The sequence below is a fragment of the Bos grunniens genome, chromosome 20, assembly GCF_055505025.1.
Source record: "Bos grunniens cultivar Pamir isolate PY7600 chromosome 20, Bosgru_T2T1.0, whole genome shotgun sequence".
Taxonomy (NCBI): Eukaryota; Metazoa; Chordata; class Mammalia; order Artiodactyla; family Bovidae; genus Bos; species Bos grunniens.
The window spans coordinates 35,997,546-37,150,978 of record NC_141184.1 but is presented as its reverse complement, the minus strand read 5'-3'; the positions used below and the strand labels follow the sequence as shown (position 1 = coordinate 37,150,978).

The 1,153,433-nt window shown below is 39.9% G+C and overlaps 6 protein-coding genes, 6 long non-coding RNA genes, 1 other non-coding gene and 2 pseudogenes across 55 annotated transcripts; 6 read left to right on the top strand and 9 right to left on the bottom strand.

Annotated features, from left to right (window-relative positions):
- Window positions 1–51,959: 51,959 nt before the first annotated feature.
- LOC147350262 (putative inactive 1-aminocyclopropane-1-carboxylate synthase-like protein 2 pseudogene) lies at window positions 51,960–53,378 on the bottom strand (annotated as a pseudogene).
- Window positions 53,379–110,289: 56,911 nt separating this feature from the next.
- Window positions 110,290–110,362, bottom strand: TRNAY-AUA (transfer RNA tyrosine (anticodon AUA)). The gene has a single exon. It is a non-coding gene; the product is annotated as a tRNA-Tyr (tRNA).
- A 25,298-nt stretch (window positions 110,363–135,660) lies between these two features.
- On the top strand, window positions 135,661–135,838 carry LOC147350260 (U2 spliceosomal RNA; annotated as a pseudogene).
- A 5,041-nt stretch (window positions 135,839–140,879) lies between these two features.
- DAB2 (DAB adaptor protein 2) lies at window positions 140,880–350,735 on the top strand. 13 transcript variants are annotated; one of them, XM_086361529.1, is made up of 17 exons: window positions 290,671–290,842; window positions 291,672–291,778; window positions 292,792–293,050; window positions 325,647–325,839; window positions 326,832–326,971; window positions 327,772–327,870; window positions 331,163–331,294; window positions 331,773–331,853; window positions 332,628–332,654; window positions 332,898–332,951; window positions 333,357–333,419; window positions 338,188–338,841; window positions 339,824–339,980; window positions 344,997–345,629; window positions 346,510–346,619; window positions 347,192–347,262; window positions 348,998–350,735. In XM_086361529.1, exons 4-16 carry the CDS (start codon window positions 325,749–325,751, stop codon window positions 347,255–347,257), a joined length of 2,307 nt encoding a protein of 768 aa, XP_086217655.1. In that variant the 5' UTR covers window positions 290,671–290,842; window positions 291,672–291,778; window positions 292,792–293,050; window positions 325,647–325,748; the 3' UTR covers window positions 347,258–347,262; window positions 348,998–350,735. The 13 variants fall into 13 exon arrangements, with proteins under 13 accessions (XP_086217664.1, XP_086217656.1, XP_086217655.1 ...); XM_086361527.1 differs by lacking the exon at window positions 292,792–293,050; XM_086361530.1 differs by lacking the exons at window positions 290,671–290,842; window positions 291,672–291,778; window positions 292,792–293,050 and adding an exon at window positions 141,062–141,193.
- A 12,713-nt stretch (window positions 350,736–363,448) lies between these two features.
- C9 (complement C9) lies at window positions 363,449–430,169 on the top strand. Its single transcript, XM_086361526.1, has 11 exons — window positions 363,449–363,599; window positions 379,235–379,334; window positions 379,745–379,889; window positions 380,114–380,261; window positions 387,463–387,601; window positions 401,733–402,008; window positions 412,207–412,447; window positions 413,641–413,766; window positions 416,136–416,314; window positions 425,161–425,389; window positions 429,847–430,169. Exons 1-10 carry the CDS (start codon window positions 363,523–363,525, stop codon window positions 425,374–425,376), a joined length of 1,647 nt encoding a protein of 548 aa, XP_086217652.1. The 5' UTR covers window positions 363,449–363,522; the 3' UTR covers window positions 425,377–425,389; window positions 429,847–430,169.
- A 9,662-nt stretch (window positions 430,170–439,831) lies between these two features.
- FYB1 (FYN binding protein 1) lies at window positions 439,832–618,927 on the top strand. Of its 15 annotated transcripts, XM_086361516.1 has the most exons (20): window positions 448,960–449,065; window positions 499,205–499,342; window positions 518,941–520,102; window positions 570,722–570,878; window positions 581,748–581,794; window positions 584,140–584,159; window positions 584,603–584,637; window positions 585,628–585,748; window positions 588,526–588,685; window positions 589,183–589,327; window positions 594,260–594,282; window positions 595,333–595,399; window positions 596,412–596,549; window positions 598,156–598,181; window positions 600,686–600,752; window positions 603,907–603,997; window positions 604,981–605,143; window positions 613,603–613,636; window positions 615,991–616,022; window positions 616,808–618,927. In XM_086361516.1, exons 3-20 carry the CDS (start codon window positions 518,968–518,970, stop codon window positions 616,828–616,830), a joined length of 2,484 nt encoding a protein of 827 aa, XP_086217642.1. In that variant the 5' UTR covers window positions 448,960–449,065; window positions 499,205–499,342; window positions 518,941–518,967; the 3' UTR covers window positions 616,831–618,927. The 15 variants fall into 15 exon arrangements, with proteins under 15 accessions (XP_086217636.1, XP_086217639.1, XP_086217643.1 ...); XM_086361510.1 differs by lacking the exons at window positions 448,960–449,065; window positions 499,205–499,342 and adding an exon at window positions 439,832–440,019; XM_086361517.1 differs by lacking the exons at window positions 448,960–449,065; window positions 499,205–499,342 and adding an exon at window positions 446,191–446,532.
- Window positions 448,258–451,622, bottom strand: LOC147350257 (uncharacterized). Its single transcript, XR_015148686.1, has 2 exons — window positions 451,439–451,622; window positions 448,258–449,611 (listed from the first exon to the last, which is right to left on the bottom strand). It is a non-coding gene; the product is annotated as an uncharacterized LOC147350257 (long non-coding RNA).
- On the bottom strand, window positions 488,252–606,594 carry LOC147350256 (uncharacterized). 2 transcript variants are annotated; one of them, XR_015148683.1, is made up of 3 exons: window positions 606,456–606,594; window positions 493,000–493,111; window positions 488,252–488,419 (listed from the first exon to the last, which is right to left on the bottom strand). It is a non-coding gene; the product is annotated as an uncharacterized LOC147350256 (long non-coding RNA). The 2 variants fall into 2 exon arrangements; XR_015148685.1 differs by lacking the exon at window positions 488,252–488,419 and adding an exon at window positions 488,888–489,808.
- Window positions 618,928–645,568: 26,641 nt separating the features above from the next.
- On the top strand, window positions 645,569–784,522 carry RICTOR (RPTOR independent companion of MTOR complex 2). Of its 11 annotated transcripts, none has more exons than XM_086361495.1 (40): window positions 645,591–645,736; window positions 645,897–646,174; window positions 646,542–646,589; window positions 683,351–683,448; window positions 706,687–706,751; window positions 707,521–707,652; window positions 713,402–713,465; window positions 719,407–719,533; window positions 721,684–721,853; window positions 726,399–726,466; window positions 733,097–733,164; window positions 739,036–739,118; window positions 740,433–740,520; window positions 741,333–741,423; window positions 741,536–741,602; window positions 741,729–741,809; window positions 743,371–743,471; window positions 745,231–745,396; window positions 746,025–746,126; window positions 746,249–746,295; window positions 747,762–747,897; window positions 748,289–748,488; window positions 749,651–749,777; window positions 750,173–750,337; window positions 750,510–750,586; window positions 751,026–751,104; window positions 755,279–755,388; window positions 755,828–755,915; window positions 757,152–757,244; window positions 757,793–757,899; window positions 758,354–758,583; window positions 760,324–761,332; window positions 761,609–761,680; window positions 764,993–765,170; window positions 765,942–766,026; window positions 766,730–766,963; window positions 775,612–775,767; window positions 776,102–776,225; window positions 779,779–779,917; window positions 780,044–784,522. In XM_086361495.1, exons 2-40 carry the CDS (start codon window positions 646,039–646,041, stop codon window positions 780,116–780,118), a joined length of 5,286 nt encoding a protein of 1,761 aa, XP_086217621.1. In that variant the 5' UTR covers window positions 645,591–645,736; window positions 645,897–646,038; the 3' UTR covers window positions 780,119–784,522. The 11 variants fall into 11 exon arrangements, with proteins under 11 accessions (XP_086217622.1, XP_086217621.1, XP_086217620.1 ...); XM_086361499.1 differs by lacking the exons at window positions 645,591–645,736; window positions 645,897–646,174 and adding exons at window positions 646,300–646,370; window positions 654,039–654,080; XM_086361500.1 differs by lacking the exons at window positions 645,591–645,736; window positions 645,897–646,174 and adding exons at window positions 646,300–646,370; window positions 654,039–654,170.
- Window positions 784,523–784,879: 357 nt separating this feature from the next.
- On the bottom strand, window positions 784,880–787,398 carry LOC147350253 (uncharacterized). Its single transcript, XR_015148681.1, has 2 exons — window positions 787,282–787,398; window positions 784,880–786,539 (listed from the first exon to the last, which is right to left on the bottom strand). It is a non-coding gene; the product is annotated as an uncharacterized LOC147350253 (long non-coding RNA).
- Window positions 787,399–788,911: 1,513 nt separating this feature from the next.
- OSMR (oncostatin M receptor) lies at window positions 788,912–857,330 on the bottom strand. 4 transcript variants are annotated; one of them, XM_086361505.1, is made up of 18 exons: window positions 857,280–857,330; window positions 838,360–838,445; window positions 829,965–830,137; window positions 821,768–821,939; window positions 814,367–814,636; window positions 812,968–813,091; window positions 812,287–812,438; window positions 809,809–809,951; window positions 807,571–807,724; window positions 803,800–803,876; window positions 801,806–802,028; window positions 798,649–798,828; window positions 797,431–797,535; window positions 795,592–795,768; window positions 794,803–794,970; window positions 793,187–793,268; window positions 792,093–792,165; window positions 788,912–791,755 (listed from the first exon to the last, which is right to left on the bottom strand). In XM_086361505.1, the coding sequence occupies exons 2-18, from the start codon at window positions 838,430–838,432 to the stop codon at window positions 791,180–791,182; spliced, it is 2,922 nt and encodes a 973-aa protein (XP_086217631.1). In that variant the 5' UTR covers window positions 838,433–838,445; window positions 857,280–857,330; the 3' UTR covers window positions 788,912–791,179. The 4 variants fall into 4 exon arrangements, with proteins under 4 accessions (XP_086217631.1, XP_086217632.1, XP_086217633.1 ...); XM_086361506.1 differs by lacking the exon at window positions 857,280–857,330 and adding an exon at window positions 856,457–856,809; XM_086361507.1 differs by lacking the exon at window positions 857,280–857,330 and adding an exon at window positions 856,246–856,578.
- LOC147350248 (uncharacterized) lies at window positions 855,622–1,130,065 on the top strand. Of its 3 annotated transcripts, none has more exons than XR_015148677.1 (12): window positions 855,622–856,005; window positions 859,180–859,309; window positions 978,596–978,720; window positions 1,053,870–1,053,936; window positions 1,054,714–1,054,850; window positions 1,059,108–1,059,290; window positions 1,064,687–1,064,779; window positions 1,123,186–1,123,291; window positions 1,123,443–1,123,670; window positions 1,126,068–1,126,200; window positions 1,129,415–1,129,555; window positions 1,129,716–1,130,065. It is a non-coding gene; the product is annotated as an uncharacterized LOC147350248 (long non-coding RNA). The 3 variants fall into 3 exon arrangements; XR_015148678.1 differs by having other exon boundaries at window positions 855,711–856,018; window positions 1,126,073–1,126,200; XR_015148676.1 differs by having other exon boundaries at window positions 855,711–856,018.
- LOC147350251 (uncharacterized) lies at window positions 856,238–858,669 on the bottom strand. The gene is made up of 2 exons (XM_086361151.1): window positions 858,631–858,669; window positions 856,238–856,993 (listed from the first exon to the last, which is right to left on the bottom strand). The coding sequence occupies exons 1-2, from the start codon at window positions 858,667–858,669 to the stop codon at window positions 856,238–856,240; spliced, it is 795 nt and encodes a 264-aa protein (XP_086217277.1).
- On the bottom strand, window positions 947,768–950,530 carry LOC147350250 (uncharacterized). The gene is made up of 2 exons (XR_015148680.1): window positions 949,769–950,530; window positions 947,768–949,252 (listed from the first exon to the last, which is right to left on the bottom strand). It is a non-coding gene; the product is annotated as an uncharacterized LOC147350250 (long non-coding RNA).
- Window positions 1,106,730–1,107,430, bottom strand: LOC147350249 (uncharacterized). Its single transcript, XR_015148679.1, has 2 exons — window positions 1,107,248–1,107,430; window positions 1,106,730–1,106,917 (listed from the first exon to the last, which is right to left on the bottom strand). It is a non-coding gene; the product is annotated as an uncharacterized LOC147350249 (long non-coding RNA).
- Window positions 1,130,066–1,153,433: the final 23,368 nt, after the last annotated feature.

Sequence of the window (1,153,433 nt, the reverse complement as noted above, 5' to 3'; positions counted from 1 at the left end):
GATTGCAGATATCATCTAGAACAAAGAAGGAAATCTCATTGTATTTCGAGTCTCAAAATAAACTTTGAATCTATAATAATATTATGGTCCTGAAAGGCTATTTTTGAAATATGAAAGTTCTTTTTTCTATATTACAAAAGCTTTCCTTACATATTAAGAGTAAATCATGGAATTCTAATCTTAGCTTAGGTTTATCCTAGTTATGGAAGATGATGAACAGTGTTTCATATTTTTGTATTTGTTATGGTTTAACTATAAAACAGAAAAATATATTCTTTAATTTTATAGCACATATATTTTTCCATTTTTATAATGCCATTTTTTTCTTCTCCATCCTCTCAACACATATCTGCATCGAAATAAACAGATCAAAAACCTAGTGTGTATTATTTAATTTATTTGTCGATTTTCATATAATCATATTAGAAAAAATGTAGGGTGACTTTTTGATATTTGCTTTTATAAGCCAGCCTATCTACTCTAACCACTTAATAACACATTAAAGATTCCTTTTCAACTCAAAGTATGCATCTGACTCATTTTGCTATCATTGCTTTGTATATTTTTAATTAATAAAATTTAGAAAATGATAGATTTATGGGAAAATGGAGCTAAAGTAGAGACCCCACATTCTCTCTCTCTCTCTCTCTCTCACACACACACACACGGTCACACATAGTCACCCTTGTTATTAACATCTTGCATTCATGTGGTGCTAAAATAAATTATGGACTTAAGTTACTAATAATGTACCAACATCAGTTCATCAATTGTAACAAACAGGCCACACGAATGTATAACATTTGAAAGGAATATATAACATTATGTTGTTTGAGTTTAGTTCTCCACTCCTTAACTGATGAAGGTCCTCAGTTCAGTTCAATTCAGTTCAGTCGCTCAGTCGTATCCAACTCTTTGTGACCCCATGAATCACAGCACACCAGGCCTCCCTGTTCATTGCCAACTAACGGAGTTTACTCAAACTCATGTCCATCGACTAGCTGTTTATAAATTTTTATCACTATAACCATTGCTGCCATATAAACATCCTTGAACTTTTATTCATAGGTAGTAGGAGTTTTATTGCATTAAATTAATTTTCTTATGAAGTAATCAGGTAGGTGACAGTGTAAATTTTACTCATTTACTGTCACAGGATTGGAGAAGGCAATGGCACACCACTCCAGTATTCTTGCCTGGAAAATCCCATGGACGGAGGAGCCTGGTAGGCTGCAGTCCATGGGGTCTCTGAGGGTCGGACATGAATGAGCGACTTCACTTTCACTTTTCACTTTCATGCATTGGAGAAGGAAATGGCAACCCACTCCAGTATTCTTGCCTGGAGAATCCCAGGGACAGAGGAGCCTAGTGGGCTGCCCTCTATGGGGTCGCACAGAGCTGCACACGACTGAAGCGACTTAGCAGCAGCAACTGTCACAGGATAATTCACCTTCCTTTTTTCATCAGTTAGGTTCGGTCGCTCAGTCATGTCCGACTCTGCGACCCAATGGACTGCAGAATGCCAGGCTTCCCTGTCCATCACCAACTCCTGGAGCTTACTTAAACTCATGTCCATTGAGTTGGTGATGCCATCCAATCATCTTATCCTCTGTCGTCCCCTTCTCCTCTTGCCCTCAATCTTTTCCAGCATCAGGGTCTTTTCTAAGGAGTCAGTTCTTTGCATCAGGTGGTGAAAGTATTGGAGCTTCAGCTTCAGCATCAGTTTTTTCCAATGAATATCCAAGACTGATTTCCCTTAGGACAGACTGGTTTGATCTCCTTGCAGTCCAAGGGACTCTCAAGAGTCTTCTCCAAAACTATAGTTCAAAAGCATCAATTTCAGCACTCAGCTTTCTGTATCGTCCAACTCTCACATCCATACATGACTACTGGCAAAATCATAGCTTTGACTACGGACCTTTGTCTGCAAAGTAATGTCTATGATTTTTAATATGCTGTTTAGGTTGGTCATAGCTTTCCTTCCAAGGAGTAAGCGTCTTTTAATTTCATGGCTGCAGTCACCATCTGCAGTGATTGTGGAGCCCAAGAAAATAAAGTCAGTGTCTCCATTGTTCCTATTTGCCATGGAGTAATGAGACCAGATGCCATGATCTTAGTTTTTTGAATGTTGAGTTTTAAGCCAGCTTTTTCACTTTCCTCTTTCACTTTCGTCAAGAGGTTCTTTAGTTCCTCTTCAATTACTGTCATAAGGGTGGTATCATCTACGAATCTGAGTTCTCCTGACAATCTTAAATCCATCTTGTGCTTCAACCAGCCTGACATTTCACATGATGTACTCTGCATATAAGTTAAATAAGCAGGGTGACAATATACAGCCTCGATGTACTCATTTCCCAATTTGGAACCAGTCTGTTGTTCCATGTCTGGTTCTAACTGTTACTTCTTGATCGGCATACAGATTTCTCAGGAGACAGGTAAGGTGCTCTGGTATTCCCATCTCTTGAAGAATTTTCCACAATTTGTTCTGATCTACACAGTCAAAGGCTTTGGCATAGTCAATAAAGCAGAAGTAGATGTTTTTCTGGTACTCTCTTGTGCTTTTTCTATGATCCAACAGATGCTGGCAATTTGATCTCTGGTTCCTCTGCCTTTTCTAAATTCAGCTTGAACATCTGGAAGTTCACGGTTCACATATTGCTGAAGCCTGACTTGGAGGATTTTGAGCATTACTCCAGTGTGTGAGATGAGTGCAACTGTAGGGTAGCTTGAACATTCTTTGACATTGTCTTTCTTTGGGATTGGAATGAAAACTGACCTTTTCCAGTCCTGTGGCCACTGCTGAGTTTTCCAGATTTTCTGGCATATTGAGTGCAGCACTTTCACAGCATCATCTTTTAGGATTTGAAATAGCTCAACTGGAATATCATCACCTCCACTAGCTTTGTTCATAGTGATTCTTCCCAAGGCCCACTTGACTTCACATTCCAGGATGTCTGACTCTAGGTGAGTGATCACACCATCGTGGTTATCTGAGTCAAAGATATTTTTTGTATAGTTCTTCTGTGTATTCTTGCCACCTCTTCTTAATATCTTCTGCTTCTATTAGGTCCATACCATTTCTATCCTTTATTTTACCCATCTTTTCATGAAATATTCCACTGGTATTTCTAATTTTCTTGCAGAGATCTCTAGTCTTTCCCATTCTATTGTTTTCCTTTATTTCTTTGCATTGATCACTGAGGAAGGCTTTCTTATCTCTACTTGCTATTCTTTGGAACTCTGCATTGAAATGGATATATCTTTCCTTTTCTCCTTTGCCTTTCACTTCTCTTCTTTTCACAGCTATTTGTAAGGCCAGACAACCATTTTGCCTTTTTGCATTTCTTTTTCTTGGGGATGGTCTTGATCCCTGCCTCCTGTACAATGTCACAAACCTTCATCCATAGTTCTTCAGGCACTCTATCAGATCTAATCAGTTGAATCTATTTGTTACTTCCACTGTATAAATGTAAGGGATTTGATTTAGGTCATACCTGAAAGGTCTAGCGGTTTTCGCTACTTTCTTCAATTTAAGTCTGATTTTGGCAATAAGGAGTCCATGATCCTTATCCACAGTCAGCTCCTGGTCTTGTTTTTGCTGACTGTATAGAACTTCTCCATCTTTGGATGCAAAGAATATAATCAACCTGATTTCGGTATTGACCATCTGGTGATGTCCATGTGTAGAGTCTTCTCTTGTGTTGTTAGAAGAGGGTGTTTGCTGTGACCAGTGCATTCTCTTGGCAAAACTCTATTAGCCTTTGCCCTACTTTATTCTGTACTTCAAGGCCAAATTTGCCTTTTACTCCAGGTATATGTTGAATTCCTACTTTTGCATTTCAGTCCCCTATGATGAAAAAGACATCTTTTTTGGTGTTCTAGAAGGCCTTGTAGGTCTTCATAAAACTGTTCAACTTCAGCCTCTTCAGCATTACTGGTTGGGGCATAGACTTGGATTACACTGATATTGAATGGCTTGCCTTGGAAATGAACACAGATCATTCTGTCATTTTTGAATTGTACCCAAGTAATGCATTTTGGACTCTTTTGTTGACTAATGGCTACTCCATTTCTTCTAAGGGATTCTTGCCCACAGTAGTAGATACAATGGTCATCAGAATTAAATCTGCCCATTTCAGGCCATTTTAGTTCACTGATTCCTAAAATGTCAATGCTCACTCTTGCCATCTCCTGTTTGACCACTTCTAATGTAACTTGATTCATGTAACTAACATCCCATGTTCCTATGCAATATGCTCTTTACAGCATTGGACTTTATTTCCATCACCAGTCACATCCACAACTGGGTATTGTTTTTGCTTTGGCTCCATCCCTTCATTCTTTCTGGAGTTATTTTTCCACTCTACTCCAGTAGCATATTGGTCACCTACCAATTTGGGGAGTTCGTCTTTCAGAGTCATATCTTTTTGCCTTTTCATACTGTTCATGGGATTCTCAAGCAAGAATACTGAAGTGGTTTGCCATTCCCTTCTCCAGTAAACCATGTTTTGTCAGAACTCTCTGATTTTCTGATACTATATTTAGGGTTTTCTATGTACAGTATCATGTCTTCTGCAAACAGTGAGAGCTTTACTTCTTCTTTTCTGATATGGATTCCTTTTATTTATTTTTCTACTCTGATTGCTGTAGCTAGGACTTCCAGAACTGTGTTGGATAATAGTGGTGAAAGTGGACACCCTTGTCTTATTCCTGATCTTAGGGGGAAGGCTTTTTAGTTTCTCAACATTGAGAATGGTTGCTGTAGGCTTATCATATATGGCTTTTACTATGATGAGGTAGTTTCCTTCTATGCCCATTTTTTCAAAGAGTTTTAATCATAAATGTGTGCTGAATTTTGTCAAAGGCTTTTTCTGTGTCTATTGAGATGATCATATGGTTTTTATCTTTCAATTTGTTAATATGGTGTATCACATTGATTGATTAGTATATTTTGAAGAATATTGAAGGGTTATTTATTCCTGGAATAAACCCAACTTGATCATGGTGTGTGAGCTTTTTAATGTGCGCTGAATTCTGTTTGCTAAAATTTGTTGAGAATTTTTGCATCTATGTTCATCATGATATTGTCCTGCAGTTTTCTTTTTTTGTGTTTTCTTTATCTGGTTTTGGTATCAGGGTGATGGTGGCCTCATATAATGAGTTTGCAAGTGTTCCTTCCTCTGAAATTTTTTGAAAGAGTTTTAGAAGCATAGGCATTATCTCTTCTCTAAATGTTTGATAGAATTCACCTGTGAAGTCATTTGGTCCTGGGCTTTTGTTTTCTGGGAGATTTTTGATCACAGCTTCAATTTCAGTGCTTGTAATTGGGTTGTTCATAATTTCTATTGCTTCCTGGTTCAGTCTTGGAAGATTGAACTTTTCTAAGAATCTGCCCATTTCTTCCAGATTATCCATTTTATTGCCATTTAGTTGTTCATAATAGTCGCTTATAATCCTTTATATTTCTGCATTGTCTGTTGTAACCTCTCCTTTTTCACCTCTAATTTTGTTGATTTGATTCTTCTCTCTTTTTTTCTTGATGAATCTGGCTAACGGTTTGTCAATTTTGTTTATCTTCTCAAAGAACCAGCTTTTACTTTGATTAATCTTTACTACTGTTTCTTTTCATTTCTTTTTCATTTATTTCTGCTCCGACCTTTATGATTTCTTTCCTTCTCCTAACTTTGGGTTTGTTTTTTTTTTTTTCCTTCCTTCTCCAGTTGTTTTAGGTGTAAAGTTAGGTTGTCTATTTGATGTTTTTCTTGTTTCTTGAGGTAGGATTGTATTGCTATAAACTTCCCTCTTAGAGCTGCTTTTGCTGCTTCCAATAGTTTTTAAGTTGTCTTGTTTTCATTGTCATTTGTTTCCAGAAATTTTTTAGTTTCCATTTTTATTTCTTCAGTAACCTGTTGGTTATTTAGAAACATGTTGTTTAATCTCCCTGTGTTTGTGTTTCTTACAGGTTTTTTTTTTTTTTTTCCTTGTAATTGGTATGTAGTCTCTTAGTGTTGTGGTCTGCTGCTGCTGCTGCTGCTGCTGCTAAGTAACTTCAGTCGTGTCCGACTCTGTGTGACCCCATAGATGGCAGCCCACCAGGCTCCCCCATTGCTGGGATTCTCCAGGCAAGAACACTGGAGTGGGTTGCCATTTCCTTCTCCAATACATGAAAGTGAAAAGTGAAAGTGAAGTCACTCAGTTGTGTCTGACCCTCATTGACCCCACAGACTGCAGCCTACCAGGCTCCTCCATCCATGGGATTTTCCAGGCAAGAGTACAGGAGTGGGGTGCCATTGCCTTCTCTGTTGTGGTCTGAGAAGATGCTTGATAAGATTTCAATTTTCTTAAGTTTACTGAGGTTTGATTTGTGACCCAAGGTGTGGTCTATCTTGGAGAATGTTCCATGTGCACTTGACAAGAGGTGTATTCTTCTGCATTTGGATGGAATGTCCTGAAGATATCAATGAGATCCATTTCATTTAATGCATCATTTAAGACTTGTGTTTCCTTATTAATTTTCTGTTTTGATGATATATCCATTCGTGTGTGTGGGGTGGATATGTCCATTCGTGTGTGTGGGGTGTTAAAGTCTCCTACTATTACTGTGTTACTGTCAATTTCTCCTTTTATGTCTGTTAGTGTTTGTCTTACGTATTGATGTGCTCCTATGTTGGGTGCATAGACATTTACAATTGTTATGTCTTCCTCTTGGATTGATCCCTTGATCATTATGCAGTGTCCTTACTTATCTCCTGTAATCTTCTTTATTTTGTCTGATATGAGGATTGCTACTCCAGTTTTCTTTTGCTTCCCATTTGCATGGAATATATTTTTCCATCCTCTCACTTTAAGTCTATATGTGTCTTGAGGTCTAAAGTGGGTTTCTCGTAGACAGCATATATATGGGTCTTATTTTTGTATCCATTCAGCCAGTCTGTATCTTTAGGTTGGAACATTTAATCCATTTACATTTAAAGTAAGTATTGATATATATGGTCCTATTGCCATTTTCTTAGTTGTTTGGGGTTGATTTTGTAAATCTTTTTTCTTCTGCTGTATTTCTTGATTATATAAGTCCCTTTAACATTTGTTGTAAAGCTGGTTTGGTGGTACTGAATTCTTTTAACTTCTGCTTGTCTGAAAAGCTTTTGATTTCTCCATCAATTTTGAATGAGATCCTTGCTGGGTACAGTAATATATGGTTATAGATTTTTCCCTTTCAGTACTTTAAATATATCCTGCCATTCCCTTCTGGCCTGCAAAGTTTCTGCTGAAAGATCAGCTGTTAAGTGTATGGGGTTTCCCTTGTATGTTACTTGTTGCTTCATCCTTGGCACTTTTTAATATTCTTTCTTTGTATTTAGTCTTTGTTAGTTTGATTAGTAGGTGTCTTGGTGTGTTTCTTCTTGGGTTTATCTTGTATGGGACTCTGTGCCTCTTGGACTTGATTGACTATTTCCTTTTCCATGTTGGGAAATTTTTCAACTATAATCTCTTCAAAAATTTTCTCATATATTTTCTTTTCCTCTTCTTCTTCTGGGACCTCTATTATTCAAATGTTGCTGCATTTGATATTGTCCCAGAGGTCTCTGAGACTGTCCTTAGCTCTTTTCTTTCTTTTTACTTTATTCTGCTCTTGAGAAGTTATTTCCACCATTTATCTTCCAGCTTACTGTTTCGTTCTTCTGCTTCAGGTATTTTGCTATTGATTCCTTCAATTTCAGTAATTGTGTTGTTTATCTCTGCATGTTTATTCTTTAATTCTTCTAGGTCTTTGTTAATTGATTCTTGCATTTTCTCCATTTTGCTTTCAAGGTTTTTGATCATCTTTACTATCATTATTCTGAATTCTTTTTCAGGTAGTTGGCCTATTTCCTCTTCATTTATTTGGATTCTGTGTTTCTAGTTTGTTCCTTCATTTGTGTAGCATTTCTCTGCCTTTTCATTTTTATTTTTTTTTTAACTTATTGTGTTTGAGGTCTCCTTTTCCCAGGCTTCAAGGTTGAATTCTTTCTTCCTTTTGGTTTCTGCCCTCTAATTTTGGTCCAGTGGTTTCTGTAAGCTTGTTATAGGCTGAGTTTTTGTTTGTTTATTTGTTTTTCCTCTGATGGGCAAGGCTGAGTGAGGTGGTAATCCTGTCTGCTGATGATTGGGTTTGTATTTTTGTTTTGTTTGTTGTTTAGTTGAGATGTCCTGCACAGGATGCTATTGGTGGTTGGGTGATACCAGCCTTGTATTACAGTGGTTTCCTTTGTGTGAGTTCTCACTATTTGATACCCCCTAGGGTCAATTCTCTGATAGTCCAGGGTCTTGGATTCAGTACTCCCACTCCAAAGGCTCAGGGCTTGATCTCAGCATGGGCACATCTGTCAGCGGTATCTTATTCCACTTTACCAGTGCCACCTCTAGCTCCTCCACCATCTCTCTTTGCCTCACTTTTCTCTGAAGTGGCAAAAGTGGGTTAGAATAGTACCTGGTTTTTAGCTGAAAGCATTGGTTGAGGATTCAGTGAGGTTATCCATGCAAAGCTCTTAAGACAGTTTTTCTAAACAGCAAGGACTCAAAACTGCTAGTTCTTTTGAATAGTATCTGTATAGTCTTTGAGGCTCACCCTGTCTCTGGGATCAACAAATGTATTCTGAATGGACAGTTATAGCCTTTTTTCCCAATGCCATACTTAGTCCATCCATTATTTAGGACTGACCATATCCCTCAGCTATCCCTCCTCCTTTCTCAGCTTACTCAGTTGAAAACATAAACAAAATTTCTGCCTCACTTCAACTTTGCAGTATTATTTATTAAAGAGAATATTACATTCAAGTTGTAATAGCTAATTGTTTTGATCATTTACCATGAGTCTGGCAGGCTTCTCAAGTGGCTCAGTGGTAAAGAACCTGCCTGTCAAAGCAGGAGATGTAGCTCAATCCCCAGGTTGGGAAGATCTCCTGGAGAAGGAAATGGCAATCCACTCCAGTATTCTTGCCTGGAAAATTCCATGGACAGAGGAGCCAGGTGGGCTACAGCCCATGGGGTTGCGAAAAAGTAGGACACAACTTAGCAACCAAACAACAACAGCAAAACATGAGTCTGGCATCATGGCTGATTTTTTAGTGATAATTTTTAAAATTGTGATAAAATAAACATAACATGAAATTTATTATCTTAACCACTTAGAAGTATGCAGTTCAGTAGTGTTAAATACATTCATTTTGTTGTACAGTCAGTCTCTAGGGCTCTTTGATTTTGCAAACCTCAAATTCCATTTTCATTAAACAATAGCTGCTTCTTCCTTGCTCCTCTGAATCCCTGGCAACCAACCGTTTACTTTCTGTCTTTATAATTGTGTCTACTCTACATACTTCATATAAATAGAACTACATTATTCATCTTTTTGTCACTGGCCTATTTAACTTCACATAATATCCTGAGAATTGATCAGTATTGTAGTATGTGTCAGGGTTTTCTCCCTTTCTAAGGCTAAATAATAGTCCTTTGTAAATAGATACCACAATTGTGTTTATCTATTCATCCATAGGGTTGAAAAAATCAAACCCAATTGAACAACCGAGTACACATGCATGCTCTAATCCATACATGAACAGTTTGGCTGCTTCTGTTAATACCTTTTGGCTCTTGTGAGAAATTCTGCTGCAAACATGATGTAAATTTATCTCTTCTAGACTTTGATTTTAGTTCTTTTGGGTTATACCCCAAAGTGGAATTGCTCAGTTATATGGCAATTGTATTTTATATATTTTGAAGCATGATCAAGGACTGAAATCTGAGGAAGTCATATTTCTCTCTCCCCCGGTTCCAATGGACATTAATAATAGTAGTAAATCATTGGGGAAAAACCATAAAGAAATATTTACATAAGAAGTGAGTTTATAAATAGAAATTTATAACAACAAATATTTTTGAAGGCTATATATCAAATATGTTGTCTATCCTCTGGAGACTTTATTGGCAATAAAACCATGGGCTAAATAGATTGTAAGTATGAGGCAGTATAGCAAATTCTATCTTCTTGCAAACTAATCATGGGCAGGGTGGCAATTCTATACCACAGAGATGCCAATGTTGATAAATTTAATTTTTTAAATCTGGTATTCCTGTCTGTTCTTGATTCCAGGGAATCAAGATTATTGTATTGCTTCTCTTTGAACATCTATGCTATGAAAACTTGAACAGAAATGATAAAACTTTGTTTTATGAGGAGATGTTTTTGTTTGAATTGAGATTGAGGATATTCCTTGGAGAAAATTCCACCACTTTTCAGGGAACAAGTCTGTAGCCAGGCAGCACAGGAAGGGAAGTGCAATGGTGAGTGAGACGGGGCTGGTGTGTGAACCTGTCTTCCAGACTTTACAATCCCAATAGCCTCAAGCCAGACTTTGTCTAAGGCTGTGGTAATAGATGTGGTACACAAGGAATTCCGAGTCCGGCTACAGCCTGTTAGTCTCATTTTTCTCACAAATCTATATTTAGTAACTCACAGCCTTTGTGACTGGCCAGAAATTTTTAAGTGTCTCTGATGCTTTCTCTCTGGCAACTTTGGGAAAGTTAATTAACTTCTTTTTGCCTCAGTTTCCTTTCAGTAAAATATCTTCTATTTTTTATCTACTGTTAATTCAAAATAGAAAACAAAAACACAGTTTTATCATTTCCGTTCAAGTTTTTAGAGCATAGGTATTTGGAGGAAAAAACACACAAAGTTTCTTCTCCTGAATTATTTAGGTACTGAAGAGGAAGACCAGATTTTTACATTAAATTTATCAATATTATGCCTAATTACCTTCAAATATGCTATTGGCCTTCCCAGGTGGCACAGCAGGAAAGATTCTGTCTTCCAATATAGGAGACATGAGTTCAATCCTTGGGTTTGGAAGATCCCCCGGAGAAAGAAATAGCAACCCACTCCAGTATTCTTGCCTGGAGAATCCCATGGATGGAGGAGCCTGGTGGGCTACAGTCAGTGGGACTGCAAAGAGTCAGACACAACTAAGCAACTGAGTGAAGTATATCATGCTCTTACTGAATATGTACAGGAAAATGGACCAGCATAATCCAGAATCCCTAGCTGATTTTTCAGCATGGGATCTTTAGTCATAAACTTTACCTAATCCCAATTCATTCCTTCCCTTAAAAGATCTGCCTTCCAACACTGGAGCCCAAACCCCAAACTCTACAGATATTTTCCTTTAAACTTTCCACTCTAAGACATGATTCAGGTACTATCTATTTGTTATTCTTCCTATATGTGGTTGAGTCTGATTAACATCATTTGGTCACCATTTTTTCCTGGTGGTCCTTTGGGGAGATGAGAGTGGAAATAAGAAAGTCATAGTGTCATTAACAATGGTGAGCTATTTATAAACTGTTGGAAATCTAGAGTCTGGTTTTCCAGAAGAAATGCTATCCAAGTTATACTCTACTGTTGTTTTTTACGATAGATAAACATCTACTGAGTCCTGTCTTCTATTTGTGTGTGCCTTTACATGTATTGCCTTTTAAAATACCTACAGAACCCTCCTCAGGTTATAGTACTATATAGGAACCAGGCTCATTTTGCTTGAGATGACTGTTTTCCTGTCTCATCATTCTACAGCCTGGTCTTCCTGCAAACACGCTTGTTATCGCTACGCCTGCTAGGTATCTTGGCAATTGCTTCCTTTCACCATTACACTATTCCAGTGAGTTTCTCAGTGCTGATATTCTCAAATTCCTCACATTCAGTCCTACCTACCTTGGAAAAGGCCTCTTGTTTATAAAAATAGTAATCATCTTGTGATGATTGTCAAAGTTAAATTTTAAAAATGTTTAAAAATTAATTGTCATTCATATATGTATTTATGTGAGTGCTATGTCACTTCAGTCATGTCTCTTTGTGATGCTATGGACTGTACCCTGCCAGGCTCCTCTGTACATGGGTTTCTCCAGGCAAGAATACTGGAATGGGTTGCCATGCCTTCCTACAGGGGATCTTCCTCACCCAGGGATTGAGCCTGTGCCTCTTATGTCTCCTGCATTGGCAGATGGGTTCTTTACACACTAGGGCCACGTGGGAAGCATATATATATATATATATATATATATATATATATATAAATGCATACCTGACAGTTTAAACTCATTAATGAGGGAACCAATAGAATGAAAAACAGGAATTTTATATGATCAGTGAAGAAAGGTGCTTAAATAATATGGCTAAATTAGGTGCAAATGGGATTATGTTCTAATCACAGTTTATTACTGTGATTTTGAAGTCCTCAAGTCTGACAGAAGAAAAACAAACCATTGCATCTTATCAGTTTTCTACAACTTAAATTCTGTATTTCAAAGTTGTAAAGTGCCTGGATCCAAATCAATTTCGATTGCCGTAGTGAAAATTCCATTTTCTGAGGGAGTCAGGTGTGTTGGATAGCACTTTGGCATAACATTAAAAGGTTACACAATCATCTTGCTGATTTATTTCCAAGTCAAGAATAGTTCTCTGTAACATCATAAACAAATTATTAAAGAATCTAAAAAATTTTAATTACTAAATAAATATTGTTTAAGGGGGGCAAATATATTAACTAATGTGAACTTTTGGCTGAAAATAAGGGTTTCATCGATTAAATCCCCATGTTGGATTGTGCTACATCAACTTGGTGAAGCTGGGATTTATGTTTTACTGAAGCTCCTTCTCTGCGTGGTGCTAGATAGAACTTTGAAGGTAGAAGTTAAATAGCAGTCATGATTTATTGAAGGACAGTGGGATGAGTTACAGCGATGTTTCTTCGTAGAAGTGCCCATCAGATCCTAGCTCATCCCCACTCCTTCCTGCTCTCTGATCAGCTTGCCTTCCCCACCTGGGGCCAGGCTGGGCAACAGTTGTTCCGGGCCCACCAGCAGATGTTTGGCAATGGCTTCCTGGAAGTTAAGAGCCTCTTGTAGACATCTCTATGGCATCCTCCTTTGCATCTATTTCATTGTCTGGGCATGCTTAGTTTCTGTATTTGTCTTCAAGCTCTGACTTAGTCATTCTTGCCAGAGTTTTTGGCATGAACTGGTTAATGTCTGTGTCTGACCTCTACTTTCTGTTCCAGACCTTCACTTTACCACCTGTTCCCATATTTCTGTAAGATCTAAGGTCTATGATAAATCTCTTATGCCCCAAATGTTCAAAGGAGCTCTGCTGCCCTGACTTAACCTTGACTAATGCATTCCTACTATTTTAGAGCTATGATCTCTAATTTCAACCCACTCAAATATTTCCAACCACATTTTGACACAGAGTCTAGCAACTAAAATAATTATGATAATAATATTAAAACAATAATAATAATAGTAATAGCTGCTATTCATGGGGTCGCAAAGAGTCGGACATGACTAAGCAACTGAACTGAACTGAACTGAATAGCTAACACTTACCTAAGGGGGCTAACATTACTGTAAATAATTTACTACTAAATGCTTAGATATTTCTTAGTCTGTTTAAGCTCTGCTTCCTTTGTCTGTCAACATCAGGTTGAAAGTATTCTTAATCCTGTGGTCATATTCTTATGAAAGGATCACAGGGAAATCTAGGAGTGTAGTTAGAGGAATGATGTAGGTAGCTAAATATAATCATTAGAGATTCTCTAAGATGTTAAGAACTATTGTTATAAAGGATCACAGGGAAATTTATTTGGACCCAAAGTGCTGTATATTGCAATCACGGCCCTCCACTTGCCATATATCAGACACTTTGCAAAGGTGTTTATATATACTACCTCATATAATTCTGCCAATGACACCAAAAGATAGAGAAATACCATCCTTTTTATGTAGGTGATAAAACTGAGACTAAGAAAAGTAACTTGTCCAAAGTCACACATTATGTATGCAATTATAATGGAGACTTGTAGCTTTCTTCCTATATTCATTCTTTCCTATTACTAGACCCCTGAGTCTTAGCCAAACGGATATTCACAAAAATAGTGACTACATCCCTACAGTGCTTTGGAACTAGGCGCTACCACTTGACTATATAGCTGACAAATAAGGTAAAAATAGAAGTGATAGAAAGTGATCCTAGAGGGAGAGACTATATTCTCTTATTTTCCTTCATTCCTGATTGCTGTGATACAGATGTAAAGACTAGATCTTCAACAGCCATCTTTGGTCATGCAGTGACCTTGGGTGGTGGTCAAGCATAGCGGAGAAGGATGCCATAGGAATCTTGAGTCATTAATACACTACAACAACTTAGACACCTTTAGAACTTTTACCTGAATGAAAAATAAACTTCCATCCTATTTAAGCCACTGTTATTTGGGATTTTCTATAACATTCAACTGAACCTAATCTCAATTAATGCAGTCATATAACTTTTTATGTACACACACAAAAATAAAACTGAAAAAACCTTACCATCAGTATCACCTTCATTCTTAGTATTTCCCCCCATTGTGGTAGATTAGAAATCAGAAATATTTCTCTGTTATTATAGATTTCCAACCTCAAATCTGAGAGCTAATTCATCAGGAGTCCTTGAAAATGCCAGTCCTCTATCAACATGACCTCTAATCAGAGTACTAAAAGTACAGAGCTATTGCTAACTTCTAACTTTATTTTTCTGTAATAGCAGGTTGGTGGAAAAATGCATTACTCAGGATCTTGAAAATTAAAATGACTTCCACCTTAAGTGATGATCAGTTGAAAAATTGGACTAGATTGCTCTTTACAAACCTTAAGAGCATAGCCCTGATGCACTTCAAAATATGTGTAGTCAAACTGACTAACTAGGCGTCTTTTGCTCTTCCTTTACGCCTATGGGAGAGTCAGACAGGCTTGTTTTTGGCTTAGCAACAAAAGTAAAGAGGTTATATCATGAGGAAATATTTTCCTAGAGTCATTAAAATCAAAGAGTAATGATTAGAAAAGCTCTTGTAAATGTGTATTTGTGAATCTGAAGAGACCAAAGCTAATGCTCTATGTACCCAAGTTCAAAACAGTTTTCCTAGTTCTTACTATTCTTGGGGCCAAATTCCCAAGAACATTGTTTTGGGAATTTTCTTTAGCAACAAAAGTTGCTAAATTTAATTTCAGTGCCAAAAGTGGTGGGCCTCCAATTAACCAATAACATTTATTTCTGCTGGGCATGCAGACATTAACAAGCCTTGTGAGTTTATACACAATTCAGAGCAGAAGCATTCAGACCTGGATGAGGTGAAATAAACTATGTTAAGAACTGTCCTGTGATGCCTGTATAGAAGGTATCTTAGGTTTGGGATCAAGACCATCCCCATGGAAAAGAAATGCAAGAAAGCAAAATGGCTATCTGAGGAGGCCTTACAAATAGCTGTGAAAAGAAGAGAAGCGAAAAGCAAAGGAGAAAAGGAAAGATATAAGCATCTGAATGCAGAGTTCCAAAGAATAGCAAGAAGAGATAAGACAGCCTTCCTCAGCAATCAATGCAAAGAAATAGAGGAAAACAACAGAATGGGAAAGACCAGAGATCTCTTCAAGAAAATTAGAGATAGGCTTAATTAGAGATAGAGATCATGCAAAGATAGGCTTAAAGGACAGAAATGGTAGGGAACTAACAGAAGCAGAAGATATTAAGAAGAGGTGGCAGGAATATACAGAAGAACTGTACAAAAAAGATCTTTACGACCAAGATAATCACGATGGTGTGATCTCTGACCTAGAGCCAGACATCCTGGAATGTGAAGTTAAGTGGGCCTTAGAAAGCATCACTATGAACAAAGCCAGTGGAGGTGATGGAATTCCAGTTGAACTATTTCAAATCCTGAAAGATGATGCTGTAAAAGTGCTGCACTCAATATGCCAGCAAATTTGGAAAACTCAGCAGTGGCCACAGGACTGGAAAAGGTCAGTTTTCATTCCCATCCCAAAGAAAGGAAATGCCAAAGAATGCTCAAACTACCGCACAATTGCATTCATCTCACACGTGAGTAAAGTAATGCTCAAAATTCTCCAAGCCAGGCTTCAGCAATACATGAACCAGGAACTTCCTGATGTTCAAGCTAGTTTTAGAAAAGGCAGAGGAACCAGAGATGAAATCGCCAACATCCGCTGGATCATCAAAAAAGCAAGAGAGTTCCAGAAAAACATCTATTTCTGCTTTATGGACTATGCCAAAGCCTTTGACTGTGTGGATCACAATAAACTGTGGAAAATTCTGAAAGAGATGGGAATACCAGACCACCTGATCTGCCTCTTGAGAAACCTATATGCAGGTCAGGAAGCAACAGTTAGAACTGGACATGGAACAACAGACTGGTTCCAAATAGGAAAAGGAGTCTGTCAAAGCTGTATATTGTCACCCTGCTTATTTAACTTCTATTCAGAGTACATCATGAGAAATGCTGGACTGGAAGAAGCACAAGCTGGAATCAAGATTGCCAGGAGAAATATCAATAACCTCAGATATGCAGATGACACCACCCTTATGGCAGAGTGAAGAGGAACTAAAAAGCCTCTTGATGAAAATGAAAGAGGAGAGTGAAAAACTTGACTTAAAGCTCAACATTCAGAAAACGAAGATCATGGCATCTGGTCCCATCACTTCATGGGAAATAGATGGGGAAATAGTGGAAACAGTGTCAGACTTTAATTTTGGGGGCTCCAAAATCACTGTAGATGGTGATTGCAGCCATGAAATTAAAAGACGCTTACTCCTTGGAAGGAAAGTTATGACCAACCTAGATAGCATATTCAAAAGCAGAAACATTGCTTTGCCAACAAAGGTCCATCTAGTCAAGGCTATGGTTTTTCCAGTGGTCATGAATGGATGTGAGAGTTGGACTGTGAAGAAAGCTGAGCACTGAAGAATTGATACTTTTGAACTGTGGTGTTGGAGAAGACTCCTGAGAGTCCCTTGGACTGCAAGGAGATCCAACCAGTCCATTGTAAAGGAGATCAGTCTTGGGTGTTCTCTGGAAGGAACGACGCTAAAGCTGAAACTCCAGTACATTGGCCACCTGATGTGAAGGGTTGACTCATTGGAAAAGACTCTAATGCTGGGAGGGATTGGGGGCAGGAGGAGAAGGGGACTACAGAGGATGAGATGTCTGGATGGCATCTCTGACTCGATGGACATGAGTTTGAGTGAACTCCGGGAGTTGATGACAGACAGAGAGGCCTGGCGTGCTGCTATTCATTGGGTCGCAAAGAGTCAGACATGACTGAGTGACTGAACTGAACTAAACTGAAGGTTTGGGATTTTAAGGTTTGGTGAGACAATCTATAAATTAATTCCCCCTGGACTTCTAGATACCAATATTTCACCACTAGTGCTTCATCTGGTCATAAGATGGATATGTCTCTTGTTTAAATACTCTTGAAGCAAATAACATGCTAAGTATGTCAACTACTTTCTAAGTATGTGCATCAAAAGTAGATTGTAAAAGAATGAGGGACATAGGGCTAGTACAGTGCCTTAGCCCTCCCTGAAGGAGGCAAGCTGGAGTGACATGCTTAGTCCACCAGGAGCGTTAGAAAGGCATTTTGTGCCTTCGGGCGTATGTAAGAAAAACAAAACAAAACTGCTAGAGGGGAAGGTGATGTAATTAGAGTCTTACTTTTCCTATTGACCACCATGTAATTTTCAGGTTGCAAAGCTGGCGTTTTAAATCAAATCAATTTACTTCTCAGTAGTAAAGTGAGGGGAAAGAGTTGTGAAATTCTGTTGAAAATTTAAAAAATAAACAGTTCATTCGAATGAGTAACTACTTTTATGATTTCAAAATGGTTTTTCAACGTATTTTCCTAAATTTACAATTGAGCAAATTTTTTGGCATCAGAGGCCAGAAAAGGAAAACATGAAGTTGGCTGTTTGGTTCCTTGAGTGGGAAGGAAGAGGGTGAAGACAAATTTAGTTGTGTAAATCATCCTACAAGGAATTTTGTACCAGTATATTTATCCCACTTACTATACAGAAATTCCTCCTTTCTTGCTGTTGCCGGTAGCCCTGTTATCGTCTAGAAGGAACCAAAATTTCCAACAGCTTGGAATCCATTTTCATTTCATCGGGGACAAACTCAAAGACACATTTCTACTTTGACTTTCCAGGCCCCTTTTTAAAAATCATCTGCAATAGAGACTAAAAATATAATCCAATGAACATCATTCTACTTATAATTTAAAATACTAGAATCTATTCACAACTGAAAAACATAGAGGAAATGTTGAAATAATCTTAATAGAACTTGGTCAAACAGTGATCCCACTGGGAAATCTTTTTCTAAATCCTGAATCCCTTCCTTAGGTACAGATTCAGAATGTATGGCTGAGTCCCTTTGCTGTTCACCTGAAACTAGCTTAACATAATTAATTGGCTATACTTCAATACAAAATGAAAAGTTTACAAGAAAAATATACAAAAGAAAGCTTCAATGGAGCCAGAACTCAATGTCTGTCAAGGATCTAAGTTGTTCAAATGAGAAGTGGATTCAGTAACCAGTAGTTTTCCTCTTGTTTTCACTATTTTTCTTAGTATTCTGAGATAAAATAAGAATCTTGTGGTTCGTTTGTTTGTTTGTTTGTTTTTTGGAGATATACTCTCTCTTCCTATAGTCCCTTCCCTATGAAAACAGATAGCTCTGTAATTGGACATTTGACTTAATAGAGGTACTGCTTTTAATGTAGTAATCCTTGCAAATGAAAATTGAGTTAAGAGAGACTGTCTGGAATGGAGACTCCAAAATAGTGCATAACAAATGCACAGTAGATGACAGGACCCAACCGTCCAATAGCGTGCACTTGTCTTCATTTGGAAAATTCTGTGTATGTTCACCAATAATTGATGAGTCCAACCAGGGATACAACAAAAATAAGCTGCTAGGAATTGTTTCCATGTTCCTGAGTTTTATATCACAGCCCAGTGTCCAACCTCTTCATTACTAGAGAACCATATGGTCTATTTCTACAGTAAACACATCTTTAAGAACACGAGAAAGGAGTCCATGTAAGGATTTAGGCCAAATTATACTGGGAAACACAATACAAATATTTCTGAGTGATTGCATTATTTTATTTTATTATTGTATTTAATGATTTATTTTTATATTAAAATTACTGCTATGATAGTAGGTGACAGTATGCTGGATTCAACTCAGACTTTTTTTTTTTTTTTTAAAGAATCACCTCAGATTTTAGCAAACAAAACTATTTTCTGCCTTCAACTTACATGAATTTACTCACTTGAATGGTTTCCCAAATATATTTGATATTTTTGTTGTAAATTTTGTAGAAACATGCATTTTAGAAAATGTGTGCTGCTGCTAAGTTGCTTCAGTCGTGTCCGACTCTGTGCGACCCCACAGACGGCAGCCCACCAGGCTCCCCCGTCCTTGGGATTCTCCAGGCAAGAACACTGGAGTGGGTTGCCATTTCCTTCTCCAATGCAGGAAAGTGAAAAGTGAAAGTGAAGTCGCTCAGTCGTGTCCGACTCTTAGCAACCCCATGGACTGCAGCCCACCAGGCTCCTCCGTCCATGGGATTTTCCAGGCAAGAGTACTGGAGTGGGGTGCCATTGCCTTCTCCAGAAAATGTGTATTCCTCATCAAATAAGAGAAAAAAAATATGCCCCTTCATTTTACTACACATATAAATCTCCTACATTGCAGAAAGTTTTACCTGTTCTCTCATACTCAGAGATAAAATATTTGTTGTTTTTTTTTCAGATTTTTGTTTTTATTGAAATGTAGCTGATTTACAGTGTTAACTTATTCTTCACAGCAAAATGATTCAGTTAGACATTTATATATTCTTTTCCAATATGGTTTATTATAGGATATTAAATACAGTACCCTATGCTATACAGTAGGGCCTTGTTTACCCATTCTATATACAACAGTTTGCATCCTGTTATTGTTGTTCAGTTACTCAGTCCTGTCCAACTCTTTGCAGCCCCATGGACTGCAGCACACCAGGCTTTCCTGTCCTTCACTATCTCCCAGAATTTGTTCAAATTCATGTCCATTGAATTGATGATGCAATCCAATCTTCTCATCCTCTGTTGCTCCCTTTTCCTGCTGCCTTCAATCTTTCCCAGCATCATCATTTTCAGTGAGTCAGCTCATTGCATCAGGTGCCCAAAGGATTGGAGCTTCAGCTTCAGCATCAGTCCTTCCAATGACTATTTAGGATTGATTTCCTTTAGGATTGACTGGTTTAATATCCTTGCTGTCCAAGGGACTTTCAAGAGTCTTCTCCAGCACCACAGTTCAAAAGCATCAGTTCTTCAGTGCTCAGCCTTCTTTATGGTCCAACTCTCACATCCATACATGACTACTGGAAAAATTCATAGCTTTGACTATACAGACCTTTGTTGGCAAACTGATGTCTCTGCTTTTTAATATATATGCTATCTAGGTTTGTCATAGCTTTTCTTCCAAGGAGCAAGTGTCTTTTAATTTTATGGCTGAAGTCACCATCCACAGTGATTTTGGAGCCCAAGAAAATAAAGTCTGTCACTGTTTCCATTGTTTCCCCATCTACTGGCTATGAAGTGATGGGACATTTAGACATGGAAGCCCATGTCTTGGCTATTATGAAGAGTTCTTCTATGAATTAGGGGTGCATGTATGTTTTTGAATTATAGTTTTGACCAGAAGAGGAGTTTATGGATTTTTTTTTTTTTTTGAGGACTGTCCATACTGTTTTCCCCAGTGACTGTACCAACTTAAGTTCCCACCAACAGTGTAAGAGGGTTCCTTTTAGAGATGAAATATTTAGAAAAATAAAAAGGTTTTTTTGTAAATGATTACAAAGGATCTAGACCTTAGAAGACTGGTTCAACAAAAATTAAACAGGTACTCTATGATAAAATTTTAAAAGTTTAACCATATTACCAAGTTTAGATTTCATCTATTCATAGTGGAAAATGACTTTCTTTCATGAATACAAGAAACAACAAACATCTTCATATCATCGGGTACTACCTTGCAAAATTCAGGAATAAAGCTGTTTGTGTTAGAGAGTCAGCAATTTAAGGGAAATGCTGGAGTTTTCTTTTCTTTGAAAGACTAGAATTCAATAAGAAACCCATCTTCTTCTTCTTGCTGCTGTTGGTATTGTTTTGCTGTTTGAACTTAACTCAGGATATAGTGATTGTTCTATTTATCAGAAGTTTCTACTTATCAATGATGTCAAAGGGGGAAAAGTGTTATTTTACAATTGGAAGCATTCAAAAGTTTTATATTATCATTTGAGGAATTAAAGAAGAGAGGAAGGAAGAAGGAAGTCCAGAGTGGTGTGAAGAAAAGAAGACAGTCAAGGAAATGAGGCAACAATTGGCATAATCATTCAGCATTATCAGAAATATAGACTAGGGAATAAGTACAATAATATAATCCCCTCTGAAATTCCATGACTTGAGAGAGGGTAGAAATGGCAACCCACTCCAGTATTCTTGCCTGGAGAATCCCAGGGATGGGGGAGCCTGGTGGGCTGTCATCTCTGGGGTCCCACAGAGTCGGACACAACTGAAGCGACTTAGCAGCAGCAGCAGCAGAGACTTCTTAAAAAATTGGGACTCGAAGCTCAAGCTTGTTATTTGGATATTAATAAAGAAAAATCCTGGGGCTTCCTTAGTGTCTCAGATGGTAAAGAATCTGCCTGCAATGCAGGAAATGCAGGAGACCTGGCTTCGATCCCTGAGTTGGGAAGATCCCCTGTAAGAGAGCATAGTAACCCACTCTAGTGTTCTTGCCTGGAGAATCCCATGGACAGAGGAACCTGGTGGGCTACAGTTTATAGGGTCACAAAGAGTCGGACACAACTGAAGTGACTTAGCATGCACGCAAAGAGAAATCCCATTGGAATATTTCAGTATATTTAGATATTCTATGCTCTGATTTCTGAAGTGACAAGCTCTTAGGATAAATGAACATATGTGCAATATTTTAAAAAGATAGTCCTCATAACTTTGTTCTTTTTTAATTAAAACATGTGTTTTAGTGCCAGACTTTTGAAGATATTCTCTTTAGCTAAAGGGAGCTTTGTACACCATAACAAGCCATGAAGGATATGGTATTTCTGGAAGGTGAAGGAAGGGTTTTTATTGTGTTTCTTGTTATCTTACATTTTTTTTTAAAAATCAATATTATAAATTAAAAGTTGTCTTACCCAAAAATCCAAATTCTTTTTTAGATGAATTGTCCTCATGTACATTTTTCAAGTTGCCACTCAAGGATGGTATCTTCCACCTCTTTAAATAGAATTGACCATTTCTTCTTATGTACCTGTCACTGACATGGCGTGAGTCCATAGCGAAGGAGGGACTGTGACACAGTGTATCAGCTGACATAATCTCTTGCTGCTTACCCAGAAAGCTCTCAGTGACTTAACACAATCTACTGGACATCCATTTGGAGTCCATCACAGGCCAGTGGAATGTTTCCTGAGGAATATTCTACTCAGTGATTCCAAGACCCAACTCCTTCCATCTTACAGTTAGGCAATCACCAAGGCCTTTGCCTGATTCTCAGAATCTGGCTAGCAGATGGAGGAAAAGGAAGAAGTCATCATGCAAAGAGAGATTTTATAGCCCAAGCCTTGAAATAGTACCCAACTTCCCAGTGATATTTCATTGGCTGTAACTCAGTCACATGACAAGACCAAGGAAAATGGAATTGCAAGGGAAAATGGAATTTGTAGTTTGTTTATCCAGAAAGAAAAATAAGCATCTTCTAATCTCTACCAAAAAGTACATATCATTAACTATAACACACCTTGCTTTTTCTGAGGCATATGTATTTAACAATTTTGTATAAATAATTTCAATTTCCAAGATCAAAGACACATCTGTAATCATATCCAAGAACTACAAATGTTCCAACAATAATTACACTGTGTTATTGCTGCTGTTTTGAATATTCTCTCCCTTACCTCCTTTAATATACTCATATTTAAAGAAGGAAATCTGGCTCTTCTTAATGTTCAAATTATCAAAATGGTATGCATCCATGTCAGCCCTATGTATGTTTCCTTTGAAGTAGGTTCAGGTAAAGTTCGCTTTGTCAGAAAGCTGTAATGATTTCATGCATTAAACAGCCTGATTTAAGAGTATGAGCTCTAATGAAAGCAGCAGTCCTGCTTATCATCACCTTTGGACTGGTTTTGCCACGGTCTTGCTGGAAGTATTTTTGAAAGCTCAGGATTCATTTTCTCCAGCTGTCACAGAGATGATCCTCCAGTGCCATGCTGTGTACTGTGCTAAGTCACTTCAGTCATGTCCAGCTCTCTACAACCCTATGGACTGTAGCCCAACAGGCTCTTCTGTCCCTGGGATAACTCCAGACAAGAATACTGGAGTGGGCTGCCATGTGCTCCTCCAGGGGAATCTTCCCAACTCAGGGATCAAATATGTGTCTCCTGTGTCTCCTGCATTGGCAGGCAGATTCTTTACCACTGGGAAGACCACTCATTTTCATAGCCAGTTCTTTTTGAAACAGATTACTGTCAGAGGGTTGTAATCATTATATCTAGTTATGTTAGTGAAGAAAGTTAGTGAATTGTTTAGCTTTGTAATGAGATATAATGTTTCTCTGAATTTTGTACTTTTACAAAATTTTGCCTCCCTGTAGGAGTTCTAGAGAATTTTGCAGCAATCAGTTGAGTTCATATATCATATAACTCACTGTCTGTAGTAAAAGGCAACATAATAATCAATTTATAAATCTGATTCTTTTGCTCAATTTCATATAACATTGAAGGCTTCTGTTGGGTAACTGTCTTTGAATATTAGAAGTTAATGCACTGTTAGTCAAAAAAGCAGAAACAAAGCAAAATTGTTAGAGTAGGCCTTTTCCTATAAAGCGTCAGATAGTAAATATTTTCAGCTTTGTGGATGATAGTCTTTGCTGCAACCTACTCAACTCTGACATTATAGTGTAAAAGCAGTCATAGGCAAAACATGAAAGAATGGGTAAGGCTCTGTCCCACTATAACTCTATTTGCAAAGAAGGACAACGGGCCAGATGTGTCCTGCAAGGTAGAGTTTGCCAGAGTTTGATGGAAAGATTACTGGCAGTCAATACCGAGCATTAAAATTAATGAGTTTCACAGGTTATTTTATTCCCCTGTTAAAATTAGCACCTACCTGACTATTCCAAAACTAACTCCTTTGTATTTTAACTAATGTCTCCTATACATGGGCTTCCCAGAGGTAAAGAACCTGCCTGCCAATGCAGAAGGTGTAAGAGACGCGGGTTTGATCCCTGGGTTGGGAAGATACCCTGGAGGAGGAAATGGCAAGCCACTAAAGTATTCTTGCCTGGAGAATCCTATGGACAGAGGAGCCTGGAGGGCTATAGTCCATAACGTCACAAAGAGCTGGAGATGCCTGAAGCGACTTAGCACACTCCTCTATATACTTTTACTGATCAAACATTTTCTAAAAGGTCTATAACTTCTTCCTCACTATACTTAACCTTACTTTAATTAGCTTTCTGCCCAGAATATCTTGCTTTCACCTACAAAACATTGTGCTGAGTGGAATAAAAGATGATGATGCTTTTTTTTTCTTAGAGTTCAGATGTAGAAGAAAATGGCACATACAGAAGCAAAAGCCCCAGACATAGGAGAGGGCACGACTTGCCACTGCTACCTAACAAGAGTGAACAATTTTTAAAGAGGTACTGCAGAAACAACGGATGCATTAAAGAAAATAAGTTCCCCTAAACCTATTAAAGGTGCGGTCATATAAGAAATAATGTAATAGACTGTGTCAGGAATTGAGAGATGAAAAGTAGATACTGTGTAAAAATCCTCAGCAATCCAATGCTTGTTGAACGGACTGGTCAAATGAAAAACACACTCAGCTGAACTTGAAAGTATTTTATGGTACACTTAATATGAAGCAGATGACAAAATGTTATATGCTATTATTTTAGAATAATGTTTGAAAGTAATTTTCCAATAAAAACACATATATGAAAGCTTTTTGAGCAGTGAAAACACCGAGTTTGAGTAAAATGATAAAAATATATTTCAAGCAGTTCAGAAGCAAGACTGTTTCTGTCCTGTGCCCTTCCTCATTTCCAGTGTGGCAAAGTGCCGCCCGCAGCTGCCCGGAAAGTATTTGTTTAAAGGATATTGACTTCGTTTTCAAACAAAAATTTCTAACTGGACTTTGTTTAAAATATTCCTATTACTGAAGCACCATTCTAACCTTAAGAAAAACAGTCATTTAGAGTTGTGTGTGTGTGTATGTTTTAGTGTGGAGTGTCCAATGAAAAGTGAATTATAATTTTTACCAGGTCTCTTAAAATCTCTTCTAATTTGATTGATGAACTGTTCAGTCATATTTTGAGTAAATATTCTGACTCCACCTTATTTCTAAGCATCCTTTTTGGCTCAGCCCCTGGTGCATTAACCTTTTATAATTCTAAGTATTTCTTTCCTAAACTTCCAGTTTCATATCAAGCTAATGAAAACTGATCAGAAAACACACCACACTTAAAAATAACATTCTGTATTTCTATTCTAGAGAGATAAAGCACAAATAGAGAATAAAAAGTGCAAAATAAATGTCAGTCCTCAGCAGAGCAGCAGAGGGTGTGTTTTCTCTCATTTCTATGCCAACCATCATTTGGCTGGGAATGACAAGAACAGCCTGACAGAAAGCAGAGAAATGTCTCTGGCTAACGATGTAGCAGGCGTTTGGGGCACTGTTGGGTGGTTAACTTACTGGCCAGCCCTTGTTTTTGGCTTGTTACTCCATCCCAGGGTTTTTCTAGGCCTCTTCAAATATGTTAGTTCTCTCTGTCCTGTGTTTCTATAACAACCCATCCTTCACATTTTGTCATACCTGTTAAATTATAAATGCCATGAAGGTCAATATTTTGCCTGTGATGTTCATTTCTATTAGCCCAACACTTCAGTCAGTGCCTGGGCCTTTGTCAGCATTCAGTAAATAGTTATTGAATGAAGGAATGAAAATACGAACTGCCTGAGAGATTCACATTATTGGAATTGATTATCTTGATATGGTGGCTGCCCATATCATTTAAGTAGAGGAATCAGGAAAGCTTGTGTTTTTAAATGTCCCTTCTACATCCTCCACAGAATGCTTAAAATGCCACTGTTAAGGCATGCTATCTACAAGACATCATCTGATCAAATGCAATGTAAAAACGAAGGCCATTGTTTTCAGTCTCAAATAGTTTCTTATGAAAGAAACTTATGAAAGAGTCCAACCAGGAAAACCTATTTCAGAAATTAGCCAAGAGAAGGGCCATAAGGAGGAGCAACATACGAGCACAGGAGAAGAAAGGAAGGAGCGATGAAAGGCATTCTGACTGGGAGCTGGTGGCCAGCTGTCCTGGCCAGGATGCTCCCAGGGATTCTATTACTCAGAACCTGTGATGGCTGGGCTTCATTTGACCTAAATGAGAGGCATCAAATAGAGAGAGTAGTGACCCTCAGGACAAAAAAGTGCCCTTTTGCTTTTCCTCTGTCTCTTTCTATTAATGTATATTCCATCATGCAGGGAACCATATTTTTGCACATCTGATTTTTCCCTAATGCTACCCAGAACCATTACTTTGTGTACTAAAAATTATATTTAAAAAAACAGTTTTAAAAGTAATTGCTTCTCAAAAATTAGCATGTAGTGCATTTAGCTGGAAAGTACTGTACTTTGGTACTCTTATCTGTTTTTATAAAGTACTAAGAATTCAAAGTAAATGTAGCATTCTTTTAAAAAACCAAACTGTACCCTTTCAAATATCAATTTTGTACATAATATAATATGAAAATGGAACATCCTTGTCACTGGAATCACTTGATTTTGATTTGGTACTAAGCATAAATCAAATGGCATTTTTAAATGGGCTCTCTTAGTCACATGTCATTAAAGAGTACTTAGGTTTCTTAAAAGTGATTTGCCAGTAGCTGTGTCATCCAACAGAGAAGGGTGCCTTAAGTGGATTTGTTTCATATTTTATTATTTACACCACAATATCTTTCTAAATCCAAGAGTCTATGAAGTCCAAAATGCACTGTATAGATTTTTCAAATGTGAAATGGCCTGAGAGTCTTATCATTAACTATCATGACTCTATCATAGAAGTCAAACACTGTTAAAACTTAAAATCTACATGTCTAAGGAGATGAACATGTGTAAGCTAGGAAAAATCCATCCTAACAGAGTGGAGTGGTTTTCGAAGCTGCCTAAAACATTTATTTTCTTTTCTCAAAAACTGCTACTGCATAACAAGAAACATGTATTTCTGACTCACAGTGCTTTTGAGTAAGGGATGATTTACTTTAGGGGAATTTATCATTGTAGGTAGAAACAAGAGATGTGCAACTCTTTTACATGTCTGTAAGGAATCTCATCTAGGCGGAGTAGAGGGAAGATACTTAGTGACTTAATACATCAAATAAGTGTAGACCTAGTGTAGTTTGAAGATGCTAAACAGAAGTAGAGGAGAATAGAAGAAAGTACAAGAGACTGGGAATCGGAAGTCTGCCTAATTGGATTCTGAGCTTTAGTTTTTCTCACCTGTTAGATCAAAGAGATCATAGGATCTACAGCTTCTCATCTAAGTCCATTGATCTATTCCAAGTCAGTCTCACATTATCAACTCTATTTGGGTCAACAGAAACTACAGAGAAGGGACAAGAGTAAAGAAACAGCATTTTTATTAGATTAAGGCCACAGTTTTAGATCTTCCTAGCAATTTCCCTTCGTGACTAGCAGAGATTCCTAAGAAAGTCCACTGCATGCCCTAACAAACTTCAGTTTCACGCAGGAGTTTCAACTACACAATACATGTTAAAACTCTGTTTATATTCCAAAGATACTATGAACTTGATCTAGTTAATCTATTTACAATTAGCATAAGTGGTAGCTTAGCTTGTAAGTTGCTACAGCAGCAACACTTCTAGAACTGGCCATTTTGTAATGGTTCCAGGGGCAGATTATATTGTGCAGATGATGTTTATTTTCTTGATTTACTAAGTCCTTATTTTTCAAGTAACGGCAAAGTTAGATGAGTAAAAAATGAACTAAATCTTAAAAATTAGATCATATGAGGAAACTTGAGAGGTTGAATGTAAAACCCATTCGATTATTATGTACAGATACCGAGACAATGTAAGCACCAGTAAAAACAATCTGCGTCTTCCTGCCACTGTCATGTGCCCCCTAATTTGTGTTAGAACTGTTGCTCAGTGAGCTGATACAAATATACATGAACACTGATGATGTATGTCTAAGTTCATCCCTTGAGAAATAAAAGTCTCTTTTATTTTGAGACTTCAAAATAAAAGACTTCCCTGGTGGCACAGTAGATAAGAATCCACCTGCCACTGCAGGAGGCAAAGGTTTGATCCCTGGCCAAGGAACATCCCACATGCCATGGAGCCACTAAGCCCATGTGCCTCAGCTACTGTGCCAGAGTGTTGCAACTACCGAAGCCCATCCCCCAAGAACCTGTGCTCCACAACAAGAGAAGTCACTGCTATGAGAAGCCTGTGAACTGCAGCGAAGTGTGGCCCCTGTTCACCTCGACTAGAGAAAGCCCATGCAAAGCTACAAAGACCCAGAACAGTCACAAAATTTTTTTTAAAAAATTTAAAATTGATAAAAGAATACAAACCAGAAAAGAAAGTTAAAAACAATGAATAGCTGATAAGTAGGGACAAAATTAAATTAAAGAAATTGTCTTGGATCTGTATTCAAAGTTTCCAGAACATTCTTTTGTTGTTTTATTAACTTCATTAATTTTATTCTTTATTGCATGAAATAAGTAAGAAGCATGTGTTCTTATTCATGGATATATTGTCACTGAAGTTCAAAAGTATGAAGAGGCCAAGCCAGGGTTGAATTTAATCGTCTTAGTGTGCCCTTTAGCTTCAGAATTTGTCGTGGTTATAGTGATTTACTCCCATATTAATATTAGTAAGATGTGAAAAGCCATACTGCTGAATTCAATTCAGATGCTTCAGGAAACAATATCATCAACTGTGTAGCAAAGTCAAACTACAATATTAGTCAAATAAGTAATAGAAATCATTATTTTCTTGTAAATCAACAATAAAATTAAATTTTCTTTCTTAAATTCTTTGATGTGATGGTCAGGAAGCTAAAGTTCCACAGAAAACAGTAATTAGATATCTTCTCTTTTTTGTCACTGATCTAATGTACAGAGTGTCCAGTGAATAAATTCAAGAGAGCACCCAATAGTCTCTGCTCTCTTGAATTTATTTATCAAACACCCTGTACCTGGCGGGTGCTACACTCTGCAGTCAGGGAACCTGGCCACAACTGTAGTTTAGCACTCACTAACATCATCACCATGGACAATTTATTTAACTCAGAAAGCCTTGGTTTTCTCATTTGTAAAATAAAGATTGTACTAATTATATCTTGCAGAGTTACTGTGAAAACAAGAAGTAATGCATATTAAACACTGATTGTAAATTATCTTCTTCATTTTAATTTATAGACATGTATTTCCCCCTAACCTATGGCTGCTGCTGCTGCTGCTGCTAAGTTGCTTCAGTCATGTCCAACTCTGTGCGACCCCAGAGATAGCAGCCCACCAGGCTCCTCCATCCCTGGGATTCTCCAGGCAAGAACACTGGAGTGGGTTGCCATTGCCTTCTCCAATGCATGGCTACCAAAAGCCAAACCAGCTGCAAAGTCTAAAACCAGAAATACTTCTTTTGCTTAAATGGAAGTATTCCTCACCCCTCCCCCAATTCCACCCTTCCCATTCTCAAGCTAGGGCAAAGGAATTACAGGGAATGAGAATAAAGAGTAAAACAAGCTGACTAAACAAGGAGTCCCATTTGTAATACTCTAAGGAGGGATACTAGTGGCTCAGTGATAAACAATCTGCCTGCAGGAGATTCTTGCAGGAAACACAGGTTTGGTCCCTGGGTCTGGAAGATCCCCTGGAGAAGGAAATGGTAATCTACTCCAGTACTCTTGCCTGAGAAATCCCATAGACAGGGGACCTTGGTGGACTCCAGCCCATGGAGTCGGACATGACTTAACAACAAAACAACAACAACAAAGGAGGGATAAATATTGACTCCAGAGGAGGTAAGAGTGTAGAACACACACAGAAAGAAAGGGGACGAGTCATAGCAGAGAGCCTAGGGAGCCCAAGTTGAATAAAAGCCATTTGTGAACATGCAGTCATTTCATGTATGCAGCAGGTTTACTTAGAGAAGACTTTTGCAGCATAAACTACCAAAGCACAAACTTAATCTTCTTATGACATTCACTCATACTTCTTCAAAGTATTCAGTATGCAACAAATACTTTGCAAAGTAAGGATACTGTTATATAAACTTGTTTCACTATTCAACGTGCCAAGGTACTTCAAGGTCTATATGAGAGAGATCTGTATCTATGTACCTTATCTATCTAGATCTTTCTGTAAAGAGAAGCTTAAATATTATCTGCTCAAGTCTCCTAAAATTGAATAAAAGAAAATATAAGCAAGAATCATTTAACTATTGATATTATTTTCTTAACTCCTGAAGCTAGAGATGAAAAAACAAACTTTCTGTTTTCCTGATTACCAGGTGAAAAAAGACCATATATGAACAGCCATGCCCTACATTCAGTCAATCGTAGTAGGATATTTGGTCCAACTATCTCTAAAACTGTTGATCCATGGCCATAAGTACATCAGGCAGGTCAGCTTTTTATTTCATTCTCTTTCCATTTCCAAAACCTGATTATTCAAGATGTCCCTGCATATCCAGTTTCCTACATTCTCTATAACAAAATAATTTGCTTAACTTCTAACAACTAGACTCCAGCCAAAATGAGTCCTCAGGTGAGACTGAGAAGCAGAACAGAAGCTTTTAAGTCCTGAGGCGATGGTTTTCAGAGACGGGCAGGGGATCAGATGGAAGTAGAGTGCCACACACTGGGAAAAGAGAATATTGTCTCCTCAGATGTTTCTAAAATGGTGTTGAAAGGAAAGTTCTCAAACTGAGAACATTCAAATTTAATTCTCCCTCTCCCCTTTTATTGTCATTTATTTTGCTGATATCAATTACAGAGGATTGGGTTTTGGATTAGTCATAATCCCAGTTCATGACAACATCATCATGTTGTATTTAAGGCAAGGTCTGCTTTTAGTTAGTAAGTTTTGAATTGATATTTTTTAATAACATAGTAAGCCCGGTGGACCTACCACCCCAAACAAAAGCAAGGCCCTTGACTACAGTTTACATGAAGCCATGACCCCACCTCATCTCCTTGCCTGTCCCCACCCAGAAGAACCAGGCCTAGACAAGTCTAAACCAGAGTTGAGGCATGATTGTCATAGGCAATAATGGTTCTGAAGGTTTGTTATATTGAATTAACAATTATTTTCCTAACTGTCATCAGTGGCCAATCCCACTATTTTCATGTAATTAATTTAATCCAGTTTCAGATTTCAAGTTGGCAAAGCAGTTGGGCACTTTGGCGAAGCAGTTGGACTTGAATTCTGGAGTCAGACTAACTTCAGTTTAAATTCAAGAGCCACCACTTATTACCACCATTTATTTTTACCCTGGGCAAGTTGGCATAAGTTCCCTAAGCTTCAGTTTCCTCATTACAAATAACAACAATAGCTAGTATTGTGAGAACGTAATGATATAATCATGAAAACTAACATACTGCCTGCCACAGAGAAAATGCTCAATTTATACAAGCTATTAGTATTTCTATCTTTTATTTTCTGGGAAGTATTTTATAAGAATTATGTTTAAAAATTTATAGTTATAATTTCATAAAACAAATTTCGTGTTATTGTGGACTTTTAATTTCAAGGAGATGATTACTATTACTATATGACATGTTTTTTGTAGTTTCTCTGAAACTATGATTTTCAGAACATCTTTACCTCATCTGATACATAAAAGAGTTCTAGGTATGTTTGAATAGGTCAGATTATTTCAAATGTATGCAATTGAGATTCAGTACAATTAAGTAGCTGGTAAAAATACATGACATCCATATGCCTATAATAATTTGACATTCAGTAAATTTTGTTTGTCTCCAACTCTCTATTCTACTCTGAGAATGTGGACAATGTTTTAATGAGTCTCTTTCTTTACATTACAGGTCATAATATTCTGTTTACTGGGACAAACTAGACACTTCTTTCCCAACTAAGGAAATTTATCATTAGCTTCCTATCATGAACAACTCCTTTCAAAAATCAAACATACCCAAAACTTTTATTTAATTTACTTTTATTATTAGTCCCATTTATTATATTCTGTATTAGAGAAAATATTTTCATTTCCTGGGAACTTTTACATTTCCTCCGCTACTCCTCCCGCATTAATCAACAAGTCTTCCAAAGCATTTGAATGACATTCACATTTAGAAACAACCTTATAAACTTCCCAGAGCTAGAAATGACTGGTCTAAACCAACCTGTACTTCCTGATGCATTTTAACTTCTAGGTTTATAAAGCCTCTTGTCTACTCAGAGTTATAAATTTCATTATTTTATTTCTATTTCTTTGTTTTTAAACTGAATTAACATAAGAATTGAGAATTATGGGGGAAAATAAAGTTGAAGAAATGATAGGAGAAGAAACATCTATGAGAAAAGTTAAGAAATCTTGGGTGGTGATTAAGAAGAGATGCTTCAGGGGACTTATATTTATGTAAATGTATTATTTATGTTTATATTTACATGCTTGAAGGAAAACTGCAGTGGATTAAACAGCAAAATGAAGTTTAAAAAAACTCACCATATGGAAACTAAAATGAATTTTTCAGAAGTACATAAATAAATAAACAATACTTAATAGTCCTTGTGTGAAGAATAAAGAAATAAAGCAAATCAGAAAATATTTATAGGTGAATGACAATGAAAAGACAACTTCAAAATTTCAGCACTTTTACATGACAAATGGCTATCATCATATCAGAAAACAAGAATGACTGAAAACACAGGAGTCAAGGATAAACTACCATATAACCCAACAATCCCACTATTGGGAAAATACCGTGAGGAAACCGAAAGTGAAAAAGATATACGTACCCCAATGCTCAGAGCAGCACTATTTACAATAGCTAGGACTTGAAAGCAACTTAGATGTCCATCAACAGATAAAGAAGTAGTGGTACATATACACAATAGAATATTATTCAGCCATAAAAAGGAACACATCTGAGTCAGTTCTAATGAGGTGGATGAACCAAGAACCTATTATACAGAGTAAAGTAAGTCAGAAAGAGAAAGACAAATATCATATATTTACATATATATATGGAATCTAGGACTTCCCTGGGAGCTCAGTTAGTAAAGAATTCTCCTGCAAGGCAGGATGCCGGGGCCCAGCCCCGGTGGATCCAGGGAATTCGAAGCGGGGACGGCGTCAGCGAGGATCAGGAAACAACTGCTTAATTAAACATTAATTAAGGATATAAAGAGTAATAGAATAAGGATAGCTCAGTAGGAAAATTCAGTGAAGAAAAGAGGCTGAATAATTCAGCCAGAAGGTGAGAGAAAGAATGACATGGGGAGACCAAGTTTCAGTGAACAAGGCCCGCACTTTATTTTCCAAAGTAGTTTTTATACCTTAAGTTATGCATAAAGGATAATGGGGGAAGGGGTAGAGTCATGCAGCAAGCCAGGCTTTCTTCCTGCAAACTTATCATATGCAAAAGCTTAGGTGATTTGCATCATCTTCTGGCCCGGAGGCCTGTTAACATTTTAAGACCCTTTCTTCAGAAAACTTATTTTTCTCTAAAGGTGATTGGTCAGGAGTCACCCTCCAAAAGCATTAGATAAAGTTGCATTCCTACAGAGCAAAGGTGTGGTGGGCTATAACAAGAAAAAGAATTAAGTCAAGGGTTCCAGGTTACAAACATTAAAGCTACTACTTACACCAATTATATTAATCAATACACTGCCAGGGACACAGCAGGTAAGGGATATGGAAACTTAGCAGCAAACATTGGCCCAACAAGTGAAAATCCCTTCACCAATACAATTTCTAATCAATCTTTTAAGTGCTCAAAGGAATCTGTATTTAGACAGTTTAGAACATCTCCTGCCTCTCACAGTTGGGAGGCTCTGAGCAATCACGTGTGGCCGGAAAAACCTATTCAGGCAGGCTAGAGGACTTCCAAAGGAGTTTGTAGGTTGAAACACTGTCATACCCAGGAATTATTAACTGGAGCTGTAAGCTAACTCTTTTTTCAGAGAGAGGTAGTGGGGGACAGCCCCCCGTAAAGTCAGAGGTGTAGGTGAAAGCACAAAGCAGAAAGTAGGCAGAGATGCTCGAGAATTTCCAGGGGGACTCCTGAGGCTCGATCCCGCCTTTGCGTATGCCGAGCCTCCTTCCTCATGACCTTTGTCATGGGTGGAGCTCCTCACGCTGGCTCCCGGCAGTGATAGAATTCCAGTTGAGCTATTCCAGATCCTGAAAGATGATGCTGTGGAAAGTGCTGCACTCAATATGCAATATGCACTCAGTATGCAATATGCCGGCTCCCGGCATCAGGAGACCCCTTCAATTGAACCAGGAGACCCCTGGTTCAATTCCTGGGTAAGGAAGGTCTTTCTGGAGAAGGGGTAAGCTACCCACTCCAATATTCTTCAGCTTTCCTTGTGGCTCAGCTGGTAAACAATCTGCCTGCAATATGAGAGACCTGGGTTCGATCCCTGGGTTGAGAAGATCCCTTGGAGAAGGGAGAGGCTACCCACTCCAGTATTCTGGCCTGAAGAATTCCAAGGCCTCTATAGTCCATGGAGTCGCAAAGAGTTGGACATGACTGACCAATATTCTCTTTCACGTTCATTGGAATCTAGAAAGATGGTACTGATAAACCTATCTGTAGAGCAGCAACAGAGACACAGATGTAGAGAACTTGTGGGCACAGGGGTGGGGGAGGAGACAGGGTATGCATTGAGAGAGTAGAATTAAAACATATGCAGCACCATATAAAAAATTAGGTAACAGGTTGAAATTTGCTGTATGATACAGCAAGCTCAAATCCAGTGCTCTGTGATGACCTAGAGGGGTAGGATGGGGTGGGTAGTGGGCGGGAGGTTCAAGAGGGAGGGAACAGTCCCTGCTCCCTGCTCCCTCCACTCCCATCAAAAGATCAACTTCTAAAAGTTCCCTGATTTATGAATGACTTTGAAATGCACCAGAAATCCAAGAACTGTTCAAATCAGAACAGATGTAGGGGTTTTCCCTTGTTTAAATGAGTGTAAATGTCTAAAGTAAAACCAAAACTGTTTTCTGAAGGGAAGTTGAAGTTAGAATTCCATCCTAAAGCAAGAAAATCTATATAATTGCATTCTTTATTTTTTAACTTTTAATTTTGTATTGGAATATAGCCAATTGACAATGTTATGCACTTTCAGTTCAGTTCAGTTCAGTTTCAGTTCATGTCCATCGACTCCTGTCCATTGAGTCGGTGATGCCATCCAGACATCTCATCCTCTGTCGTCCCCTTCTCCTCCTGCCCCTAATCCCTCCCAGCATCAGAGTCTTTTCCAATGATTCAACTCTTTGCATGAGTCTTTTCCAATGAGTCAACTCTTTGCAAAGTATTGGAGTTTCAGCCTCAGCATCAGTCCTTCCAATGAACACCCAGGACTGGTCTCCTTTATGATGGACTAGTTGGATCTCCTTGCAATCCAAGGGACTCACAAGAGTCTTCTCCAGCACCACAGTTCAAAAGCATCAATTCTTCGGTGCTCAGCTTTCTTCACAGTCCAACTCTCACATCCATACATGACCACTGGAAAAACCATAGCCTTGACTAGACTGATCTTTCTTGGCAAAGTAATATCTCTGCTTTTTAATATATTATCTAGGTTGATCATAACTTTCCTTCTAAGGAGTAAGTGTCTTTTAATTTCTTGGCTGCAATCACCATCTGCAGTGATTTTGGAACCCAAAAAATTAAAGTCTGCCACTGTTTCCCCATATATTTCCCATGAAGTGACGGGACCAGATGCCATGATCTTAGTTTTCTGAATGTTGAGCTTTAAGCCAACTTTATCACTCTCCTCTTTCACTTTCATCAAGGGGCTCTTTAATTTGTCTTCACTTTCTGCCATAAGGGTGGTGTCATCTGCATATCTGAGGTTATTGATATTTCTCCTGGCAATTTTGATTCCAGCTTGTCCTTCTTCCAGCCCAGCGTTTCTCATGATGTACTCTGCATAGAAGTTAAATAAGCAGGGTGACAATATACAGCTGTGACATACTCATTTTCTTATTTGGAACCAGTCTGTTGTTCCAGGCAGACAGCAAAGGGACTCAGCCATACTTATACATGTATCCATTCTCCCCCAAACTCCCCTCCTACCCAGGCTGCCACATAACATTGAACAGAGTTCCCTTTGTTAACATAGTAGGTCCTTGTTGGTTATCCATTTTAAACACAGCAGTGCGTACACGTCAATCTCAAGCTCCCTAACTTTCCTTCCCCTCACCTTTTCTCTCTAGTAACCATAAGATCATTCTCTAAGTCTGTAAGTCTGTTTCTGTTTTGTAAAAAGATTCTTTTGTATCATTTCTTTTTAGATTCTGCATATACGAGATATCATACTTTCTGACTTACTTCATTCAGTGTGAGAATCTGTAAGTCCATCCATGTTGCTGCAAATGGCATGATTTCATTCCTTTTAATGGCTGAGTAATATTCCATTGTATATATGCACCAGATCTTCTTTATCCATTTATACATCAATGGATATTTAAGTTACTTCAATGTCTTCACTATTTTAAATACTGCTGCAAGGAACACTGGGATACATGTATCTTTTCAAACAATGGTTTTCTCTTGACCTATGCCCAGGAGCGGGACTGCAGGATTATATGGTAGCTTTTAGTGTTTTAGCATTTTTAGTGTTTTAAAGAACCTCCATACTGTTCTCCCTAGTGGCTGTACCTATTTACATTCCCACTAACAGTGTAGAAGGCTTCACTTCTCTCCACTCCTTTTCCAACGTTTATTGTTTGTGGATTTTTTGATGATAGCCTAAAATAACAGCATTCTTAGAAACATGAAATTGATTTCTTTCTCACTTAAAAGAAGTCTCAAACTTAAGAAAATTATTAGGGACCCAGATTCCTCTCATTTTGCAGCTCTGTTATTTTTGGCATGTGGCTTTCTCCTCAAAGTCCAATATAGCTTCTGGAACTGCAACCATCATGTCTGTATTTTAGCTAATAGGAAGAAGGAAATGAGAAGAACACATTGTCTCCCTTCTAAAACTTATTCCTAGTCACACACAACACTTCTGTTTACATCCCATTAGCCAAATCTTAGTCACAAAGCCACAACAAGCTGCAAAAGGCCAGAAGATAAATATTTAGCCCAAACAGTCATGATTGCAGCTATAAATGAGAAGTTCTGCTGAAAAAGAAGGGGAAAAGTAGATATTTAATCCAAACTAAGACCTTCTGCCATAGGAGAGTGAAAACCATCTTTTAGGACTTTCTGTCTACAATGTTGAGTCTTCTCAGTTCAGTTCAGTCACTCAGTCGTGTCTGACTCTTTGCGACCCCATAAATCGCAGCTCGCCAGGCCTCCCTGTCCATCACCAACTCCCGGAGTTCACTCAAACTCACGTCCATCGAGTCAGTGATGCCATCCAGCCATCTCGTCCTCTGTTGTCCCCTTCTCTTCCTGCCCCCAATCCCTCCCAGCATCAGTCTTTTCCAATGAGTCAACTCTTCACATGAGGTGGCCAAAGTACTGCAGTTTCAGCTTTAGCATCACTCCTTCCAAAGAACAACCAGGGCTGATCTCCTTTAGAATGGACTGGTTGGATCTTCTTGCAGTCCAAGGGACTCTCAAGAGTCTTCTCCAACACCACAGTTCAAAAGCATCAATTCTTTGGCGCTCAGCTTTCTTCATAGTCCAACTCTCGCATCCATACATGACCACTGGAGAAACCATAGCCTTGACTAGACGGACCTTTGTTGGCAAAGTAATGTCTCTGCTTTTCAATATGCTATCTAGGTTGGTCATAACTTTTCTTCCAAGGAGTAAGCATCTTTTAATTTCATGGCTGCAACCACCATCTTCTACTTGCCCCAATTAGGAATCTCAAAAGGGCGGCTGAACTTGGTGTCCTGCAGCATACTCTTTGCTACAATTTATTTTGCACTGTTGTCCTCAGTGGGCTTTCCTGCTGACTCAATGGTAAAGAATCCTCCTGCCAATGCAGGAGATGCTGGTTTGGTTCCTGGGTTGGGAAGATCCCCTGTGGGTAACCATTTGGAGAATGAAATGGTTACCCACTCCAGTATTCTTGCCTGGAAAATCCCAAGGAGAGCAGAGCCTGGTGGGCTACAGTCCATGGAGTCACAAAGAGTTGGACACAACTTATCAACTGAACAGCAGCAGCATTGTTCTCAAGTGCTGACTACCATGAAATTAGGCTTGACTTTATGAAAGTAAATAGGAAAACATGAGGACATTAATCACTGAAAATCTTTTCCAAAAGCTTAATTTATCTGATGCCATTTTATTATCACTGCACCTGAAACTGGAAACTGAAGCCTTTAATATGCATTAAACATTCCTGCCTGCTTATCTTTCCTTCCATCTCTGTATTCCTTTCTTTGATGAGTAAGCAGTCTCAGAGTCTCAGGGATCACCAAATATAGGTGTCAGCAAACTAGTGTCTGCTGGCCAAAGAGTGGCCCACTGCTGCCGCCGCTGCCGCCAAATCGCTTCAGTCATGTCCAACTCTGTGCGACCCCACGGACTGCAGCCTACCAGGCTTCTCTGTCCATGGAATTCTCCAGGCAAGAACACTGGAGTGGGTTGCCATTTCCTTCTCCAGTGCATGAAAGTGGAAAGTGAAAGTGAAGTCACTCAGTCGTGTCTGACTCTTAGGGACCCCACGGACTGCAGCCTACCAAGCTCCTCCATCCATGGGATTTTCCAGGCAAGAGTACTGGAGTGGGGTGCCATTGCCTTCTCCCTGGCCCACTGCTAGTGTTTATAAATAAAGTTTTACTAGAACACAGACAAATACATTAGTTTACATATTGTTTATGGCTGCTTTCACTCTATAGTGGCAAAATTGAGTACCTCTGACAGAGACATTTGGCAGACAAAGTCTAAAATAGTCTCTATGTGGTCTTTTAACAGAAAAAGTTTACCAACTCCTGATCTAGAATCCTGGAGCTGGAACACCTTATAGATAATCCAGTGCATGGGTTTCCATTTTTTAACTCTTCAAAAAATATAGTGTTCCTTTTTCCCTTTGATGTCTTTTGCCTTAAAAGTTTGTACCTACCAAATTATAATTTATTAATTAAATAATTTAATGCATATGATGATGTTCAACCAGAATAGTTGCTCAGCATGAGACTACTTGTGGGGTAACACGCTCTTATTACCACATGTGGGGTTACATTAAACTGCTATTATTGCTTTAAAAAAGTAAAGAAACAGTTTCTTTCAGACTATGTACCCTAATTGAGGAGAACATAATTGATTTCAATTAAACTTTTTTTTTTATTCAATAAAGCTTTCAGATTCCCCTGACATACTAAAGGATCCAGAGAGGTTTGGGGATCCTAGGTTGAGGTTAAAATAGGTGAGAATAACTGCCTAGAGAGATTTTTGCTCAGTGTCACCAAATAAGAGTTAACAGTGAGTAAGACCCAGGTATTCAGACTCACCTTTCCATGTATTGCCTTGACAATTGCACAAATGAATGGGAAGCCAGGAAATACTGCTAAGCCGCCTACAGTCTAGCTAAGTGTATGCCTGTAGACAACATGGATTCCTGAGAGAGCTGGGATCCTCATGGAAGGATCAGGGTGAATCCAAACCTCGTAAACTAATAAATCTCTTGGAAAAAAATTTCTTTGTCTTTCTTTTTAATTCATCTTTTTTATTGAAATATAATTGCTTTACAGAATTTTGTTGTTTTCTGTCAAACCTCAACATGAATCAGCCATAGGAATTTCTTTAAAAAGAAAGATAGAAAAATATCATATTTTAAAATGTTAATAGATATTCATTCTGTTTCAATACCTAACTTTCTAAGGCACAACAAATTTAGAGCATCCTTAATCATTACCAGATAGTAAAACAATTGTGGAGTTTTCTGCCTTCTCTGAAGGATTTCAAGCAATTCTTTGTTTTTTCTCCATGTCAACATTGTGTTTTCTTTCTAACCATCCATTTGGCAAGAAGGGCCTTCCTGTCACTGTGGTCTCCTTTCTCCAATAGTATGAAATTTTGCAGAAGAGTTTATTCAAGTTACCAGGAGTGATTCCAGAACTGTATGCTCCACATTCACTAGCAACTTTGGAAATGTTTTGCCTTGAAACAGGATTAAGCCTTGCCCAAGTTGGACTGGGGAAAAGCCTCACAAATTCCTTGGCGGAGAAGGATCAGAATCAAACTCTTCTATTTCTCCTTTAAATGTATAGCAGACTTGCTGTTGTTATTTTGTCATGTGTTTCGTTCAGAAATAAAGTGTCAGTAAGGTGACAATAAACATGACTGAACATAGAAACAGAAAGAAACTTTGTTTTAATTTACTAAAAATGTGAATAGGAAATAAAAATCAACAAAGAAACAGACATTGCCCCATAAATGATCTGAAATTCATAACCTGAGAAACTCTTGTGAACACCTACCTCAACCTTTTAGAGAAGTCAACCAGCTAGAGTAGTCAAGAACTTGACCAAGTCATGAAAGGAAGAACTCAAAAAACGAAGCAAAAATATCTAGGTCTAGGATACAAGACCATTGCTTTCCTCTGCCATAAAATGACAAAGAGAAGAACACCTTAGAAAACATTTCTATCCAGGCAACTCCATGAATTAATGATTTTGATGGGACTCCAGGATGTTCTTGGACCCTAAGCCTCCTGAGCCCAGTGCAGTTATATTCTGCTATATCATATTATTACTGTCTTAGATTTAATGAAGGTAATTAAACTTGACATATGTCTTCCTAAACCATGTATGTGTCTTCTTTGACAATACCATGGTATAATGATTTAATAGTAATTTAATAAATTGTATGCCTAATGCCTGGATTAATTTCATTCATCTATTAAACATTAGGACAATTATTTTCAAGTATCTGCCAGCGCCTGAAGTGAAAGTGAAAGTAGCTCAGTCGGTGTCTGATTCTTTGCGACCCCAAGGACTATATAGTCCATGGAATTCTCTAGGCCAGAATACTGGAGTGGGTAGCCTTTCCCTTCTCCAGGGGATCTTCCCAACCTAGGGATTGAACCCAGGTCTCCTGCATTGAAGGCAAATTCTTTACCAGCTGAGCCACAAGGAAAGCCCTGGAGTGGATAGCCCATCCCTTCAAGGGATCTTCCTGACTCAGGAATCAAACCGAGGTCTCCTACATTGCAGGCAGATTCTTTACCAACTGAGCTTACCAGCGCATTAGATGAGATTAGATCTGTCGCTCAGTCGTGTCCAACTCTTTGCGACCCCATGAATCGCAGCATGCCAGGCCTCCCTGTCCATTACCAACTCCCAGAGTTCACTGAGACTCATGTCCATCGAGTCAGTGATGCCATCCAGCCATCTCATCCTCTGTTGTCCCCTTTTCCTCCTGCCCCCAATCCCTCCCAGCAACAGAGTCTTTTCCAATGAGTCAACTCTTCACATGAGGTGGCCAAAGTACTGGAGCTTCAGCTTTAGCATCACTCCTTCCAAAGAAATCCCAGGGCTGATCTCCTTCAGAATGGACTGGTTGGATCTCCTTGCAGTCCAAGGGACTCCCAAGAGTCTTCTCCAACACGACAGTTCAAAAGCATCAATTCTTCCGCACTCAGCCTTCTTCACAGTCCAACTCTCACATCCATACATGACCACAGGATAAACCATAGCCTTGACTAGATGAACCTTTGTTGGCATAATGTCTCTGCTTTTCAATATGCTATCTAGGTTGGTCATAACTTTCCTTCCAAGGAGTAAGCATCTTTTAATTTCATGGCTTCAGTCACCATCTGTAGTGATTTTGGAGCCCAGAAAAATAAAGTCTGACACTGTTTCCACTGTTTCCCCATCTATTTCCCATGAAGTGGTGGGACCGGATGCCATGATCTTCATTTTCTGAATGTTGAGCTTTAAGCCAACTTTTTCACTCTCCACTTTCAAGAGGCTTTTTAGTTCCTCTTCACTTTCTGCCATAAGGGTGGTGTCATCTGCATATCTGAGGTGATTGGTATTTCTCCCGGCAATCTTCATTCCAGTTTGTGTTTCTTCCAGTCCAGCGTTTCTCATAATGTACTCTGCATATAAGTTAAATAAACAGGGTGACAATACACAGCCTTGACGAACTCCTTTTCCTATTTGGAACCAGTCTGTTGTTCCATGTCCAGTTCTAACTGTTGCTTCCTGAGCTGCATACAAATTTCTCAAGAGGCAGATCAGGTGGTCTGGTATTCCCATCTCTTTCAGAATTTTCCACAGTTTATTGTGATCCACACAGTCAAAGGCTTTGGCATAGTCAATAAAGCAGAAATAGATGTTTTTTTGGAACTCTCTTGCTTTTTTGATGATCCAGCGGATGTTGGCAATTTGATCTCTGGTTCCTCTGCCTTTTCTAAAACGAGCTTGAACATCTGGAAGTTCACGGTTCACATATTGCTGAAGCCTGGCTTGGAGAATTTTGAGCATTACTTTACTAGCGTGTGAGATGAGTGCATAGAACTGTAAAAAAAAATGCTAGGAAAAACTCTGGAAAATGTCAAGATCTTAAAAAATTTATAATTTCTGTATGAATGGATAGAAATTATTCTCTCCCTCTTATTGAAGGAACAGAAACACAGGTGGGTTAAATGATTAGCCAGGGTCACACAAGGAGAATGAAGCAAATGTTAAGCTGGAAATCAGTGCTCCTGGCTACAATCACATGTTCTCATCACCATATGCAATTCAGTTCAGTTCAGTTCAGTTCAGTTATTCAGTCGTGTCCGACTCTTTGCGACCCCATAAATCACTGCATGCCAGGCCTCCCTGTCCATCACCAACTCTCGGAGTTCACTCAGACTCACGTCCATCGAGTCAGTGATGCCATCCAGCCATCTCATCCTCTGTTGTCCCCTTCTCCTCCTGCCCCCAATCCCTCCCAGCATCAGAGTCTTTTCCAATGAGTCAACTCTTTGCATGAGGTGGCCAAAGTACTGGAGTTCCAGCTTTAGCATCCTTCTTTTGCTGCTGCTGCTGCTGCGTCACTTCAGTCGTGTCCGACTCTGTGCGACTCCATAGACGGCAGCCCACGAGGCTCCCCCGTCCCTGGGATTCTCCAGGCAAGAACACTGGAGTGGGTTGCCATTTCCTTCTCCAATGCATGAAAGTGAAAAGTGAAAATGAATTTGCTCAGTCCTGTCCGACTCCTAGCGACCCCATGGACTTCAGCCTACCAGGCTCCTCCGTCCATGGGATTTGCCAGGCAAGAGTACTGGAGTGGGGTGCCATTGCCTTCTCCTTTTTAGGCCTCCTTAATACTGTACTTTTTTTTTTTTTTTGTAGCTTCCCTCCACCACTATCATATGTAGTACAAAAGAAAATAATATAACAATATTCAACTCTAGAACAAAATTTTCACATATGCTGAAATTAACACTGCCTCAAAACAATACAGTTCTGAATTAATACTAGAACAGAACTGAAACAAAAAAATAGTGATATGAAAAAAACATGTGATCATAACTAAATTCTTTAACTGATATATGTGTGTGCTTTTAAGATTAAAAAAGAACACGGTGAGTGGGAATAGGGGGAATTGGATAAAGATAGGCAAAAGGTACCCACTTCCAATTATAGGATAAATAAGTACTAGGAATGAAATATACAACATGATAAATATAACTAACGCTATTTACATTATATATGAAAGTTGTTTAGAGAGTAAATCCTGAGTCCTTATCAGAAGGAAAAAATGTTTTTATTTTGTATCTACTTGAGATGATAGATGTTCATGAAACAGTGTGGTAATCATTTCACTATATATCTAGCTTAAAGTATTATGCTGTGCACTTGAAACTTACACAGTTCTTAAACTTATACAGTATGTAAATTATATCTCAGTAAAACTGCAAGGAAAAAAAAAGAGAAAGAGAACACTTTTTAGTCCAATCCCACCATCTCATACTTATTTGTCCTAAATCATTCCCACGAAAAATGACTTAAACTCTGACTGATTCTAGTGATGAATTTGGAAATTCTGCTTTTTTTTTTAAATTTTAATTTGTCTCTTCTATTTTTGACAGTTTTCTAAACCATTTTGTGAACCCAGTGCTCTAACAGTGCTAGTTGTCTGGATTTCAAGAGCTTTTGCAAAATCCTTGTATCTGAGAAGTGCTATTATCTAAAGCAAACTCTTTAAATAAAACATAATTTAATTTGTGGAGAAGAGAAAATTTAACTTTATACTTAAAGATTATCCCAACATTTTAAAACATGGAAATAATTTATCTTAACATTTTAGCTACATATTACCATTTCTAGGTATTGAAAACCACAATTGTCAAAATGATCCTGTTTATTTTTTCCATATAGCTTTCATATGAAATTATGACTGTCTACTATTAAATAATCATTCTTGATCAGGGAATATTTGCTAAAACAATAAGTTATGCTCTAGCAGCAATGTGGGTACTTTATGGACTTAATCAAAAAACAAAACTCGCAAACTACGTGTGTGCCGGCGTGCTTAGTCGCTTCTGTTGTGTCAGACTCTGTGACTCTATAGACTGTAGCCAGTCAGGCTCCTCTGTCCATGGGGATTCTCCAGGCAAGAATACTGAAGTGGGTTGCCATTTCCTCCTCCAGGGGATCTTCCTAACCAAGGGATCAAACCCGTATCTCCTGAAGCTCCTGCTTTGCAGGCAGGTTCTTTACTGCTGAGCCACCGCGGAAGCCCCTTGCAAATTACACCTATCATAAAATGGCATCAAATTATCTTTTCAATATGTTATAGCTGCTTATGAAATAAAAAAAGCACCACTGAATTATTTGGTGTGAGATGTATTCTACAATACTCTTAGATTAAAAAACCACATCCACCCAGTAATAATTGGGTGAAAATCCAGTTATATTGATTTATTTTCTACATCTTCACCCGTTTTTACAAACTCTTATCTACAACAAATGCATTTTCATTTCTTTTCTTTCATGACATTATATCTTAAAATTCAAAATGCAAACTCTCCTGGTACTTGAGAATTGAAACAATATTAATTTGAAAACAAAAGTTTTCTATTTAGTTCTAAGTTGCCCTTTAGCCATTACTCCACCATCATTTTATGTGTGATTTTAAAAAAAAAGAATACAAGAAAAGAAAGCAAAAAATTCAATGTGTTTGTGAGACATTTTTGCCTATCTTTTGTCAGTGTTTCATTGGAAACATTGCTTTCTATAGACTTTATTTCAGTGAAAACCACATTTATTGGATGCTTTAGATTTTGGGGCTGTGAAGTTTGTGCAGGTAGACAAAGGTCCATTTATTTCTATAGCTAATAAAATAAATAATAAGATATTGTCATTACTTACACCTATGGCTTTGAGGCATCATTCATATCAAAATCCAATTCAAGTCACTTAAAGTGACAATATACTCCCTCTCATCTTTTCTATTTTCCTCCCCATTCTTACATTTTGCTCTCTTTCAAGACAGCCATCTATGACTTTAATTCAGCTAATTCAAGATTCTGCATTAAATGCTCCACTTAGAATGAAGTTTCCACAAACTTATCTGTTTCCAGGAGCTTTGAGCCTTCAAGGCAACCACTGTGGCATGTACTTGTTAGAAAGATAAGTAACCATAAAATGTTCTTTTAAAACCATCCAAAAGCTTGATTTTGATTCTCAGAGAGTATCTAGGAGTAAGTGGCATACACAAAAAGAGATTCTACAAACTAGGATGAACAAACTCCACATGTATACATATTTCCCCAATTTTAAGATGAGCTTCCATTCTCCTCAAAATGAAAAGGACACAATTTTTATAAATTCTGCACAAATTACTTTGGAATTAGTCTCAGTGGTTCTCAACTCTCTCTCTTTAGGCTCAGCAGAAGCTCTGGTTTCATCCAAAGGTTTAATCTCACTGGTTTGGGATACAGTCTGGATGTCAATATTTGTTAAAAGTTCTAAGCATGTATATGAATGTAATATGTATACCAAGATTAAGAATCAGTGAGATATGGTAAAAATAACTTTATCACAAAGCATTTAATTCAATTTATCTTTAGAAACTCACCCAACCTCAAATACATGTTGTCTATGTCACACCTGGCCAAATATTTGCTATTGAAAAATTGATGCTACGACAAATATTAAAGCATCCTTAAATGTATAACATTGCTTGAAAATTTTTTCACAGAAGCATCATTTCATAACAATAATTCCTCCATTATTTCAGTGGAAGATAATGAGTTTATCCTGAAACTAGAAATATGATCCTCAGAGAGGTGTGGGAATTAGGTATGCACAAATACGCAAATAAATATTGCAAGGTAATTAAAATAATGATAAAGAGTATGTTTATTGATAGCCATGAAATAATGCTAAGTCAAATACAAAAAATAGAGATTAAAAAATATTACATTAAAATGGTATTTTTATGTGGATAATATTTTGGTTATATATATTCTATAGTGTTTGATCTTTAAAATTAGTATGCATGCTTTTGACAAAACAACAAAGAAAACATAATTTGAAAGGAAAGAAAAAGGACTAAAAACAAGAGAAAGAGAAAAAAGAGATAAACTGGGCAAAAAGTTGCTTGTATTACTTTGAGACATCAAAATTTTAGCGGGTCTTGAAAGATGAGTTTATAAAAGCCTTGAGAAAAAATCGATTCCAATTTCCTAAATGCGTTTGTAACAAATTGTACAATTTCCTTGTCAGCAATAGTACTGATAAAATCTTCTGAGATTATTGAAACTCTTAAAAGAAATATTGTTTTAGTTCAGTTCATTTCAGTTCAGTCACTCAGTCGTGTCCAACTCTTTGTGACTCCATGGACTGCAGCACCCCAGGCCTCCCTGTCCATCACCAACTCCCGGAGCCTACTCAAACCCATGTCCATTGAGTCGGTGATGCCATCCAACCATCTCATCCTCTGTTGTCCCCTTCTCTTCCTGCCCTCAATCCTTCCCAGCATCAGGGTCTTTTCCAATGAGTCAATTCTTCGCATCAGGTGGCCAAATTATTTGAATTTCAGCTTCAACATCAGTCTTTCCAATGAACATTCAGGACTTATTTCTTTTAGGATGGACTGGTTGGATCTCCTTGCAGTCCAAGGGACTCTCAAGAGTCTTCTTCAACACCACAGTTCAAAAGCATCAATTCTTCAGCTGTCAGCTTGCTTATTAGTTCAACTCTCACATCCGTACATGACTACTACAAAAACCATAGCCTTGACTAGACGGACCTTTGTTGGCAAAGTAATGTCTCTGCTTTTTAATATGCTGTCTAGGTTGGCCATAACTTTTCTTCCAAGGAGTAAGCATCTTTTAATTTCATGGCTACAATCACCATCTGCAGTGAATTTGGAGCCTAAGAAAATAAAGCCTGCCACTGTTTCCACTGTTTCTCCATCTATTTGCCATGAAGTGATGGGACTGGATGCCATGATCTTTGTTTTCTGTATGTTGAGCTTTAAGCCAATTTGTTTACTCTCCTCTTTCACTTTCAAGAGGCTCTTTAGTTCTTCTTCACTTTCTGCCATAAGGGTGGTATCATCTGCATATCTGAGGTTATTGATGTTTCTCCCAGCAATCTTGATTCCAGCTTGTGCTTCCTCCAGCCCAGCGTTTCTCATGATGTACTCTGCATAGAAGTTAAATAAGCAGGGTGACAATACACAGTCTTGATGTACTCCTTTCCCAATATGGAACCAGTCTGTTGTTCCATGTCCAGTTCTAAATGTTGCTTCCTGACCTGCATACAGGTTTCTCAAGAGGCAGGCCAGGTGGTATGGTATTCCCATCTGTTTCAGAATTTTCCGCAGTTTATTGTGATCCACACAGTCAAAGGTTTTGGCGTAGTCATACCTACAATTTTATAGTTTCATTATTTACAATTGGAGATTCATAAGTGATGGATTAGTTTACACTGTTTAGGTTTCCAAATGAAAAGTGATTAAAAAGTATTTTTTATTTAAGGGGGACTTCCCTGGTGGCTCAGCAGTAAAGAATCCACCTGCCAATGCAGGAAACATGGGTTTGATCCCTAGATTGGTAAGATCCCCTGGAGAAGGAAATGGCAACCCACTCCAGTATCCTTGCCTGGAGTGTTCCACATGGGATCTCAAAGAGTTGTGAGAATTTACCACACTTGGAAAAAACGTAGACCATTCTTCTATGACATTTTCTCATTCACTCAATATCAGATAACTATATAGAAATAAATTATAATGTATGTTTCTATCACTTCCCTGTTTTATTCTTCAGATGAGAGGATGCAACTTAGAGAGCTTTTTTCTTCCAAAATTGTAAACATATGGTTCTTTCCTCAAATAACCTTTATATCATATTTTGATATCTATAAGGCTCCACACTAGATATAAATGGGATAAAAGGTGCTATCTTCAAGTCTCTAGGAACCCGGAATGCACCATAGAAACGACAAAACACACACAGAGAAATGTAAAGTCTAATGTGCAGATACAACTTCATATGTGGAACTGACAGGCAGAATTTCGGAACTAGACCTTGAAGATCCTGCCAATTTCAATAGTCAGAGGTTGCATAAGGAAAATCATTCTAGTAGCAGATCCATGAGAAGTAATTTGGGGTCTGATGAAGGTTGTTGGGCTGATGTGAAGTATTCATGTAAGGGGATTATTAAAGTAAAGTTGGAAAAGGTTGAAAAAAATTAGTGGGGAGCCTTGGTTACTCAGTCAAGGGGTCTGTATTTTGTTCACTGAAATTTGAGGAAACATCAGGTTCGGATAGGGGACTCTAACGACCTGGCCGTTCTGTATCTTTTCTGACTTTATCTCTTACCAGATTTCCTCTGTTCCAGCCACACTAGAAAAGTGAAGTCACTCAGTCGTGTCCAACTCTGCAACCCTGTGGAGTGTAGTCTACCAGGCTCCTCTGTCCATGGGATTCTCCAGGCAAGAACACTGGAGTGGCTGCCACTTCTGGCTCTTCAAATACATCAAAGGTCTCCTGCCTTAGGGCCTTTGCACTTGCTGTTTTGTGCGTCATTACTGCTGTGTGTTCTCCCGGGATCTTTCCTTAGCAGGATCCCTTACTTCACTGTTGTACCTATTCACCAGGCTCCTCAAACAAGGATGGATCAAAAATAGCACTTTCCATACCACCATTCTATACTTTTATGATTTTCTTTGGTTTTCTTCATAACATTCATATTTCCTTCTCAGACAGGACACATACGTTTTGTTGTTGTTTTACTTATCTGTCTCCCCTACTAGAAGGTGAAAAAGAAACTTCAGGCAGCGTGAACAGCGCAACTCTCTATCTGTCATGTGTACTTCAGAGCCTGGAACGTAGGTGAAAAGTAAGGAATGTTCAACATGCATTATTTAAGGAATTAATAACATTTTAACTAAGTAAATAATCAAAGGAGAACTTCAGGAACATTGGTATGAATATGGGAATCTGTGACAATAATCTAGACAAGAGGTAATAATTGACCAAGAATAAGCACCATGGGGATAAGGAGAAAAGAAATGGATGTAAAAGCTTGATTTCCCTCCCTGGACTCAGAATCCTTATCTGTAAATCAAGGATTGTTGAACTAAAATTATGAATACAATTTTTCAGTATAGTAAAAATAATGCCTCTCTCAGGGCCAAATTTTAGGCAGGCTTACTGGCCATTACAAAAGAATCAGCTTCCCTAAATGTGGATTCCCTCTCCTGCAACCCACCCCATTGCATATGCAGGCATCCCTTGGTCCTCCACACTTTGCCCTGTAGGAAGCAAGGCTTGGGAAACCTAAGCAAAAATTAATACTCTGATTGCTGCTATTACTGTGGTTAATAAGTTGTCATTTGTCTGTGATCCAAGCTTCTCATGCCTTCTGTCAACATCCATGGAATCTATGAGTTTGCAAGTAGGGTAAAACCTCAGGTCCCCCAGGTGGCACAGTGGTAAATAATCTGCCTGTTGATGCAGGAGATGCAAGAGACATGGGTTCAATTCCAGGGTTGGGTAGACCCCCTGGAGAAGTCAATGGCAACCCACTCCAATATTCTTGCAGGGAAAATTACATGACTAGAGGAATCTGGTGGGCTACAGTCCATGGGGTCATGAAGAGTTGGAGACAACTGAACACGGACACAAGACAAAACACCATGGTAAAACCTCAGAATCGTCAACGTTCTTGGTAGGTGCAAGATTCATTTTATAGACATCAGTTATTTCAGTATACAAATGATTAAAGATGAATTAATTAACAAGACATTTAAAATAATGTGAAAAGAATAATAGAGTGATAAATTTAACAAAATATGTATAAGATTTTTACATCAAAAACTAGTGAAGCCTTATTGAGAGAAATTAAAGCCCTAAAGAATGGAGGGAGATTCCATACTTGTAGATGTGACAGTGTTCTTCCCCACCCCCCCCCCACTCTATTATTTGAATCTGTGGAACGGGAGACAGAAACAGTCTATCTCTTCCATGGAATGTATCATCCCTCCCGTCTTAGGGACAGCACCCTGATAAGACTGTCTATTAGCTGCTATTTCAGAGGCCCTAAGAAGAGCATGTCTGGTCACGGTAGCTCCCTCATCTTTCCAATGAATTCCCTTTCTCTTTTTATTAGCTGTAGTCAATTTCTAAAGAACACTATCTAGTATTTAAAAAAAAAAAAATTGAAGAATCAGGATTTGTTGGTACACTTCTTTTTTTTAGTTTTTATTTTTTTATATAAAAGAGCATTATTACTGAAGAACAAGAACCCCCAAACCTAGACTCAAAAGGGAGGATAAGCACAAGCCCAAATGACTGACCAAAGCCTCCAGTTGTTTCTAAAAGCCTTATTATCATCTATAAAAAGGTGGTGGTCCCTGCCCGACTCATTTTATAGCAGCAGTGTTCACACTAAATCTCAGATATGCAAAAGTTTTGCAGAGAAACTCAAGTGGTGTGATTAACATAGCTGGAAACACCAGAGATGGAAATGAAAGACCCCAGGCTTGTCACAAGAGATTCATTTTAAAAGCCTTTTGAAAAAGAAAAAGTAGGAACTTCTGGAATTCTGCCTACACCCTGCTATTCATTCACTCATGGGCAAGGACAGTGTGATCTTGTCAGGATCCTATGGGACAGTGCCTCTGATGCCTGGAATATATTCCATCAGTTAGGGGTCATTTTTTCCCTTCCTTTCTGGCCTGCCCCTGGCAGCATTCGTCACATGTAATCTCCCTTAGAATTTTTAAAAGGACAAAAATTCATCTAACTTCCAAAGGTGATTATGAAAAATATCAACAAGAAAAAGAACAGGCCTGAAATTCAAAAGAATATGGAATTTAGAAGACATCAAAGACAAAAATAAACCCATTTAAACAGGGCCCCAAGGAGTTCCCTTTATTCCTGTGGGCTTTCCAATTCCAACCCCATAAAAATGTTTTGCACATGCAATAGCTAGCAAATAATGAAAGGATGCAAAGCTTCCAAAAATGACAGCTGCTCAGCTGAAGGAGGTTGATGACTGAGTCACGCGAGCCCCTTCCTGGAGGAGCCCACTCTGCTCAGCTGCAGCACCAGTTTAGGTCAATGCCCCAGTGTTCTAGACCAGAGGCTGATAACAAGCCTCCCTGAGCATGTGATTGGCTGGAGTGACTGACTTGGAGAAAGAAAGCTTACTCACTCCCTCTGTACCTCCTCCAACCACTTCACTATCAAATCCTGCTTCTGCTTCATAGAGGCACCTGGTAGAAATGATGCATCGTGTGTTTTAGCAGATGAGTTTATCCACCATGATTAGGTGGGAAATTCTAGGCACCTTATACTTGTAGACTTCACCATGGGACATCAGCCCGCTGTCAGGAAACAGCAACGGAGGAGCAGCTCTTCCTCACATGCATACAGGTCCAGGATGTGTTCCAAGTTGACTCAGACATAGAGGCCAGAGCCACAGTTGAGAAAGGGGATCTTCAACACCTTCACTTGTTGATAATGCACCTGTGAGAGTTAGTGAGCAGATACACTTTTTCAATTTGTTTCCTGTGCTGGAGCAGCCAACATGGCTTGTCCTGGGTGATGCCAGAAATGCTGCAGAGCTCATGGCTGAGCCCACCTCCTTGTTGTGGGTATACAGAGCACCCAAGCCAAAGCGAGAGATGCTGAAATCCTTATTGGTGCTGACTGATTTATCACATGGGTGTTGTTGAGGTCAGACAAACTTTCCATGCCCAGAACGTTTTCATGTTCATCCAACACAGACAGCATGTAAATCTCATCTATGATGACATGTAAGTTGTATCTCTTGGCAAATTCCAGGTATTCCTTCAGTGAGTCCAGGGAGTAGAAGTCATCCAGAGGATTCTGAGGATTAATTATGCTTATTCTTCATAAGCATAGCCTCAAGCAGGGCTTTCTCCAACTTGTAAAAAATGAGCTGGAAAGGAGCATCAGCTCAACCTTCCCACACAGCTGGAAACTGAAGAGGAAACCACCGTAGAAGAGAATGAGGAGTCAGAAAGGCCTTAACTGGATCACACAAAACTGTGGCCAGCATTGAAAAGACAGAGCAACAACCATTTAGAAAAACCAAGTTTTCTGGATCAAGGTGGGCATTTGCCTTGCAGTAGTAGGTCAGGAATGGGGTCACTTCTTCCTCAGAGATGATTGCCCTCTCTAATTGGGATATTGCAGCACGATCTCCTCAATGCCATTCACATCACTCTGACTTAAGATTTCAGTCATCAGATCAGTACACAGCTTATGCTTATCAGTACCAGGGTTAATGAAGCCCAAAGTATTCTCATCTTCCTGGTATTCATCTCCATGGCAGCTCTTGTCATCCTAGAAGCTGGAGTGGTACAAGGCAGAGATGTCAATCTTATGGTTGGATAGGTCAAGACTGACAAATGAAGCTTCAAAATCTCTCAGTTGATGAACTAGGAGGTTGGGCTACCTGGACGATGGGCTCATTGCCCAACTCTGACATCGCTCCTAGAGTCCTGGAAAGGGCAAAACAGTTTGTTGGAGCTCTAGGCCACCCATGGCCCCAGACTGTAGGAGGTAGACCAGTTGACAGATTAAGTGGTCCAAGAGAGCTTCCTACTCTTGAATGGCTGGATTGTTCCTTTGCTCTTCCAGTGTCAGGTTCTGTTGCAAGTGCTTGGGTATCAGCTGTATGTTACGCTCTTCAGTGATCTACTGTAAATGCACCATCATCTCCATCAGCTGGCTCTGAATGCTCTGGTTTCTGAGACCCTGGCCCCTCATTGGGCCACAAGGCATGTGGAAAGTGTCTAATCAGTGATTCGTGTTCTGGATATTTGCATTGGCCTCTGCAGGCTGGCTAGAGGCCACTGTTTCCATTCATCTTTCTCTGGTCTAAGAGCCTCATGCCTGATGAAATTATCCTGGACCATCAGTGCTTAGAGATCTCTCTAACACACTCATCTCACTAAGCTTGCTTATCCATCTTTTTAATTATAATAATCGTAATTAGTTTGAAGTTGTAGGTATTTCATTGTAGTTTTTGATTGGCATTTCCCTACTGACTAATGATGTTGAATATTTTCTCATGTGCACATTGGCCATTTGTATGTTTTCTTAGGATAAAGGCCTATTAAATATCCTTTGCCCACTTTTTAATTGAGTTATCTGTCCTTATAGTATTGGGTTGTCAGTGTTCTTTATATATTCTGGATACAAATCTCTTATCAGACATATGATTTGCAAATATCTTCTCCCATTCTGTAGGTTGTTTTTTTTTTTTTAATTTTCTTGATTATATCATTCGCAGGACAAACTTTTTAATTTTGGCCAAGTCCAATTTAGCTGTTATTTTCTTTTATATCTTTCCTTTTGGTGTGATATCAAAGAAACCACTCTCTAAAATTAATGTCATGAAGGTTTACTCTTATGTTATCTTCCAAGAGTTTTCTAGATGTAGTTCCTATGTTTAAGTCTATGAATATTTTGAGTTCATGTTTGTATATGGTGTGAGGTAGATGCCCCAATTTCACTCTTTCACATGTGAATATTTCATTGTCCCAGTGTCATTTGTTAAAAAGATTGTTCTTTCTTCCAGTGAATTATCTTAGCACATTTGTTCAAAATAAATGTGTCATTAATGTAAGAGTTTACTTCTGGACTCTTAAATCTATTCCATTGATCTCTGTATCTACCCTTATGCCACTACCACACTGTCTTGATTACTGTAGCTTTGTAATAAGTTTTCAAACCAGGAAGTATGAGTACTTTAACTTTGCTCTTCTTCAAGATTATTTTTTGCCATTTTCAGTTCATATCCATTACTTTAAGCTACTGAGAACACATTCTTCCAATTTGCTTGGTTCTAGACTGAAATGCTTCTTTTAAATCCTTCCTCAAACGCCAGACCATTTAGCCCCTTTGTTTGCAAGCATGTTGCCACCTCTCCAAATTTTCACTTATGGTAGTCAAAAATGAGTGCAAAGAGTACCTGGAAATCAAGGACAGGATGGAAAATACAGACTTTTAAAAGTAAATGCAGATTTAGGTCACCAGAAAGTCTTTGAATAGGATGTTGTGGGAACAAAGTAACTATCATGGTGAAAAAATTAGATCATAAATTTTAGAATAAATTCCCAAAACAGGTCTCATGTTTTCCTCTTCCTTATGTGGACTGGGACGATTATATTGACTAAGTTAGTTCATTTTCTCAGATTCCTCCAAAATGAAATAAAGCTGTGCTGTTTCTCATGTTCTTATTGCAGACCCTGCCTGTTGGCCTTTTGTAGTTAGTGTTCTTGATATTTTTTCTATCTGTTAGAGATTAAGCACTCCATTCCTTAATTATGCTCAAGGGAAAAAAAGTTATCATTTGGAGATGCACATATAAAAAGAGGGTTAAAATAAACATGTCTATATATGAGGGTTTCTTAGAACACATGTCCATGTTTCAACACTTTACATAGTCACATCAGACGCTGTTGTTTGGCCAGAGAAAGTTATTGCTCTCATTTTACAGAAGGATAACTGAAGTCCCAAGAGGTAAATTGATTTGCTTAGATGATTGAGCATGGCAGGGACAGAGCCAGTATGAAAGTGCAATGTATCAGCCTCCTGGGGATGCTGTTAAGGGTTAAAATGTGTCCTCCAAAAGAATATGTTGAAGTCATACACCCTGGTACCCGTCAACATGACCTTATCTAGAAAGAGGGTCTTAGTAGATGTTAAGTTGAAATCATTAGAATGAGCTCTAATCAAACACGACAGGTATCATTATGAGACGAGGAATGTCATGAGACAACAGAGGCAAAGACTGAAGCAATGAAACTGCAAGCCAAAGAACACCAAGGAATAATGGCATTCAGAAACCAGGAAGAGTCAAGGAAAGATTTTTTTCCCCTATAGGTTTCAGAAGGAGTCTGTTCCTGCCACCATCTGGATTTTGAACTTCTAGCCTGTAGAAATTTGAAACAACAAATTTCTGTTGTTTGATATCACCTAGTTTTAAATACTTTGTTATGACGTGCCTAAAAAATTGATATAGACAGAATTCATTTCTTGACACAGCACTTTATTTTTTAAATATTTTTATGTGAACCATTTTTTAAAGTCTTTATTGATTTTTTTTTACAATATTGCTTATGTTTTATGTTTTGGCCACAAGGTATGTGGGATCCTAACTCCCCAACCAGGGATTGAACCCACACCCCTTTCATTGAAAGGGGAAGTCTTAACCACTGGACCACCAGGGGAGTCCTGACATAGCACTTTATAACAGAAAATCAGCCTTCTCAGAGCACCAGAGGGTGCTTCACAATTTAAGAACCATTCCCTACTATTTAAACACAATTCCCCTGCCCTAGGACAAATTCAGTCTTGAACAATGACCCTGGTATAAAATATTCTTCCCCTGATTGAATATTATCAATGAAGAAAAGCTTCCTATTTCATGATTCAGAGGAATCACCCCCCTGACCCCTTTCTGCACAGCTCTGGTTGTCTAAACTTTCTTCCCCATAAACTAATTTGCCTTCCTCTCATATCTATCCATTAATACTAGCTCTGACTTCTGAAGGCACTCGGGACTTCTGAAGGCACCCTAATTCCTCTTTCATATGCTAAGACTTTAAACATTTAAAATCAGATACATGTCCCCCACATCTTCTTTTCTCCTAAGAATTTCAACTGTTCCTCATCGGTCATGCTCCCAAAACCACTGCTGCTGCTGCTGCTGCTGCTAAGTCGCTTCAGTCGTGTCCGACTCCGTGCGACCCCATAGACGGCAGCCCACCAGGCTCCCCCGTCCCTGGGATTCTCCAGGCAAGAACACTGGAGTGGGTTGCCATTTCCTTCTCCAATGCATGAAAATGAAAAGTGAAAGTGAAGTCGCTCAGTCATGTCCGACCCTAGCGATCCCATGGACTGCAGCCCACCAGGCTCCTCCTTCCATGGGATTTTCTAGGCAGAAGTACTTGAGTGGGGTGCCATTGCCTTCTCAACCACCCCTATTGGCCAGACACCAGTGAATCAATGTCCCTCTAAGTGTAGCATCAAGAACTGAACAGCAGATTTTCAGTGTCAACTCCTTACAATAGATGAAGCAGAGCCAGTTCTTCTGCTGTATAGACAATTTTTCTGATACAGGAAAATATCACTATTATAGTCCAAACTGCCTTTCAATGAGGTAAATCTAGACAAATGAAAGGACACTTTATTCCTGTTACCATCTTCATAGATCAGGGTTGGTAGACGGGACAAATTTTGGAGTCCATCAATTTTTCCACATGAAGATAGGGTTTCCTAAAAAGCGTAGGGGCATGAGATGGCAATACAGCTATGCAAGTGTCTACTCTATGAAATAAAAGCCCAAACTGTGACAGCCAGTTACAAAGATGGACCAAATAAAAAAACATCAAGTTGAATATGGATAAATAAGAAATTCATCACTTGGGATTTTAAAATTTAAACTTGTTATAGACTGAATTTTGTCCCCTGCCAAAAAATATTAGATGTTGAAGCCCTAGCCACCATCCCCTCCAATATAATCATATTTAGTGATAAGGCTCTTAGGGGGTAACTAAGATTAAATGGGGAGTGACTTCACTTTCACTTTTCACTTTCATGCATTGGAGGAGGAAATGGCAACCCACTCCAGTGTTCTTGCCTGGAGAATCCCAGGGACGGCGGGGCCTGGTAGGCTGCCGTCTATAGGGTCGCACAGAGTCGGACACGACTGAAGCGACTTAGCAGCAGCAGCAGCAAGATTAAATGAGGTCATGAGGATTAGATCTTAATAGGATAGAATTGATGACTTTGTAAAAAGAAGAGAAGGGCCCCTCTCTCTACTTCTACCTCCCTGTTTCTCCTCCCATCTGCATGTACAAAGGAAAGATCATATGATGATAGAGCAAGAAGGTGGCCATCCATAAAGCAGGAAGAGAGTTTCCATCAGGAACCAAGTTAACCAACACCTTAATCTTAGACATTTCAGCCTCCAGAACTGTGAGAACTAAATTTCTGTTATTTAAAGCCACTAGACTATGGTACCTTGCTATGTATGGCAGCCTGATCTAAGACAATATTAATATAGGATGGAGAAGATGAATAGCAAATGTGACAAAGACTCGATATGAATTGCAAAGGTGTTAAAGCTGTTCCAAAAGACAATGTAGCCAAAGATTGTCCTAATACAGGTATAACCCAAATGTGGGTTTGGTACTTGTCTTTGTTAGATTTAAATGAAGTGCATTGAACTGTTGACTTCTAAGCTGCTGCTGTCTAAATCCTTCCCTGGACTTCTGCACATTCCTAAAGCTGGTGAGCTCGTTTTCCCACAACCTTCTCGGCCCCTTAGCTCCTGCATTCGTATGTCAGTCTCAACTTTTCCTTGAGAAAGTCACCCATTTCCAGCCTTTAGTGCCACATCTCAAAGTTCACAGGCAGGGCCAACTTCACGAGAGCGTAACCACTGCAGTCATCTGTGGTTCTGCATTCAGATGGGCCTGACTTTAGTCCCCTGTTGTAACTGTCTTGAAATTTTTCATCATAAAATATTTTATGCAAAATACAAAACTAGCAAATGCATTCAAAAAGTATTTCCCTTCTTCCTAAAGCATAGTGTTTCATGATTTTAAATCATTCACAGGTTCTGCAAAAATCAGAAAAGAATCAGTTTGAGCAGTTGGGGAAAGGAGCACTACCACTTACTAATATGACCTGGGCAAAGATTTTGAACATCTATAAACACCAACATCCTCATTACTCATGAAAGTTGAAAGAATAGAATAAAATATTTTATGTAAAACACAAAACTAGCAAATGCATTCAAATAACATTATTTACCTTATTCCTAAAGCATAGTATTTCATTGGCTGTAACCACCAACTCCTGAGATCCACTATATGATAAATCAAATAATAAATATAAAATATGTTTCTAGAATTATATTTCTCTATGATAATTCTAGACATCGGTCTGTGGAGTAATGTATTAGAAATTCTCTTTGTTACATGTTAACCAAATACTTCATTTAAAAAAAAAACTCATTTAACAAGTAGCATGTGGGTTTACTTTAGTCATGGCTCAAATATTTCATGGCAAGATGTTGCCTACCCAAGAAAAACACAAGGAAGAAAGCCTTGGGGAACAGTAAAAATAAAAACAAAAATAGAAAAACCCTCTTCAGCTTCCAGTGAAAGCAGGAAATGGGTTGTATATAGGAAATAATCAAAATTTTAGCATGGAAGACAATTAATGTACTTATATCAAATTATAATCCACTAAATTAATGCAATTAAAATCAAAATATAGTTATTAAATGTTACAAGCAGTAAAAATATTTAAAATATTTGTATATAGGTTTACCATTTTGTCATAGCTAATCAAATAACTACAAAGAATGCTAAATGCAGAAAGGTTAGAAAAAAGCAAGAGGCATTATTAAAGTTTTACAAGCAATAACTATGAGGGAAAGTTTCACATAAAATTTATGCAATCTGGTTAAAAGGAAAAGATAGCCAAGCATTTATCAATAATTGCTTACAAATATGCAAATATATGTATATATAAAAGAATTTTTGTCATTCCTTTACTTTCCTCAAAATGTTAATAAAGGGATTTAATCAATGAAAAAACCTTAAGTGTAATAGTTTTTAAGCACCTGGGACATGCTGTGAAATTAAGCTTCCAATGAGTCTTTTTAAAAATGAGAAACCTGTTTGCTTCCTAGTGTTTATGCTTTTCTAGCTACAAGTCATGAGCTTGACTAATGATGACTACCAATACATTATATTCTCAAAACTAAAATCTTTTGGGAAAAAATGAACTACTCTTTGAAAAAAATTACATATAATCTGATCACTTATGTAACAAAATAGATAAATGACATTTTATTGTCAGTCCCTAGTAGAATTCTTTGATGGAGGGACACCCATTTGTTAAAACAATCAATAATAATCTTGGCATTGGAGGGGATGGGGGGTGGTGAGGGGCATTGCCATGCATGCAGTGACAAAGGGAGATAGGAATTTGTTTGTTGCTTCTGAGAAAGGATAAAGACGGGTGGATGGGGCAATGACAGCCCTGGCACCAACAGGAAATCAAACTGTGCAAGCCTGCCCTTGATACATCACATTATCAGTACATCTAAAATTTGATAGTGGAATTTTATTCAGCCTTAAAAAATAGGAAAATCCTATCATTTGCAATGACATGGATAAACCTGAAGACTGTTATAGTAAGTGAAACAAGACAGATAAAAGAAGGCAAATACTCCATGCTATCAATTACATGAGGAATCTAAAAAAATAGTGTGAACTCATTGAAACAGAAGAGTGACTGCCAGGAGTTAGGAGGGGTGGGGGAAGTAGGGAGAGGCTGATAAAAAGTACAAACTTTAAGCTATAAGACGAAAAAGCTCTGAGGATCTAATGTAAAATATGATGACTATAGTTAATAACTGTTTCTGTATAACTGAAATTTGCTAAGAGGGTAGAACTTAAACGTTCTCACAAACCACAAAATAAGATAAATATATGAGATTATGGATGTATTAACTAACTTAATGGGATTAATCCTTTTATAATATATATGTATATCAAATCATAGCATTATACATTTCAAATATTTTACAATTTTATTTGTCTATTATACTAAAGTAAAAAAGGGAGGAAAATGCTTTCTTGGATTGGAGTAAATGGATGTCCTAAGAAAACAGTTGAAAGAAGCTAAGATTTGTATCTAAATTGCTATGAGGGCTGACATACCCAGTGATAGACCAAGTGTAGAGCTGTGGATGGTTAAAGAGGCATAGTCGAAGATGGGAAAGGGGATTGTCTGTAGATTTAAAGACTCTACTAAAGTCAACTAAATGTCTGTCTGTTTCGTCTAGCAATTCTAAACAACGTAAGAGATATAATACTCTTTCTTAGGGGGAAAATGTTTTTTATTGCTCTAAGTTCTAAGTCTAAAAAATTTTCCTTTTTACTGTTGAATAAGGAAGGTGAAACTAACACATTTGTATTACTTTTTAATAAGTATTGTGAAAAAATAATAAGTATTGTGTTTTGAAAAGTGAAAGTCGCTCAGTCGTGTCCAACTCTTTGTGACCCCATGTTTTACATAGAAGCTAATTTGAAGAAATTCCAATTTAACCATCAGCTCCCAAATATGCATGCTGCTGCTGCTGCTGCTGCTAAGTCACTTCAGTCGTGTCCGACTCCGTGTGACCCCAGAGACGGCAGCCCACCAGCCTCCCCCATCCCTGGGATTCTCCAGGCAAGAATACTGGAGTGGGTGAAAGTGAAAAGTGAAAGTGAAGTCGCTCAGTCGTGTCCAAATCCTAGCGACCCCATGGACTGCAGCCTATCAGGCTCCTCCATCCATGGGATTTTCCAGGCAAGAGTCCTGGAGTGGGTTGCCATTGGTGTCATATATTCATTTCAAGACTAAGAAATGAATACATGTTTCTTTAATTTTACAATCACTCTGGTGTCATTGTTCATTTCAATTTTTTTTAATTGAAATAAAGTTTATGTACAATCGGTTCAGTTCAGTTGCTCAGTCATATCCAACTCTTTGCAACCTCATGGACTGCAGCACGCCAGGCCTCCCTGTCCATCACCAACTCCCGGAGCCTACTCAAACTCATGTCCATTGAGTCAGTGATGCCATCCAACCATCTCATCCTCTGTTGTCCCCTTCTCCTCCTGCCTTTAATCTTTCCCAGCATCAGGGTCTTTTCCAATGAGTCAGCTCTTCACATCAGATGGCCAAAGTATTGGAGTTTAAGCTTCAGCATCAGTCCTTCCAAAGAATTCCCAGGGCTGATCTCCTTCAGAATGGACTGGTTGGATCTCCTTGCAGTCCAAGGGACTCTCAAGAGTCTTCTCCAACACCACAGTTCAAAAGCATCAATCCTTTGGTGCTCAGCTTTCTTCACAGTCCAACTCTCACATCCATACATGACCACTGGAAAAACCATAGCCTTGACTAGACAGACCTTTGTTGGCAAAGTAATGTCTCGGCTTTTGCATATGTTATCTAGGTTGGTCATAACTTTCCTTCCAAGGAGTAACCATCTTTTAATTTCCTGGCTGCAATCACCATCTGCAGTGATTTTGGAGCCCAGAAAAATAAAGTCTGACACTGTTTCCACTGTTTCCCCATCTATTTCCCATGATGTGAATTAGACCAGATGAACTTAATAGTTATATATATAGAACATTCCATCCAAAAATAACAAAATGCATATTCTTTTCAAGTGTACATGGAATATTTTCGTGAGAGATCACAAAACAATCTCAGTTAATATAAGAAGATTGGACAACATCCATAGCATTCAGGCTAGCGAAAGAAATAAAAAGAATCCAAGGTCCCCAAAATGTCTGCCACTAGTGCCTCGGTCCCTAGGGGCCGTCCCCTTGCCTCTTGCCTCTGTGGGAGGCTCTCAAGCAAAGTTGCTCTGACCACTTTCTTCTGTTGTAGGACTCAGAGCGTGTGAAACTTTTGCATGCTTCCTTGGCAGCCCACTGCAGTATTCTTGCCTGAAGAATCCCATGGACAGAGAAGCCTGGCAGGCTATGGTTCATAGGATCACAAAAGTCAGACACAATTTAGCACACATGCATGTAAGAGTGGGGGTCTCCTAAACAACAATGGGTTTCCACCTTGTATATTGATAACTAAAAATGTAAAACAAATTTACATTCAAGAGCAAAAAAAAAGACGTGAAAGCCATTTCTCCAGTTCTCAAAGTTTAAGCTGGCCATGTGAGTGGCTTTGGCATGTTATATGCTAGCGAACATGATGCAAGTAAAGGTTTGAAAAGTACTTGTGCCTTGGGGCTTCTTGCCTCTTGCTGTTGGAAATTCTGCAATCAACTCTGTGGGGAGGAGCTGAGATAGTCCACTGGAAGATGCGGGATGCCTGGTCACTGAGCCAACCACTAGACTTGTGACTGTAGAGAACTTCTAGATCTTCCAGTCCCAGCTGAGGCCAAAATTATCCAGCCAATTCATAGAATCATAAGAAAGAATTTTTTAGAACAATGAGAAATATTAACTTTTTGTTGATTAAAGGCAAAAAGAAAGCAGAGTTTCTGTTTCCTATAGCCCTCATGGAAGGCCTCTTGTTTTCATAGCCTGATTTTTTGGGGGATTCATTTCCTGGTGCAGCACCCTTGGGTTGAAGAGCCTGATGTGGAGTTTGCACCCCTTATTCCTTAGGGAAGATCTTTGCAGTTGTGATATCCTTTCCATTTATGAGTCACTGACCATGGAATGTGGATCCTGTCTAGATACATCTCTACTCCTTCTACCTCTCTTGTTGTGCCTCTTTTTTTCTCTCTTTAGTTGGGAGTCTTCTATGCTAGTATTCACGTCATTCTCATAGCTTGTTTTTCTGTAAGTAGTTGTAATTTTGGTGTATCTGTAGAAGAAGGTAAGCTCAGGGTCTTCCTATTCTGCCATCTCATTCCACTCAAATTGACTATTTAAATTAAACTCATAAATACATAATACTAGATCTCAAACTTCTCCAAATTATATATAGAAATTATGGTTTTTGGTGAATATATCATTTGAAGGCCACTAAAATTGATCTAAACAGACATGACAGTCTTGCAACTTCCTGAATGTATTATAAAATGGGGAGTTTTATGGATGTACCCCTAACATTCTTATGCTTACAACTTTTCCTAACAAGGGACATTAGTTTAAAAAAATAAGGAAATTTGAATAAAGTATATGCTTTAGTTAAAAATAATGCTTAAATATTAGTTTGTTAATTGTAACAAATGTATAAAATAATTTGTTAATAGGGGAAAACGGGTGTTGGTCTATGGGAACTCTTCAAACTGTCTTTGAACTATATGATGATTTGTATATTATTACTGCATGTGAAAGAAAAACTTTGAAATTAATAAAAATTGTTCTTCCATCAAGTATGAACAAATTTGACTGTGCTTTCTATTAAAAATGAATACACAAAGAAAAATCATTTCCATGAAGTCACTTTAATTTTTTGGAAGTTAGAAATTTAAAACAGGCAGTGTAATGTTATTTATTAGTGTGACAGACCGATACGTGGTTATAAATATTTATGTATTTGTTTCAAAACATGAATAAATGTAATTTTAAAATATCAGCCCTTAATTTTTTATTTCAGCATGGTTGTATTTATTCTATTTTTCATGTTTTTATGGCCATAATTATATATAAGTAAAATACATTTATAAAGAGAAATAACAGAATTTTCATTATCATTTCTGGCCACTAATGTTATTTGCTTAATTTCATGCTTAGCGTTAAAAATAGTTCATCGTGTAGAAGGAGGTGGGTAAGGTGTCTGATGTTCCCATCTCTTTAAGAATGTTCCACAGTTTGTTGTGATCCACAAAGTCAAAGGTACCCAGAGGGATGGTATGGGGAGGGAGGTAGGAGGGGGGTTCAGGATGGGGAACATGTGTACACCCGTGGTGGGTACATATTGATGTATGGCAAAACCAATACAATATTGTAAAGTAAAAAAAATAATAATAAAATAATAATTAAAACAAAGAAAAAAACAATAATAAAAATAGGTAATACATTACATTAAAAATAAAAAAAGAAATAGAGGTGTAGGTATATGTATAGAAACTAGCTTATTTTACAGAGATACCAGGGTGACCAAAGTTCTATAATTTGAAAAGGATATTTTTCTTTCTGGTTTGTTTCCAGCAAGTGTTCCTCTCATATACATTCTTTCTTCATATAACGCAGGACACTGGTTTTCAGGATTTCTTTGTTCCACCCTAAACACATGGGCTTATCACTGCTTTAATGTGGGAGTTGGGAGAAGGAGGACAGAAAATACGAAACACAACCCTAAGTATATATTCGAATTTCTGAAATATAGTATGTAGTAAAAAAAATGATCCCCCAAAGACTTATGATTCTAATCAACTCTAACAGATGTGGCCCCATCCTCTTACAACCCCAATTAAGAATCCCTGATATAAAGAATCTTTTATTCATTGGATAAATATTTAATAGATATAAGAACTATGGAAAGAGGTTTGTGATATTGTACAGGAGGCAGTGATCAAGACCACCCCCAAGTAAAAGAAATACAAAAAGGCAAAAGGTTGTCTGAGGAGGCCTTACAAATAACTGAGAAAAGAAGAGACGCTATAGGCAAAGGAGCAAAGGAAAGATATACCCATCTGTGTGAAGAGTTCCAAAGACTAGCAAGGAGAGATGAGAAAGACTTCTTTAGCAATCAATACAAAGAAATAAAGGAAAACAATAGAATAGGAAAGACTAGATATCTCTTCAAGACAATTATAGACACCACGTGAACATTTCATGCAAAGATGGGCTCGATAAAGGACAGAAATGGTATGGACCTAACAGAAGTAGAAGATATTAAGAAGAGGTGGCAAGAATACACAGAAGAACTATACAAAAAAGATCTTCATGACCCAGATAACCATGATGGTGTGATCATTCATGTAGAGCCAGGCATCCTAGAATGCAAATATAAGTGGGCCTGAGGAAGCATCACTATGTACAAAGCTAGCAGAGGTGATGGAATTCCAGTGGAGCTATCAAATTCTAAAAGATGATGCTGTGAAAGTGATGCACTCAATATGCCAGCAAATCTGGAAAACTCAGCAGTGGCCACAGGACTGAAAAAGTCAGTTTTCATTCCAATCCCAAAGAAAGGCAATGCCAAAGAATGCTCAAACTACTGCACAATTGCACGCATTTCACATGCTAGTAAAGTAATGCTCAAAATTCTCCAAGCCAGGCTTCAACAGTATGTGAACTGTGAACTTCCAGTTGTTCAAGCCGGATTTAGAAAAGGCAGAGGAATCAGAGTTCAAATTACCAATACCCATGACATCATTAAAAAAGCAAGAGAGTTCCAGAAAAACATCTACTTGTGCTTTATTGACTATGCCAAAGTCTTTGATTGTATGGATCACAAAAAACTGCAAAATTCTTCAAGATATGGAAATACCAGACCACCTGACCTGCCTCCTGAGAAATCTGTATGCAGGTCAAGAAGCAATAGTTAGAACTGGACATGGAACAACAGACTGGTTCCAAACTGGGAAGAGTACATCAAGGCTGTATATTGTCACCCTGCTTATTTAACTTCTATGCAGAGTACTTCATGAGAAATGCTGGGCTGGATGAAGCACAAGCTGGAATCAAGATTGCCAGGAGAAACATCAATAACCTCAGATATGCAGATGACACCACCCTTATGGCATAAAGTGAAGAAAAACTAAATAGCTTCTTGATGAAAGTGAAAGAGGAGAGTGAAAAAGTTGGCTTAAAACTCATCATTCAGAAAACTAAGATTATGGCATCTGGTCCCATCACTTCATGGCAAATAGATGGGGAGGCAATGGAAACAGTGACAGACTTTATTTTGGGGGCTCCAAAATTACTGCAGATGGTGATTGCAGCCAGAAAATTAAAAGACACTTGCTCCTTGGAAGAAAAGTTAAGACCAACCTAGACAGCATATTAAAAAGCAGAGACATTACTTTGCCAACAAAGGTCTGTCTAAAAAAAAGTTATGGTTTTTGCAGTAGTCATGTATGGGTGTGAGAGTCGGACTATAAAGAAAGCTGAGCACTAAAGAACTGATGCTTTTGAACTGTGGTGTTGAAGAAGACTCTTGAGAGTCCCTTGGACTGCAAGGAGATCCAATCAGTCCATCCTAAAGGAGATCAGTCCTGGGTGTTCATTGGAAGGACTGATGCTGAAGCTGAAACTCCAATACTTTGGCCACCTTATGCGAACAGCTGACTCATTTGAAAAGACCCTGATGCTGGGAAAGACTGAAGGCAGGCGGAGAAGGGGATGAAAGAGGATGAGATGGTTGGGCATCACCAACTTGATGGACATGAGTTTGAGCAAGCTCTGGGAGTTGGTGATGGACAGGGAAGCCTGGTGTGCTGCAGTCCATGGGGCCACAAAAAGTCAGACATAACTGTGTGACTGAACTGAACTGAACTGACCACATATTGTATCCCTGGTGGCTTAGACAGTGAAGAATCTGCCTGCAATGCAGGATACCTGGGTTAGATCCCTGGCTCAGGAACATCCCCTGGAAAAGGGAATGGCTATCCACTCTAGCATTCTTGCATGGAGAATTCCATGGACAGGGGAGACTGGTGGGCTAAAGTCTACGGAGTCACAAAGAGTCAGACTCAACTGAGCGACTAACACTTACTCACTTATTGTATCCAGGCTGGGTGTATTCTTACCATTAGTTCATCACATTACTACTATTGCAGTCTATTTCTGGGGTTAGGTCATCTCTTGGCAGTACTGGGTGTTTTTACTTTATCTCATCCTCAAATCTTTAACAGCATGCATGATTTCCAAATCCCAGGACATTGCTGTCTCATGCTGAGCATTACCTTGTTTCACTCTTAAAATCCAATGTCATCTTCTCACCCCTTGGTGATTTACAATATTTGAGAAGGAAGAAGAGGAGGAGATTTATTCCCCAAAAGCTTAAAATAAGAATTTTCAACTATTCAGCATTTGAAGCTCCTCTTTTTCATAAACAGGATTTTGTCTCATTCATAGCTTTCAGTCCATTGATCTCATATTCTTATTCACCGAACTTAGATATAAAGGTAGCCGATAAATTGGACACTCATACAGTCCTCATAGCTTCCCTGGTGTCTCAGGCAATAAAGAATCTGCCTGCCTTGCAATGCAGGAGGCCCTGGTTCAATCCCTGGGTTGAGAAGATCTCCTAGAGAAGGAAAATGACAACCACTCCAGTATTCTTGCCTGGGAAATTCCATGGACAGCGGAGCCTAGCAGACTACAGTCCATGGGGTCACAGGAGTTGAACACAACTTGGAGACTAAACCACCAACATAATCCTCAGATTTTCAAGGATAGTAATACTATTTTCTATTTTGCCCTTTAAAAATACTCATAATTTGCTGATGTTGTGTCCTCATTTTTTGAGCAAAATATAACATTGTTTTATCTACATATCTACCTACACTACATCTTTTCAAATTCAAGAAGGAAATTTTAAGGTTCTTTCATAGCCTCATATACTTAATGTTTTAGTTCTTCCTTATGAAGTTGATTTTCTAATGTTTCTATTATTCTCATAGCTTTCCTTGTGAGTACATATTTGTTTAAACAATAAAACAACCAGCTAAGAAGTTCAACTCAGAGGGAAAAAAAGTCATCACCAAATTCCATCAAAGCATTCAGTGTCATTCTTAGACCCATCAAACAGGCCCCATGTTTACTTCAGCATTTGGAGTAGCAAAGTGACCCTGCTGCTGCTGCTGCTGCTAAGTCGCTTCAGTCATCTCCAACTCTGTGCAACCCCATAGACGGCAGCTCAACAGGCTCCTCTGTCCCTGGGATTCTCCAGGCAAGAACACTGGAGTGGGTTGCCATTTCCTTCTCCAATTCATGAAAGTGAAAAGTGAAAGTGAAGTCGCTCAGTCGTTTCCGACTCTTCGAGACCCCATGGTCTGCAGCCTACCAGGCTCCTCCGTCCATGGGATTTTCTAGACAAAAGTACTGGAGTGGGGTGCCATCGCCTTCTCCGGAAAGTGACCCTAGGCTGTGCCAAATATGGGCACAATATGTTCTCCTCCAAAGCCTATACATTTTGGTCCCACTCAGTCTATTCTTGCCTTTAATGAATTGTGTTCCAGAAGTCTATTAATTGAGCTTGTTTGGATTTGAAATGTCTTTTCCCAGAGAAATGTGATGGGTGTGTTCCCAGGCCTGCCCACAAACTGTTTAGTCATAGTGTTAGAGCTAAGGGCACTTAAAAGATCATCTAATCCAACTATTTTAAATCAAAAATAATATTGCTGAAATTGTAATAATAGTTGCCCCCAGAGAGTCTTTGGAGGCTTTCTTGAGTTCATCAAGGCTGTGATGTGTCCTTTGTCCTGACAGTCCATTTGGGATTGTTAGAAGACAATGTCCAAGGACTGTACCAGGAATTGGGCTTATCCTGGGAAAATCTTCCCAGCACAAAGAGCATCTCTAGCTTTGTAGATCCAGTGGGGGAGGGGCACTAGCAATAAAGCATCGCTGAAATCACCCCTGGGGTAGAGGTGTCTCTCCAGGAAGCAGGAATCTCAGTCAAACTTCTCTACGTAAGCTGCTGCTAAGTTGCTTCAGTCGTGTCCGACTCTGTGCAACCCCATAGACGGCAGCCCACCAGGCTCCCCCGTCCCTGGGATTCTCCAGGCAAGAACACTGGAGTGGGTTGCCATTTCTTTCTCCAGTGCAGAAAAGTGAAAAGTGAAAGTGAAGTCGCTCAGTCGCGTCTGACTCTTAGCGACCCTACGGACTGCGGCCCACCAGCGTCCTCCATCCATGGGATTTTCCAGGCGAAAGTACTGGAGTGGGATGCCTTTGCCTTCTCCGACTACATAAGCTAGTTTTTATCTATTTTACCAATAGTTTTCTTTGACTGACTTAATTTTACACTGTGCTTCTCTTAAGCAAGTGATGAGGAGAAATGTCACCCTAACTGCCACCACCACCCCAAGCTCAGCTCAGTGAACTTGGGGTGGCAGGAATGTTACCCAAGGAGTTTGGACAACCTCATGTTTATTTCCCAAATGCCAGGACTCATGGTTATTTGCCCACTATAGACTTTATGCTAGAAGTCAGGCTTCACTCCTAAACAGTAGAATCCCAATAAGGCAAAATAATATTTGTAAATAGCTTCTTCCTAGCAAGAAAGATTCCAGAATAAGATTTGTTCCAGTTTTTGCTTTCTTTAAAATCATATCTCTTTTAGAGAATCACATCAGGAAAATCTCATCTTTATCCCCATTTTTAAAAAATTTTATTGAAATGTAGCTGATTTACAGTGTTGTCTTAATTTCTGCTATTCAGCAAAGCCATTCAATTACACATGTGGTATGTGCAACTGCATACATGCTTAGTTGACTCCATGGAATGTAGTCTGCTAGACTCCTCTGTCCATGGGATTTCCCAGGTAAGAATACTGGAATGGGTTGCCTTTTCCTTCTCCAGGGAATCTTCCTGATCTAGAGATTAAGCCCACATCTTCTGCATCTCCTGCATTAGCAGCCAGGTTCTTTACTGTTACACCACTTGGGAAACCTCAGTTATATATATATACACATATACATTCCTTTTCATATTCTTTTCCATTATGGTTTATCACAGGATATTGAATATAGTTTTCTGTGCTATACAGTAAGACATTGTTGTTTATCCATCCTATATATAAGAGTTTGCATCTGCTAATCCTAAACTCCCAATCCTTCCCTCTGTCCCTCAGCCTTGGCAGCCAACCACAGTCTGTTCTCTCTGTCTGTCCTTCACCCTCATTTAATGTCACTTACTCTCCCCTAGGATTACAAGGTCCAGCATAAAGAATTACTGTCCTGGGACCAATTAAGATTTCTTCTGCAGAGAAAATAAAACCCCCAATTCATAGTATCTTATTTGGTAGTCTATAGAGTATTATGATCATGTAACTAGAAGCTTTTTACTTCTTACTACTTAAAAAGGTACCCTAGCAGATAATTCAAGCTAATACAAATTCTGGAGACTGAACCAAATCTTTGTTCCACTAACGTAATAGCTTGTAAACTTGAGAGAGTTACCATTTCATGCAGAGTCTTAGTTTTCACCACTAGTGAAATGATGATAATAATAGCACCAAAACTCACAGGCCAGTTTTAAGAATTAAAAGAGAATATATAAAAAAGTTTATTAGAGATAAAATAAGTTACAGGATATATTGTACAGTGCAGGGAATATAGCCAATATTTTATAACAACTAAAATAAAGTATAACCTTTGAAAATTGTGAATCTATATTATACTAAACAGGTGTACTATTTGGTACATCTGTAACTTGTATAATATTGTACATCAACTATACTTCAATTTTTAAAAAGGCTGCAAAAAAATTAAAATTTAAGTTAAAGAGTATGTAAATAGGCTAGCACAATGACTGACACCAGAGTAAATACTCAATGAATATGTAATTTTTACTATTGTTAATATTGTTATTTCTGACAGTTTTATTTTAAATCTGATCTAATTTAGATTGTTTGACTTCCTATTTGATTTGCTGTAACCATGTAAATTTTAGTTATATTTATATAAAACAATCTCTCCAAGCTTACTACAAGCTATTTTTAGATAAATTTTCATCTCCTTAAGTGTTATTTTGGCAATGTTCATTTATGTCTCTGATTGTTCAAATAATTTTGAAAGGGCAGCTTCTTTCTCTTTTTCTCCCTATTCTCCACTCAGTGTGATATTGTTGTGAACACAGGACTATGTCACGATCAACACCAACATCAACAAACACTTAAATGTTTAACATCAATTCCTAGAACTTTTCACTACCCAACAATGGAGGGCAAGGATGATACTTTATTAAATTTTCCCTTCTTCTCTATTCCCTCACCCACAAAATGTAGGTAATCTTTTCACCTAACAGATGATCATTTAATGCCTTGAACACAGCAAATCTTTCAAGTCTTTCAATATAATTGTCCACTTGGTATTGTGCCTTTTGCCCTCCCTCCCATTAATTGCTAAAGATTTTAAAGATGAGTTTGACGTGAAGATATATTACCTCTGTCACTGCATATTTGTCACTACATTACAGAGTTTTTTTTTTTTTTCAAGTCAAATATCACAGAACATAAGGAAACACACATACACTTGGGAGGAATTTAATATTTTGAGACTGTTGCTTGACACTGGGCTGTGAATATCATCCAAATAGTACATTTTGTGCTGTCTGCTGGAACATAATGAATTGAAATGTACAAGACTGAACAATTTCACTAGAGACACTACAGTCTTAAATAGTTGCCATTATTTATACTAATGTGGCCAAAAAAATGGTTGTAAAAGATCTGAGGAGGCACATTAAGTGACAATCACACAGTGTACCTTGCTTTTGTTAAGTAAACTAAAAATCTGGTGGAGAGATTTTTAACAAAATTTACAGGAAGTAGGGATCTTAGATACTTTTTAGATGACTTTTCTGTAATTGTTATGACTTTTCTTATTTTTCACTATTAAATACATATTTTTAGTAATGAAGCAGTACATGTAATTGGCTTTCTTTTAAAGAATGCTGGAATATTACTCATCATTTCAGAATGAAAACAAGTAACATATTTCTGATATTAAAGTTTATACATTTTTTAAAAATTTGTGGGTTTAGTTCCCTTGAGGAAATTTTGTACTGACCAGTTAAGAAAGCAACATAGCTATAATTTTTTCTATTTATATTTGCTGTATCAAAATGCTGTTTTTAGTATTTCTTTCATGAAATCTGATAGGAAGAACACTTTCTAGAATCTAGAGTACTCATTAAAAAGCTATATATGGTATCATTGGTTTATCTACTTGCTTATTCTCTGCCCTTGTCGTGTTTCCTTGCCTTATGAACCCTGGGCTTGGTCATTTGATGTGCTTTGGAATATGTAAAATGTGACATTTGTCACTGTTGAAGATAAACACCAGTTAAAGCAATGAAGATGGACCAGCCTCCTCCATCCATGGGATTTTCCAGGCAACAGTACTGGAGTGGGGGTGCCATCGCCTTCTCCCTTATTCAGTAATACACTCTTGCAATAGGGAAAAGGGTCCAACTTCAACTTTGCAGAGGTTATGAGGCTTTTAAGGACGAGTGAGAGAACAGAGATTGAGCATAAATGGGGAAGGGAAAACTAACAAAAAGCAAGAAAGGTGTCAGTTACTGTGACCAAGTCATTTGGTTTGTGCTGCAGTCCATGGGGTCGCTAAGAGTCGGACACGACTGAGCGACTTCACTTTTCACTTTCATGCGTTGGAGAAGGAAATGGCAACCCACTGCAGTGTTCTTACCTGGAGAATCCCAGGGACAGGGGAGCCTGGTGGACTGCCGTCTATGCGGTCGCACAGAGTCGGACACGACTGAAGCGACTTAGCAGCAGCAGTTGGTGTTTATCTGAAAGAGAAAAAAATTACTGTATCTTTATGACAGGAGGTAGTGATGTACAAAGTTAGACTCTTATCTTCTCAAGGGGAAAATTAACTAGAGTCATGAAATGTTCGCATTTCAAAGAGGTGGCTCTCATGTCTGGATGAGATTGTTCTGGTTGGTGGAAAGGGCAAAGAAGGGATTTTATATTTGCAAGTTTTCTCAAGTAACTCCTCTAAGAAAGAATTCAGGAGTCAACCTATCACCAGGTTTTCAGTTCAGTTCAGTTCATTTCAGTCGCTCAGTTTTACTCTGGAATGAACAGGAAATTTTCCTGGCAGTACTGAACATCCTCAGGCGTGCATTGTGAGAAGGGCTGGGATCATCAAAGATGTGTGTGGGTTCAAGGAAGAAAGAAGGGTGTGCTAAGAATCTGATGTATTATAAGCCAAGTTTAAGGCCTTCTGGAGAAAAAGGCTCAGAAGAAATTCACTGGAGTTAAAAGAATGTGTCTCTGCCATCATGTGATCCAGAAGAAGCTTTAAATACCACAGAATGACTTTTATGTGGCCCTCTTACTCTGGTCTTCAATTGTATATCCCCAAAAGTAACTACCACAATGTACATGGAGCTGAGTCTAGCCCAGCAGAATCCAATGGAGCTCTGAAAACTACTAGTAGAGCTGAGTCCAACAGAGCTCAAAAAGGTCTAAAAAAAACAAAAAAAAACCAACAGACCCCAGTGGTGCCAGTGAGGGCCAATAGATTCCACTAGAGACCAGAAGAGTGGCAGATCATCACAGCAAGAAATGAATGCTGTTTCCCATATGCTATTGTTTACTAACATAGCTAAGTGTAAAAGTGTTAGTTGCTCAGTCATGTCTGACTCTTTGAGACTCCATGGGCTGTAGCCTGCCAGTCTCCTGTGTCCATGGAGTCCTCCAGGCAAGAATACTGGAGTGGGTTGCCATTCCCTTCTGCAGGGGATTTTCCCAAACCAGGGATCAAGCCTGGGTCTCCTGCATTAGAGGTATATTCTTTACCGTCTGAGTTACCAGGGAAGCTGACTGATAAACCAAGAATAATTGTCCTGGAAAATACTTAATCACCTCCTCTTTCTCTGGTTTTCATTCAGACATGGGAGATGAACTATAGCTACTCATGCCCAAATGGATTCAATAAAGCAAAGGAAATACAGCTGTAATTAAGTCAGCTCTATTTGCCTCCTAGCTGTTCCAAGTAATGCACAAAATCCAAAAAGAAAAGGGTGAGATGGGGATATTTGTCTAATCCACATCATGGAGAAAGTTTCCTCTCTCACACACACACATACAAAGTCAAAGCTCTTGATTCCCTAGCTTTAGAAAACTATCACCAACAACCAGTTAATCAGAATATACCCAAACTCCTTTTTATAATGGGCTTCCTTGGTGGCTCAGATGTAAAGAATCTGCCTGAAATGCAGGAGACCCAGGTCTGATCTCTGGGTGGGGAAGATGCCCTGGAGAAAGAGACGGTTGCCCACTCCAGTATTCTTGCCTGGAGAATTCCATGGATGAAGGAGACTGGTGGGCTACAGTCCATGGGGTCACAAAGAGTTGGACAAAACTGAGCAACTAACACTCAAGATCTATTATAATTCCAAGTGTCTCCAATATTCCTGTGGTTGACTCACTTGATAACCTGGTTTGATACTTCTTTGACTTCCTGAACCCCAATGATATTCAGATTTATTTTATTTCATCCATCTACATGGATAGCATCTGTAGGAATTGTTTCACCTCTGAAATCTCAAATTCTAAAGTTCTTTTTCTGACTACAGCTTCCTCTCGAACTCTTTCTCTCAATGTGACAATTTTTTAGTCTCATCAAATATTGATCTTATGTTTTTGGTCATCCCTTCAACACCATCCTGGCTGTTGGCTTGTCCCTATCCAATGCCATATCTTATGGCATAGGCTGACACTTGCCTATATCTTCGACTGCTATTTTGTCTATACCTTTGACTATTTTATTCAGTCATGTTCACTCTGTAAAACTCATACTGATTAATTTGGTAGTCTGCTTTATTTTAATTTAAACTAATGTTCTAAGAATTTTAGAGAAAAACCACAAAACCATTTTATTTTACTTAGGATACTCTTAGCTGAAAGTAATGGAAAAACTAAATGAAAACACTTTAAACAATAAAGATGCTTATTATTCCATATAATAAGAAATCCAAGGGGATGGTACTTGTAGCATTAATTCATCAGATTGTTATCTTGGCTTGGTTTTGGGGCTTACACCTTCAAGACTGCAAAATGGTTGCTACAGTTTCATGTATCACACATAGTTAGAAAAATATTCAGACCAAGAAAGTAGGAGTTTAATCCTATTCATTTGCTTGAATGAGATGAAAGTCTCTGAAAATTCTCTCAATGTGTGACCCATAAGCTTTCATTGGCCAGGTTTGGGTCATAATCCCCTGATACAAGAACAAGACAGAAAGCAAGAATTTGACCATTTCAGTATTTTGTCACCAATCATGAAATGACTTCTGGATAGGCAACAAGAGAGGTTTGCTAAACTTAAGCTTATAAATGCATAGTCTCCATTTCAGCTGGCCTTTTATTGCTGCTTGACATTAAGTCTGCTTGTCCTTGGGCATCTCAAACTTTAATGAACACAAAAAAATCACCTAGGGAAATTTCAAAATGCAGATTTGATTCAGTTGGTCAGGTACTAAGATCTGCATTTCTATCAGGCTACCAGGGAATGTCAAACTACTTAACCTATGGCTACACTGTGTCACAAGGTTCTATATCTCTTTCTCTTACTTCAAATACTCATCATCACTCTCCACTAACCTAGCACCATCCCTGTCATGGTGAGCAAATGATTTCATTTTCTATTTCACAGAGAAAATAGATCCCATAAGTAGGGAACTCTCAACATAAAAGGTAATACTGGGACATGCCTGGACATCCAGTGGTTAATATTCTGCACTTCCAAGGCAGAGGGCACGAGTTTGTTCCCAGGTCGGGGGACTAAGATCCTACATGCCACATGGCCAAAGGGAAAAAGAAAGAAAAAGGCCCAAGTAATACTGTATAAGCATCAAGAGAATGGCTTGTAGCATCTGAGGTTCCCTACTGTAGTTATACTACTGTGATGTTTTCCAATATCGTTAACCTTTCTGAACCCCAGACACTTGACATATAAAAATGAAAACAATAAAGCCAGGATTTCCCTGGCAGTCTTGTGTTTAAGACTCCATGCTTCCAATGCAGGGGGAGCAGGTTTGATCCCTGACTGGTGAACAGATCTCACATGCTGCGTAATGTGGCCAAATTTTTTTTTAGTTTGAAAATAAATTTAAAAATAAAATATGAAAAAAATAATAAAAACAAACTCTTGGTGTTTCTGAGACTGAGATAATCTGAATAGGTCTTATTTAAGTTTTTTGATTATAAGTAAAGAAATAACTTAGAAAAAGACTTGAAAGAATATTAAGTAATGTATTGGTTAAGATTAATCTTTGACTGTAAGAGAAAAACCCAAAGTAACAGTGGCTTAAATAAGTTAGTTACTCATTACTCTCTCATAGTCAGGAGTCTGGAGATATCCTATACAGATTGATACGGCTCTCCACAGTGACAGAAAATCAGGCTGGGATTCCCCAGTTGTTGAGCGTATTTATTTCAGGCATACACTTAAAAATGGAGATGGACTCAGTATTCTACTGGACTTACTATGAGATGGAATCCAATTAAAACTCATTTATCAGCTCACTACACAAAGTTCACTTTTCTTGATGTGCTGTTCCTGATCTCAGGAGCTAGAGTTGACTCACAATCTGTTCTTGGTGAAACCTGAAATCTCTGGTTATTTCCCTTTGCCCAGAACACATTTACTCTGATAAGCAGATGGCAGCATATTAGAGGCAAGTAAGGAGAAAATTTATAGGAAGTATTTGTGAAGTTACTAAAGTGAAGGATACATCCTCAAAGTTATCCAACTTCTTTTCAATTCAAGGAATGCTAGATCTGGATTTGGGGTGAAGATTTTGACTTTATCTGGTGATGTCTTAAATCAGGCCTCTGGTTTTCTTTCAGTTATAAAAATCAAGCACAAAACTAGTGGGTAACACATATATTTTGGTTTTGCACTCAGATCTTTCTGATTACTGTTACATGTTTTCTGCCTACTTTGATAAACACAGCTCATCTGTTGTCTGCCAGGTTTAGAATGGCCATTTGTCTCCAACAACTTGAGATTCTTTAATTTCTACTGAAATATGGGAACCAATTTAAATGGAACTCTCTCCACCAGGGCCTACAGACAACAGAAAACAGTCAAAATGCTTTTCAAAGCTGCAAATGTTACCAGCCTGTATCACTATCTCTCTCTCTCACGCACGCGCACACACACACACACACACACACGCACGCACACACACACACACACACACACACACCCATAACTGTAAAAATAAAGGAAGGGTACATATAAGGCAAGTGTATCAACCTACAGGCAAGTGTATCAACCTACAACCAACTGGAAAACAAAATAGCCCTTCATAATAGGCAGTCTGAGAAACACTCCTAAGGATTCTGTGCATCCCCTAAGGATTCATGAAATCCAGGCTCTAAAACTGTAGGAAGAAAATTAAGCTTTAATGAATGTAATTTAAAGACTTTTCTATTTCTTCATTTGAAATGTAATAATTTCTCAGCATTTGCATATTTAACATTCTGTATTTCAACTATTTTTTTCACCTTTTTTTATTTTTTATTTTTTAACTTTACAATATTGTATTGGTTTTGTCATATATCAAAATGAATCCACCACAGGTATATATGTGTTCCCCATCCTGAACCCTCCTCCCTCCTCCCTCCCCATACCATCCCTCTGGGTCGTCCCAGTGCACCAGCCCCAAGCATCCAGTATTGTGCATCGAAGCAACTCAGAAGGTTCTTGGCATTCAGTACTTTTATCATTTTGCAGAGACAACGGTCTGAACTTTCCCTTGAGACTGGTGTGTCCAAGGAAGTCACCGCTAATAAATAAGCCTTGTCTGACCCAACATCCATCACACTGTGATTCTGTAACATTTGAGTCTTTGTCATTCACACAATTCATGATAAGGATTTTATGTTTGCCTTTGTGTTAAGGAGTATCTGAACTTCACAGGAAGTTCTTTCAAATGCCTAAAAATCAACATTAATTAAACAATCATTATGTGCTAAGTCACTTCAGTCCTGTCTGACTCTTTTCAGTCCTGTGGACTGTAGCCTGACAGTCTCCTCTGCCCACAGGATTTTCCAGGCAAGAGTACTGGAGTGGGTTACCATGCCCTCCTCCAGGGGATCTTCCTGACCCAGGTATGGAACCCATATCTCCTGTGGCTCCTGCATTGCAGGGTGATTCTTTACCACTGAGCCACCGGGGAAACCCCTAAACAATCATTATAGGTAACATTAAATAAATAAACATTATAATGGAAAGAGAAATTAAACATCAGGTATAGAATAACAAAGAAAACAAAATATATACGTACACTGAAAAGAATGAGAAGACAAGTCTAAGAGAAGAAGAAACTATTTGCAAAAGACCTATCTGGTAAAGGACTATTAAACAAGTATACAAAGAACTCAGTACTGAACAATGATAAAATGGGCACCTTCATAAGAAAATGGACAACTTGATTAAAAAATGGGCAAAGATTTGAGCTGACACCTCACCAAAGATATACAAATGTCAAATAAGCATATTAAATTTTGTTCAACATCATATGTCACTAAGGAATTTCAAATTAAAACAACAAGATACCACTCCATACCTGTGAAAGTGGTAAAAATCTGAAACACTGACAACACCAAATGTTGACAAAGAACTGAACAACAGAAATCTTCATTCATTGCTGGTGGGAATGCAAAATGATACAGTCACTTTGGAAAGCAGTTTGGCAGTTTCTTATAAAGCTGAACATATTCTTACAATACAGTCCATCAATTGCAGTCATTAGTATTTATACAAATAAATTGAGCACTTATGTCTATACAAAAGTCTGGACATGGATATTTATAGCAACTTTATTCATAATGGTCAAAGTTGGAACTAACCAAGATGTCCTTTAATAGATGAATGGATAAACAAACTGTTGTACATCTAGATAGTGGGAATATTATCCAGCACTAAAAAGAAATGAGTCATCAAGCTATGAAAACACATGGAAGAACCGTAATGTACATTGCTATCTGAAAACAAAACATATCTGAGAAAGGTATCTTGTATGATACCAACCTCGACTCTCTGGAAAAGGTAAAACTATGAAGATAGTAAAAAGAGCAATGCTAGGAGTGGCGGAGGAGGAGCGGATGAATTGCCCAAACATAGAGGATTTTTAGGGAAGTGAAACTACTCTATATGATACTATAATGGTGAATATATGTCATTATAAATTGGTCAAACCCATTGGAGGCACAATACCAACAGTGAACTTTAACATAAACTATGGACTTTGGGTGATAATGGTGTAACAGTATAGGTTCATATTGTTATTGTTGTTTAGTCACTAAATCAGGTCCAACTCTTTGCTACCCCAGGGACTGTAGCCCTCTAGGTTCCTCTGTCCATGGGATTTCCCAGGCAAGAGTAGTGGAGTGGGTTGCCATTTCCTTCTCTAGGAGGTCTTCCTGACCCAGAGATCAAACCTGTGGCTCCTGCATTACAGTCAAATTCTTTACTGCTGAGCCACTAGGGGAGCCCATATAGGTTCATAAATTATAACAAATATACCAATCTTTTGTGGGTTGCAGATGGTGGGGGCTGGGAGTACGTAAGAACTCTCAGTATTCTGCTCAATTATTCTGTGAACCTAAAAAAACAAGTACTATTAAAAATAGAAGACATGCAGACAGAATTTATTCATAATTAATTTAGAGACATATTAAGCCCTGACTCCATAGTTTAGAATAGTAATTACAAAAAAACTTTAAAATGGCAACTTATTCATTTAGGATGTGTCCATGGAACTCGATGCATCATCCACTGTTTTGAAAAAGCATGTTCTGTGTTAACAATTAATTGGCAACACACTCTAGAAATGGGTCTGATCAGTTCAACATGGAGCATTTATCTGTAATGTGTTTGCTTGCAAAGTCATGTTTATTTACCAAAGATTAAAAACTATAGTACACTACCAAAGGTTTTGTTTTAATTAAAATATTTTAATGTTAGTAATTCTATAACTTGCTTAGAAAACAGCCAACTGGGAAAAACAATGTTTATTAAGTCCAAGTGTTGCTTGTACTGGAAGGAAGCTAACACTCAAAGATAACTCTCAAATTATAATGGCCTACATATTTTAGGATTAGCATGAAGATTCTGATGTATATAGTTTTTAGCCTTCTGGCTTGTTTTCTAGTTGATTGTCTTGTCTTAGCTGCTTATAATTTAATATTTGACAGAGTTGAGCCAGTGCAATTTTGTTCTTTCTTTCTTATATTCCTAAAATGGATTGAAACACCCTACCAGATGGTGCAGAGATAAAGAATACACCTGCCAATGTAGGACACACTGGTTCAATCCCTGGGTCAGGAAGATCTTCTGCAGTAGGAAATGGCAATCCATTCTGACATTCTCACCTGGAAAAATCCATGGACAGAGGAGCCTGGAGAGCTACAGTCCATGGAGTTGCAAAGAGCCAGACACCACTGAAGGCACACACACACACACACACCTTCATATAAAATAATTATTTGATATAAACTTTCTGGCAAAGAATAAGTTAGTATATAGGACAATAATATCCATTTTCGTAGAGCAACAAAGCTGCATTCTTCAATTTTTTTCTCTTCTTTTTTCCAACTTTAAGGACATTTTGCTGAGAGAAGCACCTAGAATAAAGTTCAATAAATCAAATTATTATGTTTTGTCATACTAGTGACAAAAAGTTACTAAACTTTAAGAGAGATCAATGTATAGAGAAAACATGAAGACTATTGTATATGACAAAAGTATCATCTCAATTAGAGTTGAGAATTTTTCATTTTAAAATCTTTTATATTTGTATTTTCCAAAAATTGGGGCAATTGTTTGGAAAAGATTCCATCCGATTCTTATTTCATACTGCTTAAACAAACAAACAAACAAAAAAGATGAAATAGTTGCATGTATGTTAAGCTAAATGATAGCCCCAAAGATACCCAGTCCTAATCTTTGGAACCTGTGAATGTCATCTTGTCTTGCAAAAGAAATTTTGCAGATGTAATTAAGTTTAGAATTAGAATTGGAAACTTTATCCTAGACTATCTGGGTACACCCTAAGTGTAATCACAAATGTCCTTATAAGAAAGGGAAAGACAGAGATTTGACTGTAGGAAAGATGTGACAATGGAAGAAAGGGTTTGGAATGATTTAAGAAAGGGATTAGGGTTTCGCTGGTGGCTCAATCATAAAGAATCGGCCTTCCAATGCAGGAGACGTGGGTTTGGGGAAGATTCCCTGGAGAAGAGCATGGCAACCCACTCCAGTATTCTTGCCTGGAGAATTCCATGGACAGGGGAGTTGGAGGACTATAGTCCATGGTCACAAAGAGTCAGACACGACTGACCAACTAAGCAACAACAAGAAAGGGATTGCAAGTCAAAGGACACAGCCAGTCAGAAGCTTCTAGAAAAGTCTTGGAAAAGGGTTCTCCCCAGAGCTTCTAGAAGGAACCAGTCCTGCCCCCTGTAACCCGTTGAAACTGATTTCACACTCTGGTCTCCAAAACTACAAGAGCATAAATATGTTATTTTGAGCCACCCACACCATGTGAATTGCACTTTGGGCCATGGAAACTATGGCAGACCATAGTTTGGAGACCAAAGGTGAAAGGTGAAGTCGCTCGGTTATGGTCAACTCTTTGCGACCCCATGCACTGTAGCCCACCAGGCTCCTCCATCCATGGGATTTTCCAGGCAAGAATACTGGAGTGGGTTGCCATTTCCTTCTCCAGGGGATCTTCCCAAACCAGGGATCAAATTCAGGTCTACCACATTGCAGGAAGACTCTTTACTGTCTGAGCCACTGGGGAATCCCATAAGCCACCCAGTTCATAGTGATTAGTTTCAGCTACCATAGAAAACAAAGCTATATCTGTAAGTCAAAATATACCAAAACAAGAGAAATCCATTCAAACATCCTCAAGTAACAACAAATAACACACCACTCATATATTCTTTGATGTGGGATGGCAGAAGTAACTATTTAAAATGTGCTCTATCTGGCTAAGAAATTGAGAAATCAAAGTATCATGAGTGTGAAAGTTTTTTTTTTTTGTTAGAGTATAGTTGCTTTACCATGTTGTGTTAGTTTCTGCTGTGCAATGAAGTGAATCAGTTATATATATATCCATATATCTTCTACATCTTGGACCTCCCTCTTCTCCCATCTCGCCAGAGATAGCTACCCCCATGTTTTCGCACATATATCTGTTAACCATTTTCTGGAATAATCTTTCATCTTTTAGTGTTGATATTTATCTAAGGTCAGTATGATTTTTGTTCCCTTGCAGCAACTTTAAAGACTTTAATCATAAAATAAAATCATTTCCAGTACACAAAAAAAAGACAAAACTTATGTCAAATACATACAGTATGCATACTGAGGTTTTCAAGAGATGCAATTGATGGATGCCACTTTGAAATGAATAAAAATAGATTGATGTGTTGGGTAGAGTGATGGAAAGATGGATAGATATATAAGAAAGGAAAGAGTACATGCTAATGCTAATGCTAATGGTAGAATCCAGAGGGTACTAATACAGGTTTTCACTGTAAATTGTTTTCATGATTTCTAAGTTTGAAATAATTTTTAATAAAATAGTGGGGATGAGTCATAAATGAAAACACAGGTCATCTATGGGATAAGAAATAATCTTTTTTCCATGATACCAAGAGTTAAACCCGGAAATCAAAATTTTATTGGATTTGCATGAGTCAAGTGAATAAAGTTAAAAGAAAAATAATGAAGTGGGAAATATTTGCCATATGTGTGTCAGAAGGGTATGTATCCATAATATGATAATAAAATATTGTCCCTAGAGATTGACACATATACACTGCTGCTGCTGCTGCTAACTCGCTTCAGTCGTGTCCAACTCTGTGCAACCCCATAGACCGCAGCCCACCAGGCTCCCCCATCCCTGGGATTCTCCAGGCAAGAACACTGGAGTGGGTTGCCATTTCCTTCCCCAATGCATGACAGTGAAAAGTGAAAGGGAAGTCGCTCAGTCGTGTCCAACTCTTAGCGACCCCATGGACTGCAGCCCACCAGGATCCTCTGTCCATGGGACTCTCCAGACAAGAATACTGGAGTGGGGTGCCATTGCCTTCTCCAGACACATATACACACTACTACATATAAAATAGATAACTAATGTGAATATACTGCATAGCACAGGGAACTCAGTGCTCTGTGGTGACCTGAATGGGATGGAAGTCTAAAAAACGAGTAGGTGTATGCATATATTTAACCGATTCACTTTGCTGCACAGCAGAAAATAACACAACATTATAAAGAAACTGTGTGCTGTGCTATGCTTAGTCACTCAGTCGTGTCTGACTCTTTGCAACCTCATGGATTGTAGCCCTCCAGGTACCTCTGTGCATAGAGATTGTCCAGACAAGAAAACTGGAGTGAGTTGCCATGCCCTCCTCCAGGGGATCTTGCCATGCCCTCCTCCAGGGGATCTTGCCATGCCCTCCTCCAGGGGATCTTCCCAACCCAGGGATTGAACTCAGGTCTCCTGCATTGCGGGTGGATTCTTTACTGTCCTAGCCACCAGGGAAGCCCAAGAATACTGGAGTGGGTAGCCTATCCTTTCTCTAGAAGAACTTCTCAACGCAGGAATTGAACGGGGGTCTCCTGCGTTGCAGGCGGATTCTTTACCAGCTGAGCTACCGAGGAAGCCCAAAGCAACTATACTCCAATAAAAATTAATAAAAAAATAAATATTGTCCTTTGAGGCTTGCAGTAGTCTCCAAATAATCCTGAATACATAAAACTATTGAGTTTTAAGATTCAGATTAATATGCTATATTTATACTTTGACGTCAACTCCTTTTCTTTATCTACAATATCATTATTATTTGAGGAAAATTATACGCAAAAAGTATGGAAGAAACCCCATGAAAAGTTATGAGAAAACTCTCTTTTATTTGTCATAATGAATGATGCTAATTAGTGATATACATGATATTTTGGATCTTCCACCAGCAGAGCATGCACATGGATGTTGACTCAGAAGTAAACTTGCATCTATTAATAGATGACCTAGCCAGTCTTTCCTTGATCTCTTCCAACACACAAGGTGGGTGCTTTAGAAATTAACTCAGCTTCAATTAATTTAAAGACTATAAACTGAATATAAAATCTAAAGTGCCCCTTAACATCTATTCTCTATAAATAAGATCATTTATTTAAACATTATAAAGATGAGCTACTGTCTCAAGAGTCTACATTGGAAAAAGAATGATTAAGAATATTATGGTGTGTTCTAATCAGTGGAATTGTATGTATCCAGTGCAAACTGTTTTCAGCGAATCTTTAGCTATCAGGGGAAATGTTCATAAGGATGTTACACAAAATAGCAGTTATGTAGAGTTGTTTGTATGGTATGGTCCCAATATTTTAACAAAACATACCAGAAGGAGCAACACCAAACTGCTGGCAGTCATTTTCTGGATTGTGGGAAATGGTTGCTGTTTCTAGCTTTTAGTTCTCTCCTGTATTTTTCTTTCCTCCTTTCTTCTTTTCTTCCTTCCTTTCTTTCACTCTATGTCTTTCTTTTTACTATAGCCATGAGTCATTTTTATAATAAAACAACACAAAAGATACATTTATACATGCATGTATGTGTAAGTGGACAATGTGATTCCATGAAATCACAGAAGCAGTAATTCCAGTCTTAGTAACCTTAAGGGAGTTGGTCACTATTGAATTCCACCCAATCTGCTTCTCAACCCTGAGTCTCTGGTTCCTCGGGGCAACCACTGAGGGAACTTTTAAACATACAATACTTAGGCCCTACGCTTAGAAAGGCTGAGATTGTTTTAAATGGGGACAAAGCATTTGTATTCCATTAAGTTCCCGCAAGAGACTAATATGCAGGCAGATTTGAGGATTACAGGGCTAAACAGTGGTTCTCCAGAGAAGGTGATGGCACCCCACTCCAGTACTCTTGTCTAGCAAATCCCATGGACGGAGGAGCCTGGTGGGCTGCAGTCCATGGGGTCTCTAAGAGTCGGACACGACTGAGCGACTTCACTTTCACTTTTCACTTTCATGCATTGGAGAAGGAAATGGCAACCCACTCCAGTGTTCTTGCCTGGAGAATCCCAGGGACGGGGGAGCCTGGTGGGCTGCCGTCACAGAGTCGGACACGACTGAAGTGACTTAGCAGTGGCAGTAGCAGTAGCTAAACAGTGGTTCTCAGATTTTCATATGTAGAACTACCACCTGGTACTTGTTAAAAAATACGGTTTTTGGATTCTTACCTTTCAGTGTGAGGCAAAGCCAAAGCAGAAATCTGCATTTTTAACAAGCACCTAACTGTTCTGATACACCCATTTAATAAGCGACATGTTATAAAACAGACTGGAGAAGGAAATGGCAACCCACTCCAGTACTCTTGCCTGGAAAATCCCATGGACAGAGGAGCCTGGTAAGCTACTGTCCACGGGGTCGCAAAGAGTCGGACACAACTGAGCAACTTTACTTACTTATAAAACAGAGCTATTATGCTTTAAAATATACAGGGAAGTTGAGAGAAAGTATTTTATAAGGGTAATTTATACCTTTACTCCAAATTCACACTGCCAACACATATGTATATATATGTACTTTTTTTTTTCACTATTTCACGTCTTGCAATTATGTTTCCATTTGTAGTTTACCTTAAAATACAAAAGTGTCATCTAGGGGTCAAAAGAGGTAACTGCAAGTTTATTCAAGTTTCTGCATTAAATTGTAGTTATTCCACTTCTAAGAACTCTTGCACAAACACTAGACAAGCAAGTTTCAAGCGGAGACAAGTTCTGAAGTCCCTCTAATCTTTGACTCCTTGCGTTACTATTGTACTTGTGAACTATATGATCCTCTGAATCTCAATTCCTTTACTAGAAAAATAGGGCTGTCCGTTGTGCTTCTTCCACAGGGTTAGGTATCAGTGCTTGAAAGTACTTAGCACAGCACCTAGCATCTACTACAAGCTCAGTGAAAGGTTATGCCTTCTTATACCAAAATCCACTCACTAAATTTGATTCATATTTAAATTGAATAATATATCAGGTGACTCCAATACTTAGCCACCTGAAAGGAGGAGCTGACTCATTGGAAAAGACCCTGATACTAGGAAAGATCAGAGTCAAAAGGATGAGGAGGCCCCCAGAAGATGAGATGATTCAATAGCATCACTGATTCAATGGACACAAATTTGAGCAAACTCTGGGAGACAGTGGAGGACCATAGGAGCCTGGTGCTCTGCAGTTCATAGGATCACAGAGAGTCAGACACAACCGAGCTACTGAACAACAAATATGACTTCAGTGGTATATGCTGTTCTTGATCATTGCAAAACTGCAAATATCTAAAATCTGGGATAAACGTTTAGCTACAGTAACACTGATGCAAACTACTGATCTTGTTTTGATGATTAGCCCTAACGTGCACTCAGAACTAAGACTCAGTTGTGAGTTCAAATTAGTTCAATTCTTTCTATGACCTTAAACATATCTTCAGTTCAGTCACTCAGTCGTGTCTGACTCTTTGCAACCCCATGGACTGCAGCACACCAGGCTTCCCTGTCCATCACCAGCTCCCAGAGCTTGCTCAAACTCATGTCCATCGAGTCAGTGATGCCATCCAACCATCTCATCCTCTGATGTCCCCTTCTCCTCCTGCCTTCAATCTTTCCCAGCATCAGGGTCTTTTCCAATGAGTCAGTTATTCACATCAGGTAGCCAAAGTACTGGAGTTTCAGCTTCAGCATCAGTCCTTCCAATGAATATTCAGGACTGATTTCCTTTAGGATGGACTGGTTGGATCTCCTTGCAGTCCAAGGGACTCTCAACTTCTCCAACAACAAAGTTCAAAAGCTTCAATTCTTTGGCACTCAGCATTATTTATAGTCCAACTCTCTCATCCATACATAACTACTGGTAAAACCATAGCTTTGACTAGACAGACTTTTGGTGGCAAATTAATGTCTCTGCTATTTAATAAGCTATCTAGGTTTGTCATAGCTTTTCTTCCAAGGAGCACATGTCTTTCAATTTCGTGGCTGCAATCACCATCTGCAGTGATTTTGGAGTCCAAAAAATTAAGTCTGTCACTGTTTCCATTGTTTCCTCATCTATTTGCCATGAAGTGATGGGACCAGATGCCATGATCTTAGTTTTTTGAATGCTGAGTTTTTAAGCCAGCTTTTTCACTTTCCTCTTTTGCCTTCATCAAGAGGCTCTTTAGTTCCTCTTCATTTTCTGCCATAAGGGTGGTATCATCTGCATATCTGAGGTTATGATATTTCTTCCAGTAATCTTGATTCCAGCTTGGGCTTCATCCAGCCTGGCATTTTGTATGATGTACTCTGCATATAAGTTAAGTAAGCATGGTGACAATATACAGCCTTGATGTACTCCTTTCTCAATTTGGAACCAGTCTGTTGTTCCATGTCTGGTTCTAACTGTTGCTTCTTGACCTGCATACAGATTTCTCAGGGGTCAGGTGAGGTGGTCCGGTATTCCCATCTCTTCAAGAATTTTCCACAGTTTGTTGTGATCCACACAGTCAAAGGCTTTGGTGTAGTCAATAAAGCAGAAGTAGATGTTTTTCTGGAACTGTCTTGCTTTTTTGATGATCTGTTGTTTTTTCTATGATCCAACTCTCTTACTTTTTCAATGATATATTTAAGTGTTATATAAAACTTATATAACACACTCCAAAGCATACCAAGTATGCGGCAATCTCTGTTTTCCATGCCTGGGCAATTGCCTCTTCTGAGTCCTACAATTTTTGTTGGAGAATGCATCCTACAGTCATCTACCTGCATTCCACTTGTCACTCAGTGAAATACCTCGTCTCCATTGCTCTCCAGAGCCACTGTGGCCAGCTGTCTATGAAGCTGTGGAAGGAAGATACTCCCCAACGCAACTCTGCATACCAAGGTGAACAAATCTACCTCTGTCCTCTGCATGAAAGGCTGTGCACCGTGTTGCAAAGATGACTGGTCCCAGGTTCATTAGCTCCGTTGTTCATAACATGAGATTTGCAGAAGTTATGCCAAGGGTATGACAGTATTGGCCTGAGTGGGATCCACAGTTTATCTGACTCCAAAAAGGTATCTCTCTTTCTCCCTCTCTCTGTGACTCTTTTTCTTCCTCCCTCCTTCTCTCTCTTTCTGTTACATATGTGTGTGTGTATATTAAATAGTTTATTGTAATAAATGAGAATATATGTAAAGCTTTTCACACAATGGTAGGCATGTACAGAAAACTTACTATGTGCCACCCAGTACACTAAGAACTTTGCATACATTCTCATTTATTTTCACAAACTTAAGAATGTGCATCCCTTCTTATGTTCTGGCTTCCTCTGTGGCTCAGCTGGTAAAGAATCTGCCTGCAATGAAGAGACCTGGCTTTGATCCCTGGGTTGGGAAGTTTCCCCTGGAGAAGGGAAAAGCTAACCACCCTGGTATTCTGGCCTGGGGAATTCCATGGACTGTACAGTCCATGGGGTCGCAAAGAGTCAGACATGACTGAACGACTTTCACTTTCACTAAGAATGTGCTTAATGATATCCTCATTCTACAAACATTATTGCAGGATTAAAGAACTTAAATAATTATCTAAGGGCATACAGCTATGAAGTAACAGAGCCAGAATTCAATACTCCATCTCAGAATTTCTCACTTCAAATTATATACACATATTATGCATTTATATACATATTACATATAACGTTTATATTTAGATTATGTAGCTTTTTAATGGGAAAAATACATATATAGATTCACACATATATGTTTACCTGTATATATATTTATATGTATATGTTTAAGCAACTATGTATGTACAATTTAAACTACTAATTAACTATTAGTAGAACATATGCTTTGAGTTATTTTCTCAGTTTGTAAGTGATTTTTTTGTTTGTTCTCAGTTTGTAAGTGATTAATTTCACCTAAATTTAGGACTCACCTCTACTGAGTCCTTTTTTGTTCATTGAATAATGCAGATAATCACGATGGTGTGACCACTGACCTAGAGCCAGACATTCTGGAATGTGAAGTCAAGTGGGCCTTAGAAAGCATCACTACGAACAAAGCTAGTGGAGGTGATGGAATTCCAGTTGAGCTCTTTCAAATCCTGAAAGATGATGCTGTGAAAGTGCTGCACTCAATATGCCAGCAAATTTGGAAAACTCAGCAGTGGCCACAGGACTGGAAAAGGTCAGTTTTCATTCTGATCCCAAAGAAAGGCAATGCCAAAGAATGCTAAAACTACCATACAATTGCACTCATCTCACATGCTAGTAAAGTCATGCTCAAAATTCTCTAAGCCAGGCTTCAGCAATATGTGAACCGTGAACTTCCTGATGTTCAAGCTGGTTTTAGAAAAGGCAGAGGAACCAGAGATCAAATTGCCAACATCCGCTGGATCATAGAAAAAGCAAGAGAGTTCCAGAAAAACATCTATTTCTGCTTTATTGACTATGCCAAAGCCTTTGACTGTGTGGATCACAATAAACTGTGGAAAATTCTGAAAGAGATGGGAATACCAGACCACCTGATCTGCCTCTTGAGAAATTTGTAGGCAGGTCAGGAAGCAACAGTTAGAACTGGACATGGAACAACAGACTGGTTCCAAATAGGAAAAGGAGTCCATCAAGGCTGTATATTGTCACCCTGCTTATTTAACTTCTATGCAGAGTACATCATGAGAAACGCTGGGCTGGAAGAAGCACAAGCTGGAATCACGATTGCCAGGAGAAATATCAATAATCTCAGGTATGCAGATGACACCACCCTTATGGCAGAAAGTGAAGAGGAACTTAAAAGCCTCTTGATGAAAGTGAAAGTGGAGAATGAAAAAGTTGGCTTAAAGCTCAACATTCAAAAAACGAAGATCATGGCATCCGGTCCCATCACTTCATGGGAAATAGATGGGGAAACAGTGGAAACAGTGTCAGACTTTATTTTTGGGGGCTCCAAAATCACTGTAGATGGTGACTGCAGCCATGAAATTAAAAGACGCTTACTCCTTGGAAGGAAAGTTATGACCAACCTAGATAGCATATTGAAAAGCAGAGACATTACTTTGCCAACAAAGGTCCATCTAGTCAAGGCTATGGTTTTTCCTGTGGTCATGTATGGATGTGAGAGTTGGACTGTGAAGAAGGCTGAATGCCGAAGAATTGATGCTTTTGAACTGTGGTGTTGGAGAAGACTCTTGAGAGTCCCTTGGACTGCAAGGAGATCCAACCAGTCCATTCTGAAGGAGATCAGCCCTGGGATTTCTTTGGAAGGAATGATGCTAAAGCTGAAACTCCAGTACTTTGGCCACCTCATGTGAAGAGTTGACTTATTGGAAAAGACTCTGATGCTGGAAGGGATTGGGCGCAGGAGGAGAAAGGGATGACAGAGGATGAGATGGCTGGATGGCATCACTGACTCGATGGACGTGAGTCTGGGTAAACTCCAGGAGTTGGTGATGGACAGGGAGGCCTGGCGTGCTGTGATTCATGGGGTCACAAAGAGTTGGACACAACTGAGGGACTGAACTGAACTGAATATCTATGCATATATTTGTGTGTGTTTTACATGTCATATATATATTTTGTATTTATACATATATATTTATGTATTTTGTATATTTACACATATATACACACACACACACGTGTTTTTCAGTGAACAATGTAAAATCCAGCAGAAGTATGACCTAAAATCATTCTCAAGCCAGAAAAATAACTCAAATCATATGCACTACCTTGGTGAACCAGTAGCTTAAATTTTACAGAATATGCCAGTTCTATGAGTTGTATGTAATCTTTGGTTGTAAGTACACACTTTTTGTTTTCTGATCCTCAAAGAATAGGAGAAAACAAGCAACAGCATTAAGAGATCACTTGGGTTCACAGCAGATATATGCATGGTTGGTGTTAATCCTTGTTTAGAACAGGGCAAAATCCAGAGACATCAGGGCTCTTTCCAACATTCTTTCAATGTTATCTTTGGAAAATAAAGTTACTCTATATTAACCACACAAATGAAAATCTTCATTTGTTAACCCTGTTGACTTAACCTGGTTTTCTTTTCTATTTATTTCAGACTATTTCCTTCTTTAATTGTCCTTTATGTGTCTACTTATCTATCTTGATTATTAGCTAGATTCGTTTTAAAGCCAACTAGAATCTGTTTTCAATTTCTTTCAGAATAGTCAACTACACAGTGTTCCCAGCATTTAGCCCGAAGTTTTCAATTAGGTTGCAATGACTTTTTAACTTGAAAATATTGTTGTTCTTTCTGGCTGTATACTTAAGTAAGGAAAAACAACTTTCCCTTTACTTTGATAGTCTTCCACCAAATAATAAAAACCTGACCCAAGACACTAAAGTAGACCAACCCACTGAAACTGGTGGGAAGTAAGACACAGTGAAAATGAAGTGGCACTGAACAATTTTGACAGTAAGTTAATTTTGTATGTTTTTTTTTTTAAAAAGCTAACATAATCAAAGCAAACTGAAATGAGTTCTGGTATTTAAAAATAACATTTGTTCTATCTTTAGAGTTTATTATAAAAATACTATTGACTCTGACTTTTACAGTGTTTTCATTCTAAAGAGTTCCAACTTCAGCCCAATTTTCATTTCCTATTTAAAGATGATTTGACAAATGTGTAAGGAAAAACTCATTTTCTTTGGGGCAAATCCTAATAAGAGAAGATATAGATTCATATTCCCAGGTGACTCAGTGGGTAAAGAATCCGCTTGCAATGCAGGAGACACAGGTTTGATCCCTGGGTTGGGAAGATCCCCTGGAGGAGGGCATAGGCAACCCATTCCAGTATTCCTGCCTGGGAAATCCCAGGCAAGATAGAGGAAGGAGCCTGGTGGGTCATAGTCTATGGGACCACAAAAGAGTCAGACAAGACTGAGTAACTAAACAACAGCAACAATAGAAATATCACTGTGATCAAACATTCTTCAATGAAGCCCTGACCTACTTACTGAATACTTAACATTTGGTTCAGACTCTGGTTGGAAACTAATGTTCCACTATGGAGAATATATTTATCAACATACTTAGAATATCACTAGTATTCAGTGAAAAAATAAAGTGTAAGATAAAATGCATATGTTGTAGGTATCCAACTGTTGCTAACTATAAACAGACACAATTATTTCCAATCATTTCTCTGTCACAGTCATTTTTTTTCTTTTAATTTTCTACTGACAAGGCTACCAACCCATCTAATCATTGGTTTTGAGAATACAAAGATAAATCACTGAATTATTTTGTTCCATCCTATGTATTATTATATATCATAAATATATAACACATTTTATTAATCTTTAATAAATATGATCACAGCAATCACTTATTAACTATGTGCCAAGTACTCTGCTCAATGTTTTACCTTCATTTTTTCCATTTAATCCTCATATCAGCTTTAAGAGATGAGCATTATATTTATTCCTATTGATAGATGAAGAATCTGAGGTTCAGTGAGCTTCAGTGGCATGAAGCATGCTGTCAATAAGCATCTATTAATCGTATTATGTATTTCATGCTATCAATTCTAATTCAATATCCCTTAGCAGCCACATCTCTTCTATTATCAGAGAAAAATAGAGATGATAGCCTTTCAGTCTTATTTCTGGATATCAAAGAATGGCTGGACTTGCAGCCACCTGTTCCCTAGAAGAAAAGCCAAATAGTGAGCAAGAGAAGTCACAGACCAATTGCAAATATAAATTATACCCAACTGATTACAAATATAATTATGAACTTGGTTAAGGACTCTATCTTTTAGAGTTCAAATAGTCAATTTTACCATCCAAAATATATGAAATCTGATATTAGAAACATTAGCTAAGAGAAGTCAAGTTTCTAGATATGGAAAAACTAGAAATGAGCATGCTTTATTTGTGTGTGTGTGTGTGTGTGTGTGTAATAAAGTTTTATTAAAGTATAAAGGAGATAGAGAAAGCTTCTGACATAGACATCAGAAGGGGGTAGAAAGAGTACCCGCTTGCTTAGTGTTAGCAATGGAGTTATATACTCTCCGATGAATCCAAAGAATGTCTGGAGGTCGTAAAGACCTCACCAGACCTTTTCCCATAATTTATATTTTAAGATAACAGAATTAGCCAGAAGGTTTAATCCAGAGACTGTCCTCAGGAAGGATACATTATTGTTATATAATCCTAAGGAATGTAGAGGAAAAAAATTTTTGACCTTTCTTCCTCCTTGAGGATTCCAGACCCCTCTCTCCTTGGGGACCCCTAGACTTCTTATCCACCTGCCTAGAAAATGACTCTCTCATTCCCCCTTTTTCTTTTAGGAGAATTATGTTGCCAAGGGAAGGGGGCGTCATTTACATTCCATAACTACTTCCTCCTGTTTAGGGGCATGGTCCCTAAATTGTAGAGGCAACATATTCTCCTAACCTTCATATTGAGGGTCTCTGATCCAGGAGCCCCAGGTAATAGTTGGAGGAGGCTGTGGCACTCGTAGGAGCTTGGACAAACATTTGTAACTTAAAAGCTTTTAGACGGTTAGAAAACCCCATTATACAGTTACAGACGTAAGGCAAAATAGTCATTAAAACAAGTTAAAATCAAAATGAAAAATCACATTATGTCCATAGTTAAAGTTCAAAGTGTTGCACCAGTCCATTTTAGGGTTGTTAGAAGTCATCAATTTAAAAAGAGGTATCACATGTGATTGTTGTCAAAGGTATTTGCAGACTTGGAGAAAGTCTTTTCCTTGAAGTGAAGATGTCCACCATGGGAAGCCTTCCACTGATGAAGAGGGGAATGCTCCACAGACCCAGCAGTTAGACTGATTGTGGAATTCAGCGTAGGAGTGAGCCCAGGACAGGAAGGCCAAATGGCAGACTCAGGATTTTTGGAGTCAGCAGAAGTAGGGTCACACAGATTATCAGACCCATCTTTTGGCTCATCCAGACAGTCCCATTATGGAAGCAGATCAGGAAGAAAGTGGGCTAGTGGGCTAGGGGCTTCAGTAAGCACGGAGTAAGTTGTCCCAGTATCTAAAAGGAAATCAACAGATTGCCCGCCACCCACCCCCCCGCCTCCCGTTATTAATACCCGGGGTTCCTCTGGTGTAATTAGGACAGGAGCTTGTGTGGGGACCCCCAGGAACCTTCAGTCCTGATTGCCTTGAGAGTCCGACCCCTGAAACCTACGCCTCTGGGGGCAGTCTCTCTTCCAGTGTGATCCTTTGCAGACCGGATAGGGAGCCCGGTGCGGCTTAGATGCTTGAAGGCAATTCCGCTTGAGGTGCCCCTCCTTTCCACAGTAATAGCAAGCCCATCTCTTTTCACCTGGGTCCCTCTGGGCATTTTTGTTTTCAGACTGTTTAAGAACAGTTCTCATAGCCATTACGAGGGCTTCCACCTGTTCCTTTGTCTTTTTCTGCCTTTCTTTCTTTTCCTCATATTCCTTACCAAAATAGACTGTCTGGGCCAGTTGTAACAGATTATCTAAAGACTAATTTGGTCCATATGTCCGTTTTAATAGCTTAAGGCGGATATCTGGAGCCAACTGAGTGAGAAATCTCTTTTAAGATCACTTTTTCCTCTTCACTTTCGGGATCAATCTCAGTGAATGTGCTAAGGGCTTCTCTCAGTCTATCTTGGAATTTACCAGGAGCTTCCTTTTCCTGTTCTATGTTTGCCAATTTGCCATAGTTTAAAGGGTTAGCACACACCTGCCTGAGTCCTTCAAGAATACATCTGACAAAATGACTCTGATCCCACCTTCCTTTAGCTGTGTTGTAGTCTCTAGTCTCAGTCTGGTTTTTTAATTGGGATGGCCTGATTTCCAGTGGGGAGGGTGACTATCTCGTTCTCTCTCTTCCCTACTGATTCATTACCAAGCCATTCATCTTCATAAGCAACCACTTTTCCCAAAACTCGACTCTTTGAGTTGGGAGTCAGCATTTGTCCCAAGATATACATCACATCTTTCCAAGTAAGGTCATAAAGCAGAGTAACACCTTTAAAAGCTCTAATTTATTTTTTTTCTGAAGTCTCCCAGATCCTCCTTGATTCTTTGTATTTCTTGATAAGAAAAAGGCTTATTAACTCTGATAGATTGATTATTTCTCCTGGTGGGTGCTTCATGAAGAGGCAACAGCTTGTGAGGCTGTTCCTCAGTCTCTCTGGCTGCTCTGCACATATGATCCCAGGGATAGATTGGATAAACCTGCTTTTCTTTATCTCTTTGTCTCCTGTCCTCCATCTCATCTAGCAAAGTAGGAGGACAGGAGGGAGCTGAAGGAGTCACACCCAAATCTATACCCTTTGGACATAAGTCTGGCATATTTCGCAGAGAGAGAAAGGGCAACACATAGGCTACTTCTATCCATTTCCCTTGTTTTCTACAGAACCAGTCTAATTGTAAAACAGTATTATACTTAAGAGACCCTCCAACCGGCCACCGTTCGGCATCCTCCAATAGATACCATGACCATGCAGTATCACATAGGAAGACCAGGCGTGTCTTCTTTAAGCCCTGGGGATTAAATCTATCCCAGTTTTTCAGGATACAGTTCAAATGAGTGAGGCTGGAATTGTTAGCTCCCATCTGTAAGAGAGAAAAAAAGCGACCAGAGCCATCTTTCTACCAGAGGTGTCCCTCCTTGCTCTAGATGGGGGTGTAGACAGATTTTACACCAAAGCTTTTCTTTTTCTTTCCTGGTCAGACTTAATCTGTCTCTTACCAACGCAGGCGCCATACTTGTCCCTCCCGGTTCTACCACCAAGACAGGATGGGGATGCACCAGGGGTAGACCTGATGGCACCCCTAACTGCCATCCAGCTCTTCACCATTACCTCTGATGCCACCCGGGGTGCAATCAGAGTAACCTTCTGGAATGCCTCCCAGGCTAAACCGCTGGGGGAAACATTTGTCACCTGAGTGCCTGTGCACGACCCTTAGTATATTCTTGACCACAATAAGACCAATACAAACATAAAACTGAGATGTTCCTTCCAAGCGTCACCACACCAGTATAAGAGTCTACTCTGGTCCACTAAGAGCAAGTGCTACCAAAGGAAAAAAAACCCATTGTAGTTCCAATCTGAATAACCTTTAACCTCAGAGATGCTCTTGTAGCTAGAGCTCCATCTAACTTCTGAACTTTCAATTCCTAGTGAGGCTAGGCGCTTCCTGACTACCAATCCAAGTTTGGGACCTAAGTCATAGTACACAATAATAGCATAGATCACAAGTCCCTTGAAAGTCTGTGATCCGATAGATTAGGTTAGTACTTCTAATTTCTAAAGAGTTATGAAATGGTCAAAGAGACTGAAAAGTGTGACCAAGAAAGGAAAGTTTGGTCCATACGCTTTGCCCATTTCTGGTCGGTTCTCAAAGGAAACATTGGGTGCCTCTTGGCATTGGCAGGTTGGTATAAACCCCCGACAGGTTTCTGCCATTAGGTGTATGAGGTCACCACAGAACCCCAGAGCAGGGCTCCTCACTTGCTTCATGCAGGGCCTTTCATTCATTCACACAAGCACACCATAGAGTTAGTAAAGTACAGCAGAAAATGTGTTCTCTAGGAGAACAAAGAACTAGAGCTCCAAGCATCCTTACTTTATCCTGAAGAATCCCAGACAAGCCCCCAAGATGAAAGCTTGTTGCTGAATCACTCAAAGACTCCGGGATTCTTTGCGTGATTCAGCAGAGGAGGAGCAGAATTCAATCCGGGGCTAGAGACAAGGCTTGTTTGCTCAGAGCTTTTGTGTAATAAAGTTTTATTAAAGTATAAAGGAGATAGAGAAAGCTTCTGACATAGACATCAGAAGCGGGTAGAAAGAGTACCCTGCATGCTTTATTTTTAAGCAGCCAAAATAATTTATTAATTGAGACCAAATGAATGTCAAGATCACTTTGCCAGACAGATATATTATCAATAACTACCTTGCCCCTTTTCTACACAAACTCTGGGACCAACACCTATTATAAGAGCACTGAAGAGTCTTGATGGAAAACGTTGCTTCCTTCTCCAGGCTCCCTGGCCCCACTTGAACAGAGAATGCTGTAAAAAGTAGAGACAATTCGCAGCCCTGGTGTAGCATGCCCTAAAGAGGATTCTTAGAATAAAAATTATTCCTCCTCAAAGATGGGCAAGATTGCTCATTGCCAGAGAATTACTAGAATACATCTTTCATTTCCTATTTCCCATCTTCCACTAATGATAACCCTTCCACAACCCTTTTTGGTGAAAGCAACAGAGTAAACATAAGGGTATTTTAATTTCTCCAAAGATCATAGTCTTACCTCTAAAGGGGCTTGGACTCACAACTCTAAATCTTTGGGAAAAGAATAAACTAGAAATATATATCAAAATGAAAAGTGTAAACTGAGACTGTCAATAATAACATGACAGAGCTGTTCAATAAAAGTTTGTCTAGAAAAGGTAAGACCAAACCCAATAAATATTAGTTTATCAAGATATTCATGCATTGATTACTGCACATAGTATTGTCTTCTGAAATGGTAGTTTACCCATGAAATCTTTCCTTGAGATACTCACCTTAATCTGTCCACCAATCCTAAACTATCATATCATAAGTTTGGAGAAATCTCACCCTCTCCCCAGTTTGAAATACTGCCCAGACCCTAGCCTCCCACAAAGATCCATTCAGATTTCCCTTTTGTGAGATTCTACTGAAATCAGTCAAAATAAGGTTCTGTCACACTGAAGTGACTTCTAATCTATTTAACTGTGCTTTATTAAATGGCTGTTTTGTAATATTTTAGGGAATTCAGTAAAAGAATGCCAATATGGTACAGAGATCTGGAATCTTTCAAGTGTATTCATCAAGAGCTCAAGATGGTTTTGTTTAATCCACTTTACGAGCATTTTTGTTTTTCAAGATTTCAGGGAACTGATTTGGATGATTTCATCACAACTACAAGTATGGAGATTTCACAGAGAGAATATTAAGATTATTTAGCATAGTCTCATAGTTTGTAAGTGCAGATCAAAAATACTTTTCAGAGGTTGATTTTAAAGCATCAGCAGCTTTTGAAAGTACAAAGGAATACAAAAGACAGAATTTCATTTTTTTCAATTTGTGTGTGCATTTCTCACAAATTAAATCCAGACATGTTTCTTAATGCAACATTTGGAAGATATTTTTTAAATAGGCCAACAACTAATTATTTGCCTACTTAAACAAATAAGTAGTTTAGAGAAGGTAATTTTTTTATTTTGTTATTTTAAAAATCAAGTCCAAAATGAAAAAAAAAATGAAGAAAAAATTGGCTTAAATTCACAGAAATAAGAGAATTAAGCTATAGATATCTAAATAAACATTTGTTTAAAAGACTCAATTTTAATTTTCTCTATTGCCAGTTTTCTCATTTAAGAAGAAATTTTTGAGGAGCTGTAAATGAAGCAGTTGTGTTTATAACAGTTTGAATACATGATATAAATACCCTTTCTTTGCAAATGTATTAATATCTGTGCTAACCACACATTATTCCTTAGAATAAAAGCTATGACAAACCTAGACAGCATATTAAAAAGCAGAGACATCACTTTGACAACAAAGATCTGTCAAGTCAATGCTATGGTTTTTCCAGTAGTCATGTAAGGATGTGAAAGTTGGACCATAAAGAAGGCTGATCGCTGAAGAATTGATGTTTTCAAACTGTGGTGCTGGAGAAGACTTTTGAGAGAGTCCTTTGGACAGCAAGGAGATCAAACCAGTCAATCCTAAAGGAAATCATCCCTGAATAGTCATTGGAAGGACTGATGCTGAAGCTGAAGCTCCAATACTTTGACCAACTGATGTGAAGAGCAGATTCATTGGAAAAGACCCTGATGCTGGGAAAGACTGAAGGCAGAAGGAGAAGGGGATGACAGAGGATGAGATGGTTGGATGGCCTCACTGACTCAACGGATATCAGGGAGATAGTGAAGGACAGCAGCCTGGCCTGCTGCAGTTCATGGGGTTGCAAAGAGTTAGACACAACTTAGTGACTGAGCAACAACAACCATATATATCATCTATGTTAACTATGCTTCACTGACACAGTATTTGATTGAACACCTTTCCATATCAGTTCCATTTTCACTCTTAGCAGGAAGTTTTAATCCAATGGATCTAATCTGGGTTCAAGGACAAATAGCCCTAACAAAAGATAGAAAGAACTATTGACTTGATGATATTTCTACTTTTCCTTGGCAAAAGCCCTAGCATATGGAATTACAAAGGCCTACCTCATTGGATCAGATGGGAGAGGAAAGGAAACTGGGAAAAAAAAAAAAAAAAAACGCACAAATTAAGGTGTCAATGACTTGAAAAATGAAAGTGTGAAAATCATTTAGTCTTTCAGCCCTTTTTGACTTTTTGAGACCCTATGGACTACAGCCCACCAGGCTTCTCTGTCCATGTAATTCTCCAGGCAAGAATACTGGAGTGGGTACCTAGTCCCTTCCCCAGGGTATCTTCCCAACCTAGAGATAGAACCCGGGTCTCCTGCATTGTAGGCAGATTCTTAACCATCTGAACCATGAGAGAAGCCCATCAATGATCTAACCAGGCTCAAAACCTAGTTCTGTGGAATCCTGGAAGGCAATAGAGAACTTTTCTTCACCTACTCACTTTTTAGACATGAGAAGAAACACAGAAGCTAATTAAAAATGAAATGCTTAATAAATACAAGGAAACTTTAACCTTATAATACAGGGATTGACACTTAGAGAACAAACTGTGGTTACCAGGGGGAAGAAGGGAAGAGAGAGGGAGTTTGGGAAGGACATGCACATGCTATACTTAAAATGAATAACCAACAATGACCTATCATATAACACAGGGAACTCTGCTCACTATTCTGGAACAACCTAATTGGAAAAATAATTTGACCAAGAATTAGACACATTGACATGTTGTTTAAAAAAAAAAAAAAAACTGTAAAAAAAAATACAAAAGTTTTGTGTTTACCAAACACATGTTTTATAATCAGGCTCTGAAACTGTTACATGAAAAATACTGATATGCCAATTAGAAAGAATAACCAAGGAATTTTTCAGCAGAGGGATGAGGTAATTAGTAACTCTGCTGTGGTTATTGAAAATAGCCCCTCCTTCCTTCCTTCCATTTTTTCTATTTATTTTCCATTATTTAGATATATGGAAAAGAATAACAATATAAATCATTCAAAGTTACAATTAAGTTATATAAATTTATATTGGGTTTAAGGAAATAGTTTAGAAGTTATACTTTGATGTGGAATTTTGGTATAATGGCTAGGTTTTCATACAACAGTCGTGTGAGATGGGTGGGTAGAGAGCTGCTCTGGAGACAAAGCTGTCTGTCTTAGTTATCTTTGCCATCCTGGTGCTCAGCTCAGCATCTGACACTTAGTAAGCTCTCATTTTTTAATCTGTGAAGAAAATGTTCTCTTAAAGGACCTAGTATGTCCAATTACAGATGCCAATACTACATAATTTTTTATTTAATAACTGATCTTAGAGATGTAACTGGGAACATAGGAAGTTTCCTATCATTTCTTCAGCAGCAGGGCTGGAATAGGTATGGAATCACGTGGTCCAAGTTCAAATCCCATCTCCAGCACTCGCTTTCCGTGTGACTCTGGGCAGGCTCCTTACCTCCCTTGGAGTGGCTCTTCTTGCTAGGAAATGTGTGTAAGAGGCGAAGTTGCTTCAGAGGACTTTTGGAAGGACTAACATGGAAATCCATCCAGAGAGCTTAGGGTGATTGCCTGGTCCATAGAGGACATTCAGTAAATATCAGTTATCACTATTACTCATCCCCTACTATGAAATCATTACATTTTGGATTAGCCCACTGTGTTAATTTTCTGTGGCTGCTGTAACAAATTACTGCAAGCCGGGTGGTTTAAAACAACACAAACACTTTCTCACAGTTCTTAAGTTCAAAGTCTGTATCACTGGGCTGAGATCAAGTTGTTGACAGGACCATGGTCCCTTAGAGGCTCTGCTAGAGGATGTTTTCCACTCTTGCCTCTTTAAGCCTCTGGAGGCTTCCGGTTTTTCTTGGCTTATGGCCACGGGGGTCCAATCTCTGCCCCTGGGGTCACTTGATCTTATATTCTGTGTATGTTTGTGTCAGTCTCCTCTGCCTCCCTCTTATAAAGTGAAAGTGAAACTTGTTCAGTTGTGTCTGACTCTTTGTGACCCCATGGACTATACAGTCCATGGAATTCTCCAGGCCAGAACACTGGAGTGGGTAGCCTTTGCCTTCTCCAGGGATCTTCCCAACCCAGGGATCGAAGCCAGGTCTCCCGTATTGCAGGAGGATTCTTTACCTGCTAAGCCACAAGGGAAAGCCCCTTGTAAGGCTACACATTATTGTATTCAGGGCTCACTATGATAATCTCTTCAGTCTCAAGAATCTTAAACTTAATAACAATTAAAAATCTTTTTTTATATAAAGTGATCTTCGTGGACTTCCCAGGTAAAGAACCCACCTGCCAATGCAGGAAACGTAAGAGACATGGGTACAATCCCTGGGTTGGGAAGATCCCCTGGAGTAGGGCATGGAAACTCACTTCAGTATTCTTGCCTGGAGAATCCCCATGGACAGAGGAGCCTGGCAGGCCACAGTCCCTAGGGTCCCAAAGGGTCAGACAAAACTAATTTATCAAGCATACATGCAAGGTGATCTTCACAGTTTCCAGAGATTAAGACCTGGATATCTTTGGGGCGTACCATTATCTAACCTACCATATTTATACCTCAGAAATCAGAGGATTTACTTCCCCAGCTACATGGGAGTAGTCTGTCTATCTTTCTGTCTGTGTGTCTGTCTCTCTCATACTCTTACTCCCTTTTTCTCTCCTCTTCCTCTAACCCTGGTCCCACTTACCTAATTATATATGTCAAGTGGTTTGGCCAAACAAGAGTTTTGTTATTGTACCTACTGAAAGCCTGGGATAGGCAGCTGCAAGCCGAAGTCAGAACTCACATCTCTGCAAGGTGTGCTTATTGCCATCCAGTCACAAAATGGCTGTTCCAGACCCAGGGATTCAAGATAGGAAGAAGAGTGTTTCCAGTAACTTCTGTCTGTTTATCAGCAAACCAAAACTTTCCCTGAAAACTCTCAGGAGATATCTTTTTATGTCTTATTGGCCAGAGGTATGTCTCTAGACCCTGAGGAAGCTGAGAAAAGATGATAAATCTTTTCTCACATGGATAATGGAAAGCATCAAGACAGATCAGAGATAACTGCTGCGTAAGCCAAGCAACAGTCTCTACAGGACACCTGGTCTGAAGAAATGCTGGGAAGAGGGTGTGCTGGGCAGGGGAGCAAGGAGAAACAGACTTGGAACCCTAATGAAGAGCTGCAAGGAGTCAGATATGAGACTATATAGTTCCATACAGCCTGTCATGTCATCTTCACATGAATCATTTGAGATCATAATTAGTGTTCCCACTTTGCAGAGAAGAAAGTAAGATACATACTCTAGTAGGCAGAGTTAATAAATGATGAACCCATGAATAAAACTGAACTGTGTCTAAATCCAGACACTACACTCTTTCTAGCATTCAGAAAGAAGTTTCAGATCAGTCAGCACATCTGTGGCTGACTTTTTTCCCTAGCAGTCACTCTTATTCAAAAGCTATTTTATTTTGACAGTGTTAACCAAAACTCAGAGTGCTTCCCCAAGATCATAAATCTAGTCCAGGGCTGCGGTTATGAGGGCAGCTAAAATGCTCTGGTTCCATCACACACTTGTCCTGAGAGGCAGAGCCTGGTCACCACACTGTAATGTGCAGCTGAGATGGGAATGTGACACAGTGGGCCCAAGAGCTTGTCTTCACCATAGACTTTGGGATCCCTGGGCTGCCTGTGTTGCATGTGAAGCTTTTCATCAAGAATCATTGGCTAAATTGTATTTGCTCGTGACAAGTACTGACAGGAATGCAACCCAAGCCTTGCTGCTGACATTTGGGGTTAAATCAGACTTATGTCTCCAATTCTGCCTTTAAGACATGAGTTTCCAAATATATTTCTGGGAGATTTTTACAGAGAAGTTCCATTGGTAGAGATTGGATCATTATTAAAGAAAGGCAAATCCATGTTTAAAAGTTTCTATAAACATAGAAATATTTAGACAAGAAGAAATATATATATATATATATATATATATATAAAATTCAAAAATCTGCCCCAGAACTGAACCATTTTTGATGATCTGAAGTTTATCTCATACCCTCATCTCCTTTCCCTTGAACTAATCTAGTGTTTTCTTTTCCTGTTTGGTTTACATAATTCAAACTCATCAGTTTCTGTGTTTTATGAAACCAATAGAGAAAAAGAAAAAAATTTGGCCCACTAATAAAAACACACTGTACAATGCAAAACAAGTTTTAGATTTATGTTTTGTTCTGATAAAGTGTAATGATTGTAGCAACACAAATAGGCAGTTATCAAGAGGATCTCAGATCCTAAAAAATGAATTTATTCCCTTACAGTTAAAGAATGTTCTACACAGTGAAAATACAAGACAGGATTTCATAATTTGCACATTCTTGGAGATGGAGGGGAATTATTGACTTTATTCACCCCTAAAAATAAACCCATCTCTCTATGGCTCTGGAGGAATAGGTAAGTTCTAGAAGACATGGGAGTAAGGGTATCAGCCCCTAGGAGAGATCCAGTCCCTTTAAAGTGAAGAAAACTGAAGAAAATAAGAAAGAAATCTCTTTCAAATCATTATGATGTACACCTTTAACTTAAACAGTGGTGTGTGTCAATTATATGCCAATAAAACTGGAAGGAAAAAAGATCTCCTCTCAGCTTGTGGAAACACAGACTGGGTTTAGACCCAGTTTCTGTATCACTCAAAGCCAGTAAGTCTAACCCATCAGACCCTTTATGTCTACACTTGACCACTTTCTTTAATTACTGGCCAGCAAGAATGGTCCCAGAGATAAACACCAAAAGCTAGTGGATTTACCACTTTAGATCCATGTGCTTGCTTAGACGTCCAGTCATGTCTGACTCTTTGCGACCCCATGAACTTTAGCCCACAAGTCTCCTCTGTTCATGGGATTCTCCAGGCAAGTGTACTGGAATGGGTAGTCATTCCCTTCTCCAGGGAATCTTTCCAACCCAAGATTGAACGTGGGTCTCCTGTATTGCAGGCAGATTCTTTACTGTCTGAGCCACCAGGGGAAGGCCATAGACCCACGTGTGACACCAGTTGTCAGGAAGAGACTTTGTGTTACAGCCCTATTAAATTTGTCAAGGTTCTGGCTCCCCCTAAATCTGCCTGAAGAGGCTGAATAATTCTACCTATAAGTACAAGAAAGTTATTACCCCACAGGGATGAACTTGGACTGAAGCAAAACAGAAGATGGAGGAAAGTCAGCAGACAAATTACTCACCCTCTTCCTCTATGGGCAGTTCTAAGACATAGTAACCTGTACAACTTTTCTAAAGATCTTCTGCAAGATGAACAACCAGTTGTGTATTTTGCAAAGCTATGGCCAGTTCAGTAATGCACCCACTGTCCTTCACTCTAGATTTCCCAAGACTGAACCCTGAATAAAGTATTAGCTTCTAAGTTATACCACAGGCTTTATTTCCTAAAGAACCCATGTTAAGACAAAGAGTAATAAGAATCACACCTTCTCCCTGAAGTAGTTTATAAGGCATTATTGAAGTTTAAGGAGTGCAGAAATTGGTCTGGTACAATCCAGGGATGGTCACAAACCTAAGTCAGAGCTGAAATGAAGCAGAGAAACTATGCTCTCCTATGGAAATGGAAATGGAATTGGGAATCACACTTACCTGTGCCCAACAAAGACTGGAGAGAGGAAGAACTGGAATTCTCCTGTAAGACTGGACTCCATCTCACTTCTCAGATCACAGTGAGGTCCTTTAAAATGGACATTCCATTAGAAGAGTAGGCTGAATTTTCAGTAACAAATCAGTGAAAGGAAGGAAGAAGATGGGATGAATGTGAAAAAGAATTTTCTTCCAAATCTTTATTTCTGGGCCTGCTAAAAAAAGACTCATCCAAAATGTTAGGAAGAGATTACCTTTCAGTTCAGTTCAGTTCAGTTGCCCAGTCGTGTCCGACTCTTTGCGACCCCATGAATCACAGCATGCCAGGCCTCCCTGTCCATCACCATCTCCTGGAGTTCACTCAAACTCACGTCCACAGAGTCGGTGATGCATCCAGCCATCTCATCCTCTGTTGTCCCCTTTTCCTCCTGCTGCCAATCCCTCCCAGCGTCAGAGTCTTTTCCAATGAGTCAACTCTTCGCATGAGGTAGCCAATGTACTGGAGTTTCAGCTTTAGCATCATTCCTTCCAAAGAACACCCGAGGTTGATCTTTAGAATGGACTGATTGGATCTTCTTGCAGTCCAAGGGACTCTCAAGAGTCTTCTCCAACACCACAGTTCAAAAGCCTCAATTCTTTGGTGCTCAGCTTTCTTCACAGTCCAACTCTCACATCCATACATGACCACAGGAAAAACCATAGCCTTGACTAGACGGACGTTTGTTCGCAAAGTAATGTCTCTGCTTTTGAATATGCTATCTAGGTTGGTCATAACTTTCCTTCCAAGGAGAAAGAGTCTTTTAATTTCATGGCTGCTGTCACCATCTACAGTGATTTTGGAGCCAAAAAATAAAGTCTGACACTGTTTCCACTGTTTCCCCATCTATTTGCCATGAAGTGATGGGACCAGATGCCATGATCTTCGTTTTCTGAATGTTGAGCTTTAAGCCAACTTTTTCACTCCCCTCTTTCACTTTCATCAAGAGGCTTTTTAGTTCCTCTTCACTTTCTGCCATACAGGTGGTGTCATCTGCATATCTAAGGTTATTGGTATGTCTTCCGGCAATCTTGATTCCAGCTTGTGCTTCTTCCAGCCCAGTGTTTCTCATGATGTACTCTGCATAGAAGTTAAATAAGCAGGGTGACAATATACAGCCTTGACGTACTCCTTTTCCTATTTGGAACCAGTCTGTTGTTCCATGTCCAGTTCTAACTGTTGCTTCCTGACCTGCATATAGGTTTCTCAAGAGGCAGGTCAGGTGGTCTGGTATTCCCATCTCTTTCAGAATTTCCCACAGTTTATTGTGATCCACATAGTCAAAGGCTTTGGCATAGTCAATAAAGCAGAAATAGATGTTTTTCTGGAACTCTTTTGCTTTTTCCATGATCCAGCGGATGTTGGCAATTTGATCTCTGGTTCCTCTGCCTTTTCTAAAACCAGCTTGAACATCAGGAAGTTCACGGTTCACATATTGCTGAAGCCTGGCTTGGAGAATTTTGAGCACTAGTTTACTAGCGTGTGAGATGAGTGCAATTGTGCGGTAGTTTGAGCATTCTTTGGCATTGCCTTTCTTTGCGATTGGAATGAAAACTGACCTTTTCCAGTCCTGTGGCCACTGCTGAGTTTTCCAAATTTGCTGGCATAGTGAGTGCAACACTCTCACAGGATTTGAAAGAGCTCAACTGGAATTCCATCACCTTCACTAGCTTTGTTTGTAGTGATGCTTTCTAAGGCCCACTTGACTTCACATTCCAGGATGTCTGGCTCTAGGTCAGTGATCACACCATCGTGATTATCTTGGTCATGAAGATCTTTTTTGTACAGTTCTTCTGTGTATTCCTGCCACCTCTTCTTAATATCTACTGCTTCTGTTAGGTCCATACCATTTATGTCCTTTATCGAGCCCATCTTTGCATGAAATGTTCCCTTGGTATCTCTAATTTTCTTGAAGAGATCTCTAATTTTTCCCATTCTGTTGCTTTTCTCTATTTCTTTGCATTGATCGCTGAAGAAGGCTTTCTTATCTCTTCTTGCTATTCTTTGGAACTCTGCATTCAGATGTTTATATCTTTCCTTTTCTCCTTTGCTTTTCACTTCTCTTCTTTTCACAGCTATTTGTAAGGCCTCCTCAGACAGCCAATTTGCTTTTTTGCATTTCTTTCCCATGGGGATGGTCTTGATCCCTGTCTCCTGTACAATGTCACAAACCTCCATGCATAGGTCATCAGGCACTCTATCTATCAGATCTAGTCCTTTAAATCTATTTCTCACTTCCACTGTATAATCAAAAGGGATTTAATTTAGGTCATACCTGAATAGTCTAGTGGTTTTCCCTACTTTCTTTAAGTCTGAATTTGGCAATAAGGAGTTCATGATCTGAGCCACAGTCAACTCCTGGTCTTGTTTTTGTTGACTGTATAGAGCTTCTCCATCTTTGGCTGCAAAGAATATAATCGATTGAATTTCGGTGTTGACCATCTGGTGATGTCCATGTGTAGAGTCTTCTCTTGTGTTGTTGGAAGAGAGTGTTTGCTATGACCAGTGCATTCTCTTGGCAAAACTCTATTAGCCTTTGCCCTGCTTCATTCCATATTCCAAGGCCCAATTTGCCTGTTACTCCAGGTGTTTCTTAACTTCCTACTTTTGCATTCCAGTCCCCTATAATGAAAAGGACATCTTTTTTGGATGTTAATTCTAAAAGGTCTTGTAGGTCTTCATAGAACCATTCAACTTCAGCTTCTTCAGTGTTACTGGTTGGGGCATAGACTTGGATTGCTGTGATATTGAATGGTTTGCCTTGGAAATGAATGGAGATCATTCTGTTGTTTTTGAGATTGCATCCAAGTACTACATTTCGGACTCTTTTGTTGACCAGGATGGCTACTCCATTTCTTCTAAGGGATTCCTGCTCATAGTAGTAGATATAATGGTCATCTGAGTTAAATTCACCCATTCCAGTCCATTTTAGTTCGCTGATTCCTAGAATGTCGACTGAATTCCTAGAATTCACTCCTGCCATCTCTTGTTTGACCACTTCTAATTTGCCTTCATTCATGGACCTAACATTCTAGGTTCCTATGCAATAGTGCTCTTTACAGCATCGGACCTTGCTTCTATCACCAGTCACATCCACAACTGGGTATTGTTTTTGCTTTGGCTCCATCCCTTCATTCTTTCTGGAGTTATTTCTCCACTGATCTCCAGTAGCATATTGGGCACCTACTGACCTGGGGAGTTTCTCTTTCAGTATCCTATCATTTTGCCTTTTCATTTTGTTCATGGGGTTCTCAAGGCAAGAATACTGAAGTGGTTTGCCATTCCCTTCTCCAGTGGACCACATTCTGTCAGATCTCTCCACCATGACCCGCCTGTCTTGGGTGGCCCCACAGGGCATGGCTTAGTTTCATTGAGTTAGACAAGGCTGTGGTCCTAGTGTGATTAGATTGACTTTTTCTGTGATTATGGTTTCAGTGTGTCTGCCCTCTGATGCCCTCTTGCATCAGACCGTCTTATTTGATCAGCCTTAAGCAGATGTGAAAGTTCATGAGGTCTTGCCTGAGGAAAAGGGAAATTTCCCCAAGACTGCAGCTTCACTCATGTCGGCAAATCCTTGCCTATCATTACTTGACACAAGTCAAACAGTATATGAGTGGCCATCCAAAGTTAGGATTTTCAGTGTTAGGTCTGTCTACTAGTTTTGTGATGTTCGTCAAGTCAGACCAATGTTCTGAGTATTAACATCCTCTGTGGGCTCCAGCTAACATTCACAAGATTATTAGCTGAAAACATGAGGTAATGTGAGATATGTTGTTTGTTTTTTTTTGCCCGCCGCCTCCACTCAGCTTGTTCATGTCCAGGACTTCATGGAGTCTCCGCACCGCACCGCGGGCCGATTTGGTTCCAGATCACGCCACTGCCTCCTCAGGTCGCCGCTCCAACTTTCTCCCCCGAGATATGTTTTTAAATTTCTGCCTCAGTTTAAATGTTTTTGACCAGGTAGTACAAAATAACCAATGTGGCAAAGTCATGAAGGCATCGTTATTGTTGGCCAGAAACACAGAAGTAATTCTCCAGGCAAGAACACTGGAGTGGGTTGCCATTTCCTTCTCCAATGCATGAAAGTGAAAAGTGAAAGTGAAGTTGTGTCCGACTCTTAGCAACCCCATGGACTGCAGCCCACCGGGCTCCTCCATCCATGGGATTTTCCATGCAAGAGTACTAGAGTTGGGTGCCATTGCCTTCTCCGATGTCCTCACACAGTTTTATTGAAAAGTAGGAAGGGGAAAGTAGGAGAGAGGAAAGAGTCTCTTCTGTGTTTTTCTTTTCTAATCAGAAGCAAGAAAACTCAAAAGTCCCCACAGACTTCCCCTCAGTTCTCATTGGCCAGAACAGGCTTTTATACCCCACTCTAAGCCAATCACAAATAAGAGGTCAGTTCAATTCAGTTGCTCAGTTGTGTCCAACTCTTTGCAATCCCGTGGACTGCAGCATGCCAGGCCTCCCTGTCCATCACCAACTCCCAGAGCTTGCTCAGACTCATGTCCATCGAGTCAGTGATGCCATCCAACCATCTCATCCTCTGTTGTCCCCTTCTCCTCCTGCCTTCAGTCTTTCCCAGCATCAGGGTCTTTTCAAATGAGTCAGTTCTTCACATCAAGTGGCCAGAGTATTAGAGTTTCAGCTTCAGCATTAGTCCTTGCAATGAATATTCAGGACTGATTTCCTTTAGGATGGACTGGTTGGATCTCTTTGCAGTCAAAGGGACTCTAAAGAGTCTTCTCCAACACCACAGTTCAAAAGCATCAATTCCTCAATGCTTAGCTTTCTTTATAGTCCATACATTACTACTGGAAAAACCATAGCTTTTACTACACAGACCTTTGTCAGCAAAGTAATGTCTCTGCTTTTTAATATGTCTTCTTTTTAATTGGTTGGTCATAGCTTTTCTTCCAAGGGGCATGTGTCTTTTAATTTCGTGACTGCAGTCACCATCTGTAGTGATTTTGGAAATAAAGTCTGTCACTGTTTCCATTGTTTCCCCATCTATTTGCCTTGAAATGATGGGGCCGGATGCCATGATCTTCATTTTATGAATGTTGAGTTTCAAGCCAGGTTTTTCACTCTCTTCTTTCACTTTCATCAAGAGGCTCTTCAGTTCCTTTTCATTTTCTGCCACAAAGGTGGTGTCATCTGCATATCTGAGGTGATTGATATTTCCACCAACAGTCTTGATTCCAGCTTGGGCTTCATCCAGCCTGGCATTTCACATGCTGTACTCTATATGTAAGTTAAATAAACAGGATGACAATATCTAGCCTTGACATACTCTTTTTCCAATTTGGAACCAGTCTGTTGTCTCATGTTCAGTTCTCACTGTTGTTTCTTTGATCTGCATACAGATTTCTCAGGAGGCAAGTCAGGGGGTCTGGTATTCCTGTCTCTTGAAGAATTTTCCACAGTTTGTTGTGATCCACACAGTCAAAGGCTTTGACATAGTCCATAAAGCAGAAGTGAAGCGAAGTGAAGTGAAGTTGCTCAGTTGTGTCCGACTCTGCAACCCCATGGACTGTAGCCTACCAGGCTCCTCTGCCCATGGGATTCTCCATGCAAGAATACTGGAGTGGGTTGCCATTTCCTTCTCCAGGAGATTTTCCTGACCCAGGGATTGAACCTGGGTCTCCTGCATTATAGGCAGACGCTTTACTGTCTGAGCCACCAGGGAAGTCCAAAGCAGAAGTAGATGTTTTTTTGGAACTCTCTTGCTTTTTTGATGATCCAACAGATGTTGGCAATTTAATCTCTGGTTCCTCTGCCTTTTTAAAATCCAGCTTGAACATCTAGAAGTTTTCAGTTCACGTACTGTTGAAGCCTGTCTTGGAGAATTTTGAGCATTTCTTTGCTCATGTGTGAGATGAGTGCAAATGTATGGTAGTTTGAACATTCTTTGCCATGCCTTTCTTTGGGATTGGAATGAAAACAGACCTTCTCCAGTCCTGTGGCCACCACTGAGTTTTCCAGATTTACTGGCATATTGAGTGCAGCACTTTAACAGTCATCTTTTAGGATTTGAAATAGCTCAGCTGGAATTCCATCATCTCCACTAGCTTTGTTCATAGTGATGCTTCCTAAGGCCTACTTGATTTCACACGCCAGGATATCTGGCTCTAGGTAAGTGATCACACCATCATGGTTATCTGGGTCATTAAGATCTTTTTTGTATGGTTCTGTGTATTCTTGCCACTTCTTCTCAATATCTTCTGCTTTTCTTAATATCTTCTCTTCTCTGTTTCTGTCCTTTATTGTGCCCATCTTTGCATGAAACTTTCCCTTGGTATCTCTAATTTTCTTGAAGAGATCTCTAGTCTTTCCCATTCTATTGTTTTCCTCTATTCCTTTGCACTGATCACTGAGGAAGTCTTTCTTATCTCTTCTTGCTATTCTTGGGAACTCTGCATTCAGATGGGTATATCCTTCCTTTGCTCCTTTGCCTTTAGCTTCTCTTCTTTTCTAAGCTATTTGTAAGGACTCCTCAGACAGCCATTTTGCCTTTTTGCATTTCTTTTTCTTGGGGATGGTCTTGATCACTGCCTCCTATACAATGTCATGAACCTCCATTCATAGGTCTTCAGGCACTCTGTCTATCAGATCTAATCCCTGAAGAAATGTTCTTTTCAGTTCAGTTCAGTCACTCAGTCATGTCCAACTCTTTGTGACCCCATGAATCGCAGCATGCCAAGCCTCCCTGTCCATCACCAACTTCCAGAGTTCACCCAAACTCATGTGCATCAAGTCAGTGATGCCATCCAGCCATCTCATCCTCTGTCATCTCCTTCTCCTCCTGCCCCCAATCCCTCCCAGCATCAGAGTCTTTTCCAGTGAGTCAACTCTTCACATGAGGTGGCCAAAGTACTGGAGTTTCAGCTTCAGCATCAGTCCTTCCAATGAACACCCAGGACTGGTCTCCTTTTAGGATGGACTGATGGAGTTAGGTGTGTCCAATTTGGTTTAATCCAATCACCATTCACTCCCAGGCTGGGGGAGGAACTCTGTCCCTTCCCAAAGTCCATTACCACCAGATAGGTAAATAGAAAAAGAGTTTTATTGCCACAGAAGTGGTGATGACTATTGGCCAAGTGATTGTCAAAGTTTAAAAGTGTTAAACAGGTAGCATTTTTAAAATACACTGTATGTCAAACATAAATAAAGATTAAGAACAAGTTTCTATCCTTAAGGATCTTGAGATTTAACCTAGGAAACAGCTTTATTGAAATCAGGAGAATCTAGTTTGAGAATCTGTTTTTTGTATGAATTTGGATTCCCACTACTTTCAAAGCAGTGATCAGGGTAATAGGTGTATGCTGTATTTACCATTTGATCAATCCATTCTGCAAAGATATAAAAAAAAGGAGCCCTTCCCATTGAAAATAAATCCCTATTTATTGAAACTGGGAGTTAAAATTGCATTTCTAATCTTTACAGATATAAAAAGAAAGTTGATTTCTTTGCTTTCTCTGCTTGGGTTCTGATGTACATAAAAATTGTTGTGCATCCCTCCCTGGGGGCTCTATCTTCTAGCAGACCACAGCCTTTCCAGGCCTCCAAACATGCTAACGTGTGGGCAGTGATACCTAGTAGAAGGGAGTCATTTCATCATCTTTCATTTGATAGGACTGTTAACAGAAATGGTACACCCTGATCTCAAGAATTAAAAGCAGAGACAGGTGTTTGGGAATTTAGAAACAAACTCTTTATCTGTACAGAAAAGAACAGATAACAGTTCCTGGAAGTCCCCCCTGCCAACTGCCCTCTTCCTGTCTTTATTTTCCTTTACCTCTGTGTTTGAAAATTCTGCCTTGCTATTAGTTTTTAATGAAACCAGGATGTTTATCATATTTGACAGCAGACTTGGTTGTTTGCAATTCAGGGCTATGTTATTTTTTCCTCACACAGATTCAACTGGCAACCTCTGCGGATTCCTTTGCACAAAAATGACACCAAAGTTCTAGTGGCAAGAAACAAATTCTACACCTCAGTAATTCTGCCAGCAAGATAAAGTATTGCCAACTCAGTTTTCTTTTCCTAAGGGGGAAAAAAAAAAAACAGAAAGGATAAAATTTAAATTTGGACAAGAAAACATGCTTCCATATTGTAACGGAGCAGTGGGCTTCAGAGCTTTCTATGATTCTAAATGCTTGGTTGATACTTCAGCAGCCTCTTCAGACTTATCATTTACCACTATGTCAAAAGATCTTGGACTCTACAAACAGACTTGATTAGCGTGACTAAGTCTCATAGTCTCAAAGCTACAGGCAACACTGGATAAATAGTAAATAATAAGAAACATGTTGCAACATTCATTGTCAAATTATATTCTCCATTCTTTCTTACATCTATGAATTTCTAGGAAAATGAAGTTCTGCAGTTTCATTAAATTATCTAGATGTCATTTAAGAAGAAAAAAGAAAACAGCTTTAGTATAATTTCAACTGTCTCCTTCATGACAGACACAAATACATGGAAAACTCTGGACTTTGTAAAGATTTTCCCTTGTCCCCACCATCCAGTCAACATACAGAACCACAGCTTCTTTTCCCATCACTGCCAGACTTTTCAGAAGAAACTTTACATTTTTTCTTCATTTCTCCATTGCTTTTTCATAATAATCTTTCTGCCTCCACCCATTTGTGTAATGGTTTCTCAAAGTGCAGTGATCTCTTTACAAATGCACAAAGTTTTTTAAAATATCTATTACTCTTATTCCATTTGTCCTTATTCGTAGGCTTTGAAAGACAGCATCAGATCAGATCAGATCAGTCACTCAGTTGTGTCTGACTCTTTGCGACCCCATGAATCACAGCATGCCAGGCCTCCCTGTCCATCACCAACTCCCGGAGTTCACTCAGACTCACGTCCATTGAGTCAGTGATGCCATCCAACCATCTCATCCTCTGTCGTCCCCTTCTCCTCTGCCTCCAATCCCTCCCAGCATCAGAGTCTTTTCCAATGAGTCAACTCTTCGCATGAGGTGGCCAAAGTACTGGAGTTTCAGCTTTAGCATCATTCCTTCCAAAGAAATCCCAGGGCTGATCTCCTTCAGAATGGACTGGTTGGATCTCCTTGCAGTCCAAGAGACTCTCAGGAGTCTTCTCCAACACCACAGTTCAAAAGCATCAATTCTTTGGTGCTCAGCCTTCTTCACAGTTCAACTCTTACATCCATACATGACCACAGGAAAAACCATAGCCTTGACTAGAAGAACCTTTGTTGGCAAAGTAATGTCTCTGCTTTTCAATATGCTATCTAGGTTGGTCATAACTTTCCTTCCAAGGAGTAAGCGTCTTTTAATTTCATGGCTGCAGTCACCATCTGTAGTGATTTTGGAGCCCCCAAAAATAAACTCTGACACTGTTTCCACTGTTTCCTCATCTATTTCCCATGAAGTGATGGGACCGGATGCCATGATCTTCGTTTTCTGAATGTTGAACTTTAAGCCAACGTTTTCACTCTCCTCTTTCACTTTCATCAAGAGGCTTTTTAGTTCCTCTTCACTTTCTGCCATAAAGGTGGTGTCATCTGCATATCTGAGGTGATTGATATTTCTCCCGGCAATCTTGATTCCAGCTTGTGTTTCTTCCAGTCCAGCATTTCTCATGATGTATTCTGCATATAAGTTATATAAACAGGGTGACAATATACAGCTTTGACGAACTCCTTTTCCTATTTGGAACCAGGCTGTTGTTCCATGTCCAGTTCTAACTGTTGCCTCCTGACCTGCATACAAATTTCTCAAGAGGCAGATCAGGTGGTCTGGTATTCCCATCTCTTGAAGAATTTTCCATAGTTTATTGTGATCCACACAGTCAAAGGCTTTGGCATAGTCAATAAAGCAGAAATAGATGTTTTTCTGGAACTCTCTTGCTTTTTCCATGATCCAGCGGATGTTGGCAATTTGATCTCTGGTTCCTCTACCTTTTCTAAAACCAGCTTGAACATCAGGAAGTTCACGGTTCACATATTGCTGAAGCCTGGCTTGGAGAATTTTGAGCATTACTTTACTAGCGTGTGAGATGAGTGCAATTGTGTGGTAGTTTGAGCATTCTTTGGCATTGCCTTTCTTTGCGATTGGAATGAAAACTGACCTTTTCCAGTCCTGTGGCCACTGCTGAGTTTTCCAAATTTGCTGGCATATTGAGTGCAGCACTTTCACAGCATCATCTTTCAGGATTTGGAATAGCTCAACTGGAATTCCATCACCTCCACTAGCTTTGTTCATAGTGATGCTTTCTAAGGCCCACTTGACTTCACATTCCAGGATGTCTGGCTCTAGGTGAGTGATCACACCATCGTGATTATCTTGGTCATGAAGATCTTTTTTGTACAGTTCTTCTGTGTATTCTTGCCATCTCTTCTTAATATCTTCTGCTTCTGCTAGGTCCATACAATTTCTGTCCTTTATTGAGCTCATCTTTGCATGAAATGTTCCTTTGGTATCTCTGATTTTCTTGAAGAGACCCCTAGTCTTTCCCATTCTGTTGTTTTTCCTCTATTTCTTTGCATTGATCGCTGAAGAAGGCTTTCTTATCTCTTCTTGCTATTCTTTGGAACTCTGCATTTGGATGTTTATATCTTTCCTTTTCTCCTTTGCTTTTTGCTTCTCGTCTTTTCACAGCTATTTGTAGGGCCTCCCCAGACAACCATTTTGCTTTTTTGCATTTCTTTTCTATGGGAATGGTCTTGATCCCTGTCTCCTGTACAATGTCACGAACCTCATTCCATAGTTCATCAGGCACTCTATCTATCAGATCTAGGCCCTTAAATCTATTTCTCACTTCCACTGTATAATCATAAGGGATTTGATTTAGGTCATACATGAATGGTCTAGTGGTTTTCCCTACTTTCTTCAATTTAAGTCTGAATTTGGCAATAAGGAGCTCATTATAGGGGACTGGAATGCAAAAGTAAGAAGTCAAGAAAAACAGCAGACTCACCTGAAAATCCTGCTAAACTTAATCATATGTTCAGATTCTCCTAAATGCAAGTATTCTCCAGAAGATTCCTAGGACTTCAGCCTTTTTCATCTCAGACTTTCTCATCTACTCCTGTGGCTACAAATATCTGCCACTTCTGCATCTATCTCTGAATGTTATTTCTCATCTAAACAGTAGACTGTCTTGTGAGATGCTAAGTTTAATCAACATAAAGGTGCACCTTGGCACTTCAAAAAATTCCCTTTTGTCCAAACCTATTTCTGCGCCTTCTAGTTATCTTCCCCCAAAACCATGATGAAGACACAAGGGTTATCTACGGCTCTTCCTTCTTTTGAACTTCTCACATCCAATCAGTTGTTCAGTTATCTCTCGCAGATGTCTGCAGTTATTTCCTCATCTAAGCCACTGCTTTTTTGCTTTTGTTTGTTTGTTGATCTTGCTGCATCGGGTCCTAGTTGCAGCCCACGAGATGTCTGTTGTGTCATGAAGGATCTTTTGTTGAAGAACACGGGCTCTCCAGCTGTGGTGCACAGGCTCAGTTGTAACGGACAGGCTTAGTCACCCTGTAGCACGGGGTCTCTTCCCCAACCAGGGACTGAACCACATTGTCTGCTTTGCAAGGTGGATTCTTAACTGCTGGATGACTGAGGAAGTCCCTAAGCCATAGTTTTTACTGCCATGTTCAAGATCAATTTTCTGTTACCTCTGTTCTAAGTCATTCCAACAAATATTTATTCTCTTTCCACCTCTTGCCACTTGTCCTTTCGCGGTCAGAGTGACTTTCCTAATGTACAGTTCTGACCATGTCAGTCATGACTCGAAAGATATCTATGCTTTCTCCATTTTCTACAGGATAAAGATCAGTGTCTAGTTTAGCATTTAAGGTCCTTTATAAATAGTGTTAGAAAACTTTGCAATCTTAAAAACTCTTGTGTAGAATGCATTGTTTTAGCTTACCACAAAGAAGGACTTGCCAGAGGACTGTAAAAAAATAAATAAGAAAGAGTAAGCTGTTTTTGTCTTTTTTTAAATTGGATGGTGAAACATGTTTTTTTAAAGAATGATTGTATTGCCATCTGCTGGAATGATTAGAGCACAACATTTGAAGCAACTTTTTTCCAAACGTGTGAAAGGTTTGGCTTCAATATTCAAAAATTCTCTCTGAATATGGGTTTTAATGTCTAATAGAATAGCACACCAAATTACAATTAACAAATTGACAAGGGCTTTGCTTATATGAGACTGTGAATATTCACCCTTTTTACTGAGAATATTTCAGTTGAGTCTAAGAATAAAATGATTATTTTTATGAGAAGAAAATTGCCTTGTCTGATATCAGGTGACTTTCAGAAATCACATTTTCTGATGCTACTCAACAATTCAAAGGTTTCCTTCTCAACCTTTGAAACTCAGAACTAGAATTATCTTTCCCAGTGAAGGATTCCTATGCCAAGTCTCCCCCTTCTTGAATTCATATTTGCATGTACCCTTCATTTGGGAGATTAAACAGATTGCAATACATTGACATGTACATTTCCTGTGTTTGCCTCTCAATATGCAGTCATACTTGAGGAGCTGGTCTCTAAAGTCAAACTACCTGTTTCAAAATGCCAATTTGACACTTACTAGCTGTTAATTAATATTTTGGTGATTAGCTTCCTCCCCTGTCAAATAGAGATAACAATACGTTCCTCAGAGGGTTGTTAGAAAAATTATTTTAACAAAAATTATAAAATCACTCAAAACACTGCTGCCATATAGCAAACCCTTAAGAATTAATAGCTAGTATCATGCATATTGCTATAGATAGGACAGGATTCTTGTGCAAAAATAATCCCAAGAGGTAGCAGTGAGTCCAATTCCTAATAGTACTATTATTAAATGACAGATTTTTATCAGCTAGTTTTAAATTAATTAGATTTTTGAAGTATAATTTACATACACTAAAATTTATTATTTGATGAAATTTGACAATAGTTGAATAGCCATAACCACAATTAAGATAAAGAATTATCTATCACCCTAATGTATCTTATGGCTTTTTCATATATCCCTGTTCCTACCTCCAACAGCTAAGAGCTCCCAAGCTCTAGCAACCACTGAGTCTATTCTCACTATAGCTTTCATTTTCCAGAACTCTATATGAATGGAATCATACCATATTCTGTCTTTTGTGTTTGGATTCTGTTACTTAGGATAACGATTTTAAGGTCCATCTATGTTGTTTGTATAACAGTGGTTCACTCTTTCTTATTATGTATTAGTATTTCGTAGATTTTTGGATTGCTTCTATGTTTCTGCCAGTGTGAATAAGGTTGTTAGGAAAATTTGCATACAAGATTGTGTGCACTCTTGGCAATATTTTTCTGAATAAATCTCCTCAGACAAGGAAACAAAAGTAAAAATAAACAAATAGAACTATATCAAGCTAAAAGCTTCTGCACAGCAAAGGAAACAGTCAAGCAAACATAAAGATAACCTACCAGATGGGAGAAGATATTTGCAAATCATTTATCTGATAAGGGGTTAATATCCAAAATATAGAAAGAACTCATACAGCTCAACAACAACAAAAATAAACAACTTAATTTAAAAAATGGGCAAGGGGTTGAACAGTTTTTTTTTCCAAAAAAGACATATAGATGGTCAACAGTCACATCAAAAGATGTTCAATATCACTAGTTATTAGGGAAACACAAGTCCAAACCACAGTGAACTATCTCATCACAACTGTTAGAATGATTAAGAAATAACAAGTGTTGGAAAGGATGTGAAGAAACACCACACACCCTGTTCATGGGAATGTAAATCGGTGCAGCCACTATGGAAAACAATATGGAAATTCCTCAAAATATTAAGAATAGAACTAGCATGTGGCCCAGCTGTTCCACTTCTGAGTATTTTTTGAAGAATATGAAAACCTAATTCAAAAAGATTTATGCAGCCCTATGTTCATGGTAGCACTTATCTATAATATCCAAGATACAGAAATAACTCACCATTGGATGAATGGATGTAAAGATGATGTGGTTAATATATACACAGTGAAATACTACTAAGCCAGAAAAAAATGAAATCTCGCCATTTGCAACAACATAAATGGATCTTGAGGTATTATTCTAAGTGAAATAAGTCAGATGGAGAAAGGCAAATATCTTATGAATACACTCATATGTAGTATACAAATAAATAAACAAAGCAAAAGTAAACACACAGATAAAGAGAACAGAGCAGTGGTTACCAGAAGGGAAAGGGAGGTCTAAGTGGGTAAAGGGGATTATGTGTCATGGTGGACAGAAACTAAGCTTTTGCTGGTGAGCACACTATAGTGTATGACTGCATGTGTGCTCAGGCACTTCAGTCATGTCCAACTCTTTGCAGCCTCATGGACTGTAACTCACCAGGCTCCTCAGTCCATGGGATTCTCCAGGCAAGAATACTGGAGTGGGTTGCCATGCCCTCCTCCAGGGGATCTTCCCAACCCGGGGATCAACTCTGGGTCTCCTGCATTGCAGGTGAACTCTTTACCATCTGAGCCACCAGGGAAGTCCCGAGGGTGTGGGGTAAGGGTCTATGCTGAGTTGCTTTGTATCCACCTGAAGGTGTGTGGTGAGAAGCAGAAAGCACTGGCAGAATTCAGTGAGGAGCCGAAGAGGCAGAAAATGGTGAAAGAGGAGATGTTCTCAGAATCCTGGGAGGAAGACCAATGAGCCGAGAAACAGTGACAAGCCCGGGAGGCAAGGAGACAGAAAGAGCTGGTGGAGAATACACGCTTGGTACTGGGCACACAGGTCATTGCCATCAGATCACCAAAACAGGTGGTGCAGCAGCTGAAGGAAGAGGAGGCAGGCACACCTTGCAGAAAACAATGATGCAAAGGGTAAACTTGAGAAAGGACAGGATAAATTAGGGGAAGAGAAGACAAAGCAGGACTTTTTGCAAAAAGCCCTCAGCGAGACAGTAGGATACATTCAGGAGGAGTAGAGAACACAGCAGGACTTGTATGTGAAGCTCATATAGAGAGCCCTTCAAAGGTTCCAGAAGAGACTGATAACAAAGAAGCAAAAAAGAAAAGAAAATGGAAGCTTTCTCAGGGCTACGTAGTGGAGTGATGTAAGGAGGAGGATATTCCGGAGAAAGAATTGGACAGGATAACAGAGGAAAAGAAATTGCCTGAGATGGACAGGTTGCTGAGACCTGAAAGGGAGGAAAGGGAGTAACTTGGGAATGAGGTCATGTGCACAAGAAAAGCTCAAGTGCAAGAAAGCTTGCAAAAAAAGGAAAAGAACAGGAAGAAGGTGCTATAGAACAGGATCACGTAAATGAAGATCTTAAAGAATTTAACAGAGTAGGAGAGTTTTCTAAGAGATAAGGTTTAGCCCAGGAGTACAGGAAGCTTCTGCAGATCCGAATATCCTACCAGCTGCAGACGCAGGAAAAAGAAGAGGATGAGTTTGAAGCAGAGATAGCAGCAAACCAGATTTGTCAAGACAAGACTCAGGGGATCTGCATCACCCACCAAGTGTCATTTAGAAACATGCATTCCATGCAGAGTTGTCCTAATAATCTTCCAGTATAGTCTTGTAAGAACCAATATTTTTTTTTCTCTGTCTTTAGATATTTTTGACTATGATATGGGCTTCCCCGGTGGCTCAGATGGTAAAGAATCTGCCTACAAACCAGGAGACCAGGGTTCGATCCCTGGGTCGGGAAGATCCCCTGGAGAAGGGGATATAATATGCTTGTATGTTCTTTAAAAACAATAGAGTACAGTAGCCTCTTCAATTTTACCACCATCCTTGCAGACTCACAAGCAGCCTAGCTTATTATTATTAGGAGAAAGATTCCTTAGAACTAGCAGATCTTGTTCCATGGGAGTTGTGAGTTAGCAGACTGAGGGGAAAAAAAAAAAGCTTTACCAGTCCAGGAGGCTAGTGACAATGGGCCAAATAGCTGTGAGTTTGGGATTAATGGCTAGGGAGAGAAGCCCCAAGATTCCTGGGCGTCTCCTGGACCTCAAGGCATGGAAAGTTAGCACCGGAGGGAATCTTGGTCAAGCAGACTTCTTCCGGGGTCACTGAGGTGACAGGCCTGGCAGCTGCTGACCTCCTCAAACATCTGCAGGGACCGTGGGTTTTGTCCCAGGCTCCTCTGAATCACCTAGCCTCTTCCCAGGGGCAAGGGTTTCTCAGCCCCTCTGTCCCATCCCAGGGCCTTATTCACTTGGCTGCCCGCTCACTATGGAGCCCCGGATCTTTGCTATGCAGGTAGATCTTTGCTTTGCTCTCCCTCTCCTAACTTTACAGATGGCTCACGTTTTCCTCCCTCTCCTCTGGCCCAAACTCACACAAATGAACTCTTCAAGGGCCCAGCTGGGATCCTGGTGGGAGAGAGGGGTTAAGAACATGTACTGAGCCCACCATCTGCACAGAATCTTTGACAAATTATATGTTAGGATTTGCGCTTCCCCAGGGGCTCAGCGGTAAAGAATCCACTTGCAATGGAGATAGATTCTATCCCTGGGTGAAGAAGATCCCCTGGAAGAGGGCATGGTAACTTACTCCAGTATTGTTGCCTGGAGAATCCAATGGACAGAGGAGACTGGTTGGGTTACAGTCCATAGCGTCACAAAGAATCCAACATGACTGAAGCGACTTAGCACACCTGCATATTATGGTTTTATTAAAAATACTAAGTATTTTTACTTCTTTCCCACACTGGGTCGATCCTGACCCAGGGATCGAACCCGGGTCTCCTGCATTGTATGCAGATTCTTTACTATCTGAGCCACTGGTGAAGCCCACTTTTACTTCTTTACTTCTTTTCCCCTTTATCAGTTCCTTAGAATAGACGTTTTATCTTTTAATTCTCTTTTCTCTCCGTTTCAAAGTGTTTGGTTTAAATTTGAAATTCAGTAAATAGGATCTTCTCCCAGAATCCACTTTAGATCTCCTTTACAGGCAATTCCAAGTCGTACCTCTAGGTGGGGCACGTGATGTATTTCTCCTGCCTGAAAAAAGGAAGCCATGATTCCATCACGAGGCTCTGAGACATTCTGGTTTGATTGCTTTTCAGATTTGGGAAGGATTTACCTCTTGTGAAAGGGGTGTGTAAAAAAAAAAAAATCTCCCTTAAGCCTTAAGAAATTGTTTCTATGGGTGAGGAAGACAGTGAGTAACTTCCCAGCCCCACACCTCACATTAGCAAAGTGAAATGTTTATTTCAGAAAGTGAGAAGAACAGATGTCAGGAGGGAAAAAAAAAAGTGTTAAAAAAAAAGTTCTTCTGCCAAAAGTTTATCATCTGGGATTTTGATTTAAAATTCCACTCAGACTCTATTTGTTAAATACCATTAAAAAAAAAAAAAAATCCCCCATCCTGCCTCCACAAAGGGCTGGAAAACTTACTTTTGATGCCTCTTTGACCTTGGCTGTCCATCTTGTTCCACTGAAATGAGCAGATTATTTTCTCTAAAAGTAAATGCCTGAAACTCTTTTTATAGATGCTAATAGATTAGATGAAATGGCTCTCTATGACCATTATTCAAGAGTTAAAGACCAAAGTTCAAAAAGTTTTGTTAAAAAATAATCTGGTGCCCTGCTTAGTGCAGTGTGATGCTGATTCACCTTTAATGCTGCCCTTGGAGGAAGGTAGAAGGACGAATCCAAAGGGAATATTTCTTGATCAGTTTTTCAAATTGCCTTCATCTACCACAGAAGAGAAACCCAGAGAACTTAAATGCATCTTTCATTCTGGAGGGAAAAGATATAGTGACTCTGATTCATTAGAAAGTATGCCTCCGATTATCTAACCAAATAAATGGTAATGGATTTTGAAAAGGAACAACTGGTAAGACACACACTGACCTATAGGCAGGAGTATGTCCTGCCTGCAGCGCTTCTGCTACACCAGGCTTCACCAGCAGAAAGTGTTCATAAACCTCTCCACAGTGGTCTACAACATGGAATCACATTCACTGGTAAATGCACTAGTTAAGAAGCCACAAATGAGCATTCTGAGCTGGCTGGGCTCAGAATAGACCCTGTGACCTGCAGAGTTCCCATTGTATGGTTGCCCAGTGATATGCCTTAGAGGTTAGGAGGCAAAGGAAAGACTGGTGGCTAATGTTTGAGATCCTTAGATTATAGCAGGAGCACTATAACCTGCCAGAAGCATGTCTGACTCATTCTTCCTCAACAAGATTCTTGTAACGGGGTGAGAAGCAGCTAGACCTATTCAACAGAGTTAAGCAGGCAAAATGTTAAAGGCTCAGATGACAAAATAAGGCACAGAATTTTGAAGAAATTAGAATGTGGGTCTGTATGTGTCCCATATAAGCAGTGCTAGATGCTGACAATGTGACTGGAACCTTTAGGGGAGTCTGGAAACAACAAGATAATGGTGTCTCCATGGATGACTGACAAGGCTGGTGTTCTTAACCCTGATGTGCATAAGCAAGAGAGGAAAATAGAGCAGTTGTTCTACAGTGTCCTAAAAATGGGCTGATTACACTCTAGCACTCCTTTGGCCAATTTCTGGCAATGAGCATCCTTCTTCCCTAAGTTAATAGACAAAATAACATATCTTTTGTTGACAACAACCATTTGGCTTAGACTGTCTCAATTCATCTTCATGGAACTTCCCTGGAGTGTTTACCATCCTCATTTGATAGATGAGGAAACTGAGGTCTAAGGAAAATAAATAGCCAAGGTCTCGTGAGTAGTGAGAGATAGAGTTAGGAATTAAACACAAGCAGTCTAATCCCAAAGCCTATGACTGTATATATTACAGTTGACTACTTTTCCAAAGCAAAATCCCCCACGTATATGAATACTAGATGGAAGTGTTATCCTTACTATCTCAGAATGAATAATGTACATATGTTTTATGGAAGCAAAGGCATATGTAGCACAGGGAGCAAGGTGATTAACTCTTGGATTTATGTGCCTCATCAAGGAGATCGGAAATCGCTACAAGAGATTAAGATGATGCTCGTGGGACTTCCCTGCTGGCTCAGTGGTAAAGAACCTGTTTGCTAATTTAGGAGACCCAGGTTTGATCCCTGGTCCAGGAGGATCCCTCAGAGCGGCTGAGGCCGTACACCACACTGTTGAGCCTGCACTTTAGAGCTCAGCAGATGTAACCACTGAAGCCCGCAGATTCTAAAGCTGTGTTCCACAATGAGAGAGGCCACTGGAATGAGAAGCCCTCACAGCACAACTGGAGAGTGACTCCTGCTCGCTGCAACTAGAGAAAAGCCTGTGCAGCAATGAAGACCCAGTGTAAGCAAAAATTTTTTAAATGTAAAAATGTTTTTTAAAAAGATGATGCTTGTCAAACAAGTGGGGCTGGGAAAGGGAGCCCAGGCACAGGGGACACACATGCAAAGGCTCATATCGCTGCAGAGTATCATGTGTTGGTATAATTGCAAGCAGACTGGCTTAGCTGAAGCGTCAGCCATGGGAGACGAAAAGAGGCTGGCCAGGTAGACAACAGTCAGGTCTGGTCAGAGGGGACTTTGGGAGAATGCATTCTCCCCAGTTTGGAGATAAGGAGCTTTTACCTTATGGATAATGTCAAGTCACTAAAAGATTCTAGGCATTCGATATATATGTGTGAGAATGGCATTGATATAGCCTGTTGTGGCAAGGGTAAGACACTGTAAGTATGTAGCTACCGGGTTGTTTTCCATAGTAGGGTCACTCCACATTATTTTTTTTAATTTTATTTAATTTATTTAAAGTACATATATATACATGTATACATATATATATATATATATGTATAGTTGGTATCATTTTTCCCATTTAGATTATTATAAAATACTGAGTAAAATTTCCACCGCTATACAGTAAGTCTTTGTTGTTTATCCATTTTATATTTAAAATGTGTGTATATGTTCACCCCAGTTCCTAATTTATCCCTCCCCCCAACCTTTCCCCTTTGGTAACTGCAAATTTGTTTTCTGGGTCTGTGAGTCTGCTTTGTAAATAAGTTCGTTGGTATCATTTTTTTAAAAATTCCCCATACAAGCGATATCACATGGTATTTACCTTTCTCTGACTGACTTTACTTGGTATGGTAATCGGTAGGTCCCCTACTTCATTTTGACATTAAATGGTATGGCCATTTCAGAGGAACTCATGCATCCAGGGGGCATTAAATAGAGTAAAGCTCCATTTAAAAGCATCACACATTTCCCTCCAAGGTACTCAGCATAGAAAGGGATGCTCTATTCCTACTCTTCTACGGCTGCAGTCTTTCTTCCACCTGATTCCAGTAACTTAGAACATTCCTGTTGTCGTTTTTTTTCAGACTACTTGTCTGTGGGAGCAATTAAAATGCATTTCTCAGTATTTATATGTGCAATCAAAGGTTTTAATAAAAAGTTGACTTTCCTGGCACAAGTTGAGTTGACAACCATGGAAACCCTTCCACTGATTCTAAATAAAGAACTGAAGTCTCTTCACCACTGACAGATGAATTTTGTTTCACAATAATATAAATGTGTGTGTGTGTGTGTGTGTGCACGTGCACGCTCAGTCATGCCCAATCCTTTGTGACCCCATGAACTATAGACTGCCAGGTTCCTCTGTCCATAGAATTTTCCAGGCAAGAATACTGAAATGGGTTGCCATTTCTTCCTCCAGGGGATCTTCCCAATCCAGGGATCGAACTTGTGTCTCCTGCATTGGCAGGCAGATTCCTTACCATTGAGGCACCTAAGAAGACCAGTACACACACACACACATACACACACACACACACGTGCTAAGTCGCTTCAGTTGTGTCCAACTCTGTGCAACCCTATGGACTATAGCCTGCCAGTCTCCTCTGTACATGGGATTCTCCAGGCAAGAATACTGGAGGGAGTGAATTTCCATGCCCTCCTCCAGGGGATCTTCCCTGACCCAGGAATTGAACCTGTGTCTCTTACATCTCCTGCATTGACAGGTGGGTTCATCACTAGCGCCACCTGGGAAGCCCAAGGGGGGTGGGGTGGGGGGGGATGTATATGTATTTATATGTATTTATATACACATATATAAACACAGAGAGACATATATACACATATATCCTCATTTTATTTTTAAACTTCAGTCTTACAGGTTAAATAAAACTACTATCCTAATGTTTTTTTAATTTACACATTAGCAATACCTAACTGATAGAGTTGTTATAAGACTTAAATGATATAACATATAATGGACCTAACATGAAGACTCTTGAGAGTCCATTGGACTGCAAGGAGATACAACCAGTCCATCCTAAAGGAGATCAGTCCTGGGTGTTCATTGGATGGAATGATGTTGCAGCTGAAACTCCAATACTTTGGCCACCTCATGCGAAGAGCTGACTCATTTGAAATGTCCGTGATGCTGGGAAAGATTGAGGGCAGGAGAAGGGGACGACAGAGGATGAGATAGTTGGATGGCATCACCGACTCAATGGACATGAGTTTGGGTAGGCTCCGGGAGTTGGCAATGGACAGGGAGGCCTGGTGTGCTGTGATTCATGGGGTCACAAAGAGTCAGACACAACTGAGCAACTGAACTGAACTGAGCTGAACTGAACACACCCTTACCCAAAGCAAGTGCATGCTCACAGCTCCACCTCCCTCACTTTTAGCAGATTAAACTTGGATGAAAAGAATACGTGGACAATGTCAGGTAAAATATAGAAGCTTACCTATGAAAAATAATTTTTTTGTCCTTTATAATAAGGAAGTTCAGTGACGGCTGGATCCAGGGCCTCAATTGGATTAGGTTTATTATATTAGGCTTTATAATTACATATATATTATAAATAACTATACATAAACCTAATATGATTAGGTTTATTAGATCTCTCCTTCCCCTCCCTTTTCTCCTGCCCTCCTTCTCCTCTGTCTTTTCCTCCTTTCTTCCTCAATGTTGGGATGTTGGCTCCATGCTCAGTGGTCTCCTTCCGAGAAGTGACAAGGACAGCTACCAGCAGCTCTAGACTTAAACTGTACTAACTGAGCAGTCTTGAAAGGGGAGAATACTCCTTCTAACAGCTTCACCAAGATTGTCCCAAAAGTTTGGCATGACCCAAAAACCATGGAAATCCAGAGAATTATCAGGAAATTCTTATCACAACCTCTTTGCATCAAAAGGGTATGTTCTGCTTAGAATATTTCATGGAATTCTGGTAAATTCAAATAAACAGAAATAAATTAGCTGACAAATATTCAAACAAAGGTAATTACTCTGACTAAAAGGGGTGAAGAAAAATCACTTTGGGATCATAAAATAAAGACTTGATTCTAGTCTAGAAAAACGAGGGCTTCAAGCTTGCACATACAAGCCTTTCTGTAGCAAAGTAAATTAGAAAACCCAATGACCAGTAAGTGCCTTTATAAGGAGAGAGAGACTGAGACACACCCGAGGGAAGAAACTCATGTGAAGACAAAGGCAGAAATTGGAGTGCCAAGGAAGTCTGGAAAGTGCTGGCAATGACCGGAGCCAGGGAGAAGGCTGAAACAGATTCTCCTTCAGAGCCTTCAGAACTGTGAGAGGGAGAAAAAAATCCCTGTTTAGAAATCTAGTTTGTGGTGCTTTGTTTCAGCAGCCATAGGAAACTAATATAGATGGCAATATGCTGCAAAGGAATGAAAATTAAAATTCTCCACAGAAGAGCCTATTTAATAGTTTAGTTCACTCCACCTTTTTACAGTCCATGCAGAAGCCAGTTATCATGCTGAGAGTTTCCTCTGTCTTATCTGTAAGATGGGGATAATCGTATTTTTTTCTGTCAACTTAGAGGATTCTATGAAAATCAAATCCAGTCTTTCTACACTACACTGGATATTCCCAAGTGTGTTTAGTTGAACTTGAGGGTTAGAATGGTTCTGTGATAAAGTAAGTTTAGAAAATCTTAGATGTATAACTTTTATCCAAAATACTCACAGCACAGGTTATTAGATAAAAGACAAAAAGAAGGCCGGTAATTTGGAATCTGTTTAGTCTCATTTAACCCCATATTCTCCAAATTTCTCTGACCAGAAGTATCTCCTTTGAGGGACTTCAGTTGATATCTTGCAGATGCTCGCATTGGTTTGGAGCACAGTTTATGAAACACCGCACTTTGTAAGATAATGTAGGAATTATTTCTGTAATTATTTCTGTTGGCTATAGTGGAGAACACTTGGAAAATCTGCAGAAATCATCACTTGTCTTCATGGTAGTGCTCCGGACTTTGCAAACTGCCCACATGGCTTCTGTTGAATGGAATTGGAAGAACTGTGTAAATGGAGTAACAGATTTGGTAAAACGTGTACTCCACCCCCAAGTTCAGGAGCAACAGAAGTTCCCCTGCCTCCAGAAGGAAGCAAGCATCTGCTAAGACGCCTCCGTATCCTGGGCCCTGTGACAGATAATTTCACAAATGTTATCTCATTTCACTGAAATCTTTGTGGTCTTAATGTTTTTATCCTAAAACTCATACATGAAAAAGATATTTAAGTATGAACATTTATTTCCTTTAACATCAAAAACAACTGAAAATTACATTATTTATTAGCACTTTTACTGGCAATAAGACATAAGTAGGTACTTAAGAGTCTAGCCCCAAAACCCAGATCAGGTATATTTTAAATTAGAAAGACTTTTTTCAAGACTTTCATTTCACTGGACCACCAAAGTGTTAGTCGTTCAGTCTTGCCTGACTCCTTGCAGTCCCATGGATGAGGCCACCAGGCTCCTCTGTCCATGGAATTCTCCAGGCAAGAATACTGGAGTGCATAGCCATTCCCTTCTTCAGGGGATCTTCCCAACCCAGGGATCAAACTCAGGTCTCATGCATTGCAGGCAGATTCTTTACCCTCTGAGCTACTGAGTAAGGCCCACCTTATAGTGTGCTTACCACCAAAAACTTGCTTTCCATCCATCACTATACAGTCGCTCCCTTAACCCATTTCATCCTCCCCCACTGCTTTCCCTTTGACAACCCCTGTTCTGTTCTCTATATCAATGTGTCTGTTTTAGCTTGGTTAATTCTTTTATTTTGGCTTTTCATTTTTTTGTTTTGTTTTATTTTGTCTTCATAGTCCACATATGAGTGAATTCATATGGTATTTATCTTTCTCCATCTGACTTATCTTACTTAGCATAATACTATTAAGGTCCCTCCATGTTGAAGACTATTTTTATGCATGAGGCTCCAAGATGTGTGGCACCTCGGCTTGGGTAGTATGATAGAAAGTGAGCGAGCCAGGGTATATGATCACTGGCAGTGCAGTTCCTCTTCATGAAGCATATTTATACTCTTGTCATGAGAAAAACAGTTTAGCAGGGAACCTGGAAACACTGCCCCTAACTCCTAAGGAAGAGCTACATATGAGTGATCTCTAATGACCCCTGGTGAATTTGGCAAGAACCAATATTTTAATCAAATTGATTTCTCCAGGCATATAAAATGAGATATTCTTTTGATTTCTTCAGGGTACCAAAAAAGCTATAGATTCAAGATCATTCTGTTTAATAAGTGCAATCAATTATCGCATGTTACCACACCAGTCACTGTGTTAGTCATTTCTATGCTGGATACTTCCCATGCCTCTCTGTACTTAGTCTCCATCCTGCTTCCCACGCCTGCTCTGTGCCCAGAAATAGCGACCAGTGTGGATCACATCACATGATTCCCTTCTTCTCTGTTCCACACAAGTGTTCTTCCAGATTGCTCTCTTCCCCCTCCCTACTCCTCTCCACAGCTCTCAGATCTTCTATCGCTGGTCTAAGGATACAGCACCAGCCATTGTGTTGCTTCCTACCCACAACTTGATAAATTGTCCATGTCTTAAAATCTCTTCCAATTACCCCCACTTGAGTGTTCAATCGTTTTTCTTTTGGGCACTCTTAGTATACAGCTTTGCAATGCTGCCTCTTTAGCCCTCCCGCTTTCATTCATGTATCATCTATCTACCATCTACCTCACTAAGACGTAGGTATATCCCCATTTTACAAATTAGAAAAGAGAGAGCATTTGCCTGAATTCACAAAAAGTGGGAGTGGGGGCAGAGTCATCCTTTGAACCCAGGTTTGTCTGAGTCTAATGCCTGCACTCTCAAACATGATATTGCACAAAAGCAATTCTAACCAATAGTAAGTGTAAAAGCATAGGCAGTTATGAACTAATAGATAAATCAATTCACAATGTATTTAAAATGTTAATGTAAAAAATCACTATATGCTGATATTTCATAAGCATGAGCTTATTTGCTTATATGCTCTAACCCCATCATTACATCATTTTAGAGGTAAAGAAAGTGAAACTTACCCTCTAAACAGTCCCATCAGAAAGAACTTTCACAGAAAAGCCTCAGGGAGTGTAATACCTTGAAGGGTATTTTATTAAAGACACAAGGGTGAGACACAAGGCAAAAGATCCCAACATACCCCATGGTGAACAGATTAATAACTTTATAGTAATTTTTCTCTTCAAAGCTCCTCCTGGTCTACTCTACCTGTGGGGGCCTCCTGCTCTTCCTCCTCTTCTGATCCTGTGTTCCACTTTGACCACCTGTTCTCCTCTCTCAGGTTCCCTCCTTGCCTCAATATTTTCTATGCTTCTGCTCTTTGTACAAATGTTAATGTTCTTCCCCAAGTATATAGCCCAAACTGCACACTTCAACCCATCCAGGTCTAGACTGTCAGTGAGTCATAATCTAACCTCTTAAAAGAGCAATTAGAATAATCATTCATGTATCATCTATCTACCATCTGTCTATCTATGGGTCATTCTCTATCTAGGTATGTATATCTAGGTGTGTATGTCTGTGGAAGTATTTTGAATTGCATCAATTCAAAATGGCTAGTTTTCTGAACAGTATAGAGTGGGAAATTTAACTTCCAAGCAAAGAAGTTCTCCAGATGGTGTCTGAAGATGAGAGAAAAGAAAAAAAAAAAAGAGAGAGGTATTCAGAATTTATATAATTTCCTCAAGGTCACAACCAATAAATAGCAGAGCTGGAATGTGAATGCTCCATAAAAAGTCATGTAACCTTTTATGTTTTATTACAGTGAGAATACAAAAGAACAAATTTTTTTTTCCTCAGGGACAAGGAAGAAAAAATTAGTCATATTTAATATACAAGTTAGTTTTAAGCATTTTGAACAGATTATGTTTCTCTGCCTGGAATGCCATAAAACTGACCACAAGTTCCCAAATGTCTGTGGGTTGCTTCTGTGGTTAGTATTGTCAATCAACTGAAATGGACCAAAGCTTGACCATAAGGCTATTCGATGCATTTGATAATTACTGTAACTTGCCAGTCACTGATCAGTAAACCAAGATTTTCTGAGGACCCATTCTGTGCTCAGTATTGAGCTGAGAAGCCTTGTGTGATACATTAAAAATGTAACACATGTTCTCATTCTCTGCTTTTAAGAAATATATTGCTGAGGAGTTAAGACAGAGCACATAAAGCAATCATTCACTGTGTACGATAGTACATATTCGTGTGCCAAGCTGCGTGTGTGGACTACAAACATCAAAAGAGAGAAAAGTGGTTCGGGGTGTTCTTGGGTGTTTGTGGAGGAGCTGGGCTGACATCCTGGGTGATGAAGCTGATTCCTTTTTCTGCCTTCTGCAGGTTAATTACTAGAGGTTAATCATTAGATATCAATCCTTCAGTCCAACATCCTCTGGAAATAAATTCTAAGTAAAAATGGTTACTTTCTAAAGGTAGCAATTGTTTTAAACAGTGTTGTCCAACTAGTGCAGAGGGTTTCTTGCCACCTAAGATGTCCCAAGGAGGTTGTTCAGAGCAGACACACCCTGAAAGCTGCTTCCACAGCTCACATCGGTCTTCTGTCATTCCTCAGCAAAGCTCTGAGAATCTCAGCTCTCTTCAGACTGCTCAACAATCAAGGATCCCCAGGTGGTAAGGAAAGCACACAAGAAGCCCCACAAGCCTCCTCATTGGCTCCCCCGACCCCACCACCAGCTCTGGACTTTGATCCTCCCAGGGATAAAGTGCAGGCAATGCAAGATAATCATTCCAAAATTTTTGTGGGTCCAGGCCTTTCCAACTCTGATCATCCCTAGTGTGTGGCTTGTCAGGATCATGGTAGCATATTTTACTCAATAGACCTGAGCCCTTAACAGTCCTATTTCCTAAACACCAGCTTTTATGGAGTCACCAACAGAGAAAGGATTGTAGGGGAGAAAAGAGATGATTTTCTTTTTCCAGTGTTACTTCTGAATCCTTTTCCTTCTAGTCTTCATGAATCTTTCTGCTCACCCAAAAAGAAGTGGAGTCATCCTGCCAATTCCTCCCTAAGAAGCAACCACTTGACTTGCTCCGCATGCCTGACCAGAAAATCTGAATATGTATGAGAAAGTGTAAACACCCACGTGGCTGGGACGTGGGAGAGCCGAAGGGTAGAGTCCATTCCTCTGTGTTGGCCAGATGATGTCTATGTCACAGTGTCAGTACAGGAAAAAAATGACATTGAAAAGGTAAAGGGATATTTTGGCTCTTCTTTTAAAACTCAAAGCAATAACATAGTCCCTGGCAGTCAAGGTTCAAAAAGCCAGCAACATAATTAGTCTGTTCAAGTCTCAGCAGTTCATACGGTTTAGAGATTTAAGGAATGGCACTAAAATGCCATAAACATAATCCAAAGAATAAAGTTTTGAGAACTGTTTGTTTTTAGTTTAGGGGTTTTTTGTTTTGTTTTGTTTTTAAAGAAAAGACACACTTGCCTTTATGAGTCTCATCATAGGGATTCCATTTCAGAACCTTGGGTTTTAGAGAAATAAATAAACAAAATTCCAAAGTGCACTGAGGTCTCGCTAAGAGGGGGCATTTAGAAGCTGATAGCCTCAGAAGTAAGCGGGGAATCGGGGCTGGGGGCATGAGCATTCACTCATTTTCATAGAGAGGAGGCAGAGGCCCATATGGTGTGACTTCTAAAGGACTATGGGGCATACAGCCTTCCCCCAAATCAATCTTCCATGCTTTGCTCCTGTTTTAAAAGTCACATTTTGTTTTAAAGTCAAGATTTTCCAAGTGTGTTTCCTGAAGCCCTGGGCTTCTTTATCAGTGCCTGTGGAGCTCTGGAGGATGCCAGATGGGTGGTCTCCCAGACCCCACTCTCACTCTGTTCCCACTTATTCCTATTTTATTTGTTTGAAAATTTTACTAGCAAATGAATTGAGCTATTTAGTTGGTAAGAAGGGTTTTACTAAGAAGTAAAAGCAAGAAGAACAATAACAAGAAAACTTCTGAGTCAAGTTGTCACTTTCAGCTGACAGTGTATGAACATGCCCAGCGCCGATGTGGATTAAGAACACAGGACACAGCATTCCCAAGAGTCACCGCAGGTCCCTTAGCAAAGAGCAGAGCTTTGAGGCTGGAACCCCAAATCTACAATATGATGGGGGTGCTTATGGGGGGAGGGGTGACTGGAACAGGTAAGGTGTCAAAAAAGGATGAAGAGGACCAAGGAAGGCTAAGCCCCAGGAAGTGACACACTTTAGGGACTTGGTAGAGTATGCAGCATAAGAACATGGAAATTTCCAGGGAAGGTGCTAAAAGGGGCAGAGGACACTGAAAAGATATGACACATAATATCAAATGTATCAAATGAAAGATTCAGCTGATGCCATATAAAGAACCTCAGATATCAAGTGAGGGGAGAAGCTGAAAACCAAGATGCAAATTTCTAAGTAAATTGCATGGAATCAGGTACATGATTTAGGGCCTTCACCCACTTTGGGGCTTCCCTGGTGGCTCAGATGGTAAAGCATCTGCCTGCAATACAGGAGACCTGGGTTCGATCCCTGGGTTGGGAAGATCCCCTGGAGAAGGAAATGGCAACCCACTCCAGTACTCTTACCTGGAAAATTCCATGGATGGAGGAGCCTGGTTGGCTACAGTCCATGGGGTTCCAAAGAGTTGGACGTGACTGAGCAACCTCACCACACCCACTTCAAGGGGATAAAGATTCCCCAACTGGAAATTAAGAGGGAGATTTAAGAGAAAGTTTTAGATAGAGAGGGGTTGCCCGGTGGCTCAGACCATAAAGAATCTGCCTGCAATGCAGGAGACCAGGGTTTGATTCCTGGGTCGGAAAATCCCTTGGAGAAGGGAATGGCTAGGAGGAGCCTGGTAGGCTACAGTCCATGGGGTTGCAAAGAGTCGGACATGACTGAGTGACTAACTCAACACTTTTAGATAGAGAAAGCCTTACTGTGAGTTCTACCCTCCACTCTGGGACAAGGAGTGAGTGTGAGGCTGACTCCTGCCTTGGAGTTTAGTAGGAGAGCTTTCAAAGGAGAAACTCTAAGAGAAACTGCTTCTGTTGCTGAGTTTGGGAGGTTCCTCTGACATATACTAAAGCCCCTCTGGTGCTCTGGAGGAGCAGAGAGAACTGTGCTTAGGAGATAACTTTGTCCCTCTTTGACTGCAAGTCAAGATCCGTGCTGCCTATAGCCAGGTGGAGATGTCCAGGGTCCTTTTATGTGGGATCCTAAAGACATGCATAAAAGAACTTCTGCCAGAGGACAGGGAATTGGGTTGGAGAAGATCTATGCAAGAAGAAGCACCAGAAAATCAGAGGCTGAGGGATGAAGGGAACAATAGATCAGAGATGAGGAGAACTGCTGTCATCTGAAAGCCAAGCAGGTTGGAAGTCTAGAGGACCATCTGTGAGGCTCTGAAAACAAGAAGGCAGCTTACAGACAGCATAATTAAGTAGGTTTTTTCTTTCCTTTTTGTCTTTCCTCTCCTATCTTTAACCTCAAAGTCAGAAAGAATAGCTGTTGACCGATGAGAAAGATGAACGAAGAGGCAAGAAGTTCATCATATCCTTTTCTCCAAAGACAAATTTGTCCAGTTCCGGCTCTAGCAAATGGAGGACGTTTTATTTGTGAATGCAAATTGGAGTTAATTAACATATTATGACTGAAGATCTTAATTTCTGAAATAAGACTTAAGAGATTGGGGGTCTCATTTTATAAAATTAGAATGACCAGAAATGTCATTATGCTTGATAGTTTTCTTCCACAGGCAGGAAAACAATATCTTCCCCAATGAGTTCATCTTAAAGTGGCAATCAAACAAAAATGCCTTTTAATGATAAGCCCATAAACTAGGCTTGTTTACAGAACCAGTTAAAAATGATTATAGGACAGAGTTGATCCCACCCCCATTTTAATGTCCTGGGCAGGTCTTCACACAGAGCTGAAAGGTAGCCATACACTGTGGTCAGGGGAACAGTGATAAATAGAAGGATCCAGGGAGGATCTGGAAGGTTGGGTGTATGTTTGCTTGTTTGGTGTCTTTTAGTTTTTCCTTGGGCTTCCCTGGTGGCTCAGTGGTAAAGAATCTGCCTGCCAATGTGGGAGATGTGTTCGATCAAGAAAATCCCCTGGAGAAGGAAATGGCAACTCACTCCAGTATTTTCGCCTGGGAAATCTCATGGACAGAGGAGCCTGGTGGGCAACAGTCCATGCATGGGGTAGCAAAAGAGTCAGACACCACTTAGCGACTAAACAAAAACAACAAAATTTTCCTTGCAGAAGATTCTTGCAGAGCATTCAGCCTAGGAAGTCTTTTGATTTCACCACATGGCAGAATTCTGCATAAACTCCACTTACTACAGTAAAAAGAAGTCTATCTTATGTATTCACACCATACACATAATATAGCTATATATCATACCATATACCCATCTCTATCTCCTATTTATATTTGTTTATAGGAAAATGAACCCTAGCCCTAAAAGTCCTTCTGTTTTCTTTCTTTAATTTTTTGGGAGGGGAGAGTAGTTTGTATCCTTTCAAAATATCAAGTTGGTCCTTATTTGCTTCTCTCAGCAAGACCATTCACAACTCAATAATGGGAAACACAGTCACAGAACAAGAAAGAAAAGAAAAATTAAACTCAGGAGAAAAAAGATATGGATTCATAAGACCAAAACAATAGGCATTCTAAAACAACCCAGCATTGATTAGGTGCAGCAGGAAATAGGGCTGGAATAATGGCTCAGGAATTACAGGAAAGAATCCCTTCCAGGTCTTTTAGCTAAGAGCAAGTATAGTATCTGTTCTTACCAGCTGTATCATCTATATGAGGACAATACAGTAAATGGAACAAATTTTTGGAGCAGGGAATTGGAATAGGAGCTTACTTACTTCTCTCTACACATACACCTGGTATTCTCCAGAAAAGGTGCAACTCCCTGTCATAACAACAGTTGCAAAATGTAGATTTTGCCTTCCTCACATTTTTTCATTTCTTTGTTCCTCTTCAGCACTTGCAAGTGAGGTATTAATTTTTCTCTGGAGGTTTCATGCAGCTTTGGCTCCACCCACTGTACTGTCACAGGGAGGATTTGGTTTCTTTTTCCTCCCTTTTTGGCCTCACATCTGTGACTTGGGGGCTTCCCAGGCAGTACTAGTGGTAAAGAACCCACCTGCCTACAGATGCAGGAGATGTAAGAGATGAGGATTTGATCCCTGGGTGGGAAAGATCCCCTGGAGGAGGGCATGACAACCCACTCCAATAATCTTGCCTGGAAAATCCCATGGACAAAGGAGCCTAGGAGTCCACAGTCCTAAGGGTCGCAAAGAGTCTGACCTGACTGAAGCAGCTTAACATGCACGCGTGACTTGGAGCCCATGGGTTGCTTTCTTTTGAGTATGGCATTGACCTCCATGGATTTTTAACCAAGTGTTTGGTGAGTATCTTCATTATTACCACCCTTTGGTTTTATTTGGTTTAGTTGCTAAATTGTGTCTGACTCTTGCTGACCCCATGTACTATAGCCTGCCAGGCTCCTCTGTCCATGTTATTCTCCAGGCAAGAACACTGGAGTGTGTCACCATTTCCTTCTCCAGGGGATCTTCCCAACCCAGGAATCGAACCCGGGTCTCCTGCACTGCAGGCAGATTCTTTACTGACTGAGCTACGAGGGAAGCTCTCTGCCACTGCTCTCATTGACCCAAGGCCTTTATTTCAGTAGCTCTCAGAGCAGCAGCAACCCCAAATTCAAGAATTAGTTTTACCCATTTTGTGTTAGATGGCATCTCTAGGCAACCAGTGCTTCAGCTACCTTCCAGGCTCCATGCTCTTCACCAATTCAAGCCTGACCATCAGATGTTTACACCTTCAATGGTCTGCCCCTTCCATCTTGCCCTTCTGGGTACCCTATGCCTATGGTCACAAGGAGCCAGGCTCTCCCAACCCTTTCAGTTTTCCAGTCTCTTACCCCATAAGGCTCTCTATATTCTCTTGGACATCTTCTTCAACCCTGCTCAGAATTCTGAAATCTTGTTCTTCATCCACTCTATTCTCAACTTCCTTCTCTTAAAAAAAAAAAAAAAAGAAAGAAAAGAGTTACAGGAATAAAATATCTGAGAACCCTGTTTCCTTGGGGTTTTAGGAAGCATTTCTAATGAGCTGTTTTATTCATAAAATAATTCATAACAGTTTATCTGAACACTGCCTGATAATCTTCTGGAAAAAATGTCTAATTCTATCCCTTGACCCACAGGGGAAGAGCTTGCATGTCATAAAAATTGAAGGGAGGCTTGTGCATTTCTGGATCCAACAAAAACAAGAGTGGCATTGATTAGTGTTGGCCCAGGTTTCCACCTTCTTACAGACAACACTAAGGTGCGTTTACTCATTTATGGCTTAGTAAGAGACAAGAGTTGAAGTCAATGGTAGTTTAGAGGAAAAGCTCAGTCTCCAGCCCATTACTAGCTGGGTGATGGCAACAAAGTCATTTAACCTCTCTAGGCCTCAGTGTCCTTACTTTAAAGCAAAACTGATACCAGCCCTAACCTTATAGGAGTTTTATGAAGATTCAACAAGCTAATGTTGATGTGGTGACCATGGTAAAGAACTGCTCATCTTTTATGTTGTGTGAATTACTGATGAATAACCCCAGCTTTTGTTGTTTGGGATCCACTATCATTTATTCCCACAAGGCTGCTCCCAGTTAACAGTCAAGCACAACACTGGCACCAATGCAGATCACTTGAGCTATAAGACCTCTGGCCCACAAAGGTGACTTTGGCTTAAAGACTCCCATTGACTTGGCAGAACAGTTCTTGGAATTGCATTGCAGCTTGAAAAAATCTCTTCCTATCCAGTCTTCCATCCTCCCTATCTTCTTCCACAAGCGTCAGATAATCACTGTGGTAAGAAGACTGCTGCCACTTTCTTCAACCTCCTCTTGTTTACCTTTCACATGTTTTTACCCACAATAAGCCTTTTTGTTTTTATCCAATCTTAGTGTATACAAACACAGTTGGTAAAAATCAACATCTAGTGTACAAAGATACACAAACATGTACAGTTATCTCTGATATGTAGTACTTGCTCTGTAAATAGCACTTTCATTATTAACAAATAGAGTGATTGGTAGCATAAACTTGGGAATTCAGAAAAAGGAAAAATCATTTCAAACCAAGACATTCAGAAAGATTTTGTAGGTAAGATAGATTTAGAGCTAGCTGGAAAAATCTCTAAAGTAAGATTTGTTCAAGATGGGGGTCTAGGAGAAAGAGGAGATAATAAAAGAAACACAGAGGGACTTACTCAGTGATCTAAGTGGTTAAAACTCTGCCTTCTAATGCAGGGAATGTGAGTTCAATCTCTTATCAGAGAACTAAGATCCCACATGCCATGGGGTGCAGCCAAAAGGAAAAAGAAACACAGAGAGTGGCTGGGAAATGGAGATGCTTCTAGATTGTCAGGAGTGTAGGGAACATGTGCTGTTGTAATTTTGTGTAAGTCTAGAAAAGTAGGTTGAGGATAAACTGGAGTGGAGTTGTATGAGCCAGTTGTGCTGTTGCACCAAGCAAACCCCAAATCTCAGTGGCTTACAACAACAGACATTTGTTTCTCATTTGTGTTGCATATTGGTGGCTCTTATGGCTCCATATCATATGTCTTCTCAACTTATTCTTTGACTCAGCCTGAAAGATATGTTCTTCCTTGAGAAACCTGGTTTCCCCAAGGCAAAGGACTGGCAGAAACATACGATGTCTTTCGAAGCTTCTGCCAGAGACAAGACCTATGTCATGTCTGCTCGTATTCTATTGCCCAAAATAAGTCATATGGCCACGCCTGACATCAGTAGAACAAGGGATACCCCTCCAACGCAGGAGACACTAAAAGTTACATTGCTGTGGATGAGGATATATAGTCCTCTCTCAGGAAAGAGGGCTAAATAGTTGATAACAAGCAATTGTTCTACCACAGGTGAGAAATTATTCAGTTGACCATACATCAACATTTAATATCTTTTAGCAGGCCAGTGAGATCATCAGGGTTGCCTGGATATGAGATGAAATGAAGGAGTAGAGAAGAGAGTAAGACTGTATTGAACCAGGTAGGAGACACAGACAGGCAGGCTAATGTCATGACAGCTGGTATTGACTGTGGCTTCTCTTCTGGGACTCAACTCTCTTGTCTTTGTTCTGAGACCTACACAAGAGGATGGAGAGGAAAGTCACCTGTTAGGACAAGGCACAATGAAGTCACTTTCTAAGTATCTAGATAAAGAGGGATGTAGGGCCAATTCTCAGGATAGGCCTCAGAAAACTGTGAAAGAGAAATCAGATTTATCTTCAGAGCCCACTCTCCTTGTACCTCTCCTTTCACAGGACCCCAGTTTCCATCCCTATGGAACAAGCCCCAGCTCACAGTGCTCTCCTTTGTCCCCAAGATGCCCAGGTGTCCCCACCTGTGATCCCTCACAGGCCCTCCCACACCCTCCCAAGTGACTCCCACTGCCTCTGGCCTGACCCTTCTGCTTCAACCCACCTTCTTCCAAGAACAACTTTCCAATCACTAATGTCATCCCATCCTCAGGGCCTGGCTAGGCAACTGGCTAGCTGTTCCCTTCAAAAACACAGTTCACTATAAAACATTACTTTACTACTAATTTTTTTTAATTTATTTTATTTTATTTTTTAACGTTACAATATTGTATTGGTTTTGCCATATATCGACATGAATCCGCCACAGGTATACATGTGTTCCCCATCCTGAACCCTCCTCCCTCCTCCCTCCCCATACCATCCCTCTGGGTTGTCCCAGTGCACCAGCCAGGTGGACAACTTCACCTCCAAAAAGCGGTCTCCTATATAAGCCAGTTGAAGAAGATATTCTTAAGCAAGGAAACCAGTTAGAAGCAGTTCTGAAACCAGATCACACAGGCAAGTTCTCAGTGTGTTAGCATCCTAGCACCCCATCTTGGCCCCTTCTTAGCAGACTATGTGGAGCGCATCACATATAATTTCTTGGTCTGCACAGGGTACAGTTAGATGATGTCAAACATTGCCTTCTATTATCCTGCATATATGCGTGCATGCTAAATCACTTCAGTCATGTCCGACTCTGTGCGACTCTATGGATTGTAGCCCACCAGGCTCCTTTATCCATGGGATTCTCTAAGCAAGAATACTGGAGTCAGTTGCCATGCCCTTCTCCAGGGGATCTTCCTGACCCAGGGACTGAACTCTCATCTCTTACATCTTCTGCATTAGCAGGTGGGTTCTTTACCACTAGCACCACCTGGGAAGCCCATCCTACAAATGCATTTTAATGAGAGTAGCAGCTTCAGAGCCAGGGACCAAGGCCTGAACATTCCAGAACCTATTACACAGTATAACCTAATATAATGATCATGCTGTGTGCTACAAAACTGCTGAAGGGTGGCAGTTCTCTTGCTGTAATCCTCACACACATGGACAAACTTTCTAAGTCACTATTTTTGATGGGAATAGAAAGGAAGGTCATGCTAGAGAAAAAGGTGACTCCCTGATCTGCCCATGATCCTTCCTGGTGGCTCAGTGGTAAAGAATCCACTTGTCAATGCAGGAGACATGAGTTCAAGCCCCAGGTCAGGAAGATCCCCTGAAGTAGGAAATGGCCACCCACTCTAGTATCTTTGCCTGGGAAATCCTATGGACAGAGGAGCCTAGAGGGTTACTGTCCATGGGATCGCAAAGAGTTAGACATGACTGAGCGACTGAACAACAGACCAGCACCAGTTTATTAAGTATGTGTGGGCTCATCTTGAGATGCAGGATCCTTTTCATCCACCAGAACATCAGAGTGCTGGTTGAGACCATTCAATATTAAAAAAAATAAATCAATCAACTCAATGATTCTAACATCTGCCCCTTGGGTGAATAAATAACCCGGCACCTTCTCACCAGTGGCATCAGGTCACAGGGTAATCTTCAGTACACCATCTCCCACAGGCACAGAGGAGAGGCAAAAGCCTTCTCCCACCACAGCTTCCAGATTTTCCGCTCTCAACAAGCAGTGCGTCCAGTTGGACCTGAAAATACATCGCCTGCTGCCAGTTGCTCCTGAGCCACCTCTGAAGTCGAGGGCCAGCTCTCCACTGAGCAAGGCTGAAAGCAAGTCACTTGGAGGCCTGTTTCCTCCGCAGCCCCACTGCCACATCGGTGCCCCCCACCCCCGCCCCCGCCCCCGTGCCTGGGACTCCGTGGGACTCCTGGCACCAGATTCCCTTCCACAGCGGAGACGGTCAGTCACCGCTCCTACCAACGGTGAGTTAAAAGGCATCTGTTTATGAATAAATTTTGCCAAATGTGAGTGGAGTGCGGCGACGGAAGAGGGCAAGACAGGGAAAGTTGTGCTGAGAGAGACTGGGAGGCTTGGGGCTGACTTGGCAGATGACAGGTTTTGTTACAGATTTTTAAAATAATGTTGCTTTAAGAACAGAATAGAAAGCCAAGCCAAGAAACATCAACAGTAAGTTTTCTTCCTTTCCACCCCCCGCCCCCACCCCCTCCCGCAAAAGATATGCTGAAGCCAGGTTTAATTTTATGTCAGGAAAGAATTCCCTCCTGAGACTTCCCTGGCTGTGGTTCAGTTGAGGATAATGTTTTCCAGCCATGTTTCCAGAGTCTCTCAAAGACTGAAAGGAAAACGGGCAATCTCGAAGCCTTTGCTTTGAAGCAGCAGGGGGCGCTGTTATGATAAAGAAACCGCGGGTGGTTTCTTCTTGGACGGAGGTGATGACTGAAATTCCGGCAAGGTTCTCTACCTTTTCTTTTCAGGACCAGGGAGTACCTAAAGAATAAAATATTTACAGATGCTAGCAAATTTTATGCCTCTGATTTTAATGCAAAGACTTCATGTTATATTTTACATCAAAAGGGAAGAAGTTCCAGCATCTGCAAGACATAAAAGTATTTCATGATTACTTCCATCACCGTGTAATAAAGCATATCTCATACAGTTATTGCAGTCCCAAAGTCCCCCATAGAAGTGGATGTTTAGAATTGGACTTCCAAGGCATAACAAAGAGCCATTGTAACCACCTTGCCAAAATCCACCTACCCTTACCATAGAAGATATATCAATGCTGCCCAGACTACTTCTGTCCAGTAATACTGGTTTTTAAATTATTTGGCCCATTTAAAAATTAAGGGAGAGGTTGGGAGGCCACACTCACTGATTATCATTAGAAACAATATTTGCTCTGTTTCTTACCAGGTTGTTTTAAGGTCCTACATTAAAACACACAGTGGGACTTCACACACAGTCAAGGAGTAAATGACTGTTACTACACATATACTGTACTACCTGTAACTGTGTTATTATGAATGTTAATGCATTTTAGCTAATTCTCATGGCCCCCTACCTCTGATTACTTATTTCATTCTAGCATCAACAGAATCCTTATGCATAAAACCTTCTGGAGCTAAAATTCTACAGTATCTCATACACATTTCTGTCAGTGTTACTTATACATTGTTAAGAATATCCCCAGGAGTAGTAGAATAGGCTTCTAGGGGAGTTAGTTAAGGGAATGCTGAAGTTCAGGGAAACAGTCCCAGAGAAGAGGGAGGTGATGGGGAATTGGCTGGAACATAAAGGATTTAACAGGAGAAGAAGCATCATTCATGGAGGAAGCTGAAAAATCAGAAGACCTCTCCAAACATGTATATAGGTAATATAATACCCCCAAGGGCTTTCCTGATGTCTCAGAGGGTTAAGAATCCACCTGCAGTGCAGGAGTCCTCCGTTTGATCCCTGGGTTGGGAAGATCCCCTGGAGGAGGGCATGGCAACCCACTCCAGTATTCTTGTCTGGAGAATCCCCATAGACAGAGGAGCCTGGTGGGCTACAGTCCATGGGGTTGCAAATAGGCAGACAGGACTGAGCAACTAAGCAGAGTACAGCACATATGACTTCAAAGACTAATATTATATGGTGCAAGGAATTCTATTACAGCAGACTGCCTCAGATTTTCAGAGTGAATATGGGAGAATGACCTGAGAAAGCAAGAAATTGGTCAGAAAATAGACTTAGACTAATAAGGGACTGGCAGGAACAGAGTCTACAAACAAGAACAATGCAATATATATATATATGTATATATGTGTGTGCACGTGTGTGTGTGTGTATTGCTTATGGCAACTCCAATATTCTTGTGTGTGTGTGTGTGTGTGTGTGTGTGTATTGCTTATGGCAACCCCAGTATTCTTGTCTGGGAAATCTCATGAACAGAGGAGCCTGATGGGCTGCAGTCCATGGGGTTGCAAAGAGTCACACACAACTTAGTGACTAAACAAACCACAAAAAACGGAGGTGTGAAATTGTTGAGGGAACAGAGACATAGTTAGAAGTAGCTCAAACATGGCCTAGTCTTCCCTCAGAAGAATTGTGAGAGAAATTACTCTTAATATTCTCTAGTATCATGAAATACTTTGCATTTCTGCTCTAGAGAGAACAAACATATCAGCTATTTCCAAACATGGATGGTTTACATAATATATCTCCTAATATATGAATCAGCAGAGTTCTCAATGGTTCTGGAAAGTTTCAGATCATCCTGAAACTGGTTAGCTACTCATTCTAAACTGATCTGAGTAGGAGCTGCCATACATCTTCACTTCATTTTTATATTGTGAGCCCCTTTGGGTATTTCTGCACGTCCTCCATGGGTACCTCTGACCATGTTCTGATCCCCAGAGGGTTCAGTAGGGACATTAGTGAATGGTGCTACCTGTCAGATTTAGTGATTAATCAGTGAAGGAAAATTTGCTTTGATATCAGTTTGGGGTTGAATTTTGGTTGAACTTTGTGCACAGCGTCTATGAATTTAAATGAGTTTCCACATGAACCTACTTTAGAAAGCAGTGGTAACTCAACAAGAAACATAAATCCTCTGTGTTTCTCAATCGTTCTTCCCAATTGTACAATATCAAGTATTAATTCTCTACTGGGTAGTAGGTTTCCTCTGGTATCCAGGGCAATGTCATAGTTTTCCAGTTGTTTTCAGATATTAAGGGCTTCCCTGATAGCTCAGTTGGTAAAGAATCCTCCTGCAATGCAGGAGATCCCAGTTCGATTTCTGGGTTGGGAAAATCTGCTGGAGAAGGGATAAGCTACCCACTCCAGTATGGCAACCCACTCCAGTACCCTTGCCTGGAAAATCTCATGGACAGAGGAGCCTGGTGGGCTGCAGTCCACGGGGTCACAAAGAGTCAGACATTACTGAGTGACTTCACTTTCACTTTCCAGTGCGCTTGGGCTTCCCTTGTGGCTCAGCTGGTAAAGAATCCGCCTGCAGTGTGGGAGACCTGGGTTCAATCCCTGAGTTGGGAAGATGCCCTGGAGAAGAGAAAGGCTACCCACTTCAGTATTCTGGCCTAGAAAATTCCATGGACTGTATAGTCCATTGGGTCACAAAGAGTCGGACGCAACTGAGCGACTTTCACTTTCAGATATTAAGCCGCAGTCCAGCCATTCATTTATAGTTTATCTTCACCTTCTACCCACTGCCAATCCAAGTATGAACTGGTGCCCTATCTGAGGCCTATTTCAAGGGTACCACCACCTTGTGTCCCCCTTCTAGGATTACCCTTCAGGGGTGTTGAGCTGAGAGGTGCACAAGGAATTGGAAGAACACCAAGCCAACCAGATACCACCATAATGTCTCTGTCCTCATGAGTGCTCCTTCTCTGGACACAGCCTGGCCATTGATGTCCACTGTGAGGCAGGCTCCAAATTCTGACTCTGGGGGCTAGAGGTATGAGTTCTTTGAGATCCAATGATTTGAGAAGTTGGAAATCCATTTTCAGCTCTTGTCACTGCCATGTACTCCATTGTCTTCTGTAGCTGGAGTGTGGTGGGGAAACTGTCTTGGAATTGGGGCGACTCAACCTCAAATTTATTCAAACCCGCATCCACTTGACCCACAGATATTTCCTTTCTTGGCCATTAAACTGAGTGCCCCAACACTGTCCCCTCCCTCTAGCCCTTTCACCAAGACTCATCTTCCCTGCTCCCATGATAAATTCAAGTTCTTTTCCTCAGCAAATGCCCAGCTGGAGGACCAAAGGATACAACAGTCTTTATGAATAATTCTCTTAGAATCCCTAAGGAGGTTTTTAGGGATAAAGGCCAGGTATCCCGATTTCCATTCCCCATGAGAAGGGAGTTGCCTCTCATCTCATACACACTCTATTCTATTGACCCTTGGGTTTACCTCCTCACTCCCTAGCTGCCAGTTTTTTAGTGTAGCAATGTAGCAGAGGGCTTCCCAGGTGGCTCAGTGGTAAAGAATCTGTCTGTAAAGCAGGAGACACAGGTTTGATTCCTGGGTCAGGAAGATTTCCCCAGGAGAAAGATATGGCAATCCCTTCCAGTACTCTTGCCTGGGAAATCCCATGGACAGAGGAGCCTGGCGGGCTACAGCCTTTGAGGTCGCAAGAGTTGTACATGGCTTGGTGACTAAAGAACAACAAAGTGTAGCAGATGGAGGCTGGTAGTAGCTGGCCACACTTATCACCTCTTAAGAATGTTGAGTCTGACTCCAGTGTCTGTCAGTGCAGTTACTGAGTTCTTTCTCTGTCCTTTCCCTTGAGTCTTAGTTGCCAATCTCGGGTGTCCCACTGATAGAACAAAATGGAAGTAAACAAAGTTCTTTGGAAGAAAGAAAGTATAGAGTAAACATAAATACTTAGGACAGCTATTTGGAATCATTTGGGCCATTCTTAAGAGTTTTCATTATTACCTATTACAATAGCTTCATTTTCATTTAACCAATAAGAACCAAACGTTTATCACAAGTCAGACATAATGATAGACTTTGACACTGCAGAAGAGAAGACATAGCCCCTGCTCTTTCAGAGTCCTTCACTATTGTGTAATATTTACAACACAGCATCCTGATGCTAGTGTGAAGGTAGGTTAAGGCCGCTAACAGCAGACAGAGGACATGCTTCTCCAGAAGTCGGGGTAGATTTCAAAGAAGAGACATTATCTGATGTGGCTCTTGAAAAATGAAAGCCATCAGTCATTAGGTAGGAAAAAGAAAATAGGGGGAAACATCTCAAAGAGAGATAATGATGACATGTGCAATGACAAAGACTCAGCACATACGCCTTTGGAGGGTGTGCTAAGTCGCTCAGTCGTGTCTGACTCTGTGGCTCTATGGACTGGGGCCTGCTAGGCTCCTCTGCCAGTGGGATTTCCCAGGCAAGAGTACTAGAGTGGGTTGCCATGTCTTCCTCCAGGGGATCTTCCCCACCCAAGGATATTCCCCAAACTCTCATCTCCTATGTTTTCTGCAATGGCAGGTGGATTCTTAACCACTAGTGCCATCTGAGAATCCTTTGGGGTGGAGTGACGCCAAAAGATGGGCCTAGCAGAGCCACTTGAATCTAAACTGCAGGTGGCTTTAGATTGTCTGTTAAGGAGTTTCGGGTTTTTCTGCATGTGAAATGGGGAATATCAAAGGTTTTAAAGCAAAGGGCCAAGTCAAAGAATGTCATGTTCATAAGTCTCTGACCTCAAAGTAGACTAGGATAAGAAAACAAGGAGTTAGGAAACAGTTGTGATCACCTGGGGGGAATTGATGAGTGCCTGAACTCCGTGTACAGTGTCAGGAAGAAAGAGAAGGAACAGATAGGAGAAAACTTTCAGAGAAGAATGGAATTGAGAATGACTCAGTGATTTTAAGCTTGGGTGTCTGGGTACATGGAAATAGTCTGCTAAGATAAGGAGGAGCACAGGAAGATCTGGCTGAGGAGGAGATAAGGGTGCAGTTGGGGACATGTTACACTGGAGATGAACTGTGGGAAAGCTAGGAGGTATTTGGGCAGGAGTTCAGGAGAAAAGTCTAGGTTAAATGTGGGAATAATTGGTGAGCAGACGAGGCTTGAGCCTAGCTGAGTGACTGTGAGAATATCCAGTGAGAATATGTAGAAAGAGAGCAAGATGCTAAGGATAGAACATTTAAAGGGCCACAAGGAGTGAGAAGGGAGTTCTGGAAAAGGGGTAAGAGAAAAATCATTAAGAGAAGAAATCAGGACACAGCCTCTCTCAAAAGGGAAGGCCAGGGGAATGTCAAACAAGACAGAAGTAGTTCCAGTGTTAGATGTTAGATAAAAGTATGCAGAATAAAAACCAAAAAGAAATGGTTATGAGATAAAGAACTTGCAAAGTACTGGGGTGATGCTAACTTTAAGCAGACCATGTTTTTCTTATGTTTAGATAATTGAAAGGAATATCTTAAAATAGGTGTTTTAGAGAACTTTTAGCTGTCTCTTGGATCAGAAATCTCTGGAAATGCTGATTTTTCCATAGACCATGAAATGTGCTTATATTCTTACATTTTTTCTTTAGGATAAACATTTTTTTAGCAAATAAGCAAAAAAAGGCATTTTTTTTGTTTGTTTGTTTTGAAGGGGTAAACTATATATGAAAATGGCCATAACTGAAAGAGTTGGAAGTGATAACAGCAATTTTTCTCTGTAGGAAAGGAAATAACTTAGATTCAGGAAAAGTAGCTTGCTGACAAGGCAGTCAGTCACATGGCTCCCTGAAGGAAGTTAAGAGACTGGTTTTTTAAGGTCATAGTTCTATGAAAAGTGAAGTTGAGGTTCACATGAATAAAGTTTTCTTTGGTTATAATGAGTGGACGGTCAAAAAAAAAAAAAAAAATCCAGCAGAAACACAAAAGGCTGAGGTAGTAATGCCTCTCTCCATTCTACAAGCTTAGAAATGTCAAGTCAGATTATTTGCTGAAAGAGTAAACATCTTGAAATATGGTAAGAAAATGCATAAGTAGAATTTATTTAACATTCTATTTCCATTCTATGCATGTAAATGCATATTTTCTTGAACAAAACATCAAAAGTAAAACTTTTGCAAAAAAAAAGCATTCTCCTTTTGTGAAGTCTTGGATCAAAGGCTCATCATATAAATATACATTATGTTTTCTTATATTCGTGTAATTCCCTGGTGGCTTAGACGGTAAAGCGTCTACCTACAATGTGGGAGACCAGGGTTCAATTCTTGGGTTGGGAAGATCTCCTGGAGAAGGAAATGGCAACCCACTCCAGTATTCTTGCTTGGAAAATCCCATGGATGGAGAAGCCTGGTAGGCTACAGTCCATGGGGTCGCAAAAAGTCAGACACGACTGAGCAACTTTACTTTCTTATATCCATAGATAACACATTGTCAAATAAAAATGATACCTTTAGGTTATTGCTACTTAAGACAGTATCTTGTGATATATATGGACTTAAAGAGGATGGAGGAGAAAGGAGATATTGATAAAATTAATTAAATGCCTACTGCAGGCATGTGCTGAAAATTCTGGTAATATTCATGACAAGCTCTGTGAGTTGTGTCCAGTGCTCAAAGAGTTTGGGTGTACTCCACTTTGGCACAGGTCTTCTAAGCTCCCCAAGCCTTACTCTGTTTATTCAGTCATAATGCAATTATCAAAGACGATGAACCCATTCTCATTTTGAGTCAGGGATAACTGGGATCTAAGAATAAATAGGGGCTTCCCTTGTGGCTCAGCTAATAAAGAATCCACCTGCAATGCAGGAGACCTGGATTCAATCCCTGGGTTGGGAAGGTCCCCTGAAGAAGGGAAAGGCTACCCACTCCAGTATTCTGGCCTAGAGAATTCCATGGACTGTATAGTCCATGGGGTCGCAAAGAGTCGGACACGACTGAGTGACTTTCATTTCACTTCAAGAATAAATAGAGATGGACAAATTAAAAGATTATCTTGGCACCTCACTATGGATTGCTTTGTCTCTCCAGGTTTCATCTCTTGACTCTCTTTTGGAAAGCAAGCCTGTTTAATAGTCATAAAGACACAGGAGTCTACCTAGATAATTTGCCTTTTCCTTGAATTGTACATTCTTTTATAACCTCAGAGATTTATCTATGCCTGCATTCTACCCAATGTGGAATCTGTCTGACACTGTGAAGCATCTGAATCAAATATCTAGGCCTAATCACCACACAGACTTGAGTTCCAATACCAGCCCACTTTCACCAATTAGCTGTATACTGAGGCAAGTTGGTTAACCATTTAAAGTAAAATTGGGATGATTAAAATTCCTTCTTTGGGGGACTAGTATCAAGACTAAATGTGATACTATTTTTTATAACATTCTTGGTATAGTGCTCTGACCTTAAATGATAGTTGGGAGAAAAACAGACTGGGGTTCTTTCGGTTACCTGGAGCTTATCTTTTTTAACTATTTATTTTGTATTCAGGTATAGCTGATTAACAATGTTATGACAGTCTCAGGTAACATCAAAGGGATTCAGCCATGCATATGCATGTATGTATCTTCCCCCAAACTCCCTTCCCATCCAGACTGCCTGGAATTCGTATTTTAAATAACAGTCTTTCCCATTTTCAAAATGTCATCATGTTATAATGCCTTTCCATCAATCAAGCCAAAATCTATCTTATTCTTACTTTTTCCCACTAATTCTGTCCTCTGGAACACCATGAAATAAATCCAGTTTTCAAATATTTCCATTTCATTCAATACTGAACTGTCCATTGTTGAGGAACCAAATGAGCAAGACATAATTTTAGGCTCAAATAATCTCAGGTAATAGAGGAAAGAAGATACATAGACAAATAATATACCTTCACAGTACACTATTTGAAGTGTGTAGGGGTCCAGAAATATACAGTGTGCATTCAATTATTATACAAACAGAATATGCATAAAGGACAGGAAGAAATTAATTATTGGAACACAAAGATAGAGATGAAGCCTGTGCTTGAAAAAAATTTGTGGGAGAGGAGTTGTGCTATGCTCTGAAGGATGTGTAAGACACAGGAGCACCCTGAAGGAAACTGCATGTGCAGAAACACGCAGGCAATGTTCAGAAAGCAAGGGGCCATGCAGTGGACAATAGGCATGACTCTGTGGTGTCAAGCGATATTGTGGTCTATATATGCACGAAACATCAGGGTAACCTGAACCAAACCAATGCTTCTCGTGTAACTGTTATAGTTAGTAACACAGTCATCATTGTGTATTTTCTTCATCCATCAGTATTCACAGTACAAAGCTAACATAGATAGTCACTGAAAATCATTCGTGTTAAAAAAAAAATCTTACATGAAAAGTTCGGGACATACCAGGTCTAAGTACAGAGTAATGAGTAGAAGTGAGCCATTTTTTTTTTTTTCTCCCAGCTGGCATAGTTGCCTCCCTTCCCCTTTCATTTATTCAAGGACACCATGCTGGAAATTTGCCCATATTAACTTTCTCCTTACTTCTACAGCTTTCTCATTAACCAAACAGATATGCTGTGACTTCTCCCAGTCTGGAAAACAGTTCACCTCAACACTGCTTCTACCTCCAACCAACTACTTTCTACAGGGGGGTAAAAAAAAAATCTTAGGAAAGAAAATGGTGTATGTATATAGTTCCCATTTCCTGTTCAAGTTTTTTTGTTGTTGTTGTTCAAGTTTTTTTTTTTTCCCCCCTCTGTGGGTTTTGCCTTCAACACACATCTGCTGTCTGACTGCATATCACGACACGTACCACTACCATTCTAGCCCAACGCATTGTCATGTCTTTTGGATCCCAATAGTTTCTGACATGGTCTTCCCATTTTGGGTTTTTTTGTTTTGTTTTGTTTGTTTTTTGCCATTAGTTTGCTCTACTTTATTTCCAACGTAGCATCTGGACGTGATTCTGCTCAAGCATATGTCAGATCATGTCATTCCTCTGCTCAGAACCCACTGAAGCTTTCCATCCCGTTCAGAGTGGAGAGTGGCATTCTCTCCACAGTAATCTCTCAGGACCCATGCTCTCCAGCCTCATGCTTCCATATCATTCCTTGAGCTTCCCAGACTTGTCTCATTTCAAATAACTGTGTGCCATATGCTTACTTATCTGCTGGCAAGTTTTCTGTTTTCAGAATGATTTCTATTGCTTGTAATAGGTTGGTCTACAGTGAAAACTAGTTCTCTTTGTGATTTGAAAACACCGTCTACAAACTCCATTATTAAAACACATTTATTTTTTAAAGTGTATCCCTAATGCTTTACTAATTTTTTATCATGTGGACCCTTTTCAGCTTTCATCCTCTTAAATTATCTTTATTGTTGTACATGCCTAACACCTCCCTTCTACTTGAAGGTCTCTCCCACTTTTTCTTCAGAAGTACTGGTCCTTGGAAATAGGTCCACCCTCCATGAGTGCTCTACAGTCTCAGTCACTAGATCGTCCTCTTCAGTTCCCAGCCCTTCGGCAGTTCACAGAATTCTGTCTTTGGTCCTCTGCTCTTTGTACATATTCAGTCTGGGAAATCTCATCCTTTCCCTAATGCATATCTCCAACTATACACTGAGTGCTCCCAACCTGAACTCCAACTTCCCTCCTGAGCTCTGTTCCCAGTTGCCTTCCAGCCAGCTGTTTCAATATGTTCCAGTGTCATTTCAGACTTAATACATCCCAAATTGGACTCGTTAAATTTCTTTGCAGTTAGCTTTTCAAGCAAGTCAAACTGTCAGTAAATGCACCACTAGCCATCTAGACACCATTTTACAAATCTCCAAGTCCTTACTTCTCTGCCACATTCCTTTTCTTGCAGAGATCCTTAGAAGGCATCTTTCCAAGCCCACAGTCTGCATCTTTGAACAAAACAGTGTGTGTAGCTTAACACAAATATATCCCTAAAATTAAAAGCTACTTTCTGTGTCCAACAGAACAGTCTTCGGCACCCTAAAATGATAGATGTGGATTCTGAATACCAAAAAATCTGGGTTTATAGTCTGGCATTGCCTTTTGTGGCTTTAGGAAAGTTAGTAAGCTTTCTTGAATCTCAGCTTTCTTGTCTGCCAAGAGAGATAATAATGATTACTTCACACATTCTTTGGGAAGATTAACTGAAATAAATAATATGCTCACCCCTAGTGACACACTGATACTTTTAAGAGACACTCAAAATATTTAATTTCCTTCATTCTCTCCTATCAAATGAGGCAATTATACTGGCTTAAAAATTCCTTTGCTCAAATATGTTTGAAATGTGATACCATCCCTTAAAGAACAGGTTGTAAAAGTAGTCCAGCTGTGATTTAATATTGAGAAAGTCAAGCAGAGGGAGTCAGTTGAAGAATGTAATTCACCTGATTCACAAGCCATCTGATGTTATCTGGAAGGTACCAGTGATCTTTTCCATGACATCTTATTACAAAATGGTATGTTCTCTTTGTTCTGTTCTGTGGAGTGATGGGTATTTGTTCTTAGACTAAGATCATTGGAATTCTCCAAAACAAGTGAATAGAATTAAAGAAGCAGATTGGTAGTGATTTAAAGCCTAGATTCTGAGTAGAGCTGCCAAAATTCAAATCCGCACACTAGCTATGTAGTCTGAGGCCAATTATTTGATTTCTCCATGTCTCAATTGTAATGTAGTGTTGCTGTGAGGATTAAATAGTGTAAAGAATTAAAGGACAGAGGAAAGATCCATTTAACACAGCACTAAAGAGCCACTGATAAAGAATTCACTTGCCAACGCAGGAGACACAGGTTTGATCCTGGGTTGGGAAGATCCCCTGGAGAAAGAAATGGCAAACCATTCCAGTATTCTTGCCTGAGGAATCCTACAGACAGAGGAGGCTGGCAGACTATAGTCTTCGGGCTATAGTCCATGGGGTCACAAAGAGCTCGACAACTTAGGACTAAACAGCCACAAATGAGCCACTGAACACATGCCCTCAGGGAGTGAGCAAAACCTGGAGGTTTCTTCCATAAGAAGAGAGCAGGATTTCCCTGATTTAAGGGAAATACCAGAGTTATTATTAAACAGTAAGTATGACAGTTGACAACTTTAAGACATCTAAGAGTTTTTAAATATTGATTTTAAATACTGTTCTATATAATCTCATTCTTTAGGTTCTGAAGAAAAGTCAAGTTTCTTATTTAGTGCATAATTTAGAGCACTAAATTTAGGTTTTTTAAGGCAAAGCTATTCTGTACTAAAAACCCATGTTATTCTTATTATTTATTTCCATCCCTCTTTAACATTCACACACAGAAACAACCTTGTCCTTGGACCTATGCTTCCATTAAGGAACACCATTATTCACTTCACTGCAGTTGTCATAATAATGTGTATGGTCCTAAAAAGAAAGATGTAACCCAGATAGGGCTTGAACTTGCTAAGTTTGTATTTTCAAACCTATAAAATAATGGCAAGTATCACAAGTAAGGAAAGAGACTACTGCTGATTTTCAAGAATGATTTTAACTGGATAATGATAACCAACTATACTGCAATCACCATGATCCTTTCACCATTAGCTTACTATAAAACATTTCACTGTCCTCTCTCCAAAACTCCCTTCTTACAACAAACTCTCCTACTGACTCTCTAATGACTCACCACTAGATTCTCTTTTGGCTACTGTCTTCTCACTAAGGTAAAAGAATTACACTCTCTGAAGTATTTGCATCATACCTCCACAGAAACCCAGATAAAGTTGGGGCATGGAATTTTAGCATCCAATAAATAATCTCAATTCCTGACTTAACTGAGCATGTTAGGGACTATAGAAATCAAGCTTGGAAAATCAGTTCTATCTTCTATCTACTCAAACAATCATTTTCACCATGTAAAAATGCTCCTATCTTTTCTATCACTACAACTTTACTATGAGGTAGCCACTAAAATGGGAAATAAAGTCCAATTTTAGTAATGGCACCCCCCAGGTAGATCAGAGCTAACTTGAGCAAAATTAATTAATTGTTTTGTGTCTCAGTTCAGGAAGCAACAGTTAGAACTAGACATGGAACAATAGACTGGTTCCAAATCGGGAAAAGAGTACTTCAAGGCTGTATATTGTCACCCTATTATTTAACTTAAATGCAGAGTACACCATGTGAAATGCTGGGCTGGATGAAGCACAAGCTGGAATCAAGATTGCTGGGAAGAAATATCAATAACCTCAGATATGCAGATAACATCACCCTTATGGCAGAAAGTGAAGAAGAACTAAAGAGCCTCTTGATGAAGGTGAAAGAGGAGAGTGAAAAAGTTGGCTTAAAACTCAATATTCAGAAAACTAAGATCATGGCATCCGATCCCATCACTTTATGGCAGATAGATGGGAAAGCAATGGAAACAGTGAGAGACTTTATATTTTGGGGCTCCAAAATCACTGCAGATGGTGACTGCAGCCATGAAATTAAAAGACACTTGCTCCTTGGAAGAAGAGTTATGACCAACCTAGACAGCATATTAAAAAGCAGAGACATTACTTTGCCAACAAAGGTCCATCTTGTCAAAGCTATGGTTTTTGCAGTAGTCATGTATGGATGTGAGAGTTGGACTATAAAGAAAGCTGAGTGCCAAAGAATTGATGCTTTTGAACTGTGGTGTTGGAGAAGTGGAGAAGACTCTTGAGAGTCCCTTGGACTGCAAGGAGATCCAACCAGTCCATCCTAAAGGAAATCAGTCCTGAATATTCATTGCAAGGACTGATGCTGAAGCTGAAGCTCCAATACTTTGGTCACCTGATGCAAAGAACTGACTCTTTTGAAAAGACCCTGATGCTGAGAAAGATTGAAGGCAGAAAGAGAAGGGGACAACAGAGGATGAGATGGTTGGATGGCATCACTGACTCAATGGACATGAGTTTGAACAACCTCCAGGAGTTGGTGATGGACAGGGAGGCCTGGTGTGCTGCAATCCATGGGGTCACAAAGAGTTGGACACAACTGAACAGAACTGAACTGACTTTCCTCATCTGAAAATGGATATTGAACAATATTACCTATATCATTGGATTATTGTGAAGATGAATTGATGTAATTTATGCATAATGTCTGGGACAGTACCTTGCATACATTAAGTGCTTAATAAACTACTATTGGAGAAGGCAATGGCACCCCACTCCAGTACCCTTGCCTGGAAAATCCCATGGATGGAGGAGCCTGGTAGGCTGCAGTTCATGCGGTCGCTAAGAGTCGGGCAGGACTGAGCGACTTCACTTTCACTTTTCACTTTCATGCATTGGAGAAGGAAATGGTAACCCACTCCAGTGTTCTTGCCTGGAGAATCCTAGGGACGAGGGAGCTTGGTGGGCTGCCGTCTACGGGATCGCACAGAGTCGGACACGACTGAAGCAACTTAGCAGCAGCAGCAAACTACTATTACTATTGTTATTTAGCTTCCCAGGTGGCTCAGGTAAAAAATTCTTTCCAGGTAAAGAATCCACCTAAAAAAAAAAAAAAAAAAAAAAAGGAATCCACTTGTCAGTGCAGGAGCCACAGAAGACTCAGGTTGGATCCCTGGGTCGGGAAGATCCCCTGAAGAAGGAAATGGCAACCGACTCCAGTGTTCTTTCCTGGAAAATTCAATGGCCAGAGAAGCCTGATGGGCTACAGTCCATGGGGTCACAAAGAGTTGGACACAAGTAAGCAACTGAGGACACACACAGTATTGTTATTGTTTCCATTTTATTCAATTACTGAAAATAAAGCAAGCTAAGACAGGAGCAATATGGAATGCCAGGATATATGAAAACCTTCAAATATATATGTTTTAAATAAGAGTCCAAGCTACTCAGCTAAAGAAACCTGAAATCTCTGCAAGCTGTAGTAGTATACCTCAAAATCTAAGTACAGTGAATACTGGACAGGAAGGACAAAAATAAATAAATAAAAATAGAAATTCAGTTTCAAACTGTGCTTTACAAAACAATATGTGACATTTTTCACATGAATGAATTTTGCATTTGCATCCTGGAAATGTTCTGTGGTAGAAGGATTTTGACTTTTCTGGTCCCAGTCAGGGATAAATTACTCCCAGCAGAGAGAGGAACTCAAGTACTGACATGAAAAGTATTCACCTAAGTGTTAAGCACCTCATTCTCCCCTTCCTCTCCTGGGATGGAGTCCACATTTGGGCAACTGCTCTGAGTTCTTTTTCCCTATTATAATGCTGTCCCTATTATAATGGTGAGTAAATACAATCTGAGTAAATACAGTCAACAAGATTAGGACTGTCTCAGATTTTGGAACCAATTTCCCATGTCTTGAACTTACAAATTTTCTGGTTTCTTCCAGAACCTGTTTCCTCCTTCAGTCTTTTCATGAGCCCTAAGCATATGTCTTTTAATCATCTCTTGTTCTTCAAATAAGAACTTATTTTCATCAGAAGGGAGGAAACTACTACTTCATCTGAGAAAGAGTTGATGAGATTGTGTGGCTAGGAAATGCTCCTATTTGCTTAAAACATGACAACAGTCCCCATCTTCTGTATGTGTCTGACATAATTTTTACTGCGTATCAGGAGAATAAGCTACTGCAACATTTTCCTTTAGATACCAGAGATATAAATGGTAGGACCTTAAGGGCAAAAACAAAACCATTCCTTGATTATTCCGCCAGGGGAGCCTTCAGATAGCTCAGAGCCATTTAAAGACAGTGATCAAGCTAATATGTAAGTAACAGGTAATATAGCCTGTGCATACTTACTAAGTCACTTCAGTTGTGTCCAATTCTTTGTGACCCCAAGGACTGTAGCCCACCAGGTTCCTCTGTCCATGGGATCCTCCAGGCAAGAAAACTAGAGTGGGTTGCCGTGACAATATATGCCAATATGGTAGATAGTATAGCATAATTGACGGCAAAACCAAGTACTCTAGAGTAATTTATTATAAAACCTTACCTTCCATTCCAAATAAACTTTCAGACAATATTAAAATGTACTCAAAATTATAATTTGCCAGGAACATGAGGAATAAAAAGAAGCTACTGCTCTGTGGTAATCTGAATGCAAGATGTTCTCTGTAGAAAGTTGTCACTGCCTTTAGTGATAAACTATTTAGAGGGAAGGAAAGAGAAGAGGAACTCTCTCTTGACTCAGCAAGAAACTATGAATGAATGAAAATTAAGTTTAAGAAGTAAACAAAAAGAAAATAAAGTATTAAAAACTGAAAAAAGAGTAAAGATTAGACCATGAAATAAATAATTTTATTCATATGATCTGGGAGAGAAAAAGAGACGAAGTAAGGACATATGCTTAGAGGTTATGGAAAGACTGAAGGAGGAAACAGGTTCTGGAAGAAACCAGAAAATTTGTCAGTTCAAGACATGGGGAAATTGGCTCCAAAAGCTGAGACAGAGAAAGAGAAAAGAGATAAAAAATGCCTTACATTTTATTGCACAGTATACTTCCCAGAGCATCTGGCAAAAGCTGTCTTTCTTCATTCCTACTTCCAACACTAGGTTTTCAAATGAGCCTATCTCCTTCCTTACTGGAAAATGTCTAGAATCTAAATATAAATGACCTCAGTGATCCCACTGACCTCCAGTCAGGCATTCAGAAGGCCCTCTCTGGAGAGGATTACTGAGAATGGGGGCAGGAGAGCATCATGGCCTAGGAGTGTTTCCAGAGGTGGAACTCAGTGTTAGGCTTGAAAGAAGGGCAAAGTCAGGGAGGAGGTGGACATTCTGGAAGAGTAAACAACATAAACAAACACTGAGATGGAAATATTTCAGTGTGCTTACAAGACAGTGATGGCGGTGGTGGGGAGGTGGCTGGGAGGGGGAGTGGGCACGAAATACCGTTGCTGGGATTGGTTGCATCTTTCGGAGTTTCTTAACCATCAGCCTAAGGAGATGGGATTGTTTTCTTTACCATCATAACCTGTAGGCTGAGAGGAGGATTTTGAACTCTAGATAGGTATTATGAAAGAAGCATTTTTGAAAATTCACTTTGATGATATAGTGCAGGAGGGCAGAGGGGAGAGGAAACCAAAGCAAGACCTTATGTCAAGAACCCACATATGAGATGATGCATTAAAATAAGGTGGTATACTAAATTATTGGCTTAAGTGTAGAAGTAGTGGATCAAGAGACTACAAAGAAAAATGGCATGGCATTGTGGGTGGAGGAGATCATTCTATTTGGTGGCTATTTTGTCTCTCCTTTTATTGTGTTTATTTGAAAGACTTCTTGGCACTTAATTACAGCTGCCGAAGTGTACTTTCTTAGGAATGCTTATCTTACCTTTCCTGATTTAATGGTCTTTTCTCTCATATCCATCACCAATATTACCAAAGAAGCACTGCTGTTTAACAACTTCTAGGTGATTTCCCAATTTCTCAGAGGAGATTCTTGTACCGTATAATTCAGTAGGAGAAATATCTGCAACCTACATGTCTATGCATTCTCTCAGCTTGCTGACAAGCAGTTAAACATTTAGAAAACATCTTCCTTATAGGAAGAGGCATCTGAAGTTATCCTCAGTACCAACAAAGAATGATGACTACAAAGCCAAGGATACAAGACCACAGATAATCTGAAAAAATATCATTTCTGAAGCCCTGATTGGAATCAACACAGATAACAAGGCTTTTATCTGAATTCCTTCAACAACAACAACAAAAATCTTGAAAAATCTTTTACACAGTTTTCTGTTGACAAAAAGAAGGGAGGGAGTTTCATATTTTCCTTCAATCCCAGACATAAAGGGCAAAGTGAAAAGGAGGCAGAGCTCTTGATAGGTCCAAGGAATATAATGGACCTATCCATAGGAGACATTGACTCCCTGACTCTGATTTAGTTCTAACTGATATCACCAGGATGTCTACAGTCATCTGAACAAGTGTCACCTGTCCAAAGAGGACTCATGTCCATGATCAATCTCCCTACCACCACAAATATGGAGCTTCTCCAAGGGCCTTTTGTCAGACTGCAGCCAATTATAGGAGCTAGCATCTTGAAAATTGTTCTTGAAATCCTCCTCATCCTAACTCCTCACATAAAATCAGTGCAATTCAGACAAGGTCCTCAATCACTGTTAAGCCTGCTCTGAAATATACTTTGAATTCATCCATCCCTCTCCATCTCCGCTGCCTCCATCCTCTTCCAAATCACTATGACCTTTTGAGACTGAGGAAATGAGGTCCTTGATTTCTCCACATCCAGTTTTTCCTTCTCTAATGCCTTCTTCATACAGAATTCAAAGGATTCTTTTTCCTTTTATGTATCCTATTTTATGGTATCTCTGTCCTCACTGGCCTTCTCTCCATCCTTGACCACAACCTTGCATAAACTGTTCCTCCATGTTTACCCATAATCTGCCAATTCTTAGAAGGACCATTCCAGACTTCACCAAATACATGAGTTCCCCTGGTTAGTTTCTTCTGTTTAGAATTCATCTGGCTACATAGTACAAATTGTCTTCTAGTCTAGTCTGTGATTTCATGTATATTTATATACTTATTTGCTTAATGGCTTCCTCCCCTGCAGATGGTTCAGGCCATGATAGCAGAGACATTTTTCCCTGTAGTCTGGAGGCATAGGACAAGTCTAGCATAGGGCATGAACCCAATAAATGCTCAATAAATAAATGAATCTAAAATGTAAACTCCAGTAGGGTAATAGTTATCTGTCACTGGTTTACTATTGTATCCTGATTGCCAAGGGATATGTACCTTAGAAACTTGGGTAGATGCCCTCAAAGTATTAGTTCAGTAAGTAAGTAAAGAAATAAAGAAACTATTTTCCCATTAATAGCTATTCCATTCAGAGATAGGCCTAATTACAGAAAATTCTTTCTCAAAGTGAGTTGGAGTGTCTGTCTATCACTTCTATGGTTTTGCTCTTTAATCTAGACCTGACTACATAAAGTACAGTTAGTTCCTTTACAGCATGAAGTTAAGACACACCAACTTCCCTCGACCATCTTCAAGTGATGGCATGACTTTCAGACTTTTCCTTACTCTGCTTGTTCCCTACATATACTGTAGTTTTATAGTTTTTTTCCTCTTGAAATGCATTGTCCCAAACTGTACCTGGGATATGTACTATGATATTATTATCCCCATATTTTCATGCTGGATATTTTTATTGGCAGTGCTTAATTACACACCCTGGCAGGCAGGCTTTAGTATTAATTTATATTGAATTTTCAGCATGCTGTTACACCCCAGGAATGCAATTAAATCAGGTCATCTATGTCTACTACTTATGTATTTAATTTTATGTGCCTAAGTTAAGATTTTCCACTTATCCCTAGTAAATAACAATGAGATTTAACTCTCATTTCCACACTCGAGATCTCTGTGAGTCCTGGTTCTGTCATTCAATGAACTACTCTCTGCTCTCTGTCCTAGTTCTGGCATTCCGGGTCCCGCTGTCTGTCTCAATTTTATGTCACCCAACACCCCAAAATGTTGTCTGTACCCTCATCTTAAAACCCTGTTCTTATGAGAAAACATTCTCTGCTAGCACTCTGTCATCTTTCTAATTGTTCTCTCTTAGTCTCCTCTGAGGCTTTTCTCTATATACTTATTCACTCATTCCATTTGATAGGTCATGGAATAAAAGTGTTCTGAGCATCTCCCGTGTGCCAGAGATTGGGCTAGTACCCTGGATGGAAATACAAAGATGAAGAAGACACAGCTTTTGTCTTCAAATTAATTTCCCAAAAGTTCCATGGCCTTCACATAATACTGGGTGATTGTACCTATAATAATTGCCAAAAACATATATTCTGCTAAATTCTAAACCAATGTTCCACCTTTATAATCTTTCCTAAGATCTAGATGTTTATTTTCAATGCTTTACTGGGCTTCACTTAATTATCTGGCAAAACTAATTCAAACTCATCATGGCCAAAACTTAACTCATTATTTATCACTGCCTCCAACCACCTCTAACACTTTCTATATCCCTGATCTTGATTGATGGTATCTTCATCTGCCTATCAGCTAAACTAGGAGGTTAAAAATCACCCCAGATTTACTATTATTTACCTTTCACATAATATGGGTCATTCAGTTCAGTTCAGTTCAGTTGCTCAGTCGTGTCCGACTCTTCGCGACCCCATGAATCGCAACACGCCAGGCCTCCCTGTCCATCACCATCTCCTGGAGTTCACTCAAACTCACGTCCATCGAGTCAGTGATGCCATCCAGCCATCTCATCCTCTGTTGTCCCCTTCTCCCCCTGCCCCCAACCCCTCCCAGCATCAGAGTCTTTTCCAATGAGTCAACTCTTCACATGAGGTGGCCAAAGTACTGGAGTTTCAGCATCATTCCCTCCAAAATGGGTCATTGGGTCCTGTCAATTCAATCTCATAAATAACTCAAATACCTCTCTTCCTCTACTGCTGCTATTTTAGTTATCTTCTATCAGATGGATTATTTTTATATTCTTCTAATTGACTTCCATACTTCTAATTCCATTCTTTCCAAATACACCCTCGACATTGCTGTCTGAACAAGAAGAAATTAAGGCACTTTTATAACACATGTATTCTATATCATAGTAAAGTGAAAGTGTTAGTTGCTCAGTCGTGTCCGACTCTTTGTGACCCCATGGACTGTAGGCAGCCAGATTCCTCTGTCAGTGGGATTCTCCAGGCAAGAATACTGGAGTGGATAGCCAGTTCCTCCTCCAGGGGATCTTCCTGACCCAGGGATTGAATTTGAGTCTCCCATGTTTCAAGCAGATTCTTTACCATCTGAGCCACTAGGGAAGTCAACCCCGTATCATAGCAAGATTTCAACGAACAAAAGAAGAAAATGGGGGCAAAGCCAAAATAAACTAGAAAAATACAATGGATCCGAAAATCATATCTAATGCTTATTCATTTTTACCAAGGCTCTGATCCTGCTATAAGTGCTCTTCTTGTGCTATCTCATTCCATCATGGATGCCCCTATGATGATTGATAAGGAAACTGAAAGGTTCACATGTCCTGGCACTGCGCTACTGACTTAGTAGATCTGAACCCAAGATGTCTGTCTCTAGAACTCATGCTCTTAATCACTCACTGTGTTGCCTTCTAAAAATGAAATAGAAGTACGAAAGTTATTCCATGAAATTTTATATACTTGCTACAGGCGATCAATTTTTAACTGTCAAACAGCCAACACAAAGAGGAAAGAAAACAGATACAAGGTTCATAATGTTGGAAAGTAAAAACAAACCAGTTACCCATGGAAAACACTGCAATGCTTAATGCTAAGACCAATTTTGAAAAATGGAGGCAAATTGACATAAGCCAAGCTGGCTGCTTTAAACTGTCAAGTTCTCTTGGTAGGATCTATATAGCCTCTGATGGTCAGAGTAGGTGAGGAGCACACCAGGCCATGTTGGTAAACTGTGATGAAAGCAAGTCTCAGTCTAACTTCTGACATTATTTGCAGCATTTAGTAGCAACATGACAGAAGAAAATACAGTCACACAACCTTAAAAATCTAGTGAAGTCTCAGCTCCCATGTCAGGAATGACTTACTCAAGCCAGATGTAGTAACTGTAATGCTACATGAAAACTGATCAGATTATGGGTGAAGGATGCTCTTTCAATGTTGCCAGTATTTTGTGATATCAGATGGTGAGGGCTTAATGTATCCATCTCAAATTAGACATATTCCTTACCACAGAGATCAGAAAGAAAATAAGTCCATAGACCTGAGCAAATGTTTTCTAGGCCAAAAATAAGAATAACAAGTAAGTATTGTTGTAGCTTAAATGACGGTATTCATATATGAAAGAATCTAGTGACTCATGGTTATACAAAATCTGCAGGTAACAGAAAATGTGAAGGTACAAAGCCTTGCTCACCATGCACCATCCAGGGTCCAGAATCCTGTTTTTAAAAAACATTTATTTGTTAAGGTGCTTTTGATTATACCTATTCTTACCTTTTTTTGTATTGTCTTTTATTTAACTGTCAAAATACAATAAGGAAGCGTGGGAGCCACTTTGCTGTCCCCTAATACTACAAGGACCTTTAGGACTTCTGTGGACAGTCATCAGGGAGTCTCTGATCCTACTGAACATGGGCATAAGCTTTAGTGCAAATAGATATTCTATTGCTCTCATCAGATCTTCAAAAGGGACTTGGCCTGCCTACAATATGATGCATTTTTCTGTACTCTTTTTTTCCCTTCCAAGGCACACCTGTTGGTCTCCTTGACAATAGTTTTGCGTTACTCTTTTAGGTAGGTATATTCTCTTTTCTTCACAATGTCAATTTCAATCTTTGTTAACCTGGTCGAGAAATCTCCTGTTCAACCTTTCAGAACTTTGTGAAGAGCACTAAATAAATGCTTTTCCAAAAAAGCTCCTCTAGTGTGTGAGCACCAGTTACGTTAGGGTGGGGGCTCACTGAATTTGGAGTTAACACTGGAAACATGTAAGAAGAGAAAACCTTTCCCTTCCCATGTTTTTCTCCTTTTAAACTTAGCTTCATTCTTGGGACCCCAAAAATCTGAATGAAGAAAGCGAAAAGGTCAAAACCACATCATTCTAAATATATAGTGATTCAAATACATGTAGAGAACCATAAAGAAGCTCATGTAACTAGCAGCAAACTACAAATGCTTAGAAGGGGGTTTATCATGTACAAATTGTGGATCCATCTCTATTGTCCTGGTGGCTCCAACCAGGGAATGTGTCTGTCCCCTTGTTGACATAGGCCATCCTAGAACAAAGAAAGTTGATGACATAAACACATCCTTTTCCCAGCACTTGAGTGTGTGTGATTTAACCTTTAACTCTTGCTTGTTGATGTAGGTGAGATGTCAAATACTTTCTACTGAGCTGTTGGCAACTCTTTAAAGTGTTTTCATCACTCTTGCACTAAGATGAGTCCAGGGTCAGTCTAACCCATCACTGTAATCTCATTGTAATCGAGTCACCTCCCCCACCCTCTCTTTTCTTTCTCTGCCACTTCCTCCAGACCTCAACAGGAAAGCGGCGACAAAGACCAGGGATCAGCCTGGTAGTCACTGTAAATCTGCAGTTAACTTCAAGTGTTGCTTCCTGTTTTTGAAAAACTACATTCCTAGCACAGAATAGAGACTGAGGTCTTGTGACCAACTGTGAACAAATGATGTAAACTGTGACACAAACAATAGGGAGTCCATATCAGATACTGTAAGCCCGTTTTCATCCTCCTTTAATTCTTTAGACTTAGAGATAAATCCTCTTACTTCCTCTAGACCACACCTGCCATAAAAAGAAAAAAACACGCTTTTTACCCACTTCACACCTAAACCCATTCCATCTTTCCTGAGGCTGAACCTAAACCCATCTTGTCTACTCAAGGATTTAAATGGACATATTTCTGTTTAATGTTTAAGCCAAAAGTATAATGTTCTCGCTAGTTTTGCCTTTGCAAGACAAAGATCCTTCCACCACCAAAAGAGGGGGAAAAGCATAAAAATTCTCAGCAGTGTAATTTCATATATATTTTTTTCTTAGTGGTTATTCTTGTTATTTTAGAGACAGTAGACAATTCTGCTAAAAGAATTGACACTTTAGATGAGAGCAAAATAGCTGCACATGTATATATAACACATACTTGGAGAAATAAACTTGAATAGACTAGATACCACCATCAGCATTTTCATCATTTCAGTCTGGAGCTTGCACTCATTTCTTGGAAAGGAAATTTCTGTCTCATTAAAGAGAAACGATTATGCCAAATGTACAAAAATAACAGTGGGAGGTGGTGGGGTGGCAGTAGGATGGAGGAAGGTCACTGTGTGACTCAGAGAGGTTTGGCTTCTATAATTAATATTTTGAAGCTATTTTACATCATATTTGAAATAGAATTATATGATTAGTAGGGGGAAAAGTTACACACAGCTAAAATGGGGTTTCTTAATCATGCACATACATGTAGTACTATCATGTATGTACATACAGACCTACATGTAATCATACCTAGCTAAAGTAGGGTATGTCTTTTATGGTTTATTAAACATAGATTTCTATTTTATTTACTTATTTATTTTTTCTGTATGTGATTCTATACTAAAAAAGCAATGTTCTGAAGGCTATTGTTATCACAAAGTAATCACTACTCATTTTACATAAGCAAACACACTTGCCAAGGTAAATATCCCATTGCAGTCAAAATGGAGCCAACATGAGTGTATTAAAATTAGCCAGTAATTTTGGAGGAAAAAGCAGGAAGTTGGGTGGGATGGAGAAGCTGCATATGAATGGAATGGATTACACAAGCCCGGTTTGGGGAATCACACATTCCTAGTGCTTCTATGGAGTCCTCGACTTGGCTAAAAATACCTTTGATGTAGAATGACTTAGTATATTTATTTTTATTGAAGTATAGTAGATATACAATGTTGTGTTATTTCAGGTGTACAGTAAAGTGATTCAATTATACATATTTGTGTGTGTGTATACATATTCTTTTTCAGATTCTTTTCCAGTATAGTTTATTTCAAGACAGTGAACATAGTTTCCTGTGCTATACGGTAGGTCCTTGTTGTGTATCTATTTCATATATGGTACTATATATCTGTTAACCCTGATTCCCCCCTTCCCCTTCTGTAACCATAAGTTTGTTTTCTATGCCTGTGAGTCTGTTTCACAAATAAGTTAATTTGTATCCTTTGTAAACATAAAGATCATTTATCATTTTTAAATCATCCATGCCACATAATAAAAAATTATCTCAGTTAAACTATCTGCTAGGCAACTCATTAAAATCTTTGTTTTAATTAATTCATTCATTTCAATTGCAGGCTAATTAATTTACAATATTGTGGTGGTTTTTGTCATACATTGACGTGAATCAGCCATGAGTGTACATGTATCCCCCTGTCTTGAACCCCTTCCCACCTCCCTCCCCATCCCATCCCTCTGGGTCGTCCCAGTGCACCAGCTTTGAGTGTCCTGCTTCATGCATTGAACTTGTACTGGTCATCTATTTCACATATGGTAATATACATGTTTCAGTGCTATTCTCTAAAATCATTCCACCCTCTCCTTCTCCCACAGAGTCCAAAAATCTGTTATTTATATCTGTGTCTCTTTTGCTGTCTCACATATAGGATCCTCATTGTGATCTTTCTAAATTCCATATGTATGTGTTAATACACTGTATTGGTATTTTTCTTTCTGATTTACTTCATTCTGTATAATAGGCTCCAGTTTCATCCACCTCATTATAACTGACTCAAATGTGTTCTTTTTAATAGCTGAGTAATATTCCTTTGTGTGTATGTACCACAGCTTTCTTATCTATTCATCTGCTGATGGACATCTAGGCTGCTTCCATGTCCTGGCTATTATAAACAGTGCTGCAATGAACATTGGGACACACATGTCTCTTTCAGTTCTGGTTTCCTTGGTGTGTATGCCCAGCAGTGGGATTGCTAGGTCATATGGAAGTTTTATTTCCAGTTTTTCAAGGAATCTCCACACAGTTCTCCATAGTGGCTCTACTAGTTTGCATTCCCACCAACAGTGTAAGAGGTCTCCCTTTTCTCCCCACCCTCTCCAGCATTTATTGTTTGTAGACTTTTCGATAGCAGCCATTCTCACTGGCATGAGTTGGTTCCTCACTGTGGTTTAGATTTGCATTTCTCTGATAATGAGTAATGTTGAGTATCTTTTCATGTGTTAGCCATCTCTATGTCTTCTTCAGAGAAATATCTGTTTAGTTCTTTGGCCCATTTTTTATTTTTCTGGTATTGAGCTGCAAGAGCTGCTTGTATGTTTTTGAGATTAATTCTTTGTTGCTTCATTTGTTATTATTTTCTCCCAGTCTGAAGGCTGTCTTTTTACCTTGCTTATAGTTTCCTTTATTGTACAAAAGCTTTTAAGTTTAATTAGGTCCCTTTGTTTATTTTTGCTTTTATTTCCATTACTTTGGGAGGTGAGTCATAGAGGATCTTGCTGTGGTTTGTGTCAAAGGGTGTTCTGCCTATGTTTTCCTCTAGGAGTTTCATAGTTTCTGGTCTTACATTTAGATCTTTAATCTAATGAGTTTATTTTTGTGAATGGTGTTAGAAAGTGTTCTAGTTTCATTCTTTTACAGGTGGTTGACCAGTTTTCCCAGCACTACTTGTTAAAGAGATTATGTTTTCTCCATTGTATATTCTTGCCTCCTTTGTCAAAGATAAGGTGTCCATACCTGTGTGGATTTATCTCTGAGCATTCTATTTTGTTTCATTGGCCTATAATTCTGTCCTTGTGCCAGTACCATACTGTCTTGGTGACTGTAGCTTTGTAGTATAGTCTGAAGCCAGGCAGGTTGATTCCTCTAGTTCCATTCTTCTTTCTCAAGATTGCTTTGGCTATTCACAGTTTTTTGTGTTTCCATACAAATTGTGAAATTATTTGTTCTAGTTCTGTGATTGGTAGTTTGATAAGGATTGTACTGAATCTATAGATTGCTTTGGGTAGTATACTCATTTTCAATATATTGAGTCTTTCAATCTGTGAACATGGTATATTTCTCCTTCTATTTGTGTCATCTTTGATTTCTTTCATCAGTGTTTTATAGTTTTCTATATATAGATCTTGTCTCTTTAGGTAAATTTACTCCTAAATATTTAATTCTTTTCTTTGCAATGGTGAATGGGACTGTTTCCTTAATTTCTCTTTCTGTTTTTTCATTGCTAGTAGTGTATAGGAATGCAAGGGATTTCTGTGTATTAATTTTATATCCTGCAACTTTACTATATTCACTGATTAGCTCTAGTAATTTTCTGGTTGTGTCTTTAGGGTTTTCCATGTAGAGGACCATGCCATCTGCAAATAGTGAGAGTTTTACTTCTTCTTTTCCAATCTGGATTCCTTTTATTTCCTTTTTTTCTCTGATTGCTGTGGCTAAAATTTCCAAAACTATGTTGAATAGTAGTGGTGAGAGTGGGCACCCTTGTCTTGTTCCTGACTTTAGGGGAAATGCTTTCAGTTTTTCACTATTGACGATAATGTTTGCTGTGGGTTTATCATATATGGATCTTATTATGTTGAGATATGTTCCTTCTATGCCTGCTTTCTGGAGAGTTTTTAATCATAAATGGGTGTTGAATTTTGTCAGAGGCTTTCTCTCCATCTATTGTGATAATCATATGGTTTTTATCTTTCAATTTGTTAATGTGGCATATCACATTGATTGATTTGGAAATATTGAAGAAACCTTGCATCCTTGGGATAAAGCCTACTTAGTCATGATGTATGATCTTTTTAATATGTTGTTGGATTCTGTTTGCCAGAATTTTGTTAAGGATTTTTGCATCTATGTTCATCAGTGATATTGGCCTGTAGTTTTATTTTTTTTGTGGCATCTTTGTCTGATTTTGGTATTAGGGTGATGGTGGCCTCATAGAATGAGTTTGGGAGTTTACCTTCCTCTGCAACGTTCTGGAAGAGTTTGAGTAAGATAGGTGTTCAGTTCAGTCACTCAGTCACATCCGACTCTTTGCAACCCCATGAATTGCAGCATGCCAGGCCTCCCTGTCCATCACCAACTCCCAGAGTTCACTCAAACTCACATCCATCGAGTTGGTTAGGTGTTAGCTATCTCTAAATTTTTGGCAGAATTCACCTGTGAAGCCATCTGGTCCTGGGCTTTTGTTTGTTGGAAGATTTTTGATTACAGTTTCAATTTCTGTGCTTGTGATGTGTGTGTTAAGATTTTATATTTCTTCCTTATTCAGTTTTGGAAAGTTATACATTTCTAAGAATTCATCCATTTCTTCCATTTCTTCCAAGTTGTCCATTTTATTGGCATATAGTTGCTGATAGTAGTCTCTTATTATCCTTTGTATTTCTGTGTTGTCTGTTATGATTTCTCCATTTTCATTTCTAATTTTATTGACTTGATTCTTCTCCCTTTTTTTCTTGATGAGTCTGGCTAATGGTTTGTCTATTTTATTTTATATTCTCAAAGAACCAGCTTTTGGTTTTGTCTCATTAAAATCTTTACACAAAAATCTTTAATATACCCATAGATGTGATTTTGTTTCACCAGTTATTTAAAGCAGTTATATCCATTACTACATCTTGAGAGGAAAAGGTGGAAAATCGGGCACTTTTGGAATCATAGTGCCTGTTTCAGATATCATCTGTAATCACTCCTTGCACTAAAGAATCCAGTGGCCCATTGGCTTTAAGGTTCATGTACAAGTCAGCAATAGCCTCATGAATACCACCTAAAGGTATGCTGCTGAGTCACTTCAGTCGTGTCTGAAACTTTACAACCCTAATGTCTGATTCTTTGCAACCACAATGTTCCCAAATGGTCATTCCACACATGCTACTTTTCTCATGTGTGTGTGCATCTGTGTGCTCAGTCATGCTCAACTCTTTGCAACCTCATGGACTGTAGGCCACCAGGCCCCTCTGTCCATGGGATCCTCCAGGAAAAACTACTGAGTTGCTATTTCCTTCTCCAAGGGATCTTTCTGACCCAGGGTTCAAATGTCTCCTGCAGCTCCTACATGGCAGGTGGAGTTTTTATCACTGAGCCACCAGGGAAGCCCACCTAAATCTATCCCCTGACATTAAAAAAAAAAATTCCATCTGTAGAAAATAAAATTTAGGGAATTGATAAAGGATGGTGCACACTTGCTAGATATTAGCAGTCCCAAATTCAGATTTAAGGCATGTCAAATTTCTATATTACGAGTTAGAGAATGTGAAAGTTTACATGGTTCAGTGTGGCATAGCAGTAACTATCCAGGGAATTAAATACTTCATGGGGTTCGTATTTGAACTCAGGTAGACGAGAAAGGGCAAGAACAAAGGACAGTCGTTAACATAGCTCTGCCTGATACCAGAGCAGACTGTTTAAGTGAAACGATTTAAAGCCAGTATCACTTGACTGGATTTAACAGATTTTTAAAACTAAAATGTAGTCAAGGACTTCTCTAGAGGTCCAGTAGTTAAGACTTATCCCATGCTTCCAGTGCACGGGATATAGGTTCAATCCCTGGTTGGGAGACTAAGATCCTGTTTCCCAGGATCTTTTACCATCTAAATAAGAATCATTTTTTAAACCTTAAGAAAAAAAAATTTGAGTCAAATTATTTTTGATATACAGACAAAGCCTGAAACACCTCAAATTGTATTTTGTTTGTAAAAAGTATTCCAATAGGGGCTTCCCTGGTGGTTCAGTGTTAAAGACTCTGCCTGCCAATGCAGGACACACGGGTTCCATCCCTGGTCTGAGAAGATCCCACCTGCAGCAGAGCAACTGAGCCTGTGTGCCAAGCTATTGAGCATGTACTCTAGAGCCCACGAGCGGAAACCACTGAGCCCATGTGCTGCAACCTCTGAAGCCCGTGCACCCTGGAGCCCCTGCTCCACAAGAAGAGAAGCCACTGCAATGAGAAGTCCACGCACCACAAATTAGGAGTAGCCCCCACTCGCCACAACTATAGAAAAGCCCACACAGCAGCTAAGACCCAGCACAGTCTAAAATAAATAGTAAATATATAAAATTTTTAAATAAAAAAATATTTCATTAAAGTGATATGGTAAAATGTATATTTTATGACATTTATACATATCAAAGTATTAAGACAAGATACAATTTTCTTAAAAGTAAACAGCAGCATATTTAAAAGAGAAAAAAAGAGAGAGAGAGAAAGGAAACCAGAATCAGGGCACTGGTTGAAGTACCTCAACCACCGAGGACCTTGGATGTCAAAGCAACATCAAATGGAAAGTGACTTATCAGGTATAGAGAGCTTGGATCTGTTTCTTATCAAAATGTTCAGTTTGCCAGCAGAGTCTGCCAGGCCCACGTCCTGACCCCTTCCTCTGCCTTTCTACTCCTTCCCAACCATTCTAGACATCTCCTCCGCTATTTGTTTCTCTTATGTGTTCGTTCCTTTGTTCTTTCTTTAGACTCCATGTTGGCAAAACCTATAATTTGTTAAAAATGGAAAAATGCCAGTTTGTTATTGAAATCACATGCCCACAAATCCGTATGTATACATACAACAAAAACACGCATGTACAGTTTGCTTACTATTGTAAATCAAATACGTAAAGGAAACAGTGGCTATATAATAGCATACTTATTAATGAGTGAATTAACCGTTACAACACTGCGTCTTTACCTAGAGTGTCACCTAGTGCATTATAAAATTAGAAACATACCAGACCCGATTCTACAAGAGACATTCGGGGAGGTAGACGAGAACCGGAAGATGGCTCAGTCTCTTTTCCTTTACGCTGCCTGTCCAGCACTGCAGAGTTGTTAGTACCCACCCCTCCTTCCACGGTTCCTCTTTCAGTCCCAAGAGCCGCCATCCAGTTGTTGGCCTGATTCTTCTTCCATGTGATAGTTGCACATTATTTTAAATTTTCTTATACCAGACTGACTTTTATGCTTTCACTTTTATCAAGTTCTGTGATTTTGTTCACAATTCCTCAATTACTCAGGTACAAGTAATGTTCATTTGGGGATGAAATGTCCACAAGACAAGGCACACCGTAGATGTGTATGTAATATAGTAGGTCAGTGTATCAAGACAATTCAAGTGGAGCAAAGAACCCATTTCCTCTAGTGGAGTAAAGAAATTCATGTGTGCTGGGCTCATGTCTCCCAAAACAGTGACCCAATCGACCACCTTTTTCTTCCCTCCTCCCTCATCAACAGTTTGTTTTCATGTTTTTGAAACCTAGGGCTTCATTGGAGTATTTTTCTCTAGACCTTAATAAGACATATTAAAAAGGAAAAAACCAAGAACATGCTTTTTATCTTTTATAAACATATGTTTTAAAATTGTATTGAAATATAGTTGATTTACAATGTTGCATTAGTTTCAGATGTACAACAAAGGGAAACAGTTACATATATATATATATAAATACACATATATATGTATATATATTTCTTTATATTCTTTTCCATTATAGGTTATTATGAGATATTCAGTATTCAGTACAGTTTCCTGTGCTATACAGTAGGTCCTTGTAGTTATGGTTATCTCTTTTATATGTCATCGTATATATATTTTAATCCCAAACTCCTCATTTATCCCTCCTCTATTTTTTCCCTTTGGTAACCATAAATTTCTTTTCTATGTCTATGAGGCTATTTCTGTTTTGCAAATAAGTTCATTTGTATCTTTTTTTTTTTTTAGATTCCACATATAAACAATATCATATGATGTTTATCTTTTTCTGTCTGGCATACTTAGTATGATCATCTCTACGCCTATCCATGTTACTGCAAATGGTATTATTTCCATTCTCTTTCTATGTCTGGGTACTATTTCACTGTATATGTATATACATCTTCTCTATCCATTCATTCATCTTTGGACACTTAGGTTCCTTCCTAGGAACACGTTTATTTTAAAGTTAACAACAACAAAAAAAGTTTTCATCTTTACACAAGAGGAAACAAGGTCCAAACAATATACACACACAAAGAAAACAATGGTTTATTGTTTACTATAAAATTCACTAAATTTGCTTCTATTTAATTTGCATATGGAATTTGGCAATAGCACTACACAATGGAATTTTTATTAGAGTAATTGCACATTGGCACATCTTTTTTGGAAAATAACTGCCAGTATGTTGGCCAAAAATCAGAACATAAGTTGACTATTTAAAATTTGCATGCACTTGACCTGGTAGTTTTACTATTAGTACAATGTAGTATACTATTAGTATAATCTATAAATGAAAATCTAAAATGAACATCAAGATTTATGTGCAAGCCTATTATTCCTTACAGCAGTGTTGTAAACAGCAAAAAATTATTAGCAAACCCAAATTCTGACAGTAAGTACATATTATAGTCAATCTATAGAATTTATATTCTGTAGACATTGAAAACAGGATTTCCAGAGTACTACATGACATGAAAAGTTAGTAGTAATGTTCAAGAAGAAAATACAGCATATTCAATTGTATACATAGCAATTCCCAATGCATAAATGTATGTAAATTAATACATATGAATAAAATCCAAACATAGGTAAATGATAGAAAGAAATTGTAATGAAATATATCTAAAATGATTATACCTGGATAGTAGGATTCCAGGTGATTCTGATATTATTTTTCTACTTCTCTATGTTTCCAAAGTTTTTTCACTCATATGTGTTAGCATTTTTTTTAATCCAACATTTTTATCTGTCTCTGTAGTCTCCACCAGATGCTTTAAAATCTTTCAAGTAACCTGTCACTGATGATTTCTTTTTTCTTACAGTCTTAACTTAAATTTTGTTTTCTTTAGATGCTGCTACTGACTGATAACCTCCCAACTGCTCCATTTGTCTTGCTGTATAAACTTTGATAGGGACCTTTCTCATGCTTTTGACTTCAACAGAATTGCTCTTGGAATTGTCTCATCATTTGGATACCATTGCTGATAATCAGCATGCCTTGGGTGCTGTGCTATACTAAGTCGCTTTAGTTGTATCCGACTCTTTGTGACCCCATGGACTGTAGCCCTCCAGGCTCCTCTGTCCATGAGGATTCTCAGGGCAAGAATATTGGAGTGGGTTACCATTTCCTTCTCCAGGGGATCTTCCGAACCTAGGGATCAAACCCATGTCTCTTAAGTCTCCTGCATTGGCGGGTGGGTTCTTTACCACTTGTGCACTGGGAAATCCATGCCTTGGGTAGGAGGCCCTAAAAAACTGAGTCTATGACAGGGTTTCAGATATATGTGACTTGTTACAGGAAAGGAAGACCCTTCCAAACCTTATTAGGAAAAAGCTTCTCTTGTTGTGGGGCATGGGCCCTAGGGCATGTGGGCTTCAGGAGTTGCAGCTCCCAGGCTCTAGAGCAACTCAGTAGTTGTTCCACAGCATGCGGGATCTTCCCAGACCAGGGACTGAACCCATGTTCCCTGCATTGGCAGACAGATTCTTTGGCACTGAGCCACCAGAGAAGCCCCTCAAGAATTTTATATATCTAAACCTGTCAATCATTGGCCAGATAGGAGGGTGAGGGGAAGGGTGACACCGTCACAGCCCCAGCAGGTGGCTCCCATCAACTACTGACAATTCTCCAGAAAGAACCCCAAACACCTGAAGGATGGATGCATCAGCTGGCAAAGCCAGTCGGGGTGGAGCAGTAGCAGAATCCACTACCCATGATGATGATGGATGGAAAAGAGATGGGAGGACAGGGACCTGGGAAGGTGAGTTTCAAACCCATCCAGGTAATATCAAAAAGGCACACTTTCAAACTAATGCTCCCATCCCAGCTGAAAGAATGCTGATTCAGGATGACACAGCTCCAACCATCCAATATCACAGGAGACCACAAGTGGAAGGCCACTGGAATGATACATGGCATTTAAAATTCCAAAGTTTTTAACATAGGGGCTTAAAGAGGCCCCTGTTTAGATAATCTTCTGCTCTGAACTCCTGAGAAAATATTAAGCAGATATACTTAATTTCCTCTAATACTTAATATGTTTTCCATCCAATTGTGAGCCTTAAAAATAGCTGCTAGACTTCCCCTAGAGATGGCTTCATTTTGGAATCAGATGAAAGGCCTCCTTGGTCCAGTGGTGCAAATTACTGGATACTGGGATAAGTGGATCTATAAACTATGCTGTTAATATAAAAACCTCTATCATTCCTACCTCTGACATCTTGGTGTTGCCAACAAATATGATATACTTTCCAAATGTTCCTCTTCATCCCATCATGCTCTGTGTGTCAAGCTGTAAGAGAAAGTTGGTAGCTAAAAAATTTAGGTCTTGTGAGAACTACTTCAGATCTTTTCAAAGCCTAGATCTACAGGTTCAAAAATCTGCTGTCATTTAAGAGAAAGAAGTCAATCAAATCTATTACTGGATTTTAGGTGGGTCTGAAAGCTCCTTACTTTTCAACATGTTATGATCATATCGTGTGGACCCAAAGAAGAGCATTTTTCCCCTCTTAATGCCTCATAATTCAAAGAGGAGAAGCCCTAAAGCAGACATTGAAAATATTAACACAGAAGGTGCAGAAGTAGGGGGAAATACTGTTAGAAATGCGAGGAAAAAAGAAAGAAAGAAATGGAAGAGAAAAGAGACATTTGAAAAACATCTTTCTCTTTACTAAGCAATTTGTTTCCTAACTTTTTTGTGGCTCCAGTGATAGTCTTCAGGAAACTTGGTGATGTCATTTCCTTTCAATCGGCCAGTTACATAAATGTTGGGAAAGAGCCAAGTAAAACAGCCCTCAAACAGATGGCCATGTGTGTAAGTGCCAGAAAGTGAGAACAGCCATTTGTAGTTATTTTTTTTTTACCCCACATGCATGGTATAATGTTTATTTTACGACCTCTCTTATGGACTTATGTGGATCATTCTTGTCATTTTTCTTGGAAAAAAAAAAAATCCCAAAGGAAGCAGTCATAAAATATAAGAGACGAATCATGAAATAGTGAAAAACAAGGTAACAGGCAGAAGTGAGCATTGCATTGGGAGAATTTAAACCATCAAAGAGCAGTCCAGGCAAGGCTCTTTGGGTGCTCAAACATGCTGAGAAGGGACTATCTCTGACTGTCAGGAAATTTCAGATGAAGGAGATTTTCAAGGCAAATGAATTCACCTTATGATTCATAAGAAGGTAGAAATGAGATGCCTGCATGGCTTTCACAGAAGAGCACACTTTCTCGATTTACTTTTATTCCTTCAAAGCAAATCAAAATGTAGCTGCAGAGTTCCTTCACAATGAGTGGTCTCCAGGCCTCCCTGTTCCAAGTACATATTGATGCAATCAGGAGGAGTTTACACTTTTGTAACTGTGAAGAATTTCAGTTATGCATAATAAAACACAGCAAGGAGTTTGAGGCTTTTCAGCTTCAAAACCTAAATTCTGTTCCTGCTGTCTGCAATGATTGATAATAACATTTTTTGTCTTTTCTGCTAACGAAAAAGAAGCACAGGTTTTTTTTTAACACCTCGTACAGCACACATTATGTTACACAGGTTCAAAGTAAGTTAATCCTTCATAAATTCTATCAATTAGCTTCCTTTGATATTTCACTATTTCAATTATATAAGAACATGTGAAAAAGTTTAAAGTCTATCCTCTTAAATCCAGGTGTCACAGAAATCAGCAGGGAGGGAAAAAAATGAGAATTAGCTAATCATGGACCTTCTTTTGATTATTTTCTTCTTCTGTTAAAATGTTTCTTTTATTTCCTTTGAGATTAAAGGATTTAATTTCTCTTTCATCCATCAAATTTCCACAAGTATGTAGCTGTGCATTCTAATCTCTACTTGAACACGTAGCTGTAAAATGTCAGATTTATTTGTTCACAAATATTTCTTAAACAACAATTATGGGCCAACGACCGTGGTAGAAATGGGTGATAAAGAGATACCAACTGAAGGATCGTTACTGAAACAGGTCAAATGTTCCAAGCTCTTATTTAAATATTACTTTTTTGGTCTTTTCAAAACTTCTAGCAATTTTTGTGCTGTTCTAACACTTGAATCCCAGGAAAATATTTGGAACTCTGCTACTTCCTGTGAGAGTTCTATACCTCTTTGGGTCAGGGAAGGACAGTTTTAGAGACTCTGTTACCTTAAGGTAGAATTGTGTCCTCAAAAGGGTTTTATGCTTATTTTGGACTCTGCTGCCTGAACTCCACCAAGCAGCGTAATAAGTTCCATATGCCCATTTTTTTGAAGAACACATTTTCAAAGCAGCAAATGTTTTGACGGATTGGCTCTCGGAGCGCCTGAATACTGTTATACACATCATTTAGCATTTCACAAGGCCCCTACTGTTCAATTCTGGGAATGGAGCCAGGGTAACCTACCTACTGGTGTTCCAAGTAACGTGAAAATATTGAGAATTCTTAACCATCATGCTTCACTAAGACATATCTGGAATGTGAGGGCTTTTTTGCTGCCATGGAACTGTGTGAATGTGTGTGCACATGTGTGATGGTGTGTGTGCACACGTTTGCAGACATGCATACATACATTATAAGTAAAAGAAAGAAACATACATACCCTTAGAGTCAATAAATGAGCAACAACAACAACAAAATTTGATGATGGAAGTTTTGAGCGCTTAAAATTTTTAATCTTTAATTTAAAGTAGTCATTGAATTCCGATCTTTTATGAGAAGCAATGGAAAGTAACAAAAATACAATAGTGAGTGTATAATAGATTTAATGTTTTTCTTTCATGTAAAGAATTTCATAAAGTTTTCTTGCTTGCCTCACATTATCAACTTTGTGCATCCTGTATTACTCACATAATAAGCATTCTTGGACTCAGTCTTGCCAAATTTGCTTAAATTTAATGTTCTTCTGGGATACCTCTTCCTTCCTCCCCCCACCTCCACCCAGGGATTCTGAATCAGTAGATCTGGAGTTGGGCCTTGGAATTTCTATTTTTAAGAATCATGTCATCTTTCTCAGGACCCAGTATGAAACCTTTAGGTATTTTTAAGAAACCTTTTAAAAGTCAAAAATTAAGACTCTATCTGTGTACAGGAATCTACTATCTAGTATTCCTAGTTATTTTTCCTCTAACTTACTGGCTTCTGAATTACATTCAGGAAATCTATCCTTCTGTTAAAACCTTTTTACTATTTCAGCATCTGACCTTCCTCATTGTTCCAACATCTTTCTCTCAGTCACTATATAATGAAAACATCATAGAAAGGTGGCTTTTTTTTTTTTTTCTTTACGCAACAAGTATTTTCTTTTTTTTTTTTTTACTTCAGTTGTAGATACAAATACATTCTATTCCTTATCAGTGTCATGACATCTGCATATTTCTTACTGAATTCTCCAGACTGATAATGATATCTACAAACTCTAGTTATTTTTTTTTGCACATTTTTAATTTTTAATGTCAAGCTTAAAGAAAAGTTCCAAAAATAATACAAATAATATCCATATAACCTCTGCCCAGATTTTTCACTTGTTCTTATCATTTCACCCCATTTCTTTATTATTTGTCTGCTCCCCACCCAAAAAGTTTTTTTCTAAACTCTAGGAAGGCCTGCTGCAGATATCATGGTTTTTATTCCCATGAAGTATCCCACATACTTCAGTACATATTTCTGAATTTCCTAAGAATAGGGATATTCGGTTAATAACTGTAATAGTACAGTTGTCAACTTCAGTGATTTAACATGGATAAAATACTTTTATTAAATCTACTGTCTGTATTCTAATACTGTTAACTGACCCTCAGTGTCCTTTTTAGCACTTTTTCCTTCTAGTACAAGATCTAGTCCAGGATCAGATATTGCATTTCATTGTCATGTTGATAAAGTCTCTTTTAATCTGGAACACTTTTACAGCCTTTCTTTGTTTTTTATGATATTGTCATTGTTAAAGAATACTGCCCCTACTTTGTTTTTTTTTTTTTTTTGACAGCTTTAATTTTTCAGCACTTTATTTATTTATTTATTTATTTGATAAATTTAACGCCTTTTATTGCCATACCTCATTTTACTGTGCTTTGCTTTAGTGAGCTTTATAGATACATGTTTTTTTTTTTTTTTTTCCTTGTTAATTTTCTGTTTAGTTGATCTATCCATAAGTGTGAGTGGGGTATTAAAGTCTCCCACTGTTATTGTGTTATTGTTAATTTCTCCTTTCATACTTGTTAGGATTTGTCTTACATACTGCGGTGCTCCCATGTTGGGTGGATATATATTTATAATTGTTATATCTTCTTCTTGGATTGATCCTTTGATCATTATGTAGTGACCTTCTTTGTCTCTTTTCACAGCCTTTGTTTTAAAGTCTAATTTATCTGATACGAGTATTGTGACTCCTGCTTTCTTTTGGTCCCTATTTGCATGGAAAATCTTTTTCCAGCCCTTCACTTTCAGTCTGTATGTGTCCCCTGTTTTGAGGTGGGTCTCTTGTAGACAACATATGTAGGGGTCTTGTTTTTGTATCCATTCAGCCAGTCTTTGTCTTTTGGTTGGGGCATTCAACCCATTTACGTTTAAGGTAATTACTAATAAGTATGATCCCGTCGCCATTTACTTTATTGTTTTGGGTTCGAGTTTATACACTATTCTTGTGTTTCCTGTCTAGAGAATATCCTTTAGTATTTGTTGGAGAGCTGGTTTGGTGGTGCAGAATTCTCTCAGCTTTTGCTTGTCTGAAAAGCTTTTGATTTCTCCTTCATACTTGAATGAGATCCTTGCTGGGTACAATAATCTGGGCTGTAGGTTATTTTCTTTCATCATTTTAAGTATGTCTTGCCATTCCCTCCTGGCTTGAAGAGTTTCTATTGAAAGATCAGCTGTTATCCTTATGGGAATTCCCTTGTGTGTTATTTGTTGTTTTTCCCTTGCTGCTTTTAATATTTGTTCTTTGTGTTTGATCTTTGTTAATTTGATTAATATGTGTCTTGGGGTGTTTCTCCTTGGGTTTATCCTGTTTGGGACTCTCTGGGTTTCTTGGACTTGGGTGATTATTTCCTTCCCCATTTTAGGGAAGTTTTCCACTATTATCTCCTCAAGTATTTTCTCATGGTCTTTCTTTTTGTCTTCTTCTTCTGGAACCCCTATGATTCGAATGTTGTAGCGTTTAATATTGTCCTGGAGGTCTCTGAGATTGTCCTCATTTCTTTTAATTCGTTTTTCTTTTATCCTCTCTGATTCATTTATTTCTACCATTCTATCTTCTAATTCACTAATCCTATCTTCTGCCTCTGTTATTCTACTATTTGTTGGCTCCAGAGTGTTTTTAATTTCATTTATTGCATTATTCATTATATATTGACTCTTTTTTATTTCTTGTAGGTCCTTGTTAAACCTTTCTTGCATCTTCTCAATCCTTGTCTCCAGGCTATTTATCTGTGATTCCATTTTAATTTCAAGATTTTGGATCAATTTCACTATCATTATTTGGAATTCTTTATCAGGTAGATTCCCTATCTCTTCCTCTTTTGTTTGGTTTGGTGGGCATTTATCCTGTTCCTTTATCTGCTGGGTATTCCTCTGTCTCTTCATCTTGTTTAAATTGCTGAGTTTGGGAGTCCTTTCTGTATTCTGGCAGTTTGTGGAGTTCTCTTTATTGTGGTGTTTCCTCGCTGTGTGTGGGTATGTAGAGGTGGCTTGTCAAGGTTTCCTGGTTAGGGAAGCTTGTGTCGGTGTTCTGGTGGGTGGAGCTGTATTTCTTCTCTTTGTTCAGTCGCGCTATGGGGAGGGAGGGAGGGATGCTGCAAACAAATGACACTGGCGTGCGCTCGCAGTGCCTCAGCCACACTGGGTCTGCCCCCGCTCACGGCGCGTGTAGCCTCCCTGCCCACACTGCTCAGGCTGTAGGTTGTTCCGCTGGGAACAATCCGAGGCTGGCCCTGGGTTGCATGCACCTCCCAGGTCCAAGCCGCTCAGGTTCAGGCACTCGGGTAGTCCTCAGAGGCGCAGACTCAGTTGGGGCTGTGTTTTGTGCTCTTCCCAGGTCCGAGCAGCTCAGGTGATGAGGTGTTTGGCGAGCGCCAATGCTGCGACTTATCGCCTCCCCGCCACTTGGTTATCTGGGTGTAAAACCGGCGCACCTTCTCAGGCAGATGTTGACCGTCCAGACCCCCAATAAGTTTTAGTTAGCAAAGAAGCCAGTTTTATAGATAATGTCTCTCTGGGGCTGCGATTGCCCCCTTCCGGCTCTGGCTGCCTGTCACCGGAGGGGGAAGGTTTGCAGCCGGCTACCTCTGTTTAGTCCTTTGTTCCGTGCGCGGGCTGGCGGTGTCTTAGGTTAGGGCTGGCTTTTCGCATGGTAGATATCCCACAGTCTGGTTTGCTAGCCCAAATTATTTCGCTCAGATAGTGCTCAGGGTATTCAGGCCAGATTCTTACTCTCAGCGGTGCAGCCCGCGCCGCGCCTCCCTGCCCAGCCCCTGCTTGCTAATGGCGGATGCAGGCGTCTGCGCTGCTTCTCCGCTGGAGGAGTTACCGTAGGGCTTGCAATCTGCGAGTTTTAATTGTTTATTTATTTTTTCTCCCTGTTATGTTGTCCTCTGTGCTTCCAAAGCTCGGCACGGACTCGGCAGTGAGAAGGTTTCCTGGTGTTTGGAAACTTCTCTCTTTTTAAGACTCCCTTCCCGGGACGGAACTCCGTCCCTCCCTCTTTTGTCTCTTTTATTGTCTTTAATATTTTTTCCTACCTCCTTTCGAGGAGTTGGGTTGCTTTTCTGGGTGCCTGATGTCCTCTGCCGGCATTCAGAAGTTGTTTTGTGGAATTTACTCGACGTTTAAATGCTCTTTTGATGAATTTGTGGGGGAGAAAGTGTTTTCCCCGTCCTACTCCTCCGCCATCTTGGCGCCTTCCCCCCAGAAAGGTGGCTTATAAACAACAGAATTTATTTATCACAGCTCTGGAGTCTGGGAGTCCAAGATCAAGTCACCAGAAGTTTCTATGTGTAGTGAGGGCTCACTCTCTGGTTCACAGACGATGCCTTCTAGCTGTCACCTCACAAGGCAGAGGGGACGAGGGGCCTCTCTGGGGGTGCTCTTTTATAAGGGCACTACGACACAATGGACCTGAGTTTGAGCAAACTCCAGGAGATGGTGAAGGACAGGGAGGCCTGGCGTGCTGCAGTCCACGGGGTTGCAAAGAATCAGACATGACTGAGCAACAACAATATGCCATTCATGAGGGCTCCACACCGTTATGACCCTAAACACCTCCAAATACCATCATGTTGAGGAAAAAGGTTTCAACATACGAATTATGTAGTGACACAAATATGCAACCTATAAATGTCTGAGGAAAATATTAGATACAGTGATCTGGGTGTTCAAAGTGATATATTTTAAAATTCGTATTTATGGTAAGAAATGATACACCCTAATAATGTATTCTCTTAGAGAAACATGGTTCATTAGGGAAGGGAGTGCAAAGAACATTTTAACTTCCTTAATGAAGATAAAATGTTAAGGCTCCGGCCATATCAGCCTGAAGGCGCCCAATCTCGTCTGATCTCGGAAGCTAAGCAGGGTCAGGCCTGCTTAGTATAAAAAAAAAGTAAAGTTTAAAAATAAAATTAAATTAAAAAAAAAAAGAATAATTGCTTACTCAAGAGTAATATAATCCAATAGTTCTGATAATACAAGGCAGTGGACATGTTTTGCTTGATTTATTAACTATGGAAGCATATTTAATTAGGAGGCAGTCCAGCAAAGAATGCATTCAGAGGTTTAAATTAAAATCTCAGTTAACACCTATAAGAACATTGAGATCTTGAGCATGTTATCTTTTCTAACCTTTTAGAAACCTCTTTTTCCCTCCTTTGTTAAAAAGAAGATCCGTCTCATACAGCTGATTTGAGACCTAGGAAGATAATCTAAGTGGGTGGTGGTGGTTTACTCCCTGTCAGTGTTCAACTCCTGCAACCCCACGTTTTGTAGCCAACCAGGCTACATGCGATTCTCCAGGCAAGAATACTGGAGTGGGTTGCCATCTCCTTCTCCAGGGGATCTTCCTGACCCAGGGATCGAACCTGGGTCTCCTGCACTACAGGCAGATTCTTTACTGACTGAGCCATCAGGGAAGCCCAATCTAGGTGGAGTCTGACATGCAGTAGGTGCCCATATGTTTTTAGGTTTATCATGAATGTTATTGGCTTCCCAGATGACTCAGTGGTTAGGAGTCCTTCTACCAATGCAGGAGATGCCGGATACCTGGGTTTGGTCCGTGGGTTGGGAAGATCTCCTGGAGAAGGGAATGGCTACCCACTCCAGTATTGTTGCCTGGAATAGTCCATGGACAGAGGAGCCTGGTGAACTACAGTCCATGGGGTCACAAGGAGCTGGATACAACTGCACAACTGAGCACATACACATTCATGTCATTGTTACTGAAATATTAATTAATGACCTACTATTTGCCAGGCATGCACAAGATAGCCCGAGTCTGTTCTATATAGACCTTCTGAAGTGGACAGAAAATAAATACATATTGAACATAAATAAAACAGAATTCCAGCTATTACTCTATGCTGGGAAGAAAACAAAGCAGGGTAATGTGCTGGGAATTACTAGGAATAACTAAGATGGCTGTGAGAGCCGATTCAGGAGACGGTGTGATATCCTCAGAGAGTGGGTGATGATTAGGAGCCCATTGTCCAAGGATGCCTGTCCAAGGATGCAGGCAAATGTGGATGGACAGTGACAGCAAGGGGAAGGTGGGACAAGATGGAATAGGAAGTAGGCAGGAATCAGATACATGCTTCCCCCCTTTGTTGTTTCTTTTCAAACTGGGGATATACATATTTGCTAAAAAATAAATGATTCTCATTGAGGATGGGAATAGTAAAAGTACTTTTAAATTGTTTTTTCTTTTGTTTGGCTTTTAGTTTTTTGTTTTTTTTTTAATTGGTGGATAATTGCTTTACAATGTTGTGTTGGTTTCTGCTGTACAACAAAAATGCAAATCAGTCATAACTATATATATATATGTGTCATTACAGAGCACCAGGCTGGGCTCCCTGTGTTATATAGCAGGTTCCCACTAGCTACCTGTTTTATATATGGTAATGTATATATATCAATGCTACTTTCTAAATTCATCCCACTGTCTCCTTCCCCGCTATGTGGTTTAGTTTTTTAAGGCTTATATCCTTGGTTATTCTTTGTATTTTCTGACTGATGGGACCCCATGCCATACATATTGTTACATATTTTGAAAATCACAGCTTGTATCTAATATTTCATTGTCCTCAGAAAAGTACACTTTTCTTTACACTAGAACAACTAATGTGCCCTATGACCTGTCAGGGAAGAAGTTAAAAGATGCTTGTTTTCTTAGAATGTAATATCAGCTTTCCCAGTCTCCCCATTATGTTGGGCCACTGATGACTTAATTTCAATTATATTGGGTCACCAATGGTTGTTCAGCTTTCTAGCTAATTTACCAGATTTTTAAGTTATTGCACACTCGTTACAAGGACATTGTGCTATACCATAAGGAAAGTTCCTTTCTAATACAATAAACAACTGTATATGTATTCTTAGGAATAATTTCTATGCATTTCAACAAAGGAGGAGCAAAAGATATGAAAATTAGCCACTGCACATTTTAGATCAAAAAATGAGGATTTTATACAGAATTATAAAAGTTGGAGATTGCCATTGGAGTCTGCTAGCCAAGCCCTCATTATAGAGATAAAGAAAATTAAACCCCAAAATGTTAGCAACTTTCACAAAATTACTTCCTCAAAAAGATAAGGTTCTAGGGACTTCCCTGTGGTCCAGTGGCTAAGACTTTGCCTTCCAGTGCAGGGGGTACAGGACGGATCCCTGGTCAGAGTGCTAAGAGCCCACATGTCTTGCGGCCAAAAGAACAAAACAAAAAACAGAAGCAATACTGTAACAAATTCAAATAAAGCCTTTAAAAATGGTCCATATTAAAAAGAAAATATGCTAACTAAAATTCAAATTACTTATTTCCATAGCTTGTGCTCTTTCTATTCATAAACACAGGAAAACATATATTTGCTGTGTACAAAGGAAATTAAATTCTTATGAAGAATTAAGGGAAAAATAAAGCTTTCATTCAACTCTATATTGAGTACATTTTATTGAGTATTCATTTAGGACCAAATTATCCTCACTGATCCAAGCTTCCAACAGAGTGAGCTTCATAACCTATACATTTCACATTTTAGTAGCTCTAAAATATGAAAAATGAAGGACTAAATAGCAGGAAGTTGTATGCCCCACTTTGCCAAGAGTTAGAGGAATTTGGGATAAACATGAGTCCAGATCTTGGTTTTTAGGGTGTGACTGAACTCCTAGATTCATCTGTTTTTAAAACTGTAAGGAATTATTGCTATTGTGCACTAAAATCTTCCACACTGTTATAAACAAATGGCATGATACCTACTTAAAGAAAAGCATGCAGTTTCAAAATTGAGACCCTCAATTTTCTTTTTTGGCTAAATTGAGAAATATTCTTCTGAAATACAATATGGTTTTTCACTGACAGGTGCTCTGTCCTAGCTGGTAAGTGGTAAAACAGAAGATCTCTGAAAACCTTTCAATGGCAACATTGCTATGTCAGTGTGTCCTGGCCACCAGAGAACTGTATACAGGAAACATTTGGATTGATGCTCACTATTTCAAATCAATATTAGGTAAGGAGTGCTGATGATGTCGTTCTCTAGGACAGCTGGATCAAGAGCTTACCCCCTGCTCAGTCGTGGCCTGAGGGACACAGAAACTAGGGATGCCCCGGATCAGATCATGAACACCAACAAGGAGGCTTTAAACTTTGTCTGTATCTCAAAGGTGCAGCAGATGGCAGACAGCAATATGAGGAACAAGCCAGTGCATATTAAGGTGCAAAGCATAGGAGAAGAGAGGAAGAAAATGAATATGTTTTAAATACTCTCTATGAGCTGAGCTCCATAGGAGTCTCTTTGAGTATTATATCATTTGTTTCCCAATACTCTTTGAAGAAGGGATTAGAACTATTTCATAAAGAAAGAAAATGAGGATCAGAGAGTTTAAATAAGTTCCTCAAAATTACACTGTTCCTCAGTAGAACAGCCAGAATTTGAACTGATTCCAAACCAACGCTCCTCTTCCGACTGAGACACGAATTCATAATCCAGTTCTGTATCCAATGAGGGCATCCAGGTATGAGAAGCAAGAAAGCATTATGTGGGTTTGGTCAAGCAATTTGAAAGAAGAATTTGTGAGCTGCTGTTTTATTTTTCTGAGACATAGTCCTGCCAAATTTTGAATAGGACAATAGTCTTGTTTCTTAGACTTAGGATTAAGTATTTTTGATCTTTTTCTTGCAACATCAGAAATATGACTTAGCTTTAGAAAATATGTCTTGAACACAAAGTGAGGATTTATAAATAAATTAGTTCTGACTCTAACTGCTGACGTGCCCATTACTGCCTCAAGCTCTCAAATCTAAAAATTGCTGCATCTTTCTTGGCCCACCACCACCAGTAACTGCCGCTCCCTAGCACTGGTTTCATACATGTGCATTCTCAGATCCAAATGTTCAGACCTGGTAATAAAACAGGTCAAATCAGCCAGTGCTTGGAAAGTGACAATCCGGGTACAGACCATTGGCCCAACAATGGTTTTCTTTGTAACAAATAATCAAAGTGTATCCCTGATCCAGTGAGTAAGAATGAAGATGAGTTATGCTTCAAGATTGCTCATAATAGAGCAGGGAATTCAGGTTAGATGGCTCCTCACCTTTTAGTCAGGTACCAGCAGCATCTGGTCATCAAAGTCTGAAGGCTTTATTATCTTTTGAGAACCAGTACATCCAAAAAGCACTCAATCCAATGGCTCTTCTTCCTTAATGAATATGAAGCTGAAATAGTTCTGTTTGAATACCAAAAAGATAGCTATAACACTAGCCAGTATTTATTTAGCAGTTAGCATCAGCCAGACCTGCACAGGCACTTCACTTTTGATTCTCATCAAAAGTGCTTAATCACTCAGTTGTATCCAACTCTTTGAGACCCCATGGACATAACTGCTTAGTGGGTCCAATTTCCTCTGCATGAATCAGAGTTTTAGACTTTTGTGACATGCCTACCATTCCAGGGAACTCAGAATATGGAGCAGAATGTACAACAAAGTGTAAAAGACTAGTGTTTTATGATGAACACACATTTTAAGATTTACCTAATGGGTCAATCCTGTTTCCCTGGTGATATGCCTCTGCCTCAAACATTCTAATTTGCCTTAAAAACACCAGTGCTTGTGACTCTTTCAACTAGGGGTTTACCTGAAACTTTCTTCAACTTATTTGTGTTTTCAGTGTCAACCACCTCTTTGATTACTTCAGTGACACACAATAAAATGTCCGTAATAACAAAAGAGGTTTCCTTCTTCAGAGATCTTCCTGGCCCAGGGGTCAAACCCAGGTCTCCAGCATTGCAGGCAGACTCTTTACTGTCTGAGCCATCAGGGAATCTTAATAATAAAATCAGTTAATAATTGTTGAGTGCTTCTTCTGTGTTCATAATTAACTCAATTAACCCTCACTGCCCTGTGAGGAAGATAGTTCAGTCAGTCTCTATTAGAAGATAGTCAGTCTCTATTAGAGATGAGGAAATCAGGGTTCAGTGAGGTTAAGCCACTTCACCAAGGATGTTCAATTCGTAAATGGGGCAAGGTCTCCACATAACCTCTAAGAGTCCACAAAGTATGCTCTAAACCCTGATACTCAAAGTGTGATCCCTAGACCAGCCCCTAGTGTCATCTGAGAGCTTATTAGACATGCAGAAACTTGGGCCCCAGCCTAAGATAGTAAGTCCAGATGTGAATCTTAACAAACACTACAGATGTTGGGTGTGCACCTTCAAGGAAGAGAGGCACCAACTTTAAATGGCACCCTTGACCACAGGTGGGATGGCCAACTGTCCTGGTTTGCCTGGGACTAAGGGCTGCATGGGACATGGTGCTGAAACGAAGCAGGTCTCAGGCAGACCAGGCTGAGCTGGTTACTCTGACTATAGGACTAGGCACTGGGACTCTCCGAAGAGACGTCACTGAGTATTTTCCCCTTTTCTGGGCTTAAAGTACACCCTGTGTTGGCTTTCCACCTGCCATGTGTCAAAGGGGCATGCTGAGTGTGTCTTCAGATGGTGATACTGATCCTGTCAATGTGGATGGGAAACACCATTGAGGAAAGATGGGCCTCCAGCCCTCAGATCCTTATGCATCCACCTCTGGGTTCCTGAATTTTGACATTTGACCTAAGCCATGATAGGAAGCATCCTTTTCCCTCATAGCAATTGTATCAATCTTATATCAATCTTCCTCACTGTATTATAATGTGAGGAAGATTCCCACATGAATCATTTCCCACATCCCAAATGAACACGTTAAAACTGCAAACAAGTACATTCACACTCAACTAACTGTCTTATGGGTTCATTCATTTAGTTCTTGAATCTTTTTTTCTAAAACATCAATAAAATCCAGATGTGTGAAAAACTCTCATCATTTTAATACTAATGATGTCCATAAGAGAAATTTAAATCTGTGTGTTATAATTCATTCAGACATCACTATCTCAATGCTTTGTAGAAACTACTACGGTTTAAGCCATTGCTACAGATTTCTCCTAATGAAGGAGAAATTGTAGATTTTTTTAAACCCAAAACATGGTCTACAAAGACTTTTCTCATTTTCAACAAAAATAGTATTGGGTTGGCCAGAAAGTTCATTTGGATTTTTCCATAACGTCTTAAAAATCCGAATGAAGTTTTTGGCCAACACAATATATAAATTCTACATATGAAATCTAGAATGTTTCTTTGTCCCAAGGAGGAGAAAAACTTTTAACATATTTTAAACAGTAATATTTATATGCAGAATATACAGAAATTTTTGGCATATGGAGCAAAATTATTCCCCTTTTTGGCTTTAATTTATTTTGTAGGTAATGAGAAAGTCTTGGCATTATTCTCAACTATTAACACCTGGTGGAGAGAGAACTAAAGTCTTCCATGGCCAAGATTGAATCTCCCAATTATTTTATTACTTTACCCTCCTCTCAGACTTGGAAGCAGCTTTTCAGACCCCTACTTGGTACTAGCACTACCTGTGACCTCATTGTCATTTATGTTTAAGCTTTTATCTTGTCTCTCAACCACACTGAGCAATTTTAATGCAATCACTGTCATTCATTCATTTATTCAGAAAACATTTACTCATCACCAACCATGTGTTAAGTCTTGCATACTGCTAAGTCGCTTTAGTCGTGTCCGACTCTGTGTGACCCCATAGACGGCAGCCCACCAGGCTCCCACGTCCCTGGGATTCTCCAGGCAAGAACACTGGAGTGGGTTGCCATTTCCTTTTCCAATGTATGAAAGTGAAAAGTGAAAGTGAAGTCATTCAGTCATGTCCGACTCTTAACGACCCCATGGACTGCAGCCCACCAGGCTCCTCCGTCCATGGGATTTTCCAGGCAAGAGTACTGGAGTGGGGTGCCATTAATAACTAAAATGTCTTTGGTGCTTTAAGTGACTATGAGACAAAATTAAGAAAAATGAACATAATGCAGCAGAAAATATTTTAACAGACATTACAAATTTACATGGGCTTCCCTGGTGGTTCAGTGGTAAAGAATCCACCTGCCAATTCAGGAGACACAGGTTTGATTCCTGGATTGGGAAGATACACTGGAGAAGGAAAATGACAACCCATTCCAGTATTCTTGCCTGGGAAATCCCATGGACAGAGGAGCCTGGCCAGCTACAGCCCATAGGGTCACAAAAGTGTAGGACACGACTTAGTGACTAAACAACAACAGATGTACATAAAAAGAACTTAGAAATGCAAAAGTTCAAAAGATTTCTTCTTACTTGTAAGATCAGGGAAGAATATTAGGGAGAAAATCACATTTGAACTGGTGTGCTTGTGAGATTTCTAGAGAAGAAGCCACATACAGAAGTCCTGTGGCAGGAGCAAATAAGGCATGCCTCAGAGGTAAAACATGCCTGATTTGGCTAGAGTTTATGAAAAGAGCTGAGGTTTTAAAGAAATTTGGAAACTGACTATGTGGTTTGAGATGTAATCCAGTAAAGATCAGGAAGTCAATGAAGGTTTCTGAACAGGGAATTGTCTTAGTCTGACAAAACTGTATTCATCCCCCAGGAATGTATAGGAAAACAAAGCAGGAGACAAACTCATGGTGCAGAATTTATTCAGAGCCTGTTAAAACAATCCCAGGATAAGTAATAAAATCTACATTAGAATCTCTTTCTGCCACCCTTAGCCATTGGCCTTCCTTTTCATTAAATACATTTACTGATGATTTATCCATCTGACTTTCAGTATCTCTGAAAGAATATTTTTGTCTTTCGCTTTTTTACTTTTTGCACCAAAGAGTCTTCAAGTGATTCTTAGTTAAGAAGTACAGAAGAGGGTAGCTTTCACAGCATATACAAAGAGACAGTATTGTTTTCAACAACAACAAACACCTCCTCATTTATTAAGCACGTAGTATACCATGTACAATATGCTAGGTGATCTGCATATAACTTGCTTAATTCTCAAAACAGCCCCATGAGGATGGTATTATTATTTCTATTGTAAAGATGGGGGAACTGTGGCTTTGGTGGTGTTGTTGCTCAGTTGTTCAGTCATGTCCGACTCTTTACAGCCCCGTGGACTGTCTGTGGCTTAGATAGGCTAATTCCGTACATGAACTAAGGATATTGGGTTAATGTTATTCAATATGAAGAATCCAGAAATCTCTCATTCTCTAAGAGTTTAGAACCTTGTTCTATTTTTAATTCTGATCTTCAGTCAGACCAAACTCATAATCAGTGATCAATAACTCATAATCAGTGATCAATAAGCCTCATAATCAGTGATCAATAAGTGATCAATCAGTGATCACCAAGCTGGAGAGTCTAGGAGGGAATTACGGGGAGGCAGGGAATGGCTGTCAATCTTAGGACTCAAGGTTCCAGGCAACACTGGGTGGAAATGGGGCAGAAAAATTATAAAGGTGATGGCATTGTTCATTTTTTATTTAAATAATTCCTTCTAATACAATTGCAGATGTTGTAGGATCATTGGGGAAACTGAAGACTTTAAAGCACATATTCTCAATTGGATAAAAGTCCTTGCACTACATGGATAAAATTAAGGTGAAGTTCAATATTCTTAGTACAAGTAATCGTTGGGTACAATGACTTGAACTAATCATTACTTAATACAAGTAATCATTGTCACCTGTTTCTGCCATCAAGTCCCCCACAGAATGACCTCCACAGGGGGTCTAATTCCCCACAGGCTTTCCTCCTAACTTCACTTAAAATCAAGGAAATATATTTCATCATTTTTTGAATTGAGTATAGCCATGAAGTGGCTGGTGAAACTCAATCAGTTGGAATAATGAAAGCATGAAATCACTACCCAGTTTTCACAGGAAAGGCTAGAACATTTAATAGAAATCAGGCAAGGACAGGAATCCATTTTGTCAAAATGTCCCCTTAGCCACAATTCTCATGGAAATAATTGTGGGTCCTTTGTCTTGGCAATTCTAAATATTCCTGTTTCATCCTCAGAATTAAAGGAAGGTTCATGTTCTGTCTAGGCACAAAGCTGAATGACCAGATAGTGAAAAAAAGAGCCCATTTTCCCTTTTTCTCCTGGTGAGACATTTTTCCTGGGGTCTTTCTCTTTCTAGAATCTCTAAATTACATTAATTCTAATCAGTTGTGTGTCTGAAAATGACACCACATTTCTAAAAGTCACAGTTTGGGGAGGAGGACTAACTGTATAACATGGTGCCATGTTCATCATAGTGTTCTACTTCACAGAGCTGGAAGCTAAGTCAGAGGAGAGGCTTACTCAAGTTTTTATGGGATGGAAAATCTTAACTCTAGAGAAAATAAGACTAAAAATAATTTATTCAGTGTTCATCCATCTATTTCACAAATAGTTGTTATCTACATGGCACTCTGCTGGGTGCTATGCAGAAACTTTTGGAAAGTGATTTTGTACAATTACAAATTATACTTAGTTGACATATTCCAATGGATGTACATGATGCTTCTGGAAATTAACACAGAAATAACAGAAACTGTGAGAACACAGCCCAGACTGGGTTTAATTAAATAAGTGTTCATAAGATGATGATGAAAACCATTATGGTATATGGTCATGGCATTCCATCAGTGTTGTGGCCATGTCTTTTCCAAGTGTTGGCTATGGAATGAACCGTCTGTTTTACTTCTAAGACATCATGTCTCAAGTAATTATATGTAATTATATGTCTTTATGAATGTAAAGTTGGTTTATGATTTATTATTATATTAATAATAACATTGCATATACTATATAAAACCACATTTAATTTATGTGCACATATGTATGATGAGTAGGTAAAAAGAAAATAAAGACAGGCCAGGGAGTGGAGGAAGGAAGGAAAGGAAGAAAATATGAGAAGAAAGAGAGCCTATGCTTTCCAGATTCTTCCATTTCTCCTTCCTCTGTCAAGAGAATGAAGTTTTCCACAAACCAAGGCACAAATGTCACCTTACTTTTTCTTTAATAAATTTAATTTCAGTGCCTCAACTCAATACAATTGATAAGTTTGATATCAATTGTTCTTGGGGTCTGAAAGCTCATAGATGTCCAAAAGAGAACACTTTCCATCCCAATCCAACCTTCTATGTCTTCCCCATCCAAGACTCTGAAGCTGGTCATTTGTGGTGCTCCATCATGGGTCAGGGCTCTTACACTGTGGACACTTGCCCAGGTGTTTGCTCAGGCCATTTTAAATAGTGTGTGTATAGGTGGGGGTAGGGGTAGAGGGGTGGGGAGGGTCCGTAAAAATCATGGGAACCTCTAGTCTTTTTTTTAGTTGATTTACAATATGGTATTAGTTTCAGGTGTACACCATAGTGATTCAGTATTTTTGCAGATTATATTCCATTATAGGTTATTATAAGATTATGGGCATAATTCTCTGTGCTATACAGTATATCCTTTGTTGTAGTTTAGTCACTAAATCGTGTCCCACTCATTTGCAACCCCATGCACTGTCCATGGGATTTTCCAGGCAAGAATACTGGGGTGGGTTGCCATTTCCTTCTCCAGGGATCTTCCAGGCCCAGGAATCAAACCAGCTGGCATAGTGCTAAAGAATTCACCTGCCAGTGTAGGAGATGCAAGAGATGTGAGTTCAATCCCTGGGTCTGGAAGATTCCCAGGAGAAGGCAATTGTAACCCACTCCAGTATTCATGGCTGGAAAATTCCATGGACAGAGGAGCCTGGGGGCCTAGAGTCCATGGGGTCACAAATAGTCAGACACAATTGAATGACTGAGTACACATAAAGTATATCCTCACTGCTTATCTACTTTATACATAGAAGTTTGTATTAATATATTCATCCCATACCCCTAATTTGTCTGTCTCCCCTCCCTCTCTCCTTAAGTAACCACAAATTTACTTTCTATATCTGTGAGTCTGTTTCTCTTTTGCATATGTATTCATTTGTACTATTTTTTTAGATTTCACATATAAGTGATATTACTGGAGTAGGAAATGGCAACCCACTCCTATATTCTCGCCTGGAAAATTGCACACACATAGCCAGGAGAGGAATTACCAGATCAAGTGATAGTTCTCGTCTTAGTTTTTTAAGGAACCTCTATACTGTTTTCCCTAGTGGGGGCACCAGGTTACTTGCCAAGTGGTGCAGTGATTAAAGAATCCACCTGCCAATGCATGAGACCAAGAGACTTGGGTTTGATCTGAGGGACAAGAAGATCCTCTGAAGTAGGAAATGGCAACCCACTCCAGCATTCTTGCCTGGAGAATTCCATGGACAAAGGAGCCTTGCAGGTCACAGTCCCTGGGGTTGCAAAAAATTGAACATGACTGAGCACCCATGCACTGCATCAATTTACCTTCCCACCAAAAGTATATGAGGGTGGGAACCTGTGGTTTTAATGATAAGATTTTAGTACAGAATCCTCCCCCTCTGACCTGAGAGTCTGCCACATGTGAGAGACAGAGAGTTTCAACCCTCTCTTTCTCTAGTCCCCACCATCCAACCACCTTCCTTAGACGAGATCACTTCTCTATATCCTCAAGAATCCTCTTCGCTTTAGACAAGCCAGTTTAAACATCTCTGCAGGTTAAAACTTGAAAAAATAAAGAAAAAAATAACATTTCCCCTGAATTGAGAGAAATCCAGGCTAAAGAATGTAAAAGATTCTTCTTCCTTTTGGGAGGAAAATGCAAATATATCACATTTTTTTTCAATGTCACAGGGCTTCCCTGGTGACTCAGAGGGTAAAGCGTCTGCCTGCAATGCGGGAGAACTGGGTTTGATCCCCGGGTCAGGAAGATCCCCTGGAGAAGGAAATAGCAACCTACTCCAATACTCTTGTTGAAAAATTCCATGGATGGAGGGGCCTGGTAGGCTATACAGTCCATGGGATCGCGAAGAGTTACACACAACTGAGCAACTTCACTTCTCAAGAATCAGGTGGCTTGCCACTTCTTGCTGCAAGGTCATCTGACAGTATGTTCCACCTAATCAGGGTAAAAATAGATATTATCAACATATACTCATCTACATCGGTATCTGTACACTAATTATTAATATCTGAGTCTTTCTGTATAGCGATCTATAATTATATCTACAATACTACTATCTATCTTTATCTCTCTCCATAGCTCTCTCCATAGCTACTTGTATCACAGATTATTTCTCAATGGATCATTTGACGTATTGTGTTGTCAGTAAATCATCTTGATGCACTTATTATCTCCTATTAGCCACACCATTCCCTTGGAAATATCACAAAATCTTAAGAAGTGTAGGGCTGAAAACAATCCCAGAGTTGACTTATTTGGTATTTCCCAAACTTTAAATATTTCAGCACCACATTTACAATTTTTGTTATACTCACATGTCATGGTCTATTACTTTTTTATAATTTATTTAAATCAACTCATTTATCTTACTGAAATACAATTGTTTAAAAGTAAATCTTACTGGCATAAATGGAGAAAAACTTCCAAAATAATCTGCCTGAGAAAAAATATGAAAACACAACATTGTTCAATCCTAGTGGCTAGAGTAGGCAAACTTTGAGCTTGAGCCTGTGTCTTGCCTCATTTCTTTGTGACCCAAAGGAAAATTTAAAACACAATGAGTTTCTCTGCTTGCAATTTCAGTTCAGTTCAGTTCAGTCGCTCAGTCGTGTCTGACTCTTTGCGACTCCATGAATTGCAGCATGCCAGGCCTCCCTGTCCATCACCAACTCCCGGAGTTCACTCAGACTCACGTCCATCGAGTCAGTGATGCCATCCAGCCATCTCATCCTCTGTCATCCCCTTCTTCTCCTGTCCCCAATCCCTCCCAGCATTTGAGTCTCTTCCAATGAGTCAACTCTTTGCATGAGGTGGCCAAAGTACTGGAGTTTCAGCTTTAGCATCATTCCCTCCAAGGAAATCCCAGGGCTGATCATCTTCAGAATGGACTGGTTGGATCTCCTTGCAGTCCAAGGGACTCTCAAGAGTCTTCTCCAGCACCACAGTTCAAAAGCATCAATGCTTCGGCACTCAGCCTTCTTCACAGTCCAACTCTCACATCCATACATGACCACTGGAAAAACCATAGCCTTGACTAGACGGACTTTTGTTGGCAAAGTAATGTCTCTGCCTTTGAATATGCTATCTAGATTGGTCATAACTTTCCTTCCAAGGAGTAAGCATCTTTTAATTTCATGGCTGCAGTCACCATCTGCAGTGATTTTGGAGCCTTAAAAAATAAAGTCTGACACTGTTTGCACTGTTTCCCCATCTATTTCCCATGAAGTGATGGGACCAGATGCCATGATCTTCATTTTCTGAATGTTGATCTTTAAGCCAACTTTTATTTAATCATACTCAATTCTGAGTCTATAGGTCACCCCCCCTCAAAAAATATTATGTGTCACACTTTGAGAAACACTGATGGAACTTATTTTCACTGTGCTCAAGAAATTAGCCTCAGAGAAAATGGGTTCCCACCTAGCTGCTGACAAAATGAGACTAGTCTTTGAGTTTCTTAACCTTGAGCTCTGTGCACTAACCCATGTCATCCACCTACCATAAATTATAGGATCATTTCCTTGTGTCCTGCCACTCAGTTCACTGACGTTAGGAGCTGTGACGATGTTCTTTACATACTCTCCTGCACATGGTATCTTTCACTCCATAGACGGTTGGATTTGATGTGAAATGCTAGTGGTGTCCCCAGGAAAAGTTTGTGAGGAAATCAGCGTTTCCTTTCTGTCATCTCCAGGTTTGCAGAAATGTTGCCAGGCATTATGCCAGAGACTAGGGTGACTGAGACACAGCCTCTCCCCTCAGGAAAACCCAGGTGATAGCAAGGCAGACAGCAGGTGGACAGGAGGAAGAGTTGCACAGCTAGAACTCTCCTACAGGTAAGACGTGCAATAGGAAGAGTCCAGTCGTGAGCAACCTAAGGAGCACAGAACTATGATGAGAACAAAAACAGATGAGGAGTTGGAGTGTGGAAGGGGAGGAAGATGAAGAATAAGAGAAAACATACTGGTTCAGAAGATTAGAACTCTTTATGATGCTGAAGGAGGACCAGTTCAGCTCAAATAAAAGCACTCGAGGGACCTCAGTTGTTGTTAGGAGTAAAATTAGAATATAATACCCAGAGTGCCCCAGAACAAGGCAGTTCAGTGGCAGTGACTTCTAGTGTCTATGTCTAGCCTGTGGAGCTGGGTTGATCACGTTGGTCCACAGTCTCTGTCTCTGGCCTACCCAGCATGATTGTGCTGAGATCCTGTTGGGAGCCTAATGGTTTGCTGCAGGGCAGGCTCTAGTGCCATATAGGAGGCTCATAGCCATGGACCACCCAAACCTTAGGTAACTGAGAAATTGTTAAGGAAAGTCCACCCAGGGAGCTCAGATGGTTCCAGCTCGGCAGCCTGACCTGACAGAAAATTGTCTTGTGTCCCATATAGAAACTTTCTCCTTTCCTTGTTTCTTAACTTGCCTAAATGCCAATTTACACTTCTAAGAAAGAACTTGCTCCTTGGGTAGTATCCATCTACAATTTCCATTTATTGCCATATTACTGCAAATAGGAGAGAGCTCAGGGCAGCTGTGTTGGCAGAAGCTATTACTGCTGTGTTTTGATGAAAATCTAGCAGCTTTTCAGTCCCCGTTATTTTAGCATCCCCGCACAACTTCCCGCCCTCACACTCCTGCCACCCATCCCACCCCTGCTCCTTCACTGGACTCATTGTTTTTCTTGGAGATGTTCTTTTCCTCATCAACCAACTACAGGAATTGGGCCTGATGTACTATAGCCTGGAGAGGATTCACAGTTACATCAGAAGGAAGAAATAGTCCAAGTTCATTCCAAGAGAATCAATTAGCTTTAATAGCAAACCATCTCCAGAGAATGTGATGCTTTAGGTGTTGGAGCAAAAAACACAGTCCAAACTCCCCACCTCTAACACTCATTTGTCACTCCCTGATATAAGAAATCAGTGTTTCCAAGCTCTTCTTACTGATTCTCATCCATTTTGTACACCCATCCCTCCCCCCACCAAATCTAACATAATAGTGCAGAGCTAATGCTCAGATCAGAAGATTTGCCAAATAAATGATTCATGAGAATTCAGGAATATTCCAGTGAGTTAAATGTAAGGGTAAATAAATATGGGAGATATCTGGTAACTTTCTGATAATTTAATCCATCATTGAAGTCACATTACCTAGAGATTTCCTATAAATTACTCATAACTGAAGTACTGTAGGTCATATATGACTTCTTGGTAGTGTTCTCAGTTATACTTTGTGAATTCAAAAGCACAAACTGTTACTTTAACCCATATGATATAGTGATGTAATTAATAATCCATGTAACCTGTGGTGGTTTAGACACTAAGCCATGTCCAACTCTTGTGATCCCATGGACTGTACCCTGCCAGGCTCCTCTGTGCATGGGATTCTCCAGGCAAGAATATTGGAGTGGGTTACCATTCCCTTCTCCAGGGGATCTTCCAGACCCGGGAATTGAACCTGGGTCTCCTGCATTGCAAGCAGATTCATTGCTGATTGAGCTATAAGGGAAGCCAATGTAGCCTGTGGAAGTCCTATTACTGTTTAGAGACATGAGATATGAGGCTTTGAGATACTGCCTGCACAGAGTTGTCTGGAGAAAATATATACAAATAAACAGAGAAGGTGCTGGGAAAAAGGAAGATGCAGGATGCTAACCTGTTTACAAGATAGGCCTCAAAACAAGGGAGAGGAAATAGGTCAAAGCCCCAAAAATAACTTTCAAGGGACACCTGATCTTTTCCTGGGTCAGTATTGCTTTCCAGGGGGGTCCAATCTGTAGACAGAACACGACAGTAGGCTCCTAGGCTGGGGTACTTTAGAAAGTCAGACACCTAGCAATCAGTATCATGATTCCAAGTGGTCCATCTGGTTTAAGGCTCAACTCCTATTAATAGTTAGGGATACAGATAGGAAGTTGAAGATATAAGAAAAATATATTGGTAAAAACAAGGAAGAACTGTATTATTGGTTGGATTGTGTCCCTTCCCCCATTCATGTATTGAAGGATGAACATACTTCCCCAGTATTTGAGAATGTGACCTTCTTTGGAAATAGGGTCTAATCTAATTGTAGATGCAATTAGTTAAAAAGAGGGCATACTGGAACAGGGTGGAGAGTTTGCTCAAATTCATGTCCATTGAGTCGGTGATACTATCTAACCATCTCATCCTTTGCTGCCCCCTTCTCTTTTTGCCTTCAATCTTTCCCAGCATCAGGGTCTTTTCCAATGAATTGGCTCTTCGCATCAGGTGGCCGAAGTATTGGAGCTTCAGCATCAGTCCTTCCAAAGAATATTCAGGGTTGATTTCCTTTAGAATTGACTGGTTTGATCTCCTTGCAGTCCATGGGACTCTCAAGAGTCTTGAAGAGAAGGGTAGACACCTAATCCAATATGACTGGTGTCTTATAGAAAGGGGAAATTTGGACACAGACACACACTCAGGGAGAACACTGTAGAAAGAGTGGAGTTGTGTGGCAGAAGCCACAGAGCACCAAAGATGGTCAGCAAACTACCAAAGCTGGGAGAGAGGCATAAGACAGATTTCTCCCTTACCGCCCTCAGGAGAAACCAATGTTACTGACACCTTGATCTCAGACTTCAAGCTCCAGAAATATAAGACAATAAATTTATGTTTTTTGAAGCCACTGGTTTTGTGGTACATTTTTAGGGCAGCCTGAGGATACTAATATAAACCCCAATCATGTCAACTGGTAAAGCTCCAGGGAACTAGCTGTTGCTGTTGTTCAATCACTAAGTTATGTCCAACTCTTTGCAACCCCATGGACTGCAGCATGCTGTGCTCCACTGTCCTTCACTATTTCCCAGAGTTTGCCTGAATTCATGTCCATTAAGTCGGTTACGCCATCTAACCATCTCATCTTCTGCTGCCCTCTTCTCTTTTGCCTTCAAACTTCCCCAGCATGAGGGTCTTTTCCAATGAGTCAGTTCTTCACATCAGGTGGCCAAAGTATTAGAGCTTCAGCTTCAGCATCAGTCCTTCCAATGAATATTCAGGATTGATTTCCTTTAGGATTGACTGGTTTTATCTCCTTGCAGTCCAAGGGACTCTCCAGAGTCTTCTCCAGTACCACAATTTGAAAGCATCAAGCAAAACTTAGGACACCAGGCAGAAGAGTGGTCATGGGGACGAGGTAGATGTGGCAGAAGTAAGGAGGGATGGTTACAACTTGTCCATGTCACCTCAGTCCCCACTGCATGAATCCCAGGCACCAGAGAGAGAAGAAGACTGATCTCACACTCTCCACTGGGGGCCCAACCCTCCCATTACACACCAGTGCTTTGGCCAGACTCGTCCAAGGTCTGAGTGAGCCAAGGACAAAAGGGATGGAATGCTCTGTGTCTGCAGGAACAGAGAGCCATCACGGTTGCCGTCTCATGGAGAAGGCAGGATCTGAGGTCATTGCCGGCCAGCTCAGAATCTGCAGCTCTTTTCCTGATACCCTCTTGTAACCATTTCCCAGATTTTTTCTATGATGCCTAACATTCCTCTGGTTCTTAAATGAGTTTGACTTTGGGGATTTAAATCTGAGTTTACCTGCCAGTAGCCTAAGTTCCCCAAACATCCCTCTTATAAATGCCAACCCCAATATTTGTTTATAATACTTGAATTTCCTTTGGTTCATAAATGAGCTTTGCTTTGGGAGTTAAGATCTGTATATACCTGCCACTAGCCTAGACTACTCAAATATTCACCCTGTGTCCACCATCACCCCATTTGTCTTTTGGGGTCCTTTCCGGGCTCCACCCTGCCATCTCTGGTTAGTGTATCTTCCTCTTTGACCTCCTGTAATGGACTAGTCAGAGCCCCAGACACTATTTCTGCTAAGTTGTGTCCCATGGGACAGGACACCTCCCAAACAGGCGGCCAGCAGACAGATTGAGAAATCATATGAGCCAAAACAGCTGCTGTGGGGAGAGGCTAATAATCCAACATGATGTGAGTACAGAAAATTACTGGCTGTCCAGAAGCAGAGAATTTTAGAAATGTACCTCATAGAACTCTTATTATACAGATCAGGAAACAGATCAGCAATTTCATCATACTTACAGAGCTGGCAATGGACTTGCTGTACTTGGGTGGGCAGCCGGTTCTACAGAGCAAAGGCTTGGGTGGCAGTGGGAGAGTAAATGAGTACTCTGGGCACAGGTACAGGGACAAAGCCAGCCGGAGAATGTGTTTACAACAGAGGTCTCATCAAGATGTGCCCAAGGGAGCTGAGTGGCGGGGGAGGGGGGCAGGTGCAAAAAGAAATACCCCAGAGCCTCAGGGTGGCTAAGATGGGTAACTCAGCTGGAGAAGTAAGACTGGGCTCGTGAAATAGCTGGTGGGTCAAATGATCAGAGAAGGAGCTTTAAAAGAAACCTGAAAGTCTTACTGTACTGGGTGGAGACCACACTAGAGAATCCATTATCAGTTGTTCTCAGACTTTGATGTATGTGCTCAGTCACTCAGTCATGTCCAACTCTGCAATCCCATGGACTGTCACTTGTCACACTTCTCCATCCATGGAATTTTCCAGGCAAGAATACTGGAGTGAGTTGCCATTTCTGACTCCAGGGAATCTTCCTGACCCAAGGATCAAAGCCCGCATCTCTTGGGCCTGCTGCATTGGCAGGCTGATTCTTTACCACTGTGCCACCTGGGAAGCCCCACTTTGATGTATAAGATATAGATATCCAGTCTTAAAGATTCTGATTTACTTTTTGGAGTAAAGACTAGTAGCCTATGTTTTTTAACAACAACTGCATCACCCCATGATTCTGAGAATCATTACTGCCTATGAATATAATAAAGACCCAGGCTGTCTCCAAGGCTTTTGCAGCCTGTGTCTAGGTATGTGTTTTCCCTAGAGTCAAGATGCTGGGGGAAGGGAGTATTGAATATGTAATTCTCAAAATAAGACCTTAAATTTGTAAAATTTAAAGGAAAAACAAATTCAAGGGATTATTATTTATTTATGGTAACAGCATGATATATTTGCAAAAACATCATGAATATAGAATTAATATTGAATCTGAGTTTGAAGAAGGCACTGGGGCTACCGATGACAGACAAGCAAGGGAAGAAGACAATGATGTTCATTTCTTTTCTGCACCGTGTGGAGTGAAAGCAACTCTAAGATTTGATGGACTTCCTGTAATCCCAGATACTGACAGCGCCCAGCTTGTCAGCACCTGAGCCCTTTAAACAGCTCTATCAGCAGAGCTTCCAAGCAGAATAAAGAGGCAGATTGTCCATGGCTGCCTACAGCTGAAACCGGAGCTGGCCAGACCCCGGCCAAGAGCGAACGCAACCCAGCCTAAGACAAGCACGCGAGCACACACAGGCATGAAAAAGAAACCCACGCTGGCTTTTCTTAACCATCAAAGTGTAGGAGTCACATGGGTAATACCTTTGCAAACAGCTCGCTAGTACTTAGTCATTTTTCACAGCTGATGGATTGTGTTTCCTTTAGTCTTTTGGATAACATTAAAAAAATAAAAAGCAACCAACACCACAGGGACTTCATTGAAATCACCAGGGACAATGAACTGCATTGAAATCACAGGGAATCCATGCTCCCCTCTTTATCTCCCTTTGCCCTATGTGTAGAAATACTTATATTTTTCACAACAAGAAAGAATTTGAGACCCTGTGAAAATGTTATAAATTGTCCCTGTGAATCACCCTCTAGTCATCCAGAAAGAGGCCTCTCCATCCCGTTCCAGTAAATGTTATTCCAGTTCATGACTGTGCTTGCTGGCTGCTGTGAGATCTCTGGAAACGGCTTGGACCTGGCAAGGCAGGTCCTCAGGGTAATGGCCTTCCCTGCCTGCTGGAAAGAATCATTTTCAAGTTCGAAAACAAATATCATCTTTTACATCTCAGTTGCTGTGTTTTATTAACCTACTATGTCTGTTGAAGACATCTTGACCTAAATACTAAAATGTCCATTTGAATCTTTGTATATCTTAGCAATCGATTTTTTTCATATATTCATCTACAAATAGATATCAAATGCCTATCTTTCTCTCTACATGGCACAAACATTATCTGAAATGAGCATTCTATAAGAAAGAAAAACTTATACACAGCCAACAATTCTTGATTCATGTAAGATTTGATACATGATTAAGTGTCAAAATTAGGTAGACTTTCAAATTGCAAGTGATGTTCTCATTTGTAAATGTATTTGGCACATAAAGTGTCTCTATGTCAGAAATCACTCAAAGTGGGGATTTTAAGCCCAGCTATAAAACTAAGCTTTGGTTCATATGCCAGGGTTTCAGATAATGCTGGATTCTGTGAAGGGATATGAAGCATTACGTTTAACATGTAAGTAATTCTGTTATTGCTTTTTTAACGTACGTGGATGGATTTTCATTTAAATCTGAAATTGCTGGGGTTCTATAAATGCATTTGTTGCTTCTAATGTATATTCTGATCAATAGTTTTCTCAGTTCATATCTATTGGGTGACCTTGTTGTGATTTGTGAGAAAGGATGTTTCTAGGAAAAAAAGGTTGACACAGTCCACTTGAGTGAGACTAATGACAATTTTGATATGATGAAATGTATTTGCCTATTCATTTCTTAAAAAGAATTACAGAGCTCGATTTGCACAGGTTAAATTTAAACTATTCATGGCTTAGGCCTTTTCATGTCTCTCTGCGAATTGGCCACTTATATCTGTGTGTTATTTCAGGATTGCTTAGAAATAGATGCCAAGACAGAATTATACGTGTAAGAGATTTACTGAGGGAGGAAGCAGGAAAAGGCAAGGAGATCCTTGATAAGGGGATACAGACCTGCTACCAGTAGAAGGAGAGGGGAAAAGAAGGAGGGTTGGATGGAAGAGTTGCAGATGGCAGTGAAATGTCAAGATAGTTTTGGCCAGGCCAATGGGAACTCCTTGGGCCTGGTGGAAAGTCCTGTGCCTCACAGAAATTAGCCTGTATTCATCTTCCCCATCCCCTCCCCACACTCTGTGCTCAGTCATGGCAAGGAGCAGCCCCTGGGAAGCAGGACAGCAGCACAAACACAGTGATGTATCCAGATGGGCAGCAGCTGAAAGCCCCCGCCAGTTAGGCTCCCTACAAGAGTTGACTCGAATAACACATCCTAATGTCCACCACTCTCTGTCAGTAAAAGCCTCACCAAAGATGTGGAGAAATTGGAATACTTGTACACTGTTGGTGGGAATATAAAATTGTTTTCCACTATGGAAAACAATATGAAGCTTCCTCAAAATTTTTTAAATAGAACTACCATATAATCCAGAAATTTCACTTCTGGGCATAGAGTCCAAAGAATTAAAAACTGTGTTTCAAAAAGGTCTTTGCACACCTATGTTGACTGCAGGGGAACCAAGTGGTGGTCATCTTCACAGTAATCAAGAGGTGCAAGCAAGCCAGTGTCCTTCACTGGATAAGTGGGAAAACAAAATGTGCTAGAGACATGCACTGGAATAGTGCCCAGGCTTTAAAAAAAAAAAAAAAGAAGGAAATTGTGACATGCTACAATGTGGATGAACCTCAAGGACATTATGTCACATTAAATAAACCGGTCACAGAAAGACAAATACTGTGTGAGTCCACTTATGTGAGGTATCTAAAGTAGTCAATATTTAGAGAAATGGAAAGTAATAGTGGCTGTCAGGGGCTGGAGGGAAGAGGAATGTGGAGTTATTAAGAATGTAGAGTTTCAGTTTTGCAAGGTAAACATTTCTAGAGACCACAATGTAAATATACATGATACTGCTGAACTGCACACTTAAGGTGGTTAAAATGGTAAGTTTTATATCTTTTAACCACAATTAAAATTTTTTAATTAATAAAAGTGTCATCAGAACCAAAGTTTGCAGATTGCATTTGTTCACTCATTTATTAAACAAATCGTTACTACGTGCTGGGCACCATGTCCCATTCTATAAATTCTACAGGAAATAAGCGAAGTCTATGGTGCTGGAGAAGACTCTTGAGAGTCCCTTGGCCAGCAACGAGATCCAACCAGTTAATCCTAAAGAAAATCAATCCTGAATATTCATTGGAAGGACTGAAGCTGAAGTTGAAGCTCCAATACTTTATCTGATGTGAAGAGCTGACTTATTGGAAAAGACCCTCATGCTGGGAAAGGTTGAGGACAGGAGGGGAAGTGGGTGACAAAGGATGAGATGGTTGGATGGCATCATCAACTCAATGGACGTGAGTTTGAGCAAACTCTGAAAGATAGTGAAGGACAGGGAAGCCTGTCCTTCCTGGTATGCTGCAGTCTATGGGGTTGCAAAGAGTCGGATACGACTGAGCAACTGGACAACAATGTACCCTCATAGAGTATATTGCATAGTGTATTGAACCCTTGTAAATACTGCCTGATACTGAGGATCTCCTTCGCTAAAGACACGTTGCCCACTAATAGTGGTTGAGAAAATGCCTACTTTGGATCTTAATTGAAAGTGTTATTTTGAGATTGAATTTGTTGCCATTTACTTATTAGAAAATTCACAGAAATTCATCACAACTATATCAAATAATCCTCCTTGTGCTCTACCCTAATCTTTTAACTGTAATACATGGGATTGAACAATTACATAGGTCAGTATTTATTAAATATATTTGTCTACACCTTCAAAGTCTGTGTGAATTTTCCCTCCAATAATTAAGTGTGAAACCTAGAATAGGGGGTGACAGAGACATACAGAATTGGGGGAATATAGTAGAGATGAGAAGAAACCACACTAGCATTTTTTCCCCCAATGTATATCCTGTTCCTACCTCAGTGCATGCTCATTATTATGTACTGCAGAGCCCCAAATTCCATCATTAAATATTAATCCCTTCAAGGTGAGGATTAGCCTCTCCAGGCTTTTTCTTTTTTTCAACTTGCAAATCATTTGAGAGAAATAATATATACCTGACCAACATCTTGTGTGGTTGAGTCTATCAGTCTCCTTTTCCTGGTGGAGGGGAAAGAATGTCATTTTGGGATCACAAGACACCTGGAAGTGAGAGGAATCAGAATTGATAAACTCCAAGTTTGTTTGTAGTCAAGACAGGAAAGCAAAAACACACGTTGCAACATCATCAGTGAGATGGATGGTGATGGGAAACTTACTCTGCAAGAACTCAGCATGAGCATCATCTCTGAGCATATTCTGGCCTTTTGCTTATGCTGTCATTGCAAAGGTATGCAAAGAAAGTCACATTTCAAACCAATCCTGAATTTGCAGAACAGTAAAAGCCTAGATAATCCTGACCTTTCAAGTGCCATCACGGGGCAGTTCACACTAATATTCACAGCCTTCAGAGTTATCATCAAGTAAAATTGTTAAACAGATGAAAATGCATCTGGGTTGCCCTTATCTCTGCTTTTGATATCCACAAATTCCCCTTTCCTCACCCATCTGTATCCTGAGCTCTAACCAAGGCTTCCTGACCAGTGTATCATGTTTAGGACCCTTTCCAACTTTATGCATCATCATCATCGTCATTATCACCATTGCCAGTATCTACCAGGTGTTTTCTCTTTGCAGGCACATTGCATACATTATCACATCTAACAGTCACGGCCCTGTTAGGTATCTAGGTTCTGTCAGCATCCCCATTTAGTAGAAGGGTACATTGAGGCTCAGGAAGGTTAGGCAATTTGCACAGGTTTAAAGAGTTAGACAGAGGATGAGATGGCTGGATGGCATCACTGACTCCATGGACGTGAGTCTGAGTGAACTCCGGGAGCTGGTGGTGGACAGGGAGGCCTGGAGTGCTGCAATTCATGGGGTCGCAAAGAGTCGGACACGACTGAGCGACTGATCTGATCTGATCTGATCTGAAAGAGTTAGAATGTAGATGATCCAGATTTCAAATCCAGACTTGTCTGGCCCATACACTTACATCATACATGATCAATTTTGGCTACCAGTTTAGGGGAGGAGGGCACCAGGCACATTCCAAAATCTGTCTGAGAAGATGCTCTTCCTTACGTACTACTGAGTACTTTATGTGCTGCTAGGTATGAATACACACATTTGTGCACAAGCTAAAGATCTAACTTGCCCTTAATGGACTGAGCTTCAGAAGTCTTGACATGGGGTCTATTCCGTACCAATCAACCCTGGACCATGCATTCCCATTGCAGAATTAGGGATCTGTTTGAGTTTTGTTTTATAGCTCAGAATCTTGTCCCCCCACCCCACCAATGCTTTTCTACTTGTATATCCACCAGGTTTCTCAGTAAAAACTCTAATGGTACACAGTCTCTATTGTGGTTCCCTGATTTCATTTACAAGCAGATGTAATCAGTCGACAGGAGTGGCATATTTAGCATTTTAAATCTGGATGAGGATGGCCATGTCAAGCCTTGTGATTAATTAAACTGCAAGTAGCTACTATCTGTGGTACATTAATCATTCAACACGTATTCAATGACTGTCTTCTTTGCCAAGCACTTTGCTAGATTCTGGAGATACAGTGAGCAAGGGAGACTTGTTTCTTGGCCACACAGAACCTATCGTTTGTAACCCCAATACCCAATATGCACTAATAATCATCATTTCTTTGGATACGTATATGCTCAGTACTTTACACAAACTAGCCCTAATATTTACAACCACTGTGTAAAGTAAGAAGATAACTGTGCCATTTTACAGATAAATAAACTGAGACTCAGAGAGGTTAAGTAATTTGCTCACTGTCATGTGGCTAATAAGGACAAAAACTGGAATCAAAATCAGTTGTTTTTGACTAAAAAGTCCATTCTCTCCTTTACCTTATTACCTACAAGATAAAAGTGAGGGAACCTCACTTTTCCCTAGCCCCAGCCATTTCCCCCCAACACCTTCCCTTCTATTACACAGTAGCTACTCTAGGGCCTAAGGAAACCTCTTTACCTTTTTATGTTTCATCTTTCCTCACTGTAAAATGGAAATGACAATTATACTTTTACAAAAATGCTTAAATGATCCCAGAGCTATTAAAATGCTATGAAAACATTTATCAATACTAAATATCATTATTAACTTAATAATGTGATCCAACTTTATAAATCCCCCAAATTCCCACAGAAGATGAATTCATATTCCTCCTGCAGCCTCAGTGTGTGTGAAGGGATGGCTCACACAGCTTCCTCCCACATTAAGTGATAGTTCAAGCAAAAATTGGAGTTGCCTTTGGCTTCTTATAAGGCAAACCTCAGCTTTCTGGAAAGCTGTGCCAATGAGTATGATTCAGTTGAAAATCAATTTGACTAAATTGGTGGTAAAATAAAAGATCTGCCCATTTCAATAAAACATAGTAAAAAGAAAACACTGAAGTATATATAAAACAATTAACACTGCCTCTGGAACACTGGATTTGCTGACTCAGTTGGGTATTTATATGGTTCAACTTTTCCTGGCATAGAGCCAGTTTATGCTGTAATACTAATAGACTTCACTGTTAGTTAATAGTAGAATAATTAACTAACCAGCAGAGTTTCCACACCAGAAGAACCCAATCCCCAGCATGGTGATTTCTCTGAATGGCAAATCAGAAATACATAGATTTCGATTTAAAGACTAACTTGTGTTCGTGGTCATGGTCAGTTGTGTCCAACTCTTTGCTACATGAACTGTAGCTTACCAGGCTCCTCTGTCCACGGGATTTCCCAGGCAAGAATGCTGGAGTGGTTTGCCATTTCTTTCTCCATTTAAAGACTAAAAAACTATCTATATGATCAAAAGCCTAATGAAGTGACGTAAAAGCATTTTTCACTCTTCTATACTGTCCCTGAGGGCTGTGGATAATTCCAGTAAAGACTGGCACAGGGCTAGAGGCCACTACTTTGGAATGTTAAAATCATGAAATCTTAAAGCACCATACCCACATTTAAGCCCAGACTCTCCACTCCCTTGTGGCTCAGGTGGTAAAGAATTCACCTGCAATGCAGGAGACCTGGGTTGGGAAGATCCCCTGGAGAAGGGAAAGGCTACCCACTCCAGTATTCTGGCCTAGCAAATTCCACAGACTGTATAGTCCATGGGGTCACAAAGAATTGGACACGACTGAGCAACTTTCACTTTCACTTTTCTCCGCTCCCGACAGTTCAACTGTGTCAAACAAAGGTGAGAGAGGCTGTTTACAATGAAATAAACAGCACGCCTATAAAAGACAGTCTGCATCTCAACAATGTTGAATCATTTTCACCAGCTCCTCAGTTCAGTTCAGTCACTCAGTGGTGCCCGAATCTTTGCAACCCCATGGACTGCAGCACACCAGGCTTCCCTGTCCATTACCAACACCTGGAGCCTACACAAACTCACATCCATTGAGTCAGTGATGCCATCTAACCATCTCATCTTCTGTTGTTCCATTCTCCTTCCACTTTCAATCTTTCCTAGCGTCAGGGTCTTTTTCAATGAATCAGTTCTTCACATCAGGTGGTCAAAGTATTGGAGCTCAGCTTCAGCATCAGTCCTTCCAATGAATATCCAGGACTGATTTCCTTTAGGATAGACTGGTTGGATCTCCTTGCAGTTCAAGGGCCTCTCAAGAGTCTTCTCCAACACCACAGTTCAAAAGCATCAATTCTTTGGTGCTCAGCCTTCTTTATAGTCCAACCCTCACATCCATACATGACTACTGCAAAAACCATAGCTTTTACTACATGAACCTTTGTTGGCAAAGTAATGTCTCTGCTTTTTAATATGCTGTCTAGGTTGGTCATAGTTTTTCTTCCAAGGAGCAAGCGTCTTTTAATTTCATGGCTGCAGTCACCATCTGCAGTGATTTTGGAGCCCAAAAAAAATAGTCTCACTGTTTCCATTGTTTCCCCATCTATTTGCCAGGAAATGATGGGATCAGATGCTATGATCTTAGTTTTCTGAATGTTGAGTTTTAAGCCAACTTTTTCACTCTCCTCTTTCACTTTCATCAAGAGATTCTTTAGTTCTTCACTTTCTCTTGTGGTATCATCTGCATATCTGAAGTTATTGATATTTCTCCCAGAAATCTTGATTCCAGCTTGTGCTTCATCCAGCCTGGCATTTGGAATGATGTACTCTCCATATAAGTTAAATAAGCAGGGTGACAATATACAATCTTGACGTACTCCATTCCTGATTTGGAACCAGTCTGTTGTTCCATGTCCAGTTCTAACTGTTGCTTCTTGACCTGCATACAGATTTCTTAGGAGGCAGGTCAGGTGGTCTGGTATTCCCAACTCTTTAGATGAATTCTTATAGAAAGCCTGCAGCCACATGCATCATTCTTTTCTCTTAGAATAACCAGATTCAGAGACTGTGTCACTAATATCTGGGGTTCCTTAAAATTTGAAAGCCAGAAGAACACATTTTAGTAAGCTGTGGCTCAGACAGTAAAGCATCTGTCTACAATGCAGGAGACCCGGGTTCATTCCCTGGGTTGGGAGGATCCCCTGGAGAAGGAAATGGCAATCCACTCCAGTACTATTGCCGGGAAAATCCCATGAACAGAGAAGCCTGGTAGGCTACAGTCCATGGGGTCGCAGAGTCGGACACGACTGAGCGACAGGGCTATAGGGCTGTAGTAGCTTAAAGAGGCTTCCCAGGTGGCTCAGTGCACCACAGAGACGTGGAGACACAAGAGATGCAGTTTCCATCCCTGGGTCAGGAACCCACTCTAGTGTTCTTGCCTGGAGAATTCCCTGAACAGAGGAACCTGGCAGGCTACAGACCATGGGGTCGCAAAGAGTCGGACATGACTGAGCACGCTTGTGCAGCCTAAAGAGTTAATATCGCGGCTCTCAAAGTGTGGTGCCAGGAATCACTGAAGTATCACCTAAAAATGTGCAAATTGTCAGGCTTTCTCAATGGAATCAGTAGCTCTGTGTTTGAGCCCAGCAATCTGCATTTTAACAGACCCTTCAGGCAATTCTGCTGCACGCCACAGTCTGAGAACCACTGAGTTAATAATATGCATCCCCATCATTTCTGATTTATTCTCGGGATATAAAACTTTTACAGCTTAGCTTGGAAGTCATGAAGTAGAAAGTTCAGCAACTAACAGACAAAGCTGAGTTTGATAGCAGATTGACTTGCTTGATGGAATCTCTGTATGAAGTTTCAAAATATGGAAAATTGAGTTCTGAAATGTTATGATGTTGGTATTGGCAACCAGTACTGCTGAACTGCAGAGAAATACAGGATCCTCCTGCTGTTTCCTTTTCGCTGAATTCCTTTCTGGCCTCTTGGAAAGGCTCCCTTGAGGCATTTCTGAAAATATAAACCTCCCCATGTAAATGAGTTGTTTACCCTCCTGATCATTTGTTAGAAAGCATTGAATTTTGCTGAATCAGGAGTAATTGCTTTTGACAAGCATACACATAAAACAGTAAGTGATACTGAAAGCACTTGGTGCAAGTCTCAAAACTTGGAATGCTCTAAATTTTTAATAATGGGTCATGCCATTTGGCACATCTTTTCTTGTAATCTTAAACAAAATCAGGCCAACCAACAGAATAATGAAAAGTGAGTACTGAGTTGAACACAAATGAGATCTTATTCTGATAGAGAGACAGAACGCAAGACATATTAGAGACTGGAAAATGCTGGGGCTTTTAAATAAAAGTTTACGTTAGTCTGTCTCAATACTACGTAACTAGGAAGAGACAAATCTATAGAGAGAAAAACTGGACTCAAGGAAATGAACTTTTTTTTTTTTTTTTACTGCTCCAAGAACAGAGAAAAATAATTTTTTTAAAAAGGCAAACACTATTTAAAAAAATAGCTATCTTCCAGATGTAGTTGTATTTTAATTCTGTAGTAATTTTAATTTATGTATATTTAGCTCACTTTTTCTCACTTTTAAATTATGAAATTTAGTATTAAATGCCAATAATAAATTCAACTATAGAAAAGGAGATAGTAAAAGGTAAAATATGTCCCCCATGCTATTAATTTCTTCATTTTTTTTCTATCCATACTCTAAGAAGTTGCCACTGAAAATTGTTTTTTATAGATATTTCCAGCCTATTATTTGTGCATATCTTTAAATGTGAATCATATTTCTATTAGTCTTTTACTATATCATGTGAAATTGGTTTGATGAATATTCACCAAATTTGGAATATATACTTGAAGACATCTTAGTTAAAGAGCAGCTTCAACTGTTGCTCCAAATTTGAACATGAAAAGGGCAAACATTTGAATTCCATGTATTTTTATTTGGGATCATGTTGCTTCTCCTGTGAGCACTGGCCTACAGCATGCTACTGCTACTGCTAAGTCACTTTAGTCATGTCCGACTCTGTGCGACCCCATAGACGGCAGCCCACCAGGCTCTGCTGTCCCTGGGATTGTCCAGACAAGACCACTGGAGTGGGTTGCCATTTCCTTCTCCAATGCATGAAAGTGAAAAGTGAAAGTGAAGTCTCTCAGGCGTATCCGACTTTTAGCGACCCCATGGACTGCAGCCTACCAGGCTCCTCCGTCCATGGGATTTTCCAGGGTCTACAGCATAAGCCAAGATAAATTACAGCAAGTATATATTTAATTAATAATATTTAGGTGATTCTTGAGAAAAAATGAACATAAAAGCTTTGTTTTATGTTTAGTATGAAATAAAGCATTGTACATATTGTCATGTACCATGAATTTTTCACTGTATTTATTGTAAATAACTTTCAATGTCAGTTTACATAGCCATCCTATGAATACTGACTGTGTCATGATTTATTAAGATTCTCCTCATTGATATGTTTTGGTTGTTTCCATGTTTGTTACCATAAAAGATTCTTCAATAGCCATCCTTGTACCTTAGTTGTTGAATATTTTTGTGATTTTTTTGAATAATTCACTAGAGTAGATTCATAGAGGTAAACTTTCTGACTAGAGAGCAAAGAACTTTAGAGTTTTATCTTGATCAGATCAGATCAGTCGCTCAGTCGTGTCGAACTCTGCGACCCCATGAATCGCAGCATGCCAGGCCTCCCTGTCCATCACCAACTCCCAGAGTTCACTCAGACTCACATCCATCGAGTCAGTGATGCCATCCAGCCATCTCATCCTCTGTCGTCCCCTTCTCCTCCTGCCCCCAATCCCTCCCAGCATCAGAGTCTTTTCCAATGAGTCAACTCTTCACATGAGGTGGCCAAAGTACTGGAGTTTCAGCTTTAGCATCATTCCTTCCAAAGAAATCCCAGGGCTGATCTCCTTCACAATGGATTGGTTGGATCTCCTTGCAGTCCAAGGGACTCTCAAGAGTCTTCTCCAACACCACAGTTCAAAAGCATCAATTCTTCGGCATTCAGCCTTCTTCACAGTCCAACTCTCACATCCATACATGACCACAGGAAAAACCATAGCCTTGACTAGATGAATCTTTGTTGGCAAAGTAATGTCTCTGCTTTTGAATATGCTATCTAGGTTGGTCATAACTTTCCTTCCAAGGAGTAAGCGTCTTTTCATTTCATGGCTGCAGTCACCATCTGTAGTGATTTTGGAGCCCAGAAAAATAAAGTCTGACACTGTTTCCACCGTTTCCCCCGTTTCCCCATCTATTTCCCATGAAGTAATGGGACCGGATGCCATGATCTTCATTTTCTGAATGTTGAGCTTTAAGCCAACTTTTTCACTCTCCACTTTCATTTTCATCAAGAGGCTTTTGAGTTCCCCTTCACTTTCTGCCATAAGGGTGGTGTCATCTGCATATCTGAGGTTATTGATATTTCTCCCGACAATCTTGATTCCAGCTTGTGTTTCTTCCAGTCCAGCGTTTCTCATGATGTACTCTGCATAGAAGTTAAATAAACAGGATGACAATATACAGCCTTGACGTATTCCTTTTCCTATTGGGAACCAGGCTGTTGTTCCATGTCCAGTTCTAACTGTTGCTTCCTGACCTGCATACAAATTTCTCAAGAGGCAGATCAGGTGGTCTGGTATTCCCATCTCTTGAAGAATTTTCCACAGTTTATTGTGATCCACACAGTCAAAGGCTTTGGCATAGTCAATAAAGCAGAAATAGATGTTTTTCTGGAACTCTCTTGCTTTTTCCATGATCCAGCAGATGTTGGCAATTTGATCTCTGGTTCCTCTGCCTTTTCTAAAACCAGCTTGAACATCAGGAAGTTCATGGTTCACATATTGCTGAAGCCTGGCTTGGAGAATTTTGAGCATTACTTTACTAGCGTGTGAGATGAGTGCAATTGTGTGGTAGTTTGAGCATTCTTTGGCATTGCCTTTCTTTAGGATTGGAATGAAAATTGACCTTTTCCAGATAGGCAATGCCAAAGCACTCTGTTAAAAGACAACAGAGAATAAAGGCAGCATCTACATTCCCACAGTCACCAAATCTGAATAGTATCACTGTTCAAATACCTTTGTTCTAGTAGTTATAAAGAAGTATTTTGCTTCAAGATTTGTTTCTTTGTTGGAGGATTTGAAAAACCATTCTGTGGGTTGTCTTTTCACTTTCTTGATGGTGAAATACAAAAGTTTTTAATTTTTAAGAAGTCTAGTTTATATTTTTCTATTGTTGCTTATGTTTTGGGTATCCTACTTAAGGAGCCATTGCTTAATCTAAAGTCAGAAAGATTTAGTGTACATTTTCTTCTAAGAATTTTATAGTTTTAGTCTTATATTAGATTGCTGATGCATTTTTAGATTTTGTATATTGTGTGAGGTAGGAGTCCAGCTTCATTCTTTTACAAGTGCATATCCAATTTTCCCGACTCCATTTGTTTAAAAACCTGTTCTGTCCTCCATTGAATTGCCTGGTACTTTTGCCAAAGATCGTTTGCTTGTAAATACGATTTATTTCTATATTATCAGTTCTATTCCATTGACCTTTTTGTTGATCTTTTTGCCAATGTCTCACAGTCTTGACTGCTATAGCCTTGTAGTAAGTTTTGAAATTGGAAAATTTGAGTCCCTTAATTTTGTTCCTTTTCGAGATGATTTTAACTATGTAGCTCCCTTTCAAATGAATTTTATTACCACCTTGTTGATTTCTGCAAAAGCTATTCAGAGTTTTGATAGTGATTGTATTGAATATGTAGATGAATTTGGGGAGCATTATACTCTACAGGTCCAAATTTTAAAATATATATATATTTGTCTAATAACATGTTGGCCAACTTAAATTTATGAAACTTTATAGTTTTATTCATCCATTCAACACACTTAACAAACAGTATATTCAAGGCACTATGCAAGGAATTCCAGAATAAATACAATTCAGTGATTCCTTCCAGAAATTCATATACATGTATGTGTGTAGATGACATATTCACAGGTAATTGGAATTCAAGGCAGTATAAAAATGCCACATGCAATATGACATTTTTCCTGTAGCATCAACTATGGCAGGGAAAGCTTCTTGGAAGGAAAGCATTCCAGATAGGGAGTGAGGAACAATAGCTATAACCCCTTCCTAGTACTCTTGCCTGGAAAATCCCATGGATGGAGGAGCCTAGTAGGCTGCAGTCCATGGGGTCGCTACGAGTCAGACATGACTGAGCGACTTCCCTTTCACTTTTCACTTTCTGCATTGGAGAAGGAAATAGCAACCCACTCCAGTGTTCTTGCCTGGAGAATCCCAGGGATGGGGGAGCCTGGTAGGCTGCCATCTAATGGGGTCACACAGAGTCGGACACGACTGAAGCGACTTAGCAGCAGCAACCTAATATTATAAAAATTCTATTTCCCAATCTACTTTAGACAGTTATTCAGTTCTTACAGATCTGTTTCATCATATTGATATAAAAGAAAGAGTGATAAAACGAGCTTCAGTGACTATGTATATTCAAAGTTTCTACCTCATCTGATGCTTGGAGGCAGTCAGCAGCACTTCTACTGCTGGACAATGAGTAGAGACTTCCTTCTGGCTAAAGGCCCAGGAATAAGTTCTAAATTCTACCACTCATCCTTTTGCTGTTTTTGTTTTTCAGTTGCTAAGTCTGATTCTTTGCAACTCCATGGACTGCAGAACGTCAGGCTTCCCTGTCCTTCATTGTCTCCTGGAGTTTGCTCAAATTCGTGTCCCCTGTCCGTGATGCCATCCAAACATCTCATCCTCTGTCATTCCCTTCTCCTCCTGCCCTCAGTCTTTCCCAGCATCAGGGTCTTTTCCAATGAGTTGGCTCTTCGCATCAGGTGGCCAAAGTATTGGAGCTTCAACTTTAGCATCAGTCCTTCCAATGAATATTAAGGATTGATTGCCTTTAGGATTGACTGATTTGATCTCCTTGCTGTCCTAGGGACTCTCAAGAGTCTTCTCCAGCATCGCAATTCAAAAGCATCAATTCTTCGGAACTCAGTCTTCTTTATGGTCCAACTTGCATATGCATACGTGACTACTGGAAAAACAGCAACAGCATGAGAAATTTTTGGCAAAGTGATGTCTTTGTTTTTTAATATGCTGTCTAGGTTTGTCATAGCTTTCCTTCCAAGGAGAAAGTGTCTTTTAATTTCATGTTTGCAGTCACCATCTGCAGTGATTTTGAAGTCCAATAAAATAAAATCTGTCACTATGCTACACTAAGTCACTTCAGTCGTGTCCGACTCTGTGTGACCCCGTAGACGGCAGCCCACCAGGCTCACCCGTCCCTGGGATTCTCCAGTCAAGAACACTGGAGTGGGTTGCCATTTCCTTCTCCAATGCATGAAAGTGAAAAGTGAAAGTGAAGTCGCTCAGTCGTGTCCGACTCTTAGCGACCCCATGGACTGCAGCCCACCAGGCTCCTCCATCCATGGGATTTTCCAGGCAAGAGTACTGGAGTGGGGTGCCATTGCCTTCTCCGAAATCTGTCACTGCTTTCACCCAATTCTTTACTGGCTGGAATAGTGATTTGCATATCACTGTAGGGCTTCCCTAGTGACTCAGTGGTAAAGAATCTGCCTGCCAATGTGAGAGACTCAGGTTCAATGAGGAAAATGACAACCCACTCCAGTATTCTTGCCTGGGAAGTCCCATGGACAGAGGAGCCTGGCAGCTATAGTCCATGGGTTGTAAGAGAGTCAGACACTGAACAACAACAACAAATATCACTGTGATTCTTGTTACTGAGTTTGATCTTAAACCCTTTGGTCTGCGTGGACATTATCAACGATAATTTTGGAACACACATATGTATTCCAGTACTAAGGTATGAACTAAAGCTGAATGTGGACCAAAAAATAAACTGCCCACCCAGAAAGTCATATAACCCACGCTTGAATTTAACAGAAGAAGAAAAATAAATCTGTGCCCTTTACTTTGAGCAAGGCAGTAGAAAGAATTTGGAAGACTGTTGAATCATCTATGCACTTCTCAGCTTGAGATGTATTTTTTTTACTAACTGTATCCTTCTCCACTTCTCTCTTTTTTGCTGAGGGAAAGGGATAGAATCAAGGCCCAGAACAACCATAACTGTTTTAGATTGGGAGTGGGTGGGAGAATGACTTCCCCCCCATAACCGGGCAGCTGACCTGCTGGGCTGTGGCAGGGCGCCATGTGTACATTAGCCAAATGGCTTGCAGTGCTGCCAGCAACCACGCATGAGGGCAGCACAGCTACCCCCAGAGGAGCTCACTGTCCCCTCTGGAGAGGAACATTGCTCCACCCACGCCCACTGGCCAGCATCTGTGTAGCAAGGATTTTTTTCAAAGTGTGGCTAAGGGCAGCTTTTTTTTTTTTTTTTAGAATAAACATTTATCCTCTTGGGTTAACATCTACATTTAAGTCCCTCAAACGCAAAGGCACATTGCTGCCTCCAAAGAAATCTATAAATTGCTTTGAAGCAGAGGAAACCTGATGCCCCCTTCACCTCCTCCTAAATTCTAGGCTTTGAAAGAGTCTTGCTGAGGGCTTCCTTGGTGGCTCAGTGGTAAAGAATCTGCCTGCCAGTACAGGGGACATGGGTTCAATTCCTGGTCTGGGAGGATCCCACATGCTGCAGGGCAACCAAGCTCCGGTGCCACAACTGCTGAGCCCATGTGCTAGAGCCCAAGAGCCACAACTGCTGAGCCCATGTGCTGGAGACCAAGAGCCACAACTGCTGAGCCCATGTGCTGGAGACCAAGAGCCACAACTGCTGAGCCCATGTGCTGGAGACCAAGAGCCACAACTGCTGAGCCCATGTGCTAGAGCCCAAGAGCCACAACTGCTGAGCCCATGTGCTGAAGACCAAGAGCCACAACTGCTGAGCCCATGTGCTAGAGCCCAAGAGCCACAACTGCTGAGCCCATGTGCTAGAGCCCAAGAGCCACAACTGCTGAGCCCATGTGCTAGAGCCCAAGAGCCACAACTGCTGAGCCCATGTGCTAGAGCCCAAGAGCCACAACTGCTGAGCCCATGTGCTGAAGACCAAGAGCCACAACTGCTGAGCCCATGTGCTGGAGACCAAGAGCCACAACTGCTGAGCCCATGTGCTAGAGCCCAAGAGCCACAACTGCTGAGCCCATGTGCTAGAGCCCAAGAGCCACAACTGCTGAGCCCATGTGCTAGAGCCCAAGAGCCACAACTGCTGAGCCCATGTGCTAGAGCCCAAGAGCCACAACTGCTGAGCCCATGTGCTAGAGCCCAAGAGCCACAACTGCTGAGCCCATGTGCTGAAGACCAAGAGCCACAACTGCTGAGCCCATGTGCTGGAGACCAAGAGCCACAACTTCTGAGCCCATGTGCTGCAACTCCTGAAGCCCACACACCCTGGAGCTTGTGTTCTGCACCAAGGGAAGCCACCACAGTGAGAAGCCCCAACACGGCAACTAGAGAGTGGCCTATGCTTGCCTCAACTAGAGAAAGCTCAGAGCAAGCAGCAACAAAAAGCCAGGGCAGCCAAAAATAAATAAATTAAACCATGTTTTTTTAAAAAAAGGAAGAGTCTTGATAACTAGGCTGTGACTCTGTCTAATAAGGGATAAAAAGCATTTCTGAGGTGAATGTGCCAATAATCAGTCCTAAAACCCCTTCACCATCACTCGATCAGAAGTATCTTCATATCCTCTGCAGTACATTTCCCTTGGTCTGTCCTTTCCTAACTTTATCCCCTCTTCAAGACTGTCCTGTGCTCACTGAAATTTGATTTCAGCTCCGTAAATGATGTTATGATCTTGTCTTCATTTGAAATTTTGATACAGTGATCGCCTCCAGATTTCGTTCATCATAGATTTTTTTTTTTTTTTTGGTATCCAGTTTTCTTTTTCATAGTGTTATATTCAAATATTATTTATCTTGATGACTAAGCTTTTTTGGTGCTCTGTACATTCTGTCCCCAGGCAAGTGACTCCCTGATCTTGCCCTTGTTCAAGCCTTAATCAGCAGGGTTACACTCAAAGGCTGAGCAGTCATTGCCCTCTCTCTGTCATGGCCTCAACAACCAAAGCTCTTTGGAAGTACTAATACAGCTGTGAAGATACAGGGTTCTAATAATAAATTCCCTTGTACCAGAGTCAGTGGTGCTGGAAATCAGGACAACAACATGTCTTCCTGTAGCTGTGTTTCTGTGGAATCCTTCTAGGAATGTTATGGAAAACATTTTAAAGACACATTCCCTATAACATTATTTATTTGTTCTTGTATTGAGTTTTGTTGTGAGGTGCTGTTTTAGTTAAGTATAAAATCGTAAAGTACAATGAAGAGAAAATCTTGAGGGATATGTTATTATTTATTCTGAGATAGTAATCTCCTCCTGGTATATGAATGCTGATCAAGCAAAGTGAAAACATTATGGAAAATAAATGATGATGTGAAGCTGACACATTTATTTTCAAAGCAAGAGATATGGATCCTGTAAAAACTTTCCACTATTAAGCCTGTTTCTATTATCCAACATGATTGATGTATGTTTAATGATTTTTATCTGATGTGTCTGGGAATGTAGAAATGCAATTGCTTAGGTTAGTGTATGATTCTTTCTTAACAAGTGAAGATTATTTTATGCACAAAGCAGAGAGCTTTCTTCTCAATTTAGGTTCTTCTTAGAGAATCACCGGGCATGGCTCCTTCACCTTGAGAGATGCAGTCCAGCTACTAGCTTTGACTTAATGGTCCTTGTGCTCCTAGTAACCTCACATTTGTGGAAAAGTTTTATGTGTGTGGCTTTGTTCACCTGCTCATAGCATCATCTTGCAGAAGGTCGTTGTTATTACAGTTTTTGTCTTCCAGTTTCACAGAGGAGGAAAGTGAGGCAAAAAGAGGATGAAGGAAATGTGTAGCTGTGCACTGAACTAGCAGTGGGCTCATGGGCTTTCCTGGTGGCTCAGACAGTAAAGAATCTGCCTGCAATGCAGGAGATCTGGGTTTGATTCCAGGGTCGAAAAGATCCCCTGGAGAAGGAAATGGCAACCCACTCCAGTATTCTTGCCTGAAGATTGCCATGGACGGAGGAGCCTGGCAGGTTATAGTCCCTGGGGATGCAAACAGTCGGACATAACTGAGGGACTAACACTGCAATACACTACCCACTCCAGTATTCCTGCTGGAGAATCCCATGGACAGAGGAGCCTGGTGGGCTACAGTCCATGGGGTCGCAGAGAGTCAGACACGGCTGAGCGGCTAATACTTTCACTTTCAGGACTACATGCTCCATCTTTTTGATTACGTGGCCTGTTCTCTGCTCTTAGCTAAACAAAACGGAAGATCAATTAATTTTTGTGTTTAGATTATTGGGCTTCCCTGGTGGCTCAGACAGTAAAGAATGAAAGAAAAGAAGGAAAGTCAAGTTGCTCAATCATGTCCGACTTTTTGTGACCCCATGGACTATAGCCTGCCAAGCTCCTTGATCCATGGGATTTTTCAAGCAAGAATACTGAAGTGAGTTGCCATTTCCTTCTCCAGAGGATCTTCTTGACCCAGGGATTGAACCTGGGTCTCTTGCACTGCAGGCAGACTGAGCCTCCAGGCTGAGCCACCAGGGAAGCCAGATAGTAAAGAATCCACCTGAAATGTGGGAGACCTGGTCTCGATCCTTAGGTGGGAAGATCCACTGGAGGAGGGCACGGCAACCCACTCCAGTATTCTTGCTTAGAGAGTCCCTATGAATAGAGGAGCTAATATACCCACAAACACATGAGATTCCATGTTTTACATATTAATTATATCCCTCTTACGTATCCTGGAGCACAAGCCATGTCTGAGAGCTCACCTCTATCTTTCTATTTTTATCTGATTTACCTTTCCTTAATCCTGCTAAGAGGTCCTCCCATGTTCAAAAGAATTCAAGGAGGGGAATGGGCAGCAGAAACAAGAAGCCCTTTAAAGTGTTGCTGTTTGAACTGATCTTACCAGAAACCTAATAAGACACTCAACCTACAGGATCAGATTTGTCTTTTTCTATTATATTTGCCATTGCTCCCTCTTATTTGTTCTGATCTCTTTCTTGGGGCATATGTTATTCATATTTGGGGAATTCCTTCTATGCATTTTATATCAAATATCTTTTGAAATAATTTTCTCTCTTTGTCCCTTCTGATTCTGGAACCCATTTCCATCTGTGTCCTCCAACTTATTCCATTTATTTCCTACAGTTTCCATTGTGCCAGTTCTTCTAATGTAAATGTTATCAGTGGAAGGACTGATGCTGAAACTGAAGCTCTAATACAGTGGCCACATGATGCAAAGAGCCAACTCATAGAAAAAGACCCTGATGCTGGGAAAGATTGAAAGCAAATAGAGACGGGGACAACAGAGGATGAGATGGTTAGATAGCATCACCAATTCAATGGACATGAATTTGAGCAAGTTCGGAAGATAGTGAAGGACAGGAGAGCCTGGCGTGCTGCAGTCCATGGGGTTGCAGAGTTGGACACAAATCCTGTAATCATAGTTTGGTTTTCTCTTGAACTTTCCCTGTCCCCTTTATAGTTCCCTATTTATTTCTATTTGCTTCTCAGCCAGAAAAATTTTGTCGTGTTCTGTTTTGAAATCCCAGTCTGCTGTTGTATAACTTCATATTTAACATCTTAGTTCACAAGTCCATATGCTCCTAATTTTTACTAAGAACCAAAGCAGGTACTTGTAAAATTATTTCTCATTTCTGCAAATGCTTGTGGTTCCCACAGTGCCTTTAGTTAAATCTCTTCTTCCATGCTATGAATGCTTTTAATGGGCCATATGCTGTTTTGTTCTGTTACTCATGTATGAATGAAAAAATGTGCAGTAGGGAATTTCTCTGTGTGCATATATACTCCTGGGTTCCTAGATTGCTCTGAAAAACTATTTCTCAGATATTAAGCTAGAAGACTGACACCTGTGGGTTCCTAGCCACCTGAGAAGTGATGCGGAGAGAGGAGAACCCCAAGGAGCAAGCAACCCCCATGATAACTCCTATACCCACACCTGCCTTCCTCATGCAGCCTTGATGCTTGACTGGAGGCCCTGATGCTCACAAATCTTCAAATCAGAAGCAGCCCTGGACCGTCCAGCCTTCTCTGGATGTGGCCACCTCCTCTCTCAGTGGTTCTGCTCACACTTTTGCAGCACCTGCTACTCACTGCTTCTGTGCTCATGGCATGAATCCAGGGCCCCCCAGAGGTACTAATATGCGGCTTAGCTCTAAACAGTTAAATGAAACCCTAGCAGTGCACTCCCCCCAGTAAGACACTTTGATTGCAACCATGTCAGGGTGAGATTTTGATGTAAACTTTTGGACACATTGTCTTGTAGCCAAATGAGCCCATAAGCGTGTAAAATCAATGGTTCTCTATCACCAGCATCACCAGCTAGAATCTGCAAAAACATCCCTGAACCCAATGTTGATTATGGTAGACTTAAAAAAAATTATTGTCTTTTTGTTTTTGGTTGCACTGGGTCGTCTTCGTTGCTGCAGAGAGACTTTCCCTAGTTGCGGAGGGCTGGGGCTACTCCGTGTTTGCCATGCACAGGCTTCTCATTGCTGTGGCCTCTCCTGCTGTGGAGCACAGGCTCGAGGTGCAGAGCTGCAGCAGTTGCAGCACGTGGGCTCAGTAGTTGCTGGCCCTGGGGCACGCAGGCTTCAGTAGTTGTGGCACAGGGGTTCATTAGTTATGGCTCATGGGCCCTAAAACATACAGGCTTCGGTAGTAGCAGCTCAGTAGTTGTGGCTCACGGAACAGTAGACTTTTATATCTCTTATTATTTCTTAAATTTCTATGTTGTTAATCCCCGCCCCCAGTATAAAATCCTTAGAGAACCAAGTCAATACAAAGTCTCAGTTGGGTGTGGGACTCTACAGTCAGACCTTTGAGATTAAACTCTGACTCCATCACTTATTAATTGTGTGACCCTAAAAAAAGCTCATATACCTCAGTTTCCTGGGCTGGGTTACCATTTCCTCCTGCAGGGGATCTTCCCTATCCAGGAATCAAGCCTGCATCTTCTGTGGTTCTTGCATTGGCAGGTGGATTCTTTACCACTGAGCCACCTTAGAAGCCCTCCTCAACTATAAAATGGGGAAAATAATACACCAGACTTAGTATTCTTTAAAATTAAAATAAATTACTTAGTATACTTAAGGCTTTAGACTAGTGCTGTCATGGGCTAAACAGTTGATTAACTTTAGATAGCATTATATTTTTAAACCATTTTTATAAGTAATAAATGCACATTTTCTGGAAGAAACGTGAACACTCAGAAGATTATAAAAGAATTAAAGCCTACACTCCTAACCCTTCTAGATCTCATTCCTTTCCATCCTGCATTTAGGATAGAGCAGTGAGTAGTTGGGGGCTTATAAATCATATTTTAGGACCACCTGGTGCAATTCCTCTCATATATTGAGCATGCAATAAGTGTTAGCTTACCTAAAGTGTCCATCCATGTGATTCCAGGGCATCTTCTGTATTTCTGGCCCACAGACCATTTCCTATTGGCACAGGGCATCAGAGACCACATATCCTGACCAAAATGATTTAGAGATGCTGTTTTTAAAGAGACATTAATGAGAGTTATAAACCCATTTATTCTAGACTATAGAGAAAGTATAAAAGCCGGTTATACTTAAGTACCAAAATTATGAGACAAGCCCAAAGGCCACCTGGAGGATCTTTAAGGGCCACCAGTGGTCATCAGACCACACTTAGAGAACTGCCAGTTTATGTCTGTTTATATATCCCAATAGAGGGCTTGCTTTTTAAAATGACACTGCTCTATTGTTTTGTCACAGTCAGCTTGGGCTTCACTTATACATTACCACATCCTTTTTCTGCTCTAGGGGGATACAGCAAGTTTAAAATTAGTTTTATTGCTCTATTTCATTTTTAGTGTCATATAAAATACAGTTTGTAAAGACTCAAGCATAAGCCTACAAATGTTTCTATCGATGCCATCAAGAAAATAGAATAACTCCTGAAAGCATAACATGAAAAAAAATTTAATTGCAGTTTTTCTGAGCTGTCTTCTTCCTTCCTACCAAGTTCTAGTCCTATTTTTCTATTTCTCTCCTGTGAGGCCCAGCTTTGGAATTGGCACTGACTAGTCAGAGTGGCCATTAAAGATTCCATTGAACTGAATGTGCCAAGCAAACATAAATGCCAAAGTCCTGAATAAACACACTGCCTGGAGCTCTGCGAGTCAAGAAGAGATGATGCTTGTATAGGTCAGAGGCACTGGGCCTCCCAGCAGCCATCAACCACACATGGATTCTGCATCTGAATGACAGTGCAGATTTCTGACTTAAGATCCAGCCCTCTAGGCAGGAAGCCTGATCCGGAAAGCTTGAAAAACCAGCAATCTGTAGGAAATAAATAAGGGACATTTGCTCCCCGAGTATTTCCTGTTTTAAAGAAGAAGTAAGAGAACAACTAAATTTGCTATCATCTCTTCAAGACTCTGATTTTTTTTTTAAATACTAAAAACAGTTTTCAGGGAGCCAGCCTCAAAGAGGCGACCTATGCTAACTGGAATTGTGGGAAGATTTCCTCATAACACTTAGCAATTCTTCACAGCACTGGAGGAGGAGTCAAGACATATGACTTATTACCATGAGTTCTTGGGCACTTCATGAACCACCGCTAATCTATATTTTTAAATCAGCATCATGGATTTTTTTGATGGTCTATATTTACCTCTAGGGTGCTTTCTAGGTTTAGAATCTTCTTTTGTTCTTTTGGTGCACAATATATTCTTCTAATGATTTTATATACTCTGAATTTGATAGTACAATAGTAAATAAGAAAGTAATACAATACTAACTTCAAGCTAGTGTAGATTTGAACACTCTTTTGTCTTCTAAATCCATGCCAATCATTATATTAGTGCACATCCCACCCTCTTATTCTTAAAGCTCACTGAAGAAAAGGTTGGAGATTATATAAATATAAAATATAAATTATATATATGCATAAAATGAATAAATAGAATATATATTCTAGTTCACTGAGAGACCTTTACATATAATATATATAATGCATATATGTATAACTTTGTAATATATATAAAACTCTGACAAAGCACTAAATTTCAAAATATATAAAGAACTACAAATCAGTAAGCAAAAAAGAGCAATCTTATAGAAAAACGATTAAAAGACTTGAGGAGGCATTTCACAGGAAAAGGGCAACTGCATTGGCAATAAACATGAAATGATGCTCATCTTCTTTGGTGGCCAGGAAAGTGCAAATTAAAACTATGCTAAGGAATACATAAATGAGCAAAGCTAGAAAGTTCAAGTGATGGTGAAGATGTGGAACAAGAGAAATATTCATGCACTGTAGGCGGAGAGATAAATTTGCATAACTCTGGAAAGCAGTTCAATATCATATAGTAAAGTTGAAGCCTATGGTGTAGCACTATATCCAAGGCATATACCTCATAGAAACGTGTGACCTGAATTCCAGGACACAAGAACAAGAACACTTGTATCATGTTCATAATGGCCCCAAACTGGAAACAACACAAATCTTGACCAATAGTAGCACAGGATGTCTTTATACACTGAAATACTATACTGAAAAGCAAGTGAAAAAACTGTAACTAACCAACATGAATGAATCACAATATTGAGTAAATGAATATAGTATGGTTCTCTTGATATAAAGTTCAAAAAGAGGACAAACAAGACTATATTATTTACAGATGCATATAATTTAGAAAAATTATAAAGAAAATCAAAGAAATATCATAAAAGTTATTATGGTGGATGACAGGATATTATGATGAGAAAAACACAGAGGAAAGTGGTTTCAGGTGAGTTATGTTTTACATTTCTGTTCTGGGTGATAGCGGCATGGATATTCTCTTTATCACCTCTTTGCTAAACCCTAGTTTTAAATTTTCTGTTTTTTTCTGACTATACTTCATATCTCATAATTGAAGAATTTAAAGTTTAAAAGAAAGATAATATTCTTTTAAACTAGCTGACTGATGTCTGAAAATTAGAATCTACACTGCGGAGTCAAACACTTGGTTGGAATGGCGATGACATTTGGGAGTCAAAGTCTGATGTAGGAAGATTCCAAAATTAGGAAACTAAATTCTAAGATTAGGTGCATGGTTGTTTTCCCAGAATTAAGGCAAACTATGAGCCAAAAACATTCCTTTAAAATTTTTTTACTTTATTTTCTTGGGGAAATATATGTTTATGACTTCAGTTTCTTTCAATAATAATGCAATATACTTAGCCTGAGTTACTTGAGCTTAAACAGTTCTGGTTTTTGGCAGGGTCCCACTTATACTTCTTCAATTATTGTTTTGGTCCCCTTCCTGTCGGGCTTTATAACGTCTAAAATCATAGGGCAGATGTTTACGATTTTTATTTTCTCCTTACAAGGACAGCCTATTAAATTTAAAAATGTGTACTGCTTGAAAACAAAAAATGCAGAGGTCATTCATCACCCAAAATCATGATGTGAGAATGGATTCATCATTCTATGCAGACTACTGGTCACCCAGCACACACAGGAGATGATCCTGCCATGGGGTTTGGGACCCCTGAACTAGAGTACAAAGTTAGCCCTTCCTTCTGAGAATCAACAAACCCAGCCCTTATCTGACCTATTTCCTACTCGTAGGACAGCTGAATATATGGTAGTAAAGAACTGCTTACAGTCCATTCAGTTATTTACTCCTTTAAAGTATCAAAGAAAAATCAAAGTGTCTTTTCTAAAGCCTCCATTGGTTTTCAGTTTATCCAGATCCTGGCTTAGTTGGGTTGAATAACTACACTGCAAAGTTATTCTTTCACTGTGGCCATGGCAGAAAGGTAAATTGTTAACAAAAGACCAGGTGAGTCCATAAGTGCTAACCTTCTCCAGTCTCTAAAATGTGACCTGAGGCACAAGTCATCAGTCTGGATTAAGAGTTACAAACAGGCCTGAAAAGGATCAGTTCATCCAGTCTTTCCATCTAGATCTTCAGTTAAGTCCCTGAAGTTTCTTTCAGCCTCTAACTCCTATATCTCCTACCTATCACCCACGGTGTATTTTCTCTCTGGACAAAAGTTGGCCATGTTACCAGAGTTTACCATGCACATTCTAGTTGCGTTTTATTTTGTGGATTTCACATGTCAGTCTAAGGAGTTAAGTTTTTTCAGAAAAGTCTCTCTTCTCCTTGACTAAAACTCAGGAATCCCCAGTGCAGTCATAAGAAAGTTCATGCGGGCAGCCTTTCACGATTAGCTCACTAGTGCTGGACAGGACGAAAGGAAAGTTTCCTTCTGCATGTGCGGGGTCATTGTGGTTCTCCAGTGGCCCATGTCTGCATTTGTGAATTGTGATGTGCTGAAACTCAAGAAATTGAAAGGAATACGTCTGGAAGACAGGATGAAAGCAAGGCAAGGAGGAGTTCGAGACGAAAAAGAGAGAGGGGCTCTTTATTTCAAGGTGTCAGGAGACAGAGCCTCCATAAAGTCTGATGGGGAGACCCTGCCAAGGAGGGGCAGGATATGTGTTTGGCCAATGACAGGGAGCTATTTCAGAGGGGTGCAGTCCAGGTTTCTGGTGGGGTGCTGTGAATTCATGGCATTTTGCAAGACCATTGAAAATGCTTAGTAATTGTTTGCAGCTGCCGTTCAGCCCTTTCCTTTACATTCCACGGCCCTGGAGATAGAAAGCACAAATTCTTTATGCCTGGTTTTGTGAATCATAGTTTTAGCTGTAAATGCACTGTAGTCTATAAAATATAATTTTTATTTCATTGTTTCCACTTCATGCCAAATCATAAATTTTTTTTAAATAAAACGAATGGAAGAAACAAAAACAATAGAAAGGCTCTTTCAAGGAAATTGACCTTCATATACAATAGAAATTCAGTGATTCAGATCTGTCTAGATTAGTGGAAAGTTTGGATTATGAGCTGTAGAGGCTCTTAGAGATAGGTGCGTGTGTATGTATCTGGGCATTTCTTTTCTAGGGTAATGTAGATGGCCTAGTGTGTGGACTGCGCTGAACCAAGCACTAAGACTCCTAACAGTCCCTGGGCCTCACGTGAAATTCCCTGAAATGAGAGGTTGGAACAAGTTGGGATGGCAGATATGTGACGCATGCCAAGTAACTCAATTAGTAGACTTTCTATTATCTTCAGAAACACCCTCAAAATGTTTCTTAGCACAGAGTTCCAGTAAACAGTCATTAGTCTCTCAGCCTCAACATATACCATTAAATCTATGGATGGTAATAAAATGATTTCAAAGATGCTTGGAGCACTGTAATTCCAATATGCAGATAGAGCTCCTGAAGGAACCCACTTTAAGGAATGCACTTTGCAAGTTGCTTTGCACATATTTAAAATATCATCTTCACAGAATGCAATCATTCTCATCAGACAAGAGGGAAGAGTTGGTGAGGGGAAGGAGTGGGCTGGTGGTTGGAATCACCTAGGGAGACTTTTAAAAACACCCAAACCTGGGACCCACCCTGTCCATTATCTTTAAGCCTGTGATGGATCCAGGAGAATATTCTTGCTTAAAAATCTGTTTGCTAAATTTTGAAACATACTCCTGTCCAAGGAGCCTTTTCTGGAGTCTTGTTCATGTGATTTATTTCTTTAGACCATCTATTATTTCCAGAAAAAGCAATGGTAGATATTACGTCAGCCCTTGCTCAAATTAAATTTACACATTGCAAATGAGTGCAGTGCAAATAAAATGATTTTACCATTGATTGAATTTGCAGCTTTATTTCAGGGCCAAAGACACTGCATTTTTCAGATAATGGTGTCCACTCAAACCTTCCAGGTTTCAGGCCAAAAACCCTGGAGTCATTTCTCAGCTCTTCTCTTTCCTTCACAGACCTCATACAGAATACTCAGCCAAGTCTGTCAGCTTTTGCTGCTTCTCACGATTTCCTCTGCTAGAGCTTTGAGTAGATTATTCCAATAGTTTCCTCGCTGGTTTCCTGCTTCAGTCCTTGGTCCCCAGTTTCTATTCTCCACCTAGGACAGAGTGATCCCAATGAAACTTAAGTTGGATCATGTCATTCCTCTGTTTAGAAACCTCCAAGTACCCTTGCAACTTAGTTCCATTCAAAGCCAAAGTCATTGGAATGACCTGTCAGATTCTGCACCTCCTGACATGCCTCCATTACTCCATTACAAATTTGTTCCTAAATTTGTTTGTATCCTTCTACTGAATGGTTCAGATGGTAGAGAACCTGCCTGCAATGCAGGAGGCCTGGATCCCTGGGTTGGGAAGATCCCTTGAAGAAGAGAATGGCTACCCACCCCAGTATTCTTACCTAGAGAATTCCATGGACAATGGAGCTTGATTGGCTACAGTTCATGGGATCGCAAAGAGTCGAACACGACCAAGCAACTAACATACTTCTACTGAAAGTTGTTGCATGTGTTGTTCTCCTAGTTCCCCATATGGCTCTCTCCCTCAACTCTTTCAAACTTTGACTCAAGTGTCATATGATCAGGGAGCACCTTGCTTATCACCATTCTCATTAAAATTGTAACCCTACTCTCCATCCTGCTTTCCTGTTTTAATTTGCTCTATAGTATGTATATATAACATAATAAGCAGTTTAATTATTTATTTTAGCAGCTTCACAAAGAAAGAGCTTTTGGTCTACTTTGCTCACTTCTCTGTCCCTAACATCTGGAAAAGTGCCTGGCATATAGAAAGTGCTTGATAGATATTTTCCTAATAGAAATAAAAGAATGAATCAGCCAATGGACAATATGATTCAGTGATTGTAGGAAGCAACATTAATAAGCAGTGAATAACTGGGCCAAGGTTTTCTGGTAATTTCCGTATTCAGTGTTTCCCCTACTATAAAATTGGCTAATCTTTCCTACCTTTCATCAGATCGCAAAGTTGCAATTAGAACAAATAGGGATTTATTTTAACACTTCGGAAAAAAATGTTCTATCTTATCTAAATATTTAGGAAATAACCATGCAATTTGCTATTTGAATCATTTATCTTTTCTTTCCCTGTATTATTTCACTTAACAATTTCATAAAACATCAAAAGTCAAAAAAGGAATAAGAGAAGTCTCAAGTAAATCACTTCAGTTGCTCATTTCATTGTAACTGAGGAAAGGAAAGTTCAAGATACTAATTTAGAGCAGACATGGTGATTATCTGTTTAATATAATCTCCATTCTTTTTAGGTAGAGTCATCGTATTTTACAAATAAAAAATGTTAGGTTTAATAAATAATTTGGGGAGTTTGAAGATATAAAAGTCAACCTAGAATAAACAATATGACCCCAGATATTTGAATTAACCAATGTTAAAAGCTAATATTTATGAGAATGTTCTAGACAACCATTATACTAAAACTTCGCATGCAGGATCTTATGTTATCCTCACTTAAACTCTAAAATGGAAGAACATATGAAAAAAGATTGAGGCTTCAAAGTGTAATACATCTTACCTAAGTTCACACAGCTTAGTGGGTGGCAGAGCTGTGATTCAAATTTCAGTCCATTCAAGTCCAAGGACAACATTTGTAAGAACTTCAGTGGTTTATGGGGATGGTAAGATAAAATATTTCAAATTGGGATAGTTCTATAAAAATTGGGTCATAAGCTTAGAGCATTTTATGTTATCCTGAATTTCTAAGTGTTGACTGTAAAAACAAAAGTTATTATCCTAACAAGTCAGAAGAAGAAAAAGTGCTGATAAGTACCACAGAGTGACTTTACCCCGGGAACCACAAAGGACTTTCACAAGATATACCGACCAAAAAGGCGTTCACAGCAAAAAATAAAATGGCAATTTGGCATCCGTCCAGTTAATTGGATCAATGATACAAACTGCATGACTCAGCTCTCAGAGTGATTTTTTTTTTCCCCATTTTGAATTATTCAACATATTTGTCTCCAGAGATCAATGAATTGAGGGTGAGATTACAATGTCACCTCCTGATTTCCAGTCTGAACCATAATATATTTCCGAGTGAAGATATTTTCTAAAATTAGCACATAAAGGGATATCTTTCTTCTCCGAGTAAGACTGACATTTGAAAGTAAATGCCTACTCCTCTGCATACTTTGGAAAGAAAGGAGGTGGTGTGCCTTGCTGAAAGAAAGGAAAAAAGAGTTGAAGTATACATATGTGATGTATGATGTGTGTGTGTGTGTGTGTGTGTAGGATTACCCAGGCAACTCATGGAGAATCAAAAGTGAGAGTGTAATGGGATGAGGGTTCTATCTGGGAGATCCTAATTCCTGCTATCCTGTTATTTCCCAACAAGATCTCAGAAATTTCTACAGTCTTCAAATACATTGTCTACCAAAACACACACCACAAAAGCAATCATTGTTACCTCCATTAAGTTTAAAGTCTGTTTTCTTTCTCATTATAGGTGATTTAAGTGACCATTTTCTGGATATTGTGAAACTGTTTGTTGCTATGAAATGTTAAAAGGGACACTTTCTCTATTTAGTATATATATATTTTTTATTTAGAACCTTTCAATCATTCATTTATATCCCAATAAATCCCAAAATAAATATAGAAAACAGAGACTGTGAGTCAGTATAATTTCATGAGTGGAAGATGAGGAATCTTGGTGGCTCTAGGAGAAGGCCCATGGAAGTCAAAGAAGTGTTGGGAAAGAAATGAGTGGTTATGACAAATGGCTCATGAGCCTCTTGGTACTGGCCTATGTGCCATCTTTGGATTATGAGCTAAACAACATCATTGCTGCCACAAATGGGGCTGTCTAAATGTAATGTGTGCCAAAGGCTTTGACCTTGAATTAAAACTTTCACTTCTTTTAATGTGTAAGTGATTATGCTGAACATTAGCCAAGAAAAATTAAATACACAGAAAGACCTCATATTTAAGAAACATTTGACACTAGAGAAACAAATCATCTTAGAATTAATTGGGTTGAGAACGTACAATATCTTAATAGGCAGAAAATACAGCCTCTTGGAAAAAAGCAAATGTTCTAATTAACACTTTGAAAAACAAAACAAAACAAAAAACTAGCTTAGAAAAAAAATTACTATATTTACTAGAACTGCCTTTGTAACTCAGGCTAAAAGTATGCAATGGGCAGGACTTCCATTTCAAATGTCCTTTCTGAGCTCTGCTTCAGAGTGGAATGAGTCAAGGGGAAGCCCTTCCACGAAGGGTTAAGTCAAAGCAGAGATATTCCACTAATGAGGGCTTTGTAGATGAAGTCAGAGATTCCACAGTGGTTAAAAATACAGCCTCTCATGCTGGACTGCCCAGGTTCAAAACCAAATTGTGTCACTTATTAGCTGTGCTATCCTCAGATGTATCTTTAAATTATTTAACATCTAGCCTCTTGAAGAAGGTGAAAGAGAAAAGTGAAAAGCTGGCTTAAAACCCAACATTCAAAAATCTAAGATTATGGTATCCAGTCCCATTACTTCATGGCAAATAGATGGGGAAAAAGTGGAAATGGTGACACATTTTATTTTCTCGGGTTCCAAAATCACTGCGGACAGGGACTGCACCATGAAATTAAAAGACGCTTGCTCCTTGGAAGAAAAGTTATAAGAAACCTAGACAGTGTATTAAAAAGCAGAGATATCACTTTGTTGAGAAAGATCCATATAGTCAAAGCTATGGTTTTTCCAGTAGTCATGTACAGATGTGAGAGTTGGACCACAAATAAGGCTGGGCACCAAAGAATTGATGCTTTTGAATTGTGGTACTGGAGAAGACTCTTGAGAGTCCCTTGGACTGCAAGTAGATCAAACCTATCGTTCCTAAAGAAAATCAATCCTGAATATTCATTGGAAGGATTGATGCTGAAGCTGAAGCTCCAATACTTTGGCCACCTGATGTGAAGAGATGACTCATTAGAAAAGACCCTTATGCTGAGAAAGACTGAAGGCAGGAGGAGAAGGGGGTGACAGAGGATGAGGTGGTTGGATGGCAACACTGACTCAATGGACATGAACTTGGGCAAACTCCAGAAGATGGTGAAGGACAGGGAACCCTGGTGTGCTGCAGTCCATGGGGTCACAAAGAATCAGACACAACTTAGCACCTGAACAATAACAAATTGGAAAATAGAGATAAAAATGAAGTCTTTTTCATGGGGTTCTCAGGAGAATCAAGAAATTAACATATGTAAAGCACTTGGAACTGTGCCTTGCACAAGTCAATGCCGTATAGTGTTAGCTATTGCTAATAGGCAAACAGAGAACCAAAACGGAAGCTGGAGACATCACCGTTGCATATAAGTCACTCCTATGGCAGAAGATGATGTCATCCTAGATGAAAAATCATAGGGTGTCACATGGCACAAGATAGATGATTAATAAATACATGTTGAATGAATATATTAATAAGTGAGGGTCCCACTTATAGGCCAAGAAGATCCAAAACAAATCTGTATGTATATGAGAATAGCAAAGAAGATGAAAGCAAGCTAAGATGGCCAAACGGTTTCATTGTCAGCTCTGCAGCTTTGGAGTGAGCCAGATATCTTAAAGGAACAAGGCTGGACTTGTTGCAAAAAAAAAAAGAAAAGGATTACAAATTACCTACCTGAGTCACTCACTGTTTTAAAAAGTTGTGCTTTAAGTAATTTTTTTTCTTCCACTCCATTCTGGGTGATCTGATGCATTTAAGAAGTCTCAATAGTAATATAAAATGATGTTGCAATTCACTGGATAATTTTGGTACAATAACAAATAAGGAAATATGACTAATCTGCCTTCGTCTTATCTTTTTCCTGTAGTAATAAACCAGCTATTTTGGGATGGTTGAATATTGTCTTCCCTTCCCATACCCTCCCTTTCCTAAAACACTTTTTGAGGTTTTGTTTGTCAAAAAAAGTCTATTCCAACTATTTCATTCACAACATGCATTTTACAAGCTTCTGACAAGAATTTCTTCTTGAACTCTGAAATAGTTCAGAACCACAAAGGCTTTACCATGTAATGGTTAACATTTTCAAACTCCCATCCAGTCATTACCATGACCTGGACAAGTCAAATAAAAACTAAAAAGAATGGTAAAACCATCTAGGGACAGTCCAGAACATCCATTTTACTATGTTGGGTCTTATTCCACTGGCCACTGCTGTAGGCGGGGGTTATACTCTTCAGGTAGTCAACATGAAATCAGATAAGTTAAATTTGGGTTGGCCAGGATGTTCATTAGGGTTTTTCCATAATATCTTACAGATGTTAGAATAGAATGATAAAAAATTGGGTAGTCAGGTTGTTGGCAGAACCCAGGATTCCAGCACTCAGAAGTAGTACAGAAGATGCAAATACTGTAATTGCAGATTAAGTTAAATGCAGATTTAATTGGGCTGTGGTGTCTCGGATAGTGTATGGGGCAGCATAGTGGATTTCAGTCAAATGAGTCAGGAAGCAGAGCCTGGCTTGGAGGAGCTCAACAGCTCCAGGCAAGACCTGTACTGCCGCTCCAGCAGTCTCTGTTGCCTGAGCCATTCCTGTTCAATCTCCCTATTCCTGGCCAGCCTTTTGGGCACAGGGGATCTTCTGTCTATTCTGAATAGGTCTCCTCACCTTGTCTATCTTTTGGCAGGTGCATTTTCTGAACAAAAGTATATGGGATTTGCAGGAGAAATTTAAACATTTGGGGGGAAAACTCCTGTGTCACAGACGCTCCCTCTCCTGCTGCTACTGCAACCAGTGATATCCTAAGAAAAGTCATTAATAGCAAAATTAATTTTAAAGCTAAAAGATAAATGCATGCTTTATAATAGTTTGAGATTTTGATCAAAGGTAGAAGTAATAATGTATGAAATTTTTTAAAAATGGATGTCACTATTTTAAAAATAAAATGAATGTTGGTCAGAAAGTCTCAAAATCAGAAGTTTGGGGTCTGATTTAGCTTAAGTCAGTGGTTCACCACCCTGGCTATGTGTTAGAATTAACTGAAGGGCTTCAAGAAATTTGCTCTTCAGATAAGTTAAACCAAAATCTCTGAGAGAGAAATCTCCAACATTGATATCATTAAAAGTGCCCCCAAGTAGCTCAACATGCATTCAGAATGGAATCCCACCAGCAGAAATTAGTCTGATTGGTTTGTTGCCGTGACCAGTGGTTCCCAAACAGCTGTTTAAATGCTTTTGAAAACAGATTCCTAAATACAGAAGGATTAAATCAGAGTCTTCAAGGATGGGAGTTGGTGAAGTAGGGGTTTGGTGACATGGTGATAAGGGGCAGAAGTCTGTATTTTAAGGATACTTTATGGGAAATCTCTTCACTGTACCATCCAAATTCTGGAACAATTCTGATACTTCATGTTTTGGTTTGCTAAAATGAATCCTCTACTAAGTTGTGCCATTTGGGTCAGACTATTTTCAATCGTATTGAGAATATCACCTTCACTTTGATTGTTGTTGCCGTTGTTTAGTCACTAAGTCATGTCTGACTCTTTCGGACCCCATGGACTGCAGCATGCTAGGCTTCCCTGTCCTTTTCTATCTCCAGGAGTTTGAGTTTCTATCTCAGATTCATGTCCGTTGAGTTGGTGATGCTATCTAACCATCTCATCCTCTGCTGTCCCCTTCTCCTTTTGCCTCCAATCTATCCTAGCATCAGGGTATTTTCCAATGAGCTGAGTTTTCAAATCAGGTAGCCAAAGTATTGGAGCTTCAGCTTTAGCATCAGTCCTTCCAATAGAATATTCAGGGTTGATTTCCTTCAGAACTGGCTGGTTTGATCTCCTTGCTGTTCAAGAGTCTTCTCCAGCACCACAGTTTGAAAGCATCAATTCTTCAGTACTCAGTCTTCTTTATTGTCCAACTCTCACATCTGTAAATGACTACCAGAAAAACCATAGCTTTGACTAGATGGACTTTTGTCAGCAAAGTAATGTCTCTGCTTTTTAATACGCTGTCTAGGTTTGTCATAGCTTTTCTTCCAAGGAGCAAGTGTCTTTTAATTTCTTGGCTACGGTCACCATCTGCAGTGATTTTGGAGCCCAAGAAAATAAAGTCTGTCCCTGCTTCCACTTTTCCCCAGTCTATTGGCCATGATGGGACCAAATGCCATGATCTTAGTTTTGTTTGTCTGTTTAATAATTTTCCTTTTTTTATTTTTTATTTATTTTTGACTGTTCTGGGTCTTTTTTGCTGCGCAGACTTTTCTCTAGTTGCGGCAAGCAGGGACTACCCTCTGGTTGAGGTGCACAGGTTTCTCGCTGCCGTGGCTTCTTCTGCTGTGGAGCGTGGGCTCTAGGCACATGCGCTTCAGTAATTGCAGCACATGGGCTCTCTAGTTGAGGCTACAGCACTGGTTTAATAGCTGTGGTGAATGGGCTTAGTTTCTCCATGGAATGTGGGATCTTCCTAGATTGGGGATCAAACCCATGTCTCTTGCATTGGCAGGTGGATTATTTACCACTGAGCCCTCGGGGAAGGCCAATCTTATTTTTTTTACATGTCGAGTTTTAAGACAACTTTTTCACTCTCCTCTTTCACTCTCATCAAGAGGCTCTTTAGTTCATTCTTTCTGCAGCTATTAGTAATTGCTCTCTTCTCTTCTGCAGTCGCCTATTGGACACCTTCCTACCTGGGGGCCTTGTCTTCTGGTGTCATATCTTTTTACTTTTCATTCTGTTCATGGAGTTCTCTCAGCAAGAACACTGGAGTGGTTTCCCATTGCCTCTTCCAGTGGACTACGTTTTGACAGAACTCTCCACTATGACCCATGTGTCTTGGGTGGCCCTGCGAGGCATGGCTCATAGCTCCATTGAGTTACGCAAGCCTCTCCACCACAACAAGGCTATGATCCATGAAGGGGTGACTTTGCTTGATACAACACAACTCCAGTTTAACTTTCCAGATGGTTTTTCTCTGTCAACTTTTTACGAGGTAGTAAGCCTGCTTTGATAAAGATTGACCTTATAAATCTGTGTGTTGGCTTCTTGGAATTCCTTGCTAGATATATTCTGTGAACACTCATGCATGTTTTTATGGTGAACCAGGAAGAAAAACAAAGATATCAGGTTTCTAAAAACTGAGTTTCATTATAGATCTCTACTATAATGTATCACCTCACTTTTCTAGTCTTTCCCCCGGGACTGACTCTTCAGAAGTTTTCCTGTTACAAGCATTACAGACTTCCATGGTCTCCCAAAGGACTTCCAGTGCTGGAGTGTCCTTCCCTGACACCACTGCTGGAAAAGAAGGCTGGCTTCCTGGTTTCCAAATGTGTCTATTGCCACTGGCCAGCAATAGTTTATTATTTGTGGTATCCTAGGCCTCTCAATTTACTTTTTTGTCTATTATGGAAAAAGTAGAAAGACATCCTCTCTGCATTTTCCCCCAGTCTTCTATAACCAAGCACACTTCCTTTGCAGTGAGGAGGCTTATCCACTGGCAGAAAAGTACACTTCCCTCTCACTGCCGACTTCTGCTCCCTGGAGCTGATGGATTTTAAACTCTGGGATTTGGGTACTCACTCATGCTGCCTTGCCCTGACCTGAGGCTCTCTCAGAATGGAATTATAACTATGAGTCAACCTAGTACTGCTGAAAAGAGAATACCTACAAGTGCTGGGCAGAAAGTAGGTGTTTTATAAACACACTTCAGCAAATAGCTTTGATTTGACCTGTCTTAATCAAACAGCAAAAACAGACCTTGTGGCAGAGGGTCCTGAGGCCATAAATTCAAGAAAGGCTTGCCTCTTAATCCAGTAGAAAAGAAGTTTTGTTTATTATCCCAGAAAACTTCCCAGGTTTGAATATGCAAACTTTCTGTAGAAGATTGGGCTTAAATTAGTGATGAAGTCTGTGTCCATTGACCAAAAACACTTGAACATAGCTCAACTTTATACTTCAGTCAACCGCTGAATATAACCATAGTCATTCCAGTTTCCTCACATTAAAAAAAAGAAAGAAATGTTAGCAAATGGAACTTTTCAGGGAAAACTGAATCAGAGTGAGAAAGATCAAAGGGAAGAAGATATTGAACATGGATAATCTCCCAGGAATTCAGTTTATACCCAGAGAGCAGACACATGAAAACAAGGAAGTGATGCATCTTAAAAACATTCATTTTACCACACATCTACCACAGGGCAAATCAAAACAAAATAAGAAAACAAAGGAGCTTTAAAAATTGAATTCCTTGTTTCCTTAAAAAGTATTTATATTATAGTCTTTGTAGGAAGGTAAGACAGATACCATGAAAAGCGATATAAAAATGCAGTGTAGTATTTGACTCGATTCTAAGAAATTGGAACAGAGAGCAAATGTGGTAATGGTTCAGAGGTTCTTCTTGGTAGGGTGTTGTCTTGAACCAAGTAGCATACAGCTGGGCTTTTCAAACATAGGTAAAATTTCAAAAGAAGGAACCAATTAAACAAACAAACAAAAAATTAAATGACTATAATAATCATCATAATCTTACATTTACTTGAAATAAAAAATAGTAAAGAATTTGTTTATTTATATGTACCTGTTTTCAATTATTTTCTTTTCATACAGCACATATAAGCTGAGTCTATAAACCCTCTCAGAGTTCATGGAGATCTGAGTCTTGGATTCTACTGGCATTGCTGTTGATTCAAAGGACCAAGTTTAACTTTAGTTAAAACCTTCTGAGTCTGTAGATCAAGTCACTCGAGAAAACTGGTGTCATCATATGATATTGACCATTATCACTTATTCACAAAGATGAGTTCTAAGCATTGGAAAAAATTAAACCTGCTCTCAAAGGAAAATGAGAAAAATTAAACCTGCTCTCAAACCTCTGATGAGGTTATGCAAAAAACACATACAGCAGGTTACAACAATAACTGCATAAAAAGAAAGTTCAAAATGGTTTCAGGCTGTGGCACCACTGCTGAAATGAATCCATCCCATTAATGATGAGTATGGAAATCAAATGCCCTTCTTTGGATCAATGACCTCTGACATCATTTTTTAAAAATCCAGGTCCATTTTTCTTCAGTCATACCTCATGTAAATGATGTGATTTTTAAGGCTTTCTTGGGCCCTTCAAATTTTCCATTTGATTTGAGGTTGAGTGAGATTAGACTGAATCACCCCTTATTGCTTATCTTGATGAGCCCGCAGTGCAGAGACTGGGAGCAGTGTGGCAGAAAGGGCCTCAGCCTTAGAGTCAGACCGACTGTTTCAGCCGAAGTTCTACCACGTATTAACTGCATGTCCTTGGATAAGTCATGTAATCCATCTGAGCCTCAGATACCCCATCTGAAAATAGGGGTGATATATACTACATAATACTTACCTTATAATGGTAGATTCTCAATATACAAAAGTAATGATCCTGGCATCTTCATTCGTGCTTACTTGTATTATTATTTCCTATGTGATTCTGGACAAATCATTAACTCTTTCCAGGCTTCAATTGTCCTGGTTGTACACGAGTGGGACCTTATGACAATCTTTTCACTTCCTTCCAGCTCTAAGATTTTATGAAGGAAATCACATCTGCCACCAACCTAAACCACAAACACAAGCTAAGAATTTCTGCTGAGAAGTAGTTCTACTTCTGCATTAATGGAAATTTCACAATTTACTTAAAGGAGACAGAGCAGTGGGGACGTTTGCTAGCAACATATTTCTTCAAAACACTCTTCAAATTCTGGGCAAAAACACAGTCTAGGGAAGGGGAAGAATACCATCTGTTGGAAACAGGAAAACAGCCCTGATGTTTTCCTTAGGACTCATTTATTTATATAGTATTCACATTATTTTTAGTGAACTTCTCATACAAAATTGTACATAAGTCAGGATGCTATGGCCAAGAAAGAGAGACGACCAGGCTTAGAAGCAAGGAGGCCTTGGTTTGACTTTCAGCTCTCCTGTCTGCTAACTGTGTGACCTGAGCATCCCATGTCTTATCACAGAGAATAAGAACTCCCACATGTAGGAGTGCATTGTGTTGGCATCACAGCAGGCTGTCACATAGTAAGGACTCAGTCCCCCAAATATTCTCTTCTGCATCCACAGAAGCAGGCATGTCACTGTGGTCTTCGTGGTCAAGAGAACTGCCGGTACTAAATGATCAGACAAAAGATGTTCAATAACATTTGGTGGGCGGAATTGGACACATGTTCTTTCACGAGTCAGTTGACTTCCAGAGAAAACTGCAAAAGTTCATTTATTTTAATGATAATCAAAAGAGTGATCTGCCAACATTTATCCCACATCTAGAATCACGCTGAATTAAAAGTAGCATTTCCCAAAGTGTTTGAACAAGAGCTCTTGGAAAGAGGAGTCCAGTTCTCAAATGTTTTTGAAAAAGCTGGTGTTCTGAATATGTAATACTACACTCCCTCCAGCCCTTGCCACACACGCACATTTGGGAATTTACAGTCAAAATAACTGGTCTAGGACTCTATAAAATGCTGCAGCAAAAAATTTGTTCTGCTGTGTTTAAGCCAGTAGTATTTGACCATAGCACCCTTAGAACACAAATTGAGAAATATTATTTTTGCAAGAAATGAAAGGAAGTAACAAGTATATATACTATCTTTAGATTTTGAAAGTCATTGTAAAATTTGTTTTAGAACTTTAGTTAGTATGATATGGAAGCAGTGTTTAGACATGAATAAGAAATTCTAAATAAGGCTTAAAAATAGAAAACTCAGTGGGTACCCATGGTAGTGTTACTCATTTGCGTCCAACTCTTTGCAACTCCATGGACTGTAGCCTACCAGGATCCTCTGTCCATGGGATTTCCCAGACAAGAATACTGGAGTGGGTAGCCATTCCCTTCTCCAGGGCATCTTCCCAAACCAGGAATTGAACTTGAGTCTCCTGCATTGCAGACAGATTCTTTACCATCTGAGCCACCAGGGAAGCTCCCAATGGGTACTGCTACCCTGGAAATAAAGTTCCCAGATACTTCCACTCTCTTTCCCCAAAGATATTATCATTTAATATCTGGGGAGATTATAGATAGAAATGACTTAGCTTTGATCAGTGAGTGATAGATAATCATTCTAAAATAAATTAATACAAAATTAAATTAATGAAATAAACAAAAATAAATTAATAAAAATGTGACTGACATAAAACCACAATTTATGAAATGACAAGACTAAGAAAAAATAAATATTTTAAGATTTAGGAAGTGTATATGTGGTAGATACATTTTAATGTGAGTAGATTTACATTTCTAAAATTATTTCAACTAATATATATTCATTGAGTGCATATTATATTTCAGGTAGGGCGCTGGATTCCAGAAACAAAACAGTGGGGAAAAATTCTTGCCAGCATGGAGACTGCAGTCTACACAGGAAACAGATGCAAGCCTAATAATAAAAATAGGCATCAAATTGTGCTTGCAATAAGTCCTGTGAAAGACAACAGACTTGTGCTCTGATTTCTATTTGGACAGCAAGATTAAGAACCACACGTGCCTTGCTTACTGTTGTATTCCAGCCCTTGGCACAGAGCCTGGCACAGAGAAGTTGCTCAATAGATATTTCTTGAATTATTTGAATGAATGAATGAATAAACAAATGAATGAATGAATGTAGGAGGATATGACTTAGTCAGAGTTGTCAAGGAAGAGACCTTAAATAAAACTAACTTCTGAAGGATGCTCTTTGAGTAAAGAAAGGAGGGAAGACTGTACAGAGAATTCATGTGCAAGGGAGGAAGCATGACACATATGAAGAAAGGCAAGCAGGCTGGGATGGTTGTCATAAAGAGAGAATGGAATCATCCATGCAAGATGGGATAGGAACCTAAGCAAGGTAGGGAGTTCTAAGACCAACTGAAGGGTTTCGCTTTTATCTTAAGGTCAAAGGGAAACCACTGAGTACTTTAAGCCAGTGGGAATGGTAACACAATCAGATTTGTTTTTAAAATAGATATTCTGCCTGTTGAATTGGGATGGGGAGGAAGAAGGAGGAGGAGATGTGGGTGGGCTATGTGGGAAGCTGTTTTGTGGGTAAGTGGAATGATTTAGTTCAGTTGAGTCTCTAAGTCGTTTCTGACTCTTTGCGACCCCATGAATCGAGGCACACCAGGCCTCCCTCCATCACCAACTCCCGGAGTTCATTCCAGGATGGACTCACGTCCATCGAGTCAGTGACGCCATCCAGCCATCTCATCCTCTGTCGTCCCCTTCTCCTCCTGCCCACAATCCCTCCCAGCATCAGAGTCTTTTCCAATGAGTCAACTCTTCACATGAGGTGGCCAAAGTACAGGAGTTTCAGCTTTAGCATCATTCCTTCCAAAGAAATCCCAGGGCTGATCTCCTTCAGAATGGACTGGTTGGATGTCCTTGCAGTCCAAGGGACTTTCAAGAGTCTTCTCCAACACCACAGTTCAAAAGCATCAATTCTTTGGCACTCAGCCCTCTTCAGAGTCCAACTCTCACATCCATACATGACCACTGGAAAAACCATAGCCTTGACTAGATAGACCTTTGTTGGCAAAGTAATGTCTATGTTTTTCAATATGCTATCTAGGTTGGTCATAACTTTTCTTCCAAGGAGTAAGCATCTTTTAATTTCATGGCTGCAATAACCATCTGCAGTGATTTTGGAGCCCAAAAACAGTAAAGTCTGACACTGTTTCCACTGTTTTCCCATCTATTTCCCATGAAGTGATGGGACCAGATGCCATGATCTTCGTTTTCTGAATGTTGAGCTTTAAGCCAACTTTTTCACTCTATTCTTTCACTTCCATCAAAAGCCTTTTTAGTTCCTCTTCACTTTCTGCCATAAGTGTGGTGTCATCTGCATATCTGAGGTTATTGATATTTCTCCGGGCAATCTTAATTCCAGCTTGTGCTTCTTCCAGCCCAGCGTTTCTCATGATGTACCCTCCATAGAAGTTAAATAAGCAGGGTGACAATATACAGCCTTGACATACTCCTTTTCCTATTTGGAACCAGTCTGTTGTTCCATGTCCAGTTCTAAATGTTGCTTCCTGACCTGCATACAAATTTCTCAAGAGGCAGGTCAGGTGGTCTGGCATTCCCATCTCTTTCAGAATTTTCCACAGTTTATTGTGATCCACACAGTCAAAGGCTTTGGTATAGTCAATAAAGCAGAAATAGATGCTTTTCTGGAACTCTCTTGCTTTTTCAATGATCCAGCGGATGTTGGCAATTTGATCTCTGGTTCCTCTGCCTTTTCTAAAACCAGCTTGAACATCTGGAAGTTCACGGTTCATATATTGCTAAAGCCTGGCTTGGAGAATTTTGAGCATTACTTCACTAGCATGTGAGATGAGTGCAATTGTGTGGTAGTTTGAGCATTCTTTGGCATTGCTTTTCTTTGGGATTGGAATGAAAACTGACCTTTTTCCAGTCCTGTGGCCACTGCTGAGTTTTCCAAATTTGCTGGCAGATTGAGTGTAGCACTTTCACAGCATCATCTTTCAGGATTTGAAATAGCTCAACTGGAATTCCATCACCTCCACTAGCTTTGTTCGTAGTGATGCTTTCTAAGGCCCACTTGACTTCACATTCCAGGATGTCTGGCTCTAGGTCAGTGATCACACTATCGTGATTATCTTGGTCATGAAGATCTTTTTTGTACAGTTCTTCTGTGTATTCCTGCCACCTCTTCTTAATATCTTCTGCTTCTGTTAGGTCCATACCATTTCTGTCCTTTATCGAGCCCATCTTTGCATGAAATGTTCCCTTGGTATCTCTAATTTTCTTGAAGAGATCTCTAGTCTTTCCCATTCTGTTGTTTTCCTCTCTTTCTTTGCACTGATCACTGAGGAAGGCTTTCTTATCTCTTCTTGCTATTCTTTGGAACTCTGCATTCAGATGCTTATATCTTTCCTTTTCTCCTTTGCTTTTCACTTCTCTTCTTTTCACAGCTATTTGTAAGGCCTCCTCAGACAGCCATTTTGCTTTCTTGCATTTCTTTTCCATGGGGATGGTTTTGATCCCTGTCTCCTGTACAATGTCACAAATCTCCATCCATAGTTCATCAGGCACTCTATCTATCAGATCTAGTCCCTTAAATCTATTTCTCACTTCCACTGTATAATCATAAGGGATTTGATTTAGGTCATACCTGAATGGTCTAGTGGTTTTCCCTACTTTCTTCAATTTAAGTCTGAATTCGGCAATTTGACCACAGAACATGGTCCACTGGAGAAGGGAATGGCAAACCACTTCAGTATTCTTGCCTTGAGAACCCCATGAACAGTATGAAAAGGCAAAATGATAGGATACTGAAAGAGGAACTCCCCAGGTCAGTAGGTGCCCAGTATGCTACTGGAGATCAGTGGAGAAATAACTCTAGAAAGAATGAAGGGATGGAGCCAACGCAAAAACAATACCCAGTTGTGGCTGTGACTGGTGATAGAAGCAAGGTCCGATGCTGTCAAGAGCAATATTGCATAGAAACATGGAATGTCAGGTCCATGAAGCAAGGCAAATTGGAAATGGTCAAACAGGAGATGGCAAGAGTGAACATTGACATTCTAGGAATCAGCGAACTGAAATGGACTGGAATGGGTGAATTTAACTCAGATGACCATTATATCTACTACTGCAGGCAAGAATCCCTTAGAAGAAATGGAGTAGCCATTGTGGTCAACAAAAGAGTCCGAAATGCAGTACTTGGGTGCAATCTCAAAAATGACAGAATGATCTCTGTTCATTTCCAAAGCAAACCATTCAATATCACAGTAATCCAAGTCTATGCCCCAACCAGTAACGCTGAACAAGCTGAAGTTGAACGGTTCTATGAAGACCTATAAGACCTTTTAGAATTAACACTCAAAAAAGATGTCCTTTTCATCATAGGGGACTGGAATGCAAAAGTAGGAAGTCAAAAAACACCTGGAGTAACAGGCAAATTTGGCGTTGGAATATGGAATGAAGCAGGGCAAAGACTAATAGAGTTTTGCCAAGAAAATGCACTGGTCATAGCAAACACCCTCTTCCAACAACACAAGAGAAGACTACACATGGACATCGCCAGATGGTCAACACCGAAATCTGATTGATTATATTCTTTGCAGCCAAAGATGGAGGAGCTCTATACAGTCAGCAAAAACAAGACCAGGAGCTGACTGTGGCTCAGATTATTAACTCCTTATTGCCAAATTCAGACTTAAATTGAAGAAAGTAGGGAATAATCTAAGAGAAATCTAAAAGGCAAAATCATAGAAGGACAGAGAGACAAAGAAAGGAGAGGTATCAAGGAAAGCCCCTGGATTTCTGGTCTGAAAAACTGAAAAGATGGTGTGTCATTCACTGAGTTCAGAAATAATGTGAGGCCTGGGGGGTAGAGTCTCATGGATTCAGTTACAATTATGGAATGAATGGTTGTGAATGAATAATATAGGGCTCAAGCAAAGGAAACAGAAAATATTTATTTACCTCATTCTTTCTTGTTTCATATATAATTAGTGAGCACTTATTTTCTACTAGGTGGTAGTCATTGCTCCTTAAGGTCACTGGTAAGTGTGTGTCCCTGCATTTTTTAAAAAGTCACAAGAAAAAAATCAATGTATAACTACGTGTAGTGATTGATGTTAACTTAAAGGTCCGTCTAGTCAAGGCTATGGTTTTTCCTGTGGTCATGTATGGAGAGTTGGACTGTGAAGAAAGCTGAGCACCGAAGAATTGATGCTTTTGAACTATGGTGTTGGAGAAGACTCTTGAGAGTCCCTTGGACTGCAAGGAGATCCAACCAGTCCATTCTAAAGGACATCAGTCCTGGGTGTTCTTTGGAAGGAATGATGCTAAAGCTGAAACTTCGGTACTTTGGCCACCTTATGCAAAGAGTTGACTCATTGGAAAAGACTCTGATACTGGAGGGATTGTGGGAAGGAGGAGAAGTGGACGACAGAGGATGAGATGGCTGGATGGCATCACCAATTCGATGGACATGAGTTTGAGTGAACTCCAGAAGTTGGTGATGGACAGGGAGGCCTGACGTGCTGCAATTCATGGGGTTGCAAAGTCGGACATGACGGAGCGACTGAACTGAACTGATTGATTTTTATCTGGTTTTTATTATTCCTTATAAATAATCTTCTAAAAATGTTGGGAAAGATTGAAGGGAGGAGGAGAAGGGGATGACAGAGGATAAGATAGTTAGATGGCATCACTGATTCAATGGACATGAGTTTGGGTAAACTCCAGGAGTTGGTGATGGACAGGGAGGCCTAGTGTGCTGCAGTTCACGGGGTCACAAAGAGTCAGACACGACTGAGTGACTGAACTGAACTGAACTGAAACTTACTGTGGTGATCATGTCACAATATGTACATATGTCAAATAATTATGTTGTACATCTTAAACTAATACAAAATTATGTCAATTTTATCTCAATAAAGCTAGAGGTTGAGGGAGCCGGCACAGTGTTGAGCATGTGAAAAATAATTTTAAGAGTCCTTATACTTTCCCCATACAATGATAAACAACATCTCTCTCTAAATGTGATTTAACATCATTCTCCTTTTAGCCTGCCTTTTTAAGAAGCACATAAAGGACTGAAAAATGACCATAGACATGCAAATGAAATAATGTATTGCTGAGGGTTAGAGATCATCTCCTAAAATTTCACTCAAAATACTGAAAACTGAAGAAAGAAAAGATAAAGTACAAAGAATGATTAATAGAGAGTAGTAATAGTACCCTCTACACAGGGTTGTTGTAATGATTTTAACAGAAATAATTATAGGTCTATTGTATGTCCTAAATGTTATCTGCTGGTGATATTAGTATTACTAAACATCACATCAGGAAGTGATTTAGGAGACTAAAAGAACAAATTAGTTGAAAAATGTTTTAGGTAACTGCATAGTTGATGGACTCACAAGTATTGCAGTTCTTAAAGTGGATTAGCATGTTTGAGGTTGGGAAATACCATTGTGGCCTGTGATCATTGAGTTTAACCCATTGGGTAGAATTATATTTTATGCTTATTATTTCTCATTAATCCATTCAGGCTGCCTGCCCAAATACCAATGCCAATAAAACAGAATTGCACCAATTTCTGAACATAGAGGACTCAAACTTTCATGACTTAAGCATTAACTCCATGTGGGAATATTCAGCTCTAGAAATGTCATGAAAATCTGTTTATTCTCAAATGATTGCATGCTTCTATAATAATCAGACTGTACCCCTCTATTTCTTTTCCAGTGAAGTGCTTTTCTGTCCAACATTATAGGTGCATAAATTACCCAGATTAAAAAGCATGTGGAAAGAGGAGGACATACTCAATTGATCTCATTGAACATGCAGTGGATTTAAAGGGAACTCTAACTCTTTTTGATTTATAGCATGCCCCGTAGGTCCTTCTGGAGCACAGTGGGGAAAGAGTCCTTTAAAAATACTTTACTTATTGACATCAGTTAGTCTGAAAAAGAACAGTTTAGTACTTTCAATTCATTTTATCTCCAACAATTGTGCATTGAGAGTCAGCTATGTATTTGCCATTGTCCCAGGACATGTGCAAGGGCAAGAAGCTTAACAGTCAGTTCCTAGGTCCAATAAGTATATGATTGATTTGTCAGACAAGTCGTACATACATGAAACAGAGCAATGTGCAGACTGCCATTTGACTGATTACCAAAGCAGCACTCACAGGAGATACCAAAGGAGGTCAGAGATGGGAATGATTAGCATTTATAGAGAACACCACTTGAGAAATTTTGACTTGGGCCTTAAAGAGCAATTGGATTTGCATAAATCTGGAAGTTGGAAGGTCATTCCTAGCCAAAACAACAAGAGCAAGCTGAAGGGGTGTAGATGACTTGGCATCATTTTGCATCTGCAGAAAATAATGGAAAAATTGTAAAATAGTATCTATTCATTATAGTGGGACAGGACCATGGGAAGAGTTTGACAATCAACTGAGGAGATAAGAATGAGAGAGGTCAGTGTGTTGGAGGAAAATGTATGGCTATATAGTGTATGGTTGTATGTATGTATGGTTATATATGTGTGTGTGGTTATGTGTGTGTATGTACATGCATGTTTATTTAATTAGTTGGGGAAATTGTTGAAACTTCCATTTCAAACTTAACACCAGGTGATAATACTAACATATATTGTATATCAGTAGCAGCTAGCATGGAAACCTTGCTAACAATGAAAGAATTCTGCAGTTAGAATGTGTATTCATTCTACTCTTCCAATCAGGAACTCATATCTAGCAATATAAAGAATGACTCTTTTGACTTGGAGCTTTTGTCAGATGATGAAAAAAATTTACCTAAAATGATAGCATACATACTCTAAAATAAGAATCTTATGGACTTTAGTTTTTTGATTATAAATGATGATGTATAGAAGGCAGTCAACGTGTTCTACTAAGCAACTAGTCATAAGACTTGTCTACATGGCTAAGGGCTATGGAAACAGATCTGATCTTGTCTGATGCTTTTCTGTGTGTATGCATTTATTTGCACAATGTGATGTCTGGTTTGGACTGGAACGTCCATTCCTTTCTTCTGCCGGGTCCTTATTTCTTAGTTAAGGTCACTATTTATGCCACAGCGACTCTTTATTGATGAAATTCTTCATAAAGTTCTGCTCGCCCTCAAATGCTGACCATGGCTTTGCTGCACTATATTCTCTGTCTGTATGTGTCTTCTCCCCAGCAGCTGTGTTTCCTTTGGAAGAGCAGTGGTCTTCTGTCTGCTGTCGCAAGCAACAGTCACTTCTTCTTGTAGTGAGAACTGAAACCAGAACCTCCATGTGCCATTTCCTGGACACTTCCTATTAAAGTCCCCAGCCCCCCCCCCCAACAGAAGCTGTAGTTTAGAGGTTAGGAACATGGGTTCTAGGATTTGAACGTCAGCACTGCTGATTATGGACCACATATTCCTGGACATTTAAAATTTCTATATGTCAGCTTTCTTTTTTTAGGATAGGCTAATAATAATGCCAACCCACAGAGTCATTGTGAAAATTAACCAAGTTAAAATATGTAAAAGGGCTTAGAAGATTGTTTGACACATAACAAGAACTCAGTAGAGGTGAACTTTTCTTCTTCTGTTCTTCTTCACGTTGTTATTATTGTTATTATTATATCTCCTTATGCCCCAATATCATATGAACATCACTCAATCACTCACTTTCTCTACTCGAAATTGATTCTAACACTACAGTCCATCAGCTAGCTGACACATCCTTGAACCTGCATCTGGGGCAAACTGAACCAATGCCAAGCAAAGTAATTCTTTTGATGATCTTGTTATAGAGACGAGGTTTTTGTGTATGAAAAACTTAAAAAGCCATTCAAAATTGAGAGTATTATGGGAGGTCAGGAAGGAGTGAGACCACATAGGCTTAAATTATAGTGTGAGGGATATAGAATAAATATCAGGAAACATTTATGCACAGTAAATGTTATTAACATGGGGTCATTTACAATCTCCTTCCCCAAGAGCCCTTGCTAACAAATGAGGATTTAGATATAATCCTGTTTTAGCTCAATAATTCAATGCATACTTTAGAAGCAAAGAGAGTGGATTTGATTATCGTGGTAAGGGTCCTTTGGTCCTCTGATGCTGTAATTCTGAGAAAAATGGCTTGGTATCCCTAAATCTCACATTTCTCAATGAAAAATAGGAGAGCAGTAACTTTGTGTCTGCAGTCACTCTGCAATCTTTGAGCTGAAGGTGTTATAAGCAGCATGGATGTACGTATTTATTATTAACTGAAGAAATAGACTTATATGCAGAGTACACCAGGAGAAATGCCAGGCTGGATGAAGCACAAGCTGGAATCAAGATTGCTGGGAGAAATATCAATAACCTCAGATATGCAGATGACACCACCCTTATGGCAGAAAGTGACGAGGAACTAAAGAGCTTCTTGATGAACGTGAAAGAGGAGAGTGAAAAAGTTGACTTAAAACTCAACATTCAGAAAACGAAGATCATGGCATCTGGTCCCATCACTTCACGGCAAATAGATGGGGAAACTACGGAAACAATGAGAGACTTTATTTTGGGGGCTCCAAAATCACTGCAGATGGTGACTGCAGGCATGAAATCAAAAGACGCTTTTCCTTTGAAGAAAAGCTATGACAAACCTAGACAGCATATTCAAAAACAGAGACATCACTTTGCCAACAAAGGTCCGTCTAGTCAAAGCTATGGCTTTTGCAGTAGTAATCTATGGATGTGAGAGTTGAACTATAAAGAAAGCTGAGTGCTGAAGATTGATGCTTTTGAACTGTGGTGTCGGAGAAGACTCTTGAGAGGCCCTTGGACTGCAAGGAGACCCACCCAGTCTATCCTAAAGGAAATCAGTCCTGAATTTCATTGGAAGGACTGATGCTGAAGCTGAAACTCCAATATTTCGGCCACCTCATGTGAACAACTGACTCATTGAAAAAGACCCTGATGCTGGGAAAGATTGGAGGTAGGAGGAGAAGGGGACGACAGAGAATGAGATGGCTGGATGGCATCACCAACTTAATGGACATGAGTTTGGACTCCCGGAGTTAGTGATGCACAGGAAAGCCTGGAGTGCTGCAGTCCGTGGGGTCACAAAGAGTCAGACATGACTGAGTGATTGAACTGACTGGAGGAATGGATAATTTGAAGAAAAAGGAGGAACTCAGAAATTTTTATATTTTTAAGTCTTACAGTTTCTTGATTTTAGAAATATTTACCTGTAACCAAAAACATTCTCAAGCTGGTTTTAGAAAAGGCAGAGGAACCAGAGATCAAATTGCCCAACATCCGCTGGATCATGGAAAAAGCAAGAGCGTTTCAGAAAAACATCTATTTCTGCTTTATTGACTATGCCAAAGCCTTTGACTATGTGGATCACAATAAACTGTGGAAATTTCTGAAAGAGATGGGAATACCAGACCACCTGACCTGCCTCTTGAGAAACCTGTATGCAGGTCAGGAAGCAACATTTAGAACTGGACATGGAACAACAGACTGGTTCCAAATAGGAAAAGGAGTACGTCAAGGCTGTATATTGTCACCCCGCTTATTTAACTTCTATGGAGGGTACATCATGAGAAATGCTGGGCTGGAAGAAACACAAGCTGGAATCAAGATTGCTGGGAGAAATATCAATAACCTCAGATATGAAGATGACACCACCCTTATGACAGAAAGTGAAGAGGAACTAAAAAGCCTCTTGATGAAAGTGAAAGAAGAGAGTGAAAAAGTTGGCTTAAAGCTCAACATTCAGAAAACGAAGATCATGGCATCTGGTCCCATCACTTCATGGGAAATAGATGAGGAAACCGTGGAAACAGTGTCAGACTTTACTTTTTTGGGGCTCCAAAATCACTGCAGATGGTTATTGCAGCCAAGAACTTAAAAGACGCTTACTCCTTGGAAGGAAAGTTATGTCCAACCTAGATAGCATATTCAAAAGCAGAGACATTACTTTGCCAACAAAGGTCCATCTAGTCAAGGCTATGGTTTTTCCTGTGGTCATGTATGGATGTGAGAGTTGGACTGTGAAGAAAGCTGAGTGCCAAAGAATTGATGTTTTGAACTGTGGTGTTGGAGAAGACTCTTGAGAGGCCCTTGGACTGCAAGGAGGTCCAACCAGTCCATTCTGAAGGAGATCAGTCCTGAGTGATATCAGGACTAAAGCTTAAACTCCAGTACTTTGGCCACCTGATGTGAAGAGTTGACTCATTGGAAAAGACCCTGATGCTGGGAGGGATTGGGGGCAGGAGGAGAAGAGGACGACAGAGGATGAGATGGCTGGATGGCGTCACCGACTCAATGGACATGAGTTTGGGTGAGCTCCGGGAGTTGGTGATGGACAGGGAGGCCTGGTGTGCTGTGATTCATGGGGTTGCAAAGAGTTGGACACGACTGAGCAACTGAACTGAAGTGAACTGAACTGAACCGAAAAACATTCTACAGTATTTTAAAAGCATATTATTATACCATATAGTTTTCCTTAAAGAAGAAAGCTGATAAAAACAAAACTCTAAGAATGAATCAACAAGTATTTATTTTTTAAAGCATTATAATTATGTCCCCCGAAATGTATAGCACCATCCTTCACTATTAAGATAGAAAATGTATAAGGAATGTGTATCTACTACTGATTTAATGAAAAACCCAGCTTTGATTTCTAGTTACACTGTGCACAAATTTGGAAAGTTATTAGAGGACTTCCTTATGTAACTTTACTTTTGCAAACTTTTGGAGAAAAATTCGTCCTCCCTGTATTTATTTTTGAGCACATAAAATATGCAAGATGCTGGCTTCGATGTGAACTAAAGAAAGATAAATGACAGAAAATGAACAAATAAGAAACTTTTGAGAATGAGTATATGCTCTGATGAAAAAAGAATGATGGGTTAGGATGTGTCAGGGGAAGGGTGACTACTTTAAGATGGGTGATATAACCGTCTCTCATCTGATTCCATTCAGATTAATTTCTCCCCTCTGGTCTACTTTGCTCAGTACCCGGGTAGAGCTGACCTTGCAGGTTACATTCTATAGGCCCCTATGTCAGCTAACATATGGCTAGGTTTAATCAATAGAATCACGTGCTCTCCCTGCCTCAGGTTATGTCTTCATCGGAGACTACATCTCCTCCCTGGCTCTTGTTAGTCATGTGGCTCTAGCCTCTCCTGTGCTCCTGGACTTCAGTAAAACTACCTCCTCTTTTTGTCCCCTCCAACCCAGGGTCGGTAGTAGCTTTCTGTTGTTGCCAAGCTCTGGGTTGTTTTTCCATCTTTTATTTGTTTTCTCAGCTCTTCCACCACATATGTAAACAATACTATGTGTAAATGTCCTGTTTTAAAATATTTAAGAGCAGTTTCATTTTCCTGGGTAGACTCTGACTGTGACAGAGGATCAGGTAAGACTAAGCTGAAGAAACAAGATTTAAGATAAGAACTGGAAAGCTAAAAGGATCCAGACATATGATGCTCTAGAAAGAGGACAGTCCAGGCTGATAAACACGCAAGTCTATAAAGAATGAATAACCTTGGACTTTCTGAGAAGCATAACACAATCCAGTGTAGCATCAGGTGAACATGGACAATGATCAGTTAAAGCCAGAGAGACAAATGGATGCAGGATCACATAGGCTTTTATCCTAAGTGTGAGAGAGAGAAACAGATATAATTTGATTTGATTTGAACAAATATGATTCAAAGATTATCCTGGCTACAGTTACTCTGGATTCAGTACTAGAAGGGAAGATTGTCCAGAAAACAGCCAAGGAGATGAAGAAAAGTGGGAAGAGTCACAAAGAATGTTTAGATAGAGTAAACTCAATGCATTAATAGTGTCAATATTAAGAATGAGAGGGAAAAAAAAGAACCAAAAATGACTGTAAATTTTTGAGCAACCAAGTGGATCCTGGCATTATCAATTGAGAAAAATGAGGAAGAAGCAAGTTGAAGAAGGAGAAACAGATAGAATTAAGAATTCTGCTTTGGTCCTGTTAGTAAGTGATGCCTCTTAGACCTCCCAGTAGAGATGTGTAAGAGGAAGCAGGTATTTGAGTCTGGAGTTCAGGAGACAGATTAGAGATGGAGAAATAACTTTGGGAGCTGTTGGTATATAATTGGTTTTTTAAACCACAGGTTTGGATAATGTTGCCTAAGAAGAGAGTGAAGTTGGAAATGATTTATTGCAAGCCATCAGTGATTGTTCTAAACACAGGATTTTGAAGAGAAAAAAAGTCAGTAGACATGACCATGTTTTAAAAAATAGACTTTTTAAAGAACAAAGAGAAACATTTTGTGTGTGTGTGTTTAAAAATAGTCTAAGAATCTAAAGGCTAGCCCTATATAATTAATTTGATTAATGTCGACAGCTTTTCAAATAGTTTAGGACACATGACAGATTGCCCAAATGGTCTTTGCCATGTATATGGTCTCAGTGAAACAGACCCTAATTAGAAACTCTTTTCTCTCAGATACTTAAATTTCCCAGAAAACCAGTCATGTTTGATGCACTGTCTGAAATGAGTATACAAATATCAACTGACCCTGAAAATTACAAAGCTTTCACAATTCATCCTCCATGTCCTGTACCCTACCAAAGCAAGTCATGGATTATCTTTCAAGGAATGAGAAATGTTCAGCTTCTTACTGTTTTGGGCATTCCATGTTCAGTTAGTTAACCAAACACAACATGGGCTTTCTGTAGCTCATACCTCCTCTTTAGTCCAGATGCTACACTTCTAACCCTGTGGTTCTCACCGTATCTCATCAGGATCACCTTCCTCCTGCGGGGAAACCCCTTCTCAACACCATTCCCTTCACAAGTGCTCTCACTGCCATTCCCAGAGCCACATCTCATCCTGTTATCTGAAAATCCTAGAAGGGCTTGCTAATTCATTCCAGATTCCATCTTCTGGGTCTCTAGTCCTCCAGAGCAGCCACACTGCTTTACCTGAAATCTCAACCTCTCGGACATGTCCAGAACATCACAAGCTGCTTATATCCATGGGATATCAGGTGATTCAGTGTAAAATGTTTGCTATACTTTGTTTAGCATGTGTTTTAAAACATCCAGAGAATAAAAGATGTAGTCCCAAAGTAAAGATCAACGTTTATTTTAAAGATATAGAATTATAAAAGACGCTGCAATGCAAATCAAGTATTGATACTGTGGGGAGAGGAAAAGTAAAAGGGATGAGTCAAGTGTGTGTTTATTGGCTATGTGTGTGTGTGTGCTCAGTCGTGTCCCACTCTTTCTGACCCCTTGGACTGTAGCCTGCCAGGCTCCTCTGTCCAGGGGATTCTCCAGGCAAGAGTACTGGGGTGGATTGCCTTGCCCTCCTCCAGGGGCTCTTCCTGACCCAGGGATCAAACTCCCATCTCTTGGGTCTCCTGCATTAGCAGGCAGATTCTTTACCACTTCACTACCTGGGAAACCCTGTTGTTTATTGGCTGCTTTCTCCTAATTGAAAAGCATCTAAGGTTTGGAGGTTGGATTTAGCAATGTAGAGAGTAAGACTTTTTCCCCATACTTTTCTGATCATGCTAAGAAAAAAGAAAAAAACTCAAGGTACTCTAAGATAAATACAAGGCTTCCCAAAGATCATAAGACAACTCTATTTCTGACAGAGAAATATAAATTTTGAGAACTGAGAAACAGTAGGAGGTGTCAAAGGACCTTCAAGAGGTCTCAAAACCAAGCATTAGATGAAAGCAAGGAAACATTAACACAACAAATAGTACAGCTGGATATACAAAAGGTGAGAAGAAATAAATTCGTGGTTGTAAAGAGGAAAGTTAAGGGTAACATGATGAAAAAAAATTAAAATTATTATTTATTTTTCTTATTAAAATTATATGTACAATTGTAATTTTATTTTTTAAAGTTTTTTTTAATGTGGACCATTTTTTAAGTTTTTACTGAATCATTTGAAACCATCACACCATTGTTTGTTAATCAGCTATACTCAATACAAATAAAAAGTTTTTAAGAAAAGTCTTTATTGAATTTTGTTACAATATTTTTCCTGTTTTATGTTTTGGTTTTTTGGCCCCAAGGCATGTGGGATCTTAACTCCCCAACCCAGGATCAAACCTACACCTCCATGCATTGGAGGTGAAGTCTTAACCAGTGGACCACCAGGGAACTCCTACAAATGTAATTTTAACAGTAGGTCACTTAAAGAGATCAACTAGCTTTGTCTAAGAAAATATCTTGAAAGTTTGCTTTGAGTAGAGAAAATAAGACCTCTTCCAAAACATGGTATATGAAATGAGAGTACTTTTAAAGAGTTAGATAAATTGTTCTTCATAAACAGCTAACCGTTATTTAGTGATTGGAATAAGGACAAAGAGAAAAGAGGGATGAAAATTAAGAGAAGGAAAAAGGGACTCAGAAATACAACAGGCAGCAGATCCTGTAGAAGCAGGGCTCCATGAGAAAGCCCAGGGGTGGGGGACTGGAGGTCATTTGTGAACAGCAGCATTAATGCTCCATTTAAAACCGTCTTTAGTGCCGCGATGGAAATCCCCCGCATTGCGCTAAACCATCAAAAAAATCTGCTCCACACGTGTGCACCAAGGCTTTAGAAAATTACCAAGTAACGGGCTTGATTCAAGCTTAGAATGGCCTGGAACAGAGAGAAAAGAGGAGCTTCACTGAATGAGACAGGAAGGGAAACCTAAGCTTTCCTCCACCACACCACCACTTCCTGGATGTATTTAGAGGAACAGTAAAAATATGGACTGAAGACTAGAATCAGTTTGCATTTAAATCTTAAGTACAAGGAGAGATGACCCCCTTGACCTATGGGTTATATAAACACTAATGATGGTAAAATTCATTGAGGGAAATTATTTATTTCCAATGTAGCTGTTGGAAATTAAATAATTTCTCCCATTGTCTCATGTCTCATATTATGTCATGTCCGCATGTTTTTAGCTTGTAGAAACAGTAATTTACAATCATCCTTGTTGAAATCTTAACTTTTTTATGAAAAAGTTGCAATCTCTATAGAAAAAAAAAAAAAGAACATTGACTGACTTGTGGACTAAACCTTGAGAGACACTGGTCAAGTCTTAGAAAGGATAACCTCTTGCTGCCGTATTCCTCGCCAAGCAGAGAATTTTAGTCAAAGTATCTAGGAGGAAATCATTATGGATGCCTAACTGTTTCCAGTTCCACTGACCTTTCAGCATCTTTTTTAAACTGTGGATCTTCCATCCAGATGAAAAACACTCACATGAATGCAAAAGTTTGCATAACATTTCAAGATTTTATTTACTGCCCTATATTTAAGAAACCCATCTGTATTGTGTTTGCTTTTAAAAAAACTGGGGAAATGTGGCTCCCTGGTCTGCCCAACCCCAAACCATGCTACTAATCCTGTCATTCTCATCAGTTGACTCCTGAAATCCTACCTCATCCACCCAACCTCACAAACTTATAAGAAAAAAAAAGCGGCGGGGGCGGGAGGGTAGGGAGGCCATTGCTTTTCTTTATCTTTTTGCTATAGGTTCTAGATTCTTTTTTTTCCCCCCAACTATCTCTGTTTGGATTCAGTCACTATTGGTTGGATTGGTTGGATTCAGACCTATGGTTCAGAAAAAATTGGACTTTCTCTTTCTCGAGTGCACTCAGAGTACTACCCCCACTGATGGAACCTGGAGAACATCATTTAGGCTCTCTGGGTTCTATCTTATTCATGCAAAAAGGAAGTTTATGATTTCTTCTGGCTTTAACCTTTTATTTCTCATAATATAAAATTTTATCAGAATAGATAAACATTCTTCCTTCTGATCAGAAATTTCTGAAGTCAAAGTTGTGCCTAGTGCTTCAATAGTCCCTATTTTTAAAGTATATATGCAGAAGGACTTCCCTAGAGGTCCAGTGTTAAGAGTCTGCCTGCCAGTGCCGGGGACATGGGTTTAATCTCTGGTCTGGGAAGATCCTACATGCCTCAGAGCAACTAAGCCCATGGGCCATAACAACTGAACCCGCACACCTAGAACCTGTGCTCTGCAACAAGGGAAACCATCGAGATGAGAAGCCCATGCACCGCATCTGGAGAGTAGCCCCTGCTTGCCTCAACTAGATAAAGCCTATGCACTGCAATGAAGACCCAACACAGCCAAAAATAATAAATAAATAAATATTTTTAAAATATTAAAAAATAAAAGCACAAATCCTAGGGGAAAAGAACAAAATTAAAAAAAAAAAAAAAAAAAACTTGAAGTATATACTAAGAAAAACAGACTTTCCCGTTTATAGGCCCAGAACATTGCCCATTGCGGGTAAAAGATATTCAGGTCTACTGCTTCCCAAATACTATGTATTCTTTCATCACAAACACCACATTGCAGAAAAGTAAATCAGATGAATATACTGGTAGTGGTGCCATAATTATCAGGATCACTCTTTCCATCCAAATACATTCCATACTTCTCTGTACTATGATATCAGCAGTTCAGACTGTTTTCCTGCAAGCCAAGAATCTTGAAGTCAAGAGGGTTTGGTACTGAGCTTGCCAGAAATTAAAGCATTAAAGCCAAATAATACGTCATCTTTAGTCCTGAAATGTGCAGCAGAATTCTAAGTGCCTTTTAATAGGTGGTAGAACCTATCCTGGAGAAGGCAATGGCACCCCACTCCAGTACTCTTGCCTGGAAAATTCCATGGACGGAGGAGCCTGGTGGGCTGCAGTCCATGGGGTCTCGAAGAGTCAGACACGACTGAGCGACTTCACTTTCACTTTTCACTTTCCTGCATTGGAGAAGGGAATGGCAACCCACTCCAGTGTTCTTGCCTGGAGAATCCCAGGGACTGGGGAGCCTGGTGGGCTGCCATCTCTGGGGTCGCACAGAGTTGGACACGACTGAAGCGACTTAGCAGCAACAGAACCTGTCCTCCATCAGTGGCCCTTTGGATTGATGCCAATCCTTTTCAGATAAACAATACTGCCATTGACATGTTTAGATGCGTGTTTCTGTGGATACATTTGAATATGTATATATGACACATATATGACCTTCATTTGGTGACCATATTATCAAGATGTATGAGGTTTTTTAGTCAAATCATAAGTAATTAAACAAAGATAGCTGAGATTCAGATGGGTTGAAACCAACACTCAGCCTTCTTGTCCTTTGAGGTTGAGAAGGAAAGCTGTGAGATAATATACAGGTTCAGTTAATATTACTTTAATATATAAAAGAGTTATGCTTGGAAGTATATATAAAGAATGCAGGCTCCCACCAAGTTTTATAACCTATAGAGTTATAAAACAACTCTAATAGAGTTAGGTAGGAAAAATCAGTTCAGTTCAGTTTTTCAGTCACGTCTGACTCTTTGTGACCCCATGGACTGCAGCACGCCAGGCATCCCTGTCCATCACCAACTCCTGGAGCTTACTCAAACTTATGTCCATTGAGTCTGTGATGTCATCCAACTATCTCATCCTCTGATGATCCCCTTCTCCTCCTGCCTTCAATCTTTTCCAGCATCAGGGTCTTTTCCAGGGAGCCAGTTCTTCACATCAGGTGGCCAAATATTGGAGCTTCAGCTTCAGCATCAGTCCTTCCAATGAATATTCAGGACTGATTTCCTTTAGGATAGACTGGTTGGATCTCCTTGCAGTCCAAGGGACTCTCAAGAGTCTTCTCCAACACCACAGTTCAAAAGCATCAATTCTTTGGCGCTCAGCATTCTTAATAGTCCAACTCTCACATCCATACATGACTACTGGAAAAACCATAGCTTTGACAAGATGGACCTTTGTTGGCAAAGTAATGTCTCTGCTTTTTAATATAATGTCTAGGTTTGTCATAGCTTTTTTTCCAAGAAGCAATCTTCTTTTAATTTCATGGCTGCAGTCAGCATCTGCGGTGATTTTGGAGCCCCAAAAATAAAGTCTTTCACTATTTCCATTAGTTTCTATCTTAAAACTCAAAAAAAATGGCTAAATTTCTCAAGTACTCAAGTGGATGAGAGATAAGGAATCCTTTCAACAGACCATAAATCTCTGCTACACAAGGTAGGATTAAAATATCAGCCTTCAAATTATGAAGTCCCTGTTATGAACTCTTAAACAGGACTCAGTATGTTCTGTCAGAATTCAGTGAATGTCCTGACCTAAATTTCTGGTTGTTAAGCAACCTCAGTCAAGCTGAGAAATCAGCTCCAAAAGTGATATTAGATGACATAATTCCTTTAGTAGCTAAGCATCTTTCAACTCTCGAAAAACTTTGGATTAAGTATAGAAGTACTTAAAAGGATCAAAACAATCTTACTAATGTTTTTGACTGATATATCCATGTTTGGAAGGAACTTGGCATATTAAAATGAGAAATGAGGTGGGTAGTTGCAATTTAAAATGTGTAATGAAATAGTTGATCTAGACTTGCAATTTTAACTCATATACTATATATAAAAACTTTGGAGTATGAAAAAAATTAAATTTCACTATGTTTATGTTCTTGGATTCTTTAAAACTTTTTTTTTTAAATATTAAGTATTTGGGAAGTTTTTTCAGATAGACAATTGAGATACTTGAAAAGGAGATCAAGCAGATGAACTTTACAATATTAACTTTAAAATATATGAAGGAATTTGGTTAACTAAGTGCATAAATGTGATTACACACATTTAAAATTACCCTAAAAATCATTACTAAAATTATCCAGATTTACAGATAGAATAATAAATCTGTAAACTGAATTTAAAAGTTTAAGTAAGGGGTGGTGGCTCAGTGGTAAAGAATCTGCCTGCCAATGTAGAAGACACAGGTCCAACCCCTGGCTCAGTAAGATCACATATGCCATGGAGCAACTAAGCCTGTGCTGTGCTGTGCTTAGTTGCTCAATCGTGTCTGACTCTTTGCCATCCCATGGACTGTAGCCCACCAGGCTTTTCTGTCCATAGAATTCCCTAGGCAAGAAGACTGGAGTGGGTTGCCATGCCCTCCTCCAGGAGATCTTCCCAATCCAGGAATTGATCCCAGGTTTCCCACATTGCAGGAGGATTCTTTACCAGCTGAGCTACCAGGGAAGCCCAACTAAGTCTGTGTGCCATAATTATTGAGCCTGTGCTCTAGAGCCCCAGAGCCCCAACTACTGAGCCCATATGCTTACAGCCCATGTTCTGCAACAAGAGAAGCCATTGCAATGAGAAGCCTGACTAGAGAGTAGCCCCTGATCACTTGCAATAGAGAAAAGCCCACATAGGAACAAAGAGGATCCAGCACAGCCAAAAATAAATACACAAATAAAATTATACAAAAAGAAAACCCTATTTGAAAAATAAAAGCTTAAGTATGGTTTCAGATTTTTAACTTTAATAGATTAAATGCTACATTTTTAAGCAAAAGTGAATCTTTGAATAGGACTTCCCTGATACCTCAGCTGGTAAATAATCCACCTGCAATGCAGCAGACCCTGGTCCGATTCCTGGGTCAGGAAGATCCACTGGAGAAGGCATAGGCTACCCACTCCCATATTCTTGGGTTTCCCTGGTGACTCAAATGGTAAAGAATCCTCCTGCAATGCGGGAGACCTGAGTTTGATCCCTGGGTTGGGAAGATCCCTTGGAGAAGGGAATGGCAACCCACTCCAGTATTCTGGCCTGGAGAATTCCATGGACAGAGGGGCCAGGCAGACTACAGTCCATGGGTTCACAAAGTGTTAGACACGACTGACTGACTTTCACTTCACTTCACATACAAAAACTATTTTCAAGGCAAAAATATTCACACTTAAATAGTTGTCACCTGCATTATATCCCTTATACCAATATAAGAGGGCTAAGAAATAAATTTTTTAAAGGGACTCCTAATCCAACCACTAGTCTTATAAATAAGAATAGCCCATTAGAAAAAAAAAAAAAATAGCCAATTTTAAAGGAAAAAACTGCAAACAGCCAAAACGTATGAAAACGTTCTTAATCTCACTCATCATTAAAGACAGGGAAAAAAAATCAAAAGTGTGGATTCAGTGAGACACAGTCACTGTCATATGTAGCCCAAATGTTAACTAATAATGTTAGCTGTTACTTTTTTGGAAGACAATTTGCCAAAAACTGTCATGTTTTAAAATACCGACTTGACATTTCCACTTCCAGGAATTTATCATATACACGTATTTGAATGAGTTCACAAAGGCCTTTATCCAAGAATGTCCACTGCAGCATTGTTTGTAATTAAAGAGTTGGAATGACCATCAGTAAAGGACAAGTCAAATATATTATTAGATCCATGCAGTGGCTTAGTACACAGCCACTCAAGAGACCAGAGTAACACTGAGCGTATTGATTTTGAAAAATCTTCAATTATGTTAATTTAAAACTAAGGCCAAGTATAGAGCTGTTATGATATGCTTCCAATGTATACTGGAAAGAAAAAAATGATATTTATGTGTGCTTATGCATAGGAATTTTCTGGAAGAACATAAATACATGCCTTTTATAGGTGGTTGACTATAAGGAAAATGTATTAGCTTCCTAGGGCTGCTATAACAAAGTACCATAATAAAATTTGCTTTAACAAACTGGGAGGCTTACAAAATGACAGAAATCTATTCTCTCTGTTCTGGAGTCCAGAAGTCAGAAGTCAAGGTACTGGCCAAGTTCATTCCTTCTGAGGATTCCTTCTGTAAAGGAGGATCTGTTCCATGCCCTGCTCCTAGCTTCTGCTGAAGGCTGACAATCCTTGGTGTTCCTTGGTCTCTAAATGTGTCAATCCCATTTCTACCTCTGTCATCACATGACTTTCTCCCCATGCCTTCATGTCTTCACATGGTCTTCTTTTATAAGAATAATAATTGTATTAGAGTTATCCATGTTATCCAGAATGGCTTCATTTTCCTTAATATCTGCAGCAATCCTATTTCCAAATAAGATCACATTCTGAGGTATTGGAGATTAGGACTTCTTCATATCTTTCTGCTGCTGCTGCTGCTGCTAAGTCGCTTCAGTCATGTCCGACTCTGTGCGACCCCATAGACGGCAGCCCACCAGGCTCTGCTGTCCCTGGGATTCTCCAGGCAAGAACACTGGAGTGGGTTGCCATTTCCTTCTCCAATGCATGGAAGTGAAAAGTGAAAAGGAAGTCACTCAGTCATGTCCGACTCTTTGAGACCCCATGGACTGCAGCCCACCAGGCTCCTCCATCCATGGGACTTTCCAGGCTAGAGTACTGGAGTGGGTTGCCATTGCCTTCTCCTGTCTTTCTGGGGAGACATAATTCAACCCATAACTGAAGGATATAGCCATCCGTGCTTGGAGTGAAACCTAAAGATTTGTTAATAAGGAAAGACTACTAGTTCAGTGAAGCAAGGATGATGAAGTATAATTTGTGGTCCTTGTCCCTTCTGAGATAAACATTTGGACAACAAATACCATGCTATATAAACTGATTTTCCAAACCTCAACATTCGGCTTTCAATTAATTTTAACAATGCTTCTCTCCTCTCTTTGGAAGGCTTCCTTTTGGTTGAAAAGAACAGGAAGTTAAAACTCAATTTCCTTCAAAAAATATTTTTATTTCATGGAATTTCAGAAATGAAAGAGACTTTAGAGACCCTTTTGTGTATGCCTGCAGTGCTCGACAGTGTCTTCAGCGAAAGGGCCAGTCTCTATGTGAACACCTCTAGGAATGAAAAAGCTACTGCTCTCTTAAGCTACCGTTTCTGTGCCACGGCAGTCCTGATGGTTAGAAAGCAGGAACTGAGCCAGATTTTGCCTTCCTAAAATGTTCACCAATCTGTCTGTGATCAGACATCTAAGCTTTGCATAATTACATGCAGATTTAATATTTTAAAGTACATGTGTGTACATATATGTGTATATGTATGTGTGTGAATATATATTTTATACAATGTATTAAAATATATTAAAATACACTTATATTACAACTATCAATATATCAAGGGACTCTTTGGGCTCCATCCCATGTCTTATTTGAGTGGCAGTTGCAACCACTTCTTAGAGTTAAATATCAAAATAACAAAAGTAGTAACCATATAAAGGAAAAATGCCAAAATGAAAGCATTTGATTACACAAGCAATCAGCTACCTAAAAAACAATAAGTGATCACATTCTTATTGCCATTGATCCTTTCAAACACATTTGTGCATAGAAAAGACTCATCATGTAATTTGATTAACACGATTAAGAAAACATCCAACTTAAAAGTTCTACAGCTTTTCCTTGAAGACTCAGGTTTTATTTCCAAGATATTCCTAAAGACACATATTCTCCTGGGGAGAATGTTAAAAACAGGAAAGTTATCTCATGTATATATGGAAGAGCTGAAAGCCTTGAAAATAAAAGGGGAAGTTTTGTGGGAATTTTGCCCAAAAAATCTTTTAGAAAACTTAAATACTTTAGGCAGCTTGAACAAAGGCATGAATTCTGTGTGTGAAAGGATTCCATAAAATCATGACAAATTGTCCCTTTCGGTTACTCTGCCAAATATTGTCACACAGTATGAGAGACATTAATAAATATATGTCAGCTTGTCATCCCTTCACAGGATATCCCTTCACTCAAATAAATGGACTCGTTTGAGGCTACAATAGCCATCTTTGTCTAAGAAACACTGACAATTTGTAGATACTTGTTGTTGGCTTGCAGCACCAATTCACACAAATCTCTTTATACCTGGGCAGAAACAACAATGATGCTTCTTTGGAAATATAAAATATCTCCAGAATGCTCAGAAATCATATAGGAAAGTACAATCATGAGTCACTTGGACTTTTCAGAAACTGTCAGAAAATCAAACTTAAGGCACTGCAAGAATGAAGTTCTGTATCAAAGGATTTTTGCCACCCAGTTGTACAGTGAGGTAGCTCAGAAAATTGAGGGTTTAAATTTACCCTTTTTCTTTTATCAGTTGTAAAGGATACCATTTCTTCATTATCTCTGTGATTTCAAGAAAATATTCCCTGATAATTAAGGTCTGGAATCATAACTTCACAGTAGGGAAAAAAAAAAAAAGCATCAGGTAAAAGATAAACATTCTACCTTTATGATATCTATGACTGACTTGTGATAAAAGCTAATGGTTGTATGATCTGTGAGCATGTTAATGATATATCCCACTGTATAAGGAACACTCAATCACGGGCCTCTCCTGCTATACTTTAACAGAATTTTGTTACCAGTGAACAGTTGATTTGGTTCCTAGGGGTGAGCTGTTAATTGCCAAAGATCAGTGTACTCAACATTAAAAAGAGATATTATTTAGCCCTTTTAGAATTCACAATTTTTTAAAACACTCGTTAACACTGAATTATTTTATTTATTTCTTTTTTACTGCACTGGACCTTTGTTGCATTGCACAGGCTTTCTCTCGTTACGGCGAGTGGAAGCTACTCTTGGTTGCTGTGCGGAGGCTTCTTATTGGATGGCCTCTCTTGTTGGCGGAGCACTGGCTCTAGGGCGAACGGGCTTCAACAGCTGCAGCACACAAGCTCAGTAATTGGGGAGCTGGGGCTCTAGAGCACAGGCTCAGTAGTTGTGACACATGGGCTTAGCTGCTCTGTGGCAGGTGGTATCTTTCTGGATCAGGAATTGAACTGTATCCCCTACATTGGCAACCAGATTCGTATCCACTGTGCTACCAGGGAAGTCCTAGAATTCATGGATTACAAAGTGTTTGTTGGTTACTTCTTTGTTTTCCACTTAACAATGATTTATTTTTTTTAGAACTATTCATAGATATACATCAAGAACCAAACAAAATCTAGACAAAATGTAAAAGATCAGAAACCTTAATAAAGTGATGGTGAAAGCAGTTAGAATAGCAATTAAATTTGTCCCAAGTTAAGTAGTATAGATTACTATATGTCCTACATCATTCACTGACCAAGGTTATTGATGGAAGTGCTGCTTATCTGGAAATATATGCTATTAATTTGCTCACAAATTGCCAAAATATATATATATATTTTTTAGCCTAATCAAGTATCTAATATTATTGCAACCTGCCATAACTAAATTTCAGTAGTGGCTCAATGGTAGAGTATTTTCCTCATGGACTGAACATTTTGCTATTCTTCTAAAAACTACTTTCTAAATATTGTCTGTCACTTGATTGTACTCAGCCAGAATTGGTTTGGGACTAGGTTTTGCAAAATCAGGGGTTTTGCCCAGCAGTGGCTAATTTGGGTTTTGGTTTGGCATTGTGGCCTATAAGAACATGGAGGGTTTCCACTTTCCAAGTTTTCTTAACTGACTGATGACGCATCCTGAAACAAGAATCCTATTTTTCTTTTCAATAACTTGTTCTCCTTTCTGGGAGGGTGGCCTGTGAAATGTAGTTAAAACTTGTTATTTTAACACTACTAAACAATAAGTCAACCTAAGCTTTACAACTTACTCTATCATAGATCTAGGTGACTGTATTGAGGTAAGGAGCTTTATCAACCTGTAACATATCTTTTTTATTTAGGAAACCCGCACAACTTCTCTACACTGCTCCCATTCTTCATCTGTGACTCTGTTTCCTCTTTTCTCTCTGAGCCAGGAAATGTTGATAGCTCCAAGTTCTTACAGTCCTCATTCCTCACGCTCTGTAAGTCCACCCCAGGACTCCCATTCTATTCCTTCCCAGACTTCATTTACATGTCACATGTGTGTGTGCTCAGTCTCTTAGTCGTGTCTGACTCTTTGCAACCCCATGGACTGTAGCTCACCTAGCTTCTCTGTCCATTGAATTTCCCAGGCAAGAATACTGGAGTGGGTTGCCATTTCCTTCTCTAGGGGATCTTCCCAACCCAGGGATAGACCTCTTATCTCCTGCTTTGACAGGCAGATTCTTTACCGTCTGAGCCACCAAGGAAGCCCCATACATGTCATACATACATATATTTAACTTATATGTCCCATGATTCATGAACTCTATGACTCCTTGATTGGAATATGCACCATTTTATCTACCACTAAAAAGATCAATAATACTACCAATTTAAAAATCTATCCAAGCTATCAAATGTATGACATATTCCAACTTCAGAAATATTAAAACATGAAAAAAATTGTCTTGGGATCAATGAACTATATATAGTAATTTAAGGCAAGATAAAAAGTAAATAACTTTAAATGACCTTATAAAGGCAGAACTACTGTCTTTCATTTTGATTTCCTGATTGTCTTCAGCCCTACCTATCTCTTCCTTCATTTGATTTTTACATTACTCAAACAAACAAACAAAAAAGTGCCTACCATATATTGCATGTCCTCAGTACCTACACACTGAGGATATGCAATAAATAAGAGATAGTCTTTGTGCTTAAGACGTTTTGGTTTGGGGAATGGATACAGAAAACAGCTAGAAAATTATAATAGAGAGACTATCACTATACTAGCCAAAAGCATAGAACTCTATGGGAACACAGTGAAAGGTGATCTAATTCAGCCTTTCAGAAGTTATGGAGAGCAATGGAGCAAGGCAGCTTCTGGGCCACACTCTAAAGATGAATGAGAAGAGTTAGCCATTTGAAAGGACAAGGCAGCAAGAGAAATTTAACATTGTGTTCTGGCAAATGCAAAGGCGTCTGTAAAACTACAGAACAGGAAGAACTGAGGTGATCTAGGACCAGCTGGTGAATGGCCTCGCCTATTGTGCAGAGGAGACGAAAATTGATTCAGAGGACATTGGCGAGCCAATGAAGGTCTTAAGCATAAAGTGACAAGATCAATTTAACCTTCTATTTTACTTTGTCTTTCACTTTGTATTTGATAAGAATCAAATTAATCATGAATAAGTGGGTAATCTTTCTATCCTTGGCTTCTGAAGTTTCACTGAGATTGTTTTGAATACTCAGTTTTTGTTTTTTCCTTCTGGAGATGCCTATCTATCCATTTTGATAAATTTCCTTTATTTCTTTATCATTTTCTTCCTCTAATATTTCTTTCTGTAATTTCTACAACTTAGATTGTTGATTCTCTAAATTGATTTTCTGTGATTCTTATTTTTTTCAAATATTTGAAAAATATTTTTCTTCTCTTCATCTTATGGTTCTACTTCAGGAAACATTTCCTAGAATTTATCCTCCAGTCCTAACACTCATTGTTTATGGAAGGGATAGAATGATCTTAGTTTTAATTTCTAAGAACGCTTTTGGTTTTCCTTTTACAGCAATCTGTTATTATTTATAAATTTAATAGCTTTTCACATTTCCCCAAGAATACAATTAAAGAGTTTTAGCATATGTATTACCCTATATTATCTCCATTTCCTTCTCTTTCTCTGTTTTCACCTTGTTTACTTTGGTTTCTCTCTCCATCCTTAAACATAATAGCAGTTCTTTATGTTCTGATGATCCAAGGTTGTTCATTCATATTTAAGAGTGGAGCTTCAAGACCTGAGTGGAAGTTCAGTGCACATGGCCAGAGTTAGCTGATTTCCCTCCAGGTAGATCTTGCAGGCAGCTGGCCATTCCATTAGAGCTTCCTAAGCACTAGCCTGTAGGAGGTTTTTCAGTTTTTCTAGAGACCATCTAATCTCTTGTCTTGGGGAAAGCTTCCTGATTGTGATGTTGTGTGCATAGACAGGAAAAGGGGACTGGTGGGATAAAACTATTCTATTGGTTTTCTATGAGAGTAGATTGTATTCGTTTCCTTGTGCTGAACTATGACTTTTCCCCTTCATTCATCCTTCACTGTTCCTGGTGTCTTATGATAATGATGGACAAAATCGGGAATGTGGTAGTTATGAATTTTCTGTCCATGGTGGGCCTTAGAGAGTTGGAAGGACCTGATTGTTAGTGTTCTATTCCCTGGAGAAAGGATCGACTTATATTATCTATTTCCCTGATCCAGTCCCATGCCTCAACCCTCCAGATATCTTACCAGCAACTGCCATGAGGTAAGTCTCTCCAGGGTTCTGCAGTGTCAGCTGCAGCTTTGTGATTATTGTGCTACCTGCAATACATGAGGTCTAGATTCTTCTGCCTTAAGAAATCAATATCTACACCTTCATCCCACTATCTATCAATCAGTGGTTTGTTCAAATACCTTGCCTGCTGAAGCCTTCTCCTGTTCTTTTTGTCCTTTTGGGTTTACACCTTTTGGTGGTGGTGGTGGTGTTTAGTCCCTAAGTCGTGCCCCATCCTTTTGCGACCCCATGGACTGTAGCCGGCCAGGCTCCTCTGTCCATGGGATTTCCCAGGCAAGAATACTGCAGTAGGTTGTCATTTCCTTCTCCAGGGGATCTTCCTGACCCAGGGATTGAACTTGCATCTCCGACATTGGCAGGCAGATTCTTTAATGTATAGCCTTTTACTCATTTAATAATAGTTTAGTGGGGGTTGGGAGGGTAACATGTGAGTTCAATTTGTCTTCCTTAACTGAATGCTATATTTGCGATTTAGATTTGCAATATTTTAACTCAATTTCTTAAGCTTACATATGGAATAAACATATTTTCTGAACCGTAAATTAATAAGCATGTTAAGAACATTATGAGAAACAGAATGGTAGAACATTTGAAATCAGAGCTACCCTGAAAAATTAGAGGTGTACAATCATAGTTCCTAATTAACATTTTCAATTAAAAATGCTTCATTTTCATACCTTTTATGGCCTTAATTAAATTTTCTAAAGTCATAAGCCAAAATAGAACAGTAATTCATCAGAAAAATTTGAACCCAGGAAACCCTCACTCCCAATCTCAACTTTCTCACTCTCTTCCTCCAGAGTAGTTTTATCAATACTCCAAGGAATTAATACATCCAATTTCAGACTTAGATGTATTTTTAATCTAGATAAGGACCAACTTTTCTACTCTTAGCTCAGAAGGATATATCTTTTTACTTTTTCATATATGGCACAGCACAACTGAACCAACATCTAAGGCTTAAAAATCTGCATTTTGTAGTACATTTAGCAAATTTATCCAGAACTCACTATTTGCTTGCTCAGTTGTTTGATTTTTCCATCTTCCTTGTAACTTTCTCAATAAATGCACTCTAAATGGAGCAAAACCTGGAAAGAGCCTCAGACACCAAAAAAATTCAAATAAATATATGTATTCTCTGAAGTTAGGGGATAGTTTAAAATATCTTGATAAACCTTTGGGATGGATGAAAAGAACCTAAGGGCATGGAGAGGTTTGAAGTAAAATAGAAAGCTATATCAGCGTGTCACTAACAAGAATTTAGAAGTTTGCATAATACCTTCCAAATCTTTCCATGTTTTGCAGATAGCAAAATTTTATTTTTTATTATGGCTAAGTGGTATTCCATTTTATTTATCCATTCATCTGTTGAGACACACTTAGGTTGCTCCTAAATCTTGGCTATTGTAAATAATGCTGCTATGACCATTAGGTTTTATGTATATTTTGGAATTAGCGTTTTCATTTTCTTCAGATATATACCCAAGAACAGAATTGCTGGATCACATGGTAGTTCTGTTTTTCGTTTTGTAAGAAATCTCCACACTGTTTTCCACAGGGCTGTACCGATTTACATCCCCTCCCATAGCGTACAAGTGCTCCCTTTGCTCCACATCCTCACCAGCATTTGCTATGTGCGGTCTTTTTGGTGATAGCCACTCTGACAGGTGTGAGGTGATCCCTCACTGCGGTACTGATTCACCTTTTTCTGATGATTAAATATGTTGAGCATCTTTTCTTGTACATTTTGGCCATTTGTATGTCTTCTTTGGAAAAAATTCTATTCAGGTCTTCTGCCCATTTTTTAATTGGATTGTTTGGTTTTTTTTTTTTAATATTTTGTGTATAAGTTATTTATATACTTTGGATATTACCTCCTTATTGGTCATATCACCGGCAGATACCTTCTCTTTTTGTTTTATGGATGGTTTCCTTTGCTGTGCAAAAGATTTTCAGTTTGATTTGATTCCAATTGTTTATTTTTGCTTTTGTTTCCTTTACCTTAGAAGAGATCCAAAAAATACTGCCACAATTTATGTCAAAGATTGTTCTGCCTCTGCTGTCTTCTGGTTTTATGGTTGCAGAGACTCTAGGGAGAAAACAGAAAAGATTTCTGAATACTCTGCATGTGAAAAGAATAGGAATTTGGGCTTAGGAAAAAGAGTATGACTCTACAAAGGAGCAAAGAATAAGACTTTCAATAATAAGGATTCTAATATTCAAATATACACTGTGTTGTATATATGTCAAAATATATATATGCATTTTAGTATCTATTAAGGTATATAATGGGGCTTCCCAGGTGGCACGAGTGGTAAAGAACCCCACAGCTAATGCAGGAGATGTGAGAGACCCAGGTTCAATTCCTGGGTGGGAAAGATCTGGAGAAGGAAGCGGCAACCCGCTCCAAGATTCTTGCCTGGAGTATCCCATGGACAGAGGAGCTTGGCAGGCTACAGTCCATACGATTGGAAGAGCTGGACATGATTGAAGGGACTTAGCACACAGGCAAGGTATATAATACATATTTAATTAATATATGTGTGTCAGATAAAATATATATTTCAACATAAGTCAGAGAAAGATAAATTTTGTATGATTTCACTTATATATAGAATCTAAAAAAATAAAACAACTGAACAAACATAATAAAACAGAAACAGAGTTATAGATACATAGAATAAACAAGTGGTTGCTAGAGGGGGTGGGAGGAAAGAAATAAGTGAGGGAGATTAAGAGGTACAAATTTCCAGCTGCAAAGTAAATGAATCACAGACATGAAATGTACAGTGTGAAGAATATAGTCAGTAAGTATGCAATATTTTTGTATGGTGACGTATCATAATTAGACTTATTGTGGTGATCATTTTGAAATGTACAGAAATATCAAATCACTCTGTTGTATGACAAGAACTAAAATAGTGTTATAGATAAACTATACTTTGAAAACAAACAGAAGAACTCATAGAAAAGAGATCAAATTTGTGGTTCCCAGAGGCAGGGAGGAGGGGGAGGGAGAATTGGATGAAGGTGGTCAAAAGGAAGGCATTTCCAGTTATGAGTTACATTAGGGATGTAATGTACAACATGATGGCACCCTACTCCAGTACTCTTGCCTGGAGAATCCCATGGATGGAGGAGCCTGGTAGGCTGCAGTCCATGGGGTCACTAAGGGTCGGATATGACTGAGCGACTTCCCTTTCATTTTTCACTTTCATGCATTGGAGAAGGAAATGACAACCCACTCCAGTGTTCTTGCCTGGAGAATCCCAGGGACAGGGGAGCCTGGTGGGCTGCCATCTATGGGGTCACACAGAGTCAGACACGACTGAAGTGACTTAGCAGCAGCAGTAGCAGCAGTACAACATGATAAATATAATTAACATTGCTATCTGTTATGTATGAAAGTTGTATGTATGTTATGTATGAAAGTTGTTCAGAGTAAATCTTAAGAGTTCTCATCACAAGGAAAAAAAATTTTTTAATGTATCTGTATGAAACAATGCATGTTCACCAAATGTATGTGATGATCATTTTATGGTGCAAGTAAAATCATTCTGCTGTACAATTTAAACTTATACAGTCCTGTATGTCAATTAGATCTCAGTACAACTAGGAGAACAAAAAGTAAAGAAAACCTTAAAAAAAATAAATCCCGTTTTATTTCCACACACCTTCAGAAAAGACCACTGTACTCACAAAGATCTTTATTTAGATGTATTTCATATGCTATAGTGTGAGTTGATCAAGGAAGGATGTCGAGTTTGATGTGGTACAAAACAGAGATGTCAGACAAGGAACAGCAGGGTGAACCATGAACTGAAAAAAAAAAAAAAAGTAGCAGAAACACGAGCTCCAAGTCAGCCAAGAAAACTGTAAATAAACTCCCCTCCAGAATCCACAGAGAGATAGGAAAGAAGGTTCCCGCTCTAAGTTCATAATACATCAGCTGACATCTGAGTTAGTTTTATGCAATGTCTCTGAGTCTTTAAAACAAACAAACGAACTTGCAAAAGGAGACTGAATCTTTTATTGTATCTGTTTTTGATGAGGATCAAGCAGAAAATATATTTAAGCTAAGTATGAATGGTGGTGTTGGAGAAGACTCTTGAGAGTCCCTGGGACTGCAAGGAGATCCAACCAGTCCATCCTAAAGGAAATCAATCCTGAATATTCATTGGAAGGACTGATGCTGAAGCTGAAACTTTAATACTTTGGCCACCTTATGTGAAGAACTGACTCCTTGGAAAAGACCCTGATGCTGAGAAAGATTGAGGGCAGGAGGAGAAAGAGGCGACAGAGGATAAGATGGTTGGATGGCATTACTGACTCAGTGGACATGAGTTTGAGTAAACTCCAGGAGTTGGTGATGGACAAGGAGGCCTGGCATGCTGCAGTCCATGGGATCATAAAGAGTCGGACATGACTGAGCAACTGAACTGAACTGAATACACACAACAGAGTCCTCAGGAAATCCCTTTTGCTGAAAGTGTTCTAGGGTGAGTTCTTGGGGTGAGAGGGGATGGTAGAAGAAATAAAAGACTTAGGAGATGGGACTGGGTGGGGTTCTTTAAGATCCTGAAAATCTGTGGTTCTGGGTACTATGTGGACTATTTCAATTTTCCCCAAACGTAGCTAAAGTTAAACTGATGTTATATTTAATGCCTCATAGTTCTCTTAGCAAAGTTCAACACCACCATATGATAGTCTTGTTCAAGCCAGTGGTGGAGAAATAAAGGTATTGCAAAAGCTATTCTAATATTTCCTGTTGGATAAACTCTATCATTCTCTAAAACACCGAAAGGAGATGTGAACAGAGACAGAAGTAAAAATCTTCCCAAAACAGGAGGGCTGAGCCAGGTTGGAATAGCAGGCCCAGCCTCTGATACAGAGGTCTCCTCCTAGTCGGAAGTAGGGTTTATTTCTTTGAAAAGGGCTGGCGTGCTAAATTATTATTTGTATTTATGAAGCTTTCTCATAAGCACCCTCTGGTGACTGGCATTTTAATTCAAGATGTGGTCTTTATTTTAGGGGTAAATCAGTAAAAAGGGTCTGCACTAACCTGTCATTTTCCTCTTCTATTTTGAAGCTCTCTGTATGGGAGTTAACTTCACCCAAAAAAAGCATTTGGAAAATTCCTAGTTAGGCCACTTGCTTGTTTTGTGAATGACGTTTGTGGTCAGCTATAACATATATAGCATGCCTTCTTCTTAATCCTGCCTTTTTCATGCATGTTTTTCTTATTTTGGCATTTTTATGGAAGTGATTAAATATTATTTGGTTTCAAGCTGGTGTAGAAATTGCAGAGATGTAGAAAATACTCTCTAGCTGAAATCCAGCATACACTTACCCACACGATCATAAACACACTCACATATGCGTGCAACATTCCTCAAAAATGTCCAGATAGCTTTTGTTTGATTCAGCTTGGTTTTCTTTCTTTGCTTTTTCTTCTTCTTCTTCTTTTTTTGTCTTTTGAGTGATAGAGCAAGAAAGAACGGAGGAGGACAATGAAAGTATGATTTTTAGCTCATTTTCGGGCTGCTTTCTAATAGAAGCAGCATTGTTTGTATGCCTAAGCCTCCTGTTTTCACCCAGAGTTAAATGTAGAAATGTTGTTTCCAGTCTTATTCAAAATAACTGAAATATTTCTGTGAGGTGTCACCTTCCAAGCCTTCATTAATGTTTGGAGTTTCAAAGATAAATCATATTACTATAGAAACCCTTAAAGGAATATTCCTTCCCCACCCCACTCCACTCCATCCCACCACCCAAATAGCTTTAAGCTGAAGAGGAAGTAAATCCTGAAATTTAAATCAAAAATTTCTGACACACTGATTGGTATTCAGTAACTTCCAAAAAGTATCCACAAGAAGCAAAATGTTTCTTATTCTATTACATCATGTTGTGTGATTACATCATACATGTTTTATGATAAAAATCTAACAATTTTAAGAGAATCTCTGGTTTTGGTTATTACAAACTTTCATTTCTATTGACACAAAGAGGAAAGTATAAAAGAGTAAAGTTGGGAATTGAGGCAGAATAAAATATTTTTGTGAAGAATCCTACAGCTGTGAGAAGAGTTTAAAAGTCTATTCAATATTGCATATCTGCCTATAGATTTATTAAGATAAAAAGAATCTATTTAATTTGATTACTTCCTAGAAGGATGAATTGGAATACTTGACTTCATTGCTACATAGTCCAGTATCTGGGTCTGCATCAGTCATGTCTGACTCTTTGCAACTTCATGAACTACAGTCTGCCAGGCCCCCCATCCATGGAATATTGGAGAGGGTAGCCATCCCCTCATATTAATTCCTGGCATATTAAAAAACAGAGACATTATTTTGCCAACAAAGGTCCATCTAGTCAAGGCTATGGTTTTTTCAGTAGTCATGTATGGATGTGAGAATTGGACTATAAAGAAAAATGAGCACTGAAGAATTGATGCTTTTGAACTGTAGTGTTGGAGAAGACTCTTAAAAGTCTCTTGGACTGCCAGGAGATCCAATCAGTCCATCCTAAAGGAAATCAGTCTTGAATATTCATTGGAAGGACTGATGTTGAAGCTGAAACTCCAATACTTTGGCCACCTGATGCAAAGAACTGACTCATTGGAAAAGACCCAGATGGTGGGAAAGATTGGAGGTGAGAGGAGAAGGGGACGACAGAGGATGAGATAGTTGGATGGCATCACCGACTCAACGGACATGAGTTTGAGTAAACTCTGGGAATTGGTGATGAACAGGAAAGCCTAGCATGCTGCAGTCCATGGGGTCCCAAAGAGACGGACACGACTAAGCGACTGAACTAAACTGAACTGAGCCATTCCCTCCTCCAGTAGATCTTCCCAGTTCAGAAATAGAACAGGGGTGGGTCTCCTACATTGCAGGCAAATTCTTTACCATCTGAGTACCAGGGAGGCCCTAATGCTTATAACTGAAAAGAGATGGTATTTTGGATACATTTTTAAATACTCTATTTACATCTGTTATAATAATAATCATGATGATTAAAGTTGTATTCAGAATTTCTCTTTACCTATCCATAGTATTTAATTACTAGGAGACAAATATGAATTATCTCACGTCATTATTAAAAGAGCAATAATCCACTTTCAGGGCTTTCCTGTGACTCAGTGGTAAAGAATCTGTCTGCAATCCAGGAGCCGCAGGAAACTCGAGTTTGATCCCTGCATCAGGCAGATCCCCTGGAGGGGGGCATGGCAACCCACTCTAGTATTCTTGCCTGGAGAATCCCATGGACAGAGGAGCCTGGCAGGCTACAGTCCATGGGATTGCAAAGAGTTGGACACAACTAAAGAGGCTTAGCATGCATGCAATCCACTTTCAATTTCACTGTGCTGGTTACTTTGGGACATGTATTTATTTAGACTCTGTAGACATATTGCATATTCAATGCAATACCAGTATCTTTCTCTGTCTGGTCTTTCATTTGTAATTTGGAGAAAAGTTAATAAACAAAAATCTTGCCCTAAAAAGTAAGATGATCTCTTACAAGACTCGGAGTTTTGTCAAATTATCTGCAATTTAAAATTTCGAAGATTTACATGTATAATTTGAAAGCAAAAGCAAACTTGATATGTTTAATTCTCCTTCACATCAAAAATGCATAACAATAGAATAATTTTATATAACATTTCTGTCATGATTGATTTTATCTATTTTATCATGATATGCAGAACAGGTATTTTTCAAATTGAAGAATGTCACATGTGGAGATGGGTCATTTGCTATAGGACACAAAGTAGCAATTGGGTCGATATCAATCACCACCTCAGCTCTACCTCAGCCCAGTGTATCATCTATTGATCTGAAAAGGGTATCTCTTCTACTGAGAAATCTCAAACTCCATCCTTCCTTGTTACAAGTAAACTATCCTATGATTTCGTGTCCTTGTTACCATTTGTGTTCTTTGGAGTGTCTACTAATGTATTTTAAGAAGACCTATTCAGATAAATAACAAGTATTTTAACTCACTTCTTTACTTAACATCGTATTTTTATTGTTTCTTTTTTAAAAAATCCTTGAATTTTTGTTGTGGCTGGACTTATTAATAGTTCAGCTTGGAGATTATTCAATAATAATAAAGAGTACAAATTCTTCAAAAACATGATTTCAACCCCAAAGTTTTCCCAGTCCAAAGAGTAAGTTTTCCACCTGATTCATCTCAGGCTTTATTTTCTGTGTGACTAACACTTCTCTGCCAACCTCATGCTGTTTTCTTTGCTTGGATGGAAGACTCTGTCTCTTACTATGGGCTTTGCTTAGGACTGCCATGATCAGCGAGCATTCCTCACCTAAGAAGAACCAGATGGCCATGAAGAGAAGTTAATGCTACCCTCACATGTCCTCTGGGCAATCTTCCTTCATAAAGGGCAAGTGTGCTGACTTATCACTTACTCTGAGATTTAACGTTAATCCAAATAACTAAGGACAATTTTCCTATATTGATAGCAGGCATAAGCCACAAGGATCCTACCTTTGGGCAGCAAGAAATCAACTTTTTTGAAGACAGCCCTGAACTGTGCCATATATACAGTACCAAAATAATGTTCTGATCCAATGAAAATATTTTAGGTGAAATAGAAAACTGATTTTACATTAAAACACCCATAGATTCTTGGAAATTAAAATGAGTATGTATCTAGCAAAAAAAAAAAAATAGTGATAAGATATAGCTAAGTTCATAGCATCTGTGCTATGGAGACATTATAATTTTAAAACCCTAATATCTAAATTCCTCTTCCTTGTTTTTCATCAAATGTTTAAGAGGTCATACAGAGTATTTAAAAGGTCACTGGATGGGGTAATAAGACTTAGGATTGATTTGAATCTTGGCACCTTCACAAGCAATCTAATTGCACTTGAAGTCATTCCCTGAGTTTTCTGAGATACAATTGTATCATCTTTAAAATGGAGGCAATTAACTGGTTTAATTTGCAAGATGGCTATTAGGATCAAATAAGAATATATTTGAAAGTTTACTAAATTAGAAAGTTACACGCATAAAAATGCATAACCAGCATTATCTTCATCAAATTCAAACTAATTTCCAAGTTCTATCTCATTCCTTTTCTGCCCTTGGTAGAGGTGCCACAACTCTTGAGCAACAGAATAATAAGGAAGAGAAGTGAAGTCTCCCCTCTCCCGGCTCCAAATATCAGCAGTAACTTCATGATGTAGAAATGCTTTGGTAGCTGCATCCTGACTACCAATGACACCCCTGAAAGCAGATCTACTTGAAGCACTGTAGAGTAATTTCCTGACTTAATGAAGTCAGAAAAAAGAAAAAAACAAACTCTGGAACATCTTATCAGACAAGCACATGACAGCAATATGGGCCTCTTTCTAGGGCTCAGAAGCCAAACAGACTTTGTACCTATTTGTTTTCACCCCTGTGGTGTGAAGCCCACAGGACAGACAAGGTCATTTCTCAAATCATCTGACTCCAGCTTGAAATCAGTAACCAAGAGGAAAAAAATCTTGGGAGCATAGGGGCATCAAAGAGGGACCAGGCCCGGGCCTGCTGATAAAGCCTAATACTGAGTGGAGAGTGATGCATGTGATTCACTTGATCCTTGATCCCAGAAGGCACTCTTCCATCACACAGATGTCTGGGTCCCCTCCGGAGAGGAATTAGGGTAAAACAGTCACCCTTCCAGACAAGGGGTACTATTATATCCAGAGTCTGATTTCTGAGCTCAACACTGACAGAATATTCATTTTCCTATGAAATAGTTCCATGTGAAAAGCTCTCTGAGCTAAATCATGGAAATCTTAAGAGTAAGTTAAGCCTTATTTATCTACAGCTCCCATTTGTAACCCCACAGTAACTAGTACATGGAAAAGCTGAATGAATAAACTCCATGGAATACCTAATGGTAGCAGTCATTTTTAATTTTTGTATTATGGAAATTTTAAAGTATAAACTGGAACAGAGAGAATTGTAGATGGACCCCCCTATATACCCATCACTCTGCTTCAAGAATTTTGTTTTGTCTATTCTCCCTCAGTTTGGGGAATGGAGTAGATTATTAATATTTTAAAGAAAATCCAAAATACCACATTATTTTACCATAAACACTTAACATCTCTAACTCATAAGGACATTGCACACAACTTGACAAAATTAGTAACACCTTAACATCTTCTAAAATCCCAATTTTTCTGTCTCAAAAATATTTTTTAACATTTGTTTGCTAGAATCAGAATCTATACAAGACTCACAAAATAGCACAGTATTTTTCTTGCCTTCATAAATCTGTTGTGGCCTCTCCACCATCCCCCTCCATTTTATTAATCCTGCTGACTGGTTGGAAAAAGCAGGCTTTCTCATAAAATGTGCCACACTCTGGATTTGACTTACATGACTGGTTGTCATTGTTGTTGTTCAGTAGCTCAGTCATGTTCGACTCTTTGCGACCCCATGGCTGCAGCACTCCAGGCTTCCCTGTCCTTCACCATCTCCCGGAGTTTGCTCAAACTCATGTCCACTGAGTTGGTGATGCCATCCAACCATCTCATCTTCTGCCGTCCCTTTCTCCTCCTACCTTCAATCTTTCTCAGCATCAGGGTCTTTTCCAATGAGTCAGCTCTTTGCATCAAGTGGTGTCATTTAACTTGATCCCCTATATGTATATCTTCCCTAAACTGGTAGATGTAGCTAGAGGATTGTTTAGAAGCAGTCTACTTCAAATGTACTTCATAGTTAGCTGAATGCTTCCTAGAGCATCTCATGGAATCTTTGAAAAAGCACCAAATGGCAGAAATCAATCTGGCCTGACTACATGCCAAGTATGAGTGAAGTCACTCAGTTGTTTCTGACTCTTTGTGATCACATGGACTGGAGCCTACCAGGCTCCTTTGTCCATGGGATTCTCCAGGCAAGAATACTGGAGTGGGTTGCCATTTCCTTCTCCAACATGCCAAGTATGCACACCCATATTCTAGACTTACTAGAAATTCAATCCTTAAATTAAACAATATACACACTCTCTTTTTGGTCTTGTTTGTTTTATTGGATCCGTACTGGTGCAGTAACTACACACCTGGAGAATCCCATGGCCTGTACAATCCAAGGGGTAGCAAAGAGGTAGTTAGCCCATGCAAATCAGCTAACATAATAAAGCAGAGCTTTCTCCCCAACTACTCCTTCCCCCTGAATCACTGTGCTATGCACCTGATACTCACACCACATTGTAAATTAACTATGCTTCGTTATGAAATAAAATAATATAAAAAGTAATACAAAACAGAAACAGACTCACAGACTTAGAGAATGAACTTATTGTTGCCAGGGGAAGGATTAGGGAAGGGATGGTTGGGAGTTTGGGACGGACATTTACACACTACTATGTTTAAAATGGATAGCTGAAAAGGACCTGCTGTCTAGCACATGGAACTCTGCTCAATGGTTACGTGGCAACCTGGATGGGAGAGGAGTTTGGGGGAGAATGGAAACAGATGTATGTATGCCTGAATCCCCTCACTGTTGACCTGAAACTGTCACAACATTGTTAATCAGCTATGCCCTAGTCAACTGTACAAAATACCAAGTAAAAAAGGAAAACCATTCAGTCACAAAAGAAAATCTACTATCCAAAATTAAAACAAAGCTTTCTTTTTCAGAGAACTGGTTTACCAATATACTATTACCTATAACTCAGACTCCAATCACAACTAACTATAAAAGTGTGGAGGGGGAGACACAGAGAGAGAGAGAGTGCTATCAAATTGTTAGGTAGAGTTAATGTCTAACAGTAGCTTAAAAACTGCCTAATATAAAATGAAATAACAAAGTGTCGGTTTGACAGATAAATACATTTAAAGTTTATGATTACACGTTTCCCGGTTCACCTCAACAAAATGACTTTAGGATTTAGACATAGTCAGCTGCAGCTGCAGAGTTCTAGACCAGCTTTCCTCCTCCACCCAGACACACCTAGCCTAGCCTTGGCTGGTGGGACTTCTCCAGCAAGCTCACCTTGGTGGGCTCATTTCCTCCATGGAAAATCAAAGCCATAGCAGAGGCTGGCCTATTGCCTGGATGGCCTGGAAGAATGTCTTTCACCAAGGAGAGATTGAGGAGAGCAATCAGCCTGAGTGTTAACTAAGATAAGTATGCTTTCCTTGTCATGGAAAAAAGTCAGATTACCTCCAATCAAATCGGGTGATGACTTCTGAAAGCCAGGTACAAGTTGTTTGAGGGTTACTGGTTCTTTTGAATCATCCCCATATTTTGTATCTTCTACAAGTATTTCTTGTAGAAATCAGCAGCTTGCATTTTGAACCAACATACACATGCACACACACACACACACACACACACACACACACGAACACATCTGCTACTACCTCTACTTCTACCCAGTCTCTCTTAAAACTTTTCTCAGAAACACTCCTTGCATGGCCTTGACACTGCAGTCCTCAGCTGGAGAGCAAAACCTCCCCTTTTCTTTTCTCTTCTCCCTCTCATAACCCTTGTCCAAAAGGGCCAGACCCAGGCTTAAAGTCAAGACAGAACTTTCCATTTATAGTCAATGCCCAGAGGACTCAGAGCAGACGCAGGAACGAGGAGGTGGAAGAAACGGGCACGCCTTCCAGAGCCCTACTAGAGAGTAGCTTTTTCATTTCATTTCTGGCAGCTTTTTCATTTATTCATAAATTCTATGGGAAGTCAAGACTGCATAGGAGTTAAGTCACAGACCCTGGACCCACACTACCTGGCTTTGAAGCCTGGTTTTGCCATTTATTAGCTCTGTGATGTTAATCAGTTGCCTCAACTTCTTAAACTGCAAAAAAGAGATAATAATGCAAGTTTTAACCCACATAATTATTACAAGGATTAAGTAAATTAATGTCTATAAAGTTTTTAGAAAACAGTCTATTTAAAAAAGCCATAAAAGTAAAATAATAGATACCCATGTACCCTGCATTAAGTCTCAGGTAATAAAAATTACTACCAGGATTAGAGCTCTATTTTATTTATTCCTCTTATTTCTCTCAAAAGCAACCTCAATCTTGAAATTAAGATTCATCATCCCTAAGCCCCTGCCTCCTGAGAAATCTGTATGCAAGAAGCAACTGTTAAAATTTTATGTGGAACAACAGACTGATTCCAAATCGGGAAAGGAGTATGTTAAGGCTATATATTGTCACCCTGATTATTTAACTTATATGCAGAGTACATCATGGAAAATGTTGAGCTGGATGAAGCACAAGCTGGAATCAAGATTGCCAGGAGAAATATCAATAATCTCAGATATGCAGATGACACCACGCTTATGGCAGAATGAGAAGAAAAACTAAAGAAGCTCTTGATGAACGTGAAAGAGGAGAGTGAAAAAGTTGGCTTAAAACTCAACATTCAGAAAACTAAGATCATGGCAACTGGTCCCATCACTTCGTCACAAATAGATGGTGAAACTATAGAAACAGTGAGAGACTTTATTTTCTTGGGCTCCAAAATCGCTCCAGATGGTGACTGCAGCTATGAAATTAAAAGATGCTTGCTCCTTGGAAGAAAAGCAATGACCAACCTAAACAGCATATTTAAAGGCAGAGACATTACTTTGCCAACAAAGGTCCATCTGGTCAAAGATATGGTTTTTCCAGTAGTCATGTATGGATAAGAGAGTTGGACTATAAAGAAAGCTGAGCACCGAAGAACTGATGCTTTTAAACTGTGGTGTTGGAGAAGACTCTTGAGAGTCCCTGGGACTGCAAGGAGATCCAACCAGTCCATCCTAAAGGAAATCAGTCCTGAATATTCATTAGAAGGACTGATGCTGAATCTTGAACTCCAATATTTTGGCCACCTGATGTAAAGAACTGACCCATTAGAAGAGACCCTGATGCTGGGAAGATTGAAGGTTGGAGGAGAAGTGGTCAACAGAGGATGATATGGTTGGATGGCATCACTGACTCGATGGACATGAGTTTGAGTAAACTCCTGGAATTGGTGACAAACAGGGAAGCCTGGCATGTTGCAGTCCACGGGATCGCAGAGTCAGACAAAACTGAGCAACTGAACTGAAGCATTTTTATATTCCTTCATATGAATAGTTGTATCTCTTAAGTAATGCATAATTTTATTTTTTATATTTTAAGTCATATGTAAAGGCTTTATGCTTTATGTATTTATCTGTTCCTTGTTCTGCTTACTTAATTCATCTGTGTTGATATAAGCAGTTCTGGATCATATATCCAAGTCATTCCTATTATTGCTCTAGTATTCCCAATGGATGCCTGCACCATGATTTATTTATCTGCTCTCCTGTCAGTAGTCACTTAAGTTGTTCTACTATTTGCTATTCTAAGCATTCTTGGACATATTTCTTAGCAAATGAGTTAGACTTCTAAGCTGATTTAGAAGAGAAATTTCTGAGGTTTAAGGTAAGCTTATTTCAAATTTACTTGATATTTTTAAAATTATTATTTTAAGGTTATTGGCACTCAGTGGTTAAGACTTCATGATTTCACTGGAGGGTTTGAGCCCCAGTAGGGGAGCTAAGATCCCACATACCACACACTGAGGTCAAAAAAACAAAACAAAAAAAACTGTTCTTTTAAGATATTTAGACAAAAATCATGTTATCATCAGCACTATACTTGTGCTAACTATTACTGCAACTCCTTTGACAGATTCACCTGTTTAATCCTTATAACAACACTGTGTAGGAGGTTATTTCCCTAACTTTACTGAGGGTAAGTTCAGCAATTCTCAGATCTCACAATTGGATTCACACCTAGATACACCAGTTCCAGTAAGTAAGTAAGTAAGTGAAAGTCACTCAGTCATGTCCGACTCTTTTCAACCCCATGGGCTATTCAATCCATGGAATTCTCGAGGCCATAATACTAGAGTCGGTAGCCTATCCCTTCTCCAGGGGATCTTCCCAACCCAGGGATTGAACCCAGGTCTCCCGCACTGCAGGCAGATTCTTTACCATCTGAGCTACCAGGGAAGCCAAAGAATACTGGAGTGGGTAGCCTATCCCTTCTCCAGTGGATCTTCCCAACCCAGGAATTGAACTGGGGTCTCCTGCATCATAGGCATATTCTTTACCAGCTGAGCTATTAGGGAAGCCCCCAGTTCCAGAGTTGTGCTAAATGAAAATGAGGTAAACAAAAAGCCAAGAAATTCTGACCAAAAAGTATCACAAAGCAGATAAAAAGGTTTAATTGCAGGAGATGAGACTTCATATAATCCAGTATGACCTCATCTTAACTAATCACATTTACATTGACCCTCTTTCTAAATAAGACCCAGTCTGAAGTTCCAGGGTAGACATGAATCTTACGTGGGGGAACACTATACAACCCAGCAAAGGATTCCCCTCTATCATCTGCGGCCAAAGAGAAGAATCTAACCTACTTTCCACAGAGTGAGCCTTCTGATACTCAGAAAGAGCTCTACTATACATAGATCTCCACTTCTGACCCCTGGCCAAATGTGCCCAATTCAGTCAGACCATGCTCACTGGGCACCCAGTAGTTCTAAGTCACCAAGAAAATTCCCTCACTATCCAAGCAGCCTTACTCTGGACACCCTTCCATTTGCCAATGTCTTTCACATGAAGGAGTATCTACAACAGATATTGGACAGAGCAGTACAGGATCCAGTAAACCCTAAAGGAAAGAAAAAGGAAAGTGAAGTCACTCAGTCGTGTCCAACTCTTTGCGACCCTACGGACTGTAGCCTACCAGATTCCTCCATCCAAGGGATTTTCCAGGCAAAAATACTGGAGTGGGTTGCCATTTCCTTCTCCAAGTAAACCCTAAGAGTTGTTCTAACCACTATTGTTATGACTGGGTCATGACTACATAAGCCATACATTCTAGATTATTCAAGAAAGTTGAGTAATAGTTCTAGCTCTGTCTCCAACTTTGTAAACAGAAGTAAATCAAGGTTTCTGTGCTTAAATTTCTTAACCTTTAGAAAAAGAAATGCTTGCCCTAACTTGTTTGACAATGGTGTTGTGAGAACACACATCAGATTGGTACAAAACACTCAGATAAAAATGAACAGGAAGAATGTGACTAAACAACCACAGTGCAATGGAATTTAATTTTCTCTTATGCCATGGGGTCCTTGGATTATCCGGTGAAATCTATGGTTCACCTCCTCAGAAAATGCACATAAGCATGGGCACATACATATACTTAAGTTTCAGAATAATTAGGGAAAAAATTACCCTGGAGCCCAGACACAGTTTCTCTTCATTCTTTAATTAAGAGGTGATATCGAACCTGAACATTGGATGAGAATAACAAATAGTATTCCCCTTTGGTTCACAAGTGGTTGCTCCAGTTTAGAACTGAGGTTACTAAGCCAACCCAGGAACCCCAGCACAACATGTGGCCAGAGTTGGAGCAGAGTGGAAATTTTTTTGTATTGAATTGTCTACAGATCTCCAAAGTGAAAGAGTTTGGTGCCCATTTTCATATTTTCTGCCTCCCCCTCTCCCCTTTAATATCTCCATTTCAGCAGAAATTCACTCATCTCTCTCTGAGAGGATGAAACTGATCCGTTAAAGTAATCCTCACTAATTTGCTAGAAAATTAGGGTCTAGGATTAGCCAAGGGGTCAGTCTTAGGAAAATTCACTGCAGTCAGAGGAGCATCAGTATCTAAACACGTGATTTACTAGTAATAGGATTTCTGATATTGGTGGTGGAAAAAATTTGGGGAAAAATTTCTTGTCCCCTCAAATAATGTATTTTTTACATAATTTTATGTCTCCCAGAAAGGCAAACTACTCCAGTATTTTTGCCTGAAAAATTCCATGGATGGAGGAGCCTGGTGGGCTACAGTCCATGGGGTCACAAAAGAGTCGGACACAACTTAGTGACTGAGCTTGCATGCATAGTATTTATATAATCTCAAACTACCCAAAGAAATATATATAACTTCTTCTACCAGGAATGTACATAACTTCTTTGTCTTCCCACCAAAAGCCAAAATGGGAAGGGAAGACAAGACATTCCCATTTTATGACATTCCCATTTTATACGTACTAAAATTGAGCCCTTTAGAAATTAAAAGACTTGCAGACATTTGCAGTTTAGTAGGAGATGGAGCCTGGACTTTAGTCCAGATCTGATCTTAAATCCCATGTTTCTTTGCTATATCAGAAAAACAATTGTATATGTAAAATACAGTTTTAATTTTCAAATGGCCTCTTTGAAGGCAAGATGTAAAATGACTTCAGGGGTAGTAGAGGAGGAGTCAGAGGTCCTACAGTCTTCTCTCTTTATGGGTAACCTTAAACTGGGTGCAGGGCAGAGTTGACAGTCACCTCCACTTGCTCAAAAATGGGAAAAAATTCTGTCCTTCACTATTGGATGCCTAAGATCTATTTAACACTGGCCAGTGCCTTTCACTTTCACAGTGTCAGGGTTGGAAATGCAAATACCTGGGTATAGGTGCATGCGAATGGCTAATATCAGGTCTTCCTCTGAAAACAAGTCTTGATAGGAGGCAGCAGGGAGAGAAGTCATCACCAGAATCAGGATACCACCTCAGGATTCAGAGAGTCAAGGGGAGGGAGAAAGGGCATATCTTATCCAACCAGTACATCCTATAGGAAATCAGTCCTGAATATTCATTAGAAGGACTGATGCTGAAGCTGAAACTCCAATACTTTGGCCACCTGATGCAAAGAACTGACTCATTTGAAAAGACTCTGATGCTGGGAAAGACTGAAGGCAGGAGGAGAAGGGGACGGCTGAGGAGATTTGTTGGATGGCATCACCGACTCTGTGGACATGAGTTTGAGTAAACTCCAGGAGTTGGTGATGGAGAGGGAAGCCTGGCGTGCTGCAATCCATGGGGTCGCAGAGTCGGACACGACTGAGCGACTGAACTGAAATGAAAAGACCAATAGCACTGGCTTCCTCTCACCCTCACTGTTTTCCCTCGACACACAGTTCTCAGAGCTCAGAGAGGAACAAACTGAGTGTCTTCTTGACCACAAGAGAAAAACGGTGTTTCTCAAAGAGGGTCCCCAAGACCACAGCCTCCAAATGACCAGGAAGAGCTGGTTAAACATGCAGATTCGCATGTACTGCATGCCTCGCCTCCCCCACCAACCCACCCACACACCTTTCCAGGCTCTGGGGCTGGGCCCAGGAATTTTCCCTGGAGCAAGTCCCCAGGAGGCATGTGGTGAACAGTAAAGTTTGAGAACTGTTGTTCTAGAGGCCAAAGAAGATGAGGGTGATGAGAACCCACTTCTGAAAGACCTAGAGGAAAACGCCTCAGAGAAATGCTATTTGATAGGATTTCTTCTACAACTCTCTTCTTTCCTGACCTGAACAATACTTGGTGTATTTTTTTCACCTTTTTTTTTTTTTTTTAACCTCAATGGGTCTTCCCTGCTTTGCGCGGGCTTTCTCTAGCTGCAGTGAGCGAGGGCTACAGCGTCTTTGTTGTGGTGCAAGAGTTTCTCATTATGGTGCCCAGGCTCCAGGCGCCTGGGCTAAGCCCTCAGCAGTGCTGACTCGCAGGCTGTAGAGCACAGGCTCAATAGCTGTGGCAGAGCGGGCTTAGTTGCTCCCCTGTTTGTGGGATCTTCAGGGACCAAGGATCAAACTTGTGTCCCCTACATTGACAGGCAGATTCTTATCCACTGCACCAACAGGGAAGTCCACCTGGAGTACATGTTTTTTAATTGTGCAAATCTAAGTATATATCCACTGTGTGTGTTAGTCTCTCAGTCATGTCGGACTCTGCGACCTCATGGGGTGTAACCTGCCAGGCTCCTCTGTCCGTGGGATTTTCTAGGCAAGAATACTGGAGTGGGTTGCAATTACCTTCTCCAGGGGAATCTTCCTGAGCCAGGGATCAAACCTGGGTCTCCTGCATTGCAGGCAGACTCTTTACCATCTGAGCTACCAGGGAAGCTCATGCATATATCATTTCACTTATATGCACAAATGTGATCTATAACTATATCTGCATAAAGACTCTTTATATTTTTCTCTTTTAACAGCGCTCTCCCTATCTCCTCTCCTTGTTTATCCTCATCTCCATTGGGTCCCCAGTAATCTGTACTGCAGTCCAGTATCTGGTCTCCCTGATAACCATGTATACAGACTCACACACACACACACACACTCAAACCTACATAGATGAATGTTGCTTTTTGTATTACTAAAGTAGAAACATATTTTACATTTTTTCTATATTTGCTTTTCTTACTCAATACTGCCTAATAGAAATCCTCCCATATTACAAGGTTCAGCTCCAATGTATTCTTTTAAATGGTTGCATATGATTTCAGAGTGCAGATGAATCATAAATTATTCATTCATTCCCTATTGACAGACATCATTTTTTCTTAGGTTCCAACTGCTATGGATACTGTGGCAATTAACATCTTTGTATTTTTTAGGTATGTTTTACTTCTAGGGGTTGCATTCTTGTTCACAGGATAGAGAGTTGTATAAGCATTTGCTACAATAATAATTGATATTAGCATTTTGCAGGATTACACATATTTTTAACAACTTTCTAACTTATTTTCCAAATAAGGTAGTATTTTAATGCATAATTCACAAGAGAACTCTTTTTCCCTTTACAACATCTCATTATAAAAATTTATATTATTAGCAAAATGTAGCAAGCTATGTAAATCTATCATGGAATTTTTAAATGTTCTTCACATTACATCATTCTAGCTTTTCCAGGAACAATTGCATTTCACTAGTGTTTCGCATCACAAGCAAATAACAAATACTGAGTTCTGAAGTGCTATCCAGGTGCTAGAGCAGGAAACAGCAACCCACTCCAGTATTCTTGCCTGCAAAATTCCATGGACAGAGGAGCCTGGTGGGCTACAGTCCGTGGGGTCACACAGAGTTGGACACAACTGAGCATGCACGCCACACACATACAGGTGTAACCAAGAAAACAAAGAAAAGCAACCAACAAAGCAAAACAGAAATAGCCTGCCTTCAGTGAGACTATGCTCCACATATTTTGGATTTTAGGTAAAGAGATAGATGATACGGAAAACTCTCCAATATTTGCCCTGCCTTCCCAACAGCCAAATCTGATAGCGCCAGTTTAACTGCATCTATGAAGGTGCAGAACAAATGAAGGTCAAAGAACATTTTCTGGGAACAATAACCATTCTTTTCTTTTTTTTTTAACAACACTGAGGAGGGGAGGAAAAAAAAAGTGACCTTGTTAGAGCCACAGACTTCAACCAGTCCTTGTTTGATTAGAATATCTGGAAGCATCCAGCAAGGCACCCAGGTGCACAGATGGCTTACCCATGGCCAAGTCTAAAGAACCATTTACCATTCATGGGAAATGGCAGGATTCAAAATGGAATGGTTAAGGAAGATGAGAACAGTAGGGAAGGAGATAGAAGAAGGCCAGGAGCAAGAAGAAAGAAAGCCTTAGGTCTGCGAGCTGAAGGGGGAAAAAGCCAGCTTAATTATGGAAGAAAAGACATACACATAGGAGAGCTCACACAGGCAGAGTTGCTGTGGAAGCACATTCCAGGAAAATCTTAAGAGATTACTTTAATAATAAACCATGCATTCTTCAGCAAGCCATCACGAGATTAACTACCCCTTTCCTCAGCTGGGAACCGTCGTCAGTTTAGGGTTTTTTTTTTTTTTTCTTCCTTCTCCCTCCCAAGCAGCTTTTGTGCAAGGAGAGTCATGCAAGGACCATAGCTTTTCAAGCACTGCACTCAAGTTTCCTCACCTTAATTTTCCAAACATTCATTTCAGGAATGATAAGAAAAGACCACGGTTTAGGCAGGGTTACCATCTGGGTGGGCTTGGGTGTGATTCTCCAGCTGCGAGCGTGTTCATTTTAGATCCACTGAAAAGCCAACAGCTTCCATGGGACAGGGTACCCTGTCCTACCAGGGATAAAAAGGGTTATGTTTATTTTCATTCTTCTCTCTTTTTTTCTTTCTTTCTTAATGTGAGAAGGACAGTGAATTACTGCCAGAAGCAATATCAGAGCCCTAGAAATATAAAAACACACTTCAAATCAAATCAGAGCTCTCTACTGTCGACTCAAGATTTCTGTATGAAATGATAGAGCTGTCCACTTGAAGCTGTATGTATGAGCCCATTGCTCAAAAATGAAGTGTTTTCATCGAAATCTTCTCTTGAAACTGCAACTCATGGCAGATGAAATCATTTTCTCTGGCCTCTTAGACAAATCCCTTCCATTTGGTGGAATAGAGCAAACATAAGTCAACATTTCTTGATGAGAGTCTTTCAATTAAAAAGAAAAAATAGATGCGGGTGGTCACTTCTGAGAAAGTGTTACATAGTGAGGTTAAAAGAGAGAACCTTTTTTCCCCCCCTCAAATTATCAAAGCCTGTATGTGCCTGAAATCAGCTGTCATTTTTCTAACTACTTAGCTTTGGGAAATGAAACCAACCTTCTGCACTCCTGGATCTTAGAAATAAAGCACCAGGTCCTAAGATATACAAGAATTAAAGTTCTCTGCATAAAAGTTATAATAGTCCCAAGACTGAATTTTACATACCTCTTGTCATTCACACAAAATCATTTTCTTAATAATAGTAAATTACCTCAGAGGAATATTGAAAGCTGTCAGCACCACCCTCCCTTCCCCTATCTCCCCAGATGCGAGGGGGTGAGACAGGTGGCAGAAACAGTGAAGGTCCAGAGAGGTAGTGTTCTCACTGTTACCAGGTTTTGCTGCTCTGCACCCCTAGCTCCTGGGCTGTTCCAAATCTGACCTACTTGAGAGCAGGGACTGTCACTCATACTGATTTGTCCCAAATTACACAGTGGCTTTGCAGTCGGGGCTAAGCTGGAACCACAAAATACATTCTTGGTGTCCCAGGAGCCCGATTTGAGCCCCCAGTTTCCAGAGATAAAATGCAAATCCAGTGTGTGTTGCTTACTCAATAAAATCAATTACCCCCTCCCATCCAAGTCACAGTTTAGTATTTTCACATTTACTACACACTGGAGGCGCCAGTGGTAAAGAGTCTTCCTGCCAATGCAGGAGATGCAAGAGACATCGGTTCAGTCTCTGGGTGGGGACGATCCCCTGAAGAAGGAAATGTCAACCAACTCCAGTATTCTTGCCTGGAGAATCCCATGGACAGAGAAGCATGGTGGGCTACAGTCCATGGGGTTGCAAAGAATTGTACACAACTGAGCACGCATGCCAAACACTGTCTCAGACTTTTAAAAAAAGGAAGGAAACAGACACATTTTCACAAGGATAATTTCATAATTCTTAAAAAGCAGCAAAGCTTCTGGGGATGTTTTACAATTGTTCATGATTTTAAAATATGGAAAAGATGAATCCCCAGCTTGTTAAGGTCCACTAAGTTACAACTATGGAATGCCTTCTACTGCTGAGTATTGCATATCAATATTTTCAGTGTTTTTATTCTTTTTTTTTTCTTTCTTTCTTTTGGCCAAGCCAGGAGGCTTGTGAGACCTTAGTTCCCCCACCAGGAATCTAACCTGTGACCCCTGCATTCAAAGTGGAGTCTTAACTATTGGACCGCCAGGGAAGTCCTTTTTCAAATATTTTATTTCTCATATTTCAGATTTTTTTAGAGGTATAGGAAACACTATGGAAATCAGATAAAGTCATATTAAATGTCTACACAGGGATGCCCATTCTGCGGGGGAAGCCAGTAAATAATCTGTTTACATCAAATATATAGCTTACTTAGATAAGTTATATAGACCTGCACATTTTTGTTTGTATCAATTTCATAGAGTATTGTTTTATGTGTATATACAGGATTATATTTCACACATAAATGCAGTGTATTTTACATATACACACAGATTACCCACCAATTTACATATACACACAGATTACCCACATCTGCCCTGAAAGAGACATGAATTCCTTTAACCGGGGTGGGAGTGCGATCACACGTGCAACTGTAGAGACAGCAGATTCTGAGCTAGCATCCACTGCCTCTAGCCAGGAAAGTCAGGAGTAAAGGCAGCCCTTTGTTCCAAGGGCCCCATCGGGTTCAGATGACTTGGGACGCCACATCACTGGAAGCGGCAGTCCAGAGAAGGAATTTTTGAGATGAAGGTCGCTGGGTCCCACCCCTTTCCTGCGGGGTTTCCCTTTCCTGTCCTTAAGCGCACTCTCCCCGGTCCCTTGCCTCAGCCCCGCGAGCCTGGGCTGCGGACGGCGCCCCGACTCCCTACTCCTCCCCTTAGCTGGGCTCGGGGCGATCGCCCCCCGCTGGTGGGGCTCCCGGCTCCCCGGAGCCGGCTACTTTGCGCGGCCCCAGCTCGAGTTAATAAACAGTTAAGTTTGGAAGACTCAGCAGACACGTTGAGGGGGAGTTACCCAACCCAGGCAGCAAAAACATCCCGGCGCATTCCTGGGGAGTCCAAAGCTGCCAGCATCTGATTAGAACCATATCTCGCCGGGAGTGGCCCGCGGCTCCGAGGCTCCCGGCCGGCGGCTATTTAAGCGCGGCAGCCGTGTGGGCAGCGCGGCAGCCAGGAGGCTCGGGCACCGAGGAGTCATGCTCGCATCGCAGAGGCGCTAGCTAGACTGTGAGTATCTCTGGTTCCTTCTTCCCTTTGGCCCCATTTTTGGCGACCTCCCTCCCTCCTGTGCTCTTTTCCCCTCTTGGGATGCAAAACTGGGACTGTTGGGGCGTCTTATTAAGAAGACGGCGGCGTACTTGGCCAGACGGGCGCTTTTGTGGCCTGACATCCGAGGAATGCTTCCACGGAAAGCCTTTACCTTTGGGGTCGGACTCCAGATGTCCAGCTAGTGACATGTAACAAGCGCCTCCCTTGTGTGTGTGTGTGTGTGTCTGTCTGCTTGTTCAAAAGCCCTACTGGTGTGGCTGCTGACCGCCTAATTAACTCCTCCAAGAGTGTTTATTTTTGCCGTGTGACAAAGGCTGGGGACCTGGTTTGTACCCACGAGAAGCTTTTTCCCAGTGACTGACAACGTGTGGCGTTCAAATATGAACTTTGTCTTACACCCGCATTCTTAAGAAAGTATCTGCCCAAGAGACTGAACAAACTTGTTTGAAATCCTCCGGGGATTTAAAAGGTGTTTGCCTGCTTGCTGTAATCTAGGAAGATCAAGGATGAATTTTAGGAAGGGGGGAAAAGAATGAATGGGTTAACACCGTGGAGCCCCAGTCCGCATAGCCGGTTTCATAGCATGGAACTGACTGTGTTATTTGTTCCTGCCGTCCTTCGCTCTTGACTTAATTCTTAGCAAGGAATTCAGGTCCGCAGTCAGTTTTAGCAGGGAGCCCTTTGAGTCCAAAGGGAAATCTAACTGGATTAAATAAAAATGCTTAAAGAATCTGGATGTTATCTCCACCCCCACCTTATCCTCTTTTTTTTTTTTTTTTTTTTTTAGTTTGTGTTTGGAAGGAAGAGAGGCACTCTGTAAAACGAGAAGAGCAGAAATCAGCTTCCAGACACATGGAAAGACTTAAAAATTCTGGAGGGGCGACTTCATGAATAGTAAATGTTGTTATTGCACTATAAAGTGACTTAATGAAAAAATTTCTGGCTCTAATCAGACAAAGCAGGGGAGTGGGGTAGAAGGAGGTGAGACAGAAGTAACTCAAATAGAAGGAATGGCTGAGGAAAAGAAAGCAGCTGCAAAAAAAATGCCTTTGAGATGTCCAATAAGGCTCTCGAAATGGCTTTGATGGGATTTTAATTGATCTTCCTGCAGGCTTGAGGTTGGCTCCCCACACAGGAGCATCTCCTGGCTACTGGTGAGGGAAAAACTACTGGGAACGGGGGAGCTTGACAGCTACCGAAAGGCTTGTCTCCCTTGCTCTGGGTCACCTCCACCTGGCTTCTTAAACCAGCAGCCAGACCTTGATTAGGCTACTCTTCTCCGGGGCAGGTGCCCACCCTACCTCTCACCAGGTTCTGTCTCTTCTTTGAGGGGAGATGGGCCTCCATGACACTGTAAGAAAGTTTGTTGCCATGAGAATTCACCTCTTTTGGTTGAAGTGCTAGGTATGTGGCTACACCTAATACAATGTGCAATCTTGTCGGAAAAGCACAAAGGAGGCCTGGGGGATTTCTTTCCAGTGTGTATTTCTGGGACAGATTACTTCTAAATCCCTCGTCAGTCTCCTCCTAAGGCAGACTTGGATTCTTTCTCCTGTTGATGATGAATAACTTCATTTTCCCTTCCCTTCCCACTCCCAGCTCTCTTCCTTCTTATCCAAATGGATGCCCTAGAAATCAGTCCTTCTCAAGCTCTACCCTCCTCCATTTTAAAATAGAAGATAGAGGACTGTCTCCCAGCTTTCAGCTCTGACACATAGGTAGCTGCCATTCTGGTGGTCTTAGACACAAGCTGATTTTCTCCTGAGGATGTGAGAGATGGAAGGGGGGTCCCATTGCTTATTCAAGGCCTTGCCTCATTATTAAGGGCAGAAATTAGGATCTGCGTTTCCACTCTAGACTTTTTATAGTTGTGGATTCAACTAAACGTCCAAATTCCTGTGCCTTAGGCTTGCTCCTTGCTTTGCCTGAAAGGTCGAATGACTTTCAACCACCCTGTTTGGGTTGAACAGAATTGCTTTTGAGACGCTTGTTGGCATGAAGGGACCCCAGGAAGCGGCTGTCCAGGTGGTTGGGGTGACCTTTATTTTCCTGCTCAGCCATGCCTCTGTTACCTGAGGATTTACAGAGAGGAAGACCGAAGCCTCGGTCATGGCTCCTGGTCAGTAGGAGGCTTTGTGGAGACGTGGACTCTTGGTGGTAGAGCCAGTAAGTGCTGTTTTATTTCTCATCCTACCCTCATATGTCTGTAAACCTACACTAGCTACCGCAGATATTTTTCACCTGGGTAGTTGTTTTTTTCTGGCTGCATTATGTTTGTTGCTGTGTGCAGGCTTTCTCTAGTTTCGAAGAATGGGGGCTACTTACTCTTTGTGGTGTGTTGGCTTCTCATTGCAGTGGCTTCTCTTGTGGAACAGGGACTCTAGAGTGTGGGCTCAGTTAGTTGTAGCACGTGGGGTTAATTGCTCTGTGGCATGTGGGATCTTCCCAGACCAAGGATTGAACCTGTGTCCCCTGCGTTGGTAGGCGGATTCTTAACCACTGGACCACCAGGGAAGCCCACCAGGGAAGCCATAGTTTTGAAGGTTCCATATGTTTCCCTTCCTCAGTCTTTCCTAACTTGAGGATTTAATCAGTGTTTTTCTTAAAGACAAATCTAAGATACTTAAATATTTAAAAAGGCTACCAAAGACAGAGCTCCAGGGTGCTAAGTTGCCCTAAGGAGAAAAGACTTGAAAGTGGACTGGTTGAGGAAGTTTTGGTATTTGACCAAACGCCTAGGGCTCTCTAGGGCCCAGGAAGGTGGCTCAGAGGGTAAAGCGTCTACCTGAAATGCGGGAGACCGGGGTTTGATCCCTGGGTCGGGAAGATCCCCTGGAGAAGGAAATGGCAACCCCCTCCAGTATTCTTGCCTGGAGAATCCCATGGATGGAGCAGCCTGGTAGGCTACAGTCCACAGGGTTGCAAAGAGTCGGAAACGACTGAACGACTTCACTTTCTTTCTTTCACTTTCTAGGGCTCTCTACTCTCCAGCCACCCTGGTGGCTCAGTGCTAAAGAATCTACATGCCAATGCAGGAGACACAGTTTCGATCCCTGGGTTGGGAAGATCCTTGCAGTAGGAAATGGCAACCCACTCCAGTATTCTTGCCTGGAGAATTCCATGGACAAGAGGAGCCTGGAAGGCTACAGTCCATGGGGTCGCAGGAGTTGGACATGACTGAGCATGCACGTGCCCTCCAAGCAGAACCAGGATGAGGACTGGCAGTATGAAACACCTGAGGAACAGGATGTGATATCTAAAAATTCTCTGGTGCTGCTGTGTAATTCTAAAGTTGAAGCCGTGCCACTGAATTGCACAGAGGTTGGCCAAAATCACATTTAGCTGAAATAGCTGTAACCCCAGATCTCTGTATTTAAGGGAAACCTAACTCATGGTTATGTATCCTGACGGGATTAATCCTGTGACTCAGAAGGAAAGCAGGCCTTGGAGTCCCCTTCTTCTACAAAGAACACACTGATTTCCTGTGAGGGGAACAAATATGCTGAGAGTGAACACAAAGCGCTGGCCCACAGGCCGTTTCTGCCTCCCACCTAGCTAAGCCAGGGAGTGGTGGTGAGCAAGTGGGTTCTGCAGTCCTGTGGCCTCAGTTCAAATCCCAGGGACTGCACTGCTGCCTGTGTGACCTTCAACAAATTGCATCACTTCTCTGTACTTAAGCTTTCTTATCCAAAGAGAATAATACCTACCCACAGTTTTGCTGGGAAGACTGTTAATCTAATATGCTTAGACTCCTATACTCCGTTGTTTTGTTTTCATTTTGCCTCCTGAACTGCTGAATTACATATCTTTAGTGAAAATTATAGGCAGAATGCGGAATATCTTTATCAAAGTTGGACACCACCCATCTACCTGAAAAATGTTAATCCCTTAAGCTCTTCATATGAACAAAGCCAGGGAATTTGCTGTGCTTACACTAAACCAACTGGGAGTTACTCTCTGTTCTCTGCCTGGAGCTTGCAGTTTGGTTTGGTCAAGCTGATCTCTGGTCTCATTTCAGTCTTTCCCCCCACCCCCAGACTCCCTACAGAGGGGGAGCAGTCCTTCCCTAAGAAGTCAGCATTGGAGTAGAAGGAAGGGGGAAGGGAGGGACCCCTGTACTAAACTGAGGAACTAGACTAGAACTAAAAAGCCTTCTAAGTACCTAGGGCCCCATGCTGTCCTTGCCCATAGAGCTGGGCAGGTTGCCATGGTTACTCCCCTTCCCAAATCTTTTTCCTACCTTGGAAGGAAGCCTGCTACCTTAGGGTAAGCAAAATCTGAACAAATTGCTTCCTGGTCTAAAAATGGAAGTTACTTTTTTTTCTTAAGTGAGATGGAATGTCCTCTCTACCTACCTCATCTTTCCCTTCTAAACTTATTTTAATCCAAAACTTTACTCCTAATTGTCCAACTCCAGCTCATACTTACATCATCACAGTAAAGAAAAAACATTAAGACTTATAAAATTTCAGGAACATAAAAGCTGCTGCCTCAAGGTAGAAGCAGCCCGGCAGTGTCTCTCTGCTGCTATAAGTTATGACTTAGCCTCTGGGATAGCTAGAGGCAAGTGACCTTTAACTTCTTCAAACTGGTAAGAACTTTGTGTCAACAGAGCAGCGGGAGTGAATGTTCAGCTGCAGGGAAGTTACCAGGAGGCAGAATGCATAAAGGCTGTCTCTTAGATATTTAGGTAACCACAAAGGAGAAGGAGCTGCTGGGTTGAAAGTAAAAATACTGGAAAAGCTGGGTTTGAAACATTCTCCAACCTGGAAGAGATTTGGGCAAGGAATTTATGATTGAATGTTTCCTCTGGCTAAAAAGTGACCCCATTTCTCTCTAGCAATGTGTTACTCTGAAACAGACTTAGATCTTTGTGTGACAGGTAAACTGCTAGAAGTGCTCATTTAACAGTTAAATTCATTCATTCTTTCAGTTGGACACTTAGCTAGAGTGTGTAGTTCACAGATAGAAAGAACTCATCTCAGACTAACTCTCAGAGTGTAGTCCCCAGATCAGCTACATCGGCATCACTTGGCAACTTGCTGGAAATGCAAATTCTTGGTTCCTATCCCAGACCCACGAAACCAAATATGAGCAGTAGGGTCCATCCAGCTGTATTCCAACAAACCCTTCACATGATCTAAGAGAAACTTTCATAACTCAGTTGTTCAATGGAAAGCATAACAAAGTAACTGAATTCCTACAATCATGGAAATAATAAAGCAAAGCATTTAAGCGGAGCTCAGTTTAACTGAATCTTAAAAAGATGAAAAAGCACAGATCCTGATTTTTTTCCCGCTATCTCAAGTACTGCTTTTTTGATTCTAGGAAAACCGATCTACTCTTTAGTTCTATATTACCACCTCGCTTCCAAATTCTTTTCCCTCTTCTGGGGTTTTAAAGGAACATAATTAATCTCCATTTATTAGAAAACTGTCCCAGTTACTTCTTTTTAAAAAAAGACTTCAGTAAACTACATCATTCTTCTTGAGCCAGATGGTTTTCTCTAACCTATAAAACGTTTTATTTTGTTTTTTCATGCCATGCCCAGAGTACAGATGAAGGCCTCTCCATCATGGTAAATGAATCTGTTGCATTTGGTTTTTATAGTGCTTTATGGTTAATGCAGTACCGTTCTTCTCCCATCTGACTTTCACTTTAAATAACTTAAGGTAGAAACAATATCTCCATTTCTTTGCTCCAGTGTGATCAATAGATATCAGCCTGCCCAAGGTCATTCCGGTAAAGTGGTAGAGTCAGGATGAAAGCATGAATCTTTATGATTAAAATCCTGATGTTTATCAAAATACTTAGTAAATACCTTTATGTGAAGTATGTGGCTAGGCTAGCAACGGAAGACCTCCCAGTGAGTAGGAATCTAGAAGAAAGTTTGAGTTACGTGAAGGAAAGAGAGTAGACTCTAGTCCTGCAGTGGAATGACAGCATGGCTGCTTCTTAGGCATGATACTCAATGTCTCTGACCCTGAGTCGCTTCACTCACCTTGCACAACAGTCCTAAGAGTGACCGGTGTTAATCAGAGAGACTGGTGTTTAGCAGAGGTCGCTTCTTAGATTGAAAGATACAAGGGTGTGATGTAGGAGAGAATTGGAACTCTGAAGAGGCAGCAGAAGTTAGTGGTTAAGAACCTGGGCTCTGAACCACAAATGACTGTGTCCATAGTAACTAAGCTGATACAAATGGTCCTGTTTTCATTGTTTGTGGTCTTTAAGCAAACTGAAATCTAGAGATGAATGGATTCGGGCTGCAAATGAGAAGCCCATCTTTCTTACATACCGTGAAACTATTAAACGTGAGGATCAAGCAAGAAAATGTGGCAACGCTTCGTAGACCAGTCCAGGCATACAGATGTTAACTCTTAAGGCACCTCTCAAATGTTCTCTGGGCAGGGCAGTTGCGTCCTCCTGAGGTTAACATTAATCTATGCCCAAAGAACTGGAAAGTGAAGAATAACTTCCTTAATGGATCTGTGCTGGGTGCAACTGCCCTCCTTGTTCTATTGATAAACATTTCACCCAGTGACCTCACTTATTCTTCATATTTTAAGTGTCCTATTAAGGGAACAAGACCTGTTCTAATCTTCTATAATATGTAGTGCAGATTCTAACACGCTCTTTGTCACCATTTAGTGCAGCAGAAATAAGCCACATGTGTGTGAATATTTGTCAGAGGGTTCACATAGTCCTGTGAAGATTGCTGAACCAGTCTGTCTTTGGGACACAACGTTAATCCTGATGGGAAACATATAACTTAACTTGTAGACCAAAGGATCAGAAATTGGAATGGTACAAATAGTAGGTGCTCAAATCTCCCTTCAAAGAAAATATCAGCTGTGCTTTACTACATCAGCATTGAGTGGTGGTGGTATGATTTTGGAGTTTCATTTTGGGATTTCTTTTTTAAACCTTTGCCTCTGAAGTCAGACATCTTAAATAAAACCCCAGCTTCAAAGTAGAAAACAAATATGTAACTGATCGAACAGGCTTTTTTGGCCATAGGTGGTTGACAGTATGGAGATTTAATATTGATTGCTCCCTGGACCAAGGTTTGGCTGTTAGCTGAAACTTTTCAGAAGTGTTCATGTACTTGAATTGAAATGATAGTTTTATTTAATGTCCAACCTGTCTTCTGAAGGATATATTGATGCATAGATATTTGCTTGGCTGCCTGATAACTTGTTCTTGGGGGTTTTGATTTGTCAGCTGGTCTGAAATTTTTGTTGATTGTAATTGAAATTTGGATAAAAGTATTTATATCTACTTTCTAGTGGTAACTTTAAATGGTAACTTTAAAGTTAGCATCTAAATGGTAACACCCACTGGGGAACATATAACTGTCAACAATTGCTTCCTACAAGAAATTTAAAGAAAATGACGACCGCTCAAGTAATATATTGTTTTATTATAATTAAATGGTATACAGTAGAGTCCAGAGAAAGAAAAGGACTCATGTGATGATGGACTTGGTCTTTAAACGAATGGTGGAAGTCAGATCAGCAAAGCGAGGAAGAAAAATGCGTTCTAGGCAGAAGCTCATAAATATATCATGCAGATGTATGCCCAAAGAATACTGACTGGCCAGTCTGAACAACAGAAAGTACAAAATGGTAGAGAGGTCAGAGGTGATAGATTTGAACACAAGAGCTGTATTGCAACTGAGCTTTGGATGTCAGGGCAAGAACTTAGATCTTTATCTGCTAAGCAGTGGATCCCTTTATTAAATCAGGAGAACAAAATGCTGACTCAGATCAATTAACCTAGCTATCTTCGCAGTAAGAGTTTGAGTGGTGATTGCTCAGCTGTTGAAGAAAAACCTGTATTTCATGAAAAATCAGAAAAGTAAAGATTTTAATATTAAGGATCAAATGGAACCTTGTATTACCCCTAATGTTTTAAGGGCACTACTGTTTACCAGACTGGGGGTGGAGGGGCAAGGGTGGGAGTCAGTTCAGTTCAGTCGCTCAGTCGTGTCTAACTCTTTGCGACTCCATAAGCCGCAGCACGCCAGGCCTCCCTGTCCATCACCAATTCCCAGAGTCCACCCAAACCCATGTCCATCTAGTCGATGATGCCATCCAACCATCTCATCCTCTGTCATCCCCTTCTCCTCCTACCCTCAATCTTTCCCAGCATCAGGGTCTTTTCCACTGAGTCAACTCTTCACATCAGGTGGCCAAAGTACTGGAGTTTCAGCTTCAAAATCAGTCCTACCAGTGAAAACCCAGGACTGATCTCCTTTAGGACAGACTGATTGGCTCTCCTTGCAGTCCAAAGGACTCTTAAGAGTCTTCTCGAACACCACAGTTCAAAAGCATCAATTCTTTGGCACTCAGCTTTCTTTATAGTCCAACTCTCACATCCATACATGACCACTGGAAAAACCATAGCCTTGACTAGACGGACCTTTGTTGGCAAAGTAATGTCTCTGTTTGTGAATCTGCTATCTAGGTTAGTCATAACTTTCTTTCCAAGGAGTAAGCGTCTTTTAATTTCATGGCTGCAATAGCCACCTGCAGTGATTTTGGAGCCCAGAAAAATAAAGTCAGCCACTGTTTCCACTGTTTCCCCATCTATTTGCCATGAAGTGATGGGACCAGATGCCATGACCTTAGTTTTCTAAATGTTGAGCTTTAAGCCAACTTTTTCACTCTCCTCTTTCACTTTCATCAATAGGCTCTTTAGTTCTTCTTCACTTTCTGCCATAAGGGTGGTGTCATCTGCATATCTGAGGTTATTGATATTCCTCCTGGCAATCTTGATTCCAGCTTGTGATTCTTCCAGCGCAGCATTTGTCATGATGTTCTCTGCATATAAGTTAAATAAGCAGGATGACAATATACAGCCTTGACAGATTCCTTTTCCTATTTGGAACTAGTCTGTTGTTCCATGTCCAGTTCTAACTCTTACTTCCTGACTTGCATACAGATTTCTTAGGAGGCAGGTCAGGTGGTCTGGTATTCCCATCTCTTTCAGAATTTTCCATAGTTTATTGTGATCCACACAGTCAAAGGCTTTGGCATAGTCAATAAAGCAGAAATAGATGTTTTTCTGGAACTCTCTTGCTTTTTCAGTGATCCAGTGGATGTTGGCAATTTGATCTCTGGTTCCTCTGCCTTTTCTAAAACCAGCTTGAACATCAGGAAGTTCACAGTTCACATATTGCTGAAGCCTGGCTTGGAGAATTTTGAGCATTACTTTACTAGCGTGTGAGATGAGTGCAATTGTCCAGTAGTTTGAGTATCCTTTGGCATTGCCTTTCTTTGGGATTGGAATGAAAACTGACCTTTTCCAGTCCTGTGGCCACTGCTGAGTTTTCCAAATTTGCTGGCATATTGAGTGGGATGGGGGTGGGGCTAGAAAAGTAGGATAAATAATTCCCTGACCTCAACATTTCATTGAATTAGGGGAAGATTTCTACATGGATCAGAGGGCAACAATAGGTCAAGTGTAGAGAAATGGTAGGGCTAATGAGAGATCAGTGAAGACCTCAGACAATATTTCTTTTTTGTTGTTGTTATTTTTTAATTGGAGGATAATTGTTTTACAATGTTGTATTGGTTTCTGCTATACAACATGAATCAATCATAATTATATATTTATATATATATATATACACATATACTTACACCCTCTTTTTCTTTTCTAGTGAGTTGGTTGTTTGCGTCAGGTGGTCAAAGTATTGAATCTTCAGCTTCAGCATCAGTCTTCCCAATGATTATTCAGGGTTGATTTCCTTTAGGATTGACTGATTTGATCTCCTTGCAGTCTAAGGAACTCTCAAGAGTCTTCTCCAGTTCCATAGTTCAAAAGCATCAATTCTTCAGTGCTTAACCTTCATTATGGTCTAACTCTCACATCTGTACATGATTACTGGAAAAACCATAGCTTTGACTATACTGACCTTTATCGGCAAAGTGATGTCTCTGCTTTTTGGGAGTAGCAGAGGGTGAGATGGTTAGATAGAATTACCGATTCAATGGACATGAATTTGAGCAAACTCTGGGAGATAGTGAAGGATGGGGAAGCCTGTTGTGCTGCAGTTCATGGGGTTGCAAAGAGTCAAACAGGACTTATCGACTGAACAACAAACAGCCCCTTCCTCTGAGCCTCCCTCCAACCCCACCGCCATCCCATCCCTCTAAGTCATCACAGTGCCAAGCTGGGCTCCCTGTATTATATAGCAGCTTCCCACTAGTTATCTATTTTGCACATAGTAGACACATCTTGGATGGACTTTGAATGATGGGTAGGAATACAAGTAGGTAAGGCAGCAAATGCTACAGCCTAGGGAGATAATAAGAGAAGGTATTGTGTGTGTGTCCATGGTAAACAGAAGTGATCAGCCTCTCCAGGGAACAGGTGTCTATGTATGTATTTAGTGTGCATTCTAATTATGCAAGGCTTTGAATCTCAGGTTGACTTTGAATGGAGGGACTGAACACTGATGCCTGATTAATATAAAATCAGGAAACCCTGAGGTCTGATAGGGCACCACTACAAGAATTCAACCATGAAAATAGGTCAGGGACAACTAGAGTCTCTTACAATTTAGATTCTCATTGCATCCTTTTGAGAAGATGAAAGGTAGAATTCACCCCACGAAGAGCTTCTTTACTTCAAATATTCTACTATTATGAAATACCTGTACTGCGTGTATCAGTTCAGTTCAGTTCAGTCGCTCAATCATGTCTGACTCTTTGCAACCCCATGGAATGCAGCATGCCAGGCTTTCCTGTCAATCATCAACTTCTGGAACCTGCTCAAACTCATGTCCATTGAGTCGGTGATGCCATCCAACCATCTCATCCTCTGTTTTCCCCTTCTCCTCCCACCTTCAATCTTTTTCAGCATCAGGGTCTTTTCTAATGAGTCAGTTCTTCGCATCAGGTGGCCAAAGTATTGGAGTTTCAGTTTCAGCATCAGTCCTTTCGATGAATATTCAGGACTGATTTCCTTTAGGATTGACCGGTTTGATCTCCTTACAGTCCAAGGGACTCGAAAGAGTCTTCTCTAACACCACATTTCAAAAGCATCAATCCTTTGATGCTCAGGTTTCTTATGGTCCAACTCTCACAGCTATACATGACTACTGGAAAAACAGTCCATTTTTTTTTATTAAAAAATATCAAAATAGCACTGTGTTAAGAGTTGGCTAATTTTGAGGAGCAAGGTATGTGCCACAAGGGAGTACAGCTTTTTTGGAAGCAGGAATTCAGGATGGTGATGAGGGAGGATGGGGAAGGAATGCCAGAAGTAAGTAAAAACAAATTCACTTTTGGTGGAGAGGAGGAGGGATGAAAATGAAGAGCAGTTATGGAAAATAGAGGGCCAGAAGTGTGCCACATTCAGTAGATATGTGAACAGTCTAAGATACAATCTTAACTTCATTGTGGATCTTTTAGGTATATCCATGAAGAAAAGAAAATCTGTGCTTCCGTTTCCAGATAGTGTGTAGAGACACAAATGTTCAGCTTTCCATACGAGAACTCTGTAATACTATAATAGAAACAGTGGATGCAGTGTGCACTGCTTTAGGATCCAGATTCTTGTATTTCATGCAGCCAGTACTTGTTGAGGGCCTTGCTATTCAGGGTGATGGTAAGCCATTTTCCTTTAAAAAAAAAAATTATTTACTTTTAATTGAAGAATAATTGCTTTACAGTATTGTGTTCATTTCTACCAAACATCAACATGAATCAGCTGTAGGTTTATCCATGTCCCCTCCCACTTGAACAGCCCTCTCGCTTCCCTCCCCTTTTCACTTCTCTAGGTTGTCACCAAGCCCTGGTTTGAATTCCCTGAGTCATACTAAAGCCATTTTCTTGATGAAGGCTGACCTTAGCAAAATGTTACCTAATATTCTCTTGGTAATGCTTTTGTAAACGAAGTAGTGCTCTTTAAAAGAACCAAAGATACTAGTAGGGACCCATGGTTATATTTTCAAAATATTGATTCATTTACATCCACAGTTCAGTTGTTTGGCCTGATCTGAAAGTGACACTGTTGTACTCTTAGAAAAACCTTGTAATTAAGAGTGCCACAGACTCTTTTTGGTTCTAGAACATAGTGGTTTGTGTCATCTCTGAATTGCTTGTGCTCCTGAAGTGACAAAACTGCTGTCAAAGGAGCATGGTGTTTCTTTCCCATGTTTATGAAAACAGCATTGATTCAGGGCTCTAGTTTTAAGATACTTTGCAGGAAACGTTGTTGACAGTCCTTAATGATCTAACATATCACAAGATTTTTTTCTTCCCACTGGCTCTGTCACAGAGATGCAATATTGTCTTCCAGATTGCAATATTATTACAGTGAAAAGTGTTAGTTGCTCAGTTGTGTCCCGACTCTGCTCCTCTGTCCTTGGAATTCTCTAGGCTAGAATACTGGAGTGGGTAGCCATTCTTTTCTTTCAGCTGATCTTCTTGTCCCAGGGATTGAACTTGGGTCTCCTGCATTGCTATCCAAGCCACCAAGAAAGCCCAATATTGTTATAGAATACTCCCAAATATTCAATGTAAATATCCCCCGTCTAATTAATGTTTTAAGTAAATGTCAACATTTTAAACAGTCTTGAAAAGGAAAATTATGCTCTTAGACAAAATTTTAATCTTTCCATGGTCAATATTTAAAAGCGAGCAATTTATAGAATTCCTTGAAGTAGTCTAATTTTACCTTCTTTTACTAAACGTTATTAATGGCAGTGAAACTTTATAGCCTAATTGGAAATATTTCATCTAAAATACTCAGCTGATTTTACATGCTTATTTTCTCTCCTCTGCCTACACTGTAAGCCCCTTGAGAGCTGTATCTATTTTTGTCACTGTATATATAGCATAATACAGTGCTTAGTACACAGCAGGTGTTCAATAAACATTCACCAGGTGAATGAGTGACTCAAGCTACTCATCTGCAACATTATTTGGAATTTATTGTAAATTGAGCAGATGGGGAGCTTCAACTTGCCTTATCTTCGGTATAAGCAAAATAGTTTTAAGTCTTTTTTTTTAATTTTAAGGTTATTTATAATGAGCAATATCCCTAGGTTCCTCTAAGTTATATCAGCACAGGGCCTGAGAAAGGCCAACAAGCTGTTACTGAAATTTAACAGATAGCGTGTCCTTTCGAGTCCTTGGTTTAACCTCTTCCACTGGAATGGTCATCATGGCCCTCAAATCTATCTGACCCCATGAACACAATCACTGGCTGATAATAATCATAGAGGTGAATAGTTCTCAACCTGGTATTTCCTCCAAGGACAGCTTCTTATTCTTCTCCTGTTTCTCCTTTTAAAAGCATCCACCAAACTATTTACTAAAGAACTAATAGAAATTGAGAAAAATAAATGAAACCTTTGGCTCAGTACTGGATAATTAAGGTTATCCCTTTCATAGCACAATTTCTGCTCAAATCAAGGAAGCTGAGTTTTAATTTGGGTGTGCAACTATATTACAGGTAAATATTTGATATCCATTAGGCTTTTTAAATGCTGACTTTGGTCTCCACAGAGACCTCACTGGATCTAAGGAAACCAATCTGGAAATTGGCGTTAGGCCATACTCTGACCAACTTTAAAAATCCTAGCTTAGGAGTTTTTGTCAAGCCATAGTGAGCATTTGATTCAAAACTTACTGTTCATTTGCTTTAATGTATCAGGAGCTTTCCTCAACACCTTTGGATAAGTAAACATCAGTTAATGAAGTCTAAGATGACAGTATGGAAAGCTTGCTGTGGGCAGCAGTCCACATGCTTCCAGAGATGTTCAAGTTCAATTTGTAGGTTCTTTTAGCTTTTGAGTTTAATTTCAGGTGACTGATCCTAGAGTAGCTTCATGGTTCTGTCTTTAGCCCAAGTTAGACTATAGATTTACCTACATTTTAAATATTGCTATATGACAAATTAGCACTTCTCTAAGGAATTTCATTTTAGAAATGCAGAAAGGCACATGTCACCCTAATATCACTATTCTAAATCTATTAGAAGCAGAAATCTGGCTCTCACGCTACTGTCAGTCTTTTTAGCCAGCATTTCCTTGGTATTGATCCTTCTAGTCTCTCAGTGGTTTTATAGAGAAACATATACACGATGGGAGAATGCTATATATTCTGCTTTAAACAAGGAGCTCTAATGACATGACTACTTTAGTTCACAGTTGCCTTTTACAAAAGTTGTCCCTTCAGGTGCTCAAATTGCAAATATCACTTTACTTACGTAATAAAACTGACTTGAGAATTCTTCTTTTAGGTTTTAGAATGAAAGTTGTAAGACATATTGCCCCCCCTCTTTTTTTTTTAAGCCATCTTTAGGACACACTGTTTATTTGAAGTTTGAGGGTCACCAAGCATCTTAGCTTGGTAAGATGGGATAACCTTGAATCTGACATTTAACATTGTCAGACCTTAACCTTTCAATTAAAAGGCTTTGTTTCCAAAAGATTAGCCACGTAAGTAAATGAAAGAAACCGGCAGTGTTGAATCACTCAAAATGGCAAGTTCATGCAACTCTCCTACTACAAAGCTATCTGGCTCTTTGATGCCATACACAGACTTGTCACCACCTCGACCTCCACACCATTGCTCAAAATCTACAAGTCTTCTCAGTACTGTCTAGACAAAAGAGAGTTCTGTAAATCCACTCTAATCCAGTCTGACCCACTTTTCAACCTTTTTTTCATAATATAACCCAGCACGGGTCCAGTATTCTAGCCAAGATGACATAAATATCCTTTTCTCATTGCTATCACTTCCTCTTTCCCAAATGTCTTATCTGGCTAACATTCATTCCACCTATCAGAAGAGCTACAAAAATTCTCTCTTTTTGCCTGTATTGTTCTAAAACAAAGAAATTCAGAGCATAGATATTAGATGCATGTGACTTTCAGGGAGCTGATTGACTTCTGTACTTCAGCATCCACGCTTGTCAAATAGAGATGACAATACTTTCTTCTAGGACTAAATAAGAGATACATAGCCTCACACCGGGCAAGTAATAAATATTCAATAAATTTAATGCTGAAAAATATGGTATTCCTTCTGTGTTTCTAAAAAACCTATTAAAGCCATCCCCAACCCTGAACTCCCAACCTACTCTACTCTGCTGTCTTTTTCCAGACCACCTGTCGGCTTCTGAAACCCGTAGTCCATTTATGGGTTTCCCACGCTAGAGTGTAAACCCCATAAGGTAAAAAGGAATGAATTTGAGTCAGTTCTAATGAAGTAGATGGTCTTAGAACCTATTATACAGAGTGAAGTAAGTCAAAAAAAGAAAAACGAATATTGGATTATTAATGCATATACATAGAATCTAGAAAGATGGTACTGATAACCCATTTGCAGGTCAGCAGTGGAGACTCCGACACAGAGAACAGACTTGTGTACACAGCAGCGGGAAGGAGAGGGTGGGAAGAATTGACAGAGTAGCACTGAAACTTACATTACCACATGTAAGATAGATTGCCAGTGGGAATTTGCTGTATGACTCAGGGAGCTCAGCACAGTACTCTGACAATCTAGAAGGCTGGGATGGGATGGGAGGTGAGAGGGAGGTTCAAGAGGGAGGGGACAGATGTATACCTATGGCTGATTCATGTAGATGTATGGCAGAAACCAACACAACAGAGTAAAGCAATTATCCTACAATTAAAAATAAATAAATTTAATAAATAAACAAACTCTATAAGGGAATAGATCTTTATTTCACTCACTGATGTATCTCAAGTGCTAGAAGAGTGCCTGGCACATAGTAGGGATGTAGATTTATTACCTTGTTGGCACTAATCACTGGCATTCAGGGGTTAACTTTGTTTCCAGGCTCTAAAGTGTAATGGCTTTGAGCAGGTATCAATCACTAAACCCTTATGCTTTCAACAATAGCAAAAAAAAAAAAAAAGCTGCTTATATTTGAAGGCCTTTTGAATTTTCTAGTAGCACGGCTTCAGAGCAAAATCTAGGGTAGCCAATGATTTACCATCTGTGGAGTCACACTGACTAAGCACAACGCTCTTTAAGAGTCAACAGGGGTGGCATTTGACTCTTAAGAGAATCTCTTAGTTGAAGATGAAAATGTAGAATGCAATTTCAGTTAGAGAACCTCAGCTCTGGAGAGAATGGCCAGATATTTTATTCACATCCTACTTGTGATGAAAATGAAAGTGAAAGTCTCTCAGTCATGTCCAACACTTTGCAACCGCATGAACTATACAGTCTGTGGAATTCTCCAGGCCAGAATACTGGAGTGGGTAGCCTTTCCCTTCTCCAGGGGAATCTTCCCGACCCAGGGATTGAACCGGGGTCTCCCACATTGCAAGTGGATTCTTTACCAACTGAGCTGACAATTAATCTTAAAAGTAAAACTTTGCTTATCTTAGAGAGACTAAGAAAGCATGTTATTGTTGTTCTTCTCACTGTTTTCTTTGGTGAAACTCATTGTCTACATGCTTCTATACATTCTGGTTTTTAAAGAGATTACAACTATATTACAAACTAATATATATAAAATAGATAAACAACAAGGTCCTACTATAGAGCACAGGGAACTATATTCAATATCCTGTAATTATCCATATGGAAAAGAAAAAATTAAAACTATAAATATATTTCTAATTTCAAGTTTTACTGCAGTAGCAGACATCATTGGATTATAGAAAAGCTTGATCATTGCTTTTTTTAAAGAACTTGTCTTAACCTCCTTGTGTACAATATTGAGTCTTTTTAATAAAGATTGGATTAGGAACTTAATAGCGGCTTTCAAAGACTTGTCTTTGCACAGAGCTATAGAGTTCGGCTAAGGAAACAAATGATCTAATTGCATTCCCTCATGCTAAAAATGCCTACATAATGAGACTGGAAAATAGCAGATACCACTGTGGAGTGACTCTAAAGACCAACTCTAAGGACCAACTAAAGTTCCTTTTATTTAATGACCATATATAATAAGGATCATAAAGAGAAACTACAAATGGAGTCCCTTTCCAATCACTTATATCCATTCATGTTTTCCTTAAGTGGTGGTGGTGGTTTAGTAGCTAAGTCATGTCCGACTCTTGGGATCCCACGGACTCTAGCCTGCCAGGCTCCTCTGTCCATGAAATTCTCCAGGCAAGAATACTGGAGTGGGTTGCCATTTCCTTCTCCATTTCCTTAAGTATTTAAATGTCAATTGCCTAGCAGACACAATTTTGCAACAGGTCATTAATTGTTCAGATAACAGATGAGATTGCTCTAAATGCTAATGTAGCCACTTGCTCAGTGAATCATTGATGTTGACTGTGAAGACTAATCAGAAACCTTTTTGTAGTTGAATATAAATATGATATCTCATAATGGGTCAGAAGGTTTCAGTAGAAGCCCAGCAAAGTGGCTGGTGATAAGGAACCATGCCCACTAGTTCGTGCGTGCATATTATGTCGCTTTAGTCATGTGCAACTCTTTCCGGCCCTGTGGACTGTAGCCCACTCTTCTGTCCATAGTATTCTCTAGGCAAGAATATTGGAGTGGGTTACTATGCCCTCCTCCAGGGAATCTTCCTGACCCAGGGATCAAAGCCACGTCTCTTACGTCTCCTGCATTGGCAGGTGGGTTCTTTACCACTATCACCACCTGGGAAGCTCTACTAGCCCTAGTCTACTAGCTCATCTCATGCTCAATCTGTAGAGCTGTGTGGCACACCCACGATTTGTCATCTTAAGAAGGCAATGAAAACCAACAGGGATGGTGTACATGCAACAGGCCTGGGAGCAGGGAGAGTTCCCATCTCATCAGCTTATTCTGGAAAAGTCTTCCCATAGCAAATTAAATTTTTGAGCAATTGTTTGCCTTAAAGTCAAGGCTTGACCAAGAGGTGATACTTGGTAACTATGAGTGCTAAGCAGGTTATAAATGGTAACTTAATGCAAAAGACAAATATTCAACACAATTTCTTTTTTAAAAAATTTTATTGAAATATACTTAATTTACAATGTTGTTTTAATTTCTTACAATTTGTAGTCAAAGCTCTGAGAACTAGAAAACAGATACAGTTCACAGGCTTTTAGCACAACTGTTAGACAATATAGTACTCCCACTATTAAGTTAAATTCATTTAATTGGAAAGGATAGAGGGTTACCCAGTATTAGATTCACACTATCTTGAGCTGCAGATGAATAACACATTTTAACAGACACAGAGACAGATCTAATAAATGTCTTTATAGTCCAGAAAGCCAGAAAAATTTATAGATTGTCCTAGTATATAAATTTATCATTTCAAATATGTTAAGCTCTTTGAGAAGTAGCAATTCCTTTGCTTCTATGTGAATTGATGGTTTATTTAGTTAATGCATTTATTGCCTTTATAAAATTTTTAAAGTAATGTATTTATTTTTTACTGTCCTGTGTCTTCATGCTGCAAGGGCTTTTCCCTAGTTGTGGCAAGTGAGGGTCACTCTCTAGTTGTGGTGTACCGGCTTCCCTTGTTGCAGAGCACAGCCTCTCAGGTTCATGGGCTTCAGAAGTTGCAACACTAGGACTCAGAAGTTGCAGGTCTCTGGCTCTAGAGCACAGGCTCAGTAGTTGTGACACATGGTGCCACAGTGGCTCAGTGGTTGCGCCACAGCATGTGGGATCTTCCTGGATCAGGGATCTAACCTGTGTCTCCTGCATTGGCAGGCAGATTCTTTACCACTGAGCCACCAGGAAAGGCCCATTAGATACCCAAACTATGCTGTTTAATCAGGTTAATAATATAGGTTTATAGGAAACAACCGGAGAAGGCAATGGCACCCCGCTCCAGTACTCTTGCCTGGAAAATCCCATGGGTGGAGGAGCCTGGTAGGCTGCAATCCATGGGGTCGCTAAGAGTCAAACACGACTGAGCGACTTCACTTTCACTTTTCACTTTCATGCGTTGGAGAAGGAAATGGCAACCCACTCCATTGTTCTTGCCTGGAGAATCCCAGGGACGGGGGAGCCTTGTGGGCTGCCGTCTATGGGGTCGCATAGAGTCGGACACGACTGAAGCGACTTAGCTGCAGCAACAGCAGCATAGGAAACAACATACTGCATTAAATATTACTTCATGTAAATATAAAGTTAAGACACTGATTACTTCTTCAATCTTGCAGAAAAATATCTAGATCAACAGTAAAAAACAATCATGTTGGAACTGGACAAGAAAAGTATCATTTTTCTAGGCTCCTCACAAAGTCATTGGTTAATGCCACCTCAGGAACTTATCTTTTGAAAAAGAGAAAATAGTAAATGAAACATTCAAGACTTGAGCCTTTGAAAATGCGTATAATGACATAACCAGGACAATTTTCTTAAAGTACCTTTTTTTTTTATGCAGCTGGCACAAATTTGTCATTCCCTCCCCACCCACCGAGCTCTGGGATGGTTTTAATATTAGCAGAGATGACTTAAGAAAACAATCCAGTGGACTATATGTGTTAGAAAATCTTCAAAGTCACTCTTTAAATCCCAGAGTAAACTTTTTGACATCTGTACAGATTAAGATGATATTTGAGATTTTTCCTTGTATTTCTTGATTAGTACAACCAAGAAAGAAAACCAGTAACCTGTATCTTCATTTTCTAACAACTCTTAACTTAGTTCACTGAAACACCACCTCCATTTTAACTTAATTTGCAGAAGTCACTTAAATGATTGCTAAACGTCTAATAGAAATTGACTTCCTGAAAACTTCTTTAGATTATTAACATTTAATGTTTGGAATATATAGAAGTGGCTTTTACCTAAAGGCTTTAGTAGGTATGCTGCTGCTAAGTCGCTTCAGTCGTGTCCAACTCTGTGTGACCCCATAGACTGCAATCCGTCTTGCCTAGAGGCTCCCCCATCCCTGGGATCCTCTAGGCAAGAACACTGGAGTGGGTTGCCATTTCCTTCTCCAATGAATGAAAGCGAAAAGTGAAAGTGAAGTCACCAAGTTGTGTCTGACTCTTAGCGACCCCATGGACCCCATGGAGGAGCCCATCAGGCTCCTCTGTCCATGGGTTTTCCAGGCAAGAGTATTGGAGTGGGGTGCCATTGCCTTAGTATCCATGAATTACTCTTCCCAACTTGCGAATTATATATCAGGATTGCTAAGGTAGATGCCTAGAAATGTTTGTGGAAGGGAGGACCAGTTAATGATGACGACTTACCTAATAGTAACAGGTTTAATTTGGCTGCTTTCATGTGGATTTATGTATAGAATTCATCAAACAAAGTGTCTCACCCTCTTAGACTTTAAAAATGAAAGTCTGATATTAAGTGGTAGATCTTTTTTCTTGTAATTGGAACTTCCTGTGCTCATCTGTCTCTGCAGTGAATGAACCATATATACATATTTTGATACTTGGAACACTTTACTACAGACATTGTTCAGTGTAGTTGCTTCAACTGCCCAGCAATTAAAATCCCAAAACTGTTTCGTTTAGCATGAATTAGTGTGCTGCTGTTTAGAATTTTTCCACCCCTTGGTTTAAAAATGCATTGGTTTATCCCTATATACTTATTTGGTCCAATACCATTTCCCAAAAGATGAGGGAATAATGACGGAGTGTGAACCTTAGTTCAAGGATGCTTGTGCATTTCCACTACTTCCTCCATCTCGTTCTGCAGCAACTTCTTAGACTATCTGTGTGCTCACAAGTTCAAAGCAGGTGGTCTAGCTATTTCAGACCATTTTTAGAACCTGTCACCTAAATTTTCAACACTTGGGTAATATTAATATATCATTGCAAGAAGCAAGAAAGCAAGTTGGTAGGTTCACCTTTCTGCTTATCTAACAGAACCTGCAATTACCTAGGGATTTCGTATCTGTTAACTTATCTAATTTGGCCAGTAACCAAGAAGTAAGCAAATGAGTGTAAATGCATATTTCTTCCAGATGAGTTCCCCTGACCTTTTAGATTTCATTCTGGTGACTTCCTAACCTTCAGCAAGGTAGATTGCTGATGTTGGGAGAGGAGAGGGCTGGTTATCAGGTTGCTGTTTCTCTGTCAACCTGAAATTCAACAAATATTAATAGATAGAAAATTCCTTTTTATTTTTAAATGACTCATTTTTCCTTTATCTTATTTAAAAGCAACCAGATCTTCCTAAAGGAAATCACCTAAATCATGAAGCATCACTTTTAGAGTGATAACTGATATATCAAGTACACAGGTAATAGTTAACAGTAAGTTAACTTACTGAATCACTGTGCTATATACCTGATACTAACACCACATTGTAAATCAACTATACTGCAATAAATAAAATAGTGTAAAAAGTAGTGCATACATATATACATCAAATGATATGTAGTAGAATGTTCATAGAAGCCCAATTCATAACAGCTCCAAACTGGATAAAATTTGTGGTATATTCATATAATGAGATATGTGGTAATTATAATGAACAAGATACAACATAGCTGGAACTTCATAAATATTGTGTTGAGTAAAATAAAGCAGATGCAGAAGCAAGAAAAAAATTAAGTAAATAAAAAAAAATACAGGTGCTTCTAAATAATGTATTTTTTTTTCTTGAATTCTTCTAACATTCAAAATGACTCCTCTACCTTTCAAGGTGACTGTTGTAATGGCAATCAAGTAGAAAGTGGGACCTGTTTAAGAGTTAAGATTTATGTGTACAAGAATCATAGGTGAAATCACAGAGGGGTGCAAATGTATAAACCATGTATCCTGAAGTCCATGTGCTGGGTGTACCACATGGCCGGGCTGACTTCATTCAGGATTACTTCATTTGGGAACGAGAAAGCACAAATTGATGCTGTGTGTTCTAGGAAACAAACTGCTAAGTTTCATCTTTATGATTTATTTAAAAGCTAGCTTGAAATTAAGAAGAGGGATGAGTTTTGTTAAATTAACTTGGGAAGGATAGATATGAGAGCAGTGAAGTATTTACTGGTCAGTTGGGGAAAGTATACCTAGATATGAGGGAAGGTTATTGAAGAAGGTGTGAATAGTGTTCAGTTCAGTTCAGTTCAGTTTAGTCGCTCAGTCGTGTCCGACTCTTTGCGACCCCATGAATTGCAGTACGCCAGGCCTCCCTGTCCATCACCATCTCCCGGAGTTCACTCAAACTCATGTCCATTGAGTCGGTGATGCCATCCAGCCATCTCATCCTCTGTTGTCCCCTTTTCCTCCTGCCCCCAATCCCTCCCAGCATCAGAGTCTTTCCCAATGAGTCAGCTCTTCGCATGACGTGGCCAAAGTACTGGAGTTTCAGCTTTAGCATCATTCCTTCCAAAGAACTTACACTTAGAAATCAAATGTACGACACTCCTTTTCCCTTGTTCTGATTTATTAGTATTTTGACTACATTTTCTTGCAAGGGACAAACACAATATCCACTGTGCATTTAGGTACAAAATTCAAAGTAAAAATCATATGTTTCTGTGATTTTGTACCAGCTCCATAATGCTTCTCAAATTACTTCCCCAGAGGCCCTGCAATAGAAGAATTTCAGATACTTCCATGTTAGTAGTTTGGTCCTTAAAGAAAAAAAAAAAAAAACCTTAAAAATATTTCATAGATTGTTTATTCTCTATTCTAAAAAGAGTATTCTACTCTCTTCCTTTGCACTTAGGATGGGAGGGAAGCAGAATGAAATATAGTATCTTTTACTATCTAATAATATGAAGTAAAGTTCTTTTGAATTCAGATTTTAAAACTACAGCTCGGTGTCCCCAGCCTTACAACAGCACCCAGGGCGAGTTACTGTGCTACCATAACACCGTGACGACTTTTGTCCCTGAAGCAAGTGCACTGGTGACTGAGGCAGGGGCTGCTGTCTCTGGTCCCGCCAGGCTGTCCCAGGGTCAGGGGAGAAGTGCTCTGCAGGGCTCTATCATGTCCCCACAGGCCCTCAAGTCACACAGCTCTTCAGTGTGCTCATACGTACCACCCACCAGCCAGGGTATTGTGTGTTCAAAAGTCTATTCAGTCATAACCCTATGGACTGTAGCCCGCCGGGCTCCTCTGTCCACAGGATTCTCCAGGCAAGAATACTGGAGTGGATTGCCATGCCCTCCTCCAGGGGACCTCTCCGACCCAGGAAGATCTCTTATGTCTCCTGCATTGGGAGGTGGGTTCTTTACCACTAGCGCCACCTGAACCAGGGTACTGAAGCCTGCCCAAAGTGCCAGCACGTCTTCCTGACTGGGTTAGCTGGGGACCCTGACATTGGAGCCCAGTCTTTTTTGAAGGGTGGGGTGGGGGAGAGGGGGCATTGCACTGGGTCTTCATTGCTGTGCTTTCTCTGGTTGTAGCGAGCATGGGCTACTCTTCATTGTGGTGCACAGGCTTCTCATCGTGGCTGCTTCCCTTGCCGTGGAGCACGGGCTCTAGGCACGAAGCCCGCAGCATTGCAGCGTGATGGCTCTGTAACCATGGTGTGTGGCTCCAGGACGCGTGGGCATCAGTAGCTGCAGCGCACTGACTTAGTTGCCCTGAGGCATGTGGAATCTTCCCAGAGCAGGGATCAAACCCGTGTCCCCTGCACTGGCGGGTGGATCCCCATCCACGGTGTCACCAGGAAAGTCCTGAGCCCCGGTTTGAATCTAGCCTTCTTATTTTTTATCTGTTCCTCAGACATAAGGAGTTTTCCCTCCCCTTCTTCCCATACCTCCCCCCACATTCCCACTCCATGTTGGACCACTTCAATCCACTGACCATTTCCAGATATGTCTTACCTTGATAAACAAATTTACCTACTAAGTTGCCAGCTACCTCTGAGCCTAAAGCCCAAGGTGTATGGAGAAGGGTAACCTTTGTTTCCAAGCCCCTCCTACCCCCTCAAAAGGCATAATTTCCTTTCCTCCAGAACAATGGATTCCTAACTGGCGCTAGTGGTAAAGAACCCACCTCCCAATGTAGGAGACATAAGAGATCTTCCTGGGTTGGGGAGATCCCCTGGAGGAAGGCATGGCAATCCACTCCAGTATTCTTGCCTGGAGAATCCCTTTCCTTAGAATTAATGAGAATCACTCATGGCTCCTTCCATAGGTGATTCGTTATCTCTCTAATAGAGAAGCAGCTAATAAGGTGGTTCAAGATGGTGCTTAATGAACCATCTATGAACTTGACTCAAGGATGTAGTCATTACCTCTCTTCCCCACATAGCTCCTGAAGCATGAGTAAAAGGAGGTGTTAACGTTGAGACAGGCGTGCTCTGTAAGGTCAATTAATCCAATCCTAAGCATCATGCATACGTATTCACAAAAACTCTACACGGTCCATAGACCACAGAGATATTCCAACAGCACCTTCTTTCCTAGAGTTTGACTAAGTGTAAGGAGAGATTCTAGAGTCAGTTTGCTGTGTCTTTGTTCACACAAACATATTAACTTGTGCCCAGCTTGCACAAGTTACTCAGTGAATCTATACATTCTACCTTTTCTAATCCTAGTGAAGTCTTCAAAATAAGTCATTGCACTTGTAAAATTGATCATCTACAATACTTCAGTTCACCTTGTGAGTAATTTGTAGACATTTTTAGTGAATTGGTTGCATTGCACAGTCTAGGGAATAGGCCTTCATTCAGATAATAACATATCAGATATTACATATCTGTTATTATTCAGATAATAACATTAAGCCTATTTTGGGGGCTTCCCATATGGCACTAGTGGACAAGAACCAGCCTGCCAATGCAGGAGACATAAGAGACTCAGGTTCAACCCATGGGTTGGGAAGATCCCCTGGAGGAGGGCACAGCCAACAGCTCCAGTATTCTTGCCTGGAGAATCCTGTGGACAGAGGAGCCTGGAGGGCTACAGTCCTCGGGGTCACAAAGAGTCAGACATGACTGAAGTGACACATGCAAGCCTGTTTTTAAAGTCTTAAATTCTCCTAAACACTTTTATTATGATGACTGTTCTTTAGGCTCAGTTAGGAAATACTCCTAATAAAAACTTATTTTAAAAACAAAATGGGTGGAGGTGGGTACAAAATTGAGAGGTCATAATGAGTCAAGAATATTGGAAGTTGCCAACTGAAGAACTCAAACTTCCTACCAGGCTTTAGAAAAAATAACTAAAAGGCCAAGTACTGAGTAGCAGAGAATGTACTGAAATAATGTGAATTCTTTGATCTGTGAGTTGCGTCTCAAGCCTAGCCAAATACTTTCTTCCAAGCAACCAAATTAGCATTTGTGAGCTAGTTTGACCAGGTAGGACTCCAGCTACCCAGCAAAAGAGGATCTAGTGATACCCTATTGTTGGACCCCATAAACTCTTTTTTCTGTTTTGGTTCAGAAAACATCAATTCAAGCTATTCTGCTAATTTATCTTCCTGTTCTTTGGTATATCTATTAATTAGTTCTTGGTTCAGTCTCAATATAATGGGCCTTGTATGGACTTCTTAAAAATTGTTTTTTTTTTTTTTTTTAAAAAAAACAGACTCATACACTCTAAAAATAGGACACTCTAGTCTCATTTTAGGATCTAGATTTTTCCTGGTACCAACTTTTATCTACAACCAGCTGTTTAACAGTTAGACAAGTTATATATTCTTTCTTGCCCTCAGTTTCTTAATCCTTATAATGAAAGGGTATGACGAAATTATTCCCTAGGTTTCTTGCAGCTCAGTAGTCTAACCCACTTGGTATTTATTTCTTTAAGGCAACAAAGGATTGTGGAAGTTAGACTTATCCCTCAAACTTGTCAGTGCTTTAGAATCATCTGCGAATCTTTAAAATATATTGGTGCTTGCATCTCTTTCCACATAGATTCCAACTTAATGGATCTGGGTGTGTCACAGACTTGGACATCTTAAGAGGTCCTCTTAAAAGTTTCCCAGGGGATGTGAGGTAGACCTTTTACATTGCCAGGGGTGATAATGGAGGCCTAGATTTGACTCGGAATTCATTAGAACAGGCCTCTCTGGGTAACTTAGTGTAGCTTTTATTCCCATAGTTCTACTCCTGGCAGATGTGTGTGTGTTAGTCGCTCAGTCATGTCCGACTTTTTGTGACCCCATGGGCTGTAATTCACCAGGCTCCTCTGCCCGTGGGATTCTCCGAGCAAGAATACCAGAGTGGATACAGTTCCCTTCTCCAGGGGATCTTCCCGATCTAGAGATTGAACCCAGGTGTCCTGCATTTCAGGCAAATTCTTTACCATCAAGCCACCAGGGAAGCCCATTGCTGTCAGAACCTACCTTCTACAGTCACAAAGCCAGAGTTGGACAGGAGGTGGTTTAACAGTGTTTCTACTTATTAGCGATTTACTTATTGGTCCCACTTGTTCTAAAATCATTTAAGCATTTGATGTGGAAAAGCAATGTCAACTACAACACAAGACTGCATACCTGACACATAGTCCACGGCTTGCTACAGTCCATGGGGTTGCAGAGAGTTGGCATGACTGAGTAATTGAACTGAACTGTCCATGAAACCTACATGTGATTTAATCATAGTTGCCACTTGTTGAGAGCTTTCTGTATTCGAGGCACTGAGGTCTCTACATCAGTTATTACTGATTTCTTATAACAACACTACAAATTATATTCCCATTTTACAGGTGAAGAAATGAATATTAGATAGATTGACTCAAACCATAGAGCTAGAAAGTAGTGAAAATGTGAAAGACTTCTTAGCCTGAACTCTGACCTGCTACACTATCTGGCCTCTTTCCCAAATTAACTGTCTGGGGAACTTTTAACTCTGGTCTGACTTGGTTTCAAAGGCTGGGAGAAGTTTTCCAGTTCAGAGCTTTCTAAGTCCTATCTTTCTGCAGCATCCTTCCCAGGGGTTACAGACAATGATACGTGCTCTCTGTAAATGCCTAACCAGTGCATACCTCCTCGACTCAGGCACGTTTTGTTCCTGAGGCCCCTACAGCAGTGTCAGCATTTACAAGAAAATCTCCTAAGGACTCCTTTTCAATGTGTGTTAACATAGTCTCATTTCCCCAATTAAATAGTCTGCAAAAATCTTACTGTCTACTCAGCTTGGTCTTTGCAGAGTAGAATCAGTTTTCCTAAAAGCATAGGGATTCAAGCAGTTAAGGGAGACTAGTTTTGCACCAAATGTCAGAAACTTGGCTGCATCATTTCTGGCAAGGTCCCTTATTCTCAAAAGGCTACTTTGAAGATAGTGCTGAAGGCTGTTTGCTGCCCTCTTGGACCCCGAGATGTGCCCTAGAGGTTAATATTTCACATGTCCTAGTTCAGGATCTCAGCTGAGACAAGCAAAAGGTTCCAAAGGACAAGGAAGCACACTTCTGACCCTTCCAAAGTGCTGGACACTAGCAAAGACATCGATGTTGCTTTGTCCTTGATTCTCCTTAACTCCCTTTCCTGTGTCTGTTTTATGTGGCTCTTTCTGGAAAGTTAACTGATATGTGAAAGTCCATGGGATTATGACTCTGAAAGCAGCTGGAAAAATACAGGTTAACATCAATGGAATTAAAAAAAAAGATAAGAACAGCAGCATATATAAAAAGAAAGGGAACACAGATCATGTTCAATTAAAGCCCATCAGCTAATTGGTGATTGATCTGTGTTACTGAGTCTATTTCAGTATTCATAAGATGGAGACACATTCTATTCACAGAGCTGCCAGGACAAGTGTTGGAAGGGCTTGGTAGGTCTGGGGTTTGTACTACTCCCCTTAACATTAAAAACAGGTCCTCTACCATTTGTAGAACGGGGCCACCTTTAAATAAGTTTTCAACTCAAGTTATTCCTTTTACCAGCATTGAGACTGACCGGGAAAATTCCTATCTGCTCCGAATAATAGGTAAAAAGATAGACTGGGAGGGAGGTGGCAAACTCGTGTCATGATGTTGCTCTAGAACCCTGTAGTCATTCATCAGAATCGTTGCTGATGCTGATACTGTTCCTCCTGATGGAAAAGGTGAGGAGGAAAAAGGAGGCACCAGGCAAATTTGTCCCTGCACAAGTATGTCCCTACGCTCAGTATTGCAAGGTTCTAAATATTTGCATGAATCACTTTAAGTGCTAAATAAACTATAACAGATTGTTTTCTAGTGCAAAGGACATAGTCATCTTAAGGTGACTCACACAATCTTCTGGTATACATTTCTCAGAACTTTCTCAGAAACCAAAAAATGTTGCAAAATGTCTCCTGATCATCTGATTCTTGTGCTGTGGGACGGGGAAGTCCCTACATGGTTTGCATGAAGTCCAAAATCCAAGTTAGAGATCTTCACTCAAATGAAGCTCCTTTTTTTGACTTAACATAGTTTTCATTTACAACTTTCTATTCTGTATTAGACCTTAAAAGGGGGTCAAAATATATAGTAACTTTAGATTCTTGTCTGTTTTCAGATGTATCGTCTTATTTCTCTTCTCGGGCATCTAAAGAAGTAAACAGATCATTCTTAAAAACTAGACTAACAAACCAGCTAGGTTTAGATGGAGTGGGGGGAGTGTGGCAGTCCATGTGACTTTTTGATTATGTTTTTGGACTTTATTAGTAATCCATGTTTTATGATAGCATCCTTTGTGTGTGTTTCCTGATTAACTTTTGGTCCTCAGTCAGAAGGACTATCCTTGCTGGTTGTACTACACCCAGTGGTTCTCCTTTAAAAATAAAAGTTAAAACTCTTTTTTACCTTACTAGAGCTTTAAAATAGATGCCTTTTTTTTTTTTTTTTTTTTTTGAACGATACCCTAATTTGGGAAAGCAGTCACAGAAAATGGTAGGGCCTCTTCTCATCCTCAGCTTCCTTTTTCAGGCCCAAAGCCTTCCCAAAAATCAATTCATTATAAAACCTATTAGAGGTTTTATGAGCACAGTTGACAATTCTGTAACATTGTTGGAAGGAGTATGCATTTGAATTTTAAACACTGGATTTAAGTTGATTATTCGTACAGAGGGACCTCAGTCTGGAAGCAAGACTTCCTCTGTCTCCCGCAGGTCAAATGGTAACTTGGGCATTTGGGAGATCTGTGATGAGGGAATTTCTCTTTAAAGCTGTGGAGAAAGGTGAGTGTTTATCACTCTCTTATACACATAACACCCCACTCCAGTACTCTTACCTGGAAAATCCCATGGATGGAGGAGCCTGGTAGGCTGCAGTCCATGGGGTCAAGAAGAGTCGGACACGACTGAGCGACTTCCCTTTCACTTTTCACTTTCATGCATTGGAGAAGGAAATGGCAACCCACTCCAGTGTTCTTGCCTGGAGAATCCCAAGGACGGGGGAGCCTGGTGGGCTTCCGACTATGGGGTCGCACAGAGTCGGACATGACTGAAGCGAGTTAGCAGCAGCAGCAGCATACACATAACTGGTTGTACGCTTTGGCTAAAAATTTTTCGGTAAACCTTTAATGTTTCTTTATAAAGAGATTTATCTTTGAGTCTTGGAGCCTGTGGGCAAAATCTACCTTCCAATCATTTCAGGGAGCACAGATAACTTTTAAATTGTATGGCCTGCAATAGAGACTTGCCTTTGCCTATTACAACCCAACAGACACATGGCTTTTCTTCAAAAAAATATGCTAAGATGCTAAAGGAATGTTTTATACCTATTTTTTTTTTTTTACTCCCCTGCTCCTTGTAACTGCTCATCCCCAAACCGTGGAAGGATGTAGTCAAAGAATACCAAGTACCTTAGAATAACCCTAATGCCATGAATGTTGAACCTCAGTGTCTAACAAAAGAAGTTTTTCCATAAAACATGGCAGCACCTCTCACTGTAGACCTCTTCCATTTTGTAAGCTGTCTGCTGACACCAGATTTAATGCCTGGTCTTGAGTTATAACATTGTTACGTCTTGTATCATTCTTATGACTAAACCACACACCACCATTCCCTCTCCCAAGCCCCCTCAAAATGCTTTGTGGCATTTCTCAAATTCCTTTAAAATACTCACTTTTGAATAAAATTTGCCATGTTTAATGAGCTAAGACTTTTCTTGTCAGCACTAATATCCTACAGAAAAACATGATATTAGACTTCAAAGATGGGGCAATAGATTCTTATGCCAGGTTCTTTTCCTGCCAGAACTGAGCAGGAAGGAGTGAAAGTCTTCAGGGACAAGCAAGTAACAGGAATGGGTAGGAAAATGAGAGAGAAGGCAGCTCTGCTAATTCAGAAAGGAAAGGAGTCAAAAAGGAAAAATTTCTGAAAGAGATGAGAAATGTTGGGGTTTCTATATAAGAATGAAAGAAAAGGATATTAAAGATATGCAGGAATATGAATTGGAACAAACTCCAGAAGATAGTGAAGGACAGGGGAACCTGGTGTACTGCAGTTCATGGGGTTGCAAAGAGTCAGACACGACTTAGCAACTGAACAACAGAAACAACAAGGGGTAAAACATTTGATATGAAATGACAACGTCTCATCTTTGTCCTAAGTGCAAGAGGGACCCCAAGGTTAAGTGGGAAAGCTTTACTTTAAAATTAAGAATGCCATCATTAAGAAAAAATTCAGATTATCCTAATTCAATGAACATAAGCCATGGACTGGAGCTTCCTGATTGTCATGGGAGCAAAAAATGGGGGGAAAGGGGCTCACAAAAAGGTATAGATGTGTGATGCATGCAGTCAGATACGCTCAAAAGAATGAAAGCAAAGTAATTGGATTTGGTCAGAAGAGCCATTAGCAGTTGGAGCTGACTTTCTGAGATTAGCATTAAGATAAATAGTCCTTCGAGAGGAAGAGAGCACCAATTTTAGATGTTTAAATCATGAAGCAGTAACTGGAGGACTGCGGGGTCACATGGAAGTGTTTTCCTTATTTCTAAGATACGATGAGTAACTAAGAAAGGAAAGGGCCCAAGGGGAGAAGCTGAGGATGCAGGAGGATGGATGTTGATGTTTCTCCTTAGATCAGAGCGTGGTGTCACTGCCTGATGTTGTTAACATGGGGAAATAGCCTCTTGAGTTGAAAGAAGAGCATTATTATTGGCTTCCTGAAATTAGAAGACTAGGAATATGACTAGGAGATTTATCACATTGCTGGAAAATAAAGCTTGGAACCACTCGAAATCAACCAAGACACACACAAAAACAGAGGTGTTGTATTAGTTTCCAAGGGCTGCCGTAACAAATTACCAAAAACTGGGTTACTTGAATTTATTCTCTCATGGTCCTGGAGGCCAGAAGCCCCAAATCAATACGTCATCAGAGTTTATTCCTTCTGAAGGTGCTGAGAGAGTACTCATTGCACATCTGTCTCTTAGCATCTGGGGGACATTGGCCATCCTGGCATTCCTGATTTGTAGATGCATCAATCCAATATCTACCTCTGTATTCACATCACCTCTGCAGTGTGTCTCTGTACTTCTAATCTCCCCTTGCCTTTCTTTTATAATGACCTTTGTTATGGAATTTAGTTCAGTTCAGTTCAGTAGCTCAGTCGTGTCCGACTCTTTGTGACCCCATGAATCACAGCACCCCAGGCCTCCCTGTCCATCACCAACTCCCGGAGTTCACTCAGACTCACATCCAAAGAGTCAATGATGCCATCCAGCCATCTCATCCTCTGTCGTCCCCTTCTCCTCCTGCCCACAATCCCTCCCAGCATCAGAGTCTTTTCCAATGAGTCAACTCTTCTCATGAGGTGGCCAACGTACTGGAGTTTCAGCTTTAGCATCATTCCTTCCAAAGAAATCCCAGGGCTGATCTCCTTCAGAATGGACTGGTTAGATCTCCTTGCAGTCCAAGGGACTCTCAAGAGTCTTCTCCAACACCACAGTTCAAAAGCATCAATTCTTTGGTGCTCAGCCCTCTTCACAGTCCAACTCGCACATCCATACATGACCACTGGAAAAACCATAGCCTTGACTAGATGGACCTTTGTTGGCAAAGTAATGTCTCTGCTTTTGAATATGCTATCTAGGTTGGTCATAACTTTCCTTCCAAGGAGTAAGTGTCTTTTAATTTCATGGCTGCAGTCACCATCTGCAGTGATTTTGGAATTTAGAACCCTCACAAATCAAGGATGATCACAACTCAAGAGCCTTCACTTGATGACAGTTACAAATAACCTTTACTTAGATAAGGTCACATACAAAGGTTCAGGGGCCAGGACTTGAGTGTATCTTTTTTGCGGGGAGGTGAGGGACACGACAAGTATATAATAGAACATCTCTATGGCCAACATGAGGTTTCCCCTATGAGACTCAGTGTAGTATTTGAGGAACTCTGGCTTGGGGCCAGACAGCCTGGATTGGAGACTTGGTTTTAACTCAGCAGCTGCGTTGTTTAAAACCTCTGTGCCTTGGCTTTCCCTCTGGAAAAGTGAAATAATACTGCATCGTACTACTCACAGGGTTACCATGAGTGTTCTGGAGTTAATGCAGTTAAAGGGCTGATAGTACCTGGCCCCCAGCTAAGTCATGGCTAAATGGGACTTCAGGTCCCCTAATGTTGTTACCGGTAAATAGACTGTCTCCCCAGGTACCTACCAGTCAGGTGTCTTTGAGCAAAATCAATTATTTTATGTATGTGTGTGTGTATGTGTTTCAAAAGACTGTTAAAATCGCAAAGAATGAAACTAGCTTTGGGGGTGAGACTAGTGGACGAACCCATAAGTGTTCTTCCCAGGAGTACACACTGTGAGTGGCTTTTCTCTGCCTTTTGTCTTCAGTTCACATAGAAAATTAACCTTCCCTAGCTCTCTCTAGTGCAGTATAGAAATGTTCACTCCTGAGAGGTGAAAGAACCTTTTGAAGTGTTAACTCATTTCTGTGTGCTTACAATGACTTCTCTTTTTTGTTTTACCTACTCCAGTACTCTTGCCTGGAAACTCCCGTGGACGGAGGAGCCTGGTAGGCTGCAGTCCATGGGGTCGCTAAGAGTCAGACACGACTGAGCGACTTCGCTTTGACTTTTCACTTTCATGCATTGGAGAAGGAAATGGCAACCCACTCCAGTGTTCTTGCCTGGAGAATCCCAGGAATGGCGGAGCCTGGTGGGCTGCCATCTATGGGGTCGCACAGAGTCGGACACGACTGAAGCGACTTAGCAGCAGCAGCAGCTGTGATACATGGGGGAGCTTTATGGAGAACTAAACTGTTTTTTGTGCTGAGTTGTGTCTGACTCTTTGCAACCCAATGGACTGTAGCCTGCTAGGTTCCTCTGTCCATGGAATTTTCCAGGCAAGAATACTGGAGTGGGTTACCATTCCAGGGGATCTTCCCCACCCAAGGATCAAACCCACGTCCCTCGTGTCTCCTGCATTAGTAGGTTGATTCTTTACCACTGTGCCACCTGGGAAGCTGTTTAAAGGATAATAATGCTAAATAATAGCACAAACTGTGTTCACTCAGTGAGAACATTTTTTCGACATTTAAAAAATGTTGTAATTTTTATTTATTTGGCTGTGCTGGTTCTCATTTGTGGCATGCAGCATCTTTGTTGTGGCATGCTGCAGCATGTAAGCTCGTAGCTGTGGCATGTGGGATCTAGTTTCCTGACCAAATATTGAACCTGTGCCCCCTGCAGTGGGAGCCCAGAATCTTAACCACTGGACCACCAGGGAAGCCCCTACATGTGACATATTTTGATCCCTATCTTTAATACTAGCTTTTTATCCAAAGTTCCAATACGAATTTCTTAGCCAGATAATAACAGTTTTTATTTTATTGAGATGTAGTTGATTTACAGCATTATATGTTTAAGATGTACAGCATAGTGAGTCACAATTTTTAAAGATTATACTGTTTATAGTTATTATAAAATATTGGCTGTATTTCCCATCTATACAATATATCCTTGTAGCTTGTTTATTTTGTACATAGGAGTCGTACCTATAGTCACAGTTCAGTTCAGTTGCTCAGTAGTGTCTGACTCTTTGTGACCCCATGAATCGCAGCACCCCAGGCCTCCCTGTCCATCACCAACTCCCAGAGTTCACTTAGACTCACATCCATCCAGTCAGTGATGCCGTCCAGCCATCTCATCCTCTGTCATCCCCTTCTCCTGCCCCCAATCCCTCCCAGCATCAGAGTCTTTTCCAATGAGTCAACTCTTCACATGAGGTGGCCAAAGTACTGGAGTTTCAGCTTTAGCATCATTCCTTCCAAAGAAATCCCAGGGCTGATCTCCTTCAGAATGGACTGGTTGGATCTCCTTGCAGTCCAAGGGACTCTCAAGAGTCTCCTCCAACACCACAGTTCAAAAGCATCAAATCTTCGGTGCTCAGCCTTCTTCACAGTGCAACTCTCACATCCATACATGACCACAGGAAAAACCATAGCCTTGACTAGACGAACCTTTGTTGGCAAAGTAATGTCTCTGCTTTTGAATATGCTATCTAGGTTGGTCATAACTTTCCTTCCAAGGAGTAAGCATCTTTTAATTTCATGGCTGCAGTCACCATCTGTAGTGATTTTGGAGCCCAGAAAAATAAAGTCTGACACTGTTTCCACTGTTTCCCCATCTATTTCCCATGAAGTGATGGGACCAGATGCCATGATCTTCGTTTTCTGAATGTTGAGCTTTAAGCCAACTTTTTCACTCTCCTCTTTCACTTTCATCAAGAGGCTTTTGAGTTCCTCTTCACTTTCTGCCATAATAATTACTTAAAGAAAATTACTTAAAGAAGTAATTACATAATTACTTAATTACATAAAATTACTTAAAGAAGGTAAATACCTTCTTTCCATTTTGGCAACTACAAAGGAAACAGTTCTACCCACTCCCGTGCTGTCAGAGTTCAGTTTAACAGAGAAGAACAAAATGAGTCTGAAGAACTACACTCAGCAGTACTGGTTGTGGGCCTATTAGGACATAAAGTCTGGGTTCGCTGTGTTGTGATCTCATTGTGCCTCTAAACTCTGCCCACAGGCGTCTGTAGCAGGCTATGTTTGTTTGAGACGACTCCATCAGGGATCGCCTGCTGCCACTAAGAGTCTGCTGGTGCTGGAGCTGGCCGTCTGCCTTCTTGCCATGTCTAACGAAGTAGAAACGAGTGCAACTAATGGTCAGCCTGACCAACAGGCTGCACCAAAGGCACCATCCAAGAAGGAAAAGAAGAAAGGTATGAAGGAATCTTCTTGAGCCCTATGAGGGGAGCTAGTGGTGGTTACCAGTGAAGAAGGATGACGTTCAAGGGAAAGTAAGATTTGGCCCTTGCCTTGATTCAATCTCAGCCAAGTCTCAAGTTCTCCTAAATATGAAAGTAAGACTATGGCGGAGGAGATTGGTTCAATTCCTCTATGATAAGATGAATATATATATGAGCCCAGTAATTGCCTCAACTTGGATCCTGCTGGGAAACTTTCATAGATATTATTCAGTTGGGAAGTGCACCTATGAAGTATTACATGGTTATCTTTCAGTAACCTATGTATGATTTTGCTTTACTGAAGTAGCTGTTTTATAAAAATCAAGATCTTTATTTTATAAGACCCTCTTCTTTTGTCACAAAAGGACCACTAGAAAGTGTCAGCATCCTTAATCATTCATAGTTTGAGAATATGCCATGATTTCTTTGCCTTTCACATCCATGCTCTAGAAATGGTAATAAGAAGAGAAGCAAAAGAAGTTATATTGATGAAATAATCATCTCGATGGTTTTCAAGGGATTTTACCCACAGTTCTGTTCTGCTTTATTGACAGTTCAAAAATGTTAGTAAATTGTGCAGTGGCTTATTTTCCTTTTATTAGAAAAAATATTATCCTCCTTATATTCTTTTTTAAAAATATTTTTACAACTATGATGAAGAATATCCCAGAATCTCCCCCAATCCTATCTCACATATTCCCATAAGTTTCCCATAATTCAGCCCATTCTGCATCATTAAGAGTTTATTTTCTCTCGACCCCAATGCCATACACAGTTTTACAAAGTGTGATTTTTTTTAACTCAGAGGAAATAAGGATAATAGTAAAATGTTGCATTGATCAATTGTAGTATAATCAAGATTTATGTAACTCAGATTTTTAGATTCTACAGCATTTTTGGTCATACCTGGGGCTGATATTTCAGCACATGTATGAACTTGATCCTCTAACTTTTTCTTTTCTCAGGCACTGAAAAGACAGATGAATATCTTTTGGCAAGATTCAAAGGTGATGGTGTGAAATACAAGGCCAAGCTAATTGGCATTGATGATGTGCCAGATGCAAGAGGGGATAAAATGAGCCAAGATTCTATGATGAAACTAAAGGTAACAGAGGAAAGCATAATTTGTTGCTATGTTAAGCAGATGTCCAACAGAGGGAGTGATATTAGAAATTTGTATTTATTTATGGCTTTCCTGGTAGCTCAGTGATAAAGAACCTGCTTGCCAATGCAGAAGACTGGGGTTTGATCCCTGGATTGGGAAGATTCCCTGGAGGAGGGCGTGGCAACCCACTGCATTATTCTTGCCTAGAGAATCCCCATGGACAGAGGAGCCTGGTGGGCTACAGTCCATGGGGTAGCAAAGAGCTGGACACGACTAAAGCAACTTAGCGTGCAGTCATGTACAGAAGGACCCGAGATGCTTTTTCCTTTGAGCAGACCAAATTTCAGAGCCTGGAGGTATACGGGTAAAATTCAGGACTCTTCTTTGAAACTAATGCTATTTAGTGTTAGTCCTTTAGGTTTTTTTAAATTTTTAAATTCTAATACTGCCACACTATGTACCTCATTAAGGAAGTAATACTCATTAAATAAGACAAGGCCTAGAAGAAACATCTTTGAAGACATTTGAAGATCTTCTGGTTCAATCTTCTTGTCTTTGCCAGTGACTCTTCAGTGGCCAAGGGAATTAGAAGGACTTGCCCAAGTTCACATAGCTAACTAGTGATCTCCTGGCTCGCTGTCTTCCATTTAATCCTGCTGTCTCTTACAAAGGATGCTTAATCCTTTCATAGATGGTAAACCAAGCTGAAAACAAAGCTGATTGTCTTTTAAAATTTTAGAATCAGAGGCATCATAAGGTGCTTTTAACTAGAATTTTTCTTGTTCTTTCAATCTCATCAGGGAATGGCGGCAGCTGCTCGGTCTCAGGGACAACACAAGCAGAGGATCTGGGTCAATATTTCTCTTTCTGGAATAAAAATCATTGATGAGAAAACTGGGGTAAGAATTCACTTTTGCTGGCATCTTTCTGACCATCTGAGTCTGACAAATAATTTGTGGCATAAATTTCAGCTGCCATTTTCCCTTTTCAAAATTCTGTAGGAAAAAAAAAAAAAGTACGTATTGCTGCACTTTTCCAGGAGTAACAGGCAAAAAACAGACAGGATAGGAGGTGAGGAGTCATGATACTTTACTTTGAAATTTATTTCCTGTAACAGATGTGAACCTCAAGTCAATAAGTCTAACCTCAACACTGGTATACCATAGATACCAGTATCAGTCAGGTATTTTTGTGGACTAAGAGATTAATCCTTACCCCTTGTTTGTGATTCTGTCATAGATCTGTGTATGGGTCTATTTTAATATATTGGTCATGGGTGAACTTGGTGAACAAAACATCTTCCTTTCTTTTTCCCTCTCCCCTTCCTTCTCACCCCATGGGTGTAACCTTGCTCATTTTCTGTGGTTACTGTTATTCTATCACATGAATAGTCTGTTAATTTCAGTTTGTTTGAGTTTTATCAAAAAACTATCATACTTCAAGTGTTCTGGGATTTTTTTTTTCTTCCCTCTACTCTATATAACATCAGATTCATCTATTTAAAACGGGTTTTCATTGCTACACAATAGTTTATTGTATCAGGATACTGTGCGGAGATCTCCCATTGCTATTCAACCCTTCCTAGAGATTCTCATTATTTAATATGCAAAAATCCATTGGTCAGACTTAGGGCCCTGGAATCCTGGTACAGCTTAGCCGCCCTGCTACCTTCATGCACTGCTGTCTCTACTGTCCCTGATCTTTTGACTCTTGTTTTCATAAGCCTGCCAGAGAATAGTGACAGGTTTCCCTCACAAGCATTCTCTTATTCCCAAACCTCCTAATATGCCCAATACAAACTTTCAGTGGCCTTAGTTACTGAGAAACAAAAGCGAAGACACATTCTGGGCACCTAAAAATATCACTCAAGAGTTGAGGCCTACTGTCTACTTGAAAGGATCAAGAGAAAGGAGAGTAGGGAACTGAGGGGAAGGCACTACTAAATCAATAAGCCTCCTTCGTATGACACTCCTGGATGATGACATGAACATCTAAGTGAGGTTAGTAAGTACTTGGTGACAGAATTTGGTGACTTCCAGAATGTCCCAGGGGTAATTGCCCCAATAATACTTATGGTGGTTCTCTGACCTGTCTGAGCCATTGTCAAAGGATCCTTGTGAACATTCCTCTAGCTTAGATATGCCGTTCACTTAAGTCTGAGTTGGTAAAGTCAGAAGCAGAAGCTATTAAGAGGTGGCAAGAATACACAGAAGAACTATACAAAAAAGATCTTCATGACCCAGATAACCATGATGGTGTGATCACTCACCTAGAGCCAGACATGCTGGAATGCAAAGTCAAGTGGGATTTAGGAAGCATCACTGTGAACAAAGCTAGTGGAGGTTATGGAATTCCAGTTGAGCTATTTCAAATCCTGAAAGATGATGCTGTGAAAGTGCTGCACTCAATATGCCAGCAAATTTGGAAAACTCAGCAGTGGCCACGGGACTGGAGAAGGTCAGTTTTCATTCCAATCTCAAAGAAAGCCAATGCCAAAGAATGCTCAAACTAGTGCACAACTGCACTCATCTCACATGCTAGCAAAATAATGCTCAAAATTCTCCAAGCTAGGCTTCAACAGTACATGAACTGTGAACTTCCTGATGTTCAAGCTGGATTTAGAAAAGGCAGAGGAACCAGAGATCAAATTGCCAACATCCACTGGATCATTGAAAAAGCAAGAGAGTTCCAGAAAAACATCTATTTGTGCTTTATTAACTATGCCAAAGCCTCTGACTGTGTGGATCACAACAAACTGTGGAAAATTCTGAAAGAGATGGGAATACCAGACCACCTGACCTGCCTCCTGAGAAATCTGTATTCAGGTCAAGAAGCAACAGTTAGAACTGGATATGGACCAACAGACTGGTTCCAAATCAGGAAAGGAGTACATCAAGGCTGTATATTGTCACCCTGCTTTTTTAACTTCTATGCAGAGTACATCATGAGAAACGCTGGGCTGGATGAAGAACAAGCTGGAATCAAGATTGCCGGGAGAAATATCAATAACCTCAGATAAGCAAATGACACCACCCTTATGGCAGAAAGTGAATTACTAAAGAGCTTCTTGATGAACGTGAAAGAGAAGAGTGAAAAAGTTGGCTTAAAACTTAATATTCAGAAAACTAAGATCATGGCATCTGGCCCCATCACTTCACGGCAAATAGATGAGGAAACAGTGGAAACAGTGTCAGACTTTATTTTGGGGGGCTCCAAAATCACTGCAGATGGTGACTGCAGCCATAAAATTAAAAGACGCTTGCTCCTTGGAAGGAAAGTTATGACCAACCTAGACAGCATATTAAAAAGCAGAGACATTACTTTGACAACAAAGGTCTGTCTAGTCAAAGCTATGGTTTTTCCAGTAGTCATGTATGGATGTGAGAGTTGGCCTATAAAGAAAGCTGAGCACCAAAGAATTGATGCTTTTGAACTGTGGTGTTGGAGAAGACTCTTGAGAGTCCCTTGAACTGCAAGGAGATCAAACCAGTCCATCCTAAAGGAAATCAGTCCTGAATACTCATTGGAAAGACTAATGCTGAAGCTGAAACTCCAATACTTTGGCCCCCTGATGGGAAGAACTGACTCATTGGAAAATACCCTGATGCTGGGAAAGATTGAAGGTGGGAGGAAAAGGGGAGGACAGAGGATAAGATTGTTGGATGGCATCACTGACTCAATGGACATGAGTTTGAGTAGCCTCTGGCAGTTGGTGATGGACAGGGAAGCCTTGCGTGCTGCAGTCCATGGGATCGCAAAGAGTCGGACACAGCTGAGCGACTGAATTGAACTGAACTTGGAAAGTAGACCTACTTGGAATGCTTTAGAGGTTATATGCCCCATCTTTGCTTTAGAAAATCTTGGTCTTCTAATCCTCAGTTCTTCCTTGCGATTTGGTATCATGTCTTTGGGACAGAGAGACTCAAGTATAGAAGTATAAGAAGGATCATTCTTTCTATTTCTGTTTTCTACTCTTTGTTGTTAGTTTCCTTTTTTTGTTTGGTTGTTATTTGTTTGTTTCCCATTTTGAACCCTTCCTAGCAAGGATAAATATGGCCTTCAACCAGGAGGGAAAAATATTGAGATGTTTTAGCCTTTTCATATATGTCTAGGTATCTGATACTTAGTTATGCTTGCTTGAAAATAGATTGTAGTTTTCTCAATACATCATTTTTGATGTTCCTTTTTAAGGTTATAGAACATGAACATCCAGTAAATAAGATTTCTTTCATTGCCCGCGATGTGACAGACAACCGAGCATTTGGCTATGTGTGTGGAGGAGAAGGCCAACACCAGTTTTTTGCCATAAAAACAGGGCAACAAGTAAGTTCTGATCCTCAAGATATGCCTGGAGGGGGACTTAAGCAAAAGGGTGTCTGTATCTCAACTAGAGAACTTGCTGGAAACAGATATAGGAGGAACTAACAATGCTTCAGAGGATGGCTCTCTTTAATTGGTCTAAGGGATCTTCTTTAAATGTCATTGATACCCATGTAATGTGTGGCACAAGGGCTGTCAGAATAGAATTTGTCATAAAGTCATTGCTGATTTTAGAACAATAGTGAATTATTCCCAGAAAGTTTGAAGGCACTTGGAAGATTATATTAATACTTCTTGTGTTATCTGTATACTTTATGTTTCTGGGGATAGGGGTGAGAGTGGTGGAGATCTCCCACAGACCAGAGGAGGGTAGGAAGGAGCTTTAAGAGAAAGGAAAAAACTAATACTAATCAGAAGTGATGGGGAACAAAGGGAAGAAAATAGATTAAAATGCTGATAAAGATGCTTTGTCTCGCTTCAGGCTGAGCCGTTAGTCATTGATCTGAAAGACCTTTTCCAAGTTATCTATAATACAAAGAAAAAGGAAGAAGAAAAGAAAAAGGCAAGTACTGTCCATACAGGCCTTATTAAACTTAATACAATATTCAAGACTGTGTCTAACATTATGTGAACATATGTCCTCTCTGGAAAGTTGGCTTCTATGTGTCTCTTCAACGTGTAGAATGTAAGGAAATGTATTTCTCTTCTTTCCAAAGGGCAATGGATGGGTGTTATAGTTAGGCCCTTCTAATTTCCAGTCCCTGACTCTTGTCTTTTATCCTTATAAGTTTCACATTGATTCCAAGGACTGTACATGAGTACCAAGTCTAACAGCTCTATTTAAATCCAGTATTGATATGAGGAGCGGTGGGGAATGTAGGGTAGAAATCAAATGCAAGACTCTCTTATGCCTTATGCCTGTGAACCCATAGGTATATTTATTCTCCTTTTGAACTCCCTTTGGGCTTCCCTGATAGCTCAGTTGATAAAGAATCCACCTGCAGTGCAGGAGACCCATGTTCGATTCCTGAGTCTGGAAGATCTGCTGGAGAAGGGATAGGGTACTCACTGCAGTATTCTTGGGCTTCCTTTTTGGCTCAGCTGGTAAAGAATCCGCCTGCAATGCGGGAGACCTGGGTTCGATCCTTGGGATGGGAAGATCCCCTGGAGAAAGGACAGACCACCCACTCGAGTGTTCTGATCTGGAGAATTCCATGGACTGTATAGTCCACGGGGTCGCAAAGAGTCGGACAGGTCTAAACAACTGTCCCTTTCACTTTGAACTCACTTTACCGATAATTTATTAAGATCATTGAATTTGTGTCTCTCTTTTTAGATGGAAGAAGCCAACAAAACAGTAGAGGTAAAAGAGCATCTTTTGTTCTTGTGAATTGCGTGTGTCGTATATATAAGCCCTGTTTGCCATCTACCCAAGCAGACTTCCCTCCTGGCTTATTACTGTGTGTTCATGACCCCTCATCTTAGAAGATGTACAGTTGAATGATTAGTGCCAAAATCTTAACTGCTAATAAGTTAATACACTAGGAAATTAAATTGCATAGAGAAAACTCGCCAACTGACTCTTTAATATTTGCCATCTTTTCAGAATGGGAGTGATGCCCTAATGAATCTTGATGACCCACCTTGCAAACTGAAATTGGTATGTATGTGAAGTTTTATGATTCTTACTTACCTGAACACAGGTTTTACTTCCTAAAGATGTTGCTAATACTGAATATGTATGGAATCTGTATGAAGACCCAATTGTGACAACTCTTTAACCATCAGTATAACATTTATGTCAGTATACAAAGTAATCTTTTTAGTAAAAACTTCTGAATCTAATCCAAATACTTTTTTAAAAGTGTACATCAGGTGGATTTGTCTGGGGACCTGTCTACACTACCTGACCTAACTAACCTAATATCAAATCTATATTGGATAAGTGAAAATCCAATTGTGACAACTATTTTCCTAAACTTTAGCTTAGGAAACAATTACAACAATATACAAAATAATCATTTTTAATAGACACATCTGAATCTAATCAAAATACTTTTTTAAGGGTGTTGACCAGATGGATTTGTTTGGGGACATGTCTACACCTCCTGACCTAAGTAGTCCAACAGTAAGTGTCTGTTTTTAAATTTGCAATGTAATAGAAATGGCATCTATAACTCAAATTGGCAATTCACCAGAAATCTTGAGGGTTTCATTGAAACTTGGAAGGTGACTATTGATTTTTCTGCATAAAGTGTAAATGGCTACTAGAACAAATTTGCATCTTAAGTCACCATAGGAGCCTATCAGCACTACAACAGATACATTAATATTGCTTAGAAGTTAAATCTGAGCAATAGGTCAGGCAATGTAGTCCATCTTGGTATTACTTAGGATCAGAAGGAGGAGCTGAATATTAATCCTTGATGTAAGCCAACTTGAAGGAAATATGTTTGTTAGATGACTGATTGTATAGACTCCTGGCCTCTTCTTGTTTTCTAATTCTTTTGTTGTAACTTGGCAGCATAAGCGTGGTATAAAGTGAGACCAAACAGTTAAGAGGCTCAGTTATGTTTAACCAAAGCTTGTCTTTGTTTAAAAAAATGCTCATTCTTTACAGGATATTATAGTATATCGAATCTTCTTATTATTGATCTGTAACAACTCTGAGAATGGAGTGATATTTTCCTTTAAAAACAAGGAAATGGTGATTAAAAAACCTCTCATCTACCCAAGCAGAGGTTCAGTTTCAATGCTTAAGCCTAAGTCTCAGACCTTCCAAAACAGGCTTCAAGTGAAATTACTTGTAATTTTGAATGCTTCTTAAAACTTTTTTATTTATTTAACAATTTCTTGAGTATCAGCTGTTTGCAGGGCACAGAAATGAGATTCATAATTCAGTGACATCATGGAGTTTAATGTCTATCAGGGAGATCAATGTTAAAATAATCACAAAGCCTAATAGTTGATGTTACTTACAAGGATTTTATTTAGTTTAGAGGTTCAGATAATGCCTCTGAGTAAGTGAGTTTCTGGACTTGAACATAAATTATGAGAAAGCACCTAGACATAACTCAAGAAAAAAGGTGTCGGTCTAGAATGATGGGAAGAATGTTTATCTGGGAACCTCCTGTAGAACTGTCAAGCAAACCTCTGGGATCAAAAAGGTCATAGGAACTAGAGCAACAGCAGATTGAGAAGTGGTGAATGTCTTGCTTGGTGGATTACTGTAGAGAATGGCATGCTTATGAAACTTCACACAAATACCTAGGCCCAGTGAGATGGGAAGGAGCAGAGGCTGCAGATATTCATCTCTACCCCCACCTTTATGAGAATCAAAATGCATAACATAGCATTTTAGCAACCCTAAAAAATCTGCAGTGGAGAAGCTCATTTAATATTCTTTCAAGTAGGAAGTCCTGACTCATTTGTCTGTGAAACCTTTCATTCTTTGTAATGTTTGTTACTATTGTAAAGATAAACTTTTTGAAATACCAGATTAGATAATCCTGAAAGGTCCACCCTTGCTCTGAGGGTGTTTGGTTGCTAGGCAACTTTGCCCCTCCAAGAGAAGCTCCCTTCCCAAAGTAAATTGACACCTGAAAAACCTTCTTTCCAACAACATTCAAACAACTAGTATACTGGAAGAGGTCAAAACACTCAATGTATGTAAAATTCCAATGAGATGAGATAGCCAGGGAAGCACTGAATGTTTAATGAGCTTCTGTAGACTTCTATAAAATTCTAAAAAATGAAATGAAGAAAAACAAGAGTAATCTTAAGTCTCATTTATATTAGACTTTGTGCTTTCTGGGAATTTTTGGCTTGTAGAAATAAAATGCAAGTTTTAGTTAAACTAACAGTAAATTTAAATGATAAATAACATGAAAGTGATGATATCTGTAAAAGAATGTTAATGGTGCTAATTATGTGCTCATTAGACTTTGCCAGTGTGTTTCTACATATGACTCCATATTCATAAGTCATGAAATAGATTTATTTCTACTCGATAAAACCAACCTGTTTAAAAATTTTGAAATCTCACAGCAGTTACTCTGAAAGAGATGAAGAGAGGCAGAAATCTAAATTACCTAGACTTTATGAGCAGTTTCTTAACCCATCTGTGCCTCCCTCCAACATTTATAAGAATAGTTTTTTTGCATTTCAAGTAAAACTCATGCTGCAAACTAAGTGACATGCCTTACAACATAGTTTTTATCACAAAATCGCTTGAACAATATTTTTCCGTGCTGTATCTCAAAAGAAGAAGGAAAGAAAAAGGGAAAAAAAGAACAAACAAAACGACCTTTAACTTTAAAAACGTCACCATTTGAAAGCCTGGTTATTAAGAAAAAAGGCATAAGATGTGGTTCCCCCATCAAATCTGATACGGGGGTGGGATCAGGGCACAAAACACAGTGTCATGTATATATAAGATGCAATGGATGGGCACGAGTGAAGCTGAAGTAGAGGGATCAGTGGGGAAAAGCTTTGTAGAGAATCTGAACTTGAGTTAGGTCTTTGAAGTATGTAGGAGAGTAGAAAGTAGTAGTTAGGCTAAAAGCAAGTGACCCATGTGGGTCATTTTGAAAGTCTGGTTAATGAAGTTTATTTTGATATAGGGGAGCAGCAAGAAGTCCGCAAAGGCTTTAAGCAGGGAGTCCCAGGGTTTGGTAGGCAAGATGAATTACCTGAAGAAAAGCTAGTCTACTGAACTCAATATTTAAAACCTGGTCTGTGTAGACACCTTCTTGGTTGCCTGCTTGCCCTTTCTCAGGAGCCTCTTAAGAGCGGGGACTATATTTCATGTTCATGTCACCAGTTCTTGTCTCTCAGGTGCCCACATGACAGCCCAGTGGATGAAGTGTTTACAGCTTACAGTCCAGTGCAGAAGTAAATAAATGCTGACGGAGGAGGTAGATGAGGAGTCTTACATTTTTCAGTTGTAGTCTATGAAGTGGGTTTTTAATTTTGAATTAACAACAAACGCAACCTGAGGAGAGCCTTATACATTTTACTTATAGGGTGACTATTCAGAAGTCTAACATTGTGGCTCCTGTTTCGTGTCCTCAGAACTTCTTCTGAAGTATTTGAAGGAGAACTCTACCAGCTGTGAACACCCAACTGTTCTAATCCAGAGGTGGCTCATAATAAATGAATAAATATTGAAATCACAAGCTTTTGTAATACATTTTGTCCTACCTTTTGATTGTTAAAGATCCCTACATTGAGATCTTCCAATCAATTTCTTTGATTTTTTTTAAGGTTTTTTTTGTGTGTGTTTTTTTTTTTTTTTAATCACAAGCTGTCTCTTCTGACAAGTTCTTCTGGTTATCAGGAGAAAATATGGCTTTTTACAAATTGTATCTTTATCCCTAACAGTAAAGGAAGCCAAAAGATAAATACCAATTAGACCTAAAATTTTAAAAAATTTATTCTTTTCTCTTAAAGCTAAGAAAGCCTATTCAATCTCCCTTTTTATTTGCTGGTTTGAGAATTTTATATTCCCTTGAGGATGTCTTGATCATTGTCCCAATGACCAAAATATTTAATAATCTGCCCAGGCTAATGATAGAAAATTAGCTTCCATTTCAGTTGGGCAATTTTTATTGTTTATTTTCTTCTATGGCTAGCATAGTTAAGTATTTAAGTGATCAGTCAATCAGAAGGAAGGTCTATCAGTATGACAGCTGTATCCTAGGGTGACTCTTAATTAGTTGTGTCATTGACCTGAATAAAGACATGTCAGATTTATCAAATTTGCTGCTTTTATGTTGAGAAGAATATCTTATCTGACAATTGAGAACTCAAATAATTAACGTATCTGAAAAATGATAGAGAAGGAATAGAATTTGGTGTCTTTCAAATTAACTCTTAAACCCATGTCTCCACCTTATACATAAATTAAAGATGACTTTAAAATTGGTTGAATTTATCCATTGAGTAGATGAGATTACTTAATGGTATTATTGACAGAAATGGACATGAGTTTGAACAAACTCCAAGAGATAGTGAAGGACAAGGAAGCCTGGTGGCTGCAGTCCACGGGGTCCCTAAGAGTCGGACGCGACTTAGCGACTGAACAAAAAGAGATGAGATTACTGTCACAACACAAGCATTGCTAAGCTGTATTATGACAAAAGATATAATTATTAGATTACATCAGTATTTTGAGTATCATGTTCTGAGAAGGATGTAGACAAAAAGTTATGTCCAAAAAAGAGACTCAGATGATGAGAATGAGAGATCCAACTTGGCAGCACCTTCAAAAAGATTCTCAAGTATTTAAAGAGGCCTACCTAGCAGGCTGTGATGGGAGGGGACAACCTTTTTTGACCCCCTCCCAGAAGAAAACCCAATTATAGGGAAATATATTAAACTTTATCACAGCCAAAACTATCAAATATGAATATGTTAGCCAGTGGATTCACTTATTGAGAAAGGTGATGGTAGGTGACTGTAGGGGTATAATAGGAGTGTACAACAGTTTTGAAGTGGGTTTAGGTGTCTAAGGTCATTTCCTTCAAGTTCAATTATACTTAGTCACTTGGAATGATTTACAATCAGTTCCCTTTAAGACTTTCAAAGGCATAAATTGAAACAATGATTATGAGCTCAGTCAGTCTGAAAGGGTGAGGGGAGACGTGTAAAACAAACCCAAGTTTTCACTGAATGAAGGGTGAATGAAGTGGAAACCTAATTAAAAGGGCCTGAGAGGTGCAAGGAGGACCTATTCTATAAACTCAGGGACGTGATGGGAGGAGGTAAGGGTCAACCAGTAAGACTGAAATATAATGGAAATTTTTGTAATCCTGGTCATCAATATGTAGCTTTCTCATTTGAAGTCACAACATGGACTAACCCTTTCTTTTTTTTTTTCTTTCCAAATGTGATAGGAAAGCAAAGATATCCTGTTAGTGGATCTAAACTCTGAAATCGACACCAATCAGAATTCTTTACAAGAAAATCTGTTCTTAACAAATGGCATCACCTCCTGCTCTCTTCCTCGACCAAAGCCTCAGGCATCTTTCTTGCCTGAAAATGCCTTTTCTGCCAATCTCAACTTCTTTCCCACCCCTAATCCTGATCCTTTCCGTGATGATCCTTTTGCACAGCCAGACCAATCGACACCCTCTTCGTCTGATTCTCTCAAATCTCCAGATCAGAAGAAAGAGAATTTGAGTAGCTCGTCTACCCCTCTGAGTAATGGGCCCCTGAATGGGGATATTGATTACTTTGGTCAGCAATTTGACCAGATCTCTAACCGGACTGGCAAACAGGAAGCTCAGGCAGGCCCATGGCCATTATCAAGTACTCAAACCCAGCCAGCAGTGAGAACTCACAATGAGGTATCTGAAAGAGAACAGAACGGCTTCCATATCAAATCCTCCCCGAACCCTTTTGTGGGAAGCCCTCCCAAAGGACTGCCTGTCCCGAATGGCGTAAAGCAGGACTTGGAAAGCTCTGTCCAGTCCTCACCACATGACTCCATAGCCATTATCCCACCTCCACAAAGTACCAAACCCGGAAGAGGCAGAAGGACTGCTAAGGTGAATTGTCTTCTCCACATAGCCATTGGCAGAATGCATGTGCGGTACCAAAGGGTGGTGTGATGCAAGCTCTCTTTCCTGCTGCTCTTGTAGTTTCCTGTGTGGCTGTAAAATAGAAGGTGGGATAAGGCACATCGTTCTCCAGGAACACTTTCCTCTAATCGACACCCTTTTTAAGCTTCTCACTCGGCCGTGTTTGTCACCCTCTGCTTTCCGTTTGCATGTCTTGTCACGTATTATTAACTAAACACAAGTTTTTCCATTTTTAATGCTGCTATGCTTCTGTACCTCTGGTAAGTTTGATCGTCATGTTATGGGAGGGGAGGACAAGGGTTCCTGTGATTCCTTTTGTACCCTCCCCATACTAACCCACACCCCCTACACACACCCCCCCTTATATTGCATTCCTGTCCAGGTGGTGGTATAAAATTCTTGTCTGTCTCCTCTGACTAATGCCAGAATAATCCAATGTCTTAAAAGAAACATATATTTACTATTACCACTTCATTCAAAAGCAATTTAAAATGTGGTTTATGTAAGTTTCATTTAAAAAATCTCATTGGAATATGCAAGCTGGCTCAATGATTAAACTACTGTATCATCTTTATGCAGAATGATTTAAATCCAGAATGACCGAAATATTTAAGCTACTCACTTATAGTTGTCCTTTCACTGCCAGCTTCCAGCTTTTAGCTGATAAGGAGGTCAGACAGATACAAATGTGTGAACAAGCAAATTAGATTTCACTTTGAGTTTCCTCCATTATATCAGTCACCAAGATCCAATATTCTGTCCATTGCCCAGATCTGTGTCTTTTTTGTTTTGTTTTGTCTTTTGGGGTTTTTTTGTAGTAATTTATCAACAATAGGATAAATTTCTTTTTGTGTACCCAAAGTCTAGTTGGGTACAGACTAGGAAACCGAATAGAGCTTTATTTCACTGTTCCTGAGTAACTCCTCCATATCCCTCTCTGTCCCATCAGTCTCCAGCAAAAGACTTACTTGCAGCAGACATCTTTGCTCCTCCCATCTCAGAACCTCCAGGACAATCTCCAGGACAACCTGCAACCCTACAGACCAACCCTCTGGATCTCTTCAAAACAAGTGCTCCTGCCCCACTGGGGCCCCTCCCGGGTCTAGGTAGGTGTTTAGAGATGGAGTTAGGTTTGGCTCTGTTACTTTCATCAGATGGTAATTCATAGGAGGAAGCACTTCATATCCCTAGGAGTACCTGGGGCATATAATTTGAGCATCCTAGGGAACGTTTCTTCCACTTTTACTTCTTACAATCCACCTCCATTCGGAACTCTTGACTTGTACTGGAATGGGCTCCTTGAGTTAGCATGTGAGAAGAAATCCGTTTCCAAGTGTTGCACCTACCTGAACTAACTAGTCATGGCTTACTGGAGACAGTTGTAAGGGATTCTGAAGCTCAAACCAGTTTCATTGGAGAAATGGGGTTGAGATCGTCTCCATTTGAAAAAGTAATAACATGCATGTCTTCCATGTAATCTTGTCATTATTAAATCAAAGCCCTATTATCCCCTGTTAAACTAATGCCCCTCTTGGAAGGGATACGCACCTCGACGGGGATGTAAGTGAAATCTGAGTCAAGTGTAAGTCACTGAATGAAAGTGCAGGGTTCTGAGCGCAGCTCTGTTCTTCGGCATGTGGTGGGTGTGAGAAAGGCATGTATCCTGATCGGTCTCTGAATTCTTAAGCCTTAGTAGCTCCTTGCTGATATTCTGGTTAGTTGTGTGGCTTAGTAGTGTTAGAAGATAAGTCTACAGTACAGAAACCTGAAGGTGAAAAGAACACAGAAATAATGGAAAGACGGAATTTTATCAGATACCTAAGACATGCTGCTGCTGTCAAAACCAGCAGCATTCAAAACCATGTCATTAGCTCACATGGACCACTGAGCCCCTCTGTGGCAGGACTCTGGGAAAGGCCACGTGGCTGAGAGCTGGTCCTGCTACTTTTTGCCCACCACCTCCGGTTCTTTCCTGCCTCCATGGAACAGTTCTTTAGAAACTCTGACAATGGTTTTTGCTGTCCTACTGGGGATTCTGTTTGTTTTCCTACTTCTTTCCTACTCCTTTCGTACTCCACAAGCCCCAAATAGACTCTGTCTCTTGAGAGAGCTAAGGAGGGCTATAAATGAAGGGGCCTTTCTCCCCTATTTTATAAAAGTTGACCGGGGATCTTGGCTTTCTCTGCCTCCTGCAGAGTCTGTTATCAGGACTCTTTCTTCCTGCTGTTTTCCTGCAAAGGAAAATATTTTGATTCTGTCATATTATATCAGTTCAATCATATCTGGAGTGTGGTGGCAACAGGGAATTGGTTCCCAACTGCTGAGTGGCTGCAAGCCCTGCAGGTGTGAAAGCCAGCTCATTTCAGGTCCCTGCTTGGCATTTACACCATCAGGAAACTCTCCCCAGGCACCTCAGATTTCTTGGGGTCTTTCTGTTTCTGCAGCCCTTTCTTCTACACCCCTAAGGGGAAGCTGGTTGGTGCTTTCCCTGCAGAAGGGTAGAGAGCTTGCCTGCAGTGCCTGTGACGAGATCACATCACAGAGCTTTGTAGTCTGATATCAAGGCCCTGAAAATTTTTCACAGCCAATATTTAACAAATCAGCCTGAAAACACAGCTGGACCCTATAACTATTAATTTATGCAGATGAAGTAAAGCTTTTTCGCTAGGTGCCCTTGTTGAGGCCTTGGAGTATACAACTGCCGAATACTGATGATTCTTCTAAGTTTGAACTTGGGACTCAAACTGAACCCTACAGTATAGCCCCTGTCCACTCGCAGGGATCCTCAGCCAAGCCATGGAAGGTTGTAGGTCTGGCTTCCACTGGACCAAGCTAGGGGACCGTCTCCTCTGGAGAACAGGGGTGGGGAAAGGGTATTGTAGAAAGCTTTGACTAGCTTCCCTGTATTTTAATATAGCATCAGGAAGTTAATAAAATTAACTTTTTATACCCACACTTTCTTTTTCCTTACTTTCTCCAGCAGGGCCTTAAATATCTTGGAAACACAACATGTGGTAGATGGGAATGAAGCTGGCCTGAGTATACACTAGGAAAGTCTTTGAAAGAAAGAAAGTGAAAGTGTTGGTTGTTTAGTTGTGTCCAACTCTTTGTGAACCCGTGGACTGCAGCTTGCCAGGCTCCTCTGTCCATAGAATTCTTTAGGCAAGAATACTGGAGTGGGTTGCCATTCCCTTCTCCAGGGGTTCTTCCCTACCCATGGATTGAACCCAGACCTTCTGCATTTCAGGCAGATTCTTTATTGTCTGAGCCACCAGGGAAAGTCTTTAATTCCTGGCAAATATCAATATATTTTTCTCCTTTATCACCACTCCCACTAAGACTATCTGTGACCAAAGCTACACATTTTCCTAAGGGAAGGCAAGTCATCCAAGCTGAAAGATGGTACAGTTTTACCCAATTTGTACATCCAACTGGAGTAAATTATTAGTGAGTGACTCTGGCTTCAGTTAATAAAGTTTAAATTATTTTTTTTAAATGATAGCAATAACTTTGTTTAAACTCAACCTACTTCAAGAAACCTGTATTATCGAATCTAAGAGAACTGTTCCCTTGATTGGTTGTAAAAGGAATGCAGGCATACCTCGTTTTATTACACTTCATTTTATTGAACTTTGGAGACAGTGAATTTTTTTTTTTTTTTTACAAATTGGTGGTTTATGGCAACCATGAGTGAAGCAAGTGTATCAGCACCATTCTTCCAACAGCATTTGCTCAGTTCTTGTCTCTTTGTCACATTTTGGTAATTTCTGCACTATTCCAAACATTTTATTCTCAAATGGTGATCTGTGATTGATGATCTTTGATGTTACTACTGCCAAGAGATTATGACTTGCTGAAGGCTCAGATGATGGTTAACATTTTTAACAATAAATTATTTTTAAGTTAAGGTATGTACTTTGTTGTTTTAGCCATAACACTATTGCATATTTACTAGACTATGGTATAATACAAGCATAACTTTTATATGCACTGGAAAACCTAAAAGCTTGCTTGACTCACTTTATTGTCATATTCCCTTTTATGACAGTCTGGAAACAAGCTTGAAATATCTCCAGGGTCTGCCTGTGTGCATATTCTTTGGTGTAAATGAAGTCTAATTTCTGTATACATGTAAATAAGTATTTGAGGGACTTCCCTGGCAGTCTAATGGTTAAGACTCTGTGCTCCCAATGCAAAGGCACAGGTTTGATCCCTGCTTGGAGAACTAAGATTCTGCATGCCACACAGTGTGGCCAAGAATAATAAATAAGCATTTTAATTAACATTCCAACAAAAAATATAGTTCTGTTCCTTGATGTCAAGGAGACAGAACAGGAGGGTAGGGACTGGAATCAGTGGTATGCCTGAGTTTTGGTCTCTATCGCAAACTGTGACCTTCCCAATTTTAATAATTGATATTCTTCTACCCAATTTCTTCACCTCAAAAGTAAGCATATTAATTTAATAAAATGAGCCACCACTTAAAGCCACTCACTCTTCATGAGTACACCTTGTGTGTTGATGGTCAGATGGAGGGGGTTTGTGATGACAGAGCTGAATCAATTAACACCAAGCTCCAATCCTAAGAAAATTCGAGATAGAATATCTTGCTCCATCAGCCCCTGAACACCATTTCAAAATATCTCTCCCTCTGGAAACAAAAACATTCCTAACCCAAGTCTGAAGGCCTTTTCCTTCTTTGGTTAGAAAGTGTTCATAACTAAAGAATTGCTCTGCTCCAAAGCCCAAAGCAAGTAGGTTTTTGAGAGCAGAACATCGTTTGTGAAGCAGTATGAGGCTGAATCTAGGTTTTCTCTTTGTGGTGACAGTTTAACTGGATTATTAATACACTTGGGAAGACACAAAAGAGAAAATGTCCTACGTATTAGAACAAGATGTCAGGAATGAGCTTCTCAAGAAGAGGAGGGTGAGCACTGAAGAGACCTAGATTTTACTGATTTAATTAATTACAGATCAACAATGGCAGGGGTCTGGTGACAGAGCCATTTCCCCACAAAGAGCAGATGCCTGGACAGGTGTAGTTACTCACATTGCAAATGTTTTTGTTTCCTGTTTGTTTGGGGTTTTTTTGTTTTGTTTTGTCTTTGTTTTTCCTTCACGTTATCTCCTCTCCCTCCTAACTTCTGGCAGAGTTTAGTGAGTGACACATGGCAGGAAGCACTTTTATTTGAAACAGCTCTCCTAGGACAACCAGCTTTTCCTCCATTTTTGTACGTAAAAGTCTAAAACTATCTTGGCATAAACCAAATGTTACTACCCTTTTATATAGCTGTGTCAACCTTGGCAACATTTAAAAGAAAAGAAACTTTGAAATGGTTTCTTCAGGATGTAAGCATGTTAAAGCCTAATGTATATGCCTAACAGCTAGTCTCCATAAGACTCCAGACCTGAGCCATTTGCCAAATGAAAAGATTACATCAATGACTCGAGTATCCAATGGATTATCTTAATTAACTACTTCATAATAAGCATGGCTTATATATGTCAATGTAGTTACTCAACCTGTAGATTCATACTACTGACAGGCTCTATTCTAGCTGTTTGAATTACATCAATGTATGTATGAAAAGGGCTCATTTTCTTTTATGACTTGGTACTTGTGGACTGTATTACCTATCTAATGAGGAAAGTTTAAAAACATGTGGTAGAAAAACAGGGCTTCAAAGTACAACAAACATTTGAATATGTGCCACAGCTAATTCATCTTTGAAAAGAAAGTGAAACTGTTGCTCAGTCGAGTCTGATACTTTGCCACCCCATGGACTGTAGCCCACCAAGGCTCTTCTGTCCCTGGAATTCTCCAGGCAAAAATACTGGAGTGGGTAGCCATTCCCTTCTCCAGGGCATCTTCCTGACCCAGGGATCGAACCTGGGTCTCCTGAATTGCAGGCAGGTTCTTTACCATCTGAGCCACCAGGGAAGCCCAGTTCATCTTTAGAGTGATTTAATCTAATAAGAACCATGTCAGCCTCAAGGCTTAATAAAGGTTGGCATGTAGATGCTCTCTATAAATGCTCTCCAGAGAGCTGACTTTCTGGAACTCGAATCCTCTTCAAGCTGGTCTTCTGATTTAAGTCCTCTGTCCCGCTTCCTTCCTTCAGGTGGAGTGCCGGTTCTATCTGCTCAGGCAGCACCATGGAGCCCAGCGCCTTTAGTCTTCAGTCAGTCCCCTTCAATGGTCCCGGGCGCCATGATGGCTGGTCAGCCTTCAGGATTCAGTCAGCCAATCGTCTTTACCACAAGCCCAAGTGTTCCGGGTTGGAACCAGCCTTCCTCTTTCGCAGTCTCAGTTTCCTCTCCACCCCCTGTAGCTTGGGGCACATCAGCATCCATAACACCCAATACATGGTCAGCAAACAGCCCTCTGGGGAATCCTTTTCAGAGCAATGTTTTTCCAGCTCCTGCTGTGTCCACCCCGCCCCCTTCTATGCTCTCCTCTCTCCTGGCCACTCCTCCTCAACCACCTCCCAGAACTGGCCCTCCAAAGGATGTCCCCAGTGATGCCTTCATTGCCTTGGACCCTCTTGGGGATAGAGAAGTCAAGGAAGTGAAAGAAATGTTTAAGGACTTCCAACTGCGGCAGCCACCTACCGTGCCGGCAAGGAAGGGAGAACAGAACTCCTCTGGGACCTCGAGTGCCTTCTCCAATTATTTCAACAGCAAAGTTGGCATTCCTCAGGAGAATGCAGACCATGATGACCTGGACGCTAATCAACTGTTGAGAAAGATCAATGGTAAGCTACCTACTTCTCTGGCAACTGCACCCATGAGGATTTCAGTCGTATGAATCCAGAGAGTCTCTCAGAACCCTCTCCACACCCTTAATAGCTGTACTCTTGCTTTTTTCATCTATCAGGGGTTATGGAGACAACTTAACCACTTAGCTTATGGAGTTAACAGGGTGCCTTAGTTAGCTATTTCTAAGGACTGGCCCAGTGCTGCCCTCTTGTGGCAATTCTTAAAAAGGGCTGCCGAGAGCTATTGAAATTCAATGGGTTGTGGCACCCAGAGGACTGCAGGTAGGTATGTAGGGCTGTAGGCTCATTTTTTTCATTAATAGATATGCATGGATCATACTACCCATCTAACGAGGGAAGTTAAAAGGCATGGTAGAAAGAAAGAGCTTTGAAATGCAACCAGTATGTGAATGCTAGCTGTACTTTTATTAGTTAATCTATCAGGTAATTGAATCTCTGCTGCTGCTGCTAAGTCGCTTCAAGTCGTGTCGGACTCTGTGCGACCCCATAGACGGCAGCCCACCAGGCTCCACCATCCCTGGGATTCTCCAAGCAAGAACACTGGAGTGGGTTGCCATTGAATCTCTAGAAGCCTTTATTTCTGTGTTGGCCTCAAGGCTTAATGAAGTTTTGCCACGTAGGTGCTTTTAAGTGAGGAAATTCTGAATCTCTTCCACTTCAAGTGAATGTGCCTGGCTTCCTCTTCCAAGAAGGGATGAATTTGCTTGTGATCATCCTGGTATTTGGTGTGATAATTTTTGTTTGGTCAATATCAGTTTCAAAAATATGGGACTTAATTTCTAAGATAAGCCTGACTGGAGGACTTGTGCTTGCATTGGAGGAAAGCTTGCTTACTGACTACTTTCTCACCTTCTAGATCTACCAAAGCCAGCTCCCCGACACAGTGCCCCGCCAGTTACCAAATCTGCTGACAATGCATTTGAGAACCCCTTCTCTAAAGATTCTTTCCACTCATCACCAGCCTCTGTAAGTACCAACTATTAGAAGCTGATATTCCAAAGTACACGCCACATAGAGTTATCACCTCCTGAATTAACCTTGCTTGTATCTTTGACGGTAAAGGACATTTGAATAAGATTTATCACTGAGAACCACTGCAGTGTAAACCTCAGCTCAAACTGGGGAAAGATTATTTTTATAGGAACTACTCTCTTGAATTTGAGAAGCAAATATCATATAGAAAAGTCCTTTGTCTCTCACTTAATCTAGCTTGGGAAAGCACTTTGAAAGAAAATTGAGCCAAAACACTATGCTTAAAAACCTTTCAAACGTTTAATTTCCTAACGCAAAATTACTGAGCTCATAAAAATAATATTTTGCATTTTGGGGGAATAAACATAATTCTGAATCTTGCTTTTGATGTAAATATTAAATATATATCCATTAGAAGCAGGAAAACACAAATCATTGTAGACCCATACAATATCTGATTAGTCTGTGACCTAAGTGATTTTTAAAGGAATCTGAGAAGTCTTAATTATAGGTATTTTCTTATCATTGTAATTACAGTTATTGACTAGGTGGTTTTGTTTCCATAGATGGCTTCTCTTCAACCCACATCATCCGATATATATAGAGATCCATTTGGAAATCCTTTTGCCTAACTTCTGTAAGTAGAAGATCCTGCTAAGCTTAGGCTTTGTAAGAAAGGGTGGCACAGAGAATAAAGGTGAAATTTTAATTTTAGAATTGGAAAGAAAAAATTCTTCTGAAATGGAGAAGTAAAAGATATGGAACACTATGCTTAACTAATTCAATAATGACTAAGCTGAGCATTTATGAATAGAGTTCTTACACATATTTAAAAAATAGTAATATACTCATGGATATAGGTTTCTGTCCTGTGGGTTTTTTTTTGTTTGTTTGTTTTTTTGTCCTGTGTTTTTAACATTTCACTTCTGTACAGAAGTAAAACTCCATATAACACATAACAGCCTTCTAGATTTTTGATCTTCATATTGAAGTGATTGCAAAGTTTCCTAGTAACTACTCAGTTTTCTATAGAAGCTTCAAATTCTGAAGGCCTTCTGAAACCACCAAAGAGGTCAGCCAAACAAATCATGATTACACTTTTGCCATCCAATTCAATATGCATTTCTTTGTGAGAGGGCCTCACAATTGGTCTGAAATTGTCTGGTGATATTAAATCTCAAAGTGGTGACAGCTTCCTATAACCCCTTGAAAGGCAAGTTCAGATGAGTCCACTGGTGGGTTTTATCCTCAGTCGGTTACTGTGTGTTACCACCTTAGACTTGGAGAAGGAAATGGCAATGCACTCCAGTATTCTGGCCTGGAGAATCTCATGGACAGAGGAACCTGGCAGGCTACAGTCCATGGGGTCGCAAGAGTCGGACACGACTTAGCCACTGAACCACCACCACCACCTTAGATTGAGATCTGGGAGTGAAGATGGGAGTGTGTTTCTTTCTCACCAGTTAGTAGAAACAACTTTATCTGATCTTAAAAGATTGCAGTTTGTGGAGGAGAAGAGGCTTATCTGCATTTTAGAGGAAGTAGGGGATAGCTGGAAGAGGAGAAAAATAGGAAGAATAAAAAGAACCCAAGCCCATTTTTTTTCCCAGTTTTGCCCCCTGGCCCCCATTCACGTGGGCCTACCAAACTCTCTCGACCCAAACTCTCTCTCAACCCACGTAGAACTTAATTACTTTAAATAGATACATATCTTAAGTCTGATACTAACAATAAGATTTGAGTTTACTTGCAGTTTGGATTATCTCCCTCACTCCACTTCTGTAATTACAGTCTTTCTGAAAATGCTTTTCCATAAAATAGGCTACAGAGTGAGATTATTGAAAAGGCAAATTCCTGGGCCCTAGCCCTGAGGAATCCCCCTTGGTGCTGAGGAAAAGCTTAATTTTAGCAAGCATCCAGATGAGTTACAATGTTAATAAAATGGTATGATATATTGAACCTTAACAGAGACTCACTCTTGGCTCCTCTCCCAGGGAGGCACCCATGAACCAAGCACAAGGAATAACATGCACTAAAAGTCTAGGAGGATTGTTTGCACCTAATTGAATTGACTAGAGTTCTCTCTGGAAGCCCTTCCTTCTTTAGGTCATGAAGGAAGGGTAATTCTAGTTAACCTGCTAAATGGTAGGTTGGGGCGTGAGTAGAAGAACTACAGTGGGACAAAATAGTTAACATTATTGAGCACTTGTGTTAATCACTTTATTACAGATTCTACATCAGTTGTTTTATCCTCTTGAATCAGTCCTAGGAGATATTATTATTAACATAGATAATGACTTAATGTTTACCACATTAAATATTCAACCCCAAAATTCTAACCATGGTTTTTTTTCTTCTCCATACTTCTCTAGGAACTTGGCATGCTGACTGTCCAGAGAAACAAAGAGGTTGGCCTTGGTAGTCAAGGACAAAGCTAATTGGCAGACAAGTCCTGACTTTTGCCCTTGTTCTAGCTTTGACATATTATCAGTTGCCTTATTTCTTGCAGCCTCTCCCACTTGTAGAATACCTTCTACTTTCTGTTTTGCTAAACTGAATCTATGGCTTTAAATAAATTAAGAACCTAAACTCACTAGCCGAATGTAAGCGAAGTAGTTTTCCTATGTGGACCCTTGTCTATTGTGACCTTAGAACCTTCTGGAACCCATGTGATCCATGTACCCTCTGGTTGGGCGATGCAGCCACCACAACCCCTCAGATCATACTGTTTTGAATAAATTTTGAAATCCCTACTGTTCATAGTGTTTGGGGGTTCTGTTTCAGAGCATTAAACCTAAAGATTGTAGAACAAGGCACCTGCTTAAATCTTGCTTCAGACCGTCACTTACAGAGCATTTTTAAAGTAAACTAGAAGCAAGTTCAATTTCTCCTTAGGAGAATCTCCTTGGAATCTGACACACCTAAGAATGTTTTTAAAGATGCAACTTTTCTTTCTGAAGATTCATTTTCTCTCAAGGGTGAGATTGTCCTTTCTCTTATCTCTTGCTAGCTATTGCAAAGGAGGGAAGAATCATTTTTTAATCTCTCCTCTTCTTTCCCCTCCAATTCTCTTTTCAGTCATTTTTGCTCCTGGGCTTCTCTCTTTCATAAACAATTGAGTTTTATGGGGCAAAAAAATCTAATGATTCACAGGTCTGAAGCCTCTATGCTCTACCTTCTCAGTAATCTCTAATCTCAGTAACTAGAGTTGCAAATGCACACAACCTTTATCCTTTCTATGGAATAAGAGGCTATCTTCTTGAGCTGAAGTTCCAGAACAGTTCACATTGAGGAAAAATTGAACTCGACTCAGAAATGAAGGACTGCATTCCTAAGAGAAGCACATCAAAGTTAAATGTGATTGTGCCAAACATGTTAGGTGCTTATTTGGGGTCATGCCAGACCTTTATCAAGTAACTGGAAAGCTTTCTTGATGCCACAGTCTCACAGTCAGAAGATAAATGGGTGGTGGGGAGGGGGGTGGATTCTGTAGAGCAAGTATTTGGTGTTATCATTAAAAATTTAATGTGTGCAGTGTTTGTCTCCTCACAATCTTGGAAACTCTTCCAGCTCATTTTCAGTCCTGTTGTTGGCACGGATCTGAAGGGTTTGTTCTTGCCATAGTGAGTTTTGTTTTATTTTGTTTATGTTGGGTTTCTAATGTGATTTATTGACCCCTAGTGCTCAGGTTCTTGTGGGTGTTAATCAACCACATACAATGTTATCTTTAGGTGGAAGAAGAGGATGACTGCTCAGGATCAAAACAAGATGGTGGCCTCACGAACCTCCATTGATTAGCCCCAAGTAGTCCAGGCTAAAGTCCTATGGTTTTATGTTGAATGGTAATAGCTGATCATGTATGGCAATGTCTGACTTTCTACTCAGTTATTATCAACAGACTTGAAATAATATTTTATATGTCTGAATACCTAAATGTGCTAAACTGGAGGCAATTATTTCTAGATAGTTTGAATTTTTGAAAGTAGACAAATTTTTTGAAACTGATGACCAGCCACACAATTGTTTTGTACATACTTATTTTCTTGTGCACTTTTCTGTATGCAAAGAAAGCTATAAATTTACTCATTTCAATAAACTGGAATGGCAGAATCTCATGTGTTACTGTCAGTTCATTTGACCCCTGCTCTGGGTTGATGTGATAGGGTCAATATATAACATATACTAGTGTAAGGTGAGCAAATGTTAATTATGACACATTCTGAATTGTCACCAAAATGAAAAAGTAGAAATCTGTGAAATAGGACCACAGGTAAATTAATATCTGATGCCTTTCAAGACTCAATTTTCCTCTCTCAGACCTATACATTCTCCTTTCCTGGGAGTTTACTGGGAGTCCAGTGGATAAGACCTATGCCAGAACAACCTCAATTATGTCTAGTATAAAAATCATTCATTAGTGAACTATTGGTTCATGCCTTTTACCCTTTCTTCCCCTGTTTTTAATTCATTGCTGTTTGACTTCATCAAAACACAGCTCTGTGGACTGGTTCAAGCTTCTGTAAGCTACTTAGAAGAGCTTCTAAGTTTCTAAGTCAGGTGGACAAGCTTATGGTCAAATGTCTTTAGCACTAGGACACTCTTAAACACTCTCCCTTATTAAAAAAAAAAAAAAAATGCATTCAAGGCTCTCATTCATTTCAAGACCTAGAGCAACAAAACAGATGACCCCAAAGCAGACACTGCTTGAGTGTAGAAGTCTTGGTGTTAAACTTGACATCTTCAGGTAATCAGATGAACTTGATGGAATAAGTGTCTTTGATTGGCATTTATTGTTCTGGGATATTTGATAGTACTGCCTTACCTTTCCTTTTAACTGAAACATTTGATCTGTTTCTGAGTAGAATATAGAGAAACAGACTCCACGCGTAAGCAGTTTCCAGTAAACCACAGATGAGCTGGAAAGGGCTGCTGATAAGAATATGTTGCACAAATTACACAGTGTATCCAAATGCTCTGCAGTTTATCTAACCCACTGAACCTGTGTGATATTTCCATGTGGTTTAAGCAAGCTCTTGCCAAAGGTTTATCCTTGTTCATGTGTACAAGGGGATGACATTCACTTCAGTGCAGTAGTAACTACTGTTAACCAAGCAGAGGGAGGTGCCTCCTGAAGTGTCCCTGTGAAGTGGAAACAGACCTCTTTAGAGTCTCTTAGTAGCAGCAGTAGCTTCCTTGGTAGCTCAGTTGGTAAAGAATCCGCCTGCAATGCAAGAGACCCCGGTTTGATTCCTGGGTCAGGAAGATCCCCTGGAAAAGGGATAATCTACAACTCCAGTATTTTGGGCTTTCCTGGTGGCTCAGATGGTAAAGAATCCGCCTGCAATGCCGGATTCAATGCCTGTGTTGGGAAGATGCCCTGGAGGAGGGAATGGCAACCCATTCTAGTATTCTTGTCTGGAGAATCCCCATGGACAGAGCAGCCTGGTGGGCTACAGTCCATGGGGTTGCAGAGAGTCAGACACGATGGAGTGACTAAGCACAGCACAGTAGCAGTGGTGTTTACACCTGGAAGCCGGGAATTCAATTTTTACGGTAAAACTGTTATCCTTGGGAGAGGGTTTCATTGAAGCATCACATAAATCTAAGCTAAAAGCTGAATTTTAACAGCCAATATGCCTTCCAATCTCTCACACATAAGCAATACAAAGAGAGAAGGTATTAATTTTCTCAAAATAATCTTGCATTTGTGAAGTACTTTACCACTTACACAATATAACTTCATTCTCTTGCCACTGTAATTCAGCAAGATGGGATCTATTACTGTTCCAGCTCATCTGAGAATGGCATTGTGCTTTAAAATGGCTACAATCTGCTTCAATTCTTTAAGTGAGTGGTTTCCATGGTATATTACTGTAAAACTGTGTCTTAACTACCTTTACTATAGAAGTCGGTAAAGCTGAAAGCTTGATCTCCCAGCCTCACTTGTTCCTAGCAGTGGTCACCTGACCATATTCTGGCTATTGAGGTCTTATTCAGCTATATAGGGAGATCTTTTCAGTCAGTGGTTTCAAATTCCTCCATCAAAGTATTAGCACTGTGTCTCAAGAACCAGAGTGTGATTCTGTGTCTTTCCTGTGCTGACAGCAGGGAGGGGAAAGAATAGAGGATGTAGCTAACTCAGGCATTTGGTTGACCCTGCAATAAACTGATGAGTGAGGACTCTGACCCGTATTCCTGGAATGGGTTCAATATGAAGTCTCCTAGTGAAAGACAAGAGCTCCCCAACAGTCCTTGGTAAATATTTAAGCTATTGTAACCTTTGCAGGAGATTGCTAAATAATAAAATGCTAGATTATTGCTGGGAAATGTTATATTTTAACAAACTCCCTTCTGTTCAACTAAGTCTCATGTTCTAAGTTGTTATGCCAGTTGTGGACACACACAGGCTGTGGTGGCAGCAGCCCTCTTAGTGGGTCCTAATACAGTAGTGCTGATGAACAAGGCTCAGCCTGTATCCTCTCACTCAGTGAGGGACTTAGCCCCTCATTCGCTCTTGCTTCTCTGAATGTGCTTAATTACTAGACCTCTGCTGCTGCTGCTAAGTCGCTTCAGTCGTGTCCGACTCTGTGTGACCCCAAAGACGGCAGCCCACCAGGCTCCCTTGTCCCTGGGATTCTCCAGGCAAGAATACTGGAGTGGGTTGCCATTGCCTTCTCCAACCTCTACCATGTGCTAAAGATCATACAAGTGCCAGTCTCCAGGGAGACAACCGTGGTGGCTACTCAGTGGCAAAGAAACCAGGCTTCTGTCATGACCAAAGATGACGTGGTTATACAAGAAAAGAAAAAAAACAACTCACCTCTGAAAGTCTTCATGACTGAGTTTTCCCTAACATTGGTTGTGGAGTTTTCTGTCAATTCATTTTTATTTGCTTGACTTCAGTTCAGTTAATTTCAGTGCAGTTGCTCAGTCATGTCCAACTTTTTGCAACCCCATGGACTGCAGCACGCAAGGTTTCCCTGTCCATCATCAACTCCCGGAGCCTACTCAAACTCATGTCCATTGGGTTGGTGATCCCATCCAACCATCTCATCCTCTGTCGTCCCCTTCTCCTCCCACCTTCAATCTTTCCCAGCATCAGGGTCTTTTCCCGTCAGATGGCCAAAATATTGGAGTTTCAGCTTCAGCATTAGTCCTTCCAATAAATATTCAGGACTGATTTCCTTTACAATGGACTGGTTGGATCTCCTTGCAGTTCAAGGGACTCTCAAGAGTCTTCTCCAACACCACAGTTCAAAAGCATCAATTCTTCAGTGCTCAGCTTTCTTTATAGTCCAACTCTCACATCCATACATGACTACTGCAAAAACCATAGCTTGAACTAGACAGACAAAGGTCCATCTTGTCAAAGCTATGGTGGGAAAGATTCTTTTCTTGTATAACCACATCATCTTTGGTTATGACAGAAGCCCGGTTTCTTTGCCACTGAGTAGCCACCACGACCAGTGAACCTGGTTCACTGAGTCTTGATGGTGGAAACAAGAGGGCTAAAAACAGGAGGAACTGCCTCTTTCTGATGAAAGACCTTGGGCAAGGCAGGCAGTTTATGGTCCTTATGTCCACTCATAATGAACAGACAATAGTAATGGAAAGGCTCATAGTGGCTAAAATTAATAGGGGTTATTTTTTTCCTATAAAAGTCTAGACTGATGGCTGCTGATGTTGCCTCAGCAACTCAACAAGACCCTCAAGGACACAGACTCTTAACTTTTCACTCCAACTTTTGTAGCTTTGGCTTTCTGTTCTTCAGTTTGTTTCTTAATGGTCACAAGATGGCTGTGTAGCTCTTGAGTGGGATGTTAACCATTCAAGGAGAGCAAAAGTGAAAAGGTGGTGCAGTCAATATCTGCTCCTCATACCAAGCATTTCAGTTTTCCCCAAGGCTTTCTAGTGGACTGCAACTATGGCTCCATTGGTCAGAATGTGGTCACATGGTCACTGTGAGGTGCAAGGGAGGCTGGGAAACCATGTTTTTAGCTCTACCAGAATGGCAAACCACTCCAGTATTCTTGCCTGGAGAATCTTACGGACAGAGGAGCCTGGAGGGGGCTACAGTCCATGGGGTTGCAAAGAGTCAGATATGACTGAACAACTGAGCGCAGAACATGGTAAAGGGAGTTAAGGAAGAGGCAGCACTGGCTGTTTCGTTCGTGAGCCCCAGGGCAAAATACAAATGGAGGAATCTCCATTGTTCAAAGCAGGGCAAAAGCGCTATTAAAGGCAGTAAAATATAAAGCTCTCTCCTTTCTTATGAAATCTCTCTTAATATGATGTATTTTGTTTGCCATTTAATGTTGTTCTAAGTAAAGAAAAATTAAAATGCTAAAATATTAGTATGAATTTTACCTATAATCTTTAATTCATATGTGGAATCACTGAAATTATACAATTTATATTTCATAAGTCATATATGCACATGTTGCTATTGGTCAGTCCCTCAGTCATGTCCAACTCTTTGTGACCCCATGGACTGCAGCACGCCCAGCTTCCCGTCCTTCACTATCTCCTGGAATTTGCTCAAACTCATGTCCGTTGAGTCAGTGATGCCATCCAATCATCTCATCCTCTGTCGCCCCTTCTCCTCCTGCCCTCTTTTGCGTCCATTTCATTCCTACCAGAACCATTAGAAACACTGCACAAAATTAGCTCGATTGTCTTTAATTCACTTCTTGATACATGTATATCTCACCAGCATATCTCGCTTATGAGTAAAACAGACAGAAGAAAAGAAACCAAGTGTTGCCCAATCTTTTTCCTTCCTTCTATATTGTTGCTTTCAGTGTTCAGTTCAGTTCAGTCATGCAGTTGTGTCTCACTCTTTGCGACCTCATGGACTGCAGCATGCCAGGCTTCCCTGTCCATCACCAGCTCCCGGAACTTACTCAAAACAAACTCTTGTCAATAGAGTCGGTGATGCCATCCAACCATCACTTGCAGCATTACATGGATGCTAATGCACAGAAGGAACACTAGTAATAAAGTGTTCCTTTATTGATGTTTCCTGGTCATTTGTGGAGTTTTGTGTGTGGAAAATCCCATGGACAGAGAAGTCCATAGGGTTGCAGAGTCAGACATGACTGAACACGCATGCAGGTGTGTGTTGGAAGCAAGTTCTGGTTCAGAGTGTGACCTCTCAGGGCTGTCAGTGTCACCTAGCCCCCACCCTCACTTAACCCCCCACTTACTCAGTCTTAAACATAATGTGTGTTATGTCTCACCTTATACTCACTTTTACTTTGATTCACTGAACTCCACACATCATAAATCCACTTGAATCCTTGAATCCTATGCTCACAGGGCAACATAAACACTGTGCAAATGGGGCGCCATGGAAGGAGGAGTGCACAGTGCATATTTCTTCTGCTTGTGCACATGTTCCACTTTACATCAAACTTAACTTTCAACACAAGAGTCCCAACATAAAATTCAGAATTTCAAGATGGCAGCCGCCGGAGCATTAAACCAAGCCTGAGGCCTGCCCAAGTGCTGAGCCCTGGGCTAGCTCACATGGTCTTGAAGCCAGTCCTGGCCAGAGAGCTTAGAAATGGATGACGGATTAGCTAATGTGCTTCCCACAAGCCTGGGTCATTGTTTAACCCCAAGTTGGCTGACCTCCCAAGGCAGGTGGTGGCAGTCTTTGACTCCACAACACCCTAAGGGCAGAAGAGAAGCACTTTCAGAGAGCATATTCAGCAAAGTTAATGGTGAGGCACTTTAACTAGCAGCTAGAAGCTAAAGAATGCAGAGGACTAGTCTCTGTGAGTTAATACCAGGAGGTTACCAAACAGAATCAAATAGAAGGGGGCGGGGAACTACAAGTCTCTGCGTGGGAGGCTTTAATGCTAATACAAACCTAATTTGAACTCACAGGGATGTGCCATTTCAGTTGAAGGGATCCTGCGGGGAGGACTGTGAAAATCCTGAGTAATTGCTTTCTAAACGGCTTTACAGTTCTTCATTTTACTTCACTGCAAGCACAACACTGCCAGACTTGAAAAGCAAGAGGAGTGGATTCAGGGATGGTCCACAGAAGTCATGGAATGATAACAGCAAACACCTACCCAGCATTTATCACAGGCAGAAGCTCTTCTGAGAGTATAACAATAAACAATTTAATTTCATGTTAATTCTATGACGTGGGCTGCTGCTACTGACTGCAAACATTTCCTAGAAAAGGACACTGAGGCACAAAGAACTTGAGTCATTGCCCAAAGTCACATAGCCAGTAAGTGGCTGAAGTGGAAACCCAACCCTGGGCCGAGTGTCCTTGCACTGAACCTCGAGTTAACCACTCCACTCCCTCCAAAAACTGGTGTCATTGTCTTTAGACTGGTGTGTCTTATGTTTACCCAGACCGTATTCTTTCTCCAGTATTTCTCTCCTCTTCCATGTCGTATAACCAAGATGCTTACAAAATTGAATGAAAAAAATTTTTTTTTCATTCCATTTTTTCCTTTGGCTCTTTCAGAGCTCATTTTTGGGATAAAATAAATTATCACTTCAAAGTGTAAATTTTCTGGCTGTTACAAATGCAACAACCATCTTAACCTCATGCTCAGTTTATTCTAATTCAGATATTTCCCATCAGCATGTTGAAGTATTTTTAATCAGACTGCTCACAGTGAATGATGAGTTATGAGTAATATTCTTCCAATTTCTTCTACATTGAAAATAGCAAACTCTCCTGCATCATCTCATGGTCAGACCAGGTGCATGGTTCACAGTCAGTTAAGAAAGCTGTTCACACAAGTTCACACATTTTATAATAGGACTACTGTTATAAAATTGCACAACTGTTTTACAACCCAGCGTCCAGTTAATGTGAAGTGGATCAAAGCTATGGGTTGATGACAGGTGGTTTAATTATTCTTTCTTTACAGTGCTTTCTTATTCTCTCCTCCTCAGTTCTTCAGTGGTGGCAACTTTCTTCATCTTCTAATTTGATAAACACAAACTCTAGACTTATAGAGAATGGAAACTAACCAGGTGAACTCAAAGCAGGGAGATTTCTTACAGTCCATCAACGAGTCATACAAAATCCCAAGACAAGGAAAAGTTCAAGTCAGCAGAGAGGGAAAAAATGAAGACAATGCTGGACGAGAAACAAGATGAAGTTCCTGACTTAAATCATCTATAGCTATGGACTAGCCCCATCCCTAGAGAAGAAGGATTAGTAAAACATGTCTAGACAAGACAAAATTTTGCTTACACTATATTTAGGTGCTTCCCTGGTGGTTCAGATGGTAAAGACTCTGCATGCAATGCAGAAACCTGGGTGGGATCCCTGGATTGGTAAGATCCCCTGGAGAAGGAAAAAGCAACCCACTCCTGTATTCTTGCCTGGAAAATTCCATGGACAGAGAAGCTGAGGGGCTACAGTGCATGGGGTCACAAAGAGTCAGACATGATTGAGGGTCTAACACTTTCAGTCAAGTGCAGAAAGAAAAATGTATCCACATTCTTTTGTCTCTTCTTTCCTTCCTTTCTTTCTCCTTCCCTCCATTGCTTTCCTCCTTCCTTTATTCCTATGAATCTGGTCTTCCTTACAAGTCTCCACTCTCCTGGATGCAGAGTTGGGTCCTAGAACCTCAATCCAGTCCTTAGGGTTTCTGTGCTAGGTAACACTATCTCTTTCTCATACGTACACAGTGTTTTAGATTTCTTCCCCTTCTTCCTGCTCCTCTCCATGATGCTGTTTAGTTTTCTGGGAGGTGTGAAAGGAGGTGTTGAGAAAGAAGTTTAGACCCTCAGGTAGGTCCTTAAACAATCTTCCTTCCAATATTCACAGCATTTATCTCATCTACCTCGGCACTAACATCTTGGTATCTGTAGCTAGAATTTTTGACTGAAGAATGTCGGATCTGTTCTTCTTCATGAAATTGGGGGAGTCTACAGGACCTGGTGGACCACCCTGCTGCCTGGACCCTCACCTTGGCCCTCACTGATGCTGACTCCTGAGATCTGACTGTAAATGCCTTCCTAACCCTTCTCTCAGAGTCACTCTGTCCTTGACACAGCAAGCCTGACACTACCCACCTCATCCCTCCTCAGGACATGCATGCATGCATGTGAAGTCACTTCAGTCGTGTCCGACTCTGTGCGACCCTATGGACTGACTGTAGCCCCCCAGGCTCCTCTGCCCATGTGGATTCTCCAGGCAAGAATACTGGAGTGGATTGCCATGCCCTCCTCCAGGGGCTCCTCCTCAGGACAAAGGGGAACAAATATCCACTGTGACACATGGCAGTCAAAGAAACTTAGGAAGCCAGATCTGTCGCTCCTTCTCTGCTCAAACATACAGCACAAATACTTTTATTTCAAGTTAGCTTTTTGCCCCAAACTGAGAAAGTCTGGAAGTTGTTCTCCAGAGTTCAAAATGGCAAGGACTGAAGCATCTGTCTTTGACCTCAACTTGCTTAACATATTGGCCTCATTGTGGCCTGAAATAGTGACTCAGAGCTCACATCTCCAAGCCTGCTCCTCTCACTTCTAGTTCTTTCCTTCTTATAATCTTTGAGGAACAGCATTCTCTGTACTATCGGCTGTGCTGTCCACAGTGCTTTGATATTCACAGGTAATCAATTGCTTCTGTATTTCACCATCCTCCCTGGGCATGCCTCGGTGTTCAGTCCTGAAATTGTGAAGTGTCAAGAAAGCATACTTTTATTTATTTATTTATTTTTAAGAAAGCATACTTTTAAAATAGAAAATGAAAGAGAATTTAAGATTTGCAAAGCATCATCCCTTATTCTATTTACCTGGGTTTACATACTGTTAACTAATGAGTCTGTATATAGTTTGGTCCTCAAATACTAGTTCCTTTTTGTCAAAGTCTCAGGTTCCAAAGCCAAATATATAAATACCTGAAACAAATGAAATCAACTGATCATTAAGTAACTATAAAATAACTATGAAGTAACTGCTTAACATTTCATACACTATCAGAATAGTAAGGCAATAAAAGACAAAGATGACTTTGAGATATAGAAACAGAAAAGCAGGGGAATGGTGACTCATTAATGAAATAGGGAATATAAGAAGAACTTCCTTGACAGGGACAGGGCAAGAAGTATGCATTTGACTTTAGACATGACAAGTTCAACTTAACACAAATTAAAATCCTTTTCTTAGAAGTACTTGTTAAGCTGGAAAGTAGCACAATACATTTTACGTCTTTTAAAATGGTCGCTTCCAGATATCTATACTTTCAAAACAAGAACCCAGAAGATTTTGGTAAAGGAGCTTCAACAGACCACCTTTTGAGACTTCTGGTTCCAACAGACCACCTCTGGAGACTGCTGGTTCTAAATGATGGGTGTAACCTTAAGAGTAGATAAGAAAAGTAGGTGGAGATTGAGGAAAGAAGGAGAATCGTAGCATCTGCTGGATGGATAAGGAGCATCTGGTAGTAGCATCTGATGGACGAGGGAGTTGCTGTTCAGTCACTAATTCGTGTCTGACTCTTTGTGACCCCAAGGACCGTAGCTCGCCAGACTTCCCTGACCTTCAAGGCAGAGGAGTTAACGAATGAAACGTGGAAGAACCGGCAATGCTGTGTCGTAAAAGCCAAAGAAGCAGAGAACTTTCGGGCATAAGAGCAGCCAGTAAGGTCAAATGCTTCTATGAGACAAAGACAGGGCCAAAAAAATGTACCTCAGATTCAGCAATATGGAGGTCTTTAGTGGAGTAAAAGGCAGGCTGCAACAAACTGAAGGTAAAGGAAGACCATGTGGTAAAAAGACACGGGTTCAATCCCTGGGTCGGAAAGGTCTCCTGGAGGAGGAAATGGCAACCCACTCCAGTATTCTTGCCTGGGAAATCTCATGTACCTTGAGGACCAAGAAGATCTTGGCAGGCTACAGTCCAGGGAATTGCAAAGATCTGGACCCAACTGAGCACAAGACCAGACGAATTAGAACAGTACCAACAGAACTGATGAGGTGGTAGGAAAAGCCTAAGATTCATCAAGTTCAAATTCCAACTACTCAGCACTGAGGGTGGGTGATGCTGGACAAATGAGGTTATCTCAGTGAAGCTCAGCTTCCTCAACTGTAAAATGGGTTATCTTGAGGATTACATGAGATGACACATACACAACCTGGCACATTAGAGAAGTTTCATAAACATTTATTCATCCTGTTCTTTGGAAGCCACCAAGTGTTACCAAATTTAAAATGTTATCATTTTCATTTCTCTGGTCCAATGCATCACGATGCCTCATTTCCTTGAGATTCACATGGGAACACAAATCTCATTTCAAAAAATGTCTGATACCTGATAGCTGTTAAGGGCAAAGAAGAGTTAAAAATGCTACAGAAATGTAAGACACACTATATTTTTATAATTATTATTAATACAGTACATTATTATTATACTTTGCCACTCCCATTACTTTGCTTCATTACATTTTTCCTGAACCATAGGGGAAAAAATAGCTTCTACAGAGCAATTCAATATTTAAACCAGTCAGCTAAGAAATACCCCTATCCATTTCCACCTCCAGTGAGTCAGTCTCCAAGGAGAGAGGTGACTTTTCAGTCTCCTGCGGCTGCTTAGTCACTTCAGTCATGTCTGACTCTGTGCAACCCTATGGACTGTAGCCTGCCAGGCTACTCTGTCCATGGATTCTTTAGTCAGGAGTACTGGAGCGGGTTGCTATGCCCTCCTCCAGGGGATCTTCCCAACCCAGGGATCGAACCAGCATCTCTTAGGTCTCAAGAATTGGCAGGTGGATTCTTTACCAATAGCACCACCTGGGAATCCCTTTCAATCTCCAGTTACATCTAATTGATCAGTCAATTATCACAAAGTCTAATCAATTAGCTTTAAGTCTAATTAGCATAAAGCATCATTCTACCATGCCTGCTTCCAAGACCTTCTTTCCACAAATATCCTGGCAGGGTTCAGAGAGGCCATGTAAGAGAGGGGGCTCAGCACTCCTCCATTATATCTGAAAGATTTACACTATATCTACATACAGCCCACTTGTCGTTAGCAAGTATTCCCAAGCAGAGTCCTTTGGGCAAAATTTATTCATCAATGTAGTTACAAGTGTCATCACACACGTTCGAATTGCCTCATTACTTAGCAATTCTACAAGATCTACATATTGACCATGTAAATTATCTACACAGCAGACTCGGGAACTGATGAAATTAATCCCATTAGAAAGCTCTTGCTCTGTATAAAAAAGAAAATAAAATTTTTAAAAGAGGGGGCAGGAAATGGTGATGAAAATAGTTAACTCTTACTCTAGATAAGATAATAGAGAAGATGCAAAAGGTAGGCAGTACTGGAAAACCAGGTCCCCAACTCTACTCTCTGTTTTGCCGGCCTTGGTATGTACTAATGTTTGAAATTTGCCTATTTTTAATTAATGAATACTTATGAAGTCCCTTTGTTCTGTGCTGTGCTTAGTTGCTCAGTCATGTCTGACTCTTTGTAACCCCATGAACTGTAGCCCACCAGGGTCCTCTGTCCATGGAGGTTCTCCAGGTAAGAATACTGGAGTGGGTTGCCATGCCCTCCTCCAGGGGATCTTCCCAACCCAGGAGTCAAACTAGGGTCTCCTGCATTGAAGGCGGATTCTTTATCAGCTGAGCTACCAGGGAAACCCATGAAGTCCCCTTAAGTGTCAGCAAAACTTTTAAACATCAATAACATATTGTATCTCCTGTGTTTTTTCTCAAGGTGATCATTCAAAATCTCAACACTGGTCACACATTTGAATGACCCAGCAAAATTTAAAAAATACTGATGAAAGACAACCCCAGTGGTGCAGTGGATAAGAATCCACCTGTCAATGCAGAGGACATGGGTTCAATCCCTGGTCCAGGAAGATTCCACATGTCATGGAACAACTAAGGCTGTGTGCCACAACTCCTGAGCCTGTGCTCTCAGCAAGAGAAGCCCAAGCACCAGAATGAAGAGTAGCCCCCTCTTGCCACAACTAGAGAAAGCCCAAGCAAAGCAACAAAGACCTAGCACAGCCAAATATAAATAAAATTTTAAAAAATACTGATGCAGGGTCCCATCCTGGATCAATTATTAGTATCAGGTGGGAGTGGGCTGCCATCAGTGTTTATTCACAGGTCCCCCAAGTCATTCTCTTATGCAACCAGTGTTTTAAAAGCAACTGTGATATCCCCCTTCTCCAGTACTTCCAAAATAGCCTGCCCTTTTCACAAGTTCTGAAGAATGTGAAAATGAGGGGAAAAAATTCTTTCTGATGGGTTGGAGCAAGTAATTCCATCTTAGAATCTATCTTGCTGATAGGTGTGCTTCTTAGATAAAGACACCATGTCCTTATGAAAGACACTGGAAAGGCCTTAGGGAACGTACCTGGATTCTTCCAAATGACTCAGTTCACTTATAAAAAGATGTCGGTTTGTAAATGCATTTTACGATCTGTCCATGTGGAAATACCATACAGTTCATCCTCAGAGGGCAACAGCTATGTCTGTAACTGTTTCTAGTCAGTGCAATTCTTTTACTAATTTTGAGTTTCTGCCATTATAAGAATTATCCACAGACCTTTTTCCTCCAAATTACAGTCCCCCATGATCCCTCCCAGAGTCTCTGAAAATGCGAACCACTGGAGTTGTCTGTTGGGTTTTTGTTTTCAACACATCTCAGCCATTTAGCAGTCATGGGCTTCTCGCTTGAATATACAATTGATAAATATACTCTTGGCCAAAACGGTAGGCCCCAAGTTACGAAATGACTCTCCTTTGATTGGACTTTGGCACCCAGGAAGCCCAATTCTAAAGAAATCCTGAGCAAAAGCAAACAATAATTGTTCCCCAGTCCTTTGCAAATTAGTGTCTTCCAGGAACTGTCTGGGCATTCCACTCCGGGAGCTAGCTCGCTAGTGCAAATGTCTGCCGGCCAGAGGTTCGCCTTTGCAATATGCATTCTAGAAATAAGTCTCCTGAGAGCGGGGCCCACTCCCAGGTGAGTCACTTTTCTCTCTGTCTCTGGAATTTCCCTGCGGGCTTTGCCATTTCAGAGTCTGCTTCTATAGCAGCGAAGTAGGTAAAATTTTTCACTCACATTAAGGTATGGAACCAGAGAATCTAAACTTTGAAAAAGAAAGAGAAAAAGCTCAGGTATGTCTTTCAGAGTTTTTCCAGGAAACCTGCTGCCATTTCCAGGGATTTCTTTTAAACAAGGTATTTAAATGTTAAGGCTGAGATATTCTTCAAATACTGGACTTAAGAAACAAAGCTGGTTTTTACTAGGATATAATAAACCTGGGTTTATCAGTTTCTAGGGGGCTTCCCTGGTGGCTCAGCGGTAAAGAATCCGCCTGCAAAGCAGGAAATGCAGGTTTGATCCCTTGGTTGGGAAAATCCCCTGGAGGAGGGCATAGCAACCCACTCCAGTATCCTTGCCTGGAGAATTCCATGGACAGAGGAGCCTGGTGGTCTAGTCCACTGGGTCGCAAATGACTACCACATATGCACACATCAGTATCTAGGGTCTGAGAAGTTTAAGCAAATAAATCTCTCCCTCACTCTGCCTCCATGTCTGCTGCTGCTGCTGCTAAGTCGCTTCAGTTGTGTCCGACTCTGTGCGGCCCCATAGACGGCAGCCCACCAGGCTCTCCCATCCCTGGGATTCTCCAGGCAAGAATATTGGAGTGGGTTGTTGTTTCCTTCTCCAATGCATGAAAGTGAAAAGTGAAAGGGAAGTCGCTCAGTCGTGTTCGACTCTTAGCCACCCCATGGACTGCAGCCCACCAGGCTCCTCCATCCATGGGATTTTCCAGGCAAGAGTACTGGAGTAGGGTGCCATTGCCTTCTCTGGCCTCCATGTCTAACACTCTCAATAATTGGCTACATCCTGCCTTTGCCTCCACACCAGGCAGAGGTTGGCCAATTTCCTTCTCTTCCTTGACATCCCAAGAGGTATCCAGAGGCATACATTTTGTCCTTAGGTTTAGGGGAGTGTTTTCTTCCATTCAGGAAGAATCACCATGGTGCAGACCTGTAAGCCAGGCTTCCAGCAAAGACACTTCTCTTCTTTTGCTCTGATCCTAATTGGGAACAGGAAGCCCGTTCCAAGCCAATCCAGAAAATAAACCAACCGAACAAGATGTGCTTATTGACCATCTATGTTGTAATTCAGAATGGTTAGAGAACACACAGTCCTGTGTCATCTGATACAGCATGATCCCACCTGGTGACAGTATTAAAATATCCCACCCTTTGACAATACAGCCTGGGGAAATCAACTACACTGTCCCTCTGCCCGATGTGACTGTGACCTGTATTCAATTTCCCTTCAGTCATATGGCTCAGTGGTGGTGTTCAGACGCTCAATTATGTCCAACTTTTTGCCACCCCATGAACTATATAGCTCACCAGACTCCTCTATCCATAGGATTCTCCAGGCAAGGATACTGGAATGGGTTGCCAGTTCCTTCTCCAGGGGATCTTCCTGACCCTGGAGGGAATGAACTCAGGTCCCCTGCATTGGCAAGTGGATTCTTTACCACTGAGCCACCTGGGAAGCCCATTTGACTCTCAGGTTCACCAATCTGGGTGCTGGTGCCCATCTCAAGCACATCACTGCCTCTCTCCCAGCTGCCGTGGAGACTACAATTCTGTTTGGGGCCCATCAGACATGTGGAGCTTGCTCACACGGCTGCATCTTCCAGGAGGGGACACACAGACATGCTACACAGACCAGCCCATGCTTGGGGGGAATGCTTCACCAGGCTTTCCTTTATCCCATCACTACCTCTTCTCATATTATCTAAGAAGCATTATTTGCATTTACTAGACATCAGGTACAAAGGGGTTTGAGGAAGCCAGTTACTGAAAGTTGTTTTAGCCCTCTTGTACTTACCCTGACCCTTTCTTAAGTTAAAAAATAATTTAAACAACCCACATTCTTAGATCATGACTCCTACTGATCAAGAATGAGAGGCCTTTGGGAAGGCTTCCATGGCTTTGAAGTTTGGATCCCGTAGGTTCTGGTCATGCCCTGCAGTTTCAGAGAGGACCAGAGAGGACCAGAAAAGTCCCTTGGCTGCCCCCCAGCTCTAAGCAGCTGCACTGGCTGGGGTTGGGCTGCAGTGACTCTCATTGCCATGCCCTCAGGAGGCTGGTAAGGCTGCCCCGTTCCGAACACTGTGCTCAGCCCTTTGATACAGGGTTGAAGTCAAACAGAGTGTTCAGACGAGTCATGGAGTGAGACACATAGTTCAGCCAAATAAATGTGTTTGCAAACAATTTTAAAATACAAATTTGATCAGAACAGAGCAGTCCTCTGGAGCCAGACTTTTCAAGCTCAAATTGAGGTGCCATTGTTTACTTACTAACAATATAACTCTGGGCAACCTTTCTGAACTGTTACTCAACCTCTCCGTACCTTGGTTCCTTCATCTGTAAGATGGGGTGTGTGTGTATGTGTGTGTGCACGTGTGCGCGTGCACACACGTGTGTGTGTGTGCTTAGTTGTTCAGTCATGTCTGACTCTGCAACCACATGGATTTTAGCCCACCAGGATCCTCTGTCCATGGGGATTTCCCAGGCAAGAATATTGGAGTAGGTTGCCATGCTCTCCTCCAGAGGATCTTCCTGACCCAGGGACCGAACTCACATCTCTTATGTCTTTTGCATTGGCAGGCAGGTTCTTTACCACTAGCACCACCTGGGAAGCCCCAGTGAAAATAGTGGTTCTTATCTAAGAAGGTTCGATGTAGACATTAAATCTCTATTCCTGTAATTGACTTACAGTATCTGTGCCCAGCATGCTATAAGAACTCAATAATTGTGAAGTGTTCCTTCAAGTAATAACCTTGGTATTCCTTTCACTTTGATATGCTTTCTGGTTTAGGAGAGGAAGGGAGGGACTTACCGCCAGTCTTCAGGGGAGAGACACTGCAGACACTTTATCTGAAGCGATTGCTATTGCAACTGGTGAACCATTGGGGATTTTCAGTGATCATTTGTTTGCAAACACAATCGTGCCTATGAGACCAGCTCATGGCACATCATCTCTTGTGAATCCCAAGGTAGACTAGAAATATTAAAAAAAGCAAAACAACAAAAAACATCATACAAGTAGAATAACAGCTCATACTGTAGGTTCCAGAGCCAGGCAGCTTGAGTTTGGGGTTTACAGTTTACTAGCTATGTGACCCTCGGCAAATTCCTTAACTTCTCTAAACCTGTTCCTAGCACCTGCATAAGGGAAACGCCAACGTGACCTGCTGGGAGAAAGCCGAGATAACAAATGCAACGTGCCCAGCAAAGTGACCAGCGGGCAGAGTACAATTCTGTTTGGGCCCCATCAGACATGTGGAGCTTGCTCACACGGCTGCATCTTCCAGGAGGGGACACACAGACATGCTACACAGACCAGCCTGTGCTTGGGGGGAATGCTTCACCAGGCTTTCCTTTATCCCATCACTACCTCTTCTCATATTATCTAAGAAGCATTATTTGCATTTACTAGACATCAGGTACAAAGGGGTTTGAGGAAGCCAGAGTATGGCTATTGTTAGTTTCTTCCTTTTCGTTTGTAAATACCAAAACGTGTACATGGTTCAAAGATCAAAAAAATAGCAAATAAACACTGAGAAGTGTTGACTTGTCATGAGGTTTGTGTTACATATAAAGTACTTAGAACACACCCTGCCTCACCTCACACCTTCCCAACAGGGACCCACCTTTTCAGCTTCCCGTGTATCCTGCCAGTATGTCTTTATGTGGATTAAAGCATAGAGCCGACTATAATCCTACTCTCTCCCTTTCTTTCATAAAAGGTATCATATCATATACACTATCTTGTACTTTGCTTTTCTTCTCTTACATTTTGCAATATATCCTGGAAACTTTTCTACATCAGTCGAAAGGAACTTCCTCCTCTCACAAATGATTGATTTTCCATTGTAGGTATATACAGTTCAGAGAACTTGTCTTTTATTGACCAACACTTGGGTTGTTTCCAACATTGTATTATTAATATAAGCCATGTTGCAATGAATATCCTCATTCATAGAGCATTTTGAAAATGGATAATTGTACCTGAGGATTAATTCCCAGAAGTGACATTAATATATCACTGGGTCAAAAGGTTTTGCTTCGAGATTTTGCTGAAATTGCCGCACAGTCCCACGGGTGGGTATTATTTCGCACTTCTGTCAGCCGAGTATAAAAGTGCTTGTTTCTCTGAAGCTTTGCTGTAGGCCAAGTTTTGTATTTGCAGAACTCATAGGTAAAAAATAGTATCTTGAATAGAATTAATTTGCCTTTCTCTTCATCAGGCTATACATCTTTTCATATGTTTAAAGGCTATATGTATGGATTGTTTTGTTTTTCATTAACTGTATTCTTCGCCCATTTTTCAATTGAGTCCCTTAGAGATTTCTATGATGACTTTATATATTAGTCGTCCTTTATTTCTGGTATGAATAATAAACATCTTTCCCAGTTTTGTCATTCACCTTTTGGCTGTATATGTGGCATGTTTCTAGTTGGCATATTTACTTTATTCTTCATTTTTCTAACAGTTAAGAAATTCTAGACTGGGAGTTAGGAATCCAGAGAGTAGCTGGGTATGGCAGTTCTGGAGATGAATTGCCTGGGATTGAATCCCAGCTCTGCCACCAAGAAGCTTCTATGTAACCTGAGAATAATTACTCATTGTTACTGTGGCTTAGTTTATTATCTTTCAAGTATGATGATACTAGCAGAAGATACCTCATAAGGCTGATGTAAAAATTAAATGAGATAATAAATATAAAACTTAGAAGAGATTTTGACATAAACTAAGCACTCACAAAAGTTAGCAATTATCATTCAATTCATTTTCATTAAACCTAGCAATCTGGAAAAATACCCAAACACTCATTAATAGAAAATTTAGGCCTGACTATTAAACTGAAAATATCTGGGGAATTCCCCTGTAGTCCAGGGGGTAGGTCTCCGTGCTTTCACTGCAGGGGATGTGGGGTTAATCACTGGTTAGGAAACTAAGATCCCATAGACCATGCAGCACAGCCGAAAAAAAAAAAAAAAAATATATATATATATATATATATATATATATATATATATAAAATATCCAAAATCTCCTTGTTTGGCTGTATCCATCTGTGTTTTTAATATCCACATTTAATACAAGTTAATAGATATTTATTTATGAACTATTCTTGGCCAAGTATGGTCTTTTATTTATTCACTCATTTAATACAGGAGTTATTTTTTGACTTTGCAACATGGGCCGGGTGTTGCTTCAGGAGATATAGTGTAATACAGAGCCTGTTACTGAGGTCTCTGCCCTCAGTGGGCTTACAGTCTAGTGAGGAATATCAACAAGTAAATGGCTAGAGCAATTCAGCCAAATTCTCTGAGGCCCACAATGCTAAAGGCGACACGTTCCCTGAGCCTAACCAGTCACTTGTGCACTGGCTTCATCTGCTTCAGCCTCACTAAAAACTGCTCCTTTTTTTTTTTTTTTTAACTGCTCCTTTAATTCTACCCCCTCTTGGACATCAACAGTATCTCTCTTTGTACCAAATCGTTCCCATCAGCTTTCAGACACGTTGTAACATTTCCTTTAAATGTTGTCTCAGTCCTCAGCCTTACTCCAGATGCACCACCCACTTCTAGTCTCATGGTGAGAAATGTCACCTAACCTATATTCTCACAATTCTCAGGTTTATATCTAGGATACAGATCTATTTCCTGAGCCCAATCTCCAATTACTTAGTCAACATCTTTTCTTGAAAATATCACAAGCATCCCAAACCTAACATGTCCAGAACAGACTTACTGATTTCTCCACCAATCCCCACCCAGCCTGCACCACTGGTCACGGAGTCATGTTGTCTGTGTTGTGTGAGCTCAGTCACTCAATCATGCCCTACGCTTTGCAACCTCATGGACTAGATAGCCCACCAGGCTCCTCTGTCCATGGAATTTTCCAGGCAAGAATATTGAAGTGGGCTGCCATTTCCTACTCTAAGGGACCTTCCCAACCCAGGGATCGAACTTTCATCTCTTGTGTCTCCTGCATTGTCAAGTAGAGTCTTTACCTCTCTGCCACCAGGGAAGCCCTACTACCGAGTTACTAAGTCAAAACCTGGGAACCATATTTGATTCCTCTATTAGTGTCATTGCTACATGCAATGTAACTGCATGTCTGGTTGGTATTACCTTTAAAATATGCCTCAAATCTGCCCAATTCTCACTGTCTCTACTGTGACTACATTAGCCCAAATCACTATCCTTTCTGCCCTGCATCCACTCTCGTCCACTCTGCAATAGTCAATTACCCATCCAACAATCAGGGAAATCTTTTGAAAACGCAAATCTGAGTGTTGCTACTGTTCTCATATTCCTCTAAGGATTCCCATCAAGCTTAGGATCAAATGCAACCTCCTCGTCATAGGCAACAAGCCATGAGCTGCTCCTGCCTGTTCCTCCAGATGCATCTCACTCTCCTTTGTGGCCACTCTGCTCCATTTGCCGTACCTCCAACATGCCATCTCAGGCCCTTTGCTCTTACTCCTTTAGCATAGAACACTCTTCTTCCAGACCCTCACATACCTTCTCTCTGAATTCATTCAGGTATCGAAACAAATAGCAGACCCTGTTCTCATCATTTTTTTCCTTTACTGTGTAACAAATCATTACAAAACAAGAGCTTAAAACAATACCAATTACTTCTTTGACTCGAATTCGGCATTGACGTGGCTCAGTTGAGTGGTTGTCGTGGATCTCTCATATGGATGCAGGCAAATGTGGTTGGGGCTGGGGTCATCATGACAATTTCACTCATGTTTGTCACTTGAGCTGGGAAGACCCAAGCAGCTGGGGGACTGGAGCAATTGATTCTCCTTAGGAATCTCTTGTGTATGTGTGTGTGTATGGGTGTATGTGTGTACTTTCCACATGGTGGGCTTAGGATAGCTGGCTTCATACATATTGGTAAAAGGTTTCCAGGGCCAGTGTCTTTAGATAAACCAGCAGACCTTGCATGGGCTTCTCTAACCTAGCCTTAAAAGTCATACAGGCTCACTTCCCCTGTGTTCTACTCATCAAAGGCATTGACAAAGACACCACCAGCTTCAAAAGGGGTCACATAGATCCCATCTTGATAGTCTTAACATGAAAAAATTTGTGAACGCATTTGTAAAGCACGACCATGGACAGAGGAGCCTGGCGGGCTATAGTCCATGGGGTCACAAAGAGTCAGACATGACTGAGTGACTGAGCACACACACACCCCTTCTCTGAGAGGGTTCAGTCACCACCCTCTGCAAAAAACCCCACCTCCACCCCAGCCTATGGCACTTTTTGTCCTCTTACCCTGGTTTATTTTCCTTCACAGCTCGCATCTCAACTGACACTGCATATTGCATTTTTAGGATACTCTTTTATTGTATCTCACCCACTGGAACATAGGCTCCATGATGGTCAAGATGTTATCTTGTGGCCCCAGTCACCAGGACAATTCCTGACCCAGAGCAGATCCTCCATAAATATTACTGAATGTTGGCTCATTGGGAGTACATGAGAGAAGCTCTTAACTAAGACTTGGGGAACCAGGAGATGATCTGAAATTTTCGAGTAGTGACCACAGCCGTTATATTTTTTCTTCGTCCTGATGAACCACAGGAACTAAACAAGCTGGAGGATCCATGGGTTAAGAATGCAATCCTGTGTTAGTTTATATTTCTTCACTCAAAGGAGCCACACTGTCTTATTTATTGACAAAAGGATTCCTTGCTACAGCAGGCGTTTTCTTGCCTGGGCCCACCACAAAGTGTCCTGGGTGTGAACTACTCTCCTGAGGTTTTCATTTTCTGAAGCTGGAAACCTCTCTTCATGGCAGGGAGATGCGACCAGGTGTACCTCAGTGGCTCTTCATTTACTGCATTTCTGGTCCAGATTTAGACCCCCTGCCAAGTTGATGTACATCTCTTTGATCTAGGAAATGACTTTCAAGCTGAGATTGAAACACTTGGAAGTAGGCTTTACTTGATAAACACATTTCATCTAAGAATCCAGAAAGTGCATTATAAATACTTCTCCACTCAGCCTAATAGCTCAGCAGGGTGAAAGGCAGGTGGTAGACTTTGTACAGACACAGTCTTTGTGCTACAAAAGATTGTCTGTCTAGTGAGTTAAAGGGTCTGAGTAGGGGGTACTGGGCACAAAAGGAGCTATCCAAGATTACTCACCTTCTTTCTTAATATTTATGGAGTGCTTTCATTTCAATAACACATTCCTCTTGCATAATCTGTTATTTCCTCCTAATAATTCCCTCAAGCCCTACCTTTATTTTGCCTCTAAATATCCAGGTATCTGGTGCAATGAAGGCAAAACATTCAGGTGTTCACACACTTTTCAGTAATTTTCAGTTTTGTTTAATTTGACAACATTTATATATTGGGTTGGCCAAAAAGTTCATTTGGGTGTGAATTTCATGGCTAACCTGAATATAAGCTTTAAAAATACATTCAGGCAAGAACTAGATTGCCTAATTGCTGACCTTTACATAGAGCTGCTATATTTAAAAAATAAATATATCCTTATTAACTTAATGTGTCTCTAAATGTCTAACAATCATCAGACTATTACATCCATAAACTGTGGAATAAGCTATGATTCTTTAGATTATTTCAAAGAGGATTTGAGATGGGGAGAAAAGATAGCATAAGAGAGGAAGCGAAAGTGTAGCTTTGGCTCAGTGGCAAAGAATACACTTGCCAATGCAGGAGACCAGGGTTCGATCCCTGGGTGGGAAAAATCCTCTGGAGAAGGAAATGGCAACCCACTCCAGTATTCTTGCCTGGAGAATTTCACAGACAGAGGAGCCTGGGGAGCTATAGTCCATGGGGTCACAAAAGAGCTGGACATGACTTAGCAATTAAATAGCAGCAAGAAAGAGTGGCAAGACAGAAATTCTTAACCCAGTTTTGCTACTAACTGTCAAACTTTGAATAAGCAGAATAATTTTCTGTTTTTAGGTTCCTGTCTGTAAAATATAACTGATAACACCTGTAGAATTTACCCTCAGTGGTAAAATAAAGGTTTTTTGAGAAAATAAGCTTTGGAAATGGTCTAGAAAAAGTAGTGGAAAACATAAGACACTGCTTAATCAAAAAACTTTTATTGAGTGTTATGGACTGAATTGTGTCCCTCTAAAATTTATATGTTGAAATTCTAACTCCCAGTACCTCAGAATGTGACGGTACTGGGGGGTCGTTAGGGCAGGCCCTAATCCATTATAATTGGTGTCCTTATAAGAGGAGTGACTGTGATCACACAAAGGTACCAAGGAAAGATCAAATGAAGACACAGGAAGAAGACCTTCACCTACAAAGCAAGGAGAGAGGCCTCAGAAGAATTCAACACTGCAGACACCTATACATTTCTGAGGTTTAAGCCTGTGTACTTTGTTATGGCAGTCCTAGCAAATGAAAAAATATGCTGAGCCTGACATTTAGAGGGGTGTAAGTCCTTCTGAGGCAAGAGTGGGATCTGTGAAGAACTACCCATGGCACCAGGTTGGATCATTCAGAGGATGAACTGAAATCACGGTCTAGGAGGGCAATAAAAGATCAAAGGCAAAGATCTGGTGCCCTGTTCTAAGTCCAATGTGAGTCAATTAGTGTGCACATTGTTAATGCGGGGCTACCATTAATGTGAAGGATTTTAGAGAAACTTCTATGATCAATGCCAGTGTCACGGGAGCAGGGTCCTAGTCACTGATGTGTGACATCAAGAACAGTCTTTCTGGTTGGTCCCCAGTACTGACTGCACTCTAGGCTTGCCAAACAAAGGACTGTAAGTCACTCTACAGTATTTGCAGTGAGTTTTACCTTCCATTCATAATCCCCAAGTCTGTACCATACTCTCTGAACTAGTTATTCACTGAAGCTGGTCTCAATGGCAGGTGAGAAAGATTAAGGTGTCATGTTGTTCAGTCTCCCAGTTGTGTCCAACTCTTTGTGCCCCGTGGATTGCAGCACACCAGGCCTCCCTGTCCCTCACCATCCCCTGAAATTTGCCCAAGTTCATGTCCATTTTATCTGTGATGCCGTCCAGCCATCTCATCCTCTGATGACCTCTTTTCCTTCTGCCCTCAATCTTTCCCAGCATCAGGGACTTTTCCAATGAGTCAGCTGTTCACATCAGATGACCAAAATACTGGAGCTTCAGCTTCAGCATCAGCCCTTCCAACAAGTATTCAGGGTTGATTTCCCTTAAGATTGACTTGTTGGGTCTCCTTTTTGTCCAAAGGACTTTCAGGAGTCTTCTCCAGCACCACAGTTTGAAGGCATCAATTCTTTGACGCTCTGTCTTCTTTACAGTACAGCTCTCACACTGTACATGACCACTGGGAAGACCATAGCCTTGACTATATGGACCTTTGTCAGCAGAATAATGTCTCTGCTTTTCAACACACTATCTAGGTTTGTCGTAGCTTTCCTGTCAAGAAGCAATAGCCTTTGATTTCATGGCTCCAGTCACCATCTGCAGTGATTTTAGAGCCCAAGAGGAGGAAATTTGTCACAACTTCCCCCTTCTCCCCTTCTATTTGCCATGAAGTAATAGGGATGGATGCCATGATCTTAGTTTTTTCGATATTTAGTTTTAAGCTGACTCTTTCACTCTCTTCCTTCACCCTCATCAAGAGGCTCTTTAGTTCCTCTTCGCTTTCTGCCATTAGAGTGGTACCATCCACGTATCTGAGATTGTTGATGTTTCTCCCGCCTATCTTGTTTCCAGCTTGTAACTCATCCAGCCTGGCATTTCTCATGATGTGCTCAACATATAGGTTAAACAAACAGGGTGACAGCAGACAGCCCTGTTGTACTCCTTTCACAATCTTGAACCAATCAGTCGTTCCACACACGGTTCTAACCGTTGCTTCTTGACCCACACACAGGTTTCTCAGGAGACAGGTGAGACAGTCTGGTATTCCCATCTCTTTAAGAGCTTTCCACCATTTGTTATGATCCACACAGTCAAAAACTTTAGCATAGTGGATGAAAAAGAGGTGGATGTTTTTCTGGAATTCCCTTGCTTTCTCTATGATCCAGCAAATGTTGGCAACTTGATCTCTGGTTCCTCTGCCTTTTCTAAACCCAGTTTGGACATCTGGAAGTTCTTGATTCACATAATGCTGAAGCCTAGCATGCCAGATTTTAAGCAAGACCTTACTAGCATGGAAGATGAGTGCAATTGTCTAATTGCAGTTAGAACTTTCTTTAGTAATACCCTTCTTGGGAATTGGGATGAGGATTGACCTTTTCCAGTACTGTGGCCATTGCTGGGTCTTCCAGATTTGTTGACATATTGGGTGCATAATGTGTCATACCACTGGTATATTTAGGGTGTTATTTCTAAAACCAAGGAATTAATCTCTTTGGGGAAGACACTGAAACAAAATGCTAACATGATATTATAAGTGATAAATACAAAAAAGACAGGAACAAATAATCCAGTTGAATGCAGCAGGCCTAACTAATACTAGAAAAGCTAGATTTGTAGATTACAAAGATCCATAAGTACATTAGTAGGTAAAGCCTAGAGTGATTCCTAAAACCAGTGATAAACCAATGCAGTGACTCGGGTCAGTGGTGATCTCAAGCTTGGGTTATGCAATGTAATGGACACCCCCTTACACCCCAAATTTTATAGATATCCTCCAGATAGTGCCAAGCTGTTTTTCTCAACTTCATGTGAATGTGAGAATAATCTGGGATACTTTTAAAAAACATTGGTGCCTGAAGCCCATCCTTAGAAAGCTTGATTTAATTAGTGTGGAATGGGGGATTATAACTTTACAATTCCTATTTTCACTATTGGAGGATTATGATATGTAATCAATAGTGAGACCTTCCTGTTTCTCTAGGTCATAAAGGTGCATCCACCATTGCCTCTTGATTAGGGCTGGTCAGTTCCAGACGAGGATTTAGTTTAATGGAAAAGTTCTCGAAGAGAATTTTTCAGCCACGTGATCTTAAATAGATGTAAATATTCAAACTTCCATGAAATCAGGTTCTTTAAGGAGTTTTGACAGCTTGTCTTAAATGTTTTTAACCTGTACTTTTAGAAGACTGAAGTTTATCAAGTGTCCTGATTTTCTGAATGATATAGGCAAAGGTCAGACTTACAAAAATGGTATCTTCAGTCATGAAGGTTGCTGAATGACAAGCAAGTCTTGTAAGAATATAATATAAGTGGTTCACCAGATCAGAGCCTAGAGAAACACAGACCTGAGTCTGTCCTAGACCAAAGATCAAGAACTTTCTTCTTCTTCATGTACTTATTCATTTATTCATTCATAAAACATTTGCTGAGTACCTATTATGTTCCAGACACTTGATATGCAAGCTGAGCAAGATTGAGAATTTCCTTAGCTCACCGATGTTTTTATCTAGGACATAAGTTCTGTTAGTTGGAAGATCATGGTTTCTATTTTTGGTTGTTTTGCATACCATTGTATCCTTAAAGCCTAGAAAACAGTTGACAATAAATATTTGATGAATGAATAAAAAAGTGAATATATAAATTGATTAAATGAAATATGTCATTGCAGAGGCACTTATGATATAGGGAAGAATAAGATGCTATAAGAATATGTACATGGAAAAGTAAATTACATGAAGGGTTAGGGGAAGTTCTCTGAGGAAAAAACCTATGTTGAAAATAAGATCTGTGTGGTGAATAGGAAACAGTAGATTTAAAAGCCTAAGATGGGAGAAAATGTGCTTATCTTGGGCCTTTCAAGTTCAGTGTAGCTAGAGGGAAAAGTGGAGTTGAAGAATTAGAAAGAAGATGGGCCATGTAGAGTGCTCTAAACCACATGTCTTAGTTTCCTATTACAATTATAGCAAGTGAACACATATTAGTGGCCTAAAACAACACAGATTTATTATCTTACAGTTGTATAGGTCAGACGTCTGAATCGGGTCTCACTGGGCTAAAATCAAGGCTCTGGTGGGGCTAGAATCCTCTCTAGAGGCTCTAGGGGAGAATCTATTTCCCTGCGTCTTCCAGCTTCCAGGGGCTGTCTGCATTCCTTGGTGAAACTCCTATCTTCAGACCCAGCAACAGTGGGTGGAGTCCTTCTTCATGCTTTGAATTTTTCCTGCCACTCAGACTGCTTATCCCTCTGAACCACTCTTCTGCTGTTAAGACTCACATGATTGGAATGGGCTCATCCAGATTAAATACAGAATAATCTCCTCTTAATCACATGCTCAGAGTATCTTTGTGAAGTAACATAGTCACTGATTCTGGGGATTAAGACACAGATGTCTTTGGGGGTTGTTACTCTGCCTACTGTATCATGTCAAGAAATTCAGACTTTATTTTCAAAACAGAGAGAAACTACTAAAGAATTTCAGTAAGGGAATGAATGATCAGCTTTGCATTTTAAACATTTCTCTCCGGATGATTTCTGGAAACCAGATTAGAAAGAAATTGTTGTCATCTAGGAGAGATAAAATGTTTTTGTAGACCAGAGAAATGTCTGGAAAAGATGAAGGGTAGAAGGATTTGAGAGTCATTTAGAGTGATAAAGAAAATGTTTTAGTGGTTGATTCTATTTGGGGGATGAGGTTCGATAACACAAATACCACTCTAGTCTCTGGTTAGGGTGATTGTATAAATGAAGGCACTGTTTACCAAGGCAATAAATACAGGAGGAACAACCTTGAGAGAAGGGGTACTAGGTTTGTTTGGAGAAACATTAAGTTCATGGAATCTTCCATGTAACTCAGATGGTAAAGAATCTGCTTTCAATGAAGGAGACCTGGGTTGGATCCCTGGGTAGGGAAGATCATCTGGAGAAGGGAATGGCAATACACTCCAGTATTCTTGCCTGGAGAATCCCATGGACAGAGGAGCCTGGTGGGCTACAGTCCGTGGGGTCGCAAAATGTTGAACACATAGAAAACATACACTCTTAAGTTCACGAGCCATGAAGACATTCACACGTAGATGTCCAATTAGGGGTTATATCCAAGGGTTTAAAATTCAGAAGAGATTTCTGGGCTGCAGACTTATCTCTGGGTGTCCTTAACATATACAAGGACACCAAAACCTTGGAGAAAATGTAGAGAGAAAAAGAAATCCAAGGATGGCAACTTGAGAACAAACAGCATTTCTGAGACTGTCAAAAGACAAGGAACCTGCCCAGGAGAGTAGGAGCAAAAGACAGAGGGGAAAGAAGCAGTGAAAGGGGCCTGGTGTCATTCAGTCCAAGGAAAGAGACTATCTTAAACAGCAAGAGTGGTCAACCTCATTGATGGCTGTGACGTGGTCAGTGAGGTAAGGACTGAAGGGGACCAAGGGAGAAGGCCTCTTGGAGTCACTGTTGACTTTGGCAAGAGCAATGACCTTAGGACAGGGGAGTTGAGCTGTGATTGGGTGGTAAGGAACAAAACACCAGAGTGCAAACTACGTTTTCCAGACAGCGGGCCTAAAAATGATGAGAGAATTTGGGAAGTGGTTAAAAGGAGGAACTGAGACGTATTATTATTTTGGAACAGAGAGAAACAAAAATATATCTCTAGGAATTCCTTAAAGTGTCATTGTGAAGACCGGGGAGAAGTGGGGGCAGCTGGAAGGAAAAGTAAAGTTCAGAAAGAGTGTTCTATTTGTTCATTCACTTGTTTATGTTCATGTCAAGGACTTGAATACATTTTACTACAAATGGAAAGGAGCTGGTAGTGAAGGAGAATTTTTAATGGAAGAAATACTCAGTTAACAAGGGTTCAAAGAGATGCTGACAACTAGAGCTTTGGAGGAGGGATTGGCCTTACCATCCCTCCAAAATAAAAATTAAAAGCTGCATTATGAAAAGGACAGGTGCCACTTCAGGAAAACGGGGCAGGAAGTTTATAGGGTTATTGTTTCGTACCTTCTGTTCTTGGTTTTCTTTCGGCCATTGAATAAGATAGCAATTCAAGGTGGTGTTTCAACCGGAAGAGCCTGGAATGGAGAACCAAGACAGAAAGAAAAGTTCAGAGTCAGAAAATCACAGCTAGGGGTGCGAGGAAAGGTTAAAAGTGCCAAAAAGTATACATTGAAATTCAAAAAGGATGAGGAATGAGTCCTGATGTGGAGTGTGATGCTGTAAGTTCAGGACATACAAATCACAGGGGTGGGAAAGCTTGATTTATGAAGTGCTTGCCACAGGAATGGCTGGGTGGACTGGCTTAAATTTGCAAGGAAATAGGACAACTTGAAATTTTGCCAGACTCTCTGAGGGGCACAGAGTGAAAGATTGTTCCTAGCTTCAGTGAGTCTGTACACTTTTTGAAAAAATAAGACTAATCAGTGAGAAATTCCTGAGTTGGATGACTTACTAGTTTTCTTCAACTTAGGCCGAAGGTTAAATTATAATGCAATAGAAGAATTAAACAAAAAAGTTGAGTTGAAAATAAAATACAACTTGTGATCAAGTGTCAAATGAGAGGTGGAGTAAAAGAATAAGTACTGAGGTTCAAAAGAGAGAAAGAAGTAAATAAATTAAACTGGTTTGTGAAGACTTCTTGGAAACAAGCACACATAATGGTCATTATTAACGGATATGTTTTATTATCGTAGCTACGACCCGGCAGAAAGACAAGGCACACCATTGCCCATAGACTGCAGGATGAGCTCCTGGAGTGAGTGGTCGAAATGTGACCCTTGCCTCAAACAAATGGTAAGTATTCTTTTCCATTCCCCACGGGTGTCCCCAGATGGCAACTGTATTGCCAGGAAAATGACAAAGAGATAGGAGCCTCACCTCCCCACCCCACCACCACCAACTGTGTTCTGAACTCAGAATGAAAGGAAAATATCTAAATGGATTAGGCTAACCTTACTGGGAAACCTGAATGCTGCCCAGTTGGCTGAACAAATGTCATGAGGAACCATATTCTATACAAGAGCCTGCCAACCTCACCACATGAGGTGTTCCTCCAAGTGAGGTCAGGGACTACGTTTCAGTCTTCCATCCTAAAACCTTTGACTCAACCAGAGGTTGGAGGTTTGCAGTGGTGTGGATCCAGTTTTAGATCAGAAGCCCTTTTTGGCCTTAGAAACGCTAACATTTCCGCTGTTTCTGTGCAGTTTCGTTCAAGGAGCATTGAGATCTTTGGACAATTTAACGGGCGAAAGTGTGTGGACGCCGTGGGAGACCGACAGCAGTGTGTACCCACAGAGGCCTGCGAAGACCCCGAGGAGGGCTGTGGCAACGATTTCCAGTGCGGTACAGGTAATCCTCCCGTGGCTGGTGAGGGCTTCTGCGTGCCTTTATAAGCGAAAAGAAGGAAATGTGCTTCCTGACCCTCATACTTCCAAGTATGGATACAAAAAAATCCAAATATAATGTGTGATCACTCCTCTCTAACTTTAAAGGATGTTTGATAACTTCAGAAAGAAAGAAAATTTGGCGTGAGATACACAGTGTCTTTCTGTCTTTCCTGATTTTGATTGCAGGCAGATGCATAAAGAGTCGACTTCTGTGTAATGAAGACAATGACTGCGGAGACTATTCAGATGAGGATAACTGTGAACGGGATCCTCGTCCCCCTTGCCGCAACCGAGTGGTGGAAGAGTCAGAGCTGGCACGGCCGGCGGGCTTTGGGTCTGTACTCCACTTGTATACTTGCAGATGAGGATGAGTGAAAATGACCCCCACCTCGCTTGCCATACTGGAGTGGTACATGATTGGGCCAGTACAAAGAGTGGCCTCTGGGTCTGTGTTCTGTCTGAATTATATTTGAGCTTGAAAGAAGTTAAGTGCTGAATCAGCATCTCAAGATAATTTGGACAAACTGCCTGGCTTCAGTAGGTGTCTACGGAATAGATTAGACTATCAGGATAATAGGTGATTACTTATGAGGTCAATAGGAGAGGAGATCCCTTGGTTATCAACCTCTGGAAGATGATAGCAAGATTGAAACGACACATTAACTTTTGAAGTTGAATTGCCAGTGTTAGGTCTGGTAATTCGATTCAAATATTTGAATGCCCAGGAAGACTGGAAAAGTTCTGTTGGAACTTGTCTTGGATCTCTACCTGGGTATAAGTTCTCAGGGCGTCCCAGCATTCTGGAGTTTGCCCAAGAGGTAATGATCAGAGGGAGCAGTTCTGATGCCATGTGGGGCTGGTGTTGAGACTCTGCTTCTCATTACAGAGCTGAAGTTTCACTCGTTTCCATGCAATTACTGCTTTATGTGGAATCTAAGGAAGTTTTCTCTCTGAACTGAACAAACAGACTCCAAGCAGGGCATTACTTGTGTTACGGATTCTCGTTTGATGCAAATCTACATCTGATTTTATAGGAAAAGGATACAGAAATTGTAGCCCTCTTGGCTGAAAAACAATCATTTGCAATCTAAAGGTTTCTTTTGTACATGAAGAGAAAATTCATTCTATGATATCTGCCAGGGAGTTTCCCAATGAGGCATCCCAGAGAGCAGCCAAGACTCCTTAAATACCTCCCGCCTTACCTTGATCAGGGCTGGTGATGACATCACAGAGCTGAGCCTGCAGGACTAAGTGAGAGGGTGGGGCCCAAGCTGTGTGGAAAGTTGGCTAAGATGTGGAAAATGAGGTAGGCTCTGATAGAATCAGCCCACCAACCGTTTTAAGATCCCATTACCATGAACAATCACCCATAATTAGTCTTCATAAAGCTATTGTTCTCTGACAGCTTTCATTTGCATAATACTTTAAATTTTCTCAAATCTTTTTGCGAATTCCCTCTCTTAGCTATTCATAATAATCCTGTGAGATAGTTAGGGGCGGCGTTATATTCACTTTATAGATAAGAACTAAGTAAAATCAACAAGGCCTTTTGGCATATTAGTTGCTGCTGCTGCTAAGTCGCTTCAGTCGTGTCTGACTCTGTGCGACCCCATAGATGGCAGCCCACCAGGCTCCCCCGTCCCTGGGATTCTCCAGGCAAGAACACTGGAGTGAGTTGCCATTTCCTTCTCCAATGCATGAAAGTGAAAAGTGAAAGTGAAGTCACTCAGTCGTGCCCGACTCTTAGCGACCCACAGACTGCAGCCCACCAGGCTCCTCTGTCCATGGGATTTTCCAGGCAAGAGTACTGGAGTGGGGTGCCATTGCCTTCTCCAATATTAGTTGCTAGCAGAACTAAAACCCAAGTTTCCCTGACAGATAGAAAACTATGTGTTTTTTTTTCACCATGTAACCTAACCCTCTTTCTTCCCACATTCCCCTCACTACCCACATCGCTCCTCCCACATCACTACACAGCCCATAAGTCAACTCCCTAACTTCAAAGCATAACTAATCTTAGAAAATGAAACTCCTTAAGTAGTTATTTATTACCCAAATATTTGAATTAAGACTGTAGAGAGTAGTATAAATCAGTAATTAATATTTAACAATCGATTTCAAAATAGCATGCTTTGTTATATCAATAATGATGGTATTCTTCAATACCATTGATGTTACATATTTATGTATTAATACTATATATCTCCATTATGCTTATATGGGGCTATGGGACTATACTGAAATAGAGATAATAGGAATAAACAAACTAATCATAGCTACATGCTTATAAACTCTCCAGTTTGGAAAACCTCACCAAGTCATATCAGTCATATACAGTCAGATTCTTTTACACATGAAAGTCACAAGCACTCATAAATTAATTAAATTTATAGTTGTTTTCATTTGAAGGACTCTCATTTAAATTCTCATGCCAGGAGAATTCACTTGTATCACAAATATTGCAGCCTCTTGGTATCTGAGATTCTTCAGAAGTGTTTAAGGGAAATCCCCAACCCATCTTGCAACCATTGGAAAAAAAAAAATTCAAACCAGCTGTAAATGATGTGCTATACACAAGGAGTTACTTCTGTGTGTGATCTAAGCATAACACCACTTCTGTAGAGCGAGCCTGCTCTTCGGCTCACCTGGTAAATTGGAACTGCCTTGGGTTTTAGGTGCAGGTGTAAAAACAGCCATCTCCAAGTGCTGCCAAAGAACACATGCTTTTTATTTCCCAAGCGATGACATTCCATCCATGAGAAGTTTTCATGTTTCTTGGCAGAAAGAAAATTGGCTCATTCTAGACTAGACTGTCTGTCTCTGTAGTGGTGGAGCCAAGTCAAAAGTTTTGAAACATTTCTTCCCTAGCAGTCCTTTAGTCTGTGGATCAGCTTCATTGTAACTTTCCAAATGGATCCAGCCAACTGGGCAATTTGCTGTTCCATAGAACAAAACCCTTCAAACTGGGATAATCTTACTGTGGGGTGCAAAAAGACTTTTCGGGAGGGGTGGCGATAGGTGAGTTTTATAATAACAGTTTCCCCAACTATTAGTTACTTAATGAATGTAACTAATAATAAATCTTAAATTCCTTACATACAGATTTTTAACTGATAAGCTTGAAGATTCAGGATCATTCATTTAGTTGTCAAATCCATTCTCCTGTCTCACCTCTTCTTTTACAATCTAACTCCCACTTCCTAAAAGAAGAGTACATCCCTCACCCATCTTATATTTCCCTATGAGATAGAAAAACCAAGAAACAATTCCAAATTTTGTACTCAGTTGTACTTAGACTCTAAGGCCTTGTAAGTCAAGTGGTCTCCAATTCTTTTTACCAACAGCATTTAAAGGTCGTAATCAATTGTCAGGTAATGGACTATAAAAATAACAGTTAACTAAAGACTAGTCTGTGTTCTTTTTTTGGCATAAAACTCAGAAGATCGAGTAATTGAGTGACATTGCTATGACAAAATTCCTTCTATTCTTATCTACTTATTTATGTGCATAAAGTTTCTCAGCAGTTACATCTATAAAAATGAAGAGTAGAAATGAAGTCAACACTGCTATGTTTTTTCTAGCAGTAAGTAATATTCTAACATGGGTACAGTTCAGTTCAGTCACTCAGTCGTGTCCAACTCTCTGCGACCCCATGAATCACAGCACGCCAGGCCTCCCTGTCCATCACCAATTCCCGGAGTTCACTCAGACTCAGGTCCATCGAGTCAGTGATGCCGTCCAGCCGTCTCATCCTCTGTCATCCCCTTCTCCTCCTGCCCCCAATCCCTCCCAGCATCAGAGTCTCTTCCAATGAGTCAACTCTTCGCATGAGGTGGCCAAATAGTACTAATCAACTAATTAAAAAGAAGCCCCATTCATTTCACTGAGAGATGCTTTTCCAATAAAAATTTTATGTTTATTAAATATTGCTAAATTTTAATTTGTTTAAATGTACTACTAAAAATGGTAACTCAATCCAGAGAATTTATTAAACACTTAGGCCTTATGGTCAAAGAATATTTAATGTTTTTAAAACTTCAATTAGTATCTTTTGAGTACATAAAAGTGTGAAAAAGTGATCAATTAAAACTTCCATGCATAAAAATCCATTACATTAGGTTAAAATTCTATAGCAGAAATGAAATAGAAATATAGATTAAAGCATAAAATGGAGTGGGGGAATATGGGAACTCTATTGTCTACTTATTTTGCCATGAACCTAAAAATGCTCTAAGAAATAAAGTTTATTTTTTAAAAAAGAAGAATCAAAAGGAATACCATAAAACGACCAACTGTTAAAGAAATATAAACATTGTCATTACTTAATACCTGCTATCACTACAGAATTTATATGCCATTTGTTTTTAAAAGAAGCACAATAATTATATTTTAAAGTGTAAATATTTACAGCATGCTGGGAAACGTATCCTTTAGTTCAGTTCAGTCACTCAGTCGTGTCCGAATCTCTGTGACCCCCTGTGCTGCAGCACACCAGCTTCCCTGTCCATCACCAACTCCCAGAGCTTGCTCAAACTCATGTCCATTGAGTCAGTGATGCCATCCAGCCATCTCATCCTCCGTCGTCCCCTTCTTCTCCTGCCTTCAATCTTTCCCAGCATCAGGGTCTTTTCCAGTGAGTCAGTTCTTCACATCAGGTGGCCAAAGTATTGGAGTTTCAGCCTCAGCATCAGTCTTTCCAATGAACACCCAGGACTGATCTCCTTTAGAATGGACTGGTTGGATCTCCTTGCAGTCCAAGGGACTCTCAAGAGTCTTCTCCAACACCACAGTTCAAAAACATCAATTCTTCGGCGCTCAGCTTTCTTTATAGTCCAACTCTTGCATACATACGTGACCACTGGAAAAACCATAGCCTTGACCAGACAGACCTTTGTTGGCAAAGTAATGTCTCTGCTTTTCAATATGCCAACCTTTTCACTCTCCTCTTTCACTTTCATCAATTTATCCTTTGCAACTACTTAAAAGGAAATATTTTAGATGTCAAACTAAAACCACACAAGGAGGCATGATTTATTAGAGTAGACAACCAAAAAATCTGAAGACCACCACCCCAAAATATGCTATATATATTTCTACCTACAGAACATTTTTAATATTTTAAATGTACTTGGCTGCAGTAGGTCTTAGTTGCAGCACTCTGAGATCTTTAGTTGTGGCACAAGAACTCTGAGTTGCAGCATGTGAAATCTAGTTCCCTGACCAGGGTTCAAACCGGGAACCTCTGCGTTGAGAGTGCAGAATCTTAGCCACTGGACCACCAGAGCAGTCCCTCCACTTACAGTATTTTGTACACTCATTCCTTCTGCCCTCCAGACCCCATCTTCAAAACTCAAATAAAATCCTGATACTCCTTCTAAAACCATTTTTACAACCCTGCCATGGAGACCTCTTCCTCTTGGGAACTTTGTACATCACTTACCTGTACTACCCATTTGGTACATGCACATTCATCCTTGGACTATTGTTTGAAATCGGTAATTGTATCTAAACCCTACCTGAATATAATATTAATGAAATCAAAGACTATATTAACTATCTTAATATTACCCATTGTTTATTACAAACACTACACTACTCATAGATACACAGTCACCTAAGAATTCATCACCATTGTTGTTGTTCAGTTGCTAAATCATGTCCTACTGTTTATGAACTGCATGAACTGTGTGAACTCCATGAACTTCAGTATACCAGACTTCTCTGTTCTTTACTGTCTCCTAGAGTTTGCTCAGAGTCAGACACGACTGAAGCGACTTAGCAGCAGCAGCAGAGTTTGCTCAAGTTCATGTCCATTGAGTCGGTGATTCTATCTAACCATCTCATCCCCTGCTGCCCTCTTCTTTTGTCTTCAATATTTCCCAGCATCAGGGTCTTTTCCAATGAGTTGACTCTTTGCATCATTATAAGCCAATTCATGTCATTGTTCATTAAATACAAAGAGGTACAGGGTCATTGTTAATAAGATACATGGGAGACAAGTTCACGACAGAATAAAGTACTTGAGGTCTTGTTTAAGAAACAAACACAGATCACTTATTTCCAGTATTCTATGTATTTATATCTAAACCTTAGCAATATTTTTTAAAATATTTATTGTTCACATGTCTGTGAATACAGGGATGGGTGAAAAGCTGAAGACAAAATTTAATCTCCCATCCAGCATAAGATGTTTAAGAATGTGAACTAGATATATAGAGTTTCTTTTTTCCTCTCTTCCTTGTTCAACTGACTAAGTCTACTGTTTGGCCCTTTATTAGAAATTTAGGGCCATAAGTACTTTTCATGAAAGGTACTTTTGGTGGGGCAAATAGTGAGAAGGAGTTAATTCTAACTATACAATCAGCCTTGAGAAAGATATTACTAAATCATTTCCTTAACTTGCCTTTCATTAAGTTGAGCTATAATGTTCATCTTCTTTGTAGATTCAAAGTTTATTAAGAATGTGCTGTTTATATAAAGATGTTGTTGTTAACTAACCCATTGGAAATAGGATACTTTTCCAATTATTTTTCTTGCATTAGCAATGGGTTTACTATCCAAACCCTTTGACAAATTGCTTTCGAAACCAACATCCAGATTTGTAATCCAGCTCATTGGACTCAGGGATGTGGTCCAGAGCAATAGCTTTTGCTTAGAGTTTTGCTTAGAGCATATTTATGCTTTTGTGCCAAGCTACATTATGGATATGAGAAGCAAACCTCTATTTTGGCCTCTCTGCCCTGGGGCCATTTATTCCAGATACAGTCTAGACAGCAAGGACTGTTTCACCAATTAGCACTTCACAAAGAATGAACTATTTCTTGTTCATATATTGATTTTTGGCCTACAAATCAAAGTCAATATTTTTTAGGCTAAACAAGATTCTTATTTCTGAATTAAAGTTTGCCAAATAACAATATTTTGCTAGGAGAAAAAAGGAGAACTTTTGAGAATACCTTGTGGGATGATGACATTTTTGTGTTCCTCTTGGAAAGGGTAATAAGAGTAAAATAAGTCTGGAGGGAACAAGGTTTGTGACAAACAATGAGACAGCTGGAGGAAAATGTTTAAAGAGAATGGGGAGAGAAAGAGGCCCCATGTTGATTCACAGATTAAAAATCATATGCATATGTTATACTCCCCCCTGAGATGCTCTGTTCTCAGATCATTTTAAGAGGTGATATTGTAGCATTGGCTTATAGTTCACCGAGGGAGGTTAGCTAAGAGTTACATCAGTGAGAATTCAACTTTAACAGCCAGATGGCCCCTTGCTTCCTACTTATTGAATTTCTTTCTTTGGGCTCAACAGTGGCCTAATTGCCTACAAGAGTTTATAAGACCTTCCTAAGGTGTACTTCCCACCCCGGACACAGAGTAGAGGTGACCAGGCCCTTGCTTCTGTCCCTGATTCTATCACACCATCACATGGGTTTTGGGGACACGGTGAGCTGAAGCTCTCCTCTCCCAGTTCCTGAGGGCTGCCTGGCATTCGCTCCAGGTATCTCCATGCCTGATGCTACTCTGTTCACTCTCAGGATCAACATCTTAGGCATGGATCCGCTCAGCACCCCTTTTGACAACCAGTACTACAATGGACTCTGTGACCGAGTTTGGGATGGCAACACCTTGACGTACTACCGCAGGCCCTGGAACGTGGCTTCGCTGACCTATGACGTAAGTCTTCTTAGAAGAAAATACACTGTTCAGCTTTAGCTGACCGATTGTTTCCATAAGTTTCATTCTAAATGATGTGAAAAATTCAGTAGAATGAAAATTCAATGTGAACATAAGATTGACTTAAAGAAGAGGTGTAGCTTGAGTCTCTTTAGATAATATACAGCAGTCTATGATCAATCCTCAGCAGCATGCAGTTAGTGGTAGAGTTTTGACAAATACCTCATCTCTGAAAAGAATCATCTAAGATTCTGATGAAACTAAAAATTAAATTAGTGCTGACTTAAGGACTGAGTACCCTGCTGCCACGCTCTTGAGGGTAGGTTTTGGCTAACCTACCAAGAACGTCTCTAGATTCATTTTCCTTCATCTCCCCTTTGTAACACCTGCTTGACTAATGTGAGTTTTGACCTCAAAACCCCCCATCCTCAGTTCTAGTGAAATTATTTCCTAGAGTGATTTTTACTCTACAAAATGCCAGCTCAAGCCTACTGCCTTTCTGTAAGTCACCTAAATTCTCTAAAACAATCCACAAACTGTGCCTGCCTCCCTTCAAAGGAACAACATTTATCACTTTTAGAGATTAGTTTTTGTTTTAAACAAGATATAGTAAAGAATAATAAATAACTTACTCTGATCCAGTAACTACAATAATCTGTTTCTTTAAATGGTTCTGTTCAGTTCAGTTCAGTTCAGTTCAGTCGCTCAGTCATGTCCAACTCTTTGCGACCCCATGAATCGCAGCACGCCAGGCCTCCCTGTCCCTCACCAACTCCCGGAGTTCACTCAGACTCACGTCCATCGAGTCAGTGATGCCATCCAGCCATCTCATCCTCTGTCATCCCCTTCTCCTCCTGCCCCCAATCCCTCCCAGCATCAGAGTCTTTTCCATTGAGTTAACTCTTCGCATGAGGTGGCCAAAGTACTGGAGTTTCAGCTTCAGCATCATTCCCTCCAAAGAAATCCCAGGGCTGATCTCCTTTAGAATGGACTGATTGGATCTCCTTGCAGTCCAAGGGACTCTCAGGAGTCTTCTCCAACACCACAGTTCAAAAGCATCAATTCTCTGGCGCTCAGCCTTCTTCACAGTCCAATTCTCACATCCATACATGACCACAGGAAAAACCATAGCCTTGACTAGACGAACCTTTGTTGGCAAGGTAATGTCTCTGCTTTTCAATATGCTATCTAGGTTGGTCATAACTTTCCTTCCAAGAAGTAAGCATCTTTTAATTTCATGGCTGCAGTCACCATCTGCAGTGATTTTGGAGCCCAAAAAAATAAAGTCTGACACTGTTTCCACTGTTTCCCCATCTATTTCCCATGAAGTGATGGGACCGGATGCCATGATCTTTGTTTTCTAATCCATAAAATGTACTTTATTTAGTCATGACAATGTCCTTTATTATTGCTGTCAATCCCATCAGTTTGAGAAACATATTACTTTTCCATAATTGTAGTTAGTATTCCTTTTATTTCTATGTTGTAAATCAGTCCCTACCCATTGCAGCCTGAAGTGATCATCCTGTCTTGTGAATGTTCAAGATGTTTAATGTCTCAAATATTTGACTGACATTCTTTCCCCCATGTGCACGCTGTCATATTTCTGGTACCCGTAAGTCCAGAAAAAAATCAGTTTTCCACAAAATGTTCAGGGAACATTCTGGATTATTGATGTTTCCCATTATGCCAGGTTAACCTTCGTTAAGCATATTTTTTGAAGAGAAGTTTTCGTCTTTCTAAGAAGTATTACACATGTTCTACTTTCTTTGAAAGAGTATACCAAAGAAGGGAAATTTTGTCATTGCTGTTGCAAGAAGTTTTATTGTGTTGTTTTATTTTATTTTTTTTTTAGTTCTCAGGTCTGTGCTGTTCAGTTTTTCTTTGTCGCTGTCACCAGCCTGTTAGCTTCTCTGTAAGGTTAGTAACAGGTGTGAACCAAGAGATGAGGGCTAGAGGGTTGCTCAGGACAGATCTTGAAGCTACACTTGGAAAGTAAGCAAACTGCTGTCCCTTATCTACAACTCTGGAAACAGATGTGTTTCCTAATTTGGAAGGTTTTGAATTTTACAAGGATGATGTGGTACTTATCCTGTATATTACTTACACCCCAGGTGGAATTGGGAACAGCATCATAGAATCAAATGCATTCACATATCTATGGCAAAATGAACTGATATTTACAAAAGGTGGGAGAAATGAAGGCCATAAATAACTTTTCATCAGTTCAGATCAGATTAATGCCTCCAAATGAGTTTTGGCATCAAGCTTATAAAAAAGTTGATAGGGATTGTGGACCTGAGTGTTTATTTTGTGCCACCTGAGGAAGGATGTTGATGGAGTTGGCTGGCGGCCTGTTAAAAAGTCCCCAAATCATCCCCCGCCCTTGGTGCTAGTAATGCTAATGCTCCCAGTATCCTAATCTGTTCAGGTCCACGACTAGCTCAACATTAAAGAACTTGAGTTTATTGAATGAAAATCTCTATTTTTACTTTTTAGGAAAGGGTTATTTTCTACGCCTTCTAATCCTCTTTGGCATGTTTTACCTACTTTTTCATGTATATTCTTATTATAGTGCCTAAAGGCAGAGAATGCGCATTTCACTTCCTTACAACCTATTACCAGTTGTCACTCAATATATGTGTAGGATAGGTGCTCAACAAAATTGTACTGGATGACAATTTTTTAAATCTTGGTTTAGTTACTTACGGGCAATAATTTACTATCTTTCATTTTTTGAAAGAATTCTATCAACCTATCATTCCATGGGGACGATTCCTTAATAATGACATCTTACTCTGACACATTCACTTTCCCTCAGTGCTGCTGCTAAGTTGCTTCAGTCGTGTCCGACTCTGTGTGACCCCATAGACAGCAGCCCACCAGGCTCCCCTGTCCCTGGGATTCTCCAGTCTTGTCTCAAATGCAGCTTTGGCTCCAGAGCACACTGCAGAGTTTGGAATCCTAGCCTTTGGGAAGATTACTTCTCCTCATCATGGCTCAGTTTCCTCATCTGTAAAATAGAAATAATAATGCCTACCCTGTAAAGATAATTGAGTCTAAATAGGTGAAACATTCATGTTACTGACACACAGCAAACACTCAATAAATATTTGCTATTCTTTTTAAAAGTATAAACAGAAAAAGACTTAGTTCTGATTAAATGCAGTTCTGGTTAATTAGCAGTTACATTCTCACTCAAGGTTTATTGGTTACCATAAATCAGAAGTGATGACCAAGAACTGAAGCCTGCAATTATAGAGGGGAAAAAAACGTGATGATTACATGTACGAATTAGTTCCTTTTCACTTGTTTATCTTTAGTCATCTCTACTTTTGTTTGTTGAAAGTAACAATTTGTAAATCAGGTTTCAGGTTTTCATTACAATTCTTTTGAAACCTGAATCTCCTTGAGAATGTAAGATTTTGGAGGTCAGCAAAGGTTTGGAAAGTGCACCTGGATTATAAGCATCCTTTCCACCCCAAATCCTAGCAAAATACTGAGTGATTTTATATCATGTGCATTGCCAAGAATTTCTTGTTGCCTCTAAAATTCCTATATCTACTCTAGTAGAGTCACTAATTTTCTAGACATATCCTTAACCTTGTATTCACCAGAACTATGCTGCCTCTGAAATCTGAAACTTACGTTTTGCCTCATCACAACTATCCAGTCGCTCAGTTCTCATCCTCCCTTGTGACCGCTAATCTAGTCTTAAACCCCATCTAGACTTGTGACCACTAATCTAGTCTTAAACCCCATTTAGACCCAGTTTTGGGAGAAGGAAATGGCAACCCACACTGGTGTTCTTGCCTGGAGAACCCCAGGGACGGGGAAGCCTGGTGGGCTGCAGTCCGTGGGGTCGCTAAGAGTCAGACAAGACTGAGTGACTTCACTTTAACTTTTCACTTTCATGCATTGAAGAAGGAAATGGCAACCCACTCCAGTGTTCTTGCCTGGAGAATCCCAGGGATGGGGGAGCCTGGTGAGCTGCCGTCGGTGGGGTTGCACAGAGTCGGACACGACTGAAGCAACTTAGCAGTGGCAGCAGCAGACCCAGTTTGGGGTCATCTGTTTTCCTTCCAGTCTGTTTTGTTCCTCCTATGTCCAGTTTTTTTCCTCTAATCAATCTATATCCATTTTTGACCACTCTTGATAGTATTATCATTGTTCTTGCTTTCTAGTCCTTCAAGAAAAGCTCCATCTTTGGATGAACCCTATTATTTTTCTACATAAACTTACCTTGCTGGGCACCATAGAGAAAATCATGCTAATAATTCAGGAATGGGTAGCGTTATAACCACACCCAGGTCTTCCACCCTTCTCAACAGGTCCACACACCTCCCCACTCTCCACAGGGTAATTTAAAATGTTAGACAACCTCCTCCAGCTCTTTACCTTATTATTCTGCCTACCTTATTAGATGGCAGGAGCTCCAACTGGACAGAGAAGATCCAAGCCACAGATAAGAATCTTCTCAGGTTTGTTTTTTTTTTTTTTTTTCTTCAAGGTTGTACTTATGTACAAACTTGTTTGATGCTCAGTTCAACCTCTGTCTCCCTCATTTTCCACCCGGTCCTTAATACACAAATATCTTTAAGAGTCCTATTTAAAAAACAAAAACACAGAAAGGATGCCCTTATCTCTACATACTCTTCTCATCTACATCTGCTACCTCAATTTTTGTACTTCCCATGAATTCCCCAATTGGATTTGTTTCCTAGGGCTACCATCACAAAGTACAAGTTGGATGGTTTAAACAGCAAACATTTATTTTCTCACAGTTCTGGAGGCTGAAAGTCTAAGATCAAGATGTCAATAGGATTGGTTCCCCTTAGGTCCCTCTCTTTGACAGTAGGGAGCTATCTCCTGTATCTCCACATGGTCTTCCCTCCGTGCTGGACTGATTCTAATATCCCCTTCTTAAAAGGTCACCGGTCATACTGGATTACAGCCCACCTAATGACCTCACTTTAACTTAATAACCTTTTTGAAGATTCTGTCTCAAAATGCCATCACATTTTGGGGTAATTGAAATCAGGAATTTTAGCATGTGGATTTTGGGGGATCACAGTTCAGCCCATAACACCAAACGTCTGTTATCTTGTTACCCAAACTGTTTTCACCAAATTTCATCTTAAACTTCACTGAGTTCTCTTTACTTGAAACAGCCCTTAAATATTGCTGCTACCAGAGTTGCTATCTTATTTCAGTCTCTCTCTATAGCGATTTCATTCCCTCCTGTGGGTTTAGATTTCCCCTCCATCCTGATGGCTTACAAATACTGCATTTACAGCCCAGGTCTCCCTCTGAACTAGGTATCTGTGTAACTCAGTTCAGTTGCTCAGTCGTGTCCGACTCTGTGACCCCATGGACTGCAGCACGCCAGGCTTCCCTGTCCATCACCAACTCGTGGAGCTTACTCAAACTCATGTCCATCGAGTCGGTGATGCCATCCAACCATCTCATCCTCTGTCATCCCCTTCTCCTCCTGCCTTCAATCTTTCCCAACATCAGGGTCTTTTCCAAAGAGTTAGTTCTCCACACCAGGTGGCCAAAGTATTGGAGTTTCAACTTCAGCATCAGCCCCTTCAATGAATATTCAGGACTGATTTCCTTTAGGATTGACTGGTTTGATCTCCTTGCAGTCCAAGGGACTCTCAAGAGTCTTCTCCAACACCACAGTTCAAAAGCATCAATTCTTCAGCACTCAGCTTTCTTTATGGTCCAACTCTCACATCCATACATGACTACTGGAAAAACCATAGCCTTGACTAGACCTTTGTGGGCAAAGTAGTGTCTCTGCTTTTGAATATGCTGTCTAGGTTGGTCTGTGTTGTGGCTCAGCTAGTAAAGAATCCGCCTACAATGTGGGAGACCTGGGTTCGATCCCTGGGTTGAGAAGATCCCCTGGAAAAGGGAAAGGCTACCCACTCCAGTATTCTGGCCTGGAGAATTCCATGGACTGTATAGTCCATGGGGTCACAAAGAGTCAGACAGGACTGAGCGACTTTCACTTTCACTTTCAGGTTGGTCTGTGTAGCTAGTTGACTGCAAACATCACACAGTTCACATATCCAAACCTTATATCCCATCTTATTCCTAATCCTCTGTTTCTTGCTCTTGAATTCTCTACTTGGGAAATGAAACAATATATTCCTAATCATTAAACTCAGAAGTCTGGAAATCTTCCTAAAGACCTCTACAGGTGCATCTCCCTCAAAGCCCACAACATCCAATCAGTCAGCAAGTTCCATTATTTTGTAAAGTCTGTTATCTCTGTTTCTTCTTCTCCATTCCCACTGCCTTGCCCACTGCCTCGGGCTCTCATCATTTCCATCTGGGCTACTATCAGTCCTCCCATAAGTCTGAGACCCCTAGTTTTACTCAGTTTCAATTCATTCCACTCACTTCAGTATGAAGATATATGGTAAATCTGACCTTATCACTCTGTTGCTTACATTTGGTGTTGTCTCCCTATAGCCTTCCAGATAATGATCAATGTCCTTGGCAGGGAGGAAAAGGTCATTCTTCATCTGGCTTTTAATGGCCACACCACTCTCAGCTTTCTCCTCTGAATCTTTTGTTTTGAATAGATGCCTTTTCTGCAAATTATGCAATAGCCTTTGCTTTTTCTTTCTGTTCAGGTGTTGATTTTGCTGTATCCTATCTAGCTTTAGCTGAGTTTCTAGTCATTTTATTTACCATGGAATCCTGAGAAACTAACATCATATATCATATATCATGCTAAATAAATAATTGTGTGTTCAGTCATTCAGTCATGTCTGACTGTTTGCAACCCCATGGACTATAGCCCACGAGGCTCCTCTGAACATGAGATTTTCCAGATAAGAGTAGTTTAGTGGGTTGCATTTCCTCCTCCAGGGAAATAAATGATTACTGAATTAGTAAATAAATGCATGCAGAATACTGACACTCTTGCTTTAGAAAGCAAATGCTTTTTTTTAATGGAGGGAACAACCCATATTCAAGTGAACATATAATTGGAATTGCCATCAAAGTTGACAGGAAATGAAAACAGGCTTAATAAACATTCCAACTACTCTCTCTACAGGCAGTTTGAACCCATTTAGAAAACTTGGCAGTGAACAAATAAAATTTATTATATACTTACATGCTAGTTTATTTGTTATGTATTGATATTCTTGGGAAGCAAGTAAGACTATGCCTATAGAAGCTTCTATCTTGAAAGAAACTATAGTCTGCAATGAACTTATTATGGATTCAAATTTGGAGTCATAGGTAGGAGTCAAATTATGAAGATACTCATATGCCATACTAAGTAACTTGGGCATAATCCTGAGGATGAAAGGAACCACTGAGGAGCGTCACACGGTCAGAGTTCCATTTCAAATCTTTGTGTTTTGTGGAGACGAATTTTGAGGAGACAACAACAGAGATAATAACTGAAGAAGGTTATTTTATGGTCCAAGGAGATGATGAAAAACTGAACTGCATCTGTAATACTAGAGGCAGAGAAGGAGATATGAGACGCAGCTCAGTCTTAAGAACTAACGGTTCAGTAATGAATTGGAGACAGTAGAGCATAAGGTCAAGTGCTCAGTTCTGAATAAGACTCCTTGGGTTTGAATTCTGATAAATTCCTTCACTTAGCATCCACATGACTCCAGGCAACTTAATTATCTTTCCTGAATCTCAGTTTCTTATCATAAAGTGGGGTAACAATAATACATACTTCATAGGAATTTGGAAAAGGTTAAATGTGTTAATAAATGCAAAGTGCTTAGAACAGGGTCCAGCACAAAGTAAACTCACCATAGATGAAAAATATGGAGACAGAAAGTCAAAGGAGACCTCCAGTGGATGGTAGCCCATCAGAGAAGATCTGAGATATATGTGTGTGTGTGTTGGAAGGGGAGATGGGGAATCTTCCCAAAGAAGAGTTAATTCCAAGAAGATAACGATTGACTTCTGGGTAGAGTTATCTTGTCCAAAATAGATTATATAAAATATGTTAATGTGAGGGTGGAGTTTGAACTGGAGACAGAAATTTAGGTACCATCAGCATATACCAGAGCATCACTGAAGTCTTGAGAGTCCTTAAGGCCAATCCAGGAGGTGTATAATGAGAGAGGAAAGAAGAGAGAGAATGGAATCCTAGAACATACCAATATTGAAGACCTAGGCAGAGAAGACCTTATGACTATACAGTGGAAGTGAGAAATTAGATTTAAGGGACTAGATCTGATAGACAGAGTGCCTGATGAACTATGAATGGAAGTTCGTGGCATTGTACAGGAGACAGGAATCAAGACAATCCCCAAGAAAAAGAAATGCAAAAAAGCAAATGGCTGTCTGAGGAGGCCTTACAAATAGCTGTGAAAAGAAGGGAAGTGAAAAGCAAAGGAGAAAAGGAAAGATATAAACATCTGAATGCAGAGTTCCAAAGAATAGCAAGGAAAGATAAGAAAGCCTTCCTCAGCAATCAATGCAAAGAAATAGAGGAAAACAACAGAATGGGAAAGACTAGAGATCTCTTCAAGAAAATTAGAGATACCAAGGGAACATTTCATGCAAAGATGGGCTCAATAAAGGACAGAAATGGTATGGACCTAACAGAAGCAGAAGATATTAAGAAGAGATGGCAAGAATACACAGAAGAACTGTACAAAAAATATCTTCAAGACCCAGGTAATCACGATGGTGTGATCACTCACCTAGAGCCAGACATCCTGGAATGTGAAGTCAAGTGGGCCTTAGGAAGCATCACTATGAACAAAGCTAGTGGAGGTGATGGGATTCCAGTTGAGCTATTTCAAATCCTGAAAGATGACGGTGTGAAAGTGCTGCACTCAATACACCAGCAAATTTGGAAAACTCAGCAGTGGCCACAGCACTGGAAAAGGTCAGTTTTCATTCCAATCCCAAAGAAAGGCAATGCCAAAGAATGCTCAAACTACCACACAATTGCACTCATCTCACACGCTAGTAAAGTAATGCTGAAAATTCTCCAAGCCAGGCTTCAGCAATTCATGAACCATGAACTACCAGATGTTCAAGCTGGTTTTAGAAAAGGCAGAGGAACCAGAGATCAAATTGCCAACATCTGCTGGATCATGAAAAAAGCAAGAGAGTTCCAGAAAAACATCTATTTCTGCTTTATTGTCTATGCCAAAGCCTTTGACTGTGTGGATCACGGCAAACTGTGGAAAATTCTGAAAGAGATGGAATACCAGACCACCTGACCTGCCTCTTGAGAAATCTGTATGCAGGTCAGGAAACAACAGTTAGAACTGGACATGGACCAACAGACTGGTTTCAAATAGGAAAAGGAGTACATCAAGGCTGTATATTGTCACCCTGCTTATTTAACTTCTATGCAGAGTACATCATGAGAAACGCTGGGCTGGAAGAAGCACAAGCTGGAATCAAGACTGCCAGGAGAAATATCAATAACCTCAGATATGCAGATGACACCATCCTTATGGCAGAAAGTGAATTACTAAAGAGCCTCTTGATGAAAGTGAAAGAGGAGAGTGAAAAAGTTGGCTTAAATCTCAACATTCAGAAAACTAAGATCATGGCATCCGGTCCCATCACTTCATGGGAAATACATGGGGAAACAGTGGAAACAGTGGCTAACTTTATTTTGGGGAGCTCCAAAATCACTGCAGATGGCAATTGCAGCAATGAAATTAAAAGATGCTTACTCCTTGAAAGGAAAGTTATGACCAATCTAAACAGCATATTAAAAAGCAGAGACATTACTTGGCCAACAAAGGTCCGTCTAGTCAAGGCTATGGTTTTTCCTGTGGTCATGTATGGATGTGAGAGTTGGACTGTGAAGAAGGCTGAGTGCCAGAGAATTGATGCTTTTGAACTGTGGTGTTGGAGAAGACTCTTGAGAGTCCCTTGGACTGCAAGGAGATCCAACCAGTCCATCCCAAAGGAGATCAGTCTTGGATGTTTATCGGAAGGACTGGTGAAGCTGAAATTCCAATGCTTTGGCCACCTGATGCAAAGAGCTAACTCATTTGAAAAGATCCTGATGCAGGGAAAGATTGAGGGCAGGAGGAGAAGGGGATGACAGAGGATGAGATGGTTGGATGGCATCACTGACTCGATGGACATGGGTTTGAGTGAACTCCGAGAGTTGGTGATGGACAGGGAGGCGTGGCGTGCTGCGATTCATGGGGTCCCAAAGAGTCAGACACGACTGAGCAACTGAACTGAACTGAAGGCAGAGAAGATGATCTTTTGAAGATAATAGAGAGCTATATTCATTATCTACTGTTACCTTTCAAATTATCCTGAAATTTAACAGTTAAAAGGGGGTGTGGTTTGGCTAGGTACCTTAGTTGAGGATGACTCATGAGGTTTCAGGCAATCTGCTCTTTCCAGGTTCCTTTTGTCAATTAGTGAGAGATGCCCTTAATAATAATAGTAAGTAATGTATGGTTTTATTCTTTATTTGTACATACAAACTTTTAGTGAAACTTTTAATAATCTTTTCTCTTTAGTTTTTATTTCCACTCTCTCTCCAAACCTCCTCAGTTTGAACTATGGAGTATTTTCTGAGGTGTTCTATCTCTTCCATTCCCAGAGCCAGAAGTAATGTTTATTTCTATTCAGGAAGCATCAGTTGATAAGTTTTTAAACAGGATAGATTTCTCTAACCCCTACAAAGACCTTCTGGAAGACACAGCCACACTTGCCTCCTCTCTGATTTCAGCTTCTCCAACATCTGTTTATTTGATTCTCATAAAGAAACTTACTTCCATCTTTGTGTCTTCCTACTTTCTGTAATCTTGCCTCTTGACCTCTCTTCAAAGGCTTTTGTCCTCTTCAGAATGATCCCACTTATTGGTCCATCTCTGAATGCCTATCATTGGGCTCAGACTTATTTTTGAATGGATGGATTTGGGGCTTTTCAATCTAGCTCTTGTCTCTAGGCTTTCTGGGGGGTGACCCAACCCTCACTATTTCAGGCTTTACTCACTACTACCATCCTAGCATAGTGAAACAGGACCATTCAACAGCATTCTAATTGACACCCTGACTAATATTCCTTTATACCAGCAAGCAGTCCTTCACACTGCTAAGTTGATCCTTATCGCAGGGCTAGTCCCTTTCTAGCCAATTCAGATGTAAGCACAAGAGCCTACAAATTATGCCACTCTAATCCTACAACCAGTTAGAAGACAATGAACTAGGAAGACCTTACCTTCTAGAAGAGTTAGGGAGAGAGAGTTTTCTGGTGCCATTTTGTTCAGCTTTGGCACTTCTCAGCATGGAAAACTGAGTGGAATTGTCTTCAATTGCTTCTACCAGCCTTAGATTTCAAGGCAATAGAAATTTATTCATTTCTCTTTTTGTTGATTGAAGTATAGTTGATCAACCATGCTGGGTTAGTTTCTGGTGTACAGTAAAGTGATTCAGTTTAATATAACATATAATATTATTGCATAATATATATATGCATTAATATTTCAAGGCCAAATGTTCAAGAAAATCTTTTCCATGAATCTTTTCTTCATTTACCACAGAGAATTTGTCAAGCCCTCTTTGGCAGTGTAAAATAAAAATGAACAATTCTGCCCTGAAATCAGACTTCCTGGGTTTCATTGCTGACTGGGCCACTCCCTGGCTGTGTGATCTTGGACGCATTTTTTTTAACCTTTATCTTCTTATCTGTAAAATGGGGATAATTTGAGAAATTAAAAGATAGGAAATTAAACATTTATGTAAAAGACTTTTAGCAACTACTGACACAGAGTAAGCACTCAATACATATGTTATGTTAGCTATATTGGAACTGCATATTAAGTTTAATAAATTTTTTCTTGTCATCCACTATTCACCAGGCAATTTACTAAATGGTGAAACTATAGTCGCATGTGGGTAAGATGGGTATGGCCCCTGAATTCTAGGAGTTTACCATCTGAAGGTCTATTAAATAAGCAATTATAAAAGGGAAGAGTTTTTCATTTTGTAAGAAGAACCATGAGAGCTTATAGGAAACAGATTTGTTAGTCGGCGGGATGAGGAAACATCTCCCTAAAGAAGTGATGTTTAAGCTCAGACTTGAAATAGTAGTGGGGATTCACCAGACCAAGGGATATAGAGTACATATTTGTGTATAAGTGTGTGTAATGTTTGTGTAATGGGAAGGTGGAGGAGGCAGGGGAAGTACAGAAGTTTCCAGAAAGTAAACACAACATAAAAGAGCCCTGTGATGGGAGGAAACATAGGTGGTGCAAATGGAAAGGAGATCAGCGGGCTGGAGTATAGACAGGGAGAAACTAACTTGGAACAAGACTTTATCTCAAAGGCAGGGAAGACAAAGATTTTAAGCAGGGAAGTGACATGGTTAGGTTACTCTTCCCCTTTGCATTGAGCACTTTCCTTTAAAGAAAATTATATACATTTCAATCTTTCCCATTAGATGATAACTTTGAGTTTCTTGTCTTAGTCTTCTTGGGTTGCTATAATGAAATACCAGGGACCAGGTAGCTTTGAAACAACAGAAATTTACTGCTCACAGTCCTGGAGGCTGGGCATCTGAGATCAAAGTGCTAGCAGGGTCAGGTGAGGGCCCTCTTCTGGCTTACAGACTTCTTGCTGTATCCTGACATGGTTTCCAGGGACTAGGGAGTTCTGTGGAGTCACTTTTATAAAAGCACTAATCTTTTCATGAAGGCTCCTTCCACAGGCCCCACCTTCTATTAATAACACCATCCCATTGGGCATTAGGATTTTAACATATGAATTTAAGGGGAGACATACACGATCAGACCTCACCATTCACCGTGCATAAAAGTCACTCAATGTATGCTACTAAGTCCCCTCTTTGTCAATGACTAAAGAGATGAGTGTCTTTTTCCAGACAAGAGTTGCGGCCTGCTTCAGGGGACCTCTGGAAAGAGAGTTTAATTGTCGAGATTAACAGCTCTCCCACTGATGCCTGACAGTAACCAAGTTGGCAAAGAAAGTTCTGTTTTATTGAAGTATAGTCGAATTACAGTGTTATGTTAATTTCTGGTGAACAGAAAGCTGATTCAGATAGATATATATATATATATTCTTTTTAAAATTCTTTTCTATTATAGATTACAAGATATTAAATATAGTTTCTTGTGCTATACAGTAAAATCTTGTTGATTACCTATTTTATATATAGTAGTGTGTTATCGGTTAAACCCAAGCTCCTAATTTATCCCTCTCCCATCCTTTCCTCTTTGGTAGCCATAAGTTTGTTTTCTATGTCTGTGAGTCTGTTTTGTAAATAAGTTTATGTGTTTTAATTGAAAGTTTTAATTAAACAGCTAACTAAACATCTAGGTTGTTTTAGCTAAACTAGTTTTAACTAAACAACAAGGCTGTTTTAACTAAACAACTAGGTTGTTTAGTTCAGTCTTTTTCGTGCAAAAATGAGCGCAGTTAAAAAAATCAAAATGTCCAAACAACATAAAAGATAATGCAAGAAAAAAAGCAAGCCTGCCACTACTCCAGAGATCTATCTATTCACAGTTCCCCTTCTCAAGGGTGAACAATCTGTGGGTTGTCTATTTTTCCAGTAATTTTCTATGCACATAGAAGTTTGTTTTTTGGGTTTTTTTTTTTTTCCTATTAGGCAGTGGAGTGAAAAGGTTAAGAGGCAGAACAGGGCTCAAGTCTTGAAACTTCTACTTAAATTAATTAACGTGTAAAATGCTCAAAACAGTGCCTGGTATATAAGGCTTCTGAAGCGTTAGCTTTATCATTTCTTTTCTTTCTTTTTTTAACACAAATGGGAATATATTGTACATCTGATCTGTTATGCAACTTGCTTTTTAATTATTGATATGTTAACTTTTGAAAGCTTGCTATGTTCTAAGCCCTTCGTATGCTTTATTTCATTGATTTCTCATAACAACCTTTGGGCCAGGTGTGGTGAGTATCCCTATTTTATAGACTAGGAATCAGACTGGGCACAGAGAGGTTATTGTGTAATGTTCTCAAGATTATCGAATCTGTATTTAAATACTGGCAGTCTCACTTTTGTGCCTTCACTCTTAACTTCTTTGCTCTACTCTCTTTCAAATAAATTGCCTGATTTTTGTCTTTTCCTATTTATTGTGGGTGGGTTTTTTTGTATATTTTCTCTTAGACCAAAGCTGACAAGAATTTCAGAACTGAAAATCATGAAGAAAGCATTCAGATACTCAGAACTATTATCGAAGAGAAGAAATTAAATTTTAATGCAGGTTTAACTGTAAAATATACACCTGTTGAAGCAATTGAAAAGAATAAATGTGTAGATTTAGAACATTCTGACAAAGGAAGCATCTCAAGTCCTTCCAAGTTGGCTGCTGAGGCTAAGTTTCGATTTGCATATTCCAAAGATGATATTTACAGACTGTTGTCGTCATATTCTGCTAAGCAGGTAAGATCAACCTTTAGTATAGAAAATATAATGGAATATTTTGAAAACTAACCAAGCATGCTTTTTTAAGTTTAATTGTTTAGAAAAGATAGTGCTCATAAGATAAAGAAAAATAATACTCAACAAATCTTCAAATGCGTAGGTAGCTAGAGGGTCCAGAGGAAGAAAGTTAACTGGAGAAAAATCCCTTCAATTCAGTTGTAATGTGAGTATTTGTGGTTACAAACAGAACAAGCATATTAAGAATTCAGAGCACACTTTTGGGGACTCCCCTGGCGATACAGTGGTTAAGACTTTGTGTTTCTGCTATAATGGGCACGGGTTCGATTCCTAGTTAGGGGTAGCCAAGATCCCACATGGCTGTGTGCAGCCAAAAAAAGAGAGAAGAATTCAGAACTTTCTTTTTGACTGAGATTGTGGTAGCAGACTATTTAATCTGTATTCTCATCAGAATTAACTCATGCTCAGGAGTTTTTCGGTAATTCGTTGCAACATCTTAGAATGATGACTACTTACTGTAAAGTGTATTTCTAAAGTAACAATGCCATGAAATAATATGCATTGCATATGAAATTGTCTGCTTACTTTGTAATCATACATTTAATTTGAGACTTTGAAAATGTGTTTGTTTTTTAATATTTAATCCAGATTTAGTGGTTTGTTTCATCTTTGGAGGGCTTCCCTGGTGGCTCAGACGGTAAAGCATCTGCCTGCAATGCGGGAGACCCGGGTTCAATTCCTGGGTCAGGAAGATCCTCTGGAGAAGGAAATGGCAATCCACTCCAGCACTCTTGCCTGGAAAATCCCATGGATGGAGGAGCCTGATAGGCTACAGTCCATGGGGTCACAAAGAGTTGGACACGACTGAGCGACTTCACTTTCAATTTTCACTTTTCACTTTCAGGCATTGGAGAAGGAAATGGCAACCCACTCCAGTGTTCTTGCCTGGAGAATCCCAGGGACAGGGGAGCCTGGTGGGCTGCTGTTTATGGGGTCGCACAGAGTCGGACATGACTGAAGCGACTTAGCAGCAGCAGCAGCAGCAGCATAGCCTATTAACAATGTTGTGACAGTTTCAAGTGAACAGCAAGGGACTCAACCAAATATATATACATGTATCCATTCTCCCCCAAACTCCCCTGCCACATAACACTGAACAGAGTTCCATGTCCTATACACTAGGTCCTTGTTGATTATCCATTTTAAATATAGCAGTGTATACCTGTCCATCCCAAACTCCCTAACTATCCCTTCCCTCCATCTGCCCCCAGTCCCCAGCAACAATATAACTGTTTTTTATAGGTCAGTACATTGCTTCTATTCACATGCACACTCACTCAAAGAGTGCAGTTGGAAAATCCTTGAAGTCATTCAACAACTATTTAATTGTGGACTTATTACGCGGCTAGGCACTGTTCTGGGTGCTTAGAATACATTTGTGAACCAAACTAACAAAGATTCTTATTCTCATGGAGCTGAAAGTTTAGCAGGAAAGATAGATTAAAAATAAGCATAACAGCAAAAAAGGGAAGCTATAGACTATTTAAAAAATGACAGGTGCTATAGAATAAAATGAAGAGAGAGTAGAATAGCATAAGGCAATCAGGAGTCCTGGGCAGATGGCAGTATTTAAAAAGAAACTTAGGGGACTCCACTGGCAGTTCAGTGATTAAGCATCTGCCTTCTAATGCAAAGAACTTGGGTTCAATACCTGGTCAAGAAAATAAAATCCACATGCCACTTGGCAGCTAAGTTTGCACACTACAACTACTGATCCTGTGCACCACAACTAGAGAAGCACACTTACTGCAATGAAAACCCAGCTCAGCACAAAAAAGTAAAATAAAAAATTAATGAGAAGTTTAGGATAGGCTTCACTGAGAAGATAAGATCCGAATAAAGATTTGAAGGAGAGGAAATTGTCAAATATAACTGGCAGAAGGATCTATTAAAGACAAGTCCCTAAGATGGGAACATACTTGCACATTCAGTTCAGTTCAGTTCAGTTCAGTCGCTCAGTCGTGTCTGACTCTTTGCGACCCCATGAATCGCAGCACACCAGGCCTCCCTGTCCATCATCAACTCCTGGAGTTCACTCAGACTCATGTCCATTGAGTCAGTGATGCCATCCAGCCGTCTCATCCTCTGTCATCCCCTTCTCCTCCTGCCCCCAATCCCTCACAGCATCAGAGTCTTTTCCAATGAGTCAACTCTTCACATGAGGTGGCCAAAGTACTGGAGTTTCAGCTTCAGCATCATGCCTTCCAAAGAAATCCCAGGGCTGATCTCCTTTAGAATGGACTGGTTGGATCTCCTTGCAGTCCAAGGGACTCTCAAGAGTCTTCTCCAACACCACAGTTCAAAAGCATCAATTCTCTGGCACTCAGCCTTCTTCACAGTCCAACTCTCACATCCATACATGACCACAGGAAAAACCATAGCCTTGACTAGACGGACCTTTGTTGGCCAAGTAATGTCTCTGCTTTTGAATATGCTGTCTAGGTTGGTCATAACTTTACTTCCAAGGAGTAAGCGTCTTTAATTTCATGGCTGCAGTCACCATCTGCAGTGATTTTGGAGCCCAAAAAAATAAACCAGAAGGATAAAAAGTTAGTGAGGTTACCTTGAATCAGATAATAAAGGGCCTCACAGCCTGTGATAAGAGTTTGATTTTTTTCAATGAGTGACATGAGGGACCATTGGAATGTTTTGAATAGAAGATTGACATACTTTAATATATTTTAAATGACTACTCTGGATATGGTTGGGACAAGATTATGAAAGTTAGTAGCAAAAGGAAAAAGATTTGTTAAAACCTATTGCAAGAATCTAGGTGAGAGATGATGGCATTTCAGAAAAGGACAGTTGTAGAGTCAAACATGACTCTGTTTTTGCTCTGAGCAACCAGAAGAACGGAGTTGCTATCAGCTGAGATGGAGAAAACTTCAGGTAGAGCAGGTTTGGAGAAGACCAGTAGTTAAGTTTTAGATTATGTTTGAGATGTCTATTTGGCCTTCCATTGGAGACATAAAGTAGTAAGTTGATGTTATGAGTCTGACATTTGGGAAGGAGGTCTGGAATTAAGCTTTAAGTTTGAGAAAGTATGAAAGTCGCTCAGTCATGTCTGACTCTTTGAGACCCCATGGACTATGCTGCTGCCTCTGCTAAGTCACTTCAGTCTGTGCAACCCCACAGACGGGGTGTGCAACCCCGCTTCAGTCTGTGCAACCCCACAGACGGCAGCTCACCAGGCTCCCCCATCCCTGGGATTCTCCAGGCAAGAACACTGGAGTGGGTTGCCATTTCCTTCTCCAATGCATGAAAGTGAAAAAATAAAGTGAAGTCGCTCAGTCGTGTCCTACTCCCAGCGACCCCATGGACTGCAGCCTACCAGGCCCCTCCGTCCATGGGATTTTCCAGGCAAGAGTACTGGAGTGGGGTGCCATTGCCTTCTCCGCCATGGACTATACAGTCCATGAAATTCTCCAGGCCAGAATACTAGAGTGGGTAGCCTTTCCCTTCTCCAGGGGATCTTCCCAACACAGGGATTGAATCCAGGTCTCCCACATTGCAGGCAGATTCTTCACCAGCTGAGTCACAAGCTGTTAATAAATATATGGGCCTAAAGTCATATGATTTAATATTGCATAAGGACGAGGAATGTTAGGTCCAATGAATCAAGGTAAATTGGACGTGGTCAAACAGAAGAGGACGAGACTGAACTTTGACATCTTAGGAATCAGTGAACTAAAATGGATGGGAATGGGCAAGTTTAATTCAGATGACCATTATATATACTACTCTGGACAAGAAGCCCTTTGTAGAAATGAAGCAGACCAGATAGTCAACAAAAGAGTCTGAAATGCAGTAATTGGGTACAATCTCAAAAACAATAGAATAATCTCAGTTTGTTTCAAAGGCAAACTATTCAACCTCACAGTAATCCAAGTCTGTGCCCCAACCATTAATGCCTAAGAAACTGAAGATGACTGGTTCTATGAAGACTTACAATGCCTTCTTAGAACTGACACTTAATTTCAGATGTCCTTTTCATCATCAGTTCAGTTGCTCAGTCATGTCCAACTCTTCGCAACCCCATGGACTGCAGCACGACAGGCTTCCCTGTCCATCACCAACTCCTGGAACTTGCTCAAATTCATGTCCACTGAGTCAGTGATGCCATCCAATCATCTCATCCTCTATCATCCCCTTCTCCTCCTGCCTTCAATCTTTCCCGCTTCAGGGTCTTTTCTAATAAGTCAGTTCTTTGCATCAGTTGGCCAAAGTATTGGAGCTTCAGCTTCAGCACCAGTCTGTCCAATGAATAATCAGGACTGATTTCCTTTAGGATTGTTTGGTTTGATCTCCTTTTCATCTTGGGGTTTAGAAGGCAAAAGCAGGAAGTCAAGAGACATCCAGAATAACAGGCAAGTTTGGCCTTGGAGTACAAAATGAAGCAGGGCAAAGGCTAACAGAGTTTTGTCAAGAGAACACACTGGTCATAGCAAACACCCTTTTCCAGCAACTCAAGAGATGACTCTACACATGGACATCACCAGATGGTCAGTAACAGAATCAGATTGATTAAGTTCTTTGCAACCAAAGATAGAGAAGCTCTATGCAATCAGCAAAAACAAGACCTGGAGCTGATTGTGACTCAAATCATGAGTTCCTTATTGCAAAATTCAGGTTTAAAAAGAAGAAAGTAGAGAAAACACTAGGCCATTCAGGTATGACCTGAATCAAATCCCTTATGATTATACAGTGGAGGTGATGCATAGATTCAAGGGATTAGATCTGATAGAGTACCTGAAGAACTATGGATGGAGGCTCATAACATTGTACAGGAGGCAGTGACCCAAACCATTCCAAAGAAAATAAATGCAAGAAGGTGAGCTGTTTGTCTGAGGAGGCTTTACAATGCTGAGGAAGGAAGGGAAGATAAAGGCAAAGGAGAAGGGGAAAGATATATCCAACTGAATGCAGAGTTCCAGAGAATAGTAAGGTGAGATAAGAAGGCCTTAAATGAACAATGCAAAGAAATAGAAGAAAACAATAGAATGGGAAAAACTAGAGATCTATTCAGGAAAATTGGAGAAATCAAGGGAACATTTCATGCAAGGGTGGACACAATAAAGGACAGAAATGGTAAGGACTTAACAGAAGCAGAAGAGATTAAGAAGAGGTGGCAAGAATACAGAAAAGAACTATCCAAAAAAAGGCCTTAATAACCCAGATAACCATGATGGTGTTGTCACTCACCCAAGGCTGGTCATCTTGGACTGTGAAGTCAAGTAAGATTTAGGAAGCATTACTACAAAAAAGCTAGTGGAGGTGACGTAATTCCAGCTGAGCTATTTCAAGTCCTAAAAGATGTGGCTGTTAAAGTGCTGCACTCAGTATGTCAGCAAATTCAGGAAACTCAGCAGTGGCCACAGTACTGGAAAATGTCATTTTTCATTCCAATCCCAAAGAAGGACAATGCAAAAGAATGTTCAAACTACTGTAAAATCGCACTCATTTCACATGCTAGCAAGGTTATACTAAAAACCCTTCAAGCTCGGCTTCAGCAGTCCATGAACTGAGAAATTCTAGATGAACATGCTGTGTTTCAAAGAGGCAGAGGAGATTTTACCCTGAAGGGTGTTTGCTGATTTCTGTTAAGAAAGAGCTGCTTTTAATACCAGGTGGATCCTGAGACAGCAGGCAGCCCGTCTGTCTGACAAGACATCAATCAAAACAGGAGTTATCTGCTGACTCTTCCTTAACTCTGCCCTCCCAAGTGGCCCTGGGAAGCCTGGTGAACTCAAGACTCCTCTTCAGTCCACTCAGCTAAAACTCATCATGATCCCAGCTTTTCCAGCTAACAGTCAGTGGACCTGGTTTCAAAGAATCTCGCAAGAAGAGGTCTCGCGTAGATGCTGGTTGTGCTTCTATTTGTTCTACGCTGTGACGTTAGCACTGCTACTCGGCGGTGTTTTCATCACTTTGTCCTCTGATCATCCACCCTTCGCCCTGGTAACAACAATGATTGCTACCGGCATTGTGTTTTTCATCCTCACTGGACTGATGTACTTGTGTGAAGCAAACAAGGTATCAGCTTTCACACAAGAAAAATTTTCAAGGAGGAGAATTGCTCAGGATCCTTGTAAGGCTTTAGAAAGAAAAACAACCAACGGTTGCCACCTGACTGTAATATCATCTTAAACCTGGAAATCCTTGGGACTTGGATATTTTAATAATTTAAATAGAAATAAACTCTGGCCTTTAAAAAAAAAAAAAAAAACAAAGAGGCAGAGGAACCAGAGATCAAATTGCCAGCATCCATTGGATCATGGAGAAAGCAAGGGAGTTCTAGAAAAATGTCTATTTCTCCTTCACTGACTATGCGAAAGCCTTTGACTGTGTAGATCACAGCAAACTGTGGGAAATTCTTATATAGTTGAAAGTAGCAGACCACCCTACCCATCTCCTGGGAAACCTGTACATGTGTCAAGCAGCAAGAGTTAGAACTTTACATGGAACAGCTGACTGGTTCAAAATTGGGAAAGGAGTACAAAAAGGCTATATATTGTCACCCTGCTTATTTAACTTATATGCAGAGTACCTCATGTGAAATGCTAGGCTAGATGACTCACAAGCTGGACTTAAGATTGCTGGGAGAAATATCCACAACCTCAGATACACAGACGATACCACTGTAAGAACAGGAAGTGAAGAGGAAATAAAGCGCTTCTTGATGGGGATGAAAAACAGAGTAAAAAAGCTGGCTTGAAACTCGACATGAAAAAGCTAAGATCATGGCATCTGGTCCCATCACTGCATGGCAAGTAGAAGGGGAAAAGAAGGAGAAGTGATAGATTATCTTTCCTTGGGCTCCAAAATCACTGCAGAAGGTGACTGCGGCCGTGAAATTAAAAGATGCTTGCTCCTTGGGAGGAAAACTATGACAAACTTAGACAGCATAGAGACATCATTGTACTGACAAAGATCCATATAGTCAAAGCTATGATTTTTCCAGTAGTCATGTATGGATGTGAGAGTTCAACCATAGAGGAGGCTGAGAGCCAAAGAATTGATATTTTGGAATTGTGGTGCTGCAGATGACTCTTGAGACAGCAAGAAGATCAAACCAGTCAATCCTAAAAGAAATCAATCCTGAACATACCTTGGAAGGACAGTTAGTAAAGTTGAAGCTGCAATACTTTGGCCACCTGATGCGAAGAACCCACTCATTTCCCTGATGCTGGGAAAGACTGAGTGCAATAGGAGAAGTAGGTGGCAGAGGATGAGATGGTTAGATAGCATCCCCAACTCAGTGCTCATGAATTTGAGCTAACTGTGGGAGATGGTGGAAGACAGAGGAGTCTGGTGTGCTACAATCCATGGGTCCCATAGAGTGAGACACAATTAAGCAACTGAACAACAAAATATATAGACGGTGCTTCAAGTTGTAGGCGTTGGTGAGACCACTAAAAAATTAGTGTGGTTAGAAAAGGGAAGATCAAAGACGTAACTCGAAACTTCAATAGAAACTGGTCTGGGGAACAAGGAGTGAAGGAAGGAAGAATGTAGCCAGGGTGACATAGAACCTAATTACTCAAAGTGTGTTCTGTGACCAGTAGAAGCAATGTCTCACTGGGAAGTTTAGGATCTCAGACCCTACAACAAACCTACTGAGTCAGAACTGCATTTTGACAAGATTCTCTAGATGTTTATATTGTATGGTTTGAGAAGCACTATCCTAGATGACAAAAAAGAAAAGAGTGATGAACTGTCAAATGTACTAATATATGCAAGAGGATATATAGACGTGACCACTGGCTTTAGCATTGTGAAGATCACTGGCACCTTCAGAAGAGGTTTTGAATAAAAGAGAAGTTTTGTTGGTAGTTGAGAGGGCAGCAGCACGACTAGGTTAGATTTAAGAGAAAATGGAAAGAGAAGAATTGGAAACAACCAGACTAGAAAACTCTTTAAAGGAATTTTGCTTCTAATTGGGCTTCCCTGGTAGCTCAGCTGGTAAGGAATCCACCTGCAATGCAGGAGACTCCCGCATTCAGGTCTGAATGCAGGTTCAATTACTGGGTTGGGGAGATCTCCTGGAGAAGGTATACTGCAGTATTCTTGAGCTTCCCTGCTGGCTCAGATGGTAAAGAATCCACCCACAATGCGGGAGACCTGGGTTCAATATCTGGATTGGGAAGATCCCCGGAAGAGAGCATTGCAGCCACTCCATAATTTTTGCCTGGAGAATCCTCATGGACAGAGGACCCTGGTGGGCTACAGTCCATGGGGTCACTAAGAGTCGGACATGACTAAGAGACTAAACACAATGAGGGCAAAGAAATGGATGGCAAGTGGTCAGACAAGTAAAACCAAGAAATTACTTTTATTCCCTTAAGATGGAAGAAACAAGGATGGATTTGGATGGGAACGATCTAAGATCTATCTCTAAAATAAGCTGAACCAAAGAATATAATGTCTTTCTGACAAGATACACCTCTCAATTTTAGCAAATGAAAAGAAATTCAAATATGTTTTGTGCGTCTTTGAGATTCTGTTAAGAATGATTATGCAATTCACCAAATGGAAAACATATAAATATGGAATAAGTTTCTTTAAGATTCTTGTTAGATACTGAATCACCCAGCATCGGTTGAAATTAAGTCCCACAGTGTAAACAGTTGTGCTTCTAAAACATAAAAAAATTGCTGTGATGTTCATACATACCAAGATTCACCTTTAAAAAAATTATAAAATGTTTTAAACTCCTATGCAATGAACACGTGTCCACCACAACTACAGCAGGAAAATTTTAAAAGAACCTGCCACAAAATCATGGGATCTCAATTGTGGTTTAGTTTTGCCTGGGACAGTCTATAGCATTGAATCGCATAGCTCTTTGTCACTGCCCCTGTTTCCCTTGGGAAATGTAAGCCACCATCCCTGGAAACATTTAAGTGCTGAGGTGTTTAGATTGACTTTGAAAACTACTTCTTCAAATATTGTCTGTCTTTCCCTGTTATCAAAGATTCGGAGGACTTAGGAGAAGACACAGAAAGGCCTGAGACCCAGGTTTTCAGTATCAATCTTTGCCACAGATTTGGGGAAAATAATTTGATACATTTGTATCCCAGTTTCCTCGTATGTAAAATAAGATTGGGCTTCATATATAATGCCTACATATCCTTCCATTGTTAACATTTTAAGTCACCTTAGTGAAGTATAATTTACATAAAATAAAATGAAAATATTTTAGCATATAGTTCCATGAGTTTTGACTGTTATATCCACCTCCTCAAACAAATGCAAAATATTTCCATCACCTCAAGAAAATTCCCTCATGCCCTTTGAATCAATCCCCTACTGCCTAGGAGGCAACCACCTAGGAGACCAGATTTCTCTGACCACAGCTTAGTTTCACCTGTTCTAGAACTTTATATAAACACAGCAGAGTCATATAGTATGTGGGCTTCCCAGGTGTCACTGGTGGTAAAGAACTCTCCTGCCAACGCAGGAGCATAAGAGACAGGTTCAATACCTCGGTTGGGAAGATCCCCTGGAGGAGGGTATGACAACCCACTGCAGTATTCTTGCCTGGAGAATCCCATAGACAGAGGAGCCTGGTGGGCTTTAGTCCATAGGGTTGCAAAGAGCTGGACATGACTGAAGCAACCATACACACACGCATACCGTATAAACTCTTTGGTGTATATTTCACTCAGGAAAATGTTATTGAGATTTATTTGTGTTGTTGCCTGTATCAGTAGTTCATTCCCTTTTATTGCTAACTGGTATTCTTTTGTGTGAATAGACTACAATTTGTCTATTAATTCTCCTGTCAGTGGACATTTGTCATTTTCCATTTTAAGCTGTTCTGCTCAAAGTTGCTATAAAAGCCTCTTACAGATCTTTGTGTGAACTGCTCTTACTGATTCTATGTAGAAATGAATTTGCTGGCCATGGGAGTGTTGACTTTTTTAAGAAACTGCCAAACAGTTCTCCAAAGTGATTGTACCATTTTATCCTTCCAGCAGCAGTGCGTGAGAGTTCCATTTTTTGTACATCTTCATCAACATTTTTGATAGGATTTTAAGTTTCTCATTCAAATGGGTTTTCTAAATTTTTTGTGAGTTTTAAATTTGAAATAAGGGTGATAAAATTCATGTTTCTTTTCTTCTGCTCTGCAATAAAGGAAAAAATGTTTCTGCATGTAAAAGGGAAAGTTCACCTGGGAAGATTTGTGATGAGAAGTCGGGATGTCATGCTGCAAACAACTTTCTTGGATTCTATAAATACTCTGCCGACTACTTACGAAAAGGGGGAATATTTTGCATTTTTGGAAACCTATGGAACCCACTACAGTAGCTCTGGGTCTCTTGGAGGACTCTATGAACTAATATATGTTTTGGATAAAAAGTCCATGGAGCAGAAAGGTATACTGAGAAATAGAGCTCTAGCTTCCAATGTTGTTTGAATCAACCACTATTTCTAGCACTAACCTCTTCCAGTGGTTAGCACTAAAAACAGTGGTAGAGTTCTATAACCTGCTTCTTTGAAAAAATTCATTCCCTGCCTTTTGGCCTCAAAAATCCTATCAAACAGCAAGTTGACTTCCACCTCAAACAAGATAACTTGGCCATGTACTACTCAGCAAGGCTACTGAGAAATGCACAAATTCGTATTGCAATATAATGTTATTTGGTGATGCTGCTTTTAGTGAAGCACTATTTACAAAGGGCTTCCCAGGTGGGGCTAGTGGTAAAGTACCCACCCGCCAATGCAGGAGACCTAAGAGATGCAGGTTCTATCCCTGGGTTGGAAATAGACCCAAGGAAGGCATGGCAACCCACTCCAGTATTCTTGTCTAGAGAATCCCAAGAACAGAGGAGCCTGGTGGGCTACAGTCCATTGGGTCACAAAGAGTCGGACCTGACTGAAGCGACTTAGCACAGTCCACAGCACTATTTACAAGGTAAAAGAAAGTACAAGAGACATCATTTATATAACCTCTTGCTTAATCTGTAGACTGGTTCAATTATATGTGTGCCAATTATCTTCAAAGTATTCTTGAGAATTGGAAAGGAAATGTTATAAAGTTTCTCCCAGAGTGGAAGGAAAAAGCAGTGGTAACAACATATAAGTCTAAAGCAAGAGTAGAAAATTAGTTTTACCTCATATGATGACAGTTCTAACCATAGAGTGGTAGTTGAATTGGGTCCATATTGAGTAGGCTTCTGACCACAGTTGAAATCATAGAAAAGACTCTTATTGATCATCAACGTCTGCCATATGTACAGAATAAAGTGTCATGTATTTAAATCATCTGCCCAAAACAGGTTCCTTAACTGTTTCATGATTCTGTACCCTCATCTGTAAAATGAGGATAAGGATAAAGCTTACCTCAAGAGGTTAATGTGAGGATTAAGTTAGTTAATTTCACAAAATACTTAGAATGATGCTGGGCACATCATCATTCAGTACATGTTAGACATTGTCTCCTTTTTGAGTTCAGTAATAATGTCTAGGAATCTAAGTCAGTATGTTTCTTACAAAATAACAAAATTGGAATTTATTGATGATATTGACAGATATTATTGAATAATTTCCAACTAAATATATTAAACAGGTATTGAACTGAGGGACGTACAGAGATGCCTCGGGTTTGATCTGGATTTGTCTCTGAAGGTTGGAGTTGAAGTTACAGGAAATTTTGATTCAAAACTTTGCTCAAAGAAGGGTATGGGTCAAACAGGTAAGTATGACTTAACTTACCAGGGTAAAAAGAAGGAAGAAATGTCCATGAGAACGGCCCTGTCACTATGAGTCTTCTTTATTGTCTCTCTTCTTTATGTAAAAACAAAGCAAAAAAATAAAAGTGTTTAAAGCTATTTTACTTTTTTTTTTTTGGCTGAGCCACACCAGCTTGTAGGATCTTAGTTCTCTGGCCAGGGATCGAACGTGGGCCCTTGGTGGTAAAAGCATATAGTCCTCACCACTGGACTACCAGGAAATTCCCCAAAACTATTTTATCTTTGTAGTGTTTCCCAAATGGCTATAAACACAAGTAACCTGGGGACATATATTCAATGGCTGAGCCCTGAAGTGCACAGCTCTGGTGGTGGTCACTGTAGATTTGTATATTTACCATGACAATGGTAGAATACCCACAGTAGAAAAATATCTTGAGGAAAGTTTTCTTTATTTTCCCCTAATTTTAACAAAGCTTCTGAATGGCCTAAAGGAGGTGCTGTCTGTGTCCATCAAGAGAGGAGAAGGCCAAAGCCATCTCCTTAACACCCTAATTTTCCACCTGACTCAAAATCCCTAATTCATCCTCACCCAACTGGTCAAAAAGTACAAACTTCCAGTTATAAGATAAACACATACTGTGGATGTAATATACAACATGATGACTCTAGTTAACACTGCTGTGTGATATCTTTGAAAGTTGCTAAGAGAATAGATCCTAAAAGGTCCCATCATAAGGAAAAAATCATTTTTGTAACCATATGAGGTGATGTGTGTTAACTAAATTTTGTGACAATCATTTTGTAATATATATATATGTATGTATGTATGTCAAGTCATTATGTTGTCCACCTTAAACTTACACAGTGTTGTATGTCAATTATATCTCAATAAAACTGGGTGAAAACGGAAAAATCCCTACTCCATCCTTAACATTAAGTCAGTACATAACTTTTTAAAGAAATGTAAATTGCTTGGTATAAATATTACTTCTGTTGCTAATCATTGGCAGATTTATAATCAAGAGTGGTGCTGGAGTTCTCAATTTTTCATTCTGACCAGAAATACTTGAGAGCATTCTCAGAAATACAAATGCCTAAGATTCACCTTTAAAGAGTCAGCTGATAGTGGAGAAGTAGAGGAGAGGAAAACCTAATATTTTTAAAAGCATACCAGTCACGAACATGTGGTCGTGAATGGAAACTACTGCTGAAGTGAAAAGAAAGCTGACCTTGCCATCAAATGTCCTAATTTCAAAATTTGACCCTGAAGCTTACTATGTGGTCTTGGGCTAGTCACTCCACCCCTCTGAGGTTCAGTTTTCTTATCTATAAAAATAAGGAAGCATAAAAATATCATCTTGAAATTAGATTTTTAGTTCAAAAAATTCACAATTCTAAATGATTCACCCAAATCTTTTTAAAGTGGTTTGGTCTGGGAGAGACTGAGGGAGAAATATGCAAAAAAAAATGTGGTGGAAAAACCTGTGCTTTTTATTTTATTCTTTTTTCATATTCTTTGATATTTTATAATATTAGAATAGTCAATGCAAATGTATACAAAATATAAAATATAATTATGAAGGTAAGTCTTCAACAAAAAATGCATGCAATCAAGGTTCATGTTGGACTTCCCTGGTGGTCCAGTAGTTAAGAATCCACCTCCAGTGCAGGGGATATGGGTTTGATTCCTGGTCTGGGAAGACTTCACATGCTGTGGGGCGACTAAACCTATGTACCACAACTCCTGAAGCCCATGTGCTCTAGAGCCCATGCTCCGCAACAAGAGAAGCCACTGCAATCAGATGCAGTTGCAACTGGACATTAGCCTCTGCTCACCACAACTAGGGAACGCCCATACAGCAACGAAGACCCAGGGCAGCCAGAAATGAATAAATTTATTTTCTTTAATAGAAAAGTCATGTCCCCATGTGTGCCCATGCTTAGGTGATGAACTTTAAATTATTGTGTTGCGTGTGTTCATCTAGTCACGTCCAACTCTTTGTGACTCCGTGGACTACAGCACAGCAGGCTTCCCTGTCCCTCACCGTCTCCTGGAGTTTGCCCAAGTTCATGTTCATTTAAATTCTTAATGTATCTTAAATATCATTCCATTTATATTTTCTTTTAAAAGATTGAAATCTATAATTGTCTACTAATAAAAATTATCCTTGGATCTCTTCTTGGCCTTTTGGCTAAAATCAAGTGTAAAAATTACCCTTGGAGATTTGGGGTGAAAAAATTACCTAAGTAATATCTATAAGTAAAATTCAATAAATGTACTAGAACTATACCTTGTGAAAGGGTTCAATAAATATTTATCAAATATCACACAACTATACACACTTTACTTATGTCTTCTTTCTCTTCTCAGAAACGAACCCAGAGGCTGACCTCTTCGATGATGTTATTACCTTCATAAGAGGAGGAACCAGAAAATACGCAACTGAACTGAAAGAGAAACTTCTCAGAGGAGCCAGAATGATCAATGTGACTGACTTTGTAAATTGGGCCGCTTCCTTAAATCATGCTCCGGTGCTCATAAGCCAAAAAGTAAGAAATACTTATTTTCAAATAGAAGATTTTGTCATTTTTCTGACTAAATGTAACTTCATCTGAAAGGCATGTGAATATCAAAGTCACTCACTCACACCCCATCCCTGAAAGCAGCATGGCATAGAAGAAAGGTGGGGAATGGGCATCAGACCCTCGCAGTCTCTGTTCCTCACTAGATGTGTCATATTTTCTGACTTCTGCAATGCTGAGTTCTACAGGGCTCCATGTGTACTTTAAGACTTAGTATGATTGCTTATATAGAGACTATAGCACAGATTGGTACAAAATAGTTGCCCAGAAATTGTCAGTTCCCTTCCAACTGAGCTGGTTGTTCCTTGCCTTGAAGTGACATCATACCACCCTTTTCAACATAAGAGAATCATATTTATCAAGGGCCTGTGTGAAAAAAAAGTTCATAAGTCCTCAGAAAGTAAGACCAAGGATGAGAAATTCTCATGGTTAGGAAATCCTTTCCTTTTTGTTTCTTGATCATAATAGTCTTCAGTTTATAAACCTTTTGGGACTTTACAGTCTGGTGCATATTCCTAAGGGGGAAAAAATGGCATTATAACTATTAATAAAAAATATAACTGTCAATGTTATTTAGCCTCATCATTCTCTCCCCAAACTAACTAAAAAGGTATATGTTTTCCTTTACTGCTTATTTTCTTCCTGATATTGTTAGAAAGTATTTTTCCTACTTTCTTCTATGAAAGTGAAAAGTAAAAGTTGTAGTTGCTCAGTCCTGACTCTTTGCAGCCCCATGGACTGTAACCCACTAGTCTTCTCTGTCCATGGAATTCTCCAGGTAAGAATACTTGTGTGGCTAGCCATTCCCTTCTCCGGGGAATCTTCCCAACCCAGGAATCAAACCCAGGTCTCCTGCTTTGAAGGCGGATTCTTTACTGTCTGAGCGCCTTTTCCCTGTCCGTTTCACAATTGTCTTCCCTCTGGTCAAATTTATCTTTGATTGACCCATACTTCCATTTTATTAACTCGAGCTATAAACATGTTGACATTTTTGATAGGACTAGTTATTGGAGAATTGGGTTTCTTCATTCTTCATTACTGTCTTTAAAGGGAGTGAAACCACCAAAGCTACCTCATTTATGTGATTGAGAAACTCAGAAACTGCAAAATTATGATGGAAATCTATGAAAATCTAGCCAGTTGTAAATGTGCAAACACATCCATGAAAGACTTCAAATATTTTGTTCAAAAGCTAGGATAAAGAGAAGAAAAAAGCTAACCAAAACTAAAATCAGAAGAGTTCACTCTTATTTTGTCATATTTAAATAATATTTATACTCATTATCTTGCACTCAGTGAAATAAATCTGTCAGAAGATCTTAAACAGGAAAATAATTGGTTGAGAATTCCCTGGTGGTCTAGTAGGTTAGAACGCTGTACTCTCACTGCCAAGGGTCTACATCTGATCTCTGGTGTGGGAACTAAGATCCCACAAGCCGAGTGGCCAAACAAACAAAAGAATTGATTTAAGTAGAAGTTTACATTCAGTTCATGCATTCATTCGTGCTCAGTCATGTCTGACTCTGTGACCCTATGGACTGTAGTCCACCAGACTCCACTGTCCATGGAATTATCCAGGCAAGAATACTGCAACAAGTTGCCATTTCCTCCTCCAGGGGATCTTCCCAACCCAGGGATCAAACCTGTCTCTTGTGTCTCCTACATTGGCAGATCAAGTCTTTCCCACTGTGCTACCTGTGAAGCCCTTACATTCAGATGGACATCTAAAGTGACTTGTCTTCTCATCTCTACAAAAAAAGTTCAACTGTTCTTGTATGGATCCAAGATTGTTCTCTGAGGAGGTCTTAATAACAATTTATCATATTCTGTTACTGTTGTTGTTCAGTCACTAAGTCATGTCCAATTCTTTGCAACCCCATGGACTGCAGCATACCACGCTCCCCTGTCCTCCATTATCTCCCGGAATTTGCTCAGTTTCATGTCCATTGAGTCAGTGATGCTATCCAACCATCTCATCTTCTACCACTCGCTTCTCCTTCTACTTTCAATCTTTTCTAGCATCAGGATCTTTCCCAATGAGCTGGCTGATCACATTAGATGTCCAAAGTATTAGAGTTACAACATCAGTCCTTCCAGTGAATATTCAGGACTGATTTCCTTCAGGATTGACTGGTTTGATTTCCTTGCTCTCCAAGGGAGTTTCAAGAGTCTTGTCCAGCACCACAGTTCAAAAGCATCAATTTTTCAACACTCAGCCTTCTTTATGGTCCAGCTCTCATATCCATACATGACTGCTGGAAAAACCATAGCTTTGACTCTATGGACATTTTTTGGTAAAGTGATGTCTCTGCTTTTTAATATGCTGTCTAGGTTTGTCATAGCTTTCCTTCCAAAGAGCAAATGTCTTTTAATTTCATGGCTGCAGTCACCATCTGCAGTGATTTTGGAGCCCGAGAAAAGAAAATCTGTCACTGCTTCCACTTTTCTCCCTTCTACTTGCCATTAAGTGACAGGACCAGATGCCATAATCTTAGTTTTTTTCATATTGAGTTTCAAGCCAGCTTTTTTACTCTCCTTTTTCACTCTCATCAAGAGACTCTTTTAATTCCTCTTCACATTCTGCCATTAGAGTGGTATCATCTGTGTATCTGAGGTTGCTGATATTCCCTCTGGCAGTCTTGATTCCAGCTTGTGAGTCATCCAGTCTGGTATTTTACAACATGTACTCTGCATATAAGTTAAATAAGCAGGGTGACACTATACAGTCTTGTCATACTCCTTTACAATATTGAACCAGTCCATTGTTCCATGTCCACTTCTAACTGTTGCTTCTTGACAGGCATACGGGTTTCTCAGGAGACAGGTAAGGTGGTCTGGTACTGCCAGTTCTTTAAGAATTTTCCAGTTTGTTGTGATCCACACAAAGGCTTTACATAGTCAAAGAAGCAGAAGGAGATGTTTTTCTGGAACTCCCTTGCTTTCTACATGATCAAACAAGTGTTAGCAATTTGATCTCTGGTTCCTCTGCCTCTTTGAAATCCAACTTGCACATCTGGAAGTTCTCACTCCATGTACTACTGAAGCCTGGCTTGAAGGATTTTGAGCATAGCCTTGCTAGCATGTGAGATGAAAGCAATTGCACAGTAGTTTGAACATTTCTTTGTACTACCCTTCTTTGGGTTTGAAATGAAAACTGACCTTTTCTACTCCTGTGGCCACTGCTGTGTTTTCCAATTTTGCTGACATATTGAGTGCAGCACTTTAACAGCATCATCTTTGGGATTTTAAATAGTTCAGCTGGAATTCCATCATCTCCAATGGCTTTGTTCGTAGTAATGCTTCCTAAGGCCTACTTGACATCACACTCCAGAATGTCCTAGAGCTGCTGCTTTTTTTAAATCTCAAGTCAATAAAGTACCTGCTGAAGACTTACTACTGAATTTACTAGAATTATTCAAAGACCTTCATCAGCTCTGTCAGCTCAGTACTACTGGCTGGATGCAAAATACAGTTTATTCTATTTTTAAGGACAACTATTGACTCCCATATTTTTAGACTAGTAGGTATTTCATCTTCCTGATGGCTCAGTTGGTAAAGAATCCACCTGCAATGTGGGAGACCTGGATTCGATCCCTGGGTTGGGAAGATCCCCTGGAGAAGAGAAAAGCTACCCACTCTGGTATTCTGGCCTGGAATATTCCATGGACTGTATAGTTCATGGGGTCGCAAAGAGTCAGACATGACTGAGTGACTTTCACTTTCACTCAGGCATTGTATCTAAAATATCTGTATGTTTCTTTCTTCAAGAATTGGAAGCTTGGATTTTTCATATTAATGTTCTCCCTGAGAAAAAGTCAACCATAGTGAGTCCACCATGAAACATTTCTTAAATTCATCTTATTATAGAAGAAATTCAGAAAATAGTAAAATAATATGAACTCTTTGACTCTATATGGCTTTTAAACCTCTAAAGAGACTTGAGATAAAGCTTAATTTAATCTTGAAATAGATTCCAAGTTATTTTGCTCTTATAAATGTAAGGTCCTTTGGTTAACTGGCATTTCCATGAGATAACTGAACAATCTATAGTCATGGATTTATTCTTTGGTAATTGAAGCATTCTATTGTCTGTGTATTATGACATGTCCAACTACTGGGATGACCATAATAAAACAATTGGCCTTTCTAGTCAATTATGAAAAAAATGGAAAAACCCCTCCTTACCCATATTAAACTGGTTTATATTTAATTCACTGTAGCAATCTACATCAATTATCTAGGTATTTATGTTGCAAATAGTTTCTCTTGGAGAAAACATGAGAAAGTTACATCAGTCTAAATTAAAAGCTGCTTAAATATATTGCTGAGATTTTCTAAGCAAAGCACTTGGTTTTATTTATATTTATTTTCCACACTAAAGTAACTATGACCATGCTATATTGGGTATAATACTGTGACTTTGATTACCCTTTTGTTTGTGTGTGCTTCAGCAGACCCCAGATCACTTCTTGAGGAGTGTCTTGGCCCAGCCCAAGAATTGTCCTTCAGCCCTTCTCTGAGGAGGAGATAAGCTAGGTCACCCTTCCAGTACTGGTTTTGTCATAGTCTTCAGCTTTCATGAAAATATACTATTCCCATTTCCCGCTTGCCTGAATGTTAACATAAATGGCCCTACATTTTGCCTCAATAGAATACCTGAATTTTGGTTTCTTTAGCTTATTGCCACAAACCAGTTATTAAAATGTCAGCTGAACGAAATTACATTTAGTAAGGATTGCCTGAGAGATATAAAGTTTATGATTTCCTCTAGAGCAGTAGTAGTAGAGATGAATCAGTATAGGTAGCATATAGCATATTGACTTCCTGCAGAGTTTTATTTTTGCATTATAAAAACGAATTTATGCTTGCTTTATTTACTGAAAGGATATTAGATAATACAACATCCTCTTTATGAGAAATCATGGGAGATATTACTCTTCATTCTCAGTGTCAAGGATCATTTTGTTTCTCTTGAGAATCAAGTGAGCTTTTCTTACATGCATGTAATTTAAAATTCAGTTGTCTTATTCAACTTGCTAGAATTTATGACTCACTTCATGCACTGATGGGTCCTCCTGCATGACTTTTGTGCATTTTTGTTGCTTTTGCCTTCATCTTGCCTTCGCCATGCATTCTCAAATCTCCTTTCCCTCATTTCCCTCAGCAGCTCTTATCCACCCACATATCAAGTTCTATCAAGCTCTTTCTGGAGCAACTTTGAGTAAGAATGAATTAATTGATCTACCATTTTTATCATGCAACTCTTAGAACGATGCACCAGATGTTAAAAAAACATCAGAAGAATTTTAAAGAGCTGTGGTACCAGCGTTCTACACTATAGTCATTACAGTTATAGTGACGTCATCCCTAACTCCCTTGTATAGCAGTTTAAAACAAAACACTTTTTCAACACACTACATTTGGTTCATATAGTTGCATTAAGTGGACATCAAGAAACTTAAGTGTAGTTAATATCAAACTGTGTTGTGAATTCATTGTATTTTAGCATGTCACATGATAGATTACATCTACTGAAAATTCATAAATTTTATGAATTAGCAGTAGGATTCAGATTTTCACTATGACATCTTTACTTGGGAGAAAGAAACTTCTACTGAAAATGGTAGAAAAAGAACAGTTAGCCAGTATGAGAGAACAATGAAAACTGTTTTTTTACTTAACAGAAGGCCAAAGTTCATCAAGGGGGAAAAAGTGTAGCTCTTAAAGCAAACTTCAAGAAGTGCATTTTCACTGTTTTTTGTCTTCTTTTGGGATTCTTGACTCCAGGGGTTCCTCTAAAACTATTTACCATTGCATGTCCTTCCTTTTTATCTCTTTGAACACTGTTTATGAATTTCATCCAAACTGTATTTTGGATGTGCCCCTCTAATCCTGTATCTTCAGTTATCTGGCCTTGACTTTCCTTTGAAGGGTAAAAACAAGATGGATTTCTTTTCTTGAAAATCAAAATAACGCCACCACATACTTATGCTGTTTGTGCTAATGTGGCAACACTCTTAAGAGGTTTCTTTCTTCCAATTGAATATGTCAGAGTTGGAATCTGAATCCTACGTGCTAATTCATAGAAGACTCTACTGAGGGACAGTTGTGGGGACTTTGTAGGAGTTCTTGATGTGTTCAGGATATGAGCCTATTCTAACAGTGTTACAGACGTCTTCTTTCACTGCAGGACTCTCACCCTCCAGTGGCATTCTTTTTTGTTAGTTTGTTTTTATTGGCTGTGCCATGTGGCATGTGGGGATCTTTGTTCCCCAATCAGGGATCAAACCTGCATTTCCTGCAGTAGAAGCTCAGACCACCAGGGAAGCCCCTTTTCTAGTTTTTTATTTTATTTTTTATTTACTTATTTTGGGCTGTGTCAAGTCTCAGTTGCAGCATGCAGGAACTTTCATTGTGGCATGCGGGCTTCTCTGTAACTGAGGCACAAAAGCCCCATGGCGTGTGGAATCTTAGTTCCCTGACCAGATATCCAACTCATATCTCCCACATTACCAGGGATTCTGTCAGAGTAGCTTGAGGCTTGAGGTGATTTTATTTTCTTCCAAAGAAAATACATATTTATATTTAAAAAGCTTCTGGGGTACTGACCCAGGATTATGTTTAAACTGGCTGCAGTCTTTGCCAGGGCTTCCTCAGTTCCAATTCCCGCTTACTTCTGGGGCTCTAGTCCTTGAGTCTCAACCGAAAACACAATTTGTTTACTTTTGTTGTTTCTGAATTCCAATCTTTTTCCCAGCCCAGTAACATACTGCCTTACCTCTTAGCTCCTCTTCCTGATTTAGGAAATGTATCAAGGGGACTGTTAACCCAAAAGTACTGATCTCACCTCACTGAATTTCCACCACCTCCCTGGTCTTAGCTTAGTCATTTTTTGTTATCTTGTTAGTTCTCTGGGGTCTTCAAGTGGATTTTTAAACTTCACCTTTATTTACTTGTTCAGCTTTTCTCACTGTCCTCAGAAAAAGGATTGGTTAACATTATTTAATCTATCATTACTCTTCTGCAGGAATTTGTGATATATTTTTTAATCTCATCTTTCTTGAGTCTTTAGATTCTAATTTCTTCTAAATTTTGCTATCTCATTTCAAAGTACTAAGCCACCAAAGGGTCTCATTTTCGACCCTATGGACTGTAGCCTGACAGGCTCCTCAGTCCATGGGATTCTCCAGGCAAGATTACTGGAGTGGGTTGCCATGCCCTCCTCCAGGGAATCTTCCAAATCCAGGGATTGAACCCAAGTCTCATGTCTCCTGCATTGGCAGGTGGGTTCTTTACCTCTAGTGCCACCTGGGAAGCCTATATATGGTTTATATAGATTTATAAAACATAACTCTATATATTCGATATGTGTTATATATGTAACAGTACTGTAAGAATTTTTTTTAAATTCTGCACTATATTACTAGTCTTTTTGTCTTTACACCCTCAAATCTCAACTTCATAGTCATTTTCTCAGGAAAGCTTTTCCAAACTTCCCTGATTCAATTGTGGCAACTGTGTATCTTACTTCAGGAATTTAAGGGTACAAAATAAATCACTTTGCTTCATTTATTTAAGTATAATTAAATTTGACATTTCCACCCTTCCTTGCTGCTGGAAAATTCATCCGTCATTCATTTGCTGGATGGGTTCAGGGTGGTTCTTGTTTGTCCAGATGTTTCGCTTTGGTAAATAAGGATAGGATATATAAGTATTTAGTCCATTGTGGTCACCCTGATGACCTCATGGTTCAAGTTTACAAGTTTACTTGACATCAATGGTTTCAAACGTTCCATGCCAAGATTGTGCATTGGAGACATTGACAAATCTGTAGCCTGGTCCCTGATAGCCACCTTCCCTAGGGGCCCTTCAAAGATTTCACTACTTGCCAAAACAGCTGTTAGAGATCTAGTTATGGTTCCTGCTACTTGAAGTATATGCTGACTCTATCCCCTTCCTGGACTGGAGGCAAGCTCTCCCTCAAAGGTAATAAGAAATTTGTTTTTAGAGACATGCTGGACTTGGCATCACACATAAACCTCTTCTTAGACAAGAGATCCAAAGCACTTGTCTACCTTCTGGAAAGGGGAGACAGACAAAGAGCAGCAAAAAGGATTCACAATAAATATGTCACTAAATTATCCTGCAGTATCAGTCTCCTTTCCTCAGTAATGGGCTTCCCTCGTGGCTCAGACAGTAAAGAATCCACCTGCAATGCAGAAGACCCAGGTTTGATCCATGGGTCGGGAAGACCCCCCCAGAGAAGAAAATGGCAACCCACTCCAGTATTCTTGCCTGGACAGAGGAGCCTGGCAGGCTACAGTCCATGGGGGTCACACAGAGTCGGACATGACTGAGTGACTAACACACTTTATCTCTATAATGGGATCTCCATGGTTACAGAGATCATGGCTACTTTTGATCACTAGTATAGGCTTAAAAACTAACATCATGTTGTTGTCAGTCACTCAGTTGTGTCCAACTCTTTGCGACCCCATCGACCATTGCCTGTCATGCTCCTCCATCCATGGGATTTTCCAGGCAAGAATACTGGAGTGGGTTGCCATTTACTTCTCCAGGGGATCTACCCAACCAGGGATTGAACCCAGGTTTCCCGCATTGCAGGCAGGCTCTTTACCATCTGAGCCATCAGGTCTTAAAAGCTAACATTATAGCTGACAATAGTAATCATTCAATAAGCCTTTGTTGAATTAATGAATCAAAGAATAAATAATTTAGTCAAAAATATTACATAAACTAAAATATTAGTCAGTAGGAAAAGACCTAAAATTAAACGTTTTTCTCTCTTGCAGCTAGTTCCGATATATGATCTGATTCCAGTGAAAATGAAAGATGCACACCTCAAGAAACAAAATTTGGAAAGAGCCATTGAAGACTACATCAATGAATTCAGTGTAAGAAAATGCCAACCGTGCCAAAATGGAGGGACTGTGGTTCTGCTGGACGGAGAATGTGTGTGTTCCTGCCCAAAAGAGTTCAAGGGAGTTGCCTGTGAAATAAAAAAATAGAAAATTTATAAAGGTGAGAACAACCTCTTAAACATCATTAAGGACAAAAATATGCATTTGGGAACTATTTAATTTGAAAGCTAGTTCTTCAGTTAATTTGCACTAAGCTTCTAGATTAGCCATATAAACAAAGGATAAAAATGGAATGAATAGTGGAAATGGACAAGTCAGCCTTTATGTGTCATTTAGCACACAGTTAACCTCTACCTCTTCCTCTAAATAGAGCTATAGACAATAAATTGTAATGATCGCGTTACTTTTTTAGTTATAAAAATTTTACATAAAGGGAAAAGTTTACAGAAGTCTAACAAACATCCAGAAACTCACCATGTGAATATATGTGTGTGTATATGTAAATATATATATACAATAAATACTTCAGAACCCCTTTATAAGAAAAATAATCACAGATACAATAGAGTACTTTGTACCACATCATCTCCCTGTAAAAAGCCCAAGTTGATTCTTGTCTCCCACACAACTCAGATACAGTTACTGTCTTCTTCTTCCCGTTTTATTGATATAGAATTGATGTACAGCACTGTATGAATTTGAGTATAGCATAATTATTTGACTTACATTTCACTTACCAGATTATCACAGTAAGTTAGGTGAACACCCATCATCTCATCTATTAATACAAGATTAAAGACTTAGAAAAAAAATATGTTTTCCTTATGATGAGAACTCAGGACTTTCTCCATTAACAACTTGCATATAATGTGTAGCAGTATTAATTATATTTACCATGTTGTACCTTATATCCCAAGGTCCTCCCTGTAGCTCAAAAGGTAAAGAAGCTGCCTGCAATGCAGACCTGGATTCGATCCATGGGTCAGGAAGATCCCCTGGAGAAGGAAATGGAAACCCAAAGTAGTTATTTATCTTCTAATCGGAAATTTTTACCTTTTTGACCATCTTCATTCAATTTCCCCTCTTCTTATCCCCATCTTCTGGTCACCACAAATGTGATCTCTTTACCTATGTGTTTGTTTGTTTATTTGGTTGGTTTTGAAGTGTGCTGCTGCTGCTAAGTCGCTTCAGTTGTGTCCGACTCTGTGCAACCCCATAGAGAGCAGCCCACCAGGCCCCGCCGTCCCTGGGATTCTCTAGGCAAGAACACTGGAGTGGGTTGCCATTTCCTCCTCCAATGGTTTTGAAGTATAATCAACCTATAACGCTATGTTAGTTCTTGTTACACAACATAGTTATTCGATATTTCTATAAGTTTCAAAAGAATCACCATGATACGTCTAGTTATCATCAGTCACCATACAAAGATTAAATAGTTATTGACTGCATCCCTTACACTGTACATTTGGTACCCCTGACTCATGCTTTGTACTCCTTAATCTCCCTCACCTATTCCTCGCCTTCTTTTACCCTCCTCCCCTTACAGTCACTTTCATTAAGTTAGGAGTATTTCCTTCTGGTCCATATTTTTCACTTTTTCCAAATACATCTGTGCCAATGGGAAAATATCCAATGTTGTTTGGGATGGTTTTTAAATTTATATACATGGTGTTCACTGAATTTTAATTTTTTAATTTTAACTTTACTATCCTCCCTGGTGACTCAGATGGTAGAGTTGGCCTGCAATGCAGGAGACTCAGGTTCGATCCCTGGGTTGGGAAGATTCCCCTGGAGAAGGAAATGTCAACCACTCCAGTATTCTTGCCTGGAGAATCCCATGGACAGAGAAGTCTGGAGGGCTCCAGATGAAGAAAACTGAGATTCTTCACTTTTTACAGCTAATCATCTGAAATTATATTTCAATATTTTGCTTTCTTCAAGGAGGAACGACTTTAGCCATCTTTCTAAAACTGAGGATTTACTAGGTCTTTCATTCTGGTAGAATTAATTAGAATCCTAATAGATAAGTAAGATTTAGCTCAACTGTTAATTATCATAAGATTAGCTAGTTAGGTTAATTTCTTTTGAAAATCATAACTTACTTTTTTATTGAACAAGCAGTTTCCTACAACAAAATGTCTGAAACAATTATTCAGTTTCCTCAAAGATTTCACAGCCTCAAGTTTATCATTCAACCATACTTTCAACCAAGGTCCATCTAGTCAAAGCTATGGTTGTTCCAGTAGTCATGTATGGATGTGAGAGTTGGACTATAAAGAAAGCTGAGCACCAAAGAATTGATGCTTTTGAACTGTGGTGTTGGAGAAGACTCTTGAGAATCCCTTGGACTACAGGGAGAACCCACCAGTCCATCCTAAAGGAAATCAGTCCTGAATATTCATTGGAAGGACTGATGCTGAAGTTGAAACTCCAATACTTTTGGCCACCTGATGCAAAGAACTGACTCATTTGAAAAGATCCTGATGATGGGAAAGATTGAAAGTGGGAGGAGAAGGGGATGAAAGAGGATAAGATAGTTGGATGGCATCACTGACTCAATAGACATGAGTTTGAGTAAGCTCCGAGAGTTGGTGATGGACAGGGAGGCTGGTGTGCTGCAGTCCATGGAGTCGAAAAGAGTCGGACACGACTGAACTGACAGAAATTTTTTTTTGTATTTACAAAGAAAATTTAAAAATTGTCATATTACAAGTGTCCTTTGCCCTTCTTAGCAAACACAGAAACTCAGGAATATGCTAACAATATACATGTTAATATTTCTCAGAAATTTTAGTATAACTGATTTACCCTATATACTAACTCTGTCTCTCACCTATCTAAAGTGTCAATCCTATGTTCTGTATTCCAAGCAGCATTTGTAGCAAAAAATTCATACTCAGGACCTCTGTTTTCTACCTGTTTCTCTATATGTGGAATATTCTTCAGCTTTCTGTAATTTCTTCAGCTCCGTCTTCTAATTTTTCAGTTATTTTTTTTTCAGCTGCATATAGACTATATCCTATAACCAATGAGCATTTTCTCAAATTTATTTTAATTATAAACTAATTATAATTAATTATAAATAAATTTAATTTCTATTTGTTTGTTTTTTGTTTTTTTTTTAAGTCTGTTTTTTTCTTTCCTGGCCTACTGGATGTTTCCCATTTCTATTTCTTTGAACATGCTGGAGGTGGTTTAGTCACTAAGTTGTGTCCAACTCTTGTGACCCCATAGCCTGCCAGGCTCCTCTGTCCATGGGATTTTCCAAGAATACTGGAATGGGTTGTCATTTCCTTCTCCAGAGGATCTTCCCGACCCAGGGCTCAAACCTGGATCTCCTGCATTGCAAGCAGAATCTTTACCTACTGAGCTATCAGGGAAGCCCTTTGAACATGCTAAACATGTTCATATAAAAGTCTCTCTCAGATTGACCTAGGATATATAGTTTCTACACGTACTCATTCTCATGGCATTTTTTTCTTCCTTGAGTATTAATAGTTTTTTTTATCTCAGGCCTAGTCTTCAGTGAAATTTGTTTCCTGTGGGAACCTTGTATATTCTGGCTAGAGATGGTAATCCTAGGGTTGTTTGTCTCTCGGGATATCCTGTTGTTTTTATCACTTTGCGCCAGTTTTTCATGTAAATTTCTTGATTTGGATTCTACATTTTGTATTAATGGACAATGACAATCAAGGTCCCTCCTCCTATATATATCACATGCTTGAAAACACTGGTGTCTTCTGGCTGACTTTTCACACCTGACCATGAGTTCCTCACTGAGACTCTAGACCACAGGGAAACCTTTCTTGCTGACTCTTTCCTTCATGGAAGCGCTTCTCGGCATCCAGTTTTCCACAGAACGTTCCGCTCCACATTTCCACATACACTGAACTGACCCCCACCATGAGGCTGAAAACCTTAGGATGTCATCTTTCTTTTTGCATACTATTTTCTTAGGGTGGAAGACTCTGCAACTTTATCCTCCTTAAACTAATCCAACCTCCCTCTCCTTATGTGTTTCTACTTCTCCCAGACCAATGGCTCTCAATCTAGTTGTTAATTGTATCAATATTAACCTGATATTAACCTATTAGCTTTTTTAAAGGGCAAAATAGAAATATAACAAAACAGATATCCACCCCCAAACCAGTTAAACTGGAACCTGTGTGGTGGATCCTGGGTTGCCATGGTTCTTTTTTTTCTTCTTTCTCTCCCTCTCTACCTTTGCTTTTCTTTGTCTCTTCTTTTAAATCCTCTGGTTATTCTAATCTATTTAGCCAAGGTTAAAAACCTCTATTCTGGACCCAGGTCAATTAACACCTCTGATGAAATCTCCTCCAGCATCTCCAGGCATCCGTTCTCTATCTATGTGCTGAGCACGTCCCCCGTGCTCTTTTAGCACTAATCACATTTACTCTCCCAACACCAGATGAACATCCCCTCTAGTTTGGAAATGCATCTTATATCTTAAACCTCACTGTCTTCCCAGCACCTGAACAGTATCTGGTATATCATAGTTCAACAGGATAAAAGGATGAGTAAATGGATGGGTGGATTGACCCAACACTGAAGCTCTATTAATCATTAAGATTTGATAATCCTTTTGTTTTTCTCTAGGATTGCAGTTGAAAAAAAAAGTAGAGCTGTTGGTTTCCCTGGGATCATATGGAAAGAAAAACACCAGCACCTTCCAGAGATAGTTCTTGCTGCCAAATGAAAAGCAACATGCTTCATGAAAATCCTACCAACCTCTGAAGTCTCTCTCTTAAATCCACAATGCTTCTTTTTCTCCTTCACTTCCCATGATGTTTCCATTTGTTATTCCCTAATGAGGAGAGTCAGCAGTGAGGTACGCCAGGACTTCTTTCCCACACAGCTAATGCCAATCTCTGGCTAGCAAAACAAAATTGAATTAAAAAGAGAATGTTGGTTTAAAAGACTTTAAAGTAATTGTCACAGTTCTTCATATGATGAGTATGTTCTGCCAGTTCCATTACCATGAGTCTGAACCATGCAATTTTGCTTTTGTTTACATTCCTGTGTCTTGTTCAGTCATTCGTGAATACGAGCACGCATTCATTCTGCAAATACTTGCCGAACACCTACCACAAGCACCGAACTCTGCTTTTTAAGTCTTAGCTTTGTGATTTAACTCTACACCTCCAGAGGAAAACATGTATTTGTAACCAAAAACCATTAACTTAAATCATATGAAATTGTCTCTATTCAGTCATATTTTACCAAAAACAAAACAAAACCCAGGAATTTCATATGGCCAAACTTAATATGTAGCCTTACATAATTCTATGTAAGATAAGTCAACCTACATAATAAGCTAATCAACAGAGCTGATTGTACACTTTTATTCATTAGATAGCATGGTGCTTAAGATCTGAGAGTTTTTGAAAAGGTCTGACAATCCTTAAATAAAAAGAAAGAGGAGAAGAAGGAAAAGGAGGAGCAGAAGGAGAAAAAAAGAAGAGGGCTCAAACTACAAGGGAAAAATGCAAACTCAAAATTGATAAATTTTTAATTAAATGTCAAGAATTAAATGTCAATTTAATTATTAAAATGCTAATTTATAATTAATAAATAAATTTAATTAAATGTCAATTCTCATGTATTCACTAATTTTTATTCTTTTTATTAATAAACTTTTCACACTTTTGTAAATAAATTTAAGTTCGTTTTTCTCACTTAACAGAAATTTTCAAGAATGTACATGATTGTTGAGAGATCACAATACAAATAATTTTAAAAGCAAATTTTTTCACTGCTTCATTTATTGTTTAATTGGAGGATAATCAACACAATGTTGTGTTCATTTCTGCCATACATCGACATGAATCAGCCATTGATATACATACGCCCCTTCCCTCTTGAACCTCCCTCCCACCCCTCTAGGTTGTCACACAGCACCAAATTGAGCTCCCTGCATTATATAGCAAATTCCCACTGACTATCTATTTTCCATATGGTAATGTCTATGTTTCAATGCTACTCTCTCAATTTGTCCACCCTCTCCTTCCCGCACTTTGACCAAAGCCTGTTCTCTATGTGTGTCTCTCTATTGCTATTCTGCAAATAGGTTCGTCAGTACTATTTTCCTAGATCCCATATATATGCATTAATATAAGATATTTGTCTTTCTCTTTTTGACTTACTTCACTCTGTGTAACAGGCTCTGGATTCACCCACCTCACTAGAACTGACTCAAAGTCATCCTTCTCTACGGCTGAGTAATATTCCATTGTATATGTTTACAACTTCTTTGTCCATTTGTCTCTCAAGGGACATCTAGGTTGTTTCCATGTCCTGGCTATTGTAAATAGTGCTGCAATGAACATTACAGTACATGTGTCTTTTAGTATTGTGGTTTTCTCAAGGTATATGCCCAGTAGTGGCATTGCTGGGTCCTATGGTAGTTTAATTCCTAGTTTTTAAAGAAATCTCTGCACTGCTCTCCACAGTGGCTGTATCATTTTCATTCCCACCAACAGTTCAAGAGGGTCTTATTTTCTCCACACCCTCTCCAGAATTTATTGTCTGTGGAGTTTTTTGATGATGGCCATTCTCACCAGTGTGAAGTGATACCTCATTGCATCTCTCTAATAATAAGCTATGTTGAGCATTTTGTCATGTGTTCATTGGCCATCTGTATGCCTTCTTTGGATGTCTGTTTAGGTTTTCTGTCCATTTTTTGATTGAGTTGTTTGGTTTTTTGATATTGAACTGCATGAGCTGTTTGTATATTTTGGAGATTAATACTTTGTCAGTGGCTTTATTTGCAATTAATTTCTCCCATTCTGAGAGTTGTCTTTTCATCTCAATTATGGTTTCTTTTGCTATGCAAAAGCTTTTAAATTTAATTAGGTCCCATTTGTTTATTCTCATTTTTATTTCCATTACTTGTAGGAGGCAAGTCATAGAGGATCTTGCTGTGATTTGTGTCAGAGGTTCTGTCTATGTTTTCCTCTAAGATTTTTATATTTTCTGGTCTTATATTTAGGTCTTTAATCCATTTTGAGTTCATTTTTATGTATGGTGTTAGGAATTGTTTTAATTTCTTTCTTTTACATGTAGAAGTCCAGTTTTCCCAGAACCACTTATTGAAGAGGCTGTCCTTTCTCCATTATGTATTCTTGCATCTTTTGTCAAAGATTAGGTGCCCATAGGGGCATGGGTTTTTCTCTGGGCTTTCTATCTTATTCCATTGGTCTATATTTTTGCTTTGTGTCAGTACCATACTATCTTAATGACTGCAGCTTTGTAGTTAAACTGAAGACAGGAAGATTGACTCCTCCAACTCCATTTTTCTCTCTCAGGATTTTTTTTTTTTTTTTTTTTTTGAGATCTTTAGTGTTTCCACAGAGAAGGCAATGGCACCCTACTCCAGTACTCTTGCCTGGAAAACCCCATGGACGAAGGAGCCTGGTAGGCTGCAGTCCATGGGGTCGCTAAGAGTCTGACACGACTGAGCAACTTCACTTTCAGTTTTCACTTTCATGCATTGGAGAAGGAAATGGCAACCCACTCCAGTGTTCTTGCCTGGAGAATCCCAGGGACAGGGGAGCCTGGTGGGCTGCCGTCTATGGGGTCGCACAGAGTCGGACACGACTGAATCGACTTAGCAACAGCAGCAGCAGTGTTTCCACACAAATTGTGATTTTTTAAATTCTAGTTCTGTGAAAAAATGCCATTGGTAATTTGATAGGGATTGCACTGAATCTGTAGATTATTTGGGTAGTGTAGTCATTTTCACAATATTAATTCTTCCAATCCAAGAACATGGTATATCTCTCCATCTAATTATGTTTTCTTTAATTTCTTTCATCAGTGTCATAGTTTTGTGTATACAGGTCTTTTGTCTTCTTAGGTAGGTTTATTCCTAGGTATTTTATTCTTTTAGTTGCAATGATGAATTGAATTGATTTTTTAATTTCTCTGACTTCTTATTGTTACTGTACAGAAGTGCAAGGGATTTCTGTGTATTGATTTTGTATCCTGAAACATTACTAAATTCACTGATAAGCTCTAGTAATTTTTATAGCATCTTTAAAATTTTCTATGTTTAGTATCATGTTGTCTGCAAACAGTGAGAATTTTACTTCATTATCAATCTGAATTCCGCCTATTTCTTTTTCTTCTCTGATTGCCATCATTAGGACTTCCAAAACTATGTTGAATAATAGTGGCAAGAGTGAGCACCCTTGTCTTATTCCTGATCTCAGAGGAAATGTTTTCAGTTTTTCACCATTGAGAAAATGTTTGTTGTGGGTTTGTTATATATGCCCTTTACTATGTTGAGGGGAGAAGGCAATGGCACCCCACTCCAGTACTCTTGCCTGGAAAATCCCATGGGCGGAGGAGCCTGGTAGGCTGCAGTCAGTCCATGGGGTCCCTAAGAGTCGAACACGACTGAGCGACTTCACTTTCACTTTTCACTTTCATGCATTGGAGAAGGAAATGGCAACCCACTCCATTGTTCTTGCCTGGAGAATCCCAGGGACACGGAAGCCTGGTGGGCTGCCGTCTATGGGGTCACCCAGAGTCGGACACGACTGAAGCGACTTAGCAGCAGCAGCATGTTGAGGTAGGTTCCTTCTATGCCTATTTTCTGAAGAGGTTTTTTTTTTTTCATAAATGGGTGTTGAATTTTGTTGAGAGCTTTTTCTGCATCTATTGAGATTTTCATATGATTTTTATCTTTCAATTTGTTAATATGAAGTATCACACCATTTGTGATTGATTTGCAAATATTGAAAAGTCCTTGCATCCCTGGGATAAGCTCAACTTGAATATGGTGTATGATCCTCTTAATGTGTTGTTGGATTCTGTTTGCTAGAATTTTGTGGAGGATTTTTGCATTTATTTTCATCAGCGATATTGGCCTATAATTTTCTTTTGTGTGTGTGATGTCTTTAGCTTTGGTATTGGGGTGATTGTGGCCTTGTAGAATGAATTTGGAAGGGTTCCTGCATCTGCAATTCTTTTGGAAGTGTTTGAGAAGAACAGACATTGGCTCTTCTCTAAGGATTCTTTCACAGAATTCTATCAAAAATTATTTGATGTAATTCACCTGTGAAGCCCTGGGCTTTTGCTTTACTACTACTACTACTAAGTCACTTCAGTCGTGTCAGACTCTGTGTGACCCCAGAGACGGCAGCCCACCAGGCTCCCCTGTCCCTGGGATTCTCCAGGCAAGAACACTGGAGTGGGTTGCCATTTCCTTCTCCAATGCATGAAAGTGAAAAGGGAAAGTGAAGTCGCTCAGTCGTGTCTGACCCTCAGCGACCCCATGGACTGCAGCCTTCCAGGCTCCTCCGTCCATGGGATTTTCCAGGCAAGAGTACTGGAGTGGGGTGCCATTGCCTTCTCCAGGCTTTTGCTTTAAGGGAGACTTTTTTCCTATCACAGTTTTGATTTCAGTGATTGTGATTGGTCTGTTCAAAATTTCTATTTCTTCCTGATTCAGTCTTGGAAGGTTGAACTTTTCTAGGAATCTGTCCATTTCTTTCAGGTTGTCCATTTTATTGGCATAAAGTTGCTCATAATAGTCTCTTATTTTGTATTTCTTTATTGTCTATTGTAACTTCTCCTTTTGCATTTCTAATTTTGTTTGAGTCTTCTCTCTTTTCTTCTTCATGAGTCTGGCTAATGGTTTGTCAATTTTTTTTTTATCTTCTCAGAGAACCAGCTTTTAGATTTATTGATCATTACTATTGTTTCTTTCATTTCTTTTTCATTTATTTCTGATTTGATTTTTATGATTTCTTTCCTTCTACTGACTTTGGGGCTTTTTTGTTCTTTTTTCAGTTGATTTAGGTGTAAGGTTAGATTGTCTTTCCAATGTCTTTATTGTATCTGGAGGTAGGATTGTATTACTATAAACTTCCCTCTTAGAACTGCATCCAATAGGTTTTCAGTCATCACACTTCATTGTCATTTATTCTAGGTATTTTTCATCTCCTCTTTGATTTCTTCAGTAACCTGCTGGTTATTTAGGAGTATATTATTTAATCTCCATGTGTTTGTGTTTTTTACAGTTTTTTTTTTTCCTATAATTGATATCTAGTCTTATAACATTATGGTCAGAAAAGATGCTTGATATGATTTCAGTTTTCTTAAATTTACTGAGGCTTGATTTGTGACCCAAGATGTGATCTATCATGGAGAATGTTCCATGTGTACATGAGAAAAAAAGTGTATTCTTCTGCATTTGGATGTACTATCCTGAAGATATCAACTGGTCCATCTAAGGCAATGTGTCACTTAAGGCTTGTGTTCCCTTATTAATGTCCTGTCTTGATGCTCTGTCCACTGGTGTTAGTGGAGTGTTAAAGCCCCTACTATTATAGTGTTACTGTCAATTTCCCCTTCTGTGTCTGGTGGGGTTTGCCCTGTGTACTGAGGTGCCCCAATGTACATAAATATTTACAATTGTTATGTCTTCCTCTTGGATGAGGCTTCCCTGGTGGTTCAGTGGTAAAGAATCCACCTGCAATGCAGAGGACACAGGAGACACGGGTTCAATCCCTGGGGCAGGAAGATGCCCTGGAGTAGGAAATAGCAACCCATTTCCATATTCCTGCTGGGAAAATCCCATGGACAGAGGAGCCTGGCAGGCTACAGTCCATGGGATCGCAGAGCCAGACACATGTAAGCATGCATATGACACAAATTGGTTCTACTCACTTCTTTCAATTTTCCCTCTTATTTCTGCTAGTGGTCACCTTATTTGTTGAGGTGCCTCTATGTTGGGTGCATAAATATTTACAATTGTCATGTCTTCTTGTATTGATCCCTTGATTACTATGTAGTGTCCTTCCTTATCTCTTGTAAGTCTCTATTTTTAAGGTCTATTTTGTCTGACATGAGAATTGCTTCTCCAACTTTCTTTGGATTTCTATTTGCATGGAATTTCTTTTCCCATCTTCTCAGTTTCAATGTGTATGTGTCTCTAGATATGAAGTGGGTCTCTTGTAGACAGCATAAATATAGGTCTTACTTTTGTATCCATTCAGCCAGTCTCTGTTTTTTGGTTAGAGCATTTAACCCATTTACATTAAAAACAATTACTCACATATATGTTCCTATTGGCATTTTCTTAATTATTTTGGATTTTTTTTTTTGTTAGTCTTTTCCTTCTCTTATGTTTCCTACTTAAAGAAATTCCTTTAGCATTTGTTCTAAAGCTGATTTGATGGTGCTGAATTCTGTTAACTTTTACTTGTCTGTAAAGCTTTTGATTCTGCCATCAATTTTGAATGAGATCCTTGCTGAGTGGTAGATTTTTGGTTTGTTGTTGTTATTGTTCAGTCACTAAGTCATGTCTGACTCTTTGTGACTCCCTGCAGCACATCCTGCCACTCCTTTCTGGCCTGTAGAGTTTCTACTGAAAGATCAGCTGTTAAGCTTATGGGGTTTCCCTTGAATGTTACTTGCCGCTTTCCTCTTGCTGCTTTTAATATTTTTTTCTTTGTATTTAATTTTTGTTAGTTTGATTAATATGTGTCTTGGTTTGTTTCTCCTTGGTTTTATTCTGATGGGACTCTCTGAGCTTCTTGGACTTGATTGACTACCTTCCCATGTTAGGGAAGTTTTCAACTATAATCTCTTCAAATATTTTCTCAGACCCTATCTTTTTCTCTCCTGAGCCCACTATAATTCTCATGTTGGTGCACTTAATGTTATCCTAGAGGTGTCTGAAACTATCCACAATATTTTAAATTCATTTTTCTTTATTCTGCTCTTCAGCAGTTATTTTCATCATTCTATCTTCCAGCTCATTTATCCATTCCTCTGCCTCAGTTATTCTGCTCTTGATTCCATCCACAGTATTTTTAATTTCAGTCATTGTGTTGTTCATCACTGTTTGCTTTTTTCTTTATTTCTTCTTGGTCCTTGTTAAATGTGTTAAGTATTCTTGCATTTTCTCCATTCTGTTTTCAAGATTTTGGATCTTTACTATTATTACTTTGTGTTCTTTCTCGGGTGGTTTGCCTATTTCATTTATTGATCTTGTGGATTTTTACCTTGTTCCTTCACTTGCACAATACTTCTCTGTCTTTCAATTTTCTTAACTTACTGTCTTTGAAGTCTCTTTCCCCAGGCTATAGGGTCATAGTTCCCTTTGTTTTTGGTCTCTGCCCTCAGTGAGTGAGGTTGGTCCAGTGGCTTAAGAAGGCTTCATGTTGGGAGGGACTTGTGCCTGTGTTCTGGTGGGAGGAAGTGAGTTTATCCCCCTCTGATCGGCAGGGTTGTGTGAGGCGGTGTGTTTTGGGATATCTGTTGATGATTGATTAAGTTTGTGTTCTTATATTGCTTGTTGTTTGGGTGAGGCATCTTGAGATGGGTGCTGCCAGCAATTGGAGTGGTGCCAGGTCTTGGATCAGAGAAGGCAATGGCACCCCACTCCAGTACTCTTGCCTGGAAAATCCCATGGATGGAGGAGCCTGGTAGGCTGCAGTCTATGGGGTTGCTGAGGGTGGGATACAACTGAGCACCTTCACTTTCACTTTTCACTTTCATGCATTGGAGAAGGAAATGGCAACCCACTCCAGTGTTCTTGCCTGGAGAATCCCAGGGACAGGGGAGCCTGGTGGGCTGCTGTCTGTGGGGTCACTCAGAGTCAGACACAAATGAAGTGACTTAGCAGCAGCAGCAGCAGCAGCAGGTCTTGGATACAGATGAAAGTCTTTGTGGGAGTTCTCATTGATTAATACTCCTTGAGGTCAGTATTTCTTCAGAAGCCTAGTGTCCTGAACTCAGTGCTCCCATCCCAGAATCTCAAGCCCAACCTCTGGTCAGAGAACGAAGACCCAACAAGCCATTTGTTATGGCAATAAAGGGTGTTAAAACAAACAAAAAACTAATAAACAAACAAAATAACAAGAAACAAAAAACAAACCCCAGACAAATGGTGAAAGCAAATTCAGACAAATAACAACAAAAACAAAGGAACATACACACACACACACACACACACACAAACCAAAACAGACCAAAGAAAACAAAGTACAAGAGAGTGACCCAGTAAACAAAGGAAACCAAAGATATCAGACAATTAAAAACAAGCTAAAACAGAAAAAAAGACCAGAGCAGAATGCCAGGTAAGGAATAAAGCAAAGGAAAGAAAAGAAACAAACACAGTGAAAAAAAGAAAAGTGGAAAAGCAAAGTTAAATAAAAATATATTAAAAAAGATCTATCTATATATATATATGTATAAAATAACAAGGAAAGAACAGGAATAAAATAAAAAGAAACATAAAAATGCAGAACTGTAGAAAGCCAAAGTTGAAGTAGAAATATAAAAGGGAAATAAAAAGTGTGCTTAAAAAAAAAAAAAAAAAAAAACAAGAAAAAGCTCTCAAATGCACAAATAGAGATAACAGTAATAAATCAGCAATTGCAGGAACAGAGAAAAAAATCCAGAACTACAGGACAAATCAAAAGATAAGAATACTAATAGCTGTCTTTTACGTGTTCCATAAAAGGACAGTCCATGTCTTTTTCCCAGCTGTGAGCCATAGCGCTCTGCCATCTAGGAAGCCCTCCAATATGGCATTGGAGGTCTGGTCTTTGAACCTGCTGTGGGACTAATTAGCTCAAACTAATCTGACCCTACTCCTGCGTGTTCTAGCCTCCAATGTCCACAGCTGCCAGAGCTAGGATACTTTCTTCTCTGGGAATGCTCATTATCCTTATAGATATGACATAGACACAGAGTCTGCTTAGGTGATTGTCTGGATTTAATCTTCAGCTTGTACAGCTGGTGGAAAGGTTTTCAAACCTCTTCCTTAGCCATTCTATCCCTGGATCTCAATTGTGGGGGTGCTTCCTTCATGGATCATATAGTAACGAATCTGTCTGCAATGCAGGAGACTCAGGTTTAATCCCTGGGTTATCAAAGTACCTGGAGAAGAGAATGGCAACCCACACCAGTATTCTAACCTGGAAAATTCCATGGAAAGAGGAGGCTGGAGGGCTACAGTCCATGAGGTTACAAAGACTCAGACCAACTGGGCAACTAACACTTTTACTTTCCCTTTCTATATGTGGGTCATGCACAGAAGTTTGCTCCTGAGGCTGCCCTGGAGGACTTGGGTCTGCTCCAGTGAGGACCGTTTGTGAAGGTGGTGTGGCTGCTTGTATAGTGGGGATCCTAGTGGCACCAAGTGCTCAGGGAGGCGAGCAACCACAGGCACAGGAGATATGGTGCTATAAGGATTCTTTTCTAGCCTCCGGCAGCTCTGCCCCAGTGAAGACCTAGCGTGGAGGTGGTGCCACTGCTTGTATTGCAGGGATCCCAGTAGCTCTAGGTGTATAGGGAAGCCATCAGTAACAAGTGCAGAAGATATAACACTATTAGAATTCTCTTCTAGTCTCTGGTAGGCGGTGTTTAAAGGGCCTCCCTGACTGGTCCTTCTCTATTGCTCAGCACAGGAGGCACTCAAAAGGCACCCCTGGCTGGGGTCCTTTACTATTGCTCAGCGTGTTAGGCATTCAAATGGCCACCCTTGCTGAGGTCTTTTTCTATTGGTCACTAGTGTGTGGGGAGAGAGAGGTGACCGTGATGGCTCCACCCCTTGCGATGACTCAACACCCTGCCTCCATAGCTGCCCAGCACTCCTCCAAAGGCACTCCTCACCACGGACTTCCTCACTCCCATCCCCTCTGGTCATCTTCCCACAGTCAACAGCTGTCCTTGCCTTGGGATTGCTCTCCAATCCCCATGCTCCTGCTCTCAGCCACGGTGCATTTCAGTGGACTTGCCTCCCTGTTCAGGGTACGTAGGACCACAGCATGAATTGTTTCTGTGATTCTCAATCCATTCAGACTGTCACAGATCAGCTGCTTCACTCTCTGACAGCCTCAAATGCTTCCCTTTCTGTCCCAACTGGTTGACCTGCATGCAAGTGTCTCTCCTGCTTCAGCTCACCCACCCCCCAGGTACAGATCAGGTGTTACTCACTCTTCTGCTCCCCCACCCCCACTTCCTTCCTTCATCCTACCAAGTTTTGCATGAAACTATATTTTCCTTTCTGATGGTCAGGGACTCCTGCCAGTACTCAGCTGGTTCTCTGTGAGATCCTCCGCATCTGAAGATATATTCCTGACATCTTTGTGGAGAGACATGTACTCAGTTTCTACCTACTGCTCTGTCATCTTGTCTCCCCTCAAAAGAAAAATTTAAGAAGCAATTTTCAAGTGTTTTTTTTTTTTTCCTAGCAAAGGAAAAACCTGTTGGATATGACATGTATTTTAATATTAGGTAGGACACAGGGATGGTATTCTAAAAATAACAATGTCCAACCCTTTAGGGTATAAAATAGCATTGGCACTCAAGAGAGTACCTATTTCCTTCCCCCAGAAGTCTGAGTCAATCAGAAAGAATTAGGATGTTCAATGCATAGAAATACTACACTCTATTCCTAGACAATCCACTGTTGAAAGAATTTCTAATGCAGAACCTTTGAATCAAGGAAGAGTTACCATACTAACTACTGAGAATTCCTTGCATCCTTGTGAATTGTAAATGTCAAACAAGAAAAGAACTGAGCCTTGATGAGATTCCCTGAGGGTCAGCATAATGATTTATCAGAGTCCCTTTACTGGAAATGGGGGGAACAGTGTAGGTTGACTGACTGTTGACAATGAGACTCTCCAACTTCCTCCAGAGGTGGCGTTTCTGGTAGAGCATTTCCAGCAGGGTGCACCATTGAGACACCAGAAACTGCCCAACAGCAATCAGCACAGAGGATGAATCACTAGAAACTGGGGGAGAGGAAGACCTCTGGAGGCTAAGGCTTACGTGGTTCAGCTTGGATTGAGGTTTCCTAAGAAGGGAAGTCCTCACTTTTCCTGCCAGACTGAGCACAATATAACCGGCCCTCTGAGAGGCCACCCCACAAATTCAAAGAGACGGATGTGTGGGGGGAATAGTCCTCTGACACTCAGGCTTTACACTCAGTTCATTTTACTGAGCTCCAGCCATTACCAAAGGACCTGGGGAAGTTGGATGGGAATTCATGTTTCCTTGCCTAATGGGCAAGAAAGCTTCAGAGAATCACTACATTTTTACTGTTTTCCTTTTTCATACTTAAAACTTCGGTTGCTTATTTACTCTACTTATGACACAATAGACATATACCTGTATCACTGCCAAGAGATATCTTGTTTTACATCATTATCTCCCCAAGGCCTTTTGAGTGTGTATTTGATTGTAAACACAGCAGAATACTGCATCCAAAACCCCACAAGAGCAGCTCCTGAGTTAGTGTCTCAATATTTATGAAAAACTGTCCCAAATGGTGAATAAAGACTAGACTCAGCTTAAGTTTAGTTTAAAAGAAAATAAAACTTTTTGTCTCTCTGTCTCTGTTTGTGGATGTGTCTCTCTCTCATACACAAACACACACAAGTAATTTATAGAACAACCATCTATCCTTCTGTTCACCAGTCCCCCTCCCAGCCCCTCCACCCTCACCTCATGTTCAGTTCAGTTCAGTTCAGTTGCTCAGTCGTGTCCGACTCCTTGCGACCCCATGAATCGCAGCACACCAGGCCTCCCTGTCCATCACCATCTCCCAGAGTTCACTCAAACTCACATCCATTGAGTCAGTGATGCCATCCAGCCATCTCATCCTCTGTCATCCCCTTCTCCTCCTGCCCCCAATCCCTCCCAGCATCAGAGTCTTTTCCAATGAGTCAACTCATAGCATGAGGTGGCCAAAGTACTGGAGTTTCATTACTAACTACTATAGTGAGAGTAGTGAAATGGTTCAAGAGAATGGAATGGTGTGGCTTTTTAATAGTAGATAAGTTACTGAACTCTTAAACCCCAAGACACACCCAGAGATAATAATATCTCCTTCATAGAATTGTTAGGTTGATTCATTGAGATAATGCATATAAAGACCTTGGCACCAAAGAACAATAAGTGGTTGCTGTTGTTATGTTATCATGCAAGGCTATTGATATAAATCTTTTCAAATTTGTCTCTAATGTATATGACATTAGGCAGCCAAGAGGATTAAACCTGAAAATGGAGGATAACAATATATGGCAGAGTGGCTTAGTACTCTCCTTTATCTAATTGGTGGATTCAGTGATTTTTTTTTTTTAAGGGAGGCTTTTTTGTGTGTGTGAGGCAAAATACACATTATATAAGATTTACCATTTGATCAATTTTTAACAATACAGTTTAGTGGCATTAAGTACATTCATATTGTGCAACCATCACCACTATTCATCTGCAAACATTTTTCATCATCCCAAACTGAAACTCTCATTAAACAGTAACTTTCCATTCCTTGCCACCCCAACAATGGTAGCCACTATTTTACTTTCTATCTCTGTGACTTTGACTTTGTTTTAAAATAATAGCCATCCTAATAGGGTATGAAGTGGTATCTCATTGTGGTTTCAATTTACATGTCCCTAATTAATTATTAATGATGTTGAGCATCTCTTCGTGAGGTTATTGATCTTTAGTATATTTTCTTTGGAGAAATTTCTGTTTAAGTCCTTTGCCTGTTTGCTGTTATCATCGCTGTTGAGTTGTATGCATTCTTTATATACTCTGGAAAGTAATTCCTTATCAGATATATGATTTTCAAGAAGCTTTTAAAGTTGAAGTCTAAGTCACCTACTTTTCCTTTTGTTGCCTGTGCTTTTGGTGTCATTGAATCCAAAGTCAATGTCACATGAAGCTTTCCCCTATGTTTTCTTCTGAGAGTCTTATACTTAAGTTTAAGTCTTTGATTCATTTTGAGTTAATTTTTGTATATGGTATAAGGTAAGGTTCCAATCTTATTCTTTTGCAATGTGAATATCCCAGTATCATTTGTTGATCAATGATTTTTTTTAACCATGTGCTAGCCTACTAAAGTCAATCTACTTGGAAAGGATAAGAGAAAAGAGGATCAGGATGACACTGAATCATTTCACAGATTGTGTTTTGTTTGTCTTCATAGCTATATAGATATTCCTACATCCTCCATATAGCATTATGAAGTAGTAGTATTTTGTTCCAAAAAGTACTATAGAGTTGAAAATAGAAATATTACTATCCTTCTGACCAAAAAGAAAATTGTTACTAGTTTAACTCAGGTATGGCCAATTTTGAATTAAGTCATAAATAATTTTGTATTTAGGAAGATTTCTTGTCTGACAAATCTTGATTTGAGCAATAGGGTGCAAAAAAGATTAAGGTTGAATAATCTTTCAAATGGAGAGAATAGAGTAATTTTAAAGTTAAAAAAAGGAGAAAAGAAAGAAATTCAAGTAAAAAAAGTATAAACTGGAGATGCTATTAAATCAACTATTATAATATATATATTTGTGTACACACATATAGTATATATATGTGTGTACACTCTTAGAATATATTTCAAATTTATATTTGAAATATATTCTAAGAGTGTACACACACAAAAAAGCTGTATGGCTTCATCATTATTTATCCCATACTAAAATGGAAATATTTCTGTTTTAAAATTGAACAGGGAGGATGCGAGGGAGGCTCAAAAGGGAGGGGATAAATGTACACTTATGGCTGATTCATGTTGTTATATGGCAGAAATCAACACAATATTGTAAAGCAATTATCCTCCAATTAAAAATAAATTTAAAAAGTTAAACAACAGACTAAGAAAATGAGAATATTCACACCTGCAGTTAATCGACAGTGGGACAGGATAACAACTCTAGAATGGGATAGTGATCCATTTTCCCCTGTGTCATCATCTCAGTCTATTCATTCCTGAAGCCCATCAACTTATTTTCCAAATCTTTCTGGCTTCACTTTTCTGTTTGGAAGGAAAATGGGAACAAATGAATGAATGGAGAAGGACAAAAAGGAAAACAGATCTGTTTTCATGTAGGACCTTTTCTTTCTTTTATTCATTAAACTGCAATAGTCATTAACACATTTTCAAAGGTAATGATCAACCCAATGAAGGTGTATATTTTGATGGTGCCAGTTAAATGTTTCCTTAGAGACCCAGTGAGATAAAAGGATTACAAAACTCAGCAGAATCCTACAGAGCTGTGTATCTGTTAGTCGCTTAGTTGTGTCCAACTCTTTGTGACCCCACGGACTGTAGCCCACCAGACTCCTCTGTCCACGGAATTCTCCTGGCAAGAACCCTAGAGTGGGTTGCCATTTCCTTTTCCAGGGGATCTTCCCAACCCAGGGATCAAACCCGGGTGTCTCACATTGCAGGCAGATTCTTTACCATCTGAGCCACCAAGGAAGCCCCTGCAAAACTTAAGGAGTTCCCAAATCTCAAGAGAGGGTAAGATACAAATTATACACAAAATAGGAAAGTTGTAAGTAAATTAATATATAACATAGAATTCTTCCAGGGGCTTCCCAGGTGGCACTAGTGGTAAAGAACCCACCTGCCAATGAAGGAGAGCTAAGAGGTGCAAGTTCCACCCTGGGTTAGGAAGTTCCCTGGAGGAGGGCATGGCAACACACTCTAGGATTCTAGTCTGGAGAATCCCATGGACAGAGAAGCCTGGAAGGACAGGAAGCTGCAGTCCATGGGTTCACACAGAGTAAGACACGACTGAAGCGACTTTGCACGCTGTATGACTTTCTTGACACAAGAGAAATCATTTTCTGCCTTAACCATTTTGTGCTCTAAGCTTGGCCACAATGTTTGTCCTTGAACAGGTCTCAGTAATTAATGATCTTAAGGGAACAAAATAATGCAGTTCAGTGGGAGTCTTTCACTGGGAGTGGTAAAGATTAGCCTGAAGTCCTCAACCACCAGATCATCTAAGAGGGACTCTTGAGAGTCCCTTAGACTGCAAGGAGATCAAACAAGTCAATCCCAAAGAAAATCAACCCTGAATATTCATTGGAAGGACTGATGCTGAAGCTCCAATACTTTGGCCAACTGATACAGAGTCAACTCATCGGTAAAGACTCTGATGCTGGGAAAGATTCAAGGCAGGAGAAGAGGGGGATGACAGAGGATGAGATAGTTGGATGGCATCACCGGTTCAATGGACATGAGTTTGAACAAACTCCAAGAGGTTGTGAAGGACAGGGAAGCCTGGCGTGCTGCAGTCCTTGGGGTTGCAAAGAATTGGACATGACTGAACGACTGAACAACAAGAGATGATGATGTTGACCTTTGATGACTCTCGTGACTTCAGCCAACTAAAGCTTGGACTGTTAACTGTCCAAGCTGCTTCATGAATATATATTAACCCTTAACTTAAAACTTCCCCAGCGTTGTTGTTCTAGCTGATACTGCTTTGGGAAAGATCCCCAGTGTTCTCCTTGTTGCAAGTAAAAAAATCTTCTTTATCCTATGCTTTGGCTTGGTATGTCTTTTGGCTTGACACTTACCAAGAAGCTAACCCAGTTTTCAGGTAATGATCCTATTGAAATATAGGATTTCTCTTTCTATTGAAAGAGAAATTGATTTTTCACTGGTGTAACAAGTTATTTCTTCCCAGTGCATGGATATTCTGAAAGGGTTAAGGCCTCCTTTCATCAAAAATAGAAAGTACAAGAGTGAAAAAAAAAATTTGTTTTCAAAACGAAAACTGAAAGAGAAATAAGCCAAATCAAGGAGCTACCCATTTCCTCCTGCACAAGTTTTTAAAGCGTGCCTGTTCTTATCCTGCTTTTTTCCTGTTACTTTTCATTTGGCTACTCCATATCTCCATACACAGGGAGACTAGAACTTCCTTGAATTTCTATGAATCTATTTTGTGAGTTTGAGTTGTTCTTTCCTGGCAAAGTTCAAATGCATGTTGATAAAAGAAGACAAGTTTACAAAATAATGAAGTTTCAGCTGACCAGTTCCCTAATTTGGAAACTTAAAGGATCACTGAACATTTCTGTGCTTTCATTTCATCATCGAAAAGCACCAATATAGTGATTATCTCCTAGCATTTGAAGATACTTTAGCCAAGAGTTCTCCTACAGCTTCCCAGAAATGATGGGCTTCAAGGAAGGCTGTGCACATGCATAATTAGTATGCAAACTATATACTGCTTTTATCAGATTCTGAAAGGAACCCATAAGCCAAAAAAAAGCTTTAAAAAGAGTAAAAGCTACTCTATGCTCTTAGGGTGACAGAAGGAAGTACAAAATTTAATTCACACTGGAGGAATTTCAGATCTGGTTAGGGAGCCAAACTTGATGCAGCCAATACAATGGGAGCACCATAAAAGGCAAACATATCAAAGAGCTTCATTTCCAGGTTCACTCTGCAGGAGTCCAGGAAAAGGGGGAGATGAATGAGCCAGCAGCAGAGAAAGCTTCCTGGAAGAGGTGAGACTCAACATCCTCTTGTTCTCCTATCTCAGGGGTCTTGTCCAGTCCTGTGAATGTTGAGCACGTAAAGTAGATGATCATTTGTTTCTTTTCTAAAATGTTAGCCATTCAGGTTACAAAGCTGAAATCAATCATGTAAGAGTTTCTAAGTATTTCTAACCCTCTATGCTAACAACTGCAACCATGCTCCTTTTAAAATCTGATAGATACAACAACGCCAGTGTTTTCAAATAAGGAGCATAAGCAGTGTGACTTACATTGTTATTAGTGGTCCCTGCCTCCATCTTGTAAACTGACTTAAAAAAAATGAAGCTGGATTTGCCAGCCCCTCCACCCCCAACTTTGTCTCTGAGTCTCACAGTCTCCATCTAGCTGTCACTTTGTACCAGGGACACAGCTTAATTTTACCACTGCCTGAACGTAAATAGTTCTCCAGAATGCAAATTTATGAAAAGAGATTTGAAGAATTATAACCACATTTGCATTCTCTAAGGTACTTCACCCTTCTGCTAGCAGGAATAATTTCAGTGCCTATACCACAAAAAAAAAAAAAAAAAAAAACTTTATCTTCTTCAGATGGTATCATTATATTGTGTCAGCTTTCTTGCATTTCCTGTTTCATCTTCCTGCTCAAGGATTTGCATACTTAATTGACTTCACAGGAAATGTACTCACGTAAGTGATAATTGAAATACATGTTTTTTGAAGTGAAATGATTATGCTCCAAAAACTAAACACTTATTGGTGGATTATGAGTTATGGATGGGAGCTTTAGCCTGTTTCTTCTTAGCCAAAATACCTCTCTTAAATATACTACATTTAGAAATATTAAACACAAACTGAAATGGAACTCGAATAAATTAAAACTCAGTGTTCATTTAACCAGAGACTTGTACTACATTGTGAACAGAAATCTCTCAGATTTTGTTTATCATGTGATTTTTGTACAACTGACTGGCCCAGAGAGGAAAGTCATGGAATGATCAAGAAAAAGTAATTATTATGTAGTGCATGGTGAAAATATGTTGATAAACTTAATAGTAAACAGTGTCAGAACACCAGGATTATTTCCACTGGCAAATCTTGCCTGCTAATCTGTTTGTCATCTCCCTAGTATGTCACTTGCTCCTCCTTTTAGAGCCCAGGCTTGCCTGTACCTTGAAACTACCTGGGGAGCTGTATTAAAAAACACTGATGCCTGGGGCTCAAAACTAGAGATCTTTGTTTAATGGTCTCAGGTTAAACCTGAAAACTTGGATTTTTTAAAACTTCCCAGGTGATTTTAATGGGCTGCCAGGTGAAAAGCTTCTGCCTTAGAACCTAATTTGTATTATTGTTTCAACAGTGGATGAGAGGCTTTCTGGTTATGCTAAAGAATGTCTCCCTTTCAAGGTCTTCTGGCAATGTCTTATTGTCTAAAAGAAATGCCTAGTTTTCTCATGCCTGCCTTGCCTTGATCTTCCTCCTCCATTCATTCATTGAGTACTTATGATGTGCCAGAGACAGTATAATTTCTGACTACTCTTCTAGCTCCAGAGTATCCTCAAGCCCCATTTTAAAAATACCTACAGTCTCAAGGCAATCTCAAATTCCTTTCTACCTCTGGGAACTGACCCCTGCTCTGCCTTTCTGTCTTGTCCTGGCAATGGTTCTATCCATATTTCTAACCACATCTCAATTTTGAAAAACATTTTGTTTAAGAAATAAATAAAAGGAAACATCCACTTACTAAAGAATTTTTATTGTCATGATAGTAATTAGTATTAGTTCAGGATCAAACAAAAAAAACTGATGCCCCTCTGCTAGGTTAATGTGGTAATACACACAAGATTTAGAAATTTGCAACCCCAAATTAAGATGTCAGTTGCTAACAAATATTACCAAAAAATTAACGCATGAACCTAGACTGTTATGTACTTTAGATTTTTAATGAAATGAATAACATCCTATGATAAGGTTAAAACATGTCCTGCATTTAAATATTGATGAGATAGATTTAAATGCATTGAACTTGATGATTAAAATTATTGTTATCACTTTATTCTTTTTAAGATTATAGTTCTGTTTTAAACAAGTATTATATACTCAAAATTGAAAAGTCAAAAAGTCAGCAAAGTACAAAACAAGGATTATTTATAATAATGTCGCCACCGAAGTCAATCACTGTTAACATGTTAATATGAATCCTCTACAAACTCATTTTATATATAAAATGGGTTAATAACATACACAGAATTTACTATTCAGACACTTTTTAAAACTTCTGTGTCAATCTTTAAGCTCTACCTGTAGCTGTTTTCGTATCAGTGAGGCATAGTAACTGGATAAACCTGGCCAGTTACACAAATGTTCTGAGGGCTGAGATAATATGCAAATAAACCTTATATATCAATGTGTGAAAACTGGACAGACCACAGGGTTCAAAAAAGGAAGTACTGTCTGCATAGCTAACTTGCACATTCACTGTCCAAGTTACAGCATCTTCGGAGTCGCCGTGTGCCACGCACATCAACTCTTTCACAAAAAAATGGTAAGTAAGAGATTTTATGACTCTCCTTGGTCTCCTAGCAAACATCTGATCTTTTTCTACATAGAGCAGAGAGGGCCGGGTGTGCCTCACGGGCAGGTCCTCCAAGCCTCTGGAATTTTTTGCTTATCTCATCGTCGTTCCCTTTGTTAAAAAAGTTGCTAAGGCGTTATACCAGTTGAGAGACTGTGGCTGCAGGAGTTCCCTTTTCTGATTCTAGCTTCCGAACAGAGGAAGAGTTATGCCTTAAAGAAAGAAAAGCTACATTCTTTGTCTTTGCTTCTTAAGATGGTTGGTTTAGAGACACAGGGCAGTCAAGTTTCCTTTCATGAGCACTTTGGAAACCTGAAGAAAACTCCGGTGATACACATTGGGCAATATTGCTGAAGATGAGTGTCGTTTTGACAACATAGTGAAGTTTTACAAGAGGAGTTCTTTTGTTTAGAAAAATGCAGTTTAGGGGCTTTCCCTGGTGGTCCGGGTGTAAAGACTAGGCACTCCAAGGCGCACGTTCAATCCCTGTTCTGGGAACGAAGAGCCCACATGTTCCTACAACATGGTCAAAAAACAAAATTTAAAAAAAGAAAGAGAAAAAAATAAATTTGGTTATTTTAATTAAGAGAAGCAAACAAAATCCAAATAGTCCAAATCTTAGGGACAGTTTGTGTTCCAAATTTAATAGAAAGTCCTAATGTGGAGCACACTTAAAATCATGACTGGGTTGCTAGTGTACCATAAAAACTAGCTTACCCCATAAGGAACCTAAACTACAGCATTAATATTCTGCTAGTTTCCTATTATTTCTCTGTATAATTGACTGTGTTCTCATACATGTGGTGTTCTTAGGCTCCCAAAGTCCAGAAGAGAGATAACTTTTTAATTCCACACAACTTTCCCCAACTCTCCAGCTCACACAAGACGAAACGGAGAAGGAAACGGCAACCCACTCCAGTATTCTTGCCTAGAGAATTCCATGGACAGAGGAGCCTGGTGGGCTACAGTCCATGGGATCACAGAGTCGAACACAACTTTGTGACTGAAAAATCTCTCCGTATGGAGAAGATGACAGCCTTTGCCACCTCCCCGTGGGAAAATGGGGATGATCCCTACAGGTACTCGGTTGGGGTCAAGAGTGCACTCTGTAGGCACTGGAATGAACAGGGTAAAGAATTCATGGCACAAGTTTGTAGTCTGAAATCCTGTGAGCCAAAATGGGGAAAGTGCAGAAGTGGCTCAGATGGTAAAGAATCTGCCTTCAATGCAAGAGACCTGGGTTTGACCCCTGGGAAGGGAAGATCCTCTGGAAAAAAGAATGGCCACCCACTCCAGTATTCTTGCCTGGGAAATGCTATGGACAGAGGAGCCTGGTGGGCTTCAGTCCATGGGGTTGCAAAGAGTCAGATACTACTGAGCGACTATCATTTTCACTAATGTTTCCAAACTCTGTCTGCAGATCTAGGATTCTTAGAAAAGATCTTGACCTTAATTGCCATATTCTCTTCAAAAATAAGTGAGGGCCTTGTGGTTTACAGGGTTATTTGAATTTTCTTAGGGAACACAAGATGGTAATAGAAGAAAAAAAGAAAGGTTTAATTGGATAGTGTGTTTGATGTCTTACATAATGTTTTCTTAAGAGAGTACAATCTTATTGTAAAAGTAACACATTATTAAAGAAAATTTCTTAGAAATATAGACATGCAGAAATGACACAATACATATTTTCTATAGTTCTATCACCTGGGGCAATCATTGCTAAATTAGTATAGATCCTTCTGAAAGTGAAAGTGAAAGTGAAGTCACTCAGTCATGTCCGACTCTTTGTGACCCCATGGACTGTAGCTCACCAGGCTTCTCCATCCATGGAATTTTCCAGGCACGAGTACTGGGAGTGGGTTGCCATTTCCTTCTCCAGAGGATCTTCCCTACCCAGGGATTGAACCCAGGTCTCATGCGTTGCAGGCAGACGCTTTATCATCCTTCTAGAATTTTGTCATTTAAAATGTATCTTATAAATTTTCTATAAGTACTATCATACTTTATAAACCATTCCCTTATCTGCTTTTTAATTTAAAATATCTTGAATAATATCTGAGTTATGAAAGCATTTTTAATAATGAATCATTTTTAATGACTGCACTGTATTCTGTAATTTATTTTAATTGGTTCCATATAGTTGGACATTGAGATTGTTTTTTGTTTTAATTTACTTTCTTTATGGTCATACAGATAAGACTATCATAAACATTCATTTATGTTAGTTGCCTAATTATTTTCCATTGCAAGAAATGCTAAAAGAATAAGTAGATTTAAAAAAACAGATATATTTTGACTTTTAACCAAGTTACCCTCTTGTAAAACAATATATTTTAATTTTACCTCCTATATAGTGAAGGCTTCCCTAGTGACTCAGTGGTAAAGAATCCACCTGCCAATGCTGGGGATGCAGGTTCAATCCCTGGGTCAGGAAGATCCCCTGTAGAAGGAAATGGCAATCCACTCCAATATTCTTGCCTGGGAAATCCCATGGACAGAGAAACCTGATGGGCTACAGTTCATGGAGCTGCAAAAGAGTTGGACACAACTTAGCAACTAAACAACAAAAACAACAAAACTATATAGTGACATGGTGCACGGATTTCCCAGCTGCAATAATGATATATGATGCCTATCTTTGTAGCTTATCAGTTCAGTTCAGTTCAGTCGCTCAGTCGTGTCTGACTCTTTGCAACCCCGTGAATCGCAGCACGCCTGGCCTCCCTGTCCATCACCAACTCCCGGAGTTCACTCAGACTCACGTCCATCGAGTCAGTGATGCCATACAGCCATCTCATCCTCTGTCATCCCCTTCTCCTCCTGCCCCCAATCCCTCCCAGCATCAGTCTTTTCCAATGAATCAACTCTGCGCATGAGGTGGCCAAAGTACTGGAGTTTCAGCTTTAGCATCATTCCTTCAAAAGAAATCCCAGGGCTGATCTCCTTCAGAATGGACTTATCAAGGTTATACTTAAAAAGGAAGTAGATTTCCTTATGTTTCTCTCTCCCCAACATTGCCTCTGACATTCTATAACAAGTTGCAGAAAGACAGGTAGTATATAAAAGGAAGGGAAAAAACTCTACTTTTTCTCCTTGGGAGACATCATAGATCAGTCAAAGGCTGTATTTCTACCTACTTATTCTCCGCTTTCTAGTTGCATGGTTTTTTCATAAGTCACTTAAGCTCTGAGTTTGTTTCCTTATCCAACAATGATGAAGGTGATGATGATAGTATCTTGAAGGGTTGTTTCAAAGAGTAAATAAGATTGTAATTATAAAGCACCCATTAAAGTGCAGGCAGCCGCCAGACACTGAATGAATGTTGGTTTCTTTCTTTCCAGCCCCAAATAAATGATTTCCTAAGGAGGTATAAAGACTCCTAGTGAACACAGGAAGATGATAATAATGTCCATTAACATTTGTGAGCCTTGGCATGAAAAAGTAGTGAAAGCGTTAGTCACTCAGTTGTGTCTGACTCTTTGTGACCCCATAGACTATAGCCCACCAGGCTCCTCTGCCCATGGATTTCTCCAGGCAAGCATACTGGAGTTGGTTGCCATTCCCTTCTCCAGGGGATCTTCCCAACCCAGGGATCAAATACAGGTCTCCTGCATTGCAGCTAGATTCTTTACCATTTGAGCCACCAGGGAAGCCCAGGCCTTGGCTTCCACCATCTCATTAAATCCCTAACAGTTCAGTTCAGTTCAGTTGCTCAGTTGCATCTGACTCTTTGTGACCCAATGGACTGCAGCATGCCAGGCCTACCTATCCATCATCATCTCCCGGAGTTTACTCAAACTCATGTCCATTGAGTTGGTGATGCCACCCAACCATCTCATCCTCTGTCCTCCCCTTCTCCCTCCTTCAAACTTTCCCAGCATCAGGGTCTTTTCAGATGAGTCAGTTCTTCATATCAGGTAGCCAAAGTATTGGAGTTTCAGCTTCAGCATCAGTCCTTCCAAAGAATATTCAGGACTGATTTCCTTTAGGTTGGACTGGTTTGATCTCCTTGCAGTCCAAGGGTCTCTCAAGAGTCTTCTCCAAAACCACAGTTCAAAAGCATCAATACTTCAGTGCTCAGCTTTCTTTATAGTCCAACTCTCACATCCATACATGACCACTGGAAAAACCATAGCCTTGACTAGACGGACCTTTGATGGCAAAGTAATGTCTCTGCTTTTTAATATGCTGTCTAGGTTGGTCATAACTTTTCTTCCAAGGAGTAAGCGTCTTTTAATTTCATGGCTGCAGTCATCATCTGCAGAGACTTTGGAGCCCCCCAAAATAAAGTCTGCCAGTGTTTCCACTGTTTTCCCATCTGTTTTCCATGAAGTGATGGGACCGGATGCCATGATCTTAGTTTTCTGAATGTTGAGTTTGTTTTTTTTTTTTAATTTAAATTTATTTATTTTAATTGGAGGCTAGTTACTTTACAATATTGTATTGGTTTTGCCATACATCAACATGAATCTGCCATGGGTGTACATGTGTTCCCCATCCTGAACCCCCCACCCACCTCCCTCCCCGTACCATCCCTCTGGGTCATCCCAGTGCACCGACCTCAAGCATCCTGTATCCTGCGTCGAACCTGGACTGGCAATTCGTTCCTTATATGATACTATACATGTTTCAATGCCATTCTCCCAAATTTAGTTCTTCTTCACTTTCTGCCATAAAATCCCTATCACCTCCTTGCAAACAGTTACTGCTATTGTTCCTGTTCTCTATCTGAGAAAACTGACTCTTGGGAAGGGTGACTCCCTGACTCACAGCCACACAGCTGCTGAATGCTGGGACTGGAATTTGAGCACAATTCTGTCTGCTCTCAAGGCCTGAGCTTTTCTGTATTATGCTGCATCTGAGGAAAAGTAGGTACCAAGGAAGATAGTGGTTTAAGAAAAGCCCGGGACTGGTTTTTAGGAGTGCCAAGGACCTTTCCTGAGGCTGGTGACCACCTCTGTTAGATCTGGGAGGCATTGCTTGTAACTTCTGCTAGTACCATTATGAATTATCCTATTGTCAGAATGATCACTTTACAGAAATCTTCTTGCAGAGCTGTTGGGGTGGGAGACTGAAGGGGTCGCTGGCTTTGTGGCTCTCCACCCCAGGGCTCAGAAAAAGGGTTTCAGTGATCAAATACTTAGCCTTTCTGTAAGCTCTCTGTTACTGGTGTAACTAAGCCCGCCTCTTCCAGGTTAAGTGCCGGAAGCAGGTATTAGAAAGTGGAACCACATGGTGGCCCAAGTGGTTATTGAGAAATTCACCTGTTATCACCCTCTTCCTGTAACTTACTGGTAGAGGAACTGTAGAAACTTGTGGGAATTAGGTGGAAAAGTACATGGGGTTTTGTGAGGACAAGGACATAAGCTATAATGAACAATGGATTTCAGCTACCTGGTGGCAGGGAGTGCTGGCTTTACAGTGGGATCTTGACTCAGTCTTGCCAGCTCTTTCTCAAGTCGCTTAGTAAGGGTAAAGGATTGGCTACGGATTCCTTGATGTTCTTTATAATATGATTCTACATTTTAGAAGCAGAAGGACAAAAAAGTAAGATTCTACTTCTTAAATATCTGATCCTGTGGAAATTAACTTAATTTGAAACTTTAAACAAATTATCTCACTTCACAGCCCGAAATGGAAATAATAGAATGATAACTGTCCACATGACAAATACTTTTAGGCACATTTCAAGTCATAGATTTCCTGAAAAAGAGTGAGAAGAAAATAGTGAATCATGCACAGATTTTTGTAAGTTCATAGTTAGTGAGGGGAAACATCTTTTACCAATAAACCTTAGAATGTTTAAGAAATGAAGTATAAAATTGGTTTGAGGGTTTTATTCATTTGTTTTGCTCCTTTCAGTCAGCTCGCAATTTGCATGTGAGCTACTTACAGAAGAAATGTGTTACCACTCTTTATTTAATGAAGGCTTGTTGAGCCCTTGTTCCTTGTTGGACTCTGCTGGACAAGAATGCAGGGTGAAAAAGATGGTGAGGGCCTGACTTCTTGGAGCTCACACTGAATGTGGTGGGTCTAACTTTAGCACACATCTGAATATCCGGAAGGGTCGGAGATGGAGCCTGAAAATTTGCATTTCTAGGTGATATTTTCAGGTGATGCTGATGCTGCTAGTCCAGGGACCACACTTGGAGGACCACTGTTCCCTGGAAGATGGAAAGCTGATTCAAGTAAAGTCAAGCCAAAGTGTTAGTTGCTCAGTCGTGTCTGACTCTTTGTGACATCATAGGCTGTAGCCTACCAGGCTCCTCTGTCCATGGAATTCTCCAGGCAAGAATACTGGAGTGAGTAGTCATTCCAGGGGATCTTCCCAACTCAGGGATCAAACCCAGGTCTCCTGCATTGCAGGCAGATTCTTTACCATCCAAGCCACCAATTCGAGTAAACATATAAGTAAAATACCAGGTAGTGAGCTCTGAAGGAGGTAAATAAGGAGCTGAGACAGAACATAAGAAGGAAACATCCTCTTTAGATACCAGTCTGGTCTTTGATGAAAGGGAAGGGAAGTCGCTCAGTCGTGTCCAAATCTTCGCGACCCCATGGGCTGCAGCCTACCAGGCTCCTCCGTCCGTGGGATTTTCCAGGCAAGAGTACTGGAGTGGGGTACCATCGCCTTCTCCGGGTCTTTGATACAGTAATGTTTAAACTAAAGCCCTGGTTTTCAACCCTGGTTGCACATTGAAATCAGGTGATTACCTTATAAATCATACCTATTCTCAAGGCCCCAGCCTAGAGTGGTTAAATCGAAACCTTAGTGTATAAAGTGGGGCCTGGTGCAGGTTGAGAATTCTGGCACCAAAGATTGAGAATAAGCTGGGCACAGGGAATGTGGCAGTAAAGACCATTTCAGGCACAGGAAATGGCAGGTACAAAAGACAAGAGGTAGGAGAGAGTTTGGATCTGCAAGAATACATGAGGCAGGAGGAGAGGAGAGGGGCAAAGAGGTGGCTTCTAGAAAGAGGCAACTGTCACAATTTGCTGGATTTCCAGGGCCATGACAAGGAATTTGATCGTATTTTGTTCCCCTCTGGCAGCCACTGGAGACTCCCAAGCAAAGGAGTCCGTGTCATTGTCTGATTCACATTTTTGAGAGGAGGGTTTTTTCTGAACTGATGCACATCCTTTCCGGATGTCCTTGACCATGATAGGGGGCTTCATTAATTCAACTTTTCGAATTGACTTCAAAAAGTCAATACTGACTTTTTCTCCCTCATACTTTAAAACCGTGAGGCTCAGATTTAAACACAGCCAAGAGTTTAAATTGTGAAGGATTTCTGAGGGGAATTAGTTTTTGATCCCATAAATAATTTGAGGGGCTACAATGGAGGCTCAGTTGAGAGCTGGTATCCCACGCAAATTAGAGTATGAAATCTGAGCTATAAGAATCCCTCTGGGAACTAGGTTTCCTACCCAGTTCTTTCATGGAGGGGGAGACCAGTGGTTCTTGTCTTTATCATGTAAGTTGGAGGGGGTCAGTCACAGTTTTGAATGATAGGCTACTGTTCCCCAAATAGAAGTCCACATACCTCCACACACTCCCTTCACATGCACACCTACTCTCTACTCTTGATCTGTATATCCTCTGCTTCTGCAAAACGGACTACCTCCCTTTTGCTGCAAGATGTGTACCAACGTGTTAAAAAAAAAAAAAAAAAAAACTCCTCTGTTATGACAAGCAAGTTTTGAGCCAAGATAGAAAAGTTCAAATTATATGAGATCTCATTCATCACAGGTCAATGCACAGAGGAGGAAATGAGAGGCACTTTAGAGCACATTTGTGTAGACACTAAATGCTCAGCAGCCTTGCTCTTGAAGCAAATGGGTGGGGGCTCCAGCTCCAGGTTTGGTAACTTCAATATAATATCACTTCCCTAATTCTTAGAGATGCATTTCATCTGTCCTTTCTTTCCTCCTGTACCCTTCTCTTCTTAAAATACTGTAGCATGTTAGGAAACAGCGTGACAAATGTTCACACCCAGAGTTCATGCATATTATTGTACCATTTTATCATATTATTGCCATTTTGCCATCTTTTCAAAAAGTAAAAAAGGCAAAGTTGAAGCGCTCATTTTACCCTCCCCAGTTCCATGCCCCTCCCTCTACAGGTAGAGGAATGTCGGCTCTGAGAGTGACACCTCACCTTCCCTAACATGTTTTTATATTTTTATTTAATCTGCCTGTATCCATAAGATACCATATAAGAGTGATTGCCCACTTTGCTTTTCTATGATTTCTGCATTTGCATTCTTTTTATCTTGACATTGGTATGTTTTCAGTATATAAGCATTTGGACACATGCAGCTCTAGTTCCACCTATTTTATTTCTGTGTAATTATATTATTTATTTAGTCATCTATTATCCGATGCTGAATTTGTTGTCATTATTTTCCATCTCAAACAGTACTAGAATAAATATTCTTTTGCATAAGGAATCTGGGCACCTTTAAATTTACTGAATTTAGCAAACTTTTCTCTGAAATCATTGTAACAATTTATCTCTTGCTCATCTTTTATGAGATTTCCCATTTCTCTACATCATCCCTAAAACTTGGTATTGCCAGATTTACTGATAGAGTTTTGAGAATTTATTATTATAGGCAAAACTTTATTCATTAAAAATTTTTTAAATTGAACTGTACTTGATTTACAATACTGTTGTTCCAGGTGTGCAGCACAGTGATATATCTATATATATTCTTTTTCAGATTGTTTTACATTATAGGTCATCTCAAGATACTGAGTATAGTTCCCTGTGCTATATGGTAAATCCTTATTGTCTATCAATTTTATACATCGTGGTGTATATCTGTTCATCCCAAACTCCTAGTTTATTTCTGCCCCTCCTTTCCCCTTATGGTAACCATAAGTTTGCTTTCTATGTAAATAAGTTGATTTGCATTATTTTTTTAGACTTTTTAGATTTCACATGTAAATTACATCACATAATAATTGTCTTTCTTTCGCTGACTTTCTTCACTTAGTATAATAATCTCTAGGTCCATCCATGTTGCTGTAAATGGCATTGTTTAATTCTTTTTTTGTTATTGAGTAATATTCTATTAAATATAAATATAGATACAAATATATCACATCTTCATTGTTGACTCATCTGTCCATGGACATTTATGCTGTTCCCATGTCTTGGCTATTGCAAATAGTGCTACTATGAACATTGGTTTTTATGCATGCTTTTTTAATTAGAGTTTTTGTCTTTTCTGGATATTTGCCCAGGAATGGGGCTGCTGGACGATATGGTAACTCTATTTTTCGTTTTTAAAGAAAACTCCATACTGCTTTTCATAGTGGCAGCACCAACAGTGTAGGAGGGCTCCCTTTTCTCCACACCCTTTCCAGCATGCTTTCTGTGTAGACACTTTTTCTGTTTGTTTATGTATCTTGGCTGTGCTCTGTCGTTGTTGCTATGCGCAGGCTCTCTCCACTTGTGGTGCACATACCTCTCTAGCTGTGTCTCTCAGGCTTAGTTGTCCTGTGGTATGGGAGATCTTAGATTCCTGACCAGGGATCAAATTTGTGTCTCCTGCATTAGAAGGTAGATTCTCAACCACTGGACCACCAGAGAACTCCCCTGTAGACTTGATGATGGCCATTCTGATCGGTATGAGGTGATTCCTCATCATAGTTTTGATTTGCATTTCTTTAATAATTATTGATATTGAGCATCTTTTCACATGCTTGTTGATCATCTGAATATCTTCTTTGGAGAAATGTCTGTTTAGGCCTTCTGCTCATTTTTGATTAAATTGTTCATTTTTTTATATTGACTTGTATGAGCTGTCTGTATATTCTGGAAACTAGACTCTTGTTGGCATAGCAAAACTCATTTTTGTTTCAATTTTCCTGATTACTACTAAGATGGAACATGTTTTTGTAAGTTTATTGACCATTCAGGTAACCTATTCTATAAATTCTCCTCATGTGCTTTGTTCATTTCTTATGGATTATCTTTTCATGTTGATTTATAGTAATTCCTTATATATTCTAGGCATTAACTCTATGTCATTTATGAAGGGAACGTGTTAGTCACCCAGTCATGTCCAACTCTTTGCAAACCCATTGACTCACTGTAGCCCACCAGGCTCCTCTGTCCATGGAATTTCCCAGGCAAGAATACTGGAGTAGGTTGCCATTTCCTTCTCCAGGAAATCTTCCCAACCCAGGTGTTGGGTCTCCTGTATTGCAGGCAGATTCTTTACCATCTGAGCCACCAGGGAAGCTCATGTCAGTTACATGCATTGCTAATTTTATGCTTTGAATCTCTGGCTTCTTTTTTATTTTATTTTTAGTGTCCCTGTTTTATATGCAAGTTTTAAATCTTAATACTGTCAAATTCTAAAATAAGTCTATCATTTCTGCTTTGATGTCAGTTTTAAACAGTTATTCCCTACTCTCAAATATTAAAGCTATTTTCCTCACCTTTCCTCTAAATATTTTAAAGACTTTATTTTCACCTTTAGGTCTTTAATAATCAGGTCTTTATAGCTGTGAATGACTGATTGTCAAGTACTATCTAGTTCAGTCTCTTTTTTCACTTACTTCCTTCTGTTGCTTCCTTTGTCGTATATCCAGTTCCCATATATGTGTGACTCTGTTTCTAAGCTCTTAACTCTCATATATTGTTCGATCTGTATACTTCGTAAAACTCCATATATAGCATTATTCCTCACATCTTACTCTTGGGCTCTGGATTCATATATCTTCTTACCCAAGTACACTAGCTCTTACTTATTGTTTAACAATTTCTACTGCTTTTTAGTATTTCTGTTTTTATTCTCTCAAACACAACAAGAATCTTAATACAATGCAATTACCCATTGAATATAAACTTCCAATCCAATTCCTAGTTCTTAACACTTTTACTTGGAAGAAATGTACTCCACTTTTATCCACATTTAATCAGCCAGAATAAATCGCGTAGTCATGCCTCAGCTAAAAAGGACATAGATGTAGGGAAGTATAATCTTTATGCACTCAGGGTAATGGCAGAGATGGGTACCCATTTGAAAGAAGAATAATATTATATACTACAATGTATATCGAGTTTTGTATGACTAAAAACTGTTTCATTTTAATTTCAATCTTAAATGATAGCTTAGCCATATATAAATATTCTAAATTGATATTACTTTTCCTCAACACTTTACAGACTTACCTCATTGACTTCCAGTGTTGCTGAATCATGTGCTATATAAGTCCAACCGTCTTACCCTGTAGGTAAAATTCTGTCATTCCTTTCAAGATGTTTCTTTGTCTTTATGTTTCACAGCTTTACTGTGCTTCATAGACATGTGAACTGATTTTTATTTATCCTTCTTGATACTCAGAGTTGCAAGTTAAAGCAAAGATCTACAATATTTCTGTGACGAGCCAACAGTAAATATTTTAGGCTTTTTAGGTTTTGTGGTCTCTGTTCCAACTATTCAGCTCTATCATTGTAGCATGAAAGCAGCTGAAGACAATTCATAAACAAATGGCTGTGGCTGCATTCCAATAAAACTTTATTCACAAACACTGGTGGCAGGCTGGCTTTGGTCCATGGGCTATAGTTGTCAACCCCTGATGTAAAGCCTAATGATTTTCTTTAACTCTATAAGATTCTAAGCTATTACTTCTTCAAAAACTATTACTCTATCATTTCCTCCTTCCTAGATTGTTTTTTTCTCTAGCATCCCTGTTACTCTAGTGAAAGCTGGATAGATTCAATCTATCCTATGTGATTATAATGGCTCTTTCACATTTTTTTATCTCGATGCCTCTGTGATCAGTTTATCAACTTCATCTTCCCATTCACTTCATCTATGTCTAGAGTGACCAACAGTCTCAGTTTGCCCAGCACTTTTCCAATTTTAGCACTGAAGTCCCATGTCCCAGAAACTTCTCAGTCCCAGACAGACCAAGATACGTGTTCACCTTACCTGTGTCCAAGCCGTAGTTCATCCCATATACTGAATTTATGTTTCAATGATTAAGTTTTTATTTCTAATTTTTAAAATTGGTTCTTTTTGGTAATCACCTGTTCTTATCTAATGTCTGCCCATTTTTGTTTCAAGTATTGTCATACTCTCCTACAGATATTATTCATTTATTTTTTTACTTGATGTATCCTTAAGGTCACTTTCAGATTGTCCTATTATTTTAGCTTAAGTTGAGGCAAATCCATCTTTCAGTTGTTGATTTTGTTGGGTTTTGATTTGTTTATAGTCTTCTTTCTGTATTTTGGAACTATGTGATAGCCCATTTGAGATGGTTCTGTTGGTAGATTGCTTAGTTCTTGTTATTTGCTGTCTCCAATGTTGTGCTTACTTCTACTTCCTGAGGTTCCTCCAGCCCAGAAACAGGTCTATATTGATAGCTGATTCAGGCCCCCAATAATTTTGCACATTTAGTATATTCCTTACTAAGTCAACTGGCACCTTGGCCCAGATTCTGGTTCTAGGACTGTGTCTAGCCCAGCATCTCTCCACTTTAGCAATGTTGTACATTGCAGGAGGTTTAGCAGCATCTCCAGTCCCAGCCCTCTAGCCAGTAGCACCTCTGTCCCCCTCATTGTGACAACACAAAGCATTTCCAGATATTACAAAATGTGCTTCCTGCTCCCCTTACCAACTTCACATCCCCAGTTGAGAACTGCTGGTCTATCCTCAGGCAGTTCTTAGCGTTGATCATTTGGTCATCTTTCATGGCACTGAGGATGGGAAAAAGCATATCTGTCCCCTTGGTTTCAGAGATCAGCCATAGCTCAGATTCTCAGATTACCTGTAAGAGATGAATCAATAAATACTTCTGTACCCTAAACCAACAGCCCACCTGACTACCCCTCCAGTCTTGCTCTCACTCAGTTCTGTTCTGTTTCTGATACAGAAAAGAGCATTTCTTCTTGAGGGTTGCTATTGTTGAATTTTCTCATTTCATATTCTGTCATTGACATGTGGTTAGGCCAGTAATTCCTCTTCTCTATCTCATGTCCCTCATTTCCCTTTAGTGTCATCTCTTTCCTTTTTCTTTTCTCTCTCATCCTCAATCAATGTTATTGCGTAAATCAACAAACTAGAGGAAATGTGTCAGCATCAGGGTTGATGAGATACTTGAAGAATTAGTCCAGTTTCTTCTAGGTCTCTATTACCACCCTTATCCCTGTCCCAACTTATTAAGACAGTATTTTTCAAAATGTGGTCATTAAACCAGCAACATAACTTCATTGAACTGGATCCTTAACGAAAATTCTTGGGCTCCACCCAAGACTGACTGAATATGTTCTGGGAGTTGGACCCAGCCACTTGTACATTAAACACACCCTCCACATGATGCTGATGCCTGCTCAAATGTGAGATTCCCTATAACAAGATGGCTAGAAACTTGAACCAGTAGCTCTCAACCTGGTAGCACATTGGAACTGGCTGTTTAACTTTCAAATATACCATTGCCTGAGCCCCACCTCCAGAGATACTGATTCAGCTGGTCTGGTCTGGGGCTCAGGTACTTTTTTCTTGTAAGCTCCCCCAAAAGATTCAAACATCCAAAGTTTGCTTTAGTTATTTGTTTACTGCTTAACCCATTTTGATGATCATGTACACCAAGTCTAACTCAGTATAACAGGAACCCTAAGTGAAAAATGGTAAATTTTTAGTGAATAGAGTTTAAAGTGAATGTGGTTTGGGGTTGGACTTCCTGGATTTGAATCTCAGTGCTGCCCATTTTCAGCCATGCGATTTTGATCAGTTTACCCTCTCTGTGCCTAAGTTTCCCTGTGTGTAAAAAGAGATGAATAACTACCTACTACTTATTAAGGTTGTTATAAGGCTTATGTAGTTTTACATATGAATAGAGTAATGCCTGTTGCATAACAAAAGCTATACAAAATTTTTCTAAAACGATTATCTGTCTCATAAGTAAAATGTACAAAGAACTTGCAAAACAAAATTCAGTCAAAATAAGTGTTTTGAGAATGGGAATTTTAAAAGCATTCAAATTTTTTTCTCCTTTTTTTCATATTAGGATCTTTTACTTTATATGACTAATTTCCCCAAAAAACTACTATATGCTCTTTAAAATATTAATTCAGTAAAAACTAATTTTATTAACATTTTTCAGAATTTTACTATATACCTTTTAAAACCAGCTAGTGGAACTGTAAAACCAGAGCTCAGAATCGCTAGTTTCTAGTCAGATTTTAACTACAAAAACTGATAAGCCAACAATAAATTGAATCCTTATGTAAGTACTGGCAGAGATCAAAAGAAGTTGAAATAAACATCTGCTGAATTTGATCTATGACAGACATTTAGTTGAAAGAATTCATGTGAAATCTAGTAAAAACTCTCTAATGGGAGGTTTAGGAGGCTTAACTTACATTAATACATTTTGGTTTGTCAGTGTACAGGCATACTCCAAAAGAACTACTGGCAATTTTATTCATTATAACTTTGAAAGTAGTTGAGTTGACTTTATCACAAAAGGACATTCACCCGAAAGAACCTAATTTTATCACATGTACTCACAACTGCATGAGACAGCATTTCAGGCCTGGGTGGATTCTTTTTTTTTTTTTTTAATAGCAGAACTAGCTATCCCAACACAGTAAGGCTGAGATACACACTGTCTAATAATTAGTTCCCTAAGGGATGGGGTTGGGGGAGGGGTGAGTTTCCAAACTATCTGTCCTTAATTATCAAGCATACAAAGGAAAGACTGTGAAGGCGGATTTGTTGTACCTTCTGATTTCTAAGCAAAGTCCACCTGTAGCTACTGCACAAATGAAAAGTAGATGGTTTCAATTCTCCATAGATGTAAAAGTTAGCTAACCTGAGCAAACATTGATTGAATTTGATAAGCAGGGCAAGGAGAGAGAAAGTTTCAGAAAGCAGGCGAAATAACCACATCTAGGTGGCTAATGGGCATGAAAAAGCAGACATAATATCTATACATCCTGACCCTCCTATATTCCCTTTTTCTCCCCTTCCACACAGTAACTCCTGCTATTTAATTTGCAAGCCACACAGACCAAAAAGAAAGGGAAAAAGAAATCTGCAGGCACATTCCTGAGAAATGACGCTACATTTACCCTTTGATCAGTGAGAAAACTGGTTGTTCTCTTCTGGTTCATTACGGACACACGGACAGGTAGTTAATCCACCAGAGATGAAGGAATATTCCCTTTTTGGGCAAGCAATGTGGAAAAACTAGAAATATATCACATCTTTACATTTGCAATATGTGTGCTACTGTTTGCACTGTTAAGATCTGTATTTAACTGTAGCTATAAAGTCTGCATCTGTAAGTAATTTTAATTAAAGGAAGATTCTACTTAACAGTGTACTCTTTCAGTTATTCTAACAAATGTGTTTCTTTAAGTGTGCTAGACCCACAGAGGAGACAAAAAGAGCTGTGGTTAAAATGCCCGGCCGTTAGAACCGTAGGCTGAGGCTGGGAGTCTTGCCCCAGGGTCAGTTCTGTTTTCTCAAGCTCCCTGGGTAGTTCTGTTTCTCCTTGTGGCTTCCCCACAGGGAGTCTCCATTATTAAATCCACTGGATTATTTTACAGGAGACACCCACTTTTTAAGCTACCTGCTTAATTCCTGGAAACATTGGAGTTGGTGAGCCCAGATCAGATAGTTTCCTTTCTGGCTTTAATATTCTAGGAGTTGAATAAATTCCATAGTTCTGGGTATATAGAATCAGAGTAAAGTTTGGTAAATGGTCTTCTGGGTAAGCAGCTGATACGGGATGTGTTTGGCTTGGAAGCGGTATCTAGATAAGGGAAGTGCGATCAGATTTCAGTGCATAACAACCAGCTGAAAGTTCTGGACTAGTGTGTGTGTGTGTACAGAGGAAACTGGTGAGTGGTTAAAATTTACTATCAAAGAGGGTATTGATGTCTGCAACTCACTTTGAAATGCATCCAAAAAAAAAAGATGAATGGATAAATAAATAGAAAGCAAAAACAAGAGTGGAAAAATGCTAACAAATGTAGACTCTGAGGAGAGGGGGTGTATTTTGGTATTCACTTTCAAAAAACTTTCAGATATGCTTGTAATATTTCATAAGGAAAAGTGGGGTAAAAAGTTTAAGTGTCAAATAGACTGAGCAAACAGAGCTGGGAATTTTAGTACAATACTCCGTGTCCTATATTCTTAACCAGTGTGTTTATTTATACAGCTTCCATTTATCTACTGAGATATCAGCAGAAAGTATTTTCCCCTGTAAATGTATATAGCCTTATTGTTCTCCCCCTTATAAAAATGATATGCATGATGATAAATATTTTTTAAAAATATGAGAAAGTAAAATGTACAGACAGTAATAGTTTCACTATCTGAAGAAAATCACAGTTAACATTTTAGTAATAATTTTTCAAGACATACCACTAGAGAGTGTTTAAGATCTTCTATATATGCCTCTTGTAGCTAAGCTGTTGCTGCTGCTGCTGCTAAGTCACTTCAGTCGTGTCCGACTCTATGCGACCCCATAGACGGCAGCCTACCAGGCTCCTCCGTCCATGGGATTCTCCAGGCAAGAGTGCTGGAGTGGGGTGCCATTGCTGTCTCCATTTTCTTCTCTGCCCACCCAGCTCTGACCCTTCCTTTAATGCATGGCTCTAATTTTTTTCCTTTGAGAAACCTTCCACTTTTCACTCTTGCCCCACTCTTACACCCCCTTGACTTGCCATGTCCTACCTTCAGCATTTCTCTTGTCAATGCCTTGAAATTCTCATCAAGCACCTCTAATATCCAAATGCATTTTCTCCCAATTATTCTGTATCCTACCATGCTATCTTGCATACCCCAAGCTGCCAATACATGTTTGCTGTCAGACTCATAATTTTACTGGAGCTTAATCTGATTAAGGCAAACTGTCCTCCTGATTTAATGAGTAACTTTGTAGTTTAAAACAAAATTCTCACTTGATTCAAAAATAAGGATAACTGTGCCAATCCATTTCAGCTAAATCATGGAAAACACAGAGATTATAACACATAGAATTATTTCAGAAAACATAAGCCAACCTCTCTGCAAGTTTTATCTTAGATTTTGTCATTGACATTTCCCAAGGGCTTAAAATGAATGATTGGTACAGTCTCTAACAGAGCAGGGGAAGGTTCAGGCACCCTAGATGGGTATTGGCAGTTTTTATGGCTATTTTTATTTCATGGAAATAAAACTAGATTTTTGATTCTTTAAGAGCAAAAAGAAATATTCTTTTCTCATATTTGAAAATTGTCTTTAGTAAATCTACTTCAAGGAGTTTCCTTGAGTTCACCTTTTTGCATTGTAAATTTTTAAATGGTTTCCCATTTTATAGAAACATCTTAATCCTATTAAAAACTTTCAGGGAATCTCAAATAATAGATTAATAGGCTAGATAATCTGGGTGATAAAAAGTATACTTTTCTTTAAAACTATAAAAATAGATTTTTTTTCTATCTCCCTCCTTTTCGTATAGCACTGTCCTGAGCCATATGGATATTTGAATCACTTAAGGAACATAATAACAATGGCTAACATTTTACTAAGTGCTTCCTATATACCAGACAGTGGTATGTTTTAAAATATCAGTTCAGTAAATTCTTACAATTCTGTGAGATATACTACTTTACCCCGTTTTATGGATCTGGAAACCAAAGGCTAAATAACTCACAACCAGTAAATGAGTGGTAGAACTAAGGTCCAAACCCAGACTTTCTTCAGAGCCTGTGCTTGAACCATTCCACTTGGCTGACTCTAGACTACAAAGAAATGGCACTAGAACAGCCTAGAGGTAGAGCATGATGGAACTTACTGTTTCATGAATTAAAATGTTTATCTTTCTCTAGGTGGGTGTTACTCGGTTAGTATCAGATTACTAGTTAACTGTGCTAAATGGATGTTGTGAGCCCTTCTTTTAAGACATATGCTTTAACCTTCTATTAAAAAATGCTTTAACCTTTTATGAAAAACATCAAGTTGACTTCTGCTTCCTTCCCTCTTCTGTGCACAACAGATTTTTTTTTCTTTTTGTGTCTGTTAAGCAAAATATATTAAAGGAAATTTGAAAAGAGAAATAATCCACAGTCAAAACTATTTCCCTCATGTTGTATGACCATTCATTCTTTATCTACAAGTAAATATATAAATATTCTAATATAATTCTCAGCTTTTTTTCACCTAAGGTTAATTCATGAGCATTCTTCCATGCTGTTACCTGCTGCTCATAGTTCTTTTAATGATTTAAGTTAAGATATCAAAATTTACTTAGACATTTTATTTACTGCCGGGATTTTTCCAATTAGAAAACTGTAATAAACCTTTTCTTACATATAATAATGTTGGTTATTTTCTTAATTTGGATGATTTCCTTAAAGTCATAAAGGTAATTTAAAAAATTAATTTTTTGGTAGTTTATGGATATAGAAACACTGAAAGAATAAGAGTCTTAATTTTTTCACATTAATTACTTAATAGTAAGACAATATTAAAGAACCATTTTAAATAAATTTTCCTTAGTTGCTGTTGAACACTTTCAATTACATTAGATTACTATTTCCTCTCACAGAGGATTTATGGGTGTACAGGGAGTGAGGGGCTATCTATTGACATTTAATGATATCTTCATATTTAAATTTTTAATTTAGAATATATTAAATTTTGATCACATTTGTGCAAATAATTTATATATTTTGTTTTCTATTTATTTTATTGCTGTTGTCCTTTGTCACATGGCAGGTTTATCTCCTTTATGACCTGGTCTCCTCTGCTGTAAATTCTCTAGAAGTCAACAACTTTCTGGATAAAAACTATAATCGATACTCTGCTGATTTTCCTTTTAACTCTACTCTCTATTTTCAATCTACTATGGAGAAGGCAATGGCACCCCACTCCAGTACTCTTGCCTGGAAAATCTCATGGACGGAGGAGCCTAGTGGGCTGTAGTCCATGGGGTCGCTAGGAGTCAGACATGACTGAGCGACTTTACTTTCACTTTTCACTTTCACGCATTGGAGAAGGAAATGGCAACTCACTCCAGTGTTCTTGCCTGGAGAATCCCAGGGACGGGGGAGCCTGGTGGGCTGCCGTCTGTGGGGTCGCACAGAGTCGGACACAACTGAAGCGACTTAGCAGCAGCATGACTTAGAGATGAAATTCAGTGTGAAGTTAAAATAATATTTATGTGGATATTCTATTTCCCTGTTTTTGTTATTTTTAGGTATCGCATATTATGGCTTTCTTTTGAGCCATCTATATCTATGCTTGTATTATTACACCTTTTCAATTATTATTGTATAATATATTCTGATATCTAATAGAGCTAATCTCCTTCACACCCTCCATCATTGCTCTTTTGTCACAGTATTCATTGATGTTTATACCCATGTATTTTTCTAAGTAAAGTTTATAATTAAGTTCTTCAAACATTACTGTTGTGATTCTGTCACTCTTTCAGTATCAAAAAAAAAAATAGTGTACAGTATAAAGCTTTCCTTTTCAATGTAGTTCTGTATAGAGTTCAATTTGCTTTTCATATATCACACTTTAGAGATGTTCTTGTCTATTCAAGTAGCCCCACATATTCTCAGAATGACTTTTCAGTTCAGGGCAGAGTCTTGCCAAAGAATAGAGAGCAGTCTGAACAGAGAATAAAGTTAGCCTTCAGTAAAACTCAAGTGCTAGATAAAACTGTACTCCAGGGACTTCCCTGGTGATCCAGTGGTTAGGACTCAGCACTTCCACTGCAGGGGGCATGGGTTCCAACTTTGGTCAAGGAACTAAGATCCTGCAAGCTGCCTAACGCAACCTAAAAAAAATGATGAAACTGTATTTCCGTCTACCCTGTGAGCCAACTAGTCACTGGTGATGAAGAGGCTCCTTCTTTTATTTGTGTTGTTATTGTTATTATTATTGTATTATCGTCATTTCACTTCACTTTTCCCTTGCTGAGAGGTAAAAGTCATTTAAAGCAAAGAGAAATGTGTGTTCCTTAGATTTTCATGCTCTTTAAAGCAATTCCTTCAGGAACAAATACCAACTCTTATTCTCTCATGAAATACTCTTAAAAACCACAAGCATGTTTTTGTCAGTTTTTCCATATTTTAAGACAAAATTTTAAACAACAAATCATGCAAAGCTTGAGTGGGTTATATTCATCCACTAGGCATGTAAAATATTTTCCTAATATAAACCTCTTGGAGGTGGCTATAAACCATCATTTGACACTCCTCCATTGGAGGGGTGACTAATTCTTTGAACATTAAATTGTGAAATGGAGCACTCCCAAATCATATGATTCTGTCTTAAAACTGTTATTTCATTTTTTAATTATTATTATATGTACCAAGTGTTTATTACATAAAACTCCAGGGTCCCTTGTGAACACACACATGCATGCACACACACACACACACACACACACACACACACACGAAAACCAAGAACATGAGAAGTCACAGCTATTATCCCACTTAATCATATTTAAAAGGAGTTCCCTTATTATTGGGGGTAATAAGAAATAAGATATATTGGATTGGGATTTTCCCATAACATCTTATGGAAAAACCGAAATGAATTTTTTGGCCAACCTAATATATCTTATTTCTGAAATCTATTCTGGAAAGCACTCGAAAAATGACTCCCTAGTTGCCAAACGTAATGGAATCTTTTTAATCTTCTCAATAGCACTTGAAAGTCTTCCCTTGATTTCTGCAATACCATCCTTCCCTGGTTTTCCTCCCTGTGCCAGTAACAATTCCTTCTCAATTCCCTTTGAACATGTCTTCCATTTTGGTAACACTCAAGGTACCATCATTTGCAAGCACTCTGCCTACCCTACCTCCTGGGTATTTTCTGTCACTTTCAAAGCTTCGGCTACTACCCTCTGCTAATGACTCACATGTGTGGCATCTCAAATGCCACCTGACCCAGTCTGAAGTCATCACCTTTCCCCAAATCTGTTCTTCTTCTTATATTGTATTATTTGGTGCAGCCAAGATGATGTACCACCAACTACTTAACCACCCCTGCCTTATATTTCTATGTTATTTAATATCTCTCCGTTGCCACCTAACTTAAAAGCACATGCACATTCCCTTCTCTCCAACCATAGTCCATAGGCTGCATTCGGAATTCAGGCCCTTATCCTTTTGGACCGGACTATTAGTCTTACATCTCACACTCCTTAAATCATTCTTTACTCTGCTACTAGAATGGTCGTTCTAAAGCACACATCTAATTATGCAACTCTCTGGCTTCAAACCCTTCAGGGGGTTTCCTAATGCCGTAGTGCAGGGTCAGCAATCTGTGGTCTGTGGGCTGAATACAGCCCATTTTCAGTTTTCACAAATCAAGTGTTATTGGAACATGGTCACACTCGTTCATTTCTCTATTGACTGTGGTTGATCTCAGGCGACAACAGTAGAGTTATACAGTTTCAACAAATACGATGTGGTCCCAGGAGCCAATAATATTTACAATCTGGCACTTTACAGAAAATTTTGCTCATGCCTAACCCAGTGGGTACAGACTGAACTCTGAGATATGACACGTGAGACCTCCATCTTTTCCCTGCAATCCCTACCTCCAGGCTTAGCTCTTGCCACACACCCCTTAAAACTGACCCTCCAGCAGTGCCCCTCTGCTTTGTTTCCCAGCACTGAAAGTAGACATTTCTGCAGTGATGGAGACATTTCTGCGGTGATGGCAGGTGTGCCTGCACTCTCCAATGTGATAGCCACTAGCCACATGTGGGTTATTGAGTGCTTCGAATGTGGCTAGGGAAACTAAAGAACTAAAGGTTACACTGTATTCCACTGTAATCAATGTAAGTTTAAGCAAAGCCACATGTGACTAGTGTCTACTACGTCAGACGGAGTTATTCTAGACAATGTCACCAGCAATATCTTTGTTCACTGTAACGGGAATATTTAAAATACTTAGAATATCCTATCTGGGAGCCACATTTCAACAGTGAATTAAGGCTCACCTTTTCTGAGGAGGCTTTTCTGACTTCTAAGCCCTGGTCTCTTCACAAAGAACTGAGGGTTTGTACTGTGTCCTCATATTTATTCATATGATCAGGAAAAAAAAAATTCTTAACTCTAATCTATCTCCCCTAACCAGAGTAACAGTCCCTGAATGCAGAACCTGGCCAAACTCATCTTTGTCTGCTTAAAAAGCCCTTAATCCAATGGCTAGTGTGTGCCAGAAACCTAATTAATACGGTCAAATAGATTAATTCCACATTCAAACTTCTTTTTCCACATGCCAGTCTCTTTTCTTCATTGAGAGCTCTTTGACAAATGAAGAGTGGCTGCTTGTACAAAGTGCTAAAATATCCTAGTAACCCCTCCCCGCTCCATGACATGTTGACTTCTTTCTGGGAAAAATAGCTGATTACAATCCCCTCAGCCACCTGACTTTGTTTACACATTTTAAAGTTCACTTTCATAATAGCATCTTTGAGACTTAGAGTCAGAAATGCCACATTCTTCTAAAAGTAGTAATGAACAATCCATGACCATTCCGCCAACCTACTTGTTTGACCTCTATGAAATCTGTTCATTGGGCCTTTTTTGAGAACATACTGGTTACTTGTGGCTTCTGTGACCCCTTAGCTACTGTAGCTAACTGGTTTTTTATTTACTCGTAGCAAATTTTAACATGATCTAAACTAAGGATGTCAAGAAACTCTAGAGTTTGAGTTTTCTACCAGCGTGAGCCCAGTGTGTTGAGTTGTGTGTGTGACACAAATGACAATCACATTCAACAGTCCTTAAAAGGAGCAGCCAAAAAATGTCAGTGTCGGTTCTGAGAGTTTTGGAGAAAGTAGCCCAGACAGGTGGATTTCAAAGTCAGCCAAAAATCTACAACTCCACACATTCACAGGGTTCAGAATATCAAAGCAAAGCTTCCATACACTTCCTTTTGAAGCTCCACCATAAATACTGATAATTTTAGGAACTCCTTTTGGCTTGTGTAGAATTAAGAACGCTTTAAGACAAATTACTTCAAGGTGCTTTACACTTTCTCAACACTGACGTGTTTTCATTTGTTGAGTTTTAAAATCAGAAGATTTTAATCCATTTCAAATGGTTTTTAAGGTTCTACTATCTTTTTTATAGTCTAATGTCTTATCCCCGTAGGATCAAGAATATAGGGAAAAAGGATAAAGTAATGCATGATGAGGGCGCGGTTTGTTTAGCAGATCGCTTCTCTTTTTATCCTCTCACCAAGTAGTCAGTGTTGCCCATACGCGCTCCTAGGAATCGTCTGCCTCCTGGATCAGCACAGTGAATGGTCTCCAGGGCCAGACAGTCTGTGTACAAATCCAAGTGTTACCTTCTGCTACCTCCTTCCCCTTTTGCAAGCTGCTTCACCCTCAATGGTCCAGTTTCACCTTCTGTAAAATAGTGACAAGGACAGCCTTCCCTGTGGATGCCAGTGAACATCAAATGAGCCAACACCGCAAAAGCACTTAGCACTGAGCCTACCCCAGAATGGGCGCTTATGGGACGTTTTATATTTTGTCTTGTTTAAAATGCTTCAAACCTCAAATGCAAATACTTTCACAACCTTAAAGTCAGAAAGTTCTTGATTCCCTTCAAAATGGTTTTGAAGCTTCAAAATTCTTATTAAAAAGATCAGTATCATACTTTCTAATATTGCTCAGAAACAGCTGGGATTTCTTGGGGGATGTGGAAGACAGAACCAAATATTATCAGTGAACTTGAGTAGGAGGCTTTGAGTTTTAGAAAATGAATTATTGCCATGGCATGTTTCTACTTGACTCCTGATCTACCCAGAGAGTGGCCACAGAGAAGGGACCCCCTTAAACAGGAACAGTTTTCCTCCTGCTACACAGGAGCTACCAAAGAGGTATGCTTTGGCTACTTCTAAGTTGCCAGACCAAATTCCCAAAACCTCAGAAGAGGGACGATAGTCTCTCTGAAAAAATATAGAAAAGTACACCCAGAGCTTAGAAAAGGACACATTGCTAGTGGATCAAACTTTCAAATGTTTCTAAGTACTCTTTGAGACCCTATGGACTGTAGCGCACCAGGCTTCTCTGTCTATGGGATTTTCCAGGCAAGAATACTGCGGTGGGTCGCCATTTCCTCTCCAGGGGATCTTCCCGACCCAGGGATCAAACTCAGGTCTCCTGCAGGCAGACTCTATTATCTGAGCCACCAGGGAATCCCAAGAACAAACTTTACTAAAAGCACAGTATGACTCTAGCATATGTGATACGTGCTAAGTCACTTCAGTCATGTCCAGCTCTTTGTGACCCTAAGGACTATAGCCCTCCAGGCTCCTCTGTCCATGGGATTCTCCAGACAATGGAGAATGGAGTGGGTTTGCCATTCCCTTCTCCAGAGGATCTTTCCAACCCAGGGATTGAACCTGGGTCTCCTGCATTGCAGGCAGATTCTTTACCATCTTAGCCACCAGGGAAACCCCTGTAGCATCTTCTTAATAGACAAATAATATTCCCTTATCTCGATAATACTATATGTTGTTTAACCTTTTCCCTCTATGTGGATTTTGAATTTTATGTTTTTCACTATTTTTAACTCTCAGAACAATTGCTTGTGTGACATAAGAGAGGAAACAAGTGAAAAGAGTATATGGACAGTGTAACCTGGAGCTCTCCAAGGAGGAAATGATATTTTGTGTGACAGGAACTTAGCAGGGTTAGAATATTGATGTGGAAAAATTGCCTGATCATTTGAAGTTATCATTATGATAAAAATGAAATTGGCAGACAACAGACCTAAGCTGATTTGTAATCATACAATTATGTTTATTATATACTATATTCCCACACATTTATTTGGTTATCATACAAGGGGAAAGATAGTTCTTATACTTGGGCTTTTACAAATGACAATTTTGGGGAATTCTCTGGTGGGCCAGTGGTTAGGACTCTGTGCTCTCACTGTCAAGGGTCCAGGTTCAATCCCTAGTCAAGGAACTAAGGATCCCACAAGCCACTCAGCACAGCCAGGAAAGAAAGAAAAATAAAAATGACAGCTTTGTGATTTGGAAGACACAGCGACGTGCTCATGGAACAGTTCTGAGGTTAAGGTCTCTCTTTCCCACAGGAATCCTTTTCCATTTGCCTTTAAGCTTCATCCTTTAATTTAGGGTTTTCTCATGCTTATTCTCTGAGCCACCTGTCCACCCCAAAGAGAGGTACACCGCTGTATTTTTTCTCTGTATATTAGGCATGGACAAAACAAAACAGAGGGGAAAAATGTTTTCTTTATCCCTTTGACATACAGAGTAGCTGTGAAATTTCTAAAGAAGAAATTAGAATTCTAGTGGAAGTAAACAAAACGGCCCCCTCCGAATCTTATATGCAGTGTTCTTTGAAGAAGGATAGTCTAGGAGCTAAGAACCTTACTTGTCAAGCTCTAGGAAAGCCTGTCCCTCCTCCTCCTGCTGGGACATCCCAGTCAAGGAAGCCTCTTCTCTCAAGTGTTCCTAAATGCAACTCCAAGCTCTGCTGTCTCTGGTCCAAGGCGCTGTTGCAGGGGACTTCCCTTGTGGCCCAGTGGTTAAGACCACCAGGGTTTGATCCTTAGTGGTTGGGAAGCTAAGATCCCATAAGCCTTGCAGCACAGCCAAAAAAATAAGGAGCAGGTGGGTCATGTAAGACCATAGAGAATTCTCAGCTAGAACTCTCTCATCTAACCATCATCTTATTCTTGCTTCTTTCTCAAAAAAACCTGATAAATTATGTTTTCCATCTCCTTCACCTCACTCTTCCAAACACACACACATACACACACACATACACACATACACACAAACACTGACAAATATAATTACTAACAACTTTAGTGCAGAAATTTATAGCTATTATGATCACATGTCTCATTTTGAGTTGGGAAAATATTTCTGTACAAATTAGACATATCCCCTCCCCCAATTCATGCACACACATTACCCTTTTTAAAAATTAATTTTTAAGGAAATTAACTCTGGATTCCAGCATTTGACAGCTTTGAGAAAATTGTTGAAGTCTATTGAAAAGAAAAACTTTGAGGCAACCTAGGAGAGTTGGGATTACTTGAACCAGAGTGGGGTGAAAAATCAATAGGGAAATGATTTAACGATTTCTGGAGTACAAAAAAACAACCTGAAGGATCTTAGCAGCATAACCTCAGGATGACTAAAAAAGTAGGGGGCTGGGGGTGAATTACAGCCAAAAGGGAGCATAATGCAAAATTCTTGGCCTGATAAAACTTCCTTTGGGGTTTTAATGTAAATTTACAAGAGAATTGCACTTTAAATAACATTCTCTGAACAGAATTATAAACAGATACCCTCCAGCAGTTAAATGTAGAAGAAACAAATCAGATGAGCCAAAATGATAAGCCTCCTTTTCATTCTCACCAGCAAGTGCTTCGCTTTGCATGCCACACTATGAATGACGCTCCCTGAGGTTGTGCAGAGCACAATCAGCTCAACTGTACCCGGTGCTTTGCCTGCACAGAGCCACCCTTAGAAATGAGAGAAAAAAGGAAATAAGCTGGAAACCCCACGGAACCTCATTCCCCTTCCTTTTTACCACCTCTTTATCACTCTAGCAGCAGCAGTAGCAGCATCATTCTAGGTTTTGAGGAACAAGAGTAAAGGGGAAGTGGAAGAGAAGGAGGTGGAAATAAATGGGAAATTGGAGGGGCATACTGTGAGCTGAGAACACATAGCTCCAAAGCCCAGGAGCAAAACTGAAGCCCATGTCCCTTCTACTTTGCTCATCTCCCGACAGCAAGCCTCTGAGAACCCCCAGCTGATGACACTTCCGTTAGAGTAACTCCACTTATGCCCAAGGCTCCGTAAACAAGTTGGGCTGACCAACAAGACACATTGGCATTGCAGAAATCTCCAGCATGATCTAACAGAACAAAGAAGTTTTTACGTGTTAGAGGGGAAGTGGTTTGAAAGCCTAGTTGTTGGAGCAAGAAGTAAACAAAACTCAAAGCCTCATTCTGATATACTCTGACCTTTGCATGTTCTTAATAAAAGTTTCTCAGCTATGCTCCTTCATTTTTGTTTGTTTATTATCCTGGAGGAGTCACTAGACATACTTTCTGCCAATTGGATGGAGGCTGCTGTAGACATCGGAGACATCGGAGAAGGCAATTTCAACCCACTCGAGTACTCTCACCTGGAAAATCCCATGGACGGAGGAGCCTGGTGGGCTGCAGTCCATGGGGTCACTGAGAGTCGGACACGACTGAAGCGACTTAGCAGCAGCAGCAGCAGCTGTAGACATTAAGCACAGATAATTAGAGGGCTTGAGAACTCTTTTTTTTCTCTTCCTGAGCCCTGGTAAGAGTTCTGTGTCTGACCACAGAGAGAGCATTGTCCTTGTCCAGCTTTCTGCTCACACAATAGCTGCTGTTTATTGCCCCTTCTTCAGGAGGCAGGTGGACTGGCCCACAGCAGTGATGCAAACAAGTTGCTGCTGCTGCTGCTGCTCATTAGCTTCAGTCATATCTGACTCTGTGATCCCGTGGACTGCAGCCCGCCAGACTCCTCTGTCCATGGGATTCTCTAGGCAAGAACACTGGAGTGGGTTGCCATGCCTTCCTCCAGGGTATCCTCCCGACCGGGGATTGAACCCAGGTCTCCTGCATTGCAGGCAGGTTCTTTTACCTCTGAGTCACCAGGGAGGCCCTGGAAACAAATTGATCTTGGCTTAATTAAATATTGTGATCTTTGTCAAATTAGGAGTGACTTATTTAAGGGAGATCCAAAGGAAGAAACTAAAATATTTACCTAGCAAAGGGCAAAGCATTTTCATTTTCTTCTAAGGCTTCCTCATGACTTACATTCCCCACCCCACCCCCAACCACAGTAATTTTATATATATATATACACATCATTTTACATATATACATCTTATATATAATTTTATATATATACATGCTTTAACCTCTGAGCTGTCTTTAGGTCCATTCTATCAATGCAATTGACTATATTCCATTATCAATGGGGGCTTTCCTGGTGGCTCAGTCTTTAAAGAATCTGCCTGCAATTCAGGAGACCTGGGTTTGATCCCTGGGTTGGGAAGATCCTCTGGAGAAGAAAAATGGCAACCCACTCCAATAACCCACTCCAGATGTCCATATCTGCCTATGGACAGAGCCTAGTGGGCTACAGTCCGTGGGGTCGCAAGAGTCAGACACAACTTAGTGACTAAACCACCACCACATTATCAATTCAAATAATTTCTGTCTGTCAGATAGGTCTCAGGACTTCCCTGGGAGTCCAGTGATTAAGATTCTGTACTTCCACTGCAGGGGGCACGAGTTCAATCCTTGGTGGGGGAAATAAGATTCCATATGCTGTGCTGTGTGGCCAAAAAAAAAAAAAGATAAGTCTCATCTTTGTTCTAATCCTGTTTTCCCAACAACCTATTCACACAAATGTTTCACACGCACAGCCCCTGAAATACCCAAAACAAAATTCCCTAAACCAGTTCCCTTCCCTACTTATGCCGTTTTCATCAACACCTCCCCATCTTGTCTTGGAGAATGAAAAGTGCTATAGTCGTTTTAACTCTCTCTTCCCTTCTTTCCCTGTATCCTGACTGGCACTAAGCATTTTAGTTCAGAAATGTGTATGTCATGTCCCACATGGGAGATGACAATGCTAGATTGGCTGGGTAAACAAAAGAGGCTGCTTGTGTCTGAAAGTCATTGCCTGCTGATGGATAAGGGGTGCCCCACAGCCCCCAAGGCTTTGTGCACCAGTATCTCAACTGACCTGTAACACCTTGGCACATACAGCTGGGAAGTTCAAATTTAGTCCATCCTTTCGTCAAAATGTCTCATATTTGCCCTTTTACTTCCATTTCTGCAGCTACCATCTTAGTCAATCCAGGTCGTTATCTCACATTTGGATTATTGTTAACATTCTCTTAGGAGAAGGCGATGGCACCCCACTCCAGTGTTCTTGCCTGGAGAATCCCAGGGACGGGGGAGCCTGGTGGGCTGCCATCTATGGGGTCACACAGAGTCGGACACGACTGAATCGATTTAGCAGCAGCAGTAGCAGCTAGGCAATGGCACCCCACTCCAGTACTCTTGCCTGGAGAATCCCATGGACGCAGGGGCCTGGTGGGCTGCAGTCCATGGGGTCGAGAAGGGTCGGACACGACTGAGCGACTTCACTTTCACTAATATCCTCTTAACTGCTTTCCTTGTCTTTCCCCCAAGTTTGTCGTTGGTGGTGTCACTGACTAATCTATTTCCCCACTGCGTCTGGCATGAACCTGTAATTGTTTCCCAACACCAATGACAGTCAAACCTAAATTCTTTTGTCAATATTTCATTAAGGAAAAGAAATGATTTAGCCCCATCTTACCTGTTAAACTTAATCTCTTACAAATTCTTCCAACAACCTCAATTCAAGTTAAATTCACATATTCACTGCCTATCGCCAACAGCATCAGATTTCTTATATTTGTTCTACCTCCAGAAGATCCTGGTGGTAGTAGCGAATTCATAATTCCTTTAGTAGTTTGATAGTCTTGAGGACCTACTATGTGTTAGGCCCTGTGCCGGCTTTCACAGCAGTCTTTCCTGTTAGCTAATATTTTTTCAATTTTTTAAAGAAGAAAGTTGAAACATAATCAACTTGGTCAAAAAGAAAAAATGATCATTAAGTGAGGAGCTAAGCCTTCAAATCTCAGCCTAACTTTAGACACATTCTTTCCACTGCCTTTGTCCAAGGTGAGTTTAGCTTATGCTGAACCCACAACATTTCTTTCCAAACTCCCAACTGGGCAATTAAAATTTTGGTATCATGTGATAATCTTTTGACTGTTTTTTGTTAGTCTCTCATTCTTACAATTTTATGTAGCTGCCTGCCTGTTTGTCTTCTGTCATCTGTGCATCTGTGCTGAGAAACTTTGACTGCAAAACCTGGGTCCCTTATAGATCTTAGGTGTCACTTGTCTCTGTGGATATGACATCTCAGTTTCTGAATTTTTGCCAAAGCATCATAGTATCTTTGGCCCGCTTGTGCTATGTAACACTGAGTCCAAGTAATTGAATTTATATTAATAGCCTTTATTTTCTGCATTTGCCTTTACTCTTTTGCCCAGTTACTTAACAGCTTAATTTCTCAGTTCATAGATTATAATATCAAAAAGCCCCAATGCTTCCTTTAGCTTATGATAGTCCAGGCTGTCTGGCAGATTTTACAAAAAATTGGTCACTGTAAATGAGAGATCTAGTTCCATAAATCTTCTAGTAATTATTTCCAAATCTATTCTTAACTTCTGAGGAAAGTAAGTAGTAAGCTAAGTTCTCATTAACCCAAATTTGGGCCTTCATAATAATATGACTAATATAATTTCATATAAAAGTATCTTTTAAAATTCCATTACATGCCCAGAATTCATGATGCTGAGAGGTTTAGAAAACAAAGGTATGGTGTGTGATTCTGGCCCTCTAGAATGGCACTACCCAATTATGTAGCCACTAGCCACATGTGGCTCTTTAAATTTTAACTAGTGAGATGTAAATAAAATTTAAAATTCAGTTCCTCATCTGCACTAGCCACATTTTAGTGCTCAGTAGTGGGATATGGTTAACTCACTCCAGTACTCTTGCCTGGAAAATCCCATGGATGGAGGAGCCTGGTGGGCTGCAGTCCATGGGGTCGAGAAGAGTCGGACATGACTGCAACTTCACTTTCACTTTTCGCTTTCATGCATTGGAGAAGGAAATGGCAACCCACTCCAGTGTTCTTGCCTGGAGAATCCCAGGGACGGGGGAGCCTGGTGGGCTGCTGTCTATGGGGTCGCACAGAGTTGGACATGACTGAAGCGACTTACAGCAGCAGCAGCAGCAGTGGAATATGATTAATGGCTACACATAAGATAGCACAGATATAGAGCATTTCTACATTACGAAAAAAAAAAAAAAAAAACCCTATTAGCACTCCTCTAAAAGTTTATAAGTAGTTCTGTTGAAAAATATATGTTTGATGCAATTCATACCAACTGATGATATATTATGGAGAAGGAAATGGCAACCCACTCCAGTATTCTCACCTGGAGAATCCCAGGGATGGGGCAGTCATAGGCTGTCGTCTATGGGGTCGCACAGGGTCGGACACAACTGAAGTGACTTAGCAGCAGCAGCAGCAACAAATGATATATTAACTACAAGTTCTGAAAAATAAGCTAATTTAGGGCTTTATTCACCACTTTATTCAACACCTGGTGCTTAATAAGTGCTCAGAAATGTTTAACAAGTGCGTGTAGAATAAAGATGGCAGCTCCTATAGGGACACTCAGTTGTCTGCCAAAAAAATATTATATAAAAAAAAAACCTAAATATTTAAGCGGCTTATGAGGAAGCAAGCTTTTCTATACACAAATAATCTACATTTCATGAATTCTACCAAATTCTAAATGCAGATTTGTGGCCAATTGTTGACAATCCCTGTGCCCCTTCTTGGACAGCTGTAAATGACACCTGCATCAAATCACCCAGGAGTTATTTGTTTTCGAAATGTGCACTGACCCACTTCTAAGCCCAAAGGGTAGAAATGTCACCTTTGTTCACTTCTCAAGAAAAATATTTTTAAGATCCAGTGCTGACTGGGAAAGAAAAAGCTGTTCTTTGGGGTCTTATCCATAATTCCCTCTTCATTTCAAGCTTTCTGACAGTCATCACTTCTTGCCTCCATTCCTAGTCGTAAAACAAACAGGAAAGCAATTCCATTGCTTTACCAGCCAATTGGCCTCTTTTCTGCCATAGAATTTAAATTGCTTATTCAATTTGTGTTTATGAACTCTGTGGTTTTGTTATTACTTGTTCATATTTCAAGGACTATGAGCTTCTTGGCACAATAGGACTGTTTGATTCAGTTTTATAATCCCATTTCCTGGGACAAGGCCCCACAGGAGATAACCATTAAGTTCGTTTATCAATAAATATTTTAAAATACATAAACTAAACTAATAGATGTGCTAATTATCAAATGTATCTAGGATTAATATTTCTCCTTACCTGAAATTAAGTCAAGACAATCATATTAATAATAAACCATAACTAATTAAAAACAAAACAACCTCTATGAGTGACCTTTTTTCAAATTCCTCCTTAGTTCAGTTCAGTTCAGTCGCTGTCACGTCCAACTCTTTGTGACCCCATTGACTGCAGTAAACCAGGCTTCCCTGTCCATCACCAACTCCCACAGCTTACTCAAACTCATGTCCATTGAGTCGATGCTGCCATCCAATCATCTTATCCTCTGTCCTCCCCTTCTCCTCCCACCTTCAATCTTTCCCAGCATCGGGGTATTTTCCAATGAGTCAGTTCTTCGCATCAGGTGGCCAAACTATTGGAGTTTCAGCTTCAGCATCAGTCCTTCCAATGAATATTCAGGACTGATTTCCCTTAGGATGGACTGGCTGGATCTCCGTGCTGTCCAAGGGACTCTCAAGAGTCTTCTCCAATACCACAGTTCAAAAGCATCAATACTTCGGCACTCAGCTTTCTTTATAGTCCAACTCTCACATCCATACATGACTACTGCAAAAACCATAGCCTTGACTAGACGGATCTGTGTTGGCAAAGTAATGTCTCTGCTTTTTAATATGATGTCTAGGTTGGTCAAAGCTTTTCTTCCAAGGAGTAAATGTCTTTTAATTTCATGGCTGCAGTCACCATCTGCAGTGGTTTTGGAGCTCCCAAAAATAAAGTCTCTCACTGTTTCCCCATCTATTTGCCATGAAGTGATAGGACCAGATGCCATGATCTTAGTTATCTGAAAGTTGAGTTTTAAGCCAACTTTTTCACTCTCCTCTTTCACTTTCATCAAGAAGCTCTTTAGTTCTTCTTCACTTTCTGCCATAAGGGTGGTGCCATCTGCATATCTGAGGTAATTGATATTTTTCCCAGCAATCTTGATTCCAGCTTGTGCTTCACTGGATCATTCAATCCTGTCCAGGATTTCTCATGATGTACTCTGCATATAAGTTAAATAAGCAGGATAACAACATACATTCTTCATGTACTCCTTTCTCTATTTGGAACCAGTCTGTTGTTCCATGTCTAGTTCTAACTGTTGCTTCTTGACCTACATACAGATTGCTCAGGAGGAAGGTCAGGTGGTCTGGTATTCCCATCTCTTTTAAAATTTTCAATAGTTTTTCATGATCCACACAGTCAAAGGCTTTGGCATATTCAATAAAGCAGAAGTAGATGTTTTTCTGGAACTCTCTTGCTTTTTCAATGATCCAGTGGATGTTGGCAATTTGACCTCGGCCTTTTCTAACTCCAGCTTGAACATCTGGAAGTTCACAGTTCACATACTGTTGAAGCCTGACTTGGAGAATTTTGAGCATTATTTGCTAGCATGTGAGATGTGTGCAATTGTGTGGTAGTTTGAGCATTCTTTGGCATTGCCTTTCTTTGGGATTGGAATGAAAACTGATCTTTTCCAGTCCTGGGACCACTGCTGAGTTTTCCAAATTTGCTGGCATATTGAGTGCAGCACTTTCACAGCATCATCTTTTAGGATTTGAAATAGCTCAACTGGAATCCCATCACCTCCACTAGCTTTGTTCGTAGTGATGCTTCCTAAAGCCCACTTGACTTCACATTCCAGGATGTCTGGCTCTAGGTGAGTGATCACACCGTTGTGATTATCTGGGTCATGAAGATCTTTTTTGTACATTTCTTCCATGTTTTCTTGCCACCTCTTCTTAATATCTTCTGCTTCTGTTAGGTCCATACCATTTCTGTCCTTTATTGTTCCCATCTTTGCATGAAATGTTTCCTTGGTATCTCTAATTTTCTTGAAGAGATCTCTAGTCTTTTCCATTCTATTGTTTTCCTCTATTTCTTTCTTTCTTCCCCTTCTCCAGGGAATCTTCCCAACCCAGGCACCAAACCCAGATCTCCCACATTGTAGGTGGATTCTTTACCAGCTGAGCCACAGGGGAGGCCCATAATTGAAAGTTGTTCAGTCATGTCTGACTCTTTGCAACCCCACAGACTATAGAGTCGATGGAATTCTCTAGGCCAGAACACTGGAGTGGGTAGCCTTTCCCTTCTCCAGGGGATCTTCCCAACCCAAGGATCAAACCCAGGTCTCCCACATTGCAGGCAGATTCTTTACCAGCTGAGCCACAAGGGAAGCCCAAGAATACTGGAATGGATAGCCCATCATTTCTCCAGCGGATCTTCCCAAACCAGGAATTGAACCAGGGTCTGTGGGGTCACACAGAGTCGGACACAACTGAAGCGACTTAGCAGCAGCAGCAGCAGCAGCAGCTCCTACATTGCAGGCAGATTCTTTACCAACTGAGCCATCAGGGAAGCCCAGATTCCTCCTAGCTCCCTGCAAAATCAGACTATCTGACATATGTGTGCTGTGATCATGGGGACTTTATAATGGAACTAGGTAAAAGATTCTGTTAGAATACCTAGAAACAAGCTAGGAAGCCTGGATATCATATATTTGAAGTGTCTATTTAGTTAACCTGAAGAATCATCTATAGATAACAGGAAACCCCACATCCCCTGGAAATACATCTGCCCCACATAAAGCCAGAGAAAGGCTAGAGCAGAGATTCTCAATGTATGGTCTGAAGACCCCTGGGAATCAGCAACTCCTTTTCATGGACTCCACAGGATTGATGCTATCTACATAATACTAAGATGTTATTTGCCTTTTTTATTCTCATTCTCTCATGAATGTTCAGTGGAATTTTTCAGAGACCCCAAAATTATATGAAAAAGCTAATGTTATACTTCCCTTTTCCAGATACATATCTATATGAGGCCATATTTCACCCCCCAAAAAAAGAATATGTCACCACAGATTGAATATAGACCAAATAGGAGAATATAGCTGTTTTCTACTACCCCATACATTGAAGACATTTACAAAAATGTAAAACAGTGGTATGCTTCTCATTAAATTTTTTATTTTAGAAAACATATTTTTCATAAAAGTGTTATCCATGCTAATACGTAATAATTTACTATTGTCATTTTAAATGAATTAATAAATGAAAATGTTCTCAGCTACTATCCACATTAGTGAAAACTATTTAGGATCTTCCAATATTTCTTTTTTTTTAAAGTATAGTTGGTTTCCAATGTTGTGTTACTTTCAGGTATATGAGCTCAGTGATTCAGCTGTGTGTGTATATATATATATTCTTTTTCAGCTTCTTTTCTTTTACAGGTTATTACAAAATATTAAGTATAGTTCTCTGTGCTGTGCAGTAGGTCCTTGTTGGTTATCTATTTCATGTATAGTGTATAGTATGTATGTGTTAGTCCCAAACTCCTAGTTTATCCCTACTCACCCCTTTCCTCTTTGGTAACCATAAGTTTGTTTTCTATGTCCGTGAGTTTATTTCTGTTTTGTAAATAGGTTCATTTGTATATATACATATGTATATATATGTAGATTCCACATACATGTGATATCATATGACAGTTGTCTCATTTGTCTTTCCTGGCTCACTTCACTGAGTATGATAATCTCTGTGTCCATCCATGTTGCTGCAAATGGCATTATTTCATTCTATTTTATGGTTGGATAGTATTCCATTATATATAGGTACCAGATTTTTATCCATTATCCACTCATCTGTTGATGGACATTTAGGTCGCTTCCATGTCTTAAGTATTGCAAATAGTGTTGCAATGAACATTTTTAGGTGTGCAATGTAGTTTTGAAATCAAAAGCTTGAGAATCTTTGTACCAGAATATGGTGAGTATAAACAAAATTAATGGCCTCTGGATAATGATCAACTGAAGAAAGAAAAGAGCAAATTGAACCCTGTTTCTAAGCTGGACTAGAAAACTTTGCTAAAAATGCTGACCACTGTTATATATCCAATCAACTAATTACCCATAGCTCTTTGGAGGTTGCATCTAAGTCTTTACTCTTTTCTCATAAACCAAACCATTTATTTGACAAATAGTTGCCCACTCTTTCCAGTTGCATACAAATTGTTTTATTTCATAAAATATTTAAAATGTCATACCTACAATGGTTTTCAATTACAATTCAGTTTTTAAATTGATTTTTATTGGAATGTAGTTGATTTATAATGAAGTGTTACTTTCTGCTATATAATAAAGTGAATCAGTTTTACATATACATATATTCATTCTTTTTAAAATTCTTTTTCCATATAAATCATTACAGAGTACTGAGTAGAGTTCCCTGTGCCTTACAGTAGGTAATGACAATTCAATATTAATTTGAGAACATGGCATGTCTGTTGGCAACTTGGGCTGAGTGTGGTCACAGCATATGATTGCTACTTGTGAGACTTGCTGCAAATGTGAGTTATTGCAAAGAGAATGGATAGACTGATGTCCAAATTAACCCTGACTATCTTTCCAATGGCTTACTAGTCTGTTTAGCTTCACAGGATGTACTTTTAGGTAATATAGGCTATTAGGAACATTTATATTAAATTGATCCCTTTTATACAAGAATGCAATGTTCATTTTAATAAAAACTGACTATTGAAGAGCACTGGCATTCATCTACATGTGCCTGTGTGTGCATGTGGGTGCATGCACACGTGTGTGTATGTATGTGCATGTTCTCAAATAGATATCTTTCAGACTCCTTCTTTCAATCAGTCTTATCTTAGGCTCAGAGAAGGTTTGCCACTGCTAATTGCTCTACACTAATCCATGTCCCAAGATTCCAGACTAAGTCAAACTGTTTAATGATGTACTTCTCTGCTTCCTGAAGCTTGTCTTCTGGCTTGTCTCCTGCTTATAACCACTTTTAAAGTCTCATCACCTAAGTAAAAAATCTGTTATTATTTTGGTGATCCAACCTTGCCTTACCCGCCTTCAAAGACCACACCGACAGTCATGTGGTCTAATGACTGTCACCCAGCCGGACAGGGTGCAGCTGGGAGTTGCTGACTCTGTGAGACTATAGACTTCTCTGTCTCAGTTCCCCACTCAGTGAAGAGAAATACTTACCTGTTTGTCTGCTCATCTCCCAGAATTATGTAGCCTCTGAGATCCTCCTTATTAGCATGCTTTCTCCCGTTGTTTCCACCATTCTCATCTTTCACCCCACCAAACCCTGCCCGCTCCTCAGGCAGTATTTCAGGATCACTCCAAGTGCACAATAATTTTTCTTGTCTGGACTTCTTATTTGGTGCTTGAAATACACTGCCTGTAACAATCATTATACTACAAATTTTCAAAAAATGTGTTGTTCTTCCCCAAATAGCCTTGAGTTTCTTGAGAGTGGAGATTTTGCCTTATTCATCTTTGATTATAGAATTCCTTGTAGCCTAAAAAGTACTCAGTACAGATGCAAAAGACTGACCCAACATTTAGTCCATACATTCCATGTGCCAAGCACTGTGCTAAGTGCCTTTGCAAAAATCATCTAATTTAATCCTTGAACTTGAGGCTCAAAATTAAGAAAGGACACATCCAAGATAACACAGAAATCCAAGAGCAACAACAGTTGTGGCTGGAAACTAGAGCTGTTTGGCTCTGAGCCAAACTCTATTGTCTATTTCATCACACTGTCTCCCTTAGTAAATATTTCTTGATTAATAGCTCTCACTCCTCCTCATCTTTATCTTCCTCCTCTCCCTAATCAATATCGATCAATATCATGATATAAAATGAGTATATTTTCCTCTTAAAATGAAAATATATTTGTACAAGATTATGTTGCATTCTTAGTATGGCTAGCCTGGGGCAAGCAGGAATCCCTGTCCTCCCACTAACACTATAGCAAAGTAATTTCAGATTGCTCTGAGGAGTCTTGGGAATTTCAAGGAGATGAATCCATAGGTTGGAGTAGGAGAAATGAGTTTCTGACACCCCAGCTTCTACTAGAGTGATTTTAACTTATGTCTACTATTAACACAAATTTCATTTAAAAGAAAGTCTTCTACAGCTTTTAAAACTTTTAAAATCAGGTATAGTCCAATCTTGGGCTTCCCTGGTGGCTCAGACAGTAAAGCATCTGCCTGCAATGCTGGAGACCCTGATTCGATTCCTGGGTCGGGAAGATCCCCTGGAGAAGGAAATGGCAATCCACTCCAGCACTGTTGCCTGGAAAATCCCATGGATGGAGGAGCCTGATAGGCTACAGTCCATGGGGTCACAAAGAGTCGGACACGACTGAGAGACTTCACTTTCACTTTCATAGTCCAATCTCAGACCTTGGGTGCTGTGCTGTTACAGGCACCAGTCTCAGAAAGTGGTCAAAATATGGCCTAATCATTGCTAGGTGTCCCATGCTGTAGAGGTCGGAGCAAACACTGATCTAGGCAGGACTACCCCAGAGCCAGCCATATAGCTGTGAAGGGCAAATTCACTTCACCAACTTTATAACTTGAAAGATGCTACAGAAATTGACATGCGCCAAAATATTTCTGCTTTAGATCAGCGATGCCCGTATCTGAATGCTTATCCACAGGGCTTGAAAGTGAAAGTCACTCAGTTGTGTCTGACTCTGCAAACCCATGGACTATACAGTCCATGGAATTCTCCAGGCCAGATTACTGGAATAGGTGGCCTTTCCCTTCTCCAGGGGATCTTCCCAACCCAGGGATTGAACCCAGGTCTCCCACATTGCAGGCAGATTCTTTGCCAGTTGAGCCACAAGGGAAGCCCTTGAGATATTACCTTGAGGTATTACCCATATACCTGTTTGGAGAGTATCTCTTCAGCCCTTAGATCACTCACTTTGTATTTCTAAACCTGAGTGCTCTTATCTATAAGATCGACGTGATAATCATTCTTGCACTCATGCTCAGTGGTGTCTTGACTCTGTGCAACCCTATGAACTATAGCCCACAAGGCTCCTCTGTCCATGGGATTCTCCAGGCAAGAATACCTGGAGTGGGTTGCCATTTCCTTCTCCAGGGGATCGTCCCGACCTGGGGATCTAACCCATGTCTCCTGCATTGCAGGTGGATTCTTTACCTGCTTGAGCCATCAGGGAAGACACAGCAGTCGTATAAGGACTAAATTAGATAATATATAGGAAGTCTCATCTGCCTTGCCTGAAACATGTTAATCCTTCAATAAAACATCGCCATAATTATCAATTTTACAAAGCAGGCCAAACATAAATTTAAAAAGTGCATCTCCAAGAATATACCTCAAACTCACTCCTCTTCGTCAGACTTTAAAGAGTTTAGGGTTCCAGCTGATTCTGCTGAGATTGCTGGTAAACTGATAGGAGAGTTCATAGTTTCTGGTGTCCTTTCATTGGGTTCTGGGTGATGGCTGGTTCCTCCTTGGGCTTTCTCCATTTACACTGCAGAGCCTGCGGGACAAATCAGCTTAGCATCTTGTGCACACATCCAGCCATCCCACGTGGGAAAGCATAAACTCAGGCCCATCCCAATAAGGCTCATTGTCCTGCTAGTGTTTTAAGTTCTGCCATTAGTAAAAGAGTATCAGTCCTCATCTTCTAAAAGACTCAGCTCCCCATGCCTGAGATCCTAAACCCCAGATTATTTCCATCAGCCCCAGCTGCATACGAGCCCATGAAGCAGGATATTCAGTCCAAACTGAGCCCAGTCTTGTGTGGCAGCCATACCCTTCCTCACAGAGAGATGAGACCCTCTGCATGATGTCACCACAAGATAAAACCTCTTTACTATCCTGCTTTATTTTCATGCATTACTAAGGATTAGAATGGGCCAAAAGAACCCACCTAATTTCATAGTGCGAAAAGGCTGTGTTTAGCTAAAATCCCCAAAGACTCATCAATTGTAGTACTAGAACTGTGTTTTAAAATTTTATTAGCTTCCAAAATCAAAAAAAGAGGGAACATTACATCATAAGGGAGGGATCTTGCTTTATTAGCTTCCAGAGTCAGAAAAAAGAAAAGGGAAATTGTATCATACATAAGAAAGATCTCACACATTTTCTGCCTTGTATTTTCCTTTCATAACCTCTTTATTTAACTACTGGGAAATTAAGGGGAAACTCACCATATCAAAAAACATTGACTCTAGTGACTTAAAATTAAAATCTGTGGTTTTTCATCTTCAGGAAAATGAGAGCTTATACTTCTACTTCTGCTTTCTTCAGTTCTGTAGGCGACAACAATTCCAAAGTTTTCATGTCCAGGACATGAAACACTTTCGAGAGGTAGAAGTAATATTTTGCTTTGTTTATTTTTGAGAAATGTTTAAAATAGGGGGAGGGGGGAAGCACAAAGAAGTATACAACAAACACCAATGGATCCATAACCAAGACTTTTGTTACATTTGCTTGAAGTCTTTTTTAATATGTAAAGAGTAAACTGTATACAGAAAGTTGAAATCAGTCATCATTCCTCCTCAGGCCAATTTCCCACTATGGCTTCCCAAAGACAGTCTCCATCATGATTTCACTGTGATTCTCTACCCACCAAGGTCAGTGCTGGCTTGTCCTGACTTGTGTGGCCAGGATCCCAAATCCCAGAAGATGGAGATGGTAATTCCTCCAGTTAAGAGTCACCCACTGCTGCTCACTGGATCTTTCGCCTCATATCCTGATCTGGTCACTCTAGGCTCTGTGTGTGTCAAGGACAGACACAGCCTACATGGCAAGTCCAAGCCTTCTGTTCTCTACTTCCCATTTGGCCTCCTCAAGGTGAAAGGTGAAAGCTTTCCCCAACAAAAGACACTGTAGGTCAGTCTTGTTGGATTTAAGAGACATAAACCTGCAAGAGAATCCAGGAGAATTTCGAGTTCTTGACCTCCATCTCATGAATTGCAAATAAAATGCCTCCTCTGGCTAGGGAGGTGATTTTAATGATTAAGTATGCATGCCTGCATGGTAAGTCACTTCAGTCATGACTGATTCTTTGTGACCCTATGGTCGGTAGCCTGCCAGGCTCCACAGTCCATGGGATTCTCCAGGCAAGAGTAGTGGAGTGGGTTGCCATGCCCTCCTCCAGGGGAATTTTCCTAACCCGGGGATTGAACCTGTGTCTCTTGTGTCTCCTGCATTGGCAGGTGGGTTTTCTTTACCACTAGCGCTACCTTGGAAGCCCCGTCTAAGTGTAAGCTGTGTGTGCGTGTTCAGTTAGCTTCAGCTGTGGCCGACTCTTTGCAACTTTATGGACTATAGCTTGCCAGGCTCCTCAGTTCATGAGATTCTCCAGGCAAGAGTTCTGGAGTGGGTTGCCATGCCCTCCTCCAGGGGATCTTCCCAACCCAAGGATAAAGCCTGTATCTCCTGCATTACAGGCAGATTCTTTACCACTGAACTACCAGGGAAGCCTCCTGAGTATAGTTACAGCAAATCACAGAAGCTCAGTGAAACTTCAGTTAATTTTTGAATCAGGTTTTCAGACTCTTCAAGGAAAGCCATAAATCTGAATAATTATGTGAAATCACTCTAGTTTTTACATGTTCCTCTTCAGCTAGACTCGCCCAGTTGTTAACTTTTTGTCACGTTTTATGTATATGTATGCTACCTCCCGTGTAGCTCAGTTGATAAAGCATCTGCCAGCAGTGTGGGAGACTTCGGTTCAATTCTTGGGTCAGGAAGTTCCCCTGGAGAAGGAAATGGCAACCCACTCCAGCATGGGATCGCAAGACTCGGACATGACTTAGCACTATCTTTCTTTCTTTCTATGTATATGTATAAATGATTTCCTGAACCAACGAAAGTAAGTTATGCAAATCATGACAATTCATCTCTAGAAATTTAACCATGTATCTCCTAAGAATAAGCACCTTCTCCATTTTTAACTATAATCACACCTAAGAAAAGTAGCAATTTCTTTATCATTTAACTGCCCATATGAAAATTTCTCCAATTACCCCTGCATTATTTTACACATTTTTTTGTTCAAATCAGAATCCAGTCAAGATTTACATATTGTATTTCATTGTTATGTCTCTTTGGTATTTTTAATCTAGAAGAGTTCTCCTACCCTCTTTTTTTTAAAATTTTTATTGGAGCATAGTTGCTTTACAATGTTTTGTTATTTTCTGAACACTCTTGTACGTAAATTGCAGCAAGATCTTTTTTGACTCACCTTCTAGAGTAATGAAAATAAAAACAAAAATAAACAAATGGAACCTAATTAAACCTAAAAGCTTTTACACAGCAAAGGAAACTGTAAACAAGATAAGACAACCCTCTGAACAGGAGAAAATGTATGCAAATGATAAGGGATTCATTTCCAAAATAAACAAACAGCTCATGCAGCTTAATATCAGGAGCTTCCCCGGTGGCTCAGTAGTAAAGACTCTGCCTGTAATGTGGGATACCAGGGTTCAATCCCTGGGTCAGGAAGGTCCCCTGGAGGAGGCCAAACCCATTCCAGTACTCTTGCCTAGAAAATCCCATGGATTGAGGAGCCTAGCAGGCTACAGTCTATAGGGTCATAGGACACGACTGAAGCGACTTAGCATGCACACATGCACAGCTCAATATCAAAAATACAAACAACCCAATCCAAAAAATGGGTGGAAGACCTAAATAGGTACTTCTCCAAATAAGACATAAAGATGGCTAAGAGGCACATGGAAAGATCCTCTTGTGTCTTTTTAAACTATTTTTAATTATTAGTAACAAATATGATTTATATAAATTTGTGTATGTGTGTGTACACACCCACACACTCACTCATAGGCAACAAAAGCAGGTCCACAGGTCAGCTTCATACTGTGTGTGGGGGGGGTGGGGGAAGGGGGTGCATCTCTGTACCCAGGTGTAGTCTGTCAAAGATCCCACTTCCAAAAGCAGATTCAATATGGTCTGTCTTGGCCCATATTATGGGCCTCCCTCGTGGCTCAGTGGTTAAGAATCTGCATGCAATGCAGAAGACCCAGATTTGATCCCTGGGTTGGGAAGAACCCTTGGAGAAGGGAATGGCAACCCACTCCAGCATTCTTGCCTGGAAAATCCCATGGATAGAGGAGCCTGGCGGGCTACAGTCTATGGGCTGCCAAGAGTCAGACACGTCTGAGCAACTAACACTGGTCCATGTTAGTGCATTCGATTATCAGGTACGGAAAGACAAAAAAAAAGGAAATAGAATTCCTTTTCTCACTGCTATTACTGGAAGGTCTTAGCACTGCCTCTGTGCTAAACTCTGAGGAGGAGGTGGATGAGAAACACTTGGAAGAAGAATCTAGTTACAAATGCCCGTGGCTGGGCTCTACCCCAAACCTACTCAATCTGGAATTTCACTTATTTTAAAAACACCTCCAGCTATTAGTCTGAATATTAAAGTGTGAGGACGACTATTCTATAAACAGATAAATTAAGAATTGGACCCTAGCCCTGGCAAATTCTAGTGAAACTAAACCATAAAATGTTATCACTGACGCAATAAATCCTCTTGAAGCCCAGAGGGAAGATCAGAGAAGGCTTCATTGGGGGACATGGATTCTGAGTGGAGTTCAATGACGATATGGGTTAATCAATGAAGAAGGAGGGGGAAACCTCTGGAAATGAGAGAAGCAGATGCTCTGCCATGTGACGTCCTACAGATTTGGCAAAGAGGATGAAGGAGAGTCTCATCTCATCCATGGTGAAGGGTTTCCATTTTTTTTTCCTGAAGGATTGGAGAGCCACTGAAGGGCTTTAAGCAACCATGATCCAGTGGATCAAGGAAGAGCATGTTCGACAGGCCTGAGAAGAGAGGATTGGAGGCAGAGAAATTCCATAAGAGGCTACTGAAGCTACAGAGGCAGGAAGTGAGGGAGGCAGTGCACTGGGGCAGGAGCCGAAGGGCTCAGGATAGCGAAGCACCAGGATGCTCGGGGAGATGTGGACCTGGGAGTCAGAGAAAGGAGGCTAAAGCTGTTTCTGGGCTCTTGATTCAGTCTCCTGTGAATCGGTGACTGTGGTGCCTGTTGGACATTTAGGTAATAACGTTCCTTAGGTGGTTACCTGGTCAGGAGAGCCGTGGTGAGAGCCTCAGACCCAGGAGAGGCGATGCAGTGAGCTCAGAATGGGGTGAGGAGATGGCTGTGGATCAGACAGAGGGCGTGGCTGGATTTGCCTGTTAAAGAAAGCAAGTGGTTAACCCATTTGAATGGGTGGAACCAGCCACAGGGGATGCGGGTTTTGTTGCTGCTCTGGGTCCTTGGCCAACATCCTCTCTCCAGTGGTCGCTCTCCTCTTCTCCGGTGGTCTCCTAAGTGGAGGACCCTCCAAAGGAGGGTTCAAGACAGTTTGTTGAAAATGAAGAGAAATTGTTATACATACTATACTTTTTTTTTAAATCTCACCTTTTTTACTTTTGTTTACTTTTCGTAATGGATAAAGTGAATCCCAAAGTAATGTAGATGGATGGATGGATGGATAGATAGATAGATATCACTAATAAATACCCAGATATTAGGAGCACATGCTGAAATATATATATTTTTGCTACCTACAACAGTGAAAAATCTTGAATGACCACTTTTCTGCATGACACAGCTCAGGAAAGGACTCAAGAAGGAGATGAGGGAACAAGGGTGAAGGTCTTGCCGGCCCACTGCTCAGAGATCACTGGCCTCTTTCCAGTGGTTCTGCTCACTGATAGAACCCCAAGTGACAGAAAAACTTGGAAGGTGTTCACGTCCCCTGCCTTTTCCTGTTTTGAACATATGTTTAGAATCTTAGACACTCAATGTTGGAAGAATCTTTGAGGTTGATTAACTCGTTTTCTGCTTTCCTGAGAAGCAAAAAGAAAAAGGCAGGTTTGAGAAGAAATTTGGGGTCTGAGGGAGAAAAAGGAGAAGAAAGTGGAGAAAAGCCCCCCTTTCTTCACACATTAACCTAGAACTGGTCCTGACTCTTGCAGGTTATATTGTTTTTCTGGTTCTCTGACTTGTGTGCAGGCATTTTGGGGGGCGGGGAGGAAGGGTGGGGTTGGGAGTTAGCTGTTAAAGTCAAGAAAAATAAGCAGAACCTGTTTCTTGACTTGCCTGCTACGTGATCCGCTCTCATCCTAACTGCCAGTGTGTCTGGGAGTAGAGTGGTTTCTGACGGCAGGCGATGAACTCACTCCAGGAATACCCACCTTTGACCACCTGTGATCGTACGTCATTGGCTCAGGGACAGAACTCCTGGTGCCCAGGCGTATGTTGTCAGCAGGGCAGCCCCGAGCTTTGGATTCATTTGTGCTTCATCTTGTGCTCCTCAGTGTGGAGCAGAGCGAGGCTCGGACTCTCCTGCCAAAGGCACTCATGTGCTAACCAAGCAGAAGGTAGAAGCCTGGGCCATCTGTCTTCACACTACACCCAGACCCTCCTGGGAAAGGAAGCCTTGGGATTGTGCGAAAGCCCAGCTTCAGGCCAAATCGTTTTCACTCCCAAACACGTTCTGACTTGTGTTCTGAGTAAATCTCAAGAGGCTTTAAAAGACACAGCAGAGTCAACACAGACACCAGAACCAGAATACCTCTCCTTGAGACACAGCAGGACTGGCCCTTGGCTTTGTGTCACTCGCTCTTCTCAGAACTAGACTGTGGAGTTCATCATTTTTTATTTATTTTTATTTATTTTTAATTGGAGGATAATTGCTTTATAATGTTGCATTGGTTTCTATTGAGAAAAGTGAAAGTGTTAGTCATTCAGTCATGTCCGATTCTTTGCAATACCATGGACTGTACCTCTGTCCATGGGATTCTCTGGGCAAGAATACTGGAGTGGGTTGCCACTTCATTCTCCAGAGAATCTTCCTGACCCAGGGATCGAACCCAGGTTGAATCTGCAGGCAGATTCTTTACTGTCTGAGCCATTTTTATTAATTCTGCACAAAAACATGAATCAGCCATAACTATATATATTTATATATGCCCTCTCTCTGTAGCCTCCCACCCTCCTCCCATCCCACCCCTCTAGGTCATCACAGAGCATCAGGCTGGGCTCCCTATGTTAAATAGCAGATTCCCACTGGCTACCTATTTCACACATGATAATGTATATATGTCAATGCTACTCTCTCAATTAGTCCTAACCTCTCTTTCCCCTGCTGTGTCCATAAGTCCATTCTCTATGTCTGCGTCTCTATTCCTTCCCTGCAAATAAGTTCATCAGTATTGTTTTTCTAGATGCCATAAATATGCATTAATATACAATACATCATTTTTTTTTAAACTGAGGGACAATAAGAATCATAACTGCTAAAGTGTAACAACAATAATACACACAGTATTTAAAGTATTTAAGGGACTTCCCTGGTGGCTCAGTGGTAAGGAATCTGCCTGCCAATACAGGAAACATGGGCTCCATCCCTGGGTTGGGGAGGTCCCCTGGAGAAGGAAATGATAACCCACTCCAATCTTCTTGCCTGGGAAATCCCATGGACAGAGGAGCCTGGCAGGCTACAGTTCATGGGGTCTCAAAAGAGTCGGACATGACTTAGCAACCAAACAACAATAAAAACATTTTAATTTAGAATCAGAAAAGCACGCTTGCTCACAGGCTATACATATAAACAGGCCAGTGCTATAGGCGGTGATTACCAAATGGAGATAGGGTAAGATTGCTCAGCCTGGGGTAGAGGTGAGGATGGGATGAGATAGGGATAGTAGAAGAATGTGCCTGGATTACAAAGACAGAAATTCTGATATCCTAACTAGGTATTGCTGCTGCTGCTGCTTCTAAGTCACTTCAGTTGTGTGCGACTCTGTGCAACCCCATAGACGGCAGCCCACCGGCTCCTCTGTCCCTGGGATTCTCCAGGCAAGAATACTGCAGTGGGTTGCCATTTCCTTCTCCGAACTAGGTACTGCTACTAGAAATAATGAGTTGAGAAAGCTGAATTCCTCCATTCTTATCACATTACCTCCCAACTCACTAATTTTCCTCCTGTAGTATTTTATTTCCTGGTGTTGCACAACAAAATTGCCCAGGATGGGGAAGAAAAAGCCTGGTATTCAAGTGCACAAAGAATGAGCTATTCATTGAATCCTTCATCATTTGCTTAGAATTGTTCTTGCTGGGGGAGGAGCAGAGGGCTGAACATGTATTATAACATCCAGAAGCACTGAGGTGTTAGCTATGATTCTGTAGCAAATGCAATGTAAGAGCAAACATGTGATTTAAGAAATTTTTAAATGATTGTAATTTATGGAAAGCTTTAGGGAGGAGGTACAAAAATAAGGAAAAATAGATATTCAAATACAAACCCCATGTTACATTACTGATTTCTTTTTTTTTTTTTAGTTTAGTTTTATTTATTTATTTTTAATAGAAGGATAATTGCTTTACAGTATTGTGCTGGTTTCTGCCAAACATCAACATGTCATTATTGGTTTCTTAAAAAAAAGAAAATTGTACAACGAATTCTTTCAAACTCTACCTTCTGTTAATGCCATCTCAAGACGGACTATATGTGAAGAAAAATAGGCACCTCTTATCTTGTATTATTTCCTCTAAACGAAGAGGAAAAATACTACTGCTATATGATGTCTTGAAAGCCTTATATTAATTTTCTGGCTCAGAAAATTAGCTATATATACCAAGAGCATATGGTAAAAGAGGTTTACACCAGAAACAGTGGTTTTGCTTTTGCACTTACTGATTACAAGCTACGTAAGATAGAGGGGGAAAAGGAGACACAAACAACATTTTTATCATCATTAGTATGTTATTGTTAGCAAATAATAATATATTCTTGCACATATTTTCCTTTATACGGACTTTATAAAAATATGGGGGAAATTGAGTGTTTATTATTACATAATGATAAGCTCATCTCAAGTAAGATAGATTTGAGTAAGTATCTATACTTCCCTGATTTCAGGAACAAATCATCATGTTACTAAACTGACTTCATGGCTTTTTATTATGAAATCTTCAAACCTATTCACACACTATCAGCAAGCACAGTTACCCTCCAAATCCAATCAAACATTCAATTTTTAAAATATAATCTTTCTAAATGTGTATATTTCTTCTCATTTGGAAAGCTAAATTTATGTCTACCCCTCAGAGGCAGACACTGCTACACATCTTTTCCTGAGATAAATGCATTAAAAAAGCATCCGCCCCAAAAAGCCATCCTCGGACTCTAATAAATTAATTCATTTCACAATGTTTATAAAGTGCCTTCTGTGTGACAGACACGTATATACCAGAAACTTGGATTTAAAGACAAAGAAGCCACAGTCCACCCTCAAAGAGCTCAAGGTCTAGAGGGAGAAACAGATTCCAACTAAAAGCACTGAAGACAAAGGAAAGCCGGCCGCCTTCTCCGGTCTTTAGGGACTGAGGTTAGACGTGATCAATCTACACGGGGCTTTGGAGCACTAGCAGGAGTGAACCAGAAAGAAAAGAGAGGGAGTATCTTCCAAGAAGACAGGGCACGTTCTGGGTCATGGCAGATTTTGTTTCGTTTTGCGTATCAGGAAGAAGTTGTTGGGGAGAGGAAACATAAGACTGACTTTTAAAAGTTAACATTTTGGAAGACTTCCCAGGTGGTCCAGCAATTGAGACTCTGCACTTCCAAGGCAGGGGACTTAGGTTTGATCCCTGGTCAGGGAACTAAGATCCCACATGCCATGAAGGGCAGCCCAAAATACATAAACTAATTCAAAAGTTAACATTTTTCTCCTCTCTCTTTCTCTCCTTCATAACCATCCCGTAAAATCCAAGGATGGTCAAGGTGCTCCCTAGTGCCAGGATCCAGCCTCCTTCACCTCTGGCTCTGCCATTGCTAGGGCATTAATAAGCCCTAGTTATCAATGAACCTGAACTGCTTCGGCCTGCACAGCCTTCTAGGAGAGAAAAGCATCACAGGCCCAGCTTAAGAGCACTAGGCAGGAGCTCTACAGATCTCCTCCACCTTGATCCCACTTGGCCTGAACTCAGTCACATGGCCACAGCTAGTGTCAAGAGGGGCTGGAAAATATCCTATTTTGTGTAGTTCTATGCCCGGCTGAAAAGCAAGAATTCTCTTCCTATAGAACAGGTGTTGGCAAACTTTTTTCTGCAAAGGGCCAAATAGTAAATATTTCAGACCACACACAGTCTTTGTCAGGGCTTCCCTGATGACTCAGTGGTAAAGAATCTGCCTGCAGTGCAGGAGACTGGTGTTCCATCCCTGGGTGGGGGAGATTCCCTGGAGAAGGAAATGGCAACCCACTCCAGTATTCTTGCCTGGAGAATTCCATGGACAGAGGAGCCTGGCGGACTACAGTTCATAGGGTCGCAAAGAGTCGGACACAACTGAGCAACTATCACTCACTCACTCACAGTCTTTGTCATGTATTATTGTTCTTCTTCTTTTTTGTTTTTCTTACAACTCTTTAAAAATGTGAAACCCATTCTTAGTTTGAGGTTCTGTAAAACAGGTCATAAGTCAGATTGGGCACACAAAGTGTGTCAAGCCTATGGAAGAAAAGAAAATTATTTAAGAAGAAAAGTGCCCATTCCCAGCATGAACTCTACAAGATTATAAACCACTTGGAGGAAGAGATTTGCCTCATTCACCTTTCGAGGCTAGCACAGTGCTTGGTCCACAGAGTAGATGCTTAATGTGGATGAGTGATGAATGAATGAATGAATAGATGGAAGATAGGGGAGATTAATAGCTACCATTTCTTATAATCCCATTTTGTGCCAATGATAGTCTCTTAACATAGATTGTCATTTGAAGACCCCATTTTCTCCAGAGCTTGAAAAAACCTCTAGCCAAGAGCAGATGAGTAAATCTGCTGGGTTTTCCACCTGCACCCCCTTAGCTTCCTAAGAAGCAGCCCACTTCACCTCCCAACCACAGATGCAATTGGGTCCCAAATATTAGGGAGAGGACCTCCCTAATCACAGCTCCCTGTCCTTGACCTCCACTGCAGGCGGACAATCCCAGGAGTGCAAGGAGGTTATGGAACCAAAGGCCTTCCAGGTTCCTCCCTTTGACAGCCATAGCGGCAGCAGGAAAGCCTTGACTTGGTTCACCCTTTTAAATATCACATGCTTGGTGGGAATGTCAGCAGAAGCCTTCAGGCTGAGTAGACACTTTTTAGTTCCCCTCTTCCTCCTCCTTCTTACACAATATCCTGAGGGCATAAGAGGACTTTTCTTGTCTAAATCAGCCTGGTGGGGTGGAGAGGGGTGAAGCGTGGATCACTCAACCGTTCCCCTGGACGTCTCCTTGCCAGGGCTCAGAAAGTGCCACAGGGCTTGGACTCTCCATCCTGAGCAGACACAACAGCCCAAAGTGAGGAGTGGTCCAGTCCCTGGCCCCTGGAAGACCTCCTCAATGAGACCACCCTCCCACTTCATTCTGCAGGAGTCAGGTAACAGCTCTGCCCAGGTTTCCTCTTTCAAATCAACATGGGATTTTTTTTTTTTTTTTTTTTCCCCAGCAGGAAAACGTACCGCCTCCAAATTCTGGCAGCACAGATTGTGCTGGGTGGAATCATTGACAGAAAGGCATGTTTTGTTGGCAAACAGCAGGAGAGGTGGACATCAGACACCACAGCTCAGTTTCATTGTAGCCAGAGGGTGATAAGCAGATAAAAATGTGTCTGTCATTTGCTCTAGATGAGGCTTCTCATACATGGCTCTTCCAACGTCTGCTGTTGCTAGCGTTAAATGAAGTCTTGCAACAAAACCGGAACCACAGTCCTAATTGAGCACAGATGATTGATTTCAGTCTTGGCTCCTGACAAGCCTGGTCTTACACTTTTGATGAAGAGGAGCAAATTTCATTTTTTTCTCCAAAGCTTAAGAGCTGACCGGAAGTGGGGGTTCATGTGAAATTCCTACACAGACTAGGGAAAGGGGGCCATGCTACCATCAACCCTGCCTTCTAAAAGGAATTCTGACAAAGTGGGACCAGTGACAAGGGCTACAAGTCATCTGAGGAAATCCAAAATTTAGTTGGTGCCTTTGTCCCTCTTGTATGAATTGGGGTCTCTCATGAAAATATCACAGTGTTTTTTCCCCCACGACACCCCCTTTAACTAAACTTACAATGAGGTAATTAAAATGGACCTCTTACTCTGCCTCCCACCAATGACTCTGGGCCAGTCACCTAACCTCTCTGTGCCTCAGTTTCCTCCGCTGAAACAATGAGAATAAAAATAGTACTTACCTCCTAGGTTTGTTGTGAGTATAAAATTATACACACTTATTGGGTATTAATATTAATAGTAATAAGTATTATTAAAGATCACTAATATGTGCTGCTTTTAATATTTTGACATTAGAGATTACTCTGTGTAGAAAAATAGATGGGTTTATGAACATAAGACAAAATCATGCCTTTGCTTTTATGTACAGGCTGAGAGACTGTTGGGAAGGATTTTAGGTTGATAGAAACATGTATATACAAGACAGGACACAAACTTTAGATATTCTGATGCTCCTAGAAATTAATGATAAATGAGGGGCAGGAGGACTAGATGGTTCCTTTCAATAAAACTATATCTTTTAAAATGTTCCATTAAAGATGATCATGAATATCAATGGAATTTTAGCGTAAATTCATGGGACATTCTGGAGAAGTTAGGCTTCTGTTTCAAACAGAAATGTCTGGCAAGGACTCCATTTATCTTGGAAAATTATTTTAAAAGTTCAAATCCATGCTTTCTGCTTGTTATTTCCATCCATTTAACTACCAGCTCACTTCAAAGGCTTCCCAGCTCCTGTAGGAATCCAGAGGCCCCTGCTCTGGACTCAGCGTTTAGTAAAGCCTGTTTGGGGGGAATTTCTAAAAGCTCCGGCAGCCTCATTGAGTAGTCACACTGCCACCTAGTGGCGCAAAGGCTAAATAAGTGCAAGAGATTGCCTTGAAGCTTGCTCTCGCCTTGTTGCTGCTGCTGCTGCTGCTTAGTCGCGTCTGACTCTGTGCGACCCCATGGCCTGTAGCCCGCCAGGCTCCTCTGTCTACGGGGATTCTCTAGGCAAGAATACTGGAGTGGGTTGCCATGCCCTCCTCCAGGGGCAGGACCCAGGGATCGAACCCAGGTCTCCTTCATGGCAAGCAGATTCTTTACCGCTGAGCCACCAGGGAAGCCCTCTAGCCTTCAGTTCAGTTCAGTTCAGTCGCTCAGTCGTGTCCGACTCTTTGCGACCCCATGACTCACAGCACGCCAGGCCTCCCTGTCCATCACCAACTCCTGGAGTTCACTCAGACTCACGTCCATCGAGTCAGTGATGCCATCCAGTCATTTCATCCTCTGTCGTCCCCTTCTCCTCCTGCCCCCAATCCCTCCCAGCATCAGGGTCTTTTCCAATGAGTCAACTCTTCGCATGAGGTGGCCAAAGTACTGGAGTTTCAGCTTTAGCATCATTCCTTCCAAAGAAATCCCAGGGCTGATCTCCTTCAGAACGGACTGGTTGGATCTCCTTGCAGTCCAAATCATGTTTTCTTTCTACTATTGGAATCCCATGTTAAGGAGAGAAGTGGGGTGGGGTGAGGGAGAAAAAGAGAAGGAGAGAAAATCAGGGCAAGTAGACAAGATCTTTCATTGGTCTGAGGCGTTAGTAGCAGCTGCTTCTGGGTGAAAATTTCTAACACCAAGAATGTGGAAGAGAACTGTGGTTCACTGGCAAAGTTAAAATTGTGGTCCCAGGGGTTTTGGTTAAAACCATGGTTCCAGAATCAAGAAATGAGTTTGAATGGGGCCTCTGCCATTCACTGGCTATGGACCTTGAGTGAATTACTGAACTGCCCCATGCCTTGGTTTCTTTGTCTATAAAATGGGGATAACAATAACTTCTTTGTGGTTTATTATGAGCTCCTAGCAAAGAAGACAATCCATAGCATTATCTATTGTCATGACTGTTTTTAAGAGGAAGATGCTGTAGAAACTGCTATCTCACAGGTCAGGCGGTGCAGGACCGTGGGCCGAATGGTTGAGCAAACGGGACAACCAGATTCTGGTTCTGCCAAAAAGTAGCTGTGTGACCTTGGGTGGATCACATATCCTGTTTCCTTTCCTGCAAAATGAAGAGCTTGCATTCATTGATCATTAAGGTTATTTTTTCTTTCTCAAACACTGTAAATCTAAGGCAGGTCTTCCCAATAAAACTGGCCCTTTAAGGCTCATTTTGATCTTTCTTTTTGCCAAAGCCCAGAGTCAAGGGTGTCCCAGGCGTTTATTTCTACAGCTGCTGGCGGATGAGAAATAGCCAGCAACTATAGATACAACTACTGATACAGTTTTTGCTGTATCAGTCACAAGGAATAGACCAAGTATATATTTGGTCAGGATGACAACCCAATGGAAAGTCCTAGAAACTGAAGAATATTCCTCCGTCAGAAGCTGGTCTAGGATTTCTCATACGTTTGAAGAGTTCAGAACGTGTTTTGTTTTGTTTTTTATCTCTGCTAACTAGCCTCCTTAACATGACAGGAAACCAACAAAACCTTTGAGCTGTACAAATTCAATATATACTTTATTAGTAGTGTTGCTAAGTCTGTGCCACCCATGTTGGTTAAACTAGTACCTGATCTTGCTTCCAAGAGCCTGCAAATGCCGCCAAAACTCACCTACTGCATATAAGTATTAATAATTCCCCATTCTGTTGTTCCAAGCCAGGGACCATTCCACTAGAGACACCTTGCTCTGGGATGATAACGATGGTGGCCCAGAAAAGATAATTATGAAACAATGCTTCCTGCCCTTCATCCTAAACAGCACCCATGCAGGTGCTCAGACATTTAGAGAAATCAGAACAAAGGCATCCTGGATCTTTGTGAGGGTGGGTGTATTAATTCTTTGTGGATCCTATCACAAATCACAAACTAGGTGACTAACGACAACAGAAATTTATTCTCTTAGAGTTTTGGAGGCTGAAGTTTTAAAATCAGGGTGTCCACAAGGCCACATTGTCCCCAAAGGCTCTAGAGGAAAATCCAGTTTTTGGCTTTTCCAACTTCTGGAAACTTCTGGGGCTTCCCTAGTGGCTCAGATGGTAAAAATATGCCCACAATACAGAAGACCAGAGTTCGATTCCTGGGTCAGGAAGATCCCCTGGAGAAGTGAATGGTTACCCACTCCAGTACTCTTGCCTAGAGAATTCCATGTACAGAGGAGCCTGGCAGGCTACAGTTTATGGAGTCACAAAGACTCAGACACGACTGAGCAACACACACACACACACACACACACACACACACATTCAACTTCTGGCAGCCTCCAGCATTCTTTGGCCTGTGGCTGCATCACTCCAAGCCTGCCTCCTCCCTCATATGGCATTCTCATCCTCTCTGGTCTTTTCCTTCTCTGTATCTTATCTTACAGGGACACTAGTCCTTGAATTTAGTGCCACCTGGTAAATCAGGATGATCTCCTCATCTGATCCTAATTATACAAAACCCTCTGTTTCAAATAAGGTCACATGCACAGGTTCTGCAACATGGACATATATTTTGAGGTTGCTACCATTGAAACGACTCAGTTGAGTAAAGAAGACAGGGCAGACACTTAGAAAGACAAGCAGTCAGCCTCTGCACCCCAGTTCCATTCACCCATGCTGAATCAGTTAAAAAAAGGGAAAGTCACTCAGTCATGTCTGATGCTTTGCGAGCCCATGGACTCTAGCCCACCAGGCTCTTCTGTCCCAGAATTCTCTAGCAAGAACACTGGAGTGGGTTGCCATTCCCTTCTTCAGGGAATCTTCCTGATCCAGGGATCAAATCTGGGTTTCCTGCATTGTAGGCAGTTACTTTACCATCTGGGCTACCAGGGAAGCCAGTGCTGAACCACGGTAGCCCCCAAAGACATTCCAATCCTTGCCACTGAATCTCGGCAACTCAATAAACATGTGAGGATAAGAGCAAGAGAGATCCAAGGTCCCAATGGTTTTGAATCATTTTTGTACCCAAATACACCAGGTGATGCCACACCTTCCCATTTGTACTGGCTGGGCTGGTCATTCATTCTCCATAAAGAAATCTTTGAAGAAACAAAACAAGATGCATTGGGACGTTCAGCATGTGCAGCTTGAAAAAATCCCCAGGGTGATTCCACCACACCCTGTGCCTCTTACCTTCCTCTTTCCTTGTCTTAACCTCAAAGTAGACCATTCAAAATATCTGTATTTACTTCATCAGTCAAAAAATAACTTTAGTCAGTGACAAGCGTGCTTATACTTCTCAAGTCGTTTTTGTTTTTATTCATATTAGAAATTTGACACTGGCCCCCTGTTATGTGTTAGTCACACTTACATGTGTCATTTAAAATATTCTAGAAGTTAAAAAAATTTTTTGAGTCGAAATTTCATCTGAGCAGTAAGATGTTTACATATAAGCTTGATATTATTGAAATACCATTTTTCCTTCCTTTCGAGACATTTTCTTTTTTTTAATTGAAGTATACTTGATTCACAATACTGTGTTAGTTTCAGGTGTACAGCAAATTGATTCAGATATATATATATATATATATACATAAAAATATATAATTTTTCATTACAGTTCATTATAAGACATTGGATATAGCTCCCTGTGCTGTACAATAAAGCCTTGTTGTTTACCTGTGTTGTATATAGTAGTGTGTATCTGTTAATCCCATTGTTGTTGTTGCTTACTCACTAAGTCAGGTCCAACTAGTTAGGGACCCTGTGGACTGTAGCCCTCCAGGTTCCTCGTCCATGGGATTTCCCAGGCAAGAATACTGGAGTGGGTTGCCATTTTCTCCTCCAGGGGATCTTCCTGACCCAGGGATCAAACCCCCTCTCTTGCATTAACAGGCAGATTCTTTACCACTGAGCCTCCAGGATGGCCTGTACTCTTATCTCTTCCCCCTCTTTCTCCTTTGGTAACCATGAATTTGTTCTCTATGTTCGTGAGTTTGTTTCTGTTTATAAATAAGTTCATTTTCATTAGTTTTTAGATTCCACCTATAAGTACTATCGTATGATATTTGACTGACTTCACTCAGTATAAGAATCTCTAGATCCATCCATGTTGCTGCAAATGGCATTATTTTATTCTTTTTTAGGGCCAAGCTATATTCCATTATATATATATAGCTATATATATATAACATCTTCTTTATCCATTCATCTGTTAATGGGCACTCAGGTTGCTTCCACATCTTGCCTATTATAAATAGCACTGCAATGAACACCCAGGTGCTTGTATCTTTTCAAATTAAGAGTTGTCATCTTTTCCAGATATATGCCCAGGTGTGGGTTTGAAGGATCATATGGTAACTCTATTTTTAGCTTTTTAAGAAACCTCCACACTGTTCTTCATATCGGCTGCACCAAATTACATTCCCACCAACAGTGTGGGAGGATTCCTTTTCCTCTCCTTCCACTCCAGTACTTATTATTTGTAAACTTTTTAATGGTGGTCATTTCAACTGGTATGAAGTGATACCTCCCTGTAGTTTTGCTTTGTATTTCTCTAATAGGGATCTTGAGCACCTTTTCATGTAGCTGTTGGCCATCTGTATGTGTTCTGTGGAAAAATGTCTATTTAGGTCTTTTGATTGGGTTTTTTGATTTTTTGTTGTTGTTTTTACTGAGTTGTATGAACTGTTTGTATATTTTGGAGGGTTTCCCTGGTGGCTCAGTGGTAGAGAATCTGCCTGCAGATGCAGGAGATGCAGATTCCATTCCTGTGTTGGAAAGATCTCCTGGAGAAAGGAATGGCTACTCACTCCAGTATTCTTGCCTGGAGAATTCCATGGACGGAGGAGTCTGGCAGGCTACAGTCCATGGGGTCACAAAGGGTTAGACACAACTAAGCAACTAACACTTTTCTTACTTTTCATCTTATATTTAAGTCTTCAAGCCATTTTGAATTTATTTTTGTGTATGGTGTGAGGGATGGAGTCATTTTGATTTTGCTCTTTCAATCACTGTAAGTTAGAAAAAAGGAAAAAAAAATCTTACTGTGTGAAAATATAAAAGCAATTATTTTCATTTTGGTTCACATCCTTCTTCAACTTCCCTCTGGTAGTGAACTTGAAGTTGCAGTCAGCTGAACAATCAACACTAGTCTCAGGGGACAATGGATAAACCAGAATGGTGCTCCAGACCCCTAAACTGACAGTTACAGGACTCACATCACTGACTGTAGAGAACAGCTCTTTGAGAGCAAAAGATCTAATGTAGTCATCTACTTAAACCCTGACTCCTACACCAGACACACTTAGCCCAAACATCAGAAAAAGCAGGCAGCATTGTTTGTCTTCTCTTAGCTGTTTCCCCTTTCCAGGTGAGCTGTGATGTTGCAAAACCAGTCAGAATATTCTGGCCAGAGACCTACATCCCCTGTGTCACATGTCAGGGTATTGATAGAACAGATGTTAACACATCATCTGCAATGATGAGGGGTTCTTGAACTGAAGGTAAATTACTAGGGTTTGGTGGGAAATTTTTTGGATTAGAATAAGAAACAAAAAGTTCTGTATGTGAGCTGAGATTCTAAACTCCAAATACTAACTGTACAAGAAGGAAAGAAAGTCAGGATTCAATGATGTATTGAGAAGAACACGAGACTTAGAAAATCTGGGTTTGGATCTCTGTTCTACTATGTGCTTGAACTCCGTATACCTTTCTGTAACAAGAAGAATTTACCAGGCTTTGGGAGAATCAAATGAGATATTATACGTGGAATTTTTGTTTTTAAGTGTGATTATTAGTTCTAATAATAGAATTAGTAATGAGTATAAAATACCAAACTCCAGAATGTTTTTTGCCGTATATACAAAAGCAAAGAAAAATACTGAGATCATTTGTACCCTGGAATAAGCAATCTTAGTAAAGCACAGAATTTGAACTAGATAGTGGCAAAGTGCCACATACCAGAACTAACACATTAGCAAGGAATCACGAGGACCCTCTGGAGAAAATAAAGAAATGCATGAATGAGTGGTATGTGAAAACCCAGAGCAGCTGAAGTCATGCAGCACCTTGAAAATTGAGGGCACCTGAGAAAAGAGAGTGGCTAGGTATTAAGAGCAGGATATACACCATGGAAAGGTTGAAATTGAGAACATCACAGTTTTAATGAGAAAAGGTGCAACCGACAGCAAAGAGCCCCATGACAACAAAGGTGAGAGAAATTGCTCACTTCATGGCAGAGTCTTGCTGCTGTGACTTCCAGGAGAGGAAAGCAAGTGAAGTCAGGACTGTGGAGTGATTATATTATTTAATCCTGATTAAGAAATAGTGAGTGCATTTTCTTCCATGTTCAAAAGAAATGGAACAGAAGTGGGTTGAGAAGAAAGAGGTATGGGGGAAGGAGTCCACATATTCTGTAAAGTGAGGTTTCAAAAATCATCCATCTCTCTGTGGATGGGTGTGAATCTCCTATAACCTTCCATTTCTAATGTCTAGTTGTTTTATTTTTTTTTTTCCCCTCAAATCATACTCTGGCTGCCTCACTGACCGGCAGCTAGCTGCTGTCTTGATGGGCCTGTTGAAATCTTCCTCTTCTAAGTGGTTCTTGTCACACAGAACTTCTCACATGCTGGGAAGGAAGTCTTTAGAAAACCCCACAGACGGCCTCCTCTCCCCACCCCCACCCACTCCATGTAGACCTTACCCTTTCAGTTTCTAACTTCCCGTCAAGGGCAGAAAGGAACTGCCAGGCTCGGTGACAGCGTGTGTTTTCGTGTGTTGAGAGGGATGTGGGGGCTGAGAAAAAAAAGAGCAGAACATTTCTGTCCTGTTTTTCCTATGCCAAGGAGTATCTTCCTCAGCCATCAAGAATGTTTTGTTTCAAATTTCATGTGTTTGGCAGTGAGTTCTCTTTTGCTGGCTCATATTCTTTTCTATATGAAAATAGAATAGCCATTAGAAATAGTAGATGAAAATAAGATTTCTTTGGGCTGACACTTGGAGATACAGAAAAATGAAATGACTTATATTGCATTACCATGTGGACATTAAACATTATCCTAAGATCCAAATAAGCCCCTAGAAAGAGATTTATAAAAACACTTCAATTATCTGTAAGTTCATTAGACAAAATGTAAATTCCTCAGAGATTACCCTCTGATTTCATATAGTTAATGCAGGCTAAGTGAATTATCTACTTTTGCTTTATTGACTACACCAAAGCTTTTGTTGTGTGGATCACAACAAACTGTGAAAATTTCTTTTTTTTTTTTTTTACTGTGGGTTTTTTTTTTAATTTTATTTTATTTAACTTTACAATATTGTATTGGTTTTGCCATATATCAAAATGAATCTGCCACAGGTATACATGTGTTCCCCATCCTGAACCCTCCTCCCTCCTCCCTTCCCATACCATCCCTCAGGGTCATCCCAGTGCACCAGCCCCAAGCATCCAGTATTGTGCATCGAACCTGGACTGGCGACTCATTTCATATATGATATTATACATATTTCAGTGCCATTCTCCCAAATCATCCCACCCTCTCCCTTTCCCACAGAGTCCAAAAGACTGTTCTATACATCAGTGTCTCTTTTGCTGTCTCATATACAGGGTTATTGTTACCATCTTTCTAAATTCCATATATATGCATTAGTATACTGTATTGGTGTTTTTCTTTCTGGCTTACTTCACTCTGTATAATAGGCTCCAGTTTCATCCATCTCATTAGAACTGATTCAAATGTAGTCTTTTTAATGGCTGAGTAATACTCCATTGTGTATATGTACCATAGCTTTCTTATCCATTCATCTGCTGATGGACATCTAGGTTGCTTCCATGTCCTGGCTATTATAAACAGTGCTGTGATGAACATTGGGGTACATGTGTCTCTTTCAATTCTGGTTTCCTCAGTGTGTATGCCCAGCAGTGGGATTGCTGGATCATAAGGCAGTTCTATTTCCAGTTTTTTAAGGAATCTCCACACTGTTCTCCATAGTGGCTGTACTAGTTTGCTTACTTAAAGAGATGGGAATGCCAGACCACCTGACCTGCCTCCTGAGAAATCTGTATGCAGGCCAAGAAGTAAGTTAGAACTGGACATGGAACAACAGACTGGTTCCTAATCAAAACAGGAGTACGTCAATGCTATATATTGTCACCCTGCTTATTTAATTTATATGCAGAGTACATCATTCAAAATGCCAGGCTAGATGAAGCACACACTGGAATCAAGATTGCTGGGAGAAATATCAATAACCTCAGATATGCAGATGACACCACCCTTATGCCAGAAAGTGAAGAAGAACTAAAGAGCCTCTTGATGAAAGTGAAAGAGGAGAGTGAAAAAGTTGGCTTAAAGCTCAACATTCAGAAAACTAAGATCATAGCATCTGGTCCCATCACTTCATGGCAAATAAATGGGGAAACAGTGGCAGACTTTATTTTTCGGGGCTCCAAAATTACTGCAGATGGCAACTAGAGCCATGAAATTAAAAGACACTTGCTCCTTGGAAGAAAAACTATGACCAACCTAGACATCATATTAAAAAGCAGAGACATTAGTTTTCCAACAAAGGTTCATCTAGTCAAAGCTATGGTTTTTGCAGTAGTCGTGTATGGATGTGAGGGTTCGACCATAAAGAAAGCTGAGTGCCGAAGAATTGATGCTTTTGAACTGTGGTGTTGGAGAAGACTCTTGAGAGTCCCTTGGACAGCAAGGAGATCCAACCAGTCCATCCTAAAGGAGATCAGTCCTGAATATTCATTTGAAGGACTGATGCTGAAGCTGAAACTCCAATACTTTGGCCACCTGATGTGAAGAACTGACTCATTTGGAAAGACCCTGATGCTGGGAAAGATTGAAGGCAGGAGGAGAAGGGGATGACGGAGGATGAGATGGTTGGATGGCATCACTGACTCGATGGACATGAGTTTGAGAGAACTCCGGGAGTTGGTGATGGACAGGGAGGCCTGGCATGCTGCAGTGCATGGGGTCACAATGAGTCAAATATGACTGAGTGACTGAACTGAAGTGAATTACATTCTAAGCAAATGTAAGCTAAATTTGCTGTAAAAACTGTATGAAACAGAATAACAAAACCCCATGGTTTCAGAACTGTTTATTATCAACATCCTATCGGCATTCCACTAACATCAAGAAGTCAAAAATTTACAGAAGAACAAACTTCAGAAATACTTAAAGAGTCATATTTAATTTCCTCATCCGTTAATGGTTAAGCCATCAGAGGCCATGCCAAAGACAAAATTGTATTTATGCAGGAGCTATTTGGTCAGATAACCAGGAAGATGTTTGAAGGTTCTAATTTGTAAAATGATGGTGATTTTTAGACCTGATCTTTCAGGACAAAGGGAACACAAAAGCCGAACCGATCAATATACCTGGAGAGTTCAAGGTGACTCAGCATTTGGGAGGTGGGCCTTCGCCGGCTAAACTTTACCAATTGCTGAGTGACCTGGCTTCCCCTACTTCAGTTCAACCCAGAAGGGAGAACCCAGTGGAAACCAGGAAGGAGTGCAGAGCAGCAGGTGCCTGAGATCACAGAAGAGGGAGTGATGATGCACAGTGGCATCTATAGAGGTTTACTGCCAAGGTGTTGCTCAGTCTAGCCTCTGGAGGGAAGCCAGGCACACACACAACTACCAGAGCCCCGCTCGTGCCAGCTGTTTTCTTCTTACCACATTATACCTCACAACACGAAGCTGAGGTGGGTCATCTACCGTTCCCTCTCCACCTTCTCAAGTCGCTGACAAAATGTAAGGGGTTGTCACAGTGGGGGCTGCCACTGCTTCTTCCGCTGCCAGCCCCTCCTCCCTGGGCTTTGACCAGCCTGTAGCAGCCCTCTCCTTCCCCAGGAACTCAATTTGTGGTGAGAGGCACGTTCCCACATCCTGTTAAAAAGGGGCTTGATGCTGCCTTCAGCATCAGAGGCTCAGCCAACTGGAATCCATAACAGCTCATTTGCCATGAAGTAGACAGGGAGCTTTTGGGAATAGATTCATGGCGGGGTTCAACGCTCCTTAAGAAGCTAATAAAATCTTTTCTCCTACTATCCTCTGTCTGACCAATCATGGAGAAATTCAAACAAATTCAGCCCATCAGCCAGTATGTTTATGTATATATAATTATGGCTGATTTGTGTTGTTGTGTGGCAGAAACCAACACAACATTAGGTCCTTCCCTGGTGGCTCAGGTGGTAAAGAATCTTCTGGCAATGCAGGAGACCTGAGTCTGATCCCTGGATCAGGAAGATTCCCTGGAGAAGGGAATGGCTACCCACTCCATATTCTTGCCTGGACAATCTTGTGGACAGAGGAGCCTAGTGGGCTACAGTCCATGGGGTCACAAAGAATTAAACGCAACTGAGTGACTTTAAGTTTCACTTTTCAACACAACGTTGTAAAAATATTTTAAATATTTAAATAAAAATAAATTAAAATTAGCAATTATGAAAAGAAATGTGTCAGGAAATATGGGAGTACTTATTTGGGTGGGGAGTGACAGAGGGGGAACATTTTTGAGGAAAAAAAAAAAACAGGTCCCTGATTTTTTCATCTCCTTAAGGAAACAGAGTACACACATTAAATACATAAATTATGATTCATCTAAATATTTAGACAGTGTTAACAGAGATGAAAAGACTTTACTTCAGTTTCAATATCTATTGTGGAACTTGCTATTTACCATCCTGAGAAGCTGTGTCATAAGTACTGTATTTTAGTCAGCTGCCATGAACTCTATCTTGACAATCAAAAACAATGAAAGTCATTTTATTATACAATTTCTAACAAAAAGGGGTTTTAAGAAATTTTATTTTCAGACTAAAATAACTGCACCCCCCCAAAAAAAAAAATTCTCTTTTCCAAGTTTCCTAGGTATAGCAGATCAAGTCTCTTCAAAGAGAAAAGACAACTTATCTCTGTGTGTGTGTGTGTGTGTGTGTGTGTGTGTGAAGTTTGGGAGGGCTTGGCTTGGTCATGAAGAATATATTTTTATTTTCTTTAAGCAACAGAAATCAATGAGGCTAAATACTACTATTGTTCTATGAAAGTTTGAATTGTGTGAGTCTAATCCATATTTTCACCAGTCTGTTCTTACCTCAGGGGTGGTAAATTTATCTGGCTTATAGAAAAATGTGCTATCTTTCCAGTCTTTTTGCTATACTTCTGGTCAGTCCTGGGCTGAGTGGATCCTAAATTTGAACAACATGAGCCATCACTTCGGCAGGAGCTGGGCTCTCCCAGGCAGTGCACCACCCCTCATCTGGCTTCTTCACTGGGCAGGAGTAGGGCTGACTTCCTGGAATGCTTTCCCATTACATACGCATCTCCTCTCGGCCTCATATTATCCTCTGATGTCACTCTATATGGGGTTCTGTTCTGGGCAATAATGAGTGGTAGGAACTAATTTTGTTCCACAGGTAGAACCAACAATTCAGAGTATATTTGAGCAATGATATGTTATCTCAACATAGCAATAAAAAAAGAAAATCTATACAGGATAAAATCGATCAGTGATTAAAGAAAGAAGAGAATCAGAGGCATAGAGAAAGATTTGAAAAACTATTGTTATTTGCCAACTTTCCTCATGATTAAAAGCATTATATGCAATCAAGTAAAATCATTTTCTTTCTCTTATTCCATGGTCTCCATTTAGAAAAGAATAAGAGCATCCATAATAGGGGTTCATTTTCCTCATGAGTTAATTGCAAAAGTGACGCTACCACATCTTAAGGAAGCAAAATCAAGCTCAAAGTTATTTTATATTCTGTGTATTTGTTGGCTGCGCTGGGTCTCAGTTGCTCTATGCAGGCTATCTCTAGCTGTGACCAGAGGCTACTCTCTAGATGCATTGCATGGGCCTCTCGTTGCAGTGGCTTCTCTTGCTGAGGAGCACAGGCTCTGGGCACTCGGGCCACAGGAGTTGCGACATGCAGGCTCAGTAGTTGTGGGTCAAGGTTTAGCTGCTCTATGGCATGTGGAATCTTCTCAATCCAGGGATCAAACCTGTGTCCCTTGGCACAGGGGGCAGGCGGATTCTTATCCACGGCATCACCAAAGAAATCCTCAAAATTATTTTAAATCCATTAGTTACCCAAGATTTGTGGGTGTTTTGTTTCATTTGTGTTTTACAAGTGAAACTTCACAAGAATGAGACTTGAAAGACAAGGAACTTTGAAAACAATCTAGTAATTGTCTCTTGTATCATTTAGTTTCTCTACAGTTTTTTGTAGATTTTAGAGTGTATAGCATTATAAAAATTAAAAACAGGCTTTCTGGTAAGATGTTTCTAATAATCCAGGAGTAAGAGGATTAGCCCAAAGCTTCTGTCTTAGCACCGTTGGGACTGATAATTCTTAGTTTCAGGGGTCAGTCCTGGGTATTGTAGGATGGTTAACAGCAGCTCTGGACTCTATTCATGAGTTGTCAAGAGCACTTTCTCAGTCAGCCATTTCAATCAAAGGCGTTTGCAGACGTTGCAAAAACTGCCCCAATTTGAGAACCACTGGATTAACCTAATATCCAAGACATATTTAAAACCAAGCAAAATCCAGTTACCAATAACAGTGATAGAGTATTACTAATTTTTCCATATGAAAATATGTAGATGAACTAGCTACAGAAGAAAACATTTTCTTGATGTGTAATTTCTTGATGTCTGTCCTAAATGCCATCTCAGTCTTTAAGTATATATACTTGATTCACTGCTTTTATGTAAGTTGCTGAAAGCAAAAAAGAGTTTCTGGAATCCGGAGTTGTTAACTAGAAGTTCAGAGGATGTAGCTAAAGTATTTTTGCATCTTCCCAGGGACTGTGGAAAACATGTTAAGTTTATATCAGTGAAGATGTATAATTCTCAGAAAGGGGAAAATATGAGGTCTAAAGGAAATTCACTTCTATCAAGAGCATTTCTACATTTATGTAATTATAGCACAATGGGTAGTAGTTTTGGCTAAACATTGTACAGACATTCCTTGAATTAAGATGGTTCAATTTAAAATTTTTCAACATTATAATGATGCATCTAGCAGAAACCAAACTTTGATTTTTGATCTTTCTCTAGGCTAGTGATATGTGGTACTATACTCTCAGGTGATGCTCAGAGCTCCCAGTCAGCTGAGCAATCAGGAGGGTTAACAAAGTTAAACCCCAGTACACTTAAAACCACTCTGTACCTAGACGGCCATCTTGTTTTTCTTTCAGTATGATATTCAATAAATTACATGAGATATTCAACACTTTATTATAAAACAGGTTTTGTGTTGGATACTTTAGCCCAACGAAGGGCTAATGTAAGGGTTCTGACCACATTTAAGGGAGACTGGGCTAAGCTAGAATGTGCTGTAGGTGAGGTGAATTATATGCACTTTCTACTTTAGGTATTTTCAGTTTATGATGGATTTATTGGGATGCAACCCAATCATAGGGCCATCATAGGGCTTCCCAGGTGACTCAGTGGTAAAGAATCTGCCTGCCAATGCAGGAGCTGCAGGAGACATGGGTTTGACCCCTGGGTCAGAAAGATCCCCTGGAGGAGAAAATGGCAACCCATTCCAGAATCTTTGCCTGGGAAATCCCATGGACAGAGGAGTCTGGCGGGCTACAGTCCATAAGATCGCAAAAGAGTTGCACAAGACTTCGTGACTAACGGCAGCAACAACAAACCCCATCATAAGTGGAGAAAGATCTGCACAAATACATTAACAGATGGAAAAAAATAGAAAATTACATCAAATAACTGTGGAAAATAAATTTTTAGTAATTTGAGGTGAAATGTTTGTTTTACTTAAAATATCTTAAACTCTGAGATCTCCTACAGTAGATTCTGAAATACCTTTTCTTAAGGATAAGCAGAAGCCTGATCCTTAAATCATTAAAAGTTTAAAAAGTCCTGCAAACTAATGTAAGGTGTTAATAACAGGAGAAATGATGTAAATTATGTGAGAACTTTCTATATTATCTTCTGAATTTGTTGTAAAAAATAAGTAAGGCTTTAAAAAGCTGTGTAAATAATAGGCATTGATATGGATCAATTGTTAAGGGAAAAAAGCAGAACTGATACTGAAAGTATTTAACAACTAGAATCGCTTGGGAACCAATCAGAAATGGCTACTGATGGTTTATCTTGCTGAGCTCGTGTGTAGCACAGGAAAAAAGTAAAGTGCAAAGCAGAGCTTCCCACATGTACAAAACACAGGGACAGAAAAGATGCACCTGTGTTTATTTATATACATTTTTATCAGTATAGACATAGCTTAGAAATATACATAAGAAACTGATAACAGTGGTTGACTGACTCCAGAGAGGAGTTGAATAAGCTCTCCATGCAATTTATTGTTTAAAGCAGGTCAATTTGGAGAATAAAAGGGAGCATTATTAATCATTGTTCCAGAGCAATAAGCATAAACTTGTGTTGTACTGTTAAGTTAGGTATGTGACCCTCCTAGACCTGGGGCAGGAGGGTTTAGAGACTCAGGTTTTAGAGCAGGATTACTTTTCCCTTTACCATAAAATACATTGTTCTTATCCTCTTTTTAACTTTTTCAAAGTAAAAAGAATCCCAGAAAATGGAATGAATATTCAGTCTACAATGAAATCAGAATGGGAGAATGTAAAAAAAAAAAAAAAAAAAAGTTCAACCATTTTTGCCTTTCTATCATTATTATTAAGGAAGAAATTCAACTATTATTGTTAAGATGAAGGGTGAACCTGGGTGTTGAAACTTTTAGCTAATAAACTTACTAAGAGTGATAACAACCAAAACTTCTAAACCTAAGTAGTCCATATAATAGATTAATAGTTGTGGATTTCGAGCCATTCAGAAAGTGAACATATTAGTCACTCAGTTGTGTCCAACTGAGTGTCCAACTGTCCACACTCTTTGTGACCCCATGGACTATAGCCCACCAGGCTCCTCTGTCCATGGACAAGAATACTGGAATGAGTTGCCATTTCCTACTCCAGGGGATCTTCCCGACCCAGAGATTGAACCTGGGTCTCCTGCATTGCAGGCAGGTTCTTTACCACTGAGCCACCAGGGAAGTATTAGTAAACACAGGTGCTGTTGCTAATCTGTGGCTTTTTCTTTCCTTGTGCTTCAGCTACCAGTTAAAGTTTTGGGGGCACAGGGCAGGGGGTGGGGAGGTACGCCAAACTCAAACATCATAACTTTACAATGTTACCCAGCTGTATGCTGGTTTCAGTCACACTGATATAAAATTAGGACATAACATTAATGATTGTAACTTCAGAATTTGGTCACTTGGAGAAAATGATGTTATGTGACTAGTGAGTTAGAAAAAAAAAAATCACAATGGCAGATAATCATAGAATGTATATTATGTTGCAATTCTTGGTCTAAGAAAATTTACATGCATTAACTCATTTAATCCTTTTATTTAAAAAAAAAATAAAACCCAATGAGGAATAGGTACTGTTACAATTCTCATTTTATAAATGAAGAAAACGGAGTTTCAGAAAGGTTAAGTAACTTGCTAGGTCACACAGTAATTAAGTAGTTGAGTCGAAGTTTGAACCCAAGTCAGTAATTTCAGAGCCAGGGCTATTAACCCTGATGTTACACTGCCTTCTGCATCTGGGTTGGCACCTTGGACTTAAATTACAATTCAAATCAACCACTCTATATTTTTAAAGTAAAATCAGGGCATGCGGTTTGACAATGGGTTAGTGTGTTTCGTGGATTTCCCCCAACTCCTCCCCCACCCCAGCCAAAATCCAAGATGTGAAGTTGCTGTGACTAAAAAGGATGTCACTCAAATCCTATATATTGCCAAGGATTCACTTGCTTTGTAAAAATAGGAAACCCTCCCAAGTTCCATATACTCTTCAAAATGTCCTACAGATATTGATTTGTTTTATCTTCCTAACAGCCCTATGACATGGCTTTCCTAGTCCCATAATAGAGGAAAGCAAACTGAGGAAATTTTTGTATTGATAACTCTTTTTGCATTTTGTGTTAAGATTTAAAGTCTTCCATAGCTATGATCTCAGGAAGCAAAGGCAGAACTTGTCTTCACCTGTTCCCTCTTTCAGCAACCAAATTCTCTCTGGTTCTCTGGTCTTCCTGCCTGTTACACCCAGGGATTACTTGAGGATTTGAGAAAATCATGTGGATTAAAAAAATGGTCAAAGGAGGCAAGGTAGAAAGCAAGATATTCTCAGCAACTTGGATATAGGGTAATAAATTAAAGGAGCAAAATCAACCTGGAAAATGCTGCTTCCGCTTGGTTTTCTCCTCCTATCTAGGGTCCTTACCCCCATCTTGCAAGTACACACACATTATAGGTTAGTAGAGAGAGAAATTCTTAATGAAAGGACCATTTCTTTTAAAAATCACCATTCACAGAATTCAGCTCAGTGTCAACCTGAACAATTCCCCAAATATATTAGAACCGCAGGGATTCTATACAAAGGAAAATGAGACAGTTTCTGGACTTTGTAGCCCAAGACAGACCTGAATCAGCATCTCTGGCCTTATGGTTTCTGGCTGTGAGCCCTTGAATATGCTACTTAACATTTCTAATAAGAGTAGTTTCCTTTCATTGAGCCCAGGCTGAGGGTCAGGGAGGCACTTCACAAACTCCATTTTTAACGCATATGACAGTTCTGGCAGATAGTCGCTATTATCCCCATTGTATAGATTGTATCACTGAGGTCCTGTGAATCAACAAGGATTGCAACCAAGTTCCCATGCTCTTACCATCACATCCTCCTGCAGTTTCAACCTCTTTCCTATGAAATGGAATTAAATGATGCCATCCTTCAAAAGAATGACATGGGGCAACACAGATAACATGCCTGGTTCCGAATCAAGCACATGTGTTTACACACTAAACAGTGGCTCTTATTATTATGAAAGAAAGTAACATGGGGGTCCATCACAGGGCCTTCAGTGCTACATGACTTAAGAGGAGGAAGCAGTTCTTTCCAACCAGAGAGGATCTCTGGTTTCTTGGTATCTGAGTGGGGCCTTGAGAGAAGAAATATGCTCGGGCGTGTGGCAATGATTGGTGAGTGTGGGAAATAAGAAAACCTTTCTAAGTGAATTTTTAAAGCACAGAAATAGAAACTGTCATGGTTACCTGTGATTTTTTTTTTTTTTTTAATTTCCTGAAAGAACTACAAAAGTTCAACTCCCAGCTTTTGGGAGAAAAAAGGAAACCAACCATGAATTTTTCCAGGTTACTTAGGATTATAGTCTCAGAGAAGGTAACAGCCCGCCCTCTTTCCTAGGTAACACCCTGATTCTAGACAAGAGGGACAAAGACAGTAGCAGGAGACTGGAGAAACCAGCTTCTGGAAATGAGAGTCTCCAGCCCCTTTCTCATCCCCTTTCCAGTGTCCCAGACCCTATACCCCTTGAAAACGAGTGCGGTCGGCCTGCTAGTCTGGTTCCAGCTGAATCATTTACACTAAATATGTATCGATAAGTATAACAAAACTCACTTTATTGCTTATATATAAAAATGAGTGGGTTTTTCTGCCACATCTCCCTGTGAGCAAACAGATGGACTTAAATATATATATATGAACAAGAACAGGCTCACAAACCACAGAGATGTCAAACGTGGCTATGCTGTATAAAGCATGCAACCTAAATTTACAGAAGAGCTTGCTTTCATTTTTGAAACACAGTTTCTCTTTAAGAGCCTCAGCTGTAAAATATGGAAGAAGTCTTTTGTTAGTCACTTTCACATTTTTTTCAAGTTCAACAAAACAGATAAATACCAAGTTCAGAGTAAATCCCACAAGAGAGCTAGAGAAACAGTGAGAGGAAAGAAGGAAAGAGAAGTTGTGACTTAACAACAAAAAAAATACCAAGTCAGTCTAAGACAACCAAAAAAAAAAAAGTCTGTGTATCACAGCCCTCCCCTTTGAAGAAAGTCTCACAACTTATTTTGCCATAGAGGAAGAAAAATGTTACAATATCTCGTGAACCAATCAGCAACGCTGAAGGCCTCAAACCAGGAAACCTTTAAAGTGTAGTATTTTAAATTGTGCAAGTGAGACTTCAGTCTCTCAGCGAGTGTTTCTTCCCTGTGCTTGCAGGATGGAAAAGCAGATGTGAAGTCCCTCATGGCGAAGTTTAACACCGGGGGCAACCCCACGGAGGAGGTCTCCGTCAACAACCGGCCCTTCAAGGTCCCAGGACAAAACTCCCCTTCAGGAGTCCAGGCCAAAAAGAACTTGTTCAACAACCAAGGAAATGCGAGCCCTCCTGCAGGACTGAACAACGTGCCCAAGTTTGGATCCCCCAAGCCACCTCTGGGGGTGAAACCTTCTCCTGAGGAAAAGCCTGACAAGGAGCCCAAGCCCCCATTTCTAAAGCCAGCGGGAGTGAGTCCCAGGTTTGGACCACAGGCTAACTCGGCCACCAGAGACTCCGAGGTGAAAGCAGGATTTCTGAAACCTGTAGGCCCCAAGCCCATCAACTTACCAAAAGAAGATGCCAAACCTGCGTTTCCCTGGCCTCCTGGGGCTAAACCTTCACTTGCCAGTGTAAACCAAGACCATGACTTAAAACCAGGCCCCAAGCCGGGGTCAATGCCTCCAGCCCTGGAGAATGAACCAAAACAAGTCTTGTCAAAGTTGGCTGGGGCAAAAGGCAAGTTTCTGTCAGCCTCACAAGATCTGGACCCCAAGCCCCTCTTCCCCAAACCTGTCTTTGGCCCGAAGCCACCCATGAGTACAGAGGATCCCCAGGAAGATGAGAGCCCCACCAAGACTGCGGCTCCACAGAGAGGGCCCCTGGTCCCCCTGGCAGCCAAGGCCAAGTCTGGCCCTTTGAAACCAGCCAGGGAAGAGCCAGAGAATAAAGAGCACGGAGGTGAGACGTCAGTATCTCCTTTTCCTGGAGTTGTTCTGAAACCTGCTGCAAACAGAGGGGCCCCCGGAGGCCTCCCAAAAAATACTGAAGAGAAAAGAGAAGATAGGAAGATGGATGCAGCTAAGAACATCTTCCTGAACAAAATTACTCAGGAAGAGTCGGCCCCTGGGGCTCCTCCTGCCAAGTTCTTGAAGACCCCTTCGAAGCTGACATCGACAGGGCCCTGGAGCCAAAATCAAGACAAGGAAAAGGGGGACAAGAATTCAGCGACCCCCAAGCAGAAACCCCTGCCTTCCTTGTTTACCCTGGGACCCCCTCCACCAAAACCCAGCAGACCACCCCACGTTGACCTGTCGAAATTCCGGAAAGCCACTTCTGGAAACAGTGAGTTCTTTTCTCCTTTGTTATTTCATATGTTTTGCTTCCCATCAGAGGGTGTTCTAGCTTCTGGGTAAAAATTTGTAACAAGGAATGATGTAACAAAATTTGTAACAAGGAATGTAACAAGTACGCCTGTGTCTATGATGACTTTTTCTTGGTGGTTTCTTTTTTCTGGTATGGGACTTCTGAAAGTGTTGAAATCCTTAGTTCTATTCTGTGAGGAAGTGCCTTGAGGGGGCTGGTTTGGGGGCTTGGGGAGGAATACATCCATTTGATTACTAGGTAGTTTTGCTTAATGATGACCATTTCATTTACTTCTTTCGTTGGATTTCATTTCTGTTGAATTTAGAGTGAGATGTGTTCCCTCTAGTACCACAAAGGCATTAGAAGGTGAGCCAGCCTCCGAGTCAAGTGGCTGAGCCCGGGGGACATTTGACTGTCACGGCTGCAGGGTGCCCTGGCATCCAGCGAGTAGAGCCCAGAGACGCTGCTAGCTCCTCCCAACAAAGAATTATCCAGGCCCGCATGTCAACCGTGCAGAGGTTGAGAAACCTTGTCACAAATGATTTTAAATGTCCACAAATTTATCATGTGTCTCCTAATTCCAGTATTCAAAGAAGAGATGCAAAGGACTCGTGAAATGGCACCTACTGTTTTATATTTTAGCTGTTGTTTTTCAGTCAGCATAAAGTTTTCTGAACATTCCTGATTGCTTAAGTAGTACTTTAGGATAATAAGCCAGACAGAGGGACACATTATTTTCCTTCTGGGTAAATAGTTTAATTTTCTATCAGAGATGTTACCACCCTGCTATGGCATACAATAAAAGTTGATCCTGAATGACTTGGTAAAGATTGGTAACCCTCTGAGTGATGAAAGAAGCTCACTTATGCTTGAAATGATTAAGACTTTAGGCAAAGAATGTGCAATTGTTGTTTATCGTGAGAAAAGGAAAAGGATGGTTACAAGTGACCACACCACTACTAGATGTATCTTTTTTTACTTACAAGAGTGTGATCTATTTAAAGCAATTCTGAGTAGAAAGGTAGTTTGTTTTATTTTGGTCCTGTAGAAGCATTTTGCAATATGTCACTTTCCTGAGATCAGTATTCTCTATGTCAAACCACAGATTACTAATCAAATGCCCCATTAATCACTCACATTGAAACAAGTTTGGAATAACCCCACGATCATCTGTTTTCTAGAACAAGTCAGTCTTGTTCCACTTATGTCCTCATATGTCATCCATCATGTGCTAGTTCTAATACTGATCCATAACTCAGAAATGTTTGGGGTTGTTTTTTTTTAATCTTCTAAAGGACGCTTTCTAATTCCCTGTCTTAATTTTTCTGTGCTTCAGGTAAAAATGAGCTATCATAACCACCATTTTATGGCTCTGACTTCATGTCAAAGAAACTGTCCTGATGCAAAATAGAAATCCTTGAGAGGTTTCTTCCACGTCCGCCATCTTTATTTCCACCGCACTGCCTGGTTTGAATGGTGGTACTCAGATGTCTGCTGTTGCACTATTGAAATGCCAGTGAAGCCCTCTTTGGGCTCTGTAGTCCCAGCAAGGTCAGCCTGGAGCTGATTTTCAGTGAAATACAGCTTCCAGAGACTCAAGCAAAATTGCTTAGGAAGTCAAGTTGATCCTTGCCCTCTTTCTCCTTCTCCTTGCAACCCTGTCCCCATCCGGATGTGCCTCCCCACTGCTCAAGTGTCCCATGACACAGTTAAGACTCTAAATCTTCTCGTCAACATACCCCAGCTCTACCCTCTGATCCCTTGATACATATTATGCTTCAAACTATTCCCTCTTCATCCACCTCTTCAAGAAATCAAAACTCAATCTTTTATTTTTTTCTTTTGGTGGGAGGTGGGATTCTGAATTATTAGAAAAATATTTTATGTTGGAGTGTAGGTGATTAGCAATGTTGTGATAGTTTCAGGCAAATGGCAAAGGGACTCAGCCATACATATATGTGTGTCCATTCTCCCCCAGCCTCCCCTCCCATCCAGGCTGCCCCATAACATTGAGCAGAGGTCCCTATCCTAATACAGTAGGTCTTTATTGGTTATCTATTTTAAATATTGCAGTATATACATGTCAGTCCCAAGCTCCCTAGCTGGCTTTTCCCCCATCTTTCCCCCAAGGTAACCATAAATTCAAAACTCAATCTTCTTAATTTGAACTGACATCAAGTTGTTGTCAGTATAAAGCAATCCAATTCATAACTAATTCTGAGTAACACCCCTTTACAGCATTCACAATTTTAAAAAAGCATTTAATTTTTAACTTATTTTTTAAGTAGAAATTATATCTGACTCAAAAACAACAACTATAACATGATATATAGTGAAAAGAACTTTTAGTCAGTCCCCACCATTTGCTGGGTCTCCACAGAAACCACTCTTCTAATTGCTATATTTGTCCAAAGTTTCTTTATGCTTACCCAAGCAAATATAAATATAGATATTAATCCTCTTGCCTTTTACTGAAGAAATAAAATTCAGTATGCATTGCTTTGATCCTTTGATTGTATTTTTAAAATAAAAATACAATCCCTGCCTATCTTTACACATTTTAATAAGAGGTTACTGTTGAGCTGCATAATATTCAGGTACATGGATGACTCACCTAATTGATATAACAGTTTGTATTGTTTTTAAACTTTTGCTCCTCAAAACAGTGCTGCAGAAATTAACTTTGTATATGCGTCACAAAAATGAACACTTGTTTCCTGAACACAGAGACTTTCTGAATAGTCAGGTCTGCTGACTCCTAATCCCACCACTGCTATGGTTCCATACTAAGTAGTTTAGCATTCCATTTAGGAAGGTTAAAAAAATACCAGAGTTTTAAAGTGTATCATAGTATTCAAATTAATTGAAGCTTCATCTAACTCTGTAGGTTTTCAAAACTCTAGAACTTTTTTCTTAACCTTCTACCTGATTCCTTCCTTTCCAGGTTCACGTTTAATTCCTTAAACATCTTTTCCAAATCTACCTTCCATCTTTTATCATCTTTGTCCAATATATCAGCCAGTAAGGAGACTTCCTGGTGGTCCAGGGGTTAAGACTGTGCTTTCCAATGCAGGGGGACACAGATTCAATCCCTGTTTTGGAAGCTAAAATCCCATATGCCTCACGGCCAAAAAGCCAAATCATAAAACAGAAGCAGTATTGTAACAAATTTAATAAAAACTTTAAAAATGGTCCACATTAAAAAAAAAAAAAAACACCTTTAAAAATAAAAAGAATGCTTATTATTGATTGAGGACTTGTTACATATTAGATACACGCTGCTGCTGCTGCTGCTGCTGCTGCTGCTGCTGCTGCTATGTCACTTCAGTCGTGTCCGACTCTGTGCGACCCCATAGACGGCAGCCCACCAGACTCCCCCATCCCTGGGATTCTCCAGGCAAGAACACTGGAGTGGGTTGCCATTTCCTTCTCCAATGCATGAAAGTGAAAAAATAAAGTGAAGTCGCTCAGTCGTGTCCGACTCCTAGCGACGCCATGGACTGCAGCCCACCAGGCCCCTCCGTCCATGGGACTTTCCAGGCAAGAGCACTGGAGTGGGGTGCCATTGCCTTCTGTTTATTCCTCCTAAGAAACCAATGGAAATGGGAATTTTACCTGGAAACTAAAGCTCAGAGAGGTTAGGGGACTTGCCCAAATCCACAATGTGACTAGGCGGAGAAATTGGTCCTGGACATTGGGTGCAGTCCTCCTGTCTCTCTGATTTCAGAGCCTGTGACCCCCTCATCACCCTCCCTGCTACTCTCCCTCCTTGAAACATAAGATATTATAAAATAATAAATCAAGCATAAATGAAACCCACAGAATCTTTATCCTTCTCTGTTTCTCTGACCTTTGGTTAAAAATTGTCATTTTTTTGTTTTGCTATAAATACCACCATAAATACCATAAATAAAATCCATGTAGACAGAGAACAGTCTGTTTAACATTATCTATTTGGAGCACAGAAATAATATATTCTTGTTAGTCATTTAAATTTGTCTTCCCAACAAAGTCTAATTGGAATTTAGTATTCATACTCTATCAGTTTAGTTCAGTTCAGTTGCTCAGTCGTGTCCGACTCTTCGCGACCCCATGAATTCCAGCACGCCAGGCCTCCCTGTCCATCACCAACTCTCAGAGTTCACTCAAACTCATGTCCGTCGAGTCGGTGATGCCATCCAGCCATCTCATCCTCTGTCATCCCCTTCTCCTCCTGCCCCCAATCCCTCCCAGCATCAGAGTCTTTTCCAATCAGACAACTCCTTGCACGAGGTGGCTAAAGTATTGGAGTTTCAGCTTTAGCATCAGTCCTTCCAAAGAACACCCAGGACTGATCTCCTTTAGGATGGACTGGTTGGATCTCCTTGCAGTCCAAGGGACTCTCAAGAGTCTTCTCCAACACCACAGTTCAAAAGCATCAATTCTTCGGCGCTCAGCTTTCTTCACAGTCCAACTCTCACATCCATACATGACCACTGGAAAAACCATAGCCTTGACTAGACAGACCTTTGTTGGCAAAGTAATGTCTCTGCTTTTGAATATGCTATCTAGGTTGGTCGTAACTTTCCTTCCAAGGAGTAGCATCTTTTAATTTCATGGCTGCAGTCACCATCTGCAGTGATTTTGGAGCCCCCCAAAATAAAGTCTGACACTGTTTCCACTGTTTCCCCATCTATTTCCCATGAAATGATGGGACCAGATGCCATGATCTTCGTTTTCTGAATGTTGAGCTTTAAGTAAACCTTTCACTCTCCTCTTTCACTTTGATCAAGAGGCTTTTTAGTTCCTCTTCACTTTCTGCCATAAGGGTGGTGTCATCTGCATATCTGAGGTTATTGATATTTCTCCCGGCAATCTTGATTCCAGCTTGTGCTTCTTCCAGCCCAGGTTTCTCATGATGTACTCTGCATAGAAGTTAAATAAGCATGGTGACAATATACAGCCTTGATGTACTCCTTTTCCTATTTGGAACCAGTCTGTTGTTCCATGTGCAGTTCTAACTGTTGCTTCCTGACCTGCATACAGGTTTCTCAAGAGGCAGATCAGGTGGTCTGTTATTCCCATCTCTTTCAGAATTTTCCACAGTTTATTGTGATCTGCACAGTCAAAGGATTTGGCATAGTCAACAAAGCAGAAATAGATGTTTTTCTGGAACTCTCTTGCTTTTTCCATGATCCAGCGGATGTTGGCAATTTGATCTCTGGTTCCTCTGCCTTTTCTAAAACCAGCTTGAACATCTGGAAGTTCACGGTTCACGTATTGCTCAAGCCTGGCTTGGAGAATTTTGAGCATTACTTTACTAGCGTGTGAGATGAGTGCAATTGTGTGGTAGTTTGAACATTCTTTGGCATTGCCTTTCTTTGGGATTGGAATGAAAACTGACCTTTTCCAGTCCTGGGACCACTGCTGAGTTTTCCAAATTTGCTGGCATATTGACTGTAGCACTTTTATGGCATCATCTTTCAGGATTTGAAATAGCTCAACTGGAAATCCATCACCTCCACTAGCTTTGTTCATAGTGAGGCTTTCTAAGGCCCACTTGACTTCACATTCCAGGATATCTGGCTCTAGGTGAGTGATCACACCATCGTGATTATCTGGGTCGTGAAGATCTTCTTTGTACAGTTCTTCTGTGTATTCTTGCCACCTCTTCTTAATATCTTCTGCTTCTGTTAGGTCCATACCATTTCTGTCCTTTATTAAGCCCATCTTTGCATGAAATGTTCCCTTGGTATCTCTAATTTTTTAAAGAGATCTCTGGTCTTTCCTATTCTGTTGTTTTCCTCTTTTCTTTGCACTGATCACTGAGGAAGTCTTTCTTATCTCTCTTTGCTATTCTTTGGAACTCTGCATTCAGATGCTTATATCTTTCCTTTTCTCCTTTGCTTTTTGCTTCTCTTCTTTTCATAGCTATTTGTAAGGCCTCCCCAGACAGCCATTTTGCTTTTTTGTATTTCTTTTCCATGGGGATGGTCTTGATCCCTGTCTCCTGTACAATGTCATGAACCTCCGTCCATAGTTCATCAAGCACTCTATCAGATCTAGTCCCTCAAATCTATTTCTCACTTCCACTGTATAATAATAAGGGATTTGATTTAGGTCGTACCTGAATGGTCTAGTGGTTTTCCCTACTTTCTTCAATTTAAGTCTGAATTTGGCAATAAGGAGTTCATGATCCTTATCCACAGTCAGCTCCTGGTCTTGTTTTAGCTGACTGTATAGAGCTTCTCCATCTTTGGCTGCAAAGAATATAATCAATCTGATTTCAGTGTTGACCATCTGGTGATGTCCACATGTAGAGTCTTCTCTTGTGTTGTTGGAAGAGGGTGTTTGCTATCATCAGTGCGTTCTCTTGGCAAAACTCTATTAGTCTTTGCTCTGCTTCATTCCATATTCCAAGGCCAAATTTGCCTGTTATCCCAGGTGTTTCTTGACTTCCTACTTTTGCATTCCCATCCCCTATAATGAAAAGGACATCTTTTTTGGGTGTTAGTTCTAAAAGGTCTTGGAGGTCTTTTTAGAACTGTTCAACTTCAGCTTCTTCAACGTTACCGGTAGGAGCATAGACTTGGATTACTGTGATACTGAATACTCCCTATAGCTTAACAATTACTTTTAACAAACTATATAACACATCGCAATAGAATTTTTCTCAATTGAATGAAGCTTCAATACAAAATAAATATTTTATCTATACAAAATGACCCATATTGTAGATCTATTCCGTTACTTACTTGTAACCATAGCTTGAATATAACCTGTTACTTTTCTGAGCATGGGATGAATAGTTTTTCTTTTCTCTAGAATCACTGAAGGTACAAAAGCCTAAACTTAAAAAAAAAAAAAAAAAATCCAAATATCAAAATGTTCTCTGAACTAACCTTTTCTCTGGTTCCTTTTGGTTCCTGAGCTAGTAGTGAAAGGCCTTCCTCCAAGACACCAATGTGTGTGCCTCACAGCAAAGTGTGAGTTGTTAAGGACCCCTAGCTTGACTGCAGGTGTGTATATAGGGGTTAATAAAACCTACCAGGAAACATTCAATCCAACCCTTTTTCTGGTCTTGTTTTTAAAGCTAGAGAGAAACTAAAACTCATCTTTCCATATGTTAGTTTTAAGAATGATCAGCTCAGGGACTTCCCTGGTGGCCCAGTTGCTAAGACTCCATTCTCCCTGTGATAGGGGGGCAAATTCCATGGTTGGGGACCTAGATCCCACATGCCACAACTGAGAGTTTAAATGCTACAACTAAAAGATTCTGCAACAAAAATCAAAGATCCCTCATGCCGCAACTAAGACCCAGTGCAGTCAAATAAATAAATATCAAAAAAAAAAAAGAGAGAGAGAGGGAGAGAGAATGATTCCCTCATCATCTTGACAACTGAAGGGGTAAGGCCAGGGTGCCAGTGGGCAATAACCAAGGGCTAATGAGGTGGCTGACCCACTCCCTCTCCATTTGTGTCACTTTAACTAATCCATTCTGCACTAACTTGGAACCAAAAGGTGCTTAGGTTATTTTCATCAGCAAGTCACTTGTTTCTAGGAGGGGCAAGATTTTCCATCACAGACTCTGAAACTCTCATGTCTCTTCTCTTTCTCTCTCCTTTCACGTGTATTCTCTTAAAATCACCTTATTAGATTGTATATTTGAAAAATGTTTAACATCAGTGTGTGTTGATCCTAACCATTGCATGAAAAAGGATTCAATGCTCAAGCACATTTAAGAAGTGTGAGGCTGAGTGGGCCCTTAACAGCAGGATTTCCTCAAGCATTACTACACTGCTTTGCGCTTGGAATCTAAGAACAAGGTACCTAAAAACATCGCAGGACAATTCCTCTGAAACATCACGCTATTTCAGAACACTGAAAAAGCTGAATCAGATACTATGATCTTCTCATTCTTGGTCTTTCCTCTCCAAGGTCTAAACCTCTTTTGTTCTTCTAAAATAAACCAGCTCCTCAGTCTAATCCCTGTTCTCTTGAATAACCTATTCCATGCTGTATTATAACAGCATGCTTTGGGTGTTTTTATCCAATATTTTTAACACTATTATAAACAATCTTCCTGGTCTTTGTTTTTATATCCTGGCATATAATTTTGCAGTAGAGAAATATGAAACCCACCCTGAACTCCCCTTTTTGAAAATGACTTGCTTTTCTGTCTGGATTCCCAAAGGAATTTCTGTCTTTACTAAGGTTTAAAATTTAGCCAAGATGTATCTGTGTCAGTCATTCTATCACCAGTATTTTCTGAGATAATATTCCTCTTAGTTCTCAGAGATTTTCTGGTCCATGTACATGGAGGGGTCACCACTTCTTTTGATCTAACTCATGGATGAAAAATACGTCTACTTTAATCCAGTGTCATAAATGTTTCTTCCCCTCAGAGCTGTGATTTGAGTTCTGAGTATTGCTTTTCATCAGCTCACTGCAAAATGAAGGTGAGCTGTGCCGGTCTTAAGGGCAGTCTTTGTGGGGAACGTGAATGTGGTTCCATTTTCTGACATCTTGTTTAGAGCTTGTGCTCAGGCGAGGCCAACCATAGCAATTCATTTCCCGCTCTGTCTCTGGGAAAATCCTGTTGTGGTATTTAGGGCTTCATACTACAGATTTTGCCTTGACCTTCCCCAGGCTATTCTTTCCACTTCTCCAAGCTGGCGTGTAGGGAGCATCCACAGATTTCCCTAGAATAACTGTCTCCCCTACCACCACCACCACGCCATCTTGCTTCTGAGCCCACATAACAAGTGGGAGGCCTCACTTGCCTCCTGTGGCACCAGACTCTTCTGTTTCTTCCCTTAGTCACTAATTTTTAAAGTTTATTCAATGAAGTTATTTTCCTTTTCTTGTGCAGTGGCTGCAACTGAGTTTGGGAGAATATTTATCTTGGCTTATTTCATTTTTCCTATTTGGTAATTAGAAGAGAGACATCCTGTAAGTCCCTCCCTCATTGTTCAATACCAACTAAGTATTTCAGCTATAATCCAGGAGTCAGCAGTATTTCCAAAGGGACCTTGTGAAGTTCACCGCTTGGCAAGACAGGCAGCAAGATGACAGAAAGGAAACTCATGTGACTTTGAGTGCCTACGGAGAGCTTTGTTGTGGACCCTCTGGACTGGGCTCACTGGTCAGGGACACTTGTATGACCACTCCCTCCTACCCCACACCAAGTCTCCTATTCTGGGGAGTCTTCAGGACACAATCAAGAAGGGGTGAGGGGGCTACCCGATGGAGGCTTCCCTCAGACAGTTGATGGCGTCTGACCTCTACCAACTACAAAACCCTGAGAGCAGTCATATTTTAAGCCTTAACATCCAATCAGTTTATATTTAGACTAAGAGACGAATTGAATACTGGCTAAGAAGATGAACCAGGAAAAGGAAAAGACCACCCGGCTGACTCCTGGGGAAGGCAGAGTCCTCCTCTCCAGGGTCACTGTCACCACTAAAAGTCCCCTCAGAATATTGACGTTCCTGTTTTCTTGCTGGGGCATCTAAATTCATTTGTCCATCAAAATTCATTCTTAATGGCTCAGGCACCAGCTAGTCTTTTAATATTAATTTTGACACAATTATCCATTCTTATCATTTAACTCACAGGAAAGTTTCCTTTCAGTGATAGTCACCATGCCTGTAAGACAGACTGTTGCTTTTCCTCATTATGAGAAGAGAAATTTCGGTAAAACCCACTTTGGAGCAACATGCCATGACTTACCCTGATATAATAATTCTTCCTGTGACCAAGGGGCAGAAATTGGCATATTTTAAAGCCACTTACAAAGCAAAATATGGAAATATTGCCCAATCAACTGGTATTATATTAGCATTCACGTAATATATGTGCTAGATCAGAAAAGCTATGGCCACTTATAGCATAAATGAATATATTGTTTTATAATGACTGACTGGCTCACTTACTCTTAAAGTATGAAATGCGTACAAAATGATTTAATATATAACAAATGTGGTCAACAGTATTTAATTCTTTAAATAAGCATGCAAAGCTGTTCAGAGAGTAAATCCTAAGAGTTCTCATCACAAGGAAAAACTATTTTTCTATTTCTTTAATTTTTATATATATTCCATGATGGATGTTCATTAAACCGATTTTGGTAATCTTCTCATGCTGTATATGTCAAATTATTTTGTTGGACTTCTTAAACCTACACAGTACTGTATGTCAATTATATTTCAATAAAATGGGCAAAAGTTAAACATGCAACCCATAGAGATAAAAGCAATAAAATGAAATTGCAATTTACTTGAGGACAGAAGGGGGTAACAGCTAAAAGTCAAATACAAATATATATGAGTCTCATAATCAAATACCTGAAAGCTTTTCCTTAATTTCAATTGTGCTTGCACTTTAAAAAGTTTTTAAAAACCTTAAATAAGAGGATTGGGACAAACATACATTCAGTCCGTTTACTGGACAAGAGATCTTTTGCTTCATATAATCTGCTAAAATAATTTCCAATCCAAGCCAAAGAAAACCCTTTTTATTTTTTTCAAAGAATTGGAATTTCATGATATTCATTTGCCATTGAAGGCTCCTTTTTAACTCCCGATAATAGCTATTTTTGAATATGATGAGTTCGAATGCAAAAAATACCTCTTTGTGCATGTAGGTTTTAGTCTTAAAACAAAATGAATTAACTTTGATAACACAAGAATAGCTCCAGAAGAGCAAAATACGCCTCAGGAGCAGAAATCCAGCTACTTGATTTTGTAAAAAAATACCTGAAAATACTTTATCCTTTTATTAATAGAGTAAGCATAATCGACTGAGCGACTAAAGTGAACTGAAGCACAATCATGATGGTTTGGCATGGCTCTAAAGCACAGAGAACTATCTAGAGCAATAGATTGTTTTTCCTACATATGAGAAACAAAAAAGAAAAAAAAGTCCATACACTGGAGAATCCAACTGCTATATTAACTAGTAAATATGTAGGCAAGAAACCTATTTCTCTTCCATTTAAATTGCCACTAAAGAAAACAGGTTATACTTCATGTTGTCTGGCAAAGCACAGGTAGAAAAAAACACCCAAAGATGCTATCAAGAAAAAGTAACCGAAGATGAGACATCTGTTGTAGAAAAAAACAATCTGTACAAAAACCCATGTGAGGTTTTTCTTTCCCCAAAGTAAGAACTTGCATTGTAGAATTAGCTGTTTGCATTTGTTAACAGAAGTCCGCATCTCTCTGCAGCTGTGTTCCTGAGCACAACAGCTCTTTTGGCCAGCGTGCTCCAGGCAACCGGGGCAGGTGTTTCTCCAGGGACCACAGTGGGTCTGTTGAGGTAGAGAGGGGCACAGGGAAGTTCTTGCCACGTAACCACCCGCCACTCTCTTTTCTTGGTTTTCTTTTCTCAGAGCAGTAAGATAGCTCATCTGATTTTCCGAAGCAACCCCTGTGGTGATTGGATTACTGCAATCAGGCAGCTAAAAATCTGTCCCCGTAAAGTGGCAAAGCAGATAAATATCACAGAGATCCCAAGAGTATTTGAGTGTCTGTTCCCCTCATCTAGAATGAAAGTTGTTCAACTGTTGTTAGGTGGGAAAAGAAGCTTCTAGGCATTACTCTAGTAATGCCCAAAAGAGTCCCTCTCAGTGGTTTGTTTTTAAACCCTACAATAGTTCCTATTTCTCTTCCAAATTGTCACCTTAAACAAGTTGAGATACATCATGTGTTCTCAGTTATTAAGGGTCTAGTCTACAACTTCTCCCTGTTCTCCAGTCTTTAGCTTCTCGTTCATCTAGATGGGACAAGAAGACCACACACACACACACACACACACACACACACAATATAGCCTTGACTGGCTCCTCAGCCATTTTCTTTCAAAAGCTGTTTTATATGGAAGGAATTTTAGGCAAGTCTATAAAATACGGTTCAGTCGTTCATGTTACTCTCAGTTAAAGAGGATTTTGTAGACCAGATAAAAACAGTTTGACGAGCAGGAAATCTCATGCTTTAAGAAGCTGTCTTTGATTCCTCTGAAGACTTGAGTTCTCAGCCCTCAAGAGGAGGAGTTAGTCTGCTCTGGCTGAGTGGCATGCAAGGTTTCTAGATCACTATCTTCTGCTGATCTCTATCTACCACTTAGGAACGCCTGCTTTCTCTATAACTGAGTGATTGTCTAATAGTCCCTCTGTTTGAGTGAACATAGTTTCTTAGGCAGTGCAGCCTGCTATTACAAAAATATCATCAATTGGTGACTTTGCAACAACAGACATTTATTGCTCACAATTCTGGAGGATGGAAAGTCCAAGATCAAAGCACCAACAGATTCAGAGTCTGGTGAGAGCCCACTTCCTGGTTCATAAGTGGCTGTTTTCTCTCTGTGTCCTTACATGGCAGAAGGAGATAGAAAATTCTCTGTGGTCTCTTTTTTAAAGGCATTAATCCCATTCACGAGGGTTTCACTCTCTTAACCTAATTACCTCCGAAAGTTTCCAAGTATCATCACAATAGGGATTAGGTTTAATGTAAATTTTGGAGGAACACAAACATTCCTCTGCCACTCAAATTTGCAAATGACAGCCCACCACTCCCCCAGCCATCAGCTTCCCTCCTATTTTCTTGCTTTGTTCTTCATTCTCATCTTCTAAGCTGTTTCCTTTTTAAAAATCTTATTCTTTTCTATCCCTCTCCACCATCAACACAAATCTCTTTATTTTGGGGACAGTGAAGCCTGGGGAATAAAACCTGCAGAAAAGCTGAGATTTATGGAGGCATGAGGCTCAAGAGGTGGCTGAATTCTGAACTACTAAGAAAGCATGGCTAAATACATGCGTCAATGTGATTTTGAAATGGAAAAGCTAAAGTAGGAAATAAAAGTTTCTAACATGCTCCTGAAAAATCTGGATAAAGTTCATTCCAAACGCCAGCCTAGGTTTCATGGACAAATTTAATGGTCCCCACAGAAGATAAAGGAATAACCATGTGACCTGAATTCTCAAGGTCATTTCTTGCTTTAAGCTCCTGAGTCTAACTGGGATCATTTAGCAACTGCCACCCTGACCCTGTTCCATACCGCAACACCCAAACAAGACCTGACTCTTTCCTTTAATTTTCACTGTGAACCACTCACTGAAGGCAAGAGTGTGCGTGAGTGACAGACTTCAGTGAAGGTGTATGGAGGAGTTCACATGGCTAGAGGTGTAAGATGGAACTTTGGCAACCATCATTCTTCAAAAGCAGCTGGGCATTTTGCAACTCAGTCTTCTGTCCCCACCACAGTGACTCACCTTCTTCTTTCTTTTCCTCACTTCTTTGACTCCTCTTTCTCAATGGCAAAGAAAAATGAGAATACTCTTTCCATTTTCTTATTCAGAAAAGTTTAGTTGTCTCTAACCCGAACCCTGGAACTCAGCTGGGGTCTTCCCTTGAGCATAAGCAGGAGTTCCGTATTCAAAGGCCATCTCACCGTCTCTTGTGAGTGGAAGGAGTTTTCAGGAAGGGATGGCCAGGGGTGGAGAGAGCAGAAATGGTTTTATTTTATATTGCGGTTGATACGCATTTTATTACCAGAAAAAAAATTGATGATGAATAGAATAGACCCAGGAGAGTTTGGTTGGGCCTCATAGAAGTACAGGAACTGAATTGTTCCAAATAGTACTATAGTCAGTCAGGTTGTTTTATTCTTTTGTCTACTTTCAGTGTCTAATAACCAGGGATTCTTTAAAAATTAAGAGTGCTGGAGAGTGGTTTTCTTCTATCAGATCTGAGATTTGCAAGTTTTCAGACTTTTGCCTGAATTAAAATGTTACGAGGACAGCCATGGAAACCTATGTCCCTTACATGTCTTCCAGATCATTGTGACACTAAATGGGTCCTAAAGAAAAAGGTGACCAAAATGGATAGGCGTTCCAGTCAACAGTGGATATGTCATATATTCAGAAGAAGCGAAGAGACATCAAAGTTGGGTCTTGGTCCTTAGGAATGCCCTTGAAGCTTCTAGTTCAAGAAGCCTGAGATGGAACCCAAGAATCGGAATAGTTATCAACATTACCAAGTGGTTCTGTTGCAAGTTGTTTCTGGGCCACAGTTAAGATATACTGCTGTTTATGAGAACTGTTCCAGTCGGGGAAGGGTAAAGGGACTAAGGGAAGAGGGAGGATTTCTAAGCCAGAGGTATTTTCCTGTAAACAAAAGGAATATTGAAACAATGCGATATTAGGATATTAGAAGTTAGTGATTACATCAAAACATGGAAATGACTGAGTGATCTGTTTAAGTAAACAAATAGTATCCAAGTGTTGATCTTAAAAATTTGCTTGGTTAAGGAAAGTGAGAAGTTGCTATTCAAATATCTACCATCTAGGTGGCTGGTACTGGAGTTTTGAAAGTCCTTTGCTGTATCAGGCATTAACCTGTGTGTTGCTGGATGACAGAGATATCCAGCGGTGACTGGGGGTTTTTGGAACCCTCAGGAGCTTCAACTAGTTAGGCTGTTTTAAAGGCTGGTGGTTAAATCATACACACCAGCTGGCTGGTACACCCCGGCTGCCAGCCAGCCTGGAGGAGGGCAGTGTACCCCCACAGAACACCTGTCATCAAGGACTCTTGCCACGTGCTCCCTCCATCTCCTTTCTTCCTTTTTTCTGTTCTCAATTCTCTCCTCCTTCCGTTTCTTTTCTTCCCTCTGCCCCGCAGTGGCTGTCAGGTTAACTCAGCAGTGTGTTTCACATGCCACTTATAGTTACTAGTCATCAAATTAAAAAACCTTATTTAACACTACTGGTGGTATGTGTGTGTGTGTGTTCTAGTCACACTGACTCTTTGTGACCCCATGGACTGTAGCCCAGTCTCCTCTGTCCATGGAATTCTCCAGGCAAGAATACTGGGGTGGGTTACCATTTCCTACTCTGGGGATCTTCCTGATCCAAGGATCAAACCCGCATCTCTTGCATCTCCTGCATTGCCAGGTCTGTTTTTTTTAACCACTGTGCCACCTGGGAAGCCCCATTGGTGGTACTCAAGGCGAAGGGAAAAGTGCAAGTGCTCAGACAAAGAGACTTTGGAAACCTGAATAACTGTGTATCACTGTAAGAACTATCACTATATCGATTCCGGCCAGAATAACAGGGGAGCCTACAGTCCTGCCCAGGGTGGCCACACTTGTTTCCTTGGGAGATCTCCATGCTTGGAGATTGTGGGGCCCCTCCACTGAAACTGACCAGGAGGGCCAAGGGATGAGCAGAGTTAAAAGCACTGGGTGTTTCTATGCTCTGAATCTGATTAGTGCCCAAGTGCAACTGTACTGGCCTAGCTACCCCTCCTTGTGCGTGCTGTGCATGCTAAGTCACTTCAGTCATCCCTCACGACTTTGTGGGACCCTATGGACTATAGCCTGCCAGGCTTCTCTGTCCATGGGATTCTCCAAGCAAGAATACTGGAGTGGGTTGCCATGCCTTCCTCCAGGGAATGTTCCTGACCCAGAAATCAAACCCATGTCTCCGTGTCTCCTACACGGGCAGGTGGATTCTTTACTGCTAGCACCACCTGGGAATCCCAGTTACTTGCCTTATCTGTTAATAAATAACTCATTGCTTGGTAACAATGTTCATCTTTTTCTTTGCCAATGTTTAGTATGTTAATTTGCTACTGCTAAGTTGCTTCAGTCGTGTCCGACTCTGTGAGACCCCAGAGACGGCAGCCCACCAGGCTCCCCCGTCCCTGGGATTCTCCAGGCAAGAACACTGGAGTGGGTTGCCATTTCCTTCTCCAGTGCATGAAAGTGAAAAGTGAAAGTGAAGTCGCTCAGTCGTGTCCGACTCTTATCAACCCCATGGACTGCAGCCTACCAGGCTCCTCTGCCCATGGGATTTTCCAGGCAAGGGTACTGGAGTGGGGTGCCATCACCTTCTCTGAGTATGTTAATTTGCTAACCTTCAAAATAAACCTATGTTCACATAGAACTTAGAAATTTAGCCAATGCAAAAGAAAACTAAACGTTTGTCTTAAAATAAAGGATGTCTTTCCTCTGTAATGCTGTTTTAGTTGATGTTCAAAGCCATGCAAATTTGGAGACAAGTTGTCTCAAGTTTTCATGCTACAGACAGATTCCTGCTCTTATAAGCCTAATGAGAGAAGGAAAGGGTAGATGTGGCATGGGAAAAAAAAAAAAAACACAGATTTTTTTTTTCAATCTTGTCACTGTATGTTTGTAAGCTGGAAACTTTCTTTTTAATCTCACTGTTGAAGTTGGTACATGAGCTTGCAGAAAACACTCTGAATACTCTGTGATCTATGAGAAAGTGAGATGTATTCTAAAGACAGTAGTGCTTTTTTGGTTTTGAAAAATGCAAGCGTTTACACAATTGTTTTTCATCAGGGAGAATTCAGAGCAGATGATCTGTTGCTAGAGACTTGGGTCTAGTACAAGCCCCACTACTTACTGTGACCCTAAGGAGGGTTCTTAGCTTCTCAAGCCTCCAGTTTTCTCATCTGTTAATGGAGATAAGAAATCAATTTTGTGTCATGGGATTGTTGTGAGGATTCAATGAAAAGGTGTAAAATATACTATTAAAGTTCCTGGTGTGTTGAGGTCCTTTAATGGACCAGAACCTGGGGGTCCGGAGTCAACCAATAAGAAAGTAAAGGAGAGAGAAAGAGGCTGATACTCCTTGGTTTACGCAGAAAGCCAATAAAGCCCCTGCACGGGGATTGCTCTGTTCACGAAGGCCTCAGGCGCCCTCTTGATGGGGTGAAGGTGCAGAGAGCCTTCTTGAGAGGGTCTTAGAAGCCCGGGCAGGAAAGTGAACTCAGAGAGCCTCTGCGCTCCAGGGGATCAGCCTGAAAAAGAGAGGGAGAGAGAGAGAGAGAAAGACATGGGGACCAGAGCTCTGATGGAGCACAGGTGTTTTAATCAACATGGTGTGGGCATATATACTGTCTTACATAGTAGTTATTCTCAGCAAAGATAAAGATTAAAATTCCAGACTTACAAAACACAGGCGATCCATATTAAAGAGAGAGATTTGTAAACAATCACTTTTACCGTATGGTTCACAAGAAGGAAGAGGGTACTTATGACTGTATAGAAAAACTAATGAAGGAAATGCCTGGATTCCTCAGTCCCAGGAAAATTCCTGAATATTCAGGAATTAATAAGGAACAGAGAATTCCTAACAGATCCAAAACAGCACACAGGAAGCCTCCTGTTAAATGCTTCCTGACACTGGTGTATTCTGAAGACTCAGATCATTAACAGCAATTTAATTACATTTATTAAAGGAGAAATGAGGATAATGTTCAAATAAAGACCTCATTGAAAAATAGATGAGTAATAGATGGCAGCCATCAGCAGTCACCTCGGGCATCAACCAGTACTAATAAGAACATCATCCAATTGTTGCAGACTTTAAATCACTTTTTATTTTGTTTCAATGCAACATGCAAGATTTTCATTATCACAGTCTTAACTTGGTTCTCTTTGAGATACAGTTATCATCCTGCATCCAAGTATTGCTGTCTTCTAGGTGTGAGTTCTGGGAGAAGGCAATGGCACCCCACTCCAGTATTGTTGCCTGGAAAATCCCATGGATGCAGGAGCCTGGTAGGCTGCAGTCCATGGGGTCGCACAGAGTCGGACACGACTGAAGTGACTTAGCAGCAGCAGGTGTGAGGTCTACCATTTGTTCATTACAGAGTCCTCCTTTCTTGGTGTTGGCTTTTCTTGAATTTGGGGAGATTGTTTGTGCACAGGTTGGTAGTGGAGATTTAGTTAGACTGCTGTTTCTGTTTGTGCAGCGGGCTCTGGGGGAAAGACAGAGTTCAGTGGAATGAGGGTGTAGCTGAGTGCTGGGGGACAGGGCCTTGATGGCTTGTCTTCACCAGGACACCCCTTTCGTCCTGGGTATTGCACTTCGGGAGCTCTGCTCAGCTTCTCCCACCCAAGGACTCCGTTATTGTTCCCATGATTTCTGGTCGTACTTATACTGCTTCATTCCCTCCAGGTACTCCCCCAAAGGCCCTTCTAGCCCCCAGAAATCTGTCTTTTGAGCGTAGAGCTCTCTGACTCTTTCGTAGCCCTCTCTCTTGTGGTCCATTTGAGCTTCTGTTTCTTCTTTAAGTAGATCTCTTCTTCAAATCTGTGTTTAGGGATTCTTCATGGCTTTTAGGGATTTCTCACGGCTGGTCCATTGGTGGATTTACTTTCTTGCTTTACAGTATGTTTACAGTTTCTTTGTTTTTATCAATAATCTTTTCCACCATTTCTAGAGATGTGAGGTGAGCAGAGGTGCTAGGGTGGGTAATCTACCAGCCATTTGACTAGGAACGTTTAATCATATATCTAAGGGGAAAACGTTAGTAAGCCATTTAACTGTCGTAAAGCATCAAGATCAGAAAAAGCGCTTAACGGGCTGTCTTAAAAGAATCATCTAAAGTTTGAATTTACACAGTGTAGAAAACAGTGAAAAATGCAACCATCCTCACGTGTTTATAGTATATATGTGTCAGTGTAGAGCTTGCACCTGGTAATAATAAACGACAACCATCTTAAAAAGATAATTGTTTACCTGGGCTTTTCACTTCTTGAATTATGTTACAAGAAAAACAATGTTTACATATAATGAGTACTCTTCCCTATTTATAAGGACTTATAAGATCTAAAGAAAGAGCTTTGAAAAATGTATCTGAGCACCTTAAAGGGACACATAATTCATTATTTGGCATTGTAAAAATTACATAGTCTCAAAAATGGATTTTTACTTGGATTCCAGACTTAAGGTATAAATGCTAACAGTATATAATCCAGAATCCAAGTTAATTAAAGCTGGGTCAAAATTGTTTTTATTTGAAGTGCTTTCCATTTACTTGGGGGGAGGGGAAATCATATAAATTAAAGTCAAAAGATGCCCATGGGATAAAAATTAATTAATCTTTGATAAGTAAAATCAACACAATTTCTGTACGATTTTATAGGTATATAGATCAGAATAGTTTGTGTATCATCTCTCACTTTTATTTTGGTGGGGAATTTTTAAAAATTTTTATTGGAGTATATAGTTGATTTACAATGTTTTGTTAGTTTCAGGTTTACAGCAAAATGAATCAGCTATATATACATGTACATATGTCCACTGTTTTTTAGACTCTTTTCCCGTTTAGGGCATTACAGAGTATTGAGTAGAATTCCCTGTGCTACACATTAGGTCTTTTCTAGTTATCTATTTTATATATAGTAGTTTGCATATGTTAATTCCAATCTCTCAGTTTATCCCTGCTTGCCTTTCCCCCCAATCTCTCACTTTTAAAGGAACACTGATTCAAAACATATATTCACCAGGTATCTCTCTATAGCACTCACTATTAAACAAATTTAGGGGCACAGGATGAACTGTCTAAAGATATATGCATTTACTAAAGAGTTTTTTTTTTTTCTAAGTCACAGCAGTGAATTGATGGGACTTACTTCAGCATCTTGATTCAACAAAGAATATTTAAGTAAAAGCCCAGTTTGCAATAGCAGTAGCATATTTGTTAATATTCTCTGCAAATATGAAAAGAGTCTTTTCATGGTCTTCAAATGGACTAATCACCCAATGGAAAAACTTTTTGGAAATTTCCTTGGCATTTTTTGTGTTCTGTGAATGAACAGAAAAAAGAGCTGAATTAACTACACTATCTAATAGTTTATCTTCATATTCAAATTCACCAAAATAACCCATTCAACTTTTGTTTTCAAGTTTTTACCTTTTGGTAATTTAAAATAATTTTAAACAGGTTACTTTACTGATTTAATTAGGATAAGTATACCTCCCTGTAGAAGAAAGCTCATCAAACTTTCTTTTGGTTAAAATGCTTGAATTATTTATTATTTTAACTTATTGTTATTCTATTTCACATACAACATTGCAAAATGTTTTAGACTTCATCTATCAATTTGTTAAATTACAATTCACCTAAAACTTTGGCAGCTATCTGCTTTAGATAGTTTTAATCACATTTTCTCATATGGTCACAAAAGTAGCCTAGCAAATCAGTTTATAATACATTACTATATTTTCTCTAATAATTGAAAATTAGGTTTTCTTCTAAGTTGCTAAGTTGGCAGACTGGGTCTTCCGTTAGAAGTAAATTTTCATCTTCGCAGAATAGCTCACCTGACAACTGTTACAAAATTTTCTTTTTACCTGTTACTTCTTAAGGTATGGCCTGTTGACCATTTACATCAGAATGGGTTTAGGCACTTTACAAAACAAAATCACTGCTGCCTCACAATACTACCACCACCATAGCCACCTTTCTGAATCAGAACTCCTGGCTTTGAGGCCAAGTTATCTCCACTTTTAATGACTGCCCAGGAAATGCTTTGGAGAAGGCAAGGGCACCCCACTCCAGTACTCTTGCTTGGAAAATCCCATGGGCGGAGGAGCCTGGTAGGCTGCTGTCTATGGGGTCGCACAGAGTCGGACACGACTGAGTGACTTCACTTTCACTTTTCACTTTCATGCATTGGAGAAGGAGATGGCAACCCACTCCAGTGTTCTTGCCTGGAGAATCCCAGGGATGGGGGAGTCTGGTGGGCTGCCGTCTATGGGGTCGCACAGAGTCAGACACAACTGAAGCAACTTAGCAGCAGCAGCAGAAAATGCTTATGCACATTGACAGTAGAGAAAACTTAAATCTTTTTTGTTTTGTTTTTTCTTTTGTTTAAAATCAGCCCTTTTTTAGCTGGCAAATGCCTTTTTTGGTGTTTTAAAGTAAACTATGGCTTGTTTTGAGCAGTGTTAGAAACTCATTTTCCTTAGGTAAGTAAGTCCCAGATAGAATAGGAATGGAAAGGTAGAGCCATCAAAGAAAAGGACAACTGGTAAACTAGGCAGTTGGCCCGAACCATCATTCCATATAACTTTGTCATAGACGCTGGGCTGGCCTGAAGTGCTACTAGAGCTGGCATTTGTCAATTAGCTTGTGTAGAATCAGAGAAAACTTCTGGACAACATTTATTCTCCCATCATGCTAGGGATTTCAGCCAATCTTCCTAAAAGAGTCAAGTGCTCTTAGGATAGGCCCAAACAAGTAAATGCATACATAGACTATGCTTGATTTTGGTTGTGGCAAAAGACGTCTTCAATATAATAACTTTTCTTCATGGATCAGAGTTTGAGAGTACCTAAAAGGAGAAAAAAATTGCAAAGAGGAGACACAGGGACCTTTGAAGATGAACTTTGTCAACTCAGTTTTGCTTGGAACTAGGCCTGCCTACACTTGTTTCCTTTTGCCCAAGAAGACAATTCTGTCTTGAATAACTTTTGAGGATAATGACATTTTCCAGAAGCACCTAAAAAATTAATAACAACTACAAACAGAAAAGAAACAATAGCACAAAATACATCAAACCAAGGTGCCAACTACTCTAGAGAAGTGTTGTGAAGAAAGTCTTCTCTTACTCATTCTTCTGCCTCCAGCTGGGTACTTTATTTTACTAAATATTTCACATCACCCACCTGATTTAGGTCTGAGATGAACAAGTTAGTGAGGGATATGATGGTGCCCAAATAAGCCTACTTTTCCCACATTATTCCTATATAGGTCACACTAACCTAGTTAAAATGGTGTATATAACCTGAGTCCCTTTGAAAGCCTTCTGTTTAATTAAAACTTGTTTTAAACAGAGATAGACCTCAGGCCTAAATAAAAGCATCTATTTTTATTGCTTAGACACACCTGCACAGTGCCTCTGGGAGCTTCCACAAATTTTAGTGAAACCATATGGCAATGGTAGATAATATTTAACCACACACATACACACTCACACATTAATAGCATCTGTACAGGCCACCTGCTCTCCATTCACACTAGCATTGTTTAATGGACAATAAGAAGGTAAGTGAGAAGGACCTATTATATAGCACAGGAACTATACTCAGTATTTTATAACTTCCTATAAGGAAAAGAGGGCTTCCCAGGTGGCACTAGTGGTAAAGAACACTCCTGCCAACGCAAGAGAATTAAGAGATGCAAGTTCAATTCCTGGTCCTGGAAGATCCCCTGGAGGAGGGCACAGTAACTGACTCCAGTATTCCTGCCTGGAGAATCGCATGGTTAGAGGAGCCTGGTGGGCTACAGTCCATAGAGTCACAGAGTCTAACACAACTAAAGCAAATTAGCATGCATGCATGCATAAGGGAAAAGAATCTGAAATATATATATATGTATATATGTGTATATATGTGTATATATATGTATATGTATATATGATTGAATTGCTATGCTAAACTCCTAAAACTAAAGCATTGTAAATCTTCAACCTTTTAAAAAAGGATAAAAAATGGTTTAAATGGTAAAGTTTATGTTATACTCATTTTACCACAATAAATAAAACTTCCAGTTTTAAAAAAATTAAATAAAAAAAAAAAGATTTCTGACACATGCTTCTAAGTGTGTAAAACAGCTAGTAGCTAAATATTAAGTTTTTTGTCTACTCCTTTGAAAAGGCAAAAATTCAAAGAAACATTTTTAATGAGTGAATGATGCTGTTTTAAAATATTTTGACCCAAAAAAAGAATGCAGAAAAAAGAAAAGAAGGTAAGTGAGGTTGCAATGGAGAGAAAGGAATAAGAGCAGTAAAAGAGGGGACCAGGGAGGTAGGCAGGGGTCCAACTTTGTATTTATAGACCATGTAAAGAACTTAAGACTATTGCCTAAATATGAGTGTGACTTGGCTAGATTCGATGTTTGGGAAGGATGGTTCTAGAAGCGATATAAAGAAGTAAGAGATCACTGCAGTAATCCAGGCAGGAGCTTGGACCAAAGAGATGGCAGTAGAGGTGGAAAAGGAGAGTGGATCAGAGACACATGGAGACTAGAAAATGATGGGTTAGCTATGTGAGAAGACCATGATCTTTCTCTTGAACACGTTCAATCAGGAGAGTCCTTGAGCCCTCACAAAGGCAGATAGTTATAAGGGTCTGGTGCGCAGAGCAGTTTCAGTTCTCTCTCTACACTGTTGATAATTCAATATGACTCTTGGGACCCAGTGCTTTTCTGAGTGTTCACGTTTCTGCTTGTCTGACACACTGTTATCTAGATCTGTGCTGTCCAAGACAGTAGCCACTAGCCACAGGGACCAATTTAACTTTAAACTGACCAAATAAATCTAAAATTTAGTTATTTCGTTGTAATCATCACATTTTAAATGTTCAGTAGCCATCTATGGCTAGTGACTATAGTATAAGACAGCACAGATTTTAAATTTTTCATCATCCCAGAACATTCTACCGAACATGCTGATCTAATGGTGCCTCAGTTACATCTCCAAAACTGAATTAATATCACCAACAATATCACGCCAATTACGTGTTACAATGGTGCTAGTTATTTCTGTACCTGAACTCTTGTGTACTGTGACTTCTGTGAAAGCAAGTACCATACCCTACTCATCCCCAAGTCCCCTCACACTCAGCCAGAGGCCTTTGTACTATGTGCTTGGTAAGCACTGCTTGAATGAATGAGTAACTGAGCAAGATAATATCTAAAATTCTGTTCCAAAAATATGCAGAAGAAAAAAATCACTTATGTAATCTCTTATACTGGTGAGATACCTACTGAAATTTGGAAGCAGAGAATAATATAACCTGGTTTATAAGACAGCTTCAGTAAGAGGGTTTATTACCCATAATTAGAACATAATCAGAGGAAAGGCAGGAGTGGTAGAAAGGAGACGGTGTCCTTCTGAGCTGCCTTCTGTCTCTACTACACTCAGCTTTAATGAGAACAGCATTCAGTGGGTAGCACCTACCACCAGGTACCACTTCATGGAGACAGTAACAGCAATAGCATCTGTTGCTACAGCATCTGTGTTTCTATCCCTCAAGGGCCAGAATACCTGGCCAGATAACCATGATGTTGTTGAGCCTTCTGGCCACATAGTCTTTCTGGGACTGGTCACTATAGGAACTTTCCCAAGTCTTAGTCAACACCCAACCAGTATTTGTTCATCAGTGTTTCTACAAAGGATTACCTTGTCACACAGAAGGATGGGAGGGTCAGAATAAAAATTAAGCATCAGTGGAGGGCCCAGGAGGGGTGATGAGGCTCATGAAAATAGAACAGGACAGAAGAGCCAAAACTTGAGTAGCAGCATACTCCTCCTTCTTTATCCCAGTGGCATGTAAGGTCAAACATGATTTTTCTGTTTAAGCACAAAGAAGAAGGAAATTGTAGGTGAGGGATAATTCTTTTGGATATGGTGAATCATTGGGGAATGGGGCATCCCTGATGGCTCAGCAGTAAAGAATCCACCTGCCAGTGTAGGAGATGTGGGTTCAATCCCTGGGTCCGGAAGATCCCCTGGAGTAGGAAATGGCAACCCACTCCAGTATTCTTGCCTGGAGAATCCCATGGACAGAGGAGACTGGCGCGCCACAGTCCATGGGGTCGCAAAAGAGTCAGAGAGGTTTTAGCAACTAGACAACAATAACAATAGTTGTGAACAGCCACAAATAGTTCTTTAGTACCAAGCATGGGCTAGGTGCTGTGTGGGACCCTAGGGACCTGCCAGAGAGGTAACAAATGCTGCACTGTTCTTCTGACACTAGACTTGTGCTAGGAGCCATGGACAAGTCAGTGGGCACAGATACTATCCCTGATAAATGCTAAGGAGAGGAGAGCACAGGCTACTGAGTACTGTGAGTCGTAACATTCTTGGAAATTAAAGGAGAACGAACTGACACCTAAGCAGACCCCCACCCCTCTCAGAAAAGAGTGTCAATCAGGTCAATGAGGGAAGAGGAAAGGGGCTGAAAAGAAGGGCTGGTGGAGAGGGAAATGAGCACATATAGATATCTGGAGAGAAGTGAGACCTGACGGGGGCCCCACGGTGGACTTTTCTGTAACTCAAACAGTATCCGTGGGAGAAGTGACGAGGTGTGGAAAACACAAAAAAAGTACTGAAAAGGTTAAATCCTACACACTGTTCTTGGTTCCCTAGAAATGGAAACGATCTCATCTCTTTATTTTCTCTTTTTCTACTCTACCCTGTGTTTCTTGCTCCCCTACAGGAATCTGCCATTTAGCCGGTGCGTAGCAGTCAGACACATGCTTTCTGGAGCCAGGTTATGTGGGTGTGAGTCCCAGCTCTGTCCACTAGTAGCTGTCAGACGTTGGACAAGTTATAATAATCTGCAGGTTTCCTCATCTACGAATGAGAACAATAAGGCTACCTACCTCTCAGGTTTTTGAGGAATTATAGGAATATTTCCAAAAGCAGAGCTTTGAGAATATATATGCCTGGCCCATAGGAAGTACCCTACAAACGTTATTTGATATCAGCCTGGGCTAAAAAGACTCTTGTTAGATTGCATGGAAATAAGTGTTTAACCTACACGTCCATGGGAAACAACTTACAACCTTCTCTGGGAACCAATTCATTAGGAGTCAGAACTAGGAAGATGTTTTTTTTTAAGATTTAGGCAAATTTTCTGTGTGTTCTACAACATAATATTTTTCCTAGAGATTTCTTAAGATTTTGAGAAAATTATCAGCTACCTGTTAGAAAACTATTACAATATGGTAAAAGATTTTAAGGAAAAAAAATCTGTCTTATCACATCCAGCAATAAATTCCCAAGCGATATTTCTTTAAAGATTAAAAATAATTATCAGAAACATAATGACAGGACTTCTGTATTTTTTTTTTTATATTGGGGTAGTTAAAAAAAAATGGGCTTCCCAGGTGGCACTAGTGGTAAAGAACCCACCTGCCTTTACAGGAGATGTAAGAGACATGGGTTCGATCTCTAGGTCTGGAAGATCCCCTGGAGGAGGGCATGGCAACCCACTCCAGTATTCTTGCCTGGAGAATCCCATGGACAGAGGAGCCTGGTGGGGTGCAGTCCACAGGGTAGCAAAGAGCTGGACACAACTGAAGCAGCTTAGCATGCACACATGTAGTTAAAAAAACCCAAGTATTGCTCATGTTCCTTTATTTTATTTGGATATTCTACCAGTATTTTTTCCCTTTTCTCCTGATATTATAATCCATTCCAATTTTTCCCATTTTGCAATGAAGACACTGAGGCTCAGAAACTAAGTTCAGTTCAGTTCAGTCGCTCAGCTGTGTCCGACTCTTTGCGACCGCATGGACTGCAGCACACAAGGCCTCCCTGTCCATCAACAACTTCCAGAGTTTACTCAAACTCACGTCCATTGAGTTGGTGATGCCATCCAACCATCTCATCCTCTGTTGTCCTCTTCTTCTCCTGCCCTCAATCTTTCCCAGCATCAGAGTCTTTTCAAATGAGTCAATTCTTCGTATCAGGTGGCCAAAGTATTGGAGTTTCAGCTTCAACATCAGCCCTTCCGATGAACACTCACGACTGATCTCCTTTAGGATGGACTGGTTGGATCTCCTTGCAGTTCAAGGGACTCTCAAAAGTCTTCTCCAACACCACAGTTCAAAAGCATCAATTCTTCAGCACTCAGCTTTCTTTTTGGTCCAACTCTCATATCCATACATGACTACTGGAAAAACCATAGCCCTGACTAGACGGACCTTTGTTGACAAAGTAATGTCTCCGCTTTTTAATATACTGTCTAGGTTGGTCATAACTTTCCTTCCAAGGAGCATGCGTCTTTTAATTTCATGGCTGCAGTCACCATCTGCAGTGATTTTGGAGCCCCCCAAAATAAAGTCTGACACTGTTTCCCCATCTATTTGCCATGGAGTGATGGGACAGGATGCCATACTCTTAGTTTTCTGAATGTTGAGTTTTAAACCAACTTCTTCACTCTCCTCTTTCACTTTCATCAAGAGGCTTTTTAGTTCCTCTTCACTTTCTGCCGTAAGGGTGGTGTCATCTGCATATCTGAGGTTATTGATATTTCTCCCGGCAATCTTGATTTCAGCTTGTGCTTCATCCAGCCCAGCATTTCTCATGATGTACTCTGCATATAGGTTAAATAAGCAGAGTGACAATATACAGCCTTGACGTACTCCTTTCCCAGTTTGGAACCAATCTGTTGTTCCATGTCCAGTTCTAACTGTTGCTTCCTGACCTGCATACAGGTTTCTCAAGAGACAGGCCAGGTGGTCTGTTATTCCCATCTCTTTCAAAATTTTCCAGTTTGTTGTGATCCACACAGTCAAAGACTTTGCCATAGTCAATAAAGCAGAAACAAGTAATTTACCCAAAATTATGTAACTAGTAAGAAGAGATGTGGCCAAAAATGAACCCTGAGCCTTTTGACTACAGAATCTTATTTTGCATTCTAATATTTGAGCCTTAAAAAAAAGTTTTATTCCCATTCAATGTTTGGAACACTGAGATATACTGAAAGGTTAATGTTTTCTCAGAATTGCCCGTCTACTAAGAGTTCTGCAGGATTTAATAAATGTTATGGGGAAAAGCAATTCAAGTGTGCTTGGGAAATATTGCAAGGAAAGGCAATTTTTTAATGTCAGATCTTTAATATACTACTGAGCACTATGAATATCAAGCAGAGAATATAGTTTGAAGCAATTTCCAAATCATATTTGACCACAGACCTCTTTTTTTTCCCCCTCCCTCTCTCAAAATAGCTCAGTAGGACCAATGTTCCCAGGAACTAGCTTTGAAGGAAATGCTGCATGAGATAAATGCAGAGTAACACCATACTCACAATTCAAATTCACTGGTGAAAAATATTTTGTTTGCTAAGTTGTTTTACTTAGAGCAGAAACTTCATAAAAAGGAATTTGAAGTCACTGTTCTAACTCTTAATTTGCTTGAGATGGGGAAGCTGAGTGAGAACAGCTTTGCAAAAATATGTCACCAGTAAAGTAGGAAGTGGGTATTCTTGCAGCTTCTAACAGCTTCAGCAACTTTGTTGTTCAGAGCCAGCTCTATAAAACACCTTCTCTCAGAGAGCACACACACGTGCACACACAACCTCAGGGACAGGAGAGAGGTGAGAAAGGACATGGTGATTTTGGTGGCACACTTTTCAATATAAAATTTGAGGTTCAAAGGCTGGAAGTAAAGTAATGCTAAACGTTAAAAACTTACTGGAAAAAAAGTAGTTTTGCATGCTAAATGATTCCCTGATTCTATGATGCCCACCAGTTTCAGCACCATAAATAGTAGTGACACTGATCAACCTGCAGTTAGTAAAAATTGGGTTTAATGTCAAGACTTCTCTTCAACTCTATCAACTTCAGTTGATCTTGGACAAGTAATTTCTTTGATCACCTTCTCATTTGCAAAAGGAGAGGATAGAATTGGATCACCCCTGAGGTGTCTTGCAGCTCTGGAAATCTGTGAAATTAAAGGAATAGGTGGGTCTCAGATCTCAGGACTGGTTGTTAATTCCTCAAAGGAAAGAGAGACCTGTCTGGATAGCAGGGGCATGGCAGGAAGAAGGCAGGAACAGAAACAATAAACTTCAGAGGTTAGCCACAGCCCTCAGGAAACCAGATACGTGTCTAGGCTCCAGCCTGCAGGCCGCTGTGTCATGTTACTAAATTCAGGATGGGCCTGAAATAGTAAGTGTAGGCCGTGAATGGCTGGAAATAATGACAGCTGTCACAAAGTGATCTTCTAGGGTTGCCAGGGCCAGAGCTCCTGAGCCAGGGTCCACATTTTTTAAAGTCACAAATACTACATAAAAGAAGGACGATTACAACCTTCCTCCCATGGGTACATAATGCCTCATTAAAGTTGTAACTACTCAGTCTCTGGAAATTAGGCTGACTTCTTACCTTCCTGTTTTTGTCCTGTCTCTCAAGGTGAAACTTCGTCGTGGTTTTACGGGTACACTTTTCACTGCCTACACCATCTCAATTAAAGCAGACTTGGGAAGGCAGACCAAATGACTAGCACATGAAATGACTTGAATTTGAAAATCAGGAAGTTGTGTCGCTATTTCTATTTTATTTTTAACTCGAGCAAAAAACCTCACTTCTGAAAAACTCTCAAGCTTCCAACTTTCTTTTCCTACCATTTATGACTATTTGGAGAGATAAGAGGGGTTTATCTTTTCCAAAAATTGGCACTTCCATAGTAAAGCCACTCCTAATCATTGATGCCAAATGAAGACTAATCGTATGATCATTCAGAGTGGGGAATTAATATATGTTTAGTTGTTTGAAAATATAGATTTGCTTTTGCTGATTATAGGAGCAGAGCAGTGTCAGTGTGCCTTTATAATTATACCGTCCTTGGGTGGATATAGAAGTGACTTGGGATTTTGTGAATGAAAGAGGACAAGCGCGAGGGGGCCACTTTGGGGCAGAGATGCTACATTGCTGTATTTAGATGGGGCTGCTCTGTGCTCTGCAGCAGCCTCTGGAGACCCCTGGATCTCATATATAAAATGAAGTCTTCAGAATTTTGGAATGCCACCAGCAGCCTGGGACACACTATTCCTTCTCAAGTAGAACAGTCTTGCCTAGGGCAAGAGTTTTAGCCTCCTTGATCTCTAGCCACTGAAAAGCGAGTAGCACTCACTAGCCACTGCAACAGCCAAAATCAACCCCTCCTCTCCCACCCCCATCCCCAATTCCAAATGCTTCCTTAGAAGCTGGTACTGCCCAACCATCCCCATTCGGACCCTTGAGCAGATACATGTGGATATTCTCCTCTGCCTAGCATCCTATCAGATGGTCAAGAAGAGCACTTTGCAGCCTGAGTCTTCAGTTTAAAATCTTTTAGAAACATCCTATGTAGTAGGAAACCTGCACATAAAAGACACTAATAGTTGAACTCATTATGAAATTATAGAGTGGCAATTCTACATATTATACTATCACAGCAACTTTTGTCCTACTTCTCTTTTTGTCTCCAGAAGGCAAGGGTTTTGCTCAATGAGGTCAAAAGAAGTCCCTATTTCCAACCATCACATACCCATGCTCCAGCCCATGTGAGACATTTTCATCTCAGAACCATTTCAACATAATCAAACCCAGATCTCTGCTTATATCAGTGACATCGATCAACTGAGGTCTTCTCCAAACCCCATCAAATAGATTGCCGTTGACACATGACCTTCCCCCCACCAACCGAGTCCCTTCTTTGACATTTTCTTGGATTATCCACAAAGAAGACTCAACATTCAACATAGAGTTTGCCTGGGTCAATTTCCACTCTGCTCTGTCTTCCAATCCTAAGCTCCTCCTTCCTTCCTCCAACTCAGAGATCTAGTTATGAATAGTTCCCTTCTTTCCCGGAAGTTGTTTATCAGCCTTGCTCACACCCAGAATCATCTCTGCACGCACATGCACACACATACATGCAAGTGAGCAACCATATACTCACGACTTTGGGGAATTATAACAGTCCTCCCTTTCACAAAAAACAACTGGGAGCCTGTTTCTTTATTGGGGAATAGTTCTGCCTGCTGTGTTTACCTATAAGTCTGTTAGCTGTTGATTTTCTATTTTGTCTACTCTCTCCTTAGCTGCTTCTTTCATTTAGACAGTAGCATGTACATTTTTGGTTATTTCGGTGTTGAGATACTGAAAAAACTTTCAAAAGGAAGATGCTAAAATGTTATCACTTTAGGGTTTAGAAACAAATTACATATATATAGAGAGAGAGATTTTGTTTCCAGGGATGGTAGAAAGAGCATGAGACTTGACTAAGGAAAACAAGATTCTTTTATCAGGACCTCATAGTTTTAAGATTTGCGTTCCTTCATGAATCACTAAACTTATCTGGACCTCAGATTTCTTATCTTTGATCAGAATTGAGGACATTTTAAAGAGATATTCTGTGCTTTATCACCCACAAGGCTAAGTGATTCTCTTATTCTCTGTTTCAAAGTTCAATGCAGAAGCAGAAAGATAGCTTCATAATGAATCAACAGATTTTCTATGCCAAATTATGTGAAAGGCACAAAAATAGTAAACTCACAAGAACTTTCAGTCCTACAAATTTATGGCTGTCTTGAGAAATAGACATAATAGCCTAATTCTTAACCTCTTTGCTCCAGAAAGGTATAGGGTAGGTAGCCAGAATAAATTCTATCCTTCGTGAATCTACCCTTACCTGGTCCTGTTTCCTTTACGGAGAGATGACTAGTAGTCAGTATTCTATAAACTTTCATTAAAGATTGCTCCTAATCACTTTGCCTTCCTTTCTCCAATCTTTTCAATCTGCCATCTCCTAAAGTTATCTGCTGATCTTCATCTTTGTGATTATCACCCTCCACCCCTACTTCTCTTTTCCCCATCCATCCAATTATAAAAGGGGTAATGTGGTGTCATCATTTTAAGTTTTTTTTTTTCTTTAATTAAAGTATGGTTGATTTACAATGTCATGTTAGTTTCAGGTATACAGCACAGTGATTCGTGCATGTATATATATACTTTTTCAGACTCTTTTCTCTTATAGGCTACTTCGAAATTTTGAGTATCATTCCCTGTGCTATACAGTAGGTGCTGGTTAGTTGCTGTTGTTCAGTTGCCAAGTCATGTCCAATTCTTTGAACCCTCAAGGACTGCAGCACACCAGGCTTCCCTGTCCTTTAATATCTCCTGAAATTTACTCAAACTCATCTCCATTGAGTCAATGATACCATCCAACCATCTCATCCTCTGTCATCCCCTTCTCCTCCTGCCCTCAATCTTTTCCAGCATCAGGGTCTTTTCAAATGAGTTGGCTCTTAACATCAGGTGGCCAAAGTATTGGAGCTTCAGCTTCAGTATCAGTCCTTGCAATGAATATTCAGGACTGATTTCCTTTAGGATAGACTGGTTGGATCTCCTTGATGTCCAAGGGACTCTCAAGAGTCTTCTCCATCACTACAGTTTGAAAGCATGAATTCTTTGTGGTTTAGCCTTCTCTATAAACCAACTCTCACATCCATACATGACTATTGGAAAAACCAAAGCTTTGACTATATGAATCTTTGTCAGCAAAGTGATGTCTCTGCTTTTTAATTTGCTGTCTAGGTTTGTCATAGCTTTCTTTCCAAGGAGCAAGCATCTTTTAATTGCATGCCTGTAGTCACCATCCACAGTGATTTTGTGGTTACCTATTTTGCATTTAATGGTATATGTATATGTTAAGCCCAACCTCCTAATTCAATGTGGTATCCTCTTAATGAGATTTTCCTTGTTTTATAATCACCAGGTTCTCTTATTACAACTATGGCTGGATCCTGTAAGGTTTGGTTCCTATAGAAAGGACAAGAAATAACCAGAAGGAACTGAAAATAAAGTACAAACTGAAAGCATCAGCTAGTAGCCAATATGAGGGTCAAAAACAAAATAAGCAAGTTGTGCTTTAAGAAAACGAATTTATGATAATAGTACACTCCAGGCATCAGGTTGCACACCTTAGTAGCACAATGACTACTTCAAGGTACCAGTCTCTTCACAGCCTTCTACGTTACCTGGTTGTCCTTCAAATCATACCAGGTCCCCACCATTTAGTCTGCACCAGTGATTCTCACACTTGACGTGCATCAGAACAACCTGGAGAACTTGTTAAGATGCAGATTTCTGGATCCCAGCCCCAGAATTTCTAAATTCATTAGATCTGGGATGGGGCCTGAGAATTTGTATTTCTAACTAGTTCTCAAATGATGCTGATACTACTGGTACTGGGTCTACACTTTAAGAAATATTGTTCAATGTTAAGTAGAAGAAAATGGATAAATGCTATCTCTAAGTTATTTTTTTAAGGTTCTTTAAGCAATCTACTTAAAACATTTCTTCCTATCTTAATCTTAACCTTTTACCACATCAGTAGTACCAACATTAGCTGGCTTGAGTTTCACTGTTTCTTTAAAGGAGAAGATAGCAAAACTGGTGTTTCTTAAAGCATGGTCCATAGTCTACATGCATCGGAATTCCCTGAGATTCTAGGCAAGAATGCAGACCCCTGAGCCCCATCTGAGAGCATCTGAACCAGAATCTCTAAAGATGGGTTCCTAGAACCTGTTTACTAAATATGCACCAAGTCATTCTTAAATTTTGAAAACTACTGCTATAGATCCAAGTTCAATAGTCAGCCGTACACTCAAAATTTGAACAAGAAAATTCTGACAAGTTAATAACAGCCTAAAAGGTGATTTCTTTTTAGAACTAGGGATGATATTTAAGTTGAAACATCTAAAAATATTAACTATTTTAAGTTTCAAAATAGCTATAATAGGGACTTCTCTGGTGGTCCAGTGGCTAAGACTCCAGCTCCCAGTGCAGGGGCCTCGGTTTGATCCCTGGTAGATCCCTAGATCCTAACATGCTGCAACTAAAAAAAGAGATTCTGTATGCCACAACTGAGACCCAGCATAGCCAGGTCTTATTAAACTATAGCCATGTGATATAAATATATAGCTATGCAATATAAATATATAGCCCTGTGATACAAATATGTAGCTATGCTATATAATTTATTAATGTATCACCTATAATGAAATAAGGGTACCCTGAAAGGTTTTCTGTGATTGCTGTACATACCTTAATTCTTCCCCATCATGTACAAACTTTTTGGTCACTAAGTAATTAACTTGCCTGTACTTTTTCTGTTTAATGATTTCTAGTTAGATACCTCTAACTTATGGGATTTCTTTAAATATAATTCTTAGCTTCTAAAGTAGCTGTTGGTCCTTCAATAAGGGTGTTATCCACAATCTAAGTTTAGTGTACCCCTTTGACGCAGTCCTGCAAAAGACTGCCCTAGAAGTTTAGTCAAAATGAACACTATAACACAAGTTGTAGATGTTAAAGTTTACCAAGATAAGTATAAGTAATACAGTGTTAGCAAAACATATCAAAAGAAATCAGACTGGGGGAGTTTAGATGAGCACAGCTTCTTATGTCTCCTAGTTCCTCAAGATAACTTTGGGTTGGTGTCCATTATATGTTGAACATAAAATATTTCAGTTGTGAATTCTTGACACATGTGGAAAGAGCAAAATGAGGTTTTACCAAGCCCCTTATCCTTCCCTCCCCAGTTTCATCATGCTAAACCTCCAGTATCACTAACTTTTATGGTTGCAAAATCTGCATTTAGCAAGTCATATTATCTGCATCTAGTATCGCTGTTTCATATATGACTTCTTACTAGGCTACCAGCACTATCTTGCTTCATTGTCCACAAGTTATATAACAATGATTAACTATTATATATATACATATATATATATGCGCATTGCAGCCAAGTAACAATGATTACTCAGTCAGTGGACTAGAGGAGCACTTATGGGCAAGGTCAAGGGCATTTGACTCCAAGTCTGATTAACTCCAAAGTTCATGGTTTTGACTGGAACTCTACATTGGCAGACCCTTTTCTCCTTCCCAGCTGATCTTTCTGTATGAATTTTGACCAGCCCAATTCTTTTTTAAAATTACATATATAATACTTTTGTTAAGGTCTTAATGAATATGAATGTTGGCAATATTACTTTTTTTCCTGAAAACAAAATAAAAGAAATTGTCTGAAATAATAGTCATAAATTTGCCCTTTCTATTCAAAGATTAGTTCAATATCAATTGAATAGTTCAATATCAATATCAGGAAAACTGAGAAGCCTTGGAGAGTCTGAATGGCCTCTCCAAGCTGTCAAGTCATCAGTATCCTGGGCTATCTTCTCATAGTTGCAGAGTTTCCATAATGACCATTATTTATTTATTGAGTACCTACTTGCTTGCAGAATCTGTCCCTGGTATGCTATGCACATTATCTCATTCAATTTATGTAGCAGGTATAGCTGTTCCCATTTTAAATAAGAAGAAGGTAGAGGACTTAAGGTCTCACCTTTGATAATTAGCCTGGCTAGAACTCAAACAGCTATTTTGACTGAGCCATGCTAATGGAATGGGCTCTAAATGTCTGGAAGCATCATCTTTTTTTTCTTAATTTATTTACATATTTGGCTGCATCAGGCCTTAGTTATGGCACACATGCAGTATTGCACAGGCTTCTCTCTAGTTGAGGCATGGGCTCAGTACTTGCAGCATGGGCTTCGTTGCCTCATGGCATGTGGCATCTTAGTTTCCTGACCAGGGATCAAACCTGCATCCTTTGCATTAGAAGGCAGATTCTTAACCACTGGACCACCAGGAAAGTCCCTGGAAGCATCGTCTTACACTTGAAATTTCTGTGACTAGAGAATCCGCTTCTTAGCATGTTCTGTCTCCTAGAAATTTTAATCTTATTTTCCACTGAAATCTTTCTATAACTTCCTTTGGTGTTCATACTGCCTCTGTAATATGTTCAAATACATGACTCATCCTCAAATTAGTCTTTCATGTATTTGAAGCCAGCTATAATCCCACCTGTTTCCTCACTTCAATCCCGTTTTTCTTCTAGGATGTGTGTGCACGTGCATGCTGTTGCTTTAGTCATGTTTGACTCTTTGTGACCCTATGGACCATAGCCTGCAGGCTCCTCTGTCCACCGGATTCTCTAGGCAAGAATACCAGAGTGGGTTGCCATTTCCTCCTCCAAGGGATCTTCCTGACCCAGGAATCTACATCTCTTACGTCTCCTTCACTGGCAGGCAGGTTCTTTACCACGGCCACCGACTGGGATAAATACCCCTAATCTAGGTGGTTTTTGACCAGTCCATTTCTTATCTGTTCAGAATCCTTTCTTTTGGTCCTGCACTCCTGACTGGCCTGACTCTCTTATTTCCAAAGACTTACTGTCTTTCAGTCAATCACTGATTTAAAATGTAATTGTACTTTGACCTAGTGAATTTTTCTACTGGATGACTTCTTATTCCAGCTCCAAGTCTGATGTTAAATGTTACTCTTTATACTACTTATGTCACTTATGCCTATATTTGCCTGTCATTCTTTCTGTTCAGTGGCCTGTAGCATTCAATTTCACTGCTTCATGCTGAAAATATGATGATCCTTAGTATGAATATTAGTGATAAATATGAATTACTAAATAAATCCTTTATTATTATGTTTAATCCTTGCTTTTGTTCTAAGAACAGCAAGATGCAAGAGAATTTGACATTTCCTATTTTTTTCTGGCAAAAGATCTCTTGTTTATTCATTTATCTATTCAACAAATATTTAGTGAATGACTGCCATAGTTTTATGCCTGGGAATACAGCAATGAGAATGATGTATATAGTTTTTGCTTTCATATAGCCTACATCCTAGTTGGAAGAGCAGATAAAACACAAATAAATGGGTAAACAAATTCAGAGAATGCTTAGTGTTGTGAATAACATAAAACCAATGATGCAACCAAGTGATCGAGAAAGTAGCAGACAAGGTGAAGTGATTTTAGATGAGATTGTCAGTGAAGACGCCTCTGAGCAGATAATATTTAGGCAGAGTCATGAATGATGAAAGGATCCAATTACACACTGATATGGGAAAGGAATATCTGAGCAGAAAGGAGTTAGTGAAAATTACTTAGGCAAGAATCAGCTTGATGTGGTTAAAGAAATAACAAGCCCTTATGTCAGCTAGAATACCTATGTGAAGGGAGAGTGGTTCAAGATGAGGCTGTAACAGTAGGCACTGACCAAACTCCTTGGGTTCTAGAAGGTCATAGTTCAGAATTTGTAATAGGAAGCCACTGAAATTGGAGGCATTATGAAGAAGAATATTATAATCTAGTTTACATTTGGGGACTTCTCTTTGACTGCTGTGTGGAGCATAAAATGTAGGCACATAAGAATAAATCTGACGACTGATTAGAAGACTTTCAGGTGAGAAATGACATGGCTTGGATTAGGGTGGAAGAGACAAGAAGACGAATTCAGAATATGTTTCATGGGTTGCACTGATAGAAACTGTTCACATGCTAGGTATAGGGAGTAAGAAAACACAAAATAGAAATCAATATGAGTGGTTGCTAAATATTATATTGATTACATTAATTTCACCAATTTACTATTATATTTGGACTTCATACAAAATTAGATGGACAATGTAAATATGATATATTATTTACTTTGCATAAAATAGTGAAGAAATTTATTAATTAGACTTAGGAAGAGTAAAACTTGGTATTGTTTGATCAGCTAGAATCATTAAGCAAAGCATACAGATGAGATAAAGGAGGTGGAGAAATCTTTATTTGTGATTCCCAAATCTGACTGAGTTGTGAACTGTCAAGTAGTATATTTCAATGTGAGGCCTTTGGAAATTCTGAGTCCCTTAGATCTTCTATATACATTTTTAATTATATTATCATTTTAGTGAAAATCTAAAAAAAAAAATAATGTAAGCATGAAAGTGTTAGTCAATCAGTCATGTCTGACTATTTGCAAACCCATGGACTATAGCCAACCAGGCTCCTCTGTCCATGGAATTCTCTAGGCAAGAATACTGGAGTGGGTTGCCATTTCCTACTCCAATGGATCTTCCCAACCCAGGGATGGAACCTTGGTCTCCTGCACTGTAGCAGATTTTTTATCATCTGCTACTCAGGAAGCCCCCTGAGTACATTAAAATACTTTTTTTTTTTTAAGGAAGAGGGAAAGACCTGCCTAAGGTCACACCTATAGTAGGGGCTTCTCTGTGGCTTTTATATTTTCTCTCCTGGGTCTCCTCTTCTTCTATGTCTTTCCCTTCTCCAGGTCTTGATTTATCACAAGATGTTTTTGTGCTGTCTCATGACTGAGGCATCCTCCTCTCTTCTCTATTGGTGATCTTCTAAAATAGCAATGACAGAAAGAGTCATAGCAAACATTAATTGAACTGAGGGGCTTCCCAGGTGGCGTAGTTGGTGCAGAAGCTGCCTGCCAATACAGGAGACACAAGAGACATGCATTCAATCCCTGCATTGGGAAGATCCCCTGGAGTAGGAAATGGCGTGCTAAGTCACTTCAGTCGTGTCCGTCTCTTTGCCATGCACTCCTCCAGGGGATCTTCTGGACTCAGGGATCAAATCCGTGCCTCTTACATCTCCTTCACTGGCAGGCAGGTTCTTTACCACTAGTGCCACCTGGGAAACCCCTAGGAAATGGCAACCCACTCCAGTATTGTTGCTTGGGACATCCCATGGACAGAGGAGCCTGGCAGGCTACAGTCCATGGGATCACAAAGAGTCAGACAAGACTGAGAGACTGAGCATGCAACTGAATTGAACCTTCTGTTTAAACCAGTCTGTCTACACAGCTGTGCTTCCAGCTATTCTGGATCTTGGTCACTTCATGCTCTGTCCATGCACTACAAGGAAGTTCTGCCTTCTTTCTTGGCAGTTCTGGTTCTCTTTCCTCAATTCATGTCTACTTGGTCTGATGGTCTAATTTACCCCTTTCAAAACCTTACAGTTTTAGCAGGAAAAATCTGGCTTCCTGGATGAACTTATGATCAGGCAATTTCCCTTAATAGTCCTTTTCTTTATAGCACTTCCTCTTACTTAAAAAAAAAAAAAAAAGGCACCTATCGCAAAGTAATTTTCACAAAATATTTCACATCTATCACAAAGTAATCCAAAAATGAGATTTGTTTGGTGCATAGAGTTTGGTGGAGGGGGGTAGGGGTGTATGTTTGATGTGTTTGTTTTGTTTTTAGTTGCCAACGTTAAAAAATTGGAAAATTTCACAGAAAAATCTAGACTTGTTCTCCACATATTTACAGTAGGCTGGAATCCTGTAGCAGTGACCCCATCAAGACGACACAAATTTCCTGCTCACCAGTCAATTCCCAGCAATACATACAAATGCATGTTGCTGCCTGGCTTCCACTGAAAGTTGACTTTGGAGTATCTGCTTTAGATGTCCCTCTATTTTCTCATATTCTGAAGCTATAATATTATCTCTGCATCACCAATGTTTACTCCTTCTCTGCTCATAGATGTTATATTTCTGGGTTATATTGATTTTTATTTTAAAAATGATGATTGACTCAAAGCATTCACTATCCTTTCAACATATCAATCAGTTCATATGAGACTTTTCTAAACCTTGAGTTCTAGTAGGACTTCCTTTACTCCTATATAAGTTTAAGTATATATTTTTTAAAAGTTTAGCATTTGAAGAAAAGAAATTCAATTATTGTCTTCTGCCCCAATACACTCTATCTTAGAAACAAGAAAGGTACTCTGTAAGTATCAGCTTCTGACAAAAAACTTTTCCTATACACTGACTTTTTTCCTTTTAATATAATATTTTGTAGAAGGAAATGGCAACCCACTCTAGTATTCTTGCCTGGGAATTTCCATGGACAGAGGAGCCTGGTGGACTACAGTCCATGGGATCACAAAAGAGTTGGACACGACTGAAAGACTAACATGCACACTGCCCTACTTGCAGGACCTCAGCTGCCTGACCAGGGATCAAACCCAGGGCTTGGCAGTAAAAGCCACAAGTCTTAACCTCTGAACCACCAGGGAAATCCCTTAACCTTTTTAAAAAAGAAAGATTCAGAAGTCAGCAATCTTCAGTCAAATTACTGCCTGATTTGAATTTCATGTCATTTTATGAACTGAAAATAAATAAAAACATTTAATGCTTCATGATTACATCGAATTATAAAAATAACTACATAAATTATGAATATCCAACAAAGTTATTGGGGAAGTGAATTTTTAAGAATTAAAAAAGATTCAGAGACATTGAATGTTAAAGTTAGATCTGAGATGGGGGAAGTTTAAGATAGTGATCAAAGCCTTTCTTTACTTATTTTCCTCTGATTGTATTTGTTTTGATCTCTACTTCTTCACCTTCATTTTAGTTTCTGCTTAATTATCTATGCAAGCATGAACGTTTCAGTATTACTTTTCTTTCCACGTTGATGGAATATTCTAAGCTGACCAACATTTTCTTGGTAGTTTGCTTTCAAAGCAAAGAGTTTTTCACTAATATAGTTACAGTACTTTGTTTTCCACTAAATTGATTTCCAAAATTTCCCATCCTCTGTGGTTTACATCCACTATGGGCTTATAAATTCTTTGAAGATAAGAATAGATGACTTTGAATTAGGCAAGAAAAAAAATTCTGCAAAACTAGATTTTCTAAGCCTATGACCCAGATAGGCTCATAAATACTTTCAAATCCTTACCTTTGAAAGCTACTGAAGATCTTCTGAAAACTTGTAAGATGCTTTGACATAAATGGCAATATCTACTTGAATGCCTATATTGTAAATGATATTCTATTTTAGATCAAACAACAACGTATTCGATCAACTGTCAATCATAGAAGAGATAAGTTCTTTTTTTCAGCAATTTAATTAAATAGGGTGCTGTATCACTAACATACTATATTAAGGAAACACACATACACACAAAATGTCTTATAACCATATGAAAAGATTCTTAACATCGCTTGCAAACATTGAAATGCAAGTTAAAATGTCATAGCATTTTTTTACATATCAGAATTAAGACCAAAACAGTGTGATAATACCTCACTGTTAGTGAGGTTATGGTGAAACAGGTGTAATCCTCTTGTGTTAGAAGACACATGAATTGATAAACTCTTACCAAATGGCACTGTTTACCAAAATGTTTTAATGTTCTATTTTTTGATCCACGAATTCCACTAAGAATTTACCGTACACATATATTTAGACTTGTGATCAAACATACAAGTACAAAAATAATTTTGTAATTGTACTTGTCTAGTAATCCAAAGATATCAAAAAATACAAAACAAAGTTCCCAATAGTAAACATACAGTTACTAAGCATATATTAATAGTAAAAAGAAATGAAAACGTATGTCCACACAAAGACTTGTACACAAATGTTCATACCAACATTATTTGTAACAGCTAAAAAGTGAAAACCATTCAAAAGTCCATCAACTGAAAAATAGATAAGTAGATGTGGTATCCATACAGTGGGATATAAACCAGCCATAGAAAGAATGAAGTCTTGATATCTGCTGCAACATGATTGAACCTCAAAAACAACTAAGTGAAAAAAGCAGCCACAAAAGGCCATATATTGTATGACTCTATTAATATGAAGAACACAGAATAAGCAAATCCACTGAGACCAAAAGTAAATCAGTGGTTGCCTAAGGCAGGAGTAAGGGAGAAAGGATGGGGTGAGGAAAATAACAGGTCAGCTTTATTTTTGTAGATTAGGATGATGATTGCACTAATACAAGCATACTGATTCCACTGAATTGTACTCCTTTTTTTTTTTTTGGATCTGCACCACACAGATCTTAGTTCCCCAACCAGGGTTTGAACCTGTGCCCCCTGCCTTAGGAGGGGGCAGTCTTAACCACGGGGCCTCCAGGAAAGTCCCTGAAGTATACTCTTTAAACCAATATATTTCTTACTTGATAAAATAATCTTCAAAAAAATAATCAAAATTTCCATCAATTATGAGATGGGTCAAATAAATTATACTAAATCTATGCAATGGAGAATGGCACAGTTATGAAAATTTCATTGCCCTATTTGTGCCAGTAAAGAGAAATCTTCTAAAAAAATTTGTTATAAGAGCAAAGTACAGAATATTGTATGTACTAAGGTCCAATTTATGTGACAAAATGCATGGAATATTTCTTGAAAGACACATATGAGACTGGTAACAGTTGTCTTTGGGAAATGGGAGATGGGATATAGAATGTGAGATTTTTCTTTTCAGTATTCCCTCTTATCTTTTCTTAAGCATTTTACTGTGCATATATTTATTTCACAATAAACTATTTTAAACTATTTTTTTTCCCTAAGGGAAAAGAGAGGGAAAAAGAAAGTCCGAATCAGTAAGACATGAAATACCCTGCTACGTACGATGGATGTAAAGTGTTGTGGGGCTAACACAGGTGGTGACCGTGCAGACCTACCCTCTGTTTACTATTTAACTAGGAAGAGATTAAATTAAAAAGTGACAAAGTAATTTATGGGAACTTTAAAAAACATAAAATTAGCATAAGAAACCATGTGTGAGTGCTCTGTATGCAGACGAGAGCGTTCTCGCAGCAGCACTCGGCTGCGTGGTGTCAAGCCAGAGGATTAGCAGGGCAACCACACGACACTTAAAAAAAGCGGGTGGCTTGTCAGAAGCTTGCTTGTAGCAAAATGGTCACAGGTGCAGCGTAGCACGTTGTTTCAAGCACAAGTGGAAGTTTAGAAAACGTTTCTTGTGTGTGGCCTTGCTGTGTAGATCTTTGGGCTTCCCCGGGGCTCGGCAGTAACGAATCTGCAGCAGACACTGGAGCCTCGGGTTTGATCCCTGGGTCAGGCAGATCCCCTGGGGGAGGGCATGGCAACCCCCTCCGGCATTCTCACCTGGAGAACCCTGTGGACAGAGGAGCTGGGCAAGCGATGGCTCATAGGGTCACAAAGAGCTGGACACGCATGAAATGACTGATCACACGTGCACGTAGATCTGAGTTTCCCTACCGAGGATTGAACCCATGCCCCCTGCATCGGGAGCTCAGAGTCTTAATCACTGCACTGCCAAGGAAGTCCCTAGAAAACTTTTAAAAGAAATCATACTAGGCTATACCTGAAACTAACACGATATTATACGTCAACTATGTCTCAACAAAAATTAAAAGGAAAAAAAGCCTAGTAAGGTTTGATTATCCTAGTCTCTCTACACATAGAGACATAAACGTGCCCTTGAAGGTTTAATAAGAGCTTGTCCCAGGTAGAAAAAAAAATGGTTCTAGGTGCTAGGATGCTTCTTAAGCAGAACACCCACTGTTCGGTAGAAATAGTAGGTACATTCTATTTCTAATTCTCATAGCCATCCTGCATTAGGAAGCAGTAGTCTCATTTTAACGTGCAGGGAATATAAAACCCAGAAAAGCAAAATACATTATCCAGTGCCCTACAACTACTACAAGTTGGGATTGGTAGTCGAACCTAGATCTGAATGATTCCAGCACAAGTATTCTTTCTATCAAACCATTCCACTTCCCATGCTGAAAACTTGCTTCTGGTGTTGTTCAGGAATCAAGAATTGAGAAGGAAACAGCAACCCACTCCAGTATTCTTGCCTAGAAAATTCCATGGACAGAGGAGCCTGGCAGGCTGTAGTCTATGGGATCACAACGAGTCAGACACGACTGAGCACACACACACGGGAATCAAGAAAGTAAAAGCAGTGTTTGTTTGTTCATTACCTCAAGGGCTGGATAAGGAGTTAAACTTCCTGATTCTTAGTCCATTCTAAGATATCCTAACTGATATCCTAATTATGCATATCCTAATTATGCATAATTGGTTTGAGGAAAAGGTTTTGGTTTTTACAGTTGAGATGGGGAGACTGCCATGTATCAATGATGTAGCCACATTAAGTGATAGCTAAGAATAGGAATGTTTATTAAGAACTATAATGTTCAGATGCTTCTGCAAGGTGGGTGTATATGACCATTTCACAGATGAGAAAAGGAAGACTTGGGGATGTCAAGCAGCTTACTCGTGGCCCAAAACTGAGTAATAAACAATTAAATGAATATGAGTGGTGAAGTCTGAATTCAAACTCAAAACCCTATTCCAGAACTTTTCATTCTTTCCTCAGCCATGAAGCCACTGAAGTACAAAACAGATATACATAGAAGTGGCAAATATAAGACATTTGTCTCAAGCAATGTGGCTGTGAAGGGAATGAGAAACAGCAGCTGTTAACTAGAGTGAGGGACAAGGAAGTAAGGATCTTGTTGTGTTTCTTTAACGTACAGGCGATCAAACCACGTTTAAGATGGGAAGTGCATCGTAAAGACTGAAACACAGTCCAGAGCACAGAGTAAGTGCTTAATAATTGTTTCTTACTTGATGAAAGTGAAGGAGTTATTGATTAATGGAGCAGGGTCTATAAAAAAGCAGGCATGTCATGAACCAAGAATGGCAGTTAGTATTGGTAACAATGACATTTTTCCAGAGAATCAGAGGCAAAGGAAATAAGGGAAGCAAGATGTAAGGAGGTTTTAAGTTAGAACAAAAGGTAAATGGGGGTGGTCCAGTAGAGTGTTCTCCATGGTCTTGGTAAAATAAAAGGTAAAGTATCCGTGGTGAATGAGGAGGGAGTGAGAGGGTCCAGGAATGTGGGGAGCTTTTAAACAACTATTATGGTAAACGTGATAAGGTCTCAGTGAGACCAGATTCTGAAGAGGCTGTGTTTAGTTAGGTGTAAATGACTGGCATGGGCAGACAATTGCAAGGGACCCCATCAAATATACACTTAGATTGTTCTTAGTGCAGAGTTGATCAGCCTAGACCCAGGAAATACCAGACAATTGCTAGAGCTTTTTGTCCCATTTGGATGAACAATAGCCATATGTCAACCTACCAGGTGTATAGAAGATAAAAGTTTATATTCCACATTGCCAGTTCACTGGCTAAATCTTGGGGCAGTTTAGTTCAGTTCAGTCACTCAGTTGTGTCCGACTCTTTGCAACCCCATGAACCACAGCACTCCAGGCCTTCCTATCCATCACCAACTGCCAGAGTCTACCCAAACCCATGTCCTTTGAGTCTGTGATGCCATCCAACCATCTCATCCTCTGTCATCCCCTTCTCCTCCTGCCCTCAATCTTTCCCAGCATCAGGGTCTTTTCAAATGAGTCAGCTCTTCACATCAGGTGGCCAAAGTATTGGAGTTTCAGCTTCAGCATCAGTCCTTCCAAAGAACACCCAGGACTGATTTCCTTTAGAATGGTCTGGTTGGATCTCCTTGCAATCCAAGGGACTCTCAAGAGTCTTCTCCAACACCACAGTTCAAAAGCATCAATTCTTGGGGCAGGCACATAATAATTCCCCAATAAATAACTGAAGACCTTATAAAAATTCAAACTATGATTTCAAAATAACTCAAAAGAGCTCAGTAATGATTTTTATTTGTCGCATCCCTCATCCTTATGTGATCATCTTTTATGTTTATACTATGCTTCACACGTTTCAAGATGCTTTCGATACGTATCAGCTCATCTAATCTTTAAACCTTTATGAAGTATTTGGGGTCATACCACTCCCATTTGACAAATAGAAAAACTAAATCACATGGAAATCAAATGATTTGCTAAAGATAAAGGACTGGTGTAAAGCTGGTGGTAAAATCAGTTTTCTAACATCTGACTCAATCTAAGACATCCCAACAAAATCATGATTAGAAATTAAGTCTACAGTCAAGGTTTTATGGCAATTGGGGATGATATGATACATTGTTTTGGGGGATGTTTTAATATTTATTTTATTTATTTGGCTGTACTGGGGCTTAGTTGCAGCACATGTGATCTCTGACCTTTCGGTTGTGGCATGCGGACTCTTAGTTGTGGCATACAGGATCTAGTTCCCTAATCAGGGATCAAGCCCGGGCCCCCTGCACTGGGAGTGTGACGTCTTAGCCACTGGACCACCAGGGAAGTCCTCATAGTATCTTTGGTTTTCTTAAGGAATCCGTGGATTGAAAAGGAAATCCAGAACCGCAACTCAAGATGCTCCTTAGACCTCATGGACGTGAAGGTTACAAGCACCTTCTTCATCAAAAGTCAACAATGTCAAAATCTAAGGGGTAGATTTCCTGAGTCCTCATAGATCTTCACATTACAAGAGTATTGTCACAATACCCGGAACCAGTATTTATTAAAAAAAAAAAAAAAAAACTCAAGTACAAAGTTTGTGAAATAACACAATTTCCATTTTTTATTATATAAGTATACTACCACTGTCAAAGTTTCTTCGTTAATTATCCCCTCCCCTTCTCCCCACTCATTCCTCCCTTCCCCTTCAATTCTGCTTTTCCATTTATAGTTTTAGATCCTGACATAACATCACCACTTTGGGTAGCTGGTGTTTCAGTGAACCTGGATCCACCCTTCACGGCGGGGCAGATAACCCCTGGGCACTGCTGGCAGACTCATGGAGGCCCCTGCCAGGCATTTCCTCCTAGTAAAATGACCCGAGTGTTCCACCCATATGTCAGAGTACGTGACTTGTGTAAGGCCTCTACTAAGCTCCCAAAATTAAAGAGAATGAAAAATTCAAATCAGAGGTTGTTAACTTCCCAGATTCCTGAGAGCTGTTTTCATGTTCTAGACAGTTCTGCAATTTCTCTCCCCTTCATTCACAACTCTTCCCATTTTTCTGTAACCAGTATGAACTGCTCCCTACTGTAAGTATGGTCAGTTCTCTTTTGTTTTTGCTATTAAGCATACTTTAAAATTATGGTTAAGAATTGTATTACCAAACTTATTACATCTCTTGTGGAAGTTTGAGTATTACAACTAGGTGTAAGTCAAACTCCCATTCAGCTTTTTAGCAAAATGGCCAGCATCTACTTGAAACCTTAGTTCAGTTCAGTGCAGTCACTCAGTCGTGTCCAGTTCTTTGCGACCCCATGGACTGCAGCACACCAGGCCTCCCTGTCCATCACCAGCTCCCGCAGCTTACTCAAACTCATGTCCATTGAGCCGGTGATGCCATCCAACCATCTCATCCTCTGTCATCCCCTTCTCCTCCCACCTTCAATCTTTCCCAGCATCAGGGTCTTTTCCAATGAGTCAGTTCTTCACATCAGGTGGCCAAAGTATTGGAGTTTCAGCTTTAGCATGAGTCCTTCCAATGAATATTCAGGACAGGATTTCCTTTAGGATGGTCTGGTTGGATCTCCTTGCTATCCAAGGGACTCTCGAGTCTTCTCCAAAACCATAGTTTAATAGCATCAATTCTTCGGTGCTCAGCTTTCTTTATAGTCCAGGTCTCACATCCATAAATGACTACTGAAAAAACCATAGCTTTGACTAGACGGACCTTGCTGGCAAAGTAATGTCTTTGCTTTTTAATATGTTGTCTAGGTTGGAAATAACTTTTATTCCAACAAGCAAGGATCTTTTCATTTCATGGCTGCAGTCACCATCTGCAGTGATTTTGGAGCCCAAGAAAATAAAGTCTGTCACTGTTTCCATTGTTTCCCCATCTATTTTTGCCATGAAGTGATGGGATCGGATGCCGTGATCCTAGTTTTCTGAATGTTGAGCTTTAAGCCAACTTTTTCACTCTCCTCTTTCACTTTCATCAAGAGGCTCTTTAGTTCTTCTTTGCTTTCTGCCATAAGGGTGGTGTCATCTGCATAACTGAGGTTATTGGTATTTCTCCTGGCAATCTTGATTCCAGCTTGTGCTTCATCCAGCCCAGCATTTCTCATGATGTACTCTGCATATAAGTTAAATAAGCAGGGTGACAATATACTTAAGACCTTAAGCTTTAAGGTCCTATTAAAAGGCCCAGGAACATGATTCCTGAATCTGACTTGGGATGAGAGTGGGCAGTAGGATGTAAACTTCCCTGCTTAGCTCACTGCAGCTGAGCTGTCCTGTACTATCCGGTAGTCTTGCTGTGTCTGCTACTATGAGGCCCATATCCCTGCACATTTCTCGGAGGAAGAAATTCCAAATGGTCTTTTCAATTCTTGTAAAGCCACAGACTACCTAGGCAATATTGATATCCCTGAGACTTGAGGGATAAGACCCAAATATATAGATAGATAGATTGATCAGAGTTTTGGTTGTTAACTCTCTAGCTTTACATTTCTAATTCTTGATACTAACTAAATTCTAAACTTGTTGTTCTTTCCCTTTGTTGTATTTCATATATTTTAGATCTTTTCATGATTTTATTTCAGGCTCCTCAGTTCCAAATCATGAGACATTTTTCGCCCTGTCAACCTATATCAGTCATCCATCTTTGGAGCCCCATTTTCCACCAACTCCTGGATGTCTACTTTCCTGCTATCTGATTGTCAAATTCTGAAACATGTGTCTAAAACACCACTTTATTTGAATTCCTTTATAGATTATTTTATAGTCTCCAGAGTTAATATTGCCCTAATAAAACTGAAAACAGTTCAATATTTTACTAAGAGGCAAGGCACCAATTAGAAAAGCTGGACTTATGAAAATCTGCTAGTATGTCCATTTGAACTTATCAATAATTTCCATCTCATGACTTTAAGAGCATGGACAGAACATGGCAGAAAGGGCACAAACATCATAAGATATCAACTAAGTTTTATATTCTGGCTAAGTTTGAATTCCACCTCTGTTGCTTACTGGCTCTCTGAAGTTCGGTAGTTTTCTTACTTATCAAATGGAAACTAGATAACAAATACCCAAAGAAGTGTTATGTAAGTTAAATAAAATTCCATATGCAAATGCCTAAAATGTTTCCTAGCAAAAAATTGATTTATTATGTTATAATTAATCTCAGAAATTTCCTATAGATTTATTGTTTCTGTTTCTTCTTTATTTGCTTTATTATAACTCAATATCCATTCTTTTCTTCCATCACATCAGACTAGATTTTTGCTTTTGAGAATTCTGATATTTTAAATTATATTTTGGCATAATTTTTGAAGTTTACATTAAGATTGTAGAACCAATCATATTATAGTAAGGCAAGTCTACCTGTTTTTTGCCTCTCTGAAAAACTAAGATGCTTTTCCTTAGTATTATTTTGTATGCATGCAAATATATTCCTTGTAGTATTTGAAAGTGACCATAGATTTTGCAAAGCAAAATATCCCATTGCTAAATACTAGTGTAACATAGGAATACTTTAGTGTGTGTTCCCTCAAGCTTAATGAAGAACAAGACACTTATAGTTTAGTGTCTCATTTAGCCTGTCAGATTATCTCTAACAGTTTTCCAAAAGTAATTTGGAAAAACAACCCATCCAATTCTCCATCTCCCAGCTCTCCTTTCCTCTGGTTTGACTGCGCCCTCAGGCACGCCCTCTGGTGGTGGTGGTGAGATGGCTGTCATAGTTCCCTGAGGACCCCTTGGAGTTACAAGTCCAGGCAATCACACCGCTTTTTGGACAGCTCAAGTTATTATAACCTGGGAAGGAGGAGTCGATGCCCGGCAAGAAGAAGAGCAGGGGGCCATCCCAACGGCCCCATCAGAAAGCCTCCTAATCCTGTGTAAAGATAAATCCATAGCACATGGAGTTCAGGGTAGGTTGGGTTCTAGTCTACCCAGTTCAGCATTCCCCAAACCATGTCTATAATTTCTCACCTTCAGGCCTTAGATCACTCTCATGTGGTGGAGTCTCCCACTTGTCAAAACATTTTCCGTGAAAAGATGTCACAAATGGCTAATAAATAATTTTTCTTCTCTTTGGGTAATGGTTTATTAGGGCTTCCATGGTAGCTCAATCAGTAAAGAATCTGCTTGCAGTGCAAGAGACCCAAGTTCGGTCCCTGAGTCAGGAAGATACCCTGGAGAAGGAAATGGCTATGCACTACAGTATTCTTTCCTGGGAAATCCCATGGGCAGAGGAGTCTGGTGGGCTACAGTCCATGGGGTTGCAAGAATCGGACTCGACTTGGTGACTAAACCACCAATGGTTTATTAATATCCATTCGAAGTAGCTTATTCTCTTTGTATAAAGCTTTCAAGTCACTTACGATTCTATCAAACCATATTATTTATAACTTAAAATAACAAGCTGCATTTTCATCTGTCTCATTCACTAGGATTTTTAATATTTGTTTTATGAAAGAAGAGGTGAGTAATAATACCTTATTAGACAAATGGTCCTGGGACATTGGTAAATAACTTAAGAACAACAATAAACCCATTAAAAATAGATCCTGATCTCACATCTAATTCCAAAATAAATCACTAATAATTTTTAAAAGTTAAATGTAAAAACATGAATCCAATGAGAAACAGGAGAAAATATAAGGTTAATAATTATGTGTTCTCAGGGTAGGGAAGGCCTTCTTAAATTATCCAATGATAATTTATCATTAAATTATCCAATTTATCTAGTGACAAATTATCCATGAAAAAATTTACTAATCAAATACAAGAAAAAGTAGTTAGCCTTAAATATCAAAAAACTTTAAGACAAAGAGAAAAAAATATTTCTAACAGATAAATGTAATCAGAAATTTTCATTTATCAGATTTATAAGGGAGCTAATTATCCCTACCTCAACCCCCCAAAAAATGGCTGGCCAAAGAAAACATGAGCTAAGCCTGTGAGATTTTCTCCTGTCAAGGAACGTCACAAGTCAGGGGTGTAGGGACTGGACAATTTTTAAAACTCCAAGAGGACTATGAGAGTGAGGAGAGAGTGAAGTGAAGTGAAGTTGCTTAGTCGTGTCCAACTCTTTGTGACCCCATGGACTGTAGCCAGGCTCCTGAGAGGGTAGTATTTCTAATAATTACCATAAGAGAGGCAGAAATATCTAAAAGGAATTAGGAAACTTTTTGTATAAAATATAAGCAGTAGAAAAGTGGTTGCCAGGGGCTGAGTTGAGGGGAAAAGGGAGAGGTGGTTGGTCAAAGGGTAGAAACTTTCATTTATAAGATGTATAAAGTATGAGGATATGAAGCAGAACATGGTGACTACAGTTGATAACACTATATTGTATAATTGAAATTTGTTAAAAGAGTACAACTTAAGTATTTTCGCCACCCTTCCCAAAAAGATAAATACGTGAAGTGACAGATATATTAATTAACTTGGTGGGGAGAAACCTTTCACAATATATATGTGTATCAAATCATCACATTATACAGTTTAAATATCTTAAAATTTTATTTGTCAATTATACATCAGTAAACTGGGTGGTGGAGGGTGGGGAGAAATGGAACATTTAAAAATCTATGTCCCGTGATACTGAGAGTATTAAATTCTTTAAAGCATTCATTCAACCTACAATGCATTTCCTTCATTATTATGTTTAAAATCCTCATTTCTGCATACTTGGAATGGCCAGTTCTTGCATGATGAAGATTTGTCTTGATTCACAGTATTTTTTGTTTTGCTTCTTAGGTACCAACAAAGGACCAATGACTTTCTCAACAACTGCTCTACCGCCACCTCCACCATCCCATCCAGCCAGCCAGCCACCATTGCCAGCATCTCACCCAACACAGTTGCCAGCCCCAAGTCTACCTCCCAGAAACATTAAACCTCCCTTAGACCTCAAGTAAGCAAAAGATTATTTCGCCATTTCTTTTTTTTTTTTCTTCTTCGCCATTTCTTTGTCAATCTCTTGTCAGGAATTTTCAAATGTGCTTGGCTGAGTGCTGAGGGTTCCGTGTGACTCTGGTGGAGCCACAAAAGTGGTCAGTTAGCAGGGAGAAGAGATGGCTTAGCAAGCTGCTCTCACACCTCCATATCCTTTAGCAATTCTTATTTATCTGCTTTGGCAATGGTTTTCCCCTTAAGAGTTCATTTGAGGAAAATTTCTAGAGCCTTTTTAGAAGTTCTGAAGCATTCTTCAGGTCCACACAACCACCATCTCCTTAACCTTCATCATCATTTCCGCCACCACTACCATTAGCATCACTGCCACCATCGTTTTCATCACCACCATCATTTTCATCACCACCGTCATTTTCATCACCACCGTCGTTTTCATCACCACCATCATTTTCATCACCACCATCATTACTACCAATACCACCATAATATTTTGTTGGCGGCCTGTAACATGCTAGGCACTTTACATATATAATCCTTATGACTTTATTGAGTGGATAGTGTTTTCATCATTTCACAGATGAGTAAATGGAACTTTACAGAGGTTAAGTAACTCTCAATAGCAGACTGTCAATAGCAGTCTGAGTCCACTGTATACTTAAAAGTTTAACCACTCTGCTAAATAACCTCCTATAAGTAAAAAAATGGAGGTTTTCTCTGAGTAATCAGATTTCTGACTGTGTATTTAAAAAATAGGAAACTTATTCAAGCCCACTTTCACTTTTCTTAGATGGTACTTTTTAGACATATCAGAACTGTATATGTTGTTATGCACAGGCTCTTTATCTGTGATTTACCAGAAGAGCTGGTTGAGAAAAAAAAAGCAGAAGACTGGGATAGAATGAAATATTGTTTCAAAGAGAAATAGACAATGGCAAGCATAGATTCTGTTGGCAAGTCAGAGTAGATCTTCTATTTCTTCTTCTAAAAAATTGTTTTGCATGATTATCCTTTACCACAAATATGCCAAAAATATTTAGCTCCAGTTGTTTTTCCTTCACTCCAATCCCCTACCAGATTGATGTTCATTACATTCTAAAGTACTTAATAACCATAAGCCTTATGATAGACTCAGTTAATACCATGTCTGATTGACAGCTTTCCTTCAATGCTGATAATTACAATTTAGAACAGGAGTTGAAAACACACTTGTCAAAAAAAAAAAAGAAAACACACTTGTCATGGGTAGTTAGTGCTACATTTCACTTTATTAGGCTTTGATGGGGAGTGAGGGGGTGCTGTTGGTTAAAAAGAGAACTCCAACTGAATACAAGATGTTAGAGCAGTTTACTATTTTACATACAGCCTGCATTTTACATTTATGTTAACCACATGCCCTTCCAGACATTCGAGTTTATGAATCCTAGTTTATGACAACCAGCTACCAAAGCAGAATATGAGCCATTTGCCTACTAACATATGAGTGTCAAATAAATATTAACTTAATTAAAATAACTAATATGTGCTCTTATATAAACTTGATTTCTGTATAAATTGCTTTCTTTTCACATGTATTAAATCCTGTGTCTTTATCCTACTCTGAGGAATCTAACCCATTAGATTTTGATCTCAGTACTTTTGAGGCTTATTATATGACTCTATCCCAACAGCTGGCTTTAATTAGGCTTCTGGATCCTGTGTAATTCTAGTGAGAAATTTCAGTAAGTACCTTGAGTATGAATTCTTGATAATTGATAAGGCAAAAAGACTGGTGATTCTTTGACTGAAGAAATCATGCAGGAGGGTTTATCACTATTGCTGTTGTTTGAGCATCCCCGGGACCAGTCCTAGGTTTGGGATCAACCGCAAGGACACTCAGGACCCAGCACACAGGAGTACTCGTGGTTGAGGTTTATCCTAGTCATACTCTTCTTCTAAACTTGGCAGTGGACAGAGTAAAACTGCTCCTTTCTCTAGCTACAAAAATGCAATGCATGTGTGGTATTGCTTCCCAGGGAAGCCTATTACAGTCATCTTTCCATTGAAAGCTGCCACCTAGGCACCTTCTGCCTAGCAACTACCAAAATACCAGACCTCTAGAAGTAAAGCAGGTGTTCACCATAAGTCGTGTTGTTTATACAGTCTAGACACAGCAAAGCGCTCTTATCATTAGGCAACTTTTCCTATCAGTGCAAGGAATGCTTTAGAAGCTGAGTTCCCAGATATAAGCCAACAGACTATCTTGGTAGAAGATTCTTTTTAAAATAGCAGCTTCAGGCCTGCTACGTTAACTCTTTTCTGTAAACCTGCCCCCTAGAATCCACTGTGATAAGGTGAGGAATACAAAGTTGTAGAAGGAAGAACAAATTTCAAAGAGACCAGTAGCCTGGACTACTGCATCCTACCGATGTTGGTCAGTTTCCCACATATTTAGGAAATTCTTACAAAGTCGAAAAGAGTCCACCAACCAACCAGGTTCAAATGTTTGCCTGTAACATTGCTTACATCAGAAATTAGCAAAATCCATCAGTTGTAATCAATTTAACTTCATCCTTATTTCCATTTTATTAAGGACTCCTAGTTCAAAAATCTGATTCATTTAAGAGTTACCAACTCCTCAAAATGTATACTATCAGAAAAAAAAAAAGATGCTGAGAAACAAGAATTTAGATGTTACATTGCCTAGATATGCTGGAACTGTCACATCTAAAAGTTAAATGTCAGATGAAGATGAAAGCTAAGGAATATCTGTCAGATGATTATTTTTTCAAAAGTAAAAATGTGGTATATGGTGTAAGACTTTCAGGCTTCCATCAGAGAGCCCAAGTAAAATCCAAAATGAAGAAATATCTAGGTTGGAAACTTTCCTGCAAGTAGGGGAAGCTAGAAAAGACACAAAGAGGAAATGAAAGTAAAATGGGTCTTGATAGTCAGACACACAAATTTATATTTCATGCGAGAGGGAAATTTATAGAATGATCTTTAAGTAAAATTGTGAAAGATGGGTGTCTCTGTGCTTTTTCTTTGCACCACTGCCCTTCTAGTAATTATTTTGTGAGGCACCACTTTGTGCCTTTGTAATAGAAGTTCAGGAAATATCAGTGAACAAAATAAAGATCCCTGCTCACATAAAGCAGGGGGCAAGAGTCATAAGGGAAAAAATAAGAAACTAGTAAAGGATATAGAATGTTAGCAAATATCAAGTGATGCGGGATAAAGTAGAGCAGGTTAGGTGGTGTAGTGTGACGGCTGGGGACAGTGTGTTGCAACTTTAAAAGGAGAGATGAGGGTTGCTCGCCTTATAGGAAGTTATACTTGAGAAAAGACTCAAGGCAGTAAAGGCGTTAAAGCATGCAGATATCTGGAGGAAGACCATTCTAGTCTAGTCAGAGAGGACAGACAGGACAAAGTCCTCGAGTGTCTAGGGACTCGGAAAGAGGTAACTGAGGCTGGAGTAGATGGAAAGTGTAGTAGAGACAGACTCATGCAGACCCTGCAGGTCGTGATAGAGATGATGGCTCTTATCCTAAGTGACATGGGAAATGCTGAAGAGCTTGAGTGGAGCAGTGATATTTTCAGGCTCACGTTTTGTGAGTATTGCCTTAATTGCTGTCTGAAAAGAGGTAGTAGGCAAATGTTGAAGAAGGAAAACCGGTTAGGCAGATCCTACCGAAATGCAGGCAAGATATTCTAACCAGGATGGTGCAGTGGAGATGATGACAGGGGTCCAGATTCTGGATGTTCTTTGAAGGTAGAGACCACAGAATTTGGACTTAGGGTATGAAAGGAAAAGAAGATCCAGGGTGACTCCAAGGTTCTGAGCCTGAGTAACTCCAGGAATGATGTGTCCATAACTGAATGAGATTGGCTGAAGGTGAGTAAGTTTGGGAGTGGGGAAAATCAGGACAGCACAGCTGTGCAAAGCTTGTGGTGTGCATGCAGGCAGAGATGTTGAGGAGGCAATTAGGTGTAAGAAGTGAAGAGCTGGAAGGGAGTTCTGAGTTATAAATATATGCTTGTCGTGGAAGTATACTCCATGCTTCAAGTCAGACACTGTTAGGATCACAGAGGAAGTGCATTCCTAGAACCAAGGATTAGAAAAAGAACCCGTGCTCAGGTGAGGGACTGGCTCCCAAGAGGCATAAATGACTGATAAGGTTCACATATCCCCCAGGGTGTAGAGTCTGTGTTGCTTAAGGCAAGGACAAAAACTTCTAATGTGGATCAAAGAAAGAATTTCAGAATACATGCCATTATTACCTGCCTACTTCCCAGAAGTCACTTGTAATTATATTGTTCAGGTCAGAATTTTCCTTAAGAATGTAAAGAATTGGAGGCAGGTGAGAATTTAAAATAATAAACATATTTTAAAAGAAAGTAGTTGAAGCCAAAGTTATACTGCATTTTAAATTGTATTGTTTCCCCACCTAGTGGTCAGAAAGCAGCTAGCTCCATTTTCTATTTTATTCAGATGTTTGTAGAGGAACTGAAATGGGTCAGAAGAGCTCGTTTATCATTTTCAGTGTTCAAATCAACTTCTTTAGGGTAACATATTTCTTGGTGCCACTTTAAAATATTAATTATAATTTTAACAATGTAACTGATTATTCATATGAATATAGAACCAATAGTTAAATATTTTAGTATACAAAGCAAATTACATGGTTATTAATAGTAATGAGACAGGAAAAGTGAAGTAATAAGAAATAATAACTAATGGAAATTACTATGGTTGAAAAAGGAAAGTTTAACCAGATCTTACTTTGGGATCATTCTTAGTGTAAGATTTTTCTGGCTCTAAAATTAGAGGAAATGTAAGAATTCACCACTGTAACCTTTTTTTACTAGTTAGAAATATTTAACATTTTCTGGAATTTGAGACTTGCCATATCAGTCATGCACTCCCAGACAGACTTACCTAAGTCCATTGGCTTAAACAAGTCATCATAATTGTATAATTTCTCATGCGTTAAATACAGGAAGACATGTTCCAGAGAAAAATTCACTGGATTTCATTTTCAGTGAGGGCAGGCATGGGACAAAGTGTCACTTAGATTTCCTCTGTCTTTAAGAATCAAACTGACAAATGCTAAAGTCACAGAATAAAGGTCATGAATGGCAAATAAGGTATAAAGGTCAATAGCTTCCCATCTTTAAAAGTCAGGATATAGAGCTCTAATAGCTTTCTGAGCATGACAGTCATAACATTAAATTAATTTTGCTTTTCTTTTTTAATTCTGTAGGCTAAAGTAGAAAAACAAAGAACTATAGTGAAAGACCTTCTTGAATAGATGTCCTTACTGTAACAAATGATAAGCCTCCTTTTCTTTTTCACCCACCCCCTCTGCTTCATTTTCTAGGACTTGGGTTGTGACTCGTTTCATTGATTGTCTGTTTCTCTCTGTTTGGCTTTTCTCAATGCCTGTGACACTTTTTTTTTTCCTTACAGTTTGATCTGGGTCTATCCATGACACTCACCTCCTCCTCCCCCTCATCTTTCTTCCTTTTATTCTTCACTGTTATTCCTATTCTTAACATTATTTCATACTTAGAATATTTTGCTGTTCTATTTGTGTTGAATTCAGACCTATATAAAACTAAAATTTAGATGCTATAATGTTGGGTCCCTGAATATATGCATGCATGCAAACATTATCTACAAGTAATAAATGGTTTGCATAAGTGTAAGTAGATATGTATGAGCATGCTACACAGATCTTCATTTTGCAAATATTTGTTACTCTTCCGTGTGTTTCAGGAAGTTAACTGCAAGTCCAGTAGTCTTTTTAACTTAATATTATTTTCAAAAATAATAGTTTGCTTTAGTAATAAATGCTAGTTTCTTAGTGTTACTAAGACAGCATTAATTTAGTCGAAAGTCCTATACCTGACAAGAATTATTCTAACAGTTTCCTGAAAATGACAGTCATAATAATTAACCAACAAAGACATAATCTCATCACACCAAGGGTTGATGGTCTCATAGTAGGAATGAAGTGAAATGAAGTGAAGGAATAGAGACCTGCAAGTAATTGCTGTATAATTATAGTAATCCAGAATAGTCTCTGTAGTGAGCAATGTGTGACATATGGAAGTAGCAACTGCATGAGCTTGGGAGAGTTGAGATAACTTCACAGAGGAGGGAGCGTTTAAGGAGAATCTTAAAGATTAAGGAGGGCCTCCACAGGGGATGATGAGAAGGGAGGATTACTCCAGAGCTCCAGAGAACGCCAATAGTGTGGGCTAGGCATGGAGGAACAAGAAACCAGTCTTCACAGAATACATGAATTCAGTGTTAATATCTGAAAAGAAGATGATGTAAGAAGAGGAAATATGAAAAATAAAACTGTAAAAGAGCAGGGCTGATCTTAAGGAACTGCACACTATGAAAAGGACAACAGACTTCATTCTATAGAATGTCAATGTATTTTGATGTCTGAGGTACTTTACATCTTATGCTTTTAATTAATACTCAATTTACTAAAGTTAATAGTGCAAAGGCCTAATTTATTTTAAGTACTTAAATTCACATAATTTGCTATGCTATTTATACACCCAGTAATTTTTATTTCAATGAAAATGATTATTTTCAGGGGGATCTTTGATCAATGATTGGACAACTCAGACTAAATTCTTTCATATCAATACTTATGCTCATAATAAACTTAAGTAATTAAACTCGTTTACATGTTTGACATTGCATGTATGAATTTACATACTGAATTTTATTTTTAAGCATTTCTGATGCCTGACTGAACAAATTTCATAACTTTACTCAGCAAAACCCTCTCAAGAATTTGTAAACAGTTCATAAATCTATTAAATCATATCCAGGTCCTTTAAATAATCCAATTGCATTTACAATTGGATTTTTCAGATACTTTTAAAGAAACATATTTATTTTTTAAAATGTTAAGCATATAAGAGGCAAGGAGAATAATATAATGAGTACCCATATACCCCTCCCCAACTTCAACGATTATAAGCTCACTACCAATCTTGTTTTATCTATACACTACCCACTTCCCTCGTCTCGTATTATTTTGAAACTAATATCAAACATCATATAATTACATTCATAAATATTTGAGTAGGTATTCCTAAAAATAGACCCTTTCTATTAATAGAAAACATCAAGCCACTATTCAGTTGTCTCTTAAATCCTGTGTGGGTTTTTTTGTTTGTTTGAGTAAGAATCCAAGCAAAGTCTGTGGCTTATATGTCTTGCAATTCTCTTTCAAGCTATAGGTTCCTCTTGTATTACTTTCGTTTTACTTATTGTAGTTCATTTGTTGAATACATCAAGTTGTTGGTGGGCATTATAGTTGCCCACAGTCTACACTGTGCTGATCGCTTCCTTATAGTAAGCTTGTGTGTTCCCCATTCCTCTGTGAACTGGCTGTTGGATATAGACAAGCGCTTGATCAAATTTCGTTCTATTTTCTAAATGTGTTTCTTTCTTTGTTTAGGTAAGATGTAGGACTCCTTCTTAGGTGATGGTGGATTTTTTTTATCAGGAGCTCATCGTTTTAGCTGATTCTGTTTTGTGAGGCCAGCAATCATAGACATTCAACACTTAAGAGTCCTTACTTTTCCACTAAAATAATAAGCCTAACTCACAAATATCTAATGTAACAAATTTCTTAAACATAACAAACACTTAAAATATTGAACATACATTATTGTCCCAATGATTAGAAAATTTACTTCACAGATTTTTGTATCACGGGTTTGAATTACTTCATCCTTTCTGTATTTAATTCTGAATCTTCTAAGATCTAAAAAGGCCAAGTAAGAAAAACAAGCGTCACGTCATGATCAATCTCACTGGACGTTCATACTTACCTAGATAGTAAGCTATGCATATATGTTAATTTTTAAATGTTCAATTTTTTAAGTGAACTTATTAGATACAAGTTTATGACTACACATATGTATCTAAGGTATTTCTTCCAGAGTCACAAGGATATCCACTAAACCCTTTTTATGGCCTTAGGGATAGCAAGGCTCTTCCTGTTCACATTCTTCAAATGCTATTAATTTCACATAAGAAAGATCACTTTGGCAGCTGCATAAAGAAGGGACTTTAAGGGTAGAAAAGATGAAGCACAGTTCTCGTTACTAGGAGACCATCCAGAAGGCCACTGCAGGGGTCCACACTAGTGACGGTAGAATCCTGCTCTTGTGTCTAGCAGGACAGGGGAGAGAGACGGAGGGGGAGTGTATTATAGGGGACATTAAATATGTAGAACTGACAGAACTTGATTAATTTCACATAGCACTGTAAAAGAGTGAGAAATAACGGCTCTCACTTTTTGAGTGAGGCTTGGGTGGTGAAGTGAATTTGTGGTGCAATTCACCAAGGTAAGAAACTGAGTAGGAAAAACAGATTTAGGCTGAAATGAGAAAGGAAAACCTCAACTTCAGGGATGTTAATATAGAGCCATCAGTGGGACATACAAACACAGAAAGATGAATATATAGATAGGCAGATGATAGATAGATAGATGTGTCTGAAACAAAGAATATGAGATTCTCTATGGGCTTGAGATTTCAGTGTGAAGTCACCAACATTAAGATACTTTGTGAAGGTGAGGAAGCATGTGAGAATGTAAGACCATCTGGGGCAAAGGTAGAAGGGAAAAAATGCAGAAACCAAGACAAGGACACAGAAGAACGCCATCACTTAAAAGAGAAGTCAGAGGAAACTAATCCACAAAGAAAATTGTGGGATTGAGACCAGAGAGACAAGACACGAGCTTTAAGAGATTTCTCATGGAACCAAAAGAAGCTCCAGGAAGGCAAAATAGCCGATATGGTGTTAAGGGCCACAAAGCAACAGGAAGGTGCAGGCTGAGACGTGTTTAGTGGATTCAGTAATTAAGCCTTTTAAGAGTAGTTTCAGTGAAGGATTAGCGAAGGAACTTAGATTGCAGTCAATGATGAGACAAAGCGGAGGAGAGCCAGTAAAGTGAGTACGGACAGTTTTTCCTACTTGGACTGGGAAGAGGAAGATGTTCTTGTGGTGATATGTAGAATTTATAAAGGCGAAGAGAAATTATGAATGAGAGTAACTTGGGCTGAGGGAGGAAACAGTACAATAAGTCCCTTACATATGAACAAGGTCCATTCCGAGAGGAAGCTCTTAAGTTCATTTGTTCTAACCTAGGTTGTAAGTACTGCTTAGGCTGTAACTACAAGCCTTGGTACCCAACTAACACAATGGGCTATATAGTACTGTACTGTAATAGGTTTATAGGCTTTTTCAAATAATACATAAAAAACAAACAAACCCAAAAAAAGTAAAGAAAATATTTTTACTCTTACGGTACAGTATCTTCAAAATACACTAGAACATTACAATAGCTGGCATACAGGGGCTGATATTGAGTGAACAGGGAAGAAGAGATACTAATTGGGGGAGGAAGAAGAGGTGGGAGATAGCAGAGCTGAAGGATCATCAGCAATAGGAGACAGAGGGCAAGCTGCAATTTCACTTACTCCTGACGTAGTTGGATATGCAAACACATACACACATTTGCATCTTTGAAAGCTTGCAACTTGAAGATTTGTTTGTAGAGGACTTACTATAGTGAGACATTTAGGGATGGGAGTGGAAGAAAAACAATAATAGTAAATAAATGATATGATGACACACAGAAGAAAAGGAATAAAAGGAGTGAAATAACTGATCATTCAGATAGCATTCAGAACACAGATGGAAAGAACTTTGGTCAGGAGATGTAAGGATGGGTGTAATTGTAGATAAGCTTGGAAGTAAAAAGAATGTATTTTCTTAAGAGAGTTCACTCCCAATAACAGCTAAATAGTGAAATAAGAAACAAAATCATCTAATGATAAAGGAAAGGAGAGAAATAGGAGATTTAAGGGAAGAAGTGAAGAGAAGATCAACTAGGAAAAATGTGTAATGAGATTATAGGATAGTGTTGGGAGTGCAGCTGAGACTGAATGTCAATTATTTGTAATCTCCCAAATCAGTAAGATGGCAATTTTCCCCAGTTATGCTGATCAACCCAAGAATAGAAATAGAAAATATAGATGGTTCCATAAATCATTAGGGATTCGTGGGGCCCAGGTATTGATAACTGTTATGAGTAGTTGGAGTGAAGTGGTTTGAAATGAAGCACCTTGGAGTCCAAGCCACAACTGATGGAAGCAAAGTCAGGTAGAGAATACCTAGAAAGGGGGGGAGGAGCCAGGATTGAAACTAATAGCCTTTGAAATCTATACCGTACAGCCAATTATCTGCCTTCAGAACTCAGAATTGACTTATTGATATACTGTCATTTTTAACGGGAAAACATATTACTGCCCTGAAACTATGGATTAATTGTAGGTGCTCACTTTGAATGGACAGTGCTGGACACAAGTTCCCCAATTCTCCACTTTTTTGGTAGCAGTAGCAGCGTCAGTACAAAGCTAAAACCTGTTCTACTGACTTCTGAAGTTTTAAATCAGAGTAGATATGAAAGAGAAAAGAGTTATTTTTATCTTATTTTTAAATTTTCTTATTATTACTGGCTGCACTGGGTCTTTGTCGCAGCTCGCAGCCTTTCTCTGGCTGTGGCGAGTGGAGGCGGCTCTCCAGTGCAGTGCATGGGCTTCTCGCGGTGGGGGTTTCTCTTGTTGCGGAGCATGGCTTCAGCAGTTGTGGCACACAGGCTTAGTTGCCCGCAACATGTGGGATCTTCCCAGACCAAACATGTGTCCCCTGCCAGATTCCCAACCACTGGACCACCAGGGAAGCCCAAGAGTTATTTTTAAATAATCCTTTTCTTTTTTTTTTTCTTTTTCATTGTAATAGGAGCATCTACGTATCCCATTTTCACTTTTTCCTCTCTCTTGTTTTCAGAGGCCCTGTAAATGAAGAAAATCAAGATAGTGTCATGCACTCTGATGGTAAGAGGCAAATGATGTTTTATTTTTTGTTCCCTCAGATATGAAAGTTAGAGTTAATTATTCTCATAGGGTCATTAGTGAGTCATTATCATCATTAGTGCATGCAAGTCCTCTTGTTTTACTTATTTATTCCCTTTTCTCTTCACGACCCACTCTCTTTCCTGCCTTCTCTTACCAGAGTAAAATATTTTAATGCACTTAGTGTGTATATGTAATTTTGTACACATTCTTTGTATATTGTTGTATGTGTATATGTATATATTTCAATTTGCATAAACAGTATATTATAGCTCATTCTGGTCGTTTTTTTACACTCAGACTAATGTGTTTTGTGAGGCTTATCGTGAATATAAGTATATTTAATTTATTTCTGTTAACTACTGCACAGCTCTCCATGGTATGCATCCTATGCATATTTCACCTCCAACTCACTATTACTGAAAATGATATTAATAGTTCAATGCACCTTCTTGTCCATATCCCCATGTGAACCTCTGAGAGCCTTCCTTTAAGATGTGTATCAAGGAGTAGAGTGACTGCTTGTAAGCTATGGCATATTCATTTTGACTGAGTAGTACTGGAGTACTTTCCAGAAGAAAGGCATCTGTGTGTAGTCCCATCCCAGGGCATGAAGATTCCAAAATGCTTGCCTTTCACCAGTGCAGAGGCAGCTGTTGTTTCCAGTTGTTTCCAATCTTCTGTGTATAAAATGTCTTGTTTCAATTTCATATCTCAGCTTACTATTGAGTTCAAAACCTTGATTTGTTTATTAGCCTTTGTGGTTTTCTCTTCTGTAAGTTGCTACTTTCAATTCCTTGACCATTTTTTTCTTGGGGTTGGTATCCTTTTCTGGATGACTTGCAAGAGTTCCTTTGTGTTCCAGATAGTAATAACATGTCAGTTGTAGGGTGGAGAAGGCAATGGCACCCCACTCCAGTACTCTTGCCTGGAAAATCCCATGGACGGAGGAGCCTGGTAGGCTGCAGTCCATGGGGTCACTAAGAGTTGGACACGACTGAGCGACTTCACTTTCACTTTTCACTTTCATGCATTGGAGAAGGAAATGGCAACCCACTCCAGTGTTCTTGCCTGGAGAATCCCAGCGACGGGGAGCCTGATGGGCTGCCGTCTATGGGGTCGCACAGAGTCGGACACGACTGAAGCAACTTAGCAGCAGCAGCAGCAGTTGTAGGGATTGCAAATATCTTCTCTCATTCTGTCCATTGTCTATTAACTTAGTCCATACTGTCCTTCATTGAACATAAATATGTTTTGATATAATCAAATTTATTAATACTTACTTTGTAATTTGTACTTTTAAAGTTTTATTTAAGAATTCCTAACCCTAGGAAATAAAACTATTATCTTCTATTTTCTTCTATGAACTTTATCCTTTATAGTTAGGTCTTTGATTGTTTGCAGTCCACTTTTGAGGAATTACTAGAAACCTAGAGTTTTTTTCTCATGTACAAAGTCAGTTTTCCCATTATGATACTCTGAAATTCACCTTTTTCTCATTAATTTATAATACCACATTTACTATATTAACTCTATTGGTGTGTTTGTGTCTTTTCATACATAGGTGTGTTTGTGTGTACATAATGTTCCTGGGTTTGACCTCTGGGTCAGGAAGATCCCCTGGAGAAGGAAATGGCAACCCACTCCAGTATCCTTGCCTGGGAAATCTCACAGACAGGCTACAGTCCCTGGGGGTGCAAGAGTCAGACAAGACTTAGAAACTAAACAACAACAAATGTGTGTTCCTATTTGTGTGTATGTAAATTTTATCTGTCTCTGAGCTCTCCGTTCTATTCTACTGGTCTATTCATTCATGTATCAGTTCCGCATGGTTTTTATTGTTATTGTTTTAGATGATGTCTTAATACCTGAAAATTTGTTGATATTATTAAACACTTGAGCAGTAAAATATCTTTTAAAAAAATCTAATTAACTTGATTTGTTTGATACATGAAAGCAAATCCTTGGGAACAAATGAGTCAAAAAGTGTGAACTTTGACTTTCTGGTAAAGCCTGTGTTCCACACAAGCCCACAAAACCAAATGTGGATGCTTTCAGCGTCCATTCATAAAGAGAAAAGAGTGTCTTCAGTTTTTTTCACTTTTGTATTATTTTATGAAAGCTAATGAAATGATTTTATAATAAGTTACAAGGTTTGGAAAAGCCATAGTAAGGATCTTAACCACATATTCTATTCTGTACTTCTAAACCTTTGGTAAAGTATAGATTCTGTTAACATTATGAACTGTTTTGAGTATTATGTTACATCTAACAATCCTCTATTAAAGCACTTCTTAATTACTATCCCTTTTTTTTAAACACTTCAGGTACTGGAAATCTAGATGAGGTTAGTTTCTCTTTTTTATTCTTCTCATATTATATTGCTGTAACTAGAATATGTAACAATTGCTGTGATTTATTTTCTACTGACATAAACCAACAAATGAAAACTCTTAAGAATAATGGTAATATTTTTCCATTTGCAATCTTATTTCACCTGAAATGCTTGAGACATTAAACACCAGTCATTTCACTGACTCAGTAATTTTGTTATACTAAACAGAAACTGAAGTCTGGCTACAAATCTGAATTACATAGCAGGATATAAAATGAAATCTTTCTGTGCTTCCTTTCCCAGTCTGTCTCCAAAAAGAAAAAAAAAAAAAAAAAAACATGCCAAATGTACACACAAATTTATGTTTGTTTTACTGAGTATTTGAGCAATGTAGTATGTATTTGTTCCCTTATTGAATAATTGCAATTAATCATTATTAATGTTTTTCTTGACAGGAACAAGAGAGTGAAGGAGAAACATATGAAGACATGTATGAGCAACATTTTTTTTACCATGATATTTTTCTTCTAAGATGAATATAATAATTTATATGAGGGAGAATGAATGGATATTCAATACTAGGAGGGGGAAAGTTCAACTGTTCAAGTGACGGGCATATAATGATAACCTTTATTTCAATACAAAGGACTAAAGATTCCTTTCTTGTCTAAGGATTTTACAGAGGACTCTGTTAAAATGCCATTGTGTGAGAGGTCAGAGTCCTGCAACCCACTAGACAGCCCACAGGCAGGGAATTACAGGGCCAGGAATCTGTATTTCTTGCTCTCAGTGTGTCTTTGGGCAAATGAATTTGTGTATATATTACAATGTGCTCACCTAGGCAGTACTTTACCTCAAAATTCAGCTCTGAGAGATGATTTAACACAGCACCAGATGCCAAAGTTTTAACCTGCTTAAGAAGAAAAATGTTAAAAAGAGTTCCCAAATGGGTTTCTGGGTAGCCCAGGATTAAGAAATTTCTTAGCAAATGAGTGAAAATAAAAATGAGCATGTTCTCTTATTTTATCTTTAGTTGATTCACATATGTTAATCTTCCCTACCCAGAATTCAGCTAATTCTGAGTAAAGTTTCTAAATGAAGATTTGTACCTATGAGTAAAGTGAATCCGTGTATGTGAACTTATACCAGTGAGTGTACTCTTGAGAGAGAGAGTTGGGGGTGGGGGGTGGGTTTAATTGTATTCATGCTGACAGGCCGCAAGAACCTTTACAACAATGCCTTCCACTTGCCCTCAGGGGTTATAAAGGTAGCAGGGCCTTTGGAAGGCATCCTCCTTTGAATGCCTCCTGCAGGTTTTAAAAACAGTCTCACACACCCAGGAATTTTGACAAGACTTAGCTTTGTACCTTCACCTCTATTCCACATACTATCTTCTGTTTGGGGTAGGAACCACTCTAAATAGTGAGCCCTAACACATAAATGCCTGCAGGTTCTGAAACAACAAAATATTTATTCACAGAGACACATCCAAAGAAAAAGAGAAGAAAAGAGAAAAGGAGGAAAAGAAGAGATTAGAGCTGGAGAAAAAAGAACAGAAAGAGAGAGAAAAGAAAGAACAAGAAATAAAGAAGAAATTTAAAGTAAGAGCTTGCTTGCTGACGGGTGAAAAAGAGTAATGTCTCTTTTTATAACTTTCACACAAAAGGGGCACCATTTTTTGAAACCTTACATGGTTGGACAACCACTTAATCACTGTTTTCTAAAGAGTAACTTCCTTCATAACAGTAATGTTTTTGTCTACTACACTCCATTATCCATGCACTAAAAATGCAATACAATAAAATCCAAATAAAATATGTGGCTTATAATTTGGATAAAATCTAAACAAAATCTGGTGGGAGCTCAGGAAATTTTATGTCCGTTGGGTGAATGAATACTCAGTTACTCAAATCCATTCTGACTCTCCTCGTTATGCATTTCATCGTACCTGGAAAATTTCATGGACTGAGGAGCCTGATGGGCTACAGTCCGAGGGGTCACGAAGAGTCGGACATGAATATTAACCTACTCATAATATGGGCTCAGGACTACACACATACATATCCTTGTGGAATGTATTATCATGGTGCATGGGACAGAAATGTCTCTGGATTAAGCAGACCTGTCTCAATAAAACTCCGTGAGCTACCCTGCCTGATGCTGTCTAGACCTGACTCACATCTGTGCCTTTACTTTAAGCCTGTGTACATGCTGACTTCTCATGCCTTCTGTTTCTCCTTCTTCCTCACTGACCTCTGTCTTCGTTGATCTTTCATTCTAACTGGATGACTCCTATGACTACCACCACTACCACTATACTTGCAGGCTATACTTTTCTTGGCTAGGCTTTGACGACACGGCCCATCTGGTATGGGTCTGGTATGTCAGCTATATTTAGAGTGATTATCTAGTCACAAAACTATTCTTCACTTTGAAAAGGATTCATATCAAGTTTCCTTTAAATATTTAGTTCCTCCAGAACATTAATATATGGTTTGAATTATAAAAGTCTGGCTTATATATAATTTCCCAGTCTACTGACTGTAGTGAAAGGGAAAATGTAAAACTTAGAGTCAGTTGGACAGATGTGGATTCAAATTCCAGTTGCATTTGTGAGTTATATAATAGGGGACATATTGCTAAACTTCTCTGAACCTCAGATTCTTATTTTTAAAGTGAGTAGATGACATTTCTCTTGAAAGTTTGTTATGGGATTAAATAAAATAATACATGGTGTCTATTATAGGCTGTCATTCAATTTTGCTTACTATATATAAGCAAAAGCAAGATTGCAATATGACTATTAAAATATTTTACTCATACAGAATGTATGGCTACCAAAGAAGGGAAAACATGGAAAATTAATTTCTTAAATGAAAATCTTTATAACATACTTTTTATGAAGAGATTGTTTATAGTTTTGAAGGAATTATGTGAAGCTTTTCCCTGTGGGCTTTTTTTTTTTTTGGAGAAGCCAGTTTTGGATGGTTTCACTCATTTATTCAAATAATATTTGTTAGTAAGAAAAAGATATGATATGAAATCACACCACCAAACATGAACTCAAACATTTGTCAAGACTAGGACTTCACACGCTATATTCCTTCCACAAAATTGTTAATAGATGTTCAAATTAAATAAATAAATGTGAGAACTGTTATACAGTTCCACATTTCATTAATTCTATGACAAAATATTTCACATTTTAAAATTCTGAAATTAGGATGCATTGTAACATTGTTGGCACATCAAAGTTTAAATCAAGCTAGTTTACTTTCTTGGTAGTATATAATTAATGATGGTATCTCACAATTCATCACATCACAAGTTCAATAAATAAAGTAGAGCCTCCTCAAAAATCATGATGCATATTTGCATATCAAAAGATTCAAGAAATTCTGTTGAAAAGACAAAAGATTAGGAAATTAGGAGTTTAGGATTCACGAGCTCTAAACTACATTACTCCTCTGCTGTCAAGAAACCACTGTACTCTTCAGGATATTAATTATAAAAACATCACATAATATTGGTTTGCTATTTTTTTTTTATTCACAACGCTATTTCTAAACTGTTATCTTGTTTATAGCAGGTAATGTCTACTCCAAGTTTATAGGTAGCAAGTACCATGAAGTCAAAAAAAAGGAAAGAATATGTTTTTCTCACAAGTACAACCTACCACCACTACTAACCCTTCTCTCTCTTGCTATTGTAAGCCTGCAGAGAACCATCAGAATAATTGCACAAAGCAGAGAGGGAAATAACCTCTATCTAGTAAGCAGAACACCAGCATACCCCATAAAAACACATAGCACCCAGCATGTTGCATACATAAGTGGTGTTTGATTTTCAGTCACTTCCTCTTCATTTTTTTTTTTTTTCTGGACTGATAATTCTTTTCTTTTTTTTTTAAATTTTATTTTATTTTTAAATTTTACATAATTGTATTAGTTTTGCCAAATATCAAAATGAATCCGCCACAGGTATACATGTGTTCCCCATCCTGAACCCTCCTCCCTCCTCCCTCCCCATACCATCCCTCTGGGTCGTCCCAGTGCACTAGCCCCAAGCATCCAGTATCATGCATCGAACCATCTTCCAGAGTTCCCGAGGTCAACAGATCACTGCCATTCTCTCCTGGCCGCCCGACACGTGCTTACCTATTTTTGCTGGTTCTGTCTGACCTCTGCAATTTTCCCCTAACCCCTCCTATAGGAACCCTCACCAGAAATAACATTCACCCTCAACTTCTAGTTCAAACCTGTAAATGTTGGTAACAAACAGGTTAGCAAGTAGTGGACCTAGTCTTTCAAAACTGCATTCCTTAAAGATTTCCTGAATAGTAAGAAGCTGGTTGTGATTTTTTTTTCCCTCTTTGCAGCTAACAGGCCCTATTCAAGTCATCCATCAAGCAAAAGCTTGCTGTGATGTCAAAGGAGGAAAGAATGAACTGAGCTTCAAGCAAGGAGAGAATATTGAAATAATTCGTATCACAGACAACCCTGAAGGAAAATGGCTGGGCAGAACAGCCAGGGGGTCATGTGAGTGCATATTTTTCTAAGACTTCAAAGTGTTTTCTTTTGAGCCAATCTTATGTGAAAATTCTTCCAAAGCTAGTCATAAGCATTAAGTTGGGAGTATGTTACAGAGTAGACAAAAATAGGAAGATTTTAAATGACAAGCATAGCTCCATCTTCACCTCATTTGTGCAATATTTTTAGTTGGGAAAAAATGTAAATATAATATCCCAAGGAAGAGCAAAGAGTATTAGGTTCTTCATTGATGTTAAAAAGCAAAAATATTTCTTCTGAATCACTTTAGAGCCTTGAAAACAGACTCTAGACTTACCCCAAAGCACAACATCATGAGACTTGGACAAAGCACAGTGAAGCATGTGTCAACAAGTCTTTAAGTCAGAATTGCAAGCAAAGAAATAAAGGGAAAATTTAAAAAGAAAGTGTACAATCAATATTTTGTTTACAACTCTATGATATTTAAACTACAGTCATCTGAACATAAATTGTTCCCCTTTTGGTAGATGGCTATATTAAAACAACAGCTGTAGAGATTGACTATGACTCCTTGAAACGGAAAAAAGGCTGTCTCAGTGCTCTTTCAACAAGACCTTTGGAAGATGACCAGGAAGTGTATGATGACGTTGCAGAGCAGGAAAATGTTAGCAGGTATATGTAAAAACAAATCGGAAAGCAAATCAAACTATCTCTTTGTCAGAGATTGTGGGTTTTAAGATGCTAGAATTTTACTTTCCTAATTTCCTACTACTTTCTATCACTAAATTAAATTACCGTTTACAATCACTTCAATATGGATGATAACTCATTTGAAACTATATAGTCTTTCATTTTACTCTTTGGCTATTTGTGTTAAATACTGCTTGAAATGTAATGGGCCACTGGCAGATGTGTTGTCAATCCCAAATACTGTTTTGCAACATTCATTCTGATTTGACTTTAAGGATATGCCTAGAATACGTATGACTTTGTAAAATATGAAGCATGAGATATAAAAGTTAGCTCTAAAAGTATAAAATATTTTTCTCTGAAATCTGAGTCTAAATATATTTGTCATTGTTATTTGAAAGTATAACAAATAGAAATGCTTTTTTATGACAACTTTGCTCTTTAAGAGTAAAAATGTAAAAGCTGAATCCACTATGATCCCTAGCAATCAACTAAGGGTTCAACTTTCCATTGGACCTTGTGACCTTCCCTGGAAAAATTACAGGACCATCTTTCTGGGGCAGAGGGACAGATCAAGACATCCTTTCTAGGGGAATCAAAGGGGAGGGCAAACTTCTGTCTCATGCTTTCCTTCTCTTCCTTCTCAGTCTCCAGCTCCCTTTATAGTGCCTCCTCTTCTGTCTCTTTCTCCTAGCTCTGATCTTCCTTGTTCTTTCTTTTTCTTCCTTTTCTGCTCTCCTTTCATTCCTTCTTTCCTCCAATATCTCCCTTTCCTGGTAGAGCCATAATCCCTTTAAATTGAAGGAAAAGGAGAAGAAAAATCTCCAACCCAGTGAAGAATCCTCATTTTTCTATTCCCACTTTGTGAAACAGGGAAACCTCCCCACATGACCTATGCAAGATCTTCATTTGAGAAAAAAATGTGTCTGCATTCTTTATAACTCAAATTTCAAAGTAAAAAATGTTTTTATTATTAAGCATTCTAAAAATGTAAAAATATCAAAATAGAAATATATTAATATTTATTAATACTAATAGTTATGAAACATATAAAGAATTAAATTTCCCTTTATGGTCTTGAGCTTATGGCATCAGTTAAACTTATATTGCTTTCTGGCAGTTCATCATTCTAAAATGACTGATAGCAATGCTGTCTTAACATATTATGATCATAAATTATGTAATACATATGAAAACATGCCATGTATGCACTGGAGTTTACAGATTGTAAATTGACCTTAGTAATAAGAAACACCTTGACCTACTTTGAAGTTAGCAAATGTCAAATTTGATGTCAGAGTTCCAAATGGCCATATTTTGAGAGTTACAGAATTTTCTGGACATGAGTGTGTCTTACCATGTATATTATCAGCATATATACCTTATGTTGGGCTTCCCTGGTGGCTCAGATGGCAGAGTCTGCCTGAGATCCCCTGGAGAAGGAAACAGCAACCCACTCCAGTGTTCTTGCCTGGAAAATCCCATGAATGGAGGAGCCCAGCACGCTGTAGTCCACGGGGTTGCAAAGAGTTGGACACGACTGAACTACTTCACTGTACCTTATGTTTCTCTTTTATCTTAAAAAAAAACCAAAACACAATTTCTCTTATTTGGGAATTAAAGAACTCCACTTCACTTTCACTTTTCACTTACGTGCATTGGAGAAGGAAATGGCAACCCACTCCAGTGTTCTTGCCTGGAGAATCCCAGGGACCCGGGGAGTCTGGTGGGCTGCCGTCTATGGGGTCACACAGAGTCGGACACGACTGAAGCGACTTAGCAGCATATATATATATATATATTTACACTGATGAAAATACTCAAAAAATAAATAAATCCACAAAAAAGGGATGATATTCTTAAAATGAAGCATTATTTTCATAATAAGTGACTGTTTCCCAAATTAATGCTATTTCCTTTTCCATTTTAACTAGTCTGTACATACCACAGGGCTTCCCAGATAGTTCAGCAGTAAGGAATCCACCTGCCAATGCAGGAGATCCAGGTTTGAGCCCTGGGTTGGGAAAATCCCCTGGAGAAGGAAATGGCAACCCACTCCAGTATTCTTGCCTGGGGAGTCCCATGAACAGAAGAGCCTGGCATGTTACATTCAGTCCAGGGGTTGCAAAGAGTAGGACACAACTTAGTGACTAAACCACCACCACCATACATACCACAACTCTACAAGACATCTCCAGTTAGTAAACATGTAGCAGAAACGGAATCTTCTGTTTAATAAAACGGGGTTAGAGGAAGTGTATATAGCTCTACTGATTAATAATTTAAACAAGTATGGCACCACAATATTTACTAGCATCTATTACATTGGAAGGAATGATGCTAAAGCTGAAACTCCAGTACTTTGGCCACCTCATGCGAAGAGTTGACTCATTGGAAAAGACTCTGATGCTGGGAGGGATTGAGGGCAGGAGGAGAAGGGGACGACAGAGGATCAGATGGGCTGGATGGCATCACCGACTCAATGGAAATGAGTTTGAGTGAACTCCGGGAGTTGGTGATGGACAGGGAGGCCTGGTGTGCTGCGATTCATGGGGTCGCAAAGAGTCGCATACGACTAAGCGACTGAACTGAACTGATTCCTTCTTTATGCATATTTAATAAGAAAATGGAAGAAGAGACATCACTTCTACACAAGTTGTTTTGTTTTGTTTTGTTTTTTGAAACTACAGCTGCTGCTGGCAGAGATCTTATAACAGAACGTGCTTTGTCCTTAGTAGAACAAGGAAAGATGCTGAGTATAACTGGCAGCTTGTTCCGGCAAGAATAAGAGAAAGCACCAGCCTCTCCTCTCCCTCCCCCATATACCTCCTGGCTCTTATCAGGAGGTTCTTGGCCAGCTCTTTCCCAATTTCTCCAGGGTTAGGAAAACCAACTGTATACCTCACACTCTGAGAGCAGACAGGAGGCTTAAAAAGCGCAGATCCTGGCAGCTGTACTTCTCCGTTTCTTCTCAATGAAGCAGTTTTTTGTAATAAAAGTGAAAAGTTGAACAAAAGGAAATTACAAGTGCAAATACCACTCCTTCGTCATATAAAAAACTCTTCTTCTAGGTGTATTTCCCAACCTTTTTCCTGCCATTTCTCCTTTCCTCTTTCTCTTTCCTTGTCTTTTCTCACACTCTCCTTTCCTTCCCTCTGGCTCACCAGATCAATGGTTTATATTCCAAAGAGAAAATGAAGAACTGCTCTAGAAATCAAATAATATATAGTGGCTTTGTTCCTGATTGTGATCACCCAATTCTTTGGAAATTGGATATGAAATCTCCGAGGTGGAATATGTTGTATTTGCCAGAAGTGGCAGCCAACCCCAATTTGCAGTTTTTCTCATAATTCTAAATGCTTACTTCATGCTCAGAGGAAAGTGTTGAAGACAGTGAGTGTGAAAACAGTTTGTAAGCAAGTAGCGAATATACTTAAGCTTCATCAAAAATCACTTCTATTTGTATATTAAGACATTTATAGCATGTTTTTCTCCAAAGTTCCATTAGTGAAAGTACTTTTTATTTCTAGATTAGCAGTAGACTTTAAAGTTATTCTGACTTTAAGGTTAAGGTTCATATATGATGTATAAACATACTATACGATTGTAATATCAGATATCTGTTCTTGGAAGATTATCTAAAAGGCAAAAATGATGACACAGGGGGCACAGCGAGGTGTAGTAAAAATGACATCATCCATACAGGAAAGCAGGACACTGAGATTATTTCATTTTTTCAGTTAATCAAAAGTGGACATGGTCATATCACTTGATTTCTCAGAGCCTCAATTTTTTTTCTGTAAAATGAACTAGATGACTTCCTTTGATTTCACATAATTCACAGTTTAGTGGGGAAACAGGCAAGAAAACAATTTTAAAAGAGGGGAGGTATAGAATGTTATAGAAAGAAATAGAGATTTAGAGAATTAGGAGCTACACTCTACAAAAGCCCCACGAATAGGATTTCAAAATTTTTTTAAGTATTCCCTTTGTAAAAAATGTAATCCTATTGGACTAAGAGTTAAATGCTGTAATTATAAGGTATTGAGAGGAAATTGAATTTAATGCAGTAACAGTTCTAGAATAATATGCTCTTTTTTTAATAAGTCCATCTATGGAGTGATGTAATACTATATAACCTGAAAATTGCCTTATGGTAAAATGCTAGAAATCAACAATATCATTGTTTAGAAAACTTTATGGAGTGCTGAATCTCACTTGATCCTTATTAGTTTTGTTTTGTTTTTTGCTTTGTTACTACTCATCTATTACAATAAGGAACAATTTTTCTTCCTTTTCACATATAACATCTAATAACTTTTTTTCTAATTAAAAAGTACCTGATTTACAATATTAGTTTCAGGTATACAAGTGATTCGATGTTTTTATAAGTTATACTCCATTAAAATTATTATAAACTATTGACTATATTCTCTATACTGTACAATATATCCTTATAGCTTATTAATTTTATACATAGTAGTTTGTCCTCCTTAAACTCCCACCCCCACCCCAACACTGGTAACCAGTAGTTTGTTCTCCATCTCTGCGTCTCTTTTTGTTTTGTAGTATTTATTCGTTTTATTTTTTAGATTCCACATATAAGTGAAAACTCTCTGACTTATTGCACTAAATATAATACCCCGCAGGTCCACTGGTATTGTTGCAAATAGCAAAATCTCATTCTTCTTTTATGGCTGAATAACATTCCACCGTGTGTGTATGCTACGTCGTCTTTACTCATCTGTTGGCAGACATTTAGGTTGTTTTTATATCTTGACAATTGTAAATAACATCCTGATAACTGTTGACTGGAATGTTATTTTTTCTCTCATTTAACTGCTCAATATGTACTTCTTCTCCTGATAGCTAAATAATTAATATATCAATTAATGTCTACTCTTTTTCTCCTAGCCACAGTCAGAGTGGAAGTGGAGGTAAGCTACACGCTTTTATCAGTTTCTCAAGTCTTTGACATTCTTGTGTATATTAATGACAAAATGCTCTTGTTTGCAAATAATAAGGAGGATCTTAATGTGGTAGAAAGAACAATAGACTGGGAATCAATAACATGGAGTCCAGTCCTGGCCACTGAGTGACCCTGAGCAAGTCACTTTTTTCTTCCACGTTATGGGTCATAGGGTGATTCCACTTCCAGTGTGCCCAGGGCAGTCTTGATTTGTGCAGTTGTCTGAGCACAATTTCTAGTAGTATCTCCCTTCACTTTCAGAAATGTCCCTATTTGGATAATATCTCACATAGTCACCATAGCTATGATTCCTAAAGACTTCTCATTATCCCATCAACAAAATAAGGGTTGCTAATACCTGGCAGTGCTAAAATTATCATCTTAAAAATCTAATTTCAACTTTATTGTACATATATTTACAAAGAAGGTAGTCAGTAAACATTTGTTAAATAAATATTTGTCAAATAGCAAACATAGGATAACAAGTCAAGCAAGGGTTTAACTTTTTTAAAATAAAGAAATGAAAATTCTTTTCATTCACCTTCCATTCTTTTCTTTGTCCCAGCTCCCATCAATGCTTAGAGTCACTTTTCATTTGCTTTCCTTTACTTACATCTTGATCAATGCTTTTTTCTGAATCTCTCCTTAGTATTAATTAAGTTTTTCTTATCAACTTTTCCCTTCTTTTTCCACAATAAATTTTAACTCCATCCTCTGTTTAATTTTACTTTTTCTGTTATTTTCCCCACTCTGTCACCTCCAGTGCACAGTACTCTATGTCATCCCTCATATTTTTACAGTTCACTTTTAAGAATTCCTTATAAAATAATGTTAAAAAATTAATTTACCTCTGTGTAAGAGTGGGAAAATAAAGCTATTTTAATTTAAATAATTGATATGAAAATAAGATGCTTTCTACATCTTATTTCTGCATAAGACATTTATTATCAAATTTTGAGTGAGCATTTGTGACCAAATTACAAAATTAACAGATTTCCCCCCCCTAATTCACATGAAGGGATGTTCCCACCTCCCCCAGATGATGATATTTATGATGGGATTGAAGAGGAGGATGCTGCTAATGGGTAAGAATAATCAGCTTAATTGCCTCTTTGCAAAGTATTGTATATACTGAAATTGTCACTAGTTTTGATTTCTAGTTAGAATAAAAAGCAGAAAGTAGCATTCCCTGTTACATAACCAAAAATGTTTAATTAACAGCAATGGCAAATGAGGAATTGTAATTATACCACACTTCAAATGAAGTGGTATATTGTTTGGAATATACCACTTGGAACCTTGACAACTATGTCAAAAGGAGTGAAATGGAAAAGGGGTAAGGGTTACAAGTATTCAAACTTTTCCCAATCATTTATTTATCAATCAATACTTCGTTTTTGTGACAATCTCTGGAAAGTTTATAGTTGCATGGCTAGCCTTTGTGTAATAATCATGTGCTGTGCTGTGCTTGGTCGCTCAGTCGTGTCCAGCTCTTTGGGATCCCATGGACTATAGCCTGCCAGGCTTCTCTGTCCATGGGGATTCTCCAGGCAAGAATACTGGAGTGGGTTGCCATGCCCTCCTCCAGGGGATCTTCTCAACCCAGGAATTGAACCCAGGTCTCCTGCATCGCAGGTGGATTCTTTACTGTCTGAGCCACCAAGGAAGCCCTTGTTTAATAATCATAGTTGTAATCAATCCAAATAAATTGAGATCATATGTTTATCTGTGGCTGTATGTGGCAATATTGAAAACTTAATCCTTTAGGTGTTTAAACTTTTGAAGTGGTGCATTTTAAAATTTAAATACATATTTTAAAATTTTAATCTAATAACAACTTACTTTTAATCATAGCAAAGCTAAATTGATGTTTAAAACTTTTGACTCAGCTCACTGGTTTAAGAAACAAGGTGTAAGAAATCTACCAAATAGGAGAAAATAACTTGCCTACTATTTACCTAGTCGCAGCAATATTCAAAGACCATGACTTATAAACTTAATAGCTTCAGCTTGTTGAGTACAATAAGTAGCTTACAGCCTGAATGATCAACACAGTATAATTATAAAAAACCTGATCAATGCCTGCATGCTCCAAAGCTCCACGCTACAGGTTGAAGAGAAGAGTAACACCTGGTCCTGGGGGATTTTGAAGATGTTAAAGGGAAAAGATGACAAAAAGAAAAGTATACGAGAGAAACCTAAAGACTCTGAGTCAGACAATGATGAAGGTTCATCGTAAGAGTCAACCAACCACCAAATCCAGTGCACAATAACTACACTAATAATTTCATCAAATGCTACTAATATTTTATAACTGATAACCAAATTCTGACAGTCTTAAGAAATTTTAATGTGTTTTTCCATTAGCCATTCTAGTCTCATTTATTGTGTCACTTTTAAAGTCGTGCATTTACATAAAATCATCATATACATCATTTTGTTTTCCATTCAAACATGCACACACACACACACACACACACACACATGCATGCACTCACCCTTCATTTAGTAGGACCTTTTTTTAAGCTGTAAATCACATCTAAAAGGTCAGAATTCCAGCACTACGTTTTATTATATAATATTTTATACTGACTATTCAAAATATACATTCTCTTTTAAAAGTTAATTTATAGAAAAAAAAGGACAAAATTTGGAATTTCTTTTCTCTAAGTACAGAATCTAAAGTCTTTGTAACTTTCACAATAATGATATATTAATTCCACTTGAATTACATGTTTGACCTATATTAAAATTCTTCTAAGTATCTTCAGTTTGTATAAATAAGACTAAAGCATACATTTTATCTTTCTATACAAAAATAATCCTTTAGCATAAGTTCCATGTGTATAAATTTGAAGGACCTTAAGTACACTCAAATTTTCATTGTTTTATATATGCTAATAGACTCACCACACTTTAACAGAAGTCTTTATAAGATAATTGACATAGAATTCCTAATTTTAAATCCTTTTGTGAGACACTAAAACAACACTCAATAAACGAGATACTTAAAATTGTAAGTAAACGTAGCAGATCTTCTCTTCATGTATCATTACTCAAATGTAGTCCTCACTTAGAAATAAAAGCAAATATTTTTTTGCTCAATAACACACCAGCTAATTCTGATTTTAAATCACTTTTACTAATGACCTCTCACACTTTAGTGTAACTGTGCACCATTCTTCCAGTTATGTGTATATGTGTGTTTAAAGTTCAGAAAGTAATAAAAACAAAGGTCTTTTTCTGTTGCAACTAAAAGTCATCCAGTCCTGATTTCAAATCACTTCTATTAATAAGTTCTCACTCTCTAGTTTCAGTGGATATTCCTCTCTTATTCACCTTTCTTCTGTTTGGGGATATATATGTACATATTATCAAACAATATTATGTCATACTATGGTCTTCATATGACCATACAATATTATGGTCATATGAAGATTCCTGTGACTTTTGTTGTGACTCTACATTTCTATTCTTTGAGTCAAACAAACAGTTTTTGTCCGGAGCTACACTGCAATGACTCCGAAATATTTAGACCATTTCACTTACTCTGGTATGATAATATGCTCAAACTTCATAGAACAAATTCAAAAACATTGGTCCAATGGCTGTGAGAAAAATAAACCAGTGGATGTCATGATTCTTTATTTGTTTGGCCAATACCAGAGTTCACAAAAAGTCTTGCTAAATTCCAAATTGATTGACGAAAACTTGGGACTCAGCAGAGAAATGGAGGATGAGAAAGGAATAATACTCAACAGATTAATTAGCCTTTATAAGCCTCAAGGCTGTTACTTATTCATGCCTTTCCTAAATAATTATGTTCTCATTTTCTTTCCAGTTTCCCTTCTCCTCCTAAACAAGTGGGTAAGTAATAAAAACTAATTGTGTTAATATATTTTATATCTCACTTCTTGCAGATAGGGTAGCAGAAGCAATTGCTTTAGTCATGCTATCTGAATTAAAGTCCTGACTCTGAAAATAATAAATTGTGTAACTTTGTCAAGTAACTGCACCTGGGATGGTCAGTTTCACAGTTTCTCAACAGTAAAATAGTGGGAAAAGGAAATTTTCAACTTTCAGTGATTTGTTCTTCCAGTCACAGGATCACTATGGAGAAAGGGATGAGTGAATAGAGATGGGCCCCAACGATCCTCATGGATCCCACCCCAATTTAGTCAGAGTTTGATGTATTAGATTTCTGCAAAAAGATTTCTAAACACGTGCCACACTGTGAGCAACCAAGATCCTTCTGAATCTAAATTTCTATGATTTTTAAAAATGTATCATTTATATTGTCTTTGGAAATTTTTCCACTGCTAAATGTGAAATAGTTTTTTCTTGGTACAATTTTGATCATCTTATTTTTTACCCCTGCTGAGACTTAAAGGATTTTTCTTAAATTTTCTTTGAAAAAAATAAAATGTCTTGCAAGAATATTCAGAGGCTTTCAAAAGTTTATTTTAATTTATAAGTAAATTGAAAAAGCAAACCAAACACAATCTATTCTTCCAGACTGTTTATCTGACTTTGTTTTCATCTAACAATTTGAAAATATGTAAGGCTGTAGCTCAAATTGATTAATAACTGATGATGAACTTACATCTTAACTTATAATTTTTAAAAAGTACTCAGGAAACTTAGCTCCACAAAGAGTAGGTATGCTGCTGCTGCTGCTGCTGCTGCTAAGTCGCTTCAGTCGTGTCCGACTCTGTGTGACCCCATAGACGGCAGCCCACCAGGCTCCCCCGTCCCTGGGATTCTCCAGGCAAGAACACTGGAGTGGGTTGCCATTTCCTTCTCCAATGCATGAAAGTGAAAAGTGAAAGTGAAGTCGCTCAGTCGTGTCCGACTCTTAGCGACCCCATGGACTGCAGCCCACCAGGCTCCTCCATCCATGGGATTTTCCAGGCAAGAGTACTGGAGTGGGGTGCCATTGCCTTCTCCGAAGAGTAGGTATAAAATGGAACGAATGTGATCAATTAAGTAAAAAATGTGTTGCTCATTTTGATTTTCTTTTGTCTTTATTAATTATGTCTTAAGTGCATGTGCATGGAACAGTAATTTTTCCTCTTCTGAATATCAGTGATATGTCATTATTTTTTATATATTTATTCTAGATTGTTCAGGTAGCTGACCAAGTTTTTATACTGTGAAATTAGTTAATCTGAGTGGAAGGAAAATATGCACATATAAATACAGCATGTATATGTGTGTACATGTATACAGAAAAAGGGGGAGGGTTAAAGGAAATCAAATTCTTGCCACTATTAGAGAGCATTTTAAACTTTCTGTGCTAATCATTCCTTAAAACATTTGTACTCCTTTCAAGCCATCTCTTCAGCTTAACTTGCTGTGGGGCAACTTAATAGGTGCAGAAAGGAAGCAGCATTCCTCCTAACTTTAATAAGAAGTCTAGAAGGAAGAAAAGTGTCTACATATTGGAAAAATCCTTGAGGCAGTTAAGGTCATAGTCACTTTTCCACCAATGCTGCTGCTACTGCTGCTAAGTCACTTCAGTCGTGTCCGACTCTGTGTGACCCCATAGACAGCAGCCCACCAGGCTCCCCCGTCCCTGGGATTCTCCAGACAAGAACACTGGAATGGGTTGCCATGTCCTTCTCCAATGCATGAAAGTGAAAAGTGAAAGGGAACTCCCTCAGTCGTGTCCCGATTCTTTTCGACCCCATGGACTGCAGCCTACCAGGCTCCTCCGTCCATGGGATTTTCCAGGCAAGAGTACTGGAGTGGGGTGCCATCGCCTTCTCCAATACTGATTCTCAAAACGTTTGGGTATCCCAAGCACCTTTTATTTTCAGGTAGTGCCAGAGGTAATATTACTATAAGGGAAAAGTTAATGAAGAACAGATCAGTGAGTAAAAAAGAGTTATAGACAAATCGATAGATATGTAAATAGATACAGAGGCAAAGACATAACCATATAAGTAAAATGATAGCTATTATCATAGCACCCCAAAGGTAAGTTTCTTGAGTGCTTTTTAAGTATCTTTACCTGCTGCCGATGGCCAGAAATATTGACTTGTTTGTCAGCAATCAACTGATCCTGCCGTTCATCATACTTGTGGATCTTCAAATAATCTCAGTCACTACTTGAGGGTTTTTCCCTGATAACAGTAGTTATAATCATTGTCACTGTTGTTGCTGAGGGAATTTTAACACATGCATCAAGGAAGAGAAAAATCTTTCCCCTTTAAAGAACAGATGATGCATCCAGGAGAAATGTACAGAGACCTTGGGGAAAATTATTTTGTTGTCCTCAAAACAATCTTTATATTAAAAATATCACTGAATGCTCATATTGAAATGTCCACTAACAGTGTTTCACCATTTGCTCTTCTGTCTTTTGTCAGACATGGGAGATGAAGTTTATGACGATGTGGATGCCTCTGATTTCCCTCCTCCCCCAATAGAGATAAGGTAATTAAAATGCTCTCATTACAGTGAAGTAATGAAAATCAGACAGTTCAAGAACATTCAATTGGATAAAACCCCAATGGGGTGTGTTTGTACTATGTGCCATCCTGTTGGCTCTGTTCTCCTCTCCCTGGTCCCAGCTCTGCCGTCTGCCAGGTTTGTGAATGGATGGATAGCCCAGGTCCTCCTCCTCTTTCTCTCTCTCCCCTCCCCCACTTTTCTCCCTTCCCCTCCCCGCTTCTCCAGTGGTCCTTCTGGTTCCCTGGTCATCCTCTGCCCTGTGACTCACCAATGTCTATGTTCATTTATTCTCTCATTCACTGGGAAAATATCTGAAAGCCTGATAGCAATTGATCTCACTAATTCATCCCCTCCCTTTCTTTTTACTTTTCCCCAACATTGTTTGTCTTGAAGACATTGCTTAATTTGTATCTCAAATCCTAACCCACCTGCTTCAAACCTCCTCTGTCCTCAAGAAGATTGTTTTCTTTTTGTGAAAAAAAATGAGAGCAAGAATTGTATTTTGAAAGGACTCTTAAAAGTTATATCATACTTTTACAAAAGCATCAGATTCTCAAAGATTCCATTCAAACTAACAACAACAAAAGCAGTCAACAGTGAATAGTGACATTCTTTAGTTTCCCTAAGGCTTCAATTTAATTTTAGACAAAAACTGTAAGAAAATCTTAAGTCAGTTAATACTAGAGGAGTACCTTTTGAAAATTCTTCTGAAATAGAATGTAGTATGGTAGAATGCTTTCTTGTACTCCAGTATGTGAGATGATCTGATACATGCTAAAAGCAAGAATACCTTTAACTTTTTCAAGAAAAAAAAAAGATGAATAAAAAGATCTCAGAATTGATCAGTTAAAGGATGAAAGTAACATCAGTGGAATATAATAAGTGGTGTCTTCTGAGCTGTACTGGTAAAAAATTTATGCTGCTGCTGCTAAGTCGCGTCAGTTGTGTCCGACTCTGTGCGACTCCATAGATGAGAGCCCATCAGGCTCCCCCGTCCCTGGAATTCTCCAGACAAGAACACTGGAGTGGGTTGCCATTTCCTTCTCCAAGGCATGAAAGTGAAAAGTGAAAGTGAAGTCACTCAGTCGTGTCCGACTCTTAGCGACCCTATGGACTGCAGCCCACCAGGCTCCTCCATCCATGGGATTCTCCAGGCAAGAGTACTGGAGTGGGGTGCCAAAAAAATGCATGAGTGAACTCTAAGTAAATATTTATTTTTTACCAACATTATTAAACTAATTTTACGGAACAAGATGCAGTGTCAAGATCAAAGAAACTGAGGGGGAAATATGTTGTTATTTATATATGAAGATCAAGTTCTACAGGCAAAACACACCAGAAATGTGAAAGGAGAATCATTCTCCTTTTTTAGTGCTCTGTGAAAAGAAAATCTAATAGTCTTCCCCATAGGGAAGTCACTTCTATCCCTGACAGTTTTAAATGCATTTTTGTGTTTAATATTACTGTAGAAATGCCACCACATTCCACTAAATAGCTCTCTAGGAACCCAGAGTCATCCATTGGCCCTTTTTTTTAAGCAAAATAAGCCCCAGCTGATTCAACATTATGCAATATGGACTATTTTCTTTCCCATTGCTTGTTTTCAGAGTTAAAGACAATTGTGTATTCTCTAAAATAGCATTGCATTTTTAAAATTAAATTTCAATAAATTATCTTTAATAAGAACTTGTGGGGCCTTTTTAACATTCATGTGTGTTCTGATTGCTCCAGTGTACTTATCTGGGCCAGGGATTCCATCACTGCCCAGGACACCAGCAGACAGAAGATTGTATTGTTCAGTTGCTCAGTTGGGTCCGACTCTTTCCTACCCTGTGGACTGTAGCCCACCAGGTTCCTCTGTCCATGGAATTTCCCTTGCAAGAATACTGAAATGGGTTGCCATTTCCTTCTCCAAGGGATCTTTCCAACCCAAGGATGGAATCTGTGTCTCCTGCATTAGCAGGCAGATGTTTTACTACTGAGCCACCAGGGAAGCCTGCAGACAGAAGGCACTGAGGGACAGTGCAGAACTTAGGGCAGGGCAGTGTATACTAATTCACTTCCCAGTGAATAAACTCAACTTTAAGATTGAAAAATTAAGACTCAAATATTTTAAATAGCTCACTTACAAACAAAGCTTTATCTTAGGCAATCAAAATAAAAATTAATATCAGTGTTTAAAACTGTCATTATTCACAAATATTCTGCTTTTTAAAATTCCTTTCTACAGAGATTCACTGCCTTTTCCTAACAACCATATTTAATCCTGGGGAATGGTTCACAACCTTGGTTGCAGATTAAATCATCTGGGAGCTTTTAAAATATGTGTGTCAGTACCTGGACCTCACTCAAACTAATTAATTAGAATTTTTAATTAATTTAATGTAATTAAAATTTCTAGGATTTAGACAAGGGCAGTGGTATCTTTAAAAAACTTCCCAGGTGATCTATTTGTGACCAGGCTGGAGAATCACTGCCTTAAACCAGTTCACTTCTCTTATAGTAATTGACTCTAGTTGGTATCATGAGATACAACCCTGGCTTCATTTTAAGTAGATATAAAAAAATTAATGTATAGATAAATTTTTAAGCCATGAAAATCAGTCTTTCAAAAAGTGTTCTTTGGAGGGGAATTCCCTCATGGTCTAGAGGTTAAGATTTAGCACTTTCAGCGCTGCGGCACGGATTCAATCCATGGTCAGGGAACTGAGATCCTGCAAGCTGCATGGTGTGGTCAAAATTTTTTTTTTAATATTCCTTTTTTGAAAAGTTTTTTCTATGACATTAGCCAAACCACTTGATTATCTAGGAAGGGTTGAAAATATAGGGGATTCAAGAATAGGTTGGATCATCTGAAATTGCTGATATGTAACAATGTAACTATACTTTGGTCATTTTATATTGTTCACCATGATAATCTCAAGCTTCCATTTTAACTCAGCCTGTACTCTCTTGAAGAATATTCTACATTAAGAAAAGTCATCATTTATCACAGTGAATGTACTAGATTTCTAAGAAAAATAATGAATTGAAAATGAAATTTAACAGAAATGTAATGCTATGAATTCTCCATTATACACTATTCTTTTTATATTTTGAAACTAAATGCTGTTTTATGTATGTTCTGCCATCCTAGTCAAGGAGCCAAGACCAAAGCTGAAGAAAAAGACCCTAAGAAGCTAAAAAAGCAAGAAAAAGAAGAAAAAGACTTCAGGAAAAAATTTAAAGTATGTTACATTTAAATATCATACAAAGTTCAAAGCCCTAATGAAAAAACTGATGATTTTCTGTGTAATTATCAATATCACAGTTATCCATCACAACACCTTTATTTTCTACAAACTTTGTTTTAGATTTAGATTTATTCCTATAAGAAATTAAGCAAACTCTTGTACGTGCCCAATATACATACTGTGGTAATCATCTAAATTTAGCTGTCCTTTGAAACTCAATAAGAAAGTAAGCTAAAAATAGAATGATTAAAAATGATGTGATATATAGAGAGATACGAAATATTATTCAATCATGAAAAACAAGGAAATCCTGCCGTTTTGACAATGTGGATGGACCTCAAGAGCGTTATGCTAAGTAAATTGTCAGACAAGAGGCAGAGACAAATACTTTATGATATCATTTATATGGAGAATCTAAAAAAACCAAACCCACAGAAACCAAGAGTAAAGTGGTGGTTACCAGAGGTGGAGAGCAGGGGGAGCTGTTTGTCAAAGGGTACGAATGTTCAGTTATAAGATGAATAAGTTTAGGGATCTAGTTACAGCATGGTGATTATAGTCAGCATTACTGTATTACATACTTGAAAATTCCTAAGAGAGTACATCTTAAGTGTTCTCACTACAAAGAAGAAATGGTAATTATGTAAAGTGATCGAACCAATAGAATTGAAGTTTTGATCGTAATCATTTTGCAGAAAATGAGTGTGACAAGTCAACGCATGTACATCTTAAATTTTTTAATTTTAAAAATAATTATTATATTAGGTTGGTGAGGTTACAAGTGATTTTTCTCCAAAAAAGTTTTTTTTAATCTTCCTATGTTATCTTTTGAAAAAATAATAAGGAACTAGGTTTTTTAACAAAATTTGAAATTTTGCTGAAATTTTTAACAAAATTTCTTAATAAGTCTGTCAATAAGTGAATTACTTTAATAATACACATCAATCAATAATAAATGTTTTCCCTTATTTTTCTAGTATGATGGTGAAATTAGAGTCCTCTATTCCACCAAAGTTGCACCCTCCTTATCTTCTAAAAAGTGGGGCAACAGAGATCTACAAATAAAGCCTGGAGAATCCCTGGAAGTTATACAAAACACAGATGATACAAAAGTTCTCTGCAGGAATGAAGAAGGAAAATGTAAGTCATTACTTACTCTTCAAAAATATGATGCTCTAGCATTTAACAACTAAACAAGTTTTAGTGATCACTCTAAACTCTTTTTGCTCCATGCTTTGTAAATTCTGGAAAATTCACATTAAGAAACTGGAGATCTTGCTGGGCTGGAATCACTGTATTTCATTTTAATTTTTTTCATTTCCCACCTGCTATATTTGGCACTGAGTTGCAAAGATAATGCCAAATTAGTGTTTCTGGAAATATGGTCCCACAGACCCCCAGCATCAGAAAACTCTGCGAATATCACAGTTGCAATACCCTAGCCCAACATTTGACTTGCTAAGTCATGAGCTCTGGGGGTCAGACAGAGATTGTAAGTCTTCCCTAGTTTGTTCCTATGTACACTAAAGTGAGAATCACTGTGCTAAAGAATTGAGCGATTCTTGCTCTGGTCTGGTTTTAAAATTATATCTCATATGTCACACCTAGCATTTCCAGTTTTCCTACCTTGCAAATTCACTTGTTTTCATTTCCTATTTGGCACATTTACTATAACCTACTCTTCCAAATAAACACAAGACAGTCCTTTCCTCTCTGACAGCTACTTAAGCTGACAGATGGAAATGTTTTTGTCCAATTTTAAAAGGTAGCTTATTTCATTTAAAGTCCAGGGAAGAGTAAGTCAAAATTATGTTGTCCTATATTTAAAACTGAATAGCCAGACTGGCTGTCCCATATCAGCCCAGTAAGTCTGCATGGAAAACTCTGAGTTCAATTTTAACGACAGGAAGGTGACTCAGGGACAGGAACCAAAATGGATCTTTTAAGAATAAAACACAGTGACTCAAGGGTGGGGAAAATGGATCTAAAATTTTATGGACAAGGTGTGGTTGGCTGTAAAAGGGAAAAATGGAATGTGGGTACAAAGGATAACAGGCAGGGGTATGTAACGTTAAGACTAGAAAGTCACAGGAGATAATTTGAAGACAGAGCTGCAGGAGACAAAGAATACCCCCATTCAATCCAGGATTTGTGAACACACACCCTAAGGAATAGTCTTAAATACGGATAACTGCATGCTTTAAACGGCTGCCAAAATATTTTTTAAATGCTCAATATTTTTAAATTATTAAAGTTATGATGAATATACCAAATCGAATATTTTCCAGGATGATTATGATAACATGAGGAAATGCTTATGATCCATTAGTAACAGAAATAAGAAGCCTGCTTAATAAAGGATGGGAATTCTTTACAGCCATGTTTTAAAAATATGTAAATGAAACTAAAATGCTAATAATGGCTGATTAAGGTGATGGAGGGGGCTGCTTACCAGGTGATGCTAGAGGTAAAGAACCCACTTGCCAATGCAGGAGACATAAGAGACGCTGGTTCAATCCCTGGGTCAGGAAGATCTCCTGGAGGAGGGCATGGCAACCCACTGCAGTGTTCTTACTTGGAGAATCCCGTGGACAGAGGAGCCTGGCAGGCTACAGTTTATAGGGTCACAGCAAGTCGGACAAAACTGAAGCGAATGAGCATCCACACACGCGCAGGGTGATGGGCCCAAGTGATAGTTTTTTTCCCTCTGCTTTGCCAATTATGTCACATTTTTCACAACAGACAATTGTTCTAATGCTTGTTATATGGACCTTTCTCCAGAGAACAAATTTCAGGCTTATTTTGACCTGCTGTCCGGAGATTCCTGTCCTTAACAACAGACCCCATCTAGAGCAATGCTCCTAGGCTTAAAAGTACATGCACTTCACAGAGATCTTGTTAGAAATGGAGACTTTAATTTAGTAGATCTGAGGTGAGGAGTTTTCCCAAGGTTTCACGTAATTCATGCTGCTAGTCCACAGAACAGACTCTGAGTAACAGGATGTAAATGACCTCAGCAACAAACATGTATAGATACAGATGGGCAGACGTAGATTCAGCATCAAGAACAGAAATTTGGAGCAGACTCCTATCTAGGAATCAACAGACCTTAAACAGGAGAAAAAGCAGCAGCCATTCAGGGATAATTTGTAATCTGCTGTCATTTTCTATTTGGACATCAATCATTCTAAATACTACTATGAATACCAGAGGGCTCCCATCCTCTCAAGAATGTATCATCTGTTAAAAATGAGAAGTGAAAACATTACATGATAAAATCAAGCGTTTCTTGTTACTTTTATCTTTTTCTTTTTTTCCTGGTGTAGGACCAATGCAGTTTGCAGTTCCCAAGCTCACGAATAACTAATTCAATTCTTTGGTGGTTTGGGGTTCATCTCAAACAGAATGAAAATCATCTTATTATATCTTGTGTACTAGTTGTTTTTTATTTAAAAACTTTCTTTGGCCTGGACTTTGTCTTAGTTTGGCCTCCCCAGCTGGAAGGTGAGTCTGGGAAACTCCCATCGGCAAGTGGCAGAGTAGACTGGGAAGAGAAGGCAGCTAACAAAACCTTGTTATCAAAAAGAGGTATCACTTGGGTAGGTGCAGCTTGCACGCTCAGTTGCTTCAGTCGTGTCCAACTCTTTGCAACCCTGTAGACTGTAGCCTGCCAGGCTCCTCTGTCCATGAGATTCTTCCAGCAAGAATACTGGATTGGGTTGCCATGCCCTCTTCCAGGGATCTTCCTGGCCCAGGGATTGAACCCACATCTCTTATTTCTGCATTGGCAGGCTCAAGCAACAGTGTTATCCCATACGGTGGGAAACAAATAGGGGTATTTATACATCAACTCCTGTCCATCAGGAATTGAAGCCTACCCCTGGACATGTGGCCAGTCATTCAGGACACTGAGAAAGCAGACAAGGAAAGTTCTGGAAGCTAGAAAAAAAAAGTCATCAGTAAATAAATAGAAAATGCAATTACTATCAGTTGCAAGTTGAACCACAAAGCCCTGAAATCATGAGGGTGAAAGTATATGGGAGGGCCATCAAAAGCATCTTCAATTGCATTATTCCACAATTCAATGATCAGATTTATTTCATTTCCCTTTTATTTCCCCACATCTCTTATCTTTCTTAATTTTTCCAAAATTGCTCGTTATTCTTTCCCTGAACTGAATCCTTGATGTTTTTAATTTTCTTAATTTCTGATCCATTCCTCAAACATCACTATAGGATTTGGGACAGTTGCTGTGTGGGTTTAACCCTCCCTCACTGGATTATTCCAATAACCTTTCAAAAGATATGTGTCCCTTACCATTACTCTTAGCCATTCCACTCACCACACTGGTACCCGAATATTATTTTTTAAAAACATGAAGTCTTTAGGGTTAGTATATAAAATCCTTTATGATCTAGCCTTCCCCTCTTCAACTATTTCCCATCTGCAGCTGATACTTCAGAAATACAGACTACTGACTTGTCATTCCCTGAGTAAATTGTGCTATTTCACCCTTCTATACTATTTTATTCTATTTGGAATGCCCATAAATTATCTATTAAAAACAAACCAGTTGTCATCTAAAATTGGAAGCACACTCACTCCCTCCTCCCTAACACAATGAATCTCTCTCTTGCTCCACCATACCACTACTGTTACTGCTGCAAGTGTCCTTATTGCTTTAACAACATATTACTCTTATTAAACTCTGAGTTTGAGAGTAACTTCAATGAAATGTTCTCAACATTGTATTGCCAACACATTCTACACTGCCTGATACCTTGTTTGGGACTCGCTGAATTGAGTATAAGAATTTAGAGACTGCAATTGTTTAACCAGATGAAAATCTGACATACTGACATTTGTGGGAAGAAGTCTGTTGAATAGTTTAACTTGTTTTAAGACGCAAGTTCTCTTGTGTGATTCCGTTCACTTATTGTGTATCATTTGAGAAGCTCTAAATCTTTCCGTTCCTTTTTCTACATGTAATTAGCAGTAATAGCATTTGCAATCCAGCACCATGGTGATCCTAACATTTTCCTTACTTTCTATTCGTTTTTAATCTGGAAAAAAAAAAAAGACAGAGAGAGAGAAAACCATAGTTTACTTAAACATAATTTGTAATGATAGAAATCCAAGGCTAAAGCATGAACAGTAATCCCTTCTCACTGTGGAGTAGAGTACAAGCCACTTTTACTGGCATTAGCACATTTGAAAAAGTCTCAGCCACAGACTTGTAGAAGAGCATATTGTAGAGGCATTGAGATCTTAAATATATATTTGATGGCACGTTCCCAAATGTTTAGAATTTCTTGATAATATTTGTGCATTTTCCTCAAGTCAATGTCTCATAAACTGTGAGTTTTCCCACCTCCTGTCACCAGAGAAAATTTTCCTACAAAAATGTGTAATGAGACATGAAGTATTTGTGGTCAAAATGTTCTCCATTTCCTTTGGGCATCAAAGGAAGGGGAATTTTAAAGGTACTTTGAATGTCCCTAATCCAATTGATCATTTCTTTGCTTTGGTAATTTTGTTTTTCATTTTAAAACAACACATGCTAACTGAAGAAAAAATTTTTTATTCAGAAATTTAATAATTCATCTGATTTGAAACCCTAAAACTAAGTAGGGAGAGAAAAAGAGAGGAAAGAGAACATTTGTAATATACTAGGATAATAATTTATATTTAGTATTATATACTGCATTTCATTTTTAATTTCTATTCCACTATGAGCATTTTCTTTGAAGTTGGACATTGTTTCACTTGCCTGGGTAAAAGTATACAATGTGACTTTATTGTTTTTAAACTGCATGAGGCCAAATTGAGTACATTTAACTTTATTTCTGGGCTTGCTTACAACAAATGAAATGATAAGGAAATAATACAATTCATCATTTTTAATGAGTAAAAAATTTGAAAATATTAGAACAACGATCTCTTTCATTTTATTCCAAAGACGGCTTTGCATATCCTTGGTAATTTTATATTCACAACGCCCTTCGGAAAGGTCAGTCATTAGTTCTAGGACACATTTGCCCTGTACCAAGTAAACGTTAGGGGAAGAAATTAACTGGCGTGTATAGGGTGGGTATGCTAGCTCTGCTGCTTCTGCTAAGTCGCTTCAGTCGTGTCCGACTCTGTGCGACCCCATAGACAGCAGCCCATCAGGCTCCCCGGTCCCTGGGATTCTCCAGGCAAGAACACTGGAGTGGGTTGCCATTTCCTTCTCCAATGCATGAAAGTGAAAGTGAAGTCGCTCAGTTGTGTCCAACTCTTGGCGACCCCATGGACCGCAGCCTACCAGTCTCCTCCATCCATGGGATTTTCCAGGCAAGAGTACTGGAGTGGGGTGCCATTGCCTTCTCCGTAACTAGCTCTACCCCATCACATATTTCAAAGCATTTGCTTCAAGCCACTGTGTTCTATGTTCTGCTCTATGAATGTGAAGTTTCCAAATAATAATCTCATATGATATATGAGACTCCCTGGTGTGCCAGTGTCCATCATATTAAAGAGCTAACTAAACACAGCAGCACCTCTGCATGTTTCAGAACTATGGTGAGTTTTTCTGTTTATTTCATTTGTTTGTATTTTTCATTAATGTTCCCTGTGATGGTTGTACGTGGAACATGTGAGCAAAGAGAACATTTTCTACCGCAAACAAAAATTTGTTTCTAGGAACTATAATGGAGAGATTGTATAAAAATTCATGGTAAGACACTTGTTTTGACACTGTCGGGAATCATGCTTCTAATATAATGAAGTTTTAGCAGAGATTTTTAAAGGTACTAGACATCATTTCAGGGAACTAAAATAGAGCCGCACAGGACCAACCCTGCTCCAACCCTTAATATGTTTGCTCTCAAATAATGTTCCCAATCATTGATATTTGTGTTTCTAACAACTACAAAAACAGCAACAACATTAGTGCTTTCCTCAAAAGGAAATGTGGTTAGAACTCTTGAACAGACAAGATATAGGAAGAAATGTAATAGAGGTTTGAGAAGCTAAGAAAATATATTTTTTATAATTACTTTTGTGAGATTAGGTAATTAAACTGTATTATGAGTTATTAACTTTGATCACTGAAAGGACTCTTTTACACCTAATTACAGATAGTGTTTTATCCATGTTGACACAATTTTAGCATAATTGAGTTTTTAAAAAATAGATGTCCATAGTGGTGGTGGTGTAGTTGCCAAGCCATGTCTGACTCTCGCAACCCCATGGACTGTAGCCTGCCAGGCTCCTCTAGCACTGGAAAATAAAAACCTTTAATTTCCAAAATGAGGATTATATTCTTTATTTTGGATTTAGTTTCTTTTGACCTTCTAAATATTTTTTACAAATGACAATAAATATATTTGATGCCAGAATAATTCCAGTCTTTGGCACTATTTTCTTATTTCTTATGTATTTCTCTAATTGTCTGCATTCTAATTTTAGTTCAGATACTTTACAAAGCCCAGACAACTAACAAACAGATTGACTTCATCATTGAAGGCTTCAGTCGTTATTTTTAAATTATTAATTTAAACATGAATGTTATGGGAACACTTAACTTGTATTGTTTTATTTTCCAATTTAAGAGAAAATTAAAAATGAAAACATAACCATTAATTTTAACTAACGAAAAAATAAAGTTTATGACTCTCACTGTCTGTAGAAGTGGTTCACACTTTATGTTAGCCCTAGGCACAGGTACAGGTAAAGACAGATTTCCACTATTGGAACCCTGATACAAAATCTGCAGTTTGTTTTAAAAGTCTGTTATTTGCAGAGTTTCTCTTTTGAGAGACACACAGAGAATTGAATTTGTTAAAGATGAGCTTATCCCCCTTTAAAAATCATACTAAATGCATGATGTCCAACCTTAAATTTTTTTAAGTTTGTTAATGTGAAACGAAAGAACTGTGGAATCAAAGGCAACCCAAGGATCATAGATATTAATTTTAGATGACCTTTATATTAACTTTTCCCACATCTGCTTTAATTGAAATAAAATGGAAGATATAACATGGTCTAATTTTTTAATATTCCAAGAAAAATATTACTTTAGTCTGTTTTTATCATTTTGACACATGCTTCATTACCTCTATGCTACAGCAATTCAAAGATAACTTTGATTCTTTATTTTTCTAATATGACTCATAAAATAAGATAAAAAATTTGATAAAAATTTTTATCAAAAAGTGGTGAATCTCTTGACAGAATATTTGGTGGAGTATTTTTACCCTGGAATATGTCAAGGGAAAGTTTGTTTCCTTAAATTTTAATGCACAATTTCAGTTATATGATTATACTTAAAATTTTTGCATGTTAAGTCAGTGGCAATATGATATTAATATGTTTAAATAAGTTTATTAACATTGGTATTAATTTTCATTTATGAACTTCCTGCTTTGTCATTTTTTACACATTTACTCTGATTTAGAACCCAAAACCAGATCTGAGGTGGAGCAAAACCAATAAATTGACTCAGTGAAAGAAATTATTTAGATGCTGATTGGCAAAACTATAAACGGTACTAATGGTAAGCATGCAATAGTGACTAGGTGCTAACACAAAATTAACAGCTATAAAGGTTAGTAAATTAATTAGATGTCAGCAGACACTTTCTTGTGAAAAATAGTCCATATTTTTTCTTAGGAGTATTTTGCTCAAGAGGGGCAAAAATAAAGTGGAAAAAAATAATTTGCTTTCCTGTATAAAATGTCTATTTTCTATTTAACAGAGGAACCACTGGAATCTCTGATATCTGCTATTCTAATAATTATTTGTTCCATGAAAGATGAAAATACAAACATTGACATTCTGTCAAGCGGTAAAAGCAATAGTAGAAGATCTTTCACGCTGATTATAAGAGAGCTGTTTTGAAACTTTTTCGAATGCACACTCCCCCAAGTAACCACTAGATTGTGGATCTGAAAGGGGAGTAGAATATAATTCTGACTGTTCAGTGTAAAAAAAAAATTGAAAAGTTAAGTCTTAGACCTGGAGATATTTAAAATCCCTACCCATGACTTGGGCTTCCCTTGTGGTTCAGCTGATAAAAGAATCTACCTGCAATGCAGGAGACCCTGGTTTGTTTCCTGGGTTGGGAAGATCCAACCCAGAGGAGGGCATGCAACCCACTCCAGTATTCTTGCACGGAGAATCCCCATGGACAGAGGAGCCTGGCAGGCTACAGTCCGTGGGGTCGCAAAGAGTCAGACATGACTGAATGACTAAGCACACACCCCCGTGATCTACTCTTGTAACTGGAGAAATTATGCTTAACAAATTCTTAAAATTGTGCCACATGGGTAACACCTTGAAGAAATAGATTGAACTGTGAAAGAAGCTTGGGCTACAACATATTGGTTTTTAATTTAAGGGAGAAGGAAGAAATATTGTAAATGGTGGAAAACAGGAGAGAGAGAAAAAAGAAAGAGAACAGTGGACACACAAAAATGAGTCATATTTGGAGATAGATATAATTATTCAATATATTATATGATATTTAATTATTAAATGCTATTTAAATTTATTTAAAAATAGTAGAGACTTTTAAAGTTTATATTGTTAATAAAATATGTTTTCTTTTTCCTTCTTAGATGGTTATGTCCTTCGGAGCTACTTGGTGGACAAGTAAGCCTATTTTCTGCTCCTACTATACTTTCAAAAAGAATGATATTCTTTTCTTTAGGAAGGATTCCTAATATCATTTAAATAACATAATCTACTAAACTATCATAAATGAATTTTAAAACAATACTCTATACTAATGTCAATATGGTAGTATCCATAATGAAGTCAGTTTTAAGTATCACTCTTTTAAATCTAAAAGAGGAGCCCTTCTCATTCATGGTTATACCATTGCTGGTTTTATATATTCATTGGAGACAGACATAGCAAACATTGGATACAGGTCAAAAGTGCGAGCACTTTCATTAGTACTTTGCTTTTCACTAGCTATTAATGTAGTTGAGGGGCTTCCCTGGCGGTCCAGTGGTTAAGATTTCACCTTCCGATGCAGGGGGTATAGGTTTGATCCCTGATCAGGGAGCTAAGATTCCACATGCCTCACAGCCAAAAAAAAAAAAAAAAAACATAAACAAAACAAAACAAAACAAAAATGCAGATGATTGGATTGATCAGAGATCAATAGCTTCTGCAGAGTAGGTACAAATATCACCTGCTAACAGCTTATAGTTTGGCTCCTAATTGAGGGCTTTTCTTTACTCACGCCCTGCATCATAGAATATTAAGTTGCCTTTTTTGGAAGCATGCCAAAAAGAAAAGATAGAGGTCAATGATTCTTCTATTTTTATGAATAGGACATTGTCACGGTCTGATACTAGTGCTAGTAGAGTCACACTCCCTCTCCCTCCCCCCCACCAATGTTATAAGATTCTGTCCCAAGTAAACCGGTGTAAGAAATGAGCTCCATTATCAAGTAGGTCATATACCAATCTGGAGATTTACAGAATTTGGCATAATTAAGAAATCAAGGAGGATTCACAAACTGTAGCCATAAACAACCTGACACCATCGGAAAGAGACAACTGAAGGTTAAGTGCTCTGTCAGCAAACTAGAAAAGAATCAAGAGAAAAATAATCATAACACTTTTGTTTTCTTCAGAGCATTAGTCACAGTAGTAGGCATTGGACTTTTTAATGGGCTTTACTCTATGAAAGATAAAAATTTCAAGGAGAGAATGTGTGACAAATAATGGGATCACATCTTCGTCAGTGATTATTACAGGATGATTTAGAAAGAATTCAGAAAATGTACTCTCTAAGTAATTATTGCTTTACCATCTATTGAGGTGAACAGTTAATAAACGTTTATTGAATGAACGGTAGAAAAAATCTGTCCTCTTTGCATTTGTATCAAATTTCCATTAGCCAAATCCTTCCTCAATCTCAGAAAAAGGATTCAAACAGAAGACAGAGGGAACTCACGGCATCTGCCATGGTCAGCAGCAATTTGAAAAGCCTGTTGCTTCTAAATGCACAAAGGTAGTGCAGGAACCAAGAGTAGGTCTGGACTAAGTGACAAACCCACCTCACATTTCTGCACTTCAAAACCGTGTCCTCCATTTCAAGGTTCTATTAATATTTATAATTCTATTTTAATTACTTGCGTGTCATTGTCTCCTCCATTACCTTATAAGCTTCTAGAAACAAAGGCTGTGTCTTATAAATCTCCTGGTACATAGGAGGGACTCAGTGTGTGTGTGGAATAGAATATGTCACAAAGATTCAGGATCAGATAAAACCTAAAATGTGTAAAAGTCACTAACTATTATTAGGGATGCTGCCTATAACCACAAACATTTTTTTAAATTATGTAACATAAGAATCACCTATGAACCATATCCTGGCTGCTTATTTTGTAACCAATACTTATATATTTTTTAATTAATATTTACAAATTATAATTAGAAACATTGTAAAAATGATACACCCATTTCCTATGCCAAATATTTTTGTATTTCCTTCAACACTTGAAGTTCACATGAAAGTAGTATACATCCGATGTTAACAAACATAAAGAATTCATCAGAGTTTTAGATGAGGGCCCCCAGAGTACTGTGCTTTGATTTTTCAGTTTGTTCGGTTCAACAAACATTTCTTAACCAAGGACAGATATATGCTAGGCTTATAGTTCAACTGAAAGATGAATAAGGCATGGTCTGTGTTGTTGGGGCATGTTTTCACTATTCCGTATGTCTGTGATATAGAATAAGTTTGTGTGTGTGCATGTGTGTTTAAGAACGAAACAGAAGATTAGATTAAGTCAATAAAAGAAGATGCAGATGTATATGAAATTTCTTCCCATTTATAAATGTGTAACACATAATACTCATCATCATAATACTTCTCATCCTTAAATGCCTTGTATCACATGAAATAATGTTATTAAACTTTTAACCTAATGTTATTTTAATATTAAGAAGATTATTTCATTAAAGTAAAATTTATTTTCTACTTAACAGTGATGGAGAGATTTATGATGATATTGCTGATGGTAAGTCTCATGTGGCCCTCACCACAGGGAAGAATGGTGAATTTACTGTTCTTACAAATACTGGAAATAGCTTACTGGATTAATAAGAGCCTTCCAATCTGATCAGAATTTGAATTATCTGAAAATGTTAGGAAATGTAAATACCTTGGTATAATGAAAAAAAAAAACTTATTTTTGTAAATGACTGGAAATCAAGAGAAAATCTCTTTATTTCCTTTGAAAAATAAAAGAATAAAAATATTTAGTGAATCTTTCATTATACCATGAATCTTAATAAGGATTACTTTTACCCACAAAAAATATTTATGCTTGGACAGTAAATAGGTACATATTTCATAACATGTATTACTCGTTAGTATTATCTAAGCATTGAACACTTCTAAATTATGATCTAAAAATTTAATCTCACCTGAAATGAAGCATAGTGTAATGTTCCTTTTAGTCTCCTTTTAAATGTAAGATTCTTACTGATGCCTAGTATTTTCAGCCTCATCCAGAATTACTTTCAAAAAGTATATTTAATAAAGTTTCAGATTAAATAATCCTGAGTCTCATTTTGGTAGAGAATAGATTTGTCCAGAAACTTTGTTTGGAAAAGTATACTAAGCAATGAGTGTTAAATAAACATATGGCCTTCCATTTAACTACTTTTTCATAAAGTGAGCCAATTCTACTTTTTCTTAATCCTAAACCAGGAGAGTATGAATCATTTACATTTCCAATGTATGAACACTTAGAGAATATGTATTTTGTGTAACTAATTTAAATTTGTTTTCTTCTTTCAGGTTGCATCTATGACAATGACTAGCTCTCAGTTTTGGTCCTTCTGCTACGTTCATTTGACATCAATGTGAAGTCTGGGTTTTAATTGGCTTGTCTTATCGAGTATCATAGAAAATGAATGCACAAAGCTACTTAGTACTTTTGTCAAAAAATTCCAATTACTTTCATACATCTTGAAATTTTGGACTTGGAAAGCGATAGCTCTGCCTAATCAACGTCTTAGAAGACTGTATTTATAAGATGTAAGAAATATTAAAAACCCAGTTCTGCCTCAGCTACAATGAAGGCACTTCTTTTAGTCCATTAAAAGACAACTCTTCCTAAAAAAATCACTTGAGAAGAAATGACTGTGTTGTCTAAAGAAATATAAAGAACAACAAAAAATATAAGGAAGGAAATTTTTAGACTTTTCCTAAGAGGGAAAACTATTGTTTGTACTTCTAATGCTCATATCTTATATTCTCCATTCAAATTACCTAGCTTTTAAAAGGCAGGGCTGTCTCCTCTCTTATTGGTGGGTTAAATGTTTTTAAGAATGATAGTAGTAGTGGAACTTTTGTATAAAGTTTGTCTCTATTTGTTAATTGTGAATATGTTTTAATTATTTGATGAGAATGTATGCAATTCCTATACACACCTAAGATTAAAACCGTGGAAGAGTCTAAAATGTTTTCTTTTTGTAGAACTGTATGCTAACAGTATAATTCTGTTTAAAGTTCTATTGTAACTAGAGTGGATATGAATGAAGACTACCCTAAAATTATGAAGAGTGAAGTTTGAAAGTAACTAGCCTTTAATGCACCTCTTTGCTATGAAGGCTCTTTTAAAGGTTTTGTTTTTCAGTTACCTCCATGGAAAAAACTTTAAACCACTTTACTGGAAAGTTAGCCAATAGAGGGGATACAAATTAATAAATCTTAGCGTTTGGGCTGGGGTGTTTCATATTAGTACATACTCAACCAAAGACAACCCCAAAACAAAATGTGAATCATTTGGGTTCCAAATGCTAAGAACACTAAACATGACACAAACTGAAGAGACCTAACACCCAAGAAAAAAGTATATTAGGAAACTTTTTCAACTTCAACCCACTCCAGTATTCCTGCCTAGAAAATCCCGTAGACAGAGGAGCCTGGCAGGCTCCAGCCCATGGGGTCACAAAAGAGTGAGACAGGACTTAGTGACTAAACAAACAACATATGAATTGAGCAAATCCTAATGCTGGCTCTGCTATTAATGAACCTTGATGTGATACTGGATAAATTATTAATCCTCCTCCTATTAATAGTTATCTCATTTGCAAATTTCAAGATTGGACTAAGTCAGTTTTTCCCAATGTTTTCACTATCAGTTAACTTCTATAATCCTCCTCTGCCCTAGCCCTGTGCTTTAGAAGCTTTTCCTGATTTTTAAAACTCGGTGATGAAATAATGATTAATGTATTACCCATGTTTTAATATTGCAAAGGCCCACCCATTAGAGATTCTGAAGAGTAGCCCCTCTGAATTGAAATAATTCCAAGTAATTGTAAAGGAATTCAAAGTCTTCATATGGGTTAAGTGGGGTTTCTATTAGGCACTTTGAAATGTAAAAATAGATCATCAATTACTATCATTCCATGTATACATTCTGGGAGTCTGAGGCTCCCAGATTAGAAGACACTGGTCTTAAAAGATCCCTTCCAATTATGAAATATTTTGATGTCTAATTTTTGTTAGAGGGAGACAGTATTTGCTCATGTGATGAGTTTACTTTAAAATCGGATAAAATTACATCATCCAAATGTGGTTTTTGATTGTTAAATCAGGTAACAAATATACAGAATACACTGACAGTATGTTTCCAGTAATTTTTTCTTCTGATTGAGAATAGTATAAACTCAAGACAAGGTCAGTTTTAAAAATGCTAAATTATATCAGGAGAATCTTTTAGAATTTTGGTTCATATACAAAGAAACAGATACATGACTGTGAAAGATTTATGTAATAGGCAATTGCCTTCATATAAAGGAAATATCTGAAGTATTAATTTTAATATACTAAATATCATTTCTGTTTTGGTTTTACCTAAGGAATTTTGTCATGTGAGAAGAGTGACAAATAAATAATACCTTCACAGATAACTTTGCCTCCTACTTATCGAGCCATCAAGGCTAGCAGGCTTTCTGTCCCATAACTTGAATAAGACTGTGTTTGAGCCCATTCTTACCTCTTTTGGCTTTGGCCTCAGAGGATGGGATACCTCAAGTTCAAACCAAACCTTCCACCACTGATGTCCCTGATATCCACCTCCTGTTTTGTGATAGAAATTGAGATAACCAAGTGCAAAAGCTTCGAATATCCTACAAGGTGAAGCCTTGGTCCATATCCAGACACTAACCCAGAAAATAAGATGTCACCACTCAGAGTCAAAGCCACAACCTGTTATCTCACGTTTTCCTGCCTTCTCTGGAGTCTTCTTTCACAATTATTTCATTCTCAACCTCCCTGTCTCACTTCTTCCCCATCCCTCTTTCCCTCCTACATTTCCTCTTTTCTATCTTTTTCTCCCAATATGCAAATTCCCTCCTTTAGGCTTACAGACATACTCAAGTCTTTCCTGCTTGAAAAACAGGAAATCTTGCCTACCATCCAAATACCCCTCTAACTACAGTCTGTTCTATCTTCTTTTCCTCACCTTGTTGTCTTTCAATGGTATGGTAAATGGAATTCCCTGGTGGTCTAGTGGTTAGGTCTCTATGCTTCCATGCTTAGGGCCTGGGTTCTGTCCCTGGTCAAGAAAGAAAGACCCTCACATGAGATGTGGCCTCCCCCCCCAAAAAAGTAGATTATGTGTGGCAGCCAGGAAAATGTGCCTCATGGACCTCCAACCACAGAGAGCTTAATTAACCAAAGGCCCCAGTCCTGCCAATGCCAGCCTTCCGACAGACTGCTCCTATGTACCCAGCAATTGACTGTGGCAGGCGTGTTCCTGAAAGATACAAAACCCCCCAGCAGCCTGGCTAACCCTTCCTTACCATCACGGCACTCTGAGATGCTTTGCCCCAGCCATCTCTTTCTCCTCCCTTTCTGGGTTCAGACTTGCCTTGCTCCCTGTTGATTCCTCCAGCCTTCCCTGCCTTCCTCCCATTTCCTCTGACACATGTATTTGCCCCTCCCTGCTCTCCCATATTACTGCATTTTTCACTCCATCTTGGTGTTTGCTTTCCAGAAGACCTGCACTGACCACCGTAGCACTGGAGAGTTTGTAAAAATACACATCCTCCTCAGATCAACTGAATCAGAATATCTGGTGAAGAAATGTTTCAATCAGTTTTCTTTAACTGAAGTATGCTTGATTTACAATGTTGTGTTAGTTTCAGATGTACTGCAAAGTGATTCAGTTATACATATATATAATCTGTTATTAAATTATTATTTGATAATTATTATAAAACAGTTGGTACAATCCCCTGTGCAATACAATATATTCTTGTTGGTTTCAATCAATTTTTTATTGACTCTAAATATGAATTTAATGTGAAGCCCTGGCCCCTATTTACCCTCTATTACATTCTCAAGTTATATTCAATCTTCTACTTACCGCAGTCTGGTCTCTGCTACAATTACTCTCAAGTCAAGGGTCTGTGGATATCCCACAAGTACCTCTAACTCACGTGACTCAAAACTGAACTCATCCTCTTTTCCCTTTTCAACTGATGATTCCTCCTACAGGTTCTATTTCCATGAAAAATCAATCATCCATTCACTCAAGCTCAAAACCCAAAAGTTTCTCTGCTTCTGCTCCTTCACTTTTCATGTCCAATGACTCATCATTAAGCAGAACTTCTCAAAAGATCTGTCTTACTTGTTTTATACTCCTATACCTGGGTTGAGAAGATTCCCTGGAACAGGAAATAGCAACCCAACCCAGTATTCTTGCCTGGGAAATCCCATGAACAGAAGAGCCTGGCAGGATACAGTCCATGGGGTAACAAAAGAGTCAGACATGACTTAGCAACTAAACAACACCAACAAATTTGGAAGTAACATTGAAACACTCAAGATTTAACACAATAAATACAAATAATATAATAATAAATAAACCCAATGTCTCAACACAAATAATATAATAATAAATAAATCTAATGTCTCAACCAGGTCCAGTTCCTACATCTGAGTTTCAGGTTACAGGGTGGGCATCTTTTTTTATTTGGTATCTCGTGCTGCGATTCATGGGGTCGCAAAGAGTCGGACACGACTGAGCGACTGAACTGAACTGAACTGAACTGAAAACACCTAGGGAGGTAGTCATCCTGGTTTTTATAATAGAAGCATCTATTTTCTTTTGCCCTCAATCTTTCCCAGCATCTAGTCTTTCCAATGAGTCAGCTCTTCAAGTGGCCGAAGTATTGGAGCTTCAGCATCAGTTCTTCCAATGAATATGTAGGGTTAATTTCCTTTAGGATTGACTGGTTTGATCTCCTTGAGTCCAAAGGACTCTCAAGAGTTTTCTCTAGCACCACAATTCAAAAGCATCAATTCTTTGGTGCTCACCTTTCTTTAGGATTCCCTGGTGGCTCAGAGGGTAAAGCGTCTGCCTGTAATGCAGGAGACCTGGGTTCGATCTCTGGGTCAGAAAGATCCCGTGGAGAAGGAAATGGCAACCCACTTCAGTACTCTTGCCTGGAAAATCCCATGGACAGAGAAGCTTGGTAGACTACAGTCCATGGGATCACAAAGAGTTGGACACGACTGAGCAATTTAACTTCACTTTCACTTTCTTTAGGATGAGGCAGAATATGAGATGGTTAGATAGCATCACCTACTCAATGAACATGAATTTGAGCAAACTCCAGGAGATAGTGGAGGACAGAGAAGCCTGGTATGCTGCAGTCTATGGGGTCACAAAGAGTGGGACATGACTTAGCAACTGAACAGCAAGTCTATTTTCCAATTCAGTGACGGTTTTCACTCTATTTAACTAAGGAAAATATTAGGCTCTGTGTATGGTCTCCTAGAGTAGGCTAGGGCATAGTCACAGTCTTCAGCTTTAACTGCAAATTTGGCAAAATAATGAATGTGCAACAGGTACCTCTCATATTTGGGAGGTTTTCCACATGCAACAATTCCTCTGTAAGTGTCTTCACAACTTATTGAATTAGAAGAGTTTTCCAAATGTCAAAAAGGGGGCTTTCTTGATGGTCCAGAGGTTCAGAGTCTGCGTTGCAATGCAGCAGACACTGGTTCAGTCCTTGGTCAGGAAGATCCTACATGCCACAGAGCAACTAAACCTGTGTGCTACAACCACTGAGCTCCTACAGCCTACAGCCCATACTCCACAACGACAGAAGCTGCCACAAGGAAAAACCTGTGCATTGCGTCTAGAGAGTAGCCCCCACTCGCTGTAACTAGAGAAAGCCTGTGCTCAGCAACAAAGACCCACCGCAGCCAAAAATGACTAACTAAATAATTTTTTTAAAGGCATGTTTAAACACCAACTTGTTAATGGTTTTCCTACTCAAGTTTAGATAAAAATTCAGAGTTCCTGGCTGCAAGCAACATAAATTAAGTGTTGTCTTTGCATAACTCACTCATGGAATCAAAGTCCCTAGAGAGAGAAATCCATTGACTGTGGTTAAGTCATGTACTTGCTTACGTGGTGGGGGCAGGGAGGCTCTTACTTCTTTGACTCCCAATTTAAAGAAAGTCACCAAAAATCATCCTGTCAACCAAGACTATATTCAATGGTGGGAAGATAATTTCCCAATACAAAAATCAGAGTGCTACCAAGAACAGGAAACCTGGCCTCATGAGTAAAGCAGCCAAGGTATGTATGTGTGCATGTATATATATGAAAGACAAATGTGTATTTTGTTTACATATTAAACACATTAGCAATATTTCTTGATAAGAAATGTATAGATAGATATTTGTATATTTTAAGTTCTGTTGAAGAATTTGCTCTTCTATCTTTCCTTGCTCACTTTTGATAGAGACATAGAGAAATGGTTCTATTCTGTAAGAAACACCATGATGTCAACATGATGATCACTGGCAACTGATACTTATCTTTGGTATGAGGACAATAAGGAATGGTGGGGACTGTGGCAAACAGTGAAATATAAGCTGTGTCCACAGGTGGTGGTGGTTTAGTTGCTAAGTCATGTCTGACTCTTGTGACCCCATGGACTATAGCCTGCCAGGCTCCTCTGTCCATGGGATTCTCCCATGGAGTGGGTTGCCATTTCTTTCTCCAGGGGACCTTTCCCACCCAGGAATTGAACCTGGGTCTCCTGAATTGCAGGCAGATTCTTTCCTGACTGAGCTACAGGGGAATCCCCTGTTTACAGGGGTGAGTTGCTAATTATTCCGAGTATCTCCTACTTGGACATCCAGATCCCTGCTCCAATCTTCTCCATTCTGCTCTGTGTCCCTCAGGACTACCCTTTATGCGCTGCTCCCTTGACTTGTAGCTTCATTCAGCCGATGAGGAGCACTAGCAGACACTCAGAGGGACAGAGAGTGAACTTCAGAGATTTATTCCTGTGGTTTCCTCCCTGAGGCATTGTCCACAAGCTCATTGTGTCCTTCATGAGAAGTCACAGCTCTGCCAGACAGGCTTCTCCATCGTGCTGCCTCCCTGGCTCCACTGTTTCTCCCTCTCCTTCCTCCAAGACTGTAGTCACTCCCTAAGATGACTAGTTCTAAGGTACTGCTCCTTGCTTTATGGTTCCCCCACATACACACACTGTCCACTCATGTGTAATCAACCCATTTTTTGTTTTCCTCTAATTTCCCAATTTGAGTTTAATCACTGTGGACAGTGACTGCAGCCATGAAATTAAAAGATGCTTGCTCAGTGGAAGAAAAGCTAGACAGTGTATTAAAAAGCAGAGATATTACTTTGCCTACAAAGGTCTGTATAGTCAAAGCTATTGTTTTTCCAGTAGTCATGTGCAAGATCAAACCAGTCAAGCCTAAAGGAAATCAACCCTGAACTGGAAGGACTGATGCTGAAGTTGAAGCTCCAATACTTTGGCCACCTTATTTAAAGAGCTGACTCACTGGAAAAAAAAAAAAAAAAAACCCTGATGGTCGGATAAATTGAAGGCAGGAGGAGAAGGGGACAACAGAGGATGAGATAGTTGGATGGCATCACCAACTCAATGGACACGAGTTTCAGCAAACTCCAGGAGATGCTGATGGACCGCAAAGCCTGGCATGCTGCAGTCCATGGGGTCACAAAGATTCGGACATGACTGAACAACTGAACAGCAACATCTGATCCTCACCTGGGCGCTCCTGATATATGACTCAAATCTCATGGATTGTGAGTCTGGTGTCAACAGTCTTCAATTTTTCAAAAGAAGTGATGTCAAGGTTTATATACTTCCTAGGGTTGTGTTTTTTTTTTTTTTTTTTTTACTTTTGATTCAAGTTTTCTTAAAAGCACTATTCAGACCTAACAAATTAACCCTAATTATCATCCCAAATTATTATGGGCCAGATTGACCCATGTGGTCCATCTGCAATGTCAGCCGTTTATGATGGGAAATCAACAAGATGGAACACAGGCCACTGTAGAGCTACCCAACTTGCCAGTAATGAGTCTTTTTGTGTAAATGCTGAACTAAATTTATTTAGTGTCTGTTACAGCCAGATTCCATTTTAACACCAAATGCCACTGAGAGGTCTAATTGGAATACAATCATAAAAACTAATGCTGCCGCATACAAATTCCTTAGCCTCTGATATACTGCAAATGCCACGTCCTGGAATGGAAATCTAGTCAAAATTGTGATTTGGGGTTTGCCCAGCTGAGAATGATATTCAATTGTTAATATAAGCTATTTTCTTCATTTGTGGTCAGATTCTTATAAACAAAGGTGAGCAAAGAAATACTTTCTATGACCACCAATGTCAACCCTCTTATCTCAGTTCTCGGAAATAGATCTCTGAAATATTGTTAATATTTTTCCAAAACTTTAAGTTGATGAAGAATTTTATTCAGGCATGTAAATTCTCTCTTTCCTTTCAAATTTATGATTTAACAAACACATGCCATGAGCTACTGAAGCTTCCCTCACCATCATATTGCTAGCAGAACTATTGAAAGTAAACTTTAAAGTTATGATGCAAGTCGTGTTGTTGTACTTTAATATGATATGCTTGTCGGAGTTTCACCCTAAATGGTAGAAGCTGCATTAAGAAAAGCACTGAAATGCTGTTGCCACCCAGACACCTCAGGGGACCAAAGTTTTCTTTTGGTTTCTCGTCTTTAATATGCATAGGTGTAAAAGAGGTATGCTAAGCTATGCCAGTTACTAACCTCCAAGAACTAAATAAACATACAGGACTGGAAAACCAAAACCCCAAACCGTTCAAGGACATATAAAGTTTTTTGTGCATTTGTCTAGAAGAGAAAGAAGACAAGAATCTCTCCTGTTCCTAACATGGCTATCAAGGTAGACTTACTAGGAAGGTTTCTTAAGTTGGGTCTTCTGGAAACAGAACTTGAGACTGGAATTCTTCTGTGAGGTTTCTGTTGAGGGAGATCTCCCAGGAGAAATCTGTAAGGGAAAAGGAAACAGGATAGTGCAGGAAAAGAAGGCAGGCAAAGACACGGACGGATACAGGTGCAGCCCAGGCTCAGCTGGATGCCACAGGGAAGCACTGGAGCAGTGCTCATCCCTCGCTGAAGCAAGGGATCTGGGCTTGTGTTCCCCTGTCAACAGTCTTTGGCTACCAGAGGCTTCCTCCTCTCCCAATCTCATTCTCAAATGCATCTCGGGAGAACATTGTTCCTTCGGGTTGAGGGTGACTCCCTGGAGTGAGGTACAGCTGTGAACTTCAGCAGCCACTTACAAATTCTTTTCATTGTTGTTGAAGTATAGTTGACTTAGAATGTTGTGTTAGTTTCTGGTGTACAGCAAAGCGATTCCGTTTTTTATATGTTTTTTCCACTATAGTTTTTTGCAGGATATCGAGTATAGTTCCCTATACAGGAGGACCTTGCTGTTTATCCACTCTATGTACAATAGTTTGCATCTTCTAGTCCCAAACTCCGAGTCCAACCCTTCCCTGACCCACCCTCTGGCACCACAAGTCTGTTCTCTCTGTCTGTGAATCTGTTTCTTTTTTGTAGATAAGCTCGTTTGCGTCATACCTTAGTATGATCGTCTCTAGTTTCATCCATGTAAATGGCATTATTGGATTCTTTTTACAGCAGTCACTTCTTAAAGTAGCTGAGGGATGGGTGTACCTGCCAGTAAAATTTACCAAGAATAGATCAGAAATCAATTTTCTCCAGAAATAGTGGTTCTTTCATCAAATTGGAAGGGATACAAAAGTGTGTATTTTATGAGCCAAATGCTAAAGCAAGCCCTCCTCACATCATTAAGGGTTTGTTCTGGCCTGTCAGGGTCCTGTCAGCACCCTGAATCAGTTCAACAACAGCATCATCTGCCACCAAATGTACTCTGGGTAAATAAGCTGAGAGGCAGTTAAAGGTGAATGTTCATTATAAGCCTATTTATTATTAGTCTATGTCTTTTATACATTCATCCAAATGGTAAAGCCATCCAATCTCACTGTTAAAAAGAGTGAGATAATTACATATAAGGTAGGCTACAGTCCATGGTGTCGCTAAGAGTCAGACACGACTGAGCGACTTCACTTTCACTTTTCACCTTCATGCATTGGAGAAGGAAATGGCAACCCACTCCAGTGTTCTTGCCTGGAGAATCCCAGGGACAGGGGAGCCTGGTGGGCTGCCGTCTATGGGGTCGCACAGAGTTGGACATGACTGAAGCGACTTAGCAGCAGCAGCAGCATGTATGTAATTGACTTCAGTTCAGTTCAGTCGCTCAGTCGTGTCCAACTCTTTTCGATCCCATGAACCGCAGCACACCAGGCCTCCCTGTCCATCACCAACTCCCGGAGTTTACTCAAACTCATTTCCATTGAGCCGGTAATGCCATCCAGCCATCTCATCCCCTGTCATCCCCTTCTCTTCCTGCCTTCAATCTTTCCCAGCATCAGGGTCTTTTCAAATGAGTCAGCTCTTCGCAGGAAGTGGCCAAAGTATTGGGATTTCAGCTTCAACATCAGTCCTTCTAGTGAACACCCAGGACTGATCTCCTTTAGGATGGACTGGTTGGATCTCCTTGCAGTCCAAGGGACTCTCAAGAGTTTTCTCCAACACCACAGTTCAAAAGCATCAATTCTTCTGCATTCAGCTTTCTTTATAGTCCAACTCTCACATCCATATATGACTACTGGAAAAACCATAGCTTGACTAGACGGACTTTTGTTGACAAAGTAATGTCTCTTTTTTTAATATGCTGTCTAGGTTGGTCATAACTTTCCTTCCAAGGAGTAAGCATCTTTTAATTTCATGGCTGCAATCACCATCTTCAGTGATTTTGGAGCCCCCAAAATAAAGTCAGCCACTGTTTACAGTTTCCCCATCTATTTGCCATGAAGTGATAGGACTGCCTGCCATGATCTTAGTTTTCTGAATGTTGAACCTTAAGCCAACTTTTTCAGTATATATATGCTGCATTGTCATTATCATCACCATTCATTAGCATTTATTGAAAGTTTCCCATGTGCTAGACTGAACTGAGTGCTATGAGCTTTGTCCCATTTAAACCCTACATCAACCCTATTAACCTACATCATCAACCTGTCATCAGTCCTATATCTGACTCATTCAACTAGAAGAAACAAGGCTCAGAGATGATCCATGCTTTTCCCAAGTTACATGGCCACTGAAGCTTGCACTTTGCACCCAAGTTCTTGTTACTGTGATAACCTGCTTTCCATGTGCATCTGATACATACTTCTCCCTCTGTTTCCTGAACACTAAAAGATGGAAGGAAGGCAGACATAAAAACTATCACTAGGGCACAAAGTAGTCAGAAACTAGAAACACTATTGGTTCTTTTTCATTATAAAACAGATGACAAACAGAAATGCTCAAACAGAAAATTTAGCATTAAGTAAATTGAAGAAAGTAGGGAAAACCACTAGACCATTCAGGTATGACCTAAATCAAATGCCTTATGATTATACAGTGGAAGTGAGAAATAGATTTAAGGGACTAGATCTGACAGAGTGCCTGATGAACTATGGATGGAGGTTCATGACATTGTACAGGAGACAGGGATCAAGACCATCCCCATGGAAAAGTAATGCAAAAAAGCAAAATAGCTGTCTGGGAAGGCCTTACAAATAGCTGTGAAAAGAAGAGAAGCAAAAAGCAAAGGAGAAAAGGAAAGATACAAGCATCTGAATGCAGAGTTCCAAAGATAGCAAGAAGAGATAAGAAAGCCTTCCTCAGCAATCAATGCAAAGAAATAGAGGAAAAACAACAGAATGGGAAAGACTAGAGATCTCTTCAAGAAAATTAGAGATACCAAGGGAACATTTCATGCAAAGATGGGCTCGATAAAGGACAGAAATGGTATGGACCTAACAGAAGCAGAAGATACTAAGAAGAGGTGGCAAGAATACAGAGAAAAACTGTACAAAAAAGATCTTCACGACCCAGATAATCATGATAGTGTGATCACTGACCTAGAGCCAGATATCCTGGAATGTGAAGTCAAGTGGGCCTTAGAAAGCATCACTATGAACAAAGCTAGTGGAGGTGATGGATTTCCAGTTGAGCTATTTCAAATCCTGAAAGTTGATGCTGTGAAAGTGCTGCACTCAATATGCCAGCAAATTTGGAAAACTCAGCAGTGGCCACAGGACTGGAAAAGGTCAGTTTTCATTCCAATCCCAAAGAAAGGCAATGCCAAAGAATGCTCAAACTACTGCACAATTGCACTCATCTCACATGCTAGTAAAGTAATGCTCAAAATTCTCCAAGCCAGGCTTCAGCAATACATGAACCATGAGCTTCCTGATGTTCAAGCTGGTTTTAGAAAAGGCAGAGGAACCAGAGACCAAGTTGCCAACATCTGCTGGTTCATCAAAAAAGCAAGAGAGTTCCAGAAAAACATCTATTTCTGCTTTATTGACTATGCCAAAGCCTTTGACTGTGTGGATCACAATAAACTGTAAAATTCTGAAAGAGATGGGAATACCAGACCACCTGACCTGCCTCTTGAGAAACCTATATGCAGGTCAGGAAGCAACAGCTAGAACTGCACATGGAACAACAGACTGGTTCCAAATAGGAAAAGGAGTCCGTCAAGGCTGTATATTGTCATCCTGCTTATTTAACTTATATGCAGAGTACATCATGAGAAACACTGGGCTGGAAGAAGCACAAGCTGGAATCAAGATTGCTGGGAGAAATATCAATAACCTCAGATATGCAGATGACACCACCCTTATGGCAGAAAGTGAAGAGGAACTAAAAAGCCTCTTGATGAAGGTGAAAGAGGAGAGTGAAAAAGTTGGCTTAAAGCTCAACATTCAGAAAATGAAGATCATGGCATCCGGTCCCATCACTTCATGGCAAATAGATGGGGAAACACTGGAAACAGCGTCAGACTTTATTTTGGGGGGCTCCAAAATCACTGCAGATGGTGACTGCAGCCATGAAATTAAAAGATGCTTACTCCTTGGAAGAAAAGTTATGACCAACCTAGATAGCATATTCAAAAGCAGAGACATTACTTTGCCAACAAAGGTCTGTCTAGTCAAGGCTATGGTTTTTCCAGTGGTCATGTATGGATGTGAGAGTTGGACTGTGAAGAAAGCTGAGCACCGAAGAATTGATGCTTTTGAACTGTGGTGTTGGAGAAGACTCTTGAGAGTCCCTTGGACTGCAAGGAGATCCAACTAGTCCATTCTAAAGGAGATTAGTCCTGGGATTTCTTTGGAAGGAATGATGCTAAAGCTGAAACTCCAATACTTTGGCCACCTCATGCGAAGAGCTGACTCATTGGAAAAGGCTCTGATGCTGGGAGGGATTGGGGGCAGGAGGAGAAGGGGACGGCAGAGGATGAGATGGCTGGATGGCGTCACTGACTCGAAGGACGTGAGTCTGAGTGAGCTCCAGGAGTTGGTGATGGACAGGGAGGCCTGGCGTGCTGCGATTCATGGGGTCGCAAAGAGTCAGACATGACTGAGTGACTGAACTGAACTGAAGGTACAGTGTCCAGTTTCAAGAGAAAGACTTACAAGCCTGAAATATAAATGTAATTATTGTTAGGTAAATTTGAAGAAGATGAAGTGTCAAGTCTGCAATAACTTCAGGACAAAAAAAGATAACATATAGTGAAGGACTTTTTAGCAAACATATCAAAATTTACACATTCAGCCTAGTATTCATTTCTTTCAAAGCAGTCAGTTTTAGGTATCTACACTTGTTTCAACTATTTGTACGAGGTTAAGATTTGTTGTTAGGCCAAAAAAAGGAAGAATTTCACTTCAAATTTACCTTTAGAACTTAGAACAAATTATTTTTAATATCTTTGTTATCAAAAGATAATAAATGTTTATCCTTTGAAAGTAGATTTGGTTTTCACAAGTAGGCTAAAACCATTTAAACTTCATCTAAGGTATAAAGTGGGTAAGCAATCAGAGCAAGGCTTCTATGCACAATTAAGCTGTGACTATATGTTGATGGTATTTTCTTGTTCATCATAAATTTCCTCTAACCTTTGTTAGTATCTAAAGATAAATTTCATTGAATATTTAAATCTTACGTTTACAATAATGGTATAACAGTTTTTTATTTCTCCCTCAGCCATCTTTTAAAAACGAATTTTATCATTAAGTAAAGTATTGTAAATATATTTAAAGCTCCCTGTGTGCTTCACTCCAGTCACATTTTATTTCTTCCTTTCCTTCTCAGAAAAAAACAGTGCCTGATTTTGGTGTTCGTCATTCCCAAGTATTTCTTTATACTTTCATTACATATGTATGTATCTTTCAAAATTTATCGGTAACTTTTTTTTTATTTGTTAAAATTTGACGTAACTAGTATCATACTGTATTTACTTATCTGCAACCTGCTTTTGTCACTCCTCATTATGTTTGGAAGAGGTATATCATTCTTTGAATAAACAAACCACAGATAGTTCTGTTTTTAAACTGCCATCTAAGTTTGATTATTCCCAGTTTTTGGCATCATAAATAATGCTGTTGTGAAAATTCATGACAGTTTCTGTGGGAGCACATATGAGGGTCTGTCATTACACCCAGGAGGGATACTTTTAAAATCTTAGAATGGGCAATCTTCCACAAGAATAGAGACCTCCGCAAGAAACATCTCCATTTGGTATCTCCAATTGGTTTTCTTTTCATTTTAATGTTTATTGATTGATTTTGTTGCACCAAGTCTTGGTTGGATCACATGGGATATTTAGCTGTGGCATGCAAGATCTTTAGTTTCTGGATGTGGGCTATAGTTTCCAGACCAGGGACTGAACCCCAGCCCCCTGCATTGGGAGCACAAAGTCTCAGCCACTGGACCACAAGGAGGTCCTTGCGCGTCTCATTTTAGAAATTCTAGTCATTACCAGTTCATGAAGCTATTCTGTACTTCTAAAAGTTTTGTTTTCCCTTTTTAATTCTTTGAACCCATCTGGAAATGTAAATCTTCCCCCACCCCAATTAAGCTCCTCCTTCAGACCACTTTTGCCTGGTTCAACTGTCTTCACTAAATGCAAGACCAACTCTCCATCATATGCTAAGGTCTCGTTTATATCTGTTGTGAGTCTCATTCCCAGGGCTTCACGTTTATTTCCACTAAATTCATGCTGAACTTTGCTTCCTCTCTGACCAGATAATTTCAAGACTCTTTTTACAAAAGCACTTTTTACAAAAAATTTAAAGAATTCAATGTGTTGTGCTGTGCTGTGCTTAGTCGCTCAGTCATGTCCAGCTCTTTGCGACCCCATGGACTTAGCCCACCAGGCTCCTCTGTTCACGGGGATTCTCCAGGCAAGAATACTGGAGTGGTTTGCCATGCTGTCCTCCAGGGGATCTTCCCAACCCAGTGATTGAATCCAGCTCTCCTACATTGCAGGCGGATTCTTTACCAGTTGAGCTACCAGGGAAGCCCAAAGAATTCAACAGCATCAATAAATTATTTAAAAATAAGCCATAATAATTTTTTAAAATCTCCATTATAGTAGCAAATTAAAAGAATTAGTTATCATTTGTAGGAATACTAAAGGAAAAAATTAATAAAAGCATAAATACAAATTAGAAATTTACAAAAGTCAGAAAAGTTAATGAGGAATATTAGACACAATTTGTTAAAACTTAAAGTATTAAAATAGTCCTCAAAAAATCCAACCATTGGATGTCCCTGGTGGCTCAGTGGTAAAGAATTTGCCTGCCAATGCAGGGGACACGTGTTTGATCCCTGGTCCGGGAAGATTCCACATGCCATGGAACAACTAAGCCCTTGGGCCACAACAATTGAGCCTGTGCTCTAGAGCCTAGGAGCCACACCACAAGTACTGAAGCCCACATTCCCTAGAGCCCAGGCTTGGCAACAAGAGAAGCCCCCACAATGGGAAGCCCGTGCACCTCAGCTAGAAAGAGCCTCTGCTTGCTGCAACTAGAGAAAAGCCCAAGCAGCAGTGAAGACCCAGCACAGCCCAAAATAAAATAAGTAAAAGTATTAAAAAATAAAGAACTATCTCTCTGATTTCATGCTGACAAAGTAACCTCAGTTTCCAAGGTATATCTGGAAAGAGGGTACTGTAGTAGAGGAGAAATAGACACTTCAGTCTCTGGAAGAGCTACTCTATTTAACAAATTGCTTTCTTACACAAAAGAATTCTTATGAATGTCTAGCGTGATCTTCAGGAAAATCCTAAAATAGGATCTGAAAATAACTGGCACCAATCATGTAATTATTTTTCCCTCTTTTGAAAAAACGAAATCTCACAGATCATGACATTTGTTTTTAAAGTTGACCGAGCCATGTCCCAAGGCTCTTCTTCTGACTGACAAGTTGTGTGTCTGTACTGAAGGTAAATGAAAGCCTGAGCAAACCGCCTCTTTGAAGCTCTTTTCTAAGGAATCCTACTTACTTCCTGTTCTCTGCTTGCTTTTTCTGATAAGACTCCTTACAGGAAAATCAAGTTTTAACAGCAATCATCAGGAAAGAAATCTGCCTAAACTAACAATAGTTCAAGAAGTATTTTGGACTCTCCCCTTATAATGATCAGCAAGTTTTCTTCATTTATTTCTATTTTTGTTTTGTTTTGTATTGTTACTATTTTATTAAGTACATATGCTTTTATAATTTTAAATCTTCCTTATCACCGAGCCTCTTTTCATTATGTTGGGATAACTTGGGCCACTAATTACGCTTTTTGACTTAGTCTATTTTTTTCTCATATTCATATAACCACTCCTTTTTTTTCATCTGTACAGTTTTAAACTTTTAAAAAATTTTAGTGTATAGCAATAGCACAATTGAATTTTTAGAATTAATTTAACTATTTCTGACTTTTAACTGGTCAATTTACAATTAAATACAGATAAAGCATTCCATCTGTGTACATATAATTAGATGTGTTTTTAATCTTGCATTATATTTTCTGTTTGCCAGGTTTCCGTTTTGTCTTATGCTTCTCTGTTCTCCTTCTTGTCTTTTTTTTTGAAGACCGATTTATTTCTTCCTTTGCTGTTTTTGTTAGTTCATTCCCCATAATCCCATATCACTCATGTGTAAACTCTGTAATCTGTTGTTCTTCTTTTGGTTGGTATACTTGCATTTTTTTCAGCATACTTCAAGAAGTCTAAAGCTGGTTAATTATTTATCCCCTCCTTGGAACAATATAAGCATTTTTGGACAGATTAATTCAGATCTCCACTCCTACATAACAAACTAATATTGTCCGGTATTTTATTTCTTTCCTTTTTAATCCCGAATATTAAAATATTTTCAGAAGCAAACTTTTTGTTTACATTTGTTTACATGAGTTACTAATTTCTTTACTCATCATTCTTTTGTGTCTTAGACTATCCTTTCAAAACCATTTTATTCTTCTTGAAATGCCTATAATGAAGAGTCCTATGGTCAAGTCTTTTGGTGGTGAATGTTCCCGTTGTTTATCTAGAAATGTCTTTGTTTTTCTATATTCCTTAAAGATAGATTTTTTTTTTTTTAGTACAGACATTTGGTTGGCAGTCATATTTATTACCACTTTAAAGAAAATTTCCTCTGGCATCTATTATTTCTGCTGGGGATTCCTGTAGGTTATCTGTTTTTCTTCTACATCTGCCTTGAAGAACTCTTTGTCTTCGATGCTCTGCACTTTCACTATGTAGGTCCAGGTGTGGATTTTCTTTTATTTATCCTGCTTGCCATACTTTATCCTTCCCGTATTTGTAAATTTGAATTTTTAATAAATTCCTAAAGATGTAAACCCTAATCTCTTCAAATATTGAATCTTCTCTAATATCTCAATTCCTTCTCTCTGAGAATCCTTTTAAAGTATGTTAGAGCTTATACTACACTCTGTATATTTTCTATATCTTGGGGTAATTTTTACTTCCATTTTTTAAAGGTCAAAATTATATACAGATAAGTTTGACCTTTTTAATATATAGTCCTGTAAGTTTAACAAACACATACAGTCACATAACCATCACTGTCAATAAAAAATAGAAATAGAAATAGAATCCTACTGTTTGCAGTATGGGTCAAACTGGAGGGCATTATGCTAAGTGAAATAAGACAGACAGAGAGAGACAAATACTGCATGATCTCATTTATATATGGACTCTGAAAAACTGAACTTACAGAATCAGAGAGCAGTTTAGTGGTTGCCAGGGGCAGGAGGTGGAGGAAATAAAGAGAGGTTGGTAAAAGGGTACAAACTTTAAGTTACGAGAGGAATAAATTCTGAGGATCTAATCTATAACATGACTATAGTTGATAATACTGTATTGTGTCATTGAAATTTATTAAAAGAGTAGATGTGTTCTCAACAATAACAAAAAAGGTAAATCTATGAGGTGAGAAATGTGTTAATTAACTCAATGTTAGGAATCCTTTTATTTGTTAATTATACACTACTTTAAAAAAGAAAATATTTTCTCAAAGTCTATCATTTATCTTTTTATTCTCTTAAAATTATCTAAGAGCAGAAATCCTTCTTTTTCATAAAATCCAATTTATCAGCTTTTCTCTCATATTGACCATGTTCTGGCAACCCATGTAAGAAATCCTTGCCTCACCAAAGATTACAAAGATTTTCTCCTCTTTTCTTTTAGAAGTTTTGTAGTTTTAGGCTTTATATTTGGGTTTATGATCCATTCAAAGTTAATTTTTACATAGAGCATGAAATGCAGATCAAAATTTATTATTTTGTATGTGGGTATCCAATTTATTCAACACATTTGTTGTAAAGACTATCCTTTCAACATTTAATTGTCTTCCCAACTTTGTAAAAAAATCAATTGAAGATATGACTATATCTGAGCTTTTTATTTTTGTTCATTTCATTTATATCTATCCTTCTCTATAAAATTATCCTGTCTTGGGAATTCCCTGGAGGTCCAGTGGTTAAGACTTGGTACTTTCACTGCCAAGGTCTCCAGTGTGATCCCTGGTAGGGGAATTAAAACCCTAGAAGCTGTATGGCACAGCCAAAAAATATACATTGTTTTTCTTCTTCAGTATTGTCTTGGCTATTCTGTGTTTTTGCCTTTCCTCATAAACTTTAGAGTCCTTTTGTTAATATCTATAAATAAGATTCTTGAATAACCATTAGTATTTTGTATCTTTCAAGGAACTGGTCCATTTTTCATCTAAGTTGTCAAATTTGCTGGCATCAAGCTGTTAATATTCCTTTTGTAGTCTTTTAATATCTGGAGGTTCTACAGTGATGTCCCATCTTTCACTTCTGATATTTGTAATTTGCAGCTTCTCTCTTTTTTCTTGATCAATCTGGCTAGAAGTTTATCATTCATTTATTTCAAAGAAATGACTTTTGATTTCATTGTTTTTCTCTGTTTTCCTGTCCTCATTAATTTCTGCACTTAACTTTTTTATTGCCCTCTGCTCATTTTGGCTTTAATTTGTTGTTCTTTTTCTAGTTTTTTAAGGTAATAGTTTAAACAATTGATTTGAGATCTTTCTTTTAATAAAAGCACTTAATACTGTTAACTCCCCTGCTTTAGCTTCATGCAAAAATTTTGGTATACTAAGCTGTCATTTTTATTTAATTCAAAACACATTTTAATTTACTTTTTGACTCTTTCTTCTTTGACTCTTTTCTGTTTAATTTCTAAATATTTGGAAGTTTTCTAGACCTTTTTGTGCTATTGGTTTCCAGTTTAACTTTGTATAGTCCAAGAACATGTTTCATATGATTTCAATTTTTCAGATTTCTTAGAATTTGTTTTGTGGCCCAGACTGTGCTCTCTGTATCTATTCTGGTTGCATTAAAAAGAATGTGTATTCTGATTTTCTGTGTATTTGTTCTCTTAATTACTGATGAAGGAGAGTTGAAGTCTTTGACTGCAAATGTGTATTTATCTCTTTATCCTTGCAGTTCTTTTGGCTTTTGCCTCTTGTTTTCATCTATCCTTATGCCAGGTCTACATTGCCTTAATTACTGTTGGTTTGCAGTAAGTTTTAAAGTCAGAAAGTGTATAATTTACATACTTTTAATATAATAATTGACATGGAAGGACAGAAATCACCTATGTAGCTATTTATATTACATACAACCTTAACTAATCACTGTGTACTTTGAACTAATATTGCACCATTTCATACATACTACAAAAACATTATAACAGTCCAGTTTTATCATACATTTTACTTCTATAATTTAAACCCACAGTACATTGTTGTTGCCTTTGCTTTAAACAAGAAGTTATCTTTTAAAAAGCATCTTTTGCATTTACGTATATATTAACCATTGTTGTCTCCATTCTTTGTCTCTTCATGTAGATCTGAATTTCCATCTGGAATTATTTCTCTTGTCTGCAGAACTACCTTCAACATTTATTGTAGAATACGTCTGTTCACGAAAAATTCTTTCAAATTTTTGAAAGTCTTAAAATGTCTCTATTTCATTTTTTAAAAACTGATTTTACTAGATACAGAATTCTAGACTGTAGACATTTCTTTCCTTTCTCACTTTAAAGATGTCATTTATTTGATATCTTATATTCTTTCTGCCTGGCTTACATTTTTTCTGACTAGAAGTCACAGTAATTCTTATTGTTATTGCTTGTAGTTAATTTGCTTTTGGTTCTCTTCTCTGCTTTTAAGACTTGTTTCTTAGGAATTCCATGGCAGTCCAGTTGTTAGGATTCTGCACTTTCACTACCAAGGTTAAGGGTTCAATCCCTGGTCAGGGAATTAAAATCCTGTAAGCTGCATGGCACAAACAAAGATTTTTCTCTTTCTGTCTTTGCTAATTTTTTAAAAATTTGTTTATTTTATCTTTGGCTGCACTGGGTCTTTGTTGCTGCCTGCGGGCTTTTCTCTAATTGCAGCAAGTGGGGGCTACTCTCTAGTTGAGGCGTGTGGGCTTCTCACTGAAGTGGTTTCACTTGTTGCAGAGCGTGGGCTTTGGCATGTGGGCTTTAATAACTGAAGCACATGGGCTCAGGACTGGCACATGGGCTTAACTGCCCCACAGATTCTTCCTAAATCAGGGGGAAATGTAGATTCTTCCCAAATCAGGAGTCAGACTCGTGTCCCCTGCATTGGCAGGTGGACTCTTAACCTCTGAACCACCAGGGATGTCCTTCTCTTCAATTTTTGACAAGTTGACTATGATATATCTGGGAATGGTTTTCTTTGCTTTTGATTCTTTCAGCTTCTTGGATCTGTGTTTTTGTTTTCATAATGTTTGGAACATTTCAGCATTATTTCTTCAAACATTGTTTTTCTGTCCCAATCTCTTTCTACTTCTTTTGGGACTCCAATTATATATGTTTCAGGCTGTGTGCTTGTTTTTTTTTTTTTAACATGGATTACAGAAACTTGTTCTTCCTTCTTTCATCTTTCTTTCTCATCTTTTTCTTCTCTAGTCATTTTATTGTTCTCTCTTCAGATTCATTGGTCCTTCATTTTTTAGTGTCTATTGTGTCATCATTTAATGGATTTTTAAAATTTTAATTTTGTATTTTTCCTCTCAAGAATTTTCACTTGGTTCTTTCTAACAGTATACATTTCTTCAGTCAAAGTCCCTATCTGTCTATTTATTATGTCCAACTGTAAAATATTTAACTATATTTATAAAATTCTACTAGTGTCAATATCTGTGTTATTTCTGTGTCTGTTTTAATTGACTCTTTTTCTAATGATGACCCATATTTTCCTGGTTTTTCACATCTAATAGAATTTTTATTGTATGTTGGACATTGTAAAAGCTATGTGTTTGAGAACTGGGATATTGTTTTCTTTTTAATGGCTTTGTGATTTTTTTCCCCCTAGTTATCAGCTAATATATTGGCAAATCAATTTGATCCTGTTCAGACTTGGTTTTATGTTTTGTTTGGATGCATCTATAGTATTCTTTATTTTAGGATTGGTGAAGGTTTTCCCTAAGTTATAAGTGTTGGGGGTTCTCCATTCATTCCTTTCCCTAAATTATAGCCGTTTGGGAAGTCTTAACTGAATGCTCAGGGTGTTCACCAAAGTCTCTACTTCCTGGTTGGAACTCATACTGTCTTTCACCAGGCTGCAAACTCTGGATCTTCTCTGTTTTGTTCAGAGTCCCCAGGAGTTGTTCTCTGCCAGGTCTCACAAAGTACCGATAGTTATGCAGCTTTCAGTTCAGCTAAATAATCAAAAGGATTCATGTACAGATTTCTGAAATTCCTACTCTGTACGGCTCCCTCCTTCCTGGTATTTTGTCCCTCAAATTTCAATTGCTTCATTATTTCTGAACTTTAAGCTTTCTTTCCTCCATTCAGTGAGACTGCTGTTCTTTATTTTGTTTCCACAGATTTGTGTTTTATTTTGAAAGGTGTCAGCAGGCAAAAAGCAAGAGAGAATGTTGAGTTGAATTTGTTTCTTAATCTCCTTCTAAATCTTGGGCTTTCCTAGTGGCTCAGATGGTAAAGAGTCTGCCTGTAGCGTGGGAGACCCAGGTTTGATCTCTGGGTAGGGAAGATCCCCTGGAGAAGGAAATGGCAACCCACTTCAGTATTCTTGCCTGGAAAATCCCATGGGCAGAGGAGCCTGGCAGACTACAGTCCCTGGGGTCGCAAAGAGTCAGACATGACTGAGCCACTTCACTTTCTTTCTTAATCTCAAGGTCACGGTCCACACTATATATATTGTCCAATGCCTAAAAGCAGTTGTTCATATATTTTATCTAGATTAATATTTATTGTGGGAAAGTAAACCCAACACCTATTGTCCATCATGGATGGAATCAGAAATTCTTAATTAAAAAATTATCTATCTATATATCCATCTACCTATCATCTAACTGCTGCTGCTGCTAAGTCGCTTCAGTCGTGTCCAACTCTGTGCAACCCCATAGACGGCAGCCCACCAGGTTCCCCCGTCCCTGGGATTCTCCAGGCAAGAACACTGGAGTGGGTTGCCATTTCCTTCTCCAATGCATGAAAGTGAAAAGTGAAAGTGAAGTCGCTCAGTCGTGTCTAACTCTTAGCAACCCCATGGACTGCAGCCCACCAGGCTCCTCCGTCCATGGGATTGTCCAGGCAAGAGTACTGGAGTGGGGTGCCATTGCCTTCTCCATCATCTAACTAGATATCACCTTATATTCTGTTTCTGATCATCAATATCTGAAGCTGATGGGATATAATTCTGATTTTTATTTCTATTGATTCTTATTCATGGTGACTTTTTCCTATGATTTTAATGATCTTTTAACATGGACTTTTATTTGTTTGATCTTAAATGTGAAGAGCCTAGGAGTTACATAGAGCGTATCTTTTTTCCAGAAAGGATTTGTAATTGCTACTTCTGGAAGCCAGGGGGCACTACCAACCTGGGTCCACTTTGGTCCACTTCTGGGATCTTGGGCTTAAAGCAGAAGTGTCAGTATTCTGCTTTTCTTCCTTCTGGTAGTGGTTTGGCCTTCAAAGCCCTGGTATGCTATTGGCATTTGCCCTCTAGAGAGCTTGGCTTTTCCAGTTCTCCATTTGTTCACTATTGCTCTAATTTTAGTACACTGTTAGGCTTTTGGTGGAGAAGTTTTGGAGATTTTTTTTTTTTTTAGGAAAAGAAGAAGAAAAGATAAAATAAATTATTGGTATTTATTATGCAGATTGACAATCAAGCTATCATTTAGTTAGTTGGTTAAATTGGCATGAGTCATATAAGGTATACATGGCTGAGGGAAGACTCAAAGACAATGGCACCCCACTCCAATACTCTTGCCTGGAAAATCTCATGGACGGAGGAGCCTGGTGGGCTGCAGTCCATGGGGTCGCTAAGAGTCAGACACAACTGAGTGACTTCACTTTCACTTTTCACTTTCATGCATTGGAGAAGGAAATGGCAACCCACTCCAGTGTTCTTGCCTGGAGAATCCCAGGGACGGGGGAGCCTGGTGGGTTGCTGTCTATGGGGTCACACAGAGTCGGACACGACTGAAGTGACTTAGCAGCAGCAGAGGGAAGACTAGGTGTTCTGAAACTCAGAGGAGTTCACAACACTCCCATACGAAGTCTTTCACGTGGGCATCATACATCCATATATTACATCCAGATAAGTGGATTTAAGGAGTATATTTTAAACTATCTTTCAAAAAGTGGATACATGGTGGATATAAGATCACGAAGAATCTTGCAAAGGACCTGTGTGATTATAACACAAAGAGTGAAAGCACAAGCACGAGATTTTAAAATATGGAAGATCAGATATTCCCACTCCTGATATTAGCACTTTATCAACATCATTATAAGGAAAAAGCAATGATAATGTAATCGGATGAGATGGTTGGATGGCATCACTGACCCGATGGACATGAGTTTGAGCAAGCTCCAGAAGTTGGTGATGGACAGAGAAGCCTGGTGTGCTGCAGTCCATGGCATTGCAAAGAGTTAGACATGACTGAGTGAGCTGAACTGAATGTAATCAGTCATCAGTGTCAGTCAACATTTAAAAAAATTATGTGAAATGTGATTTAAAAAAATTATGTGATTATGTGAAATATGAATTTATGCACATTGTCTTTTAATATTATTTAACTCTAAGTGTACACTGTTCCTTGGGATGTTAGCTAATTATGGTATCAAGCTATCTGATTAGTAAAATATTTCAAAATATTATGCAGATAATTGAAGATATTATGAAAATAATTTTCTATTTTGTTTTCAGTAATGTTAGAAGTTATACAGTGTTGAATTCGAAGAGCCGACTCATTGGAAAAGATCCTGATGCTGGGAAAGATAGGGTGGGAAGAGAAGGGGGTGACAGAGGATGACATGGTTGGATGGCATTACTGATTCAATGGACATGAGTGAGCAAAATCCAGGAGATAGCAAAGGACAGGGAAGCCTGGCATGCTGCAGTCCATGGAGCTGCAAAGAATCCAATATGACAGAGCAACTGAACACAACAACAAAGCACTGAATTCATTGCTTTGCAAAAAAATAGTTCTTTTTAGCAACAAAGAGGTCCATGAAGTCCTATTGGCCAACCAAAACAAAAAAGGAAAAGAAAAAACAAACTGACAATTTGAATAAAAAGGTACTTGAACAAATAGGTATTATGGAAGCTTTTCTGTGCACTCAGATGGAAGCATAAACGACACTTGTCTCAACTTATGTTGTTTGCTAAATTCTGATCATTGGTAAAACACACCAATAACTGCTCTTTTTTTTTGTAGCACCAAAGCAAAGATGTACCAAAGAACATATATCCTTATCAGTAAACAACTACCTTAAAAAAACCAATGTTTTATGAAAAAAACAACAGAGGTTTCTATAAATTACAATCTTACAGGAATTCACGCATACACAGAAAAATACAGTTTAGTTTTCACACGCTTGGAAACGAGAAGTGGAGTGACTATGAAGAGCTTTTGTATTATGCAGGTGTTTGATATCTGTTTATTGCCAAACTGTTTTTTTTTGTGTGTGTGATGATTGATTATGTCCAGTAGCATTGTATCTATCAATTTTTTAAAAATTTTAAAGAAATTTTAAAAAACATTAAATTTAATATTTTCCTTTAAGGTAGACATGATGAGACTAACTAATAAAGCTATTGATTTTCAGAGAACTGTGTGCTAGGAAGAGAGCATTTAAATAACAGGTATTTGGAAACACATAGCTTTGTGATTTTTTTTCTTCTTCTTCTGAACACAAATATAAATACATTACCCAAATAAATTTTATATCTACACACTTAAAAATCATGGAAACAGAGTTACTAACATGCTTCGAATCTTTTGGATAAAGATTTTTGAAACCATTTTGAAATTATCTGATAAATATTTCTAAATGTTATGCCTTCCTGTTTGCTATGAAAATAAATTGACATGAGGAGAGATGGACATTCATTAGCTAAATTACATTTTAAAAGTTTTGAATGAATGGAATTGGATGGATTTGAAAAAAACAAGGATTATGATTTAGAAACTGCAGCCAAGAGAATAGTTCTTTGACTTTTGACTTCTTTTTTGTCCAGCCACTAAAACTCAATATACAAATAAACTCTTCTTGGACTTATTTTTGAATTGCAATACCATGAAGATTTTAACAAGAGATTTTTAAAATAATGAAGTATATTCAGCTCCTTTGCTTTTACTTGTGCCATTAGTAAAGTAACATAAAAAATTACTTTGAGCCATTTTAATTTCATCTTTATATTTTAGTTAATAAAAAAGCTAATCTTTTTAAATAATGAGATACATAAACAATTTTGATAGGTCCACCACTTAACAAATTTTTACAATCAAATGTTTATAATTGTGGTTAAGACAGCCAACAAAATGTCTCTAAAAGAGTTTTCCTTTAAAAAGTTTTTCATAAGTAATAATTTGTTTTAGAACAATTAAAATGAGAAAAAGAAAAATAAAATCACTCAAAATTCTACCAACCAGAGATAATCACTGTTGAAATTTTGGCACATACCCTTCCAGATTTTATGAGTTTATTCATCTTCTTTCACAGATATACTCTTAATTTCATTTAAAGCTGTTTTCATTGAGGGCCTTTATACTCCACAGAATTTTTTTTTAAATGAGATTTACATTAAGTTTTGGAACAGAGATTGAAATTGAAAGGAATAATACTAAGAAGCAACTTTGTGCTGTGACAAGGCTGAATCTTCATAATTAATCCTGTCAACTAAAAAGATGCACAATGTGAGTATTATTTTGGGCAAAATGAGGACTGCAGCCTGGGAGACAGCATCTCAGATAGCTCTGAGGAACTGTCCCACAGAGGTAGTGAGGGAAGGCCAATTTGTAGTTGTCAATCCTGTGTAGGATTATAAGATCTATTTTAGACCACCGTCTGTCATTTTAATGGCCTTTATCTAGATGTTAAATTGTGGTTTAACTAAGGGATGAAATTACCAAAAAAATAGACTGATCAAACGTTGTGGTTTTTGACTTACTTTATCTTCATATGGCCTATGTAATAAGGCAGATAGATAAAGGGAACTAAGATTTTGGCAAGGCTTCATTTCTGTTCAGTGTTACCACTGTATCTGAAACTGATACAATTTGGTATATAATTAGAACTATTAACTGTAATTGGATAGAAATAGAACCCAGAGAATGACTATCAGTGAAGTCATTGTATCTTTGGAATCAAGCAGTTATCTTTCAGAGGTGCGGTCCTGGACCTAATCCCATGTTACATTTTTTATCAATGACTAATACTACAAGAAAAAACAGTCATTCACACAGTAAATGAAACTTAGTTGGGAAATGAAAACTAAGAAGAGGAAGTCACATTCTCAATGACCAGATTAGAATCAAAATGACCTGGAAAATTGGAGAAGTAGTAAGAAGTAAACAAAATGAGTAAGACAGAGGGATGGGCTAAAATAAACAAGGAAGAAAAACAAGTTTCAAAATGAGAAATGGCTAACTATTGGCAAGTTTAGAAAATAACTTAGAGATTTTAAAACAACCTAAGATTAATAATGTAGCATTACAGTTTAAATTAAGAGCAAACATAACAATGTATTTCCTACTAAAATTTACTGAAACTCCTGCTTCCTAGATGAATGTCATTTGTAAACACTAAGAATGTGTGTTTACCAGAAATGCCATTCACCTTAAGAACAAACATGGAGAACACAGCCAGTCAAATGACTGAGATAGTAACACAGGAAAAAATTAGTTTCATTGTAAGATGTAAGTCTTGGAGAAAGATGATTTTTTTTCTCCTGAAAGAGATGGAGTAATTGAATAATGATCTTTAAATAGGAACATATATGGATAGTTATAAAGATAAAAGACTGTTAGATTCAGGTTCTCAAGTATCTTAAGTCACTTAAAACTGTATCAGTTGTACTCAGTTTTCGTGGAAGACTGAAAAAGAAAACCAAGTTAAGTTGTACTGGGAAAGAGTTAATTCAGAATAGATGAGAATTTCTTTAATTGGTTTAAAGGGTGGTTGAAAATTGGAACAATACTAAGAAGGTGGTGGAATTTCATTGCTAGATTTCTGCTTTTCTAAAATGGTGAAATGTGCTACATAAAGAGATGAAATACAAAATTTTAATGTCCTAACTAGACTTCAAGTTTGCCTTAAGCTGTAACTAGAATATTAATATCAGAGTATATTTTTAAAAAGTAGGCTAATTGTATCACATCCTTGAATCTAAGAAGAGTATCAGCAGCAGATATCTGATTGCAGATCTAAGAAAAGGACCTGGAATATACAGAAAATAGTATCTTAAGGAATAAGTATTCCTCTTTTGTTTTCTTGATGATGCTACTCTATGCTGCTTTTATTTTTCTCGTTAAAATTTTTACTTATCTTACAATCGATATGTACTGATTATAGGACATTTTAAAAGTACAGACAAGCAAACAAGAAGATAAACCCTATGTCTAATACCACCACTTAAAAGGGAAAAAAGTTAACATTTTGATGTATATATTAGACTTTTCTCTCCATACATAGATATGTAAAATATTTTGTATACTTTTATGTATTTTAAGTGTTTATAAAAAAGAGAACTAATCTCTTGCTAGATTTAATATCATGAACATTATTTCCTACAAATACACTAGACCTGATTCGTCATTTTCAAAGGCTGCAATAATTTGCATAATCCCTTTATTTCTTCCCATTGTTCCCTATTATTAACGACTGCAATTGGTATGTACAAATAGCTTTTTTTTAACAGCAAAAAGAGCGTTGAAACAAGGAATCCAGGGCATTTATTCAGATAATTCATTATTTATTGAACACTTATTTATTATGGACAACGCATTAACCGGTAGCTGGGAAAAGACAGCAAGATCTCTACTGTTAATCAACCTCCAGTCTTATAGAACAGAAAGGAAAGCGTTGAGGAATAGGAAGAGACGAAACGCTCACCCCTCTCTTTAAAGTTAATCTAGTTTTTAATCAGCTGTGCCCCAATACCAAATAAAAAGTTAATAAAAAACAAAGTTAATCTAGTGTAAAACAAAGTTGCTGGGTCTGTGGCCAGATACATATATAGTGATTAAAGTCTCTACACGTAGTAAGTGTTAGGTTCATCTATAAAAAATATTGGTCCACAACATCTGCACTAGCCACTGTTTCAGGAGTTACACAGAGGGAAAACCCAGACAGAGGCTTCAGCCACTACTCTTGCTTCCAGGAAGAGAGGAAACCCTCTCTCCGGGCCTGCAGGCGCCCGCGCGTGCGCGGCAACAATCCCACCCACCGTCAGGGACCACCACCCTGCACCCCTGACTTCTTCATCCCGTTCTCGGGTTCCGCTCCAAGCGGTCAAAAACAAAACTTCCACCCGACCACTTCCACTTAAAGAAGCCAGCCTGGCTGAGTGTGGCTTTGAAGATCAAATGCAAGGCTGCTTAGCACGGTGGTTTGAGCGAGGTCGGAGAACAAACTTTGTTATATGTTAACTTGGTTGGGGCAAAGAGATTCTAGGCAGAATGTAGTTACATTAAAACGGTGAAGTTTTTTTTTTTGGTATTGTTGTTTTAATAAAATCGTCTTGAATTGATAAATAAGGAAGAAGGGTTGTCTATTTCAGGACTTGAAAACGGTCATCCTGGATGGTTTCAGCAGGTGGCCAGTCCGGCGCATCACGGCCTCCTCCCACCTAGCGTCGGTTTAGATTACGGTTTCCGCGGCGGCTGGACGGGAAGCATCCTCCACGCTGCAAATTCGCATCAATGGGATTCCCCTCTTGGGAAATGCCCCCTCCTGGCGGACGTGCCCCAGAGGGCCGAGCACGTCGCGGCGCCTTCCACCCTCCGTCGAAAGCTCTATCGAGATCCCGAGTCGGCATCCTATTCCCTCCGCGCCCGGGTGAGCCGACACCACCCGCTGCCCGCCGCCAGCCGCCGCCGAGGGGCGGGAGAGATGCCGCGGGGGGCAGGCGCGGCGCGCGGGGAGGGGAAGGGGTTCTCGCGCGATTGGGCGAGGTTTCCGGTGTTGTGACTGAAACCCGTCAATATGGCGGCGATCGGCCGCGGCCGCTCGCTGAAGAACCTCCGAATACGAGGTAAGTCCGCTGCAGCCCTCACCCCTCGCCGCCCGGCAACCGCCACCCCTGGCACTTGCCTCCCCCGGGCCCTGGGCGGGTGGAGCGAGCCCGGGCGCTGGTCGGAGCCAGGGCTGCCACCGCTGGCCTGGGAGCGAATCCTAATTGGGGCTATGTGTCTGTTTCGCGCAGGGCGGAATGACAGCGGCGAGGAGAACGTCCCGCTGGATCTGACCCGAGGTAACGCAGGGCGCCGGCGAGGGCGTCCTACTGGGGAGGAGCCGGGGTTGGGGGCCGCGGTCAGGGACCGGCCCCGCACGGGACCTGCGGGGGTACGAGAGACAGAGCCCGAGCCCCGCCTGCCGGCCCGCGGGAGCAAGTCGGGGGCTGTCTTCCCGGACCCATCCCCCTTCCCGGTGCCCGCTTTCCTCTCCCTAAGCCCTTTTCCGGGCCTCTGGGTGCTGCGGTGCCCAGGAGCACCAAGCGGGACTCGGCGGAGTCGCCGACCCTCTGGGTTTTCTAGACCCCGGGGGGAGCGTAGTCGTCCTATCCCGGAGCTTTAGCAGCCGAATCCCAGGGGCGGCCAGAGGGAGGTGGAGGCTGTTATTTAGGTTGCTAGAGGATGTCTGAGGGAAGAGAGACCACATCCTGCCCTCCCCGTCCCCCAGCGCCAAAGCCGGACCTGCTCGGTCCTTGCCGACTGCGTGATGCTTTTCTCCTTGCCCACCGCCCTGGGGGACCCGCAGCATTGATAAGTCAGTAGCGAGACCCAGAGCCCGTGATTTCTGCGAAGCGTGTGTGTTTCCCTCTTGTTTCCCTTTCCCGGGCCGCTGAGACTGTAGTTGGCAAAGACCGCCCCCTCACCCTCGCTGCAGGTTCATTGTTTACCTTCTGCAGTGGCGACGGGTTTGTTTACACCTTCGGAACTGGGTAAACCCGGGTTATATTTTTAAGGACCTAATCCGGCTACTGGCCAGTATATTTTCATCAGTCACCATAACTGGAGTTTATTCAGTATTCTCGCCGAGGATTTGGTAGTTATATACAGGGTTTTTCTTTTCTCTTCCACGGTAAACAAGATTGAGTCTATTGATTACGATGAAGTCGTTTCACACCCGCTGTAACTTAGCGTGTAACCTGGTTCAGCTGTATAGAACCAGTTTCCTTTTTGAGATCTGAAAAACACTTTAGGAAGTTTAAAAAAAAGTCCTTTTAAACATTCTATATGAAAATTTTAAACTACGTTCTACTTGACATAATGACTTATTTACAGTATTTGTTAGATGCGGGCTCATTGTTGAGGATCATCTCTGTATCTAAAGCATAGCGCATTCTCTTATTTTGTATATCATAATGTAAGATTACTGTTTTGTGGACTGAAAGGCTAGTTTTTAATTTAACTACAATAAATTTTTTTAACAATGTTTTATTCCGAAAGTTCAGGGACTTAGTTTCGGGTGAACAAGGTACTTTTGTGGAGTTTCTACAATAAAATAGGGCTTAAGTTAGAATAGAAATGACAACTAATTAGATTACTAATGCACTAAATTAGAACTTTTTCAGCAGATAGGGTTTGAATATTAATGTAGAGAGATATAAAACTTTTGACTTTTGTGTAACAGTTTGGAAATTTGACGATAACACGCATATGAAAAGTCTGTATAAAATACATGAGCAAAAAGATTTTCTAGTAAGTTTCCTGACAAAATAAGATTCCCACAGGGCTCAATTTAGCATTTGAGTTTTGTAAAAGATGTAGTTTTAGTGATTAACCTATATATATGCATATATGTTTTAGATGAAGGTGCGAAGATCATTTATTCGATAGATATTGGGTTTAATTTGTGCATTAAAAATATGTTTGAATGTGGTACTGGAAAATGAATTATACTTGTGCTTTAAATTGACTTTGCTGATCTCCTATATGTAGTGGTTTGTCTGGTGTCAAAATTTGGGGTAGTAAAAGAGCTTATGTACAAATTTGAGTTGATACCTTTCATTTACTCCAGTTTTACTCAAGTACACAGATAGCTGTATATTTATTATTTAGAATGCTGTATTCCCTGAGTGTTTAGTAACCATCTGTGTCTATAGGTATTTCTAGGATAATATCAATACAAAAAGTGCGGAAAACGCTTGCCCTGACAAGATGTATTTCAGTTTAGAATGAAGTACGCACAACTAGTGAAACTGATTGCAAAAGCAACATGCAACGAAGAGTGAGAGGACATGTGAGAACTGTTCTCAAATCTTAAGGAAGTTTTGAATAAGAAAAATAATCTGAGTTAGATTCACTGTATAGGGACTCTATTGTTTGAGAAATTGCTATTCTCACAAACATTCATTGTTAGAAGAAGGCTTGTGGCTCTAACATGAAGAAAGTTCATGAGAAATTAAGCTTCCGTAATCATTTGAGAACTGTGGGGCAGTCTGGGTTGCAGCTGAAGGGCAGCTGTTTGTGGATTGGATTACGGCATGTTTTAGATAAAGTTTGAGTAACTGAAAAAATTTCTTAAATGCTATAAGGCAGGGTTTGCTCTCATTCTCATTATTTCTATGTAACCTTTGAGAAAGTCATTGTGTAGCTGTCTAACAAAGTTCATTATAAAATAGAGGCCATGGTCATTGTAATTCTTAGAGGAGCCATCAGTGTGTAGTATAAAGTCAAATGGTTCTGAGTTGTAATCTCAGCTGGGTGACTGGGGGCGGTTTATTTAACCTTCATTAACTCTTGGTTTCTTCAGCTCAAAAAAAAAAAAATTAAACTTCAGGTTATTCTTGAAGGTTGTTAAGAATATGAGAAGTAAATGAACTAGGCCATATAGTATTCAGAATGGGACCTAGGACTTTGTGAGTGATGTTAACTAAATGTTAGTTGCTTTCCTAAACAATGAAATCAAACTTCTTGCTTCTTGGTATCACATTTCAAGTATTTCAGATGATTGCTTTTAATATTATGAACTTGTTAACCAGAAATCACTGTATTGAAGCTTTCATTTATTTTTGAGACATACAGTTAATTGGGTATAATCTCTCTGAACTGGAATTCTTTTTTATTGTTTTTCAATTTGTTAAGAAAAGCTTCAAAATATATAAATCATATGTGAATACATGAATATAGTAAGTTATAAGAAACTCTCGTGTATCTGCATCACATAGTTTGTTTCTAGGCCCCCACCCCTACTGTTACCATTTTTTTCTTCTTTTCTTGAGAGATAATTAACATACAGCATTTCATAAGTTCTTGAATATAACGACTATAAAAAAAAAAAAGAAACAAACTGTGACATTACCGGTATTAGGTCTAAGTAAAGAACAATCTATTATATGTACTTAAGATAAAATGTGGTATTTTATTTAAAAATATTAAATATTCTACTTTATGGTTTTTCTCCCTGATTCCAGAAAATTTCTTGGTAATGAGACTTGTCAATTCTTGCAAGCTTCTTGAAGCCCAGGAGAGGTTTAAAGTTCTTTAGTTTTTGTTTTGATGTTACTGCTATGGTTTGTATGAAAGTGCTTCAGTTAAAAATTGTTTATGGGTTAATTTTGAGTTTAGAAACTTCATTCTAGGAGATCCTATAGTTGATTTATTGGTAATTGTTGCTTTAAGTTTTGTTCAGGCAATTACTTAATTGTGAAAGTCCCTGATAACTGCTATTGGTATCATTAAATACTCTCTCTGTTTTGCATGCCAAAATTTATTTTGAAACTGAAATGCTCCCTTAACCACTTCCACCACAAGGATAGTCTTTTTTTTTTTTTTTTAATCAGTCCACTAAGGCATCTCTTCCTGGTACTAAATAACTTGAAGAGAGAGTATTCTTCCTGGAATAAGAAACCCTTCTTAGTATAATTTAATTATTGTGTTCAAGGTGAATTCCTAGGACATGGAAACATGTATATTCAAACATAACTATTAAAATATAATTTATTAAGTAAGTATTGAGTCTTACATATTTTTGACCATTCAATCCTTTTATTTTTCCATTAGTAGGAATGAAAAGGTTGAGTGTCTTAGCTGCTCTTTAATACTTAGAAAAGCAGGAAGGTTATCTGAATGATGCAGATTTGAACACTTTGTGTTTTGTGATTTTTTTTCTTGTTAGGATTAAACTCATGTTTAATCACTTACTTCAGTTAGACGAAACAAACATTTGACTGCTTTTTATATAATAAATGCTGAATTAAGTGCTGGAGGACTAAAGATGAGGAAGATATTACTCCCTTTTTTGGAGTTTACTGGAACAGACATAAGTGATTGCGATATAGAACAATAAACTAATCAAACTATACAAGGAACGGAAGTAGCCTAGAGGAGAGAATGATTAACTCTTTGAGGAGAGGCTCAGAGGCAGCTTCACAGAGGGATTGACTTCTCATAAAATAGTAGTGGACACGGTGGAAGGAAATGTGGGCTCTCACGTTGAGAGAATATGCCACACCTTGGGAAGAGACAGCAGGAAGAGGAGCTGCTCTATAGGCCACTGATAGAGTCTGAGATGATGGGGCACTAGACCAGGGTATTAGAGGCAGATTAAGTTGAATATATGTTAAAATGGATGAACCCACTAATTTTTTTCTCCAGATTCTAAACTGACTTCAGAATCCTCCTACCCTGCATGGAGGAGGATTTTATTTCTTTTATTTCTTTATTAAGAAGATAGAAGCTGTCTAATGTGAATCTACTTGTCTTCTCCCCTTTAAATTTCACCTATGCTCACCTTCTGTTTTCTTGAATCAGAGGATAAAGCATCTCTCTTCGTTTCCAAGGCTAAACTGGATAAGAATTTTATGCTCCTAATTGTTTCCCCTAAGATTCTTTGTAGAAGATTTCTTGCTTCTTTACTTCCTGTTAGATTAATTTTCTCATATTCAGCAAACATTTGTTGTATTCTTCCTATGGATCACTTTGCTAGGCATGGGATGATGGTGAGACATATGGAACAATAAAGACAAAGATTTTTGAAACAGTCATTTTTTCATAGGCTTTACACACAGAATAGTTTATCCTTATTCTAGTTTTCTTTCTTAACTCCTTCAGTCTTGTAAGCACAGCTCTCCCCCTGTACTTAAAATAGTTTTCTTAAAGGATGCTAGTAACCTCATGCAAAATTCATTGGCATTTTTAAGTTCCCCATTCTATTATTAGTACTACCACTGTATTAATATTGTTCCAGACAGTAAAACGTATTATTTTACTTAATCTTCAACAACTCTTTCTGTGCGTGCGTGCTCAGTCATGTCCTACTCTTTGCCACCCTGTGGACTGTAGCCTGCCAGTCTCCTCTGTCCATGGGATTTTCCAGGCAAGGATTTGGAGTGGAAATTCCTTCTCGAATTTCCTTCTCCAAGGGCTCTTCCCGATGTAGGATTGGAACCCTGTCTCTTGTGTTTCCTGCATTGCCAGGTAGAGTCTTTACTACTGTGCCACCTGGGAAGCCCCGACGACTGTTTGAGGTTCTCTTATCCCTGTTTCACAGTTGAAGATACAGGCTTTTAAAATTCTAATGACTGAAACTCAGAAAGGTAAGTTATTCAGCCTTACCTGAATAACTAGTGAGTGGCTAACTGCAGATTATGCACTTCTAGCTACTACACTGTGGCTAGTCTTAAAACTGGTTCTTTCCTTAACTCTCGTGCCACTCTTTCTCTGTTTACTGGCTGGTCTTCCAGCTCCTTAAGCAAGTGTACCCTAAGGTTCTGTTCTTGACTTTTCTTGTCCTCTCTCTCATTGATGCTACCTTCTGTAGCCTTTTCACTCATGGCTTCAAAAAATCCATGAATTCAGATGGTTACAATAATTACATTTTTATTCACACTTTTTCTTCTAAACTTGCAAAATGTATTAGTGTGTATGTATGGTAGGTAATTGTCAGAGATTGTGGTGTATAAAATTTTGTACCCTAAAACTTACCCACTTTCACTTTCTTGGTACCACCACCATCCTTTGGTATTCAAGCTAGAGACCTGTTGCTTGTCCACTTTGTTCATTTGACATGTTCCCCAATTTGCCTCTGAAATACCTACTGAATCCAGCTTCTCCTATTTTCATTGTTGTTGGTCTACTGCACGTTATATCATTTGGATGACCTCATTATATGGTTAGGTTGACAGTAAAATATTCTTTTCTCTCACTTTTTTCATTTTTTCTGCTATGTGATTGCCAGGATAATTTTCCTGAAATCTAGATCTTATCTTTTCATTTCTCTTATTTAAAATAACAACAATAATACATGTGCACTTAATAGTTTCATTTTTGCACACAGTATAAAGTCCAGATTTCCTAGCTTGGCATTGAAGGCCTTTTGTGATTCCAGAATTATTTTCTTCTATACTATCTTAACCATACCATTCTCAGTCTGTCTGTCTCTCCACATAGTTCGCTTGGGTAAAGCACTCCCTTCTTTTCACACAGTGCTTCTCAAAGTGGGGGTTGTGGAGAATTTGCTAGTCTAAGCACCTACATTCCACATTCATATTGTTTCTCCTTGGAGATCGTGTTGTGCCTTTGAGATTTTCTGCTTTAGTCAGAGGTGACTGTTTGTTATTCCTTGCACATGGCATGCAGTTTCTGTTTACTTTGCATAGGTCGTTTCCTGTGCTTAGAATTCGTTTTCAGCACTCTTTAGAGAAATCCTAATTCTTTAAGGTCTAGGTCATATGCCACTTCTGGGAAAATCCTTCCTTATCATCCCAGTGGGAATTCATTCCTTCCTCCTCTACTTTTCCACATCTTTGTTTATTCCTTTCTAAATATCACTTACTATTGCCTTATTTAAGTTCTTTGCTCAATTCTTTTTTCACTGGATCTTAAGCTGCTTTCTCAGCATATATCATAGAATAATAATAACTGAAACATGTATTGTAAGGAAGAATGGAGAGAGATGAGAAAAGGGGCACAATATTGAGGGTAAAAGTAAAAGAGTATTTAAATTTGCAGACTTGACAATGAAAGCATTGGTGCCAAGAAATGGAGAAATTGTTTTGGAAGTGATGATAATGAGTTCAGCTTTGCACTTTGAGTTTGTCAGAGATGTGTAAGAGGTAGCAGCAATTTCTGGCATGGATGTTTTTGTAATTGTTTTTAACTTGTGATCTGATTGTTCTCTGCTTTAGGGCCTTGAGAGAGGGAAGAATGTAAATAGAGAAAAAGCTAACGATTTGGATGTTAGCGTGTATGCTGATTAGAGTGTATGTCACAGCACAGGGATCGATAGAAGGAAAGAGGCCAACAAGAGAAGAAAGCTTAAAAATGAGCAAGATTGTGATCTTTGAAGCCAAGGGGAGAGCTTTGGCTTGAAGGCACTGTCAGCTCTAGCATTGAAATTGAGTTCTGGAGGACTCAGTTCTCTCCCTTAATCTGAGGTTGATCTTGGCACGCTTATTTAACCTTTTTAGGCTTCAGTTTTCTGATCTCTAAAATGCATACTACTTTACACGCATAGCCCTGTCACCTTCAGTCTTTGTGATTCTCAGATATCAGGGTGTTTCTGGGATATCGAAAGGTTAAAGAGAAAGTCTTGTTAAATCACTGGTTAAATTACTGTGAGAAGGATTCCCATAAACAGCAATGAGTATATGTAGGAGTATGGTATTTCATAGTACTTTAAATGTAAATTATAGTCAACTCTCAATTTCCTTTTAAGTGATCATCTGCAGTGACTTGCTGCCTCCTCCCCCTCCCAGGTCTCAGGCTACTGAAAATAGGGCTGTGAAAAGCACAGTGGGGTGAGTGAATGGTTTGCATGCCTGTGTATCTGTACTCCTATCACCAAGCTGAATGCAGTCCACTCTCAGTTATCTACACTTCATAAAAAGGTAAATAATAGTGGAAGAATTCTAAATATATAAATAACTTTATATATGGTTGGGGACGATTTTGTGTTCTTTCATCCCCTACTGTAGATTGGTGTATCTTTCATTTGAATTGTTAGCATCAATTTTTATTTCTTAGGCAAATACTCTTAGAATAGTGGATGTAAACAGGCTAAAATATTTATTAGGTAATCCACATATGAATAATTGAGAGTTGACTGTTAATGCTTTTTGGATCATCCATTGTTTTGTATTTGTGGTTTTTTTTGTTTTTTTGTTACTCTGACCGGGTTAAAGCTGAATAGCTACTTCAAAGTTACATTGATAGGATAAGTGTACTTAGAAGATTATACAGATGCAAACTAAATTGAAAATAATTACGTAAAACTAGCTAAATATAACATTCGTGCGTTCAGAATCATAAGATTGAAAGAGAACATAAGCCTAAGTACATTCTTAATATTCCTCTTATGGAGTTGTCCAGCCAGACCTATTGCATAAACTGAGTGATGTGACTGGTAATGACAAAATTTATATAAAATATAATAAAATTGGGGATGTACCAAGGCTTCAAACATACCTGTTCAAGGAGTCAGTTGAGGTTAGTAATCAATATACAAGAGTTTTTAACCTTAATTACCCGAATTTTAAAGAACCTGGCCCCTTCAATTACTTTGCCATTTTGTTTATCCTAAAATGTTGAAGAATTTGGATTTGTAATGGTTTGTTAAGTCAGCATATTTTTGTAGTAAATGTTGATGTGAATCAGAAAGGCATAATTCTTGGCTTTACAGAGTTTATATTATGCTTGGGATATACCTCTATCAGGACATAGTATTTGAAGCACCTGCCAGTTATCTTTATAAAGGAATCCAAAGCTAGAGGAATTCAGGAAAAAAATGGGAGATAGATAAGGAATGACCTAGAGGGGAATCCTCATCAGATTGTTGACACCTGTAATACCTTTGCATAAAAGGGCAGTGTTTAAATAATTGTACTTACTTTTCTGAACTGACATATTCCTGGTATATTGTTGAGAAAAAATTGGTGATGAGCTTTGTATATAAATATACTGAAGGCTGATTATATTTCAGACCAGCGCTTTTCAAACCTTTGAAGGTAGTGCTTGACTAGACTGAGAGCTTTTAGGCATGTTGTAAAGTAATTGTGTGCTTCTGATTATGAGTGTATAGATGTTTGGCTGCATTCCCAACCTAAGCATAAATAATTTCCTTCCATTGTTTTGTAGTATATCTCCCCTTCATTAATATTGCATGCTCAAAGGGCTCTGTAAATTTGTATCAAACTTATTTCTAGATACGTGCAGTTTGGAAGTAGATACCAGAAGTGTTTTTATTATTTTCCACATTAAAATGACTTTGACTTTAAACATATTTTCTGACTTTAAGCATGTAACCTGATGGTGAGAGAGAATATTTGAAATTAAGATTATCCTGAAAAACATGGACTGTTTCGTTGCCAAATCCAGACATCCTACCCTCTGATTATTTGGGTAAAGGATGAACAGTGTTTGGGGAGGTTAACACTATTAAAAAGAGCAAAACAAGAGTTGAATTGCCACTTGCAGGGATTGCAAGTAATCTTGTTCAGAACCCAGTGTAATTTCATGTGTTTCTTACAATGAATAAATAGTGAAGAGACAGAAGCTGTAAACAAAGAAGATTGCCAAGTAATGTACTTTTAGTTAGAAGAAACAGCTTGCCAGATAAAAGTGTATTTAACTGTTTTTAGATGTGTATACATATATATTTTTTATCAATAGTTTAATATTTTGAGAAATCACATCTTAAAATAATATTGCTAGTTATTTCCATGCTTAATGTTCATCCCTCATATAGTAAAACTTTTAATTGCCCTGGTTTTTCTTTCACTCATAATTCTGTATAATATACTCCCTAACCTTCACCACAACCCCATCACCACTAACCCCCTCCCCCAAGGAGGGGAAAAAAAAAACTGAGGGGAATAGAGTTGCAGAAAGAGTGAGAAGACTCCAGTGGTTGGAGGTAGGTGAGCTGTGAACTCTTAAAGTCTAGCTATATGGCACTGTCTGGGGTGGCAAGTGGAATATTGTAGAATGTTTCATTTAACAATGTGTTGTAGATACGATTTTATTCATATCTGTCACAGAATGTTAGTATAGAGTCATGGTAGTGGGATATTTGAATGCAAATAGCTATTTTTACCTTGTTTATTTAGAGTGATTTGTGATTTTATTACTATAGGTTGTAATTTGTGTTATTTTTGAACGCTGTAACGTGGTATAAAGTGGACTGGGTTAATTCTTAAATTGTATAGGATTCTGTATTTCATGTAGGAATAATTCTTAACATAAAATTTTATAACTTTGTAATGAGCTAAATTTTAGATTGGCATAGTCTTAAAGTTTAAATCACTTTGTATTTTTAATAAAACCTTACAATAGCCCTTTTCTGTCACAGGAGAATTCAGTGTTGTGTGTTCATGTTTCCACATTGTTTTGAATATATAAGTGTATATTGTTTTACCTGGCAGAATGAACAAATTTTTAAAAATGCTGGTTTTCAAAAGGAAATAAAAAGCTTAAGAGATTTAGATAGACTGCGGCAGTTGCCTTTTGCTATATTATTGTTTCTTATAATAGTTGTTTTGTTGAGAAAGTTTAGATTTAATTTTTGAGTCCTAGGAAATTTCTTTTACTTACATCAGTAATTATTTCTACATTATAAAAGTGTGTCAGAAAAAAGTATAATTATTTTTTAAATAAGTATATTGCCACTAAATAGTCACCTGGGGTACTTGAATATGAGTGGATTTGGGGGAAGTATGTGTGTGTATAAATATTATGTCTTTTTAGCATATTTGGAGTTCCTTTAGAAATTTTTTTTTATATTACTGTGATGTAAAATAGAAACCATGTAACTGGACTTGTTAACATTATATGGAAAATAAGGATACATAGGTTGTGATTATAGGAATTAAAGGGCTTTACTGTCAATAACATATGAACTGTAGTGAGTAAACTTTGATGATATATACTTTGAATTTTTATTGACATCTTTTGGAGTGCTTTCTTTTGCATCCTGGTTGTTTTCAAGACAGATACTTGCTTCATAGCATAGTTCAAGGTAGGTGAGATATGACTTGATAAAGTTATTATATATGTCTACAATTTGAATAGTAGGATTATATGTATAAAGATAGACAATAAGGTAAAAAATAAATAAAATAGTAGGATACTAATATGGACAATGTGGTATGAATGTGGACAACATTTAATAACATGCTTTCCCTGGTAGCTCAGTGGTAAAGAATCGACTTGCTAACACAGGAGACACGGGTTCGATCCCTGGGTCGGGAAAATCCTCTGGAGAAGGAAATGGCAACCCACTCCAGTATTCTTGCCTGGGAAGTCCCATGGATAGAAGAGCCTGGCGGGCTGCAGTCCTTGGGTTTGCAAAAGAGTCGGAGAGGACTTACTGACTAAACAGTTGCTTGACACACAGACAGTCTGGAACTGTAAGCGCCTGAGCTTTGGAAACTTGCCTCTTGGAATTTTTTTACTTTGGACAAACTGCCTTTTCTGAGCATACTTTCTCATCTCTATTGGAGGAGTTAGTGAAATGTTTGTAAAATATTCCAGTTGGCAGGTAGATATACATAGATATTAGGTGTTTTTAACATGGTCAATTAAAACAAAGGAGATGAGAAGAGGGAGAGTTTAAGTGTGAACTGTAAAAAAAAATGAGACATTGTTTCAACTTTGAGTGGATGTGGTTAAATCAAGACAAATAGGGCATAAATAAAAGACAAAGTATTTTACTGAGAGTAGACTAAGAAAAAGAATTTTAATGTTCATGTTGGGTTGGTAGAATGGGGGTACTGTAGAGTTTAAAACTGTGGAGTTGTTAAAGCATCTTTTTTTGTTGTTAAAATATTTACTATAGGAAGAAAGCAGTAAATGTTATTTATAATTGAAGAAAATGTAGATCTGAGAGTTGTCATAAATTTACAGTTCTATGAAAGTTAACAAATTGAACCCAGGTTAAGAATCAGAATATTGCAATACCCTAGAAGTTCCTAGTCTGTCTCCATTTAGGCACTACTTCCCCCAGCAAGGACAGCACTATTCTGACTTCTACTACCATAGATTAGTTTTGCCTGTTTTTGAAGTTTATGTGATTTTCTCCTACATTTTTGAAGTTTATGTGATTTTTGTTTATTTTTGAAGTTTATGTGTTTTTGAAGTTTATTGTGATTTTCTCCTACGTATACCCTTTTGTATTTAACTTCATTTGCTCACTAGTATGTTGTATCGCTGTGTTGTATGTAAAGTCGAAGTTATTTTAATCCAAGTCTGCCTATGTGTGTCAGGTGTATCTTGATATATACGGATTTTTTTAATTTGAAAGGGAAGTGAATTTATATGATTACATAGAATTTGGAATAATTCCACTAATTCCAACTTTAAAAAAACTTTAAAAATCATTTTCTGAATATGTCTTTTTTCCCTCTTCAGTCTGACCTTTTAATAGGTTTTAGGCGTTGAATTTTTTTCTTCAATTTTTTTCAAAATGACTGTTTAAAGAAAAATTAATAGATCACCGTATGGAGTTCAAAGCTACCAGTTAGTAAGTTGGAAAAATTAGAATTCCAATCCAATGAAAGTTGTGTTGACCTAATTAAATTGGTAGAATGATTATGAAAATTGGCTTAGTATTTTTATGGAGAAAAAGGATAGATGGTAAGCTTTTCTTGGACCTCACTGATAATATTTTCAGTGGAAGGCCTCATTAATAGTTACAAAGTGTCTTCATGTGATTGTTTCTCTATTTTCCCTTGTTTTTTCAATTTCTTTCGTTGATTTCTATTTCTCTTATTCTGTTTCTCTTATTCCATTTCTAGTCTTCTCTTGACTCTACTGTAATAAGACATGCTATAGAAATGGACTAGTTTTTTTTTTTTCTATGTATATTTGATAGTGTTTTCTGTTCCTTGATTTAAGATAAATTTTAATTGTTTTTTATTTTGTTTTTTACTCAATCCTTTATTGAATTTTAGGTTTTTTTTCCTCTGAGTTGGCAGTGCTTAGTGAGGAAGATTCTACTGCCCATCTCTTGGTGTGTATATCCTCAAGAAAGTAGAAGAGACTATTGCATGGGAAATTGATTAAATACTTGACAGCAATTTGGCAACATGTGCTTAGTATAAATGAGTGAAATAGAATAACATTTACTTATTTCAGTATGCAAAAACAAGAGTAAATGTGAAAGTGAAGCAATATTCAACTATACTGAAGGTGAAGAAGTTTTGATGAAGTGAGTTTTCTGAACGTTGGTAATTTTAAAGATATTAATATTCACTCCACTTAAAATATTCTTATGCATATACTCTTTGAAAGTATGGAAAACAGTGACTTAGTAATTCCCTGAATGCTATGCTAAGTCACTTCAGTCATGTCCCACTCTGTGTGACCCCATAGACGGCAGCCCAACAGGCTTCCCCGTCCCTGGGATTCTCCAGGCAAGAACACTGGAGTGGGTTGCCATTTCCTTCTCCAATGCACGAAAGTGAAAAGAGAAAGTGAAGTCACTCAGTCATGTCCGACTCTTAGCGACCCCAAGGACTGCAGCCTACCAGGCTCCTCTGTCCATGGGATTTTCCAGGCAAGAGTACTGGAGTGGGGTGCCATTGCCTTCTCCGAATTCCCTGAAGGTGGGAACATTTAATAACCTTGGAATATCCTTGTTGATTCTGAGTCTAGAATATTTAGTTCACTGAACCAGATTTAAACTGTGTGGATTATTAATTATCAAAAGAATGCTTGTTTTTAGTGGTGAATTTTGAGTGATTGCTTGTTTGATTTTATTAATTAGGAATGGGTAAATGCAGTAAATCTATATTTTTAACCATGCTTTTCAGGATTATATTAGTTACTGCTCTTGTAATACTGGTACGTAGTTTTTTTTCCAGACTATTTTTAGTGATTTTTCCTAGCATAGAGCTGAGCTACTGTGGTAAATTGTTGGCTCGCTAACATGATCAGAACTTGGTCTAAATGATATTTTATCAAGACATTACCAATTGTGTGAAGGATTTATCAAATGATGTCTTGTTTATTCTAGACTGTCTAGCAGACAGTCTAGAAATTATTTGTTATGAAGTAGATGTTTTCCTTCTAAGCAGTCCTCTTGGAAGGGCACATACTTGTTTTAGAGATGATGTCACTGTTCAAACTATTTTAAAAATTCTGCTTCTGAGGATTACTAAAGCTTATAATATAGACTTTTAGATTGGTATTTGGTTTCTCCTTTGGGAAAAATTGGAGTTCAGGAAGTGGTTAAGTATAAATTGGGTTCAAATGTAGTGGGAATTCCATTTGATTTATTCACTCATTAATTTGAAAAGAATTCATTGAGCATCTGCTGTATTTTAACATTGTATTAAATAGTGGAATATATGTGACAAAATAGTTTTTCTTAAAAATATACAACCTCTATATGTGATGACTGCCATTATAATCTAGTTAGTGACTTCTTCACAACCATTCTCATTTCCTTCAGTCTTCCTTTTGTTCATTATATTTGGCAAAACGGCCTCTCTTTATTCATTCCTACTCTTATTCTCTTCTCAGGGCCTTTGTACTTCTTACATTCTACCTGGATTATTCTTCTCCTAATCTTAGTAGGCTTGCTCTCTCACTTCATTTAGCTCTGTTCAAATACCACTTTATCAGTGAGGCCTTCTCTGATCACCTGTTGTAACCTTCATCTCCATCATTTTCCATTTGGTTTTGTTTTCTTCCGTAGCTCTTGTCACTGTTGCCGATTGTTGTATTGTTTACTGTCTCCTGGAATGTAGGTTTTGTGAGGACATGCACTGGGTGGTGTTCTCCAGTGTGTCCCCTGCGCCTGGCACAGCCCCAGTGCGCTTGTAAGGACCATAAATCATTTATTGGCTGAGTAAATGACCATCAAATTTGTGTTGAGTTTGAGGGCTCCAGACCAATTTTTTCAACAGCTTACTCAATATCTTAACCATGTGGTCATGTATATCAAGCTTTCTGTGTTTCACACTTACTAATTACCTTACTCTTTTTTTTTTTTCATTTAATACAATTTATTTTTTTTTATCCTTCCAATTTTATTTTATTTTTAAACTTTACATAATTGTATTAGTTTTGCCAAATATCAAAATGAATCCACCACAGGTATACATGTACTCTTATAAAAATCTTTCTGTATTTTCCATCTGGGTCTTCAGTGCATTACTTTAATGGGCCAAATCACCCAAGAGAATACCCAGGAGACATTCTGACCTCATTCCTTGTCCTTTTTCTGCATGTCAAATCTGTGACCAGATGATAATGATTTTATCTTTAAAATACTGAAAAATCTTTTTTTTTTAAGCACTAGGAACTTTATTCAATATCCTGTGATAAGCCATAATGGAATAAAATATGAAAGATAATATATTTATAACTGATTCACTTTGCTCTACAGCAGAAATTAACACAACATTGTAAATAAACTGTACTTCAATAAAATTAAAAATAAAACAAAAGATGTTGTTTTAGTTGCTGAGTCATGTCTGACTCCTTTGCAACCCTGTAGACTGTACCCCAACAGGTTCTGCTGTCCATGTAGTTTCCCAGGCAAGAATACTGGATCGGGTTGCCATTTCCCTCTCCTTGGGTAAATCTTTTTCCGTTTCTGTTGTCATACCATTACAGAGTCCTCATTTTCTTTCTTGGGTGATTGCATTGGCTTCATAACTAGTGTCCCTATTCTAGTTCTGTCGTTTTCCAAACTGTTTTCTTCACTCTAACTAGAAACACATTTTCTACAAAGTTAATGTTTATTTTCTCAGCTGGGTTGAATATCTTTCTTATTTGAGCTTCTGTAATATACTGTATGTTACCTTTCTTGTAATATTGCTATAATTTCTTCACTCCTTCCTCCCTTAGTCATAGTTGACAAATATTTATTTACCTTTACTATGTGCTGGGTAATTTTCTTTTGCCGGTAATTCAGTGGTGAAAACCTTGAATATTTCCACTGAGGAGTTTATGTTCTAGTAGGGAGAACACAGATAAAAGCAAGTCAACACAGAATTTTAAGTAGAAATAAATGCTCAAAATAATGTAAAATTGGAGTATGTGAAAGGGAGTTGATAGGTGGTTAGGGGGATTGTCAGGGAAAACTCTGATACTTAGTTAATCCAGGACTAACAGGGAAACAGCAAGTGAAGATGTAGGGGGAAAGTCAAGTAGAAAGAGTATATAACACCAAGGCCCAGAGATAGGAAGGAACCATAGATAGAAAGTGCTTGGGGAGAGGGAGAGTGGAGAATGAGAAACTAGAAGAGGTAGGCAGGAAGTAGTATAGTTCAAGTTTATTGGTGTGGAACCTTGAAGCTGAGTAAGTACTGAGAGTTTAGAGGTAGCAGAAACTTTTGAGATCACTTAAAGTTGTGAGACTTAAGAAAAGGGCTTTCTAAATATTATAGGTAGATTAGTGCTGAGGAGACTTGTAACAATATTAAGAAGGTTGTTTGAAATAAACTTGTCAAACCCTGCTTCCTTTACCCCCAGTTGATTTTATTATATGCTTACAGACTCATACTGGAAAAGGCAATGGCACCCCACTCCAGTACTCTTGCCTGGAAAATCCCATGGACGGAGGAGCCTGGTGGGCTGCAGTCCATGGGGTCACTAGGAGTCGGACACGACTGAGCGACTTCACTTTGACTTTTCACTTTCATGCATTGGAGAAGGAAACGGCAACCCACTCCAGTGTTCTTGCCTGGAGAATCCCATGGACAGAGGAGCCTTGTGGGCTGCTGTCTATGGGGTCGCACAGGGTCGGACACGACTGAAGCGACTTAGCAGCAGCAGCAACAGACTCATACAGAGATAAAATAGGAATTACAAATTGAAACAGTATTACTTCAGACCTAACTGGTAATTTGTGCAGGTCTGCATTAACCATAGTTTACTTTTATAATGCTGTGAAAAAGATATTTTTAATACTATCAAATTAAACTATTTTGCTTAGAAAACTGACATTTCTTTTTTGAAAATATACATTCCTAATTATTCTGTGAAATGAAAACTGAGTTGGTAATAGGGAAGATCTTGATCCAAATTCTTGCTCCGTAATCTGCAGGGAAATACCTAACTTGCTATTTAATTTTCTGAGCCTAAGTTTTCTTTTTTATGGGAAGGGTTATATTAGGCTGGTACAAAAGTAATCTTGCTTTTGCATTGTTGAGCTTTACCATTTGATATTGGAATACATTCTTAAATAAATGTGGTTATATTATACATCATTTTGATGTGCACTTCTTGCTTTACATGTTTTGCTAATGAATTATTACTTGCTGTTTATTTTATATGTATTACAGACTATGGATGATGTTAGACGAAAAGCAAATTCAAGTGATTTTCTTAATTGAGTTCAAAATGGGTCATAAGCAGTAGAGATTACTTGCAACATCAACAGTGCATTTGGCCCAGGAACTAGCGACCCACTTGAGAGGATCATTGAGGTTGATCCCCTTATAACTGTACGAGAAGTTGCCTAAGAACTCAGTGTTGACCATTCTTTGGTTGTTTGGCATTTTAAGCAAATTGGAAGGGTGAAAAAGCTTGATAAGTGGGTGCCTAATGAGCTGACCACAAATCAAAAAGATCGTTGTCTTGAAGTGTCATCTTCTCTTATTCTGTGTATCAACTATGAAGCATTTCTGGATTGGATTGTGACGTGTGAAGAAAAGTGGATTTTATACGACAGCCAGCTCAGTAATTGGACCAAGAAGAAGCTCCAAAGCACTTCCAAAAGCCAAACATGCACCAGAACGGGTCATGGTCACTGGTGATCTGCTGCCAGCCTGATCCACTTCAACTTTCTGAATCCTAGCGAAACCATTACATCTGAGAAGTATGCTCAGCAAATCAATGAGATGAACTGAAAACTGCAAACCCTGAAGCCAGCATGGGTCAGCAGAAAATGGCTCAGTTCTTCTGCATGACAGCTCCTGACCACATGTCACACAGGTGCTTTAGATGTTGAATGAATTGGGCTACAAAGTTTTGCCTCATCTGCCATATTCACCTGACCTCTTGCCAACTGACTACCACTTATTCAAACATCTTGACAACATTTTGCATGGAAAACGCTTTCCAAGAGTTTGTTAAATCCTGAAGCATGGATTTTTATGCTACAGGAATAAACAAATCTATTTCTTGTTGACAAAAATGGGTTGATTATGATGATTCCTGTTTTGATTAATAAAGATGTGTTTGAGCCTAATTATAATGATTTAAAATTCGGGTCTGAAACTGTAATTACTTTTATGCCAACCTAGTAATACTCTGGCTCTTACAAGATTATTACAGTATAACATGAGAAAATATGTTCAAAGATCCTAGCATAGTGTCTGTCAAATATTAGGGTGAAAACCCAGAAGGTAAATGTTATTAAATAATAGTGATTTATTCATTCTTTTAATCTTGGACATTTGGTCATTTGTAGTTCCTTGCTCTTATAAAGAGTAATTTTATATATAGTCTTGTATATGAGTTCTGGTACTCATACATAAGTTACTCTAGGTTGTATAATTTGGTGTAGAATTACTGCTTATATGAAAAAATTATATATCATAGTAGAGATATATTAGAATTGTTCTTGATCCACATACTTGGGATTGTCAAACTTTCACTAAAAATATTTTATTATGAAAAATTTCAGTCATAATATGTAAGAAAAATATAAGGAGCCCTCATATATTCCTTATCCCCCTTCAACTATATAAACATATGGGGCAGTCTTACTTCATTTGTATATTTTCCTTTTTTTTTGTGGATAATTTTAAAGCAAACTTAGGCATGTATTAATTTCATTTGTAAATACATCTATGTGTATTTCTAGGGATAAGGACTTTAAAATATTTAACTGCAATACTGTTAGCACAAATAAGTAAATTAGCAGTAATCCTCTTTAGATCATCTAGTATTTAGTGTTCAGATTTCCTATCTTACAGATAACATTTTGAGTCAGGATTCATACACTTTTGGTTTTATTTTTTTTAATATATATATCACATTGCTTTTCTTTCTACATAATCTGTCTTTTCAGATTATGTATTATTTCTTTTGCCTTTAAATATCTTGGGAAAAAATGCGTTTAGATGGTTGTTTGTACTATTTTGAAATTCATTGTATGTCCTGATTCTAAGTTTTTGGAGAATTTTGAAAAGTTCTGAATCTGAGGTTTTGAGTATTGCTTGCATCTCCTACATTTTTTCTTATCTTGTTTAGAAATTCTTATTAAATACATGTTAGACTTCTTATCATTCTTGTTTTTTAAATTCTTTCATGTATTTTGTCTGCTTTTTTCGTGGGGATCATATACATATCATCTTCAGATACATCTTCCAGTTCATTAGTGATATATAATATCTTTAGATATATCTTTCAGTTCATTAGTTCTCCCCTCAGCTGTATCTATTCTTTTATCCCCTCATTGAGTTTTTAACATTTCAATCATGCTGTTTTTATTTTAAGAAGTTCTGCTTAGATGATTGTAAATTTTGAATCTTATATTTCTGGTCCTTTCTTTCTATTAAACCAAAAGTTTGCAAGTTATAGCTTGAAGATCTTGTGATGTAAGGCTTACAGAGCTGCATTTCTAATAGTCTTATTCAGACATAGACATGCTCATTTAATATTGTCTATACCTGCTTTCTGAATGTTGAGCTTTACGCCAACTTTTTCACTCTCCACTTTCACTTTCATCAAGAGGCTTTTTAGTTCCTCTTCACTTTCTGCCATAAGGGTGGTGTCATCTGCATATCTGAGGTTATTGATATTTCTTCCGGCAATCTTGATTCCAGCTTGTGTTTCTTCCAGTACAGCGTTTCTCATGATGTACTCTGCATAGAAGTTAAATAAACAGGGTGACAATATACAGCCTTGACGAACTCCTTTTCCTATTTGGAACCAGTCTGTTGTTCCATGTCCAGTTCTAGCTGTTGCTTCCTGACCTGCATACAAATTTCTCAAGAGGCAGGTCAGGTGGCCTGATATTCCCATCTCTTTCAGAATTTTACACAGTTTATTGTGATCCACACAGTCAAAGGCTTTGGCATAGTCAATAAAGCAGAAATAGATGTTTTTCTGGAACTCTCTTGCTTTTTCCATGATCCAGCGGATGTTGGCAATTTGATCTCTGGTTCCTCTGCCTTTTCTAAAACCAGCTTGAACATCAGGAAGTCTGAGTGAACTCCGGGAGTTGGTGATGGATAGGGAGGCCTGGCTTGCTGCGATTCATGGGGTCGCAAAGAGTCGGACACGACTGAGCGACTGGTCTGATCTGATACCTGCTTTGGTGCTACTATTACTGAGTTAATTACTTATAAAAGAGACCTTATATTAATAGCTTTCAAAGCCCAAAATATTTAGTCTGACCCTTAATGGAACAAGTTTGCCAAACCCCCTGCTGTATTTTCTTTCTTTTTTTTTTTTTTTAAAGTATTTATTTATTTGGCTGCACTGAGTCTTAGTTGTGGCAAACAGGATCTTCATTGTAGCACGAGGGATCTACTTTGCTGACCAGTAGTCGAACCCTGGGCCCCCTTCTTTAGGAGCGTGGAGTCTTAGCCACTGAACCACAAGGGAAGTGCCCCCCCCCCCAACTTTACACAAATAAAATATTACTTCATTGTTTGTATTATGTATATGGTAATTCTAATATTTAATGTCTTTTTAGTTTTTTGTGTTGTTTGTTTCTATTGATACTGACTCGTTTTCATGTTTATAACCAGGGTAAGGGTAGCTTCTTAGTTGGGTGGGAGGGTGGGTGGGTTGGAGTGGTGGTTAATGGTTGAATTTGCCTCTCCTTCTTGCCCGGGAATATGTTAGACCAAGGAATACTTTAAATTAAAATTCTCTCGTTGAGATTCTTTTGATTGTGCAAAAGAATGTATCTAGGTTCCAGAGACACTTGCTTCAGAGTCTCAGGGAAGTCTCTTTATTTTTCAGCTTTACCTGGAAATACTTTTCTTTGCTCTCTGCCTCTGTTGAATAAGTGTTCTAAGTGTATCCAGACTCACAGAATGAAAGCAGATGGTCAGCATAAACCATACTGTTTGCGTAAATGGTTTAGGGCCAGGAAGCCACTCTTACCAGTTAGGGTGGTAGAAACATTCCTTGAGTTTGTTTCCAGATGTAAGCCAGCAACTAACCTGGTAAGCAGACCTTTTTAAGGAAAAGCAGTTGGGCCTGTTAGGTTAATTTTTTCTACGTAAATGTACAAATGCAACACCTGAGGATGTTGATTTAATGAGAAGTCAGATTGGGTAGGTATGGGAGGGTGCAAGATTCTACATTTCTAACTTGCTGTGAGGTAGCGCCCATTTTGGTAGTTCACAGATGTACTTTAGTAGCCAGGTAGCTGCCCTGAAGCAGAAGTCTTTCTTTCCAATGGTTTTGTTTTTTTTTTAAATCATGCACAGTAAATTTTTATTCTGAATTGATAGAAAAGTTATTTGTTGGGGATTAAATTCTCTGTGGTGACAAGTTTTTTCCTTATTGAACTTTACTCGGCTTGACTAAGGAGATCTAAATTTATACTTCAATATTGGAGATCTAAATTTATACTTCAATATTGGTACATATTTTTTGTCGTTGAGAGAAACGCAGTTTCAATGACTTTGTTGTAGAAAAGAATGCAGGGTCTGGAATGTTGGTAATACTAATTGTACAGACCCACAGCCTATTATCCACAGTTCTGAAAAACCAAAAACTCTGAAAATGAAAGCTGTTTTTTGTAAATAAAGTGACGTGACAAAACCTAACCTGACCTAAACATGACCAGCAAAACATGACCAGAATTTGTATTATCTCAGTGTGTCTAACCAGCATGTCAGACAAAGGCTCATCTGAAGGTCCTATAGTAGAAGTATGTAAAGCAGTCATATTTAAAGGAGTTATCAGAAAGCATAAATAAATATAAAAATATTAGCAGTTAGCGTGGTCATATTCAGATGTCCTGTTCAATCAAGAGATAACCAAAGAAATGCTTTTTATTGTTACATTTATAATAGTTCAGATCTTTTTAAGGTTAAATTCAAGCAACGTTTGTAAATTTACTTTTAGATTTTGATTATTGGTGCTAATTCACTTATTTATGCATGCCTGAGTGAAATGTGTGGAAGAATAACAAGTAGTAAATTTTTAATTAGAGAGTTTGTTTACATTTGTATTACACAAATCAATTGTGTATTATGGCATTTTTGCATAATTAAAATCACCATTGACCAAGGTTCATGAAAAACTTTAATGTATCATGTGTTTCTCTTATTCCTGGGACTCCAGATTAGTCATTATGTTTTTGTCTTGATAATTTTGATGAGGTGTGTCTTCTTTGATGTATATAAATTATTTTATTGAGCCATAAAAAGCATAAACAGAAGACTACATGTGGGCAGTGATTCAGAACTTAATAGTACATAAAAATAAGATACTACTGTGATATAGTCTGTATAAGATGTCTCAGTGATATTTGTTGTCCTGGATGTAATTTTCTAGTTCAAACATTATTACTATTGGCTGTAGAAGGAAATTTTGGAAAGTTTTTTTTTTTTTTTAAGGATGAATTAATTTGATTACAGGACATACTGAATTTGAGATGACAGATCACCAAACATGAAAATAGATTTGTTTCTTAACAAATGTAGAATAATGATAAAATGTAGAATTGAAACTTTGAGGCTTTGTTTATTTAAAGATTTAAATTGAATTTGTTAGTGTTACGGAGACAATGAAAACAGAAGCCTAAGGGCAAATGATAGAATTTTTGGTAATATTAAAGAGTATAAAATAGGAGGAAGGAATGCAGACCTTTAAGAGAGGTGCATAAGCAACAGTGAGAAATAAGTATGAAGAGGACCAAGATAGTGTGATTATAGAAACCAAGAGAAAGAAGCTAGGTTTGGTTATCATTGGCCAATAGTACTATAATGGAAAAGTCAGGGAGTTTGAAAAGCTGAGAAAAAACCTTTGCATTGGGCAAATAGTGAACTTGTAGAGGACAACTTTAGTGGAATGGTGGCCTAGATACCTAATTGGTAGAGTTTAGAAGGTGAGGAAAGAATTAACTAACTTGAGTCTCAGAGAGTTTTGGTAGAAGTAATGTCACATCAAAAATGGGAAACACTGGGCAGAAGCATTTTTTTTTTAAGACTGGTAAAAGAGGTCAATTAGAAATAGTGAGTAGTTAATGATGGAAATACTGGAATTAGTAAGGTGTGAAACCAATAATACAAATGGAAAGGTTAGAAAATAACATTGTAATAGCGTTTTTCAGCTTTCTGACTCACATTCAAATTGTGTCCTGCAGCCAAAGTGTGTTTGTACCCTTTACTCCTCAGGCTCTGAGAGGGAAGTCCTTAATTACATTCATAGAAGCCACCTGCCAGACAAGTGATCCTGCCTATAAATAGTTGTTTCATAGAGAAAAACAGAAACATGAAAATAGCTGTATAAGCAAAATGTACAGCTAACTTTGTAAATAAATCTAATAGGCTGGGGTTATATAACAATTAATTGTCTCAGCTTTTAGGCACAGCTGTTCTGTTCTTTCACAAGGTTCATTTACATAGTGAGTTGTTTCTGAGAGAAACAGAACTTGTTTCTTATGATGAAAGATTTCTGACGAGAGGACTGGGGAAAGCTAATGATTTAACAGACTAAGACATAGAAGTTTTAGCAGAACATCCAGTGATTGTAATCTTTATATGGAAATAGATTTTAGTTATTCACCATCTTAGAAAATGTTCTGATTGCAGACAGTGCTTTTCATAGATTTTCTGCAGAAAAATAGCAATAAAATAATGTGATGACCAAGATTTCTTTGAATCTTTTTTGTAGCCTGGTGAGTGGCTTTTGTATGGCCTTTTTTTGTATGGCTTTTGTATGGCTTTGTGAACACGTACTTTGTTTGTGTTCACAAAGTGAAAGTGCTTTGTGAATTTGGTTACTATTTTGTACGGGAATTATCTCGTAACAAATGTTATAAGCCTAAGCATTCTGATCTCTAATTTTACTGTAAAAAAGGGAAAGAGATGAACTCTTAAGAAAGTACTTCATATTTTTTCCCCAACTCGTCTTCATTTTCTACCACAAACATCTAAGTTATCTTTACCAGAAAATCTTTAAAAATTCACAGATTACTTACCATGTAAAAATAGATGATGATGAAATGATTAGTAGATAATTAGGTAAGGTAAATTGTTAAGGTCAAGGCAGTTCATTGTTAATCATATTAAATAAGCTTATTCTTACTTTAGAAAGCGTGATTCCTTTCCAAAGCAATAGAGATTGAAAAACAGATACATTAAAGCGGTATGAACTTTCTTATTTGCTCCTTTTTTATATGCATCGCTATTATAGTTATTGTTATTATTATAATTAATCACAAGATAGCATTTCCATTATAAATTCTTAAATTTTAATATTCATATTGTGATGTGGGGCATGTATTCAGTAAATGTTTTTTTGGGTGGTTACTGTGTATCAGACATGATACTGTGTATCATGCCATTAGGATGGCATCGTAACGGTGAACCGAAGGTCAGACTATCATGTAATTACAAACTAGTATGTACACTGAAGATACATTCTCCTTTGAAAGACAGGAAAATTGCATCTGCAGGGCGATTCCATATGGAATAAGATAGACTCTAAAGTCAGATAATGTAGATTCAGATCTTACTACCATATCTGGTATTTATGTGACTTTAGGCAAATGAACTAATGTTCATTTTTTTTTAAACATGAGAATGATAATATTAGCACCTACCTTGTATGGTTGATATGGAGATGAAAACAGATTTTTCATGTAAAAATATTAGCAAAATGTGTTGTAGTACTTAGCTTACAGTCCAGTGAAGTCTTTATCAAACTTTTTGTTTTTCCCGTAGTATTACTAGTAAGTGCTATATATATTTTTATATATATATACACCTATTCCCATTTCATGTTGATCTCCAGACCTGAGATTGTGTCTTACATTTACTAGTATTTCTCATCTAAGCAGTTGGCATAGTGTATTGGCATAGTGAACCCTGAAATGTACAATTGAAAAAAACTTAGATGTGGTTAAGACTCCCAATGCAGGGGCCATGGGTTCAAGCCCTGCTTAGGGAAAATCCCACATGCCTCATGGCCAAAAGAAGCCAAAAAAAAAAAACCTTAGAAATGTAAAGTTACTCCCAAGATAAATCAAAACTGTACTTTATAGTATACCTTTGTATTCTTAGTTATATAAGTAATAAAATGGCTAAATACAGTCTAGAGGGGAAACCTATGCTCCTATTATACTGTTCCCAGGATGTTGGAACAAGAACCCAAAGAAAGTATTCTCTTCCAGTCTCTGGGAAAAGGAGATAGAGAAAAGATTTAGTTGTAAGAAAGTATACAAACAGTGGTTGAGTTTTAACTAACTATATCTCTGATGGTCATATCATTTACAGTACAGCCTAGGATACTTCAGGGAGTGAAAGGAGGTGGTATTAATCACACTGGCATGATAGGTGTAAATTAGAACTTAGATCAGATACATGTTCTGTCATAACTGTTGTGATAGCAGTATGAAGAATGTATCATGAGAACATAAAGAAGGTGCTTGCAGGTTAAGGAAAACCTTTACATATCTGAGTAAGACTTCTGAGGAATGAGGATTTCTTCCAGATCAGGTAGGGAAAAAATGGGCATGCCTGGCTAAAGAAACCTAGTGCCATCTTGCTGTCTCTGTAGTCTTGCCTCTAAACGAATTATTCCCTTTCAAGAGGTGCTTCATGTCCATCATTCTTCTAAAGTAGCCCTACGAAACTATTCAATTTTTAGTATAATAAATCTAACATTTAAGGAGCTTATAACTAAACTGATTTGCTTGCAGAAATAATTGATAGGTTTCCTTGTCCATCTCTATTACATATGTATATTTAAAATAACAACAGTGATTAAAAGAAGATTATTGTCTACTTAAGTTGCTTGTGAGGAAAAATGATCATTTTCAGTACTGAGGGTAGATAATTCCTGTTCTGCATTCCAGATTGTTACACCAGAACAAACGAATGAAAATTACAAAGGGACAGAGTTTGGCATCAGTATAAGGGTCAATATTCTACTACTCTATCAAAAATAGAATAGGGTCTCCTAAAGGAAAAGGAGTACGTCAAGGCTGTATATTGTCATCCTGCTTATTTAACTTCTATGCAGAGTACATCATGAGAAACGCTGGACTGGAAGAAACACAAGCTGGAATCAAGACTGCCGGGAGACATATCAAGAACCTCAGATATGCAGATGACACCACCCTTATGGCAGAAAGTGAAGAGGAACTAAAAAGCCTCTTGATGAAGGTGAAAGAGGAGGGTGAAAAAGTTGGCTTAAAACTCAACATTCAGAAAACGAAGATCATGGCATCCGGTCCCATCACTTCATGGGAAATAGATGGGGAAACAGTGGAAACAGTGTCAGACTTTATTTTGGGGGGCTCCAAAATCACTGCAGATGGTGACTACAGCCATGAAATTAAAAGACGCTTACTCCTTGGAAGAAAAGTTATGACCAACCTAGTTAGCATATTGAAAAGCAGAGACATTACTTTGCCAACAAAGGTTCGTCTAGTCAAGGCTACGGTTTTTCCCGTGGTCACCTATGGATGTGAGAGTTGGACTGTGAAGAAAGCTGAGCGCCGAAGAATTGATGCTTTTGAACTGTTGTGTTGGAGAAGACTCTTGAGAGTCCCTTAGACTGCAAGGAGATCCAACCAGTGCATTCTGAAGGAGATCAGTCCTGGGATTTCTTTGGAAGAAATGATGCTAAAGCTGAAACTCCAGTAGTTTGGCCACCTCATGCGAAGAGTTGACTCATTGGAAAAGACTCTGATGCTGCGAGGGATTGGGGGCCGGAGGAGAAGGGGACGACAGAGGATGAGATGGCTGGATGGCATCACTGACTCGATGGACGTGAGTCTGAGTGAACTCCGGGAGTTGGTGATGGACAGGGAGGCCTGGCGTGCTGCGATTCATGGGGTTGCAAAGAGTTGGACATGTCTGAGCAACTGAACTGAACTGATCTGAACTGAAGAAGTTTTTAGTTCCTTTGTGTTAAAGGTAAAAGGAAGGCCGTTTTCCCAGGATGCTATCATTTTGATCTTTTCCCTCCTAAATTATATAACTCTTTGATATTAATAATTGTTAGAATTTCAGGAAATGTTAAATAATTTCAAGCAGTGCTTCCTCACCTTTTGGACCTGTGGGTAAGGGTGAGAAGATGTACTTTCACTGTCCTTGCTGATGGAGGAGACAGATTTGTTGCTGGCTTTTACAAAGGAAATACTAACTATAGGTATTGCCATGTATTTTTAATCCTTTATGTCTTCTCATAATAAACAGATAATATTGAGATGTAATTAAGTAATACATATCAGATTTATGAAGTCACATTTAATTTTGTTACATTCTTATGCATCCAGCTTTTCTAGCTTGATGCTTATTAGCATTTGTTCATGTATATTCACAAATAAATCACAGAAAATATTGTCCAACTCTGTGCCCACTCATTACTCTGGCATTTTTAAGAAGGCAAATAAAACAAAAAATTTTACTTCAAAAATGAGCAAATCTTGGATCATAAAAGTAATACGCTAAAACATGTAGGCAAAATTCATTAATTTAGACACACTGCTGCTACTGCTGCTGAGTCGCTTCAGTCGTGTCCGACTCTGTGTGACCCCATAGACTAAAGCCCATTAGGCTCCTCTGTCCCTGGAATTCTCCAGGCAAGAACACTGGAGTGGGTTGCCATTTCCTTCTCCAATGCATGAAAGTGAAAAGTGAAAGTGAAGTCGCTCAGTCGTGTCCGACTCTTCGCGACCCCATGGACTGCAGCCCACCAGGCTCCTCCGTCCATGGGATTTGCCAGGCAAGAGTGCTGGAGTGGGGTGCCATTGCCTTCTCCGTTAGACACACTAATATGTGAATTAAACATTTGTTTGGGCTGGCTGCATAACTTTCACATAATTGATCCATAAAAATTGTTTCTGTAAGCAGATAATAACTAATTTTAATAATAGTTGCTGCTATTTATTGAACATCTGTTATGGGCTAGGCACTCTGCTAAGTTGTACCTCACACCTTGAAACAATGCCTTCAAGGTTAGGTAATTAGTATAATATATTCACTATAACCTTGGGCTTCCCTGTTAGCTCAGCTGGTAAAGAATCCACCTGCAGTGCAGGAGACCTGGTTCAATTCCTGGATTGGGAACATCCACTGGAGAAGGAATAGGCTACCAGTATTCTTGGACTTCCATTGTGGCTCAGCTGGTAAAGAATCAGCCTGCAGTGAGGGGGACCTGGATTCAATCCCTGGGTTGGAAAGATCCCCTGGAGAAGGGAACGGCTACCTACTCCAGTATTCTAGCCTAGAGAATTACGTGGACTGCAGAGTCCATGGGATCACAAAGAGCTGGACGCGATGGAGTGACTTTGACTCACTTACTCACTATAATCTTAACATTTTATGGGAAAAACCCAAAATGAACTTTTTGGCCAACCCAGTATAAGAAAATGGTGTCTGTGAGGTTTAGTAAAGTAGTCAAGAATACATGGTTTGTAGGTGTTTAAGCTAGATTCCTTTTAAAGCTGTGGTTTTTCTAGTAGTCATGTACAGATACTAGAGTTGGAACATAAGAAGACTGAGCACTGAAGAATTGATGCTTTCGAATTATGGTGCAGGAGAAGACTTAAGAGTCCCTTGAATTGAAAGGAGATCAAACCAGTCAATCCTAAAGGAAATCAACCCTGAATATTCATTGGAAGGACTGATGCAGAAGCCGAGACTCCAATACTTTGGCCACTTGATGGGAATAGCGGACTCATTGGAAAAGACTCTGATGCTGGAAAAGATTAAAAGCAACAGGAGAGTGAGGTGGCAGAGGATGATACAGATGTAGATAGCATCACCACTCAATGGACATAAATTTGAGCAAGTTCCGGGAGATAGTGAAGGACAGCAAAGCCTGACATGCTTATAGTCTGTGGGGTTGCAGAGAGTCAGACACAATTTAGCAACTAAACAGCAGCAAGCTAGATTGAAATCCAGTTCTTTTTTATTTCAGAATTGTTCTTTCTGTTACTCTCAAATAAATGTATGCCACTAGTATTTGGTCATTAATTTACTCTGTGTACTTGAACCAAAATTTATTTAAGTATCAATTTTATGCTATATATTTATTGACAGGTAAGGATATTATTAATAATATGATTTATCACAGCATGTTACAAAGCAGTATATATTGGAAACATTTTAAAATAAATGCATGCTTACATCGTGTGTGTGTGTGTGTATATATATATACATACATATATATATACATCTGTGCATGTATGTATATGTACATATATGGAAAATTAAGCTAAAGGGGGAATGAATATATATATATGTGTGTATCTATAGATGTATAGAGATAAAAGTGTTCTTTACTGTAGTTTTCTTTTGGTGGTTTTCTGTATATATATTTGTATCTATGTATGCATGTTTGTGCTTATATAATATTAAATTGCTGAATATTGACTATAGTTATTTCATTACTTCCAGAGAGTCACTGGGAACATGCATAGGACTACAAGTTACACAATAAGAGGAAAAGAGCAACAGTAATTTTAGCAGTTCTTTTGTGTTTTGCTTCCTTGCATTTGAATGGTTGGCCATCATTGCCAGCTAGCCACATTTTTTTTTTTTTTTTTTTTTTTTCTAGCCACTTTTTTTTTTTTTCCTCTTTTTTACTTAATGCATCTCTGGGCTAAACTACTGGGCTTCAGGGAAATCCTAGTGGATTATCTCATTTGTGCTTTATACATTTCACATAGCACAGTTTTGGAGAGGCTGAACTAGAAACATTAAGTGAAAGTAGTAAGAAATCAGAGAGGTAATGCTAATGCTGGGTCACTTCAGTTGTGTCCGACTCTGTGCGACCCCAGAGACGGCAGCCCACCAGGCTCCACCGTCCCTGGGATTCTCCAGGCAAGAACACTGGAGTGGGTTGCCATTTCCTTCTCCAATGCATGAAAGTGAAAAGTGAAGGTGAAGTCGCTTAGTCGTGTCCAACCCTTAGCGACCTCATGGACTGCAGCCCACCAGGCTCCTCCATCCATGGGATTTTCCAGGCAAGAATACTGGAGTGGGGTGCCATTGCCTTCTCCATCAAAGAGGTAAACTCCTCCTTAAATTCTCTCCCCTGTGCACTCCCCCCACCCCAATAAAAAGTCCATTGATCTCAGCTTGCTCGTGTAGTTTTAAGTTCTGTCTAGCATAGGAGTTGACAGTTGACAGATCATGAGCCAGTGTTATTGAAACATAGCCTCATTCATTTACTTACCTATTTTCTCTATTGCTTTCTTGATTACAACAGAATTGAGGTTACAACAGAACAGACTTTATGGCCTAAAATACTTACTGTCTGGGTTTTTAATTAAAATGTTTAGATACTCCTGATCTAGCATGTAAGGAAGAAACTAGGGACTTCTCACTTAACCAGGGCAAATTTACCTTAGTATTTGAAGTTATGGATCCCCATAAGAACGTTGTAACATAAGAGCATACATAGTATTTGATGTTTAAAATGGCCCTAATGCTACCCTGGTGGCTCAGATGGTAAAGCGTCTGCCTACAAGGTGGGAGACCTGGGCTCAGTCCCTGGGTTGGGAAGATCTCCTGGAGAAGGAAATGGGAACCCACTCCAGTATTCTTGCCTGGAAAATTCCATGAATGGAGGAGCCTGTTAGGCTACAGTCCATGGGGTTGCAAAGAATCGGACATGACTGAGTGACTTCACTTCGATGCTATTTTTGAATTTGGGAAGAAGTATGAGTTTCTGGAAGGAAACATGTTCTGTCAGGAAATATATTATGAAGAAACTTAGAAGCTCTTCCATATTCCAATTCTGTTTGGGGGTTCCTGGTAATTGTATGGGCTTCCCTGGTGGCTCAGATGGTAATTATATATAAGATAAAGGGATGAGGAGGGGAAAGAAGAAAGGCTGATTTGATTTGGATTGACAGCAACAGTGCATTAAAGTATGGTAGGTTCATTTTATATCAGTATTTATTAGGCAAACATTTGACACAGTATTGGCTTCTGACTACCTGTCAGTTTTCATTTTGTGGCTTTTTCTGTTGTTAATCCTCAGTTTTCTTCCAATTGTTTATAAGGTCCAGTAAGAAATGATGTCTCTTGTTCATTGATGTATTATTCCCAGTACCTAAAACAGTACTTGACCATAGTAGGTGTTCAGTTAATACTTCTTAAGTGAGTGAGTTCAGACTCGAGGTTTTATTTTTGTCACAAAATTGTGGCTTTTCAAAAATGTCTGCAATCAGTTTGTACCTAGAAAATAGGCAATAATTAGAAATATGCAAGCCTTTTTGAAAACTATATCTTCAACCTAATCATCATAAATATTAGTCCTGTCACATACTACATAGCAGAAACTGGGTCCTTGCTTTAGTGAAACTGTTTGATGTCTGACTACTCAATTATAAATTGATGTAAGATGGTTAAATTATGTATTTCCAGTAGGTGAATTTCACAATGCCTTTTAGTAAACTCTGACTTGCAAACTGATATAGGTTCTGAATTAGCGCAAGTGTTGTTAAAAATTGTAGTATGTTCTCAAATATAGTTAAATCATTTAAAAATCATTGGCTTACTTATAATTTTTCTTTTTCAGTGTCTCCAAACAGGTACCATTTATAATAAAAAGATATTACCAATAGTGATCTACTCATAGTTCCTTACAGTTTTTTTTGTATGAGCTCTGATACCACACAGTGATAAGCTGTTTTCATTCCATGTTTAAGATGAAAAGTTACTAATTATAAAGACATACCCTAAACCATCTAATATTAGATCAAATTTCATTGGAGTTAAAATAAATATATCCAGTATTTGTAGGAAATATTCTGAAATCAAATGAATGATCTTGTTGTTCAGTTGCCTGGTCATGTTCAACTCTTTGGGACTCCATAGATTGCAGCATGCCAGGTCCCATACTGTCGTCTTCTGTCCTCAATCTTTCCCATCATCAGGCACTTTTCCAGTTAGTTGGCTGTTCGCATCAGATCAGCAAAATATTGGAGCTTCAGCTTCAGCATCAGTCCTTCTAATGAGTATTCAGGGTTGATTTCCCTTAAGATTGACTATTTTGATCTTGTGTCTTAGTCACTCAGTGGTGTCTGACTTTTCGACCCCATGGACTGTAGCCCACCAGGCTTCTCCATCTATGGGATTTTCCCGGCAAGAATATTGGAGTTTTGTTGCAATTTCCTTCTCCAGTGGATCTTCTTGACCCAGGGATCAAACCTGGGTCTCCCACATTGCATGCAGGCTCTTTACCATCTGAGCCACCAGGGAGGCCCTCGTGGGGTTTGATCTTTGTAGCAATTTCAAAGAGATTGGAGATAGCTAGGGTATGTAATGGAGAAGGAAATGGCAACCCACTCCAGTATTCTTGCCTGGAGAATCCTGTGGACAGAGGAGCCTGGTGGGCTGCTGTCTGTAGGGTCACGCAGAGTCGGACACAACTGATGGAACTTAGCATGCATGCATGCACTGGAGAAGGAAATGGCAACCCACTCCAGTGTTCTTGCCTGGAGAATCCTAGGGACAGGGGAGCCTGGTGGGCTGCCATCTATGGGTTGCACAGAGTCGGACACGACTGAAGTGACTTGGCGGCAGCAGCAGCAGGATATGTAATATGCTTAGTGGTTTGACACTAACCAGTGTGTGGTTGTCATGGCTCACACTGAGTATAACAGAATGGAGAGAAGCAGATGCAAGCTAAATTTATAGAAAAATGTGATGTTTTATTTGCTGAGGAAAACACTTATTCAAAACAAATAGCTCCTTAGTTTGTGTTAACAGATTAAAATCTCAAAGGAAAGTCATAATAGGTCTTAAAGTAAAATATCAATAATGTGACAATTTTTTTCCTTTTTTAGATTGTGCTTTTGTTTAAAGCAAATAGGATGCTGAATATGTTAATAGAAAAATAACTTGAATATTGACACAGTATCCAAGGGTTGGCAGATTCCCAACCACAGGGTAATTTCTGGCTTTGGCCTGTTTTTGTAAAACAGGTGAACTAAGGATTGTTTTTGCATTTTAAAAGCTTTTTATTTTCTTTCAGTATTTTAAAGTTGTTCCCCTGTCTTCTCATTTGCTTTGTTTTCTGGGAGAAATTTGTCATTTTCCTCTTTATTTATCTGTATGTAACTTGTCTGTCTTTGTTGTTGTTTAGTCGCTAAGTCATGCCCTATTCTTTGAGACCTCATGGACTGCTGGGCTCCTCTGTCCTCCACTATTTCCTGGAGTTTGCTCAAATTCATGTCCATTGAGTCTGTGATGCTATCTAACCATCTTATCCTCTGCCACTCGCTTCCCCTTTTGCCTTCAATCTTTCCCAGAAACAGGGTCTTTTCCATTGAGTTGGCTCTTCTCATCAGGTGGCCAGAGTATTGGAGCTTCAGCATCAGTCCTTCCAATGAATATTCAGGATTTCCTGAATATTCCTGATTTCCTTTAGGATTGACTGGTGATTTTCTTGCAGTCCAAGGGACTCAAGAATCTTCTCCTACACCACAGTTTGAAAGCATCAATTCTTCCGCTCTCAGCCTTTTTTATGGTCCAACTCTCACATCTGTGTATGACTGTTGTAAAAACCATAAATTTGACTGTGTGGACTTTTGTTAGCAAAGTGATGTCTCTGCTTTTTAATATACTATCTAGGTTTGTCATAGCTTTCCTTCCAAGGAGCAAGTGTCTTTTAATTTCATGGCTTCAGTCTTTTTTTTAATCTGGTTGCTTTTAAGATTTTTCCTCTACCAGTGATTTTGAGTAATTTGATTATGATGTACCTTGGTCCTTTTCCTTGTGCTTGGGATTGATTGAACTTCTTGGATTTATTGGCTTACTTTGATCAAACTTGGAAAGTTTTCATCTATTATTTCTTCAATTAATTCTTCTATTCCAAACTTTTTTCTTTAGGGACTCTGGTTACACATACTGCAATTTTGTTAAGCTGCTTGAATCTCTATAGTTTGCTGTTGGTCTTTTCATTTTTCTTTTTTCCCTTTGTGTTACATTTTGGATAATTCTTATTGCTTTGTCTTCAAAATTCACAACTCTTACTTTCTATAAAAGCTATTATGCTTTTTTTCTCATCCAATATATTTACATCTGAGACATTAGTTTTCGTCTCCAGAAATTCAGTTTCAGTGCTGTTTACACTTTTTATGCCTCTCCCTAAGGTTTTGAAATATAGACTACAGTTATAAAAATTGTTTTAATGTCCTTTTCTACTGATTGTATTAGATTGTTGCAAGAATAATTGAGGTTTGTCATTGTTGAACTTTGCCATTTGATATTGGAATAGTCTTAAAGAAATGTGATTATGTTATGCATCATTTTAATGCACATTTCTTACTTTGTTTTTTTGCTAATGACTTATTACTTGCTATTTATATTTTAGACTAGGGAAATGATGTTACACAAAAAGTAAATTTGAGTGATTTTCTTATTCAAGTTCAACATGGGTCATAAAGCTGCAGAGACAACTTGCAACATCAGTAACACATTTGGCCCAGGAACTGCTAACAAACGTACAGTGCAATGGTGGTTCGAGAAGTTTTTCAGAAGAGACAAGAGCCTTGAAGATGAGGAGTGCGGTGGCCGGCCGTCAGAAGTTGACAACAACCAATTGAGAGGATCATCGATGCTAATCCTCTTAGAACTACACGAGAAGTTGCCCAAGAACTCAGGTGTTGACCATTCTTTGGTTATTTGGCATCTGAAGCAAATTGGAAAGGTGAAAAAGCTTGATAATTGGGTGCCTAGTAAGCAAATCAAAAAAATGATTTTGAAGTGTTGTCTTCTCTTATTCTGTGCAACAACTAAGAACCATTTTTTTTTTTTTTTTGGATTGTGATGCGTGACTAAAAGTGGGTTTTTTTTTAATTTATTTTAATTGGAGGCTAATTACTTTACCACTAATTGCTAATTACCACTGTGATTACCAACCCAGTGGTTGGACCGAGAAGAGGCTCCAAAGCACTTCCCAAAGACAAACTTACACCAGAAAAGGTCGTGGTCACCATTTGTCCATCTGCTGCTGGTCTGATCCACTACAGCTTTTTAAATCCCCCTGAGACCATTCTGAGAGTGCTCCGCAAATTGATGAGAGAGGCACTGAAATCTGCAAAGCCTCGAGCTGGCATTCTTTTCCATGACAACGTCCAACCACATGTCTCACAACCAACACTTCTGAAGTTGAATGAATTAGGCTACGAAGTTTTGCCTCATCTGCTACATTCATCTAACCTCTCGCCAACTGATTCACTTCTTCAAGCATTTCGGTAACTTTTTGCATGGAAAATGCTTCCACAACCAGCAGGATGTGGAAAATGCTTTCCAAGAGTTTATCGAAGTCTGAAGCACAGGTTTTTGCACCAAAGGAATGAACAAACTTATTTCTTGTTGACAAAAATGTGTTGATTATAATGGTTCCTATTTTGATTAATAAAAATGTGTTTGAACCTAGTTATAATGATTTAAAATTCACAGCCCCGAACCGTGATTATGTTTGCACCAACCTAATACTATCTGTGTCGGTTCTGGGTCATTTTCAGTTGATTAATTTTTCTGCTTACTATGAGTCATGTTTTCCTGCTGCTTTGCATGTCTGATGATATTTGGATACTAGTCATTGTAAATTTTGCTTCATTAGGTGTTTTCTATTTTTCTTTTATGATTCTTACTGAGCTTTGGTCTGAGACATTTTAGTTATTTGGAAACAGTTTGATTCTTTCAAATCTTGCTTTGAAGATTTGTTGTGTGCTGTGTGCTTAGTTACTTCAGTTGTGTCCAACTTTTTGTGACCCCATAGACAGTAGCCTGCCAGGCTCCTCTGTCCATGGAGTTTCTCCAGGCAAGAACACTGGAGTGGGTTGCAATGCCTTCCTCTGGGATCTTCCTAACCCAGGGATCAAACCCAAGTCTCCCACATTGTAGGCGGATTCTTTGCAGTTTGAGCCACCATGGAAGCCCAAGAATACTGGAGTGGGTAGCCTATCCCTTCTTCAGAGGATCTTCCCAATCCAGAAATTGAAACGGGGTCTCCTGCATGGCAGGCAGATTCTTTACCACCTGAACTGCCAGGGAAGCCCAAAGATTTGTTAGGTAGAATCAAAGAAATGTTTAGTCTGTACATGATTGTTCCCCACCACTGAGCCAAGACTTTTCTGAATACTCTGTCCAATGCCCCATGCACTATTAAGTTTTTCAGTATGGCCATTAGAAACAAGCACTGCTCCCTGTCCTGTGTAAACACATGATACTCATCCCTTTACTTTTTTTGAGTGATAATTTCCTCACACACATGCGCCAGCTGTTGCTGTAATGGCTGCATAAAGGGTCCTTCTGCAGATGTTTAGTGTTCTCTCTGGGCCGTGCTCTGTTCTCTGGTACAGTTTGTTCTCCTTGGACTCTGAGCTCTGTTTCTTGAACTCAGTTTGCCTGGGTATCTCCTCTCAGCACCAAGGCCTGGAAACACTCTAATGACAGTAAACTGAGGGCAGTTGTAGAGCATTCTTTTTTTTTTTTTTTCGTTTCTCAATGATTATTTTTCTTTACTTAATGTCCAGTGTTTTGAGAACTGTTGTTTTATGTGTTTTTTTTTCAATTTTGGGGTTGATTCAAATAAGACAGTATGTTTGGTTCCTGTTACTACATTATGGCCAGAAGTGAAAGGTGTTCTTGCAGTTGGGGTTGAAATTTTAGAATTAGTGGTTAAATAGTTCCAGGTGATGTAGAGAGTTGGACCATAGGTATAAATGGAGTAGAGAGGTGCAGGTCATTCATTGAGTCATCCACATAAACTTTGAAGTCTCCTAAGTAGGTAGATTTGATACAGAAAGTAAGACTTTAAAGAAAACCCGAGAGTCAAAGTTGTGAAGTTTTAATAATGCATGTTTCATGTGTTTTGTTAGGGAAAATAAAATTATTTTAAAATTATCTTAATCTTTTAAAATTATGTTAAATTATTTTATCTGTTCTAGAACCTTCTGATAACTTAAGGGAGATTCTCCAAAATGTGGCCAAATTGCAAGGAGTATCAAATATGAGAAAGCTAGGCCATCTGAATAACTTTACTAAGGTAAGTAACTTCAGTCTTTACATTATCATCCTAAATTATTTTTTCCTTATTGTACTTGTTAGGTATATCTTAACCACCATTAACAAGAAATTCTTCAGTATTCCCTCAATATTAGTGTTTCCTTGGCCCTTTCTCATGGATTTTTGTTATATGTTTTTAAATTTAAAAGTATATTTGAATAATGAGACATATTTGACATTTGTTGTCAAATATTTGGTAGGTTCAGAAGAGAATAAAGGGAAATCACTGAGAAATCAGTAATTCAGTCTCCACTATTAGTCACATAAGGATGTAATTCTGTTGCCTTTTAATATTCATTTTTATGGGGTATCATATTATAAATATGTTGGTACATGAGTATGGTGTGTTGCATTTCATAGATGTAATGATTTCCAGAGAAATATTACCACTTCCTCTTCTTTCCTGATAACTCTGTTTCCATTATCTGGATCTCAGAACTCAACATACATGTTAGGGTACTTGTCCCAAATAAATATTGACCTGATCTCTACTAGCCACCAAGAATTCCCAACTTTGATAGATGGATTGGTATGGTTGGGAGCCTGGTAATGCCGAACAGCCAACTCGTGGAAACACTAAAATACCTGTTATTTGAAACACTAAAATACCTGCCATAAATAGAAAATAGAATGCTTCCTTTGGGAAAATGAATTTCCATTTTTACTTTACTAAGTATAAATTATTTTACGTTTTATTTATTTTTATATTTTATTGAAGTTTAGTCGATTTACAGTGTCATGTTAGTATTAGGTGTACAGCATGCGATTCAGATTATATATACTCATTTTCAGATTCTTTTCCCTTATAGGCTGTTACAAATATTGAGTATAGTGCCTTGTTGTACATTTTAAACATAGGAATAATTGTTTTAGCTGCTTACTAAAAGTGTGATCCATAGACCTGCAACATTGGTGTCACCTTGGAGTTTGTTTGATATGGACAGTTTTCAACCCCACCCAGACCTACTCAGTGAGAATCTACATTTTAATGAATATCTCAGATGAATTTGGGCGTCCATTAAAATTTGAGTCACACTGTTTTAATCTTTCCAAAATGTTTAATTCTTTGCTACTTGGTAGTTAGACTGTGGCTTGAATTTGATTTTATTTCATAGAAAAAGAAGGGGTAAGAATATAGTCACTAAGTAACAAAAAAATTTTTTCCCAATAAGGTGTTATATAATAAATACGAAGTAGATTAGTTTTTTTCTTTCCATAGTTGGTGAAATATACATATACACTTATTTTTTTCTTAATGAAACATTCTGGGATTTAATTTTATACAACATGAGAAAATTATCTTGTATGAGTGATGACAGTGATTTTTAAAAAAACTTTCAAAAACATTGAATAAGTGCTTGTGAAGGGGTTTTCAAAAATATCCTTGTTGTATGTTTCATTTTTATGAAAGTGTTGAAAATCTTCAAATACATTTCTTCAGTGTACTACTCAGGTAATGTCAGATTTTTAAGACCTAGAGTTATTTCAAGGTTACAAATTGAATCTCCTGGTTTTACTCTATTAAATTTCCCAGTTTTATGTCATCATTCTTCACCCAGTCTAATAGTAACATGTCTTAGCACTTGCCTTCATTTAACTGTTAAAAACAGTTAATAGAGGTTTATGTCTTGTTTGATCTCCTGGTTCATGTTATAATCAGCTTGACATCTAGTTATGTACTTCCATATCATTTACAACTGGGATTCTAAAAGAAGAATGAATGTAAGAATGGCAGTGATTTCTTTTATTTCACTTTGGCACCGGAATGGGTCCTTTTTTTGTTGTTTAGTCTTCAGTCGTGTCCGACTCTTTGCAACCCCATGGACTGCAGCACACGAGGCATCCCTGTCCTTCACCATCTCCTGGAGCTTGCTCAAACTCATGTCCATTGAGTCGGTGTTGCCTTCCAACCATCTCGTCCTATGTTGTCCCCTTCTCCTGCCTTCAATCTATCCCAGCATCAAAGTCTTTTCTAATGAATTGGCTTTATGCATCATGTGGCCCAAATATTGGAGTTTCAGCTTCAACTTCCGTCCTTCCCGTGAATATTCAGGACTGATTTCCTTTAGGATTGACTGATTTGATCTTCTTGCTGTCCAAGGGACTCTTAAGAAGAGTCTTCTCCAACACTGCAGTTGAAAAGCATCAATTGTTTGGCACTCAGCTTTCTTTATGGTTCACCATAACTACTGGGAAAACCATAGCCTTGACTAGATGGACTTTTGTCGGTAAAGTAATGTCTCTGCTTTTTAATGTGCTGTCATGGTTTGTCATAGCTTTTCTTCCAAAGAGCAAGTATCTTTTAATTTCATGGCTGCAGTCACCATCTGCAGTGATTTGGAGCCCAAGAAAATAAAGTCTTCCGCTGTTTCCATTGTTTCTGCATCTGTTTGCTATGAAATGATGGGACTGGATGCCATGATCTTAGGTTTTTGAATGTTAAACTTAAGCCAGCTTTTTCCCTCTCCTCTTGCACTTTCATAAAGAGGCTCTTTAGTTCCTCTTTGCTTTCTGCCATAAGGGTGGTGTCATCTGCATATCTGAGGTTAATGATACTTCTCCTGGCAATCTTGATTCCAGATTGTATTTCATCCAGCCCAGCATTTCAAGTGATGTACTCTGTATATAAATAAGCAGGGTGACAATATACAGCCTTGACGTACTCCTTTCCCAATTTGGAACCAGTCAATTGTTCCATGTCCAGTTTTAACTATTGCTTCTTGACCTGCAGGCAGGTTTCTTAGGAGGCAGATAAGGTGGTTGGTATTCCCATCTCTTTAAGAGTTTTCCACAGTTTTTTGTGATCCGCATTGTCAGTCTTCAGTGTAGTCAGTGAAGCATAAGTAGATGTTTTTCTGGAATTCTCTTGCTTTTTATGTGATCCAGTGGGTGTTGGCAATTTGATCTCTAGTTCTTCTACCCTTTCTAAATCCAGCTTGAATATCTGGAAGCTCCTGGTTCACATTACTGTTGAAGCCTAGCTTGGAGAATGGGTCCTAAAGCACTGTTAAACTCTGGAGAAGCACAATACAGTAGAAACACATGTAAGCCACTTTTGTAATTTTAAATTTTCTAGCAGGTCACACTAAAAAAGTAAAAGGAAGTGTGAAATTATTATTAATATTATATTTAATACACTATATCCAACTTAACATTTTATGTAATTAGTATCAATTAAATATCAATAATTAAATATCAATGAGATATTTAATATTTTTTCATACTAAATCTTAGAAGATAAGTGTGGGTGTTTTCACCTCAGTTCAGTTGCTCAGTCATGTCTGATTGTTTGTGACCCCATGGACTGCAGCATGCCAGGCTTCTCTGTCCATCACCAACTCTCAGAGCTTGCTCAGACTCATGTCCATCGAGTCGGTGATGGCATCCAACATTCTCATCCTCTGTTAGCCCCTTCTCCTCCTGTCTTCAGTCTTTCCCAGCATTAGGGTCTTTTCCAGTGAGTCAGTTCTTCACATCATGTGGCCAAATTATTGGAGTTTCAGCTTCATCAGTCCCTCCAGTGAATATTCAGGACTGATTTCCTTTAGGATTGACTGGTTTGATCTCCTCGCAGTCCAAGGGGACTCTCAAGAGTTTTCTCCAACACGAGAGTTTAAAAGCATCAGTTCTTCGGCACTCAGTTTTCTTATGGTCCAACTCTCACATCCATACATGACTACTGGAAAAACCGTAGCTTTGACTAGATGGACCTTTTTTGGCAAAGAAATGTCTCTGCTTTTTAATATGTTGTCTAGGTTGGTCATAGCTTTTCCTCCAAGGAGCAAGTGTCTTTCAGTTTCATGGCTGCAGTCACCATCTGCAGTGATTTTGGAGCCCAAGAAAATAAAGTCTGTCACTGTTTCCACTGTTTCTGTGTCTGTTTGCCATGAAGTGACAGGACCAGATGCCATGATCTTAGTTTTTTTGAATGTTGAATTTTAAGTCAGCTTTGTCCATTCTTTTCTTTCACTTTCATCAAGAGACTTTTTAGTTCCTCTTTGCTTTCTGCCATAAGGGTGGTGTCATCTGCATATCTGACGTTATTGATATATCTCCCTGCAGTCTTGATTCCAGCTTGTGCCTTATCCAGTTCAGCGTTTCACATGATGTACTCTGCACATAGGTTAAATAAGCAGGGTGATTATATACAGCCTTGATACACTCCTTTCACTGTTTGGAACCAGTCCATTGTTCCATGTGTGGTCCTGTTGCTTCTTGACCTGCATACAATTTCTCAGGAGGCAGGTAATGTGGTCTGGTATTCCCGTCTCTTGAAGAATTTTCCACAGTTTGTTGTGATCCACACAGTCAAAGGCTTTGACATAGTCTATAAAGCAGAAGTAGATGTTTTTCTGGAACTCTCTTTCTTTTTCGATGAGCCAGTGGATGTTGGCAATTTGATCTCTGGTTCTTTCCTTTTCTAAATCCAGCTTGAACATCTGGAAGTTCTCGGTTCATGTACTGTTGAAGCCTTGCTTGGAGAATTTTGAACATTTGCCAGCATGTGAGATGAGTGCAGTTGTGCGGAAGTTGTGTGGAACATTGTTTGGCATTGTCTTTCTTTGGGATTAGAATGAAAACTGACCTTTTCCAGTCCTGTGGCCACTGCTGAGTTTTCTAAATTTGCTGGCATATTGAGTGTAGCACTTTCACAGCATCATCTCTTAGGATTTGAAATAGCTCAGCTGGAATTCCATCACCTCCACTAGCTTTGTTCGTAGTGATGCTTCCTGAGCCCACTTGGCTTCACATTCCAGGGTATCTGGCTCTAGGTGCGCGCCGTCACACCATCATGGTTATCTGGATCATTAAGATCTTTTGTATAGTTCTTCTTTGCATTAATGCCACCTCTTCTTAATATCTTTTGCTTCTGTTAGGTCCATACCATTTCTGCCCTTTATTGTGCCCCTCTTTGCATGAAATGTTCCCTTAGTATCCCTGATTTTCTTGACGAGATCTCTAGTCTTTCCCATTCTGTTGTTTTCCTCTATTTCTTTGCAGTGATCACTGAGAAAGGCTTTCTTATCTCTCCTTGCTATTCTTTGGAACTCTGCATTCAAATGGGTATATCTTTTCTTTGCTCCTTTGCCTTTACCTTCTCTTCTTTTCTCAGCTATTTGTAAGGCCTCCTCAGACAACCATTTTGCCTTTTTGCATTCCTTTTTCTTGGGGATGGTCCTGGTCACTGTCTCCTGTAAAATGTCACGAACCTCCATCCATAGTTCTTCAGACACTCTATCAGATCTGATCCTATTTGTCACTTCCACTGTATAATCATAAGGGATTTGATTTAGGTCATACCCGAACGTCCAGTGGTTTTCCCTGCTTTCTTTAAGTCTGAATTTTGCCATAAGGATTTTATGATGAGCCAGTCAACTCGCAGTCTTGTTTTTGCTGACTGTATACAGCTTTTCCATCTTTGGTTGCAAAGAATACAATCAATATGATTTCGGTGTTGACCATCTGGTGATGTCCATGTGTAGAGTCTTCTGTTCTGTTGTTGGAAGAGGGTGTTTACTATAACCAGTGCGTTCTTTTGGCAAAACTCTATTAGCCTTTGCCCTGCTTCATTTTGTACTCCAAGGCCAAACTTGCCTGTTACTACAGGTATCTCTTAACTTCTGCTTTTGCATTCCAGTTCCCTATGATGAAAAGGACATCTTTGGTGTTAGTTCTAGAAGGTCTCATAGGTCATCATAGAACGTTCATTCTCAGCTTCTTTGGCATTAGTGGTTGGGGCATCGACTTGGACTACTGTGATATAGAATGGTTTGCCTTGGAAACAAACAGATTATTCTGTTTTTTGAGATTGCACCCGGAGGCTCCGTCTCCCACTGGCCTCCAAGGTCAAATTCCCTGGGAGTTCTCAGTCCCTTTGCAGGATGCCCAGGTTGGGAAATCTGTTGTGGGTCCTAAAACTTTCTTAACAGTGTGAGAATTTCTTTAGTATAATTGTTGTGCAATTTGTGTATGTTACAGCACATCTCTGTTCAGATAAAAACAAATTTCTGTGCTTATAGCCACCTGTGTGTGGCTAGTAACTACTAAACATAGACAGTGTGTGTATAGAACTTTTTGAATTAGGAGTGATTTAAACATCTATTTCTCTTGGATAGCTTTCTTTTTCCCTATTCTCTATTCTACATATATTTCTATCTAGATCTCCATTTCTTATGGGTTAAGGTCAGTTGCTCTCTTTCCCCTTTTCCTCCCTCCACTTCTTTGTTTCCTTTTGAATTTTTCCCATGGTTTTTCACGAAGTTGTTCCCTCCACTTGGTCTTTCTTTGATCTGTGTTCTTCCAGTCTCTTCTCGTGTTTCTCTTTCCCTCTGTTCTCTCCTTCTACTCCTCTTTTTATCTCCTTCCCTGGTTCATTTCCTCTCTTTTCACCCTTCCCTACACCTTCCCTTCTCTCCTTCCCTCTCTATTTTCTTCCTTCCTTTTCCCCATCGTATCACTGTATAGAATGATGTGTCTCTGTAATAAAGACCCTAGGCTTTTGAAGGCCCTAGGCTTCTGAGTGGAGAAGGCAATGGCAACCCACTCCAGTACTCTTGCCTGGAAAATCCCATGGATGGAGGAGCCTGGTGGGCTGCAGTCCATGGGGTCGCTAAGAGCGACTTCACTTTCACTTTTCGCTTTCATCCATTGGAGAAGGAAATGGCAACCCACTCCAGTGTTCTTGCCTGGAGAATCCCAGGGATGGGGGAGCCTGGTGGGCTGCCGTCTCTGGGGTCGCACAGAGTCGGACACGACTGAAGTGACTTAGCAGCAGCAGCAGTAGCAGCGGCAGGCTTTTGAGCTTCTTGTACTTTTGTCTTTTGTTTTGCCATATCCTTTGTGTACAGTTTTCACATTTCTCTCTGGCTCTGGTATCAGCTTGTAGCAGCCCTTTTATTTTCTGTTTTAAATTATTTATGGATTTAACAATCAGATAAGCAAACGTACTAGAATTTTTCTGGAATATGAGAGCCTCACCATTGGGTAAGGGTGTGAGAGGCTGTTCCATTAGTGTAGTCCATAAACATGAGACTTGATAAACTCTGCTCTGGCTGCCTGGTGATAACAGTGAGAAAAGTATGAGCTTCAGATCAAGCGAGTGAGGTCTTAATAGCCCATCTCTGACCCTAACTAGCAAGGCAGCGTTGGACAGATTTCTTTACTCAGAGATTGTTTTGCTGCAGTTAAGAGGCAAGGTCCCAATACAGTGCTTGGCACATAATATGTACTCCATACCAGATAATGCTTTACAACCTAGGGTTTGTTTTTTGTATTCTTTTTCTTTTTTTTGCTAATTTTCAGGAAGTTTTGTTGACTGTAAAAAGGTGAGTCTGTTTAATAGCTTGAATTGGAGATTGGTAAGCTGTTACTGTAACAGTTTTTCAGCTTGAGCAAGTTGACTTATTGGGCCAGATAATTATTTGTTTGGGGGGGCTGTCTTGTTCATTGTAGTGTTAGCAGCACCTCTGGCCTCTACCCAGGAGATGCTTGTAGTATACCTCCACTGGTTGTCAAAAGCAAAAATGTCTCCAAGCATTGCCGAATGTTTCCTAGGGGACAGAATCATCTCAGTTAAGAGCCAGTGCTGGAAATAAATGTCTGTAGGTTTTATTATCGGAGAAGACAGTGGCACCCCACTCCAGTACTCTTGCCTGGAAAATCCCATGGACAGAGGAGCCTGGTAGGCTGCAGTCCATGGGGTCGCTAAGAGTTGGATACAACTGGGTGTCTTCACTTTCACCTTTCACTTTCATGCATTGGGATAGGAAATGGCAACCCACTCCAGTGTTCTTGCCTGGAGAATCCCAGGGACGGGGGAGCCTGGTGGGCTGCCATCTATGGGGTCACACAGAGTTGGACAGGACTGAAGCAACTTAGCAGCAGCAGGTTTTATTATAAAATTTCTCCAAATACCGAGCACAAAATAAATGCTTATTGAATTTAAATCATAATAAAATGTGTCTTTGAATTCTATATTTTTGAGCTAGGTTAAAAAATATTTACAGATTTGGTGTTATTTTGGTACAGTCTGTAAGTTCATTAACTTACAGTATAATATTTAGAAATTCTTAGAAGTCTCTAAGAATAGGTCTGCAGAATAAGAAAATAAGAAAAAGGGTTATGATTCCAGGAGACTAGTTAGACAAGAATTAGTTGGTCACCCTTCATTGTGTTCTTATAATAGGTTATACGTGTCTACTAAATTTTATGATTTTGGGTATCATTACTATTTATTGTGTTGCTCTCTTATTAAACTGAGATTATTAAGCACAAGAAATATGTAGTATTTATTTTTTTACTCTTATATCCCTCTCTTCCCCAAATCTTGGCACATTGCAAGTGTTTAATTAAAGGTATTACATTGGAATGATTTTGCAGTTTGAATAAGAGTTTTCTGTTGTATTAGCATTTGTTTTGTTATTAAGTATAGCATGCCTGTTAGGATTAAGTTAATTTAATAGATCAGTGGGGCTGAAATGTTGTATAGGGTGGGCTTTATCTCTAGAATTAAACCTCCTTTTAAGGTATGAAGAGAGGGTGCCAGTGATGTGATCCTAGGACCACGTGAATGTCACACACCCATGCTTGCCTTCTGACATCATTTCACTAAAGTATTGTGTATAACAGGCTGCTGATGAAAATAATCTTAGCATTCTATTTTTAAAACTGACAACATGCTGATTATCTAAAGACCTTTTTTTAAAGGTGAAAATATTTTAGCTCTTTTACATTTTAACTCTTTCCCTATATTTAATTTCATATATGAAAAGCTCCAGAGGAATCTTGTTCTGTTTAAAAAAGCTTCAAAATTATATAAATTAAATATAAAAATAATAGTGGTATTAAACAATATACAGTAAAAAGTGAAAGTCCTGTCTCACATCTTTTTCCCATCCACCTCCTCATCCCGACAAAAGGACCATTTCTCAGAAGTTACCACTAGAAGGTATTTATTCTTATTCTTCTTTGGTATAATTATCAGCGTGTATGTGTATATGTTTTATTATGTTGTAAGAATTAAGCTAAACTAGAAATGTCTGATATAATGCTCAGTGTATTTAACATTTATTATATGTGTACATAAGGGTTTTTTTAATGAGATCTTGAGATTTGTAGTTTGTATTTTATCCACTTCCCAGGATATCATGAGCCCTTTCTTTTTCTATAAATGTAGATCCACTACTTTTTTGTAGCTGCATATGTGTGTTGATAGATGTGTGTGTGCATATCTATCCATCCATATATATGTATATGCGTCCAAATATACATACATATGCATAATACATATACTGTAATTTATTTAATCATTCTATCATTAGAAAATGCAAGTATTCGCTACTTCTTTTTGCATTTTAAATAATGCATTAGTAACACTCTTAAGTACTGTTTTATGCAGAATAGAATTTTAAAACTGTGATTATTTAGCCAAGAGCATTTGTACTTTTTATTTTAAAACCTACTTATAAATTACCCTCTAAAAAGACTATGCTGTGGAATTCTAATTTGTGGCAAGATTTTTTAAAGTTTGGGTTACTCTCTCTTTTGTTTCTTTAGGAGAACTGTTCAGTTAACCCTCAAAGCCCTATAAGTAAAATGGTCATAGCATTTAACTGTCCAGTTTAGCTGATCATTATGTTTTTTAAAGTTAATAATTTTAATAAGCATCTCAGGCATTTTTATTACCTAGAGATGGTTAAGACTTCTAACTTGTCAAAATATAATATTGTTGATAGCCACCTTTGAATATTTTATATTTGTCAGAAATACTTAATTTGTAAAGAAGTTCTGTGAGTTAAGGATAACAAATAGATTGACTGATGTTGCACATGGATTTTATTAAGCAGAATATACAAATAGCTGTGAAAAGAAGAGAAGCAAAAAGCAAAGGAGAAAAGGAAAGATACAAGCATCCGAATGCAGAGTTCCAAAGAATAGCAAGAAGAGATAAGAAAGCCTTCTTCAGCAATCAATGCAAAGAAATAGAGGAAAACAACAGAATGGGAAAGACTAGAGATCTCTTCAAGAAAATTAGAGATACCAAGGGAACATTTCATGCAAAGATGGGCTTGATAAAGGACAGAAATGGTATGGACCTAACAGAAGCAGAAGATGTTAAGAAGAGATGGCAAGAATACACAGAAGAACTGTACAAAAAAGATCTTCACGACCCAGATAATCATGATGGTGTGATCACTGACCTAGAGCCAGACATCCTGGAATGTGAAGTCAAGTGGGCCTTAGAAAGCATCACTATGAACAAAGCTAGTGGAGGTGACGGAATTCCAGTTGAGCTCTTTCAAATCCTGAAAGATGATGCTGTGAAAGTGCTGCACTCAATATGCCAGCAAATTGGGAAAACTCAGCAGTGGCCACAGGACTGGAAAAGGTCCGTTTTCATTCCAATCCCAAAGAAAGGCAATGCCAAAGAATGCTCAAACTACCACACAATTGCACTCATCTCACACGCTAGTAAAGTAATGCTCAAAATTCTCCAAGCCAGGCTTCAGCAATATGTGAACTGTGAACTTCCTGATGTTCAGGCTGGTTTTAGAAAAGGCAGAGGAACCAGAGATCAAATTACCAACATCAGCTGGATCATGGAAAAAGCAACAGAGTTCCAGAAAAACATCTGTTTCTGCTTTATTGACTATGTGAAAGCCTTTGACTGTGTGGATCACAATACACTGGAAAATTCTGAAAGAGATGGGAATACCAGACCACCTGATTTGCCTCTTGAGAAATTTGTATGCAGGTCAGGAAGCAACAGTTAGAACTGGACATGGAACAACAGACCGGTTCCAAATAGGAAAAGGAGTACATCAAGGCTGTATATTGTCACCCTGCTTATTTAACTTCTATGCAGAGTACATCACGAGAAACGTTGGGCTGGAAGAAACACAAGCTGGAATCAAGATTGCTGGGAGAAATATCAATAACCTCAGATATGCAGATGACACCACCCTGATGGCAGAAAGTGAAGAGGAACTAAAGAGCCTCTTGATGAAAGTGAAAGTGGAGAGTGAAAAAGTTGGCTTAAAGCTCAGCATTCAGAAAACGAAGATCATGGCATCTGGTCCCATCACTTCATGGCAAATAAATGGGGAAACAGTGGAAACAGTGTCAGACTTTATTTTTTTGGGCTCCAAAATCACTGCAGATGGTGATTGCAGCCATGAAATTAAAAGATGCTTGCTCCTTGGAAGGAAAGTTAGGACCAACCTAGATAGCATATTGAAAAGCAGAGACATTACTTTGCCAACAAATCTCCGTCTAGTCAAGGCTATGGTTTTTCCAGTGGTCATGTATGGATGTGAGAGTTGGACTGTGAAGAAGGCTAAGCGCCGAAGAATTGATGCTTTTGAACTGTGGTGTTGGAGAAGACTCTTGAGAGTCCCTTGGACTGTAAGGAGTTCCAGCCATTCCATTCTGAAGGAGATTAGCCCTGGGATTTCTTTGGAAGGAATGATGCTAAAGCTGAAACTCCAGTACTTTGGCCACCTCATGTGAGGAGTTGACTCATTGGAAAAGAGTCAACTCTGATGCTGGGAGGGATTGGGGGCAGGAGGAGAAGGAGACGACAGAGGATGAGATGGCTGGATGGCATCACTGACACTATGGACGTAAGTCTGGATGAACTCCGGGAGTTGGTGATGGACAGGGAGGCCTGGCGTGCTGAGATTCATGGGGTCGCAAAGATTGGACACGACTGAGCGTCTGAACTGACTGACCAGTGTTGTTGTTGTTGTTGTTGTTGTTGTTGTTCATGTTCATTCACTAAATCATGTCTAATTCTTTTGAGACCCCATGGATTACAGCACGACAGGCTTCCTGTCCTTCACTATACCAGTGACATCTTATCAAAACCTTTACCTCATTCATTCATTCATTTATTTTTTTGTCTGCGCCATGTGGCATGTGGAATCTTACTTCCCTGACCAGGGATTGAACCAGTGCCCCCTGCAGTGAACGCTTGGAGTCTTAACCACTGGACCAGGGAAATCCCGTTCCCCATTTAGATATAAGATATCATTAGCAATATTTTTGTTTATATTAAAAAATTTAATAGTTACACTCATGAAATAGTTGTGAATTTCGGATGGTATTGAATGCTTAAGTTGATGTATAAGTAACAAATTTAACAAACCTAATTCAACTGAGCTGATTATTTGCTTTCATCACGAGTAAGACCAAAAATAAAATCTTAATTTCAGGTGGAATGAGTCAGGGGTTGAAAAAATGTTAATTGTATTCTCTCTCTCCATTTCTCAGCTCTTTTCTTTTAGGTTAGTTTCATTCTCAAACACTTTCCATATGACTAAGATACATCATCTTTACAGCTTTAAATAATAAGAGCTTAGCCTTCTCTTACAACTTCTGCCTGAACTCCGATCCTATTTAGTGATATTAAACTAGGTATTTTGTGACTGATAGTCATAAAAACACATGGGGTGGGAAGCAACAGAACGCCAGTGAAATGTGTGATGTCTAATAATTTAGCATTTTAAGTGACTATTAAGTTCCTAATTCTTACATTTTGAAAGATTTTTCAATGATTTCTAACAGTAATTTATTCTTACTATTAACAAAGCTATGTAATAGGGCAGGCATTGTTACATTTTAATATTTTACACAGGAGAAGAAAAGTTACCAATAATAGCTAAGATAGAATTTAAAAAATTTGTTACTTAATGATTGAAGGTTAATTAGTAATTCAGTCAGTAGTTGAGGCAGGATGAGATTCCTGTTATTTAAATTTACCAATTCAGTGTTCTTGCTATTTCTGCCCACCTCTTTGCTAGAGTTAAAAGTAAAAGGGTTTGATTTGTAAGATTTGTTTATTTAAATTGGGAGGTGATTGGTAAGAAAGTAAATCACTATAAAATTTTTTTATTAAAATAAGTTATTCCTAATATTTTGAAACTTAACAATAGATGAACTCTCCTGGTGATTCAAAGTGTAATGTTTCTTTAATAGTGGAAAATTTAGAATCTTATCAGTGTCTTCTCTAATTTCTTAGATATATTTCCTGATATATGTGCATTATTTACATATAGAAAGTTTAGTCTCTACTTGGGATAATTCTATTTCAAAGGGGATATTTTCATTAACACTGATTACTAAGACCTCTTCTATATATCTGGAAACAATTGTTCAGTCGCTAAGTTGTGTCAAACTCTCTGTGACCCCGTGGACAGTGTAGCCCAGGCTCCTCTGTCCTCCACTGTCTCCTGAAGTTTGCTCAAATTCATGACCATTGAGTGGTTGATGATGTCTAACCATCGCATCATCATCTTCCCCCTTTTCCTTTTGCTTTCAGTCTTTTCAAGCCTCAGGGTCTTTTCTGTCGAGTCAGCTCTTCACATCAGGTGGCCAGAGTATTGGAGCTTCAGCTTTAGCATCAGTCCTTCCAATGAATAGTCAGGGTTGATTTTCTTTAGGTTTGACTGGTTTGATCTCCTTGCTGTCCAGGAGACTCTGGAGTCTTCTCCAGTACCACAACTCCAAAGCATCAATTCTTCAGTGCTTAAGCTTCTGTATGGTCCAGCTCTCATGTCTGTGTACATGACTACGGGAAAAACCATAATTTTGACTATAGGGACCTTTAGCAGCCAAGTGATATCTGTACTTTTTAATGTGCTGTTTAGGTTTGTCATAGCTTTCCTTCCAAGGAGCAAGCGTCTTTTAATTTCATGGCTGCAGTCACCTTCCACGGTGGTTTTGGAGCCCAAGAAAATAAAATCTGTCACTGTTTGCACTTTTTCCCCTTCTGTTTGCTATGAAGTGATGGGACTGGATGCCATGATACTATTATTTTTAACGTTGGGTTTCAAGCCAGCTTTTCCATTCTCCTCTTTTACCCTCATCAAGAGTCTCTTTAGTTCCTCTTCAAACAATATGAAAGCACAATTTAGCCACTGTTGAAAGGATAGCCTTAATATCTGTTACTGTCCCTGGAGAATAGGCAGATAATTATGAGAAATACGTTTCACTGTAAACTGTTTTTAGTTACTTGTGATTTTCCATTTTCCAGCTGAGTGCACATTTTTCTCAGAAACATTTCTTTCAGTATAAATACATTTATATTAGGTAGCAGAAAATGAAACTCCTTTCTAAATAATTTCCAAATTCTGTGTGCTTTTAGGAAATCATAATAATAACTTAGACAAAAATTTTTTTTTCACCTTTCAAAACTGCTAATTCTAGCAAATGTTAAATGGTGAACAGTCATATATTTTGTGGTTTGAGAAGGGGGATAATTTTGAAATTACGTTTCACTGAATATATAGTTTTCTGCAAGGATATCTAGTAAGTGTGAAAAAGAAAATGCAGGGAAGGAGAACCAAGTACATACTTAGGTGAGAAACTAAGTCTTGACCAGATAAGATTTTTTATACTTTATTTTTAAGTTTCAAAGCATTTCATTTTATTAACATGATGTAGCAGAAGAGTGGAAACACTGCCTTTTTAGAAATGGAGTTAGTTTAAGAAACTAACATTTTCCCCATTTTAGAAGCACAATATTTTATGTTTTAATAACAGATTCTGAGTTTAATTTTTCTATTAAGTTTATAAATTAGAACATTTCCAAAATCTAAGTGATAACACGACGATAAGATGTCCTTTTAATTTTCTTTTTTATTAATATATGGTGCCATACAGTGACAATGATAGTAATCTAAAATATTTGTGAAATCTCAAATACTCCGTATTTCTAGTAATGCAGTTTTAAGTCTTTTTGTCTTTAAGTCTTTAAGTAATGCAGTCTTTTTGTGTGTTTGTTAATCCTTTGAAATGGGCAGTAATTCGTGTGTGTTTTTTGCTAGCTGTTCTAGAAAAATATAATAAATTCACTTATTCATTTTATGTGTTAATAGCCAAGAGTATGGTTCTCCAGATTCTTGATTCATACCATTTTTGCAGCTGGGGAAATGATAATGTTCAGTTATTCTGTTTTTAAATCCACCACCTCCCCCATGTAAATTTTTGTTTGTTTGTTTGTGTGTTTGTTTTTGCATTGCATATGTAAATAATTTTAATACAAAAGTAGACTCATATTTCAGTGGGCTCTGGACTTAGACTGGTTTGGTTTCATTTCTGGCTTTACCATTTAATAATAGCTTTGTGATGTTTGGAGGTCTTATTACCATCTCTAGTCTCAGTTGTCTTTATTACCAAAATATTACTTCTTTACTAGGATTGACATGATTAATAGTCAATAAATGCTACTTCTGTTACTATTTATGAATACTATACTGTATATATAATTCTTCTTAGATTATCTAAGTAATAGATAATCATTGTAAATATTTATAAAATACAGAAAAGCACAGAAAGAAAAATAAATCACCTATGATTGTACTTTCTTTTTTGGTGATAAAATGGTGATGTGTGGACGTCTTAAAAAAAAGTATATACCTTTTTTTAAGAAATGTATATTTTAAAGAATATTTTCCCTAACTCATTGATACATTATGCAGTTGTTGTTTGTGTTTCCAGTCTTCCCAGATGGGCCTTAGTGGTAAAGAAAGCACCTGTTAATGCAGGAGATGCAAGAGATGTGGGTTAGATCCCTGGGTTGGGAAGATCCCCTGGAGGAGGGCATGGCAGCCCCCTCCAGTATTCTTGCTTGGAAAATCCCACGGACAGAGGAGCCTGGTGGGATGCAGTCCACAGGGTCGCAAAGAGTTGGACACGACTGAAGCGACCCAGCGTGTTTTGTGTTTCAGTATTATGTAATATTAATACTGCTACATAGGTTTCTCCTTTATGAACATTTGTTTCTAGTTCCTTATTGTTGTAAGTCATGACATGAGGATCTTGTGCTTGAACCTGCTTTCAGTTCAGTCAGTTCAGTCGCATCTGACTCTTGACCCCAGGGACTGCAACACACCAAGCATCCCTGTCCATCACCAACTCCTGGACTTTGCTCAAACACATGTCATCGAGTTGGTGATGCCATCCAACATTCTCATCCTCTATCATCCCCTTCTCCTCCTGCCTTCAGTCTTTCCTAGCATCGTGGTCTTTTCCAATGACTCAGTTCTTTGCATCAGTTGGCCAAAGTATTGGAGTTTCAGCTTCAGCATCAGTCCTTCCAAGGAATATTTAGGACTGATTTCCTTTAGGATTGACTGGTTTATCTCCTTGCAGTCCAGGGGACTCTCAAGAGTCTTCTCCAACACTACAGTTCAAAAGCATCAATTCTTTGGCGCTCAGCTTTCTTTATGGTCCAACTCTAACATCCATACATGACTACTGGAAAAACCATAGCTTTGATGAGACCAACCTTTGTTGGCAAAATGATGTTTCTTCTTTTTAATATGCTGTCAAGATTTGTCATAGCTTTTCTTCCCAGGAGCAAGCGTCTTTTAATTTCATGGTGTCAGTCACCATCTGCAGTGATTTTGGAGCCCAAGAAAATAAAGTCTGTCACTGTTTCCATTGTTTCTGTGTCTGTTTGCCATGAAGTGATGGGACCAGATGCCATGATCTTTGTTTTTTGAACATTGAGTTTTAAGCCAGCTCTTTCCCTCTCCTCTTTTACTTTCATCAAGAGGCTCTTTAGTTCCTCTTTGCTTTCTGCCATAAGGATATTATCTGCATATCTGAGGTGATTGATATTTCTCCCAGCAATCTTGATTCCAGCTTGTGCTTCATCCAGCCTGGTATTTCGCATGATGTTCTCTGCATATAAGTTAAATAAGCAGGGTGATAATATACAGCCTTGACATACTCCTTTCCTGATTTGGAACCAGTTCATTGTTCTTTGTCCAGTTCTAACTGTTGCTTCTTGACCTGCATACAGATTTCTCAGAAGGCAGGTAAGGGGTCTGGTATTCTCATCTCTTGAAGAGTTTTCCACAGTGTGTTTGAAAGTTAAGGCTTTGGCATTGTCCGTAAGGCAGAAATAAATGTTTTTCTGGAACTCTGTTGCTTTTTCTGTGATCCAGCAGATGTTGGCAGTTTGATCACTGGTTCCTCTGCCTTTTCTAAATCCAGCTTAAACATCTGGAAGAACCTACTTTACTTTTTAAATTATTAGTAGAAATCATCAAAAGAAAGTCCTGATTTTGTTGCATTTTTCCAACTTAGTTGTCCATATGTGTTTAGTTTATAATTCCATCCGCAGTATGTTTTTTTATTTAGTATATTCATGTTGAAAAACAGTTTCTTGCCAGTTTGTTAAGCTCTATTTAAATAGCATTTTCCGGTGTATTTGATTCAGATTTTAGGAAATAGGATATATATTTATTTATCTTCAGTAAATTGTTTTGTGCATTCTCTTTGCCTCATTAATCTTTTTGCAATTTGTTTAGACTTTCACATGTTAAGCACCTGCCTGTATTACTTTACTGTGAGGGTGGGGTGTTATGAGCTGAATTGTGCTGCACGTTCCACCTCCAACCCCCCCACCAATTTGTTTGTTGAAATTCTAACTCCTAGTACCTCAGAATGTGTCTCTATTTGAAGCTTGGCCCATTAAAGAGGTAATTAAGATGAAATGAAATCCTATGGGTGGTCCCTAATCCAGCGTGATTGGTGAACAGATAAGATAAAGACACAGCATACATAGAGGAAAGATCATGTGCCGACACAGAGAAATGATAGCCATCTACCAGCCAAGGAGTGAGGCCCTAAGAACAAAAAACTCGTCAAGACACTTTGATATTGAACTTTTAGCCTCCAGAATCATGAGAAAGTAAATTTATTTGTATAAACCATCCAATTTGCTTATTTGTTACAGCAGCCCTAGCAAACTAATATAGGGCCTAAACCTTTTGCCAGTCATGTTTTTATAAATATTTTTGACTAATATATTATTTGCTAGTAATATTGACTTCCAGAAAAACATCTATTTCTGCTTTATTGACTATGCCAAAGCCTTTGACTGTGTGGATCACAATAAACTGTGGAAGATTCTAAAAGAGATGGGAATACCAGACCATATTACCGACCTCCTGAGAAATTGTAGGAGGCGCTAATGGTAAAGAATCTGCTTGCCAATGCAGGAGACGTAAGAGATACGGGTTCCATCCCCAGCTAGGGAAGATCCCCGGGAGAAGAAAATGGCAGCCCACTCCAGCATTCTTGCCTGGAAAATCCCATGGACAGAGGAGCCTGGCAGCCTACAGTCCATAGGGTTGTAAAGAGTCGGACATGATTGAAGTGACTTAGCATGCATTCATATAGCTTTTAAATAAACTGTCAAAACAGACTGGGTCAAAAACAAGGAGAGCCTGTGTGAAGGCAACAGGCAGTTACTCAGACTGTAAGTGGTGTAGGAACCAAGACTTCAGAGAAGAATCTTGTGGAAATGAGCTAACTTCTGCAACAATATTTACCTGGGAAGTACTGACTAATGTGAAATGTGGACAGGAAGGTAAAAATTCATACTCTAGTCCCAGGAGTACTATTGCTGAAAGATGGAGAAAACAGCACCAGAGCTTTTGATGGAGACCTGTGGAATCAAGTAAAGGAGATTCTTTCCTCAGTACATGTGTTGAATCCTGGGATGGGAAACTTAAAATCCTAAGTAGAAAACCTTTGAAAATCAAGGTGGAGCTCCTAACGTTTTTGTAAAGCAAAAATGAGATGTGTCATTCTCTTGAGATTCGTCTCATGAACAACAAGCTTTCAGTTGAAACCTGGGGGAAGGAGGGGATGAAAGGAAAAACCAGAGGTTGACTCAGTCTTACAAGGGCAGCAGCCTAATCAGGACTCGCCATTGTCCATTGGCCTCACAGAGAGCAGGGTGAATCCCTTGTGGAGAAAGATGTCATCAGGAATCTCTGCAAGTTTTTGTGTACAAAGATTATAGAATCCACCAAGATAGGACTGCATGACCAGAACAAAAGGAAAAACAAATAATGAAAACAGACTCAGAGATTATCTATATCATTCATATCCATTTAGATGATAAACACTTTAAACATTTAAAGTGTAGTTAATATATCAAGAACATAGAGTAAACTGGAGAAAATAGGTGAAAAATGATTTTTTATTATGATATTGGATGTGTACAAAGTAAATGGAAACACATTATGTCAAGTTAAAAACTCACTGGATAGGTACAATAGAGGATTAGACATATCAGAAGACAAGATAATAGAAAATACCCGGCTAAAGGACAGAACCCCATGAACAGTATGAAAAGGCAAAATGATAGGATACTGAAAGAGGAACTCCCCGGGTCAGTAGGGGCCAATATGCTACTGGAGATCAGTGGAGAAATAACTCCAGAAAGAATGAAGTGAAAGTGAAGTCACTCAGTCATGTCCAACTCTTTGCGACCCCATGGACTGTAGCCTATCAAGATGCTCCATCCATGGGATTTTCCAGGCAAGAGTGCTGGAGTGGATTGCCATTTCCTTCTCCAGGGAATCTTCCCAACCCAAGAATCGAACCTGGGTCTCCTGCATTGCAGGCAGATGCTTTACTGTCTGAGCCACCGCCAAAAGAATGAAGGGATGGAGCCAAAGGAACAACAATACCCAGTTGTGGGTGTGACTGGTGATAGAAGCAAGGTCCGATGCTGTAAAGAGCAATATTACATAGGAACTTGGAATGTTAGGTCCATGAATCAAGGCAAATTGGAAGTGGTCAAACAGGAGATGGCAGGAGTGAACATTGACATTCTAGGAAACAGCGAACTAAAATGGACTGGATTGGGTGAATTTAACTCAGATGACTATTATATGTACTACTGTGGGCAGGAATCCCTTAGAAGAAATGGAGTAGCCTCATGGTCAACAAAAGAGTCTGAAATGCAGTACTTGGATCCAATCTCAAAAACGACAGAATGATCTCTGTTCGTTTCCAAGGCAAACCATTCAATATCACAGTAATCCAAGCCTATGCCCCAACCAGTAATGCTGAAGAAGCTGAAGTTGAATGGTTCTATGAAGACCTACAAGACCTTTTAGAACTAACACCCAAAAAAGATGTCCTTTTCATTATAGGGGACTGGAATGCACAAGTAGGAAGTCAAGAAACACCTGGAGTAACAGGCAAATTTGGCCTTGGAATACAGAATGAGGAAGGGCACAGGCTAATAGAGTTTTGCCGAGAGAACTCACTGGTCATAGCAAACACTCTCTTCCAACAACACAAGAAGACTCTACACATGGACATCACCAGATGGTCAACACGGAAATGAGATTGATTATATTCTTTGCAGCCAAAGATGGAGAAGCTCTATTCAGTCAGCAAAAATAAGACTGGGAGCTGACTGTGGCTCAGATCATGAACTCCATATTGCTAAATTCACATTAAATTGAAGAAAATAGGGAAAACCAATAGACCATTCAGGTGTGACCTAAATCAAATCCATTATGATTATACAGTGGAAGTAAGAAATAGATTTAGGGGACTAGATCCGATAGACAGAGTGCCTGATGAACTATGGACGGAGATTCCTGACATTGTACAGGAGACAGGGATCAAGACCATCCCCATGGAAAAGAAATGGAAAAAAAGCAAAATGGCTGTCTGGGGAGGCCTTACAAATAGCTGTGAAGAGAAGAGACGTGAAAAGCAAAGGAGAAAAGGAAAGATATAAGCATCTGAATGCAGAGTTCCAAAGAATAGCAAGAAGAGATAAGAAAGCCTTCCTCAGCGATCATTGCAAAGAAATAGAGGCACACAACAGAATGGGAAAAACTAGAGATCTCTTCAGGAAAATCAGAGATACCAAGGGAACATTTCATGCAAAGATGGGCTTGATAAAGGACAGAAATGGTATGGACCTAACAGAAGGAGAAGATATTAAGAGGAGATGGCAAGAATACACAGAAGAACTGTACAAAAAAGATCTTCACGACCAAGATAATCACAATGGTGTGATCACTGACCTAGAGCCAGACATCCTGGAATGTGAAGTCAAGTGGGCCTTAGAAAGCATCACAACGAACAAAGCTAGTGTAGGTGATGGAATTCCAGTTGAGCTATTCCAAATCCTGAAAGATGATGCTGTGAAAGTGCTGCACTCAATATGCCAGCAAATTTGGAAAACTCAGCAGTGGCCACAGGACTGGAAAAGGTCAGTTTTCATTCCAATCCCAAAGAAAGGCAATGCCAAAGAACGCTCAAACTACCGCACAGTTGCACTCATCTCACACGCTAGTAAAGTAATGCTCAAAATTCTTCAAGCCAGGCTTCAGCAATATGTGAACCATGAACTTCCAGATGTTCAGGCTGGTTTTAGAAAAGGCAGAGGAACCAGAGATCAAATTGCCAACATCAGCTGGATCATGAAAAAAGCAAGAGAGTTCCAGAAAAACATCTATTTCTGCTTTATTGACTATGCCAAAGCCTTTGTGTGGATCACAATAAACTGGAAAATTCTGAAAGAGATGGGAACACCAGACCACCTGATCTGCCTCTTGAGAAACCTGTATGCAGGTCAGGAAGCAACAGTTAGAACGGGACATGGAACAATAGACTGGTTCCAAATAGAAAAAGGAGTACGTCAAGACTGTGTATTGTCACCCTGCTTATTTAACTTAGATGCAGAGTACATCATGAGAAACGTTGGGCTGGAAGAAGCACAAGCTGGAATCAAGATTGTCGGGAGAAATATCAATAACCTCAGATATGCAGATGATACCACTCTTACGGCAGAAAGTGAAGAGGAACTCAAAAGCCTCTTGATGAAAGTGAAAGAGGAGAGTGAAAAAGTTGGCTTAAAGCTCAGCATTCAGAAAACAAAGATCATGGCATCTGGTCCCATCACCTCATGGGAAATAGCTGGGAAAACGGTGGAAACAGTGTCAGACTTTATTTTTTTGGGCTCCAAAATCACTGCAGATGGTGATTGCAGCCATGAAATTAAGAGACACTTACTCCTTGGAAGGAAAGTTACGACCAACCTAGACAGCATATTGAAAAGCAGAGACATTACTTTGCCAACAGATCTCCGTCTAGTCAAGGCTATGGTTTTTCCAGTGGTCATGTATGGATGTGAGAGTTGGACTGTGATTAAAGCTGAGCACCAAAGAATTGATGCTTTTGAACTGTGGTGTTGGAGAAGACTCTTGAGAGTCCCTTGGACTGCAAGGAGATCCAACCAGTCCATTCTGAAGGAGATCAGCCCTGGGATTTCTTTGGAAGGAATGATGCTAAAGCTGAAACTCCAGTACTTTGGCCACCTCATGAGAAGAGTTGACTCATTGGAAAAGACTCTGATGCTGGGAGGGAATGGGGGCAAGAGGAGAAGGGGACAACAGAGGATGAGATGGCTGGATGGCATCACTGACTCGATGGACGTGAGTCTGAGTGAACTCCGGGAGTTGGTGATGGACAGGGAGGCCTGGCGTGCTGTGATTCATGGGATCGCAAAGAGTCAGACACAACTGAGCGACTGAACTGAACTGATCAACCTAGGGATTTGGAAATTTATGTTTTCCCTAAGCAGGGATACAGATAAAACCACACTTGAACAGTTAGAATGAGAAAATCAAAAGATAGAGAACAATACCTTGCATGGAGTCTGAAAAAAAAGAATATGACCTTCTTAGGAGCCAGTAATAAGACTGATATCAGACTTCTTAACAAAGAATGGAATCCATCTTGAATTGTTTTGAATTCATTACCAGCAACCTTGACTATAAAACAAATGAAGACACCAGTAAAACAGATCAACAACAATGACTGAGGGAGAAGAGAGAATACCCCATAAAGGTATCACTGACGTGAAGAATAATGGAAATGTTGTGCATTTGAGAGTAAATATAAATTGGTAATTGAACTAACTAAAAACAGTTGTAACTTTATAGGGCTTAAAAGATAGGTAGAAAAAGCAAAAACATAGGGAAAGGTGAGATGAATAAATGGAAATGAAGTGTTTAAAGAGTGTTTTTATTGAGGACATGGTAAACTAGTAATTTCTGTTAGACTGTAGTAATTTCAAAAACTGCATGTTGTAATCTCAGTGGTAACCGCTGAAAGAATAGTTTTAAAAGCAGTAGAAGTATGAAGGGGGGAAAGAATAATAAAAAATAATTGTTTAGTTTTCAAACAGAGTCATGAAATCTAGAACTGTCAAGTCGGAAAAACAATTAGGTGATAGACATAAATATTCATATTTTGAAAGTCAAATCATATATTTTTCAAAATTTTATTAAAGACAAAGATCTTATTTTCCTTTCTGAAAAAGTAATGTGTGTAAGTAGGCAAAAACATAATGCATTTTTGTATACTTATTTTGTTTTTTTGACAGCTGCTTTGTGATATTGGCCACAGTGAAGAAAAACTGGGTTTTAACTATGAGGATATCATAATTTGGTAAGTTCAGTTCCCTTCTTCATATCTTCTGAATTTTTAGTAATTTCAGTTTTAGTAATTTTAAACTAAAAATAGGTTACTGTAACACCTTGTATTGATTTTATATAAACAGTTGTGTGAATGTTAGAAAAATTTAGGATCTCCAACATTTTTAACATTTTCAACTGTTATCCTATTGTAATTTTCAAATACATATAATCAAAACTAATGTTGAAAAGTACCTGGACTTCTACAGTCTTAACTTCTAAATTAAACACAGTAAAAGTTCTCATGTTATTCCGAAGAGCAAGAAGAACCTGTATAAATCTCTACATCTCACCTAAGACAACATGTGCTTATTGCAAACCTTATTTGCTCAAGCCTACCAAGAAAACCATCTTTTTGGTATGCTTAGGAATTAAAATTGGTATAAATAGTCTCTTCCTACTGTCATTATAAAGCATTTTTATTTATTGGCTTAAACCAGTGATTCTTTGAAAGCAGTGAAACAGGTAGGTGAATGGAGAGTGATAGATTGTAGAGGCATATGTGATACAGCCTTAAAAAGGCATGTATAATTTCCCTTTATTTTTATAAAGTACAGAAGGTAGGGATATACCAAAGAGGCACAAATTAAAAAACAACATTAGTGAAGTACCATGGCTTACAGTGAATAATTTTTATATGTTTAAAATGATGAGTATCTTTGCTTATTTCAGCTGAGGTATTTGATACCACAATTTTGTGTGTATTTGAAACTCATGTAGCATGACTTTTTGTTTTCATATAGCTTGCGGTTAGCTTTATTGAATGAAGCAAAAGAAGTGCGGGCAGCAGGGCTTCGAGCTCTTCGGTATCTCATCCAAGACTCCAGTATTCTGCAGAAGGTGCTAAAATTGAAAGTGGACTATTTAATAGCTAGGTAATTTTCTTAGAGCCCTCTGTTTTTATATATTTTTAAAATCATATATTAAGTTTTAGCATACCTATCATAAAGTATAGAGATTTTTAGTGTAAAACCTGTAATTTTTACAGGTAGATACAACCAAGTACCCTATTATCCCAAATAAGATATGAAACATTTTCAGTATCCCAATCAAGTTCTCTTGTGTCCCCCAATCAGTAGTAAACATGGCTCTGACTGTTCTCATTTTAGACTAGATTTTCTTATTTTTGAGTATCATATATTGGAAGTATATATTACTCTTTTCTTTCCTTAATGTTATCTGTGAGATTTATCCACGTTGATTTAAAAAAAAATTCCATGTAGTATTTCATGTTATAAATAGAGTATAATTGATTCTGTTGATTTTTTTTTTTCTTGGTTGTTTTCAGTGTTTGACTATTTTGAATAAAGTTGACCTGAACTTTATTGCACAAGTTGTTGGTGGATATTGTGCGCTCATTTCTTTTAGGTACATATGTAGGAGTGGAATTGCTGGGTGATAAATTTTTATGTATATTTAACTTAAGTAATAAGTTCCGTGGTAGCTCAGACAGTAAAGCATCTGCCTACAAAGTGGGAAACCTGGTTCGCTCCCTGGGTCAGGAAGATCCTCTGGAGAAGGCAGTGGCACTCCACTCCAGTACTGTTGCCTGGAAAATCCCATGGATGGAGGAGCCTGGTAGGCTACAGTCCATGGGGTTGCAAAGAGTCGGACATGACTGAGCAACTTCACTTTCACTGCCGTGCAGTTTTCCAAAGTGGTTGTACTGATTTCCATTCCTATCAGAAATACTTGGTGTTCCAGTCTCTCCATATTCTTACCAGCATTTACTATTTTCAGTTTCTAATTATACCTTTTTTGCTATGGTTTTCATTGTGAGTTTCATTGTGCTTTTAATTTCCATTTCCCTTTCATTTGCCTGTTGACTGTTTGTGTATCCTATTTGTTTTTTGCTCATTTGTAAATTGGATTGTCTTATCTTTTTGTGTAGGAGTTCTTGATGTCTTCTGGATATGATTCCTTTAGAGTATACTAATTGAGAATGTCCTCTCCTAGTCAGTTTACTTTATCTTCTTACTCTTCTTAATTAATAAAATCCAATATAGCAGTCTTTTATTTTATGGTTAATGAGTTTGGTCTTTGGAAGAGAGGTCTCTTTGATCTCTTCTGAAGGGTTTATTCCTTATATGTTGAAATAATTGTCAGGTCATGATTCATTTTTATCAATATCCAATAAATATTAGAGGCATTTAGTGAAAAGATTTTCCTTTTGTGTTCTAAATTAGTTTCATTTTTGTTGTAAGTCAGGTAATTGATAAGTATGGATCTATTTTTGCTTTCCCTATATTCTTTATTTGGCCTGTTTGTTCTAGCTCTGTTTTCTACCAGTTTTAAGTGTCTGTAGCTTGACAGTAAGTTATTTGTTAGTGTAAGTCCTCCTTAAGTAAAGAAGTTTTTGGGTTATTTTCAGTTCTGTATTTCCATATGAATTTTAGAATCAACTTGTCCATTTCCATCAGACTTTCCTAGGTACTAATAGTAATTGCATTGAAGCTCTGGATTAATTTGGGGTGAATTAACATTTTAATATCAAATCTTCTCAGTTTATTTATTTGGAACTTTAAATTCTCTCAACATTTTGTAGTTTTCTAGCAGAGGTCTTGCACATATTTGTTAGGTTTATCCTAAGGCATTTATTCGGGGAAGGCAATGGCACCCTACTCCAGTACTCTTGCCTGGAAAATCCCATGGACGGAGGAGCCTGGTGGGCTGCAGTCCATGGGGTCGCTAAGAGTCGGACATGACTAAGCGACTTCACTTTCACTTTTCACTTTCATGCGTTGGAGGACGAAATGGCAACCCACTCCAGAATTCTTGCCTGGAGAATCCCAGGGACGGGGGGAGCCTGGTGGGCTGCCGTCTGTGGGGTCGCACAGAGTCGGACACGACTGAAGCGACTTAGCAGCAGCAGTAGCAGCAGCAAGGCATTTATTACATGATAGTGTTAATGTAATTTAAATTTTTTTTTCATAGTTCTCTCTGCTAACATATAGAAAAATAATTGTAGGGTTTTCTTTTTGTATATTCTTATCTCAGTGATCTTGCTAAATTCATTTTTAAATTTTAATTGTTTTTAAGTTTATTTTATTAGAGTTTCTATGTACATTAGTATTAGTTGCAATTGATGACCATTTTATTTCTTTCTTTCCAATTCTTATGTTTTTCTTTTCCTCCTTATTGCTCTGGTTAGAATATTGCACTGACTAGAAATGGTAGTTGGATAACTGTTTTGCTCCTGAACTCGTTGAAATTGTTCGGCTTTTGCCATTGTTTATGATACTTTTTGTAGATTTTTGGTGGATTTCTTTATGTTTCTTGTTTGTATTCCTGAGGTAAACACCATTTGCTCATTATGTCTTTTTATTTTATTTTTAATTGTACTTGATTTGCTAATAGTTTGTGGAAAAATGTTTGCAATTATGCTTATGAGAGGTATTGGCCTATTTTTTCCATTTTTCTGATCTTGTTTGATCTTGGTATCAAGAGTATGTTTATAAAACAACTTTTGAAATATTTCTCTCTTTATATTCTCTGGAAGAATTTTTATAAAAACTCATCTAATATACTGTTTTTTACCGTACATGATCAGTAGAATTCACCAGTGGATCTTTCTGGGCCTGTGGGTTTTTTTTTTTAAGGCAGTTTTAATATTATAAAGTCAGTTTTTTTGTTTGTTTGTTTACTGGCATGATACTATTCACATTTTCTACTTCCTCTGTCAGTTCTTTATATATTTTGAAGCTTTGTTATTGCATTCATATTTAGAATTTCTCATTGGGCTAATTGTTTTATACTTAGAAAAATGTGTCTATTTCTAGTAATACTTCTTTTATGAGTGTTCTTGTTATCTGATACTAAGATAGCTATACTGACTTTCTATTTCTTTTATTTAGGATTTGCACAATATATCCTTTTTTGTCCTTTCACTTTATTTTTCTTTTTCTTAAAAATTTAAGTTTCTCTCCTGTTAACATCATACATATTTTTTAAAAATCTAGTTTGACCATTTTTGTCTTTTGATTGGTGTATTTAGACTATGTCTAGTGGTTTTTATATGCAGCGTCTATGGGCTTTATCTAATGTAATTATATATATATATATATGTTTATGAATTTGTCATCTTGCTATTGTTTTTCATATATACTTGTCTTTGCTATCTTGCTGTTCATATTCTGCTTGCCACATTTATTTTTTGGTCTTTCATGTGTCCTTTTTTGCTTCTTTGGGAAAAAATCAAGATTTTTTTTTCCCTCGTCTATTAATGTATTGGTTTTAAAGCCTTTTCTTCTTTAGCAGTTACCCTAGAGATTACATTTATCCTTGGTATATTAAGGTTTGCCACTTTTATTACAGCCAGAACCTCTTACAGTTTGACCATATTACCTCCCCTCTTGTCTTTTGTCATGTTACATTTTTATTTCTATATATATTTGTAAACCCACAGGATAGTCCTGTTAATTGTATTAAATTGGAACTCTTGATCTTTACCTATGTTATTTACTCATTCCAATATTCTTCCTTCTTGCATTTCTACACTTCTATCTTGGGTCACTGTCTTGAATTCCCATTACTGTTTTCTTGTAGTATAGGTATACTGGAGTTGAAATCTTTCATATTTTGTCTGTAAATCCTCTATTTACCTTCCCACTTGAAGGCTATTTTTTTTTGATCAGTTACTTTTTTTCAGTGCTTTAAGTTACTGTGTTCTGGATTTTGTTTCTAAGTAAGTAGTTTCTCTTGTTGCTTCTTGTAAGTGGTAATGTCTTTTTCTCCTTTGGCTACTTTAAAGACTTGTCTGTTACTTTTCTCTCCTATGCCCTGATACTCCAGCTATACAGTGTTGAATCTTTACACTGTGCCACATGTCTGTGATGCCCTTACTGTAACATTATTTTCGTATTTGGTGTTGTTAACCTTTGTGCTTTCTACTAATCTGTTTTTTTTTTTTTTTCTTCCATTGTGTTAGTAAATCAGTCTCTTGAATTTTGAATTTCAGTTACTGTATTTTTGTGATTTATATATTACTTAAACATTCTAGATCTCTGCTTTATTTATTTTCTTGGACATAATAGTCATAGTTATTTATAGATCTCTTACAACAGTTCCAATATGTGAATCACTTGAGTTTTGTTTCTGTTGTCATTTTCTTGGATTTTGGCTACTTGACCTCTTTTTTTTTTTGTCTTAAAGCATATTTCATATTATTACGTGATAGGATGTGAACATTGTATATTAAAAATTTTTGGCTCTTGGATCATGTTATTTGTAGACTTATGCTTTATTCTGGAGTGTTGATTTATTACACTGATTCTGTTAAAATTTGTTTTTTCCCTTGCCTTGGCTAGGAAGTGTCTATTGAGAATCTCAAGTGAAAATGTGAATGTTTAGCAGAACCACTTCATCTTGATCAGCCTCAAGCCCTAACATGTTTCTTACAGTATTATATACCTGCTAAAATTTCTACTCAGTTATCTGGCTGCTCAGCTGTAGCTTTTTGCTTGGTTTTTTGGACTTTAACCCTGCATTTGCACAACATAGAAATAGGCAAATGTCTTGGAAAGAAGATTGCATGCAGATTCTTGCTTACTCTTCTATTTTCGTTTCTCTGAGATTTTTTTCCCCCTGAAGTCTCAGCCACTTTGGCTGTGCCAGTTCAGTCTCTACACAGTACAGCAAGATTTTTGTTTTTTTTTTAGGACTCTATTCACTTAAAACTGGAAATTGACAGGTGTCCCCAGATACAAAACCCGAGTGAATATGGAGCTTGTGCTTTTTTCCAGGGATTATTATCCATTGCCTTTTCACAGTTGCTTTATAAAGTAACATATTTAACCTTTATAGTTATCATTGGCAGGAGGATTGTTCAGATCTTTTGTGGCCAGAAATAGAATCCTGTGTCTATTTACTTTTTGATAAAATTGTTTTAGATTAATTATATTCAGATAGCAGAAATGCTTTTTGTTTTTTTTTTTTTTATTTTTTTTTTTAGAAATGCTTTATGAATAGCAAGTTATCTATTTATCAATAGGTAAAATATTGATTAGAATAGTGAACTGTCTAAACATAAGTAAGAATGAATTATTCTGCCACATAAACCAAAGCTCTTTAGAAATTGAATAATGAACTTTACAGAGAAATGTCAGTTAAGTCATATTTGAGCATTAATTTTTGAAGTACATTCACATTTCAAATTATATTTTAGTAAAATAGAGTTGTTATGACTAATGTAAGACTTTTAACATAGTCATGCAAAATTTAGGCTGTGGTTAAAATCACAATTAAACTAAAACTAGGTTTGAAATGCTTTTCCTTCACAATTTTTAAAAAATATCTGTGAACTTTTATCAAAGATAGGTGAATATCTTTTTCAGTAGATTTCTGATATTTTGCTTTATAAATAGTTTATTATTTCCGTATAGATGTATGTAATTCTGTAAATTACTTCCTATATTCTTTCTTGGAGTTTTAAATGAAATAGTTTCGATTTATAATAAGTATTTATAACTGGAAATATTAAATATCTGCTGGTACTGAAAAATTACATATATTAACATTTAAAAATACTGTATTGACATGAACATTGGTCTGTCTGATCATGGTATTATACAAAAATTTGTTTAATAAGATTTTTATCAATAATTAAATATTTTATATATTCTTTAGGTGCATTGACATACAGCAGAGCAACGAGGTAGAGAGGACACAAGCACTTCGATTAGTCAGAAAGGTAAGCTCCATGTCTGAGAGTAAAAGCAGATTTATGGCTTTCATGTTATGCATTTTACAGTTTCAGATTTAGACTGTCTTGTGAAATCTATTAAAATTTAAAGACTGAATTCTCATTAAACATTTTTATTTTGTTGAAATGATAGGCATTAAGTAGGTCCATTAAACTTCAAGGTAAGCATAGATATTTTGTGTAATTATTTTATGTGATTGGGTATAGCTGGGACAGTATTTTTAATAAAATCTCCATTGTAAAGAATATTTCTTCCTTTATTAGACATATAAAGAAATTACTGCTTTGATACATTATTGGAGAAAGAGGATTACTTGTGTGGCACCCCCATTTTGTCTTAATTATATACTTGGGGTTAATTCTGTTTAAATGAATGTCAAAGGTCACCAGCTGGTTGTTTTGAAGATGAATTTGGATACATCAGTAGACAATTGCAATAAACAATTCAGGCCATTGTACAGAATAAAAGGTCAAAATCTAAACTCTGCAAAAGAAGATGTTGAGGATAATCCATAATGCTTCTAATGATAGGCTTTCCAAGAGTTTTTCTTTAAATTGTTAATGTGATGCCCTAATGGCAGAGGAATAGACTAAATTAAGAGTTAATTTGGTTAGGGTATGGCTCATGTAAGAATTTTATCATCTTTCATTCTGAAGTATCATGTTTCATCTTAAAAATTTGTAAGACTCACGCAGTATATGTTTGTTTTAATGTAAAAATATCTAAAATTAGCAGTTAACATTTTTTAGCTCTTCTCCTCTTTCCCTACTTTTGAATTCAGCACATGTTCCATAATTGCAGAATGTTGAGTTTGTGCATTAACTTGACCCCCTCTTTCCTTTTCCTTCCAGTTGTCCAGCTTATGGTTAGTAATAGTACCCACAAGTGAGCATAGTAAGGAAGAAGCAAATGGATGAATTGTCTTCAAAGAAACTTGTAGTTCTAGTTAAGAGTGATATTGGAGATAGATTAAAAAAATGTTTGTTATAGGGTAAAAATTGCTATGTGGGCATCATGATTTGACTCTTCATATTTAAATTTAAAAATTAGATTTATGTTTCCTTACTCATACAATCTTTCCTACTGCAGTAATTTTGAGAATTCAAGATAAAAAAACAAAATATGTTTCTGAAAAACCTAGAAATAACTCTTTGGTTATTTGAGTTATATATATGTCAGTATTTACTTACTAGGAATTTAAAGTGAGAAATTTAAAGATATATTAACATATTAAAAATTCATTATAAGTAAACAAAAATAACATTTTTATAAAAATAACTTTTTCAAAAAGAAAATTTATGACTAGAGTGGCATTATTTTAGATTTATACAAATTTCTGTAGCGTTTGTCCTGATAAAAGATAGCTGGATTGTCATATTTGCTTCTATATCCAATCTCTTGTGATTTCACATGCATTGAAGCCTCTGGAAAAATTCCATATGTACTTGTGAGAGTAAAAAAGACAAATAATATCTTTGAATTACTATGAAAATAGTTTTGACTTTGCAGAATCTCTGAAAATATTCTAGGGACTGTCAGTTTTCTGTACCACAATTTGAGAGTTGCTGCCTTAGAAATAGCATTCAGGTGGAAAAACAAACCCAAATGGATTCAATTCAGCTTCTTTGAATTCTTCTTTGAATTCTTTAGTGAATACACTAAATATTTTCTTTCAGTTTTGTTCAATGTTTTATGTAAGTTACCATTTAATTTGTAAGTAGCCCAATAAAAATAAGCAGACCCTTGAAGCAATTTAGTAATGCCATAACAAAAATATAATTTTGTTATCTTTTAAAGAACAGAGTAATTTGAGGCAGGTATCATTTGTGGATCCAAGGGCAAGAAAAATTGCTTGTACCTGGTGGTAAAAACAGGCTCAAATCAAGAGTTGTGTCGTAGAGCTCCTTGGTTTAGCTAAAAGCAGTTAGTTTAAAAGGGAAAGCATGCTTGCGAATCAACAGTGGCCTCTAATGGCCAGAGGAACTATAATTTCACTAATACTTTTTAACAATCAAAGCATGTATTTCTTTTTTGCAGCAACATCTTGACAACTGAGTTAGTAGAAATTAATGTTAATAATATAATTGCTAGGTCAACTGTGGGTTTTTTGTATGCATTTAGAACAGTTTTTAAATTTTCAATGAAAGTATTAATGTTTTATAGAGCTTCCCAGGTGGCTTAGTGGTAAAGAATCTGCTTGCCAGTGCCAGAGACTTGCGTTCAGTCCTCGGGTCAGGAAGATCCCTGGAGAAGGAAATGACAACCCACCCCAGTATTCTTGCCTGGGAAATCCCATGGACAGAGGAACCTGTCAGGCTACAGTCCATGGGGTCACAGAGAGTCAGACATGATTTAGTGACTAACCAACAATTAATCTTTTATATTTTAAAGGAAAAGCAAAAATACCTGTTGCTTTTGGATAACTTGCTTTATGAATAATTCAGAATACTCATGTTACTTTTTATTCTTTTTCACCTGTTTCATTCTTTTAGGGAATTTTTTTGTTTGCTTGTTTTTTTTCAATGTGTTTAATTTTTTTTTTCTCTCTCTCTAATCCAGGTAATCCTTCCTGATTCTTACCGCTCTCATTTTCTATTATTATTTTCCCACTGAGCAGCCCTTGCTACTCTTTATCCAATTTAAATTCTTCTTGGTGGTGGGTTAGTCGCTAAGTCCTATCTGACTCTTGTGAATCCATGGACTGTACTCTGCCAGGTGACTCTGTCCATGGGGATTTCCCAGGCAAGAATACTATTGGAGAAGGAAATGGCAACTCACTCCAGTGTTCTTGCCTGAAGAATCCCAGGGACGGCGGAGTCTGGTGGGCTGCCATCTGTGGGGTTGCACGGAGTCGGACACGACTGAAGCGACTTAGCAGCAGCAGCAGCAGGCAAGAATACTGGAGTGGGTTACCATTTCCTTCTCTAGGGATCTTCCTGACCCAAGGATCAAAGCCAGGTCTCCTGCATTGATGGAGGTCTCCTGCATTGCAGGGGGATTCTTTACCAACTGAACTACGAGGGAAGCTCTTACTTCCTGCCTAATTAGGCTATTATTCATACATCATTTCTTTATTCATGCAGTATAAATTTACTGGGCTTCCCTTGTGGCTCAGCTGGTAAAGAATCTGCCTGCAGTGCGGGACACCTGGGTTTGATTCCTGGGGTGGGAAGATCCCCTAGAGAAGGGAAAGGCTACCCATTCCAGTTTTCTGGCCTGGAGAATTCCATGGACTGTATAGTCCATGGGGTCGCAAAGAGTCGGACATGACTGAGCGACTTTCATGTTCAACATTCATGAATTTAATATATCTCACATTTTTTTTTAATAGTTGAAAGGGATTGAGTTAAAGGAATCACTTGCCCTTGATACACAGCAGGATATTGGTTAAACCAGAGTGAAAAACCCAGTTCTCCAAATTTCCAAACCTGCACTGGCTCATGAATCCTTTTGGTATTAAGCACAACCTGCTTTTCTTGACATTCAGAGCTCACTTTTTGGCCAACCAGTTACTATGACCTATCTCATTATTCCATTAGCTTTAGACAAGCTGCCTTTCACCACTGCTATGATCATTGCTTGTGTCCTACTCTTTTCATTTCCACCACTTTCTACATTAGATTCATCTTACAGTCTTAGCTGAAATTTTAAATATTTACCCTAGAAAAGTAGACTTCTCTGGTGGCTCAGATGGTAAAGTGTCTGCCTGCAATGCGGGAGACCTGGGTTCCATCCCAGGGTCGGGAACATACCCTGGAGGAAGAAATGGCAGCCCATTCCACTATATTTGCCTGGAAAATCCCATGGACAGAGGAGCCTGGTTGGCTACTGTCCGTGGGGTCGCAAAGAGCCAGACACGACTGAACAACTTCACTATCTATCTATCTAGAAAAGTCAGTGTTTCTGTAATTTCTTTTATAACAGTTATACAAATTTATTACATACTTATGATCTTATATTTGTTGCATATATATATCTGTTCTATCAAGAGATGATTAAACTTTTATTTCAACAGATTTAAATTGAATGACTTTTCCCTCACTGATTGCTCATTGATTTGTAAGAAAAACATCCTCCAATTTACACAGAGTTTCTTTGCACATATTTTTCCTGGAAAATAAGAATGGTTTCATCTGTAAAAACTTTTAAATTACAGATACCCATTTTATAGCACTACACTTGAGATTCATAGATTAGAATTTAATACTTGAAATTCTAGAAATCATCAGATCATATGCATCCTCATTTACAAATGAGAAAACTAAGGCATTGAGAGGACTGATTTTCCAAGGTGACAGTTTATTAATGTTTGATTTGGCCCTGAAAGCCAGTTGGCCACCTCTTTTTAGAATATGTTGCATATGTCTTAATAGTCCTTATAAGTGTAATAATAGATCAGTAAGTATTAAAATACAAATAGTCATAGGATATGAGAATTTTCTCACCCAGAAAGATCAGTTTCTTATACCTTTTTCCTTTCTTCTCCTTTCTTCTCCATTTTTAATTAATGAAGGATACTATTTAGAAGGAAATGTGGAAGATTTTATAGATTTTAAAATTATTGGATACTTATATATTTTATGTCATGGAGCAGTATTCTGTACTTTCATATGAACCTTGTCATACATTTACATGTACTCTACCCAACATAGATCTTTCCTTTGAATCTCTAAAGGACCTAACTGGATATCAATTAAGTTATATTGTATCCTCTAATTGTGTCATGATACAAGTCTTATTTTTCAGAAGAATTCTGAATATAGTTATATCTAGGAAAGGTTGATTATCCCCAATATTTATTACCACCCAAACTGAAGAAAACATTTTCATCTACTCCCACTCTAAGGACCTGTTATTTTGAAATACTTCATCTAACAAATAGTCTTTTATTTATTAAACAGTAATAGCTACATAATTTTTCCTTGTTTTCCAAATGGAAGATATATGTTATCTGTTTTCAGTATTCCAAATGTTATTGCCAATTAAACTTTTCATTTAAAGTGAGATTCAACAAAAGTTTTTATCACCAGGGGTATAATGTTTCCAGCACAGTTTTTGAAATATTAGAAATAGATTATGGAGGGATTCCTGCCTACTCTGAAATAGCAAATAATCATGAGTGAGCTCCCCATGACCGGGATCTAAGGGTGGCCTCTAAGAGCTGAGAGCAGTCACCACAACAATCCGAAAGAAAATGAGGACTTAAAAAAAAAATAGATTATGGATTATTAAACTTTGGCTTTCAGTATATCAACTAATGATAGTTAGAGATGGGGGATTATTATGTTTCATTTTACTGCAGTCAAAGTAAGAAAGAATGAGGGCCCAAATCAGAGTTTGAAAGTGGAAAGAATTGGGTTAATGAGGTAAATTGATAGGATGGAGTGGTGACTATATATGAAGAAAGGGTCAGGAATGTAATAATATAGAAGTATGTTGACAGCTATTGTCACCACTGGTTTAGTTTGTCTGGTTACTGAAACGTTGTTTAAAATAGAATTAAGCTTTTTTTTTTTGCCTTTTCATTCTATTCATGAGGAGCCTGGCATGTTGCAATTCATAGGGTCACAAAGAGTCAGACAAGACTTAGCGACTGAAAAACAACAAGAGCTCCTCTTATCCTCTAGAATAAGCTCCTATTCTGGAGGAATTTAGAGTCTCTGAAAGATTATATCTTGTTAGTCAACTAATTTATAGTCTGGACTATTATGGGAAAAAAGTCAACACTGTTTTCCATGGTAATGATTAACATTTATTGTATCAAATATCTGTTGTATTAGCCCTTTGACATGTTCATATGAAGCAGAAGATTAAAATTGATGCCTTGGTCTTAAAAATATTTTGTGGTCTTAAACACCTCTGTCTGAACAAGATAGGTTTTGAAAATGTATTAGGAAATAATTTCTTTTTCTAATTTCTCCGTTACAGATGATTACTGTGAATGCTTCCTTGTTTCCTAGCTCTGTGGCCAACTCATTAATAGCAGTTGGAAATGATGGACTTCAAGAAAGAGACAGAATGGTTCGAGCATGCATTGCCATTATCTGTGAACTAGGTCAGAATTATTCTTTGAGTAATAAAAATACAGTATTTTAGAAAGAATATATAACACTTTTAATGTGAATTATTTAGGTGTTGGTTAAAAATAAGAATATGAAAAAGTAGGACATTCCTGATAGGGAAGTAGTGGACTTGCTGTTTAAACAGATTATTTCAAAGAGACATTTAAATTCTACAGATTTTAAAAGTTACTCATCATGAAATTTAAGATAAAGGAATTGTCCAAATTCCAGTAATTAGAATAGAATCTCTTAAAGTGTGATTCTCAGACATTAGTTAACCACACTATGCATCTTGATGTGAATGAAAAACAATTCCCTATGTATTAAAAAAAGAATTCTAAATACAGGATTAAAGAGTTAAATGTGGAAAATATGAGGAGAAAAATGGATGACTTTTTTCTGATTTTAAGGAAAGGGAGTTTTGAATTATCGAAAGAAATCAAACATTTCATCAGCTGTAGATTTTATTATAAGGAGGTAAGAAAACATGCCATGCCAGAACAAAGAAAAAATAAATATAACAAATATGATAGGTAAAGAACTTATTTATATACAGATCAGTAGGAAAAATAAGTAATTCTCAAAGAAATGCATGGCTAATCAAAGTATTTTAAAGTTTAAAAGTTAAATCTCCCATATAACCAATTAAATATAATTTTAAATGACAAGAGAAGATCATATTTTTCCCCACTGAAATGGTATAGGTTACATTCACTCTAGATAAAATAAATAAATTAATAACAAAATTTAAAGGAACAGAAGAGCCAATCCTTTCATTGAGAGTCTAAAATGTACTGTCCACAATACCTGTTGGTTTAAAGAGAAAGTCAGAAATTTGATCAAGAAAATTTTTAAAAATCATGAAGATTTGACTACCTATCAATAAGTGGAATTCCTGGAAAGTCATATACTCAAGTTAACTTTTCATTAGAAGATACTTTTATAATTATGCAAAACATAGTGAAAATAGTGAGTGAACCCAAGAAATAGAAACGGAGGAAAAAAAGTCAATTTTAAGATAAGCAAGAGGAAAGCAATAATAATTTTCAGTCTTAGTGAACAAGATAATTTAATCTGTGTTAATTGGAGGAAGAAAATGATAGACACTATTGTTTTAGATACACAGATTGTTTGAAAAATGCAAAGGTCAGAGAAAGAAAAGGTTAATAGGATAAGGAAGAGAATGTAATAGGAATTTTGAAAAGTATGAGATGAACTTTTTATATAATTGAAAATCTTATTGAAACGAATAGATTTTAATTTCCAGTTGACTCAAAGCAGAACACATGATGGATCACAAACCATTGAAGTACTTGATGAATTAACTGCCTCCAAAAAAGACTCATTCACTTCTGTCTTAAAATGTTGTTTCAAAGAACAAATAATTCTCATATACTGTAATCAAATTGAGAGCATTAAAAATGTGTAAATTTAGCAATTTTTTAAATGATAGTAACATTTTAAATATATAAACACACACATACCTACATAAAGTGAAATAATTAAGATGCTACTATGAGAACATTTTTGAAAAATAATAAATGGAGGGGAAGGGTTTTTTTTTTCACATGTATTTAAAAAATCTTAAGCTAGGTTATTAAAGAAAAAATGAAAAAGAGTCAATAGTGGCTTACCCTTACACATAGAAAACTTCAGAAAGCATGCTGGGATAATTGAATAAACACTTGAAAAAAATTGAGTTTATCAATATTAAACCAGAGTCTATTTCCTGAGAGATTTAAACTGAAATGTTCACCATGAATTCAGTTAAAGCACACATGTGTGTGTGCGTGCATACAAAGAGAATGCCTGATCTTTGAAGTAAGGGAGGAATTTCTGAGCTTAAAATCTAAAGTTAAATTAGAAATCAGCTAAAAGATTTGAAACAGATAAAGGGCTAATCTTTCCCCTATATAAAGAACTCCTGGCAGTTGACAGGAAAAAACTTTTCAGTAAAACATGGACAAAGGATATGAAAAACCAATTCAGAAGACACTAAGAAAAAAAATTTTTGTCCATGTTTTACTGAATAGTAGAAACTTTTTTCAGTCAGAAAGCTCAGTTTTAAAATAAAATCCCAGATTTCTGATTATTTTTTAATTATTCCCTATGTAATATGTTAAGTTTTTCTTCTTTATTTTAGCACTTCAGAATCCAGAGGTGGTTGCCCTTCGAGGTGGACTGAACACCATCTTGAAAAATGTGATTGATTGCCAATTAAGTCGAATAAATGAGGCTCTCATTACTACAATTTTGCACCTTCTTAATCATCCAAAGACCCGACAGTATGTACGAGCTGATGTCGAATTAGAGGTAGGATCTTTAATATTCTCTTGTAATTTTAAAATATGACTTTAAATACATACTCTTACTTTGAAATTTTATTTGAAATTTTGAAGTTAATAGATGCAGCACAGCATTAATTATTAAACCTAAATTAACTAATAAGTTTGGCTTATTCCAGCAATATTTTATCACTCATTCAATTTGGATTGAATTGAAAGAATTCTCAAGAATATTTCATCAACATGTGAAGTTTATTCGTTTCTTTATTATCTGTGAAAACTTGATTGAGCAAATTTGAGCACAATTAAGGTTTCATAGACATTTACCTGGAGAAGGAAATGGCAACCCACTCCAGTGTTCTTGCCTGGAGAATCCCAGGGATGGCAGAGCCTGGTGGGCTGCCGTCTATGGGGTCGCACAGAGTCGGACACGACTGAAGCGACTTAGCAGCAGCAGCAGCAGACATTTACCTGTTTATTTAAGAAGACAACTTCTTTTTAAGGACTGCAGTGTGTTAATTGTATGGGAATAGCTTCTGCTAGTTATGTACTATTTATTTATTAAACCATGCTAAAATTTTCTGAACTTGGGAGCACTTGTTGGCAACTAATGGCCATATAGAATTGAAAAAAATAGAATAAATATCTTTTTAAAAACACACTGTTGTTTTTCTGTTTTTACTAATTCAGTGTTGTTTTTTCAGTTAGTCTAAAATAGTAAGGCTATTTTTGTATAATAAACTGTGTAGTAGAGTTTGGAATAAAATTATCCCAAGCTGTGTTCTTTCTTTCTCTCCCCCTGTCATTTTTGGCCTTGTCTTGTAGCTTGTGGAATACTTAGTTCCCTGACCAGAGACTGAACCTGGGCCCTTGGCTATAGAGTGCAGAGTCCTAACCTCTGAACCACCAGAGAATTCCCACAGACTATTCTTATAGTTTATTTGTGTGAATATATTCAATATTACATTGTTGTCCATTGCAGATATTATTCAGAGTAAGCTTACTATGTTTGTATTTGGGTGTGAAATTATGCAAATTATGAAAGATTTATTGTTCCCTACTTTGCCTGTTTAGATCATTTTATGAAACTTTCTTAAATGTTATAGTTCTGGTTTTATTAGGGCTACTAGAAATATTTTGATATTATAAAATTGACATTAGCTTGTATTATTAACAAATTTCAGTACAACTTTCTCCTTAATAAATGATTTTAAATACATTATTCATGGGCATCCAGTGGGAATGAGCTGGTATTTTTGATATTTCACAGTGTATTTTGCTTTAAGTGTTTTCTTTATCAAGTGGGGAAACTGCCTTTAAGATTGGAGAGATGATCACAATAAAGAAAGATGTGTATAGACCTGTTTTTTTTCTTTTACCTATATAATCATACAGCAGATTAGCAGAGCCTTTGTGTATATGAAAAAACCCTCAAAGAATACGGTGGACTTTTTAAGTACACTACCATCTTGGCTTCTTTCTTGTTTTTTCACAAATGTTAGTTTTTTTTTCTTTAACAAGATTCCCCTGGTGTAGCATAGTGATTGAGAGCTCAGGCCTTACAGATCTGATTTTGAGTTTTTTGTTCTATAACCTACTAGCTTTATGATGTGGGGCACATTATTAGCCTCTTTTGGATCCATTTTTCACTAGGTAAAATAAAAGTCATGGTTTTTACTTTAATTATTGTGAAGAATAAATACTATAATAATAATGGTAATAGTAATAACAACTAGCATTCTTGTAAAGCTTATAATAAGTTAGGTAATATTTCCAAGTGTTTTACATATATTCATTCTAATCTACATAAATGTTTTAGTTAGTACTTGACACATAATTAATATTCAGTAAATACTGATTGCCTTGGATATTAAATCATTATCATTAAGTTCAGTTCAGTCGCTCAGTCGTGTCCAACTCTTTGTGACCCCTTGAATTGCAGCACGCCAGGCCTCCCTGTCCATCACCAACTCCCAGAGTTCACCCAAACTCATGTGCATTGAGTCGGTGATGCCATCCAGCCTTTTCATCCTCTGTCATCCCCTTCTCCTCCTGCCCCCAATTCCTCCCAGCATCAGGGTCTTTTCCAATGAGTCAACTCTTCGCATGAGGTGGCCAAAGTATTATCTTCTACTTTATCGTTATCTTCATCCTAGAGTCTGCTGTTAAGAGAATCTTGTCCCCATTTTTATTAATTATATTTTTATAAATTTTCACTTTAATTTGATAACTTTTTCCTATTCTTAACATGTTCCAAATTCTGAAGCAATTCTGGATGAGTACTTAAAGATTTAAGTTCAAAACTTATGAAGTATGTAGAAAAAATACCCAGTCTCTCACTGCTGAAGAGAAAAAAAAGTGTGCTAAAATCTCTATTTATAGTTTTGGAGGTCCATTCTTTAGAAAAAGGAAAACCAAAGGTACACTCAAATCTTAACAAAATTGCAATGGTGTCTCAGTTTAACTCGGTGAGTAGAATAAGCTGATCACTCCCTTTAATTGACCTGACTACAGAAGAAAGGATGAACGGTCTCTAATGGAGATAACATCAGTTGGAACCTTTAATCAAATTTACAGTGTCCATCATTCAATCAAAAATTTGACTATGTAAATGAAAAAGGATACATGTAAAAGGTTATGACTGTGTAATTGAAAACTCAAAAGGAATTCCATAGACTCATATCCACAGGTGATTCAGATATTGCAGCCAGAGGGAAAAGATTTTAAAACACCCATGACTAACTTATTAAGAAAAATGGAGAAAAAGAAGAAAATAGATAAAATAATGGAAAATTTTACCATCTAATTGGAATATGAAATATAAATCAAATGGAGCTAGTATCAAAAAATATAATACCTGAAATTCTGAACTAGATGAAATTAAAAACTCATTTTGCACAAGAAGGTGTCATTAGTAAACTGAAAGAGAAGTCAAAAATCAAAGCATTTGCAGGTGGGTAATAGGAAGAAAATGAACAGAACAAAAGGGATAAAACATAATTGTTGTCTTTGGAAAAGAGAGAGAGAATGAGCAGAAGCAAATATCCAAAGAAACTGTGGTCAAGATTTTGTTTTTAAAACTGGTGAAACTTCATAAAGCTCAGAAAACTCAAGATAATATAAAGAAAACAACTTGTAGGTACATCATGGTAAGATTGTTGAAAACCAACATAACTAAAAATCTTAAAATCAGCTTGAGAAAGAAAGACTGCTTTCAAAGGAACAAATCTGACAGCCGATTTCCCAACAGAAATAGTAGAACCAGAAGACAGTAGAGTGGCATCTTTAGAGTGCAAAAGAAATAATGCCACCTCCCCAGAGAAAACGTTTTTCAAAAACAAAGGTAAAATAAAGATTTTTTAGACTAAAAAGACCCAAGGAAATCTAAAGAAACACTATTCTTTCTTGGATTCCTTGCCTTTATGTCATGAAGACAGTAATGTAGCCTATAATGAGGCACACATGAGAAGGAACTCAGCCTTGTTGATAACAATTTGCATGTTGTGAGTGAACCATCTTGAAGCAGATTCTACAGCTTTAGTCAAGCCTTGAGATGACTGTAGCCCTGACCAATATTTTCACTGTGATGTTATGATGGACCCTGAGTCATAACTGCACTGCTAAACTCTTCTGGAGTCCTAACTCACAGAAGCTATGTGAGATAATAAACATTTATTGTTATTTAAAAAATGAGACAGACACAGAGGAAGGTTAAAGGGACTCCTTGCTGCTGCTTCTGCGTCACTTCAGTTGTGTCCGACTCTGTGCAACCCCATAGACGGCAGCCCACCAGGCTCCGCTGTCCCTGGGATTCTCCAGGCGAGAACACTGGAGTGGGTTGCCATTTCCTTCTCCGATAAGGGCCTCCTTAGTCAGAACGAAAATGATCTGAGACAAGGAAATGCAAGAAAGAATGAAGGGTGGCAAAAAAAGGTACACATATGACTAAATATAAAAGACTACTTATTGCCAAAAGTAGTATTTGTAATGTCTTAAGTATTTTAAAATTCAGACCACAATAATGTAGTCAGTGCAGAGCAGGGGGGTTAGGTAAATGAATTATAGTAGTTTAAGTTCTGAAATACATAAGTTTATTACCAAGGTTGCTAAATACAAAGGACAATACACAAAAATAACTTAGATTTCTTTATACTAGCAACAAAAAGAATGGAATTTATAAAATAAAGACATTTAAATAATGTTCAAAAATAAGCAACACTAACATAGTGTTAGAAATCTGTGTAGTCATCTTGGCGGGAGATGGAGGGGGCTTTGATGATGCTAGTTACAGTGAGTGTGTTTAGTTTGAGAAAAATCTGTCAAACCTCACATTCGTGATTTGTGCACTGTTTAATAGGTACAATACCTGTCAATTTAAAAGTTCAAAAACTGTACATTAAAAGAAATCACTCAAATATATTCCTTGATGATGAGTTTAAAGAAATAAGCTCTTCAAATAAGCTCTAGTTGGGATTATTAAAGATACAGAGAAGTTGGATGAATTTTAGCTTGTTAAAGGAAGAGTGCATTTTATAAGGACTCTTTTCTTTTTCTTGCTTTTTCCTTTTATTAGCGAATTTTAGCACCCTATACCGATTTTCACTACAGACATAGTCCAGATACAGCTGAAGGACAGCTAAAGTGAGTACCATGTGTGTTGCTGTTTAAAATTTTTAGATTTGCCTGATTTGCATGTCAAGCCAGAGCAAAATTAGTTTAAGTAAATTTCCTATTTCATGGACTTATATTGTAGTTCTCTTGTAATTAACTATGGCTTAAAAAAATTAAGCTTTTGGGAAATTTAAAGACTGGGAATTAGTTTCTTATTTTAATAATCTAAGGTAGGTGGCAGTAGAAACCTAGACCTTTAATCATTTCTCTGCTGTACATTTGTTGTTGTTCAGTCACTAAGTCAGGTCTGACTCTTTGCGACTCCATGGACTGCAGCATGCCAGGCTTTCCTGTCCTTCACTGTCTCCCGAAGTTTGCTCAAACTCATCATGTCCGCTGAGTTGGTGATGCTACCCAACCATCTCATGCTCTTTTGCCCCCTTCTCCTCCTGCCCTCAGTCTTTCCCAGCATCAGGGACTTTTTCAATGAGTCTGCTCTACGCATCAGGTGACTGAAATATTGGAACATCAGCTTCAGCATCAGTCCTTCCAATGAATATTCAGGATTGATTTCCTTTAGGATTGACTGGTTTGATGTTGCTGCCCAAGGGACTCTCAAGAGTCTTCTTCAGCACCATTGTACATATTTTTAGCATAATTACATTGAAATGCTAAAAGAATCAAATAATAATGAGTAGAATGAAGAGCTGCCTTAAATTGAGTATGCAGAAAGATAAGCCATGTAGAATTTTGAGAGTAAGGTTAATAGGGAGATAAAAGGAGATAAAGATTATTTTCCAGAAATGAAGTAGGATGATTTTTCAGAGTCTTTTGGGAGAGAAAAGCACGTGTTCACTAGGAATGCTGGAATAATTATATTTAAATTGATTTAGAGGTCAAATAATACACTATCTGTGGAGTTTTGCCATTGACACAGTTCCAATAAATATGCTATCAGGTGTAGCATAGTAGGTTTGTTGAATTGCAGATATACATGTTTTCTTAATTCCTCCACTAAGTTTGGGAACATTGTAAATGGGCATATTTTTGTTGTTTTTCATTTTTCTCCAGAATTAAAAATAGCCGTTTCATATCTTGAAATACCTCCATCACTGTGGATGCATTGCGTGCTAACTAACATCATTTCCTGAGCTAAGAAATTAAGAATAGTTGTTCTCTAGTTAAGACTTCTCAGACTTTATTTTTGCTAAGTTATGAATTGAGATTCTTCAGCCCCTTTCTTTCTTGGCTCCCTATGACACTTGGGCATTCTCCTTACTGATGAAGAATGTATCCATTTTCTATTGCAGCATGACAAACCATTATAAATATAATGGTTTAAAATAGCATTAGTTTATTAGTTCACAATTCAGTAGGTTAGAGGTCTGGCATGGTTCTTATCTGGAGGTGTTAGTGAAGAATCCATTTATCTCTAAGGTCACTCAGATTATTGGCAGAATTCATTCCTTACTCTTGTACAACTGAAGTTCCTGTTTTCTTGATGTCAACTGGGGCCTTCTCTCAGCTTCTAAAGGCCACATTCTTGTCTTGGCACATGGCACTCTCCATCTTCAAACACAACAGAAATTCCTTGAATCTTTGTGCTTTGAATCTCTCCCTGACTTCCTCTTCTCCCTCCAGCTAGAGAAAGCTCTCCAGATCAAACCTACCAGATGATCTGCATATCTTAAGGTCTGTTGGGCTGTATGATATAAACATAATCACAGTCATGGCAGTGACACCATATTCATAGGGATTCAGGCATTAAGACCTACAGTCTTGAGAAGACAGGAGCATTTTTAGAATTTTGCCTACCAGGATAAGCAACAAATGAACCAGGGTACTTAGAGGTGTGGTTAGGTGGGAAGTATATTCCACCAAAATCCTATCTTTCCTGTTTGGTTCAATACTTTTCTTTCCTTAAGTTTCTGGAGTATGGGCAGTTTCTGTAGCATGGGTACATTATGGCTAGGGCATAAGGAAGTAGATGGGGTTTGTTTTGTTTTGTTTTTCAATAAAGCTACCAATTTATTGAATAGGTTAGAGGATGGGTTACCAGGCAGTCAATACAAGTGTGTCACAAACATTTTTAAGATAAGGAGCACCAAAAGTTTAGTCACACAGTTATCTAATTCTCATTTCTTCCACCACCCCATGTCCCCATTATAGTTTCTGTTACAGTCTCATGTTGATTAGTATAGCAGAGCTCAGTGTGGTTGGTCTGTATGTGGGGGGATATTTTTAACTATTTTGTTCCACTTTTATTTACCATTCTTTAATTTGATTTTCTTTCATTGTTCTCTATTTATGTCTTTTTTTTTTTTTCCCTTACCAACTGTCTAGATTTTTGTATTCTCAAATTGTTAAGAACTTTATTAGAAAAGTGAAAAATATGGCACAGAAAAGAAATGGGCTGTTGACAGGGTAGAGGTGGTTGAGGTAACATAAAAGTACATGATTGCTAATTAAGTAAAACTGGCCATGTGCCATACATGAACAGTGTTTAACAATGTAAATAGTTCTATTGGTTAATTGATTGTCATAAACTATTACATAGAAAGAAACAAGTGAGATGATTGGATACCAATTATAAAAGAAGAAAGTAGCTGGTAGTAGGCCCCAACTGACAGAGAACCAAAACCTCAGTTATACAACAGCAAGAGAGTGGATTCTGCCAACAGCCTGAATGAACTTAGAAGTAAATGAGTCAGATCAGATCAGTCGCTCAGTCATGTCCGACTCTTTGCAACCCCATGAATCGCAGCACGCCAGGCCTCCCTGTCCATCACGAACTCCCGGAGTTCACTCAGACTCACGTCCATCGAGTCAGTGATGCCATCCAGCCATCTCATCCTCTGTTGTCTCCTTCTCCTCCTGCCCCCAATCCCTCCCAGCATCAGAGTCTTTTCCAATGAGTCAACTCTTCTCATGAGGCGGCCAAAGTACTAGAGTTTCAGCTTTAGCATCATTCCTTCCAAAGAAATCCCAGGGCTGATCTCCTTCAGAATGGACTGGTTGGAACTCCTTGCAGTCCAAGGGACTCTCAAGAGTCTTTTCCAACACCACAGTTCAAAAGCATCAATTCTTCGGTGCTCAGCTTTCTTCACAGTCCAACTCTCACATCCATACATGACCACTGGAAAAACCATAGCCTTGACTAGACGAACCTTTGTTGGCAAAGTAATGTCTCTGCTTTTGAATATGCTATCTAGGTTGGTCATAACCTTCCTTCCAAGGAGTAAGCATCTTTTAATTTCATGGCTGCAGTCACCATCTGTAGTGATTTTGGAGCCCAGAAAAATAAAGTCTGACATTGTTTCCAGTGTTTCCCCATCTATTTCCCATGAAGTGGTGGGACCGGATGCCATGATCTTCGTTTTCTGAATGTTGAGCCTTAAGCCAACTTTTTCACTCTCCACTTTCACTTTCATCAAGAGGCTTTTTAGTTCCTCTTCACTTTCTGCCATAAGGGTGGTGTCATCTGCATATCTGAGGTTATTGATATTTCTCCCGACAATCTTGATTCCAGTTTGTGTTTCTTCCAGTCCAGCGTTTCTCGTGATGTACTCTGCATAGAAGTTAAATAAACAGGGTGACAATATACAGCCTTGATGTACTCCTTTTCCTATTTGGAACCGGTCTGTTGTTCCATGTCCAGTTCTAACTGTTGCTTCCTGACCTGCATACAAATTTCTCAAGAGGCAGATCGGGTGGTCTGGTATTCCCATCTCTTTCAGAATTTTCCACAGTTTATTGTGATCCACACAGTCAAAGGCTTTGGCATAGTCAATAAAGCAGAAATAGATGTTTTTCTGGAACTCTCTTGCTTTTTCCATGATCCAGCGGATGTTGGCAATTTGATCTCTGGTTCCTCTGCCTTTTCTAAAACCAGCTTGAACATCAGGAAGTTCACGGTTCACAGATTGCTCAAGCCTGGCTTGGAGAATTTTGAGCATTACTTTACTAGCGTGTGAGATGAGTGCAATTGTGCGGTAGTTTGAGCATCCATTTGCATTGGCTTTCTTTGGGATTGGAATGAAAATGACCTTTTCCAGTCCTGTGGCCACTGCTGAGTTTTCCCAATTTGCTGGCATATTGAGTGCAGCACTTTCACAGCATCATCTTTCAGGATTTGGAATAGTTAAACTGGAATTCCATCACTTCCACTAGCTTTGTTCGTAGTGATGCTTTCTAAGGCCCACTTGACTTCACATTCCAGGATGTCTGGCTCTAGGTCAGTGATCACACCATCGTGATTATCTGGGTCGTGAAGATCTTTTTTGTACAGTTCTTCTGTGTATTCTTGCCATCTCTTCTTAATATCTTCTGCTTCTGTTAGGTCCATACCATTTCTGTCCTTTATCGAGCCCATCTTTGCATGAAATGTTCCTTTGGTATCTCTGATTTTGTTGAAGAGATCCCTAGTCTTTCCCATTCTGTTGTTTTCCTCTATTTCTTTGCATTGATTGCTGAAGAAGGCTTTCTTATCTCTTCTTGCTATTGTTTGGATCTCTGCATTCAGATGTTTATATCTTTCCTTTTTCCTTTGCTTTTTGCTTCTCTTCTTTTCACAGCTATTTGTAAGGCCTCCCCAGACAGCCATTTTGCTTTTTTGCATTTCTTTTCCATGGGAATGGTCTTGATCCCTGTCTCCTGTACAGTGTCACGAACCTCATTCCATAGTTCATCAGGCACTCTATCTATCAGATCTAGGCCCTTAAATCTATTTCTCACTTCCACTGTATAATCATAAGGGATTTGATTTAGGTCATACCTGAATGGTCTAGTGGTTTTCCCTACTTTCTTCAATGTAAGTCTGAATTTGGCAGTAAGGAGTTCATGGTCTGAGCCACAGTCAGCTCCTGGTCTTGTTTTTGCTAACTGTATAGAGCTTCTCCATCTTTGGCTGCAAAGAATATAATCAATCTGATTTCCGTGTTGACCATCTGGTGATGTCCATGTGTAGAGTCTTCTCTTGTGTTGTTGGAAGAGGGTGTTTGTTATGACCAGTGCATTTTCTTGGCAAAACTCTATTAGTCTTTGCCCTGCTGCATTGCATATTCCAAGGCCAAATTTGCCTGTTACTCGAGGTGTTTCTTGACTTCCTACTTTTGCATTCCAGTCCCCTATAATGAAAAGGACATCTTTTTTGGATGTTAGTTCTAAAAGGTCTTGTAGGTCTTCATAGAACCGTTCAACTTCAGCTTCTTCAGTGTTACTGGTTGGGGCATAGACTTGGATTACTGTGATATTGAATGGTTTGCCTTGGAAACGAACAGAGATTATTCTGTCGTTTTTGAGATTGCATCCATGTACTGCATTTCTGACTCTTTTGTTGACCATAATGGCCACTCCATTTCTTCTGAGGGATTCCTGCCCGCAGTAGTAGATATAATGGTCATCTGAGTTTAATTCACCCATTCCAGTCCATTTCAGTTCACTGATTCCTAGAATGTTGACATTCACTCTTGCCATCTCCTGTTTGACCACTTCAAATTTGCCTTGATTCATGGACTTGACATTCCAGGTTCCTATGCAATATTGCTCTTTACAGCATCGGACCTTGCTTCTATCACCAGTCACATCCACAGCTGGGTATTGTTTTTGCTTTGGCTCCATCCCTTCATTCTTTCTGGAGTTATTTCTCCACGGATCTCCAGTAGCATATTGCACACCTACGGACCTGGGGAGTTTCTCTTTCAGTACCCTATCATTTTTCCTTTTCATAGTGTTCATGGGGTTCTCAAGGCAAGAAAACTGAAGTGGTTTGCCATTCCCTTTTCCAGTGGACCACATTCTGTCAGATCTCTCCACCGTGACCCGCCCGTCTTGGGTTGCCCCACGGGCATGGCTTAGTTTCATTGAGTTAGACAAGGCTGTGGTCCTAGTGTGATTAGATTGACTAGTTTTCTGTGAGTATGGTTTCAGTGTTTTTGCCCTCTGATGCCCTCTTGCAACACCTACCGTCTTACTTGGGTTTCTCTTACCTTGGGCGTGGGGTATCTCTTCATGGCTGCTCCAGCAAAGCGCAGCCTTTGCTCCTTACCTTGGACGGGGGGTATCTCCTCAGCGCCGCCCTTCCTGACCTTCAATGTGGAATAGCTCCTCTAGGCCCTCCTGCGCCCGTGCAGCCAATAATACCTAATTATTTAATAATATTAGTGAATATACAGCTTGTTGAGCTTGCTTGGTAGAATAAGTAGAATAAGCTTGCTCAGATAAGTTTGGAACAAGACTTTTGAAGTAAAGAGAACACATGTAGTAACAGAGGTTTATGTGGTAATTTTCTTTGCTAAAGGGCAGTCTTTTGACAGAGATGCTTCTTAAGCAGGGTGGTGGTGTTGCCAATGCTTACAGGTGTTAGTGAGCTATCTAAATTTTCAGAAAGAGCAGGAAAAGTAGAACTCAAAAAAGCGGAATTTATAATTTGTTTTAAAACATGAATTTCACATGTGGGAAGGCGTGATCAGTAAGTACATAATTGAGTAATTTGCTTTGAGGTAGATCTTATCTTTATTTTTTTAAATGTATTTTAAATTTCCTATGTAATACTTAAATATTAAGTAGTGATAGCTGTTACTCTGATATAGTAATAGGGCAAAACTAACTTTTTATTTAAACATTTAATTTGTTTGACTCTACCCCCACCCCATCCAACAGAGAAGACAGAGAAGCAAGGTTTCTAGCCAGTAAAATGGGAATCATAGCAACATTCCGGTCATGGGCAGGTAAGTTCCTCTGTGTTACTTTGTATCATATAAGACAAACTTGACTATTTTTTCAAATGTTAACTTATTGTAGCATCTCATTTATATGTTAGCATGGTCTTTTTTTATGTGTTATCATTAGAACCAAGAGGGGTTTAATACACAGTATTAAAATTGACCATTTGCAAGTCAACATGCTGATGATAACTTAGGCATTTAAATAAAAAATTTGAACATGATCTGTACCAAAAAAGATTTTAAAAATGTTAGTTGAATACATAGCTAAAGTTTCTTACCTTAAAGTATAATGTAGAATGTTATAAATACCTAATAAGCAAGATAGTAGTCCCAAATACCTTTCCTTTTGTTTATTTTGTTTTGGGATGTGTTCTTTAAATTTCTTATTGAAATACAGTTGATATATAATGTGCTTCTGGTGTATAGCAGAGTGATTCAGAGAAAGATATATATATATGTTCTTTTTCATATTCTTCCCATTATTGTTTGTTATAATGAATATAGTTGCCTGTGCTATACCTATATTGCAGGACCTTGTTTATTTTATATATAGCAGTGTGTATCTATAAATCTGAACTCCTGATTTATTGCTCCCTCACTTCTTTTCCCCCTTGGTAACCATATGTTTGTTTTCTCTGTTTGCAAGTCTGTTTATGATTTCATAAATAAATTCATTTGTATCACATTTTAGATTCCACATATAAGTGATATCATATAGTATTTGTCTTTGTCTGACTTCATTTAGTACGATGATAATCTGTAGGTCCATTTGTGTTGCTACATATGCCATTATTTTATTCTATATTATAACTGAATAATATTTCATTTTATATATATACCACATCTTCTTTATCTGTTCATCTGTTGATGGACATTTAAGTTGCTTCTGTGTCTTAAACTATTAAAATAGTGCTGCGGTGAACACTGGGGTGGATGTTCTTTTCACATTACAGTTTTCCCTGGATATATGCTCAGGAGTGGAATTCCAGGATCATATGGTAACTCTATTTTTAGTTTTTAAGGAAACATCCATACTATTTTCTATAATGGCTACATTAATTTACATTCCTGCCAATAGTGTGAGGGGCTTTCTGTTGCTCCACAGCCTCTCCAGTGTTTATTATTTGTAGACTTTTTAATGATGGACATTCTTACTGGTGTGAGGTGATAACTTCATTGTAGTTTTGATTTGTATTTGTCTAATAATAATTAGTGATGTTGAACATCTTTTTGTGTGCCTGTTGACCATCTGCATGTGTTATTGGAAGACATATCTACGTAGGCCTTCTTTCTTTTTTTTTTATTAGATTGCTTTGTTTTTTTGTTACTGTGTTGTGTGACCTGTTTAGATATTTTGGAAGTTAATCCCTTGTCAGTTGCATCATTTGCAAATACTTTCTCCCATTCTGTAAGTTGTCTTTTCATTTTGTTTATGGTTTCCTCTCTATGTAAAAGCTTAAAAATTTGATTAGGTCTCATTTGTCCATTTTTACTTTTGTTGTAAAAATTTTTTTATTGGAGTACAGTTTATATACCATGTTGTGTTAGTTTCAGGTGTACAGCAAAGTGAATCAGTTATACATATATCCACTTTAAAACATTTTTTTCTTCTCAAATAGGCCATTACAAAGTATTGAGCAGTGTTCCCTGTGCTATACAGTAGGTTATTATTAGTTATCTGTTTTATACATCAAATCAGATCAGATCAGTCGCTCAGTCGTGTCTGACTCTTTGTGACCCCATGAATCGCAGCATGCCAGGCCTCCCTGTCCATCACCAACTCTCGGAGTTCACTGAGACTCAAGTCCATCGAGTCAGTGATGTCATCCAGCCATCTCATCCTCTGTCATCCCTTTCTCCTCTTGCCCCCAGTCCCTCCCAGCATCAGAGTCTTTTTCCAGTGAGTCAACTCTTCGCATGAGGTGGCCAAAGTACTGGAGTTTCAGCTTTAGCATCATTCCTTCCAAAGAAATCCCAGGGCTGATCTCCTTCAGAATGGACTGGTTGGATCTCCTTGCAGTCCAAGGGACTCTCAAGAGTCTTCTCCAACACCACAGTTCAAAAGCATCAATTCTTTGGTGCTCAGCCTTCTTCACAGTCCAACTCTCACATCCATACATGACCACTGGAAAAACCATAGCCTTGACTAGACGAACCTTTGTTGGCAAAGTAATGTCTCTGCTTTTGAATATGCTATCTAGGTTGGTCATAACTTTCCTTCCAAGGAGTAAGCGTCTTTTAATTTCATGGCTGCAGTCACCATCTGTAGTGATGTTGGAGCCCAGAAAAATAAAGTCTGACAGTGTTTCCAGTGTTTCCCCGTCTATTTGCCAAGAAGTGATGGGACCGGATGCCATGATCTTCATTTTCTGAATGTTGAGCTTTAAGCCAACTTTTTCACTCTCCACTTTCACTTTCATCAAGAGGCTTTTGAGTTCCTCTTCACTTTCTGCAATAAGGGTGGTGTTATCTGCATATCTGAGGTTATTGATATTTCTCCTGGCAATCTTGATTCCAGCTTGTGCTTCTTCCAGTCCACTGTTTCTCATGATGTACTCTGCATATAAGTTAAATAAACAGGGTGACAATATACAGCCTTGACGTACTCCTTTTCCTATTTGGAACCAGTCTGTTCCGTGTCCAGTTCTAACTGTTGCTTCCTGACCTGCATACAAATTTCTCAAGAGGCAGATCAGGTGGTCTGGTATTCCCATCTCTTTCAGAATTTTCCACAGTTTATTGTGATCCACATGGTCAAAGGCTTTGGCATAGTCAATAAAGCAGAAATAGATGTTTTTCTGGAATTCTCTTGCTTTTTCCATGATCCAGCAGATGTTGGCAATTTGATCTCTGGTTCCTCTGCCTTTTCTAAAACCAGCTTGAACATCAGGAAGTTCATGGTTCACGTATCGCTGAAGCCTGGCTTGGAGAATTTTGAGCATTACTTAACTAGCGTGTGAGATGAGTGCAATTGTGTGGTAGTTTGAGCATTCTTTGGCATTGCCTTTCTTTGGGATTGGAATGAAAATGACCTTTTCCAGTCCTGTGGCCACTGCTGAGTTTTCCCAATTTGCTGGCATATTGAGTACAGCACTTTCACAGCATCATCTTTCAGGATTTGGAATGGTTAAACTGGAATTCCATCACCTGCACTAGCTTTGTTCGTAGTGATGCTTTCTAAGGCCCACTTGACTTCACATTCCAGGATGTCTGGCTCTAGGTCAGTGATCACACCATTGTGATTATCTGGGTTGTGAAGATCTTTTTTGTACAGTTCTTCTGTATAGTCTTGTCATCTCTTCTTAATATCTTCTGCTTCTGTTAGGTCCATACCATTTCTGTCCTTTATCGAGCCCATCTTTGCATGAAATGTTCCTTTGGTATCTCTGATTTTGTTGAAGAGATCCCTAGTCTTTCCCATTCTGTTGTTTTCCTCTATTTCTTTGCATTGATCGCTGAAGAAGGCTTTCTTATCTCTTCTTGCTGTGCTTTGAAACTCTGCATTCAGATGTTTATATCTTTCCTTTTTCCTTTGCTTTTTGCTTCTCTTCTTTTCACAGCTATTTGTAAGGCCTCCCCAGACAGCCATTTTGCTTTTTTGCATTTCTTTTCCATGGGAATGGTCTTGATCCCTGTCTCCTGTACAGTGTCACGAACCTCATTCCATAGTTCATCAGGCACTCTATCTATCAGATCTAGGCCCTTAAATCTATTTCTCACTTCCACTGTATAATCATAAGGGATTTGATTTAGGTCATACCTGAATGGTCTAGTGGTTTTCCCTACTTTCTTCAATGTAAGTCTGAATTTGGCAGTAAGGAGTTCATGGTCTGAGCCACAGTCAGCTCCTGGTCTTGTTTTGCTGACTGTATAGAGCTTCTCCATCTTTGGCTGCAAAGAATATAATCAATCTGATTTCCGTGTTGACCATCTGGTGATGTCCATGTGTAGAGTCTTCTCTTGTGTTGTTGGAGGAGGGTGTTTGTTATGACCAGTGCATTTTCTTGGCAAAACTCTATTAGTCTTTGCCCTGCTGCATTGTGTATTCCAAGGCCAAATTTGCCTGTTACTCGAGGTGTTTCTTGACTTCCTACTTTTGCATTCCAGTCCCCTATAATGAAAAGGACATCTTTTTTATACATAGATGTTTAAACATTTTATACGTACATGTTTTATACATAGTAATGTATATATGTCAGTCCTGGTCTTCCAATTTATCCCCACCTCCATCCCCTGGTAACCATAAGTTTGTTTTCTACGTCTATGACTTGACTTTACTTCTGTTTTGTAAGTAAGTTTATTTGTATCCTGTCCCCTTTTCTTTAGATTGCACATGTAAGCAATATCATATCTGTCTTTCTGTGTCTGAATTACCTCACTCAGCATGACAGTCTCCAGTTTCATCCACGTTGTTACAGATGGCATTATTTTTCTTTTTTATTGCAGTAGTAGTGCATTGTATATATGTACCACATATTCTTGGTATATCATGTTCTTAGTTTGTGAAAATGACTATACTATCCAAAGCAATCTACAGATTCAGTGCAATCTCTGTCAAATTACCAATGGCATTTTTCTCAGAACTAGAACAAAAATTTGTATGGAAACACAAAAGGCCCTGAATAGTGAACGCAATTTTGAGAAAGAAAAAATGGAGCTAGAGGAATTAGTCTCCCTGACTTCAGACTAGCCTACAAAGCTACATTTATCAAAATGATACGGTATTGGCACAAAGACAGAAATATATAATCAATAGAAAAGGATAGAAAGCCCAGAAATAAACCCACTCACCTATGGTCAATTAATCTATGACAAAGGAGGCAAGAATATGCAGTGGAGAAAAGATAGTTTCTTCAATAAGTGGTTGGTGCTAGGAAACTGGACAGCTACATATAAAAGAATGAAATTAGAACATTCTTTGCATCATACACAAAAATAAATTCAAAATGTACTAAAGACCTCTAAGGCCAGAGACTATAAAGCTCTTAGAGGAAAATATAGGCAAAACACCCTTTTACCCAAATCACAGCCTGATCTTTTTTAAATTTTTTTATTCATTTCTCCTAACGTAGTGAAAAAAAACAAAACAAAAAAACCAAAATAAACAAATGGGATCTAATTTAACTTAAAAGCTTTTATACAGCCAAGGGAACCATAAACAACAGAAAGGCAGCCCTCAGACTGGGAGAAAATATTTGCAAATGAAGCAACTGTCCAAGGGATTAATCTCCAAAATATATAAATGATTCATGCAACTCAATATCAAAGACACAAATGAAATGACTCAATCAAAAAATGGGTGGAAGGTCTAAATAAATATTTCTCCAAAGAAGACATACAGATGGCCAAAAAGCAGATGAAAAAATGCTCAATATCATTAGGAAATGCAAATCAAAACTACAGTGAGGTATCACTGATCAGAATGGCATTGTTAAAGAATCTGTAGGCAGTAAATGTAGAGAAAGTGTGGAGAAAGGGGACCCCTCCTACACTCTTACTGGGAATGTAAATTGAAACAGCCACTATTGGAGAACCGTATGGAGATTCCTTAAAAAACTAAAAATATCAATAGAGCTATCATATGACGTAGCAATCCCACTCCTGGGCAAATACCCAGAGAAAGCCATATTTTTGCTCTTATTTCTATTGCTGAGCAGTCCAGAATTTCTTGAGAACCTTTTTGAATGTAATTTAAATGGTAAAATTATTGATAATCTCTACTTAGTTGGAAATTCAGAGAATGTTTGAAATATACTATCACTTACGATGATCAAATAATATAATAGTGTAATTTAGCTTTGAAAAATGTCACATTTTGTATTATGAATACATCTTTTGAAATTCAAATCAGTGATTTTTTTTTATCCTTTATAGGTATTATTAATTTATGTAAACCTGGAAACTCTGGGATTCAGTCTCTAATTGGAGTACTTTGCATTCCAAATATGGAAATAAGGGTAGGTAAAAATTACTCTGTATCAGAATTTTAGTGGAGGAAATTAATTGGAGAAAAGTTTCAAGTGGTGTTTTTCCTCATGAATTGTTAATCTGTATCACAGAACATTTTAAAAATACAGGAATAAATATTTATGACTTAGTTGTACACTAAGGAAAAGAATATGAATCATTTGAAACAATGCTATTGTTAGGAACTATGGATGTATTAAAATTATATTAAAATGTGGCATTAATTATGCCTTTTCTTTCTTTGAAATTAACTATGCTTTATTTAATAAAAGGTATAGACATTTCACAGGGGCATTCTCATTGTAAAAGTTTCAAGCAATACAGAAAACTATACTTAGGGGAAAGTAAGCATAGTAGTTATGCAACTTATGCCTTCTAACTTTTATTTTTATATTAGCAATGGTTTTGATTAAAATTGGGGTACTTATATGCTTAATTACTAGACATAGCCCTAAATTATTAGGGCTTTACTGGTGGCTCAGATGGTAAAGAATCTGCCTGCAATGCAGGAGACCCAGGTTCTGTCCCTGAGTTGGGAAGGTCCCCTGGATAAGGAAATGACAACCTACTCCAGTTTTCTTGCCTGGAGAATTCCATGGGCAGAGGAGCCTGGCGGGCTACAGTCTGTGGGGTCACAGAGAATCAGACACAACTGAGTAACTAACACTTCACTTTCTAAATTATTAATGTGTACAAATTGTATAAAACAGCTAAAACAGATTGAAATTAGAGGGAAAGAAATTAACTCTTCACAAGGTTCTTCCTTTTCCCCTTCTGCGTTTTTCTTTTAATGTTCAAAGGAACAAAACTTGCCCCCCTGTTTCTAATTATTAGTACAAATATTAGCTAGAGGTGCCTTGCTTAAAATGTGAACTAAAAACAAAAGCATCTAAACCATGGAAGGATGTAATTAAGGATGGAAAGATCTATAAGCAGGGAACTAAAGGTTCCAATTCAGCTGACTTCTTACTCAGCAAAAAAACATGCTCTTTTGAGTTTGGCCAGACTGATTTTATTATTTATAGCTCCATGACCTTAGGCAAATTATTTTAAACCTTTAAATCTATTTCTTCATGTCTACAATGGGGATAATACAAGATTTATTGAAAAAGTTACATCATGTATATGTAGTAAGCATTCAGTACTATGCTCTAATATAGGCAGAAACAGTAGTTTTCTAAAATATAGTAGTTCTCTTTTTACCAATTTTTAAATCTGTGAATAGGACATTTAAAAATTTTTAAGTGAAGATTTATTCTGTAAAAACAAATGAACTGTATTTTTTTTTTTTTTTTAACTTTCAGCGAGGTCTCCTTGAAGTGCTTTATGATATATTTCGTCTTCCTCTACCTGTTGTGACTGAAGAGTTCATAGAAGCACTACTCAGTGTAGGTAAGTATTGAAGTGCATTCACTGTTCATATATTGTAATTTTTTAAATGACTTACCTAATGGAGGCAGAATCCCTCGAAGGGAAAATACTAAAATAAGTATTGAATATCACTTTCTTTTCTTATTGCATATTTGTGGCATGAAATTAATATAAAAATAAAATCTCAGGTGAACTTCTAAAAAGAAATTTTAATTTCTTCTCTGTCATCATAATTCCTGAAATTAGCAGTGAAATTAATAATAGAAGGATGGATCAAGAAAGGAAGAGAGGAGATAATAAGAAACCTTTTGCAATTCTCAAATTAGATTATTTGATTTTTAAATTTTATTTTAGCTAAATGACTCTAAACCATTGAATGAAGAAAGTTAAAGTTAGATTTATGTAAACCCTTCATTTACAGAAATCATTTTTTTCTTTTTTTTTTTTTTTTTAAAGCAGAGACATTACTTTTTTTTTTTTTTTTTTTTTTTTAAATTACATGACATACTTTATTCAGCAAAAAATTGTAAGGAACAAGCAGTGACACATGAGGAACCTAGAGATCGAGAGAGTTACAATAAGAGGCATTTCAACCAATTACGCCTTTTTGAGTCTTTTTCTTTTCTTTTTTTTTTAGCCAACAGTTGAAATTATTTATAGCCTGGTTGTATGCTATGCTGTGCTAAATTGCTTCAGTTGTGTCTGACCCTTTGCGAACCTATGGAGTGTAACTTGCCAGGCTCCTTTGTCCATGGATAGCTTGTTTAGCTGATGGTTATTTAAACTGTTTCATTGATGTACTATTTTCTTCTAACTATCTAAATTTATTTTAGATCCAGGTAGATTCCAAGACAGTTGGAGGCTTTCAGATGGCTTTGTAGCAGCTGAGGCAAAAACTATTCTTCCTCATCGTGCCAGATCCAGGTAGAATTTAAGTACAGAAATAATTCAGATTTACTACAGTTGCTATTGTTATGTTCAGTTTTCTAGTGTATGGAACAAGATTTAAAATTTTCTGTGCTGTATTTATTTCCAGGCCAGACCTCATGGATAATTATTTGGCACTGATACTCTCAGCATTTATTCGTAATGGACTTTTAGAAGTAAGAATTATAAACCTTCTTCTATTTTATTTTCTCTAGCAGTTCTTTCAGAGCAACAAACATGATGCATAGGTGTGTTCATGTATGCTGTTTTGCAACTGTGATATTTTCTTTTTATTTTCAAAGGGTTTGGTTGAGGTAATAACAAACAGTGACGACCATATCTCAGTTAGAGCCACCATCCTTTTAGGAGAACTTTTACATATGGTAAGTTTAACAACTTTTGATTATGTTTTGTACATTAATGTTTTAATTTATGAAACAAGGCTATTTTAACAGTGTTACTTTGCATTATCTCAAAAACATAAGTTTGCATTTATTTGGATATGTGTCTTTGCATTACAAAGAGCCCTTGATACTTTGTATCATATATATATAGGCTAGTTTTTTAAATGGAAAAAATATAAAGTACTGAATACTCACTTTCAATGTTGACATTTTGAGTCCATAAATATCTTTCTTTAGAATCTTTAGAATGACTTCCTACCTAAAAATTACAGAATTACAAAACTATAGATATTACTTTAATCAGCTAGGGATCGAATTGATAACAGTAAGTGCGTAAATTTTAGAAAACTTTGTGAAGGAAATAAATTTAACTGCCTTATTTGAACATGTACTTCTCTGTAAACTTGTCAGTTGAGGTTTGTTTTGAAAGGTGGGAATCTTTTTTGGGGGGACATGGTTTTATGACATCAGTAACTTGTGGAAACAAGGAGCTAGCCAAGTGATCTGATCATTTTCAGTACCTAGCAGATGAAGTAGTGAGGGTACTCTGACCATTTACAAATTAGAAATTTATATTTCTAAGTCTGTTAGTTAACAAGTGTGAAAGTCGCTCAGTCATGTCCAACTCTTTGCAACCCCATGGACCATAGCCTGCCAGGCTCCTCTGTCCATGGAATTCTCCAGGCCAGAATACTGGAGTGGGTAACCGTTTCCTTCTCCAGGGGATCTTCCCAGCCCAGGGATTGAACCAGGTCTCCTGCATTGCAAGTGTATCCTTTACCGTTTGAGCCACCAGGGAATCCCATTAGTTAATAAAATACTAAATAAAAAGAACCACTCTGAACTCATTAAGGAAGAAGTAACCCTATGGTAAATCATTTGAAATTATGTTACGGCTTGTTATTACTGTCAGATTATTTTTTGTTTTTATAGTTGTGTTTGGCCCCCTCCATTACCAGGGTTTTTTCTATATAGAAGTTCAGCTTTGTGAGTGAGGAAAAGAAAATTAAGCAGTTTAATGATAACTGTCTTGTTTATCAGTAAGTTATTTAGCCACTTGCTCTGTTAAGCCCATCTATGAAAGAATTAATATTGCAGGTTTTGTTTGGAAAGCAAAAGGCAAGTTTCTTAAAGATTGTTGGAATTATGAGACAAACCTCTTTTGAGAAGCTGGCTTTTAAACCTAAGAGGTAAACTTGTAAATTATGATATTGCATCCAGCATTTTAAATTCTACTTTTAACATAACATTATAGCACTGAATCTAAGTTTTGACCTAACATCCTTTTAAATTATTTAAGAATTGAGTTTAATTGGATACCACTTAAGATTATAAATTAAAGTTAAGATTAAGGATCTATGGAATTTAGAGTTTTATTAATGTAATCTGAGCCTGTATCCTTGTATTTGTTACATGTCATCCTTGATGAAAGCAAATAAGATAAAAATAATAATATGTATCAGAAAGTAAATAATTAACTCTGTGGCTAACATAAAATACGCTTTTTTAACTTTTTATAAAATACTATTTTTCATTTTAGGCAAACACAATTCTTCCTCATTCACATAGCCATCATTTGCACTGCCTGCCAACCCTAATGAATATGGCTGCATCCTTTGATATCCCTAAGGAAAAGAGATTGTAAGTATCCAGGTTCTAGCAAAGCTTGTGCGTAGTATATTTAATACTCACTTAGGTGTCCTTATCTTCTTTTTAAGAAAGTAGTATATATAGGTTATTCCTGAGAATTTTTTTAGGGAAGCCTTTGGATAAGAGGAAAGTTTGTAGTTTTTTAAAAATAATTTGTATTTTAGGCTACAAAGTATTTTGGCTTGGTAAAGTCAACCTTTTCTCATGTGTTTCTGGACAAGGACATAAAATTTCTACTGGATCAGTAAAAATATTGGGATTGAGAGTTTTTTGGACAATTGTATGTTTTGAGCAACAATTCAGTCTCTTTCTCAATGTCTAAATTATATCAGATTAAAGCACAAAGACTAACAGTGTTATTTTTTTTATATATGGGGTTAAAAATGTTGAGAAAAAAAATGTTGGAATTTAGTAGCCCATACTTTAGGCATCGAAGTAAGCTAAACTCTTGGTGCTAAAGGAAATACTGCAAATATAGAATTTATAAACTAAAGTATGGTAATACAGCTGTAACTCTGCTGGAATTCGAGGACTAATAATAAAATATAATTTAAGGTGGAGGAGCTTGATTGTATAGTGATAGTAGGAATCTTTTTTCATCTGATAAAGATTATGTCTAGTCCAGGGATGTCTTTTTTTTTCTCTCTTTATGATCAGAAAAATTTATATATTTAGGCTTCATTTTTTTTTCCCGTAATGTTTTAAAATGTTGTTCATTAGCTTAGTCAGAAACAGGAATTTTTTTAAGTTATACTACAATTCTCAAAAGTTTAGTTAGCTTTATTAATTTAAAAGTACATATAAGGGCTTCACTATAAATAAATAGTATTTTTTTATTAATTTAAAATCTACCAATGAGAATACTATTATTTAACAGATTGAAGTTGTATTATAAACTGAGGGCATTAGGGATCATCAGTTCTGACTTCAGGCTTACATTGGTATTGGTAGCATTCAGCTCTTATTTTAGTAGTTTTCTTCATGGAAAAAATGTACTTTCTCAAAGCCTGGTAGACCTGAACTCTTTGAGTCAGCTTATGGCCATGGATTTTAGCATTCATCAGGAATTCAAATCTACCTTCAAAATTCCAATGATAATAGAATTTTTTTTTGAGCTTGGTAAGCTGTCTTTACTGATAAGTACTTACCAATCTGGGCACATCTCAAAGTTTTTAAATTTTGAATCCAGTTTGTATTTATTACAATTTCTGAAGTTGAGACTTGACTGCCACCAAATTCTTAAAAACTGTACTTTTTATATACCACAAAAAGGGAATTAAAAATAATTTTTAAAAGGATTCCATTTACATTTACAGATTAGTAGGTAAAATAGAGACTGTTCAGTTAATATTGGTTATCCAACCTCATACCTTAAACAAAAATCAGTTTCATATGGATCAAGGCCTTAAATGTGAAAAGCAGAGTTTTAAAATAAGAAAATATATAAAACTTCAGTTTGGACCTTGAGGAGGGAGTTCTTAAAACTAACATACGACTGTACCACCACCACTATAAGAAAAAATTAGTATGTTTTGCTGAATCTGAATAATTAGTGTTTCTTCATACAAATCAGCAGTGTTCTTGTTTTTTTTTTTCTTTGTGGTTCCAAATTTGATTAAATCGTTTACTTTTTAGTAACAGTATCTAGCCTGCATTTATGTAAGTTTCAATAGAATAGTTTACCAAAGTGATCTCTTTAAAATTATGCTATCCCTGCTACAGTATTAATTGAATTTTTTTCCTCATTTAGGCGAGCCAGTGCAGCTTTGAACTGTTTAAAACGCTTCCATGAAATGAAAAAACGAGGACCTAAACCTTATAGCCTTCATTTAGATCACATTATTCAGAAAGCAATTGCAACACATCAGAAACGGGATCAGTATCTCCGAGCTCAGAAAGATATATTTGTTCTTAAGGTACTGATGCAGAAGATGCGATTTTTACTTTAATTTCCTAATTCTTAACCTGTGTATTTTAGTAGGCATATACATGCTTGAGTTAGCAGTTTTATTCATGCATATGGATTTTCAAAAAGCTTCTAATAAGTTTTATAATGATTGGACAGTTAAGCTGAGTTTTTATAACTTTTTGAAGAACCTTGATAATTCTCCTTTTTTTTTTTTTTTTTTAAAGTCAGAGATGGTGATGATGTATTTGCAAAGACTTTATCTCAAAAAAATTTAAAGTTTTCCTTTCAGTTTAATTGCTCAGTCATGTCCGACTCTTTGCCGACCCCATGCACTGCAGCAAACCCGGCCTCCCTGTGCATCACCAACTCACGAAGTTTACTCAAACTCGTGCCTGTTGAGTTGGTGATACCATCCATCTCATCCTCTGTCGTTCCCTTCTCCTCCTGTCTTCAATCTTTCCCAGCATCAGGGTCTTTGTAAATGAGTCAGTTCTTCACATCAGGTGGCCAAAGTATTGGAGCTTCAGCATAAGTCCTTAAATGAAAAATTTTTCTTTTTGTTTTTAAAATTTCAACTGTTATTTGATGTAAGGCCAGTTTTTCTTAATTTTTCTTATTACTTTCTGGTGATTTAGGATACAGAGGAAGCTCTTCTAATGAACCTTAGAGATAGCCAAGTCCTTCAACATAAAGAGAATCTTGAATGGAATTGGAATCTTATTGGGACCATTCTTAAGGTATGATAGGATACTTCTTGATAATGGCTTGATTGTTTTCATTATATTATTCATTGCAATTTATCATAATTATATGTTAAGGAATTAATAAGTACATAATACAACATATTATGTTTTTCTAGTGGCCAAATGTAAATCTAAGAAACTATAAAGATGAGCAGTTGCACAGGTATGTAAGAACTGTTTTACATTTAAATATAAAGAACTCAAGTTTGAATTATATTATGCCTGATACCTGTTAAAAGTAGTAATTGATGTTTTAAATATACATTGTTACTTTTTAATAGATGGTATTCAGTAGGTACATATTGATATATGTTTTTATATATAGCTTGTGTTTTGTAACCAGAAATCATCAACTAATTCTTTTTCTGGTTATTTACATTCTGGTTTTAGTTTTGGAACAAATGAAGTACTTAAGATAAAAGTTTTATCAAATCAAGAGTATCAGCCATGTACTAATCTTGGCCCTAACATATGAGAATGATATATTAAGAGCATAATGTCTCCCTCTCAAAACTATGGCCATTTTAAATATTCTAATTTCTTTTGCCTGTGACTTTGGAGGTTATTCATTCTTTTTCCTCTTTACACTGTTAACCAGCCACACCTTCCATAAAACAGCTTATATTTATAGCATATACAATACTTAAGGGTATTATGCTGTTTTCTAGTGCCCCATGCATTTTTATTCCTTCTGAGTTTAGATTACCCAACCACCAGCGTTGATTTCTTTGAATAAAAGAGCTTTTACTTCATGTTTTTGAAAAGTTCACATCGTTGGTATTATTATTATTATTATTATCATCTCTTCACATTTTGAGAAATGTATAGAACATATAAATTACCTTGGGATAAAGAAGCATAGTACTGACTTTTCCAACTTGTGAGAACAGATATGAAGTCTCATTCAACTTTGTTTTTCCAGCTCCTGGACCTGGCATCTTTATTACATTGGATAATAGCGTAGAAATTAAATTGAACTAAGTTAAATGGAAGCTTAGAACATAATGTTGAAAATTATAACATGAAAATATCATCCATTGCTTTATAAATTCAGTTGTTTAAATTTTACCTGAAGCTTTTGTGGTTGACTTTTGCCTAATTGTGAAGAATTGACAAAATCATAGTGTAGTAACATTTATGTGCAGTTATCTAGTATAAATTCATAAAGTATAGTAGAAGAAAATATATATATTCTAGGTTTAAATAGAGTTTAAAAAAAAAGACCTAACAGTAAAATAAAATGTATACCTGTCAAAAACAAAAAGAAGAATGAAAATTTATATCCAGGTGGTTTCATCATATTTATCCAACTGTGTATCTTCTAGCAGTGTTATGTTTGCATTTTTCCTGCTGAGCATCTTCTCCACTATTTTCTATCAGGCGTCCCACCAAAAAATTCTTATCTCATGAAGATATTTTTTATAATGAAAGGGATTGTTCGTGTGTGTGTGTGTGTGTGTGTGTGTGTGTGCGTGCGTGCGCGCACGTGCATGTGTAGAATGTACCAAATGTGTTTATTAAATTTACCCCAATGGTTTAAACTCAAAACATATTCAAAAGCTGTGGTTAAGATTCTAAAATAATTATTTGGTTTATTACTTTGTTGCTGATTTTTTATTTTAACCTTAGGTTTGTACGAAGACTACTTTATTTTTACAAGCCCAGTAGTAAGTTATACGCCAATCTGGATCTGGATTTTGCCAAGTCCAAGCAGCTCACAGTTGTGGGTTGTCAGTTTACAGAATTTCTTCTTGAGTCTGAAGAGGTAATAGGCACTTTGAATATTTTCCAGAGCACATGTTTTTCACTGAATTTGACCCCTTCCTTTTATTTTTGAATATGTATAAGCTATATTTAGAAACATAGAATGAGCCCAGACCTAGATTTTTATCCTTAGTCACTAGCTATCTATGTGACTTTGGACAAGTTATTTGCCTTCTAAAAGACCTGGTTTTCTTTTGGTAAAATAGAAAATAATACCATCTCATGCAGCATTGTATTGAATGGGATTAAAAAGAACAGATACTCAGAGATTAATGTCTGTTATTAGAAACTTCATTATTATTAAATCTTTTGGACTTGATTAATCAAGTTGATTTTTCTAATTGTAGGCCCTGACTGCTTTTCTAGCAATATCATAATGTATTTGCTTTTAGGATGGGCAGGGATACTTAGAAGATCTAGTAAAGGATATTGTTCAGTGGCTCAATGCCTCTTCTGGAATGAAACCTGAAAGAAGCCTTCAAAATAATGGTTTATTGACTACTCTTAGTCAACACTACTTTTTATTTATTGGAACACTTTCTTGCCACCCTCATGGCGTCAAAATGCTGGAGAAATGCAGCGTATTTCAATGGTGAGCATTCCTAGATTCTGTTTCAGTATATACCTAAACTTTATTTTTAATGTGATCAGAAAGGGTATGCTTTTTAGTCTGTGTACCTGTATTTGGTAAGTTTTATTGTTGTTGTTCAGTCTCTCAGTCATGTCCATCTCTTTGTGACCCCGTGGACTGCAGTATGCCAGGCTTCCCAGTCCTCCATCTCCCGGAGCTTGTTCAAACTCATGTCCATTGAGTCAGTGATGACATCCAACCATCTTGTCCTCTGTTGTCCCCTTCTCCTCCTGCCTTCAGTCTTTTCCAACATCAAGATCTTCTCTAATGAGTCAGCTCTTCACATCAGGTGGCCAAAATATTGGAGCTTCAGCTTCTGCACCAGTCCTTCCAATGAATAAATATTCAGGGTTGATTTCCTTTAGGATTGACTGGTTTGATCTTGCAGTCCAAGAGACTTGCCTGTGAGTGTCCTGGAGTCTCTGGTGGAAGCATGGGTTGACAGTGGCCTGCTGCAGGGTCAGGGACACATACTATAACAGTCCTGGAGCCTGCTGGCATAAGTCCTTTTGAAGGAGGTCACCATTACCCCTACCATAGTTTGGCCTCAGACCAAACAATAGGGAAGGAACACAGCCCCACCCATCAGCAGAAAATTGGATTCAAGATTTACTGAGCTTGGCCTTGCCACTAGAGCAAGATCCAGTTTTCCCCACAGCCAGTCCCTCCCATCAGGAAGCTTCCACAAGCCTCTAATCCTTAACTGTCAGATGGCAGACAGAATGAAAACCACAATCACAGAAAACTAACCAAACTAATCACATGGACCACAGCCTTGTCTAACTCAGTGAAACTATGAGCCATGCCGTGTAGGGCCACCCAAGATGGATGATGGGTCATGAAGAGTTCTGAAAAAATGTGGTCCACTGGAGAAGGAAATGGCAAACCACTTCAGTATTCTTGCCTTGAGAACCCCACAAATAGTATGAAAAGGCAAAAAGTTTTGTTAAAATACAAAAAAATTTTGATTAGAGTTGTCTTGATGCTCTGATGCTTTTTAAAAAATGGGATATTTCTTAAGTGCTTTCTTTTAGAAATGCTTAGGAATTTTAAAATATTTGTTGAATTAATGAATCAGTACAGTAATTTCTAGTAACCTTTATTATTTTCATCATTTTTTTAGTTTACTTAACCTTTGCTCCTTGAAAAACCAAGATCACTTGCTAAAACTGACCGTTTCAAGCTTGGACTATAGTAGAGATGGTTTGGCCAGGGTCATCCTTTCCAAAATCTTAACAGCAGCCACTGATGTGAGTATAACATAGGCAATAGAGCTATAAATTCATAACTAGTTAGTTCAGTATTTTATCAACTTTAGCCTAATAAAATTATAAATTTTAAGACTATGGGATGGAATTTGAGTTTATTTTTAAATTTTAGTTTGTCCAGAGAACTCGACTACCGTACCCATTTTTTTATATAAAGAGAAATGCTTTGAAGCAGCTAGATAGATACAGTATTTTATTATACTGGGACTAAAAAATATATTTGTATCAAGGGCTAGACTGTCAATTCCAGTCTTTCTGCCCTTTTCAAGTGTAAAACTATTCTAAAACAAAGTCAGATGGACTGTCTATAGTGAAGTTTGGATGGTGGTGGTTGGTTTTTGTTTTTTTTTTTTTAATGTTCTCATTTATCTTTATAGGCCTGCAGACTGTATGCAACAAAACATTTAAGAGTGTTATTGAGAGCTAATGTTGAATTCTTCAATAATTGGGGAATTGAATTACTAGTGACCCAGCTGCATGATAAAAACAAAACGATTTCTTCTGAGGCCCTTGATATTCTCGATGAAGCATGTGAAGACAAGGTGAAGTTTCGTTATCTTGTAATAAAATACTTAGATATAAATTTTTATGAAACTATTCAAGTTTGATAGAAAACTGTGTGGAATTATAATGTATGTAATATAGTGGTTTTGGAAGTAGAGAATTTACTATCTTCATGCAGTTATTAATTTGCCTAATAATTATTTATTTTAGGCCAATCTTCATGCACTTATTCAGATGAAGCCAGCTTTATCTCACCTTGGGGACAAGGGTTTGCTTCTCCTCCTGAGGTAAATTTTAAGAAAATTTTTCTTGTAGTTATGTTTTCTTTTGTGTGCTCTCTGGCAGTGTGTATTAAAGCTGGATTCAAATCTGTAAAGGAAGCACTCTAAAGAGTTTAGCTGTTAACTTCTGAAAGAGGCCCATTTTAGAATATTGGGCATCCTTTAATACTGAAACTCTGGCTTTTCATTGTTTTCCATAGTGTCTCTTTTTCATCTCTATGTGTCCTCATTCTTTTTATAACATTTTCTTTACTGTGGTTGGATTCATGTTTTTTGCAAAGATTTTCAAAGTATTTGTATTTGAAATTATAAGATAATTGACCTCTTTAAGGCACACTGTTCTTAAAGTCTTTGGGCTTAAGTGTATTTGGTTTGAGATACTTTAGCTTTTTAAACAATTTTTTGTGAGACCCAATGTTAAACTGTTGCCTGTTGCACTTTACAGATTTCTCTCCATTCCAAAAGGGTTTTCCTATTTGAATGAAAGGGGTTATGTAACAAAACAGTTGGAAAAGTGGCACAAGGTAACTTTCTGTTGAATAAGTTTCAGTTTGTATGTTTTTATTTTGGAAAATAGATTCAAGGATTTTGAAATTAAAGTTAAATATTTAAATATTCATATGAAGTCAGGTCTTCAAATTCTGTTAATTATTTATATTCATATTTATCCATTTTTTAAACTACAGTTATTTTATAGTGTGAACTGTTGATTTTGTATGTTTTCTGTTGAAATTTTGCTTTCAGCTTTAATCTACTGGCATCATTTGTCAACCCTACTTACCATCATCATTTCTTTTATTTTGGATTCCTTTTACAGCCCTTTTGAACTGAAACTTAAAACAGTTTTCCTAACTGAAGATTATAAAACAGTTCTACCAAGCAGATATAATAATCTAATTATTAAACTTCATTTTAGGGTAGACTTTTCATAAATCTGAGAACAAACTTCTTGCTGTTGTACATAACAGGGAAATCTAGGAAGAAGGGACTAGTTTGAAGGTATTAGTTATCTCTCTAGCTTTTCTTTAGCTGGTCATCACTGTGGCTTCAGTTAACTTGAAGCATTATAAATCATCAAAGCATCTTAGAAGCTCATAGAATAATCAGTCCTAATATAAATGATTCCCAGATTTTCCTTTATTGAATTCAGATCATTGTTTATATTGTCTATATTGAACCATATTTCATAAGATAGTCTCATTTAAAAAAAAATAATGAAACTATAGTTACAGTTACCAGAGGTGAATGTGGGGGTAGAGGAAATTGGATGAAGGCAGTCAAAAAATGCAAACTTCCATTTATACACTTATAATAAGTAAGTACTAGGGATATAATGTACAACATGATAAATATAATTAGCTTTGTTGAATGTTTTATATGACAGTTGTTGAGTAAATCCTGAGAGTTCTTATCACAAGGGAAAATATTTTATTTCTTTAGTTTGTATCTGTATAAAATAATGTATGTTCACTAAACTTATTGTGATAGTCATTTCAGATGTGTGTAAGTCAAATCATTATGTCAGTTGTACACACTGCTAGATGTCAGTTATCTCTCAGTAAAACTGGATGGAAAAGAAATACCGTAAAGCATACTGTAACTGTAAAGCATACAACTTAAGGCATGGAGTCTTTCAATAATTGGTGAATTGGAAAACTGAAATAAAGACGTAATAGTTTCATTCCCTAAACAGAATATTATCCTCACTTAAAAAAAAAAAAGTGAAAATATCTAGGAATACCGAATATGTAGTTTAGAAGCAAAATTGGTAAGAGCTTGAACTTCAGTGGTGGTGAGGTTTGATAGAGAGACATTTTCTGGGCATTTTTAAAATAAGATGGACAGAATTCATGAACTGATTGGATATAATAAATGAGGACTACTTGACTCTTACGGTTTCTGATTTGAATGCCTGAGTAAATAATGGCTCATCATTAAGAAACTGTGATCTGCAGGATTGAGGATACTAAATTTTGAATAAGTTGAACTGCTGTTGCCTATGGGATGGCAAGTGATGGTATCCAGAAAATACTTGGAAATGTGGATCTGAAGCTGAAGATGGCAGTTTGGGAGTTGTCAGTGAATAGTAGTAGTTGAAATTTGAATTGAGTGAGATCACCAAGGGAAATGTAAAGAACAAAAAAATAAAACTGGAAATTGCTCCCTAGAAAACACTCTGCTTTAATGAGGGGAACAAAAGGATGGGGACACTGAGGAAGAATTATCAGAATGATTTCACTAAAGGATGCTTCAGGAAGGAGAGGCCAGTGGTATATATTCTTGAGAGAGGTCAGATAAGGTAAACACTAGGAAAAACACTGTTGAATGTGACAGGTCATTGGTGAATTTTGCCAGAGCAATTTCAGTAGAAAGTTGCAAACAGATGCTAACTTGCAGTTATAGTGAGTTTAGCCAGTAAATGGGAGGTGTAAAAACAAAGACAATATAGTCTACTCTCTCAAATTAATTAGCGAATGGGAAATTAATTAGTGAATAGTGATTGCCTACCATTAAACTTAGTTCTTTTCAAGTATTACCTCATTTAATCCTCACAGCAACTCTGTGAAATGTTTTCTATTATTTCTGTTTTATCAAGGAAAATGTAGAAGCTAAGATGAGTAACCTAATTTATCCTAGGTAACAAAGCTTGAAAATAACAGAGCCAGGGGCACTTTTTGATTCCAAAGCCCTTGATGCTCTTTCCTCAGTGTTTGATATTCTCCCAGTAGTTTGTAGCATGCCATGATAAAGCTGATGCTCTTTTTCTGGGTAATAAAACATCCAGCCAGAATCATACTGAAAATCCAGTCATTTGATTTAAAACTTTCTCTGCTAGCCCAGGCTTGGTACAGACTTAGAAACCTGCAGTAAAAGAGGGGGTATGGTTCATTTAATCACTCTTTATTGTTTATCTCCTCCCCATTTACCAGCTGCAGATGTAGGGCCTCTCCAGCTTTAGAGCAGGAGGGAGAGGAGGAGGAACGGATGAGAATTCGTGGACAGTCTTACCCAGCTGATGCAGTTGTTACCTGGGGCTGTTAGCTTTGGGGAGGTCAGATTTCAAATGTTGATTTTTCTTTTTACTCAAGTCTTATGTTTGTAAATTCCTCAAAGACTTCACTCTGGAGATCTCTCACTTGTAGTTCCTTTGACCAGAGAAGTGGCTCCTCTGGTTGCTTACTTAGTACCTCCTAATATCTAGAGGTATACCCTCATTTGGGGTCTTGTCCCTCCCTGCCTCCTTGAGGCAGGATCCTCAAGATGATCCACATCAAAACCTCACTGCATTTCATCTTCACAAACCATACCCCTGACCTTTGCTAGTGTGTTCCACATGATTGCCACTGGTCAAGAGACTAGCCAGACAGTACCACATGAATGTAACTATTCCTACATAAAGCTCAAAATACTTGCCTTAATTTGTATTTTTGTACTGAGATTTTCATGTCTAGAGGAAATTATGGCAGTGTTACAGCAGTAGTAATAATTTGGTTTGCTGATAATATAATTAAACTCTTACATTACTTTTGCACAGTAAAGAATCTAAAAGAAAAGCAGAAAAAGTAAGCTTTTAGAGTCTCTAAGTAGGGAGTTAAGGTAACTCATCAAACTGAAGTAGTATAACATGGTTTAAAATGAAAAATATCTCCCTGCCCCCTTACTCTGTCTTTTCTGAAGGTAATGTTTGTTAACATTCTATATACATTTAAAGATGTTTTGTACATCTGTAAGTATATATTCTTCAATTAAAAATACAGATGAAGTCATTCACACCTGTAAATAGGACTGTATTTAATTTTTTTCTTTAGCAATATATGTGAGATATCTTTTCAGAGCTGTGCATTTAGAGCTATCTAATTCTCTTCAGTGGCTACATAGTAAATTATATGAATGTACCCTAATTTTTATCATCACTCTTGTATTTTGGGCACTTAGATTGTTTCCAACTTTTTAGTTTTGTAAACAGTATTTGCTTTATATTCTTGCATTCTTTGCTTACTTGTGCAAATATATTTGTTGAACAAATTTCTAAAGTATAATTGTTGAGTCAAAAAGTATATTAATTTAAAGTTTGGATAAGTACTGGCAAATTGCTTTTCAGAGGTTCTGTCAATTTCTTCTGAACAGTTTAAAGTGGAGATCTTTTGCAATGAAGATGGTAGTGTGATTGACTGTCTCAGTTTAAATAATTTGACTAGAAATTTTCCAGGTTTTAGTTGGAAATATTTTTTACATTTGACCTGATTTAAATCAGTGAAGAGATACTATTTTTCACCAAAAGGTGCTAAAATGATAGAACTCAGTTAATTTCCTTTTAAAATTCCTAGTGAATATCTTCAGGATTTAATATTAAGAAACTAGTTTTTTTTTTTTTTTTTTTAATGAGGAAAGGAATTCAAATAAGATGAAAAACAAAATTTTTAACTTCCTTGTATGGACCCCAAAATATTAATTGAAAATGGGGAAAAGAGTATAAACAGAAAGTTTATGGGTATGGATATGGTAGAACATTTTTGCATTCATAATAGCTTGTTATATCCATGCTCTTCAAAAATTTCTCAAATTTCCTGAACAAAGAAAAAGATGTTCATTTTTCTTTTATTTGTGCTCCCAAGATTTGCTAGGTAACTAACATACTAGAGATTTAGTAAATGTTGTTATGGTAATATATATAATTTAAACAATATTATTTTCTAGGAATATAATTCAAAATACGTTGACTTGATTGAAGAACAGCTTAATGAAGCACTTACCACTTACCGGAAGCCAATTGATGGTGACAACTATGTTCGTCGGAGTAACCAAAGGTATAGTCCAGTTAATGGAATAGTTTATTGTTAGTCCTCAAACATAAAATTTAAAATCATGTTGTTATAAATTATTATTTTTTAAAGTTTTCTGAGTACTTGGATATTCTTACACTGACATAGGAAAAATCTTTTTAAAGCACAGCACTGAATGTTCAAAATTTCAGTGGCATTCATAACTTGCATTCCCTGACTTGTAGAGCATTTAGATTCCTTCATGTTCTAACCCTTGTCTATCTTTCTAGTCTTAGGTCTCTTACCATTACTCTGAAACCAGCTAAACTATTATTTTTCTAGAAGAATTCTAATGCCTTTCCACCTCCGTATTTTTATTCATGCTGAGTGATTGTCTAATTGTTTATCTCATATTTTAAGTCATTTTATAAATTAGTATGTTTACAGTGGGCCAGTAGGTTTATCAATCATGTTTATCATACAGATTACAGCGTCCTCATGTCTACCTACCTGTACATCTTTATGGACAACTGGTACACCACAAAACAGGCTGTCATTTATTGGAAGTACAGGTAAAAACATAATTTGCTTATTTTAAATAGCTATAGTAATAGAAAAAAGTTAATATTACTAAAGTGTTATCTTTGCAGAAACTTCTCAACAGCCTTAAAGTCAGTGGTATAATTGCTTTCAAAGCTCCATCTTGTAACTGACTTTGGCATTCTGTGCTTGCAGTCCTTAGATACATAAACAGGCTTGCATACATTTCCCTGACTTACGATCTTTTGCATATGTAATTTGTTATGTAGAATAAGTAACCCAGTTAAGGTCCAAGTTCTTTTCCTTTTAGTTTGTTGGGAAAGTTCATCTTCTTAGTTAAAAAAAAACATGCTGAAAAACTGAATTTCTTCATTCCTCTCACTGGAAAATTAAACTGAACCTGAAACATATTCAGTTACCTTTGGTGTGTAACAAACTGAAATTATCAGCTGCTGTTTGTTAGTATCTAACTACTCTCATATACTTCATGAAATATTGGAGGCTTAGGCAACCAGCTGTTCTTTGAGTATAGCATACACATCAAATTTTGGCTGGGAGTATGTCTTGCTACTAGGTCTTTTCAGTAAGTATAACCGTTTTCTTATTTTAGGAATAGTTACAGAAGTATTTGTGTGTGTTTCTTAACAGTAATAACCTAGATGTTCAGTTCCTTTTCATATCAGTGTTCCCACCTCAGGAGCAAAAGTTTTACATAAATACACTCCATAATTTCATGTATTTTTATATTATCCATGAAGATTATTGAGGTGTGTACCTTTATATTAATTTTTTTAAATTTGCTGAAAATTTAAATGATTTTCTCAATGTCATTACCTCCACAGTATGAGAAGATCTAGTTGCTAATTTATTATTTTCTGTCTAAAAGAAATAATGATAATTAATGGCTAACATTTTATAATACTAAGTGCCAAGTACTTTGTTAAACTTTCTATGTAATAATTCATTAAATCATTAAACTTTATGAAACAGAGGCTATTACTATCCCTGTTTTAGAGTTCAGGAAATCAAGGCATGGGGAGATAGAGTAACATGCTGAAAGCCACTTGCCTAATAAGGTCCCAGCTCTAGTATATGAGCTCAGAGTGCATATTCTAATGCTGCTTCTTAAGAAATTTGTATAAAATTATTTTAAGATTTTAAATATATAGAAATCACTAAATATAAACATTAAATAGATTTTAATATACAATAAGAAAATATGTTAAAAATGTATTGGTAATCATATGGCATTTTTTTTCCTTCTCCAGAATATTATTACAGAACTCTGTCACAATGTTCGTACACCAGATTTGGATAAATGGGAAGAAATTAAAAAACTGAAAGCATCTCTTTGGGCCTTGGTTTGTAATAAACACTTCTGTGAGATCTAAATTTTAAATTTTTACTCATTTTCCTATTGATATTAAATAAAAATATTTTGTTTGGAATTTGTTCTTAGATTAGTATTCTAAAGCCAAGATTGTTTCTGCCCACTTAAATATTAGATAAACTATTGTTTTTCTTGATAAGACAAAAGTAAAGGGAAGTTGCTCAGTCGTGTCCGACTCTGCAACCCCATGGACTGTGGCCTACCAGGCTCCTCTGTCCATGGAATTTTCCAGGCAAGAGTACTAGTGTGGGTTGCCATTCCCTTCTCCAGGGGAATCTTCCTGACCCAGGGATTGAACTGGATCTCCTGCATTGCAGGCAGACGCTTTACCATCTGAGCCACCAGGGAAGCCCCTTGATAAAACAAATGGATCTTTAATTCCTGAAGTTCCTTATGTGAGGTTTTTTTTCCCACAGTTCTTACAGATGTGGTTAGATTTTTTGTGTTATAGGTAGCTTTTTAAATGTCTTAAGAGTTACTCTTGGAAATATATTTGACATGTGATTTCCTTTCTTTTAGGGAAATATTGGCTCATCTAATTGGGGTCTCAATTTGCTACAAGAAGAAAACGTGATTCCAGATATCCTGAAACTTGCAAAACAGTGTGAAGTTCTTTCAGTCAGAGGGTGTGTGATTTAACTCAGAAATCTCTATTGTATATACTGTTCACATGTGGATGTGAGAAAATTAGTGTATGATTATAGTTTTTCAATTAAATTAAACATCTTATGGAGTTCCTTGTTTAATATTACTTTATTTTTTAACATTATAGTATTGACATTTACCTTGCAAGTAAACAGAGAGTTTAGCATGTGTCCAAATAGTCCAGTATTCCATTAGCCTAAATATTCTGAATTTATTCAGAAAAGCTAATGTATATGTATATATATGTTTTTATTTGATTATAATTCTTTGAAATTATTTCCTTGTAATAGTTTTATTAGGAAGATTTTCATGTCATTTTTAATAGCTTATTAAATAAAATGCAAATGTACATATAGCAAACTAGTATTTTATGGTTGCTTTCAGAAATCTCAGTTTGAAATTATAAATTGTCAATACTTCACTTTTTACTTACAGGACCTGTGTATATGTTCTTGGGCTCATAGCCAAAACCAAGCAAGGCTGTGATATTCTAAAATGTCACAATTGGGATGCTGTAAGGCACAGTCGTAAACATTTGTGGCCAGTGGTTCCAGACGATGTAGAACAACTCTGTAATGAACTCTCATCTGTCCCGAGCACCCTAAGTTTGAACTCGGAGTCAACAAGCTCTAGGCATAATAGTGAGAGTGAATCTGCACCGTCAAGTGAGTACTGACAGCGTCATGTGAAGGAGCCAGAGCTAACACTGCTGGTATAAGATTTAAATGAATTTTACATTCTTAATTCACTTCTTTCTGAAATAATTTGGCAGTAATAGCTTCTTGGAGAGTGTGTATCTTTTCACAACAGGGAGTATAGCCATCAACCTACGTTGTTGTTTGCCTTTGCTTTCTAAATAGCTGTTGGAAACTCGTACTTACAGAGTTAAATAATAAATCATGTGCCAGAAGAACCATTCCCCCACCTTTTTTTTTTTCAATTTCTAATAAGTAAATATTTGTTTACCTGCTGTCATCTTTTACCTAATTCTTTAGTTCATTTTTCATATATAGGGTTGTTGAGCTGGAATAGATTTATTAAGAGATACTATATTCACATACTCATTTTTAGAAGAAAAGCTAAAATTTTAAAATTAAATAGTGAAACTGCTAAAAGGGAGTATCAAAAATCAACTAAATGAAGTTTAAAAAATCAACTAAATGAAAAATGGATTGCAGTTTTAAGCCCTGTGTTAAATGGTGTTAGGTGCAAAAATTTAAGACACAGTTTTTTTAAAGAGGCTAGGGCACTGTTTATCAAACATATTTCACCAGGTCTGAGACATCCTAAATTATAATATGCACACCACTGTGTAAGAAAAAAAGATGCCTATTGCAAGATACATCCTGATTTTAGACATTTTAAGTGTGAAACATGTGCATCTTAAAATTGACATAATATGGAAAAACAGTGTAGTATGCAAGTTTAAGATTTTGTTTTGCCTTTGTTCAGAATATATTTGAAATCATTTCTGATTATTCAACAGAAAAATAAAATACAATCCCATAGATGTCATTAGTCACCTGGATTGAATCTTTTATTAGAGAGAGGCATTGAATTTCAGAGAAGGCAATGGCAACCCACTCCAGTACTCTTGCCTGGAAAATCCCATGGGCAGAGGAGCCTGGTATGCTGCTGTCTGTGGGGTCGCTAAGAGTCGGACATGACTGAGTGACTTCACTTTCACTTTTCACTTCATGCATTGGAGAAGGAAATGGCAACCCACTCCAGTGTTCTTGCCTGGAGAATCCTAGGGATGGGGGAGCCTGGTGGGCTGCCGTCTATGGGGTCGCACAGAGTCAGACACGACTGAAGTGACTTAGCAGCAGCAGCAGCAGGCATTGAATTTAGATGAGTTTCTTAGTACCTAAGACAAAATGAGAAATAAATTCAGTTCGTTTAAACGTGAACTTAAAATGTGGTGACTCAGTTCTAAGTATATGTTGTTCAAGATTGGACATTCATTTCTTATAAGATTGATTTCTCTTGCCTATTGTGATTGGAAGTATAAACAAACCACCAGGAACATGTACCAACTGAATAAACATCCATAGTCAAGTCTCCTTTCTGCCTTTAATTTTATCCTGAATATTTGGAGGTTTTAGAAACTTACTGGGATACAAAAGAAACTTCAGATAAGCTATGACATAATGAGTCCTGTAGTTTTTTTTTTTTTGGAAATAACAGAAGATTTCATAATGACATAATTTTATATTTTATTCAAATACAAATTCTGAATCTCAAGGAAGCTCTGTTTATTTGGCTCAGCAGTCTTAACTCTTTATTTTTGAAAATAGTTTTTCCAGGTGACTATTAGACAAAAATTTCCTCAGCTATGTCACTTAAAGTTACCATAATTATTTGTCCTTTTTAATGTGCTTTTATTATCAATCCTTTGATCGTAGGTATGTTCATCATGGAGGATGACCGGTTTGGCAGCAGCTCTACCAGTACATTTTTCCTTGACATCAATGAAGATGCAGAGCCAGCATTTTATGATCGACCTGGACCTATAAAGGATAAAAATCCATTCCCTTTCTTTGCTTCTAGTAAACTTGTGAAGAATCGTATCTTAAATTCTCTTACTTTGCCTAATAAAAAACATCGTAGCAGCAGTGATCCAAAAGGAGGGAAACTGTCATCTGAAAATAAGACAAGCAACAGGCGGATCAGAACGCTTACAGAGCCCAGTGTTGACTTTAATCATAGTGATGATTTCACACCCATATCCACAGTACAGAAAACATTACAATTAGAAACTTCATTTGTTGGGAATAAGCACATTGAAGACACTGGTAGTACTCCAAGTATTGGAGAGAATGACTTAAAATTCACCAAGAGTCTTGGTACAGAGAATCACAAAGAAAACACAAGCCGAGAGAGATTAGTTGTAGAAAGTTCATCGAGCTCACATATGAAGATACGTAGCCAGAGTTTTAATACAGATACTACAACAAGTGGCATAAGTTCAATGAGTTCAAGTCCTTCACGAGAGACAGTAGGTGTAGATGCTACGACTGTGGACACAGACTGTGGAAGTATGAGTACTGTGGTAAGTACTAAAACTGTTAAGACAAGCCACTATTTGACGCCACAGTCTAACCATCTCTCTCTCTCTAAATCAAGCTCAGTGTCCCTGGTGCCTCCAGGTTCTTCTCACACACTTCCTAGAAGAGCACAGTCCCTTAAAGCACCCTCTATTGCTACAATTAAAAGTCTAGCAGACTATAACTTTAGTTACACAAGTTCTAGAGATGCCTTTGGCTACGCTACCCTGAAAAGATTACAACAGCAAAGAATGCATCCATCCTTATCTCATTCTGAAGCTTTGGCATCCCCAGCAAAAGATGTGCTGTTTACTGATACCATCACCATGAAGGCCAACAGCTTTGAGTCCAGGTTAACACCAAGCAGGTGAGCAAATATACATTTTGAAATGAACATGGTTGAATTTTAACAGACTTAAATGTAAAGCGTTAGCCAAGTTTTACATCTACATAAGCCTCAGAACTAACCTACTGTTTACTGTAGTAGGCTATAAGCTCCTAGTTACCCGAATGTGATTTGAAATGGATTCTTGCAGCTGCGAGGGGGGAAAAGAAACTCCTTTAGGCCCTGGAAATAAACATACATGCTTTGCAAGGACACACAAGTCACAAGCTTTTTTTATTTATTTCTCGCTTCTGCAAGGATCAATTTTAAAAAGAAGCATGTCGGGGGAATCAGGAGCTTAAGACCTACAATAACAAACAACTTTTTCAGGTAGGTCAATTTAAGGCTCCAAAAGTTGACCTTTTTTTTTTTTGAAGATAATAAAATTTCAGTACGAGTCTTTCCAGCTTAAGTTGTTTAGTCGCTAAGTCGTGTCCGACTCTTTTGCGACTCCATAGACTGGTAGCCCGCCAGTTTCCTCTCTCCTTGGGATTTCCCAGGCAGGAATACCAGAGTGGGTTGCCATTTCCTTCACCAGGGGATCTTCCTGACCGTGGGATCAAACCTGCATCTCCTGCATTCGCAAGCAGGTTCTTTACCACTCAGCCACAAAGGAAACCCTCAGTTTAAGTAGCTGTGATAATTAAAGTAGGAACCAAATGAACATTAAATGAATTACTTGATCCTCAGAATTCAGCATTGCAGTATGCCTGCGCTCAAGAACATTTGGGAGATTTCTGCTGTATCTAAAGATTATATCAAGCTGGTCAAAGTAGTAAATTTCATCTATAAAAGATTTTCATCACTAAATTTGATTTTTACAAAAATTTCTAAAAGCTAAATTTTTGTTGGGTCAAGTGCTTCTAAAAATTTTCTATAGTTTTTGATTATTCATTTACATTTATTAAATGGATGTATTTGCCAAGTAGTGAGCCTAGTTCCTAGCACAAATTAAGCACTCGGTAAAAGTTAGCTATTATCATCATCATCATTATTATCACTATTATTATTTATAGATATTTCTTTAATCCATTTGGCTCTTATGTAATCAAGTTGTTAAGAAGTTATGAAGGCATTTTCTTTCAGTAATGTTAACACATTTAGTAGAAGAGACTCCTTGCAGCAGATAGTAAATTATGTTCCCTTTGGTGGGATTTCATAAATTATGCAGTACTGTCTTATCTATCTGACAGCCTCAACCCTCTCAACAACTCACTAGTATAAATCTTTGCAGTGACATTCACAAATTTTATTCAAAGGAGGTACCTCTGACCCACATATAAAATTTGTCGGTATTTATTCTAACAGGTTTGGATATCAGGTTTTCAGGCCTATAAAAGCAATAATTAAAAACTTTTACTGGTAAGGACACTGTGACAAGAAAGAACAGCTTTTAAAATTGGTAGCAAAGGAGGAAACTTTTATATTAAAGCAAAGTATTTGAAAACTCTAGACTATAACAGCTAGTAGCATTCAGCCAGGGGCAGTAATGTAGCACCCAAAATAAATAGTAAGGATACCACCATCTTACAGCTCAGTACAATAAACAAAGCACTGTTAACTTTGGACCATCCAGTTAGGATTATTCTACCCAGTTAGAATTATTCTATCTTATTGAAGCAGGTATTTCTATCTAAACTGATTACAGCACGGGTAAAAAGTGTCATTCCAAACTATTCATTAGAATAAACCAGACTATTTCCTAATCAGTCTGGGTTCTTAGGATCTTATTTCCTGTGTTCTCTGTTAGAATGATAGACGGGTATATGGAAGTTTTACTCGCGGAGTAAAATTCCAGCTTATTGGCATTATAAAAGATTACTATTTGTTTTTCATTTCTTGGGAGAGGGAAAAAATAAAAACAAGATAAAGCAGTTAAGAGAAACAAGAATAGCTGTACAAAGGAATGAATGCTGAACAGAAATCTTACATTCATCAAATCTTCCACTTAATTTTCAAACTGTATTTAGTATTTAACCAGGTTCCATGGAGGAAAAAATTGTCGATATTGGTCTTCCTTTTCCCACTTCTTTCTTTTGGTTAATTCAGAGAAAATGAAAATGATGGAAGATAACTACACATTTACTATAATAGTTTGGATCGAGGCTGAAAAGATTTTTTTCCTATAAAATTAGAAGAGTAGTCATTCTCGTACTGTGGTATAATGATTAGTGTGAATCCAACAGTCTTAAAAACTGTGTCTTTCTGAGATGTTTCTTTGAGGCATAGCAGAAAAAAAACACTGAGTAGGAATCCTTAACCTTGAGATCTAATCCCAGCACTGAGTGAAGGAACTTGGGAAAAGTTCCATAATTATGCTGTAATGTCTCATCTCCTTGGAATTCAAAAGCTTTGCAAGCCTCATCAATCCAGAACAAAGGCAGACAAGCCTCTCAATTGTTTACTGTTGTAAATCTATATAGTAAAATTCATGATTTTTGAAATATGTAGGCCTCAATTGCTTGAAGGCAATTGGAATAGATCAGTGGTTTTAAGCATTTTTTTAAGCATTAACTTTTTAAGTAGAGAAACCCTTTCTACATAAAAACATTTCTGTGGAAACCCAATGTGAAGAATATGTAAAAATGGAGCTACTCTGATTGAAATAGGTATTGTGGAGGCAAGTATAACAATAATTTCTTCCCCTTCAGTCCAGTAGTCTTTGAAGAATTCTCTGGAATTAGAAAGATACAAAAGTACAAATTAAAAACTACTGACCTATTTTATAAAATTTGTAAATTTCAATTCTGAGTGATTTTTAGGTGGAAATTAGAAATTAGGAGTGATTTTTCTTATGTTACTTTTATTAGCTATTTATAAAACATTTTGTACGCTTTTCAAAATAATTCTTTATTAGGCTACATTTTTACATTTTAAATGATTTGAGTTTTCAAATAGCAGTATACATATACTATAGAACCTTGAGTACTGCCTTGTATATACAAAGCAGGCATATAATAAATATTTTAGTATGTCTGTTACATAAATAAAAATCTGTATAAGGAAGGTATATCTTATGGAAATGTTAGTATTCCATGTCATGGAATCACTGGTAAGGAATGTATTGAGGAAACATCAGTGCTTCATATAAACTATCTTTTGTACTATTTATATATGATACCATTTTTACTATTTTGTGTCTGTCTGCTATGTTAGAAAATCTTATGTTGATAAAGTAATTACTATACAAAAGAATAAGTGATTAAGCTTATTTTAATAAAAGTAGTATTAAATAGCATTAGTAGACGTGCCCTTACTTGTATGATAGCAAATCTAGCAGTCTGAAGTGACTGTGAAGTTAATATTTGGATAACACCTCTTTTCTGAGGTCAGTTTTGTTTTTATTTTTACTTCTAGATGTTGAAAGTTACCTTAATTGCTCACCTTTTCACTTTTACCTGAGAGACCATAACAGTTGTTTTTGGTCAACAGTCAACATTACTAATGAACTTTTATATATCAGTTTATAAGAGATAAATATTTTCAGGTGTTCATATGTTCTCAGTACATAAGATGGCACTGTTTAGTACTTGACGCGCTTTCTCTCCTTTTTGAAGATACGAAAGAAAACGGACCACAGTTATTTATCTGATTGCTATAGCAAATCAATAAACTAATGTAGTTTTTTTAATGATATTCTAGGTTCATGAAAGCTTTAAGTTATGCTTCGCTAGATAAAGAAGATTTATTAAGTCCTATTAACCAAAATACGCTGCAGCGCTCCTCCTCCGTGAGGTCCATGGTGTCCAGTGCGACATACGGTAGCTCAGATGACTATATTGGTCTTGCTCTTCCAGTAGATATCAATGATATATTCCAGGTATCATAAATTCTTTTGGTTTCTTTTGAATTAGTTTACTGTTCTTTTCATATTAATTGCTTACTAGAAATTATAATTTAGAGTGAATACTAATTTTAGGGAAGGTGATATTCTTAGGCAGTTTTATTTAAAGAAATTGTACCGTGAGAATTATTCCACCTTTCTCAACTATTCTGTACTCTTTTTAGCACCTCTAAGTCCCCAAAACATTATCCTTTTTCTCTTCTCATACTAAATCAGCATCTTGTTTGGTTTCTTTATCTGTATATTCTCTATAAAAATTTTAAGTCCTAATCTTGCTTTTTAGTCACATTTGACTTATTCCTTATTTGTTTAAATTGATATACAAGTGACATATAACATTGTTTAAGTTTGAAATGTACAGTATAACCCTTGTTTTATTTAATCCTTTGATTCTGCTTATCTCATACATGGCAGCCACATACTGTGGTAATCCCACAAAATACTCAACAATCTAGATGGTAGATAGAATTAAGAATACACATTTGTCTAGAAGACCAAAAACACTTTAGATAAATTCTAAAATAATTATTTTAATATCCATTTAAGTAACTAAGGCTAGATAAGGACCTTAACCGTTTTATGTTATTTTGTCAAGTTTTGGTAATATAATTTCCTTCAGTATCTTTTCATTATAGGTTCATGTGCTCTAGTAATTCCATTTAAATTATATTTCATTTAATATTGCTAATATTCATAAAATGAATTTCTTTTTATAATAGTACTTACTGTGACTTATATCTATTTCAGGTAAAGGATATTCCTTATTTTCAAACAAAAAACATACCTCCACATGATGATCGAGGTGCAAGAGTATTTGCCCATGATGTTGGAGGTAATGCGTGGTTTTTGTTCTCTTTATATTAAAAAGAAAATTCTTATCAGTAGGATGACACTAAAAATTCACATATACTTAATTTTGGGCAACAAAATAGTTAAGTCAATTTAAAATTAAACCATAACTTTTTTGCGGGGGAACTAAGTACCTAGCCTCTCAAGAAGACAAAAAGCAGATCAGTTGTTTCTGTTTTAAACATATAAAAAAAAAATTTAGCACTTACTTTTTTTGGAGACAGGAGACAGAAAAAAACTGTATACATTACATTATCTTTCTTTGCTATGAGCTGTAGTATTCTAATTAGTATATGCATATCAGCCACAGCTTTAAAGCTTTATAATCTTGATTTTTTTCTTAATAAGGACCTCTTTAGACCCAGAATTATTTACTTTTTCTTTATGCAAATATTGAGAAGAATTGAAATGATACCTAATTGTATAGTTTTAATTTTTTATTTTGCATTTAAAACCTCATGTTAAAGTAAGATAAATATATCTGCTGATATTAATTATTTTCCTAATTTAAAGCAAATTATCCTGTTTTTCTCCCCAATTAAGGTTAGATTTTGAGTCATAAAAGGTGTTCTGATTTTCTTCTCTAATTTCCCTTCTTTAAAATTTCACATAGTTTAATGCATCTTGAAAGAAGTGTCATTGATGCCATCTTCCTCAGATTATCTTTTATATTTACTCACACACAGGTCTTCCATCTGGAACTGGAGGTCTTGTAAAAAACTCTTTTCACTTGCTACGACAGCAGATGAGTCTTACGGAAATAATGAATTCAATCCATTCAGATGCTTCTCTGTTTTTAGAAAGTACAGAAGACACTGGACTACAGGAACATACAGATGATAACTGCCTTTATTGTGTCTGTATTGAAATTCTGGGTTTCCAGCCCAGTAACCAACTGAGTGCAATATGTAGTCATTCAGGTGAGTGATTATGTCTGTCTGGATGAATCCACCTGAATTTGAATCTGCTTCAGTCACTTGACATCTCCCAGCCCTACTGATCATCCTTCTTTCTCCATCTCATTACCTCAGCTTCAGTGCAGTCCCTCAGCATCTGCCTGTGGAGTGTTAGTGTTTGTCTCCAATTTTGTTCCCTTGCAATTCACCTTTCATACTGTTGCCTTGGATTAGTCTGTTGACAGTTCTTTATTGACTTTTCATGTCTAGCACACAAGACTCCATCTGATCCGTCAGTTTTTATCAGCATTCTCCTGTCTTGTAATTGACATGCCATTACTGACTTATTTGGTGTTCTTGAGCAGACTGTGCTCTTTTTCATAATTCTAGGCTTGAAAAGTGTGTTTTCCATGCTGTTCCCTCTTGCACCTTCCCCTCCTCACACACCGTGCAAGCTCACACACAGCCATGTAGAGCCCATTTGGCAAGCCCACCTCATCCTCAGAGACGGGCATGTTTCATCTTCACAGCTTTGTCTGACCCTCTTAGATATTGACACTTTTTCCTCTTTACTTTTATTGCCCTTTGTACATAGATCTCTTGTGTTAATTATTGTTGGTTGTTTTTTTCCATTCCATTCAGTAAGGTGCTTCAGGATATAGTCTGTCATGCCCTTTCATTTTTATTTTCTAATACCTAGCTGCATACTGCTTTATATACTAGGCACTCAGTATGTTTTTGTTGAGGTAGAAAGTGAATCAGATCCAGATTCAGCTTTTTTATATGATATGTATGTTTAAAATATAACTATAGATACCTTTTCTTGGTGAATATCACTTCGCCACCCTCAGAAAAACCTAGTGATAACCAGAATTCTCTGGGTCATTCATCTACACTTCTCCATGGTATTCTGATTAAGAGCTTCCCAACTGATGGCTTTTGGCACACTGATAATATAGGTTATGGATGTACTGAGAGAGTAATCCTCTCCCAGTAGGGCCTGGGTTTGACAAACTCTTGGACAAGGCACTTCCCACTATGAACAGGGCTATATTATTTTAATTTTCTGTTGAGTGAAAGGTTTGGTCAGTATTGTTCTGATGTATTGTACACAGAAAAGGAGATGCTACTAAGTCATTTGTCTATACATTGTTTATGATGTTTTAGTTCTTGTAAGTTCTGTTTATTTACTCATTCAGCAAATACTTAGGAAGCACTTACTGTGGAGTTCTGCTATACTCTTTTCTCTTTATCAAACAGGAAATAGGGAAGCCAGCCCTCTAATTACCCAGTCACAAGACAGTCCAGCAAATTCATTTGTGATCTGTTGCTGAGCTAGTTGGGCTTCCCTGGTGGCTCAGACGGTAAAGAGTCTGCCTGCAGCATGGGAAACCCAAGTTCGATCCCTGGGTCGGGAAGATCCCCTGAAGAAGGAAATGCCAACCCACTCCAGTATAGTAATCAGGTTGAGACGCATCAAGTTTGGGACTTGTGGAAGAATTGCTGCCATCAATGAGGCTCTCACCTTGGCACAGCCATTAGAACCCCTTGACTTGTTATTCAAGTGATATGAAGTGGGGAGGAGAATAACTCTTAATTGGGAAATGATTACAATTTACTACTGATATCCTCTCAGAGGTGTGAAAGGAGGCAGGCTAGTTGTTAAAAAGACACTGAACGTCTCCTCATTCATGCATTCAACTTAATATTTATTATGTCACTCTGGGGATCAGGCATTGAACTAGATGCTAAGAAGACAGTTGTGAGAGGAAAAAATAAAAAGACACTATTCTTATATTGTATATCCAATGGAGAAGGAAATGGATTGATCAACCACTCAATCAGTCAATACACAAATATAACAACCACATTTGCAACAAGTGCCATCAAGGGTAGGTACCAAGTATTAAGTTTTCTGTCAGTCATATCTAACTCTTTGTGATGCTATGGACTGTAGCCCACTAGGCTCCTCCTCTGTCCATGGGATTTCCCAGGCCAAAATACTGGTAGCCATTCCCTTCTCCAGGGGATCTTCCCAACTCAAGGATCGAACCCAGTTTTCCCACATTTCAGGCAGATTCTTTCCTGTCTGAGCCACCATTACTTGCTGCCTGGTATTAGCAAAGGAACAGAACCAAGTGAGCTTCCCTGGTGGCTCAGTGGTTAAGAATCTGATTGCAATGCAGGAGACCTCCTGCAATACAGGAGATGCAGATTCAGTCCCTGGGTTGGAAAGATTCCCTGGAGAAGGAAATGACAAACCCACTCCAGTATTCTTGCCTGGGAAATCCCATGGACAAAGGAGCCTGATGGGCAGTAGTCTGTGGGATCGCAGAAAGAGTGGGACATGACTTGGCAACTAAACAACAAACATCATCAAATAAGCGATCAAAGAAGACTTCTGAAGAATTGCTGTTGAGCTGTGGTTGAAAGAATGAATAGAACCTAACTGAATGAAGACTGGCGTATAGAGAATTTTAAGAGAGAGGAAGGAACATGAGCAAAAGTCTTCTCTGATGGGTGCAAGCATGGGACACCCATGGGAATGGAGCCCAGAAAGTGAAGGGAGAGGAAATACAGGATCAGCCTAGAAAGATAGGTAGAGACCAGGTCCTGCATAGCCCTTTCTACCCAAAGTGGTCAGTGAACCAGCAGCATCAGCATCACCTGAGCACTTGTTAGAAATGTCATCTCAAACTCTGCCCCACACAGAATCAGAATCAGCATTTTAACAAGATGCCCAGGTTATTCATGTATACATTAATGTTTGAGAAGCACTGCTATCGGCCAAATGAATGAATTTATGTATCAGGAGGGAGATATCTTTATTATCCATGCATGCTCATTTATGTCCAAGTCTTGGTGATCCCATGGACTGTAGCTCCCAGACTCCTCTGTCCATGGAATTTTCCTGGCAAGAATACTGCAGTGGATTGCTGTTTCATCCTCCAGGAGTTCTTTTCAACCCAAGGATCAAACCTGTATCTCCTCCATTGGCAGGCAGTTTCTTTACCACTGAGCCACCTGGGAAGCCCTATTATCCGTGGCAGATAACTAAAAAATAGTTCTCTACTTTTTTTTAATTGAAGTATAGGTAATTTACAATGTTGTGTTACTTTCAAGTGTACAGCAAAGTGATTCAATTTTACATGTGTGTATTGGTGTCTTCTCTTTCAGATGCTTTTCCATTGTAGGTTATTACAAGATACTGAATATAGTTCCTTCTGCTATACAGTAGACCTTTGTTGTTTACCCATTTTATGTGTAGTAGTGTATATATATTAATCTGAAACTCCTAATTTGTCTCCGCCCATCCCCTTTGGTAACCATAAGCTTGTTTTTTATGTCCGTGAACCTATTTCTGTTTTGTAAATCAGTCCATTTGTATCATTTTTAGATTCCACATATAAGTGATATCACGTATTTGTCTTTCTCTTCTGACTTAATTTGATAATCTTTAGGTCCATCCATGTTACTGAAAATGGCATTATCTCATTCTTGTTCACTGCTGAGTAATATTCTAACTTCTTTATCCATTTGTCTGTTGATGGACACTTAGGTTGCTTCCATGTCTTGGCTGTTGTGAATAGTGCTGCTGTGAACATTGGGGTGCATGTGTTTTTTTGAATTAGGGTTTTCTCTGGGTATATGCCAGGAGTGGGATTGCAGGATCGTATGGTGACTCTTTAGTTTTTTAAGGAACCTCCATACCATTCCCCATAATGGCTGCGCCAATTTATATTCTCACCAACAGTATAAGAGGTTTCATTTTTCCTCTATACCTTTTCTAATATTTACTATTTGTAGACTTTTTAATGGTAACCATTCTAACTGGTATAAGATGGTACCTCATTGTCGTTTTAATTTGCATTTCTCTAATAGTTAGTGGTATTGAGCGTCTTTTTATTTGCTTATTGGCCTTTTCATGGTCATCTCTATGCCTTCTTTGGAAAAATGTCTGTTTAGGTTTTCTGCCCACTTTTTGATTGGGTTTGTTTTTTTGTTTTTGAGCTATATGAGCTATTTGTATATTTTGGAAATGAATTCCTTGTCAGAAACATTGTTTGCAAATATTTTTACCCAGTCTGTAAGTTGTCTTTTTGCTTTGTTTTATGTGTGGCGTTTTTTTTTTTTTTTTTTTTGCGGGGGGAGCGGGGAGGGGTTGCTGTACAAAAGCTTTTAAATTTATTTTGGTTATTTTTGTTTCCAGTTCAGTTACTCTGGGAGACAGATCCAAAAAAACATTGCTGCAGTTTATGTCAAACAGTGTTGTACCTATGATTTCCTCTAGAAGTTTAGGTCTCTAATGCATTTTGTGTTTATTTTTGTATGTGGTGCTAGAAAACGTTCTAATGTTTCGTTTGAACATTTCATGCTTTTACATGTAGCTGTGCAGTTGTACCAGCACTACTTTTTGAAAAGACTTTTACCCAGTGTATATTCTTGCTTCCTTTCTCTTAGATTAATTGACCATATGTTCATGGGTTTATTCCTAGGCTGTCTGTTCTCTTTCCTTTATCTATATGTTATATGTCTGTTTTTGTGCCATTACCACACTGTTTGGATTACTGTAGTTTGCGGTAGTCTGAAGTTGTCCCTCTGCTGTGTAATGATAATTTTAAAGAGACATCAGGACTTGAACATAAGACTTTTCACTTTTTAAAACTTTCAATCTGGTGGTAATGTTGGTAGTGGCAATTGTTCAAAAAATGTTAAAGCTCAGAGGAAAGGTGATTAGGATATTTCCTAATAACTATATTCTGTGTCTACCACCTTCTCAGATGTTTATGCAATGTCTTGTTGAGTATGCAAGGCAAAATGTTGGCAGCATTATATGTTTCTTTGGGGTGCACTTTATGTATACCACTGCATTTGCCATATTGTAGCTAACCAACTAAAAGTGGGTTAGACTGATGTTTTAGACTAGTCTATCTGTGAAAGAGAACACTGGAAAAAAATTAGCAGACTATAAAGGATAATAGCAAGGAGATTGGTTTGAATTGTCTGAGTTATTAAACTGACAGATTTGTGAGGAGTGGGTAGAGATTACATTGAGTAAAGGAGGGCCCTAAAGAGACAGTGGTGGTTTTGAAAAATATTAGGTGTAAAACCCACGTTTCAGTAGCAGTCTATACAAAAGATCAGTGGTATGCAGATGATGGTGTAAGGGGAACGCCAGGTGGTGTCCCATCTCCCTGTCCTCACCCAAATGTACAACTGGGGATGGAGGAGACTAGGAAGTGCCAGGGCTCCAGGAAATACTCAGACCCTGGTGTAAACATAGCAGGGTGTGAGGTTTGGTGTCAAGAGCACTTAGGCTCAAAGCCAAACTTTTCCATCTTAAAATTTGATCTTGGGCAATATACTTAGTTTCATCGAGCTTTACTTTTAATTTTTTCTTAAATTTCTAAATAGGAATAATGATACCTGGCTTATGGTGTAGTTTTGGTACTTCCTAACATGTAAGATTAGCATTCACTAAGCTGTCCATTAATGGTGACTCACACTAAGTTGTTTACATTAGAAATAATATTCTTTCATAAACTCTGATAGTTCAATTAGAATGATCTTACTGTGTTCCTAAGGAAAATCTCCTTGTTCATACAACAACAGTCTCCTTGTTCTTGCTGCCCAGGAGAAATGATGATCAGGTGGATAAGAGCTCCTCACAGAAATTCTTGACTTTTTTGATGAATTGTTTCAGCATTTAATATGCTATTTGGAGACTTCACTTTCTGATAGGAAGAATTTAGCTTATGATTTTTCTGAATTAACCCATATGGACTTACATAATTTTTTTCCCTAGAGCTTTTTATTCTTTCTCACATAAGGCTGGATTCAGCCTTATGCCCAGATACAGGGTATAAAGAAGGTATGCAGTCTCTTAGACGCTGATCTATCCTATACTTCATGTCGCCATTTTTAACTAAAAGATAAAATAAAGCTGAGCTAGTGGCTCAGACAGTAAAAAATCTGCCTGCAGTGAGGGCATCCTGGGTTCGATCTCTGGGTTGGGAAGATCCCCTGGAGGTGGGTATGGCAGCCCATTCCAGTATCCTTGCCAGGAGAATCCCCTTGGACAGAGGAGTCTGGCGGACTGCAGTCCACAAAGTTGCAAAGAGTTGGACACAACTGAGCAAGTAAGGACAGTACAGAATATTATTAACTAAAAAGAGAGAAAACAGTAAAAGCAACAGCTACAGTTAAGAAACTAAACATCAGTTACATAGATTAAAAGGTTCAATGTATGGACATAATGCTTCATCCAAATTAAATATAATCTAGAAATAAAATGTGTTGAGTAAAAGTGTGTATAAGTTTCATTGCATTGAATACTTTTCAAAATTAAGGTCCCTAAAAGTCAATATCATCAGTCTAGCATGCGCAGTTTTGGCCTTTAACAGACTGCTAAACATGATCTTCCATGCCTAAGAAGAAGTAGGTCAACTAGCTTCCCAATTTCAAGAAATTTTGGTTCTCCATATCCTGCTGCTGCTGCGTCGCTTTAGTCATATCCGACTCTGTGGGACCCCATAGACGGCAGCCCACCAGGCTTCCCATCCCTGGGATTCTCCAGGCAAGAACACTGGAGTGGGTTGCCATTTCCTTCTCCAATGCATGAAAGTGAAAAGTGAAAGTTGAGTCGCTTAGTCCTGTCCAACTCTAGCGACCCCATGGACTGCAGCCTACCAGGCTCCTCCGTCCATGGGATTTTCCAGGCAAAAGTACCGGAGTGGGGTGGCATTGCCTTCTCCATATCCTACTGATTAATAAATAGTGCCAATATTCTACCCACGTGTTCTCTGAAGTTTCCATTTAGCACATGTAATTATTTCATAAAAATTTTTATTCATATGATTTAGCAAGTTTCACACAAAAGATACCCCATGGATTAAAAGCCTTGTGTTATCACTGTTCTTGGGATGGTTTTTCACATCTTCCAGTGGAAGAAGATGTGAAGAAGACTCCAGTGAGGCTTCCCTTGTAGTTCAGTTGGTAAAGAATCTGTCTGCAATGCAGGAGTCCTGGGTCAGGAAGATCTCCTGGAGAAGGAAATGGCAACCCACTCCAGTATTCTTGCCTGGAGAATTCCATGGACAGAGGAGTCTGGTAGGCCACAGTCCATGGGGTTGCAAGAGTCGGACATGATTAGCAACTAAACCACCACAGTGGGAGAAACTGATTGTTTTGGCTTCTTAGTTAGAGGCGTGGGGTTTTTTTTTTTTTTTGGAATAAGAATGGATGATATCTTTAGAAATAAAATGTGGTTGTAACAGGTTAGAAATGTTAGGAGTCATCACTGGTTGAAGATGAGGCTGAAACGAATAAGTTTATAACTTTTCAGAAACAATGTTGACAAAGGAACATTGTCAGCGTTTTCAAAACAACGTTGACAAAGGAAGATATAATTTTCTTATTGTTCTTTGTGCTGGAATATTTTGTCTTTTTACTTCCTGGGAAGCTTCCTGAGTCCAAAATAACAGTCATTTCTTACCTGGTTATTCAGCATTACTGGTTTTTAAGTACATCTTTAGTTATCAGATCTTTTGGCAGTAGTTTTATTTTTAAAATCAGTGTATAATTTAAGTAGTATATGTTACTTTCAAGTACCTGACAGATGTGTGATTTTCTTAGTAACCAAGATATTACAACTATGCTAAGTTGATATCCTGAGGAACCAGAACATATTCTGCTTAGTATTATGTCACTATTAATCTTAGGAAGTACTTACAGGTGAGATGAGGTGGTGACATCTATTTTACTGAAGCAGCATAGGGAGAATAGTATGTGTTGGTGTAGGTCTAGTTTCTTGGACTTTTAAAAAACGCTTATTACCACTCTGACAGTGTACTGTAGTGGAAAGAGGATAGGACTAACTATCAAGGGGCCTTACCATTTGACTGATGGTGTCTCTTCTCTCTGAAATCTCTTTTTCTTAGTGTACTAAGGTTGCATGATTTTCTGGGTTGCTCAGTGTTACCTCCTAAAAGGATAACTGAAGACTTTCTGATTTCCATTTGCTCTAATCACTTATTTAAGTGCTCAGGGAACTTTTAAATAAAAAATATTGATGTTATTTTAGCTGCACTAAGATGTTTAGTTGACTTTAAAATCCCATCTAGGAGTAGACCTTAGCAATGCATGGATAGTATAGTAAGTTTAACCCTATGGAAGGAACTGATAAGTCTGGAGAACTATGATTGTTATATTGGTGATTATTAAATGGTAGGACTAGCAAGTGATAGAAAAATGGATACAGTGTAATCTCACTTATACACCTAAAGAGCAAGAGAGAGAAATTTAAAATATCAGATGATCTGAATTTTTATATATTTAAGGAGAAGTCTATTTAGTTTAGGGGTGGGAGGCATGAAAGATGGGGTGGTAAAAGACTTTCACTTATTCTATATATATCTTTATATGAATTCTTTAAATACATATTTATTATTTTTGTAGTTTAGGAAAATAAAATCTCAGGTATAAATGTCTTTAGAATTTAACACGTTACTACCTGAGCAGTCTGTAAATTTACTTTGAAAATCTTCATCTTGGAAAATAATTACTGAAGAGACCGGAAGGAAATTACAAGGAACCATTCCTTTGTGGTATACAGTGCAAGCATAGGAAATAAGCTGTTTTGATCTGTTGATTGAATTAATTTATTTCTTCAGACCTTCAAGACATTCCATATTCTGATTGGTGTGAGCAGACTATCCATAATCCCTTAGAAGTCGTTCCCTCTAAATTTTCTGGCATTTCTGGATGCAGTGATGGAGTGTCTCAAGAAGGCTCAGCGAGCAGCACCAAAAGTACAGAATTGCTACTAGGTAAGTTTTCAGATTTAAATCCAAACCTTGTTAACATAACTGTACTTAGTTGTTTGTTGTTAATGATGAGTGCTGTTCATTAGTTGTCTCAAATCTGACAACTTACTTTTATTGGGTATATTTAGTCCACCATTGTACCTGCATCAGCTGCTGACACATACTCACTTAGCTGTCTGCTTTCATTAGAAAGAATTTTGATCCCAAAATGATTGGCAGGTCATGTGCAGTTTATCTTAGTTTTATATATATCTTTGGTAAAGTTTAAAAACAAATTCCATGAGTTATAGTAATTTTCTGTTGTGATACAGATAAAATATTTTGATCTTCTTTTCAGGTGTTAAAACAATTCCAGATGATACACCAATGTGCCGTATACTCCTTCGTAAAGAAGTTCTGAGATTAGTCATTAATTTGAGTAGTTCAGTTTCAACTAAATGTCATGAAACTGGGCTTTTAACGTAAGTAAGCTTTGAGATGAGTATTCTTTGCTTTTTTATGGTAAATACTTAAAAAGTTTGATCAATTAGCTTTATATCAGTAGTTCTCAACTGCATGGCATATCTGAGTGAGCCTAGATTTTCTTCATCTACTTCAACCAAACTAACATATGGTAATGAATTAAATGCAGAAGCAGGTATGTGAATCCAATGGTTTTCTATTCAGCCAGACATTAAAAAGATTTGTAAAAATGTAAAACAATAGCAACTCTTCTCACTGTCTTGCTGCTACTGCTAAGTCATTTCAGTCGTGTCCGACTCTGTGTGACCCCATAGACGACAGCCCACCAGGCTCCTCCGTCCCTGGGATTCTCCAGGCAAGAGTACTGGAGTGGGTTGCCATTGCCTTCTCCATCTCACTGTCTTAGTTTTGGAAAATATAGTAATTTTTCATTAAAATATATGTATTTATGTTAACATGTAATGATTTTATTTTTTAAATGAATTAATGCTTTGAAATTTTCTAAATTTTAATTTCTTGTATGTTAATTATTGATGGCTATGGCCCACAAAAGTAAAAGTAAAGAATCCACCTGCAATGTGGGAGTTGTGGGTTCGATCCCTGGGTTGGGAAGATCCCCTGGAGAAGGGAAAGGCTCCCCTACTCTGACATTCTGGCCTGGAGAATTCCATGGACTGTATAGGCCTTGGGGTCACAAAGAGTTGGACACGACTGAGTGACTTTCACTTTCATGGCCTACAAAAAATAAGATTTGGGGGTTTCTCAACAATTTTTAAGAAAGTAGAAGAATTCTGAGACCATAAAGCTCAAGAAAAGCTGGCATACGTAAAAATAAGTGACATTTTCTTGGTTTAATTTTTCCCTATTTTTACTCCTTTCTTTTAATAAAAGTTGTAGAATTTTTTTTGCTTTTCTAAGTCACAGCAACATGATAAAAGAATATTCAGGCCATCTTCAACATCTTTGTTTTGCACTATTTAAAGCTGTGATCCTCAAAAAATGAAATGGACTTCAGGGTCTCCTGTGGAACTTTATAAAATGTAGTAGCACATATACCAGGCCCCCACTGCAGACCTCCTGGCCAGAAGCTTTAAGTGTAGAGGGTCCTTTACCTGTATTAGCCCACCCCACTGCTGGTTCTGAGGTGCTGGACCAGGCGAGAGCCACTACTAAATGCTGAAAGATACAAAGACAGAGCCCAGTCAAAGTTTAACTTCAGTTTAACTTTAAAATTTTATTTCTATTTTATTTTTTTTTTAATTTTATTTTATTTTTAAACTTTACAATATTGTATTGGTTCTGCCATATATCGAAATGAATCCCCCACAGGCATACATGTGTTCCCCATCCTGCATCGCCCTCCTTCCTGCCTCCCCATACCATCCCTCTGGGTCGTCCTAGTGCACCAACCCCAAGCATCCAGTATCGTGCATCGAACCTGGACTGGTGACTCGTTTCATATATGATATTATACATGTTTCAATGCCGTTCTCCCAAATCATCTCACCCTCTCCCTTTCCCACAGAGTCCAAAAGACTGTTCTATACATCAGTGTCTCTTTTGCTGTCTCATATACAGGGTTATTGTTACCATCTTTCTAAATTCCATATATATGCGTTAGTATACTGTATTGGTGTTTTTCTTTCTGGCTTACTTCACTCTGTATAATAGGCTCCAGTTTCATCCACCTCATGAGAACTGATTCAAATGTATTCTTTTTAATGGCTGAGTAATACTCCATTGTGTATATGTACCACAGCTTTCTTATCCATTCATCTGCTGATGGACATCTAGGTTGCTTCCGTGTCCTGGCTGTTATAAACAGTGCTGCGATGAACATTGGGGTACACGTGTCTCTTTCCCTTCTGGTTTCCTCAGTGTGAATGCCCAGCAGTGGGATTGCTGGATCATAAGGCAGTTCTATTTCCAGTTTTTTAAGGAATCTCCACACTGTTCTCCATAGTGGCTGTACAAGTTTGCATTCCCACCAACAGTGTAAGAGGGTTCCCTTTTCTCCACATCCTCTCCAGCATTTATTACTTGTAGACTTTTGGATCGCAGCCATTCTGACTGGCGTGAAATGGTACCTCATAGTGGTTTTGATTTGCATTTCTCTGATAATGAATGATGTTGAGCATCTTTTCATGTGTTTGTTAGTCATCTGTATGTCTTCTTTGGAGAAATGTCTATTTAGTTCTTTGGCCCATTTTTTGATTGGGTCATTTATTTTTCTGGAATTGAGCTGTAGGAGTTGCTTGTATATTTTTGAGATTAGTTGTTTGTCAGTTGCTTCATTTGCTATTATTTTCTCCCATTCTGAAGGCTGTCTTTTCACCTTGCTTATAGTTTCCTTTGTTGTGCAGAAGCTTTTAAGTTTAATTAGGTCCCATTTGTTTATTTTTGCTTTTATTTCCAATATTCTGGGAGGTGGGTCATAGAGGATCCTGCTGTGATGTATGTCGGAGAGTGTTTTGCCTATGTTCTCCTCTAGGAGTTTTATAGTTTCTGGTCTTACGTTTAGATCTTTAATCCATTTTGAGTTTATTTTTGTGTATGGTGTTAGAAAGTGTTCTAGTTTCATTCTTTTACAAGTGGTTGACCAGTTTTCCCAGCACCACTTGTTAAAGAGATTGTCTTTAATCCATTGTATATTCTTGCCTCCTTTGTCAAAGATAAGGTGTCCATATGTGCGTGGATTTATCTCTGGGCTTTTTATTTTGTTCCATTGATCTATATTTCTGTCTTTGTGCCAGTACCATACTGTCTTGATGACTGTGGCTTTGTAGTAGAGCCTGAAGTCAGGTAGGTTGATTCCTCCAGTTCCATTCTTCTTTCTCAAGATAGCTTTGGCTATTCGAGGTTTTTTGTATTTCCATACAAATTGTGAAATTATTTGTTCTAGCTCTGTGAAGAATACTGTTGGTAGCTTGATAGGGATTGCATTGAATCTATAAATTGCTTTGGGTAGTATACTCATTTTCACTATATTGATTCTTCCAATCCATGAACATGGTATATTTCTCCATCTATTAGTGTCCTCTTTGATTTCTTTCACCAGTGTTTTATAGTTTTCTATATATAGGTCTTTAGTTTCTTTAGGTAGATATATTCCTAAGTATTTTATTCTTTCCGTTGCAGTGGTGAATGGAATTGTTTCCTTAATTTCTCTTTCTATTTTCTCATTATTAGTGTATGGGAATGAAAGGGATTTCTGTGTGATGATTTTATATCCTGCAACTTTAAAATACTGAGTTATTCTGGGCCAGTAAATACATTTTGTAATTTCTCAGGCCAGTGAAAAAGAATATTTCTCACTTTCTAAGAAGTATTTGGGTTTTTATCATTTTAAGAGATAGCCGAAACTTAAAATAGTTATAGTTTAAGTGTGAGCTAGGAATATTTACTATTTTATATTCTTATGCCCTCACTCCAGATATGTCACTTGATCTATATATCCAGAGGAAAAAGATATTTTAAAATGATATTTTGAAAGAAAATAGGCAAGTCATTATTATAATTTTTATCACATCCTAGTCTTTTCTTTCATTTTAGAATTAAAGAGAAGTATCCTCAAACATTTGATGACATATGCCTTTACTCTGAGGTTTCCCATTTGCTGTCACACTGCACATTTAGACTTCCATGTCGGAGGTTCATACAAGAATTATTTCAGGATGTACAGTTTTTACAAGTAAGTAGGATTTGTACTTCTGAACTTTATCTTTCAAAAATATTTGTTTGAATTAAACTAAAAGTTTTGAGATTATATCTGTTGATAGACTAGAAAGTCATTAATAATTTACCACTTCTTCCCTAGATGCATGAAGAAGCAGAGGCTGTCTTGGCAACACCACCAAAGCAAACTATAGTCGATACATCTGCTGAATCCTGACCTCATATTTATGATGTATATAGATGTAGACTATATATATATATATATTCATATTTGTGGACTTCTAAAAGCCTCAAAAAAGCCGACTGACTGGGCAGCAAAGACAGGAGTATCTTCTATACGCTGTTCCAGCAATTACTGGTACATGAACAGTTGGAACTGCGGACTTCCCTAACCAAAACAACTTCCTCTACCCTCTGTGGAGCCCCATTGGGGGTTCATTATTCATTACCACAGTTTTAAGAGTTTTAGTTACCATTGTATGCAAGATTCAAGCACTGAGTACCTACATGGGTTTTCTACTTTTCATTTTAAGAGCATAACAACAGTGGAACAGTACGGTATGCAGAAGCACCCTACACACCGTTATTTCTGAATTCCTTTTTTAGGGTAAATATAAAGATGCCTTGTTTGTTAACTAATTTTGGAAGCCAGGAATCAGTGTCTTTGAGGCTGCATCCTGTTAGCACAATGGGATGTTCTGTAACTGCTGGTATTAGAAGGGGATCTTTGGCCCTTCCACTTTTTTCTTCATGTTTATAACACTACTTCAGAGGTTTTTAACCTCAAAGCGAAAGAAGAGCCTCAACAACCAGGACTTATAAGTTATTTTTATGTGACTAGACTTACATAAAGTTTCTTGTTTTCCATCTCTTTAGTTTTGTTGCAATGTGTTATTATAGGCTATTTGAACTGATTAAGGTTTTTCACTACAGTTCCTGATTAAAATCAGAAAATTATTTTATAATTCAGAGTATTTTTCATTTATAAAATGCATATGTTCTCAGTGCATTTCCATTTCCATTAGCTTCCCACATCACCATTTTAACAGGAACTTGAACAAAGCACTATTAATTTAGACCTAAAGTAAAAGAAAGCATTAAATAACACCTTGGATCTCTTGAGGAAAAGATAAGGTTGCCTACAATTTATACATTCCATGGGAAAAGAAGAGCCATAGTTTCTTTTTAAAAAATCCTTGGTGAAACATTATTACGATTAAAAATTGTAGTGAAAAGCCTTAAGTACCAAATTTTAAAGCAGCAGTAATTTAATTTTTATATCAGTGTTCTTGTTTTGCACAGACTAAATGCAGTGATAGGTGAGTTTATGAGTACAGTAGTTGCCTTTATCACATTTGTGAAGTTGTTAAAGTTGATGAGGGCAAAGTTTTATTTGTTTGTTTAATTTGTGTATGTCTAAAGATATTTGGAAATCTTTACAGGAATTAAACATATATGCAAATTTGTATATAAAAAAAGCATGGCCATCATCATTAGAATGCTTGTAAATGAAAGGATCTTTTTTGAGGTCTATATATAAGTAGAAAAAAAATCCAGCTGGACTGATTAGGACCCTTTTTAAATTGATTTGTTTAGACCATTTTTACAGTTACGCATCAGCTCTGACACAGTCATAGTACGGGGACTAGTATTTTCCCTTATTACAGTTCTTTTTTATAATGGGCTTGTTCTTTGAGATCTCTGTAAAGAACCCTGTGAACTAGAAAGCATAACTCACAGAGATACTTTTTTTTTTTTTTTTAATTTACTGGCACTGAAAGTTCCAATTGAGATGAAGCCTTTCATCTCACTTCATAACACCTCTTTGACTGCACTTCAGTGAATTGTTCTTACGTGCACTGTGTAGCAACTTACATTATAACAAAGCAGATAAGGGCTGTAAGCTGCTGCTTATGTTAAAAAGTGGTTCTTCAGATTTTCTTTCATAAAATCCAATTGAAGATAAAACAGATGCTTTTTTTTTTTAACTTTAATTTATCACTGAACCCAAGTGTTTATTTAAATGTCAACAGTACTTCTAAGAACGTTGCCTGTCACCTTGGTCTTTGGTCTTGGATGATGAGACTGCCTTCCAGAGAACCAAATGTCAGAGATACTAGACCAAATAGTGGTTTAAAACTCCAAAGGAGGTAATGTAGTAATCTTATTAATAATGGGATTAACATATTTTAGACATTCATTTTTAAACACTACCTCAGTTAATATAGAGTATAAAATCTGTGGTTTAATCCCTCAAAAGTTAACAGTAAATTCTTTTTTGTTACACACACACACACACACACACACACACACACACCTTCATCCCTGGACCCCACCTCGCTCATCAATCCTGAAATGAAGTCTTTGTTACTATTAGCCTGAACAGTTTTTTGGATTATTACTTTGAAAGATATATATGTATATATCATAATATTTGCCTTTAGCACTTAGTTTGGGGAGACACTCAGAGCTTTGTGGTTCTCAATAATCTTAAAAAAAAATGTCTATATTAAATGTATAGTGCTATTTGGTTTATCCATGTTTCACTGACAGGTCTAATACGTTTTCTTTAAGTACTTATTTGTATAAAAGTAGACTTTTACGATGAAAAATGCTCACATGCAGTGCCAAGTTATTTACTTAGGTGTTTAAAATGTTAAATTATAGCAGAAAAGATTAGGGATGTTGTCAGTGGTAATAGAAATAATTGAAAAAAGCATCTATATGTAATAGATATTACCAGACTATAAAATACCAAAATAATGTCAATACTGTAGTTTTTCAAGATTTTAGAATTAATCTTAGTCCATATAAATTTGTACTACTGGTAATTATTGAATAATTTGGAGGAATTTGAGCAGTTGTGCTGGTTATAAACTGTGAATTTCTAATTGTAAAGTGAATTGTTGTTTCTAATTGAAATTTTTTTCAAGAACAGATTTCAGCTTCACATACTAAGTAAATACTGATAAATAAGGAAATTAGAAATTAGTATTTGTAATTAAACATGATCTAAAATTTCTTATACTTTTACTTCCTATTTATGCTTAGGTAGATTTGAAGGGGGGAAAAGTCTTTTCTCCCTAATAAAAAATTTTCTAATAAAGATTGGTAGCATAAGGGCATTCTGTAAGACATTGACATTAAAAGAGGCTCTTTGGAGGTATATACTTTATTTTACTAGTTACTCTAACATCATATGTATAAGTCCTTTTGAAATGGTGTAGCTTTAATAGTTTTCAGCTCTTTTATCCAGAGCTTGAAGTAATTAAAGCTGAGTTTTTCAGGGCATATTACAGATGCAAAGTGTTCAACAGTGAGGTGTGAATGCTTATTTAGATTTGTCTACTGCTATTTATATAAAAAATTTTTTTCATTCCATTCAGAGGATGCCTTTTATCCCCACATTAAAGCACAGATCACTAAGCAATAAAAAGCAATCAAATTGTCATCCAAATTATAACTGCAGTTACTTTTGCATGGTGAGAGTGAGGTGCTAATTTTGTGTGAGAGTTTTGTAAACTACCTTGGGAAAGGTCCTTTGGAAGTAAGGTTTTTTCCCCTTTTGTCTTATGTTTCCAGTTTTGTCTCAAATTCACAATCCATTAAATTAGGGAAAAAAGGAACAATTAATTGAGAGAGTTTGATAAGAGCTGTTGGAATAAAAAGAACATTTCAGATCTTCCAAAAGTTGAGAAGGGTCTCCCTTGTCTCTCCATTCAGGATATACATTATTACCAGCTTCACTTCAAGACTGTCACTACAGTGAAAGTTTGATTATAAAAGCATACCAGTAAAATTAATAGCAGTGCTTATCAGACAATGTTAACATCTGTGAGAATCTTTCTAGGAGCATTTGTTTTTTCTTTTAGTTCTAGGTTCCCAGGGTAGTTTTCATTCATAGTAGGTTTCTTTAATGAATGTGGATTTTCTCCCCTTTAGAGTATTTTTGTAACATAGGTGGATAGCTGTGCCACTGCACGCATAAATTGCACATTTTGTTTGACTTTCTTTATAAAATATTTAATTTGAAAAATATAATTTATGCCAAAAAAGTATATCTTGTAATTTTGCCACTAATAGGTTGATTTAGCACAAAATGCAAAGTCTTTGGGCAGAGGAGGGGGGAGATTAAAAACTTTCATAGATAATAGTTGAAAAATGTTCCATTATTGGCCTGTCAGAAACCCTAAAGCTGCATTGTAAAACAAATGATGTAAATTAGTTTTGAAAAGTGGTAAGGGACTGTGAAAAAAATCTCAGACTTAATGCTCCCTAACCATATAATTTTTTTCTTTTTTATTTAGTAATACGCTGCTACATATTTGGAGGTTCTGGTGTTTGTAGGTCACTGAACAGACATTGAAATCTGATTTATATTGTATAACTGTAACATAGAAAGAAAAGTATTTATATATTTTCCGTAAGAATATTTCATTGAGTTGTGTATAATTTAAATAAGGTTTGTCCCTAAATGGTTTTGCTCACCTTGATTTTTTTTTTGTGGTTTTCTTGTTTTTGTATAATGTGTACAGTTTATGTCAAGGGCATTAAAAGCCTCCTGAAGCGTAATCTTATCAAAGGGATACATTCTTAATAAAATGTACTTAAAAATTCTTAACCTTGTGTCATTGTTCTATTTCAAATTTTAAAACCATCATTGTTGATTTATGTACCACTGAGGCTGTTACATGTAACTCTAGGTAAAGTGACTTTTAAATACCACAGATAAGAATCTGGTTCAGTAACACATAGTTCAGTTCAGTTCAGTCGCTCTGTCGTGTCCGACTCTGCGACCCCATGGACTGCAGCATGCCAGGCCTCCCTGTCCATCACCAACTCCTGGAGTTTACTCAAACTCATGCCCATTGAGTCAGTGATGCCATCCAACCATCTCATCCTCTGTCATCCCCTTCCTCCCACCTTCAGTCTTTCCCAGCATCAGGGTCTTTTCAAATGAGTAGTGGCTTGTTCCAAATGTTTTAAAATAGGTATTTATACTTTCTAAACACTTCATAATCTAATCAGACATCTTTACAGTTATTATTTTTTAATCTCAGATTATTGTGAAAGATTTGATAAAGTAGATCTATCTTCAGAACAACTCCAGCTTTAGTGATTAATATATAGAATGAGCAATGATGGTATGATGGTAACTTTTCTGTGTAAGCTATTTGATTTCACTCAGCCTTCCCTTGTGGCTCAGCTGGTAAAGAATCCACCTGCAACTCGGGAGACCTGGGTTCGATCCCTGGGTTGGGAAGATCCCCTGGAGAAGGGAAAGGCTACCCACTCCAGTATTCTGGCCTGGAGAACTCCAAGAGTCTGACCTGACTGAGCGACTTTCACTTTCACAGAAACTGGATCAGGTAAGCTAGCCAACAGCCACCTAGTGGCAAAAGAAAATACTACAAGGGAAATAAACGGTCAATCCTGGAGAATAAAATTCAGTGTCGAAGTTAGAGTCTGTTATCATTGACTGAATGTGGTAAAATGTATTCAGAAATAGATTTATTTGGGATAGTTTGGTTTTTAAATACATTTATGTGTATCATTTTCATACTGCCTTCTACTCTATACTTTTCAACAAAAATGTAGTTGGCCCTCAAAAAGCACAAATCATCATCATACAGCTCATCTTTGAAAACTGACAATGTAGCTGAGCTTCAGAAAGTTTGTTTCATTTTTTAAAACTCTCTGGTGTATAAAGTACTCCCGGAGATAGTGAAAGATGGGGGAAGTCTGGTGTGCTGCAGTCCATGGGGTCACCAAGAGTTGGACATAACTTAGTGACTGAACAACTATAGCAAAATACCAAAGACTGGACAGTTTATAAATAACAGAAATTTACTTCTTACAATTCTGTTGGCTGAAAATCTGAAATTAGAGTGTGAACATATTTGGGTGAGGGCCCTCTTCACATCCCAGACTTCTTTTGTCTTATGTCCTCGATGGCTTGATGGGACTAGGAAACTGTAGTGTCTCTTATAAGAACATCAGTCCCACTCATGAGAGCTCTAGCCTCATGACCTCCCAATGAACCCCATCTACTAATACCATCATCCCTGGGTGTTAGGATTTCAATGTAGGAATTTGGGGAGGCAGGTGATCATTCAGACCATAGCAACTAATTCTGTATTGATTAAAAAAAAAAATGTATGAAAACTTCCTCTAATGCTTAGAGGACAAATATATTTATTGTAAATACTATTTTAACTACTAATTTTGAAGGCTTTATATTTTCAGTTGTATCTTTTTGAAGGCTGTCATTTTGTTTTGGCCATGCCTTGCTGGGTCCTGCTTCCCCTACCTGGGATTGAACCACGCCCCCAGCAGTGGAATCAGAGTCTCAACCACTGAACCACTAGGGAAGTCCCTCTGAAGGTTTTAAAATGCCTACTTTACGCAAAATGCTTAGCGTGTTTTGTAAATTCTTTGAGATGAAAGCCAGCTGGTCTCCACAGAGTTCTTAGAAGAAATACTAGATACTGTCTCATACAACCTGATTTTCTTAATAAATGACATTCTAGTGGAGAATCAGTTTCACTAGACTTAGTATGGGTCAGGTATTGGAATGTCAGCAGGTACTTCCAGCAGGTCCATGGATACATGTATATATGAATCACTTAGCTGTACACCTGAAAACACAATATTGTCAATAAACGCGAATATAAAGTAAAAAATTGTTTAAATTAAAATCACGTCTAAAACCTAGTTAGTAATAATATTCTGTATCAATATCACTGTGATACTAGTTTCCTGTGTGACTACTAGATACTAGAACTGTGTGACTAGTTCTCTGCTTCCCGTCTACCTACCTGCAGCTGAGGACCAGTCACCAGGCTGAGGCGTTATTTGTACGTCTTTTGCCAGTTCCACCCACCATCAAAATATCCTGGGATATTACTAACTAGGTTTAACGTGTGTTTTTAATTTAAAAAATTTTTTATTTTATATTGGAGTTGATTGACAATATTGTCTTAGTTTTCAGGTCTACAGCTAGGGGATTCGGATATACATATATCCATTCTTTTTCAGATTCTTTTCCCATATAGGTTATTACAGAATATTGAGTAGAGTTCCCTCTGCTATATAGTAGGTCCTTGTTGAGTATCTATTTTATATATAGTTGTGTGTTTATGTTAATCCCAAGCTCCTAATTTATCCCCCCGCCCCACCTTTTCTGTTTGGTAACCATCAGTTTGAAGTCTGAGTTTGTTTTGTAAGTAAATCCATTCATATGAGTTTTTTTTAATAGTCCACATATAAGTGTATCATATCTGTCTTTCTCTGACTTCACTTAATGTGATATCCCTAGGTCCACCCATGTTGCTGCAAGTGACATTATTTCATTCTTTTTACTCTGTTGCATATACGTACCACATCTCTGTCCGTTCCTCTGTTGATGGACATTTAGGTTGCTTCCATGTCTTGGCTATTGTAAACAGTACTGCAGTGAACATTGGGGTGCATGTATCTTTTTGAATTAGGATTTTCTGCAGACAAATGCCCAGGATTAGAATTGCTGAATCACAAGAGCTTCCCAGGTGGCTCAGTGGGTAAAGAATCTGCCTGCAACGCAGGAGATGCAGGCAAATGTGAGTTTTATACCTGGATTGGGAAGATCCTCTGAAGGAGGGCATGGCAACCCACTCCAGTATTCTTGCCTGGAGAATCCCATGGACAGAGGAGCCTGGCGGTCTACAGTCCACGGGGTCACACAGAGTCAGACATGACTGAAGTTACTGAGCACAAAAGAATCGGACACAACTGAAGCGACTGAGCGGGCGCCCAAGCACATGGTAGTTCTAGTTTATTAAGGAACCTCCATTCTGTTCTCCATAGTGGTTGTAATCAATTTACATTCCCACTAATAGTGATGGGGGGTGGCTCCCTTTTCTCCATACCCTCTAGCATTTATTGTTTGTAGACTTTTTTATGGTAGCCATTCTGACTGATGATGTGAGGTGATACCTCATTGTAGTTTTGATTTGCATTTCTCTGAAAGTTAGCAGTGTTGAGCATCTTTTCATATGCTTTCTGGCCATCTGTGTCGTCTTTGGAGAAATGTCTGTTTAGATCTTCTGCCCATCTTTTGATTTGGTTGTTTTTTCATAGGTGTGATTATTAAAAAGGTATTATGGCTATTTTAGAAAAAGTAAAGCCAATTTAGAAAAACATTTACAAATGAAACCATGATTTGCTTCAAAATCGTATCAAGGGGGAAGACTGAATAAGACTATGGATGGACTAAAGCAACCGTGGTTTAGTGGCTATTGGGGTTGATGATAGTACCTAGTAGTGGTGTTAAGTCGCTCATTCGTGTCCAACTCTTTGCAACCCCATGAACTGTAGCCCACCAGGCTCCTCTGTCCGTAGGATTCTACAGGCAAGAATAGTGGAGTGGCTTGCCATTCCCTTCTCCAGGAGATCTTCCTAACCCAAGGATCAAACCCAAGGTCTCCTGCATTGCAGGCAGATTCTTTACTATCTGGGCTACCAGGGATAGTTCATAAGGGTTTGTTAAACTCCTATTTCTATCTATATTTGAAATTCTCCATGAGTTGGTTTTTTCTTTTAATCCTGGTAATTCTGACACAAATTTCAAAGTTTCTGAATGACACTTCTTAAAACAATGCTGTTAAGTGGAATATAGTCTTTAAATACTGTTATTTAATTATTTATAGACATGGGAAAGGAATGTTTAGAGCCAAAACTAGGGTCATAGTGATACTGTAAGGACAAAGTTATATAAACCCAGCCATTTCCCATTGGTGTGTTGTTAAATTTCAGAAAGACATCTTTGTTTGACTCAGGTCAGTGATTCTCAAAATTGAGTGGGTATCTGAGTGCCTGGGATGTATTCCAGGCCTTGTGCCACACACATTTTGGTAGGGAGATTTGGAGTGGCACCTAGGAATTTACATTTCTAGTAAGCTCAGAACGTGATTTATCACTTACGATAATTCCAAGAGTTTCACTTCACTGATATAGAGAAAACACAAAATAATGCAGTGATGAAATATTTTAATTAAGGCTTAGGCAACATAAATGACTTCAAGGTTTTGTGCATTATTTTTCTAAAGAATATCTTTACAAAAGATACTACTTATAAATCAATCATCACCATCAATGATGTTTCCATGTATTTTTATAATTACATCATGACAGACACAAAGAGGCTAAATGATAACAATACTGGCCCCAAAGTCTTCTCAAAACAGACTAATCAAGATACTTGTTTGTACTGTGTTAGGTGTACATAGTCCATTATTCCAGCCAAAAGCATAGTTATGTGGAAGGAAAAAGTTAAAAAGAATGAGCAGAAGTCCTGGTTTGTGTATATTTAGGTCAGTTAACAGCCATGTTCCTTTCAGCTCCTCCTCTCTTGTTCTTCATACTGTGGAATTGTGTGACACGGGGCATTTGGTACCGGAGGCACAGGCAGCACCATCTCCACCACAGCAGAGAAAGGAGCCCCTAATCACGCTTATTTAGAAGTATGATAAGTAAACATTAAGGGTTGTTGGGCAGAGAGAAGGGAAAGGAACTCGAGCATGACTGAACACTGCTACACAGCAGGTAGGTGCTTGGCATACATTGGTCCAAAGAGACAGAGCTCCTGCCAAGCCACTGAGGAACTCCCACTCTACATAGCCTTTTACAGTTATACCATCACAGGAATATAAGGAGACAGTGAAGGTGTTATCTTGGCCCAGACAACCTACTGGAGAATCCAAAAGAGGCTTACTGAAAACAGGTCATGTATATATCATAGTTCTTGGAAAAAAAAAAGATGAACCATAAAATGTGAATGAAATTAATGACATATTTTCCTTCTATTCTGAGGTAGTCATCAAAAATTGTAGATGTGTCTACTAAGTAGGAGTGCTATAATCTTGACACTGAGGCAGGGATTCTGTGCCAGCCCCACTCCTTAACTGTGGTAAACAACAGAAGGACAACTGTGGGGACCTCATCAATTCATTTGCATGGCTTACCCTATTAGATAAGGTCTAATCGTATGGATGTAAGAGTTGGACTGTGAAGAAGGCTGAGCGCCGAAGAATTGATGCTTTTGAACTGTGGTGTTGGAGAAGACTCTTGAGAGCCCCTTGGACTGCAAGGAGATCCAACCAGTCCATTCTGAAGGAGATCAGCCCTGGGATTTCTTTGGAAGGAATGATGCTAAAACCGAAACTCCGGTACTTTGGCCACCTCATGCGAAGAGTCGACTCATTGGAAAAGACTCTGATGCTGGGAGGGACTGGGGGCAGGAAGAGAAGGGGATGACAGAGGATGAGATGGCTGGATGGCATCACTGACTCTATGGACGTGAGTCTGGGTGAACTCCGGGAGTTGGTGATGGACAGGGAGGCCTGGCATACTGCAATTCATGGGGTTGCAAAGAGTCAGACACGACTGAGTGACTGAACTGAACTGAATAGGAAGAGTTCATCTTACTACTGTCACCACTTAAAAGCAAGTCTAAAATCTGTTTTGGTCTCAAATATATGACTTCATTAAACACACCCAGAATAAATTAACATTGACAATTTATGCTCCCGTAACGAATGTTCTGTGGCCTGAAATCTAGTTCCTTTACCCTTAAGATACAAAATGTATGGTAAAACTTACTGGAAATGCTTTCTTGCTAAAAGCTGAACTTCAAGGACCATAGCCACCCCGTCCAATACTGAGTGGATGCGGTGTGTCTCTCTATCAAGTGCCAGGTCTACTGTCATAAAGGTGAACGTGCAAGGTAAGCCTGTTCCCACGATCCTGCCATTTCCACAGCAAGCCTGCTCCAAGCACAAATGTTAAATTTCATAGCTTTCTGACCTTTGAAACCTGCTGCTGCTGCTGCTGCTAAGTCCTTTCAGCCGTGTCCTACTCTGTGCGACCCCATAGACGGCAGCCCACCAGGCTCCCCCATCCCTGGGATTCTCCAGGCAAGAACATGGAGTGGGTTGCCATTTCCTTCTCCAATGCATGAAAGTGAAAAGTGAAAGTGAAGTCGCTCAGTCGTGTCCGACTCTTCGCGACCCCATGGACTGCAGCCCACCAGGCTCCTCCATCCATAGGATTTTCCAGGCAAGAGTACTGGAGTGGGGTGCCATTGCCTTCTCCATTGAAACCTAGCAAAACCATATAAATCAGACCTTCCAGTGGTGATAATTCACTGGGATTCAGCCCCGAGGTATCTGGTGGTGGAACAGTGCCAACTATGCTTCTACTAGTGTCTGTGTAGCATAAGGATATGAAGTGGGCAGTCTGCTTAGTGGCAGTGTTCACGCGGATCTAAAAGGGCAGTGGAAGATAGGCTGCTATTCTCACTTCGGGCGGGGGAGGCAAGACCCAGGGGAATAGCCATTTGCATTTTATACTCCGAACAGAGTGCTGGCTCTGGTGGATTTGTTGGTGGGCTCTCCCTGTCTCCAGACATGGGTGAAGCCAACTGGGATACATAATTCAAATTAGCTTCTCCAGCTGGGATTTCTCCCAGGGAGTTCATGTAGTTTTGTTCCAGTGTCTTTAGTAAATTTTCAGGTGAAGTCAGTGGTCCCAGCTGACAGTGTGGGGCTTGAGGGGTTACTGGGAAATGTCCACAATAACCCAAGTCAGAAGCCGCCTGATTATAGGTAAAGTTCTCAAAACAGATGCAAGGTCCAGGGCCAGAGTAGTTCTTCTCTGTTGGGAGCAGGTCCAGATAGGCAGGCTTAGTACCTTTAGTTTCTGTGGGTGACTTCCTAGTGCCTACGAACTGTATCTTACTCCCTTCGGGCTTGTTTACAACTTCAATAGCATCTGGAACACAGTCATTGACGTTCATTATTGTTATATGAGGATTCTCCTGAAACAGAAAATGGGCAAAGATAATGTGTGTGTGTGTGTGTGTCATGGTATATAAAGCATGTGAAATGCACTGAGAGCTTCACTTTTTTATGTGTTTTATCCTGGTCACAAGTTAATGGTGGTGATCACAAGGAGGTGATGCTGAAAACCAAAGGATAGCCCCTGACAGAAGAAGTCACAGCTGGGTTCACTCATTTCATGGCTAGGGGAACAGAGGTGGCTCTTGCTTTGTTACATCTTCCTGAGGAGGTCTAGGAATGTATGATTATTATAGCCCAACCCCTGGGTTAGTCTTTAATAAGTACATGGTATCCCTAGAATATCCCAGCATTTACCTTGAATTTTATTAATGACAGGACGCTGCTCTTGTAAGGGTCTGGAATGTCAGGATAACACTTGTCCTTCAACCTGGAAAACCAACAAAAATTACACTGAATTTTGCAATAGAGTGGAATGGTTAAGAGCGATAAACCTGGAGTCAGATTAATCCTTGCTTTATCACTCTTATCACTGTAACCTTAAGCAAGCTTTTTAACCTTCCTATGACCAACCTAGATAGCATATTAAAAAGCAGAGACATTACTTTGCCAACAAAGTTCCATCTAGTCAAAGCTATGGTTTTTCCAGTGGTCATGTATGGATGTGAGAGTTGGACTGTGAAGAAAGCTGAGCACCGAAGAACTGATGCTTTTGAACTATGGCGTTGGAGAAGACTCTTGAGAGTCCCTTGGACTGCAAGGAGATCCAACCAGTCCATTCTAAAGGAGATCAGTCCTGGGATTTCTTTGGAAGGAATGATGCTAAAGCTGAAACTCCAGTACTTTGGCCACCTCATGCGAAGAGTTGACTCATTGGAAAAGACTCTGATGCTGGGAGGGATTGGGGGCAGGAGGAGAAGGGGACGACAGAGGATGAGATGGCTGGATGGCATCACTGACTCAAGGGACATGAGTCTGAGTGAACTCCGGGAGTTGGTGATGGACAGGGAGGCCTGGCGTGCTGCGATTCATGGGGTCACAAAGAGTCGGACACGACTGAGCGACTGAACTGAACTGATGCTTTGATTTCCTCACTGGTTCGATGGAGATCACTATGGTAGTGATGGTGTTGGAAGGATTAAGTGAGTTGTTATATGTAAAGCACTGAAAACACTGCCAAGCACACGGTAAAGTGAAATATAAATATTAGCTATTGCTATTAAACAAGTTTTACAATATTTTCAAATAGTTTCCTTATGTATTGACTTATTGCTTATCTGTTGATAAACAAGATTATTCAAAATTTTTCATATTTTAACCAAATCTTCCTTTGTCCTTTCCCTTCCAGCACTTTGCCTCATATGATCCAGTGGGATTTCTATCTTATTAAATTCCTTTCTAGATTTTTTCTTTGACTCTCTTCTTGGATGAAACCTTCCCCACACACTTACCACTGGCTTTTTAGGTAGCAGATGATCATGATGACAAAAACGAAGAAAACCATGGGGAGAATGATGTGTATCAGTATATGGGCTGGAGAAGGGAAAAGAAAGGGATTTTTTAGTGACTGCTTTTCCCTCAAAGAAATAAGTTTTACATGTCTGTTATTTCTCAAAACTCTATTTGTGCAAGATTCACTACGAGTGCTGTCTGACTGGTGGGGAGCAGGGTGGTGAGACGCCAACCAGCCAACACAGGGATCCATCTGCCCTTAATACTTGTGGCTCAAACTCGTTACCTCTCCTGACAGCATGGATCATTACTCCCCATTCTTCACTCCCTCTCTGTATGAGAAGTATACTCCAGCCCCTTGACTTGGAGGCTCAGCCATGACTTGGTTTGCCCAATGGGAGGTGAGTAGTGGTCACGCTGGTAGCTGAGTTGAGTGTGCTTAGAGTTGGCTTGCTCTCGTGTTCCTGTGATGCACTCTGAGCAGAGCTGGTCCCTCAGAGCCACTGTCCTTCAACCTGAGCCTCAGAGAACTAACAAACTCCATGGAACAGACCTAAACGTGCCTGAAGCTTGGAGCCCCACTGGGTTCAACCTGCGTCAGCCAAGCCAGGAGCATGAACAGACAGATTTGTTTCTGTATGCCACTGAGATTTGGAGGTATTTTTGTTATTCATTGTTCAGTCACTAGGTCGTGTCCAACTCTTTGCGACCCCATGAACTGCAGCACACCAGGCTTCCCTGTCCTTAACTATCTCCTGGAGTTTGCTCAAACTCATGTCCATCTCATCTTCTGTTGCCCACTTCTCCTGCCCTCAATCTTCCCCAGCATCAGGGTCTTTTCCAATGAATGGGCTCTTCACATCAGGTAGCTAAAATATTGGAGCTTCAACATCAGTCCTTCCAATGAATATTCAAGATTGATTTCCTTTAGGACTGGCTGGTTTGATCTCCTTGCTGTCCAAGGGACTCTCAGGAGTCTTCTCCAGCACCACAGAGTATTTTATTACCCACTGAAAACTGACTAATGCACCCCTTCTAATTAGGGTCTGATAAAATTACCCAAGTCATAACCTAGGTAATTGTTCTACTTTTATTTCTCAGATATATCAACCTGTACTTCATTTACATAAATGCCTATCTTCCTGTTCTCACTGCTTGCAAATCCACCAAAGAACAGTGCAGATAGGTTGTGAAACATCCTCTTTTATAAAAGCAAATCATACAAGGGCGTTTGAAGGCTTTTAGTCATTCACATGTACTTATATTTCTGCTGACAAAAACACCCCCACCCCTCTCTAGACAGAACTCATAAGGGTCTTCCCAAGTCAACACTAAAATATGCTATCTGTGATTTTCAAACTGTTCTGGGACTGAGAAAGTTTCCAGGTCACAGATCAGTCAGATTAGCCTCACTCTTATCTATTGTATGTTGTGGGATTCTGTGTAACTTTTTTTTTTTCTTTCATGAGTTTCATCTAGAGAAAGAAAGAGACAGACAAAGACAGAAAAGAAAGGTTTAAACATTCCTGATCTAGACAAAGCCCACAACTGTGTGTGTCATTTGTCAGTTCCCCAGGAACTCCGAAGAGAAGAGTTTTGATTTGGAAAAACTCACAGTATTCATCCGGAGTCGTGACCTTTCTGAAGTCATCCAGGGGACCCTCACCAGCACTTGTATAAGGAGTGACCAAAAACTCATAGGCAGATTCTGGCTGTAGGTCTTTCACAACAAATGTCTTTTGATCCGGGTTGTCAATTGTGTATTTGCAACATACTGAATTATCTGTGTTTTTTTTTAAAAAAAAATTTTTTTTAAGAAGAAAAAAAAATGATTAAGAGTGTAATAAAGATCTTGTGAGACAGTCAGGCAATAATACTTCTGTGGACTCAGCACTGCCAACATTTCTAAACCAATCAAAAATGAAATCATAATTTCATCACACTGGGAACACTAAGATGTTTGGGAGATGGCAAGCAAGAGGAGCACTCCACTAAGCAAAGGTTATTCCTGATTGGGGGTGGGGTGCGGGGGGGACTCAAATCTGCCAGAGAGAGAGTAAGAGCTTGCCAGAGCTACTTAGAATACATTGTGATAAGCTTTAACAAAATCAAAAAAAGAAAATGAGGTTAGCAAGCAAGTTTCCTAAGCAGTAAGTAGGTTGTCTTAAGGAGCTGGGAGTACTTCAAGTGCTTCTAAAAATACCGGGCCATATTGTTTTTAAGTAAGTTAAAATCCTGGCCCCCATCGTCCTGTCCACCCTACTACTTTAAGGACACTATTCGATCATTAAAGCATGCGAGCACAGAAATCAGCCTGGACACGATCAGAGATGGCTGGTAGCCTTTCCAATGATTTCAAGTATCTTGAAACTGAAAACAGACTGGAAAAAACAAAAAGCGTCACCTGTAAGAAATGTCTTTTCAAATCCCCGGTGGCACTTCTCCCCTGTCTTGGATTTCAGGTAGACATAGTACCCTTGTATAAAACCAGTTTGCGATTCGGTGGGATAATCCTTCCAACTCAGAGTGAAGGAGTGGGAGGTCAAGTTACTCATATTCACTTTAGGGTTGTATGAAGGAGCTAAGAAAGGAAGGTGAGATAATGTAAGAGTCACAATTTGGAAGCAGTCTCAGAGCATTCATGTAAATTGAAGGTAGAACCACAGCCCACTCTATAGGTGCTTATGACAAGTGAAGGACTCTTATCTGTTTCTCTGACTTTGTTCGTGAGAGCTGGGAAGGAACAAGGTTCGTCTTGTTCAAGCCTTGCCTCTCCCAGAAGTAGAAATGGATGCCCAGAGAGATTCAATAACTTGCGCAAGGTCACACAGCAAAAAAGAAAATAAAGGCTTCCCTAGACATTTTTCTGTGCCTGAATTCTAAACAGTGTTTGGGAGAATGAACTGAAGTAGGGGGAAGGGAGGAGGAGGAAGGGTTATATTTGAAGAGGTCAGGGTGGCTTTGAAGAGTTTTAGTTCCCAGGCAGTGGCAACGCACAGTTGTCCAAGTGTATGTGTGTGTGTGTGAAGTCACTTCAGTCATGTCTGACTCTGTGCAACCCTCTGGACCTCAGCCCACCAGTCTCCTCTGTCCATGGGATTCTCCAGGTAAGAAGACGAGTGGGCCACATTCCCTCCTCCAGAGGATCTTCCCGACTCAGAGATTGAACCCACATCTCTTAGGTCTCCTGCCTTCACCACTAGCACCACCTGGGAAGGCCCTGTCCAAGTGTGGGAAGAGTTTATTCTGAGGCTGCCCTGAGCCTGTTTCAGCACATAGGCTGGTGCATGCCTGGCCTGTGCCCGCCAACACACACAGAAACACCCCTCCTGCCTGGCTGGAACAGCACCCACTCAATGGAGAACACTAAAAGCTGGTCTGATCGATGCAAGGTAACCAATGACCCAGCCGCCCAGCTCCCAGTGGGTGTGAAACCCTGGATGCCAAGAAGCTAAATAAGCAACCACATGAAAGGATCAAAACTTGCCCATGTTGCTGGTGGAATCAAAGTACAATGTCTGAGAGGGGCAACAATTTCACAGTATATCTGCCAAAAGTCTTAAAAACTGTAAAACTGTATTTAAGAAGTTCAACCTTCTGGTTCAAGTATTCTACCTCTAGGACTTTACTTAAAAACCTTTATCAGAGCAATGGACAAAGATTCAGCTAAAATGATGGTGAGTCAGATAAGGCATAAGGGGATTTGGCCAAGAAAAAGAGAGAGATTGAATATTAGAGACTGCAAGAAAATTGAGGGTGAATTTTATAGTTTTTAATTGAAAAAAAAATTTTAATCATCCTAAAAGTCCAAAGATGGGTGATTTGCCGTATGCAAACCATGAGGCAGTTTGCAGTCATAATGACTGAAAAGTTAAATATTACTTAGTGACATGAGTCAAAAAGGACTTTACAAAACTGCATAGACTAAGATCTGATTTTTATATCAAAGTGCATGCCTGTACTGAGAAAGCACACACACACAACATTAACTCTGAATATGTGCCCTTGGCTGGTAAAATCAGCCAGTTTTGTCTTCTTTGGCATAACATTTCATGAATTGTCTTTAATGAAAATGTTTTATGTTTATGATTAAAAAATAATGTTTTAAAAAACCCAATGGCCAGAATAAATAGCACACTGAAAATTAGGAAAGGAGCTGTAATTTTCTTAAAGCTGAAGCAAAGAGTCTCTGAATTGTCCTGAACAAGTCTACCCATGGACACAGTAAATGCTTTAAACTTACCCAGTTCCTTCAAATAGCCAGCTTTTTTCTCTAATAAATGGGCCATCCTTTTTGTAGAAATTTCATAAATTCTGAAGTTGTAGCGAACCCCTGGTCTAAAAGCACCTAGAGAAGAAAAGTCAACAGATTGTCAATAACATAGGATGACATTCTCTTTATTTCTGAAAAGGAAAGAAAAATGAATCTGGGTGCCCTTAGAAAATCTTCCTCCTGGGAGTTTCTGCCCTTCATCTCTACCATCTTCCTTCTTTCCCCTGAGCCTTGAAATCCTCCAGCATATCTGACAATGGGGAATTGTTTTCTACATCATCCTCTCTCAAAATACCCTCATCCATGTGCATAAAACTGGGTGCGGAATTCAACCAGAACCAGAAAACGATGTAAAACTCTTTTTTGACTCTAAATCTCCCGCCAGCGACGTGCCCTTTCTCCGCCCATGAGAGGCAAGCGCCTGGAAGATCTGCTTCCAGTAACTCACTTGCCCCTCACCCCACAGCTCTAACACTGCTCAAGAAAGGGAAGACTCCTCATTCCCGCCAGCCACCCGAATGACCCCACTGGGCCTCATCAGTCACCCTCAAGTGGTGGGGTGGTGGTGGTTTAGTTGCTAAGTCATACCCTACTTTTGCAACCCCATGGACTGTAGCCCATCAGGCTCCTCTGTCCTCGGGATTTCCCAGGCAAAAGAGGGGTTTGCCATTTCCTTCATCACTCACTGTCTGGATCGACAATTCCCACAGCTCTACCTTGTGACCAGCAGATGGCGCCACTAACCCACTGCTCAAGCCACTAACCTTTGCTACACTTGCAACCTGGAAAAGACAAATCCAATGTGGCGGGGAAAGAGACCAAGCTCTACAAGTTGCACTGAAACTGAAGGAGTTGATAATCGACTACCATCAACTCTACTCCTATGTCTTCCAAATCCACATCTTTGCTTTTGTAAAAGCTCTCAGGACGACTCTTACAAAGGTCCTTTGCTATTCATTTGAGACTGCTGGCTTAGAACAAATTCATGAACCATATGAACTTACATCTGGATGGCTCTGTAAAAGTAAATATAAAGGTCAAAACTTAGGCCACATCAACTGCAAAACTTGAACTCCAAGACCCACGCGGGATTTGGAGTTATCAGTGAGCACAGAGTATCTGAGATGGTCCAGAAACCCTAGTTGAACCACGTGGACGGAGCGAGATGGTAATACAGAAGGTTCTTACCCGAGCTAATGACTGTGTCTGTGTTAGTGGGGCCTAGGTTTTTCCACCGGAGAACACAGGGAAGGTGCTGGGGACTGTCACACCACTCCACAACGTAACCTGTGGCATTTCTGGATTGGGGTTTCCAAGACATGGGAAATCCATCCTCTGTACCATTCATTCTTCCTTCTTCAACATTTTCTATAAGTTACAAAGAGGGCAATGCTTCAGATTTAATTAATCAGACATTCTGCAAAAGTATCTAAATGTGCTGTGTTGAATGTGCTGTGTATCTAGCAGGTCCAAGCCTTCCCTCTGTAATTGCGACAGGGCTTAGGATAAGGGCAGGAGGGATGTTTTCATCAGGTTTTTCCTACCTCTCACTCCCAATAAATATTCACACCCGCCCCTCAAATGTCCCTTGTCCTGAGAGACCCAAAGAAACATCAGCTCCTAAGACAGGGATCAGCAGGCAGGACCGCTGGTGGATCAAATCCAGCTTCCAAAGCTTGTTTTTACTAAGAACAGTTCTAAGATTTTTAAAGTGTTGTTAAAAACAAAGGATAGCAAATACAGATTGGAAAATGATGACTGTCGTGCCTACATTAATGTCTACAATATTTATGCTCTGCCTTTTTACTGAAAAAGTAGTTGACCTTTGACCTAGAACTGTGTCTGGTACTTGATCTACTTTCAAAAATTATCTGTTGAATAATTCAGCTTATTCCCCCACACAATGCTGGCTGCCCCAGAATGAACTCCTGTCTCCAAGATGTTAGGGGTAGAAACTGAGGTGATCGCAGAGCAAAAAAGGAGAAAACGACTCACATACATACAGAGTCAGATTATGGAAGGGTGTGACAATACTTATGACCTAGGATGCTGCCTCAATGTATTTTATGCACCAGGGTAGTCTTCCTGCTGCTGCTGCTGCTGCTGCTACTACTGCTGCTGCTGCTGCTGCTGCTGCTGCTGCTGCTGCTGCTACTGCTGCTAAGTCGCTTCAGTCGTGTCCGACTCTATGCGACCCCATAGACGGCAGCCCACCAGGCTTCCCCGTCCTTGGGATTCTCCAGGCAAGGACACTGGAGTGGGTTGCCATTTCCTTCTCCAATGCATGAAAGTGAAAAGTGAAAGTGAAGTTGCTCAGTCATGTCTGACTCTAGCGACCCCATGGACTGCAGCCTACCAGGCTCCTCCTTCCATGGGATTTTCTAGGCAAAAGTACTGGAGTGGGGTGCCATTGCCTTCTCCGGGATAGTCTTCCTAACATCCGACAATTGGACAAAAAAAGGTGATGGTCTCAATGGACTACAGCTCTGCTGATTTCAAGCAGGTCAGTCTAGGTCTAGGATAAGAACTTCTGTTTCCAAGGCGGATTCCACAGCCTCCCACTGTTCAGAAGGCAGTGGGCCCCAGTGGTCACTTGAGTGAAAGCAGACTCTGATCAAGGACTGGGCCTGCAAGCAGCTGTTCAGAGAGGCAACCAGTGTGCTACAAGCAGATATGACATGGGATGGACTTAATACTCCAAATGTACTTCTTGTTTCTCTGCAGTTCATATTTGATGAGGCATCTTTTCTTTTATCTGGCAATTCTAATTACAGCTGAATGTTGATGGGTGCTATTAAATCTTCCAGGGCACCAAATTATCATCCAGCTGGGAGCACCCAAACAAATGTGCAGCCCCAGGTATAAGGTCAGGGGTTCCCACGAAGGCCTGTGTCTATCCTACCCACACAGCTTCTGTCTTTCTTCATCAGAGACACAAATCTCTTTCATGCTGAAACTGACATTTTCCATTTATTCACACTGACTATAATTTCACCCCAAACTTAAAGCATAACTCTCCCAAGCTGCTTCTCTAACCTTGCAAATATGTCTGGAGAAATGAAGGGAAAGGCAAAGAAAAAGGGAATCTTTTCAGTCATTCACACTTTAGCATGAATTGGCTGAACCTCCTTGGTCTGTCTCATAGCACATCAGTGCCTTTATCCACTCTAGAGACATAAGAATCTGGACCATATCGGAAGCCTGGATAGAGCCTCACAAAAGGATGGAGTGGGTTCTGAAGGCAGGGCATGAGGAAGGAAGACAGGGTAGGAACCCACAGATGAGGATGACCCCAAAAGAGAAGAGTGTTTAGCAGAGTTGTTTGAGCTGAGCCTCCCTGGAGGTAGAGTTTCCTTTATCTATCAGCTCCCCTAGGGGTGAATGAAATGCTCACCCTTCCTGTCCTAACAAAGACAGAATACAACCATCCACTTCCTTCTCTGATATAGTTCTTCAAAAGCAAAGATTAGGTCAAGTAACTCCTTGGTTTTTCTTCTGTGGCACGATCCCAAGTTCTTTTTCTTACTTGACACACTGGATGGTTCTTAACCAAAATACATAAGACAAAATAATAACACCCTCCAATCTAGCCCATTTAACCTAAATGGAAGCCTAATTTGAATAACAGGTATAAAGCGACCCGACATAACCCCACAAGCAGGGTCTGACAATTTTTATAGCAGCAACTGAAGGGTGACATTATTGCAAGGTTCACAAGTGAATTTAGGATGTCTGTGGGGTGCTGTCCAAGTGTGCAGTGTGTGAGTGTGTGCACCACTGGGGGCGGGGTTAGTGCAACCAACCCCCTTTCATAGCTCTCCCAGGAAGGAAAGTAACACCATTATTGATTGTACATGTCAGGTCATTTCCACCTTGTTTGGACTTCCACAGGCTAAGTGTTTAGACAGTTATCATCATTTATTCCACAGCTTTGGCAAAGCCCTTTTTGAAAGATAATGCTAGTTCTCCTTGTGGCCAAGATTGACAAAATATTTTGCCATGTAAGAAATGCAACTCATATTCCATAAGCCACAAAGCATGTTCATACCAACTCTAACTCTGTTAGGACTGTTTGTGTTGCATTTATTTGAATAAAATTTGAGATCCCAAGTCAGTGGAAGAGTCCCCGGAAGGGAAATGTCCGGACCCATGGCTGAAATCTTCCCACACCGAGGAGGACTGTCCCAGAAACCCGCCAACATGCCTGGACCCAAAGACAATGACAGACAGTGTTTGGCAGCTGCATCTTTTGTCTCTCCAAAGTACTCTTTCCAATTTATTCATATCTACCAAATAATACCATCAACATTTTCCTAGTGAAGAAAACAAAATCAAAGAAACTCACCATTTCCAGGATGTCCAGAAATGGCAACTGTGGAAGCCGGAGAAGGACCCACACTGTTGTGAGCCGTGACATAGATCTGGTAAGAACTCTGATTGAGGGTTACTTTTGTGCTGTTGGCTGGAGCAGGGACAGAGAGGACCTTTAAACTGGACGGTTCATCAAGATTTTCTACAACTACATTATAGAACAGGATCTTCCCATTGGCGTGCACTTTTGATAGAGGCTGAAAACAAATATTGACAATCATTTCAACATGGGCTTCCCTGTGAATAAGAGTTTGCTCGATTACTTTCTCATCTTTTCTCTCCTTTGATTGCCTTATTCACACACACACACACACGCGCGCGCGCAGAGCAAATTTAAACAGTTTAAGAGAGAAAATAACCTTCTAAATAAACCCCCCTTGAAATCAGACATTCTATTTTAACTAAAATTGAGTACAGAATAGGATCATTTGGGGGTGAGCTTAAGAGCATATCATGTCCAAAGCATGACCAATTAAGGAATTGAGAGGAAGGGGGTTATTTCGCCTGGATTAAAACACACTTGGTGAGTATGGACTCAGTCGGTAAAGATTCCGCCTGCAATGCAGGAGATGCAGGTTTGATCCCTGGGTTGGAAAGATGGCCTGGAGGAGGAAATAGCTACCCACTTCACTACTCTTTCCTAGGAAATCCCATGGACAAAGGAGCCTGGCGGGCTGCAGTCCATGAGGTTGTAAGAGTCAGACATGACTTAGCAACTAAACCACCACTACCACAGTGAGTACAGAGCAGGGAAGACAGGGGTAACCCCAGACAGGAGGGGGCTGGGCTCCTGGAACACTCCCTCCACCAGCTGTGTCACCCCCTTGCCCCCAAGCTGTGCTTCCCCAGACCCAGGGCCCACGGTCCCTCTTTTAGATGATCCTTCAGGTGGTAGAGAATTCTCTGTTCACACAACCCTAAGTCCACTCCCAAGGCCTGAACCCCCAGCCAGATGGTGCCCCCTGATGTGTGCACCCCCAGACCTGAGATCAGGCTGGGGCAGCTGTTGGCTCTGGGTGTGGAGAGAACCTGCCTGTACAGACTGGCGCATCGACATGTGTGTGAACAAGCCCCCTGATGGGGAGGACCAGAGTGGAGGTGGGAGGAAAAGTGGGGTGGGCTCTGGCTGGGGGCCAGCTCCCCTAGCATGGCCATGCTTTAGCACTAAACACTGAGGAACTCAAGAGCTCTGAGTTGGGTTTTCCTGGTGGCTCAGATGGTAAAGAATCCACCCGCAATGTGGGAGACCTGGGTTTGATCCTTGGGTTGGGAAGATCCCCTGGAGGAGGGCATGGCAACCCATTCCAGTATTCTTGCCTGGAGAATCCCCAAGGACAGAGGAGCCTTGTGGGCTACAGTCCATGGGGTCGCAAAGTTGAACACGACTAAGTGACTAAGCACAGCACAGCATAACCAGTATTCTTGCCTGGGAAATCCCATGGACAGAGGAGCCTGGTGAACTACAGTCCATGGGATCAAAAAGAGTCAGCCATGACTTTGCGACTAAATCACCACTACCACCATCTCAACACAAACCAGTCCTTGCACGTTGTCATGAAGGCATGTTAGTCAACACAGAAGGACTAGATTGATTTCTGTTACAATATTTAAGCTTGACTTATGACTTTCAAATATAAATATTCGTAACTTTAAAATATGGTACATATTTCTCCACTTCTCCTCATGCCCTGGGCCCTGCAGATGTTAGGGGCAGGCCTGCGGGGAAGTTAGGAGATGCAGTTCTAACCATCAGAACCAGCCACCTGGGCAAGGCAAGAGGCTGCCGAAGAAGGAAGCCCTGGTCCAGTGTTAGGGGTATGGATGCGGAGTGGGGATTCCCCGACCAGGTCAGAAATTCTACAGGATTCCTGGGAAAAGCCCTCCCAATCGAAAGACTACATCAGTAGCTAATCTTGGTGAAAAGCAAATGACAAGCAAAAATGTCTTTCTAAACCTCTGGCCTCTTACCTTCCAGAACAAGGTCACCGTTGGATGTCCTGACACAAATGTCACATCTCTCCAGACATCGGGCGCCTCCGATGGAGCTGAAATTAACCAAAGGAAAACTCCTGGGTCACAACATGGATGTAGAATACTTTCAACCTTCTTGTAGTTCGGTCAGCAAAGTGACCACGGCCAGTCCGACCTGAGGCCTGCATCTCGGTTTTTCACTCTCTGTGATGTCTACACACTTGGCTGTGACCACACTGTTCACTCCTCACAAGGGGCAGGCACACAGTAGGTGCTTTACAAAAGGGCTGCCACATCAGAACGGGAAGTGACACAGGGGCCTTTGTGAAACTCAAGCCTCAGAGCTTCTAGAAGCCACCAAGGAATTTTGGAACCCTGCGTCAGTCCAATGCTAGGGGGTTAGTTAGGCAAGAATCCTGCATCAGTCCAATGCTAGATCAGTTGGGCAAATTTCCCATTTCTGGAATTTCTAGGCACAGCAAACCATTGCTACTTGCTTGCCCCTCTGGTGGAGGCTGCAGTTGGACACCCTCAAGTGGAGCCCAGTTCTCCTGACTGAACACTGGCTGGCCCCTGGCTGTGGTCAGAGCCTGGGATCCCTTCCTTGTCCCCCTCCTCCCCATGCACGCCTGTCCCCCAGTTCCTGGTCTGAGCCTAGGGCAGCTCCCTGTGTGTGGGCCCTCGGGGCACCGGCTGCAAACCTCCCCCCGTACGCCTCACCCTACCCTGTTCTAGAAGACCTTGCCTCCTTGTCATTCTTGCCACTAAACTGTAGACCAGTGATTTATGACTGGATTCAACATATCTCTGCACAAGAAGAAAACTGTTTTGCAACATAACATAAAATTTTAATTCTCTGCTTTATGAAAATATAGTTTACAGTCCCCAACAACTGAAATTTTTTAAAAAATGAAAAATTTTTTCATATAGTTGCTAACACTTTCTATTCAACATGAAGGTGACCATATATTTTTAAAATCTTTGCAACCCCATGGATGATAGCCCGCCAGGCTCATCTGTCCATGGGATTCTCCAGGCAAGAATACCAGAGTGGGTTGCCATTCCCTTCTCCAGAGGATCTTCCTGACCCAAGGACTGAACCCAGGTCTCCTGTATTACAGACAGATTCTTTACCATCTGAGCCACCAAGGAAATCTCTGAAATTTAAGAGACTCCTTTTTTTTTTCCTGTAGTTGCTAACACTTTCTAGCACAACATAAAGGTGACCATATATTCTAAAAATCTATTAAGAGGCAGATTTCAATTTGTTAAACAAGCCATCAGAGAAGCCAATATTAAGTATAAAACACATTGAAAAACTCAAGCAGCATATGAGACCTCAAGCTCAGTGCAGAATCTTCTGCTGCTGGTTTGTACGTGACCACCTGTACGAAAAGAGAACAGCAGCACAGCTGACTGTGCTCCATATTTATGTCACTACAGTATCTCCTCATGGGGTCATTTATCTCTGCTCACCGTGATTCTGCTTAAGTAGAATTATAATACATATAAACATCGACTCTGCCAGCATTGAGCAAAGTGTTATCAGAGTGGAACAAGTGTAGGTTCATCATCAGTAGATTCAACTGATTTTAACTTTGCAAAAGCAAAGTTAAGCATTTTCAGACTTATGATATTATAATCATTTTAGATGATTTAGATGAATTATACCTAAAACTTAGTGGAAAGAAAAAAACTTTGCATTTTTTTTTTTAGCATTTTTGGTAACTAGTTTAGTTTAAAAACTAGTTTAGTTTAAAAACTAGTTTAAAACTAGTTTAGTTTAAAAACTAGTTTTAAACTAGTTTAGTTTAAAAACTAGTTTTAAACTAGTTTAGTTTAAAAACTAGTTTTAAACTAGTTTAGTTTAAAAACTAGTTTTAAACTAGTTTAGTTTAAAAACTAGTTTAGTTTAAAAACTAGTTACCAAAAATGCTAAAAAACAAAATGCAAAGTTTTTTTCTTTCCACTAAATTTTAGGTATAATTCATCTAAATCATCTAAAATGATTATAATATCATAAGTCTGAAAATGCTTAACTTTGCTTTTGCAAAGTTAAAACTAGTTTATTTTAAAACTAGTTACCAAAAATGCTAAAAAAAAAATGCAAAGTTTTTTTCTTTCCACTAAGTTTTAGGTATAATTTTGGAATACACTTGCAAAAAAATAACCCCAAAGCAATATTAAAGTATAAAATATTAGGATAAAGCAAATCTTCTTTGCTCAGTTGCTTCAGTTGTGTCCAACTCTTTGCGACCCTATAGACTATAGCCTGCCAAGCTCCACTGCCCATGGGATTCTCCAGGCAAGAATGCTGGAGTGGGTGCCATTTCCTTCTCCAGAGGATCTTCCTGACCTGGGGACTGAACACGCATCTCTTGTCTGCACTGCAGGAGGATTCTTTACCCACTGAGCCACCTGGGAAGCCCATAATTGAGGAATACACCACATTACCATCAGGAATGGGGCTCTCTGCTCCAAGGATTCTTAGGGGGTCTATATGACTAGAAAAAAATGACTGGACTCTTGGAGGGGCTGACGAGGGGAAGAGGCTACTGAGCACCTCTGGAGACCAGCCCACGTGTGGATTTTGGTGCCCTCGCTACCCCCTCAGTCAGAGTGCTTTAAAATGTCCCTTCCAGGCTGAAACAGAAAAAAAAAAAAAAACTCCACAGCCTGCAGACATGAATAACAAGATAGAATCAAACAAATATATACAATCCTTCCTTAGGCAGCAAAACAGCCCGGATTTGAGTCCACAAGCTCTTCAAGCTGTAATAACACCCCTGAGAGACACACGAGGCAGGCTGCAGTCTGGGTGAGGGGGAAGCTCTGGAGTCAACTGACCCGGGTGTCAGCCGCAGTCCTGACTCAGTCCCTTGCTGGCGGGGCCTGTGAAACTCCTCATCCTCCCTGTGCCTCCCGGGCCTCATCCACTGAGTGAGGAGACCAACAGGACCTGCTGCACGGCGGTGGGAGGATTTGAGGAAAACACTGGGAACCCTTGGAGCGGTGTCTGGCACATACTAAACACTCCGTGCTCCGGTTACTGTTGTTATGTCTGCTGCTCATTAACTGCAAGCTGGCGCGTCTCCCCAGTCTACGGGCCCAGGCGGCCTCATGCGTTAGCCGGGCGATGGCATGACTATTATGTGGGATTGGAAGGAGATGAATGCAGGGCTGGGCCATCTCATCTCCTGAGCAATACTTGTGGTCTAAAACATAGTTATTTGGGAGGAAAACTCTCTGTTTAGTCATTATTGAGGAAACAACCTCTGAGAGCATCACGAGAAAGCTCCCAGTTTGCTGTCGCTGGAACGAAGGACTTAACAATGATGATTAAGTTTCCAGATACTACCTTTCCAGACACAGCCCAAGGCTGTTTTCTATGAGATCAGTGCTTTCCTCAGTACAAATGCTACTGTTTGTCCCCACGCCTGAATGAAAAGTTCATACTTATTTACAGAGCCCCAGTTTCAACAGGAATCCAGCAACACCAGGAGCTTAGAAACCATTTTGGAAAACTAAAAACCCCAGAGAAAATGTTCAGTAGAAATAACTTGGATGGCAAATAAATGTCTGAGGCAGATGTCTTCCCACCCACACTGCGTTAGGCATTGAATTCACTTTTTTTTTTTAAAGATGGTACTCAGCCTCTGCTGTAACACTTTCCCCTGAGTTTTTGGTACAAGCAGAAGTTCTCAGGGAAGCCCACCCATCTCCTGTCAGTCCATTTAGATTCTTGGGATGTCAGGGAGCCAAACGTACCAGCTTCAGCTGTGGTGAAGTTCTGGCTAATCAATTCACTCCATTTCCAGAAGTGGTCGGCATAAGCACAGCGTACACGGGCCATATATTCTGTGTCCGGCTTCAGTTCACTTAAGAGGTACTCACCATTCACCCTGACGGAGATATTGTGTTGCTTGATTAAAAAAAAAAAAAAAAAAAGATGAGGTGGGGAGGAAGAAGTCAGAAGTACCAGTGAGCACACTTTATTATAAAACCAAATCACACACAGAACACCTAGACCTGGAGTACAACTAGTTCTTTGAGGAAAAATATCTCTAAATTCTAGAGGTTTATGATTGATTGCCTGGACCTTTGTTTTTTTTAATTGGAATAGAATTGCTTTACAATGTTGTATTAGTTTCTGCTGTACAATGAAATGAATCATCTATACATATACATTACACACACACACACACACACACACACACACACATACATCCCCTCCCTCTTGGACCTTCCTCCCACCTCATATCGTCCCACCCTTCTTGGTTATCACAGAGCACCAAGCTGACCTTCCTGTGCTATATAGCAGCTTCTCACTAGTCATTTTATATAGGTTGGTGAAGAAGTAATTGTGGTTTCGGACCATGAATTTTAAATCATTATAACTAGGCTCAAACACATATTTATTAAGCAAAACAGGAACCATTACAATCCACACATTTTTGCCAATAAGAAATCAGTTGGTTTATTCCCGTAGTGTAAAATCTGTGCTTCGGGATTCATCAAACTCTTGGAAAGCATTTTCTGCCTCCTGCTGGTTGTGGAAGCGTTTTCCCTGCAAAACACTGTTGAGATGCTTCAAGAAGTGGTAGTTGGTTGGCGAAAGGTCAGGTGAACACAGGGGATGAGGCAAAGCTTCACAGCCCAATTCATTCAACTTTTGAAACATTGGTGGTGCAATGTGCATTCAGACATTGCCGTGCAGAAGAACTGGGACTATTCTGTTGACCAATGCCAGGAATTGCAGTTTTTAGTGCATCTCATTGATTTGCTGAGCATACTTCTCAGATGTAATGGTTTTGCCAGGATTCAGAAAGCTGTAGTGTATCAGACAGGCAGCTGACCATCAAACAGTGACCACGACCTTTTTTTGGTGCAAGTTTGCCTTTGGGAAGTGTTTTGGAGCTTCTTCTAGGTCCAACCACTGAGCTGGTCATCACCAGTTGTCATATAAAATCCACTTTTCGTCACACATCAAAATCTGATCAAGAAATGGTTAATTGTTTTTGCATAGAATAAGAAATGACAACATTTTAAAATGATGATTTTTGTGATTTCTGGTCAATTAATGAGGCACCCACTTATGGAGATTTTTCACTTTTCCAAATTGCTTCAAATATTGAATTACCATAGAATGATCAGCACTGAGCTCTTGGGCAACTTCTCCTGTAGTTGTAAAATGATCCTCTCAGTTGGTCATTGTCAATTTCCGATGGCCAGTCACTGCACTCCTCATCTCAAGGCTCTTGTCTCCTTTGCAAAACTTCTTGAACCACCACTGTGCTATAGACTCGTTAGCAGTTCCTGGGCCAAATGTGTTGATGTTGCAAGTTGCCTCTGCTGATTTATGGCCCATTTTGAACTCTAATAAGAAAATCGCTTGAATTTGCTTTTGTCTAACATCATTTCCCTAGTTTAAAATAAATATAAAATAAATTGCAAGTCATAAGTCATTAGCAAAAAACATAAAGTGAGAAGTGCACATTAAAATGATGCCTATCATAACCACATTTATTTAATAATGTATTCTAATATCAAACAGTAAAATTCAACAATGCAAAACCATGATTACTTTTGCACCAACCTAATACGTGGTAGGGTATATATGTCAATCCCAGTCTCCCAAAGCATTCCACTCCTCCTTCCCCTCACCCCCATGTTCGCATGTCCATTCTCTATGTCTGCATCTCTATTTCTGCCTTGGAAATAGGTTCATCTGCACCATTTTCTAGATTCCACATTATGCATTAATATATGATCATTGTTTTCCCATTTCTGACTGCTTCACTCTGTATGACAGGCTGGTTCATCCAAGTATCTACAAATGACCCACTTTCATTCCCTTTACTGGTTGAGTAACATTCCTGGACCTTGTAAACAGATGATCCCTTCCATTTGAACCCACACAGAAATAAAAATTTCAAGAGATTTTATATTCACTGGTCTCTGTTTAGACATAAAGAAACTTTTGAAAATAGAAAGTTAAGCTCTTACTTGTATCACTTTTCCTTCACCAAGGAGTTGAAGCTGACACAAAAGTGCAGAACTGCTTCCTATGGAGTATACCTTCCAGGTCACGGTGGCATTTGTAGCACTGACACTTTTAGGGAACAAGCTATAGGGAGCCATTGGATGAACTGCCAAAATAAATTAAAAAATAAAACAAACTCAAGCAAAGATCCAAAAAGACTTCGGTAAATAGGCACTTCATTTTTTCAATGTTTTACCCAATAAGCATTTTTGCTTATTTTTGAGAAAATGACAAATAAAACCAGACTTGCAGCTAAGATAGAGTAAGCCAACTACAGCCTTTCTCTCTCATTGATGATATTAGAAACTCTGAAAAAATATAAAAAGAAACTGAGGACTCTTAAACAAAAGCAGAAAAGAACGTAGAGGGGAGTTGAAACTTGGAGAAGCAGCCCATCAAAGAGAATATAACAGAATCCAGAGTCTAACCAAAGTAACTTTAACAATGGCAAGAATACAATCCAAAATCATTTGACATACAAAACAAAACCACAAAACAGAAAATGCCACCAATTTCAAAGGGAAAAGTCAGTCAACAGATATCAACTCATGCATCAAGATGACTCCCTTGAAGCTACAACGATTAAAGACTTTAAAACAGATCCATGAGGTAAAAGTAAATGCACCTGAAATGAAGGAAAACACTTCTCAGTGGAGAAAAACTAGTTTTTAAAAAAGAATTAAATGGAAATTTTAGAACTGAAAAATAGCAATTGAATATCTGAAATAAAAACACTTTCCATCTTACCCCCTTCCAGAGCTGCTGTGTGACCTGGCCATTGCCCACCACTCCAAGCTCCTTTCTCTCACAGGAGAGACACAGGACGTTCTTTCTGTCCCTGGAACACCCAGAGCCTGTTCCCGTCCCAAGAGCTTTTCTAACCCACTCCTTTTGCTCCAAGTGCCCTAGAGGTCTCCTGCCTCTCACCCTTCAGCGCCCCCATCCCAGCTGAAGCAGCAGCCCAGGCATTCTCTACCCTCCTACCTCAATTCTATCTGCTTCACAGGAGTGCAGTGCTTAACTTGTTTATACATTTACTTCGTGTCTCCACACCCCCTCTCCACCCTCTCCCCCAGCACACACTAGCACATATACTCAGTTAGGGGCAATTACTCAATCCTGTTCACAGCTGGATCCAAAGTGCCTGCTGGATTGGCATCACCCTGTAATTAGCTGACTGACTGAAGTGATAATTAAACTGAAATCTAAATGATCTGTAGAATTAAGACGGTAAAAGAAGGACAAGCATTCCAGAAAAAATGAGCAGCATGACTAAAGATTCTACATTTCATAAAAGAGGAGGGGGTGTAATCAAAACACAGACAGAGATATGGAGCTTCAGAGATGTGCAGATCAAAACCATCACAAAATGCCACTTTCCGTTCACTCAGCTGACAAAAATGAAAAGGGCGACAATACCAATTTGGAGAGAACACACTGCCACAACCACTTTGGAGATGAATTTGGCATTATCTCGTAAGTTGAACATTTACATTTTCTGAGTCCTCACCAATTCTACTCTTGAAGTGAAGTGAAGTGAAGTCGCTCAGTCGTGTCCGACTCTTTGTGACCCCATGGACTGTAGCCCACCAGGCTCCTCTGTCCATGGGATTCTCCAGGCAAGAGTACTGGAGTGGGTTGCCATTTCCTTCTCCAGGGGATCTTCCCGACCCAGGGATCGAACCCAGGTCTCCCGCATTGCGGACAGATGCTTTAACCTCTGAGCCATTTGGTAAGGTATAGGTATACACTCAAAAAAAAAAAAAAAAAAACACACAACAACAGAACAATTATAGGTGTTTACTGGATATATATATATATCAAAATGCTCTTATTAACACTGTATCCAAGAGCATAAACCTTTTCAGAGACAACCTAAGAGCCCATCAAAGGAGATGCATAAATAAAATACTGTATATTTACACAATGAAATACTTAATAAAAGTGAAAATAAATGGACTACACCACCACTGAATAATATGAGTAAGTGTTAGCAATTTAATATTACATAAAAACAATTACAAGGACTATTACATATAGCTTGATGTCTCTGATATGCATTAAAACAAAATAAAAACAGGATTTCATAAGAAATGAGAATATATCCACAAGCACACACAAAATAAATCTGTCATTTCCGTAGTGGAGGGAGCGGGACAGGGGGCTGTGGGATGGGAGACGACATAAGTTATTGTCAGATTTGTAGTTTGAATTGGAGGTAAGCTCCTTGGCATTTATTACATTATCAACAAAAATACATAATAGGGACCATGGGCCATGCATGCACCCGTGAAGAGAAGCGTGGCGTGAACAACAGTTACAAACTAAAACTTCCACCTAGGACGTGAAAGAGGCACAGATCTCTAGCACATTTACTTGATCACACAGTGTGTCAAACAAAGCTACGCCAGTGACCACAGTGAGCTACACTCAAGTCTCACCTCCATGAATCAGGTTAAAAAGAATACTGACACTTCTTTTTCTAAAGTAGTTTTCAGCCACGAGTGTAAAGTTATACATTTCTTGTGAGTCTTGAGTTACTTGCCAATCACACCGGTTTCTGTGTTTACAAAGTGTCTTTTTCCCGGAAAATCTTAAAAAAAACACACACACAACAATTTCAGGGTTTACACTTCTGTCAACACAGATGTGTGTCCCTGAATCCCCTGGGGGACACGTTCAGTGGCTTTCAAACTATGTTCCACAGAACAGCATCGATCCATCACCAGCAAACACTGACGATGAAAATACTGTTTCAAAAAACTTGGTTTATGTGGTTACATATGTAAGGATGAATTGCTGACTTCCCCTCGTGGATGGTGAAAACTTTCCTTAGTTTACTACTTCGGGTACTCTTAAAAAGTTAGAAGTCAGGTAGATCTAGATCACCATATGGAATTATTTCACATTAAGATTCACAACTAATGGTCTTATTATGTTTATGCTCCATTTTCCTGTCACAAAATTTGGATAGAAAGTATTATATACTTGTGACCCCTTAAGGATTTCTTCCTGACCCTGGCAAGGTTGTCTGAAAATACTTGTTGAAAATTTTTGATACGTTGTCACAAGCACCTCAAACAAGGGAGAGTCTGTCACTAATGTACCCAGAGCTCACTTACGATTCAAATAAAGTGTAGGAAGGCAGTTGAATCAAGCCAGTGTCATTCCCAGGATCCCAAGTACAGGTCAAAGTCTTCAGGTCCTGGGTTTCGCAAGAAAAGTCCCTGGGCTCTTCAAGCACTTCTGTCCAAAGAAAAAGCAGAAGAAACACTGAGCAGAAGCCCTCTGTTGAAACACAAGTGAAATGGAAAGCTCTCTTTGGGATCTGAGGCCACAGAGTTTCTCTGAACACTGAAAAGTTTACTTGAACAGAGGCCAGCGCATCAGCAGCTCCAGAAAGTCACATTCGGGTACCTCACCTTGGCCCCTTCTCCCTCCTTCCCTGGTGCTTTGCTGGGATGTCACCAGGGACAGTGGGGGTGACAGTGTGAGGTCTGCATTGGTAGCCCCAGAGCTGGCCAGCAAGCACTCAGCAGTCTGGCGACATGCAGACAGAATGAGCCCAGTGATGAATGAACAGAGTCAGTGTTGCCTGCTGTTTCGTGTTGGATGCTGTGGCTTCGAGAGCCTGGGCTGTGCTTGGGAGGCCAGGAAGCCAGATCTGGGGAACCCGCTAACTTCAGCAGCTGAGGACTGCGAGTTCTAAGGAACGTACGCGTGGCATCTCCAAGTCCCCGAGGCACTGCTGTTCTGAGAGGACACACAAGGAGTATGGGTGAGCGAGCGCCCAGGAGACTGGAGATGGCCTGTGGCAGGGAAAGCGGGGAGGGAGGAGACGCTCGTGCTGCCCCACTGTGTGGGGGAGGGCGGAGGCTTCGAGACAACACAGGAGGCCACGGCAGGTCGGGGAGCGGGAGCATGCACAGATCGACAAGAAAAGTACAAGGCTGCCTCCCTCCCCTTCACCACCCAGTTAAGGGCAGCAAAGGCCTCGTCTGCTGAAGTCCTGCGTGTGCGGCTACTGATCGTACAGCCCTGCCCGTGTTCCTGTGATCCTCACAATCATTACTAGACCGGCTCACAGAGGGGGAAACTTGGCCAAGACGGCACACCCAGGCACGGGAAGAAGATTCAAACCCGGGTCTTCCGACCGTGACCTGGGCCGCCTCTCTAGGGCCATCCAGCCTGTAGCCTCTCTCCTCCCCGCCCTGCCATCCTGTGGTCATTCCAGCATGGCTCACACAAAGCAGGATATTTTCTCAGTGGTCCAGGTCATGACCTGAACTTTCTCCTTTTTATCACTCGATTTTCTAGGAATAAAATTTTAGTAAGCTCAAGAAAACAACAGGAAATCCGACAAGTATTGCTTCAGAATATCCTTGACAGAGACTGTCCTAGAAGGCTTGGAAAACAAAAGTCAACTGAGGCCACAAGTAGAAATCTTTCTTCTGGGAAAGAAGATTTGATCTCTTCCACAGGAAATGGGAAGAGGGGGTCACAGAGAATGGGTCCACTCACTTGAGACCAAAAGAACGACGCCCTCTGGATCACCTTGGCCCTTACAATAGAAATTGGTTCCAGTTTTCCTAATGAAAGAAACGTTCTTGAACTCGAATGCCCATACATTTTGATCAAGTTGTCTTCCATATATCAGTACATCTTCCAAATAACAGGATATGTTATCTTGATGGTTCCTAGAAATGTAACAAACGGTGACATTGGAGCCCTCTTCCACCAGCTTATCTTTAGGGAAAACGTACAATGGATGATCTCCAAGTGAATTCTGGGCTGCAAGATAAGAGAAGACAGCTCAGTGAGACTTGGGCTCAAATTCAAACCAGTCCCCTCCTCTCTCACTCTCAACAGATAACCTTAGCTTTTTCTACCTCCTAGAAAAAACAGGAACCTAAAAATCTATAAACTTTGTAGTGTGCAAAAAAGTCCTGTGTACCATCACTCTTATCGTTACGGGAACACCACTGCTCTGGCTTTCACTGCTGAGCCAGCACAGTGACTGTCGCCCTGTGGCCCTGAGGATGACCCTATTATTGCTGGTGATCAGCTGGTTTCCAGGACAGCAGTAGCTGCTCTCTACTGATGCTAGCCATGTAGGAGGTCCCATGTTCAGTGCTTATGTATTTTCTCTCTTGTCATCCTTACCACCTCACAGCAATGGGACAGGCAGGATTGAGCTCAAGTTCGCTCACCCTGCAAGTGGTAAAGCCACAGTCACATCCACCAGCTTCTGCCCAGCATCCAAGCCACGTGTCCCTCATAATCTCTAAAATGCCCTGTAAATCACTCCTCTTCCAGCTTCTCAGATGCCAGTCACCCAAGTATCTCCTTTCACTTCCGTCTTCCTTCTGTATATCCCACTCATCATCTTCCATGCCTGCCTCCTGCCTCCTCTCCACTCGCTCGTCCACTCCCCAAGGAGCTGCCTCTGCCTATCACTAAGCTGTCATCACCCCCTGATCACTTCATGCCCTTCAGTTTGGCTTCTGGCCCACCAGAGCTCTAACATTGCCATCACTGAGGTCACCCAAGTGGAGTGGCCTGAGGGGTAGGATTTTGTTTTAAGGTCCCCAGGTGATTCTATGTGCAACTAGTTGAGAGCCAGTGCTTTGGGGATTAGGAATAATCAGCCTTGAAAGAAATCAAAGAAGACAGGAGCAGATGAAAAGATACACCCTGTTCTTAGATTGGAAGAATCAATATTGTCAAAATGACCACACTACCCAAGGCAATCTACAGATCCAATTCAATCCCTATCAAATTACCAATGACATCTTTCACAGAATCAGAACAAAAAAATTTGTGTGGAAACACAGAAGACCCTGAGTAGCCAGAGCAGTCTTAAGACAGAGAGGAGCTGGAGCAAAGAGGCTCCCTGCCTTCAGATTATACTACAAAGCTATAGTAATTAGCACAGTATGTCACTGGTACAAAAACAGAAACACAGATCAATGGAACAGGATCAAAAGTCCAGAAATAAACCCACTCACCTATGGTCAATTAATCTATGACAAAGGAGGCAAGAATATACAATAGAGAAAAACAGTCTCTTCAATAAGCGGTACTGAGAAAACCAGACAGCTACATGTAAAACAACGCAATTAAAACATTCTCTAACACCATTCATACTGTTCTCATACTGTTCGTGGGGTTCTCAAGGCAAGAATACTGAAGTGGTTTGCCATTCCCTTCTCCAGTGGACCACATTCTGTCAGACCTCTCCACCATGACCCATCCATCATGGATGGCCCTACATGGCATGGCTCATAGTTCCATTGAGTTAGACAAGGCTGTGGTCCATGTGATCAGATTGGTTAGTTTTCTGTGATTGTGGTTTTCAGTCTATCTGTACTCTGATGGAGAAGGATAAGAGGCTTATGGAAGCTTCCTGATGGGAGAGACTGACTGAGAGGGAAACTTGTTCTGATGGGTGGGGCCATGCTCAGTAAATCTTTAATTTTCTATTGAAGGACAGGGCTGTATTCCATCCCTGTTACTTGACCTAAGGTCAAACTATGGTGGAGGTAACGAAGATAATGGTGACCTCCTTCAAAAGGTCCCATGCAGGCACTGCTACACTCAGTGCCCCCAGTCCTGCAGCAGGCCACTGCCAACCCAGGCCTCCGCCAGCGACTCCTGGACACTCACGGGCAAGTCTGGGTCAGTCTCTTGTGGGGTCACTGCTCCTTTCTCCTGGGTCCTGGTGCGTACAAGTTTCTGTCTGTGCCTGTTTCCCCAAAACAGTATGAAAAGACAAAAAGGACACTGAAAAAGGAACTCCCCAGGTCGGTAGGTGCCCACTATGCTACTGGAGAAGAGTGGAGAACTAACTCCAGAAGGAATGAAGGGACGGAGCCAAAGCAAAAACGACACCCAGTTGTGGATGGGACTAGTGATGGAAGTAAAGTCTGATGCTGTAAAGAGCAATACTGTATAGGAACCTGGAATGTTAGGTCCATGGATCAAGGCAAATTGGAAGTGGTCAATCAGGAGACGGCAAGAGTGAACATCGAGATTTTAGGAACCAGCGAACTAAAATGGACTGGAATGGGTGAATTTAACTCAGATGACCATTATATCTACTACTGCGGGCAGGAATCCTTTAAAAGAAATGGAGTAGCCATCATAATCAACAAAAGAGTCTAAAATGCAGTACTTGGATGCAATCTCAAAAATGACAGAATGATCTCTATTCATTTCCAACACAAACCATTCAATAATAACCATGGAGAAGAGAAGTGAAAGGCAAAGGAGAAAAGGAAAGACATACCCATTTGAATGCAGAGTTCCAAAGAATAGCAAAGAGAGATTAGAAAGCCTTCCTCAGTGATCAATGCAAAGAAATAGAGGAAAACAACAGAACAGGAAAGACTAGAGATCTCTTCAAGAAAATTAGAAATACCAATGGAAATTTTCATGCAAAGATGGGCACAATAAAGGACAGAAATGGTATGAACCTAACAGAAGCAAAAGATATTAAGAAGAGGTAGCAAGAATACACCGAAGAACTATACAAAAAAGATCTTCACAATGCAGATAATCATGATGGTGCGATCACTCACCTAGAGCCAGACACCCTGGAATGTGAAGTCAGGTGGGACTTAGGAAGCATCACCATGAACAAAGCTAGTGGAGGTGATGGAATTCCAGTCGAGCTATTTTAAATCCTGAAAGATGATGCTGTGAAAGTGCTGCACTCAATATGTCAGCAAATTTGGAAAACTGAGCAGTGGCCACAGGACTGGAAAAGGTCAGTTTTCATTCCAATCCCAAAGAAAGGCAATGCGAAAGAACGCTCAAACTACTACTGCACAATTGCACTCATCTCACACGCTAGTAAAGTAATGCTCAAAATTCTCCAAGCCAGGCTTCAACAGTACGTGAACCATGAATTTCCAGATGTTTAAGCTGGATTTAGAAAAGGCAGAGGAACCAGAGATCGAACTGCCAACATCTGTTGTAAAAGCAAGAGTTCCAGAAAAACTTCTGCTTTATTAACTACGCCAAGGCCATTGACTGTGTGGATCATAATAAACTGAAGAAAATTCTTCAGGAGATAGGAATACCAGACCACCTGACCTGCCTCCTGAGAAATCTGTATGCAGGTTAGGAAGCAACAGTTAGAACTGGACACGGAACAGACTAGTTCCAAATCAGGAAAAGAACATATCAAGGCTATATATTGTCACCCTACTTATTTAACTTATGTGCAGAGTACATCAGGAGAAATGCTGGGCTGGATGTAGCAAAAGCTGGAATCAAGATTGCTGGGAGAAATATCAATAACCTCAGATATGCAGATGACACCACACTTATGGCAGAAAGTGAAGAAGAACTAAAGAGCCTCTTGATGAAAGTGAAAGAGGAGAGTGAAAAAGTTGGCTTAAAACTCAACATTCAGAAAACTAAGATCATGGCATCTGGTGGAAACAGTGACAGACTATTTCTGGGGGCTCCAAAATCACTGCAGATGGTGATTGTAGTCATGAAATTAAAAGATGCTTGCTCCTTGGAAGGAAAGTTATGACCAACCTAGACAGCTTATTAAAAAGCAGAGACATTACTTTGCCAACAAAGGTCCATCTAGTTAAAGCTATGGTTTTTCTAGTAGTCATGTATGGATCTGAGAGTTGGACTATAGAGAAAGATAAGCACCAAAGAATTGATGCTTCTGAACTGTGGTGTTGGAGAAGATTCTTGAGAGTCTTGGACAGCAAGGAGATCCAACCAGTCCATCCTAAAGGAAATCAGTCCTGAATATTCATTGGAAGGACTGATCCTGAAGCTGAAACTACAGTACTTTGGTCACCTGATGTGAAGAGCTGACTCATTTGAAAAGACCCTGATGCTGGGAAAGATTGAAGGCGGGAGGAAAAGGGGACGACAGAGGATGAGATGGTTGGATGGCATCACTGACTCAATGGACATGAGTTTGCGTAATCTTTGGGAGTTGGTTATGGACAGGGAAGCCTTGCGTGCTGCAGAACATGGGGTTGCAAAGAGTCGGACATGACTTAGCGACTGAACTAACTAATGCCATACACAAAAATAAACTCAAGATGGATTAAAGACCTAAGTGTAAGGCCAGATACTATAAATTCCTAGAGGAAAACATTGGCAAGACATACTTTGACATAAATCACAGCAATATCTTTCTGGATCAGCCTCCTAAAGTAATGGAAGTAAAAATAAACAAATGGGACCCAATTAAAGTTAAAAGCTCTTACACAGCAAAGAAAACAATAAACAAAAGAAAAAGGCAACCTACAGAACAGGAGAAAATATTTGCAAAGGATGAAACCATCAAGAGATTAATTTCCAAAATATACAAATAGTTCATATGGCTCAATATGAAAAAACAAATAAGACAATCAAAAATGGACAGAAGATCTAAATAGACATTTCTCCAAAGAAGACAGATGGCAAAAAAGTACATGAAAAGATGCTCAACATCGCCAATTATTAGAGAAATGCAAATTAAAACTACAATGAAAAAGAAAAAAAACTACAACGAGATATCACCTCATACCAGTCAGAATGGCCATTATCAAAAGGTTACAAATAATAAATGCTGAGAGGGTGTGGAGAAATAGGAGCCCTCCAACACTGTGGTGTAGCCACTGTAGAGCACTATATGGAGATTCCTTAAAAAACTAAAAATAGAGCTACTATATGATCCTGCAATCCCACTCCTGGGCATATAACCAGAGAAAACCATAATTTGAAAAGATCCCTGCAGGCCTATTTATAATAACCAAGGCGTGGTACCAACCTAAATATCCATCAACAGAAAGATGGATAAAGAAAATGTGGTGTGTGTATATATATACACATATATATAAATGGAATTTTACTTAGCCATAAAAAAGAATGAAGTAATGCCATCTGCACAATATGGATGGACCTAGAGAGTATCACTGGAGCAGGAAATGGCAACCCACTCCATATCCTTGCCTGGAGAATTCCGTGGACAGGGGAGCCTAGTGGGCTGCTGTCTATGGGGTCACACAGAGTCGGACATGACTGAAGCGACTTAGCAGCAGCAGCAGAGTATCACACTAAGTGAAGAAAGCCAGACAAAGACAAATAACATATGATATCACCTATATGTGAATCTAAAAGAAAAAATAATGACACAAATGAACGTATTTCCAAAACAGAGAGAGACTCACAGATACAGAAAAACACAAACAAAAAAAACAATAACATATGGATACCAAAGGAGAAAGAAAAGTACAGGGAATGGATAATTAGGAGCTTCAAGTTAACATATAAACGTTACTGTGTGTAAAACAGATAACCAACAAAGACCTAGCATATAACACAGGGAACTATCCTCGATATTATGCAACAACCTATAAGGGAAAAGAATCTGATAAAAATACACATAAATGTATAACTGAATGATTGTGCTATTCACCTGAAATTTACATGATATTATAAATCAAGTATAATTTAATAAAAATTTTGCAGGCATAATCAGCTTTTCTATCAATCTTGGGGTTAGTGTGGAGGCTACAAGTTTGAGAAACCTAGTGCATTGTACCAAAGTTGTTGATGATGTTGTTCTTTTTCTGTTACTATCTTTTTAATCTCTCTCTCTTTTTCTTTTTCTCTAAGTATGTCTCTCAGCAATAGGATGTGATGGTTAAGAGCATGGCCTATGGAGCTAGATTTTCCAGGTTAGAATTCTGGCTCCGCCACTTAGTGGCCTGATGACCTTAATTAATTTATTTTTTTTAAGAAAGCTATTTGTGCCTCCACTTTCTCCTCTGTGAAAAGGGGATGAGAATTATATGTATTTCCTAGGGGAGATGTGACAGCTAAATACACACAGTGTTGAAAGCAGCAAGTAGGAGGCAGATTTTACTCTATTAGTATTAAACTCATCACTGGGTCTCTTGTGGGTTAAAGTGTTATCAGTCTGAGTTAAATTTGCATAAATACTTGGCTAAGGAATGGTTCTCTTGGTAGGAATCTCAGATAACCTATCAAGGTACATAGTTGAGAGCATCAGATGCCATTGCTTTACAGATAACCTGTAGCTTAGCTGAAGCATACGAAATTGTGAAGAATGCTAAATGTTAATCACAACAAAATAACCAAAATTAAGAGATATCTGAAACACAATTACCCATGATTTCATTACTCAAATGAAGAATTACTTCCAGTTTTCCATATTTCCCTTCCTTGTCTCTACATTAGGGGTTGGCAAGCTATGGCCCATGGGCCAATTCCAGCCACCATCTGTTTTTTGTACATAAAGTTTTATTGGAACACAACCATTCATTTACACAGCTCCCATGCTACAATGGTGGAGTTGAATAGCCCTGATAGAGAATGTTGGGTTGTAAAACCTAAAATATTTCCTATCTTTTTCCTTGATGGAAAAAGCTTCTCAAATTCTGCTCTAGTTGTATACACATTTTGTGTTGTTCTAATAAAAATATATGTACAATTTATATCTTGCTTTGTTCACTTAGCATTCTATAATGTACATACTTCACACGTATGGAAAATGAATCCTACATTGCCTGAATTGCATAATTACCTCAATGAATAAATTCAGAGAGAAAATCCTCAGATCTCTATCTATCTCCCAGTGGCAAGTTTCACATCCATGTTTTTTGGGTCCAATGCATATGTGTTCAGTCATGTCCGACTCTTTGTGGACCCCATGGACTGTAGCTTGCTAAGTTCCTCTATCCATGGAATTTTTCAGGCAAGAATATTAAAATCCTGAGACCTCCATTTCCCAGGGGCAAGTCTCTTATCCATGCTTTTTAGATCCAATAGGAGCCAAATATAAATAATGCTGGTGTCTACCTGGAGTTCCTCAATAAGGACTTCTACCATCTGACTACATAGCAAACCCCCTCACTCTTCTATAGCCTCACTTCTTACCATCTGCTTTCTCCCATGAACTCCAGTTACTCCAGAGCCTGGGTGCAGGAATCCTGGCATCATCCACCATAGTCCTCATTCTTACAAAGTGGATGGCACATTCCAAAGGGAGCTCAGATTCCCAGCTCCAGTGCAGGACTTGGTTCCGCTTCACAGTGGTGCTGTAGTTCTCCTAGAAATAAAGAGAAAAACTTGGAAGCATATAGCCATGCAGTCCTGAAAAATGGCTTGGCTGGACTTATCCTAAAGCACACACCTAAGAGTCCACTATAACTCCAGGACATGGACAAGCTCAGTCTGTTTCCAGTCAGCCAGCTCCTGTGCTCTGATGGTACAGCAAGGAAGAGCAAGGAATAGCCTCCTGCCTATTGAAAACTTGGCTCCCAATCTCTTTGGGCCTCCAGTTCCAGGGGAATCACATGAACTAAGTGAGAGAGAGAGAACAGACACTACTTGAGTCTTAGGGGAAAAGATCAGAGAAAGAAGGTGTAGGCACAGTTCTGGTCACAAGAGCATGTTGAGAAAATTCTTGCAAACTAGAGAATTAATTGAAGCACCTTTTTAAAAATAAGCAAGATTGATAAGAATTTTCTAATATTCATCAGATCAAACCTCAGTAGAGCTGGCAGTCCTTCATGATACCCAGGAGTTCCACTGTCGCCCAGGAGTTAATAGATCACTTTCCATGAGCCCCTTGGTTTTTGTCTCTCGTCTTTTCAGATGTGGTGGCCACATGGACCACACTGCCTTCCTTGAACTGCAACCTTCACAATCTTTAGTACCAGAGATGTCAACCACATAGGCAGAACTTACATTGTGCTCTTCCACCAGGCTTCCCCGTCCCTGGGATTCTCCAGGCAAGAACACTGGAGTGGGTTGCCATTTCCTTCTCCAATGCATGGAAGTGAAAAGTGAAAGTGAAGTTGCTCAGTTATGTCCGACTCTTAGTGACCCCATGGACTGCGGCCCACCAGGCTCCTCCATCCGTGGGATTTTCCAGACAAGAGTGCTGGAGTGGGGTGCCACTGCCTTCTCCGAATGATAAATGCAAGAGCATTGCCAATGACTGAATAAGGCATTTGCAGTCTCTCTCTACTGAGATTGAACCCCATGCTGCTATAGCTATTGACCTTCAACAACCCCTGACTGAGTTCAGGGTGGAGTGAGGCACTCTGTGCTCCAGGGAATCTTAACCGGAGGTCTTCTGGAATCTGAGACTGGGCCACGTGAGCTTTCTGCTGAATTCGTTTTTCGCTGTCCCGGTTTCCAGCACGATGGGCCTTCCCCTGCGCTGGGTTTCTTCGCCTTCCGCTTCTAGCGCGGGAGCTTCGCTGAGTTGGGCTCCTGCTGTGCTTGGCCTCTTTCACGCAGAGGTTGTTTCAGCCAGGTTATATCCAAGTCACGGCACCATAGATGTCACGAGAGTGTATGTTCCTCGGTTCTTTGTCTCATCACAACAAAGATTTGGAGCGACGGACATTAAAGCCCTCGGCACATCACAGCTCTTGGGTCTTGGACAAACCATGCTACAGCTCTTAGGCAAATCAGTGTTACAGCTCCATTTTATTTAGAAGATAGCAGGAGAGAGAGAGAGAGAAAAAAGAGCGCACGCACGCAGGAGAGAGAGTCCTTGGAGTTTGTTCAAATTCATGTCCATTGTGTCCGTAAGGCCATCCAACCGTCTCATCCTCTGTTGCCCGCTTCTCTTCCTGCCTTCAGTCTTTCTCAGCATCAGGGTCTCTTCCAATAAGTTGGCTCTTCGCATCAGGTGGCCAAAGTATTGGAGTTTCAGCTTCAGCATCAGTCCTTCCACTGATTATTCAGGGTTGATCTCCTTTAGGATTCATAGGTTTGATATCTTTGTTGTCCAAGGGACTTTCAAAAGAGTCTTCTCCAGCACCACAATTCGAAAGCATCAATTCTTTGGCACTCAGCCTTCTCTATGGTCCAACTCTCACATCCATACATGACTACTGGAAAAATCATAGCTTTGACTATACGGACTTTTGTTGGTAAAGTGATGTCTCACCTTATTTCTTTTTTTTTAAACTTTTTATTTTGTATTGGTATGCAGTCAATTAACAACGTTGTGCTGGTTTCAGCTGAATAGTGAAGGGATTCAGGCATACATATGCATGTATCCATTCTCCCCCAAACCCTCCCTCCCATACTTCCTTATCTCTTGTAACAGTTTTTAAAGTCTATTTTGTCTGATATGATTATTGCTACTCCCACTTTCTTTTGATTCCCATTTGCATGGAATATCTTTTTTCCATCCCCTGACTTTCAGTCTATATGTATCCTTGCTGCTGCTGCTGCTGCTAAGTCGCTTCAGTCATGTCCGACTCTGTGCGACCCCATAGACGGCAGCCCACCAGGCTCCCCCATCCCTGGGATTCTCCAGGCAAGAACACTGGAGTGGGTTGTCATTTCCTTCTCCAATGTGTGAAAGTGGGAAGTGAAAGTGAAGTCGCTCAGTCATGTCCGATTCTTTGCAACCCCATGGACTGCAGCCTACCAGGCTCCTCTGTCCAGGCAATTTTCCAGGCAAGAGTACTGGAGTGGGGTGCCATCACTTTCTCCGATAGGTATCCTTAGGTAAGGCCTAATCTCAACTACTGGCGGTAGTTGGTGGCATTTCATCAAAGGTCAAGCCCCTGACTTGAATATGGTACTGTAAAAGTAGGGACTGGGCTCTATTCTTCTTCTCGGACCACAGCTCCAAGCACCGATGCTCCTCAGTGGGATGCCTGCTTTCAGCTGGAAGACAAGGATAACAGATAGCTTGCCCTTCCTGGGGAAAACTGAGTTTACATCCATTTTTTAAGGGCCAATGGCAAGTCCTCCAGTGAAGAGGAGGGGGCAATACATACGTCACATGCCACCTGGAGCTGCCAAACTTGGAGGCCTTCCCTCCACTATGCCTTCCCCTCCCCCAGCTGTCAGCCTTAAATGGTGCCCTTGGCAGAACCAAACACTATTCTGGAAGGAGAACTGTTTAGTCCACCTGAAGGGCATCTAATCATGTGTGTCCTTTGCCACTCTAAGCAGAACTCCATTTGTAAAATGTTTTCACTCTTTCAGTTTATTCCTATCCCTATAAAGGGCTTCCCTGGTATCTCAGGGGGTAAAGAATCCACCTGCATTGCAGGAGACCCCAGTTCGATTCCTGGGTCAAGAAGACCCCCTGGAGCAGGGATAGGCTATCCACTCCAGTATTCTTGGGCTTCCCTGGTAGCTCAGATGGTAGAGAATCTGCCTGTAATGTGGAAGACCTGGGTTCGATTCCTGGGTTGGGAAGATCCCCTGGAGGAGGGCATGGCAATTCATTCTAGTGTTCTTGCCTGGAGAATCCCCATGGACAGAGGAGCCTGGCAGGCTACATTCCTGGGGTCACAAAGAGTCTGACATGACTGAGTGACCAAGCACAGCACAGCACATCCCTATAAACATTGTTTTTAACAAGTTTTGTGGTCCTGACCCATGCAACTTTTACTATTTAATGTGCACAATCTCGGGTACATTTTCTCCATTATTTAAAAACTAGTACAAAAAACTGGCTGTTAGTCAATCGGTGACCTTGCTATAATATGAACATTATAGCAGTCATGGTGACCTTGCTATGTGAACAAGCCACAGGCTGGATTTCACCTCTTATATCCCTCAGGAATTCAGCCACTGCTCTCCTCCCATTGTTATCACCTACTCCAGGCCCCTCTCCTTTGGACCAACCCCACTGCTCAATTCAAACTGGTCACACTTCACCTCCTCCAATTCTCCCAACTTCTCCCCACTGTGGAACCAGAGTGGTTTTAATCAGATCTCATCTCTCTGAAGAGGTGATCTCATCACCCCTTCTCACTGTTCCCAGGTTAAAAAACAACACCTGAGCATGACCCCCGGAGTCGCATGTGGGCTGGCCCTGTCCTGCCCACCCCACGTGCCCCATGCTTTCAAGCCTGAAAGCTCCCAGCCCCTTTCACTCAGGGCCTCTGCTCACCCCAGCTGGATCTTCCTGGAACATTCCTCTCCATTCTCCATGCTAAATTAGCTTCTAATCTTCTTTCCTACTTTGACTCCAACTGCCCTTCCTCCAAGCTGCTAGAGAAGGTCAGGCCTAATCTCAACCCATAGCCCACTATCAGCAACCTGCACTCCTCACATCTAGGACACTTTAATTTTGTGATCATCTCCTTAGTTTTGCTCAGCATTGATAGCCCCACGCCTTGAACAAGGCCTGGACCTGAACCCACAGTCTAAAACTATGTGCCAAATGATTTCATCAGTTCATTAATATGTCACGAGCTCTGTTTTTCCCAGACCCTCTTTGTGTGGATTCTGTCTAACCACAAATTTGTGCTTTGTGGTCTTTCTAGCCATGTTGTGGAAGAGATAAAACTTTCCTTGAATGCATCAATTCAGTGACTTTTAAAAATGTGATGACTTATGTTTGGGCTGTTTTCATTCATTGAAGTGGCAAGTTTAATTTGGCCCTGGCAGACATCAGTAAGTCATGAAAAGCTGGCATTTACATGATGCCCAAGTGAAGTCACTGATCCATTCCCAAGAAGCGAGCTTATTCCTCCCTGATTCAAGCTCCAGGCCTCCTTCCAAGCTTGAGTGGTTACTCTACTCTGCCTTCCCCTGCCATGGACGGAATTATAAAGCGTGTGACTAGAAAGGCCAAGGTGAGACTACACAGTGAGTTCTGAGTGGTCGGCACCAGCCAGGATCCAGCTCAGAGTCCCTGGACCAGCTGCAAGCACCCAGGTCAAGACGCTTGTCCTTTGGTTTATTTGTTATCGTTATTTAGTTGCTAAGTCACATCCAACTCTTTGTGACACCATGAACTGCAGCATACCAGGCTCCTCTGTCCTTCACTATCTTCCAGAGTTTGCTCAAATTCATGTCCACTGAGTCCCACCCGGTCACCCCCCTTCTCCTTTTGCACTCAATCTTTCCCAGCATCAGGTTCTTTTTCAACAAGTCAGCTTTTAGCATCAGGTGGCCAAAGTACTGGAGTTTTAGCTTCAGCATTAGTCCTTCTAGTGAATATTTAGGGTTAATTTCCTTCAGGATGGACTGGTTTAATCTCCTTGCTGTCCAAGGGACTCTCAAGAGTCTTCTCCAACACCACAATTTGAAAGCATCGATTCTTTGGTGCTCAGCCTTTTTTATGGTCCAGCTCTCACATCCATACATGCCTACTGGAGAAACCATAGATTTGACTAGACAGACCTTTGTTTGCAAAGTAATGCAGTCTAGGTTTGTCAAAGCTTTTCTTCAAGGAGCAAGTACCTTTAATGTCATGGCTACAGTCACCATCCACAGTGATTTTGGAGCTTTTTCCCCATCTATTTGCCTTGTTTTATTTATTTATAATACATATTTAAGTTAATATAAATTTATAAATTTAACATAAATATATTTATTTATTATTATCCATTGGCTTATCTGGGAACACACAATCGGAGCCATGAGAACAGAGAGCTGCTCCTTCTCAGCAAGAGTGAGGTTGCATTTCAGGGACCTGCCCTATGAAGGGAGATTATGGTCCAGATAGAAGCAGCCTCTCTCAGCTGGCTTTCTGAACTTTACGTGGAGGGGACCTTAGGTCTATCCTTGATTGCAGGCCCAAGAGGTTCAGATAACAGCTTCTCATGGCATCTATTCTGGGATGCATGGTGACTGATGACTGGGGAAGACTGAGTGTGACCATAACCCTCATGTGGAGCCCAGGGCTCCAGTCAGAAACAGAGCTGCCTGGAGAGGGGCTGTTCCTTCCTCTGGAGGGTCCTACACCACCCAACCCCAGCAGGCAAAGGGAGAGAGTTCTCTGTGTGCGTGGTCAGGGGTAGGTCATTGCAGGTTTTCTGAAATTGTCCTCTTGGTGTTGCTGTGTGTGTCCTGGACGATCTTCTCAACTATGCTGCAAACTATTCAAGTCAAAGATGATTTTTCTTTACCTGTTCCTGGCATCTGGCATAGGCAGGTGTGATCATCTTTTGTCAAATGAATAAGTGACAAAAAAAAGAAAAAGGCAGCATCACAAACCCTTCTGTGCCCTAGGGATCAGGCTGGGCTGGATGTTATGGGAACCATGTAATGCACAAGGCAAAACACCTCAAACACCTCAAACACCTCCAGCCTTGGTTGGTTACAAGTAGATTTCAGCAGCAAGAAACCTACCTAGCGAGAAAGAAAAAGATTTCTCTTTTTACCTTGAAAAGAGAACTAGTACCTGAATCAAAGGTCTAGACAGATGTGAACAACTGTCAGTTCAGGCTTTCCTACCATTATTTTCTTTACTATGGTAACAAAAAGAACTATCTTTTAGAAGAATAAAGAATGGGATCCACCTGGTCTATGGTTAATGTTACTTTCACTAATGGGGTTAAGTGCCAGTTTTCAACAAATTCCTCCAGCCCTCCACTCAAATTTCTTTTCCCTAGGCAATTCTTAGCCTCAACATGACCTCTGTTCAACGCTGTGCTAGGCCCAAATCAACAAGTGTATCCATCGATAATACAAAAAATATGAAAATACAAAAATTATCCCTGTGAAAGGGATAGCGGGAGGAAGGGATGGGGAGGGAATAGCTGTATACAAGCACCGCTGTTGTATGCAATCTAGAAAAATGGTACAGATGAACCCATTTGCAAAGCAGAAACAGAGACATAGATGGAAAGAACAAACATATGGACACCAAGGGGGAAAGAGAGGGTGGGATGAATTGGGGGATTGGAATTGACACATATACATCCTACAGATCAATACATAGCGAACAAGAGCCTGTAGGACAGGGAACTCTACTCAGTGCTCTCTGATGACCTAAATGGGAAGGGAATCCAAAACAGAGAAGATATATGCATATGTATAGCTGATTCACTCTGCTATACAGCAGAAACGAATACAACATTGTAAAGCAATTATACTATATCTCAATAAACTTAAAAAAATAAATAAAAAGCCAGGGAACACAGGGCAAGTGTTTCTGAGATCTGTGTTTCCTGGCCTGTAGTCTTAACAAACCCCAAATAAACTACTGTTTTTGGCCTTACAAAAAAAAAAAAAGAAAGAAACATCAAATAACTCTCACAGTAGGAAGCTGCCCTATGAGAGGTAGAATTATAGACCTGGTATCAACCTTAAATCAATAGTCAGAACGATATTTAGGCCACTCACTCAGATCTCAAAGGTGATGATGATGGATCATAAAAGTAACTGAACCTTTAAAGTTAGTGACCTTTATGCTTCGCTAAAGGAACTGACCCTCTGGGTCCCTGTATCCATGCCTCCACTGCCTGAGAGAAGAGTGGCTATCCACTAGCAAATAGAGGTCCCCAGCAATAAAACATCTGTGTTTCACTTCTCTCTATGCAAATTCTCTGTTTCCCTTCAGTGAGAAAATATTTCACTGTCCTTCAACCTCCCATGATAATAAACGATCATGATGTGGGCATAGATTACTAGGGCTCCCTGGACCATAAATGGTCATTGAAAGAAACCACCAAAGTGCCCCAATGCAGTGAATGGGAAAGCATCAGGCAAAACAGACATAACCATGACTTAAACCAGACTAGAGCACATCAATCCCAAATAATTCAAAGGCAAAAAGAGTATGAGTTCAGGATTTTCTTAATTTAATTTTCTATAGAAAAAGGCACATGTGAAGAAGCAAAGGACATGGTAAGTTACTCTCCGACAAGGTCCATGGAAGACCTCTTTGCTGGGTAGAAGAGAAAATGCTAAAACATTTTCTTCCTTGTATTTCAGTACAGTATTAGTAAAGAAACCGCCTGAGAGCCACACTGACATGAGAATTGCCAAACTATTACACCTGATTTAGGAGAATCTTTGGTAGGCAGAGAAGGAAGAGGAATAAGATGGCTGATCATGGATTTTTGGAATCCAGTCTTCACAAAGATAGACCCCAACAGCTTTCATAGAGAACAGAGAATAACTGAGAATATGATCTATTTTTATAGCACAACCCACCCAACCTACCAAACTAAAACTGTCATGTTAATTTGTCCCAGATCCTCTTAACTAAAAACACAGAACTGTGATTATTTAGAACTGTTCTGAGTTGCTAAAATGATTCCAGATTGGGATTTTGGGGAGGATGTCATGAAAGACAAATCATGGTGTTAGAAAAGGATTTTTAAAATACTGAGCCAAGAATAAAAATACTTACCAACCAGATGACATTGGATGCTTTAAATCTACTGATCTGTATCTGAAAAACCATTTTGAATTCCTGGTGATAATCAGGGTTGTGGACAGTCCATTGTAAATGCAAACACTGCTTTGTAGAATTGATGGAAACGTTCAGTGATTCAGGAGTTAATGGTAAAGGTTCAGACAGAACTGAAAGACCAAAACACGATATGAAGTGACATTTAATAGGCGTGTGATTGAATAATCGCAGATAATTACACTGTTCAATATCATCACTGTTTAGCTTTGGAAAACATTGCTCACATATACACTCTAGAATTAGACACTGAAAAGCTGGAGGGAATTTAGAAATCACTCAGCAGATGAAGAAATTAAGCCCTAGATGAATGAAATGAGTTGCTCAATGATACACAGCAAATTAATATATTGACTGTTACACAAAAGGATATTTCATTGAACAATCTAAATAGTTTAGAAATTTATAACAAGGCTGAATTAAAAAACAGGGCTTTTTGCTATAAATTTCATAGTTCTGGACATCTAAAATGAATATTTTGTGAACTATTTGATAGTTTACAGGACTTCCCTGGCAATCTAGTGGTTAAGACTTTATCTTCCAGTGCAGGGGATGTGAGTTCAACCCCTGGTTGAGGAGCTAAGATCCCATATGCTTTGTGGTCAAAAAAACCCAAACAAATATTTCATAGTTGATTAAACAGCTATAAAGTGAGAACAAGTCCCATCTCTAGAGGCTATTGCTTAAATCTCAATGCACTGAACTTAAAACACCTTTAGCAAGAATTTACTGGGCTAACCCTAACCTAGTGTGAAATGAAATAATCGTGACAAGGTTTCTAGCTCAAGGAAGGAACCTAGTGGAGAGACACAAGAGACTTCTATGAAATAATGAGTGACTGCAAGTTTAGAGTGTTTAATGGTGGGATAGAGTCTGTCAAAGAGGAGAGATTCAAACATGGGACAGATTTGCTGAGGTCAGTGAGCTGGAAAACAGCCTAGAGAGAGGATTTGCCCTGATGGAGTGAGTGGGATCACTGCTAACGCTGGGAGAAGAACAAAACATGGCTTTTTATATAAGTAGAGGAAATGCCATACAGATTCAAGAAGAATTGTGTATTGTTGAATCAAGAGGCTTCACTGGTTGGTTTGAGGGCATCTAAAGTACCCTGGAGAAGGAAATGGCAACCCACTCCAGTACTCTTTTGCCTGGAAAATCCCATGGATGGAGGAGCCTGGTAGGCTACAGTCCATGGGGTTGCAGAGTTGGACACGACTGAGCGGCTTCACTTAAGTCACTTAACTTAAAGTACACTGGGAATGCTGCAAAAGTATTGAAAAGATGAAGAGTGTATTGATAAAATCAACTGGGAGCTGATGGCTCATGGCGGAGCACATATCTTTTTAACATTCATTTTTCTAGTTCTTTGGGGATTTCCTCTACTGATCTGAGACTCTCTGGCACCCAGTTTAAATGGTAAGAGATTACCTTCTTTTGAGAATAAAAATGGCATGAATCTCTAATACTGAAAAAAAAATCTCCCAAACTGTCATTCTACATATGCTGCTTTTCTCATGCATGTGTGCATGTGCTCGGTCAGTCGTATCCAACTCTTTGTGACCTCATGGACTGTAGCCCTCCAGGGTCCTCTGTCCATGGGATTCTCCAGGCAAGAATATTGGAGTGGGTAGCCATTCCCTCTTCCAGGGGATCTTCTTAACCCAGGGATGGAACCCACATCTCCTGCATTAGCAGGCAGATTCTTTACCCCTGAGTCACCTGGAAAGCCTGTATTTTTCTCACAGGGAGGTAAAAAATAACAGCAACAATAAGACTGAGCATATAAAGTTTATCAGGCATGGTGCTAGGTGCTTTGCATATTTTTTCTCATGAAATGCCCATTGTAAAACTGAGACAGTCATTTTTTATAGATGAGAAGACTCAAGTTCGATAGCTTAAACAACGTACACAAAGCAGCCTGGACCTTAAGTACGGATCTCTTTAATACCAAGCCTTCACTGCGCTGCTTCCCAGCTGTGAAGGCAGGAACATCCTGCCCAACTGAAGGTCACATGGACTGGAATGTCTGAGAAGTGTGGCTCCCACCATGTCTTGCCAAGTTCAGGATACAGATGGTAAGGATGGGGCTCTGGACCTAGCCAGAAAAGTTGATAAGTATTCTTGGTGGATACAAGCATGAAGTTCTCCATGTTAATGGTCCACATGATAGACAGCTTCAGGATCTAAATAAGGTTTTATCCTCAGAGTTTAGAAAAAAAAAAATCTCAGAAAATTCATTCTATGGAAACAAAGTTAACAAGAATGGCCATAAAATCCAAGTTATTAGCCATCAACGACTATTTTCCCAGAAAGATATTCATCCTCTGTGAATTTTATAGATCAGATGCTGGGAATGGTTAGGATAAAAATTAGAATCTTAGTCTGGACTCCCATGACCTTGGATTTGGCATTGGGTCCCTAGATATGATGCCAAAGCATGAGTCAAAAAAGAAAAAAAAAAGAGACAAATGGAACTTTATCAAAATTAAAAACTTCTGTGCATCTAAGGACATTGTCAAAAGGGAGGAAAGAAAAACTAAAAATGGAGAATATATTTTGCAAATCACTCATCTAGTATCCAAAATTTATAAAGAACTCTGACAACTCAACACCTAAAAGGCAAACAACTCTATTTTGAAAACAGACAAATGACTTGAATAGGCATTTCTCCAAAGATGTACAAATGGCCAATAAGCACATGAAAAGACATTCAACATCATTAATCACTACAGAAATGAAGATCAAAACCATAATGAGATACTATTTTATACTCACAAGGAGGGTTATAATTTAAAAAATGGAAATAAGCATTGGTGAGCATGTGGAGAAATTAAAACCTTTGTATATCAAGGCAGGAGTGTAAAAAGACTTTGGAACTGAAGAAAACATTTTGAAAGTTCCTCACAAAGTTAAAATCACCATATGACTCAATAATTTCATTCCTATGTATATATCCTAAAGAGCTGCAAGACTTAAATATTTGTAACAAATGTTTGTAGCAGCACTATTCACAACAGCAAAAAGGTGACAAGAACCCAAATGGCCATCAGCAGATGAATGGACAAACATATTGTGTGTATTCATAACCTGAAATACAAGAGAAGACTCTACACATGGACGTCACCAGATGGTCCATACCAAAATCAGATTGACTGTATTCTTTTCAGCCAAAGACGGAGAAGCCCTATACAGTCAGCAAAAAGAGACCGGAAGATGACCGTGGCTCAGATCATGAAGTCCTTATTGCAAAATTCAGACTTAAATTGAAGAAAGTAGGGAAAACCACTAGACCATTTAGGTACAACCTAAATCAAATCCCTTATGATTATACAGTGGAAGTGACAAATAGATTCAAGGGGCTAGATCTGATGGAGTGCCTGAAGAACTATGGATGGAGATTTCTGACATTGTACAGGAGGCAGTGATCAAGACCATCCCCAGGAAAAAGAAATGCAAAGGCAAAATGGTTGTCTGAGGAGGACTTACAAATAGTTGAGAAAAGAAGAGAAGCTAAAGGCAAAGAAGAAAAAGAAAGATATACCCATCTGAATGCAGAGCTCCAAAGAATAGCAAAGAGAGATAAGAAACCTTTCCTCAGCGATCAGTGCAAAGAAATGGAGGAAAACAACAGAATGGGGAAGACTAGAGATCTCTTCAAGAAAATTAGAGATACCAAGGGAAATTTTCATGCAAAGATGGGCACATAAAGAACAGAAATGGTATGGACCTAACAGAAGCAGAAGATATTAAGAAGAGGTAGCAAAAATACACCGAAGAACTATACAAAAAAGATTTTCATGATCCAGATAACCACGATGGTGTGATCACTCACCTAGAGTCAGACATCCTGTAATGAGAAGTCAAGTGGGCCTTACGAAGCATCACTATGAACAAAGCTAGTGGAGGTGATGGAATTCCAGATGAGCTATTTCAAATCCTAAAAGATGATGCTGTGAAAGTGCTGCACTCAATATGTCAGCAAATTTGGAAAACTCAGCAGTGGCCACAGGACTGGAAAAGGTCAGTTTTCATTCTAATCCTAAAGAAAGGCAATGTGAAAGAATGCTCAAACTACCGCACAATTGCACTCATCTCACACGCTAGTAAAGTAATGCTCAAAATTCTCCAAGCCAGGCTTCAACAGTACATGAACTGTTTTCATGTTCAAGCTGGTTTTAGAAAAGGCAGAGGAACCAGAGAGCAAATTGCTAACATCAGTTGGATCACTGAAAAAGCAAGAGAGTTCCAGAAAAATATCTATTTCTGCTTTATTGACTATGCGAAAGCCTTTGACTGTGTGGATCACAACAAACTGTGAAAAATTCTGAAAGAGATGGGAATAGCAGACCACCTGACCTACCTCCTGAGAAATCTGTATTCAGGTCAAGAAGCAACAGTTAGAACTGGACATGGAACAACAGACTGTTTCCAAATTGGGAAAGAAGTCAAGGCTGTATATTGTCACCCTGCTTATTTAACTTATATGCAGAGTACATCCTGAGAAACTCTGGGCTGGAAGAAGCACAATCTGGAATCAAGATTGCTGGGAGAAATATCAATAACCTCAGATATGCAAATGATACCACCCTTATAGCAGAAAGCCAAGAAGAATTAAAGAACCTCTTGATGAAAGTGAGAGAGTAAAAAAGTTGGCTTAAAACTCAACATTCAGAAAACTAAGATCATGACATCCTGTCGCATTACTTCATGACAAATAGATGGGGAAACAATGGAAAGAGTGAGAGATTATTTTGGGGGGCTCCAAAATCACTGCAGATGATGACTGCAGCCACGAAATTAAAAGACACTTGCTCCTTGGAAGAAAAGCTATGACAAACCTAGGCAGCATATTAAAAAGCAGAAACATTACTTTGCTGACAAAGGTCTGTATAGTCAAAGTTATAGTTTTTCCAGTGGTCATATATGGATGTGAGAGTTGGACCATAAAGAAATGTGAGCACCAAAGAATTGATGCTTTTGAACTGTGGTGTTGGAAAAGACTCTTGAGAGTCTCTTGGACTGCTAGGAGGTCAAACCAATCAGTCTTAAAAGAAACCAGTCCTGAATATTCATTGGAAGGACTGATGTTGAAGGTGAAGCTCCAATACTTTGGTCACCTGATGCGAAGAACGGACTCATTAGAAAAGACCCTGATGCTGGGAAAGACTGAAGGCAGGAGGAGAAGGGGGCGACAGAGGATGAGATGGTTGGCATCACCGACTCGATGGACGTGAGTTTGAGCAAGCTCCAGGAGTTGGTGATGGACAAGGAAGCCTGGCATGCTGCAGTCCATGGGGTCGCAAAGGGTCAGACACAACTGAGCTACTGAAGTGAAGAAAAATGAAGTACTGATACATGCTACAAATCAGGTGAACCTTGAAAACATTACACTAAGCAAAAGAAGCCAGATACAAAAGTCTCGTATAGTATGGTTCAATCCACATGAAATATCCGGAACAGTTAAATCCACAGAGAGATAAAGGAGACTGAAAGTTGCCAGGGGCCAAGGGAGGGAGGGAGGAATGGGGATAATTGATTAATGATTACAGTGTTTTATTTGGAGACAACAAAAAAATTTTGGAAGTATATAGAAATGGTAGATGCAAAAAATTTTGAACGTATTAAAGGCCACTGATTTGTTCACTTTAATCATAAATTGGTAATTTATGTTATGTAAATTTCACATCAATAAATATTATTTTTAAAATATACATGATCATGACAAAAATTTTCAACCAATACAGGTATTGAATTCCTTACCATTTCCACTCTCACTCCACTGCCAAGTTTAAATCGTTTAGTTTTTCTTGACCTTTTTCATACATTTAAAAAAATCACATTGAACTATAACCCCATATTTTTTAAAGCACTTCCGTTATTTTTAAAAAGCTATAAAGAAAAGTAAAACTAAAATGTTAACAGTCAATATTTCTGGATGGTGAGGTTGAGTGATTTTAATTTTTAATTGGAGGATAAACACCTTACAACGTCATGTTGGTTTTAATTTTCTTGTTTTATGCTTTTCTGTACTTTGCAAATGTTCTCCAAAAAACATGGTATAACTTTCAGAACCATATAATATGCTAGATTTTAAAAGAAATATTCCTTTAGATATCCAGTTCATATCACTAAGATGACACTTCAGAATGCATAATTTAGTCTTCTGAGTTGATTTGCACCAAAAGGCTGAGTCCCGGTTATATTTCTATGTTTTACTCCCCACTTAAACTTAATAAATTGGCATTCTGATTCTTAACAAGTTTGAGCTTAGGGAATTAGTTATCATGCCCCATTCATTCAAAGGTAAATGAAATAAGTTGGGATTCCTGAACATTCAAAGCCCAACAAAGTCATCCTCTATCATTATTTGATTAGAGGTTTTATTCCTTTGTGAATAAAATGTCTCAATTTTTTAGTTAAAGACAGCAGAAAGCAACAGCTGCTATTCATCCTCTCCCTAAACCTGTAAACCAAAGGGAGATTTAGGAAGTGAAATAAAGGGAGATTTAGGAAAATGAAAAGGCAGAACCCTTATGGAATGGGGGGGGCGGTTGGATTATTTTTAATAACTGTGTAGAGAAGCAGAGTGCATACAAAATCAGCCCACTTTCCTAGCCCTCATTTCACCTTGCTTGTACGGTATGGTCATCTGTTGCTGTCAGTCTCACTCTAGATTCACATTTCCTGGAGGGCAGAGTCCTGCAGCTTGGAATGAACTCTAGTCCCCAGAACTTGGCACAACATCTTACCCACAGCAGATCTCAAGTGATAGAGATCCAGCACAGCCCCGGCACGATCTCCAGTGCCTGCCTGAGCAGCTGCCCCTCACTAATAACTCATTCCTCCTGGCGGTCTCCTCTTCCCGTTGCAGCTTTTCCCACCCCATATTTGAACCCTGATCACAGCATGCGCTCATAGCCCGTTTGGTGTTTGGCTCCCCGCAGACCGTGAGCTGAACAGAGGTGGCTTTAAGTCTTACTCATCTTGCTGAAATCAAGACTGTAACACCCCTGTCACAGTGCAGACACTCTGTGACTGATTACTGAATTAGTGAGTCACCTACCCTATATCACCAGTGCTTTGGGAAGCTCTAGAAGGCTGCCCTGTGATGCTTTAGACAAAGAGGAGCTTGACTCAGGTACTCAGTAGACAGCAGTCAGAAATAGCTGACTGCTATTTCTGAAATGGAAAGCAATCTAGGACATCCTTGGGAAATGGTGGGAAATGCCAAGGTAAAGTCAGAGAGACAGAGAGACCTCAGAGGTGATTCAGTCCAGTCCCAGTGTTTTTCAGAGGAGGAAACTGAAGCTAAAAAAAGGGGAGCGACTTTCCCAAGGTCACAGAATCCAACCAGGACCCTGGGCTCTTGGCCCAGCTCTCGACAACACAGTATTGGCGTGTGGCCAAAAAGAGCGGGCTTAGAACCAGATAGCCATAGACTTAGTCACGGGCTCCCAACTTTCCCCACCAGTTTCTCCATCTGATTCCAACACGCTCAAGGAAACAAACTGTGGCCCATTCGTAAGATGGGAGAGCTTGCAGCCATAAAATATGATGTTATTTCTAGAAAAACTAACATTAAAGGTAAAAACTCTCATCATATATTGTATTATTTTAAATATATATGTGAAAGTAAACTTATTAAAGTATATGTACTTTAATAAGTATATATAGTATAATTTCCTAGCATATACACATGTTATATATAATACGTATATATTTATATGACATATACTATAGTATGTATACTTTATATTAACTATACTTTAATAAGTATACTATACAACAAATCCTATTCTCCAGAGCAGAGAATGGTGGGCTATAGTCCTTAGGGTCACATAGAGTTGGACACGACTGAAGTGACTGAGCATACATACACACACCTTCACTGGGTAAGTAGCTAAGAGACAAATACTATTTCTTTAGCCATAAACAGCATTTCAGCACTTAGCATATTACTGTGGAAGCAATGGCCTCTCAATGAATGGAGGACATTCCAACTTGTTCTAACTCTGAGCACATATCGCATTTCTACACACCAAGTACAGAAGGAACTCCTCTGCCAATGGCAACAGATCATATATTGATCATGAAATGCTGAGGGATTAAGTCTAGTGACAAGTTTCCATTGGCCAGGAAATCAGGGTTAAGGAGTAGCTTACTAAAATGAGCCATTAAGATCAGGAAGGTGGAGACTAAATTACTCACTGCTCCTCACCAATTCCCGGTAATTCCCAAAGAAAAATGACCTGTTCATTTTTCTCCAAAGCACCAATTACCTTGGTTTTTTTTTCTATGTGATTTTTTTTCCTTTATTGTTCTTTCCACTTCTTACCTTCACTTTGGTAAGTTCTCAAGGGCAGCAATGCCAAGAGGAATGTTGTCTGCAAGACTGCAAAGAGAGCCATAGGGTCTCGCCTCCTGAAAAAGATAAAATGCAAAGAAGAGAAATTTAATTTTAGATGTGAGCAGGTTTCTTTGAACCTATTGTGGAAGATAATGACATTAAAGGCTTCCATTCTGGGACTTTCCTGGTGGTCCCGTGGTTAAGAATCCACCTTCCAATGTAGGGGATGAGGGTTAGAATCTTAGTCTGGGGAACTAAGATCCCACATGAGGTGGGGCAGCTAAGCCCATGCACCACAATTAGGGAAGCCCTTGCTCTGCAACCAAAGATCACTCATGTTGCGACGAAGACCCGATGCAGACACACAAATAAAAACAAATAGGTAAACTTTAGAACGGCTCCCGCTCTCCTCTCCTCCTTATATCCACACCCCTTGTCACTGTGAATTTGGAGTCCTCTTCCAGCCCCACCCCACGATGAGCTGATTTTCCTGCTGCATCTGACTTGCTCTGGCTCATAAATGAGGCAGAAGTGATAATGTGTCCCCTTGGAGCCTGGGCCTCAAAAGACTTTCTGTATTTCCTCTTTTGTGTTTCCGCCTCTGGCACGAAAAGGACATTTCTGGGCTATTCTATTGGCTCCAAAAGGAGGATGAGTAACACAGGAGACAGAGGTGAGTCACCTGCGCTGCTCCAGCCCGGCCAGCCGAGGTCAGAAAGCAGAGGGCAGCTTTCCCAGATGGGACGCTGAGGCTGTGTGGCAACAGGTAATGGAGTCACCAATCTCTTCACACCAGGCAAAGTTTGGTGAAGAAAGATAGGGCAGAAAAACCCAGCCACACTCTCAGAAGAGCTCCATTCAAACTGATGCCTTGCAGGGGAGTCACCTCCCCTCTTCCCTGTCTCTCTCCTTAAAATGTCAGCTGAGAAATGCACACACGTCTCTGAAGGGGACAGGCAGAGCGGCATTGTTCTTGTTCAAGAGACCTTCTGGCACTCTTGTCTTCCAAGAGGGTTATGAACTACAGGCCAAAACAGCTCTGCTGATTCATCAGGTCTCTGACCGTTGTACAATGTGAGGGCACAACAAATAAGCTGGATGGTCTCAAGAAGGCTAATATGTTCTTCACTTAATAATAAACACGTTAGTCAGGGGAAGTACTGAATTTCACTTTTCTACTGCAAACTCTGACTCATCGCAGAGAGAAACAAAGAAAAATTCAAAGTCAACTTTTACCTCCATCTAGTCTGCTTAGGGTCATCAAAAGCTAGATGTTCTGTGAGCCAGATCATCCATTTTCACTGCCCACACTATCCATTTGTTTTCTTCAAACAGCATTTTACACGAAATGGGAACAATAGTGAAGACAGGAAGAGGGTAAACCAAACCAGTCAATTACTCTCGAGTGGGCAGATCTGCTTACACAGGCGCAAAAGTCTGCAAACGACAGCTTTTCTTCCTGATCCTTTAAGCACCGCTTTCTGCTACTTCAACTGTTGACAACAGGTCATTCACACCCTGCTGAAATCCATTCACACCCTGCTGAAATGTCTACAGACAACTTCAGATGGGTTCCTACTACAACTGAATATCAAAGCTGGGAGGAAGACTGACTCAAGAGAAAAGAGTTTCTGCTGAAAACCAAAGTGAAGGCAAGGAAAATGCCACAGTGGGGTTTTGACACTCACTGTGCATTTAAATATCCATCCAATCCTGGTCTATGGCACAGGGTCCCATCCTCCTAACATGTACATCACACAAGAACACAAGACTCACCATAGTGAGAAGAGTGTGCATGCTAAGTCGCTTCAGTTGTGTCTGACTTTTTGCAACCTTATGAACTGAAGCTCACCAGGCTCTTCTGTCCACGGGATTCTCTAGGCAAGAATACTGGAGTGGGTTGCTATTTCCTTGCTCATCCCCTCAATTCAAAAGCAGGTAATTCCAGGGGCAGGATGCATGCTGCCTGTGTCCCCCACATGAAAGGGCTATTTAAGATGTTTCTTAAAAGGTGGAGTCTCAGTAAATCAAATATTTACCAAGTCACAAAAATTAAACAAGTCATGGGGCAAAGAAACTTAAAACTAGGAGTTAGAGGCCACCTACCAGTTAAGGGTAACCAGAAACTAAAGAACACAAGTTCTCATATAACAGAATTGAAGATATGGTAATTTACAAAGGACCTATGTCTATGGTCTGGGTAGAATCACCAGGACAGTCCTGTCTGAAGCCCTGCCCTTTCCCACCATCTCACATGGCTGGTTGTGAAACTGGGGACCTCAGCTCCAGCTGCCATCGAATGTCCTGGTTTTCTTTTCATCAGTTCTCACAGGCATGGTTTTACAACCCACTGGACAGGGGGCAGCTGTGACCCAGTGGTCACCGCCTGCACAGAGCATAGTGGTTTTGTCCAGTGCTGTGACTAGGCAGCCACCATCCAGATACTGCAGGCTCCAGATCACTCAGAACATTTTGCAGAAGGACTAGGAGTCCTAGCTGTTGTCTGAAAATCTTCCAGTAAAATCAATAACGTTTATTGAAACCTGCAGAGCAAGAGTCATGAGGGAGAACCTTCCAGGGAGCCCTGTGGAGCTCCTCCCTGCTGTGGAGCTCCTCCCTGCTGTGGAGCCCCCTCTGGGAAATGCCCTGTGAACAGGTTTCCTGCAGGCACAGAGCCTGACACTGTGGGAAAAACACAGATACCAGGAATTCTTATCCAAGGCCCCAGGTGACTGGACACACAGCCCACGCGGTTCCCCTCCACCCTTCCTACGTCAGTCTTCCTCGGGTGATCCAATTCTGAGTGCATCAGCTCTTCCCTGTGTGACCCGGAGGTGAGGGGGTGAGCTGTGCAAACGTCCTGAGGTGCTGAGCGCTGGGCATAGTCAAGACACAACACAGAGCCGGGGCTTGGAGGGGGCAAGGAGGTGAGTGACAGGAGAAATCAGACAGCACACAGAAAGGGAGAGCAGGCAGGGAAAACACTTAAGAAACTTTGGCTTCTACTTGGAGTGAGATGGGAGCTGCTGGTGAGTTTTAAACAAAGGAGTAACGTGGTCTTGCACAGGAAGGACCCTGAATGAGAAGAGACTGAACAGGGCAAGAGTGGCAGGAGCAAGCTCAGGCCGTGGTCCATGGGAGACAGATGTTGGCTTAGACCCCGGGGGTGCAGGGACGGCAGTGATGCTGGGAAGGGTGATGAAATTCGGGAGAGATTTTACAGACAGAGCTGGCAGAACGTGTGGGGTGGTGACAAACTGAGACATCACGGGTGGCTCTCAGAATTCTGGACTGCGTGCCTGGAAAATGGAATCACCACTAACAGAGAAGCAGAAGAATGATTCAGTGGGCTGTATCAGGGACTGCATGTGTGACATCTTAACTTCAGATGCTTACTTGATATTCAAATGAGACGTCAAGTAGCCAGCTAGCTACACACTGTGGAGTCCATGGAAGGAGTCCTGGCTCGGGGGACAAACCCAGGGGTTTTCAGTGCACACGTATAAAGCCACAGGACTGGATGATCTCCAAGAGGAGAACAGACAGAACAGAGAAAGAGGTCCGAGCATGTAGTTCTGGGGCACTTCACACTGTGTACCGTGCCCCCTGACCAGATCAAAACAAAAACCTGGGACCAGGCTAGGCTCTCCTACATCACTTCAAGGATGAGGGCTGGTGTGTCCGGCATCAGCTGGCCGCTTGGCACGTTCCCCCCACCGGCTCTCAGGGCTTGGTTTTTCCTCCAAAGCTCTGCTTAATTCCCCAGTCCTCCCATTCATTCAACAGGCTTTCTCTCTCTACAACTGTGAGGGAGAAGCAACGCTGCATCTAATTTGCAATGAGAAAAGGAAGTCTGGGAAGTACCAGGTGGCAGAATTCACACAGGAAAAATACTTTTCTGCCTCAACTGCATGCCTTTGTCCTTACTCAAATTGTTCTCTCTCTCTTTTTAAAACCTTTTTAATTTTGTATTGGGGTATAGGCAATCAACACTGTTTTGACAGTTTCAGGTGAACAGGGAAGGGACTCAGCCATACACGTACGTGTATCCATTCTCCCTTAAACTCCCCTCCTATCCAGGCTGCCACCTAACGTTGAGCAGTTTCCTGTGCTATTACGGTAGGTCCTTGTTGGTTATCCATTTTAAATGTAGCAGTGTATACATGTCCATCCCCAGCTCCCTAACTGTCCATTACCCTCCCCATCGGCAATATGTTATTTCTCTTTAAAAAAATAATCCTAGTGTTTTAAAATTGAAGTATAGTTGATTTACAATATTGTGTTAGTTTCAGGTATATAGCAGGCAATTTGGCTACACACACACACATATATAGTCAGATTATTTTCCATTATAGGTTATTATAAGATACTGAATATAGTTTTCTGTGCCACACAGTAGTTCCTTGTTGCTTATCTATTTTATGTAGATAAGTTTGTAGTATATAATTTGTACCAAATCATTAGGACCATAGGATTAATGGATATAGACCAAATCTTTTATTTCTATTTTTCAGATCTCCATTATTCCCACCCAGACTATGAGTGCCTGAGGACAGGCTTGGATCTTATTCCCCACTGTCTATCACAGTTCCAGAATATAGTTGCTACCCAGTCAATATCCATTTAATGAGTAAAAACTTGTACCAATTTTCTTGCATTCTTTCTTCTTTGCATTAAATTTTAATTAAAATAGATTCCTTTTCAGGCCTGTCTACATTTTCTGTTGTCAAATGTTGCCTAATTCATACATGTCTTTCACTGACATTCTTTCTCTGGGGGGAAAATGGGAGGAAAGAAAAGAAAAATCACCCACTTTTTTGTAGAACTTCTCATTCAAATCTTGTCTCTTTGCAAAAAGAAGTTGGCCTTTGAACATCCCTCAGTATAAATACATGTGTAGTAAAAGCACGGATTTTGAAAAATCTGTCCCTCTTCGTCAGCGCTTCTTGTTCAGTCATTACTGAAATATTTATTCCTGGGAAGTTTCCCCACTGCAAATAATCCCCATGAGAAGCAGTTTAATCAGTCACTTGCTTCCCAAGAACATGGGTGTGTTGCCAACCTCTTCAAAACTGGCTCGGTGCCCTGATGATGTTATATGCAAATACTATTTTAAAGAAAGAAGCTGTTGAAACAGGATATGTGCCCAGTGTGTGTATCTTATGGAAGAGTTCTACGTGGCAGTACAAACAGTTGCTCACTTCTTAGAGAATCCCCACATTTTCCAGGTCTCATTCTTCTTATAGTTTTTTAAAGAGCCCTGCCTTTGAATGGACTTCCCTTGTGGCTCAGAAGGTATAGAATCTGCCTGTAGTGCAGGAGACCTAGGTTTGATCCCTGGGTCGGGAAGATCCCCTGGAGAAGGGAATGGCAACCCACTCCAGTTTTCTTGCCTGGAGAATCCCATGAATAGAGGAGCCTGGAGGACTAAAGTCCGTGGGGTTGTAAAGAGTCGGACACGACTGAGCAAGTAACACTCTGCCTTTGAAAGGGCCTCCACTGTTACAGCGTAGGGCTGGTAACCCACAGGGTAATTTCACTCCAATTTCACCATCCCTTCCTCCTCCAGAGGTATGCCCAGGGTTCAAGCACTTTTCTCTTGCTCTCTAAACCTACCCAGGTAAGTGTTTCTACCAGTTGTGTAAGATCAGTCCTCAGTTATGAGGCTCAACTGACTCACACACTGCTCGTTTGCTTTTTTAAAGCAACATTTAGTTGTGATTCCAGCTAGGAGTAAAGGTGAGTCTCTGTTGTATGTGAAGTCAAAGAACTGCAAAACCTGGACCCAAAGAACATGCAAGCATTTGGTAAATGCCAAAGGTGATACTTCATTTGAAAAAATAAATTACTCCCCCAAATGGTACTAACCCAAACATGGATGGGAAAAGGAAGCTGTAATAGTTACATACAGGTACTCTGACATAAGACTACTTAGAGTCAATCCCCCTTTTGGCACTTACTAACTGTATGACGATGGGCAAGTTACTTAAACCACCTGGGCGTTCATTTTATTTTCTGTGAAATAAGATTAAATAACCTACCTCATAGGATTGCCATGAAGATCAAATGAGATTATGAGATCATACACATAGTAAGCCCAATTAATGTTAGTTTGATCATTATTGGTATAGCTTCATTTCCTTCAACAAAATAAAATCCAGATGAACAAAGATAAAAATGCAAGACCATTAAATTTACTAGAATAAACAGAGAACCCATACAATTCAACATGAAAAAAAAAAAACCACACAATTAAAAAATGGGTGGAGAGCCTGAGTAGACATTTTTCCAAAGAAGACATACAGATGGCCAACAGTCACAGAAAAAGATGATCAACATCACTAAACATCAGCGAAATACAAATCAAAATTACAAGGATATATCACCTCATAACTGTAAGAATGCAAATGCTGATGAGAATGTGCAGCAAAGGAAATCTTTTGCATTTTTTTTAATTTTAGCTTTAATTGGAGGATACTTGATTAGAATGTTGTATTGGTTTCTGCCCAACAATAAAGTGAATCAGTCATAAGTATACATATCCTCTTGAATTGTTGATAGGAATGTAAATTGGTACAGCCGCTATGGAAAAGAGCTTGGCAGTTAGTCTAAAAATTAAAAATTAGAACTATCATGAAAGTGAAAGTGTTAGTCGCTCAGCCTTGTCCAAGCTTTTGCAACCTCATGGACTGTAGCCCACCAGGCTCCTCTGTCCATGGGACTCTCCAGGCAAGAATAATGGAGTGGGTTTCCATGCCTTCTCCAGGGGATCTTCCTCACCCAGGGATCAAACCTGGGTCCCCTGCATTGCAGGCAGACTCTTTACCATCTGAGCTATCAGGGAAGCTTGCTATGAAGAAGCAAATTCATTTCTGAGTATTTATCTGAAGGAAACAATACTAATTTGAAAAGATATATGTACCCCTAGTTCATTGCAGCATTATTTATAATAGTCAAGCTATGGAGGCAACCTAAACGCTCATCAGTAGATAAATGGATAAACGAGATGTGGCACATATACACAATGGAATATTACTCAGCCATAGAAAAGAATTAAATCTTGGAATTTGCAATAACATGAATGGAGCTACAGATTATTATAAGTGAAACAAGTCAGAGAAAGACAAATACTATATGATTTTACTTGTATGCGGAATCTAAAAAATGAACATAGGTAATTTATAAGCAGAAACAAAGTCATAGATACAGAAAACAAACAGGTGGTCGCCAGAGGGAAGCGGGGAGAAGAGGAGGGAAATGGATGAGGGAAACTCAGACGCATAAGCTTCCTGTTACAAAATACATGAGCCACAGACATGAAATGGACAGTGCGGTGAATATAGTCAATAGCAATGTAATATCTTTGGTGACAGATGACTAGGCTTAATCATGGTGATCATTTAGAAATGTATTGAAATGCTGAATAACCATGTTGCACACCAGGAACTAACATAGTGTTGAACGCTGATTACACTTCACAAACAAACCATTATGAAAAAAAGATCAGATTTGTGGTTATCAGAGGCAGAAGGTAAGGGTAGGGAGAATTGGATAATGCAGTCACAAGGGACAAACTTCCAGTTATAAGATAAATAAATACATGGGATGTATTTATGTATGAGATAAGTAAATACAAGCATGATAAAGATCTTTAACAGTGTTTCATGTTATACATGAGAATTGTTAAAAGAGGAAAATCCTAAGAGTTTTCATCACAAGGAAAAATTTTTTCTATTTATTTTGTATCTATATGAGATAATGGATGTTCACTGAACTTACTATGATAAACATTTCATGATGCATGTAAGTAAAATCTTTATCATATACTCTACACTTATAAAGTGTTTTATTTAATTATCTCAGCAAAAATGGAAGAAACAGTTACTTGACTAATACATAGGTGAATATTTGTACAATCTGTCAAGCATGACGTGAAACCAGGAGCAAAAGTAAAGACTGCTACAACAATCAAACGAACACTGAAAATATTCTAGACATATAATAGGTCTAAAACCAAACTGGGAACAATAGTTTCAATATTCATGTCACAGGGTTATGTCCCTAATATATATAAAGCTCTTAGAAATCAATAAGAAGAAGATAAGAAACTCCAAAGAAAAACTGATAAATGACATGATTATGTAATTTATAAAAGAGAAAGAAATATTAATAACCAAAAAGAAAAAAGGAAAACTAGACACTGTCACTAATAATTAAATACATGCAAATTAAAGCTGCAATTGTTTATATCTGTGTGTGTGTCTGTGTGGTGTCCAATTGGCAAAGCTGACTTAAAAGACTTAATACCTAGCATTGGTAAGAGTTTGAAAAAGTAAGCACTGCTTGCTACTCACTGAGGCAATGACCAAAACCATCCCCAAGAAAAAGAAATGCAAGAAGGCAAAATGATTGTCTGAGGAGGCCTAACAAACAGCTGAGAAAAGGAGAAGTGAAAGGCAAAGGAGAAAGGGAAAGATATACACATCTGAACGCAGAGTTCCAGAAAATAGCAAGGGGAGATAAAGCCTTCCTAAGTGAAAAAGGCAAAGAAATAAGAGGAAAACAATAGAATGGGAAAGACTAGAGATCTCTTCAAGAAAATTACAGATACCAAGGGAACACTTCATGCAAAGATGGGCACAATAAAGGACAGAAACAGTAGGCGGACCTAACAAGCACAAAAGATTAAAAAGACGTGCAAGAATACACAGACGTGCAAGACGTGCAAGAATACATAGACGTGCAAGAATACATAGAATACACAGAAGAACTATGCAAAAAAAGTCTTAGTGACCTGGATAACCACGCTGGTGTGGTCATTCATTGAGAGCCAGACATCACGAGTATGAGGCCAAGTGGGTCTTAGGAAGCATTATTATGAACAAAGCTAGTGGAAATGACAGAATTCGAGCTGAGCTATTTCAAATCCAAAAGATGATGCTGTGAAAGTGTTGTACTCAATATGCCAGCAAATTTGGAAAACTCAGTAGGGGCCACAGGACTAGAAAAGGTTAGTTTACATTCCAATCTCAAAGAAGTGCAATCCCAAAGAATGTTCAAACTACCATACAATTGTGCTGATTCCACATGCTAGCAAGGTCATGTTCAAAATCCTTCCAGTTAGGCTTCCACAGTACATGAACCAAGAACTTTCAGATGTACAAGCTGGACTTAGAAAAGGCAGAGGAACCATAAATCATATTGCCAACATCCGTTGGATCATAGGAAAAGCAAAAGAGTTCCAGAAAAACATCTACTTCTGCTTCATTGACCATGTTAAAGCCTTTGACTTCACAACAAATTCTGGAAAATTCTTAAAGAGATGGGAATACCAGACCACCTTACCTGCCTCCTGAGAAACCTTTATGCAGGTTGAGAAGCAACAGTTAGAATTGGACATAGAAAAATGGACTGGTTTAAAATTGGGAAAGGAGTACATCAAGCCTGTATACTGTCACCTTGCTTATTTAATTTATATGCAAAGTACATCATGTGAAATTCCAGGCTGGATGAAGCACAAGCTGGATCAAGCCTGCCAGGAGAAATATCAATAACCTCAGATATGCAGATGACACCACCATAATGGCAGAAATCGAAGAGGAACTAAAGAGCCTCTTGATGAAAGTAAAAGAGGAGAGTGAAAAAGTTGGCTTAAAACTCAACATTCAAAAAACGAAGATCATGGCATCTGGTCCCATCACTTCACGGCAAATAGATGGGGAAACAATGGAAACAGTGACAAACTTTCTTTTCTTGGGCTCCAAAATCACTGCAGATGATGACTGCAGCCACGAAATTAAAAGACGCTTGCTCCTTGGAAGAAAAGCTATGACTGTATTAAAAGCTATGACATATTAAAAAGCATATTAAAAAGCAGAGACATTACTTTCCCAACAAAGGTCCATCTAGTCAAAGCTATGGTTTTTCCAGTAGTCATGTATGGATGTGAGAGTTGGATTATAAAGAAAGCTGAGTGCCGAAGAACTGATGCTTTTGAACTGTGGTGTTGGAGAAGACTCTTGAGAGTCCCTTGGACTGCAAGGAGATCAAATCAGTCAATTCTAAAAGAAATCAGTCCTGAATATTCATGGGAAGGACTGATGGTGAAGCTGAAGCTGAAGCTCCAATACTTTGGCCACCTGATGCAAAGAACTGACTCATTGGAAAAGACTCTGATGCTGGGAAAGATTGAAGGCGGGAGGAGAAGGGACGATAGAGGATGAAATGGCTGGATGCTATTACGGACTCTAAGGACATGAGTTTGATCAAGCTCCAGGAGCTGGTGATGGACAGGGAAGCCTGGTGTGCTGCAGTCCATAAGGTCACAGAGTCGCACACGACTGAGCAACTGAACTGAACTGAAGTTATAGCAGAAGTGATGCAGGGATATGAGTGAAACTGGCAGAAGAAGACACAAAAATAGATCAATGAAATAAGATAGAATCCTCAAACAAGTCCTTATATAAACAGGAATTTATTTTGCTGTAAATAATAGAATTCAAATGAGTTGGAAAAAAGTAGTATGATTATAAATATACCACATTGAATCAACTATATCTTCCCAGGCCAGGTGGTATAGCAGTAAACAATCCACTTGTCAATGCAGGGGATGCAAGAAATGTGGGTTCAATCCCTGGGTCTGGAAGATCCCCTGGAGAAGGAATGGCAACCCACTCCAGTATTCTTGCCTGGAAAATTCCACGGACAGAGAAGCCTGGCACACTACAGTCTGAGGGACTGTGAAAGAATCAGATAGAAGTGAGCACTCAGAGCCTCACTGGATCAAATGCTTAAAACTTAAGAAAAAAGTTGTGACATTTTACCTTTCATCTTATACAAAAATCTGGAATTTTGAAAAGCTAAATGTAAAACCAAAGTAATAAAAGTATTAGAAAAAAAATAAAAGCTTAGAAATAATTTTCAGGTGAAAAAGGTCTTTCTAACCTAGACAAAGCACGTAAGTGATTAGATTGCAGTCGATTACACAAACATCTAAAACTTCTTGCAGGACTTTCCTAGTGGTGCAGTGGATGGGAGTCCAGTGCTAATGCAGGGGACACTGGTTCCATTCCTGGTCTGGAAAGAGCCCACATGCAACGAAGCAATTAAGCCCAGGTATCACAACTACTGAGCCTGTGTTCCAGAGCCCAAGAGCTGCAACCACTGAAGCCCATGCTCTGCGAGAAGAGAAGCCACCACAGTGAAGAGCCTGCACACCGCAAGAAGAGTAGCCCCCACTCGCCACAGCTAGAGAAAAGCCCAGGCAGCAACGCAGACCCAGCATGGACAAAAAGAAAATAAATACATTTAAAAACAAATAAATAAAACTTCTGTGCAGCAAAAGATATTTAAAAATAAAAGCATTATGAATAAGCAAAATGTGGTATATACAAACAATAGAACATTATTCAGCCTTAAAAAAGAAGGGAATTCTGATACATTCTACAACAGGGATGAGACTTGAGGACATTTCGCTAAGTGAAATAAGCCAGTTACAAAGCTGCAAAGACTCTTCCATTTCTATGAGGTACCTGGAGTATTCATGGACTGACTGAAACGGACTGGAACGGGTGAATTCAACTCAGATGACCATTATATCTACCACTGCGGGCAGGAATCCCTCAGAACAAATGGAGTGGCCATCATGGTCAACAAAAGAGTCCGAAATGCAGTACTTGGATGCAATCTCAAAAACGACAGAATGATCTCTGTTCGTTTCCAAGGCAAACCATTCAATATCACAGTAATCCAAGTCTATGCCCCAACCAGTAATGCTGAAGAAGCTGAAGTTGAACGGTTCTATGAACACCTACAAGACCTTTTAGAACTAACACCCAAAAAAGATGTCCTTTTCATTATAGGGGACTGGAATGCAAAAGTAGGAAGTCAAGAAACACCTGGAGTAACAGGTAAATTTGGCCTTGGAGTACAGAATGAAGCAGGGCAAAGGCTGATAGAGTTTTGCCAAGAGAATGCACTGTTCATAGCAAACACCCTCGTCCAACAACAAAAGAGAAGACTCTACACATGGACATCACCAGATGGTCAACACAGAAATCAGATTGATTATATTCTTTGCAGCCAAAGATGGAGAAGCTCTATTCAGTCAGCAAAAACAAGACTGGGAGCTGACTGTGGCTCAGATCATAAACTCCTTATTGCCAAATTCAGACTTAAATTGAAGAAAGTAGGGAAAACCACTAGACCATTCAGGTATGACCTAAATCAAATCCCTTAGGATTATACAGTGGAAGTGAGAAATAGATTTAAGGGACTAGATCTGACAGATAGAGTGCCTGATGAACTATGGAATGAGGTTTGTGACATTGTACAGGAGTCAGGGATCAAGACCATCCCCATGGAAAAGAAATGCAAAAAAGCAAAACGGCTGTCTGGGGAGGCCTTACAAATAGCTGTGAAAAGAAGAGAAGCAAAAAGCAGAGGAGAAATGGAAAGATATAAGCATCGGAATGCAGAGTTCCAAAGAATAGCAAGAAGAGATAAGAAAGCCTTCTTCAGCGATCAATGCAAAGAAATAGAGGAAAACAACAGAATGGGAAAGACTAGAGACCTCTTCAAGAAAATTAGAGATACCAAGGGAACATTTCATGCAAAGATGGGCTCGATAAAGGACAGAAATGGTATGGACCCAACAGAAGCAGAAGATATTAAGAAGAGGTGGCAAGAATACACAGAACCGTACAAAAAAGATCTTCATGACCCAGATAATCACGATGGTGTCATCACTCACCTAGAGCCGGACATCCTGGAATGTGAAGTCAAGTGGGCCTTAGAAAGCATCACTACAAACAAAGCCAGTGGAGGTGATGGAATTCCAGTTGAGCTATTTCAAATCCTGAAAGATGATGCTGTGAAAGTGCTACACTCAATATGCCAGCAAATAGGGAAAACTCAGCAGTGGCCACAGGACTTGAAAAGGTCAGTTTTCATTCCAATCCCAAAGAATGCTCAAACTACCACACAATTGCACTCATCTCACACGCTAGTAAAGTAATGCTCAAAATTCTCCAAGTCAGGCTTCAGCAGTACGTGAACCGTGAACATCCAGATGTTCAAGCTGGTTTTAGAAAAGGCAGAGGAACCAGAGATCAAATTGCCAACGCCCTCTGGATCATCGAAAAAGCAAGAGAGTTCGAGAAAAATATCTATTTCTCCTTTATTGACTACACCAAAGCCTTTGACTGTGTGGATCATGATAAACTATAGAAAATTCTGAAAGAGATGGGAATACCAGACCACCTGACCTGCCTCTTGAGAAACCTATATGCAGGTCAGGAAGCAACAGTTAGAACTGGACATGGAACAACGGACTGGTTCCAAATAGGAAAAGGAGTATGTTAAGGCTGAATATTGTCACCCTGCTTATTTAACTTATGTGCAGAGTACATCATGAGAAATGCTGGGCTGGAAGAAGCACAAGCTGGAATCGAGATTGCTGGGAGAAATATCAATAACCTCAGATATGCAGATGACACCACCCTTATGGCAAAAAGTGATGAGAAACTAAAGAGCCTCTTGATGAAAGTGAAAGAGGAGAGTGAAAAAGTTGGCTTAAGGCTCAACATTCAGAAAACGAAGATCATGGCATCTGGTCCCATCACTTCATGGGAAATAGATGGGGAAACAGTGGAAACAGTGTCAGAATTTATTTTGGGGGGCTCCAAAATCACTGCAGATGGTGACTGCAGCCATGAAATTAAAAGACGCTTACTCCTTGGAAGGAAAGTTATGACCAACCTAGATAGCATATTCAAAAGCAGAGACATTCCTTTGCCAACAAAGGTCCATCTAGTCAAGGCTATGGTTTTTCCAGTGGTCATGTATGGATGTGAGAGTTGGACTATAAAGAAAGCTGAGCGCTGAAGAATTGATGCTTTTGAACTGTGGTGTTGGAGAAGACTCTTGAGAGTCACTTGGACTGCAAGGAGATCCAACCAGTCCATTCTGAAGGAGATCAGCCCTGGGATTTCTTTGGAAGGAATGATGCTGAAGTTGAAACTCCAGTACTTTAGCCACCTCATGCGAAGAGTTGACTCATTGGAAAAGACTCTGACGCTGGGAGGGATTGGGGGCAGGAGGAGAAGGGGACGACAGAGGATGAGATGGCTGGATGGTATCACCGACTCGATGGATGTGAGTCTGAGTGAACTCCGGGAGTTGGTGATGGACAGGGAGGCCTGGCGTGCTGCAACTCATGGGGTCTCAAAGAGTCGGACACAACTGAGCGACTGAACTGAACTGAACTGGAGTATTCATAGAGACAGAAAGCAGAATTACGGTTGTGAGGGGCTAGGGAGAGAACGGGGAGTTATCATTTAATGGGTATAGCATTTCAGTTTTGCAAGATGAAGAGTTCTGGAGATGGATGGTGGTAATGCTTGCACAACAAGAGGCATGTCCTTAATAACACAGACCTGTGTACTTAAAAACAGTTAAAATGGTAAATTTTATATTATGTGTTTTACCACAATAAAAAAATTTGGGAAAAGGAGCTTTACACTAGAAGAAATATTTGCATCATCTATAAGAGACAACAGATTAAGAAACTGAATACCTGTAGAGCTTCTGCAGTAAACAGACATAAGATAAAACAACCCTATAGAAAAGTGAGCAAAGGACATGCACAGGTAATTCACATAAGAAACACGCAATCCATAAATATTTAGAGATATTAAACTGCAGCTGCTGCTGCTGCTGCTAAGTCGCTTCAGTCGTGTCCGACTCTGTGCGACCCCATAGATGGCAGCCCACCAGGCTCCCCCGTCCCTGGGATTCTCCAGGCAAGAACACTGGAGTGGGTTGCCATTTCCTTCTCCAATGCATGAAAGTGAAAAGTGAAAAGGAAGTCGCTCAGTCGTGTCCGACTCTGTGCGACCCCATGGACTGCAGCCTACCAGGCTCCTCTGTCCATGGGATTTTCCAGGCAAGAGTACTGGAGTGGGGTGCCATTGCTTTCTGCAGCAGTATTCAGCAAAATGCAAATTAAAATGTCTTACTGAGTTTCACTCATTCACCAGATTTGAAAATTTAGATAAAAATAGATAATACCCAGTGTTAGGAAGGATGAGGAAAACAAATTCTCATGTGCTGAGTTTAAATTATTAATAGCACCTGGGGTGGGTCAGCTGTGCAATTTGAAGAGTTTTATCTATCAAAGCGAAAAATGGATAAACTGATCCACAAATCTCTCTCCTAGGATATTACACTCAGGCTTAAGCACAAAAGTGAATGCCCAATTTTCCCTGAAGCACTGTTGCTAATGCTGAATAATTTTAGTTAACTTTGATGTCGATCAGTAAGGGAAAGGATGAATAAATATCTCTAGCTAACATAATTAAAAATAAGTATTATTACTTTAGAATGTAGCCATTAATAAAAGAGGTACAGACATGACAGAGGTCTAAGACTTGGGGGTGAAAAAGTAAGCTGCACGATGATAGTAAGACCTCATTTACATTTATTAAAACATAATATTGGAGAAGGAAATGGCAACCCACTCCAGTATTCCTGTCTGAAGAACCTCATGGATAGAGGAGCTGGTGGGCTACAGTCCATAGAGTCTCAAGAGTCGCACACGACTTAGCGACTAAACCACCACGTATACATATATTTGCAAATGTATACCAAAAAAAAGTCTTGGAATAATAGGTACGAACCTGAAATTTCCCTCTTCTGAGTGAGAATAGGAGTGACAAAGTTAGTTCTACATTTCCCCCCTATACGTCATATATATATTCATTTATTATTTGTATTATTGTTAAAACATAAAAAATAAAACAGATAAACTAGAGTAAATAGCTTCTGAAAACAAATAGAAGGTTGTGAACACAGGACACAGCTTTTATAAAAGAAATCTGTGCTACAGAACTATGAGGAATCCTGCTTGGAGGGAGGGGAATTTCTCACAAGTTCTTATCTGTCTTGTATCTCCCCATTTCATATATTTTTTTCAGTCAAAGAGGACTTCCTCCAGAGAAAGCAGGGCTAGGGCTCAGTATTCCTGTAAAGTGAGCAAGATGACACTTGCTCAGCTTTCCTTCTGCTCGAGCCTACAATATTCCCACAAGGAAAACACTCTTTCCTCTTGTCAAATCACAGTACCACCTCTTTCAGAACCATGATAGTTTTCCTGATTTGGTTCCTTTTTCAGGACAAATGGGCTACAAAAAACAAGAGAGACTTTGGAACACCTCTGAGCACCACTGCAGGTGTCCCCAGTCTCTCAGGTTAAAGAGGTGGAAGGAAAAACCCAGTGTGTAAGTAAGTATTCTCCCCAGTATGGCTCCAGTCCCCACTGGACACCTAAGACGGCCGTTTCCTCTCAAGGTGGCCGTTGATACAGAAGGTTTAGACACATTTGCTGAGACAACAGGAGGCAGAACAGGTACCGCAAGGAGGCAAGTTACAGCTGAGAGTTAGCCCTATCCAACAATAAAATGTTAGGTGGTGAGCTCCCTGCCACTGGAAGCATTCTAACAATACTGAAAGCTATCAGTGGAGGTGCCAAACTCAGCATGCCCTTGAAGATTCTGAGTAGGTAACAGGCTGGAGTCCAGTGCTTTTAAAGACTCCAAGAATAATTCTGAGGCACAGCTAAGTCTGGAAACCCCTGGCCACTATGACTATTTGGTGCCCTTCACATTCAAGGGTCTCTGAGTGCAGATTAAAGCAGCTCAGGAGAGAGGCAAAGTGCTCTGAGGATAGAGTGCTACAATAATGCAGCACCATACGTGGGGGGCAGGCGGGGGGCACTCCACAAAGGGTCCTAAAGTTTGAGACACAGATAGTGGTTACAGGCAGCCTCCAAAGCCAAATCCTGACTCTGCCACTTGCTAGCTGTGTAACCACAGACAAGTTGCTTAACTTCTCTGGGCCTCAGTTTTCTCACTGATAAAATCAGAATGGGAAAACTGTTACCCACCTCAGTGGTGAAGCTTAAATCATTCTCGTGTATGTACAGTACTTAGTGCCTGATCCATAGTTAGTGTGAACGGTTATTATTTCGTAGAGGAGGAAACAGAGGCTGAGGCCATACGTTAACCTGACCCACGTCCTAAAGTCAGTTTAGACTTGAGAATAAGACCCACAGCTTCTTTCCTTCTAGCTCAAATTAAATACATGGCATTCAGTTCTATCATAGCCTCTGCCTACATTGATCCCTCCTGAGTTGGAGAATAAACTTGTTCAGAGTCTTCAAGCTTGTCAGTTACCAGGCACCCTTGCCCCGTGGCACTGAATCCTGTGCCTCCAGCCACAGGACAGGCAGGCAGGACAGATGGAGGCACGAGCCGGCCAAACACTGTCAAGAGAGGGCTCTCAGTGCTCCGCGACGTCACCGCCACGGAAGCCAGCTCTATGGTCTTGGACAAGTTGCTGAACCCCTCCGTGCTTTTTGCCTAGGAAAGAGCTGTCTGTAAAAGGGTGAGAGGCGGCGCGGTTACAAATACAAGGCTTCCATCGCCCAACCGGCCAACTTGGTGCTCCTTCCATTCGCTTGGCGTCTACCCCAGACACCACCGCATCCCCAAGAACTTTTATCGGCTGCACCTGCGTGTGAGCGCCTCTCGCTCCCAGGTGTACAGGGAGGTGGAGAGAGGTCGCCGACCGAGAGAGGTATGACCCTCAGGTAGGCGTTAAAGGAACGTGAGGGAAGGCTGGAGACCGCAATTAACACCCAATTAACTCTGGGGTGCTGGGAACGAGGCAAAAGTGGGTCAAATGGGAATTTTAATCCCACAAATATCCCCCGACTGCCTTGCGAAGGACGCGGTGGGATGGGGACTGTAAACGCAGGGTGGGCACCGTCGTGGTTACGCTCGGCGTGCGCTCTGGCAAGAATGAGTAGTTACGCACCCGGCCGCGGGTCACCGGCGAGGACCCCTCGAAACCCCTTCTCGGGGCAGAGCGAACCCCCCAGCCCAAGCAAACGCGAGGCCTCGGGGCACCGAGCAGGAGAGCAGAGTGCTGAACTCCGGGCCGCGTCCAGACGGCAGGGGCCGGCGGAGAATCCACCGAGGGAGGCGGCGCGCGCGGAGGCGAGCGGGGCGCGCGGTCGGGTACTCACCCCGCGGGCCGAGGGCTCCGCGAGCCGGGCCGAGTCGTCGGCGGCTGGGCTGCCGAACCGCGGTGCGAGACCCGGGAGAGCGCGGGTGCGGACGTGCAGGGCCGGCCCCGCGCCTGGCCTATGAATCAGCTGCGGGGCGCGCGCCCAGGGGCGGGAATTACGGGAAAGCCGCGGGGGAGGGCAGAGGGCCGAGGACTTTTGCAATTTCCCGTCTCGCTGCGCACTCTTGGCACTCTTGGGCCCCACAGGAATTCTCTTCCTTTGGGTCCCCCGGGGGGAGAGCGGATGGGACCCTGCAGAGGTGCGGGACCCCGGGCCTCGGCGGCCGGGCGGGGACCGGTGGGAAAGGAAGTGGGCGAGGCCTGGGAAGGAAAAGTGGAAACCGAAAACGGCGGGCCGGGCACCCGGGCGGGGGCTCCGGCCCCCGCAGGCTGGCCACCCGGGCGGGAGCAGAGCGGAGCGAAGCGGGTGGGATCCCGCGGGGCCACTTGTTATCCCGGCCTGGAGGCACACCCCCTGGGCTTCCCGGCAGAGATTCTTTGGGCACACACAAGCGCTCCAGGCAAACTTCCGACTGTGTGGGGTTCAGAGCAATAAAATTTGAGTTCTAGGATCCTGGTTCGCGTTCCTCCCTAGAAACTCCCTGGCAGATACAGTTGTCCTTGCAGTAACTGTCCCATAGCCTTACACAAAGAGCTATGTGTGCTATAACGTGGCTTACTTTTTCTCTTAATAATGCCATTTAATCTTTGAAATACGTATTCAAATACAGGGCCCTTGAAATGCATATTTGCCCTCTCTTCATAGTTACATGGGGGCTTACCTGGTGGTACAGTCGGTAAAGAATCCGCCTGCAATGCAGAAGAGCCTGGTTCCATCCCTGAGTGTGGACGATCCCCTGGAGAAGGAAATAGCAACCCACTCTAGTATTCTTGCCTGGGAAATCCCACGGACAGAGGAGCCTCGCAGGCTACACAGTCCATGGGGTTGCAAGAGTTCGACAAGACTTAGCCACTAAACCACCACCACCAAGTTGTATGATGGACTAGCTAAAGGCATACCCACCTGGGGTCTGGTATGGAAACCATCTAAATACAGCTGCTGTGGTGCTGCCTTTGGACCCAGAGGGAGATTGGTGGGGCTGGGGTGTTGGACAGGGGTGCCCTGCAGCTCTGAAGTCTTGTCCATGGGACCTGGCTCTGGGCGACTAAGACTGATGAGATTCAGGTGCTGCAAAGTACCACAGTGATTGGGAGAACTAGGAGTAATGGAGAAGGACCACCCATGAATCGTATCTTAAGAATCACTTCTTGAATTGACTGAATGGCTCAAAATGTCAGAATCAGTCCAAATGATTTTATGTTTAAAGCCCAAATACTTTTATGTTTGTCCACGTTTATAGCTCCTCCCAATGCCATCCCAGGGAAAGAGTTCTTTTTAGATAGGTTGTGTCTGATGATGCCAGGAAGACCATGGTGCATACAGTAAATATTTAATGATAATGAAGGTAAAGGTACTCTTGTCTAAATAAATGTAAGGTACTTTGCCACACCTCTCATTAAGGGTTTTAAAGAGTCCATTAGTTTAGCCATCTGGCTATGGAAGCTCTGTCAAACCAGGTCCTGAGGGTGAGGAAGGCTTTCTGATTGACTTTTTCATAGCGTGAAAAAAAAAAAAATAGTGTGATGAATTTCTGCAAAGTGAGTCTTAAGTTGCTTTGGGTTCCTCTAACAATTGAAAGAAACTGAGTTGCAAAATATTCCCTGCTGTTGGTTCAGGACCCTCCAGTCCCCTGGTGAAATTCTAAATTGGCCCCCTTACACAAAGGTCAAGGAGAGGCCGGCCCATTCAGATTGGTTCAGTTCAGTTGCTCAGTGTGTCCGACTCTTTGTGACCCCATGGACATGGACAGGGGCTTCCCTGTCCATCACCAACTCCCAGAGCTTGCTCAAACTCATGTCCATTGAGTAAGTGATGCCATCCAACCATCTTATCCTCTGCCATTCCTTTCTCCTCCTGTCTTCGATCTTTCCCAGCATCAGGGTCTTTTCAAATGAGTCAGTTCTTCACATCAGGTGGCCAAAGTATTGGAGTTTCAGCTTCAGCATCAGTCCTTCCAATGAATATTCAGGACTGATTTTGTAGGTGGCAGTTTAAATAAGCAAGGAACTTACATAGGAGGCTTGTCTCCCACAGTAGCAAGATGAATACATCTCCACATCTCCTCACCCAGCTGCCAGAATCTTAAAAGTTATATAGAAGCCTTAATGGGGTTCAGTCCTGTGTACAGACCCCATGATCTTAATAACACATTGTTCTGTCAAGGTTGCATCCTTGAAAATGGCTCCTGGTACAGATACAGCCAGCAGAACATATATTCCAAGGACAGGGGAGGGGATAAGGAGGCTCTGATTGTCTGGGGTTGGAGGGTCAACCAGAGGGGACATCCTCTCGATGACATCCTTCCACAGGTGTCCACATAAAATTCACTTATTTTGTGCACCATTCTAATTCCTTGCATATACTCCTCTTTCTAGAGACTAGTTAGTATAGCATCTGTAAATCTGTGATCATTCCCTTAGGATGATGTGTTAGGTTGAATAGTGTCGTCCAAAAATTCATGTCCACCCAGAATTTCAGAATATGACCCCATTTGGAAATATAGATTTTGCAAATTTCATCAAGTTGAGCCTGAATTAACCCAATGCCTTTTATTCTTATAGGAAGAGGAAAATGTGGACACAGAAACCCAGGAGGAACACCATGTGATTCCTGAGGCAGAGATTGGAGTTATTCTGCCTCAAGCCAAGGAATGCCAAGGATCACTGGCCAGCAGCAGAAGCCAGGAGAAAGGTACAGAGAAGTATGGTTTTCAGCAGAGTTTAATATGTTGTCAAAACAAAGAACATTAAACAAGTCAGGGATACATTCCTTTAAGGTTTCAAAAAAACAAAAAAAACACAAAAAAACAGATCAACACGTACACAGGGAGTTCGGATGGCCTTGGCACCTGGAAAGGGAGTCTTGTTATTGAACGAGTATCAGCCCTGGTATCCCAGGAATGGAGGCGTTTAATGATGCATTTAATCTTTATTTTTAACATGGACATTCTTCTGGTCAGTGCTCCCTTTTCTTTCATAATTAAAGCAGATGGACAATGTATTTTTTTTCTGAATTTTTTTTTAATTGAAGGATAATTGCTTTACAGAACTGTGTTGGTTTCAGCCAAACATCAATATGAATCAGCTGTAGGTATACATGTGTCCCCCTCCCTCTTGAACCTCCCTCCCATCTCCGCCCCCACCCCACCCCTCTAGGTTGTTACAGAACTCCTGTTTGAGTTCTCTGTGTCAGAGACAGGCTGCATTAGTTAGCATTAAATTCAGGTTAACTTGTGTATAAGCCAGAATGACTTCCCTAAATACCTCAATATGCAAAAATTTCCTTTAATCATTTCCCTGTCCCTTTTTCATTCTCTGTCTGTCTCCTAGATGTTGGCCTGTCCCAGGGCTCCATCGTTGATTCTCTCCTCTGAATCCACAGTCTCCCGAATGATCATGTCCATGCTTCTGATTTCCATGGTCACTTGTGCTCCGATGAACCTTGAATCTTCCTCTCCATTGCAATTATTTCATCTGAACTACAGACCAACTTATTTGTACATCAAAATCAATATGTTCAAGTTCAAATGCTTCAGTTTTCCACCTTTGATTCTCTTATATTAAGTGAATGCCCCAACATTTAACTCAGATACCAAATCAAAAAACCTGGGAATGATTCTTGATCCATCCTTCCTCATGTTTCACCAGAAAGTCTCATATATGTAACTATTGTTGTCAAAATCTTGGCCCCCTGTCCACCGGTGCCAGTAAGAATACGGAAACAGAGTTTGGAGGAAATAGAAAAATGGCTTTATCTTTGCCCAGCAAAGGGGAATACATAACAGGCTAGCACCTCAAGTACTGCACCCCATCTCTTGGGAATAGAGAGAGGGTTTTATATCCTCATGAAGGTCTAGCATTTTTATTCTTTCTTTGCAAAGTTTCAAAACAACTACAGCTGGCCTGAGGCAACTCAGCAACTGGGTCTGGTTTCCCTGAAATAATTGGCCCGTGGCCTTTTTTTCTGAAATGCAGAATGCTCCAAGCGATTGTAAGGGAACAAGAATGCCAGGTGTGGGGTATAATCAATACGGAGTCAGAGAGTAATTAGCTTTGTGAAGGACAAGCCCAACTTCAAGTGTTTGTTAGTAGTAACAGCTAAAGAATGACCAAGATTGTTTAACTCTTGCAAGCCTGTTTGGCTTGTATGTGTGAAAGGCCATTCACTCATTTCCATTTTTGCTGCAACACTATGGCAGGAGAGACATGAGTGGAATGTTAGTTAGCCTTACCCTATCCAGTTTCTCAGGGGAAATACAGTCCTATAAGTATCAGGAATATTACATAGATCTGTCTATGGATGTAGATATGGAAGAGAGCATGGCAACCCACTCCAGTATTCTTGCCTGGAGAATCGCCATGGACAGAGGAGCCTGGTGGGCTACAGTCCATGGGGTCAACAAAGAGTCGGACACGACTGAAGCAACTTAGCACACACATAGATATAGACGTATGAAATCATCTATGTAAGCTGTGAAATATAAATTATTATTCTATTTGTTAAACTGCTACAAGTATCTATAATTACATATTTGGCAGTATTTGATAACCAGACTGATGGAATTTGAAGGAATTGGGAGTTTTCTGAAGAAAGTGGCTTCATCAATAAGTAGTGGATGATGATTTACAATTACCTTCATGGATAAGAATTCTCTATTTCTTTTTGGATGTTATCACATTTGATATATTAAAGATTCACTTTTAGGTTTTAAAGCATGCTTCTGTGGTTATGATTGTTGGTGACATTGGCATTATTTCTAAGAAAACAATGGAAATTAAAATGTTATTTGGTAAATGTATTCTTATATTGCAAAAAACAAAACAGGAATTTTGAAAAGTTTCTAATCTAAAATATATCATAAATCTTGACTAACTAAGAGACAGTTATCATTTCCAAATGTGTATGTTTTTTAAAAAAATCAAAAGCAAACAAAAAAGGGAGCTGACAATGACAAAGCAAGATGTTAAATATTATAGAGCCACATGGAGCTTTCATATTTTAGAATTTCAGAAGATTCCTTTAAGTACTTAAGTATGAATTGTTTTCCTTCAGTGTCTGTTAAGTGGATTTAAGTGAGGGATAACAGCATCCTTAATAGTTCTAAAGGAGTTTCTTGGTTGAACTAAATGTTAGTGGAAGATTGGTTGAAGGATTGATTGCTTCTACACATTCCACCCTCTCCTGCGTATTCCAATAGTTTTCACACCTTATTCCAGATATCATCAGAAACCAGACCATAGAAGTGTTAGTCGCTCAGTTGTGTCTGACTCTTTGTGATTCCGAAGACTGTAGGCTGCCAGGGTCCTCTGTTTATGGAATTCTCCAGGCAAGAACACTGGAGAGGGTTACCATTCCCTTCTCCAGAGGATCTTTCTGACCCAGGGATCCAACCCAGGTCTCTTGCACTGCAGGTGGATTCTTTACCGTCTGAGCCACCAGGGGAGCATTTTGGATTTTTTTCTTTTTTTTCTTTTTGCTCCATGGGCTTTAGAGATACTGTTGAATATGTGTTTGCTTGGATAACTGCTTTTATTCTTTTGGCCTGTGGTTATGGAGATTAATAAAAATGAGCATAGTAATTAATACTACAGGACAGACCATTAATCCAGTCAGGAAGGAAGTACTTTGAGGGAGAGTCAGGTGGGAACTTTGGAAACTTTTGAAAATGATTTGCTAACCTTGACCTAAAATAAAACTATAGTCATGTTTGTATTGATATTTAAACAGCATCTCTTATTGAGAGCATGTAGTTGGAAGTTTTTTAAAAAGTACATTCTCTGCATTTTAATTTGATAGAGGGTGTTTAGCACACTTACATTTAAGGTAATTATTGATATGACTGAGTTAAACCTATCACTTTTCTATATGTTTTCTCTTTCATTCTCCCTGCTTTTTGTCCTTCTGTTTCTCCTTTTCTGCCTTCTTTTACATCATTTGAATTTTTAAAAGAATTTTATTTTAAATTTGCCTTTTGGGTTTTTGTTGTTCCTCTTTACAGAACTTTTTGGTATGTGGCCTAATGGATTAAGATATACATCTTTAATTTTTACTGTTTGCTTGAGATAATATTAAACCACTTCACCTACCAGGTCCATTTAACCATGCTTCTTGTCCTTTATGTTATAATTATAAAATGTATTATGTTTATGACAAGATAAAACTGGCATGCAATATGTATTTTAAAGAAATTAAGAGGAAAAATAGTCCTTTCTATTTACATGTTTACCTTTACCCCAGTGTTCTTCAGTCTTCCCAGAGAGCCGAGTTTTCATCTGTTCTTGTTTCCCTAAGCCTGAAGGATTTCCTTTAGCATTTTCAAGTGCAGATATGGAGATACACTCTCTTAGTCATGTGTGTGTGTTTAATGTCTTTACTTCATCTCGTCCAGCTTCCCTGGTGACTCAGATGGTAAAGAATCTGCAATGTGGGACACCCGGGTTGGATCCCTGGGTTGGGAAGATCCCCTGGAGAAGGGAATGGCAACCCACTCCAGTATTCTTGCCTGGAGATTCCCATGGCTAGAGGAGCCTGGTGGGCTGTAGTCCATGAGGTCCGAAAGAATCAGACATAATTGAGTGACTGACACTTCACTTCATCTCATGCTTGAGGGATGTTTTTGCTGGGTATAGGATATGTGCTTGACAGCTTTTACCTTTCAAACTTTTAAAATGTTGTTCTGTGATTTTCTGATCTCTATTGTTTCTGTTGACAAGTTGTCAATTATTCAAATTATTATTCCCCTGTATATATAATCTGTCATTTTTCTCTCGTTGCTTTCAATATCTTTTCTTTCTTTTTGGTTGTCAGTATGACAATGATGTGTTTAGAGATTTTTTAAAAATTAGTATCATTATCCATCAGGCTTGACATTTGTTGAGCTTCTTGAATTTGTAAATTTATGTCTTTGACCAAATTTGAGAAATTCTCAGCTAGTGTTTCTTCACATTTTTTTTTTCTACTCTTATCTTTCTCATCTCTCTCCTAGAATCCAGTTACTCATATGTTAGACCTTTCCCTTCATATAGTCCCAAATGCCCTTGGACTTTATTGTTTTCACTTTTTTTCTTTGTGTTTTTTAGACTGGAAAGCTTCTATCAAACTTTATTTAAGCTTATTGACTCCTCTCCTCTCATCTTAGTTTTGTTATCAAATTCATCTACTAAATTTTGTATGATAGGCAGTGTATATTTCAGTTCTAAATTTTTCTTTTTTATATATATTTTCTATATCTTTCCTGATATTTAGTGGCCTAATGGATAAGGCACTGGCCTCCTAAGCCAGGGATTGTGGGTTCGAGTCCCATCTCGGGTGGGGGTGGATAAACCACAGAAAGTTCTCCTTTGCTGGACTTCCCCAATGGCTCAGAGGGTAAAGCATCTGCCTGCAGTGCAGGAGACCCAGGTTCAATTCCTGGGTCAAGAAGATCCCCTGGAGAAGGAAATGGCAACCCACTCCAGTACCCTTGCCTGGAAAATCCCATGGATGGAGAAGCCTGGTAGGCTGCAGTCTATGGGGTTGCAAAGAGTCAGAAACGACTGAGCGAATTCACTTCACTTCACTTCACTTCCTGATATTTACTATCCTTTAGCTCATGCCAGGCATATTTTCCTTTACCTCATTTAGCATAGTTCTAATTACTGCTTTTAGAGCATGACTTGGTTATTCTAACATCTAGACATCTTAGAATCAGGCTGTATTGACTGTGGCTCAAATGAGAACATATCGCATTTCCTGGTTTGTTTATTTATTTTTGTATTGTCAAGTAATTTTGGATTACAACTGGACATTGTAAACATTATGCTATGAAAATGAGTTCTATTACATTCCTCCAGTGACATTGATTTTCTTTTTAAAATGGGCAGTTAATGTGGTTAGGGGCTTCCCCATGGCTCAGCAGTAAAGAATCTGCCTACTGTGCAGGAGATGCAGGAGATGTGGGTCCAATCCCTGCATTGGGAAGATCCCCTGGAGGAGGAAATGGCAACCCACCCCAGTATTCTTGCTGGGAAAATCCTATGGATAGAGGAGCCTGCGAGCTACTCTCCATCATAGGGTCACAAAAAGTCAGGCATGACTGAGCGACTGAGCAGCTGCAGAATGTGGTTAGATTCAAACTGCAAACAAGATATTGATTGCAGTAGTAGCAGCTCAAATCCAAATTCACTGTTTTGTGGGGGGGGGGGGAGGCTTGTTTTTATCTAGGCTGTTTTGAATTCTGTCTTGCACAGTCATGATTCATAGCTTATCAATGATGTAAGTTTAAGCACAGAATATAAGCTTTTTCCTCTCTAGCTATTTCTTTTCTGCTGTTTCTCACTTTATTTTCCAAACAATGTGTTTGCATCAAACTCTGAGCTCTGATTCTTCAAGCCAGAAATATTGTAAATTTTCTAACAGAGTTTTAGTTACCCTCACACTGCACAAGACTTGTGGGGTCTCAAGCTAAGGGCCATAAAATATGGGAAACTCACTCCATACTCTTTCCTTTGTTCCAAGTGTTAATTCTCTTCCAGAATCTTACTGTTTTTGTCAATTCTCCACTGCTTTTTATGTGTTTTTTATTTGTATTTTTCCTAGTGTTTGATATTGTTGTATGTAGGAGGGGCAGTTTAATGAGAGCTCCTCAGCTATGACCAAAAGGACACTCCCTACAGTTATATTTTGAAGCACTAAATGATGAAGTTATTGGGAGAAAATACAAGGAACTTGTTTGGGTTTTTTTTTCCCACTTTCCTAGGGTAGATTTCTCCCTCAAACAAAATATTCTTCTGAAACAATCCAGTTTTTCAAAAGATTCAAATATTTTTGCCTTAGACTTCAATCTGGAAACTGCTGAAAGCCTGCTGGAATTGTATAAGGCTAATCTATTAACTTAAACGTCATGTTAAAATAAAAATGAGTGCTAATAACATGATGAAAAAGTAACAGTGTTAGCCTCTCAGTTGTGTCCAACTCCTTGTGACCCCATGGGCTGTAATCTGCCAGGCTCCTCTGTCCATGGCATTCTCCAGGCAAGAATACTGGAACAGGTAGCCATTCCTTTCTCCAGGGTATCTTCCCAACCCAGGGATCGAACCTGCATTTTTTGCATTGCAGGCATATTCTTTACCATCTCAGTCACCAGGGAAGCTCATATAAGACAATACTACCAAGGAAACAGTTTGGGGAACGAAAGGAGGATTGGTGAAACTTGTCCTTGAATTTCCTGTGAATTTTGTTGAAATGCCAAAAACAAAATTTATTTGAGGGAGTTATGAAGGCAATGGCACCCCACTCCAGTACTCTTGCCTGGAAAATCCCATGGATGGAGGAGCCTGGAAGGCTGCAGTCCATGGGGTCGCTGAGGGTCGAACATGACTGAGCGACTTCACTTTCACTTTTCACTTTCATGCATTGGAGAAGGAAATGGCAGCCCACTCCAGTGTTCTTGCTTGGAGAATCCCAGGGATGGGGGAGCCTGGTGGGCTGCCGTCTCTGGGGTCGCACAGAGTCGGACACAACTGAAGCGACTCGGCAGCAGCAATGGTAAGGTTTATCTTTATCTGGTGATTCCATGTGTGTTTAAATTTCATCTAGACTAAAATGAATACTTCCTAAAGTTATTCACCTTTATATCCAATCTTGTCAGCTTTTAAAATGTAGGTTCTTTCATTCAATTCTAACATAACAGCAATTATTTAATGATGCTTAGTCACTGTGGAATAAAACTCTGGTAATTTCCACATTCTCAGGGCATTTTTTTGAAAACAGGCCAGGGAGAAATGTTCATTCAAGTTCAATACAAAATAATCAAGCTAAATTAAAAAAACCCAAGAAGGAAAAAAATGTTATTAATGTTACTAGATTTTGTAGCAAAAATAATCATAAAAATAGTTTTCTTAGAAATTACTGGAACATGATGCCTAAACATGAAAGTATAAATGTTTCAGAAAAGAATGAATACAGACCATTTCCTTTGAAAATACCCCTTCTTTTCAGGAAGAAAAAAGTAATAATATTCACTTAGCTGGAAATGTAGACTTACAAATATTCATAGTTGCAAAATTGTAACACACACAGATGCTCATTAGAAAAACACTGTGGGGGAAATGGGGTGATGGTAGGAAAAACACTGTAATAACAAAAACTAGTAAAAAACTGAAGATTATCCAATAGAAGACTACTGAAAATGCTATGATTCATCCTTTCAAAGGAAAGGAAGGAAGATTATGTGCTTTATCAGCTGCTGTGGAAATATGTCCAAGATAGTCAATTAAGTCAAAAAAGAGTCAGAAATGTGTATGTGGCATGTCCATTTATCTATTTAATTTGTTAATGTTTATGGCATATATGGAGAAGGCAATGGCACCCCACTCCATGGATGGAGGAGCCTGGTAGGCTGCAGTCCACGGGGTCGCTAAGAGTCGGACACGACTGAGCGACTTCTCTTTCACTTTTCACTTTCACGCATTGGAGAAGGAAATGGCAACCCATTCCAGTGTTCTTGCCTGGAGAATCCCAGGGATGGGGGAGCCTGGTGGGCTGCTGTCTATGGGGTCTCACAGAGTCGGACACGACTGAAGCGACTTAGCAGCAGTAGCAGCAGCATGGCATATATGCATGAGCATATTTGGAGGAGGATTACAAGAAATTTCGTGACTGTGGATGTTCTTGGGGAGAAGGGCAAAAATGGGGGGTAATGTGTAGGGGAAGGCTTGTAGTTTTTCACTTTAGACCTATCTGTGCGGATTCGTTTTTTTTAATCATTTGTTTTTATTTTTTATGGTAATATCTTTAAAAATCAAAGAATATGAGAAGCCACATTTGTTATTTTAGGGGGGAGGTTGTTCTGTTCAAGTTATAATCAATTATAATCTCTTTAGGGATATAAAAGAAATAAAATTAATTGCCTCTGGGGAAGACAACTGAGGGACAGAGGGGAGAGTTTTAACTCTTCCTTTTCATATCGTTTGAATTTTTATCCATATAATTATGTTACTTAGTAAAGGCTGCAGTCCATGGGGTCTCTGAGGGTCAGATACGACTGAGTGAATTCACTTTCACTTTTCACTTTCATGCATTGGAGAAGGAAATGGCAACCCACTCCAGTGTTCTTTCCTGGAGAATCCCAGGGATGGGGGAGCCTGGTGGGCTGCCGTCTATGGGGTCGCACAGAGTCGGACACAACTGAAGCAACTTAGCAGCAGCAGTAAAATATTAAATTTTTAAAAAATGCAACGATTAACAACAACAAAAATGGGACACTGGTCTGAAGTGTTGCCTGTGAGTTGTACATGTCAACCAGTGGGCTTCATCCGGAGTAAACAGTCAGAATTGTGTTCCATGCAACCTGCATAGCATGCATGCTGTCCAGCACTTGTCTGAGAATATGGGCTCTTAGCAGCTGTTTTAGACTTTGGCTTCTTAGAACTAGGGGAACTAGAGCCCCTAACCCACAGGGAGCTGGGTTGGGGCACAGACCCTCCCATGGAAAAGTGGGCCCTGTTTCAGAAAGTCTATGGCCAGATACCTCAGCTTCAGGGGTTGTCCCCCAGATAATGCTGTTTATCTCTTTCCATACATTCTTTTTTTTTTTTTTTCTTTAATTGGAGGTGGTGGTTTTTGCCATACATTCATGTGAATCAGCCATGGGTGTACATGTGTTCCCTGTCCTGACCCTCCCTCCCACCTCCCTCCCCATCCCATCCCTCAGGGTCATCCCAGTGCACCAGCCCTGAGCACCCTGTCTCATGCATCAAACTTGGACTAGCGATCTATTTCACATACGATAATATACATGTTTCAATGCTATTCTCTCAAATCATCCCACCCTCGCCTTCTCCCACAGAGTCCAAAAGTCTGTTCTTTACATCTGTGTCTTTTGTTGTCTCTCACATAGGGTCAGCGTTACCATCTTTCTAAATTCCATATATATGCATTAATATACTGTATTGGTGTTTTTCTGACTTACTTCGCTCTGTATAATAGGCTCCAGTTTCATCCACCTCATTAGAACTGATTCAAATGTATTCTTTTTAATGGCTGAGTAATACTCCATTGTGTGTATGTACCACAGCTTTCTTATCCATTCAGCTGCTGCTGGACATCTAGGTTGTTTCCATGTCCTGGCTATTATAAACAGTGCTGTGATGAACATTGGGGTACACGTGTCTCTTTCAATTCTGATTTCCTCAGTGTGTATGTCTAGCAGTGGGATTTTTTTTTCCATATACTCTTAATCTTTACAGAGTGAAGTAAGTCAGAAAGAGAAAAGCAGTTATCGTATAATAACGCATATATATGCAATCTAGAATGATGGCACTGATGAAGCTATTTGCAGAACAGCAATGGTGACACAGACATTAAAAACAGACTTATGGACACGGCTAGGGGAGGGGAAGAAGCAGAGGGTGGGAGGTGTGGAGAGAACAAGATGGAAACATATACTACCATATGTAAAATAGATAGCCAATGGGAATTTGCTGGGGCTTTGTAACAGCCTAGAAGGGTGGGAGGTGGGAGGGATGTTCCAGTGGGAGGGAACATGGGTAAACTTATGGCTGATTCAGGTTGATGTTTGGTAGAAACCAATGCAGTACCGTAAAGCAATTATCCTTCAATTAAAAATAAGTAAAATTTTAAAAACACAATAATATTACAAAAGTTAAAAAAATAGTTCTCTGTAGAAAACTATACAATTATGGGAAAATATGAAGAAGAAAATAATCACTATCTGCTTATTTAAAACAGGAAAAAACTCCAGTGCTATACTGCTTAGTTATTTTAGCAACATAATTGCACATAACCAATTTGTTGCTCTTTACTTACAAATGGAAAGTTGGAAAAAACTTGCAGGTCTTTCACTCACATATGTACTTCACTGGGCTCTGTGCAGCAATGCAAAGAGGTTTGTTTCTCATTGAAGTCATAGTCTGATGCTAGTCGAGCTGTCTTTTCTGTTCCAAGTGGTGAGTCGAGGATAGAGGCTGCTTCCCGGTTATCACCTTGCATCTGGAACACGTGGCTTCCACACGTACTTGCAGCAACGAAAGAGGCCAAGAGGTTGGCATGGGTTGACTTTAAGGCCGGGGCCAGTCACTTTCACCCAGCACTGGCTGGAACTCAGTCACATGGTCTAGCCAAACCGCAAGGGAGGCTGGGAAGTGGAAGCAGCCTATGGGCCCAGGAAGAGGAAACAGGAGCTTGAGTGGGTGGAAACATTGTCTGGACACAGAAGGAAGCTGCTTATTATAATAAATTATGATATATCTTTGTAATAGAATATCATTCAGCCATTGAAAATCAGGTTTCAGAATGTATTTAATGACAGGCTGATGCAAATGATAAAAATGAAAAGGCAAGATACAGAATCTTATGATTCTTGTTTTGGAAAAAACATAGTATTTATACATTATATGTATGCCTATAAATATAAACTAGAAGGAAATAGATGATATGTTCTTTGCAGTTATCTTTAAATGGAAGGGTGATAGTCTTTTTTATATACTTTTGAAGAAATTGTTAATTGTCTTCAGTGATCATGTATTTCTTTAAAAAGAAGTATGTATAATCTGAAAAACTCTTTTAAAGTGGAAAAGAAATCCTTACGTTATCTGAAACTAGAGCTGACACTTAAAATTCCCTTATAAGTTGCTACAGACTATGAATTTGAAGTTATGCTAGGACTTCAAATCAGCAGAGGGCCACTGTCTGCTTCAGTGCTTATTTTTCCTTTGGCATCGATACTAGCCAAACTCCCTGTTTTACACATTAATTGTAGTCAGAATCCTATATTCCATTTATTCTTTTGGCAGGGAGAAGCCACATCTGAAACCTATCTTTGTCAATTGTAACACTTTTTGAGTAGCATCTATTTGCTGACCAGAGCAAGTAAGCAAACCCGGTCTGGGCTTGCAGGAGGTTTTCATCTACAGCAGACAGTGCTACCATAGCTACAGGCTCCATCACAAAACTAGGAAAGGAGAGCAGTTTCACGGAGTGAACAGTCCTTGTGAGAAGACAGCCCCAGGGTTTGGAAGAGAAAGAGGACTGGGCACAGGGGGCTGTGCATTCCGGTAGGACAGGGCTAGGCGGAAACCATATTTCCTTGCACAGGGAGACTTTGTGGATTAAAAGAAAATACATATCAGCTTTAACATCCATATAAGGCAAAGAATGGGGCTTCCCAGGTGGCACAGTGGTAAAGAATCTACCTGCCAATGTAAAAGACACAGGTTCGATCCCTGGGGCGAAAGATCCCTTAGAGAAGGAAATGGCAACCCACTCCAGATTTCTTGCCTGGAGAGTTCCATGGAAAGAGGAGCCTGGCGGGCTACAGTCCATGGGATTGCAAAGAGTCAGACATAGCTGAGCATGTACTCACAGGGCAAAGAATAATAACAAGATAGGAAGAGACAAAGTACAGAAACTCATTAAAAACAGATGTTCTCCATATGTATTTTAAATCCATCATGTTAGAAAAATGTACAAAATTGATCATGTCCAGTGTTAATGAGAATGTGGGTCAACAGTTAATTCTCAAATGCTGTTGGGAGTATAAGTTAGCCTATGCATTATCAAATGTATGTGTCCTTTGATGGAGAAATTGAACATCTGAGGTAGCTCACTCAGCTGAAATAATGTGGGTGAACGTGTAAAGCCTCTGCTGTCCACTTTCATAACCAAACCTGTGAGGTATGTTGTTTAGCCGCTCAGTAGTATCCAACTCTTTGCGACCCCATGGACTGCAGCACCCCAGGGACAGGCTTCCCTGTTCTTCACCATCTCCAGGTTTACTCAAACTCATGTCCATTGAGTCTGTGATGCCATCCAATCATCTCATCCTCTGTCATCCCCTTCTCCTGCCTTCAATCTTTCCCAGCACCAGGGTTTTTTCTAATGAGTCGGCTCTTCCCATCAGGTGGCCAAGGTATTGGAGCTTCAGCATCAGTATCAGTCCTTCCTATGAATATTCAGGGTTGATCTCCTTTAAGATTGGCTGGTTGGACCTCCTTGCAGTCCAAGGGACTCTCAAGAGTCTTCTCCAAAACCACAGTTCAAAAGCATCAATTCTTTGGTGTTTAGCCTTCTTTATGGTCCAACTCTCATATCCATACATGACTACTGGAAAAACCATAGCTTTGACTGGATGGACCTTGGTCGGCAAAGTAATGTCTCTGCTTTTGAATACACTGTCTAGGTGTTACAACTGCCCTCAATCTCTTGGCAGGGGTAGTAAGGTCCAAAGCAGCTCAGCAAACCTGTCAGTTCAGTTGGACAAACTACAGAAAGAATGAGACCCGCAGGTGCCCTCTAGTGGCACCACTTTTTAGAGAACAGGCTCTTCAAGGAATGTTTCAAGCCTTCCCATGAAGGTGGCAAGACCTGTCTGACAGGGCTGGGCATTGATTCTTGGCCTCCCACCTTCCCACCCGCAGATTCTGGTACTAGCCAAGAACAGCACTTTGGCTTGGCTTTACCTAAAATGAGTTCGGGGTGTTTCCAAGGAGCTGCAACCTCAAATTTCTTCCTACTGGTGTGCCAATTCAGACAGCCAAGAGACCTGGCAGAATCCCTAAGGTGCTGTCTCGTGTGGCCCGCCACCCCCAACCCCGCCCTGCTCCATAAAGCCCAGGGACACGCTGGTAAAGCACCTCCCTAGAACAACTTAGGTTTCCAATTACTTCCTTGAAAATATGCTAATTAACTTGACATTGAGTTACACAAGAGTGAGCAAGTAAGGAAAAGATAATACAGGCAGGAAAGAATGGGAGGCCCCTAGAGAGCAACACTGATATTTGCAGAGTGCCTACTTGGTGCCAATTATCAGGGCTGCCACAGGTGCTGGGCCACCCACAGCTTGATGGTATTTCTGCACATTTGTAAAAAGTGGGTGCAGGGTTTGGCAGAGAGACGGAGCCTTTGTGTGAAGGCAGAAATGCTCTCCTCTCAGGCACAGGTACCTTCATGCTTAGGCACAACAATTTGGTGAGAGAAAAGGACTTAAGTTTAGTCCCCATTCACCCCCACCCCGTTGTCTCAGCACTTTGGAAAGTACACCCATGTCACAGGTGTATCAGCAGCCTTGCACATGTGATGCTGAAGGCATCTGGCCAAGGGAAGAGCAAGAGCTGAAAATCTAGGCCTGCTCTGCCGGCCAAGCCCTGAGTCATGTGTCAGTCTGGAGCCCTCGCCTTTGTGTAATAAGCACAAGGTGCCTGATGTGCTAGTGGCCCTGGGTCTCTGTTGTGTCATTCTTTAATAATCCTGTAAGGTAGGCAGAGATACGTTTCCTGTGAAGCTAATGACGTAGACTTTTCCAAGATCTAGGAGGCGTTCAAGCACTGATTCACACGGTCATGCTGCTGCTGCTGCTAAGTCGCTTCCGTCGTGTCCGACTCTGTGCGACCCCATAGACGGCAGCCCACCAGGCTCCCCCATCCCTGAGATTCTCCAGGGAAGAACACTGGAGTGGGTTGCCATTGCCTTCTCCAACGCGTGAAAGTGAAGTCGCTCAGTCATGTCCGACTCTTCTCGACCCCGTGGACTGCAGCCCACCAGTCTCCTTTGTCCATGGGACTTTCCAGGCAAGAGTACTGGAGTGGGGTGCCATTGGCTTCTCCTCACATGGTCATATTTTGTTCTAAAATTTGCAAAATAAAATCATTGAACCATAATCGCTTAAAACGATTGTCGCAGCAACTTTTGGATACAGGTACAAAATTATCTCCATCTTGTAACTGAGACACAGAAATGTTAATTAGCATTACTGTTAAGTGTTAGAGCTTGGATTTGTTGCAAACTAATTGATATGAATGCCAGAGGATCATGGAGAATATTGTTGCTAAGGAAGTATATTATTTCTAAGAGGTTTGTGACATTGTACAGGACACAGGGATCAAGACCATCCCCAGGAAAAAGAAATGCAAAAAAGCAAAATGGCTGTCTGAGGAGGCCTTACAAATAGCTGTGAAAAGACGAGAAGTGAAAAGCAAAGGAGAAAAGGAAAAATATATCCATTTGAATGCAGAGTTCCAAAGAATAGCAAGGAGAGATAAAAAAGCCTTCCTCAGTGTCAATGCAAAGAAATAGAGGAAAACAACAGAATGGGAAAGACTAGAGATATCTTCAAGAAAATTAGAGATACTGAGGGAACATTTCACGCAAAGATGGGCTCAGTAAAGGACAAAAATGGTATGGACCTGACAGAAGCAGAAGATATTAAGAAGAGGTGGCAAGAATACACAGAAGAACTGTACAAAAAAGATCTTCACAACCCAGATAATCACGATGGTGTGATCACTCACCTAGAGTCAGACATCCTGGAATGGGAATTCAAGTGGGCCTTAGGAAGCATCACTACAAACAAAGCTAGTGGAGGTGATGGAATTCCAGTTGAGCTATTTCAAATCCTAAAAGATGATGCTGTGAAAGTGTTGCACTCAATATGCCAGCAAATTTGGAAAACTCAGCAATGACCACAGGACTGGAAAAGGTCAGTTTTCATTCCAATCCCAAAGAAAGCCAATGCCAAAGAATGCTCAAACTACCACACAATTGCACTCATCTCACACACTAGTAAAGTAATGCTCAAAATTCTCCAAGCCAGGCTTCAGCAGTATGTGAACCGTGAACTTCCTGATGTTCAAGCTGGTTTTAGAAAAGGCAGAGGAACCAGAGATCAAATTGCCAACGCCCTCTGGATCATCGAAAAAGCAAGAGAGTTCCAGAGAAAAACATCTATTTCTGCTTTATTGACTATGCCAAAGCCTTTGACTGTGTAGATCACAATAAACTTTGGAATTCTTCAAGAGATGGGAAACCAGACCTCCTGACGTGCCTCTTGAGAAACCTGTATGCAGGTCAGGAAGCAACAGCTAGAACTGGACATGGAAAAACAGACTGGTTCCAAATAGGAAAAGGAGTATGTCAAGGCTGTATATTGTCACCCTGCTTATTTAACTTATATGCAGAGTACATCATGAGAAATGCTGGGCTGGAAGAAGTACAAGCTGGAATCAAGATTGCTGGGAGAAATATCAATCACCTCAGATATGCAGATGACACCACCCTTATGGCAGAAAGTGAAGAGAAACTAAAAAGCCTCTTGATGAAGGTGAAAGAGGAGAGTGAAAAAGTTGGCTTAAAGCTCATCATTCAGAAAACGAAGATCATGGCATCTGGTCCCATCACTTCATGGGAAATAGATGGGGAAACAGTGTCAGAATTTATTTTGGGGGGCTCCGAAATCACTGCAGGTAGTGATTGTAGCCATGAAATTAAAAGACCCTTACTCCTTGGAAGGAAAGTTATGACCAACCTAGACAGCATATTAAAAAGCAGAAACATTACTTTGCCGACAAGGTCTGTCTAGTCAAGGCTGTGGTTTTTCCAGTGGTCATGTATGGATGTGAGAGTTGGACTATAAAGAAAGCTGAGCATTGAATAATTGATGCTTTTGAACTGTGGTGTTGGAGAAGACTCTTGAGAGTGCCTTGCACTGCAAGGGTATCCAACCAGTCCATCCTAAAGGAGATCAGTCCTGGGTGTTCATTGGAAGGACTGATGCTGAAGCTGAAACCAATACTGTAGCTACCTGATGCAAAGAGCTGACTCATTTGAAAAAGCCTTGATGCTGGGAAAGATTGAGGCCAGGAGGAGAAGGGGACAACAGAGGATGAGATGGTTGGACAGCATCACTGACTCGGTGGACATGAGTTTGGGTGGGCTCCGGGAGTTGGTGATGGGCAGGGAGGCCTGGCGTGCTGCAGCTTATGGCCAATGAGTTGGACACGACTGAGCGACTGAACTGAAGGAAACAGTGCTTCCAAGAGTATCCTACCAAGTCCTATTCATTCATGCCCCTGGTTCTCCAAATATCACAATCAATGAAAGACATCTTTGGATGTTATTTTAGGTCTGATAAGAGGCAGAGAACAACACATGAGACCAGAGGTCAGACCAGAAAGATGCAGTGGCTTCTGTGAAGCCAGCCCTAGATGTTGTCAGCCTGGCTAGTCCCTGTTTAGGCTCAGGGTAAACTTGTAGGTTCTTTTACTAAAAGGAAGAAAAGAAGATGGATATTGGGAGATTATTAGCAGTCTTTACCAACACGGCATCTGGTCCCATTACTTCATGGCAAATAGATGGGGAAACAATGGAAACAGTGACAGACTTTATTTTCTTGGGCTCCAAAATCACTGCGAATGATGACTGTGGCCATGAGATAAAAGACACTTGCTCCTTGGAAGAAAAGCTATGACCAAACTAGACAGCTTATTAAAAAGCGGACACATTACTTTGCCAACAAAACTCCATCTAGTCAAAGCTATGGTTTTACCAGTAGTCATGTATGGATATGAGAGTTGGCTGAGCGCCAAAGAATTGATGCTTTTGAGTTGTGGTGTTGGAGGAGATTCTTGAGAGTCCCTTGGACTGCAAGGAGATCAAACCAGTCAATCCTAAAGGAAATCAATAATGAATATTCATTGGAAGGACTGATGCTGAAGCTGAAGCTCCAATACTTTGGCTACCTGATGAGAAGAGCTGACTCATTGGAAAAGACCTTGGTCCTGGGAAAGATTGAAGGCAGGAGGAGAAGGGAATGACAGAGGACGAGACGGTTGGATGGCGTCACCCACTCAATGAACATGAGTTTGAGCAAGCTCCGGGAGTTGGTGATGGACAGGGAAGCTTGGCATGCTGCAGTCCATGGCGTCGCAAAGAGTCGGACATGACTGAGTAAATGAACAACAGCAAACAACACCATTAGGCCAAGAATGGTTTGCCTTAAAAACCTGTGAGTCCTGAGATCTGTGGGCACAATGTGAGAATTAACATGAACTGTATGGCAAAGCAGGTGAGCAAGAGTGTGAGATAGACCTTGTCAGGAGACAGTCAAGAGAGACAGGCTGCATGGGGCGAGGAGTGGGTGGAGCACAGTGAGCAATGGCAGCCGTTTCAGGGGAGTTTCTCACAGCTTTGGGCTCAGATAATCTGACAGAAATGATGCTGAATGGGCTTCCTATGTGATGCAGTGGTAAAAGAATCCACCTGCCAATGCAAGAGATGTGGGTTTGACCCCTGGGTTGGGAACATCCCCTGTAGAAGGGAATGGCTACCCACTGCAGTCTTCTTGCCTGGGGACTCCCATGGACAGAGGAGCCTGGTGGGCCATAGTCCATGGGGTTGCAAAGAGTCGGACACGACTGAATGATTGAACTGACCTGAACTGAACTGCAGTAGTCTTGCCTGGAAAATTCCATGGACAGATGAGCCTGTCGGGCTACAGTCCACAGAGTCATAAAGAGTAGGACACAACTGCACGACTGAGCACACACACAATCTGACAGGAAAATGCACACGGACTTTTGAAAGTAATTTCCCTTGACTCACAAGAAGACCTGGGAGACCCAAGAAAAGACCCCTTCATTTAGAGAATGAGGAAAAGATAATGAAAAAAAATGACAAAGACATTGAGGCTATCCCTAGTCTCCAACTTGACCAATCCACCAGTGGGGAATGATTCGCTATTACAAAGAACACACGGGTACTAACCACATCCTTCCCTCTTCTCTCTCAATCAAGGTGCTGTAAAGAGATGTACCATGGGAATCATTGCCTCTACCTTTTCATCTTTTCACCATTCAAATGGAACAGCCCCTGTCTGGTCTCCAGGGATATCATTATTGCCCAATTCAATCGATTCTTTATATTTTTGCATGGTGTTCCTCTACATCATTTAATCTAAGTGATTAACCCTTGACCTCTTCATATGGCCTCTTGTCACAATTTCTGGGTTACTAGGTTCTTCTAATTCTGTCTGACTTCATCTTCTCATTCCCCCCATTCCACCCTAAACTCCTCCTCCTCGGGATGGTGTGTTAGAGAGAGTAGGTTGGCAAGTAAGTTCTCTCAAGTCTCATTGCAAACTCCTCCTAGGTTTCAATGGCTGGAAAGCTAAATAGCTACGTGTCCCCAAGCCCCTTGCAACTAGCAGTCCAGACATGTTCTAGATTTTGCCAATCAGGTGGGCTCACATGGAAACCTGGGGAGAAACATAAAGAATCATGGAAACTTGGAGAAGAATTAGATCAAAGTATTTATCAAAATCGTAAGAAGGCTAAGTCTAAAGTAGGTTAAGAGTCACTGCTTTACACAGTGACTAGAAATGCATCTGCTCTTGGATTTCAGTTTCCTTGTGTATGTGGATGATTTTTATGTTACCTCTGAGGCAATAATGCTGTGTAACAGGCCATCACAGAGTTCAGTGACTTGCAAGAAGAACTCCTTGCAATTATTTTGCTCATAGGTGCTGCTGGTCGCCTGGGCTTGGCTTCAGGCTTGAGTGGGCTCAGATTTCCTCTGTGTGTTTTAGCATTCTCCCTGATGGAGAGTTACTCAAGGACATGTTCTTCCCATGGCAGATCACAGAAGCCTAAGAGAAGCCAAATCACACAAGCCCATTTAAAGCTTCTGCTCTCATCATTTCTGTTCACATTTTTGGCCAATGAGATTCACTTGGTTAAGTCCAAAGTCCATATGTAAGACAGTATCTTTGTTCCCTGATGGCTCAGATGGTAAAGAATCTGCCTGCAATGTGGGAGGCCTGGATTCAATCCCTGTGTCCAAAAGACCCCCTGGAGAAGGGAATGACTACCCACTCCAGTATTCTTGGGCTTCCCTGGTGGCTCAGTGGTAGAGAATCTGCCTGCAACGCAAGAGCCCAAGAGGACACAGGTTCAATCCCTGGGTTGGGAAGATCCCCTGGAGGAGAAAATGGCAAACTGCTCACTCCAGTATTCTTGCCTGGAGAATTCCATGGACAGAGGAGCCTGGCGGGCTACAGTCCATAGTGTCACAAAAAGCTGGACCCAACTGAAGCAACTTAGCACACACACATGGATTGGGAGAAGAAAGAAATTCATGTTTTCAAAAAAAAAGAATCAAATCTAGCCCAACTTCGAATGTAAATATTGAGCTTGGAATATTTCTCTTGGGCTCCAGACACTGTCTGTGGGATCTTTTCTGCGCTGGTGTTGCTTCCAAGGCTGCCTGCAAAGGTGCCCATGGCTACCTGTTTAGTAACTGCCAGTTTGCAGAACAAAGTAGGAAAAGTTAAAAAGAATGAGTTGACTTCTGCAGAGAAAGGGTGATCTAGAGAGGGGCTAGAAACTCATGTGTGTGGATGACTAAAGATTCCTTTAAGTACTGATGAAATTTAGCATTCAAAGCCTTCAGTGATTGGAAATTCCCTGGTGGTTATAGCCTTGTACTGCTTCTGCAGAGGGCACGAGTCTAGGGGAACTAAGATCCTGCATGGTGTACAACAGGGGGAAAAAAAGCCTTCAGTAATCAAATTTTTCAGTTTTCTGTCTCACAGTTCCTCCTCTTGAACCTTTTACTCTATGAGAATTACAACAAACAAAAGTAAACCCCAGTAGAAAAAAAAGAAAGGTCTTATGTGAATTACCGATATATTGTTAGAAAGAAACTAAATCTCTTTTGCCATTTGAAAACATAAAGTCAATGAACAGTCTGAAATAACTTATTATATGACTATGTTTTCAAATTAATCACCCCAATTAAATGTTAAAGTATTAATATTTTGATAAATTTTTCCTCTGGAAATTCATCTGATTTTGAGGTTTGTTTGTTTGTTTGTTTTTCTGTTGAAGAGATAAATAAGGAAGTTAAGAAGGCTCCCACCAACGTTTTATTAGGGCTTCTGCTAGGGTATATAATTGCTTCAGATGAAAATATGAAACCTCTGGAATAAGCTTTTTTGGGACAATCTATTAAAAAAAAATAGATGTATTCCTTCTTACTCAGTTGACTTCTCCCAAAGCAGTCTTCCCAGTTAAGCTGAGTCAGGAAAACCCCTGACTCAGAGGTGGACTCCTCCAAGGGGTGGAGGAGCCCAGCCCTGGAGCTTTCTGTGAGCCAAGGGATAAGATCCCTAGGATGAAATCCCCTTGGTCTTCGGCCAAGTTTTGTTTCTTTACCTTTTCAAGGGGCTCCCTGTGCCACCCATCAGAAAGATGAATTTATTTCAATCCTCTAGAGACGACATCCATGAAAACCACCAAAGCTCCCCAGCTTCTCACCTCAAGAGATCTAATTTTATTTTTTACAAACTTTGTATTATGGAAAATTTCAAATGTATACAAAATTAAAGAACAATGGCATATAAAATCCATGTGTCAGGCATTGTTTAATCACCCAGCTTAAACAATGATCTATTCCTATCCAGTCTTATGCCATTGCTATGTCTAGTCACTCTCTTTCATTCCACTGGATTGCTTTGAAGCAAATCTGAAACATTCTATCATTTCAATAGCAAATAATTTAATACCATCTGTAAAAGATAAGGGTTCCTTAAAAAAATCCAATATCATTTTCGGGATCAATATTACATATTAAATAAGCAAAATAGCAGAGCAGCTCCGTCCCTGAGATCTGCTGAAAGCCAGCCCTCGGCACAGTGGTTTATAAAAAAGAAAGAAAGAGTAATAAAGAAAAGAAAATATAAAAGGAAAACAAGTAAAAGCATAATGTATAAATTGCTGTTAAGGAGAAAATTTGTTTTTTGGTAAGACACCATTTATAACTATTTCAAATAACTGCAACAAATGATTTTCTGTGGGTATCAGAACATAAACCACAGAGGCATTAATCTATAAAACTCAGCACTGACCATATCACTTCAGCTACAGTAATCAAAATGGCTTGATTTTATTCATTTTAAATAAATTCAAAATAAGAGGTTTCATGCTCAGCTGCCAGTTTCTTAAATTCTTCCTATTACTATACTTGAATAATTTTCTAGGAATTATTCATCTTGAGAAAATTATCCTTCCCCCAATATCTTACTTAAAATGTCCTTTGAGCTCTACATTTTCCTGCAAAGCAACTTTCTTTTCCACTCATGCATCAAGATACATTTTCATGCTGGTTTCACTAGACAGCTGTCAAACTTGAGGGTTGTCACTGTAGCATTCTATGGTGGCCTGGCCAACAAGTTTCAGATGTTCAAATTCCAAGCCATTTAATACTGGTTTTGTTTTAATTTCCTTTCTTTTTTTTTTTTTTTTGACCACGCTGCATGGCTTATGGGATCTCGGTTCCCTGAACAGGAATTGAACTGGACTCACAGCAGTGAAAGCGCTGAGTCCTAACCACTGGACTGCCAAGGAATTCCCCAATTAATACTATTATCATCAGCATTTACCAAATGGCTTATTAAAGATAAAGTGGTGGGGTGGTGGTAGTGTGGGTGAGTGTAGAACTGGAGAGGTTCGGAGTGATCAATAGCACATTTGAGCCCTAACATTGAAGGCTTGCCAACTAGTTTAAAAAAAAAATCATCACTGCAAATTTCCATTGCTGTAATACCTCTTTCTTGCTTTTCTTTAAAATTGTTTGATATTTATTGCAATGTGTATATGTGCTCATTCTCTCAGTCATGTCTGATTCTTTGCAACTCATGAACTGTAGCCCACCAGGCTCCTCTGTCCATGGAATTTTCCGGGTAAGAATACTGAAATGGGTTGCCATTTTCTGCTTCAGGGGATCTTCCTCATCCAGGGATTGAACACCCACTCTTGCATTTCCTGCATCAGCAGACAGATTCTTTACCGCTGAGCAACCTGGGAAGCCCATAGCCTCTCAGAAATTATGAAGAGGTTGAAATGTGCTTTTGTAATGAGGAAATATGTCTTAGCACTGTTTCCTGAATCTTTTTCTGCCTTCTGGTCCACCCTAACCCCATGCCTTTTGCTGTACTCAATTCCTTGTCTTAGTCTGTTTGGGCTGCTATAACAGAATAATGTAGTCTATGTGGTTTATAAGTGTGAGAAATTTGTTTCTCACAGTTATGAAAGATGGGAAGTCCAAGATCAAAGTGCTGGCAGATTCAGTGCCTGGTGAGTAGACAGTTCAGTTCCTGGCTTGTAGACAGCTGTCTCCTCACTATAACCACACGTGGCAGAAGGGACAAGGGAACTCTCTGGGACCTCTTTTACAGGGGCACTAATGTCATTGTAAGGGCTTCACCCTCATAACCTGATTGTCTCCTAAAGTTCTTACCTCCGAATACCATCACTTAAAGAATGATAAGGACCCAGGCTTGAATAGACTCCCACTGGCCAAATCAGGGGTACTCTGAAAAAGTAATTAATGATACTGTCAATAATAAACTACAGAATAAAATAAAAAACATGAGAGTAAATAAATAATGAGTAGATTAAAAGTTTGATAAGGAATGATGTGTTTATGTATTTTCAAAATACCTTTCTAAGAAAATGCTTATTACCTACAAATGAGAAAAGTGCAACTGTACAGTGGAGGAAACCGGCAGATTTCAGGATTGGGGCAAATGGAAATTGTGTGTCTATCTCATAGACCGGATGCCATCAGAAGCATTGCTTCTGTGATGGCCTTGACAAAGATGCAAAACGTGAACCTAAAAAGGAGAAGACATTAGGAAAACCCAAACTAAAGATTATTCTGGAAAATAACTGGCCTGTAATTTTCAAAAGTGTCAAGGTCATAAAAATCAAACAAAGATGGAGGCACTATTACAGACGTAATGGAGACTAAAAAGACATCATGTGCAGCACGTGACCTTGGACTGGATTCTTTGCTCTAAAGGGCATGATTGGGACTAATGGTGAAATTTGAATAGGGTCTGAGAATTCAGTGGTAATAACATATCAGTGTCAGTATTCTGATTTTGGTGGTTGTATTTGGTTACATAGGAAAATGCCCTTTGTCTGTAGAAAACATACCAAAGAATTTGGTGGTAATGGGGCTTTGGGTTGGCCATTGACTGAAATGGTTCAGGAAACAAATATTCTTCCTCTGTACCTGCGATTTTCCTGCAAGCTTGTGAATGTTTCAAAAATATTAAAAATTAAGGCCATTAATCCCTATTTCCCCCAAAACTGTATTTTGTGCATAATGAATGGTGTGTGGGCAGTCCTTTGGTGTACACTGGCCTGGATGAGCTCTGAGGTCCCGCCTAGCCAGAGTCTTACCGTTTTTCCACTTCCCCGCTTATGTCCACTTTCCTTATTCAATGGAGCAGAGTGAGGGGAGCGCGAGGTGGGGAGAAGGGAGAAGAATCACAGTCAGAATGCGGGGAGGCTTTTGACCACACCTGCAGTTCTTCTCTAGGATTCTGGTCCCAAGACACCCCACTTCACTAAATAATCTATTTTTCAAATGACTGAGATCTCTCAAAAACTTTACCTTCTACGAACTGTTTCTAAGAAAACTGCTGAAGAGTATGCTCCACCAAAACAGGAAGTAAACCAATATAGAAGCAAACAAGAGATGCAATCCAAGAAAGATATAAAGAAACGCCAAAGTGATAGGAAAGGGAGATTTCAAGAAAACAGGAGGTAGGGTTAGAAATCATTCTACCCAGATAATTGCAGACCAGAAGGCTCTAGAAGAGTTATCTTCAAGAAGATGAAATTGATGAAGCACTTAATTTGTTTGAATTTATCCAGAGGAAATTTACAGGGGGAGTGTTCAGAAATAAATTAATAATAAATACATAGGAAAATAAGCAAATGAAAAAGAAAGACATAATTACCTTTAGGGACAGAAAAACGTGGATGGAAAAAAATGATCATAGTTTTTTTACATTGCTAAACTTTGTCATTTAAGTATAATCATAATAATGTATTTTGGAGAAGGAAATGGCAACCCATTCCAGTATTCTTGCCTGGAGAATCTCATGGACTGAGGAGCCTGGGGAACCACAGTCCATGGGGTCGCAAAGAGTCAGACAATACTGAAGTGACTGAGCATGTAATAATGTATTTACTGAGTATTGATTTTAACTTTACTGGGACCATGAGTGAATGGACAATGTACCCTGTGTGTTTGTCTGTGTACATGTATGTGTATGTGTGTGTATAGAAGAGAGCAACATCTGTCTTCACAGAGGAAGGTTGATGGATAATGTCTAAAACAAAATTATCAAAAAGTAGCAATGAAAGCATTTTTCCCCAGAGATATGAAAGGATATGTCAAAGGAGTTGAAACTCCTTACCTCTGGAAAAATGGAAATAAGAGGGAGTGGAGTGGGGTGTTCCTTCTAGTAAGAAGGTCAATAGAGCATCTGAGTCTTAACTACAGTTGGACTTCTCTGGAGATGAGTTATTGGGAAGTGCTTTGGAAATATACGCTTGTGGAAGAGGCCTGAGTGAAGAGCAAAGGAGCCTTTTCTTACAGGTCAGCTCCTACAGGGAGACAGCAACGTGGAGGGTGGATCTGCAGTTAGTCATCACGTACACATGCTTATGCTTGTTTTATAGAAGTTGGAGAATAACGCCTTCAGTTCTTTTAACATGGCTTTAAAAAAAATGATACATTATTGTCCTATATATGCTTTAATTTGGTAGTTTTACACTCAAGTAGCCTGCCCATAGAAACCTCCTCCTTCTCCCTGCAAAAAAAGATCTATGAAAATGACCTCACACAAAAAAGATCTGCGCATTCTTGCAGTGGCAGGGGGCTGGGGATTAACTTTGTTAAATCCTGTCTTTTCCGGAGTTATTTGTCCACAGCAATCAAATTACATGATAATATCCCAAGGAATACACTTTAATAAACTCATTTAACTGTGGCTGGACTTTCTTCAGGAATGCAGGTTCCAATCACGGCATTGTTCTTAGAAGGAAACATGATTCCCTTTAGGAGGACGATTCCAAGAACTGACTGTAGCCAAAAACAAGGTCTGCCTATACATGCCTGGTTGAGTGCCATAAAATGGAAGCAAAACAAAACACACCTAACTAGAAAGAGGAGAACCACAGGGAGAAAGAAGGGAGGGGTGGAGACTGTTTTGAACCAGGTTTGAAAGATGCAGTAAGCATCAGGGGTATTACAAGAGCCCAGATGGAAAACAGTTTTGTTTGTTTTTACATAAAAAAGGCACAGAGTAGGGGATGGCTTTATCCCCAGAAGGCTGGGGTTCACCTGGTTTAGAGCACTGAGTTTCAAGGTAAACTGGCTGTACCTGTAGTGAGTCTGAGATCAGCCAGGGACTCTGCTTCCAAAGGAGCCAGCCAGCGTGGGAGAAAGACATGAGAGCTGTGAAGCATGACTGAGTAACACCCAACGCTGTCGGTCAAGATCAAATGGCTCTCAGTGTATCTGCAATTTCTCCATCTGTGTTTAATTTGTTTGGTAACTTTCCCCATGCTGGGCTAACTTCATCCTTCACCCTATGAACAGAGACTGTCATAGGTTAGCACCTGTTGCAGTGGCTTGAGGTCAAGAGGGAGGGGCAGGTTGGAGAAGACAAGGTGGTCTCCTGAATCTAAGATGGCCCTCTAAAGAGGAGAAAAAAGTGTCTTTACCTTTCCCCTTGACCCCTTACACAGGGGTGAGGGCGATGAGTTGGGGTGAACAGTTCAACAAGTCCAGGGGAATTTCACCTCATGGGGCAGGAAGAGATGGTGGGGATAACCTTTACAGGTCCTAAGCAATTCCCCCATCTAAGTTAAGTTTTTTAAAGATTTTTAAGTAGGTACAAAAGAACATTTTAAAAATGTATATAGTAGCAAGATTATGGTAATGAAAACAGACAAGGGGTTGCCAGGGGTTAATGTTGAGGGGAGGTTGTGACTATCATGTTTCTTTGTGGAGATGGAACAGTTCTGTATCTTAACTGTGGTTGTGATGACAAGAATCTATATATGGGATAAAACTTCATAGAAGTATACACACACACACACACAGTACAGGTAAAAGCTAGTGAGATCTGAATAAGGTCTGCAGTTTACTTCATGGCATTGCACCAAGGTCAGTTTTCTGGTTTTGATCATTGAACTATGCTTATGTAAGATGATGTCATTGGGGTAAGCTGAATAAAGGATACATAAAAACTCTCGGTGCTCTTTTTGAAGTTTCTATGTGAGTATGAAAAAAAAAGTTTTTAAAAACTTGGGAAGTTTTAATAATAATACTTAAGTAGAGATCCATTACGAACCACCCACTTTAAGAAGAAAAGTATTCCAATATTTTTGGAAGCCTTCAAAGCACTCTTTCTGGATTCCTTCCCTTCCTTCTCCTCCTCCCTTTCTTCAGAGATAACTACTGCTGCTGCTAAGTCACTTCAGTCGTGTCCAACTCTATGCAACCCCATAGACGGCAGCCCACCAGGCTCCCCCGTCCCTGGGATTCTCCAGGCAAGAACACCGGAGTGGGTTGCCATTTTCTTCTCCAATGCATGAAAGTGAAAAGTGAAAGTGAAGTCGCTCAGTCATGTCCGACCCTTAGCAGCCCTATGGACTGCAGCCGACCAGGCTCCCGTCAGGCTCCCCTGTCCTGGGATTTTCCAGGCAAGAGTACTGGAGTGGGTTGCCATTGCCTTCTGCGAGATAACTACTACCTGGATCTTTATCTTCATTATCCCTTTGTGCTTCTTTATAGTTTTGCGTATTAATTGCTCAGTTGTATGTCTAACTCTTTGCAGCCCCATGGACTATAGTCCGCCAGGCCCTTCTGTTCATAGAATTCTCCAGGCAAGAATACTGAAGTAGGTAGGGAGATTCTTTATTGTCTGAGCCACCAGGAAAGCCCGTAGAGTCATTGTGCTCATGTGCTAAGTCACTTCAGTCATGTCTGACTCTGCAATCCTGTGGACTTAGCCCATTAGGCTCCTCTGTCTATGGGATCAAACCCATGTCTCTTATGTCTACTGCACTGGCAGGCGGGTTCTTTACCACGAGTGTCACCTGGGAAGCTTCTTTGTAGTTTTACCTCATGTATTTTAATCCCCAAACAGTATGTTGTCTAGTTTTGCGTGTTCTTGAATGCTTTATAAATGAAATCATTCTGCATGAGTTTGTCTGGCTAATTGCTTTTTTTTACTCAATGTTTCCTTTCTGAATTCCATTGTTGATGAGTGTAGCTTTCTGATTTGTTCATTGATGTATTCACTGTGAACACACCATGATTTATTCATCCATTCTATTGTTTATTAACATTTGGTCTGGTTTCAGGTTTTTTTTTTTCCAATTACAAACACACAGGGCTGCTATAAACATTCTTCTGCATCTCTCCTGGTTCACAGTGCAGAAGTATCTCCAGGGACTCTACCTTGCGGTGGAATTACAGAGTCAGAGAGTTTAGCTACTTTTCTGATTTACTAGATAATGCCAAATTATTTTCCTAAATGGTGTAACTATTGTTGTGTATTTTTAGTAATACTGGGTATTATCAGGGTTGTTCTTGTATGTATAGTAACTGTAAAATGTTATCTGATCATTGTGGTTTTGTGTATTTTTTTCTAATTTCTAGTATTATTACCCATTTTCGTCTATTTCTCTTTTGAGAAATACATGTTTAACACTTTGTCCGTTTGTCAGTTGGGTTGTTTGTCTTTTTCTTATTAATTTATGGCAGCTCTTTATATATTCTGGAAATTAATGCTTTGTGTTGCAAAAACCTTCCAGTTTCTGACTTACCTTCTTACTTTCATTATGGTGTCTTTTAAGGAACATAAAATCTTAATTTTAATATAGTTAATCTCATATTAAGGATCATTTCATTTAGCCTATATTTTTGTAGCATATAGTTTTTCAGAGAAATATTTCTAAACCAGAAAATCATAGAACTGTTACCTTATATTATTTCCTCAATTTTCTAAGTCTACTTTTACATTTAAGTTTTTACTACACCTGAATTTGGCTTTTATGTGTGATGTGAAGAGTTCAATTTTATTTTTGAAATATATGGGTAATTTGTTTTTCCCAGACCTACACTGAAAACAATGTGTATTTTCCCTAGGCATCTGTCAGGCTTTCCAGGTGGTGCTAGTGGTAAAGAATCCGCCTGCCAGTGCAGGAGTTGCAAGAGACCTGGGTTCGACCCCTGGGTTAGGAAGATCTTCTGGAGTATGAAAGACTACCCCACTCCAGTAGTCTTGCCTGAAAAGTTCCATGGGTAGAGGAGCCTGGGAGGCTACAGTCCATGCATGCTAAGTTGCTTTAGTTATGTCTGACTCTGTGCAACCCTATGGACTGTAGCCTGCCAGGCTTCTCTGTCCGTGGGATCCTCCAGGGAAGACTACTGGAGTCGGTTGCCATGCCCTCTTTTAGGCGATTTTCCCAACCCAGGGATTGAACCCAAGTCTTTTGCATCTTCTGCATTGGCAGGCGGGTTCTTTACTACTAGCGCCACCTACAGGCCTTGGGACCACAAAGAGTCAGACACAACTGAGCAACTGATCACAGGCACACGGGTATCTGTAATGTCAGCTCTAGAAAAAGCCAGTCAGATCTCTGTATATATCTCGATTTGATTCTGGGCTCTATATTCTGCTGTACTTCTTCATCTATATCTTTCTCACTAATACCACACTATCTTAATTACCTTAACCCTAGAATAATTTTAATATCTGGAAGACAAATTCTCTCATATAGTTCTTTTGGAGTGTTTTGTCTGTTCTTGTCCTTTGCTCCTTCATGTACGTTTTGGAAAACTTGCTGAGTTTCTTCAAAGCCAAGGGGAATTTTGATTGGAATTATATTGAATTCACAAAGGAACTAAAGAGCCTCTTGATGAAGGTGAAAGAGGAGAGTGAAAAAGCTAACATAAACTCAACATTCAAAAAGCTAAGATCATGGCGTCTGGTCCCATCACTTCATGGTAAATAGATGGGGAAACAGTGACAGATTTTATTTTCTTGGGCTCCAAAATCACTGCAGTTGGTGATTGCAGCCATGAAATTAAAAGACGCTTGTTCCTTGGAAGAAAAGCTATGACCAACATAGAATATTAAAAAACAGAGACATTACTTTGCCGACAAAGGTCTGTATAGTCAAAGCTATGATTTTTCCAGTAGTCGTGTATGGATGTGAGAGTTGAACCATAAATAAATCTGAGCACCAAAGAATTGATGTTTTTGAACTATGGTGTTGGAGAATACTCTTCAGAGTCTCTTGGACAGCACAGAGATCAAACTAGTCAATCCTAAAGGAAATCAGTCCTGACTCTTCATTGGAAGGACTAATGCTGAAGTTGAAACTCCAATACTTTGGCCACCTGATGCGAAGAACCAACTCATTGGAAAAGACCCTGATGCTGGGAAAGATTGAAGGTGGGAGGAGAAGGGGATGACAGAGGATGAGATGGTTGGAGCAAGTTTGAGCAAGCTCTGGGAGATGGTGATGGATAAGGAATCCTGACATGCTGCATGCAGCCCATGGTGTCTCAAAGAGTCGGACACAACTGAGCAACTGAACAACAATAACAATACAAAGTCGTATATCTTCAAGTGTATATGCCTATGTACTTGACCACATTTTTCAGCCAAGTAGATCATTTGTACAGTATTACACTTCGTTAGATCACTGGTGCCTGTCAGGGGCTGGGTGTTGGCTCAGTATGGAGGTATGAGGAGCCAGTGGGTTTTTTCCACCTCCAATATATCACTGTCTGATAACAATATAGAAGAAGAACCTGTGCTTGATTTGCCACAGTTCAGTTCAGTTCAATCCAGTCGCTTAGTCGTGTCCAACTCTTTGCGACCCCATGGACTGCAGCATGCCAGGCTTCCATGTACATCACCAACTCCCAGAGCCTACTCAAACTCATGTCCATCTCGTCAGTGATGCCATCCAACCATCTCATCCTCTCTTGTTCCCTTCTCCTCTCTCCTTCAATCTTTCCCAGCATCAGAGTCTTTTCTAATGAGTTGGTTCTTTGCATCAGGTGGTCAAAGTATTGGAGTTTCAGCTTCAGTAGCAGTCCTTCCAATGAATATTCAGGACTGATTTCCTTTAGGATTGACTGGTTTGATCTCCTTGCAGTCCAAGGGACTCTCAAGAGTCTTCTCCAACACCACAGTTCAAAAGCATCATTTCTAAGGCACTCAGCTTTATTTATGGTCCAACTCTCAAATTCATACATGACTACTGGAAAAACCATAGCTTTGACTAGACAGACTTTTGTTGGTAAAGTAATGTCTCTACTTTTTAATACATTGTCTAGGTTGGTCATAGCTTTTCTTCCAAGGAGCATCTTTTAATTTCATGGCTGCAGTCACCATTTGCAGTGATTTTGGAGCCCCAAGAAGTAAAGTCTTTCACTGTTTCCATCGTTTTCCCATCTGCCATGAAGTGATGGGACCAGATGTCATGGTCTTAGTTTTCTGAATGTTGAGTTTTAAGCCAACTTCTTCACTCTCCTCTTTCGCTTTCATCAAGAGGCTCTTTAGTTCTTTTTTCACTTTCTGCCATTAGGGTGGTGTCAACTGTGTATCTGAGGTTATTGATATTTCTCCCAGCAATCCTGATTTCAGCTTGTGCTTCATCCAGCCTGGCATTTCGCATGATGTACTCTGCATATAAGTTAAATAAACAGGGTGACAATATGCAGCCTTGATGTACTCCTTTCCTGATTTGGAACCAGTCTGTTGTTCCACGTCCAGTTCTAACTGTTGCTTCTTGACCTGCATACAGGTTTCTCAGGAGGCAGGTCAGGTGGTCTTTGCCACAGTTTTCAATTAAAAAGAGCTGTTCCCTAAGTCAGACCATCTCATGGATTGCAATGGCTGTTACACGAATAAATCACTATAAACCAATGGAGATTGTATTTCTGGGTATGCCTAATATAAAACATTGCAACTAGACCTGGAAGCAAATGCTATATGGTATAGCAGTCAAAAAGCCTTTTATATCTATCCATGTCTTCCCATCTTTTAAAAAATTGTAAGAATGTTTAATTAAGGGCTGTTGATCCAATTTAGATGAGATTCTATAATTCTGCAATATGACTGCAGGATAAGCATTAAAAATTAGAAAGAGTGTGATACTCTGCTCTCAGGTCAAATTAATATTCATCTTCTTTTTTTCTGTTTCATTAGAGTTTAATTCAGGTTAAATAAATAAATGAAACCTAGAGGCACAACATATATGAAACTTGTCAAGCCATTTTCCAGCACTGGAACCTGACCACAACCTCATTTATCTTGGTCCATGAAGTTCGGGGAAGCGTTGCACTTTGGCTGCAGCTTTAAAAGGCTTGTATGTTAATGTGTACCCCCTGTCTTCCAGAGATAAAGTGCTGTTTCATTGGCATTACTCACCATGTCAAGGCTTTCTGGTAAATTCTTTAGTCCCTCACCTTGCGGGAAAAGGCATCAGTTTACCACTTCCCAAGAAATGGGCTGTTCATAATGCTATGTTGTAATTTGATTCTTGTGAGGCATTGGTGGAAGACAGTAATGGCCCAGAGTCGATGATGATATCTAGAGGCTGACCCTTAAGAGATGCTCCTTAAGATAAGACCCGTTTTCATTTGACTGTAGTGTCAATTCAGTTGACAAATAATGTCTGACTCTTAATCATATTACTATGATTCAGAAAAAGCACCACTTTCAAACTGTCTAGGTGTTTAATCCAAAATTGTGGTTGTGGTTTAGTTTCTAAGTTGTGTCCAACTGTTGCTATCTCGTGGACTGTAGCCCACAGTCATGGCTTTTTCCAGGCAAGAATACTGGAGTGGGTTGCCATTTCCTTCTCCAGGGGAATCTTCCAGACCCAGAGATTGAGCCGGGTCCCCTGTGCTGCAGGTGGTCTCCTGCATTACAGGTGGATCTTCACCAACTGAGCCACCAGGGAATTATATAACAGTTTTTAGTTGTTTGGGGGCATAGAATGACCAGGCAGGATTTTTGCACTTAAGAAACTTACAAACTAATAAATGAAAGAAAGCCTTATATGGCCATAGGACTGTTCAGGAAAGTTCACTGAATCAACCTGAGATGGTACTGTGATTTGGAAAGGGATAATAATAGCAAAAAACAAAAAAACAAAAAAAACCAACCCTGATCAGCTGGCAGCATTATTTGAGCATCCACTGAGATAAACTGGTGGGCTACTTTTTCTTGTTTTGGATACTTTCTCCTAAAAAACTTTAAAAAATAACTTTATTTATTTTTGGCTGTGCTGGGTCTTGTTGCTGCACAGGCTACTCTCTAGCTGTGGTGTCTTCTCTTGTGGAGCATGGGCTCTAGGGCACGTGAGCTTCAGTAGTTGTGGCTCCAGGGCTCTAGGGCTCAGGCTCAGTTGCTTTGAGGCTTGTGGGATCTTCCCAGATCAGGGACTGAACCCATATCTCCTGCATTGGCAAGCAGATTCTTTACCAGTGGGCCACCAGGGAAACCCTAAAAAACATTTTTTTTTAAAAAAAAGCTGTATGTATACCTCCTGTTTCTGCTGCCAAGGTGGAAACAGCCAAAGAAATTGCCACTGAGACTTGCTACATAGGCACAATTTGCTATGCTAATTAACAAAAACTGCTTCAGTGCAAGAAGACTCAGGTTGTTCCTTTCAATTCTAGGATAATTAAACATTAGTTAATATTTATGAAGTGCCTGCCATGTGTCAGGCCTTATCTGAAGCATTTATATAGTTTATCTCATTTAATCTTCACCAGAACCTAATGAAATAAATACTAGGATTATACTCATTATCTAGAAAACTGAGGCAGGGCTTAGGTAACAGAGAAGTACACGTGAAATCCAGGCATTTGGCTCCAGACATCATGTTTACAATCTCTAAGATCTCCTGAGCCTTTAGGCAATGACTGCCTATTCCCAATGCAGTCATTAAGACATCTTTTTTTTTTTTTTCCCCCATAAGCTTTAGAGGCAACCTTGAGTCTGTTGGCCTCAGAGCTTTATCCATCTCAGATGGGAAGGCCAGCGCCAGCTTCGCCGGCGGGACCACGGCATCTATGGTGAGGATGTACGTGCTGTCTTGATAAGCTCCCGTATTTCCTCCTGGAGCTGTGTCTGTGGGAGCAGGGACAGCTTCATCTGACTGAAAAGATGGCAGCGGGTACAGCAATGTCATACATTTGCCATAATGTCCCTTGACTGATATTGTCCCAAGTTTCCCCATAGAATCAGTCTCTCATGAGCCTCCATTCCCTTCAGGATTCCCAGGCCTCCCCCAGAGCTAAATCTGACCTGGAGGAGAAAAGAAAAAGAAAAGAAAATAGGAGAAACAGTAGCTCTTTGTCATTTGAATAAAGTCTATAATGTAAGGTAGATTCAATAACTTGAGGCAGAATAAACTTGAAGCAAAAACTGCAGTCACAGCTGTTACTAGGGAAAAATGCAAGTGTAGAACACTGAACTCTTACCCTCCTAAGTTTTTATTACAATTGCTTTTAGGCCACATTCTCTCAGACGCTAATAAATGTTTTCCATCGTGTGCAAGAAAGGTTTTATACAAATTCCATTTCCCAGAACTCCGTGAATGAAATGGAAACCCCCTTTTCTGGGTGTGGAAATAACAACACAAAAAACCCCCTAAAACCTCCTGGCACAGTGTTTCTTGAGTACCCTCTGGGGTGGCTAGGTGGCGCCGTAGGCTAATGCACGGGCCCGGCTCAGCTCTCAGGTTGCCAGCTTCTAGGGGAGGATTGGAAGGAAAAGAGAGAATACAAGGGCTGCCGGTCTCCCCAGATCAGCTTCATCAACTCAGCTCTACTCACAGCACGTGCCTCTGTCACTTTATGAACTGTGTCCTTTCTCCCCCGCTTCACCTCCCTGGGGCTTGTAGGCCCTGGGCTTTGGCTATCCTTGAGGAAAAGTCTGCAGAATCTTAAACATGGTCCTAAATCTCGTTTCTCTCCATCTGACTCTCCCAAAAGTCGTTCAAGAATCCGAGGAGGAAGGACCAAGCTCATCTTGAAGAATGAAAGGAAGGGACACCAGCTCCCTCTCCAATCTCGAGAGTAAGGTCAGGGTGTGGGCGAGTACAGCCCCTCGTCCTCCCCTGAGAGCCCTAGTATTTCCCAGCTTCCTGCAGCCCTGCAGCTCTCAGACCAGCTGGCTGCAGAGGAGAGGGTCCTGCTGTATCCTGCTGTAGGGAGGTGGGGAGCACAGGTCCATGAAACCCCTGGATGGTGTGGAGGACACCAACGGACCTTTTGTCTTAAGGGAGAAACCCCTTTCTCACCCTGCCAGAGTCCCGAAACTCCTAAATTACTGACTCCTTTGCCTGAAGCCATTAAAGACTCTCTTTAAAACACAAACAGGATAGAAAGGCTTACCTCGGAGAAGTTGGTGGAAGAATCCATTGCACAATGGTACTGCTCAGAGGGAACCCCAGGGAGGAGCCAGCTGTGGATGGGCCCGTGGGCTGCGCTGAGACGGGAGGAGATAGCCAGGGTGGAAACAGATGCCACTCGCTCAGCCTGTTTGTGGGGCTACAGCCTCCTTTCCACCTGCTCCGTTTGGGAGCTGGGAGTCAGATACTGATCACTGATTGCCAAGGTCGTGTGCCCTCAGGTTCTAGGAGAATCTGGGTTTCAAATAGTGCTCTGGTATTCCATAAGCACACATACCCGTCTGCTCATTCGTTCTGGTTTTGGTTCAGACACATTCCTGCTGCACCTGCCCTCCCCTGAAACCTGCCTTGTGCCTAGGGGACCCTGGCTGTGGTCTCTGGGCCTTGGGGGGGATGACAGGCTGAAGAGGGGCCCCCCAAGTGAAAGGTGACCTGCGTATGTTCCAGAAAGGAAGCTCGTCACCAAGCTTGCACGAGCATCTCAGACACAAATAGGGATGCCAGTCTATTCTAGAAAATAGACAAAAAGGAGAAAATATAAAAGTCATGTATTAGAAGTGAAAACAAGAACAAAAATTAAGCTTGAAAAGATATATAAAATATAGTCATAAGATCTCTCTATAAAATATGTAGACATCTGTATCTATATAGATATACGTTCATAAGAAGGTAAAGAGAAACCCCAAACCCCCAAACACTAGATGAGAGGGATAAAAGCTGAAAATAAAGATATACATCTATGAATTTTTATGACTACCTTGTGAGTTTACTTGCTGTCAAACTGTTCTGAAGACATTTATTTGAGCAGCTATAGAAACTCCTACAATGCCGTTTTCATCTTGATACTTCTATTTTAACCTTGAACAGTCTGTCAGGCCTCCTACATTTCTCTCTGTCATAGCCATGATGCCTCTTTTGGCAATAAACATCAGTAAACTTAAGTGCCATGAGTCATATTGTCAATGTTTAATTAAATCATGGTCTAGCTAGGGTTTGATTTATTTAGGCCTGAATTCATTTAGACCCTGGTCCTCATAAATTTACATAGCTTATTTAACAAGCTCATGATTGTATAAATTGTAGACTCCTTTGAAATTTCAAACAATATAAGTTGTAAAAGCCTTTTCTTGTCAAGCCAAGAGTGGTAGAATATAATTTCCAAGGGTGGTGTTTTATTTTTAAACCGAGCATTATAAAAGAAATCTGTTGTATTCCTAAGTAAAGACATTTATGAGATCATTTAAAGATAACCATCCCATATGTTTTCACTCAGAGTTTTAGTGATATGGCAAAGCCTCATTATAACCAGTGGTGCTGATTTTTTTTTTCTTTCCCAGAATGGTTTCACACAGATGGTTGTAAATCCATACAGTGAATGTCTAGTAAAAAAAACAAAACAAAACAAAACAAAACCAAAACTCATCTGCTCAATTAAATATAGTAAATACTGCTTTAAACTGCAGAAGTGTGAGTCATACGGATATCCACTTTCCTAGAATTCTAATAAAAAAGCATCATGGTTAATTAATGTTCCCAAGAAAGGGTCAGAGCTCACAGGGAATGAATGGGAAGGTGACAGGAAGAAAGGGTGGGGAGCACAGGACACTCTGGCTCGGGCTGTTGACAAGATTGTGATTCCTGCAGCCAGAAACTGACAGCAGCTTCGGGGAGGAGAGAGACTGTGCTGCTCACCATTTACACACAGATCTGACTGGACTGGGGGTGCAGGGGTGCAGAGGGGATGACAGAAAGGTGGAAAGAATGAAACTGCTAACATAAAACAGATAAGCAAGAAGGATTTACTGTATAGCACAGGGATTATACCCAATATCAGGTAATAACATATGCTTGCATGCTAAGTCGCTTCAGTTGTATCTGACTCTGTGTGGCCCCATGGACTGTAGCCCACCAAGCTCTTCTGTCCATGGGATTCTCTAGGCAAGAATACTGGAGTGGGTTGCCATGCCCTCTTCCAGGGGATCTTCCTGACCCAGGGATTGAACCCATGTCTCTTACGTCTCCTGCATTGGCAGGTAGGTTCTTTACCACTAGCACCACATGGAAAGTTAATGGAATATAATCTGCAAAAAAAAAGAAAAAGCTGAATCACTTTGCTATACACCTGATTGTTTTTGTTGTTTAGTCACTTAGTGGTGTCTGACTCTTTGCCACCTCCAGGCTCCTCCATGGAATTGTCTAGTCAAGAATACTGGAGTGGGTTGCCATTTTCTTCTCCAGCGGATCTTCCCGACCCAGGGATCAAACCCATGTCACCTGCACTGGCAGGTGGATTCTTGACTGCTGAGCCACCAGGGAAGCCCATGCATGTGATACTAATACAATTATCGTAAATCAACTATACTTCAATAATAGAAAAAGAACAGTATTTAGAAACCAAAAGAAAAAAAATTTTAATCTACATTCTTTATTTTTAGTTGGAAAAAAAGGAAATGCAACTAGAGGAGCTGGTCGGGGTTCAGGGAAAACGGCAGAGGGAGCAGCAGTGGGGAGACGCCCTCCGCGGCTGGTCTGATCTGGACCCTGCTTTCCACACCAAAGTAGGACCCTGCTTTCCACACCAAAGTAGCTTTGGTGTGTTTGGGGTTTCATAGAACTTCTGAGTGTTAAGTATGATTGAATGGGCATAACTGGCAATTCTGCACTCATGACTCAGTTGAATTTACAGCCTGTAGCCAGTCATCCCGTAACCCTCAGAGGGGAAGATGAGTCAAATGCATCTTCTGCAAAAGGCAAGATGAAATTTGCTTTGTAGGGAGAAATTAGGGTGCTGCCCACGCCTGTGTACGGGAGCAGAGCGTCAGTGTCTGCTGCCTGCTGTCAGTGCCCTGGGGACCGGGGAAGGTGGGAGGAGCCGGTCACCCGGCCTAGGCAGAGATGCTCTGCCTGGAGGCTGTTGTCTTCTGGTTTGTTCTTCCCACTGCGTTACAGCCCCCACATTTCCGAATACACTATCAGGATGCAAGGTCCAACACAGGGTTATTATTTTTTTTTCTGATGAATGTTTTGATGGACATGAAACATTTACAAAGGTCTAAAAATCAAAAGCAAATTTCATTACATGCTTAATGAACTTATTTGTCAGAAAGAAATCAGGATTCTTCCGGGAAATCTAGAAAGGGTGGGTGTCATCCTTCTAGCAATTCCTGAAAACCCTCATGGATTATTAATTTTCCTGGAGGGAGGGGCTGTGATGGCCTATATTGGTTTGCAACACCAGAAGCATAGCTGTATTTGTTTCAAGGAAGAATGCTCAACTTCTTTTTTAAAAAGGTCATTCTTTATGTACATGATTGCACTTTTGATGGAGGCTAGGGGTGGAGAAGGGATGACTATTATATAATGCAATAAAATGTCAGGTATCACAAATCTTTGAAGTTTGGGGCAGTTTAGCTAACTCTGAGGAATCCAGATTCATGAGCAGAAACCTTTCTTTCTCTGTGCCTGGCAAGATATTGATGACCCCATTGTGGATATAATGAGAAGAAAAGTCAGGCTGAGAATTTAAGTATCATCTGCCAATCCATTAGCAAACAATGGAAAGTCCCGCTTGCATGTGAGACTGTTTTTCTGAAAATGACAGGTTTACTGTATGAAGTTAAGAAGCCAAGAAAACATATTTATGATGTGTCTGTCATAGGGGTCAAGACTTGTGTTCAAAACCCAACTCCACAACTGACTTGCTGTTTGGGGACAAAGCATGTTATTTCTCTGAGTCTTCATTTCCCAGGGGGATTGGGCTTTCTTTTAGTGATCAGTACAAGCCACCCAGCCCTAAACCACATCCTGAGTCTTCCAAGTTTCCTTTGTTGTAGCTTGGATATATTCTAACAAGGATTTTGAGAACCAGTAATTGATATTTTCTAAATATCCCACTATTACTTATAGACTATATCATATATATTCTTTTATGTTATATGACATAGTATACATTTATAGAATGTATGTTGTCTATGTATATTTTGGATAGGAAAGTTATGAGAACATTCTAATGAGATCTTGATATTGACTTTTTTGAGTGCACATGAGAAGGAAAGCCATCCTTGACCCTCCTGCTGCTGCTAAGTCGCTTCAGTCGTGTCCGACTCTGTGCGACCCCATAGACGGCAGCCCACCAGGCTCCCCCATCCCTGGGATTCTCCAGGCAAGAACACTGGAGTGGGTTGCCATTTCCTTCTCCAATGCATGAAAGTGAAAAGTGAAAGTAAAGTTGCTCAGTCGTGTCTGACCCTCAGCGACCCCAGCGACCCCATCGACCGCAGCCGTCCAGGCTCCTCCGTCCACGGGACTCTCCAGGCAGGAGTACTGGAGTGGGGTGCCAATGCCTTCTCCCTTGACCCTCTTAGGTACATATTAAACTTTCCTAGTTGGGCTGCCAGTAATTGAACAGGAAAGACAAAAGCGATTGTAATATATACTTAGATCGATATAGAGAAAAAAAAAAAGGAGTTGACGATGACAAATAAGGGTAAAGATCATTGAAGAATGGATGGACTTAGACCAGTCTTGAGCCGGGAGGTTGTGCTGGGCAACAGCTCAGCCCGTTCCTGCTGAACCCCCAGGGATGACTTCTTCTTTTCTGTTTCACCGGGACTTGAAAAGTAAGGAAGAATGAGCTTGCTTGGCTTGGCTACTGTTTGCACAAACATGGCCCAGGGCCTTGTGAGCCCCTAAACTGCTGCTGCCATCTCTGCCCTGGGTGGAGAGACACTTTCCTTTTTGTGTTTTTTGGATCCTGATTTCTCTCACCTTTCCTGAAGTTACTATTCAATGCCTGGAATGATTCTTTACCCAAGAATTCTGTAAAGTCTTTTGCTTTACAGGGCCTGGGAGGGGATGCTGAAATCAGGCAGCTTGCTGGCATACACCACCGTAGGTGCAAAAGTCCACCACCTCAGCCTGTGTACATGTGTGGGTGTGAGCACATGTGTGCATGTGTGTATTGGGGGTAGAGGGAAATCCTTGGAGGATCCAGAAGGAACTTCCTAGGCCCTGAGAGGGTGTCTCTGATAGTTCATTTTATGTGTGGACTTGGCCTGCCTGAGATTGGGTCTCACAGTCTGTGAAATTGGGGAAGTCAGTTCCTTATGGTAAACCTTTCTATTTACACACACACACATTCTGTAGGTTCTGTTTCTCTGGAGAACCTTGACTAACAGCTTCATGTACATCCCTAATTATTGACTCTCTTTCTTTACTTCCTATAGTCTTTTCTCTGGAAGTCCTCTTTCCCCGTCATGGCAGGTTGGATTCCCTGGGAAGAAGAGTTTATGGCACAGGAAGTTTATTAGGCGGTGTCCTTGAGACAACAGCTGTGAAAGGGCTAGAGCCAGATTGGGATAAAGGAGAAATTGAACTTCAAACTTCCCCAGGAGCAACCTCAGCCAACCTTTGGGGGGCTCTGGGGCAAAAATAGGCTGTTGGAGTTGTCCCACACTGGGCTGGAAGGCCAGCCTCCAGGCACCCACCTCAATCAGCCATTGAACATGGGCAGGCCCTGGGGTCAGGCATGCTCTGTGGCTGAGCTGAGCTGAAGGCTGTTGCTGTTGGCACTCCCAAGAGCTAGGGCAGTGAGCCCTCTCTTAAAGGGGCAAGCAGGTCACTGGACCTGTACAAGAGGCTGCTTGTTGTCCACTGATAGACATTTCTCCCCCTTTTAAGTGCCTGATTTTATCTGGACACTAAGTTCCCAGAATAAAGACTACATTTCCCAGCCTCTCTTGCAACTAGGTGTAGCTATATGATTCTCTTTTGGTCAGTGGATGTCAGCAGGTATGTGTATGTGCAGCCTCCACAGCGTGGCCTTAAATGGAGAAGCAGGTGGCTTTCTTCTCCCTTTTACCCTTCCCACTGACTGGAAGATAGATGCAGTGACCGGGACACCAGCAACCACTTTGACAGTGATGTTACTTTGGTAATGGAGATTGCACGTGGTAGAGTAACCCAGAGAAGGAGCCTGCTTCCCTACACCTGTGAATTACTTACCAATCTTGCTCTGGCTACCTCCAGCCTTCTTAATACACAGAGAAAGAATCTTTTTCTTCTTCACGTCATTCCGGTTTTTTGTTTTTTTTTTTGCCATGCTACCCGGCATGTGGGATTTTAGTTCCCAGGGATTGAATCCACACCCCTTGCATTGGAAGCACAGAGTTTTAACCATTGGACACCCAGGGAAGTCCCAAGTCATTATAATTTTGTTTCATACAGCTGAAACTAATTCTGATTAACTTTCATATTCCTGCTTCTATACCTTTTGCCGAGGTTAAGCCCAACACACCCTAGAAAAACAACTAAGTTCTACATCATTTGGTACTTTATTTTGTTTTGTGTTCTGTGTAATGGCCTTTCTCTTTGGGCTAACTTCTGATTGAACATCAAAAAGGGTGAGTTTTGGTCTCTAAGATGACTGGCTAAGGGAGGCAGTGTATATGTAGAGGTGAGCTTTGGCCAATAGAAAAGAAGGAGAGGGCTTCCACTCTGGTTCATGGCTTGCTCTGTCTTTGAAAGTTCAAAGTGAAATCTACCTCTTCATAACAAGGATTCATTTCCCTTCAAATATAAGTATTTTATTAACACAAAAAGTCCTATTTTTCATATCCACATACATTTGACTCAGAATGCATACTAAATGCATGCTAAGTCGTTTCTGTCATGTCTGACTCTTTGTGACCCCATGGACTATAGCCCACCAGACTCCTCTATCTATGGGATTCTCCAAGCAAGAATACTGGAGTGGGTTGCTGTGCCTTCCTCCAGGGGATCTTCCCAACCCAGGGACTGATTTGTGTCTGTCTCCTGCATTGACAGTTGGGTTCTTTACCACTAGAACCACCTGGGAAGCCCACATTTAACTCTACTGCATAAAAGTTAGAGTTGAGGGTTTTTTGTTTTAAGGGGAGGATTTGCCCCTTCTTTGCCCTGGGTTATGTTGACAAATTGTGTTACAATCATACCTCCGGATACTGTGGGTTAAGTTCCAGACCACAGGAAGAAAGTGGATATTGCAATAAAGGGAGTCACAGAATTTTGTTGGTTTCCCAGTGTATATAAAAGTTAGATTTACACTATACTGTAGTCTATGGAGTGTTCAATAGCAGTAAGTTTAAAAACACAATGTACATACAGTTAAAAATATTTTATTGCTAAAAAAAATGCTAACCATCATCAGCAAGTTGTAATCTTTCTGCTGGTAGAAGGCCCTGCCTCAGTGTTGATGTTTGCTGCTAAAGGTTGGGGTGACTGTGGTAATTTCTTTTTTTTAGAGTAGAATTATCTTTTTTAATTAATTAATTTTACTTTACAATGTTGTATTGGTTTTGCCATACATTGATTTGAATCCGCCATGGGTGTACATGTGTTCCCCATCCTGAACCCCTCTCCTCCCACCTCCCTCCCCATCCCATCCCTCTGGGTCATCCCAGTGCACCAGCCCGGAGCACCCTGTATCATGCATCGAAACTGGACTGGCAATCTGTTTCACATATGCTAATTTACATGTTTCAATATCATTCTCCCATATCATCCTGCCTTCACCCTCTCCCACAGAGTCCAAAAGACTGTTCAATACATCTGTGTCTCTTTTGCTATCTTGCATACAGGGTTATCGTTACCATCTTTCTAAATTCCATATATATGCATTAGTATACTGTATTGGTGTTTTTCTTTCTGGCTTACTTCACTCTGTATAATAGGCTCCAGTTTTATCCACCTCATTAGAACTGATTCAAATGTAATTTCTTAAAATAAGGCAGCAATGAAATTTGCCACATCCATTGAGTCTTTCTTTCATAAGTGATTTCTTTGTAATATGTGATGCTGTTTGATAGCATTTTACCCACAGTCAGTAAATTGGTTCAGTCGCTCAGTCATGTCTGACTGTTTTCAACCCCATGGACCACAGCATACCAAGTTTCCTTGTCCATCACCAACTTCCGGAGCTTGCTCAAACTCATGTCCATCGAGTCGGAAACGCCACCCAACCATCTCAACCTCTGTCATCCCCTTCTCCTGCCTTCAATCTTTCCCAGCATCAGCGTCTTTTCCAATGAGTCAGTTCTTTGCATCAGGTGACCAAAGTATTGGAGTTTCAGCTTCAGCATCAGTCCTTCCAATTCAATACTGATTTCCTTTAGGATTGACTGGTTTGATCTCCTTGGGACTCCAAGAGACTCTTGAGAGTCTTCTCAAGTCCTCCAAGGGACTCTCAAGAGTCTTCTCCAACACCACAGTTCAAAAGCCTCAATTCTTCGGTGCTCAGCCTTTTTCTAGTCCAACTCTCACATCCATGCATGACTACTGGAAAAACCATAACTTTCACTATACAGACCTTTGTCAGCAAAGTAGTGTCTCTAATTTTTAATATGCTCTCTAGGTTTGTCATAGTTTTTCTTCCAAGGAGCACATGTCTTTAAATTTCATGGCTGCAGTGATTTTGAAGCTGGAGAAAATAAAGTCTGTCATGGTTTCCGTTGTTTCCCCATCTATTTACCATGAAGTGATCCTACTGGATGCCATGATCTTAGTTTTTTGAATATTGAGCTTTAAGCCAGCTTTTACCCACAGTAGACCTTTCCAAATTACAGTCAGCCCTCTCAAACTCTTCTCCTGTTTTATCCACTAAGCTTATGTAATATTCCAAATCCTTGTTATTTCAACAACCTTCATAACATCTTCACCAGGAGTAGATTTCACCTCAAGAAATGACTTTCTTTGCTCATCCATAGGAAGCAAATTCTCATCCATTCAAGTTTTATCATCAGATTGCAGAAATTCAGTCATGTCTTCAGGCTCTACTTCTTTTTTTTAATTAATTAATTTATTTATTATTCTTATTTTTTTTTAATTTTTGGTTGTGCTGGATCTTCATTGCTGGGCTGGCTTTCTCTAGTTGAGGTGATCAGGGGCTACTCTTGGTTGTAGTGTACAGGCTTCTCGTTGAGGTGGTTCTCTTATTGTGGAGCACGGGCACAGGCTTCAGAAGCTATGGCAGAGGGGCTCATTTGTTGTGGCTCGCTGGCTCTGAAATGCACAGGCTCAGTAGTTGTGGCTGGTGGGCTCTAGAACACTGGGTTGGTAGTTGTTGCTCATGGGTTTAGCTGCTCTGCAGCACGTGAAATCTTTCCAGACCAGGGATTAAACCAGTGTCCCCTGTATTGCCAGATGGGTTCTTATCTACTGTGCCACCAGGGAAGTCCCAGGCTCTTCTTGTAATTCTAGTTCTCTTGTTATTTTTACCACATCTGCAGTTATTTCCTCCTCTCAAGTCTTGAACCCCTCAAAGTCATCCATGAGAGCTGTCATCAAATTCTTCAAAAACTCCTGTGAATGTTGATATTTTGATCTCTTCCCAAGAATCAAAAATATTCTTAATGGTATCTAGAATGGTGAGTCTTTCCAGAAGATTTTCAATTTACTTTGTCCAGATCCACCAACGGAATCACTATCTATGGCACACATAGCTTAATGAACTGTATTTCTTAGATAATAAAACTTGAAAGTCAAAATTACTCCTTGATCGTTATACTGCAGAATGAATGTTGTGTTAGCAGGCACAAAATAAGATTAGTCTTGTACATCTCCATCAGAGCCCTTAGGTGACCATGTACATTGTCAATGAGCAGTAATATTTTGAAAGGGATCTTTTTTCTAAACAGTAGATCTCAACAGCGGGCTTAAGATATTCTGTAAACCATGTTGTCAACAGATGTGCCGTCATCAAGGCTTTCTTGTTCCACTAACAGAGCACAGGAAGAGCAGGTTTAGTGTAATTCTTAAGGTCCTAGGATTTTCAGAATGGTGAATAAGCATTACTACTACTAAGTCGCTTCAGTCGTGTCTGATTCTGTGTGACCCCATAGACGGCAGCCCACCAGGCTCCCGTCCCTGGGATTCTCCAGGCAAGAACGTTGGAGTGGGTTGCCATTTCCTTCTCCAATGCATGAAAGTGAAAAGTGGAAGTGAAGTCACTCAGTCGTGTCCAACTCTTAGTGACCCCATGGACTGCAGCCCACCAGGCTCCTCCGCCCATGCGATTCTCCAGGCAAGAGTACTGGAGTGGGGTGCCATTGCCTTCTCTGAAATAAGCATTAGCTTCAAGTTTATCACAAGTTACATTAGCTCCCTACAAGAGAGTCAGCTTGTCCTTTGAAACTTTGAAGTCAGGCATTGACTTCTCCTCCCTAGCTCTGAAAGCCCTTGATGGCATCTTCTTCCAATATATACTGAATGTTTCTGTATTGAATATCTGTTAGTTCAGTGTAGCCACTTTCATTAATGATCTTAGCCGGATCTTTTGGATAATTTGCTGCAGCTTCTGTATCAGCACTTGTAGCTTCACCCTGCAGTTTGATGTTACGACTTCTTTCCTTCACCCTCAGAGCCAACTTCTATTATCAAACTTTTCTTCTGCAGCTTTCTCACCTCTCTCAGCCTTCACAGAATTGAAGAGAGTTAGGGACTTGCTCTGAGTTAGGCATTGAGTTAAGGAAATGGTGTGAGTGGTTTGATCTTCTCTCGAGACCACTAAACTGTTCTCCACATCAGCAATAAGATTGTTTCACTTTCTTATCATTCATGTGTTCACCAGAATAGCATTTTTAATTTCCTTCAAGAACTTTTCCTTCAAATTAAAAACTTGGCTACCTTTGACACAAGAGCCCTAGCTTTAGACCTGCCTTTCTCATTAAGCTTGATCACTTTTTTGTTTTTGATTTAAAGTGAGAGATGTGTGACTCTTCTTTTCACTTGAACACTTAGAGACCATTGTGGGGTTATTAATTGGCCTAATTTCGGTATTGTTGCTCAGGGAATAGGGAGTGAGACAGATGGGGGAACGGCCAGTCAGTGGAGTAGTCAGAGCACATATAACATTTATCAACTAAATTCAATACAGGTGTGGTTTGAGGTTCCCAAAATAATTACAATAGTAACATCAAAGATGATCACAGATCACCATAACAGATATAATAATAATGGAAGGGTTTGAATTATTGCAAGAATTGCCAAATGTGACACAGAGACATGTGGTAAGCAAATACTGTTGGCAAGATAGTGTTATAGACTTGATCGATGCAGGGTTTGCATAAATCTGAAATTTATAAATTTGTGGAAATATTGTTAATCAGCAATAGACTCTCTCTCTCTCTCTATATATATATATATATATATATATGAAATATATGCAATAAATGAGACAAGGAGTTTGGTCTTTAAAAGGAAAATAAAATGCAAATTCCTTTGATGAAGACTTTTCAGAGCAAAGTGATTAAGATGATTGATTATACTCTGCAAGACTGGAGATGAGAACACAGCAGATGGGGACAAAGATTTGCCTTATACTCTGCCAAATATTTCTGAGTGGGAGGAGGCCAGATGGCTACAAAGCAGGCTGGAAATACAACAGTTTAGGTACTAAAGTAGCTGGAACCATAAAGGAAACCAAAAGTGGGAATTACTAAGAAAAAGGCTGTGTAAATGTTTGTGATAAGGAAAGGAGACAGTTGATCTCTTTTAGGGTGGAGGGATTAAATCAAAGGCAAAAAAAAAAAAAAAGCTGTGTTTTATAAAAATGACCAGCATGGGGATTAGGGGTGCTGAAGAAGGTGGAGGTGATGATGGTGAGAGGTTGGGGAGAGTTCTGTCCTCAGATTGTGAGTGGCAGGTGAGAGAAGCATTTCTGGAAAAGGATGCTTCAGGGGGCAGAACAGTGAGATGGAATCAGGCTCTGGTTCTGTAGGCCCTAGGTTGGAAGGCCTGTGTCTGAGTCCCAGATCCATCTGTGTCACCTTGGCTCAGTGACATCATCTCTCCAACCCTTAGTTTCTGTATCTGTAGAGTGGGGCTAATTATAGGACTGGTCTCATAGGATCACTGTATTGGGTCAATGAGGTAATGCATGATGAGTGTCCAGTCTGGCACATAATAAAGTCCTAATCAATGATAGCTTAAAAAAATAATGACTGGAAGAGGAATCATAAGATTTGGTCAGGTTCAGGCTTTCCTGAAAGCCTTTGTCATTATCAGAAGCAAATTTTGTCACCTCTGTAAGCTGAGGTGGCCGATCGTGGTATGATGGTTGCTCCAGCCAGTGATTTTCCTTCTTGGCTACATTTTGAAATTAACTAGGAGGTTTGAAACATGTTAATGCTTGGGTCCCATCCCTAGAGATCCTGATTTAATGGTCTGGGGAATGGTCTAGGCATCAGAATTTGGAAAAATCCCCCAGGTGAGGCTAATGTGTAGCCAAGCTTGAGAATCTCTGTTTTATCCCTTTCGTCATTCCCTAATAGCCACTCCTAATTGTTTCAGGTGTATTAGTTTTGTTTATTCAGCTTTTCGGCAAGGTCTGTGGACTCGCCTACATGTTCTCCTTTATTGCCTGGCAGAGTAAGAACCATGGGGGAATGGAAACTGAAAGGCTTGGATTCTGGATCTGGTATTTTCTGTCTGGCTGTAGGACCCTGGGCCATAGTAAGACTGAGCATGTACCAATGTCCAGACACTATTCCAAGAACTTTGCATGTATTTGTTCATTTATCCTATCAGACTGATGAGATAGGATACATTATCTTATCCTCTATTATTAGCCTCAGAGTTAATGATAACACAATATTATGAGATGTTAGTAACTTACCCAGGGCCATAGCACCATGTGTCTGGATGTGAACCCAGGAGGCCCGAGTGCCCACCATGAACCAGTCCACCCTTCCCAGCTGATACCAGGCTGCTTTTGAATTTGTTCATCCCTAAGTGGAGCTGCTGGATCATCCTTGGTCCAACCTCCCAACTCTGATGCTGTGCTGACCCAACCAGCACCTGGCAGAAGGTCATAGTGGATGGTCTGGCATTACCCAGCCATGGGCTGATTATTAAGTAAATCAAGAACTTTAGCTCAGACCAGAATGAGGACAAACAAACAAAGAGGGCAGACATGTGGAAGTCATGACTTAGGAGGGGGCTCTGCTCAAAACAGTGACCTGGCTAAAGGATGGTGTGCTACCCACTGTCCACCCCTTTATGTTTCAGCCAAACAAATGAGGATAGGGACGTGTTCAAGTCAGCCCAGACTAGTGTAGTCTAACGTGGACAGGTAAATTTCCCTGCATAAAAACTCTTGTCAGGAATTTGGGGGAATAGAGACTAACAATGAGAGAAAAAGTCTCTCGAGTGGATGTGGCCCCAAAAGTAAAATATAATTCAGTGTGACTGGAATTTTCCATGGCTGCCTGACGATGAAGCCTGATGTTCAGTTTTGAGGCGATGCCTGCTGTTCTGTGTGTTAATGCCCTTCCTTAGCACACGACTCTCCATAAAGTGACATGCAGTCTTTTATTAGCGGTGCTTTGAGGGGATGAAGGAGTGGAGATGGTGTCAATCGTGGAGAAAAACAATGAGGAAGAGAATAATGGTGGCAGGAGATAAGACAGAGAGAGAAAAAGTTTAGGGGAAGCAAGAGGGATCCACAGAAACTTAGGTCCCCTAGGAATGCTTAGATATGTTGGGTGAACGTGGCTTAATGGAATTTAACATATGAAAGGGCAGAAAAATCCTACAATCTGAAGGACTAGGACACTCAGGAGGCCGACATGTGGGTTATTCAAGGTCAAACAAGAAGTTGAGATGAAAGACGGCGTAAAGTCTGATTTCCCCAGTGAAATACTGAGTAATAAAATGGAGACTCCTTAATCTCAAAATTAAATAGATTTTGAGAAGAAGAAGAGAGGTAAGGTAGAGTAGGGGTTAGAAGACCCCTACTTAACCCCTGGCAGGGGTTAGAAAACACAGCTCCACCTCAGATGTCTTAACAGGGGTCCTCAGTTCTGAGGAAAACCAGAATTACAAGGGTTTTCAGAATCTTGCTGTCTAGTCCACTACAGGGAGAAGGGCTGACAAGAGTGGTCTAGGAGGTGGCCTGGGCACAGGACTTTTAGAAGCTCCTCAGGGGGTCTAACGTGCAGCCCAGGTTGGGAACCTCTGTCCCTTCAGAAGAGCCCCTGGGGACACAAGGGGACTGGTGGTTCTACACAGACACGTTTGGCTAAAGCTTAAAGCTGTTGTGATGGTGGTCATGCTGGATTAGGTGAGCATCACGAAGTTAGTATTAGGAATTTCAAGCGTGGATAAATGCCCAGGAGAACGATCATGACCTTACTCGCATAAAATCTTGGCAGGAACTTTCCCAGAGAGAAAATCTGCACACAGCACATCTCAGTTTCTGGATGGTGCCTCGGATCCCCTGCATCCAGATGAAGGCAGCTGAGCACAGCGTGACTGACTTAGAGGCCTGGGGAGGCTCCAGCTCTCCTCAGACGCCCCCTGCTCATATTGGGAATACAAGTCAAAAGCTTTGGAATTCACAGGAAGGAGATTCAACAATTATCTTATTGAGCCTCTGATGTTATAGAATTTTTTAAAAAAATCAAAATTGAGAAGGGAAGTGTCTGGCTTAGGAAACACAAGACTAGAGTGGGGTCTTGGGACAACCAGCCTATTACTTTTCTCTTACCTGTCTGCCCTTCCAATGCAGGGGTTAATATGTAGGTGGTGTTAGCGGTGAAGAACCTGTTTGCCAGTGCAGAAGACAGGGATGCAGGGGTTCAATCCCTGGGTGTGGAAGATTCGTTGGAGGGCATGGCAACCCACTCCAGTATTCTTGCCAGGAGAATCCCATGGACAGAAGAGCTTGGCAGGCTACAGTCCATGGAGTCACAAAGAGTTGGACACTACTGAAGTGACTTAACAGGCACGCACACCCTCAGGAGAAGTAACTGGGCTTAAATTCATATTCAAGTGTACATGACTAATATAAAAGTATTTTCTTTCCAGCAGGTTGTAACTGGGTATGATGAATAAAACTTTATAGAGACCTGAACATTGGAAGAGAGAGGAAAGTATCAAGACTGATGGGAAAAGTCAAAGAAAGGGGCCTGGGAAGGCGGGTGAGCGCAGACAGAGCTGATTTCACAACTTAGACTAGAACGGACCTCCAGAGTGGAACATGACTTGAACCTCCCTGTTGCCCATCCCCACCCTACCCTAGGACACTGTAAGAGGGAAAAGAATGCCTTTATGTTGAATATGTTTATGAGTGAACACATTTAAAATTAACACGTGCCCAAACCACCCACCTACCCAGAGCTCAGAGGAAGCTCCTCAAGGCTGGCCCTGAGCGACTCCATCCCATTACCAAGAATCACTGGCAAGTAAGGCTATTTCTACTTCATCCAAAAGGTTTTCAGTTACCTTCAGAGTCAACAGGAAATTAATCAGCAAGTAGAAAATTGAAAGAAGATCTGCATCTCACTGTAGGAGTCATTAAAATAAAAGCAGATTTGGCAAAATGGCAAGTTTTTTTTTTTTTTTCCTTAATCTCTCTTCTACTTTCTTAATAAGTTGAAAAATTCCAAAACTAAAAGCTTGAGGAACACAGGCTTCTTGGAGAATGGGGCACACAATGTCCTAGAACCTGCACCCCTCTGCTGCGCATGCCAGCCCAATGGTCATCCAAATAGCTTTCCCCTCATGCTCTCAAAAAGCCCCTGGAAACCCAACCACATGGTGACACGGTCTATTTAAAACTCTCTGGACGCATCTCAGGCCATATCTATGTTCTGTATTGTTTGACTTGCCTCTCCCCTGTAAGCTCTTGGGAGAAAAGAGCTTTTTTTTCCTTGTTTTGGAATGATTTTATTTATTATTGTAAGCCTGGGTGGAGAATGTACTTCCTTGCTGATTGCCCTGTTATATAGATGTATTAAATAATAATAATAATACCTGGATGCAGCCGAGATCATAAAACTCAGCCTATCATGTAACCTTTGCTCTGCCATCCTGAATATCTGGGGAAGCAGCTTCCCTCTGTCTTCCTAATGGAAACTAGAAACCTGGAGACCCTAAGTCTGAGAACTGATATATGGAAGGGTAGCAAGAAAAATGTTCTCTTCCATGAGCTTCTGACCTATTGATCTTTAAAAGTTCCCCTGTTCCCCTGCTGCAGAGTGGTTGTGAAGAGAATAGATATGGAATCAAATGCATTTCACGTAGAGTCTTGGGGTTGGAAATCACAGAAACCACCTCCAGTTGGCATAAGCAAACCATGACATTCATTGAAGAGCCATTGGTGTTTCTCATAGAACCAGGTCTCTGGGGTTTGTTAGGGAACTCAGGAATGTGCTTTTGCTCTCTATTTGCCTCTCATCTTTGTTTTCTGGCCCCTACTTAATGTGAGTTTCATGAAAACAAGAATTTTGTTTGCTCTTTTTCCTGCAGGCTCTCCTGTGCCTAGAACAGTACCTGGCATATAGTAGTTGCTCAGTCAGCACTTATTACCGTATTTCTCTGCAGAGCAGCTGCCTATGTTCTTCAGAAGGCAGTCACCCCTCAGTACCCAAATTTTCATTTTGAATTTCAGACTGGTGTCAAATATCTATGCCAGATTGGTCAACTCCAGCCAGGGGATGGGATTTCTGAGCAAGTGTGATTGATTGAGGCAGAGGTGCTTTTTCATGAAAGAGTCTCTTTAGAGTAAGGCAGACACCTTCACGTGTGTTTACAATTGGGCAGGTGGTTGTCAAGTAGCCTGTGGGAAGTGGGGATGTGGTAATTCCCACATGGGACTGTCTTTTGGTGAATAGCCTGTTAGAAGGGGGGCTCCATCTACTCCCATAACATGAAACTTTATTGCAGCTTTGCTGATATTGTTGTCAGCTAGTCTCTCTTTGGACATCTCCAAGGCCAAAGATGGCACTATTTTTCAAGAGTTGTTCACTCTGGTGTCTTTGATGGTAAAGAATCTCTTGAAATGCAGGAGACCAGGTTTGATCCCTGGGTTGGGAAGATCCCCTGGAGAAGGGAATGGCAACCCATTCCGGTATTCTTGCCTGGAGAATCCCATGCACAAAGGATCCTGACAGGCTACCATCCACGGGGTCGCAAAGAGTCAGACACGACTGAGTAACTAATGCACACACAATGATTAAGAAATCCACCCATACATCTGTCTGACTTCAGCCTCCATTGGTTCTGACTTTGCCTTTCGGGACTGAGAGAGAGCAAATTTCTTCTCCATATAGCAACCCTTAAAAAAGTTATCTGAAGAGAGTGATCATGTCACTTTGAAGTCTTTTCCTTGGAGTGATGAATACATGCTGTCTGTGCAGTCCTTACATTGTGTCTAGGATTGCTTTTCTCTGGTTCCTGAAAATGATCAAATCAGTGACTCAATTGTGGATGGGAGACAGGCTCTCAGACATAGGACTTCATGATCTTGGTTCCCACCTGATAGATTTCATGTGTCTTTTCAGCTACCCTTCAGTTTTCATCATTGGTGGTATCTCCTGCTTCAAGGAACACATGTCACCTGCTAAGGGGAGATGATTAAGGGAGCTGAAATTCATCAGCTGGTTAGTCCGGACCAGTGAAGATCTAACTGGTAACCTGAAGCTGTTCCCAAGCTATCGATATCTTTTACTAGATTTATCAGCCCTTTATATCTTCTTTTTTCAAGGCTAAATAGACACATCCTCCCCATCTCCTCCTCCTTTCTGTCTCTTTCTCTCTTTACATTTAATTGATATCATGTAACAAACATTTATAGAACGTCAACTACTGGGGAGTCTTCCCTGGTGGCTCAGATAGTAAGGAATCTGCCTGCAGTGCAGGAGAGCCAGGTTCAATCCCTGGATTGAGAAGATCCCCTGGAGAAAGGAATGGAAACCCACTCCAGTATTCTTGCCTGGGAAATCCCATGGACAGAGGAGCCTGGTGAGCTATACTCCTTGATGCTGCTAAGTCACTTCAGTCGTGTCCGACTCTGTGCGACCCCATAGACGGCAGCCCACCAGGCTCCCCTGTCCCTGGGATTCCCCAGGCAAGAATACTGGGGTGGGTTGCCATTTCCTTCTCCAATGCATGAAAGTGAAAAGTGAAAGTGAAGTTGCTCAGTCGTGTCCGACTCTTTGCGATCTCATGGACTGCAGCCTACCAGGCTCCTCCGTCCTGGATTTTCCAGGCAAGAGTACTGGAGTGGGGTGCCATTGCCTTCTCCTTGGGGTTGCAAAAAATGGGACACAATGGAGCAGTGAACACCAACAACTACTGGAGAAGAACTGCACTGTTTGTTGGAATAACAGATAAAGGATAAGACTTCTTTCCTCACAGAATTCACAGTGCAGCAAGAACGGTAGGCTGAGTAAACGGGTGATTGTAACCCAGGAGGAGTGCTGTGATAAAGGTATAGATAAGGGCCGTCAGCAGCATGCCGCAGGAGGGGCACCCAACAGGAAGCTGGAAGGGGTGTGCGGAGAGGGCTCTGGGAACCGCCTGGCAGGGGCGGGGCCTGACAGGAGTCTCCAAGGAGGAGGAGTCACCCGGATGAAGAAGGACGCCCGAGGGAGGAGGTGGTAGACCAGGCAGAGGTTTTGCCTTTGCAGAGCTGTGGAGAAGTCAACATAGTGTTTCGTTCAGAGCATGGCTGAAGCAGAGAATTATGAGCACCAGAGTGGAAAGACAGAGTAGAACAGGCATGGACTGTAACAGTTGGCTCTTGCTTCATGACAAACCACCTCAACACCCAACGACTTAAGATAGTAAACTTTTATGACCACTCACGAGTCAACACATCAGCTGGAAAGCTCTGCCAAAGTGGCCCAGGCCTGTCTCATCTCGACTGGGCTTGCTCATGAGTCAGTCGGGTGGCAGTCTTGGTCTTGGATGGCCTCACTTGCACGCTGGCAGTTTGCAGGCTGTCAGCTGGGTGTCCAGATGATGCGCTTCTCATCATACAAGAGGCTAGCCGGAGCTTGTACACACAGTGGTGCCAGAAAGAAAGAAGAAACACACATGGCCACTTAAAACCTAGGTTTGGAATAGGCATGCCATCACTTCTGCCCCATGTTATTAGCCAGAGCAAGTCACAAGACCGCTTCATTCAAGGGACAGAGACATCTCTTGATGGGAGATACTGCAAGGCCTTGTTGCAAAGGATGCAAATATAGGAAGAGGTGAATAACTGCAACCATTTTTCTAGCGCAAGTAACATAGATGATTAGGATTTCTCTTGAAAAAGATGGGGAAACATCAAAAAGATATATTATTACTAAAATTTTTTTAATAAAAAAATAAACTTTTCTTATTAATATATATTAGTTTAATAATTAAATGTTATAAGTTGTATTTCATATTTTATTATTGCATTTTTATTATATTTTATTTGTTATTTATTTATTATATTAACATTTTTTAAAGTTAATTTTCATTTACACAGGTAACACTAAGCACATTCTGCCTTGAAAATGGGATGTCATATAAGGCTAAAGTCTCCTGCCAACCATGTCCTTGTGTGGTAGGATGGTACAAATGACATTTCTCTGGACACCACCCTCCGGGTCACCCTCCAGGGTGCTGTGGACCATTCCCCTGCATCCTTTGCCTCTGGTTGTCCAACTAATTAGGAAGCCATGTGAATTTCTTTGCCCCTAGTACACAGTCTCTACTTCTTCACAAGAATTTCATAAGAAACCATGTCAACTGCCTCATGACATCGAGATCCACTGTGTCTACAACACTCCTTATTGGTTCTTGGTCTAGTAAACCTGTCAGAAAACAGACTGAAGTAGGGCTAGTCCAGCATGGCTCTCTAAGTCGCCTTTTGCAGCTCACTCGTATCTCCTTTCATAACCCATTCTAGAAGGTGGCTCCAGTTCCACACTGAGGTGACTGGTGTGTTATTTGGGCATCCATGTCAAAACGCTGTTTGAAACTTGGGGTCTAGTGAGCCACGTTCTCATCGTTTCCTTCCAGGGTTCTCCCCGTTCACTGAGAGAAATTTCACCACAGCCCACCTGCTGATCTGAGTTAGCCCCACCAGATACTTAGGTGAGCTCCTCTCTTGGCTGGTCCTCAGTCGTCACAGGTCAGTGTGCTTCAGTCTCCCTATCTGACATGGGAAAATATCAAGAAAGACAGGGAGAGACGGAGAGAAGGGAGGAAAGAAAGGAAGGGAGGAAGCGGAAAGGAGGGGAGAACTGAGTGTGTCTTCTGGTTCTGTCATCAGGCTTTTCCTGCACCACATGCCCTATTCAACCAACTTCTAAAATTTTTGTGTTCATCCTGTTTAGCCTTTAATTAGATATGGAACGTTTTTGGAATGTTTTTTCTGAGAGTAATAAGAAACTGTGGTTCCACTTGGGGAGAAGAGCTGGGGCAAGCTTGCTGGGGCTGTTTTTGTTTGGTGTTTCTCTCCATTGAGTGAATTCTCTGGCATGCCGGAGACTCATCTAGAAAATGGAATGATGGAGCATGTTTCTGGTTTTCTTAATTTCTCTCTTTTTATTAAAAAGGGTGGAAACAACCACATTTTGTTGTTTTTACAACAACAGCATGTATATATATTAATATGTGGAGCATTTGCCTTGTGACCAGCACTATGTAATGTGTGTGCTCTATGTTTATTATCTTCTTTGTCCTGTAACAACCTGCTGGGGCGGGGGCTTCTTTTTTTAATTTTATATTGTAATATACTTGATTTATGATAGTGTGTTAGTTTCAGGTATACAGCAATATGGTTTAGTTATACATAAAAATATATCTATTCTTTTCCAGACTCTTTTCCTATTTAGGTTATTGCAGATTATTGAATTCCCTGTACTATACAATAGGTACTCGTTGATTATCTATTTTATATGTGCTGCTGCTGCTGCTAAGTTGCTTCAGTTGTGTCTGACTGTGCAACCCCACAGACGGCAGCCCACCAGGCTCCCCCGTCCCTGGGATTCTCCAGACAAGAACACTGGAGTGGGTTGCCATATATATAGTGGTATGTATATGTTAATCCCAGCCTATTAACTTATGACTCCCTTCTCCCTTTCTCCTTTGGTAGCCATAGTTTGTTTTCTAAGTCTGTGAGGCTGATCCTGTTTTATAAACAGCTCTCTCAGGCCAGTGAGCCTTAGTTTTCCTACTTTGACATGGGAATAATATCAAGCTCATTTGTATCATTTTTTAGATTCCACACATAAGTGATATCATATATTTGTCTTTCTCTATCTGACTTATGTCACTACTTAATACGTCCATCCATGTTGCTGCAAATGGCAGTTTTTCATTCTTTTTAATGGCTAAGTAATATTCCATCACACACACACACACACACACAGACACATACACACACACACATACACACACACACACACACACACACATATATATAATATTCCATCTTCTTTATCCATTCCTCTGTTGATGGACATTTAGGTTTTCCCATGTCTTGGCTATGGTAAAAATTGCTACAGTGAACACTAGGGTGCATGTATCTTTTCAAATTAGAGTTTTCTCCAGATATATGCCCAAGAGTGAGATTGCTGGATCATATGGTAACTCTATTTTTAGTTTTTTAAGAAACCTTTATACTGTTCTCCATAGTGGATGTACCAAATTCCATTCCCATCCACAGTGTAGAAAGGTTCTCTTTTTAGGGGAGGACTTCTTAGATACAGTTTTAAAGATAAGAAAATAAAGGCACAGGGCAGTTATGCAAATTAGCTAAGGCCACACAGCTACCAAGAGTCAGTGCCAGGATTCTCCCCCTGCCCTTCAATTCTATCCAGTTCCATAGCCAAGGTTTTAGTACACCATGCGATGATGACTCCTTCCATCTTTTAATGGATTTTCTTTTAAAATCTGGGTCATCAGAGATGACATGGGCAACCATGTAACTTTTTGTGGCCACCCCTCCCAGTCCTGGACCATCTGCGTCAGGTGGAATTGTAGTCCGACTGTCTTCATGGGAGTCTCTTACCTTCTATGTTTTCTCTGAACTCGGAGAATCCACCCTGCTAACGTTGAAGTCCATGTTGGACTGAGCTCATGCTGTCCTTCCCTGCTTTCCTCTGAGTTTAAAGAGTTTGCTCTTTTCTGCCTGGTTTCCCTTTTCTTCGTAGCTAATTTTTCTCAACTGATCAAAATTTGGTGCAGGATAATGGTGCTCCTGCCCACTCCATTGTTCTTGCCTGGAGAATCCCATGGACGGGGGAGCCTGGTGGGCTGCCACCTATGGGGTCACACAGAGTCGGACACGACTGAAGTGACTTAGCAGCAGCAGCAGCAGCACCAGCAATGGTGCTCCTTATCACGTTTCCAACTTCCTGGGAGATGAAATGATCATAAGCCACATTAAGAATTTTCTATGTTTGTTGTTGACCTTACCCCTGCCTTGCCACATAGTAAAATGCTCCGAGTCCTATATTAGTTATTTTGGGTTTTGTTTGTTTGCTCATTGTTAGCCACAACTGAATTTTAAGTCTGGGAATGGTTTCCAAGTTTCTGGAATAGTAAGTGGTTCCTCATCTCTCTGCTGTTGCTATAGATCAATTTTGAGGAGAAATTCAACCTCAAAACCCCTTTGATTCCTTTCTTTCACTTGCTTCTCCCCTCCACCATATTAAATTAATGACTGTTTCCTCTTCAAAGTATCTCTTCCATCTTACTTTCATAACTATTTTTGCCACAATAAATAAAACAGGTTTAGGCTTTCAAAACATTTGAACCTACTGTGTGGCAATAACTCCTAAACTGGCCCATTCGTCATGCAGATTTTCTTATCAGCATCCACCCCACCCTGAATGGTTAACCTAAACTGGTCATACTAATTGCATTCCCCATTCTAGTAACTGCCTCAGGAATGGGCCTGTGGCCTGATTCTATTCAAAGTGTGAGGGATGTCTATTACAGGCCTTCTATGAAAGGTTTCCTTGGTCCTAATAATTAGAAGAGTTGGTTTCTTTGTCTCTTCTGGATGTTCACATCTTGATGGGAGAACAGAATGTTGAGCAATCATTTGTAGAAATTTCCCATGATATGCAATTTCAGCTGTCCAAATTTTAACATATAAAGCATCCCAACAGATGCTTTAACTTCTTCCTTTCTGTTATAGGGAGAGATCAGCCTCTTTCCTTACAAACTTCACATGCTCTATCTTACTTTTGCCAAACTAGCCACCCTAAAATACCAAAACCGTTATAACTTCAGTCCTCTCTTCCCTCTTGGAGGGAATTGAAAATTAAAAACCAGGGTCCAAGATGGTAAGAATCTGTACAAGTGTATAATGTTGTTGTCCATGCTTGCTATTTTTTTTTATATTATACCATGTTTGGGCATTTTGATTCATTTAATACATGTTTATTGAGCATATATTGTCAGATGCTGGAGGTGCAAAAAAATGAATAAGAGTTTCTGCCGTCAAGGAATTTACAGTCTAGTAGGGGTTTCCCTTGTAGCTCAGTTGGTAAAGAATCTTCTGGCAATGCAGGAAACCTGGATTTGATCCCTGAGTCAGGAAGATCCCCTAGAGAAGGAAATGGCAACCCACTCTAGTATTCTTGCCTGGGGAATCCCAGGGACAGAGGGGCCTGGCAGACTACAGTCCATGGGGTTGCAAGAGTCGGACATGACTTAGAGACTAAACCAACCAACCAGGGGAGTATGGCAGGCACTCATGCTGTCCACTCAGTAGATAACCCCCATTCTTTCTTCTTAATGGAATCCCAGTTTTGTTCAGACAACAATATCTCTGGGCAGAGGGGATGATTGGTAATTTATCTAGGAGTGAACATGTGAATGGAACTTAAGGGGAAGTCTACTGAGAATTTAGGGAAGAATTCTCTTCCTGATGAAAGACACAAGCCAGTCACCTACTTCCTTACTTCTTATGGTCCTGTTACAGAAGACCATGATGTGCGGAGCAGTGGCAACCATCTTGAAATTGAAGGAAAGACCAGTCAAATCAGAGATGCATGTGGTGCAGTCACCCTGTGCTATAACATCATTGAACTGGTGATCCAACTTTGGAACTGTGCATGTCCAGACTTAATTTTTCTATAGGGTAATCAAGTTTCTTTCTTGTTTCAGCCATTATTAGTTGGACTTCCTCACTAAGACAAGGGAGAAAGCCATGCAAAGGAGTATTTGAAATACAGTATAATACATGTGAGGGCTTCCCCGGTGACTCAGTGGTAAAGAATCCACCTGCAATGCAGGAGACACAGGTTCGATCCCTGGGTTGGGAAGATCCCCTGGAGGAGGGCATGACAACCCACTCTAGTATTCTTGCCTGGAGAACCCCACGGACAGAAAAGCCAGTTGGGCTACAGTACATGGGGTCACAAAGTGTTGGCTACAACTGAAGCGACTGAGCATGCATGCATAATATATGTGATGATTGAGTTGTATGTGGGAAGGCAGTATACTTAGAGGCGAACAAAGAGAAATATTAGCTGTCCCTGACCCTAAGAATCACAGTCTAGGAGAAGCGTCATCAATGTGTATTTATAGTGTGTGGGATAAATGCAATGCTAGAAATGTTCATGGAAAAGTGTAAGCACACCAAAGACGAAAACCTGACTCAGGCGTCTGCAGTGTTTGCTCATGATGAGAGTGAAATTACGTATTTTTGGCAGGAGCACTGCAGAAGTCACCTTGTTCTTCCCAGCAAATCACATCGGTAGGTGCATAATGTCAATTTGTGCCATTACTGGCAACGGTAAGTTGGACTATGAGGTTCAGGAGGTGTTTGGCAGGTTCTTATCATTAAATTCACCATTTCCTTTTGTCATTAATAAGTATTTTGTGAGAAGATATTTTGAGACTCTGTAGATATATCATTACCAAACTTCTCAAACTTTCACTTACCAGTTTTAGCATCTATTGATGATTCTTGCTGAACTGCTTTTTATAAGGCTGTTTGTGAAGTGGTTTTTAAAACTCTATTCCTTTTATATTTAGTTTGTGGCAATCTGTAATAGGGATTAGTTTTCCCTTCTACTTCATTTACTCCAATTATTCATTAATTCATGTCAGTATGAATTTATGGATTTCTATTTTATTCAATAGATAATATGTAAATATCATGTATTTTCATGCTCAAATTACCCTAGATTTGGCAGAGGGGGCCTCTTTAGACTTCCTTCTGTGCCTTATTCTCTGAGATTTTCTTATACAGTTTATTATACAAGAAAATGTTCCATACTCATCTTAAAATTGAACTCATCTTGAACTCATCATGTCCCAGCCATGAAATCAGCCATTTCCTCAAGTCACTCTGCTTTAGTGAAGAACGGTGTGGGATTTAGAAACTAAAATCTAGACAATAGGTGTATTCATTGCTACTGTGGTGTCATTGCTTCTGGGCCTTCTCAGTGGACATAAATAATAAATAATGTATATACACGTACCTATAAACATATAGAAGTAAAATATGTATCAGTAAAGATATAGGTATAAAATAAACCATGAGGTCATACTAAAACCTCCAACTCTAATCTAGCACAACTTTCCCTGACCATGAGAAATCTGGTCCCTTTATCCTCATTATATTTGCATTTTAATCCTATCATATACTAAGAGTAGTTTCATACTTAACCAAACCACTCACCTGTGGCAAACAGTTCAATTAACTAGAATTCATATTCATTTACAGTTCTTATTATCTTCATTCTAAGGGTATATAGTAAAGATACTATGTTCAAAAATTGTTTAAGTTGGTTTTTCCCTCTCCTTTGGTAAGACTGTCATTGATTTAAAAATACAGGTAAGCTTGTTTTTGTGTTTCATTTTTGGTTTTGTTTTCCTCATTCTTTTAAATTTTATCATTGTATACTTGATTTGAGTATAAAAATATAATTCCACAAATGAAAACTTTTCAGAAATATTCAAAGAAGTGTCACTCCCTTATTCTTTGAGAGTTAATGGTAAAATCAAGTACTCATCCCATAGGACTTCCCTGATGGTAAAGAATCTGCCTGCAGTGCAGGAGACCTGTATTCAGTTGCTAGGTTGGGAAGATCTCCTGGAGAAGAGAATGGCTTACGACTCCAGTGTTCTTGCCTGGAGAATTCCATGGACACAGGAGCCTGGCAGGATACAGTCCTTGGGGCTGCAAATAGTCGGACACGACTCATCCTATAGGCTTCATTCTATAGACTCATTCAAAGGCTTCAAACATTGAGCCAGGCCCTGAAGTCATGTCCAGAATCACAAGGCAGAGGATAGACTTCATGTGGGTTCTGAGTGTTTTTTCAGCCACTCTTACTGAGATGATTGTTTTCATCCATGATGAGATGCAGGAATATATATATTCAACTCTATTAACTGCTGTATGTGGATTTGTGAACAGTGAGTAAACAGCCATGTTTATCTTGTTATTTCTGCTTCTATCCTAATGGTTTATTTACCCCAAATAATTCTCCTTTGACCTGCTAGCTGAGCTAAAAGGTGTTTTAAACACAAACCAAATATTAGTCTTGGGAATAAAAGAGTCAATTCAAGCAAAATTTATTGTGTTCCCGGGCAGTTTGGAAATTCCCTTGTGGCTTATAGTGAACTACCTATTACCCATCAAGACTTTTGTAGGTTTTATCAGACGTGTCACCTTCAAAGGCCAGTCTCCCGCTACCAACATTTTTTAAGTTCCCAGATCGGAAGCCATCATTCCTGGGATACTTTATTGCCTTTCAGAAACCTGAAGGCAATACCAAATGTCAATTTCCTATGAGATAAACAGTCCCTTCCTCGAATTGTTTTCCCTTTTAACTTAACTCACCAAATTTCAATCAATTTTCTTTCCATTCAAAGATATGTGTTTTATGTTAACTCCTGTTTGGAAACCAGAGATTGCTCCTCTGTTCCCTCAAGTCCTTCTCTGGTTCAGCAAATCTGATCTGACCCTCAGTCCCCACAGGCTCTGCAGATCCTTGGAACAAGGTGCAAGGGGCACTGCAGGGTATTTACCCTGCCGAGCACAGTCACCATGAGCTGGCAAGCTGGGGATCTAGATACTACTAAGATCCACTGAAGGTCCATTTAGGGAAATCTGATTATTGACAGAGACCAGACAGGAACAGAGACTAGAAATCCTCAGCCACTGATTCTGCAGAGAGGCTTCTCTCTCCTGTAGAGGAGATTCTCATCAGCATGAACTCTAGTTGCTTCTTGCAAGGTGTACCTTTCCCAGTCACAGCCCACGGGGCTGGTACTCAGTCAGACCAGCAGTCTCAAACTGTGCCCTGTGGCCCAGCAAATCAGCAGGGCCACAAATGATTTTCAGTTCAGCCTCACATCTTTCCACATTTTCCAGCTGGATGGACAACAAGCCCCGTGAGGTTAAACGATGCAACCCTGGGTTTCAGAGTGAGTCAGTTGCTCAGCTATGCTGTAAACCGTGGGCCCGCTCAGGCTTCCAGGACTTTTCTCTAACCAGCAGACCACAGGGTCCCTCTTCTGCAATCGGATCGGCTTGTCTGCAGAGAAATGGAATTAAGCTATTAGCAAGTGGTTTCTGACTCTTGCAGAAACACCAGCAACAATGGCCACTTCGACGTAACGTTTTAAGAGTGCTGTTTGTTTTGGCAATGTTTCACTATATTACACATTCCTGCCACTTAATTGTCCTTGTAAAGATCAACAAAGACCTTCTGAAGCAGAGCTGGAAGCTGTAGAACTCAGCCAAGCAAGTGTTTGTTAAAATGAGGAGGAAAGGGGGTTAGCTCTATATATTCAGCTGTACTCTGAAATGACACCATTTTCTCTACACCATCATCCACTTCCTGAACGTCTATATCCTGCCCCTACTGCCTTCAATTCTGAAAGTTCAAAAATATGTTCTAATTCTTGATCTTGTTATTATCAAACTGCTTCCTCTGACCTTCAAAGCTATTTAGCAAGTTCAAAGCACATACAAATCACAGCATCTAATATTTTTGTTCTTGCTCTTTTAAACATAATACAAGTCACATTATTAAATGATATTAATGATGATAGTGAACAAACACCTTATATATCTAATGGACTTTGATAAAGGGCTCTTATGAGCTAAGAACTGTGCAGAGTATGGACCTAAACATGAGTCTCTCTCTCTCTCTCTCTCTCTCTTTCTCTCTCTCTCTCTCTCTCTCTCAGCAAAGGCAAGAAGAAGGAAAACACAGCTGTTGATACACATTTTTTCTTCATCTTCCATGTGTAGTTTCTGGCCAGAGACTCAGGGGCAGATAGCAGCGGGTTTGGGGAATCTGTTCCTGCCCTCAATGAGTTAACAACCCAACAGGATGGAGAGGTCATGCCAGTGTTAGAGATGGTTCAGATCTCTTAAATAGAGGCAGAAAAGTCACCCTGTGGCTTTCCTGGATCTTTGGAAATGTTGAAAATTAAAAACCAGTTTCTGAAGATCATCTTTAGGTATTGAACCACACTTTATATTTCTGGAAACATGTTTACATATGCTCTGTCCTCTGTGTTCTATCAAGAAACTCCTAAACTGAGTAGGAAACTATTTAATGAAAATGGGCCTATATTTACTATTTTAAAAAATGATATAATAAAATTCTCTCTTTTCCTGAAAGAAGCAGCAAGAAAACTGAGAGAAAAGGATGTGTTTCCTGTGGCTGCTGTAATAAACTGGGAGACTTAAAAGAATAGAAATTTGTTCTTTCACATTCTGGAGTCTATAAACTTGAAATCAGTATCACTAGAAAATCAAGGTGTCAGCAGGGCTTTCCTTCCTTCAGAAGCCCTAGGGGAGACTCTTCCCTGCTTTCCCAGCTTCTGGAGATTGTTAGCATTCTTTGGCTTGTGACTGTATCACTCTCATCTTCGAGGCCTGCATCTTCAAATCTCCATCTGCTGACTTCACATTGCTTTCTCCTCCCTCTGTGTGTCAAATCTGCCTCTGCTTCTCTCTTAAGGATACATGTGATTACATTCAAGGCCCACCCAAGTGATCCAGGGCTTCCCTGGTGGCTCAAACAGTAAAGAAACTGCCTGCAGTACAGAAAACTTGGGTTCGATCCCTGGGTCAGGAAGATCAGGAAATGGCAACCCACTCCAGTGTTCTTGCCTGGAGAATCCCATGGACAGAGGAGCCTGGCGGGCTATACAGGATAACCTTCCCATCTGAAGATTCTTAATCACATCTACAGAGAGTTTACCATATAAAATAATTTCCTCAAGTTCCAGGGGTTAGGACATGGATGTCTTTTGAGGGGCCATTTTTCAGTCTACCACAGGAGGCTTGGAAAATATTTTTTTTTCATAACCAAAGACTTTAAGAAGAAGAAGTAATTTATGAATAATAATATGTCATAGAATGAACAAAACCTTTGAAAATGAGGAAGTAGATAAAGAGGAAATACAAGGAGAGTTATTATAAAATAAGAACTAAAATATTTAATTTGGCAGTCTAGGGAGACAGACTTCATAGCCTAATAGTTAAGAGAACAGATGCTGGAATTCGACTGCCTGGTTAGAATCTGGCTCCATCATTTACTGGCTGTGTGACCTGGAATAAATAACTTCCCTGTGCCTCAATGCCCTCATCTATACAATGGTTATAATAGTACAGACTTCATAGGGTTGTGGTAAAATGATTAAAAGACAATATATTTAGAGCATTTGGAAATGTTTGCCACTATTATTTTAAGAAAACCAGAAATCTGCAAGAGGAAGTATAAATTTAAAACAGAACAAAAAGGAGAAATGGGTAGAAGATATGAAAAGAGAACTTTTAAAATAGTTGACCAAGAAGAAAGAGTAAAAAGAAATGCTGCATAAATGATGTAAGATGAAAGATATTTTTTAAAAAGTAAAATAAAAACATTTGCAGCCACAAATTTGAGGGGGAAATAGAGTAAATATGTTGCATATCAGAAAAAAGACCAAGACTGTAATTGAGGACACCAGGAAAATTGCAGAAAGCAGGAAAGAATGTTCCAAGGCTAACAACTCTTCTTTCCTTTATATATTTATGTGGTTGGTAGTGTATTTGTCAGATCTTCTATGTCTTTGCTGATTTTTTGGTCTGTTGTTCCAGTAATTGCTGAAAGAGGATTGATAAAATATCTAAGGTTGTGGAATTTTCGATTTTTTCTTTTAATTCTATCTGTTCTTATGAATTCTGTGATTGTTTTTACTTTCATATGCATTTATGATTGTTTACACCTTCCTCATTAATTGACCTGTTGTTATAATGAAACAGCCCACTTTATTTTAATAATGCTTTTTGTCTTATGTATCAGTTTCCTGGGGTTAACTAAAAGTACCATAAATTGGGTGGTTTAAAACAACAGAAATTATATGGTCAGTTCTGGATGCTAGAAATCCAAAATCAAGGTATCAGCAGGGCCATTCTCCCTCTGAAGGCTCCAAGCAAGAATACTTCCTTTCCTCTTCCAGTCTCTTATGGTTGCCTGCACTCCTTGGTATTCTTTGGCTTGTAGATCTGTCAATCCAATCTCTGCCTCTGTCATTACACAGTCTTTTTGACCCTGTCTTCATGTCTCTATGTCCAAATTTTCCTCTTCTTATAGGGACACTTCCCTGATAGCTCAGTTGGTAAATGAGTTGGTAAATGCTCAGTTCGTAAATGCTACCTGCAATGCAAAAGGCCTTAGTTCGATTCCTGGGTCAGGCAGATCTGCTGGACAAGGAATAGGCTACCTACCCCAGTATTCTTGGGCTTTCCTTGTGGCTCAGATGGTAAAGAATCTGCCTGCAATTTGGGAGACCTGGGTTTGATCCTTGGGTTGGGAAGATCCCTTGGAGAAGGGAAAGGCTACTCACTCCTGTATTCTGGCCTGGAAAATTCCACGGACTGTATAGTCCATGGGGTCACAAAGAGTCGGACACAAAGAGTCCATGGGGTCACAAAGAGTCGGACACAAAGAGTCCTTTCACTTTCATAAGGACACTGGTCATTGGTTTAAGTGAAAGTGTTAGTCACTCAGTTGTGTCTGACTCTTTGTGACCCCATGGACTGTAGCCCACCAGGCTCCTCTGTCCATGGAATTCTCCAGCCAAAAATACCATTCCCTTTTCCAGGGGATCTTCCTGACCCAGGGATTGAACCCAGGTCTCCTGCATTACAGGCAGATTCTTTACCATCTGAGCCACCAGGGAAGCCCCATAATGGGATTAGGGTCTACCCTAATCCACTATGACCTCATCTCAACTTGATTATATAAGCAAAGACCCTATTTCCAGATAAGATCACATTCAGAGGCACCAGGGGTGGTTAGGACTTCAACATATCTTTTTGGGAAACAATTCAATCCACAACATTTTGGAATCTATTTTGTCCAATATTCACATAGCCACTTCTTAGGCAGTCTTTTTGGGCCTTTTATTTGCATAGTACGTGTATTTTTTCCCATTCATTTACTATGAGCCTCTTTATGTCTTCAGATTTAAAGTGAGTCTCTTATAGGCAGTAGTTTTTAAGTTCTTTCTGACAATCTCTTTCTATTGATTAAATTGTTTAATCTGTTAATATTTAATGTGATTATTGATCTGTTTGGGTAGGCTAACCAAATATTATTTTTTGCTTTTTACCTGTTTCCTCTATATTTTAGTCTATGCTTTTCATTTATTGCCTTTAAAAATTATTTGAATATTTTAAATTTATTTAGATTTTCTTATTGGCTTTTTAGTTGTGCTTATTTGCATTTTTTTTCTTAGTGATTGACTATTAATCACTAGTCAACAATATATACTCTTAACTTTTCATAAACATAATAACATTTTGTGTAAAATATTGAAAACTTGCAAATATATAGAGCCATATCCACCTCTGCTCTGTCCTTTTTCTTATAGTTATGTGTATTACATATACCTGTATTGTAAATCCCACAAGTCAGTGTCATACTTTTTGCATTTAACAGATTTGTTTTTTTAGTTGAGAGAAAAATGCTCTCCATCCTTTTCTGAGGATCTAGATTTCCATCTAGAATCTTTTCCCTTCAGCTAAGTAACTTCCCTTAGCATTCTCACAGAGTAGATGTGCTAGCAACGAATTCTTAGTTTTCTTTTATCTGAAATAGTTTTTATTTTGCGATTATCTTTGAAGAATATTTTTGCTGGATAAGATAGTCTGTGTTGATAGTTTTTTTTTTTTTTCCTTACAGCACTTTAATGATGTCCCATTCTCTTCTGGCCGCCATGGTTTCTGATGAAAATTCATTTCTTAATGGGATTCTAATCCCCTATTGTAATGCATCATTTTTCTTTTGCTGCTTTCCAGTTTTGTCCTTTATTAGGACAATAGCTCAATAGTTTAACTGTGATGTATTTCAATGCTAGCACGTTTGTGTCTATCCTAATTGGTGTTGACAAGGCATGTTGAATCTGCCTAAGTTAAGTTTTTGTTTTTCAACAAATTTGGGAAACTTTTGACCATTATTCAAATATTATTTTCTGCCCTATTTATTCTCTCTTCTTCTGAAATGACTGTATATTAATCATTTGATATTATTTGAGAGGCCCCTTGCTCATTTTTTCAGTCTTTTTTCTCCTTTGCTCATCTACATAGATAATATCATTGAGTTATTTCCAAGTTCGCTTATTCTTTTTCTACATCTCCATTTGGTTATTTAATCCATTCAATAATTTAAAAATTTCAGCTATTTTTTAGTTCTAGAATTTTCACTCTTTTATTGTTTAACTATCTCTGCTAATTTTCCTGTGTGTTTTCATGCTTTGGGAGCATATTTTGCTTTTGTTTTATCAAGAATAGTTAAAATAGCTGCTTTAACTTTCTTATCTGTTAGTTTCAACATCTGCTTCATCTCAGGGTCAGATGTAGTTCACTCTCTTTTCTCTTGAGAATGTGCTTCATTTTCTTAATTCTTTATATGTCAAGTTATTTGTGAATGTGTCACATATTATGAAAGTAAAGTTATGAAGTTTCTGGTTTCCATTCCTTTTCTCTAGTGTGTGTTGTTGTCTTTGCTTTAGCAGGCAATTTCCTTGACTAGGCTTGGACTGCAAATTATGTTTCTTTGGGGTGGCAGCTCTAGTCTTGATTCAGATCATTTGCTGCTTTATTCTTTTCTATGTGTACTTGGTTCAGAGGTCAGACTGAGATATGGCTAGACAGGATGTAGGGATCCTTTCCCAGGCTCCTTTCTGTTCCCTCCCAGGATTCCTATACTCACTTTAGTAACAGCTTCCCAGCTTCACTTTTCTGATTCTACAAGCCAGAAAGACTGTGGCTTTTTCCATTAGTGCCCTCACCACTAGGCTGCCAGATGCCAAATGGACTGCATCAGTCTTGGGCTAAAAGCTGCAGAAATGGGGAACTGACATCATAGCACTTCTTTCCTCTAAGCATTCACTCCCCACTATAGTCTTTCTGCTTCTGTTCCCTCTCCAGTGGCTTCAAGTAGTAGATTTTGTATTATATCCAGATTTTATCATGCAAAAAAGCAAAATGGCTGTCTGGGGAGGCCTTACAAATAGCTGTGAAAAGAAGAGAAGCAAAAACCAAAGGAGAAAAGGAAAGATATAAGCATCTGAATGCACAGTTCCAAAGAATGGCAAGAAGAGATAAGAAAGCCTTCCTCAGCCATCAATGCAAAGAAATAGAGGAAAACAACAGAATGGGAAAGACTAGAAATCTTTTCAAGAAAATTAGAGATACCAAGGGAGCATTTCATGCAAAGATGAGCTCGATAAAGAACAGAAATAGTATGGACCTAACAGAAGCAGAAGATATTAAGAAAAATTGGCAAGAATACACAGAAGAACTGTACAAAAAAGATCTTCACGACCCAGATAATCATGATGGTGTGATCACTGACCTAGAGCCATACATCCTGGAGTGTAAAGTCAAGTGGGCCTTAGAAAGCATCACTACGAACAAAGCAAGTGGAGGTGATGGAATTCCAGTTGAGCTCTTTCAAATCCTGAAAGATGATGCTGTGAAAGTGCTGCACTCAATATGCCAGCAAATTTGGAAAACTCAGCAGTGGCCACAGGACTGGAAAAGGTCAGTTTTCATTCCAATCCCTAAGAAAAGCAATGCCAAAGAATGCTCAAACTACCGCACAATTGCACTCATCTCACATGCTAGTAAAATAATGCTCAAAATTCTCCAAGCCAGGCTTCAGCAATACATGAACTGTGAACTTCCTGATGTTCAAGCTGGTTTTAGAAAAGGCAGAGGAACCAGAGATCAAATTGCCAACATCCGCTGGATCATCAAAAAAGCAAGAGAATTCCAGTAAAACATCTATTTCTACTTTATTGACTATGCCAAAGCCTTTGACTGTGTGGATCACAATAAACTGTGGAAAATTCTGACAGAGATGGGAATACCAGACCACCTGACCTGCCTCTTGAGAAATCTGTATGCAGGTCAGGAAGCAACAGTTAGAACTGGACATGGAACAACAGACTGGTTCCAAATAGGAAAAGGAGTATGTCAAGGCTGTACATGTCGCCCTGCTTATTTAACTTATATGCAGAGTACATCATGAGAAATGCTGGGCTGGAAGAAGCACAAGCTGGAATCAAGATGGCAGGGAGAAATATCAATAACCTCAGATATGCAGATGATGCCACCCTTATGGCAGAAAGTGAAGAGGAACTAAAACGCCTCTTGATGAAGGTGAAAGAGGAGAGTGAAAAAGTTGGCTTAAAACTCAACATTCAGAAAATGAAGATCATGGCATCTGGTCCCATCACTTTATGGGAAATAGATGGGGAAATAGTGGAGTGTCAGACTTTATTTTTCTGGGCTCCAAAATCATTGCAGATGGTGACTGCAGCCATGAAATTAAAAGACGCTTACTCCTTGGAAGGAAAGTTATGACCAACCTAGATAGCATATTCAAAAGCAGAGACATTACTTTGCCAACAAAGGTCCATCTAGTCAAGGCTATGGTTTTTCCAGTGGTCATGTATGGATGTGCAAGTTGGACTGTGAGGAAAGCTGAGCGCCAAAGAATTGATGCTTTTGAACTGTGGTATTGGAGAAGACTCCTGAGAGTTCCTTGGACTGCAAGGAGATCCAACCAGTCCAGTCTGAAGGAGATCAGCCCTGGGATTTCTTTGGAAGAAATGATGCTAAAGCTGAAACTCCAGTACTTTGGCCACCTCATGCGAAGAGTTGACTCATTGGAAGAGACTCTGTTGCTGGGAGGGATTGGGGGCAGGAGGAGAAGGGGACGCCAGAGGATGAGATGGCTGGATGGCATCACTGACTCGATGGACGTGAGTCTGAGTGAACTCCGGGAGCTGGTGATGGACAGGGAGGCCTGGCATGCTGCGATTCATGGGGTCACAAAGAGTCAGACATGACTGAGTGACTGAACTGAACTGAACTGAGAGGGGAAAGGACATCCTTTGGGAGGGACTTATTCCATCACTATCCAAAACTGGAAATCCATTTGATCTGTAGGATTGTTTCTAACAGTAAAGAGTTGAAAACAACTTGAATGCTCATCAACAGAGAAAGATGAAAGAAACTGTGGTCCACCATCCTTTGGAATACTATGCAACCATTGAAAAGATATGGGGAGGGAGGAGGGAGGAGGGTTCAGGATGGGGAACACATGTATACCTGTGGCGGATTCATTTTGATATTTGGCAAAACTAATACAAATATGTAAAGTTTAAAAAAAAAATAAAAGCAAGGGCAAAATTCTCATTAAAAAAAAAAAAGAGAGAGAGCGAGAGCCTGATAGGTATTTTCTCTGAGCAAAAAAAAAAAAAAAGAATGAAATTAACCTAATTACTAAAAAGGAGAAATTACCAGGAAATACCCTTAGGTTTAAAAGTACGTTTTGGAACTATTCATAGAGTCTGTATAGTGGGGACTGTGTGGTATAGTCTCCTGGGTCCTCACTTCAGGATCAATGCACTTATTTCTCCAATCACTAGGAGCATTGGCTGTTGAAAGACCACAGTGGAGTTTCACTCTAAAGGAATTGCCTTTAGAGCAAAGGAGTCATGATTTCTTAAGTACATCCTCTCCTTAGTGGTAGCTGTCACTCAGTGACTGATTAATGCAAAAGTACAGTGGCTCAGTTTGTTTACCTTAAAGGTTGACTCTGAAGGCGTATCTGCAGTGCTCCCATGAGATTCGCTGAGACATCAGCTAGATTTCCATCGTAGTTCACTTGTTCCTCTGCCAACCCCACTTCCTCACTCCCTTATAGCCCTTGTTCTATCAACTCATTCAGATCAGATCAGATCAGATTTTTTCAGTAGTCATGTACGGGTGTGAGTTGGACCATAAAGAAGGCTGAGCGCCAAAGAATTGATGCTTTCAAACTGTGGTGCTGGAGAAAATTCTTAAGAGTCCCTTGGACAACATGGAGATCAAACCAGTCAATCCTAAAGGAAGTCAACCCTGAATGTTTATTGGAAATACTGTTGCTGAAGCTGAAGCTGCAATACTTTGGCCACCTGATGCAAAGAGCCAATTCATTGGAAAAGAACCTGATGCTGGGAAAGATTGAAAGCAGGAAGAGAAGGGGATGATAGAGGATGAGATGGTTGAATGGCATCACCGACTCAATGGACATGAGTTTGAGAAAACTCTGGGAGATGGTGAAGGACAGGGAAGCCTGGCATACTGCAGTCCATGGGTCCCCAGGCAAACTGCAGTCCATGGGTTCATAGAGTCAGACACGACCGAATGACTGAACAACAACAAAACACAGTTCTGTAAGTTCATATATGTGTATAAAGGCAGAGGAAGCATTCTGGAAGAATATATGTGAAAACAACAGTAATAGATACCTTTAAGGAAGTACCTGGGATATGGAGAGAGTATTCAAGAGATATTTCAATTCACATGTGTTGTTTAATTTCTTACAAATCATTATATTTATGTATATTTGTGAAATTAAAAACAAAATCACAACAGGGCTTCCCTGGTGGCTCAGATGTTGAAGAATACACCTGCAATTCAGGACACCTGGGTTTGATCCCTGGGACAGAGAGATCCCCTGGAGAAGGAAATGGCAACCCACTCTAGTATTCTTGCCTGGTAAGTCCCATGGACAGAGGAACCTGGCGGGCTACAGTCCATAGGGTTGCAAAGAGTCTGACATAACTGGGTGACCAAGCACACACACACACATAATCACAAAAGCAAAAAATGACTCTCCATCTCTATCTGCAGCCCAGATCCTTCAGAACCTGAGCTCTATGACTGTATACCCAACTGCTGTTATATGCCTCTACCTGCATATCCCTCAGAATCTTTACATTAAAGTCTCCCCCAAATAAACTCAGCATCTCCTCCTTCCACTTTTTGCGCAAATTTTCTCTCAGTGAGTGAGAACATCACCACTTACTTGGTTTCACCAACAGAGAGTATGGATGTCATTTTTGACTTTTCTATCTACCTCACTGCTCCACTTTCCCATTCATATTTAAGTTCTGCTGATTCCATCTCCTTAACATTCTCAGACCCTTCAGTTCTTTCCATCTGTTCAGTTCAGTTCAGTTCAGTCACTCAGTCATGTCCGACTCTTTGCGACCCCATGAATTGCAGCATGCCAGGCCTCCCTATCCATCACCAACTCCCGGAGTTCACTCAAACTCACATCCATCGAGTCAGTGATGCCATCCAGCCACATCATCCTCTGTCATCCCCTTTTCCTCCTGCCCCCAATCCCTCCCAATATCAGAGTTTTTTCCAATGAGTCAACTCTTCGCATGAGGTGGCCAAAGTACTGGAGTTTCAGCTTTAGCATCATTCCTTCCAAAGAACACCCAGGACTGATCTCCTTTAGAATGGACTGGTTGGACCTCCTTGCAGTCCAAGGGACTCTCAAGAGTCTTCTCCAACACCACAGTTCAAAAGCATCAATTCTTTAGCACTCAGCTTTCTTCACAGTCCAACTCTCACATCCATACATGACCACTGGAAAAACCATAGCCTTGACTAGACGGACCTTTGTGGGCAAAATAATGTCTCTGCTTTTGAACATGCTATCTAGGTTGGTCATAACTTTCCTTCCAAGGAGTAAGTGTCTTTTAATTTCATGGCTGCAGTCACCATCTGCAGTGATTTTGGAACCCCCAAAAATAAAGTCTGACACTGTTTCCACTGTTTCCCCATCTATTTCCCATGAAGTGATGGGACCAGATGCCATGATCTTCATTTTCTGAATGTTGAGTTTTAAGCCAACTTTTTCACTCTCATCTTTCACCTTCATCAAGAGGCTTTTTAGTTCCTCTTCACTTTCTTCCATAAGGGTGGTGTCATCTGCATATCTGAGGTTATTGATATTTCTCCCTGCCATCTTGATTCCAGCATGTGCTTCTTCCAGCCCAGCATTTCTTATGTTACCATTATCTTATTCAGGTTATCATCCACTTTGCCTGGATCATTGTTTTAGAATCCTGACTCTTCTCTTTGGCTCCAGTCTTACTCCTCTTTAATCCATTCTCTGCATTCTGGCAAGGGCATTCTTTCTGAAACATTAAACTGTTCAAATTCAACAAGTAGGAGCCTGCATAGAATCCTTCATATTCTTCCAGTTGCCATCTAACCACGTTATGACCATTTCCACATTGGGCCTGAGAGGCAACCTGTACCCTGGAAAGAATAAAATGCCCCCACCTCGAACTGGGAGACACAGAGAGCACCTTTTGGGCTAACTGGTCATGTCCAGTTATAGCCTTTGTTTGTGACTTCACTAGACCCTGTGGGTTACAGTATGCCCATGGACTAACTGGAGAAAATTCAAAAAGGGGGCAGGAATGATGAGAGGAAAAGATATATGGAGAAAAGTTAAAGGGATATCTATCTATCACCTATCTATCTGTCTATGTATCAATCAGTCTATCTATCATCTATCTTTAGGTCATATCCTTAGATGGAGATAGAGACTGAAAACTCACTCTGTCTTAAAGTAGAAAATTGACTATAGATAGAGAAAGGGTGAGGATGGTTAAAACAAAACTCTCAGTGTACTGAGGAGGCCAGTTACCCCTGGGGTTTGAGATTCTTAATAAACCACATCTTGAAAATGCTGTTTGAAATTGCTTGAAAATGCTGTTGAAAAAACAGAAAATTTGGGGGTTTTTTTGGGATGACATAATTGTAGATAGATTTTAATTTTTTTAAATTTTCATTAAAGTTATTTCAATATTTTCCATAAAATGATAATAATATGAACAGTTTAAGTTTTCTTTGTTTTATTGAAGTATAATTGATTTACAATGTGGTATAAACTGCGTATACACAGTTTCTGGTGTACGGCAAAGTGATTCAATTATACATGTATATAATAGCTTGCATTTGCTAATCCCAAACTCCCAATCCATGTCTTCCCCTCTCCCCTCTGTCTTGGCAACCACAACCCTGTTCTTCATATTTGTGAGTCTGCCTAAAGAAGGTTTTTTCAAAGTGAAACTTCCAGATTTTTTTTTCATTATATTATTTATATTATAGAAAATTTTTGAATATATACAGAAGCATAGAGAACAATATGTCAACCCTCATGGATGCACCACTGAGTCTCAATGATTAGTCTCTATTTGCCAGTCTCCTTTGATGTGTCTCCCTCATGCTAGTTGTTAGGCTGTTACCTCAGCTCCAGGCCCACCTTTCATGTCCTCGTTGAGAATCTGGGACTCTTCAAACCTCATTTCTGCTTCACCAGTTGGCTCCCTGTTGGCCACAGTGTTGGAGGGAGACTGAGGTTGGAGGAGGAAGGGACTTGCCTCTTCCTGTTGGCTTCCTGTCAACATCACCACCGTTTCCTGAGGCAGTAGCCCCTTTCCAGACTGACAGTGGTATTTAGTTGCAGTTTCTCCAACATTCACACAACCAGCCTGTTGCCCTCTTCAAAGGCATCAGCCCCAGTTGCCAGAGTACTTGGAGATGGGGAGTGACTTTGGCGCCCCTCCTTGAGCTCAGACACTAGAGATCCTCTCAGAGGTCTGTGTTCCAGCTGAGTAGGGACCTTTTGTCAAGCCTTAGGTTGCCAAGTGCAACCACTTCCCTTTATTCCCCAGCCTTAGGGCAGTAACTACTTCCTTCAATTGGTACGTTAATGATATCTTAGGTTCTCTTTTTGCCTTCCAGTGACCTGGTTAATACTTCTTTCTCTGTTAACAATACGTGGAATAGATTCTGTCTCCTGATAGGATCCTGACTGACCTACCCCTTCCTCCTTTATTTTAAAAGCAAATTCAGACATTATGCCATTTCATCTCTAAGTGTATGTCCAACTTGCATACATTTAAAAAAATTAGATAACCACCATGGCATTAACAAGCAAAGTTAACAGTAATTCCTAAATGTCATTTAATAATTAGTTTGCATGCAAATTTCTTTGATTTTCTCAGCGACCTCTGAGATCTTCATAAGCATTGTTCACAGATGGCCTTGGAATCCAGGGAGGGAACAGAAACAAGGGACACAGAAGGTTGGGTACTGCTCCAGGTGGGAATTCCTAAAGAAAAAGAAAACCCCTTTCAGTTTCATTCATCTTAAGGCTATACCTGGGGTACAAAGGAGTCCTGGGAGAAGACAGGCGCTACTTTTTTTTGGCTGTGCCAGATCTTAGTTGTGGCATGCAGAATCTTTAGTTGAGGGCTATGGGATCTAGTTCCCTGATCAGGGATTAAACCGGGGTGGCCTGCATTGGGACCATGGAGTCTTAACCACTAGGCCACCAGGGAAGACAGGTACTTTCAGGGCAGACAGGGTAGTGGGAGGCCCTGAGGATCAAACAGCAGGATTTGAGTGTGTTGGCCAAAGCATTATCAATTGACTGCCTTTGGCCACTGCCTCCTCACCACCATCCAGTACTGATTACAAAAGTGAAGGAAGTATCTTTAGGTCACAACTTTACTAAGAAAGAAAAAAAAACTGCCAAGGGGGGCAGGTCAGAGGAACAGAGAACAGGGGCATGCTTGGAGTTCAGCTGGATGCTTCAGTCAATTCAGTCCACGATGGGATTCAGCTCCTGGCAGGGACTGCTTTCCTGGCTGTCCCCTCCATCCCACCATAAATCTTCATCACTTTCCCAGGAGAAGCACCACCATGGCCAAGTGGTGGTTTTCATAATGAAAGTTTCAGTGATTTATTTATCTTTCCAAGATTCTCCAAACAAAAGAAACTTAGTTGGACATGTCTAAATACTGTCAGTCATCATAGCCTTGAAGACCTCCATACTCTGTGTTTAGAACAGAACTAAAATTAATGACACAATAAAGATGCCAAGACTCTGGTCTCTGATAAAGGCAGGGGGGAAAGCAGTGAAAAACAACTTCACGTTCTTCATAGTTGTGTTGAATTGTATTTCAGTTTCGAAAAGGAGGTCTTGTTAGTTTCAAGGGGACACACAGAAAGGAAACACATTGGCCATTTTCTTAGGAACACTTTCTTGAGCCCCCAGGCCACCCTCATACCAGACAGGGAAAACTTGGTTTACAAAGAAATATTTGTTAATAATCAATGCTAATAATCAAACCGCAGTATGATATTTACATATCATCATGTTCTCAGCAACTCAAATTAGCTGTCAAACAACTTGGTTAAAACAGCACTGAATATTTCTCTTGACCTTGAAGTCCCAGGCTATCCCAGAATGTGTTTTTTTGGTTATTTTCCATGAACTTTGCAGGCACAGTAATTGTGCAAGCCCCATTTTTGGAAGATCAAGTTACATTGTGCTTCATCTCAACCACAGAATTCACCGGAAGACCAGGAGAGAAAAAATGAAAATTCTACTTTTGCTCTGCTGCTTTTAGTGATAGGAAGTGGTTAAGTCAAACTCCCTAGTATCTGAGTTTCCTCATCTGTAAAATGGAAGTGACTTGCCTTGTTTTCCTTCCAGGGTTATCACAAACATGAAATAGGAGAGTCCTTTAAAAACTGTAGATGACTTATGTATCGGGGAGGTCATCTCTGAATTATTTAGCAATTCATGGAAGTCTTAAGATTGCTTCTGCTTAGGACTTTGGGAAATTCTTCAACCTTGCCTTGCCACGATTTAGCCCAAGGAGAAGCGAGATCATTAATTCCTTTTTCTCTCTCGGAAGAAAGTTGTGGAAGAGAGATATTAACTGGGAAGACCTTGTAAATTCTGGATCTCTTTTGGAAATTGTCACCAGTTACAGTAGCTGAAAAATCTTGAATTAGTCAGAAATCACTTATGCACCTTACAAATAAGCACAATCCCTCAGCTTCATGCACCGATCACTGTCTGCTGAATTTAGTACCATCTCAGCTGTCTGTGGGAGTTCTTGGAGGCCCTGCAGAAGCCAGCCTGAGTCTGTCTGCTCTTTTCTCACTAGTCTATTTGTTGCTTTAGCATCTTCACAGCCCAAAGCCCTGTTGAACATCGCTGGAGCTGGTTTCTGCAGGCTCGCCCTTCAAATGTTCCTTCTCCCCACTTTGCTTCTCCATATTTAGCTCTCCTTGCAGAAAGAGTCAGAGAAGGCAATGGCACCCCACTCCAGTACTCTTGCCTGGAAAATCCCATGGACAGAGGAGCCTGGTGGGCTGCAGTCCATGGGGTCTCGATGGTCGGACACAACTGAGCGACTTCCCTTTCACTTTTCACTTTCATGCATTGGAGAAGGAATTGGCAACCCACTCCAGTGTTCTTGCCTGGAGAATCCCAGGGATGGGGGAGCCTGGTGGGCTGCCATCTATGGGGTCGCACAGAGTCGGACACGACTGAAGTGACTTAGCAGCAGCAGCAGAAAGAGTAGACTCATGCAAACTGATGTGTTTCATGACTTAACTGAGTCTGATTACTTGGACTGAATACAGATGATGCTTCAGAGCCTCTTCATGTGGCACATGACATCGGAAAGCCTGATGATGAGGAGTCAGTCTTTGGACTTTCAATTTGGTACCATTTGTTGTTACATTAAATCCATACTGTTTTTTTTTTTTTTAATCTATTCATTTATTGGCCATACCTCACAGCTTGTAGGATCTTAATTCTCTTACTAGGGGTTGGACCCAGGCCACAGAAGTGAAAGCACCAAATCCTAATGACTAAACCACCAAGTAACTCCCTCCATACTATTTTTTTTTTTTAAAGAAGAAAGACTTTTTCCAAAAAATACATACTTTAGTTAATTTATTGATTTGGCTGAGTCAGGTCTTAATTGCGGCACTCAGGATCTGTAATTGCAGTGCACGGGCTTCTTCTCTAGCTGTGTGGCATTGGCTCTGTGGTTGTGGTGTGTGGGCTTAGTTGTCCCAAGGCACGTGAGATCTTACCTCCTGACCAGAGATGGAACCTCCTGCATTGGGAGTGCGGAGTCTTAGTCCCTGGATGACCAGGGACATCCCTACACCTTCTTGCTTGAAGTCCCCTCCCAGTATCAGTGGCACAGAACTCTCCTGGGTTTCCACCTAACCTCTGTACCTCTGTTCCTCATCTCTTTTCAGTTGTTCTTTCCCTGCCCTTTTTTTACATAATTCTGTTCCTCATATTTATGCCCCAGGACCACTTACTTTTCTCATCCTATATGCTTTTATAAAAAGATACTCTCAGTTGTGTTCACGTTTTCAGTTACCATCTATTTGCTGTTGACTCCCAAATTTATATTTCCAGCTTATATCTCTCTTTTGAGTTTCAAACCCATATAGCCAACTCCCTACTAAAATGATGAGTTCCAAAGGCAAGGCATATTCAACATGCTTGATAATGAATCCATCCAATTCTCTCCCAAAAGGTATTCCTTCTCTGTGTTTTCATTATCTATGCAAGAATTCAATCAGAACCTTGATGTTTCAAAGGATTGTGCTTTTTATATGGTGGCTGGCTTCCAACAGTCAGGAAACAGAAGCTGCCAAGCCAGTTAAGGGTTACGTCTGTAGCTGGTGCATCATCGCTTCTGCTGAATTATATTGCTCAAACCAGTCCTAAGGTTCACACAGATTCAACCGAGTGGAGACATTGGCTACCTCATTATGAGGGAGTGTCAAGTTCATATTGCAAAAGACTATGTGGAGTGGGAGGTATTATTTTGACCATCTTTGGAAAATGCAATTTGCAACTACGGCAAAATCAGAAATCAAATTCAGACTCGACCAACTGCGAAGCCAAAGCACTTAATCATGAAGTTCCATTGCTTCACATGTTCAGAAGTTACGTTGCTTCACTGAAAAATAACTGAAATAAAGAAATATTGGGACTCCTCAATCATTAGTTAATTATTCATTCATGTAGTCATCAAATATTGTTAACAACAAACTCAGGCATTGTTTGGGTGCATAGACAAGTCACTGGTCCCCTGAAGCCTCGAGTCTATTCTTCCAACATTGCATAAGTAGTTGCCTTTTAAATCAATGGAATTCGAATCAGTTGTTTTTAAGGGGCAGGAACAATCCATTTTTGATCCTTATGCAATGTTGGAATGAAGCCCTACAGGGAAAAAGGCCTACAAAGAGTTTAAAATTGAAGCCTGACCCAGTCAAAGTTTACAGCATCGTAGAATGTTTAGACCTTTTGGTGTGGCGTGTATACAGGGGCGATTGTACATTTTAAATATTTACAGCTGATGAATATTTTTCAGTATATGACAGTGCTTGACACATAGCAGCTTGTAGGAAAAAAATGCTTGAATTCAACATTCAAGTGAATTAATTACACATCCTGTCCCAGGGTCAAACAGTGGTGCTGGCTACATGGCCAACATTTGGCAGGCCAATTGCCAAAACAAATCAGTTGGATCACTGTGCAATCCAATTCCCTCATTTAAGACAACTGGAACAATAACAATGAAATCAGATTGACTCTATGGAAATCTAATCAATTGCTCCACAATCAGATATAACAGCTCTCCAATCAAATTAATTTTATTTGGTTTAGTTAAGCGACATAGGCACAACATTCATAGGGTGCCTGTTCTCTCCTCATACACAGCATGACTTAATATCAGCATTTGAAGGGATCCTAAAGGCTCTGATTGTATGCTTTTCATGTGGGAAAAGAGCGGAGACAGCCTACAAAGTCACTAAATCAAGGTGGTATGTCTCTCTGCGGTGCTCAGTGTATCTTCAGATTTGGAGGGGGGTTATTAACAAATTTAAATGAATACAGATGCATCATGGAATATGTATTACTCAAGATAGATCAGATTATGCTGTGATAACAAACAATTTCCAATCTTGGTGACTTAAAGCAAAAAAGCTTATTTCTCATTCACAGAACACATCCATGACAGTCAGCTGGGGCCTATGTTTCATGTTTTCATTGTAGGATCTCTGTAGAACTTTGCCTGTTGTCTTAGGGGAGGAAAAGACAACTATAGCAAATCATGATTAGGTATTAACACAGTCATCTAGAGGGCTTTCCCCGTGGCTCAGTGGTAAAGAATCGGTCTGCAATGCAGGAGATGCTCAGGAGCTGTGGGTTCGATCCCTGGGTTGGGAAGATCCCCTGGAGAAAGGAAAGACAACCCACTCCATTATTCTTGCCTGGAGAATTCCATGGACGGAGGAGCCTGGCAAGCTACAGTCCATGGGGTCGCAAAGAGTCGGACATGAGTGAGAACCCCCTCCAACACACACAGCCATCTGGAAACCCCTGTCATGCCCACACACACCTCACTGGCCAAAGCATGTTAGAGAGCCCCACTCATCTTCAAAGAGGGGCAGGATAGTGCAATCCTACTATGTGTCCAGAAGAACTGGAAATATTTTATGAGCAGTATTAATATCTACCACAGAATGGGATGCAAATTCCATGTACACTTCAGGATGAAACACACGATTTTGAAGAAGTTTCTTGGAATCCATGTGCACCTACTCAGATGTTGATTGAATAGGGGAATCCTAGAGAAGGATACATACATGCCTAAAGTTGTTAGTGAACCAGGCAAACCAAAAGCTGACAAGACCAGGTTTGTAACCAAGAGTTTATCCTCAAGGCAGTCAGTCTAGAAGGCAGGAGGGCAAGACTCAGATCTGTCTCCCCAGAGGTGAGGGGTTTGATATGCTTATGGGATTAATGAGCCAGGGGGTCTTAGGCAAGAAAGGGGATTGGAGGTGGGGAAAAGGTGAACCATTGTTCTGCATGTCTTCATGGGATGCATGTTCAAAAATGGAGGTGTGCAGCATGACCTGAAGATGGAGTTTTTAATCCCTTTGACATTAAAAGGTCACCCATCAGCCACTGGGGCAGTCCTAGCTTTGGAGTCGGTGGACCCAACCAGTTTTGACCTGTTTGAACTGGGCAGGAGCTGACTTCAGTTTCTGAAAAACAAGCCCCTGCCCACCGCACACCCTCATTACTGTAGAGACCCATATGTGGAAGACTTTATCTATAGGGGTGGTTAAGAAATCTGGTTATAGATTACCTAGGTTACATGAAGCTTGGAGGATACGCAATTAAAGAAAGAAGAAGAAGAAAAAAAAAAAAAACAAAACCCAACTAGCTCAATTAGCAAAGGCATGTTAAAAACAGAGGGGTTTTTAACTATAAGCAAGGTGAAAAGACAGCCTTCAGAATGGGAGAAAATAATAGCAAATTAAGCAATGGGCAAAGAATTAATCTCAAAAATATACAAGCAACTCTTACAGCTCAATTCCAGAAAAATAAATGACCCAATCAAAAAATGGACCAAAGAACTAAATAGACATTTCTCCAAAGAAGACATACAGATGGCTGACAAACACATGAAAAGATGCTCAACATCACTCATTATCAGAGAAATGCAAGTCAAAACCACAATGAGGTACCATCTTACGCCAGTCAGAATGGCTGCGATTCAAAAGTCTACAAATAATAAATGCTGGAGAGGGTGTGGAGAAAAGGGAACCCTCTTACACTGTTGGTGGGAATGCAAACTAGTACAGCCACTATGGAGAACAGTGTGGAGATTCCTTAAGAATCTGGAAATAGAACTGCCTTATGACCCAGCAATCTCACTGCTGGGCATACACACTGAGGAAACCAGAATTGAAAGAAACACGTGTACCCCAATGTTCGTTGCAGCACTGTTTATAATATCCAGGACATGGAAGCAACCTAGATGTCCATCAGTAGACGAATGGATAAGAAAGCTGTGGTACCTATACACAATAGAGTATTACTCAGCCATTAAAAAGAATACATTTGAATCAGTTCTAATGAGGTGGATGAAACTGGAGCCTATTATCCAGAGTGAAGTAAGCCAAAAATAAAAGCACCAATACAGTATACTAACGCATATATATGGAATTTAGAAAGATGGTAATGATAAACCTATATGTGAGACAGCAAAAGAGACACAGATGTAAAGAACAGTCTTTTGGACTCTGTGGGAGAAGGCGAGGGTGGGATGATTTGAGACAATAGCATTGAAACATGTATATTATCATATGTGAAACAGATCGCCAGTCCAGGTTCGATGTATGAGACAGGGTGCTCAGGGCTGGTGCACCGGGATGACCCTGAGGGATGGGATGGGGAGGGAGGTGGGAGAGGGGGTTCAGGATGGGGAACACATGTACACCCATGGCTGATTCATGTCAATGTATGGCAAAACCACTACAATACTGTAAAGTAATTAGCCTCCAATTAAAATACATAAATTTAAAAAAACTTAAAGCTAAAATACAGGGAGAAAAAAAAAACAGAGGGGTTTTTAATAAGCCACTCCCTTATCTGATGTTTGGTAAGGTACACTCAAGGACTTCTATGAAGGCACAAGCTTCTATTAACCCTATGGGACACATTTCAAAGTACTTCATTTTATCTTAAAATGTATAAATGCACATTCATTCCCTTACTTTTTAAAGTCAGTCTGCATGGATATCTAGGAAAATGGGTTTCTTGACTGAGATTCCTTACAGCCTAATGTCCCTGAGTGCTTTCTCTATGTGAGAATCTAAAGCCATAGGCTTTCTTGGGTTTCAAAATCACTGCAGATGGTGACTTCAGCCATGAAATCAAAAGATGCTTGCTCCTTGGAAGAAAAGCAGTGACAAACCTAGACAGCATATTAAAAAGCAGAGACATTACTTTACTGAAAAGGTCCTTCTAATCAAATCTATGTATGGTTTTTGCAGTGGTCATGAATGGGTGCGAGAGTTGGACCATAAAGAAAGCTGAGTGCTGAAGAATTAATGCTTTTGAACTGTGGTGTTGGAGAAGACTCTTGAGAGTCCCTTGGACAGCAAGAAGATCAAACCAGTCATTCCTAAAGAAAATCAGTCCTGAATATTCATTGGAAAGACTGATGCTGAAGCTGAAGCTCCAAAACTTTGGCCACCTGATGTGAAGAGCTGACTCATTGGAAAAGACCCTGATGCTGGGAAAGATTGAAGGCAGGAGGAGAAGGGGACAACAGAGGATGAGATGGTTGGATGGCATCACCAACTTGATTTTTAATTCGATTATGTACTTAGAGTAAGTACAAAAGGCACAAACAGGTTTGGGAATGATACAACTCAAATGGAGGCAACAGAAACGCAAAAGCATAGCAAACAGCATACAGGCCACTAGTCTCAGGACATAAGTTTGGGCAAGCTCTGGGAGTCGGTGATGGACAGGGAGGCCTGGCATGCTGCAGTCCATGGGGTCGCAAACAGTCGGATGCAACTGAGCCACTGAACTGACCTGAAAGCCACAGGCAAAGGCATCTGAGTGAAAAGTCCTTCAGGATGTTTTAGAATTCTTGTACCATCTTCATCGCCTCTTCCACACATTATTTGGAAGCAACTTTCAAATGAAACTTCTTGCATTTAAAAAATATTTCCAAAACTTTTAACTTGCCTTTTCAGCATTAAAATAAAATGCTGAAATAGTGAAAATAAATTCACTGTTTATTTAAAAAAATTGACATACAGATAGGACTCATCCTTGCATATCTACATCAGGATAGTTTTCATAGAAACAACAGCTTTACTTCTTTTTCCAGTTATATTCTATGCATTTACATAATTTTTAATTCAATTATGTGCTTAGAGTGAGTACAAAAGGAACAAACAGGTTTGGGAATGACACAACTCAAGTGGAGGGAAGAAAAGTGCAAAGCATAGCGGAGTGTACACAGGCCACTAGTCTCAGGCATTCCTGATCAGCAGATAGCACATTTTCAGTAACAAATGGAGGGTGCTTGATGATACTCTGATAACTGTTAAAAGACCTTGTACTAAACTTCGGGTGGAAAAGTCCAACATCTTCATATCTCAATTAGTGATCCTATAGTCCAGAGCCTGTAACTACTTAAATTCATTTATTCATTTGTGAATTCATTATTCACTGATCCATTCATAGACAATAGAGTATAGTGGATAAATACACAGATTCTAGCACCAGACCACTGCCTGGATTTGAATTTCAGTTATGCTGTGTGACCTGTGGTGAGTCTCTTCACTTCTCTTTTTCTCAATTTCCCTAACTGTAAAATGGGAGAAGAGGACCTACCTCACAGGGTTGTTATCAAGATTAGATGAGATAATGGATTTAAGTGCTGTTTAAATGTTGTTAAGTCGCTTGCTCAGTCGTGTCTGACTCTTTGCGACCCCGTGGACTGTAGACTCCTCCGTCCGTGGGATTCTCCAGGCAAGAATACTGGAATGGGTTGCCATTTCCTTCTCCAGGGGATCTTCCCAACCCAGGGATCGAACCCAGGCCTCCCGCATTGCGGGCAGACACTTTAACCTCTGAGCCACCAGGGAAACCCAAATGTTACCTTGTGATAAATGCATACATTGGATGACTATTTGCTGAGTAAATGCTGTTTAGTCGCTAAGTCGTGTCTGACTCTTCTGCGGCCCCATGGACTGTAGTTCTCCAGTCTTCTCTGTCCCTGGGATTTCCTGGCAAGACTAACTGGAGTGGGTGGCCATTTCCTCCTCCAGGGGATCCTCATGACCCAGTGATCAAACACGAGTATCCTGCATTTGCAGATGGTTTCTTTACCACTGAGCCACTAGAGAAGCCCACTGAGTCAATACCATGTGTCAAGTTTTGGGTTAGTGATGGGAGAGAGAAAGGTGAATGATAGCACAGTCATTTCTCTTGTAGGGTTAATAGTTTAATGTGAAGAGGCCGATATTACATAAGTAAGTTTTGAAATAATTAGGTACAGTTAGTTACATTTTATGAGGAAGTATGGATGACTCCATAAGGAAGTCATCTGGTGGCGCAGTGGGTAAGAATCAGCCTGCCAATGCAGGGGACACACGTTAGATCCCTGGTCTGAGAAGATCCACCTGCTGCTGAGCAGCCAAGCCCATGCGTCACAACTACTGAACCCGTGCGCCCCGGAGCCTGAGCTCTGCAACAAGAGAAGCCACTGCAATTAGAAGCTCCAGCACCGCAACGAAGACTAGCCCCCACCCACCACAACTAGAGAAAGCCCGAGGGCAGTAAAGACCTAGCCTAGGGTAGCCAAAAAATCATTAAAAAAATAAATAAATACATGAAATAAATACCAATAGCCGTCGATTATCTCTCATCATTTCTGTGCATCAGTATGGAAGTATGGAATGAGCCTTTCCTCGCCACATCTTCAGGTATTAGTACACTCTGGCACATACTAAGTTCAACAAAATATTTCTGGAGGGAATAATGAATAAATAAATATATGAATTACCCAAAAAATAATACTCATTCAGTAGATAAGGAAGTACTGAAACTATAAAGGCATGTAGTTTATAGTGTTTCTAGTTCACTAAGATGCCTTCCTTAAACAGGTTTTCTAAGATTTAAATTTAGATAACTAGATTCAGAATTTTATTTTTTATATGATATCAGCACTATACTTACACACATAGGAAAAATGCAAGTAGAGTATCATTATACATTTGAACCATTATTTTTATATGCTTCAAAATGAATTTCTTTATGGTAGAATTTTAACTTCCTGAACTGTAGGAGTCTTTTAACTAGCAGGGGACATTATTGAATGGTAAATGAATGATAAAATGTAAAATGTTTTGTTGCCCCCAAAACAACCAAACAGACCCACCATTTAGCAGATCTCTGAGGCCTTCTATAATTTTGGAAACAAACTCATGCAAGAAAAGTTGGGTCCTGTAGAATTCATGGAGGAGAAGGGGAGGGATTCACCATTCTGGGGAGCTCAGTTTTAACAAGAGGGTTTACTCCCTTCTGGGGCTTCCCTGCTAGCTCAGCTGGCAAAGAATCCGCCTCCTGTGCAGGAGACCCTGGTTTGATTCCTGGGTTGGGAAGATACCCTGGAGAAGGGAAAGGCTACCCACTCCAGTATTCTTGCCTGGAGAATTTCAAGGACTGCATAGTCCATGGGGTCGCAAAGAGCTGGACATGAGCGACTTTCACTTTTACTTACTCCCTATAGGGCTTCCCTGGTGCCTCCGACAGTAAAGAATCTGCCCATAATGTGGCAGACTGGGGTTCGATTCTTGGGTCAGGAAGATCCCCTGGAGAAGGGAATGGCTACCCACTCCAGTATCCTTGCCGGGAAAATTTCATGGACAGAGGAACTTAGGGGGCTACAGTCCATGGGATTGCAAAGAGTTGGGCATGACTGAGCAAATAGCACTTTACTCCCAATAAACATGACTACAAAAATTTTAAATGGCTTAAATAGAAAATTTTTCAAGATGCATTACATTCTTCCCAGATTCCTTTAATGGAATGTTCTGGAAACGCAGCATGTCCAGTTGTAGCATGGTTGGTTAGAGCTGAAGAAATCTCTCCAACTGAATTTGTAAAGAAGAGAGTACGCAGCCCTACTGTTTCTATTTGCCTCTCTCTCTCCCATCTTTTATAATCTCTCAGCTATGAAATGGCAACCCACTCCAGTGTTCTTGCCTGGAGAATTCTAGGGATGGGGGAGCCTTATGGGCTGCCGTCTATGGGGTCGCACAGAGTCGGACACGACTGAAGTGACTTAGCAGCAGCAGCTATGTAAAATGGGACGTGACTGACAAGGGCCAAATGTATTTCCTGATCTATCTACATAATGACCCCATTATCTGTTAAGTGTGAGTGCATTTAGGGACATCACAGGGCAGACTATTTAATATTTGCAATGTTTGGCATCTAGTTTTCTGTAAGCATCCACTGGCTTAGATGCCTGGTAGTGATCAGCTACTCAGGTATTGTAAACAAGTAACAAAAATAAGAAGAGGAGTTTACAGACTCCTCTCCTATCTTCTGAAAGTCTGAACCACATCTGCCATCTCCCTGCTCCACTTGTTCTCAATTCGTCTCCCCCCTCCACACCTTCTCACTATCGCCTTCATCCTTCTCCCTCTCATGCTCTTTATTTTATTTTGTTCTTCTCCCTTTTCCCTCTCCCCCTCTCCTACCTACCTACCTCTTCATTCTCCTTTCCACCACCTTGCCTTCCCTCTTTCTTCACCCTTCCATCCTTTTGCAAAATGTCATTCATTTTCCATCAGCAAAAACCTACATATACAGCTCTTTGTCTTCAATTGCCCTGCAGTTTAAGTTACCAGGTTTCCCTGAGGTGTGTCTTCTAATGCCTGCCAATTATTTAGGACTTCAGATCTGGAGATAGGGTGATGCATCATTAAAGAAGAACCGATAAGAATAATCAAATACAAGCTGCCGGTCAACACTTGACAGCTGGCAGAAGAGCTGTGTCATAGAGGATGCTATCAGGGCTGTGCAGAAGCCCGAGGAGGTTATACAATTCCAAACTAGCATCCTGATCTGTAGGACAGACAGAAAGACAATAGGAGGGAGAAGCTAGATTTAAACATGGCAAAGGGAAAACACAGCCTTGGATCTGGGAAGAGTTGATGATAGCTAAACTAAGAATTATAAAGTGGGTTTGAAACTTCCTGTGGGAGCCCTGCGTTGGCCTGTCTTCCCGCCCCATGGACTCTGTGCCAGCAAACACATCTCCTTTGCACTTGTCAGCATTCTGTTCTTGTTAGAGACTGGGATTCCCGGCAGTGGGAGAGACCAGCACTGCTTGATATGCAGGACCGGCACTCCTGCGACAGTCTCTGCACGCTTAGGTCCTCATGTTCTGGAGATGCTTCCCAGCCGACCAGGCAGTAGCTGGGTGTCCCCGGGCACCTGGGGACAAGCCCTCACCTCTCCCCAGGGACAGCTCCCTCCTGCTACCTCAGTACCCTGCCCTCTCCCAATATTCTTTTTTTTGGATTTTTTCCCCTCCATGTGAGTGTGTCTGGGCCACCACCTCCCTTCACGTAGCCCAATAGGTAGATTTCCAGGTTCTGAATCCTTTGCAGAGGAAGGGTGCTGAGGGACTGACTAGGAGGGGTTGCCTGGGAAGGCCCAGGTGTCCCTCTGGGTGAGGGGACACCCCAGAAGAAGAGCCTCCTGGGGTGCTGTAAATGTTCTCTGTCTCAGCCTGAGTGATGGTTGTGTAAGGGTGTGCATATGGAAACATGTACCCAGCTGTGCATTGAGATTGTGCACTGAACTGTGTGTCAGTTCTATCCTGAGAGAGAGAGAAAAAAAATCTAGAATCTGGTTTTGACTCCACTTAGGCTTGTATGACCTCTGGCTCTTGCCAAGCCTATAAACAGGGCTAAATATAGTACTTGTCACAGAGGGGGTTGTGTGGATGAAAATAAAAAGCATTCAGCATGTGTAAAGGGCTTGGGACAGGATCAGTGCTCAATAATAGATGGCAAATATCATCATTATTGTTGGAGAAAATTACTCTTCCAAAGTGGTAATGAATGTAATGAATGCAAATATTTGGATTTAAAATCCCTCATTGCATATTGGAGCATCTGGACTCCATCTTTCAGGGCCTTAACTCAGAGGTATGACCAATAGTGGGGATTTAGGCACTGAAGCAGGCTAACAGAAGGAAATCATCCAGCAAGGGGCCTGGGAGGGCTCTTTAAATTCTAGCAGCCGGGCAGCCCCAGCCACCTGGCCGGCCTGTGCAGGCTGGCCTCACCTGTATATCACACCCATTTCAGGCACATGTCTCGAGTCCTGGAGGCAAATTTCTGATGAATTCATTTTTAACCAATAAACTTCACTCATATGCAGAGTGTAAACTCTGGATCGACGTGCTCTGACACCAAGGCTGAGAAACACAGTTGTGACTAATGGCATTATCTCAGCTCAGCAGTGGAAAATCAGAGCCTTCTTGATTCTTTTTCTGCGATCATTAAAATCTGTTCTACTCTGCCCAGGAAATGGATGAGACCCTGGTATTTATTGCTGACCTCCACTTTGCCTGTAACTACTTAGAAATCCATAGAACTACAGGATGTCTGAGCTCTACAACATCTTAAAGAGTAGCTAAATGAAAACCCCTTGCTTTATAGATGAAGTGGGAGGAAAAGTAACTCGCATGAGGTTCATTCATCTTGAACAAGTATTTATTCAGCAACTGTGTGCCAGGATTTGTGGTAGACCCTGGATTATATAACTTGGCATGGAAAATTCCTTCCAGCTCTCTTCTGGAGTTCTCCCAAGCCAGGCCATGACTTGAGTCGGTACTACATGATATGCATTGATGTCTTTGATAGAACGGTAATGTAGACAGTGTACAGCAGCTGGAGTACTGAGTTATATAGTCAAGGGGGAAGCAGGGGCTCTGTTGGCTGACATTGTAAACCATTGTGGGCTTATCAACAGGTAAGACCCAAAGGCCGGTGCCCTGAGCTGGATGGAGGGACGCGGGCTCCCCTGCAGCCTTCTCGTAATCTCTTCTGCTGCATGCAGCTCTTTGGGGGCATCACCTTTCTTTTCTGACTTCCCGATTTTTAGCCTACTCTACCTAGTCATCCTATTCTGAACTCAACCACCTACATGTGCTGGAAAGAGAAATAGAATACGCAGAGGCCTGGCCCTGGTTCTCAAAGCCCCTCCACTGAGGGACCCGACAGCTTGTGCTTTGTTATCGTTCAGTCTCTCAGTCAAGTCCGACTCTCTGCGACCCCATGGACTGCAGCATGCCAGGCTTCCCTGTCCTCCATTATCTCCCAGAGTTTGCTGAAACTCATGTCCATTGAGTCGGTAATGCTGTCTCATCCTCTGCCGCCCCCTTCTCCTTCTATCCTCAATCTTTGCCAGCATAGTTTTTTCCAAGGAGTTGGCTCTTCATATCAGGTGGCCAAAGTGTTGAAGCTTTGCAGCATGTGCTATGGGGCAGGAAACCACATTTTGTCACCCTCCAGGCAAGTAATCGAAACTTTTGAAATGGACCAGACACAAGGCACCAAGGAGTATTGAGGGCTGTGGCAAAGTGGAGGTGCGCCTCTGCATAAAGGGACAGTCACTCCTCAGTCTGATGGGTTTTTCCACAGACATTACAGAGCCAGCACTGCCGCAGCTTTAGACTTCTTCAAAATAAACAAGCAACTGTTTTTTTAAGATCATGTGTCCCAGTTTTTTTTAATCATTCTGTAGGTCAAAAAAAAAGAAAGAAACATTTGCGAGTTCCTGGACTGCTTAAAAAACACAAAAGATCTGCTACCTCTAAGGAATGGTCCAGAATATTCTTTCAGATTCAAGGTCAGCAGACATAATGAGAATGGGAAGAACAATGTTTGAGTATGAGAGTTTGTTACTTCTTGGTTCAGAAAAGACAGATATTGTGAGCAGATATTGTGAGAGGGAGCTATAATCACGAGGAAGCTGAATTCTAGCCACGTTACTCACCTCTGCCTCTGGGAAAGTCATTTCAGTAATCTGAGCCTCCTTTTCTCTGCTGGTAATATGGGCTCATGCCATCTTCTCGAGAATTTGTCATTCAATCAAGAGTCTTTGTGCCGCTGAAGTAGTCCAACTACTCATTCATTCATTTGAATATTTTTTAAGAACCTACCACTCGTGTGTGGAATCTGAAATATGATACAAATCAATATATCTACAAAACAGAACAAGACTCACAGACATAGAGAACAGGCTTGTGGTTGCCACGCGAGGGGGTGGGGGAGGGAAGGATTACGAGTTTGGGATTAGCAAACTAGTATATACAGGATGGATAAACAGTAAGGTTCTGCCATATAGCACAGGGAACTATATTAATTATCCTGTGATAAACCATAATGGAAAAAGCTTCATCTATGTATAACTGAGTCACCTTGCTGCATAGGAGAAATTAACACAACATTGTAAACCAACTAACTATATTTCAAAAAAAAAAAAGAACCTACCATGCAGGAGTCACAGCGTAAGAGCTTGCAACAAGTAATAAACAGAGCAAACACCATTCCTGGCCTCAAAGAGCACACAGTTGAGAGGAGAAGGCAACTTCAGAGGGAGTAACAATGCAGCGAGGCAGATGCTTTGATGGGGTGGAGGGTGTTATGCAAACACCCCAATATGCAGCCTCATCTTCCATGCCTCTTCCCTACCTTTCTAGGTTCCCATCAAGGGTCTCCAGGCTGCTTCCCGAACATGTCAGCCTCCCATGCCAACCTCTTTTCTGTCTTCAGTTCAGTTCAGCCACTCAGTCGTGTCCAACTCTTCACGACCCCATGAACCACAGCATGCCAGGCCTCCCTGTCCATCACCAACTGCCGGAGTCTACCCAAACCCATGTCCATCGAGTCAGTGATGCCATCCAACCATCTCATCCTCTGTTATCCCCTTTTCCTCCTGCCCTCAATCTTTCCCAGCATCAGGGTCTTTTCAAATGAATCAGCTCTTTGCATCAGGTGGCCAAAATATTGGAGTTTCAGCTTCAGCATCAGTCCTTCCAATGAACACCCAGGACTGATCTCCTTTAGGATGGACTGGTTGGATCTCCTTGCAGTCCAAGGGACTCTGAAGAGTCTTCTCCAACACCACAGTTCAAAAGCATCAATTTTTCGGTGCTCAGCTTTCTTTATAGTCCAGCTCTCACATTCATACATGACTACTGGAAAAACCATAGCCTTCACCAGACGGACCTTTGTTGACAAAGTAATGTCTCTGCTTAACTTAGAAAAAAATTTTTTTTTTCTTTTCCTTGCTATGTCTTGGAGCTCTCAGGATCTTAGTTCCCAGACCAGGAATGGAACCCATGCCCCCTGCATTGGGAGCATGGAGTCTTAACCACTGGACCACCAGGGAAGTCCCTATCTTAACATCTTGGTCCTTGCTGTTTACTCTGCCTGGAATGATCTTTCCCCAGCTATTTTCAGAGCTCCTTCTTTATTTCACTCACACTTCTCCTCCCAGAGATGTCCTCTGCTCAGAGGTGTCCTCCGATTGTCCTGCTTAAAATAGCAACCCCACATGTTCTGCTTTAGGTTTTTATAGCGCTGGCTGTCACCCGATGTTCTAATCTCTCAGCTTCATAAACAGTCTGGACTTAAATTTATTTTATTCACTGATTTCTCCCCTGGGCCTGGAACAGAACTTAGATCCTGGTTATTATTCATCAAACCTTTGTTGAGTGAATGAGGGAAATATCCATACATGGGGGATCCTAATGGAGATTCAGGGAAAGCTTCTTGGCAGAGATGATGTTTAAACCAGCAAGTTGGTCAGATTAAAAAGTTCTTCAGGTAAAGATGGATGCATGGTTATCTTGGGCAAAAGACTGAGCATATAGGAAGTCCTAGATATTAGTAAGAGTTTATCACTATGATGAAAGAAGTTTAAGTGAGATTGGGTGATAAAGCATGGAAAGGGGGGCTGTAATAGAGAGAGCTGCGGATGGAGAGGCAGGCAGGAGCTAGGGGTAGAGGACTCTGAGGACCTAATGTGGAGTCTAGACTTTATCCCACCAGCATAGGGATGCAAGGGGTGCAGCCACTTTGAAAAATAGCTTCACAGTTACTCATGAAGATAAATATACATTTACCATACAGTCCAGAAACACCACATCCAAGTGAAATGAAAACTTATTTTCACACAGAAGACTCTGTGAGTTTTTATAACAGTTTTATTCGTAATTACTCAAAAGAACTGTTCTATATTTTGCATGCTGTGGTGGTTGTATCAGTCTGTGTTCGTGAAAATCTCCATAATCATATACTCCATGGAGTGATTTTACTGCGTGGAAATTTCTCTTTGATTAAAAGAACTGTGGGGAAACATTAGCGGGTTCTTGGTAGAAGAGGAACACTGTCAGATTTGTGTTTTCAAAGGATTGCTGTGGCTGGGGGATGACAAGAATGGAAATGGGACCCCAGTGAGGGGTCGATAGCAGTGGGCCAGGTAACATGACTGTTGCTTGGACAAACTGGGGATGGAAAAAAAGTGGAGGATTGAGATATATTTAGAAAGTGGAATCAGCAAGACTTGGTAATTAGATTTGGGGAGTGAGGATAGGGGAGTGTTCAAGAATGATGCTGAGGAATTTGGACTGAGAACAATTGAGTAAACAGTGGTGCCATTTGCTGTATCCACAAGGATGTGCAGGAGAAGGAGCAGGCCTTGAGAAGCACATGGCCTGGGAATAACACGAGACAACAGTGGGTTGGTACACGTCGGGAGTATGATTAAGGTTTTTATCAGTTTGATTGGTTCTGTTTTATTTTAGCAAGCTAGCACATACCTGAGTGCTTGCTTCTAGGGGCCTCTGTGCAACCATAATAAAAAATCCACCTGTCTTGTAAGTTCCCATTGAGACTTCCTGTTCTGTAGCATCGAAACACTTTCCTCTTCCAATCTCAGTGCCGCCAGTTGACTGGTTAAGCCACTGTGTCGACTCAATTCTTGTCAGCACAGCCATATCCCTAAGAAAAATGTAAGTCAGACGCTGCCCTGTTCCCCATACTGATGACTATTTTCAAGGCGATTTAGAGAGATAGCAACAAAAAAGAAAATTTCAGAAAAAAGTCAATATAAATGCCCTGGAAAAGAGAGCTGTCTCCCTCCCAAAGTCTTTAGCACCTGCACATGGACGGGACTTGGACGGTTTTGACACGAGCAACAGTGATCTTACACACCCTGCTCTGCTTTGTCAGCTCCTTCCATTCTCTGGCCCAGAAAAAGCCGGAGGGTGATCTCCAGCCAAACCACCTTATTCTATTTTCATGAGGCCCCAATTCTGTGTGGCCTGGCCCGGCAGGAGGACCTCCAACTGAATGAGTGTGGCTCATGGCCTGGAGAGTGTAGATTTCTTTCAGAACACTCAAAATTCTCAACCAATGTTTTAATATTGATCCTGAAGATATTCTTGTGAAGTTAATTGGAAACTCTTATATATACAAACAAGGAGACTGAAATGCAGAGGCATTCATTCTAGACAAATCAGCCTCATTTCTAAATCAGGATAATGGCAAAGTATTAGTTCCTTCATTTTCCCAAAAACATCTTACTCTTGCCTTAGGGGCATGTTGCAAGGTTATGGGCTTTCTAAATGTCAAATTCACTGAAGTTGCTTTTTAATGGTTACTTCTTGGTGGGTGGGATTACGGGATGGTTTTGATGTTCTTTATGATTGTGATTTTTGGTTTTTCTATAATCAGCGTGTATTACCTTTATAATTGGGAAGAAAATGAAAGAAACTTCCTAAGAAACCAGTATGCACAATATGAAACCATTTTTAAAGGAAAATGGACATATGAGATTACACAAACAACCAAATGTTAAAAGCAGCCGTCGTTTCTGACAGGCAATATGGGTGATTTTTCTCTGTTTCCTGGTGCTTCCTAGTGTTTTTCCAATTTTCTTTCTTTTTCCCTTATTTTTTGTAGTTTTCTTTTGATGAATATAAATTACTTATGTAATCAGAAAAAAATAAACCATTCTTTCAAAAGTGCTATGTAGTGTTCCTCTCAATTAAGGTGGTAGGATTCTAAGGGTGACGAAACTGACTTTAAGTCGTGACGCTGAGAGTAATTAGCTATGTGACTGAAAGAAAGTCACAACCAATGGAGTGACTCATGGCTTAAAAGAGGGCTCAGAATGTTAGTGCCATCTACTCCTGGGAGAGGGGAACTTCTCTGCTGGGTCAGTGGTAAAGAATCCGCCTGCAGGAGCTGGTGGGGTCAGTCCCTGGGTCAGGAAGATCCCCTGGAGAAGAAAATGGCAGCCCACTCCAGTATTCTTGCCTGGGAAATCCCATGGACAGAGGAGCCTGGTGGGCTAGAGTCCATGGGGTCACAAAGAGTTGGACACAGCTTAGTGACTAAACAACAACAGCCCCCTGGGTGTCAGGTCCCAGTGAGCTAATGCATGTGAGACACTTGGGAGGAAGGTGCCACAGCTGGAACCACTGTTCCAGAAATAATCTGTGCGGTATTGTTAAGGGAACGTGTTGCAATTTGAAGGCATGTTATTTTTATTTTGAAGGAAGAGACTAAATCCCAGTTATTAAGCCAGTCTCCTGTACTTTGGCACTTTTTGTGCCAACTTGATGTCCTGTGAGAGTGGAAAGGGGGAAAATTTGTTCCTATATGCCTTGGCCTCCTGCCACCATCCAGGCTCAGGCCCAGGGATCTGGCCATGGAGGGTGGAGAGCCAGGGGCAGTGCGGGGGCCTAGGGCACTGCCAGCCCTGGGAAAGGGCTGCTCCCCTTGGTTGGGACCGGGATTCAGAGAAAGCTGCATCTGCTGCCCTTTGGAGTCTCATTGGTCACTGAGCCTGAACCTTCCACGAAATCAGACAATCAGACCCTCTGACCAAGGAAGCATGACTCTTGGCTGCACATTGAGAGAAAATCTATGGCTGGGTAAGATGGCTCCATCAGGGAACTAAAGCCATTGTTCCCTCCCAGTTAAAAGTCATGTAATTATCCGTGTTCACTTGTATAGTTTTATGATTCACCCAGAGCGTGATGATTCACACACGGACTCTGTAAGAAGGAAAAAAGAATGACATGGAAAGAACAGCTTATATATCAACCTGTCAAAATAGAGGAGATCATCTAGCTATCAATCTCCCTGTAATGTGAGAGAGATTTATATTTTTCTGTTTCTTTGAATTTGAAGTTTCACTAGGCATTTAATAGTACATTCTCATGATACTTCTCTTCCTCTCCAGAAGTAAAGATGGAATTTATTTATTCAAGTTCTTCTTTGGCTCAGCATTGGTGCAGGGGGTGGAGACTACTTTTAGAAGCTCACATTCTGCTCACACTTTTGCTAAGACCTCTTTATTTTTACATGATTGGTATATTTGTAGAACTAAGGGTCCTTCATTGCCTTTTCTATATTATACACACCTTACTTTTCCATGTGCCTAAAAGAAAGAAAAAAATTTCCCCTACTTTTCAAGAAATTTTAGGAGTCATTCTATGGTTAGAAAAATCAGCAAGCACAGTTTCAGTTTATAAATATTAAAATTGTATGTTGGAAGTCATCTTGAGGTGCTAATTTGCTTACTCTTAGGGTGACCAAAATGCCTCTAAGCACCTTACAGAAGTGGCCAGCTGTCTTACTTCTGCAGCAGGATGTGAAGTAGGATGGACCTGACTGTCAGGCTTCAAAGCTGAGGGCAGTAGATGTGAGGTCATCAGCAAGACTTGCTACGAGGTTGGAACCAGTTTTGCAATCCACAGTGTATCACCATCTTCACCTACACATAAAAAGGCAACAGCAGTGCTGAAAGGTTAGTAAGAGAGGATTTCTCTGAGCCCAAAATATTTCTTCCCCTCCCCCTACTCAAATTAACTGTAGGAGACAGTGTAGAAGATACCAGGGTTTTGGCCAGGAGGGGAGAATTAATCTTGCACATTTACCCCCAAACTAGCTGCTTGCATTACTATAGAAACTCAAAACTGCCATGGATTTAAAAATTTGGGGCAGAGTTTGACAAGTGTTCTCCGGAGTCGGCAGGTCACAGGGCCTATGAAAGTCCAAAGGGGAAAAATTGATGGAATTGTACCCAATGGTTTGGGGGAAGAAGGAGGGTGGTGGGACAGTAAATAACACTGAATTCTGTGGTGGGAGAGGGTGGACGTCATCCTTCATCTATGGCTCAGGGGGCCACCTCAGGTGGAAGCCAGGCTCTGTTTGCCTTGAAAGGACCCACCCAAGGTGGCTGCCCTCAGGGACTAGACAACCCAGCAGAAGAAGACTAAAGGGTCAGCTGTCACACAGGAGCTGAAGGGGTCATGAGTGGCCAGCTGGAAGATAATAGTCTCCTCTGGGAGCTGTCAACTAGAGGAAAGGATGAGTGAAAGAAAAGGCCAAGATTTGCCATGTGGAGGGCTCGCAACCACACTGCTACAGTGCTGGGCGGTAAGGCTCTGCCCCTGCCCTTACCTGGTTCTGCGGAGTTAAGTGAAGTGAAAGAAGCTCAGTCCTATCTGACTCTTGGCAAGTCCATGGACTGTAGCCTGCCAGACTCCTCTGTCCATGGAATTTTCCAGGCCAGAATACTGGATTGGGTTGCTGTTCCTTTCTCCAAGGGATCTTCCCAATCCAGGGACCGAACCCACGTCTCCCACATTGCAGGTGGCGGAAGCCCTCTGAGGAATTAAGAGCAGCAGTATCAGCAGGGGAGAGAGTTTGAGAGGGTGAATAAGAAATGGTCCATACTCTTCTCCCTTCCTTAATGCAGGTATTTGAGCCCCGGGGCAGGCAGGAGGGGCAATTCGAAATGCATGAGAGATTGAAGTGCTGGGTTAGACCAGCTGGACTGTTCACCTGAAAATGAGACGCCCTTGAAACCTGACTGACTGGAAAAGGAAGGGGTCAGCTTGAAGTCCCATCAAGATGTGAGGAAGAAAGACCCCAACAGAGAAGGTTAGAAGTCAGTGGGTGGGAGAAAAGTGAATGCATTCCATGAGGGTCCAGCTCCTCAGTATTTCAGTTATCTGAGTACAGATTCCACAGACGTGTCTTTGCATACCGTGATTTGTGAGCACTTTTTAGACAGTCTCTATATTTGACTTATAAAAAGATTGCTTTACTCTCTTCACCACCCACCTTGGCAAACCTATATCCCTGATCAACTGATCTAGTCTAGTTCTGGATTTGAAGAGCTCCTCTATTCTGCTTCCTCTGCTGAGATTTTCATGTTAAAAGCTGTGTTGATAGTCCAGAATAAAAAATTGAAACCTCAAAAGGCAAGTTTTCTGTTGAAATAGAAGATATAGTATTTTTAAAGCATGACTAGAAGTCTTTCTCTGAAGAAAAGTTTCATTTTTAATAGAATCCTAGCATTCAGTATGGGTTTCCCTAGAGGCTCATATGGTAAAGAATCTTGTCTGCAATGCAGGAGACCTGTGTTCAATCACTGGGTCAGTAAGAAACCCTGGAGAAGGGAATGGCTACCCACTCCAGTATCCTTGCCTGGAGAATCCCAAGGACAGAGGAGCCTGTGGGCTACGGTCCATGGGATAGCAACAGTTGGAATACAACTGAGTGAGTTTCCCATGTGGCGCTAGTGGTAAGGACCTGCCTCCAATGCAGGAGACATAAGAGACGTGGGTTTGATTCCTGAATCGGGAAGATCCCCTGGAGGAGGGCATGGCAACCCACTCCAGTATTTTTGCCTGGAGAATCCCATGGACAGAGGAGCCTCGCAGGCTACAGTCCATGGGGTCACAAAAAGTCAGACAGGACAGAGCGACTAATACTTGAACTAGGAGCACGTTGATTAAGACACCAAACTCAGAGGCCGATTCTTTCTCTTCTGAGTTGTGTGACCTTGAGCAAACTACGTAAACTCTCTATTCTTCATTTATTTTCCTTTTAAAAATTGAGGTAGTAATAGATACCTGTCTTATAGAGTTTTAAAGATTAAGTGGATTAATATATGTAAAATGCTTAGAACAGGGTCTGGTACCATGGTAAGCACTTCAGGACACTCATCATTGTTGCAGACTCTGTCGGAGCCCAAGTCATATATTCTGGCCTCGAGAATTCTCACACCCATGCTTAGCTATGATGTCTCTTTCTCAACTATCTTTTCATGGATAGAAATTTTCTTATTCAACCTTTAAGGAACATTTTTGGGTTAGTTGTCCTATGCCAGAAATTGGATACATAGAGTCTCAGCATCGCTTGCTAGTTGAGACAGGAGTGGGGTAAAGAGAAAAGAGAAAGATCTGACCCAACCAGAGGCTGGCTCCCACTTACTAACCTGGTACATGTTCTTCTTGGTTTCCAGAGAGAGAGTGCAGTAGTAAAACCTTAGCTTGTCAGTAACGAGAATCCAATGCCAGTGTTTTTACTAGAATGTCTCTGCTTTCATTTGGTTGGTTGGTTTCTCATCTATGGTGTGCCTGAGTAGTATAATTTCCTCTTGACTCAACTGAATAACCTGAGAATTGAGAATCCAGAGATGTATGCTTGAATGGAGGCTATGCATTTTCTAGTCATTGAGTGAGTCGCTTAACCTTTTGACATGTCAGTTTCCAACTCAGTGAAATAAGCACAGTGATACCTGACCATGTATCCTACAGAACTGCTAAGGGGAACACATCAGAGAGTGAGCAAGTTAGATTTACCAGATTCTGGGATGAGTTCCTGAAATGACCCCTATTTAGGGAGCCGCAGAAGCTTTGACTTTGACTAAAATGTCCCAGAGGGTATCCCCTAATAAATTCTTCTTCTTCCCTTCATTGAATATCTCAATATAAAGTCTGGGAGAACATAGCTCAAAATACAAGTTGTGATTAATTAGCTTAAATAAATGTCTATATGACATATTGGTTAGTATGATAATTATCCCAAGGGGTTTGTTTGTTTTTATAGCTATGCACACAGTTTCACTCTTGAGAACCCCAAGGAACAAAATGTTATTGGCATCCTCTCCAGAAACAAAGAGCAGCTGCATTTATTTGGGACATTTCCCAGGCTGCTCCCTCCAGCATGTGTGAAGGATGCTGTTGATCTGTCAATGCACCATTGAAGGAGACTGAGCTCTCACCACCGTCCTTCACCAGCACTTACACAGCCACTGGGTATGCCAAGTGGGTACTGTGCTACGTCTTATAACACCATGCCTATGGCCTGAGACAAAGGGATTTCTGCCCACACTGGCTTTCCCCTTAAAGTACACTGTTGTGACTATGGAACCCCAGTCCCATAGAAAGTCCTGAAATGTCTCAGCTTCATCAGGCTGATCTCATCCTAACAATTGCTGCCTTATATAGGACTTCCCTGGTGCCTTAGATGGTAAAGGTTCCGTCTGCAACGCTGGAGACCCAGGCTTGATCCCTGGGTAGGGAAGATCCCCTGGAGAAGGAAATGGCAACCCACTCCAGTATTCTTGCCTGGAGAATTACATGAACACAGGAGCATGGTGGGCTATAGTCAATGGGGTCACAAAGAGTTAGACATGACCCAGAGACTAACATTTTCATATTCTTTCACAGAGAGGGATCAGACTGTCAAGGCTGGAAGACTACTGAGTTGTTCACTTCAGTTCAGTTCAGTCGCTCAGTCATGTCCGACTCTGCGACCCCATGAATCACAGCATGCCAGGCTTCCCTGTCTATCACCAACTCCCGGAGTTCACTCAAACTCATGTCCATCGAGTCAGTGATGCCATCCAGCCATCTCATCCTCTGTCATCCCCTTCTCCTCCTGCCCCCAATCCCTGCCAGCATCAGGGTCTTTTCAAATGAGTCAACTCATCGCATGAGGTGGCCAAAGTATTGCAATTTCAGCTTCAGCATCAGTCCTTTCAATGAACACCCAGGTCTGATCTCCTTTAGAAAGGACTGGTTGGATCTCCTTGTAGTCCAAGGGACTCTCAGGAGTCTTCTCCAACACCACAGTTCAAAAGCATCAATTCTTCGGTACTCAGCTTTCTTCACAGTCCAACTCTCACATCCATACATGACCACTGGAAAAACCATAGCCTTGACTAGACAAATCTTTGTTGGCAAAGTAATGTCTCTGCTTTTCAATATGCTATCTAGGTTGGTCATAACTTTCCTTCCAAGGAGTAAGCGTCTTTTAATTTCATGGCTGCAGTCACCATCTGCAGTGATTTTGGAGCCCAAAACATAAAGTCTGACGCTGTTTCCACTGTTTCCCCATCTATTTCCCATGAAGTGATGGGACCAGATGCCATGATCTTAGTTTTCTGAATGTTGAGCTTTAGGCCCACTTTTTCACTCTCCACTTTCACTTTCATCAAGAGGCTTTTTAGTTCCTCTTCACTTTCTGCCATAAGGGTAGTGTCATCTGCATATCTGAGGTTATTGATATTTCTCCCGGCAATCTTGATTCCAGCTTGTGCTTCTTCCAGCCCAGCGTTTCTCATGATGTACTCTGCATATAAGTTAAATAAGCAGGGTGACAGTATACACCCTTGACGTACTCCTTTTCCTATTTGGAACCAGTCTGTTGTTCCATGTCCAGTTCTAACTGTTGCTTCCTGACCTGCATACAGGTTTCTCAAGAGGCAGGTCAGGTGGTCTGGTATTCCCATCTCTGTCAGAATTTTCCACAGTTTACTGTGATCCACACAGTCAAAGGCTTTGGCATAGTCAATAAAGCAGAAATAGATGTTTTTCTGGAACTCTCTTGCTTTTTCCATGATCCAGCGGATATTGGCAATTTGATCTCTGGTTCTTCTGCCTTTTCTAAAACCAGCTTGAACATCTGGAAGTTCACGTATTGCTGAAGCTTGGCTTGAGGAATTTTGAGCATTACTTTACTAGTGTGTGAGATGAGTGCAATTGTGTGGTAGTTTGAGCATTCTTTGGCATTGCCTTTCTTTGGGATTGGAATGAAAACTGACCTTTTCCAGTCCTGTGGCCACTGCTGAGTTTTCCAAATTTGCTGGCATATTGAGTGTAGCACTTTGACAGCATCAACTTTCAGGATTTGAAAGAGCTCAACTGGAATTCCATCACCTCCACTAGCTTTGTTCATAGTGATGCTTTCTAAGGCTCACTTGACTTCACATTCCAGGATGTCCTGCTCTAGGTGAGTGATCACACCATCATGATTATCTTGGTCATGAAGCTCTTTTTTGTACAGTTCTTCTGTGTATTCTTGCCACCTTTTCTTAGTATCTTCTGCTTCTGTTAGGTCCATACCATTTCTGTCCTTTATCGAGCCCATCTTTGCATGAAGTGTTCCCTTGGTATCTGTAATTTTCTTGAAGAGATCTCTAGTCTTTCCCATTCTGTTGTTTTCCTCTATTTCTTTGCATTGATCGCTGAGGAAGGCTTTCTTATCTCTCCTTGCTATTCTTTGGAACTCTGCATTCAGATGCTTATATCTTTCCTTTTCTCTTTTGCTTCTTGCTTCTCTTCTTTTCACAGCTATTTGTAAGGCCTCCTCAGACAGCCATTTTGCTTTCTTGCATTTCTTTTCCATGGGGATGGTCTTGATCCCTAGCTCCTGTACAATGTCACGAACCTCCATCCATAGTTCATCAGGCACTCAATCTATCAGATCTAGGCCCTTAAATCTATTTCTCACTTCCACTGTATAATCATAAAGGATTTGATTTAGGTCATACCTAAATCAAATTAGGTCTAGTGGTTTTCCCCAGTTTCTTCAATTTAAGTCTGAATTTGGCAATGAGGAGTTCATGGTCTGAGCCACAGCCAGCTCCCGGTCTGGTTTTTGCTGACTGTATAGAGCTTCTCCATCTTTGGCTGCAAAGAATATAATCAAGAGTAGGGCTCAATTCTGGTTAGCCATTAGAATCTGCTTGGGAGATTTTGAAAATATTTGATGCCTGATCAGCCTTTATCCTAATATTCTGATTTAACTGAATTGCAACAGAGTCCTGGCATGTGTGTGTGCTAAGTTGCTTCAGTCGTGTCTGACTCTTTGTGACCCCATGGACTGTAACCCTCCGTGCTCCACTGTCTGTGGGATTTTCCAGGAAAGATTACTGGAGTGGATTACCATGCCCTCCTCCAGGGACTCTTCCTGACCCAGGGATTGATCTTATGTCTCCTGCATTGGCAGATGGATTCTTTACCCCTAGGGCCACATGGGAAGCCCAGAGTCCTGGCATTTGGTGCTTTACAAAAGCTCTTCAAGGTTGAGAACCACTGGACTGAAATCAGGACTAGAACTACTGTCTCTCAATATCTCATGCAGACAATTAGAGAGAAAATGGCTTCGGGTGCAGGCATCTTTGAATTTTGACATCTACCTCATTTACTTACTAATTGAGGCCTTGAACAAATTATGGATGTGAGAGTTGGACTGTGAAGAAGGCTGAGAACCAAAGAATTGATGCTTTTGAACTGTGGTGTTGGAGAAGACTCTTGAGAGTCCCTTGGACTGCAAGGAGATCCAACCAGTCCATTCTGAAGGAGATCAGCCCTGGGATTTCTTTGGAAGGAATGATGCTAAAGCTGAAACTCCAGTAGTTTGGCTACCTCATGCGAAGAGTTGACTCATTGGAAAAGACTCTGATGCTGGCAGGGATTGAGGGCAGGAGGAGAAGGGGACGACAGAGGATGAGATGGCTGGATGGCATCACTGACTCGATGGACGTGAGTCTGGGTGAACTCTGGGAGTTGGTGATGGACAGGGAGGCCTGGCGTGCTGTGATTCATGGAGTCTCAAAGAGTCGGACACGACTGAACGACAACTGAACTGAACAAATTATTGAAATTCTCAATTTTCTTGCTTATAAAATGGGAAAAATAACACTTATGTCAGATTGTTTGGTTGAAATTAAGTGTAAAGACATATATGTCTGTTTTCTTCACTCATCATTAGCAACTTGAAGATAGGGATCATCTGGTAATTTAAAATAACATTTAATTGAGAAACTACTATGTGTGAGACACAGCAAATACAGCATTTATATTATCTCACTCAAGCTGCACAACTCTGAATCAAAGAATAATTTCATGCAATGAAGCATATTAAAGAGACAGATAAGGCAATCAAGATATGTTCAAGATCTCACAGGTCACAGCAGAACCAAGTGTCAAACTCAGATGTTTCTGACTCCAGAGTTTGTTACCTTAATCGATGGACTACAGTGTTTCTCTAGACTGTGCTAACTGTTGTCTCTCTCTCCCTTAGCATGACACCTGCCACATGGAAGGTACTATATAAATATTCAATAAAAGTGTAAGAATGGAAAGATGTAAATGAATGAGTGAAGGGATGGTGAATGAATGAAGTACTTCGCTCATAGTAAACAGTCAGTTACTATTGATTCTTCGCTCTGTTGATCAGACTACTCTATTGGATAAAAAGGATTTATCTTCAACAGAGGCAACATGCAGTAAACAAAATTATAATGTGCCTTATAGGAAATTGCCATAGGAAAATGAGATCAATCCCATTCTTTCATATGGCATTAGGCCGGATATGATTTTCACTCAGAGCATGTTGGTAGTTAATAGCAGAAAAATAAATATCAATTCATGCCAGTTTTAGACTCCTCTTTATCTTTCAAATGACTATTTGGACATTGGCTGTCATGATATTTTATGTATTTCCTGTATGTATTCTGAACGCAGCTGTGCTAAGACTCTGAGGGCTTATTTTAGCACACAAGAACAGCTTGGGATAGTCAGAAATGCACGATATGTGGGATCAGCAAGCCGGAGTTCAGGTTTTGGCTATTCACTTAGCAGCTGTGAAGCTTTAATCCCAAACATCTCAAGTAAAGTATGCCTACCCTAGAGGTTTGGGACATTATGCTGTAAGGTCTCAGAGATGCAGGATAAATGCAATGCCTTCATTCATTCATTAAGCAAATATTCACTGAATGCCAGCCATTGAATTATAAGTGAAATGAATAAGATGGATAAGGTCACTGTTCTCATGGAGACTGAGATTCTTCAAAGAGAGACATGTAATAAATAAGATAATTTAAAATACAGATTAATGCTATCTTTTGAAAAAAAAGATAACATGAAGTTATTTTTAAAAGGCTTAGTAGAAAGTTTAAGAGGGCTGGTGATGGAATATTATTAGTTGTCTACCCAGAATCCTCTTTCCCCTTTCTAATAGTCTGTTGTTTTCAATTTGATGTCTGTTATTACCACATACCACCCATGGGATGGGTACCGATTGACTTAAGCTAAACATATTCAACTCCCCAGTGGTTTAAGGGAGCTACATAACCTAAATAGTCCAGTTGGGATTCTGGCAAGCAATCTTGGTATCAAAGTTGCTTTCTCTGCTTTTCCTCTCAGAATCAGAGGATAAAGATATAAAGACAGGGATTGTTGGAGCCGTCTTGCCCCTAAAATGGAAAGAACTTGAGGATGCAGATAAGGAGAAAGAGCACAGTGGGTGAATCCCACCGGGAGGTAAGCTAACTGTGAGGTTGGCCTTATCTCTGAAACTCGAGTTACAAAAGCAAATAAATTCCTTTATTGCTTAAGCAAATTTGAACGAGCTTTTCTGTTTATTCCACCAGAGGATTCATAATGGATACAGAATTTGATTCCAGGAGTGGGATGCAGTAAAATACAAACCTAAAACATGGACTTGTCTGAGCAGAGGTGATGAGGTGAAGAGCAATGGTCTGCTGGGACTCAGGCTTGTGCCTACAAAGTGCCTCAGGAAAAATGGCAGGAAAAATTCAAGATTTGGGATTCTAGTAAGGTCCTACAATGAAGCAACAATGTTCAGATGAAATGTCCCATCTGACAACAGAAGAAAGTATGGTTTTACTTAAAAGGCTCTCTCTGGATATGCATGGCAAGAAAAATGCCTGGAATCCGGCAATGTTACAAAGACCAAATACTTGACTCCAAGTTAAGGTTCATACAAGTAAAGACAGGAGGTAAAGCTGGGGCAAAAGACAAGCCTATCCCCTTAGGTCACTCCTAAATACTTCCTATGAAATCGTTCCCACCTGACAAAGCAAACAAGTGCGGCTGTGATGGAACCAAGGACAGGGAACAAATCATTCCACTCCAAGTTATTATCAGAAGCTGTCCAGTAGCAGAAGCCAAGATGAAAGTAGCATCCATGACATTAAGGTCTAAGGGGATGATAATATTATTAATACAACAGAGGTTTGCTGTTAGACCATAGAACTTCCTAGACTCCAATACAACTGGAGACGGGCTCTCTTTCTAAAGTTCCCAGCCTGCGGAAGTGACTAGTCAAATGTCTTGATGATACCTAAGCCTATAAAGGAACTGTGTCACCAAAGACATCCCAATCCTGCACGACTATAGTCTTGACAGCTGAAATGCTGTAGCATTAGGGTTAGGGTTCTTTGAGGTCACACGCACAGAATCAGGGATGCTAAAATTATGTAGCCCTTGGAAAGGAAAACTTCTCTAGATATGTCAATGAATGAAGAGCCTCCAAGAAAAAAAAACCAGAGGCTGCCAGATTGGTTGACTAAGCTACTTCTCCACTGACGGAGCACTATCAGATCACGATGCTGGAAAGAAGGAAGAAAATTCTTAGTACTCCCATTTCCAAGCCAGTGTTCTCAGATTCTCCCTAATTAGACTAAGCTATGTTCTCACCCCCAAGTCTCGTACCCACCCCAGGGGAATTATGTCTTTTATGTATAATTTGCCAGTGGATGCCTATGTTCATGAGAGTGTGTGTTTTCCCAATTCTCCTCTTTTTATAATTGAGACTTCTTTCACTGAAGTTATCTATATTCTTTGTCTACTGTTATATACTGAATGTCTTGGTGATTGATAAATTAGTCTTAACTAAGCATGAAGAGCTACACTGACTGAAAAAAGTTGTTGTATCACTCAGAAGTCCTGACTTGGAACTAGATGTAGTAATTGGATGATACTTTAGTTGTCTATTTTGGGGGACAGAATGAGTGTACTTTATGTAGGTATGAATAAACATTTAAAAATATGCATGTATGGGAAGATGGGTGTATGTAGGTGTTGCATACTCAAAGATGTGGGCTGTCTAAAAGCACTTAATGTTTATCCTAAGACTGAGCAAATAAGTTAATAAATTATGGAAAAGGAGAGCCAAATTTCTCATGGCCTGGGAAAGGAGTTATAATTAAGGAAAGGAGAAAAACTAGAGTGAAAATAGCATTGGATTAATATTGGAGGTTACCCCACGTGGGACTCATGGCTTTTGATAGTTGGATGCATATAGAAATATACATAAATACAAGCCTTTGTGCTCACATATTTATTTTCTAGCTCCATTTTCAGAGAGCCCTAGACACAATACCAGTAATGAACACAACAATTGCTCAGATTTTGGTTTCTGAACACTATTATCCAATGAGAGTTCCTATGGTTCCTTGGAGAAGTAGCTGAATCTAGGCAGAGAAAGTATAAGATGGGAAGGAAATGTCTCATGATGCCGGATACAAGGAAATATTAAAAACGAATGATGAGAATCTGTCAAAAGGGCACAGGAGTCTACTTTAAAAAGCTCTCATTATCAAATCTGGGACAACATAAACAGCAAAATTAATAATATTAGTAATGGATTATAACCCATAGAATAAAATAGTACACAAACTGTACGGATGTAAGGTGAAAATGAAAGTCCTTCAGTCGTGTCTGACTCTTTGTGACCCTAGGGACTATACAGTCCTTGGAATTCTGCAGTCCAGAACACTGGAGTGGGTAGCCTTTAAATGGCAGAGAAGAAAAAGTATAGTAGAATTCCAACTAATAAATGTAGAAGGATTAAGGTCAAACATTTGTCAAACACCACAGTGAGAATTGTTTCAGGCAAGATTCATCAATAAATGTTAAGACATTGGCAAAAAAAAAATGATGAGAAATAGGATTTTTAGGTAATTTCAAAGTATATTCCCCAAAGCTTCTAACTAATTACAAAGGGAAAAACAGTAACATTATTATAAAGAAAGGTGGTAGGCACCACATAAAATTCAGAGATTAAAATTTTCATCACTATAATGGTCCAAGTCATCATCCTGTGTCTTTGCTTGTGATGCACTCAGATGAATATAGTATCACTCTGCAGTATTTGTCCCAAAAATGTATAACCTTAATTTAAATTATGAGCAAACATTATGCAAACACAAATTGAGGGCCATTCTACAAAATAACTGACCAACGCACTTCAAAATGTCAAGATAATGAAAGACAAAGGAAAGCTATTGGAATAAGATAGCTGTATCTATTAGAGAAAATTTTCTGATTTTAATCTTTGTGAAGATGTTATGTTAGATATTAAATTTTGGAGAATCTGGGTGAAGAGTACGCAGGAAGTCTGTTCTGTGTTTGTAACATGCTTGCAAGCAAAATTCAAGATGAAAAGTTTAACATTTTTTAAATTAAAATATGAAAAAAAATCCTCAGCCTTTCAATTGTGTCCATGGTCACCCCTTCTTTAAAACCTTTGCAGACCCCTTAATTATTGTAATTCCATACTTACATTTATTTCCATATTATAACAGTTTCTATTATGACTCAAAGGTCCATAGACTGGCAGCCTGTAGGCTACTGCTGCTGCTACTGCTAAGTCGCTTCAGTCGTGTCCGACTCTGTGCGACCCCATAGACGGCAGCCCACCAGGCTTCTCCGTCCTTGGGATTCTCCAGGCAAGAACACTGGAGTGGGTTGCCATTTCCTGCTCCAATGCATGAAAGTGAAAAGTGAAAATGAAGTCGCTCAGTCATGTCCGACTCTTCAGCGACCCCATGGACTGCAGCCTACCAGGCTCCTCCACCCATGGGATTTTCCAGGCAAGAGTACTGGAGTGGGGTGCCTTCTCCGGCCTATAGGCTAAAGGGACCTTTAATCTCTTTTTATGTTTGGCTGTCACAAAACTTTGCCCATTCCCACAAATTTGATTTGTCGTGGCTCCCAACTACTCTTTATTATCTCAAACATCAGGCTAGCTCTACTCATTTATAAAACTAGTGGTTTTTTAGTAGTTTAAACATTTCTACCAAAATCTTGAAATCCTGTATAACAATATATCAAAATATGTTTTCATAGATAACTTTAGACTCTGTTCAGATAATTGCATTCACTGATTCATGGTCTGAGTAAACTGTTCACTTGACTTTTATTACATCATGAAAATAAGTGCTATTTCATTTTTGACTCAAATAGCCATTAGTCACCAAATTCCTAACACTGCTCTTTGAGTTTAATAGCGGTTTAGATCAATCACAAAATATATGAAAATGAGGAGATTCAGCGAGATTCTACTTTTATTATTCATTTCTCAGAAACCTGAGGGGTTCTTGGTTTAGGGATTACATCATCTCTTCCAGAGTCTTCCTCTACCCCATAATCACCTGGAAAGCTTTTAATTTAAATATTGATGCCCAGATGCTTGTCTTGAAGATTGAGATTGAATTCCTATGCAGTAGGGCCTAGACATTCATGTATACATACATACATGCTTTGTCCCTCAGTCATGTCCGACTCTTTGTAACCCCCATGGGCTGTAGCCCACCAGGCTCCTCTGTCCATGGGATTCTCCAGGCAAGAATACTGGAGTGGGTTGCCATTTTCTTCTCCAGGGGATCTTCCCCACCCACAGATGGAACCTGCATCTCATGTGTCTCCTGCACTGTGGGCAGATTCTATACCAGCTGAGCCACTGGGGAAGCCCCATATATATGAATAATAAAATATATATAGTAGAAATATGTATTTTTAGGTTTCCCAGATGATTCTAATATGCACCTAGATTGGAGAATCATTGATCTTCCTTGGTTACAGAGCATCCATTGTCCTGGGGCAAGGTATAATAGGAACTTGACAAAGTTTACCCCTTCCCAATACTCCTTAACATATAGGGTGGGTCACTGAGAATAAATTATACATTAAAAATCCCGGGGGAGCTGGTAAAGCATGGTGATTCCTGGGTCACATCCTCATAAGTTCTTTTATTTTTTTGGCCATACCATGCAGCATGTGGGATCTTAGTTCCCAGACCAGGGATCAAACCTGTGCCCCCTGCAGTGGAAGCACTGGAAGTGTGGAGTCTTAACCATTGGACTGCCAGGGAAGTCCCACCATCATAGATTCTGATTCTGTATTTCTTCTGCACCCTATGCTAATCACCAGTTAGCTACTTCCTAGAAAGAAGATCTGCAGTTCACCCTTGTTCAAGGCTCTATTTCTGAATCACTCATCCTGACCCATTCATTCCTCCCACCACTTTGCCTCTTAATCTCACAAATTTCCAAATCATCACTTTTCGATCTTCAACTTTCCCATTGGACTTTCCTTCTGGCATTTTCTTCTTCTTGGCTCCCCAGGCACCATAGTATGATCTCCCTCAGTGAACCTGCTTTTGTTTGTCTTGGGAGTCTGCTCACACATTACATCTATTTTTCCCAGAGATTTCTCCTCTTCAAATTTACCTTCCCCATCTTTCATATGCTGTATTTACCCCAGCTTGAATCTTCTTGGGTTAGTTGATTAAAAAGCCATCTTAAAACTTTATGGCTTAACACAACAAATATGACTTTATGGGGTAACTCGATGTTTCTTCTACTCTGGATCAGCTGGGCTGGAGTGGGGCTCACTCACATCTTTGAGACCTCAGTTGAGATGGCTGGGACAGCTTGGGGCCTCTTTCCATGTGATCTCTCATCCTCTGTAGATTAGCCTGGGCTTCTTCAAATGGTGGTAGAAGGACTCTATAGGAGCAGCAAGAGAGGGAAAGCCCCAATAAGAAGTGTTTCTTCAAGTCTCTGCTTGCACTCTGTTTGCTGATGTCTCATTGACCAAAGCAAGTCACTGGCCAAGACTGAAGTCAAGATGGGAAATGACTACCCGGAGGCATGAATCCTTGGTGCCCATTACTACGAAAGCAGACAATAGCTTTCCCCCTAATTCCAATTATTTATGCCCCTTGTGGTGCTGGAGAAGACTCTTAAGAGTCCCTTGGACTGCAAGGAAATCAAACCAGTCGATCCTAAAAAAAAATAAACCCTCAATATGCATTGGAAGAACTGATGCTGAAACTGAAGCTCCAATATTTTGGCCTCCTGATGTAAAGAGCTGACTCATTGGAAAAGACCCTGATGCTGTGAAAAATTAAAGGCAAAAGAAGATGGCAGCAGAAGATAAGATGCTTAGATAGCGTCACTGACTCAAATGGATATGAATTTGAGCAAACTCCAGGAGGTGGTGAAGGTCAGGGAAGCCTGGCATGCTAGAGTCCATGAGGTCACAAAGAGTCGGACACAACTTAGCAACTGAACAAACAAAACAAAAACATGTGCAAAATATACTTTCTCCCTCTGAAGGCCCCCCAAAGTCTCATTTAACTATAGTGTTAGGCTCAGAGTCTAGAATCTTGGGATTTCTAGTTCAAACAGGGATGAGGCAGTTCTTGGCTGTGACTCTTTTGGATCTAGAAACCTGTAAATGAAAGAGAGAAGTTATATGCTGTGCACACACGCAACAAACAGTGAAATCCAGGGACAGGAGAATTGCAGTAAGGACATCCATTCAAAAAGAGAATTAAAGGGAAAGCACGCAGTGACACTGACGCCTAAGAATTCTGGGATCCTGCCAGGCATATGTCGCCAGGTTACCCTGCTCTGATCTCCCTGGAAGTAATTTCCTAACCCATTGTTCTCCACTGCCCCTGGCGCCTCTGTCCAGCTCTTGGCTCTGTCTTCTGAGACAGCATTCCTTTTCCATAAGAATTAGCCTGTGTTGGCCCCGAGTAGCTTTTTGAGCCTAATTCCTACTCAAACAAAAAGTTGGGTGCCCAAGGGCTGTATTGCAACTTATGAAATTTCAGACCCTTTTACTCCAAGCTGGTTATGGTTTTACTTGTTTTTTATTAAGATTCTATTTCACCAAAGCAGTTTTCAGCTCATAGCAGAATTAAGGGAGCGGAGCAGAGATTTCCCATATATCCCCACCCCCACACACGCATAGTCCTGGTATAGTCCCCCATTATCAGCATAATCCCCCATTATCAGGTGGCATATCTTCCAAGAATCTTAAGGGTATTGTTCCATGGCAGCCAATCATGCTCAAAATAGAGAGATGACAGTCTTTAAAAGAATTGTGGATAGTCCCCCATACATCAGTTCAGTTCAGTTCATTCGCTCTGTCGTGTCTAACTCTTTGCGACCCCATTGACTGCAGCACGCCAGGCCTCCCTGTCCATCACCAACTCCCGGAGTTTACTCAAACTCACGTCCATTGAGTTGGTGATGCCATCCAACCATCTCATCCTCTGTCATCCCCTTCTCCTCTCGCCTTCAATCTTTCCCAGCATCAGGGTCTTTTCAAATGAGTCAGCTCTTTGCATCAGGTGGCCAAAGTATTGGAGTTTCAGCTTTAGCATCAGTCCTTCCAATGAACACCCAGGACTGATTTCCTTTAGGATGGACTGGTTGGATCTCCTTGCAGTCCAAGGGACTCTCAAGAGTCTTCTCCAACACCACAGTTCAAAAGCATCAATTCTTCAGCACTCAGCTTTCTTTATAGTCCAACTCTCACATCCATACATGACTACTGGAAAAACCATAGCCTTGACTAGATGGACCTTTGTTGGCAAAGTAATATCTCTGCTTTTTAATATGCTGTCTAGGTTGGTCAGAACTTTTCTTCCAAGGAGTAAGTGTCTTTTTATTTCATGGCTGCAGTCACCATCTGCAGTGATTTTGGAGCCCCCCAAATAAAGTCTGACACTGTTTCCACTGTTTCTCCATTTACTTCCCATGAAGTGATGGGACTGGATGCCACGATCTTTGTTTATGATCCACCTCCAGATGGTACATTTGTCACAACCACTGAACCTGCACTGATACCTCTTCATCACCCAGAGTCCATAGTTACATAGGGTTCACTCGTGGGGTTGTACGTTCTATGGTTTTGAACAAGTGTATTAAGATGGTTAGATAGCATCACCAACATATGGATGTGAATCTGAAGAGCATCCAGGAAGATAGTGAAGGATTCGGAAGCCGGTGAAGGATTCCGGAGATGGTGAAGGAAAGGGAAACCTGGTGCGCTGCAGCCCGTGGAGTTGCAAAGAGTCGGATACAACTTAGTGACTGAATGACAACAACATAATGATATCAGTACACTTCCTTCATTATGGCATCACGCAGAGTATTTTCAGTGCTCTGAAAGTCCTCTGTGCTCTGCCTGTTCATCCCCGATAAATGCTGGCAACCACCATAGTTCTGTCTTGTCCAGAATGTTACTATTGCTAAGTCGCTTCAGTCGTGTCCGACTCTGTGCGACCCCAGAGACAGCAGCCCAACAGGCTCCGCCGTCCCTGGGATTCTCCAGGCAAGAACACTGGAGTGGGTTGCCATTTCCTTCTCCAATGCATGAAAGTGAAAAGTGAAAGTGAAGTCGCTCAGTCGTGTCCGACTCTTTGCGACCCCATGGACTGCAGCCCACCAGGCTCCTCCACCCATGGGATTTTCCAGGCAAGAGTACTGGAGTGGGGTGCCATTGCCCGAATGTTACTATAGTTTTTGTTTTTTAGTACAACTCTCTTTAAAATGTCATAGGTGTTCTATTATTGTCACTCATGTCTGCTTCAAACCACATCCATGATTCTTTTTAAGACTGGCATCTCTCTATTTTGAACGTGTTTGGCTGCCATGGAACAATACCCTTAAGATTCTTAGAAGATATGCCACCTGAGATATTTGACTGTAAACCACCTTATAAAAGCCCCAATTCAAGAACAAGGCAGCTTCAAAAAAACGAACAGGAAGGAATCATTTCTGCAAGAACAGGAAGGGTAGCAGCACAGAGCGAGACCAGGAATTTGCACGGAGCAGATCTGGGACACTCAGTTCTTGCTGGATGTTGTGTGGATGGGTTGAACTTGATTGAAAGCACAAGACTGGGCAAACAGCCATAATTTGACAGCTGCCGTCCCAAGGTCTATTCAGTTTTCTGAAGTATTTTTAAAATGTAACATTATTTTAAATGTACCCTTGCAAGTTATTTTATGATATTTGTTATATTTGTTTTAAATCGTTCTCCATCAGATTAATATGTTATCATTTACCAGTCCCCTGTAGTACCTTATGTAGGCAGTTTTGGTTTTCTGCTATTATCATCTTTATAAATTTTTACTCTCAAATTCATTGATTTTCCAATATTTCCCAATATTTAAAAAATCAGATCACTGGTTAATAGTACTGAAACCTACTTGAGGCAAATGAGCTAAGTCTAGTGTTTTCTAGAAGGATTGTAGCAATTTATAACACTGTCACCAGGCTACCTATTTCCCTGAAGCCTTATCATCATTGAATTTGATCATTTTTCTTTTTTTAGAATTTAGCAGACAAAATGGCCTCTTCTGGTTTTAATTTCCATTTCTAACTTCTAAGTAGAGTAATAATTCTTCCTTTTGTTAAATTACCCAGTCATTTTTCTTGTGTGGCATCTGCGCCAATTGTAGAGTATAAAATTAATGTTAGATTTAGCTTCAAATGACAAAAACAAGAAAGTCCAAAGGACAAAAAATTTAACAGTGGCTTTTTTCTTTCTCACCTAAAAGACGTCTGGGGACAGTCCAGGGCTGCCAAGTGCTCAAGTTGTCAGGGACCCGGGCTCTATAACCCTCGGCAACAGCGTATGTGTTCCAGTTGGCAGGAAGGAGACAAGGGGGTGGGTGAGGGGGATAAGCCACTTCCCTTTAAGGACATTTTCCAGAAGGTGCACACCACTTCTGTTTATATCCTCTTGGCCAGCACTAAGTTTTATTTCCAGAAAAAAAGGGAGGGTGGATAGCATGTTGACTAGCAGTCTCTGCTGTACACAACCAACCCCCATCTCTCATCAGAGCTGAGAAAGGAGCCGCAGTGGCAGGAAACGGTGGTGCAGTTAAAGGAGAGAAGGGCACTATGACTCAGTCCAGCCCAGAGATGGGTGTGTGTGGGGGTGACAGTCTTGCCCATGGGAATCAGGCTGTCTCTGATCCTGCACTCTATCTGGTGCTTCACCCTTAGCCCTCGCTAATAGACCTTCCACCTCCTCCCCAGATTCTCAACATTTTCAAGGCCCAGCTCAGATCTCAACTCCTGCAGACTTCCCTTTGCAGCCCAAGCATTTACTACTTACTCGAAACTAGATACCAAGATAGGTCTTGTTATCATTACTCTATGTGTAGCTGACCCAAAGAGATTACAAATTTATGAAAAGCAGGCATAGTAACTTACATTGTTTGGTGGATGTCACCTCTCCATATTCTCTTTTAGGAATCTCAATTTAGGAATGTCTTATTACTCATAAATACCCTATTTGGGGGAATCCAAGCTTTGAAAAATCCAGTGAATGTAACTTTCTCAAGAAGAACTGAAATGCATGGAGGGTGGGTTTGGCATGAATGTCAAGGTCAAGAGGACAGTATGAATCTAAGTGGGATGGCAGGTACCCTCAGAATAGGGATGGAAGTTGATAGGCATGCAGGGCTGAAATTTGAGCCTTTCCAGCTATCTATTGTTAGATGGTGTCTGCCTTGTTGATTATGATATATTTTGCCTCTTACCTTGGGTATACCCTGGGTATAGGAAGGGATGTAATGCTTCCCAGGTGGTGTAGTGATAAACAATCTACCTGCCAATGCAGAAGACTCGGGTTTGATCCTTGAGTTGGGAAGATCCCCTTGCGAAGGAAATTGCAACTCACTCCAGTATTGTTGCCTGGGAAATCCCATGGACAGAGGAGCCTGGCGGGCTACAGTCCATAGGGTCACAAAGAGTCAGACACGACTGAGCGACTGAGTACCACCACAAGCCACTAAGTCTGAAACTATGTAAGGGAAAGAAGATGTGAAAGGCAGGAGAGGGCCAGATTGTTAAGGGCCCTGAAAGCCAGGCCAGGAAGCTGAGAGGCAGTGGGGAACCATAGACAGGCGTGGCTTTGGAATCAGGTAAAAGAAACACCCAAGCTCACATTTCCTCTTTATCAGATATTTGCTGTGTGAATTAGGCCAACATCTTATTTATCATGTGTAAAGTGAGGATAATGATGCTGACATACCACTCAATACATAAGAATGTCTTTGTTGCCCCAGGAAGTCGTTATATATTTTGTTCAGCATTAACATACAGTAATATGGTTAATGGCCTTGCTAAGCAGTCTAGAAACTACAATTTGATAAGATTATAAGTGAATCAATTCTTTTATACCTACAAAATTATCCAACGGATCAACCATCCAGATCTAATAGCTCCACTTCCAGGGACTTCTCAACACTTCTTGAGCTGTCAGGCTGGGACTTGAAGAAGGAACCCCTGGATTTCTGAGTCAAGGACACCCCAGGGAATCCAGGTGCTTGGGTGTTGCTTTTCTCTGCTTGCCAGCAAGGGAGGCCCCTGAACCTAAAAATAACTGCCTGGGAGAGATTTGGGGAGGGGAAGGGAGGACGCAGTGTGGGAGGTGAGATGGGAGGAGTTTGCGAGAGAAAATAAGAGGATGCCAAGGAAACATGTTTTACTGAGTGGCATCCCTTTCCTAAGCCACCCCTTCCAGAAGCTGGGCTCCGGAGAGCCTCTTGAGGGATCCAGGGGTAGATAATAGGTGATTAATAGGTGATATTCAGGAAGCATTTCTTCTGCAGGAAGCTGCAGATCCCAGATACCTCTGGGATACCTCTGGGATCTGCAGCTTGTAGTGTCTTGAAACTCTGAGGCCCCAGGAGGCCCCAGGAGATGGGAAAGAATGAAGAAAGATCATAGGAGGTAGGAAGACAGGAGTGTCCTCACCTACTTCACCAACCAGAGCAAGGCCTTTAGGAATGGTTTCCCTTTCGGTTGTTAACGGAGTATCTGGACCATCTCAGCTCACCAACCTGCGCATCTTACTGTGCGACAATCAGAAAGCAAGATCCGAGGTCCTTGAGAATGAGGATTGAGCCTGGATGATTGAGGATGGGGAAAGAGGAGGAAGGAGAAGAAGAAATAAGCAACTGAAACTTGGAAGATGACTCTGGATGCCCTGTTGAAATGGGGGCTTAAGATCTTTGGCTTGAAGGAAATGGACCTTGGGATGTGTGCACAGAAGGGACAGATGATGCACAGAGGGTGCCCCGAACAATCCATCATTAGGAGCACACAAAGTCCCATGGACTACACAGACGTGGGTAATTTCAAGAGAATTTCCAGATCCCCGTTTCCTTCTGTGTTATTTCTCAAAACTGATGCCTCTGAGGGCAGATCCTGGGTGTCCTGCTAGTTCCCATTTCCCATCTCACCTTTGACCTTTATTGTTGTTCAGTCGCTAAGTCGTGCCTGACTCTTTGCAACCCGCATGGACTGCAGCTCACCAGGCTTCCCTGTCCTTCATTATAGTATAGTACAACAACTATCAGATCAGATCAGATCAGTCACTCAGTCGTGTCCAACTCTTCACGACCCCATGAATCGCAGCACGCCAGGCCTCCCTGTCCATCACCAACTCCCGGAGTTCACTCAGACTCACGTCCATCGAGTCAGTGATGCCATCCAGCCATCTCATCCTCTGTTGTCCCCTTCTCCTCCTGCCCCCAATCCCTCCCAGCATCAGAGTCTTTTCCAATGAGTCAACTCTTTGCATGAGGTGGCCAAAGTACTGGAGTTTCAGCTTTAGTATCATTCCTTCCAAAGAAATCCCAGGGCTGATCTCCTTCAGTTGAAAAAAAGATGTGAGCTGGTTCTTGAATACATTGTGTGTGTGTGTGTGTGTGTGTATGAGTGTGTGTGTGTGTGTGTCTGTCTGTCTGGATGCTTAGTTGCTCAGTCATGTCCAACTCTTTGCAACCCATTGGACTGTAGCCCACCAGATTCCTCTGTCCATTCTATTTCTTTCTGGCAAGAATACTGAAATGAGTTGCCATTTCTTTCTCCAGGGATCTTCCCAACCCAGAGATCCAAGTTGAGTCACCTGTGTCTCCTGCAATGCAGGAGGATTCTTTACCCCCTGAGCGTGTCTATTGTTGTTCAGTCACTGAATCGTATCCAATTCTTTGCAACCCCATGGACTGCAGCACACCAGGTTTCCCTGTCCTTCACTGTCTCCCAGAGTTTGCTCAAACTCAAGTCTATTGAATCTGTGATGCCATCCAACCATCTCATCTTCTGTCACCCCCTTCTCTTCTGCCCCCAATCTTTCCCAACAGTAGGGTCTTTTCCAATGAGTCACCTCTTTGAATCAGGTGGCCAAAGTACTGGAGCTTCAACTTTTGCATCAGTCCTTCCAATGAATATTTAGGGTTGGTTTTCTTTAGGATTGACTGGTTTGATCTCCTTGCTGTCCAAAGGACTCTCAAGAGTCTTCTCTAGCACCACAGTTTGAAAGCATCCATTCTTCAGCACTCAGTCTTCTTTATGGTCCAACTCTCACATCCATACATGACTACTGGAAAAACCACAGCTTTGACTAGATGGACATTTGTTGGCAAAGTGATGTCTCTGCTTTTAATATGCTGTCTAGGTTTCTCATAGGTTTTCTTCCAAGGATCAAGTGTCTTTTAATTTCATAGCTGCGGTCACCTTTGACTGTGGCCCTGGGGTACTTTTCAAAAGGAAGTTCTACCTGTTGCTTCCCAGGTGGCGTTAAAGGTCAAGAATCTACTTGCCAGTGCAGGAGATGCAAGAGACACGAGTTTGATCCCTGGGGTGGGAAGATTCCCTGTAGTAGGAAATGGCAACCCACTCCAGTATTCTTGCCTGGGTAAATTCCATGGACAGAGGAGCTTGGTGGGCTATAGTCCATGGTGTCACAAAGAGTTGGATATGACTGAGCGATGGAACATAAGCACAAACCTATCACACAGTTAGTGTCTTACTAAGGTGCACTGCAGTGGAGAGAAAAATCCTCCAAATAAAAGATCAATATGGAATATTGGTGTTTGGATCTACAATTACATATTTTGCCTTGATTTCAAATAAGAGAAGGTGAAAGATTAAGATTACAGTTTCAAATTAAAGTAAATTCAGTTCACTTCATTTGCTCAGTCGTGTCCTACTCTTTGCAACACCATGAACTGCAGCACGCCAGGCCTCCCTGTCCATCGCCAACTCCTGGAGCTTGCTCAAACTCATGTCCATTGAGTTGGTGATGCCATCCAACCATCTCATCCTCCTTCATCCCCTTCTCCTCCTGCCTTCAATCTTTCCCAGCATCAAGGTCTTTTCCAAGGAGTCAGTTCTTCGCATCAGGTGGCCAAAGTATTAGAACTTCAGCTTCAGCAGCAATGACTATTCAGGACAGATTTCCTTTAGGATTGACTGGTTTGATCTCCTTGCAGTCCAAGGGACTCTCAAGAGTCTTCTCCAACACCACAGTTCAAAAGCATCAGTTCTTCAGCACTCAGCTTTCTTTATAGTCCAACTCTCACATTCATACATGACTACTGGAAAAACCATAGCTTTGACTAGATGGGCCTTAGTTGGCAAAGTAATGTCTCTGCTTTTAAATATGCTCTCTAGGTTGGTCATAGCTTTTCTTCCAAGGAGCAAGCATCTTTTAATTTCATGGCTGCTTATTATAAAGTTATATGGGTTATTCTCTTAATTATTTATTCAAACACATAGGGGAACAATTTCCTTTAGTTTTTGCCAAAATATTATTGTGTATTATAAATCTATATTCATTTTCTAAATTTGGGTACAATTTTTCTGTTTGCTTCAACTTTTCCACACCTTTTTGACCCAATGGCTTCTCTTCTTTTTGCCAGTAATTTCCACAAGCTATGGCCTTATTCTGGCAATGAGCAAAATTCATCTATAATACATAAACTGATCTTTTAAAAAGGATAGTTTCCTTTTTTATGTTTAATTATTATTTTAAAATTTTATCTTAGAATCATTTATTTCACTCAACTATATACCAGTATAAATTTATAATGATAAATCAATCTAGAATATTGATTAACATGTAGAGTCTTATGGGTGCAGGGAATTTTAACTTTTTCAGTATTGAAGTAATAATAGCATAAGGATTGAATCTAGAAAATTTAATATATAAAACTTTAACTTATGTGCATATTTATTGCCAAGAATTATGATATGGTAATCAATAAAATATTGCTAAGCTTAAAAGTATATTGTACTAAAGCAAGATTCTGTGGGTAACATAGATGGAAATATGAGTGCAAAGAACATAAATGATGGAAAATTTCTGACTGTTAAAAAAGAGCTTGTTCATGTGTTTTTCAAATAGGTGAAGGTAGATATTTCATGCATTTAATTGAGTGATTTAACAGTTTTAAAAGTCAGTGTGCCAGAAGTTATATATTTCTCAATTATATAAACTTGCCATAAAAATGTTATATTGTTAACTTAAAAACGTGTGAGGATATATAATTTTTCCAAGAATGTTAAGAGTTCCCAGAACAAAGTATTTCATAGATCTCTGGCCTGAGAGGTGGGAGAAAAATGAGGAAAGGAAAGGGGGTGGCGGAGAGGTGCCAGTCCATGCTGCCATTTCGCCAGGAGATGGGGTTGCGGCCTATGACACTTCTGAGCTGTCTCTGCTTTGCTCTCAGGATGTCTTGTCTGCTTTCTGAGAGGATATGAAAATGATGGACCTGAGCTGGAACAGTTCATTCTCCAGAGTGCTTGCTCAGATGTGAATGGGCGTGACAATGGACTCTGCTTGTGGAATCTGACTGTAAGTGTGCCCCCCAACCCCAGTCATCCTGTACTGCTCACAATCCTACAGAAGAATGGGAGTGGGGTATGGGAGTGGGGTGTGCGAGGGGGTATGGGAGTGGGGTACGGAAGGGGGTATGGGAGTGGGGAGTAATAGACTCACTGGGATGCTGCCATCTCAGTGAAGCTGCCATTTAGCTGAAAAGATGTGGGTGATGGAATGGTTGGGAGAACATGGGTTATTCTGTTAGCCGTCGGGGCCTTGGGCCTTCTTGACTCTGCGAACTTGGGCTTCTCCAAGCTTGGGCTCCCAGGCACAGATGCCCCCTTAGCATTGGTGTCAGTGGCTATGGCTTCCCCCTCTCCTGGCCTCATCTGCCCTCTGTCGGCTCGGCCTGCTTGGTATGTCTCCTCCTACTCTCCTGTACCTCCCCGGAATCTTGCCACTTGTGTAGGATGTTTGCCACAAAGGCTGTTTGGGCAGAAGGATTCTCTGGGTCTAAGGAAAAGCCTGTCCCATAGAAGTCTGTTTCCCAGTGGCTCCAGAAGTTTTTCTCTGGGGCACCCCATTGTCCTAAGGACTGGCAGTGTCTGGGAGTGTGGACCCTGATCCTGGTCTGGCAGGAACAGGGTGGTTGGGAGGGATGGTCTGAGGCCAGCTGGGGTGCCCTGGAGGTTCTTCAGGCAGCCCGAGCCATGGGGTCCCCACAGCTCTGAAGGCCACAGAAGAAAGCAGGGGAGTGTGAAGAGGCATCTCCAGGTTGAAGTTAAAATAGTAATCTTCCCAACCTGCCCTTTGCTTAACGAAATGCAAAGTTGCCTTTATGATGAGAGGGTCTCACGGTACTAGGGCTTTTAGGTCAGTGGACCTCAGGGTGGGGTGTGAGGTCCATGAGGTCAAAACTATTTCCATAATGATATGTTTAAAATCTTCATTCTCTTATGAATGTGTAATGGAGGAAAATGTTTTCCTCAACCCTCTTAGGGTCCCTGGTTGGATCTGAAAAGTAAACTGACAAAGACGGATTAAGAGGGGGAAAGCATACCCAATCCCTTGAATTTTTACATGTACATGGGAGCCTTCACAAAGGACTAAAGACCTGAAGTGCCAGAGCAGAAAGCTTTTATACCTTTCAGACAAAGAGACAGTACATCTGTGAAGAATTGACAAGACCGAGAAGTTTGCGCTAAATGTAAGAATAGGAAAGAAATGACTAGAAAGATAAGGGTTAGTTTAATAAGGTTTATTTGTAGATTCCTCTGGTGCCATTACTGAACTGATAAGAGTCTATCTCCAGTAAAAGAAGAAACTGTTTCCTGCCTTTAGGCTGATGGCAGTGGGGGGAAGCTTTTTCTATGTTTACTCCTTCTTAATTGCCTTCAGCTCAAGATAAATATTATGTCAAAGAGGCATGTTTTAGAATGACACTCTCTGGTTTCCTTCAAGTGCACCAAGGAATTATCCAGAGGCTCCATGACACCTCATGACATCTTTGCTTGATGAAAAGTAGAATGTGTGCTTTTGTGTTCTTATGTTTTACAGGTTTCCCAGTTTTAATTTCTATTAAATAGTAATAGATATAATCCAACAGTTGTTACAAAAGCTTTGACATTTCTACTAATTTTTTAGAGCGCTAAAAGGTCCTGAGACTAAAAGAATTGCCATCTTAGATCTTGTATTTCAGCACTTATTATGTAGAGTTGGAGAACCAGGTCCCAAAGAGAGGAGATCATTTGCTGAGAACTCTATCATGTTTCTGGTCCCCTGGGGGATACAGCAGCAATAGGTGATCCAGTCTACACCACAAATGAGCTTATTAGGGAGCTGAGACATATACCCAAGTAGTTGTATAAGGATTTAGAAGGCAAAGGCAGGATGAATATAAGATAATTGTTTAATTGCTTTAGTGACTTGACAGCAGTTCCTGTGGGAAAGATATTATTTAGGGGGTTAGCTTTTTGTGTTTTAATTTCTTTAAGGTTTAATGTTGGCTTCCCTGGTGGCTCAGACAGTAAGAATCTGCCTGCAATGCAGGAGACCTGGGTTCAATCCCTGGGTCAGAAGGATCCCCTAAAGAAGTTCCTGGAGAGTTCCATGGACAGAGGAGCCTGGCGGGCTACAGTTCATGGGGTCGCAAAAAGTCGGACATGACTGAGCAACTAACACTTTCAATTTCACTAAAGTTTAACTTATCAAGCTACACACTTGAAACCCAAGTACAGATCTCAAATTCTGCTTATAAATAGATTAGGATTTATGTATCTCAAAAATTTGAAAAATCACTTTTGAAGGTCTTAGATTAAATGTTATATCATTTACAAATTCGGCTAAACCACTTTAAATGTGTTCAACCTCACATACAAATTGAATACATTTGGTTTCCTTTTTAAGTAATTCAATTGCCTGATTTACCAAAACATCCCAAGTATACTATAACCTCTTAAAGAATTAATAAGTCACAGTCCTATAAGTATGATGAAGCTTAAGGTTTCTTGGATATTTCAATACTATATAAAACAGTACAAAAGCTACCTAAAATAAAAAATGTGAATGAGTTACACTGTTAACATTTCAAACTGACATTTCAGCACTGGCTTATTTATAACTCAGATAGGCCAAATTACCCCAAATGTTAACATATCTAAAATACCAAATAAAATATCATACCCTAACATAAACTGTTAATACTGTTGTTTGATAGTTTTAGTATTCTTACACCAATTTTAACTCTTTCTGAATTAAAATAGGGAATAATTTAGACCATCCTGCCATGTTCTAGGAATTATCTTCTTATGGAATTTTGGGGGTGCCTGTCTCAGCTTGCTGGAAGTTACACAGTCATCGGCAATTTTGGCCCAGATACTGATAGGCATTTCTGTGCTGTCCTCATGTCCCCAGGCATGTCTGTTACATTCAAGCTAGACAGTAACTAATTCTGCTGCTACTGAAGGAAAATTTTAACTTAAACCTGTCATTTGATTGGGTTTTGTTTTGGGGGGCAGGGATCTTAAACTACTGTAGAAAGTAATTTTGTGTCAAACATAATACACCCTGGAATTGAGAGAATACTGCACTACTTGATCTCTTCTTATATTTTTGGAACCTCACAATTCTTAGGACTGTGAAGACTAATGTGTATCCTCCTGGGGACGGTGAGTCATTTCCATGAGTGACATATGAACAGTACTACTTCTACTTTAAAATCACATTTTGGGAGGAGATCCTGGCCTTGAAGGCATTTAGAGCTGTGCTTTTTTTCTCTTAACTCTATCATGAGCTTCTTAAGGGGTTGCTACTGCTGCTGCTGCTAAGTTGCTTCAGTGGTGTCCGACTCTGTGAGACCCCATAGACGGCAGCCCACCAGGCTCCCCCGTCCCTGGCATTCTCCAGGCAAGAACACTGGAGTGGGTTGCCATTTCCTTCTCCAATGCATGAAAGTGAAAAGTGAAAGTGAAGTCGCTCAGTCGTGTCTGACCCTCAGCGACCCCATGGACTGCAGCCCACCAGGCTCCTCCATCCATGGGATTCTCCAGGCAAGAGTACTGGAGTGGGTTGCCATTGCCTTCTCCATCTTAAGGGGGTTAGATTTTGTCAAATAAACCTCTTGAAACCCTTCCTAGCACCCAACACAAGATGTGATTGTTATGAGATTAACAAATGTTTGAGGAATTAAATAAGAAATGTGATGGAAAGGTAGAGTTAGGTGGAAAATTGATGTAGATATAAAATTGATTGAGTGGAGACATAGAATAAAGGTTAGCTTTTGAAAAAGTTTAGCAGCAAAGGATATACATAAATGGGAAGGTGAAATGGAAAGAAGAGTACTGTGGTTGATGGGAATAAGTGAGTTTCAAGAAGTATAGTAATAGCAAGCATATTTATGGAGTATTTACTATGTTCCAGGCTCTATCTTACATGTTTTCTGTGTATTAAATAATTCATTTGATCCTCCCAATATCGCTGTGAGGTACATAATTGTTGTCATTTTCCAGAATGAGGAAACAGAGGCAGAGAGCTGAAGTCATTTACTCTGATACTGTATGTGTGATCATTTACCTTAAGATATTTCAGCACAACCGTCAGCATGTTGTTTGTATGTGCAATTTGGGCTTCCCTAATGGCTCAGACAGTAAAGAATCTGCCTGCAATGCATAAGACCTGGGTTTGATTCTTGGATCGGGAAGATCCCCTGGAGAAGGGAATACTACCCACTCCAGTATTCTTGCCTGGAAAACCTCAGTCCATGGACAGAGGAGCCTAGCAGGCTACAGTCTTTGGAGTCACAAAGAGTTAAAGTCTGCTAATCAGTAATTCATGTCCCAGAGGTGGTCATGTTCCCAAAACCCCTCTCCCCAGTCTTTGATGGGTGGTTAGGCTATCCCCCAGAGTGGAAAATGACAATCTGCTCCAGTATTATCACCTGGATAATGCCATGGACTGAGGAACCTGGCGGGCTACAGTTGATGGGGTTACAAAGGGTCCGACACAACTGAACAACTGAGCACATAGAACATACACTGTCCAAGTATTGTTCCATCTAACTTGAGGTGACTCAAAAATTGGAGTATAGTTGAATTACAATGTTGTGTTAGTTTCTGGTGTACAACTACTGTATGTGTGTGTGTGTATATATATTCTTTTCTATTATGGTCCATGGATCAAGGTAAATTGGAAGTGGTCAAACAGGAGATGACAAGAGTGAACATTGGCATTTTAGGGATAAGTGAACTAATGGACAGGAGTAGGCAAATTTATTTCAGATGACCATTATATCTACTATTGTTGGCAAGAATCCCTTAGGAAAAATGGAGTAGCCCTCATAGTCAACAAAAGAGTCTGAAATTCAGTACTTGGGTGCAATCTCAAAAATGACAGAATGATTTTGGTTCATTTCCAAGGTAAACCATTCAATATCACAGTAATCCAAGTTTATGCCCCAACCAGTAATGCTGAAGTTGAATGATTCTGTGAAGACCTACAAGATCTTCTAGAACTAACACCCAAAAAAGATATCATTTTCATCATAGGGGACTGGAATGCAAAAGTAGGAAGTCAAGAGATATCTCAAGTAACAGGCATGTTTGGCCTTGGAGTACAAAATGAAGCAGGGCAAAGGCTAACAGAGTTTTGCCAAAAGAACACACTGGTCATAGCAAACACCCTCTTCCAACAATACAAGAAACAGCTAGACATATGGACATCACCAGATGGTTAATACCGAAATCAGATTAATTATAGTCTCTGCAGCCCAAGATGGAGAAGCTCTATACAGTGAGCAAAAGCAAGACCAGAGTTGACTGTGGCTCAGATCATGAACTCCTTATTGCAAAATTCAAACTTAAATTGAAGAACGTAGAGAAAACCAGTAGGCTATGCAGGTATGACCTAAATCAAATCTCTTATGATTATACAGTGTAAGTCACAAATAGATTCAAGGGATTAGATCTGATAGACGAAGAGCCTGAAGAACTGTGGACGGAGATTTGTAACATTGTACAGGAGTCAGTGATCAACACCATCCCCAAGAAAAAGAAATGCAAAAAGGCAAAATGGTTCTCTGAGGAAGACTTACAAATAGCTATGAAAAGAAGAGACATGAAAGGGAAAGGAGAAAAGGAAAGCTATAGCCATCTGAATGCAGAGTTCCAAAGAATAGCAAGGAGAGATAAGAAAGTCTTCCTAAGTTAACAATGCAAAGAAATAGAGGAAAACCATAGAATGGAAGGAACTAGAGATCTCTTCAAGAAAATTAGAGATACCAAGGGAACATTTCATGCAAAGATAGGAAAATAAGGGACAGAAATGGTATAGACCTCACAGAAGCAGAAGAGGTTGCACGAATACACAGAACTATACAAGAGAGATCTTAATGACCTGAATAACCATGATGGTATGATCACTCCTAGAGCGACACATCCTGCAGTGTGAAGTCAAATGGGCCTTAGAAAGTATCATTATGATCAAAGCTAGTGGAGGTGATGGAATTCCAGCTGAGCTACTTCAAATCCTAAAAGATGATGCTATTAAAGTGCTGTACTCAATTTGCCAACAAATTTGGAAAACTTCAGCAGTGGCCACAGGACTGGAAAAGGTCAGTTTTCATTCCAGTCCCAAAGAGGAGCAATGCCAAAGAATATTCAAACTACCGAATAATTGAACTCATTTCACATGCTAGCAAGGCAATGCTCAAAATCCTCCAAGGTAGGCTTCAACAGTATGTAAAATGTGAACTTCCAAATGTTTAAGCTGGGTTTATAAAAGGCAGAGGAACCAGAGGTCAAATTGCCAACATCCGTTGGATCATAGAAAAAGCAAGAGAATCTCAGAAAAACATCTACTTCTGCTTCACTGACGGCACTAAAGCCTTTGACAGTGTGGATCACAACAAACTGTGGAAAATTCTTAAAGAGATGGGAAACCAGACCACCTTACCTTACTCCTAAGAAACCTGTATGCATGTCAGGAAGGGGTGTGGAATATTGGAAAAGGAGTATGTCAAGGATGTGTATTGTCACCCTGCTTATTTAACTTATATGCAGAGTACATCATGGGAAATGCCAGGCTGGATGAAGCACAAACTGGAATCAAGATTGCTGGGAGAAATACCAATATCCTCAGATACACAGATGACACTGCCCTTATGGCAGAAAGTTAAGTGGAACTAAAGAGTCTCTTGATGAAAGCAAAAGAGGAGAGTGAAAAAGCTGGCTTAAAACTCAACGTTCAGAAAACTAAGATCATGGCATCCAGCCCTATCACATCATGGCAAACAGATGGGGAAACAATGGAAACAATGAGAGACTTTATTTTCTTATGCTCCAAAAACACTGCAGATGGTGACTACAGCCATGAAATTAAAAGACTTGCTCCTTGGAAGAAAAGCTATGACAAACCTAGACAGCTTATTAAAAAGCAGAGACATTACTTTGCCAACAAAGGTCTGTCTCATCAAAGCTATGGTTTTTCCAGTAGTCATATATGGATGTAAAAGTTGGACCATAAAAAAGGCTGAGTGCTTTTGTATAGTTGATGCTTCAAACTGTGGTGTTGGAGAAGACTCTTGAGAGTCCCTTGGATTTCAGGGAGATCAAACCAGTCATTCCTAAAGGAAATCAACCTTAAATATTCTTTGGAAGTACTTCAGCTGAAGCTGAAGCTCAATACTTTGGCCACCTGATGTGAATAACTGATTCATTGGAAAAGACCCTGATTCTGGGAAAGATTGAAGGCAGGAGGAGAAGAGGAGGACAGAGGATGAGATGTTTGGATGGCATCACCAACTCATGTGCAGATGATGAAGGACAGGGAAGCCTGGTGTGCTGCAGTCCATGGGGTCACAAAGAGTTGGACATGACTGAGTGCCTGAACAACAACAACAGTAGGGCACTGAGGATAGTTCTCTGTGCTATCCAGTAGCTTCTTATTGTATATCTATTTTATATGTAACACTGTGTATCTGCTAATCCCAAACTCCTAATTTATTCCTCCCCACCTTCTTTCCCCTTTGATAACCATAGTTTTTATTCTGTCTTGAGTCTATTTCTGTTTCATAGATATGTGAATTTGTGTCATATTTTAGATCTCACATGTGTGATATCATATGACACTTGTCTTTCTGTGTCTGACTTCACTTAGTATGATAATGTCTAGCCCACCCATGTTGCTGCGAATGGCATTATTTCATCCTTTTTTTAATGGCTAAATAAGTATTCCACTGTGTATATATACCACAGCTTCTTTATCTAGTTATCTGTCAGTGGACACTTAAGTTGCTTACATGTCTTGGCTGTTGTAAATAGTGTTGCAATGAACGCTGGAGTACATGTATGTATCTTAGAGGTTTGTCTGGATATATGCCCAGGAGTAAGATTGCTGGATCGTATGGCAACTCTATTTTTAGTGATCTGAGGAACCTCCATGCTATTTTCCATAGCGGCTGCACTAGCTTACATTCCCACCAACAGCGTATGAGGGTTCTCTTTTCTCCACCGCGTAAAGTAACTCCTTTCTGAAGGGTCCTTATTGGCGTGTTTGAGGACGGAGCCGGGCCAAATCAAGCTTATAAAATCAGATCGTGGGTGACAGTCTGTGCATGCTTGCTGATAAACGTTGGCACTTGTTTCAGAGTTTGATCTCAGATTGGTCACCACAGTGACAGGCACTGTTAGTGAGGTTGCTGGGCCCTGCTCTAATATTGATGTTCAGAGGGTGCTATTATCTGCCAGAAACCCTGACGGTTGCTGAACTACCCCAGTGGTGGGGGCAGCCTGCAGCTGCCCTATGTCACAAGGCTGGTGGCGGGCAGCCCGGGTGCTCAGCCCAGGCTTCCAACTCCCGAATCCACAGGCCACACTGCTACTCTGTGAGAGGAGACTGGACATAAGCTAATGGGGTTTTAGTAGAGGGTCCGGGTGTTTAAACAAAGAGCGTAGCTAGAGACAGTAGTGTTTGAGAAAAAATATTCCTTGGAATCAGGAAGAGAAGAGACAGTGGTGTGAACACAATCGGTGCCTCTCTGAGTAAGTTTAGAGGCAGAGGAAATGAGCAGGTTCCGCCTGAGGCGTTGTATTTCCTTGGCGAACTAAGAGTCAAGGTCTTGGGTTAAAAGAAAGGGGGTGGGGTCCCTAGTGGGACGTCGAAGCCTCTTTTGTATCTCCTGTTAGTGTTCTCATGTGAAGCGGGAAGGCCCAGCCCCAGGAGTGGAGCTTCTCTGAAGGGAAGCCTACCGAGCGTGGCCCTAGGGCCAAGCTAGGGCATTTGTCCCCACCCCCAGTGCCTACTGAGATATCAAAGTCATCCAGTGGGAGGCCTGGGATACACGCCTGTCCTAAAGATCAGTGATCGGAGGAGCAAAGCCCAGCGTGAAGGGCCAAGTGGCCAGAGACACCGGCTCCGCAGGACTCAGCCAGGCTGGAAGCAGGGGGCAGGGGGGAGGGTTTGATGGCACAATTTGCTGTCCCTTCCTCAAGTGCATGGGCGACTTCAGGATGTTCGTGATGAATTTTAAGTTTCCCCGAGGACAGTCAGTTCTGGAGAAATGGAATGACTCTGTCTTTTGTTCTTCTGCAAAAGCTGATGAATAATTCAAGGCAGCGGTAGGGAAGTGGGCTCGGAGCAGGGACATCCTGGTGCGTTGCCATGGAGCTGAGCTCTCACAGGAAGGGAACCGCTTGGTCTTGTATGCTCCTGGGCGTCCCTGGACCTCACCTGGCACGGATCCCCTGGAACCATCCTCTGAGGACTAGGGAGCTTCCAAACCCAGCGGAGACAAGCAGTTGTGTAGAGGCCAGCCCACTCCCTCTAAGACCTCCACTTTGTACGAGATAAACAGCAGTGCTGCCAGGGGAAGGGGCAAGGGAGGGAACCCCATGAATCTGCAGGGCCCTACTCCTGCCTGCCCATGGCCATGGGCTTCCTTCTCCACCCACTGGAGACAGGTTCTTTCCTCAGGTTGAAACCGCTTTGTAAGCAGCCCCTCCCCATGGACTCACCTTTGATCTAGACTTGCTGCTTCTCATTCAAAGGAACAAGCTGTCTGTCCCCAAACTCCTCAGATGCCCACCACCTCATGCTGGAAGTAAATTTATACACTGGCAAATCAGACACCTCGGTCTGAGAAATCATAATCAAACCATCTGGCCTCCAAATTCAGCTGTTAGTGTTTTATTGTTGTATCTTCCAACACTAAGGAAATATCTTTGCGGCACATTAAATACACAAAACCCCATGTTGCTTCTTTTGTAAGAGCGGCTGTGCAAAGGTCTGGGCACCCAACCCCAGTACTCAGCAGAAGGTCTGGCTCCTGCCTTCCGAAGGCCTCTCTCCACTGTGGGGAAGAGTGTCTAAGGCAGTCACCCATGAAGTTAGAGAAAAGGCTGTCTGTTCAGTATAATCATACTTTGTTCAGAATGTAAAGATTTTATATGGTTTTCAATATACAATCATGTATGGATGTGAGAGATGGACTATAAAGAAAGCTGAGTGCCGAAGAATTGGTGCTTTTGAACTGTGGTGTTGGAGAAGACTCTTGAGAGTCCCTTGGCCTGCAAGGAGATCCAACCAGTCCATCCTAAAGGAAATCAGTCCTGAATATTCATTGGAAGGACTGATGCTGAAGCTGAAACTCCAATACTTTGGCCACCTGTTTCGAAGAACTGACTCATTTGAAAAGACCCTGATGCTGGGAAAGACTGAAGGAGGGAGGAGAAGGAGACAACAGAGGATGAGATGGTTGGATGGCATCACCGACTCAATGGACATGAGTTTGAGTAAACTCCGGGAGTTGGTAATAGACAGGGAGGCCTGGCGTGCTACAGTCCATGGGATGGAAAAGAGTTGGACACAGCTGAGTGACTGAACTGATACAGTAGTTATAGCAAGTCACCATAGAATAATATTAATATATTATGGCCACAGCTTCCCAGGTGGTACTAGTGGTAAAAAGTAAAAAAAGCCCACCTGCCAATCCAGGAGACATAGCAGATACAGGTTCAATTCCTAGGTCAGGAAGATCCCCTGAGGGAGGGTATAGCAACTCACTCCAGTATTCTTGACTGGAGAATCCCATGGACAAAGGAGCCAGGTGGGCTATAGTCCATAGGGTTGCAGAATCAGACATGACGGACGTGACTTAACACGCACACACTTTATAGCCACAGTCATAAACTACTTTGAAAATATTGGCAGCCACATCAAGGTTTTGCATGGGACAAGGGAAGTGATGTTGATATCAATAAATTCATCATTCATCTTCAGCAGTATGCCCCTCAAAGACAGAGTAAGGCAACAGTTGTGCAGTTGCAAGCACATTAGCTCCCTGGTGACTTAGAGTCATTCACTCCCTGGAGTCAGGGTGGCCTGATAATGTTTGGTTACCCAGGGAAAACTGAGCATCTTATTCCATTAAAATAGATAAACTCACTTTTTTTTTTTTTAAGTAGCGCTCTCTTTTCCCACAACATGTATCTGGGACCTAAGGGTAGGGTGAATGATATGAGGGAAGTCTTAGAGAGAGGGAGAGGATTGGGAAGCGGGAAGTGTTGGGAGGAAGAGTTATGATTTATAAAGACAGAGCATTAAGCATCATTTATTAATTCTTGAGAGTCCCTTGGACTGCAAGGAGATCAAACCAGTCAATCCTAAAGGAAATCAACTCTGAATATTCATTGGAAGGGCTAATGCTGAAGCTGGAGCTCCAATACTTTGGCCACGTGATGTGAAGAACTGACTCATTGGGAAAGACCCTGATCCTGGGAAAGCTTGAGGGCAGGAGGAAAAGAAAGTGATAGAGGATGAGATGGTTGAATGGCATCATCGACTCAGTGGACATTAGTTTGAGTAAGCCAGGAGACAGTGAGTTAGAAAAGCCTGGCATGCTGCAGTCTATGGGATTGCAAAGAGTTGGACATGACTGAGCGACTGAACAACAACAACAAAATTAAGAAGCCAAGACTGAGCACCCACAGAACTGCTAGGATTTAGGAACGAGATAAACCAAGACTGTAATAACAATGATAATAGAACAGTTTCTGTGACTAAAGCTGCTCTGATCTGAGTGCCTGTGTCCCTTCCAAATTCATATGTTGTAACTTAACTCTCCAGGTGACGGTATTAGGAGGCAAGGGGGCTATTGGGAGATGATTAGTTCATGAGGTCAGAGCTCTCATGATTGGAATTAGTGCCCTTGAAAAAGAGACCTCAGGGTGCTCCCTCATCCCTCCCTGTATGTGGGGACACAGAAAGGAAACAGCCATCAGTAGGGGGCTCTCAGTAGACACCAAATCTGCCAGTGCTCTGATTATGGGCTCTCCAGCCTCCAGAACCATGAGAAATTAATTTCTGTTGTTTATAAAGCACCCAGTTTATGGTACTTCTTTTTTTCATGGTACTTTTGTTATAGCAGCCTGATTAGACCAAGACACAAGTTTTTATATTTTGGCGGAGATGTGTAATCTGGTGAGGAAGAACCACACATACCCAATTAACTATAAAAAACAGGAAAATGTAACCAATATTATAAGAAAAAAATAATGAACTGGGAATCTCACAGGAGGGAGACATAAATTCTGAAGTTGAAGGCGGATGGTAGGATAGTATTCCTGGAGAACACACAAGTTGGCAGCCCCCGGCACACCAAACCTCCATGCCAGTTGACAGTAACATGGCCGTGACTCTCACCCCTCAGCAGACCACTTGGGGTGCTGTGGGGTGTATCTGGGTGAGTGCTCTCAACCCCCATTTCACCCCCTTTCTTTTTGGACATGTTGCAAGGCTGAAAATGACCCTTCCAAGTAGGAGCTAGAAGCCCTCTCATGTAGATGGAAGGCAGACATGAGCAGAGGCTGTGTGCTGTGATGGTGTCTACCAGTCAACTCCAAGAGATCTGAGTGTTGCAACCTGGCCTCCAGGGTCCGGCTTCATGGGCTGAGGCAGTTGGAGCCACAACGGTGGTCATTGCAATAGCAGCAGCAGCAGTAGCTTGTTCTCTGGATGCTACCAGTGATTTCAACTTGAAAACCAAAGTCCACTGGTAGCCTCCTGACTTCTTCTGCAGTGCTTTCAATAGGAAATGCCTAGATTGCTTTCTGTGTCCTGCTCTGAACCCTGAGAAAGAGAGATACCTTGAACAACCAATAAATGAGTTGTACAGATAAAGAGTAATCCAGAAAAAGTGACAGCTGACTTAAGTGTGGCACATTCACTGCATCATCCCTTTGTTAGCCACCTAGGAATTGGCCTCTGTTCCACCACTCCACGTCCTCTAGTTGATCTCCAGTGACCCCATCCTTGCAGAGATTCACTGTAGTGGCAGCTCCATTCATTTGTCGCCTCTCATGGCTACCCACTCCAGTATTCTTGCCTGGAGAATCCCATAGACAGAGGAGGCTGGCAGGCTACAGTCCATAGGGTTGCAAAGAGTCAGACATGACTGAGCAACTAATTTTTTTTCCCTTCCTCGACCCTGTTTCCTTCTGCAGTTGCTCTTTCCACAACTGTTCCTTCTCTCTCTTTTCCTCTGAATTCTCTTTCCTGCTGCTCCTATCACTGCATATGCCCTTGGTTCTTTGTGCTTCTATCTTGGTGCTCTCTCCCTTGGGAATATATATTCATTCTTTTGTCATTTCCTGGGGATCAAGTATGTGCCAAGTGCTCTGGCCAATGTAAAGATGAGTGGCAAGACTCAGGCTCAAGGAACTTTCAGTTTAATAAGAGATGAGAGTCATGTATATAAAAAGCATATTCCAGTGTAATGAGTATTGTAAGAAAGGTATCAAAAAGGGCTTTGCAAATTAAAGATTAAAAAGTCAGGGAGGCTTCACGAAGAAGACAACCTGGGAGCTGAACCAGAGAAGGATATGATAGGTGAAAATAGACCTCAGAAAAGAAAGCATTTTGATGAGAGGAAAAAACATGAGAAAAATTGAGTAGAAGTGAGAAAATAGACTTCCTAGGTGGCTCAGTGGGTAAAAAATCTGCCTGCAATACAGGAGATATGGAGATGAGGTTCTATCCCTGGGTTGGGAAAACCCCCTGGAGGAGGGCAGGGCAACCAGTCCAGTATTCTTGCCTGGAGCATCCCATGGACAGAGGAGCCTGGCGTGCTGCAGTCCATGAGTTGCAGGATTGAGCATGCATGCACGAGAAAGTGGGAAGTTTTGTATTCATGTCCATAAAGCAACGTAGTAGTTAGATTATAAGTGTTGTGAGGTGACCCTGTTCACTAGCTTGTCACTGTTCCCAGGATTCAGCATGCTGCCTGGCACACAGTAGGCTTGCAATAAGTATTTGTTGAATGTAAGTCTAGAGCAATGAGCGTTCTCTTCCAATGTTCCAGTGGATGAGCCAATCCAGAGCCCAAATGCTCCCTCCATTCCGCCTGCTGCAGCTCTGCCGATAAAAGTCAATGTAGGACAAGAATCCCTTGAACATCTACATTTTCCGCACACCCCAGACAAAGAGCTTTCTCCTGACTTTACCTTGTGTTCTTTTAACCAATCCACTGGACTGAATGTATCGGCACCATCCACTAAACTTGATGATTCAAAATATACCCAGAATATGACCGCTTCTCACCATATCCCCTGCTACTGCCCAGTCCATTCCTCATGTTCCCCCAACAAGCACAGCAGCAAGTGGGATCCCTTAAGGAATATAAATCATAGCATGTCACACCTGTGCTCTTCCCATTTCCCATGTTCTATAAGGCCTTACATGAGAAGCAACATTTATGAGGAGCACACACACAGAAGACAGTAATACACTCTCCTTCCATTAATTCCATGCCAGGGAATTTCTTGCTCACACCTGGTGAGACATGCACTTTAATCCTCTTCCCACTTTCTTTCAACTCTTGCCTATTACCCTGAAATGCATCCTTTCTTCTTCTTTACTGGTCTCCTCGGTGAGCCAAAAGACAAGCTATATTAAGTCTAATAAACCAAAGAATAGTTGTAGAGATTTCACTACCCTGGTGTTTGGAATGAAATTAGATTGGATTAAGACTCATTGTTGGCATCTTCTGGTTTGCCAGGACTTCATGTCTTCAGAGTCCTTTATGTCTTCCCATAGGTGTTTCCACTGCCTCCTTCTCCCCAAAATAACCCACCAGTCTTTGAGTTCCAAAGTTACTCCTTCAAAGGGGCTTCCCTGGTAGCTCAGTTGGTAAAGAATGCCCTGCAGTACAGGAGACAAGTGTGATTCCTGGGATGGGAAGATCTACTGGAGAAGAGAGTCTACCCACTCCAGTATTCTTAGGCTTCCCTGATGGCTCAGCTGGTAAAGAATCCGCCTGCAATGCGGGAGACCTGGGTCAATCTCTGGATTGGGAAGAGCCCCTGGAGAAGGGAAAGGCTACCCACTGCAGTATTCTGGCCTGGAGAATTCCATGGACTGTATAGTCCTTGGGGTCGCAAAGAGTCAGACAGAACTGAGTTACAGAACCTTTCCAAAATAATTTCTTCCTTGGAATTATTGTCTTTATGTTTTCTTTAAGTAGTAGTATAGAAAAAAGAGGTTTTGTTATTTCTTTTCTTTGCAATAAAAATTTCTAGCAATATTATTGGTTAAATAGGCATCTATGATGTTACCCTTAGCAGTCTCCACTTCCTACATTGTTTCAGTGGCAAAACTAACTAACTTAGGATGGAAGGGAGAAAGGAGCCAAGAAAGTTATTGCATAAAAAAATAGAAGTTGTTTTTTTTTAATTTTTTATTAACTGCACTTGTTTTTCCTTGAAGATTTTTTTTCTTGGGGCACTTTTGGTGAGAAGCAGAGATGAGTCCTAGTCTCCACTGTCAATCAATTCACAATCTAAAAGAAGAAGCAAAGCAGCCACACACACACACACACGCTGAGGCAGCCACAAATTTCAAACTAGAACAGGACACAAGAAGTCCACTCTAGGGACTCCTTGGTGTGCCAGTGGTTAAGACTTTGCCTTCTAATGCAGAGGATGAGGATTCAATCCCTGGTCAGGGAGCTAAGACCCCACATGCCTCTCAGAAAAAAAACCAAAACATAAAACAGAAACAATATTGTAACAAATTCAATAAATACTTTAAAAATGGTCCACATTAAAAAAAAACTCTAAAAAAAAGAAATCTCATTTTAAGGAATTAAATTAATTAATCCCTTAACCCCTAATTAAGACAGATGACTATGTGGATGAAAAATCCTTGCATCTCAGTCCAACACACCATTCTCAGCAGTTGAAAGGAGACAAAAGCTTCAGAGAGCTTAAGTTAGATCCGTTCAGAAGAGGACGTTCCCCCAGGAAACTCACTGTTTCATTTCACAGCACACCTCCTCATGTTGGTACCCTGGGCCTCTGGAAATCTATAAAAGGGGAGACAGACAGAACTTTCATTTTGAATGTTTGTGTCCTGTATAGAGAATCTAGCCAGGCTAGGTAAGATGAAAATAAAAGGATGGGCCAGAGCCAGGATTGTAGAACTTGAAAATATTTTGCTGCCCAAGAGAGTGTCTGTAAGCTGACCATGATGACAGTTGGCTGCAGGCCTTAGCAGATGCATTTCCCAAGCATTTTCAGATTTAATGAGTCCAGAGAGCATCCTGCGGGGCAGGCCAGTCACTTACTAGCAGATTATGGAAAGGAAGTGGGGGAATCTAAGTGTTTAAGTGAGTGATAGAGACACCAGGAGTGAGTGTCTCAGCTCGAGTTCTCATAAACACTTTTGCTTCCAGGAGAGACAGGGAAATGGAATGGCTTCAAGTGTGAGTGTGAGTTCAGATAAGAGGGAGGTGATTTTCCATGTGAGCATTTAGTCCCTTGCCCTGTGCTTTTGTGCATACACCCATGAATGCTGACCCAGCCTGCAAAAACCACTTGCTTGCTCTGGCCATCCATCATGCCATCTGGCTGCCCAGGACTTTCCTGGTACTCTTTCTTGGTTTAAAAATTTCCAGATTTATGGTCCCACTTCCCCAAGAAGGGGCCAGAACCTCATTTTCCCAAGTCCCTTTGCAGCTGATAGAGACTTGGGCCCATCCTCCTCAGATGCATTGAGGCAAAACTTCGATCTGGAGGAGAGCTTGCAGAGTCAGGAAGTTTGCTGAGTGGAAGAATTCTGATGAGGGTGAAAGGAGACATTTGGTATGCAGAGGCAGAGGTTGAGATGGTCCCAGTAGCAGTTCCCCTGCAGCGCTGAAACGGCAGTGTCTGTCCTGGAGTAGTAATTAGAGCGTTGGTCTAGCTGAGTAGTCTCCAAACCTAATTATCTAGCCCTCAGTGATGATATTTGGTGAAATACCAATATAGTCCAGTGATGACAATTGAGGTAGCACAGTGAATTCTGTTGTTTGCAACCAAGAACTCTTAGTAATACTCCTTGCACATATAGGGGATGCAAAAAAATGAAAAACAAAAAAGTCAGTAATCAAAAGGTTAATATAACATTTTAAAGCATTCATGTATTTGAGCCTACACCAAAAAGATATATACTGCTTATGTGTGTATGTGTTAGGCTCAGTCGTGTCTGATTTTTTGGGACCCCATGGACTGTAGCCCACCAGGCTCCTCTGCCCATGGAGATTCTCTAGGCAAAAATATTGGAGTGGGTCGCCATTCTCTTCTCCAGGGAATCTTCCTGACCCAGGACTTGAACCCAGGTCTCCTGCATTGCAGACAGATTCTTTACCACCTGAGATACCAGGGAATTTATTTTAAAGATACAGAATTTCAGAGAAGCCTAGTATTGTACTCAGCAATTTAATACACCCAGATTAAAACTAGAACTGGGCTTTCTGATTCCTAGTTCAATGATTTCTCCATGAAAACCTGCTTCATTATGTGAAGATATTGAGTCATCTTCTTGATTGAATTAAAGTAGAAATAATCCAAAAAAAAAAAATTATTCCACTCAGTACCCTAAGGCTGTTGGCTTAGGGCACTCACAGGACTGTACAGCTAGGACTAGAGTGAGGCAAATGGGGCATTTTGCCTCAAGTGCAAAATGTAGAGGGGTGCCAAAAATTTAGTGATCAAGATAGATGTTTTAGTGCAATATTTTAAAAATGAAAATTAATTTAAAAAGTCATTGATGAACTAAATGTCAATATTTCAGAAACAGAATCAGTATGACCCATTTTCCCCTTTATCTCAAGCTCTGATATAGTTACTAATCCTGTCTTTGGGATCATATACATATGATCATATACATATGATATACATATGATCATATACCTATTATCTAAAACTAAATTAGGAGCACAGGTTAAACTACCCAATTGCCTTCTCAAATATTTCATTTGACTCTTTTTACTCCTGGCATGTGAATTTTCTCCAACAGAATACATAGCAGCTTCTCTCTGTGAGCATTCCTGAGCCTGTAAATCTGGATTAGATGAGAATATCCATGTCCAGACCTGTCTGAGTCTTACAGAAATATTAGCTCTGGCTGAATCTCTAAAATAACAGAGTAAAGGAGACCAAATGAAACACAAAGAGACATAAGATTAAATTTTAACGAGGATCTGAGTTGTTGGCTGCTCACCATCTCTAAAGAGATGCCTTGATAAATCATAACAGTAATCATGGTGATTAACATGTGTTTGACACTCTGCTGCACAGACTCTGCTATAGACATTTGAAGCAGCTGATGCTTTTTGTTACAGTCGTTGTGAGGCAGGAACTCAGGGGAGGAAAGTGAAGTTGATATCCATAGTTAATCAGGTGGCAGAGCCACAGCACCAGCCGAGATGAAGTCTCCCTGCTCTGCTTTGTTTTCTTTCAAGAAAGTGAATCTATTTTCCCCCAGAAATCAAGGAGCTCAAGCACTGTGGAGGATCAAGATTGGACTTCCCCGGCAGGGCCACTGGACACTGTTAGGCGGCTGGCCTCAGAAAACCTCACCTTCTCATTGATGGATGACAGAGGTGGAAGGAGAGAAAGCAGGACCTTCCCTGCCATGTTGTGGAGTTTGTCCAGTCCCAAAGGATGCCAATGCAGGAGACCTAAGAGATGCAGGTTCAATCCCTGGGTCGGGAAGATCCCCTATAGGAAGGCATGGCAACCCACGCTACTATTCTCTCCTGGAGAATCCCATGGCCAAAGGAGGCTGGTGGGCTACAGTCCATAGGGTCACTAAGAGCTGGACATGATGGAAGTGACTTAGCACACACAGCATAACACAAAGGATAGCTTCATGTGTTTGGATGCTCGCTACATAAACCTCGAAGTTCCCATATGAGAAGGATGTCTTAAGAAGGCATCCTAATACAGATGGGGAAACTGAGGCCCTATCAAGCAAAGCCATTTCAGTAGTAAAACTGGAAGCAAGCCCCAGGTAGCGCTCCATTCACCGCACTGTTCAGCCACTCAGAGTCAGTCCTCCATTCTTTGTATCCAAAAGGTTAAGCTTCATCAGAGAGACCAGAGGTCAAAAACTGGTGTTTAATGGCCAAATCTAACTTGCAGTTGTGGTTTTTCTTTCTTGGTTTGTTAAGTGTTTTTGAAAAATGTGAACTAGTTGATATCATTTAAAAATCAAGAGTTTTCACATACAAATCCAAATTTCTGGCTTCCTTGGAAATTTTTCAAGATCAGGATACACTGGAATCATTTTCATACATGCCAACTAATGTCTAGAGCTGGTGGTGTGCTGTGGCCAGCTCAGACTAGCTCCTAAGAGTCAATGATAGGATGCTCAGAATGATAAGGTGTTGTGAGCGAGCTGTAAAACAGCTGATAGACAAAAATCAGTCATAGTGGGATTTACACCTTGGACATTAGCCAAACTACAAATTCAGTTCAGTTCAGTCACTCAGTCATGTCCAGCTCTTTGTGACCCCATGAATTGCAGCACGCCAGGCCTCCCTGTCCATCACCAACTCCCGGAGTTCACTCAAACTAATGTCCATTGAGTTGGTGACGCCATCCAGCCATCTCATCCTCTGTCATCCCCTTCTCCTCCTGCGCCCAATCCCTCCCAGCATCAGAGTCTTTTCCAAATGAGTCAACTCTTCGCATGAGGTGGCCAAAGTACTGGAGTTTCAGCTTTAGCATCAGTCCTTCCAAAGAACACCCAGGGCTGATCTCCTTTAGAATGGACAGGTTGGATCTCCTTGCAGTCTAAGGGACTCTCAAGAGTCTTCTCCAACACCACAGTTCAAAAGCATCAATTCTCCGGCGTTTAGCTTTCTTCACAGTCCAACTCTCACATATACATGACCACTGGAAAAACCATACCCTTGACTAGACGAACCTTTGTTGGCAAAATAATGTCTCTGCTTTTGAATATGCGATCTAGGTTGGTCATAACTTTCCTTCCAAGGAGTAAGCGTCTTTTAATTTCATGGCTGCAATCACCATCTGCAGTGATTTTGGAGCCCCCCAAAATAAAGTTTGACACTGTTTCTACTGTTTTGCCATCTATTTCCCATGAAGTGATGGAACCAGATGCCATGATCTTAGTTTTCTGAATGCTGAGCTTTAAGCCAACTTTTTCACTCTCCTCTTACATTTTCATCAAGAGGCTTTTTAGTTCCTCTTCACTTTCTGCCGTAAGGGTAGTGTCATCTGCATAGCTGAGGTTATTGATATTTCTCCCCGCAATCTTGATTCCAGCTTGTGCTTTTTCCAGCCCAGCATTTCTCATGATGTACTCTGCATATAAGTTAAATAAGCAGGGTGACAATATACAGCCTTGACGTACTCCTTTTCCTATTTGGAACCAGTCTGTTGTTCCATGTCCAGTTCTAACTGTTGCTTCCTGACCTGCATACAGGTTTCTCCAGAGACAGATCAGGTGGTCTGGTATTCCCATCTCTTTCAGAATTTTCCACAGTTTATTGTGATCCATACAGTCAAAGGCTTTGGCTTAGTCAATAAAGCAGAAGTAGATATTTTTCTGGAACTCTCTTGCTTTTTCGATGATCCAGCGGATGTTGGCAATTTGATCTCTGGTTCCTCTGCCTTTTCTAAAACCAGCTTGAACATCTGGAATTTCACAGTTCATTTATTGGTAAAGCCTGGCTTGGAGAATTTTGAGCATTACTTTTCTAGCATGTGAGATGAGTGCAATTGTGCGGTAGTTTGAGCATTCTTTGGCATTTTTATTTCTCCATCTCTGCCCTGCCTTTCTCTCCTTTCCTTCTTCCTCTTTATTTCTTTCCTTCCTTTCTCCCTCCTTCCCTCCCTCCCTTCCTTCCCCTGTCCTCCTTCCCTCTCTCTCTCTTTTGATCACTTGGGTGTTTTTTGGACCACCAGTTTACTACCACAACACCAGCTGGGACCAAAGAGAACCCACCCTGTTCAAAAAATCACACTCCTTCTGGGTCACTTTCACTTGTTCATGTTACCCTCTCGGCTAGAAAAGGAACTGAAATTGGCATCTCCTATGGTAGGCTATAGGCTTCCCAGGTGATTCAGTGGTGAAGAATCTGCCTACCAATGCAGGAGACACAGGTTTGATGCCTGGGTTGGAAAGATCCCCTAGAGAAGGAAACAGCAGCCTACCCCAGTATTCTTGTTCGAGAAATGCCATGGACAGAAGAGCCTGGTGAACTACTGTTTGCAGGGTTTCAAAAGAGTCCAGCACAATTTAGCGACTAAAGAACAGTAGACTGTAGATATATATAAATGGTGATCTTCCTAAAACCAGCTTGTTGAGTGAAGGGTTAGTCATTAAGCACTCTTAAAACAGTGTTTATTCACATATAACACAAGTGTACAAAACCTAAAAACTCAGCTGAAGGAGTTATCATAGAGTACCACATAACAATATCCAGTTCAAGAAAGAAATGTTGACAGTATACCCAGAAGTCCCCTCCTAACCTCTCCCAATTAATGCCCCCTTCCTCCTTGCCAAAGGTAACTGCTCTCCCGACATCTAATACTATGATTTCCTTTTGCCTGCTTTTGAACTTTGTATGAATAGAATCTAGAGCATATATTCTTTTCTAGCTAGCTTCTTGATTTGGCATGATATTTGTGAGTTCCATTCATTTTTCTGAAATGGAATTTAACCGTTTTTTTTTTTTTTTTTTTTCTGTGAAGGGGTGCTTCCCTGGTAGCTCAGCCAGTGAAGTATCTGCCTGCAGTGCAGGAGACCTGGGTTTGATCCCTGGGTCAGGAAGATCCCTTGGAGAAGTGGTATTTGTGAGTTCCATTCATTTTTCTGAAATGGAATGTAACTGTTTTTCCTATGATTATTCCACAATTTGTTTATTTACTCTACTACTGGGTGGTTTCCAAATTAAGCTGTCTTAGTCTGGGCTCCCCCAAAAGGAGACCTCAAGACTGGTTTGCCTGTGGACACTTCATTTGGGAATGTTTTCCCTGGGAGCAAGTATGCAAGCCTGGAACAGTGAAGTCGAAAGAGGGGAGGCCAACGTATGGATATTTTATTAACTACTCCTAAAGTTAGCTGCTGTTCAATTGCATCAGTATCTCCTAAGGGGCCTTCTGAAATGCGTTTCAGAACTGTTTGCCAGGGAGAACTGAAGTGGAAACATTTACTTATTGCCTATTGGCTCCTGTCTCCCATTGACCCAAAGTTATCCCATCAGCACAAATTCTCCTGTTCTCCCAGGTCATTCATGCATGAGTTTTCCAAAAGAATCCCAAGTCAGAGAGGCTGCATCACAGGCAGTCAGGTGTACATGGTGCAGGCCCTAGGCAAGGCACTATTATGCCGATTGTACCAGCAGAAGCCAAAGCCTGCCTGAAATCAGTTGTAAGAGCAAATGTGAGGCTGAGGAGATTTTGATGTCATGCAGAAGAGGTGCCCTAATACGGACTTTTTCAGGATAGTGGCCATGTGCATTCTCGTACATGTGTCTTGGAGTGCACGTGTGCATTTCTGTTATGTATATTCATAGGAGTGGAATTGTTTCTGAGAAGCATAACGTTTCTGAGGCATTTATTTTATTTACATTCCCACCAGCATTGTGTGTGTTAGTCATTCAGTCATGTCCAACTCCTTGCAACCCATGGACTACAGGTAGCCTGCCAGGTTCCTCTGCCTCTGGAATTCTCCAGGCAAGAATACTGGAGTGGGTTGTCATTCCCTTCCCCAGGGGATACTCCTATCCCAGGGTTTGAACCCAGGTCTCCTGCACTGCAGGCAGATTCTTTACCACTGAGCCACCAGGGATGCCCCCTAACATTATATGAGAGTTGAACATTTTGTATTGACTTGATAAGTCAAGTCTCTTTTAAATGTCACTACTATATATATGGCTTTCTAATTGCTACAGAGTGTATCCCCTTAACTGTTTGGTTCACTTGCAGCGCATTTTACGTCTGGTCGTTTGAGTGCTGTGTCCTGGGCTGCAGATGTGCTCATATGTTCTGGGCTATTGGGATGAGACCAACAACTGTGCACTTGACCTCAGTGCCAATCCAAAGTAAACAAAGAGAATGGAACAAGACAAGTAATATCCCCCAAAGAAGTCACCAAAATTGATTACATTTCATTTATCAAGAAACCATTCCAAGTCTTTGACTAATTTGAGACTCCCTGTTGTGATAGAGAATGTCTTCCTCAGCGAGATGTTTTAATTCTTGCCAGTAATATCCAGGGACTGGCTTTTCTCTGCTCAGAGACTAGGTTTCCTGTAACATGTAGTTTTTGATAGAGAAATAGGAAGGAAAGCGAGCCCACTCTTCAAGATCTGTCCCCAAACTCTTTTCCCTTAGTTCCAATCCAAGATCACCCTCCACCAAACTCCTCCATAATGCAGTGAAACAGCCAATGGTTCTGAAATGTTCCCTTGGCTTCCATTGGCCACAGTAAAATTTCCTTCCCTGTGGTCCTCTTGGCCTGAGCTTCAGAAGAACACCTCCTAGGAGACACACCAAATCTAGGAAAATTACACTTAATTATCTTTAGCTTCTAAGCATCCTTCCCAAAGACATTGAAGTGGAGTTGGATGAGTTGTAAATAGAAGTTACTACTCAAGAAGCCTCCAGAAGCTCCTTGTTGTATTCCTCCTCTTTGACCTGCGGTGACATGCCGCTTCTTGACCACTCTGAGCAGAAATTCTCCAATCCTTTCTCAACCCTTTGTGCTGGCCCACCCCACCTGGCTCATGTCTGATGTAGGCAGTTTCTGGGTTTATTTCTGGCCAGGCTGCTGTGCCAGTCCATTGACACTGGACCCACAGTGTGGTGTCTTAGGGTCCTCAAGGGGGTCCTCGTGCATAGAAAGATGCTTCAGCACTCAAGATAAGGGACTCTTTCTTTACTATGGGCAAAGGGAGGTCAAACTAACCATAACTTCTGGTACTGATGCGCATCCGAGAGTTGTCCTCAAGGATCTCATCACTGTCTCATCTCCTGGGGAATAAAATCTAAGGTTACAGTGTTTTTCTTTTGCATCTCTTTTCTCTGCTTCAGGGCCAAGCTGGCTGGCTCATGAGTATTTCTGCATTTCATTGACTCTAAATGTGCTGATTGGTGTGACAGTCTTCAGAGCTTTATCCTACAACTCCTCTACTGTCACAACAGCCCATATCTAGTCCTCCTCACTATGTGTACCTACCAAGCATTTTCCATGCATCTCATTTTATTCTATAACTCTTTGAAGCAACTACTGGAATTAATCTACTTTATAGCTGGGGAAACTGTGCAGTTGGACACAGGAATTAACCAAGCTGGGATTCAAACCCAGACAACTGGCTCCCAGATCCCAAGCCTGCAATAGTTACATAGTCCCAAGTTTCTTGCCCAGTCACTCAAATGCAGATTCTCAATTCCCAGCTACCTATATACATGTACTTTCTTTGTGGTCCCAGCTCCCAGAACTGTCTTGAAACTGACTCAAAGGAATTTGACTGAGACCCATGCCCTAGATGTCATGCATTTAAATAAGGTGAAAGAGGTGAATTAATTTTAATAATGCATTTTATTTAACCCAATATCTAAAATGTTAGTTCAGTTCAGATCAGTTTAGTTGCTCAGTCATGTCTGACTCTTTGTGACCCCGTGGACTACAGCATGCCAGGCTTCCCTGTCCATCACCAACTCCCAGAGCTTGCTCAAACTCATGTCCATCAAGTCCGTGATGCCATCCAACCATCTCATCCTCTGTCATCCCCTTCTCCTCCTGCCTTCAATTTTTCTCAGCATCAAGGTCTTTTCCAATGAGTCAGTTCTTCACATTAGGTGGCCAAAGTATTGGAGTTTCAGCTTCAACATCAGTCCTTCCAATGAAAATATCATCAGATCAACATTATTTAATATCAGTGAGATAATTTACATTCTTTTTATTTGACCCAAATTTTAAAAATCTGTATGTAGTTTGCACTTCCTGCACATCTTAATTTGCACTGGCCACACTTCAAGTGTTCAGTAGTTCCAGCACATGGTTACTGGCTTCCTTGTTAGAGCAGATCTGAGCCATTGGTCCCCAGGATCCAGCATCCTTAGACATTTCCCGCTACATTTTTCCATTCTAACAGTGGGAACAGACAACACAGTGTCTGGAACATAGTAGTAAGGCAGTGCATGCCTGACTCTTTCCTTCTAGCTTTTGCTTCTATTAAATCATCCTCACACTGACTTATCGTTTCCCTCTTATTATATTTGTTCTCCTTTTGCCAGGTGCTTGGAAGGGAATTGAGAGCTAGATGCAATGTTCCAAGTTAGGCAACATCCCCAAGGCCAAAATAGCTCATCTGTCCAGAACTAAAATTAGATCCCCTGCTCAATAGATTCTTCACCCAGAAGTCTTTAACTCTTTTGTCCAGAATGTGACTTTGAATTAGCTTGATACATAAACAATGACTTTTTTTTTTTTACACTGATGGACAATATTAATGTCCAGAAAACGCACTGAGCATTTTACCAAAAGAACGTCACAAGCTACCCATGGGAGCTGGTTTCCCAGAAGTGCTGTATTGCTCTTGTCAAGAATGCATTTTCTTGACAGTATATAAGATTGCAGTTGAATCTCATACTAAATGTAGTGTTTCTTAGTTAGGTAGTATATCAGAATTATATAGCTGAGGAGATTTCTCAAAAGATATTTTTCTGCTCCAAAAGCCTGGCATAAATTAAAAACACAGAAGCAAAAGATGTGTATATTTTGATCCTGAGATTTTCCTTCCAGACCCTGTTACCACTGATCCAATTAAGAACCCAATTAAGGCTTTTTGGGTAGATGGTCCCCAAATGAACAGCTCTAAAACAGAAGCTTTGAAAATCAAAATTATCAAATTTCTAACAAAGACCGTATTATCTGCTCCTAGATTCCCTGTCTTCTCAAAACAGCCTCTCTCTAGTTGACATGTAAAAGTTCAGACTCAACTCCTTTCATAAGGAGTCACGTGCCCTCTCCGACATCTGTCTCTTTCCCCCTGCATTTCAGGGGTGGCAGCTGAGACATAGAAACATCTAAGTACATACAGCAAATCAAAGGATGGCGCCCACATTGAAGGGAGGTCTCCCACATCTTATCAATTTGCCCAATAACATTGTCTTTCTCTGTCGAGGTTACTCTTTTATGCACATAAATGAGAATTAGAACATCTCTGCCCTGCTCCTTTCAGCAGTACAGCTCTGCACTGATGCATACTGCTATCCATTTCACTAGAATGTTTGCCATAAATTTGCTTTTAAAAGACATTCTCTTACAATCTGTCAATGGCCCTTGCATTAAAAATGAGAAAAATATGGAAACATGCATTAAAATATTCGGAAATAAATGGCTTCTTTATTGCATAAAAGCTCTCATGTGTCTCAGAGGTACTGAGAATAGAATAATTTATCATAAATGAGATGATTATTGCTGGGAAAAGGTCTATTTTAATGCCAGTTTTCTTGAAGATTAAACCAAACCCTAACAGTCCACTGAGGGGGTGTTCGTCAATGTATAAGTCAAATACTTAAAAGCTTTAAGTGAAAAATATATGCTGATGCAGCAGACTTGAGGACGATGGAACACATTCTGTTTGTTCTTATCTCTTGGGGGTCATCTCAGTGTCCCCCCCAAAAAAATGAAGATAATGACTTCTCTGAAACCAAAATGAAGATCTTCTGTGCTTTGGGGTTTGAATTGCAACGTCGGAACCTCAGACTCTCGGCCTCCAGGGTCTCCAACAGCTGGGTGGTGTCCAGTATGAGGGATACACTCTGCAAAACAAATATTGTCTTGAGAAAATGTTATCCTGTTGTTCTTTGGGGCACATGTTTCGCAAGAAGATAAATGGAACGCGAAAGGAAAACTGCAGATCTTGAGTTAAGAAAAAAAATGGACTGTACTTTCTGATATAGCCGGAAAATAGTGTGTTCTTGTTAATATGCACAAAAGATGAAAGGCCAGTTTTCAGAGACTCAGAATATGAGCAAATATATTTCTCATGGAAACTATACTGAATATTATTTTATCTTTGTTGAATCGAGATCTTTATAAATATTAATAATTATTGTATAATGACTGAGCCGTCCATGATTAGAATGTTACTTAAACCAGTTTTCACAGGACGTGGTTTTAATGGTCTTTGGCAGGGGAGGGAAACAAGGTTTTGCACTAACTCAGGATGTTTAGTAACTTATACAAAATAAGAGAAAAATGATAGGCATTCATTTTGCTACCATGGTAAAGAATTTGCCTGCCAAGTAGGAGCCACAGGTTCAATCTCTGGGTCAGGAAGATCCCCTGGAGAAGGTAACAGCAACCCACTCCAATAATCTTGCCTGGAAAGTCCTATGGACAGAGGAGACTGGTGAGCTACAGTCCATGGCATTGCAAAGAGTTGGACACAACTTTAGTGACTAAACAACGACAACAAGCTTCCATGGAGGACTGGTTTGCTGGTGACTGGATCTGACATTCCCCATACTTGTAAAGGCTTTCTTACAGCATCCAGTGCTGGGATGATAGTCGAAACGAGCCCTCTTAACAGCTCTCCTTTTGTTCCCATTCTTATTTGCTACCAGTACCCTTTAACCCATGTCTTTCTTGCCACTTCATTTCTAGTCCCTGCCACCTCTCTGCAAAGAGCCACCAGTGCTAAAATTGTCTTGATTGTCTTCTGTTGAAGGGGTGGAGGGGCAGATTTGGGAAGTTACGGTCCTGGGCCAGAAGAGAGGAGCTGGCAGGGAGGAAGTTTGGCTTCGGGACAGGCTCCCCAGGACTGATGCCTTGGCAGTCTATTCAAGCCCTTGCATGGCTGCACTGAGGTTATAAGAAGAGCCAACATTTATTGAATATTAAGCATTTCACGCATGCCAGGATCTGTGCATTAGCTCCTTTCATCCTTATACAACCCCAGGCTGTGCTGTGCTTAGTCATGTCCAACTCTTTGCGACCCACAGTCTGTAGCTTGGTAGGCTCCTCTGTTCATGGGGATTCTCCAGGCAAGAATACTGGAGTGGGTTGCCATGCCCTCCTCCAGGGGATCATCCCAACCCAGGGATTAAACCCAGGTTTCCCACACTGCAGGCAGATTCTTTACTGTCTGAGCCACCAGGGAAGGCCAAGAATACTGAAGTGGGCAGCCTATCCCTTCTTCAGGGGATCTTCCCAACCCAGGAATTGAACCGAGGTCTCCTGCATTTCAGGCGAATCACAACCCTGGGACATAGGCATTATTATCTGTCTTTTAAAGATAAGCACTGAGGCCCAGCAGTTCAGTTCAGTTCAGTCGCTCAGTCGTGTCCAACTCTTTGCAACCCCAAGGACTGCAGCACACCAGGCCTCCCTGTCCATCACCAATTCCCAGAGTTTACTCAAACTCATGTCCATCGTGTTGATGATGCCATCCAACCATCTCATCCTCTGTTGTCTCCTTCTCCTCCCTCCTTCAATCTTTTCCAGCATCAGGGTCTTTTCAAATGAGTCAGTTCTTAGCATCAGTTGACCAAACTATTGAAGTTTCAGCTTCAGCATCAGTCCTTCCATTGAATATTCAGGGCTGATTTCCTTTAGGATGGACTGGTTGGATCTCCTTGCAGTCCAAGGGACTCTCAAGAGTCTTCTCCAACACCACAGTTCAAAAGCATTAATTCTTCAGTGCTCAGCTTTCTTCACAGTCCAACTCTCATATCCATACCTGACCACTGGAAAAACCATAGCCTTGACTAGATGGACCTTTGTTAGCAAAGTAATGTCTTTGCTTTTTAATATGCTGTCTAGGTTGGTCAGAACTTTTCTTCCGAGGAGCAAAGGTCTTTTAATTTCATGGCTGCAGTCACCATCTGCAGTGATTCTGGAGCCCCCCAAAATAAAGTCTGACACTGTTTCCACTGTTTTCCCATCTACTTGCCACGAAGTGATGGGACCAGATGCCATGATTTTCTGAATGTTGAGTTTTAAGCCAACTTTTTCACTCTCATCTTTCACTTTCATCAAGAGGCTCACTCTTTAGGTCCTCTTTGCTTTCTGCCATAAGAGTGGTGTTATCTGTATATCTGAGGTTATAGATATTTCTCCTGGAAATCTTGATTCTAGCTTGTACTTCATTCAGCCCAGCATTTCTCATGATGTAGTCCGTATATAAGTTAAATAAGCAGGGTGACAATATACAGACTTGACGTACTCCTTTCCCAATTTAGAACCAGTCTGTTGTTCCATGTCCAGTTCTAACTGTTTGTTCTTGACCTGCATACAGATTTATCAGGAGGCAGGTCCGGTGGTCTGGTATTCCCATCTTTTTAAGAATTTCCCACAGTTTTTTGTGATCCACACAGTCAATAAAGTCAAATATGACTTTGGCATAGTCAATAAAGCAGAAGTGGATGTTTTTCTGGAACTCTCTTGCTTTTTCAATGATCCAGCAGATGTTGGCAATTTGATCTCGGACTCCTCTGCCTTTTCTAAAACCAGCTTGAACATCTGGAAGTTCATGGTTCACGTACTGTTGAAGCCTGGCTTGGAGAATTTGAGCATTTCTTTGCTAGTGCGTGAGATGAGTGCAATTGTGCGGTAGTTTGAGCATTCTTTGGCATTGCTTTTCTTTGGGATTATATAGCCCAGCAAGCTTAGGTCAATTTCAAGTTCACACATCAACTAAGTGGCCAGACCATGTTCTGTCTCCTCTCAGAGATGGAGCTCAGACCACTCTTCCCTCTGCCCCACTATTGGATATAACTTCCTTCTTTGAAAAGTGAAGTTGCTCAATCGTGTCTGACTCTTTGCGACCCCATAGACTGTAGCCACCAGGCTCCTTCTCCCATGGAATTTTCCAGGCACTAGTACTGGAATGGGTTGCTATTTCCTTCTCCAGGGAATCTTCCTGACCCAAGGATTGAACCTGGGTCTCCCGCATTGTAGGCAGACGCTTTTACTGTCTGAGCCACCTGGGAAGTCCCTTCTTTACTTTTACTTCCTTCTTTACTTTTCTCCATTTGTCTTTCTTCTTTTTAAAATGATGACTTCAGAAGGTATATTCATATCTTGTCTATTCTTGGTAAACTCTTAAAGAGCAACAAGGCAGTTTCTGGACCAAAAAAAATGCAGGGGACCCAAATCCTTACCTGTGTTTAGCCACCAGCTCAGTGTATCACAGTGATACTGGCCACTGGGCCTCAATTTGCCCATCTGTAAAATGAGGGAGCTGGACTAGGTGGTACCTGAAGATGATTTGGCCGCTGATATTGGGTAACTCCGCATGGCCGAAGAGGGGCTCTGGGGCATGACTCACCTGGAGTGTCCCCACCTGGGATCTGAGGGCAGGGAGGATGACAGGATTTTGAAGTCCCAAATCCAAACACCCATTATCTGAACTACTGGCTGACAGAAAGTTATAATAGTAACATTAAACCTGCTCCAGAAATGAAAGTATATGGATGATATGGTGCTAAAGCCAGGCCTACCCTTATAGTGAGGGTGAGGAACACAAAGAACTTCTTTATTTCTATCCTTGCCCCTCTCCTCCACACCCAGACCCTCAACTGCTTGCTTCCTTGCCCCCAAGCTCCGGCAAGCAAAATAAAGCCGAGAGCAGTGTTTCTGTCCTGTTATAAAAACACACCCCGATACACGTGCTATTCACTTATAGTTGCATATTGCCTTTTGTAAAGTGGATCCAAGCTCAATTTGTAAAACAAGAGACTGCATCAAACCCAGGCAAATAGAGCAACTTCCTTTCCATTCGGAACAAAGGTGGCTCCCCATAGGACATGTGGAAACCTGACCCTGGAAACCCCACTTTTGGAGAGAGAAGACACAGTCAGGCAAACTCTCCATGGTGAGAGGCTGGCCTTTCCTTGCCTTTAATGGGGCTAGAGCAGTTGGAGGGAAGAAATGCCAAATGATATGTGATTTTTTAACTCTTGTAAATGTTTAATAGTTAATAGTTGTTTTCCTTTCATTCTTCCCCACTCCCTCATCTCTTTCCCCCACTCAAGTACCAATCTCTGATATCTTCCCAGGAATTAGGATATCTTCAGCAGTTTACTTTAGCAGAGATTATGTCCAATTTAAGAGGAAATTTGGGCAAAAAAAAAATCATCATGATATGAAAGCAGAGATGTTGTTTGCCTCAAGGTTACATTCTGAGGTTCAGTCTCGCAGCCTCAGAGGAGCATCTGGTAAAAGCTTCTCAGTGGACTCCTGCCTCGGGGGTGGGGGCGGCTGACTGTTATCTGCAAAGCTGGAATAAATGACACCCAGCCTCCTCTCTGGAAAGGATCTGCTGGACTTTCGAGATAAGATAAAACTCTAATACAAATACTGATTTGGTTCCCCTCCCCACCACTTTGCTCTTGCCTGCTCTGCTGTTTTATCTCATTTTTGTAGGCTTGACTCCAGTCCAGTTTGAGATTCTCTAAGTGGGTAGTTGTTGAATCTTTGTGCATGGTGGGTCTTGTGCATGGAATGGATGTAGCTCGACCCCTGCTTCTCCGCAGTGCTCCCTACCCCTTACTTCCCTGGAGGCTCAAAGGGTAAAGAAGGGTAAAGAATCCACCTGCAGTGCAGGAGACCTAGGTTCAGTCCCTGGGTCAGGAAGATCCCCTGGAGAAGGGCATGGCAACCCACTCCAGTATTCTTGCCTGGAGAATTCCATGGACAGAGGAACCTGGCAGGCTACAGTCCATGGGGTCACAAAGAGTTGGACACGACTGAGTCCTTACTACACCTGCCTAACTTTGAGGCAAAATAAGGCATTGCTTCACTGACACATTACTCAAAGTGGATGGGAATGACCAGTCATCACAGAGTGAGCTACATCAGTCTTACATGACTAGTCACTGCCCATCATGAAAGAGCAGACAGGGGATGTGCAGGAGAAAGGAGAGCCCACAGCAGTAGGGCTTTAGAACCCTTCCTGGATGAAGGGGGCGGTGGGGTAGGCTGGGCAGTGACAGCTGCTGCAGTGGTCCCTCTGGGTCAGTGGCTGTTGACCCCTGTCAAGGTGCAGAAGAGTCTGTGGGGCTGCTTGTGGGAAATGCAGATTCCTGGGGCTCAGCTCCAGCAATTCCGGTCCTGTCCGTGTGGGGAGGATCTCAGATCATTCTGATACAGGCAGCCTGGAAACAGAAACACCTGGAAGGGCAACAGGCTGCTTGCCAAGGAGGAAAAGGCCAGGAGCAGGAAAAAGGGCAGAGAAGGGTAGCAGAAGGCAGTAAGAAAGGAAGATCTTTGGAGTCAAACTAGATCCCAGTCTCAGCAACATTCCCACTTAATTGTTCTTTCTTCATGTATGAAAAGAAAGGAAATAAGAATGGTGTTAGTATAATATAGGTAACATGAGATGAGTCCTTAGCACGGCACTCTGTGTCTAAGCGGGTTGCTTCACCATACCATCACATTAACTCTGAAAGGAGAGCATAGCATCATCTCCATTTCACACCTAAGGAGACTGAGATACAGACCGAGCATGCGATTTACCTAAAAAGGCACACTTCTAACAAGGGTGGCAGCTGAGATTTGAATCCAGGAAGTTTGAGTTGGGGGAAGCCAGTGAGAAAATGTGGAGAAAAGAGCTAGCTCCTGCCTGACACTCAGGGTTCATTTCCTGCCTTCACAGTGTTGCTGAGAGATGGCCAGTCCGCTGACCTGCTGGATCTGCATTTATCAGCTGCCTTCTCTAAAGGGATTGTTGAAGGGCTGGAGGCTGGGGTGGGGTGAGGAGCCTGGGTCTGAAGACCCTCTGAGCACTGGTTTCCTCATCTCCAACATGAGGGCAGCAATCCCCTGATGTCTCAAGGTGCCACCGTCAAATGAGACCATGCCTGTGCAAAGACTCTGTAAACTCTAGTGTGCTATACAAAAATCCAATCCCATTAAAACATATGATGGCTCCACTGTTACAGAGTAGCAGAACTATCTTCTTCAGGTGTCATCCTCCTTTCTTCTGGTGGTTCCTAATTGTCTCTTGGGTAAAAGTAAGATGTTCGCCAGTGTGTTTTCAGATCATGCTTTGGTCTTCCTGTCCTTGTGGGGTCACATCCTCTAGCAGGTGGAGAAGGTGAGAGGTGATGTGAAAGTGTTGAGGAAGACTTCATCCCAAAGAATCTACAAGAACTGCCAGCATGGAGGGCATCCACGACATTCCAGAACATCCCATGTATTCCAAAAGGTGGAGGAATTCACCCCATAGGTCAAGACTTGAGATGTTCCAAGAGAGACCACCCCCTTGTAGCTGGCCCTTGCTGTGATCAACACAGTCTAACACTAATAGCTGACAGAACTTTGTGGCATTTAAACATTTTGTGACATCTTTGACTCAGACATAATTAGTGTCCCAGTCTCTCCTGGTGGAGGTTTTGCTGAGCTATGATTGTATCAAGGTGCTGTTTAAATGAGGACCTCCTTCTGAGGAAAGTCAGCTGGGCTCACATAGAAATATGGCGAGAGCCGCAGTTTCTAGACTGGACCATAAAAGCAAACCAGAAAAATGATTGCTTGAGTTACTGTCTTCCTTTTCTAAGAGTATCCTCATTATGGTTCTTAGAAAAACCTCAGAGCCACCAAAGAGAAATAATAATAATTTTGCCCATAATGAGAGTTTGCAAATAAAAGCTTGTGGTGAATCAGCACCATTCTCCCACATAGAAAATCTATACACTTCCTCCTGGAAGAAAGGGATCATTTTCCACCAGGAAAACTAGATCGTAGACCTGGGGAAAGTGCACTTTAAAAAAAAAGAAAAAAGAAAAAAATTTGCCTCACTCTCTGGCAATGGGTAGAAAGTAAAAGTGAAATCGCTCAGTCCTGTCCAACTCTTTGGGACCCCATGGACTGTAGCCCACCAGGCTCCTCCCTCCATGGGATTCTCCAGGCAAGAATACTGGAGTGGGTTGCCATTTCCTTCTCCAGGGGATCTTCCCGACCCAGGGATCGATCCCGAGTCTCCCGCATTCCAGGCAGATGCTTTAACCTCTGAGCCACCAGGGAACTCGCATCTTAAAAAAATCTGTATCTCATCAGCAGCAATGGAGGCACAGACACTGAGAACAGACTTACGGACACAGCTGGAGGGGGTAGGGAGAAATGGGGGGTGGGGGGATGTATGGAGAGAGTAACAGGAAACATACATTACCATATGTAAAATAGATAACCAACGGGATTTTGCTGTATGACTCAGGGAACTCAAACTGAGTCTCGGTACCAACCCCAGAGGGGAGGAATGAGGAGAGAGGTGGGAGGGCTATTCAAGTGGGAGAGGACATCGGTAAACCTATGACTGATTCATGTTGATGTTTGGTAGAAACCAACACAACACTGTCAAGCCATTATCCTTCAATTAAAAATAAATTAAAAAAATCTGTATCTCATCACATATGACGTTCTTAGTTAGTTCTTTTCTATAAGGGATACCAGAGTTTGGGGAGGGATGGACTTGAATTCATTTTTACAAAATTCAACCCCATTCTATTCTGTTTCCTTTAGTACAAGTTGATAACTGTCAAGGAACTGTTGTGGGTTGGAGAACTATGCAGTCCTGGGAGACGGAAATGAGAGACATTGGCTTATACTTCTGCTCTGCTGGATCCAGCCTGGAAATGGGCATCCCTGGGGTACTCTTCTTTGGGTAGGCTGAGATCAGAGAAGGCAAAAATGTCATAAAGAACCAGGATCAAAAACTGGATTCTACATTTTGGTGGTTAGGCAAAAGGAATTGAAGTAAGGGGGCATGGAGACTTAACTCTAAGCAGACCATTGGGTACAACCCGACATGTGTAGCTGTACGGCTGGGATCATAGAAATTTGAGAGTTTGTAATGTACTTCACACACTTGGCTTTAGTTCATCAATGAAACAGCCCCGTTACTACCCTGATTTTACAGATGAAAAGACTAAAACTCAGTCAGGACTTGTTCAGGGTTTTGAGGTTTCTACGTGGCCAAGACAGGACAGGGAACCCTGTCTTGGAATGTGTCTTCTGCCTCCTGGTCTGCTGCTTTCTGCGCTGTCTCAGCCCTGGTGAACACCTTGCGTTCACAGACCATCCTGTCCCACGAAAAGCACTTTCGGTTATCTTCCTTTATATTTTACTGAAACCCTCCACTTGGGATAAAGTAGCCTTGGGGAACTGTAGTTTTTATTGTTGTTTTGTTATTTAAGACAAAGCCTTAGTTTCCTCAACCTAAAAGTTGGGTCTGAACAAGGTAATGTCTAGTATTGTTTTAGTTTCAACATTCTGTGATTCTGAAATCTGTTATTACATGAGTTCACACTTCACTTTTTTTTGTCTTCCAAAAATCACATTGATTTTGAGAAGCAGTGTTCATGCCAAATTCATTAGCGTTTGAAAACAGCTATATTTCAGCTCTTTGGAGGCCAAAAATGAACTCTGATATTTTTGCAAATGTGAAAATTCTTTCAGTCATGCCAAATTAACTCAAAACATCTGAATGGTCTGCTTCTAGGTATCATAAAAACTTCTCTTGTAGGGTTGGACTCTTATTTTAGAGAATTCCGAGTTTCATGGATATTGTAGTAAGAGACTAAAAGTTGCAGAGAACCCTGATGGAGTGATATTTGCTGGGTGGGCTGAGGGCCAGCTATTGTTCTTGCTGATTTCAGTAGAAAGGGGAGAAGTATTTGCTAACTATCCATGGAATCTCTGTCAATTAGCTTGGAATTTGAGGGATTTTCCTGATGTATGTTGTGGAGGTCATTTAATCTGGGGGGTGTGTGTGGGTCGGGGGGTGTGGGTATGGGTAGGGGGATGTGTATGTGGGTGGGGGGTGAAGGTGAACATTTTTAACCCCACAGTGGAAGGTACAGTGGCTCAGAAGACCAGTTTTGATGGGACTCATTTAAATCAACCGCCTGGTGACCTTGTGGGGCAGCCATCTCCACTAGCCTCAGCTTGGTCCACACCATGGGTGAGGCAGAAACAATTTAAGTCCTAATCTACAGAGAGGAGCTTGAGAATCACTGTCTCAAAATCCAGCCTAGGTTCCTAGTCCCAGCTGTAGACCCACGACCTCTTAAAATCTCCGGCTGGCAGCTGGACTCTGTGCTAATTAGTGTCCAGGTGCTACTTACATATGCTGTAGACCAGAAGCCACAGCCATATGGTCTTCTGAAGGAATCAAAATTTGTATACACACACAGATAACAGGAAGCAGTTATCACAATAAAATCCCATGCTTTACGGAGCTGTAAAACGGTAAAGCTGGGCTTCCCTGGTTTCTCAGCGGTAAAGAATCTGCCTGCAATACAGGAGACCCAGGATCAATCCCTGGGTCGGGAAGATCCCCTGGAGGAGGAAATGGCAACCCACTCCAGTATTCTTGCCTGGAGAGTCCCAGGGACAGAGGAACTTGGCAGGCCACAATTCATAGGGTCGCGAAGATTTGGACATGACAGGAGGGACTGAGCGCGCACACACTCACACATAGTAAGCAGCAGCTGAGTGGCCAGGTTTTGTGAAGTCCACGGGTTGCTGGAAAGGTGGAGAGAAGACACTGTAGGCCCCAACACCTGCTAGAACCTATAAGACAAGAAGCATCAAAAATTTAAAGAGTAAGGCAGACAACAAAGTGAGAGATGGGTGCTGATTCCGTGGCAGGAAAGCACATGGATGCAACAGAACCCAAGCTTGACCTTGAGAGAGGAAGAGACCAGATAGCTAATATCTGGCTGAAGAGGTACTCAACCTCTAAAAGATACTGATATCTTACAGACTGTGGCAGAAATATGAATCAGACCTTCTGTTGTATAGCTGCCTTCATGGACCTTACACACTCATTAGGGGGAAGAAAAGCAAAGTGTGATGAGCACGGGAAATGTAAATAACAGAGGAGACAGCAGAGAAGCCAAGAAGTGATTCTACAGCTCAAACCAGAGCTGTGTCACCCAGAGGTCAAAGTTCAGATGTGAGTGAGAACACGGGAGTTGACAGGGATGGTGAGAGAGTGGGTGAAGGCTAGAGAAGCCGAGTTAAACTTGGGGAGTTTAGGAGGAAGGCACATTTGAAAAAAAAAAAACAGGAAGGAGACTGGAGGGAGAATTCTCCCTTTCAGGGAGAGAAGCAAGGGTCTGGAACGAGCTTGCACTGATCCCACAGTTCGGCTGTGGATTAGGTCTCTGAGTTTCTACCATCTTACTGAAAACCATCTTCCAGCCACTGCAGCCCTTGCTTGGACCTTGGGTGGGCAGAGTGATGCTGTGTTCCCCGGAGAGCAGACCCTTGCAGCTTTGTTGAGGTAGGGGGCAGCGGGGGGGAATGTCAGCCCGCCTCAGTGTGCATAGAGCCAGTTTCAGGGGTGGGAAGGACACCGAGCAGCCCGCAGCCTGCATGCAAGCTTCCTTCACGAGTTCCAGTGACCAATTTATTTCTCCTTTATCTCTGGCTCTTACTTGGCAAGAGGGAGCCAAAATTTTAATTAACACAAGAGGTTAAGCAGTTGTTTGACCTGCTGGCTCTGCAGAGGCCGGTCGGAGGAGTGGGAGGAAGGCGAGGCATCTCTGCTGGCCTTTGTTTATAGGAAGCGCCTTCCCCTTGCTGAGTTGCAGTCCAGCTGCAGAAGGCTCAGGGTGTGATTATCAGACTGGCTGTAAATGGAACACACTGAGGCTTTGTTTGGGCTTGTGGGGAGTTTTTGGTAAATTTTTTTTTTTTTTTTGCTTTCAACCTCCTGTAAAAATATTTGGAGATGCAGCGGTGTGGCCTCTGCCTTTCTCACCTCAAGCCCACAGTTTGTCTCCCTTGGATATGCATGCAGTGTTGTTTATTTCCCTCCTTGGGGCACAGCAGTCTCTCAGTGGTCCTGGCTGCCCCAGTGGTCCCACTTCTTTGACTGTACACAGAGCAGGTGGTGTCTAAGGAGTCGCCCCTCTGCCCACAGGCCATGTTTCCCTTCCCCTAAAAATGAGCTGGAGCTGGGAATGTTACTTCCTGGAAGCTCACAGAGATCCCTCTAAGCCAGCAGGACTTGTTTATTTGATTTTTTTTTTTTTTTTAATCTTTTTTTCATTGAAAAAGGGACACTGCTGACATTCAGAGGCTCCTTGATTGCTCCAAGTCGGCAGAGTTGAGCAGAGTGTGAACGGAGAGCTGCCTGAAGCCCAAGGCGCCTCGCTAGAGCCTGTGGCGTGGGGAGGGCTTGCCGCTGGCATCAGTGGGGGCCAGCTGGACCCCCACTCAGCCTCAGACTCAGGGTGGAACTAGGGGCTGTCGATTTCAAGTTTCTATTTTCAGGGATTAAGAAGGTAGGTATCTTAAGTCTCTTATTTAGATTTAGTGAAAACTTGGCTCTGACCGGCACTGGTTTCGGTCCTTGTCACCAGGCTTGAAAGTCCCTTGGACAGCAAGGAGATCAAACCAGTCAATCCTAAAGGAAATCAATCCTGAATATTCACTGGAAGGACTGATGTTGAAGCTGAAACTCCAATACTTTGGTCACGTGATGTGAAGAGCCGACTCATTGGAAAAGACCTTGATGCTGGGAAAGATTGAAGGCAGAAGAAGGGGATGACAGAGGGTGAAGTGGTTGGATGGCATCATCAACTCCATGGACATGAGTTTGAGCAAATCTGCACTATCCAGGAGTTGGTGATGGATAGGGAAGCCTGGCGTACTGCACTCCACGGGATCCACAAAGAGTCAGACACAACTTAGTGACTGAACTGAACTAAACCAAGCTCACAGGACACCTTGAGGGGATGGCTGCCCTCAGGAGACAAGGCCTCCCTCCTAAGTATCCCAGGCAGCTTCCTCCACCACCCAGCCCCACCTGACCCTCTCTGAACCCAGGCCTGTGGTTTGGCCCATCTCCTCACCTGGCTCTGCACACACATGGGTCCCAGAGACTCTGGCTTCTGGGTTTCTTTGAAGACAATGTGCCTACTTAGAGCAGATCATTTTAAAGGTACATTGCCTTAGAGAAACAGTGATTTGAGTTTCCTCTACTGTGAACCTAGCAAGGGCTATGCTCTCTGCTGGACGTGTTCCTATGTCGTAGGCTAGTCCAAGTTTTGTGTTGCTTCTCATCTGTGATCAATTCAACAAATGTGCAATAAATGACTATCACCTGCAAGGTGCCAGGTGCTGACATTATCCCTTGGTGTCTATGTCACTTTATAATTTTCAAGGTACTTCCCCAGGTGTGGTCTCAGTGGATGTCCCCTCTGTTGCTGAGCAGGTATTAATAGCCTCATTTTCAAATGAGCTGGTAAAGGCAGGTGATGGATGTCTGAAGTCCCAGGACCAGTAAGAGGTAGAGTGGGGATGTGACCCACAGGTTTTCCCTGGGAGGACAGAGCATCCTCCACTACATCACAGTTGCATAGAGGTTGAAGCCTGAAGATCTGCTAAGAGATTCATTGTGATGGACTCTTGGAAACTGGAGAGGAAATTGGAGATAGTAAAATCAGAATGAAACATTGACCATGAGCCAGAGTGGAGGGGCCAGCAAAGCCAGTTGCTCCCCCTAAGTGCCTGGAGCTGAGAGCAGCAGCTTAGAGCAGGGTGAAGAGCTGGCTTGGCTTCTCACTGACTGTGTGACTAGGGCCACTTACTAACCTCTCTGTGCCTCCATTTCCCGTATGTAAAATGGTAATAATAAAAATTCTCAATTCATATGGCTGTGAACATTCAATGAATTGATATTTGCACAGTCGTAGAGCAGTGCTTGGGACTTTCCAGGTGGCGCAAGTGGTTTAAAAAAAAAAATCTACCTGCCAATGCAGGAGATTTAAGAAACGCTGGTTCGATTCCTGGGTCAGGAAGATCCTCTGCAGGAGGGCATGGCAGCCCACTCCAGTATTTTTGCCTGGAGAATCCCAGGGACAGAGAAGCCTGGTGGGCTACAGTCTGTAGGGTCACAAAGAGTTGAACACAACAGAAGTGGCTTAGCACGTCATGGCAGAGCAGTACTTGGTATACTGCAAACGCCAGATAAGTGCTGGCTAAATTAGAAAAGCTTTGCTCCCAAGCTGGGCTTGGCCGCTGACTGGCGCTGAGGATATGAGCGGGGTCACACATTCTATCAAGCACTGGCCCAGAGGGCTGCAGCTGAATACATATATGCAATCAAATCAGCTAACATCATAAATGATCAGGAGACACTCTCGAATTGACAGTATTTTCTGAAGTGAAAATTGTGCACATACTTTGAGAATTAGAGAAAATATTTGAAGTCATGGCTGTACTAGATAATCCAGGATGGTTGTTGATACCTATATACCTGAGCACGTGACTGGCCTGGCTGAGGAAGAGCTGCCTTGTAGAATCTTGAAAGCTCATGAGGGAAGAAATCTTAACAGTCGACTAATCCCGACTCCTCATAGATGCAGCCCTCTCCTCCAGAGATCAGGAAACCAAGGTCCAGAGGGCAGTCATTTCACTTGGAATCACACAGTTAATTTGCCTGGGTCACCCAAAGTTTCGAATTGTTCTATTTTCCTGTTCAAATTGAAAACCTAGCGTCCTGGTCTTTGGGAAATTGGCTGAGAGTGCGTGTTGTTCTGGCTTTGTGCTTATTCTGGACCCAGCTCTGAGGGCTGTAATGGATGATGGGGTTCCCCTGGAAGTTAGAGCTCTGTTTGTTCCCGGAGGACTGGGGACATATCCCAGAGCGAGAAGAGTTCTGGATCTTCCCGTCCCCGGTCCTGCTGCTCATAGGTACTACATACAATGACCCAGTAGACTCCCAGGAGATCTTAGCGAACCAGGCACAAATTTCAAAGGCATCCTGGGTGGCTTTAAAGCTTATGGGTAGGGCTCGGTCTCTGGCTGTGAGAGGGAAGGCGGAGATCCTCCGCCGAGGGACGAGCGGTGCCGACTGAGTTCCTGAGCAGAAGGGAAAATGAGCTTGAAGATGAGGCTTGGAGAAGAAAGAAGGGCTGGGGAGAAATATGGTTTTTAGTCAGTCAGTTCAGTCACTCGGTCATGCCCGACTCTTTTCGACCTGATGGACTGCATCACGGCAGGCTTCCCTGTCCATCACCAACTCCTGGAGCTTGCTCAAACTCATGTCCACCGAGTTGGTGGTGCCATCACTTTATAGGTTATTGCAAGATATTGAATACAGCTTCCTGTGCAATACACTGCCAAAGGTCATCTGACATAATAGCTGATGAATTCAACCCCAGTGGATTTCATTTGCAATTTTCAATTTACTGAGGCCTCCAAACCCCAAGGTGATAAAAGTTTCCCCTATCATGGCCTGTCACAAACATCAAGAAATCTCAAAAAACCACAAGAAAGACAAAAGAGAAAGCTGTGCTTCCTCGCAGGTACAGATAAGGAGAATAGGAAGGAATGGTATCATGCAGGAAGGTATGGAGCAGCTTGTTCTCTAAATGCCAATTGAAAGGAAAAGACTTACTTGACATGTCCTCAAACAAAAATGTGAGTAAATATTTAGGCCCTGAAAAGACAGTATACTCTCTATGTTGTATTTACCATAGTTTTGATTTACAAAATGCAGGCTTGTCCAGGCTCTTCTATCGTGGAAGTGTCGGTTAGCACTAAGAAATCATTTGTTTTGTTACAGAAAAGTGGTAGATCCTTTGTCTGATTTGCAAAGGCAGTCAAAGGACTGGCTAGCAACTACTTGTAAGTGGATCTAGGCAGTGTATATCAGTGTAGTAGCAAGAAGAAGAAAGCTAGTTTCCCCTTGTCAAGCTATTTACAGTGAACTTAGGCAAGATCAGGGACTGAATCCTGCTCCCAGCAGTTGTTCAAATTGAGGAGACCATATTCATGTTCCTTGGAGAATGGCAAGTTTAAAAGCCAAGCAGTCCCTCTTCATCCTATGCTACTCAACTCCTACTACAGCCAATGAAAAGAGAGCAGAGAGATGGACCACTCTTTGAGAGGTAACTGCTGGGAGAATTTAATTCAGACGTGGGTGTCTGGATCCCATTTCTACCAAATAGATTCAGAAAGCCTTATGAAATTGGTCTAATGAGGTAAGAGGACTTTGCAGTGGGCATCTACCCAACCTGCCTAATGACAGCATTTCTCATGACAGTTGATAAGAAAACCCAAGCATGAAATCAACAGGATTAGGATATTAACTTCATTTGTGTGTTCATAACTGTGAGACAATCAGAGTTTGAAAACGAAAGAAGATAATTCCTGGTTGAACTGATATGACTGAGAAAGATTGCCTCTTACAGAATCATTATTTAAATTGTCACAGTAAAAAATAAGAACATGGGTTATTCATTATACTTGAATCCTTAGTTCTTTGAAATTTAGCTATTAGGATTTTCTATTAGCAAAAAAAATTTAATGACCTTTTAATTCTTGAAACTCTCAACATAGAAAATATGGTTTCCTCAGCAGTTAAGGATAGCAGGAATTAACATTTTGAAATAAGGGATATAAAAAATTTTATTCTTAAGCTGCAGAAAATATGGAAAATAACCATATTTTAGTATTATTTTTTTTTGCTACTTTTCAAAGGTTACTTACCCCTTGCCCCTTTTTTTAGTTTTTATAGGTTCAAAGAGAACTGTCTATAATTTGCAGTTTCTATGATTTCTCTTTGATGGTTAGCATAATACAGAGATCCTGATGATGACAAAAGGTTACTTAATAGGGTCTTATTGGTAATTTAATCAGTCCTTTTAAAAAATGCATATAACTAACTTGGTGAGGGTTTTTCATTATCTCTGTTCCTCTATGGCAGTGATAGAAAGCAAGCTGTACCACTTGTTGATGGACAGGGAGGCCTGGTGTGCTGCGGTTCATGGGGTCGCAAAGAGTCGGACACGACTGAGCGACTGAACTGAACTGAACTGAACTGTACCACTTGGTCTGTAGTTCCACAGCAGAAAGGTTAATTCTTTTATGTTCCTTCTAGTAGAAAAGCAGCTCTTGAATCTTTGGGTCAGAGTCCTAAATTGTTCTTGTAGACTGGTTCAGAGAGACTGTTCCTTCTCGTGCCCTGTGGCTAACTACATTCAGGCAGGCCAGAGCATTCACTGTAGTTTGGATGGTACAGTAGGGCATTTCCCATTTCATTAATTGATTCTTTCATTGTTTCACCTAGCATTTATTTAGCATCTATTAATTGCTGTATACTATGTTGAAAATTATGAATAAGAATTTCCCTACTTCCCTGGTGGCTCAGACAGTTAAGCATCTGTCTACAATGTGGGAGACCCGGGTCCGATCCCTGGGTTGGGAAGATCCCTTGGAGAAGGAAATGGCAATCCACTCCAGTACTATTGCCTGGGAAATCCCATGGACAGAGGAGCCTGGTAGGCTACAGTCCATGGGGTTGCAAAGAGTCAGACACAACTGAGCGACTTCACTTTCACTTTCTTTCTTTCCACTTTCGAACAGTTTACAGAAGAGTGGAAGAAAAAATGTAAATCTGTTTTCTCCATCCCTACCTCTCTCATCCCCACTCCACTGAGTTTATGTCATATAGCTATAAAACTTTAAAATAATGAAAAGTTTATCCTGAGAGTTTGGGCAATGGAATGATACTGTTGACATCTGGACATTTTATTTTATTTCAGGTGAATGGTGTGTTTCACTTTTTTGTGGGGGTTTTCCATTGTTTTTTGGTAATATATGTATCACCATAACATTTTTTCCAAGTCAGCATACAATCTATACTTATTTACTAAATACTTTTCTTTTCTTTGACTGAACTCAGCTTTTTAAAATTAAATTCAATTAGGAAGAAGAAGTCATTGTCTAAACTGTCACAAACAGCCTATATCATGAATAAAATATAATAAATATAAATGTAAAACTACTAATGTATTAGTCTGTGTACCACCCACATAATTTTAGATTTCACATGTGTTATGAATTCTACCCTTTAGAAAGTACTAGTTTGGTGTGTGGTGCTGATAAAGACCAGCATTGTGGATTTGACCTCCATGGGAACAGGTATTTTGATTTTTTCTTGCTGACCAACAGTTCCTAGAACAATGCCTAGTACATATTAAATAATAAAAAATTTGCTAAATAAATTAAATAAATGAATAAGGGTCAATAAATGAACTTCTCATAGATCAACTTCTATTTCCCATGTAGTCATAAGCATCATACTTTATCATGATTGCTTGTCTAATATCTCTCATCATCACTAGACTGGTAAAAAACTTTGTCTGTTTTGTTCATCTCTGTTGTAATCTCAGTGCCTTGAAAAATGTATGTTACATAGTAGGTAATCAAAAATTCATTGAATAAAGGGATAATGCAAAAAAAAAAAAAAAACTTATGGGTAAACCTTACAGACGCCCACCTCCTTGAGCCAAATGGTTAAAGACAGGGATGATGTATAACCTACTATTTTTTTTTTTCTTTTCCAGAGACATCCTCTACCAAACACACACACACATTTGTTTTAAAAATGGTGTGAGGGAGGTGAATGAGGGCCTATGTAGTTGGGCAAATGCTGGGGGCAAGATGCATAATCTAATTGGAATCAAAGAGCCGATGATAACAAGTGCTAATGTTAATCTTTATCATGAGCCAAGTACTCCGTTATCCCCACTTTATAGAAGAGGCTCAGAGGTGTTAAACAACTTGCCCGTGATTACACTAGAAAGGAACTGAGCAGAGCCCCCAGATCTGGCCAGGACGTTGATCTCTATGCCATATTCCCTCTGCAGTCACAGGGCAGTAAACAGACCGCACAAAATCTGCAGTGAATTTTCAGAGAAGAAAGAGATAATTCACATCAGTGCAGACTGAAGTGTGACTAGCAGAAGCTATACAAAGCAAATGAAAGGGAAAGGAAGGCCCAGTTAGAATCCAGATGGAGAAGAAGCATGATGTCAAAGTGAACTGGAAAAAGTGGAGACAACAGAGAGACCCTTAGGAAGAAGGTTAGAGGAAAAGAAAAGTGCAGGAGGAATGTCCTCGGCAACCCAAACCTACCTCACGAAATAACCTGGGCACGAGTGTTTCTCTTCCTAAGTTAGAGCTGGCTGCAGCCGACTGGTTGCATAGTATGTGAACTGAAATGTTTTATTGCTTTATGGATGCAATAAAACACATGTGATTAAAGGTGATGGACACTTGAGTTCTGGTGGACGAAACTGGGATGCTGGGCTTTATCTGAGCAAGGTATTTTTTAATCAGGGGAAAGAAATCCGTTTCTCATTCTTGTGTTGTGAGGACAACAAAAGAATGGATGGACGATAAGAGTTTTTAAAGAGTCAAGATTTAAAAAGGAGATGCTGAAGGCATTCTGTCCAGAGTGAGAAGCAGAAATGGAGAGGCATAACGGCTCAAAATATGAAAGCAGGAGATGCAGGGAGTGATTGTCTCTCGAAGGAAACAAATGTGGGGCCTAAAGTATGCCTGTAGAAGAAGGAGAGGAAAGAAATCTTGAACATGCTAAAATGAGAATATTTCCAAAAAGGATTAGGGTAGCATTTTTTTTTTCCTCTAGCAAAGTAAAGTCCTGGCAGAAGGAAATGTGAGGAATTTGGGGATCCAAGGTGAGATAAGGCCAAAGGTCTACTGTGGGAAGAAAAGAAAAGAATAGAAAATTTCAAGAGACTTTGAAATTAGTGTCTATAGACGAAGGGATTGGCGAGTTCTAGTAACTGGGCTGTAGGAGAAGAGCCACTTTTACTAAGAAAAATGCAAATCAGATCTGCAAATATTGATAGTCAAGAACCATGCTGGGCTAGAGGGCTCAGAGTTACAGGAGAGAGTGGTCAAGGATGATGCTACAAAACGAGTATGATAAACACCTTCTATTTCCATTAAGGGTTTTATACCCTAGTGAGGGACAGTGTTATCAACACCTCCCTCCATTACATGATGCAGGGTGGAGTAAAGATAAAATGCAGTCATTAAAATAGGAGCTTGAACCTTAAGTGGAAGAGTGATGAGATTTGTAACTTTTCCTGTGCTATACAGTAGGACCTTGTTGTTTATTTTATACATAGTGGTGTGTATCTGTTAATCCCAAATACCTGATTTATCCCACCTTCCCCCTTTGGTGGCTCAGACGGTAAAGCGTCTGTCTACGATGCGGGAGACCTGGATTGGGAAGATCCCTTGGAGAAGGAAATGGCAATCCACTCCAGTACTATTGCCTGGAAAATCCCATGGATAGAGGAGCCTGGTAGGCTACTGTTCATGGGGTCGCAAAGAGTCGGACACGAATGAGTGACTTCACGTTCATGTTCCCCCTTTGGTAGTCTCAAGTTTGTTTTCTATCTCTATGAGTCTGTTTTTGTTTTGTAAATAAGTTCATCTGCATCACCTTTTAAAATTCCACATATAAGTGATATCATATGATATATTTGTCTTTCTCTGTGCTTTATTCATTTTTGCCTTGACTGAACACCCACAATGGGCCAGGCACTTAGTCTATTATTGGGGACATAAATATTAAACCTTAAGACCTGCACATTGCTTACAGTCCATGAGGCAAATAAATTGATATTGAACTGTGTATGGCTATGACAGAAGTAATGGAGGGAACTTTAGGAACACAGAGAAGGGGTATCTGCCTGCAATGCAGGAGACTTGGAATCAATCCCTGGGTTGGGAAGATGCCCTGGAGAAGGAAATGGCAACCCACTCCAGTATCCTGACCTAGAAAATCTCATGGACAGATGGAGCCTGGTGGGCTGCATCCATGGGGTCGCAAAGAGTCGGGCACGACTGAGCAACTAACAGTAACTAATTAACATTTCAAAAAAGCCTTCCTGAAGTAAATAGATTTGAACTGAGGTTTAAAAGGTAAGTAAGCACCACCCAGGTGTTAAAAGGGAAGACAGGGCTAGGAGAGGGTTGGGAGGATGGGAAAGCATGTACGATCACACAAAGGCATGGAATGATATACAACAGAAGAGGAAGAGCAAATATTTAGGCCAAAAATGGAAAACAGTTGCTGTATATTGGGCCAGGCAATGTATTAGTAAACTCACATGCGTTACTGCATATGATCCTTGGAATGTACATAGTGTGGGCTACAGAGACTGTGGCCAAAGTTCAAATAAAGACTGCCATATAAAGGAGTTTGGAATTTCAGTGTAAAGTACTGTAACTCGTTTTAGAAAGATTATTCTGGCAGCAGTGTGGAGAATGAATAGGAGGGGCAGAATTTAGGAGGCAGACAAACAAGTTAGGCAATAAGGGGAATGGTAATGGCAAAGGGGAAATGACAAAGCATGAATGGGAGCAATTAGCATGAATGGTGATTGATCAGCCACGATGGGGGAGAAAGGAGCCTAGGAAGAGTCCAGGTTTCTGAACTGATGACTGTGGTTGATAGTGGTGTAACTCACAAAGCTAGAGAATGAAGTAAGCAAGTTTGGGGTGGTGGAGTGGGGTAAGGCAGGCTGGAAATGAGAGATCATGGGTTCTGCTCCATTCCTATTGAGGAGGAATTGTCTGAAAGTGACTTCTAGTAAACAGTTGGATATACAATACTAGACCTAAGATGAGAAGCCTTGGCAGAAGGTCTAGAACTGGGAGTCATCCTCCTACATTGGTTATTGAAGCCAAGAGGATGAATCAGGCCACTCAGCATCATGTGAAGGGAGAAGAGAGCCAAAGACAAAATATTGGGCAACTGTCACATTTCAGAAATGGGCAGGGGAAGAGGTGACTTTGAAGGAGACCAAGAAGAAGTGATGTGAGAGGTAGGAGGTAAATCAGAAGACAGCAATGCCTAGAAAAGGAAGGGAATTTAATAAGTAAGAATGGTCAGCATTACCTGGATTAGGCAAGAAATCAGAGACAAGCAAAAGAGAAGACTGAGTCAGGACCTCCAACTTGTGGGACTTTAGATATCAGCAGCAAAGTAATAAAACTTTCATGTATTGTGAATACTGTGCATGGGCGAAAATCAAATTGAGAAAGAAAAGGAAGATGTGATATTATGATTTAATAAGAAATATGTATTTGGTCTTTATCTCCATTTCTCACAGAGTTCCTAAAACTCTAAATTTCTTAAGTAACAAGAGCAATAAAGGTGTCTTGATAGTCATAACAAATCCCTTTTAACCACATCAGAGTTTATGTAAAAGCAACTTTTGGAAAACATCTATAGATGGATACTTGTTGCCAGGGGAACCAACCATTCAATTGAGGGTTGGAACTTTTAGCCCCATCCCCTCAAACCTCTGGGTAGAGGAGAGGGGCTTGAGGTTGAATCAGTCTCCAATGGTCAATGATATAATCAGTCATGCCTACATAATGAAGATTCGATAAAAACCCAAAGGACAGGGTCTAAGGAACATTCTCAAACCAGAATGCTTCCATGTGTCTCTGTGCCAGGCCCCAAACTCCACAAAGATACAAGCTCCTTTGCCCTGTGTGTCTCTTTGTCTAGCTATTAATTAGTATCCCTTAATATGCCTTATAATGAACCAGTAATCTAGTGAGTAAACTGGTTTCCTGAGCTCTGTGAGCTGATCTAACATATTAATCAAGCCCAAGGAGGGGCTCTGGGAACCTCTGAGTCATTATCAATCAGTCCAAAGCACAGATAAAAACCTAGATTCGCGCTTGGCATCTGAAGTGGTAGGGCAGTCTTATGGGACTGAGCCTTTAACTTGTAGAATCTGATGCTATCTCCAGGCAGATAGTTTCAAAACTGAGTTGAATTGTAATCATCCAGCTGGTGTCAGAGAAGTGTTTGGCGGTATGGGGGAAAAACCCACACATTGGAACTGGTGATCAGAATCTTAGAGGCAAGTTTAAGAGTTTAGGAAAACAGTCACTGTGGAACCGGCAAAGGAAAAGTACAATAAGGATAAGATGATACACTAAGGAATTGTTATAAAATACCAGACGGTACCATCAAGATTTTCAGATTCCCTTCCTGAGGGATGTAGTGGGTAGGAAGGAAATGGAGGAAAAATCAGGGCAAATGTAACCATCTCACTGCAGAAGAAATGACACACAAGTATGACTGGTGGGAATTTTGGAGGCTGATGCTTAACAAAAAGAATGCTCTTTAGCTAATGGAAATGAAAATGGGCAAAGACTGCAATAAAACTTACAGGTGTTTCTAATGAATATTTTACAATATGTATAATATCAGCTCAGAAAAAAATGTGGGTGTAAGTAGTTTTTAAAAATAAATAATTGCTGCTAAAATCACAAAAAGAGAAACAAATAATGACATACTTCCTGAAGATGTTACAAAACACCCATCTGTGAAATATGCACACACACACACACACACACGGAACCTGAATCAGATGACACTCCAGACCTAATTTCTAGTTTACAGGAAATAAGGGGGCAGAGGAGAATCTTACACAACAGCATGGAAATAAAATTGGCAAAATCTAGACAGTGGAAAACTATGCAGGATAAGAAACCTGGTAGATTTAGCAAATAAATTGGACAGAGTCAAGAAAAGAGGGAGGAAGCTGTATATTACAAGACTTGAGACACATCAATCAAATGCAATGGGTGGAACTTTTTGGCTCCTGATTTCAACAAAGCAACTATAAAAACAATTTAAAAAAACCAATTGTGGGGAAATTTGAATACTAATTGGATATGTTATGACATTTAAGGAATTATTTCAAATATTTTATGTGTAATTTTAAAAAATCCCTATCATTTAGAGATATATACTGAAATACTTATGAATGAAATGGTATAAAGTCTGTAATTTGCTTCATAATAATCTAGTAGCCCCAGGACCTTGTCCCTTCCGCTGGTGAGCTGCATAAGGTAGCCACTGCATAAGCCAGGGCCTGGCAGCCAATTGATCTGGGAGCCAGCCCGGCCTACCCACTCACTTGCCTACAATAGTGAGTCCTGCCACAGCAGAAGGGCCCATGAAGCCCATATAGGAGATGTCATTAAAACATAAAGATCTGGTGGCCAGAGGGAAGGTTCTGCTGGACCCCAAAGGACTTCTATATAAGGTCACTTCCCTAAGATTGGGAAACGTAACCCACTTACCTAATACATAGAAATAAACAGAGAAATTTAGACAAAATGAGGAAACTGAGGAATAAGTTCAAAGCAAAGGAAAAAGTCAAAACCCCAGAAGAAGTACCAAGCAGAAATAAGCAACCTGCCCAATAAAGAGCTTGATGTAATGATCATAAAGATGCTCAGTGAACTTAGGAGAAAGGTGGATGAATACAGTGAGAATTAACAGATGGCTAGAAAATATAGAAAATAAGCAAATGAAGCTGAAAATATAATCACTGAGATAGAAGCAATCAATAGTAGATTAGATGATACAAAGGAATGAATTTATGAACTGGAAGTCAAAGTAGTAGAAAGCTGAACAAAAAAAGGAAACAATAATTTTAAACAATGAAGATAGTTTAAGAGACCTCTGGGACAACATCAGCTTAATATTCACATTTTAGGGGTCCCAGAAAGGGAAGAGAGAAAGGAGCAAAGAACTTATTTGAAGAAATAATAGTTGAAAACTTTCCTAGTGTGAAGAAGGAAACAAGCATTCAGGTCTAGGAATCACAGGGAGTCCCAAGCAAGATGAAGTCAAAGAGGCTCACACCAAGACATGTTATAATTAAAATGACAAAAATTAAAAGATCGAGAAAAAAATCTTACAAGAAAGAAGTGATAAACAGTAGTTATGTGCAAGGGAGGTCCCGTAAGACTATCAGCTGACTTTTCAGCAGAAAGGAAAAACTCTACAACCAGGAATACTCTGCTTGGCAAGGCTATCATTTAAATTGGATTAAAACTCTGTAAAGAGTTTTACAGATAAGCAAAAGCTAAGAGTTCAGTACCACTAAAATGGGCTTATAAGAGTTGTTAAAAGGACTTCTATAAGTGGAAAAGAAATGACTGCAATTAGAAATATGAAAATTATGAAGAAAAACATCTCATTGCTAGAGGCAAACCTACAACAGGGGCAGTAGGTCAACCACTTATAAAATTAGTAGGAAGGTTAAGAGACAAAAGTAGTAAAATCATCTATACCCACAACATATAGTTAAACAATACACAAAACAGAAGATGTAAAATATAATGTCAAAACCATTAGATGTGGGAAGGAGAGTAAAACAGCAGGATTGTTAGAATGCATTCTAACAATCCTGCTATTCATGGTATAGAATAGAATGTATTCTAGTCACAGAAAGTATATATATACATGCAGAATGTTAGATATGAACCTCATGGTAACCACAACCATAATTCTATAATAGATACACACACAAAGAGGAGATTCAAACATAACACTAAAAACAGTCATCTAATCACAAGGAAAGAGAACAAAATAAGAAAGTACATTAGTATATTATCAACACAAGTACATTATCAACAATTACTTGAAATGTAAATGAACTAAATGCTTCAATCAAAAGACATAAAATTGCTGAATGAATGACAAAAGAAGACCCACATAAGTGCTACCTACAAGAGACTCACTTTAGATCTAAAGACACACACAGACAGAAAGGGAGGGGATGGAAAAAGTATGTCATGCATGAAAATGAAAAGAAATCTGAGGTAGCAGTACTTATATCAGACAAAATAGAGCTTAAAACAAAGACTTAAAAACACGAGACGAAGCAGGACATTACCCAATGATAAAGGGATCAATCCAGCAAGATATATGCCAGTTATGAAATCCAGCAGGAAGATGTATCCCAGTTATAAAAAAATAATATACAGTATAGTAAATATAGCAAATAATATTGTAATAACTTTGTATGGTGACATAGTAACTAGACCTATTGTAGTGATCATTTTGTAATGTCTAAAAATATCAAATCACCATGTTGTGTACCTGAAACTAACACAATATTGTAAATCAATTATACTTCAATTTTAAAAAGAGGAAGAAAAAACTCATAAAATTATAAGGTTATCCAGAAAATATGTAAGGTTTTAAACTTTATTCTCCTTTTTATACCATTAATTTTAATAGTGCACTTTAAATAAATCCAATTGAATGAAAAAAAATAATAATCCCATGAGGGTAGAAGAGGAATGTGTGTGAACGTTATAGATGAAATAGGACTCAGTCTGAGTTGATAACTGTTGAAACTGGATATTGGGTTAGCAAGGATTCAGTATTCCACTCTCTCTGTTTTGTGTATGTTTGAAAAGGGCCAGAGTGAAAGGTTAAACAATCAAACAATAAATGTGAACATGCCCATTGATGCCCTTTCAGAACTGAAAGGATTCTAATAAGCTTAAAGTGTTAATATTTCAAATTTTTCAGTATTTCCTTTTGATGCTGAGTGTCTCCTAGTTTTAAATGTTCCTAATTAAAGAGCTTCCATTAATTCTTAAAGGTTAAAGACTGCTGTTTGCCATTGTCACACAATGAAATATGCAAGATGTGTGTATGTGTGTGTGTGTGTGTTTAATGTAGTTGTTCGGGACATTGTTTTGTTTTGTTTTTTTTTTAATCTTTCCAGTATGTCAACACCCAGGCTTCTGAGTAGCAACACAGGAGAAGCCAGAGATATAGATCAAATTGACCCTGTCGGGAACGGTGAATTTCAGCTTTCTGCATTTCAGCAGGGTCTCAATCAAGAAGACAGCCACTGAAAAAAGGGGGCCTGCTCTTGACTCCATGAATTCAGAATGTGAGTTTCTTGAGGACAGGATGCAGTTTCTAAGTAAGCAGATTGGGATCACCAGCTAGATTCTCAAAAAATACTGAAAGCAATATGATTTCAGAAAGGAAAGGCAAGAGGACAGACCCACGTTACAATAAAGAAGAATGGCTCCAAGATGAGAGGCTAGGTCTCCACACGTGATGCAATAGGTTTGTCACCAATAGTTCCGAGACTTGCCTGTTGCTCTCAATTCTACCTCCTGCTATTTGAGGTCCCCAAGTATGGCTGGTGGCCAGAAGGAAGCCAGGTTGCCTGCTAAGGGAAGGTGATAGTCATGGCAGGAAGCTAGGCGTGCTTTCTATAGTGTCTTCCATTTTGGTTGATCACATTTTTTCCATTAGAGTTTAGGAGTCCTGGAGTAAAGTGAAGAATTAAGCCTTCACACTCATTTTAGAGGGGAATTCCCTGATGGCTCAGATGGTAAAGTGTCCGCCTACAATGCAGGAGACCCAGGTTCATGGCCCAGAGTGTGCTTCTGAGTGTACCATTCACCTAAGAATCCTATAGATCCCTGGGGGAAGCAGTAATGGAGTAAAGGAGACTTGAAGATAAGGAAAAGGAGTGGATGCTTGTACCGATAGTTGGACATATTGAGGTACATAGGGAATGGATAGAGTAGCATCTTGACTAGCTCATAGATAGGAGTGATAGCTTATCCTGAGCAGAAGATGGGAAATGTGCCAAGGCATCAAGCTGATTGTTTAAAATAAGTTTAACTTAAAAACTTAGGAATTTCACGTTCTGTAGAGAGGTCCAAATATCCAAGGGAACTTTTTCCAAGTCCCTGTGGAAATAGTGATTTGTGAGAGAACAGGTGCCCTATGAGCTTCCCTGGTGGTCCATTATAGACACAGTGAGACATAAGGAGAGTGAAACTTGCCTTTGAGGAGCCTCGAGAGAGTTGTAACACTGAAGAGTAAACTCTCGACCCATCCATCTTCCCTCCTCTCGTCCCCTTCCTCTGTTCTCCATCTTAGTGAAACAGCAGCAGGTACAGTAAAGAAAAAGCAATCCTGAGCCCTCCATGAGGGAGGGAGTGGAAAAGAACCTCGCAGAAATAAAAGAATGGAGTGACACAGAGCTAGCTAGTGGGCTGACGCCAGCATCGCGTCAAAGTGACAGCAGCTGTGGCAACTAAGTGCAGGCACCAGGAGGTAGAGGGGGGATAACAGGGAAATGAAACCCCACCCAAACCACCCTCTGTCCGTAAGGAAGCCAGACACTTAGGGGAGCAGCGTTCTTTCTGTTCTTTTAAAGATGTTTGGTTTTGATGTGGACTAATTTAAAAGTCTTTATTGAATTTGTTACAGTATTGTTTCTGTTTTATGTTTTGGTTTTTTCTCTAGGAGACATGTGGGAATCTTAGCTCTCTAACCAGGGATGGAACCCACACCACCTGTGTGGAAGGGGAAGTCTTAACCCCTGGATCGCCAGGAAGAGTCCCAGGGGTACCTTGTTCTAAGGATCCCTTGTGGAAGAGGAAACAAGAACTGCTGAACATTGCTATTGACTGTTACCTATTTTCTTTGAATGTCCTTTCACAGGCTGAGTGGTCAAGGGGTCTTAGGGTACATACACTTTAGTGACTAATACTTTGAAACAAGACTATGATGTCGATCCCATGCTGCAGCAGAAGCTAGGAGGCTCACAGTTCCTTCTAGATACTTTGTGTGTAATCAGGTGTGCATTGGTGATTTGGAGCATAGCCTCTGAGTTAGAACCACTGCACTTTTCATGGGAACAGTTGGTACCTTTTTTAAGTTTCTTATCTTTAAAGTTTTTGGTCATGCCACGTGACATGTAGGATCTTAGTTCCCTGGCCAGGGATGGAACCAAGTACCTCCTGAGGTGAAAGCATGGAGTCTTAACCATTGGACTACCAAGGAAGTCCCCGAAAACAGTTTTTTTGTTTTTTAATTCAATAAAAGGAAAAAAAAAAACACCACTAGAGTAAGGAAGTTTTTAAAAATAGCAAAGTAACCAAGAAACACCCTGAAGTGATGCAAATTTGCAAGAGAGAATTTGAGAAACTATGACCCTAATTACAAGTTTAGCTTTTCTAAAAAGATTCTGTCTGCAGAAATACAGGCAGGACTTCTGTTCCTTCGCTTTCTCCATATGGGACTTGTTCACCTCCCGCTCTGTACATCACACTGTTCTCAGCTGTTTCTTCCTTGCATATGAAGCTGCCAGGCTTGTGTGAATCCTGGAATTCCTGACTTTCCTCTAGCTCCGCCACACGTAATCGACTGGAGCTTCCTTCTCCGATCCTTCAAAATGTGGGCATTTTCCCCATCTCAGGAGCTTTCTCCTTACTTTCTATTAAGGATAGAGTGATGACTGGAATCACAAAAGGTATTTTGTTTAGAGTTTTGTCAAGACTTCTTGATCCTAAGGTGTGTGAACTGAGATGCATTGCTAAAGTTTTAATTTTTTCCCCCTCTTTCTCTCTTTGGTTTAATTATTAACTGGTTTTAAAATATATATTTATAAGGTCTTTTCATCATAACTTGCTGAAAGTTTAAAAACAGGGGATGTATTAGGGAAAAAAATATGTCTCTGGCTTTCTAGACCATCTATTACAAGACATCTCCTGTCTATCAGAATATAATGTCAAATGCATGGGAGAACTGAGCTGTATATATAGCACATGAAGCTATCAGCCAGCCAGATGACAGCTGGGAGGACGGATTTTGAAACATTCCTTATCATTTTTTCTAAAACTCAGAGATAAGATCATTCAGTTACTTTAAAAAATATGGGCTGAGATTATGGCAGCCTTGGAAGGCTTTATTTTGGACTTTCAGCCACTTGACCTTGGCTTACTCTATTCATTCAGGCTAGTCTTAAGGATTTTGTGGGCACCTTAGGCAACTTCAAGACTTTACTGTACAGCTCAGTGTGGACTGCTTGGTCCATTTAAGGTAAGTTAGTATAAAACATGGATTATATAGCTGCTCCATAGTCATTCAAAGCTTTAGGCCAGATCTCAGATGAATATGTACCACATAGTCATGACCACATCTCATAGCTGCCCATTGCAATGGGCCTATATAGGTCACATGAGCTCTTTGGTGTACAGCATTATTTGATCTCATTGTCTGACCAAAATGTAGGCATGCTCTGAAGGCTATATGATGCTTTTCCACCACTGGGGAAACACCTGCAGAAAGGGAAAGGAAGGAATCTATCAGAGAGACTCTTCAAAGTCTGGTTTTGCTCCCTCTTAGGTCCATGATCCTGAGAAGGTTACTCTGAGCAAGAAACCTGCCTGCCATGAGGAATACATGAGATAGTGCAGGTAACACAGCTGGTTCACAGTGGGCATGCTCATCGACTTCAACTATTGTTGACGTGATTATGACAACATTAAGACTTACTTGGCTTTATATATATTTACATGCAAATAAACATCCTGGGAGTATGTTTTTCTAAGCTAATAATCTATTTTTTTCCCCTTTACGACCCATCTATCTACCCTTTTCTGTCCTATGCTCATTATTACCAATGAGACATGTGAAAGTGTTAGTTTCTCAGTCATGTCCTACTCTTCATGACCCCATGGACTGTAGCCTGCCAGGCTTCTCCATCCATAGGATTTTTCCAGACAAGAATACTGGAGTGGGTTGCCATTTCCTCCTCCAGGGGATCTTCCTGACCCAGGGATCAAACCCAGGTCTCTCTCATTGAAGGCCAACTCTTCACCATCGGAACCAATAGGGAAGGCATCCACCAGTAATTTTTATTCTTCCCTTGACTACAATTACAAATTAAGGCCTACATAATGTGTCCTCTCTGTGTCTGTTTCATCCTTTCAAGATTGCTTTCAAACAGCTCTAAGCTAGACCCTGGGTATCAGCAGCCACCCTAAGAAAAAGCAAATACTAGCTTAGTTACAGATTTCCCCAGGAGTTCTGGGGGAGCAATAAAATAGTTCAGTTCAGTTCAGTCACTCAGTCATGTCCGACTCTTTGCGACCCCATGGACTGCAGCATGCCAGGCTTCCCTGTCCATCACCAGCTCCCAGAGTTTGCTCAAACTCATGTCCATCGAGTTGGTGATGCCATCCAACCATCTCATCCTCTGTCAACCCCTTCTCCTCCCTCCTTCAATCCTTCCCAGCATCAGGGTCTTTTCCAAGGAGTCAGTTCTTTGCATCAGGTAGCCAAAGTGTTGGCATTTCAGCTTCAGCATCAGTTCTTCCAATGAATATTCAGAACTAATTTCCTTTAGGATTGACTGGTTTGATTTCCTTGCAATCTAAGGGTCTCTCAAGAGTCTTCTCCAACAGTTCAAAAGCATCAATTCTTCAGCACTCAGCTTTTTTTATAGTCCAACTCTCACATCTATACATGTCTACTGGAAAAACCATAGCTTTGACTAGATGGACCTTTGTCAGCAAAGGAATGTCTCTGCTTTTCAATATGCTATCTAGGTTGGTCATAGCTTTTCTTCCAAGGAGCAAGTGTATTTTAATTTCATGGCTGAAGTCACCATCTGCAGTGATTTTGGAGCCCCACCCCCCCCCCAAATAAAGTCTGCCACTGTTTCCACTGTTTCCCCATATATTTGCCATGAAGTGATGGGACCGGATGCCATAATTTAGTTTTTTGAATGTTCAGTTTTAAGCCAGCTTTTTCACTCTCTTCTTTCACTTTCATCAAGAGACTCTTTAGTTCTTCTTCACTTTCTGCCATAAGGGTGGTGTCATCTGCATTTCTGATTATTGATAGATATTTCTCCTCGCAATCTTGATTCCAACTTGTGCTTCATCCAGCCCAGCATTTCACATGATGTACTCTGCATATAAGTTAAATAAGCAGGGTGACAATACACAGACTTAATGTACTCCTTTCCTGATTCAGAACCAGTCTGTTGTTCCATGTCCAGTTCTAACTGTTGCTTCTTGACCTGCATATAGATTTCTCAGGAGGCAGGTCAGGTGGTCTGGTATTCCCATCTCTTTCAGAATTTTCCAGTTTGTTGTGATCTACACAGTCAAAGTCTTTGGCTAAAGGCCTAAAATAGTGGAAATCAGTAAATTGGCAATGAAGAATATTGGGGGGATTGTAGTTCTAAATTCATCACTTATTGGCTGTGTGACTGTGTGTCCATTCACCTCAGTTAATTCACTGGTAAATGAGCTTACAGGACCTGCTTTGCTCTGTTCATGGGACTTCTACAGGGTTCTTATACGGATAGAGTATAACAGAGTTGCCCCAAATATGGTAGGCATAGCACCTTTTAACATGTGAGATGATTTCTAGTGGTACACAGCCAAAGTTTTTATTCCTTCTTGAACTTAAATCTTAGTATTTATTTTTATGGATATTAGAAAGCAATTATTATATAACTAGCACACCAAATTCATGATTTCTTAGATGTAATTGCTCAGCATGAGGTTGAAGTAAAAAACAAGAAACAATAGTAAATATATGTGTATGAGTGTGTGTGTGTGTGTGTATGTAATTATGTGTAATTATGACAGAAATGGAAGGTAATGCCCTTGTAAAATATACATGTCTACAAAAAGTAGAATAAATAGAACAGTTGTCTAAAGACTTCAGGGACCTTAACAAATGTGTCATTGTTACTCTCTGGAGGTCCCTGAATTTCCTCACCCATAAAAGTCAACAAATGGTTGCTGATGCTTTCCACGTACCTGGCACTCTTCTGGGTTCTGAGGATTTAACAGTAGATCAGAGAGACAAAATTTCTCCCTCCTGGAGATACATTCAAGTGGAGAAACATATCTGAACCTACAAAAGAATTTGTGAATCTGACTCCATCATGTACCCATTTGACAACTGCAAGCACTCACTCAATGGCTGCTCTTGTTGCAGTGAGATGCCAGAGGTAGGAATAAAGAACTTACCTGAGAATATCTAAAAAAGGACCTGGCAGAACCCAGAGAAATGCTGTAGTGTGTACAAATGTAAATCGTTTTTGTTTCTGTTGGGTTTTCCTCTGGGTTAAGTTCCTGGAAAAAGTTTGCTAAAACTTTTGCACAGTGACAGGATTTATCTTAATGGTCTGTATTTGGCACTGTGTTCTCTCTAGAGGTAATGAGAAATGTGAGCCTAACCAGTCCCATATTAGAATTATGCATCTTAGTCTTCAAATAGTCAACCCAGCTTGAATTACTCTAACCATAAAATTACTCTTCTGAATCAAATGCTCTTCTGATAGCCAAATATGGAAAGCCTAATTTGTTTTCCTTCATTCCCTAATTTTAAAATTCTATCCAAAAGAATTAGCAAATTTCCCTGGATTCTTTTTCACTTTTTAAATCCCCAAAGTAATATTTCTCAACCGGTTTGAATTGCATTATGTCTGCATTTATTGGCTCTTCCTATCAACTCACAAGTTGGCTATTTGACAACATTGAAAGGCTCAGCAACTCCTACTTGGGAAATTAGTGCCTCAGTGAACTTACTAAAAAATACCCCAGTGGCTTGAAAAAAATAAAAAGAAGTTTCTAACACAGTGTAATTTCCAAACAGGGAATAGGTTATATGCTAGGAGACTGTGTTGAAAAAATGAATAGCAATAAATTCATAACAAAATAACTGCCCAGTAAAGATAAAACCCAAATATTATATAGAAGGAGAACGTAACACGCTGGGGCCAAAATGTAGGAGGAAAGATGTATTAACCAAGCCTGCAAATGAGACAGGTCCATATAAGTTTAATTTTCAGACCATCTAAAAGTTATAGCCTTTAGTATGACAATACCCTCCATAAGTGAGTAACTAAAGGGGATGGTTCATTACTTCTGTGACACATCACACTCACCTATGGTTCTATGTTTAGTATTGTTACTTGGGATGATGGTTTCTGTGTTTTGCTAAAGCATCCAAATTTTTCATTTTGAAAATGCTTTCATTTCATCCAAGCATATTCATTTTGGTTCCTTGTTCTTGGTAAACTGCATAGCACATTTGTAAATAGTGCTTCGGTTTATAGGCTTAGTCCCTGAAAAAAATTTTTTTTAAAGCTAAGGCTTACAGTAAGCAGATAAACGTACTTGCTATACCTGACTACCTGGTATGAAATGCAAGGCTTGTGAATTTCAAACGTGAGGCAAGAATTTTTAAAAACAAATCTCCCTGTACTTAGAACCCAAAGGAATGTTGTCTCTTTTCAGTTCATTCTCATTGGGAGGTCATATACTTACTCTAATTATATTGTTTTTCCTCTAAACATTTGGAACTCCTCATGTGGAATTGTCTTCGGAGCCTGCAAAGCATTTTTCTGAGAGTCCTGCTCTGTGCCAAGTCTTCATCCTTTGGGGTGGGGTGGGGGATGGGAGCCAGTGGAAGGGAGTGGATTTAATGATTTCTGGAAAGAGCTGAAAGTCATCCAGAGGCCAATCTGGCAAATGGCGTGAGTGTAACCATTTGGGGTTAAAAGCTAAAATAAAAGGGCTGTCTATAAAGTGCAGAGCCTGGCTCTGTCATTTGGACTGAACTGACTCTTTGAAGGCAGTCCTCAAAACAGCTTCCCAGGCAGCTCTGGTCCGTGCCCAGCGTTCTTTGAATAAATGTATAGAGTCTCCTAAAGTGGCGAACTTTTGAAGTAATACTTCAAACACTCATTTCCTTGTGTAAGACCCAAGTGCTTTTGTCACAGACTACTGTGGTCATGTGTAGGAAAGAGCCATCATTTACTAAGGGCCCGGAATCAAGATAAAGACTGTTAGGTAAACATACTTTCTCAAGAACACACAGGAAAGAAAAGAACTTGCAGTGAAGTGTTGATAGTTCTTGTCCAGGAACCATGGTTAGAATTCAGCCATTGTGTATATGTCTACCGTACATGCCCTAGTATAAGGCAATGCCAAACACAAGACCCTCTTCCATCCTCCAAATAAGTCCTCCTGTTCCCCACCCCCGCAAAATTCTAGAGATGTAGCTAAAAATCTTTCATCATCTACTTATAAATACTTTATTTAGTTACATATATTTAATCATTTTATGCATTTATAAAATTAAATAATATAATTCGATATCTTATTTTATATTTCACAGAATTTACTAAGGTCGTATTTTTTCCATAATCTTATTTCAGTTTTATTCAAAGCCACAGCATAGCACTATGACAGTTGTTTTCTTTCATCTGACAGTTACATATTTTCAACATTCACTATGTAACCACTTACTGTAATATTTTTAAAAGTGATATTTAGAAGGCTTATTCACCATCAACACCCACTTTGGCAAATATGAGGCCATTCATCCAAGTGAAAGAATAATTAAATATGTATTGAAGTTCACCAATTCCACTTAGAAATATCAGAATCTTGCATTGATTACAAGTGTTTCAGGATAATGTGTTTTCCCTGAAAAGAATGGTGTTATTAGAAATAAAATAATGATGAGAACACTCTATAGTAAGAAACTCAAAATGTAAAGGGATTCTCTCTTTTTTCCAAGGAGTGATTTTTGGGAAAAACCTTGCTTGGCATTTGAGTGTCCTCAGAGTTCATGGTTTGCTCTCCATTACCCCCCAATAGTTGAACAGCTCTCTGTTTTCATTGCTGTTGAACGAATGAAAATAGATTACCAACAGAAGTCAGAGTTCACAGGAAGAAATTTGATAGAAATACAATGTAACAGAAGACATTTGATTTCCTTCTGAGGTGCAGTAGGGGGGAAGCAAAATACAGTGCAATCATTTGCCCCTAGAGATAGGACTGTGAAGAAGGCTGAGAGCCAAAGAATTGATGCTTTTGAACTGTGGTGCTGGAGAAGACTCTTGTGAGTCCCTTGGACTGCAAGGAGATCCAACCAGTCCATCCTAAAGGAGACCAGTCCTGGGTGTTCATTGGAAGGACTGATGCTGAGGCTGAAACTCCAATACTTTGGCCACCTCATGTGAAGAGCTGACTCATTGGAAAAGACCCTGATGCTGGGAGGGATTGGGGGCAGGAGGAGAAGGGGATGATAGAGGATGAGATGGCTGGATGGCATCACCGACTCGATGCACATGAGTTTGGGTAAACTCCCGGAGTTGGTGATGGACAGGGAAGTCTGGCGTGCTGCGATTCATGGGGTCGCAAAAAGTCAGACGTGACTGAGAGACTGAAATGAACTGAACTGAACTGAGACATAGGAACACTGGATTACAGAGCAAATTCCAAAACACTCTATACTGGGGGGCATGAAAAAGTAATAGGAAACAGCTAATGAAGAGCAGGAGAAGGAAAGTTGCTTACAGGGCAGGGGTCTATTTAGTTAAATAATAATACCACTTATACCAGGGCATCGTCAAGATTCTGTCTTTGGGCTTCAAGCTTTGGGTTCTTGGAAGCCATCCTGTTTTGATGCTACCACCATATATACTCTCATAGTTATTGTGGCTGAAGCTGATGTTCTAATCCTGGCTGGGCCCCAGGGTTTTGTATGGCCTTGATGGCTCTTCTCTTGCATTCAAAATAGTTCATGATATTGATGCCTTCACAGGGATAGCAGCATTCCATCAGAATGGCAGGCTTCCCACTGTTGGCAGCAACTTGCTAGCCGCCACATTTGATTTTGAAGACAAAGAAATTAAAGCATTCTTCCGGAGGTTGGATGGAAAGCCCTGGTTTTAAATTTCTCATCCTTTTCTACTTTGCAGGGTCTCAAGATGATGGCCCTTGAGTTACTGTCCAGTCTGCTGACCTGGCTTGGTACACCCTGATACCTACTACTCCCCTGCTGTCATTTCCTTTCCCTAACTCTATAGGCACTTTTTCTCCTAATTTTGGACAATCATCGGCATGATTTGGAAACCACATTGTATCTTTTAAAAAGAGATGGATAAATAACGTTTTTTATTTTTTGTATTTTTCATTCCTTTCACAGTGTTCCATTGGCCAGAAATAGTGACATGGATTTAAATATGCATGATTTAAACAATATGCCACGATTGCCTGCTAGTCAAGTGATTAAGACTTCACACTTTCACTTTCAAGGGCAAAGGTTCAATCCCTGGTCAGGGAGCTAAGATCCCACAAGCTGCATGGCACAGTATATATATGTAATATTCCATTAATAAAAATTTCCTTTCATCCTGGGAAAATGAATTTGTATACATCTTCTCAAGGAAGCCTGAGGAGGCAGTGGGTAGTAGTGGACACAATGGGGAAAAGAGGGATTTGAGCTGCCTTCTTATTTCTGTTTTCCCTTTTACCTCCAGACCATGAGCAAGTCACATAATTTCTCTGTACATCCAGCCCCATGTTCATGAAATAAGACTTGACTCCCTTCCTCCCAGGTTTTGTGAAGTTCTAACATTCTGCGTATCCAAATGGTAATGCCCACTGAGTATTGAGCATGTAACCTGAACCAGACACCGTGCAGAGATGTTCATGGGCAGCTCCTTTAACCCACCCATCAAACCTGGTGGATGGACACTCTTACATGTAAAGAAACTGAGGCTTAAAGAGAGAAGTGTCCTGGAGAAGACACCTCTTCTTTGACTGAGTCCTAGATAATGGGTTAAACTCATTTCTGAACAAGTGAGACAGATGGTTCAGAACACAAAGAGACACAAATCAACCAGAAGGGTTTTCATCACTCCTTTTATTTCTTTTCCTTTCTTTGCTCTGTCTTTCATAGGTCTCATGTGAGAATTGAGTAATTTTTGTTTTTATTTTTTCTTTTCCATGATGGTTTATTACAGGATGCTGAATATATTAACAGTTCCCAAGTAGGACCTGCTCTTTGCATGCTCAGTTGCTCAGTCCTGTCCAGCTTTTTGTGACCCCATGGACTGTGGTCTACCAGGCTCCTCTGTCCATGGACTTCTCCAGGCAACAATACTGGAGTGGGTTGCCATTTCCTTCTCCAGGAGATCTTCCTGACCCAGGATTGAACCCATGTCTCCTGCATTGGTCAGTGGGTTCTTTACCACTGACCCACCTGGTAAAGCCCACCTGTTGTTTCAGTTCAATTCATTCTCTCAGTCGAGTCCAACTCTTTGCAACCCCATGGACTGCAGCACACCAGGCTTCCTGTCCACCATCAACTCCCAGAGCTTGCTCAAACTCATGTCCATTGAGTCAATGATGCCATCCAACCTTCTCATCCTCGGTCATCCCCTTCTCCTCCTGCCTTCAATCTTTCCCAGCATCATGGTCTTTTCCAAGGAGTTAGTTCTTCACATCAGGTGGCCAAAGTATTGGAGCTTCAGCTTCAACATCAGTCCTTCCAATGAATATTCAGGACTGATTTCTTTTAGGATTGACTGATTTGATGACTACTGGAAAAACCTGTTGGTTACCTATTTTATATACAGCAGTGTGTATCTGTTAATCCAAAACTCCCAATTTATCCCTCCCCCAATCCCTTTCCTCTTTGGTAACCATAAGTTTATTTTCTATGTCTATGAGTCTGTTTCTGATTTGTAATTAAATTCTTTTGTATCATAGTTTAGATTCCACATATAAGTGATATTGCATGGTATTTGTCTTTTTCTGTCTGACTTACTTCACTAAGTATTATAATGTCTAGGTCTAACCATGTTGCTGTGAATGTCATTATTTTATTCTTTGTTATGGCTGACTAGTATTCCATTGCACATATATGTAATATGTCTGATAGTCACCTAAAGAAGACGTAGCACATCTTCTTTATCTAGAGAACTGAGTTATTAAAACTGTTTTCTTCATGACCCATTATCAACCTCAGTCCATATAAGTCCCCTCTTGCTATTTTTGTACTTTTTCCTCTTCATTTTCTGTACCACCTCTTTCCTCCTATGTGGACTCACTCTATTATACTTTATGTCTTTGCAATTTGTTTTTCCTTTGTTTATTTAGATAAGTATATCCTTGGAAAAAATGTCATTTTGTGTCAGTGTTTTTGACTTACATAAACGCTATCAAGCTTTGAATCTCTTTCTTTTTCACTCTTTTTTTTTTCACTGAAATTCTGTTCTGAGGTTCATCCATGTTGCTCCTATATGACATGGGTAGACCTGAGTTTGCACGCTGGGATCGCAGAGTCGGACACGACTGAGCAACTGAACACCGTGTTGCTACATGTAAATCTTGTTCATTATGCCTGATAGTCACCTAGGATTCCATCTTATCATATTATACATTTCTTTTATCAATTTCCTTTATCAATGGACATTTAGCTTACCCCAAATTCTTGTTTTGGGATTCAACAACCTGGCATGAATATCCTCTAATATGGCTTTATACTCACTTAGATGAGAGTCCCTTTGCAATATAAACTCAGGAGTAGGATTTTACAGCTGTTGTATACATGCATGTTCATTTCACTAGGCACTGTTAGGTTGCTTTCTAGAAATCCTGTATTGCTCTGTACTTATTCCAGTGATGTATAAAGATTACCATGTCCCCATTTTCTCAGGAACACTTACTTGTTATTTTCTGGCTAATTTTTTGCTGATCTCTTTTATTAAGTGGTTTTAATTTACATTTGTTTGATAATTAGTAAGGTAGAACATTCTTCACTAATCATTAGCCATTCAGCTTTTTCTTGTGTGATTTATATACTTTGGCCCATTTTTTTTCTTACTGTATGTACAACTTTGCTGGTTTTTGTAATTATGGCTTATAATTTGTTATATTATCTGGTATGGTGGGTTATTCTCCCCCACACAATCTGTTTTGAACTTCATTTACAATATTAACTGAATCACAAAAGTTTATTCACGTATTTTAAAATTTAATTATTTGTGGGTTTCAGCTGTTGTCTTTATTTTCTCCCAGTCTGCCACTTCTGTTAGCTTAAGGTTTCCTCTGTTTGTAAAATGTTCTGATAGCTGGTATGTCTTCTTTTTTGATTTTGTCTTAACTTTTTGAAAATTCTTATTTTTCTACATAACTATTAAAATTTGTTTTTCATGTTAAAAAAAGTTTCACTCTGGGATTTTGATTGTAAGTGCACTAAATTTGAAGCACTTCCCTGGTGGCTTAGGTGGTAAAGTATCCGCCTGCAATGCAGGAGATGCGCAGAAGATATGGGTTCGATCCCTGGGTCAGGAAGATCTGGAGAAAGGAATGGCAACCCACTCCAGTATTCTTGCCTGGAGAATCCCATGGACAGAGGAGCCTAGTGGGCTAGAGTTCATGGGGTTGCAGAGTTGGACACAGCTGAGCAACTCAGCACACACATGTTGAATTTAAAGATTGATCAAGGAAAACAACTCTATGTGATGTTAAAGCAAGGTGTTAATTCTATATGCTGTTCAGTGTTTCGTTTGTTTAGATTTTCTGATTTGTGCTTTAATAGTTTAACATTTATTCTCTATAAGGATGTTGTTTCTTTGGTTGATATATACTTTGTAGTTTTGTTACTACCATGAATAGTGTCTTACATTCTATTATATTGCCTATTGGGCTATTGGGGTTTCCCAAGTGGTGCTAGTGGTAGAGAACCCACTAGCCAACTCAGGGGACACATGAGATGCAGATTTGACTGGGTTGGGAATATTCCCTAGAGGAGAAAATGGCAACTCACTCCAATATTCTTGTCTGGAGAATCCCATGGACAGAGGAGCCTGGCGAGCTAAGTCCATAGGGTCACTGTTGCCTATGCATAGGAACACTGTTTTTTACACATTGTTTTTTATACCTAAAAAATTTGCTGGACTCCATTTTAATTTTAGTAGTTTGCTGATTTCTTAGGTTTTCTGGGCATTTGATTGTGATATTGTAACTTGAATAATAACAACGTGGTCTCCTTCCTTCCTGGTCTTAATGCCACGCCCAGGATTTCCTGCATTGATACCGTCATTCATATCTTGTTCTTAACCTTAAGCAAATCGCACTTAAACTTTTCAATTAAATTTAATGATTGCAGTCAATGGTTGGTAGAAAGTCTTTATTGGGTTAAAGAAGCTTCCCTCTATTCCTAGCTTTCTAAGAGTTTTTTAAAAAACATAGGCTTTGAATTTTATCCAATGCCTTTTTTGCATTTTTTGAGATATTCATGTAATTTTTCTTCTCTAGTCCAATAATGTGGTTAATTATTTTAATGGTTTTATATTTTCTTTTCTTAAACCATTTTTTCTTAAATGGGCTCTATTTGATCATGTTTTATGTTTTAAATTCATCATTGAATCCAGTAGCTGATATTTTAATTAGGATTCTCATGCACATGTTCATAAGTGAAGCTGTATTCATAGACAAATTTGTCTTCTTGCACTGGGTTTAGTATTAAAATCAAATGAGTTATACTCTTTTGCTTTTTTTCTGATTCATGTGACAAGTTGTATAAGACAAGGAGATTCACTAGTCCCTCTCCAAGCTTTCCCGCATGAAAAAAATAGCAACCAGTTATCAGAAAAAAAACCACTGTCTTCTCTCTTTCTTTCACACTCATATTCAATTCTGGGCCAGTCATCCCGGCTCTGCCTTCACAGTGCATTTAAGTCGAGTCCCGTCTTCCCACCACCTCTTCCTGCCTCCGCTGTGTGAGGGGATGGACCTGTCCACAGGATGCCACCACCCTGTACTGGGGCTCCATGTTTTTGTTTTCACCTCCTTATAGTTCATTTTCCCAATATCCCTTTAAAGCATAAGTCAAATCTTGTGACTCTTGTAATTGTCTCCTGCTGATCCCATTGGGAGGGAGGGGTAGTGTCTGGGATCAAAACACAGACCATTGTAGCCATCTTCCTGGGCACTGGACGGATAAAACTGACCATAGCACACTTGTGTATATTCAGCCTGGGGGACGAGTCCACTGCACACCACACATGGCCACGTGGGGCTTTCATTCAGAAACAGTGTGGACCACCAGGCATGATGGGAGGAAGGCTTTGCAGTAGTCAGAGGGTGTGGCACCCACTGGTTCCCACAGGAGGATGTGACTGGGAGTTTGACTAATTCAGGAGTAAGCAGGAACTCTACCTGGTCCAGCTGATAAGAGGGGTGTTTGCCAAAGGAATATTTTCTGCAGAAGCAGAATGGGAGTGGCACTTGTGGGTATGTGGATATGCCACTGGAGGCGTTCCTACTCCCCTCAACCCATGTCAATGCAGGACATAATACTGGGCCTTAATTTTAAGCTTCACACCACAGGTTTCTGGGCCAAAACTTTCCAAGGCCCTTCATGGTCTGACAATTGGCTGCCTCTCTGGGCTTATTTCCTATGTTCTCCCTTCCTCCAAATATTCTGCTCCAGCTACAATGACTACTTACTCTTACTCAAACTCATCAAGCATATTTTCACCTCAGGCCTAAGCCCTTGCTTTTTATTTTGTCTCTTCCCATAGTGAAAGTTGCTCAGTCGTATCCGACTCTTTGCGACCTCATGGACTATACAGTCAATGGAACTCTCCAGGCCAGAATACTGGAGGGGTCAGCCTTTCCCTTCTCCAGGGGATCTTCCCAACCCAGGGATCGAACCCAGGTCTCCCACATTGCAGGCGGATTCTTTATCATCTGAACCACAAGGGAAGCCCCGTCCCATAGAGATATCACCATAGTTTTTTCTCACTTTCTTCAGATTCATGCTTACCTCTTCAGTGTGAGGTAAAAAGCGTAATTTTACATGCTTTCAAACTTTATATAAAAAGTGCCCATATATATATATATATATATATATATGGTTTTTCATCTTCATTATTATATTTTTGAAATTCATCCTGATTGCTACATTTAGCTCCATTTTGTTCTTTTTATCTACTCTGGTACATTCTATGAATGTGGCAACGTTCATTTATCTCATATCCTGCGGATGAATGTTTAAGACTTTTCCGTTACGAGAATGTATCAGTGAATCTCTCTGCAGGTATTCTTGTGAACACGTACAAGACTTTTTTCTAGGGTATATATAAAAATGTGGAATTGCTGGTCAGATGGTACCAGGAACTTCCTGGGAGTTAACCTTAAGAGGTGGGGCTGAGAAAGCTTTATGCAATCTTCCTCCTGTTGAAAAGCATAGAAACTACTAGAAGAGTTGAGAGACTCTGAGACCTAAAAAAGGCACTGACATAAGTAAATGCTGACAGCTGTTTCTGTGGTTCATCAGAGGAGCTTCTCTACTGTTTGTGAGCAGACTACAGGCTCCTTGCTACTGTCACCAACGGCCACCTCTGTGAGGCATCTGTTGTCACTCAGGGGACTGACAAAAAGTGCCCACTGGCAGGAGTGGTGGCTGTGAAAAATTGTTAAGCTGGGGCTGGTCTAAACTCTCAGAGATGTTGGACTTTCTCCCTCAGCCTCACATTAGTCACTCTACCTCCAGAGAAGAACCGAGAGAATTAGTCTTTGTCAATAGACTTTGCTGAGTTGCGAGAATACTAATTTCCCCACAGGGATCTTGGTAAAAAAAATTAGTCACCTACAAACTATGGAAACAAACTCAAAATAACTTCAGAGATCCTAAATTAGAGCCCAGCTTTCAGATTTCTGATGGAGGGTGCGGCCTAGGAGAAAATGGCTTCATAAGCATGTATCTACCGTCTCCCTTCTCTAGTTCTTATCTTGGTCTCTCTGTCTCTCGCCCTCTGTTTCTCTTCTCTTTTCTCTCTTTCTTTCTTGGTCCCTTGTTTATGTGTTAGATTTGTCAATAGGATTTCAAGATTCCACTTTGCCTCCATGGTGTTCATGTTTTGACAAAAAAGGAAGCCAGAAGGGATGTTCAGTTCTTTCAGTAAAGTGGAGGGTTCACAAGAAATCCACGCACATTGAGCCAGCCCCTACCCTATAACTTATCCTTTGATTTGGCTGTAAAAGTCATGTGTTCAGCAAGATTCTCTTGAGTGCATTGTAGAAGTGGTGCTTCCTCTCCAGGATGTCCCTATGGAGACCTGTGGGTCACAAGAACCTAACGGAAGCCCAGGAAGATGGCTATAATGACCTGATTTGATCCTCAACATTCCTCAAATGCAATACCACGATGGATGTACACCCAATTCCCTCAGACGCAAGAGCCAAAGTCACCGTGGAGGGAGGCAAAACGTTCAATTCAGAGTCCGGAGACTTGTGTTTGTGTCTGGGTTCTACCACTGACTAGTTGGAGACCTTGGGCCAATTACTACACTTCAGTTTTTGGTTACTTCATTTTAAAAATGAGGGTTTTTATTGACATACAGTTGACCATAGTAGTCTCTTACAATCCTTTGTATTTTCTGTGTTATGAGTAGTCTCCTCTTTCATTCCTAATTTTATTTGAGTCTTTTTTCTTCCATAGTGAATCTAGCTAGCAATTTGTCTATTTTATCTTCTCCAAAAAGCCCAGCTCTTGGTTTCATTGATCTTTTCTACTGTCTTTTTAGTTCTATTTATTTCTGCTGTGGTCACTGTCATTTCCTTCTTTCTGCTAACTTTGGGTTTAGTTTGTTCTTCTTTTTCTAGTTCCTTGAGATATAATGTTAAGTTAAAGACATCTGTTTTGGCTAAATGTATAATCTATCTCATTTAGCCAAAATAGATGTCTTTAACTTAATGTTATATCTCAGAGAATGTGTATATTTGTAAAGAATGTGTATTCTATTGATTTTGGATGGGATGTTCTATAAATGTCTGTTAAGTTCATCTGGTCTAACATATAGCTTAAGTCCAGTGTTTCTTTATTGATTTTCCATCTAGATAATCTACCAATTGTTGAAAGTGGGGTATCAAATTCTCATACTATTATTGTATTATGGTATATTTCTCCCTTCAGGTATGTTGATATTTGCTTTATATATTTAGGTGTTCTATGTTGAGTGCATAAATGTTAGCAAATGTTATAACCATCTTACTGGTTGATCCCTTTATCTTTATATAATGACCTTTTTGTTACAGTTTTTGTCTTAAAGTCTGTTTTGTCTGATACAAGTATAGCTACCTTAGGTTTCTTTTCATTTCCATTTGTGTGGAATTCTTTTCCCATCCCTTTACATTGAGTCTGTATGTGTCCTTAAAGTCAAAGTGAGTCTCTTGTGGTCAGCATATAACTGGGTCTTGTTTTTTATCCATTCAGTCATTCTATGTCTTTTGATCAGAGGATTTAGTAAATTTACATTTAAAGTAATTATGTTGGCCTTCCCTGTGGCTCAGACCGTAAAGAATCTGCCTGTAATGCAGGAGACCTGGGTTCAACCCCTGGGTGGGGAAGTTTCCCTGGAGAAGGGAATGGCTACCCACTCCAATATTCTTGCCTGGAGAGTTCCGTGGACAGAGGAGCCTGGTGGGCTACAGTCCATGGAGTTGCAAAGAGTCTGACACAGCTGAGCGACTTCCACTATGGACCTGTATTACCATTTTGTTAATTATTTTTTGGCTGTTTTGTGATTCTTTTATCCTCTTTCTTCTTCTGTTGAGCAACATAGTCTGAATTTCTAGAAACATAATCTACCAACATTGAATCATGAAGAAATAGAAAATCTGAGCAGACCAATTACTAGTAAGGAGAATAAATCAATAATCAAAATCCCTAAGCAAACAAAAATTCAGGACCAGATGGCTTCACTGATGAATTCTGCTAAACATTTGAAGAAGAATTAGTACTAACCCTTCTGAAACTAATCCAAAAAACAGAAGAGGGGGAAATACTCCCAAATTTATTCTATGGGTTCAGCACTACTGTGACACCAAAACCAGACAAAGACACTATGAGGAAAGAAAATTGTAATCCAGTATCCCTGGTGAATATAATACAACAATTCTCAATGAAATAGTAGTAAACTGAATTCAACAACTCATTAAAAACATTATACACTATGATACAACTGGACATTTTAAGAGATACAAGGATGGTTCAACATCTGCAAGTCAATCAATGTGACAAATCACAGCAACAAAATAAAGGATAAAAGTCACATGATCATCTCAATAGATGCAGAGAAAACATTTGACAAAATTCAACATCTGCTAATGATGAAAACTCTCACCAAAATGGGCACGAAGGAACATACTTCAACATAATAAAGGCCATATGTGACAAGTGCACAGCTAACATCATATTCAATGGTGAAAAGTTGAAAACATTTCATCTAAGATCAGGAATGAGACAAGGATATTCACTCTCACCACTTTTATTCAGCATAGTCTGGAAGTCCTAAGTAGATCAATTAAGTAAGAAAAAGAAATGAAAGGCATCTAAATTCAGAAAAACAGTAAAACTATCTATTTGCAGATTACATGATATCTTATATAGAAAACCCTAAAAATTCCACCAAAAAACTGTTAAAACTAAAAAACAAAATCAGTAAAGTTGCAGGCTACAAAATCAGTTGCATTTCTGTACACTAATAAAACTATAAGAGAGATAAATTTAAAAAGCAATCTCGTTTACAATTGCATTAAAAATAATAAAATACCTAGGAATAAATTTGACCAAGGAAGTGAAAGATCTGTAAACTAAAATCTATAAGAAATTGATGAAAGAAATTGAGGATAACACAAGAAAATAGATATGTGCTCATGGATTGGAAAAGTTAATATTATTAAAAATTTTTACTACTTAAAGTGATCCACAAATTTAATCAAATTCCCATCAAAAATTTCAATGGCATTTTCACAAAAATAGGAAAAATAATCCTAAAATTTGAAGGGAACTACAAAAAATCCTGAATAGCCAAAACAATCTTGGGAAAGAGGAACAAAGCTGGAAGCATCATGCTTCCTGATTTCAAATTTATTACAAACCTATAGTAATCAAAACAATATGGTATTGGCATAAAAACAGACATAAAAGTCAATGGGACATAATAGAGAATCCAGAAATAAACCTATGCCTTTGTGGCTAATGGAGTCAGTGATGCTATCTAGATGTCTCATCCTCTGCAAAGACAAGAGATAACAAGTGCTGGTGAGGATGTAGAGGAAAAGCAACCTAGATGCACTGTTGTTGTGAATGTCATTGGTGTAGGCACTATGAAATACAGTGCAGCTTCCTCAAAACATTAGAAATAGAACTTCCATATGATCTAATAATTCCATTTCTGGGTAAATAACTCAAGGAAATGAAATCATGATCTTGAAAAGATATATGCACCCCCATGTGCATCACAACATATTTTATAATGGCCAACACACAGAAACAACCTAAGCGTCCATCCATTGATGGATGAATGGAAAAGGAAAATGTAGTGTGTGTGTGTGTGTGTGTGTGTGTATATATATATATATATATGTATGTATTTTTGTTGTTGTTCAGTTGCTCAGTCATATCCCACTCTTGATGATCCTATGGACCACAGCATGCCAGGCCTCCCTGACTGTCACCATCTCCCAGAGTTTGCTCAAGTTTATGTTCATTGCATCGGTGATGCCATCCAGCCATCTCATCCTCTGATGCCCTCTTCTCCTTCTGCCCTTGATCTTTCCCAGCCTAGGCACTTTTCCAATGAGTCATCTGTTCGCATCAGATGACCAAAATACTGGAGCTTCAGCTTCAACGTCAGTCCTTCCAGTGAATATTCAGGGTTGATTTCCCTTAAGATCAACTGGTTTGATCTCCTTGCTGCCCAAGGAGATCAAATATACTTTTTATATATATATATATAAAATATACTTTTATAAATATACTTTTATATATATATAAATATACTTATATATATATACAGTGTGTACATATGTATATAAATATATAAATATACTTATATATATAAGTATATAAATATATATAAATATACTTATATATATATAAAGTGTGTATATATGTATAACACCTTACATTATACATATACACATACATGTATATATATTATAATACATATATTATTATAATATATATCTGTTATTCAGTCATCAAAAGGGAGGAAATCCTGCCATTTACAACAACAAGGATACACCTTGAGGACATTATGCTAGTTAAGTACGTCAGACAGAGAATGACAAATACTATATGACTTCACTTACATGTGAAATCTATAAAAATCAAACTCACAAAAATAGAGAATAGATTGGTGGTTACCAGAGGCAGGGAATTCAGGGGACGTGGGTGTGTATTAAAAGGTACAAACTTCCAGTTATAAGATAAACAAGTCCTAGGGGTGTAATGAACAACAGGGTGACTATAGTTAACAATACAGTATCACACTTTGGAAAGTTGCTAAGAAAGTAGATCTTTAAAGTTCTCATCACAAGAGAAAAATTGTATGAAGTGATTGATGTTAAGTAAAGCACAATAGGTGATCATTTCACAATACCTACGTGTATCAAATCGTTGTATTGTACACCTGAGACTAACAGTGTTTTACATCAATTATAGCTCAATAGGACTGAAAAAAATTACAGCTTTCTGATAGATGGTTTGTTCATTCAAAATTTATTAAGCATCTGCTGCTGCTGCTGCTGCTAAGTCGCTTCAGTCGTGTCCGACTCTGTGCGACCCCATAGACGGCAGCCCACCAGGTATGTGTATTTAAGCAACTACTAGATACACTCCAAGGTAGATGTTAAATTTCTAATTTAAATTAAATTTAAATTAGTTTTCAAATTTCTTGCCATTGGAAGGAACGACACACATTTTTCTATGTCTGCGTCCACTCGAGTTGTAATCATTTGAGATCCTAAGTGGCTTCACAGATGCCCTGTTACTAAGAAGTTGAAAACTCTGTGCCTCGGCAGATTGGAGGATCTCTGTTGTTTTCTCATCTGTGTGATTACCGCATTGTTGTGGGGTGGGGTATACTTTAGCCTTCCTGGTTGATGTATCTTCTTGTTACATGCTTTTCCAGTTGTATCTCACCGGGTTTAAATCTTCTTACCCTGACCATTCTATTTGTCTCGGCCCTTCTGTCTAGGACTCTGGGGGCATATGTCCCAGGCCCTCAGTACCGCACCTACTGGGGGAATACAAGCTCTTTCTATGCTTAACAAGGAGAGGCATTGTTTCAATTAAATATCCTACTAAACAAGGATTATAGTCTAGGCTGTGCCTTCCCAAGGGGCATTTTCCATGAAATTGGAAGGAACATTCTTTTAAAGAGACTGACAAAGGAATGCATCTCTTATTAACTCTTAAATAAGTTGTGAGAACAACTTATTTCTTGAATATGACTGTCATATTTTTCTTGCCAAAGCACCAAATTTTTCATATCATTTCTTTATCTGAAAACTGCCATTAACCACTATTGCCTATAGAACTCAAGCTTTCTTACCCATTTTTTTTTTTTTTAGGAAAACCTACTCTCTGGCCTCATCTTACCTATTTATCATTATTCCTCATTGTTCTAGTTTGCACATTTTCCTGTTTCCAAAAAACCATATTTCTACTTCTGGAAGAGGGAAGAGGGCACAATTTAACTGACTATTTTTCATGCGCTAGGTAAAGCAGATTATTCAACATGACATAGCTAGTTAGTGACAAAGTTCAAAGCGTATGTTTACTCAGAAACAAGGAACGAAAATGGCAGATAAAATAATTGTTATAGTAATTTTTAATCCAGGTACAAATTCTGACCCATAATCACTAGCTCTTTTTCATGAGGAAAATCATTTCATCTCTCTGGGCTTTAGTCTCTTCACTTGTGAAATGAAATGATAGCTCTCTCACTATTGTTGTGGATATTGGGAACTTTAATATGGAAAATGCCTGGTGCAGTGTCTCTCTCAGGCTTCCCAGGTGGCTCAGCAGTAAAGAATCCACCTGCAGTGCAGGAGACCTGGCTTTGATCCCTGGGTCGGGAAGATCCCCTGGAGAAGGGAATGGCAACCCACTCCAGTGTTCTTGCCTGGAAAATCCCATGGACAGGGGAGCCTGGTGGGCTACAGTCCACAGGATCACAAAGAGTCAGACACGACTGAAGCGACTGAGAATGGATGTGCAGTGTCTGCCTCGTAATGTGTGCTCAGCAAGTGTTAGTTAAGTGCCATATTCTGTTTTCCAGAATCAGTAAAGCCAAACTCGTCTACTTTGGAGACCCGCAGGAAAACATCCAATAAAGACAATTATCCGTAAGTGCTCACTCCTGCCTAACTCTAGGATACTTGCCAGATACTATGAACGCAAACTGGGTGTCCCATGGAGTAAGACTAATGAATAGCATATCTGATCCCAACAGTTTATTTAGTTTTGTACACAGCCAAGAGCAAAGAGTGAATTTAATCTGATGGTGTTGAAGCTTTCTAGAATGACGAGCTCTAAGACCACATACAGCTGTAGGCACCTCTAATGCAGATACTCACAATCCTGCCATGCTCTCCCTGCCTGTTGACTGATGCAGACAGCTTGGAACTGTGTCTGAGCTGGGAGATATGTATGTGAGGAGCAGAGCCTCCCAGAGAGGCATCTCTCTGCATGGTAACTGGTTGCATACAAGGCAGGGAACACGTGAACATGGCAGAGAATCTGAACGGAAATTCAGATGTCTTTTGGTCCACTCTTGGTAACGTAACATAGTGCTTGGGTTTCCACAGAAAAGAGTACATTCAAGGTGGTCATTGAAGAATATTAAAAAGGAAACTATTTGTGGAGGCATGGCCAGGAGTAGGGAGTCAGAAGGAATTGTGAAACACCACAAGGATGATGATGGGGAGTGGCCACTGTTGCCCCTAAGCTTGAAGGGGCAAGCTCGAATTCAATCGAATTGACTCAAATTTAATCAGACCCATAATGTGGGAAAGGAGCCGTCTGAGAGGAGTTTGACCATCAGTCGAGAAGGAGGACCAGAACAACAGAGACTGAGGTCACAAACACCCTGATCTTTCTGTCACTCCCTCTCCTCCTTCTAGTGCCTTCCGTGGACTGAAACCAGCAGGAGCCCACTGATGCAGTTCTTCCAGGCCAGCCTGCTGGGGTGCATGGTAGAGTGAAGAAGGATGAAAATGGATCTGGAGGAACAAATGGAAAAACCCTGCCTGCCCAGACAGTGAGTACAGGAAAGGCCTAAAAACATTTTTTCCCTAAATTTTCCCTGCATTGTAATAGCTATATGACTAATTTACACTTACTGATGGAAAAAAGTATCTGTCATATACTTATACCAGATCATATTCAACATAGTGGTTGGAAGGTTCAGCTCAGTTCTATCAAGGGGCTGAATTCTCTCAACAGGGCGGACGCCTCGTATTTAAGCTGTAGGAAGATCCCCAGGACTGACGTTCTCCACTGTTGCTGTCGTTCAGTCGCTAAGTCCTGTCCGACTCTTTATGACCCCAAGGAAGGCGACTTGCCAGGCCTCCCTGTCCTTCACCGTCTCCTGGAGTTTGCCCAAGTTCAAAATGTTCTCCATAGTCTTCTGTATATGTTGGAGTGTTAAGGGGTCCAGAACTGACAGTCCTGTTTTTTGTTTAACACAGACACGAAAAGTAGGCAGATGGAGATTTTTTAAAGTCAGACTTAGCATTGATAAAGCTGATATTCGAAAGCAGAGCTTAGTAGAAAGTCCCAGTGGATTTCCTAAGAGGGTGCTGCAGAACACAACTTACCTTCCTGGTCAGAAGCAAAGTGACAAAAATGCAAGTCTTACCCAGGGCCAGGGTCTTGACTGATAAACTCTTGAGCAGATGAAAATGCCTATTTTATGCAAATGGACAGACTCCAAAAGAGACGAGACAGAAACTGAGGCACGTTCCTTAATTCCTTCTCCCAAATTCAGGGGATTAACCTGTCCCCATCCCCTGGTAGGACAAGTTTCAACAGCATCTAAGGAAGTACAAAAAGAGACCAATCAGACAGACCTAGGGTTTACCCACCCACTGCTTCCAGGGATGTTCCATGGGATAAGGGGTTTCAGTTGTCCCCCAGTCTCTCCAGGAATGCATTGGTGCCCATACCTGACTTCCTGAAACCCCTGTTGGACTGATGATAGTATTTGTACAGCTTCGTGGGGAAAGCAGTTCCTTGTTTCTCCCTGAGGAGCATCTGTGTCCCCGCGTTATGGGGACGGAAGCAGGAGGACCAGGCTACGTCCCTGCTTCTGTCCTGCAGGTGGCAGGAGCACCATCTGGACTGTTGTGCACCCGGGGCAGCCTCAGGCCAAGCCAAAGATAACACTGTGTCCACACACAGGAACACGCTGTGCTTTTCCAGGTTCCCAGGAAACCAAATCACATCAGAGGTCAACAGTGTTGTTAGACTATGGGTACTCAGAGTATGAAGGACCAATATGAGGCCCCAGAACTTCCTTCTGTCAAGGACTCAAGAGCCCCCTTCTAGGTCTCCTCTGATCCTTTGCTAACTGGGTTCTTTCAAGCCCTGTTTACTCCGTATCAGTTCTCGAGCAGCCTAACTCAAGGACCCAGGACAGAAAGCTGCTCCTGGAGAGAGGGGCAAGCAGGTACAAACCCCACATGCCCAGACCTACTGACTCTCTTCTCCAGTGTATACCCCCTCCCCCATAGAGCCATGCTCAGGATAGCACAACTGAAGGCAGAGAATCCACCTTTCCACCCTGACTCTCAGAAACTAGAGCCACGGATGCAATCGCCTTCTTGATGGCTCTTCCTGGATGTCCCAAAGGAACACTTCCCACCTCCATCCTTCTGCAGTGACCACCCTCCGCCCACCCAAACCAGTGAGGGCATCCCCACGTGCCAGATGTGCAAACCAGAAACCTTGGCTTCACTCCTGCTATCTCAGCCCATGTCTAAGTCACTGCGATTCGATTTTGATGTTTCCCCTAATCATCTCTTGAACCCCTTCACTTCCATTCTGGTCAGGGCCACCAGCATCTCTTGCACTAACTGTTCTGCCTGCATTCCCTCTCACCTTCTTCAGTTCAGCTCCAGACTGCAGCTAGAATGATTCCCCCTCCCCCAGGATGCAAATCTCATTATTATCCTTTCCCCACTTTAAAGCCTTCTCCTGCTCCTGGGACAAAAATGAAGACCCTAAAATGGCCCACCTGACCTTAACCTTGCCCCTGTTGCAGCTCCAGTGTCTTGTCTGGCTGGGCGCCACTGGTCTCTGTCTGTATTCCAGTCTCCTAGGCACCATTTCTCCTCCCATCAAAGGGCTGCTGTGTGTATGCTGTATATATGCTTTCTCTGCTTGCAATAACTCTGCCCTCTCCTGTGTGCTGGGACTCCCCAGTGGCTCAGCGGTAAAGAATTTGCCTGCAATGCAGGAGATTCAGGTTCGATTCCTGAGTCAGGAAAATCCTGGAGAAAGGAATGGCAAACCACTCCAGTATTCTTGGCTGGAAAATTCCATGGACTAAGGAGGCTGGCGGGCTACAGTCCAAGGGTTTGCAAAGAGTCAGACACGACTGAGCACACACACACATGGACACACTCCTGTGCAGGTTTAAGGTTGTCTGAAACTTCAGGTCTCAGCTGGCAGTTACTTCTTCAGGGATGTTCTCTGATTTTCTGGAGTAAACCAAATTTCCCCATTCTATCTTTTCATGACATCAGTCCCCAGCCTGCTTCACAGCAACATAGCCACAATTTCGCACTTATTTGCAGGTAATTTTATTAATATTATCTCCCCAACTAAAACATAGACTCGTGTGGGCAAGAACAAGCTCTGTTTTCACTCACAATGAATTGCATCCCCTGTTTCAGGCATAAACATAAGCAGGTCGTCCGTAACAGTTGAATGAATCGCAAGGTCCTCAAACATCCACTGAAGCAGAGCGTCGCCCGAGTGTGTGTGTGTGTGAAGTTGTGACCTGGCTCCTCAGTTTATCCAGTTTCTACCCTGTGGAAGGCCTGTCCTCCACCCAGCTCTGGTCCTCCTACAGAGAGTGGATTCCAGTGCTAAAGGCCCATCACTGAAACTACTCCACTGAGACCCACCGACCTCACCAGAGCCATTGACTTGACTCGATTTCTCCTTTAGGAAGCTTCCTGAGCCCGGCTGCCAAGGTCACTTCCCGCTGGGGGAATTTGACTGGGCTCACTGGGCTCTCCTGACTTGTTCTCTGTCTCACGCAGAGCACAGAATGGAGGCCTGGATGTGAATCAGAAGCTCTTAGCTTTCTCTCTCATACACTCTCTCTCCACCCTTCTCTCCCTTTCTTCATTTCTCTTCTTTCTTCTCAATTCTTCAACCAACACCCCCTTGAAGACATGTTTCCTGTCCAGAAGAAAGACAGACTGTCCCCACTGCTTAGAAGCTGGCTGTGACCAGGTCAGCGTGACAGAATGGTCCCCATGCCAGCACTCCAAGCCCACAGAAGTTCGGGGACTTTCTCCAATGCACATGACTTTGCAGAAAGGGATGTATTTGTACCTTTCAGAGCATGTAGGTCTCCCACACACTCTGTGTGTGTGTGTGTGTCCTGGGGAGCAGTCAGCTCCTGTTTTCCACTGGCACTCTTTGCCTTCTCCAGCTGCCTGAGACCTCTGTAAGAGACCCTGCGGCAGGGAGTGAGAATGTGCCTCAAAGACCTCCAACTACAGGGAGCTGCAGTTGGAGGTCTGACTCCAGCTGCTGCGATCTGAGACCCAGCTGCTGTTTGCACAGAGGCCACACTGCCCTCAGGACTGCACAGAGCAGCGATTCCAAGGCAGCTTGTTCCTGGGTGACACAGGACTCCCCCAGCTGCCAACTTTCACTCCAGGACTTCTTGGCCCCCTGGATAGACCTCTGCAAGGCCAACTAGGATGCATCCACCCAAACTTTTTTCCTCTTTTCTCTCGTGTTGACAGTCCCAGCCATGCCAGCTGCCTACACAGGGTCTGTCACAGGCATTTTCCCTATTAAATCCTGGCATGTTCAATCCCATCTTGGCACCTGCTTCCTGGAGGACCCAGATAACACATTTTTTTACCCGTCTCCTTGGACGATCAGTATGCTTAATAGAAACAAAGCCTTCCTGCAAGCCTTTCTAGGACATGTAGACCTTGAGATAAGAAAGGATGAAAACAACATTAAAAACTACACAGGGATAGCATACATGCCTATGGGGACCATGCACAGTATGTATGTCTTACACAAATTAAGCAATGGAGTGTTTCTAAAAATGCCCCTCAAAAGGAATGAAACAGCTCAATGTGCTGGGGTTGATAAACAGTCCTTAGTCCTGTGGAATTTCTTTTTGATATTGAGAAACATTTCCTAGAGTGATAAGTTCTTCAAAGTTTGCAGCTAGGTTGCATATTTGCATATAAAGGCTGGGCCACCTCAGCACTTAATCCTAGGCTCTGAATACTCTTGGTCTGATGGCTCTTCTTTATAGGGTCAGAAACTAAAAAAGAATGCTTCAGATTCCAAACAGAAGGGAGGAAAATAGTGCAAGAATGAACAGAGCATATATTTTGAAGCAGGGTTGCCAAAGCTGGGCTGTAGAAGAAGATGAAGTTTATGGCTTCACCAGCATTTTTGGATCAAACTGTCCCTTGGAAAATGGTGTCATTTACAGGTACATGGCATTTATTGTCATTTTATATTCATATATGTGGATATAAACGAAGTCTTTTTAATCTAGGAAATATGTATCTGAAACTCTAATCAGAAGGTATTTAGTATTAACATAATCACATTATTTATTGAATGTTTGTATTGCACACATCATGTTAAGCACTTCACATAACTATTTCATTTCATTGTCAATTTACAGAAGAGAAAGTTAATGGCAGGATTCTGTACACAAAAGACATTATTTTATCCCCTCAGACTTTTTTCCTAAATAGATTTATTTTAAATCACTGAATCAGTAATCAGTAGCCACATCAACTAATCATGAGATTCTAAGAAGCAAACCACATGGGACATTTGTGGAATAACCGAGGTGGATAAAGTTTAAGAACTTAGGCTGCGTCGCACAGCTAGCAATGGCAGAAGCTCGATTCTAACTCAAAATGGTTTAATTCCAAAGATTTCTGCTCCTTAGAACAACAACAGTGAGATCTTAGCAATAGAGTTAAATGTTTGAAAGACAGATACAGCAGATTGAATGATTAAAGAAATAGTTGGGCAATTCAATATGAGAATTGACTCTAGATTTGAACCTTGGTTCTTCCCTGGTGGCTCAGATGGTAAAGAATCTGCCTGCAATGCAGGAGACCCGGGTTTGATCCCTGGGTCAGGAAGATCCCCTGGAGAAAGGGAATGACTACACACTCCAGTATTGCCCAGATAATTCCATGGACAGAGGAACCTGGAAGGCTACAGTCCATGGAGTCGCAAAGAGACGGACACCACAGAGCAACTAACACTTTCACTTTCCCTTTCTGATTTAGTAGTTAAACGACCTTGAGAAACCAAGCTTTCTCTGGAGAGAAAAGAGCCTATTTTCTTAAAAGTGCAAAAAGGCTGAGGCTGCTGCTACTGCTAAGTCACTTCAGTCCTGTCCGACTCTGTGCGACCCCATAGACGGCAGCCCACCAGGCTCCCCGTCCCTGGGATTCTCCAGGCAAGAACACTGGAGTGGGTTGCCATTTCCTTCTCCAATGCATGAAAGTGAAAAGTGAAAGTGAAGTCACTCAGTCCTGTCTGACCCTTAGCGACCCCATGGACTGCAGCCTACCAGGCTCCTGCATCCATGGGATTTTACAGGCAAGAGTACTGGAGTGGGGTGCCATTGCCTTCTCCGAAAAGGCTGATAAAGGTATGGAAAAAATTTTTCTCTCTCTCAGAATCAATAGGAGAAATGACAAACTAAATGAAACACTCTATTGAGACTGTATACAATGTAATTGCTTCGATCAAGCTGATTTTTTTAAAATTTTATTTTATTTTTAAACTTTACAATATTGTATTAGTTTTGCCAAATATCAAAATGAATCTGCCACAGGTATACATGTGTTCCCCATCCTGAACCCTCCTCTCTCCTCCCTCCCCATATCATCTCTCTGGTTCGTCACAGTGCACCAGCCCCAAGCATCCAGTATCGTGCATCGAACCTGGACTGGCGACTCGTTTCATTATACATGATATTATACATGTTTCAATGCCATTCTCCCAAATCTTCCCACCCTCTCCCTCTCCCACAGAGTCCATAAGACTGTTCTATACATCAGTGTCTCTTTTGCTGTCTCGTATACAGGGTTATTGTTACCATCTTTCTAAATTCCATATATATGCATTAGTATACTGTATTGGTGTTTTTCTTTCTGGCTTACTTCACTCTGTATAATAGGCTCCAGTTTCATCCACCTCATTAGAACTGATTCAAATTTGGGTGTAGGAAACATACCATCATGGCTGTTACGTTTTCCTCCCTTCCTTATGGCCACAGAAATTCCAAGTTGCAAAATGAACTAACTTTTTAAAAAAACCCTTCTTTGAAAATTATTCCCTCTTTTCCGCCTGTTTTCTCCCTGAGAAATATTTTTGAACAGTGTTTGCTACCCCCTATTTATAGCTTTCCAGTTTTGGCAGGTATGGGAACGTTTATAAGTGGTTTGTTTTCTTTGCTATGTCCAGTGTTGATTTAGGTTGCGTTAGCCACTGAAACAATTGGAAGCACTTTCAAGGAAGGTTGAAATCTGTTGACAGCTGATAACATTGTAAAATCTAGACAGTCTGAATCAAGATTGCTTTGAGGGCCTCAGGGCAGCAAGAACATCTTAGCAGTGCTGTGGTTTAAATAATTACCTTTACTTCTGTTTTGATGACCGTCCTGGAGGAAGTTTCCCCTTGACATAGGTAGGAAGAGTATCTCCTGGAGGTTCTTCCAGCTGTTGGTAACTCTGGCTTGAACTCTGACAGCTAGATAAGAAAGTACGTGGCAGGCCCTCCATATCTAAGATCTGAGCTTCCTTGGGAAGCTATGTCTAACATTTGGGTTTTCACCAAGTTTTACATGCTGACCAGAAGCAAACATTAGTGGTTCTTTTGTTTAGGAGAGATGCCTGGAATTTCTGGAGTTTGTTTCATAAATGACTGAACTAAATAAATCCATTTGAAAACCAGTAGAATTATAGACATCTTCCCCTCCCATCTGGCATGTTTTTACGGGTGGTATGGTTAGGTGTTGTTTTTTTTTTTTTCCTCTGGATTTTTCCACCCTTTCCTTCCCTATAATTTGTGGGCCTTGAGAAAAGTCATGGTTTGCCCTGTAAATGTAGAAGGAGACCTTGTTTGGGGTCATCTCACTTTTTCTTGTCGCCTGGTCCTTGTCTGTGGTGTCATTGGGAGGAGGACCGCAAGGGATAAATAGCTCTGAGATGGAGAGATGGATTTCCAACTTCAAAGGCATCAGAGAAAATGGTAGTGTTTCGGAGATTAAGTGGCTCCTGGAAAATCAACCTCACTGGGGACAGGAGCAGAATGTGGGGGCTGGCCTTCTGTCATCTGATCCAGGAGCTCATAAGGACACTTGGGAGACTATGAGGCCCTTGAATAGTTCAGGGCATCCACTGGGGCTGCAGAAAAGGCCATTAACCCTCACACACACCTGGGAGGTTGGGCACTTACTCCATTTTTTCCTAAGGTTGCTCAGGCACGCTTTATTTCTATTCCAAAAATAGGTCTGAGGAAGCTCCACAGCCACCAGTCACCACTCCCTCCTCCCAAGCCACCTGCTCATTTGCAGGTCAGTTCTTTCCTTTCTTCTTTGGTCATCACTATGATTCATGCCCCTCTCCTCTTTCTAAATGTAACAAGTCCTTTAACAAAATCTTTAAAAAATTGAAGGCAAGAGGAGCAGGGGGCAGCAGAGGATGAGATGGTTAGATAGCACCACTGACTCAATGGACATGAATTTGAGCAAACTCCAGGAGATAGGAAAGGACAGGGGAGCCTGATGGGCTATAGTCCATGGAGTCACAAAGAGTCGGACACAACTGAATGACTGAACAACAACACCAAATGCTTCATGCCCCCTCTCTTCATTCTAAATGTGATGAATCCTTTAACCAAGTCTCTAAACATTTCTCATTTTGAAAAATCCAAATATATGCAAAAGTGAAAAGAACAGTTAACTTAATCGTCCAGTGCCATCACCCAGATTTGACAGTTGAGTTTTGCCTCAGTTGCTCCATGCTTTCCCCACTTTTCTCTGCAAAAGGATTTTAAAACCAATCCCAAACCTTAGTAGTATCTCCCCTTAATACTTCTATCCACAACTCTAAGCATTATAGATATTTTCATGTGTAGGCATGCCATTTTCTCTCTCACAGAATTCATTAATATCATTTTCCACACACTCATACCTAAAGCCTTCTAGTTGTCCCAAAGAAGTCTATTTACAGTTGACTTGATTGAACAATGATCCTATCAAGGGCCTTTCGTTGGATGTGCTTGTTACTTGTCTTCTGTCTGTGTTTATCTTTTTCTTTCCTGCCACAGATTTTCTTGAAGACCCAAGTAAATCATCCAGATGCTCATTTATTTTCCCACAATTACATGTATTATTTGAGGACTGAGAGTTGTAGAACCTTTCCCATCAAAACTCTTATGGTGTGGTATATATACACGATGGAATATTACTCAGCCATAAAAGGAACACATTTGAGTCAGTTCTAATGAGGTGGAGGAACTTAGAACCTTTTATACAGAGTGAAGTGAGTCAGAAAGAGAAAGATAAATACTGTATTCTAACAAATACATATGGAATCTGGAAAAATGGTCCTGAAGAATTTTACAGGGCAGCAGTGGAGAAACAGACATAGAGAATAGACTAATAGACATAGGGAGAGGGGAGGAGAGGGTGAGATGTATGGAGAAAGTAACATGGAAACTTACAGTACCATGTGTAAAATAGATAGCCAATGGGAATTTGCTGTATGGCTCAGGAAACTCAAATAGGGGCTCTGTATCAACCTAGAGGGGTGGGGTGGGGAGGAAGATAGGAGGGAGGTTCAAAAGGGAGGGGATATATGTATACCAATGGCTGATTCATGTTGAGGTTTGACAGAATACAACAAAATTCTGTAAGGCAATTATCCTTCAATTAAAAATTAAAAAAAAAAAAAAAAAACAACCTCTTATGGTAACCAATAAGGAGGATTAAGTATCCAGAAGAAAGATATTATTAATGTACACACAATGTGTAGGTGATGAGATATATATCCAAAAGAGATTTCCTTAGATGTTGAACTAAGTTGGTTAGTTACAAGTGGTTTATCTTGTAAACCACTTGCTGTGGTTTAGATGTAATTCTTCTCTGGAAATATAAAGCAAACTATCAAAACAAGGGGCTTCCCTGGTAGTTCAGTTGGTAAAGAATCCACCTGCAATGCAGGAGAACCCTGTTCAGTTCCGGGGTTGGGAAGACCCCCTGGATAAGGGATAGGCTACCCACTCTGGTATTCTTGGGCTTCCCTGGTGGCTCAAATGGTAAAGAATCCACCTACAATGTGGGAGACCTGGGTTCCATCTCTGAGTTGGGATGATCCCCTGGAGGAGGGCATAGCAACCCACTCCAATATTCTTGCCTGGAGAGTTCCATGGACAGAGGAGCCTGGCGGGCTACAGTCCATAAGGTCACAAAGAGTCAGATACGACTGAGTGACTAAGCACACACATCAAGATAAGAACTCACTTTTGAGACATTAGGTTGAAACTAGAAGGAGCTGCACCCCAAAATAAATGTTTGGGCTGTGCTAGGAAAAATATTCCCTCACATTTTTCTCTCTTCCTCCATTCCCCATTGTCTATTTATTCTATCATTGAGTTTCAAAAACAGCTTTATTGAGATACCGAACAATAAAGTGCACACATGTAAAGTGTATAGTTTGATACAGTTTGAGGTATGAATACACCTGTGAAAACATCGCCACAATTTGTCAACTGTAACAAAAATGTGGAATATAAGGGTTGTGAGCTGTTTTACTTATAGGTTTTATTTATTCATATTTACTTATTTATTAGGACTATAGCGTGGGAGACAGCATTCCAGACTGCTCCGAGAAACTGCCCTGAAGAGGCAGGGGAAGGTCGGTGACACGTACGGTTTTAGTGAAGGTGGGTGCGTGCACTCAGGCACACGTTGTGGCAGAGGCTTGCTGCTGGTCACGAAGAGCAGTTGTCACTGTCAATGGTTTAGTGCTTTCCTAGAAACGCAAGAATTGGGCTCATAAAACCTTTTCCTGAAAATGTCTAGCTATCTGAAGGCCTGTTCTGCCAGTTTTTTCTCAGAGCGCAGTGTCTCCGTCCTGATCTCCACCCTAAGCACCAGTCCGGGGGTACTGAAGTTAGTAGCTATAGCAGCTCATGATTTCATCCTTGTACGGGTGGATGGCAAGTGCCAATATTTTAGTTTGCAATTAAGATAATGATGATATGATTCAGCTTGAAAAGTTTTCTTGTGCCCTTACTTGCATTTCCTCCCTACCTCAGGCAATTCCTGCCCTGCTTTCTATCACTGTAGATTAGTTTACATTTTCTGGAAATTTGTGTAAATGTAATCTAGTCACTTTCATTGATCATAATTATTTTGAGATTCATCAATTGTTGTACAAAGTATCAACAGTCCATTCCTCTTCACTGCTGAATAACAATTCACTGTGTTCTGTTCCTGATTAACCATGGTAAGGATTTAGAGGGAGTCCTCTTTTCTGGACCACTCTTGGGTTTTTAGTGTATTTAATACTTTTGAAGACGTACTGGCCTTTCAATGGCCTGGAGCAAATAACACTTTTTCAATATACCTACATCCAAGAGAATAAATCCTTGCATTGTCATTGAATTCTTGAACAATCCTGACCCCAGTTCATCATACAGAGATCTGAAGTCATTGTCCTCTTCTTAATTCTATAATTATATAAATATGTAGGTGGCAGCGATGGAGGCAGGCATGGGTGAGCACAGATGAAAAGATGAGAAAAGTAACATCCGTTTGATAAATTATATTTATTTGGCAATAAATATTTATATATTTGGCAACACCAAAACCCCTTGAACAAAGCTCTGAATGCTGCCTTGAGCTGTGGAATAGTCAAAGGATCCTATTTCTTTCATTACTATAAGTTACTTCAGATTTTCTATAAAAACAGTCATCGAAGTGAGAATGAGTTCTTTAAATCTTATGCAGAGGGTGTCGTCATTTATGACTCTTTATTGTTTAAGACACCTTAAGCATCCTCCAAAGGTTCCCAGGTGGCTCAGTGGTAAAGAACCCGCCTACCATTGCAGGAGACACAGGAGATGTAGGTTCGATCCCTGGGTCAGGAAGATACACTGGAGGAGGAAATGGCAACCCACTCCAGTATTCTTGCCTGGGAAATCCCACGGCCAGAGGAGTCTGGCGGGTTACAGTCCATGGGGTTAGAGAGTCAGACATGGCTGAGCATGGATGTACATACAAAACATGGTTTTAAGCACAAGCTCAGAACATTGATCTGATGATTGTGGGACATATCCTCAGAGGACAGTTTCAGAAAGGGAACTTGAATATAACCATGGTGAGAAGAGAAGAAACGAGAAACACTGCTTTTCATCTTGTTCTAATCCAGTGAATAGAATGAAAGTGATGTCCCCACACAATCTCCCATCCCCAACCCCATGGTGATTCAGTATGGACAGGATGGCTCTTTACTAGAAAAGCTTATCTTCTCCAAGAAAGCAGTTCTGGCTTGCTTGACACATACTGGCTATGAGCATTCAGCCTCTTCCTTAAAGAGTCAAGAGGAGAGTGTGAGGAGGGCGTGCAGGGGACCCAGGGTCATGATGGCCCTGTTATTTCTTCCTAGAATAACAAGCTCTTTGCTGGTTGCCAGCATGCTTATTTTTACGTAGATTTGACCTTCGTGGCAGCCTTGAACCACTAAAATAGAATAAAATAACTATAAGCTACTTCAAAAAGCTTGACCTTAAAAATATATAAAAATATAAGACAAAGACAGGAAAACAAATTTGGACCACAGCTTCGAGCAAAGGATCCGTGAGCTTCTTGAGTTAAAATATCAGCTCTGTGCATATTAGATTCCATCCTGTGTTTGATTATTTCTGCAGGGAGTGCTGCCTTTATCGATTGTTAGAGTGGAATGTTCAAGAGCATTATATTACAATCTGTCTCCAAATGGCTTTTCAGAAAGAAATTTCCTGTAACTCAGAGGCAGAAATTATGCAGGGAGCTGAGAGAGAAGAGCCTAGACAGCTGAATTTCACCCAGACTTTTGCACATGAGAAAATGATGAAGTGTGCCCAGAAAAAGCTTAAAATGGTTTTCTTTAGCAAAGGGTCAGTTTCAGCTTATTATTATTGCATCACCAGAAACCATGCTGAATAGTATATAAAGCAAACTGATGGAGGTTATAGCTTTGAGGGTCACACTCCTTTAAAGATGCCTTAGATCACAGGGTCTCTTGGCTCACATTTCTCCTCTTGTTTTTCTCTTCTTCATCCAACTCCATCCAACATGCGCCTAAGTCTCACTCGTCCACGAAGCCTCTAATTCTCTTTCATAGACTGACCCCCTCCCTGAAACCACAACATCTGGTAGCAGTGAATGCCATTTGCATATTATTTTCTAATACTTAACACATGCATTGATTTTATTTTACAATTAGACTATCACCTTAAGAGCATGTCTTACATATTGTGTGTTCTCCACATGTCTCACACATTGTGTATTGTGTGATGTCCATTGTGCAGAGACCAAGTGCTCTTTCTGTGTGTGTGTGTGTGTGTGTGTGTTATCCCACATTGTTTCATTTAGTCAAAGATGTGGATTTTCTAAATTGGTAACATTTGGGTTGTGTATATAAGAAACCAACTCACTTCAACTGAAAGGCATGTACTGGTTCATCATAACTGAAAAATCTAGTTGTAGGTTTGGTTTCAAGTAAAGTTCAATCCAGTGGCTCAAGGATGTCAAAATGAACCTGATTTCTTTCTGTCTGCTTTCAGTTCAGTTCAGTCGCTCAGTTGTGTCCGACTTTTTGCGACCCCATGAACTGCAACACACCAGGCCTCCCTGTCCATCACCAACTCCCGGAGTTCACTCAGACTCACATCCATTGAGTCAGTGATGCCATCCAGCCATCTCATCCTCTGTTGTCCCCTTCTCCTCTCGCCTTCAATCTTTCCCAGCATCAGGGTCTTTTCAAATGAGCCAGCTCTTTGCATCAGGTGGCCAAAGTATTGGAGTTTCAGCCTCAGCATCAGTCCTTCCAATGAATATTCAGGACTGATTTCCCTTAGGATGGACTGGTTTGATCTCCTTGCAGTCCAAGGGACTCTCAAAAGTCTTCTCCAACACCACTGTTCAAAAGCATCAATTCTTCAGTGCTCAGTTTTCTTTATAGTCCAACTCTCACATCCATACATGATTACTGGAAAAACCATAGCCTTGACAACAGACCTTGGTTGACAAAGTAATGTCTCTGCTTTTTAATATGCTGTCTAGGTTGGCCATGACTTTTCTTCCAGGGAGCAAGCATCTTTTAATTTCATGGCTGCAGTCACCATCTGCAGTGATTCTGGAGCCCAAAAAACTAAATTCTGCAATTGTTTCCCCATCTATTTACCATGAAGTGATGGGACCAGATGCCATGATCTTAGTTTTCTGAATGTTGATCATTAAGCCAACTTTTTCACTCTCCTCTTTCACTTTCATTAAGAGACTCTTTAGTTCCTCTTCACTTTCTGCCATAAGGGTGGTGTCATCTGCATTTCTGAGGTTATTGATATTTGTCCCGGCAATCTTGATTCCAGCTTATGCTTTATCCAGTCCAGCATTTCTCATGATGTACTCTGCATATAAGTTAAATAAATAGGGTGACAATATACAGCCTTGATGTACTCCTTTCCCTATTTGGAACCAGTCTGTTGTTCCATGTCCAGCTCTAACTGTTGCTTCCTGACTTGCATACAAATTTCTCAAGAGGCAGGTCAGGTGGTCTGGTATTCCCATCTCTTTCAGAATTTTCTACAGTTGTTGTGATCCACACAGTCAAAGGCTTTGGCAGAGTCAATAAAGCAGAAATAGATGTTTTTCTGGAACTCTCTTGCTTTTTCAATGATCCAGAGGATGTTGGCAATTTGATCTCTGGCTCCTCTGCATTTTCTAAAACCAGCTTGAACATCTGGAAGTTCATGGTTCATGTACTGTTGAAGCCTGGCTTGGAGAATTTTGAGCATTACTTTACTAGCATGTGAGATGAGTGCAATTGTGCAGTAGTTTGAGCTTTGCCTTTCTTTGGGATTGGAATGAAAATTGACCTCAACAAAAGAGCCCAAAATGCAGTACTTGGATGCAATCTCAAAAACGACAGAATGATCTCTGTTCGTTTCCAAGACAAACCATTCAGTACCACAGTAATCCAAGTCTATGCCCCGACCAATAATGCTGAAGAAGCCGAAGTTAAACAGTTCTATGAAGACTTACAAGACCTTCTAGAACTAACACCCAAAAGTGATGTCCTTTTCATTATAGGGGATTGGAGTGCAAAAGTAGGAATTCAAGAAACACCTGGAGTAACAGGCAAATTTGGCCTTGGAGTACAGAGTAAAGCAGGGCAAAGGCTAATAGAGTTAGTGCAATTGTGCAGTAACTTGAGCATTCTTTGGCACTGCCTTCTTGGGGGGATTGGAATGAAAACTGACCTCAACAAAAGAGTCTAAAATGCAGTACTTTATGCAATCTCAAAGTTAAAGGACTGTAGTCCCTTCCTATTCATTGTCCATCATCCACAATTTTCTCTTCCAAAAAAGTACAAAGAACGAAAGGAAGAAAGAAGGAAAGAAGAGAGAGAGAGGAAGGAAGAAAGACGGAAGAAAGAAAGGAAGGAAACAAGTGAAGGAAGGGTGGGGGGAGGAAATACACTTTAACTTATAGGCAAATACAGAAACCCCCATGACTCTGGTTCACTCAAGCTGGGGAGACTGCCTGGACCAGGTCTGTCAGAGAATAAGAATGTAAAATGAAGAGCCATCAGCATTTGCTGGAGTTCCTCGCGATTGCTAGTTTACTGCCAGATGAACACCAGATATTTCTGAGTGAGAGACTCGTTTCTGAAGATGGCACTCCCCTCAAGCATGAAGCCCGTTTCTTCTCGGCCCCATTTGAAACCTCTACAGAGGAAGGCCTCATGATTTCAATTTCTGACGACATCTGGGGTTATTCTTGCTGTCAGGAATAAGCTATCAGTCAATGACAGGACAAAAATGTACTTCCAGTTTGTGTGATTGACCAAGTAAAGACCGGTTTTCAGACATCTGCCCAAAGAAGCCAAGAAAGAGAGCAAGGCACATAATGAAGATAATCCTTACTGTGTGGGTTCTGGAACAATCATCTTCCATCTGAGAAAGTCAGTCTTGGATTTGAATCGAGCATGGAAGCGGGTGGCAGGCAGAGAAGAAGGGAAACCTCTACAGAAGGAGAGTCCATGACCTCCACATCCTCTGGCCTAACAGCAATCATATTTTAGTGTAAACTCCAGACTTTGTTCTGTCTTCACTTTGCACAGCCACGATATCTGAAAATATAATTTTCAAAACATCAAAGAAAGAAAGAAAAAGGGCTGAAATGAGGAATTCTTGTTTTTACAAAAATATTTCTTCAGAGAATCATTTAAATAACAAACTCCCCTGGGTCTTTGGGATAGTTAAACTCTCCCAAAACTTTTCCAGAACACATCTACTTGGTAAAAAGGAGGTGGAGGTAAGAGTCAATGTTTTGCAGCTTGTTGAAGCTTGAATAAAAATGTGCAAACCTTGATTCACCTCCCTTGTAGAAGATTTCAGCGTAAAGATATGTTAAACTCATTTTTCTTCATGCCTTATTAAAGTGACTATGTTGAAAAAGATCTAGGAGATAGGAACAGTTCTGGGGAAATTGTATCAGATGAAAGAGGCAAAGACTTTACTGAAAGTCACCATGATGTTTAGAGACACACTGTTCTATCATCTCCAAGACTTGCCTTAACAGGAAAAAGCTGCTGTCTAGCCTTGTCATCTTAAGGGAAGGGGGTTACCTGTGCCCATCTGGAGGGGCCCTTTAGGCCCCATTAGTCTTGGAGTCTGTGAGCCTGGATCGGCCAGGCAAGAATCAAGGATGACACAGTGCATGCATTTAACCCATTCTTGCAGGGAGAGCCTCCAGGACACTGACTGTCCCAGGAGCAGGAGGCAGTTCCCACGTTCTCAGCATTGTTTGTGGCATTTGAGTGCCTGGTCACTACTTTCTTCTGTGCAAAAGCCCTAGGAAAGGAAAAGCCCTAGGAAAGTCGCCATATTAGCAAAGTCATTCATATCTATTGTTTAGACAAGCTGGAGATCTTTGTGGTAGCTCGTTACTAAAATATTATTTCAGAACAAGCTGTTGTTGTCTGAGTGATGACAGCATGGTTGACGCCTAACAGGTAGCCCTGATGGGCTTTAAATTCTTACAGGAATGTTCAGAGAGGAATGTTAACCCATCACAGAGGCTGAGAACCACAGCTATGGTACAGTTAGAAATCATGTCAACCAGATAACTTCCTGCAACACTGGGCTTGACTCTGGGTATTGAATGAAAAGGCATGGAGGAGACCAGGAAATCTGATAAAGAGACTGGAAAATAACATAAGAAGGAAACTGATGTAAGGGCCTTGGAATTATTTGGCTCAAGGGCAAAAAAGGTTGTTCCCAGTTGCTCATAGCTGGTGTTTCTGTCTTCACATCAAGCTCGCATGATTTATGTGGAGAGAAAGTGTGAGTATTGAGCACCTTGTTGAGGTAGGAGAGGTTTCCAGCAGTGACTGAAGATCAGTCTTTCCAGCTTGGAGTAACTTGCGAAAAACTGTGCCCAAAAGCAGAAGAAAGACTTCTTAAAGGCTTCATCACACCATTTTAATATGATTTTCTCTCCATGGATCTCATGTTTCTAAAAGTCCTATAAATAAATCCCACTTACTAAGGAAGCACATATTCACCTTGGCTCTTATAGAAAGTCTCTAATTATGCCTTTGGTCCAGTGTAATTATTAATCTCCCCTTTCGGTCACTCAATATCCCACTTGAAAATAACGTATATGATTATCCCAGTAAGAGTCAAATGGTTTGATTTTAGAAATATATATGGATTCCATAGATTAAACTATTTTAAAAAGTAACTCAAAGGACTCTATGATTCAGGAAATTGGCCTAGATCAATGATCTTGTAGCCCTAAAAACGTGTGATTCTTCAAGGCTGCTGGCATTACCCAAAATACCAATCATTCATCCCATGAAAGTGAATGGACCGTCACCCATTGATCTCTTCAGCCTCATTTGGAAGAAGTAGGAGTTACAACAGTGCCCATACTTGTAGCCATGGATTTCAGGAGACAGAAAACTTTCTTCCATCATCAAAGCTGGGAACCTCATGGTTTTCAGATGCTCAGGAATCAAGGTCCTCACCATTCTCACCTTCTTCCCACCTATGGGAATATATGATTGTGGAAAGAGCATCAACATGAGATCTTCAAGTTTAATTCTCATTTAATTAGTTCAGCAAATACTTACTGAGCACATACCTGTGCCTGGCACTGTTCTAGGTACTGGGGAAATAGGAGTAAAGAAACGATACCTGAGGCCATCTTCTTGGTGGGTTAAGTTTCATAGAAATACAGACATTAAACTCAACAGATGACTAGATACATGATTTGGAGTATGGCTGCCAATGTAAAATGTTTTGAAAGAGTGTGGGTCTTGAACAGTTGAACTCAGGTCGTCAGAAAGAGAAAAGTGAAGAGCCCATTCTTCAACCCTGCCCTGGATTGAAGGCAGCACCATGACTGCCCCTTGGGCTGGAAGCTGCATGCTTCTTCCCCCAATATAATTAAAATGAGTAACAGCTGGATGCAAAAGCCAAGCAATTGCCACAACTTCCCACCATGTCAGGGTGTCTGGCTCTCCAAATTGAATAGTAATAGCTATTGGGGGGTGTTTCCCAAGGTCTCAGTGGGAATGACCCCAAGATCAAGACAAAGGAAAGGCCTCCCTTGCCCAGGGATTCTGTGTTTCCCATAACAAAAACAAGGCCAAAGAGACATGAGTTTTGTTTCAGAAGAATGATTAGTTGGGGAACTTGAGTTTATTATTTTCTTCCCCATTCTCATGCACTGATCTCATCTTCAAGCCTCTCCTTTGATCTCAGTCCTTGGGGTGTCAGAGTGAGCAGTAATTAGCTGGAGGAGGGCTTGGAGTTTGTGTGTGTTTTCTTGCGTTGTTTTTAAATCATTGAAGAATTTTGGAAGAGAGAATGGTCAAAAATAAACTTTTAAGAGTTACACCATTGCTGTGGTTATACAATTTTCCACAAAAGAGACACACAAAGTTGTTATTCATGCCCCAAATAAAACAGGAAAAATTTATCTAGATTTTATGAGATAGTTGCAGGTACACAGATGGTGCTTCATAAATGCATACTAAATTGAGTGCAATTGTCTAACACATTCAGAAAATAAGCGTTGTAGTAGACTGAGGGCCTTGCCAGAGCTTTGCTCTGGATATGTTCCAGAAATTGTTGTCACAGAAGGTTTAAATATATAAAGATGGCACAATAGATTCTATTTTCATGGAAGTAAACCGGGCTCTAATTAATACACCAGAAGCTGAATCACTTTGTTTTTTCAGGCTCAGAGAGAGGAAGTGCCATCTCCCCTCAGTTATGACACACTGCCAGTTTGTTGATGTATAGTTAGTTTTATTTTTATTTTTTTTTAAGGAGTAAGAAAAGAAATAGAACTGAGCGCTAACATGGCAGGAACCTCAGAGAAAATTCACACAAGGAAGAAGGAAGGCTGGGAATTGACCTGACTTGTCTGACATCACAGAATCTCACAGCATCAGACTTTCTCTTTCCTTCCATATAAGATGAAAGAAGCCCGCCACTTTTTTTTTAACATAAATGTATTTATTTTAATTGGAGGCTAATTACTTTACAATATTGTATTGGTTTTGCCATACACTTTTAACAAGAATTCTTCCGAGTTTAGGTGGACAGGTTCTCTCTCCTACTCTTCACAGCACCTATTTCCAACTGCTCTACCTGTCTCCAGGTCTTCAAGCCTCCCAATGCCTGCCCCTACCCTCCTAGCAGAGACCTTCCTCTCACCTTCACAGAGAGAAGCAGAAGCATCAAAGGCAGCCCTCTCCAGGTCATCACCACCATCCTTCCCCCTGCCCTCTCATTAGACCAAAAAGAAGTATCTTTGGTCTCAGGCAAAGCCCTCCAACCATGCCCTACCTCTTGTTCCTTCCCACATATTCTGGAAATTTCCCCTTTATTTACCTGCTCTCTTTCCTATAACTTTTACTCACATGGGAATCTGCTCAAATCTCCCTGATCTTTTTTTTACAAAAAGAATAAAATCCTTGCCTCACATGTTTCCTCCAAAGAGGGAACTTCATCCCTTCAGAGCCAGGATTTTTAAAAAGGTGGTCCTCTCTGTCTCCTCTTCCTCACTCTCATTTCCCCCTTAACCCGCAGTCTACCTGTTCCTGCTTCACAAAATTCCTCTCTCTCTAGCGGCTTCTTTGTTGCTACTCTAATGGACAACCTCGCCTTCCTTGTCCTCTCTACAGCATTGGACACTTTTCTCTCCCCACTTCTTGAGACACTCTCCTTCTAGTTCACACAACCCCACTGCCTGGATTTCTTCTTAATCTTTCGGCTACTCCTTCTTGGTTATCCTCTTGGCTGTGTTTTCCCTCGTAAATGTGGGGGCTCCCTGGGGATCCATTCGGATCCATTCTTATCCTTCTTCTTTGCTGTTCCCAGAGTGATCTTTTAAAGCAAATATAATCACTTCATTCCACTTAGTATCCTTCAGAAGCTCTCAATTACCTTCAGGATAAATTCTTACTCTTAGCCTGGGTTCACCAAATCTCTCCTGATCATTCTGGTGTCAGGTTTGTCTCTTACTCCTTCCCCACAAGTTTCCTAAAGTTCAGCCGGAGCTTGAAATTAACTGAACAAGTCCTGTTCTTTCTGGTTTTCGTGTCCTAGAGAATGTTGTTTCATTTGCTTAGAGCACATTTTCTAGCCTTTTGCTGTTGTTCAATCGCTTAGTCATGCCTGACTGTGATCCCGTGGACTGCAGCACACCAGGCTTCGCTGTCCTTCACTATCTCCCGGAGTTTATCAAACTCTTGTCCACTGAGTTGATGATGCCTTCCAATCATCTCCTCCTGTCTTTCTTCCCTATCTTTACCTAATAATTTCTAAGATTTTTCTTCCAAAGCTCATCACACATTTCTATCACAGGATATATCAATTAATATCTATTTGTCTATTCTCCCTTTACAGTTTGAGGATCTTAAAACAGAGATTCTTTTACTTATTTATTTATTCTTTTAAACTCTATGTTCTCCTTGCCTAACATGGTCCCTGCATGAATAAATTTGTTGGATGGGTGAGTAAGTAAGTGAAAGGTCTCAGCCCACTTGATTCCAAGCCCAGCATGTCAACTAAGTTCAGACCACGTAGACTTTTCCTATCAGAACTGAGTGCAATGCTTCCAAACCAATTGTACACATCTCCACAAAATAAAGGATATTGATTTTCTACCTATGAAATAAATGTCATTCCTGTGGGGAGGAATGTGTTTGTTCTGGTCTTCCTAGTAGTCACAGAAACGAATTACAGCCTTGGGCAAAAGGGCATCCCTCAGTCAAGGGGATGTGGTGTGATCTGGTGGGTAGAGAGGGCATCTTGGAGGCAACCTTCCATTTATAGCTCATGTTGACTCCTTTGGGCTACTAAGGTGATGGGCAGTGCGGACTACTGACCCCTCCTCTCATCACTTCCATTTCATCACTTGCTCTTCTCTTTTCAAATTGAGCTTATTTCTGGGTTAGGAAACTTTTTGTTGATCAGTGGAGGCCAGAGAGACCTTTGCTAAGATTTTATTTCTGTGGAAGTTTCCAGTTTGGTTTCTACATCTGTTTAGTTCTTATGACATCATGATGGGTTTTTGCTATATCCCTCACACAATGCCAATGTCTCTAAGAGCAGGAACCATGTATTTTTATTTCTTTGTAGTGTCCCTCAAGCCAAGTTTAGCTGTTTACCTTTGGAGTGCCAGCTAGCAGGCCTTAATAGTTATTTATGAGCATAATCACCTTTTACTTTGTATTGAATAAAAGTGTAAAATAGTCATAAAACCACTATTTAGTGTTTAGATTTACAAGATGATGATATATAAGCTTTTCTACAGAATCCTGGAAAATATGAGAAGATCCTAATCAGAAGGGATACAATTTTTGGCACAAGTCCTTTGAGCACAATGATATGATTTTTCCAACTTATTCCTAGAGCAGTAAAATATTTTAAATGTTGGCATAATCTGCAGCAATAGAAGATTATTACAGTGATGGATTGCTTTCTGGAAACAGTCTTACGTGTACTTTATTAAACAATGTAGCAGGGAGGGACATGATGGTTTCCAACCACCTTCAAGTTCTGGATATTTATAGCTCTTTACCTCCACCTCCCTTAGACACTGAGTTAATATTAAAATGACATAAGCATTTGCTAGACGGACCCTTGGTTCAAGACTTCTAGATCTGTGAACCTGTTTGTTGTAAGCTAAGTCTCCAAGATGACCCCAGTCCAGTGGTCTTTGCTTTCTGGTATGCATGCCCTTGTATAGTCTCGTTCCGCAATGAATAGGGACAATGTGATTATAAAGGATTTGGAGAAGTGACAGTGTCTCACTGTTGAGACTGGGTCATAAAAGACATTAGGGCTTCTGCATTGCTCTCTCTTGGTTCACATGCCCACAGATCGATCAGCTGCTGTTACGAGGACTCTCATAGCAGCATTATGGAAAGTTTCATGTGGCCAGGAATTGAGGCTTCTTGCCAACACCCACCACCGATGTGCTAGAGATATTAGTGACTCATCGTGAAAGTGGATTCTCCAGCCCCAGTCAAGCCTTCAGGTGACTGTAGCCTCAGCCCACATCTTCTTTACAACCTGTGAGAAACCCTGAACCAGGACCAGATCATTAACTACCCCTAAATCCCTGATCCACAGAAACTGTGTGATAATAAATGTTCATTGTTTTAAGCCATTAAGTTTTGGGTAATAGAAATAAATAAAACTTGAACCTGATTTAGAACAAACTTATGGTCTAGCACTCTAGTGGCTACTATGATTCACTACCAAGATTGCTTCTTCAGGACTAAGATAATCGTCTCCAAGTCACCAGAGGGCTTCCCAAGTGGCACAGTGGTAAAGAATCTGCCTGCCAATGCAGAAGACACAGGAGAGCCTGAAGATGTGGGTTCAATCCCTGGGTCAGGAAGTTCCCATGGAGTAGGAAATGGCAACCCACTCCGGTATTCTTGCCTAGAAAATTCCATGGACAGCAGGGCCTGGTGGGCTACAGTCCACAGGGTCACAAAGAGTCAGACATGATTGAGTGACTGAGAAATATTGTCTCTTGACCACACAGTTAAATCTCTCACTAGGAATTGCTCTCAGCTGAAGATATGTCTCATCTAAGATTATGACCCCCTAACTGGGGCAGCCTATGGCCAATGACTAACTAATATGAGGATAAAAAGATCTTCCTTCCTTGTTTCAATTTGCCCTCCTCCTAGGTCTGCTTGGTCAATTCCTTAAAGATATATTTCCTGAGTGCACTCCAAAATAAATCTTCTGCACTCTGTCTCAAAGCTTGATTTCCAGGGCATCCCACCTAAAACAGTTGCTATCTGGCATGGTTCTTAGGAGTAGAGCATGTGGCTGATAGCCTGGCTAGTGTGCCAGGGCCTCATAAGAGAATAATTGAAAGATGTGGGACAAAGAGGTCTGGGGAAGAGGCACTTGGATGGGCTCGTGGAGGTGGCACCACCAGATAGCATACATTGACGAAGACGCACTAAATAATGAAGTGACTCAGTTAGTAGATGTCAGACAGCCTCTGTTCTCTTCGACCCAGTGCTTATATAATGGACTCATGCGTAGAGTGAATATTCAAACTACCGTGCAACTGTACTCAACTCAAATGCTAGCAAAGTAACGCTCAACAATCTCCAAAGTAGGCTTCAACAGTACATGAACCGAGAACTTCCAGATATTCAAGCTGAATTTAGAAAAGGTAGAGGAAGCAGAGATCAAATTGCCAACATCTGCTTCATTGACTACGCAAAAGTCTTTGACTCTGTGGATCACAACAAACTGTGGAAAATTCTTAAAGAGATGGGAATACCCAATTACCTTACCTACCTCCTGAGAAACCTGTACACAGGTCAACAGTTAGGACCAGACATGGAACAATGGACTGGTTCCAAATTGGGAAAAGAGTATGTCAAGGCTATATATTATCACCCTGTTTATTTAACTTAAATGCAGAGTACATCATGCGAACTGACAGACTGGATGAAGTACAAGCCAGAATCAAGATTGCCGGGAGAAATATCAATAACTTCAGATATGCAGATGACACCACCTTTATGGCAGAAAGTGAAGAGGAACTAAAGAGTCACTTGATGAAAGTGAAAGAGGAGAGAGAAAAAACTGGCTTAAAACTCAACATTCAGAAAACTAAGATCATGGCATCTGGTCCCATCACTTCACTGCAAATAGATGGGGAAACGATGGAAAGAGTGACAGACTTTATTTTCTGGGCTCCAAAATCACTGCAGATGGTGACTGCAGCCATGAAATTAAAAACACGTGCTACTTGGAAGAAAAGCTATGACCAACCTAGACAGCATATTAAAAAGCAGATATCACATTGTTGACAAAGGTCCATCTAATCAAAGTTATGGCTTTTCCAATAGTCATGTATAGATGTGAGAGTTGAACCATAAAGAAGGCTAAGTGCTGAAGAATTGATGCTTTTGTACTGTGGTGCTGGAGAAGACTCTTGAGAGTCCCTTGGACTTCAAGGAGATCAAACCAGTCCATCCTAAAGGAAATCAATTCTGAATATTCACTGAAAGGACTGATGCTGAAGCTGAAGCTCCAATAGCTTGGCCACTTGTTGCAAAGAGCTGGCTCATTTGAAAAGACCCTGATGCTGGGAAAGATTGAAGGGAGGAGGAGAAGGGGATGACAGAGGATGAGATGATTGGATGGCATCACTGACTCAATGAACATGAGTTTGAGCAAACTCTGGGAGATGGTGAAGGACAGGGAAGCCTGGCATGCTACAGTCCATGGGATCACAGAGAGTTAGATGCAACTGAGTGACTGAACAACAACGACAACATGAATAGAGCTGCCATGATGGCAGAAATGAAGGCTCAAGCACTGGCACAGCAGCATACTTACAAAAGCTGGTTTAGCTAATGATGCTGTTGAGTGTCCATCCAATCTGCCTGTAACACAGCATAATGATGGTCTCTAATTTGGCACCCTCACTCAAATAGACCAATCAGTAGTTTTGTATCAAATCAATTCTTTTGAATCTTCTCCACTCTAGGTAGAGGGGCAGTGTATCTTGACCAGGATTGACACACGTCCCAGATACGGCTTTGCCTTTCTTGCCTTCAGGGTCTTGGATGGATGTCTTTCAGTGTTCCCATTCCTAGATTTAGTGCTTTATGCACAGGTAGCAGCCACAGCCTGAGTAGGTCTTGGTAACTCAGCAAAGAGGGTTTAGGACCCCAAGCTGGCCTACCTAGACAGGCGGACATGTTGGCTGAGGTTGGGAGAGACCTAAGGTGAGTGGTAGAAGATACGGACCAGAGTATCAACTATGAATATAAGGTCAACTGCAGCTGTAGAGCTATTGTTCATCCCAAGTCTTTACAAGAAACAAGACTAATAAGAATCCTGGAGATGGTTTTTCCAGATGGGGCAAAATTACTATTAGCTGCAAGACTATCTGAGCAGCCTAAAGAGGATGCTGCAGGACTCTCAACAGTCCTCTCAGGAACAGCATACTCATGACTCAGGTGTTAGGACTAGTATATAAATGGTATATAATAGTCCTAATATTATATGCCACATATATATATATAATATATATATATAGGACTATTATACATATTATATATCTCAGGTATGCTGACAGGTCATAGCTACATGGCTCATGAAGAATTGTCCTTGGCTCCAGAGAACCACTTCTCCTAAGGTTATCCTCTCTCCCAGAGACAGCTAGTGACCAATGACTGGCTGATGTGAGAATGCCAAGGTTGTCATATTTGCCTCAGTAAGACATCTCTGAAGGGCCATCCCAGCTCTAGAGTGTCCGTTGAAATGACTAAGGCTTGTGTGACTCAGCTCTGCTTCCCCAGTTCTGCCCTGTCCGGGTCCTTACACGCACATCTCCCAAGACTCTTTCCCAGTAAGATTTCTACAGGCAGCTCTCTGCCTGAGAACCTGTTACCAGGGAATCCAATCTAAGGAAAACTTCCATATAAGGATTTTAATCTTCAATCAACGGAGTGAAACCGTGAGACCAGAGAGAAGTCCCTGCTCTTCACTGTTAACCCCAGACACAGGACAGCTAAATGTTACAAGCTCTGAGGTGGAAAGATAGGGAAAAAAGTTGGAATAAAAAGATATTACAGAAAGTACTGTTGGACCCCAAAATCTCATTTACAAGTTAGTTTAGTAGTTTTCTGGAAAAACATGGTCTCTAAGGCATGGGACATCAGACTAATGTTTTGATGAAGGCAAGGAGGAAAATGTTGGCGTCAGTGAGCCTGATTGACTAGATGGTGGCCACAAAGAGAAAGTAACTGAGCGTGTCCTGAAAGCATTAAGAGGCTGTAAGCATCGTGTCTCCTTCCTTCACAGAGGGGCCTGGGAGGAATAAGGCGGTGGAGGCAGATGCATCCACATGCCTCAGCTTTCCGGAGGGAGAGGAATGATATGAAAGAAACAGTAAGCTTCTTTCTTACTGCAAGTCTCATGATACTATTGCTTTACGGTGTTTTGTTTGTTGTGATTACTCTAGTTAAAAGAAGAAATACTTCCATGGAAATTGGATATTTTGCTAGAGAGAGAGAGAGAAATTAGTAGGAATTAGGAGGTTGGAGAATCCCAGGGACAGGGGAGCCTGGTGGGCTGCCATCTATGGGGTCGCACAGAGTCAAACACGACTGAAGCGACTTAGCAGCAGGAGGTTGTAGGTTGAGAGAGTGAGGGCCCGCTGACAAAAGTGTCCAGAGTTTATACTTTCTGAGATCAGTGCAGCTCTTTTGTACATTACTGGTCCCCACTCCCACCTCCCTAACACACAAGCTTCTTGTCTTCTGTTTGACTAAAGTGCTCTTCTTCACCATGCCCTCTGCCCGCCAGAAAGGAGGCTAGCCAGTAGGGATTACCACATGGATCTCTTCCCTTCCAGCTCTGGGACAGATTAAGCCAGGAAGGAGAAGCAGAGGAAGGAGGAGAGTGAGGCTGAGGTCACTGTTCCCCTTGCTCGCTTCTTGTGAGGCTGCCAAGGCTGAATCCCTTGGCTGAGAGGGTCATGGCTTCTATCAGACAGCCCCCTTCTGCACAGTTCTGTGAATCTACTTCTGGTAACAGCCCCCTTTCCTGACCCTTTTTGGTTTGCAGGTGCTAACGTTCCCATTGTTACTTGCTCTGGGCTACTGCCTTATCCCCTGTGGGTCCCCTATACCCTGCCCTCATCTTTGTCAATAGTCCTTCCATCAAGCTCTCATATAACTCAGTTCCAGTGCACCACTGATTCTGGCCAGGGCCCTGATAGAATTCTCTTCCTTTTATCTCTCTCATGGTTAGGAGACTAAATTCTAGACCTGGCTTTTACAGAAACAAGCTAAGCATCCACGTGTAAATTGCCTCATCGACCTGGAGGAGGAAAAGCCTTGGATCAAATGCAAAGATTAAAAACCTAACTGAATCAAACAAGAAAACTCTTCTGACTCATTTCAGTGCTTTAGTGCATGGTGTTATTTTCTCAAGGAAAGTGACAAGGCAGAAGAAGAGAAGGATTAAAATCCTAAGCTGTGCATGAAGCCAGAGTGGTGAACACTAAGATCTGGCATAAGAATGGCAGCAGGTAGTAGCAGGCCCAGGTTGATGGGAGACTGGAACCAGAGGCTTCAGCAGAGCTAAGGTAGGAAACAGATTTTAAGTAAACTCGGGCTCCTGGGAAGCCAGGGACAGACAGACAGTGCCGTGAAAGACCGTTCCTCCCTCTCCAGCACTCCTGTGTCTGATGCTCGGGTGACAGTCACCATTGACTAAGCACATCCCATGGCTCAGACATGATGCTCTGTGTTCTTAGCTCATTTTTACTTCACAGGACAGAGGAAGCTGGTGTGGGGAAAGAAGACAAGTCACTTTCCCAAGGATCCAGGACTCGGTAAAGACAAAACCAGAATTCCAGCCTGGGATTTAGTCACCCATTCAATAACCCTCTTCTAGAACAGATTTAGCCTAAAGATGTACATCCAGGCCAGCATGGACACTGGGAAACTTTAGCGTTCTCCTCTTATCTCTCAGAGATCACTGAAGCCAACCCTAATTCATGGTTAGTCCAATACCAACCCTCTCTGTGTGAGGCCAAAATTGCACAGCACTAGTTGAGGCCCCCAACAGACTGGCCAGTCCTGGACCAGGAAACCTATTTCTTTAACTGCCTTCCTTCCACCTTGCCCTTCTCGTGTGGGTGTGGATCTTCACATCCACAGAGTCAGGTCCACAGTGGGGCAAGCTCTGGGAAGCAGAGGAACGGGACTTGAAAAGGTATTTGCCTTTGTAGATTCTCCTCTGTGTGTGGGATTGCACTGGAAGAGAAGGGTGGAGGGAAGGCATTCCTCAGGCAGTAAACAACCCAGACCAATTTGCACCCCAGCCACTGAGCCGTAATCTTTTCATTATGCTTCGCATATTTATGACCAAGAGCTCTATTGCTCTGGTACAAACAAGATTGCCATCAGCCTGCCAGAGGATTTTCTCTAAACATCGGTCTTTACGGAAGAAAAAACGATCATCCACATTGAAGGCCTTTGGATAAGCGAACCCACCTCCTAATTTTCTTTAGTTGGAGGGCAGTGTGCAGAGCTTGGCTCTAAAGAGAGAGGACTTGCTTCCTTTTAACTGTCCCCCCAGCCTGCCAGGTGTTCCTTCATTTGGCGACAGCAGCCTCAATTCCTTTGAAATGCTTTGCCTGGTGGGTGCCAGCTTGCTCCAGCTGCTCCCAAAGACGCCAATTTCAGCTGCCACATTTAATTTGCATGTCCTGAGGGCCTCCTGTGCTTTTTCTGATGCTCTTAAGTGAATAAAAATAACTAAGGAGTGTGGAGCGCATGACCCTGTCCCAGTGTGCAAGTTTCTGCCACAAATATGTTTGTCCACATCCAGGTTCATTTATAATAAAGAAAAGATGAAACGAAAGGGGGTGAAATAGAAACAGCCAACTTCCGATCTGTTTCCCAGATCTTAGGGCTTATGTAAGGTGGTGAGTTAAGGTGGGAGAAGTTTAGTTTTGCAAAGGCCAGACTCGTGTACCATGGGAGAGAAGCTTGCCTTACTTCTGTTTCCAGTTGAAAAGGAGCAATTGAAAGAAATATCCGACTAATGCGTGTAGATTCCTTACTCAACTTGGTGATGCCGATCCCAGGGTCTCTGCAGCACAAGCTGACGGACTGGAGCTCAGAAATAATGGCAAGTGTCTGGTGGAAGAGGCCTCCGGGGATCTGAGCCAGACTGGAAAATCCTGGGCTCCAGAGAGTCTTAGGGCCAAAGGATGCTACTCCCACATCGTGGAAAAGGCCTTGAGAGTCCCTATGTTATCCCCAAGAAGACTCCAAAGGAAAACTCTGCTGGGCCAGCCCTGGCGCTCACAATATGGCTGCTACTCTGCAAACCGCCACCCTCGCCCCCTCAACCGCGCAGGAACATTGGGATCCTTTCTCTGGTTCTTTCAGAGCCTGTTTCAGGGAGAAGCAGAGTCAAAGAGTGCATGTCTGCTGCTATTCTCACTCCTTTACCCAGCCAACCCTCTGTCGCCAGTATTTCTCAAACCATAGTTTAGCTGTGAATACCCGAGATTTTCTTCCTGTGCTGACCACAGTCACCCTGGTGGTCATGCCACTTTCTGGCATAGCCAGGCAGAGGGCCAGCTGCCTCAGAGCCTCTGAGAGGAGAGGAGAGGACAGATGCCTTCCCTTCTCATCCCAAAGGGGCTGTGGGTCCCAACTGCCTGGACACTCAGGGCAGCATCAAGCTGAACAAATTATAGGTAGTGATTTAGGGATGGGGTTGGGGTGAGGGGAAAGGGCATTGTGTCTTGATCCAGACCAATGTTTTCAAAGGCCTCTGTTTTGGGAAGGTGTTGTACCCAAAACTTGGCTTTCTCTTTGTGAATGAACCCATTTGTATAAAATTCCAGAAAAAAAATAAATAAATAAAGAGAAGGAAGGAAAGAAAAAGAAACAGAGAGAGACAAACCAAATGAGTGCTTTCAATGTTAGCTATCAAATGACCCTACAATTTCAGAGCTTTTGCCTCCCCCAAGGATTCTTTTGCAGTTTTTATTAATAGCAACATTTTGGTCCCCCACCTCTTGCCTTCAGAATGCCAGGACTGCAGTCATGGAGTTCTTTGGTCCTCTCAGGGGCTGGCTATGGAGGGAAATAAATTCAGCTTCTGCCCCTGGGTTGCATTCACTGAGCATGCATTCTGCCTCTAGCTGGGAACTCACAAGGGTCTTTGCTTTTGTCGGGAAGCTAAGATATCCATACTCAAGGCATTAGAAGTGATTTTAAGTCCATTTATTAGTAACAGTGTGAAAACAGACATAGAAAACAGGAAATTTAGAGTTAACAAAAGAAAAATGTGAGGTGAGGCTTAAGACAGGAGGGAGACAGGAAGGGACTGAGTGAAATATAGTGTGGGGGTGAGGATGCAGAGTGGGTAGTATGTACTGTACTTATCAGCGTCTCCTTGCCTTTGAATCTCCCTTCATGATCCCACCCCACCCCCTCAAAACACACACACACACCAAACACGTGAACTTTCCAAGGTCCTTCCTCCATTCCTTCTTTTACGAAATCTTACTCACCCTTTATAGCCTAACTTAACCTCTGTCTTCTTCATGTAGACCTTTTCGGCATCAGCAGCCTGCATTGATTCTCCTTTCTGGAAACTCTTCTTCCACTTACAAGTCAATATCACCCATTAAGTGCTCAGTTGACTTCTATTTCTTTCAAGTGTGTGTTCTGTTGCTCTTGATCAATGATAAGTTTCTCAAGGATCAGGACATGTCTTCAGTGGAGTCTGGTATAAGAGGATACCATGGACCCACTCTAAAACACTCCTAGATTGATGAAAGGTTCAAGACCTTGTTTCTCTGGGAACATGATCATGCCATTTCATTGGCCGTGTGGCCTGCCTCACACTTTTTAATGGCTCTTAGGTGCCCCCTTTCCAGCCTGGTGGGTGAGAATGGGTTAATTCCTTGCAAAAGGTTTGAGGAGAACAGTTGAATTGTTTCTTCAGAGAAGAGTGAATGTCCTGCGTTTTGTGCTTTATGCATAAATATTTGTTGAGCTGTGATAAAAAGCAAAACTTGGAGGCTGTTGCTACCCACTCAGCATGGAAAGGAGGGCAGGTCATGGGATGGTGATTCTTTCAGCTAATACACAATAGTATCAGCTGTCATTTCAGGTAGAGCCAACTTTAGTTAATCAGTATGTGGGTAATCCAACACCTTCATCCTGACTCAGATCCCTCTGGTCCTCTTTTTAGCATTTTGAGTTTCTAAGATTTCTTCCCCAGGTGACATGGAAGTAAGGGAGAAGGACGAGGAAAATAAGACAATTAGCAGTAGCCATGGTAGTGGTCCCACAGCCCTGCTTGGAGACTTGCTGGATGCCCACAAGAGTTTCATGATTTAAGTGACATATGTCAGTCATGTCCACACGGCCCTGAAACTATACAATCTGGTAGTCTGAATGCAAAGTGGATCATGTACAGCGTCTGAAATGAACCACAAACAGTTTTGCACTCTATTTAAACTTTATTCCAAGATGTAATCAAAAATGCTATCATTTACGGAGTATTACAGTGTCAGATGTTTTCTGTACCAGTTGATCTCATGTGTAAAATAACCCTTCATAGTGAAAATCCTCATTTAGTCTGATCAGGAAACTGAGGCTCAGAGGAGTTAAATAAACTTCATCTGTTCAACAAATATTGATTGTGAGTCTTTTATGAGCCAGGACTTAGAACCAGAAAGGAGCAGATCTAAGATCCAAGGACAGGTGTGTCTGGATTCCAGGCCTCTGTTCTTCCCACGGAACTGCACCACATCCCTTGGGGAGGAACATCTCCCAAAACCTTCTCTTTTATTCTCATTTTAAAAATATTCCCATTGCATTCCAGAAGCCCTCTGAGTACAAAGTGGACTATTAACTGTGGTAGCGAGGAGATTGGAAGATATCTGGCTTGTTTGTTGCTGTTTTTAAGCAGTAGTAGAAAGAGAGATTTTCAGGACTACATTTTGTGCTTCTTAATTCAGGAGCATATGTGGGGAAAAGCAGGAGAGCCAGTGGGCTTCCCCAGTGGCTCAGTGGTAAAGAACCCACCTGCCAGTGCCGGAAACATGAGAGACGAGGGTTTGATTCCTGAGTGGGGAAGATCCTCTGGAGGAGGGCATGGCAACCCACTCCAGTACTCCTGTCTGGAGAATGCCATGAACAGAGGAGCCCGGCAGGCTACAGTTCAGAAGGTCGCAGAGTTGGACACAACTTAGCCAGTAGTTCCTAATAGCAGTATTTTTGCTGTGGGAGCCTGTGCAATCTGATTAAAAGAATTAAAGGGATCAGAGATGGTTTTGTTAAAGTCACTTAGCCTGACATGTAAATTAAGTTCCATTCCTCATTCTCTAGGCTCTGCCCCAGAGAATCCATCCAGTTCTCCAGTCCACATACCCTAGAGTCAACCTGGACACTCCTTACTCAGTCTTACTGAGGAAATCTACCTCTTCAATAGGCCCACTTCTTCCACCACACTGCCATCCTCTAGTCACGTCATGATTTTTTCTTGCCTACATTTTTTGACCAAATGATCTCCATAGCTCTGATTTCATTTCCTTCAAATCCAGGTCCCTCACAGCTGCTAGGCTAAATTTTCTGAGGTGTAAATATGGAACATGTAAATTTGATCCTGTTTCTTCCCAGTGCTTTCGAGATTAAGTCCAAACATTTGAGCAAAGCAAATACGCTCCCTCGTTATCTAGCCTAGCCCAGTTCAATATGATATGTAATTTTAAGTGTTTCGGTAGCTTTATTTAATAAGTAAAATGAGAAAGAGGAAAATTATTTTAATATATTTTCTTTAATTCAATATATCCAACATATTATCACTTTACCATGCAGTAAGTATTTTAAAAATATCAATATCTTCAAATGAAGTATTTGAAGATACTTTATCTTCAAAATCTGGATACCAGTTTTTCATCAGAAACACTTGATATGTATTTAAATTTCATAAAATTTACACTTTAAAGGGTAAATCAACATATCCAATTTTTCCAAACATACTTAAAATTATTCTGTAACTGAATCAAGTAGTCATTTAAATTAATATTAATCAACAATAAATAAAAAATTTCACAATATGCAAATAGTTCATACAGCTCGATATAAGAAAAAAGCAAACAACCCAATAAAAAAATGGGCAGAAGACATAAATAGAGAGAATATGCCTTCTCCAAAGAAGGCATACAGATGGCCAACAGGCACATGAAAATATGTTCAACATCGCTAATTATTTTTGTTGTTGTTTAGTCACTAAGTCATGTTAGACTCTTTTGTGACCCCATGGACTGCAACCTGCCAGGCTCCTCTGTCCAGGGGATTTCCCAGGCAAGAAACTGGAGTGGGTTGCCATTTCCTTCTCTGGGGATCTTCCAGACACAGGGATCAAACCTGCTTTTCTTGCATTACAGGTGGATTCTTTACCACTGAGCCACCAGGGAAGCCCTTGCTAATTACTAGAGAAATGCAAATCAAAACCACAATGAGGTATCACCTCACACTGGTCAGAATGGCCATCATCAAAAAGTGTACAAGTCGTAAATGCTGGAGACGATGTGGATAAAAGGGGACTTGCTACACTGTTGGTGGAAATATGAATTGATGCAGCCACTATGGAAAATAGTATGGAGGTTCCTTAAAGAGCTAAAAATAGAACTACCATCTGACCCAGGAATCCTATTCAAGAATAAATGCCTGGAAAAGATTAAAACTCTTTTCCATTATTATTGTATTTGTTACAGTGATCTGTGATCATTTATCTTTGATGTTAATATTGCGATGATTTGAAGGGGGGCACAACCATGCCAATATAAGATGGTGAACTTAATTGATACATGTTGTGTGTGCACAGACCACCCCCACTGACTGGCCGTTCCCCCATCTCTCTCACTCGCTATCCCCTGAGACACAACGATATTGAAATTAGGTCAATTAATAACCCTACAGTGGTTTCTAAGTGTTCAAGGTAAAGCAAGAGTCATACATCTCCCACTTTAAATCAAAAGCAAAAAACAATCGAAGTTAGTGAGTAAGACATGTCCATAGCTGAGATATGCCGAAAGCTAAGCCTCTTGTGTCAAGTAGGTAGCCACGTTCTGAATGCAAGGGAAAACTTCTGGAAGGAAATGTAAAGTGCTACCTCAGGAAATATTTGAATATTAAGAAAGTGAAATAACTATTTTGGAGAAAGTTTTGGTGGTCTGGATAGAACAGCAAACCAGTCAGAACAATCCCTTAAGCCAAAGCCTTGTCTAGAGCAAGGCCTAACTCTCTTCAATTCTTTGAAGGCCAAGAGAGGTGAAGAAGCTACAGAAGAAAAGTTTCAAGCTAGCAGAGATTTGTTCATGAGGTTTAAGGAAGAAGCTATCTTAAGAAGCTATCTCCATGCCACAAAAGTGCAAGGTGAAGCTGCAAGCACTGATGTAGAAGCTGCAGCAAGTAATCTAGAATATCTGGCTCAGATCATTAATGAAGGTGGCTACATGAAACAACAGATATTCCATGTAGATGAACAACCTTGTATTGGAAAAAGATGCCATCTAGGACTTTCATAGTTAGAGAGAAGTCAATGCCTGCCTTCAAAGCTTCAAAGGACAGACTGACTCTCTTGTTATGGGCTAATGCTGCTGATGACTTGAAGTTGAAACCAATACTCATCTGTGTATGTATGTCCAGTTGCTCATTCTTGTTTGAAACTCTTTGTGACCCCATGAACTGTAGCCCTCCAGGCTCCTCTGTCCATGGAGTTTTCCAGGCAAGAATAGTGGGGTGGGTTGCCATTTTCTACTCCAAGGGATCTGCCCAACCCAGGGATCAAACCCATGTCTCCTGCATGTCCTGCAATGGCAGGCGGATTCTTTACTGCTGCACCACCGGGAAGCCCCAGGGCTCATCTACGATTCTGAAAATCCTTGGGCCTTTAAAAACTGTGCTAAATCTACTCTCTGTGCTCTGCTAGCTGAACAACAAAGCCTGGATGATAGCACATCTGTGGACAACATGGTTTACTGAATATTTTAAGCCAATCATTGAGACTTACTGCTTAGGAAAAAAAGACTCCTTTCAAAATATTACTGCTTATCAACAATGCTCACCTAATAGCTCTCATGGAGCTGTACAAAGAAATTCATGTTGTTTTCATGCTTGCTTACTCAGTATCAGTTTTGCAGCCCATGGACCAAGGAGTAGTTTTGACTTTCAAGTTTTATTATTTAAGAAATGCAATAGATCAGTCTACAGCTGCCACAGATAGTGATTCTTCTGATGGATCTGGGCAAAGTAAATTGAAAACCTTCTGAAAAGTTTTCACCATTCCAGATGCCATTAAGAACATTCATGATTCGTGGGAAGAGGTCAAAACATAAACATTCACAGGAGTTTGGAAGAAGTTGATTCCAACACTCATGGATGACTTTGAGAGGTTCAGAATTTCAGTAGAGAAAGTAACTACAGATGTTTTGGAATTAGCAAGAGAACTAGAATTAGAGGTGGAGCCTGAAGATGTGCCCAAATTGCTGTAATCTGATGATAACACTTTAATGGAGGAAGAGTTATTTCTTATGTACAAATAAAGAAAGTAGTTTTTTGAGATGGAATCTACTCCAGGGGAAGATGCCCTGGAGACTGTTGAAGTGACAACAAAGGATTTAAAGTATTGCATAAGCTTAGTTGATAAAGCAGCAGAAGGGTTTGAGAGGATTGACTCCAATTCGGAAAGAAGTTCTACTGTGAATAAAATGCTATCAAACAGCATTGCATGCCACAGAGAAATTACTTGTGAAAGGAAGAGTCAATCAAACTTCATTGCTGTCTTATGTTAAGAAATTGCCCTAACAGCTGCCCTAACCTTCAGCGACCACCACCCTGATCAGAGTCAATGGCTATCAACATTGAGGCAAGACCCTCCGCCCCGCAAAAAGATGACAACTTGTTGAAGCCTCGGATGATTGTTAGCAATTTTTAGCAACAAAGTATTTTTTAACTAAGACATGCAGTTGTGTTTGTAGACATAATGTCATTGTACATTTAATAGACTACAATATAGTGTAAATAAAACTTTTATATGCACTGAGAAACCACAAAATTCTTGTGACTTTATTGTGATACTGGCTTTATTGTTGTGATCTGGAACTAAATCAGCAATATCTTGAGGTCTAACTGTACAATATATGAATGTATCAGGTCAAACCCTTGTACTCTTGAAATTTACACAACGTTATATGTCAAACATATTTCAATTAATAAAAGAAGAAAAATGGCAGTTAACACTGTATATATCAAGCACTGATCTGAGTGTTTTTTCCACTTATTAATTTATTTTAATCAAGCTGTGAGAGTACAACAATTCTATGAAATAGATACTACTCTGTCTCCATCTTACAGAAGGCAAAAATCAAACCACAGAGATGCTGAGTAATTTTCCCAAGTTCACACAGCTAGAAAGTAATAGTAGAATTGAGGTTTGAACCCAAAGAGTCATGCCCTAGAACTTATGCTCTTAACCACAACAATCTTGACTGCCTCAAATTCTTAGAGCTCCAAGAAGCTTCCTCTTGCTTCAAGGCACATTTCTTCTACGTGCTTTTGTGATTCTCCAGTAAGGGCTGGGGAATGCGCATTGGCTCCCTTAGATTGGGAGGGTGCCATTTCCCACACAGCAGCGTTCTTTTTCTGGTAATTATTTGGTGCTTATCTATGTAGATTGTGGAAGTCAATGTATCAGTAAGACAAATGTCAGATTTGTAACAAGTTACAGGCAGAAAAAATATTTAATCATATGTGCTTATCAAGGCTCTTTTTTCCCCTTCATAAATGTCCAAGCTGTTTTTGAGCTGATACTGTCCCCCTGCCCTGACTAAAGCATTTGACAAACCCTCTGGGTTACATAGCTTGGTCTGAACTCTCTTCCTCTGGTCATAGGGGATGGTGGTTCTCAGAGAGTTTACATGAACATGCCCTGTCCTTCCGGGCTAATGCACAACAGTCTTTCCAGGAAACATGTGCTTTGTGAAGTGTGCCATTAAGAGTGCACTAAGTCAGCCTGAGAACGGGGTGCAGTTAAGTATGATTACAAGTAGGAGATTGCAAATATTACAAAGATATTATAACAGGAAATGGAAAAGAATGAGAATTATGTACAAGACTGCTCCTGTTGGACTTTGACCTCAAAAAGAAGGTACCTAGTTATGTGAGAAGGGAAAGGGAGGCAGTGACTATAAATCACTATTAAAATTCACATTAACAAAATTACATTAAAAAATTAGATGAGAAGAGAGAATGCTAATTGGATTCTGGTATAGCCAAACTAATCAGTATTCTTTTCACAGGCAGAAGATAGGATTTACACAGACATGCTGCTGACATATTAATGACCATTGGTTAACAGCACCAAATGGTTTACTGTAGCTACTAGAGATGAACCAGCTTCTTAGTTTAACTACATAGACATGAACCAAGAAAGATTATCTTCCCAGGCACTTGTAGCCAGAGTCTGGTCATAATTTAGTACTGGATTGTAAGGAAAAGATTTGAATATTTGTGAGCCTCAGAACTATGAGTGGATAGCCTATGACAAAGATTCAATGACAGCGTGAGAGATGAGTTTTGGAGAAATAATATGTGGATACAGTTGTGTAGAGCAGCTTCTAAATGTGAAGAAAAAGATTACCCTTCCTTTCCTTCTCCCCTGGGCTTCCCTGATGGCTAAGTTGGTAAAGAATCCACCTGTAATGTGGGAGACATGGGTTTGGTCCCTGGGTTGGGAAGATCCCTTGGAAAAGAGAAAAGCTACCCACTCCATTATCCTGGACTGGAGAATTCCATGGACTGTATAGTCCATGGGGTCACACAGAGCTGGACACGACTGAGCAACTTTCATTTCCTTCTCCCCTGACCTGTCTCCATACACACCAGGGTTTGTCCTGTATCCCTATCCACTGTTAAAAACAAAAAAATAAACATCAGCCTACCACTTCAGCAAGGTTGCTGATGCCCATTCAAACTGTTTTGCCTAGATGCCAGACTTCTGGTTCCAGCCAAGATGGAGTAATAAGGACCAGAATGACTCTCGAAAAGTATGTGAAACGATGGTGTCCAAGATACTGAACATCAGGCTACAAAGGACAGTGATCTATGTGAGACAAAAAACAAAGTGAGTCCTGTCATTGTCCCAGCTCACTGCTTTGAGATAATTTGTAGGACATAGTGCAGGGAAGCGAACACCAAAGGACACCCTGGATTGAGGAGCTAAAGCTGAGACACAGAGAACAGGGCGGCTGGAGTTCTCAAGGCAGGCACCAGAGAGGAGAGAGAGCCACGGAGAGGAAACTCCAGAAAAATGCTCCTTTGAGTAATCATTTAACTGATAAGTTCAGGCATGTGATGAACTACTGGAAACCAGAGGAAGAGCCACTCAAAAGGGCAAGAGGTAACAATGTTCAGCTCCCATTTGAGGCCAGAAATAATGCTTATTCTTTATAATGGACTGAACTCCATCCTGATCGTGGGGAATGGAGGGGAGGGGTTGGTTTACACAGATGAGTCTTGCCTCAGTAGTGGGCAAATCATTATTATAAATTATTAATTCAATAAATTATTATTGAACACTGAACTCTGTTCCACTCCCACCGAAGAAATCTTAAAAGCATCAAAAGGTTCAAACTCTTTCTAAGTGCCATAATTCTGCCCCAAAACAAGCTAAAATCATTTATTGTGTTTGCTTGTGCTCAGTCATGCAGTTAAGTCTGACTCTTTTGAGACCCCATGGATGGTAGCCTCCTCTGTTCCTGGAATTTTCCAGGCAAGAATACTGGTGTGGATTGCTGATTCCATCTCTGGGGGATCTTCCGGACCCAGGGATCGAACCCAAGTCTCTTGCATCTCCTGCATAGGCAGGTGGGTTCTTTACCACTGTGCTACCTGGGAAGCCCAAAAATGTTTATAGGAATATGAAGATACCCAACATCCAACAAGGTAAAATTCATAATATGTAGCATCGAATAAGGGAGAAGGCAATGGCACCCCACTCCAGTACTCTTGCCTGGAAAATACCATGGACGGAGGAGCCTGGTAGGCTGCAGTCCATGGGGTTGCTAGGAGTCGGACATGACTGAGCGACTTGACTTTCACTTTTCACTTTCATGCATTGGAGAAGGACATGGCAACCCACTCCAGTGTTCTTGCCTGGAGAATCCCAGGGACGGGGAGCCTGGTGGGCTGCCGTCTATGGGATCGCACAGAGTCGGACATGACTGACGCGACTTAGCAGCAGCAGCATCAAATAAAAAAGTACCAGGAAGCAGGAAATTATGAGGAGAAAAAGCAACCAACTGGAACTGACCCAGAATCGACAGTTACGATGACTCTACCATATGTTTGAAAAGTTAAGCAGAGATGTAGAAGATAATAAGGACTCAAATTGAACTTTTACAGGTGAAAAGTAAAATATCTGAGATGAAAAAATCCACTGGATTGGATTAATAGCTGACTGGACATTTTTGAAGAAATGATTAACAAACGTGAAGACAGAGCAAGGGAAACGATCCAAAATGAAGTACAGAGGGGAAAAAAAGCAAATTAAAAGACAAAGAAGCAAAGCAGAGCACCACTGAGCCGTGACAACTTCAAAGTGGCCTAATCCATGTGTAACTGTAGTTCCCAGAGGAGAAGCAGGGATGGCAGGCAGCTTCCAGGATGGCTTCCCCAGTGATCCTTGCCTCCTGGCTTTCACAGTCTTCTTTAATCCGCACCTACTGAGGGTGGGATCAGTTTATTAACACCCTTCTAAGAAAGAAAACATGGCAGAAGTGATGGGCTATAAATCCCCAAATTAGATTACAAAAAGACTCTGGATTCTATCCTGGAAGTGCTTTCTGTCTCTTGGATGCTTTTTCTCCATGCCAGATGCCATATCATGAGGCAGTCTTGCTGTCTAGAGATACCAAGTCTTAGAGACATCTAGATGGCAAGGAATGTAGGCTGCTCACAAGCATGTGAGTGAGCTTGGAGTCCAGTCAGACAACTGCCAGGAGCTCCTTGATTGTAACTGCATGAGGGCTTCAGAGCTAGAGGCCCAGCTAAGCTGTGCCTAAATTCCTGACCCAGGAAGTGTGAGATAATACATGTGTATCATTTTCAGCTGCTGAAGTTTGGAGTTATTTGTCATGTGGCAATAAATAACCAATACAGAAAAAATATTTATAGAAACGATGGCCAAAATGTTTCCAGATGTGGTGAAAACTAGAAACCTACAGGAACTCCATCAACTCCAAGCACAAAAACAATGAGGAAAATCATAGTAAGGCCCATCTTAATCAAATTACTCAAAACCAGAAACGATGAGAGCATCTTAAAAGCAATCAGTAAAAACGACAGTGACAAAGACGAGGATGGCAGCTAATTCTTGTTAGAAAAAAATGTAAAAAATAAATAAAATAACCTGTAAGCAAAATGTCAGTGGAACAATACCTTAAGAGATGGGGGACACATGGCTGATTCATGTCAATGTATGGCAAAAACCACCACAATGTTGTAAAGTAATTAGCCTCCAATTAAAATAAATATGCTAATTTAAAAAAGAAAGGTCCTGAAGCTATCAGTAGCAAAGCTGTCTTTCTAAAACAGAGGTGAAATAAAGACTTTCCGACATTCAAACACTGAAAGAATACATCACCAGCAGACCAGAACTTCATCACAAGAAGTGTTAATAGAAGTCCTGCAGGCAAAAGGAAAATGATACCAGATGGAAACACGAGCCTACACAAACAAACCAAAAAAACGGACTCTCATACACTGCTCCTGGGAAGGCAAAACAGTACTACTACTTTGGAAAATAGTCTGGCAGTTTCTTCTTCTTCTGTTTTCTCTTTTATGTGTGTTGTTTTTCACTTTATCGAGATATAATTGAGGTATAATATTGTGTAAGTTTAAGGTGTTGATTTGGTTAGTTAACAAGCTAATTTCATACACTTGTGTATTGCAAAATGATTACCATCATAGTGTTAGCTAATGTGTAATAAGATTCTTTTTGTGGTGAGAAGTTAAAGATATACTCTTTTCACAACTTTTTGAGTATATAATACAGTATTATTAACTAGAATCATTATGCTGTTCATTAGATTCCCAGAACTTATTCATCTTAGAACCTAAAGTTTGCACCTTTGACCAACATCTCCCTATTTTCCTCACCTTTCAGCCCTTGGTAATCACCGTTCTACTCTCTATATCCGTGAGTTTGGCTTTTTGAGATTCCACATGTAAGTGATACCATGCAGTATTTGTCTTTCTCTGTGTGACTTATTTCACTTAGCATAATGCCTTCAAGGTCTTTCCATGTTTTTTTTTGCAAATGACAGGACTACTTTATTTCTCGTGATTGAATAATATTTCACTGCAAATATTTATCACGTTTTTTTTATCCATTCATTCATCAGTAGACACTTAGATTGTTTCCCTGTCTTGGCTAGTGAATGCTACAATGACCATGGGAGTGCAGATATCTCATCAAGATTCTGTTTTCATTGTCTTATGATATATATCCCAAAAGTGGAAATGCTGGATCATGTGGTAGTTCTATTTTAACTTTTTTTTAGGAATCTCCATGCTGTTTTCTGTAGTGTCTGTACCAGTTTACATTTCTACCAACAGTGTCGAAGGTCTTTACCCAAGAGAAATGAAAGCATATATCCATACAAAGACAAGTACACAGTGTTCATAGCAGCTTTATCTCTAATAGGGTAAAAAGTTAGAAACAACTCAAATGCCTGTCAACAGTTGAATAGATAAACAAACTATGATATATCCATACATTTGGAATACTCCTCAGCAATAAAAGGAAGCAGATCATTTATAAAGGCAAAACATAAATGAATTTCAAAATAGTTGGTCTTCCTAGGTGGGGCTAGTGGTAAAGAACCCACCTGCCAATGCAGGAGACATAAAAGAAAGCAAGTTGCTTCTCCGGGTCAGGAAGATTCCCTGGAGGAGGGTGTGTCAACCCACTCCAGTATTCTTGCCTGGAGAATCCCATGGACAGAGCAGCCTGGTGGGCTACAGTTCATAGGGTCACACAGAGTTGGACATGACTGAAGTGACTTACCACACACGTTTGCTGAGTGAAAGAACCCAGACCACCACCACCTCCCCAAAATACTACATGATTCCATTTATTTAAAGTTATAGAAAAATGCAAACTAATCCAAAGTGATAGAAAGTAGAGCAGCAGATGCTTGGAGTGAGAGCTGGGGGACAATAAGCAGGGGCAAGAGGGAAGGGTTACAAAAGGGCACAAGAAAAACAAGATGATGAACACAGAACCATCATCTTGATGGTGGTGATGGTTTCCTAGGGGTGTTTGTATGTCATAACTTATCAAACTGTATACCTGAAATCCATGAGGTTTATTGTATATCATCTCAGCAAAGCTTCCACCTCACAAAAGTATACCTCAGTGAAACTGATAATAAAAGAAAAGGAGATCAAACTCAGATGTAGATAAATTGGTTTCCACTTGTAAAATGATAAAGTAATTTTGTGAACCAAACTAGCGTTATATCTGAATGGCAATACAAGTTTACTTCAAGTTGTAAATGCTTCTTTCGTTATCCTGAAACCGTGTAGAAACAAGGAAGGACGAGGCCATCCCGTGTTCATCACATATGTTACATGTGCAGGGCCTTTGAGGTGCTACCATCACAATTGTGGTGCTGTTAGCTTTGAAGACTCCATTCCTAGGAAGACTGCCTTTCTTAACTTTTTGGATGTGGAAGTTATTAGGGGAAACAGTCATTAAGTTTGATTTTTAGACCAATTCCTGGGCCATGAACCTGCGCGAGGTACCACATCTGGTTCTTTTAAGAGTTTAAATTTCCCTATAAAGTGCAATGAAAAGAAAACAGGAATTTTAACGACATTCAAAGTCACACTGGGTTCACTAGCCTTGAAATGACATTGGATGTGGCACCACTCCTGGAGGCAGTTAGGGGGCAAGATGAATGACACGAGCTCTGCAGTTGCTGAGGATGCAGCACTGCACAGGCTTCCCTGAAGCCGCGGACTGAACGATGCTGCCGAAAAGCCGGGCCAGCACTGCACAGGCTTCCCTGAAGCCGCGGATGGAACGATGCTGCCGAAAAGCCAGGCCAGCACTGCACAGGCTTCCCTGAAGCCGCGGATGGAACGATGCTGCCGAAAAGCCAGGCCACCTGGTCCAGGCGGAGGAAGGCACCCACTTCAGCAGGGAATTACTCCTCTACGGCTCGGGATGGGCCCCTCGCTCATTCCTGTAAGTGACTCAGTATACACCACCGTTTCTAAAGTCTTTGTACCAGGCTCTGTGCTGAGAATGTCACTCTCGTACAATCTTCATGCCATGCTTGATGGGTAGTATCTCAGTTAGGGTTGTATTTGGCTGCATGTGGCTTGACCTAATGAATGGCAGCTTCCCCCTCTCCTTTTTCCTTCCCTTCCTCTCTTCTCTCCTTTTTCCTCCTTCTATCCCACCTTCCCCCTCCCCTTCCTTTTCCTCCTCCTCCTCTTCTCTCCATACAACAAGGAACTCAAGGATGAGCAACCCAGGATATATTCGGCTGCTCAAGGAGCAAGGCTTTTTAATCCTCCTTGTCCCTTCACTCTTAGGATGTGACTTCATTTCTCGGTATTCATCCTATCTCTGGGTCTTTAGCCCATTCCCAGCAGGAAGAGAAGGGATGTGAAGAGCAAAAGCATTTGCCTGTTGAATTTATTTCCATCAGGACATCCCAGCTCAATGACACCTGCTTTGAGTTCAATTACCAGAAACAAGTCACACAGCTACCCCAACTTTATCAAAGTCTGGGAAATGAGTGTTCTAATAAAATGTCATAAAACTGAACAAAATCATCTTCTGAAAAGGAAGCAAAGGAGCATAGATAATAAGTAGGAAATGGTGGCATTTTCAAAGGATGATATTAATATCCCCATTTTACAGATGAGGATATTGATGCTGAGAGTTTAGCAAAGTCAGAAACTAACAGAGATGAGATTTAAACCAGCGTCTCACTCTGGCCTTTGTGCATTTTGTCTCTGCAACAGAAACTATCTACTCTGAGTGCTGGGCCCCTGTACATCACTGGTGATGACATCCCCTAGAACAGTCAGGATAAGGACATTCTGGCCCCCTTTTTTGGATCAATTAATAAAGATTGTTCTTCCAGTGATTTCCTTCCTGTTCATAAGTCAGCAAACTTTATACCATATATATGCTAATAAATTGATCAAGATTTGCTGGAATAAGTATTGGGCTTTCTTTACATGTTGTGTTATTTGCTTAAGAAATGCAGGGTTTCCCCTACCTCTGAAATTAGGAACAAGATCTCAGCCGTGTCTTTTTCATGAAGTAAGCCAAAATGTACCTCAGTTACTGACAAGGTTCTGAGAATAATCTAAATTCCTTGTTTAAGACCAGTCCTTTGAGTTCACCAAACATGTTATGCCTGCTCTTTTCATACCAATGGGGATTGTTTCTGCACATGGAGCGATTGAGTTTGTAGCCCTGCCACTTACTTTTATATAGGGTGATAGGTGAAAGAAAAGAGGCCAATTTCCATTTCTTCCCTTCTCAGAAAAGGTACCAAAACTGCAATCCTACAAACTATCCTCTCAATGGAAGCCCTGAGTTTCACGAGTATAGATCAAAGTAAGTTCCAAACCCGTTTCACCAGTTTCAAGGGCCATGGAGTTGGCACAGGAAACTTCCAGGCTCACTTCTAGCTCCTTGTATTGATACCAGGTCATGTCTCCTTGGTGATAATCATGTCGGATCCACATGTACTTTACGAGCTACATGTCTGTCATCTCTGGGATCAGGAGTATGCAGATCCTCCTGTTACCCTCCTTGCTAAAGCATCATAAAGATAAGAACACCTGTGCTTGAAGTTCCAATATAAGCATGTATGTGTATGTTTACACTCAAGTAAACAATTCTCTGTAAAAGAGATCTTCATGGTCACGCTGGTGGTAAAGAACCTGCCTGCCAATGCAGGAGATGTGTAAAAGACGTGGGTTCAGTCCCTGGGTTGGGAAGATCCCTGCAGGAGGACATGGCAACCCATCCCAGTATTCTTGCCTGAAGAATCCCATGGACAGAGGAGCCTGGTGGGCTACAGTCCATAGAGTCGCAGAGTCAGACACGGCTGAAGTGACTTAGTGACAGTGCAATGATACTTCATAGATGTGTGTAAATAGACAGGCATAAGTGATGATAGGAAAGTGTTCAAACAACTGAAGACTGTTGGGCAAAATACTACAAATTCCCATTTCTTATTAGACTTTTTTTGGCCTCAGTTTGTAATATGGATGTCCACAGTGTTCACATTAGTCAGAGAAGTAGCAATCCTCTTTAACTTGGTGTCTTCCAAGGGATGACATTAAGTTAGCATTTGATTGAGTTTGGTCTTGGATGTCAGGATTTCCTCTCATCTGTTGGAGAGGCCATGTGGAAGGACTCTACCATTTGAGCTGAGGAAATATTTCTTGTCTCTGGTTTGGTTTGTTTGGATATTTTTGGCAGTGAACACTTGCGTTTGTTTGCATGTTTATAAAGAGGCCTTTATTTCACCCTGTGTGAACTTGACATTTCACTTTTAATATAAATAAATTGCAAATAAAGCAGTTAGTCATTTAACTCTGTGCCAACCAGGGTAGCTAAATACAAAAACCGAAAGTCGAGAAGCTTCCAGACGTGTCTGCTTTTGTTGAAATGACAACCTACCTTTAGTATAAAGCTAAACAGTTCAAGGAAATGGTAAAAGACAATTGTGCTTTCAGTTTCCTAGTCACTGCCTCAATTGTGGCTCTCACAAATAGTAAGCAAGCCGTTTTGACATCTTAGCTTTGTTAAATGAGCTTAATACTAGAAACCCATTTGTTCCTGGTTCAGAAGTCATTGGGCAATGACTTCTATTCCCTTTTCTCTGTCCCTTTAAACTCACATAAACATACTACCTGTGTGTGTATATACAGTAACCTAACCTTTTTGAGACTTTTTCTCGCCTGTGGAATGTTGGTAGTATTTTTTTTTTTGCAGTGTTGTTATGAAATAAAATGAATTGTAAATGTTTTGCCCTCTGTCTGGAATATAGAACATGCCCAATAAATTTGAGCCCCCTAAGTTTTCTCCTGTTCCCAGTGCTGACGTCATGGTCATGTGACCTGTAGAGCCATGTCAAGAACATATGTTAGTTGCTCAGTCATGTATGACTCTTTGCAACCCCATGGACTCTCCATGGACTGTACCTCTGTCCATGGAATTCTCCAGGCCAGAATACTGGAGTGGGTTGCTATTCCCTTCTCCAGGGGATCTTCCCCATCCAAGGATTGAACCCCGGTCTCCTGCATTGTAAGCAGATTCTTTACCATCAGAGCCACCAGGGAAGCCAGAGCCATGTAAGCCTCCTGCTTGGAATCGTGCCTGCTCCTGGCTTTCAATTCAGTTCAGTTCAGTTGCTCAGTCATGTCCAGCTCTTTGCGATCCCATGGACCACAGCACGCCAGGCCTACCCGTCCATCATCAACTCCTGGAGTTTACCCAAACTCATGTCCATTGAGATGGTGATGCCATCCAACCACCTCATCCTCTGTCATCCCCTTCTCCTCCTGCCTTCAATCTTTCCCAGGATCAGGGTCTTTTCAAGTGAGTCAGCTTTTCGCATCAGGTGGCCAAAGGATTGGAGTTTCAGCTTCAACATCAGTCCTTCCAATGAACACTCAGGACTGATCTCCTTTAGGATGGACTGGTTGGATCTCCTTGCAGTCCAAGGGACTGGCTTTACACTCTTATTATCCTGAAATTCTTAATACTTTTTGAACAAGAGGCCCATCCGCATTCCCATTTTTCACTGGGTCTTGTAAATTAGGCAGCCAGTCTGCCTATCCATTCCTTGTCTTTTTCAAACGTTTTAGTTTTGCAGAACTAGATGTTCTCTTGGTTGGCAGGGTGGGTATTTTCTGTCGGTTGCACACAGGGTGTTCTGTCAGCCAACTGTGCTGCCCAGGGCTGAACTCCATTTTCCCAACCTTGACCTAGGATTTACCTTTCTTTTGCACAATGCGGTCACCATGCCTCTGGTTGAGGTGCACGTGAATAGGTCAGGAAGTAGCTTTGAACAATAAAGCTTTTCTTCAAGAATCTGTTTGCCCACAACTTCTAGCTGGCTCAGCACAAGCAGTTGTATCAAAAGGCCCCATTGGAAGCCAAACTGTCAGGTCACTGGGCGGTTTTGGTTTCATGCCCTGTTCCTTCATTTTCCCATCAGACGCAGAGTCAGATTCTGTGAGGCCTGAGCTTGCTTAATTTGGGAGCCCTCTTAGAAGAAAATAGTACCAAATTACAAATACAAAATTATATCCAGGATCTTGGAGGGGGTTGGCTGGTGCTAGGACAGGAGCCGGAAGCGGTGCTTCCTTGGCTTCCTGGGAATCTGCCCCACTTCCTGTCCTATGTATCTTTCTGTTTTCTACACTTTCTTTTTATGCAGACAGAAAACATCAATGCTACACTACAGTGGATCCATTCCTATGGTGTTGCTTCCTGCACATGGTGACAAGAGACAATTCCAGGGACCTTGGGCAGAGCACATGGTTTAACTTCTGTGAATGTTGGAATTACTTGGTACAAGGCTCTTTCTCTGTCTAATTCTGTGCCTGACAACCTGTTCCTATCCTCTGACACCATGCCATTGCCAGAGGCTTGTACATTTTTGTCCCCAGCCCTGAGCTCATTCCCAAGCTTCAGGTGTGTGTGTGTGCATCAGCCTCCTTGACACTTTCACATGCATCTTCTCTTTCTCTCATTCTCCTCCCTGTCCATCACAGTCCTATCGCTTCTTTCTCTAAAATAGACCACAATTCTTTTTTTTTTGTATTCCCGTTGCCACTTGCCCGGTCCCGGTCACCCCAACCTCATATATGACCTCCCCTAGAACCACAAATGTCCCACTTCAATACAGTCTCTGTTTAGCATCCAGAGTTATTTGCTAAAATGTAAATGGATCTTCTCCATCCCTGGTTGAATATCCTCTAACAATTTCCCTCAGGCTTCCCTGGTGTCTAGGACAGTGAAGACTCCACCTGCAATGTGTGAGACCTGGGTTCGATCCCTGGGTTGGCAAGATCCCTTGGAGGAGGGCATGGAAACCCACTCCAGCATTCTTGTCTGGAGAATCCCCATGGACATAGGAGCCCAGTGGGGTACAGTTCAAGGGATTGCAAAGAGTCAGAAACGACTGAGCGACTAAGCACAAGATTTCCCTCTGGCTTTACGTAAGTTGCTATACCATGGCCATAAAGCCCTGTGTGGTCTGCCCCCCAGCCTCATCCCCACCACCCTCCTCTCTAACCACACACCTGATTTAGGCTCAACACAACAGGCCCATTCCTGTCTCTGAGCCTTAGCCTGTGCTATGCCCCATGGCCTGGGGGAGTGTCACCTTCCTCTTGTCATGATGGGCTCTTCTGCTGGTGGGGCCTCAGCTGAGATGTCTGAGAAAACTTTTCAGGGAAGACTTGAAGAGTAGAGGCTACCCCTTCCATTATCTTTGCACCCTATTGGTTTCCTTTGTAGAACTTAGTATTTTGGGAAATTGCCACTGTTCTTGTTGCTTGTCCATTCACTTGTTTTTTGTCTATTCTTGCATTAAGCTGCAGGCTCCTTAAGGCTAGGTATCGTATCTACTCTTTTCTCCAATGTATGCTACATGGCTTAGATACTGATGGGAGGAATAGGCACTAAGTAAGTATTTGTAAATGAATGAATGAATGAGCTATCTCTGAACATTGAACAAATCTTTGCCAGTATTTATCACAATGCTTGAGATGCACATATCCTACTAAGTACTCAATTAATGCATATTTAATTAAATTAGTTGCCAAATTATTGATGACTACCAGCTCTCAACTTGGAAGCATACAGTGGAACCCAGAAGAGGTGCTCATTTGAGCTGGTGGAGCAACTGATAGGGAGAGAAGTTTTAGAATTACCCAGAAATAGGAGAAACAGATATTATTTCCACAGTAGTAAGCTAAGTATTTGAAGGATACTTGAGACAGTAGATAACACCAGGCCACTAACTGCAATGTCAGTGGAGTGGGTTACTGCAGCTTACATAAAAGAAGAAAAGTTTCCACTGCTCCCTAAACCTGTCAGCACTGTTATCTGTGATATTCATTAGGGTAGGATCTAACTCATGCAGTAGATTTCCCATAAATGTTCACCGATTTAATGAAATGCCATTTGGCATTTCTAAATGTTTTTTACCTGATGTGACTGTATCTCTGCAACAAATTATAATCTTATTTACAGTAAAACTTCAGAGATACAATTGCTATTTCTTTTGAATTCTCCATAGCAATGCCCCAAATTTTTTGTAGCAAGAGGGCTCAGTAAATATTTATTAAATTGATACATACCATGTTTCCACACTATATGCCAAGACCGAAAACCAGATGCTGCATTGCTACTTACTCAGTTAGTAAAGAATCTGTCTGCAATGCAGGAGACCTGGATTCGATCCTTGGATTGGGAAGGGAATCACTACCCACTCAAGTATTCTTGCCTGGAGAATCCCATGGACAGAGGAGCCTGGTGTGCTACAGTCCATGGGGTCCCAAAGAGTCAGATACGACTGAGCAACTAACACACTCAAATTGCTAATCTGCCTTCTTGCTAATTCCTTAACTTGAAAAGGATTTTACTTATCACCTGGTGATACCATCACTTTTGTGACTCAGAAGCAGCCTAGGGAAAGTGACTTGTCAAAGTGATACTGTGGTGTGAACTAGGTTGCATGCTTCTCAACTTCTGGTGTTTATTCTGCTCTGGAATGTCGAGTGTATGGGCCAGTAGAATAGGAAATAAACTGAAATTAGACATGATATACTTAAGTTATAGGTTATTTAATAGGATTCTTGAGCATCAAGAAGGATTTTTAGCAGTTTCATCAGTGAGAACACAGTAATGATTCCCAGGTTAACGCTAGATGAATTTGCCTTGTAGGGACTCCATTGTTTTGAATTGGAGAGGAAATGTACAGAGGCTGGTCATATTTCATAGAGACAATGTTTGTGATTTATGATACTAACCCATTATTTTTCATAAACTGTAATTCATCTGAAAGCTTTAATTTAGGATTATTTTATCTATCTGAAAGAGGAAAAGATTTTTTCTCTAATACATAAATAGCTAGCAGGAAATGCTTAATTATGGAGATAGCTTTTAACCTTTGATTTACCCTCTTCCTGATTTTGATAAATATTTAAAAATTACAGTAAATCCCAGTTTGAGATATAGAAAGACTTTGAACAAAGACACTCAGATAATCTGCATTTTCCCAGATGACCAAGTTGAAAGACTTCCCACAGTGACCACACTGTTGAAGGGCCCCAGAAGAATAACTTCCCATAGCTCTTTGGGGAGATCTGCTCTCCCCACCACGACCAGGCAGCCAGCTCAGGGGGCTATTAACCCTGGCTACACAGTGGTATTATCGGGTGAGTTTTTTAGAAATATCACCCAGACGCTATCCCAGAACAATTCGATTTGAATTCTGAGTATCCACATTCTAAATATTTAAAATATTTGAAATGACATGAACATGTAATATAGCTTGGGTTGAAAACCACTGGTCTGAATGGGTTCTTCTCTCTGGATGGACCCCTCTGTCCCAATTCCTGTCCAGCAGGGAGAAGAAACCACATGAGAAAGGAAGAGACTGGTGCCACAAGATCCTGCTTGTTTCCTTCAATCCTGAGCTAAGAAGGGAGGGAGAGAGCAGTGGGTTCTGCTACGTGTGCCTGGAGGATAGATTTTGTTTGGGTGTGTTTTCGTTTCTCTGCCAAAGTTCGCAGAAGAGAATAGAGGCCTCCACTATCACTCAGAATGGGGCTTTTCAACCTTGGATCTGTTGACATTTGGCTCTGGATGCTTCTTTGTAGTGAGGGGCTGTCCTGTGCATTATAAGTCAGCACCCTTTACCCACTAAATGCCAATAACACTCTCCTCCCGTGGTTGTGACAACCAGAAACTGTCTCCAGACATTGTCAGATGACTCCCGGTTGAGTGGGGAGGAGGGGAAGCAAAGTCACCCTTGGGTGACATATTTTAGAAATACAGCAGCAGGAGCTCTGCTGGAGAATTTGGTGGAGGCCGGGAGGGCATCGCTTTTGTAAGTATTTGGCAAAGGAAGGCAAGTCTGGCTGTGTCGGTGAAGACATAGTTGAGGCTGGGAATTTTACCCAAGGCAGCAAGAAGAACCCTAAAGGTGGTCATAGTGGTGTGACTCGGGAGGTAAGGGAGTGAACATGGAGACATGTAGAAGGGTTGGGAAGGGCTCAAATGTCACTTTTGAAGAACTAAAAAGTCGTATTTGGATTGGACTGTTAAGGACAACCAATGAGAAGAAGCAATCCTTGATAGGATAGGGCTCCTAGATGGTAACTTAATGGGATGAAAAGAACAGCAGACTTTGCTTTGAAATCTCCTGAAGATTTATTTAACACCATAATGAATGTTTCATTAGTCATAGGTATTAAAGTAGAACCTTAAAAGTTTCACCGCATTTCCTTCCACTCTCATAAATTTAGTCATATTTACCTACTTCACTCTCCTTAGATAAAAGAGAGGAAGGAGGTTAGAAGGATGAGAGGGAGCAATTTCCAAAGCCTATGAGATTAGTCCTGACTCCACAACTTAAATCATATAATTCTACCATTTGGACTTGGAAGGAACTATCACTTTATGCTTTTCTGTGCTATTATCATACAGAAAGATCACTCATTATGCCTGCACTGAAAGAGGAGATTATGGCTTTGGCAAAACCATAGAATAATATCACATATATTATATTATATTATATATATGTACACACACACACACACACACACATACAGTAAACTCTGAATCAAATAGAAAAACAACTCAGAAACATTTTCCAGAACTGGTTCACATATTCACCAGGTTTCCCAGGTTTATGGAGCAAACGATTTTGTACAGAGAATCTTACATTTTAAAGTAGAAAGTGATGTTGGACTGTTGGGTCCATCAAATATCAATCTTAATAAAAACTATGAACTATGAGAATGTTGTATTAACCAATTCTAACTTTAACAAAGAATTTGGCTAAATGCAAGGACTGCTAAAGACGGTCTATTCTTCAAATAAAAAAAATCCATTAGCTATTTTCCCTTCTGACATACATAACTACCCTTTTATCATTGCTCATTCAGTAGAGTGGGAAATGTACTGTAAATTCATCATCTTCAAGTGTTTCAATGGAAATAAACCAATTGCCACTTGGAAAAAACGGTTGAAGTATGTTTAGAGAACCCTACACCAGGGTTTAGCAGCTCGCGGTCCAGGTCCCATATCATGTTGCAAACAGGCTGCTTTTAGACCAGCACAGCTGTGCTTCCCTTTTTTTTTTTTTCCTTTTTTTAAGGTCATGGAAGCTGAAGTTTGAGAAAGCAAACAGAAAAAAAATAAAATAATAATAACACACACACACACACATAGATTTTATTCAGCTTAGAAATAAGCAGGAAACCCAAAGAAAGTGTTCTCAACAATAAGACCTCAGTAATAATACTGAAAAGCAATTCAACCAAGTGCATCTGACAGAAGGCCAGGCAGGCTTCCAGGAGATTCTTGTGGTGAGCTGCTGAGTCATTCCTGGTACCTCCTTTTCCTCATCTGTACATTGGAAACATAAGCAATGACCTGTATCACTATGAAACTATGATCTCATTTGTCTATTCTTTAAAAAATGTTTACAAATCCATAGATTATTTCTGATAGAAGCCGCCTCTCTAGAGACAGAGGTAGGGTAGATACACAATCCAAAATTCTGATTGGCGGGTTAAAGATATCATTAATATCACATGATTACCTCTAAGTCAATTCCAAGTTTGTGACACTTGTTACCTATACTACTGCATATAAGCCCATGCACCTGACTGCCAGTCTTCTGATGATTCTGGTTCTACCACTGACTTACTGTGAGATTTAGAGAAAGTTACTTACCCTCTCTGGGCATTGATTTACTTGCTTGTCAAATGGACAGGGAGAAGTAGGTTCATCTCTGGGGCTTCCAGGTCTCATATTCAGTGGTCACAATGAGTCATGAGTGGAGTGTTGCTGAGTAAGGTGTGTTGATCCCCTGCTTTACTCACCCTGGGTTAATGAACCGTCACTCCTTTTGACTGTCTGCAAATAGGAAGACACCCATGTATGAAGTAGGATCTCATTTCTAGAGATTATACATAAGATGTTTACAAATGCATAGATTGTTTTTGAAATGTTATCCAGAACTTTGGGGGATGGAACTGGTGGGAATGGAGAAGCTGAAGGAGCCAAGAGGCTTCCTTTTCATTGTAGTATGTGGGCAAAAAAAAGTGTCACATGAAAGTTTAACTTTTCTAATAAAATTATTACTTAACTCTAAACACATAGGTGAGCTATGATATGAATTGTGTAATTAAAGAGGCTTATGAACCACTTCCTGACTAGTAAGTCAAGGGAAGTAACGGGTTGCCTCTAACCCAAACATTCCCCCAGAGAAGGCAATGGCAACCCACTCCAGTACTCTTGCCTGGAAAGTCCCATGGACGGAGGAACCTGGTAGGCTGCAGTCCATGTGATTGCTAGGAGTCAGACATGACTGAGCGACTTCCCTTTCACTTTTCACTTTCATGCATTGGAGAAGGAAATGGTAACCTGCTCCAGTGTTCTTGCCTGGAGACTCCCAGGGACAGGAGAGCCTGGTGGGCTGCCATCTATGGGGTCGCACAGAGTCAGAAACGACTGAAGCAACTTAGCAGCAGCAGCAGCAGCAAACATCCCCAATGAGAAAAAGTCATCACCTGATGAGAAGGTCTTGGAAGTGGGACAGACATGAATTTGAAGCTTGGCTCCCTCACCTAATGTGGAGCTGTACAGCATTGAGTATGGTAACCTCTGACCCTCTTTTCTCTCTAAAGCATGAAAATAATACCCACTTCATAGGTTGTCTGGGGATGGAATCAGACAATAGAACTACTAGCTTTTATTACTGGTTTTAAACAGTAGGTGCTAGAACTATAGCAAATGCACTATCTGGCCATTATTTGTCTCATCTTGGGTCTGCCCCAATGCAGAAACTAATATTGATTGATTGATTTTATAAAACTTAAATAGCATTTGCCACAAGCTAGGCACTCTTCTAAACTTCACATCAATTGTAATTCGTTTAGTTCTTATTAGACTCCTTGGAGGTAGCTACTAGGATTATTATCTTCATTTTATAGATGAGAAAACACAAGAGAGATCAAGTATTTCCCCAGAGTCACAGAGAAGTAAATGGAGAAGCCAGAATTGTAGTCCATGCAATCCTGAGTGCAGTCCCTGCCCTAAAGCCCTATGTGGGGCTGCCTCCGTGCAAACCTGTTTTTAAAATGGTTGGCCTTCTGTGGGAGAATGTACTGGATATCCAAGTCAGAGATGCTCCTCTGCTCCCTTCTTCCATCCATAGATCTGGGAGTTAAATAGGAACTAGAGAATTCTCTTTCCTCTGGGCAGAAGCAGTAAAAAAAAGACCTGTCCCCTCAGCCTCAGCAGCTGCTGAAAATGTCCCCCAGGTCCTCCAAGTACCCAGGCTCCAGGTAGTACTAGTGGTGAATAACCTGCCTGCCGATGCAGGAGACGTAAGAACCACGGTTTCAATCCCTGGGTCAGGAAGATCTCCTGGAGAAGGAAATAGCAACCCACTCCAGTACTCTTGCCTGGAGAACTCCATGGACAGAGGAGCCTGCAGGGCTACAGTCCATAGGGTTGCAAAGAGTCGAACACAACTAAAATGACTTAGCACAGCACACAGCACATGTCATATGCAGAAAAATATAAACAACCATAGGATGACAGCTGGGAGGTGTGAAGTGAGTTGAGTTTAGGCATGGAATTCAGCCTGGGGAAGGCCAGTTTGAAGCTGATTCTGACCAAAGCAAAGACGTGAGGTGGGCCATCCAAGAAGAGTTGACTTTCTTTGTATAATAAAATGCTTCTGATATTCACATCCAATCCTGAAGGTCAGTCTCCGGAAGTATTGGGCTACCAGAGAGTTTCCCTCTTTGGGGTTAAACTGGTGACTCTCCTGTTGTGAGAGCTGGAGGTTGCTTTCTCCAGATGTGCTCCACAGCCCCTTGAGCCTTCTCTGTTCTCTAGGGTTACCAGGTCACATCCCCACCTTGGTCCCTTGCCTGTGTGTTATAAGGATCTTCACAAGGCTCTCCTCTTGCCCTGGCATTTGGAGGGACTGAATTAAACCAGTTCAAGCAGGTTTCTGCTGAACACTCCCTAAGCTTGTGTGTATTGTCAATATGCAGCTTTCCCCACACATATTTGGCCCTAGATTCTCCGGTGAGGAATACCTTTTAATAACTCATAGGACTAGAATTCTAAAATACATGGTTTAAGAGACTGGTGCTGGCTGAGGAGCAAAGAGAAATCAGAAGACAGGGTCCTGCCCTTCAGGAGCTCAGATTTTAGTGGAGAAGATAAAAGCCTCAATGACAAATGACAGCTCAGTCGGCTAGGTGCTAGATGCCAGGTATGTACAGTGACGTGGTGGTGGAAGGGTTAGAGAAATAGGAAAAGGGCAGAGAAGGCTTCAAAGAGAAGCTGATCTAAAAGCTGAGTGTTGAAGGATGAGTTGGCCGACCACTAGGGTAAAGGAAAAGGGCATTCGAGCTAGTGGCATGCGTGCGCAAACATATGGCATTAGGGGAAAGCAGGGCTATTCAGAAGATTGTCAATAGATGTAGATGAAGCCCCAGGTACTATTTGGGAAACGGCTGTAAATAAATCTAGAAGGAAGAGGGCAAATGAGGAAGGAGACTGTGCCAGGCATTGTGTTTAATTTTATCTGGCAGTGAACACCAAGCAGTTACTGAACCATGGAGAAAGTTCAGCTTCCTGCTTTGAAAAGAAAACTACAGTGGCCTGGAGGACATATTGGGAGGTTGTGAAAAGACACAAGTAACTGGTTGGAAGACTGCTGGAATATCCACATGAGAGATGATGGCAGATAACCAACAAAATGGCAGTAGCGAAGGAAAAGTGTGAAAAATTAGTAACTGATTAAGAGACAGAGTTGACTTAGGGATGGAGGAAGATAGATGAGTCAGAGATAACTCTGAAGTTTCTGGTTTGAATAACCAGATGGTTGCTTGTGTCATTATCAATAAAGAGAGGACAAGTGAAGGAACAGCTTGACGGAGAATACAGTGGTTTCCATTTGGGCGTGTCAATTTTTTAGGTTTTTGTGGAATCTATAGGTAGGATTACTGATCTGGATTTTAGGCTGGAGATATATATATTTGGAAGTTTTCAACCTAAAAATAGCATCTGAAGCCATGGGAGTGAACAAGATGGCCCAGCAAAGTAAAATAGGAAATGAAAAAGAGGTAAGCCAAGTGCAGAGCCCTGGAGAGCAGGTGCCAGATGAACCTGAAGGAGGAAGTAGGTCCCAGTGCGATGATGTGGCAATGTTAAGTCAGAGTCCCAGTGCAGTGGTGTGGCAGAGCCCCACGGAAACATGGTCTGGAAATTAGTGCCCAAGTGTTGTTCCTGATCCTGTAAGGGGTGCCCCAACCCATTTAAGAGCTGTGCCACCGTCAGAACTCCAGGTCCATGAGACAACTCTTAAGGTGTCACCACTTCTATCTGTACCTTTCATCTCTTCCTCCTCCCACCTTTACTGCAGGCCTTCGAGTGTGTGTCCTGGTTGACGGGTCCTTCTAACTCTCCTGCTGCCACTCTTGCAGCAGGCTGCTCAGTTTCTGTCCTCTTCTATTCCACCAGAGCAGTGTAGGCTTTCAGCATTAACCCAGGGCTGCTGGTCACTTTGTGGAAGGGAGTCTGCACTCTGCTCCTTTCCTCAAGTCTAGAGGACTAGGTCCAGAGTGATCAGGAAACACATCAGGGTTTGAATCCTAGATTCAGAGAAGACATCTTCATGGGAGACATTTTCATAGAAGTTGTGGCTAAGACCATGAATGCCATTGTCAAGATAAAGTTTGGAAAAGGAGAGGAGAAGGACAAAAAGGAATTTGAGAAAGCTTCTGTTTTCAGGATACCAAGAGAGGAACAGAGCCAGCAAGGGAGCAAGGGAGGCTATACAGTAATGTTCAGGAAGATCAAAAAAGAACAGAAAACATGGTGACGTGGAAATCACGGAAGGCAGTAGTAAATGAAGGAGGTGTGGTTGCTGTGCTGAACGCTGCAGAGTTTACAGAAGATGATGAAAGCAGCTCTTTTGCCCCTGTTTGCCCAATTCTGTTACCCTCTAACCTTTAAAGAATCTAATTATAGAAATGAGATGACTAGGCAGTTTAACCTAACTCCTGACTTCTCTTCTCCTGAATGCACACCATGCCTTTCCTAACCTGTTGATTCTTCTTCTAGATAAAATGATATAAGAATGAAGAATTAAGCAGTTAAAAAAAATGACTAACTCTCTAGCCCCAAGAGTCCCCTTAGCACTCCTGCAGGCAGATCATGAAAACTAAATAGCTTCTGAAGAAAGAGTCAGCCAATCTGCATATAATGCTGAATGATGTGATATTCAACTTCCTGCCTTAAGGATTCACTGAGATTCTTTCTTCCCGCTTTTTTTCCTTTGAAAACTGTCGTGGCTGAGCAGAATCTTTGGAGTTGGTCCTGGCACATGAATCCATCTTCTCCTCAGATTGCTGACTTTTCTAATTAAAGCACTTCTCCTTTCTACCGACCCTTGCCTCTCAAAGTATTGGCTTCCTAAGCCAAACCTGAGTTGGGTGATGGATTCTGGTTTCCACTGTGAGCCTGTGCTCTCATGTCGTCTGGCTCCTCTGGGCTTTCCAGAGTAAGGCCAATGGCTGCAGCAGCCCTTCGGAACAGTCACGATGAGCCATCTGCTTGTGGTGGCCTTGAGAGGGGTACTTCTTAGGGAGGTCCCAGTAGCCACTGGAACTATTAGTTCTGTGGACTCTCCGGTCTCTTTACTGCTTTGCACTGCCTGCCAATTTTTGCTTTAGGAGTCCACAGAAATGGAAAAGTGCCCTTGAGACTAGTTTACAAGCTCCAGGAACTGGATTTGTCCACTGGACAGTGCCCAGGCAGCCTCCTTCTGTGGTCAGTTGATCCTGATGTGTATCTGATACTGAGGGTCATTTTTGAGCACCAGGCATCATTTGGGCAAGGAATGCTGTTTTGGGGGGCAGTTTGTTCTGATGTGCATATGCTGTTGAGTTATTTGTATCTCAGGGAGTGCCTGATTAGGGCGAGGTCTGGTCTATCTGTGACGGCCGTGCATGTGTGTGCTTTGTACTTGGTGTCTGAGTTGTGATCTGCGATTACCATTCCGCCTTCTGAAATGGGCAATTCTGGTTCTGTTTAGTGCAGAGCCCTCTTGGGTGAATTCTGTCTCACTGGAAAAATTTTAACTATGAGCCTGTGACTAAGAAAAAGATGATATTTTATTATAACATGATGTGGCCACAATATTCTTTAGATTTCATAGAAAATTGATTAAGGTGAAACTCTTTTGAAAAATTTTCAAACTGGTTCTTTTTGCATATGCAGTTAGAAAAAATATTAGCTTGATAAAACATCTTTTCAGAATTGTGACCCAGAGGGAAAAAGTCCTTCTAGGAGAACTTGCTTTTCTCTCTCAGTGCCTTGAAACCAGGACTCTCAGAAACATTTATCTTATCTAGATCATCTCTAATTCTTGAGATTGAAGGGGGAAATGAGGAAAGGAGCCTTGTAAACTTTAACTTATTCCAACTGTTATTTATAAACTGGTAGTTTTATATTATACTACCTGATTCATGACTAAGTTTAGAAAATGCAGCTATGGGATCTCTGGTTGTGTCTGTTTATATGTCTATATGTAAACTATCTTTGTATGGTATTATCAAAATTAATTTGTCAATGGACTCTACTTCACTTGCTTAAAGGAAATTCAGTGCTTATATAAGTTTACCTGAGGTTTCCCTGATGGCTCAGATGGTAAAGAATCTCCCTGCAATGCAAGAAACCCAGGTTTGATCCCTAGGTCAGGAAGATGGAGAAGAGAATGGCTACTCACTCCAGTATTTTTGCCTGGAGAATTCAGTGGACACAAGAGCCTGGCAGACTATAGTACATGGGGTCACAAAGAGTAGGATATAACTGAGTGACTAAGACTTTCACACACATAAGTTTAACTAGGATTATTTATGTTAAATTATATGGAATACATTATCACCTGAGTGATAAACCTTATGGTGTATGGATGTTATTAATAGAAACATTCTGGAAATGATATAAAGTTTCTAAAATTTGGGTATATCCTTGTATAATGTTATAATTTCATTTGTTATCTTAGTTAAATATTTCTTTCTGGGATGCCTCAGGGATCCTCTAAAGCATCCCACAGTTAGTGGGAGATTAAAAGAACTTCAAATAAATTGGATATTTGGGAAGTTTGTCAAAAGCTTCAAAACATTTGGTCAAATAAAATCATAGGTCACCATGAGACAATAATTATTCCTTGAACTAAAGTGACAAAAGATATTAAAAGCAAATTCAGATGACTTAAAGGGCCTCACAGTACAAGTACTGAGCCTCCACACCACAACTGCAACTAGAGGGTCTGTGCACAAGGAAGACGTCACGTGGTGCAACAAGGGTCCCACGTACCATAACTAAGACCTGGGCGGCAACTCACTGCCCAGATGGTTCCTTGCTATTATGTTAGATTATTGCAATGTTTAATTGAATTATTAAAAGAACACTCCAAGTATTCTGAAGCTTATCTGGTCATCTATCTTTGGATGGAGATCAGATGCCCCATGACTTGCAACCAGGAGATTATGCACACTGTGTGCCTGCTAAGTTGCTTCAGTCATGTCTGACTTTCTGCGACACTGTGGACCAGGCTCCTCTGTCCATGGGATTCTCCAGGCATGAATACTGGAGTGGGTTTCGATTTCCTCCTCCAAGGGATCCCCTAACCCAGGGATCGAACCTGTTTCTCTTACATCTCCTCCATTGGCAGGCGGGTTCTTTACCACTAGCACTGCCTGGAAAGCCCTATGCATTCTAGAAAAGACAGAATTTAAAGGACTGACGCCAACCTTGATGAAAGGACCTTTATTCAATACTGTTAACTAGCTCATGGGCTTCCCTCGTGGCTCAGTGGTAAAGAAACCACCTGCCAATGCAGGAGATGTGGGTTCGATCCCTGGATCCAGAAGATCCCCTGGAGAAGGAAATGGCAACCCATTCTATTATTCTTGCTGGGAAATCCCATGGACAGAGGAGCCTGGTGGGCTACAGTCCATGGGGTCACAAAGAATTGGACACGACTGAGATACTAAGCAGCAACAAACTAGCTCATGCACAGCAAAACTGAAGGGAATTGACTCTCATATTAAAATTTCCCTTTAAAAGGGGCCCCTGCACTGGACTGGCCTATAGAGAGGACTGCCAACCTCGAAGTCATCTTAAAACAACACTCAAACTGAGGGGAAACTACCAGACCAGGATGAGAAGATGGTGACATCTGAAGTAGACAGTTGGTCCAAAATGCCAGATCAGGCCTGTGCACCAGTTACTTCGATAACTGCTTATATTTTGCTTATGAACCAAATGTATTTCACAATATGATGCAGTTAAAACAAGTCCAATTGTCAAGTTTATGGTCAATTACCTATATCCAGTACCTCTGGGTCATCTTGGTGGATTTCTCTACTCCAAGGCCCTTAGGAAATTTATTCTTGAAGAAAGAAATTACACCTCTACTCAGACCACTATTGATATTATTACTAGGTGAGATCCCCTCTCCTGACCAATTAATACCTTCTCTGATCTTGTCCGTAACAAAGTCTTCTCACAGCTATGGGATGAGCTTATGTGGTTAACACCAGGCTATGGTCGTTTAAATGGCAACCCACTCCAGTGTTCTTGCCTGGAGAATCCCAGGGATCGGGGAGCCTTGTGGGCTGCCATCTATGGGGTCGCACAGAGTCGGACACGACTGAAGCAATTTAGCAGCAGCAGCAGCATGGTCGTTTAAGCTTAAAGACTCCCTTATGTTGGGAATAATTAAGCCATAGTAAGGATAGCCAGTCTAGTAACATGGGGAAATTGGGCTGAGTGCCTCATGTACAATGCCAATATATAATTTCCCATAAAGATTAGGATTGATACAGAACAGACTAAATCAGATGACCTGGGAATTATACTGGGCTGTACCTGATGGAAGCTCTTGACTTAAATTCTTACTTATGATCTTACTAATACTGCTAACTATATTATTAATATATTGCCTGTTTCGCAAAATTGTTACTGCTTATATCACCAAATATGTGATTGGGCCTCTGACAAAAATAATGATGATCAGAAGACTTGAAGCATTTGGTCAGATATGTAGTTCTATATGAGATCAATGATTGCAGTAGTGTAACTCTAGATTTGGGAAGAAGAAACATGAGGCAATATCTTTCCTGGACTATAACAGACTAGTAAGACAGGTGACCCAGAGACTTTTGGCCACTGTTAGGGCTTCCTAGGTGGCGCAGTGCTAAAGAACCTACCTGCCGATGTAAGAGATGTGGGTTCGATCCCTGGGTCAGGAAGATCCCCTGCAGTAAGAAATGGAAACCCAGTCCAGGATTTTTACCTAGAAAATTCCATGGACAGAGGAGCCTGGCAGATTACAGTCCATGTATTTGCACAGAGTCAGACATGACTGAGAGACTGAGCACAAGCACACAAAAAGTCCTAGTCCTGACCTTGGAATGAGATTCCAAACACCACGGTATGAAGTGGTTATGAAATGCCTCCCGAGTCATGATTGAATTTATGACCATTCGGGGGCCCTGCCAACTAAAACTTGGCACTTGCCACCTCCCTCTACAAGGATTAAGTCACAAGTTACTGCAGTCATTGACCTTCAACACACCCTGAAAGGAGTTCAGGATGGAGATGAGTGTGCTGAGAAAAACTCTCAGAATAGATCTTCAAATTGTTAGATATTTCCAAGACATGTTATGAACCCAAATTCTTGCACCTCCTCATATCTAGAGAAGCACTGAAACCATTAACAGTGACATCAGTTTTGGTCATCAAAGAGAAAAATGCATTTGAAAGTCAAAATCGGGTAGTGGTTCAGACATCCAAGGTAAAACTAGGTGGCCATCGTGGATATGATTTCAGTACTTTCTGATATTGCTGAGAACTTGAATTTTCTGAGCCGTATCAGACTCGGACGCTACCAGTAATTCTCAAGCAGCGTCTGATGGCAAAACTGAATATTGACCCTGTGGGTTCTTCTGCAAAGTTATGATTAACCTGTTGATCTAAAACTTTTCTGGGTTATGCCTTTTCTGGGTTATGCACCTGTTCCTTCTCAGGACTGAGGAAAATCAAAGAAAAGGGGGGATTTGAACCAAGCAGAACCCCCAGTTTTCCTCCCCCAGCAAGTATAAAACTGATCAATTAATGATTAAACAATAGAGTCCCAGACTCTGTCTGATGTACATTCCTGAATTGTTTTACAGATATATAACTGCCTCCAGAGAGAGGAAAAAAGCTAACTTCTTGACCAGACTGTAGCTATGACATAAGCTGCTTCATCTTGAGCAATACTGAATCTATGGCCAGTACAATCTCAAGAGCTGGCCTTAAGAGAATGGGATTAATATTGTTATTGTTCTTTAGTCATTAAGTCATATCCAACTCTTTTGTGACCCCATGGACTGTAGCCCACCAGGCTCCTCAGTGTATGGGATTTCCCAGCCAAGAATACTGGAGTGGGTTGCTATTCCCTTCTCCAGGGCATCTTCCCAAACCAAGGATCGAACCCATGTCTTCTGTATTGGCAGGCAGAATTCTTAACCACTGACCTACCAAGGAAGCCCTGGAATTAACAGTATTGCTTATAATAATCTATATCTTTGCAGACATCAAAAAAATTGTAGCTTGCTCTGCCTGCATATGTAAGTGGACAACTAAAGTTGTCAGAAAAGAGATACTATCATCTTCCACTCTGAGAATACAGCACACTGTGTCAAGATGAAGTTACAGAAGATGGACCTTTGCCCCTAATCCATAGAAATGGAATGGTGTTTGATGGTGGGGAACTGATAGCAGTTCTTCTGCCCCTTTCCTTTTTGTCTATTTCTATCCCCTCTAGCCTTAAAACAACCTAATTATATGAATGAGATCACTAGGTAATTTAACCTAACTTCTCTCCTGAATGCACACCAAGCCTTGCTTAAACTGTTGGTTTTTTTCCCTAGATAAAATGAAGTAAGAATGAAGAATTAAGCAGTTAAAAAATGACTCTCCACCCCCAACAGTCCCCTTAGCAATCCTATAGGCAGATCATGCGAATGAAATAACATCTGAAGAAAGAGTCAGCCAGCCTGGTACAACACAGAATTATACAGAATCCAGCCTCCTGCCTCAGTGACTGACTGATTGTTGTTGTTGTTGTTCAGGCACTCAGTCACGTCCAGCTCTTTGTGACCCCGTGAACTGCAGCATGCCAGGGTCCTCCGTCCTTCACTATCTCCCTGAGTTTGCTTAAACTCATGTTCATTGAGTTGATGATGCATCCAACCATCTCATCCTCTGGCATCCCTTTCTTCTCCTGGCCTCAATCTTTCCTAGCATCCAGGTCTTTTCCAATGAGTTGGCTTTTTGCATCACGAGGCCAAAGTATTGGAGCTTCAGCATGAGTCCTTCTAATGAATATTCAGAGTTGATTTCCTTTAAGATTGACTGGTTTGATCGCCTTGCTGTCCAAGAGTCTTCTCCAACACCGCAGCTCTAAAGCATCAATTCTTCAGTGCTCTGCCTCCTTTATGGTCCAACTCTCACATCTGTACGTGACTACTGGAAAAACCATAGCTTTGACTAGACGGACCTCTGTCATCAAAGTGATATCTCTTGATTTATTCCCCCCTTTTCTCTGTCATGGCTGAGCAGTCTTTGAAGTTGGTCTCAGGACATGAGTCCACAATCTCCCCAGATAATTGGCTTTTCTGATTAAAACATCTTTCCTCTCTATTGACATTTGCCTCTCAAATTACTGGATTTTGAGCAATTGTCCTTCAATTAAAAATTTTAAAAAATTAACTGAAAATACAAGACACTGAGGAACTGTTTGCCATCTTCCCCGCTCAGTCCTTGTCACTCTGCACGTTCATCCCTCTGTGATCGCACCCACTCCCACGGTTTCAAGGGCCACCTGTGGCACAGCCCTCTCTGTACAAATGTCAGCACAGAGCTACTCCTGGAAACCTGCCCTTCAATCTCCAGATGGCATTTCTGCCTGCCCCCCAAGGCTTCCATCTCCACTATTACTACTCTGCCCAATGGACTGTGCACTTGGGCTGGTGAGCCTGTTAATACTGGTGCCAGAACACTTACAGTCAAACTAGGGGCCACTTTACAAAAAAATGCTTACCTTAGCTCTAAGATTTCAAGGCACCTCTTGAGTGGCATGGCCCTTGGTGTCTCCTCTCAGTTCAGTTCAGTTCAGTCGCTCAGTCTTGTCTGACTTTTTGTGACCCTGTGGACTGCAGCACACCAGGCTTCCCCATCTGTTCATCACCAACTCCCGAGCTTGCTCCAACTCATGTCCATCAAGTCGGCGATGCCATCCAACCATCTTATTGTCTGTCGTCCCCTTCTCCTTCTGCCTTCAGTCTTCCCCAGCATCAGGGTCTTTTCCGATGAGTCAGTTCTTTGCATCAGGGGGCCGAAGTATTGGAGTCTCAGGTGGCCAATGTATTTGTGTCTCCTCTAAAAGGAGTATTAAAAGGCCTTGACTTTGTAAAACTCCCACCCCTGACTCACTTTCTGTCCTTGTTCTTGGTTCTGTCTCTGACCCATTTCTAAGTGATGCACTCTTGCTGGAAGCACAGCTCTGGAGAAGCTTGCTGTGCATCTCTGGACCAAAAGTGAAAATGAAAGTTGCTCAGTCATGTCCAGCTCTTTGCAACCCCATTGAGTGTAGCCTGCCAGGCTCCTCTGTCCATGGAATTCTCCAGACAAGAATACTAAAGTGGGTAGCCATTCCCTTCTCCAGGGGATCTTCCCAACACAGGGATAAAGCCCAGGTTTACCACATTTCAGGCAGATTCTTCACCATCTGAGCCACCAGGGAAGCCCAGGAATAGTGGGGTGGGTAGCCTATCCCTTCTCCAGGAAATCTGCCCCACCCAGGAATAGAACCAGGGTCTCCTGCATTGCAGGCATATTCTTTACCAGCTGAGCTACCAGGGAAGCCCCTTCTTGGCCAAGAAGGTCTAGGTGAAGCTGAGGACCCAGAAAGTGGCACGAAAGGGCATACCCGTTCCTTATCTGGGAAATCCAGATGCCACTCTGTCGGATGAGGATGGTCATCACTGTCTCAAAGTGAGTAATGAGCGCAAATTCTCTCATGTTTTAACCAACAGGTTAAACAGGTTTGGAGGGTCCATGGGGTCACAAGAGTTGGACACGACTTAGTGACTAAACAGAAAATTGAGGGGCCATTATGGACCAGGCATTGCGTTGGGTGCAAATGCCTGCCATTGAGGCAGTGAATTAGTACAATAAAGTGGAAACGATGCTGCAATAGGAGTAAACTACTGTTCTTCCCTAGGGAAGCATGGAGAAGGGGCAAGCAGCCCAGAGTTGAGGGAGTTAGAGTTGCTGTCAGTCCTTTGTCCTTGTTGGAGGAGCTGCAGTTGGCCATTGAGAGATGCTGGGGGAAGGAGAGGAAAGGACCTGGGAGCGGTGAGCAGCAGAGGAGTGATTCACTGTGGTTGAGACCAAGAGTGCTGGGTTTCGGTGCAGTGGGGCCAGGTGGAAAGCGTGCCTTCCAGCACAAGGCTCTTTATTTTATCTCTAAAGCAAAAAGAAACCAATCTTCAGTCCCGAAGCCACTGCCACCTATTCAGTTCTTAGTAAGATCCCACCACGTGATTCCTGGATGTAGCTGGAGAAAGCATTTCAGTCTTGATTCTAATGTAGACCAATGGCTCTCTGTCTCTCAAACTTTGTTTCATTATCATCTCCCTAAGGAGCCTTTTGAGACATTTTTTTTCCCCTAATCACTCTGCTGCCTCCTATGAAATTTTAATATCACAGAAAATATTCATGTGTTTAAGTGCCATGGACACATCTGTGCTTTATACATAAATGATTCTGTGTTTCGAACCAGTTTCCACCTGGGGAGTGATGACCTCAAGTTTCAGGTTTAATAAATGCTTGCCTACTCTTCCCACCCCCTCCTCCCTCCTGCCACCTCTCACCTCTTCTCACTTCTCATGTTCAGTATCCAGCTTGTCATTTATCAAAATCCTATCTGGAGTCCCTCGTAACCACCCCAGCACAGGTGTTTTCAAGCATTTTCATGCATGCATGTGTGCTCAGTTGCTCAGTTGTGTCTGACTCTTTGCCACCCCATGGATGTAGCCCCTCAGGCTCCTCTGCCCATGGAAAAGAATACTGGAGTGGGTTGCCATGTCCTCCTCCAGGGGATTTTCCTGACTCAGGGATCGAACCGGCATCTCTTGCAGGTTCTTTACCAGGTGGCTTCTTTATCACTGAGGGAAAGCCCTCTCAAGCATTTGGAGCTGGGTAATTCTTTGTTGGAAGTGGGAGTCTGTCCTGTGCTTTGTATGATGCTGAGCATCTTCCCTGGCCTCTGCCTTTAGATGCTAATAGCACCCTGCCCCCACCAGTTGTGACAACCAAAAACGTCTCCAGATACTGCTAATGCCCCCTGATTAAGAACCACTTCTTTAAGGCTTTAGCTCCTGGTTCTTCTGCTCCTTCGAAACAGTGTTTGCAATCACACTACTTTTTCAGCCCAGGAGAGCAGGCATCCCTGGTCCAGCGGGTTCCAGGAAGGAAAAGACCCTGCCCCTTGCTTTGTCAGCCTCTCACCCTACAAGCTACTTCTGTGTCTTTCCTATGTGCAACACTGAACTCTCCAACTCAGACCTCCAGGTCCTGAGTTGATAATCTCATTACGACTAATCCTGTTTACGGCCACTCTCTTGGCAGAACAATCTTGCCAGGACCGAGGCTCTTTTCCTTGCCACCTACTGTTGTTGCTGTTCCATTGTTTCTGGGGACGGTGGCCTGGCCGCATATATGCTTTCATTGATAGAGCCTATCCTGTTTACGAGGAGTCTGCCTAAGGGCCCCATCAAATACTTCCATCCCTTCCTTCAGTAAATGGCTCTCTTTGATCTGTGAGAGGCCAAATAGTGCTTATCAGAAGCGGAGCTTCCTCTCGCTAATGATGGGGACATCCTGTCCCAGAAGACTCCCCAAAATAACACTTTATGAATTTCAGAATATTTTCAGGTTTCTCTTTTTTGTTTTTTCATAAGCGTTTTTTTTTTTTGTTTTGTTTTGTTTTGTTTCTCAGCTTATCTCTTTATGACAAGTAAAGAAAAGGGTTGATTTGAGTTGCTGAAGTCCAGGATATAATACAAAGCTAAGTGATTTTCTGCAGGTTACCACCAAACAGGAGGAAAGGATGGGGCTGGTGATAATATAAATATTTGGAAGCAGGACAAGAGACAAGATTAGGGCTGGCCAGGTGAGATCCCTTTTCACATTGTCAGTTTACAGCTTCAAGTTATCTAACAAGGTGAGAAAGAGGTCATGGGTATTAGTCATCTGAATACCGAAGTGGTAGGAACTAGCTCAACTATGCAGATGAATGATTAGTGGAGTTTTATACTTGTCATAACTTTTAAGAAATTTCCAGAGAAGGCAATGGCACCCCACTCCAGTACTCTTGCCTGGAAAATCCCATGGACGGAGAAGCCTAGTGGGCCACAGTCCATGGGGTTGCTAAGAGTCGGACACGACTGAGCGACTTCACTTTCACTTCTCACTTTCATGCATTGGAGAAGGAAATGGCAACCCACTCCAGTGTTCTTGCCTGGAGAATCCCAGGGACGGGGAAGCCTGGTGGGCTACCGTCTATGGGGTCGCACAGAGTCGGACACGACTGATGCGACTTAGCAGCAGCAGCAAGAAATTTCTGGGTGAAGAGATTCTCTCTGTGTTGCAGTGGTTCTCAAAGTGCAGGACCAAAAGCCGGTGTGGGAACTTGTTAGAAATGTTGATTCTCTGGCTCCATCCCAGACAGTGAATTTGGCACCTCTGGAGATGGAGCCAGCATCTGCACTACCCAGCCCTCCCCTGATTTTAATGAAGCTGAGAAACATGTCTCTATCCATAACCCTCAAAATGCCCAGTACCTATGAAACACATAGGGACCTGATGAAAATGCAGGTGTCCAGAGCCCCATCCTTAAAGACACAGCTTCACTTGGTCCAGATTGGGCCCTGGGAAGCCTGCTTTGTTAATAAGTATCCCAGGGTGATTTGAATGCAGAGTCCAAGGCCCAAGCTTAGGGAAGCCCTGATTTCTCTTCCCAGGGGCACTAGAAATTTTCTACAGTGCTCCAGTTCTGTTCCGGAGAGACTCCCCTGGGTCCTGAGAATGAAGTGGGTATCACAATTCAGCTTCCCTTCCCAGTCATTCCATGAAGCTGGCTGCTAGGGTTACCTATTGTGGCAGGTGGTTCTTTTCAGGATTACTCAAAATACTGGAAGGTCAGGCTGGCCCCATCATTTCCTTTTACTCTGCCGTCTAAAGCACTTTGCTAACTCCTATCCTGCCCTGGGCTCACGCCGCTAGCCTGGAAGGAAAAGCTTTGTATCCCATTACTAGTTCCTTGAACCACAATCCAAGACACAGCTTGGTTTTCCCAGGAGTTTTGGTTTGCACAACTGATGCATTCCAGGCATTGTTGGGACGCATTGTTTTCTCCTCTTTTCCTCCACCCCTCAGCCTATGCCATATGAGTAGCATATATAGCCTCCTGGAGTGACCATCCTCAAATCCTAACCCTCTCTCAAAGTTGTCTCTCCCGCCAGATACCCTGCCTTTCACCGTGCAGAACTGCACTCGCCAAGACCACTATCGGCTCCGAATTCCAGCTCCGAGAGGGAGCTGTGGCTGCTGCTATATCTAGGCTTCCAGGTACAGTATTGCTGTGGTTGTGCTTCTGTCTTCCTGGTTTTGTTTCTCTCATTCTTTTTGACGTTTTACCACTTAACTTTTCTGCTGCTTCTGAATGTCAGGTTCTTTTTTTTTTTTTCTTATGTGGTTTACTATGATCTCTTCTTGACAGATTCTTCCTTCAGTTTGGCGCCCTAGACATAGGGTCCTCCTTTGTCCCTAGTCACTGTTTGGAACCCCATAATAGCGATGGCTGGGGTCCCCTAGAGCCGCTGCATACAGCTGTGCAGTCCGTGCACTGCACAAAGACACCCGAAGAAGGCAGCAGGTACGGACTGAAATCCAGCTCGTGCTCACCAAGATGAGTGCCTGACACTGTGCTGTGGACAGCCGCAAGAAGGTACCCTCTTTTGTTTTCTCTACGTGACAAATATGTATATACATCTCTCTCTCTCTATGAACATATAATTACATGAGATTATCAGCTGAGACTAGGTTGATGTGTTTTATTGTCATCTCAGTGTTTACATGAAAATAAAGACTTTGAGAGGGCTTGAAAACATTTTATGAGAAATAGTTAACTCATAAGTTTTATTTCTTAGGACAGTTTTAGGTTTACAGAAAAACTGAACAGAAAGTACAGAGCGTTCCTGCACGGTCCCACCCACCGCCTCCCACCCCACCTCCCATTTCCTCTATTATTAACATCTTGCACTAGTTGAGGTACATTTGTTATGATGAATAACCTAATATTAATCCATTATTATGAACTGAAGTCCATAGTTTACATTAGGTTTCCCTCTTTGTAGTTGTACAGGTTTTGGCAAGTATACAATGTCTTGTAGTCACCACGTTTGTATCACACAGAAGAGTTTCACTCTCTAAAAACCCCCTGTGTTTCACTTCCCATAACTCCCTCCCTTGCTTCCCTTCCCCAGGCCCTAGAAACCATTGATCTTTTCACTGTTCCATAGTTTGGTTGAAGGTATACTTTTCTTTGTACAGAGGAATATCTACCAGCTAAAACCACAAGGTTGCTTCTGCCCAGAGACATACCATTAAAAAAAAAAAAATTAGTCAATGCCTAGTTTAAGTTCTTTCTCTGGATCCCTTCAGTGTATACCATTTCCCTCATTTCTTCTTATCCAGTACCACTCTTTTGAATTACTTTATGGTCCCCTTGCTCCATTTAGCCACCCCTCCCCTTCTACGACGCATCTTCTGTGTCAGTATTGTCCCAGAGACCTTTCGGCAGTGATGAAAATGCTCTACATCTCTGCCACCCAATACAGCAGCCACTAGTCTCATGTTACTTATCGAGCACTTGGAATGTGGCTAATGCAATTTTTTCATTCTATTTAATGTTAATAATTTCAACTTACATAGCCCATGTGGCCAATAGCTACTGTACTGGACAGCACAGATTGAAGTTTTTGCATCAGCCAGATCACCCATCCTGATAGCATTCAGAATCTCCCCTTCTTCATACTTGAATCCTCCCTGTCCTCTTGAATCCTCCCTGGCAAATTAGAAAAGTAATTGAATTCTGCCTGACCCCGTTCATCACTACAGTACATAGCTCTCACATCGGCGACATTTATCACCATCAAATATATTCTTTTCTTACCCAGAACATTAAGATGTCTTATAAAATGTACTTAATGTATGAGGCTCTCCCACATTCCTTGTCTATGCCTTTTTATGTCTCTCTCTGTTAAATGTTTTCTGTTCAAGACTCCATACCCCTAGAAGACAGAGTAGAATTACATAACTCATGCTTTATTTGGCAGTCACTATAACCCATTGAAAGTGGGCTAATACATGCCATTTTAGAAGATTGTGTCACAACTTTGAAGGGTTGAAAGGGGAGGAAGAGAAGAAACAATAACATCAAAGAAAATAAAGGGAATTAAGAGTTTCATCTTGGAGTCAGCACGGTCTGAGTCAGGAGTTGTGGCTGGGGGTTCTCAGGAGGCTGGCTTTCTGTGCCACCAGGAGGCCCATGACCTTGGTCATACTGGAGGCTCAGCTTTCTCCTTCATAGAATGAAGGGGCTGGACCAGAGGCTCTGGTTTGACCTGCCTCCCACATTAAGATGTTCCTTGGGTCCACAGTAGCCTGGGAATGACTAGGGCACTGGAAACAGGCTGTGATCACATGGAATATTTCACACAATCTCACCCCCACCACCCGCTTCCCCAACTAGCAGTGTCAATGATGAACACATTAACTTTGCTAAGGACAAGACTGAAATAATATTTTAAGAACTAACGGAACCCAGTTCAGAGTGAGTCATTGGTCCTGACTCTAGTGGCTCAACTGACCACAAAAGTTTGTGAATAGTCTATATGGTGTCCTTAAAACATCTGCACAGACCTTTTATTTCCAGTGCTTTGGACAGAGATAAACACAGTCTTTCATCCAAAGCCTACATTCCACAAAACAGATGAAAAGTTGCAGTATAAGTGCGGCCTCCCTGGCTGAGTCTGCCTTGCCTGTATGCCCATGTGAGTGGTCAGTTAAATGCCTGGTCTCTGTTGTATAAGCAGTAGGAAGTCTCTGCATTTAAAAATAGGGTGAGTTGTGCTAAAGTAAAACTCATGTTCTGGAACTCTTAATGTGCATGTAATTACCATTTAGGATTCCAAGTTAAATGATTTGCTAATGGCCACTAAATGTGACATACCCCTGAGTAAAATCATTGATTCCTAACTTGGGAGAGTTTGAGTGAAGTGTCCTCAGCCAAGTACTCAAGTATGTTTTCTTTCTCTCCCTAAACCTTGCTTCTGCGGTGAAGAATAGGAAGAGCAGCGTCGTGATGACTACAGGAGACCAGGGCATAGCACTGCATAAACCCTTCAGAGGCTTCAGCGCCATTGCAGTGACCCATTTGTTGATATCACTTGCCTACTGTCTCTCCCTGCTAAAATGTAAGTTCCAAGAGAGGAGGGATTGTGTCAGCTTTGCTCAGAGTCTGGCATGGGAGATGGAGTCAACACAAATCTTTTGAATGAAACATGTAAATCATCTAGCGTCCCTGCAGTCAGATCTCTGGGCTTGGCTCCTGGGTTCTTGGACAAGTAGCTTTCCTGCCTGTGTCTTTGTTTCTTCTTCTCTAAAGGAAGATAGTGATGGTATCTACTTGATTGAGTAATCATGGAAATTAAGTGAGATGATATATGCAAAGATCTTAGAACAGTGTCTGGTACATAAAACCCAATAAATGTTAATAATTTTTAATGATGATGATAGTTGATGTGTAATAAGTACTTCATAAATGACATTTCTTCTTCCTATTTGCTATCATTATTGAAAGTGTTTTTCCCCTTTGAAGTAGCAGTTACATGGTCCCCAGTTATGTGTATTACTATAATAGGATGGCTGCTTTCCCTTTTTATGCTATGCCCGGCACAAGGGTGGAGACATCATGTCAAAGAAACACCAAAATGCTATTCACAATGGTACATGGGTCTTTAGGGTCCAAGGAAAAGTTACAAAATAATTCACCTCCCTATATTACATCATTCCTCTCTGACCTCCAATACCCTCCTTTCATCTCTATTTGACCAATCGTCCCAGAAAGTCCCCAGTTTGCAAATCAGCCTCCCCTACAGGATCTGTCTCTACCCATCAGAGTTAAAGGATCCTTTTTAGCAATCTGTTCTCTCATGGAAATAATTCATTGCCAGAAGGTAAGCGATAAAATTCTGTCTCTTTGTATTTAGGACAGAAAGGGAAAATAAGAAACAATACTTGAAACTAATTCTAGATCTTGTCACTTAATCATCCAGAAGGTAAGTTACTGGCTGGAATATGTCTCAGAATAATATCAGACGGTACTAATCAATATGTGATCCACCTCTGGGCTTTTGAAAATTAAATGAGAAAAAAACATGCAAAAGACCTAGTTCTAATTAAGAGAAGAGAGTTTCTAAATTGTGAAAAGAACAAATTTTACCACCCCCACCGTAGTCACTCTGAGTTTCCACGTTGATCTGGAAGATTTAGCTAAGGGCTTTTTCCTTTCCCTAGGGACCCCGTTTTTAAATGGTGGGGCTACATCCTGCCTGAGGACAAAGGAGGGGCGGGGAAGGACACAAACACACGCACACATGCACACACACTTTCTTTTTGCCTTCTGACCTCTTTTGCAATTCGTAAGTAAGATTTGACTCATGTTGTAATTTCATTCTGATATTTTCTACATAGTGTTCTTTAATCAAATAAGGCAATCAAATCTTATCCTTACCCTCTCCCCTAATGTGCTAGATTTAATGACACCAGTTTTGAATTTTATAGCATTTCAAGAACAAGCTTTTTCCCATACAAAGTGGGATTCAATTTCACTTATTTGAGAACTGACTGTTGTTAAAAATCTAATTATTTTTAATAAGCAAAATCATTTTGATCCATTTTATTGTTTTTTATGATTAAGGAGCATGTACTTTAAGATCTGTGGTTCTTTGAAGTATAACACTATGCATTACTAGTTCAGGTTTAAACATGATCTAGCAAGATCCGTAGCTACTTGTAAAAAAATGGGGGAGGGGTTAGCTCGACACTTTAAGAAGGCAGTATTCTAAAGAATATAATTGTGATAAATGACAGTAGTATCATAGATCTCCTCAGTTTAAATTAATACTAAGAAATATGTGCATAATCTGATCCATTTAATTCTAAGAGAGTATATAAAAACGTTGCTAACCTAGAGACAGATGGTTTAGACTGGGTAAATGATCTGGAAAACAAAGTGAAAAGCTTGGAGGATTTTATAAAGTTTGCCAAAGCAAACCTAGTTCTAAAGAAAAACATTCAGGCAAGTTCCCCAGTTCAGATCTTAATATACCTTTTATCCTATTAGAAGCCATTCCTTTCTTGAGCTTTGAAAGACAAAATCTGAGAGGTGCTTGATTAATCCTCAGGGATCTAAGGCCTTTTTAAAAAGGTACTCAAAGACCTAAGCAAATATTACCTCTGAATTTTATATTTTATTCCTTATTTGTCTGAGCAAAATCATATGTCCTACTAACAATTCTAAGTGGATACAACTTCTAACCTAAAAGAAAAAAAAATGGAAAGTTAAAAATGTACTTTGGGATTTAGCAAGAATTGAAAATCCATTTTTTTTTCTATGAAGTAATGACTTTTATGGGGCTTTTATAACAATAAGTTTGGTTAAAAATACTTAAAGCCAAGGGGACTAATTGGAGAGTCTCAATATCATGCTTTGGCTTTCCTAGTGGCTCAAATGGTAAAGAATCTGCCTACAATACAAGGGTTCCATCCCTGAGTGGGGACGATCCCCTGGAAAAGGGAATGGCTACCCACTTCAGTATTCTTGCCTGGAGAACCCCATGGACAGTAGAGCCTGGCAGGCTACAGTCCATGGGGTCACAAAGGGTTGAACAAGACTGAGCAACTGAGCATGCACACACCCTGCCTAGCAGAGAGCTGGTAAAGTTAGAAGATGGTAGATAATGACGGGTAAAGAGCAAAGGGTGGGAATCAAGCACACTGAGATCAGATTCTAGCTTTGGAGTGACTTTGGACAAAGGTGGGAATTCTCTGAATCTGCATTTAAATCTGATTATTCTTCTCCCTATTCACCCCATGGTCTTTACTCCCCCCTCCACACACACACATTCACACTCACACAGAACTGTGACAACTACCACTCTAGATGGCTTCACCTTGGCTTTAGGATAAAGTCCCAAGCGTGCTCCCACAAAGTAGTGTCCCTCTCACATCTATCCCTGGTTCTCTTAGCTCCCCCAGCAGTGCCCCTTTTCAGTCCCCCAGAAGTGCTCTCTGGCCCTTTCTTGACCCCGTGTTATCCAACCATGTCTTGTCTCGTCTGCCTGGAAGTAGTTTATCCCGAGTGCCAGTACCTCTTCTCCCATTAAGTGAGTAACCCTGAATGTCTAGGTTTAAACATCATTTTCTCAGTAAGATTTTACCTCCTGTCCCCCTCTAAGTTAGGGCTTGACATTGTGCTCCTAGTTTCCCTCTTTCTTCCCTCTTGTTGCACTGGGATATTTCTTCCCCCAGCCCTCCATTAGACTGCGTGAGACATCTGTGTATATGCAGAAAGTGGTGCCCAGCATGGAGTGGGGAGTGGCAGGTTTGCCTTTTTCTCTACTGCAGTCCCAGAGTCCAGCCCAGAGGCTGCTTGTAACACGCACTGACTGGATGCGTGAAGGACTTTGCATCGGAAGACTGAGATCTCCTCCCAGACGTATGAGGGCCAGATGTCTGCACAGAGTTCAGAACCTCTCTCAGCACCTGGTAAATATCTCAGCCAATGGTGGCTATTATCATTAATAGAAATGTTTAAGTGATGAATTTGTTTCATTTCTAAATTTTTTGGTGGGCACCTGTCCAATTGGGAGAGCTAAAAGATTAGCAAGATGCCCATTTCTATCCATTCTTTTCAATACTATTGCAGAGTTTTGGAGCAGAACAAGATGAAACAATGTGCCAAACCAAAATTGGAGCCAGGATAGAAAATGGCTTTGATGTGATGGATCCAGTGTAATTGTATGTTTGCATGGGCCTGGCTGTACTCCAGGTGCACACATCCATAACCCAGTCCGTCAACCAGATGTTACCAGTTTTTTTTTTAATAAAAAAAATACAGAATATGATCTATGCCTATAGAAACCTACATGTTAGCACTTGGAAAATGATGGCAATGAATATCATATAAAAACATAATTTGCAAAAGATAATTATAGAATCCACATGAAAGTCTTATACCTGAATCTTAAACTTGAGTAATAAATGGTTAAAACTGTACCTCCCACTGGAATTGTCTTCTTTTATTTAAAATTATAAATAAGTGTAAGACTTCTATTATTTTCAATCAACTAAGCCTCTTAAGTTACAAACTCTGCTGAAATCTAAAAGGGCAGGATAGATGCTAATGATTCTTAGTACTGGAAGAAACTTTATGATTCAAAGCAATGAAGTCATAATATTGGTACATCATATATCAGGACTGATATTTTAAAATGGGAACTTTTAATTCCATCTTCTATGACTGGTCTGGGGCTTCCCAGGTGGCTCAGTAGTCAAGAATCCACCTGCCCACGCAGGAGATGCAGGAGACGTGGGTTCCCTCCCTGGGTCAGGGAGATTTCCTGGAGGAGGAAAGGGCAACCTACTCCAGAATTATTTCCTGGAAAAACCCATGGACAGAGGAGCCTGATGGGCCTCAGTCCATAGCGTTGCAGAGTTAGACACCACTGAGCAACTAAGCACGAGCAAGATGACTGGTCCAAAATTTCATGAGGATGTTGCAGGCGAAATGAAGGGACATTTGGAAATGGGGAGAAAAATCTGACTAGCTTCTACCTCTTCTAAACTGTTATCTCTCTACTGCTAATAGCCTGAGACTGGCTTTCCCCTGAGAATCCTTAATTTCGCTTCTGTTGATAAACTTGGTATATAAAGTTAGGGATGTCTTAGACTGCAAATAACAGAAAACCCAAGCCATGTAGCTTCAGTGAATAGGGGATTCACTCATTACAAAAATCCAGAGTTAAGTGATTGCTAGAGTTGTTTATAGTTCATAATGCCATGAGGGACCCAGGTCATTCTATCTTTCTGCTCTGTTATCCTTAGAGCCTCATGTTTCAAGATGTTCCAAGATGTTTGCTGTAGTTGACATCACATGTGCTATGAAAGCAGGAAGAGAATGTTATCCCTATCTCCTTCTAACAGGAAGGCAAAGGCTTTATCAGAACTCCCAGGCAAACATCTCCTTGTGTTTTATTGGCTGGAAAAGAGAATACTTAGCTGGACACTTAACACTTAGTGTTAAGTGAGGAAAAAGGGGGAAGTGGATATTGGATAAGCAGCTGACCATGGTGCTTCCCTTGGCTTGGCCTTCACACTATCCTGGTTGCTGATTGGAGGTAGGAAAAGGTTTTAGTTGGTCTATGTGATCTGTCCTTCTCTCTTGGTAGGGAGTGGGTGAGTGAGTGAAGATTTGACAGGCCATTTCAGGAAGCTTCCAAATCTGAGCTTAGCTAGCAAAGGAAATCACTAATAATATTTTGCTCTTAACTTAGACTTCAAAAATCATACTGTTGTTTAGATTAAGGTAGACAGCGATTCTGAGTTGAACTAGATGCTTTCCTGTCTGGAAGAGGAGTAAGTAACTATTTGCAGCGGTTCCTAGGTGTCGCTATGGCTGTGTGCCCCTGAACTCTAGAAATAGCCGGGCCTTCCTGATGTCCAGACTGGCATCTCTTGCCAAGTCGGAAAGAGATCTGAAAACTCCCATTCCATTCCGTTTGCGGAAGACACCACAGCATTTCTTCTTCCGACCCTAATGGGAAGCACATGGAGATCACTGAACATTGGGAACCCTTCTTTGCTCAAATTATGTTTTTCGAGCAAGGGCTATGATAAAGTAACCTCTAAACATGACCCTGGCAGAAGTCAGTAGCCTTGCTTATTCTGGCCACGTTCCTGGTGCAATCCAGGGTTCTGGGAAGATTTCCTTTAATTACAACTTCTTTCGCCTTTTTTTCCTCTCCCTCTTGTACTCATGATCTCTTACATAACATGTGTTAGAGTTACCAAAACTGAAAATTTCATTCTCGAGCTAAATTAGATAAATGTAATTTGCACTTGGCTTCTTTTCTTTCAAGAGATTTGGCCAAATTAGCATGTCATACTGTTTTTCTAAGGCACACATAACTTAAATTCTCTTTCTGTCTTTAGTTTTTATATCTCAGTAAAAATTTCATTTTTGTTTTCAGTGGCAAGGATAATAAAGAGGCATTGTATCTTCTAAATTTTCTTTAACCATACAAGGTTTTATGAAGGGGTAATTTTTATAGACTTTTTTCTTAGTCTACTAAAATTCACATGAGAATTAGTTCATTTCCAAAAAGTTTTGCAGAGAGCTTATATATAAAGGTTAAAATTCATATAAATTAAATCAAAACATAAGCATTGCATTCTTCATGAATCATGAAAATCACACATTAAAAGCCCAGATCAAAATCTCCTTTCAATTGTACTGTATTATTTAGCACAAAATGTGTAAGCTGTAATTTTTGCCTTCAGTTCAACAGGACCTCAATGTACCAAACATTAATTGAGCACATTATGTGTGTTCAAAGGCACTTTGCTCTGATTAAGAGATGAATCTTATACCACAATACTTACTCTCAGAAAACTCTTATTCCATTAAGAGGAAACAGACATATAAACAAACAAGTACAATGTGATGTGATGAAACATGATGATAAAAAGATATACAGGGAGAAGACTTAACCCTATTGGAGGACATGTAAACAGAGGGCTGATGTTGAAGCTGAAACTCCAATACTTTGGCCACCTCATGCGAAGGGCTGACTCATTTGAAAAGACCCTGATGCTGGGAAAGATTGAGGGCAGGAGGAGAAAGGGACGGCAGAGGATGAGATGGTTGGATGGCATCACCAACTCAACGGACATGAGTTTGGGTAAATTCTGGGAGTTGGTGATGGACAGGGAGGCCTGGCGTGCTGCAGTTCATGGGATCACAAAGAGTCAGACATGACTGAGCGACTGAACTAAACTGAACTGAAAGAGAGGGCATTGGAGAGAGTGTAGAAGGAAGGTGATGCCTAACGAAAATGCATCCTTCATCAATTAAGTCATGCTTGATTAGAGGAGGGTAGTCTGGGCAGAGAGAAACCAAGAAGGAGTTTGTAGTAAAAGTGCAGGTAAGGAGTGACGAGGGCTTCCCAGGTGGCTCAGTGGTAAAGAACCTGCCTGTCGATGCAGGAGACATACAAGATGCCAGTTCAATCCCTGGGCTGGGAAGATTCCCTGGAAGGGGAAATGGCAACCCACTCCAGTATTCTTGCTTGGAGAATCCCATAGACAGAGGAGCCTGATGGGCTATATATAGTCCATAGGGTTGCAAAGAGTCAGACATGACTGAAGCAACTTAGCATGCATGTGTGCAAGAAGTGATAAGAACCTGAACTAAGACAGTGCCAGAGGAGAGAGATGACAGAGAATGAGTCTGCAATACTTAGGAGGTAAAACTGAATACTTTGTCAATTTGATTTAGTATCTTCCCAAAAAGCTGCCAAAGATAAGACTTATTGATAGTTCATCAAGACAATTTTACTGGTACAGTCTTTTCAGTAGATAACTGGATTTGAAACAAAGTTTTAACAAACCATCTGCTTTCTTTTGAATATGGCATGTATATAAATTCCCAAGGCTACATGCACAGATAGTACATTTCCAAACCATTTTGTCTTGGTACACAGCCATGGACTAAGGGCAAAATAAGAAAATGACATAATATTTGGTGGGCATGGAGGGAAAAAAGCACATGTGTTTTTCACTGGTCTTTAAGTCTCCTTTCTGCCTGCATAAAGGAGTTACTTAGTTACTTGGCCACCTCCCACTGAGTATTAGCAGAAAAGCTTAACCAACCTTGCCTATAAATGGCCAAGCAACAAACTGTCTCATTCATTCATTCTGTTGACATGTTCTGAGCCCTAGGATGCTTAGAGCCAGGGATAGAGAAATCGAGAAGTTGTAGCCTTTGCCCGTGAGAGAAAAGGGGATGTAAACACATACTTTTAATAACAGCTTGACAAGCACTTTATTAAAAATGGGGCTGGAGTCCTGAAAGAATGATGAGAAATGAGCTGTCTGGTGCCAACAGAAAAATTCCATAAGGGAAGTGATAAGAAGGCTTAGAAGATTTTGAAAAATGGGGAAAGCAGGGACATGTGAGGGTGTTTCAAATATAAGAAATGATGGGAGACTGTATTATTGCTTCTGTTAGTTTCTTCTTCCTAATATAGGGAGAGATATGTGGGGACAGGAGAGGTTGTATCTCCCCAGCTTAATTAAAGTCAGGCTTAGCCAATTTACTTTCTTTGGCCAATCAAATCTGCATAGAAGTGTTTTGTGCCATTTCTGAACAAAACCTTTAAGATCTATCATAACATTCCAAGGTCACTCTTTCCCCTCTGCCACATGAAGAGCCATTTGCAGAAAGGGACTGCTTATTCAGTGTAGATCTCGGAGTAAAGGAGACTTCTGGAGTAGAGTTGAAGCTGCCCTGCAGACAGCCTATAATTTAAGTAAGAAGTAAACTTATGTTGTTGAAAACCACTGAGACCTGGGGATGGTCGTTAAAGCAGCACAACTTAGGAAAGCTGACAAGCATGGAAGTAGTTCATGCAAAGGTGCCGAAGTATCAGTGGATATAGCTGCTGCTGCTAAGTCGCTTCAGTCGTGTCCAACTCTGTGCGACCCCATAGACGGCAGCCCACCAGGCTCCCCCGTCCCTGGGATTCTCCAGGCAAGAACACTGGAGTGGGTTGCCATTTCCTTCTCCAATGCATGAAAGCGAAAGTGAAGTCGCTCAGTCGTGTCCGCTTCTTAGCGACCCCATGGACAGCAGCCTACCAGGCTCTTCCGTCCATGGGATTTTCCAGGCAAGAGTACTGAAATGGGGTGCCATTGCCTTCTCCAATCAGTGGATATAGAGTGTCTGGGAAATGGTGAGAAGTTTAGTGCTGACCCGGTATTTAAAGCCTCATGTGGCCAGAAATAAACCCGAAAGGGCAGTTAGGAAGAGATTTTTGAAGGGTCTTACATGTCCTGCTAGGAAAGTTAACTTTATCCTTTAAATGGTAGAAAGTCAGTAGAAGGTAAGGAGTGACATGATAAGATTTATCTCTTAGGAAGGTGATTCTAATGAGAACAGAAAAACACTAGTACCAGTGAAATGAGCCAAGATGCTGTTATGATACTAGTAACTAACACCCAATGTGCATTTATAATGTGCTAGACATTGCATATATATTTACCAAAGTAATCCTCACAACAGCCCCATTTAGTGACTAGAAGGATCCTTATGCTTCCCAGTGGCACAGTGGTAAAGAATCTGCCTGCGGATGCAGGAGATGCAGGTTTGATCCCTGAGTAGGGAAGATCCCCTGGAGTAGGAAATGGCAACTGATCTAGTATTCTTGCCTAGAAAATTCCATGGACAGAGGAGCCTAGCGAGTTATAGTCCATGAGGTCACAAAGAGTCAGACATGACTGAGGGGCTGAGCACAGCATGACGTAATGATCCTTCTTTGTAGAAGAGGAAACTCAAGCCCAGGGAGGTTAAATAACTTGGCTTCATCAGTCTATAAGAAGTGGTTAGAGTCAGAATTCCATCCCAAGCTGTCTGGATGCCAGAACCCATACTTTTCACCACAATTCCACACTCTCAGTATCCAAGCAGATGGAATCGGCATCTGAATCAAGACAGTACATGGAGATAGAGAGGAAGTCTCAAGTCTCATACTACTGTTATTGCATTGAATATGGGCATGAGTTGGAGTCTTGGGTAGAAGAAATGGAGGGGTCAGAGATAATGTCCCATTCTTAATCAGGAGACTAAATAAGTGGTAAAACAATGAATGGGAAACAGAATATTACAAGTTTGGGAGGAAAATGAAGAGTTTTGTTTGGGATACATTCACTTTGAGTCAGATATCCAGCACCAAGTGGAGACCATCTCTTGGCAATTAGAATATGATACCAAAGCTCAGGGAGGGAGGTATCTCCAGTCGTTCAGATGGCAAAGAACCTGCCTGCCAATGTAGGAGACCCAGGTTCAATCCCTGGGTCAGGAAGATCCTCTAGAGGAGGAAATAGCAACCCACTCCAGTATTCTTGCTTGGAGAATTCCATGGACAGAGGAGCCTGGTGGGTATAGTCCATGGATTGCAAAGAATCAGACACAACTGAGCAACTAACACACACACATACACACACACACTAAACCTCAGGAGCAAGCTGGAGATAGATCTAGGTGGGGCCCAAGCCTAGAAAGTGGACTCACTCACATTGGCAGGCATATGCAGAGTGAGTTGAGAAAAGGTCAAGGGACTAATCAGAAGAACTCCATTATGTGATGAATAGATCAGGAAGAGGAGCCAGGGAAAGACTGAGAGGCAGTGATAGAGCAGAGGACAGCATCAGAGAACAGAGCATGGGTTTTCAAAAATGGTGTTCACCACCAGTGACTTAACCGGGGAAAAATTGGGCAATGACCACAACCACCTCTGTTTGTGGAATGCTCTAGCCACATAGTAACTTGAGAAACAACACCCTCCACTTACACAGCAGCAAAAACACTGTGCATCACCAGCATCCCAGCAGGGATACAAGGATGTGTTGGGTGGAGGTAGAGAAAAAGTAGGAAATGACCTCCCCCATCATGATGCTGATAGATTTGAGTACTTTTGTGTTTATTTGTAACTACAGAACTGCTGATCAACTTGTAAAATGACAAGTTCCCATAAATGGGGAAAAAAAGTGCATTGCTTCAATTTACAGGAATTGCCTAATCCCAAACATGGTAATGAGGAAGATTTTAAAGTAAAATCTTTTCTGGAATACTCTCATCATACCTGGAAGAACCGGGTTTATTAGATTTACTTCTTAAGTGCTCTCTAATAATGCTACTAAATTTCAACAGACTTTAACTAGTTAGAATAACAAGACAGATATTTGCGTAGAGTTCCCCAGGCTTTTCTGATGACTTAGTAGAATATCAGAATTTTTTAAAACACATGAATGGCTTGAAGCTACACGAAATTTATTATGCAATATTCTACTAGGAACATCCCACATGCCTGCTTTGCAGTCATAGAAGAAGAAAATATTATTTTGTCTACAGCACAAATGATGTCTTTTTCCAATGTCAAATTGTTGACATGTGTTGAGATGATGTTTGAAAACACCATGGAAACAAAGCTTGGAAACTAGGGGTTAATAATATTAGTTGTTTTCTATTGCAGGACTTTTGAGAGCCTTTAATATGCTGGGTTACATTGTGCAGCTCCAGAAGTGGCTAGAGTAAGCAACAGTCCCCAAACTTATCTGACCATAGGCTCCCCCATGTTTTTCAAGAGCACATAATCTTCTTGTTGAATTTCCTATGCAGTAGATTACATTTACATTCAAAATGTTTGCTGCTCTTCCCTTTAGTATCCTTTTCTATAGGATTATCCTTCCCTACTCCACTGAACACAAGAACAGTGATGTGACCTGCTTTGGTCAATGGAATATGGCTGCAAGTAACATGTATCACTTCTGAGCAGAGACTTTAAGAGCCAGCCTGAGGTCCCCTATTCCCTTTACCCTCCATTAGAGGACCAGCTATGTCCCAGAGAAAGATGGTTCCAATAGCTGTGAGTTCTGGAGTGTTCTGTGATGGATATGTAAATGCATAAAAAGTCAACCTTTGATGTTGTAAGCCATTAATATTTTAGGCCCTTGTTACCACAGAGATTCTCAAGAACGACAGAATGATCTCTGTTTGTTTCCAAGGCAAACCATTCAATATCACAGTAATCCAAGTTTATGCCCCGACTAGTAACACTGAAGAAGCTGAAGTTAAACAGTTCTATGAAGACCTACAAGACCTTTTAGAACTAACACCCCAAAAAAGACATCCTTTTCATTTTGGGGACTGGAATACCAAAGTAAAAGTCAAGAAACACCTGGAATAACAGACAAATTTGGCCTTGGAGTACAGAATGAAGCAAGACAAAGGCTAATAGAGTTTTGCCAAGAGAACACACTGGTCATAGCAAACACCCTCTTCCAATAACACAAGAGAAGACTCTACACATGGACATCACCAGATAGTCAACACCAAAATCAGATTGATTATATTCTTAGCAGCCAAAGATGGAGAAGCTCTATACAGTCAGCAAAAACAAGACCGGGAGCTGACTGTGGCTCAGATGATGAATTCCTTATTGCCAAATTCAGACTTAAATTGAAGAAACTGGGGAAAACCACTAGACCATTCAGGTATGACCTAAATCAAATCCCTTCTGATTATACAGTGGAAGTGAGAAATAGATTTAAGGGACTAGATCTGATAGACAGAGCACCGATGAACTGTGGACAGAGGTTTGTGACATTGTACAGGAGACAGGGAGCAAGACCATATCCAAGAAAAAGAAATGCAAAAAAGCAAAATGGCTGTCTGAGGAGGCCTTACAAATAGCTGTGAAAAGAAGAGAAGCGAAAAGCAAAGGAGAAAAGGAAAGATACAGCCATTTGAATGTGGCATTCCAAAGAATAGCAAGGAGAAATAAGAAAGCCTTCCTCAGCGATCAATGCAAATAAATAGAGGAAAATAATAGAATGGGAAAGACTAGAGATCTCTTAAAGAAAATTAGAGATACCAAGGGAACATTTCATGCAAAGATGGGCTCGATAAAGGACAGAAATGGTATGGACCTAACAGAAGCAGAAGATATTAACAAGAGGTGGCAAGAATACACAGAAGACCTATACAAAAAAGATCTTCACGACCCAGATAATCACGATGGTGTGATCACTCACCTAGAGTAAGACATCCTGGAATGTGAAGTCCTTAGGAATTGGAGTGGAGTCCTTAGGAATGTGAAGTGGGCCTTAGAAGTATCACTATGAACAAAGCTAGTGGAGGTGATGGAATTCCAGTTGAGCTTTTTCAAATCCTAAAAGATGATGCTGTGAAAGTACCGCACTCAATATGCCAGCAAATTTGGAAAACTCAGCAGTGGCCACAGGACTGGAAAAGGTCAGTTTTCATTCCAATCCCAAAGAAAGGCAATGCCAAAGAATGCTCAAACTACCACACAATTGCACTCATCTCACATGCTAGTAAAGTGATGCTCAAAATTCTCCAAACCAGGCTTCAGCAATACGTGAACCATGAACATCCAGATGTTCAAGCTGGTTGTAGAAAAGGCAGAGGAACCAGAGATCAAATTGCCAACATCTGCTGGATCATGGAAAAAGCAAGAGAGTTCCAGAAAAACATCTATTTCTGCTTTATTGACTATGCTAAAGCCTTTGACTGTGTGAATCACAATAAATTGTGGAAAATTCTGAAAGAGATGGGAATACCAGACCACCTGACCTGTCTCTTGAGAAACCTGTATGCAGGTCAGGAAGCAACAGTTAGAACTGGACATGGAACAACAGACTGCTTCCAAATAAGAAAAGGAGTATGTCAAGGCTGTATATTGTCACCCTGCATATTTAACTTATATGCAGAGTACATCATGAGAAACACTGGGCTGGAAGAAGTACAAGCTGGAATCAAGATTGCCGGGAGAAATATCAATAACGTCAGATATGCAGATGACACCACCCTTATGGCAGAAAGTGAAGAAGAACTAAAGAGCCCCTTGGGGAAAGCAAAAGAGAAGAGTGAAAAAGTTGGCTTTAAGTTCAACATTAAGAAAACGAAGATCATGGCATCTGGTCCTATCACTTCATGGCAAATAGATAGGGAAACAGTGGAAACAGTGGCTGACTTTATTTTTCTGGGTTGCAAAATCACTGCAGATGGTGATTGCAGCCATGAAATTAAAAGACACCTACTACTTAGAAGGAAAGTTATGACCAACCTGGGCAGCATATTAAAAAGCAGAGGCATTACTTTGTCAACAAAGTTCAGTCTAGGCAAGGCTATGGTTTTTTCCAGTAGTCATGTATAGAAGAAGGCTAAGTGCTGAAAAATCGGTGCTTTTGAACTGTGGTGTTGGAGAAGACTCTTGAGAGTCCCCTGGACTGCAAGGAGATCCAACCAGTCCATCCTAAGGGAGATCAGTCCTGGGTTTTCATTGAAAGGACGGTGTTGAAGCTAAATCTCCAATACTTTGGCCACCTGATGCGAAGAGCTGATTCATTTGAAAAGACTCTGATGCTGGGAAAGATTGAGGGCAGGAGGAGAAGGGGACAACCGAGGATGAGAGAGTTGGATGGCATCACCAACTCAATGGACATGAGTTAGGGTAAACTCCGGGAGTTGGTGACGGACAGGGAGGCCTGGCATGCCGTGGTTCATTGGGTCACAAAGAGTCAGACACGACTGAGCGACTGAACTGAACTGAACTACCACAGAGAACTTAGCCTGAGCTGACTGCATCCTGCCTCTAGGCCTTTATAGATTACCCGAACCTTACTGCTTTTTATAGGTGTGCCAATTCAGCTTCACTCTTATCAATAATGAGATGTTCTTAGAATTACTCATTAGATTCAGACAGTAACACTTGAAGGTTTACTAAAAATACATACACGAAGCAGGACTTAGAAGCAAATTGTGCTCAAACTCTTGTATGCCTAGACAGTACCCTGGAATTTTATCCAAAATGAACATTCTCATGTCCAGTTCCCAGAGATGCTGATTCAGTGAGCTTGGAATGGGTCCAAGGAATCTGAATTTTAAACCATCCTCCGGAGAAATTACCAGTGTAGGTGGCCTGTCAGCCATACTTGAGTGTGTTACTCTAAAGCTATTCACTTATTTACCAATCTTATGATAACATGTATTTAAATGCCATATCAATTTAAAGAGGCACCATGGAGACTCCTCTTTGGAATTACTAGAAGCATGTATAATTATTTTCACATTTTAGTTCATATTAATTATATTTCATTATATTTGACTGCAAAATATTTCATGCACACAATGGTACTCTCTGCTTGAATGCCTATCACATTAAAAAAACCTGATTCTGGGTGACCCTTGACTCTTCCAAAATAATCAACATGCTTGAAAAAAATTATCTGCCATCTATCATGATTAAGGGCATTCAGTTGCAAGTGACAGAAACTGAATTTGAACCACCCAAAGCAAAATAGATTTATTGGTTACAGAACTAAATGTGCATGGTTTTGAGGGAATGAAGTTTAGTTGCTGGTTGAACAAGCTGGACATGTTAAAACTGGAGGCTATACCTATCTATGGGATGGTTGGGAGTGGGGGAGGTTGTACACAAGAGGGCAAAATGAGGGTGTGCAGGTTCTCATGGAAGGAAGACTCTGGAGGGGGTTCTCCAGGGCACTACCTGGAGTACTGGGGCCTGGGAGTGGAGTCTAGGCAGGTAATTTGTACCAAAGCAGTTTGGCAGGATGTGATCAAGTAGAAGTCCCAAACCTGAGCAGGTAAGGAGCAGAGTTAAGAACATCAGTCAGCCAGAATCAAGGCTTCACCTATAGCTGGGTCTAGATGCTCAGAAGACAACTTCAGGGGACTTCCCTGGTGGTCCAGTAGTTAAAAGCCCAGGCTTCCAATGCAGGGCGTGCGGATTCGATCTCTGGTCTGGGAAATGATATCCCACATGTCACATAGCATGGCCAAAATATTTTCTAAAAGATGGTTTCAAGTGTATTTTGTTTCGTTTTTTTTTTCCCATCTCTCAGCTCTGCTTTCTTCTGTGTTAGCTTCACTCTCAGGAAGATTCTCCCATGAGAAGCAAGATGGTGGCCACCAATTTAGTTATCCCCCAACTGGGCAGGCATCATCGGTCTGGCTTGGGTCAAGGCCAATCTTTGACACAATCACTGAGGCCAGAGATTGACCTTTTGAGCCCTGCGTTCATCTCTGGAGACAAGAACGGGTTACAGCTACTGAATCACAAATGTTTCCCAAAAGGAAAAAGGTTCATGTTATTCCCAGCAGGAAGGGGGCAATGAAGACAGGGCAGGGAAAATTCAATCTGTCTACTGTAGCTGATGACACTTCTGCTCTGGATCAGCAATCTGACAGGGAAGGAAACTCACACACTGGATTCTTCTTTCCCGAAAAGAGATTTTTTTTTTTTTTTCTAAAATGAACAAAGCAAGCAATTATATTCCAAAGTGTTTGAATTAAGCAAACTGCCTATTCCTTCTTGGAAAATATCTGCAAGGAACCCAATGTTATAGGTTTGTTAGGTCTAATTGCAGTCATAGGAACTTGTGTTTTCTGCTTCAAGGTTGCATGTTAATGAATTTTTTTCCCATTAGATATGTTGAGCCTGCATACCTATTAATCTTGCTTGAAATTCATAATTATTTAGTTTCCATGAGGGCCAGATTTTCTATAGATGCATAAAGTTAAGGGTAAAAAAGTGCTGGCAACCTTTTGTCCCTTAAGTCAATTATTAAAAGGCTGAAATCGGAGCTGTTTGCTACAGAGTTCTCAAAATATCACAGAGAAAAGCAATTTGGTCTTCATTATGACCTTTACTGACTCAGTTATGAGTGTTAACCCAGAGGCTTCACATCAAGTTTCTTGACAAAAACAGGTTTGGAGTTTGCTGTGTCTCTCTATTTATTGTTCATATTTTCACTTATTTATTATCAGGGAACAATATTAAGGTAAGGAGGTTCATAAATAAAGTTGTTTCTCCATTATCCTATTCCTTTTATCTAAAAAAAAGGCATCCTTTACTTATTGCCTTAGTATAATTAGACTCCCTTTCTTGTATTTTTGTTTGTATATTGCATTAATATGACGCCTTGCATACAACAAGTGTTCAATAAATGTCACTAATTAATGACTCAACACAAGCTCAACATGTTTTGCATTATGCCACCATTCACTGAAGCACTGTGGAGTAATTTCTGAGATGACTTGGAACTCTTTCAAGATCTAGATATTTGGGCATTTTACCAGAGACTTGGGAAATTCCAAACATGAGATTTTTTAAAAATATGGCTTCCTTTTTTTAGAAAAAGAAAAAATGTAACTGTCACTTTTATTTCTTAAAGTTCAAATGTAAAGGGAGTGCAATTAATAACATGAGGTATATTTAGGAAGACTATTAAACTCTATGCAGATCTTGACAACCTTGGCACTCAATGTTTCAACATCTGACTATAGAGAAATATACATATGATGCATATAATCCATATATAACTTGTGTGATCACGCAGACTGAGCTGTTTCTGCCCTTTCCCATGTCACATTTCCTCCTCGGCAGGGCTGATATGATAACAAGTGTATTTATCATTTTCAGACCATTGTAGAAAACAGAGACCCAACCAGGAAACCAGACTCCTGTCCTGCCCCTGCAGCCTCCTGGCCACTGTGAAGGTGATAAATGGCTGTCTTCCCACATAGCACTCAGGCATTGAAAAGTTCAAGGGCATGGAGGACTTATCTGTCAGTTCCTTCCTTAGTAGGCCAGATGTCCAGAAACCAAATCATAATCATCTTTTCAACCAGTGTCCTTGAATTCCTTGAGCTAGCCATGAACTTCTCAAAATCTTGATTATCTGTTTATGTCATCAGTGTCAGTTCAAATCACGGATTCTGTGGACAGTTTGATAAATGATCTTCGGTTTTAACACAGGCAAATGCATTATGGTTCAATCAGTTGTTTTGTTTATTGAGGACTTCGGGATTATGTCCACAGATCTATTTCTAGGTAAAAATTTAAAGTGTTGCTTTGCCAATTTTTCTAGGTTTGTGCTTTGGGTGTATCTGGATTTTGGCCCAAACGCCTTCCCACAACAGGCATACAAACAAACCTTATGTAGAAAGATCCTGTGTCTGGTTATTTGATTCTTACTTATCACAGGCAACTAACTACCATATCTCAAGAAGTCCCTGCTGACATTATTGTGATGTCTGCTAAAGAAACTGTCTATTGTCACATTAATGCAACAAAAATGATGACCAACCTTGATTCCAAGTTCCCCTTCACTTGAGGCATCTTGACTCTTGGCATTTACAGCTGCTTGCTTATTGAACAGTGTCAGGTTTCTGTGGCTCTGAACACAGGCTCATATTATAGTCAAGTGGAAGCAAGAAAACTCAGGCAGCCTTTCATGGAAAGACAGGCCTGCCACAACTTCAGGTTTCATGGTAAATGAACAGAGGAAAAAGAGAGACGTCACGTCTTGACTTTTCCAAGATTTTGGCACATGGAAGTTACAGAGTTGGGGACGTAAGTAGTTGTGTTAGAGCCGGAGATCAGAACCACGTCCACCTCTGGGAAGGTGGTACCAGGGTGAGGGTTTGCTGGGACAAGAGGAGGGATGGGGACAGTGTGCAGGGGCAGGGCAGGGAAGGAGAGAAACCAGAGGGTCACAGCACTGGGAGACTCTAGGGACAGGAAGGTGGTGGTCCAGACAGGTCACCTGCATTAGGACGGTGGAGGCGAGGGAGGGACAGGTGAACATCCTGGCAGGTGGGCTAAGCACGACCAGAGGAGGTGGGGAGGAAGGAAGTGGTCACAATCAAAAGTGCTAGTCGACCAAAGTCACGGCGCCATGTGGAGGTGAGGGGTAGACCCTAATCTTGGGGGGATGGAGGTTACAAGAAGAACAGTTAGACAGTGGTTAAATCCTAAATTAATCTGGATGTCATATGCGTGTCAGACACTGAACTGGGCTTGCGACTGTATTCATTCATTTAGTCAACAAATTTTAATTGAGCATCTACTATGTGTCAAGCACTGTTCTGGGCACAGGGGACAGAACAGTGAAGAAAACAAAATTCTTGCCCCTTTGGATCTTATATTTTCTTAAGGGAGACAGATATCAAACAAAATAAGTTTTATGCTAGATGATCAGGTTATAAGTGCTCTGGATAGAAATAAAGCAAGCTAGATAGAGAGTACAGAGGATTCAGTGTTTACGTAAGAAGGCCAGGGAAAGCCTCACTGAGAAGGTAACCTCTGGGCATATCCTTGAAGGAGGTGAGGGGGTGAGACCCCAGATACCTGGAGGGGAATGTTACAGGCAGAGGAAACAGCTGGTGAAGAAGTGAGGCGAGAACGTGTCTGGACACCAAGGAGACCAGGTGGCTAGATTTGACAGGTCAGGGGCAGAAAGTGGGTGAGGGAGGAAGCTGGTAAGGGATACAGGTGGGGAAATCAGTTAAGCCCTGTTAGGCCAGTGGTTCTCAACTGGGGTCAGTTTGTTTCCTGGGAACATTTTTGTTGTCACCATTAGCAGTTTTTTTTTCAAGTGAGATTTTGAGCAATTCAAAGGAGGCTCTTTGCGTGCACAGGAAGCTCCCACTTGGGAAAAAAGCAGGCAGCATGTTGGACACTAGCATTAGATTTCAAACTGGCCTCTGTAAATTGAGGTTGTCAGAAACAAACAGATATGAAGTCATTTCATAAAACCTATTATCAAACTCTAATATACATAAAGAACAGTATACACACTATGAATGCACATATTGATGTATCTTTGCAAGCAAAACACTGATGCCTAGGTAGCATATAGATCAAGAAACAGGTCATCGGTGCCATGAAAATCTTCATCATCTCCTCTAATTGCTATTCTTCCAAGAGTAGCCACTATCCTGACTTGTGATATTATAGTTTGCCAATTTTTGAACTTTTTAAGTATTGAATTTATTTATTTATTTTTGGCTGTCCCAGGTCTTCATTGCTACGTGGGCTTTTCTCTAATTGCGATGAGCAGGAGCTACACTCTAGTTGCGGTGCACAGACTTCTTATTGCAGTGGCTTCCCTCGTTGCAGAGCACAGGCTCTAGGGAACATGGCCTTCACTAGTTGGAGCACGAAGGCTCAGTAGCTGTGGCTCCCAGCCTCTAGAGTACAGGCTTAATGGGTGTGGCGCCCAGGCTCAGTTGCTCTGCAGCATGTGCGATCTTCCCGGACCAGGGATCAAACTCATGTCTCCTGAGCTGGGAGGTAGACTCTTTACCACTGAACTGCCCGGGAAGCCTTTGAACTTTTTATAAATAGAATTATATATTAATAACATGTACTTGACATTTTCCCCCTCAACATTACGTTTGTAAGACTCACCCACGTTGTCATGTAAAGTTGTAAATCATTCATTCTCATTGTCACATTATATGACATTATATTATATGCCATTATGTGGATACAAAAGAGTCGGTCTATTCTACTTGGATGGGCATTTGGATAACTTCTTGTTTGGGATTATTATGAGTAGCGCTTTATGAAAATTACCGTGCATGACTTTTGGTGACACACACATTTCTGGTCGGTATACATCTAAGAGTGGAGTTGCAAGGTTGTCGGAGAGAAAAGAGGTCTGAGTAAAATGAAATGTAGCATATGCTAGAGCAGTAAGTTCTATAAATATGTCAGGGAAGATCTGAATTGGTTCAAGGATGAAAGTAAAAGTCCAGATCCCAGGATGGAAAACATTGCAACAGAAAGGATGCAAAGTAGAGTGGAGTTAAAGCTGTGGAGAATAATTGCGTGCAGATAGGCAGGTAGTGTGCAGAAATCAAGTGGCAGTCATGTGGGGTAATAAGGAGCTTAGATAGAAATCAGAAAGACTGACTGTGTGACTTGGGTGTATCACTTGGCAGCTCCAGTCTTTGACTTTTCCATTGCAGGAAATAGATTGTCGAGAAGACTAAATTCATTCATTCGACACCTATTGATTGACTATCTACCTCTGTTCAGGATATTGGGGACTCAGTGGTGAACAATAGAAAATGGTCCTGTCCTCATTGATTTTACTGGGAATAATACAGTGAACAATGATCAGTTAATTACAATCATGGTTAAGTGCAATGAAGGGATCTAACCTAGTCTGGGCACCAGGGAGGCTTTTCTGGGGCCAAGCAGACATGAGCCAGGACAAGAGTTGGAGGTGAGAAATTCCAGGCAGAGGAAACAGCATGACAGAATTCTAAGGAGGGAAGGAGCTTGGCACATGTGAGGAAAAGGGACAGCGAGAGTGCAGACAGAAGGCACGTTGGAGGAGGGGGAAGATGGGTGAAGGGGCAGACAGGGTTTTTAAGTGATGAAACTGACATCAATTGATTTTTAAAAATTTTAAACAGAAGGTAAGGAGAGTTGGGGTCAGGAAATGGACAAAATTAGTTAAGTGAAAAAATATAGATTAATTTGTGCATTTGCATCTCCATATCTATCAAAGAATTTATTTACATTTATGGGATGTGGGACTACCAGGTGAATCTGGTAGTATCTGAAATTACTTAGGTATCAATAACTATTAAATGGATAAATACAGAAATAGCAATATACAAGGTTAATGCAACTTGAATCTGTTTAACATTATTTCATTCCTTTTGCTATGATATTAACTTAGTTTAGCTAGATCTCCACTCTGCTGCTGCTGCTGCTGCTACGTCGCTTCAGTTGTGTCCGACTCTGTGCGACCCCATAGACAGCAGCCCACCAGGCTCCCCTGTCCGCGGGATTCTCCAAGCAAGAACACTGGAGTGGGTTGCCATTTCCTTCTCCAATGCATAAAAGTGTAGGAACAACAAACATTTATTATGTTACTAGGCTACAACCTCTCTGTTCTGAGTGGAATGTAACAAGTGTATGTGTGCCTGTGCTCATTCTTGTCTGACTGTTTGCGACCTCAGGGACTGTAGCTCACCAGTGTCCTCTGTCCATGGGACTCTCCAGGCAAGAATACTGGAACTCCAGTGGTCATTTTCTCCTCCAGGGGGTTCTTCTGACCCAAGGATCCAACCTGCGTCTCTACACTGGTAGGCAGATCCTTTCCCACTGCACCACCTGGGAAGCCCAGCAAGTATATAATCTCATTCAATCCTCATCATAACAGTCCAGGCAGGTACATTTGTTATTATTATGCTCATTTTACTGATAGGAAGACAGACTCTGCAGACACACTGACTCACTTGCCTGAAATCACCAGTAGTAAGCACAGAGGCAGGCTTCATGCTCAGGCAGTCTGATTCTAGCCCACAAGCTCTCAGGGACTACTCTTTATAGCCTCCAGAAAGAGGTGACAAACATGCCCACACAATCTTCCGGTTGGTCGGGTTGCTCCACGTCTCACTGTAAATTAATCAATGAGCGTGTGTGGTGCACATTCACCTCTAGTGAGTGGCTTAGCATGATTCGATTTCCTAATAGTGTACTGAGAGGGCTGAGCTTCCAGACCTGCCAGTCCAGCTGTGGTTCCATGACGACATCTCAGGAGAGTGATCGAAGTAGAGACAGGGGTTGGGGGCAGTAGGCAGGGTTCCAAATCCTGCAGGCCTTGGAGACCATGGAAGTAGTTCAGATCATCCTCTTAGTGCAGAAGGAAGCAATATGATTGGTTAGGAGGTGATTGAAATAGTTTGGGTGTGAGATGCTACCAGTCCAAATGGAGGCGAAGTGAGAGATTCTCAGTAGGAAAACTTGCAAAATACTTGGCACATAGTAGGTACCTTGTCATGAGTGGATATTCTTAACAAAGAAGGCAAGATCAATTCAATCCAGCAGCCTAAATTTCATGGACTGGAAACTGTTGTCTAAAGCATGGCTTTGAGAAAGATTCTGAGCCTTCTTTCAGACCCAAGGGGAACTTCACTTGGGTGAAGAGTTCTGTGATGGATTGGAGATGTCTGCCATGGGAGCTGCATCAGCAGCTAGTTAACACAATGCCGAGGGGTGCTTTCATAATGATCTTCAAGTACAGATAAGATTCTCACACAGATGACTTTGAGTCATTTTTCTCTACAAAAATATTAAAATGCAGCATGAAATACAGAATATAAAAGTAGGCTTAAACTATACAAGGATATTTTTAATTAGAAAAAAGCAATTAATTACCTGATGGACGGTGGATTGTAGAAACTGACTCAGCTGACCTTGGGCTTGGACATATTCATGGACAATGGACTGCAAACACTGGATTCCACGAGCAAGTTAGTTCGACTTAGGTCAAATCCTTTATTCTCCTCGTAGAGATCCATAATGCATATCAACATGTTAAAGGTTCAGGAAATAAAGCACACTACAAGGAACCTCTTTAATTTTATGCACCCAGAATTTTCCAAGTTGAGGTGACCATGGAACTTTTTTTCACCTAACATTATCATAGGAACATGATACTATCTGCATTGATAATTGTGTTATAATAACATGATGCTGTACTACAAAATTTAGAATGTCATCTTTTTTGGTTCTGGTGTTTGTGGAGCTCCATCAGTGAGAAAAAGAGAGGGAGAGAGGTAGGCAGAGACCAGTCCACAGTATTTGTTTTTTTTTAAGAGAACAATTCTTACTTAATGAGAATTGGTTGTATATATGGCAACTTTGCTCTGAGTCCAATCACTGGCTTTGTGACTGACAATAGTTAATCTTTGGCTGATGACAATCAGTTCCGAGCCTGAACACATGTTCTGAAGTTGCTTGAATCTGAATGACCCAGCAGACACACTGATCCCGCAGAAGTGGGCCAGTCACAGAACACTAAGGCTCATTCATTTTAAAAGTTTCCAACTTTCAGTTGACTGCCTGGTACATAAAAGACACTTCACAAATAACTTTTGAGTAAATGAATGAATACATAACTGAAAAAATGATAATGGTTACTATTTGTTCTCACAAGAAAAGCTAATTACGAAACCACTATGTATTGCACCAAATCAAGCAAAAATTTTTAATTAAACAGTAAGTCTGAGAAATAAATGAGATTTCTTTTTTTGTTCTTTGGAGAATTAGCAAGTTAGATCTACATTTGTTTGAATTATACATACTAAAGAAAATAGCATCTTTAGGCAGAAACTGGATAATGTTATTGAGTAACTCTGTCCTTTAATAACTTGGGTAAGTTTGTATGAATTAGACAAGTCACATAATTTCCTTGTTTTCTTGACTCCAGGACTAGGTGATCTCTAAAGTTCTTCTCAGGTCAAAAGTGAATATAAGTGAATCTATTCACTTATAAATGTGATGCTTTGTTGCTTTTTCTTTTCCCCTTGCAACATTGGAAAAGTGCATAATCTTCATTATAAAATCAGGTCAGAGTCCAGACTGAAAAGGCCCCAGGAAAGCAGAGAATTCCAGGACATTTTGCAAGAATTTCTTCACTCATTAAAGGAATGTTCATAAGAGAAAAACAAGAGCTCTGTTAACAGATTTCCCTGCAGAAGAGCTGTGTGAAGGCCTTTTCCCTGAATATATATTGCTTAGAGAGGACAGTGGTCTCTTCTGTGGCCATCTTGATGACCACAGGTGAGCATGGGTCAACAAGGGGACTGGTGTGGCACAGGCCCTAAGAGAGGCCAACACTTACATGTGCTTATTAAGTAGGAGCCACTGTTCCAAATGCTCTAGTTATACTAGTTTATTCCTGACAACAATCATATGAAGTAGGTGTTATGAAAATGAGGATTTCACTGATGGATAACCTGGGGTATGTATGCATGATCAGTCGCCTCAGTCATGTACGACTATAGCCCACCAGGCTCCTCTGTTCATGGGATTCTTCAGGCAAGAATACTGGAGTGGTTGCCATGCTCTCCTCCAGGAGATCTTCCCAACCCAGGGATTGAACCCACGTCTCCTGCGTTACAGGCATATTCTTTGCCTCTGAGCCACCAGGGAAGCCCAAACTGGGGCATAAAAGGATAAATTTGCCCAGGATTATGGACCTAGTAAGTGATGGAGGTAAATTTGAACCCAAGTGGTAGAGATCCAGAAGTTCTGCTTGACCTTTTGTTCTGCTGCCCTCTGTTCAGGGTATCGTTTAGCCACTGATGAAAGCTGAAGTAGACAAGTCAGTCCACATTTATGAGGAGCCCCCTGTGCTAGTGCTGCTGGGGGTGGAGGAGAGGTGAAAGGATGAGGACTTCATTGCTCTGCTTACCCAGCTATAAGCGGAATGGAATGATGACTAGATTAGAAATTCTGGGGAAAGAGGAAGTGAAATTTGAGTGAGCCCTGAGGGATGGATTTTAACAGATGAAGTGGGAGGAGAGCATTGCAGGTTCAAGCAACAGTGAGGATCTTGTTGTTGTTGTTGTGTTGTTTAGTCGCTAAGTCCTGATCAACTCTTGGGACTCTGTGGACTATAGCCCCCAGGCTCCTCTGTCCACCGGATTTCCCAGGCGAGAATACCGGAGCAGGGTTGCCATTTCTTCCTCCAGGGGATCTTTCTGACCCAGGGATTGAACCTGCATCTCCTGCATTGGCAGACAGATTCTTTACCACTGAGCCACCTAGGTGGATTTTGCTGTTGTTTAATTGCCAGCGTCTCCCACAGGTCTCCTGCATAGCAGGTGGATTCTTTACTGCTGAGCCACCAGGGAAGCCCAATGTGACTTTTACTTGGAGTATAATTCTGGAGATAGCATGGTGGGCTCTATCCTAAGCAGGAGGAATGAGGAATTAATTCAGGGAAGTTTTAGTGACAAATGTAAAAAGGGATGGGTTGGTGGATATTGTGATATGGTATGCAGAGCCCCTTTCAGGAATAAAAGTCTTACTCTCCTAGTCACTGGGAATGATGTCATCAGAGAGCCCTCAGCTGTGAAGCCCCTTTACCTAGGGTCATGCCTTCCTCTTGGAATGACTGGCATCCAATGACTGACTCTTGTGGGGGTATAAAGGCCCTCATCTCTCACTCCAGCTGGGAACAGCTCTGAAGGATCATCCCAGCGTCAGAACTCCTTACTCTGCTGTTGAAATTCTTTTCTGCCCAGTCCCATCCCCTTCCTTTTCTCTTTCAAAGATCATTATTCCAAGAGCTGTCCCTAATTCACCTCCTCCTTCATACCTTAAAGTCTGCATTCTGGGAAACTCCACCTGCTTCCAATGACTGCAGGTGCTCTGTAGGAATAAAACCCACAGGTGGGCATGTAGCAAGTGAAAGAGAAGGCAAGTCAAAGAAGATGCCCAAACAAGGTAGCTAGAAGTTTGATGGTCTAAGCTAGCATGCTGTCCCCCCGTGTACTAAGTCACTCCAGTCATGTCTGACTCTTTGTGGTCCCATGGACTGTAGCCCACCAGGCTCCTCTGTCCATGGGATTCTTTACCACTAGGGCCACCTGGGAAGCCTGATGCCTTCCTTGGACAACTGTAAAATTCCCCTTAATGACCTCCTTATTTCTCTTCTTGACCATCATACAAATGGTCCCCTCTTCGTGCATACACCAGAGGGATCATATACATAAGAAAATGAAAATTCCTTATCCTTTCTACAGTGTTCTACCTAATCTGACCCCCTGATGCTTCTCCAACCTCACCATGCTACTCCAACCTCTCCTTGCTTCTCCAACCTCTCCTACCAGCCTGGCCTCTGTTCATTTCTGGAACATGGCAACCATACCCCACTGTCCCTAGATATTCCCAAGGTTACATCTCTCATTTATTCCTCATTTATACCTCTTTCCTCAAAAGCTCCTTCTCTGGGAGGCAGCCCAATTACCCCATTTAGAATATCAACCTCTGTCATTTTCTATCCCTGAAACTCATTTTTTCCCCCCAAAGCAGTTATTTCCAGTTGACATTGACTTTATATTATTTAACCTGTTTGTTGGTGTGTTTTTTTCTCTCTAGCATGAGTGCTCTGTAAGGACAAGAACACTGTGTTCTTCTCTGTTGTATCCCTAGTAAGGAACATAATTTGTGCAGAAGTTAGTGAAAATCAGGGACATATAAGGAGTGCACTTTCAGTAGAAAACATGAGTTTCATTTTGAATATGTCGAGTCTGAACAATGTTTAGAACAGTTACACCAGAAGTTTAGAAGACAGTTACCAATTTAGGTTTCTAGGTAAAGACAGAGACAAGGAAGTTCCTCAGAGTGTCCAGTACCCTGTAAAGTGAATGGAGGGTGGGGGATGAACCTGAAGAGCAGTTCCTAGGTTGCTCTGGGAAATGTTAATCTCAGGAGAGACTAATGAGTCTCTTTTTGAAAATAAGAATAGAACCCAATTCAGAAAAGTGAAAGTGAAAGCCGCTCAGTCATGTCCAACTCCTTGTGACGCCATGGACTATACAGTCCATGGAATTCTCCAGGCCAGAATACTGCAGTGGGTAGCCTTTCCCTTCTCTAGGGGATCTTCCCAATCCAGGTATCGAACCCAGGTCTCCCGCATTGCAGGCAGATTCTTTACCAGCTGAGCCACATGGGAAGCCCAGTGCAAACAGATGTATTAAAAGAAAAATAAGCAAAGAGAGAGAGAGAGGGAGACAGAGAGACAAAGAAAGGAAGGCCGGGAAGGGGGATTTGTTGACTCATGTGATTGCAAAGTCCAGAGGCTCAGGCTGGTACAGATCCAGGGACTCAAAGAGTGATACTAGAACTTGGTCTCTCTTTACCTCTCTGCCCTTCTCTTCTCTGCATTGACTGCTCTCAGCTAGCCTCCTTTGAAATGGACCACATGGCATGCAGATACCAGAATCGGTTCCAGTCTCTTCAGTCAGCAAACCTAGCTAAAGACAGTATGCCTTCCACAACAATTTTCCCCCACCAAAAACTTTCAAGGAACTGGGCCTAAGGGGCTGATCTGGCTCAAGTCATGGGCCCGGAGGGCTAAGCGTTCTGATTCTGAGTCTCAGTGTATCTGATATGGTATGCTAGAGGCTTCCACAACTCAACTGCTCCGTGCCTCTCTTTCCAAC

Bases quoted from the DNA above. Each gene is read 5' to 3' on its own strand.
- DAB2 (XM_086361530.1), top strand. From the start codon at position 325,749: ATGTCTAACGAAGTAGAAACGAGTGCAACTAATGGTCAGCCTGACCAA. The intron at 327,871-331,162 runs GTAAGAATTCAC...TTCCTTTTTAAG, and splicing joins TCATTGATGAGAAAACTGGG to GTTATAGAACATGAACATCC. The intron at 331,854-332,627 runs GCAAGTACTGTC...CTCTCTTTTTAG, and splicing joins AGGAAGAAGAAAAGAAAAAG to ATGGAAGAAGCCAACAAAAC.
- C9 (XM_086361526.1), top strand. From the start codon at position 363,523: ATGTCTGCCGGCCAGAGGTTCGCCTTTGCAATATGCATTCTAGAAATA. The intron at 363,600-379,234 runs GTGAGTCACTTT...TTATTATCGTAG, and splicing joins AGAGCGGGGCCCACTCCCAG to CTACGACCCGGCAGAAAGAC. The intron at 379,890-380,113 runs GTAATCCTCCCG...TTTTGATTGCAG, and splicing joins CGATTTCCAGTGCGGTACAG to GCAGATGCATAAAGAGTCGA.
- FYB1 (XM_086361512.1), top strand. From the start codon at position 448,904: ATGCAAATAAACCTTATATATCAATGTGTGAAAACTGGACAGACCACA. The intron at 584,160-584,602 runs GTTAGTTTCTCT...TTTTCTTGACAG, and splicing joins GTACTGGAAATCTAGATGAG to GAACAAGAGAGTGAAGGAGA. The intron at 595,400-596,411 runs GTAAGAATAATC...CATGCTCCAAAG, and splicing joins GAGGAGGATGCTGCTAATGG to CTCCACGCTACAGGTTGAAG.
- RICTOR (XM_086361495.1), top strand. From the start codon at position 646,039: ATGGGATTCCCCTCTTGGGAAATGCCCCCTCCTGGCGGACGTGCCCCA. The intron at 761,681-764,992 runs GTAGGTCAATTT...ATGATATTCTAG, and splicing joins ATAACAAACAACTTTTTCAG to GTTCATGAAAGCTTTAAGTT. The intron at 775,768-776,101 runs GTAAGTTTTCAG...TCTTCTTTTCAG, and splicing joins AAGTACAGAATTGCTACTAG to GTGTTAAAACAATTCCAGAT.
- OSMR (XM_086361505.1), bottom strand. From the start codon at position 838,432: ATGGCTCTCTTTGCAGTCTTGCAGACAACATTCCTCTTGGCATTGCTG. The intron at 795,769-797,430 runs GTAAGTTTAAAG...TTCCTTTCTTAG, and splicing joins TGGCTATTTGAAGGAACTGG to CTCCTTCATACAACCCTAAA. The intron at 793,269-794,802 runs GTGAGTTTTTCC...TCCCTTCTCCAG, and splicing joins CACGACTCCGGATGAATACT to CCCATATACTGATACACATC.
- LOC147350251 (XM_086361151.1), bottom strand. From the start codon at position 858,669: ATGTATTCATCTTGCTACTGTGGGAGACAAGCCTCCTAT. The intron at 856,994-858,630 runs GTAAGTTCCTTG...GTGTGCCCAAAG, and splicing joins GTGGGAGACAAGCCTCCTAT to AATCTCTGCCGGGAAGCCCA.